Source organism: Chlorocebus sabaeus, chromosome 9 (assembly GCF_047675955.1).
Source record: "Chlorocebus sabaeus isolate Y175 chromosome 9, mChlSab1.0.hap1, whole genome shotgun sequence".
Lineage (NCBI taxonomy): Eukaryota > Metazoa > Chordata > Mammalia > Primates > Cercopithecidae > Chlorocebus > Chlorocebus sabaeus.
This window is the reverse complement of record NC_132912.1, coordinates 128157882-129311314: the sequence shown is the minus strand read 5'-3', so window position 1 is coordinate 129311314 and position 1153433 is coordinate 128157882. Positions and strand designations below refer to the sequence as shown.

Here is a 1153433-nt window from a genome sequence, read left to right as displayed (position 1 = left end):
ATTGGACCTTACCATTGAGATATCTCTGGCCGTGAATTTTGTTGTGAAGCAAAAACAGAGGATCAATGGTTGCAGGAGCTGACAGGTCGAGGAGTTTGATGACTTACATTGTCTTATTATAATTGCACTATATATATATACAAACATGGAACAGGGTAGAAAATTCTCATGATGATAGCTCATATCCAGTTCTAAAAATGAATCAAATGATTAATTAGGTGCAAACAAAATGACGGTACCAATAAAACTCACATCACAACAGTATTAGGAAAGATGATGTTGTTTGCCTGACACTGAATCATTGATGTTAGGTTTCCCAGTAGAAAGGCGCATTTTCATGTTTTTCATTTGCTTGTTGTCTAATTGATCTTTTAAATTTTTTTCCTCTGAGGCCAATGGGCCTTCCCCTCCCCCTTGCATACTGGAAATTACAGCATGTTTGAAGGCTGCTGGGAATGGTCCTGCAGACAGAGGAGCAATGGATCATTATTTATTTAGCCAACCCCATTCTAATCATGCATCAGCAAGCATCCCCATGAGACTCCACCTGATCTCTTGCTTCTCAATTTTTCCTTTCTCAGTTGCTCTCCATATTACCCTACCAGATTTCCCTTCCTAGAGCCCAGCTCTGTTATGTCACTGCTCTTTCTGCTTAAAGGGAATCAGCAACCTCCCTTCTGACCAAGGCAAGTCTCATATCTCAGTTGGCATTCATGGTACTGCCCTCTCTGGTCCAAATCTATCCTTCCATGGAATGGGGCAGCATTTGTGAATGTGTCCCCAACTATCTTTTCATGTTTCAAAAACATGTATTTCTTTCTCCAAATCCCTGCCCTACTTACACTCTAGGGGCTGTCAGCTCCCCTGAATGTATGAAGGAACTGTACAAAGGGTGCCTGATTGGGAAGAGAAGAGTGTTTTATGGAGATCATCACTCCTCCTAGGAAACAACGCAAAAGGCGTGCCTTCCAACAGGAGGAGCAGCTCCCTGGCACATTTTGTTGGCAGGATAACCCTGCTGCGGAGTAAGGGCTCTGCTAAAATGGGATGAAGAGGTGACAGGGTTAGGTTCTAAGGTGCTAATAGCTCATTTTACAAATATGCATCCTTGCACACTTGCATAAATCACCAAGTGTTTGCTCCAACCCAGGCATTTCATGGAATAGGAAGCTATTCAGAAGTCGCTTTTTTGTCTCTTGGATTGAGCATCTTCATTCCGAAAGAATCAATCGCCTAAAAATGAATTTTTAGAAATATTTCTTTAAAAAAGTCGGTGTTATTTGGGGCGGTGGGGGAGCTTCCTGAATCTTACCTGGGGATAAATAAAGACAATCTACAGCTCTTTTAGTGTTTCATCTTTTCAGACTACAAGTTATCAAACACTTAAATATTGAAAGCCTCAAATTGACTTCAAGATAATACCAAAATGCGCCCATGTCCTTTACCCTGAGAAGAAGTGCAATGAATGATTTTAAATTAATGCCAACCCTACATGCTCTGAATATGTTAAGGGAACCCTGCAATTTGTATGCCTGGCTGAGCCTTTGCTTGTTCTTTCTGCAATTGAGGAGAATTGGTGCTCCTTAGACAATGCCAGTGACAACGTAGTGTTGTGATTTCCAAATGCCCAAACTGTGAGCAGGCGGCTGTGCTCTGGGCTGCCCAGCCCATCTGTGAAGCTGCCAGCTGCCTTTGAAGTCTCTTGTTGAGTAATCCCTAACATTTGTACTTCGTGTTGTACATTTCACAGTACAGACACAGATTTGGTCTGACTCGGTTCTCACAACCACCCTGGGATGTAGGCGGGGGATGGATTACTAATCATCTTTTCACAAGTCAGGAAACTGAGGCACAGAAAGGTGAACCGGCTTACCAGAGCTGTGTGCTATTTTGCCGAGTGGTTACTTTGGGGCTTGGAAACTTTTTGGAGGTCAGTTTGATGTTGTCTTTGAAAGTTAAATAGGTGCAACCTTTTTGACCATGCAATTGTGATTCTTAGTTTTCACGCTATATGTAATGACCGGGGAAGGTCTTCTGGCGTATTGTCAAGATGAAAAAAAGGCAAGTTGCAAATAAATAGATATAGTATTTGCATAATAAAGAACCCTATGCATTCGTAGGTGTAGCGATCTATGTTTGTAAATGTTTAATGAAAAGGTACACAGCAATAGTTAGCAGTGATTACATCTGGGGAGGAAAATAGAAGAAGGTGTTTCAGGGGAATGTTTCTATTTTAATTGTTCCTACTAGCAGTAGATGTAGTAGCAGTGGCAGTAGCAGCACAGTGGGAATTTTTGGTTCCTTCAGAGTGGATGTTGCAACATGAGATACATGGAGTGTAGAGTAGCTGTGCTTTTTGCTACTCTAACATTCACTCATGTTTCAAAAATGACCTTAAAGGAAGTCGGTACCTGGGTTTGGACATCCCCAAAGCATTTCATAAAGCTTTTAAAAACAAGCCCAGCAGAATGTCATACAGTATTGAGGCAGCCCTGACTTCTGTCTCAAGCACTTTCAGAGAGAAACATTCTATTTGGACCTCATCACACTCGGCTCTGTTGCCACATGTGCATGACATGTTTCTGCTGCTGAGGCGTGTGGATTAAAGGGTGGCCAGGTGACGTCATTCTCGGCTACCCTGAAGATTTGTCAGAAGCAGGTAAAAGATTTTCATAAAGAGCGTGTTATAGTGCCAAGAAACCAGCATTCCTTATCTCTTTCTTTAACTCTGGAGAAGGCTTTGACTGCATTACCCAACGAAAAGAGGTCCTCAACTTCCAAAGTGAGAAATAAATGTGTAAATGTTTCTCAGATGTGAGCTGGCTCACCAGGTGCAGGAGCTGCTAAGCATTTTAGAGCTCAGGTGAGTTTATTGGGCCATATTCTGTTACTTGTTGAGCTCATCTAGATTACAGGTTACTTCTTAATATTTCCTCGGAAAGAAGAACTGGACTCCAGCAGAATTGGCTTGACAACTGTGGAAATCATAATCCCTTGCCAGAGGTCAGGTGAATGGCTGGGGCAGGGTTCTCTCTTTCATCCAGAAAGCCGGGCATGTGCTTGGAGCTGGTGTTATAGGATGTGAAGGGTAGGCTCCTGCTCGCTGGAGTCACTGTCTTTTTTTAACAGTTTTAACCTGAGACCCATAGATCTCGTGGTTGGGACTTCAAAGGTCTGTGAAACTGCTAAAGCTTCTGACAGTAGTTTGTGTGTGTCTATGAGGGTGTGCAGAATTGCTTCAATCCCACTCACTCACCTGGTCACTAGTACTTATTAAGCAGCTGTTATATGTCAAGAGTTCTAGTCTGGCCAGGCATGGTGGCTCATACCTGTAAGCCCAGAACTTTGGGAGGCTGAGGCGGGCGGATTGTTGAGGCCAGGGGTTTGAGACCAGCCTGACCAACATGGCAAAGCCCCGTCTCTACTAAAAATACAAAAATTAGCTGGGCGTGGTGGCGCGTGCTTCTAATCACAGCTACTTGGGAGGCAGAAGCACGAGAATCGCTTGAACCCAGGAGGCAGAGGTTGCGGTGAGCTGAGATCATGCCACTGCAGTCCAGCCTGGGCAAGAGGGAGACTCTATCTCAAAAAAATAAAAATAAAATAGTTCTAGTCTGGAAATCATAGATAATAATTTGATAACTTTCCATTTTTTATGCTTCTTTCGGCATCTTTGTAGTTTGGCTGAATCTACTGACATACTTACGTAACAATGCAAGTGTTTAGCTTTTGTCCCCGTCACTCAAGCTACTGTTGCAGTTTACACACGTATTTCTCATTTGTGAAGTTGAGGACCTCTGTTTTTTGGATAATGCAGTCAAAGCCTTCTCCAGGGTTAAAGAAAAGGAAAGGAAAGCTGGTTTCTTGGCACCACAACGTGCTCTGTATAAAAACTCTTCTATGTGCTTCTGACAATTGCCGAGTTGAATGAGCATCTAGACTGAAGACCCTCATGGAATCTGTTTCCCTGGCAGGAATTCTGCCTCCCTTTTCGAGCATGTTGAGAATCTCAGCATCTTAAAAGCAAAGCCACAATAATGTATCTGATTATTCATTAGGATCACCTGGAAAAGCCTTTCAACGACAACATGGATGTCTCGTTCAGTCCCTCAGAGACTTGGATTTAAGTCATCCCAGAAGTGGCTAGGCATCAATGTGTTCTAATAAGTTCCCCACGTGATTCTAAAGTGGAGCTAGGAGGGAGAACTGTGAGCTGCGAAAGGCTCTAGCACCTCATGCAGGCGCTGAGGTGCTGAGTCATTCTGAGGTGGGAGCAGCATCAGGCTCATCCGCCCTATGGGATGCGAGTGGGGAGGGTCTCAGAGAGGACCTGGGAGGAGACCCTGTAGGGGGATGAACGCTGGGGACAGGAGAAAGGGTTGAACTTCCAATTGTAAGGGAAGGAAGTCTGTCCAGGTCGTGAAGAGCAGCGGCAGATCCCACAGGTAACAATGGGTGTTGCCTCCAGGTGTGTCCAAAGAGCCTGTCTTCCTGCTTCCTGGAGGTCCAAGTGAAACAGCTGCCTTGCTGGAGAGGAGAACTGGGTTTGCCATGCAGCTGGGAAGTGAGGTCTGTGGCATGGATTGGTCAGTGCCAGTCTGGAAACTGTGGGTGATGGCAAGAGATTGGAGACTTCCAGCAGCGATGCCAACCCAGGAACCTGTCATTAGTCTCCAGCTTGGTCATAATAAAAATAAAAAATAATTATGGTGAACAACTATCATAGCACATTAAGTACTTGTATGGCAGCCACTGTGTGAAATGATTTTCTTGCCTTATTTTATTTAAATATTTTATAAAATATCAGAGGTGTGGCTCTTTTTGACTTTACTTCAAAATCCTCACCCAATCTGTCAGCATCTCCCATCAGCTCTGCAGGTAGAATGCATTGCCCTTTGGACTATGCTGTCTTCCCTCCCTCATTGTTACTTTTGTCTTTTGTTGAGACTTCTGCAGTGACCTCCTCACTGCTTTCCTCACTTCCATGCTCTTTCCCTTTCTCATGTTCCTCTCTGTCCATTGCACAGCAGCCAAAGCCCATTTTCAAAATATATAATCCAATTGCATCATTCCTTGTTCAACTCCCGCACCGCAAAAGCTTCCCAACACACTCAGATTTACATGCAAACTTCTTACTTTGCATAGGAAGACCCACAGGATGCTGGCTTGCCCACCTCTGAGAACTCTCCTGCATGTTGCTTATGTGGCCTATAGCTGTGTTTGTCTTCCTTCTGTCCCTGCCACAGGACCTTCGTGTTTGTCACTTCTGTTGCCTGAAATGCAGATCCCCATTCTTCCCTTTACCCATAGTCTCTCTTTGTTTCAGTACCTGTCTCATGTAAACATAAATATGTTTCAGAGAGACTTTCCTGAACATGCAGCCAACCGCCTTCTTCACTCCATGATTCACTATCTTTTTACTGTGCCTTTTCATTCATCACTACCTAACATGAAGGTATGTATTTGCTCACTATCTGTCTTCCTCACTAGAATGTAAGCTCCAGGAAGACAGAGACTTTGTTATAACCCACACAGACTGTTTTCCCAGTCCCTAGTAAGTGTTTGATATAAAACATGGAAGAATCCATCCAATAACCCTAAATGGGATAAACCATTGTCCCCATTTTATGGCTGGTTAGAGTAGCAGTTGTCTTGTGATTTGCAGTTGGCCAAATGTCATCATGTAATTTATCCCTCGCAGCTTCTCTGTGACGGAGGCAGGGCAGCTATTATGATTATTCTCTCAGCTTTACTGATAACAATACTAAGCCCAGGGCTATTTCCAAGACTACACACATTTGTGGTACATGATGGAACCAGGACTGAAAGTACTATGCTCTTTTTCACACCATGCTGCTAACAGTTATTGGTTTGTTTTGGTTTGCTCGAGTTTCTTAGTAAAAGAGATCTTTGGAAAATTCATACTTATGAGAGGTTTACAAAGAAGATTTTGCTGACCCTTAGTGAGAAGCAGTTGGAATGGCCCCTGAGGGCTGTCACTGGCCTGGTGTCAACCAAGCACATCTCCTAACTGGAAAAGCAGCTGGAAGATATACTGGGAGGTGAGAGGCAAATTTTTGGAGGCAGATGAGTGTTTAGGGGGTAGACAGTAGTGGCCCCTGGGCTCCTCATAACAACCCCCCTATTATTGATGTTACAGACAGCAACTGTGGCCAGAGATGTATCTGTGATATCAGTGCTTTTTCACCAATTAATTCAGGAGTGAACAGGAGAGTATGAAGTTCACATATAATCAATAAAACCAACCAAGCAGTCATTCATATTAGTTCTTTAAGGGGAGAAATAATACCACTATCCCATTGTCTGCTTAAATCCTCAGCCCCTAGAATAAAGACCAACATCCTTTCTATAGTCTAGAAGACACAGCATGTTCAGTTTCTGCAGTTATGGCTCTTGTTTGCATCTCCAGCCTTTAGGGAGACCAACTGCCCCTGTTTGCTGGAAACTGAGAGGTTTCCTGGGTCATGGGACTTTCTCTTGTAAAACTGGGACAATCCTGGGCAAACTGGGATGGTTGGTCACTCCGGTGTTCACCTTTCTGTCCTTTCTATTCCTGTGGACCTTTCCTGATGTCTTGAATAGAATGAGAACTATTCTACGTCAGGGCTCTTGTACAGGATGCTGTTGTACAGGGCTCCGTGTGGGAGCCTGTTCCATTCTCTCCTTCATCTAACAAGCTCACGTTTAACCTTTAGGATTTATTGTAAATTTCACTTCTTTCTTGCCCTCTTTCCACTGTCTATGTTCTGAAATACTTCTTTGCAGGACTTTGAACACCTGTGTGCCAGGATACTAAGTGAATGAATGAGTAAATGAATGGGTAAATAAATAAGCAGATTGATAGGGTTTTAGAGGTTTTTTTTTTTTTTTTTAAACTGAAGTATAACATACAGAAAAGTGCGTCAATACATACAGTGTACAGATCTGTGTATTTTCATAAGATGAACACATAGACTAAGAAGTGGAAAATTACCAGAACCCTGTCAACCCCATTAGGCCCTGTTTTAGTTATCGATTGCTGCATAACAAACCACCTCAAAACTCTGTGGCTTAAAACAAACACAGTTTATTTATTGTAATTCTTCTGTGGCTCAAGAATGTGGGCAGGTCTCAGTTGATCAGTTCTTCTGCCGTATCTAGTGTTGTTCGGGTAAATCAACCAGCTGCATTCAGTTAGCGGCTAATCTCCACTGCTATATACACCCAAGAAGGCTTTGTGCAGATGTCTGGTGCCTCAACGCTTCTCCATGTGGCCTTCCTTTCTCTTTCCAGGTCCTCATTATTCAGTGCACTAGGCTGAGCTTCATAACAGTATGCCAGCTATCTTCTCCATAGAGTGAGAAAGTGGAAGCTTCCAGGCTTCTGGTAGGCTCAGGATTGTCACAGTGTCCTCTCTGATGCGTTCTGCAGTCAGAGCAAGTCACAAAGTCAGCCCAGGGAAGAAGGTACCGTGTGTGTACAGGAAATGGGGGAGTGATGATGGCCGTCTTTGGAGCTGGCTTTTCACATGTCCCCATCCCATTACTGCATATTCACAATTATAACCATTGTCATCACTTCAAGTGCCATTGATTTGTTTTCCTGTTTCAGAAATTTACAGATGCAATAATGTCGTATGTATCACATTAGTTATCTGTTGCTGTGTGACAAATTACTCCCTCAAACTTAGTAGTTTAATACAACATTCTTTATCTCACAGTTTTTGAGGGTCAGAAATTCAGGAGCAGCTTAGCTGGACAGTTCTGGCTTGGGATCTTCCATAAAATTGCAGTCAAGATGTCCACCAGCACTGGAGTCATCTGAAGGCTTACCTGGGACTGGAAGAAATACTCTGAAAAGCTTAGCTCATATGGCTATTGACTGGAGGCCTCAGTTCCTTGTTATGTGCACATCTCCCTAAGATTGCCGATAACATGGCAGCTGGCTGACCTCAGCATGAACCGATTTGAGAGAGTGAGGAGAGGGATTTTCAGTGTCTTTTATGATCCAGTCTCCAATGTCTTGAACTGTCACTTGCACTTTCCTTCTATTTGCTAGTCCAACCCACACTTAAGGGGAGAGGCTTAGGTCCTGCTTTTTGAAGGGTATGCCAAACAATTATGTGGACCTGAAACCACCACAGTATTTGTCTTGGTCCATTTTGTGCTACTGTATCAGAATACCTGAGACTGGATGATTTATACAGAACATAAATGTATTCTTTCATGGTTCTACTGTATGGGAAGTCCAAGATCAATGTGCCAGTAGGTTTAGCCTCTGGTTCCAAGATGGAACTTCACTGATGCATCCTCTAGGGAAGCTGTTCTCTTATGGCAGAAGAGCAGAAGAGGGGGAGAGAGAGAGAGAGAGAGAGAGAGAGAGAATGTCAGCCCACTTCCACAAGCCCCTTTTATGGCAGCATCAATCCATTCACAAGGGTGGAGCCTCCATGACCTAAACAACTCCCATTAGGTCCCACCTCTCAATACTATTGCTTTGGGAATTAACTTTCTAACACATGAATTTTGGGGGACAAATTCAGACCACAGTAGTATTCTTGATTTTTCCTTCACTCAAAATTACTTTTGCAAGATTCATGCATGTTGTTTTATTTAACTGTAGATTATTCACTTTTAATGTGGCAATGGATTACATTGTATGTATATATCATAATTTACCTGTTATATTGTAGGTGGACATTTGGATTGTTAAACATTTGGGGCCATTGTGAAAAGTGCTGCTATGAATAATCTCATACTTATCTTTAGTAAAAATACATAGTCATCTCTTTTGAATATTTAATTTGGAATGAAGTTGGTGATCATATGATATAACAATTGCATATGTTCAGGTTTAAAAGATAGAGTCAAACACTTTTCCAAATTGATGGTAATGGTTTATGTTCCCAGTGTATGAGTGTTCCAGTTGATCTATATTCATGATGTTGTTTGTCTTTTTTACTTTAGCCATTTCAATGGATGCGTATTGGTATACTATTGTGGTGTTAATTTGCCTTTCTCAATTAACAAGTGAAATGGACCACATTTCACATGCTTCTTAGCCATTTGGATATCTTTTGTGTGAAGCGCCTGTTCAAGGTGTTTGCCCATTTTTCAATTTTTTTTTTCTTATTGATTTGTAGCCCTTCTTTGCATATTCTGGAAATGAGTCTTTGCACAGATCTGTGTATTGCATATACCTTCTCCCACTCTGTAGCTTGCATTCTCATTCTTTTAATAGTGTCTATTGATTTAACAGAAGTTTTACATTTTAATGCAGCCCAAATGAATCAGTCTTCTCATTGATTTTTAGAACTTTGTGTATAATTTTAAAATATATTTTTTCTACTTCCAAATTGTAAAAATATTATATGTTTTCTTCTGGAAGCTTTATCTTTAAAATTGATATTACAATCCATTGAAAAAAAAATTTTTTTTTTTTAAATGGTGGGAGACAAGGGTACACTCAATATTCTTCTTCTTTTTTGGCATATACATATCCAGCTGACCTCACACAATTTACTGAAAAGCTCTTTCTTTTCTCATTCCATAATAGCATCACAAATTAGGCCTCTATATATGTGGATCTGGTTCTGAACTATGTTCTTTTCCATAGGTCTATTTGCCTATCTTTGTGACAATACAATACTGTCTTAATTAATATAATTTTGTAATATGATTAGTATCAGGGAACATAAGTCCCCCAACAGAGTTCTTCCCCTTTAGAATTTACTTTGGTTATTCTTGGCCATTTGCATTTCCATATATATTTTAGATTCAGCTTGTCTGTGTTCACAAAAGGTGTATTGGAATTTTAATTGAGACTATCTTAAATATATGTCAATTTGGGACAGTTGACATATTTTCAATATTGATATTTCCAGCTTATAAAGTTGATATATCTCTCCATATTTTTAGTTCTTATTTAATGTATATAAGTATGATTTTAAAATTTTAGTGTAGATGTTTTTTGTAGTTTTAAAATACTCTTGGCATTCAAAGTCTTGTGATATCCTTACAAATGGTAATTTTGAAAATCCCATTTTCTATTACTTTTTTCTCATACATGGAAATACAACTGATTTTTGTATGTATACTTTATATCTAACTATATTGTGAAGTCCATTTATTCTAATAGTTGGTGTTGATTCATTTGTATATTTCCAAAATGTGTATTTCTTCATTTCTAATTCTCATGCAGTTTTGTTTTTCTTGACTTATTTTACTAACCAGAAATTCTGGCACAAAGTTAATGAAATAACAATAGTGGGCACCTTTATCTTGTTTCTAAGCTCAAGGAAGAAATTTTAATAATTCATTATTAAATATGATGGTTTTTTGTAGGTATTCTTTATAAGACTAAGAGAGTACCTCATATTACTAGTTTGCTAATAATATTTTTCACAAATGAGTGTTGAATTTTCAAAACCTCTTAAAAACAGCTTGAGATATGATTCACATACCATACAACCATATGATTTATCTATTAAAATTTTTAAAAGTTAAAACATTATCATCAGTAAAATTCACTTTTTCTTTTGGTATACAGTCTTATGAATTTCAGCACATTTGCAGATTAATGTAAAAACTACTATTGCAAATGGCAACAAAAGCCAAAACAGACAAATGGGATCTAATGAAACAAAGAGCTTCTGCATGGCAAAAGAAACTACCGTCAGAGTGAACAGGCAACCTACGGAATGGGAGAAAGTTTTTGCAATCTACCCATCTGACAAAGGGCTAATATCCGGAATCTACAAAGAACTTAAACAAATTTACAAGAGAAAAATAAACCCACCAAAAAATGGGCAAAGGAGATGAACAGACACTTCTCAAAAGAAGACGTTTATTCAACCAACAGACACATGAAAAAATGCTCATCATCACTGGTCATCAGAGAAATGCAAATCAAAACCACAATTAGATACCATCTCATGCCAGTTAGAACGGTGATCATTAAAAAGTCAGGAAAGAACAGATGCTGGAGAGGTTGTGGAGAAATAGGAATGCTTTTACACTGTTGGTAGGAGTGTAAATTAGTTCAACCATTGTGGAAGACAGTGTGGCGATTCCTCAAGGATCTAGAACTAGAAATACCATTTGACCCAACAATCCCATTACTGGGTGTATACCCAAAGGATTATGAATCATGCTGCTGTAAAGACACATGCACATGTATGTTTATTACACACTATTCACAATAGCAAAGGCTTGGAACCAACCCAAATATCCATCAATGATAGACTGGATTAAGAAAATATGGCACATATGCACCACAGAATACTATGCCGCCATAAAAAGGGATGAGTTAATGTCCTTTGCAGGGACATGGATGCAGCTGGAAACCATCATTCTCAGCAAACTATCACAAGGACAGAAAACCAAACACCACGTGTTCTCACTAATAGGTGGGAACTGAACAATGAGAATACTTGGACACAGTGTAGGGAACATCACACACCAGGGCCTGTCCGTGGGTGGGGGGCTGGGGGAGGGATAGCTTTAGGAGAAATACCTAATGTAAATGACGAGTTAATGGGTGCAGCAAACCACCATGGCACATGTATACCTATGTAACAAACCTGCACATTGTGCACATGTACCCTAGAACTTAAAGTATATATTAAAAAAAAAAAAAAAAACAACTACTATTGCAATAAACATAGAAAACAGTGCTAACACCTCAAAGACTCCTTTGTGTTATGTTTTTACAGTCACACACTTGCCCCAACTCCTAAACTCTGGGAACTGCTGGTCTGTTCTCCATAACCCTAGTTTTGTCTTTTAGAGAATATTATATAATGGAATCATATGGTGTATATATGTACCAAATTTTATCAGACACTTTTCTCTGCCTCTTTTTGGATATCATGTGATTTTTCTCCTTTATTCTGTAGTGACTAACTACGTTGTTATTTAATGTTAATTCAACCTAGCATCCTTGAATAAACTTTATGTAGTCCTATGACATCATTTTTACATGTTTGAGATACACTTTGCTAATTTTTTGTTTAAGGTTTTTAAATCTAAATTTATGAAAGAGATTAGTGTTAAAATGTTCCTTTCCTGTAATATCTGTGTCAGATTTTGGTACAAAGGTAATGCTGGCCTCAATGAAATTTGGAAAGTTTTACCTCTTTTTCTATTCTTTGGAAGATTTTGTGAAAGATGTGTGTTTGTTACTCCTTGAATATTTGAAAACGTTCAGCAGTGAAGCCATCTGGGCCTGGGGTTTATTTTTGGCAGAAAATGTTAATGGATTCAATTTCTTTACTACACAAAGAGGTATTCAGATATATTATTTCTTCTTGTGACATATTAGGTAAGTTGTGTATTTCACGGAGTTTTCCAACTTTATCTAAATAATCAAATTTATTCATATAGCATGTTCATTATATTTTGTTATCTTTTTATAACATTTTAATCTTCAATATTTACAGTTTGAGTTTTCTCTCCTTTTTGATATGTCATTTCAAGGAAACAATTATTGGCTATATTGACTTTTTAAAACATTTGTTTTCAAGTACATTGATATTTGTTCTTTTGCATTTTTTTTTCTAACTTTCTTTGTGTTTGACTTGCTGGGTTTATTTTTCTAGATTCTTTAGTTGAAATCTTATTTATTTTTAATAATTTGTCTTTCTCATACATGAAATTAAGGCTAAAAATTTCCCTGTAACTATTGTTTTGGCTTCATCCCACAAAATTTTATCTGTGTTTTATCTGTATCATCATTTAGTTAAAAATATTTCATTTTATTTAGAGTTTCTCTTATGACTCATGGATTCTTTATTCTGAATGATTTCAATTTTTTGAGATGTGACAAGGCTTACTTTATAACCTAGAATATGGTCCATTTTGTTAAACATTTCTTCTATGTTTGAAAAAAATACCATCTGTATCTGAAATTGTTGAGGATGATGTTTCATATATGTCAATTCAGCCAAATTGGTTAATTCTGTTAGTCACATTTTATGTATTTATAGTATATTTTTTAGTCTTTTTTTCCCTCTGTAAACTATTGAGAGAATTGTGTTAAAATCTCCCACTATAATTTTGTATTTATCTACTTCTCTTTTAGTTTTGTATATATTTTTGCTTTATATGTTTTGAAGGTATGTTATTAGGTGTATATATATTTAGAACTGTGATAGTTATATCATTATGAAATATCCTTCTTTATCTGCAGACTTCATGCCTTAAAATCTGCTTTGATATTGTAGTATAACTACATTATCCGTCTCAGTTCATGCTATGCATAATACCTTAGACTGAGTAATCAATAGAAATTAATTGCTTACAGTTCAGAATTCTGGGAAATCCAAGACCAAGGCCCCAGCATATTTGGTGTCTGGTGATGGCTTGCTCTCTGTTTCAAAGATGGCATCTTTTTTTCTGTCTCCTCACATGGCAGAGAGGTCAAACAATCTCACTCAGGCTTTTTCATAAGATTACTAATCCCATTCATGAAGGTGGAGCCCTTATAACCTAATTACTGCCCGAAGGACCTACTCTTAATCCCATCACTTTGGAATTAGATTTCAGCATGATTTCTGGGGGACACAAACATTCAGTCCATAGCACTATCTTTCTTCTGGTTATTATTTGCATCAATCTTTTTTCTTTTCTTTTTCTTTCAATCTCCTATGTGCTTAGATTTTGCATGTGACTCATGTAAGCAGCATAAAGGTATTTTAAAAAATTCAATTAGGCAATTTTAGTCTTTTGATTGACACACTTCATTTACATTGAATTTAATTATGGATATATTTGGGTTTCTATAATTTTATGTTTTAGAATAACATAAATATAGCCCACCTATTTTATATTTCTTTTTCTCACATTTTTGGCTTCTTTTAGATTAACAAATTACTTTTTATAATTTTATTTTTATTCTCACTTGTTAATTGCACATTATTTTATTATTTTTTTAGTAGATAACCTAGAGATTACACCTGAATATTGTCTTATTCCAGCCTAAAATGAATTTTTACTTTCATAATTTCTCTAATAGTACTAGAACCTTAGAACATTTTAATTCCTCTTACTCCCTGCATCTTTTGCGTTAGTGTGGTCATGCAAAACTACAAATATATTTATTGTATACATATTAGAAAACCACAGGACATTACTATAATTGTTTTGTACAAATCCATTTTCTCTCTTGCTCTCTCTTTTTTTTTTTTTTTTTTTTTTTTTTGAGACAGAGTGTCATTCACTCCATTACCCAGGCTGGAATGTAGTGGTGCAATCTCGGCTCACCTCAACCTCTGCCACCCTGGTTTAAGCAGTTATTGGACCTCAGCCTTCTGACTAGCTGGAATTACAGGTGTGCATCTATCACACCTGTCTAATTTTTATATTTTCAGTAGTGATGGGGTTTCACCATGTTGGCCAGGCTGGTTTTGAACTCCTGGCCTCAAGTGATTCACCTGCCTCAGCCTCCCAAAGCCCTGGGATTACAGAGTCAACTGATTTTCAATTAATATTCTTTTATTGAATGTTAATTCAATAATTCTATTATGAATTACAATATAAATGTAATTTGTATTGACATTTTCCACTGGACCTTACTTTTCATTGCAATTCCATGTTTCTCTCTGGGATAATTTTCCTTTGACCTGAAGAAATCTTTTAAATATTTAAGTGAACTTTGCAACTAATATTCCCAGGTTTTATTTATATGAAAAAGTCTTTTTTTCACCTTTATCTCTGAAGAATGTTTTCTCCTTGAGTTTAAAATTCTACGTTAGCAGTATTTTCCTGAAGAACACTAAAGGTTTTTTTTCGATTGGCTTTAGTATTCATGTTTTCTGTTGACAAGTCAATTGTTAATTATTCTGCTGGTCTTTTGAAGGAAAATTGGTTTTCCTCCTCAACTGATTGTAAGATTTTCTCTATAGCTTTAATTTTCATTAATGTTACTGTGATACTTTGTTATGTTTTTCTTTATATTTCTATAGAATATCTTGAATATGTCTGCTGACATCTTTTATCAGTTTTAGAAAATTCTCTGCCATTATTTGTTGAAATATTGCTTCTGTCCATTCTTTTTTCCCTCTCCTTTCAGACCACCAATTTCCATTCTTTTTTCCTTTCCATACTTCAGTTTGGATATTTTCTATTGATCTATCTTTCCATGCAGGTCAACAGTCCTGTATTCTGCCATATTAAATCTGTGGTTAAATCCAACCAATGAGTTCCGAATTTTAAACATTATCTTATTATTTAAAGAACATGGCTGGCACTTTGGGAGGCTGAGGTGAGGCTGGCAGTCAGGAGATTGAGACCATCCCTGCTAACACAGTGAAACCCTGTCTCTACTAAAAATACAAAAAAAAAATTTAGCTGGACGTGATGGCATGTGCCTGTAGTCCCAGTTAGTCAGGAGGCTGACACAGGAGAATTGCTTGAACCTGGGAGGCAGAGGTTGCAGTGAACCAAGATTGCACCACTGCAATCCAGCCTGGGTGACAGAGTGAGACTGTGTCTCCAAAAAAAAAAAAAAAAAAAAAATCATTTATTTTTATTTTTTAGATTGTGGTTCTATGTTAAAATTATTTAACTCATATCTGTTCATTTTTATTATAAAAATAATGTTATTAATTAACTATAATGTTAATCATAATTATTTTATGCCATTTGCCAACTAATTTTAATGTCTGGATCCTGTGGGCATGTTTCTATTGTTGAGAGCTTTTTCTCTTGGTTTTTAGTCATTTGGTTATTTCTTTTGGTGTACCTAGTAATTACTGAATGTAGATACCCCAGATGGTTTTGTCCTCCTCTAGATAGGATTTAACTCTTCTCTGATGGGAATATAGAGCCATATCTGATTACTCCAATGCAATCAGTGAGTTGATGGTGGGTTGTAGTCCTAGTAGGCTGTGGTAAGGCTCAGTCTACTTTGATTAATCTCTGACTCTTCAAGATATTTTTTTAATTTCCTCTAAGATCCAATTAAATTTTGTAAGTCCCCTTTTCTTGGAAGGCCCAGAATGCAAACTTTTGTCTCATGAGACTGCATTTTTCAAGTTCCCACCTATACTTTTTAGCTTACATTTTGTGTAGCCCCAGAATTCAGCCATTGTTGAGAGGAAACAGGTCCATTTTCTTGAGTACTCCCAAATGTCCAACAGAACTCTGGGCTAGATTTTATATCCCTCTGCAGTGGCCTTTCATCTAGTTTTTCACTGAACTTTACGTAAGATTATTAGCCTCCTTTCTATACCCAGAACTGGAAGAGCTGCCAGAGTAACAGCAGCCAGCGGCAGCCAGCTTATTTCTCTAAAGTTCTTTCTTTCCTGGAATCTTAGCCCTCTAATTCCTTAGCAGCTCCCTACTGCTTCCAAATAGGTGATGTGATGGGCATGAGAATGAACCTCACAAACATCCAATTACTGGGAGCATAATTGATCAAGATCCCCAGTCGCCGGGTTCTGAAATCTATCACTGCCTTTGTGCTGAGGCCATACCTTCAATGGGTTTCTCTTAGTCAGTGACTGACGGTCCCAGGTCTATAAGTTCAACCCAGTCCTGGGAGACACAGGACTTCTCTACCAGCTGACTTAGATTTGGGACCTCCCTGATGGTTTTGCCTGGACTTCCTTAGGCTGCACCACAGCCTAGGACATCTCCTCCTTTCCTATTCTCCTTCACTTGCCATTAGACTCTTGGATCATGCTCCAATGACTCTTCCTTTTACCAGCTGCCTTTGTCAGGCTGCCTCTGTTTTCTTTCACAAGGTGTTTTCTCCAATAAAATCACTGAAGTACCATCATATCTTGATGTCTGCTTCTTGGAGGATTTGCTTTAACATAGGCTACTTATGTGTTTTGTCAGTCATTGTAGCTGTTCTACATAGAAACCGCCAGCTACCTCAGCCCATTTGGATGCGAATGTCTCAATAAACATTTGAATTATTAATCTATTATTTTATTCCCAATATTTTTCTACTCCCCTGTTAGTTTAGCCAGAATGCAAAGAAAATGGGGAGTCAATTTACATATTTTATTTCAAAAGTTGAGGTGAATATATAAGATAAATAGGATGCATGAAGAGGACCAAAGGGGCCAATTTTCTTGTTCTAGACAAGAAAAAATCTTTCACTGGGCACTAGCTGGGGAGAATCAGAGGGAGAAACACAGAGTTTGATACTAGTGTGGAACGGTGAAGTGGGGCGTGCTCCTTGTCTTCCCTCCCCACCCTGAGCAGCTCATAAATACCACTGGAGTGAGAGAGGAGTGGGGATGATGCAGCCACCAGAGAAGCCTGAGTCGCACTGCTTTGCTGGGCCCAGGGAAGCAGCAAAGCCCCAGTTCCCCATCTATGAATGGTGCAGGGGCCGGAGGGTAGATGGGGTGCAGTGTGAGTCTAGGCAGAGTAGATCTGAGAATGCCCCACAGGGATTCATTTGTGAAGCCCCAGAGCACTGGAAAAGAATCCCCCAAACCTCTGGAGTCCCTGAAAGATTAAGTTGCCAGATAAAACCCAGGGTGTCCTGTATTCTTATTTGTTAAGTCTGGCAAACCTGCTGAGAGAGGGATGGAGATGGAGATGGAGATGGCTACTGATTGAAGAGTCCTGGAGGCTGGGGTGAGAAGGCATCACGTTGGCCTTGTTGAATCTTACTGGCAGCCCAGATGCCCCTGAGGATGTCTCATCAATGCCAGCAGATATCAATGCCAATGATCGGTGACTAGAGGCAATGAGGACACCATAAAAGTTGTCAGTAGGACAAATGACATCAAGGACCCCTCCCCTCCCACCTTCTTTGCTTGACCCAATATAAACCCTCCTCCCTGAATTTAGATGCTACTCTGAGGAGAAAGGGCAGGGAGGGGTCCTTGAATCAACTGTGCTTAACCTGAACTCTCTAAAGTTACTTTCATGCCACTGGTGGATGGAGCTTAAGATAGAAATTAAGTTCAAGTAAGAAAGAATAAGTTATGTTTTCACATGCCTGCACTTCTGTTTTGAGAAACTGGCATCTGGAGTCTTGGGGATTATTTAATTTTTCATGAGAAGGATTATGGATTCCTCAGTAGATGATAATCTCTGTTAGGGTAAGGTCATCGTTATTGCCTCTCTACCTCCAGTTTGTAGCTCAGTGTCTGCACATGTAGGTGCTTTGTCTCTCCAAAATTTCTTCTATATTTATTTTGCTGCCTGTCTGTACCTGCTCCCTACTGAATGTGAGCTCCCCGAGGGCAGGAACCTGCTCTGCCTCCTGCTTAGCTAGACCTGTAGAACTTTGCCAATCTTTCTTTACCTACCAAGTCTGATCATTCCACACAGAGCATTAGAGCCAAAGCTTTGAACTGGAGTCACACATTCGGGCTCCATGTTTGCTCTGTAACCATCTTATTGTTGGAAATTCTTGTCCCCTCTTCAGAAGCCCTGGCTTTGTTCACCTCAGCAATTGTGGGTGGGGTGTTTCCTGTGCGCCAGGCAGTGCCTGGGCATGGGGAAAACAAAGAGGAGTCCATCTTTATCTCAAAAGGGCTTCCTCTCACCAGGAACCTGACAGGTAGGTGCCAACAAGACAGCACAGTAAACACTGTAACACGGTGTGTTCATGCTACAGGAGGGAGCTGCCTGTTGTGCCAGGGAAAGTAAGGCAGGCTTCCTGGAGGAAAGTTATGTGAGCTGGGCCTCGGTATTTGAGTAGAATTCCCCAGCTGCACTGGGGGGTGATGGATGGGGGGAGATGGAGAACCAGAGGAGGGAACAGCATGTGCCAGGCCACGGAGCGTGCTTGTTTTGGGAGCGGCGAGAAATTCAGAGTGACTGGAGCCTCTGGCTCAAGGATGGAGATCTAAGTTACCTAATATCCAGGGTGAATTTCTCATTTGTGTTTTGAAGTCTTAGATAAAGGTTCTTATCTTTCATTTCTTTCCCTAATTAAATAATTACAGCATTATTGCTGCTTTCTTTATTTTAACTCGATTGAAGCCTCTATAGATTCATAATAATCTCAAATTTTCTAAAGATAATTTATCTACCCTGTGCAGAGAGCATTTCTGTTGGGAAGCACTGGAGGTCAGGACCTGCCCTAGACAGGAAAGGCAGAAGTTGCCTGTGACCTTAGGAAGCTCTGTTAATGCTTTGAGGCCATGTGGATCCCAATGCACTGGAACAGTCGCTCATAATGGCGTCTCAGAGCTCCTGAGAGCAGCAAATGCTTCTGAGGGCAGCAGAAAGTCTCCAGGACGCTGGGAAATTCCTGCCTGATCTTAGAAGCGAGGACCTTCACTCTGGCTCTCCACAGCCCCTAGGTGAGGAGACAGGCTCGCCAGGACACATAAGGGACTGGGGCCTGGCAGACAGCTTGGAGAAGGGAAGCCCCATAGAGGACACAGCAGCCTCCAGAGCCAGGTCCTGCAGGACAGTGGAACGTTGGCCTTTCAGGGAAGCCTGCAGGTGATGGAGGGGAAGGCAAAGCCTTCATGGAGACCAGGGTTGCCTTCTGTGGGGGTGGGGTCAAGGGAGAGTGCCCACTTCATCCTCCTTTTCTCTTGCCCCCATCCCCAGCTTGCCCTGTGTACTGGGCACATGGGGCTGAACTCAGGCTGTCTGGGGTTGAGTCCCTGCTCTGCCACTCATGACCTACATAACTCTGAGAAAATCTTTGAAGAGCCCTAAGCCTCAGTTTCCCTACCTGTAGAGTAGAGATTGTATCTGAATGAGTCAGCAGCACTCCATCAGGATCTGAGTCCCTGTGCCATTTGTTCCTTTGAGAGGTGGCCCCTCTTCCTGTTTCTACCCTCTGTGCTCTAAAACAAGGGCATGGTGGGAAAACAAGAGCAGAGGTGCTGAGAAGATGAGAATGTTCTTCTGCCTTCTGCACATGCTTCTCAGACAGTTCTCCTCTGTTCGAAGACTGGCTGAGACTGGACCGCCAGTGAGAATGGACAGACCTCTTGTCCAGAAGATGTTTGCGCCCAGAGTTGTGCTCTGCTTGGTCCGAGCACACCAGGGACCCTGTTCCTTGACACTCCACATCTGGCACTCTGTAGCCTCCGAATCTCCTGGAAGATGTTGAGGCTCTCGGGCCCCTGGGCCTCTACACCTGCCAAAGTCTCCCCACCTAATCCCCCCACAGCCTTTTCCACACCTCCTACCTGCATTTCCATGTCCCAGTCTGGTTAACTCCAATATTTCCTTTCCATTTTTGATACCATTGCCTCCAGGAAGTCTTCTTGGCTGACACCTCCCCATATTCAAGCTATGAATCCCTTTTCTGTTGGCATGGGGGTATCTGGTCTTCCCTGCTGATGCCTTTAACACAGAGATCATCAGGATTGGCTCCTTTTTTGTTTCTCTCTTTAAATTGTAAGCTCTGGCCAGGAGAGTTTCTTTTTTTCTTTTTTCTGTTTTTTGTTTGTTTGTTTTGTTTTGTTTTTTTGAGATGGAGTCTTACTCTTTTGCCCAGGGTGGAGTGCAGTGGTGCCATCTCAGCTCATTGCAATTTCCACCTCCCAGGTTCAAGCAATTCTCCTGCCTCAGCTTCCCGAGTAGCTGGGATTACAGGCGTGCACCACCATGCTCAGCCAACTTTTGTATCTTTAGCAGAGACGGGGTTTCACCATGTTGACCACGCTGGTCTTGAACTCCTGGCCTCAAGTGGTCCACCTCCTTGGCTTCCCAAAGTGCTGGGATTACAGGCGTGAGCAACCGCGCCCAGCCATTTTTTCTTATTGTGGTAAAATACACATAACGTAAATGTTACCACTTTAGTCGTTTAAAAGTAGACAGTTCAGCAGCACTGAGCACATTCACAATATTGTCCAACCGTCACCTCTATGTAGTTGCAGAATGTTCTCAGCACCCAAAACCTAACCCTGTACTTCTCAGCAGTCACCCTCTCCCAACCCCCATAGTCTTCTCCCTAGCCCCTGGCAATACTAATGTACTTTCCGTCTCAATGGATTTGCCTGTTCTCAATATTACATATACATGGAATCAGACAATATGAGGTCTTTGGTATCTGGCTTCTTTCACTTAGCTTGTTATGAAGCTTCATCCATGGTGCAGCCAGTGTCAGGACTTCATTCTTTTCTATGGCCAAAGAATATCCCATGATATGGCTGTGCCACCTTTGATTTATCTGTTCTGTTGATGGGCATCTAGGCTGACTGTTGTGAATAATATGACTATCAACATTCATGTACACGTTTTTATTTGCATACCTATTTTCAATTCTTTTGGGTATATGCCTAGAAATTGAACTGCTTTGTCCCATGGTAATTCTTCCCATGTTTAACTTGCCAAGAAACCACCAAAATGTTTTCCGTGGCAGCTGCACCATTTTCCATTCCTACCAGCAACGTGTGCAGGTTCTGGTTTCTTCATATCCTTGTCAACACCTGTTATTTTCTTTTCTAACAAAAACAAAACGATCACCATCCTAATTGGCAGATGGGACTCATTTTTGTCTTCCCAGTTTTATTTCCAGGTTCCAGGACAGCATCTGGTTGGAAGTAGGAGTTCAGGAAGAACCTGCTTACGGGATGAATTCCCCCGACCTGGTCCAAGAGAGGCCACCTCCTGCTCCATCAGACTTTCTGAGTTTCTGTGGGTGACACTGAGGAGGGTGGACTCCTTCTCTCCTTATCCCCACAGAGTTCCAAAAGCCCACTCTGGTTCCCATGGGCAGGGACTGTTCCTACTGTGTTCTACCTCCTGGGCGTCTTCTTCCTCCTGGGCGTCTTCTTCCTGTCTCACCTCCTGCTGTCGCCAAATGGCAGCAACCACGTGGAATCTAAACCTGGGAAATGTTATTGGGTTTCCAACCTGCCTGCAGCCTTGGTAAGCTCTGGCTCAAGGCACAACAAGAATTACGATCTGCTTTTTATTTTTTTCCACAATTCTCTTATTGCCACCCGTTGTCACTCTGGCTCTCTGGGTGCTTTTTATCCTCTTAAAATGCTGCTCACAAGAGGCAAGTCATTGCCTTCGAGGGCTGCTCTTTCATGTTAAATCATCCAAAAGCAGCTTGAATATTGATAGCTGTTGTTGTAGAAGCCTAAAACAGGACACAGTTGGGTTTTTTTTCATGCCTGTTTTGGAGACAGCCGTCCCTGGGAAGCCCTTACTTGGCAAACATGTATCAGGCTCCTGCCCATGGTGCCTCCTCTTGGGATCTGGTCACAGACCCTGCATTGCACTGGTTCAGGTGTTTGCAAGCAACAGAAACTGACATCAACTGGCGTGAAATAAAGGAATTTGCTAGAAGGGGGTGGGGCAGCACATGTAAAGATGGGAAGCTGAAAACCTTGAGCTCAGAGGGGGTGCTGTGCCCAGCTGGGAGCAGGAGTGAATGGTGGCCTCTGCAGGGCACCAGCCTGGGAGAAAGCAATGCCAGCTGGCTGAGTAGAAAGGCCGGGGGCTTTGGCTGCTGATCCCACCACCATTACACCCTGTGTTGGAGGGCTAAGTGCCAAAGGCCAAGTGTGGCCGCTGTTTCAGAAGAAAGGTAGCAGAGGCAGGCAAGTAGGTGGTGCACATGCTGTCTTCTGTGAATTTCAGGAGGGAGTCAGGATTCCTTGGCGTTTAGGTCTCCTGAATGAATTCTATTAAGATCCAGCAAGAAAGGATTTAAGGATCACGGTTCAGTGTTTCTCTAAATGTGCTCCATGCATGCACATTGCATTGGCATCTCATGGGAAGCTTGTGGAAAATGCAGATTCCTGGGCCTCATCCCATTCCTTAGAATCAGAATCTCTGGGATGTTGGCGGAGGAGCTCAGAATCTGTATTTTAGCGTATTTCCTCGGTGATCTGTCTGTAAAATGAGTTGTGGCCCCAGTTTGCCCTTCAAGCCTCTTAATTTCAAAGCAATGTGTTGGCTGCTCTCTGCTTCTATGAACTTCACATTCCAGGACTCTCCAAGTGTGTAGCAAACTGCATCCAATGACGAGGAGTGTTGAAGCCTGGAAGATGTATTGGGAAACGAGAGGGTCTAAAAAGGGAAGAGGCACTTCTGCAAGCAATAGGGCAGGTCTTTATGGTGGCAAAAACATTTCTCCCCATTGGTGGCAAAAGCTGAAACATTTCATTTCTGGACTCTGGTAAAAATGGAGACTTATTTAGTAGGCAATAAATAATAATACATAGCATTTATTGAGTGCTTAATCTTGGCATTTTATTCTGGCAACTCTGAAACAGATGCTTCCTTCCTACCACCCCTGGGTTTATAGGGCAGGAAGCAAAGGCACAGAGACATCCAGGAACTTGCCCACAGCTGGCAGTGGCAGAGCTGGAGGGAGTCCAGGTGATCTGGTGGCAGGCCCGCCTCCTGACCCTGTGCTGCCTCCAATTTGTTGACACAATTTTTACAGATGGTGAAAGATCTGCCAATGTGGGTACTGTGGGTGTGTTCTTGTGTTTTTGTTCAATTCCATTCCGTCCTATTAGGGCAGCATGCATAAGGAATCTAGAAAGAGCCATGCACTGGGGAATACAAAGGGGATCAAGACACTGTCCTTGCCTTCAAAGAGTTGGTTCTGTGGAGGGCTACAGAAAAACCCATAATGCTGATAGAACAGTATAACACTTGGGTGCTCTCAGCCAGGGGCTCTTTCTGCATAGCCTGGAGTGGTGGGTGAAACAGGAAAGAAATCAAGGAGGGCTCCAAAGTGGAGGTGACCATCAACCTGGACCTTAATTGATGAATAGGTGATTAGCAGCTATACAGATTAGAATAAGAGTGGGGAGGAGAAACCAGACATGGCAGGCCTAGTGGCCCAGTGGGCATTGAATGGGACAGGATGGAGAACAGTGGGGTAGCAAGGGGATCAGGGATGGGGAAATGGCTGGAGATGAGGTGGGAAAGTTAGGCAGGTTACAAAAAGTCCTGGGTGCATTCCTACTCTTTGTTCATTATCTCGTGTATTGTTTTCTATGACTGCTGTAACCGATTACCACAATTTAGTGGCTTAAGCAATACAATTTTATTATCTACCATTCTGGCTGTCAGAAGTCTGAGATGGGTTTCCTGGGGTGGAGATCAAGGTGTTGGCAGGGCTGAGTTCCTTCTGGAGGCTCGAGGGGAGAATCTCTTTTCTTGCCTTAACCGGCTTCTAGAGGCTGCTGACTTCCTCGGCAGGGGGCCCCCTCTATCCTCTTCAATGCCACAACTTTGAGTTGCTTTTGGGTTGAGTCCTTTTCACATTGCCTTTCTCTGATTCTCTCTTCTACTTCTAAGGACCCTTAAGAGTACATTGGGCCACCGAAATAATGCAGGATAGTTTCCCTATTTTAAGTTCAGCTGATTAGTAACATTAATTCATCTGCAACTTCAGTTCCCCTTTGCCATGTCACATAGGATATCCACAGGTTCTGGGGATTAGGACATGAGCATCTTTGGGGGCCATCATTCTGCCCCTGCATCCTCTAATCACTGGAGGCTTTTAAAATATGGAGCAACAGAGTCAGATCAGAGTTTCTGAAAGATGATCTTGGGAGCAGGTTTACCAGCAGAACCACAGAATTCCTTTTTCTGCCCCTCATGGTAGACAAGATATCATTCATTTTTCTATATTTTTATTTTAATGTCACTTTATGACATTTCTAGAGAAATGTGGAATGGCAAATTTAGAGGTTCACATTTTGATGTTTATTCAACTGTGTTTTCTCTACATTTTATTTATATCTTGCCTCAGCCCACAGAGAGTTTGATGTAACTTCCAAAAATGCAAGAAATGCATGTTGCAGGAATAGTAGTTGAGAAAAACAAGAAAAGGAAAATTTTAAAATTTTAAGTAGAAAAAAAAATGAAGTTATAGAGGGCGGGTTCACTGCTAACGGAAGCGAGATTCATTAATGTGGTTCCAAACTTCCTAGCTCACAAAGCAGAGAGGGAAAAAGACAGTACGATAAATACAGGTGTACAGGTGAGTTGTTTAGGAGATACCTAGCCTTTTCTATGGCTGACACCTGAGAAGAATTTCTGCTTCGGATGCTCACAAAGCAACAGTGTTGGCTGTTGCGTACTTTGTCCTTGAAAGCAGCTCTCCTGGAGACAGTAATGACCTTGTATAAAAGCCAGTCTCTCACAGTGTCCTTCAATGCTAGCAGATGACCCAATACCAAAGCACATTTCACTGAAAGATCCTACAAAGCGGGTGGGTGGAGTTGGGGGGTAGTGGAAATTTTGGTTATTTATTGCCCCAAACTTAGTGGCCTAGTACAGCTAGCCCAATTTATGATCTCTCCCAATTCTGTGGGTTGGACTGGGCTCAGCCAGGCAGTGGCGAGGTGGTGTCATCCATGGGCTCAACTGGATGTGGAGCATGCAGCATGGCTCCCTCCTACACGGCTATCAGCTGTGGGCTGGGGTTCCATGCCTCGATTCTCATCACACAGCAGCAGGGTTCCAAGAGGACCATCCTAAGGGTGACGGGACAGGCATAGCCTCTGAGCCTCTGAGGCTCAGCCTCAGAAATTATACATCACTTCCACTACATTCCGTTGGTAGGAACACATTGTGAGGTTAGTCCAGATTCAAGAGAATGGTGAAATGGCGTTGTTGTCTGGGGTAAATACCCCAGATTCATTGCCTCACGCCATGGAAAAGTAGGACGTGGACACACAAAGAGGGAGGCTCAGAGTGGAAGTTTAATAGGCAAAGAAGAGAAGAGCAGAGCTCTCTGTAGAAGAAAGCGGTCCCGGAAAAATGGGTTGCTGCTTCCATGGTGAAATACAGCGAGTTTTATAGATGAGCTTGAGGAAGAGGTGTCTGATTTACATAGGGCACGTAAGATTGGTTGGACCAGGTGTGCCATTTGCATAAGGCGCAAAAAATTGGTTAGAACTAGGTGTGTCATTTGCATAGTGTACGAAAATCTGGCTACCCCACCCTAATCTTTTATTGTGCACTTGGATTCTCTACCTGCTGGTGCCATGTTGCCTGTTCCTTTACACATGGTTACAAAGAAAAGGGAAGATGGAGCCTCCATGTTGAACATACCTGGCCCTCAGGTAGCCCTTTTCTATTGGCACGGCTGCCAGCATTCACCTGTGCAAACTTTCAGCTTGCTTGTCTACGTCTGCAGCTTGATTTTTCAGGCTGCTCTTCATTAGAAAAGAAATGATTTTGGGGGCTGCTTTTTGTTAAAAGGGAAATTCCACCAAAGACTCTGTTGCCTTTAGTATCTGCCTAAATAATTACTTTATAGCTCCTGTATCAATGGGAAATTGACTCCACCTCTTGACAGGAGAAATAGGTGGCTGCCATTAATCCATTACAGGGGACAGGACAATGGTCAGGTGTGCAGCTCCCTGACAAGCTGGCATGATCCAGGGGTGAAATTGGGAAAAGCTTGAGAACTGGATAGGCAGCCTTGGCATATCTTTTCAGCAATTCCCATAAGCATCAGCCACGGCAAATGGTCCTCTTGATAGAGATCAGTGAGTGGAGAGGGCAAGGTTTGTTTCCCGCCCAGGATATGGAGGATATTATTTTTTATTGCAAATTAAGGGAAGAGTTATATATTTCAAGAGCCAAGTGAAGAAGAGTTTTCCTCTATCCTGTATTTTTGTTTTCTTCAGTAACGAATTTCAGTTTAGTGGGCCATAGGATGTTCCCAATCTAACAAAACTGTCTCTGGTTAATCATGGACTTGCCAAGCGATATCTGTGGTGGTTCTGCATGGGGTTAACTTGGCTAAATTGAAGTTATGCTTTTTAGACTCTTCCTTCTTGTATGGCCCCGAATGAAAGTTGGCGAAGAGATATCTGTGTGAGATCTGAAGGTTATAATGAGAAGTCTATCTCCATGTTTTGATGTTTGACTGCTGACAGCTCTAAGCCTCGTTCCTCCCTCTTCTTTTTGATCCCCGGATCCCCGTAGCTGGACAAGCTGATGGAAAAGCCCACTTCTCTTTTCCTTTAGTGCTGGCAGGACATTTAAACCATACAAGCCTTTGCCTGTACTAAGGAACCCTCCGCTGGTCCCACCTCCTAACCACCTATAACCCCCGATCAGGAAAGGCATTCCCGGATCTCTGAAGCCATGTCAGACCTGCTGGGGAGGCGGGCCTGCTCCCCCCAGAGAGCTCAATTAGGCGAGTAATACATTTTCATACCAGCTTGTTGTATGTGCATCATCAGTGTCCACAATGGAACCAAGCTTTGAGTGGGGGGTCTGTCTGTCTGGGCAGGCAGCTGTGGCAGAGATGGAAATGAAGCTGCCAGTGGGACTCTGTGAAGACTGTCCTGGTTAGAGGCTGTGAGGTTCCAGCAGAGTTCAGCTGACTTCTGCCCTTCTCTGCTCTGTATCAAGCTCTTGACTGGTGGCCCTACTGATGGACGCAAATTCAGTGCAAAGGCTGCAGCTTTCCGTGACCTTCTCTGCACACTCTGGAGTTTTTCTTAGAAGCTGGGGAATGACTCTTCTCTGATCTACTAACTTCCCCTCGGAACTTTACTTCTTCAGCTTTTCTCACAATTGTGTAAAGCCTCATCCTATAAATCCCTTAATCCAAAATACTCAAAGTGTTTCTGCTCCTTTGATTAAACCTTGACTGATAAAATAACTCTTCAGTCATTACTTTTTTTTTTTTTTTTGGAGACAGAGTCTCGCTCTGTCACCCAGGCTGGAGTGCAGCGGCACGATCTCGGCTCACTGCAACCTCCTCCTCCTGGGTTCAAGCAATTCTCCTGCCTCAACCTCCCAAGTAGCTGGGACTACAGGTGCCTGCCACCATGCCAGGCTGATTTTTGTATTTTTAGTAGAGATGCGGTTTCACCGTGTTGGAGAGACTGGTCTTGAATTCCTGACCTCAAATAATCCACTTGTCTTGGCCTCCCAAAGTGCTAGGATTACAGATGTGAGCCACCGCACCCGGCCTCAGACACTACTTTTAAGATTGGCTACAGACGGCATCAGTGTGTGCTTGATGGAACTGAATTGGAGTCCAGAGAGGTAAAGTAAGAAGTCGCGGACCACATGGAGAACATTGGCCAGTAAACTCTAGGTCTCCTGACTCAGCTTTCTTCCACAAAACACTGGGTGTCTCGTGGATGCCTCGTGTGTGCTGGGTGCTGTGGGAGGATTTATGTAGGATTCCAAAGGGAAGACACATTCGCTGATTTCAAAAAGCTCACCCCTCTGTTGCATAGTTGCCTGTGGTTAGTAGATTAAAATGACACTATTACTGCACACATGTAGGCACACCCACACGCACACATAGACACCACTTCTCAGTTTAGTGACATTTGTCACACCGAGTATCTCAGTATGTCACAGGCTAAGTGCCCAGAGAATGGATAATTGATATTCTGGCAGACCAGGAAGTGGTACATTCTTACTCAGTGGGTTAATGTGCAGGGGGTTGGAAGGGAATGTTAGTGTGTGACCTGCCTTTAATTATTCACCTGGGCTTATGCACTGGGTGTATCATAACCAGTTAGTATTCTGTTCCCTAGATCACCCTGAGCAACCAGTCATGTGCGGGGTACCACGTTTCACGGGTGGAAGTGAGCTTAGAGCAATGATCCCCAACCTTTTTGGTGCCAGGGACTGGTTTCGTGGAAGACAGTTTTTCCATGGACTCGGGTCAGGGGGATGGTTTGGGGATGATTCAAATGCATTACTTTTATTGTGTACTTTATTTCTATCATTATTACATTGTAATATATAATGAAATAATTCTACAACTCATCATAATCTAGAATCAGTGGAAACCCTGAGCTTGTTTTCCTGCATCTAGATAGTCCCACCTCAAGGTGATGGGAGACAGTGACAGATCATCAGGCCTTAGATTCTCGTAAGGAGAAGGTAGTCTAGATCCCCTGCCTGCTCAGTTCACAGTAGGGTTTGTGCTTCTATGAGAATCTAATGCCACTGCTGGTTTGACAGGAAGCAGAGTTCAGGTGGTAATATGAGCAATGTGGAGTGACTGTAAATACAGAGGAAGCTTTGTTCGCTTGCTCACCACTCACCTTCTGCTGTGCGGCCTGGTTCCTAATGGGCCACAGACTGGTACTGGTCCGTGGCCGGGGGTTAGGGACTCGTGGCTTAGAGGATGAGACTGGCAGGCTGAATCATGTTTTCGAGGGAAGCTCTTGTTCCTTCCAGCGATGACAAGTTCTCTTGTAACTCTTTAGTTTGAATAATTTCAGACTTTAAAGTAGCAGAAAACAATACAAAAATTATCCAATATCTCCTTACCCAGATTCACCAATTGTTTACATTTTATTCTCATTTGGTTTATTGTTACCTATCTATTGACAATATTTTTCTGAGCCATATGAAAGTAAGTTGGAGACATCACTCCCTTTTACCCCTAAATTCTTCAGTGTGTATTTTCTAAGAGCAAGACATTCTCTTACATCATTACAGTACTATTAACAAATTTAGGACATTTGCCATTGATAAAATACTACTATCTAAACCCTAGTCCGTATTTATCACTCCTACAATGTCCTTTATAGTTTTTTTTTCCCCAAGGCCTGGACCCAATTCTGGACCACTCTTGCATTCAGTTTTCATGTCTCTTTAGTCTCCCTTAATCTGAAGCTGTCTCGTGTCCTTTTTATCATTTCCTTGACCTTGGACATTTTAAAGTTATTTTGTGGACTTTCTCAGTGGAGGTTTGTTTGATGTTTTCCCACGTTCAGATTCAGATTCAGCAGTTTTAGCAGAAATACAGAAGAAACAGTACTCTGTCTTTCACAGCACATAATATCAGAAGGTACGTGATATTTGTTTGTTTGAATACGTGCGACGTTAAGTTTGATCACTTGGCAAAGGTAGAATCTGCCAACTTTCTCTATGTAAACTTACCATTTTCCTTTGAAATTAACAGGCAATGTAAAGGGATGTGCCTTGAGACTACGTAAATATCCTGTACCACCTCCAACTTTTATCCACTAGTTTTAGCACTCATTGATGATTTTCTAACTCCCCTAAGGCCTTTATATTTATTAGTTGGCATTTGGCAGAAAGGAAAACTTTTCTTTTTTTCCTTGCTTACTGTATGTATTCATCTACTTGTTTGTGGACTCATGTATTCTTACTTTATTTGATTAGTTACTAGCCATTACTAATATTATTATTTTTAGTGCTCAAATTGTCACAGACTTAGTCATTGAAAGCTTTGTGTGGCTCCTATGTTCTCTTGATATGTCCCTATCATTCTTTGAGCAATTTCTTGCTTTCTGGCACAATATGATGCCACAGTCTTATTTTGTATTTTACTTGTTCCATCCCTGAGATCAGTCTAGGATTCTTTGTTCTTTTTAGTGAAGAATGGTATTTAGAAGCCAAAATCTAAATAGCAGATATGCTCACTGCTACTGGTGTGTCACTGATTCTAGATCTTCTCAGTGGACAGAGCTAAGAAATGCATGCATGCGTATACATAAACACACAAGTACATATACTTCAAGCACATGTGTATGCCAATATGTTTATTTTTATAGCTATTCTGTGTATGTGTATATGTGTATTTGTGTATAGACAAACACACATGTGTGCACACACACACAAAAACATGAAAATACATGCATATATGCATGAGTGTATAATGACTACTCCAATTCCAATCTAGCACCATGGGGTACATTCTGATTTTGTCCCTTTCCCTGTCTGTAACGTTTTTTCCAATGGTTAGATGCCTGGCACTGTGTGACCTCTGGCATCTTGTTCATTTCCTAGCTCTTTGTTAATTTCGCAGCCTTATTCTGTGTATGCTGAATCCAGCTGTTGCTAAAGAACCAGAGGCGAGCTCCCACTTCCTCTCTCCTTGCATGTTCCCCACAACTTCCAATTGTCTTGGCAACCCTAAACTTCTTAGCCCTGCAGGATCATCAGTCTGGGTTTGGACTTCACTTCCCATACTGAACTCTGGAAATTGCTCCTAGAAAATGTGCAGCTTACCTGGTATGTTTCTTGTCTCTCATGGGTTACTCTCCTGCATTGCCTCTTGTCTACTGTCTCAAAACAGTTGCCACATACATATTGCTTAGTTTCATGGCTAGCTGTTATCTTAGTCTATAGCAAAACTGCTATAATAATACTGTAAATGGCATGGCTTAAACAATATAAATTTATTTCTTGCAGCTCTGGAAGCTAGAAAGTCTAAGATCAAGATATTAGCAAGATAGGTTTTGTTTTTCAGCCTCTTTTCTTGACTTGTAGGTGGTGACCTCTTGTTTGTGTATGTGTGTGGAAGGGAGCAAGCCCTGTGGTATCTGTTCTTCTAAGGGCACTTATCCTATCCTTCAGGGCCCCACCCTCATGAACTCATCTAATGCTAATCGTCTCCCAAAGGTCTCATCTCCAAATACCATCACATTGGCGATTAGGGCTTCAACCTTTGAGTTTTGAGGTTGGGACACAAATGTTTAGTCCATAACAGCTATTTATAGCAAGGAGGTACATATAACACCAGTTACTCTGTCATGGCTAGACTTGGTAGTCTCTGCTTAGTTTTTATTTTACTCCAAAACACTGTATTTAAATTGTAGTGTTGGCTGGGTGCAGTGGCTCACGACTATAATCCCAGCACTTTGGGAGGCCAAGGTGGGTGGATCACAAGGTTTCAGGAGATCAAGGCCATCCTGGCTAACATGGTGAAACCCCGTCTCTACTAAAAATACAAAAAAATTAGCTGGGCATGGTGGCGGGTGCCTGTAGTCCCAGCTACTTGGGAGGCTGAGGCAGGAGAATGGCATGAACTCAGGAGGCGGAGCTTGCAGTGAGCTAAGATTGCACCAGTGCACTCCAGCCTGGGCAACAGAGTGAGACTGTGTCTCAAAAAAAAAACCCAAAAACAACAACAACAACAAAAAAAACAGAGAAAAGTTGTGTTGGGTCCTTTGAGTTTCAGTCACATCTACAGCCTGGTAAAAGTGCTGGTGGAAAAGATATAACACAGCATAATTTGAGACTTCAGTGTAAGAGAAAAACCAAATTTGTATTCCAGAAAATAGAATAAACTCATTTCTTTTAGCATCTTGTTGAGCCTTCAGGCATTGATATTTATACATTTTATCAATTCGTGATATTGCTTGGAGAAGAACTTCATTAGCAATCCCAAATCATCAGTGGCCTTCTCATATGATGTGTTTCTGTGTATCTTGGACACTGAGATTTCTGTATTTGTATGTGTGTTTGCTGTAGTTCATTTTTTTCTGATTTATAAAAACACTACATATCGCTTTTTGCAAAATTTGCAAAATTCTATGAAAGACTAAAGAAGAAACTTAAATCATTAGTAATATCATTTAAAGCTAACTACTGATAGCCCTTTGAATTTCCCTATGTGTTTAAAACAAGCATGGCTTGCTTTCAAAAAAGTCGATTATTTTAACATCTCAATATACACATGTATTGTTGAAGATGAGAGTGGAAAGGACCTTGAGAGAGATCTCAGCTGGCAATTTTGTAGCTGGGTAAACTGAGGTTCAGCAAGCACACCTGGTCAGGAATGCTTAGATCTCTGCTTTATATCTGTATTTCACACATTGTGCCACTTCTGGAACACCTCTTCAATATTATCAGAGTCATAGATCACTAGTCCTTTTCCCTAATAAACGAGCATCTTACCACTAAAATTCAAACATTTGCCCTTGTGCTGCCCCCAGGGCTATTGCTATCAGTCACCTCACCTTGTGCGTGATGTTACTTTGTAACAATAATAAGTACATTGCCCAATATACAGAGCAAGGCAATACACCAAGACACCGGGTTGCAGTAGACAGAAAGGTTTAATCTGTGAACCCCGAATATCTGAGACCGTCTCAGTTAATTTGGAAAGTTTATGTTGCCAAGGTTGAGGCCACACGCCCACGACACAGCCTTGGGAGGGCCTGACGACATGTGCCCAAGGTGATCAGAGCATAGTTTTGTTTTATACATTTTAGGGAGACATGAGACATCAATCATCACATGTAAGATGAACATTGGTTCAGTCTGGAAAGGCGGGATGACTGGAAGCGGGATGACTGGAAATGGGGAGGGCGCTTCCAGGTCATAGGTAGCTAAGAGAGGAAGGGCTGCATTCTTTTGGGTTTCTGATTAGCCTCCCCAAAGGAGACAATCAGAAATACATTTATTTCAGTGTGAGAGGGGTGACTTTGAATAGAATAGGAGGCAGGTCTGCCCTAAGCAGTTCTCAGCTTGACTTTTCCCTTTAGCTTAGTGATTTTGGGACCATAAGATGTATTTTTTTTCCCCCCACAAATCATAGGACCACCAAACAAGGAGAGAGAAGAAAACCTCAGATCTGTCTCTTTGAGGAGTCATGTAAACCAGAGCAACTCCATCTTAAATAGGAGCTGGGTAAAATGAAGCTGAGACCTACTAGCCTGCATTCCCAGATGGTGAAGGCATTCTAAGTCACAGGATGAGACAGGAGGTCTGCACAAGATACAGGTCATAAAGACCTCGCTGATAAAACAGGTTGCAGCAAAGAAGCCTGCTAAAACCCACCAAAACCAAGATGGCGATGAGAGTGACCTCTGGTCATCCTCTGCTACCCTCCCCACCAGTGCCATGATAGTTTACAAATGCCATGGCAACATCAGGAAGTTACCCCATATCATCTAAAAGAGGAGGCATGAATTATCCACTCCTGGTTTAACATATCATCAAGAAATAATCATAAAAATGGACAACCAACAGCCCTCAGGGCTGCTTTCTCTATGGAGTAGCTATTCTTTTATTCCTTTACTTTCCTAATAAACTTGCTTTTACTTTACTCTATGGACTCGCCCTGAATTCTTTCTTGCGAGAGATCCAAGAGCTCTTTCTTGGGGTCTGGATCAGGACCCCTTTCCTGTAATACCTGGATTTCTCCCTGAGAGCAGTGGGTCTCAAAGTGAGGTTCCTGGACCAGCAGCACGAGAGGCATCAGAGAACTTTCAGAAATGCAACTTATGGCTGGGCACGGTGGCTCACGCCTATAATCCCAGCACTTCGGGAGGCTGAGGTGGGTGGATCACCTGAGGTCGGGAGTTTGAGACTAGTCTGGCCAACACAGTGAAACCCTGTCTTTACTAAAAATACAAAAATTAGCCGAGCGTGGTGGTATGTGCCTATAGTCCCAGCTACTCAGGAGGCTGAGGCAGGAGAATCACTTGAATCCGGGAGGCAGAAGTTGCCATGAGCCGAGATTGCACCACTGTACTCCAGCCTGAGTGACAGAGCAAGACTCTGTCTCAAAAAAAAAAAAAAAAGAAAAAAAGAGAAATGCAACTTATTAGGCTCCACCCTCACCTACAGAGTGGAAAACCTGGGGTGGACCAGCAGGCTGAGCTGTGACCAGCTGGTCAGGGATTCTGATGCAAGCTATTGAGAACCGGGTCTTTGTTTTAGAGGTCCTGATAGAATTGTTCGGGAGTGTGGCCTGAGCTTTGGTAGTTGCTGCTAAAGCTTTTCAGGTGATTTTAATGTGTAGCCCAGCCTGAGAATTATTGCTCTCGAGCCACCTGCAGCTTGCAGGGCTTGCATCTCCAGCAAACTGGCCTCCTGCAGGCTGCTCTTCATCTGAATAATGGCTTTTTCTATTGTTTATGGCAGATTTCTCTTCATCTTTCTAATCTGTATTATAAAAGAGTAGAAATGTAATTTCCCTGGTTAGCTTATATTTTACATGAAAAATGGCTAGTTTGAATCAGACAAAAGGGAAGATATCTTTCAAAGGGTAATGACCCCTGTTCAGTCAAGTTGCAGCTTTCTTTTTTTCATTGCAAGGAGAGTGAACAATTCATTTCTCCTAAATTGGTTTTCTTCAGGGTATCTCCCCCAACAAAGGAGCATGCATATGAAAACAGCCTGGTGGGTGACATAGAAACAGCCAGGTCTTGAGACCCTCCAGATCACTTTTTTCTTAGTATGATTGAGAATCAGGACATTTGCACAGCTTTACGGGAGATCCAGAATTCAAAGAAGAAATTCTAGGGAGGCAGAGACTTCCAGCAATGTACCCACCATGTGTGAAGTGCAGCACCATTTTGCATCTGAAACATTTCATGACCTACTGGTTGGTCTAAGGCAGGCTTCCTCAGTGTCAGCACTATTGATGTGTGGGACTGGATATTATTTGTGGCGGGGGGCCATCCTGGGCATCATAAGATATGAGCTGCATCCTGGCCTGTAGCCACCAGAGGCTACATTTGTACCTCCCAGTTGTGACAACCATACATCTCTCCAGACATTGTCAAATGGGGGGTGAGGAAAAGGGGTGGCAAAATTGTCTACAGTTGTAAACTGCTGGCCTCAGGTGACAGAGGTTGTGGCTGCACCAACTTGCTCTCACTGCCCCTGGATCAGTGGCCATCTGAACTGGCTGTGGGCCTCCGTGCTCCTCAGACACTGGGCATCTGGACTGGCTGTGGGCCTCTGTGCTGGGTGTGGAGTCAGGTGTCTTTAAGAATAGAAGCAGTGGGTCTGGGGATAGGGTAGGGTGGAGCATGCCTCTGGAAAGATCCTACCACAACTAAATACCACCCCAGCAGGTACAGTGGCCTGGCTGGCAAGTTTCTTGGTTTCTCTGGCCTCCTGCCTGCTGGGCCTGCTGGCTCTGCCCTCACAGCGGTCCCTAGGTTCTGGTTTCTAAACCCAATCTTGCTCCTACTCTGCATCCCTGCCTGTTTGACCTTGTATCTGGTCACAGCAGCTCTCCACTTTTGGCATCAGGGCTGGCAGCTCCTGGGCGCTCTGCCCTGCTAAACCACTGGAACCAGGTGACCTCTGACTGTGAAGGACAGCCAGATCATCTCAACACACTGAGTGGACTTGGATCCTCAGGCTCCAGACGCTGCCTCTTGAGACAGCACTCTGGCTTTACTAGTTGGAAAATGTACTGGCAGCCCAGGGTTTGTTCCTGATCCTCGGATTTGTTCCTGTTTGTGTAGTACTAAAGTCATTGAAACTAGCTGACTGTAGTACAGTGATTTTTTAAATGTCTCCTTATCACATTTTTACATGTGTTTATTGCTTAGTTCCTGAGGGATGTATTTTTTTCCCTTTCATATAAATACTCTTTTTGAAGGGAGTTTCCTTTTATTAGACTCAGCAGTTTAATGGAATCAACTCTTCAGTGCTCAAAACTATTTCAAAAAGCATAAGCCTCTTTTGCCCCCATCTTTACCTTCCAGGTGACTCTGATTCTATTAGACCAAGAGCTGCCAGCTTCCGACAGTAAGTACAGTGCACAGAGCATCCTTTCAATGGATCACATAGGTTATTTCATGGATGTCCATTAGAGAAGGATCACATAGACTCTTTTGGATATTTTATATCTAGAAGAAAAAGCATTTCCCAGTAGGAATTTGTACCCATTATATGGTCTGGGGCTTCCCCACATCCTTCATCCTTACAGAAGTGAGGTGGCATCGGGTACTACTGAAACTCTGCTTTGAAAACCCCTGGTGGTTTTACCCTGGAGGATAAACAAGAGCCCCCATTGTTCACATCCAAAATCTTTGGGGGAACCATAGCTCTATAGGATCAGATGTCTGTGAAGGTGGAATTCTGGCAAGGGTTTCCCAAAAGGTAACCACACTGACCTGTTGGAGAAGCTGGCTGACACCTCCTCTTTCACCCTCTGGAGAGAGCAGCTCCTCGTGTCCTGCAGGAATAAAGTGAGCAAGGGGGAAGTAGGGTAGGTGGCCCTTCAAGATTTGTCTGTATGCTCTCTTTTCAGAAAGATTAGGACATTTGGATTAGAGCATTTGCAAGCTCTGTTTGCTTTTGGTAAGAGTGTTGTGGAAAGTCAGGGATCCTGAACAGAGGGACCGGCTGGAGCTGAGGCAGAAGAACATAAATTGTGAAAATTTCATGGACATTTATCAGTTCCCAAATTAATACTTTTATAATTTCTTACGCCTGTCTTTACTGCAATCTCTGAACATAAATTGTGAAGATTTCATGGATGTTTGTCACTTCCCTAATAATACTCTTATAATTTCTTATGCCTGTCTTTATACTCTCTTAATCCTGTTATCTTTGTAAGCTGAGAATGTACATCACCTCAGGACCACTGTTGTACAAATTGATTGTAGAACATGTGTGTTTGAACAATATGAAATCTGATTGTAAAATGTGTGGTTGTATAATTTGAAATCAGTGCACCCTGAAAAGAACAGAATAACAGCGATTTTCAGGGAACAAGGGAAGATAACCACATGGTCTGACTGCCTGCGGGGTCAGGCAGAATAGACCCATATTTTTCTTCTTGCAGAAATCCTATAAACAGACATGCAAGTAGAAGGAATATCGCTGAATTATTTTCCCAGCAAGGAATAACCCTGGGGAAGGAATGCATTCCTGGGGGTAGGTCTATAGATGGCTGCTCTGGGAGTGTCTGTCTTATGCAGTTGAGATAAGGACTGAAATACGCCCTGGTCTCCTGCAGTGCCCTCAGGTTTACTAGGATTGAGAAATTCCAGCCTGGTAAATTCTAGTCAGACTGGTTCTCTGCTCTTGAACCCTGTTTCCTGTTAAGATGTTTATCAAAACAATACGTGCACAATGGGATATAGACCCTCATCAGTAATTCTGATTTTGTCTTTGCCTTGTGATCTTTATGGCCCTTTGAAGCATGTGATCCTTGTGACCTATTCCCTGTTCATACAACCCCTCCCCTTTTAAAATCCCTAATAAAAACTTGCTGGTTTTGTGGCTTAGGGTTGTCATCATGGTCCTACCAACATGTGATGTCACCCCCAGAGACCCAGCTGTAAAATTTCTCTCTTTGTACTCTTCCTCTTTATTTCTCAGACCAGCTGACACTTAGTGAAAATAGAAAAGACCTACATTAAAATATTGGGGGCTGGTTTCTCCGATATAAGAGGATTTGACTTTTATTATTATTATTATTATTATTATTATTATTATTATTTGAATGCAGGTGAGAACCTAGGGCAAAGGCAGGCAAATAAATAGTATTGAGACCATTTCCTGTGGCCCCAAGGGGGAAAAAAAAATAAAGTAAGTAAGAGGTTTTCCCTGCCTCCTTGTCTAGACTTAGGATGGCAACAGATTGAGTTATTTCCATGCCAGTTCTGGCTCACTGGCTGTTTACGCCTGGAAAAGTGATTGAGGATTCTGAGGCTGCATCCAGAGCCAGCAGAACCTAAGTCTTGATTGACTCAGAAGGGCTCCGTGGGTCCTGAAAGGGAAGTGGTGGAGTACAGTGGGTGAGGCCAACACAGAAATAACCTCAGGACAAAACAAACAAAATGTGCTCAGAAGAAGACTAGCAGCATATCAGGTGCTTGGGTGAGAAAGTTTTCTTTGAGTTTGGGGAATAAGGAAGAGCTTCATTTAGGATAAAACTTTATCTTTTACTTCCTATTTTTGTGTGAGTGGTTTGTGTTATAGTGTTAATGCATCCATAATCTTTAGTAATTTTGAATTTCCCAAACATACAATAACAGGCAGTTCTGTTTCTACCAGGCATCCATGTTTGAGAAGTCTAAAGGAAGATGTCATACAGTGAAGAAAGCACATGGCTTATTGGGCAGATCTGTGTCCAATGTGCCAGTTGGAAGAATGGCCAAGGGCTCAGTTAGTTCAACCTGTGTGGTCTACGTGTTGTTGTATTGGACTGATGACTCCATTGGCTCACTTGCAGAGCCTAGTACCTACCCCTGACCAGTGACTGCCTTTGCTCAGATTTAGTTTGCTTCTCTGGGTTCTGGGTTCTGGACCTTTTAAATTCATCTGCTGCTGTATTTCTGGGCACATTTCAAAGCTTCCTGGATGAATAAAAGTGCATTAAATGCAGCATTGCAGTGTTGCATCTGGTGCAGGTGATCTGTTTTCTTAGTGACATTCTCAAATCTATGAAATAATTTAAAATCACCTCCTAAATTCCTGGCAGGTATTAAACAGCCGTCTTTAAAATGAGTAGAAAGACATTGATACAGGATGAGAAAGTTCTTCTCTGAATTATTCCTCCTTTTGTTCTTCCTCAGGCTGGAAGTACAGGATTGATTAGCACAGCTCTATGTGGGCTGAGCCCTGAGCCACCTCCCCAGCTGTGAAGTGGTACCCATCCCAAGGGTCTTGCCAGTAACTGGCTGGGCTCATCATGCAGATGCCTGGATAAGACCAGCTTCTCAGTGGTCCCTGACTACCTGGCTGTTAGCTGTGATGGTGGCTAAATGCAGTTAATCAGATGGTCATAACATTATCAGCTTGTGAAATCCTTCCTTTCTCAGAGCTTCCAGGGTTTGTATCTTGTGTGTTTGGTTTTATTACACTTGGAATACCAACTGTATTTTAGCCAGCTATTAAACACGAATTATTTCTAAATAATCCTCGTAGCAAATAACTGTTAAGATATATGTAGCAAAGTTATATGAATTGTTCTTTACAGTTTCCTAGCGTGCATGTTAGAGTGAGTGTCTCAATTGATTCCTGTGGCTTGACGAAGACTCTCTCCTTGGCTAAACTTTGGTCGGGCTCTCTGATCCCTCCTTCTGATCAGGCCTTGAGTTTAGCCCCTGTCCTGTCCTTTACCTGCCCAGCTCAGCCTTAGCAAGGCTCTCACTACCCTTGATATCTGATCGAGTTTCTCATTCCCCAACTTTGAGGTCTAAGTCCTTGGCCTGCCTTTAACAAGAATCCTGCTAGGTGAGTTTAGCAGGAACCCCCTGATCCTTGATATTCTTCTGAGAAATTTTCCATCCACTGAACCCTCTGCTCCCCCACCCTTTACCCTGCTCCTTGTCTGTCAAGCCCTTTTGTCCTTATATTTGAAGTTGAGCCCACTCTCTTCCCTATTCCATAGAGCTGACTTCTGTTGCAGTGGTCTTGAATAAAGTCTTCGTTATCTTTTTGTCAAGTGTCAGAATAAATTTATCTTAAACAGGCTACTCTCTAAGGTAAATAAGGCAAACATTGCCCCTATTTTACTGAAAAAGAAACTGAGGCTTTCATTGTTCAGTTCCGTAGAACAGATGACAGTGGTCAGACCTGATTTCTGGTTGGTGGAGTCACTTTTAGCTTTGCAGACAACACAGTCTTCCCTTATTCCTTCAAGCCAGAAATCTGCATTTCCTTGCTTGAATTTACTCCACATGGCCAGGAAACTTGACTAGAGATGTGCAGAGGAAAGGGGCCAATCACAACAAGGGTGGTGAGGGCAGAGAAGGGGAGGAGAACTATATATCTTTGACCTCTGGTCCCCCCAGTGACCAGGTTTTCCTGAGCTGCAGGTGAAGCCACGGCTCCTCAATCCATTTCTGCTTCTCCTCCTGGAAGTTATCCCTAGAATGGGATCCTTTACACCCAGACAGCTTCCACTTAGAATGAATAGAAAGGGTATCTCTCATTGCCTATGTGTCTTTGAGTAGTTTGCTTAACTCTTTTATATTTTGGTTTTCTCTTGCATTCAATATAGGAGGCAGCCAGCTCTAAGACTAATTCCAATTATAAAATTAGTGAGTCCAATATTCAAGACCACTTATTTTGGAAAAGGGAGTAAAAGGTATAAGGAGGGGAGAGAAGCCAGTCACGAACAGAATTGAAATCAGGAGCCCAGCTCCCGGTGTCCTTGTTCTTTCCTCTCTACCCATCTGGATCAGCATCCCGTGGGCTAATCACAGATCTGACTCAGTACCACTGAGCTGCAGTTGGCCCTTCTAGAGCGTGAAGTGAGGAACGAAGAGTCTAAACATCAGCAAGAAGGTTGGCTCTCATGCTTGTGCTCTGCATAGCATTATGCATGTATATCCCATAGCCTAAAATGTACTTACCAATGAACAAAGCTAAGATCAAAAGGATGCTAACCGGATTACAGGTGAGGATGGGAGGTGGAGCAAGGAAGAATGCACCCCTGGATTCCATGTTTAGCTGAATCTCTTCCCTGTGTTCTATTTACAGATGCTCGGGGTACTGTCTTCAATTCAACAAGAGAATCAATCTTTGTTGCTGGCTTGCAACAGAGTCTAATAGGCTTCTTTTCTTATTGTCTGGACCTCTTGGACACTCTCCTGGGTCTTCTGTGGAAAACGTGTAAATCTTACAGCTGCCATCATCACAATCATTGTCATATCGCCTTGACTGTGTGCCATATGTACCCCAACAGAATGTGTGTCACTTGAAAGAGGGACATTGACAAAGCTCTGTCTTTGGATCCCTGGTGATCAGCCCCTGGGGCAGTGCTTTATGAAGAGCTGTTGAATGTGCTATTGAATTTCCTAAACAAAAGCCCTGGTCCTGGGTGGGAAGAGCACAGTTGGAATCCCAGCTCTCCTGCTGATGAGGTTTGTGGCCACAGTGTAGAAAGAGGAGGGCTGCATGGGTGCAGCGCCCCTACCAGCTGTGTGAGTGTGGTCTAGGAGCCTGACTTCTTTAAGACATAGCTTCTGTACCTGCCCCAGGACTCTCATGAGAATTGAAAGTGATTTTTGCAATCGTTTTAATGTAACATCTCTTGTGAACCAATGGACTTTGATGGAGTGAGTTGCCCCAGTAGAGGTTTAGAGGGTGTGTTCTCCCAGATCAGATGGACTTGAGTCCACGTCCTGGCTGTGCCTCTGCCCAGGTGGGTGACCTCGAGCACATCACTCCCTTTTCTGTGCCTCACTTTATCCTTTTATAGCATAGAGGAGAGTCATAGCATCAACCTGTGGGGTTGTTGTGAAGATGAAATGTGCTGGTCCTTTAGAACACTAAGCCCTCTACACTGTGCCTGGCCACTGGAACACCCAGTAAGTGTTAGACTATTGTGCCTTTAAATTTATGTTCTGGGTACTTTTTTTGAAACTTCAGTCTGATTTTCCGTGTACCTCTCTTAGCAATGACAAGTCATTTTAAAACATTTTCCTAAAGTAGTTTTTTATTTTGTTTTGTTTTGTTTAGCAACTTAAAATAGCAAACATTTATTATCTTATAATTTCTTTGGGTCAAGAATCAGGGCACAGCTTAGTTTAGTTTAGTTTAGTTTTGTTTTTGAGACAGAGTCTCACTCTGTCACCCAGGCTGGAGTGCAGTGGCATGATCTCGGCTCACTGTAAGCTCTGCCTCCTGGGTTCAAGCAATTCTCCTGTCTGCCTCCTGAGTAGCTGGAATTACAGTCATGCACCACCACACCTGGCTAATTTTTGTATTTTTAGTAGAGACAGGGTTTCATGATATCTCTGTTTTGGTACCAGTACCATGCTGTTTTTGCTACTGTAGCCTTGTAGTATAGTTTGAAGTCAGCTAACATGATGCCTCCAGCTTTGGTTTTTTGGCTTAGAATTGTCTTGGCAATGCGGGCTCTCTTTTGGTTCCATATGACCTTTAAAGTAGTTTTTTCCAATTCTGTGAAGAAAGTCATTGGTAGTTTAATGGGGATGGCATTGAATCTATAAATTACCTTGGGAAGTATGGTCATTTTCACGATATTGATGTTTAGTAGAGATGGGTATATAATCCTTCGGGTATATACTCATGGAGTTTGAGACCTCCTGACCTCAGGTGATTCACCTGCCTCAGTCTCCCAAAGTGCTGGGATTATAGGCATGAGCCACCACGCCCAACCCTTAGTTGGGTTTTCTCTGGCTCAAATTATCCTTGAAGTTTTATTTATTTCTTTATTTATTTATTTACTGGCATTTGAACTGCTGGTGATACTTATTTACTTATTATTTTTATTTGTTTACTTTTCATTATACTTTAAGTTCTAGGGTACATGTACCCAACATGCAGGTTTGTTACATATGTATACGTGTGCCATATTGGTGTGCTGCACCCATTAACTCGTCATTTACATTAGGTGTATCTCCTGATGCTATCCCTCCCCCCTCCCCCAACCCCATGACAGGCCCCAGTGTTTGATGTTCCCCACCCTGTGTCCAAGTGTTCTCATTGTTCAATTCCCACCTTTGAGTGAGAGCATACGGTGTTTGGTTTTCTGTTCTTGCAATAGTTTGCTAAGAATGATGGTTTCCAGCTGCATCCATGTCCCTACAAAGGACATGAACTCATCCTTTTTTATGGCTGCATAGTATTCCATGGTGTATATGTGCCACATTTTCTTAATCCAGTCTGTCATTGATGGACATTTGGGTTGGTTCCAAGTCTTTGCTATTGTGAATAGTGCCGCAATAAACATATATGTGCATGTGTCTTTATAGCAGCATGATTTATAATACTTTGGGTATATACCCAGTAATGGGATGGCTGGGTCAAATGGTATTTCTAGTTCTAGATCCTTGAGAAATCACCACACTGTCTTCCACAATGGTGAACTAGTTTACAGTGCCACAAACAGTGTAAAAGTGTTCCTATTTCTCCACATCCTCTCCAGCACCTGTTGTTTCCTGACTTTTTAATGATTGCCATTCTCACTGGTGTGAGATGGTATCTCATTGTGGTTTTGATTTGCATTTCTCTGATGGTGAGTGATGATGAGCATTTTTTCATGTGTCTGTTGGCTGCATAAATGTCTTCTTTTGAGAAGTGTCTGTTCATATCCTTTGCCCACTTTTTGATGGGTTTGTTTGTTTTTTTCTTGTAAATTTGTTTGAGTTCTTTGTAGGTTCTGGATATTAGCCCTTTGTCAGATGAGTAGATTGCAAAAATTTTCTCCCATTCTGTAGGTTGTCTGTTCACTCTGATGGTAGTTTCTTTTGCTGTACAGAAGCTCTTTAGTTTAATTAGATCCCATTTGTCAATTTTGGCTTTTGTTGCCATTGCTTTTGGTGTTTTAGACATGAAGTCCTTGCCCATGCCTATGTCCTGAATGGTACTGCCTAGGTTTTCTTCTGGGGTTTTTATGGTTTTAGGTGTAACATTTAAGTCTCTAATCCATCTTGAATTAAGTTTCATATAAGGTGTAAGGAAGGGATCCAGTTTCAGCTTTCTACATCTGGCTAGCCAGTTTTCCCAGCACCATTTATAAAATAGGGAATCCTTTTCCCATTTCTTGTTTTTGTCAGGTTTGTCAAAGATCAGATGGTTGTAGATGTGTGGTATTATTTCTGAGGGCTCTGTTCTGTTCCATCGGTGTATATCTCTGTTTTGGTACCAGTACCATGCTGTTTTGGTTACTGTAGCCTTATAGTGTAGTTTGAAGTCAGGTAGCATGATGCCTCCAGCTTTGTTCTTTCAGCTTATGATTGTCCTGGAAATGCGGGCTCTTTTTTGGTTCCATATGAACTTTAAAGTAGTTTTTCCCAAATCTATGAAGAAAGTCATTGGTAGCTTAATGGGAATGGCATTGAATCTATAAATTACCTTGGGCAGTATGACCATTTTCACAATATTGATTCTTCCTATCCATGAGCGTGGAATATTCTTCCACTTATTTGTGTCCTGTTTTATTTCGTTGAGCAGTGGTTTATAGTTCTCCTTGAACAGGTCCTTCACATCCCTTGTAAGTTGGATTCCTAGTTATTTTATTCTCTTTGAAGCAGTTGTGAATGGGAGTTCACTCATGATTTGGCTCTCTGTTTGTCTGTTACTGGTGTATAAGAATGCTTGTGATTTTTGCACATTGATTTTGTATCCTGAGACTTTGCTGAAGTTGCTTATCAGCTTAAGGAGATTTTGGGCTGACACGATGGGGTTTTCTAAATATACAATCATGTCATCTAAAAACAGGGACAATTTGACTTCCTCTTTTCCTAATTGAATACTCTTTATTTCTTTCTCCTGCCTGACTGCCCTGGCCAGAACTTCCAACACTGTGTCGAATAGGAGTGGTGAGAGAGGGCATCCCTGTCTTGTGCCAGTTTTCAAAGGGAATGCTTCCAGTTTTTGCCCATTCAGTATAATATTGGCTGTGGGTTTATCATAAATAGCTCTTACTATTTTGAGATATGTTCCATCAATACCGAACTTATTGAGAGTTTTTAGCATGAAAGGCTGTTGAATTTTGTCAAAGGCCTTTTCTGCATCTATTGAGATAATCATGTGGTTTTTGTCTTTGGTTTCATTTATGTGATGGATTACTTTATTGATTTGCATACGTTGAACCAGCCTTGCATCCCAGGGATGAAGCCCACTTGATCATGGTGGATAAGCTTTTTGATGTGTTGCTGGATTCAGTTTGCCAGTATTTTTTTTTTGAGGATTTTTTGCATCGATGTTCATCAGGGATGTTAGTCTAAAATTCTCTTTTTTTGTTGCGTCTCTGCTAAGCTTTGGTATCAGGATGATGTTGGCCTCATAAAATGAGTTAGGGAGGATTCCCTCTTTTTGTATTGATTGGAATAGTTTCAGAAGGAATGGTACCAGCTCCTCCTTGTACCTCTGATAGAATTTGACTGTGAATCTATCTGGTCCTGGACTTTTTTTGGTTGGTAGGCTATTAATTATTGCCTCAATTTCAGAGCCTGTCATTGGTCTATTCAGGGATTTGTCATCTTCCTGGTTTAGTCTTGGAAGAGTGTAAGTGTCCAGGAATTTATCCATTTCTTCTAGGTTTTCTAGTTTATTTGTATAGAGGTGTTTATAGTATTCTCTGATGGTAGTTTGTATTTCTGTGGGGTCGGTGGTGATATCACCAGGTGATACCTTTACCATTTTTTATTGCATCTATTTGATTCTTCTCTCTTTTCTTCTTTATTAGTCTTGCTAGCAGTCTATCAATTTTGTTGATCTTTTCAAAAAACTAGCTCCTGGATTCATTGATTTTTTTAAAGGGTTTTTTGTGTCTCTATCTCCTTCAGTTTTGCTCTGATCTTAGTTATTTCTTGCCTTCTGCTCACTTTTGAATGTGTTTGCTCTTGCTTCTCTAGTTCTTTTAATTGTGATGTTAGGGTGTCAATTTTAGATCTTTCCAGCTTTCTCTTGTGGGCATTTAGTGCTATAAATTTCTTCTACACACTGCTTTAAATGTGTCCCAGAGATTCTGGTATGTTGTGTCTTTGTTCTCATTGGTTTCAAAGAACATCTTTATTTCTGCCTTCATTTTGTTATGTACCCAGTAGTCATTCAGGAGCAAGTTGTTCAGTTTCCATGTAGTTGAGTGGTTTTGAGTGAGTTTCTTAATCCTGAGTTCTAGTTTGATTGCACTGTGGTCTGAGAGACAGTTTGTTATAATTTCTGTTCTTTTACATTTGCTGAGAAGTGCTTTACTTCCAACTATGTGGTCAATTTTGGAATAAGTGTGATGTGGTGCTAAGAAGAATGTATATTCTGTTGACTTGGGGTGGAGAGTTCTGTAGATGTCTATTAGGTCCGCTTGGTGCAGAGCTGAGTTCAATTCCTGGATATGCTTGTTAACTTTCTGTCTCGTTGATCTGTCTAATATTGACAGTAGGGTGTTAAAGTCTCCCATTATTATTATGTGGGAGTCTAAGTCTCTTTGTAAGTCTAAAGACTTGCTTTATGAATCTGGGTACTCCTGTATTTGGTGCATATGTATTTAGGATAGTTAGCTCTTCTTGTTGAACTAATCCCCTTACCATTATGTAATGGCCTTCTTTGTCTCTTTTGACCTTTGTTGGTTTAAAGCCTGTTTATCAGAGACTAGGATTGCAACCCCTACCTTTTTTTGTTTTCCATTTGCTTGGTAGATCTTCCTCCATCCCTTTATTTTGAGCCTATGTGTGTCTCTGCATGTGAGATGGGTCTCCTGAATACAGCACACTGATGGGTCTTGACTCTTTATCCAATTTTCCAGTCTGTGTCTTTTAATTGGGTCATTTAGCCCATTTACATTTAAGGTTAATATTGTTATGTGTGAATTTGATCCTGTCATTATGATGCTAGCTAGTTATTTTGCCCATTAGTTGATGCAGTTTATTCCTAGCATCAATGGTCTTTACATTTTGGCATGTTTTTGCAGTGGCTGGTACTGGTTGTTCCTTTCCATAGTGAGTGCTTCCTTCAGGAGCTCTTGTAGGGCAGGCCTGGTGGTGACAAAATCTCTTAGCATTTGCTTGTCTGTAAAGGATTTTATTTCTCCTTCACTTACGAAACTTAGTTTGGCTGGATATGAAATTCTGGATTGAAAATTCTTTTCTTTAAGAATGTTGAATATTGGCCTCCACTCTCTTCTGGCTTGTAGAGTTTCTACTGAGAGATCTGCTGTTAGTGTGATGGGCTTTGCTTTGTGGGTAACCCGACCTTTCTCTCTGGCTACCCTTAACATTTGTTCCTTCATTTCAACTTTGGTGAATCTGACAATTATGTGTCTTGGAGTTGCTTTTTTCAAGGAGTATCTTTGTGGTGTTCTCTGTATTTCCTGAATGTGAATGTTGGCCTGCCTTGCTAGGTTGGGGAAGTTCTTCTGGATAATATCCTCCAGCGTGTTTTCCAACTTGATTCCATTCTCCCTGTCACTTTCGGGTACCCCAATCAGACGTAGATTTGGTGTTTTCATATAGTCCCACGTTTCTTGGAGGCTTTGTTCATTTCTTTTTACTCTTTTTTCTCTAAACTTCTCTTCTCGCTTCATTTCATTCATTTGATCTTCAATCATCCTTTCTTCCAGTTGATCGAATCAGTTACTGAAACTTGTGAATTCGTCACGTAGTTCTTATGCCATGGTTTTCAGCTCCACCAGCTCATTTAAGGATTTCTCTACATTGGCTATTCTAGTTAGCCATTCGTCTAATCTTTTTTCAAGGTTTTAAGCTTCTTTGCAATGGGTTCGAGCTTCCTCCTTTAGCTCGCAGAAGTTTGATCAACTGAAGCCTTCTTCTCTCAACTCGTCAAAGTCATTCTCCATCCAGTTTTGTTCCATTGCTGGTGAGGAGCTGTGTTCCTTTGGGACGGTTCTTTGTTGTTGTTGTTGTTGTTAAGACAGAGTTTCCCTCTTGTCACCCAGGCTGGAGTGCAATGGTGCAATCTTGGCTCCCTGCAACCTCTGCCTCCCAGGTTCAAGTGATTCTCCTGCCTCAGCCTCCTAAGGAGCTGGGGTTACAGGCATCTACCACTATACCCAGCTAATTTTTTGTATTTTTATAGAGTTGGGGTTTCACCATGTTGGCCAGGCTGGTCTCAAACTCCTGACCTCAGGTGATCCATCTGCCTTGGCCTCCCAAAGGGGTGGGATTACAGGCCTGAGCCACTGTGCCCAGCTGATGAAGTTCTTTTGTGGTGATTTGTGACATTTTGGTGCACCCATCACCTGAGCAGTATACCCTGCACCCTATTTGTAGTCTTTTTTCCCTTGCCCCCTCCCACTCTTCCCCCCAGGTCCTCAAAGTCCATTGTATCATTCTTATACCTTTGTGTCCTCATAGCTTAGTTCCCACATATCAGTGAAAACATATGGTATTTGGTTTTCCATTCTTGAGTTACTTCACTAAGATTAATAGACTCCAGTCTCACCCACGTTGCTGCAAATGCTGTTAATTCATTCCTTTTTATGGCTAAATAGTATTCCATTGTATATATATATATCATGGTTCCTTTATCTACTCATTAATTGATGGACATTTGGGTTGGTTCTATGATTTTGCAATTGCGAACTATGCTGCTGTAAACATACATGTGCAAGTTCCTTTTCTGTATGACTTCTTTTCCTCAGGGTAGATACCCAGTGGTGGAATTCCTGGATCAAATGGTAGTTCTAGTTTTAGTTCTTTAAGGAATCTCCACACTGTTTTCCATAGTGGCTGTACTAGTTTACATTCCCACCAGCAGTGTAGAAATGTTCCCTGATCACTGCATTCACGCCAACGTCTATTGTTTTTTGATATTTTTGATTATAGCCATCCTTGCAGGAGAAAGGTGGTATTGTATTGTGGTTTTGATTTGCATTTCCCTGATCACTAGTGATGTTGAGCATTTTTTCATATGTTTGTTGGCCATTTGTATATCTTCTTTTGAGAATTGTCTATTCCTAAAATCATTTTTTAATGAAGAGTAATGCATATTCATTACAGAAAAGAAATGAAGAACAAGTTGCCTGTAGTGCCACCCTAAGAACAGACCATTGTTATTATTTTAGCATATTCCATGTAAACAGCTTTCTCTGTGTGTACAAGTTTATATTTCATAATTTTCTGTTTTCATTTAGACATTTCAGTTGTTTAAAAATATTCTAACTAGCGCCTTTGACAGTTTAAAAAATGTATTTTTCCTTATTTCACATTATTTCCTTCAGATCTTTCTTTATCAGGTTACTGGTGAATCCTTAGCTATGGATGATGAAGGCAGTTTTGTTCTGGGCCCTTTTGCATCCACGTTCATCTTCATGAGTTTTTCTACTGCTAATGTACTAATCAGGATCAGTCCATGCTGCTTGATTTCAGAATGCTTGCTTATTTTTTATATGCTAATTCCAGAGAGTTCTCAGTCTCTCCAAGTGGTTCCAAATTCATTCTTGAATCTATAAACATTTTCTAACTCAGATCCATAGGCATTATAAATGTATTCCTATTTTTCTAGCTCTACATATTCCATTTTAATACTTTAGCTATTGTGCAACTGTTGGAAATTTAGGAAGTGTGGTTTCCTTTTTGATAACACTTTCTTCAATATAATTTCCTGCAACTTTCCTGGGATCGGGAGAAATTGAATGTACCTCTTTGGTTTTTGAAGAAAGAATATCTCTGTTGGACTGGAAGATTCCTGGAAGATTCTCCCTAATTACTCAAAAGTTCCTTTATCTCTGTTTCCCCCCTTTTTTTTTCAGTTTTCCATTTTCCATTTCATCCTACTGAAAGTATATGTGGTAACAAATTCTTTGTTTTTGGGATTTGCTGCATTTGGGTGCTCAGTGTTTTACAAGTACTATGGAACCTATAAGAGAAAATAGGGACATTTATTGAGCTCCTTCCTTGTATGATTCTCAGCACTTCCCTGAGGTGTTTAAAATGCAGTCTTTACCCCAGACTTCTAAGGTAGACATTATCCTTCCATTTTATTAATAAATAAACCTCACAGGTGTATGCAGAGGAAGAGTCTGGATGGAGAACCCAGTTGGTTCTGATTCCTTGATGAGTTCTTGCTTTTTTGTCAGATTGAATCTTTAAACTATCCTTGGATTCCTTGAGCCAATGGGTTCCTCTCTTTGTCCAGCCTGGTTTAGGTGGGTTTCTGTCATTTGTAACTGAGGAATCCTGATTAACATGTACTTGTTTAATCTTCCACTAGACTGTGAGCTTCTTGAGATTAGCTACTGGGTCCACACTTACTCTTTGATCCCTAGGAGAAGGAAGGGGAACTTTTTTTTATTTAGACAGGGTCTCACTCTTTCACCCTGACTAGAGTGCAGTGGTGCAATCATGGCTCACTGCAACTTCAACCTCCTGGGCTAAAGTGATCCTCTTTGTATTAGTCCGTTTTCATGCTGGAGATAAAGACATATCCAAGACTGAGCAATTTACAAAAGAAAGAGATTTAATTGGACTTACAGTTTCACGTGGCTGGGAAGCCTCACAGTCATGGTGGAAGACAAGGAGGAGCAAGTCACATCATACTTGAGGGCAGCAGGCAAAAAATGAGAGATAACTTGTGCAGAGTAACTCCTTTTTTTAAACCATCAGATCTCATGAGACTTATTTACTATCACGAAAACAACACGGGAAAGACTTGCTATCATGATTCAGTTACCTCCCGTTGGGTCCCTCCCACAACACGTGGGAATTCAAGATGAGATTTGGGTGGGGATACAGCCAAACCATATCACTCTTGCCTCAGCCTCCCGAGTAGCAGGGACCACAGGTGTACACCACCACACCTGAAATTTTTAAAATTTTTTTGTACAGATTGGGTCTTGCCATGTTGCTCAGGCTAGTCCTGAACTCCTGGGCTCAAACAATCCTCCTGCCTTGGCCTCCCAAAGTGCTAGGATTACAGGTGTGAACCACCATGGCTGGCCTGAAGGGAAACATTTTTCTGAAACAAAAATGAGAATAGATTAATTGCAAATTAAAGAGAATATTTGATGTGAGGATTACCTTGTAAATATGGGCCATATGGTCCTTTCATATAAAGTTCCTTTGAACTTTAAAATTCTATTAATTAGAACTAAGGCATGAGTGCACTAAGATTTGGAAATTCCCATCATGAGGACTTGGGCTTCTTCACAGAAGATAATTGGCAGTGTGTCACTAAAGGCTTCTCCAGAGGCCATTCATGAACAGCTGGTAAATTAGAAAGAAAGAAAAAAAGAAGGCAGAGTGAGTAAAGCTGACTGCCTGGGAGAAGTTTCTAGTGTCAAGAAAGATGAGTGGATAAGAGGCCACTGGATGTTTGTGCTTCATTGTCTAAAGCGTCATCCAATGCATCACTGAATGCACACTAGCCAGTGTGACTGCCCAAGTAATGCAGGATTTATGAATAGAATAAAAGTGTATTTTTTGAATTCTAAATATAATAAGTGCAGGTGAGCTTGGGTAAAGTGCTCTGGCATCTTCCTCTCCCCTTTCATTGTTGCTGCCAAACCACTTTTTTCTGCTCTCTCTGCTGCCCAGACTCAGATCACACCCATGCACATGGTTCTGTCTTGGTTGGCTCAAAATGGCAAACTTCAGTCTGTATTTCCTTCCTGACTGGTCTCTCAGGGCTAATTGACTGAGTCTCCCTGTGTTTGAGAGACAAAGCTATTTTGATTACTAAGCCACTTTGAGAGAATTTGATTGGCTAAGCTTGAATTGAACTTTCACCCGATCCAATTATCTCGTAAAAAAGATCATGTGATTTAAGGGCCACTCCTGTGGAGAGGCAAATTGTCAGTTAGCTAGAACCTGCTTAAGAAAATATTGCCACAATTTAAACTTGGAGCTACCTTTACAAGTTATATGCGCATATATATATATACACACACACACACACTTTTTGAGACAGAGTCTCAGTTTGTCGCCCAGGCTGGAGTGCAGTGTTGCGATCTCAGCTTACTGCAACCTCTGCCTCCTGGGTTCAAGCAATTCTCTGCCTCAGCCTCCTGAGTAGCTGGGATTACAGGCACCAGCTGCTGCACCTGGCTAATTTTTGTATTTTTAGTAGAGATGGAGTTTCACCATGTTGGCCAGGCCGGTCTTGAACTCCTGACCTCGTGATCCACCAGCCTCGACCTCCCAAAGTGCTGGGAATAGCCACCATGCCCAGCCACAAGTAATTAATATTTCTATAAGCATTATTAATTATAGAAAATAACTTACTACCAGTTTGTTGAGGAAAGAAAAACATCCTTTTGTGCATTTCAGGCATGACCCAAACTGTAGTATTTTTGACTTACAGTGAGTTTTGCAGGAGACATCTGCTGTGCATGACCAGACAGCCTTCAGCTTCATGTTTAAGTCCTGTCTTGTCTGTAATGGCTTACAAGGCTGTCAGGTGGCAGTATTTTATGCAAATGATAACTCCCTGTTACAAGGTTGTATATATTTTTAATTTAACACATGTGAATGTTCACGTAATTCTTGAAAGAAATGAGGTGAAAGAGTAACAGCAAGATAAATGATACCAGGATATATGCACTGGAGAAGAATAAGCTGCGGTTAGTTCAGTGACTTTCTACATAGTAACTTGATTGATAGAACAAAAGCAGGACAAGACAAGAGAAAATAAAAATGGGGCTTAAGCCTATTAATTAGATTAAAGATCACAATGTTGGAAGCATCCTGTGAACACAATTGGCTGAAATATAATAAAACATTAAAATGTTCCTTGTATCTACTAATAGAGAGACTGGTGGGATATAAAATGAGGCAACTATGGGAAATTGGATGAGAATAATAGAGATGCTTGAAATCATGGTGTTTGGTTCTTTCCTTTGCCTCAAGTAAATACACAGAGTCTCATTTCTTCCTCCCATTATTTTTATCTTGTGATTGGGCTTGGGTTCATGTGTAGACAGAAGTGGTGTTGAAATCAGAAGGATGAATAATGACCAGAGTACAAAGGGTGGTTTATGTAAGCCTCATGGCAACCACAAAGCAAAAGCCTATAGTAGATACAAAAAAAGAGAAATGGTAAGGAATCAAAGGATACCACTGTCAAAAATTATTTAATCACAAAGGAAGACAGAAAGAAGGGAAGACAGAAACAAAGGATCTACAAAAAAACAGAAAAATATAAATAAAAAGGCAATAGTCTTTACCAATAATTATCTCGAATATAAGTGAATTAAATTTTCTAGTCAAAAGATATAGAATGGCTGAATGGATAGGTTAAAAGAAAGACCCGATTATATGCTGCCTACAAGGGACTCACTTTCACTTCATTTTTAAGGATACTCATAGATTGGAAGTGAAGGGATGGAAAAAGATAACTCCGTTCAAATAGAAACCAAGAAAGATCAGGAGTAGCTATATTTATATTAGATAAAATAGACTTTAAGCAAAACATCATAAAAACAGACAAAGAAGGTCACTATACAGTAATAATGTCACTAATTCATCAAGAAGATATAACAATTGTGTGTGTGTATATGTATGTGTTTGTGTGTATGTACCTAATGGGAATGTATGTGTGCGTGTGTGTATATATATATATGCTCAAGAGCACCTAAATATATAAATCATATATTAATAGATCAGAAGGGACAGATAGACTAGACAATAATAATACAGGACTTTAATACCCTATTTTCAAGAATGGACAGATCATTCAGAGAGAAAAATCAATAAGAAAACATTGGAATTTAATTACATTTTAAGCCAAATGGACTTAACAGACATATGCAACATTATACCTAGCAGCATCAGAATACACATTCTTCTCAAGTACACACACAACACTTTTCAGGATAGATTATATGTTAGCCCAAGAAACAAGTCTTACCAAATTTAAGAAGATTGAAATAATATCAAATATCTTTTCTGACAATAATAGTACGAAATTAGAAATTAATAATGGAAGGAATTTTGGAAAATTTACAAATATATGGAAATTAAACAACATACTCCTGAACAACCAATGGATTAAAATAGAAATTAAAAATGAAATTTAAATATATCTTCAGACAAACAGAAATGGAAACACAGCATACCAAAACTTATGAGATGCAGCAAAAGCAATTTTAACAAGGAAGGTTGTAGCAATGAAAACCTACATCAAAAAAGAAAGATCTCTAATAAACCAACCTAATGTTATACCTCAAGGAAGTAGGAAAAAAAATAAGCCCAAAGTTAGTAGAAGAAAGAAAGTAATAAAGATTAGAGCACAAATAAATAAAGAGACTAGACAAACAATAGAAAAGATCAACAAAACTAAGAATTAATGTTTTGAAAAGACAAATACAACACACAAAACTTGAGCTAGGCAAAGGAAAAAAGAGAGAAGACTCAAATAAAACCAGAAATGAAAGAGGAGACATTGCAACTGATACCACAGAAACACAAAGAATCATAAGGTATTACTATAAACAGTTACATGCCAACAAATTGAATCACCTAAAATAAATGGATAAATTCCAAGAAACATACAACTTACCACAATGAATCATGAAGAAATAGAAAATTGGAGCAGAACAATAACAGGAAAAGAGACTGAATTAGTAATAAAAAGTCTCCCATCAAAGAAAATCCCATCAAAAGGACCTGATGGCTTTACTGCTGAATTCTACAAAACGTTTAAGGAAAAACTGATGCCAGTCCTTCTGAAACTCTTCCAAAAAACTGAAGAAGAGAGAGTACTTACAAACTCACTTTGTGAGGTTAGCATTACCCTGATGTCAAAGCCAGACAAGGACGCTACGAGAAAAAAATGTACAGGCCAATATCCCTGATGTACATGGCTGCAAAATTCCTGAACAAAATATTAGCAAACTGAATTCAATAGCACATTATAAGGATCATTCACCATGGTCAAGTGGGATTTATCCCTGAGATGTAAGTGAAACCACCTTTGCAAAAATTGTAAACAAGGAAATTATGACAGTGAAAGAGATCAGAGCTAATAGACTCCATCTTGCTTTTAACCTTTAAACTGTCCTTGTTCATTCCTGGGCATAAACAAAACTAAGAAGAAATTCAGTTTATGGTTTGACTCTGAAACAAAATTGATAATAGCCCTTTTCTGAAAAGACTCCCTTCTTGCCTGGGGACCAGTCTGCCTTTGCAGCACTAACACATTAGCTACAAGATTAGAAATTATGGTTTATCAGAAAGCCAATACCCGCTTAGTGAAATGGACACCTGAAGCAGAAGTGGCTTTCCAGGCCCTAAAGAGGGCCCTAGCCCAAGCCCCAGTGTTAAGCTTGCCAACAAGGCAAGACTTTTCTTTATATGTCACAGAAAAAACAGGAGTAGCTCTAGGAGTCCTTACGTAGGTCCAAAGGATGAGCCTGCAACTCATGGCATACCTGAGTAAGGAAATTGATGTAGTGGCAAAGGGTTGGCCTCATTGTTTACGTGTAGTGGCAGCAGTAGCAGTCTTAGTATCTGAAGCAGTTAAAATAACACAGGGAAGAGATCTTACTGTGTGGACATCTCATGATGTGAATGGCACACTCATGCTAAAGGAGACTTGTGGCTGTCAGACAACCATTTACTTAAATATCAGGCTCTATTACTTGAAGGGCCAGTGCTGCGACTGCACACTTGTGCAACTCTTAACCAAGCCACATTGCTTCCAGACAATGGAGAAAAGATAGAACATAACTGTCAACAGGTAATTGCTAAACCTATGCCACTCAAGGGGAACTTTCAGAGGTTCCCTTGACTGATCCCAACCTCAACTTGTATACTGATGGAAGTTCCTTTGTAGAAAAAGGACTTCGAAAAGTGGGGTATGCAGTGGTCGGCGATAATGGAATACTTGAAAGTAATCCCCTCACTCCAGGAACTAGTGCTCAGCTGGCAAAACTAATAGACCTCACTCAGGCACTAGAATTAGGAGAGAAGGAAAAAGGGTAAATATATATACAGACTCTAAATATGCTTACCTAGTCCTCCATGCCCCTGCAGCAATATGGAGAGAAAGGGAATTCCTAACTTCGGAGGGAACACCTATCAAATGTAAGGAAGCCACTGGGAGATTATTATTGGCTGTACAGAAACCTGAAGAGGTAGCAGTCTTACACTGCTGGAGTTACCAGAAAGGAAAGGAAAAGGAAATAGAAAGGAACCGCCAAGAGGATATTGAAGCCAAAAGAGCCACAAGGCAGGACCCAACATTAAAATGCTTATAGAAGGACTCCTAGTATGTGGTATTCCCCTCCAGGACACCAAGCCCCAGTACTCAGAAGAAGAAATAGAATGGGGAACCTCACGAAGACATAGTTTCCTCCCCTCAGGATGGCTAGCCACCAAAGAAGGAAAAATACTTTTGCCTACAGCTAACCAATGGAAATTACTTAAAACCCTTTACCAAACTTTTCACTTAGGCATTGATAGAACCCATCAGATGGCCAAATTATTATTTACTGGACCAGGCCTTTCCAAAACTATCAAGCAAATAGTCAGGGCCTGTGAAGTGTGCCAAAGAAATAATCCCCTGCACTGCAGGCCATGCATTTCAATCCCTGTATCTTTAACCTCCTTGTTAAGTTTGTCTTTTCCAGAATTGAAGCTGTAAAACTATAAATCATTCTTCAAATGGAGCCCCAGATGCAGTCCATGACTAAGATCCACCGCGGACCAGCTTACTAGCCCATGCTCCAATGTTAATGACATCGAAGGCACCCCTCACAAGGAAATCTCAACTGCACAACCCCTGCTATGCCCCAATTCAGCAGGAAGCAGTTAGAGCAGGCATCAGCCAACCTCCCCAACAGCACTTGGGTTTTCCTGTTGAGAGGGGGGACTGAGAGACAGGACCAGCTGAATTTTCTAGGCTGACTAAGAACCCCTAAGCCTAGCTCAGAAGGTGACCGCTTCCACCTTTAAACACAGGTCTTGCAACTTAGCTCACACCCGACCAATAAGATAGTAAGGAGAGCTCACTAAAATGCTAATTAGGCAACAACAGGAGGTAAAGAAATAGCCAATCATCTGTTGCCTGAGAGCACAGAGGGAGGGACAGTGATCAGGATATAAACACAGGTATTCGAGCCGAGCTAGAACGGCAACCCCCTTTGGGTCCCCTCCCTTTGTATGGGAGCTCGGTTTTCACTGTATTTCACTCTATTAAATATTGCAATTGCAAAAATAAAAATAAAAAAGAAAGAAAGAAATTACAGTTTAGAGGTCATGCAGCCTCTGGCTCTTAAGATCAGTGCTTGAGATATTTTGCAGACCCTGCACTGGATAGATCAGCAGACACCACCCAGACCAGTAATCTGGCCCAACCAGTTCTGCCATCCCACCCAGGAACAGCAAGAAAACCTCACTTTGACCCCCTATGATTCCATCTCCAACCTGACCAATCGGCCCTTCTTACTTCCCAAGCCCCTACCCACCAAATTATCTTTAAAAACTCTGATCCCCAAATGCTCAGGGAGACTGATTTGAGTAATAATAAAACTCCTGTCTCCTGCACAGCCGGCTCTGCGTTAATTACTCTTTCTTCATTGCAATTCCCCTGTCTTGATAAATCAGCTGTGTCTAGGCAGCAGGCAAGGCGAACCCATTGGGCAGCTACATAAATACAGTTTAACATAGGGAAATCAATAAATGTGATACATCACATTAACAAAACAAAGGACAAAAACCAAATAATCATCTGAATAGATGCATAAAAAACACTTGATGAAATTTAACATCTTTTCATGATAAGAACTCTCAATAAATTAGGTATAAAAAGAAAGTGCCTCCACAAAATAAAGATAATATATGATAAACCCACAGCTAATGATATGGACAGGAGGCAGAGAAATACTAGGCAGAGAAGGGGAGGTCCCTGGTGAAGCCCCATCCTCAAGCCTGGACCTGCAGACCAAAGTGAGAAATACGTTCCTGTTTTTCTGCCCAAATGTTGCCTTTTCCAAAACCACCCTGCCCCACCCTGCTCAGCCCCACATTCCTGTACCCATAAAACCCCCAGGCTCCACTGGGTAGTGGGCAGAGAGAAGCAGCTTGACTTCAGAGGGACAGCTTGATAGGGGGACTTCAGAGAAGAGTTCAGCTGGGGACGACTGAACTCCAGGAGGAGACTAACTTCCCACTCCATCCCCTTTCCAGCTCCCATCCCACTGAGAGCCACTTCCACTGCTCAGTAAAATTCTCCACATTCACCACCCTTCAATTCATCTGTGCAACCTGATTTTTGCTAGATGCTGGACAAGACAAGAACTTGGATACCAAGAGGGTGAGTGCAAAAGGCTGTCACCCTGACCCTCCACTGAGCTGTTAAACACGTAAGCCATACAGTGTGCCAAAGCTAAAAAAGCACACTGTAACACACACCCTCTGGAGCTTTGAAGGTTGCAGGTATCCCCCAGATGCTGCCGCAGGGACACAAAGAGTTCTACTCCTGCTGGCACCCAGAAGCACTCATCCTGGCCCCTGCAACTGCTCACCTGGATACTCCCCCTCTCGTGAGGGGTTGAGAGCTGTGGGCTGAGTAAATGAGCCAACCCCTTTGTAAGTTCCACAAAGGGGTCAAGGGAACTACATCGTTTCACTAACGTCATCCTAAATGGTGAAAGTTTTTTTCACCATTGGAGAAAACCTTTTTCTCTAAGGTCAGGAACAAGACAAGGATGCCCGTTTTCACCACTTCTATTCAACATAGTACTGAAGGGCTAGCCAGAGCACTCAGGCATGAGAAAGAAAAAAAAGGCATCCAAATAAGAAAGGAAGAAGTTCAATTGTTTCTGTTTGCAGATGAAATGATCTTAAATATAGAAAATCCTAAAGACTCTACCAAAACTGTTAGATTAATACGTTCTGTAAACTTGCAGTACACAAAAATCAACATACAAAAGTCAGTAGTGTTTCTCTACATTACCAATGAACTGACCAAAAAAAAAAAATAAACCAAGAAAATAATTTCATCCACAATAATTAACAAAAATACCCTCAAATCTCTAAGCTAAAAGGCAAAGTCAAGCTGGGAACTTCCTCTCATTCCATTCAAAGTCATCCCTCTGAGGCTCACCTGAGACAAATGCATATCTGATTGCTCCCTCTCCCCTACTGTTTATGTAACAATGCAGATTCACTGAGCCAGACTAAATTGTGTATTCAGTGGAAGGCTGGCCAAGGACTCAGAAGAATGCAACCTTTTGTCTCTTATCTTCTTCTAACCTAGAAGCCCCCACTTCAAGTTGCTCTGCCTTACTGGACCGAACCAATGTACATCTTACACGTACTGATTGATGCCTCATGTCTCCCTAAAATGCATAGAAGCAAACTACACCCCCAACCACCTTGGGCTTCCTGAGGCTGTGTCACAGACGTATCCTCAGCCTTGGCAAAATAAACTTTCTAAATTGACTGAGACCTGTCTCAGACATTTTGTGTTCACAGAACTCACTGGCTTTTGAGAGAAAATGGAGAGCACAAGCAAACACATCACTCCATGCTCTGCTGAAAATAATTCCAGCCTGAGAGAAGTCCTTGGAGAGTTCCCTGGTCTATCAAAGCCAGCAAGAAAAAAAAAAAAAAAAAAACAGGACCCAAATCAAATAGCCAGTGCATAATTAGGATGCTTTTGGTGCAAATAATAAATTCAAACTGAATTCTAAAAGAGTTTGGGATTCATTTGCATGTGGAACTGGAATCCAGTAGTAAGGCAGACCTCAGGGATGCTTTGATTTGGCTGTTCCAAAATCAGGAACCTGATTGCCTTCTGTGTATTCACTCTGGCTTCCCTGCTGTCAGCTGTGTTCTCAGGAGAGGATGGCTATGGAAGTTCTGGACTTCACAGATACTGAGCAAAGTATCTCCCAGATCAAGGAAGAGCATCTTCCTTGGAAGCCTCAGCAAATTCCCCTCCCTCCAAGGTGGGGCTGGACCTCATCCAAGATAGAGGCTTGTCAGTGGCTGGTGTGGGTCCCTGCTGAAGGACAGTGGAAAGGATGGTTGACAGCTACGCTCGGCACTGTCCTGGAAAAGCGTGACCCAAGTTCCTTCTGAGTGGGGCTGTAGGAAGGTCCACCACAGTGAGGTGTCTAATGGCAGACTCTAATCCTAGTAGGGAGAGAGCCCATGCAGGCAAGACTGGCCCCAGGTAGTGGTGTTAGCCGCAGTGGCTGTGCCAGGCTCAGCTGCCCGCAGTTCAGCAGGGTGACAAGCAGTCCCAGGAACAATGGGAAAAGACTCCAAAAGAAGCCATGATCTTTTTTGAAGAAAGGGAAGGGGAGCTGGGAGCCAGTGCTGGTGTGAAGTCCTGCGGTGGGCTGTTTCTAGACCCCTGCTTGGCCTTCTCAGTGCAGGGTTTGTGGCCTGGTGGACGACCGTCCCCAACTTCATTGCATATTTGTGGTCATTAGCACATCTTGGATGATGACACTCCCCAACCCGCCACCACCCTCCCCACGGTAAGGAGGTGCCGATTCCAATTCTGGGGGTATACCCTGGCCCTCCACGAAGCCCTATCCACTAGGACGGGGGTTCCACATTCCTTTCTATCACTCATCCCCACCAGAAAGGAACTTTTAGGGCACTCCTGATGATGGCCCATTTATTTGTCTATAAAGTATGACTACAAGCCATTGTACTCATAATTTCTATACAGATATTGTAAAAGATGAGATAAAAGTAAGTATAAATAAAACTTGTAATATTTTCTTTCATCACTCCTATGGACAACAGTGGTTGTGCAAGTGTCCAGATGAGCCTTGGGGACAACTGCCCAGAGCCACAAGACCTGGAGAGCCTTGAGATCAGGGACTGTGGTTTTTATTTGTATATTCATTTTAAATTATTTTTATTGTGATAATATGCACATAGCATACAATTTACTATTTTAACCATTTTTTTTATACTTTAAGTTCTAGGGTACATGTGCACAATGTGCAGGTTTGTTACATATGTATACATGTGCCATGTTGGTGTGCTATACCCATTGACTCGTCATTTACATTAGGTATATCTCCTAATGCTATTCCTCCCCCCTCCCCCACCCCACAACAGGCCCCGGTGTGTGATGTTCCCCACCCTGTGTCCAAGTGTTCTCATTGTTCAATTCCCACCTATGAGTGAGAACATGCAGTGTTTGTATTTTAACCATTTTTAAGTGTACAGTTAGTGGCATTAAGTACATTTACGCTGTAGTGCAAACATCATCTCCTGGATTTTCCATCTTCCCAAATTGAGACCCTATACCCATTAAACAATAACTCTCCATTTCCCCCTAGCCCCAGCTCTGGCAACCCCCATTCTACTTTCTGTCTCTGTGCATTTGACTACTCTAGATACCTCATGTAAGTGGAATCATACAGTATTTGTCCTTTTGTATCTGGCTTATTTCACTAACGTCTTCAAGGTTTATCCATGTTGCAGCATGGGTCAGAATTTCCTTTCTTGTGAAGGCTAAATCCTGTTTCATTGTGTGTGTATGCCACATACACATTCATTTTGTTTATCCATTCAGCTATCAACAGACACTTTGGTCACTTTCACCTTTTGGCTATTGTGGACAATACTGCTGTGAACATGGTGTACAAATGTCGGTTCAAGTTCTTGCTTTCAGTTTTGGGGGGCGGATATGAGAAATGGAATTGCTGGATTATTTGGCAATTTCTTTTCTTTTTTTTTTTTTTTTTTTTTTTTTGAGACAGTGTCTTGCTCTGTCACCAGGCTGGAGTGCAGTGGCGCGATCTTGGCTCACTGCAACCTCCGCCTCCCAGGTTCAAGCCATTCTCCTGTCTCAACCTCCCGAGTAGCTGGGATTACAGGCACCCGCCACCACGCCCAGCTAATTTTTATATTTTTAGGAGAGACAGGGTTTCACCATGTTGGGCAGGATGTTCTCGATCTCCTGACCTCATGATCCACCTGCCTTGGCCTCCCAAACTGCTGGGATTACAGGTGTGAGCCACCGCGCCCGGCAGCAATTTCTATTTGTAAGTGACTGAGGAACTGCCGTGCTGTCTTCCACAGCAGAGGAAGCATTTTACCTTCCCAGCAGCAGTGCACAATCCGGGGTCATGTTGAAGTTCACCTTGCACATCTGGTGTCTAGAACTGTGCCTGGCATCTGGAGGGCGCTCCGAAAATGGCGCCGGAGTGAATACATGAGTGAGGAGGGGAGCTTCTGAAGGCTCTCTGAAGTTCCCGAGGGGCCAAGGAGTGAACCATGCTGGTCTCTGCAGGGATAATGCAATGGCATGGGCCTGAGAGTTTGGAGGCGGATCAGCAGGAAGCTCCACTGAGCGCTTCCCTGGGGGCGGGGTGCGAGGTGTTGGGCACTAGACCTGGAATAATTTGTTTTTCAGCTAAGGTGCCAAAAGGGCCGTCCCCTTCTTCAGAGGACCCCGGCTATAATTTTTATAAAACTAGTTTAGCCCTTGCGAGTGGCCGACAGTATAGATTCTTCTTATCAAAAAAAAGAACAAACAAACCCTCAGACTTCCTATTTTCATCCTTTTAAAAAGAGCACTTGGTTGGTCCGGCCCTGTATTCCTCATCTCATTTCAGTTCTCCTGCAGAAGGCTGTTTTCTTTGCTTAAAAATAGGGCTGTCATCCTATTTGAATGCTCACGGCAGGGTGAGGAGCACAGAGAAGCCCTCAGCCAATGCAGACGGAGGATCTGGGAAAGAGAAGCTGGGACGAGAAAACGCCCTGGAAACCCGAGCAGGGCATGCTTTGTGATCAGCTGGGCAGGGAGGAGAAATGAATCTGAGGCCCAGTTTCCCTGCATGATGGGCTAGCTTGGAACACAGGTCAGGCAGTGCAGCTGAGAATGAAGAGCTAGAACCCCGGGGGGACACACGAGAGGGGAGGGAGCAGAGTCATACAGTAAGGTGGCCTCACCCCAAGCCCAGGGTGTCCAGGCACAGGAAGTGGGGAACGGGGATAGTGTGCACTCCTCACAGACACAGGACAGACTTGTCCGGCAGGCCTCACACTCCTGGTCTGTTTGCAATGCTGCTGCAGTTTCTTTGTCCGCCTCAGTAAGTGGAGACCTCCCAGACAGCTGCCAGAGGGGCTGGGGAGGCCGGTCCACCAGGCAATCAAGAGCGGATCACTCACTTCGGCATCCTTCCTGGTTTCCGAGCAGGTCGTGAGATGAACTCAAATGCCGCACAGAAACAGAATCCTGCTCTGAGAGACGGGCACTTTGCTGAATTATATCCAAAGGGTTCAATAGAAGCCTATTGAACCAATGCAGGGAGAATCCAGTAAAGTTGGAGCGGTGATCAATTCAACCAACCTTCCCTGCATCCTGCCTCCTGGCAGAATGGGGCTGGGGCAAAGGCTCAACATACCAGTGCTTGTGAGCTATAGAGAAGGAGCAGGAGGGGAGCTCACTGTGAAGGAGTCAGCTCCTTTGGCTTCTGCCTGCCTGCTAGAGCAAATGCAGCTTTGCCCTGCATTTAGCTGCCCGCGTTCGCTGTGTTTGAACACAAAAAGAGATAGCTTCGTGCTCTTTTGGCATGTGTTAAAAAACCCCTCAGTGTTATTTCTGGCCTATATCCCTTTTGATGGCAGCTTGGAAGCAGAGGGGAGCCTATGGCATTGCATTCTCTATGACCTGCCTCTATGCCTGAGTGCCTGAGTGTTGGCCCTACTGGGGAAGGAGCTGACCCTCAGGACAGAAAGCAGGTGGACCATGCAGAGCTCCTGGGCCACTGAGTCACACCAGGTCCTCTAAATGCTACTTAACTCAGTGTTCCGTGATAAGGCTCATTCACGGACTCAGGCAGGATCCTTATACACAGGAACTGTTATTTATTCAGAAATGTGGATGGATTCATTTCTGTGAAACCACACTTAACAAATGTTTATTGAGATTCTATTATGAGCAAGGCATGGAGGCAGCCACTTAGAAGGACCTATGAAGATCCTGTTAGTCATTCCAAGAAAAGAGGAGGGCACCACCAAAGCCCCTGGGGAACTCAAATTCAAGGTCAGGGGTGGGACAGGCCACTCGATAGGGGTGACATGGTGGGAGACATTACGGGTGAGTTGAAATTGGGCTCAGCCCGACTTCCCCTTACAGCAGAGCCTGAGAAAAGCCTTGAAGCCGTAGTTGACTGGGAAATGTGTCCAGGAGGAAGAGTGAGTGAGGAACCAGGAGCAAGAAGCTGGGAAACTGGAAAGACCAAAGCGAGGAGTGCTGAACCCCTGGGGTGACCAGTCCTCCCTCCAAGGGCCCCTCAGATGAGCCGTAGGAAGAGCATCTCAGGTGTGTCCTCTGGGGATCCATCACACCCCCATCCCCCAGTGGCCACAGTGGCCCCGCAGGCGGCGCCGCACAAAGCTGGCCAAAGCCTGAACAGAATGAGCCAGAGATGGGGAGGAGGAGATTGGATGGGGCCACAAGAGAAGTCCCATTCTGCATTGAAGGGCTAACCCAAACCCACTCATTTCCAAATATTGCTAAGGACATCTAATCCCTGCAGGCCCTTCTTTTGGGGCCATACCCACCCTGCTTCAGTACCCATATTCTTAATACCCTGGTAGAACCCTGTTCATTCATGTTTTAGGTGGTGAAATGTGGGAAGGAAAGGAGAAATAGAGGGAGGGAGCAAGAGAAGGAGGGAGGCAGGAGCAAATATGGAACACCACAACCATCACACATGAGACCATGTCCTGCGCTCTGAAAGTTTTCATCCTGGGGTAAAGGAGAGACCAGAGAAAACCAGAATCAATCCATATGTCAGGGTAAGAAGTAACATGAAACCAGACTGAGCAGTGTAGCGGACTCACGGTGGGAGCTTGGCCAGGAAAGGTCTTTGGGAAGATGACATCTGAGTTGGGAGCTGAGTGAAGGAGAGAGCCAAGCAGAGGTTCAGGGAAGGGAGGCCAGGTAGGAGTGTGATTGGCAAGACCCAAGGGCAAGCTCAACACTCAATGTTTCTGGAATTATCTGGGTAAGCCCCTGCCCTCCAACTCTTCTGGAATGTTCCATGAGGGCAGCATCATGCTGCCTCCTTCCTGGTCATAGTCCTATCTTATCCTGGTTCCTAGAATTTTGTAGTGCTTATTGAATGGGTGAATATGTGAACTTGCTCATCCTTGTGCCAGGCACAGTTCCTTGAATAGGTGTCCTGCTCTCCTGGGCATACCAAACCCAAAACGTGTGCATTTGCTGGTTACATGCTAATGAGCTGGCTCTGTCTTTGAGGCTTTCTTTCCTGTCATATTTGGGACTTTATAGGGTTGTGCATCTTAGAGGTCATGGGGAGGGGTCAGGGGGTTAATGGAAGAGGTTCTGCCCTCAGTCTGAGCCCTGGCTCTATATTGACCAGCAGGCACACCACAGGAGCCTCACCTCCTCATCTGCAAAATGAGAATAATAATTGCATCTTCACACTAAACGAGGAAATGCACAGGAAAGATCTAGGAAAAGGGTGGAAAGTGAAGGAGAGGTGAGATGTGGCTATCAGAACTCCTGGGAGCCAACTAGTGCCTTTTAAACCCACCTGCTCCACCTACTCATCTGGAGATTCTGATTCAGGGCCAGTGGGCCCTGGGAGTACAGCTTTTCAGAAGCATCCAGTGATTCTGTTGTATAGGTAGGTTTGGTTAACCTTGGTAAACCAGGTTTGACTACTCTGCTGAAGTCAAAGCTGATGGTCACTATAGAGCCGACTCACCACCTCATCAGCTGGTCTCATTTCAGGGAGTGACTAATTCTTTCTGTCAAGGGCTAAATAGTAAATATTTCAGGCTTTGGAGGCCATACAGTCTGTGTTGTGACTATTCAACTCTGCCATCCTATGAAAGCGAAGGCACCATTGATGTGTACACAAATGGTCATGTGCCAATAAAACTTTACTGACAAAAATGGTCAGTGGGCCACATTCGGTCTACAGGCCCCTGGTCTCATTCATTGCTAGACAGCTGGGGTTGGTAGAAAGTTCTTACTTATATTTATATGAAATGTTCCAAAAAGTAAATTATACTGGGCCTATTTCATTTTCAGAAAGCACATGGATTATTGGATATCTTTATGTATAGATTTGTTTGTATGTATATGTCTGTGTATGTGTGTGTGTATATACATATATACACACACACATGCATTATATAAATATAAATATGTGTGTGTACGTGTGTGTACATATATATATATTTTAAACATATGTTTAATTTTATTTCCCTTTGTCTTCCTTCTCACCTTCTATAACAGGGACTGTTAAGGACATAATCACTTAGGAGGAAGTGGTTTTATAATAATACTTGGGGACTGGGTGCTGTGGCTCATGCCTGTAATCCCAGCACTTTGGGAGGCTGAGATGGGCAGATCATGAGGTCAGAAGATTGAGACCATCCTGGCTAACTCGGTGAAACCCCGTCTCTACTAAAAATACAAAAAAAAAAAAAAAAAAAAAATAGCCGGGCGTGGTGACGGGCGCCTGTAGTCCCAGCTACATGTGAGGTTGAGGCAGGAGAATGGCATGAACCCAGGGGGTGGAGCTTGCAGTGAGCCGAGATGGCACCACTGCACTCCAGCATGGGCGACAGAGCAAGACTCCGTCTCAAAACAAACAAACAAACAAACAAAAAACAATAATACTTGGGAAATCAGGGCTCTGCTGACACCTGTTGTTGGTCTTGGTGTGTAGGGATGATCCAAGTAGCTACATGTGTCCCCCTCCCCCCCTCCCCACCACTAATACTGAAGATAGTCTCAGGGTTATCACCTTGGTATTAAGTAAGTGGAAAGCCCTGCCCTGACCAAGACAGGACTGCCTGGCATGGGCCGTGCAGGGTCAGGTGGATGGGTGGGGCCATGCAGGCCATTTTCTTTCATTCAGCACCAGGGGGAATCAGAGTGGCCTGGCCTCTGGGGCTTCCTCATGCAGGTGCCCCCCTCACCACGCTGTGGGTGAGGGTCTGGTTGCTCCTGACGCAGTTGGTCCCCACCTGCTGTCCCCACGGGAGGGAGGGACCAGGTTTGGGTGAGTCCAGGAGTCGGGTGGTAGCTGCATTGTCTGCTGCTGTGAGGCCTGCTGTTTCCCTTGGGGCTTGGGTATTTTGCTGATAAATATTGTATTTCAGAAATTTACTCAGCACAACTCATTGAAAAATTAATTCATCCAAGCAAAAAATACCTGGCTGAGAGTGACAGTGAATATGTTCGTGCCAATCAAAGTGGAAAAAGTGGCATGTCCACCCTCAGGCCACAGCAATAGGCCCCCGTCCTTTGCTCCCACAGCTTGGCCTGCAGAAAGGAGCTGCCCTTTGTGCATTGACAGGAGAACACGTGGCTGTCTTTCAGGGAGGGCAGGGGCAGGTGCCAGGCACTCTAGGTTTTCCTTTTGGGTAAAATTGCCACAGGACACAAATAGCAAATTGCATTTGATGTTTTCTTAAAACTTCACCCATATCTTTGCCTCCACCTCCTGCTTGCAAACGTATATGGTTTAAAAGCAAACATCCTTTCTAACGAAGTCATTGGTTTTCTTTATTTGAAGTCTGTTGAGACATTGGAAGGAAAATATGACAATACTATCTGTTATTTTCAAATAGTTTACTCTTCCCAATGAGTTTAAAGGAGGGATATGTGATTTATCCCTAACTGCGGTTGCTTTGGTTTTCAGTGGTGTTAGAAATGGCTTTGAATATTTAATTGAAGTAGTTGGCACAGAGCTGAACACCCTGGGGGTGCTCAATAAATGATTATTGATTGCTTGCAAAAGTGGGAAGAAAATGAATATTGTGGATAAATGTGACAATATTGGTTGTGCTTCTGTTCCAGTTTTCTCTGTATTTTGCCCTTCCCCTTGGATAGTTGGGAGGGAATATGAAATTATCACCTGGTCCAAACATTGTATAAAGAAGAAGAAAAAAGTTTTCCATTTACAGAAAAGAAAAATAAATGCATATAGGATAATTAACGCCTTTTATTTTCCATCCGTCCACTGAACAACTCTTTATGGAGCCCCTGTAACTTGGCCACGGAAAGGATTACTCCCCTTCCATCCTATCAATGTGTAGCTGGAAAATTTAACAAGGGAATGGAATTCATCAAGCAAGCTTGCATCCTCTTCCTAATTTGATTAAAAGGTCCAGGATTCCTTAGTTGGCCATATTATTCTCAGTTCTTTTGTTTTATTCTAGCACCCCGGCGGGTGGGGACTAACAAGAGGAAAAATATATGGCATTGGTCCTGTGTTAGACAGCCCTGTAAATTTCACACATCTGTTTTAGAAGGATGATTGTCTGGATGCACTCGCAGCAAGCGTTGTGCCTTGGAGAAAGGAGAAAAACTTCAGCACCCACCTGATGAGTAAAGAGCCCATAAATAAAAATGTCATTTCTCCCATAAGGGAAACTAAATTATGAATTCAGAAATTCATAGTCATCTGTTTTTATTGTTGCCTAATGCTTTTCAGATCTGCACAGGCCCTGCAGAAAATCAACTCTGAAATTCTGCATAATTAGGATATCTTTCATAGTCCTAAATGCTAATCCCATTGGAGAACAGATTAAGAATTCACAGGCATGATTTTTGGCATCAGGTACCTGCAGTTTCTTTTCTTTTTGAATAATTCATTATTTACTTACTTCAGTGCATATTATATACAGCCCTGCATATTGTCTCAGGGGCAAGGGAGAGGTAAGAGATTAATTTCCCATATATTTCAACACTAAACACATTCAAGACTCATTTATGTTGATTTGGTATCATCGGATTGCAATTGCTAACAATGTTACAGTTTTAGTTAGTCACCCCAGGGACCAATTTAGGGAAATTAAATAGGATATTCTGCAGGACATTAATAAGGTCAGAGATCTAACTTTTATAGTAGTTGACTGAGTTATTTGCTTTAAGAAAAAAATAGTAAAAGATTCAGGAAGTCATTTTCCATAAACGGTGCTGATTATTTGCAGTAAATATGGCTTCAGTTAGTGCTTTTCCATTCTTGGCTGTGAATGCTTTATGACAAAATGTGTGAACAGAAAGTAGAAGGTGATGTCTTACAGCTGACTTTTGTCCATGCAGTGCTAACCATGGGGATTCAGCAGTAAAGCAGTCATCATTCAAGACTTGATGCCATACCCCTTCTCCCATGAAAGTTTCTTAGTGTCCTCACCACGTTGGTGCAGATGCCCTCATAGGAAACATTCCCTGTGCTTTGAGTAACTGCTAGTCAAGGCATCCGTCCCATTGCTGAACAGTGAACTCCCTTTCATCTCTATCACTGGTGCCTTGCACAGTGCCTGGCTCAGAAGCACTTCACCTCTTTTTGTTTAATAAATGAATGAATTTTCAAAGATTAACATAAACTCTGTGTTGGTTGCAAGTAACAGGACCTAAGTCAAACGACTTAAGCCTAAAGGGTTGAGTATTGTCAGGATACTATAGTCTCGTTGGTTCCACATGCAGAATGTGGGTCGGGTAGAACCCAGGGTTCCAGAACTATCCGCAGGCTCCCATTTCTGGTCTCTGCCTCTCTCTGTGACAGCTGCTTGCCAGAAGTGCTTGTGGTGTTCCAGCCCACAGCCTCAGCTACCCACTCTTGCTCAGTTCCAGGTTCAGGGTTCTCCAGAACAGACTCTTTCTGATTGGCCTCATGTGAGCCAGGTATTTCTCCAGGAGTCTTAGTCAGCTCAGGCTGCCACGACAAAATACCATAGACTGGGAGGCTTAAACAGCAGACATGTATTCTTTCGCAGTTTTGCAAGCTGGAAATCTGAGATCAAGGTGTCAGCAGGACTAGGTCCCCATGAGACCTCTCCTTCTGACTTGCAATCAGCTACCTTCTCACTGTGTCCCCACATGGCCTCTCCTCTATGCTCAGGAGGAGGCGGTGGAGGAGAGAGAGAGATCTCTGCTCCTCTTCTCATAAGGCCACTAGTCTTATCATGAGGGTCTACCCTCGTGACCTAATTTAACCCTAATTACTTTCCTAAGGCCCCATCATCAAACACCATCACATTAGGAGTTAGGGCTTCTTCATATGAATTTGAGGATACCCAAATATTTAGATAGTAACAAATGGCTCTGATTGGCCCTATTTGGGCCAGGTGCCCACATCTGGGCCAGTCAATGGCCAGTCAATGAGGTCAGAGGCATGGCTAGCTTCTATGGGCACCATATGGGAGGTTTTGGGGTGGATGTGGGGGAAGAATTCCCAGAAGAGCGGGACTCTTGGCAAACCAGAAAGCGTTCAGTGTCCTTGGCAACATGCGTGAATGTGGTGGCATGGTGGTGCCTGATGCCACCATTCTTTCGTGACTGTAAATGTGACTGACTTTCTGTCCTTTGGGTGAGAACTAGCTCAGTTTGTGCTTATGTCTGGCACTTCTTCCTTCAGTTGTTTTTGCTGGCATCTAGCATTAAAAATCTACACATGTATAGTTTTAAAAATATATAGTTTATAAAACAGTTTCACATGCACCGACCACCTAATGCAGTGTTCACAGCTGTCTGCTCCGGCGATGCTAACTCTATTCCCCGTGTGAGGAGATCAAGGCTGGCCACCTGCCCCAGTTCTGCGCAGCATTACATGGCAGAGGGAGTCTTGGAGATAGGGTCTTAGGATGGCCAGTTGAGTTCCAGCTTCTCCTTAACAATCTTCCTTCTTTAGTATTAACATGATGTGTCTGGCAATTTAGAGTCTTTGTCCTTTGGGAGTGATGACAGCTGGTGTCTGTCGAGCAGGTGCCCGGTGCCAGGCTCTGTCCCAAGCCCTTTACTAGTGCCAGCTGCTTCAGTCTCCACAGCAGCCCATCAAAGAAGGCACTATTGTTATCCTCTTAAATGGATGGGGAAGCTGAGGCAAGGGTAGTGTGCAGTTCGCCCAAGGTTGCAAGGCAAGCACTGTGAACATCACGAGGAGCCACGTCTTCTTACTTGGAGGCTGTGCTTCAAGAGAGCACAGTGGCTGGACTGTGGAGGTTGTGGCCCTGCTGGATGTGAGGAGCAACAGTTCCGAGGGCAGATGGAAGGATATCAGCTCATTCTTCTGCACCCACCCCCACCTCAGTGACCCAGACAGGAAGGCCTGTCCAGGAAGGGTAGAGCTGCTCTCTGCTGAGCTGTGTCTGCACATGGTCAAAATTGACATACTCTAGAACCCAGGGGTGTCAGAGAAGCTAGGGGGCTTGTGGTTAAAGGGAACTTAAGCCAGAAGGGAGGAGGCTTGTCCACAATCACCTGCTAGTTTGTCTTAGGGTCTAGGTGCAAACCCATCTCCAATTGTCCATCCTGTGCTCTTTCCAGCCTTCTGACCTGTCAGTCAAGGTTCTCTCCCTCTGGGCCTCCATTTTCTCCTCCACAGAATGAGGAATTAAATCTGACAATCCCAAGGCTTCTGTCCAGCCCTATTGACCAAGAATCCTGGAGAGCTGCCTAAGGCCACAGTGCTCCTTCCTCTTGTTGGCCATACTGGCCAGTTAAGATCCAGCCACCAGCTGTGGTCAAAAGAGAGAGAAAAATTCACCCATAGCCTTAATGATCTTTGGAATCTCCATAATCACCACAGGCTGGCTCTTCTCATGACAAGTGCTCGCACTAGCAGTCAGCCAATCGTCAGCAAACCTCTCCATGCTGGTCTCGGAGCAGCTGATGGCCAGTCCTGCTGGTCTCAGCATTGTCCGAGGCCCTTTAGTGCGTGTAGTGGTGGAAGAAAAGACTTTATTATTTGTTACCTGCCTTGCAGGGCCTGCTGGACAGGAGCAGATAGGCACCAGTGGGAGCTGGTTTAAATGGTGCCTTTGGGGGCACAGGAATGACCTTCATAGCTGCCAAACATGCAAACAGATCCCCTCTTTACTTGATGTCCCTGTTCAATTTTAATGTTTTTATTGCTCAAATGTCTCCTGTGGCTTTCTTTATCACATTGCTTCCAAATCCAAGATGGTGCTCCATGATGTAGCTCCCTGGGAGTTTCCAGCATGACTCTCGGGTTTGAGTCAGCCATGGATGTCATCAGTTGGGTGCTGACATTCTCACTGACATCCTCGGGAGATCCCCAGGCAGACCTGGGCTGTGTTCTGTTTAAGAAACCGTGAACTCCACTTCACTGTGTGATCTCGAGCCAGCATTTAATCTCTGTAGGTCTTCTACTTTAACACTCAAATGAAAATGTTGGCCTAAATGATCTCTAAAGTCTTTTCTGTCTCCTCCTTCATTTCGGTTCCCATCTTCAATACTTCCATTACCTCTGAAGGTGGAAGTTTAGCATTTTAGCCCCCAAGTCCTAGCCCTGCTGAGTGTGACATGCAAAGCTTCGATCTACTGCAGGAAGGCTCATGGCTTTGGGCTAGGATTGCAGCTCTGTTTTCAGGAAAGTTATCTGGAGGCCCTTCTTCCTTTAGCCTCCCCCATGGCTTTCAATGTGGGGCAGGTGAGTTAATTATTCAAGGGGGTGTCTCTGCCAAGAGAAAGTCACCTGTGGAGAAGAGTTCTGTGTCTGGACTTGGAGCACAGTCATGATGCTGTCATCCGCTTCCTCTTGGCGCACACCCTTGATCCAAGGCTTGCCATTTTCACTTCTAAATTACTAGGTTAATAAAAGTGACATCAAAACAAGAAATAAAATGAGGCATATACTATGGATTTGCAATTCTAATTGATTTGAAATTTAGAATCCGACAATTATTAGCACCACATTAATCTCCACTATCATATGTGTAGCGAACACTGTGCAAAATAATTTGGGTAGAGAACGTGCAACTGTACTTTCAAAATGATGCCTAACGTGACTCTATTCTGTGCTGTTGTTGTCTCACTGTTTCGCTCACCAGAGTCTAACAATAACCCTGTGAGTGGCAGATGGGGTATTTTCATTCCAGTTTTCCTCCTGGTAAACTGAGGCTCAGGGTGGTGAGGGAACTTCCCATGGTTGACCCAGGACCAGAGCCCCCTTCTAGGCGAGTGGACTCCACCCCCAAGCCCCCACGTGACACGCTGTTTTTCTGATGGCCTCTTACAGCCGTTGCTGCTTCTGCGCTGGGAGTTCTCTTTTTCGCTTGAATGTGTTTCTTCTCCAGGGCTGAGGACGCTCTTTGTATTGGTAGGCAGCCTGCACTTGTTCCTTTCAGTCCTGGCAAGTAAAAGCAGGAATTCTAAAAAGCAACGATGATTCCTCTTGGTTCCTTTGTATAGAGCCCTGTAAATAATTTATTTGGATTTGAGAGGATAGAGACTGGCAAACATATTGAATCTCTCAGTAACTGGGTGAATTCTGTGTTCAAAGTTTCAAGGCAGTGGAAAGAAAAATACTTCTTTGAAATCAGAGAAGACTTTGAGTGACCCGAGAGCTCAGGCGTGAGGCTGGAAACAGACCACAACAAGAAGTTTTTTCTTTTTTGGCATGTAAAAGTCACCCTTGAGGTTCCCACATCCACATCCTTCACAAATGTAGCTGGGATATTGAGACGACTAGCTCTGGAGTTGGAAAACCCTGGGACAGGTCCGAGCTGGGGCACTGCCCAAGTCCCTCCTGTTGCACTCAATACCTGGGTTAAACAAAGAAAATTGTGTTTGCCAGTCTCGCTAGCTAAAGTCACAAGATTCCAAGTATCATGCAGCACTCTGGAATTCCTACAAAAACTCATCAGCAGGGGTATGCTGCCTGCTATGCAGAAACGGCCGTGCATCGGACTTTCCAGATAAAAACATTTAGTACCGAGTTGAAAAACCATGTGATGGTCATGGATTTTGTGAAGAGTAACTGGTTTCCCTCCCAGAGAAGAGCCAAAGTTTGTATCATCCATATGTGTCAAGGCTTGAAGACGGCTGAGCAGACAGCCAGCAGATATGAGGTACGGCTGAGCCTGGGTGGGTGAGTGGGTACACACTTGACTCAGGGAGAGATGGACTTGTGGCTCCTCAGACAGTTCAGGTGTTTTATCTGGTCTAATAAATTAATCATATGTGTTTGTAGACTTCCCTAAGGGATTTGGAAAAACCTTCTTCATTTCTGAATTTATTTTAGTTTTTGAAATATGGGGGAAGGAGAAAGCACATTGGATGAAGGTAATTTACGATGACACATATCTGCATTTACAAGCATTTAATGGTGCTCCAAAGACTACTGAGTTGGGTAATTTGTATCCATGTTTAGAAACTACAGCATGTTTCTGTGAGTTAAATATTCTTAGCTCTGTATGTTTGCAATCACCTGTGTTTAAAAGCAAATTCCTATTTGTTTCCTGTTGTGTTTTGCAGGAGAATACGTATGACATATTTTCATTGAGTTAAAATGGGATGATTCAAGTTAGGCCAGTGAGAATGGTCTTTTATTTTTGAGAGCAAGCTCTAATTTTCAAGCAGAGACAACTTTGTAAAAAAAAAAAGAGAGAGAGAGAGAGAGAGAACTTTGGAGATTTAAAATGTCAAAGTGAGATAAACACCTTACTCTGAAACATATTTGTATTCTGCAACTAGCATCAGCCACAAGCAGTTATCTTTTCAGGAAGTAAACACGCATGAAATCTGATCGGCTTTTTATTGTACATGGAATAAATTATGAACGATATTGTAATTGACTCCCATATAGCTCATTTACCCATCTCTTTTGATAGATGTAACATGCAAATTGCTAATGCCTTATGAAAAGGTAACCTTTCCGAATATTGATGCTGTTATTAGGAAAGCCTTCCCATGAATACTGGCAAATACGCCAGGTCTTTTGTTTCCCAGACTGGGCAGAAGGAAGCCAGCACAATGTGGAAGGAACAGGTTTTGCAAGGTTCAAGGCTGGCTTCTTCCAGTTCCAGCCCTGGGAGTGTGAATTTCCTTGTTCACAACAGAGATGTAAAGGCCACAGAAATAATGGTGCTAATTAAATTCAGTAATAGTTGTTCATTACTCCATTGCCCAATCAACCAGAGCAAAAGGTGTGCAATTAGAATATAATTGAAAGAAATCAGAGATGTCATTATTCACAAGTAATTAATCAGATGGGGACAGAATTTTATCATTGCATAATTTTCATTGAGGTTATTTTCCAGTCCTCCAGAGAGAGAAAAACTTATTGAATTACATTATCATGCATTTTACAAAAGTGTTCATGGCTTCATTTTAAACCCTGTGCAGCGAACAGTAGATCTGGCATTCTCATTTTCTTCATATGTAAAACTTCACTTATTCCTATAGCTACACTAAATAAAACAATGTGAAAAAAGTACATCTTTTTAGGAGGTTACAAAAATCTTCAAATATGTGACAGTCACAGCTACATTTTTTTTCAGGGCCCAATGCCCTGCTACTATTGACAGCCAACAACTGAGCCACCAATGTTAAAATGAATGCCAGATCCAAGTCTCCACCCACAGTCAGTCTGATGGGTTGGATGGGCCTCACTGTGTCCGACTCCAGAAGTTGTCCAGAAAGGGCCTGCCTCCTTGGCTCAAGGGCAGGCCAAGTTTGAAAACCGTCAGATGGGATTTGCACCCCCTGTCCCTCTGAACTTCAAGCTCTGCTCTTGACTTTTGGTAGCAAACATCTCCAATTTTAAAATATTCCACATCCATTAAACTATTCTTCATGTTGTTCCTACCAGGACATCTCAGCATTATTTAGATTAGGAAATTTAGGAAGAAGGAAACTTCCTTACTCAATTTTCCAAGCTGAACTGATGAAAGACACCAATTAGCAACTTCTGGGTTCTGCCTTTGGACTTGGCCCCATGACTCTTTCTCTTCTATCAGCTCCAAGGCCATCGATTAACCTGCCCCGGGTTTTGACCATAAAGTACTCAATGGGCTGACAAATGAGCAAGGTCTCTGGGATGAACTCTCAATGCACAAAGGTGCTAGATTAAAGAAACTGGCTGGTTATCTGGCAAAAGTGAGTTTTGGAGGTTTTATTTCTGTAAGAACCTTATGGATTTCAAGTTCTTCCCATGAGGTCCTGCAAATCTGCTTGATTTTAGTGTAAAACCTACAGACTCAAATTTTTCCAAAACCATGGGCTTAGTCCTGAGCTGTCTTCATGATTGGAGAACCCACCTCTCACCTGCTGAACTCCAGCCCAGGGATGATCCAGCCACACGCATACCCTTACATAGACTTCCTTCTGATAGCAACAAGGAGCAGAGCCTGCTGTGCTGAAAGTAACCAGGATTGGAAGCAGGCGATGGTGAGGGGTGCTGAAGGTCCCCGGGTTCATATTTTCAAAGTCTTGATGTCTGCACACTCAAAAAATGCCCCAAACTCTGAGAAATACAATGTGTTAAGGGCATGTCTCCCCCTGCGTATGTTTTTGATGAATTTCAGACATCAATGTAGCCATAACTGGAGGATGGGATGAGCCCATATTGAAGCTCTGCCTTCTGTCCACATGGCAAGCAGGGACACTTTCTGAGACTCTATGCAGCAGAACTTGAATAGTTTTGCCAACCTGGGAAGGGAGACCTCATAGAATTCAGTGATGTGCTCGTATCTCCTAAGGTGTGAATGTAGTGGGCATCTCCTAATTGATTGTGGAGACCTTTCTGATGGTAGGTGTAGGCTGAGATGCATCAGCCAAGGCTCACCCATCTGTCCTTTGATAGGCGACAGCTTCTAATGCCTTTAATCATTAGAGGAGCCAAAGAAAGATTATGCATTTGGAAATCACTATTTGGCCATGCCTCCCAATATTTTTCAAAATCTCCATCATCATTTCCATCTCCCTTTTCTATTCATTCTTTTAAAAAATTTGGATTTAACCAGCTGGGCACAGTGGCTCACACCTGTAATCCCAGCACTTTGGGAGGCCAAGATGGGCAGATCACGAGGTCAGGAGATAGAGACCATCCTGGCTAACACGGTGAAACCCCGTCTCTACTACAAATACAAAAAACTAGCCGGGCGTGGAGGCGGGTGCCTGTAGTCCCAGCTACTCAGGAGGCTGAGGCAGGAGAACGGCATGAACCTGGGAGGCAGAGCTTGAAATGAGCCGAGATCATGCCACTGCACTCCAACCTGGGCGACAGAGCAACACTCTGTCTCAAAAACAAAACAAAACAAAACAAATTGGGTTTAGCCAGTAGTGCTGAATTCATAGTGAACTTTTTTTTTTTTTTGAGACTGAGTCTCACACTGTTGCCCGGGGTTGGAGTGCAGTGGCACAATCTTGGCTCACGGCAACCTCTGCCTCCAGGGTTCAAATGATTCTCCTGACTCAGCTTCCCGAGTACCTGGGATTACAGGCGCACGCCACCATGCCTGGCTAATTTTGTTGTATTTTTACTAGAGTCGGGGTTTCACCATGTTGGTCAGCTGGTCTTGAACTCCTGACCTCATGATCTGCCTGCCTTGGCCTCCCAAAGTGCTGGGATTACAGGTGTGAGCCACCGTGCCCGGCCTCATAGTGAACTTTTTAAAGAACTGCATAGGCCTCTGGCAAAGTCATGGCCGTTGTGACTCAGTGGGCCCAGGGCAGCGTGAAGGCATTGACAATGACAAACAAGGAAGAACACTTACCAGGTGACTCCTTTCATCTCTCACATCCCTCCTCATGTCTGCACTTTCTTCTACCTTCTCGAGCTGTTCTAAGGTCCTTGTCTGCTCATTTGATCAGCATCTGTTATTTCTGTATCGTTTCTAGTGATTGATTTTCCTCCTGATTACAGGTCATGCTTCTTTGCACACTAGGTAATTTTTTTTTATTATACTTTATGTTCTAGGGTACATGTGCACAATGTGCAGGTTTGTTACATATGTATACATGTGCCATGTTGGTGTGCTGCATCCATTAACTCATCATTTACATTGGGTATATCTCTTAATGCTATCCCTCCCCCCTCCCCCCTCCGCACAACAGGCCCTGGTGTGTGATTTCCCCTTCCTGTGTCCAGGTGTTTTCACTGTTCAATTCCCACCTATGAGTGAGAACATGTGGTGTTTGGTTTTCTGTTCTTGTGATAGTTTGCTGAGAATGATGGTTTCCAGCTGCATCCATGTCCCTACAAAGGACATGAACTCATCCTTTTTTATGGCTGCGTAGTATTCCATGGTGTATATGTGCCACATTTTCTTAATCCAGTCTGTCATTGATGGACATTTGGGTTGGTTCCAAGTCTTTGCTATTGTGAGTAGTGCTGCAGTAAACATATGTGTGCACGTGTCTCACTAGGTAATTTTAAAATTGAATTTTGGACACTGTGAAGTTTACATTGTTTGGTGTTTCATTTTCTTAAGTTTAAGTTATTTGAAAACAGCTTGACACTTTTGAGGCTTACTTTTTGGATTTGTTTGGGCTTGTTGAAATGTCCCCGGGGATATTCGGTAATGTCTGGAGACAGTTTGGTTGTGACAACCTTTGGGAAAGTGCTACTAGTGTCTAATGGGTAGAGGCCAGAGATGCTGCTAATATTCTACAATGCACAGGACAGTGCCACCTTCCACCCTGTAACAAAGAATTACCTAGCTGAAAATGTCCATGGTGTTGAGGCCGAGAAACCCTGATGTGGGCTAATTTAGTCCCAGTGTTACAACGTGACCCTCCTGAGGACTCTACCTGATGTCCCGTGTGTGACAAGGTGTTTGTACCTTGGCTGGCAGGAACCTAAATTGCTTCCAAGTAGGTCCTGAATGATGTGACCTACCACTTTCTGGAAGTTATTTTCTTGGTTTCAGGTATTTTTCTCTTGGGCAGGTGCAGATCAGTATTCAGGCAAAGACCTGGGAGGCCCCTTGCAGGCTGCTGGAAGTCTCCTTTGCAGTTCTCCTCTTCCCAAATTCCAGCTACATCGGCTTCTCTAATTTCCGTCTCTACCTCCTCTACTCAGCAAAGACCCCAGGCTCAGCTGAGTTTCCCCTCCCAAGCTGCAACCTGGACACGGCCTCCAGGTGGGGACAATTGTAGGACTCACCTCTCAGGGGTCATAGTGCTGCATTGCTTGTTGTTCATTGTCTGGAAGTCATTGTTTCCTAGCTGTCGTCTGGTTACTCTGTTATGGCTGGAAGAAGAAGTCTCCCAGAGTGGTTTCAATATCCTACTATAGTTTGGAAACTTAGCTCTGGGCTTTGCTGAATGTTTTCAAGTGGTTAGAGTACACCGTTCGGTCTTGTAAAATAAAAGCACTCAAGTTTTAAGTATTTGGGCTTCAAGAGAATTTGATTCAGGAAATAAAGAGGTCACTGAGACCAAACAGGAGGTAAAGCAAACATTTCCTTTCTTCTCACAGTTATCAAAAGGTGCAAAATAATTTTCCCTGTTTCCAGACCAAGTTGAAGAGCTTAGCCAGATCAAAGCCTTTGGAGTCTCACCTTTCCCCCTGAAGTCCTGGCCTCCAAGCATTATTTTTGCTGGGATGTGCTCATGGCTCTGACTGCAGTGAAGACTCTACCTCCAGCCTGAGGAGGGCTGAGAAAAGGCTGTTTAACAAAGGGCAATAAAGATTTTCATGAGCTCCGCCACTCCGCCAACAGGCTGGGAGCCCCTGCCTCATTCCTGTGCCTTGCCTGCTGTCTGGTGGGTACTTGGGCTCCCCCTTGAAGCCTCAGCTCAGCCTCCACTGACAATGGCTGATGGCCTCCATTCAAACGCAGACATGAGAAGCCCAAGAACTGAGAGGGAAATGAAATGGCTGTGCTTGGGTCTCAATGCTGCCCTCTCACCATATTCTTCCAGCCCTCCCTGCACCTGCCAACTGGAGCTGCCTGTCACAGGGCAAGGTCCTAAAGAGGTGTGAGGAGTCAGAAGTCTGAAGTCGGTTTTGTTGTATCAGGAGGCAGATCTGGTGAGTGAGGTCTCCAATCTTGCTACAATGGACAGTATTTAATGAGAGGTCAAGTGTGAGTTGACCCATGGCATTGGCAGCTAAAGCTTGTAAGATCTATCTGACATCATTTTAGTCAGTTTCCACCAGGGAATTGGGAACTTGTGGGGAGACCACATCCACATTTCAGCCAAACTGAGGGAGAGGAGAGACGGCAGATGAAAGGTGGTAGTGTGGTTAGGAGAAAGAGCACTGGGTTGAGACTGTCTGAGCTCTTGCCAGCTGAGTGATCTTGGCAATTTTCGTGTTCTCTTTGAGCCTAGTTTTCTCATCGGTGTTCATAAGAACAATGATAATATCTGCCTTATAGGGTTGCTGGGGGCATTAAAAGAGATAACCTATATAAAGGGTTAAGTCTTGGGGCTAGCATGGAGGCTGTACTACATGAAAGTGACACAGAGCCATGGCACCAAGATGTGGCCCCTGGGTGCAGGCCAATTGTAACCAGTGCTTTAATGGGTGCTGCTGCTTTGTAAGCCGTGTTGTTTAAGTTGGGGCAAAACACTTCCCTTCCCTCCTTCCCCACACTCAAAATGTCAGGTCACAGGGACTTATGACCTTCTATATTCTTGGCTCAGGGTAACCGCATCCCCCAAGCAATTTAGAAATTAGTCATCAAATTGGCCAGGAGCTAAATGCACAGTTTTCATTCAGAGCACGCCCACTCCTGGGACCAGCTGCAAATTCCGTCACCGACAAGAGACCTTGAGAGTGTGAGTTCATCCACACCTGATTCCCTCACGATAAAGCTAGGGTTAAGGCAGAAAGCATTAATGAGGCATTTTTGACATAAAATGGACCTCCCTAGGAACAAGGATCTAAATGAGGTTTTGCCATCTTATGGAAGATTGCATGGCCCCTGCACCTTAGTGTATTTTAGAATCCTTAGAACGTTCTAAGAATTCAGACCCCTGGGTTCTGGGAGGGGTGGCTTCCAGAAATCTATGTTTTTAAATAGAGAACTTGGTGGTTCTGTTGCAGTTATGAAACCATGATCTGCAAGTTCTAGACCGTTATTTTCCAACTGCATGAACCCCAAAGAAAGTCCCAAAAAGGCCAGTGGAATTGTCCTTGTTAAGAAAACTAGTGTGTGGAAGGGCAGGGAGTGGGGGCAGATGTGAGTCAGAGAGGAGAGTGTGGAAGCCAGGACCACTGTGTGCAAGGAGAGCTGAGAGATGGAGATGGAACAAAAGAGGCCGGTGTCAGCTGATTCCTGAATTGCCTCATTGAAGCTCACAACAGCTGTGTGAGACACATGAGGCCTATTTTTCCAAAGTGAAAATTCTGTGAGGCCAGAGACATGGTGCAGGCTGCACAGTGACACAGTTAGGAGCGGCAGAAGGAGGATTCCATCTAGGTTACGTCGTCTTCTACAGATTGTACTTCTCACGTGGTGCTGGGGGAGGCAGCACATCTCCTGACAACGACAGCTGGAACCCAGGGAGGTTCAGAGCTAACTACAGAGAAAGTCAACTACACCAGAATCAAGTGGTTAGGGGCAGTCATCGTGCTCCTCTAAACTGGAGGCCCTTTCTCTTTCCTTCTGATTGAGACACTTGTCCACCCACAGCTTTCTTGCTGAGAACCTCCTTACAGCTCTGAGGACCACACACGTGTTCTTACCACCCTCTGTAGTTGCCACCCTGGGTCCTCTTCCTCCTCTACTGGAGCAGATGGATTAAAGAGGAGACACTTGAGCTTGCTCTTGTAACAAATACGTATTAAGGACCTACCCTGTGACAGGAACTGTGGTAGGTGCTGGGGACACAGAGGTCAAAAAGGCTTATCATCTGATTGAGGAGGCACCCATCCCATTGATGCCAGGCCAGGGTGTCTACACAGAGTTGTGGATCCAGAGAACTCAGCAGGACTGCACGGAGGAGACCTTTGGGCACATTCTTTATGGAAGAGTGGGAGGTTTCCAGGTGTGGCGGGACAGAGAGAGTATAGGCAAATGGGGAAGGGGAGGACATTTCAGGCAGAAGGAATGGCAATTTCTGAATGGGGGCACGGGAAGGGAAAACCTAAGCAGAACCCAGTAGTCTCTCTGAGCTGAAGAGACACAGGGTGTGACTGTAATTTGCAAGGCACACTTCTTGAGAGGAAGGAGGTAGGCAAAAAAAAAAAAAAAAAAAAAAAAAAAGAACTCCAGAAGTTTGCATTGGGCCCTCTTGAGTCTGGCTGAAAATTAATCTGTGCTGTGTAGGGAGAAAGTCTCTATGACCACACAGAAAACTGGCAAGAAAAGAACATCTTACTGGGGAGCTGTGAGATGAGCGCTTCTCAGCACTACCTCAGAGCCATGAATCATTCGGTCCCTCACCACCTGGAATGTAGAGACCGCACTGAATACAGGAAAATCACAGAGAGCCCTGAGGAGGGTCATGTCTTAGTAGTGTGGCTAAACTAGCCTCAGTAAAGGCTACCCTAGATCCATCCATGGTAATTTTAAAACCAGTTGTTGAAATAATCAAGCCATTCCTCAAGTGGTTTAGTTGACAAACAAAGTTCAAACTTTTTTTTTTTTTTTTTAACAAGACTACAACAAAATCCAGCAAGCAATAATATAAAATTTACAATGTCTGGCATCCAATCAAAATTACTAAACTTTCAAAGAATCCAGAGCATATGACTCATAACCAAGATAATGCTAGTTAGTAAAAACAGATTCATTAATGATGCAAATGAGAGAATTCGCAAGCAATGATCTATTAAAAGGCTATTACAGATATTATAATTATATTGTTTTCCCTTTAAATTCAAGGATTTAAGAAAAGACATCACCGTAATGGGGCAAGAAATGGATTATTTTTTTAAAAAGAACTTCTTGATAAGAAAAAAATGACACTGTCTAAAATGGAAATTTTACTGGATGGGATTAACAGCAGATTAGATGCTGCAGAAGAAAAGATCAATGAACTTTCCAAAATGAAGACAAGAGAGAAAAATTTTAAAAAAGAGAGAGAGAGCCAGAGTGAGATTCAGAGAGGGAGAGACGGCAAGAGAGAGAGAGCACTGTAAGATCTATCTGACATCCTTTTGGTCAGTTTCCACCAGGGAACTGGGAACTTGTGGGGAAACCATATCCACATTTCAGTCAAACCAAGGGAGAGAAGAGATGGCAGATGAAAGGTGGTAGTGTGGTTAGGAGAACGAGCACTGGATTGAGACTCTCTGGGCTCTTGCTAGCTGAGTGACTTTGACAGTTTTCTTGTTCTCTTTGAGCCTAATTTTCTCATCTGTGTTCGTATGAACTATGATAATATCTGCCTTATAGGGTTGCTGGGGGCATTAAAAGACATAACCTATATAAAGGGTTGAGCCTTGGAATTGGCAAGGAGGTTGTTCCCCATGACAATGAGTTGTTGTTGTTGTCCAAGTTTCAACATACATTTTCCCGCCGTCTCCACCTCTATCACAGAGCCATGGCACAAAGACGTGGCCCTTGGGGGCAGGTAAATTGTAACTAGCACATTATGGATGCTGCTCCTGTGACCTGGAGGATGATATCAAGAAGCCCAACACACATGTGATTAGATACACAGAAAGAATGGCGGGGGAGGAGTGAAGAGAAAAAAGATTTGAAGAAATAATGGCTAAAAGTTTTCCAAGTTAATGACATTTGTATCAAGCATATAATAGCAGAAGCCAGATTCTCAAGGTTGTCCCATGCCACATTAAGTGTTTCCAAAATGATGGTCCACAGGGTTGTCAGTAGGGGTTCTTCAGTCCAAGGGAAATGACCACCATGTACAAATTAACTGAAGCAGCTAGCTGCTGTACTTATGACTGAGATGATACCAATTTAGGGTAGGATCACATATTGTGTCTGTTATAATTGGCTATTAGTAAAATGAAAAAAATCTGGCAGACACAATCTGTATTTATTTTTTATTGCTGCCTAACTAATTATTACATATATAGCAGCTTAAAACAACGCCATTGATTATTTGTAGATCAGAAGTTCTGGTGTAGGTTAGATGGCTTCTCTGATTAGGATCTCTTCAGGTTGAATCACGGTGTCACTGACACTGTGATCTCTGAGGCTTGGGGGCCCTCTTCCAAGATCACTGGTTCTTGGCAGAATTCAGTTCCTTGTGACTACAGGACTGAAGTCCCCATTTTCTGACAGCCTGTTAGCCAGAGATCATTCTCAGCTTTTAGAGGACTGCCTCAGGTCACTGTCTGAGGCTCTAGCTGTGGGCAGCTCACAATATGTTGTTTGTTTCTTCAAGGCCAGAAGGAGAATCTCTGCTACTTTGACTCTCTCTGACTTCTATAAAAAGCTCATCTGATTAGGTCAGGTCCGTCTTATATAATCTGCCTTTTGATTGACTCAATGTCAACTGATTAGTAACCTTAATTACATCTGTAAAATCCAACCCTTTTGCCATATAATGTAACTTAATCATGGACGTGATCGCCCATCATATTCATAGGATCTTTTCACCATCAAAGAGAGGGGAACATATAGGGCATGTACACCAAGAGGAATCTTAAAAAGCATCTGAGTATTTGGCCTGCCACATTCTATTTTAAATTTTTGCATCTGTGGAGTAAAGGAAATAGAAGGAGCCCTTGGGATTGAAAGCACATAGGTTGGAGTCTCTGGGAGCTCCATGAGGCAAAGTGCACATAATCTGCTCTAGCTCACCATGTGCCCCTGGCACAGGTCAGTTCTCAGTAGACATTTGTGGGATGAATTATGAATGAAGAAGTGCATGCAGTATGTTTTAGATGAGCACCTGAGGCCAGAGTGAATGATGGTTGATTACTTAGTACATGTAAGAGATCTTCCTTGATTCAATAGTTACATTAGTCTTTATTACAGATTCACTCATTTTTCAGTGATCACAGACAGACAGACAGATGGACAAACAGGTAACAGCTCTAGTTTGTCCAAATGAAGCTAAAAATGAAGGTCATTTGTTTGAGCAATGTTTTCATTAATCCAATTCCAAAAAGCGAAATTATTTAACTTCCTCTCTGTGAGTCTAATTTATATCTCTTCTCAATCTAGAAAGGACTTTGAGACTGCCCTAAAAATGAGTATCTAGGAAAATATCCCAAATTTAGGAATAATAACATATTAGAGAAACCAACAGGGCTGAAGACAAATGGGAGGAATATTTTTTCAAAGTAAACAACACATTGCTTGCTATTTTATGTCTAATGCAAGAAACCACCTCCCAGCAGAGTGGCCAGCAGCCAGGAGCAAGTACATTGGCAACCCAGGGCCTGTGTCAGGGCCTGGATGCCTCTGATTCAGTCCTCAATTTACAGAAAGTTCACAGATCCCCTTATTTTAGCTGCAGATGCACTCAACTCCTCACTGATGCTGTCTAGACACTGCCGGCTTCTCAGTGCGTGGCTCTAGGTTGGCTGCCTCATATTGCACTAGTTTTCAAGGCAACCTGTTTGGTGATGATGTTCTGGGTGAGCTGTGTGAAAGGGACTTGGCTACTGGATATGCAGAGAGGCTCAGAAGTGAATGGGAGATGCCGTGTGCTTACCTCCTCACCGCTGATTGGAAGTAGGAAAGCTCTGTAGTTCCCAGCGCATACAGCCACTGTGCTAGCTGTCAGACATACAGGAAAAGCAACTGTGAAGACTCTGTGGAGCAGCTCCACAACCTGAACTCAGGTTCAGCCTCTGCAATCTGGAGGAAGCTTGCAAAATGAAAATATGATCCCCTTGTTTTAAGACTGGGGAAAGGGCTAGGACCAATGGCTCCTGCTTGTAATCCCAGCATTTTGGGAGGCGGAGGTGGGAGGATCATTTGAGCCCATTCAAGACCAGCCTGGGCAACAGAGCGAGACCCATTTCAATCAATCAATCAATCAATCAATCAATCCATGAAAACTAAGGAAAATTGTCAGCAATGGTACTAAAATATAAATCACTCTCATCCTATTCTGTAGTCTTTTTCTTGACTTTTTTACAGTGTTTTAAATTTGCTATTGTGTTGATCTAAGTACAAATTAAAATGTTATTATCACAAATTTTACTTTTCAGCTTTACATTGTGCAATGACAGTTTTAACACAAATTCAAAACCATGTAGCTCACAGGTAGACTCACCAAAATAACACAGTTCATGTTTTTTGTAGCTCATAGATGCATATATGTATTTCATTCAAACCAGAATGATGGAAGTGCTGCAAACATCAACTCAACTGTTTGTAATTTCATTGCTTCATATAATTTTACCAGTACTCTCTGCCCTTTGGCCTGCTGATGAGTGAAGAAAGACCATAAGGAAAGGAACTAGGGTTGCCTTGTCTTTCTCTTCCCTCTGTGTCATCATTTCAGCATAAGTGGCTGGCTATACAGGTAAGTAGCGTGAGTAAGAGAGATTTTGATAGGGCTACTGGTCACTCATGCTTTTCAGAACATCATTGCTTTCTTTCTGCCTTTGAAGTCAGTCTGGTTCCAATGGGAAGGGGGACCTCATGGCTGTTGGCATTTCAACGTCCTTGTTCTGGGACAGAATGTGCTCACCTTGTATTCACTGTGTATCTTCCTGAACTCCCACACCCAGACTTTGTAGGTTCACCCAAAGTCTGTGAATGAGGATCAGCTTATGTCAATGGGGTGGTGAGGGAGTGCACGTGCCTCCTCTGCCCCCAGCATGCCCCATGGTCCTGTTGGCTGTCACTTACAAAACACAAGTTCAAAGACAAAGTATTGGCGGCTGGGTGCGGGAGCTCACGCCTATCATCCTAGCACACTGGGAGGCCGAGGCAGGCAGATCACCTGAGGTCAGGAGTTCCTGATCAGCATGGAGAAACCCTGTCTCTACTAAAAATACAAAAATAAGTTGGGCGTGGTGGTGCACACCTGTAATCCCAGCTACTCAGGAGGCTGAGGCAGGAGAATCATTTGAACCCAGGAGGCGGAGGTTGCAATGAACCGAGATGGGGCCATTGCACTCTAGCCTGGGCAACAAAAGCGAAACTCCATCTCAAAAAAAAAAAAAAAAAAAAAGACAAAGTATTAAAATTTTCAAGTTGGTGATATCAAAAGCACAGGCCCACAAAAGAAAAAAAATTGATCAATTGGACTTCATCCAAATCGAATATTGGGTGCATTAAAGGACACTCAATGGAGTGAAAAGGCAGCCCACCTTTGGATGAACTGTGAGGATGTGGTGCCAAATGAAATAATGCAACACACAGGGACAAACATTGTTGTACTCTGCTTTTATGAAGAACCCGGAATTGTCAAATTCACAAAAACAAAATGTAAAATAGAGCTCCCAGGGGCTGGGAGGAGGAGGAATGGGGAATTATCGTTTAATAGGTACAGAGATTCTGTTCAGGATGATAAAAAAGTTCTGGAGATGGTTTGTGGTGATGGTAGTTCAACATCGTGAATATGCTTAGTTGTGAACTTGAAAATGATTTAAATGGTTAATTTTATATTGTGTATATTTTACCACAATTAAAAAAAAATTCAAAATAGTGACATTAAACTGAGCACATGGCAATTCAGAGTACTGGCCCCTATGCAGATTCACAGGTCTCACACCGATGAAGCTGGCCCTGCACTTACCTGTGTTTACAGAACACGAAGTATGAATGCCTAGGACAGTTGTCAGTTGCAGGTTCTTTCGTTAGACAGTGAGATCCCTGAGGTCAGGGTGCGTGTCCTATTTCCCGTACTAGTTGTGTTTGTTGAAATGAAATTCTAAGCTAAATGGAAGCTTATTCACAATATATTTGTTAAAAATCAGCCTTATTAAAATATAATTTACATACATGATTACTCATACGTTTTTGAAGCATACAGTTCATTTTGTTGTGACAAATGGGTACAGTTGAACACCAGTACCAAACTGTGACATAGGCCATTTCCACAAGCCAAAAAGTCTCCTGTGTCCTTCGTACTCAATGCCCTTCCCAGCCCAGTCCCTGGCAGTCGCCCGTCTGCTCTCTATAGCTATAGTGTTGCCTGTTCTGAAATGTGTTGTAGCTAAAATCCTGAAGTATGTGGTATTGTGTGGCCGTGATAAATTTCGGTTACAGCTTCTAGCATCTTAATTAAAGAAATGATGTTCTACTGAGGCAGCAGAGGAGCAAGGGCTTGGCCTTGATCAGGTGAACTTGGATATGAATCCCGACTCTTCCATTCATTAACTTTTCAATTTTTCATGGACTCTCAGTTGCCTCAGTGTCAGTCGCCTCATATGTAAAATGGAGTTACCAAGAGTACCTTCCTCTTGTGCTGCTTTGAGGCTTGAGTAAGTTGTGTATGACAAGCACTTAGGGAAACCCTTGGCTCATAAGAGCCCAAAAAGTCATTGATCACATCATTATTGATGTTATTATTAATAACATTTCTTTGCCTTTAGAATGGGATTACAGTAATGCCTTCCTTTGGGAGTTGCCATGGAGATTACATAATGCCTGTGAAGCATTTAGAATGGTGCCTGGCCCTTGGTAAGCACTCCATGATGTGGCTGCTACGATTTTTCTGTTATAAAGCCATTAAGGACCAAATTTTGCTAGCGTTCAATAAGCAGAAGTTATCACTTCCCCTAATTCTGAGAAAGTGTGAAAGTCAGCCACAAAAAGGATTCCTTTTACATTACTTTCTGTCAGTCTGGGTGAAAAAAATCACAGAAATCAATCACTAGTGTAAAATACACCAAATCTGAAGGCCTTTCCCCGCCGCAGGCCCAGGACAGGTCTGTCATCAAACGGATGAGCCAGGGAGCTGGAAATGCCTTTGTTCTTCTTGTTTTTTGTTTCGTTTTGTTTTGTTTTGTCTCTGTTGCTTTGAAAGAAGAAAGACAACAATTGAGTTAAAAGTTAAAAGGTCAAGTCGGCTATTGAATTCTCAGAATTTTCTGAGGTGTTCCAAAGTCAGAGCAACTTCAGTGTATTTGATTTCAAAGTATTTCCAACTGTTCAGGACTCTAATTGGGGGAAAGCAGGAAGTGGTGGTAAACAATTCCTGGAGAAAGACGTTTCCACATGGAATGAGAAATGGACTCAGTTCTAGAATCATCAGCTCACATTGTCAAGTACAGCTCATTCTATTGCGGTTTCCTTTATTGTAATTTGCAGATATCACGTACTTTACAAGTTGAAGGTTTGTGGCAGTTGTATTGGGCAAGTCTAGCTGTGCTGTTTTTCCAAAAGCACATGCTCACTGGATGTCTCTGTGCCACATTTTAGAAATTCTCTCAATATTTCAAACTTTTTCATTATTATATCTGTTATGGTCATCTGTGATCAATGATCTTTCATATTACTATTTTTTTTCTTTTCTGAGACAGAGTCTTGCTCTGTCGCCAGCCTGGAGTGCAGTGGCAGGATCTCAGCCCACTGCAACCTCTGCCTCCCGGGTTCAAGCGATTCCCCTACCTCAGCCTCCCCAGTAGCTGGGACTACAGGCACGTGCCACCATGCCCAGCTAATTTTTTTGTATTTTAGTAGAGACGGGGTTTCACTGTGTTGGCCAGGATGGTCTCTATCTCCTGACCTCATGATCCACCCACCTCAGCCTCCCAAAGTGCTGGGATTACAGGCGTGAGCCACCGTGCCTGGCCTCATATTACTATTGTAATTGTCTTGAGGTGCCACAAATTGCACCCAGAAAAGATGCCAAACTTAATCAAGAAACTGCTCCAACAGCTAGTTTTTCCCTCACCTCTCAAGTGCTACCTATTTCCTGAGCTACAAAAGTATGAAAATTAGGCTAATTAAGCTTACAATGGCCTCTGAGTGTAAAAGAGAAAGGAAGCGGTCACGTCTCTTGCTTTAAATCAAAAGCTAGAAATGATTATGCCTAGAAATGATTAGTGTAGAAATGATTAAGCTTAGTGAGGAAGACATGTCAACAGCCCAGTCAGGCTGAAAGCCGGGCCTCTTGCACCAAACAGTTAGCCAAGTTGTGGATGCAAAGAAAAAAATTCTTGAAGGAAATTAAAAGTGCTACTCCAGTGAACACACAAATGATAAGAAAGTAAAACAGCTTTATTGCTGATATGGAGAAAGTTTGAGTGGTCTGGATAGAAGATCAATCCAGCCACAACATTCCCTTAAGCCAAAGCCTAATCCAGCCATAATTCTATGAATGCTGAGAGAGGTAAGGAAGATACAGAAAAGAAGTTTGAAGCTAGCAGAGGTTGGTTTATGAGGTTTAAAGAAATAAGCTGTCTCTGTAATATCAAAGTGCATGGTGAAGCAGCAAACGCTGATGTAGAAGCTGCTGCAAGTTATCCAAAAAATAACTGATGAAGGTGGATAAACAACAGATTTTCAATGGAGACTAAACAGCCTTCTACTGGAAGACGATGCCTTCTAGGACTTTCATAGTTAGGGAGGTAAAGTTAATGCCTGGCTTCACAGGACAGGCTGACTCTCTTGTTAGGGATAATGAAGTTGGTGACTTAAATTGAAGCCAATGCTCATTTCCCATTGTGAACATCCAAGGACCGTTAAGAATAATGCTGAACCTACTCTGTCTGTGCTCTATAAATGGAAGAACAAAGCCTGCGTAACAGCAAAGCTATTTACAGCATGGTTTATTGACTGTTTTAAGCCCACTGTTAAGACCTGCTGCTTAGAAAAAAAAAAAAGATTCCTTTCAAAATATTACTGCTCATTGACAATGTACCTGGTCACCCAAGAGCTCTAATGGAAATGTACAAGAAGATTAATGTTGTTTTCATGCTTAACACAACATCCATTTTGCAGCCCATAGATCAAGAAGTAATTTCAACATTCAAGCCTTATTATTTCAGAAATACATTTCCTAAGGCTATAGCTGCCATAGAGAGTGATTCTGCTGATGAACCTGAGCAAAGCAAATTGATAACCTTCTGGAAAAGATTCACCATTCTAGATGCCATTAGGAACATTCATGATCCATGAAAGGAGGTCAAAATAGCACATTAGCAGGAGTTTGGAAGAAGTTGATTCCAACCCTCATGGATGACTTTGAGTGGTTCGAGACTTCAGTGGAGGAAGTAACTGAAGATGTTGTAGAAATAGCAAGACAGCTTGAATTAGAAGTGGAGCCTGAAGATGTGACTGAATTGCCGTAATCTCATGATAAAACTTTAATGGATGAGAAGTCACTTCTTATGAAGCAACAAAGAAAATTGTTTCTTGAGATGGAACTATTCCTGGTGAAGATTCTGTGGACATTGTTGAAATGACAACAAAGGACTTAGAATATTCTGTAAACTTGTTGATAGAGCAGTGGCGAGGGATTACCTCCAAAGTTGAAAGAAGTTCTACTGCAGGTGAAATGCCTCCAAACAACGTCACATGCTACAGAGAACTGTTTCATGAAAGGAAGAGTCAATTGATGCAGCAGACTTCATTGCTGTCTTATTTTAAGGAATTGCAACCGCCACTCCAGCCTTTAGCAACCACCACTCTGATCAGCTGGCAACTGTCAACACCAAGGCAAGACCCTCTACCAGCAAAAAGATTGCGACTTGTTGAAGGCTCAGATGATTAGAATTTTTGTTTTAGCAATAAGTATTTTAAAATTAAGGTATGTACATGTTTTTGACATAATACACCTTTAATAGAATACAATATAGTGTAAACAACATTTCTATGTCCTGGGAAGCCAAAAAATTCATGTGGTTTGCTTTATTGTGATATCTGCTTTATTGTGGTGGTCTGTAATGGAACCCCCAATATCTCTGAGGTATGCCTATAAGAGAAAATGTTACAAATGATAAGAAACATAATAGAACATGCTGAAAGGAATACTTAACGAATCCGGGGAAATCTACCTCTTTCATATACAAAATAGTTCAGCTAAATCTGACTTGGTAACTGGGTAATTAACATGCCTATATTTTAGCATCATTCTTCCCTCCTGGCTGATGTTTGCATAGAAATCTCCAGCCAAGTGCTTCGTCCTTGCTGCTCTCACTTATACCTGCAAACACACAGGGAGCTGAAGTCACCTGGTGGGAAAATGAAGAGTGAACGCTCTGCAGACCACATCTCATTAGACAGCCAGGGGAAGCTGTCTTCCTCCATGTGCCTCCAAGAGCAGAAATAGTAGGAATAATATATCCACTTTACATCCTGACTCATCTCATTTTCAAATCAGAACCCCACCAGCCACCCCCTTGAAAACAAAAGTGAAGGAGAAACAAGGAGAGACAGATAGATTGAACTGCGGCATCCTCATTCAGATCCTAACAAGGGAACAATCCTACCATTTGCAATCAGATAAGGGATATTATCTCGGTAATAAAAAGCAATTGAGAATCTAAATGAAAAATCTAATGCTTTTCATGCTGATTTATTTTAGATCAGAAAAAGTTAAACCAGATGTAAACATGAAGACATGAAGCATGAACAGGGAATCATGGTAGAGCGATATATCTCAGTTTTGAGTTATTATAGGTGCAGGGTTGCATTAACCAGAAAATACACTGTTGATCCATAAACTGATCTGACATTAATTATTGTTGCAGAAGAGTTCAGAAGATTGAATAAAAACATGCAACACTGGCAAAGATCAATCTTGCATCTAGATTAGCGGTAGAGAGTATATATCATACCATCCCCACTAGAGTCTGTGCTCACCAACAAATCAGCAGTCCAACCTGGAACCATCCATCGCACGTGCTGTCTGCCCTCTAGTGGAACCTCCTACATCCCTTGGAGGAGACATTCAGATGCTGAAAAGAGATAGTCCTCTTTTCTTTGGACTCCAATAATGTCTATCTTTATCTTAAAGGAAAGATGCAGCCAAAAATCCACCTTTGGTCTTTGTCTCCTTGGGATCCAAGTAGACTTGGGATGTCTCCTCTGTTTTCCGTGCAAACCACGCACATGTCCAGAGAGGCAAAGTTAGTGGGGGAGGGTTCTGTGTAGACCCTGGGAAATCCTCAACTGTTTACTCCCCTCTCTTCTTTCCTGCTGTTTATAATGTTTCTGTCCCTGTTCTGCTTGCTTAATGCTTTACAAAGCTCAGGAGCCATCTCTACCTACCCCAACCACCCCTACATACACACACACATGCACACACACACGTGCACGCACATACATTGCATTCTAGGTGGAGAAGGGAAGGCCTAAGCATTTGGTGTAGGAGTTAAAAATCCTGCTGAATCGTGGCTCTGGCATTTAGTAGCTCCGTGACCAAGAGCAAATTACCTAATCTCTCCATACCTCAGTGTCCCTGTCTATTAAATGCAGGAGAATGTCTGCTGAATGGAGGTTGAGATAAATTAGGACTGGATGAGGGGGTATATGGAAAACCCTTACCCAGAAGCTGGTGATGAATATTCATCAAATGTCCGCAGTACTGACTGACAATCCTCCATCCCAAACTTTTGGGATCAGATGTGATTCAACAATAAATTTTTTTTTTGGATTTTAAAAAGATAATATTGTGCAACAACTCCATCAGGATCTGAGGGAGAACTCTGTAATTAAGCTTAATTAATAACATGTATGAATATTCACACTCAATGGAATCAATTAATATCATAAATAGCCTTAGGTTAGTTCAGGTAGGGTTTTGCTCTCAGAATAGTTTGCTACAAACCGAGGGAGAAAAACTCTCAGACTACAGAGCTTTATGCATGTTAGCATTGCAGATTAGGGTCTGTGGATCCATGGTGAGTACTCGGATATCTTGAAGGGAGAGTCAGGAAACAACAAAAACAGTAAAATATTCGCTCATTTGAGCCCACCTATGATGGCAGGATTTGGGAGAACAAGTGAGAGAATGTAGGAGTTGCTTTGAAAAGCATTTAGTCTTATATATACGGAAGGTTCTACTATTATGGCACCTACAATGTTTAGTCAGAGCTCATGGGAGCACTGCTTCTGGCTGCAGATGGAATTCATAGATCAATGTGATGTTGATGTTACTATTGTCTTAGCAGATACCAGGCTTGACCACAGAATTTCTGCAGGGCGGGTCTGGCAGGGTTGTACCTGTGAAGTGGCCGGTGGTGTGGGGGGGTGGTGGAAGGAAGGCTGGACCAGGGTCAGGAGGGCTGGTGTAGGTGACAGAGCCACCATTTTCTTGTTCTTGGACACTTAGGTTTCTTATCCTTTCTGGGCCTGAGTTTTGTTATATATAGTTTAAAAAATCTATGTGTCCTAGACACCACCTTTCAGGGACTTCTGAGAGTCAAAATGACGTCATGTGAGTATCAGAGCTTTGCAAGCTGGGGCATTCCACTCTATCAAGGAATGTCATGATTTTCTTACGGTACTTGATCCTAATCTTAGTTTTCTATTCCCTAGGACTGATTCTAATAGCATGGGTTCAAATTTGGGGTCCTTTACTTGATTACTAGGGGGGTGTGGCTTTGGGCAAGTTACTTACCCTCTTTGTGCCTCACTTTCCGTAAAGTGGAAATAATAGTGGTCATGCCTCTGTCACAGAGTTGTTAGACCGATCCTGTGAGGATTAATTGCCCTCATACAATGATAGCTCCTCACATGATCCCAGGCTTAAATCAGGCCCATGAGTCACTGGGAACAGAGGTGAGAAATGCTTCTTAAATCTTTTTCCCATTGTGTGGCTTTGGTAAACTGTTTCCATTCACTAAATAACACCCTAATGGCTTCAGAGACTTAAGGGAGACACAGTCTTGAAAGGACTGAGTTAGGAGTCACTTAATGATCACTCATGAAATAGTGAAGGCTGATCAGGCTCTCCCTCAGAGTAGTAAACAGTAAAAATTGGAGTCAACCTTTGGTTTATTGGGGAAAATATTTCCACGTGTAGAAAGAGTGCCACATAAATCCCAGGCATTGCGGGCCAGAGGCCGGTGTCTCCTGTTAACTCCTAACCTTGATCAGGAACTCCGCCCTTTCCCTCCCTCTCCCCTCCCCTCCCCTGTTTTCCTCCTACCCTATGCCCCCACTCCCTCCCAAGCTCCTTCTCTACCTTTTCCCTTACTACTTCCTTCCTTCCATCTTTTCTCCTCTTCTTTCTTCTGCAAACATCCACTGTGTTTCTCATTAACACCCACCATGGTGCTGGACACCAGAGATATACAGGTAGGTCCTGCTCCCAGCAACCTCTAGGTCTCAGGGTGAGGCAGACCTGGTTGGGCGAGGAGGAATCCATTAGCAAGCGAGGCCAACAACTTTCTTCTCACTGGGGTTATGGTTGAGGGAAGATGCAGATGTCAGTTGTAGATTCACACGCGTCAGTGTGTATTTACAAACCGAGGCAAGTGCTCTGAAGGAAAAGGAATGCTTCTGCAGGAGCTTGTACATCAGAAACCTGACTTTGGTTTGAAGGTAATGTCAGGAGAGACAATCCTGTGGGCAGCTCATGTGAGCCGAGCTTCAGAAGGACCAGGGAGACGTGTTATGCAAATAGGACAATGCGTGCTAGGGCTCTGTGGTGGGTGAGCGTTTAACCAATCGAGGGGATGAGGGGAGCTCATAGAGTGTGTGGCAGGAGAGAGGTGCCCAGTGAGTGATGTCACAGAGATGAGCAGGGGCACCATCAGGGCCCTCGTCATACTTTACCCTAATGGCAGTGGAAAGTGTTGCTCTTCTGCGTGCAAGGATTACAGTGAGAAACCAGCAGAAAGTAGAGACCACGGCAGGTCTTTCCAGGATGTTGTGATGGGGCTGAGACCCGGGGTCCAGCTGATGAAAGAAGTTCCTGAATCACCCCATTGCTGAAAATTCTTGAATCAATAGTGCCCACAGCCTGTGGAACATGGTTCTAGGCTTTGGAGAAGCCAGGCATTTGCAGAAGGCTGTGAGTCTTAGTCAATTTGTGAATTGCTGAGTCGAGAGAGAGAGACAGAGAGAGAGAGAGAGAGATCGAGAGAGATCATCTGTGATCCAAACTGAAGCACTTCAGTGTTTGTTACTTAATGGCAAGGCTGGGGCTCTTGACTAACAATTGCATGGTGCATCAGGAGATTTTCAAGTGAAAATTAATTCTGTGTTGTCACATTCCAGGTTAATTAACTTGCTAGACTTGATAGAGTTACATTAAAAATATGCATAACAATCGTTCTTAAAAGAACCACACAAGACCACAACCCAGGAGAGAAGAAGCTTAAAATTTCCTCTACGCCAGTTTCTCTCTGTATCCCTCCACCTCCAAGACAGCCTTCAGATCTACCTGACTGGTGTGAAGCAGTGGAGAGATAACTTGCTGCTTCTGACAGACTTAAGATTTAAATTATTTTCCAGCCCCATATACAATGTTGCAGCACTTTTATTTCCTTCCCTGAAAATTTTTATGCATTATCCAGTATTTCCCATGATGCATCTATGCTAAGTCTGAGAAAAGGATATATAGAAGTATAATGGCTACATAAGTATTGCCAGATATAGTCAAATAGCCAAATAATGATACTTAGTGTCTTAGTCTTCTTTGTGCTGCTATAACAGACCATCTGAGATTGTGTAATTTATAAAGAGCAGAAATTTGCTTCTCACAGTTCTGGAGGCTGGGCAGTCCAAGATCAAGGTACTTGCATCTGGTAAGAGCCTTCTTGCTTCTTCCTCCCTCCTTCCCTTCCTGTGCATTTTGAAATCCTCAAACACCTTCCTTTTATTCACTGGTAGAGGTAACCCAAGAGAAAATGGAAGCACATCTTCATTACAATCTGTAGTTGTTTCTTGGGAGAACGAAGAAATTCCAGGATGTTCCTGATTTAAAAAAAAAAAAAAAAAACCACCATGGCAGAGGAGCAGAAGAGAGCAAGCCCACTCCTATAAGTCATTTTAAAAACAGCAGCATTCATTCATTCATGAGGCAGAGCCCTCATGACTTAAACACCTCCCACTAGGCCCCACCCTCAACACTGTTGCATTGGGGATGAAGTTGCCAACACATGAATTTTGGGGGACACATTTAGACCACAGCACTTAGTAACAACAACAACATTTGGAACACACGGGCTAAAAGCTAGCGTGTTGGGTCTAACTGGCCCGATCTGATTTCCTGACTCCATCACATCCAGCTGGGTGACCTTGGCCTGTTACTAAACTGAAGCCTTAGCTTTCTGAGCTTTCACGGTGGAGCTAAAAGAAGCATACCTTTCTGAGAGTTGGGAGAATTCAATGAGAGGATGTATGTAAAGCACTGAGCATACATAACCAGTATATGTGAAGTCTCAATAATTTTCAGCACTTATTACAATTAATAATCACATGACTGATTGGTGGTGGCAGAGCTGGGCCATGAGGAGGGGCAGAGATGGTAGCAAATAACTCTGTGGATCTCAGCTCAGGCTAGGTCCCTGTCCCACCCCATTCTTTCTCTTTCACTATGGGGTCGGGGGGAAGCCAGACTTCTCCTTGGGATGGAAGAATTGCTTGACTACAGATTCTCCACTGCAACCCCAGAACTGGTTGCCCAGATGCAGGGGGTAAGAAGGGGCCAATAATGGGAACTGAACACCAAAAAGTTTAACTCAGCTTCTGGACTGGGGCATGAACTGAGGCCCACGATGACAGCCCAGCTCGTGCTCTAGGAATGTGTTGCCCCTTCAAGTCATGCCAAGATGATGACAGGACCATCAGCACAGTTGCTCTCCAGCTTTGGGGCGAGGACACAGGATATTCCAAAGGACGATGGGGATAGGGCAAACCCAGTATGGAATGAGATAATCTGGAGTATCATTAAAGTCAGAAATCAGAGCCAAAAATCTCACCCACAGCAAACTGCTTTGAGAATAATATTACAAAAGAAATCTTTACCGTTTGGCAGAAAAAGTCAGCAAACAGTAATACCTGCAGACAATGGAATAGTTTCCTACACATTCTGCTTATTTTCACTGGGTCCTAAAGGCCTGAAATTGGATGGCTCATAGCTAATCAATTTACCAATATTTATTGAATGTCCAGCTTCAGCCCAGCACCCAATCAGCACCGTGATGGGCTAGAAGAGAAATATTAGATGTGGTTCCTTGATCTGCTAACAAAATCCACGGCAAAATCAACGTTGGCTGGATTTTTCTAGTTTCCCTTCCTCCTTCCCTCCTTCCTGTGCATTTTGAAATCCTCAGAAACCTTTTTATTCATTGATTTTATTCATTGATAGAGGTAACCCAGGAGAAAATGGAAGTACGTCCTCATTACAATCTATAGCTGTTTCTTGGGAGAATTGAGAAATTCCAGGATGTTCCTGATTTAAAAAAAAATGTACATTATTAAAGATTATATATCTGGCAAATCAAAATATGAAATTGGGAAATGTTTCTGTTTGTTTTCTAGATCCACAGTCGACTCTTCTCATCCCCCAAAGATCATTCTGCCTGGGAAAGAAATGAAAGTCTTTCGAATGCAGGTAAAGGACTGGGGTCTGCCCAGGCAGGGTTCCCTTTCAAGCCTTTATTTACTCTCTCTCTCTCTTTTATTTTTATTAATAATGGAATGTACTTTTAAGCCTAGTTTTCCCCCAAATGTGAGATGATAGCTCAGTGGCTCTGACAAGATTTGAAGCTGGTTTGAATGTCTAAACAGCCAGGCCTTGAGACTAAAGGATGTCACAGGGGCAGCAGTGGCTTCAGGGGCGCCTGTGGAACCTGAGCTCCGTGCAGAGTGCAGAGCATGTGGGTCAGGCCAGCATGCAGCAGGGCTCCCTCAGGGATGAGTAATGGGACAAATACGAATATTCTCAGAACAAAGTGGATGCAATTTAAATATAGGCAGGATATGTGCATTCATAAATCATTTTTATAAAGCTTCCATTCTCAGCCACTAAACTGTAAAAACACTAGGTGAGATGGTTACAGTTCATCACTTTTATTAAGTTTGTTAACATAAATGATGTGAAAACCAGCTCCCCTGCCCCACCCTTTGTGAGCGAAATCCTACGGATTTAGTCCAATGTTCTGATGGAACTGTAATAAGACTACTGGGTTAATAGACTATTTCCATTCAGAGACTAGCAAAATTCAATTCTAAAAGAATGCTTTAATGTCACAATTTTATTTTTTAATCCTCATTTTAATTTTAATTTATAAATATGGCAGATGAGCCACTACAGATGAAAAGTGCATGTGATTATGTATGTGTTTGTATGTATGTGGATGTGGATATATATGCATGTATGTATACATGTACACACACATAGATACATTTATGTCTTCTCTTCACCACCTGCCTATAGCAAAGATATCAGGAACCTGAATTCCTTTCCATAACTGACACAGTCAACCCAAGACAAAAACACTACTTGAAACAAGTTTTCATATTTAATCCTTTCTGGAAGTCCTGAAGCAGCATGGTTTATAGCTTGTTGTTTTTCTTTTTTTTTTTTTTTTTGAAACAGGGTCTCATTCTGTCACCCAGGCTGGAGTGCAGTGGTGCTATCATGACACACTACAGTTTTGAACTCCTGGGCTCAAGCGATCCTCCCACTTCAGCCTCCCAAGTAGCTGGGACTATGGGCACGCACCACCATGCCCAGCTATTTTTTTTGTTTGTTTGGTAGAGAGGGGATCTTGCCATGTTGCCTCACCTGGTCTCAAACTCCTGGGTTCAAGCGATCTGCTCACCTCAGCCTCCCAAAGTGTTGGGATTACTGGCATGAGCCACCGCACCCAACCTCCAGCTTTTTAGTAGTGACAGGTACTTAGTTTGAACTTTTTGAAAACTTAGCCCAGAAATTGCCTGTAGTGAGAACACGAATCCATCTGCAGACACTTACTGTGGTCTGAACAGCAAAGGCAGGCTCCCAAAACATGTCTGGCTACTTGCATCCCACAGGGAGTTTGGGGACACTGAGAAGAGTGCCACGTTTTCCTCAGAGCACTCAGAGGTGGCTGTGACATCAATGAGACCTGGTGACTTAAATGTGGATGCCTTGGTCCTCTTTATCTTAGGACTGGGCACTTCCACAGTGGATGCCTACTGGAGAGGGCCTGAGCACTTTAATGGCTTAGGAACCAATTCCATGCTGGCTCGAGGCTAGAGGTTAATGGTGCAGGCAGCAGGGAAATTGTTCAAGCAACCCTGGGTTGGGAGGGAGACAGAACTCTTGGCTTTGTATCCTTTTTTCAGTCTGTCAATATTGTCAAAGTGCGGATTACAGAAGGACACTTAAAGGCAGTCCTAAACCTTGAGTATATTCTAGTAGAAGGCAAGGAGTCAGACCTAAATGGGTTTCACGCTTCCCGGCAGGGCTGATTCTCCAAGGCACCCTCTCACGTTCTCTGTGTCTTCCCGCAAGGTTGTTTCCATCTGTTTAAGAGAAATTGCACTGGGCACTTGTTTAAAATGGTAAGACAGATTTTACTGGAGTTCTGCAGTGGAGGAGAGAGCCTTCAGCGCAGGACTAAGCTCAGCTCTGAGTACAGCAAGGGCAGCTGGAGGTTTACGGCCAAAAGGCAGAGCGAGGAACTCAGCTGATGGAAAATTACAAAGAGGAACTTAGTATCCAAGGTGGGGGAAGACGGACATGATTAGCCATCAAGGGTGGGGGGCATTCTGCCTAAAATGGCTTTGCAGGAACTCACTAATCCTAGGCTCAAAGCGATTCTCACTAACCCTAAAATTGGGCTTAACAGGCCAAGGGTGAGGCCTAGTCAAGAAGAGGGCCCAGAGGAGCCTGGCTGAAGTTTGGTCAAGGAGGGAGTCCAGTTGCACCTCTTCTACAAAAGGAGGGCTAAGCAGCCACCTGTACCCTCTGGGCTCTCCATGGCCGGCCTTTCTCCCTCAGGAAAGCATAGGGAGTTTAACTCAGGACTAAAGCCCTTGTTTCCATGTTCATCAGAAGGGCCTGGGACAAGGACGACATCTTTCTTAGTCCTCTCAGTGGCTTTGGGAAACCCAGAGAACAGAGTTTTAGGTCAAACTCTGGGTTTGGAGACCAGAAACCCACTATTGTAGACAAAGGGAAACTCTTGCAAGGAAACCAGTGAACTTCATGGGAGGATGAGGCACTGGGTTGCAGAAAGACAGGAACCAAGGTTGTTGCTTGGGCCTTGGCAGCAAGAGTGTGCGGGTCCTTACCTGGAACTGCTGGGTCAGGCGCACCCTGACCCGATCATCAGTCAGGAGGTAAGGTCAGATATTAGATGCACAACTTCCAGAGACCCAATCCTGGGGGTGATGGGCTAGTGGGGCAATGTTCTAGAAGGAATCCATGGGTCACGCATATGTCTCAAAAGGCATAAGTAGGCCCATAGAATCTTCAGCTAGGGAGGGGCCGCAGAGTTCCTTCTGTCCAGCTTCTTTGAGATGTCTGATGTTTTAAACCCCTCTTCATCATCCCCATGCAAGAATGTGGAAGCCCCTGCGGAGTGGCCTGGCCACATAGTAAACTCCAGGGACAGGGGACTTGCTCTGTTTTAAGGTAGCCCATGGCATGCTCACACAGCAGGGATTGTTAGAAAGCTTTTCAATGGCATCAAGCCAAAATAAATCAGCCTTCTTACCTATTTTTAATCTGTATTTATTAGGTAGGCAAAGAGGAACAATGAAATATTTTGAAGTCGCTGGAATACACTATCTGATCCAAGTGCTAGGAAGACAACTCTGTTGTGATATTCCAGGTGGCAGGTAATGTGGGTTTAGCTGGGGCAGTGGCTATGGTCGCTAGAACTTTTGGAGCCCTAGAAATTAGTCAAATTATTTGCATGCTATTGGGATAAGGGGAAAGTTAAAGATGTTCCTGGACAGACAGTGCTGTCATTCGTAGAGTAGGGAACTCAGGATCCAGGAGGTTTATGGGGTTAGCGGGGTACTGGTGGGAGGATCCTGACTTTGTGGTGTTTGGAAACTCTATGTGTGAGAGGTCAGTATGGCCTCATCTGCTCCAGATGCCCAGGAAGCAGCTGGCAGTGTGGCGTAGAGATCAGGAGCCAGGTCAGGGTTGTAGGTCAGCATTGTGTATCTTGATATCATCATGGTGTACACGAGGGTGGTATGACAAACCATGAGAATGGCTGAGATTACAGCGGGAGAGAAGATATGAGTTGGGAAGAGGATGGGACTGCAAAACCAGGAGGAACCACATGTGTGGGGTGGGAAGAGGAGCACGGTCCTGAAAACCACAGAGCAGACATCAGGGTTTTTTCTTTTCAATTGAGATATGTAGTGCCCACGTTGACCTTGCCATCAGTTAGCATTTTGTCTTTGGAACAGTCCTTCCACTTCCTCATTTCTTGGTTTGCTCTTAGACAAGGGTGCTTTTGGATGCTGTGATCTTTATGAAGCTGCTCTAAACTTCAGTGATGCGGGTGGTAGCCTCCAGCAGCAGCTCCATCAGTGGGCTATTTGTTCCAAACAGGCTGTATAGAGCCCAAGCAGGAAATCGGAACTGAATGTCGTCTCTGAATTTTCATTTTTGCATCCTTCATTTTCACAATGAAGCTATTCACTTCCTCAGTCACTGGAAATTCCAGGACTGGGAAGGGTGGGGAGTTGATTTCTTATAGTTAAACTGTCTTCCTGGCAGGGCCTTTAAAATCTGTTGGCCTGTGTAAAAGGTTAGTTTACTATGATTAATAGGATCTGAACACGAAAGGAGAAAATAAATGTAGGAAGGGTGACTGTTCTGTCCAAACTCACATCTGTTTTTAAAATCAGAGAGAGGTGGAAAGTCCCTTTCAAATCCCCATTCTGTGTATTACAAAAATATTTTGTCACATTTCCCCGTCACTGTGCTACCTGTCTGCCGATGAGACTACTTGGTCTATGGATTGACAATGACTGGAAGTCAGGTGTCTGGTTCAGCCATTTCTGGGGAAATCATTTAGGGGAAATATAAATAGAGGGGGAAATGATGAAGGTCACTTGGAACTTTTAATTACCAATTCACTTGGTTTAGGGAAAAAGGCAGGGCCAGAGGGCATGGAATTTTCTTCCTCCTGATCAATTTAACCTGACCTTTGCAACTGGCGGTTTTTAAACTTTGATTGATGAGTCAGATAAAATGATTATATTTCACTTAAAACTTGAGGATGATTGTTCTTTTATTCCAGATTTTACAAAAGCAGTGATTTGCTTCCTTTATAACAATAGTTTCTCTTTTATTAGTACTGAATTAAACCATTAGTTGCCCCCCAATAAACCCCATACCCTTCGTCATGATTCAAGGAAGGGTTGTTCTAGGATCCCTTACAAACACCCCAGAACCTGGTGTGAGTTACATGCATTTTCTTTTCCAGAAGAAGCCACTTGTAAATGCAGTTTCTCTGGGAACGAAGTATAGGAGGGATACCACATTTATCTGTTTGCTTTCCCTGAAACACCTGGTTTTTAGGAAGCCTCTAATTGTTGGAATTTCAGTGTGTGGATTATCTTTTGATACAGAAACTATTTGATTGTACCTCACTCCATCTGCCTCCTTCTCATAGATTCCTCCCTGCCCATGGGAGAATCCATGTATTCAACAATTTATAAGAGTGTCTCCAATCAATGCAACTTCTCTGGTCAAAAATCACATCAGTCCCCAGAGGACAAAATATAAGCTCCTTGGCATAGCATTCAGTGCCTTTCCCCTTCAGAGTCTGATTTATCCTTCTGGGTTTTTCTCCAGGTCCACGGCCTTGCAAGCACCCTGCACCCAGCTCTTGCCTGTCTCTCTCCTTGTCCAGAGACTCTTCTGTCTGAAAACCCTTCTATATGTTTCTGTTGATAAAACCCTTTCTTTTGACTGAAACTTGATTCAACCTGCCCCACGCCCTTTCTCTCAAGGGCCTTTTGTCCATTGCACAACCACAACCACAATCCTTTCACGTGACCTTGCTGACTCATCCTTTTTCCCTCCAGAACTGCGGGCTCTGAGTGTAGGGACCTTGTTTTACTCATCTCTGTGTTTCCAAGCTCAGGGATCAGCAGGGAGAAGTGGTTCAATAGATTGAATGGCATAATTTGTCTGAAGAAGCTATTGGAGCCATTTCTCCTTCAGAGGCTCTCACTTTACCCTCCCAGGCAAGCCAGAGCAGGGTGGGAATCAGCGTGTGAGTGACCGAGAACCCCACAGGGAAAACATCTGCCTTTCTGCTCTTCAAGATTTTTTCAAGTGCTTTGAGCAACAGGCTCCTGACCTGCTCCTCAGCTTCCCTTGTTGAGAGGGACAGAGGCTCCCCTAGAAGTGGCTTGGATGGAGTCTGCTTGGTGTTTTCTCCAGCTAGCATCCACCCTGCTGTGCACAGCGGCGGTGGAAAAAGGCAGCGCTGCTTTTCGGATCACTGGAGAATAAAATGCATTTACTCCTGCTTCCTGTGGAGGACATAAGGGGATGCATTTGAGTCTGTTGTGCCTGCTTGGGTAGGATGTTATTAGAGAGAAAGCAGACCAACCAGCCCTTGCCACTGGGGCTGCGTGACACCTGGGTGCCCTCTTATGAAGAGCCACTGTGCTCCCGTGCCATCCTCGACTCTGCTTCGTGGCTCCCTGGGCCTTGACCCCCAATTTTGCTGCAATCACCCATAAAGAGTGCAATAAGCAACTCTTTCCCCCCGTATGTGTTTCTGCCTCTAATTTTGCCTTTGCCTATCACCTGGTAACATAATCTAATTTAAAAAATAATTGGTAAAATGCTGTACTAGGAAAAGAGCTCAACTGCAGATTTTGCAGTCTATAGAGCTTTGTGTCAGACAGAAATGCATCAGCCAGATTTTACAGCTTCCTTTCAAAGGCATGAATGCTCAGTTCTTGCCTCTTGTGTACCAAGGCAGTTGGCAAGAAGACTTCATCCAGATGTGAGGAAATCAGACACTGGGGTGGACATGTGGGTCACAGTCCAGGAGGCCTCATGTCTCATTCTCAGAAGAGTGGAATGAGGAAAACTACCCATGATTTCATTGAATTCCCCTCTGAAGTGTTGGAGCCCTTCCACCTCACCATGCACATCAGGGTGGGCACCTTTGGGCATCGGTATCCTGATCTGAATAAAGACCTGAATCAGGTCTGAGAGACAGGCATCTGGCACTGGTTTTTCTTTTTGCTTGGAAGGAGCACCTCCTGGGGAAATATCATTAAGAGACCTGAGTATGATGGCTGAGCAGCAACCCTGCACCATGCGCCATGGAGACAAGATTTTCCTGCAACCACAGAGCAGGATAAATGGCTTTGAGTTGGCAGCAGTTCCCAACTGGAGGGGTGCATCTGAATCACTGATCAAGCCTAGAGCAGAAATAGGTCTCCAGGCCTCACCCAGGCCTGTAGCATCAGAGCCTACAAGGTGTGGAGCCCAAGAAGTTATCATGAGCAGCCCTGTGAAAACCACCACTCAGGGTCTTTTGGCGTTTGCTGGGTTTTTAAGAAATAAAGGTGTAATATTTGCCCATCCAAGTGATTGCCATTCCCGCATGTCTAAGAGTTACTCAGCGTAAAGTTATCCCATAGACGGCTGTTTTAATGGCCTCCTCTTCACCCTGGTGGTGAGGGAGGGATTGCTGCTCTAGCGTGATGGAAATGCCCACACATGATACCCAGCACTGGGCAGCTGAGGTCAACAGCTGTTTATTGGTCCCATATGCTCATAGCTCCAGGGAGGAGGGCTCCGTGTGTCCTGCAGGGCTACGTGAGGACTGCACTGAGGAACCGTGTGAACACATCGGGTCTGTGGGAGGCAGGTTTTGTAGTAAAAAGAGGGCGGGGTGACCTTGGGTTCCTATGATCCCGTAATAAGGAGGGCTGTTTGGCTGTGGGAGCTTATCTGAGGGAACAGCATGGGAGAGGAATTGTGACACGTCATCCGAGGCCCTCATCATTTTCCCCAGATGTCAAGGCACATGTCATACTGGACCTCAGTGTTAGGCCTTTCACCAGGAGGGCCTGGCAGGGGGAGAGAGAAGACGTAGAGGAGTGGGCAGAATGAGACCGGGGATCAGCACACCTGCTGGGGCAGGAAGACAGGAAATTGAGACTTGGCTCCTAGGGGCTTGGTGAGAGGCACGTGTGGATACGAGCCAGGCAAGAGGCAGTGTCAGGGGTGCAGCAAGAGGACACAGAGGGGCAACACATGGGTGACTGGGAATGTAGGGCGGGGTACAGTGGAAAGAGGTGGTGTCCAGGTCCCACACACATCCCTGGCTCATGACCAGCCCCATCCAGAGCTCCTGAGGTCCCAGGATCGGGCAGAGGAATCAGATCCAAGTCATGAACTCACTTCCCAGAGCAATGCAGAAATCTGAGCTCTAGACTGGGTCCAAGGAGGCCGGGGGGCCCAGCGAACCCTGACCTAGAGCCCGCCATCTCTCTGAACTCAGAAATGCTGCTCCATGTCAGCAATGGCACTGTCATTGTCAGCCATGCCGGAAACCTGGTCTTTCTGCCTTCCCTCACTCCAATGTCCAACCATGACCAAGGCCCTCTGATTTGCCGCCTCATCATCTTTGGGGCAAGCCTCTTCTCTCCGCCGCTGCCATGCTGGCCTGGACTCCTGCAGTAGCCCAGCTGTGCCTTCCTCATTCTCGTCTCCACCTACAGCCAGAACGACTTGCTCAGGCCACACCACCCCTGCTTAAGACCCTTCCATGCCTTCCAGTTGTTCTTGGAATAAGAAGCATTTTTATTGTGGTGCAAAAGGCCCCGAGGCCCTGGGCCCTGCACCCCGCACTCCGTCTCCTTCCCTCTCTGTCCCACCCTCTGCCGCCACGTGCCTCCTGCTTCGGGATCCCTGCCCGTGCTGGTGGATTCCATCCTGCTAAGTGGCCATGACCCTCACCGACCTGACCTGTAGCCCCTTACCTGCATGTCCTCTGGAAGCCAGCCCGATGTCATGACCAATCGGTGGTGTCCACCGTTCTCTCCCCTACTGTGCCCGTTGCAGTCATGCTTTCAGGTTGATTTGGATTTGATGAATACTTGCTCCTCCATCCAAACTACAAGCTCCACAAGAGCAGAGGCCTGTCTGATTTTGCTTGCCAGTCTCAGTGTCGTGCCTAAGCACTCAATAACCCCCTGGTGGGGGAATGCGCTGGCTGATGGGAGGTAGGAGCTAAGTCTAGGATGAAGTCTGGGTGGGGCACGGAGACAGGGAATCAGGCCCATCTCCAAGGCAGACATCAATAGGACTTTGAGACGACACAGAGTATGTGTCCCCTCGTGTCTGCTTTCTACTCACCACTCTGCATCGATCTGCCCTCCTCTTGGCATCAGCCTCCTCATCTTCCTCTGACTCCATCAGCCTCTCTCCTCCTGGTGTTGCCTGGCCCCACAGCAAGCACCCTAACCTCTGCAGAAGTCTGTGTTGGGCTTATGCATTATTTTTGGTGTGATTTTAGGCTCCTTTAAAGAAAGAAGTTTGTTTCGACTTCCTTATTAATTGCTAGTTGTATATCAAGAGCACCCCCCAAGAGAAAAATAATACTTACAAATAATCACTGGAAGGCACACACTCCTTCCGAGGGCTGTATATTATCGGGAAGACACCGAACAGAGAATGCATGTTCCCAAACTTTGTGGTCCCCACTGTGCAGAATGCTGCTTGTTTTGGTGAAATATTGTTAATAAGGCATGGAGAGAATAGACTTGGTTATGAGCTAAAGTGTTATTTATTTATTTTTTTTTAGTGGCTTTTGCTCAGTTGGCTATCTAAGGAAAGGATTTCTAAAAAAAAAAAAAAGCATATAAACAAATGCAACGTAAATTGAAAGCGATACAAGGATTTAAATGTATTTTTGAAGCTTGTTGTGTTATTTAATATAATGGTCATGTTAATATCCAGCTTCCCAGCAGAAAAGGAATATTTATCTGGCAACTGAAATGTGGCAGAGCCGGAGGGGACAAGGACAGGCGGAGTGAAGCAACTGCCAAACAAAACACAGTTATTTGTCCTCTCATTACACACCTATGACTTTTCATGGTTTATTTTATATCTCGGTAAAAATGTCAGAGTGTTGGCCATGAAACCATTATCATACAGCATCTTTTTCTGGAACGAATTACCTCCTAACCTGCTTGCTTCTCTCTTCTTTTTCAACAGCGGGTCTCTCTCTTTCTCTGTGTGTGGTTGACCGCTGATAACTTGCCCTTAACTCCCCTTGGTGAAATGCGGTAGGCAGGAAGGCCCACGCCTGGCTGAGAAGAAACGGCTTGTAACACGTGTGAGAGGTCATTGTTATCAAACACAGAAAATTAGAGCCAGTGACCCCTTTCCAGCTTCCAAGGGGTACAAGGATGTCACGTGTCCTGCTGCAAATTGTATTCCTGTGTTTGAGCAGAAGACAGGTAAGGTCTGGCTTCCTGTTCAAAGGTGTCATTGTTCTTAAAAGAACCCTGACTTCATGTCACATGCCTACCTTGGGTAAATGAGGAGACCTTATGATTATAAAACCTCCCAGAACCTTCTCCCTTTGGGCTGGTGTTTGACAATGCCACCGTTTGACCTCTGCGCTGAGGGGAGAGCTCCTGAATAACGCTGTAAGAGATTCAGCTGTGAAGTACCTGTGTCTCTCAAACTACCTTGACCATTTGGAGTGAGTACAGATCACAGAGGGCTAAGTTTCCCTAAAGCAGTTTGTATTTTTAAGTGGAAATCTTTCTGAAGAGAAAAATCTTGTGGGAGGCCACGTTATAAACCAGATTAAAGCAGAGAAGCTCTGGCTGAAGGAGGGCGGTGAGCACCCCTGCCAGGTGGACAGTCTCCCCTGAGCAGTTAGAGACGTCGCTTAGTGTGTCAAGCAGGATTTGAAAACAACTGTCTGCAGGTCTGGGAGGGGAGTGTAGACCATTTGAGTGACATTTACTGATTTCTCATTGAATATTGAGATTGTACCTCGTTAATCTGGAGCTCCATGGAAGGAGCAAGTTATCACTGTGGTGGTCCTTTTAAACCCAGAGACAGGCCCCGCTTCTTTATTGATCTGCACTCCAGTTCCTAAATCCTGAGCCCACTCTATTTTATAGCTCTCACGAATGTGATTATCTTGGTGCCCTTAAGCCACAGCTGATACTTTGGGCTCTTCGAGGCTGGAATGGTTCCAGGCCCCTCTTCTCGCCACCCCCCATGCCTTGAATGGAGAAGAGGTGGTAGATGTGTGCCCTGAATTTTAACTGGAAGATGGGAAGAAGCAATAATCTGTAATAGGACAGTGCTTTAGATTTTTCTTCCTTTTCCGGTATTAAATAGCTTTACTTTAATGACCCTCAGCTTATTGCTTCTTTTAGATCCTTCATACCAGTGCTGGCAGGAGTCCAGCTACCAACTCATCTCTGAATGTGGCATTCACTAATGCCTTGTGTGTGCTTAAACTTGATTTGTTCTTTTTATGAGACTTAGGAAACAATCTATGAGGTTGATTAAACATTGAGACAGGTAGCCTAGTGGGGAGGAGGTTGGCCAAACCCTGTTCTTGGACAGCTTTGAAAACAGGCAACACTGGGGGTCAGGGACTTCCCTTCCAAAAAGCTGCACTGTGTGATGAAGTTTGGGAATGTAGATTCTTAGCTTGGGGTGCCCAGAGCATGGATTAAAATTTGTATCAAAGGATACTATTCTTTCCTTAGGAGACAAGATTGAGAGTCAGGGTCTGGGTGAAAATAGGAAGCTTTGGAGAATCCCAACTCTTCCACAGTTCATGCTGTGACCATGAACAACTTAATCAATTTCTAAGACTCAGTTTTACAATTTGTAAGTGAAAATGGTAGTACCTACCTTGCACTGTTTTTATGAGGAATAGTTGTAATAGACATAAGACAGTCATCATAAAATCTTTTTTATTATTGTGGTAAGAATACTTAACATGAGATCTACCCTCTTAGTAATTTTTTTAAGGTACAATGCACTATCGTTGACTCTAGGTGCAGTGCTGTACAGCGGATCTCTAGAGCTGATTCATCTTACTGGACTGAAACTTTATGCTCATTGATTATTAAGTCCTTATGTGTCCCTGCCTCCCAGCTCTGGCGACCACTATTTGTTGATTCTATGAATTCTGCTCTTTTAGATACCTCATATCAGTGGAATAATATAGTATTGGTCCTTTTGTGTCTGGCTTTTTCACTTAGCATAATGTCTTCAAGGTTCATTCATGTTGTAATGGGATTTCCTTCCTTTTAAAAACTGAATAGTGTTGTATTGAGCCTATACACCTCATTTTCTTTATCCATTCACCTATCAATGGACACTCAGGTTGATTCCATATCTTGGATACTGTGAATCATGCTACAATATACATGGGAGTGCAGATATTTGTTTGAGAATCTGATTTTAATCCTTTTGGATATATATCTAGAAGTGGGATTGCTGGATCACATGGTGGTTTTATTTTTAATTTTTAAAGGAAACTCCACATTGTTTTCCATAGTGGCTGCAACATTCTACATTCCCACCAACAGTGTGCAAAGGTTCCAATTCCTCTGCTTCTTTGCCAAAACTTATCTTTTGTTCTTTTTTGATAACAGCCATCCTGACAGGTGTGAAGTGATATCTCATTGTAGTTTTGATTAGAATTTCCCTGATGAGTAGTGACTAATTCTAATCATGAATTTTTAAATTAGGAGTGCGTGATATCAACCTCCCCACCTGCCAAAAGATACAGATGCTTACAGGTGTGTCCGTGTAATTATTTTCTGTTCTGAGGCACTATGTTTCCTGCATGTTGGGGGAAGCAGAGAGGTTGGGAAGAGGGAAATACAGTGAGCACTGGGGTGGGTCTCACAGAGGGGAAGGACAACTGGTTGGATGACCTGAGAGCTCACTCTGAGCCTGCCATCCTAGGAAGTCAGGCATCTCCCCACTTGCTAGTGACATGCACAGTTGGCCTCCATGCTCAGCCCGTCCCCGCGCCTGGCTTCTTCTTTATTCCTGCAGCCTCATCCCACAGGAGGGGCTGCTCTTCTTCCAGCTTGCCACAGAGCCTCCTGCCCCAAATCTTTCTGGGCCAGGAGCCCTGCAATGGCCAGCTTTGTCCTTGGTCTTGGCCGTGTCCATCAGGCTGCCTCATTGGGTGGTCAGGCCTGTCTCCTGGCCTGTACTTCACAGCTAGTCAGCAGGGGTTGGTGACCTCACGGCTCCTGTGTGCTGCTCCACCTCAGACAGAAACTGCCAGGTGTTCTCCAAGACACCACGTGGCCCTGGAATGTCCTAGGCCTCCCCTTCCGCATCATTTCTTGCCCATCAGCAAAATTCCTGCCTCATGGCTCTTTGGGCAGTTGATGGAGGGAGGATGAAAAATGCCTGCAGAACCTGGACATCACCCCCTTCCAGGCAGTTTTATCACATGGTTGCCAGGGGTAGGGAGCATGTCTGGATGATGGTAGCAGGTGCCATGTAGATCCAGAAGTGCCATTGTGTCAGAGGACCTGGCATGGGCTTGTGTATGAACAGCCATGGGATTCAGGTATCTGTTGCCACAATGCCAATAAACAAAGCATCTTCCAACTCAGTAGCTTATGGAACAACAAGCATTTCTTTAGCTCTCAGGGCTGCAGGTCGGCAGTTTTGGCGTTCTGCTCTCGCTGGGCCCACTCGTGTGTGGGGTCAGTGAGCTGTCAGTTGGGGTGATGGCTCTGCTCACTCAGGCTTATCTAAAAATGTTCACAAGGTGAAGGCCAGGGCCACGCACAGAAAAGGAAATGCATAAGTTCACGTTCAAAGCAAAGCAAATATAATGGCACAACTCCGAATCTAGAGGTGGAAATATAGACCTTACCTCTTGATCGAAAGATCTAAAAGCTCATTGAAAAGAGCAGGGGCCCTGGGGAGGGGCCGTAGAGAATTGGAGCCCTTATTGCCATGCTTCTACAAGGCAGCAGCAGGTGCATATTGTCTGGGACCAACTCCACACCCACCAATTCACTGGGCATCGAAAAGGATTTGTGCTATTTTCACAACCACTACATGAGAATGGGATAAATAAATATTCCCATTTGATAGATAAGAATACTGAGAGCTAGAAAAGTCCGGTAGCTTATGGGGTTTCTGCATTGCTCATGCCTAAGATGGAGGTCCTATTTCTCCCCCCAGGACTGCAGTGGGGTTCAATGCTCTGGGGTGTGTTGAGTACCCAGAGAGGCAGTGCTGGATGCCTTCTGGCTTGGGAGCCTGAGGCCCAGCAAATGCCAGTGTCACACTCCTCGCTGCAGCCCCAGCACCCAACACAGCATTAGAACCCAGTACACAGATGGGGACTGGATGTGTGGCAACATTAGAGGGTGGGGTGGAAAGGCCTCGAGGTCAGGCAGACCTGGCCTGAAACGTATCGTCACTTATGAACTATGAGACTTCTGGTTTCAGGGCAACATGGTGTCTCTTCGAGGTCGTTCTTGGAAATTTCCTCATCTCTCCCATGATGAGTTTTGCCAGTTTCTTTGTGTTGGGATTCTAGGACTGCTCCCCAAGGTCACTGTGTTCCAGCTCTACTGGGGCATCTGCAGCTACACACGTGAGGACAGTGTCTGGTTCCCTGTATCAGTGTCTGACGCCTGCCCCGTCTGCTCTTACCACTCCTACCACCTAGTGCTTGGGCTGCAGAGGAAGTTCCACGTTGTGGTTCTTTCGTGACTGTCTCGTTCTTTCTGTGCTGCTGCCTTTGCATCTGCTTGCTGGGTCTTGGTGTTTATGCTGCCTGTCCTCAATTTCATTTGCTGACTGTTCGAGTCCCTGCCCTGGGGGTTGGTGTCAGTGGAGTTCTGCAATCTCAGAGGCCAGGGAGCTACAGGGTGGGTAAATCAGAAGGGTAGTTCCCCTCTTACTGAATACTTCCTATGCACCAGGAATTGTGCTGGCACTGAGCATGCAATGCTGAGCAAGATGTCAAGGGAACTTGCCCTCCTGAAATCTATGTTCTGGTGCTTCAGGAAAGACAAACATCAAGTGGACAAACAAGCAAAATCATTGCAACAAAGAGATAAGAGAGCAAAAACCAAGGGGTGTTCTGCTTCAGGTGGAGAGGATTGAATAGGAGTTTGCCATGCAAGCAACAGGGCAAGGGGCAGCTGTCTCCAGGAGAGGAAGCAGGATCTGCAAAGGTTTTGAGGAAGGAACAGGCTGGGTGTGTTCAAGGAGCCAAGAGAAAGCTCACTGTGGCTTGATCCTACCAAGAAATGGGGTGAGTAGTAGGAAAACAAGTTGGAGAGCTGGAAGGGAGGGCTGAGGTAACAGAGGCGAATTATCTGTTTGGTGCAGAAGCTGCTAACGGATTCAAAAGGAGGGAGTTACAAGATTTGTTTTGCTTTGTGAGAAGACTGTTGTGCATGCTGGAACAGATTCTGGTCTAATACCTAGATAATCTGGTCAACCCTGTTTAAGAAATGTAAGACAAAATGACAAGTACAAAACTGCTGTGGCCCCTTGTAGGGTCTTGGAAGGGTGTACGTGCGAGTGAGTGTCCGCTGCTCCATGCAGAATCTCCCTTGACGGTATGAATGAAGGAGGGAAGGAGTGAATGCTGGAAACACACCAGAGGCCTGCAGCAGCTGTTCCAGTTAAAGAGAGTGATTCCTAGGGTGTTGGCCTCTGGGGTGTTGGAAATAGAGCCCCAGGCTTGGCTCGAGCATTGGATGTGGATGGTAAGGGAATGGAGGGTGGAAGATGACGTCACATTTCACTTCATCCTCTAAATAGATCCAAGAGCTACTGATTATTATTTTTAATAATAATAAATAACTGGTTAATAAATAACCTCTCCAAACCTGGCCTGCTGCTGGAGTACCTGCTTGTTAGCCGTTGTCACCATGGTGCTTGTGGGGGCTTCAGAGCCACAGACAACCCTGGGTGATCACTCATGGTAATTGTTGACTTTAGACCAGACACACGGAGTATCCATCAGACGGACTTGGCTTGAGTGAAGGTTCTGTCCTTTCAACCTTCCTCTTCACTGTCCCCACTCTGCGCTCTTCTCCCCATTCCCAACCCCACCATTACCAAGCCCAGGGCCCTTCTATGCTTCTCAGAACCCTGCCTGGGCCATCACATCAGCACAGTCACCTCTCCCTCCTCCTTCACCTATCCCAACCCCCACAAGCTCATCCACAGGGTGATTACACTGGGGCCATGCTGGGCCCTCTTCATCCAGCATCTGCAGGACTCAGCACAGAGTGGGGGTCCAGACAGGATTTGTTGAATGAAGGCCTTCAACATAAAGGCAAAGCAGCGTGTTGGTGAAGTATGAGGGCATCAGGGATTTAAGCTCTCCAGCTCCATTTTCTTGTTATTAAAGTGGGACAGTTATAGTCCCTGCATCACAGGGACATCAAGAAGATGAAATACGGTCTTGCCGGCACTATGCCTTGCATGCAGTGCACACACAGGCAGCCGCTCTTTTTATTATCTATATTTTAAGAGGAAAGAAATATGAACAGTGTCATATAGTTAATGCAGGATAAAACTCAGAGATATTTGCAAGCTAAAAGAGAAGTTGGTGAATGTAAAAGGAAAGCTTGTCTAGCAGTGAGGTTTACAGACGATCACTGGGGTCTGGAGACCCCTCCCTCCCACCACGCTCACCTTTCCTTGCAGCTGATATGCAGCAAATCCTGCTCTGCCGGGTCTGTCTCTGGACAGTGCTTTGCAGGGCCGGTGGCTCCTGTCTTCACTGAATACCAAGTATATGGGTTTAGTAATGGAAAGGGATGTCGTATCCACCTGGAATACAAAACATTCATGACCATATTATTTATAAGCCTATTTTCTACAAATGGCTAGTCATCCCTGTGAGCTTCAGTTTTCCTGATTAGTTTAACTAAAATTTTAAATATATGGAATTTAAAGCTACTTTGAAAACTTTCCCCCTTTCAAGTCATTGCATAAAGAATAGATCCCTTCAGATGTCTGCATCTGTCGGGCAGCTGGTAGATCCGTCTCCTGCTCTTGCTTTTAACACCTGCCATTTGTCTCTACACAGACCTTTCTTGGTAATTGAGATGTGTTGTGCATCAGGCAGGAGGCTTATCTGAGGAAGAGATGGTCTCTGGCCAGATGTTTTCCCTTCATTAGAATGTGTCCATCAGCCATTGCTCACGAGAACTCTTTGCTAAGGAGTGTCTGCCTCTTTCATCCTATTAGCTAGGATAAGCTGGGCTTCTAGTTCTCTCGCCAAAAAGATGGAATTAGCATTTAAGAAGCTGTCGTCATAAAAGATTTTACCCTTCACAATTAATGCAGGAAGAGGTCAGTGATGGTAAATGAATGCTGTAGAAATCAGCCTTCATCGTTCGCGAACAGTTAGGGCCCTAAATGCCACATTTGAAGGCTGCTTCTGTCTTCCAATCCTGATGAGGATGTAATTGTATGGAACACCGACTTGTGTTTGGAATCCTAATTTGTGCATTGGCAGTGTCACAAGGAGTTCTATTAAGAGCCCTGATTCTTACAGAAGCACCATGCAGAGATCTCTTTAAAGGCCAGGGTGTGCCACGGGGTACAGCAAGTGTCTCCCGACACAGCGGTGGGCACCCACGAGAGCAGTGTGTTTGGAAGGTGCAAGCTGTCCCAGCCCAGCCCCTGCCCCTCTGTAATGGCTGGGATCACCAGTTGCACTCCTGCCAGTGAGGAACGGAGAGAGTGAGTAGAGGGCAGGCAAGCCTGGTTTCTGCAGAAGCTGCAGGGAGTAGATACAGGAGAGGCAGGCAAGCGAGTGGCTGGGGAGACGCCCAGGTCAGGACTGCTTACTGCCAAGTGTTCAGAACTGTCCACTCTGCAAAACCATCCCCAAATTACTTATTGAACTGTTCTCACTGCTGAGAGGCAGAGCCAGTAGAACTCGCCTTGCATCAAGGAGCCTGACCTCTGGCAAGATCAGCACACCTCCCCCTGGGCTCCACTCAGTGTTCCCGGTGACCGCCAGACCCCAAGCAGAGGGCTCATGGCGAGTCCTGGAGTTCTCCACAAATAAAGAAGCTGTGACACAGCGACAAACACAGCACCCAATCACCCAACTCCATCCCGTTTTTTTCATCTTTTTGTCCATCCATCTATCCACCCACCCAGCCATTTACCCTTCCACCACTTAATGGACTCTTTGAGAATGGCCTTGACAATATATGAATAAGACATAGGCCTTGGCATTTTAAATTCACTCTAGCAAATGGACATTTGGAGATCCCAAGAATGTCAAAGCCAGGAATCTTGAGAGGTTGCCTTGTCTCATTTGTCCAATAAGAAAACTGAGCCACAGAACAGAGGAGTGGCCGCCTGGTAGGGCTGGAATCCAGGCCTCTTCCCTGCCAGTTGAAGGTGTTTTCACACGTTACATGGAGGGAACTAATTTCATAATAAAGACAAATGTATACTTTATAGATTGGGTATAATTCCATGCATTTTTTCAAGAGACACTTGCTCTTTCGAGATTAAAAGAACAAGCAAGTTTTCTCATATTCAGAGAAAACTGGCACAGCATTTTGAGAAATCAAAAAGCACTATTCATCTTAACATGAAAACAAGTTCTGCTTTATAGCCAGGCACATAGGCACACACCGATAGTTCCACCTACACACGAGGTCGAGTTGGGAGGATTGCTGGAACCCAGGATTTCAAGACCAACCGGGATACCATAGCAAGACTCTGCCTAAAAAAGACAAGGGAGGAGGATTCTGCTGAGTTCCTGGAGCTGGATTTTCTTTTTGCTGAGGGGACAAGAGAAAAGAAATTACAGTGCATAACTTTAATCTGTTAACTTCCTCCTTTTTACCTTTAACTGCCACAAGGTAGAAATGAACTAGCAGTGAGTATTCTAACCGCGAACCTCCCTTTTGCCCATGCTTCACCTCTTTTTTTTTTTTTTTCCTTTTAACCTTGGAGTTGTCAAACTTCTGGAATTCCGGCCATGATTTCCAGGCTAGAGGCAGGAACCCCATAGAGACAAGCAAGACGTGTGCTCCTTTGCAGACTTTCCCTGTAGGCCTCACTCCCGGTAAATTCGATTCCATACACCCCTATGGACCACAGTGAAGTTTTTCCTCATCACTCATGAGACATGTTACAGTGGAATCATTCCTTAGAAATGAAAATAACCAGTTATACTCACAGTTTAAGAAAAAAAGAGGCTGGGTGTGGTGGTTCGTGCCTGTAATACCAGCACTTTGAGAGGCCGAGGTGGGTGGATCACTTGAGGTCAAGAGTCTAGGCCAGCCTGGCCAACATGGAGAAACCCCTCTCTACTAAAACTGCAAAAAATTAGCAGGGTGTGGTGGCACATGCCTGTAATCCCAGCTACTCTGGAGGCTGAGGTAGGAGAAGGACTCCAACCCAGGAGGCGGAGGTTGCAGTGAGCCAAGATCGCACCACCACTCCAGCCTGGGTGGAAGAGTGAGACTACATCTCAAAAAAAAAAAAAAAAAAAAAAAAGAAAAAGAAAAAAGAAAAAAGAAAGTGAAAGAAAGAAAGGAAAAGAAAAATTGAAACCAACGCTCCTATCTGGTCAACCTGGTTTCACTGAGCCTTCTTTGAATTTAGCAACATGGCCTTTGTCATGGCAGCCGAGGCAGCTGCTGGATGGAATTGTCCTTGCAGACAGAGAAGAGTTGAGAAGTTTTGACAGCCCCAAGGACAGTTACACTTTCACTGAAAAACCAAGGTGAATGCTCCTGGCGAAGCAGTTGCAGCGTCAACTCTGTTTTTTTCATTGCCAGCACCGGCCTATCAGGAAACCTGCAGCCATTGCACCGATATAGCTCAGTGTATTGATCCCTGTGATTCAGTTTCTGCTCCAGGCACATTTTAGCACTTTTAACACATCAGCACAATAGTTCAAAGATCAATCATTATTTCTCCTTACTGATTCATTTTAATTGTGATATCAAAGATGCAGTAATGCTTCCTTAAGTTGGAAGAACATATCTCAAGCCAGGGTAAGGTTTTATTGTCATAGTAATGAGCCCTTCACACACGAGGCAAGGCAGCTGGCTTTTCAGTTCTTGCACTGACCCCAAGCGTCTGGCACCCCTGAGCTTAATAGAAGTTTCTGTACTCAGCATTCACCAGCCAGGTGACCTCTTTCCCTCCCTCCTCATCAGGACAGGTATGGGTTCTGGGATGCAAATGGTCCCCACAAGACAATACAGATGCAAGTCACAATGAAGGAAGGACCCCTCCCTCTCTGTTCCAGGATGCTTCTGTCCTGAGGGTGTGGACAGAGCAGTGGAAGCAGTGGCCAGCCTTCCCTAGGGCCTTCCATGATACCTGCCTTCTGTTCAGAAGAGAGGGGCTTATTTCCCAGGAAATTGACAGTGCCTGGAGCCTTCTCACTGTTTTTCCTTTTTTTTTTTTTTTTGAGATGGAGTCTTGCTCTGTTGCCCAGGGTTGAGTGTAGTGGCACGATCTCAGCTACTGCAACCTCCGCCTCCTAGGTTCAAGCAATTCTCCTGCCTCAGTCTCCCAAGTAGCTAGGATTACAGGCATCTGCCGCCGAACCTGGCTTTTTTTTTTTTTTTTTTTTTTTTTTTTTTTTGTATTTTTGGTAGAGATGGGGTTTCACCATGTTGGCCAGGCTGGTTTCTAACTCCTGACCTCAATTGATCCACCCGCCTCGGCCTCACAAAGTGCTGGGATTACAGGCGTGACCCACTGCGCCCGGCCCACCTTCCCACATTTGTGAAGGAATTCTGCATTTTATGGAAGGTCTCCATCCACAGAATTGAAGATTGCAATAAAAATTCCAATGAATGATGTAAAGGAATAAGGTTGGATTTCAGCCCTCAAGCTAATTTCCATGTTCCTACCTATTCACTTCATTTTGAGGCCTTGATACCTTTAGAAAAATGAGAGGGTCATCCAAACATCATTAGCAAACTGAAAAAGAGCCTGCACTGCCTCCCCCAAAGCTCTGCACTCAGAGTTTCTCCTGTCAGGATGCACTGGAGCCAACCAGACAGGAAAAGGGGGGCAGGAGTGCACCCTAAAAGAACCCTCGACTCTGGATGGAGTTTCCCAAAGGATGTTCCGCAGAATATAGTTAAGCAGGATGCTAAACACCTGCTATATTTTGTAAAAGTGTCCTGTGGTCAAATCAGTTTGGAAAGTAACACTGCGGTGAGCTGTATTCTCTACTGAGGGGCCTCCTAGGGGCCTCACTATGCTAATGGACGTATTTCTGCAAGTTCTGCAATCCTGCTTGGCCTCTGTGTGATGAGTGTCTTGCAGGACAAGTGTCAAGTGGATAATGCTGAGGAAGTGCTGCTGAGGCTCAGGGGCTCCCAGGACATTTGTTGAAGGGGGTCCAGCATGGGCCCTGAGGCTGGTGGGGGAAATGGCACATGAGTGTCTGCTTACGTACAATCGCTCTACTTCCAAGAAGGAAGACTGTGGGGGAGATGCTGGGGTCCCATCAGGCACTCTCTTCAGCGCCTCCAGCTCCCTGCATCAGCATGGCTGGAGGCCCCAGGCCTGATGCCTCCTATAACTGTGGTTTAACAGGAGGTGATTTAACAATAGAGTTTAACATTGTAATAGACTGCCCGCTCTCTGAGGGCAAGGGCCAAGTCGTGACTGCTGGGTTCATTTCCATTTTCTACTAGCTTGCCACATTCTTTGTAGGCCTTAACCTGCTGCAGGCAACCGTGTGGGGAATAAATATGGATGCCTGTCTCCCACGGTGGGGACGAATGGGGCCCTTAGGCAGATTTTCTGCCAGACCTTTCCTTTCCCTGCTCTGTACACTCGGCAAAAATTCAAAAGATGACGCCTGTGGGTGCTCTTTCCTGGGACCTTGACCCTGGGATAAGTAACATAAGCAGGAAATAAAACAATCTCAGGTTATTTGACTCAAGGTTCTTATCCTGACTGTCCAGCTATGGAACCATTCCTAACTCTCTACTGTTTCGTTCCCAGGAGCCCTACTTAGTTCCTGCTAAGTTCCAAGTCTGGTTCTTAGCCTTTTTAGCAATTTTGTGAGCTCCCCAAATCCCACTGGCTTAGGTTAGCTAGAGGCAGTTTCTGCTGAGAACTTCAAATGCAAAGCGACACACAAAAAGGGCCATGTTATACTATCTCGTCATCATCCTCTAATGCCAGCATTCACAAAACCTCAGTAGGATTCTCTCTCTCTCTCTTTTTTTTTTCAGATGGAGTCTTATTCTGTTGCCCAAGCTGGAGTGCAGTGGCATAATCTCAACTCACTGCAACCTCCACCTCCTGGGTTTCCCCATTAGCTGGGTCTATAGATGCCTGCCACCATGCCCAGCTAATTTTTGTATTTTTGGTAGAGACAGGGTTTCACCATATTGGCCAGGCTGGTCTCAAACTCCTGACCTCATGATCTGCCCGCCTCAGCCTCCCAAAGTGCTGGGATTACAGGCGTGAGCCACCGCGCCCAGCCCCAATTGGATTCTAATACCTATTTGCTGAGTTGACCAGCAAAGTCAACTCATCTCTTTGCGTTATCAGGGTGGACCCCAAAATGCGATGGTGGAGTCATTCATTCCACAAATATTTATTAAATATTCACTCTGTTCTAGAAGCTAAGGGCTTCTAAGGGCTGGGACCATAGCCCTGAGCAAAGACCCTGTCATATGAAGCGCTCATTCTTTTTTTTTTTGAGATGGAGTCTCTGTCACCCAGGCTGGAGTGCAGTGGCGTGATCTCTGCTCACTGCAACCTCTTCCTACTGCGTTCAAGCAATTCTCCTCCCTCAGCCTCCAGAGTAGCTGAGATTACAGGCAACCACCACCACACCTGGCTAAATTTTGTATTTTTAGTAGAGATGGGATTTCACCATGTTGACCAGGCTGGTCTCAAATTCCTAACCTCAAATGATCCTCCCACTTTGGCCTCCCAAAGTGCTGGGGTTACAGGCATAAGCCACTATGCCCAGCCTCATGATGCTCTCATTCTACTTGGGGAGAGAGACAGATCAAGATGAAAAGCGTCAGGCATTGGTGAGCCCCGCAAAGGAAAATAAAACGATGTGAGTGACTGCAAAGAAACAGGGTGTACTCCCTTATTGAAGATGGCCTCTCAGATAAAGTAGTGTTGAGAGACCTGAGGAATGGGAGGAAGTGAGATATGCCGAAATTTGGAGAAGACAAAACCCTGAGGCCTGGACATGCATGGAGGGTTTGAGAACAGCTCTGAGCCCAGTCTGGAGCCAATGAACAAAAGGGACAGGACCTCATGGGGGTGTCCTGTAGCCTTTTAGCTTATGCTCAAGGTGAAGTCAGAAGCCCAAGAAAGGTTTTGAGCAGGGAAAGTCTTGCTCTGACTTGGGTGTTTAAAATACTCCTCTGAAGTCTGCAATGACATGCAACTGTGAACTCATCCGACACTTCTTAGAGCTGCTGGCCAGGCAGGGTCGGGTCCGAGGTCTTGCCTGTGCCATTGTCTCTAACTTTTACATCTCCTGTGGAGGATGATTGCATCGAGCCTTTGGAAATCAGATGTTATTCTTAATATTTCATGTGAGGCCTTCCAATATTGCTACTTAATTTGTAGCAATGAGGAGTCTGTGTGAAAATGTGTGCTTGCACATGTAAATTAAATAATTTTATGTCAAGTAGGTATCTGAAGGGTTGTTGAGGTTCTTTGCATAATAGGAGTGTGTGTGCCTTTCTGACTACAGCATGGTTGACGCTGTCAGAGCCAGGGACTGCGGCTGCATAAAAAGGCATCCTGACTACGCCTAGTGAAAAATCTCCCTGTCATTCAGGCTTCAGGGGAATGGAGACTGCTAAGTAGTGGGCAGAGAGGGTGAGAGGCTAGATTCATTGGGAAGGGTTTCATAGAGGAGGGGTCCTCAACCTCAGCACTATTGACATTTAAGGCCACAAACTTCTTTGTGGCGGTAGGGATCCTGAGCACTGTAGGATATTAGCTGCACTGTGGCCTCTACCCATTAGCAGTAGTACCTCCTCCCTCTGGGGATAAAACCCAGAAATGTCTCTAGACATTGGCAATGAAACCCTGGAGGTTGTACATCACCTCTAGTTGAGAACCAGTGTCACCGAGTACCTAGGCTTGGAACTTGAGGCTTTTTTCTGGGTCACAGGGGAGAGAGATTAGAGTTCACCAGTGGGCAGGGGTGATGAAGATTGGAAAGTTAGGTCTGAGTCTCCTTTCTAAGTCTGACAATATTATTCATCAGCTGAGCTAGAGAAGGTTGGCGAAGGTGGAGTTTACTTCACTCATTTCAATTCACTCCACCATAAATCTTTGATTGCTACTATGTCCCAGGGACTGCGATAGATTCAGGAGTGAAGGGTGGGAGTCAGCATAAGAATGAACCAGACATGATCCCTGCAGACAGTTCTCACACTGTGTGGAAGCTGCTATGAAAAGGAACACGTTCCGGGTTCTAGGAGAAAATAGTGTAGGACCCAACAAGCCCACGGGAGGGATAGGCCAGGATGATGCTTGCTAACCTGGGAATCTGAAGGTACTGGGGATAAGCCAGTTAGGGGGTGGTGTGGGGCAGGGGTGGTAGAAATGGTAGGGAGTAGCATGTTCAAAGACCATGAAACAAGAGAGAGTGCAGTGTATTCAGTATTGCTGAAATGTAAAATAATCGTCAAGCATGAATAGCTGCATGTTAATGAGTTAAAGCAAAGTCAGGGGAATTCTCTTTAAAGTTCCATATTTATACTATGTTCATCATATAGAGGAATTTTTATTAATATCAAGAATGAGTGGAACGGCCTTAGAAAAAACAATCCGTAAGATTGTCAGACTGAAATAACCAAATTGGGGATTCTTATTCATGGCAGATGCCACTAAAAATAAATATACCATATGTCATCATTATCATAATAAACAATCAACATTTATTAATTCTTTCCATGCACAAAGCACAGATGGTGGGAATATATGGGGAAGAATACTTGAAACAAACACAACTCCATCCACTCAGCAAAAATTGATTGAGCACACACTGCATGCCAATGACTTGCCAGCCACCAATGATCTGAAGAGAAATTCCACATTGTTCCTGACACGAAGGGTCACAAGGTCGAATAAAAAGCAAATAACGACTGTTTTTGTCAGTAAGTGTCATACAAATTGGTAAGAAAAATGTTAAGACCTTGTATCAATGTACAAAGAATGAAAAAGGAGATGTAACTAGGAAACACATTGAGAAATATCCATCCCCACTAAAGTGTAAAGTAATTCACAATTTATATGTAAAATCTACGTTTATCTGTTGAAACTGAATGTTTCCAGTGGTTATGTAAAGTAGTAAAATCCACTGGGAAAACAGAATTCAACAGAGTCAAAACAACTGTATACTTGAAGATGCTCATAGCAGTATTATCTATTCTAAGAAAAATCAAAATCAGCCTAAAAGTTTAATAGCAGGGAAAAGATTATCTACATTTTGGTAATATGCTTCATAAAATATTACATTCATTTAAAACAGAAGTTATAAAGAGGTTGCAATAATATAAAACATGCTATAATTCTTACGTCAAATTTAAAAGCAGTGACAAACTATATGTATGAAATAAAGACCAGCAGAAATACATAAAAATCCATAATTGTTGAGCTAGTTGGAACTATAGATCATCCTCCCTTCCATTTACTGAAATTTGTGAAGTTTTTTTATGGCTTCTGTAAATTTAAAACCAAACAAAATGAAAACAAATGAATAACAGTGCATCTTTCTAGCTTTTTTTTTTTTTTCCCTAGCCCCCACTGACCAATAAGAATGATTCTGGATTTGCTGACATTTTTCTCCTCTCTCCCACCCTCCAAAGAGGGTCTTCTATTTTTTTCTGGCTTCTAAGATGGAAAATGAGAGAGTGGGGTAAAGGAGAAGGTGCCGAGAAATAATGATCAAGAAACGCAAATAAAAGTTTCAAATTATTTTGAAATTCCTTTAGCATTAATGAATGATATTCTTTTAAACAAGACTGTGTCCTAAGGATGAATCACATGAGTGACAATTGACAATGTGAATTTTAATATTTGTAAAAATTGATTAATGCCGAAAAAGCCAGAGTAATCAAGATAGTGTGGAATTAGTTTAAGGACAGACTTGGGAGCCCAGCCACAGATTCGCAGGTGTAGTCATCCAGTGTGTGGCACAGGGGCCACAGCAATGACGCAGGCGGACAAATGGCCCTGACTCAGTTGGAAATTTGTATAAAAGTTTGCTTCTAGATGGATTACTGTCTTAAACGTAAAAGCTAAAACAATAAGGTTTTAGAAGATGGCATGGAAAAATATTTTCATGATTGTGGAATGGGAAAAACATAAGACACTATAAAGGAAAAGGTTGCTGAGTTGAACTGTTGTAAAATTTAATTAAAATTGAGGACTCTTGCTCATAAAAGACACCATGTAAAAAAATAAAAATGTGAGCCACGGAGTGTCAGAAGATAATTTACGTCTGTGATGTATGTTAGATAATAGATCATTGATTTATATAAAACAAAGGATTTGTATCTGACATCCAGAATATATCAGGAATTTCTAAAAATCAAAAAGAAAAAATGACCAGGTACAGTGGTTCACACCTGTAATCTTAGCACTTTGGGATGCTGAGGTGCGTGGATCCCAGGAGTATGAGCCCAGCCTGGGCAACTTGGCAAAACCCCATCTCTACAGAAAAAAATATAAAGATTAGCAAGGCATGGTGATGTGCACCTGCAGTTCCAGCTGCTTAGAATGCTGAGCTGGGAGGGTCACTTGAGCCCAGGAGGTTGAGGCTGTAGTGAGCCACGATTGCACCACTGTGCTCCAACCTGGGGTGACAGAGCAAGACTCTATCTCAAAAACAAAACATAAAATGAGAAAGAAAAAAACAACCCAGTTTTTAAAAGTTCCAAACACTTGAACAGATTCTTAATTAAGGAGGATATCTGATGACTAACAAATTTATGAAAAGGTTCTCAAGATCATTAATCATCAAGGAAATGCAGATTAAAACTATGATGAGTTATCACCCAGCAGAAGGTAAGATGAAGTAGACATTGTCAAGAGTTGATAAAGATTTGAAGTTGACATGCTTATGCATTGCTTGAAGGAGTAAGAACTGGCACACCTACTTTGGAAAACTGTTGAGCAGTCAGTGCTAATGCTGAACTGATGCTCTATGCCAAGTAATTCAACCCCTGTATATATTCCCAACAGGAATGCGTGCCTATGTGTCCTGGAGGGCATGCATAAGACTATCCATGACAGTTATTCTGAATAGGCATTAATGGAAACAACCCAAATGTCCATGGAAAGTGAAATGAATAAATGTATTGTTACAGTGAAAAGGAACAAAGCACTGCCACACACTGCAAGATAGTGTGCATGGTGTTATGTAAAGAAAACCAGCACGAAGAAGTGTAAGGATTATGGATAATGGCCATCGTGCTTGCTAAGGATAATGCCTTCCAGTTCCATCCATGTCCCTGCAAAGGACGTGATCTCATTTTTTTATGGCTGCATAGTATTCCGTGGTGTATATGTACCACATTTTATTTATCCAGTCTACCATTTATGGGCATTTAGGTTGATTCCATGTCTTTGCTACTGTGAATAGTGGTTCTATGCTGTATGCTTTTGAAACTGTATGCTTTCCTTTATATACAGTTTGAAACAGGGAAAATGCAGCTCTGGTGTTGATTGAAGTGAGAATGATTAATTTGAGGATGGGAACGAGGAGTGGAAGGCACAAGAGAGTCTCATACTTTTTAAAAGTCAGCATGGTGATTTCCCAGTGTGCTCACTTTGTACAAATTCCACGCTATCCCTTTGTGATTCGTTGTTTTTCTATGTATGAATCATACTTCAATAAAAGGAACTGAGGTTGTTTGACTTACAGGAGAAAAGACTGGAGTGCTTGCTTACTTTCTTTAAGCAAGTACAGGATTTTATTTAAAATAAGGGGGGAGAGGTTTAGCTTATTTCCAGGTAAGTGGGAGATCAAACAAGCATAAATTAAAGTAATAGAGAATTTGGCCAGGCAGAAAGAAGGACTTCTTGAGAATAAGGATGCTTCAAATACAACAGTATGTGAGGAGGTGGGGGGCCCCTGTCTTAGAGTGTTCAGTAAGGACACAGTGTCCCACACCAATGGTTGAGTTTCCATGTCAATGTCAGGGGCAAAGCCAGAAAAAAATAGCGTAGTTTTTTGACTCTAAGATGCACATTTGGTCACATTTGAACATCTCTGAAATCAAGATGCATCATGTGGGCCATAGCACTTGACAATTGATGGTAGTGTCTCTCTTTCTTAGGTCCAAAAAATAATGTGCATCAATATAAGATTGTAAGATCAAAAGGCACCTTCAATTTGATGAAATATGGTAATAAAATTCCTTTCAGCTTGCAGATTCTCTTCTGAGCCTCATGGTGAGGGAGACTTATTCCCTTAGGAAGGCATTTTCTATCCCTCCTGAGGGTTTGTTCCACAAGAGGGTCAGAAGGGGCCTCGTCCATTATGGGCACTCAATAAATATTAAGCATCAGCCATGGCCCACAGCCAGCTCCGGATAGAATTTGGCATACGTTAACATTTATTGCTCATGGATCTTGTGACTGATGATCTCTCCCCCTCTCTCTCTCTCTCTGACTGTAAAATCTATTCTCATAATGGTAAACACAAGGTAGGACAGAGGGAGAGCACATGGGAGATGCTTTTTTACTGTGGAGATAAACAGTGGGATGAGGTAGCAGATCAGCCTGGCAAATCTGATCTGAGAGAGGAGACCAGGACACAGACAAGGACATGGGCTTTGGTTTCAGAGCTCCTTGCCCTAGCAAAGACCTTGGAAATTATTCCAGCAAATGAGACATAGTGGTGGAGAATGCTTCTCTTGCAGAGAATGAATTGAGGGGCACTTTGTGTCTGTGTGTCCACACCCAAAGACTGAACATTCACCCATGATATGTACACCTGCTAAGAGGATTGGCTCTGTGTGGGAGAAGCTGAGGACCCCAAGCTATAATGTCTCAACCTAGTGGTTTGGAAGAATCCAAGCCAGTCATTATGAGCAGGAAGGCACAGTATCCCTGTGCAGGTATTTAGGTCAGTGGTGTCATCTTGCTGTGGGACACATGACACGCTGTGGTGTTCATTCTTGCCAAAACTGCAAGCAGAACATTCTTTCCATTGGCTCCCTGGGGAAAAAACTGGAGCTCAAGCACTGCTCTTAGCACACTCTGGGTAGAGACTAAATTGGACCAAACTCCTGAAATGTTCTCTGTTGGGGTGGGATGTGGGTGGGTAGAGTAGTTTGGGAACGCTAAAGAAAAAGCAAAGAAAATTCACCCTGCTACACAGAGAAATGTGTATAATTATTCCCGATGTGTTTTTGCTCTATTTCTCTTTGGGTTATGAGAAACAGAAAGAATTTTGTCTAAGTAGGAATTAAGTCAGTTTCATTTCCTGACCGCAAATGATGTCCGAGAGATTTAGCAGAAACACAGTCCGGGAATTTTTGTCTCCCATTGTCTTTCAGCTTAGAAGACATAGCCCTGGTTAGAAGGGGAGGTGTGGGAAGCAGGAAGGCAGGTCACACATCAATGTTGCAGACCTACTTTGCCAGGGCACTGAAGATCCAGAAAAGACTTACTGTTATTTTCCTTCCTGCCTGAGATTCAGTTAGGAGGAGACAAGCAAAGAGCAAAGATTAAAAGGTTGTGCTCTTCAAGTGGCATGAATTGCCACAAGTTTGACTTTAATGGTGGATGGTTATTAATTAAGGAGATGGATTGTACAGACCAGAAAGATGAGGCTCAAATATACAAAAGCCCTACCTCTAACCTCCAGTTAAGTTAGTGGACAAAGAGCCACCAGGTTGCTGACCAAGCTGCTCACGTCACAAGGTTTTCCTCTGTGCCTGTGTTAGCATCTATTAGGCATCTCTGACTCTTGAAATCTTCCCAAGGCCCAGCTCACATTCCACAACCCACTGAAACAAACAAGTGTCACCTGGAGCTATTTGGTAGCAAGGCTCTATGGTAGATTCAATGGGGTAGGGAGAATCGTATTTTGAATGATTAATTGCTGTAGTTCTCTCTTACCTTCTACCTTTATGCTCATCAAATCCTCCGGTGAGCCCTAAAAATCTTTCTCCTAGGACAGCTAGACGTGGCTCACCCGCTGCTTGTTGGAAGAGGGCCACTGCAGAGAGGGAAGCATAGATGGTGGTACAGTCTTGATTATTATGTTCGATAAATACAAGGCAGATGGATGTGGAGGCACATTTGCAGAACTAGTTTATTCCACACCTAGAACAGATGAAAGACTCACACCCTCAGAATTAGGAAAGCCTACTCTGACAAGCAGTGTTGGGGTCTTGGGTTGTGGGGGGCATGTGTATCTCTGGTCAATGGTCCAGCAGAAATGATGCTCATTTGTGCCTCAAGGCAGTTCTCAGCTCCACCTCTAGCCATTGCAGGGGACACGTACATGGTTAATAGTACAAGCTACTCACAAGTCCCTTAGACCTTGGATACTAGTGAAGGTGGTGGTAGCCTGATGGGAAGGCTCCAATAAGTGGCCAAATTGGAAATAGATGGAAACTGTTTGGAGAGTCTATGAAGCTACAACAGTGAGGGGATCATAGGATACATACATAGCCTGATCTTGAGCCCGTTTGGACTTTCCTTTGTCTCTCTACTCCCATAATGCCTTTCCCCCTCTCGTATGGTGAGTATGACCATGATCTGAGCATAGGCATTATCTCTCCTAGTTGGGTAGAGATGGCATCTCTTACTCATTTTTGGTCCCTACAATGCCTTACACATCGTAGCTACTGAACAAAAGATGTTTGCTGAATAACTGAAAGAAAGCTTAAGGAGGTAAAACATAACCATTTGATTACAGAATAAAATATAAGAAAATTAAAAGTATGAGCTGAATGTGATCATTGTGTTAAGATTTTCTATTTTTATAGCCTTGCTTCAAAGGCATCTTTTTTTCATACACAATGGCTACAGAAGTCATATTATGAAATATTACTAACAAGTAAAATAACTTGGCCTAAGGTACCTATTCAGTGTTCTCTACATCCCATTCAACAGAAGAGATGTCCTTTGTTGGTTTAGGGCATCCAAGACCTCACATCTGGGATAACTTGGGACAGATCTGATGAATTGTGCCTCCCTGTAGCCACACCCTTGGGTAGTTCCTCCCACCTGACCCTGGAGTGGGTCATGTGACTTGCTTTAGGCAAAAGGATCATAACAAATACGATGCAGGCAGAGTCTTGACAGGTTTGGTGAGATAGGGCACATCCTCTCTCATTTCTGGAAACCTTTGAGCCTCCATCTGAATAACCTCAGCCTAGCCTCTGTGGAGGATGAGAAAACACTGAGAGAGCTCCAACATCCCAGCTGAGACATGGCAGCAAGGCCACCTGGAACCATCTAGCCTTAGTCAAGCCAGCCAGAACAGAAGCAGCATGTACACAATCATGAGAAAAAATAAATATATGTCATTTCAGGACACAGCGTCTTGAAGAAATTTGTTATGCTGTAAGTCCTAATATACAACTGAACCCAACAGCGGCATAGAGGAAAGGGTATTTCTACTGCTATATTTCACAGATTATCTCCTATGTTATCCAGATATGTAAATTTATCGAACAGAAGCTAATACTCTGGGTCATGCCTTCTCAAGGGATGATGTCCTTTGGAGTCATCGAGCAACACCCCTCTCTATTCACTGCTATTCCTCGAGTTTGATGAACCTTCCCTGGTGGTGAAAGGCTGAGCTAAGCACAGCAGAAATACATGGAGGAGGATTTTCCCTGGATTGGGAAACACCTAAGCATGGTAGAATTGGTCTCCTCAACTAGATCCCCAGTGGCCCACGTCCAACCCCACATGGCACCTCAATCCACAGGCATGGGAAGGGCAGAGATAATCTGAATTTGTGTAGCTTTAGGATTGAGCAGAAGGTGACACATGTTTCCATGGGCTTTTTAAAATACTTTTCTCTAACCCTGAATCCACTGAAGGCTGTTCTTGACCTTGGAATAATCTAGAGTATTTATCACATTTTTCCCTTTGAATGTTTTTATTCCCTTAATGGTGACTGGACATCTTGATTCCTTTCCAACCCCGATGACCTTGAGTGAGTCATTTGATTTCCATGGTTTTCTCTGTAAAGTGAGAAAAGACTTTACTTCCTTGGGAAAGTGGGCAGGGGGAGTCCCAGGGGCTCAGTGCAATGACCTCTAAGGTTTCACTCAGCTCTCTCTGTCCCTGAAAGACCTCAGATTGTTCTCACTCTTGAACCTGCTTGGCAATATCATTAACTTTTCCTGATATCCTGTTGCTCTTTTGGGGACCCACAACACAAGGAGATGAGATGTGTGATGAGGACATGTAACCCACCCATATTATCCATGATGAATGTAACAGATCTTTAAGGAAGGGGAGTGGCGTCAGATTCATGGAACCTCAGTTTTCTGGCTTCCTTTGGAAGAGGGCTGGGTGGTCTATCCCCATTTCCTAAGCATGGGGTGAGGGTCAGGCCATCACAACCAGCCACTTCTTCCAGATTATTGCATTTTCTGTTCAGATGTGAAACACTGAAAGCTTTGGCTCATGCATAAGCCAGAGGATCAAATCCAGAGGGAAGGATTTCCCTCGCCCTTCAGTCTTTACTTGAAGGTCACATGCTTGTGAATTTCATTTATCCTAATTGAGAAGTTACTGGTTGCATCTTTAAAACAAGACCTGGCAAGTGCTTGTTTGTCTGCACTGATTGAAGGGGGATAAAGGCTCTTGGGAGGACTTGGCTTTTCAGTTTCTTCATGTAGGTTTTCAGATTTGAATTGGTAATTGCACAGTTTTGCGTCAGTGGATTAAAATAGTCATCTCAGGCTGGGCGTGGTAGCTCATGTCTGTAATCCCAGCACTTTGGGAGGCCCAGGCGGGAGGATTGCTTGAGGCCAGGAGTTTGAGACAAGCCTGGACAATATAGTGAGACCTTGTCTCTGCAGAAAAATAAACAAACAAACAAAAAGATTAGCTGGGTGTGGTGGCACATGTCTGTAGTCCCCACTGCTCAGGAGACTCAGGTGGGAGGATTGCTTGACTCCAGGAGGTCAAGCCTCCAGTGGGCCAAGATCATGCCACTGCACTCCAACCTAGGTGGAGAGAAGAGACGGAGGAGACCCTGTCTCAAAAAAACCAAAAACAACATAAAAATAAAAGAAAATGGTCACCTGTAGCTTTGGTCTTTGAATACCATTTAACTTGTGGCAAAATACAGTATTGTAATTTTAGAGATAAGTCTGGAGCCCTTTAATATGATATACAAATAGTAAGAGGTATTTGTATCCCTTTCAAGGTATAAATGAATATACTGCTTGAACATTAATAATAATTATATTCAAAGGTATGTAAAATCCAACATTTGGTATTCCTCACGAGACACCAGCCCCCAGAATTCAAGGCCAACTCTGCTTTAGTATGTAACACACTGTTGGAGCTGCGAGGACGAGCACTTTTCCTGTAAATGACTTGCATAACATTTCTAACATGCTGGAAGCTGAAAAATATTAATTGACTGCTAATTATTAGGAGCACATACACAGCAACTTATTTCTTTAGAAACACGTAAATGCTGGCAGTCCTTCACAGAAGAGTTTTCAGAAACAGACCATTTTAGCTATTTAATATTTCTCATCTGAGACATCAAGGTTTGGGTAGTTGGACCCCGAGGAGTGAAAATAATAGCTTAAATGTTCTTGAACTGATTGGAAAACACGATAGTCCACTTGAGAGAGCTTGAGGTCTAACTTGGTGCTTTTCTACATGGAAAAGATACCCTTTTATCTGACATCCCTAAGAATTCTCAGCCTCTTCAGATGGTTGGCAAAATGGGCCATGGGTGATGGGGTACCTCAGCTGAGGGGGTCTGGAGACAAAGCCACTCTGAATAGCACGTCTCACAGGGTGGTGGCATGTAGGGCCTTTTCTCTTTCCCTGTTTCATGCCATCCAGTAGAACTTTCTACAATGACGGAAATATGTTAGATCTTCACTGTCCAATATGATAGCCACTATCTGCATGTGACTTTTGAGCACTTGATTTTTTTTTTCTTTAAAACACAGTCTCACTCTGTCACCCAGGCTGGAATGTGGTAGTGCGATCTTGGCTCACTGCAACCTCCACCTCCCAGGTTCAAGCAATTCTCCTGCCTCAGCCACCCAAGTAGCTGGGATTACAGGCGCGTGCCACCATGCGCAGCTAATTTTTGTGTTTTTAGTAGAGACGGGGTTTCACCATGTTGGCCGGGCTGGTCTTGAACGCCTGACCTCGAGTGATCCACCCGCCTTGGCCTTCCAAGGGGTTGGGATTACAGGCGTGAGCCACAGTGCCCGGCCGATCCTTGAGCCCTTGAAATGTGATTAATGTGATTGAACCACTGAATGTTGAATTTCATTTTAATTAATTTAAAATTTAAAATAAATTTGAAATTGAATAGTCACACATGGTTAGTGGTTACCATATTGGACAGGATAGGTCTAGAGCATGTAGGATTTGTGTCCTTGTGAATTTGTTTGTACTCTCTATGCAACACTTGGGACCTAACTACTGTGTACCCCTGGAGCCCAGAGAGAACCCCAGAATGGTGAGAGGCTGAGGAAGCAGTTCAAGAGCCCCTTAAATCTGTGGCCACTGCAGTAAGGAGTTTAGATCGCTGACTGAAGCCACCTGCAACAAAAATCCCCTCTTCTGGGAAATTGAAGAATGAGTGTGGAACCAAAATTTAAAAATAATCATAATAATATTTGATGACAAGAGTTTGAAGAAGTTAAAATCCTCATACACTGCTGGCAGAAATGTAAAATAGTGCAGCTGCTTTGCAAAATAATCTGGCAGCTCCTCCAAAGGTTAAATGTAGAATTACCATATGACCTGGCAATTCCATCCAAGAGAAACGAAAACATATGTTCACATAAAACTTGTACACAAATGTTCATAGCAACATTATTCCTAATAGCCAAAAAGTGGAAACAGCTCAAATGTCCATCAACTGATAAACAGATCAATAAAATGTGGTCCATCTTTACAACAGAATATTATCCGGCAATAGAAAGGAATGAAGTACTGGCACATATCACTACATGGATGAACCTTCAATACGTTATGCTAAGGGAAAGAAAGAAGTCAGACGCTGGGGGCAATACGTTTTGTAATCCATTTATATGAAACATCCAGAATAGGGAAACCCATGGAGCCAGAAAGTAGATGAGTGGTGGCTTAGGGGAAGGTGGCTGAGGGGGATAGGGAGGGAGTGGCTGCCAGTGGGTACAGCATTTCTTTCTGGAGTGATGAAAATGTTCTAAAACTAGGTAGTAGTGATGGTTTAACAACTCCGTGAATATACTTGAAAACCATTGATTTATACACTTCAAATGGGTGAATTGTGTTGCATAACAAGTATATCTCAATCAAGTTATTATGTCAAAAACATAAATAAAATTAAAAGACAAATAGAAAAAAAGAAAGAAAAATAGAATGTAGAGACTTCCACCTCACCTCCAGTTGCAAGGAGTTGTGTCTGGGGAGTGTGGCGTGCAGGTGAGATTTTCAGACGGGGCTTCATTTGATCTCTCCTCTCTGCTAACTTGTTATGTGTCTGTTTTTCAATTATTAACTCTGAGTGGGTGAAGGTTTGATGATAGCTATAGATAAAAATAATGACTAAGGGAGGCAATTAATTCCCATTCTAAAGTGTTTTGAAGCATTTGATTTAACATGTGGAGAGAATGATAATGAATATTCATTTGTCATTTATTCATCCAATGAATATTTAATAAACGCCTACTGTGTGCCCAGAATCCTTCCCAAACCTGGAGAATGGCAGAGTGCAGGAGAGAGGTGGTGTCTACCTTCCCAGAGGGTCATCTACATCTGAGGCATTGGATCTATGGGAGTCCATTAGTTGGAGGACTGGAAGGAGACAGAGAACACACTCCCATTGGGTAATTTTAGGAGAATTTGCAAATGGAACCATTTATGAGATGTGGGCAGGGAATAGTGCAGAGCCCTGGGGCTCCTGGCTGAGCCTGTTGCAGTCCTGCTGGAGGTGGAGAGGGGGGTCTAGGTTACAGAGGGTAGAGGGTCAGGAGAAGTTGCCTGTAGGAACTGGACTGAGCCAGCCCATAAAGGGCCCACCAGGCAGAGCCAGGGGATTAAACACCCCAACTGCCCTTCCTCCCATATCCTACTGTGGTCCCCCTGGGTGAACCCTCCCAGATGCCAGAGGCCAGGGAGCCCTGTGGACATTGTCCATGCAGGTCAGCCTGTGAAGGATGGAGTGGATCTGGAGAGGTGGAGAGGGGTCCAAGGGGAGAAGGATACATGGCTAACCCAGACCCTCATGATCCTGAGGGCCCCTGGAGGAGCTGACAAAGGGGTGATGTATTCTGCCTGGAGGCTCCTGGGAAGGCTGCAGGTACAGGTCCAAAGTGAGCGGCCCTAATAGGTCTGCCCAGGCAAGAAGAACAATTCTAGGAAGGTGCACATCCTCCTGATCCCATTACACTGGGAGTCAGATCACATCACACCCTTGCTCAGCATCTCCCATGCCTCACAGCTCTCTCAGAACAAACGCACAGTCCCCCTGCCCATGCAGAGCCACATGGGCCATCACTGGCATCCCGTGCAGCATCTGACTGGCTCCCTTGGCTCCTATTGTGTCACTCACAGGCTCCTTCTCCCTGCTCTAAGCCACTGCTCCTAAGGCCCTCCTCTCCCTCTTCTCCCACAATGCTCAGCCCCATCATGCACACTCACCAGCTTACTTCATGTGCTTCACTGTGTGCTGCCCTTGGCGGAACCTGAGCACCGCAATTTGTCTGTTTTGCTTTGTGTCCCCAGTACCTATTGATAGCTAAGCACTGGCAATTAAATACTTAACAAACAGGGACTGAGAAGCAGTGACAGCCAACATCATTGAGGACTTACTAGGGACCAGGTGCTGCATGAAATGATTCACATACCTTTTTTTTTTTTTTGAGACAGAGTTTCACTCTTTTGCCCAGGCTGGAGTGCAGTGGCACCATCTTGGCTCACTGCAACCTCTGCCTTCTAGGTTCAAGCGATTCTCTTGCCTCAGCGTCCTGAGTAGCTGGGATTACAGATGCCCGCCACCATGCCTGACTAAATTTTGTATTTTTAATAGAGACGGGGTTTCATCATGTTGGTCAGGCTGGTCTTAAACTCCTGACCTCAGGTGATCCACCCGCTTTGGCCTCCCAAAGTGCTGGGATTACAGGTGTAAGCCACCACGCCTGGCCCGATTCACATACCTTATTTCATATTACCTCCTTTTACAACTGGAGAAACTGAGGCAGGAAAGGATGAAATCTCTTGCCCAAGGCTATAAAGCTTGTAAGGGGCAGGGACAGAATATTTAAGCCAGTGGTTTTCTAAGTTTTAAAATTATTGGGGTCCCCAAAGAGCTTTTGTTTATGTAGGCTACTTCTACCTATATTTGCTGAACTACAAATTAAAACTGGGGAAAAATTAAAGTATTCGTTTGTTGACTCATTTAAAATAACAATAATAAATCCATTAAAAGTTTACACAAATAAGATTATTTTTATTAAAAAATAACTGTAATTTTCAAACAAAAGAAGTATGAGAAGCCTGACATTGTTTTACATTTCTACACATCTCTGTGATATCTGGATTAATGAAAACAGCTGGATTTCTTATCTGCTTCTGCATATAATCCATTGTGATGTGCTGTCTGGATTGAAATATATGAAGAAAATCAGACATCACTCAGGTATACAGCTGGAAAAGGAGAAATAGTTTAATAGCTTTTTCAGATAATTGTGAATATTGTTCCTTGATACTACACCAAAACTTGATGAGTGGAATTTTCTTTTTTCAATTTTATTTTGTGGTTAAGGGCACATATGGTAAAATGTAACATGTTAACCATTTTTAAGTGAACAGTTCAGTGATATTAAATACATTCGGGCTAGGTGTGGTGGCTTAAGCCTGCAATTCCAGCACTTTGGGAGGCCAAGGCAGGAAGATTGTTTGAGTTCAGGAGTTTGAGACCAGCCTGAGCAGCATAGTGAAACCTCTTCTCTACAAAAAATAAACAAAATTACCCAGGCATGGTAGGGAGTGCCTGTAGTCCTAGCTATTTGGGAGGCTGAGATCGGAGGATCACTTGAGCCCAGGAGGTTGAGGCTGCAGTGAACCCTGATGGCACCACTGCACGCCAGCTTGGGCAACAGAGCAAGACCCTGTGTCCAAAAAAAAAAGTAAAGAAATACATAAATAAGTTCATAATGTTGTGCAAACTTGACCACCATCCATCCCCATAACTGAACTCGTTTCGTCTTGGAAAACTAAAACTCTACATCCGTGAAAAAACAGTTCCCCATACCCTCTTTCCCCTGACCCCTGGCAACCACCATTCTACTTTCTAGCTCTGTGATTTTCACTATTCTAAATACTTCATTTAAGTGGAATCATACAGTATTTGTCCTTTTGGGACTGGCTTATTTCACGTAACATAATAGACATGTCAAACTTTCTTAAAAGTTGTAAGGTCAATATGAAACAGTCTGAGTAAACTCTTACTTTGTTACCTTAAAATTCATTGATTGATCTGACACTTTGGATGGATCTTTTATCCATATATGATTTTGTAACCTCCTGTACTGGTTATTTGGAAAATATTGATTCTTTGGGTTATACAGATCTTCTCAATGTTGGCACATTTTATTTTACAATATGAAAAGCATTCATTGATAGTGCCACTGAACTCGTCAGAAAAGTCTGTGATTATTGAGAATCGGTCAGGATAAAGGAGGCATACAGAAGTTCTCAAAATTCTAATTTGACTTGAAAGTTCAAATTTGATCATTGATAACCCATATTATCACTTGTTTTCCTTAAAGTGACAGGCTCACTGTGTTCATCATGAAACAATGTCTGCCAAATAATCATGTCTGAGAAACCATAGTTTGTTACTATTTCTTTCAAGTTAAAGTGGTGTTTCATGAAAACACTGGCTAGTTAGATTTGCAACTACAATGAGTAACAATTGCACAAAGGATTTTCAACACAGCCAATGTATCACAGCTAATGTGAGTTTCCCATTGTGTCACATAGGATATTAAAATGAAGAGTACTCAATGGTAGCTGTATAATAAAACACTTTTCCTGGCTGCATCAGGAACATTGCTGTCTCAGTGTACAAGTCATGTGGTGTTAAAGAGTGTGATGACTGATAGCAGAGTTGGGCACCCCTGCCTTCATTCATGTTACGCAGCCACCTGCTTCACCCATCATGACTTCCACACCCATCTGTGCAAATGGTAACTCCATGGAAAAGGCAAATCACAACTTGGTAATATTACGGAAATAATTTTAGTGCTTCAGGATCATGGAAATCCCTGTCTTTTGAGAATGACAATTTTAAGAGATGCCTACTTTTAACAGTTTTCTCTTTAAGCCTTATGGGTCATTGCCATGACTCTTCTGATGGCTATTGTCTGATGTCATGAGGATCATCTGTTACATCTAATGACTGGTCTCTGGTTATGTTCCTAGTCTCCTGTAACTGAATGTGAAGTTTGGAAAATAAAATCCAGGAGCTGCGGTGCTTCCCTTAGGTCTGGCAATGCAGAAATAATCCACAGCATTTGTACGAATAGTCCAAAATACCCCCAACAAAAGCATCTACGTTATGGAGATGATTGAACTTCATCCAATCAAGAGCCAAACCAGTTGTAGTTCTACTTTCATCCAGGGCCCCACTCCCCAATTCTAAAAGGATTCTGATGCTGCAAATCCTAATCCTAACAGAAAATCATCAGAGCTGCTCAAAGTTCCTCGGAGGTGGGACTCCAGGAGACGGAATGCCCGGACCTTTTCTGTTTGTCTGCAGTGAGCTCACAGTTTTGACTTTCCATGAAAGTCAACGTTGGAGAGCCCACACCGGAATAACCTGGAGAAATGGCATAAATGATTTGTAGTGTCTTCCTTCTTACTCAAAGGGAAAGATAAATCAGGTGTTCACGGGTCATAGCCAACATGCAGTAGCCCAACAGCCCCTAGTAAGAACCAGAACTGACCAACAGCCGATGATGTCAGGGCAATGAGCCATAGTTGTTTTCTCTGCCATGTGTTTTGAAACCCAAATCATTTATCATACTGATTATAACCTACAAGGGTGACATTATTCATCTCTTTAATATCATTTCACATCTCCAAGGACATAATCATTCTTTTAATTAATGCATCAATACTATTCCTGAGGGTATTCTGTCTTGGAAGTTGCATTGTGGACTGTGGGCAGAGCTCTTGAGAATGCCTGGGTTCCCAGGGTGCAGTGGGACAGTCTTCTCATGCTGTAGCATGAAGCTGCATTGCCTCTGAATTGCTGCTCTGTGGTTTAGCTATTTCTTCTATTTAATTTCAAGGCTACTAATTTGAATCTCAAAAGCGGTCTCCTTCAATTCACAGATGAAATTGTTAAATTTAAGGATCACATTTCAGTGAGACAGTCTTTTCTTTTTTTAGTGCTGCAATCAAATGTATGTATGTATGAATGTATGCATTTATTTATTTATTTATTATTTATTTATTTTTAGGATTTCCTTTGTATCTTCTAGCAGTTCCGTGTCATGACACACCTTTTCCGGGTCTGGTTGTTCCTCCACTCTTGGGCTGTTGAGTTCCCTAATCTTATGCTCTAGTCATTGCTAGAGTCCGGGTGGGTTCTGGAGGCAGCAATGCCACACCTGGCAGACAGCCCGGCAGGCTCCATCTCTAAGAGTAGTTATCTTCACGGCACCAGCAGGAGACATTGGAACCTCCTTTTCTCCTTGGCTACAAAGGCTGGATCCACGTTCTCTGCAGGGCTAGGGACTGGGAGCTGCGGGGTTCAACCCATCTTTTCTCCTCTCCTGATGTCTTGCCAGGACTACTTCCACAGGCTCTTCCCACACAGGGGCGCAGGGGTCTCCAAAGAGCAGGTATCCTGCAGCAGTAGTGGGACCTCTCCAGGGTCCTCCACAACAAGCCCCAGAGGGAAATAAAGTCTCCTTTTGCACCTGGCAGGGCTTTGGTCCCTGCCTGCTCCTCACAGGCCTGCAGCTGTGCGTCTCAGAGGAGAGTCCTGTGCTTGCACTGGGGTCGGGAGAGGGGAGCACTGGAGTCAGAGAAATCCCTTTCTGCTTCCATCTTTCCTTTGGTTTGTGCACCAAAGCACACAATCCTCCGAGGGCATTTATGGTCATTCATATTCATGACTTGCCCAAATTCTGGCTCTACTTAGAATAAATATGAAGCCATTTTTCAGAATAAAGTTTTTATTTCTTAGTTGTAAGGTTAAAATGACCATTAAGTGATTAGTGTGACTGAAGACATGAAGCAACATTCATCTGAAAATCGAGTTCTTTGAATGTGTGCAATCCGTTTCATTATCATGTATGTTCTGCGGCTAGTTTTGGCTTTTTTTCCTGAGCTTTCCTGGGGTGGCACCGGATCAAAAGAGCACCATGGAATGAAATGTCTACATTTTATGCAGGGACTACGTGATCAAATCCCAAAATCCATTAATGGAAAAATATGCATACCTCTCGTGCCCTATTATGAAAATGGGCCTTATCTTACCTGATTAAACTGTCAGCTCTTATTAAAATGAATCCATGTAGCTAAAGAAATTCAAGCTTGGTGGAACTTGCAGAGAAGTGTAGCTACATTGTTACCTCAGTGAAATCTGCCTCTCTTATCAGAATCTCAGCCTTTCTGACCCTTTGGATGTGGAGAGATGTGGTTCACTCTACAGCTCCTGAGGGGCAAAGAATCCCCAAATTAACTTTACCGGGGGTCTGGCGAGAGGGGAAGAGACCACGCCCACATCTGCATTTCTGTGTTTTAGAGATTATCTTTCCTGCCTTGAATAGCAGAGCTGAGCTTCTCCCTGAAGGCTGAGGACTTTTTGTTCAAGCAATTTCTCTCTACCTTTTCAAAAAGTGCATCTATATGAGTGTATATATTTTTTTCTTTCAACTAAGGATCAAGTCTGAGAAAGAAAATGAGGAATCAAGATAGCCAAACAATTCAGGCAAAATAAATGACCTGCAGGCATTTTTTGGTGGTGGTTGTTGCTTTGTGAGGGCTCCTGGGTGATGCCCAGGTGGCGCTGATTTCCCCCAGGCTCGGTTTTACTCAGGGACTGAGAATGAGTCAGGCAGAATACCAGGCCAGATTGCCACCCGAGGACGGCCGAGAGGTCAGATGACTTCTCCAAATCTATGTTTCTGGATGGAGCCGGCCTTGCTGCAGGAATCGACCTGTCAAGGTATCAAGGTAGTTGGAAGGGAAGCCTCCAGGAAGGAACTGCACACAGGAAAAGCCGTGATTTGGGTTCAGTGAACACAAGCATCCCTTCCACTCAAGTTTGTCCTACCTAATTTCAACTCCAGGCTTCGAGCTCAGCCACCTTTGACGAGCTTGAGTACGTCTTTGCAACCTTTGAGTTGAAGGGGCGGTCCTCTGGATTTGCAGTGAAGCAATCTTCAGTGTCAATCTGGCCTCCATGGGCTCCTCCCTCTGCGTGTGGCTCCTCTCGTCACCTAGCAAATGCTTCCCCCATTCTAATGTTTGTATTGATTCAACCACACCACTGTGAGGCCTTTTCCGCCTGGGAGGTACATAAGCACCCTTTCATAGACAGAGGTTCCATACCACCTGAGAAGAACTGAGGGTGGCATGGAAGCCAGGAGCCGTTTTCAGCATATTATGTGAATTATCACACTTCGCCTTCACATCCACCTGGGAGGCCAGCACAACTCTTAGGGCCCTATTGCAGATAAGGCAACTGAGGCACAGACGGCTTCAGCAGCTCACCTAGGGTTACACAGCTAGCAATCGAGGCAGCCAGGGGTGAAACTCAGGTATATTGTCTTATCCATGACGTCGGATGACATGGATGATGATATGGTTTGTCTGTGTCCCCACCAAATCTCATCTCGAACTGTAGTTCCCAGAATCCCCACATGTCGTGGGAGGGACCGGATGGGAGGTCACTGAATCATGGGGGAGGTTACCCCCATGCTGCTCTTCTTGTGATAGTGAGTTCTCACAAGATCTGATGGTTTTATAAGGGGCTTTTCCCGCTTTTGCTCAGCACTTCTCCTTGATGCCGCCATGTGAAGAAGGACATGTTTGCTTGGCCTTCTGCCTGATTGTAAGTTTCCTGAGGCCTCCCCAGCCCTAAGGGACTGTGAGTCAATTAAACCTCTTACTATAAAGTACCTAGTCTCAGGTATGTCTTTATTAGCAGCATGACAAGGGACTAATACAGATGACCTCCAGCTCCACCTGCAGACTAGAACTCTCCTCTGATGTCCAAATGTGACTCATGCAAGGCATCATCCCCTCCCCCACCCCGCCTGTCCACTCCGTCTCTCCTCCCTCCTTCTTGCTGCTTCCCTCTGTCTCTGTCTCTCTCTCCCTTCTCCCCAACTCTGTCCCTCCCTCTGAGTTGCCAATCTGCAGGTGCTGCATTACCCATATTCTGATTTTTCAAAACCGCGCTTTGGAATGTATTTCAACAACAGGATGAATAGACATGACCACGTTTTGTCAAATCCAAGACCCACTGATTGTAAGGTTCTCCATTATTTTATGCAGAGCTCAGAAAGACAAAACAAAACAAAACAACACCAAAACCCTGCCAATGACACTACGACACAGCATCCCTTGTAAGACCCATCTTGCTTTTTGAGGGGTTAAATTGCCTCTACTATCAGGGCAAATGAGCTTACAGATCATATTCAAAGCACTCGGGTGGATATGGGCTCTGTCCAAGCCAGGAAAATGGCCCTGCTCTGAGTGTAAACAGGTGCTGCTCCCACCTTCAAAGGGCTGTGAGCCCACAAGGGAATATTTAGGGGCAGGGGTTCCACAGTGGGACCACCCTGTTGAGATGGAGGCCAAGTCCTTTCACACCTAGGTCATCTGGGAGGGGTTCTTACCCTTACTATATATAAGCAAGTACCTGCCTCCCTGCGTGGGCATGAGAGATGATATTCCAAGTAAGCTAGAGGCCCAGGTCAGAGCAACTGCTGGCTGAACAGTAGCTTTCATTACTATTATCATGATTTTACTCATAGCTGCTTATTTGTCAAGATGGGTGTTCAGTGCATCCAGCAACCCTATTGTAGCTCAAAGCCTAGGAAGAGGTGATTAGGATTACAGTATAATACCTCTGCTTAGAGATGTGATTCATCAGAAGGGCTTGTCCTGAAATACCAGCAATTGAGAGGACAATTTTCCTGGAGCTGGATCGGTGGGCCTTATTGGGAGGGACAGACTATGCTCTTAGGTCAGAGGGGCCAACTTTGAAGGGAACATTTACCTAGCAATGTGAAAGATGGCTGTCGGACTATCCCCTGCTTTTCCTAACGTAGGGTACTTGCACGCTGTTTGTTCATCTTTAGGATAGTTGCAGCATTTAGATCTGAGACTAGCTATAAATGAGAATGAGGTTAGGTTATAAGAACATCTTAGGGGTTTTTCCTACTCCCTGGCCACAAGTGGACAAGCACAGGCAGGCCACTTTCCCGGGCAATGACAGGCATGCTTCCCCCTCCACCGGCATCCAGGCCTCAGTGGCCTTGGTGGTGTTTCCGCCATTCCTTAAGAGGTCCACTTGCTGGTTATTCTGGGTCCAGGAAAGAGAGTCTGTGTGGTAGGATCCTTGTCGCACAAAACATTAGTCAGCCTCTGCATTCTAGGGTATAACTAGAAAAATCACGTTATACTATTTAAATGTTTAAAAAGCTGTATCAATCAAATGAGATAATTGGTGTATATAAATGCACCAAAAGGACAAGAAACTAGAAATATTGCTTGTTTGAGGTCAAGTTCATATGAGATGCTTTGGGGAAAGTGAGGGTAAGTGAAACACAGTCCCTGTGTCACCTTGTACAAAACATAAATTTTACTGTGTATATTTGAGGTTTATAACATGATGTTATGGGAGACACATAGATACTAAAATGGCTAGTATAGTTAAGTAAATTAACATATTTACCATATACATGGTTACCTTTTTTGGGCAAGAGCAGTTACAATCTACTTATTTAATAACAATTTCAAATACATTTGCTTACCTGGGGTCCTCATGTTGTACATTTGATCTCTGGACTTGTGCATCCCACACATCTGCTAGTTTATATCCTTTAACCTACCTCTCCCCACCCCCAGCCCCTGCCCCTGGTGACCTGGGGGCTTTCTGCTTTATCTCTATACATTTGACCTTTAAAAAGCTTGCACATCTAAGTGAGATAAGCAGTATTTTTCTTTCTGTGTGGGCTTTATTTCATCTAGCATGATGTCCTCCAAATCCGTCTGTGTTGTAGCAAATGACACAATATCCTTCTTTTTAAAGGCTGAATAATATTCCATTGTATACACAGTACAGATGCCATATTTTCTTGATACATTCATCTGTCAATGGACACTTAGGCTGTTTCCATATCTTGGAATAGCTGTAAATAGTGCTGCCAGGGATGTGAGAGTGTGGATGTCTTTACAAGGTGGTGATTTCATCTCCTTTTGGGTAAAACCCAGAAGAGGGATTCCTGGGTCCTCAATCTCCCTCAATTAAGGTAAGAAACTGCATTTAAACAGATGCCTGAGGAAACACACACACATACACATGCACATACACACACCTAAGAAACACACACACATACACACACATTCAGTCTTTAATGTGTAGCTGGGCCTGTAATACATCATATAAATTTTCTGGTTTGAGAACAGAGGAGGACTTAGGTATCTTCTGTTTACTTTTAAATTCAGAGCATTAATGAGATGGATTTTCCCAAGATGGGATGAGGGGGTTTCTCATCCCTGCTCCGTGCCTCCTGACTCTCCATAGGCAGTTGGCTTTTGCTTATTTGCATTTAATTGGCTTTGGTTGCCATGTGTGTGCCCATGAGGTCCTCACCACATCCAGCTTTTGTTTCTCATATCTCCTCCCTGCACATGGCAGGCACAGGTTTCTGCATACAACAGGGCTCAGTGACTGTTTTCATCCAATGGCCACAAGAGAAGATAATAATATTGCCTGGAGATTTTCCGTAGCGTCTCCCGGGGACAGCCAAACCTGCACAGCTTGGACAGTCTGCACTCCACATGTCAACGCTGGTGTGCTGGCCTCCTGCTGGCCCTCTGGACCATAAGGAAAGTCACCTGCCTGCACACAAATGCACGCACACATACATGCATGCACACACACATGTGCGCACACACACATGCGCGCACACATGCACACACACATGTATGCACACACACATGTGCGCACACACATATGCACGCACACATGCACACACACATGTATGCACACACACACTGTGGAAACCTGCTTCTCATTAACTGAGCCCTCTCTGCTTCAATTGAAATAATTGGACTACAGTGGCCAATAAGAAAATCGTTGGGGGAAAAGATAGACATTTACATCTTAAAATTTAAGCACTTTCTGACTGATTAATTGGTGGAAAGCAAAAGATATTCTCTTGCTTCCTTTTTGTGTTTCACATCTATTACAGTTTACTCTAGGAGCGAAAACACGCAGTGCTTTCCTGGATGGAAAAAGTAATCCAGTTATTACCCTACCAAACTATATTCTCTCTTTCCTCTTTTTAATGAAGTAGTTAGTGTTTGTTACATAATGAGAGAAAAAAGCACTTTAATTAATATTAACAATTGGAAGAGGATTAGTGCCCAAATCCCCTATTACCAGTTTTCTAATCCACCTTTAATTGTGTAGGCAGCTATCAGTGAAGAACCTAAAATTCTACAAAGCTTAGGAGCAGCCAGAGGGAGGGGGTCCACCCTCATATCTCTGAGGATGCATAGGGCCCCATCCAGCCTCTGTCTTCTAATCCTTCCCAGTGGTCTGCCCTTCCATCAATTGAATGGCTCCACGAGCTTGTCTTTAAGAGTGGAACCCAATGAGGCCTGGCATTCTTATCTCCGTAGTGCAGAGAGAGGTCCACTTCGTGTGCAGGGGAGACCTTGTCTGAAAAAGCCAAGATTGGGGAAATGTCAGACAGGCTGATGTTGAGGCCTGGTGTCTCCAACAGAAATATCCTCAGGCTTCTCTGTTATTGTCAACAAAATAGCTGTGAGAAGTTTGCCAACATGTACATGTGAAGATTTGTTTTGAATATAGAGCAAAGCTGAATTATAGATCATCAAGAATCATCTAAACCTTCATTATTTAATTGGAAGGTAGGAAAGAAGGACGAAAAAAGAAAAGAAAAAAGCACAGTTGGCCTGACTCCCTAGTTTTCATCCATTCCTTTCCCCTCCTTACCCCAATGCCAAAGATGGGAATATTCCCTACTAAACTCATTAATTTCCTTCAGTTTTGACAGCCTGCTTAAATCAGCTTAGAAATGCCACCGCTGAATAAGCTAACCCCTGAGTTGATGATTGCTTCCTTCCTAAAGAGCTGCTCACACAACAACTGCAAGTGAAACGGTGTACTCCAAGAGTAGCTTAATTACAGATCTGATAGAGGAAGACACTGAAAATGTGTAAGAGCTGAAGAGACCACAGGCAAGGGGTGTGAAACCATATTGGTGCAATGGATGCTTAAATCATAACCTGTGGGATGGCATAGCTGGAAGGCAAGGCAGATTTTGTTCCAGACATCTATCTCCTGTGGATTTGGTATTCAAAGATATTAATTCTCATATGGGCATCATATAGGATGTTTAAAAAAAAGATATCAAGAGGATATTTACTGTTTCTTTTTCTCTTCCACGAGAAGCATGCCAGACATGTAGGCAGCTATCAGTGAAGTACCTAAAACTCTATAAAGCTTACAGGCAGCCAGAGGGTGGCGGTCCGCCCTCACATCTCTGGGATCACCTGAGTTCATAACACATTGCATAGAAGGGCCAAAGGCTAGCTCTGCTAGACCTGTTACCCAGTCCTACAGCTGATGGAGAAGGGCCAGGAGTGGATGGTGTGCAGCATCCTGTGTATGGGACCGGCTCTGCCACTGGTGGGCAGCAATGAGCAAGGACCACAAGTGAGGCTGTGGAGATCCCTAGGACAGTTTACAGAAGGGTGGGTCATGTTAGCCTTCTTCCTTTTCTGATATGCTTACAAGAGCAGCAGTTCAGAGGAATGCCATGGAAATAGGGTATCTGGATGCCCACGAGGCATTTGGCCAGGTCTTATGATATCCTTGTGGGGAGGCTGGAAAAACATGGGCTAGGTGTATTCATAGCTGGTAGAGTGAAAAGCACTGGTCCAAATCAACCTGGAAACGGGTAGGGGAGTCTCTTTTCCCTTAATGCACCTTATCTTGTTTCAACATTTGTAGCAATGGCTCAGATGACACACATAGACACTGATCACATTTGTAAGGAATTGCTTATGGCCTGAGTGACAGAATCGAAAATGAAGGGTGGAAACTAACAAAATAAAATTTAATAGGGGTGAGTAGAATAATTTCTCCAAATCTAGTCATTCATCAAATTCTTTTGATGCGATCTCTTAAAGCTCTCCCACATGTACCCACTTCTATGTGTCGTCGCCATCCTGACCCCAGCCATGATCAACCCTTGTTGGTCTCCCAGTTGGTCTCTCAGCTTCTACTTTTGTCCTTTTACAGTGTATTCTATTCCCGGCCATCCAGTTATCTTTTTAAAATGCAAAGGTGATCGAGTTCATCTGCTGCATCAGTTTTTCTTGTCCTTGGAACAAATCCAGGCTCATTAGCATGATTCACAGGGCTGTGTGGCATTTGGTTCCAGCCTCCTTTCCACTTGCCCTGCCCCAACCACGCAGCTCCTCAAGCACACCACGTGCTATCTTGCCTCTAGACTGATGAACACATGTCCCTTCTGCCTGGAATAGCCGTTCATTCCTTTCTATTGCTGAGTACTACTCTCCATTACATGGGGGTGCCACCAATGTGATTCATGCAGTTATGAACATTCTCATACAAGTCTCTCTCTCTTTTTTTTTTTTTTTTTTGTGACACGGAGTCTTGCTCTGTCACCCAGGCTGGAGTGCAGTGGTGCGACCTCGACTCCCTCCAAGCTCTGCCTCCCAGGTTCACGCCATTGTCCTGCCTCAGCTTCCCGAGTAGCTGGGACTACAGGCACCCACCACCACACCAGGATAATTTTTTGTATTTTTAGTAGAGACAGGGTTTCACCATGTTAGCCAGCGTGGTCTTGATCTCCTGACCTTGTGATCCGCCTGCCTTGGCCTCCCAAAGTGCTGGGATTACAGGCGTGAGCCACCATGCCCAACCTCATACAAGTCTTTTTGTGGATATATGCTTTCATTTCTTTTTGGGTAGAAATCTGTAGGAGTGGGATTGCTGGGTTGTGTGTAAACATATGTTTGACCTTATAAGAAATTGCCAAACTATGTTCCAAAGTGAACTATATTACTTCACAGTCCCAACAGCAATGTACAAAAGTTGAGATTTCTCCATATTCTCTGCAACACTTGATATTGTCCGCATTTTTAGTATGAGCCATTATAATAGGTGACTAATGATATCTCATTGTGGTTTTAATTTGCATTTCCTAGATGACTAAAGATGTTGAACATCTCTTTGTGTGCCTATTTGTCATTTGTATGTCTTTCTTTATGAAGTGTCTATTTAAATCTTTACCTCATTTCTCAAAATTGAGTTGTTTGTCATATTGAGTTATAAGAGTTATTTATATACAGACAGTCCCCAACTTATGATGGTTCAACTTGTGATTTTTCAACTTTATGATGGTTTGAAAGTGATACATATTCAATAGAAACCATACTTCAGGTACCCATACAACCGTTCTGTTTCTCACTTTTACTACAGTTTTCAATAAATTATATGAGATATTCACCACTTTACTATAAAATAGGCTTTGTGCCAGATGATTCTGTACATCTGTAAGCTAATGTAAGAGTTCTGAGTACATTGAAAGTAGGCTAGGCTAAGCTTTGATGTTTGCTAGGTTGGGTATTTTAAATACATTTTTGATTTAAAATATTTTCAACTTACAATAGGTTTGTCAGGATATAACCCCATTGTAAGTGAAGAAGCATATGTAATAGGTACAAGTCTATTGCTAGACATATTTAATGCAAGTATTTGCTTCTGGTCTGTGGCTTTTCTTTTCTTTTTTTAATGGTATCTTTCAAGGAGCAGAAGATTTTAATTTTGGCAGCGTCCAATTATTTCTTCTTTTACTTTTTTTTGAGGCAATGATTTGCTCTGTCACCCAGGCTGGAGTGCAGTGGAGCAATCACAGCTCACTGTAGCCTTGACCTCCAGGGCTCAAGAGCTCCTCCAACCTCAGCCTCCTGAGTAGCTGAGACTATAGGTGTGTACTACCATGCCTGGCTTTTTTTTTTTTTTTTAAAATAAGAGATAGGGTCTCTCTACGTTGCCCAGGCTGATTTTCTTTTTTCTTTCATGGTTAGTATTTCTGGCATTCCGACAGAGGAATTAGTGCCTACCCCAAGGTACAAAGATTTTCTCCTGTGTTTTATTCTATAAGCTTTATAGTTGTAACTTGAACATTTAAGTCTATGACCCATTTCAAATTAATTTTCGTGTGTGGTGTGAGGTACAGGCTGAGGTTTATTCTTTTTCTAAATGTCACAGTCTCCTGAACTTGAGGACTCACAGGCACCCAAGATGAGGCACCTGGCTGGGATATGTATTGGGGTGTAGGGTACTGAGCTAGAGATGTGGACCCCAGCTCCTCCTCAACCTGTCAGGGCTCCTCCACTGCTGTATTTGCCTTTATTGGTCTTTGGATAAAGTTTCATCTGAATACAGGGTTTCACATCTAGCAATGTTAGAATCCAGTCTAGTCTCCGAGTTATAAGATGGGGGAGCTGAGTCCAGGGAAGGTTGTAGTTTTGCAGGTGAGTCCATGCCAGAACTAGACCTGCAAGCCAGCTCTCCTCCTAGAGTACCACACCTTCCTCTGCCCCACCTCTACACAGCCTCTGGTGGACAGCTGCTGGAGATTCCACAAAATCCCTTATTTGCAATTTGCCTTTTCAGCATTTTAAACATTGAAAATGAGTAACACTTAAAACTAAATAATTTAGATCCTCTTTTTCTGATGCTGTCACTTGCAGAGGAGATAAAAGATGAATTTGTCAGGAGGGGTGGCAGTCGTCCAAAGGCTCTGCAAGCACATTCTGCATCTCAGTGGAAAAGCCCAACCTATCAATCAATGTGGAGCAGAGGTCAGCTTCATGGGTATCAATTAGAATTTCTTTTCCCCACTTTCTGAAATGTGGTCTGACATCCTAATAATCTGCTTGGGTTTCCAAAGACTCTAGATTCTTGCAAACTAGCTAATAACTGTTAAGTGCAAGCAGTTGCACAATGAGAGTTGGAATCCAGAGTTTGAGAACAAGGCCAAAGAGTTCTGGGAATCCTTAGGATGGGCTCTGAGATGGGAGAGTGCTATGGTGCCACTGTTTCCTGAACAACATTTTGCTTCTTTGAAAAACTTAAATTCTGTTTTAAAACCTTTTAAAGTACAGAAATAGAACATGAATACATTCTCTTCTCAACCTGCTCTGATCCAGGTTCATCTCCCTTTCACCACTGAAACCATGTAGGTCAATGTCATCAGTGTTGGCCAAGTGGTCATATCTCCACCTTACTAGGAACCATCATCTGAGACAGGGGATCATTTTCTTCTTCCTGAACCACTTTCTGCTCCAGCCTTCAAGATCACCCAGTTACCCACTGTATTTTTTCTTCCTTTGTCTTTCTTGATGACCTCTCCTTCCCTAGGTTCTAAATGTTGATGTGGCCCAAGCTCCATCCTCTTATCTGCCTGCTTATTTCTTTAGGTGACACCATCTTGCCCCTTAGTGTTAAGCTCCACCTTCTCCACCTTCTTCATAGTTTCAGTCTGAACGTTCTCCAGTGTTCCACACCTGTCTATATGACTGCCCACCTGTGTCTCCTCTTGAATGGCAACTCAGAGTGATACCACCGTTGATTTTCCCTCCAAATCTTGCCCAAACTCTCTACCCCTCTTCAGTCTGACCAGTTTCAACAATAAAACCATCTTTCAAAAAGTTGCTCAGGATGTCACCCAAGGGTTATAATTGATCCTTCTCTTCTGCCACATCCCGCATTGAATTGATCTGTACATCCTGCCAAATCTTCCTTCAAAAGCAGATCCTGAAAATGACCACTTTATAGCATTTCTATGACTATTTCCCTTGTCCAACTGCATCACCCCTGCCTGGGCTGCTGGAATCCTCCTCACAGGTCTCCCTGCCTCTGCAGCAGTCAGAGTGGTCTCTCTTAGCATGAACCTGATCTTGTCCCTCCCCCTCTATCTTAAAACTCTCCAGGGTCTTCCCATTTCACTGAGGACACAGTCCAGACCAGTGAGCATGCCAATAAGTCTCGCACCTGCCTCTTGGTGCCCTTCTTTTTTCACCTCTCTGTTCACTGCTTGCTGGCCATATCCCTTGTCTTTCTGTCTTTTGAGCACAGTGAGTCCTTCCTATCTCAGGGCCTCTGCCCTGGCTGATCCCTTTGCCTGGAATGCTCTTGCTTTGAATCTGCTGTAGTTCCATCCTCACTATCATCAGCTACTCGGAGAGGACCTCACCAGTTCCATGCACCATTCCTAATCATGTTACTCTCTAGTTCTATACATAGCATTGATTCATACCTGAAATACTTATTTTTATATTTATTTATTCAATCCTTCCATCTGAATACAGTCACCAGGAGGGTGCTGCCTCACGGGCTGGTTCACCCTGGATGTAGCATCTAGAATAGAGGTTGTTGTAGGTGAATGTTCAGAAATATTTGCTGGCTGCTACAAGCGAGCCACATAACTCAGGAGGATGTCCCCTGTCCACACTCATCTTCCCAATCGAAACTCCCTCCCCAGAGATGATTATTGCTAACATTTTCATATATTTCCTTCTAGTCCTTTCTCTGAGTATTTACATGTATATCACACAATCACGTATGAGTTCACACACACATACACACACACACGCTTTGTCTCCATTTTTGCTCCTTTTTTGTTTTCTTGGCAGATGAGATCTTTCTACACTGTCCTGCAGCTTACTTTTATCACTTAGGAACGTGCCTTGAGGGAATTTTTCAGTTCACTTCAGCACATAGAGATTGACTTCATTTTAGGTAAAAAAAAAAAAAAGCATGGTCCTCTACAATTAGGTAACTATGTGATTATCAGGGGATATATGGGCTGTTTTCACTCCTGTGGGTCTAGAACTTCATGAGCAATTCCCTCCCGGGGCTGATCCTGCTTCTAAGTGTTCATTTTGTCTTTCCCTTTTGGAGGCTCCTTTACAATGTGGCCATCTGCAGTCTTTCCTGCCCCTCCATGCAGGATTATGTCAGATGATATCCTGCCCAGAAGACCTAGGATACTGTTTGTGGAGCATAAATGTGATACACCCTCACCCCCAGACTCCTCATCAAGCACAATGTTTGGAAACAACAACAACAAAACTTTTTAAAACTACAAGATAGCAGAGAACACAATGTATGGTAGGAAATAAACAATTTTCTTTTATTTTTTTCTCATTGTTTTCCTTCAATTTTATTTTAATTTCTGGGGCACATGTGCAGGTTTGTTACATAGGTAAACATGTGCCATGGTGGTTTCCTGCACAGATCAACCCATCTCCTAGGTATTAAGCCCAGCATCCATTAGCTATTCTTCCTGATGTTCTCCCTCCCCCATGCCTCTTTGACAGTCTCCAGTGTGTGTTGTTCCCCACTCCATGTGTCCACATGTCCATGTGTCCTCATCACTCAGCTGCCACTGAATAAGTGAGAACATGGGGTATTTGGTTTTCTGTTCCTGTGTTAGTTTGCTGAGGATAACGGCTTCCAGCTCCTTCCATGTCCCTGCAAAGGACATGATCTTGTTCCTTTTTATGGCTGCATATACACTATTCCATGGTATATATGCACCACATTTTCTTTATGCAGTCTATCACTGATGGGCATTTGGGTTGATCCCATGTCTTTGCTATTGTGGATAGTGCTGCCGTGAACATACACATGCATGTATCTTTATAATAGAATGATTCATATTCCTTTGTGTATATACAAAGGAATGAGATTCCTGGGTCAAATGATATTTTTACTTCTGGATCTTTGAGAAATCACCACATTGTCTTCCACAATGGTTGCATTGATTAACATTGTCACCAACAGTGTAAAAGTGTTCCTTTTTCTCTGCAAACTTGCCAGCATCTGTTGTTTCCTGACTTCTTAATAATCGCCATTCTGACTGGCGTAACGTGGTATGTCATTGTGGTTTTGATGTGCATTTCTCTAATGATCAGTGAAGTTGAGCTTTTTTTCATGTGTTTGTTGGCTGAATGAATGTCTTCTTTTGAGAAGTGTCTGTTCACATCCTTTGCCTACTTTTAATAGGGTTGTTTGTTTTTCTTTTTTTGTAAATACAAATTCCTTGTAGACTCTGGATATTAGACCTTTGTCAGATGGACAGATTGCAAAAATTTTCTCCCATTCTGTGCATTGTCTGTTCACTCTGTTGATAGTTTCTTTTGCTGTGCAGAAGCTCCTTAGTTTATTTAGATCCCATTTGTCAATGTTTGCTTTCACTGCAATTGCTGTCGGTGTTTTCACCATGAAATCTTTGCCCTTGTTTATGTCCTGAATGGTACTGCCTAGGTTTTCTTCTAGGGGTTTTGTAATTTAGGGTTTTACATTTAAGTCTTTAATTCATCTTGGGTTAATTTTTGTATGAGTTGTAAGGAAGGGGTCCAGTTTCAATTTTCTGCATATGGCTAGTCCGTTCTCCCAGCACCATTTATTAAATAGGGAATCCTTTACCCATTGCTTGTTTTTGTCAGGGTTTTCAAAGATCAGATGGTTGTAGGTGTGTGATCTTATTCCTGAGTTTTCTATTCTGTTCCATTGGTCTATGTCTCTGTTTTTGTACCAGTACTATGACGTTTTGGTTACTGTAGCCTTGTAGTATAGTTTGAAGTTGGGTAGTGTGATGCCTCCAGCTTTGTTTTTTTTGCTTAGGATTGTCTTGGCTATTCAGGCTCTTTTTTGGTTCCATATGAATTTTAAAATAGTTTTTTCTAATTCTGTGAAGAATGTCAATGGTAGTTTAATGAGAGTAGCGTTGAATCTGTAAATTACTTTGGGCAGTATGGCTATTTTTTTTTTTTTTTTTTTTTTTTTTTTTTGAGATGGAGTCTCGCTCTGTTGCCCAGGCTAGAGTGCAGTGGCCGGATCTCAGCTCACTGCAAGCTCCGCCTCCCGGGTTTATGCCATTCTCCTGCCTCAGCCTCCCGAGTAGCTGGGACTACAGGCGCCTGCCACCATGCCCCGCTAATTTCTTTCTGTATTTATGGTAGAGACGGTGTTTCACCGTGTTAGCCAGGATGGTCTCGATCTTCTGACCTCGTGATCCACCCGCCTCGGCCTCCCAAAGTGCTGGGATTACAGGCATGAGCCACTGTGCCCAGCAGCTATTTTCATGAGATTGACTCTCCCTATTCATGAGCATGGGATGTTTTTCCATTTGCTTGTGCCTTCTCTGATTTCCTTGAGCAGGGGTTTGTAGTTCTCCTTGAGGAGGTCCTTTACTTCCCTTGTTAGTTGTATTCCTAGGTGTTTTATTCTCTTTTGGCAGTTGTGAATGGGAGTTCATTCCTGATTTGGCTGTCTGCTTGCCTGTTTTTGGTGTACAGGAATGCTAGCAATTTTTGCACATTGATTTTGTATCCTGAGACTTTGCTGAGGTTGCTTATCAGCTTAAAAAGCTTTTGGGCTGATATGATGGGCTTTTCTAGATGGGATCATATCATCTGCAAACAAAGATAATTTGATTTCTTGTCTTCCTATGTAAATACCCTTTTTTTTTTTTTCTCTTGCCTGATTTCTCTGGTCAGAACTTCCAATACTATGTTGAATATGAGTGGTGAGAGAGGGCATCCTTGTCTTATGCTAGTTTTCAAGGGGGAATGCTTCCAGCTTTTGCCCATTCAATGTGATATTGGCTGTGAGTTTGTCATATATGGCTCTTATTATTTTGAGGTATGTTCCTTCAATACCTAGTCTATTGAGAGTTTTTAACCTGAAGGGATGTTGAATTTTACTGAGGGCCTTTTTCTTGTCTATTGAGATAGTCATGTGATTTTTGTCTTTAGATCTATTTATGTGATGAATTCCATTTATTGATTTCCATATGTTGAACCAACCTTGCATCCCAGAGATGAAGTCAACTTGATCATGGTGGGTAAGCTTTTTGATGTGCTTCTAGATTTGGTTTGCCAGTATTTTATTTTATTGAGGATTTTCACACTGATGTTCCTCAGGGATATTGGCCCAAAGTTTTCTTTTTTTTGTTGTATCTCTGCCAGGTTTTGGTATCAGGACGATGCTGGCTTCGTAATGTGACTTAGTAAGGGGTCCCTTCTTTTTAATTGGTTGGAATAGTTTCAGTAGAAATGGTACCAGCTCTTCTTTGTACCTCTGGTAGAATTCAGTGGTACATCCATCTGGTCCTGGGCTGTTTTTTTTTGGTTGGTAGCCTATTGATTACAGCCTCAATTTCAGAAATAATTATTGGTCTATTCAGGTATTCAGTCTTTTCCTGGTTCAATCTTGGGAGGGTGTATGTGTCCAGGAAAGCATCAATTTCTTCTAGATTTTCTGGTTTATGTGCATATAGATACTTACAGTATTCTCTGATGGTTATTTGTATTTCTGTGGGGTCAGTGGTGATATTCCCCTTATCATTTCTGATTGTGACTATTTGATTCTTCTCTATTTTCTTTTTTATTATGGGGTTTGTTTACTTTTGGTTCTCTAGTTCTTTAAGTTGTAATATTAGGTTGTTGATTTGAGATCTTTCTAGCTTTTTGGTGTAAGCATTTAGTGCTATAAATTTCCCTCTTAACACTGCTTTGCTGTGTCCGAGATTCTGGTATGTTGTCTCTTTGTTCTCATTAGTTTCAAAGAATTTCTTGATTTCTGCCTTAATTTTAACATTTACCCAGGAATCATTCAGGAGCACGCTGTTGAATTTCCATGTAGTTGTGTGGTTTTGAGTGAGATTCTTAATATTTAGTTCTAATTTTATTGTTCTGTGCTCTGAGAGACTGTTTATGATTTCAGTTCTTTTGCATTTGCTAGAAAGTGTTTTACTTCCACTTAAGTGATCAGTTTTAGAGTAAGTGCCATGCAGCAATGAGAAGAATGTATATTATGTTGTTTTGTTAATTCTGTAAATATCTATTAGGTCTGCTTGATCCAGAGCTGAGTTCAGGTCCTGAATATTTTTGCTAATTTTCTGTCTCGATGATCTGTCTAATATTGTCTGTGGGGTGTTAAATTCTCCCACTATTATTGTGTGGGAGTCTAAGTCTCTTTGTAGGTCTCTAAGAACTTGCTTTATGAATCTGGGTCCTCCTGTATTGGGTGCATATATATTTAGGATAGTTAGCTCTTCTTGTTGAACACTTTACCATTATGTAATGCCCTTCTTTGTCTTTTTTGATCTTTGTTAATCAAAAACGGATTGCAACCCCTGCTTTTTTCTGTTTTCCATTTGCTTGGTAAATTTTCCTCTATCCCTTTATTTTGAGCCTACGTGTGTTTTTGCAAGTGAGACAGGTTTTTTGAAGACAGCATAATGATGGGTTATGACTCTATCAGTCTTGCCATTCTGTGTCTTTTAATTGGAGCATTTCACCCATTTACACTTAAGGTTAATATTGTTATGTGTGAATTTGATACGGTCAGCATGATGCTAGCTGGTTATTTTGCAGACTTGTTTATGTGGTTGCTTTATGTCACTGGTCTGTATACTTCAGTGTGCTTTTGTAGTGGCTGGTAATGGTTTTTCCTTTCCATATTTAGTGCTTCCTTCAGGAGCTCTTACAAGGCAGGCCTGATAATGATGAATTTCCTCAGCATTTGCTTGTCTGAAAAGTATCTTATTTCTCCTTTGCTTATGAATTTTAGTTTGGCTGTATATGAAATTCTGGCTTGGAAATTCTTTACTTTAAGAATGTTGAATATTGACCCCCAATCTCTTCTGGCTTGTAGGGTTTCTGCTTACAGGTCCACTGTTAGTCTAATGGGCTTTCCTTTGCAGGTGACCTGGCCTTTCTGTTGGGCTGCCTTTAATATTGTTTCTTTCATTTGGACCTTGGAGAATCTGATGATTATGTATCTTGGAGTTGATCTTCTCATGGAGTATCTTACTGGGATTGTCTGGATTTCCTGAATTAGAATGTTGGCCTGTCTTGCTGGCTTGGGGAAGTTCTCCTGGATGATATCCTGAAGTATGTTTTCCAACTTGGTTCTGTTCTCCCCAGCTCTTGGTTCTTTCCTCAATCAGTCATAGGTTTGGTCTATTTACACAGTCCCATATTTCTCAGATGTTTTTTTCATTCTTTTTCATTGTTTTTTCTCTATTCTTGTCTGCTTGTCTTATTTCCCAAAGATAGTCTTCCAGCTCTGAGAGTCTTTCCTCCACTTGGTCTATTCTGCTATTGATACTTCTATTGATACTTGTGATTACATTGTGAATTTCTTGTGTTGTGTTTTTCAGTTCCATTAGGTCAGTTACGCTCCTCTCTAAACTGGCTGTTCTAGTTATCAGCTCCTGTATTGTTTTATCATAATTCTTAGCCTCTTTGCATTTAGGTTAGAACATGCTCCTTTAGCTCACTGAAATTCATCATTACTCACCTTCTGAAGCCTACTTCTGTCAATTCAGCCATCTCAGCTTCAGCCCAATTCCGTGCCCTTGCTGGAGAGATGCTGCAATCATTTGGAGGAGAAGAGGCACTGTGGTTTTTTGAATTTTCAGTGTTGTTGCACTGACTCTTTCTCATCTTTGTGGGCTTACATACCTTCCATCTTTGAGGCTGCTGACCTTAGAATGGAGTTTTTGTGGAGTCTTTTTTGTTAATGTTTTTGTTGTTGCTTTCTGGTTTCTTTTTTTTCTTTCTTTTTCTTTTAATAGTCAGACCACTCTTCTGTAGGGCTGTTGTGGTTTGTTGGGGGTACACTTCAGACCTTAGTTGCCTCTGTCCCTCCCACACCTGGAGGTATCACCAGTGAAGGTGGAGAAACAGCACCAATGGCAGCCTGCTCTTTCCTCTGGGAGCTCCTTCCTGGGGGCCACCGATCTGATGCTAGCCAGAACACTCCTGTAGGAGGTTTCTGGAGACCCCTGTTGGGAGGTCTCACCCAGTCAGGAGGAATGGGATCAGGGACCTGCTTAAAGAAGCAGTCTGGCTGCCTCTTGGCAGTGTGGGCGCACCGTGCTGGGGGAACCCTCCTCATCCAGACTGCCAGCAGTATGGAAATACTGAACCACAGAGACTGCAGTCACCCTTCTCCATGGAGGCTCTGTCCCAGGGAGAGATCAGAGTTCTGTTCTGACTGCTGGACTCCCCAGAGCCGGTAGGCTAGAACAGCCAACTGCAACCACAGATATGGCAGCCACCCCTCCCCCTGGGAACTTGGTCCATCTCAGGCAGTCTCTAGCCTGCTGCTGCTGGCCCACTGGAATTCCAAGCCAGTGGGTTTTCACTTGTAGGGTACCATAGGACTGGGGCCTGCAGAACAAGGCCACTTGCCTCCCTGGATTCAGCCCCCTTCCTAAGGGAATGCATGGATGGATCTCCTGCCTTGCCAGAATTCCTGGGGCTGCATAGCTCGCAATTATAATTCAACAAGGGCCTGGTTGTACTGGGTTCTGGAGGCACAGTGCCTGCCTACTTTTCAAAGATCTACAAAATGGTTGAGTACTGAAAAAGTCATTTTGCTGGCTTCATAATGGGGAAATAAAAAGTGCAAATTAATATTACTAAATGTTTAATAAGTGTCTACAAAATATTACGTTATGTCAACTAACCAACCACATCTCACCTCTAAGTCTCTAGCAGAGAATTGCTATGGGCTGAAGTGTGCCACCTCAAATACATATATGGAGGGCGTAACCCTCAATGTGATGGCATTGGGAGATGGGGTCTTTGGGAGGTAACTAGGTTCAGATGAGACCACAAGGGTGAGGCCCTCAGGATGAGATTAGTATCCTTATGAAAACAGACACCAGAGAGTTTACTGGCCTCACCTCTGCCATGTAAGGATCCAGTGAGAAGGCAGCCATTGGCAAGTCAGGAAGAAGGCCCTCACCAGAAACCAAGCATGTGGGCACCCTGACCTCAGACTTCCAGCCTCCAGAACTGTGAGAAATAAATTTCTCTTGTTAAAGGCAGCCAGTTTGTGGTATTTTGTTATGGCAGCCCGAGCTGACTGATACAGGAATTTTAATACATTTCATAGGATGTGGCAAGGTCAAAGATCTTTAAATGCCCCAGATCCCATGCATGCTTTAAAACATAAGTTATCCAGTAAAATAGAAGAATACCTGGGAATAGTGAGGCCTCTGGATGTCCCTGTTGTGATGTCATGGGGCTATGACTTCACCGATGGTCATAGATTGGTGGATTCCAGCATACACAAGTATGAAACCTCATAGCTAGCACTTCTTCGGCTGTTACAGTGGTGTGACTAAAAATGGATGATCACATCACTTTTAGATGGTTTGTTCCGACGCTATTCTATACTGGTCACCTCCTTTCCTGATAGAAGACCCTTGAGGGCCTTTTGCATTCCTGGCTTCCGAGAGCCCCATCATCTTGGACTATTTTCATCCACCGAGTCAGATCCCGAGGCTGGGGGTGCGGGGAGCAGTGGAGAGTCACAGAGGAGCAGCACCTGTGCTGGATGAGACTGAAGCGCCTCCTCATTAAACCAAAGCTTTGATCTCCCTCTGGCTGTTCCCCACTCCCGCTTTCACACAGGAACTTAGGAAGTCTCCAGAGCCCCTCGCCCTCCAAGTCCGACACTTCCTTCTCTTAACTTTTGGGGATTCAGGGACCCAATTAAGAAAATGTTCCGTAGGCATATTCTGAGCAGCTGTATGAAAGTTAAGACCGTCCAGAAAGAAAAGGATGTAAATGGCCATTTCGAAGGTGCCGGGCCAGCAATTACTGACCCGGTTTCCAATCTGTTATTTTGAGAACAGCCACGTGAACCTTGAATGGACTCATGAAAGGGCGCCCCGTTTACTCAGAACGCGTGCCGGTTTTCCTCTGCCTGACCTCTGTGTCAGTGGCTGGGGGCCACCTCCGTCTTGGCGTTGCAAATGCTCTTTTGCTTAATTAAAGCCATGGGTTTCCAGGCCACAGCTGCGGGGGAGCCCCAGCGTGAGGCACGCTCAAGGCTCCGGTTACAAGACGGCATCCTCGTATCTCTTTCTCCTTGAACAGATTTCCTGTGGCTCTTACTGGTTCACCTGATACTGGTCTGTGACGATTGCTTCTATGCTAAATGTTCTAGTAGCACAACTGTTCCTGAATAATTAAGGCTGGCTATTAGGAAATACACTAAAGCCAAAGGCATAAAATTAGGACATGAAACAACTTAAAGTTTGTATTTACCATTTATCTTTTGAGAGGCTGGAAAGAAAATGAGTTGCCTTGGTTTTTATAGTAGAGTTAAGTCGCTTCTCTGTTCAGTAATCTTCAGTGATTCCCTGTTGCTTACAGTAGCAGGTCTTAAACTTGAGCACGTATCTGAATTCCCTGGAAGGCTTCTTACTCTGTGGGGCAGGGGCCAGGGTCGCTTGAGAATTTGCATTTCTGTGTAGTTCCTGGGTAATGATGCTGAAGTTGATGCTGTGGTCTGGGAACTCCACTTGGAGAACCAGTGGTTTATAGCATAAGGCTCAAACACATTAACCTGGGACTGAAAGTGCTGTTTTCCGGCCCTAATTGGCCTTTCCAATTTGGTCTTCAATTCATAAATCCTTTGCTTTTGTCCCGTGGACTGCTCTCTATTCTTTACTCTTGCCACATGCATGCTGAATCTGACCTACCCTTCCTCACTCCCTACTCTGTTTCTTCCATTCATCCTTCTTTCCTTTATTTTTCCTTCCTTCCTCTCTTTCTCCTGCTCTCCCACCCTTTCTCCCTCTTTTTCTCTTTCTCCTCTTTCTGCTCTGTTTTCTTTCTTTTCCTCCTTTTCTTCTCCCTCCCTCCCTTCCTTTCCTTCCTTCCTCCCTCCTCTCCTTCTTTACATTTTCCCTCCTTCCATCCCTCTTTCCCTCCCTTTCTTCCTTCTTTCTTTTCTTCTTTTCTTCCTTCTTTTTTCCCCCTCTCTCCCTGCCTGTCTCCCTCTCTCCCTTTCTTCCTCCCCTTGTCCCCTCTTCTCTTTTCTTTCTTTTTCTTTCTTTCTTTCTTTCTTTCTTTCTTTCTTTCTTTCTTTCTTTCTTTCTTTCTTTCTTTCTTTCTTGTCTTTCTTTCTTGCTTTCTTTCTTTCCTTTCTTTCTTTCTTTTCTTTCTTTCTTCTCCTTCCTTCCTTCCTTCCTTCCTTCCTTCCTTTCTTTCTTTCTTTCTTTCTTTCTTTCTTTCTTTCTTTCTTTCTTTCTTTCTTTCTTGTCTTTCTTTCTTGCTTTCTTTCTTTCCTTTCTTTCTTTCTTTTCTTTCTTTCTTCTCCTTCCTTCCTTCCTTCCTTCCTTCCTTCCTTCCTTCCTTCCTTCCTTCCTTCCTTTTCCTCCTTTCCTCCCTCTCTTTCTGCCTTCTTTCCTAACTTTCTTCCATTTTTCGCCTGCTTTCCTTCTAATTTTCTTCCAATGCCCAAATCCTACCTTTAAGGATTCAGACATTACCTTTATTCTTACTTTCATTATCTTTGCCATGCACAGTTGGAATTCCCAGTGGAAATTCCTGTCTCCAGCATGGACCTCTCTATCCAACCTCCGTACTACTGGGGAGGTGTCTCCCAGATCGAAATCTGATATCATGGTAGCTCTCCTGCTTAGATTCGGCAGAGGCTGTGCCTTGGCCACAGCTAACATTTGTCAACATAGTGGGGGTAGTGCATGTGTGTGTGACCGTGTGTACTTTTAGGGATGAGAAGGAGAAGAGAGGGCTTGTCAAACACACCCAGGGAGCTCTACCAACACACACACGTCGTATAGTGTCACTCAGAGATTGAGGTGGATAGGTATCAGAATTGTGAGAAATTCTTAGAAACTAATATTATAAAATTTTAAAGAGAGATAATATCTCAACCCACACCTCCAAGTTCCAGAAATCAGCTGCTCTCGGTTGGATTCTGAGAGGGGTTTGGGTCCCTTGGTCTCTTGTGCTGTTAGCACAGGGACAGGGGCAAAACATGGGCACACACAAGCAAAGGCCGTCTCCCCTGAATGGGAAGGCCAGGCTGGCTTCATTCGGTATTTCCCACATGCCAGGGCCTGCATGTGCTCTGTTCACGCTCCCAGTCCCCACAGTACAGATGCAGATGCTTGCAGGGCCTGCTGAACAGCTCTATAACTGGATAGATGGACAGGTAGATGGATGGATGGACAGATGGAAGGTGGACAGGTGGACAGACAGGCAGGTGGGCAGGTAGACGGATGGCTGGATGGACAGATGGAAGGTGGACAGACAGACAGGTAGACAGATGGACAAGTGGACAGGCAGATGGATGGGCAGGTGGAAAGGCAGATGGATGGACAGGCAGACAGGTAGACAGATGGAAAGGTAGACAGGTGAACAAGTAGACAGATGGACAGGTGGACAGATGGACAGGCAGACATGTCAATGCATCAGCTGTTGTTGCGGCTGCTGAGGGTTTCCCCTTCAGGTCAGAGCCCTCGTATTTCTTCTGAGATAGAGTCTCACTCTGTCACCCAGGCTAGAGGGCGGTGGCACCATCACAGCTCCCTGCAGCCCTGATTTCCTCGGCTCAGGTGATTTTCTCTCCTCAGCCTCCCCGGTAGTTGGGACTACGGGCATGTGTCACCATGCCCTGCTAATTTTTTTGTACTTTTTAAAGTAGAGATGAGGCCTTTCTACATCGCCAAGGCTGGTCTCAGACTCCTGGGACTCAAGCAACCCGCCCACTGTGGCCTCCCCAAGTGCTGGAATTACAGGCGTGAGCCACCGCACCCAGCAAGAGCACTGAATTTTTATCCAGTTTTGTTCATCATTTCAGCTAGACTGTTTGGCACTGGGAATGTGAGCAGCTGGACAGCCTTCTGGGAAAGCATTACTAGAGGCCCCTGGACCTTGGAAGAACTGGAGAGCTAAGCAGAGAGACTTCGGACAGCTGTGGCAAGGTGGGGGGGCAGAGCCAGCTTTGGCTGGCAAGTGCCACAATCCCAGACTCCTTCCAAATGATAAGAGAAGCCACTCACCATGCCAGGCTGAAGTCTGAGCAGAAAAATGCCAAGAAATGATTATTTAAAAGAAAAAAATTGATAGTGTTCACTCTCATAAATATGAAACAGAATGAAAATTTAAGAATATAAATTCAGAGCTTTTAAACCTGAAATATAAAGTTGAATAAGGTATCTGTCAGACAAACTAGGATCTGTGTTCAATATAAAATCCCCAACAGAGGAGGATGACTTTTGAGAATGAGAGATTTTTACTTCTTCATATGAGAATTTGTAACCATTTTTTTTTCTCCAAATGTTTCAGATAAAAAATTGTTACATTGAGATTTAATGAACAACTTTTGAGTTTTTCTTAAGCTACAGCAAGTACATGCACATACACACCAAAGTGTTTCCTGCAGTTTGTTTTGGCAAAGTGGCCTATTGTTTCTATTTTTAAAGCAGTATTTATTGACTGGAGGTGGTTTTGTCCCCCAGGCACATGTGACAAAAATATCTGGAGACATCTTTGGTTATCACAACTATGGAGTGAGGTTTACTGGTGTCTAGTGAGTAGAGGTTAGGAATACTGCGAAACATCCTAAAATGCACAGCAGAGCCAACCCCCAACAACTAAGAATTCTCCAGAACCAAATATCAATAGTACCAACCAAGTTTGAGAAACCCTCCTGCAGAATGACTTTGAACAATTTGCAGGAACAGTGTCTTGGTCTGTCATTGTGTGGCACCACCCATTTCTTCCTAAGAGCAGTGAAAAGTATATATTTTCAAGTTGTAAGTGGTTCAACACACCTTATATTTCAAGGCTTTTGTCTGGGTCCTTGAGATTATTGGGGATAACATGGGATATTGCTTGCATGTCTGGATTGCATCATTTTTATGATGTTTGGAAAACTGAAAAAACATAATCAGGAGAGGAAAATAAAGAGACCCAAATGGAAAGATGCATGTCTCCTCATCCATTTTCGTATTTACATTGTTATAGTTTTGTCTCCATCTCTCTCATACAAATCAAGGATGTTACAATGGGATCTGGAAACACCAACTCCTTCTCACTGTTCCCCAAGATCACAGCTGACATTTTTGCAGTGAAAGCTGGTGTCTCAGCAGGTTGCACATATGCACATCCACTCTCCTTGTTTTACACACTTCCATGCGGGCTTCGTAAGTGTCCTTAGGTTTCAGTTGTGGAAAAGGATAAAAGAAACCATAGAGATCCATCAGGGAAGCAGAGTAAGAAGGCAACTGCACACTTCGAATCCAAAGCGGAGAAGATGTTGAGAAGGAGTTGGGGCAGGGGAGATGCAGGCAATCCTATTCTTGAAAGGTGCCCTTAGCACACTCTCAGCCCAGGTGTGTTGTACTATCCATGGCTCTTTGTTACATACCACAAAGTCCCCTGCTGCTAGTTTGGGGGACTCATTAAGGACAACATTGGAGGGGCCATGGCAGCAGACTATAGGCTAACCCCAGGAACACGTCCCACAGCAGCTGCAGGGTGACCTAGGAGAGGAGCTGCTGTGGATGCCAGGAATATGCTGTTCCTGTCATGGTCAGGAAACTGCTCTGTCCCCTTGCTCCCTCCCAGGTGGGAGCCCACTACCCCTGCTAGCATCAGAAATTGTCACCACAGCTGCCAACTGCCGAATCACATTGTCCTTCTGCAACTGAGATGCTGCCACCGTGCAGCAGTAAGGCGGCCCCAGGTCTCCTTCCATAGCTCCTGTCCGAATCAGTCCACGGGCACCAGTCTGACTGGTGGCATCTGAGTCACATGCCTGCATTCTGGCAGCAAAGTCTGCTGGGAAGCATAGTTTTTTTTTCTGTTCTTAGAGTGTAGGAATCACAACGTGGGGAATTTTCTAAATAGAGGGTGTTCAGTATATTTTACAAGGCCACATATGATACCTGGGTGCTGTGTCTATGTTTAACACTGGCAAATGTGAAGTACGTTCAACTTGGCCCTGGATATCAGTTTCATGCCCATGAGGAAGATGACCAACCTGCAGAAAGATGAAAGGCAAAGGTCTGTGCCCTAAGAAAGGAAAAGAGAGAAAACATGACTGACCTGAGGATGGAGGACTTGCGGAGTGCCCGGGACCATCTCCAGGGATGCAGAGTGCAGCATCCCTGAAGAAGGCATGATGATAGGACCAGCCAGCATGCAGTCCACATCACCGGGCAGTTCTGGAACCCCTCTCTCCTGGCTATTCCAGATCAATGATGTGTTCCTAGGAAAATGGCCATAGAGTCAGTCTGTCTGCTCTCCCCCAGTTCAACACTGCTGATCAAACACATTCTGGGGTTAAAATTCCCACTGTAATATGCCTTTTTCCTTCCAATTCCTTTGAGCTTTTTGGAACAAAATCACCTGCATGAATATCTCTGTTGGTCCCATTTTGCCCAGAGGCTACATAAGACAGAGGAATGAGAAAGCTGATCTAGCTAAGGTCCAAGCTAAACAAACAGCAGGAGACACAGTGTGCGTTCCGGGATTTCCATTCTGCACGGCGGCTAGTCTAAACGAGGTGTTGCTCAGACAAGCTGTGAGTGCCTTCTCTGGTTGCACACTTGTAGTTTTGCCTGGTAAAGGTAAATCTATGCCTCCTGCAACAACTGTAAATGTCAGTCATGACTGTTGGAAAAACAGGGCCAAGAACACAGGGGAGAACTGACAATGCGGCTAGCTACTTATGGGTAGAGGGAGAGAGGATGGAAGTGTGTCCAGAAAACACACATGCACAGACACACACTCAACACATGAACATACAAACACATATATACACTCTTGCACACACACCAACACATACACACACACTCATACACATGTTCACACACCACATATGCATGCACCCACACAAACAATACATACACACACACTTCTTGTTTGCGCAGTGGAGAAGCACAGGAAAGCATCTTGTCTTAAGGCCTTTTTTTTTTTTTTTTTTTTTTTTTGAGATGGAGTCTTGCTCTGTTGCCCAGGCTGGAGTGCAGTGGCATGATCTCGGCTCACTGCAAGCTCCGCCTCCCAGGTTCACACCATTCTCCTGGCTTAGCCTCCCAAGTAGCTGGGACTACAGGTGTCCATCACCATGCCCTGCTAATTTTTTGTATTTTTAGTAGAGACGGGTTTTCACCGTGTTAGCCAGGATGGTTTCGATCTCCCAACCTCATGATCCACCTGCCTCAGCCTTCCAAAGTGTTGGGATTACAGGCGTGAGTCACCGCGCCCGGCCTCTTAATGTCTTTTAAAACTTTTCTGTGGTGAGAGAAACCAACCCAAATTAGCCATTGGGAAAATGGATTTGTTCGAAAAGATCAAGATCTCCTAAGATCCAAGAAGAGTTGACTATCCAAGTCTCAGAAGAGAGAGAGCCAGGGCATGGCGTGAGCACAGCAGTGGGCATCCACAAGCCCTCCTTCCCTCAGGTATTTTCCTTTACCAGACCCCATGCGCCTCTCACTAGGCAGTGTTTAGATCAGCTCTGGTCCCTGAGCAGAGAGTGGAGCAATTCCCAGTGATCAGGGGTCTGCCCTTCCGAAATGCACTATGGCCCAGGAGAGGTGAGTTCTCATAGCACCAAGACCCACAGCTCACTGTGTGGGTGAAAATCATTCCCAGGTAGAATTCTGAGCACAGAAACCAGGCAGCCTTGTGTCCCATCAGCTTCATATAAAAGATGGTGATTTGGAACAAACACTATCCCACTCAGCATCCTCATCTATGAAATGGGAATAATAACAATCCTTGCACCGTGGGGTTGTCCTGAGAATGAATATGGGTTAATGCATGAAAAGTACCTGCATCAAAGCCCGGCATTTAGTGCTCAGTAAGAATCAGCTCTTTTTTTTTTTTTCATTACTTTACAAACATATGTGAGATATTTTGCGATAAAATTCAAGAAAGTGATGGTAGATTTCAGTAAGAGATCACCCCTGAAAAACTTCTGTTGTTTTTTGTCTTTTCTCTAGCCATGAATAATATACATGTTTAACTTTTCACAGGTTTCAAATGGTCTGTGAACAGAGTTCAACAAAATTTGTTCAGTGTAAACTGCATCAAGAAATAGAGATTTAGCTGGGTGCAGTGGCTCATGCCTGTAAGCCCAGCACTTTGGGAGGCCAAGGTGGGTGGATCGCTTGAGTTCAGGAGTTTGAGACCAGCATGGTCAACATGATGAAACCCCATCTCTACTAAAAATACAAAAATTAGCTGGGCATGGTGGTCGGTGCCTGTAATTCCAGCTGCTTGGGAGGTTGAGGCACGAGAATCACTTAAGCCTGAGAGGCAGAGGTCGCCGTGAGTCGAGAGTGACACTCTGTCTCAAAAAAAAAAAAAAAAAAAAAAAAAAAAAAAAAAAAAAAAAAAAAAAAAGAAGAAAGAAAGAGAAATAGATTCGTAAAATGCAAATCTTGCTGAAACACCTGTATATGAATGATTGATAAAGTTGACCTGGTGGCCCCTGCTTCTGTACAGGAAAGCACATGGCGTGTGCTGTTGCTACCCTGGCAAGTGACACTAAATGCCTACCCATAAGAGCAGAGCTGATAGGTTTTCTTTTTTTTTACTCTTAATTGGAGTACACTATCTATACAGAAAATGCACATTTTATAAGTGTACAGTCTCATGAATTTTCACAAAATGACTTCACCTATGTAACTGGGAGCCAGACCAAGAAACAGAACATGAATTTCTCCCATGTCTTATTTTAGCCACTCCCTTCTGGGATTGGCATCCTGGCCAGATTGTTGGCCTATTTTGCATTTTGCGTCAATGGAATCATGCAATATATGTTTTTTGTGTTTGACCTCTTTCACACAACATTATATTCGTGCAATTGTTGTGTTGTTATGTTCATTTATTCTCATTGTTGAGATAAATTTCTTTGTGCAAACATACAATTTAGTTACCCATTCTGGGCATTTGAATAATTTCTTCTTTGGGGCTATAATGAACACAGCTGCAATGTATATTCTTATACGTGTCTTTGGGTAAACATATGTAAGCATTTCTGTTGTATACATACCCAGGAGTGATTTGCTGGATCATAGGACATGCCAAATAATTTTACAGCATATTTCACTAATATTCACCACCAGCAGCACTACTTGAGAATTCTTGTTGCTCTATATCCTTGCTAACACTTGGCATTTTCCAACTGTTTCATTTTAGCCATTGTGATGGGTGTGTCGTGGTTTCTCATAGTGGTTTTATTTAGCTTTGCCCTAATGATGAACGTGGTTGGGCACATTTCCCTTTGCTTATAAGCTGTTAGAATATTTCCTTTTGTGAAAAGTCTAAGTTATTTTCTCAGTTAAAATTGGGTTGTCTTTTTGTTACTAATTCACAAGAGTTCTTTATGTATTCTGGATACAAATTCTTTGTTAGATATATGTACTATAAATATCTTCCCCTTTGTATGAATTATATTTTCACTCTCAATGTCTTTTCATGAATAGTTCTTAATTTAATAAGGCCCAATTTATTAATGTTTTATGCATTATGAATAAAGCAATTATTTTCTGTTTGTGACATTTTGGCCTACTACAAAGTTGTGATGATGTTGCTGTTTAATTTTTCTTCTGAAAGCTTTATTTACTGATTGTTACCTTTTATACGGAGATACTATTAATCTGGAATTGTTTCTTGTGTATGATGAAAGTAGGGGCCCAGATACATTTTTCTCTCACATGGATATCTATTCTACTCAGTCCCTTTTTTTGAAAGACCATTCTTTCCTCATTACATCACAGTATTGCATTTGTCATAAATCAGGAGAGGCTGTGTTTCTGGACCCTCTATTGATTTCTACTGGTTAGTTTGCCCGTTCTTTCATTAGTATTACACTGTCTTAATTTTTGTAACTTTAGTATGAGTTGGTACCTGGTAACGTAAGTCCTCCAGTTTTGTTCTTCAAGATTACGTGGAATTTCCAGGTGAATTTTAAAACCAGTTTGTCAATTTTGACAAAATACCCTGCTTGAATTTTTCTGAAATATTGCTGAATTTATGAATCAATTTGGGAAAGAATGAACATCTTTACAAGGTCAGGACTTCTAATCCCTGAACACAGTATATTCCTCCATTTATTTGTGTTTTTCTATTTCAATAATTTTTTAAAAATTAGTCCAGAGGTCTTGCACAACTTTTGTAAGGTTTATTCCTAGGTTTTTGATTTCTAAATGTTATAAAAATAAGATTTATTTTGTTTTCTATTCATTTTTTTGCTAGCAAATAGAAATACAATTAGATTTTGTGTCCTGGTCTTTTACATCAAGAAATCTTGCTAGTTTGACTTATCATTTTAAAATTTTTTCTTGTTAATTTTATCTTTTAATTGACCAATAATAATTGTACATATTCATGGGGTACATAGTAATGTTTTGATATACAATGTGTAGGAATCAGAACAGGGTAATTAGCATATCCATCATCTCAAACATTTATCATTTCTTTGTATTGGGAACATTCAATATCCTCTCAGCTATTTAAAATGATATAACATATTACTGTTAACTATAGTCATCCTATCATGCTATAGAACACTAGGATTTATTCTTCCTATCTAGCTGTAATTTTGTATCCTTTAGCAAATATCTCCTTCTCTTTCCCCTACCTTTCTCAGCCTCTAGTATCCTCTGTTCTACTTTTTACTCATATGAAATCAACTTTTTTTTTTTAGCCTCCACACATGAATGAGAACATATGGTATTTAACTTTCTGTTCCTGGCTTATTTCACTTAACATAGTGTCCTTCAGTCCCATCTATGTTGCCACAAATGACAAAATTTTATTCTTTTTATGGCTGAATAGTATTCCATTGAAAACATATATATATATATATTCCATTTTCTTTATCCATTCATTCATTGTTGAATGCCCAGGTTGATTCCACATCTTGACTATGGTGAATAGTGCTGCAACAAACATGTGGGTGCAGATGTCTTTTCAATATACTGTTTTCCTTTCCTTTGGACAAATACCCAGTAGTGGGATTGCTGAATCGTAGAGTAGTTCTATTTGTAGTTTTCTGAGGAACCTCCATACCAGCAGTGCATAAGGAGTTTCCTTTTCTCTATATCCTCACCAGCATTTTTTATTATTTGTCTTTTTGATAGTAGCCATTTTAACTAAAGTGAGATGATGCCTCCTTCTGGTTTTGATTTGCATTTCCCTGATGATTAGTGATGTCAAAGTTTTTAAAATATCTTTCTTGGCCATTTTTTATGTCTCCTTTTGAGAGATGTTGGCTCAGATCATTTGCCCATTTTTAAATCAAATAGGTTTTTTTGCTGTTGGATTGTTTGAGTTCCTTGTGTATTCTGGTTATTAATCTCTTGTTGGATGAATAGTTTGCAAGTATTTTCTCCCATTCTGTAGGTTATCTTTTCACTCTGTTTGTTGTTTCTTTTGCTGTGCAAAAGCTTTTCAGTCTGCTATATAACCCCATTTATTTATTTTTACTTTTGTTGCCTGTACCTTTGAGGTCTTATTCATTAAATCTTTTCCCATACCAACGTCCTGAAGCATTTTCTCTATGTTTCTTTTTAGTAGTTTTATTGTTTGGGTTCTTACATTTAGGTATTTCATCTATTTTGAATTGAATTTTTTACAGGGTGAGAGGTTGGAACATAGTTTCATTCTTCTGCATATAGTGACCCAGTTTTTCCAGCACTGTATATTGAAGAGATTATCCAATGAGTGTTCTTGGCACCTTTGTCAAAAATCAGTTGGCTAAAGATATGTAGATTAATTTCTGGGTTCTCTATTCTGTTTCATGGGTCTATGTATCAGTTTTTATGCCACTACCATGCTGTTTGGGTTACTATAACTTTGTAGTATATTTTGAGGTATGATGGTCTGATACCTCCAGCCTTGTTCTTTTTGATCAGGATTGCTTTGGTTGGCTATTCAGAATCTTTTGTGGTTCTATACAAATTTTAGGATTTTTTTTCAATTTCTGTGAAAAATGTCATTGGTATTTTGATAGGAATTTTATTGACTCTGTGAATAGCTGTGGGTAGTATTGTCATTTTAACAATATTAATTCTTCTGATCCGTGAGCATGGATTGTCTTTCCATTTGTTTGTATCCTCTTCAGTTTATTTCATCAGTGTTTTGTAGTTTTCCTTGCAGAGGTCTTTCACTTCCTTGGTTAAATTTATTCCTAGGTATTTTATTTTATTTTTGGTAGCTATTACAAATGGGATTACCTTCTAGTTTTCTTTTTTAGCTCAGTTCTAAGAGTTCTTAGGTAGAGTATTTAAGTTTTTCTGTATATAAGATCATACTGTGTTCAAACAGGGACAATTTGACTTCTTCTTTTCCAATTTAAAGGCCCTTTATTTATTTTTCTTGCCTAATTGCCCTGGCTAGGACTTACTTCACCTATTCTAATAGTTTTTAGGTTCCCTTGGGTTTTCTACATGCATAATCATGTTATCTCTAAATAACAAAAATTTCATTTTTTCCTTTCTAATGCTTCTGTTTTTTATTTCTTTTTCTTGTCTTACTAGGCCAGGCCATGCCTTGGTAGCATGTTGAATAAAAGTGGTCGTAAGAGGCATTTTATCTTATCCCTGAAGCTCAGAGGGAAAGCTTTCAATATTTTACCATGAGAAATGAAATTTGTTGTTGATTATTTTCCCTCTCCCAAATACTAACCAGGCCTGATCCTGCTTAGTTTCTAAGATTAGGCACATGCAAAGTGCTATGGCCATAGATTGCTGTGGATTTCCTTATACCCCTATCACATTAAGGAAGTTCCCTCCTGTTTTTAGTTTACTAAGACTTTATTTTTTTTATTTGATTTTTTTTTGAGACGGAGTCTCGCTCTGCCGCCCAGGCTAGAGTGCAGTGGCCAGATCTCAGCTCTCTGCAAGCTCCACCTCCCGGGTTCACACCATTCTCCTGCCTCAGCCTCCTGAGTAGCTGGGACTACAGGCGCCCACCACCTCGCCCGGCTAGTTTTTTGTATTTTTTAGTAGAGACGGGGTTTTACCGTGTTAGCCAGGTTGGTCTCGATCTCCTGACCTCGTGATCTGCCCGTCTCGGCCTCCCGAAGTGCTGGGATTACAGGCTTGAGCCACCGCGCCTGGCCGACTTTATTTTTAAAAAGTTCATAAATGGGTACTGGAGATTATTAATTAATATTATTAGTTTTACACCTTTTAAGACATTTGTGTTAATAACGTTGTATAATGTGTATTAATGTTGTATATTGCATTGATTGATCTATTGTTAAGCCATTCTTGCATCCCTGCAATAAATCCCACTTGATTTTAATATATATTACTATTTTTACATATTACTTGCTTTGATTTGCTGATATTTAGTTTAAATTTTTTGCATTATGTTTGGAGACTGATCTCTAATTTTTCTGTCTTGTAAAATTATTTTCAGATTGCAATACTTTGTATTTTCTTCTTTAGAGTGAGGTTAAACATATTTTCATGTTTAAGAAAATTCTAAATTTTTTTCTTCTGTGAACTTCCCATTTGTGTCCTTTGCCCATTTTTCCTTTGTTTTTCCTTCTTATCTATTTTAGAAACTCTTTACACACTAAGAAAATTTCTTTTGTCTCATGTGTGAGTGTTCAATATATTTCTGCCAATTTCAAATTTATCTTTTGATTGGGTTTATGGAATATTTTTGTGACTATGCACAATGTTCAAATTTTTTATGTAGTCAATGATTTCAGTTTTTCATGACTTCTGTGTTTGAAGTCTTACATTGAAGGGTATCCTCACTCATAAAATTATTCCCCTTTTTATACTTCTATGGCTTTATTTCTTAATGTTTAAATATTTGACTACTATAATTTGTTTTGGAGCAAAGAACATAATACATTTTTGTTAGATGAAGTGAACTACCACAAACTTCTATTTGTGAAACTAAAAAGTAAGTCCCTCAGAGCAGGACCGGGCCTATTTTCAGTCTCTGATCCTCACCCCACCCTGCATGAGGTAGAATTTGAACAAAATAGTAGCCGCTGTTTATGCAGGGTTAAAAAAAGCAAAGTTAGAGCTCTTCCTCCACTTTTGAAATCCTTTCTGAGTTTCCTTATGCCAGACCTTGTGTTGGGTACTGAGGAGCAGTCAGGGCCCACTTGGCTGAACCTCAGATTCTGTGAAGGTTGGGGACGCTCTCCATGGAGACATCCCATAAGTGAGGAGGTGTACGCAGCATTCAAGGCAGGGGCAAAGCACAGAAGTGTGGGGGCTGTGGAAGGCCCTGGGGCTTTTGGGGGACCCCTCTGTGAATGTGTTACTGGATAGGGGTCCTAATCCAGACCCCGAGGAAGGGTTCATGGATCTTGTGCAAGAAAGAATTCATGGCGAGTCTGTAAAGTTAAGGGAGGAGACCACCCCTCATATTGTCTTATGCCCAATTTCTGCCTCCAAAGAAAAAAAGAAGTAAAAACTAAAAGGCAGAAATGAAACCCACAGGCTAACAGCCCAGCGCCACACCCTGGGCCTAGTAGTTAAAGATTGACCCTGACCTAATCAGTTATGTTATCTATAGATTACAGACATTGTATGGAAAAGCACTGTGAAAATCCCTGTCCTGTTCTGTTCCGTTCTAATTACCTGTGCAGGTGCATGCAGCCCCCAGTCACTTACCGGCTGCTTGCTCAATCAATCACGACCCTCTTACACGGACCCCCTTAGAGTTGTCCCTTTAAAGGGACAGGAATTGCTCACTCGGGGAGCTTGTTTTTGGAGATATGAGTCTGCTGATGCTCCCAGCTGAATAAAGCCCTTTCCTTCTACAATTTTGTGTCTGAGGGGTTCTTGTCTGTGGCTCGTACTGCTACAAAGTGAAAGCAAGTTTATTAGAAAAGTAAAGGAAGGAAGAATGGCTACTCCATAGACAAAGTTGACTGTTTTTATGATTATTTCTTGATGATGTGCTGAACAAGGGGTGGATTATTCATGCCTCCTTTTTTAAGACCATATAGGGTAACTTCCTGACATTGCCATGGCATTTGTAAACTGTCATGGCGCTGGTGGGAGTGTCAAAGGCATGTGAACCAGAGCAACACCATCTTGAATAGGAGCTGGGTAAAATGAGGCTGAAACCTACAGTGCTGCATTCCCAGATAGTTAAGGCATTCTAAGTCACAGGATGAGATAGGAGGTCGGGACAAAATACAGGTCATGAAGACCTTGCTGATAAAACAGGTTGCAGTAAAGGAGCTGGCCAAAACCCACCAAAACCAAAATGGTGAGGAGAGTGACCTCTGGTTGTCCTCACTGCCACACTCCCACCAGCATCATGACAGTTTACAAATGCCATGGCAACGTCAGGAAGTTACTCTATATGGTCTATAAGGGGAAGCATGAATAATCCACACCTCGTTTAGCATATCACCGAGAAATAACCATAAAAATGGGCACATAGCAGCCCTTGGGGCTGCTCTGTCTATGGAGTAGCCATTCTTTTATTCTTTTACTTTCTTAATTAACTTGCTTTCAGTTTGCACTATGGACTCACCCTGGATTCTTACTTGCGTGAGATGCAAGAACCCTCTCTTGGGGTCTGGATACAGGAAGGGTAGCAGTGAGGATGATCAGAGGTTACTCTCATCGCCATCTTGGTTTTGGTGGGTTTGGCAGGCTTCTTTACTGCAGATTGTTTTATCAGTGAGGTCGGTATGACCTGTATCCTGTGACTAAGAATGCCTTCACCTTCTGGGAATGCAGCACAGCAGGTCGTGGCCTTGTTTTCCCCAGCTCCTGTCAGAGATGGACTTGCTGTGGTTCCAATGCCTCTGACAAATGTACTAAGCATAGATGCTGGACCAGGGCATCAGAAAGTCTTTTGAGGTTTTCGTTTTGCCACCACCTCTAGCAGGGACTTCCTCTGAGAGGACAGGGGTTCCAGGTGCTGGGTGTCCTGCCAGGAAGTGTACAGGCCTGACTACCTGCACTGTGAGGTGTGATTGGTGCCCCTTGAGATTTGGTAGCCAGTGGCTTGAGGTCTTGGGTTTATTTATGCTTGGAGTCCCAGGTTCTGTTCCCTGGCAATGTTATTTCCAGTCCTGGTAGTGAACTGTCACCTTGCTGAAGGGTGAGTGGGAAGGTCAACCCCAACGGGTGATCTACCCTCCCCCTCAACCTACCTAGTGTCCCAGGTCTCACTTGCTTATTCCCGGAGACACTTCTCCTTTCAAGCCAGGCGGAGAAGTGAATGCCTCATTTGCGTCCTTTGAATGGAATGCTAATGATGGGCGGGGAGAGTGTATTCATTATTCATGTGCCGCCTCCTCCCTCTGCCTCCTTCCAGGGTGCAGGGATGCCTAGAGGCTTCCAGGTGGCAGAGCAACAGGTAATCAGCCTGTCCCCGACTGCCCCGGCTGCTAGGAGTCTCTGCTGCAGGAGCAGCCCTGCTGCCGCAGGTTCCCGACTCCACTGCTCCTGGGTAACTTGGGCCACCGGGCTGAGGGCCAGTCCTCCTGAGACAAATCGTTGCCCTGGTGAGTCTCACCTGCCCCTTGGCCTGGACGAGGTTGTGGGAGCCCCCTGCCGGGTCAAGAATGAGTGATTCCTGTCTTTGAAAAGTGACTGCATTACCCTCACTTCTAAAAGAAGCCTCAGTGTCCCCAGAAGGACCTCACGGGTCAGGAGCTGGGTGTATTGCTCTCACTGGCTGCATCTTCTCATTGCCTTCACGTTTCCAATTGCAGCTTCTTTAAAAGGAACTGGTGCCAAACCTAACATTTATTTCCATGGCAATTTCCTGCCGGCAAGCACATCTATTTAATGGAAGTAGATAAAGCTGTGGGCTGAGCGCAGGTTTGTGAAAGGGATGGGATGGAAACGGCATTGGAGACCTGCTGTCTGTGGAGACGCTGCAGCAGGGAGCATGAGAAAAGATGTTTCTGAGATCTTGATACGGGTTCCATTATGACTCAAATAGTTTCATTTTTCTTTCTTTTAAATGAGATCATATTATTTTGAAAGACTGGATTGGAAGTGTGAGAAAGAACATATCTGGGCCTAGTATCATAAAATGTAAGGGATACGTAGGGACCTCCCCAAAGAATACAGAAATGGACTGGTAAGATGGGATTTGCTTCTCATAGAAGTGGTGGCATTCTTGTTTGCTTTCTCATTTTTATTTTCAGCAAAATACCTTCAGTGAGGCTAAGAAATAGTTGCCTCGAGAATGATTTTACAATGGCTCAAAAAACCCTTTCTGAGATTCCCATGAGATAACTCTCAGGAATTTCAGTGCATTATTCCAAAGTTTTCAAAAACTCATGATGAACCCTGTAGGGTCTAAATTTTCCTAATTCAGTTTTAAACTCACTCCTTTTATTGCTTAAAAATCACTGAGCATTACATTACGATACCGTGAAGTAAAACTGTGCTAACTGGGTAATAATATATTAACTTCTTGGGGTTCGTGTAAATGTATTTCACTCCTGAAACACAGAGAACACACTGGCTTGGTGGGAAGTGAAAGGAAGAAAGTGAGGCAGTGCATGAAGTCCACTGTGTGCCAGCGCTGTGGAAAATGCACATAACTCTTTACTGATTGACACAAACCTTAATGAAGTCCCTGCCCCAAGGAGTTTCTGAGTCGCAGGCATGAAGTATACTGTGCAGGGGAATCAAAGGAAGAGAGATAGGGCAGCATAAACCAGGGGCTGCAATAACGTGGGAGAATATGATTAGCGCAGAGCTGGGCATGCAGTGTAACACCAGCACCCGCAGAGAATTTTTGCTTTATTTAATTTTTAAAGAGACATTTCTTTTAGATGCATGCTGTTGCCTCTGGTTCACAAGGATTACAATGAATCATTTAGTACAGCCACCATGGAATGCACTGGGTCACCAGTTAAAAAGAAACATTGTTTTGCTTTTCTTTTTTTTTTTTTTTAAGCTTGAAAGTGACACATGACCTGCTTTCTCCACAGTTCAGAAACACTTTAGGAGATTTGGGGTCCCTTGTAAACTTGGTTACCCTGTGCCTTGGGTTGATTTTACTAGGGACAATCAGGAGAGCTATTTTCCAGGTTTTGGTTGGCTATTCTTTCATAACACTGAGAGCCATTAGCATAGATTGGCCATAGACACCCAACAGGTTATGCTGAGAGATAAGACTCCACACTTCCAGTAAATCCCGTCTTGTTCTTCTCCCAAGACACACCCTCTTTCTGCTCACCCTGGCTTCTGCTTCTGATTTTTTATTTTCACATCTCTTTACAAAAATGTATTGCCAAGATACTTACTTGGTTTACACCCTAACTGTGGCCTGCCTGGGTTTGATGTATGTGAGGATTATTTATGGGTTCATATCAGACTGCAGAACCCTCAAAGGCAGATCCAGTCTCTCTTCGTCCCTCTCTGCTTAGCATAAAGTGTTGAGGTGAGTTGGGCCTTACAGGTTATAAGGAAGAGAGACTCACTGAAGCTCCTCCCCTAAAGACAGTTTATTGTAAGGATCTGTGCTGCAATAAAGGAGGCAGGAATCTCATGGGGCCCCAGAAAGAGCTGCTTTTTTTTTTTTTTTGGTATCAAATGTGGCACTAAGAAGAGGTTCTCTTGGGACTCCAGAGCCCTCGGGAATCATAGACCAGTTCCTTCTCAAAGTGGCTACCCTGTGGCTACCCTCCCCTGGCAGCCACGCTTGGAATCAGAGGAGGTGTCCTTGGTTCCCTGAAACCCTGCACTACTGCTCCCAGACTCTGTTTCCCTCCCTTCTTGAAGAGCCCGACTTGCGTGCCCTCCTGCCAGCTGACGTCGCCCTGCACCCTGTCCCCGGGTTGCTGTCCCTGCTCTGGCCCCAGCCCTGCCCTCCAACCCAGCAGGGCTCTGGCACCCATCTTCCTCTCCAGCCCTCCTCCTGCTAGCTCGGCCTCTTCCCCTGGCTGAGAAGGTGCCCTAACCTCCTTGTCTTCATTCCTCAACCCTCCTGGAGGTCCTCATGCCCTAACCTCCTTGTCTTCACGCTTCAACCCTCCTGGAGGTCCTCATGCCCTAACCTCCTTGTCTTCATTCCTCAACCCTCCTGGAGGTCCTCATGCCCTAACCTCCTTGTCTTCATTCCTCAACCCTCCTGGAGGTCCTCATGCCCTAATCTCCTTGTCTTCACGCTTCAGCCCTCCTGGAGATCCTCCTGCCTTCTCCTCAGGTGAACTTCTCTCCCGTTGCACCGGGAAATAGCACCGTGAGCTGCGAGTCCCTTTGCTTTCCCACTCGGAGCCTCCTAAAACACCTCTGCCTGGCTGTCTTTTGCCTCCCTCTGGAGTAGGCAGAATGCTAAGATTCTGAACCCCTGGTACAAGCCCTGCACAATCTCCATGCCTTAAGTGTGGGTAGAACCCGTGACTATGTGATAGAATATCAATCCCATGATTAGGTTACTTGTCATTTGAGGTTGAGTTGATCGAAAGAGATTATCAGGGTGTGTCTGACTTCAGTGGGCCCATGAAAAGTCCTGCCCTTCATGAGGTCAGGGATGTTCAGGGTGAGGAATTCTGTGCTGGCTTTGAAGACGGAGGGGCCATATGGTGAGGACCTGAGGGAGACCCCTAGGAGCAGACAGCATTCTCTGGCCAGCAACGGCCAGTAAGGAAATGAGGACATTGGTCCTACGACCACAAGGAATTGAATTCTGCCAGCAACAGAAAGAGCCGGGAGGAGGAGCCCAAGCTTCGGATGACAGCCAGCCCTGGCTAACGGCCTGATTCCAGCCTGGTGTGACTCTGGACACAGAGCCTGGTTGGGTCCGGCCTGGCTTCTGAGCTAGGGACCTGTGAGATATAAACATGTGCTATTCTGAGGGCTCCATTTGTGGGGTTTTTTTGTTGTTGTTGTTAGATAGCAGCAGAAAACTACTGCCTCCTCCCTCTGGCTGTGGAGATGTGCCCACCTTCTAGGTGGCTTAAGCTTAGGAAGTGGCCTAAGCTTCCACTTTGCTTCTATTCCATGCCCTCTCCTTTTCCAGAGGCTTTCTCCTTCTCTTTTCCTGTTTCTTGTACAATAAACAATACCCCTCGTTTCTTCTCCCGGATTATTTCCATCAGTGCACAAACCTGCCCCATCTTACAAATATCTTTCCCCAGTCACTCATCCCTCTCAAGGTGCCACTCCAGGCCTCTGCTTCCCCCTTGGGAACACTTCTCAGAGGTGAGCACCATCCCCCATCCCTTGTCCCCCCCTTTTCCACATGCTCCAGTCTGGCGTTCACTCTAACAAGGTCCACAGTGACAACACCTCTCTGTCCCCACCTCGCTTGGTTTCCTAGCAGCACAGAATGCAGTCGAGTCTCGATCTTCTTCTGGCTCAAGGACACCCCTTTCTGTGGTTTCCTCCAGGTCACCTGCCAGGGCTTCCAACTCTGCGTTGCTGATCTCCCTCCTTCAGCCAACCCAGCTGTGGGTTTGCTTCTCTCTGAGCAAATCTCCCGGGGGTCGGGGAAGAGGGTCTCGTGCCTCCTGATACGGTTTGGATCTGTGTCCCTGCTCAAATCTCATGGCAAATTGTCATTGCCAGTGTTGGAGGAGGGGCCTGTAGGGAGGTGATTGGATCGTGGGGGTGGATTTCCCCTTTGCTGTTCTCATGATACTGAGTGAGTTCTCACGAGATCTGGTTGTTTGAAAGCGTGCAGCCCCCTTCCTCTTCATCCTTTTCCTCCTGCTGTGGCCAGGTGAAGACATGCCTGCTTCCCTTTTGCCTTTCACTGTGATGGAAAGTTTCCTGAGGCTTTCCCAGCTATGCTACCCCAGCCTGCAGAACCATGAGCCAGTTAAACCTCTTTTCTTTACAATTTACCCAGTCTTATGTATTTCTTTATAGCAGTGCGAGAACGGACTAATACAATCCCCATGGCTGTAACTACTTCTTTATGACCAGGGCACCCAGGGGTGGCTCCCTGCAGGGTCCCCTATGAGCTCCATGTTCACAGCCAATGGCCCACCCCAGTGCCACCTTTGGTGGGTAATATGCATCTCAGTCTGGGTGTATCTAAATGGAAATTTTCACTTCCTCCCATCTTGCACCCAAATGTTCTCCCTGGGCTTCCTGCCTCAGTAGGAAATCTAGAGGTCATTTTAAAGTCCCTCCCCAGCCTGTCTTCCCCACGTGTGCTCCATCGTCAAGTCCTGCGCATCCTGCCTCCCAGGTGTATCCTCTTAACTGGTCTCTCTGCCTCCGCTCTTGCCCCCTCCTGGCCCATCCTCCACTCAGCAGCAAAAGTGCTTTTCCTAAAAGGTCAGCACCTGCAGTCCTCTGTGCCACTGCCCCACAGACACCAGCTCCAGTCTCACTGTTCTCTTTCTGGTTCTCAACCTCACCAACGTCCTTCCTGCTTCGAGGTGCCTGCCCAGGCTATTGCTCTGGCTTGGAATGCCCTTTGCCTTCTCTTTGCCGGTGGCTTCCTTCCTTCTTGCCTTTCGGGTGGCTCTTCAGGGAGCCTGGTCCCGTGCACTCCAGCAGCTCTGCCCCGGCATCCCTCATTGCAGCCCTGGTGTTTCCATTGTGGAACTCACTGAAACTGAAAGGTAATCCTTTATGTTTTTCTTTCTTGTTCCCTGAAGGCCTGTACTCTTCTTCTGGGTAAAGATTCAGTCCACTTTCTTCACTGTTTTATCTCCAGGACTCAGCACAGTGCCTGACACATAGTGGACCCTTGATGAATATTCACTTACTTTGAAAAATAATAAACAACATCAGGTGTTGGCTTGCTGTCTTTCAAGCATAGCTACTTCGGTTTGGTCCATTCTATAACCCCATCTGTAAGTATCACGATCACGAATGTTTAGAAGGGGAGGAGACCAAATTGGAATCAGGTGAAATAATTTACCCAAGGTTATCGTCGCATCAATGCCAGACTTTCTCGCTGCAGAGCCTGCTTGTCAGTCCTACACCTGGCTGGGCAATGAGCCTAGTCACAGGACTATTGGGGAAAATTCGTAACTAATGACAATAGGGTAGCCTGAAAATACCCAGAGCTGCATACAGGGAAATGGTCTTCTTTGTGAATACAGAAATGATAAGGGGATGTGGAGGAGTGCTATTTGGGTTAACCATCATGTCTTCAGTGGCCGGTAATATGCTGTTAGGTGCATTTGTTTGCATGTGCAGTGCAGCATCTGAGAGCTGGTTTGCTTGGTCTCAAAGCAGCAGGTGGAGGACGCTGCGACCAGCATCTGGAGCTTTGAGAGAGAAATGTGGCCACTGGGCCACATCAAAGGCTGATGAGACTCTGCTCCCCTCCTGGATGGAGAGTGCTTGTATGGGGATGGCCTCTTTTCATCCCTTTGTTTTCTGTTTCCAATTTGTTCAAACAACAAGGAGCTTTGAAGTTCCTTAAGCTACCACAAGTGCAGAGCCTGGACCGCTGAGTGTGGAGAAGTTTCTCTTTTCGCTGGAAACGTGCCAGTTTTCCAGATGTTAATGATGAAGGGCGTTTTTAAAAAGCAGAACTTGGTGTTCCTACAAGTGCCTTGTTTGTAGGGAGGGTGACAGCAAATTGATGCACAAGTTTGTGTGTGTGTGTGTGTGGGTATATATGTGTATATATATGTGTGTATATATGTATATATGTATGTATGTATATATGTTTGTGTGTATATATGTGTGTGTGTATATATGTGTATATATATGTGTGTGTATATATGTATATATGTATGTATATATATTTGTGTGTGTATATGTGTGTGTATATATATGTGTGTATATATGTATGTATGTATATATGTTTGTGTATATGTGTGTGTGTGTGTGTGTATATATATATAGAGAGAGAGACAGAGTTATATTCCTAAACTTGTAGTTGAGTCATGCAAAGAGGTCTTCATTTCAGTGTTTAATTGGATGCCTTTGGGAGGGTGGGGATGAGTGAAGGACACTCAGGACTCAGGCCCCACACATGTAGGACGCAGAGCGAAGGAAGCCTGAAGCCAGTCGTGTGCCTGAGTGACTGTGGAGCAAGACTGGCCACTTCCACGTGAGATGGAGGAGGTTGCTATGGTTTCAATCTGGGAACTTCTCCAGGCTGTAAAAGGCAGGCCCTTTCTTGGCTGTTGAAGGCAGGGTTCACACTGGGTGGGCGCCAGGACACAAACTCTATGGGACTCGGGCTACACGCTGCTTGGGTGAGACTCTGGCCTCCTCTGAGAGCCAGGCTGTTTGTTCCTTGAAAGTGTGCAGGCTTGGCTGTTGGTTTGTGTTTGCGATGGCAGGAGGATGGCACCCACAGTGGGACTTTGCTGGCGCTGCCTTTGGGAGCCAGGTTAGAGTCACCACTTCTAGACCGTCTTCTGTGCTCACCACAACCTCGTGGGCTGGGTCTCCATTCTTGATGTTCATCTGGATGGTTACGAAGCCCACAGAGACTCCAATGCTCAGCGTGGAGAGGAAAGTTGCTGCTGACGCTTTGGCATAGGCTTTTCCGGATTTCTTCCGAGCCTCCAGATCGCCAGGGCCTGTGGTCTAGAGCCCTGTTCCTGGTCCGTGTCTCCCCAAGCACACAGATAGCAAGTGGGAGCCATTTGCAATGTCTGGAGACATTTGTGGTTTTCACAACTGGGGTGGGATGGGGACTACTGGCATCCAGTGGGTAGAGACCAGGGATGCTACTAACTTCCCACAAGGCACAGGACAGCCCTCAGGCAGAGACTGCTCTGGCCCCAGGGGTCAGCAGTGCTGAGGTTGAGAATGCCTGTTATCAGCTTCTGTGGTCATGGCCTTTACTCGTCTGGCCCTGCACAGGTCTGTGAGCCACTTGAAGGCAGGACTGCTGCGGCTGATCCTCGGTGGGTGTTGGTTAATGAGTGCAGGATGTCTGTCAGCCGCTGCCGCTGATTCCTCTGGCCTCAGGACCGAATAGTTTCACAGGTGGCAAATGAGCAAACTCTGGAGGCAGGATGCCACGGGTTGTGTTCCTATGTTTAGTGCTCACAGATTCCCCCGCTGAGCAGGCAGACAGGATATTTGCTCATCACCGTCACCTCTATCACAGCCACCAGTGTGGACTGGGCTCACGGCCACCAGCTGGTCCACATATTTTCACACAAATAGTCCCATTGAATCCTCACACCAACCCACTAAGGATGTGACTGTGACTGTCCTTTTACTATAGATAGAAAAACAGGCTCCAGAGGTCACAGCCTTTCTTTCCCACGCTGCACCCCCAGTGAGCACAGGAGCTTTACATGTGGCCATTTACAGCTCTGGTTAAACCCCGATCAAGCTAAGGCAGGTCTTGGCCTGGGCTACCCAGGATCTAATCACTGCACCTTGGGGGTAAAAGCTGGGGTCTCAAGGCCCATTGTGTCACAGGCCAGACGCAGTGTGAGGGTGGGGTTGGCAGGCGTGTGTCGGACGAGTGGCTCCTCTTTGGCCTCACGCTACTGCATTGCCAATGAACTCCCCTCCGGCGGCCCACGGCGGTTGAGTGGACATGCCCAGCATGTGCTGGTCAGTTTTGACAACAACCAGCTGGGCTGGGGGTGGGGAATTTTGCCCTGAGTTGTAGCATTTGCTGCTTTCTGTGGTATGAACACTCCCCCTGTGGCTGACTTCAAGTTGTCAATGTGACATCACTGGCGTGTGTGACGTCACTGCACATCCGTGGAAAGCATTGTGCGTGGCTGCCTCCTCCCAGCCCATGAGAGCGGGTGGCAGCACGCCACTGCCGGTGGCCGGGAGAAGTGAGTTCAGACACCCTTCCCCTGGGAATCTTGGTCTCTGCACTGTGTGCGAGTGCAGCCTCCGGTTGGAAGATGCGGTTATGTGCATTTGGTACATTGTGAAAGAAGGGGCATGCCTGATGGTTTTACTGTCCTGGTTGGGGAGCTCTGGCAGGCTCTGCTCCCTGGATATCACTGACTGTCAGGTGGGTTATAGGCCTCTTAGCAGCAGGCTATAGGAGAAGTGTCTGTAACCACACAATTGGTGCCCATTAAAAATGATTGTGCCTTCAGAATCCAGAATAGTCCTATCCCGGGGAAGGGGGAGGAGCCGCTCATTGAGCATCTGCAGATTGCCTTGTGCCTGTTGGACAGGTGGGACAATCTGCATATCAGCAAGGTCGCTTGGGCCACCCAGGGTGCCACAGGTAGCAATTAACGGAGCCCGAATTTCCATCTGGCTTGTCTGGGCAGTTCTGTCTCATGCTATCTGCAGGAACAAGGGATTCTGTTAGGAGGAATGTCTCATGGCCTGTGTGGTTAGCAGGTCCCATTGCTTCGGTGTTGGTAGGGGAAGAATGCAGAGCATGGCTTGTGGATGTCCACTCTAGGCAGAGGCCCAGCCTTTGGATTCAGCTTCCATGCAGTCTAAGGGAGCGCAGGGGGTGGCTAGGCAAATGTGATTGGATGTGGGAAGTTGGCAGATGTTAGCACCGGCATGCAGCAGTGAGATGAGGGCCGCCTTCTCCCTCCATCAGGGACCATCTGGGCCATGCTCATAGAGGTTCTGGATAAACTAAAGCCGGCAGGAAGCTGCTGGGCCTGCAGCATCCTCTGGGCAGCCTGTCCCTGCTGGGGCAGAGGGGAGAGAAGGCAGTCAGCACTTCAGTGGCAGGGCGGCACGCAGGTGAGGTGCGGAAGCCGAAATGAACGCTTCATGTCTGGCCCAAGATCTTTCCTCAGTTTTCTAATTAGGAAGACCTTTCTGGTCACAGCTTTTATGTCTCTAATTCATCTCTCAGTGGGAGTTCTTTCTCACTTAACTTCCAAACTTACACCTCTCCTCTCTCCCTGCGCTCCTATCTGGAGGTGTTGACGGGTGCTCAGCAGGCCACCCCGGGCCGGGGGAGAGGGGCCTGCTCCCTCTGTGTCAGGCACGCATCTGCCCACTGTTTGCCTGTCCTCTCTGTTCCCTGATTCTCTCTGCTTGGAATGCAGTCATTGTTTCTGTGAGAGAGTCCCCTTGTTTAATTTACAGCTGCAGTTCCAGGAGATGACATTTCTCAGTCACATCCAAGCCTCATTGCACTGCGGATATTCTGTGGCTCCTGTAGCAAGGAGAGTGAAAATCTGCTTTCATTTTTGTCATCGGGACCACCGAAATTCCACAGTCCTCCAACCCGATTCTGGGAGCAAATTTTAATGAATTCAGCAGAAACTTGTGTAGCAGTGATAAAATGTAATTGCCTACAATTTCACACCCACACTCTCCTCCCTGAGCTGCAGAATTTCAGCCAGCTTGCCACTTCGCAATTTCATCTCCATGGAATCACTCTCTTCTAAGGTATTCAAGCCTCACGTGTGCTTGAATGAAATGTGTGGTGAATTTTCATCATGATACCAAGAGCAGAAGCAGTCAGCAGTGCCATTAAGATTAATTAGAGGTTGAGGGCCCACGCTTTGGAAACAGCGGCAGGCTATGAATTATATTCTTGGTGTACTTTTTAAATATTCTTTCTTCCAGACTCTGATTTTTTTTCCAGCTGTTGTGGTGCCTTTGACTACACATGGTGACTCAATTGTTTGTCCACTCTGACCTCCTCTTCCAGAGCGGGTGGTAAAAACCAGTGATGGGAAGTGGAAGGATGCATCGTGCTTGTGTCTTAAATTACCTGTGAGAGTTTGGTTTCATCCAAACAGCTAGAGGGATGCACTCTCAACACAGGCTTTGTAGGGTGATAGATACTATCCGAGAAGATCAGGTTGCCTGTTTCTGTAAGACCTCTGAGCTAAGAATGTTTTCTACATTTTAAAATGGATTAAAAGAAGCATAATCTTTTATGACATGCAAAAATTATACAAAATCCACATTTCAATGTCCAGAAATGAAATTCTATTGGAATGCATCCATGCCCATTGGTTGACATATTGTCCAGGGAAGGTCTCATGCCATGGTGCAGAGTTGAGTAGCAACAACAGAGATGGCATGGCCTGCAAAACCTATGATATTGACTCTCTGGCTCTTTCAGAAGACGTTTGCTGACCTGTAGCACAGAAGAGCAGGTATCTCCATGGGGATGGCTTTGGTTCCTCTGCCATCACTAAAGAAGCACTGTGCTGGGGGTCTCTTAGTAGAGTTACATTTTCGATGATGCCCATGGGGTCACTCTGGTTTGAGACCTATGCCCTTCAATGGCCCTGAAGCCCATTGTGAGTCAAGACTGGACACAGTGACAAGGCTTCCTGGCAGCAGGACGGGACTGCCCATTAAGACGAAGACTCAGGGCCTCCAACCTTTGACTGTGTGCATCGGCAGCTTATTATTCACCATTTATCACCATGCCTCAAACCTTCAGCAAAGTGAGAAATAGTTTGCCAATGAAGTAAAGTGGAAAATTAATTTGGTTTTCCTCCTATTGCAAGTGAATGCTGAAATTAAAAATGAAGCCTCTGATCACTGGTGTGTTTTCATCTTAGGCTGAGTCTTACCCACTTACAAATCATTGAGGTTGTGGAGATTATTTCCTTCTGAAAGTAATTCTTGCTGGCCAATGGGAACTGTCTAGCGAGATTTGTTGGGGGGAACAATGGAGCGGTTGTATAGAAATATGATATTTATTGTTAAGGGCAGATATTATAAACTGAAAATGTACAACCTTCAGGCAGCCTAACTCCACATAAGCTGGCTCTTATGAGAAGAAAGGAAAAAGTCCTAGAACTTGAAACGGCCAAATACGCAGTTCTCCGCGGTGTCTAATTTCACATTATTTATCATTTATAATGTAATGTTGTATTTTCTCTGAAACTCTTGAGGGCCTAATTTCAGTAGAATTTCCAGCAAGTATTTTGAGCATGACTAGGAGCTGTTAGTAAACACTAGGAAAAAATATTCCTGACTTGCTTGCTGAAGGAGACCCTCTGAATTAAGCTGTTATATAAAATATCCTGACTTGGCCGGTTCTTATCATGTAAGAACAAGGTGAGGTTTCTCGGTTGGCTGGTTTCTTGCTTGGTTTTTTAAATGATTGGGCTTCTGCTTAGAGATGGCAGAGATAATCCAACTTCTCTGGTACCCATCTTCAGATCAATTCCACCAGCACTGACCTGGAGCAACCAGGCGGAGGCAGAAGGTGGAAGGAGAGGAGGGAGGGTCAGGGGTTGGTGGGGATGGATGGATCTCTAGCCTCCCTGAGGCAGGTGACTTTTCCTGGCTGCCTTCAGTCCTGCTCTTAGTGACAATTCTGAATATCACTGCAAGAGATATTCACTGCTGCAAACACAGGACTTGCCCTTGTCAACTGAGAAATGACAGATGAGAACAAATGTTATTGACAGAAGGGATATCAGGTGTCCATATAAAAGCAGAGCCATATGGGGCCCGTTGATGTAATGAGAAACCCTTGTCTGGATTCTACCATGTTAAGAATGGGTGCTCCTTACAACAGAGCACGCATGGAAACATGGAAATGTTGGAAACATTTTTATTGCTTTAAAAATTTAAGGAAGCGAAGAATAAGGAGTGACATTGAAAATGTTTAACAACTACAGGGCATAGTCATTGGTCGATGAGGATAAATGTGGCTGTAAACAACACATCCAGGTATATAGGAGAATATTGGCCAAATATCAGCTGCCATAGAATGGTTTTAGAAAATGTTCTCTATAAATTACTACATACAAGTATTTTTGGCACAAAGAGATGAACCTCAGTGATGTGGGAAAGCCACATTCAGGATACTGGCTTCTCAATCATTCCAGTAATGAGATCATTGCCCTTTAGCATTTCTAATGGCGTGTGGCCCTCACATTCCCCCAGGCAGCCTGATTCAGTCCATCCAGCATTTACCCAGCACTGCCAAGAGTGGGCACTGAGCTGGGCCCTGGGGATCCAAAGTACAAGGCATGGCCCTTGCTCTCTGGGAGCCCAACTCTGGGTGGGGAAGAAAAGAGACGCATTTCTAGTGGGTTAAATTGTGACCTTGGATTCTTAATCCATAGCAGTAGCATAGAAGTGTTCCAACAGTGTGAGTTTGACATGGGAGCCACAAACGCAAGGGTTGCTGAGGGCCACAGAGCAGAGAGCCCCACTCAGATGGGTGGAGGCTCAAGAAAGGCCTCCCAAGGCTGCTCAGCTTAGCTCAGCTGTGTCTTGAAGGAGCACGTGGCTAACATTGTCCAGGCAAGGAAAGGCAGAGTGAGCACACGCAGAGGAAATCATGTGCAAGGTGAGGGGGTGCACAGCCAGCCTGCAGAATTTCAGCAGCTTGTTAGTGCTGAGGTCTTAGGAGATGAGGCTGGCCAGGTGGGATCAGATCGCAAGGAGAGTCTTGTATGTCATGCTTTGGGGTTTGGATTTCATCCTGAAGACAATGAGAAGTCACTGAAGGATTTCTAAAGTGGAGGGGAGGGGATTTGATCAGGTACAAGTTTCTGTTTTAAGAAAATCCTCTGGCAATGAGGCTGGAGGCTGATCTAGTTTCACTAGTAATGAAGCTGGCAAAGTCATAGAAGTATGAGATAATGGTAACCTGGCCTGGGATATTAGCAGTTGGGATGAATGAAGGTGAGCTTGGACTAAGGCAAGACCAAAAGAAGGCTGGGCAAGTACAGCACCACAATATAGGCAAGAAAGGTGGTCCCCTGCTGTGAGGCCTGGAGAGTGAAGAGGATATCGCAGAGTCTGCGGGGCATTAGGAGGGGCTGCCAGCAGGACTGCATCACTGGCTGGGAGAGGAGTGGGGACTGGCGAATGCTTCCAGGTTCCTGGCTCAACACTGTCACTCCCCACGAATGAGAAGGTAGGAGGAGTAGGGAGAAGGCATGTGGAAGATGTTTCTCCCTCGCCCCACTCACCTGATGGTCAAAGTAACACCAGCTCCATGGAGGCAATTTGGAAAGTGGAAACAAAAAGGAGCAGAAAGAAGAGGACTACTCACATTACACAGGAGTGCAAAGGAACTTATTAGAGCTACAAGTGTTAACCTGGGTGAATCTCATTTAAAATATTGAGCAGAAGGAGAGAATTCCAGCAGGGTATGAACAGTACAGTATTATTTGTAAATGTTTCGCAACATGAAAACCATGTCACAGATTGCTAAAGAAATTGTATATGTGTATCAAAGCAGACCAAGGAAAGGATAGACCTCAAATCCGGGCAGTGTTTACCTGAGGAGGGGATGTTATGGAGGAAAGGTATAGTGGACTTTTGGTAACTTTTTTTTTTTTTTTGCGATGGAGTCTCGCTCTGTTGCCCAGGCTGGAGCACAGTGGCGCTATCTCAGCTCACTGCAAGCTCCGCCTCCCAGGTTCGTGCCATTCTCCTGCTTCAGCCTCCTGAGTAGCTGGGACTACAGGTGCCCACCACCACACCCAAATAATTTTTTGTATTTTTAGTAGAGACGGGGTTTCACCATGTTAGCCAGGATGGTCTAGATCTCCTGACCTTGTGATATGCCGGCCTTGGCCTCCCAAAGTGCTGGAATTACAGGCATGAGCCACTGCGCCTGGCCACATTTATTTCTTAATCTGAATGGTGAGTATGGACAATCTGTTATTCATTATACATCCATATGTCTTGACTATTTCATGACTTTAAAAAAGTCATCAGAGACTCATCACCTGAGACCATCATTCTAACATATTTCCTATGAGGTTGGTGCAAAAGTAGTTGTGGTTTTTGCCATTTTTTAAAAATTGATTAATTGCAAAAACCACGATTACTTTTGCACCAACCTAATAGAAACAACTTTCTTCTCCCCTCTTATCCAGAGCCTTCAGGGAGAAACCCCACAGCACTGCCTGCCCCTCAGGCTCCAGATTTCTGCCTTCCCCACAGGTCACAGCTTGGAGTACACACCTCTGTTCACAGTGTTTGACCTTCATGGTGTCTACAGGAACTCTTTCCTGCCTCTTCTTTTCAGAGACCACAAAACACATCAGAGAAACAGGGTGTCTGGGTGGCTGCTATGGATTAAGAATCCAAGGTCATGAATTAACCCTCAAGAAATGAACTTGAAGATCACCTTGTCCCTTAAAGGGTGATTTGTTCTCCCGTGGGGACCTGGTCCCACAGCCAACAATATACTGCTGGTGTATTGCACTCTGCTGGAATTCCACAGGCTGGTTCATAAATTGAATTTCATTTTCAGAACCAGGAGGAAATGAAGAAATAATTTCACATACCATACATTTATTGAAATTATATCAAAATAAGCAATGAAGGAAAATTTCTCTTGGTAATATAATTTCAAGGATCATTTCATGAGTTTGCAGTTAGAACAGCATCTGAAAATATCTGGGTTTGATAAGCACAGGGAGAAACCGACTGTGTTCTATTTAAACATGAAGGGAGAAGGGAGCGCCCTTTGCAGAGTCCCCACTCAGTTCTCCTCCCATCCTCGCTTCTTGCATCCTTGTCCCTCTGTAGTACTCGCTGTTGACATTTTGCAATTGTGCATATCCTGATTTAGACACCATTTCTTTGTCTTGATAGAGGGCCTGAAATTATCGTTACAGGACACAGCACTCAACCCCGGCCATTTTGGTCTCCACATTGGCGTAACTTGACCACGTGCCAGACCGCCAGCTGGTTTTGATACTATCAGAAAGTGGAGACTCATTTGTGATCTGATGCAGGCTAGGCCAGACGTTTTTCACCAATTTTGGTTAATGTGAGGTCAACTCACTTCACAAATTCACAGGTGTTCACCAAAATTGTATCGTTTTGTTTTAGGAGATTTATGGCAGGTTAAAGTGTGAAATGGACTCTGGCGTCATTTCTATTTCTATGAAGAAGCAACTTCTGACTAACCATTCATGTGGAGAGAGGGACTTCCATCTGCCAACTTCTATCAGCATTTCTATCTGATGCTGACTCCACTTGCATTGACCCAGGTGTAAATTTGGAGGATTCGAATAGCTTTTTTACTTATTTAATTTCTATTTATTTATTTATTTATTTATTTATTTATTTATTTATTTACTGAGATAGAGTCTCCCTCTGTTGCCCAGGCTAGAGTGCAGTGGTGTGATCTCGGCTCACTGCAACCTCCACCTCCCGGGTTCAAACGATTCTCCTGCCTCAGCCTCCTGAGTAGCTGGGATTACAGGCACACGCCACCATGCCCAGCTAATTTTTGTATTTTTTTTGGTAGACACAGGGTTTCACCATGTTGGCCAGGCTAGTCTCAAACTCCTGACCTCAAGAGATTGCGCCTGCCTTGGCCTCCCAAAGTGTTGGGATTACAGGCTTTAGTCACTGTGCTCGGCCTGATTGGCTTAAACAGTATATGATGAGACATATAAATTAATATATCAATCTCTTTCCATTTCTTTTGTATCCAGGAGCTAGTACTTGGATACTGCTCTATTTTTTTTTTTTTCATTTCCTACTCCTCACCCCTCTGCCACCAAAGCCCCATCCATTTGACCCATACATTCAAGGTTAACCCAAAGTCAAGTTGTGAATTGGTAAGGAATGAAATGCTGGTAAGTCAGGTGGGGCCAACCATATCACCACCCCACCTTCCTTATTGAACTTGCTGATTGTAAGGGGGGTCCTGCTGATCAGGTGCAGACGCCACATCTCTGGAGAAGTTACTCCTTTTGCGTGGACTGCAATCACATTGTCTTCCCTGAATACAAGGGAAATTCAGGGGATATTTTCCAGGATTTTAAAAGACTCCTGAGGAAGGCGAGTGCTGTGAGATTCAAGCGAGCAGCAAGTGCTTCTGCAATGCCCAGGTTGCTCGACGCACCTGATGATCAGCTGTCTTCTCTGCGTTTCTTTCCTTCTCTGTTTTGATGCTGGCTTGATTGTGCTGTACATTTTGCTATCTTGTCCAAGAATAATCAGCAGGAGTAGTCATTTGGAATAAAAGCATCTTTGACTTTCATACACATTTTCTGAGACCAAAGAAAAAAAGCAGAAGTCATTTTTAGCTTTAAAAATATTGTACTGCCTCTGCAGTGTTTCCAGAGAAAGTTGGTAGCAGGGAATGGAGTTGAAGAGGAATCTATCACTGTGATAGTAAAATTAACAAAAACAGCAGAGTGCTAAGTTTTTGAGTGATTGCTATGCACTTTGCACCATGCTTAGTGGATTTTCGTTATGTTTAATGAGATAGCACATATGTGCAGCGAAATACACAAATGTGGCTTATAGCTTGATACATTTTACAAATGTATATACTTCTATAATTACCACCCAAATCAAAATAGAGTATATCCAATAATTCAGAAGGCTCCTACCTTCTGAATTCCGAGGGCTTTCCTCATCCATAACTACTGCCTCCAGCTGCCTCACCAAGGTAAGCACTATTCTGACTTCTACTGCAATCGATTACTTTTGCCCCTTGAACTTAATGGAAATGGTCATGTAATACATGGTCCTGGATCTGGCTTCTTTTGCTTGACATTCTGTCTCAGAGTCATCCATGTTCTAGTGTGTTTCTATACCAAGTATTCTTTTTCATAGCTGCATAATATTCCATTGCATTAATATGTCACTATCTGTTCCACTGTTGGTGGACATTTGGGTTATTTCCATGTGTGACTGTTATGAACAAAGCTGTCACAGATGTTCTTGTGTGTGCATCTTCTGTGGACACGTTAATCCGTTTCCCTTGCATATGTATCTGTAAGTAGAATGGCTACATTAGAAGCTAGCTATAGGGTTTTTTATCTTTGAGAGTAAGATTCAGCAGTTTTCCAAAGTGGCTGTATCACTTTAGCTTCTCACTAGCAATGTATGGGCGTTGTGGTTTTTCTACATCCTCTCTAAAACTTGATATTGTCAAACATTTTAATTTGAGCTTTTCCTCTGTGTTACGGTCATGCGTCACCTAACAATGGAGATACGTTCTGAGAAATGTGTCGTTAGGTGATTTCATCACTGCAGAACTACCGTAGAGTTTATGTACAGAAACCTAGATGGTATAGCCTATAACACACCTTGGCTAGATGATATAGCCTATTGCCCCTAAGTCACAAACCTGTACGGCATGACTGTATTGAATACTATAGGCAGTTGTAACACCCGGGTAAGAATTCATGTATCTAAATGTATCTATACATAGAAAAGGTAATGCATTGTGCTATGATGTTATGATGTCTGTGACATCACTAGGTAATAGAAATTTTTCAGCATCATTGTGATCTTACGAGACCATTATCATATATGTGGTCTGTCATTAACTGAAATGCCACTATGTGGTACAAGACTGTATTTTGATGATTAATAGGTGTTGGGCACCTATTCATATCCTTATTTGTCACTAGATATCCTCTCTTATGAAGTGCCTTTTTAAGTCCTGTGCCTAGTTTTAAAATTGTGTTTTCTATCTTTTTCTTATTGATTTGTAGGAGTTCATAATAGAACATAAGATATATGTATTGTAAATATCCTTTCTCCATCTATGGCTTGATTTTTCATTCTCTTAATGGTTTCTTTTGATGAATATAAGTTCTTGATTTTTCTTAAGTATGATTTATCCTTTTTTCTTTTAAAATCAGAGCTTTTCTGTATCCTTTTAAGGAAATCTTTGTCCCAAGATCATGAAGCTTTTCTCCTATGTTTTCTTTTAGAAGCATTTTGGTTTGACCTTTCTTAGTTAGGTCTATTATTTATGTGGAAGTGATTTGTGTTTATGATGGGAAGCAGGGGTTGAGATTCATTTTTTTCCCCCAGCAGATGTCTGATAGACCCAGAACGATTTGTTGAAAATATTTTCTTCAAGTGCATTGCAGTGGCATTCTGAGTGTTTTCCATTCATTAATTCTCATAACCCTAAGATATAGATATTGGTTTTATTCCTAATACACATGTGAGAAAACTGAGGCTCAGAGAGATGATGTAACTTATCCCGCCATGCAGCAAGAGCTCAAGGTCTTGCTACTTCATCCTCCACCTTTGCGCATATGTGCGCAGGTCCTGCTGCAGCATTTCCTTTCTGCTGGGTAAATGATATGGCAAGGCGGGAAAGGAATGCCCACTGAGCCACACAGCAGGTGTGCAGGTGGTGCAGGTGTGCAGGGCTGCGGGTGGTGGGGATGGCATAGCATCTTGGGTGAGTGTCCTTTATAAGACAGCATCTCCTGGCAGGACTCAGTCTGGTCTTTGCAGCGAGAACGCCTGGATGATGGACAACCTGTCCACTTCTTCTCTGTTTGGCAGGAGGCCTCTCTTGAATGCCCATTTCCATTGCAGCTGTGTTTCCTCAGGTGTTGTGGAGGGAGATTCTCGACCAGTGTGGGGACTTCTGCGACTGGATTTAACTAAGACAAATACAAATTTGTGCTACAGTTTACTGCTACAATTAGTGCTACAATCAGTACCCTGAAGCACTTAAAAATAACAAAGGCAAACTGTTCTGTTCATTCCTTCAACACATATTTATTGAGTGTATACTATGTGGTTCCCTGTACGGGAAAAATGGCAGTGAACTAAACAGATGAGGACCCCTGCCCTCAAGGAACTAACATTCAAAGAAGAATCTTTTGTAGAGGCTTTCTCACACTGATGACCCTGAAGCTCTATCAATTAAAGATTAACTGAACTTTACCAATCACTTCTTACCCCGAGCTTCTCCACCCCCACTGGCATTTTGACAACCTGGTTCTTCTGGGTACTAACCCTAGACAGTATCCTGGTTTCTTAACCATTCTACAGTAATTCCTGCTTTATCTCCAAAAACTGGAAAATGGGAGGAGTAACTTGAAATGCCCTGGAAAGGCAGCGGGTCCTATGTTGTTCTAGCAGATGAATTCAGTTGTAGGCTATGCTTTTCGTGGTTTTACCAAGAAACTGACACGTAGCTGCTACTTCATTATTCTGCAGGCCTTTTGGAGATTATGTTCAGCAAGCATGCAAGGCCCTTATCAATAAGGAAACCGATTTTTGATTTAATCCTGCAAACCACTGGTTTCTCTTCTGTGCCTTTTTCTTTGAGGCAATCTGTAAAATGTCCTCAGATGCAGCCCGTGGTCTGAAACATAAGTATGGAGTAATTGCACCTGGCATAGGAATCTTATGCTACTTGGATCTGCTGAGATTCAGTAGGTTGCATTTGACAGAGATGTTTTCATTCTTTTTATTAATCTTCAGTTTTTCTGCCTCAGATTTTTTCTCCCACCCATATAATGTTTAACCATTCAGGAATTCAATCCGACATGTGTTTCTGAGATATCTACTGCATGAGAGACTGTAAAGTATACTTGAGGAAAAGCAAATTAATAGGACCCAGTACATTGCTCACGGACTTTCCAGCTCCAGTGGGGGAGGAGCTCATATTCCATCGATTATTGCACCAGGCAGAGTGGACCAAGTCCACACAGAGGTGTTGGTAGTGGTAGAAACAGTTACCAGTTACTAAGCATTTATTATTTGCCAATGCATTATTGCAAATGTTCTCTCTAATCTCAAGACAATCCTTCAAAGTAGATTGAATTATCCCTTGCTTAGAAAACTGAGGCTTGGAGGGGATGAATGTCCTCTTGAAGGTTTTACAGCTTGGATGTGAAAGTCAAGGACTTAAATCCAGGACCAACAGCTCTAAGGCTGGCTCTGCCTTGGAATATTTGTGTATTTAGAACATTTACATTGAATGTAATGATTGATATGTTTGGGCTTAAGTCAACCATTTTATTTATTATTTTCTCTTCCCTCTCCCTTCTTTCCTCACCTTGTTAACCTCAGAGGGAGAAAACACAGAGGAGAGGCAGATTAATCCTAGTTTAGAGAAAGGCAGTGGCATCGTAATTATTTTTAAACTTTTTAAATATGGTGACAATTATAGGTTCATGTGCAGTTTTAAGAAATAATACAGAAAGAGGTCAGGCATAGTAGCTCATGCCTGTAATCCCAGCATTTTGGGAGGCTGGAGCAGGTGAATCACCTGAGGTCAGGAGTTCAAGACCAGCCTGGCCAACATAGTGAAACCCCACTTCTACTAAAAATACAAAAATTAGCTGGGCATGGTGGCGCACGCCGGTAACCCCAGCTACTAGGTAGGCTGAGAAGGGAGGATTGCTTGAACCCATGAGGTGGAGGTTGCAGTGAGCCGAGATCATGTCACTGCACTCCAACCTGGGCAACAGAGTGAGACCCTGTCTCCAAAAAATTAGAAAGAATACAGAAATATTTCATATGCCCTTCGTTCTATTTCCTCTTGATGGCACCATCTTAAAAACTACACAAAGGATACTGCCATTGATCCACTCAAGACGGAACATTTCCATGATTACACGGTTCCCTCCTGTTGACTTTCTATAGTCACACTCACTTTCCTTCTGCCCCTCCCTCTTCCTAACCTCTGGAAACCGCTTGTCTATCCTCCTTTTCTATAATTTTGTCCTGTCAAGAATGCTGTCTAGGGGCCGGGTGCGGTGACTCACGCCTGTAATCCAGCACTTTCAGAGGCCGAGGCAGGCAGATCACCTGAGGTCAGGAGTTCGAGACCAGCCTGGTCAACATGGCAAAACCCTGTCTCTCTACTAAAAAATACAAAAATTAGCCAGGCATGGTGGCAGGTGCCCGTAATCCCAGCTACTTGGGAGGCTGAGGCAGGAGAATTGCTTGAACCTGGGAGGTGGAGGTTACAGAGAGCCAAGACTGCGCCACTGCACTCCAGCCTGGGCAACAGAGAGAGACTCTGTCTCAAAAAAAAAGAATGCTTTATAGAATTATACAGCGTGTATCCTTCTGGGATTGTCTTTTTGCACTCAGCGTTATTCTTTGGAGGTTCATTCAGGTTGCTGCATGTATAACTAGTCTATTTTTGTGGAGTGTCCCATGATATGGATGCATCAGTTTGTTTAGCGATTCGTCCACTGAAGGACATCTGGGTTGTTCCTAATTTTTTTTTTTTTTTTTGGTATTATGAATAAAGATGTTATAAACATTCAGATGCACGTTTTTGTGTGAGCACAACTCCTCATTTCTCTGGGAGAAGTATCTGTGAGTGAAATTGTTGAATCATAGAATAGTTATGTATTTAGTTCTTTAAGAAATTGCCAAATTATTTTCCAGAGCAGCTGTACCATTTTACATTCTCACCAGCAGTGTAAGAGTAATCCTGTTTTTCTGTGTCCTTGCCAGAATGTGGTGGTGTCACTAGTTTTTAATGCTCGCCATGCTGATAGGTATGTGGTGGTATCTCATTGTGGTATTAATTTGCATTTCCCTAATGGCTAATGAGGCTGGACATCTTTTCATATGCTTATTTGCCATCTGTGTTTCCTCTTCAGTGAAATGTATCTTTATGTCTTTTGTCCATTTTCTAATGCGGCTGTTTGTTTTTCTTACCGTTGAATTTTGAGAACTCTTCAAATATTCTAGATAGTAGTCCTTTGTCAGCTATGTGGCTTGCAAATATTTTCTCTCACTCTGTGACTTATCTTTTCGTCTTCTGAACAAGGTTTTTCAGAGAGCAAAAGTTTTACACTTCCATTAAGTACAATTTGTCAACTTCTCCTTTTGTGGATCACTCTTTTTGTGTCACGTCTAAGAATTCTTTGCCTCGCCTTAGATTCCGAAGATTTCCTTTAGTCTTTCTTCTCTAAAATATTTATAGTTTTACGTTCAAGTTTATCATCCCATTTGAGTTATTTTTAGATAAGATGTGAGATTTAGGTCAAGGATTATTTTCTGGCCTTTGAGTGTCTGCTTCTTTCCATTTGCTGAAAAGGCTATAGCTTTCCTCCATTGAATTGGTTTTATGCCTTTGTCAAAAATCACTTGGTCCTCTTTATGTGGATCTATTTCTGGATTTTCTGTTCTATTAATATTTGGGTCTGTCCCTCTGCCGGTGCCACAGTCTTAATTACAGAAGCTATATAATAAATTCTGCAATCAGGTAGAATGTCTTCTTCCACTTTATTATTTATTTATTTATTTATTTATTTATTGGTAAAGATGGGGTCTTATGGCCGGGTGCGGTGGCTCACACCTGTAATCCCAGCACTTTGGGAGGCTGAGGCGGGTGGATCATGAGGTCAGGAGATTGAGACTATCCTGGCCAACATGGTAAAACCCCGTCTCTACTAAAAATACAAAAATTAGCTGGGTGTGGTGGTATGTGCCTGTAATCCCAGCTACTGGGGCTGCAGAGGCAGGAGAATCGCTTGAACCTGGGAGGTGGAGATTGCAGTGAACTGAGATCGCGCCACTGCACTCTGGCCTGGTGACAGAGCGAGAGACTTTGTCTTTAAAAAAAAAAAAAAAAAAAGATGGAGTCTTGCTATGTTTCCCAGGCTGGTCTCAACCTCCTGGCCCTTATTCTTCTGCCTCAGCATTCCAAAGTTCTGGGATTACAGGCATGAGCCACTGTGCCCGGCCCCACTTGTTTTCTTATGAAATTATTTTTGTTATTCTAGTTACGTTGAATTTCAATAGAAATTTTTAAAGCATCTTGTCTGTATCTACAAAAAATCTTGAGATTTTGATAGGAATTGTGTTAAACCTATATATAGGTTTGCCTTTGGCTTTCAGGAGTTTAATTGTGATGTGTCTTGGTGTGGATTTTTTTTCTTCTGTTTATCATATTTGGTGTTCACTAAGCTTTTTAAATTTGTAGGTTTTGGTCTCTTCAAACTTCAAAAGTTTTTAGCCATTATTTCTTCAAGTACTTTTTCAGTGTAACCCTTCTCTCTTCTCCTCTGGGACTCCACTGACATACAGTTAGATCTTTTAGTCTCACAGGTTCTTAACGAGGCTCTGTTCAATTTTTTTTTTTTTTCCAGGCTATTTTCTCTCTGTTGTTCAGTTTGGGTGATTTCAATTGTTTGTCTTCTAACTCACTGATTCTTTCCTAAGTACCTTACATTCTTCTGCTTAGCTTCTTTACTGAGCTTTTTGTTTCATTAGTTTTAAAAATTCTAATATTTTCATTTGACCCTCTCATAGTTTCCATTTCTTTGGTGAGATTTTCTGTTTTATTTGCTGAGGCTTTTTTATTTCATTTGTTTCAAGTGAGCTTATAATTGCTTATTGAAGCATTTTTATCATGGCTGCTTTAATATCTCTCTCAGATAACTCCAATATGTTTGTCCTCTCAGTATTGGCATCTATTGTCTTTTTTTTTTTCATTCAGTTAAAAATGTTTCTGGTTCTCGTTGTGATGAACGAATGATTTTCTTTTTGTTGTTTTTGCTGTTTTTTGTTGATTGGAGATGGAGTCTCGCTCTGTTGTACAGGCTGGAGTGCAGAGGCATGATCTCGGCTCACTACAACCTCCACCTCCTGTGCCTCAGCCTCCTGAGTAGCTGGGATTACAGGTATGCACAACCATGCCTGGCTAATTTTTTGTAGTATTAGTAGAGATGGGGTTTTGCCATGTTGGGCAGGTTGGTTTGGAACTCCTGACATTAAGTGATCCACCCACCTCGGCCTCCCAAAGTGCTGGGATTACAAGCATGAGCCACTGCACCTGGCAGTGATGAATGATTTTTCAGTGAAAACCTGGACACTCTTGTTATAAAACTCTGGATCTTATTAAATCTTCTATTTTAATTGACTTTTTCTGACACTGCTATGCCTGGGAGTGCCACATTGTTACTGCCAGGTGGAGGTAAAAGTCCAGATTTCTCACTAGGCTTCAGTTGACGCCCAAGAGGGGAGAAGTCCTCATTGCTGCTGGGCAGTGAGAAGAGCTCTGCTCCCCACTCAGCCTCCACCGACATCTCCCTGGGTAGGGGGAGGGTTAAGAGTGCCTCCTTACTGCTTCCCACGTGGCTTCCCCTGAACTATAGAGGAGGTGGTCTTGTTATCACCGGTGGGTGGTAAGAGTCCGAAATCTCCACAAGGCCTCCTCTGGTACCATCCCGGTGAGGAGGGGAGGAGATACCTCCTTACTGCTGGGTAGGGATGGCAGTCTAGTCTCCCCAAGTGATCTGAGCTGAACCTGGGGGCAGGCGGGGGTGAGAATTCTGGCTCCCACTCAGCCTGGCTTTCTCTGACCCCACCCTGCTAGTTAGGTTAGGGTGCTTCTTTTTTTTTTTTAATTAATTAATTTATTATTATTATTATACTTTAAGTTCTAGGGTACATGTGCATATTGTGCAGGTTTGTTACATATGTATACTTGTGCCATGTTGCTGACGAGTTGGTAGGGTGCTTCTTTATAGCCTCACAGGTGTGGAGGCATGCTGGCCTTTGCTGGCATGTGGGCATGAGGGTACAGTTTTATTCTGTGGGGTTTGGCTGGAGTAGAGTGGTTTTTTCTAAAAGTTTTCTGTCTAGCTATGTCATGTCTGTCTTGGTTTTTGTTTTAGCCTAGAGAGCAGGCTTTGCTTGGGATTTTTTTGTCTTTGCACCTTGATGTTTTCAGGTTGCTGGTTCCTGCAGCTTTAAGTCTGAGATGCGCGAGACAAAAGAAAATCTAGGGAATTTGTCGCCATGTCATTTTTGGGTCTCGAGGTCCATAGCTAGTCTTCCTCCTCTCCACCTTTAAGAGTCTTGTTATGTTTGTTTTATACACAATAGATAGCTCTTATGTATATTTTATATATAGCATCCAGAACAACATTAGTTGTATTTAGTGGAAGAAATAAGTCAGAAATAAGTCACTGCCCTCCCCAAGAAGAGCCACTGCCCCGACTTCCAACACCTAAACTGAGTTGTTGAAAGTTAAGAACCAATTAACTGGGAGAGAAGACGGGGAGGGGCATTCCATGCTGATGGTGTGAAAACAAGAGGTATATGCTCAGAAAAGTGCTGTACAGTGAGGATACATCATTCTCATACTTGCCTTCAGGAATTCCAGTAAATGGGTTTGCCAAAGAGAAAAGGAGAGAGTTCCATTTGAACATGACAGGCTGCTACCTCTAGATTCTGCGACAATCTTGGGATGGTAGGCTATGGATAGAGTAAGCCTGAAATAGCTAACACATGTTGGTAAGAATAAGTGAATACTTCTAAAGGTTTTTTTTTTTTTTTTTAATTAGTGACTAAAAAAACTAAAGGATTTATATCATTTACTGGGCCAGGCAGTGCAGGTCAGGATGCCTTCCTTAACATTATAAAAGGGGAAGAACAAGGAATTAATTAAGGCTACAGGGACACATTGACCAAGAAGGGTTAGGATATTGGAAAACTAGTCATGGCTTATACATTTTGTAGACTGAACTGTAGTTTATGGGAGATTTTTACTACACTCAATTTCACCTCCCTTTGCATGGGTCCCCGGGGTCAGAGACCTGGCTCCGGAGGATGAGGGAGATCAGAGGAGGGCTGGGTGTGATTAGGAAACAGAGATCGAACAAGGGTGTTAGGAGGGCATGGGATGAGGGGGGTGCCTTACGCATGACCTGCATGACTTTGGCTGAGCTGTAAGATGCGTATTTTCAGGCACAGGCTAACATTGCACCACATCTTTTAAATAATAGGTCAGCATTTATCTCTTCTGAAAGCAACAGTGGTGTTCAAAAATCATTTTGTCCACACCAAGGATGGGAAAATCTAGCCTAGGAATTGGCTTTAACATTTGTCACCCTACTGGTGTCAATCAATACGAAGGGGCATAATACTGAAAATCACCAGGCAATCAAAGTCCCCCCCACCCCTTTTGGTGGTACAAATGGGCAGGATTGATAGGGCAAGGCAGGGGCATTACACCATCAGGGAAGAATGGACTTCAGAGGACCTCTCCCAGGCCATGAATTATGCACTTATTCACTCACCTCACTTAAGAAAAATCAATTCTGCAGCATTGCCTGGTGGCTTCGTAGTTTCTTTCCTCTAAATCTATCTTCCTCTTTATATTCGTTTAACATGATCTTTCTAAAATCTCCACCAACACAGCAGAGATGCCGAATGTCACAAATTCTGTTAACTTTCCGTGGAAAGGAAAAAAAACTCTCATATGCGCTTTCTTGCTTGAGAATGTGTCTTATGGTTTATTTTTCTGGAGTGAGCTTTGTGGATAGCACTGTACAGTTACAGGTGTTATTTCACATGATGGCCCCCAGCAGGGGTAGTGGCCCATGAGCACCTTGTGGAGGGGAGGATGGGCCAAGTCCTAGAGGTGGATGATTGACAGGCTGGGGATGGGAAACCACCTCCCATGTAATGCTGGGCTTGGTAGGACCCAAAGAGTGCAGCAGATTGTTTTCCTGTGATATTTACAGTCATGGTCTATGAGCATGCAGTTTCACATCTGTAAGGACAAACGTATGTCAAAGAAGTCACCAGCTGGGGCCCCAAGGCCAGGTCCATCTCAAAAAGTCTTTGGCCCCAAGGAGTTTCTGTCGTTTACTTTGAGTTACTTGACAATTTGAAAGAATTGTAAGATTTCACATAAAAATTCAAGCATAGAGTTTTTCTTTAAAAACGAGAAGATCTGGCAACACCAGACCTGTGCTTTCGTCAGCTGAATTGAGAGTCACCCACCCCTGGAGCACGGGGCTCGCCAGCTTGCCCCAGTCCCACCCAGCCTCCTTCCACTTCTGCTGAAATGTCACCGTGACCCTGATATGTGGCTTAGGTGTGGTGATAGCTTTGAGGCTGGAGTCAGTAGCTCACCGAGGCCTTCAGGGGAGGTCACATTGATACCAGCCTTCTGAGTGTCCTTTACTGCTTTTGAGAAAACATTTTCTTGAAAGTAATGGCACTGCTAATGAAAATTGATCTTTCTTTCCAACAGTTGATTTTCCAGAGAACAAACACAGGAAACTCTCAAGCATATGTGCTAATGGTAGAAAGCACAGGCATGGGGAAATGGAATGTGACCATCAGAGGCAAAAGCATATTAGCTGTTTGTCTCCACCATGAGCCGTTGGCCCGGTCTCAGGGAATGGGGTGACCTGCAGCTTCCATGGTACTGAGTGGTGACGGGAAGTTCTGATACTCCATGTTAGCCTGTGCCTATGCTGCCATAGTCCTCATCACCTTGAATTATAGAAAAATTGTCCTGAATTACCTAACCCTCCTTTCCAAATGTCAACCCCTTGAGTGCCTAATATATCTCACACTTACTGTGTGCTTAAGATGTGCCAGACATAATGCTAAGCACTTTATCTGAATTAACTTCGTTGCATCCTCTCAATAACGTTTTGAGGCAGGAATGTTTCTCATCCCCGTTTTTCAAATGAAAGAACAGAGGTGCACAGACGGTTGGTGATTGACGGGCAAGCAGAGCTGGCAGGCTTGAATATTTACAAATTTGTTGAACTGTGTCTAAGCAGCACGGCACTTGAGTGATTTCATTTTATTACAGCCACTTTATGAAACTATATATATACTATGCTATAAAGTAATGCATTGATGCATTTGTATTGCTATATGGAATTCACACAAAACACATATATGTAATTTATGGGTGATTTAAGGAAATTTCAAGGGAAATTAGAGACCAATTGGTTGTTCACTTTCTTCTCTGAGACTCTTAACAAAACCAACAACACACATTTGACAATTTTTAAAATTTCAAAACATGTTTCATTTGTAACTAAACAAAACACCAGTGAACAGAATATATACATATATACACATATCTTGAGGTACATGTGGCATTGAATCCTATAAGTGAAATAGATGGGTCACAAGGTATGTACATTGTACATTTCAGCCGATACTGCCAAGATTTCCTCTCCTAAATGCTCTGTCAGTCTACACTTCAGCCAATCGTTTGGGAAGAACCCACCTTCCCACAACCTGATGCTGGATTTTTATAGGGGCGCGTGTGTGTATTTGCCACACTAAGGAAAAGACAGAGCATCTCCTTGTTGCTTTTTTAATTGGGGTAAAATTCATATAAAGCAAAATTAACTATTTTAAAGTGAACAGTTAAGTGGTATTTAGTGCATTCGCAATGCTATGCAACAAACACTTGTATCTGGTTCCCAAACCTTTTTTAAAAAACATTATTTTATTATTTAGTTATTTATTTTTTGAGACAGAGTCTCGCTCTGTCACCCAGGCTGGAGTGCAGCGGCACGATCTTGGCTCACTGCAACTTCCACCTCCCAGGTTTAAGCAATTCTCCTGCCTCAGCATCCCAAGTGACTGGGATTACAGGCGCCTGCCACTACACCCAGCTAATTTTTGTATTTTTAGTAGGGATGGAGTTTCACCATGTTGGCCAGGCTGGACTCGAACTCTTAACCTCAAGTGATGCACCTGCCTCGGCCTCCCAAAGTGCTGGGATTACAGATGTGAGCCACTGCACCCGGCCTAGTTCCCAAACCTCATACTCATTAAGCAGTCATTCCCTATTCCCCAGTCCCTATTTCCCCCAGTACTTACAAACTGCTAATCTGCTTTCCATCTCTGTAAATTTACCTACTCTGGACATTTCATATAAAGCGAATCGTACATGATATGATCTTCCGTGTCTGGTTTCTTTCATGTGGCATAATGTTTTCAAGGTTCATCCATGTGTCACAGCTTCATGCCTTTTGTTGGAATAACGTTCCATTGAATGTACGTACAACAATTTATCCATTCATTTGTTGATGGACATTTGGGTTGATTCCACTTTTTGGCTATTGTAAGCAGTGCTGATATGAACATTTCGTGAAAGTATGTACCCCTGTTTTCAATTATTTGGGGTTTGTATGCACGATCATATGGTCATATGGTAATTCTTTGTTTCCTTGTTAGGGAACTGCCACAGCAGCTGCAGCTGCAGCATTTTACGTTCCCACTGGCAGTAGATGAGACTTTCCATTGCTCTACATCCTCACCAACACTTGTTATTTTCTGTTTTGTTTTAATTATAGCCATTTTAGTGGGTTTGAAGTGGTATCTCATTACAGTTTTGATTTGCATTCTCTAATGACTAATAATGTGAAGCATGTCTACATGTGCTTGTTGGCCATTCATATATCTGTTTTGGGGAATGTCTGTTCTTTGCCCATATTTAAATTGGATTGCTTGTCTTTTGTTGTTGAGTTGTAAGAGTTCTTTTTTTTTTTTTTTTTTTTTTTTTTTTGAGATGGAGTCTTGATCTGTCGCCCAGGCTGGAGTGCAGTGGCCGGATCTCAGCTCACTGCAAGCTCCGCCTCCCAGGTTCACGCCATTCTCCTGCCTCAGCCTCCCGAATAGCTGGGACTACAGGTGCCCGCCACCTCGCCCGGCTAGTTTTTTGTATTTTTTAGTAGAGACGGGGTTTCACCGTGTTCGCCAGGATGGTCTCGATCTCCTGACCTCGTGATCCGCCTGTCTCGGCCTCCCAAAGTGCTGGGATGACAGGCTTGAGCCACCGCGCCCGGCCGAGTTGTAAGAATTCTTGATGTGTTCTGGATATCAAACCTTTATTTGATATATGATTTGCAAATATTTTCTCCCATTCTGTTGATTATCTTTTCACTTTCTTGATCATGCCCTTTGATGTACATTGCTATTTTAACTTACTTTCTTTAAATATTATTTTAAATTTTATTTACCCAATTGCTAAAGAACTCTAGCATCTTTTTAGTATATATTATCCCATTGTATTTATTTTCCAGTAACATCCATGTTCAAATCATTTGCTCATGTTTCTAAAGTGTTTTCTTCTAATACAATCACAGGAGTTACTTTTATAGCCAGAATATTACTGTTTTCCTCCAGTCTGTTAGGCGTCTTATAATTTTTTGTGTAATAACATTGTCATATAAAAATTACTTGTTATAGTCTAGCTCTTCATCTTTCACGGCTTCCAGATATTTTGTCTTCTTTAATAAGACTTCCAATAGTATCAAAATATCTTTCTATTATTTTTGAAAATTTCACTTTTTTATGCTTATACCTTAAAGGCATTTTAAATTTAGTTTGGTGTATGGCTTTAAATATGGACCATAACATTATCCCCAAACAGATTACGAATATTATACACAAATATTCCTTTTGATTTAAAATATTCCTTTCATAAACTAAATTCCCAATTATGCATGATGTCTTACTCTATTTTCTTCCATGGATCTATCCATCTCTTCCTGTGCTGAGACCACACTGTTTTACTTAATACTGCCATAGTGTAGGTTTTGATATGCAGTATGTAAGTATTCCTCTCTCAGTGTATGTTCTCACTAATTATCTTGGTTCTTCTTCTTCTTTCTTCTTTCTTCTTCTTTCTTCTTTCTTCTTTCTTCCTTCTTCCTTCTTTCTTCCTCCTCCTCCTCCTCCTCCTCCTCCTTCTTCTTCTTCTTCTTCTTCTTCTTCCTCCTCCTCCTCCTCCTCCTCCTCCTCCTCCTCCTCCTCCTCCTCCTCCTCCAAGGTCTCACTCTGTCACCCTGTCTCCCAGGTTGGAGTGCAGTGGCATGATCTCAGCCTCCCAGCCTCAAGTGATTCTTCCACCTTAGCTTCCCGAGTAGCTGGGACTGTAGACACGTGGCACCATGCTTGACTGACTTTTTAACTTTTTGTAGAAGTGGGATCTCACTATGTTGCCCAGGCTGGTGTCAAACTCCTGGGCTCAAGTGATCCTCCTGTCTTGGCCTCCCAAAGTGCTGGGATTATAGGCACGAGCCACTGCACCCAGCCTTTGGTTATTCTTACGAATTATCTCTTCCACTTCAATTTATAAATTAAATTATCAAGTTTTTGATTAAATATGGAATTTTATAAATTAACTTGGGCAGGTATAACTTTACAGTTTTTACTTTTTCATCTAGAAACATATTAAGCCTTCCCATTCATTAAGTTCTCCTTTTATTTCCTCCAGTATAATTTTATGATACTTTCGATATAGGTCTTGCATATTTCATGTTAGCTGTCTTCCTGCAGGCCTTATAATTTTGTTGCCATTGTTAATTTTTTCTCCTGATATTTTCTAATTGATTATTGCTGCTCTTTATGGAAGTTATTTATTCTTGGAGGCTGCTTTGACTCTGGCTAAACTATTCAACACTCCTAGTAGTTGTAATTGCTTTTCAGTTTAAACCCTTGGATTTACAGGTAGATAATTGCATCGCCTGAAATAGCGATCTTCCATTCCAGCTTCATGCCTCTTTCTTTGCAATCTTTCTGTGTTAGCGGCACCCCCAGTGAGCCTGGGAATGCTTGCCAGTTCTTAGCATCTGAAGTTTATTATTTAGCATTTCATGGTTCATTACAATAAATTTCATTGTTTACATGAAATTTAAAAAATCACAAGTCATGCAACGTATTTAATAACTATTTGCTGGAAAAAGTTAATTTACAAACTTTTCCAAATATATTAGTCTTAGAAGTTTGCCCATTTTATAGAAATCACAAAATAGGTATTATATTTCTTTTGCTTTATTAAAGTTTTTTCCCCCAGGTTTTAGAACTTGATCATCTCATTTATATCATATTTATGGAATGAATTTATTGCTATAGTAGTTTGGCTGAAGGTCTGCGTGAATAGAAGAATCACTAAAATGCATTTATTCATATGGCCTCATTTTAACTAGCATGGTATGTGGCAGTAGCTTCTTTGATATGAAAGCTTCACTCCTGCGGTGAAACACTACTGCAGAGACTCCCATTAACAATCAAGAATCCTTTCACACACATCCTCCCCCCATGTGTTTAGTTTTGTAAACACAGTGACCTTGTTTGCAGTATAAATTCACCTTCACCTGTCTGTAATAATTTTAGCCTCTCTCTGCTGTGGAACAGAACCCTAGCATGGATTCCACTCACAGCCGATTTGCTTTTCCTGCTAAATGCGCTAATTCAGATGGGTTCCTGCGCATTCCAAAAGTGAAAAATTCCTTCTGAAGTGCCCTGGTCTGCCACTGGGGTGGAAAGGTCCCCGCCTGCTGTCTTGCTCTGAGCTGGGACTGCAGGGACTGCGGGGGCTGCCTCCAGGCTCTTTCTCCCCCATGGCCCTGCAGCTGGGGATGTTTAATCAACTTCAAAGCTAATTTTGTTCCAAGCCCAGCTTTCTGCAGCAGAAATCTCTTGCCCATCAGCCAAGGACCAGTTCCTGGCTCCAGCTCAGCTGGCATGCCTCACTTCAACATATTAAATATTTCATCATGCCTTGGCGTTGGGGTTTCCCTGGCCTGGTTAGCAATTAGCTGTGCTTTTAGCTACTTTTGGAGGAAACCCCTCAGGATCAGGTGATGGGAGCTATATTTAGAATAAACAGAGGTAGAATGGCATAGGGTTAAGTGTGGGATTCCAAGGCATCCAACTTGGGGTTTGAATTCTAGCTCCTTCACGTTGGAGCTGCAGGATGTCGCACAAGTTACTCACTCCTCTGAGCCACATATTCCCTCTGTGTTAAATATGGTTAATCAAACATGGATTTGCTGGAGGAGTTATAGGAGAAGGGGAAAGGATACACCTATTAACAATGCATGGCAAGTGGTAAACCTTTGTGTTAGTTTCATAGGACTGCCGTAGCAAAGTACCATGCACTTGGTGGCTTAAGCAGCAGGCATTTATTGATGTACAGTTCTGGAGGATAGGAGTCTGAGATCAAGATGTTCGTCCCTTCTGAGGGCCATGCAGAAGAATCTGTTCCATGTCTCTCTCCTAGTTTCTTGTGGTTTGCTGACAATCCTTGGTGACTGGTAAAAGCATCATTGATCTGGTTTGGCTGTGTCCCCACCCAAATCTCATCTTGAATTGTAGCTCCCATGATCCCTACATGTAGTGGGAGGTAATTGAATCATGAGGCGGGTCTTTCCCATGCTGTTCTCATGATATTTAGTAAGTCTCATGAGATCTGATGGTTTTGTAAAAGGAAGTTCCCCTGAACACGCTCTCTTGCCTGCTGCCATGTGGATGTGCCTTTCTCCTTTTTTTGCCTTCCACCATGATTATGAGGCCTCCTTAGCTATGTGGAACTGTGAGTCCATTAAACCTCTTTCCTTTGTAAATTACCCAGTCTTGGGTATGTCTTTATGAGCAGTGTGAGAACTAATACAATCACCCCAATCCCTGCCTTTGTTTTTACGTGGCTTTCTTCCAGTGTATGTCTGTTTCTAAATGTTCCCTTTTCTGTACAATAGTCAGATTGGGTTAGGGCCCACTCTAATGACCTCATTTTAACTTGATTATCCCTGTAACAATTGTCTTTCAAATAAGATCATATTCTGAGGTACTGGGGGTTAGGATTTCAACAGAGGAATTTTGAGGGGACACAATTCAACCCGTAACAGCATTCAATAAATATTATCAATTAAAAATTTCCAGTAGTAAGTTGAAACCTGGGAATTACCTTCAGATGAAACAGCAATATCTCTCCCCGGCTGTAGAATTTCTTGGGATCCAGAGAACTCTTTAGACAGGAAAGAGTATATTTCTGTCAAGCTGAGCTGTAAGATAACTTTAAAAAGTGGTGAGAAATCCAAGGATCCTAATCTTGGAGGAAAACAACCTTCGAAGCTCAGACCCGAGGCTTTTGCACTGGTCAAAGACCCAAGCGGGAAAGAGAGGCCTCCCTGGGCGGCTCTTTACTTTGGTAGCTGCAGGCAGTAGCTGTCTATTAAAGATGTTCCGTTTTCGGAAGATTCAGGTAACCAGCAGGAGTTTTGGGGGGCTAGGTTGCTAGGCAATAGCTTTCTCATTTTCTAGGAAGGCCATAAACTGTCTCATTCCACCTGTTCAAACATCTCTTTTTAGGTAAAGGCTACATTTAGAGAACTGAGGATAATTTAAAGCTTCTTTTTGCAGGAGGAAGGGGAATTTATATGTGTCATCAGTCACATAAACCCTCCTGTTGGAAATGACATGGTAGCCATTTCCTTTGTTGCTTCTGGGCTATTTTTCTTATTGAATCGTGTAAGGGCATCAGGGTGATTTGACTGCTGGGCCTTAGCAGGAGAAGGGGAAGTTAAGGATCTGTGGACTGCAAAGTTTATGTGTGATATCAAGCCTGGCTCCTTTTTTACTTTCAAATTTCAAGTGCTAGTGATAAAAAAGCAATTACCTGTTATCTTTTGTTGGAAAAGAAGATAAGCACCAAACCCACTCACGGTCCTCTTTATTTTTACTTTCCCGTGTTTGTTTAATCTCAGGTGTTCCTACTGCAGGTTCTGCAGAGTTGGCAGGGTGGTGGTTGACTTACCCAATCCAGCCCTCGGAAGCTTCATGTTTTAGGGGAAGCACAAAGTCCACATGTTCAAGCAGCCCCGAGCCTCCTTTCCTGGCCAGGTCTCCCTCTGTGAGGTTTTCAGGGCTGCCTTTGAATGGGAGACATTTTTATCAGACTCGGGAGGGCCCCAAATGAATTCAAGAACAATTTTGTCTGTAGAAAGACAAATGCAGCTTTCCTCACTGGCTCGTGGAGGACAGTCTTGGTGTGGAGAGCACCAAAGCTAAAGCCTTCCCTTTCCTTGATGCCAGTGAAGCTTGGTGGGACAGCTTGGGTCTGGAGTCAGGCAGTCTGGGTCGAACTCCCTGTCTCTCAGCTGGTTGCTTAGCTGCTCTGACTCTGTGCTTCTCTTTCTTTATAATGGGAACCTTTCCACCAAGGAACTAGGCCATTGTGAGGCCTGGGATGATCCATCTGAGGTCCTTACACAGATAGTAGGCAGTCAGGAAAGAAAAGTAGTCTTGCCGTTTTCTGAAATCGTGGACAGCACCAAGCCTCAGCTAATTGCTGAGGCGGCAGTGTGGGGAGAGTCATCTGTGTTTTACTATGACAGGGAGATGCTTCCTTACCCTCCTCTGTGACCCACTGCCACCATCCTAATGGGCTATTCCCCAAGTTCAAAGTAGTATCGAAAGCCCATATCCACGGGGGGCACCTTGCATCCAACGGCAGAGCTGATTGTCCCAGTCTGAGGAGGCCCACTGTTCCCGTGCAGTGCACCGTAGCCACAGAGGACCCCTGGGAGACCTGCATCTTGCAGATGGTGGGCGTGCACTGTCTTAGCCACGTCCCTTTTGATGGCCCTTTACGAGGGCTGAGCCTTTCTTCCACACCAGTGGAATAAAACTTTGGTGTACATCTAGATTCTGCTCCATCTGCCCCGTAATGATGGACTCTGCACTGATGTCAGATGGTTCTTGGAGAAGAGAAACCCTGAGCGGGGATTCCAGTGTTCACTCCTAGCGTGGCCTGAGCTGTAAGTGCAAGGGAAGCTCTGCTTCACAGGGGGTTTTATGGCTCATTGTTATCCATGCTGTGCTCTCTAATGAGAGTGTTCAGAAAGGAAAAGCCCAGGTGGCTAAGGCAGAGGAGAGCGCTTTGCTGTCACCTGTGGAAGAAATGGCCATTTTTCTCCACATTTATTTCCGCTGGGGAGATCTAAGACAAATTTTTAGAAAATGAAAAAAATTACAATTTTGTGTGAATCTCTCTCTCTAAATGTACACACACACACACGTATATATATATACACACACGTATATATATATGTGTATGTGTGTATGTATGTGTATATATATGTATTGATCAGAATCCGTGCTACCAGGAGTTTACACTGTGAATACTTCTCTCACAATCTCACAATATATTCAAGGATCTGTTTTAAAATGTCCTGGGGTGATAATATGTGGCTCTTTCACAAGTGTGGTCTCGGATGCTCTGAGCGAACCATCTTGGTGTCAGCTCCTGAAGGCGGGAAGTGGCCCACTGCTGCCAGGAGGAGGGTGCTAATGGAGTGAGTGTGACCTCCGTGGAGGCCACCACCAGAAACAAATGCAGGTGCAGAGCTCGCAGGTCCATTGAAAGGCAGTGCCATCTTCCCACTCTGCGGAAGCGAGAGATTCCAAAGCCACCACTTGTTCCCCATTTCTTCAGTTTGCTGAGGCTGTAGGGAAAGCAGAAGAAACAGGCAAACCCAGAGTCCATTTCCAGAATTCTGACATACTGCGTAGAGAAATGAAGGTGGCGCAGACCCAGTGGTGATATCATCTTCTCTTCCTTTGGAAGTGGAAGAAGGATGTAGCAGAGCTTTTTCTGTAGACATCGTGGAAGTGGTGGATGTGCTTCTTGGATCTTACTCAGTGACACCAATGCTACTCCCATGAAAGGAGAGACCAGATCACCCAAACACTGCAGAAGCCTCTTTTGGGAAAAAAACCTTTCAGATAGATCCTAAAGACTAAGAGAATTGGAGAGAAGGATGTCCACTTACAACTCTGAGAGCAGAGGCACCATGAAAAATGTCAGGCATTGACACCAGAGAAAATGAAATGGCAGGGAAGAGATGACCAGAAATTCTTAAGTGGCAAAGCCAGAGAAGTCGTTTGGACACAGAGCATGGGAGTTCTGAGGCCCACATTGGAAGCACAGAGTACGAGCAGCCAAGGAACCTGAGTTTGGCACAAGCAGGTAAGCTCTGCAACCTCACTGTTGGAGGCGGGTTCTGCACCCTGGCTGTGTAATGCAGAGGGTTCTCAAGGGAAGCTGATCTTGTCAGGGCAAGATGAAATCCTCAGCCTGAAGATACACGCAGGGCTGGCAGTTCCAAGGGAGGACAGGAGGACAGGGAAGAGCAGATTCCTCCCTCTTCTCTTTTTTTTTTTTTTTTTTTTTTTTTTTTTGAGACAGAGTCTCGCTCTGTCGCCCAGGCTGGAGTGCAGTGGCCGGATCTCAGCTCACTGCAAGCTCCGCCTCCCGGGTTTTCGCCATTCTCCTGCCTCAGCCTCCCGAGTAGCTGGGACTACAGGCGCCCGCCACCTCGCCCAGCTATTTTTTTTGTATTTTTTAGTAGAGACGGGGTTTCACTGTGTTAGCCAGGATGGTCTCGATCTCCTGAGCTCGTGATCCGCCTGTCTCGGCCTCCCAAAGTGCTGGGATTACAGGCTTGAGCCACCGCGCCCGGCACTCCTTCCTCTTCTCTATGTGTACAGCAGTTTTGGAGGCTTTGTTCTAATGTGGCCCCATCTCACATAGGGTTCCTGGTCTCAGTGGCAAGGTGCCACCTGAACACTCTGGGTTGGGTCCACTCCTGAAGATCCAGCATTTGTAATTCAGCCCAGTTCAGCAAACATTTAATTAGCTCTCATACCTATTGGCAGCTGCCACTTCTTAGCTTCTGCAATGTGCCAGGCACTTGTGCTAAGAGCTTTTCATGCATTAAACAATTCCCTAAAGTGGGTGTGACATGTATTCTCATTTCACAGACAGGACACAGGCTCTGAGGGGTTGACTTGACTGAAATCAGGCCTGGCCTCGGGTCCTTTTACCGTCTGAGCTCACATATCCTTGTTATTTCCCCATGTCCAGAATTAGGCAATGAGGACTCGAAGGTGGGGGCTCCTGTCCCCAAGAGGGCTACAGCCCATCCAGGGGAATGACCACGCAATCACCCAATTGCTACAATACAATGTGCCCTGAAAACAGGACTGGTTTGTTTTGTCCAGGGACAAAAAGTTCTGAAACAATTTGAGCTGGTTTTTGAATAAGACAGATTTCCTTGAGTTTAAATGGACTGGACTCACTTCTGTATTCAAGGAACGTAGGAATGCTATCACCTTGATCTTAAGTTTTCAGGGCTAAAATATGTATGATATGGCTGGGAAGAGATTCAAGCACAAGCATATTATCTATGAAGCCAAGAGAGAAGCCCACACATATACTATTGAAAGTCCCACTGGGTTGATGTGAGGCTTAATAATGCAGTAGCAAGCTTTTATTTTATTTTAGATTTTTGAAAACTCTTGTTTTGTGCTTGCTCTTTATATGAGTCCAAACCTTACTTATCAGCGGTTCATTTGAGAGTGATGCCACTTTGATCAAGCTCCGTAAAACCCACTGGCCAAAGCTCAGAGACCATGAGGGAGCTGTCTTCTCTGAGGTTTCTGGGGCCAAGAAACAGGGTAGGGAATGGGAGAAAGATGCAGTTGTGATGCCAGCCACTGGAATCAGGGCCTCAGACCCCAGCCTCTGTGGCCTCTTAGGGGGTCACATTTACAATGAGGAGACAGTTTACACTCTGAACATTTGAGAACACCCAAGAGGATCATCATAAAGTTACTCATTATCTACAGATAGAGCCATAGGTCAAGTTAGGGACATGGCAGGCTGAGATGCAATGAGATGGAAGAAAACCAGACAGCCCTGGCAGGCTGGCGGCATATCTGTAAAAGGCAGAAGTCCATCCTAACTCCAGAGCTAAGTTGTATATGACCGAGGAGTTCATTGCCCTGGATGTGGGGGGCAACTGCCTGAGTTTATACGTTATACACAGCTACCCAAAAACTAGCCAAATGTGTATAATTTCCAACCCAGTGAGGGTAGTTAAATATTCGGTAACTCCATTTTATATTGGGTTGGTTGTCTTTTTATTATTAAATTGTAGGGGTTCATTATATATTCCAGATATCTGTCCTTTGTCAGAAATATGGTTTGCAAATATTTTATCCTAGTCTGTGGCTTCCCTTTTTATTTTCTTAACAGTTTCTCCTTATGAGTAGAAGTTTTAAACTCTAATGCAGTCTAATTTACCTTCTTTTTCTTTTATGGTTGTTACTTTCTGGGTGCAAGAAAACTTTGCCTCCTCCTAGTTTACAAAGGTATCCTGCTCTATTTTCTTCTAAAAGCCTTATAGTTTTAATGTTAGAGCTAGGTCTGTGATTTGTTCAAGTTAATTTTTGTGAATCATTTGAGGTAAGAGTTGAGGTATATTATTTTTCAGTGGAATATCCAGTTGTTCCAGCACCATTCCTGGGATAAACTCTACTTGGTCAGGATAAATATACCTTGTTTATACATTGTTGGATTTTATTTCTGATCTTTTGTTAAGGCTTTTTGTGTCTTTGTCAGGGTTTCTCATCCTCAGAAATGCTGACACTTGGGCCTGGCAATCCTTTGTCATGGGGCTCTCCCATGCATCCCCTGGGGTTTTGCAGCACCCCTGATTGCTTTAACATCTACCCACCAAAGCCAGCTGCACTCTCTCACCAAGGGTGACAACCAAAAATGTCACCAGACGTAGCCAAATGTACCCTGGGCAGCAAAATCAACCCCAGCTGAGAGCTGTTGGTCTATGTTCATGAGATATATTTGATCTGTAATTTTCTTTTTTCTTTTCTTTTTAAATTTTTATTTATTATTACTATTATTATTATTATTATTTTGAGATGGAGTCTCGCTCTTTTGCCCAGGCTGGAGTGCAGTGATGTGATCTCAGCTTGGATCCTGCCTCCCGGGTTCAAGAAATTCTCCCACCTCAACCTCCCGAGTAGCTGGGATTACAGGCGCCCGCCACCATGCCCAACTAATTTTTGTATTTTTAGTAGAGACAGGGTTTCACCATGTTGGCCAGGCTGGTCTTGAACTCCTGGTCTCAAATGATCCACCTGCGTCGGCCTCCCAAAGTGCTGGGATTACAGGCGTGAGCCGCTGTGCCCGGTCTGATCAGTAATTTTCATTCTTCCTTTCTCCCTCTCTCTGTTTTGCTTTTTTGGTTTTGTTTTTTGGTAATCTCTTTGTCAGGTTTTGCAGTTAGGCTTCTGCTAGCCTCCTTTATTTTCTTATGTTTTATAGGGTTGGAATGTCTTCTTCCTGAAATGTCTGATAAAGTTCATTTTTCCCACATGCGCCTGCAGGCTGCCTTGGCTAGGTTTGGTTTCTTTCTTCTTATTCTATCTCATTCTATCTTTCATTTTCTTGTCTCCAGTGAAGCTACCTGGACCTGGCATGTTCTTTATGGGAAGATTTTTGATAATGGGTCAATTCTTTAATAGATATGGGGGTCTTCATACTTTATGCTTCATATTGTATCATTTTGGTAAGGTATTTTTTTCAAGCAATTTGTTTATTTTTTTCTAAGTTGAATTTATTCACATGAAAGTTATTCATAATATTCTCTTATTATCCTTTTCATGTCTATAGTCTCTGCAGTAATAATGTCTCTCTTATTCCTGATAATAGAAATTTCTGTGTGTTTTAAATTTTTTTCTAGACTGATTTGTGTTTTTTCTAAGAACTGCCTTTTAACTTTGTTAAGTTTTTCTATCATTTCTGTTTTATTGCTTATTTTCTGTTTCCACTCTTATTTTGGTTTGCTTTTTCTCATCCATGTTAATGTGCACACCTATACTTTATTCATTTTCACTGCTAGATAGTTGAATATTTCACTGTTTATAAATTCTCTTGTCAAAGAACATTTTTTGTTGTTTTCAGGAGCTTTTTTTGACACCATTAAAAATCGAGGCAATAGACAGTCTTACGTATCCCAGTGCAAATGTACAAGAGGTTTTAAAATGTACATACTATATTTCATTTAGTTTAAGATGCATTTTTTTTACATTTTAATATCTCTGAGACCAGAATATGTATTAAAATTAATGACATCTTAGGGTATAATTAGCAGCTTTTTATTCCTTGATGATATATTTTTAAATGGCACATCTTATAATCAATGAAGTGTTAGATTTTGATGAAATATTGTGAATAAGAGCAGAATTGCTAGGTGTTAGGTATTTGCATTTTTCTGTTGATGAGGTTGCTCTTCATAGTGATCATATTAGTTGTGTTCACTGATCATACATGGGAACCTCTGTTGTCTGATGTCCTCACCAGTATTTAATACCACTGATTTTTTGCCAATCGGGGTAGATGCGAAATGGTCTCTTATTGTCATTTTATTTTGCCTTTCTCTCTTTACTAATGAGGTGGAATATCTCTTCAGTTGCTTGGGGAAAATATGATTCTACTGAGAAATGCCTATTTTGTCTTTGTCTATTTTTCCATTGGGTTGCTGGTCTTTCTCAAATTAATTTACGGGGGTTTTAAAATTAGTTTTAAATCACCATAATAACCCTTTGTCTGTTATACGGGTTACAAATATCTGCTTCTAAATTGTGGCTCACCTCCTCTCTTTATGGAATCTTTTGATGATCAGCAATTATTACATTAAAAATAATTGAAATTATCAAACTTTTATTTAATAGTGTTTGTCTTTGGGAATATTCTAAAGATATCCTTTCCTATTCAGGATCATGAAAATATTAACTATTTCATCTTTAAAGAATGTTTTAAAGTTTTACCTTTTACATTTCAGTTTTTAGATTATCTGGAGTTGATTTGTAGGCATGGTAAGGAAAAGATGTCTAATTTTGGTTTTTAAAATAATGGTAGCTAATTGTCCCAGCATCATTTATTGTAGTTTGTAAAATGTTGTGTTTATTGTGTATATCCACTGACGGATAGTCTCACCTCATTATTTTTCACATCCATATATGTGAGCGTCTCTTTTTGGGTTCCTTATTCTTTCTTTTCCACTAGCCCATTTTTGTTTATTTCTGTAGCAATGACCTACCTTTCTTCTCGCCTTCATAATAAGTTTTGATATCTGATACAGCAGATCCCTGGCTACATCTACCTTTATAGATCTACTTTTCTCCAAATGGCAGTCATTGATACTGCTGTCTACTCAGATTTGACATATCCTCTCCCCTTTACACACACAAAGAGGCTGCTGTTGTCTGGCGCACAGAGAACCCTGCAGTGAGCTGAGAATCAGCATTGCAGGCTGTGAGAATGTCCTCTAAGAAGGACCTGAGAGTCCAGCCTCAGGTCCAGGTGGGATCAGGGTTGTTGAGCCCATTTTGCAGATGAGGAAACCAAGAGGAGGTAAGTGACTTGCTTGGCTCCCACTGCTGGGCTGTGATGGAGCTGGCCTTGAGCACGGTTTGGCTGAGCGTTGCCACTGCAGACTTGCTGACCTCTAAGTAGAACAGTGTTTGTCATGATCTCAGGACCTCATTTACTCAAATGAGTTTCACCACCACGCTTCAGAAGCGTTCTTTAGCCTAGGCTAGCAGTTTTCCTGTTAATCAGTCTCATGTTCAGCCCCACCCAGCCCTGTTGGACCAGTTTTTCAAGCATCCAGAGGTTCATTCCTTGCTCTTTCTTGCCACACACTCTTCTCATTTATTTCTTTTACACTTAAAAAATTATTTTTATGCTTGCAAAACTCCCCAAGATTAGTAAGTATATTTATTGGTACGTATGATCTCTCTCTTTGTCTAGATATCTGGAAATGCTAAATCTGGTGTTTGTTCCTTTTTTTCCATTCCTGAGACCTGGTGGACCCACAGTCTATGGCTTCTCAGACACCTCTCCTTCCCCATCTCTCTCTACAAGCAGAAAGGAAGGAAAGGCCACACTGGGGCCTGGCAGGAGAGCTGTAATTACTGAAGCTAATGCTTTGTCTCTCTGTAAAGTTCAAGTTCATTAGTGAAACTTCCTTTATTTTGTCTTCCTAGTTTCTGGTTTCTGATGAGCTGGTACTTATTTTGCAATCAAGAGTAAAAATGTTAAATTATAATAGTAACTAGCATCGTTAACGTTTTAAAGAAAGTTAACTACACGTAAGCTCTGTGAGGGCAGAGCCTTTTCTGGCTGTTTTGCTCATTGCTGTGACTTTGATGCCTAGACCAATGCCTGGCCCGTGGTCAATGCTATATAAATATTTGCTGGATAAATAAAAACTAAATTGTATTACGTGCTTCCTACATGCCAGGCAGTGTGCTAAAGGCTTTCTATGTGTCTTCTTTCTTAGCTCTCATAATAATCTGATGAAATAGACATCACAATCCCTGCTTTGCAGATGGGGAAGCTGAGGCCTAGAGAAGTCAGCTGACTTCTAAGTCACAGATTTTATAAGTGACCAAGCTAGATTCAAACCCATGTCTGTGGGATTTCAAAGAACATTCTCTTAGCCCCCATGTCAGAAATGACAGAAATGTCTCTGACATTAAAGGTACATAGATACGAGATGCTGCCTTACGGAGTCTGAGAATCATCACTGCTTCTTTCACTCATTGGCAGGGGCAGGGAGGCGTCACTAAGCGTATTTTCCCCAGAAATCCTAAGAAAAGACAAACAACCCAATTATAAAATGAGCAAAGGATCTGGAAAGACATTTTTCCAAAGAAGAAATGTAAATGGCCAATAAGCACGTGAAAAGATGCTCCATATCATTAGCCATTAGGGAAATGGAAATCAAAACCATAATGAGATACCACTTCACACCCACTAGATTGGCCATAATCCAAAAGATGGACAATAACAATGGTGAGGAAGCCTGGGGAAAAATGAAACCCTTATACATCGCTAGTGGGAATGTAAAATGGTACACTTTGGGAAACAGTTTGGCAGTTCCTCAAATTTAAACGTGGTGTGATCATACGACCCAGCAATTCCACTCCTAGGTATATATGAGAATAGAACACATATATCCACTCAAAAACTTGTGCATGAATTTTCGCAGTAGTAGTATTATGACCCCAAAGTGGGAACAACTCAAATGTCCATCAGCTGTTGAAGAGATGCAACATATGTGGTCTACCTATGCCCTGGAATATTATTCAGCCTTAAGAAGCAAGGATGTCTTGATACGTGTTACAGCATAGATGAACCTTGAAAGCATTAAGATAAGCAGAAGAAGCCAGAAATAAAAGGCCACATATTATATGATGCAATTTATAGGATATGTCCAGAATGGATAAATCCAGAGAGAGACAGTAGATGAGTGGTTGCCAGGTGCTAGGGTGAAGGGATCATGAGGAGTGCTACTAACAGGTATGGGACTTCTTTTGGGGATGATGAAAATGTTCTGGAATTAGGTGATGGTTGCACAACTTGGTGAATATACAAAAACCACTGAATTGTGCACTTTAAAAGGGTAAACTATATGGTATGCAAATTATATCTCAATAAAGCTGTTATTAAAAAAATTAGTCTGCTGAGCGCCGTGACTCACACCTGTAATCCCAGCACTTTGGGAGGCCGAGGCGGGCAGATCACGAGGTCAGGAGATCGAGACCATCCTGGCTAACACGGTGAAACCCCTTCTCTACTAAAAATACAAAAAATTAGCCGGGCGACTCACACCTGTAATCCCAGCACTTTGGGAGGCCGAGGCGGGCAGATCACGAGGTCAGGAGATCGAGACCATCCTGGCTAACACGGTGAAACCCCTTCTCTACTAAAAATACAAAAAATTAGCCGGGCGTGGTGGCGGGCGCCTGTAGTCCCAGCTACTTGGGAGGCTGAGGCAGGAGAATGGCGTGAACCTGGGAGGTGGAGCTTGCAGTGAGCCGAGATTGTGCCACTCCTGCCTGGGCGACAGAGCAAGACTCCGTCTCAAAAAAAAAAAGAAAAGTCAATTGCAGAGAGAGGCGAGATCATCTCAGGCCAGCAGGAAGGGCTGTGGTTAGGAGAGAATGGGACTAAAAGTCAGAGACCTGGGGCCTCTCTTAGACTTGACTGAGGGAGCCTGACTCTGCAACGTCTTAGCTGGGGCCTCTCTGGAGAGCCCTGCCCCTCTTTGCCTCTGCTGCTTCTTTCTTTTCTTTTCTTTTCTTTTCTTTTCTTTTCTTTTCTTTTCTTTTCTTTTCTTTCTTTTCTTTCTGGTTGTGGCAGGTGTGGACAAGCTATTTAGGCAGCTTTGGATTCTTAGGTGCCTACCCATTTAAGAGGACAGTTTCCCTGTTCTTGCCTGAATTGAAGGTCTGCTACACAGCAAGGAATAACACGGGGAGTGCAGGGCTCCTCACTCCATTAAACAGCAGCAGCAAAAACAAAGAGCCAAAGAACTCGAAACAAAACCCACCCCCGGGAGAACAACAACCTTGTTCTAATTGTCTAGCGTTGCTGATAAGCCACTGGAGAGTTCTGTAGCGAGGCCACTTTGGTTTTCTAAGTGGGGACACAGGATAATGGCAGTGCTGTGAGCATCTTGAGCCTGGGTTTTTCCTTTGATGTTGGGCTCTCGGACCGGGTCCAGTGACAGTGGCTCTCCAGACCCCTGGTGTGCAGTGTGTGGCTAATGGCTCTTATAATGAGAGATTTATGACTTGGGCTTTCAGATGCTGCCCCAACCTCATTTGTCCAGCTCACAGCGGAGCCTGTGATCATTTCTGCGGGTTCCAGCTCCGGGCTCCAGACATTCTGCTCCAGCCAATTCAGCCGAACAGATGAGAAACAAGAAGCCCCACAGTCCCACAAACAAGAGTCACGTTGCTGCTGGGGAAGGAGAGGAAACCCATCCCGACATCTTAGGAAAATATTTTTGTGTCTTGTTTACATAATGAATCTGTCTGTTAACGAAAGAACCTGAGCTGACAAGTTCTTCGGTCTCACTGAAGTGTGTGGCTTTGCAGTGGACTGAAGGTGCCTTCAGGTCCTCTTTTGTAGGAAGTTTCAAAGACGTCCGATTTTTCTTCCTGGTGGGTTGCTTGTTCACCAGTCCCGAACTAAAAGCAAATAATTCATCCTTGCTCGTCCTACAGAAAGTCGCCTGGCTAATAAGTCTGGTAATTGGGACCCTGTTGTAGCATGGATCTCTCTTAGGGGGAAGCTGGGGTGGCGGTTGGGGTGGCAGTTGGGGGTGGTGTCTCTTTCTGGCCACTGTTGTCCACAGAAGCATCCCAATTTTCTGCCACCCACCTGCAAGGGCAGAAACGGTCTCCTCTGAAATCAAACCACACTGTGACTTTCAATACTATGTAATAACGATTCTTGTTCAGTGAGCTTGACAAAGGAGGGAGTACATAGTGATGAAAATGATGGCATTTTCCACTTAATGAGAGAAGCAAGCTAATGGAGACTGCCTCCCTCTCACATGCACTGTCTCTCAATGGCCCCCAGCTCTTGTAGGATAAGCCCTCATGGCAGAGCTGGACGGCACCCTAGGGGTCATACAGGTCCGTGCACTCCTTGCCTTGCAGATGAGGAAGCTGAGTCCAGAGGAGGGGCTGACATAGCTGAGTGGCCAGGTGGGATCTGGAGCCTAGTGTCCTTGCTGTCTGGACTCTTCTCAGCATATCATGCTGTGTCCTACTAAGGCTTCCCAAATGGGGACTAACTTATCATCTTTCAACTTCTCCCAGTGCACCTTCTTGCTGCCTAAGCCCTGACTCTCTGCTTAGGTGAGGCTCTGCATTTCCTGGTCTTCCCAGCAGAATTCCTGTCCCTGCTACCCAGGTCTCAGTTCTCCCTGACCTGGGCTGCCTCCCAGCTCTGGGATCTTTCTGAGAGGAGAGTGCCTCCTCTTCCTGTCACATTGATGTCCACATTGAAGATGTTTGAGTTACACAACAGAGACCACCTGTGTCTAACTGCTTATGTCCATCGAGGTCTGAAAACAAGACCCTCATTCTTATATCCTGCTCCCTCTGCTCCTGTGGTCATGAAAGGAGGAAGGAATGTTTTTAAAGATGGTTTTAAGATTACTACCAAATTTATCTATCCATAGATCTATCTCCTTGCCACCCCCACCTACCGCTCAAAACAAGAACTAGTTTGTGCTAAGAAAATATTGTATAATAAGATCAAGAACTATAGAATGAAAGGCAAAATACAATTCTTTTTTTTTTTTTTTTTCATTTTTGGTACAATATTTAATAAATTACATGAGATGTTCAACACTTTATTATAAAATAGGCTTGTGTCTGATTATTTTAGACCACTGTCGGCTAATGTAAGTAGCATGTTTAGAGTAGGCAAGGCTGCTATGGTGTTCAGTAGGTGAGGTGGATTAAATGCATTTTTGACTTACAATATTTTCAATATGGTGGATTTATCAGGGTGTAACCCCATTGTAAGCCGAGGAACACCTGTACTAAAAGACACTGAATTGCCCACTTTAAAAGGATGAATTGTATGGCGTGGTATTGTTTTTTTTTTTTTTTTTAAATTTATTTATTATTATTAAACTTTAAGTTGTAGGGTACATGTGCACAACGTGCAGGTTTGCTACATATGTATACTTGTGCCATGTTGGTGTGCTGCACCCATCAACTCGTCATTTACATCAGGTATAACTCCCAATGCAATCCCTCCCCCCTCCCCCCTCCCCATGATAGGCTCCGGTGTGTTATGTTCCCCTTCCCGAGTCCAAGTGATCTCATTGTTCAGTTCCCGCCTATGAGTGAGAACATGCGGTGTTTGGTTTTCTGTTCTTGTGATAGTTTGCTAAGAATGATGGTTTCCAGCTGCATCCATGTCCCTACAAAGGACACAAACTCATCCAGGTGCTGGAGAGGATGTGGAGAAATAGGAACACTTTTACACTGTTGGTGGGATTGTAAACTAGTTCAACCATTATGGAAAACAGTATGGCGATTCCTCAAGGATCTAGAACTAGATGTACCATATGACCCAGCCATCCCATTACTGGGTATATACCCAAAGGATTATAAATTATGCTGCTATAAAGACACATGCACACGTATGTTTATTGCAGCACTATTCACAATAGCAAAGACTTGGAATCAACCCAAATGTCCATCAGTGACAGATTGGATTAAGAAAATGTGGCACATATACACCATGGAATACTATGCAGCCAAAATACAATTCTTAAGAAGGAATTGAAATCAGGGACTCGGATACACGTTTGTACAACCATGTTCATTGCAGCATTATTTGCAATAGCTAAGTGGCGACTAGTGTCCACTGACGGATGTAGGGATATGGACATTGTAGGATATACGTTCAATAGCATATCATTTATCCTGAAAAAGGAAGGAAATTCTGACACATGCTACAACACGGATGAACCTTGAAGACATGCTAAGTGAAATAAGCCACACAAAGGCAAATACTGTATGATTGCATTTGTATAAGGTTCCTAGAGTAGGCAAATGTGTAGGAATAGACAGTAGAACAGTGGTTGTTAAGGGCTGGGGGAAGGTGGGAAGGGAGAGTTAGTGTTTAATGGGGAGAGAGTTTCCATTTTGCAGGTTAAAGAGTTCTGGAGATGGATGATGGTAGCTCTTGCATGTTAGGAAAGTACTTAATACCACTGCACACTTAGAAATAATGAACATGGTACATTTTATGTGTATTTTACCACGAGTATCAAAACACGAGACAACTCATGAGAGAAAAGAAAATGGTCAGATCCACATTGCATGGAAAAATATCTCTTTATGTGTGTCATCTCCCCATTAGACTGTGAGTTCTTCCAAGGCAGGGATTCCTGTATTCTCTGCATCGTTGCTATCTCAGCACCCAACTCAGGCCCTCAAACATGCTATTTTGTCCGTAAATGTTTGCGGCTCTGAGATACTGGCTTGATCACATCGATGTGGTACCCATGAGCGGGGTGCTTTCACGTGCATTATTGTATTTGGTTGTCATCATCATCCTTGAGGCTGGTGCTCCTGCTCTGTCACCAGGAGATACCCATACTCCAGCCACAGGGAAAGCGAATCTGGAACACCCCACCCTGGCTGCCACGGGCCAGAGGACCGTGCTTCATACTCCATGGGTCTCAGATTCAGCTGGAGCCCAAGTGACTACAAAATTCAGTAGAATAGGATTTTACAATGTCTTCATTATAACCCATAATTTTCTGAGAGAGATGAAAATTATGTGTAAAACTGTGGCTAATAACACATTGTTTTTTGAGGGCCCGTTCTGTGACAGCACTGTGCTGAGCCCACGAAAACCTTTATTTGCCTCATTTAACAATTCCCAGCCCAACAAAGCCTATGCCAGCCTCTCTCTTACAGAGGAACAAACAGAGGCAAGGAGGTTACGTGGCTCATCCAAGGTTAGACAGCGTTAAAATGTGGTGGCACCAAGCGTCAACCTGGACCAGGCGTCAAAACTCAAGCAGCTCTACTTTTGCCTTCTCCTAATCATGTACAGTGATTATTCACATTGCAAACTCGCAGCTTTAGTCTTACGGGAGGGGTGACACCTAGTAAGAGACATAAATGGAGCTCAACTTCCTCATCTGTAAAATGAGTAGTCATAGTGCCCTCCCCACAAGGTCATTTCTTCCATTAAAGGAGATAAAACCTGACCAGTGTTTAGCAGGTGTGTGGCTCACGATAAATGTGCCATCTTAACGTTTTAGCCATTTTGATGTGACGGAGACCCTGACCAGACGCAAGGGGCTTGGGATTATCCAGTGAAATTTCCATTTGTCTTGTGTTTGTGAAACGGCTTACAAAGCCACTGTGCATTTATATAATGACCTAGGCTTTATCCCAGGAAATAAAAACTGCTCGCCTTCTAAAATGGTATATTTCATTGGAAAGGCAATAAGTTATGCAATTTCTCACATTTCCCCTTTACTTCGGCAGTGGGGAACTCACCCTGTCGTCGTGATTCGTCTGTGCCAGTGCCGTCTCTCTTTTTCTGTTTGTTTGTTTTTGAAACGGAGTTTTGCTCTTGTTGCCCAGGCCGGAGTGCAATGGCACGATCTCGGCTCACCGCAACCTCCGCCTCCCGGGTTCAAGCAATTCTCCTGTCTCAGCCTCCCAAGTAGCTGGGATTACAGGCATGCACCACCATGCCTGACTAATTTTGTACTTTTAGTAGAAATGGGGTTTCTCCATGTTGGTCAGGCTGGTCTCAAACTTCTGGCCTTAGGTGATCTGCCCACCTCGGCCTCCACAAAGTGCTGGGATTACAGGCATGAGCCACCGCACCCAGCTGCCAGTGCCATCTTTAGCCAAGGTTTTTGAGTTCAATTCAGTGACTTCTCTAGCTCATTATTTGCTTTTTTTTTTTTTAAATCAGTTTGTTTTACTGTTTTTAAACTGCATTGTTAACTATAAGCTACCTCAAATTTGATTGGGTATAAATTATAAAACAATACTCATTATAATTTAGTGTCAGATATTTCATTAGATTGAAAACCAATCATTCTTGTAAGAGCTTGCATGGTAAATTTTTATATTGCTCAATTTTCTATAAAGACCGTTTGTAAAAAAAAATTGGTAACAAGTAGACTAATCACCAGTGTGATGTTATCTGGATATATTTTAATACTAAGAAAACTTTTAAATAACTCTCATGCAAACTTGTTTTACTCGTCAAAGAAGTCTCAGATGTAAACATCAAAGAGATGATTGCTGCTAACAAGAAATGTCACAAGGTGGGCTTGTATGCGCCCTCCCATGGTTGCCCTGTAAACATTCCGGTGACTTCATCACACATAGAGCTTTGAGGTTCTTTGGCCAAGGCCGGAAGGTGGAAGCCTGACTCATTCGGAGCCTAGTTACAGAGGTAAACTGTGGCCAGTTTTTCCTTTCATTTATCCAAATGCATCCTTGTCATTAAAAGACCTTTGAAACTGAGTAAAATGGCTTTGAAACCTCAGTAGAATATGCTCAAACTGTCTGGAGAAGGTATGTTCTAATTTTTTCCACAGATATAACCCTTATTAAAATATAAAGCAATCTGTTCATTCTGTCCACACTGAGTGTCTTCTGGGCCCAGTACAGTGTGAGGCCCCAGGGGAAAGGAGATGAACCAGGTATCTCTAAAGACTTGGGCTAACTTGGGGAGACACTCAGGAACAGATCATTACACAACAGCATGAAAAGGATGCACAGTAGCGCCTGTCGGGGGTGCTGGTGTGGGCTGGCTGAATAGTGTTCTGAAAAGGATATGTTCTAGGTCTAACCCCTGATACCTGTGAATGTGACCTTATTGGGATAAGGGCCATTTGGATAAGGACCTTGGCAGACGTCATGGAGTTAAGATGAGGTCATGCTGGAGTAGGGTGGGTCTTACATCCCATGACTGGTGTCTTTATAAAGGAGAGAGTTTTGGAGGCACATCCAGGGAAGATGGCCATGTACAGGTGGAGGCAGAGATTAGAGAGGGGCTGTCCCAAGCCAATGGACACAGAGGATACCAGCAACCACAGGACACTGGGAAGGGCAAAGAAGGGTCCTCCCCTAGGGCCTTCAGAGGGAACACGGTCCTGACACCTGGATTTCTGACCTCCAGAACTGGGAGGCAGTAAATCCCTGTTGTATCCAGCTGTTCCCTTTGTGGTCACTTTTCACGGAAGTCCTGGGAACGAACGCAGGCCCCAGTCCAGCTTGGGGGCCATGTGGGGTAGCGGCGGATCGGGACGTCCTTCTAAGAGAAGTTATCTTGAGCCATGTCACCGGTGAGGAGTTAGGAGTTAGCCCAGTGGGGGAAAAGGTGAAGGCAGCACTCACGGTCATCAAGCCAGTCACCTGTGGGAAGCAGGCTGGGTTTAAGGATTTCTAACCTCGGTTCCTTGAACTCCCAGGGTCCCCCTACATGTGTGCTTCAATTTTGTACCTCTTCTTGGGGAGAAATGTGTCCCTTGCATTTGAGTTTTTGAAGGACCATGTGGCCTTCACAGTCACATACTGGCAATGTCAAGAAGGTTTGGCAGGACCGGCTGGGAGATAAGGCTGGTGGGGTCACCAGCTTGATTGTGACCTTGCCGACACCAGCAGGGCAGGGAGGTGAACTGATGCAATGGAGCACAGCCTTTCTCTCAGGAGCAAACGGCCTTGGCCTTGGCTTTCAGTTGGAGGTTGGAGGTGAGGAGGAGGGTACGGAGTAGGCGCCTCTGTTTCCAGTAAGGGCAGCGGGAGGGTGAGGAGGATGTTGCCTCAGATGAAGTCAGGCCTTTGGTTTTTGCTCGGCCACTGGCCAAGGTGATGACACAGGAGGAAGAAGGGACGGAGAACCATGAAGGGGCCTGGTTGGTTTCCTTTTGCAAAAGTTGGGCGACTTGGAGGCAGCTGGCTCTGAGGCGGTGCTCACGGAGGGGATCTGGCCTCTCCTTGGCTGGATTGGTCCCTCAGGTTTGGGAAGAGGGCACAAAGGCAGGACAGAGGAATGTCAAGGAGAGAACCCCCAAAAGAAAGTAAGATACAGTAGCCAAGAGGAAAAAGACGAGACGAGAAGTCGAAGACAGGAAGACTTCCCGGAGGAACTGGGTAGTCAATAACGTCGAATCACACCGAGATGATTAGCTGAATTTAAAGCTGAAAAGTAGTTCTCTCAGAGAAACATCTGTTTTAAAATATTAACAAGGAGTATTGTTAAAAGGATGGTGAAAATTCAGAATAAGCCTTGACTTCCATAAGACTAGAAATAAGAGAAGGCATGTAAAAACCCAAGAAGTAAGAATTTGAGTGTCCCTTCCCTGCCTCTGACGCTAATGATGTAGGTAGGAGAGTAAGCGTAATTATTAAACAGTCTGAAGGCCTCTGGGCATTTGCCATTTGCACATTTCTTGGGTGGATCAATTCACGAGGCAATATGTGATGGTGCTTGTCTGCTACTTTTGTAGAGACAAGCCAAGCAGTATTGGGCAACAGATGGGAATTGGACACAATTTTTAACCATATTCTATGCTTCACCCAATATTCTACTTGCTATTCTCCAAATAAGCTAGATTTTTCTGCTTTTATACTTTATCTTAAGCCATTTCTGCATTTCCCTTTGACTGTGGCTTGGGCTGTGCCACGATCCCTCTCCACTCCGTTCACCTGTGTCTAAACCCAACCCCATCTGACAAGGCCATGTCAAGTGTCTCCTCCCTCCCACCAACTTCTCCTGGTTCCCTCTGCTGGAAGGGCTCTGTCTGTGGCTTATTAAGGCCAGGGATAGCAAAGCCGTGACTTTCTCTTACAGTTGCTGGAAAAAGAGAGCATACCTTTATCTCTCAGCTCAGGGCCCCACACGCCCTGAGCACTGCCTAAATTCCTGTTCAGTTGAATTCCGTTGCTGAAACACACACCACCCTCCAGGCAGGAAACCGAGATGCTCAAAGTGCTTGACTCAGGGCCTTGTGGTATGTTCATTCATGGTGGTTGTAGCCTCTGGGAAGGTGCTCAAAGCGGGGAATGGTTTTGGATGTGTGGTTCAGGCTGATGGAGATAGCAGCGGATGCAATCCTTCCAATCATCTTAGGAGAGAAGAGCTCTTGAGCACCTACTAGTGAACACACACATTCCCTGGGTACAGAGGAACTGCATCCTGGGTAGCAAACACAAGTGAGTCATAAACCAACAATAACTTTGGGGGGCTAATTGGGCTGGTTTTTAATTACTTTCAAAATAAAAGCATGCTGGCTCTCATGATTTTTTTTTTTTCTATGATGGTTTTATTTGAAGTGAAACCATTGATGAAAAGCCTCATTAAGATTCCCATGCCCACAGACTAGGTGTGATTTTTCTAAAAGTCGTGAGTGGTTTTCGAATCAAAGCATTATGATTCTCTTCTGGGGCTTCAGACTCACCATCTGTAAAAGATGTCTTAAGTTGTCTTAGATCAACAAGCACTCCTGGATGTGAGCTGTGCCAAATGTCCTGGAATGCTTGCTAAAGCATAGGGCTGAACCTCCTGAAAACTCCTCATTTGCTAGGTCTGCAGGTCAGTAGGTGAGACACAAGAATGTGAATTTCTAACAAGTGCCCCCATCGTATAGATGCTGCTGGTCTGGGGACCACATTTTGGGAGCCCTCGCTGTTGAGCAGCAATACAGGGAGGACCCTGTCTCGGGTAAGGTTTCCAAGGGGCAGAGCCTGAGGGCAGTGGGGTTGGGCTGTTCTTCAGGATAAGAACCACAGAAGAGTAAGGGAAACCTGATAAGGAAGGGGGAAGAGCCAAACAAGGATGTCAGGTGAAGTCAGGCCTTTGGTTTTTGCTCTGGAGCATATAAGGCAGAGTTGTCCTGACCTTTGTACTCCATTTTTTTTTTTTTTTTTTTTTTTTTTTTGAGATGGAGTGTCACTCTGTTGCCAGGCTGGAGTGCAATGGCACGATCTCAGCTCACTGCAACCTCCACCTCGTGCGTTCAAGCAATTCTCCTGCCTCAGCCTCCCGAGTTGCTGAGACTACTGGTGTGCACCATCATGCCCAGCTAATTTTTGTAGTAGAGATGGGATTTCACCATGTTGGCCAGGAGGGTCTCAGTCTCTTGACCTTATGATCCACCTGCCTCAGCCTCCCAAAGTGCTGGGATTACAGGAGTGAGCCATCTGCGCCTGGCCCCAACCTTTGTATTCCTAAGAGTCATCCTGGGCTGTGCTTCAACGTGGAGGGTCATTCTCAGAGGGAAGCTATGAGCCATTGTCAGTCACTCTCCCAACAGCTGGGATATGGGCAGTTCCCCAGCAAAGGGCAGGGCTCAGACAGTCTCCACCGCATATTCTAATTTCACAAATGGGGCATGGGAATCAATGAAGTTTAGTTAGAGACAAAGCCCTGTTTGGAGTGTATGCTGCTGTGTTCAGGGCCTGTACACCCTCTGCCCGTTTCTTTAACCAGGGCACTTTCTTGATGCGGTTACAACTTTACTATTTTTTCAGATGTCTACACACACTTTTTAAATGTTGCAGTCATGTGGTTCATAGGCTTTTTCCTTCTTTTGATAAACATAGCATTGTAAGCACTTTCTCATGTTGCTATATAGACTTTATATTCATTATTTTAAAGGCCCTACATTACATCCAATATATCTGCCTCCATCTCCCCAACTAGTCTGTGGTGGGCAGAATAATGTCCCCCCTCCCACAAAGATGTTCATGTCTTAATCCCTGAAACTTATAAATACGTTACCTTGGCCAAAGGGACTTGGCAAATGAGATTTAGTTAATAACCTTGAGATGGGGAGGGTAGCCTGGAATTTCCAGGTGGGCTCAATCTAATCCAAGGGTCCTTACAAGAGGGAGGAAGAAGGGTCAGAGTCCGATAAGGAGATGTGATATTGGAGGCAGAAGTTTGAGCGATGCAGGGCTGTGAGCCAAGGAATGCAGGTAGCCTCTACAGGCTGAAAAAGGCAAGGAAGAGAATCCTCCCCCAGAGCTTTCAGAAAGGAACCCAGCACTGCCACCACCTTGATTGTAGCCCGGTGAGGCCAGGTTGGACTTCTGACCTCTAGAACTGGAGAATACCACATTGGTGTTGTGTAAGCCCTGAATTTGTGGTCAATTGTCGTAGCAGCCACAGGCAGCTCGTGCTTAGCCTTTGTGTATCTGATCATGGCAGTTCCTCCGCCTCCCTGCTGGAGACAAGGCATCTCCCCAAAGCTAGTGTTTACTGCATGTTGTTATGTTCTGAACATTGCACTAAGGGTGGTTATGTCATTTAATTGCTTCCAGTAACCCTCTGAAGCAGATACCCCTATTGTCTTCATCTCATGGTGAGGAACCAAAGGATGCTGAGTAACTTGCTCAAAGCCACACGAGTAACCAGATCTGGGATTCAGGTGCTGGGACTCTGTGGTGTGATTCCAGCGACTTCCTGACCACTGATGCCACAGTGATAGCGACCAGTTGGGTCGTGGGGAGGGCTGCCTTGATCCTGCTCATTGCCAATCATAACTGGTGTCATTTATCAAACCTTAACTCCACACCCCACCCTGCCCAAATGCTTTCCATTCAGTATCCTCAGTGCACTGATGGCAAGGTAGCATTTTTGCAGGAGGTGTTATTGCATGCATTTTATGAAAGAAGAAATTCAGAGAGGGTATACAGCCCATCCACTGTGGGTCGGCCTGGGGCCAAACCTGCAGGCCCAGACCTGTCTAGCTTCAGCCTGTGCTGACCCCAAAGTTCTTAACCACATGCGATGCCACATGACCAGAGCAGGTGATTTCTGTCTTCATCAGCTTTATTGTCAGTTCATCATGATGCATCAGCTCTGCACAGGAATCCAAAAGACCTTTCAGCTCTTATATTTGTGCTTCACAAAAAGTAATCTGTGCACATCATCTTGGATAACTGTCTCTGTCACTCAATAGCAGTCATAGATGGAGGCACAGCCCCACATCTGAATTAGAGCTGATGGCGCTGACTGTCACCCAAGGACAAGATGAGACACAGCCAGGCTCTGGACAGGTCAATGGTGGCCCTTGAAATTCCCTCGAGCCATGTCCTGACCCTTCTGCAAATCTGCCAAACTTGAAAATATTAGAGCACATTATTTTCCTCATAAAACTCTTTCAGTTACAGCCATGCAGTGCTTCAGGATGGGGATATGTTCTGAGAAATGTGGTTGGGGGATTTTGTTGGCGTGCGAACCTTGTAGAATGTACAAACCTAGATGGTATAGCCTCCTACACACTTAGACCGTATGGTATGGCCTGTTGTTCCCAGGCTAGAAATGTGTATAGTGTCCGACTGTGCTGAATACTGTAGGCAATTGTAACACAGGGGTAAGTGTTTGTATATCTAAACATATCTGAACATAAACAGGATACAGTAAAAATACAGGCTAAAAGGTAGAAAATGGCCTACCTGTATAGGACAACTCCCGTGAATGGAGCTTACAGGACTGGAAGTTGGTCTGGATGAATGAGTGAGTGAGTGAGTAGTGAGTGAATGGGGAGGCCTAGGACAGCATTGTCTACTACTGTAGACTACGAGCATTGCACACTTAGGCTACACTACTTTTATTTAAACAAACAATTATACTACAACGTTCTGATGGCTACAGTGTCAGTAGGTGATAAGAATTTTTCAGCTCCATTATCATCTTATTGGACCACTGTCATATATGCAGTCCTTCATTGACTGAAAGGTTGTTGTGCAGTGCGTGACTGTATATCTAAAATGTTCATAAACCTTTTTGATGAGTTGATAAAGGCAGGACTCTAGTTTAGGGAGCTGCTTTCATAAATCTCTTCTTTCTCATCACCTGCACTAGCAGTTGGGGAGCCATTTGTTACAGCCCCTTATAAAATCACCTTCCGTGGAGTATTTCCAGTGCAGAGGTAGAGTGCTTACCCGGGGCTGCAGAAAATGGACCTCTTCCTGGGCTTGCTTCCCACTTCCACGCTCATACCATCTCCCTGTGTTTGGTTCATATTTCTACATTAGCGACCTGACAAAGGTGACTTTTAGAGACTCGGGGGACTGCGGCTGCTGAGGGTCTGTAGCGTAAGGTGTTGTAAGCCCTGGGTAGACTTTGTAGTACTGCTGGCTTGCATCTGAGAGAAAGCTTCTGCCTAGGACTCCATGAGGCACTCAGGGCAGATTTGGTGGATGAGGAATTCAGGCAGAGTAGACCCATAGATATGTCCACTGTTATTAAGCCAGTACTTGGGGGATCCAGGACTAGAATCCCACTCCTCCAGTTCTCAGTCTGCTGCTCCGTCCAGCTGGACCTGACAATATTCTTAGCTATCTTTGTGGCAGGCACTCACAGAGAGGCACATGTGGGGGATTTTACGTAGAATGTCTCATGATATGATTACTAAATTATCCTCAGGGGGTCTAAAACAGTGTTCATATCAGTTTCTGAGTCATCCATGACCCCTCCAATAATGGTTGCATTAAGAAGCTGAATGAAGGTCAGTTTTGTATTTCACTCATTCTTAGCTGTAGTGATGTTGGGAAATCTATAGATGTGAGTCTCTCTTCTGCTGAGTATAAACTTGGGACGCTGGTGAATATGATAGGCCTAAAATTGTGTAATTGTGACTGAGTCTGAAGAACACAAATGATCGTATGAAAGAAATCTCACAGCTGAATAAACTAATAACGAACCCAGAGAGGTTAAATGGAGGGGATGGAATAAGAGAAATGTACAAGGTTTTGTCATGGTTAGACTATCCTGGATTTACTATTGGCTGATAGAATATGTGAGTAGGTGACATTAAATTTTACAGTAGAGTTATATATTCCATTTTATCCTTTTATCTACTAAAAAGTAACAATATTATCTCCTTTTGCCTAGGATTACGGGACAACTACCACAGTACAAGCGATCAAATTGCCCTTAAAAATCTCCAGTCTGATGTCACAGAGGCGAAATCTGACTTCACCAAGGTAACATACATTTCTAACTTCTAGAATAGTCAGCAAAATGCACCCATCTATAAAACATAATCACTGGCCTACTTGTGATGTGATTGCATTTTATTTTATTTAGTCAAAAATTGAATTAATGCAGCAAACAATCTAACCATGCTATAGACTTAATTATTCTTTTATCATCTTCAGCAACGATTTGTAAGCTTGCAGCATCTTAGAATATGGCAATTGCTCTCAATTTTAAACTAAAATTTATCTGCTGGAGAGAGAGATAGAAAGAGAGGGAGAATGATGCCATACAGCATTTTGAAGATGCGAAAGAGATACTCTGAAATCTAACAAGCTGGTATAGGTTGTTAGAACTGCAAAAAGTGTCAGTGGTCTGAACAGGGAAGAAAATCAGAGGTCATATTTATAAAACAAAATATTTCAGATTGTAGGGAACAAAAGAGCTTGGTGCACAGTGGTTAATATTGTCAACGTATCATATACCAGGCTCTGACTAATCGACTGATTCAGTTAATCCTTCCCATAGCCCCACGAGACAGGTACTGCTCTTATATTAATACCTAAAAATGAGAAAACTACAGCTTCAGTAGGTGACTTGCCCCAAATCTCACAGCTCGTATAATCTGCCTGGCTCTGGAGCTTTTGTTCTGAGCTTGGTCTAAAGGACTATCGTGGTGGAAGTCTCTTTTGAGTTAACAAGATTTACAGTATGGACTTTCTCACCTTAAAAAACTGTCCAAAATGTTACAGTTTACAAGGCATCTGCTATCTGTCACAGATGGAGATTCTGCCGCCAATTTTTGTAGTTCTAAGAGAGAGTGGAATTATAAGAATCACTCTCTTATAACAGATTAAAGTAACAAAGATCCCTGTTAAATATTTTTTTACCCAAAATGCTTGTTAGGTATTACTTTGATTTAGCTCTGTATTTAATAAAGCTCAACATTTCCTTCAGAGACTCGGGACCTGAAATCCCACAAGATGGAGAAAGGAAGTTATCTGGGGTCCTGAGATTTACTCATCAATATTTAAAGCCCTTTCTATGTGAAAGCACCAAGCTCACTGTCTCCAGATGTAAAGATGCATGGCTGTAATTAATTTGCTCCCTCAGAGCAGGAGTCAGAGCCCTGGGTTTGAGGGGGAAAATGGGTGGAAAGAGCAGTGGATCACTGAGAGCCGTCCTTGGGTGGAGATGCCAGTTAGGAGGAGAGAGATCGAGTCAGGGAAGGGTGTGGGGGCAATCCCGCTGAGCTCCACCACTACTCTTTTTTAAGACAGATATCAACTGAGGATCTATGTCACCTGTTTTTCGCATTGAGTTGGCAAATTTCAGCATTTTCCTATTGATGTCACAAATTAATCAGAGTTTAGACACTAATGTTGATGTCCATGTTTGTGGCTATGTAGCTGCATCCCTGTAACACACACACACACACACACACACACACACACACACACACACAGACTTCTCTCTCTCTCTCCCCTTTTGCTCTCATGCTTGGTCATTATCTGTGACTGAGTTCAATAACTCTGGAAATTATACCTTCTGACCACCTGCTCTGGCATCATCTGGATCATTTAATTTGGTCAGTAGGTGACTCAAATTTTCTTCCTAACTTGGAATGTTTAGAGCTCGCCCCTGGGCGTGCACTAGAAGGCTGCCATAAGATGATGAAACACGCCAGGGACTGCCCTGCTGCCCTGCGACTGTGGCTGCCGTAAGTCTCCGCCTCTCCTCCAGGGCCCACACAAGATTGATCATTTTTCCTTCCAAAATGCGTTCAAGCTGTAGCAATGATAGGAAGTCACCTTTTCTGCCAAATGATTATTTAAAAGGAGTAAATATAGAACAGAGTTCTCTTCTTTAAAAAAATTTTTTTAAATTTTCCTCTTAATAAAAGTAAGAGCAACCCCATGCAGAAACAGGAAAATACAGAAACAAATAAGAAAATATTTATCTGTACATTTTCCTCTATTTTCCCCATGCATTTTAACATAAGACTGTGATGTAATTTAACTTTTGTAGCTTTCTTGTATTATTCTCTTATAATATCCCGTCATAAATTATTCCTCATGTCATTTAAATTATTTGTAATTTGTATTTTTAATTTCTGCAGAATATAAGATGCAGGTGTGCAGTCACGATTTACTTACCCAATCCCCTTTAAAAAAAAAAAAAAAAAAAAAAACAGTGATTCTTGGTGGTTGTGAGGGAATAGAGAAAAGGGACTGGGAAGTGAATGTTTACTGGGTATAGAGTTTCAGTTTTACAAGACGAAAAGAGCTCTTGAAATGGATAGTGGTGATGGTTGCACAACGTTATGAATGCATTTAATACCACTAAGTTGTACACTTAAAAATGGCTAAGATAGTAAATGTTATGTGTATCTTACCACAATTTAAAAATTGGGGGAAAAATAGATTCTTTCTGGCTTTTCAATGCTCTATGTCACACTGCATTGAGTTCTTTGTTTTTAGTAACTGCCTGGAAAGGCAAAAGTTTCACGATGCAGAGTGAGAAAAGATTAGATTTTTCCATTTGTCTTTAAACTGTCTTCCCCAGTTGCTACATAATTGAGCAAGTTCATACATTGGAAAATGCGCTTCCATTCAGGATGAAATGCCCCTAGGCTGACAGTGACCGTGGCTCCAGATCAACTCAAAGGAGGAAGGCAGGTTTGCAGCAAATGCAGAGAGGACTTCAGAGTCTTCTGTGGGAAGCTGCAGCCAAAGAATCTTCGGGCAAGTACAGCATAGGTACTATAGCAGCAACGGGGAAAAATTCAGGTTTCAAGGTAGAGATGGGAGGAAAGGCTTATTCTTTGGAGAAATAAATTGCTACAGGAATGGAAGTATCGTCACTCCAGTGGCTTAAGAGCCGATTCCTCGGATCATCTGCTACTTGACTCTTTCTGGCTTCAATTTATGAAATTACGCCTTTCTTAGAAATACCTCAAGGCATAAATATAAAGTTAAAAACAGTCAATAAAAGCATAAAACTGTGAAAGCAGTTACCAGCACTACAAAATCATCTTTGAAACATTTAAGAGAAATCAATATCTTAAAGCAGCATCTCTGAGAAAGAAAATGTGAAAAAATGTGTTGTGTGGTGCTGGTCAGGAAGTGGATAGTTCACCAAACCGAGACAAAACCCAGCCACTCATCTGACCTCTCTCCAACATGAACGTTCTACCGTATATATGAGATGATTTTCATCCTCCTTTTAAATCAAATCTGATGTCAGTTAATTTTATTTCAGATGAAAGAATCTCTTTGTAAAGACATGTTTAGTTAACCCAGTAGAAAGGAGGATGGAATGTCACCCTGAAATAGCTTAATTTGAGAAGATATTTGGCATAAAGGAGGTAATTACTTTCTAGAGAAAATTTGCCCAGTTTTAAAAGTAGTTGACTGACTTAGGAACACTAAATAACCCCCCATCTCATCCCCTTCTTGGTTTCCGAGACCCAGAAGAGGAATGCAACACAAAATGATGTGTTAGGGGCTGAATCATGTCCCCCTAACCCCCACTAAATTTATATGTTGAAGTCCTATCCTCTGCTTTCTCAGAATGTGACTGCATTGGGAGGTAGCATCTTTCAAAGAAGTGATTAAGGTTAAGTGAGGTCATTAGAGTGGGTCCTAATCCAATCTGACTGGTGTCCTTATAAGAAGAAAAGATTAGGACCCAGACATGGCGCAGAGGACAGAGGGAGGGCCTTGTGAAGATGCAGGAAGAAGATGGCCGTCTACAAGCCAAGGAGCGGCCTCAGAAGAAACCAGCCCTGTGACACCTTGATCTCAGACTTCCAGCTCCTAGAACTGAGAAAATCGGTTCAGTTGTTTAAGTCACGCAGTGTGTGGTACTTTGGTGCTATGGTAGCCCTGGCAAAGTCACATAGATTTTTAAGAGGCTAGACCTTGTCTTCAATCATTTAATGGGTCTCACTGAGAGAATAGGGTTTAATACACAGAACTTCCCAAACAAGAGTGTCCTGTGTATTAAAGAGCAAAGAGTACTTCAGTGTTTCCTTTTCAATATCTCCCAGTTTGTTGTTTGGGGACTTTTGTCAAAACTGAGACTACACACTGGGAAAATGCAGCACTTGGCACATAGTAGGTGCACAAATAAATACGTGGAATGCACAGTTAAAGAGTTTGACCGTGACCGTATGTTATGAATAATAGAATTGCACCTAAAAAATTACATGACTTCTACATTTCTATCAGCAAAATTTCAGTGTATTGGATATACAATGAGTCATTTCTGCTTATGTAATTCAGGTAAACTCAAATGCATTCCATTGTAAATTCCACTGAAATATGGTATCGCTTTGATGTGAACACCCCTCACTCCTCTGTAGGTTGGATTATGTCGGATATCCACTCGTTTCTGCCGGGTCATGGGAAGAGTACCGGAGAATTACATCACACATTGGTCTCTTGCAAGGGCAAATCAATTTTTCTTTGGAACTAGGCATTCATCAGTATTTGTCCCTCAGGAGCAATGTCACCTTGACATCCTGAGTGACTCCAGGGCTTCGGAAATAAGTTCAAGTTCATGCCATTCATGATTGCTCTTTCCTCATCCATTCATATCTCATAGAGTCAAAACATCACGGTCACACTTGCCAGGCCCCACTTAATGAAACGGTGGCTAATTCCTTATCCCATCCTCTGGGCCTCTAGGATCTTCTGGAGGGACATACAGGCCTGCAGCCCCTCAGCACAGCCTGGGGGCATACCTCAGTATGCACGGCCCTGGGCTCTGACTGTGGCTTCAGGGCTCAGTCCAGATGTGTAGCCAGCGTCAGGTATTTCCCATTCCTGTCGTTCTAGGGTGAGATGACATTCACTCATTCCCAGCAACACACCCCTCGTTGATGCCAAGCTCATGGGTGTCATGGTGTCCTGAGCCTGAAGAATAGGTACTCTCTTGATAGTGGAGACCACAGTACGAGGAAGCCTGGAGGCCCCCCCCCGATAATCACCCCTGTTTTCTCCTTGCTTAGCAGCTGTGACAGCCAAAGGCCCTGTCCAAGGTCCTGTAGCCAGTATGGGAGTCCCGGCTCACGCTAGACCCCAGCTGGCCTGAGTCCTAGGCTGGCATCCTTCCCACCATATCCATGCAGAAAAATCACCTGGGAGCTGGTGAAAGACACATATTATAGGCTTTATCCCCATAGATCCTGAGCAACCTAGGTCCAAGGAGGGAGAGATCTAGAAATCTACATTTTTAACATGTCCTCCCCACCAGCACACACACACACACACACACACACACACACACACACACACACACACCATCTCTCTCTCTCTCTCTCTCTCTCTCCCTCACTCACTCTAGGTGGTTTCTATGCAGGCAGTCCCTGGCACAAACTTTGGGAAACATTGCCCTGTAAAATAAGACCTACACTGCAGTTTCCAAAGTGGATCTTTTTTTTTTTTTTTTTTTCTTGAAAGAGCAGTGTCAAAGGAGTTCCTACCGGGTATAATTGCACTCCTCATAGGGTACACAAGAACAATTATGATCAGAACTAAATTTAACTAACCTGGGAGGGACTGTGTACCAAGTGAAATAGGCACCAGGTGCATTTCAGTTTTCTTGTATGTAAACGACATCCATAAAAAATGGTACAAGTGGAAAGGATTCAGGGTGCCGCAGAAGTGTTGGGGCTGCAGGCTGGAATCCCACTGGAAGCTCTAAGAGCACTGATGCCTGGGCCTCCCTGCCCAGGAATTCCAATGTAATTATCTGGGAATGAGGCCTGGGCATTAGGGTTTGGACAAGTTCCCAGGTGACTGATGAACCCTGGGCTGACAACTACTAGAGAGGAAGCCCCACCTGACAGGAGTTCCAGCAGAGCTAGCCTCAGAGAAGCAACGCATGATATGATCTGGAAGTGTAAGGTAGCCGTTAGGCTAAAAGAGAGAGCTGAATATCCCCTTTCATGACTCGGTGCTACTGCATTGACCATTTTTTTTTGGAAAAATAGTAGCCAGGGATATTTTGATTTATTTTTAAATGAAGTAAATTTTAAATTGACTCTTCTGTCTATTTCTTCTTTGTTGCTCATCTCTGGGTATCTTTTGAATGTACAACTTCCTATGTATCTTTTTTTTTTTTTTTTTTTTTTTTTTTTTTTTTTTTTTTTTTTTTTTTTTTTGAGACGGAGTCTCGCTGTGTCACCCAGGCTGGAGTGCAGTGGCGCGATCTCGGCTCACTGCAAGCTCCGCCTCCCGGGTTTACGCCATTCTCCTGCCTCAGCCTCCGAGTAGCTGGGACTACAGGCACCCGCCACCACGCCCGGCTAGTTTTTTGTATTTTTAGTAGAGACGGGGTTTCACCATGTTAGCCAGGATGGTCTTGATCTCCTGACCTCGTGATCCACCCGCCTCGGCCTCCCAAAGTGCTGGGATTACAGGCTTGAGCCACCGCGCCCGGCCCTATGTATCTTTTTTTAAAAAACCCACATATAATGTGATGGAGATTGTCATGCAAAACAAGCCAACCGTCTTCTCATGCCTGACTCTAAGGATACAAAGCCCCTCAGGCAGCTGAGATCAGACACTGGCCCTCCTGCAGCTATGTGGACTTGCCCTGCCAAATGTCCAGCTAGTGGGAAACACGCAGTTATTTGAGTCAGCAAATATTAGTCCTGCCCTGAAGAAAATAAAAATGCTACTGTGCTTGCTGTCACCTCTTGGAATGAGCAAAGACCCTGCTTCCAACATACACAGGCCCTTCCTCTCCAAAACGTGTTGTCTTGAGAAGACCAGCAGCCTCACAACTTGTCTGTGTTTCTCAAAGTATGCGACCCGGATCACCTACATCAGAATCATGGGGATGTCAGTTGAAATGCAGATGCCTGGTTGCCACCCACAACCTACAGAATCAATCTCTGGGGCCTGGGGAATCTGCAGTTGTAACATCCCAGGCCATTCTCTGCATATTGGGATTTGGGAGCTGCTGTGGCAATTGTTGGGCATCCAGTTATGTCTTCAGGCCCCCAAAGCAAGGATTAGCTGCAAGCAGTGGGAGTTTAGTGGTTACATATATTATTCCAGATCCTGTGTAGTTCTATGCAAGGATTCATTGTAAGCATGTACCGTAATGAATATCTAAACGGAGGCCAGGACCCTGTTAGCCTTCACTAAGTGCTGGGGTGTAGTCCATTTTCCATGTCGTATTTTGTAGTGCTTCATACATAACCGTAATAGAAACAAATGAGTTACAGACCTGGTTAGATGCTTTGTTAAAAATCATAGCACACTCTTTTGGAATTTACATGAGCAATTTACCATTAGGACAATCTGCTGATTAGGAAAAATGAAACACCTTGGTCATTTAAAAATATTGGACAAAAACTCATGCAACCAATCGTTGAAATGCAGCAAAGCTACATGTGCCTTGGTCCAGTGTCCCCGTCCCCCAATTCTGATAGGTGAAATCAACTGATTGCCATAGTGTTGGTCTGGGCAAACAAGGGCATTGGATTTTTTTTTTCTTTTAATGTGTGTGTGTGTGAGACAGAGTTTCGCTCTTGTTGCCCAGACTGGAGTGCAGTGGTGCAATCTCGGCTCACCGCAACTTCCGCCTCCCGGGTTCAAGCGATTCTCCTGCCTCAGCCTCCTGAATAGCTGGGATTACAGGCATGTGCCACCACGCCTGGCTAATTTTGTATTTTAGTAGAGTTGGGATTCTTCCATGTTGGTCAGGCTGGTCTCAAACTCCCAACCTCAGGTGATCTGCCCGCCTTGGCCTCCCAAAGTGCTGGGATTACAGGCGTGAGCCACCGCGCCTGGCTGGGCATTTGATTTCTATTATTTTACTCTCTGGACCTTGACCCCCCATGATGCCAAGCAGCAGGAAGCAACTGAATTAGAGTCTAAACTGGAGGACTGCAAAGGACCAAGGTAGGGAGAGGGCTCCTGGCAACCACCATTGCTGTTTCTTTTCAGGAGTGCTGACTTATCTCCCACATGAACCTGCGGCCCCAAGTTCCAGCCCACCTCCCGAATTCTGTCTTTCCTCTCCATTGAGGATGCGAGCCTGTATTCAGGAGCTCCTGGGCTTGGTGGAGGTGGTTATCAGAATTAGATGATCCCCGTTGACACATCATTAGATAAATTAAGAATAGATGCCCAGCAGAGAAAATCAATTCATGACTCAGGCCAATGTTTCCAAAATGTGTAACTTGTCATAAATATCTAGTTTTCCTGCCTTTCCTGCCATCTCTGAGCATCAGGTGTGCAGTAAAAAGCCTTGGACAAGGCATCTGAGTGTTATGAACCAAGTGCTCCAGCATCCTGGTGGCCCTTGAAAGAGCGTTTACTGTCTGTGTTTCCATAGACTGCTTGAATAATTGGAATCTTTTTCTATTTGCAGGAGACCCTGGCATCACAAAACACAAAAATGATTTCATCCTTAGTCATCTCCCAGATGATTGATGAGAATAAGCCGAGAGAAAACAGGGCCTCCTTGCCGCTGCCGTGTACGATTGGTCAGGCTCGTGCATATCACACCAAGCAATCTCTGGCTAATCGCAGCGGAGTCAACATTCACAGGGCATTTGCGTTACTTCCGGGCAGATTAGGAATCCCAGCACCGTCAGATGAGCGAGGACCTGAGACAGAGCTGCCACCCAAAGAGGAGAGCCCCTGTGGGGGTCCCCGCAGAGGGTTTGCATCCATCACCATCACGGCCAGACGCGTGGGCCCCCCAGCCAGCGCCCTGCTGTGGGGGACTGTTGGGGACTCTCTGTGCCCCAAGTGCAGGGCTGAGGACACACTGTTCCAGGCGCCCCCAGCTCTGGCCAATGGCGCCCATCCAGGTCGGCATCAGAGATCTTTTGCCTGCACAGAGTTCTCCAGAAACAGCTCCGTGGTGCCGCTGAAGGTTCCCGAGGCCCACACAGGGTTGTGTGAGAGACGCAAGTACTGGGTCTCCCATGTGGACGACAAAGAGACCAGTTTTTCTCCAGACACCCCACTGTCAGGAAAGAGCCCGCTGGTGTTCAGTTCCTGTGTCCACCTCAGGGTGTCTCAGCAGTGTCCAAATTCAATCTATTATGTAGACAAGTCTCTCTCCGTCCCCATTGAGCCACCTCAAATTGCCAGCCCCAAAATGCACAGATCCGTCCTGTCGCTCAACCTCAGTTGTAGTTCCCACAGATTGACAGCAGATGGAGTAGATGGCCTAGTGAACAGGGAGCCAATAAGCGGAGCCCTGAAGCAGGAGCTCGTGGAGGGAGACCAGGACCTCGTAGGCCAGCGCTGGAACCCAGGTTTACAAGAAAGTCACTTGAAGGAAACCCCATCGTTGGGGCAGGGGCATTTGGGGACCGGCGCATGTCCTTGGAGTGGTTCTTTTCCATTGGAAAACACAGAATTGGCAAATGTGGGAGCTAACCAGGTCACTGTAAGAAAAGGGGAAAAGGACCATGCAACTCATTGTCATGCCAGCGGTCATGCCAACCAACTGTCCATTCACATTCCCGGCTGGAGTTACAGGGCAGGTGAGTGCTGCGTGCATCTGCAGGAGGGTGACCTGTGTAAATGTCCTAGCAAGGTGCTGTTGAGTGAGTTTCTTATACAAAACTTACTCTAAGAGCCATTTCTCAGTAGACTTGCAGTGATCTGCTCTGCTCATAGTTGACAACTGATAGCTCAGCATCGATGTCTGATTGGATAGATTTTTTTAGTTGATACTTTTGTAGATTGTAAGAGGCCTTCTGTCTAATTCTTGTTCCCAATAGTTCCAGACCATATGTAATGAGAAGGAAATGATAGCCTCCAAAGGAAGTTAATTTACAACATGCCCAAACTGCTTTCCAAAAGAGGGTGAGAAGAATGAAATGCCATTCGCCCCCAGATGTTTCATCTCTCTCGCCAAACATCTGCGTATTTGGAAGTGTCCAGATTTCTGTACTTTTTGCTTTTCAAGTTAGCCTCATTGATATAAAAGCTAGACTGCAAAGCTTCATAATGGAGTGTGTATGTGTGAATGTGTGCATGTGAATGTGTGTGTGTGTGTGCGTGTATAGTAATTATAGGACATTTTCTAAATTAGGCAAGTCAGGGATTCTCGGTGCCAAATAGTAGCAGCAGCAGCAATTTTCTGTCCCCCCGGTTGTGTCTTCTGGGGCATCTCGGCCAGGATTTGTTGCTGTTTCTGCCATTTCCAGGGTCCGGCAGAATTCCCAAGGTGGGCTGCCCTGAGGACTCTTCACCTTTCTTGGGAAATCAAAAGAGGAAAGCAGGCATTTTTTGGAGGAAAGAGGCCAGATTTCTTTCTTTCTGTGTGTAAACTTCTGATTTTCAACTTTTTACTTTCTGCAAGAGGCTCTGGTTTATGAATTACTGAATTCTATTTGGAAAAAGGTATTTAAAGATATTAGTATACAATTGAAAATGCAGAATGTGCATAATAATTTTACAGTACAACTTTGGTTCATTAAAGCTTTATTAATAAAAATGACTATAAAACATTTAACATTATAATGTGTATAGAAATGTTAAATGATGGAATTAATGTTAACAAGTATATATATATTTAATGCTCAGAGATTTTTAAGGGAATTTTGATATGGCTTTCAGATTGATTAAACCATTGAAATGCATGTCTTACAGACTTATTACAAGAAGGACAACATAAGCAGCTACCAGTGTTCCAAAGATAAATCCCACTTTAGTATTTAAAGAGATTGCTCAAGCTAAGCACTTCATCTTCCTTATTGATGATGATTCCAGAAATATACCACTGCATTGTTGTGTGTTACCCCAGTTAAAGCACATCCTCATTTTTAAACCACGTTTCATGGTGTGAAATAATAATTTGGATTTATAGTACTTTTCACCAGAGGCTCTCCACTAATAATAAGAGCCAGATCTCAAACACTCATCTCAGAGGAGGGCAACAAGAGTGTGGAAACTTCCCCCAACTTACTTTTTGGCTTTGGTGGTGCAGAGAAGATTTTTTATTGTGATTTTGTGAAATGACTACTCCTGTAAGGGATTATCTTAGGCAAGTAGTGTAAATTCATTCTACATCCTATGGGCCAACATTCCCCAGAAAAAGCACATATCCCAGAGATTCACGAGTGGCTTTAAGCCATGAGGCTTCCTTCTACCATTTGAGGAAAGAGATAGTCACAGAGACCAGGGAAGTCTTGAATACCTTTTTAATAATTTCAGTAGCTTTGGGGGTACAAGTGGTTTTTGGTTACATGGATGAATTATACAGTGGTGAATTCTGAGATTTTAGTGCACCTGTCACCCAAGTAGTGTATATTGCACCTGATGTGTTTTTTTAAAATCCCTAGGCCCACCTCTCGCCCTCTCTTTTCTGAGTTTCTAAACCCATCATATCACTCTGTATGCCTTTGCATACTCGTAGCTTAGCTGCCACTTATGAGAACATACAGTTTTTGGCTTTCCATTCCTGTGTTACTTCACTGAGAATAATAGCCTCCAGCTTTAACCAAGTTGCTGCAAAAGACATGATTTCATTCCTTCTAATGGCTGAGTAGTAGTCCATGGTGTATATATACCACATTTGGAACACCTTTTTGTAGAGTTGCTGATCTGCTATTTCTAGCTCAGTGGATGTGGAGGAGTGACACTCTCTGAACTCCTCATCTGGGTAACTAGAGCAGGGGTTAGATTGGATGTTTTTCGAGATCCCATCAAGCTTCAAAAAATTTCAGCTCTATTTGCCTAGAGTGGACTCTGCAAAGAAAAGAGGCTCCATGTGATTCTGAGACCTTCAGCCGCACAGTCCAAAGCCACCGAGCCCTGGGGTGCACAGTGGAGCACTTGCCTCGGATGCCTACAAATGCACACCCTCACCTACACGTGCACCCCTGGCTGTGTGCTCCCTCACTCAGAAACTAATTTCCAGTGGACTCTATTTCTTCTCAGGTGACAAGAAAGCACATCTGTCCATGCTGTAGAATTCTGGCCTGAAATTTACCAGCACAGCTCATTGACTTTCATGACCACAGGCTGTCCTCACACAATCTGCACGATGTTTGGAGGGTGAGCTTGCTGACCTTCAGTCTCAACAATACCTTTTAGCCATAATGCAAGAGCTTTCAGACTGCAGCAGTGCTCATTAAAACTCAGAGGAACTGTTTATATTTTCCTGTCTGGAACTGGAATCCTATCTGAGACATTCTTGACAGCCTCCTGTGGTTACACATGCTATTAGCGGTCTTCATACTTCATAGTTATTGAATCTGATTCTTTTTATCTGAAGGATTCCAAAATACCTCACGAGCAGGATCTTCTGTTGGCTGGCTTACTGACATTCAGCCGCTTGGTGGGTGCAGCCTGGGAGATTCTACAAACAGAGGCAAAGCAATTTTAGTTCTAGTCATTATGTCATTGGACAGAAAGTTCTACAAATTGTATTCATGATTGAGCCTCCAGGATATGCACCCAAAAGATAAGATTAGGAAAAATGAGACACAAGCACATCATGCAATTCAAATAGCTGTGTCTACTGAGACATAGCATTCCAATAGACGTGTGGGCACCTGCTCTCGTCTCGGGCTGAAGGTTAAGGAATTGGTTCTCTCTTTGCTCATCTCCTCGGTCCCTGTATATTCTGTCTTTACATCTCTCCTATTGGTAAGCATTCAGATAGCACCATGTAGGTGGGCATTGGACAAATCTTCGCATCTATCATACAAAAATTTAATCCCCATTCTTGTCATCATCACCATCATCATCTTCATCATCATCATCTTATTCATAACCGCAACATATGTTGTAGAAGTCCTAGGCGCCAGGCCCTGGGCTGCATCCATTATTTTGAGTCATTCAGCCATCTGTAAAGAGTATCATTATCCTTATTTTTCAGACAACACAAATGAGGCTTGAAGAATGAATGATTTGCCCAAGTCCACGTGGCCAGTTGGTGCTACAGCTGTGTACTGGTCTCCTGCTGTTCCCTTCTCAGTGACAGCCCCAGGCAGGGCAATTAAGACGGTGGTGAGTCAGTGGCAGGCCACACCTCCACTGCCACTATCAAAGGTGGTATCTGAAGGCTGCTGCTTATGAATGTCTGGAGTAATACTAGTATTTGGTTGCCAGTTACCACGGTAGACTATTAGGAGAGTGAACTGCAAGTTAATTTATGAAAAAATGTAATAAGCCATATTATTTAATACGGTTAAAATGTATTGGCTCAGAAATCCTCCTCAGCCTGAAATCCAGTTCTTTGTGGTGGTCTGTGAAATATACCATGTTGATCCAAATGGTTCCCGACTCACTGGATGTGCGTGCCTGACTCACTATTGACTTAGACACATTTCTTCCTGCCAATTTTATTGTGCATCTGTGGCTTAAATCTGAAGCTTTTCTCCATTTCTGAGATATCCAAGTAGAGGGAGCAAAATCTTCCAACGATGGTAGATGCTACCGAAGAAGAGATTAGTGAATACGCTGTCCACACCTCTTTGCGTTCACGTTCTATGGTGGACCCATGTTGCAACTCCTTCAGTCAGTGCACAGGCTTTGGTGGCATTGGTCTGAGATGTCCTCAGTGGAGTTTAGCATCACTGAATAAAGATGTGGATGAATAAAGTGAATAAATAAAGTGAATAAAGTGAATAAAGATGTGGATGATTGGAAGGCATAAATCCCTGCCAGGTCTCCAAATGAGCACTGTGCCTACTCACACTTAGATGGTATGGTACTGCCACATTAATAGCAAGTGAGGTTTATCTCACTTACACCACTCAAAGGAAGATAACAAACCATGCACACATAAGCCAAGCCTACCTGAAGGAGAGAAGCCTGCATTAGACTCCCACTCTCATCCCATGAAGACTTTTTACTAGAGGAACCAGAAGATATTTTACAAATTTGATTTTTTTTTCTTTAATGACCTAGAATTGGGATCAGCAACCTTTTCTTTTTCCCTTTTTTTGTGAAGGGCCAGATTGAAAATATGTGTTTGGCCTCACGGGCCATATGGTTTCTGTAGCAACTACTCAACTAACAACTCAGTCTTCAGATACCACCTTTGATAGTGGCAGTGGAGATGGGGCCTGCCATTGAGTCACCACCACCTTAACTGCTCTGCCTGGGGCTGTCACTGAGAAGGGCACAGCAGGAGACAACTTGCTGTTGTAGTGCAAAATCAGCCATCAACAATGCATAAATACATAAATGTGGCTGTTGCCAATAAAACTTTATTTACACTAACAAGAAGTGGGCCAGATTTGACCTGCAGTCTATAATTTACCGACTTCTGGTCTAGTATTCAACTAAATCCATCCCCTAAGGTAAACTTTACTCTGTTTCCCAGTATTGCATGTTGGATTCTCTAGAAATCAGACTCTGAGGTGGAGATGAATGGGCAGGGTATTTACTGGGGAGTGTTCTGGGATACAACATCCAGGAAGGGAAGCAGGACTGGGCAGAGGGAGAAGGAGTTCTGTGGTGCAGTCATAAGCAAGGCCTCTGCCAGCCACTTAGGGAACTCTGAATCTGGGATAGGCCTTCAAGGTTATTCTGAGTTTCTGTAAGGGGACTGGGCCCTTATATTTCCCAGGAAGGTATGTGACCTTGGGTGAGGCAGCTCTCTTCAGTCAGCCAATTCCTGTAGGGTGGATCGCCGAGGGCACTCTTCCTATAGGACTTCCAGCAGCTGGGGGAAGAAGCTCTTCTTTCCTGAAGGGAGATCTGAGCAGTATAATACAGTGTCCATCACAGCTGGCCATTCTGCCATTCAGTCTGTGTTTTCCACTCTGTGATTCCATAACGCTCTGAAATAAGTCAAGGATCTTGCTAGGCTAGACCCGGGGCAGGGGATTGGTGGTGAGCGCTATAGACCTTAGCACCTGTATGAGGAGGCTAGTGCAGAATTCTACTCTCTCGCTCTTGATGTTTGTTCATTCAACAAATATATATTGGACAGTTGTCCAGGAGTGGGAGCAGTGACTTGGACAGGGTAGCAGTAGTGAAGGTATTAAGTGGTCAGATTCTGGGGCTATGTATTCAAGGTAAATCAATAAGGTTTGCCAATGGATCAGATGGTGTGGCAGTCCCACACTGACTCCAAGTGACTGCAGGTGTGCCTAATGCCCTCCTGGTTTTCTGGGGCCGCCTCTACCCTGCAGAGCTTCCCCACTAGATGCAAACCTTTTCTGCTGCTGGCTGGCGGACATTCACACCACAACTACACAGTTCTTCCTAATGAAGTGGGTACATGGTTGAGAAGCAGGTAAACAATCTTACGATAGTCTTTTCTTACCTTTAGGGAAGCCAGAAGAATTGAGCAGAATGAGTTTTTGTGTTTTGTTTCATTGTTAACAGCAAGATAAGCCAGAGAGTCTTAGAATCAGCTGATAATGGACAAGAACTCAGCCCCCGGTATTTAGCAGCAGCTCTATGGCAGGCATGAGCAAACCACCGGGACTCCAAGTTCAGCCTGGTGCCTGTTTTTGTAAATAGATGTATTGAGACAGAGCTATGCCAATTTATTTACGCATTGTTCTGTGGCTGCTTTCACACTGCAACAACAAAGTTGAATAGTTGGGACAGAGACCTTATGGCCCAAAGAGCCTAACATTTTTACTGTCTGGGCCTTTTCTGAAGAAGTATGTGACCCCCCTGCTCCAGGGCAGGCCCTCTGGGTGACTTTGGGCAGGTCCCTTGCCTGCAAGGTCTCTGTTTTTTTCATCTGTGGAATAAGAGAGGTGGACAAGATCATGTTGTGTTTTCTTCTTTCCTTGTTTGTTAATTTATTTTTTAGGCCTGTGGTTTTCTGCCACAGGAGCTGTCAGACAAGCCTGCTTCTCAAGTCGATTCTTAGAACATGGTGAAGGAGCAATGCTCAGAGTCAAAGGGAAGAGTTGTCGGCCTCCTTGCACTGTTTACTCTTCACCTTTTCTGACCAATACTGTCCCGTCTCGCTCTGTCTCTCTTCCTGTCCCATAAGAGCAGGTGCCCACTGCAGTTCGACCTTGGCCTCCAGCTTGCCTGCCACCTTTCCCATCAGCAGCAAGAACAGGTGCTCCTGTGCTGCTCATTGTGACTCAGTGGGCATGGCCCTGGCACCTCCTGCTAGCACCCAGACAGCCTCCCCTCGCTCACCTGACATTGATCGTGTCCGCTGTGGTACCAGATGCTGGGCTCTTCTCTGGTTCTGCGATGCTGACACATAACTCAGACCTGGTCTCCTTGCTAGGCAGGTAGCGGTCTTTTAATGTGATGCATTTGCTGTTTCGTAGAGGTCGTTGTTATCCTTGCACACTGCACAGTCCTGGAGGGCAGGATTCAACTCTGAGTCATTGGCATTGACCTCATCTTACCCAGTAGAGAGCCTGGGAGCAAAGGCTCATAGAGAACCACGGAGCAATGGCCTACAGGGTGGGTGCCCTGGACCTGTGGGCTGGGTGGAGGATGGGTTTTGTTGATGACCCAACAAAGCCCAATCTTATGTCAGGGCGCCTTAAGTACTTGATGTGTTTCCTTCCTCAAACTACCTTTCCTCATCCCCATATTCAGAACCTCTCCGGCAAGGAAAGGGTGAGGAGCGATGAACGATTCACCGCCAAGAGGTAGGTTGTGAAAAGGAAAGTGAAAACTTGAATCCCCACTTGGTTTGAAGTTGAAGTGGAGGGTGGCGGGGGAACTGTCTCAAAATATTGTTTCCCTTTAGGAACTCAGTAAGAATAATCAAGTATTGTCAAGGAACAACTTTATGATCCTTCATGTGGTCACATTTAATGTTAAAGAGGTGAAAATATATAAGCAGTGTTGCAAAAATATTTTGAAGGTTTTTGAGAATGTTTTATTTATCTCTTGGTAAGTCTTGATGAGATTGTGTCATTTTCCTCATCATCGTAAACACCATTTCCAGATCATTCCCAAGAGTGCATATGGTATCTAAAGGTTGGTCATGTCAGCCATCCCAGCTAGCTTTATGGAGAGAATGGCTTTTTTTTTTTTTTTTTTTTTTTTCCTGGGTAATTCTTTCATTTATATGAATAGGGGGTGTCCCTACAGTGTTTAGGAGAGAGTCATTATTAATGGGCCATTTACTCAGGTTTGCCAGGAATAGATTAAGAGAAATGGATTCAAAGCCTGAAGCAGGCTGACCTGGTAATGGGCTGATCTTTTAAATTAGGACACTGCAGAGCAGCCATTTATACTTGAGTAACAGTGAGTAACAGGGTAACCTGGCAGAAGCACCACGGGCTTGGGAATGAGGCTCATCTGGGGCTCCATTTATACTCCGCCAGTTGCTTGCTTGTCCTTTACAAGGTAATTTACGTAAAGAGTGCTGAGCACTTGGGCTCGTGGTGGGGACTCAAACCATTTTGTAATTATCATTAGTCTTCAGTATCATCCAAGCTGTCCACAGGAAGTCAATTTAGAAGGGATCTTGGAAAAAGGCGGGGGTAGTAGCATGATGAGTTCTGAAAGAAAAAGTATTCTAGGTACAGATGACCCTGCAAAATGGAACAAAAAAAGTGAGAAATCGATGATGTGTTTAATTCCTTTGACTTGGTGAGTTTTTGCTCTTTTCTTAATAATCTTAAAGCAAAGCTTTAAGATTTTCTGTAAAATGATTTTCTTTTCATGAATAATGGCTAACTTTGGCGAACAAGAAATAAATAAAGATGGTAGAGCCAGCCCATTAATTCTTCTTAAACTATGTTGTCAAAGTAGTTTGTTGCTAAATGCAGAAATATTTTTCATGTTGCTATCAGATGTTCTTTTATTTCCCCTGCTAGGTCATAGCACCGTGAGGGCATTACCGCAAATAAAGTACTGCAGTCTATATTTGGAGCATTCTGTTGACCTTAAGTGGTACAGGGGTTTTATCAGAGAGTATGAAAAAGATATTCTTAACCAGAGAGATGCATCAGACCTGAGTGGGTACTTTTTCAAAGCACACTCACTCCTGGCTTCAAGTGATCCACTCGTCTCGGCCTCCCAAAGTGCGGGATTACAGGCATGAGCCACTGCGCCCAACCAAAACACACTCGTCCAATGCTGCAATGAACATGTCTCAGTCAGTACCTCCCTGGTTAAGAGCTCTGTTTGGGGGATAAATTAGGATTAAATTGGGACACTGCAGAGCAACCGTCTCTACATGAGTGACAGTGAGTGTCAGGGTAACCAAGCAGAAGCACCACGGGCTTGGGCATGAGGCCCATCTGAGAACATCTGATAGCATTATGAAAAATATCCCTGCATTTTACAACAAACTACTTTGACAACGTAGTTTAAGCAGGTCCATTCTATAGTGTATCTTGATTCTCAGCTATTCATGGCTAATGGGGAGATTCTTCAAGGTTAAGGTTCCTGTGAGGGCCTGAAGGGCAGGTGCACAGGGCAGGTGTCCTCTTTGCAGGGAACACAACCTTTGTCACTTAGGATTAGAAGCTGTTGCTCAAATGCCTACTCTTGCCTAATCTAATTCTTGAAATAAATGCCCTTGTAGGAACAGCAAAAGTCACAGACAGATGAGTAGTATATAAACCGGTCCATTAGATGGCTGTTGTCTATAGAATCAGAAGTTAAAGACAGAAGCTACAGAAATTCAGTTTTTCTTAATCATTTCCTCAGTTGAGTGAAACATTTGCATGCAAGGACCACATCATGGCAGTCAGTCCCTGGCAGAACTGCACTGGTTTTCTTTGGTGTGCTTTGTGCTTTGGTGTGGTGCCAGAGCCTGCACTGAGCCTGTGTCTCATTCATGTTATTAGACAATGCTATTTATGTGTGCCCCACAGGAAAAAAAAAAAATCTCAATTCTTTCTTTTTTCCAGAGTTGTGCATCCTCTGAACAACTCTAGGTTTTCTTTCTCAGAGCATTTGACCCATGGGGTAACAAACTGTGTGCTTCGTTGTGTGTTAAAATTCACTGTCAACTTTGAGGCCCGTCTCTTGCAAATATGTGAGCTCTCACGGTGATATTTGGTGTGCAGACCTCACTCCTGGCTTGGTCCTACTTTTCCCATTTATAAATACATAAGTTTGCTGAAATAAAGGAAACTTATGTAGTTTTACTTAAAATCTATTCACTCTTCCAGTGTCTTTGGTGTATATTCAGCAGATGAACGACCCTGGTGTTTTAAGAAAATAGAGGCTTATCCGTTTTTGTATATGGGTGGGTCATATTTAGGCATTTTTGATCCGATGGCCTCTGTAAATAGTGAACAAATGACTTTGAGTTTCTTTGACAACTTCTGCATCTTCATAAATGTCCTTGGGCATGTAAGAGCACGTGGACCACTGCAGTTCAGAAATTACAGCCAAAAAAACTGTGAACAATGGAGCATCAGACCTCAGGCAGCAGAGCTGGGGAGGGATGGTCCATTGACTTGTGCATTTGGAAGATATAGCATGCTAGACGTCAGGGAGAATTTACGCTGATGGAATTCACTGTCAAAACCCTCATGAACTTCGTGGCCTCAAAGCCTACCGTGGCTGTTGGCGTGGCTGGTAACTGGTTTCTTTCCAGGTCTAATATCCTTCACTGAAATGTTGCTTAGAAAGGAATTTAAATGGAATCAGTTTCTTCTTCGTTTCATTTGCTTTTCTAATGCTTCATTTTCTCTTATCGAAAAAACAAAACTCGGCCGGACATGGTTGCTCACTCCTGTAATCCCAGCACTTTGTGAGGCCGAGCTGGGTGGATTACCTGAGGTCAGAAGTTTGAGACCAGCCTGGACAACATGGCAAAACTCCATCTCTATTACAAATACAAAAATTAGGCATGGTGGTGGGCACCTGTAATCCCAGCTACTTGGGAGGCTTAGGCAGATGAATCGCACGAACCTGGGAGGCAGAGGTTGCAGTGAGCCGTCATGCCACTGCACTCTAACCTAGGTGACAGAGCGAGACCCTGTCTCAAAAAAAAAAAATTAAAAAGTAAAACATGTTTGTTATAAAACTTAAAATATAAATAAGCAAAAAGAGGAAAGTAGAAAATCAACCATAATCCTACTGCCCAGAGAGAACATCACAGTTAACATTTCAGTAAATTGTCCCAGACAGATTACTTGGAATCTCTCATAAATGCAACAAACTTCTTTACTTTGTTTTGTTTCATTTCCCCCCCCTTTTTTTTTTTAACAAAAAGGGGGATTATGTAAAGTATATACTGTTTTCGAAGGCTTATTTTTCTCAACAATGGATTTTGAAGTTCCAGTACCTGTCAAACAAACTTCCTATTAATCGTTTAATGGCTACCTGGGCTTCCATTGTATAGCTTTATTTAAACTGCTTTTTAAAAACCTTATTAAATAGGTTGTTTCCATTTTACATTTTTATAGCAATGTGTTGATAAATGTCTTTAGAGAAAAATGTGAGCATTTTGTGTGATTTTCTGAAGCCAGATTTCTAGAACTTCTGGTCAAAGAATGGGCACAAATTTAAGACTTTTTAATTTAGATTTCCAAATAACACTCCAAGTGGCACTATCTGTACATACATACCAGCTTCCTTAAACATGCACAGGTATTGGATATTGCCATCACAAAAAACTCCAAGCCATTTTGATGTGTGAAAAATGATACTTATGATTTATTAATTTGCATCTTTTCAGAAAGAGGTTGAACATTCTCATGTGTTTGTTGTATATCTGTATTTCGTCTTTTGTAGGTCGCCTCTGTTTTCTTCAGTTTTCTTCAGAGTTCTCATATTTTGCATTTGTATTTATGCTGAAAATGACCTTTTGTATTTTAATGTTGTCTATGGTAATTTTTAAAACTTTGAATTTTGAAATAATTTTGGATTAACAAGAGTTACAGAGATAGTAGAAAGTACTCCCATACATACATCCTTCACTGAGCTTCCCCTTACATTTACATCTTACATAACCACAGTACATCTATCTGAGACAGAGTTTCTTGACCTGGGTGCTATCCACATTGTGGGCTGGATAAGTCTTCATCGTGGGCGGCAGTCCTTTGCACTGAAGGATGCTTGGCAACATCCCTGGCCTCTACCATTAGATGCTGGTAGTGCCTCCCCTTCTCCCCCTAGTACATAACCAAAAGTGTCTCCTGGCACTGGCAAATGTTCCCCAGGAAGCAAAATTGGTCCCAAATGAGAACAACGGACATAAACTAAGGAATTAATATTGGTACACTACCGTTATCTAAACTACAGACTTTATTCAGATTCTATCTGTTTTTCTACTGATGTCCTTTTTCTGTTCCAGGATCCGATCCAGGATGCCACCTTGCATGTAGGCATCATATCTGTTTCTGGTAATTTTTCAGATTTCTTCTTCATCTTTTCCCCTTTGTCTTTTCACAGACAGATTTAGAAAGGACTTCTGTAACCTGCATGCCTCTCTTGTACTTTTATTTAAATCTGTAGTCCTTCTGGATATATTTCCTGTACAGTGTAAGTTTGGAATCTGCTTTTCCTAAATGGTTTGCCAGTTGTCCACAGACCACTGATGAGATAATTTGTTATTTTTCTGCTGGTTGGAAATTCCAATCACACGTTTAATTCTGGTTTGTATCTTGTTTATACAAGGATTTCCCTGACTTATACAATTGTTTCCTTCTAGAAATTCTCACGCAACTTGAATATTGTGTGAATCACAAAAGCTCCTCTGTTTCCATCTGTGGATTTGAAAGATGAGGAATCTTTCAGATGCTTCTGAGTGTGAATGGTTAGCATTTCACGTACCTCATTAGTGCAGGGGTTTGGAAGAGAGAGAATCTAGCTGCCATCATACTTTCTCCAAATTTTAATTTTATATTTTAAAAAAGACCTGGTTCTGTATACTGTTGTTTGTTTTTTTCCCTTTACATTGGCTATTTTGAGACATAATATACTTATATTAAAGTGTACACATTTTATTTATATGCTTATGTAACTAACCACAATTAGATATAGATGATTTCTGTCACCTTAAAAAGGTTTAACCTTTTTGCATTCCATCTTCCTTCACCCCCAGTCCTGGGAAACCACTGATCTTTCTGTCACTATTCTACAATCTATATAAATTGAAGCAAATTGAGCGTACTCTTTTGTGTATGATTTCTTTCATTCAGGCTAATGCTTTTGAAATTCTTCCATGACATTGAATGAATCTTTAATTTCTATCAGCAGAGTTTTGTAGTTTTCATTATAGAGATCATTTACATATTTTATAAAATTTATCCTTACCTATTTTATATTCTGAATGCTAGTGTAAATGACTGATACAGATTTTTTAAAATTTCATTTCCAACTTTTTTACTTACTTATGGAGATACTTCTGTATAGGAACTGAATCCTGCGACTTTTGCTAAGTGCACTTAGTAGTGTTTTTATAGATTCCTTAGGATGTTCTACATACTAATTTTATACAGGAACAATTTTTTACATACTTTTTCCCATTTTGATGACTTCTATTTTATTCTTGCCTTATTGCTCTAGGTAAGGCTTTTCATACAGTGTTGAGTAGAAATCATGGGAGAGAACATCCTCGCCTTTATCCTTTGTTCGCTGTGGGGATTTTCAAAAATAGAGATATATAGATTCTCTCTATATCTATTTAGAGAAAATTTACCAGGTTGAGGAAGTTTCTTTTTATGCCTAGTTTTTTCTTCTCTTTTAAATGTTGATAAAATACACATAATATCAAATTTGTCATTTTAACAATATTTAAGTGTGCAGTTCTGTGGCATTAAGCACATTCATATTGTTTTGCAACCGTCATCACCATCCATCTCCAGAACTCGTTTCATCTTGTGAACTCCATATACCCATTAAACGCTGTGTACCCATTCCCTGGAAGCCACCACCCATATACCCATTAAACGCTGTATACCCATTGCCTGGAAGCCACCACCCATATACCCATTAAACGCTGTATACCCATTGCCTGGAAGCCACCACCCATATACCCATTAAACGCTGTGTACCCATTCCCTGGAAGCCACCACCCATATACCCATTAAACACTCACTCCCCATTCCCTGGAAGCCACCACCCATATACCCATTAAACGCTATATACCCATTGCCTGGAAGCCACCACCCATATACCCATTAAACGCTATATACCCATTCCCTGGAAGCCACCACCCATATACCCATTAAATGCTATATACCCATTCCCTGGAAGCCACCACCCATATACCCATTAAACGCTATATACTCATTGCCTGGAAGCCACCACCCATATACCCATTAAACGCTGTATACCCATTCCCTGGAAGCCACCACCCATATACCCATTAAACACTATATACCCATTCCCTGGAAGCCACCACCCATATACCCATTAAACACTCACTCCCCATTCCCTGGAAGCCACCACCATATACCCATTAAACGCTATATACCCATTCCCTGGAAGCCACCACCCATATACCCATTAAACGCTATATACTCATTGCCTGGAAGCCACCACCCATATACCCATTAAACGCTGTATACCCATTCCCTGGAAGCCACCACCCATATACCCATTAAACACTCACTCCCCATTCCCTGGAAGCCACCACCATATACCCATTAAACGCTATATACCCATTCCCTGGAAGCCACCACCCATATACCCATTAAACACTCACTCCCCATTCCCTGGAAGCCACCACCCATATACCCATTAAACGCTGTATACCCATTGCCTGGAAGCCACTACCCATATACCCATTAAACGCTGTATACCCATTCCCTGGAAGCCACCACCCATATACCCATTAAACGCTATATACTCATTGCCTGGAAGCCACCACCCATATACCCATTAAACGCTGTATACCCATTCCCTGGAAGCCACCACCCATATACCCATTAAACGCTATATACTCATTGCCTGGAAGCCACCACCCATATACCCATTAAACGCTATATACCCATTCCCTGGAAGCCACCACCCATATACCCATTAAACGCTATATACCCATTCCCTGGAAGCCACCACCCATATACCCATTAAACGCTATATACTCATTGCCTGGAAGCCACCACCCATATACCCATTAAACGCTGTATACCCATTCCCTGGAAGCCACCACCCATATACCCATTAAACACTATATACCCATTCCCTGGAAGCCACCACCCATATACCCATTAAACACTCACTCCCCATTCCCTGGAAGCCACCACCATATACCCATTAAACGCTATATACCCATTCCCTGGAAGCCACCACCCATATACCCATTAAACGCTATATACTCATTGCCTGGAAGCCACCACCCATATACCCATTAAACGCTGTATACCCATTCCCTGGAAGCCACCACCCATATACCCATTAAACACTCACTCCCCATTCCCTGGAAGTCACGACCACTCTACTTTCTGTCTGTGAATTTGACTACTCTAATGTCACATAAGTGAAATCATACAATATCTGTTCTTTTGTGACTAGCTTATTTTACTTAATGTCCTTAGGGTTCATTTATGCCTTTGCATGCGTTAGAATTTCCTTCCCGTTAAGGTTGATATTCTAATTGTATTTTAACTGTATGTGTATATTCTAGTTATGTGTGTGTGTATATATATCTGTTATTAATGCGATGCACAAGGGATATGAATGTGCTTAATGCCACAGAACCGTACACTTAAATATTGTTGAAATGGTAAATTTGATATTATGTGTATTTTATCAAAATTTAAAAAGAGAAGGAAAAACTAGGCATAAGAGGAAACTTCCTCAACCTGGTAAATTCTCTCTAAATAGATACAGAGAGAATCTATATTTCTCTCTCACTCTGTATACACACACACGCACACACACATATAAATATGTGGCATATATTCCCCTGTTTAGCCTCCAATTGTATGTAAGTGTCTGTATTAAGGGGCTAATATTCTATGTGTGTATATACCGCATTTTATTTACCCATTCCTCTGTTGATGGGCACTTGGGTTGCTACCACCTTTTGACTAGTATGAATAATGTTATTAGTACAATGCACAAGGGATATGCAAGTACATCTTTAAGTCCCTGCTTTCGATTCTTTTGGGTATATGCTCCAATGTGGAATTACCGGATCATACAACAATTCTATTTTTGATATTTTGAAGAACTGTCATTCTGTTTGCCATAGTGGCTGCTCCATTTTGCATCCTACCAACAATGCACAAGGGTTCTAATTTCTTCACATCCTCACCAACACTTGTCATGCTCCGTTTTTTCAATAAAGTCCATCCTGATAGGTGGGAAGTGTTATCTCATTGTGGTTTTGATTTGCAGTTTCCTAGCGATTTCCTAGTAATAACTGAACATCTTTCTATGTTTCTGTTGGCCATTTGTATATTTTCTTTGAAGCAACAATTATTCAAGTCCTTTGTCCATTTTTTATTCAGGTTGTTTGGGGTGTTTTTAATTGTTGTTTCTATTCCTAATTTGAGAGCTTTTTTATGCATTGGTGTTGAATACTGACAAGTGCCTTTTATGCACCTGTATAATAATAATAGGATTTTTTTCTTCATTTTATAAATATGGGGAATTACATTGACTTTTTTCATATGTTACATTAACTATTTCCAGGGTAACTATTTGGTCATGATACATTATACTTTTAAAAAATAAATATATTGCTGGATTCTATTTGCTAATATTGTGGGGGATATTTTTATTTATGTTTGTGAGGAATATTGGTATGTTGTTTCTTTTTAAAAATGTTTTTGATTTTGGTGTCAGGAAAAAGGTTTATAAAATGAACTGGGAAGTATTCTTTCCTTCTCTGTTTCTGAAGGAGATTTTAGAGGGTTGGTACTATTTCTTCCAAAAGTGTTTGGTAGAAACCACCCATGAAGTCCTCTTGGCTTGATGTTTTCTCTGTGGGAAAGGTTTTAATTATGAATTCAATTTCTTTATTTGCTGTATGACCAGTCAGGGTTTCTACTTCTTAAGTGTTTTGGCAATTTGTGTCTTTCAAGGAATTTGCCATCTCATAAAAGTCTGTTTTGGCAATCTTCTGTGTCTTTCAAGGGATTTGACATTTTATCAAAGTTATTTAAATTATTCACATAAAGTTGTGCATAGTGTTTTTCTATTATCCTAAGATCTTCAGTAATGGCCTCTAATCTATTCTTGATAGTGGTAGTTTTGTCTTTTCTTTTGCCCTCATCAGTGCAGCTACATGTTTGTCCATTTTATTGATTTTTTCCCCAAATATCCAAGTTTTATTTTATTGATTTTCTCTATTGTTTGTCAATTCTCTTTTATATCGATTTCTGCTTTTGGCTTTCTTATTTCTATTTGTCTATTTATTTTGTCCTGCATTTGTTCCTCTTATTTTTTTTAGCTTCTTAAAAAGTTTAGATCAAATGCTTATATCAAATGTTTTCATATACTAATTTGAGCTATAATTTCCTTCTAATTTTGGTATGTATTGTTTTCATTTTTATTCATCTCAAAATATTTTCTGTATATACTCATAAATATTCCCTTTGTTTTAATTATGTCTTTATCATGAACTTTAATACATTAGGACAAGATGCTGATTACTACATTTTTGCAAAACTTTGCTAGTAATTATATATTTGTAGAAAATTTAGACCATTTACGTTTATTTTGATAAGTGATATGTGTTGATTTATTTCTATCCTATTATTTAGGTTTTCTATTTGTCTTACTTGTTTTTCTTTTTATCTTTCCTCATATCGAATTAATTTTTTTCTCATTCCACTTTTTGTCTGTGATAGTTGGGAGTTACACTGTTTATTTCTATTATTTTAGTGATCAGCTAAAAATTGTAACATGTGAACTCTTCAAGGCCAAAATTAAATCAGTATTTTTACTTATCTCTGGAGCAATTTAGAATCTTAGAATACTTTACTTCTAATCGTCCCCTCAAACAGAGATACTACTGCTATTATATGTTTTAGTTGTATCTTGTTTTGCTTTTTGATTCTTACAAATGGGATTTTCCTTTTATATTATACAATATTTAGATTTACCTTGTGTTTACCATTGCCTTTGCTTCTCTTTCCTTTATGCACGTAGATATCATCAATTTTTACCTTCCTAAAGTACATATTTTACATGTTCCTTTCGGTGGCACATCAAAGTGGAGGGACTTTTGGTGGTAAATTGTTTCCGATGGCTTGGGAGAAAGTGGAAATCCTAGAAACATCTTTGTTTTACTGTATTCTTAAAAGAGAACTTTACAAGGTACTAGTCTATGTTGACAGTTATTTTCTATCAGTCCTTTGAAAATATCCTAGTGTCTTTGGCTTCCACTATTGCTATGGAGAAGGCAGCTATATGTCTAATTACTATACCTTCATACCTCTTTTGGCTGTTTTGGAGATCTTCCCTTTGTGCTTGGTGGTTATGCTTCATTATAATGTATTTAAATGTGGATTTCTTTTTGGTTCTTTTAATGATTTGTTTTCCTTCATGAATCTCATGGTTTTTGTCTTTATTCTGGAAATTTCGCAGCCTTTTATTTCCCCTATTATCTCCTCCAGAATTCTGATTAGGTGTGTTTTATACTATCTCGTTCTTTTCTTTTCTTTTCTTTTTTCTTTCCTTTTTGACAGAGTTTCACTCTTGTTGCCCAAGCTGGAGCATAATGGCACATCTTGGCTCACTGCAACCTCTACTTCCTAGGTTCAAGTGATCCTCGTCCTCAGCCTCCCAAGTAGCTGGGATTACAGGCACCTGCCACCACGCCCAGCTACTTTTTTGTGTGTTTTTAGTAGAGATGGGGTTTCACCATGTTAGCCAGGCTGGTCCTGAACTCCTGACCTCAGGTGATCCATCCCCCTTGGCCTCCCAAAGTCTTGAGATTACAGCCATGAGTCACTGCGGCTGGCCTCGTTCTATTTTTCTTTCTCCTAACCTGTTTTTCCTATTTTCGATTTCTTAACTCTCTATGATGCTTTCATTAATTTTTTTAGATTAATATTCTACTTCACTAGTTCTGGTTTCACTTGTATCTAAAGTCATCTGAGTTTTAACTTCAATTAGTGCATTTTTTATTTATAAAAGTGCTCTCTAGCTCTTTAGAAATCACTCTGGTAATCTTTATAGTCTCATGCTCCTCATTCATAAATTAATTATTTTCTATACCTTTAAACATATTCGTTTATATCCTGTATTTTTAATTTCTAAGATGAAAATACAGGACATAAGCTAATATTTTTATTTACTTTTTATCTGAGGCATACATGTGTCTGATTCTGAAGTTTCGTGTCTCTACTGACTTTTGCTTAAGTTGTTTCTTATATTATTATGATTTCTGCTCCATATATATTGTTACTATGATCCTGAGCTCATGTTTATTGGGACTTTATCTGTGAAAATTTTCCGGGGTTGAGAATAAGTTCCTTCAGATGTGGGGTCTCCATGCTTCTCTCAGCTGGGTTTACTTCTTGCTACATTTCCAACTTGTGGTTGTCCACAGTAAGCAGGTTGTGTGAACTTTTGGTCCCAAGTCTGAAAGGGGACTAGCTTGTGATTATAAATTGAGCCTTTATACAGGGATTTCCAGTCTGACTTCTCACATTCTCATTTATTCTCAGGTCCCAGGTTTTGTCCCCTGGTGTGACATTAAATTTGTCATTAAATTCAAATGACATTGGCCTGGTCAACATGGTGAAACCCCATCTCTACTAAAAATACAAAAAAAATAGCTGGGCGTGGTGGCAGGTGCCTGTAATCCCAGCTACTTGGGAGGCTGAGAAGGAGGATCACTTGAACCTGGGAGGTAGAGGTTGCAGTGAGCAACCTCAAATGACAAATTAAATTCAAATTTAATTTGACATTAAATTTGACATTAAATTCAAAACTATAAAGGACCAAAAATCAGCAGTGGCCCCCAATGCAGCTGGGTTTGTTCTCCAGTTTTCTTCTTGGCCTCTGAAGTGTTTCCTTACATTCTTGCAAGCGGAACCATATATTTTTAAAATATGTCTTTGTACTTATTTCCAAGTTTTTATTTTATTTTATTTTTTTCAAGATGGAGTCTCACTCTGTCGCCCAGGCTGGAGTGCAGTGGACCTCAACCCACTGCAAGCTCCGCATCCCGGGTTCACACCATTCTCCTGCCTCAGCCTCCCAAGTAAACTGGGACTACAGGCACCTGCCACCACGCCCAGCTAATTTTCTGTGTTTTTTTTTTCAGTAGAGACAGGGTTTCACCATGTTAGTCAGGATGGTCTCGATCTCCTGATCTCGTGATCTGCCTGCCTCAGTCTCCCAGAGTGCAGGGATTACAGGCGTGAGCCACCACACCGAGCCATTCCCAAGGTTTTTATTTGCTTCATAGCATAAGAATTTTTGTGATATCTAGTCCACCAAATGACAAAAAAAAAAAAATTTCCTAAATCTATTTTTCCCACTAGAATGTTAAGTTGGCCATCCATAAAAGAGTTAGGACATTTTTGCTCTTTTAAAAAATTAAATTCAAAGTTTAATTGTCATCATTGCATTATTAGTTTTTCTGTATAGTGATGGTATGCCTCTTCATTTAATAATGGACTTCATGAGTCCGTTTATACAAGTGGACTTAATTGGGATGTCTTAGTCTGTTAATGCTGCTATAACACAGTGCCGTAGACATGGTGGCTTATAAACAACAGAAACTTATTACTCACAGTTCTGGAGGCTGGAAGTCTGAGATCCGAGTGCCAGCATGGTCGGGTTCTGGTGAGGGCCCTCTTCCTATTGCAGACTGTTAAGATTTTGTTGTGTCCTCATGTTGTGGAAGGTGAGCTAGCTAGCTCACTGACTGCTTCTTATAAAGTCACTAATCCAATTTATGAGGGCTCCACCATATGACCTAATTACCTCCCAGAACCCTACCTCCTAATAATATCACACTGGGATTACGGCTTCACCGTATGAATTTGGTAGAAACAGGCACTTCAGTCCATTGTACGGTGTCTATTCTTGAAGATTCTTTTTTGCTCACATTGTTAGGCTTTTTCTAGTATTGTCACAGTTTTTATCAAGCCACGAATTAGTGACCTGTTTTCCTTGTTATTAAAAGTTATTTTCAAACATATGAAATAGCTAATATTCAGATCATATGATGATATAAACTTTTAAACTGTATTCCTAATGTTGGGCATTTAGCTTGATTCCTATTTTTTCACCATTACAAATCTTAATATCTGTATGTGTGAAACTTTGACTATACCTCTGTTTATGTTCTCAAGCTATATTCCTGGAAGAGGAATTGTTAGGTAAATGATTTGAACATTTTTAAGGCTTTTGATTCTATATTACTAATTGCCTTAAAAAGTGTCATGGTAATGTGCACTGCCATTGGCAGTGTAGGAGAGTTTCTGCCTCCCTCTAGTCTCTCCGGAATTAAGTAGATATCTCTCTACACTTTACTAATTGGATAGGTGAAAAATATGTTATTTTTGTCTAATATCAACTCACAAATAAAGCAGGACTTTTTCATATATTGGCCATGTATATTTCCTACTTAAGAAATGGTCTTAGTGTTAGGGTTTTTTTTGGAGTCACTAGTGTAACTCTTTCACATCACTAGGGACCACAGTGGTTAACCTGTACCATTTGAGTCAGTGTACAGGGACCCCTAAATCCTTTTGAACTTGTGCTTTACATTTTTATTTTTCTAACTTTTTTTTTTGTTTTTAGGGAGTTGGGGTAGTTGTGACAACTCAAAATAATGATGAATCTAAAGGGAATTTGCATATACATGAAGAGAACTGGGATGCAAAAATAACACAGTTTAAAGTTTTATTAAGTATAGAAGGCATATTATGATACAGTGAAGAGAAGGATAACTTGCCCCAAGACGCACACAGACAGGAGAGAGAAAGAGAAGAGAGAAGGTCTACCAGCAATGACATTTGCAAAATGAGTCAATGTCAGGTCTGTGGAATATCCAAAGCCTATGCTGGCCTACAGAGCAAGGTAGGGTCAGGGGCTTGCTTTTCAATGAGTGGGATGGGTAAGGACATCCCAGGATGGAAGCAACCCACAGCAGACACAGAAATGCACAGAGTCTTGGAGAATGACAAACAGAACCTGTTCTTGGATCACTGTGAACTTGATGGGTTGCAAATAGAATATGGTATTGGAAGTTTAGGACCCAGCATGTGAGGCTAAGATTTCAGGCCTCACTCTGGGGCCTCTGAAGGGTTGCTAAGAGAGAAGTGACAATACCTGCATCTGGTTGGTATGAAATCTATGCATATAGAGCTAATGCTGAAGTCTTATTCTGAAGATGCAGTCCTCCTTTTTAAGGATTACCTTATAAGAATACATCTTATCTCAAATCACAAGCAAAAGGAATGCATGTATTTTCAGGCAATGTTGACTAGGCTAAAATATCACCAGTCATTTCAAGCTCAGCTTGGTGCTTGCAAAGGAGCTTTCTGCTTTTCTCCTGAGCATAGATCAAGTCAGCACACAAGGCATGGAGTCTAGGATTAGTAGAGAAAGGAGTGAGAGAGGATTTTTCACATGATGTAATTGGATGCGAATCTTTAATTACATTATAAAACTTAAAGCACAAAACTCAGGGTCTCTGCAGCTGAGTTGAATTAGTTTCTCAACCAAAAGAAATTAGCGTACAAGTCAAAAGACTAGCAAAGACCAGAATACCAAGTGTGGAACAGTGTATTTCACTTAGGCTCTACCTGCAAAGAATGAAATGCTCTTGGTTTGCCTTTGGCAACTCATTTTCTGTTCCTGCCTGGTTCAGAATCTGCCTTCCACAGGCTATCAACCTGGTGAGCTGTCTTGCTTTTGTACATATGAAATAGCTAATACTCAGATCACATGATGATATGAACTTTTAAACTATATTCCTAATGTTGGGCATTTAGCTTGATTCCTATTTTTTCATGGAGATATAATTCACACTCTATAACTATCATGCACTGTGTTATTTTAGCCAGCAATATCTTCTAGAAGGCAATTTTATTTAGAAATGCATTGAAAATCTGAGTGTTGCATATTATTCAGCAAGAGTACCTAATGTCACAAATGCAAAGAACTTAAAGGTAAGGGTCCCCTAAGCCTCAGTTGTTCCTTAACTCCTTTTCCAGCAGAGAAAGTTTCCTGAAAGTTGGATTTTTTTTTCCTGCAAGGAAATGCACACCTCTCTTCTAACCTCAGAGAAAGCCTGATCACCTTGTTTTCACTAATGACACACCAGAGCTTGGTATCTGGTCTGCATGGCCTGGGAAGCTGATCTGCTGCTTCCTTCCTGAAAATTGTCCTCACGTGGCTAAGCTGGTGGTCATGTCAGAAATGGAAAATGTGTAATTTTAATCCAGGGAAAAGTCATAGGGGCTACTACTAGCTAGTTAGGGAGTAAATGATCTCAATGACAGTGCAATCGAGCTCCAGCTTCTCCATTCCCACTCTCCTGCATACCTGGCTTTTGTCTAATTTCCTGCTCACCTATGTTTCTGTGAAGGCAAGATGCAGAGAGAGAATGTGAAGTTGGAATTAGTCAAGTTTGCCACTTGGTTTATACAGGTTTCAGAGTGGAAAAGGACAGGCCTTGAGGGTCATGTGAAATGGTTCTGATGGAATCTGCACATTTGCATTGTTGCTTATGGCAATTGCTCACTAGGCTGTGCTGCACTCAACCCTGCATCCTGCCACCTGTCCCATTCAGCCAAGTAGATTCATAATATAGGGGCAGAAAAGGAGTGATCCCTTTCCCGTCCCCTTATAAGAGTCAGGACTGATACCCCTATAACAAAAGACAGGTTATCAAGACAAAAGCATAGCATGTTTATTTCATCCTATTTTTACATGACACGGGAGTCTTGAAGATGAAGACTCAAAGTTTCATGCAAGTCATCTGATTTTATGCTTAGGATCAGCAAAGTAGAGACAAATGTAGAAATGTGATTGGACAAAAAAAAGTATGAGCCAAAGGTAATAGACTAGGGAAACCTAGCAAGGACTGTCTGTTCAGACCCTTCGTGGCTTCTCTTTTGTAGCATTTCTTCCTCCTAGGTATGGGGTAGGAACCCCTCTGGAATGAGGGTCTTTATTTCTTTTTGGTCAGCTGTTACACAGAAAGGTGGGAAGAAGATGAGAGTCATCGTTTTAGGCTTTATGGCTGGTCTTTGGGACAAGACGTTCTGGTTTGTGTGGCCCAACTTGGGGAGGAGGGATTCTAGTTTCTGGGACCTGCCCTGGGGGAGGCAGGGAGAGACAGGAGGGAAGAAGAAAGTCAGAAACTTGGCTTCTGAGGTCTTCATTTTAGGGTGGTGTTTTTTGAGCCCCAGCACTGGTACCTGCCAATATGGTGGCCAAGCTAGGGGGAGCCAGGCTTCCAACACCCTCCTGACACGGAGGGAATGGGGCACGAAAAATGAAGGGCCAGAGAATGCAGAAATGCCTGTGCCATTGGGGATGGGGATTCTGTCTCAAAACAATTTTTCTTTCGGCTGAATGAAACCCATGAGGAGTCATCAGTTAAATGATGTGTCACTTGACATGAGCCATTAGTTAAATGATGATATAAGTCACTTGACAAATGTTTATTGAGTGCCATGTGTCATCTCGGTGTTGGGCACTGCGGTGAGCAAAGCAAGGTCCTTGCAGTCACGGAGCTTGCTATTCCATAGATGCAAATGGACAACAGATAGATGCTTCCAAGTGAGATATCTCAATGGTGATAAGAGTTTGTGTAGAGCTCTAAAATCAGATGATGTGATTGGGTTGGCTACTCGTTGGCTTCTTTAGATGGGTGGCCAGGGAAGGCTTCTCTGAGTGACATTTCAGTCAAGATCTGCAGATTATGGGAGGAGCCTGTCCTGTGACACTAGAGAGGACAAAGGAACAGCTGGCAAAAAGCCCCTGACATGGCACAAGAATGAAGCTGGCACATTCAAGGGACGAGACCAAGACCAGTGGGACTGCAGAGCAGAGGGGCAGAGAGGGGACACCTGGGCTCATGGAGGCGAGCAAAGGCTAGATCACACTGGGAAGAGTTTGTGATTTATTTTAGGTGGGAGGAAAAGCCATCAGAGAGATCTAAGCTGATCTTTACCATAACCTGACCTACATTTTCTCAAGATCTCAGGTGAAGCAGGAAAGTCAACAAAGCAAGGGAGTCCACCAGGCGAGTGGTACAGGTGGGGATGGAAAGAGTATGGTTGGAGGGATGTTTCAGTTATGCAGAATTAGTGCTTGCAATGGATTCCATGCAGAACATAGGGAAGCAGGGGTTGACTTAATGCCTAGATTTGGAGGTAAAGAAGTCATTGAACTAAGGGATGTGGTGGTTCAGGTTAGCACAGGTCCTAATCGTTAACTGATCATTTTCAAATGCATGTGACAGTGGGCAGGCCACTGTATGTTCATCAGTCCCTGGGGACAACCTTCATCTCCAGGCAGTGATTGATGTGCCTGAAAGCTCCCAAGCACTGGGTCAAATGGTACATGGAGGTATGGCTGTGTTTAAAGATGCCTATAAATTCAAGCAATGGGAAAAGTGCCCCAAACCATGAAATGGTCCTACGTGGAAAATTAGAATGTTAAAGCCAATAGAAGACTGAGCAAATTTTGACAAATTAGAAATCGCTATACTTACATGAGACAAAGCAGAACAGAGCTTTATTTTCAGTCGCTTTTCAGTGACATTTTGAGTTTGGCCTACAGTGTTACTTGTATTTTGAGTGATATTAACATTTTATCACACTTTTCTCTTTACATGTAACTGTAAAAGTATGTTTGTGTTTTAAAGTGTGATTTTATTATATCCAAGAGGCACCTTTTTATCTTGGCCATACATAATCACAAGTGAATAATAAAAGTCATTAGGGAAATAAAATTATCTTTTTAAAAATGTCCTTCCCAGTAAACTTTTCTGGAATACAGATCTTTTGGACCATAATGCAGTACTCCCCTAGCCAATAAAAACCTTTCAGTATCCTGGTCATCAAAGAAAAGATGGGATATATTTTTCAAGGGATAAAAAGAGCATTACTTAAACTGTGTTCATGTAAGAAATTGAGCAGGATGTCACATTATCCCACATCGAAACCAATTTAATGACAAGTAACCAGTCTGCTATTATAATCGAGAAGGAACTGGATGTCTTGGGCAGTGAATCTCTCTGGTTCCCTTTTGTTTATGTTCTTAAAATCCCAAATAGAAACAATACATATGTTTTCCTTCTCTGCATTTTATTTTTAGAAAATCTGGAAAACGAAATGCCTTCAGTTCAGCCACATGACTTCCATTAGCCTTAATGGGAGAAAGGCATCTTCATGGAGGAAAGAATAACCCCCACGTGTATGAATAACAGCAGGCCTGCAACCATGGGGAGGCCTTGCTGCCATGCCTGCTATCAGCTGCGTCCTGGAGGGGGTGGGCCCTGCCCAAGTCAGACTCCCATTCAGGATGAGTTGGGATTGAACAATCAGGGTCTCCCAGGAGCTCAGCGCCCAGGGGCACCTTCTCTGGCCCACCTCTTCGCCCTCCGGATCTGGGCTGGGCAGGCTCTGCATGATTCACCAGAAATCCCATGCCGTTTGGATTGAGCCCCGTTCTTACTGGATTCTCTTCCCCAACTCCAAAGTATACACTAGTGTGACCCTAAAGCTTGTCCCATTGACTGGTCTTTTCTGATAAATTTGTGCAATTGTAATTCATTTCAATTCAACCAGCACGACCTGAGCCCCAGCTCCATGGGAAGCCATCAGGAGGACCGCCCACATTGGAATGACACACAGCCCCTTCCCTCAGTGCTTGCAGCCTTGTCATGGAAGAGTCCAGACATTCTTATTCACTGGTTGGCCTTGGACAATTATGTTCTTTTACTCCTCACACCCTGGGGTAGAGCAGGAGTTCAGCACAAATCTCACTATATGCTTCTCAGCCCCATTCCCCACCCTAGTGCAAATTTCGGTGTCCAGATGAATCTGACCAAAGTGTTTAAGGGCATCTTTGAAGGTGAGAAGAGTTAGAGTATGCTTGTTCCGGCAGGGAAGGGCACAGAGGGGCAAAGGCTGATGTCGCCCCACTTTATTCCTGTTTCGCATTTAAAGTTCACTGAGTGTCTCAGATCTCCTCCAGCTCCTGCAGGCAGCTCCATATCCTTCTCCCCTGCTCCCCAGGGCACACAACACAGGAAGGGAGTTGGCACATTGAAAGGACAAGACCAAGGCCAGGGTGTTGGACAGGAGAACCTCCTCCCACAGTGCGTCTTGGTTTGTTCTAGCCAAAGGACAGTCCTTAGCTCACCCTACAAGATGGTCACACCCCTAACTCGCATTGATCTTCATCCAGTAACTGTGACAAAAAGGGCAGGAAACAGCCGTCTTTGAGCATGGGGGTGAGACACGGGTCAAAGATTTAGCAAACTGGCTTCCTGCCTTTCTGTGTCATCTTGTGTGTATACATTTTTTCTTAGATTTAAAATAAAGAACAAAGTCTATGTCACTTACAGATCTTCTCTCTAAAGTTGTGCCTTAGCTATGGGCCATCCTAGGGCTGAGTCAGTTATCACAAAGGCTCACGTCTGTACACTGCATTGTTCTTGTCGCGTTTTCCGGTGGTCCTATTTCCCCCTCCTGGAGCAGGATGACGATCAGCCTGTGATGTAGATGAGAAACTTGAGACCAGATGGATGGAGTGACCTGTGCGTCATCATCCAGTTGATGGGTGGCAGAACCAGGTGGGAATAGGTCCCAGTTATTTATTCCAAGGATTCCAAGTTATTCCAAGGGCCTGTATTCCAAGTTACTTCCAATGCCTTCCATCTTTCTCAAATGATGCCATGTCACAAACAAACCATCCTGAGAGATTTTATTCATGGTCTCGCTGGGGGACTCTGCCAGGGGCATGAGTCAACAGAGCTGGGCTTGGTGGGATTCTGAGCAGCTGATGACCCGTCTCTCCCACAGATAGATGGGAACTTCACCATGATCAGATGCACCTGGGTGCTTTAAGAAATATAGCACAGGATGGGCATGCACGGTGGCTCACACCTGTAATCCCAGCACTTTGGGAGGCCAAGGCGGGAGGATCACAAGGTCAGGAGATGGAGACCATCCTGGCTAACATGGTGAGACCCCGTCTCTACTAAAAATAGAAAAATTAGCCGGGAGTGGTGGCAGGCGCCTGTAGTCTCAGCTACTCGGGAGGCTGAGGCAGGAGGATGGCGTGAACCCAGGAGGCGGAGCTTGCAGTGAGCCGAGATCGCGCCACTGTACTCCCGCCTGGGTGACAGAGCCAGATTCCGTCTCAAAAAAAAAAAAAAAAAAAAAAATATATATATATATATATATATATATATATATAGCACATGATTTACAGATATGTTTATGCCATTTCTGGTGAATCAACAGATGCAGAGATTGTATGTATGGCAGAGCTGCTGAGAAGTGACTCAACTTTATAAAAAACTGCTACTCCATGAGGAACTTTTTAAATCTATCACAAATAACCACTTTTAGAAACATTGCACATTTAGGCTTATGGAAATGGAGCAAAAACAGTACAAAGAGCTCCCTTGTACCCCTGGCCCTGCTTCCCTAATGCTAACATGTAAGATGTTAACAATGACCATTCTTTTGTTTTTTTCTTAAACAAAGAAACGAGCACCAATGCAACCTAAAGACCAGCTGCCTGAAAACTCACTTTTTAAGGGGATCTGTACTTGCTCTAAAAAAGAGTTCTCTGAAAGGTGTCAAGGCAAAACACAAAGGAGTGGGGCAGGTACTGGGTAGACCCAGAGGGTGTGAACCGTGGCCAGCTTGTCTTCCTAAGAGAAGCTTTGGGAAAATTTGACTGGGGTGTTCTGAGGCTTCAAAGCCCAATGAGAAGCAATCAAATATCTTTTTTTTTTAATGTTCTTTAAAAATGTTGAATATTCTGACCCAAAAAAGGGGAGAAGGCCTGGGGGAAAAATACACACATCCTACAATCATTCTGCATAGTTCACTGCCAGTGGTGTGAGTTCATATAAAACAACACTCGGCCGTATTCACTGAGCTTAAAAATGTCAGAATTCTGCCTTCTCCACATTGCTCCAAAATGAGAATTTTTTAAAAAAAAGTAAGATGGTGATACATTTATTTTCCAAAAGAAATCCCTCCCTTCTTAGGGTGTAAGGGAAACGCTTTTCCTAGGTACAAATATTCATGGTAGCTTTCAAGAAGTAGTTAAGCATATTTCTATTTTCTATACCTAAGTGGTCTCACGGGGCAAAGTCATAAACCAAATACGTTTTGTTTTTTATGAATTACTCTCAGCGAAGAGAAATAAATAACTCCGGAAGTCCGCGTTAAATGGGAGTGATTAGAAAGTGGAGAATTTGTTTGGTGCCGCACCACCTGTTTATTGCATTGAGAAAAGGTCGTCATTTGGGGAGGGACTTGGCAACAAAAGGACATTAAATGTCTAAGCTTCGTAGTCACAGAGACGGAGGCAGAGAAAACCAGCTGGGGTCAGTGTCGCCTTCCTTGCATCCTGCCCGCGGCCTGGCTTGCACTGACGCGGGCTCCTTTGGTCTCTTGATTTATTCTTAGTGACTATTTTCATGTGGCATGTGCTTCTCTTCAGAGGCCCTAGGGACTGTCTCCAATTCTGATTGTCAGATATAGTTCTTCAAAGGGCACAGTGTTCTTAGAAGGCGATGCACACAGGGCCACGTGTTTCCAGCTGAGTTTGGGTTGACATGATTGAGGTTTGCAAAAAGTGTCTGAGAAAACCAGAGAGATGATGTCAGTCAGGCTAGGAAGCGCTTTCAGCGGCCCCAGGAGGGCTGAGAAGTGGAACTCGGGGCCTTTTCCACGGGAATCCTGCAGCCTTGGAATTCACTTCCTTTCCTGACATGGAATCCTCTAAGATATTTATATCTTCCCAAAATGGGGTTTCCAGATCTTGTAATGGAAATGAGGGTTTGACGGGGCTGGAGGGAGGAACAGGACTGACCGGGAGAGGCAGGAAGTGGAGGTATTTTGGGCCAGGCAAGCCTGTCTTCGTCCTGTCCCCAGCCCACAAAGCACCAAAACCGTGGATCCCTTACAGTTGGTGTCCTGAGAACATGTTTGGACGTTGAATACATACCCAAAAAAAACACATATTAGAAAGGGGATTCTGTGATCAGAGCTCTCAACAGTAATATAAAACCTCTGATTTTATAACTTATCCGTAGGCCTAGTGTTTGGTCATATGTATTTCACATTTCAAATCGACTCTTCAATTTTGTTCGTTTCCTTCACAACTCAGCATGAAATCAACCCATATCTGGCTTCAGTCCCATGTCCGTGAATTAAGGTTAAAGATTTGCTTCTTCCAGTACCTAATGATCTCCATCTTCAACTTAATTATAGTTATTATGTTTTGCCAACCATACTCATATGCCCATTTGCTACTCATTTTTATAAAGAGGGGAAAATGTAGTATATGTTCAAATTATTGCCAGGAAACAGCTGTCCAAACAAGAATGACGGCCATGCTAATGATGAAGGCGGTGTCCCGAGCAGGAGGCTGTGGTGAGTCCATGCGCCAGTGTTCAAAATCAATGCATGGAAGTTGCTATAGGCGAATGTCCTAAAATGTAGGAAAGTCAAGATTAGGAACGTCAAGATCTGCTTGTGTGTGGACTATCCCGGGGCTTAAGCCTAAGCATGAAGATAATTGAGGGATGATTAAGGCCTTAATTTAGTCTCCATGAGCCCTTACTGATCTAGCTGGGGTCCTCCCTAGACTGCCTGCAAGTTTTAGTCTGATTCAAGATGCTTTGTGGCTTGCTGCCTTTCGGCCTTCAAAATGGTTCTTTCCAACTCTCTTTGACCAGGCTCATTAGCTCAAAGACTCTCCAGGGCTCCGTCAGCCAGCTCCCACATGTTGGATATATTTGTTTGGTGATTTGAACTGCTCAGCACAGGTGACGTTCACTGCTCAGTGCTGGGGTCGGAATTGATTATCTGAAGGATCCGCCTGGTCTGCCCAAATGCAAATCAAAATGATGTCCATTCCTTCTATGGAAGGGCCATTATTCCCCACTGGCCTCACCCCTCGTCCTTAGATCTCTGAGGCTTGCCCTTGGCTTACTTGCTGACAGAGGACAAAGCAAAGGAGCTGATGATGCTGGGGAGGCCTGCAGGCCATCTCGTAAGCCCCATCAGAGTGGAATCCTCGTAGGGGAATTGCTGAATTGCAAGATATGTTCAGATGTGGCTTTGTCAGGCGTTACCAAAGTTCCCTTGTTTTACAAGCCACATTGAAAGTCTTTTTCTTTTAAAAGATAAGTTAAGTCCATTCACATTTATTGATATGGGCCGGGTGCGGTGGCTCACGCCTGTAATCCCAGCACTTTGGGAGGCCGAGACGGGCGGATCACAAGATCAGGAGATCTAGACCATCATGGCCAACATGGTGAAACCCCCTCTCTACTAAAAAAAAAAATACAAAGAAAAAACACAACACATTTATTGATATGACTGATGTTTGGTGTCAATACTATCATAATTTAATAATTATTTTTATTTTTTCATACTTGCTATATTTCTTTCCAAGATATATATTCTTTGCTACATATGAAATTACATCTATTTATTTTGTTTTGGTATTTAAGAAGGTTTGTGTTTTGTTCTAGCAGATACATTTGTACTTATACTATTTTAAATTTCTGTAGTCCTTTTTCTGAGAGTAGTTGAAGGACAGGAAAGAAGAAAGCCAGGCTGACTGTAGGACTCCTTAAATTGTTCGTTCTCATTCTTGTTCTCTTTCTGGGAACCTGATGGGATTGCACACCCGCCACCCTGACATTAATGGTTGATGTAGTCCTGAGTGATGTGACTCACCTGGAGTGAAGCCTTGATGGGCCAGTGCAATGATCCATTCCATCCACTCCTTTCAGCGCCCATAGTCAAGGAGGCAGATGGAGCCTCCTTGACCTTCCTGAATGACCGCGATGGGCAGAGCCCCCCAGGCTTGCACGGGCCATGTAACAGGTCTTGCTCCTCAGACATGGACATGCATGTGAACCACTTGGGAACTGGTTACAATGCAGATTCGGATTCAGTGGTTCTGAGGTGAGGTCTCAGATCCCGTGTGTCTAGCAAGTTCCTGGGCATGGTCAATGCTACTGGTTTGTGTACCACATTTTTAGTAGCAAGGCACTGCGCCACCAAAATCTGCTTGCTTCTGTTCTTTGTTTCTTCACTGCAATGAAACCTAACCGTGTGGGTCTCAAAGTATGGTTTGGAGTAGTAGCATCAGCATCACTTGGGAACTCAGAAATGAACATTTCTGGGGCTCACTTCTGATATACTAAATTGGAAACCCCAGAGTGGGCCCAGCGGTCTGAGTTTTAACAAATATGCCATGTGATTGTGCTCTATGCTACCATGAATCTATCTACTCTTATGCCTTGATAGATCAATTAGGACTTGTGTTTAACTCTGAATAACTAGATACTCAAAAAGCAGTGGCTTAAAAATGTAAGAGTGTATCTACTGTTAAAAAAAAAAAAAAAAAAAAAAAATCCAGAGGTAGGCAGCCTGGGGAAGGGTATGGCTTTGGAACCTGACCCCTTCCTTTCTATTCCTTTTTCCTTTAGGTGTGGCTCTCATTATTATGCTCATAAAGTAGTTGCCAGGACTCCAGCCATCACATCCACATCCATACTAAATACTGTGTGGACCATCTCCTCTTAAGACCTGCTCAGTTCTCCCAAAGGACTTTTTCCACTTACATTTCACTGACCAGAGCAGTGGCCTATGATGCCAAAATGTTTTTAACTAGGACCATTGCCATCTTGAACAAAATGGGGGGTTTTCTAAGTTAAAACAAAAAAAAAGCAAAAATGGTATTAGTTAGGCAATCAGCTGTGCCTGGCAACAGAGGTGCTGGGGACTTGAGGGCTCAGTGATTCTGAGTAAAAGGCATGAACAGAGTAGTATTCTGTGTTCTGGAAGAGTTAGTGGATGTAGTCAGAGAGTAAGAGGCTTCAATCTACAAGCTCAGAGGTGAAGCAGCTGTGGTTGTAGGAATGTGGGACTGGCGTGGAGATGATGGCCATTGGATATAGGAGGCATGAGGGCAGAAATTTTGTTTTTTTCACTATTGCATCCCAAGTGCCCTATAACATTTCCTGGCACATAGTAGGTACTCAATAAATAGTTACATTGAAGATAAAGAAGCCACAAAATGTATTTGAGGGAACAGGAGAAACCCACAGAAAAACTTTGTCTCTTCCCTCCCTGGAATACTAAAAGCTCAGTACTCTCAGATGAGGGTAGTAGGTTAATAGTCTGACATGGAAGCCACCTCCTTTCTTCACTCATGCACATGCACACACATGTGTGCATGCATACACTCATGCACATGCGCATGCACAGACATACACGCATGCATGTGTGCACGTACATGTCCGGTAGTTCTGGGATGACCATCTGGTCCTGAGCAGACATTTCACTCTGTGGCGACCTTGGTCAACATTCCTCTGTGCTGTTCCCTTCAACGCCTGGAAGATTACCTTGATTTTTTTTTCTTCCAATTTTTAACATGCAGCATTGTCTGCTTGGTAGTTGTCAGAGTACCCAGGAAAGCAAGAGTGGGAGGAGATATGAAAGCCTGCTGACGTTGCAAGGCACCACGAAAGGAGAACCATCAATAGCAAGGAGCCCAGCACCCCAGCTCCACTCCCAAACAAGCATGTCTCGATGAACCTGTGCTTTTAGATGTCAGTGGATATGAGTATGAGAGAGGGTGACCCAGGTGAGTGACAAGCTGTATCCAAAGTGGAAATGAAAGAAATGAAGGAAAAAGCTCATATATTAATGTACTAGAAATATGTCATAGCTCCCAGAGGCAAATACTGTGAGCATTTTGGGAGTGTCAGATTGTCAGTATTTTAATTTTTAATACTTTTCTGTAGGTCAGATTTTCTTTACAGTGATTATTTATTGCTTTTATACTTTAGAAAAAGATGTTTTAAATGGAAATGTCTTAATGAAAGTAATTATTGAAATGTATGAAATAATTATTACTTCAAAGGGTCACTTTTGGAAACTTTAGCAATGAGTTTTAAGAAAAGCTTAAAGTTATTTTCCTGTGTGCTTCTGGAATCTGAGCCATGCTTTGAGGATAAAGGACTGTAGGGTAACTGATCTTCTGGGACTGTACTTCCTGAAAGGAAGGTAGAAAGATGTTATCTAATATTTAATTGGAACTTGTTTCTATTGATCATGATTCGCGATGTAGTCGAAGTAATCTTGTTATTAGGAAGCAGACAGGCATGAGTGTGTGCACGTGTGTGTGTGTATGTGTGTTTTATTTCTGCCTTCCAAATAGTTTTGTTATGTTTTAAGACTTCTGTTCATCAACCTGAAGATCTCTAGGTGTATGACATTATTGGAATAATCATACCTATCTAATAACAGAATAATAATGGATAACTAGAACTGGCTAGTTATCCAGTCCTTTCTAGAGATTCTTTGTGTGGATTGATACATATATTCCTACTTTGCAACAACTGCATGTGAGTCTTTACTGCCAATAAGAGTTGCCTGCACAATTGCCCACATGGTACCTTGAAACTTGACACTAGAACAATAACATTGAATATACTGGGGTTTTTTTCCTTTTTCTCTGAATACACAGAGTGCTTCTGATCACTGAATTTGCATAATAGTATCCTAACACCGTATTGACATCTTAACTATGGTTCTCCCTTCCTGACCATCTGCCCAAGCTCCCAGAAGAAGGAAGCCTCTTCTCATATATCACTACCTCTGTTTACAAGTCAATCTGATTTCTTGGTCATCAGCCTCTCTGCCCCTGAGGTCTGCTGCTTTAGGGAGAAAAGGTTCTAATGGTTGACGTTTGTGGCAGAAGAAATCTGTTTACTGTCTAGAAAGGTATCTGTAGGAAGTCTGGTTTTCTGGTGAGGAAAGGCCCCCTCCATGTCTGCTTCCTCTAGCCCCACTGGTGCCCCTTCATCCCTGCGGGTAGATTTTCAGGCTGGCTGTCCTCCTTGGCATTCCCATTCCTGCTGTCTCCTTCCTCTTCCCAGTGGCGCCAGCTCCAGCTCTGCTTTTGCTGTGGATCATCTTTGTGGGTAACGCAGCTCACTGCTTCCGTCCTCTCTGCCGGGAGCTGTTTATCCCATTTGCTGTCTGCCTCCTCCTACCTTTTCTGACTCCCTTCCTGGGCTGCAATGCCACTACATAGAAATTGAACAGAAATGTGCTGAAACAATTATCGGTTGATTTTAAACAGAAGTCTGGATGCGGTGAAATACAGCGATACCAAATGGAGACCTGATCCCATAAGAGGAAATAAAGTTTTAACCTGCAGCCAAAAGTTGAAGCCTTAACCAAAAAAAAAAAAAAAAAAAAAAAAAAAAAAAAAAAAAAAAAAAAAAAAAGGGAAGAAAAAATATCTACCAACCTTGTCCATATAAAATGCTTGTTCTGTTCTGTTTTCTTTTCTTTTTTCTCTCTCTTTCTTTTCTTTTTCTTCTTTCTTTATTTGCTTTTTTCCTTTCTGTATTTTTTTTTTTTTTTGAGACAGAGTCTCGTTCTATCACTCAGGCTGGAATGAAGTGATGCCATCACAGCTCACTGCAGCCTCGAACTGCTGGGCTCAAGTGGTCCTCCCATCTCAGCCTCTAGAGTAGCTCGGACCACAGGCACATATCACCATGCTTGGCTAGTTTTTTTGTTGTTGTTTTTTTTTTTTTTTAGTAGAGTTAGAGTCTTACTATGTTGCCCAGGCTGGGCTTGAACTCCTGTGCTCAAGCAATCCTCCTGCCTCAGCCTCCCAACATGCTGGGATTACATGTTTGAGCCACCACGCTCAACTTCTTGTTTCTTAAAAGGCTACAAATTAACTTGACTTTATTTTATTTCATCTTCCATGTATTGTAATTGGAAGTGGTTTTAGGTTTTCTCTCTCCTTTAAAAGTAAAAGAATAAAGCAAACAACACTTGCTTGAAAAGCTGTGCGATTAGAGTGCTCATTGTTACTGCCTCTTCCTTCCTCTTTCGTGGCCTCCATGTCCACGGATGAGCATGCATCATGCAAAAGAATGCCTTCGCTGCTCCTCTGCAGCACGCGACATGCAGAAAAATGCCTTCTCCCCCTCTGCACCATGCAACCTGCAGAAGAATGCCTTTCCCGCCACTGCAATACGCAACGTGCAAAAGAATGCCTCCCCCCTGCAGTATGCAACATGGAGAATAACGCCTTCCCCACCTCTGCAGCATGCAACATACAGAAGAATACCTCCCCCCCGCAGCACACAACATGCAACAGAATGCCTTCCTTCCCCTCTGCAGCAGCCTCTCACTTGCCAAAAGGACACAGCAAAAGAGAGTTCTCAACTCACCTGCAGGTGCCCATGCAGAGTGGGTGTTCAACAGACACCCAAGCCTGCCAACCTCTCTTAACTGGTTTCCAGTTAGATGCTGTAGTTTTGGGGCTGGCTGGAGGAGAACCCAGGTGAGAGGAAGAGGTGAGACGCTACGTATAAAATGCAGACCTGAGAGCTTTGCAAAGGTGTGGAGGGCAGAAGGCAGTCTGGGGCTGCTTGTGTTCATGGCAAAGAGCATTAGGGCTCTTAGGAGATGCTGAGGGCCACTGTGCAGTTGAGTTGAGAAATTGATGTTTGTGTCGATGGCCCAGAGACAACGACACAAGCTTGGGTTACTGGAGCTCCTAAGACACAGTTGGTTGTAAGATGGCCCAGATTCTGCAGGGAGAAAACGTCACTGCCCGGAACATCAGCATATGGAGGAAATATGTGGTTTACACTCAGGGAGGCCTGCTTTGTTCAGAAAGGTCTTTTTGGTTGAGTGGTTGGTTGAAGGCTGTTTTAAGAGGGCAGGAGGCTGCACAGAGCTGACTCAAAACCTCAGAGACAATCTTTCTCTTCCTGAATGAATGAATGTTCTAAAGAGCTAAGTTTCATCTTCAATACGAGAATACCTTTGACACAATTTAAACTAATCTGGATATAAAGGATTCTAATGCGAGTTCTGTATGTTATTTACCTGCCTTCGGCTATTAAAGTTCCCGGGGCAGCTGTACCCTCCTGGCTCGCGTGTCTGCTTTTCATAGTTTTCTTGCTCTTCCTCTGAGATGTGACTGACAGTCTTGCTGTCGTACTGGTTTCTCTCCTTAGCAACCACTCATGCTTTCTGGTTTTCTACTGTGAACAAAATTGCCACGGTTATGAGAACTGTGTGCATGTGGGGAGCCACTGGCTCAACAGGGGCTCATATAAGAACATCAAAGATTTGTACAATATTTGGAGACACACAATAAAGTATCTTCTTCTATCAGATTGGCTAATGACAGCCGTTTCTGGCCAATGGAGGTAAAATGTCCTGAAAAAGACCCACCTTTTTCTCATATTGTCCTAAGGACCTGCATGGGCTGGCGGTGTCCCCACCTAGCCCAGATGCATGCCTCTTCTCGGCTGTTCTTGATGATGTGTCATTGAGGTCCTTGAAATTCCACCACCCCCAGTCCCTGCCCTGCATGGGTTTCCATAGGGCTCACATTTCACTGCAGGTGAACTTATCCCTAAGGCCTACAGTTGAACATGGTGAGGTCAGGAACAGAAAATCCAGACCAGCCTGCTCCCCTGATGTTACTCCTGCCTGCCAGCATGCCCGGACACATGCCAGCCCTGCCTGATGCCAACCGTGATCATCCCCTCGTGTCCAGGACTCATTCATCCCTTGCTACTTTCTTCCCCAGCATCATATCCTATAAACTCACATGAAAGCTATGGCCCAGCCAACCTGCTGAAGCCTCCTCTGGAAGCTTTTATCTAACAGATACAATGATGTCCTTACCTTAAAACAGCTAGCTTTTGCTGGACATGGTGGCTCATGCCTGTAATTCCAGCACTTTAGGAGGCTGAGGCGGGGAGATCATGAGGTCAAGAGATCAAGACCATCCTGACCAACATATTAAAACCCTGTCTCCACTGAAAATACAAGAATTAGCTGGGCATGGTGGCGGGCACCTATAATCCCAGCTACTCAGGAGGCTGAGGCAGGAGAATTGCTTGAACCTAGAAGGCAGAGGTTGCAGTGAGCCGAGACTGTGCCACTTCAAGCTGGTGACAGAACGAGACTCTATCTCAAAAAAAAAAAAAAAAAAAAAAAAAAGCTAGCTTTGTGCTTGCTAGTCAGAATTTTGGTATAAAAACATATTGGTTAAGGGTAGCTACATAGGTGGGAAAATTAGAGACAAAAGGAATGTGGAGTAACCCACAGTTGAGGTGAGTGGTCCTGTCTCATAGAATGTGGGTGGGTGCCATCCAAGAGCAGCTCCGATGTCTGAAGCCCCAGAAATATTCCACTTCTTAATCTAGGAGGTAACTTTGTGGGTGCTCTGTTTAATATCTTTACATTGTAAATATAATGTATTTCGCAGTAAAAGTAAACTTGAGGAAAGCATAAATGGGTACTGCATCATGACCCAAGGGGCTCTTCTATGAGTCAAGGATATGAGTTCAATAGAAGGAATTTACAACTGTTGGGCAGAATCCTCTGGTTGGTTTTTGTTCACTTCCTGCTGCATAGCTCAATTCTGGGATAATCAAGTTTGTGAGATTGTTGCACTGTGGCATGTCAACCAAATTGAGAAAAGGGGATATGGGGAATGTTTCTATTTAAAGAACAGTCATGAAGGCCTAGCCCTCTCCATGTGGCAGACTCAGGAGCGGGGCTTTGAACGCCCGTCCAGTGGATGGAAATGCCTGGGACAGGTGACTTCGTCGGCAGGCTGCTCTCGAGGTGGCCAGAGCCTGCGGTGGCCATGGATTCTCACTGGGGTGATGCAGTTTAGAATGTTGGGCATGAACAGAGAACTCTCAGTCCCACCACACACGTGGAGTGCATGAGAGGAGAAGAGCACACGTGCCACCTTGTCCTGCGAGGGTCCACCTGAGGGTGACTGCACAGTTGACAATTGTACGTTTCAGAATGCACGAAATGAGACCTGATCAATCAGTTGTCAGAAAAGTCCTCTTTGGCTCCATATTTCTTTTCTGCAGTGCACTAACTACCTTCTATTTTCTGAGTTGTTTTAACTCTTTCAAGTCACAGCCTGAACATCTGACTTACATAAGCTCATTCACATAAAAAGTTACAGTAAGCCAGAGATAGATAAATAGATAGATGATAGATAGATTAAAATATTGATCGGTTGATCTTATAAATGTATAAATAAATAGTTAATTTTAAAAAATCTAACTCCAGGATGGATCCCTACCACCTGGCAGATTGAGACTGCATCACTGATAACTAATTTGGTTTTTGATTCTGTCAGAGAGCTCTAACAAAAGAAGGTGGTGTATGACTATTTTTGGGCTTTTTCTGTCTGCACTCTTTTGTACTTAAACAGAACCAATGTTTTGAAATAAGAGTCTGGAAACATTTTTCTGTACAGTTTAGCAAAGCCAACTTTACAATAGGTAGACAAACATCTCCAAATGACAAAGGCTGATAACAATTTCTTTCTTTTTGGTACTTTCTATGTATCCAACACTGGGGCTTGCAGGCCCTTTTGACCTACATTTTGTTTATTTGCACATCAGAACATGGAAAGCTGGGTTTCCCCTCTTGGTGAGTAAGAAAATTGATGGCTCTCAGGTGGCCTCACCTGTGTTGGATCCCATGGCCAGGAAGGTGCTTTGGGGGCCCTCTAGCCCTAGAGTCTTCGCTCTTCCCTCTGTACTACACAGCCTGGCCTTGCCCCACACAGCCTGCTTCCACTGGCTGGAGCAGTGGGGACTCCAGGACAGAGGGGGTAGAACAAATGACAGGCTTCTGAGAAATTGATGAGAGAGGTTGGTAGTCATGAGCTCAATTCCTTTTTATATATAAGACATTTGAGAAAACATAGCAAGAATATTCTTATAACTTTTATTATTCCAGGGATTCCCAATATGTTTTTTTCTGTCCCAACACACAGGAAGGCTAGGACGCATTCCCACTGGCAGCAATGGTGGGGCCATTTCTCTTGGGTGGCGTCAGCATGGGGGGCTGACAACTTGGTGCAGTCCCTCCCTTATTTAAAAAGAATAACTCCTTAAAAAATGTATAGGGCGTTCCAAAATAAAAGAGGTTTAAAAAAATCAAAGAGTACAAAATGGGTGGTGGAAAGAAAGCCTGTTTTCCACTCCCAATTCCTAGTGTTACATTGCCCTCTCCTGAGACAACACAGTCTCCTGCCTGTTCTGTGTCCTTTGAGAGATATCTGAGTCTAAAAGCATTTACTGGGGAAACACACTGTCCTGCATTTTGCTTTGTTCACTAGATAATGTATCTTACAGATTAACCCACAACCACACAAGAGCATCTGCCTCGTTCTTTTTAACCGTTGCAGAGCATGGATGTACCATCGTTTATTTAATTAGTCCCCTATCAATGGACATAGGGTGGTTCCCAGGCTTTTGTTAGTACAATGTGGAAACAAGCGACATGTTGTACACATCTTTAAACCCACCGCTTTATTAGAGCTATGCACATTGACCTGATAAATTATTTCCTACCTCTGTATTTGCCATAGTACGTAACTCGGCACCAAGGCTTCTGCAATAGTAATCATAACGAACATTTATTCAAAGCTGATTGTGCATCAGGTACTGTGCTAAACACTCTATGTAAATTACTATTTCATTATAACATTACCTCAATTTTCATGTTCGAGATTTATATAATATAGATATGTTGTTATATATAATACAATCATATAAATTATATAAAAGATATAATTTGTTATAGAAATAAACTTACTACAGAAACCTAAATAATATAATCATAAATAATTTAATATTATCCATTATATTATTGCCTCACCTCAATTTTATAGGTGAGGCTGGAAAGTTTAAATGTAGCAGAGGTGGGATTTGAACTCAGGTACTCTGGCCCCAGAATCAAGGTGCTAACTCACTCTATTGCTCACTGAAGATAATGTAATATGAGTTCCTAAGGACACCACCGAGCACAGTCTCTTTCAAGCCCAATCCAGGACAGCCCTGTATAGAGATGGAACTCCTAACTGAACTTGCAGTACTGTACTCCCCATCAAGTTTGTCCCGAGAAAAGCACCATGTGCGGTAGATGTCAGTACTTTGGATTGGATTCACAAGAGATTTTGAGCACAATTCTCATTTTATTTTTAGTACACACAAAAGTATTTTCTGGAAGCAGCAAGAGGCAGCAAGGAGAAGTGTGCATGACTCTGTCTGCTCCTCCAGTGGAACAGAAGCCCACTAGACATTTCCTTCCCATTGGGGATAGCTCTCCAAGCGATGACTGTCTGTCTAGAGACCTTTCTGAACCCACAGAGGGACGACATCAAAGCTTCCTGAAACCCAGAATCCTTTTTCCTGGGTTTCTTTGCCCCTTACAAGATGTATGTGCATCTCCACAGGAAGACAATGGTGTTCAGATAGAAAGCAAGTTCCCCAAAAGTAAGGAGCGAGGGTGGTGGGTGACATCATTCTGTCTTGACAGTCGATACAAAGTTGTTGATTGCCTACTTGGACCTTGTGCATACAGTCACTGTTCACCTGAAGAAGCCTCCCCTTCTCCAACTGGGAGAGCAGAGAGGGGACAAATTGTTGCCACGTAAGAACCTCCCAAGCACCCAGGAGGCGGCCCTATGTGGGTTAGGGATTTTTCAAGCCCACTGTGTGCAAGGCCAGTACCCACTGTGGCTGAGAGAAGACCACACCCAGGTGCACAGCAGACTCCCAGGCTCAGCTAAGGAAAGTTGGAGATGCAGGTGTGTGTGGCTGCTCTGAAGGCAGCAGGTCCACTGGGTTGACTGTGGCCCCGTGACTAACTAGCAGGGATAATGACTAAGGGGCGAGGCTCCCACAGGTGCCCAGCACTTAACAAGCATGAGACACTGGAACTCACGTGCCCAAAAGGTAGGTCCCAAACTCAGCCTCCCACAGAAGAAGAAACCAAGAATTAGAACACAGTCATCATTTCTCTGGGCGTCAAGTTGCTGACCACTACTAAATGGTGCAACAATGACATAGAAAGGACATAAGAACACATTGGAAAAATGTCCTGTGGCACCTGGTTATGGCAGCAGGAAAATGTATATTTCCTATCACTCTAAAGATGTTCTCTAAGAACTACGGAAAAGGACAGAAAGATATCAGCTTGGGTTGTCAAATTTAAATTGGTTATGGCAATTGATAAAAGTAATTTCACTTGGAACCCAAGTTAATCCCTAGCTTCTCATTCATTAATCGTTTAGAGAAGCATTTATTAAGCATCTACTGCATGCCAGACACTGTGCTTTATATCCCCTGCCCTCTAGGCTCTCAGTTGGTGCAGGAAACAGCAGCATAATGTCTGTGTGATGGGCCATGGGGAAGCCGAGGACAGCCCCTGACACTCTGAGGAGGATCTGTGCAGAGGCACCTTTGCCAAGGAAGTGATTTGAGCAGGAACTTGAAAGTATATTTGACGTTTTCAAATCAGACCTGAGGGCAGAGGGAAAGGTACACACGAAACAAGGAGCTGGGACAGGAAGAACGTGGTTGATGTGGGGACCTGCAGAGGCTCGGGCCAGGACCCAAGGGTTGCGGGGGTAGCAGTGGCTGGTGTGAGTCTGCAGGGGTCACGTGCATCAGGTTGGAAGGCCTTTCTAAACTCACTTAGGAAGTCTGGATTGAAGGCAGAGCCAAGCCTTTGAAAAGGAAGAGGCATAATTAGATTTGCTCGAGAGGAAACTACTGCCTCGTGTGCAATGTGGAGGACAGATGGGAGAGGAGCGCGGCTGGGGCCTGAGGCCCAGCCGATGAGGAGAGCGTGGAGTCACTGTGCAGGAGGGGCCGCGGCTGCAGAGACGCTCGGGATCCAGGGATGGGTCTTTGAGCAGTGAAAATGTGGGAATGTTAGTTAGGGTTGGCCCTGGGGTTTCTGGTTCTGGTGCTGGGGAGAATGATGGAGAAGGAGGCGGAGAAATTGTGGCTTCCTCCCCTGTGTACAGGGTGAACTAGAAAACGTGCTCACAAGAAGACATGGAAGCAGAAGGCAAGGTCAACTCCACAGGAGGGGGTTGGGGCTCATGTTAGGCCTGAAGGGGCAGTGGGAGACAGGCGGTGGGTGGGGCAGAGTGGTCACAGGGAAATTTTCCAGAAGGAACCAGAGCAAATGCTCAGAAAAATGAAAGAGCATGACTGGAAACCTAAGTGGTGTGCTGTTGTTAGAGACTCCAAAGCGACTGCTGCTGGTGGGATGCCCACCGTGAACGGCCATGAAAAGTCCACTTGGCTTGGGCATGTAGGTAATAGGAACTGTGGGTGGGTCTTGAGCAGAGGTTGGACAGCTGACCCAGGCAAGGGATGACCCAGGCATAAATGGTGAGTTGTAGTCGTTGTAATCGTGGAGATGCATCCCATGGACAGGTGAGCCTTCAGAAGGCCACCTCCACACTCCCCACAGAATGAGCTCCTTTTGGGCACCTAGCCTGGTGCTGTGGAGAGAAGGAGGGTGGATATGATATGGTCCAGCCCTTGAGGGAGTCCTCGCTGGTGGGGTGAAAACATCATCTTCCAACCCCTCCCCCGGTTATAGATGCTGCTGAGTGAGCGACGTGTGTTCCCTGGGGTGACATAGCAGAGGCAGGGATGGGTCCTGCCTTGGGAAGGGGAGAGAGGCTTTTGGAAGGTTGGGACTCAGCCTGGAGGTGGGAGTCCACTGGGCAGAGGAATCAAAGGGGCTTTGTGAAGATAGGCGAGCCTGTGGGTGAGGAGTGAGGGACAGGCTGCCATGCGTTTCGGAACCGGGGTGGTTTCAGGGCACTGTGTTGACGGGAAGATGCAGTGAGGCAAGCAGTGGGGCTCATATGGGAGGGGTGGACTAAGGACAGAGTGAAGAACATTGTATTGCAGGCTGAGGCCAGTAAGTGCCCAGTGAATACTCATTAATCCCCAATCCATCAGAAACGGTCCTGCCTGAGATGCTGTTGGATCCATTCATGTCCGGACCTTTTCCACAAGAGAAAGTCAAAATGGCCCCAGGAAGAGCCCAAAACCAGCCTTGAGCGAGAAGTCATCCCAATTACTTTTGCAAAGCCAGGGGTCGTCTCCAGCAAGTGCAGGGGAGGGCTCTCTAATTGAATACCAGTGCTCTGTCCTTATATCATCAGTGTAGCAAGCACTGGATAGATTAATACACTGTCCCAAAACAACCCAACTGTGATAATTGGACAGGACACACTTAATATGAAGCACTGAATAGAAAAGTTTCTTTTCATTTTGAGCAAAGCCATCCTAACCATCAGAAGCCTAGGGAATACCTCCCTGGCATAATTAGCCGGTCCTGAAGTCTGGCTGAATGCAAATGCTCTTCCTTGTGACCAGGGCGGCTGGGGGCTCTGTGATGAGGCATGATCTTGTCAGCTTAACGAGGCCCATTAATAATCCACTGGCGTTTCTATTTTCAAAATTGTCTTCTGTGTCTAATGGTATTGAGGAGTCAGGCGAAAATCCCTTGGTGCCCTCTAAATGGGATTCTAAATCTTCTAGGAGATTACACGTGCTGTGACTTGGTTGTAAAAATAAAGGAATGTAAGAAGAGTGAGGACCCCACCATGCCTGAGCCCTCCACAGCAGCACCCTCGCCAGCACCCCCTGAGACAGCGGAGAGCCCTGGCCTGTCCGAAGACTGTTCTGAGCCTCAGCAAATGCCTACAAGATCCTTGACCTTGCAAGTAAGGCCTTCTGTGTGTCGTGGCTTGATTCCTGCCAAAGGGAGAGGTTTCCTAGGGAGTCCGTGAGCACACACTCCCTCACTTCCACCTCTGAGGCTGGAAACCTGATTTCAGTTCATAGCAGCTATGTGACTGGGCAGGTCCCCTAAGCTTTCTTGGCTACTCTGTCACTGTTTGAATAATGGAGATAATGACACTGACTCCTCCAGGTTAGAATGAAGATCAAATACTATCAGTAGTGACAGTGACAGCGGCAGTGATGGATGCTCCAGCCTTCCACAGGTCACTTCCTAGGCATCAGTGCCTCCAATCCATGCAAGACTCCCAGGAGGTAGGAGCCTGTAGGAGCTCCAGATCTCAGTGTCTTCAGATGAGGACACTGAGCCTTTGAGAGGCGAAGTTGCCCAAGGTCACATGGTCATGAATGGAAAGATAGGAAAGTTTTAGTTTGGCGTCTTTTACCAATTGCTTTATAAAATGTAGTATGCACACATTTTATAAAGTTTTAAAATACAGAGAAATAAAATTAGGAGGGCAAACAACCTCAGAGAAAGTCTCTGCTAACTGTTTTGCACAGCTAGCCACACCTTCTTGGAAGGCACTTAATAAGTTTGCAAACTTCACTGCAGTTGCCGTTGTGGAGATGGCTCCACTGGCTGGCTCCTGTACCCAGGGGGCCTTGGTGGGACCTGGGTGAGGCATTTATGCTGCCCTCAAAGTCTCCAAGGACATTCTTGGTGGGGTGGGCAGCCGAGGCAGAAGCTACACCTGAGCCACCAGTCTGTGGCTCAGTTATCTGTGGCTAGATAACCTAAGGGTTATCTCTTTAGGCATGGAACTCTCTTGAAGCTTCAGCACATCCAGTGACTTATACCTTGTGGTTCTCTGCTCCTGGTGGCTGGCATCATGTGGGGAGCCAGCCAAGAAGACTTCTTCCCTAGCATAGCTGCCAGGGACACATATGTGACACAGACTGAGCCCACACTTCTTCCCCCTGGGCACGCTGAACTCCCAGAGGAAGAGGAAGTGGGCAGAGGAACATTTTGGTCATGGCAGCACGCCCAGCAAGCCTTTGCTGAGCGTATACATGCAGGACTCCTACTATGTGAGTGATGCATTGTTAATGAGACATGGCCCATGACTTCCTGGAGCTCACAGCCTAGCACCGAGGTAAATGTGTGACTCACTGTTGCTCAGGCCCATAGGTGAAGCACCATGCTCTGACTCAACAGGACATTTCAACAGGGATTCCTGGAGTAGATGGAACTTGAACAAATGGCTATGGGTTGTACTTCAGGCCGGGGACCACTTGAGCAGAGACACTCAGGAATAGTAAGTTAAGACCATAAAAAGCAGTGCAGGAAAAGAATGGGGTTCCCACGGATGGGTTGTTACCATGTGATCTACCAAACTACCATGAGCCTCAGTTTTTGCATCTGTCAAATGGAAAGAAATATGCCTGCCTTCGTGAACAGCTGTGGGACTCCACGAGGTGATGAATACACATCGAGCACCTAGCCCAGTGTCTGGGACACAGCGGAATGGCAGTTAGTCTTGTTCAGGAGACCTGCGTGGTTGGCTTGGTGTATGGAGGTGGGAGTGGAGACATAGGGACTTCTGACATGGTTTGTGGAGCTCACAGAACCTTCTGCATAGGCAAAGGCTTCCTCCCAACTCTTTCTACCCAGGAGGAGGAGCTGTTTCCTTTTGCCGCAGTTGTGGTGCCTCCTGAAAGGGCGTGATTTTCACACTGAGTGAATGATCTGTGTCTGTGCTTCTTGGGGCTTCCAAGTGCAACAGAAGCAAGTGACTCAGCACCTCCGTTCCCTCCACACCCATGTCTCTTTGGAATACAGAATGTAGGGCTCTTGGATTGTCTTTTGGGAACAAATGACTCAGCAGGGTAGAAAGAGGAACGGGCAGACGTTGCCTCTGCACTCCCGGCTTTGATGCCAGTTGCCGGTCAATCCTGCTGCAGCAGGGGTCTCAGCGCTGGCCAGGCCTGATCCCCAGGACCTGTGTTGTCAACATGCCTGTTACCCTCTTTACACAAGGATGTGGAAGAAAATTGTGATGTACTTTTGCACCGTGGCTTTTGGTCTCGGAGTGTCATGCTTGCCATCAGCTTCTTGGCCACATCAGACAGATGTGTTGCCTTTGTGTGTCACTGCTCTTAAAAATGACATATTTTCTTTGCTTTGCATAGGAAGCACTGGAAGTTCGTAAGCCTCAGTTCATTTCTCGCTCACAAGAACGGCTGAAAAAGCTCGAACACATGGTCCAGCAGAGGAAAGCCCAGCGGAAGGAGGACCTGAGGCAGAAGCAGAGCGTCCTTCCTATCCGCACCAGCAAGAAGCAGTTCACGGTTCCCCATCCTCTGAGTGGTAAGCTGCAGGTGGCTTGTGGAGACTGGAAAAGACTGGGGCGGGGGGTTCCTGGAGCTGGAGGCTTCACTCAGGGGTGATGGTTCCAAGTGATGCCACTGACATATGCAGAACCTATTATGGCTCCAAGTGGCTGACCCTCAGCATCATAAAGCCTGTTCTTGGAGCCAGCCCATTTTGAGAGATCACATATGGGTGTTGAGCTCAGCAGAAACAACTTGGGACACCAATTTACCATTACAGCTGGGACAGAAGCCACACCACTATAGCAGCCAGGGTAGCAAGTTCAAATTCTTGGCTCCTAATAGATATTTGCAAGAGATCCCCTTTGCCCTTTATAGATTGCAAAACAGATCTCGGGGTGAGAGGTTGACTCCAGCTTGTCTACATCAACATTCGTCATCTTGAAACCCCTTTCCTGCTGTGAGCTCAGAGGATGCATGGCCAGCTTCCCAGCACTGTGAGGCCAGTGTCACACTGACCCTGTGAGGGAGGGCACTTCCTTACTCACTGGAGAGGGAGTTATCAGGAACCTTCTCTGGGTGCCATGCTGGGAGCAAGACTGACCTCAGTCCCTACTTCATGGAGCTTATAAACAGACTATTAAACTAGCAAGAATAACAAAAAGAAATGAGGGTAAGGATGGGGGACATCAGAGCACATACTTAGTGACTGCCAACCCAAATCTTAAAATCTGGAGGCCTGGAGAAACCCCAGTTTTATTCCTTTGGATAGAGGAATGAGATCTTTCTTCCTAGGAAAATGTTTTGGCCCCTAGGAGGTGAAATCATGAGTATAACTCAGAATAAAAGTCTTTTGGGGAAATAACCGTATTCAATAAAGTGCAGCTTAGCAAACATTACCAAGATCTCATTCCGGGTGCCTGGGGGACTGAGGAAAAGGGTGTTGTAATAGAATTCCTGTGAACCTCCCCAGTCTATGGGCAGACTAAGTCTCCTTCCCTCCACCAGAACTCTGCTGGTGGAGCTGTCTAAAGACCTCGGGGAGGAATGAATTTGAATGCATCCTTCCCTGTGGCTAAATATTTGCCAAGACACCTGCTGCTCCCTCCGCATGACAATTTCTAGTATACTAACAAAAGGGGGTATGCAAAGAGCTTCCCATGGGAAAATGTGTCTCTAACCAGTGCTGTAAGTCTGTTGGCAGATATAGGTTCAATGGGGATACAGTTTCCAGGAGGCTGTTTCGTCTCTGGCCCAATAAAGAGAAAACTGGGTTCAGGCACAGACTTCTCAAGTTACTGTGAGAATCAAAGCCAGCACCAGGAGACCTCTGGGGCCTTCAGTGCCTACACTGGCCCTGGGCAGTGTTGGGTGTTGGTGCCCAGGCTGTGTGGGCCACTCAGCCTCGATAGTTCTGAAGATGCTACTTGAGAGCATGGTTAGGCTACCAAATTTGTGGTTAGCAAATATAGAATGACGCCACTTTAGAGCTCAAGACTCACGTACACACACAGAATGACGCTGAGGGCTTCCTTTTCAGTCAGGTCCCTTCACTTTGTGTGGGAAGAAACAGAGATCCAGAGACCTTAGGGAACCTGTTTAGTGTGATGCTGTGCTGGGCTTCTCTTCTCCTGGGCCAGCACCTCCCAGCTGTGCCATTCTACCGGCCACAAGTGGTCTGGGACACCACCATCCCAAGTGCCAGAGGCAATGTGGCCTTGGCCATCTGTACTGGTTTCCTAGGGCTGCTGTGAGAAATCACCAAACACAGGGCTTAAAAGAACAGGACCTGGCAGGGCCCAGTGGCTCAAGCCTGTAATCCCAGCAGTTTGGGAGGCCGAGGTGGGTGGATCCCTTGAGCCCAGGAGTTCAAGACCAGCCTGGCAACATGGAGAAACCCTGTCTCTACAAAACGTACAAAAATTGGCCAGGCATGAAGGTGCATGCCTGTAGTCCCAGCTACTTGGGAGGCTGAGGTGGGAGGATCACCTGAGCCTGGCTAGGTCATGGCTGCAGTGAGCTGTGATCGTACCACTTCACTCCAGCCTGGGCAACAGAGCACAAGACTCTGTCTCAGAAAAAGCAAAATACAAAACAAACAAACAAACAAAAAACAAGCCCAGAAACATTTTCTTGCAGTTCTGGAGGCCAGAAGTCAATATCGAGGTTTCCACAGGGTTGGTTACTTTCTAGAGGCTCAGTGGGCAATGCTGTGTCCAGCCTCCCTCTCTGCTCCTGGCGGCTTCCTGCAGTCCTCAGTGTTCCTTGGTTTGTAGATACAGCACTACGGTCTCTGCCTCTGTCTCCACATGGCCGTCTTCCCTGCGTCTGTGTCTCTATGTTCAAATTTCCTTTCCTCATAAAGACGACAGTCATTGGATTAGGGCTACCCTCATCCAGTCAGACCTCATTTTAACTTGATTACCTCTGCAAAGACGCTAGTTCTAAAGAAGTCACATTCAGAGTTATGGGGGATTAGGACTTAAACATATCTTTTTGTTGGGGAGACACCATTATACTCATTATATCATCCAACTGGTGTTTGCCCAAAACAAATATCCTTACAAGTTCACATTCCTTTAAATGAAAATCTTAAAATTGTATATAATAAAAGGTAACCAGGCTCAGTTCAGAATGTTAACTAACTGAATACCTTTTACTCCCCAAATTCCAAGACAGTCCTGGAAACCAGCATGCTCTCAAAGTGGGACTTGGCCAACATGGGTTTTATGGCCACGCTGACCATCCCTGTGGTATTTATGTGTTGATGAGAGCTTTACTTTTGGGTTTGTTTGTGTTAGGTCAGTGAAATCAGACAATCTCTGAAACCAGAGCCTCATACAAGCTCGGGCAAGTGAGAAGAAATGTTTAAGGCCCTATTAAACAAGTCTGCATACACATCTTGTCTTCAGCCTGTCTGCTGGCAAGATGATAAAAGTAAAATGCAGATGTTTTTCTTACATGCTAAATTAGTTAATAAATCATATGCGTGAACGAGCTCAGGCTACAGCGTCAAGGCGTCTGCTAAAAAGAAGACTCCTATTTGCTTTTGGTGTTGGGGTAGCTGCCTCTGATCGGGGCTTGACAAGCAGTCTTGGCTCAGGAGCAGAACCTGAAAGGTTCAGGTGGGAGCCTCGGCAGCTGACAATGCCAGAGAAGCCAGTCCCTGGACTTGTAGGGGATGACTATGGTGAGAACCAGGGAACCAGCTGAACTTTATGGTAGCTAGTGAATTCTGAGCACCTTTGAGGCCAGGGGAAGAGTGCTGCATGTGGGTGAGTGTTAATTAGGGTTAGGGCTCCTTGTTTGGAGGCAGGAAAATTTTCATGAACAACTGGGGACTCTAGAGGGACCAGGAAGTAGCATTGTCAAGGTCCTAGCTACAGTCCATAGCCTGTCTTGACTATCTTGTCACCTGTAGTTTGAACTCTCGAAGCCAATAAATATGATGCATAAGTCTCTCTCCTCACCCAGGAGCTACCTGGGCCGCCTTCCCATGGCTCTAGCAGTGACAGAAGGAACTTCTTTGTCCATCTCTTCAGCATACCTTGTTTGAGAACCCACACAGTGCTAGGCACAGTCCCTAGTCTGCCCACCTTGTGGGGAAGCAGGCGGGTGAAGAGGCAATGCTCATAGGATTCTCATAGTGCCATGAAAGGGGTTTGCTGAGGTTGTTGTGGAATCTCATAGATGGTAGCCTTGCTCCCACCCTGGGGAGGAAGGTTCCCGACGTGGGGGAGAACCATGCCAATGGGGCAGGGTAGGTGAGGAGGGGAATACACAGTGAAGAAAGGAGGCTGGGGATACGCAGTTTAGCTATGATTGGATGGTAAAATGGGGATGGGCGGGGAGGTGAAGGGGCCAAAGAGGAGCCCAAGGAAAGATGAACTGTAGATGTGGCTAAGTGTAACCTTATTCTGAGGTCAAAAGCAGGGCTGGGAACTAGTAGTGTAGCTTCAGGTACGACATGATGAGGGTGGGGCCTGGGCAGGGCAGTGGGATGAGGAAGGTAGTGGATGCCAGGGGTTCTCAGGTAGAGGGATCAGTGGGAGGTGGTGATTGTGAGATGTGGAGGACGGAGGCTGACACCCACGGACGCCAAGGGAAGGTGGCAGGAGAGCTGGCCTTTGCTTTCAAGTCTCTGACATTAGAAACACTCCAACCCAAGGGCCTCTCTCCTCCCCAAGTCAGGGCTCTACCTGTGCAATTCACCAGAGTTGCCTGGGAGCGATAAGCAAGGCTTCCCCATCATCACCACACAGCTCCTGGGGTCCCAAGTGGATTGGGTCGTGTTCAAAGGCTGGCCACAACCTGGGAATTAGTGTGTTCCAGAACTTGTCATTGCTCCGCCTTACAGGTAAATCCAGAGCAGGATAGGCTAAAAATAAGTGTGAAGCATCAGGCACAGCCCCTGCAGGTTATAGTGGGGACAGTGCCTGCAAGTATTAGGGGGTATAGTCCCCACAGGTGGGAGGAGTACAGCCCCTGCAGGTAGGGGACATAGCCTCTGCAGGCAGTAGAGGGCATAGGCCCTGCAGGCAGTAGGGGTACAGCTCCTATAGACAGTAGGGGTAAACCATAGCTTACAGGCAGTACGGGGTCAGCCTGTGCATAGGGGCACAGCCTTTGCAGATTGTAGAAGGTACGGCGCTTGTAGGTAGTCAAGGTACAACCTCTGCAGGTCACAGAACAGAGTCCCTGCAAGTTATAGAGGGTATCGCCACTGCAGGCAATAGGGGGTTCAGTATTTGTAGGGGGTACAAGCCCTGAAGGCAGTAGGGGTACAACTCCTACAGGTCATAGGGGTACAGTCTTTGCAAGTCATAGGGCTACATCTCCTGCAAGTCATATGGATACAGCCCCTGCAGGTCATAGGGGTATATTCCCTGCAGGTAGTAGGGGGCAGAGCCACTGTAGGCAGTAAGGATACTGTCCCTGTGTTCATAGGGGGTACCAAATCTGCAGATTGCAGGTGCTCAGTCACTGGCAGTCTTCACTGTGCCCTGTTGACACAATTGTGCCTGTATCCTGTGCCCACTGGAACTCATCAAACTGGCCCTGGCTATCTCCTTCCAGGCGGGGGGCCCAGCTTCAGAGCCTCCCTGGATTCCATCCCTCACGCCAAAACCCAGACCCCTCTCAGCCTGACTCTGCCCACTCTCACCCTTGCCAGTTGGTCTCACTTCTTGTCCCTCATTCACTCCCAAAACATTCATGATCAGGGTTCCCAAACCACCAGAGAGAAGCCTGTCTGTCACTCCTCCTCTCTGTGCTATAAAATCCTGCCTAACCTTGCAAGCCCCTCTCAAGTCCAGCCTTTTTATTCAACCCTTACCCCCAGACCCTTTCCTGTGCTTCCTATAATATCTGAGCTGGGCTCTGGTGGCTTTCATCTCTCAGCTGAGCGCTTTGCTATGAATTACTGTTGCTGCCTGTACTCACTGCAGTTAACTCAGCCTGAGAATGCTCAAACTCAGCCCATATTGCCCCCTTCTATTCTCAGCTCATTTCCTCCTCTGAGGACACCTGTCAGGGTCCTCCTCCATGGCTCTCTCAGTTTGTCCCCTTAACTTTCGAATGTGTAGAAAACCCTTCAGGAACATCCCCTTTGTCCACAAAACCCTCGTGACTCCCATCCTGTCTTTCTGCCCTTCACTCCCTCTCCTCTCCTCTCACTCCCATTTGAACACTCTTGGCATCTTGGTATTGTTGCATCCCTCCAGATCACCTGCCTTCTTCCCTTCTTCACTTTGGCTTAAGGTTGTGTGGTTGCGTTGGAAAACCTTCTAGATTGTAAGAGCTGGTGGGCACACTCCACGCCAAATCACTGCGAGAGGCCCTGCTGCACTAACACAACAGACAGAATTCATCCGAATTGCATTATCCACACTTCCCAAGGTGAGCCAAGTCAGAGTCATTCAAATCATGCACCGGTAGAGGAACAGAATTCTCTGGAAGGCACGGCAGAATTCCTTCTCCAACAAATCTTCTTTCCCTGATGATTCTTGGTTGGAGCAAGTATTAAAATTAATTTGGACTCCTAGAGCATCTAGCCGAAGATACGACCCGGCAGATAGGAGACAACGGTGGACAGTATCTCAGTAATAAAGATTTGCTCACTGAGCACAGGCCACACCATCCTTCCTGTTGCCCGGTCTGATCTCAAGGCTCTCATTCTCCATAAGGCCTTTAAATAAATATTTGGGGCTAGTTCTCCCGATATTACTCACAAGAGAATTTTTAAATGGGCTTATCAGATAAAAATAAATTTTTACTTTATCAGTCTACAAAGAAAACAGGAAGCATGAATTACTGAAAAGACTGTTTCCCCAATTCAAAGACATTCACTTGTACACTTTTATTATCGTCCTTCACAGACACTGTGAGATTGTATGTTTTTATTAAGATGCTCGGGAAGAAAAGATCAATTTATGTCTATTGATTGGAAGTGGATGTAAAGGACAATTGTACTTCCAATTAAAATAATGTAAGGTAAAAACACTGAGTTTCCGAATGATAAGGAAAATGACTTTATGAGGAGTTATATTTCCCAATTGCCTTGATTTTATTTTACAAGTGATTTCCCTTTATATTCCACAAAGCAGCTAAGTAATAAACCTTGCAGTGACACCACAGATATAAATCTACTTGGCAACAAGCATAACGTTTATTAATAATCTATAAATCACCATATTTTATGGTTCTCTAAAAAATGCTGGGAAATCCTGGAATTGGAGCAAATGGTGAAGTTACACTATCAGAGTTGTACTGGATGTAGCTGTTTTATGGTGAGGTTGTGATTCAAATCATTGTTAGAATTCCTTTAAATGAGCAGTTTAAACTTGTCTTTAAAAAAACCATACGCCCACATTTTGTTTCAACTTTAAGATTTAATTGACGGCCGGGCGCGGTGGCTCACGCCTGTAATCCCTGCACTTTGGGAGGCTGAGGCGGGCGGATCACGAGGTCAGGAGATCGAGACCATCCTGGCTAACACGGTGAAACCCCGTCTCTACTAAAATACAAAAAATTAGCCGGGCGCAGTGGCGGGTGCCTGTAGTCCCAGCTACTCGGGAGGCTGAGGCAGGAGAATGGCGCTAACCCGGGAGGCGGAGCTTGCAGTGAGCCGAGATCGAGCCACTGCACTTCAGCCTGGGTGACAGAGTGAAGACTCCGCCTCAAAAAAAAAAAAAAAAAAAAAAAAAAAAAAAAAAAAAGATTTAATTGACAAATAAAAGTTGTATGTATTTATGGTGAATGATACGATGTTTTGATATATGTATATATTGTGAAATGATTAAATGCAGGTAACATATCCATCACCTTGCATACCTTTGGTGAGAACATTTAAGATCTATTAATACTACTCCCAATAATTTTCACATATAAAAAAGCTTTATTATTAACTATAGTCATCATGCTCTACAATAGGTATCCAGAATTTACTCCTTCTGTTTAGCTGAAACTTTGTACCCTTTGACCAACATCTCCCAGATTCTCCCCTGCTAATGCCTAGTAACCAACATTCTACTCTGCTTCTATGAACTTGATATTTTTAGATCTCACATATAAGTAGGATCATACAGTATTTGTCTTTCTGTTCCTGGTTTATTTCACTTAGCATAATGTCCCCCAGGTTCATCTCTGGTGTTGCAGATGACAGGATTTCCCTCTTCTTTAATGCTGTATAGTACTCCATTGTATGTGTATGTGTGTGTGTGTATATATATATCAGTAGACTATGAGAAATTGTGTACATATACACACATATATGTATATATACATTATACATATATGTGATATATATGTACACACATATGGAGATATATATATCTCTCTCTCTCTCTCTCAAAAGATCAATCAATAGGCATAAATTGATATTTTCTTCCCAAGCATCTTAAAAAAACACAACACCTCACAGTGTCTGTGAAGGACAATAATTCACACATACACACATACACATACACTACATTTTCTTTATCCAAGAAAATGTTTCTTTGTTGACTTTCTGTCTTGATGACCTGTCTAATGCTGTCAGTGGAATATTGAAGTTCCCTACTATTATTGTGTTGCTGTCTATCTCATTTCTTAGGTCTATTAGTAATTGTTTTGTAAATTTGGGAGTTCCAGTGTTAGATGTATATATGTTTAGGATTGTGATATTTTCCTAAAATTGGATAACGCCTTTTATCATCATGTAATATCCCTCTTTGTCTTTTTTAACTGCTGTTGCTTTAAAGTTTGTTTTGTCTGATTAGAATAGCTAAGAATAAGAATAGCTGTAAGAATAGCTACTCCTGCTTGCTTTTGGTGTCCATTTGCATGAAATGCCTTTTTCTACCTCTTTACTTGAAGTTTATGTGAATCCTTATGTGTTAGGAGAGTTTCTTTAAGGCAGCAGATTGTTGGCTGGTGAATTCTTATCCATTCTATAGTTCTGTATCTTTTAAGTGCAGCATTTAGGCTATTTACATTTAATATTAGTATTGAGATGGGAGATACCATTTTATTCATCGTGCTGTTTGTTGCCTATGTACCTTGCTTTTTGTTTTTTTTTTGTTTTTGCTTTTTAAATTGTATTTTTGTTTTATAGATCCTGTGAGATTTATGCTTTAAAGAGGTTCTGTTTTGATGTGTTTCCAGGATTTTTTTCATGATTTAGAGCTCCTTTTAGAGTTCTTGTAGTGGTGGCTTGGTAGTGGCAAATTCATATGTGATGCTTAGTTTCACTGGATACAAAATTCTTGGCTGACAATTGTTTTATTTGAGGAGGCTGAAGATAGGGCCCCAATCCCTTCTAGGCTGTAGGGTTTCTCCTGAGAAATCTGCTATTAATCTGATAAATTTCCCTTTATACGTTACCTGGTGCCTTTGTCTTAGAGCTCTTAAGATTCTTTCCTTCATCTTAACTTCAGATAACCTGATGACAATGTGCCTAGGCTATGATCTTTTTGAGATGAATTTCCCAGGAGTTCTTTGTGCTTCTTGCACTTGGATGTCTAGGCCTCTAGCAAGGCCAGGGAAGTTTTCCTCGATTATTCGCCCAATATGTTTTCCAAACTTTTAGATTTCTCTTCTTCCTCAGGAATGCTGATTATTCTTAGTTTTAGTCGTTTAACATAATCCCAGACTTCTTGGAGGCTTTGTTTATATTTTTTTATTCTTTTTTTTTTTTGTCTTTGTTGGGTTGGGTTAATTCAATGACCTTGTCTCCAAGCTCTGAATTTCTTTTTTCTACTTGTTCAATTCTATTGCTGAGACTTTCAGAGCATTTTGCATTTCTATAAGTGCGTTCACTGTTTCCTGGAGTGTTGATTGTTTTTCTTTATGCTGTGAATATTTCCTTGAATATTTCTCTCTTCACTTCTTGTATCGTTTTTTGGGTTTCCTTACATTGGGCTCCACCTTTCTCTGGTGCCTCCCTGATTAACCTAATAACTAACCTCCTGAATTCTTTTTCGGATAAATCAGGTATTTCTTCTTGGTTTGGATCCATTGCTGGTGAGCTAGTGTGATTTTTGGGGGGTGTTAAAGAGCCTCATATGTTTTGTCATATTACCAGAGTTCCTTCTCATTTGGGTAGGCTCTGTCAGAGGGAAGGTCTAGGGCTGAAGTCTGTTGTTCAGATTTTTCTGTCCCACAGGGTGTTCCCTTGATGTAGCGTTCTTCCCTTTTCCTATGGATGTGGCTTCCTGAGAACTGAGCTGCAGTGATTGTCTTCTCTCTTCTGGGTCCAACCACCCAGCAGGTCTACCAGGCTCTGGGCTGGTACTGGGGGTTGTCTGCACAGAGTCCTGTGATGTTAACCATCTGTGGATCTCTCAGCCATGGATACCAGCACCTGTTTCAGTGAAGGTGGCAGGGGAATGAAATGGACTCTGTGAGGGTTCTTAACTTTGGTGGTTTAATGCTCTATTTTTGTGCTGTTTGGCCTCCTGCTGGGAGGTGGCACTTTCTGGAGAGCATCAGCTGTGGTAGTATGGAGAGGAACCAGCAGTGGGCAGGGCCCTAGAACTCCCAAGAGTATGTGCTCTTTGTGTTTGACAGCGTGGGTAGGGAAGGACCATCAGGTTGGGGCAGAGCTAGACATGTCTGAGCTCTGGCTTTTCTTTGGCAGGTCTTGCTGTGGCTGCTGTGGGGGATAGAGGGTGAGGTTCCCAGGTCAGTGGAGTTACTTACCTAGGAGGATTATGGCTCCCTCTGCTGAGTCATGCAGGTTGTCGGGGAAGTGGGGGAAAGCCGGCAGTCACAGGTCTCCCCCAGCTCCCACACAATCCAAAGGGCTGGTTGCACTCTGTAATAGCACCAAGTCTGTTTCCAGGCAGTGGGCAAGCAGGGCTAAGAACGTGCCCCAAGCTACCTTTCTCCCAGCTGTGAAAGAAAAAGGCTTTAGTTCTTCCCCTACCTGTGGAGTCTGCATGCAAGATTCATACCCTCCCCTGAGTTCTGGCCAGGAGGCTTCTTGACAGGTTCAAATTGTTACAGAGTTCAGCTGGAGGTTTCTTTCGTCTTGTGGCATTTTCCCTGAACCTCTGGCTGCCCTCCCAAAGGATTCCTGTGGTGCCTGGCAGGAATGGCCTTCTTAGGGAACCAGAGAGCTCCAAGGGCCTTTCCTGCTGCTTCCTCTACCCCTGTATTTTGCTCAGCCCTTCTTAAACTTCTGTAATGCAAAAGTGAGCTCATTTGATGCTGTTCTATAAATCCCATAAGCATTCTTCATTCATTTTCATTCTTTTGTCTTTGACTAGATATTTTTAAATAACCTGTCTTCGAATTCACAGGCTCTTTCTTCTGTTTAATTTGTCTGTTAATGCCTTTTATTGCCTTTTTAAATTTCATTCATTATATCCTTCAGTTTCAGAATTTCTATCTGGTTCTTTTTAATTATTTCAATCTCTCTGTTAAACTTCTCATTTTATTCATGTATTGTTTTCCTGAAGTCATTTTTTTTTCTGTGTTCTCTTATAGTTGGATGAGATTCCTTAAAACAATTATTTTGAATTCTTTGTCAGATGATGCATAGAGTTCCATTTCTTTGGGGTCAGTTACTGGACAATTATCACATTATTTTGTTGGCATTATGCTTGCTTGCTGTTGTTTTTCTGTTTCTTTTTGCCTTGCAACGATGTCTGCACATTTGATGGAGCAGCCACCTCTTCTAGGTTTTGAGTACTGGTTTCATTGGGGGGAAAAAGTCATCTTTTTCAGGTGAGTGCAAGAACACTGGGTGGAGTGTGGCAGTTCTAGCTCTAGTGAGGGTGCAGTGGCATAGCTGTCAGCTGAGGTTAACAATTGCCAATATTGCAGATGTCTTCAGTGGCCAAGGCTGTGGTTGTCTACAGCAGCAGCAAGGGTTCTTAGGGCCTTCAATGGCAAAGGCTGCTGGGATCCTCCTGAGAGCTTTTTCTACCACCAGGAATGTCATGGCCAAGGGGATTTCTCTTGACCTGGGTCTGGCTGTTAGGTGCACTCATGGTGATGTTGACACTGGTGTATGATGTATGGTACCAATGGAGTGGCCATGAAACCAGGGTCTGGGGCATGGGTACATATGGAGGGAACACAACTCCAGGGTCTGGGTCAGCAGTTGTACAGGTTCTCAGGCATTGGCACCCCCAATGCCATGTTGGTAATGGCACACACACATACTTTTAAGAGATGCCGTGTGGCCTGATTGTGTATACCAGATATACACACACATACATCATACATATACACATGTATACATATACACACACAGATTAAATTCTATGTAACAGGTACAAATAATTTTGAAAACTGAGAACTAGTTATAGCTGTTAATATCCTATAGTTGATCTCATTTTTCTTCTCGGTTTCCTCTAGCCAAATACTAACCACAATGCATTCCAGAGGAGAACCAGATTCTTCAGATTCCTTTGAAAAATATGTTATTTGTTGTATACTGTATTATTTTAGAAGTGTGTAGTGCTCAGTGTATGTTAAAAGCATTGATAAATCCTACAGAAAAAAAGTGGTTTTTTTTTTGCTTAAATTTGTTTAATCCTATTTTTCCTAAATTATTTTTTGGACCTTGAAATGTTTTTATCTAATTCTCGATAGTCTGCTTTGGAAACATTACTTTAGGAATCTACAATGCTTTGCCAATGAAACCCCAACTGGAGTTTCAATTTGCCATTTTCCATAGAAATCTGGCACTGTGAGAAAGTGGTCTTACCCTCATTACCTGCATCCTTTATGTCGAGCAATTCCAGGAAGTGATGGCTGAGGGTCCTAGGGTTCCTCTGGGCAGCAGGGTTTGGTGCAGGTTTCCATCTGTGGCTAGCTTTGCCTCACTGGAAGCTTGCCTAACAATGCACCGTGCCTGGAGCTGTCTCTGTGTGTGTACCCCAGCATCTGTAACAATGCCACCATGCTGGTGCCCAGCACAAAGTCCTCTGGAAAAAGTGGAGTCAGTCACATTCCCATTAGAAAGTCTTCACAGATGTCACAATGTGAAATAACCACAGAAAACAAGATCAAGGGGGAAGTCTCATCCATACCAATTATATGAGAGAATAGCTGCAAGAAGCAATAAACTGCCAGAGAACTAACTGCATAACAAGGGCACAGGCTGGCCTTCCACAGCATTGCCTTCACATGCAGCTACTTCAGACTATGCCTTCAGGGACCCTGCAGCTGGGGGCCTGTTTGTTGCCATGGTATGGAGAGGTTCTGTAAACATTCAGAGTAGGGTTCCCAGATTTATCTAATGAAAATACAGGCTGCCCAGTTAAAATTGCATTTCACATAAATAATGAAGCTTTTTTAGTATAAGTGTGTCCCAAATATTGTATGTCCCATATTTATGCTAAAAAATATTTGTTGTGGATCTGAAATGCAAATTTAACTGAGCAGTCTTTATTTTATCTGGCAATATTTCCTCAAAGCCTCCAAACCCATGTAGGGACTTGGCTTTTTTCCTTCTCTCTCTTACTACATTCTACCAAGGTAACAGTGGTCCTCAAACCTAGGCAAGCTTCAGAATCATCAAGAAAACTGCTAAAGCCACAGACCACCGGCCTAGCCACGGAATTTCTGATTTCGATGACCTGATATAGGGACCGAGTATTTGCATTGTAACAAAGCTCCAGGTGATGTTGATGCAGCTGGTTCAGGGACTGGAAGATAACTGGAAGCCACCCAGATGTTGACATTTATGTGAAAATACAATCCCTCCTTTGAGAATTTCAACCTTATATCTTTTGTGGAGAATAAAAATCCCACTGATTCCATCAGTACTCAACTCTCAGGTCTCTTGTCTACTTACTTTGAGAATAGAGGTAATTTACCTACCCACAAAACCCCTGTAAAGAGGAGAGAAGACTAGCTTGAGTGGGTTGCTATAACGATGAATCAAAACATGAATTTGGGGGATAGGTGCCCAGTAGAGAAAGGAACGCCGGGGGAATGGTGGTCGTTGGCATTGCCATTAGCTTCTTCATGGTTAATAGAGCACCTTCATATGGACCACTCCCAGCACAGTGGCTCATACCTATAATTACCAGCATTTTGGAAGGCTGAGGTGGGAGGACAGCTGAGGCCAGGAATTTAAGACCATCCTGGGCAACAAAGTGAGACCCCATCTCTACAAAATACAAAACAAAAATAACAACAACAACAACAATAACAAAAACCCTGTTATTCAGGGGAGGCTGAAGCGGGAGGATCGCTTGAGCCTGGGAGGTCAAGGCTGCAGTAAGCCATGATTGTGCCACTGCACTCCACCCTGGGCAACAGAGTGAGACCCTGGCTCAAAAAAGAGAAGTTTTTAAAAAATGATTCTGCTCCCACAATGGGTGCAGAGGATCCAAATCTTAGCATAAGTAGCTTGTCCCAAAGTACATAGCAAAGCAAAGGCCTAAGGTGACCCCAAGTTTTTAGACTTATACATGAGAAAGCTTTATCAGTTTATGGAGGCCCAGGCAAACCAAAGATATCATCACGTCATAAAAGTATGATGTTTAATTTTCTAATGCTCATTTTTTTTTTTTTTTTTGTAAAAAGAAACTGAATTTCCTGTTGTGTTTAGTGAGGTCATTAAGAATTTGAATCACTAAATCCTAGAGACTGGGTGTAGTTGCCCATCTTTCAGCTGATTTCCTTTCGACTTCAACAGTGTGCTCATTGCAGAAAATAGTCTGTATCACTTTGTTAGCCACTGCTGAGCTCCCCTGGGAGGAAATGCATGTGTTGGGCAACTGACAGGAGTGCTCCACTGGGATTCATGTTGTAAGTTTCTGGTCTTGGGTAAGAATCTGGTTAGTTTGAGAGTCTCTGATCCTGTCAACATTGGGGCAAACTGAATTTGTACAGGTAGAGCTTGTTGTTCTGTGAGTCTTTGGCACCACGGGCAACCTGAATTAGGAGGTGATGTGTACCAGCCTTCCTTAGCAGTTCCTGTAGCTTTTATGGGGAACCCTTTGTCTATTACTGGATCTCTTGTGGAGTAACCAGTCCATTAAAAAAATGTTAAGCACTGGATATCTTTTGGCCATAGGAATGGAGTGCGAATGGGAAAAAGCAAGGATATTAGGGGCTGAGAAGAGACTTCCCTGTCCTCTAGGAGTTCATGTGCCACTTGCAGAGAGAGTTGGCCAGGCAGACAGCTGCAAACCACGTCTAGAATCATATAGGAGAAGACCCCTAGGGAGCCAGGAAGAGAAGGGGACTGAGGACAGTGCTCTTGGGTCCAAGAGGTAGAGCAACATGGGCTCAGGGAGTACATCAAGATTCCATTTCTCTCCCAAAATGTTTTTAATAGACATGGTCGACTTGGGGGTCTGGGATCCTCCAGCTGGGGAAGCAAAGCTCTGGTCCTGGGCCTCATCTGCCATATTGCATCAGGGGTCTCTCCCTAGAAGATCGGGGGAGGCTTGGGGCTCCCAGTGTTCATGGGAGGACATTCTCTTCACCACCTCCCCACCAAGGGTGCGGACCCTTTATCAAATCCATCCAGTAGGTCCATAGCACCCTATCTTTCCGTGGAAGCTCCAAGATGGGACCCTATTCTGAGCTCAAACTCAAGGGTAAGTCTCTGTGTGCAAGAGAATGGTCTACCCTTCCTTTACCAGGAAGCCCTATACACCTTGCTTCTCAAACTGAGTATGCAGAAGGAAATCAATTTTTTTGGAGACTGTCTGGCTTATTTTTTATTTAATTTTATGTTCCTTCACCAGAAAGTTCTCAGAACCTATGGTCTTTCCAAATTGTTACATCAGCAGCTCTCTCACGTGTCTGGATAGTAATTGGCACATGGCATCACTTTCATATCATTACCAACCTCTGTGTGGCTTCCACTCACCTGACAGGGTTCTGAAACAAGCTGCCTGCCGTGTGCACCTGTTGTTCAGCAGCAGGATTCCACAGAAGATTAGAAGTGATTTTAGAAACAGGATAATGTTTAGAAAATGAGAATCCAGCATAAGATTTTATCATGAGAGCACTTCAGAACCAAACCACCTATGAGTCATTAACTCACCTTCATATGGTGTCACCTGTGCTGTTTAGTTTCTGGAGGGCTAATTTGGTCCAAGATAGACCACTCTCCTATTGCCTACATCAAGAAAATTGGAGGGTCCACCATGGTGAGTCGAACAGAAATTATGTACAAGTTTAAACCCTGAGAACCTTGTATTTAAACCCTGAGAACCATGATGGAATTACTCTAACGGCCAGTGGCAGAGACCCAGGGGCTTTGAAATTGCATGATGCACAGCCTTGTGATCTTAGAATTTACAGTTGTTAGGGGTTCCCTTAAACACACCCATGTCCATTCTTTTGTGAAGGTCCAATCTTTAATACGAGATTCAGGGAGGTAGAGACTTGACGTCTATACTCCAGGCTGGCTTGTGGACTCCCTGCTGAATTCTCTCCAACAGGTATCTCTTGGTTTTGGTGTTTCTAAGATAGGGGAAGCAAATGTCTAAAACATCCTTCAAAGTGCTCAGGCTGACTTCAGCAAAGAGGCTTCTGGAGGGCATTGTCCTAATAAATCGTGTGACCTTGATTATCATTTAGATTACCTCTTCAGTAGGGAAAATGAAGTTTGCAACCAGAGCTGTAGATAAGGGCTCTGCAGGCAGGAAAAACAGCCCAGCCCCACAAACAACCAATCATGCTGGTGGCAGGGTGATCTTTGCTGCCTTCTGTTGACACCGTCAACTGAGTACTGAGGCCACTTGTCCTTGTGTATGTGTGTGTGCCTGTGTGTGCACAAAGGTGATATGAGGATTACAATAAACACCCACATGTGTTTATAGAGATTAATGGGATGTCTGGGCTTTGACCTTACCAGAGTAGTTCTCAGAAGCACCCAAATCTTGGTACCTGGTTGTGTGCTGACTTTGACACAGGCAAGGGCTTGAGGAAGTCTGGCCTTACCAAATTAAATTAGCAACAGACACTGTAGTTTGGATCCAATAATGAGGCAGATGCAAGACTTTTTGGGGAAAAAAGTATTTTCCAGAAATATAGAAATGGGCAATTTACCTTAGTAATTTTATCGGGGGGAAAAACCCTCCTCTATTTGAATAATTCGAGGTAAACACAACTGCAGTCTCTTCCCTCCATATCAGTGAATTAGAACACATGAAACTTCAAGGAAAATCTCTAAGAGACCCATAAGCAGCTGAAAATGGTTCTCACCTGCCACTGTAATTTTATACAGGCAGAATTTCCATTAAGAGTAATTTCATAGATAAGATTTCTCTGTTTTTTTTTGTTTTTTTCAAATGAAGCTCATGCAGGATGGGTTTCCATTCCATGAAGTGAAATCCCTGTGGGTCATGCTGTACATGTCCTGAAGGCAATTGCGCCAGGCCGGGGAAGATGGCAGTGTGCAGGTAGCCATGGGAGTCTTCTGCCCTGCACAGGAAGAAACTGAGTTGTGGGATGAGGAGAGATGAATCAAGGATGACTCATCTCTTGCTGCAAGCAGGTCCATGTGGCCCTGGGCCACCATTTTACCCACCCGCACCCACCACAGGCTATTGGGGAACATCCCTCTCTACTTCATGACCTAGCTCAGCTGTCTCCTGTTATGGAGTCTTCCCAGATGCCCTTCTTCCCTGGTGGATCTGACCACTCCCTTCTGAGGTCTCCCCTCACCCTGTGCAGACTTTGCTCTTGGCATCTAAAGGCCTTATTTACCTCATTCTCATCCTGGGCTCGGAGCTCTTAGTTTTATTTATCTTTGTGTCCCTATCCCTTAGCACCTGGGAGATAAAAACTTAACAATGGTCAAATGAATGGGTTGCTTAAACCTAAAGCCTGGGAGTCACCCTTGATTCATCTCTCCTGGCCCCTACAACTCAGTTTCTAACTGTATAGGGTAGAAGAGTCCCATGGCTCCCTGCACGCTGCCATCTTTCCCCACCGGGCTGCAATTGCCTGACCTGTCTCACTGCTGCCAATTTTGCATCTCTGCGGTCATCTTTTAGCAATAAAAATCAGATCACATGTTTAAAACTCCACACAGCTCTGCATCTCTCTTACTCTGGAGGCAAACTCCTTAACAGGCTTGCAAAGCTCCTTAAATAGGTTTGCAAAGCCCAGCATGGGTGGTTTTCAATTCTAGGGCATATTGGAGTCATCTGGAGATTTGGTTGAGATTCCAATGCCAACACACAGGAATCTTTGCCAAATCCCCAGGAAGTTGTAAGGCATCACCTGGGTGGAGAACCAAAGTAATCTTAGCTCTCGCCTCTGCACACTCCCTCCCCACACAGTCACAATGACCCACTTTCAGTTCCTGCTGCAGAAGCTCACTGTGCCCTTCTCCCAGATCCTCCCACAGTTGACTCTTGTGGTCATTCAGGTCTTGGTTTAAAGATCTCCTCTCCCGTAGGGACTTCTTGCCTCTCCAGTGCCCCTTTGATAAATGGTGGCGTTTCATTTTCACCAGAGCATTTGCTGGATACTTTAGCTGGTTTGTGACTTGTCCAGCTTCTCCTGAAACAAATGAAATCTCATGAAGGGAGGATCTTATCTGTCATTTTTGTTTCTGAGCATCCCCTACCAACATAACTGCTCGTTAAATGTAGAAGGAAGGAGAAAGGCATATCTAAGAAACGAATTTTGGATTGGTCTTGGGAAATGGAGGAGCACTTGGTCAGGGCTCCCGAAACACAGTTTCTGCAACCACGAGCCACTTCCTCTCTCAACGTGCCCAGAGCTTCTCCAGTGAGTTGTGTTCCTTTCACTCAAGTGAGATTGGGAGCTGTTTGCAATGCCCTATTTCAAACCACTTACTCACGTCTCTTTCCTCTAGGCTAGGAAAGACCCTGCTATTTATCAGATGAGCTTGGGAACCATTAGGAAAACTCCAAGTCAGCAGCAATCAACTTGCAAATACTTTCTGGGGGTGTGGGTTGAGGTCACCAGCAGGGGAAGCTCCCTTGGACACAGTCCTGCTTATTTTGCACCTAACATAGGCTGCTGGGCCCAGAATCAAAAGTTCTGCATGGCACAGCAGGCTGAGCCAAGTTGAGGAAACACAACACTGGAGGTGTCAGAGAGCTCATATTTGCTTTTGTTTCCCCTTGGGAATCAAACCAAAGCTTAATTGTGGTATCAGGTGCTCTAAAGAAACAAACTGAAAAAAAAAAAAAAAAAAAATATCTAACTTCCCAGAGTAGACCACATACAGTTGAACCAAGATGATCAAAATCTTACAAATGGTATTTGTAATGTTTTTAATCTCCTCAGGACACGGTCTGTCTACCCTGGCCTCACCCTACTCTTGAGTAGCCCATGAGGATTGCTAAGCTGGACTTGAATCTAATTCTTTGTACAAGGTTTCTTTTCCCTGAGTAGAATAAGTGACTGTCAAGAGTCACATATTTGCTTGCCCAAGGGCCTGACTGACTGAAGCTGACATTTCCTTTTTTCTTGGAAATGCCATTGGGATGTTTCTGCGACCCTTGGCTCCAACCTGGTGCTGCCTGAAGCAGGGACCACTGGGTACTGGGAGGTATCTTGGCCCATTGCAGTCTCCATGGTGATGTTATTTTCTCACTGCTTCTTCTTGCAAATTGCTCTAGGGAAAGCTGGGAGATTTCCTTGTCCTTAGAGGCCTCATACCTAGTGTAGGGATTTTTCTATGGGTGGGGTGACGTTGTACCCTTGCACTTCTCTCCAGAAGACCATGATTCTGTTGCTAAAAAGAAGCATTCAAAGTCATTGTTCTCCATAAAGTAAGTTAGGTGTTAACACTGTACTTCACACCCTTATTTAATTTGTCAAGATCAACTCTGTTTTTGGTCAGTTGTCAATACAGCTACTTAGTTGGAAATATTCCAATTTCTTTTTCTTGTTTCTCCTTTGAGTCTTGTCTTTGAAGTTAAGTGATGGTGCCATATTCTTTTTTCATGTTTGAATAACCAGATGGGACAAGCTCAGCCACTGTGTTGTTTTCCATATTGTAAGTCAGTAGCCGTGCTGTGTTTCTCCAGAGAGGAAGAAATTTCTTAGGCTCCTTGGCTCTATCCCACCTTCTTAGATATTCCTAGAAAATTCTGTCTATTCTCAAGCCTGAGAAATATTTGGTTGCTCCACTGGATTGATGAGCAAAGGGACAGGCCCGGGTTGGAGGAGATGAATAGAAACAGACCCAGGACTTCACTGGGGATCGCAGGAGGCCCACTCCAACTCTGATGCTTGGCAAGGGGCCACGTTGCCTGTCTGCTTCTGCTGAATGAGGAGGTTACTGCCCAGGTGTTTTGGGAAGTATGGCAGTTGCTCAAACATACCTCCATGCAACAAGCGCCCCAGGAGCATTTACATATGCCAGACCCTTTGTTAATCTACACGGCCGAGTGTCTCATGGAAATTTGAGTTATTGCAACAGTCCTTTTTCAACTTTTGCAAAAGGATATACACTTTTTTGTTTAACACACACCACTTTTAAGTGTGCCATCTGTGAACATCATTAGGATTAGTGATATGTACTTAGAATGAAAAAAATCCCAGTCTCATAGTGATTTTTAGCTACTGTGTACTTTCTTAAAGGATACCAAGCATACATGATTATTATGTTGTGGTTCATTACCTTTCCCCTCATTAGGAAGGGGACAAGGTGGTCTTCATCTTGCAGAGGCTGAGCAGCCCTGAGACAGGGCTAAAGACAAGAGTGACACCTCCTTCTTGCAAAATGCCCTAGGGGTAGGTGGGGGATTTCCTTGTCCTTAGAGGCCTCACAGACCTAGTGTAGGGATTTTTCTATGGGTGGAATGACCTTGCACTCTGGTACTTTTCTCAGAAAACCATGACTCTGTTGCTAAAGGAAGTATTGGGGGAACTTGCCCCCAATATTTCAACATAGGTTCTTTTATTTTCCGTTTCATTGTTGGCCAGCTGAGAAATTATAAAGAGAGGCATTTTACAGCTGGGCCTCCGGGGGTGACATCACATATTGGTAGGACCGTGATGCCCGCCTGAGTCTCAGACCAGCAAGTTTTCATTAAGGGTTTTAAAAGGGGAGGGGGTGTAAGAACAGGGAATAGGTACAAAGATCACATGCTTCAAAGGGCAAAAAGCAGAACTACTAATAAGGGTCTAACAAAGATCACATGCTCCTGAGGGAACAGGTTAAAGGGTAAAAACAGAACCACTGATAAGGGTCTATGTTCAGTGGTGCACGTATTGTCTTGATAAACAGCTTAAACAACAGAAAACAGGGTTTGAGAGCAGAGAACCGGTCTGACCACAAATTTACCAGGGCGGAGTTTTTCTCCACTCTAGTAAGCCTGAGGGTACTGCAGGAGACCAGGGCATATCTCAGTCCTTATCTCAACTGCATAAGACAGACATTCCCAGAGCAGCCATTTATAGACCTCCCCCAGGAATGCATTCCTTCCCCAGGGCATTAATATTAATATTCCTTGCTAGGAAAAGAATTTAGTGATATCTTCCCTACTTGGACGTCCATTTATAGGCTCTCTGCAAGAAGAAAAATATGGCTGTTTTTGCCCGACCCTGCAGGCAGTAAGACCTTATGGTTGGCTTCCCTTGTTCCCTAAAAATCGCTGTTATTCTGTTCTTTTTCAAGGTGACCAGATTTCATATTGTTCAAACACACAAGTTTTACAATCATTTTGTACAGTTAACACAGTTATCACAGTGGTCCTGAGGTGACGTACATCCTCAGCTTACGAAGATAACAGGATTAAGATATTAAAGACAGGCATAAGAAATTATAAAAGTATTATTTGGGAACTGATACATGTCCATGAAATCTTCACAATTTATGTTCCTCTGCCGTGGCTCTAGCCAGTCCCTCCGTTCGGGGTCCCTGACTTCCTGCAACAAGGAAGCATTCAAAGGTGTTGCTCTCCATAAAGTAGGTTAGATGCTAACATTGTACTTCATGTCCTTATTTAACTATTGTCAAGACCAACCCTGTTGTTGGCCATTGTCAGTACAACCACTTATGGTGTATCAGTCTCTACTGAGTTCTGCTTAGACTCAGGATATGCATTAGAATAAGGATCAATTAACATATTATGAACTAACCATAATGTTTCTCTAGAAATGTGCAAGATTCTATCCTTCTGAACTTAACTCTCTTTCTATTTCTTCCAGATAACTTGTTCAAACCCAAAGAACGGTGCATTTCAGAAAAGGAGATGCATATGCGATCTAAGAGGTACCTGGCTATTGTATAGTGTTCAAAGAAGTTGGTGGGGCAAGTGGGGTGGTTTGAAGGCTTCAGGTGCCCTCCAATGGGACCACTGCTTGTAGGCCCATGTTTAAGGTCTGAGGTCTTTTTGGCTGCAGACCTGAAAAAACGGCTAAAATAAGTATGGTGGTTGAAGCATGCTTTTGAATGTTAATGCTGCTCTTGGAAAAACCTTAGGAAAGTGATAGGTCTTGGATTCTGAACCAATCCAGTAATTGGTCTCTAAGAGATTCCCAGACTCTGAGCTGGAACTCCTGCACATTCGTATTGTCGCTCTGGGCAGGAGCTATTTGTCACTGCACCTTTGAAGGTAATTTTATGAGGGTGAGAGAAGCTATTTCTCCTAAGGGTCTGGACTGTAGCAGGGACTGAAGGAAAAGATCCAACCTTGGAGGCAGATGGCACATAGGAGCCAGTAGAGCCTCAGAGGGGCCATGAGCTAGGTTTCCTGGTGCTGTCTCCAGCAGACCTGGCGGCCACGCTGCCGGCACATCCTCCTCATTCTGCTTGCCTGGTGCCTGTTCAAGACTCCCACTAATTCTCACCAATCTGGTGCACACAAAGGCTGCCATTCTTTCTGAGATCTGGCCTCTTAACCAAAATATAATAGCTCGGCAGCGTTGGCCAAGTTCATGCAAGTAAAATGTCATTAGTTTATAATAAAGTATCTAGCACAAGGAGGAATTATAATAATTAAATCAAATTGATAGCACACTTAAAGAAACCATTGAAATCGGAAGAATACTTTTCTCCCCACTTCAGGCATACAATTTCTGCTTTTACCATGATTATATTGTTTCCATGGTGATTAGGTAACTTTGATCATTTATTGGAAGGCTCTTTGTAAATAAGGAAGTGAAAACGAGGAAAGGGGAGACTGTCCCATTAAATACTGGATTCGTAGCATTCTAATTGGGGTTTTTAAAGGGCCACTGGGCTTTAAGACTTGCTATTTCAGAAGTGCAAAGTTGCGTATGCCTCATGCCAGAACCATTCCCTTTTCAATTTACAGAAAAATTTCAGCCAAATCCTCCCCTCCCAGTCCCCAAACCCTAAGCCACCATTATGGAGCCTTGCAAACTAAGCAATTAAAATAATAGATCTCAAAGTAGCATAAGTAGTCAGAGAGTATTGCCCTATCATTTTACTGAAGAGGAAACTGAGGCTCAAAGAGGACAAGTGAGCTAGGTGACGTTGCACGTCGAGTAACTGGCTTCCCCCAGCTGGTCTCCTCTGGTGGACTTAGCAGCTGGGTTTACACTCTGCTCTGTGGATTATACTTTGGGTGGGCTCTGACTCTGGCTCACCCACAGAATCACCTGGAGCTTTCTTTTCTTTGTATTGTTTGCTATTAATTATATTGTTAAATTACATTTTTATTTTAAAAATGCAAACAATGCAGATAAAGCTAAAGTCTCCTCATGACCAGTGGTTCCCCTCCCTGTTCCCAGCCCACTTTCCCTGTCCCAGTCTCAGCTCCTCAGATACCCACAGTGATATCTCCTGTGTATCCTGTCAGGCCTTTCTCTTTGCCTTAAAGTAGACTTTTATTTGTGCATATATAGTCATGTGATTTTTAACCATGAATGGTATCATACTACACACTATCTCTCGGTAGCTTGCTTTTTCACTTTATGTCTGTGAACCCCTTCTGTGAGGAATAGATAATTTTCCTTGTCGATTTTGACTGTCTGCAGAGTGGTCCATTGCATAGATGGACCATGATTTATTTGGGAAGTTCTTTTAAGAAAATACTGAATCAGAAGTAACAGAGGTGGGACCTAGGAGCCTTTATTTTACACTTTCCAGATATATTAGTCAGGGATCCCCAGTGGGATAGAACTAATAGGATATATGTATATAAAAGGGAGTTTATTAGGGAGAATTGACTCACACGATCACAAGGCAAAGTCCCACAATATGCACGCTGGGAGAAGAAAGAAGCCAGTAGTGGCTCAGTCCAAGTCCACAAGCCTCAAAACCAGAGAAACCAAAAGTGTAGGCTTCAGTCTGTGGCTGCAGGCCCAAGAGCCCCTTGGTGCAAGCCCAAGAGTCCAAAGGCTGAAGAATCTGGAGTCTGATGTCCAAGGGCAGGAGGGGCCAGAGGAGGAGCATCTACCATGGAAAAAGGAAGCCAGAAGACCCAGCAAGCAAGGTTATCCTTGCTTTGTTCCAGCCACGCTGGCAGCTGATTAGATGGTGCCCACCCACACTGAATGTGGGTCTTCCGTTTCCAGTGCACCAACTCAAATGCCAATCTCCTCTGGCAACACCCTCACAGACACACCCAGAAACAAGACTTTATCAACCATCCAGGCATTCTTCAATCCAATCAAGTTGACACCTAATATTAATCACTCTGCCAGGTGATTCAGATGGTCAGTATCAGAAAGATCAGTCTATATGGATCTGAGATTCCCACTGCAGAGCTTTGAGACATCTTTACTTTCTAACTGACTCCTTAACAGTTTTCTCTCCTAGTCCTTCCTAGAATCACTCCCGAATGTGGCAATTATGTGTTCATTTTTTCATTCATTCATTCAACCCATGTTGATGTCTACAGAGTGCTAGGCACAAGCATTTCCGGGATCTCACGAGTAGCTTCATGCTATATTATGGTTGGGTGACAGGGTTGTGTAGAAAGAGTCAAACAGACCAAGGTTCGAATCCCAGCCCACCACAAGCCAGCCAAGGGACTGATACAAACCTCCTGATCTTACTGGGGCTTGGGTTTCTCATTTATATAACAGTGGGACACTATATGCCTCTTCCAACTGTAGTGAATATGACATGAAATAATTCATGTCAAGCAATTCAAGCCTAGTGTCCAATACCTAAGATGTCTTCTGCAAAGATAGTCATCATCATTTTTCTACATTGTCCTTATTTATTTATTTATTTATTTTGAGACGGAGTCTCGCTCTGTTGCCCAGGCTGGAGCGCCGTGGCCAGATCTCAGCTCACTGCAAGCTCCGCCTCCCAGGTTTACACCATTCTCCTGCCTCAGCCTCCCGAGTAGCTGGGACTACAGGCGTCCACCACCTCGCCCGGCTAGATTTTTGTATTTTTTAGTAGAGACAGGGTTTCACCGTGTTAGCCAGGATAGTCTTGATCTCCTGACCTTGTGATCCGCCCGTCTGGGTGTACTTATTATTTTAATGGTGGAATATCTTCCCTATATCGTATCTGGCTTCCAAACACGAGAGAAAGATGTTTTAGCCGAGTGCCACGTGTACAGCAATCCAAATGCTCAGGCTACAGGGACTCCACTGTGTCAGTGGATTATAATGAAATATTAATTGGCATCAGTCCATGAAGTTTCTGTTAGAAAGTAGGAAAGAAGTGTCCAGAGGAAGATCCCTTGGGCCCTTAATTCAAAGTGCAATAGGTTGAGAGGTAAAAACACACACACTTACATGTGTTTTATTACAGTATTATAATTCCTGCTACTTCTATTTATTTGCTGTTCTTTTTCTAAGTCACAGGAAGGCAAACATTGAGTGGTAAGAAGGTATTTGGAAACAAGTTTACAATCAGAATACTAAAGGAGTAGGTTTAGAATCCTTCATTTTATGATTAATTTGTTAATTTTCATAGAGAATGGAGGGACACAAACAATGACTCTAAATAAGGAACTAGCCTCTCCAGCTTTGCTGCTGGTGGGACTCTGCCTGTTTCATTGACCCAGGTGGCACTGGACAAGGTGCCAGTCCCTGCCATGCAGTGGGTTCTGGGTATGGTCAGGAAAGCCCTTCGTCCTGGCGTCCTACAGTTGTGAGCTAGTCCATAAGCAGCAATCTTCTCTTTGAAATGTAAGAGCCTGCCGTCAGGGCAGGATGCAGCCCCACGGCGGGAGCGCGCTGTCAAGCTACCATTCCAAATGTGTTCTGAATCTGTTTCAGAATCTATAATAACTTGCCGGAAGTTAAAAAGAAAAAAGAAGAACAAAGGAAAAGGGTGATCTTACAAAGCAACAGACTCCGTGCCGAAGTCTTCAAAAAGGTAATGGCCTCGTCACCAGCAGGTGTGATGTGTGTGGCGCACAGATGCTGAATCTGAACTTGACATCTTTGTTTCCCTTTTCCTCTAGCAATTACTGGACCAGCTCCTTCAAAGGAATGCGGTCTAACCGCAGGCTGCCCTGCTGACCACACTACCTGGACCTGGGAGGACTTCAAATGCTGGATAAGCCATTAAACTTAGCAGTATCTTCATGATGGGAAAACACTTATTTTACCTTTGATTTTTTTTTTTTCCATAAAGGAAAACATCACTTCCTGAATTACTGACCCAAGCCAAACAGAAACAATAACACTTGAGGAAATAGGTCAACAATCTGTTGTGGGGAAACCACCTCCATGTAACCCGCTAGATACAGTCCCCTTCACATTTTTGCTTCTGAGTTGTACCTTTTGCTTCTGATTTCTTCTCCCCTGCTGTTTCCTGCCCATCAGAGAGGCCTTATATAAGCAAGTCTGCTTACATCCCAGGGGAATATTTTACATCGAACTTTTGGGATCCAGATCCATCTCCTTTTAAATTTCAATACCAACACCTGCCAGTTATGCAAATGCCAAAATGTGGGTCATCATATAGTATATTTTTAAACTGTCTGAACATGTACACCACCAGTGCTAAAGGCTGACTCGGAAACCAGTGGGTGCAATGCCCGAGGCTGCGGAACAATCAGCCCATCTCTTGGTGAGCTGAAGCAGTCAGAGTGGCCCTCAGTCACCCCGCCCCCAGCACCGCCCCTCACCAGGGAGAAAAGAATCCATTGCTACGGAAGCTCTGGTGTAACTTCAGTGTTTTCTGCAACACTCCTCCTGCCCCACCCCGTAAAAAAAGTCGTTTTGTTAAGAAATAGCCCTAATGGTCCAGCTTTGCTGTCTGTTCTTCCAAATGTTAATAATACACATTATTTATAAATATGTGTGTTTGGGAAGCTAAGAACAAGCTAGTTTTTACAACACAAATGGAAATAAATGCAGTTATTATACAAATTCAAGTATTTCTCTGTTATATATTCTTTTATGAAGTAGGTGGCCAGGATAGATAACATAAGGTATAAAATGGTGCCCAAGACCCAGCAGGCACCACTGACCTGCTCCACATCCTCTTCTGCCTCTGACCACCATGGAAGTCCTTGTGATTCTAGATGCTCCAGTGGATAATGTTGCCTCCTAGACAACTGGTAAGAGAAAAGCTGGTAAAACCATCAAGAGCAAGATTTAGGATCCTTCAGACTCTAAATCTTACTAGTATTCTCCCTGGGAATGAAACAAAAGGTTTGGGGATGAAGCAGGAGCTTGGTGATATCTCTGTCCCTTCCCTGAAGTTGTCACCCTTCCTTCCTTCCTCCCGCTGCTGTACATACTGTCCCCTCTTTCTGAAATGCCTTTCTTTTACACATCTGCTGCAAACTGTTGAAAACTCCACCCTGGGGTTCTCTCCTGACATGTGTCCTCTCTGCCTTGCCCTCCAGTATGAATCAGAGACCTCACATCAGCACACACTGCATCAGACCTGTGCCCTCCTGCCCATGTAAGGGTCTGACAACACTGTCAAGCACGGAAGCTGCCTGATTTCCAATCTGGCGGCTGCTTCCTGGTCTGTGGCCTCTGGCAAGGGTGTCAGTCTGGGTCCAACTAGGAGAGAGAAACCACACAGTCATTTGAATGGAAAAGTTTAATATGTTTAATCATTAACCTTAATAGCAGATTAGAGTAGCGAAAGGTTGGCTAGTAAGTTGTAAAGATAGCCCTCAAGAATATAGTGGGTACAGCAAATACAAGGAGTCCTAGGAAGAGTGTTCCTCCTAGTCCTGGGCTGAGAGGGAACCACAGGGGCTCAGCAGGTGGTAGAGAAGTTTCTGTGGTGGCGTGCCAGTGGAACTTGGTGAGATTCTGTGGTGGCGTGCCAGTGGAACTTGGTGAGAATCTACAAATCTCTCTGGAACTTGCCAGAGATCTGCCCTCTAGGATCCACAGGGAACCGTCTCCTTGGAGACACTGCTACAATATCACCTCAGGGAGGGGACTGGGGAAGCAGCTGGCCATGAGTGCTGCTGGCCACATGTCACCTGCAGGGCCTGGCGCTGGAGCTGGCTGGGCAAATACACTGCCTCTGGGAAGCAGCACCCTTTTCTCCTGCAGTTTCTCTCTAGCTCTCTCTACTGACAAAGCCTAACATTGTGTCAGTTGGCAAAGGGAAAACACTGAAAGGGCCTAGATCCATTTTAACAGAGCAGGCAAAAAGGGTGAATATGGAGTGAGAGAGAATATAATCAATATCTGGCACAGTGAGTTATTTAACCTTGCCTTTGTTTCCTTAACCACAAAATGCGGATAATTATAGTGCTCCCTTCATAAGGTTGCTATGGGAATTGAATAAGCCAGTGAGTGTTGAATGCTTAGAAGTATGACTAGCCTAAAGCAAACACACCGTGAGTGTTTCCTATTCTAAGTAGAGGTGGAAGTTAGGACTGTCTTGGGAAACCTAAGAGCACAGGGGCTGTGAGTTGGTCCTGCTGGAATTCCTCAGCTCTGTAGTGAGTGCTACACAAGACCACTGAACTCATGGGTGCTGGTAGAGCCAAAACCTGCCAATATAAATAGGGTACTTCATAAACTCCTTCCTTTTATGTTCTTCCCACACTCAGAAACCATTTCAGCAGGGTGACAAGCTTGCCTTCAGGTTAATTTCTGTTTTCTTGAACTCATTAGACCTCTTCCAGGATGTTACACTGAATTTCTATTTACACTTTAAGTGATTTTTTAGAAAACATTTAAATCAAATCTATGACATTAGTTAAGGACAGTCTTTCCCAGATAAAGATCCTGCACATGGCTAGGTATGATGGCTCATGCCTGTAATCTCAGCACTTTGGGAAGCCGAGATGGAAGGATCTCTTGAGCCCAGGAGTTCAAGACCGGCCTGGCAACATGGTGAAACCCTGTCTCTACAAAAAATGCAAAAACTCATCAGGTTAATGTTTTAATTTTCTATAGTAAGTCATTTAAACTCAGGGCCCAACCACTTCTAGACTGTTCTATGACACTTTTTAGATTTGTGTTGGCTGACATTTAAAGAGAGAATGCTTAGATGGAGCCAACCTTCAAAAATGACCACAAAAAGCCTCATCCCCTTTGCAAATCCAATGCCCAGCCTTAAAATCGAAAGGATAAACAAACATCAGCTTGAAAGGAAATGCCTCTGAGTCATGTATTTCTGAGAACAGGTCTTAACTAAGGTGGCTAGGATGGAGAATTAAGGTAGGAATATGTGATAGCTGGTGTGAGCTGGTCTTTCCTCTGGGCAGCAGGCTCAGGACAAGGCTGGAAACTAAGATTTGGGTTTCTGTTAAACTAATTTTTTTTTTTTTTTTTTGGCCTGTTGTTGTAACTGTCCTTCGATGCTGAGAAAGGAATGCAAATAGCCAGTATTTCTTTTCTGTTATGAAAGATATTAGCAGGAATATAATGTAATTATGTTATAATTCCTGTGAAAATAAAGCCCTGAAGAATCGTAACTGCTGTCCTTTATATTTCTCTCAGGAATTGGTTACCCATTTTTTGAATTCTGTTATTAAAATCAGACTTCAGGGAATACTTTGAGGTTTTGGAAAACTCTAAATAGAATTTACCATTGTAACTTCAATCATTAAATTCTGTTCTGGAATAGATTTATTTACGTCTGAGTGTGTTTCAGTTCTGGCCTAAAACAATTCTTCAGTGATACAGCTGGCAGCAAGGGGTGAAGATTGTTAGAGGATATTCATGAGCTTAGACCAAGCAACATCTGAAATAACTTGAGGTATCCAGGTGGTGACAGCACTGGACCATCTCACTGCGGTCTCCATGACTTCACGTCGAAGGAGCAATTCCTATTTCGGCTGTTTTCTCTGCCAGCTGGTAATGAAATAATGGAAAAACAATTGCCTTGGTTTTGTTAGTGTCTATTGCCAACCAAACTTCCTGGAGGTCTGCGGGCTCCCCAAGTGAGTCAGCAAATGCTCTCTCGGATGTAACAGGGCTCTTTGAAGAAACTGTTTCTGAAACAGCCAATTGTGGGAGAGCAGTTGAGACTTTGATGCCTGAGGTTCTCCCATTTCAACATTTGGTATAAAAATTGCAGGCAAGGGGCCTGGTCTCCGACTGCATCAAATGACCAACGGTCTGAGTATGAGGCACATCAGGGGCAGAAGAAGAGAAGAGAAAGTGGGATGATGTGGCTGCCCAACAGGAGGTATCTGGCAGTTGGTGTGTGAGAGCTCTGGGTTCAGGAAATAACACAAGAAAAACGATCCCCTGTGGGTCTGTGTGAGTGTGTCCGCATGAGCATTAAAAGCGAAGGAAATAATCTGTTTGGTAATGAAAATGAGCCCATTAGCAGAGGGTTTTACGTTATAGAGTTCATTGTAGTTGTGCTTTTATCAATACTTGATAATTACCCACGAATGTCTAGCTCTACTAGAAACCTTTTGGAAGTGGCTGTCACTGGCTGAAGCAGCCTGCACCGGAACTGAATGGCTTTGGAAATCTCCCCAGCCTTCTCCTGAGTGTCCCACGCTGAGGGAACGTTTCCCCACTTAGGCAGGAGAGCAGGCTGCCTGGGAGACCCTTGAAATTCCATCAGATCTGCCCTTTCTGCCCACAGTCGCTGCTTGTTTGGGAGTGGGGGACTTGTTTACTCACACAGCTGTTTCAGCCACATGGAATGGAGCCACGACTTTGGCATGTCACTTCCAAAATTCAAGGGTTTTTTCAAGTCAGGTCAATTGCCTCAGGCACAGTTTTGATCCTGAGACCCCAAGAAACGGTCTGAGGTAATGGCCTGGAGTGTGTGTTGGGCAGGGGGGTTAAAATCCTTCCATTTTTTATCCTTCTCTGAGAAGGTTTCCGCATACACATTCTGGATGCTGCCGTGACCTGCCAGGGTGCAGCCAGAAACAGGATGTCAACCTGTGGCTCTTCTCTCAGATCTTTGCGCATCAGGAACTTGAAGAGCAGGGAGGGGAGGAAGAGACTGGACTTGCCTCTAGAATCTTAAAAAATGCCGGGTTATTCTTATTAAAGCTTAAAAAGAAAGAAAAAGCAGCTTATGATCTGAATTGCTGCTGAGAAAAAAAAATGAATTTCTTTAAATCATTTTTATTAAATAGCACCAAGAGTGAATGGCACAGGAAAAAGTGTCCTTTTGATGACTTTCAGAGCATTCTTCCTCTGTTTAAACATCTCTACGTTCCCGACATGCCTGAAACGGTACAACAGCTGTAACTGACATCAGGGAAAAGATATTACAACCATCACCCGTGTTAACTCCATACGCCGGGTAATATCCTTTCATCAAAGCCAACGGGGCTGCCTGCTTTACCTGCCCAGTGATGTCAGTGAGAGGGAAATTATGAATCTTTTCACAGCTGCCAATTGATAAAGAAATAAGCACACTTTTGTGTTATATCCACTATGGTTCCTCTTGGCTGATGTTATCACATGGGTACCAAAGAAATTAGTGATGACAACACACTTAACGGGTACACGTTGCCAAATATGTGCTTAACATTAAAAGCTACTGAGTGCATAGACAGAGGTTTTGTGTTTGTTTTTGTTTAAAAATATACCCGAAGGCGAGTAAGGCCAGATTTAATTATTATATGCTGACATAATTAAAATGCCCGGTCTTGCTCTCTCAGCTGAAATGTTTATTGAATCAAAATGACAGAATAATTCAAAATATTTTCTATTATTGGTTTTTGTTTTTTGTTTTTTTTCCAGTAGCATGTGACATTGTATTAACAAGGCTGAGCCTGGCTCTTTACAATGGAAAACAAATGTTTGTTCATGGATTAAACTGAGGTGTGTGGACACCAATATTTCTCGATAGCGGTATTGATTCAGATGGATGATGCATGTGTTTCCATTGAAGCATTTCTTCCTGATTAGGGTGTTTCACCCCTAAATCTCAATTAACAGTTGATTAATATTCCCCCTCCTCCCACCCCCTCAACACAGGAGGTGTTTTCTGATTGGTTGGTGAACAACCTCTAAACAGGGACAAGAGTCTGAGCGGAAAACTCCTGAACCCAGAGAGTGCATTCTGAACATTTCTCAAAAGAATAGCTTACATTTGTTTCTTCTGAGTGCTAGCCAAGCGACATTCACTTGTCATCCACTTTATGTGTTCCCGCTGGGCCACAGCAGCCTTAACTCATGCAAATCAATTGTTGCCTCTGTATACCCCGTTCCCGCCCTGGCCCTTTTAGGAGCTTCTACCCTACTGCTAAGTGGGGACAGCAAGTTAGTATCTTGTCTCTTCTGTTCCTTTTGGAAGTGCTGTCACTGGCTAAAGCAGCCTGCATGTGGGACTGAATCACTTTGGAAACCCTCCCAGCCTTCTCTTGAAACAAACAGTTCCATTTCATGTACAGGTCCCATCAGTTTGAAATGAAGCCCCGCCTAGGCTCACACTTGGCCTTTCCGAGTTCTGCCACCACCAGCTCCTTCCCAGGCTTGCAGCTAGCTTCATGATGGGTCTTCCTGGAGAGGGGATGAGCGGGACAGTCTCAGCTCTGTGTCCAGGGTCCTTGGGTAGCAATGGAACTGCTATGGACTGAATGTTTGTGTTTATATGTTGAAGCTCTAATCCCCAATGTGACTGTCTGTATTTGGAGATGGAGCCTCTAATAAAGTAATTAAGTTAAATGAAGTCATAGGGTGGGGCCCTGATCTGATGGAATTAGTATCCTTATAAGAAAAGACTCCAGAGCCTTCTCTGTCTCTGCCTCTGCCTCTGTCTCTCTCTCTCTCAGAGCACACAAGGAAGAGGCCCTGTGAGCACACAGTGAGATGATAGTAGCCTACAAGTCAAGAGAAGAGACCTCAGAATGAAACCTACTCTTCCAGAACCTTGATCCTGGACATCTCAACCTCCAGAACTGTGAGAAATCCATTTCTGTTGTTTGAGCCACCCAGTTCGGGGTATTTTGTTATGGTACCCCAAGTTGACTAACAGGGGACCCTTGCTGTCCTCAGTGGTGACAAGGTCCCTTGCCCATTCTACTGGCATCTGCTACTCAAGTCTATAGCAGGGGAACTCTCAGCTTGCTGACTGTGCTCCACCTTTGCCCTCACAGGGACTATCTGTCCCCCTGAGGCCGGCCGTGGCTCCCATAGACCCAAGGCTCTGTGGTCTACTTTGCAGCCCTGGGTTGCAGGAGGACTCTATTGATGCTGGCACAATTCTGGGCAAGTTAGGCAACCAGTACCATCAGCTACCTTCCCCATTTGCCCCTGTGGTTTACAGGAGCTTCCTGACACCTTCCTGCATGCACCATGGAAGGGCATGGAAACCTGCTGGAGAACAAGCTGGTGGAGGTGGATTTCTCCCCAGGTTATATCCTGAATTCTCTCTGCCCTGGGCAATATATTGGGCCTCTGGGACCTAGGCCCATACGCATAGCTCTTGAAATGCTCATGGAACTCCAGAAAATTACTCCCCACTCCCCCACAAGGCCTGGTTTTTCAAGACAACTGTGTCATGAAAGATGTTAAGAGACTAGGTTTTAGGGCTCGATGGCCCCTTTTTTATTTTGTGAGATTTCTCCATTACTTTCTTTTCTAAGGGAAAAAGTCTCTGGCTAATGAACAGATGTTCCCTATGCATTTAAAACTCATGCCCAATCCACACTTACTATTCTCAGGAGGGCGCTGGGAGCTAGGCAGCAGGCAGGCTCTGGACTGACTTCCTTTTTTTTATAGGGGCCAGAGGTGCGTGGGGGTTAGTAATCATTTTTAAAGTCAGATGCAATAAGAATATGATGATATCAGAATCACTATTTAAAGTCCCTTAAGTGTCATCTTGATGACAGACGAACATATCTCTTTACAGGTCAGCTCACCCAGACAGCTTCCTTCAGCTCTGAAACAGATCAATTGAGCACCAGATGAAGTTGGCATGGATGGGAGATGTGATGTACAAGAGGTATTTCCTTTAAAATATTAGACTCTTACTCAGCATGAGGAGAAGGCCGTTCCCTTGCTTTGAGAAGCAAGGGAACCACACATAGATTTACATCTCCCATCTGGTTCTGCCTCCAGGGCAGAGGCTGTATTGGAATGATGAGCAGTCATTCAACTGCTGGTGAAATTGTCCTCTCTCTTCCTCCCCGAGCTCATCTCTGAATGAAGAGAAGCATGCACATGTGAAGCACTGCCCTTGAATAGTCCCCATTGTACGTGAGGAGATGGAGTAAGCCAGAGAACACGTGTAACTCGCTCAGAGTATTTCATGTTGGTGGGTTGGGACTGAGCTTTGAACCACGTCTGTTTCCCTCCTGAACTCTGAGCTCTTATACTGACATCATGCTGCAGATGGTGTACATGTGTCTAAGAATGAAAGATACAGATTTTTCAGGTTTCACTAAAATGTTAAGTAATTTTACTGGCCCCAAAGAGCCTTAAATTATAGAATAGGATCCCTCAAAGCTTTAGGAAAATAAAATTAGAAAATATTTGCCTTGGAAAATTGCATCCTTAACAAAATAAGGAAAAATTACATAGGGTTATCATGATATAGGTTTACTGTGATGTGGGAATCATGGAGGATGTGATGTTTCCACCAGACTGAAAGCACCCTGGGGGCAGGGGCTGTCAGGACATTCTCCTCACTCCAGTGTCACCAGCCATCAGGGCTTAGTTTTTCCCTTACATCACCAGCTGTTTCTCACATTCTTCCCTCTGTGTCTCACTCCATCTAGAAAAGCAAACATTGCTTGCGTTCTGTCCCCAAAGTCAAAAGTAATGGGACAGGCAGACCCTCCTGAAATTCTAAGCAGAAACTACTGCTACATTTGAATCAGATTCTAAGAGGTGAGAAAGGCTTCTTTATTTTCCCAACTTGTATTTTAAGTTCGGGGGTACATGTGCAGGGTGTGGAGGTTTGTTACATAGGTAAACGTGTGCCATGGTGGATTGCTGCACAGATCATCCCATCATCTAGGTATTTTTGTCTGGCATCCATTAGCTATTCTTCCTGATGCTTTTCCTCCTCCCACCTCCAGGATGTGTTGTTCCCCCCATGTGTCCATGTGTTCTCATCATTCAGCTCCCACTTATAAGTGAGAATATGCGGTATTTGGTTTTCTGTCTCTGTGTTAGTTTGCTGAGGATAATGGTTTCCAGCTCCATCCACATCCCTGCAAAGGACATGATCTCATTCCTTTTTATGGCTGCATAGTATTCCACGGTGTATATGTACCAAATTTTCTTTATCCAGTCTATCAGTGATGGGCAGTTGGGTTGATTCCATGTCTTTGCTACTGTGGATAGTGCTATAATGAACATACGTGTGCATGTATCTTTATAATAGAATGATTTCTATTCCTTTGGGTATATGCCCAGTAATGGGATTGCTGGGTCAAATGGCATTTCTGCCTCCAGGTCTTTGAGGAATCACCACACCGTCTTCCACAATGGTTGAACTAATTTACACTCCCACCAACAGCATAAAAGCATTCCTTCTTCTCCACAATCTCGCCGGCATCTGTTGTTTATTGACTTTATAGTAATAGCCATTCTGACTGGTGTGAGATGGTATCTCATTGTGGTTTTGATGTGCATTTCTCTAATGATCAGTGATGTTGAGCTTTTTTTCATGTTTGTTGACTGCATGTATGTCTTCTTTTGAGAAGTGTCTGTTCACGTCCTTCGCTCACTTTTTAATGGGGTTTTTTTTTCTTGTAAAATTGTTTAAGTACCTTATAGATCCTGGATGTTAGACCTTTTTCAGATGGATAGGTGGCAAAAATCAGAAAGACTTCTTATGTACACCTGTGGATCAGTGCCGGTCACATGCCCCAGGCCATGATTCTTCATCAGTGCTAAGACGTTCTTCTAGTGGACATCTCAGCATTGACGTGTTCGCAGTTGTGAGGGACTTGGGTGGTGATTAAGCAAAAGAGGATGTCCTGGCAGCGACAACCTGGGCCAGAAAGTGGAAACAGCCTCCTGAATTCTGAACTTTCCAGGTTACATTAATGGAGGTGCTTTACTCTTGATACAAAAAAAAAAAAGAAAAGAAAAGAAAAGAAAAGAAAAGAAACTGTACCAAGCAAGGTTTCAGCAAATATATGTCACAACTGCACTGTGATACAAAGAAGCAAGATTCCAAGTTTATAACTTTCTCATCCTTCTATAGAATACACGCATTTCCCTAAATACATATATTATTAATAGCCCATAAAATATTAACTCCATCTAAAAATGCATTATTAACAACATAATGAGTGCAATACACACATCGGTTTTCTCTAGACACTTTATTTAGAAACCCCAAGCTCTTTTGTTCTTGATGTCGGTGAAAAGAGACAATTCTAGAAATGTTTATTTGTAATGATCAAGAAAGTTCATGATCTCGTAGTCAAGGAGTCAACACAGAATCAATAGTTTGGTTCAAAAAGTAAGATTTCAAACCAAAGATTGTTCCCTAAAGTTGAGAAAACACAGAGGTACTGTGAAGCGGCACATCTTTATAGATGCACTATGTGGTATTTTGTTTGGTTTTGTGGACGCTTTTTCTAAAATGGGATTTAAAGTCCAGAGACCATAATTAGGCCCACCGCAAATGATATTATTGTTGTCTTTAATGTATGGCCTTCAAGATATCATAAGAAGGTTCACAGTGACAGTCTACGCATTGCTGTGAGCTTGTGGATACGAGTTTCTGCTTTAAAACAATGCTCTGACTTTGCTCTTTGAAGACAAGCCCCAAAAAATCAGCTCTATGTATTTTCATAGATCATCAATATTAGAAGGTGCATATCATAATTCAAGTCTCTGAAGAGGAAGAAGGAAGATGTTGACTTCAGTCTTCATTTAGTCCTGTTACGGGACTTCCAGACACTGGAAAAAGCTCATCCCTGCAGTCGGTTGGAGGATATTGTCCTGGAAGGGGCAGCTTTCACATAAGGTTTGAATTCAATTAGCCAGCTCCTCTGAGAGCCACTAGAGTACCATTTAGGACATTGCTTCTTGAATTCTCATTTGCAGTCTTGCAAATAATTTTCAAAGGTCATTAGACCATAAGGAGTTTTCATTACCCTTCATTCATGTCAACAGCAAACACTTACTGATTGAGTGTCCACTTGGTGCCCTCTGCTAGGTGCTTCCAGGTACGTCAAAAAAGGGATGCAGTACAAAACTAAAATGACTAGAAGCAGCAGCATATGGAAGGTAAAATCTTTCCAATAAGAGCAATTGAAGAAACGTTTCTACAAATGTTAAGCTGTAAGTCAAATGTTTTTAAAAAGAAAGAAAAGATTTGATTAGACAAAAATGAGAAACTGCTTGCTGTGGTCTGAATGTGTCCCCCCAAATTCATATGTTGAACCTTAATTGCCAATGTGAGAGTATTAGGAGGTAGGGCCTTTAGGAGGTGGTTAAGTCTCTGCCTTCATGAATGGGATTAGTGCCTTTATAAAAAAGGTGCAAGGAAGCTGCTCATCCATTCCACCACATGAAGATGCATCCAAAGGTGCCATCTGTGAAGCAGAGAATGCCCTTCAAACTAGACATCAAACCTAAATTGGCCTTGATCTTGGGCTTTTTGGCCTCCAAAACTGTGAGCAATAAATTTCTGTTTTTTATAAATTATCCCGTCTAAGGTATGTTGTTACAGCAGCCCAAACATACTGAGGCACCCTTGAATGTCAAAACACACTGTAAACAAAATTTAAAAGGCAAGTGGCAAAATGGGGTAAATATTTAAAACCATAAAGGGTAAGATCCTTTATGAAAGCATCATATAGCGCAATAAAGGGAAAACAGTCCAACAGAAACATGGTTCTAGAACATAAGCCCTTCACAGAAGAAATGCAAATCACTGATGAACATACAAAATGCCAAGAATAGCTAACATTCAAAGAAATACAATAAAAATAATGAAACATTTAAGCCTGTCAAATTTTCCTCTTCTTTTTCGTTTTTTTTTTTTTTTTTTTTTTTTTTAAGATTCAACGCCATTAGTGAAAGCACAGGAAACACTGTGGAGTTGGAGGTGTGGGTCATTGTCTGCCTGCTCAAGCCCTGTTCTAGGTAGTCTGTCCTCTTCCCAGGCTACCCTACCCACCCATTACTTCTCTGACTCACCAGGGAGAGCAGCTCATCAGCAAGGGCCCGGAGTGTGGGGCCATACACTCTAGCAAAGCAAAGGCTCCCAGGAGCCGAGTGAAAGAACTCAGAGCCTTGCAGAGAAGCTACTCTCCCACTAACCGGAAGCTGGAGCAGAGGAGATGGCAGCAGAGATAACACACACAGACATAGCACCTGGCTCTGTAGGTGGGCAAGCCCAGGCTGTGTTTCATCCAGTTGGAGGCACTGAGATCCCCCAACAAGCCTACAATGGACCCTGCATCTCACCTGAGCTGCTGTGAGCTGGGCTCTGTTTTTAGCCACTGACAGAGCCGTGCTCCTGCATTGCTAGGGGTACAGCGCATTGGTGGAACTTTTCCAGGGCACGTGGCAATTTGTATTAGGAGCTTTCAGTTGGGAGTTGTTTTTCAACCCAGCAATTCCCAGTAAGGGAATTTATCAAAGATATGACTAAAGATTCGTGTCCAGGGACAGTTACTGAAATGTTATTTTTTATTAGTGAAAAATTGGAAACAACTTAGAAGCCCCACAGGAAGGAAATTGTTTCTGTCCGTAAGACGGTATACAAAGGTCATGGTAACATATCCATGGTGTGGCCTTGCAAAGTCTGCTGCTGAAAAAGCGAAATAATATAAACCCTCAATTGGCAGAAAATGATGCTTTTATGCACAAAAAACACTGAGAGTATCATTTAAAATCTATTAATCTTTTATTTTGAAATAATATCACTTGTATAGGTAAGTTGCAAAAACAGTACAAGGAGTGCTCATGTGTCTTCACCTCAGCTCAACAATTGCTGACACTTCACAACATTTGATTTATTGTTCTCTCTCCATACATACATATTCACTCACATATAATTCTTATTACATGACTATCACAATTTTATACAATATATACATATACAATATGTATGTGAATTATATAACTTACATAGTTTTATATAATTTTGTATATATTATATATGTGTGAACATGTATGTTATTCAAAATGTAACTATGCATGTTATTTAAAATCATATACATTATTTTTCTGAACCATTTGATGGTAAGTTGCAGAAATCATATGCTTTCACCCCTCAATAGTGACCTTCAAATGTTATTTATATTTTTTGCCTCTTTTGTTATTCTGCATTTCCTAAGTTTTCCATCTTTGTAATTAGATAAAAATAACAACATACGTTATCTCAAGAAGTAAATCACAACTGTTTACTTCTGAAATTCTTTAAGTAATTTAAAAATTACATCTAGACAATAAGTTGATATATTCGTTTGAAATAAACTTAGAAATACATACATTAAGCTTTAAAGATGTACATTTCTTTTGAACAAATAATCCTTCTGGGACTCCATTCTAAGAAATTATTCTAAAATTGCAAAATGGCAAGATGAACAAAATGTATTTATAGCATTCGTTTAAGAGAAAAAAATGTCAATAGTACAGATGTCTAACAACAGAGGAATGGTTATGAAAACTAGCACATCCTTCTAAAGAAAAAGTGTTCATCCATTAAAATGGCACCTGTGGCCAGGTGCAGTGGCTCGTGCCTGTAATCCCAGCACTTCAGGAGGCCAAGGCAGGCGGATCGCTTGAGCCCAGGAGTTCAAGACCAGCCTGGCCAACATGGTAAAAACCCGTGTCTACTAAAAATATAAAAATTAACCGAGCATGGTGGCATACACCTGTAATCCTAGCTACTTGAGAGGCTGAGGCATGAGAATCACTTGAACCCAGGAGGCAGAGATTGCAGTGAGCGGAGATGGTGCCACTGCACTCCAGTCTGGGTGACAGAGTGAGTGAGACTCTGTCTCAAAACAAACAAACAACAACAACAACAACAAAACCAAACAGAAAAACAGCACTTGTGAAGAACTCATTGCCACCAGGAAATACACATCTACACTATGGACACAGGCAGCCCTCACTGAGGGTTTGGGTGGGAGGGTGCGTGCACCGCAGCGATCCTAAAAGCCTCAGGTAGATCCCTTGAGAAAGCCTCCCTGATTGTGAAGCCATCTGCTCTGTGGCCAGACTCATCTTTCCTGTCATGAACATCTGAGTCCACAGAGAGCTCTGGGGTCCCAAGCATCACCTGCTAGGACCCCCCTCTAACAGGGGCAGTGAGCACAGAGGGACTCCTCAGGGGCCAAGCAAAGATCTTGCTTCTCCCCATTCCATGTCCAAGGCAGACCTCATGACCAATGGCAGTCTTCCTGACTACAATGCCCAGGTAAAGCCTCAGAATCATTCTGGACACGGCATTCCTGGATGGAAGGAACCCATGAGATGAATGTATGTGCTGCCTGGGCCAAGCCTGCAGGTAGAGGTGGAAGCTGGGGAAGTGGGGGCTCAGTAGAGGGTCTGCTGGCAGTGACTGAGAGCCATTAGCACCCTGATCATGGAGCCTCACCTCCAAAAAGGCCAATTTTCAGGAACAATGATTACTGACCTGGAAAAAGCATTTATTTTAAAAATGGGCCATTGGTCATGGTTTCATTTTCATTTCACTGGAGACTTATGTAGCCTCATTGATTGCCCCAGGTTTCTTCTCAAGGCTGCTTTCATGACCTGAAAGATGTAGCACCCTTTGGGCGTGAGGCAGTAACTGTCTCCCAGAGTCCTGAGGAAAGGCAGGCCTCACCTCTGTGGAGTGCAAGTTCAGATATTTGTTAACATATCCTGACACAGCCGTGACTTTGAAAGGTAGGGTGCTGTTTTTTACCAAGATCAGGACAGATGCTGGGATACAGGCTGAGGTCCAGGACAGATGCTGGGACGCAGGCTCTAACTCCTGATGAGGCCAAAGGGACCAAGTTGATTGCTCCCACAGAGCAGAAGCAGACTTGGTGACATGGCTCTGATGGAGGCTCATCCAGGACATGATGGAATTAGGCAAATCTAATATGATGCATCCAATCTTACCAAAAAAAAAAAAAAAAAAAAAAAAAAAAAAAAAAAAAAAAAAAAAAATCATTTCTAAGGTGAATGCAACCATAATTGCTGCTTGAAGATAAAATTATTTAAAATAGCCATATTCTCTATGCTGAATGCACAATTGCAGCATTACAATCCTCAGGGGTGTCTCTGTAAGTTCAGATAGGAAAGATTTAGAAACCACAAGCCTCTTCAGGATTTGCAGGACAGCCCTATATGTCAGGCTGCTACATCCAAGGGGTGAGCTGGCAGAAGGCAAAAAGAGACACGATCCCCAGGAATAAACCTCCAAGTGCAAGTTTTAACTTAAAATCCTATTTCATTTATACCAAATGAGATCTGCAAGGAAGTGACATTTTAAAGGTTCCAGTCGTGCAGGAATAACAAAGACAACCATTATGTTGGAAAGAGCAGCTGCTCTTTGATGTTTTAAAGGGCAGAGACAGAGTGCCCAGGTGGAATTAGAGTTGGATTAAGAGGCGAGTTTAGGGAAGAGGCTGAAAGAAAGGGCTGTACAGTTTCAGACACAGGTCTGCAGACAGCTTGGCCCGTAGAAATAGACAACCCACTCAGGCCCCAGAGAAAGGCAGGGTCACAGTCCGCTTCCCTGCTTAGGAAGATGCAACTGGGGTTGGGGGAGAGAAGGAGATGGATGAAGAGGGATTTGTTCAACCTGACTAATCCCTTCTAGTTTGCAGACAAGAGTAGAAATTGCTGAATTGTTCCAGGAGATAATGTCTTTGAAATATTGTGAACAAAGAGAGACCCTGTTGATCTATCTTCTACTGGGGAAAGAGCAAAAAAAAAAAAAAATGACTCAGGTTAACTTTCTTGGCAAAGCTGGGACCTCTAAGAGAGCACTTGCAGAAGATCATTTGCCTGTCTTATCTGTGTCCCAGTAGACATAAATGAGCACCCCACCCAACCCCATCCGCTGCCCATTTAAGCAACTCCTTGGAATTCAAGTTTTAAAAAGAAAATTCAGCTCAGAAAACATCCTGTGGGTCATGGTTTCAGAATGTGTAAGGTTGGCACATTGCACCTGACAGTATCTGTCCGTATGCCACGACTTCCTTATAAGTTGGTAACAATTGAACGTTCTTATTCTGTGTCAGTAAGTTCCAGTTCTACAGGAAAAGATTAGAAGGATTTCCATTTTTCCAAAAGGCTCCCAGGCAATGACTATTTTGATGCTGTTGTCATTGGAATGTGATGTTTCTTGTGTTGAAGCCTTGTTCTAGGACAATCTGGTTTGTGCATTTCTTTTCTGGAGTAGAGACTGCAGCTCTCTTTCAGAGGGAAGTTGTAACTCGTTTGTCAGAAAGGAATCCCCTGAAGGAAACAGTGAACGAACCCAGAGAAGAGGATGGTCTTTAGGAGGGGGCTTACCAATCACGTTGGTGTGGGGAGGTAGTAAAGGTCGTCTGTGGTCTGACCCAGCTCCAGGCCTCTCCTTCTCCTCCTGGGCTCCTGCTCTTACCTAGGGGTGTGAACTGCTGCTGCGGAGACTGTGCCCTGGGCTTGTTCCTCTGTGTCTTGGTCCATACGATTCCTTCTACTGGGAAAGCCCTTCCAAGTGTCTTCGCCTGCTGAACAAGACCTCCTCTCCTCCAGGAAGGGATTCCTGACCCCATCACCAAGTTTCCACACCCATGTGACTTCTACAGAAACATTTCCAAGATCTGATTAAAAATACAATTTTAGAGACAGAAAAGGCAATATCTCTTGACATGGGAAACTGCCAATATCTGTTCAGTACAAATTCAAAAAATCAGCTATCAAAAGTATATACAGTGTGATTTCAACTGGGCTAAGGTAGCTAAATAGATAAAAATATATCTGAACTAAAATGTGATCATCCAGGGATAATAGAAGTATGGATGGCTTTTGCTTTGTTCTTTGTGCTTTTACATAGTTTCTAACAATTTTGTAATGAAGGCCAGGTGCAGTGGCTCATGCCTGTAATCCCAGCACTTGGGGATGCTGAGGAGGGCAGATTGCTTGAGCTCATAAGTTCAAGACCAGCCCATGGAACATGGCAAATCCATGTCTCTACAAAAAGTACAAAAATTAGCCAGGTGTGGTGGTGTGCGCCTATAGCCCCAGCTACTCGGGAGGTTGAGGTGGGAGGACGGCTTGAACCCGGGAGGTGGAAGTTGCAGTGAGCTGAGATTGCACCACTGCACTCCAGTCTAGGCGACAAAGCCCCAGATCTTGTCCCCCATCCCCACCAAAAATGTATAATGAACATTGCATTCTATTTTTATTGTTGCTATCACAAACAAAACAACAGGCATTTGTAATTTTATACTTCTGCAGGTCAGAAGTCTGATGCGAGTGTCACTGGAAAAAATGCTGGTGTCAGCAGGGCAGGGCTATGCTCCTTTTTGAGGGCTCTGGGAATGCATCTGCTCTTGAGCTCATGCGAGTGGTTGGCAGAATTCAGTTCTTGCGTCGTACATTCCCTTGAGGTTGCTGTTTCCTTGCTGGCTGTCAGTGGAGGACCATTCACAGCTTCTAGATGCCACTCAGATACCTGGTCTTATGCCCCCTTTCTCTCTTGCCAAAGCCAGCAACAGTGAGTCAAGTCCCTCTGAAACCTCAAATCTCTCCTGCCTCATTGTCTCTCGAATCTCTCTGATGGAATCTTTTGCCATCTTATTCTACTGGGTCATTGAGCCTGCTGGATAATCCCAGGCAATCCTTCTATTTTAAGGTCAGTTGATATTAGCAACCCTAATTCTCTTTTGCCTTGTAACTGACATATTCGCAGGCACACCATAAGATCTTAAGGTCAAAACCCTACCTACCACAAACATTCATTTTAAAATAATAATTTAAAAAGTCATTGAAAAAGAAGCCAATTTAAATAAAGTGAGGGGAGTGTCCGCCATATTTTGGCCTTTAACAAAATAAACAGTAGTCCTCTACAAATGGCTCACCATTTCTGTGAATGTCTTAATTTTCTAAGAACTGTCTGGCTTCTTGGAACTCTCAAACACAATTCCAAATCCCTTGACAAAATTTTCTTCTATTTTTATTCTTTACAAATGAACTTCATTTTTCTGATTTCAAATGGCATGTTTGTTTGCCTGCATGGTCACGATTTCCCCAACCCTGTGCACACAGGCCTTTCGCACAGTGGCTTTGGGGTGTTTCCATTAAGAGGCAGAGTCTCGCCTCCACCCTCTCAAGCCTGGCATGGCACACAGATCATTTTGGCCAATGGACAGGAGCCTACATGATGCAGGCAGAGGTGTGAAAAGAGCATTCTCTTTAGGACTTGCCTCTTCCTCCTCCTCTTTGGACCCCCAAGACCACCATAAAAGAAGCTTGGGCTGGCCCCTGGGAGAATGAGAGCTGACATATCATAGAGATACCAGTCCCAGCTCAGGTCCTTGGACCAACCAACCTGCCAAAGCTAGAAACGTGAGTGCTGCCACAACACGAGGGCATCTTGAGTTGGCCTAGCTGTCAGCTGACCTCAAGACCTACCACCTGGCCTAGACCCAAGGATCAGACCCAAGGATCCTTAGAATTGTGAGAAACAGCAAAGGTTTTTTGTTTTAAGCCATTAAATTTTAGAGTCATCTGTTATACAGCCAAGGGTAGCAAACATATTTTAAGAAACACTCAAAAAAATTTTAATAAGAAAATAAAAGTCAGCCACAATTCCATCAACCCGCAATAACCAGTGTGAATATTCTGGTGTATTTTCTATGAATTTTTGTATTTAGTTACGTAGCTAGAGAGAATGAGAGACACAATGATCAATAGAAGATGATGGAAACATAGAATTTCTATGACATTTTGTTGAATTCTTGCCTTTCTCCCTCTCTAATAAGTGTGATTGTATGTCATTAATTATTTCTAGAAGTATGGCTTTCATTGACTTGGTAACATCTTTCAAACACTGTGATCTCCCTAATGGTCACTTTATTAAATAATGTCACCTGTATTAGCTCCTTTATGAACGTCTGTACCTATGAATTGAAGCCCTAAAAATATTCAGTCTAATTGACTTCAAATGAAACAAATTAATAAATCTTTACTGGTCATCTTATGTTGTTCAAATTTTTCTGAACAACTGACTAGAGCTTGGGTTTGGTTGGTCCAATTTGGCCCTGGACGCAGGAATGAGTTCTTGCTACCCTGGGCTTTCTGTGAAATGCATGCTTTCCTTGGTTCCAGGACCCGGCCAGAGTGAACAGGAACAGCAGCTGATCACCACCTCTGCTGCATGGAGCCCCATCTTGGGCAGTGGTTCTTTCTCTGTGTACCTGTATCCACTTAGCCCCCAGTCTTGCTCACCATGGGCCCCAGACCTAGGTGGGCAGATAGGTGGGGCCGCCTCTTTCAGGGACCTCATCCTAGGCTGATGTCTAATTGGAAAGCCTGGGCTATCTGGAGAGAACAGGCCATTTCAATGGTAGCAGGCTACCTCATGTTTAGGTTTGTTCACATCTGAGTCCCAGGAGGAGCAGGGATTGCGAGTGTGACCTGTCACGTCACCGCTCATGTCAATTCCGAACAGCATGGTTCAAAAGCCACACACAAATCCACAGGGAGTCCAGCCCTTTCTTTCAAGGCTCTAAATTGTAACACTCAGGAACTTGCACCCCGTTTTTTGGAGTCCTCCATTTCTAATTCTCTCCACCCCAACTGTCCTCTGACCCCAAATAAAGCACCTGTTAACTCACCCCATTCCCCAGCACCCCAGCTCCCTCCCCACTCCCAGCGTTTGTTGAAGTAACTGCAACCTATTGTCATGGGCTTCCAGCTTCACCTCTCTTGCTGGCCTTTCTCCCATCCTCCTCTGCCTATCCCTCCTCTCACAGCACAAAACCAGGAATGTGCCTGGCAGAAACAAACGATCCCCAGCAGGTTGGAGATACAAGGGCTCTCCATACAAGAATTTTTTTTTCCCTTGGGGGAGGGAGGGATGTAAGTATGAGAATGCTAACAATGCTTCCACAATAACTTTTTTCAGCCCAAGCTGACAACTGCTATCTTCACAAAAATTCCAAGGAGACATGTGGAAACAAGGCAGTCTGATTGGTGTCACGTATCACAGTTTGACGTCAGAGTGCAGCCCTGGCCATCTGGCCCTTCCAGGGTTTCCTGTGCACAGCTTTAGGAAGATGGGGCTGAGGTCTCTGTGAGCTGGGGATGGGGGAAGGGGGAGGTTAAGGGCATTTGTGCAAAAGCACACGTGAGACTGTCCTAGAGGCAACTGGGAAGTAAATGACTGAGTCTTGTGCCTTCATGTGGGCACAGGACTAGTATAGAAAATGCAGGAAAGTGGTCGGGTGCCATGGCTCATGCCTATAATCCCAGCACTTTGGGAGGCTGAGGCGAGTGGATCACTTGAGGCCAGGAGTTTGAGACCAGGCTGGCCAACATAGCGAAACCCCATCTTTACTAAAAATACAAAAATTAGCCAGGCATGGTGGTGACCGCCTGTAATCCCAGCTACTCAGGAAGCTGAGGCACAAGAGTTGCTTGATCCTGGGAGGTGGAGGTTGTGGTGAGCCGAGATCTTAACACTGCACTCCAGCCTGGGTGACAGAGCGAGACTGTCTCTCCAAAAAAAAAAAAAAAAAAAAAAAAAAAAAAAGCCAGATAGAGGCAGCAAAATACAGTAAGGAATGCAGTCTCATTCTCACCCCCAGGCTGCTGCTGCTGGTGTGACTTGAAGAAACCCTGGTGAAACTAGACTTACATTTGTCCCAGTTTCTTTCATCCTTTTCTCATAGCTCCACTTTGATAACACTCAATCTCTTATTCTTTCTTTCATCCTGCAGCACCCTCTGCATATAGAAAAGCTCATAAGTTGCTCACAACCAAAGTTGCAGATGTCAGTCCGCTGGTTGAGATCATTTTGCGGAAGTTCAATGGAAGCCAAATATTTGTCTGAAAGACGTGCTTTTCAGTTTAATTGCTGGTGGTTACAATTATCTCCGCAGGCACTCAGGTTATTTTAACCTACCGGTGAATTCTCAATCCACCATTACACAAATGTCAACCCTTTCTGTGGACGTGTCTATTAGAGAAATTTAAAATAGCATCTCCGTGATCACGCTTCTCTCTGGGCGTGCACTTGGACCATGAGGTCAGTGCTAAGAGTTCCTGGAGGCAGAGCCAGAGCCAGGGCCAGGGCCAGGCAGGCCCATTTGCATCCCATCAAGCCTCCACATGGAGAAGACTGCTGGTCTTGGCAAGTATTAAAAACGCAGAGTTTGTAAATGCGGTTTTCTGTGATCACGGCAATATGGTGGCCGAGGGGGAGAGGTGGACTTTTCAAAGCAGATTTGTGCGGTCTAAGCTAAGTGCCAATCACAGTGGCTTCCTCCTGGCTGCTGGTCCTGCTCCTTTGCACCTCCAGGCCCCGTGCAAGTGAAGCCTTGGAGATGTAAAATATTTCCCAGTCCCAGAGAGTTATCTGAATTTTAGGCAAAATAAATTATCCCTATGTGTTACAACTATGGAAATAGGTTCACACGATCCAAAGAATTTAAGTGTTTAGTAATACCAGGTCCTACCCGGTAAGTAAGTAGGTTTTAAGCTTTTAAGAACATTGATTGATTAATTAATTGATCCAGTCATTAAAATATTGCTTAAGCCAGGCCCTGTGAATAAACACTGGAATCTTAAGAAGAATAAGACACTGCGTCTGGCCTGGGGGAATTCAGATCCTAATGAAGAGACACAAGCAGGAAACAAATGATTCTGCTAGGGGTGATAAGAGCTGTAGCAGAGACATGGAGAAACTGCTTTGAGAGCCACAGGAGGATTAATTCTGCAGGACACAGGACATCTCTGAGGAGGTTTCCAAGACAGGGCGATCCCAGAATGGCTGAACCAGTGGCAATCCCGGTATCCCTGTGAACATGAAGAAGCTAGGGCTTTCACATTGTTCCAGTGGGAGTGACAATTGGTATAACTGTGTCGGAGATTCTTTGCTGGAGACTGTGTTGGAGACTCAGTCACTCACTGAAAGTAAATATATGCTGATCTCATGCCCCAGCAATCCCACTCCTGGGTTTATACCCAAGATAAGGGTGTGCATATGTCTATAGAGGACATTTATCAGAATGTTCATTGCAGGTTTCTTCATAACAGTTAAAAATTAGAAGCAACCCAACTCTCTATCAAATAGGAGGATAAATAAATAAATTCAGGTATATTCATACAATGGAATATGCAGCAATGAAAAAGAATAAACTACCGCCACATGCGATAACATGCAGGAATCTCACAGACGTAAAGATGAGTGAAGGAGGCCAGACACAAGGAACCACCCACTATGAGGTCAGCTGTGTCTGTGATGTTGGAAATTAGTGTAGTTGATAGCTATGGGGAGATGGTTTTGACAAGGGACACAAGGAGTGGAGATGCTGGAGTGTTCTATATCTTGATCGGTGTTGCAGTACAAGCATTGCAAACATGAGCAAAACTCATGAAGCCATATACTTAATATGCATGTACCTTACTGTACGTATGTGATAATACAATTTTTAAAAGTCAAAAAGCAGCTAATAAATACACAAACAGAATGCCATTACTTAATACTCTAGGAGACCTAAAGGATCTCCAGCTTTGCAGGAATTATGAATAATCTGCTAGATAAAAAGGTTTTATTCTTCAATGTCTGGGGGGGGGGGTAGAAAGAGCACAGACCTGGACAGAGACTGACATGGGATTGACCCCACTCGTGGCACTGTGACCCTGGGAAATGCCTCTGAGACTTCACTTCCTGACTGTTTTAATTGGTGATAATAAAGCTTAAGTTATAAACACCTGGAATCATCGAATATATCATCTCTGCACATAAAAATTGGATCAGTAATGGTCAAAGCAAATATATCCGTGTTTTCTACAATGATATTCACATTTTAAGCATGAGAACCTATTTCAAACTTTTTTCCAATGAACTTTAAAAAATTTGTAATTATGAACATAATTTTTAAGGATATAGAAAAGCAGGGAGAACATTGAATAATGACTCTAATAAACCATCAATCCAATTGAACAGTTGTTAACATTTTGTTATAATTGATATACTATTTCTCTGAATTAGTCTTTTTTAAAAAACTATCTTATGGAAAGATTGAAACATTAAAGAAAGAGAGTAGTATGGTGAACTCTCATGTACCCAGCACCCAATCTCAATAATTATGAAGACCTATTTCCCCATCTCCTACCCTAGAACTATTTAGAAACAAATCTCAAATATGACATCATTACATGTACAAATATTTAAGTACATATGGTTAGGACTCTTTTAAAACATAACCACAAGACAACTATCATATCTTTAAAAAATTAACAATAGCTTCTTAATAGTAAATACAAAGTCAATGTTCATATTTCTCCATTTCTCTCATAAAACATGTTTACAGGTTGCTCAAATCAGGAGCCAAATAAGGTTCAAATACTGCATGTTGCTGCTATTTTTCAAAATTCTTTTTGAACCTATAGGTCCCGCTTCTGAGTTTTCTTGCAGTTCATTGTTAAGGAACCCAGGTTGCTTGTCCTGTACATCAATGCTTCTCACATTTTAGCACGGAAAACTCCCTGGTAAGTGTGTTAAAATGCAGATTCCTGGGGTCCAATCCCAGAGAGTCTGATTCAGTAGGTCTGGGCCAGGGCCTGAGAATTTGCATTTTTAACAAGCTCCCAAGTGATGCTGATGCTGGTCTATAGACTCATGTTGAATAGCGCCACTCATTTCCCACAGTGCGGATTTAGCTAGTTACACTCCTGAGGTGTCTTTGAATGTGCTTTTCTGCTCCTCGCATATTTTTAAGTCACCTTGGCTAGATTCATATGTAGGGTTGTGTACTTTCATCAGGAAAGTACTTACTCACCTCTGGCCAGTAAGTAGCCATCCATGATCATCCCTAGATCTTTTATTTCAGCAGAGGTTACAAAATGGTAATCCTAAATCTGTCGTTCCTTCTTCACATATTACCTGGCTTAACTCAACAAAAAGAGACTTTCTCTCAACAACTCTTTGAATAAGGTAGAGTTTATACAGAAAAGTCAGGATAAATATTTGAATCTCTCTTTTTATTCACCAATTTTCAAAATAGTGACTTGGTTCCCTAGCCTCCTGAGCAATCAAAGAGACATTTCGTTTGTTTGCCTGTTTTTTTTTTTTTTCTAATCCTGATGAACTCATGAATACAAACATATTTGGCGTGTTTCAATACATTAAGTTATTGTTTCTGTTCAAATTGTCCCATCTTTGACTAATAGGAACTTAGTAGCTCCTGGGTCCTTTTGATATGACTCTAGTGATCTTTGACAGCTTCCTTTCTTTGGACATGACAAGATATTATAGCTCACCTTATATATTTCCTGACTCAGACCCGGAGTCAGTCATATCTCCAAGGACCCCTGGTTGCATTGAAGGGGAAATGGCAGACAGATCACAATCCAGGCACTAACAGCATCATTATTAATAGATTGGTCATTGTTTCCAGACCCTTTCAGTGCACAAAGCTAGAAAATAGGTTTTATTTTTCCAAAACAAAATATGTCACGAGTTTACACGAACACTTTCAATTAGAGTTTAAGGGGTATTTTACTTGATCCCATCAATCTTAAAACCCAGAAGAACGACTCTAACCCTATAGCTCACGAGTTTACACGAACACTTTCAATTAGAGTTTAAGGGGTATTTTACTTGATCCCATCAATCTTAAAACCCAGAAGAATGACTCTAACCCTATAGCCAATAATAGGATTGTTAAAAACCATTAAAGTTGTTTTTTCTTTTTTATGTTCTTTTTGTTTTTAGGGTATGTCTCACTAAGGATGTACAATGAAATTAATGTTTTTAAGTCACATGAGATTATCTCTTTCTTTGTGGATATGCCACAAATCAGTATACAATTATGTTTATTCCATTTTGGTTTTGATGTTTAAGAACTAATTTTTTAAATATTTCATTTGTTTCATAATTATGTAAAAATATTTATGCGGTTTCAAAATCAAATCTACAAACCGAAGCATATTTTGAGATATTTGACCTGTTCCTTTTCTCTCTGTCATATCTCTTCATCCCCTTACATAATTTTAAAAAATATCGATGATTTATCTTCTCATTGAAAATCAATATATTAACAGTACATGTATAATGTTATACCCACACAAATATATTTATATCACAACTTCCAGGATAAATGTTGTATTATATATACTTTCGTTATATTACATACTCTATTATATACACTTTTGCCCACTTAGCTTTTGAGACCATTTTATATTGTCAGTCATTTTTATACTGAATATATGTATCCCATTCCATTCTTGGCATTCATTAAGGAAATATATAAGGACAGTGCATTTGGTCGCACTTTTAAATAACTTTGTTAGTCCTAACTTTGTGTAATTGGAAAATGCTACTCCACGTGTCTATTCTGCCTACAATAAATAGTCCTTGGTGCAAATCTTGATTTGAATTGCCTGGATAATCAGGAACCACAGGATAACTACTATTTCTTCCCCCTTTTAAGTTTTGGAATAATTCTGGATTTACATAAAAGTTGAAAGTCAGTACAGAGAGGTCTCCCATATCCCTTCATCCAGCCTCCTCTATTATCAACATCTAAAATAACAGTACATTTGTCAAAACTAAGAAACCAACATTAGTATATTGCTATTAACTAAACTCCAGACTTTATTCAGATTTCACTGTTTTTTTCACTAATGTTCCTTTCTGCTCTAGGAGTCAGTACGGGATACCACATCGTATTCAGTATCTTTCCATTTTTAATGGACCTAAAATTTGATCAATGCTAAAGAGAACTCCCATTCTGTGGGCAGTAAATGACAGAAACCAAGTGGTTTACTAGTGGTAGGATAATCACAGGATTTAAGTACACTTTTGGGTAGAACTGACTTTTACAAGAGGCATTGTGGTTTATAGAAAAAAAATGTAAACTCTAGAATTAGGCAGTCCTGTGTTTGAGTCCTAGTTTGGGACTTACTAGTTTTAAGGTTTTGATTATTTAGTATCACTGAGCCTTCATTTTTCATCTGTGAAACTGAAATATACCTCACAGGGCAATAGAGAATTTAAAAAATAACGTATGTGAAGTGTTTGACTGTAATATGTGCTACTTCAATGATAATTGCCATTATCATAGCATTTTATCGGGCAGGCTTATAACCCGAGCTTGGGAGCTGGTTGTTGGGTCATTTGCTAACCAGAACCCAACTCTCTCATAAAACAGATATGTCATTTTTATTCCTCCAGTTGACTATGGGGTTACAGCTCAGATATGCAACCTCTGATTAAAGTGACACTAAGCAGGAGAGACTTTTCGAGAGCCATTTGCATCTAAATCTACCATGACTCATATAAAAATTGCCTGGTTTCTGTTTATAAAATGAGGCTTTCCACCAACATGCACTGACATTACCCCGCAGGTATTTTTGCCAGAAAATAAGATCTAATATATTATACATATTAGTTTTGAACATTATATATATATATATATATATATATATATATATATTTATATTTAGTCTTGAAGTACTGTTGACACTTTTTAAAGTACTTTCTGATGAGTTAATTTTTTTTTTTTTTTTTTTTTTTTTTGGTGACAGAAAACAAATGCTCCTTTCTGGAAAATTACTCCAGCCTTGATTTCTGCATGTGTAAGTGTTTATGGGTGCCTAGGTACGTGTTTTAGTGTCTTCTTCTTTTGTAGGTATACAAAAGACTTTTGTGTCACTTTCCAAAATAGAACTTGAAAGTAGGTCAGTAAGAGAGCTGTAAAATAGGTCAACTGCCATAAATCTAGGCAAACGAAGGAAATAGTGTTCAGCTCTAGAAAGATTTCATGTTTAGACTTCTGGTGCCGGTTCTGCTAAGGCCTAGAGGACCATTTGGGACACAGGGGTGACACCAGACACTCTACAGTACCATTGCTGCCTGCATTTTCTTTCTCCAGGGCAGAGATCACGGCTGCTGGTCATCAGGACCAAGTGGCAGATTTAAGTCTGATGTCATTAGGAAGCCCAGCATGAGGTTGAGGGCAACATTCTGCTTGGAGATGAATAAGCAGGATGCTTTCTCCCCTCCCTGGGTAGGTGAATATGCACTGGTGTTGAATAATGTGATGTGAAACCACATTATTGGGTCATGCTTCTGGTATTTCAGTGCAGTGGAATTGGACATGGAATCCTATTCCACAACACCCCCCACCCAGAGTGATGCTGCAGTTCCCGCTCTGCTGCTGGAAAAGTGCCTAAAAGACTCAGGCTGCAGGAATGGCTTTTACCTGATTTAACAGTCTTCCCTTTAATGACAGTGTTGTGTCCTCATCACTGGGGGCCACTTTTCCATGCACGAGACTGTCTACATCTTACCCCCAACAGAGACAGCATTTTCCTGATGCTGCAGGATTTTGAGTTCCCACGACTTGATTTTGTAAGAATTCTTGGCACTCTACCAGATGTAAGGGGCTCTCTACTATATGAGATTGTAATTTTTGAAAAACCATCAAATCTGGTGTTGTGACCGAGGCTCTTCCATGTGACTTTCTGAGTTATTACCAACACACATTTCTGGTTTCAAGTTATTCTGACTCATGCTCATATTTATTTTTTCCATTGTTGGCAATATCTCCAACTAACCACAATCCTTATGTATTGTCTGATTACCAGAACAAAACACAGTTTGAGGTTATTTAGAGCCTTAAGAGTTTTATTTTGTTTCTATTAAATTTTAAAATAGTACCAGAAGTAATAGACTTAGTTTAAAATAAAAGATTTTCAAAAATAAAACATGTCCCAGTACAGAATGCTAACTCTGTGAAAATCAGTTCAAACTTGATTTGCAATGGAAATTAGCCTTAACTGGAATAATTAGGGAGGTTATTGGAAAAATAGTTTGCGAGAGAAATGAAATATTGTCCACTTATTGTCTTGAACCTCAGCAATAAATACACTTACATGGAATCCCTGTTCTTAAGCCTGGATTGGGAAACTATATATAGAGAAAAATTCCTAAAGACCCATATGGCAACATGGTCACACACTGGTTCATTTATCCACTTCACCAGAAATTCCTGTGCCTTCTCTGTCCCAGGCACTGGGCTAGCCATGGACAATAAGCGTGAGTAAGACAGGGTTACCTCCAAGAGGATCCCTGTCTCACAAGGCAGACAGGCTTGCACAGCAATAATTGCACCATCAAGCGTCAAGCCTCATGCTATCAGCAGATACACAGAACTGTAGGAGCACAAAACGAAATGTTCACTTTGCCTGAAGAGGTAGAGAAGGCATCACAGAGGAAATGGTGCCACTCTGGACCTTGAAGGATAGATCCGCTATGGAGTGGAAGAAGAGGGCATTCAGACAGTGGGAGAAGCACGTGGAAAACCATGACGTGGTCAACATTTTGCAAAAGTCAAGTGGTGCCATGTGACTAGAGGATGGTGCTGTGTCAGGTGAGCACCTGGCAGGAAAGAGAGGAGCCTGGGAATGTTGATTGTGGTCTGTATTAGTCCGTGCTCACGCTGCTAATAAAGACATACCCGAGACTGGGTAATTTATAAAGGAAAGAGGTTTAATGGACTCACAGTTCCACATGGCTGGGGAGACTTCACAGTCATGGTGGAAGTTGAACGAGGAACAAAGGCATGTCTTACATGGCGGCAGGCAAGAGAGTGTGTGCAGGGGAACTGCCTTTTATAAAACCATCAGATCTCATGGGACTTATTCTCTATCATGAGAACAGCAAGGGAAAAACCCACCCCCATGATTCAATTACCTCCCACTGTGTCCCTCCTACAACATGTGGGGATTATGGGAGCTACAATTCAATATGAGATTTGGGTGGGGACACAGCCAAACCATATCACAGCCAACCCCAAATTGCTTTATATGTCTCGTGAAGTAGATTTAATATATTTCTGAAGGCAATGAGGACCCATGAAAGTTTTGTCAGATTTCCATTGTAAAAGTGCCTTTGCAGGAGCAGTGGCTAGAATGACAGCAAAATAAGCCTCAGGACCCTACACCTCTCTTTGAGGGGAGGCACCGTGGTTCTCTACCCTGGGGGATTGTGTGGAGAGGGGAGAGCCAGGGGGATATTTCCAAGGTGGCATGCACAGGACTTGATGCCCAGTCTGAAGAGTGTGGTTCAGGGAGAGAGAAAGGAAGGGGCCAAAGATGACTCGAGTTTTGGGCCAGCACTGGCAGGGAGAAGATGAAATGGAAGATCTTTGGAGTCAGACAGACCCAGCCTCCAATCCCAGTTGGACCACTTTTGAGTTTTGTGTTCATGGGCAAGCCACTTCTCAAAAGCACCATTTCCTCTCAAAAGAGGAGGAGTAGTTAACTGTCTCAGTGAGGGCTGATGAGATCTTGCAGGCCTTGGACAGATGGGCTGCAGGACAGGTCCTGTCATTATTATTTTGGGTAGGCTCAAAGCCATTCTCTGTATCACAAGACCAGGAGGTCTTTGAAGGCAAGATTTGTGTCTGTGTCCTTAATCTGTGGGGATGCTTGCTCAACTATTGGTTCTTTACTTTTCAGCCCAGCCTAGGACAAAGAAGGCTGGAACACTGTGAGTATGGCTTAGGGATATTAGGGAAAAGAAATGCTGGAGTTTCTATCCAGGAAGGCAGTGGGATAATTCCTTCACTCAGGAGTATTGGGGGACTTGCAGCAGTGGGGTGCGGCTGGCTCAGGATCTGATGGAGATGAAAATTTTAAATGCTTGGTAACTGCTAAAAAATTAAAGCTGCATTAGAGGCCAGACCAGAACTTAGTGTAAGCGGAACAACAATTGACCCCAGGCCCTGGCACTTCTGAGTTGTCTCGTCTGCCTGAGCTCATCGAGGAGCTAATTCTAGGGAGAACGGAGCCTTGGATAAAAGTGCTCACCAGGATGCAGAACTGAGAGAAACTGAAGCAGCAGAGAAAACTGAGATCTGAGAAGAGGACTGAAATAACTACGGTGAAGGAGGGGGACTGCACGTATCACAATCAGGGCTTGGGAGCGGATGGGTGCAGGGTCAGTCACCCCGCTCTCAGAGCAGCTGGCCTCCCCAGACCCAGAATCGCTTCTTCATCCTCAGAGTAGAAACTAGGTCAGGCCTCCTAAAAGGAGTTAAAAGTCTCAGCTGCAGAGAGACCCCACTAGGCGCAATCAGCCAGCGCTCTGCCTCCCTTGGCTTCATGCAGACCCTTCTTGGAACTCTGTAGCCACATTTGGCCTCCACAGTTTAAGAGAAATCAAGAAACTGGAGAGGTGCCAAAGGAGAGCAACAAACATGATTAGAAAGAGTGAGAATAGGACCCAAGGGGTACATTAAAGAAATTGGGGTTTATTTGCCTGAAACAGTAAAGAAAAAATGGGAACTATTTTCAAGTACATGAAGTGGGATCAGTGTCCAGTTATTTGCCAATTTTAAGGGCACAGAATAAGAGGCAAAGGGCCTAATTAGCCACAGGAGAGAACAGGTAAAGACGGAGTTTCAATAAGGCATGTAGGTCTTGGGATGGCTTTTCCTGTGTTATTTTAAAGTAGGTCTGGCCTCTCTCTCTAGGAAGAAACCTGCTGGAGATTAGATAGGGAGGCCAAGACTTGTCCCCAGAGCACCTTAGAGTCTTCCCCCAGCCTCCATCAAGCCCAGCCCTCCTGGCTTCTGGGAGTCCATGCATCCTTGCAGGAACAGAAACCTGACACTCGAGTGGCCAGCCTGGGTGGTGGGACAGCTTTGCTTCCTCTGGTGATTCTAAGAGCAAGAATAAGCATGACCTTTCATCACATCTTCTCTTTGATGCATTGAAGATACAGCCACCAGCAGAGCCCCAGGTTCTTTGGCAGCCAGTGAAAAATGTCTTACAACTTCCGGAAACGGCAGTCCACATCAGATCCCTGTGTGACTGGCTAGCCGCGCAGTGCGGATACTCAGACAACCTTGTGAATCTTCAGGGCCTCAGCCAGTTTTGCTTTGGGTGCTGTGGCTTTGTATCTATCACCGCGAGTTCACTCACTCCGTTAACCACCCTTCAGGGAAGGAATCAAGTCAAGATGTACAACCAAGCATGTGTGCCTGCCCATCCCTCCTGCCCTGAAGACACGGCACAAAAGACACATTTATCTGCAGACAGGATAACTGTGCACTTTGTTTACAAATCAGGACTCTAGTGAGAGAGAAAAGGGCTGCTGTTGATAAGTACAATAGGACAAGTCTGGGACCCACGGCCACCCTATCAACACCCTGTTTTCAAAGCTGATAAACAAGAAGGGTGCCCTTCATATTGAAATTATCGAGACATTCCAAAAACTAGAAAAATATATAGAAATGGAATGTTCACTTTATTAAATGCATAAAAATTACTGCTGTGTAAAAAATTATTCCCCAAAGGGTCAAAACAACAAATAATCATTATCTCAGGGGGTTTCTGTGTGTCAGGAATTTGGGAGCAGCTTAGCTGAATGGTTCTGCCCTGGGGTCTCTCAAAAGGCTGCTGTCATTTGAAAATGACAGGCTGAATGATCCACTTCCAACACGGCTAACTCACGTGGCTATTGGCAGGAAACCTCATTCTTCACCTCAGCTCTACTCCACTGGGCTGCTTAAGGCTCCTCACATGGCAGCTGGTTGCCTCCAGAGTGAGCAGCCTGAGTCAAGGAGCAAGCTGAAGTGCCTTTCACAATTTAGCCTCACAACTTACACACTGCTCACTTAGGCGGCGTTTTGTTAGAATGAGTCACTAATTCATAATTGCAAAGATACGGAACCAATCCAACTGCCCATTAACCAATGAGCGCATAAAGAAAATGTGGTGTATAGGCACTATGGAATACTACTCAGCCACAAAAAAGAATAAAATCATGTATTTTGCAGCAACTTGGATGGAGCTGGTGGCCATTATTCTAAGTAACTCAAGAATGGAAAACCATATGCCGTATGTTCTTACTTATCAGTAGGAGCTAAGCTATGAGTGTGCAAAGGCATATCAAGTGGTATAATGGACTGTGGAGACTCAGAAGGGGAAGGATGGAGGGACATTAGGGATAACATATACTACTCGGGTCCCAGGTGCACTAAAATCTCAGAATTCACCACTATACAATTCATCCATGTAACCAAAAACCACTTGTACCCCAAAAGTTATTGAAATAAAAAAAAATGAGTCACTAAGCCCAACCCACATGCAAAGGGAAGAGGATTAAGCCCTATTTCTTAAATGAAGTATCCTCAAGTGCTTGGTCATTCTTGTCATTCATGTTTGTTTTTGAGAGTCCCGTTTGCCTTTCTCTGAGCGCTGCCTTTGCACTCAGCCTGCCCGCGCTGATGGCAGGAGAGATAAACACCTGGGCCAGGAGGCTGTCTCAGCAACTGCTGCTCCAGGAGGTTGTCTGTTTCTCTTAGTACTGTCAGTCACTTGGGGTACATAAAATGGATTCTGGGGGTGTGTAGGGAGGGGCATAATAAGTTCCCCATCACAATACAGCCATGAGTCACTGAATGACGTTTTGGTCAATCACATAGTACGCACTTGAGCACTTGTAAGGATGCTCCCACAAAATTATAATGGAGCTTCCCTATCCGGGTGTACCATTTTAAAAAATCTTTTCCACTGTATTTTTACTGTACCTTTCTGCCTTTTTACTATACCATTCCCTACAGTATTCAGTGGAGTCACGTGCCATACAGGTTTGTAGCCTGAGAGTAAGAGGTTATACCATAAAACCTAGATGTACAGTAGGCTGTGCCATCTAGATTTGTGAGTACACTCTGTAATGTTCACACAGTGACAAAACCGCCTCACGATGCCTTTCTTAGAATGTGTCTTTGTTAAGTGAAGTATGACTGTCACTTGGTTGGAGAAGTTGAATGGTCAATGGGCAGGTGACATCGATGAATACAGATGGGGTGACCTTTCCTGTCTCTTGTGACACAGCAAGAGACTGTGTCACAAGTCTCTTGAGGATGTGACTCAGCATCCCTGAGTTCCCTGCCCCAGGAGTATTCTTTCTTTGGCATATAGACTGGCTACTTAAGTGCTGATTCTGTGCAATTATGAAAGCGTCAGAGACAAGAGGGTTTAATCTGCCCAGAAGAGGTTCATTGGGGGCAGGTTTCTGAGGAGGTGAAGGCATGGATTCTTGAAGTGAGAGATCTAGGAAAAGAAAAATGGACTACATGTTATTATAATAGACTGAGAGGAGCAGTTTTCATCTCCAAGAGACAGAATTAAAATGATTTCCAAGAATCTTAATCTTGGGGCAATCGCATTTGTTTACGTTTGGAGTAAGCCTTGGGAACTGTGCTTGGAGAGATAAAAGCTGTTCTGCAAGCCTGTGTCTGAAGTTCTGTCAATAGGTCACTCTGCAAGGAGGCTGGCTCTTCACTTACTGCAGAAATTAGGAGTGGCTGCCTGTAGATTCCTGGCTTAGGAAAGTTTGCCTCCATTTTTTATCTGCTTGTACTCAGAGCAGATTGAGCTTACATGAGCTTGGGTAAGAAATAAGTGCCCTGTTCATTGTGAATGCCCAGGCTGTTAAACAAAAATAGCACACAGGAAACAGTATTGCAAAGGTCAATTCTTCTAGAAAGGAAGGGACAACAAGCCATCTATCTGAAATTTTCATGTGCAGATCCTGGCCTCTGACCCCACACCATTACCTAACAATCCAGTATTGAATGAGATGTCGGCTTCCATTTCCTGTGAATGAGGAGGCAGAATTTCCATCCAAAGGCAGACCATCTGCCGGACGCAGGGTTTGCTCTTTGCCTTAGCTGGCTGTTATTGATGTGTATGAAGACTTTATGGAGACAGTGTCAACCCAGGCCCCTTGCTTCACAGAGATGGTGAATTGCAGGGTTGAAATCCAGGGCTTGCAGCTAGGATTTTATTTCTCTTTATTTTTCCTCTGCAATGGCTGTTTTGTTTCATTCAGTCAAAAACAAATCAAGGACAGTCTTGGGGCACATTTAGTTCTTTGGAGGAAGCTTTGCAACTTCCAGGATTAAAAGAAATTGGACTTTTACAGCCAACAGTAACAATTGAATACTAAAGAGTGAAAATAAATTGATCATTAACAGAAGACGTATACAAGGCCCCCAGCCCAGCGCACAGCACATATTAGGTCCATTGTGAATAAACCACTTAACCAGTCAGAAGGATCCAAGAGGCCAGTGACTGGGCTCATCTGCAAGCAAATCTGGCCCTTTGAGCCGGAAGAAAACAATTTTTAATTCTCCTGCATTGAGGTGTCTGAAGTTCTATGGGTCACAGTATCAGGATCACCTTAGCACTTGCTAAAAAACTGTCCTTCCCAGACCATTCTAATGAGAATCTCCAGTGCAAACGCCAGAGGAATTGAATACTTAACAGACATCCCAGGTATCAGGTAGGTTGGGAGACATTGCGTTAGTTCACCTGGTGCTCACAACCACCTAGGAGGTTTGTATTTTACCTTCAATTAACAGCTGCTAAAACTGAAGGTTGGAACTCCGGCTTAAAGAAACAGGCTGTATCTTTAACAGGTCTGAGGATGGGCTCTGACCTACTTTGCTGTGTGGTGGTGGGAAAGCTACATCTCTATGCTGCAGTTTCCTCATCTGTATATTCAGGATTTTAAAAATGAAATAATGGAGGCGAAAGACTTTAGCACAATACTCCAATTATACGAGGTATGTAAGGAATTATGAAGCAGTAAATAGTCTGTTTCTGCGCTGCTGATAAAGACATACACAAGACTGGGTAATTATACAGGAAAAAGGTTTAATGGACTTACATTTCCACATGGCTAGGACAGAATAAATGGAGGGGCAAGTCATGTCTTACATGGATGGCAGCAGGCAGAAAGTGTGAGAGAGCTAGTGCAGGGGAAGTCCTCGTTTTAAAACCCTCAGATCTCATGAGATGTATTCACTACCATGAGAACAGCATGGGAAAGACCCCATGATTCAATTACCTCCGGCCAGGTCCCACCCACAACACATGGGAATTCAAGATGAGATTTGGGTAGGGACACAGCCAAACCATATCAGTAAACAAGCCTAATTATTATTAAATAGGTTAAGTAATTAGCTCACACTGTTCAATAATGGTGATTTATCAGTGTGACCGATCAGAAAGAAAAGTCTTTGAAGGCAAGAGGCTTTCTCATTAGTTTCCCAAGTCCCTAACATAGTGTTGACCATGTTGATTGACTGAATGAACACAAGAAGTACACTGCAACGCCAGTTGGTAGTATGGTTAGATATGACACATGGCTTGAACCAGGCCTGGTTTCCAGATCGGGTACTGAGATATGGCGGCATTGGGAAGGGGGCTGGAGAGCCTGTGCCTCCCACTAAGGTTTTTAAAAAGAAAGTCCTGCACCTTGTTGGAGGATCAACCTGGTGTTTGGGAACACTGCAAAACCTGCGGTGGGAGAGAACTCCCGAGAAAAGCTCCTCTGCAGTGGGAAGAGATGGTATGGAAGGCAGTTTCCTCAAATGCTGGCTAACCACCTCCTAGGAGTGGGTGCTCAGTTAGGAATCAGTGCGGAGTGACAGGACCAGGATGGAATTTCTGCAGGTGGTCCTAGGTCTGAGCAGCACAGTAGAATCACCTGAGGTTTTGAAAACTCTTGAGCTCCACGCATTGTGGGAAATTCTGAGTTAACTGGTCTCTAGGGTGGCAATGTCTTTAACTCTTACTATTCTAATAAGTTCCCAAGCCTGGGAATCATGGTAACCCGCAGGGTGGGCATCAGTCATCCAAAAATGGCTCCAGCCATTTTTGTCTGTGCGGTGCCCCTCGCTGCTGCTTTTGATGGTCTCCCTAAGGGCCGAGCGAGGCTGAAGAGGTGAGGTCAGCCCGGAACAAGGATGAGAAGGCACGGGCACCATTCTTTCATTGGTGTTTCTCCAAACACCCTGGGCTCCCCTGGCCCCACAGTCTGAAGAGTCTCATTCCGAAAGCGTAGGAGGGCGCCCGAGAATCTTTTTAACAAGCCAACCCAGGTGCTTCTTACAATCAGGAAAGTTTGGGGGAACGTTACTGTACACCCTTTTCTGGGTCCAGGTCATGGAAAGGAAACGTGAGCCAATCTATCAACATAAAACCTAACACTGTTGATCAAAAGTAACGCCCAAGTGTCCTGTGCCTGAGAATCCAAGCTTGTTTCTCGGGCGCGAGATGCCCCTTTGGGCGCTTAGGGCCGGGCGGGGTCGCGCGCCGGGCTGTGGGCCGCGGTGGAGACCTGACCCGCACTCCGAGGGTTCCCGGAGAGCCGGGGAGCAAGCAGCCGAGTCATCGTTTCCAGCTTCAGCCTGGAAAGCTGGACCGTGCCGCCGCGTGTGCTCTTGGCAGCCGGGCGCCCGGGGCCCTGTGGCCACATCATCCTGGGGCGGGGACGTGTGCGCTCCGGGCGCCCGGCCGCTACCGAGCCACGTCTATGCCGCCGGCGCTTGCGGCCAGGGAGGCGCCCTGCCCCGAGCCGCCCACCCCCGGGGATGAGCGAGCCGCGGCTCGGGGCGGGACCCTGGCGGGGGGACCCGAGCGGTCTCTAGGACCCGCGGGACGCCGCCGACGGGCGGGGGTGCGGGGGAGACAATAATTTGTTCGGCGGTAATGAGAACGGTGACTGCTGGCCGTGGATCCATTTCACAGGCCTGCCTTCTCTCACTAACGCTCTTCCTCGTCCCCGGGCCAACTCGGACAGTTTGCTCATTTATTGCAACGGTCAAGGCTGGCTTGTGCCAGAACGGCGCGCGCGCGCGCACGCACACACACGGGGGGAAACTTTTTTAAAAATGAAAGGCTAGACGAGCTCCGCGGCGGCGCGGGCGCTGCGCGAGGGCTCCGGAGCTGACTCGCCACGGCAGGAAATCCCTCCGGTCGCGACGCCCGGCCCCGGCTCGGCGCCCGCGTGGGATGGTGCAGCGCTCGCCGCCGGGCCCGAGAGCTGCTGCACGGAAGGCCGGCGACGATGGCAGCGCGCCCGCCGCCCGTGCCCCCCGCCCGCGCCCTCCTGCTCGCCCTGGCCGGGGCTCTGCTCGCGCCCCGCGAGGCCCGAGGTAAGTCGCCGAACCCGGGCGGCTCGCTGCCCGCCCCACTGGGGGCACCTCACGCTGCGCCCGGGCGCGCCGAGGTCCAGGGCTGCCCCGAGGGGCGACACGCCCGGAGCCCCGGGGCTCGCGCTTCCAGCGCGGCGAGACCGACCCCCTCCCAGGTGTCAGTTCCCTGGGGAAGGGGGACACTTGGCCCGCAGCCCCGCAGGAGCCAGTACCTGCCCCGGAGGGCACAGCCTCGGGACCGTTCCTCTGTCCTCATCCTCTTGGGTGACATTTGTAGATGTCTCTGTATCTTGACATTTACACGTGTCGCTCGGGACGATGTGTGTCGGGTCCTCTTGCTGGCCCTATCCCGCAGTTAATACCGCCACTCCAGGCTCCGGGCCAGCCCCCCACCAGGTTTCCTTTCCAGCCCCCTCCTCCCCGGCTTACACACTTAGGGGGGCGCGCAGCGGTCCCGCAGGTGAGGCAGCCCCCCTCCTCCGCAGGTGTGCCTGCTGCGCTAAACATTGGGCTCTGTTTTCATTAACTGACTCTCTTACCTACTTCTTTCGTTTCCTCCCTGCCCCTTTTCCTGGCTTCCAGGTCACTTCCTAGCTGTCAGTCGCGGGCAAACTTCAGCCGAATTCTCCTTCCTCCCTCCGCTCAGTTTCTCCGCCGTAAATAATCACCCACATCAACGTGGTGTACAAAGAGAACTTACTTAGTTTAACGTGCGCATCTTATGGTTGTTTTACAGACTTAGATTTTCCCGAGTTGTATCCCCTTAAAATCGGGCACCTGTGGATCCCGTTTGCACAGTGAGGACTCACTCAGCAGGTGCCTTTTTAAAAATCCGGGAGCTTCCCGGGGTCTCCGCCGCCGCCGCCTTCTTTCTGCCGCCTGGGGCGCTGTCGGTCCACCGATGAACGACTTGCCTTGGCCGCAAGCTCTAAATTTCTATGATTCTATATAACAGGCATTTATTTTTCAACAACTGGCCTCAATCACGAACCGTTACCACTTTATGATACGTTTTATTTTGCGATTGCCACTGCTGCCCTCCGCCCCCACCGCATCTACTGTAATGTGGTTAAAACCCAGTTCTTGTTAAAATCCACACTGCGAAGATCAATTTGGAGATTAACGATTAAATACAAAGATTGCACAAAGCAATGAGAAAGCCAAGAAAGAATACTGCTGAGGGTTTAAATAACTCTATGACCTGTAGTGAATTGTGCTTTGAAAGACTTTTAAACAAATTAGTCCTTTTGAATGTTTATTGAGAAAGAACTTTTTAAAAAACGGAAAGTGTCTCAAAGTGTGCCTGACATGGTCTTTAATTTGGCACGTGCTTTGTACACAGAAGTCTACTGAGCAGGGACAAAATTTTTTAGGAAGAAAATGTTTATTAAATCCAGCTAATAATGAGAAATTATTTCTTGGGCATGTGTTTATTAAATCAATTAAAAATGTTTATTAAATCCAGCTAATCATGGGAAATTATTTCTTGGGCGTGTGTTTATTAAATCAGTTAAAAATGTTTATTAAATCCAGCTAATCATGGGAAATTATTTCTTGGGTGTGTGTGTGTGGGAGGACTTTTACTATTTTATGACTTCAACTTTGGTGGAGAGAGTGTTTCCTTAAGAGAGATATGACCCAGAATAGAAAACCAGGGGGGCCTAAGCACTTTGAGTGGGTTACCTTTTGTGATATATTCCAGGATTCACTGCTTGTTTACCCTTAGATTCTCAGTATCAAGTCTTCAATCAATCAGTGCCTTAGATTCTCAGTATCAAGTCTTCAATCAATCAGTGCCCCAAATCATACCGTTGAGGCTGTTTAAAACTCCAAACATATAATGAAACATTTCTTTGCATTGGCAAGAGAAAAGGAGGAATTACTCCCTGTTGAGACTGAGCATATTCTGAGTTTCTTCCTAGCCTTGTCTGTACCCTGAGCCCTGGCACAGTTGCCTACTTGGTACTTTCTGGGGGCAACTCAGCCTAACAAGTCCAAAACAGAACCCTAGATCCCAGACTCTAGTTGCAAATCATTCCTTCCCCAGTCTTCCTGAACCCAGTAACAACCTCCTCTGCCTTCTCCAGATGCCTTGTGCTGACATGTAGGAAGTCATCCCTGTGTCTCCCTTTTTACTCCGTAAGCCACCAACCTCCTAAGTATATTCCCATCTACCCACTTCCTTACGTCCCGAAGTGTGCCTTTCCCAGTCCAGGTCACCTTATAGGAAAAAATCTCTTCTACAGAAGCCTCTTATTCCTCTTATCCAACAGGCCTACTGGCTTTTCACCTTATCCCTGCATGGTATATTCTCCTCCACAATACGGCCAAAGTTATTATTTTCAAACATGAGTTACAGCATTCAAGTTTCCTGTCTGAAACTCCCCAGTGGCTCTGTAGCACCCTTAGGAAAGAAAATCCAAACCTCAGCATGACCTAATTCCTGTTTTCCTTTCTGATCTCCTTTCTTACCATTCTCCCTTTGCTCACTCTACTCCAGACACACTGCCTTCTTTTCAACTACCCAATATAGTAGTGCCATCTTTAAAAATAATTCAATGTTTGCACTAAGAAGACTTTGCAAATACTTTTCACTGTTTTGCCATGCAGTGTTTTATGGCATTTCATCCCTCTTGTAACTTTTTGCTTTTCCTAGAGTTAATGATTGCCTTGTTTTGATTTTTGTTTGCCTTATTTTCTGTGCACCAAGCTGTGATATTGTGATATAATAAGAAATGTATATTTGGTCTCTGCCCCTGGTTCCTGGCACAGAACTCCTAAAATCCTTGGACTCTCTGGGGTATTAAGAGTGTCTTTTGTATGCTAATCAGCTTATTAAGGCATGATTAGAGTTGGGACTTTCAGTGCCACCCTTCTTGCAACCTCCAGGGAGGGGGAGAGGGATTGAAGGTTGACTTGATCGCCAGTGGTGCAATTAATCGTGCCTATGTAATTAGGCCTCCATAAACCCCCAAAAGGACAAGGTTTGTAGAATTTCCAGATTGCTGAGCAAATCAAAGTTCCTGAAGGGTGGTGCATCTAGAGAGGGCATAGAAGTTCTGCATCCCTTTCCACATTCTCTGTCCTTGGCATCTCTTCCAACTGCTGTTCATCTGTGTCCTTAATTACATCCTTCATTATATAATAAACTGGTGAATATAAGCAAGCATTTTCTGGGATTCTGTGAGCTCACCTAGCAAATTAACTGAACCTGAGAAGGGGGTTGTGGACCCCCAATTTATAGCTAGTTGGTCAGAAGTATAGGTGTGACAACCTACTACTTGTGATTGGCATCTGACATGGGGGGGATGTTTTGTGGGACTGAGCCCTTAACCTGTGTGATCTGATGCTTTCTCCAGGTAGATAGAGTCAGAATAGAGTTCAATTGTAGGACTCCCAGGTGATCTCTACTGAAGAACTGGTGGTTGGTGGGGAGAGATTCCCACACATTTGGGTGACCAGAGGTGAAACATTTGGTACTGAGAGTGAGAGTAGGGAGAATACTTGGTTTTTGGTTTTTCTCATTCCTTACACAACCTCTATTTTACCTCCACACTTTCTAGGAGAACTATCAACCTCCTTTCAATATGATCCAACACGTCAGTTAGTCTAGCCATGATTGTTTTTTCTTGATGTCATATTTCCTGGAGCCCTTCGTCCTCCTTTTCCAATGTGACTGGGTTACTTTGTAGGCACACATTACAGCTGTCATCTCAGGACTGCCCTTATTACCAAGACACTAAGAATTCCTCTTGTATCCTTCCTGTGTTGAATCATCTATATTCTGAGCACTACACATTTTTCTCAGAGTTCATTCCTCATTTCTGTGGAGTACATTTTCCAGTAACTTCCTGAGGAAGGGTGTTGGGGAGATACAATTTTTTGTTTTGGTAACTTGTGAATATGTCAGGGATGCTTTCAGCTGCAAACAACAAAAAAAAAAGTGACAGCAGCAATTTTTACAAGCTTGTGTTCTTTGTAAGCAGTTGCAAAATAAGTAGTTTGGTGGCTGGTGTAACTAGTGTGGCAGGTCAGTGATGTGATCGGTCACCCAAGCACTTTCTTTTATTTCTATCTGCGATACTTAGATGTTGACTTTTGCCTTTATGCTTACTTCCTCGTGGTTTTATGATAGCTGCTGTACCTCTTGGCATCATATCTGCATTCCAGGCAGTAATGCAGCAGAAAGGACAAAAGGCAGAACCAGTCAAATCTATTTTCATCAGGAAAATAGTATTTCCATAAGCCTTTGTAGTAGATTTTGTCTTAGATATCATTGGCTAGACTGTGACACAGGGCCACTGCTAGCTTGTACAGAATACTAGAAAAGTAAATACTTTTAACTATATACATTGTGGCTTCAAACAAAACAGTTCTGTGAGTAAAAAAGAAGGTTGGAATGTGTCTCTGGCATACCTCGTATAAAATATATTGATAAACACACATTCATTCATTCCACCCTTGATTGCTAGTTTGTTTAGGTATAAAATTCCAAGAAAGAAATCATATTTTCTCAGTATTTTATAAGGCATTTCTTCATTGTCTCTGTGGCCATTACTGCTTGAGAAGTTGATGGTATTCTGCTTGTCAAACCTTTGAATGTAGTCTTTTTTCTTTTTGGAAGTGATTATCTTTTTTCTTTGTCACTAGTATTTTTGCGTTTTATGATTACGTGCTTTAGCAATGCTCTTATCAGTAATTGTTGGGAACTCAGTGGGCTCCTTCAGTTTGAATATTCATTTTGTCAAGTTTTAGTATACTTTCTTATATTCGTTCTTCAATTATTTCTTCCTCACTGTTTTTACCACAGTTTTTCTGAAACTGCTATTAGCTGAATGTCCCAGCCTCCTAAAAACATCCTTTAATTTTCTTATCTATTTTTCATCCCTTTGCATTTTTGTTCTACTTTCTAGGACAGTTGTTTAATTTCATTTTCCAATCCTTCTATTTAAATTTTTTGGCCGGGCACAGTAGCTCATGTCTGTAATCCCTGCGCTTTGAGAGGCTGAAGCAGGAGGATTGCTTGAGCCCAGGAGTTCAAGACCAGTCTGGGTAACATAGTGAGACTCCCCACCGCTGCCCGCATCTCAACAATAAATTTTTTAAAAATTAACTGGGCATGGTGTCATACACCTTTAGTTCCAGCTACTCAGGAGGCTGAGGTGGGAGGATCACTTGGGTCCAGGAGGTCAAGGCTGCAGTGAGCCGTGATCATGCTGTACTACTCCAGCCTCGGTAACAGAATGAGACCCTGTATCAAAATAAATAAATAATTTTAAATTTTTTCCTACCACATTTAATTTCCAAGAGGTTTCTTGTGCTATGAATGTTCTTTTATTCTTATTGTCGTGTCCTCTTCTTTTTTGTAATGGATATAAGATTGCTATTAACTCTAAATGTGTTAGTCATTACTTGTGAAACATTTTTTGTTCACCTAATTCTCACTGTTAGCTTTGAGATTCTCTTTCCCCCCTATTTGTTTAACATCTATCTGACTTTCTTCAAATGTCTGATTTTTGGCTCTCTGTTGATATTTAATAATGGGACATTAAAGAGGTGATTAGAAATTCTGTGTACGTCCACCGATGGATTTACTGACTGGTGAACATTCATTTTGCTGAGAGACATCCACATATCACAGACTCTGTTTTTCTTAGGCTGGTCAATTTCCCCAAGGAAGAATCCTTCAGCTTCTTGCCAAGGCGATTTCAGTCTGGCAATTTAAGCCTGGCTCTAGGGCCTGTGAGCTTAGCAGGGGAAAAAACTTAGTCTTTTTGTTTTCAGTTTAGCACTTTGCTTCGTGCCCCCCCCCCCCCACCCCCGCTTCACGATTCCTGGGAGTCCTTATGTTCAGAACTTCTCTACTTCAGTGTCTTCAGGAAATACACCTCCTGTGTTGGTCCAAGTAGGGCAGGCAACACCTAACTGTTGGCTTTGCAAGGGATCTAGGGCTCTAGCTTCTCCTTATACAGCCTTTCAGCCTCAGCCTGTATTGGCCTTGGCCCATACAGTGCCCCCTGTTCCCAAACCTTTCCAGGGTTCTGCTTATCCATCCCACCTTCTGATGGCTGCCCTCCTCTTCAGGTCATAAGTTCCCATTCTCTCTTCCCTGCTAAATAGGTAACAACTTGTCCATCCCCTTTCCATCTTCCAAAGCTTTGCTGCTTTGTTTTTAAATTATTATTATTGTTACTTTTTTTTTAGACAGGATCTTGCGTTGTCACACAGGCTGATGTGCAGTGGGGCAATCAGAGCTCACTGCAGCCTCGACATTTTGGGTTCAAATGATCCTCCTACCTCAGCCTCCCTAGTAGCTGGGACTCCAGGCACACACTACCATTCCCAACTAATTTGTTCTTAATTTTTAAATTTTTGGTCAAGCATGGTGGCTCACACCTGTAATCCCAGCACTTTGGGAGGCTGAGGCAGATGGATCAATTGAGGTCAGGAGTTCAAGTCCAGCCTGGTTAACGTATTGAAATTCTATCTGTACTAAAAAAAAATACAAAAATAAGCCGGGGGTGGTGGCAGGCACCTGTAATCCCAGCTACTCCAGAGGCTGAGGCAGGAGAATCACTTGAATCTGGGAGCCAGAGCCTACAGTGAGCTGAGATCATGCCACTGTACTCTAGCCTGGGTGACAGAGTGAGACTCTGTCTCAAAATTTTTTTAAAAAAATATATGTAATTTTTAAATTTTTATACAGATAGAATCTTACTCTATGGCCTCAGGCTGGTCTTGAACCCCTGGGCTCAAGCATCCTCCTGTCACAGCCTCCCCAAATGTTGGAATTACAGGCATTGAACCATGGTACGCAGCCTATTATTGCTATTATAATTATTCCCTTATTGTAGGGTTTTGGGCAGGGCACACAGATAAACACCTGTGACTCTGCCATGTACATTTAGAATTTAGCCAACGCTTTGATTACCATGCTCTACATATAGATGTATTTTCTTTCTCTCACTTGTCATTTGGCACTTTCTACTCCTTCCTTGTGGAAACAAAAATTAAACTCATTTTTAAATGTTTCAAAACTTTCTTTTCAAAATCTATAAAAACTCAAAGTCAACATATACCTAATTAGATAAATGTTGCAGCTGTGGAAACTGTAACAAAATTTTTCTTAAGGAATGCAGCTACATCATTTAAAGAAGCTAAGCACATTCCTTCCTGGTGTAGATGATGCTGTAATGAACTCATTAGAGTTGCAGAAAAAAAATTTTGTATCAGAGTGTGTTTCAGAGGCCTCCTTAAGCTAAATTGTTTCTGCAGCGTCCATGATTTACAAAGACAGGTGTAGAATTTTCAGATGTTTCTTCTGTACCGAATGGCTAGCCCTACAGCCCTTTGGCTGTGTGCCCACAGGGAGCTATAGGAAGCAGCTCTGGAGTATGTCCATGCTCTTTAATTGTCAGGTCTCTGGGATGGAGAAGTGAAATTGATATAATCTAGACAATGTTTATGAAGGTAGTTGCTGTGAATTTTTCATAATTGTTTCTTTATATGTTTGGATTTTATTAAACCTAAAAGTGTCATACCATCACATTGTAACTTAAAAAGGAGTTTGTTGAGTGCGTCAGTGCCAGGAGTGACGGTGCTCAGGTCTTTGCATGCACTATCTCATACAATTCTGGTGAAAGAATCTTGTTGGTCCTGTTAGTACTCTCATTCTACAGAAGAAGAAATGATAGCCTCAGATAGTGAGATCAGCACTGTCAGGGGCAAGGCAGTCTAGTCTACCTCATACTGGAGACTGGATCTTAACCTAGCTGTGGCAAACATTTCATAACCTATCTTTGCCATAACTATAGCAGTGAGATTGTAATTAGCTTGAATTTCAGCAGAACGGTAATGCAGTTCAAATAAACGTTATTTGCCCATTGAAATATGCACATTAAATACTACACTTTCTCACAGGCTGCCATTTCAATCTTCATACTTTCTCCAGCCCATTTTTCATCCTGTTTCTTTTGTGCTTTATTTAATGCCCAATATACCTTGCCTCCAGTTGATAGATGGAATGGAGAAGCCGAATAATTCAGCATCATATTGTTATTTTTTATCCTTTAAGCTTTTATGTCATTCCAAGGCTACACTAAGAGCTCAGCTTCTTGGCAACTGTTTAAAAACTTGGACAGTTTCATTGGATTACATTTTCTGTCTGTTTACCTACTCCAGGAAGCCTTGAACTGCTTAATCAGTTTAGATGATCCATTCTTAGAAATGGTGAAACACCTTGACATGTCTTCCCCTAGCAGGCATGGTGAGCACTGGTCTGCAATTTGACCAAAAGATTCCTTGTATTATGTGTTGCCGTGTTGGTAATTGAAGCCATGATAGGATGGAAGCATTTCTTGTGAGAGATACGCTTACTTGAATCTGAACGTGATCTGAGAACCTAGTCTTGCTTTAAAAAAAAAATGGAAACATTGACAGTATGTGAAGGATTGCCTAGATATATGAGCAACTTTTTAAAATATACTTTAAGTTTTGGGGTACATGGGCAGAACGTTCAGTTTTGTTATGTAGGTATACAGGTGGCATGGTGGTTTGCTGAACCCATCAACCCGTCATCTACATTAGGTATTTCTCCTAATATTATCCCTCCCCTAGCCCTCCATCCCCCTGACAGGCCCCAGTGTGTGATGTTCCCCTCTCTATGTCATGTGTTCTCATTGTTCAACTCCCGCTTATGGGTGAGAACATGCAGTGTTTAGTTTTCTGTTCTTGTGATAGTTTGCTGAAAATGATGGTTTCCAGCTGCATCCATGTCCCTGCAAAGGACATGAACTCTTCCTTTTTTATGGCTGCATAGTATTCTGTGGTGTATAAGTGTCACATTTTCTTTATCCTGTCTGTTATTGATGGACATTTGGGTTGGTTCCAAGTCTTTGCTATTGTGAATAATGCCGGAATAAACATACGTGTGCATGTGTCTTTATAGTAGAATGATTTATAATCCTTTGGGTATATATCCAGTAATGGGATGGCTGGGTCAAATGGTATTTCTAGGTCTAGATCCTTGAGAAATTGCCACACTGTCTTCCACAATGGTTGAACTAATTTACACTCCCACCAACAGTGTAAAAGCGCTCCTGTTTTGGTTTTGTTTCCATCCTGGGTTTTTTTTTTTATTGTTGTTGGTAGTGTTCTTCAGAGCCTGCATTAGGATTTAGGGTCTGCATTATACTTAAAATGCAGCTGTTGTCTGCCTATGGAAAGGTACATTCCTGAAATTAAGCATACTAAGTAAAACTTTTAAACTAAAATCATTATTTCAGCCAATTTCAGTATGGTTTGAGAAGATCATGTAAAAGATGATTGAAAAATCTGGCACCATCATTCATTTATTTCTAAAATATGACCATTTTAAAGTTGAAAAACGGACATAGAATAAGTTATACACCCATATATTTGCCAGCCAGATTCTACTATATATGCTTCAGAACTTTCAACATTTAAAGATGTAAAATGTTAAAGATATATTTATAGCCATCCTTTTTCTCCCCACCCATTCAGACTACTTTATCTCAGTCTTCCTTTTGCAGAGGCTGTACTCCTGTGAAGTTGGTTGGTCTGTGTGTGTGTGTGTGTGTGTGTGTGTATACACACACATACCCCTAATCAATACCTGATATTCTTTATGTATTTAACTATTAAATAAATGGTACCCTACTATATATGACAACCTTCTGCAACTTAAAATATATATATATATATTTTAGACTTATTCATATATGTGCTTGGTTCATTCCTTTTAATTGAATGGCTGAATCATAATTTGTGTACCCCTCTGCCGATAATAAATCTGTTTTCCCCAACTTTTTGATATTGCGATGGTGCAAGGATCCTTGCTATCTTAGGTATGGGTGTAAGCTCTAGGGAACCTATTACAAATGAATTACTGAGCTGTAGAGTACACGAATTTTTTACTGTAACATATTTTGTTAAGTTGCTTTCCAGATTGGTTGTACCAATTTATGTGCCCACTTACTGGAGAGCTCTGGTTACCGATGTGGTTGTCAATACATGGTATTTTCAGGCTTTTTAAATGTTGCCAAACTGGATGTTAAATATTTCATTGTTTTAACTGGCATTTTTCTCATTACTAAAGACTCTAAGATTCTTATGTGTTTATATGTTCTTTGTATTTCTTCTTTGAATTATTTGTATTTGTTTACTCATGTTTCTTTTTAAGTTTAGTTTAAGCAATCCTCCTCTCCTGAGCTCCAAAATAAATTTTGATACTTTCTTCTAAATTTAAAATGTTTGCTGTTCCCTTTTAGAATAACTGGAATTTAATTTTTATTTATTGTATGAGATCTATGTCTGTTTCCCCCCATCTGGAAAACCAATTGCTCTAGTAACATTTGTTGAATCCTTTTCCACTTCCGATAACCAGCAAGCACACACAGATATGCTTCTGGGTTCTTTGTCCTACTGTTCTGTTTACCTCAGTTCCAGCCTCATATTGTTCTCAGTATCCTTTACTTCATGATAAGCCTTCGGTGTTTAGATTGGTTTGTGTGATGGTTAAGCTTGATTGGATTGAAGGATGCAAAGTATTGATCCTGGGTGTATCTGTGAGGGTGCTGTCAAAGGAGATTAACATTTGAGTCAGTGGACTGGGAAAAGCAGATCCACCCTTTGTCTGGATGGGCTCCATCTAATCAGCTGGCAGCATGGCCAGAATATAAATCAGGCAGAAAAATGTGAAAAGACTAGACTGACTTAGCCTCCCAGCCTACATTTTTCTCCCGTGCTGGATGCTTCTTTCCCTTGAACATCGGACTCCACGCTCTTCAGCTTTGGGACTCAGACTGGCTTCCTTGCTCCTCAGCTTGTAGACAGCCTATTGTAGGACTTTGTGATCATGTGAGTTAATACTCCTTAATAAACTTCCCTTTATATCATCTCTATGAGTTCTGTCCCTTTGGAAAACCCTGACTAATACAGTTGGTATGTAGTGGTGCAGAGGGCAGACACTGAAGCCAGCTTGCTGGAGTTTGCAGATCAGCTCTGCCACCTGGCTCCTGACATGTGATCTTGAGAAAGTAACAAACCAACCTGTGTGCCCAGACTTTCCTAGGTTTAGCACTGAAGATGACACATCACAGGAAACCTCTCAGTGCCAGGCAAATTGGGATCGTTGCTCACCTCAAACCTTGAACAAACTACGTAATCTTTTTCTTTCCCCATTTCTTCTTGATGAAATGGTGATAATAATCGTATCTACCTCCACAGGGCCGTAGTGCAGGTGAAATGAAATAATACATATACAGTGCTTTGAGAAGTGCTCAGACCATGCTAAGTATTCAATAAAGTTTAACATCTCCTTTCCTTCTCCCCTCCTCTCCTTTAAAGTTATCTTGACTATTCCTGAAACTTTAGTGTTTCATATGAACTTTAGAATCTTCTTGCTAAGTTTCACAAAATACTGTATGGGGACTTGTAGGCTAATTTAGGGGAGAATTGACATCCTCATGACATCAAGGCTTCCCATCATGAATGTGGTGATTTCTCTATGTATTTGTTCCCTTTAATGCTATTCAATATGTTTTCAATAATATTCTCTTCAAGGTTCTTGCACATCTTTGTAAGATATATTTCTAGATATCATAAGTACCTAATAGATTTATTGTCACTTTAGATGGTATCACTATTTTTAAAAATATTTTAACTTTTTAATATGAAAAGTTTTAAACATACACAGAAGTAGACAGACTGCAATCAATACCCATGTTTCTATCACTCAGTTAACAAGTGCCAGTTCATGGCTATTTTTGTTTTATCTGTGGAGTCATTTCCTTATTGAAAGTTCTAATTGATGTTTTCTTTTCAGTGTATATGAATGTTACTTATTTTTGTAGGTTGACTTTGAATTCAGAAATCTTGCTCAATTGTCTTTAATCCTGATGATTCAAACCATAGCGGGGTGCTTGCTCAATTTTTACTCTAATAGTTTATCTGTTGATTGACTTCATAGAAATTCTAAGAGAATAATCACCTGAGAGGGTAAGTTTTGTTTTTTCCTTTACAGTCCTCATGCATTCTACTTGTTTTATTTTTCTTCTTTCATTGGGTAGCATCTCCATTACAACGATGAACAAAAGGATTAGCCAGGCCCAGTGATTCATACCTGTAATCTCAGAACTTTGGGAGGCTGGGGGCGGGTGGGGAGGGGGGATTACTTGAGCCCAGAAATTTGAGACCAGCCTGAGCAACATAAGGATACCCCATTTCTACCAAAAAAAAAAAAAAAAAAAATCATATGTGTGGCACGTGTAGTCCCAGCTACATGGGGAGGCTGAGGTGGGAGGATTGCTTGAGCCCAGGAGGTCGAGGTTGCAGGGAGCTTTGATCTTGCATTGCACTCCAGCCTGGGAGACACAGTGAGACCCTGTCTCAAAAAACAAGGAAAGAAAAACAACAAAAAAGAAGTGATTGCTAGTCTCCTTGTTTTTTTTTTTTTTTTTTTTTTTTTAACTTTAATGAAAATAATTAACTTTTGCTATCTTTATACATCTTTCTTTTCTTTCTTCTATTGCTGTAGGATTATTTATTCCCACTTTTTCCCAGTTCTATTAATTTAGAGGTTACATATTCTCTTTCCACAGTTTTAGTAGTACCATTAAATTTTTAACATTTGTACTTCAGCAACAGAGTCTAAATGTAGTCAATAACTTTGGCCTCCTCCCAAACAATTACAGGCTAACCATGCTTTAGTGCCCTTCACTGTGCCTCCTGTTTTTTTATTATTGTCTAGAATTTTAGTTCTGCCATTTTGAAACACATCTCTCAACAAAAAATGTAGTGGGGAAATACTAGGCTTTGTTCTATGCTGAGCAGTCCAGGCTTATGCTGATTTATCCAATGCAACCAGTTTCTTTTCTTTTTCTTTTTTTTTTTTTTTTCCCCATGGCTTTTTGCAAACCACTTCCACTTCTGGATCCAGTTGCTTCTTATTGAAGTAGTCTTCCATCGAAGGTCTCTGAGTAGCAAATTCCCTATATTTGTTTGCCTGGAAAATGTTTTTCTTTTTCATGAATGTTAGTTTAGCTATGTATAGATAACCAAACCGAGGTTGGCGATTGTTTTCTTTTATCAGATATTACCTGTTGTATCCTGGCCTCTCCTGTTGTTGTTAAGGAGTCTTTCATTTAAGGACTATGCCTTTGCACTAAACCTGCCTTTTTCTCTGGTTACTTTTAAGGTAGTTCTTTGGTGGTGGAGGAGTATGTGGGTATGTGTATGTGTAGTTCTGTATTTTATTCATGTGTTTTTATATGGTTTCATATTAAATTTGTGTATTTCTGGCCTTGCTATGCTTCTTGAATCCAATCAATTATTTAAAAAAAATTTAGTAAGCATCTCTTTAATTACTGCCTTGCCCTTTTTGCTTCATCACTTCCTTTGGAACTTTTGTTATATGTAGTTGGGCCTTATAATTCAGTCATCCTGTTTTTAGCTTCTCTTCATCTCTTTATCACTGTTTGCTTTATATTCTAGGTGATGTCTACAAGTCTAAATTTCAGTTTACCAATTCTCTGTTGAGCTGTGTCTAAATGCTGTTTAAACTGTCTATTGACTTAACGTTTTTCAATATCTTTAATTTTTCACGCATGGAAGCTTTGTTTTGCTCTTCTTCAAACTTGCCAGATCTTTTTAAAATGTAATATTTTAAAATTATCTTTTGTTATCTTTTCTTTGTATTCCTACATGTCTTTAATAATTTGGGATTTATTTATTGTTATCCATTTCAGGTTATTTCAAGTTCTTAGGATGCTGATTCTGTATTACCGTGGATTATCTCTTCCAATGCCTTACAATTTTAAACTGTGAGTTCATTTTCAGCTTTTTTTCCCTCCACTGCTACCCTCTTCATGTGAGCCCTATGTACCCTGGATTAGGAGAGTTCCTGTGGAGCAGAATCTGTTTTCTCGTGACAGATGCCGCAGGGATTTCCCTTGTCTAAGCCCAGTTATTGTGGCAATTTTACACCACATGGCTATTCTAATTTTGGTCTCCATACCCATGTGGCAAAGGCTTGAAGTTTCTGTTTCTCTTGCAAAACTCCCTAACCCTCACCAGATCTCTGGGGAGACATGTCACTTTGAAGTTTCCCTGTGGCATTTGGTAGAGGTTTTCTAGCCCTGATGACTTGGGAAGGGCGGCCTGTCTGGGCTTGGTTTTACTCAAGGATCTTAGCTAGAATTCTCTGACTCATGGTGTTCAAGATCATGCCTCCTGTTACTAAACTCATGGTTTCCAGGCTGAAGGCTTGTATCTGCCAGGCCTCTGGGATTCCATGACTTTGGCAGTGGGTGGATGCTCTGACTAGGAATTCCTTAATTCCCTGATAATTTCCTTTCTCTTCTTTCTAGTTCAGTTATGCAGGTTGTCACATTTTATTTAACATTTTTCTGTGTTTGTAATAGAAAGGTTTTCTAGCTGTGTCAGCTCAGTCCACTGTGTTTTCAGAACTGGACATCTCCAATATTGATTCTTTGGTTCTTTTAGTCAACACATTTGTTTGCTGCCTATTGTAATCCCAGATTTGTGCCAGGAACTGGGGATACAGTGTTAAGAAGAACAGACACCCTCATTTCATGGCCTCTAGAGTGAGTGGATCGTAAAAATGTACAGAAAATGAGTTGAACCCGCTTGGCAGCTTGATTCTCAACTTCCAATACTCCAAACACTCAGTCAGAAAAGTCAGTCAGCTGCTTTCCTGCTGGCATGTTAGTCTTTGCCTTGGCAGCTGCCGGGGTGAGATGTGCTAATGATGGGGCCAAGCTGAGCTTTGGGGGTGAAGCCATCAGCTGTTCCCATCTCCCTCTGGCGGAGGCAAAATGAGAACAGCTGGGAAGCAAGGCCAACATACACTCCCAGAAGCCGCTGCTCTGCCAGGAGAGGTGTCAACAGAATTCCAGTCATGTGAGCCTTCCAGGAGTGTATAGTGAATTCATCCCATACTTAAACATTCTAGTATACAGAGAAGATTGTACAATGGAGTAAGCCGACAATGGAAACACTCATTTGTATATTTTTATAACCTTCAGAATGAATGCTATGATTCCATATAGATTGGTTTCTCCACTGATTTATCTGGAAGAAAATCAGATGCCTGATTTGCCACTAGAATTTGGACATGTCAGATTTAGTCTATTCAATTCACTAAGCTTTACTTCCAGTTTCTTAGTAGGGAGAGTCTGCTCCTTGGAGCATAATTTATTCAGCTGCAATAGATGGTTCTCTTGAAACTTTTTTCTCACATATTTTAGTCTCTTTTCTCTGTTTCTCGTCTCTGCTCTCCTTTAAAAAGGTGCTTGTCATCCTTCTTTCTCCCCCAGCACTGCTGAAGACTAAGCCATTGGTTACAGAGGCTCAGTGAGGAAGCAATTTCAAAAGAGGGAGGCAGAAAGGGCTGGGATAGGATATGGTTTGAAAAGCTAAATCAAGACAACTGTTTTCAACCACAAAAGCTCCTAGTAGAAGCGTCTGCTTCTCTTATGAACTTCAGTGACATAAAATAATGAGATTTCTTCAGCTTATCTCCCCTGATGTTACTTCCTTATGGATTTAGTGGGTCAAGAGTGCTGTGTATTCTGGCATTGTAGTTATAAAATTGACAGGTGGCTTGGATCATGGCCAGAATTCTGGACTTGGAGTGAGAAGTGGCTCTGAGTTCCGGCTTGGCCTCTTTATAGCTGTGTGACCTTGAGGAACCCACTAAATCTTTCTGAACTTAGTTTCTTTGTCAACAATGAACAAGGATGCAGCCTACCTCCCTGGACTGTGGTGAATACCAAATGAGGGAGATGTTGGGGGATGTGTTTTGTAATTTAAGGTCTTCTCTTTCGATGGTACAGGGGGACACATGGTACCACTGTTCATTTGTTCATTCAGTGGCTGAGGTTTGCCCTCATGCCTTGGACGGCACAAGTTCTCAGCATCCATGAGCCACCGTCCCCTCCTGCTCGTGGTAGATGGGTGTCCAAGTTAATCCCAAAGTTTGGCAGAGGGGGTGGCAGAGATTTGGGAGAGGAGGGCAGTTTTTATTCCTTTTTCTCCTACCTTAAATCTCATGTTTCCATCTTTGTTATTTATCAGTCTACCATCAGGGGCATCTCTGTTAACCAGGACTATTTGAGATTGCATTAATAATGTGAACTCTTTCAAATATCATTTACTTATAGCACACAAAATGGTCGTTAGTTTCCTTCTTCTCTGCTGTATGGGACACACTGTGCGCTGGGCATAAGGGCTGCAGAGAATGAATGGTAGCAGATGCCCAGGCGAGGGGCATGAGTTTTCCTGGCCTTCAACTTCCACTGACTTCTTGAGAAAGAGGTGTGGGAGGGAGGATAAACGTAGAATGGCAAGGCAAATAAAATTTAACATGCCTCTCAGGGTATTGGGTTGGCATGAATAAGAACCTCACATTTGTGGATGAAGCAGACACATAAATTCTTGACTTATGTGTTAATTACCAGTTAGAGCATGTGATTGCAGCAGTGAAGCCCGTTAAGCACTCTGCATCCTTGTGGCTCCAAACAATACAAATTTAGAACATCCAGAATCTGACAGAAATGTTCCACTCTAAGACCAAATATTGGTGGTGTTTTCCCAATTTACAGCAAAACATAAGTAAATGGAAATATCTCCCCCACACTACTAAGATTGTTTGTCTGAATCTTTCTGAAACTGTGGATTGCAGCTACCATATCTTCTGACTTGCACAGCAGCAAATGAATTTTCTAAAATGTTTACTCAGTCTTAGTTCAGCACATGATTAGACAACACCCAAGGGCTCCTGGTTGCAGGTTTATCTGTGTACCTGGAGAACAATCACATTTCTGAGTGGTAATTGCTCTTTCTTTATAGGATAGAATTGAGGAATTCCATAAGGGATTTTGCCTGTGTGGTTTCTGTGCTAGCACTGGTCCAAGGGCTTCTCCTACATTGTCACCATGCCCTGGGAGGCAGGCACTATGGCCACTCTTTCTTCCAAATAGGAAAGCCAAGGCTAGGACATTCAGCTTGTGCAGTTAGGCAGCTACAAGGTGGCACAGCTGATATTATGCACGTGAATTACTGCACAAATAGGGAATGTACTAGACATGGGACTTACACGAATAACAGTAATAGTGATGACACCGGCAGTTAACAAAGCATTCAGCAGACTCTGATTACATGAATTATGTGGTTAAGATATCCTCATAGCCCTTAGAGGTATGAGCCATTATTATTTCCATTTTACAGATGAAGAAACTAAGGCATAGAGAACTCGTGGTCTGCCTTAGCCCCTGCATCTTATAAGAGGCTGAGCCAGGATTGAACTAGGCAGTTGATTTCGGGGCCCACATACTAAACCACTGGGCTGCCAAGGGAGGACCTATGATGTCCAGGAACTCTTCCGTACTCCAAACCATTTGCAGCTATCTCATCTTGTGTTTATCTTGGGACATTGGGATTTGAGGAGAGAACCTAGGAACACACTGAGATAGAACAATACTTGAATTTTTAGCTGTGTGAATCCAAGGAACTTGTCCTGTGGGCTCTGACCTGCAAGGACTGGCAGGAAAAACAGGACTGGAGACCCATTTGCAGGGCCTGGTATCTCTGACCTTTCATTTTCACATCAAAGGAGCATGTGGACTTACCAGTTAAAATGCATTCTTTTTGAAGGAGAAACTTACTGTTTAACAATTAAGTACACTATCTTCTGTTTTCTCTCACAAATAAAATGCAGGACTGAACCTAATAACTTCTACCTATGATGGCTGTAGAAAATACTTGTAAACATGATAAACACACATGCATGAGTGCATTTGTTATTTATTGCTGTATGACAAATTGCCACAACTTAGTGGCTTACAGTCACACCCATGTACAATCTCACAGCTTTTGTGGGTTATGAGTCTAGGCGCAACTTATCTGGGTCCTCTAATTCAGCTTCTCTCACTGGTTTCAGTCAAGGTGTTAGCCAGGACTGGGTCTCACTCGAAGGCTCAACTGGGAAGGATCTGTTTTCAAGCTCACAGAACCATGGCAGAATTCAGTCCCTTGAGTTGCTGAACTGAAGGTCTCAGTTCCTAGCTGGCTCCCATTTTCCTAATCAGTATTCTTTCCAGTATAGAAGCTTGCTTCATCAAGGCCTGCAGACTGAGAAGGCAATAGAATCTGCAAACAATACAAAATCACAAGTTGTATAATCTAAATCATGGTCCGTGAATATTGCTATAGTCTATTGGTTAAAAGCAAGTCACTAGGTTAAGAAACCTAGTGACTTGCTTTATTCTAACCTTACCAGGGTTACACATGGAAGTGAATACCAGAAGGCGGGGGCACTGGGAACCGTCTCAACAGTCTACCACAGTGAGTTAATTAGATAGTCAGCATTGTAAATATCAGGAATGGCTTTGACAGGTGGAAGCTTCTGTTTTCAGAGGTGTCCACTCACTATGTACAGGTCTTGGAGCTGGCAGCAGCATCTGATTGGTAAGGTGGCTCTGTTTCTGCATTTTTGTTCCCTAGCTGTTTCATGTCCTTTTACTACAGCATCTTCATTACCTTTGCCTGACAGTTCTTTTCCCACTCTCACTCCAACACTTGGCTGAACTCCTCCTTGGCTTAGACTTCACTTCCTCACACGCAGCCAGTTCTTGGACCTTCCCACCCAACCCCAGTCAAGGCAAGGTCCCCCTGCTAAATGTTCTCAAAATGCTATGTCTCCATCAGAGCACTTATCACATTCTAATCAACGGTTTGTCTTCTTGTTTAGAATTTAAGCTCTGTGGTGACAGACCACATCCATCTTATTCTCTGTTGGGTCCCCCGTGCCTAGCACATCACAGCTGCTCAATAAATATTGGCATGATGAGTAAATATCCCACTCGATGTGCTGCTTTTTCATTTCAACAAATGTGATTCACTAAAGCTCTACTCTTAAATTTTTTGTGTTTGTACAACTTTTCATGTAAATGAATTTGCATATTTGGAAAGTCTTTTTGAAAAAAAGACCATGTGTCCAAATATTTGATATGGAAAAGGTAGTTAGTAAGTATTAGTGATACAAAAGGAACATCTTTTGGAAATACTGTGATGCTGTTATGGATGCTGATTTTTATATTGGGTAGAAAATGTGAGGTGATAGTTTAATAAAAATCACAAGAGGTCTCTATTAATTTGAGCTTGTTCTTCTGATCTCCCTGAGAAATGTACAGATGTGAGGATGGGCATGAAGAACTCTATGCATTTGTTTGGGTTTGGATATTCTATAGCTAGCATTTAGTGACCTGGTGATGATAAACTTAACTATATATTTACTTTTTTTCCTTTTTATTTTCTCTACCCTCATTTTAAACTTTTGAAGTGATTTTAACCTAAATGAGTCAAAATTCATTTGGGGAATGAAATGACTCCTTCTAAAACAGAGCTCACCTTCTGCAACTACAAAGGCAAACAAACCAACAAAAAACTTACATCAGGCTAATTTGCAAATCACAAGTTTTACTTTGTTTTATGCTGCTTTCTTACATTGAACTTGGTTATTTTATTTACATCCACAGTGGATAGTTTCAGTGGTTTGATGAAAATCATTTTTATATGCAAAAATTGGAAGACTTAACATGCAGAGTTGTTATTGATAAACTCATAGTAATTTTAAAAGTACATTTCTTAAAGTTGTACCGTATTTATTGTTACAATACATTTTTCTTTTGGTGGTTTGCCTTCAGTCCTTTGTAAAAAAAAAAAAAGAAAAGAAAAAAAGCACAAAATCTAACCTGGGATCATAAAACAGTGAATTAAGTTATCAAAGGAATAATGAAATTTATGTTTCTGAGGAGTTTTAATATAAATAACAACTGGGTAGCCTGATTAGTTATAGTCCTGGGAATATGGACTACAAGACCTACTTAGGTTTTCACAAATTAGCATGCCCATTCATTTGTTGTTTATCCTATATTATATATACACATACACACACATATATACACACATGCATACATATACATATATGCACACGTTTACATATATACACACACATACGCATGCACACATATACATTTATGTACATATAGAGAGGGATTTGGGTTTATTACCTAATATTTTAAGGATTTTATGTCTGTTTTTATAAGAGATAGTGCTATTTCTCTTGTTATATTATTGTCTGGTTTTGGTGTCAGGGTTATACTGGCCTCATAAGTTAAGGTTTTCTAACTTTCTGTATTTTGTGAAAGAGTTCATGTAAGATTGTTATTATTTCTCTCTTAAATGTCTAATAGAATTATTCAGTGTGGCTATCTGGGCCTGGAGGTTCAAAAAATATGTGCATGTCGTCTGAGTTAAACGTATTGGCATAAAATTTTTCATAATATTTTCTTATCACTTAATGCCTGTATTATCTGTAATGATGTACCCTTCTTTAATTCCTAAAATTGGCAAATTATGATTTTTTTCTCATTTTTTTTTCATCCTGCTAGGAATTTAACAATTTTATCAGTGTTTGCAAACAACCAACTTTGGTTTCAAAGATTTTCTCTTTTGCTATTTATTTTTTTGATTTTTGCTACTTATTATTGCTTTCCTTCTAGTTTGTCTTTGATTTGCTCTTTAGCTGCTTTTAGTTGATCCTTACTTTGAATATTAACATAACATTCTCAATTTCTAGTACAGCCATTTGGAAATATAAATATCCCTGGTACAGTACTTCTTTAGCTGAGTATTATAAATTTGTATAGGTTATTTTTTCATTATCATTAGTTTAAAATATTTTAAAAATTTCTTTTGTAATTTTTTTTCTGTGACTTGTAGCTTATTTAGAAATGTTTTTAAATTTCTGAATATTTGAGATGTTAAGATTTTTGTTATTAATTTCTAATGTTATTTTCTTATATCTTTACATTTGTTAGAGACTTGATTTATACTCTAGCTCATAGTCTTTATTGATGGATATTCCATGAATGGTTGAAAGGAATGTAAATTCTGCTGTTATTGTATAGGGTAATGTCCTGTAAATAGCATAGTTGATGGTGTTTACTTACTAATATTTTTTGTTTATTATTTCTATCAATTATTGGGAGAGGAGTAAAACCTTTAACTGAAGTGCCAATTTATCTATTTGTGCTTTCAGTTCTATCAGTTTTCTTGATGTATTTTGAAACTCTTTTTAGGTTTATATGCATCTAGGATTGTTATGTCTTCTTGATGAATTGACCTGTTTATCCTGATGAAATTTCCTCTTTATCTCTGATAGTAATTTTTGTCCCACACTTTGACTAACTTTGACTAACATTGATATGGCCTTTGACTAACATTGATATGGCCACCTCAGCTTTCCTATGCTTAGTGTTTGTGTATATATGCACAGAGCATCTTTTTCATTTAAAAAAATTTTCAGTATATCTATATTTATGCTCAAAGTGCATTCTTTTAAACAGTGTATATTAGCTTTGCATTTCAATGTTTTCTGAGAGTCACTACCTTTTAATTGAAATATTTAATCCAATTACATTTAATTATTCTTATGGAGAATTACGTTCATTTTCTTGCTATCTTCTACTATTTGCCCAGTATGTTTTTGCTTTTTTTCCCTTCTTTTCCCATTTTCTTTTGTACTGAGTAGTTTTAACATTTCCCTTTTTTAGCTGTAGTTCTTCTTGTTGTTATTATATTTTAGTGCTTGCCATAGGGATTAGAATATGTATCTTTAACTTAGAGAGCTATATAAAGGATCATGCATCCTACTGTGACATCCAAAAAGGCTGCATAATATTAATATGGAAGCAGTGTTTTCATACAGTAGTTCTGTAGTTTTAGTTTTTGTATTTAAATTATTCATTCATCTATCATTTTTACATAAAAGTGAGGATAGGAATCCATTCTCTTTTCAGATGACTACCCAGTTATAACCACTGCCTGTTTTACTTCCATTGATTTGAAATACTACCTTGTTTAGTAGAGTTTTATACATATTTGTGTCAATTTTTCTCACTTTCATTCACTTATATTGATCTGTCTACTCTTGGACTATATGCTTAATTATTGCTATTTGATAACTCTAACACGTGGTAGATCTAATATTCTTTTCAGAACATTCTTTCAGAATTGTTGTACCTTCTTGATTACTTTCCATATAAATAAACTTTAGAATCTAAAAGAAATCACAATAAATGTGAGCAGGATTGCACTTAAAAAGCAAGTGATATCAGAGAGGAGTAAGCACCTTTAAAATTTGTGCTGTGTGTTGTAACTGGTTTTCCAATGGCTATGCTCCTTGATATGGTTTGGCTGTGTCCCCACCCAAAACTCATCTTGAATTGTAGTTCCTATAATCCCCATGTGTTGTGGGAGGGACCTGGTGGGAGGTAATTGAATCATGGGGGCAGTTACCCCGATGCTATTCTTGTGATAGTGAATGAGTTCTCATGAGATCCGATGGTTTTACAAGGCGGCTTTTCCCCCTTGGCTCAGCACTTTTCCTTCCTGCCTCCCTGTGAAGAAGGTGCCTTTCTTCCCCTTTGCCTTTTGCCATAATCGCAAGTTTCCTGAGGCCTTCCCAGCCACGTGAAACTGTGAGTCAAACCTCTTTTCTTTATAAATTACCCAGTCTTGGGCATTTCTTCATAGCAGCATGAGAACAGACTAATACACCCCTTTATGTTCTTCCTGGCCTGTGTCTCTGAAGCTTTTTAATTCCTAGCTAGTGGAATTATTGTTACAAATTATTATCATATTTTCTTTGCCAGTTTTCTAGGTTAAAATATTCTAACTTGCTTTTTAAATTTATTGTTGGGGTCTTAGTTGTCTATTAAACAACACCTTCCTTCCCCTGTTAGGTTCAGAAGTAAACGATGGCACAGGAAGCAGAATGTTAGAGAACAAATTATCTGCTATTAATAAACAGCTGATAGTAGAATTTGGCTTTAGGTCTTTGGCTGCGTAGGCTTACTACTGCTTTACTTCCAAATTTGAGAGTCACCAATCATACTAGATAATATTAAAATGTAGCATCTTGCCCAATAGGGTCGTATCCCTTAACATATGGCAGAGGGCAGACCAGAGTGAGTGTGCTGTAGACAGATCCAAGATGACAGGGAGATCCCAGAAGAAATGAGCCACAAAATTCAGTTCCTCCTTTGAAACTCTTATATATATCACTATTCTTTACCTGGGGGAGTTAGGGCAAGGGAGGGAGGCCAGGAATATTAATCTAATGGAAATTCATGTGCATTAAAACAAGGACAAAGGTAGGATGGTGATGGAGGAGTTGAGGGAAGGAGATTATCTTTAAATTCTTCATAATGCAGTTTAATTTCCCCCCTTATTTTATCAATAGTTTGTGATTTTTTTTTAATTGTTAGTTCATATCCTTTGGTCACTTTGTTATTGAGAATTTGTCTTCCTTTAATTGATTTGCTAAGTGCTGTTTATATATGACAGCACTACCCTTTTGTGAGCCATAATTTGGAATGAACAGCATACCACTCATTTCTTACAAAGTATTTTTTAGGTGTTATTTTTCTGGTTATTTTTCTTTTCTTGTCATTATAAATGGAGTCCAATTTTCAATTTTATTTTACTAATGATATTTCTTGTATTGGTTTATGGTTTATATACACACATTCTGGGACTAGCCTGTTTATTAAAATACCTTGCTGGTTTTAGTAGATGTTCAGTTGACTTTCTTGGGTTTCCTAGGTAACTAATCATATCACTTATAAATAATTTTTCTTTTCTAACATTTATTTCCCTGAATTGTTACTGCTTTATTTCAGTGTCTCAAATATAAAGAATTGCTATAAAAATGTATACAAATAGCAATAATTCCTCTTTTGTTTTGGTTTTTAATGGAAGGCTCCTGATATTTCACCATTGATTTTAGTATTGACTGTTGATTTAAGATGTGAGTTTATGATTTTAAGAAAGAACCTATTTCTAGTTTTCAAATAGGTTTTTTTTTTTTAAAAAAAAAAACAACATTGGATATTGAATTTTATTAACTTTTTTTAGACATTTACAGAGGTACCATATCTTGTTTCTCTCTTTTTAAATCCTGTGACCTGATAAAAATATTAATTGACTTATTGATATAAATATTCATTCATGGATTTCCCCATATCAAAATATTCTTATATTTTTGGGATACATCCTGCTGTGTCAAGGCATATCATATTTTTAATATGCTGCTGAATTTAATCCCCTAGTGTTCTAACTAAGATTGTTTGCATCTATATTAAGAAGGAAAGTGGTCTTAGTTCTCTATTTATACAAACTCAGTGGCCTTAAAACAGCAAAACACATCTTTAGCTCATGTGTCTGTGAGTCAGGGATTTAGGCTGGGCAGTTCTGGTCTCCGTTAGGCTTGCTGCCGTGTTTATGGGCTTGCTGAGTATAATAGAGTGACCAGGTTCTTCTCCATGTCTCTCCCATCTCCCTAGAAGGCTAGCCCAGCATGTTCTCACAGGGAAGGCAGAGGCATAAGAACAGACATGTCCTTAGACACAGCCCATTTCAAGCATCTGCTTTGGACCCACCTGCTAACATTCCATTGACCTGTCAGGGAGGCAAACTGGGGAGGTAGGTTCTACCTCTTCAGAAGAGGAGTGGAAAAGCCATATTCCACCCCCAGCCAAGGGATTCCTTGGGGCTCAGATAGAGGGATGGTAAAGTATTAGGGCAATTTTAGCAATCAGCCATAATCCTAAAGTTTCTTTTGTACAGTCTTTTACTGTGTGTTTTTTGGGACAGTAAAAATTATATGAAAATAATCTGTCATATTTGGGGCTTTAAAAAACTCTCTCTTAAAATTATTTGGCCCCAACATCTTTATGGAACATAAATCTCGTACAGATTTTTGAACTTTTTACAGACTTACTGGTTTTGCTATTTCTTGTTGAGCCAATTGCGATAACTTATCTTTTCCTAGAAAATTATTTATTGTCGCCATGTTTTCAGATTCATTAGTATAAAGAACATGTAATACTTGATTACAATTTAATTTTTGTAGCTATAATTATACTCATTTCTTTTTTTAAAACTTATTTTTATTATGAGTTGACAAATTATATGGGGCCTAAAGTGATGTTATGATTTGTGAATACAACATGAAATAATTAAATCAAATGAATTAACATATCCATCACCTCAAATATGTAGGTTTTTTTGTGATGGGAGCATTTGCAGTTTATTTCCTTCACGAATTTGAAATGTACAACACCTGTTATTAGCTATATTCATGTCACTGTGCAATAGATCTCAAAAAAACAAACAACCTTATTCCTCCTGTCTAACAGAAAGTTTGTACCCTTTAACCATCATCTCCTCACTTCCCCCATCCCCAAACTTTTGGCAACCACCATTCTACTCTCTGTGTGAGTTCAATTATTTTAGATTCCACATGTAAATGAGAACACACAGTATTTGTCTGTCTGTGCCTGGCTTATTTCACTTAGTATGATCTCCAATTCCAAACATGTTGCAAATTACAGAGTTTTTTTCTTTTTAAAGACTGAATAGTATTCCATTTGTATATATACTACATTTTCTTTATTCATCTGTTGACAGACACTTGGGTTAATTCTATAACTTGACTATCATGAATATTGCTGCAATGAACATAGGAGTTAAGACATCTCTTTGACATACTGATTTCAAATCTTTTGGGTAAATACTGAAGACTGGAATTGCTGGGTCATATAGTAATATTGCAGGGTCATATGGTAATATTATTTTGAGGAACCTCCATAGAGTTTTTCATAATCATACTAATTTACATTTCCACCAATAGTGTACAAGTGTTTCCTTTTCTTCACATCCTCGCCAACATTTGTTATCTTTTGCCTTTTTGATAATGGCCATTCTGACAGGTGTGAGATAATATCTCATTGTGGTTTTATTGGCATTTCCGTAATGATTATTTATGTTGGACTTTTTTCATATATCTATTGGTCATTTGGAGTATGTCTTATTTTGAGAAATGTCTACTCTGGTACCTTGCCCATTTTAAAATCAGGCTAATAGTTTTATTTCTACAGAATTGTTTGGATTCCTTATATATTTTGGATATTAACCCCTATTAGATGAATGACTTGCAAATATTTTCTCCCAATGCATACATTGTCTTTTCATTCTGTTAATTTTTTTTTCATTGTGCAAAAGCTTTTTAGTTTGATGTAATTCTATTTGTTTATTTTTGCTTTTATTGCCTCTGCTTTTGGGACAAATCTAAAAAAATCGTTGCCTATAGACCAACATCATGTAGATTTTCTTTGTTTCCTTCTAGCAATCTAGTTTCAGATTTTATGTTTAAATCTTTCTTCCAGTTTTAGTTGGCTTTTTTCTATATAGTGTGAGATAAATGTCCAATTTCATTCATCTGCCTATGATTATCCAGTTTTTCCAACACCATTTATTGAAGAGACTGCACTTTTTCTATCGTGTATCCTTGGCACCTTTGTCAAAAATCAATTGACTGTATATGTTTGGGTTCATTTCTGGGCTCTCTGTTCTATTCCATTGGTTGATGTGTCTATTTTTAGGCTTAGTAGCATGCTATTTTAGTTACTATCACTTTGTAGTATAGTTTGAAATTAGGTACTATGTTGTGTTCAGCTTTGTTCTTTTTGCTGAGTACTGCTTTGGCTAGTCAGGGTTTTTTGTGATTCCATATAAATTTTAGGATTGTTTTTTCTATTTCTACAAAAAATCACATTGGACTTTTGATAGAGATTGCATTGAATCTGTGGATTGCTTTGGGTAGGATGGCCATGTTAACAATACTAATTCTTTCAATCTGTGAACATGGACTATCTTTCCATTTATTTATGTTTTCTTCAGTTTATTTAACATTTTATAATTTTCAATATACAAGTTATTTAACTCCTTGCTTAAATTTATTTCTAATATTTTATTTAATTTTTATAGCTGTTTTAAATGGGATTTGATAAGGTTTGGCTGTGTCCCCACCCAAATCTCATCTTGAATTCCCACCTGTTATGGGAGATAATTGAATCATGGGGGCAGGTCTTTCCCATGCTGTTCTGGTGATAGTGAACAAGTCTCACAAGATCTGATGCTTTTAAAAATGGGAGTTTCCCTGCACAACCTCTCTCTTTGCTTGCTGCCATCCATGTAAGACATGACTTGCTCCTCCTTGCCTTCTGCCATGATTGTGAGACTTCCCTAGCCATGTGGAACTGTAAGTCCAAATTAAACCTCTTTCTTTTGTAAATTGTCTAGTCTTGGGTATATCTTTATCAGCAGTGTGAAAACAAACTAATAGAGTAAATTGGTACCACTGGAGCGGCACTGCTGAAAAGATACCTGAAAATGTGAAAGCCACTTTGGAACTGGGCAACAGGCAGAGGTTGAAACAGTTTGGAGGGCTCAGAAGAAGAGAGGAAAATGTGGGAAAGTTTGAAATTTCCTAGAGACTTGTTGAATGGCTTTGACCAAAATGCTAATAGTGATATGGACAATGAAATCCAGACTGAGGTGGTCTCAGATGGAGATGAGGAACTTTTTGGGAACTGGAGTAAAGGTGACTTTTGTTACATTTTAGCAAAGAGACTGGTGGCATTTTGCCCATGCCCTAGAGATTTGTGGAACTTTGAACTTGAGAGAGATGATTTAGGATATCAGGAGGAAGAAATTTTTAAGCACCATAGCATTCAAGAGGTGACTTGGGTGGTGTTAGAAGTATTCAGTTTTAAAAAGGAAGTAGAGCATAAAAGTTTGGAAAATTTGTAGACTGACAATGCAATAGATAAGAAAATCCCATTTTCTGAGGAGAAATTCAAGGCAGCTGCAGAAATTTGCATAAGTAATGAGGAGCCAAATGTTAATTCCAAGACAATGGGGGAAAATGTCTGCAGGGCATGTCAAAGATCTACATGGTAGCCCCTCCCATCACAGGCCTGGAGACCTAGGAGGGAAAAAAATGGTTCCATTGGTCAGGCCCAGGGTCCCTGTGCTGTGTACAGCCTAGGGACTTGGTACCCTGCATTCCAGCTGCTCTAGCCATGGCTAAAAGGTGCCAAGGTATAGCTTGGGCTGTTGTTTCAGAGGGTGAAGCCCCAAGCCTTCACAGCTTCCATGTGGTGTTGAGCCTATGGGTACATAGAAGTCGAGAATTGAGGTTTGGAAACCTCCAGTTAGATTTCAGAGGATGTATGGAAATGCCTGGATGCCCAGGCAGAAGTTTGCTGCAGGGGCGAGGCCTTCATGGAGAATCTCTGCTAGGGCAGCACAAAAGGGAAATGTGGGGTCACAGCCCCCATACAGAGTCCCTACTGGGGCACCACCTAGTGGAGCTATGAGAAGAGGGCCACCCCATCCTCCAGACCCCAGAATGGTAGATTCACTGACAACTTCAACTGTGTGCCTGAAAAAGCTGCAGGCACTCAACACTAGCCCATGAAAGCAGCCAGGAGGGAGGCTGTACCCTGCAAAATCACAGGGGTGGAGCTGCTCAAGACCATGGGAACCCACCTCTTGCATCAGAGTGAACTGGATGTGAGACATGGAGTCAGAGGAGATCATTTTGGAGCATTAAGATTTGACTGCCTCACTGGATTTTGAACTTGCAGGGGTCCTGTAGCCCCTTTGTTTTGGCCCATTTCTCCCATTTGGAATGGCTGTATTTACCCAATGCCTGTACCCCTATTGTATCTAGGCAGTAACTAACTTGCTTTTAATTTTACAGGCTCATAGTAACTAACTTGCTTTTGATTTTACAGGAAAAGACTTGCCTTGTCTCAGATGAGACTTTGGACTGTTGCTGTTTGAATTAATGCTGTAATGAGTTAAGACTTTGGGGGACTGTTGGGAAGGCATGATTGGTTTTGAAATGTGAGGACATGAGATTCAGGAGGAGCCAGGGGCAGAATAATAGGGTTTGGCTGTGTCCCCACCCAAATCTCATCTTGAATTCCCATGTGTTGTGGAAAGAATCTGGTGGGAGGTAATTGAATCATGGGTGCAGGTCGTTCCCATGCTCTTCTGGTGATAGTGAGTATGTCTCATGGGATATGATGGTTTTAAAAACAGGAGTTTCCCTGCACAGGCTGTCTCTTTGCTTGCTGCCATCCATTTAAAACGTGACTTGCTCATCCTTGCCTGCCACCATAATTGTGAGACTTCCCCAGCCATGTGAAACTGTAAGTACAATTAAACCTCCTTCCTTTGTAAATTGCCCAGTCCTTGGTGTCTTTATCAGCAGTGTGAAAATGGACTAATACAGGATTCTTCTCTTGATTTCTTTTTTGAAGAGTCTCTTTTTAGTGTATAGAAATGCTACTGATTTTTTGTGTGTGTTTATTCTGTATCCTGCAATTTTACTGAATTCATTTATTCTAAATTCAAAAAGTTGTTTTAGAGACTCTTTAGAATTTTTTACGTAAAGAAACATGTCATCAACAAACAGCAACAATTTTACTTCTTCCTTTCCTTTCCTATTTGGGTGTCTTTTATCTCTTTCTCTTGCAAAATTGCTCTGGCACTATGTTGAATGGAAGTGGTGAGTGTGGGCATTCTTGTCTTGTTCCAGATCTTAGAGGAAAGGCTTTCAATTTTTTACCATTGAGTATGATGTTAGCTATGGGCTTATTATATTTTACCATTGAGTATGATGTTAGCTGTGGGCTTCATTGTGTTGAGGTACATTTCTTCTATGCCTAATTTGTTGAGAGTTTATCATAAAAGGATGTTGAATTCTGTCAAATGCTTTCTCTTCATCTAATGAGATGATCACATGGTTTTTGTCCTATGTTCTCTTAATGTGATGTATCACATTTATTGATTTGTCTGTGTTGAAACATCCTTACATCTCAGGGATAAATCCCACTTGATCATGATAAATGATGCTGTTAATGTGTTTTTGAATTTGGTGTATTAGGTTTTTGATAAGGATTTTTGCATGTATGTTTAACAAGGATATTGGCCCATAATTTTCTTTACTTTTGATGTGTTTGCCTTTGGCATCAGGGTAATGCTGGCATTTGGAAGTATTCTTTCCTCTTCAATTTTTTGGGAAAAGTTTGGATTCATATTTGTTCTTCTTTAAATGTTTGTAGAATTCAGCAGTGAAGCTAATATGGTTTGGCTGTGTCCCTACCCAAATCTCATCTTGAAATGTAGTTCCCGTAATCCCCATGTGTCATGGGAGGGACCTGGTGGGAGGTAATTGAATCATGCAGGCAATTACTCCCATGCTGCTGTTCTTGTGATAGTGAGTGAGTTCTCGCGAGATCTGATGGGTCTTTTTATAAGGTGCTTTTCCCCGTTTTGCTCAGTACTTCTCCTTGCTTCCCCTTCTGCCATGATCAGGGGCCTCCCCTGCCATGCTAACTGTGAGCCAATTAAACTTCTTTGTTTTATAAGTTACCCATTGTTGGGTATGTTTTTATTAGCAGCATGGGTATGGACTAATATGGAAACCATCAGGTTCTGGGCTTTTCTTTGATGGGAGACTTTTCGTTAAGCATTCAATCTCTGCTTAGCTTTTGTTTGTCTAGGAAAGTTTACATTTCTCCCTTATTTCTGAAATACAGCATTGCTGGGTAAGGTATTCTCGGTAGACAGGGTATTTTTTCCCCCTCCCTCAGCACTTTGAATATATCATCCCACTCTCTCCTGGCCAGCAGGTTTTCTGCTGAATAATGCACTGATAGTCATATTGAGACTTCTTTGTATATAATATATTTTTTATCTTTTGCTGCCCTCAGAATTTTTTGTTGGTGTTTAAGTTTTGATGGTTTGATTAATATGCGTTAGGGTGGACTCCTCCTTGGGCTGAATTTGATTGGAAACCTCTATGCTTTCAGGACCTGGATGTTGGCATCTTTCCCCAGGTTAGGGAAGTTTTCAGCCATTATATCTTTAAATATATTTTGTGGTCCCTTTTCTCTTTCTTCTTCTGAAATTTCTATTATGCAAAGGTTAGGCCATTTGATGGTATTCCATAATTCCCATTGGCTTTCTTCGTTTTTTTTTTTTTTCTTTCTGCTCCTCTGATTGGATAATTTTAAATTATCTACTTCAAACTCACCGATTCTTTTGCATCTTGCTCAAGCCTACTGTTGAAGCTTTCTATAGCATTTTTAAAGTTTAGTCATTGTATTCTTTATCTCTAGTGTTTCTATTTGTTTTTTGATTGTTTCTGTTTCTTCGTCAAACTTTTATTCATGTATTGTTTCCAAATTTTATTTAATTTTTAATGTGTAATATTGTATAGTTTACAGAATTTCTTTAAGAGGATTATTCTGAATTCTTTGTCACTTTATAGATATCCATTTCTGTAGGGTTCATTTTTGCAGCTTTGCTAGTTTCTTTTGGTGTTGTCATGATTTCTGGATCTTTGTGATGCTATGTTCTTGCACTGGTTTTTGTGCATTTGGTGAGACAGTCACCTCTTTCGGATGTTACAGGTGTTCTTTGACAGAAATACACCTTTACTATTTAGTTTAGCCTGTGATTCTGGATGGGCCAACTGGTAATGACCCCAGGCAGGCAGAGCTTGCTTTCTGTTATCTAGATGGCTGGAATGCTGCCTTTGCTTTGAGTTTGGGTAGAGCTAAGCTAGCTGGGCTCAGGTGTCAAGTGAGATCACTAACTGAACTCTGTAATTAGGCAGAACTACTGGCTGGTCATTGCAATTTACTCTGATTGGGCTGGGCTGCAGGGTGTATTCCTTGGCCAGGTGGTACTGTTACTTGAATTCTTCAGTTGTACAGGGTTGCAGGAGGTTCCCTGGGGTCAGGTAGAGTCATTGCTCAGGAATGTTGGGATGAGCTGGTGTTTTCAGTAGAAATATATGCTTGAGGTTTGCTTCTTTGCCAAACCATGGCCTTAGGGTAGGCTTTGAGGTTAAGCTGAGTGCTGTTTGAAGTTTTGGGTGTTGCAGAACTAGCTCTTGCTCTTTACCAAAATGTGCAGTGGTGGGGAGCTCTCTCTCCATGTGAAGCCTTCAAGTAGAGCCTAAGGCTGGGCCTGGAAGATGGCTGTTGTGATTCAAGCCAGGCAGAACTTTTCACCACTTGCGAGTGACTATCTTGGCTTTGCAGGTGTGCTGTGCTGTTTGCTGGTACCCCTCATTGGGGGCTGCCACTGGCAGATAGACAGAGATATCAGCAGAATTTGCTGTGGGCCCTCTCTGCTTGTTTTGTTTCTAACTGACTCCAGCTGGTCTCACCATGCTACCACTGCGAGCATTCTTTATGAAGTGAGACTGGGGTGATCTTCCTGGAAAGCATCTCAGAATGCTAGAGAAGCTAGATGTCTGCTTCTGGTTCTCCCTGCCCACTGCAGAAGCCATGGGAACTGAGGCATCCTCTCTGTGTGGCACCATGCTGAATGAAAGGATGAGGGGAGAAGCAGTGTGGTCAAAGTGAGATCATTTCTCCTACCCTTCCAATGCAGACTTCATTCGTTTCTGTAGTCTAGGCAGGCCTCTCAGGCTTATTCCCAAGTTTTGGGGTTTTGACCCACATGTTCTTGTCTGTAGATAATTGCTAGTTGAAATTTCAGTGGGTGATAGTAAAGCCTGGGGCCACCTGTTCCACTATGTTTGCCCACTTCTCTTTATTTACAATTTATCTTTTCACTTGTTTAGACTTGTCAGAGATTTAGGTATGTGTTTGGCCTGTCAGAAGAATTCAATCTTGGATTTATTAATCAACACTATTCCTTTCATTCATAGCTTTTAATTGAGTCATTTCTGGTTTTATTTCTTAACTCCTTTGTCTTAATTTTTATTGTTTTGACTTTTTGGCTGAATGCTTAGTTCATCTATGTTCATATTTCTTGATAACAAAAGCAGTTAAAGCTATACATTTTTTGTTAGTGGAGTTTTGGTTTCATTCCATATATTTTGATGTATAAATTCATTCAACACAATTACAAAAATTTTTTACCTTTTAACTTTTTTTTTTGCTGTGGGGAATTGCTATTTGACAGTTGACATAAGAACTCTTGTGGGTCAGGTTTTCTGTGAACTACTATGAATTCCAAGATCACTGCAAGTTTTAATATAAATATATAAAAAGCTCCCATCTCCCTATTTTGCCTCCCCTCCAACATAAAATGAGTACAGATTTAGAATTTCATTGATTAAATACATCTTCTGAGTGTTCATTTTTCAAAAAAAACTTTAGCAGTGGTTACTCAAAGTCTTGCTGTAGTCAATTCTGCAGTATTCACTAGAAGACTTAGATTTTTATCAAAATTTATTTCCTCCTAAAGTCTATGTGGTAGAGCTTTCTTTTTCAATCACTAACCAGTTTATTCTTGGCATTAAACATTATCTTTTTCCATTAAAGCTCTAATTTTTTTTAAAAAGCTAATGATGAAAATTTTAGTTATAATTTAAATGTAATTTGCATGCACAATTGTCAGTAAGGACTATGAAACATAAACAGTTACCTAATTTTTGAGATGCAGCAGATCCTAGAAACTTACCCAATCCTGTGGTTGCCAACCTTTCTACATCTCCCGTAGGTGTTCATTGAGCACCTACTGCATGCCAGATACCATGTGCAGTAACTTCTGAATCCTCTCATCCCCCTACTTCCAGAACATAGGACTGTGAGTTACTTGAGAGCTGGAGCCAACTGCATTAAACTAACTAACATTATTGCAAAATATATTCTAGGGCTTTTACTCTAATAAAAATGACTCCTGGAACTGCAGTACCATATTCTTGGAACCCCAAGAAGCCAGGTGACAACCCATAAATTTACCATCATTTTTCAGATGAGGAAGGCAAGTTTGGAAGGTCAAGTGACTTGTCCAAAGATAGACACCAAACCAGTAAAGGAGCAGGATTTGATGGAGGGAGGATGAAGTATCAATGAAAAAATAAGTGTAAGTAAAGAAATGCAAATATCTTTTTCTTTTTTAAAAAAAAATCTTGTTATCATTATAAAAAACATTTCAAATATGGCATCTCAAGTTTGAATTGGTTAACTTCCTTTAGGGATATGGAATTTTCTGTCAACATGATTCCCCTGGCCAGGATTAAGACGTGGTCTTATAGACTTGTGAAAGGGCATTATCCCTGGAAAATATGCTTTTCAAAATAAGGGCAGCTGGAAGCCTTGACTATGGTTGACTGTTTGTGCCAGAGCAGTCAATTGATTACAGCAGGGAGCTTTCCCTTCTTTTTAAGGACTGTGGAGAGTTCATTATGAAATCTTTTGAAAGATATATGAGCAGGAACAGGCTAGACCTGGATTCCATTAGCTTTGTCTATTCACAAATAGTGGTTAGTATTAGAAGAATCATAAATCTCTTTTTTATTTTGCTATCAGAGATCTTCATATAACTCAGCTCTTTAATAAACAGGTTGAGATACTCAGCAAACTGAATGGCAAAAATGATAAACTCATGTAAACACAGCATGCCTTGTTTATCATCGAGTGCCTATCTGTGCTTGTTGCTTTCCGAACCTTGAATGCTGTTACTGCAGACCCTAGCTTTGTGCTTAGTAGCCCATGTCCCTTGGGAAACCTCCTTCACCACTGTCCTCTCACTTCAGCTCTGGTTCCTTACTCCAGATACTGGAAGCCATTCTCCCTGGGAGCTGCACCATCTTGGTATGACACTGTTGCTTTCCCCACTTATACCATAACATCGTTCAGATCTAGGCATGTGACCTTTGATTCTAACCTCAAGGAACTGGCCTAGCACATAGCTGGTGCTAAATAAAAGCTAGCTGGTTACATAATGATCTCATGAGGTTGTGAGCTCATTGATATCAGAGTTCAAGTCTCCACTCATAGGGTGTTACAGCCATTTAAGTATAGTGAGTGAGTGGCAATTCCCTTTGAATCTGTGGGCTGCATTTGGTATGCAGGAGATGCTCTGATGTTCCATGAATGGGAGGAAGGATGTTCTGGAGCAGTGGAGAGAAGCCTGCTTTGATCACAGTGAGGATGCCCCCACAGCAAGAGCAGCCTTTGTGCTTTGACTTTAGGTGGTGGTCAGAGATGGTTGGTTCAAAGGCTAGGGTCTGTGAGACTGCTGGTCTACCAAATGGTCTGCATTGAAACCATTCCCTGGGAGCTCGTTTTGAATGTACATTCTTATACCCCACCTTGAATCTGGATCACATCGCTGCCACAGTGGTGACACCCTATTGTTTATTCCTGTTGTTTATGGCAAGGTCCCCAGCCTCCAAGGCTCACTTCCCACCCACCCCTTCCCCTGCTCAGCAGAATGGGGTGAAGAAAACCTACTGCAACGTCTTTGTGTACTGGCATGAGGTGACAGATGCAGGAAGCACTTTGTAAACTGTCAAGTGCCTGGCAACTGAAAGACATCCGACACAAGATGGCCATTAAGTAATTACATGCATAGCAACGCTGACCAGCTGTGGTCCAAGCAGTTCATATAGTACCAAGTTTCCTAACTTGGTGTTATTTGAGAACTTACTCTCATGACTTTTTAATAAATGTATATCACCTGTGCCGTACACAGGTTTGCTTTTCTTAATTTATCATCTTAAACTTTAAGTCAGTATACACATTTTGCTTAAATTTGTTTAAGAAGGAAGTTGTACTTCAATATTATAAATAGGCCGGTATCACTTGGCATAAATACTATAAAGATAAATTGAAGGAAAACAAAACAATGTTATTAAAATGAGCCAGACAATAGTGTCTGTTGGTGTCCCTGAGCCCCAAACTTGTTCTCTTTGTGAACAGGGGCAGAGAGCCAGTGGCTGGGAGGTTTTAGGCATGGTATACCAAATGGACTTTTTCCTAATTAGAGGGCTTTGACAGGAAACTGAAAAGGGAATAATTTGTTCCCCGCTTGACCTTATGTTAAGTGTCAGCACCACCAAGGACACCTCCACCAAGCCCGCTAGGTTGTGTCTGGTCCTTGGAGGGTGCTGATGAGTGCTGGGTTCTGAGGCTCAAGGCCGGAGGTCTTCAGTGAAGGCCCTGAACAATCAGTGAGTCTTTGTCTAAAGCAGACGGGATGAGGCCAGAGTCCTATAGTGACTCAAGAGTACTTTCTCAGTCCACTCCTCCTGTGTGTGTCCAAAGGCCGGGTGAGGGCTGAGTGCTGGAGTTGGGGGCTTTGGGGGCTCAGGGCCTCTCACTGGGGGTGGGGGTACAGGGAGAGCAATGCACAGTTGAAGGCATTACCTTGTTGATGAGGAGGTTTGAGATTTGTTCCTGGATCCTGGATCCAAACCCATCAACCAGGGAGCATTTTCATGCAGGTCACTGGAGGGCTTCCGGACCTCCCGCTTCTCTATCACATCTATTCAACATGTTGATTTAGCTTGTGGGAGGTCCAAGGTGTGATGCTGAGGAATCCAAGGAGAAGAAGCGGCAGTCTCTCTCACAAGGAGTCAGCTCCCCTCCTGTGTGGCCAGGTAGTAAGCACATGACATGCATGGGCTCTGTGTCAGGTGGGAAAATCCAGCACCAGAGGACCAGAGCAGGAGGGACCATTTCTTGCAGAAGGCTTCAGACAGGGATCCGTTGTAGCTCAAGCATACAGGGTGGTGACTACCAGTGAGGCCAAGAACCGGCCTATCCAGTGGGAACCCTCTTGATTTGGGTGGGGCTGGTAGAAGACAGAGCTGCCAGAAGCCAGTCACAACTGGGCCACATCTGGTGAGGTCCAGACAGCTGTAGGAAAGCCAAGACTGAAGGGGGAAGTCAGGACAGAAGGGAAGGGTGGGTTGGGGCACAGGTTGTCTGGTGCCAGCTTTGGGCTGAACAGGTGGGGTCTGGGCCTCCGGGCTGAGGGCATTGCCCATGGGCACCTCTGCCACAGCCTAGCTTCACTTGAAATCCTGGCTATGGCCTGCTTTCCACACCCTGCTTCATTTCACTATGTAACCGATATGGGTACACTGCAGTGGGGAAACATGGCCCAGACTGATGGAAGACCAGCGTGAGCAAAGGTGCCGTGCAGGAGAGCCTGGACGGGGGAACGGGCAGGGCTCTGGGGGTTGGCAGCAGTTCAGGTCACAGGATACTCTGGATCTGAGGTGCCCATGGCAAGGCAGAGCCCTGGATGTGAGCCTGAGCTCTGCCCACTGCCAGAGGCGTGCATTCTGGCCAGGTGCCCGGCCTCCAAGGCTCACTTCCCACCCACCCTATCTCCTGCTCAATAGAATGGGATGAATCAGACCTACTGTGGCGTTCTTGTGCACCGACGTGAGGTGACACATGTGGGAAGCACTTTGTAAACTGTCACGTGCCTGGCAACTGGAAGCCATCCAACACAAGACTGCCATTTATAGCAGACACAACTGCTCACACACGCAGGTCACTGCAGAAAATGCTCCAAGAGACAGATGGAGTCAGGCTGTGGAGCAGGAACCTCCTAGAATGATGGAGTTGACAGGGTCAAGTGAGTCTGGTTGTGGTGTCCATGCCCAGGCAACTGTCTCTGTCCCTGGGGCTGAAGTCCTCTCCCCTCTTCCTCCCTTTCTCAAAGTCAGCCTTGTAGAGAACTTGCTTTACTTGGGCTTGGCCGACTCTGTGTGTGGGTGTGTATTTTCAAGAGGAGAGTTTCTCTCCATGTGGCTCTGATTTATGCTGATACTGTCAAGTTGAAAAATACAAATTGCTTGATTCCACAGAAAATCAATTTGACAATTTCTTTGCTCCCCACCCGGCCCTTGACATGAAAAGTAATCTTTAGGACACGCTGGAAAAGTCGGTGTGTGGACGCTGCTTTGTTTTAGTTGTTTCAATTTTTTTCCAGCTTCTTCTTGGGGACGGGGAGAGCATTGAAATATTTTTGAGAATATCATTGGCCAGCCAGTGACAAGTACCCTCAGCTCTCTCTTAGATGGAAGTTGTGTCCATGTGCAATCACAGAGTTGGAGGAAAGATGAAAAGGAAACAAAGTCTACTATGTGGCTTCTTGGCTCTAAAGACAAATATCTAGATTTCAATCATATTCATTTTCCACCTAGAAATCTGTCTTATGGAGAAAACCCGTGCCTGAAGAGCAAGCCAGCATACCTGTGTGTTTCTGCACACGGAGAATTCCATTATGTGATCTTTTTCTGCTTAGCAGAGATAAATGTAATAGTATCTTCATTGTTATAGATCTCATAGATCTGGTGTCCAAACAGTTTACCTAGATGGAGGAGATACGCAGATAGTTGAGCCTGTAAGGGACGTTGAAAGTTTATTAAAATAGGAGTTACTTCCCTTGATAATGTCATTCTCAATTGGACATTTAGAGGGAAATTTCCTCTTCATATAAGGAATTATGCAAATGTTTGGTTTATAGTAGATATATTTGGATTCCTGTCTCTTATTTTAAACAATTGCATACTAAAACAGGCATCTCCGGCACCAGCCCCCTCATAAACTTAGCTTTCTTTACCATATTTTAAAAGCAAATAATTTTGGTATTGTGGTCTGCTACAGACATCATTTGTAGTTGAGCCAGGATATTATTTGAGAACTGCAAAGCTCTCTAGGTATTACCTCCCTATATAAACCATGTGTTAGAAAGATATAAATTCAGTTTTGAAATATTTGTTAGACTGCTTTTGGCTTTCAGTTCGTGCCAAACATGTGCTTTGGTGACAGATGGAGTCATGTGGGCCCCTGAATGAAACACTTTATTGTGTATAGACTTTGTCTTCCAGCAGTTGGGTTGGAGAAGCTGGGAGATAAAGAGGATCCAATTGCTATGAGGTGTGTTCTCCAGTGAGCATAGGACCCTTTTCCCCCTCAAATATGTCACTAGGTTATTTGGTCTCAAATTCTGTGCCACAGAAAATAGTGCTGTACACTCTGAAGTTATCTAGAATCATTACATGTAAAGCATTCTCATGTTAACTTCAAATTTTGAAACTAGAATGTTTTTCCTAAGAATGTATTGAAACATATTGGCTTTTTGGGCCTGTGAACCATTCAAGGAAGCCTGGACCTCGGGTTGCCAGATAAAACAGGGCTCCCAGTTGAATCTGAATTTCAGATAAACAATGAATTTTCTCTTAGTGTAATTATATCCTCAGTATTGCATGGGACGTATTTATCCTAAAGTATTATTCATTGTCTATCTGAAATTAGATTTAACTGGAAGTTCTATATTTTTATTTGCTAAATTTGATCATTCTACTTGGATCCCAATTTATGGTTCACTCTCGTACACAGTGACTGTCAAAGGACATTCCTCAGTGATGAAGGCTCTGTGAGTTTGCAAGTCCACGTGGCACAGAGATGGAGGAAATCTCAGTCCAGTCCTGCTGCAGAATGAAAAGAGTGTTCTGTTAGAACAAAGTGAACACAGATCACATCTACTGCACTTCGGATTGTGCTCATTGAATACTTTTTTCTCCCCATATGCATCTGTTCTCTCTCATCTCCCCCTTTTGCATTTGTCCAATGTTGTATAGGCAGAACAGGGAGGTGAGGGGATAACTCGGAAAGGCATGCTTGGACCCCTTCTCTTTTCCATATAAGAAGCTTCCTCTCCCTCCCCCATCCTCCCACGTGAATGCCCAGATCCTACCCATCCAAAGCCTGATATCATCGGTATCCCTGTTGTGAAGACGTCCTGCCTCAACGGCAATCAGGTTTCTAGCCCAACTCCGATTGCTCTTACAGGCACTATCCCTTTCTTTACCAGACTCTATGCTCCCTGTAGGCAGGATCCAGTCTAATTTAAGAAAACACCCAGGGAGGAGCCTCCAGGCTACTGACATTCAGAAGAGGTTTCTCTTTTACTCTTCTCTCTGTAGGTAGCATCGGTAGCTTCTAATTGAGCACTCAATGTACAGGTGCTAAGACAAAGGCTTTCCACAAATCCTCTCCTTTCTCAATTGCCTCAGGGGTTAAGCACCCTGTACTACGAAGGTCCCACCATTGGTGAAAGGCAGAGCTCACTGGAAGTTGTTGTTCTAGACTCCCATGGAAACCTGAAATGCTGTTGACTTTCATCCTGTACATCCGTACCCCATTTCTGAGCAGCAGTAGAGAATTCGTCACTGGATGTGTGACTCCCAGCCTCCACTCTCAGGGCAGGATCCAGGGTGACCCAGAAGTTTGTTTTAGAAATAAACCTGTTAACAGATAACACATAAAGTTTCAAATAAGTAAGAGAAAAATAGACTAATTAAAAATTGGCAATAAATATGAGCAAATAATCCCCAAATTAAGAAACAAAAATAACTGATGAAAATATGAGAAGGCTCAATTTCAGTGATAAGTAAATGCACATTAAAACAACAAAGAAATTTGTTTTCTTTATAAGTGACCAAACAGTATTTGTAGGGCTTTCTCTTTATAATGATTGGCTACTGAGTTGTCAACTTGCCAGTGCCTGGTCGCTGCTGAATGAAGGGAAACCAGTCACATTTCAGGTCCAGCAGAGAGGAGGAGGGAGCCCTGCCCATGCCCCAGCCCTCTACCCTCCCTCCAGCTCTCATCAGTGGATTCACCTTGTTGATTTATGGTGCTACACTGTGCGATCAGACGCTGAAAGGAGAAAAACTGGGTACTTGGATGACATATTAAGTGTTCATCTTGCAGAGAAATGAAAATCCATTTAGAACAATTAATGCATCATTAGCGTGGATTTTAAACCAAGGCAGTGTTCTCAGCCCACAAATGTTCTTGTTCTGATAAAAGACCTGCCAGCCAGTACTGGATTGGGCCAGTTCTCTTGTCTGTGGGAATAGATCAAGAGTCAAAGTGGATATTCTTGAGAGGAAATTATTTAGAAGTTCCTAAAATGAACAGTTTTCTTTACTCTTCTCTAGGTAAGATGAGGCAAGGATTTAAACAGTTAAGTACACTGCTTAGTTTCAAACACTGAGAACAACAAAAAAAATTTCTAATTAGAATTATTTAAAATGTTCCTGGGTCAATCTATATGCCTAATAAATATCTGTCAAACTGAATAGAATTAAAAGTTCTTCAGGATGCTATTTCTAAATTGTAATAGTTTTGTTTATCCTGTTTGACTATTTAAATTAGGATTGCCCATTTGGGTCCTCCAAATTCAATGGCCAAAGTCAATGGCTAGAAAATCAAAGGTTGTAAAAATCATGTCAGCACCTACCTCTAGATAGCCACATTGTGATTCCAATCATCACAGCACTTGAAGTCCCACTTTATTCCCCATCTCACCCTGTTCTCCACCTGTATCCTGCCCAAGCCACAGAAGTCCCTGAAATTGGGTGTCCAGCAGGTGGGGAAAAGGGGAAATGAACATTCCTGCTGTCGGGCATGGGACACAGGATGTGCCCCTTCTTGTTGTCTTTTGGAATTCAGGTTCTGTTTTCCCATAAAAACACATGAAGTTTCAGATATAGAAACTATTACCCACATTAGAAGTCAAAGTGCATTTTTCTCATAAAGAAAATGAAATGTTCTAAATGGTGATATGAAAGTCAACTATATGAGTTAAAAGGCCTTTAAGAGCTAGCCTTCAAAAACTAACCGAGTCTATAGAAAATACATTTCAAATTCAAATCATCACCCTGTGTCCACTGCCTTCTGGTGTGTAGCCACATACGTGCTGGGGCTTAGCTTCCCCTCGGCTAATGTAGCAGGCATGGATCCTTAAACAGGAGGAAATATCAGGCTACCATGATGACAATTGCTATTATGGTCCCTTAGTTCTCTGTTCTTCTCTTAATTTGGCTTCTCAAGGAAGCTTTCCTGCTGGGTAGATAATGAACAAAATGTTTTAGACGAGGACTCTGGTTGACTTGGCAGTTCTTTCTCATTAAAAATAAGCAAATTGGAATTCTGGCTTATAAATAAGGCTCATGTGGATTTGGTTGTGTGCATCCACCTGCGAGGAACCAGACATTGCTGGGTGAGCTAAAAGTCAATCACCCATCAGTGTCCATGAGAACAAAGCCCTGGACCCCATCCCTGTCTCATCATGATCACAACGAGGCCATGGAAATTTTTAATTTGTTTGATGATAATTCATTGCACAAATATTTGTCTGCACATGAAGATACAGCAGTAAATTTGATAGACAAGGCCCCTATTTCTTGTTATTCCTATTTTTGATTGAGGGGTGGTAGAGACAGACAGAGGTAAATAAATAAAACACGATTTGATACTGATAGTTGCTGTAGGCTGCATAAAGGATGATGGGCTGGGAAGCAACTTGGGTTGGGAGGAAAACTATTTAAATAGGGAAGACTCTCTGAGGGGTAACATTTGAGCAGAGACTTGAATAACAAGGTTTGGGGGCATGCGAAGGTTTGACAGTAGAGTATTCTATGCAGAGGCACAGCAAATGCTAAGGCCATGGCTGGGCGCAATGGCTCACGCCTGTAATTCCAGCACTTTGAGAGGCCGAGGCAGGTGGAACATGAGGTTGGGAGTTCAAGACCAGCCTGGCCAAGATGGTGAAACTCTGTCTCTACTAAAAATACCAAAAAAAAAAAAATGAGCTGGGCATAGTGGGGGCACCTATAAACCCAGCTAGTCGGGATGCTGAGGCAGAGAATTGCTTGAACCCAGGAGGTGGAGCTTTCAGTGAGCTGAGATCGCACCACTGCACTCCAACCTGGGCAACAGAGCGAGACTCCATCTCAAAAAAACAAAGACCATGAGGTAGGACATAGCTGGGCATTATTAAGGGATCAGGAGGGTGGTCAGTATGATGGCAGTCGAGAGAGCAAGATGGTGCTATCAGGACATGAGGTTTTCCAGGACTTAGGAAAACATGTGAATTATACTTCAAGTGTTTCCTAACCAGCATGATTGTTTATTTATCACACAGTAGGATTATGAGCACAGCATTCTGTAATGTGGCTGTGTGGGTCAGCCCCCAGCTTCATGATTTGTGTGATCCTGGGCAAGTTGCTTAACTTCTGTGCGTCAGTTCCATCATCTATGACATGGGGATAAATATCATAGGGTTGTTGTCAGGCTTAAACAAGGTAAGCTTATGAAAGATTAGAATGGGGCTTGCTTGCATAGCAGTTGTTCAGTTAGCATTCTTTATAATCAACAACTATTTCTTGATTATGTAATCTATGCTCAACACTCCGTGTTTGCCTTATGAATAGTTCTCATTCATCCATTCTTCAGGCTTTATACAATCCATTCTTAGGCAGAGAATGTGTCCATTATGGGTCACAGTTAGCCTGTTTAAAAGCCCTAGACTGGGGCTGGGCGCGGTGGCTCACACCTGTAATCCCAGCACTTTGGGAGGCCGAGGCGGGTGGATCACGAGGTCAAGAGATCGAGACCATCCTGGCCAACATGGTGAAACCCTGTCTCTACTAAAAATACAAAAATTCACTGGGTGTGGTGGCGCACGCCTGTAGTCCCAGCTACTCAGGAGGCTGAAGCAGGAGAATCACTTGAACCCAGGAGTCAGAGGTTGCAGTGAACTGAGATTGCGCTACTGCACTCCAGCCTGGGTGACAAAGCAAGACTCCATCTCAAAAGAAAAAAAAAAAAAAAAAGCCCTAGAATGGCTTCCCACTTCACTCAAATAAAATCTAATTTTCCTGCCTTGAAAGGCTCGCCATAGTCTGGGCCTTGCCTACCACCTCGACTTCTGCTCCTCCCTCTCTGCATCCCATCTCTCACTCCGTCTTAGCCATACTGACTGCCTGGCTGTTCCTGGAACCTACAAAGCACTCTACTGCCTTGGGGTTTTCACATTCATGTTCTTTTGATGAGAAACCTGTTACAGATGTTTGCTCTTGTTAAATGTCCCTCCCCTTTAAGATTGGAAGAGGGAGAACTTGCAGATGATGAGGCTATCTAGAAGTATTCAGTTAAGAACTAGGAGCATCTTTTAGAAGACAAAAGAACAAAAGTAAAGCACAAAACGCCCAACTGGAGTTTTACAGGAAGAGGACTCTGTCAAACAAGTCAGTCATCCAGACACGTGGCTTAATAAAAGGTGATGAATGTGGATGGGGTATTGACAAGATATGTATGATTGAAAATGTGTTGGTTTTTCGCTGGGGGGTGAAGATTAAAAACCTTTGATTTTTAAACACGTTGAATTTGAGGTGGTGATGGTGATGAGACATTGAAATTAACATGTCCTGTAGATAAAATATAGACTGTGCTTGGGTGAAGTGGCCAGATGGGAAGAAAATATTGATTTGAGTAACATCAGCTTAAAAATTAATGAGTTCTCTGGGGAACAGTAAGGGTAGAGAGGGAAGATGGCCAAGAACTGAGACTTGGGGAATGTTCAAGTGGAGGAGGCAAGACCCGGGCAGAGGAGGGGAAGAAATCCAGAATCACAGAGTGCTGCCCAAGTTGGTGTGTATTTTGGCAGAAGGTGGTCACAGATACCCAGTGAAGCAGGAGGGATGTGAGAGAATGCCGTTACATGGAGCTGGGGCTTTAGTGTAGATGAAGAATGACTTGTTTTTCATTGTTGTTTAATTCCATTTAATAAGTTTGCAAGACTTAATGAAATATACAAGGTTCCATTCTTCTTTTGCTGTCAAGATCCAAAAATTATTCCTAGGTTTTAATCATTAGTTTCATTTTCCCCTTACATCATTTCTTGCAAGGTAAACATTGAAGAATTCTGACCCTCTGCAAAAGTGTTACAAAGTGATTGTATGTATTTGACATGGAGAGGGCTTGGGTTTTGCCATTAATTCCACCATGTATATTATTGGGCAACTTTGAGAAAAACCTATACAGCTCTATAGTTTAGTCTCACAGTGTGTCAAACGGGATTAGTATCCCACTGACCAGTAACAGGGGTATAAAAAGGTAAGTTACTGTTGTAAGCGACTTTGCTCCCCACAGCTGGGAGGCACCATAGGCATGAACAGTTATGTTTATGTGTAGTAGAGACAGCTCGTGCTTGGTGTATGAATCTATTTAGACATTTATGAGAAGCCGTAACTAGCTTTCTTTGAATTTCAAAATGACATATAAAACATCTTTTCCAAATTGTAATTGTTCCATAGCACTTGATTGCTTTTATTTCCAAATGGCTCTGTCCTCTAACACGCCCAAGGCTGTGTATCTGTGGTGCCAGGAGAACTGTTGTTTTGTCATCATGAGTCCAAATGATTTTTTTTAAGTTTATTTTTTCATCATAAAAGTAATATGTGCCAATTATAGAAAAGCCAGAAATACATACAAGCATAAAGAAGAAAAATATAATGAATTCATAGCCCCAGCACTGAAAGAAAGCCAGCAAGAGCATTTTGGTGTGTTTCTTTCCAATGACGGATTAGGAAAAAACAAAAATAACAACCTAAACTAAACGATATCCATCTGTGATGGTTAATATTAGGTGTCAGCTTGATTGGATGGACGGTTGCCTACATGGTTGATAAAGTATTGTTTCTGGGTGTGTCTGTGAGGGTGTTGCCAGAGGAGACTGGCATTTGAGTTGGTGGCCTGGGAGAGGAAGACCCTTCCTTTCCCAGGATGGGTGGGCAGCCTCCCATCTGCTGCCAGCGCGGCTGGAACAAAACAGGTAGAGGAAGGTAAGATGATCTGGCTTGCTGAGGCTTCTGATTTCCTTCTTTTTCTGTGCTGGATGCTTCCTCCCACTCCTCCTGCCCTTGGACATCAGACTCCAGGTTCTTTGGCCTTTGGACTCTGGGACTTGCACCAGTGACTTCAAAACAGGCAAAGGAAGGTGGGATAAGCTTGCTTGCTGAGCCTTCTGGCTCTCTTTCTTCTTCCTATTCCTCCTGCCCTGGGACATCAGACTTCAGGGACTGAAGACTTCAGACTCTGGGACTTATACCAGTGGCTTCCCAACCTTTGGCCACAGACTGAAGACTGCACTGTTGGCTTTCCTAGTTTTGAGGCTTTTGGGCTTTGATGGAGCCACTACCAGCTTCTGTCTTTCCCAGCTTGCAGATGGCCTGTCCTGGGACTTCGCCTTGTAATTGTGTGAGCCAGTTCTTCCTAATAAACTCCCTGTTTTATATACACGTATTCTATTGGTTATGGAAAACCTGACTAATACACCATGTACACGTTTGCATCCATGATCTCATTTGATCCTCTTGCCGGCCCTCTGTAGCAGATGGTGTTCCATAGCTCAGCTCCACTCATCAAGGATCTGAATTGCAAGGAATGCGAGTAACTTGCCCAGGATCATTGAGAGTGTGTGGTGGGTGCAGATCGTGTCTTCTGACTCAAAATACTATGCTGCTTCTCCTACATCTGCCTACATCTTCATAATTCAGCCTGCCAGCATGGTAGCTACAATCTTAGACTCTGAGAGAAGCTGTGTTTTGTCTTGACACGGTTTTATCAATGTGTTTATGCATGTGTCACTTGGTGTCACCTTCCCAAACCAAGTGTCAGTTTCTCCCTTTCACTTTTCTGCCATCCTGGACCCTTGTAGCCAATGATGCAAAAAAATTTTAAGTTTTTATTTCAACTTGCTGTTTCTGTGTTTTCTAGAATATGCTGGAGTACTCAGAAGGCCCTTTTAGCTGCTTGAGAATCAATTATTTTCACATGCCTCCTTTTTCCTACTCCAGGAAACCCTGTCAGTGACAAGGTTTTAGCTTGCCTGCAGGTACTGCATCTTCTGTCTGAGCAAATAGCAATGTCGGAAGAGCAGTGAATGGTAAACGTGCCAACTTTCTGGTATTCAGAGCCCCCAGTGATAACCAGTCATCCCTGAGCCTTTTGGTATGTACTGAACTGCTCCAGAATGACATGATTATTCTTGCAAAATTCCGATTACATTTTAAAAGTTTTTCTTAGTAGACTTCATTTTTAGAATGATTTTAGAGTGACAGAAAAATTGCAAAGCTAGAACAGATGGTTTCCAGACACTCCACATCCCATTTCCCCTATTCTTAACATCTTACCTTAGTATTGTACATTTGTTTCGGTTAGTAAACCAATATTAGCATAGTTTAAATTAGGTTTATACTTTATTCATTGGTTCTTACTGAGTGCATTTTTTCTGTTGCTCAGTCCCATCCAGGATACCACATTACATTTAGTTGTCGTGTCTCCTTAGGTTCATCTTATCTGTGACAGTACCTCAGACTGTCCTTTTTGTGATGATGTTGACAGTTTTGAGGATTACTGGTTGGTATATTTTAGAGTGTACCTCTTTGGGAATTTATCTCATGGTTAGACGGGGGCTGTGGGTTTTGAAGGAGAAGATCACAGATGGAAGCGTCACTATCATCACATCACGTCAAGGGTCGTACCATCCACAGGACTTATCACTGTTGATGTTGACCTTGACCGTCTGGCTAAAGCAGGGTTTGTCAGGTTTCTTCATTATAAAGCAACTCTTTTCAGCTTAACTTTTGCCACTGGTTCTTTTGCGGATCCTTCACTTATGTTATTTTAAAATTGCATCACTAATTTACATGTAGGGAGCATGCAGCTAAAATGAAAGAACTACATCATTGTTTGGTTAAGATGGAAAATGTGAATCTGAACCAAGGAAATCTTGCTGTTGTTTATTGGAGCATCACCAACATATTGCCCTGAGACAAGGAGCTGCTCAGTTCTGTAAGATTTTCTTTAGGTCTCGGATATTCAGGGGCTAAAAAAATTGCTTAATCAGTTTCCGAAACCTTGTCCCTGGCTTCTTCGCAAATGGCCACCTCAACTTTTTGCTTTCACTTAGATTTTTCAAAATAATGTTTATCTTAATTCTACTTTTTGCATCTCAGATTGATTCTCCATTTTAAAGTTCACGTAGGTGTTGATAATGGTTTCCCTTTCAAACCAGATCTCCAGGTGTGATATTTAAGTTTCTATTGACTAATGATCTCATCAGAGTTTGTTTCCTCAATGGCCCACTGGGTGGCTTAGGACGATTCCCACTGGCAACCACTTACACACTGGCATTTTCAAACAATCAGTATGGAGTTGTGATTTTCACACCAATAGTGTGGTTTGGTTAAACGGACACGGCCTCAAAGTCTAGAAACTTGGATTCTAATATCTGAGACTGATTTCATGGATTAAGCTTTTCAAATCCCTTTACTATGTTGACGTATTTGAGCTTCCTTAACCTAATGAGAATCTTAGAGGAGAGAGTACAGTTTTCATTTTGTGGAGGGTAGAGCCTCAGATGTCAGACTTTGACAAATGGAAATAAATCAAGGAGGAGTCAGGACCAGGGTTGGGTCTTGTGGCTCCAAGACGTCTCCTCTTCACTGTATGTGTCTTCGAGCTACTGCATCAGTCTCCACCTCTTGTGAAATGAAGCTTGCGGGTGTGGGCATCAGGGTGGTGTGGACTTGGTTAGCCTTTCCTGTTTCCCTTCATAAGCTACCAAAGGAAGATTGGCTAGAGCAAGGATGGGGCAGGACTCATTCAGGCAGCCAGCCTCTGGGTGACGTGAGGGGAAGATCTGGAGTCACTTTGAGAGGTTTCTTCTTTGCCTGGTTTCCCATAACCTTAAAAACTTTCATCGCAATCTTGACCAGCCTGAATCAGATCTGAAAATGACAAACTCAGACGAGGAGACAAGCAAAGCAGACACACGCTTCCCATGGGAAAGCACAGCTGATGATCACAGCAGATAACCATCAGAGACGAACAATCTAATATGTGTTTTTCCACTCTGAGGCTGAAGCAAACTGGCCATTTTATCAAAACTGCAAGCAGTGTGTCAGGTTACCCAGTGGCAAAAAACCTGGAACTTCCTGCCCAGTATAATCTATCCACATTTCTTATTTAGGTAACTATGAGTTCTGTTGATGCCCAAATATATATTATGAAAAATAAAATATATGCAAACTGTGTATTTTATAGGGTCATATTTTTTCCCCGGGTTTCTCGGGCTTGAATGTATCCATCATTCAGCTCCCGCGTTTATAATTTATCAATAAGATCACTCTATAAAATATATTCTGATGCCTCACAGCTGTGTATAATTTATTCTGTCTATCCGTGCAGTAGAAATAAAATTTTTATTTGCATCATCTAAAGGAAATACCAATGTATAAATACATAAGAAAAGCTCATAAGAAATGGTCTTCTGACTACAGATACTGCTGAGGGGATGTTGTGCAGCCAATTAAAAAGCTGAGAGATGGCTTCATTATCCATGTACATAGATAATAAATACTGTACTCAGCAAATAGTGCAGTTACTCAATTTCTCAAAAAGGTTGCACCACATTCTACAAGGCTGCCACAGCCTGCTTCTAAATTCTCCTTCAAATGTTTGGAAATAAAGCCTCTTCAAGGAAAACATATTTGCCAAAAAGGGCTCCTTTTGGATTAAGATACTGGAGTATGTAGGTGAAACAGGAAATGTTTCAGTGGTTGGAATATTTTACCTTCAGGAAACTAAATAACTGTGTCTTTCTGAGCCACTAAGTGCCTTGGAAGAAACAGTTCAGAGGATGGAAGATGTTCTTTACAGTTGGTTTCTGTAGCCTCACCCTGATTATCCAACAGGAGGCCCCACCAACACCTCCTGAACTTCCCCAAAGTCAAGATGTGGAGTTGCTGCCTCTCCTACAGTTCTCCCTGCAGGAGCACCTGCAAATGGTTCGACTAGAAGACCCGGATTTCACGCATTATCTCCCTCCTTCTCACACATACAGCTTCTCAAGGAAAGTCTATTAAGTGCAAAGACTTTTCCTGCAGGCATCTGAGGCCTGGGTGAAAACTTTCCAGGTCTTTTGGTAGTGTGGCTGGAATACCCATGGAAACCATCCCATCCTCCCCATTGCTGAGGTTGGGTTGGGGGTGATACAGGATTCTAGTTTTAGAACTCTTTCTCTGCCCAATTTAACAGACCCTTGGCAATAGGATTGATTTGTGGTTACTCAATTTCACAATTCACTTGTGTTGGAAACTCAGCACTGCCAGGAGTACCTTATAATGAAATTGGTTTGTTTATGTGGAGGATATTTTAAAATGCTCACGATCACTTTTTTGACAGTTTTAGCTGACTTTCCAAAGACTACACCAATGCCCATGGTAACTCGCCGCGTGGTGTGGTTTTCGGCAGGTGAAGGGAAAGTTCAGGTGGATCTCCAGTTTTCACTCCATAATTGCTAGTATTTTAAAGCCGCCTTAATCCAGTTCCAATAACATGACAGCCATCTTATAAGTTCAGTTAATTGCACTCTGTAGTTGGCCTCTGCAGGAGCTGTATAGCTGGATCAGAACTCACTTTGTTTCTTTGCATTCCAATGTGTGAATCCCGTGAGATCCTGAGCAAGAGACCCAGGTCTTGGCAAAGCTTCGAGAAAGGTGCCGTTGAAACCGGCCCGTGTGCCCCTCACACATCATGTGATTTCCCTCGGGCTCACCACGCTCTGCCTCATTTTATGAAAAGGAAAGTCTTGCGCTCCCTCTGCTGCTGTCTGTCCTTGTGGCTATATGTGGAGCTGGAGGCTTCTCATTGTCAGTTCTCAGCTTATAAGCTCCCCATTCCTAACAAAAAAGGGGGACTTTCCTGACCTGTCCTTCAGAAGTACCATCCCCGGCCATTCTGCTGTCTCCCTGGTTTTCTTCTTAATTTTTCAAGTTTGAAATAATGTTTGATTTACAGGAAGGTTACGGTTTTCACAGAGTTGCTGTGGTCCTGCTGTTTCACACACTTGTTGCTCTCTGAAATGGTCTTGTTTTCATCGTTTCTCTCCCAGTATAAGAATGCAAGTCCTGAGGGTAGCTTTCTCTACGTCCCCCTCTGAAATGCACAGGATGGAGAGAGAGGCAAGCCTTCTGGGATGAAGCTGTGTTCAGGGGATGAGGGTGTCAGCAGTATAGACAGAGGGAGCTGGTTCACTTTGGGGCTGCTGGCATGAAGAAGAAAGAATGGGCTTTTTTAACAGAAGGCATCAGGTCTAGAGTCACTGACAAGAGTGCCTGTCCCTAGGTAGAGAGTTGAATACTTGGTGAATGGTGAGTAAACGTGAGATGCAACTGGACCACGGCCCCGCAGCTGATGTGTGGTAGAGCTGGTGCTGCTGCGGGGTGCGACTTCCTCCAAAGCCTGCGCTATTCTGCCTTTGAGCACATGGAAGGCATGGGCTCAAGTGACAGGAGGAGGGAGACACACTTACTCAAGATCTCCATGGTGCCAGTGGTTGCACCCCTGCAGCCAGGAGAAGGACTTCTGATGCCTCCCATTCAGAGAGTCGACTCTTCACCTCCAGGCAGCCCTCCACAGATGTCACAGATATCACCATCAGAGCCAACACCTCTGCTTGCTCCACCAGAACCCTTCTCGCTTGAATGCAAGTTCATCCCTGAAGACTCAGCCCATCCCCACACTGAAGATGACACGTCCTGGGCCCATAGTCCCCTCCCTCCTTCCTTCCCCATGCGGCCGAGCGGCACAGCTCAGCCCTCTCCCATTGGCTGTATTTCGGACTTTCAGTTCATTCCTGTTCCTTGTCCCCTTGGTCCTCAGCACCTGAGAGTTTTGAATGTTCTGTGACCAGCTTGAGAATTTCTCAGAGGCTGTTTCAGACAGTGACTACGCGAGTAGTAATCCTTTGGTAACCTGAATATAACTGCAGACTTCCACATTGAGCATGATAAAATGGTGTGGATTTAAAAGTATTTGGGGAACTGTAAAATGTCTAGGATTAAAATTTCAATACCATTTGTGCCCAATAAATGTGAACTCTTTAGTAACTTAAAACTGTGCTATTATGACTCAGGTCTGAAAATTATGAGTCCTGCTTGAAGAAATGGGAATAACATGTGAGGGAATCTGGTCCCATCCTTCACCTTGAGGGATATACTGTGGTCAAACCAAATAGCAGGAACATGACCTCATAGGAGAGCAAGCCCAGAGAAATTAGCGTATTTGTTGAGAAAGTGATACACCCTCCAGAAGAGAAAAATGTTATACTTTCCATTAGGATTGTTTATGGAAATGGGGCTAAATTGAACCTGTGTCGGTGTATTAACTGGTTCAACAGACAAGACCCCAAGAAACAAGATCGTATAATAGTTTATTGAATGACTTGATTTTTTTAAAAACATAAACCGGTCTAGTCAGTCTGAACTGGAAAATTAATTTTGTCTATAGAATCACTTACTAAAGCATATAAAATTAGACTCCGTAAGTGCAGAGAGGAGAATTGGCATTATGTTAAACAGATTCGCTGGGACTTAAATAAATGGATTTAGTCTTAATACAGCTAAAGCCTTGTGACTTTTAATACAGAGCAGATCTTAAATAAGCATCAATTCATCATTTCAAAAAAGTCACTTTTGCATTTTTGTTGCTTGTCTAAGGACTGAATTATATATCTTGTCTATGATAATACCCCAGCACATGTTATAGGTCTTGAAGGAACAAATTAATTAACTTTTGTTTTCTTTAAGTTACAAAATTTTCATGGTTAGATTGACAGAGAATTCAGCAGTTTTAACACTTATCATGACTTAATGGGTTCTAGTGTTTCCCTGGGCTTATTTAACTTCCAAATATTTTCACTGTGTCATTTATGTAATAAGCTTCTGATGCCAAACTTTTCCTGACTAGAGTGAAATATGGGACTGTTTTCCTTTTGATTCAGGGGTGAGCTTATGGGACCAAGGAGGAGCTGATGAAGTTGTCAGTGTCTCTATTTGGAGTGGAGACCTCTGGATCCCAGAGAAGAGCTTCGACTCCAAGGTGAGTTCCTTTCCTTCTTCTCTCCGCTCTGAGACTGCCAAAGCTTTTAAATCACATTAGCTGCTTTGGTATTCTCTCATTCAAGGGTTGCCTCTACTCACTTTAATGCTAACTCTGTCCTTATAGAATGGAAGCTTTATTCTTAAGAAGATAAAATGCAAACCCATTTTGATGTGACAGTGCTGATGAGGGATCCAACATTATTTGCATCTACTGAAAATTAGTTTTTGAGCAAAAACCAGGGGTTACAATCCCAGATACACAACTTCCATGTTCAGTTTAACTGAATGAATGATGGGCATTTTTCTATATTTATGTCTATTTAATTAACATTGATTTCCTTGAATTGATTATTGCTAGAGATATATTTATGCAACTTAAAAACCCGTTTGTCATGAGTTTTAATGCAGTCTAAACTTTGTTTACTTTGACATGTTTGATTTGAGCCTTTTATGATGTAAAAGAATAATATAAAATGATTGAAATAATAGCGATTAAATTTAATATCTTGGTGCATTTTATCTGCTAAACTGACATGACTTCCTTAAATTTCAGTGCTTGTAGAAACAGTTGGAAAGTGATAAAAATCTGTGGAAATATGAGCTCTTTGAAGAGATCATACAGACGGCTTGGTCCTTGTATTATATAGAACTATTTTTAGATCATTTTCCATAATAGAAAGCAGATTTTTTGAAGAGCAGTTGAGATTGTGAACATCCTCTGTCACTTTCTGGAATGGTTGCAGTGGGCTGCCTTTATGTGAGTAATGATAAGGTGATTTCCATCTAGGGAACTTACCTTGGAAACTGAGCTTTTAGAAAGATTGGTGGTTTGATTAAAAGACCCAAATGCCAAATGTGCATGCATGTATTTCTAACATTGTTCTTTCATGGACATTGTTGCAAATTGAATATACAAGGTACAAGTCAAGTATAGTGGTGTTGATATTTTCTGGAAGGAAAACTTAAGATATTAAAGAAAATTCCATCATGCTATTGGTCAGCAAAATTAAAAACAACATAATAGATACAGTAAAAGAGGAGTAGGCTTTCGTTATAAAGAAAGTTGATTTAAAATATTTAGAGACATGAATAATAGAAAAACATGGAATAATCTAAAGGTTCTTGGATGATGGGAGCCATTATATAGACTTTCCCTGGGGGTAGAGTTGCCAGATTTATCAAGTTAGAAGTACAGAATGCCTGATTAAATTTGGATTTCAAATAAACAATGTATTTAATTTTAGTGTAAATATGTCTCATGCAATATTTGGGACATACTTTCATTTTTAACCTATGTGTTGCTTATCTGAAATGCAAATTTAACTGGATGTGTCCTGTCTTGTGTCTGGCAACCTTCCTGGAGGGGATCAGAGGGACAAGCTGCTGAGGGCTATGGGCCTGCCCCTGGGGTGGACCAGTTCAGGTCTTCTCTGGTTTGTGACCCCCAACTTCCTCCTTCCTACCCACCAGCCACCTGGCAGACATCACAAGGTGTGTTGGAGGAGGAACTGGCACATCTGCTGCTGGCCAAGCTTACCACCTGAATTGTGGATCACAAGCATCATCTTTTAGAAAACTAGGAAAAACCATGATTATTAGGTAGCTGTCCCAACTCTTCTGGGTTTCTGCCTCCAGAATGAGAGCCCTGTGGGTGACGGGCATATGCCCACTGCACTAAAAGAATTCCAGGTGAGTGACATTATGTAGGGCCAAGACGACCTAGGTGAGTTGGGGACAGCATTTTGTTGTAACGCCAGTGGGCTCATCTCAACATTTAGTTTATGGCATCAGTGTATGGCCGTAAAATTACACTATGTACTCATATTTGGTGGGTAACCCTGAAAGCTTGTATGAGAAGTGGTGCATGTCAATATCTGTTACTTGTGTGTACCTGTTTGCAGGAGTTCCCCATGGGGAGGACGTGTATACATGCTGTGGGAATAGGCATTCTGGCCAAAGGTGTGTATGTGTGTATCTGTCCTCTTTATCAGTAAGTCAAGATTTTCATTTTGAACTGAATCATGCCGTGTATCTTCAGTATGCAAAGCATACTCACGTTAAGAATATTTTTTGCAGAACAACGGTGCCTGCTGTGCCTCAGAATATAGACTTTTAGATTTGCTTCTCACTCCCTGCCTCTTTCTGTTTGGCCAGTTTTTAACCGAGCACCTATTATGTGCCAGGTGCTAGGCATGCAGCCAATGCAGAAGGCAGGCACACTTTCTGCCACCTGCAGCTTACATTACAGTAAGGGAAACATAATTAAATAAATTCGCATTGTGATAAGTGTTAAGAAAAAAACAACAAAGTATTCTAGGGGCCAGGAGAGGAGATGGATTTTGATAGGTTGGCCAGGAAAACCCTTTCTAAGAAGGAAAGGTAATTGTTTCAATAAGTTCTAAAGAACCAGCCATGAGAGGAGCCAGTGTGTAAGAGGCTGGAGGTGCAGGGAGAAGGCAGGTGTGTCTAGAGCATGGAAAATAAGACAGACTTGGAGTGATGGGGGAGCAGCAGGGGCCAAGACTCCCCACAGGGCTCCTCCCACCTGTGACTTCACTGTGGAAGGTAGTAGCCTGTAGGAAACAGACATTCCTCCTGAGATGATGACATGAACTGTGGCCTTCCTTCTCTGATAAATATTCTGAATTTTTATGACTTACCAAATCATAACATTAATTTTTGTGACTCTTTTTCCCCAGAGGTGACATGCAGTGTTCACAACCGTATAGCACGTTCCTTATTTATATAGAAATGCCTAGCTTTTTAATTTCTTCTTCTTCTTTATTTATTTATTTTGGTAGAGATGAGGGAATTGGGGGTAGGGGATGGGCCTCTTTTGTCACCTAAGCTGGTCTCAAACTCCTGGGCTCAAGCATCCTCCTGTCTCAATCTCCCAAAGTGCTGGGATGATAGGCGTGAACCACTGTGTCCTGCCAGAAATCCCTAGCTCTTAAACATTTTATCAGATGGCCATGACAAGTCCACTAAGCCAGAACTGGAAGTTTAGCCAGCAATTTCTGGTTGGGAATGCCATGGGAACCTAAAGACAGGGGGCCTCAAATTCCAAGTCACATCCTTTCTGGCTTTCTTCCAGACAGATTTCCACAATTGTTTTCCTAAAATGAAGATCTAACTCATCACGATTTTCCTTGAAAATCTCTGAGGTATTCCTCGCATCCACATCCTAGAGTGTGAAGACAAACTCTAGGCTTGGCATGAAAAGCACATTGCTCTATGACCCAGAGGCACTAACCACGGCCCCACCCCATGGCCCGGGGCTCTGACTGTCCCTCTCCTCTCTCCTCATGTGCATTCTTCTTCATCCCATGATGCCATAGCATGGGGCCACCCCTGTGACCTCAGGCAGACTGGTCACCTGCCCTGCAGTGCTTTGTCCCAAAGCACTCTGGGCTAAAAAGCGGTAACAAGTTCCTGGGGGTTCAGTCACTCATGCCCAAATCTGGATTATGTGCCTGCCGTGCACCCAGTGCTGGAGCTGTGTCCCTGCCCCGAAGGTGGTCAGGAAAGACCTCTCTGTGGAGGTGACATCTGAGGGTGACCTAAATGACATGAAGGGTGAGCCTGCCATGTGGAGTTCTGGAGAAGAGCATCCAGGCCAAGGAAACAGCGACAGAGGGAGCCAAAGAGGGAGCGTGGAGAGAGATGAGCAGGGCCCTGACAGGGTAGAACAGCTATGGGAAGGTTCCTGGGGGCTTGGGGCAGGGCGTGCAAGTGAGTTTTAACAATGATCTGTGACAGCTGTGCACAGACTACAGTGTAGGGCCCTGAATGGAAACAAGGAGAGCCATGGGGAATCCAGCGCAACTGTCCAGGAAGGAGAGGGAGGCGTCCACACTGACCATGGAGAGCACAAGAAGCGATTGGACTGGAAACGTATTTTGAAGGGAAAGTTTGTTGGACTCGCCAGTGGATTCAAGGTGTTAAGGACAACCCCTGTGTTTTGGCCCTGGCTATGTAGGTGGCAGGAGCTTCTATCATATACACCCCCAGAGAGAAAGGACCCCCTGTCTAATTTGGTGTTCACCACGTCATTGACTTACTATGTATACTGGTTCTCAGCCTAGCTGCATTTTAGAATCACCCAGAAACTTTTACAAGTAACAGTGTTCAACCTCCAGTTGTTGAGATGGCTTAAATGGTTTGGGGCGGGCCCACACAGATTTCTTTCTTTCTTTCTTTCTTTCTTTTTTTTTTTTTTTTAAAATACTCGCCAATGATTTTAGTGAGCACCCAAGGCTTAGATCCACTTGGGGAAATTAATGTTGCATCCAATGCCAGAGTGCTAGTCAAGTCGATTGAGCTGATTTAGGTAAAATTACTGTCAAGTTCTCCCTCTCTTTCTCTCTGAATGGGATGTTAGAATGTCCTTTCCAAATCAAGAATCGAGCCATCACTGCCACTGAGAATTTAGTGGAAGGAGTAGAGGGACAGGAAAGGATGCCACCTCGTGTGTGTTGGGGAGCTTGCACTTTTGTTCGCTGGTTGTTGTCTATAATGTAGGGATAGGCTTATCTGCATTCCCTCCCTCTAAGGGTCATTGTGAGAATGAGATGAAACAGTGGCTGTAAAATACGCTAGAAACTTAACACTACTACAGACATGTAAGGTGACACTAAAAGTTTAAAGTGTCTTTAGGAACCAAACTCCAATTTCATGTCTTGAAAAAATTAACTGCGGAACCAGCGAAGACGTGTCAAAATGTGATTGATCGTGAGATGACCTCACTTGAGCTCAGCCTTTGAATACTCCAGGAAATGTCCAATTTCCAGCTTTCTTGAGTGAGAATGAAGTTATAGAAAGAGTATGCGAAATGGAAAATAGAAGGCAAACCCATTAGAACATGAAACTAAAGCTTCCCTTAGCATATGGCAGGTCTCAAATATCAAATAGCAACTAATTAAAATGACAGAGGCACATTCTACTCTATACATTTCCATGTGCCTTTTTTTTTTACAGCTGAGAAAACCGAGCCCTGCTCTCCCCTCCAACAGCCATCCCCATTCTTTCCTTCACAACCAGACTTCCCAGAAAGGTGGTCCGCATTCACTGGTTTACCACCCTGCAGTTCCCTCCCAACCCACGGTAGCAGCTCCCATTCCCAACATGTCATTGGAACGGCCTTTGCCAAGGTCAGAGATGGCTTCCTAGTTTCCAAAGCCAGCACACACCTTTCACTCTCTATCTTACGTATCTTGACACCCATTCCCTCTCCTCCTCTGAAATCCTCTCTTCTTTGGGCTCCTGAGACCCCATTCTCTTGTTTCTTCTCGTATGTTTTTGTTCTTGCTTTTCATTCATTTTCCTGGCTCTGTCCCTCACTCTTGGTCTCCTCTGAGTTTCTTTGTGGCCCCACTTCTGAAGAAGGGTCCCGCTGGTGATGTCCCTCTCAACTGTGACCTCATGGCCTACTTGTACCTGGGGGCTCGCATGAGTGACAGTGGCAGTGAGAGCCACCACATGTGGAGTTCCCATTGTGTGAACTGCTGTGTCAGGTGTTATGAACGATAACTTCGGCTTTTGTCATCTAGCATGCGTTGACTTAAAATCCACACCTCTCATTCTGCTTTGACCCCTGAGATCTAATCCTCTGCTTCCAATCAATTATAGGTACCCCCAGCTGAAAGTTCCCAATTATGCAAATGTATTGTCCCCCACGGTAGACCCTGCCTCCCACTTAATTGTCCCTAGAAGATAGGGTTGTCATCTTCCTTCTCTCCTGAAATAGTAAGGTTTGAAACACTTCTTAACTCTCCTGGCCCAGTATCCTGACATGAGCTTTTTCTTTCTGCTCTCTACCACTGCCTGCATTAGTCTTCCTCCATTCTATAAAAGGAGGCAGGGTGCTCTGTCTAAGGCACAGATAGAGCCTGTTCCCTTCCTGCTTTCCAGTCCTTTGGAAGTCCCGGATGGCACCTGAATTCAAAGCCAGGCTTCTTAGCATGATGCCCATGGGACTGGGTAGCCTGGGCCATCTGGACTCTAGAGCCCCCATTCCTACATCTTAGCCATGAAGCTTGTCAGGGTAGCTAGTTGCCGAAATAGGCCATGCTCTTTACCACCATGCCTGCACTATGTTCTATCCCCATGTCCCCCTGACTCCCTCAGTCCTACTCATTCTTGAAGCACCACTTAAGCACTCATTCTTAAATGGCACCTTATCTTGTGAAACCCCTCCTGCACCCCTGGCCTCCTGGCCAAATTCTTCCTTCCCATACCTTTGTCTTTATAAGTTGTACACATCTCTGTGATGTGCAATCATATCATGCACACATTTAATTCATGCAAATTCAGCCTTGCACATGGCAGAAACAGATGCTGCAAGATGCAACTTAAGTGACATAGGTGATCACATCCCCTTGGATCCCCAAGGAGCATGTGGGCATCTGCTGTTTTCTTGATTCCTTCTGCCTCTCATGAGGCAAGCTTCTTACTTCCTAAGGGCAGTTCTAGTTCTTTCTGTTGGATATCATGAAATAGCACAACCCCTAAAATAAGCCACCTCAACTGTGCTCAACCCAATAAACAACGCCCCAGTGCTCTGTGGAGAAGAAATGCTGAACCTGTATAAAAGCATGAAAGCTGTGAGGCTTTCGAAGATTAATTTTGACTGTGCCTCAGGTACTACCTCTACCTTCTATATTGGCCTTCGACCCCAACCGTGCATGACTTGGGACTCAGCTCTCTGGCATGATCACACAGTACCATCATTATTAGTTTTTATCTCTGCTTCTGCCAACCAGCCTGTGCCCTCCCTCAGGGCAGCAGCCACAGCTCTGTGCCCTTCCACCTTGGTGCAGTGCTTGGCACAGAGTGGAGTGGTTGCAGGATGCTTGTTGACTGACTCTGAAACTTTATCTGTGCCTGGATCCTGAGCCTTGCCCATTTCTGTGAAGAGTTTGCAAACCACTCTGACTACCACAACTTTTCAGATGTTTCCTATCTCCTTTTGGCGACTCTGGGTCCTTTAAAATCATCTGGAGGCCGCGTCTAGCTGATAGAATGCTACCTTCTTCACTTTAGTGCTATGTGGTGTCTTACCTGGAACACCTCCCCCAGTGTGGCTCTGTGCCAGGAGCAGTGCTGTTACTCTACATGGGTGGGTTGACATAGACCTATAGAGAATGATTTTCCTCTTTATCTAAGGGATTATTCGGGTAATTGCAGGAGTTGCTCAGGCTAGACGGTAGCACCTCCAGCTTGGCTGAGCAGGCTCAATAGTTAGCCTTTCAGACTTAGGAAGCATCTATTTTACATTAGCTTCCAAGCCAGCCAATGGTGTTTCCTCTTAAGAATGGAGTGACTAAAATACCTACTGTGGAGTAGATCTCCTCATGGGACATGCATAGTGGCTCATGGTTGGAACACTGTTTCCAGACTCTCTGGGTTCCTGGGTATGGTCTGTCCCATCCAGCTTCTTACCTTCTGTGGGAACCCCAACCTCACCCTTGGCCTGACAATCCTCATGAAGCTGTATCTGCCACACGAGAGGCTGCTGGAGGCCCCAACTCCTGCACCAGGCCTCATATAACCCACCATTATGGGGAGAGGATTTGGAGAAGTAAAAGCTGGCACCCTTGTATCTTGGCTGGGAGCTCACCTGTTTCAAGAATCATTGCCATCCATGGTAGGAGAAGAACAGTGGATGTTGGGGCCTGCAGAAATGGATTTGGACTCCTTCTGCCTTGCTATGTGGCATTGGGCCTGTCGTTAGCCCTTGCTCAGCCTTTGTTTCCTTAGCTGTAAAGGGGATGGTGATGGTGACCTTGTGACCTGATGCTACGCCCTACACATGCTGGCTACTCAGCAAATGCCAGCCTCTCTCCTGTCCCTCACTGGGTCCTCCTATCACTACCCCAGGGCTGGATAAGCCTTTGCTGTGTGTAGGGGAGAGCACTGGCCTGGGAGTTCCTGGATGTGTACCAGCATCCCTGCCTCTACCCGACTGATGCCAGTGCCACCTTCTTCCAGTCAGAGATGTCTCCAGGCACTGCCACGTGGCCCCTGGGGTGCAAAACTGCCACTGGTTGAGAACTACTGCACGGTGAGAAAAGATGAGGAAGGAAAGGAAGCTGGCAGTTACTGGGATCCCCCTCTTGGCCTTGGATGGAGCCAGACTGGGGTTCTGCAGATTTTTCTGGGAAGAGGTGAACAGTAAATATGTTCAGCAGCACAGGTCATAATGGTACCTGCTGCAGCGACTCAACTAGGTTGTTGTGTAAAAGCAGCCGTAGATAATATGTAAATGAATGAGCATGGTTGTGTTCCAATAAAACTTACTGGACGTTGAAATTTGAATTTAGTATCATTTTCATGTGTTATGAAAAAGTCTTTTTAAACAATTTTAGAACATGAAACCAGTCTTAGCTTGCAGACTGAACCAAAACAGGCAGTGCATTGGCTTTGCCCAAGGGCCATAGTTTACAACCTCTGGGCTACATGTTCCGTAGATATCAGCTCACTGGATGCCCCCAGAAGCCCTGCAAGGTGGATGCTGTTGTGCACACTTGCAGATGAGGATGCTGAAGCTCCCCACTCCCCCAGCCCACCCTGAGGTAGACCGTTAAGCGAGAAGACTAGCATCTGGGCCAAGGCCTGTCAGATTTGAAATCCAGTATTCTTTGCATAGTGCTCTGCTACCTTTCAGAAAAATCTTTAACTTTCTTTCCCCTGGGCATCATATCAGGACTGCTTCATAAATCTTGACTCCAGACAGCTGAGGTCACGGTTCAGGGGGCAGACGTGGTGAGCACTTGCCGCCAGCGCTCTCTCCCATCTTGCCTCCGAGGGAGATCTGGCTTTCTTCAACAAGATGTGATTGTTGCGTCCCAGCTCCCTGCCAGGGTCTTTCCTGTTCACTCCTCCTTTTTGGCCAACACACAAAGAGGAGAAAGCAGGCCAAGGTATTGTACTTGTTTCAACTGTGTCCCTGGCTTAGGGAGCTCTCCTTCAACCAAGGAGGGGCTCTGCGTTTCCAACAACACTCACCACCCACCCGCTTTTTTCTTATGACCTCTTAGCAAGGCCTTAATATCATACTTTTAAATTGTTTTTATTGAATTGAGTTGTCTTAGATTCTGTACCTTTTCCTTCCCCAACAAGCTTCTGTCATCATCATTAAACTGGGTCCTTTTGAAAAAAAATCGTATTTTAAAATAACAAATTTGGATAATGCAGGAGATACCATGATTTACCTTCTTTAGACAGAAATTGTAAAATACATTTTTATAATCCTGAGTAATGCTTTTTGTTTGACCAACACGTAGGGTTTATAGTTGCTTGATATTAGGAGAGAAGGAGTTTGATGAATTCTGTTTTCAGTTGTGCATTTGCCCAAGGACGTATGAATGCTGTCTCTGAGACCCGAGGTCAAGTTCCCAGGAAACAAGGATGAATGGGACCCAATCCTGCCCTTGAGAAGATCACAGGCTGTAAGAGATTTAAATAAGTACTTAGTCAGACACATGGGATTTTAAAAAATAAACAACTTATTTTCAAACAGTTTTGGATTTATTGAAAAATTGCAAGGACACTACAGAGAATTTTTATATACTGCATACCTTGGTTCCCCATTTCTCACAATTACCTCTGTGTAGTTCGTTTGTGACAATTAATATTTTTTTCTTTTTAAGCCTGAAATCTTTTTAGTAAGAGAGAGAACATTCTGGGTATTGAGGTCATTTGGAAGAACATATAACTCAGAAGGGATTAGGATTCTAAAATCTTACTTTAAACTGAAGAGCCTATCTTCCCAAGAGATTTAATGTGTATTAATGTTGCATTTTATAATTTCATGTCACAGGAAACCTGAGGAAGCCTTCTTCTATGTGTTTACTGTGGAATTTCTCTGAAGTTGCAACATATAATCAGTGAGGACCGTTCCTTAATAATTACTCAATAAGTAGTTGTGATGGCAATGAAGATGTGTTTGTTCAACCAAAATGTAAAGTTCAGATTTTTTAAAAATCCTCCTATTCTTTCCTTAAAAAGTGAGAAACATTTTTGTACCTATCCTTATAGTGCCTGCAACCACATATATAAAATCATGTTAACACTTGACTACAGCACCCTTGTAGAATGTAACATAGAGCTGCATAGAGAGCCTCTGTGGGAAGAATTTCCTTTTGGATGTATTTAACACACTCTTCATGCTCTTGTGTCTTGTGAGAATGTGAGGAAGACATGCATTGTTTGTGATGTACACTAGTGCTTTACCAGCATTTTTTATTACCACCTCCTAAAGAGAAAAATTAAATGAATTTAAATTTAATTTCTCCCTAACAAGAGAACTCAAACACTAAGGACTAAGATTTTATTGGGTTGTGCTAAGCTAAGCTTTGGAGGATAACAACCTTTGTAACATCTAAGAATTTTCATCGCCTTCCTGGTACCAATTTTGCTCATCCCCATTGAGAATGCGTGGTGGGCACCACACGTAAATGGTCAAAAGGAAACACGTGTCTCCCAAGACTGCATGTGTTTGAAGAAATCTGCCCACTGGAGATTTGGGGCAAGGAAGAATAAAAGTCGATTCCCACCCTTCCATCCTCCCAAGATTACTCTCGCTAGATCTTTAAAAATAAGCTTTTTATATAAGAACAATTTTTAATTTATAAAAAAAATTGCAAAGATAGTATGGTTCTCATGTACCTCACACCAAGTCTCCCCTGTTATTACACTTGTCACAATTAACAAGCCCATATCAAGGGACTATTATGTGCTAATGTCCGTACCTTATTCCGATTTTCTTAGCTTTGACTCCATGTTCTTTTTCTGACGGTTCATCTAGGACCCCACATCATGTTCAGTGTTGTGTCTCTGAAGGCTCCTCTTGGTTGTGGCTGTTTCTTGGGCCTTCCTTGTTCTTGATGACCTAGACGGTTTTGGGGAGTAGTGATCAGGTGTGGCATAGACTTTCCCTCAGCTGGGATTTTCCAGCGTCTTTCTCATGATGGGACTGGGCTTGTCTGTTGTGGGCAGCAGATCACAGAGGCAGATTCCCTTTCTTGTTACATCATGTCGAGGGGACATACTGTCCATATGTCTTATCTGTGGATGCTTCAGCACCTGGCTGAGGTTGTGTTTGTTGGGTTTCTCCACTTGTAAAGCTCCTTTTTCCCCTTCCCATGCTCTGTTGCCTGGAGGGAGGTCACTGTGCGCATCCCACACTTGAGGAGTAGGTAGTTACGCTGCACCCCTGGAGGGGGAGGTAGCTGTATCCATTATTTGGAATTCTCATGCATGTGAGATTTGTCTGTGCTCCCTATTTATGTTTTTAATCATTTAACGACATTAATGTGGTCTCATGGTTATTGATATAGTTTGGCAGTGTCCCCACCCAAATCTCATTTTGAATTGTAATTCCCACAATCCCCCACATGTTGTGGGAGGGACCTGGTGAGAAGTAATTTAATTACAGAGGCGGGTCTTTCCCATGCTATTCTCATGATAGTGAATAAGTCTCATGAGATCTGATGGTTTTTTAAAGGGGAGTTCCTCTGAACATGCTTTCTTGCCTGGCACCGTGTAAGATGTGTCTTGCTTCCCCTTCGCCTTCTGCCATGATTGTGAGGCCACCCCAGCCATATGGAACTGTGAGTCCATTAAATCTCTTTCCTTTAAAAATTACCCAGTCTTGAGTCATCTTTATTAGCAGCATGAGAATAGACTAATACGGATATTTATACTTTAGAATGTAATCCAATACTCTTATTTATTTTATTACTCAAATTATTCCTACTTTGGCCATTGAGAGTTCTTTCCATTGGTTCCTGTGTCTCTTTGACATACACCCATGCGTGCATGTGTGAAGATGTGTGAGAGAGTGTGAGTGTGTGAGTGTGAATGTTAGTGAGTTTGAATGTGTGTGAAAGTGTGTGTGTTAGAATGAGTGTGTGTGACAGAGTGTGACACTGAGAATGTGTGAGTGTGAATGTCACTGCATGAGTTTGAATGTATGTGAAAGTGTATCTGTGTGTTAGAATGTGTGTGTATTTGTGTATGACAGAGTGACTCTGGGAGTGTGTGAGTGTATGTGAGTGAGAGAGTGTGAATGTGTGTGAGTTTGTGTGTGAAAGTATATGTGAGTGTGTGGGTGTATGTTAGTGTGTGAGTTTGAGTGTGTGAAAGTGTATGTGAATATGTAAGAATGTGTGAGAGTGTGTGTGAGAGATGGTGTAACTGTGAGAGTTGTGTGTGTGTGTGTGTGTGTGTGTGTGTTCTAGCAGTTCCTTCTTTTCTGGCACTGCAGTCTGCACTGGGTTCATCTGGTATATTTCCTGTTCCTTTCCTAAAGTCAGCCATTTCTCCACGAGCCCTAATTCCTTGGAGAATGGTATTAGAGTCTAGGTACTAGATAGGCTCATTGCTACTGGGCAGTCATTGCTTCTAGGCCCTGTCAGCTGACAGAGCGTGGGAAATACATGTGTATGTTTGCTGTGGGTAGATTATAAAGAAACAGATCTCAAATGCTGGATCATGGCTGAGACACACCCTACCTTTTCACATAATTAATTTAAAATGGAATAAAATTGGGAGGCTGAGGCAGGAGAATTGCTTGAACTCGGGAGGTGGAGGTTGCAGTGAGCCAACATCATGCCACTGCACTCCAGTATGGGTGACAGAGCAAAACTCCATCTTGAAAAATAATAAAATAAAATAAAATGGTATAAAAGAAAATATGCCAGGAATTTGGCTCTTTATGGATGTACCTATAGACATAAATAAAATAGCTATGTTCAGTACATTAAATCAGTGACTGAGAATCAAACCTAATCATTAGGCTCTTTTCCCTGGGGGGAAAAAAAAGTTTATTTAAAAAAATTAATTCCCAACTCTTCAGTATTTGACCTAGCTCTGGCATTTCACATTCCTTGCATTGATCCATGCCTCAAGGCTGCCTTTCTGCTAATTACTTGAAATTAAATTGACCTTTTTCTAAAGTTGGCACACAAAAAGGTTTCATTCGGAGGCATAACAATTGTCATATGCACTTTTTACTCAGCAAAGGTACTAAGGGTCTTCTTTTTGCTTAAACCTACTAGTTTTCCAAGCATATTGTTTAAAGATTTGTCAAAATCCCAAAACAGAGTTGGTGAGAGCACAGAGCTACTGAGATCCTGGGTTGTGGATTGGGTCTCTGTTAAGATGTCCTGTTTCCATGGGAGCCATTAGCTTGGCTGTGTTCCTCAGCATCACCTGGCAGGTCCCACCCCAAAGGTGTCTCAGGAAGGACTCCTCAGAAGGGCCGTGGGTGGATTCACCAACTGCAGAAACATCACAGGTACAGCACTTCCCATCATTGACAGACTCACAGCGATGTTTCTGTATATGTAGGCAACGTAGTTTGCATCCATGTTTCTCAAACTTCAGTCACCCAGGTCCCACCAGTGTGAATTTAATCTAATTATAAAAGCAATCACATCATTAATATTATAGCTTATCATATTAATAGCTTATACATGCTTGAAGTACTTATGGATTTTTTTTCTCAAACACATAAAACTGATTAAAATGAAGTGTGCTGTATACCTCTTAAAATGTATTTGTCTACCATGGGAGAACACATTATACCACTTGCAAAATGCTATTTTAGCTGTTGTGGATTTTTAACTTTCTTTTTATTTTTTATTTTTTGAGATAGGGTCTCACTCTGTCACCAAGGCTGGAGTACGGTGGCATAATCAGTGCACCATCACACCCGGCTAATTTTAAAAATTATTTTTTGTAGAGATAGGGTTTTGCCATGTTGCTGAGGCTACTCTCAAACTCCTGAGCTCAAGCCATCCACCTGCCTCAGCCTCCCAAAGTGCTGAGACAACAGTCATGAACCACCGTGCCCAACCAGTTTCTTTAATTTTTCCACCTTGAATACCTCATCAGGTGTATTTTTTCATCAATTTATATGTATAGCCATGTAAACTGAGCCCTGCACAACTTGGGGCTTAGAGTTGAATGGCTCTAAACCTGCTCAGCTGCTGAGGGTGGAGGCCCTGTGTAGGATACTATTGGGTGGAATTATCTCCATGAGTTTTGACTTAACACTTTTGAGAGGGAAGAAATTACTGATTAGATATTACCCTGCTTTTCTGTTGAGTCCTTTCTGTCTATTCATTTAATCCACACATATTTATCGAGAATCCTTTATGTGCCAGGCCCTGTGCTAAGTGATAGAGATACTTTGCCCTTTTAAAAATTGCATTAAAACTGGCCATTTCATTTCAGAGCTACTTTGCAACTTGCTCAAACAGAACTCTTGGAAATGTTAACTCCTCCTGCAGTACAAACATAAGGAAGAGTTAAGAACCCACCAGGGGTAGAAAATTCTGTCATATCTCCTTTGAAATCTATCTCCTTCTTTTATAGTTCAAAACAAGACCACGGGGGCATATAATCCCTGGTCGTGCCTATTCAGCTAATAGGAATGTGTTTGCATTGCCAAAAGTTATTGCTGGTTTTAGTGTTCCTTGACACAGGCAAATCTCCTAAGTGGACTTCGTGGGAATGCATCAGATCTCTGGGAGCTGTAGGACAGCCAGACACTAGCTGCCCATGTCTCTGTCTTTGCTTACAAGGAGCATTGGGAGTGGGCATTTGCTGTCCTGCGATTTTCATGTCTGGATCTGCTGTGGAAAAGTGAAGAGTCACAGATCTGCAGACACCCTTGCCTTGCAGTTTTAAGTAAAAAGAGAAGGGAGCTTTTTGAGGTTGATCTCCAGAATGGTCTCGGTGGAGCTCCAGAGACTGAGTTTTCCAGCCTGCTGTTTCATTGGCAGGTACTGAGCCTCGTCTGGTTCAGTCTGGAAGTGTTTCTGGGAATGCAGCTGCCATGGGAAACGCCTGTGATGGGCAAAACACAAACTGGTCATCCTCCCAGCTCCAAGGATTAAACTAATATTCTGATTTTTATGCCACATACTTCAGTTGCCCAGACAGGGTTAGAAGGAGCCATCAGTTGGAAAGGACAGAAACAGTGTCCTTAAATCAAATACAAAAGATTGGATGCATTTTTGTTGGTTATAACAGACAGGAACACAGAGACGTTCTTTTGGCTCCAGCAGGCATTACGAGGAAAGAGCTGGCGAGCAGAGTTGGCAGGTGGGGAAATGAGTTGGAGAAGCTTTAAAGATCTTTTCCTATAAAATAAATGTCCAGAAGCTGTGGAAACGTACGTCTTTAGTTAAGTAAATACCCTCAAAGACAACACACGTACATTTTTCAGTGAAAGCTGACCAGCTACAACTGCCATGTTTTCAGATTCCAAGAATTTCAGCACACATAGAATTGGCCTATCATGCTCATTAACCTCAGAGCAACTCCTTTCAAGAAGTTCCTGCAGCCATGACGGCAAATGAGTTTAACTGTTTCATTTTAAGTGCAATGACTTGGAGCGGCATGCTTACTGTTTCCTTGCCCTGCATCTCAGGCTCAAATTAGAGGGAACGTTAATTACCTTACCAGTCCTAGCTTCTGTGCAAACTGGTGCTGAAACCCCCACTTCTCCCTTTCCTTCCATAGAAAGCCTCATAGCAGGGGTTTTGGACGAGGCTCTGCGTTGACTGTACTCTGAGAGGCAAATTGCAGTCCTCTGTTTATGTTTGCGAGTGACTATTAAGTACCTATTCCAGCTAGATTTTGGGTTGGGGTGAGGAGTTTTCAGATTAAATGAGGACCTGAATGTCATGCTAGGGGCTTGACTTCAATTCTGAAGGCAATGGGGAGCCATTGAAGGTTTCTGAGTAGTCAAGCGACATTTTGGGGGTGTAATTTTAGAAGAGGTTTGAAAATAGAGTATTATTGAAAACTTTATATAAACAATGGACTCTTAGGCAAATCTTTTTTTCCTGAAAATGTCCATGTTATATCTCTTGATTGATTTGAGTGTGTCTCATTTATGAGTGGAGGGTGCTCCCAAAATTTGTCCCAAATTCAAAGCAGAACTTGTTAACATGTGGCCCCGTTGAGGTGATGTTCCAAAGGGCAGCCAGACCCTGGCCTGCAGCCCTAACGCTCCCGATGCCCTACTCTGTCTGCATTGAAATTCCCTTTGGAGCACCTCCCTCACACCATGTCCTCACCCCACAGCATCCCCAGCTGGTTTCCGCTCTACCCCACCTGGGACATCAGGTCTCCTCTCTAGCAATCAAGCTGGCTATTTTTCCCATGGCTGTGGGACTTTGCATCCATGTCCTTCTCTCCAAGCTTGCTTCCTGCCCCACCCTCAGCTCCTCCAGCAGTCCTCAGGCCACGCTGCTCCTGCGAACCACCGCAGGTCAATGGTGATAGCCTCATCTTCCACACCTGGCTTCTCATCTTGTTCCTGACTTGGTTCCTCCTCTGGCTTTTGTCCAGGAGAGCCCTGGGAACCTCCTTGGGAATGCCTGTTCCTGACCTCCATCCATGAGTGCCTACAGCACCCCATCTAGCTGCATGGTGGATGAGTCCCTTCTCGTCTCTGCCTTAAAACCCCTTCCTTAGGGAAGCCTTCCTTCCCTCATTATTTCATTTAAACAGATGCCCACTCAGTTGGTTGCTATAATTATTCTTTATTTCTTCCATGCTCTGCCTCACCATTTTCTTTATCTGTTTATATCCTCATTTAATGTCTACCTTTCAGCCTTAACTTTCCATCCCATAAGGAGAGAGACTTATCTTTTTTATTCACCACTTTTTCCTAGAGTTCACCACAGAAGCTTCTGTGATGAATACCAGTGATATGTGTGTAGGTGGATAGATGGGTGGGTGGGAAGACAGATGGACAGATGGATGGATGGACGGATGGATGGATGGATGGATGGATAGATGGACAGATGGATGGATGGGGCTCACACCTTGAAATAGATGGTGTTGATGAGGTGTATGGATTCTCTTCCACCCTTTTATGTGGTCATCTTATATGTCTGGCTATTCCTTTAAGATCTTAAAATGTTCTTCTGTTTCCCAGGTGGGAGACTTTGACCCCATACTTTGCATTTTCAAAGTTGAATTCAAGGGCTTTGTGATAGCCAGCTTCCAGGGTGATTGCCCTTCCAAGGCCTTCTTGCCCTTCCAAGGCCCTCTCCTTTGTGAGGCAGGGTTGGTTTGGGTCACCAATAGAAGAAGGCAGAAGTGTGTGACCTTGAGGTTAAGTCATAAGAGACATGATACTTTTCACCTGGGTTTCCTGGCCCTCTCAACTGGTGGGAGAAGCCAGCTGCTGAGCCGCGAATATACTTAAACAACCCGGTGGAGATGCTGTGTGGAGAGCCAACAGCCAGTGCTGACTTGCCAGGCATGCTAGGGTGCCATCTTGCAGTGGGTCCTTTCATCCCACCCAAGCTGCAGGCTCAGGTGGTGACTGCACCCTTATGAGAGACCCTCAGACTGGAGTCTTCCAGCCAAGCTGCTCTGCATTTCTGCTCCAAAGAAACTGTAAGGAAAGTAGCAACGTGTGCTGTTGTCTCTTCATCTGAACCACCATGGCTAATTTATGCAAGTAAGTAATAATGTCTTACTGAAAAGTAAAAGAAGAAACTGCAAAATCTGAAGACTTGACCATAAATACCTGTTAACTTTGGCGGTGTGGCTCACATATGTTCACGTGCGTACGTGGCTGCAATGAGAGGGCATCATTCCTGATTTGTCAGTGCCTAAGATGTGCTGGTGTCCACGGGTTTGATGGCACCATTGTCTAACAAGAGAAGAGAAGGCAGTTGCTTGTTGCTGAAGAAGGGCAAAGTCTACAATATAAGGAGTATTTAATAAAGCCAGCCACAATCTTGATGTGTTTGGCTTAGTGTTTAGGTTTAATTACAACAAATTCAGATTTAGAACCTAAGAAGAGACTTCTGCCTATTTATGTTCTCCTCCTCCTTGAAGGCTCCCCACAGGCCTGCCTCCTCCCTGAAGCTTTCCCTGACCACCCAGACTCCACTGACCACTGGGTGTCCACATCCCATTAACCACATAGTCAGGACCGTCCAGCCACACACAGCATTTCTCCTTTTGTGTTTGGTTTGTTGAAGGGAGACAACTATCTAAATTAAGTCACATTCATCCAGAGGCACAGCTGGGTTCTCACTTCAGGACTTGCCATTCTGGAGCTCGCGGAGGACAGAACGCAGGTGTTGGAGAGAGGAGGAGCAGGTGTGCCTGGAAGGCCCTGCTCTTTGGTTCCCTCTGCACCTGTCTTGTGGCCCCCGCTGGTGCTCTGCCGTGGGTTTCTCACAGCCTCTCTCACATCATCTCATTGCAGCTGTTGACAGAAAATACAAACCGTGGCCTTGACGCTTACACTTCACTTCTGGTCACCAGATGTGGGCTTTTTTTTGTTTTTTGTTTTTTTTCACACCAACCTATTCTCCAACTTTGGACACCAGTTGAGTGCCCTACATTTCAATTATGATGCTGACTACCTGGAGTTAGCACAGACCCCACAGGCAAAGGGTTCCATCCCACAAGATGCCCCACTTCAGATGCCAGTTGCAATCCCCAGGTGACCCACACTTCACTCGCACTTGGCTACAAGTGAAGGAGTCCCATGACCGCCTTGTCAGGCTTAATAATGTGCTGTAATGACTCTGGACTCACTTATTTACTTAGTCTTGCTACTTTATTATAAAATATATGGTAAAGGACACTGATGAGCAGGCAGATGAAGAGGTGCGTATAGAGCACGGTCTGGAGGATCCTGAGTGCGAGAGCTCCTGTCCCCGTGGAGTTGTGGTGCACCACCCTCCTGGCACGTGGGTGTGTTCACCACTCCAAAAACTGAATCTCCTCTTTTCAGGATGTTTGTGGAGGCTTCATCACTTTGGCATTTTTCGATTTTTAACTCCAGCTCCAGTTTCTCTCCCCTCCCGAGAGGATGAGGGTGGGCTGGAAGTTCCCAGCTTCTAATTATGGCTCAGTCTTTCTGGTGACCAGCCCCCATCCAGGAGCCCACCAAGAGTCACCTTATTAGAACAAAAGACATTCTTGTCACTCAAGAAATTACAGGGGTTTTAGAAGTTCTGTTCCGGGAACAGAGGGCAGAGACCAGATACATGTTCCTTATGTCACAGAGTTCTCAATGGCTCTGCCAGTGCTGTGCCCTAAGCACTGTGCTACTTTTTTATAACTGTTTTTGGAGATTAGGTTTAGAGGGAATTATTTTCCTCTCCCAGGTTTCTCCTCCCTCTCCAGCCCCAGTTATACTTCTGTATTTATTCAGCAAACATGGGTGGAAAGTGGCATTGCCAAATAAAATACAGGATGCCCGGTTAAATTTAAATTTCAGAAACACAATGAGTAGTCTTTGAGTATATCTCATGCAGCTTGTGTGCATGTAGGTGTGTGTGTGTGCGTTTGTGTGTATGTATAATGAGGAAGACCCATAACCCACTGAAAAGGTGGGCGGGAGATTTAGTATTAGCTCAGCTCAGAGGAGGCATCTTAGAGATTTTCTCTGCAACCACCCTTAATGAAGACTGGCATTCTCTAAAGGCAGGAACTTCTTTCCTACCCCTTAGGATCCACCATGTCCCCTTGCACAATAAATGCTTAGCAAAAATGTATCATCCCTCTCATAGAGCACAATTTCATATTTTGGTCCTATTCTCATGAAACAGCTATGAGACTATGTTAATAATTTCCCTGTGCCTGTGCTACTCTGTATTACAACCTTCTTTTATTTACTGAGAAAGTTCTTTTGTACCTTCCCATTGATAACAAGACACATCCCACACAGTGATCTGTACTTAAAAACAATATAATGGTATTTACATAATTTTGAGGGTTAGCACTCCAGTTTCCATACTGTTACCTCTGCACCCGCCTGCCTTTCTGCCTCTGCCTCAGCCACCAGGCATCTCGGAGGTAGCTGACTGCTTTTCGTGGCTGCTTTGTACCATGGGTTTTGCCGTGTAACTATTGCAGCCTGGTTCTACCCTACCACTTGCTTGGAACATCTTTTGGCAAGGTCAATAATGCTTTGGTAAATACCTTGCTTCTTTTACATTCTCTAGGGTCTTTAATTATTGGTATTTGTCATTGGTGATTTCTTTCTCTTGCTCGCAACTGCTACCCCTGGATTTCTTGGTCCCAGGTTTTGCCTTGTTCTCCTCCAACCCCTTTGACCACTCTACTAGCTTCTTTTCCCACTCCTGTTCTCCACCTGCCTTCTAAATGTGTGCAACTCCCAAGGTTCTGTCTTCTGTCTGCTTGTTTTTTACTGCATTGCCTCTCTGGACCCTTTCAGAATACTCCAAGATATCATCTATCACTTTTTTTTTTTAATACTTTTGAGACAGTCTCACTCTGTCATCCAGGCTGGAGTGCAGTGGTGCAATCTTGTCTCAGCACATCCTCCACCTCCTAGGTTCAAGCGATTCTCCTGCCTCAGCCTCCTGAGCAGCTGGGATTACAGGCGCACGCCACTATGCCTGGCTAATTTTTGTATTTTCAGTAGAGATGGGGTTTCACCATGTTGACCTGGCTGGTCTTGAACTTCTGACCTCAAGTGATCTGCCCACCTCAACCTCCCAAAGTGCTGGGATTGCATGCATGAGCCACTGCACCTGGCCCATTTCATCTATCGCTTCTGTTAACATGACACAAAATCTTCACCTCCAGTTCTAATATTTTGCAAGGCTCAAGTCCATATTTACAACTGTCTTAGATCATCTCAATCTGGTTATTAAACTCTTCTCTCTAGCTGCTAGCCCACCCCCTAAAACTGCATTTCTCTGCTTCTCCAAAGCTTAGTGGCTTATTGATGTCCATATTTGCATTGTGACAGAGCCAGCTCCCAAGAATGGATTTCCACTCAGTGTAATGCAATAGGAGCACTTTAATTTTATCTGCATTTTCTGGACCCGATGCACCATTCTAGCCCTTTTCTCTTGGAATGAAGTCTGGCTGAGAATGATGATCAGTTAGTAAGAATTACCTAATAAATCAACTCTTGGTTATGAGTGGCAGAAAACTAAAGCCGGCTTATGTTAAATTGGAATTTGTTTTCTGTTTACAATATGCAGAAGTCCGGGGCATTTTCTCGCTTTAGATATGACAGACTCCAGGGACTCAACCAGTGTTCCCGAGACTGGAATTTATTCTTTCTGTTGTCTCTGCCCTCAGAGAGAGCCGACCTTCATAATGGCAAGATGGCTGCCAACAGCTACAGTCTTGTCTCCCCTTCTCAGCAGCCCCGGCTGCAAACATTGTCTTCCTCAATGATGTAAATAAAAGTCCTCAGATAGAGTCTCTGAGATCTCATTTAGGTCATGTGCCCCCATTTGAAATTATCAATGTAGTCAAAAGGTGTAGAATACAGTGACTGGCCAAGCCTGGGCCATGTGTCCACTCTTGGCACTGGGAGAAGGAGATAGTCCACCAAAATCACAAGGACTGGGTGGGAGAACCGTGGTTCCCCAAAATAACCCTGGGTTCTGGGATGGTATAACAGGAGAATAGAAGGCAAGCAGGCAAAAATGGCAGATGTCTACTCAGTTGTATAAATTCGTCTCTCCACTCATCCCAGAAGAGGCTTCATGACAGCTGACACATACATCATTCTTGGACTGGTGAGGGATAAGCTGACCTTCAATAATGGATATGAAAGGGTCTCCAACACATCACAGCTGTTACTTGCAGTTGCTAACTATGAGATGATAATGCCTCTTATCTAAGATGAGATATTCAGTTGTCTTCTACCACAAAGCACACCAGGCATCAACCAACTTGCAATGAATATTTTTAAACTTCTAAGATATAGTTTGAGGGCATTTCCTGAAATAGAAAATCAAAATTTGAAAAAATAGTCAAAACATCACTTACTCAAGATTTGAGTTAATTTTAAACAGTGGCTGTGTAAAAGTTTACTTTTAGACTGTTAATATTAAGTAAGTCCATAGTAAAAGCAATCTGCCTATGGTGATGTTTAAAGTGTTAATAATGGGGGAAAAAAAAGACATGTTGAAAGTTTGCTTGACAAAGTAGTATAAATGTACATATAATTTCTGGCATTTTTTAGGAGGCTGAGGCACTGGGTGAGAAAGGCTGAGTGAGATCTTCCACAATCTGCTGGTAACTTGGGAGACAAGGTTCAGCTACAGGAATGGGGCTTGCAACAAACACATAATTGGTCTCCCATGTCATGTTTCTTGCCCAAGTTGCATGGGCAAGAAAACTAAACAGTATGCTTCTAGTTTCCAAAAGATAGAACTTAACTTCTTCTGTAGTCTTTTGTAGTGTTTTGGGGCCAAAAAGACAGATACTCCAGACCCTAAATTAAAAGCCTAGGATGGTCACCCTCAAGGAGGCATCCTTGAGGATGAGCCTTACTAAGGCTTGGACTGAGCCTTACTGAAAGTGCAACCCAGTCCTGACCCAGCTCAATTCTTGGCAAGTGAGAGACTGATCACATCAGTCCAATTTTCCTACAGATGAAAGGCTGTACTCTCTCTGGTGGGAAAATCATCTGGATCCTTTATGGCACTGCCATACAGTGTCTAGCATAAAATACAAAGTAGCTAGACATGTTTTCAAAAGCAGGCATGAGGGCCAGGCATGCTGGCTCATGCAAGTAATTCCAGCATTTTAGGAGGCCGAGGCAGGCAGATCACTTGAGGTCAGAAGTTTGAGACCAACCTGGCTAACATGGTGAAACCCTGTGTCTACAAAAATACAGAAATTCACTGGCCATCAGAGAAATGCAAATCAAAACCACAATGAGGTACCATCTCACACCAGTTAGAATGGCAATCATTAAAAAGTCAGGAAACAACAGGTGCTGGAGAGGATGTGGAGACATAGGAACACTTTTACACTGTTGGTGGGATTGTAAACTGGTTCAACCATTGTGGAAAACAGTATGGCGATTCCTCAAGGATCTAGAACTAGAAATACCGTATGCCCCAGCCATCCCATTACTGGGTATATACCCAAAGGATTATAAATCAGGCTACTATAAAGACATATGCTCCTGTATGTTTATTGCGGCACTATTCACAATAGCAAAGACTTGGAATCAACTCAAATGTCTATCAGTGACAGACTGGATTAAGAAAATGTGGCATATATACACTATGGAATACTGTGCAGCCATAAAAAAGGATGAGTTCGTGTGCTTTGTAGGTACATGGATGCAGCTGGAAACCATCATTCTCAGCAAACTATAGCAAGAACAGAAAACCAAACACTGCATGTTCTCACCCATAGGTGGGAATTGAACAATGAGATCACTTGGACTCTGGAAGGGGAACATCACACACCGGGGCCTATTATGGGGAAGGGGGAGGGGGAGGGATGGCATTGGGAGTTATACCTGATGTAAATGATGAGTTGATGGGTGCTGACGAGATGGATGCAGCACACCAACATGGCACAAGTATACATATGTAACAAACCTGCACGTTGTGCACGTGTACCCTAGAACTTGAAGTATAATTAAAAAAAAAAAAAAGAAAGAAAGAAATTCCCCAGCCTGGCCAACATAGTGAAACCCCGTCTCTACTAAAATACAAAAATTAGCTGAGCATGGTGGCATGCACCTATAGTCCCAGCTACTCAGGAGGCTGAGGCAGGAGAATTGCTTGAACCTGGGAGGCGGGGTTGTGGTGAGCCAAGATCGCACCACTGCACTCCAGCCTGGGCAACAGAACAGAGTGAGACTCTGTCTCAAAAAACAAAAGAGAAAAGAAAAAAAATACAAAAATTAGCTGGATGTGGTCACGCATGTCTGGAATCTCAGCTACTTGGGAGGCTGAGACATGAGAATTGCTTGAACCCCAGAGGCAGAGGTCACAATGAGCGGAGATTGTGCCATTGCACTCCAACCTGGGTGACAGAGCGAGACTCCATCTCAAAAAAACAAAAAAGGCAGGCAGTAAACTGTGACTGACAATCAAGAGAAAAAAAAAACAGAGCCACCAATGATGTAAGTATTGAACTTAGCTGAGAAGGACTTGAAGCTAATTAGGATTGGTATGGTAAAAAAGCAAAAACAAAAAATCTCTGAAATGAAGAAAAACATGCAGAATTTCAACAGTGACCTGGATTCTACAAATATGAATCAAATAGACATTCTATAACTGAGTAATATAATCAATATCTAAAATTAAGTACTCGTTGGGATGGAAACAGAAGTTGCTAGGAATAGTGAACTTGAAGAAAGATCAATAGACATGAAACACAATAGACATGAGTGGAAGCAACAGAACAGAGCACAGAAGCCACATGGAACATTGAAAAGTGTAATTACACATAACTGGAATCTTATAAGGAAAGGAGTGAGAGAGACTGGGAAAGAAGCAATGTCTAAGGAGATAATGGCTGAGAATTTTTCAAAAGTTATGACTAATAGTTAATTCATAATTTCAAACTCAGTTAGCCTCAATTAGAATGAATGCAAAGAAAACTTCATCTGAGCCCGTGGTAATCAAACTGTTGAAAGTCAAAGTCCAAGGGAAAATCTTTTAAACATTCAGAGGAAAGAAAGACTTTCAAAGGAGCAAAGTGAAGACTGGTGGTTGACATTTCAATAGAAACGGCCAGAAGAAAATGGAAAGATATCTTGGAAGGGCAAGATGTAAGAAAAACTGCCAATGCAGAATTCAGACTGAGAGAAAATGCTCTTTCAAATGGAGGAAAAATAAAGATATTTAAAGACCAAAAGCAGGTGATAAAATTCATCTCTAACAGAATCAAACTGTAAGAATTATGAAAGGATGTCCTTCAGGTTGAAGGAAAATGATGCCAGATAGAAGCATAGAACTGCAGAAAGAGCATGAGAATATCATCAGGTTGGTAAATGTAGCAGCATTAACTCTTTAAAAGAATAATGCAAGATATTTAGGGCTTTACAACATACGGATAAGTAAAATATGAGTAGCACAAAGGGAGGAACAAATAGAGCTCAACTATTATAATATTTTTGCTTGTTCTGAAAACAGTAAAGATACTAAGTTAATAATAAGTCTACGATCCTCATTTTGATCTCCAAAGTAGGCACTGAAAGGATAACAATAAGATACAAGAAGCTGTTATGGAGAAAGATGGAATAATAAAAATATAAAATGTATTTTTAAAAGCAGAAAGGAAAAAGAAATAAAATACTAATACACAAGAAAATAAGTAGAAGGATGCCAGACTTGCAACTCAACACTGCAGGAATTACAGTAAAATTAAATGGAAAAATAAAAAAACAAGGATTATCAGATGGGGTTAAGAAACCAAACTTCCTGTGTATGATTTACAAGAGATACACTTTAAATGTGAATACATACAGAAATGAAGTGTGTATAAATATAGAACTTCCTACAGAAATCAAGTAAAAGGACAGAAAAATACATATGCCATGCAAACACATCAAAATAAAGCTCACCAGCTGTAATAATATTAAATATAGTCAATTTAAGACAGGAAGTTTGATGAGAAATAGATAGGCATATCTCATAATAAAAAAATCAGTCTAGTAACCTGGTCATAATTCTACTCAGTATCATTTTCCTTCAATCTGAAACACTTCCTTTAGGATTTTTTCAAAATATGTACCATAAAAATTTGTAGAACTAAAAAGAGAGAAAACCATATCACAGTGGAGATTTTTTTGTAAAAAACTTTGAAGTAAAACAATAAAAAGATAAAATACACATAAGTGGACAGTTTAATGAATTTTGACAACTATATACACCCACGTAACCATCACCCAAATCAAGACATTAAATATTTCCCTCATCCCAAAAATATTTCTTCATAGTCAGTTCCTTTGTAGTGTTCCTTTTCAGTCTGTCTGTCTTATCAACTCTGGCTTCAAGTAACCACCGATCTGTTTTATATCACTAAAGATTAGATTTCTCTCTTCTAGAAACTCATATAAACGAAGTCATATGATTGTACTCTTTTGTGTCTGGCTCCTTTTAACATAATGCTTTTGCTTTTAACAAATTCATCTGTGTTGTTGGTATCAGTGGTCCATTTCTTGTTATTGCTTGAGTAGTAGCTCATTGTTGGATATCCCACAGTTTGCTCATACATTCCCCTGTTGATGGATATTTGGGTTGATTCAAGTTTTGAGCTATTAAGAATAAAGCTGTTATAATTAACTCTGTGTAAGTCACTGTGTAGAAATAGATTTTTTATTTCATTTGGGAACGTACCCAGGAGTGGAATTCCTGTTTCAAGTGTTTAGCTTTCTAAGAAATTGTCAAATTGTCTCCCAAAGTCGACCATTTTACTTTCCCACCAGAAATATATGTGTGTTCTATTGTTTCCGTCCTCACCAAGGTATACATTATACGTCAGTGGTGATTTACAATTTACACTTCGTATATTCAGTCTTCTTGACTTCATCCATTGTAATGGATGGGTATTGGTATCTCATTGTGGTTTTAGTTCACATTTCCCTGATATTTCATGAAGTCAACCATGTTTACATGGAACTTATAGGCCATTCAAATATATTTTTTGTTTTTGTAAATGTTCAGATTTTTTTTGCCCATTTTTAAGTGGGTTATTTAAATTCTTGGGTGGTTAACAGTTCTTTATATATTCTGGGTAAGAGTCGATTGTGTAGCAAATATTTTCTTCCACACTGTGGCTTAACTTTATATTTTCTTGATGGTGTGTTTTGATGAGCAGAATTTAAAAATTTTGAAGTCTAATTTATCAAATAGTATTTCATCTTCTATAATATATCATTTACTGCTCTTTCAGTTTTAATCTATATGCATTGTTATACTTACAGTGGGTTTCTTGCTCACAGCATGTAGTTAAGTCTTCCTTTTTCACTGCCTGTGACCATCTCTGCCTTTTATTTTGGAGTATTTAGATCATTTATCTTTAATGTAATTATTGACATCATTGGCTTTTTGGAAGTCGTTGTTTTTTATTTTCTACTTTTCCATCTGTTTGGGTTTTTGTTTGTTTTTTTCCCCTCCCTCCCTCCCTCTCTTCCTTCTTTCCTTGCCTCCCTTCCTTCCTTCCTTCAGTTCCTTTTTGTTACCTGGTTTTGGAATTTTAAAAAATCAGTATTCTAGTTTTCTATATGTTGGTTTCTTAGCTCTTTGTCTTTATTGTATTAATTATTTATTTGTTAACTAATTTATTACTTTTGGGTGTTTGTGTGAGGCATAGCCTCCCTTACAGTGTTTCATCCTAATCACAGAAGACAGAGAAATGATTGTCTTTCTCAATTCTCCCAAGGATGATACATAAGTAACACCATTCTAAATGCATAGGAGAGACATTAATTCATCATATATAATGGATATGTTAAGGTATTGCAGCTTAATCTCTGGAGGAGGTCTGATCGAGAAAGGCTGTGAAATTTATAGTGTGGTTCTATAATGTATTCATAGTCTACTGTCAAATAATAGTATTTGACAGTATACTGAGAATTTACTCAGTATACTGAGTTTTTTTTATATATATATATTATATATATATTATATATACTGACAGTATACTGAGAATTTACTCAGAATTTAGTCAGTGGGAGAACTTAAAAATATCTTCAGTCTAGGATCTTTGCCCTTCTGTGAACCAGCCAATTTGGTGTATAATATGATGGTGTTCTCACAATTAGGAGAAACAAGGTGAGGCATCACCTTACAATGGATTCCAAACCCACCACAGGTAAAGTGGCTTTGCTATGCAGGGTTAATTTGTCTCAAAGCTGCTCTGTGACTAGGACAGCATTCAAACATATTGCTTGTTTCTCTGTCCTCTGACCTTCTAAAGGCTGTGCAAAAATTATTTTCCTTTACCACATTCCCTGGTTTTGCACAAAGCATATCTCACTTCAAAAATGCCCAAGAGCCAGGAATAGGGTGATTTTCTTAATTGCCCTGAATGCTCTGTGTGAATCTTCTCCTCTTGGAAAGTAATTTAATGACCTGTCTTGGGAAATGGACTGGGATCCCTATACAGGCTATTACATTACTCTTTCTAATAGGACTTCTACAGCGATTTAACTATTCCCACTAATCACAAACAACCAATTTAATAAAAGGGAAAATGACAGTTTTGCTTAGAAAGCTGTACAAACATGTTTGTACTTTTCCAGCACAATGACAGCAGCAACAAAAACAGGTGTCATTACATTGGTGATATACATAGGATAGTATGAACAACTGGAAATACCAAAAGGATTGAAAGCTCACAGTAATGAATGGGGATTTTATGCATGTAAAAAGGAATATCGATGCTTCCCAAAACAGCAATGGATCACATTGTACTTAAACACTACTTTCAAATAGGTAAAAATATTTAACACATCAAATATCAAAAATGATCAAATCAGCCCTCTCTCCCTTATTTTCCTCTGGGTGTCAGTGTCCTCCCAGGCACCCAGCTCCCCACTTTGCTCCGTTCTTGACTTCTTTTTTATCCTTAATGCCCAGCCTATTCCAAAACCATGCCACCTCTTCCTTTGTTCCCTTCTTATAAAAGTCACTTCTTTTCTGGTGTCACTGCCATTGTGCTCAAGTAGTAGAAATTGGAAGTAGTAAAGTCTATACTGCATTATGCCTCAAAAATACACACAGTTAAGGCATTTATCATTCTGAAATGACACAATTTTTGTAAGAGTACGTAGTAGCCTATATCCAAAATCTTTTCCTTTCTTTCTAAATGTTATTTTTCAGGAGTGATTTATAATTTAGCATAATGAAACATCCTTACCACACTGGTGGTTTCCTTTTTAAAAACAACTGAGTACAAACTGACTCTAGACAGGAGACAACTGTGCTTTTGTTTTAAACTTGTAGAGATCACTTCAAGCTCTTCACATGTCCTCCCCTTCCACCCTCCGGTAGCTTAGACCCCCGCTCATTATCCTAAATGTCCTCATGAAAGGGATGAAATCTTCCCATCTATCTGTGTTCTTTCTTTTTCTTTCTTCTCGTCATCATTTCTGTTTTTGCCGAAACACACTGATCACATTCAAAGTATCGTATAATAAAAGACGAATTACTTTCTAAAAAGTGCTGACTTTCCATTTTTAGTCCAAGTGCCTTGAGATCACACACAAAAGGAACACAGATTAGAAGCACATCTGGGATCACAAAAGGAACAAGTTAGTGAGGATTTAATCTGAACCCCCATCTTGTAGAAGGATAGTCCAAAGGCCGAAGGCTTAACTTGCAGAATTTGGCACAGAAACAGACTTAGTGAAGTAGAATGAACAGTTTGGATGGACAAAACCCTGGGGGTGGGGTTGGTGAGGTTTGAGGAACAAAGAGAGAAAGCCAAGAGATTATTTGATTTCAGCATCAGAACTGGATGACCCTGAGAATCCCTCTGGAGAACACACTAAAGACTGTTTCTCCAGAGAATGTCGAAATTGTAGATAAGACCAGGATGTTTTTGTATACGATTTGGACTTGAAATTTTTATTAAGTGGCTCAAGCTGTCCCACGGTCGTGATACATGCCACCCATATATGTTCCGTGAATTTGAAAAAGATTAAGTAATTAGGCCCCAGGCTCAGAGTATAAATTATGATTTAAGGAGGCAGAGTATTAACTATGCCTGGAAGTTAGGGAGGATGTAAGAGTATGTATAAAGGGCGAAGTCTGCAATCTGGATGGGAAGAGAGTAGACCAATGTGTTTTTGTCTTCTGAGTATTTCTCAGTGGACTCATAATGGTTGCTGCCTTTTTATTGCTTGGGATTAAATATAACTTTGATGATCGTCCTCAAAGCTTCTTACCAGCTGGTCACATCCTGCAAGTCTTGACCTCCTATAAATACAACCTCCTTCTCCAAAAGTCCACTGATTCAGCTATGTCAGCCACCCCACCCCTTACCCCCATGTTCCTCATTTAGCCTAGAAATGTGGAGGTTCTTCTTTCCTTCCTATTCCTCTAAACAAGAACTGAAGACCTAACTCTCAGGAAACCTCCCCAGATTAAATGCACAGCCACCTATTTTCCAATGTGTCATCATTTGGGGACTGAATCAAACTGTACTCACCCTGACATAGATTGAATGTGATTACATTTTGGCAAATTTTCTTCCATTCAAAGGTGGTCTTAAAAAGAACATAACACATCTGTTTGCATATATAAGTAAAATAACAAGGGTGGGAGCTATGTAAGCCAGTGTGTTGTTAGCATTTATAAGGTTATAGACCATCTGGTTAAATACAGCTATTCAGGAAGAAAACTTTAAACCAGGGTTTCTTAACAATGACACTGTTAACATTTGGACTGGGTTACTCTTTGTTAGGAAGAGGGAGGGTACTGGCCTGTGCATTGTGTGACGTTTGGCAGCATCCCTGGACTCTACCCACTGCATGCCGGTAGCATCTTTCACCCTGTTGAGGCAACCAAAAATGTCCCTAGACATTGCCACATGTTCCCTGGGGGACAAAATTGCCCCACGTTGAAACCACAGATTTCGACCAACCTTTTTAAAGAGTTGCTTGTTTTGAATACTTGTTTTACATTAAGCAAATCAAACTGAAAAGACCTGAGGACAGAAAGCTCTGAGCTGCCTTAGAAGTTGGTCTTTTTCATCATAATGTACTAGTGGAATCTTGTGCAATACTCGAGCAATGTTAATCTGTGGACATGGGAAGAGTTACGCACTCAACCTATATAGACTTTTACATCAGGGTTTTACAGCTGACATTAATTTTTCTGTGCAGAATTGTATTCTCCAGTAAGGTCAGGTGTTTGTGTTTCCTATTAATTAAAAAAAGAAAAGTGAGGTCCTATGGTAATAAGTTCTGTGGTAAATAAAATTGGGCTATTATGTTAATAGCAGAGATAATGAAAGAGTACTTTCATTAAAAAAAAAAAGTCTTTTTAAAATGTGTTTTGGCCATAAATTATCTACACACCCGTGATGGATTATTGCTGTATAGATATAATTTATCCTGCAAGTTGTTAAACGGTAATGCAGATATATGCAGAAGTTATTGCCAGGATTTAGGAGGATAACTCTTAGCTTGGAGGTACTGAATTTGGTAAGGGGAAGAAGGAAGGAGAGTGGTCTGGCTGCAGAGCCCCATGGGTAGTATCAAAACTGGCCTCTTCCCCCCTGTTTATCACTGGGGGACCAGTGCCCAGGTCCTGTCAGGTGGGATGGGGTAAGGCAGGTGGAGCAAAGCAGTAGCCTCTTTCCTTCTTTCCTGGGCCACATTAGAGCTTTAGCTTTGACCCTGACCCCAGTTCTTGGCCAGGGCAAGAGGACAGTAGCTGTGTATGATTTGGGTAGCATCATTAAATGGTTGAAAGTTCCAATAGGATTCTTCTAACTGCGGAACCTTGCATGTTTGCATCTTAAGAAATAGAAGGTCACACGATCCATTTATTAACTCAAGATATTTTTATTCTACAAAGGTAAAAATAATAGGAAAGAAAGTGAAAAGGAATACTTTGAAGATGGTGAAGAGATTGACAGTGATATGAGGATGTCAGAGAAAAAAGCTGAGTGGGAGCGGGCAAGGTGGCTCACGCCTATAATCCCAGCACTTTGGGAGGCCGAGGCAGGCAGATCAACTGAGGTCAGGAGTTGGAGACCAGCCTGGCCAACATGGCAAAACCCTGCCTCTGCTAAAAATACAAAAATTAGCCGAGCGTGGTGGTGGGCGCCTGTAATCCCAGGTACTCGGAAGGCTGAGGCAGGAGAATCGCTTCAACCCAGGAGACGGAGGTTGTGGTGAGCCGAGATTGCGCCACTGTACTCCAGCCTGGGCAACAGAGTGAGACAGTTAAAAGAAAAGAAAAGAGAAAGGAAAGGGAAAGGGAGGAAAGAAAGGAAAGAAGAAAGCTGAATGGTAATAGCAATAAAATACTAGAGACTAATATGGGTAAATTCAACATGAGCATTCATGCATGTGATTTTTTTTAGGGAGGGGAGTCAAGGTTGCTTAGTAAAAATTTCATGGCGAGGACATTGATCCAGGGTTTGGCTCTGCCACGTAGGAGCCAGGTAACCTTGGGCAAGTTGCTGAACTTCTCTGAGTTTTCCTTCTTCGCCTATAAAATGAGTGTCTTCATCTATCTCTGTGGTCCCAGAACTCTGTACGGTGCCCTGCCCATAATAGATGCTCAACAGATTTGTTGAAAAAATGACTGAAAAGGATAAAATGAACGTAGCCAGAAGAAATCTGGGCTATATCCCTAGTGACTGAAGTTCCAGGCAGGCATGCCGAAGCCTGGGGTCATGGAATCTTCTTCCATTTAAAAAATATGTTCCTGGAAGTGAAGGCATTGAAAGTGGATATGTGCTGTGTTTAAACTGTTGTAAACTTATTCACTGGGTTCTGTTTACCTCCTCTCTTTCCCATTGTTGTACCACGCATTTAATATTCATTTAGAGGTTCCCACATGTTAACCTTTCTGCTTCATTCCTTCCTACAATCTCCAAGCAGCTGTCAAAAGTAATATTCCTCTCGCCTGAAGAAAAGTCCTTAGTATTTCTTTAATGCAATCTGCTGCTGCTGAATTCTCTCGATTTTTGCTTGTCTGAAAATATCTTTATTTCACCTTTAATGTTAAGGATATTTCATTTTTTTAAAGGATATTTCATTTTCAATTTTAATGATACAGAACTTTAGGTGACAGTTGTTTTCTTTAAACTATATAGTATATTCTTTTGTCTTCCGTGATGTCATTTGTGAATTATTATTGCTCTTTTTAACATACTGCATCTTTCTTTTCTTTGTCTCTGTTTTTCAGAAACTTTGCTATGATTCATCTAGGTGTGGCTTTTTCATTTATAATACTTAGGATTCGTGTTTTTTTAATAAAAGTATGTGACTTGATATCTCTTCCCAATTTTGAAAAATTCTTATTTTCTCTTCAAATATTGCTTCTGCTGTTTTCTCTTACCTCCTTTGTTGGGTCTCTCATTACATCTACCTTTCACCATGTCCCATATATCTCTGAAGCTTTTTTCTGAATTTTCCAGCCTTTTATCTCTTTATGCTTTTGTCCTGCATATTTTCTTCAGACCGATTTTTCACTGTACAATTTCTTCCTTCAGCTGTGTTTAAAATGCCATTGAACCTACTCATTGAGTTGTATTTTCCAGTTTTTAGAATTTCCATGTGGCTCTAGTTCTCTGCTGAAATTTCTATTTTTCAATTTCTTGAACATTTGAAGCGTGGCATTTTAAATGTTAAATTCTGCTTCTGAGTTCCTTTAACTGCATCTCCTATAGGTCAGTTTTTATTGCCTGTGGTTTTTTTCTTGTATTTCAGTCTCATCTTCTCAGTGTTCACTTATGCCTGGTTATTTTTGGAGTGTCAGACATTGTATATGGGCAGCTTAAAGACAAATAGAGCCACTAGATGATGTCATCTGGTTGGTGCCTAAGCTAGGGGCACTTGTGATCAGCAACTGAACTGGTCTCAGTCTTTGTGAAGACTGATCTACTTCTCATTCACCTTCTCTCCTTGGGTATAGCATTTTGAGATCCCAACCCAAACCCTGGAATCAGGAGTTATCAATACTGCCTCTTCGCAGGCCCTCATCTCTTGGTTTTGTCTTCCTTGCCCTGTGAGTCTGTGGGAAGTTCTGGTGAGGTTTTTTGACCTCTCAGCTGCCTCTCCTAATAGCTGTAGATTCCTTGAGTGGGACAGTTACCTCCGCATTCTGGGATCATACCTTCTGTTTTCTTCTCCATCTGGGTCATGGTCCCATAATACTTTATTACTTTGGAAATGCTACATTGCTTTCAAATATCATTTTTGTATATTTTCCCCAGCTTTTCTAGTTGTTTTTGGTGGAAAGTTAGGTCTAAATGACTCAAACTGTCATTACCAGAAGCAAAACCCCTCCATTTGTGTACCATCAGCTTAATGACTGCGGAATATCACATCATGAGGTTCCCATGTTGTTTTGTTGTTTTTCATTCCTGAGACAGGGCCTCGCTCCAGGCTGGAGTGCAGTGGCACAATTCTAGCTCACTGTAGCCTTAAACTCTTGAGCTCAAGTGATCCTTCTGACTTCAACCCCCTGAGTAGCCGAGACTACAGACACATGCCACCATGCCTGGCTAATATATATTTTTAAATTTTTTGTGGAGATGGGTTTTCACTATATTGCCCAGCCTGGTCTCGAACTGCTGTCCTCAGGTGATCCTCCTGCCTTGGCCTCCCAAAGTGCTGGGTCTCTAATTACATATACCTTTCACCATGTCCCATATATCTCTGAAGTTTTTTCTGAATTTTCCAGCCTTTTATCTCTTTATGCTTTTGTCCTGAATATTTTCTTCAGACCGATTTTTCACTGTACAATTTCTTCCTTTAGCTGTGTTTAAAATGCCATTGAACCTACTCATTGAGTTGTATTTTCCAGTTTTTAGAATTTCCATGTGGCTCTAGTTCTCTGCTGAAATTTCTATTTTTCAATTTCTTGAACATATGAAGCGTGGCATTTTAAATTTTATGGTTTTTTTAATTTTTATTTTTAACCATTCCCCTGATGTGGACATAGAAGAGGTGTTTTCCGACTTCACTGTGAATTATGCTAAATGTCTTTCTGCTTATATCTGTGCATACTTTTCTAGTTAGTTCCTTTAGATGATTTCTAGAAGTAGAATTGTTGAATCAAAGCTGTGCACATTTTTAAGGAGTAGGAAACCTGTTTCCAGACAGCCTTACAGAAAGCGGCACCAATTTACACTTTTACCAGCTGTGCATGGGAGCGCCTATTTCTTGACATCTCACCAACACCAGCATCTCATGCTTTAATAAGCCTAGCACAGCCCCAGGCAGCTACCAGCTTGGCTGAAGGACTCCCAGCTTTGAAAGTCCTCAATAGGTTGGAACTGTGTGTCAAAATTCATAAGTTGTTAGGTGAAATGAAAAGGGCTGCAGTTAAAACAAACAAACAACAAAAAACTAGCTAAGCAGATTCAGGATAGGGAAACCTGGTATAATAGCAGTTCATATTAAAAAGAATGAGGGGTCATTTTAGATGACAAGCAAACGCACTCCTGGACTGGATTTGTAGACCTTGAAGGTACAGATATGGAAACATGGGGTCTCAGTGAATGCTAAATTAGGTGGCTCATATCTGAAATACTCCAACCATGGTTACATTTTAAGAAGTCTGTGGCATGCTTCCAGAGCAGAATATAGAAAGAGGCTGGTCTGTAACCATGTGGCAGGGAAAGCAGCTGAGAGAACAGCGGTGTGTGTCCCTCACAAAAGATGTGTTTGGGGGAAGAAATGAATTTGCGTGACTTTGAAAAGATAGTTCTTCTCGACTACATTTAAAAATATTTAAAAGCTGGGCATGGTGGCTCACACCTGTAATCCTAGTGCTTTGGGAGGCTGAACGGGGAGGATCGCTTGAAGCCAGAACTTCAAGACCAGCCTGGGCAACATAGCAAGACCTTGTCTCTACTAAAAAATTAGTCGGGCGTGGTGGCATGTGCCTGTAGTCCCAGCTACTCAGGAAACTGAGGTGGGAGGATTGCTTGAGTCCAGCAGTTCAAGGTGGCAGTAAGCCATGATTGTACCACTATACTCCAGGCCTGGGCAATAGAACGTCTCAAAATAAAAATAAGGAACAGGCAGTTACCTACCAAATATTTCATTTTAAAAATGTTTTGGTGCACATTTCCTGTTGGTCCCCACGCACAGGGATGGACATGAACCTGCTTTTCTCTCCAGTTACTGCCCTTCATGGACTATTCCTTGGAATTGGTTGTAGCAGAGGGCAGATGCCTGATTCCCTGATTTACCCATGGGGCGTGTGTGTGTGTGTGTGTGTGTGTGTGTGTGTGTGTGTGTGTGTTTCTGTTGTTCAATACTTTATGACAGTGGTTCATTTTTAGCTTTGATCATCAGAGGAAGAAAGATGGGCTTGCCTTCTGTCTACTTTACATTCCATAATTTTGTTTTATTTTATTTTTCTTTATTAACAGCTAGCAGTAGGACCCCAGAAAGTCCAGGCATATTGGGGGCAAAAGAGTATGCATGGTTTTCATGGTGAAGGATAGAGTGCCCCAGAGTCATTTGAGAAGGGATTATTAACTTTTCTTATTCAGGTAACTATGATTGTCAGTTTGGATGAAATTCTTGTGAGTGATTCTTTTTCTCACTTCCAATGGGAGAACAGAGATAAATGTGTATGTGTGTGGGGGGGGGGGGGTAAGATGTTATGGTTTGCAACAAAATGAAAATTCAATTATAAGAACAGTAGTGTTTTCCTGGATTGCAGGGCAAAAATATATTCTTAGACAAAAGGACCAGAGGTATGACCAGTACAAATGGCAGTGTGGTGTGATCCTTATTGTCGGTCACATGAAGTGCTTCTTATGTGCCATCCCTGTCCAAGTCATGATAGAAACTACGTCATTTAGTCCTCCCACCTGGCATATTATGACTTACCCATGAGGGACACTGGACTCAGAAAGCCTGACAATGTCCAAAGCATCACACAGCTAGTAAGTGATGGAGCTTAGATTTGACCCCAGATCTATGTGATTCTAATTTTTTGGGGGAGAGGGAGAGGAGGTTATAATATTTTTTTGAAAAAAGAGTTCTAGTTTCCTGTGAAGCTCTGATGGATTTAATTGACCACTTCCTTTTATTTTCCACTGAGGCTGGATTTTCCATTTGTAAAGAATTAGAAAGGAAACCTTTCATTTATGCTTGATGATTGTGTAACAGTTTTTGGACTTCCTTATTCCAGTGCAATTTTAAGTAAGAACCTGCCATATACTTAAGGAGAATACACACAGGCACATCTACACACAATTTTGTTTATACAAAATATCTCCTAGCTAGTAATGCATCAGAAATCTTTTCTGAACTATTTTCTCTGAAATCATTACAAATAAAATATTTTTCTGTAGGAGTTCAGGAATCTCTGTATGATATGATATCTCTAGAAAATAGTGGAATTTTGGTTCTTACTGATTGTAAATAATGTTGGTCAGTTGTAAGTTATTCACACCCACGTGCTACGTCTGTTAGCTGTCTTGACTCTTCCTCTGTTTTCATTTTTTTCAAGTCAACATTAGTTTTATACTCCAAGTAAGTTGATTATTTACCCAGTTTTTTATCATTTAAGTCAGGTCATTCTTAGGAATGAAGCAACCCTTTCCTCTTCCTAGCAGAACAGGGAGGAAACCTGAACAGCCGAGACTGTCGTGGGAGAAATCCTGCAGTTTCCACAGTGACCTCTTAAATGCTGTGACATTTTCACTCCTGTGGTTTGGTTTTGGATGGGACAATCCAGGAAGGCTGAAAATACGCTAAGGTTTTGCTGATCACACACCTGTGATCACTCTAGCCTCATCCTCAGCAAGGACTACATTTTCTATTTTGGTCTGAAATTCGTCTGTGTTAAGGGTGAGTTTAAGTACTTTGTCAACGAATCAACAGCCAAAATTCTAGTATATTCATTTATTCCGTGTAATGATGACTTTGACTTTGTAGCAAACATCGAGATTGACTATCAGGGTGGACAGCCTGTAGTTAGCACAGCGTCAGATTCTGCCCTGTAAGCATTTGATGAAGGCATGAGCACATTTTATGAGGCATTGATACAGTTAATTCAAAAAGGCATTGATTTCATACTTTCTATATACAAAGAAGTAATGCCTGAGGCACATTGATGGGTTTTCAAAGTTGGCTGAGGCCTCAAGAAACTTGAAGCCTAGTGACTGGACAGTGTTTGTGAGTAAACAGAAATAACCACATTTCAGGTAAAATGTGGCAGTATAGTTAGAAGAACAGAGACTGGAGAGAAGAGCTCTTCCTGAGCCTTCATGGAGAGTTTTAAAGGCCAGGGCATCTGAAGGGGACTTATGGAAGATGGGGAGTACTTTAGGAAATAGAAGGAAAGGCAAAAGAAGAAATGGGTGGCCGAGGCGGGCAGGTCACCTGAGGTCAGGAGTTCAGAACCAGCCTGGCCAACATGGTGCAACCCTGTCTCTACTAAAAAACAACAAAAGTTGGCCGGGCGTGGTGACACACACCTGTAATCCCAGCTACTCCGGAGGCTGAGGCAGGAGAATCACTTGAACTTGGGAGGCAGAGGATGCAGTGAGCCAAGATCGCACCACTGCACTCCAGTCTGGGTGAAGAGCGAGACTCCATCTCAAAAAAAAAAAATAAATAAAAACACAGATAAATGGGGTGCTCATTCACTTGTTTCATGTGTATCCTACATCATCATCCTGTTTGACTTGAGGCCAGGGATTGTGAACTCAATACCTGTAGGGGCCAGGCCAGGGATACAAACCAGTGTAGCTAGCCAGACATAAGATGACAGGTAAGCTTTGCCCCTTGGGCTCCGTATGTGGATCCCACAGGGCAGGTGCAGCTCGGAGAATTGGTGGCTTCTAGTTAGTTTTGGCCAACGGTTACCATGGAAGTAGAAACCCAGGGTTGCCATTTTTTCCTGATATTTCTCCCCTCCCGGAAGCTACACATCCAGATTTGTCTGAGAATTCTCCTGACACTTAGATGTTAGCAACTTAATCAAATCGACAGCACTGGATGGTGCATACTTTGGGGCCATGCCAGTGACAGCTACAGGCTGAAGGAGCCTTGTGGGTTGCTGGCCTGTGAAATTTGGTCAGGCACAATGATTCTGCAATGTGGTCCCCAGACCAGCAGCATCAGCATCACCTGGGAACTTGCTAGAAATGCAAATGCTTGGGTCCCACCCAGATCATCTGAATCGGAAGCTTGAGGTGGGCGTGATGAGCTCTGTTGTAATAAGCACTCCGCGCAATTTTGATGCTTGCCCGTGTTTGATATTTTTTTTTTTTTTTTTACTTTTCTAAATGGCTGGAGAAAAAAATCAAAAGAATATTTCATAACACATAAAATGATGTGAAATTCAAATTTTGGTGTGCATAAGTAAAGTTTGCTTGGAACACAGCCACATTCATTCATGTGGTCTATGACTGCTTTTGCACTGCAGTGGTGGAGTTAAGTGGTCACGACAGGGACTGCATGGCTAACAAACCTCAATGTATTTATTATCTGTTCCATTACAGAAAATGTGCATCAACCCTGCTCTAGAGCACTGGATGTGATGGAGGGGGAGGAGGCAGGTCAGGGAGTCTGGGATGCTCAGGGACCTTGGCTTTATACCCAACCTTGGCTTTATATATGAAGGGCAGAAGTATTATTTGGGCCCTGCATTAACAAAACAGCTCGGGGAACAAGGTGTAGGACGGGCTGATGAAACAGTAGCCAGCGGAGAGCTGGAATGAGGGCCATGTGGCAGGAATAGAGGGAATTGTGGAGATACTCCAGAGAAGGAATTGCAAAACTCAGTCACTAATTCAACATTGGAGCCGAGAGGAAAAAGAGAGTCAGAAGAGGGTACCAGTGTGGGCCAAAAGGATGATGAAGACAATAGGAAAAAGAAGGGGTCACAAGATGAGGAATGCACTTGGGGCAGTCGGGAGGAATATGAAATGAGCTGGTGAGTTTTCAACACCATAGCCTTTGAGTTGCCAGGGAGAGATCTGCTGACTGTGGCTTGCGGGGCATTTGCAACGCTTGTGCTGAGCTCAAGAGAGCGGTCAGAGCTGGAGATTTGGAATCGAGCATCTTCTACATAGAGGACCAAGTTTTTCATAAGTATGCCTGGGCTTCATGACTGGCTGAGTTTTCTAATGTTTTAACAGGAAAAAAAAAGCTGAACCCCAATTTTCCTCAGTGAAGTATACAGATGGAGGATCTCTCTGTCCCAGAACCAGACTGGGTTGAGATGGAAAGTTATACCCGTAAAGGTTGCAAAGTCCTGCAAGCCTGGTGAAGTGATGGTCTGGTTCGCATGGTGGCTCCAAGGGGCCAAATAGCCAGATGACCCAGAGTCCTTCTCAAGTCCTTCATCTGCTTTTGCCTTGAGTCCTCAGTCCTCAGTCCCAGAGCTGCATCCATCACCCCCCGAGCCCTGGGATTTCTGGCTCCATCTCCCAACTCCAGTGGAGCTTCTCCTCCAGCCTCAGCGTCCACCTCTGTCCCATTCCTCCCATGCCATCTCCCTCCTGATGCTGAGGCTCTCGTGAATACCCCAAGATGCAGCCAGGCAGGCAAGCAAAGGGAAGGGCAGGTGACAGTCTTACTTCAATTTTTGTATGCAGCCACGAAGTGAAAATTCTCTTTGCAGGATCTTTGTGAGGCTTACAGCGTGCGTTTTCATGGTGCAATTTCAATGTGTTTTATAAAAAGTTAGCAATTAGCTGTAATTCTGTTTGTAATAGAAAAACTTGTTTGCATTCGGCCTCACTTAGTACGTAGTGACTCGCGGTGCCTCTGTGATCGATAGCAGGATTACTCTTTAAAGGGCTTAGTATATTCTGCTGATGTTTATTTGAAAGACATTACAGTGATGCTTTATAAATGGCTTTTAGTCAACATATGAATGGGGTATTTTTCTAGAAGACAGCTTGCATGCAAACAAACTAGCAACTTAAGCTAACTTCCCCTGACTGACAGTTTTGAAATGGTGTTGTAGGAAAATGGTAGATGAATGTTTCCAGATATCAAATTAGTTAGATAAATGAACTTTGAATGGGAAGCAAGCTTTCTGGTTAATAAACACAGTGCATGTTGTTCTACCACTGGCTGTGTCTTAGAAGGCACATAGGCCACTCCAAAACCAATGTTCTGTGCTTTTATAATATTTTAATATCCCTGGTTATATCAGTAAGCGTATCTTAGAAAGTATTACCTTAAAACATTCTACACCAAAATGAAGTACATTCACATATTTTGTGCTGCATCTCACAGGTCTTCCAGTACCTTCTATCCCCTTCTATGATTGGTCATACACATATTACATAAGAGCCTCTTCCCATATAGAAGAAGGGTGAAAGCTAACCTGCTTTCAGCTATCAACCCAGGACTGGACCAGTGCCTGGCTCATAAATAGGCCCTCAGTTAATAAATGTATAATATTCCTTTTTGAAAATTTTTAAAATGTCATTTATTATGCCCATTTTGATCTAACTATAAAAAGCATAAAAAGGGTGCAATTTGGGAAAATAGCAATCAATAATAAGTGAAATGGTATCTTGTCACTGTCATGCTGTGCAGTAGCAGTTTGATTTGTGATTGGATTTCTGTAATAAGCATGCATTTTCATTTTGTCATGCATGATGGTTTCCAAACAGCCTTTTTACCATTTGAATCTCACAGCGATCATCCTAATTATGTCAGTTGTCTAGTGCTGCTATAACAAATCACACCAGTTTAAGTGGCTTAAAATGACACCCATTTATTATCTCACAGTCACAATCTCAAGGTCAGAAACCCAGTGGGCATGGCTGGATTCTCTGCTTCAGATCTCACCAGGTTAAAATCAAAGTGTCCACAGGACTTCCTTCTTGGTGGAGGCTCTGGGGGAGAACCCATTTCCTGCTCCTTGATGCACTGGCGGAATTCACTTCTATGTGGTTTTAGGAACATGGTTCCTATTTTCTTGCTGGTGGTTGAGGGTGGTTCCCAGCTTCTGGAGACACCAGGTTCCTTGGCTCATGGCTCACTTACGTCACCTTCAGAGTAAGCACGGTGGGTCATGCCCTCTTGTCGCATCTTTCTGACCCCAGTCATGAAAGATTCTCTGCCTTCACGAACCCTTGTGATTACATTGGGCCCATCTGAATAACCTAGGGTGAGGTCCCTGTCCTTAACCTTAACTGCGTCTTCACAGTCCCTTTCACTGAGTAAGGTACCATATGTATACGTTCCAAGGCTTAGCACATCTTAGGGGGTTGTCACCTCAATGACCACAATGATAGACAGGAAAAGTGTTGTTATCCCATTTTCCTAGTAAGAAAACTGAGGCCCAGCAGAGTTAAAAGACTGGCCCACAGTCCATGGCCCACAGCTGCCATCTGACCATAGCCTTCTAGCCTGAGGTCCCTCCTACTATAGCCTCTTAAATGGAAAAATGCTACATTTCCAAAATGAAATAGTTCTTTGTTGCTTAAAATCATTGTTCCTTTGCAGTCAAAAGAGGAGGAATTTCTGCATCTCCATAAACTTTCAACCTAAGATGCTCCTAGAAATTGATCAAGGTGCTTCAAGACCTCCTTCTGGGCGGTCCGAGGATGCTGAAATGAACTGGGTCTTGGAACCCAGCCTAGGCCTTCTTCCCATGACAAGCGCACCTCGTCATCAGGCCTGCTTTCCAATGCAGCTGGCATTGACACTGAATGTTGCAAGGGGCTGGTACCCATGGATGTGGATGCCAGGCACTTGGCACTGGGGCTGCCAGTGGTCCTTGTGAGCCCAGGAGGTATGTGGCTGACAGGAAAGACTCATCCTGGCCTTGGCCTTCTGCCTCCCCACCTTGGCATCCGATGGTCCTCAGCAGGCAGCCAGGTGCTGGCAGAGATGCCTGGAAGCAGGAGAGGGCACAGGGCAGCAGAGGTCCGAGGAGGTGGTCCCACAGCCTGGCAGGGGTTAGTGTCAGCTGGGGCCTGGTCAGAGGCTGACTTCAGCAACATGATGTCAACACACAGTCCAGCCCCTGGGCACCAAGTCACCACATGGTCCTGTCCCCAAGCCATTGTGTCACCACACAGTCCTGTCCCCAAGCCATTGAATCACCACATGGTCCTGTCCCCGGGCCACCGAGTCACCACATGGTCCTTTTCTCTGGCCATGATGTCACCACACAATCTTATTCCTGGGTCACCATGTCACTATATGGTCCCATCCCCGAGCCATCATGTGACCATGTGGTCCTATCCTCAGGACTACCATGTCATCATGCGGTCCTGTGTCCAGGCCATCGTGTCACCCTGTGGTCATGTCCTTAGGGGTAACTATATTACCACATGATCCTTTCCCCTGGGCCACTATGTCACCACTTTCCTGTCCCTGGGCCACCATGTCACCATGTGGCCAGGTCCTTAGAGTCACTGCATCAGCACATAGTCCTGTCCCTGGGCCACTATGTCACCACACGGTCCTGTCCCTAAGGCCACCATGTCACTGCATGATCCTGTCCTAGGGCCCACCATGTCACCACATACTTCTGTCCCTAGGACCACCACGTCACCACACTGTTCTGTCCCTGAGGTCACCACGTCACCACACGGTCCTATCCCCAGACCATCATGTCACCACACCCACCTCCACTCTTTACCTTGTATTTTGCATTGATTCAGATTTTATCAAAAGTCCTGCTGCTGCTGCTCCTCCTGCTGCTGCCACCCCACCCTGTCTGTCCTATTTTGGATTTTTTTATCACGGAGATCCAAAGAAACTGAGCAGGAGGATGTGGAATCCTCTTCGGGGAGCTGAGGGTGCTGGAGCCTAGCCTGGGAACATGGACCCCAGCCCGGGAACATGGGGCCCAGCCCGGGAACATGGGGCCCAGCCTGGGAACATGCCTTCATTGGTCATTTGTATAGTCCCAAGTACAAATGTAAGAAATTCAGCTCACAGGCCAAGCCCTGCCTACTCTCCTCAGAAGAACAGAATGCAAGTCCATTTTCAAAGACCAGGGTTTCTCTGCTCCTTGTACAGGGATCCTTGTACAGCCACTTGTGTCCCACAGGGGACGTTGGCCTCCTAGGGTGAGACAAGCAGGCAGCCCACAGGTCAGAGGGCCCTCTGCTTGTGACAGTGTGTGACAGGCGAGGAGGGTCTGGAGGTCCCTGTTATACCTCCTTAGGGGACCTTTGCAGCTTTGGGGTCTCCTCTCCACCCTCCAGTTAGTGTTCCTCCTGCCTCCCCGGCTCCTCCTGCCTGTACCCTTCATCCTACAGAGGCATCTCGGTGGCCCTGCTCCAGGTGTGGGGACTGTAACGTGGAGCACGCTGACAAATTCTTTGTCCTTGGGAAGTTTCTATTGTACCGAGGGAGATAGACTGTAAACAAATCATCACAAATGAGGAACTTTGCTAGGAAGAGACAGACGGGGTGTGTGAGAACCAAGAGCCCCCTTAGGAGGCCACCAGGGCTTCTCTGAGGTGGTGATGTCCAGGCCAGTGACTGGAGGTGAAGCCACACAGAGGGCCCAGGGAAGATGTTTTGGCCGAGAGTCAGCAGCCACAGGGACCCAGAAGCTTCGGGAGCAAGCGAGCGATGACCTCCAAGTGAGCTGCCAGGTGAGCAGACACCAGAGCCTTCGCGGCGTGAAGGCTGCAGTTTTGTTCTAAGTACATCAGGTCGCCATTGAAGGGTTTTAAGAAAGGGCATCGCTGAGCTCGGGAATTCTGGAGGAAAGCTAGGGTGAATTTTCTCCAACCTCCCCTCTGTCGTGGATCAGGGGTGACGGAGGGAGATGGTCAAATAAAAGCTGAATTTTAGCTGTGTTAAGTTTGAGAAATCCATGTCATCGTGTTTTCCAGGTTGCTTTCTGATAAGTCATGTTGTCACTTCCCTCTTCCAACCCAACAGTAAGCTCGAGAAAGGAACAGAGTAATGTCGTCTGCTTTAGAATTGGCCATTGTCCTCAGACAGATGCACGCGCCTGGTGGACTGTCATTCTATAGCATTCAGATGCACAGAAGCAGACCAGAAGTATTTCAGTGAATAAATAAGGCTTTAAGATGGTCTGGCTATAGCTAAAGTAATCTAAAATGAAAATCTAAAATGTTTGCTACAAACTTGAGGATTAGCAATCATACCAGTAGCAATGCGACAAAGAACTTAAGCTAAGAGCATCACAAGGACCAAAGGTGATGTGATTGTGCCTTTTCCTGCAGGGAGGGAGAAGCGAACTGAAAAACCGAGACTCTATCATGCGACAGAAACACAGTGAGAAGATCCTGTGCTAAAAATAGTCCAACATTCTAACACACAAACAACTTCCAACTGCATTGTAAACCTAAGGATAATACGTGCCATCCGCTACATTTTAACAGGTTGTTTGCTAAGGTTAATTATCCATCAGAATAATTGTCAATAACTCATGAATAAACATTATCATTTTTTTTCTAATAACAAACAGGCCCCAATCCAGGGACACCCCATTATAATGCTGCAGTGCCTTAATTCCTGACTGTGTTATACTGCAGTTAATTCAATTTTGTCCTCTCTAAATTCCACAGTGCGCATATCTTCCAGGCTGTGCAACTAGCACACTAATATTAAAGTGGTAATCAAGATTGCCTCTAAATATTCATAGCAATAAATGACTCCCTCGTGCCCCATGAATGCCAGGGCTGCAGCCTGAAGCATTTATTTAGTGCCGGAGAGGGATCTAGTTATTTTAGAGTTCCCTTGAATGCAATATTTTAATTTTGTTGTTCTGCTCGAAAAATTAGATCCCTCTGAGCTTCCAGTATTGATGGTTGAGATGAATGACTTTGGCTCTGGCTGACCGTGGTCTTTGGAAGGATAACCTCAGAGTTGTGATGGGAGTAGACTTGGCCATTGACCCCGAATCTTACTTTTTGGATGGTAATTCCCTCCTGCCTGCCAGACCTGCTGCCGTTCCACTGCCACATTAATTCACCCTCAGAATCAGGGCAGATTTTTCTAAGCTGTTGAAAATTTCTTATTCTCTAAAGAGAGAAAAACACCAAGGAGCTGATGCTGTATGACATCCCGTCCTTCAGGGAAAATAATGAGCACCCTACAACCATGCAAAGCTACATTTATGGACTCCAGGTATTTTGTGTTCATCATGGGTGAAATGATTTAAAGTCAAGTTTGGATCAGCCTCCAATCGCACACATTAAAGAAGGGTAGCACAACATGGATAGCACCAAAAAAAAAGAAAAGGGATATCAATCAATCATCTAATCAGCCAATCAATCAATCATCTAATCAGCCAATCAATCAATCATCACTTTTTGCACATCTGTTTGTACGGCCAGTTCACTGGGGTGCCCTGGCCAAGTGCATTGTGGGAAACCTCTGAGAGAACACAGGCACCTGGGGGACCTAGAGGTGGGCAGCTGGGTCCTGACCACACCCGTCTTTGCAGATTTGCCTGGGCTCGCCATCTCAGGGGGAGTCTGCCAAAAAAACCTTTCTGTGAGGAAGGCACATGCCTCCTGCAAGCACATGTGCACTGAGGGTAGAGTGTCTGATAAGTTTTGCCCAATGACAAAGCTTATCTCCTAGGAGGAAAGAGGGATTTGGGGTATATGCAATATCAGTCTTGGGGTTTATCTCCCGGCCTTCATGCCCTAATGAGGGAACTTAGATCTCACTCCTGGATGGAATTAGGAGTGAAGTGTAAGTACAAATAGCAAGAGCTATTTCATGAAAAATTCTATAATAAACTGGGACATCAGCCCAGGTCCTGTAATACAGTTACACACAAAAGCACGTGTTCATGCACTTGCATGCATGCATACAGGTAAGTAGGGATATCAGTAAATGTCAGTGCCTTATGGCCTAAGAGGCAGTGCAGTAGATAAAAATAAATCGATTCACCTGAACTTTCAAACTTAAAAAGATATTTTCTTATGACTGGAGGAAACAGGAAGCTGTTGAACAATGCCATGACTTTTTTTGTCACCTTTGTTGAGGAGAACTTACCTCCAAATTATAATACTTCTCTTGCTGCAGAACCCTTTCCTTCTCTCCTGCCCAGCATCCCATAGGAAGTGGTCCCTTTCTCTCTGGAATGTCCATTCAGAGACCTCTGTCCAGTCTCTCAGTCTGTAACCCTTTCTTGGCCAGCACCTACTAGCTCCTCTTACCTGCTGGCTCCCTCCCCTCCAGCCTGTATTCTCCCCTGGCCTTCGGCCACTCTCGGCCTGCAGTCTCCAGTCTTGGGTCACACCCTTAACCCTACCTACTTTTTCCAGTCTGCCATTGAGCCCCGAATGCTGCAGAAGACAGACAAGTGTGTATGGCTGAATAAGAAATAAAAAAACCCCAATGAAGAGAGTAAGAGAGCATCCTTTTTCCAAGGAGGACAAATCAAAGTGAACAAATAAAATTCACACCCAGACATACAATGGTCACACTGCCAAACATGGAAGAAAAAAGGTCACAAAAGCAGCTAGAGAGAAGAGATGGGTCATCTGTCCAAGCAGGCTGAGGACTGACTTCTCAGCAACAAGAGTGGAAACCAAGTCATCCATGATGGTTCAAGCCTGTAGTCCCAGCTACTTGAGAGGCTGAGGCAGGAGGATTTCTTGAGGATAGGAGTTTGAGACCAGCCTGGGTAACATAGTGAGGCCTCATTTTTATTAAAAAGAGATAGAAACAGAAGACGGTGGAGCAATCCTAGGGTGCTGAGATAGTGGAGGTGAGAAGACTCACCTTGCCAGACATCAGGACTCAGAGTAAAGCTGTAGTAATTGACACAGGGTGGCATTGGTGCATGGACAGACAAGGAGACACATGGCATTAGCTCAGAAACGGATCTCTACATGCTGCTACAGATACAGGGGAAGGATAGGTTTTTTTTGTTTGTTGGTTCGTTGGTTGGTTGGTTGGTTTGAGATGGAGTCTTGCTCTGTCACCCACGCTGGAATGCAGTGATGCGATCTCAGCTCACTGCAATCTCCGCCTCCCAGATTCAAGTGATTCTCCTGCCTCAGCCTCCAGAGTAGCTGGGATTACAGGAGCACACCACCATACCCAGCTAATTTTTGTATTTTTAGTGGAGACAGGGTTTCACCATATTGGCCAGGCTGGTCTCAAAGGCCTGACCTCAGGTGATCCCCCCTACATCGGCCTCCTAAAGTGCTGGGATTACAGGAATGAGCCACTGTGCCCAGCTAGGAAGGACTTTTAACAAATGGTGCTGGAACAATTGGTTAATCACATCTTCTCTAAAGTAGAGTTGGACTCCTACTGTGTACTGGACACAAAAATCAAGTCTGGATGGGACTTAAATGTGAAAGGCAAAATTATGAAACATTTAGAAGATAACGCAGTCTGCTTTTTGATCTTGGAGTAGGGAAGGATTTCTCAAATGAGGCACAAAGACTTTAAACCATGAAGGATTTTATTAAAGTTAAGGCATTCTGTTCATGAGAACACATTCAAGAGGATGAAAAGACAAAACCCAAACTGGGAGAAGATATTTGTCACTCATTGAACAGAGAAAAGCATCTACAGATTCAAAATGACAAGAGAAAGGGAGGAGGAAGAAAGCAGGAAAGAAAATGGTCAGAAAACATGAGCAAGTATTTCACCGGAGAAGAAAATCAAGTGTTCTGTAAACATAAGCAAAGGCGCTCTGTCTCGCTACTGAGGAGGGACGCGTAAAGGAAAACCCCGGTGAGCTGCAGTTGCACAGTCAGCAGACTGGGGCTGCCTGCCTTTTAAAATTGTTACCAGATATTCATGAGGCTATGGAATGAGGGAAACATTTATAACCCATTTGTACTTTGGAAAACAATTTAAAGATCCCTGGTAAAGTCAAACATGTGCAAACTACACCACCCAGAGTTTCCATCCCAGATTAGCCAGGGAAACTCATATCTGTCCAGCAAGGCAGGGGTCCTCAACCCCTGTAGCCTAGGAACCCAGCCACACAACAGGAGGTGAGGTGAGCTGCAGGCTGAGAAGCTACATATGTATTTACAGCCGCTCCCCACCACTCGCATACTGCCTGAGCTCCGCCTCCCGTCAGATTAGCAGAGGCACTGGGTTCTCATAGGAGCACAAACCCTATTGTGAACTGTGTACGTGAGGGATCTAGGTTGAGGGTTCCTTATGAGAATCTAATGCCTGATGATCTGTCACTGTCTTCCATCTCCCCCAAATGGGACCATCTCGTTGCAGAAAAATAATCTCAGGGCTCTCACTGATGCTACATTATGGTGAGTTGTATTTCATTATATTTTACAATGTAATGGCAATAGAAATAAAGTACACAGTAAGTAATAATAATGTGTTTGAATCATCCCGAAACCATCCCCCACCCCCAGCCCCAGTTCCCTGGAAAAATTGTCTTCCACAAAACCAGCCCCTGGTGCCAAAAATGTTTGGGACTGCTGTAGTAGGGGACATGTACACAAGAACGTGCATAACAGCGTTGTAAGAGCAAAAAGAGGGGTGGACAGAAAGAACGCCAAAGTCCACCTGTAGGAGAAAGGACTTACACATTGTTTTTACAGTAGAATACTATATAGCAATGAAAATAGATGAACTACAGCTATAAACAACCATATGTATAAATCTAACAGATATGAGATTAAGTAAAAGAAACCAGTCCAGTCATAGAAGAATGGACAAAGTATGAGGCCATTTGTATAAGGTTCAAAACTGGGTAAAACTAAACAGTGTATTGCTTAGGAATATGTACATTAGAAATAAAACTGTAGAAGAAATCAAGATAATGATTAATAGAAACTTCAGCATAATGGTTACCTCTGGTTGGGAATAAGGGAAATGTAATAATGAATTTAGCACGAGGAGGTGTATGAGATGAATTGCCTCTCCCTTCCCCGCAGCAAATTCCTATATTGATATCCTAACCCCGGTACCTTAGAATGTGACTGTATTTGGAGAAAGACCCTTTAAAAAGGCAATTAAAGTAAAATGAGGTCATATGTGTGGCCCCTAATCTGATATAGCTGGTGTCTTTATAAGAAGAGATCAGGACACAGACATACAAAAGGCCATCTGTGGACACTGTAAGAAGGCAACTGTCTCAAAGCCGAGGAAAGAGGCCTCAGAAGAAACCAAACCTGCCAGTGCCTTCATCTTGGACATCTAGCTCCAAAGCTATAAGAAGATAAATTTCTGTTGTTTAAGCCACATGGTCTCTGGTATGTGTTATGACAGCCCCACCAAACTAGTACAGGAGGCTTCTAAGATTGTAGAAATAGTCTGCTTTTTCAGTTGGGTAGTAGGTGCCCTGGTGTTTATTTTATTGTTGTTTTCCAAATTGTACTTATACATTTTATATACTCTTGGGTGTACTTTCCCAATTAAAAAAAAATAGAACAACAATTACTGCCAAAACATTCCTGGCCCATTGATTAGCATTTAATTGATTTATTCAGCAAGTGCATTTCTTTAAGCATTCAATAAAAGACACAGTTCCATTAGGGTAATCAATACATCATTTTTAAGAAAAGGAATGCCATATTTTACCAGTACTACTCCATCATCTCCAATAGGTAACAATCAAAAGAAAATGGAATGAATACATGCTTTTAAGAAGTCTAAGGCAATTAGTGGGCTTAAATTAAAATAGCTGTCTGTTCTCCCTCTCTATTGATTTCTCCTTTACTAGTCATACCTCAACTAATGTACATAAAGATCTTCCCTGAAGGAAAATATATTCTTCTGCAAGATGTTGACATTGGACTCTCATAACACTTCTAGTGCTTTATGTGGAATTACTACAAATGTTAATGCTTAAACTACCTCAATTCTTTGGGGGAAAAGGGATGTTGCAAATAATACATTTTTATTCACATATAAAATTGTCTGGATTTCCATTTAAGGTATGTGATCTCTGCATTGATATCTTAGGCAAAGACAATTTGTAACTAAAGTAACTAAGTTATGTATATATACATACATATGAAACGTAGTTATACACATACATGTATACATACGTATGGTGTTTGGGCACATTTTGACAGAATATTGAGAACGTATTTTGTTCTAATATTTTGTAAATATAATTAATAATCTTGTTTTTCACACATATAATTAATGAGTGCATATTGCAAACCCTGGAGAGAACATTATAGAAGCGTTCGTGGTTCAGCCCGGGTGTCAGCAAGTATAGGTAAATGTGCAAGAGTCCCTGTGATGGACTCGAAAGCAAATACCTGCAAGAGCATAAGAACACTTTGACAGCCTACACTACAAAGAAATGGTGTATGTTTCTTGGCATGTAGGATCAAATAGTAAGATTAATTTCCAAATTTGAGTAAACACTCAGAAATGCATACAGTTCTTATAAACACCAGACAGTATCAAAATATATAAATTCGGTGTGTTTTTGTAGTCTTTTGCTAGAGTAAATCCATCAAAAACAAGGCCTGTGTAAACCCAGGAAACATACGTAAGAATTTCACGTATCTGGAAATTCACCAATTTAACTCTTAAGTTTAAGCAACTACATAAAATAATGTCATCCTTCAATGAAAATTGAGAAAGAACCTCCTTGAAGCTCATAAGAAAAAACCCTTGGGTTTGTACCTATTTTTATCTCCTGAAGGCCCTGAAATTTAAAATAATCTATTCCTCAGGCAAGCAATTGGATGATGTAAGTTTTAGGTCTTTGTCACCAGCTCAGAGCTGTCCAATAGAACATTCCATGATGATAGAAATGCTTTTATATCTGTGCTGTCCCACAGTGGTGGCCACCTGCCACACTGAGTTATTGATTCTTGAAATGTACCCAGTGTGACTGTGAACTAATTTTTAAATTTCATTTCATTTTAATTAACTTAAATAGCCATACACAGCTAATGGCTACCATGGGAGACACAGAAAGACTACAAGAAGATATGCAAAGGGCTGCCCTAAAAATAAAGCAAATGATGTTTCAGCCTTTCTGATTCTAACCCAGTTATATGGCCTTAGTTAAGGCATGTTTCGCCTTTTTTCCCAAAACTCATGTGACCTTCAGTTGTTGTGGGTTTTCTTTAAATTCTGTTTCATTTTAACTAACTATTTTCATGTTGGATATTTGGAACCCACAGACCATTTCATCTTAAAGTGTAGTGGCATGTGGTTAATTAAGTCATGGTATAGCTGAAACATTATACATATTGTGAAAAGATCTTTTGCGCTCTGGAGTTATAAGACCGACTTTCACATATGAAATATTAGAAAACTATGTCTAAACTTCTCATTCTCATAGCTTTTATACAAGCATAGTACTGAAATAACTGACAAAGCAAAGGCAGACAAAGTCAATGTAACTGAAGGAAGCACTAATTGAATGTGGCGGTGATCATGTCTCAGCAAGACTGAGTCTCCACGTTCCGCACTCATGCGGTGCTGACCAGGAAGAATGAGGTCTCCTTGAGTTTGTGGTGCCTGTCCCGACCCAACTCTCCCTCCACTCTTGTCTTCTTTTTCTTTTTTTCTTTTTTTTTTTGAGACGAAGTTTCGCTCTTGTTGCCCAGGCTGGAGTGCGGTGGCGCGATCTTGGCTCACCACAACCTCCACCTCCCAGGTTCAAGCAATTCTCCTGCTTCAACCTCCTAAGTAGCTGGGATTACAGGGGTGTGCCACTGCATCAGGCTAATTTTTTGTATTTTTAGTAGAGATGGGGTTTCATCATATTGGCCATGCTGGTCTTGAACTTCTGACCTCAGGTGATCCACCACCCACCCCCCATCGACCTTCCCAAAGGGTTGAGATTACAGGCTTGTTTTCTTTTTTTGAGACAAGGTCTCACTCTGTCACCCAGGCTGGAGTGCAGTAGCGTGACCATAGCTCACTGCAGCCCGAACTCCTGGGCTCAAGTGATCCTCTCGCCTCAGCCACCCAAGTAGCTAGGACCTCAGGCACAAACTACCACACCTGGCTAATATTCTGACTTTTTTTTTAATTTTTATTTTTTTGTAGAGACAGGGTCTCACTATGTTGCCCACCTAAGCTGGTCTCAAACTCCTGGACTCAAGCAATCCTCCAGTGCCTGGCCTTCACTGCTCTTTTTAAGCTGCTAAGAAACCTTAGTTTATACACCGTGTTGTGATGGCATTTGGCTCTATCTTAGGTTGACCACATCATTTATTCTCTCAGTTGACTACTCCTGTGGGTCTTATTCAGCTATTTGCAAGTCAAAGCCAAGTGTTTTTCAACTGACTTTTCTTGTTTATCTTTTAGAATCATCCAGAAGTGCTGAATATTCGAATACAACTGGAAAGCAAAGAACTGATCATAAATCTGGAAAGAAATGAGTAAGTTAATTCTTGTTTATTGCTTGATAGGAGAAAGTTAAGGCACCATGGACAGAAAAGTGCTCTGTGATTTATGTTGGGGTTTAGAAAACAAGAACGAGATGCATGGATTTGTAATCCAAATTTGGATTTGAGGCCAGAATTAACTTTAAAAATTTATCTAATGGAAAAATAATTTTATCACTCTGTAAAGGAACTTTATAACTCAACACTATTTTTTCATAGTTCTGATGTTTTGTTTTTTTCAGAGCCTGGTTCTTCAAAGATTTAACTTAAGCATCACTGTACTGTTCAAACAACAGAGTTTCATAATTAATTGACTTTTGACAACTCCTGGATTATATTAGGGGAAACAGCTTCAAACTGATAGAAATTATCTTCTCCCTGAGAAATACCAAGAGTTTATTTTATCTTTCAAAGCTTATCTCCAGTGGTTTGGACTATTTCTTTCATCTTCTTATTTTTAAAAATTGGTCCTTTTATGGAAAATTATATAAATTTCCAGAAAATAGCATTATGGCTTCTTCTGGGCCACTTGGATACGATTATATATTTTGTGTGCCTTCCTAGCAGAAAACTTTGTCTGCCTCCAACCATAAGTAAAACAACTCATTTTCTTATTCTTTATGCCCTGGCTATCCCCACAGATTCCTCAGATTTAAAGGACTCCTTAATATTCTATTTCATTTGTACCATAAAAGAAGAACTTATTAGTTCTTCTAATAAGATAGAAGTCAATTTTCCAAGTCCTGCTTGGTCAAAATAGCAGTTTCTCTCTTCCAAAAATACTGGTTCCTGTTCCTCACCCATCAGCAGGATGCTGATTTTTTCTGAAACAAGAGTAGAGGTCGCAGAACCTCACTGGGATGAGTTCTGTCAGGGACGTGGAGTCCCAGAACCTGACTCAATATCGTCCTCTAAACAAGTCAGATCATTTACTTGTGTTGGTGCTTTGATTTGAGCATTTTAAGCAAGTCAGATGAAAGACACAGTCAATCAACAGCCAGCCTGAATGTTCAATATCTAATGCCAAAATATATAAAAATGTATGTAAAATCACACCACCTGCTCCCTGGGATCTGCAACCTGCCTCTTTGTGTTTTTTTCTTACATGCTTACTGCTCACCATTAAATGGATCAGAAGCTTTGGAAACAAGAAATGAGGTGTTTTTAGCTTTTCTTGTGACTTGATCTTAAAATAGAGGTTCAGGAACATACATTATATAATCAGGAATCTGAAGAGAAAACTGTATATTGCTTTTGATCCATCTCCCTTAGCAAAGTACATATTTTCATGCTCTATTTCTTTATGTAAGAATATCGAGGGGCACACATTTTTGTACATTTTTAGGTATGGTTTTGAAAATATCTCAGTGGAAGAAGCTAGGCGTTCCCTGAAAGATCAAAAGAATAAAAGCCTTCTGGTGGTGATGCATTTTCTCGATAGGGTTGTTGTGGTGGCCAGCTGGATTTAGGAGTGTTCTTTATTGCACCTGCTCCCATTGTTAGACTGTTGGAAGAAACGTGGTGCGCAGTATGAGGGGAGGCTCATCCTAAATGTTTTATGGAGCATTACAACTGCAGGTAGAGAAGCAAAAATCGACCTCATAAAAACCTTAAGTTGTTTTTACTATGAAAATAATATACATACCCAGTGAAGAAAACTGAACATTATAGGTGGGAAAGGAACAAATAACCCTAAATTTTTTTAAAAAGTACTTTCACCACCAAGCACAATCCTGTTTAAGATTCTGGTGAATTATATAGATGGGTTTTTTTTTTTTTCTTATAAATAAGCCTTTGCTTCTTTTCCTTCTTAGTTGATATCATAGTCTATATGCAATTTTATATCCTACTACTTCATTTAGCTTCATAATGGACATACATTTCCATAGAGAAATAATTTCTCAGAACCCATCTGGTTCTCTGAGTTTGTAAAGTGACTTAATAGCCTTATCCATGGTTCCCTCTGAAAATGATTTACCTTCCATTACTGCAGATACTATAATACATGTTCACTGCTAGATAGTAGCTAATTTGTATAAGTATCATTTTAAATGGTGACTTAATTTGCTGCCTTTCAATTCTGAGTCTTTCACGAGATAATCTCAAAATTATAAAAGTTGAAAACATAAAACTATCTCTTTTTAATTTATTCCTCTCTTTGCAACCTCACTGTCAGACTGCATTTTCAAAAATATATAGAAAATGTTTCATATGTTCCTGTGATATTCTATAATTTTAATTGTATTACTTATACCAATTTTAGAAATTCCATTATATTAAAAGTAACATTTTCATAATAAGAGGGCGCCAATATTACCATTTTACCGATGCATTACCAAAAATACTTCAGTGTAACATTTTTTTTGCAAAAGGTTACATATCTATTCCGAATTAACTATACCTTAGATGCAATGAATACTAAAAACAGAAAAAAAAAATCAAGTAGGCTGAAATGCTTGTGCACTACTAGCATGTAAGGCTGTTAGACGCTAAAGGCAATCAATCATTTAGTATATAATAGAATTTTTAATTTGCTTAGCCATTGGCCCAATAGATTCAAGTCAGAGAGTTTTTACAAATGAAACTATAAGAAACCAGAGATAAAAACATAAGCAGAGGCCATTTACATGTTTAACAATGAGTACAATAAAGGCCCTGACCAATCAGGATGAACAGCCGACCAATCTGACCAATCAGAAGGCAGGCTGGTCAGTACACTGCTCCAACACCTTCAGCCCCAGAGTCAGCCCTGTGCTTAAAGATGTTTTACCTAAAAGTACGTCAATAGGAGACTGATTCAATTATCAGCTATGAAACACGATACCATACAACAGTTTTAAATGATGAGACTTTTATTATAAAAAAATTTATGGTATAATCAATGTAACTAGCATGTTAGAAAATAGTTGTTTCTGCTAGTGTTTATTTTTAAAAAATGAAAATAGTTTACATAGTATTCAATTTTTATTTTAAAATTATACACATGACATGTATTTCTGAGTAGAAAGATTATAGAAGATATTTGCTTTCTTTATTGTATTAATGTTTCACAAAATAAAATATTTTAAAATTAGGAAAAAACATTTTTCTTTTGAAGGAAAAAAAAAAACCTATCTTAAAAACTTGATAATGGTTGAAAAGAAGAATGCTAACGTATCTATTATTCCTAAAAAGAAAATGATAAAGGTTATTCTGAAAGGCCTCTGGAAGGCCTCTGGTGACTTTTAAAGAGCAAAAAATTACCTACTCATTGAATATTGGATCTTTAAATATCCAGAAGTTTGCTGCAATTGAAAAACCTGCTTAGAAACCACAACCTAAATTAAAGCGGTCCTATTCCCTTAAATCTGTAGCTAATGCTGAGAGTCATCTAATTAACCCCACTCAAAATGCTTCTGTGGTAAACCGATTCTTCATAGCACAGGGCTGAATTTTTATTAAATAGTTTTTCAGGGAATCTCTTTTATTTGCCTTCTAACATCCCTAATTTATGAAAAGACTGGATGCTGTTCACTTAAAATCTGTATTTGTATAGCTGTAATTGAATGTTTAAAGAAACACAAAGCTTCCCCTGAGAAGCATTTTTCACAATATTGCTGTCTGCCTATGGACCTGCAGAAACCAGGTTGATAACTTTTCTAACTCTGCTAGATCCCCGTGGACTCTCAGGCCATCCCTTACACAGGTATTTGGTGAAACTATATCTTTGATCAAAATGTTTTATTGGACAGGCTGGCCAGCTTCAACATCAGTTTTTCCAGTTTAGGATAATGAAGAGTGATGGCGGTAGATCATGTTCCCTGCATCTCTCAATCCCAGCATGCCTTCAAACTCTGTTCCCATCACTGATTGAAGGCAGTTGCCATGGGAAGTCCATAGCCCTCTGAATTTATGTTTGGGGTATCTCTGGGATAGAATAACTTCAGCACTGACTTATTTTGTCTAAAACGATTCCAGACATCTCTTACGGGGCAACTTTAATTAGTATTCACTCTAAAACAATAACAGAAAGGGCATTTTAAAATGGCCAAACATGGGTATAAATATTTGGAAAGGCATTTATCTTAGATCATCTCTCAGAATATCATGATACAGAATGGAGAAATGTAACCAGTGTGGAGATGGCATTAGATGGTTTAGTTGGCTGAATCACCATCCAGAGGACATTAGGCCATTGTTCCCATTGACCCAACCCATGTTGAAGAGGGGGACTGAGGTTGCTGCCGATGGCCTTAGGGCTGTGTGCATGGCCTTTTCCTGGCCCACAGTTTCCTGGGCCATCGCGATGAAGACATAAAAGGTGCTCTGATCACATTTCCTGGCAATGCAGAGCTGGGGGACATAACTGTGCTTGGCATGGCAAAATCTGGATTATGAGGATTTCAGCAGTTTGGATCAATGGGCCAAAACTAACAAGATGAGATTTAATGGGGATAAATGTAAAATCCTACACTTGGGTTAATAAAAAAATAAACGTTGCAAGTTCAGAAGGAAATTTGTTAGTAGTTCTCGTGAATGAGACCTGCATACTCAAAAGAAGCCCCTGGGGCAACGTGGCTGCTAAAAAGGTGACTGCTGCCTGAGCATGTGGGGGTATACATGGTGGGTCCTAGACAGGGGAGGTCATCCCTCTGCTACACAGGGTGGGGCACAGTCAAAACCCTGCATCCTTCACTGTTCCAAGCCTGACATCAGAGAGCCACCTGCTGCTTTATTCTCATTTCCACCATTGGGTGTTCCTTTCCTTTCCTCCTCCACCAACCATGACATCCTTACAGTGAGGGGTAGGGTCTTAATATCCACCTCCCACATAGCGTGGCTCATCATAGGCACTCGATAAGCACTCCTCAAATGACTGGAGAGCCTGGACAACCTGGACCAAGCTGGAAGTGAGTTCCCAGGAGGTCGAAGGTCACCTGGGTGAGGTGAGGAACAATTCAAGTAGAAAAGCCTCCAGAAAGGAACACATGATTTGGAGTTAAGAGCCCAGGCTTTGAAAGCAGCATTGCTCCCAACAGCAAGCTGCTGATGTTCTCTCCACTTCCTTCATGGCCTCAAGCGATCTGCCCACCCTGGTCTCCTGGTCTGCAAAATGGAGTAAGCATCTGTGTCCAGTCAGCGTGGGAAGATTAGAGCTCATGTTAATTTTGATGATCAGGTTTGAATGACTCAATAACATTTCTCTGTGGATCCAGCAATCTTAATTATTTTACCTAATTATATTATGTTTTGTTTCAGAGTTTCTAAATTAATGGAAATCAGGTTATGCCTACTCTTTACCTCTAAGTCTTGGTGATGGCCAAACATCTCAACGCTCACAAGACCTGGAACAGATGCGCCGGGCTGGTCCTTTGGGATCCAGCCACTGTAGGGTTCTTACCTTTACAATCTTGACATGCCCAGGGATTGGACTTTTAAAATCTTTGAGTGTAGAGTGCAATTCCTTCTTTTTTCCTTCTCTTGTGAAAGAAACCTAGACTGTTTCCCCCCTCCCTGCCCACCACCTTTTTTTTTTTTTTTTAAAAAAATAAGTTAAACTTATTTTCACTGTCCAAACATCAGTCAATATACTGGGCAGACCAGCGGAAGCCCTTGCCACAGCCCTGTTGTTGTACACACTGAACATGAACAATTCCTTGGAGAAGGCATTTGGCTCCTTCAGGGTCACAGTTCCCGTTCCTGTGGTCTGTTCATAAAGACCAAATGGCGGACAGAGTTTTTCTTCACTGATTGTGCCTGTTCTGTCCAGTTTCTGTTAAGATAAGGACTGGCACATTAGATATTCTTTCATCAGTCATTAAAGCATTGAGCTCCACTTTGGATTCCAGGATCTGAGGACAATCTGCACAGTCCCCGAGAAAGGCAATCCCATTTATTGCTAGGAGATCGCGGTTCCAAACCCAGTGTGCCTGCTCACACCCCAGATGAAAAGTTGTAAAAGTCATGCCAGCAGTTGTCAGCTCTGCTGATGTCAGAGGTCGTGTTGGAGCCTGTTGGTCCAGTCCACCATCTTTGAGCATGTGAGGAACAATAGTTTCATCCACATTGTCCCAACCCAAGAGAACAAGTTTTCTAGATTTCTTGTAGAGTCCTGGAAACTGGAGCACACTGTGGAAGCCATTGTAGATCCACTCACAGATGAAAGACATTATTAATGCTGACCATGGCCTGAGGGGTTCCTTTGGAGGCAGCATGTGGCCTGGACCCTCCCTCAGAGAACACAGACCAACAGCACCCGGACCAGCAGTGACTTGCTGGGTGGACATCACACCCCTGCCCTGCAACCTGTCCTTAGGAATGAGGAGTTCTAAACTGCCTGGTGGTTCTAATTAGTGATTAAACAAATGTCGATGGAACCGTATCTCAGAAATTGTAGTTTCATGTTTCCAGCTCTCAGCTTCCCTTCTTTACTGGATCTTTACTGGAATCTTTATTGCTATCTTATAATTATCCTTACTAAACATTAATAATTAATAAAGCTAATTAAGACAATGTACTTGCTCATGTCCCCCAAGATCAAAAGTTGTAAAAGTCATATCAACAGTTGTCAGCCCTTCTGATGTCAGAGGTCATGTTGGAAAGTGTTGGCCTAATCTGCCATCTTTAATGATTATCATCTGCCGTCTTAATTATCTTTAATAATTTTTGTTGATGTGTTAAATCACTTACTCTTTCACTTCTTCACCTGGTCATTTATTCACAAATATGTGTTTAATACCAGACAGTGTAACTGACCCTGGAGGGAGAGTAGTGAATAAGATAAACTTCTTGTCTTCTTAGAATTTAGTCAAGGAGCCCAACACTAAGCAGATCATTACAAAAACAGTAACTGGGTGACTGCAGTGCTCAGTGCTCGAGAGGGGAAGGTATGGGGCCAGCACCTGGTCTGGGGAGGGAAGATGTAGAATGAAGCAGCTTTTAAGCTGTGCACACACAGGGAAGAGCCCAGTCAAGGAGGGCAGGAGATAGAGAGAGAAAGAGCAGAAGTAAACGTCCAGCTTATCAGATTCTAGATCTTTGTACTGATGACCAAGAAAGAGAGAGACAGAGGAAGCCAGGCCATACAGGGGTTTGTGTGCCCTGATAAGGATCTTGACTTTATTCCTAAATACAGTGGCACACCATGGAAGAAAAGGCCTGTAGGCAGAACAACGACATGATAAGATTCTGCTTTTCATTTGTTTGAGATAGGGTCTCACTCTGTCGCCTAGGCTGGAGTGCAGTGGTGCAATCACGGCTCACTGCAGCCTCATCTGCTCTGGTCTCAGGTGATCCTCCCACCTCAGCCTCCCTAGTAGTTGGGACTACAGGAATGCACTGCAATATCCAGCTAATTTTTCTATTTTTTGTAGAGACTGAGTTTCACCATGTTGCCCAGACCAGTCTTGAGCTCCTGGCCTCAAGCAGTATGCCCACCTCAGCCTCCCAAAGGCATGAGCTACTGCTCCCTACCAAAAATTCAGTCTTTTAAAGACCATCTGGCTGCCTGTGAAAACCAGCTGGGAGGGTAGAGTGGGTGTGGTTAAGAGCTGCATATTGCTGCTGTCCAGGGAGAGCTGATGATGGCTTGAGCCAAGAGAGTATCAGTGGGAAGGAGTAAGTGGTTAAGAAATGTTAAGTAGGCAGAATGGACAGAATCTGATGAATGATGGAATATGTGGGATCATGGAAAGGAAGGCATACAGTTCTTACCTGAGATGCTAGGAGAACAATGATGCCTTTGATCAGAATAGAGAACCCTGGAAAACAACCGAGAACTTGCCCTTTGAGCAGTGGCCAGAGACACAAAGATATGGGTCATAGTAGGCATGGTCCTGAGAGTCTGGGAGGGGCTGAATATTGGGTTTCACAGAATTCAGTCTGGAGGTGACCTGTGGAGGGCCCTTGTAGAACTGGGCGTGGCATTTTTGAAGGGGGGTGTTCATGGATGTTTACAGCTGACCAGTGGCTGGCAGCTATGAACTGGAGATCAGGAGCCGGCAGTGGGTAGAACATGGAGAGGCATCAGCTGTGGCCCTGACAGTATCCGAATAGCTGTCACAACCCAAGGCAATGTCAGTGCTCCACTGAATTCTAAGCTGGAGCCTAGTGGGTGAGCCTCTGGCCTCTAGGCTCACTCCCAGGCCGTATTCCATATCCTTCCTATAGTCTGTGTCCATGCAGTGGGTGTTCCCCACACATGGACTCCTGCCCTCCTTGAAGTCTAGAGCATTGCTTCAAGACCACCAGCATCAGGACCACCTGGAGAGCTTGTTAAAAAGGGCAACGCCTGGCCCCACTGCTATTGAACCAGAATCCCCAGCTATAGGGCCTGAGGGTCTCTGTTTTCAACACATTCTGCTAGGAGTTATATTCATGCTTTACTTGGACAGCCACTAGCCACATGTGGCTATTTAAATTAAGTTTAATTTAAATAAAATTAAAATTTTAGTTCCTTGGTCAAACTAGCCACAGTTCAAGTATTCAATAGCCACGTGTGGCTAGACGGGCGTTTCCATCATCACAGAAAGTTCTGTTGGACAGCATCGGGGCCAGCAGGGAAATTCCAGCCCATTGAATCCTTCTGTGAGACTTTGGGGTATCTGTCATAGCTGATGCATCGCCCACAGGAATGTTCTTTCCTATAGGGAGTGACCACACCTCTTCAGCTTGCCTAATGCCTGCAGCGTAAAAAGGCCCATCCCCTGCCTTGGAGAATCAGGTGCTACCAAAGGAGTCATCTCTGTCCACTTTGATGAAAGGGTGATGGTGCAGTTGAAAATTCTCTAAGCATGACTACAGACTCAGGGAATTGACTCAAGCTTCATGCACTTCAGCAGTCTAACTAGACCAAACTCCTTCAGATTTCAGTTAAAATCTCTCAGCCTTAACATTTCAGATCTTTTTAATTGAGCTAAATTTTGTTTCCTGAATAAGAGCTAAGTTCCCTTGAGCTTCTCCCCTCATTTTATTCTTTGAAGTTGTACAGACGCTGAAAAAGGTCAGAACACCATTTTTAGAGCTTTTTTTCCTCAACCTGAGTTAACTTGAAAGTGCCTAAACTGGTTAAGATCAACCTTTTTAAAACAGGCCCCTCTGGGTTGTGATTCGAGAGTGTGGTGTCCTTGAGTGAACTCTTTGAAGTTGGTAGAATGAGGAAGGGCATTTGAGATGGAGGTGGAGTTCCGCATTTCATTACATCCCCCCCCCCGCCCCCCCCCCCCACTCCTTCCCTTCTGAGGCTGCAGGCTCAGGGTTTTCTGATGAAAATCCTGCTGTGACCTTAAGCTCCTTTCCCCAACTCTGCATCCCAAAAGGACAGTAATGGCTGTCCTGGCTCTTCCCAGGAGGTCTCTGGCATTGGAGAGGCCGATGCCATCTTAGTGGCTGTCATTGCTTCTTCCCTCTCCTGGTGCGGCCAGGATGGTTACGTGCAGACACTGTGCAGGCTGTGGTCGTTATGGCCCATCTCTGCTGGACTTTTTCTAGTTGTTGCGTCCTCAAAAGAAAGACCACGATGCTTTCATTGATTGCTTACGACAATGACACTAACTCTCTGGAAAGCTTGAAAGTTTTGTTAGAGGCGTTTGAACCAGAGCAACTCCATCTTGGATAGGAGCTGGGTAAAATGAAGCTGAAACCTACTGGACTGCCTTCCTAGACAGTTAAGGCATTCTAAGTCACAGGATGAGATAGGATGTTGGCACAAAATACGGGTCATAAAGACCTTGCTGACAAAACAGCTTGCAGTAAAGAAGCTGGCTAAAACCCACCAAAACTAAAATGGTCACGAGAGTGACACCTAGTCATCCTCACTGCTACACTCCATGACAGTTTACAAATACCATGGCAACGTCAGGAAGTTACTCTATATGGTCTAAAAAGGGGAGGCATGAATAATCCACCCCTTGTTTAGCCTATCATCAAGAAATAACCATAAAAATGGACAACCAGTGGTTCTCAGGGATGCTGTGTCTATGGAGTAGCCATTCTCTTATTCCTTTACTTTCTTAATAAATTTGCTTTTGCTTTGCACTGTGGACTCACCCTGAATTCTTTCTTGCACAAGATCCAAGAACCCCCTCTTGGGGTTTGGATCGGGAACTCTTTACTGTAACTCTTTGACATAATTTTGCTGAGTTCATAAACACAGATTCTGCTACATTCTTAGAGTATCATGCCCCAGAAAGCCAAAATCCTAGATTACTGTTTTCAGATGTGTTTACTTCAAACTCGTTATCTTGAGTGGAGTTGAGCCCTGTCTGTGATTGGCCATGTTTCATAAGGTGCATGGGAAAACTTCAATTGATAGTAACAGCTCTGTTTTCTTGAGGCCTTCTTACTGGTTTCTCATACTGTTTTCATAGTTTATTAGTGACGATAAAGAGCTGCAATATAACTCTACTTACCAATAGCTCATTTGTTGCATGCTGACAGTATGTGACATGCCTTTATTCCTCATCACAGGTAATGTCATCATGAAAAAACTGGACTTCATCGGGGGCTTACAGAGATTTGTACACCCACCTTCATAGCAGCAACATTCACAATGGCCAAAAGGTGGGAACAGCCCTAGTGTTTGTCAACAGATGAGTCAGTACACAAAATGTGGCATACATAAAATGAAATTTTATTCAGCCCTGAAAAGGAATGACACTCTGACACATACCATCACATGAACTTTGAAGACATTATGCTAAGTGAAATAAGTCAGACACAAAAGGACAAATATCATACGATCCTATTTACATGGGGTATACTTCAAATAGGCAAAATTCGAATAGGCAAAATCATAGAAACAGGAAGTAGAATGGTGGTTACCAGGGACTGGAGGGTTAGGGAGTGAGGAGCTTGGTGGGCAAAGATTCTGTTTGGGATTCTGAAAGAATTGTGGAGATGGGTGACAGTGATGGTTGCACAAAATCGTGACTGTGCTTAACGCCATTGAATTATGCAATTACCAATGGTTAAAATTATAAATTTTATATTATGTATATTTTGCCCCAGTTAAAAAACAAAGTTGGGCTCCTGGTATGTTTTTATCATCTAACAAAAGGTCTCCCTCCCTGTCCTCCTCCATGAAGGTACATAGTGTAGAGGAAGACGGTGGTAGTTTCTTCTAAATCCCCACCCTACTGCCACTCTTTTTGGTACCTCTAGGAGAATCACAATCCTCCAGCTCCATTTAGGCTAGGGGTCCCCAACACCCTCTCTGATGTTCTCTTCCCAACCCTTAGGAACTGGGCCACACAGCAGGGGAAGAGCATCTGATGAGTGAGTGAAGTTTCATCTGTATTTACAGCTGTTCCCCATCACTCAAATTACCGCCTGAGCTCTGCCTCCTGTCAGATCAGTGGCAGCGTTAGAGTCTCATAGAAGCAAACCCTCTTGGGAACTGCACATAGGAGGGATCTAGGCTGCATGCTCCTTATGAGAATCTAATGCCTGATGATCTGTCACTGTCTCCCATCATCCCCAGATGGGACTGTCTAGTTGCAGAAAAAGCAACTCAGGGCTCCCACTGATTCTACATGATGGTGAGTTGTATAATTATTTAATTATATATTACAATGTAATAATAATAGAAATAAAGTACACAATAAATGCAATGTGCTTGAATCATCCTGAAACCATCCCCGCCCCCACCCCTAGTCCATGGAAACATTGTCTTCCATGAAACCGATCTCAGGTGCCAAAAAGTTTGGGGACCACTGATTGAGGTGACTGTTCTGAGCTAATGAATAAGGGTGTAACTGTGATTCAACTCACAAAACCCAATCTGACTTTCCTGGACTCTTTCTAGAGCTGCTTCCATATCCCTATCAGAGATGATTGACAGTGTTAGGATCTGGATTTGGGGATCAGGCTGCTTGGAGACAAGCCACCTCAGCTCCTCCATTCTAAAATGGAGAGTAAGGCCTTCCTCCCAGGCGGTTAGGAGACCACAGTGATATGGTTTGAATCTGTGTCCCACCAAATCTCCTGTTCAGTTGTAATCCCCAGTGTTGGAGGTGGAGCCTGGTGGGAAGTGATTGGATCTTGGAAGCGGTTTCTCATGCGTGATTTAGCACCATCCCCCTAGCACTGTTCTCGTGGTAGACCTCGCATGAGATCCGGTTGTTTAGATGCGTGTGGCACCTCCCACCTCTCTCTCTTCCTCTTGCTCTGGCCATTTGAGATGCTTGCTCCCACTTTGCCGTCCACCATGATTGAAAGCTCCCTGAGGCCTCCGCAGAAGCCAAGCAGAAGCTGTCATGCTTCTTGTACAGTTTGCAGAACCGTGAGCCAATTAAACTTCTTATCTTCATAAATTATCCAGGCTCAGGCATTTCTTTGTAACACTGCGAGAACAGACTAATACTTAAGGGATGTGGTATTCAGTGTGCTTGACACTGCACTGCCATTCACAGCGTGTGTGCTGCTCTGCTGCCATTGCTCTCCCATTATCTCCCTCCTCATCCTGGCCGCCTCTGTCTGTAGGAACAGGAATCACATGCTCAGGTCTCATCATCTCCACTCCTGCAACCAGCTTCCTGTGACTGCCCCTATTCTGCTCTCCTCACCCATCTTTCTCTTCTTCTTTCACTGTGATGGTCAGACAGGTCAATCCCAGTACCCTGCCTCATCCTACCCTGCACCTACTGCTCTTGTCACCTGAGGGTTTGGATACCCCCATTTCCACTCGCCCTGGCATCAGCAATGGGAGAGCCCCCAAGTCACCTGTGTGCTGTGGATGGAGGTGGGCCAGGAGGTGCAGTGCAATTCTGTAGGCCTGTGGAGCCCAGGGGCCACCTGTTTGGCTGGCCTGGCTACAGATTAGGTGAAGTGCATGCAACAGTTAATTGCTATGTACCTGTAGCCTGTGTGCAACAATTACCATGCAATTGTCGGACTCCTCCACCTCCAGGCATCACATCATTTCACCTGCAAATTCTGACGTATGTATTGCTAAAAAAAAAAAAAAAAGAATTATTTTTATCACACCTAAAAGATAATGCTTTCTTAATACTATCAAATGCCCAGCCAGTATTCATGTTTCCCAGATTTTATATATGTCTCTTATAAGATATGAGATAAAAGGCAAGATAATTTTTTTTCTTGGCAGTTGGATTGCTTGAACCAGGATGTAAACACAGTCCCCTCATTGTATTTGTCTGCTATATTTTTAATGACTCTTTTAATATATAGGTTTCCTATCTTTCCTTTTAATTCTTGCAATTAAAATCTTGCAGTCCTGAAAACTGAAACCAGATTTTTACTCAGTAGAATTTTCCACACTCTCAATTTGCTGATTTCATCCTCTTGGTGCTGTCTAGCCTGTTCCTCTGGGCCCTGTGTTTTCTGTTTACTGGTAATTCAGTGTATGGGCTTGTACAGAGTGAGGTACTGGTTTTAGGCAGGACGACATTGCAGGTGGTCCTTGTTCTTCTGTTGTGCCATGTCAGTAGTTCTGTGACCTCTGATTGTCTTGTGATGACAGGTTGATCACTGAGTCTGGGGTCACTCTGAAGCTTCCATTAGAAAGCTCTGCCTGAGCCTTCAGCCACCAGGTTCAGTGGCCATTAACGATCAGTGCCTACATCTGTTCCTTCCTTGGGTCTTGCAAAATTGCAGTATTCTATCATTCTTTCTTCTTTTATTAGCTGAAATGCTCCTATAGAGAAGAACTTTCCCTCATCAATTATTGGTTTCCCTGAGATACGAGATAAAAGGCAAGATAAATTTTTTTAAGACCACCTCTACTTATCACTCTGCCTTTGCCAATGGGTAGCCACTGTATTCCCCAAATTTAGCACCTCACACTTGGTGGTATGCTGCAAAGCCCTCTGTTGAGGGTCCACATTTGTAACAGGTTCTGTGGGGATACCAAGGTGCACCACAGCCTGTCCTGGAGTAGCTTCTTATATGCTGTAAACACTTCTTGATCCAAAAGCCTTGTATTTTCACATTGAACCATAAATTACCCATATAGATATTACACAAATCTTTTTATTTACAGTGCTGGATAAAAGGCTGACTTGGAAACTGCTCTACAGAGACCTAATTTTCTTGTTGTTTTTAAAGACAAAGGCATCCTCACATCTGGCATGGAGGCAGATGCTGGGGCGAGAACAGGAAAGCAGGAACTGGTTCCAGTGTTGCTAGTAGGAAAAGCAGGGGTGTGGATTGGAGTCTAGACATGGCCTGTCCCTTGGAGGGCTGTTTCCATTCCAACAGCATTGGCAAGTTTAAAAAAAATTCATTTCATTCACAAGCACGCTTAGTCCCACTGAAGGAAAATTGCTGTAATTGGTAAAGACCAAAGCCAGAGAAGACACAGAGGCTAACCCTACTTGTTCAGGAACCCGTGAGAAAAACAGAATGGTGTGTTTATCTAAAAATGTTATAAAATACTCATTTCTTTCTTCTCAGTATGCTGGTGGATTTCACTGTGGGATGAGGTAGATTCAACATAAGGGGAGAACAAGGCTTTCTTTATTTTCTTTTATGATTTTCTTCCTTATGAAAAACATGTGGTCAGATAGAAGATGATACAAAACCAAGCCCCCAGCAGGAGGGTTATCTGGGGAGACGATTTATTTAGAGAAAGTTATTTTCACAGCCCTTCTAAGGCCACCTCTTCAGTTTCAACTGGCCTAGAGGATTTCGTTGGTCAGTTTCATGGTTTTCTTTGAAAATCTGACAGGCTCCAGTGGAGAAGCCGCCCGTGCTGTGTCCACAGCCGGCCAGCACCCATTAAGCAAATATCAGTGTCATAGAAGTTCCTTCAGAGTTGTGGGAAATGGTTTTTACATGTGGTTTTCATAAAATGAAAACAATTATTCATTAATATGCTCAGTAAAGTTTTGATAGTATTGTACATTCATAGCAACAAAATATATAGAATGTGAGGCTGGTTAAATGAAAAATTGTAAAATGACATTAAAAACTTACTGAAAATACTAGCCCCTCAATTTAATAAATATATTTAAAATTCATTTAAATTTTGGAACAAATTCACGATCTTACCAAATAGGGTAATGATTATGACTTGATAACATCACTTCTTATATTCTGTAAGTACTTCCTGATCCAAAAACCTTGTATTTTTATATTGGACCATAAATTACCTATATAGATATTACATAAATCTCTTTTTACCTAGAAAATTATTTAAGACAGTTGCCTTTTCCAAAGTAATTTTACATGTAGGAACTGAAATCATTGATGTAGAAGGAAATATGTTATTCAGTCAGTTAATTAATTGGTTTTTGCCCTATCATAGAAAAGATTCAAGGTTACTGAAGGACACATAAATTAATTAATAAACTTTTCCAGATGTGTAAAATACCCCCTGCCCACCAACAAACTAACATGACTGCATTTTACTGTCTTCGGAGCAGCAGTTCTAGTTCATATTGAATAGAAGTGATGAAGACCATTTGAGGCAGTATGATGCATGCCTATTACTGCTTTACTTAAACAAACAAACAAAAAAACAGCAAAGAGGATTTAGTATGATATAGGGGAGAAGCATTGAGCCAAGGGAAAGGAAATGTGAAATCCCTGGTATTTGTAAGCTCTGTGACTTTAGGCAAATTAATTAACCTCTCTGGTCCTGAGTTCTCTCATCTATAATCTGAAGTTAAGCCTTCTCAGCTTGGAGACTGGATCAGATGGTTTTCAGGGGCTCCATTTCCACTCTAAGATCTTCGGCCTCAGTAATTTTCTACATTCAAGTATGTCCTCGCTTTACCCAGAGGAATGCTTAAACTGATCCTACTGGCAGAAATCATACTTACAACACTAGATGAGGAATCATGTAGGGCATGTGGTATTCAAGCATCAAAACAAATTAAACAATTCCTACGAGAGCCAAGGTTTCTTATCTCATTGTATTTCAGTGAACCAGGAAACCCTGAGTGAGTGGCTTCTTCCACGTGATACTGAGTGCTGTTCCTTGGAAACCTGAGAATCCCAGGCTGCATCTCAGTGCCCAGAGCAGTCTATTTTCTTGGGAGATATAAATGTCTGAGATTCCTCATCTGGGGGAAGTGTGTGCTCAAGGGACACTCCTGGCCAGCATGATGAAGCCAGCAGTACCCCACCTGTACACCCACGCCCTTGGCCTGAGGAGTGGGTGGCATTTGATAAAAGCTAGATGGCCTTCATGATACACTTATATATAATGGCAACCTTGACCTCCTTAAAGGCTTTTAAAACAATTTGTAAAGCAGTTATGATAGGAGAAAGGCACTGGGAAGCCTCTGGGACTCTAGTTATGTGCTATTTTTTAAGCCAAGTGATGAGGGCATGGGTGTTGATTTTAGTGTTCGTTTTTCCACATTCTTTTATGTGTTCAGTGTAGGTCACAAAAATAAAACATTATTTTTTGGTAGCAAAACCTGACAGATATTCTTGTTCAAAAAGGGTAATCGTACTGCTCTTTTTGAACACATTTGTTTTCTTCTTCCCCTCTGACCTCCTTGGCTAGGAATCCTGACCGATTTGCAGATTTGCAGAGGACATTGTCATTGGAATGAGTTCAAGGAAAGTAGCCACTGTTTGTTGCCAAAGACAAAACTTGGCTAAATATTTTGATGAATCGGCATCTTTTTTTCCTATAATCATTGGCATGGAATTCCTATAAGTGGAAATAGTGAAAACCAACACAAATACTATATAAAGAGTAGGATTTCTCAGAATGTCTTTGTAATTAAATTTGAATACTGATATGAGTATACATAAATATATGTACATATTCTACATGTACTATATGTTATATGATATTACAAAATATGGGTCATTATGCTTAGAATGCAATGATTCATTTTATTAGGTTGAGCCAATAACAAATACGTTATGTTTAGAAAAATATGTTAGTTCAACCTATACTATTGATGACTTTTCAAAAATTCTACTGCAATACAAACATGGCTGATGCCCTAAAAATAATCTATAGGTTTTGATTTAGAACTAGCATTCCTTCCAACATTTAAATGTTGGGTATTAAAAATACTATCCCAGGAGGCTGAGGCAGGAGAATGACGTGAACCCGGGAGGCGGAGCTTGCAGTGAGCAGAGATCGTGCCACTGCACTCCAGCCTTGGTGACAGAGCGAGACTCCATATCAAAAAAACAAAAAACAAAAAACAAAAAAAAAACCTGTCCAGCCTTGCTTATTAAGAGAGAAAAAGCCTTTTAATCTGGGGTGTGTTTTTGCCATTTTCATTTTTTACATTTGGATGTTGAAGTGCTTGATGCCATACTACACATTCTGTACATCTATTCACATTTGTTCATTTGCTTATTCATTTAATAAACTGTGTTCCAGATATTGTATTGGGGTTTGGGACACAGAGATGAGTAACACACAGCTCCTGCCCTTCCCAAGGCCTAAATCCACTACTGTCTTATACAGTAGCAAAGGATAGGCTTGTCTGAATTGATTTATAACAAATACTCACTATAGGGCATCACTGAACTAGATTGCCAATTAATAGGAAAATTAGATAGATAATATACTGCTCTTCCTCTCCCAATCTTTGCCATGTCTTTCCTCCCAAATAATTCAATAATTTTTGCTTTTTTAAAAGTATACTCTTAATTACTAAGTGTATTCTCAATTTTTCGAAACGAGAACCAGATGAAATGCAGCCCGTTCGTTGTTTCAATCTCCTGTCCTCAGATGAAGCTTTCTTGGTTCCCATATAGAATTTTTAAACATACCAGCGTGTGTGTGTGTGTGCGCACAGTCGTCCCTTGGTATCTGGAGGATAATAGCTCCAGGACCCCCCACAGGTACCAAAATTCAAAGATGCTCACGTGCTTAATATAAAATGGCATAGTATTTGCATATAACCTACAGACCTCCTCCTGTATACTTTAAATCATCTGTAGATTACTTATAATACCTAATACAATGTAAATGCTATGTAAATAGCTGTTATCCTGTATATTTTAAAATTTCTATCGTTTTTATTGTTGCATTGTAATTTTTTGTTTTATCCCCCAATTATTTTCAATCTGCAATTGGTTGAAACTGAGAGTAGGGAATCCCAGGATGTGGAGGGCCAATTGTATGAACATAAATAAAGCTCAATATGTATGTCACATCATACAAGTATATTTTTTGGTGTAATCTATGGGTGGTCTGTTTCTGTCACAGTGCTTTGGGGTGGACATGATAGAGACACATGTCATTAGGGTGGCACTGCCACGGCACACCCCTTCTGTCCTAAGATGGATGGTCTCTGGTTTTCAGTGGCAGCACTTCTCTGAAGTGCCATAGCTGTCATCACTCACCCTTTGTCCACTTTTTATGTTCCCTTCTTCACAGCCTGACAAGTTATCTGAACAATTAACTGGCCTTAAGGAAAGTTTCAACCTCTATATGTTCAGAATGAGGAATCTGCTTGCCTGTAAACATTTATTTTGCTTCCTATTTTTGTTTTTACTCTTTTTCCCCAGTCGTCCAATTTTTCTAAATAAGAAGCAGATGAAAAGCAGCCCATTGGTTCCTCCAATCTCCTGTCCTCAGATGAAGGTTTCTGGGTTCCCATATAGAATTTTTAAGTGTTTGGGGCTGGCTCAACAGCTTTCCCTTTGGACCCTGTTGTAAACACTGACCACTTTTGATTTATGAGAATCCCAGCCAGGAACAGAGGGCAGTTTTTAAATTGCTAATTTGTATCCATGTTTGCCTGTGAGTATGGATAGTCTAGCAGGCAGCTTGGAGCACTGGCTCCTGGTCATTTGTCCTGTTGTCCCAGGACAGATCTGAAGATCTGAAGAACCAAGTGAAGACTACTTGGCACCAGCCATGGGTAGGTAGGTAATGTGTATGGTAATGTGTGTGGAAGAAATACTGGGGCTCTTGTAGGCAGGTGGGACCCAGGTGTCACTTGAGGTGGTGGCTGACCTTGCAGGCAGTTCTGTCACCTCTGGGAGATCATCCCAGCTTTGCACATCAACAAATCATTCTCCACGGAACTCAAGAGTTCTGACTCGCAATGACCAAACTCACATGTGACAGACACCTAAACCAGACTCATCACTGTCATATATGCATCATTTCCCTATCACCATCCATGAGCTGACTTGATTTCCCTCAGTTTTCTTTAAAGAAAGAATTTCAGTGTTAGATGTTTGACCCAGCAAACCATACTGTGAGCTCTGGAACTTTTTTTCGGAGTGATCATCAGTTGGGTTGATTGCCCTGGTTTAGTTCTCAGAGGGTAACTTTATTCCCTCATGGGTGGAGAAGAGGTACTTTCTCTCTAACCCATGTGTGGATGATGAATGATAGCTCAAAGCCTTTGTAATAGAGAACAAAGGAAATCAGGACATCAAATTCCCATCTAAGTATCAAGTATTAGAATTGCATTTTCCCATAGTAAAATATTTTGCTATCTCAGACCAGATCAGGTGCCTGAGACCTTCTCAGTGAACAAAGAAATGAGTGGCCTTTATTTTTGTTAGTAAGAAAACGTGATTATTCTTTTCAGTAAACAAACTTTGCAAAAATCTTGAAAAGAGACTTTTTTAAGCCACAAGGGCTAAAGCTCATACTGTAAGCTTATTATAACTTTACAGAGCTTGACTTTCCTCTCAAAGCTCCTTAAAGCTTTTTTAAGAAGGTTTTTTCTTCTGTATCACATTTACTTGGATATCTAAGGTTATTTATTTCACTAGATAAATTGAGAGCACTGGGCTGGGAATCTGATAATTCCAGGTGAAAGCTGCACTCTGCTGTGTGAATTTAGGAACTGAGCTGTCCAAGCCTCAGTTTGACATCTATTAGATGCAGACCACTAAGATCCTACTGTTGTTTTAGGAATTAAATGCAATAATCCATAAAACCATTTACTACAGAGTCTAAGGCATAGCAAATATCCCACAAAGGTTAGCTGGTGCTGCTGTTATAAATTCAACCATTATTTTTGAGCTCCTGGTATATAACAAGCACGGAACAACACACTGGGGACACAGTAGGGAATAGGGGGAAAACAGCCCTTGACCTCAAAGAGCTTGCAGACTAGTGGGGCTGTGAGATGCCAAAGAGATGATCTTACAAATAATGGATTATGCTGTTATGTGCACTGGAAGTGCTTATGGGTGTGGGCAATGAGGGGAAGAAAGGTGTCTTGATGTGGCAGCCAGGGAAGGCCCACAGGCTAGAAGTGCCATCACCTGCGGGAGTCAGCCAGGTGCAGAGAGGAGGAAGAGTTTCCGGCCAAACAAGCAGTGTATGCAAAGGCCCAGGTGGGTGAGGAGTTGTGGCATGGAGGCTCTGGCCAAATGCCAGGGCATGGGTTGAAAGAGTAACCCAAAAGGGAGACCAAGTGGCTGCCGAAGACCAGACCAGGTCTGGCCAGGTTTCAGACGCCACCCCGCACCAGGGGAAGCCCCCGAAGGTTGGTAAGTAGGGTATGGATGGAATGAAATTGGTGTTTTCAGAATGGCTTCCTGAATGAAACATAAAGTATCAAGAGCAGATGTTGGAGGCCACTGGGAGACTGTGACACCGGTAGGGCATGTAGGGCACGGAGGCAGTGGGGGTGAGTGAGGTGGAGAAATTTAAGAAATAATTAGGGAATAATCCTGAATCCTGAAACATTTAGATGCAGTTGAAAGTGATAGCCCACAAAACTGTGAGATGACTCAGACTCTAATGAGGACAAAGATTGTAAATAAAAATGTTTTTATAAGATACGAGAGTGCAGAAAGCAATACCAATAAACTTATGCTTACATTATTTTAAATGGGTGCCTGAATTGGCCAATTAAATATTGTCAGTAGACAGTGGATTGTTCCCCACTGTGTCCCCAGCATATTGTTCAATGCTTGATATATAGCAGGAGGTAAAAATTGAATATAAATATAGGGACACAGATATAAGATGGCCAGAATGTCCTTTTGGTATCTTCTCATTGTGAACATTGAGAGGCCACTTCTATTTGAGGTTGCCAAATATAGTAGGCGCCTATCTTACTAGCTATTTCCAGACATGGGGCGTGTAAGGATACCACCCTTCTCCAGAAATCCATGACCTCTGGTGAGGAACTCACCTGCTTGTAAGTGCCTGGAGTCATTTGCGCTGCTGAGCCTTTCCTGAGCCCTTGGCAAGGCTGACTCTTTTTATAATTCTAACCTCTGCTTTTATATACTCTTATCTTTATCTTTGTTCTTACCTCTACAAAATGAGGATGGTTATATTTCCTTGTCCATCTCCACAGTTGATGGATGAAAGTTATTTCATGAAACGACTGCAGTATTTTATCTGCAATGTAAATTTTTATGTGATTGTGTGACAGGTCGTATTTCCCCATTTTCCTTTATTGTTGTGGATAGAGTTTTATTTAAAGAGTCAGTACAATGTTTTTCTTTTAAATACAGCATAGAAATGCATGACCACTTTTGTGCACCTGAGAAAGTTGGTGAAAAGGATAGATTATCACATGCTTGAGAAGTTCCTCTTTGTTCTAAGTTGTATTGAGTCAGAAAGAGTTAGTTTGCTAAACTTGGTGAAACTCCTGCATTCTCTCAGCAGTGAAGAGGCCATCTCAATACAAATGGAACATTTGATCACAGAACAGAAGACAATGTGCACGTTTACTTACTTAGGTGTTTTGGTGAGGATTGAGCATACCTGGTGTCTGGGCTTTAGGACATCGTTGCCTGATATCATTCCTTCCTTGTACTGTCTTTGGAGGGTAACTATGTGTGTCGTTGTGTTTTGCAGAGCACATTTAGGGTTAGGAGGTTGCTGTCAAGTGAAAGAGAATCCAGGCTGGCAGTACACATACAGGTGGTATCAATGTTCAGGGAGGAAGGGGCTGAGAGTGGGCACTGCAGGCCTTGCACAGGATACAGAAGTGGGCTGGGGAGCCCCTAGGTGGCCAGTGGGTCACCTAAGAGTGGATAGCAAATGCACTGCAAAACATGAAAAGCTGCAAAACCACAGAAATTCCGTCTTCGTCGTCGTCATTATTATTATTATTATTATTATTATTATTATTATTCCTACCCCAAAGCTGCAGGAACAGTATTTCTTCAGAATAAATACACGAAATGGTACTTAAAGAACCAGACTTTGCAATGTTGGTGTTGATATAGAAGAGATTTCTGGATAAACCCACTATCTCGCCATCCTCTAGGGCTCCTACCTCATCTGTCTCTGTTGTTTTGAAGCCCTCCAGAGTGATTCAGGGAAATTTTTCTCCAGTTCCTCTGCTTTTTAGTTGGTATAATCTCTGCTTCTCTGCACTGGGCTATTGTCCAGATACATGAAGTAGATTCCTAAGTGGAAGTAGATAGAAGTGAGGATGTCTGCTGGAATGTAAGCTCCTGAAGGCCCCGGGGCTGAATCTCCAGCACCCAGACCAGAGCCTGGCACACAGTGAGGGCTCAGGGTGGTAGAGCCTCTAACAGTGCAGAGAGAACAAAGGGATCTCAGAGATCACCATGTCCACGTCACCCATTTTACAGATGGAGACTGGAAGAGCAGGGAGGTTTAGATACTTGCCCAAGATCCTGTAGTTTCTGGTGGAGTCGAAAACTAAACCAAGGGGTCCAGGTCATAAACCAGAGTTGTTGTTTCCTAATACATTGGCCTTCTACTGTTACAAAGCCATAGGAGTCTGCCTTCATGCTTACCCATTCATTCACAAACTAATAATTCATTCATGCAATGTGATTGGTAGACCTTAGACCAACGGCTTTCGTTCTGCTTGGACATTAGAATCACCTGGAGCACAACCCAAAGTTGCCAGGTAGGGCGGTGATTTGATTTACTTTTACCTGGACATCAGTATTTTTCTTAAGTGTCCTGGGTGATCTGCAGAAGCAACAGGGTTGAGCACCACCGTGGCAGACTTGGCTGGTCCTAAGTACCAGCCGTGGTGGGTGAGTGAAGATATTCCCTTGCCTGGGTAAGTGCCCTGACGAGATGCCCATGGGCACCCACCTCCTCCCCTGCACCGTTCCTGATGCAGAAGACCCTTGGATAGCCTGCACTAGCCGGATCTGGCTCCAGTAGAAGTGAGGGAAGGGTAACACCGTAATGATCAGGTGTGTGCCTTGGCTGTCCGCTGCCTCTGTGCAGACATCTCTGAGACTAGCTGCAATGGGGCCAGTTAGCTTTGCCATCCCCCCTTCAGAGTGTCATTCTGTTGTCCTGGAGACAACCCTCATGGAGCCAGGTGCTTTGCTGGGGATTCAAAGAAAGGTAAGATGAAGCCCTCATTGGGAGGGACCCTCTGTGCACAAGAGGAAGTGTTTTGATATTAGTATGAAGTGAGGTTGTAGTGACTACTTTGTTTAATGCTGGGATTTAAAAATCAGTTTTCCTGGAACCTTGCTGTTTGCTTTTTAAAAAAATTAATAGTATGGCCATGATTATATCATCAATGTTTAAAGTGCCTTATTGGACCCTCCTGGTCCCCCTGCCGTGAAGGGGCTGCATTCTAAGGGTGAGTGTGTGAGGTGGAGCCGCAGGGAGGAAGCTGGGACTGAATGTGAATGAGAGCTGGACTTGGGACACTGTCTGAGATCACCACACACCTGAAGCTTCTTTTTGACATAAAAAGGAGCAATGTCTTATTTCCCAATGTAAGTCAAAACCTGAGTCTGTTCAGTTCTCAGGCCTCACAAACTTTCATTGAGTGTAGCACAGGGAAGACAGGAAGAAACCTGTATCCATCACCACCTGACATCGGTCTGAGTGCCACCTGGCCGGCGACACCACTGGGAGCTGGGACTCCTAGTGTGGAACCCACAGAGGATGGCATTGCGGGACAAGCCAGCAGATGGGTTCACGACAGGAATGCCCCAAAGCTGTCTGAGCTGACCCCACTTCTGGTGCAGGAAAGCTGTACTCAGAGGGTGGCCCCTGTCCAAATGCTGCTGGGGGCTGGTGACTGGGGCAAGCTATGACCAGAATGTGAGACTTCTGTGCTTTGTAAAGGGGGACTGATGTCAGGGAAGAGAGATGGTGCCTTAATGGTTTTAATTATGGTTTACATCAAGAGAGATGACGTTTTAATGGTTCTAATGACAGTTTCAGGCTGTCAGTACACTTGCAAGTCCTATTATCTTGAAGCAATTTCTGAACATGTGAAGAAACCCCTACAAAACAGAGGGGCCTCCCCAGGGATGGCGACTGTTGCACAGTTCAGAGGAGGCCTGGGAGCATGTGAGTGGAGCGGTCAGTGGCCTTCGTCCCCACCACGGTGGTGGCTCCATGGATGCTCTGTGGCATCCCAGAGAAGGAAGCAAAGAGGAACAGAAGTTCAGGAGGGCCAAGGAAAGGGCCTCCCACCTGGGCCGGGTGTGGAATTGACGCTGAGTAACACACCTGTACAGGTGGACTCTGAGCAAAGGCGAGAGGAGAGGGCGGGATGAGGAGAGCATCTCCAGGGGAAGAGGCCAAGACCGCATCCTGAGAAGGAAGTTTGTCAGTTGCTCTTGCTGGGGTGAAGCTGACCAGACTGCAGGTTCTCCCTGGAACCAGTGACAATGCCGACAGCTGATGTGGAGGGAGCACGTGACTCATGCTTGGCGTTTGCATCTGCATTATCTTGTTCATTCCTCACATCAGCCCTATAAGGTATGTGCCATTACTGTCCTTGTCTTCCAGCCGAGGAAACTGAGGCATAGCCCTATCAAATGACTCCTGCCAGGTCACACAGCTGATAGGTGACAGAGCTGACTGTGGACCCAGGCAGGCTGCCTGCAGACCCCGAGCTTCAAACCTATTCTGATGGCGGAGAGCTGAACACACCTCCTGGGCCTCCCAAGGGAAGAGAAGGGGTGAGCTGGGAAGATAAACAGTGTTGCCCAGGAGGGACCTGGGGAGGGGTAGCAGAGGGGCCATAGGGCCTTGGAGGAGGGCCACCGAATGGCTCTGACTGAACACAGCACTGGGCTGGGTGAGCCAACTGAGACATCGCGCCCTGGAAGTCTGGCCCTCAGCGTCCTGCACTGTAATTGCTTAACTCCAGGTACAGGATGGGGCATGGCAGGCCTGCTGGTGAATAGAAATGGGGAGGGCTCTGGGCTCATTTCACTCATCCTTGAGGCTTCTCTCCTGGAGCCTGTGCCAGCTTAGGCCAGGCAAGAACTGCATCTCGTTCCCTGCTTATCCCAGGCTCTGCCCTGGTCCCTACAAGCCCTCCAGGAGGAAGAGTGGGATGGTATGAGGAGAAGAGCAGAAGCCCTCCCCCCACCCCACTCACAAAGATCTGCTCATGCAAAGTGAGTCCAGGAGCTGTCAGAGGAGCAGGGTTTTCTCGGGGGGGAGGGTGGATATTCCCCCTCTTAGCCCAAGCACTGCCATACAAGAAGCAGATGTCTTGTTCTAATCTTCAAGTGGGATGATTCGTGGACACTGCCATTAGCTAGTTTTCTTAACATGAAGAAACGGCTGCTTAGTGGCTATTTCTATGTGGGCTGAGCTCATTCAGTAGAGCAGCTTTCCCCCCTGGAGAACAAGAAAATGATAAGCGAGCATAAATCATGCTAAAAGGAACGACTCCTCATCATGAGTCATTAGGACACATGCCACATTGGCGAGCAGATGAAAAACCTTTGATGAAGACCAGTTGTAAAAGCACAAGCTAATGCTGGAGAAATGCATCATGGTGACTTGAAAGTGTAATGTATGCATGCTCTCGCTCTCGGTCTTAAAAAAAAAATTGCAGTGCATGTCAAGAGTGGTCCAAAAGCATTTCCTGAGCTCGACCCTGCAGGGAGAGGTTCAGGGGAGGGTGGGTCTGGAAGGATACTTCAAATCAGTGAGTGCTAAGCGTAGTTTGGCACAGTCCTTCTGGAATGGCATCAGGAATGTGAACCACAGTCCTAAACAGGTATGTCCTGCTATGTGACAGTAGCTATAACAGAGCGTTATTTCAGGGTTTCGAGAGCACACATCAGAGCATGGATGAACAATCATCCAGTGAATTTCCAAAGAAGACCATGAAGTCGCAAGTGCCACCTTCATTCCTTCCTACAAGCAGCAGGAGGCAGTATGCCAGGGCTAAGGCACCAGCTCTGCATGCAGGCAACCTGCTCAATGTCCCTGTTCTACCACTTCATAGCTGTGTGACTGGTGGTGAATTTAGGTGTCAACTTGACTGGGTTAAGGGACACCAAGAAATTGGGTAAAGCATTATGTATGGATGTATCCATGAGGAGGGTATTTCTGGAAGAGATCAGCATTTGAACTGGTGAAATGAGTAAGAAAGATCCCCCCTCACCCAATGTGGGCAGGCACCATCCAGTCAGTTGAGGCCCTGGATAGAACAAAACTACAGGAAAAGCGAATTTGCTCACTTTCTCTTCTGGAACTGGGACCCTCATCTTCTCCTGCCCTTGGTTGGACATCAGAACTCCAGGTCTCCAGTCTTTAGACTCTGGCCTCCCAGGTCCTCAGACCTTTGGCCTTAGACAGAGTTATATCATCAGCTCCCTTCGTGTTCAGGCCTTTGGACTTGGACTGAGCTACACCACCAACTTCCCTAGTTTTCCAGCTTGCAGACAGCATATCATGGGCCTTCTTATTCTTCATAACTGCATGAGCCAGTTCCCATAATAATTCCCCTCCCATCCATCCATCCGCTCCATCCCATCCATCCCATCCATCTATCTAATCCATTCATTCAGTCCATCCCATCCATCAGTCCAATCCATCCATCTCATCCATCCCATCCATCCAGTCCATCCATCATCCATCCATCCCATTCATCCACCCATCCATCCTGTCCATCCATCCATCCCATCCATCCCATCCATCCATCCAATCTACCCATCCCGCCCAATCCATCCATCCACTTATCCATCTGTCCATCCATCCCATCCCTCATCCATCCATCCCATCCATCCATCCATCCATCCATCCATTCCATTCATCCATCCATCCATCCATTCTATCCATCCCATCATCCCACCCATCCATCCTATCCATCCTATCCATCCCATTCATCCATCCATCCTATCCATCCTATCCATCCATCCCATCCATTCATCTATCCATCTGTCCATCCATCCATTCTGTCTATCCCATCATCCCATCCGTCCATCCATCCTATCCATCCCATCCATCCATCTCATCCCATCCACCTATCATCCCATCCATTCATCCATCTATCCTATCCATCCCATCCATTCATCTATTCATCCATTCATCCTATCCATCCCATACATCCCATCTATCTATCCTATCCATCCCATCCATCCATCCCATCCATTCATCTATCCATCCAGCCATCCATCCTATCCATCCCATCCATCCCATCCATTCATCCCATCCATACATCCCATCCATCGCATCCATCCCATCCATCCATCCATCTATCCTATTGGTTCTGTTTCTCTGGAGAATTTTGACCAAGACAGTGACCTTGGGCAAGTTCTTTAACTTCTTTAAGCCTGCTTCTTCATCTAAATAAAGAATAATATTCACACCACCCACTCTCTGGACAGGTTTCTCTGATTGCAGGCAAGACAAATGCACACTGCTCACTTAAGCAGAGAGGAAATGTTTAGGAAGGAACTGGAGGAAAGCACAATGAACCAGGTCTCAGAAAGGTCAGGGGCCAGGCCACTTGGGGATCTTGGAAAAAGAACATGCTCAGCAGGGTCTGCCAAGGACTGTCCTTGTGTCATCTGGTCATGTCCCTACTCCTTGGCCAGAGGAGAACAAGCCACTTTGATGTTAGCCAGTGAGAGAGGCAGAGTTTCTATTCCCAGAAGAAGGAAGCAAGAATGTTAGGGGGATTGATTAACATCATGTGTGTCAAGCTAGTACATCATAAAAGCTGAAAAATCAGCAGTTGTATATTAACAATTATAAATTGGAATGACTTATAGCAGATCAATAATGTAAACTATTCAAAATAAAAAGCTAATGATGCATACACATAAATGAGTGCAATTAAAATTAGAAATATGAATAAGATTGTTGGACTGTATCAGTGTCAATATCTTGGTTGTGAAATTACACTAGAGACTTGCAAAATCTTTCCACTGGAGGAAACTGGGCAAGGTGAACAGAGATTTTCCCTGTATTATTTCTTAATAAATGCATATGAATTTACAATGGTCTCAACAAAAATTTCAGTTAGCAATGTAAAGCTAATGATGGCTTCAGAATCCCAAGAAGTGTTTTGTCTCCATTGCGGCTCATTGTTTTAATTCCCAAGCCACACACACACACACACACACAAAAACAGAAAAATGTTGTTTACATGTAAGAGTCTTGATGAATAAAAAATTATTTTTAAATGCTTGAGAGAAACGTAAGATACAATAAAAGAGCAGGGCCAGATCAGAATATTCCCTTCTTAAAAATGCTCATTATTAGACATATGGTAAGCTTGACTACACACACACACACACTCACACACTCACTCACACACTCCTGCCCTCCCAATAAACATGTGAACAAAATGTCAGCCTGGTTTGTCCCCAGTGGTTTATCTTAGAGAGCACTGTTTGTTCTCAAATCTTATCTTTAAATGTTAGTTTATTGAAGTAAAGGTGGGCCCCAGTGAGTGTCAGCGCTGGAGGGATATTTGTTGGGTTTATTGAGTCCTTGAGTCCCTGTTTATATATTCTGGGATTATGCTGGGGGAAGAAACCTCGTGCGAGGACTTTGAAGGGCCTTGTGGTCAGTATGCCCTGGCTTGCAGCTTTCTGTGGTAGTCCTGGATGGGCTGGAGTATTGCTTTGGTGGAAGGGGAATCTAGCCATGCACCGGATTTTTGCTTACTCCTTTTTTTTTCCCCCTTTCTTTTTCTTCTAGCCAGTGTTTATCAGTGGCCTCCTTACTGTGTATGAGTCCCTGTGCTGAGTAGTGAGGATCCTAAGACCCAGTTCTCCCTTTAAGAAATTTGCAGTTTGATAGAGGACCATGGTGTGTGCTCCAATAGTGAGCAGTCAGGGAAGTGGGTCTGTATGTCTTATGCACGTAACAAAGTGCAAGATGAACTCAAGAAAAGAAGAAAAGCAAATTCAGCCGTGAATTCTAAATCAGAGTTCCTGCAATTTAAATTACATTGCTGGCAAGGGCTGCATGCTGGTGTCGGTTTTCTAAGGCACTTTGGCTAACTCATAAGGCCTCCGCTTCCCCTCACAGACATAAATGCACTCCCCATCACCACCAACCCCCACCTAGACTGCCCTCTTTGTGGTCTAGAGGTAGTGGAGAGTAGAGTGTTTGCATTGGATTCTATTGGCCATTAGCTGTGTGGCTAGATTTTAGGAGGGGAAATTGATTACAGAATAAAAAATATCTTCCAGAGTTAATTAGAAAGAGAGGATGGAAACATTTTAGCCTAGAGGAGGCAAGACTTAGGAGAAACATAAGCTGTGTGGCCTCAGGCAGAGTACTTAATTTCTCTGTGCCTCAGTTTCCTCCAACTGTAAAGTAAGGATCATAATCTTATTCTATTGTTGGTTCTGGAAATGAAATAAGTAAATAATTGTGAAGGCCAGACACAGTGGCTCACACCTGTAATCCCAGCACTTCAGGAGGCCGAGCTGGGCGGATCGCTTGAGGTCAGGAGTTTGAGACCAGCCTGACCAACATCGTGAAACCCCATCTCTACTAAAAATTAGCTGGGTATGATGGCGCCTGTCTGTAGTCCCAGCTACTCGGGAGACTGAGGCAGGAAAATCACTTGAACCCAGGAGGCGGAGGTTGCAGTGAGCCAAGATCACACCACTGCACTCCAGCCTGTGCGACAGAGACTCTGTCTCAAAAAATAAATAAATAAATACCTGTGAGGCTCCTAAACCAATACCTAGCTCATGGCATGCATTCGATAATTGTCAAGAATACGGAAATGTGTCTGCTTGTTGATGAACCTGTCAGATGGCAGAGACATCTGTTTGGCCACCAAGGACGAGAACAGACCAGTGAGAAGCCAAAGCAGTGCAATCAGCTCTAAAACAAAAGTCACGTTGCCTCGAGGGGTGGCAAGGCCTGTGTTTGGGAGGGCCCAGCCATGACTTAGTGGCAGTTGTGTGTCCTGGTCGAGAGTCAGAAGCCTAAGGAGAGACAAATATAGTTGTTCATTGTGTGCCAGGCGCCGTGCTAAGTGCTCTCATGTCGGGGCCAGGGGCCTTGCAAGTTTTGTTCATTTCTGAGTTCATTTGTTTATTCCGAGTACCTAGACAAATTCCTGACATGTGAAGTCGGCATCACCCTGGAAAGAACATGTGAATTATGGCCTTTAATTCTTCCCACTACCTGGTGATGCATAGAGGGTACGACTGCCACACTCAATCAGCAGATGAGGACACTGAAACCTAGGGAAGGAAGTTATATCACCCAAATAATTTCAGCAATGAGCTTTGCCACCAGCAGGTGCAGAGCCAGAGACTTGAACCCACATCTGATACTTTCTCCAGCAATCTTCCACCAGCACTGCTGCCTTCACGGCCCACAGACACCATTCTGATTCTCCGGTCTTTGGTTTGAAGAAATTACGAAGTTCAAAGAGTATCTCACTCGGTCACTGGATCGTGGAGCCACAGGATCCCAGGAGGCAGGCTTTATTTTTATTTCTTGGAGTTTTAGTGAGTGGCTTGACAGAGGAGGAGGTGAAGTTATGGCCACTGCGTGCTGACTGCATTATCTGTTTGTTGCCACCATGCTGATTTGAGAGGTATTTTTAGAGTCACACGTTCATTATTCATGGCTGACATTTTTACTATTACCAAAAACTAGATAACAGCGAAGAATTCCTGGTTGGTGACTTAGTCTCAAGATTGGCGCCAAGCCCTGTTTTAAATGATTCACTCTTTTCTTTGGCTGTGGAATGTCATCGGGTCCTTATGACTCAGGGCCAAAAAGCACATGAGTTTCTCAGGACTGAGCCGGGCGCTGGGATTGCCCATACGTCACAGATGGCAGGCTCTCTCCTAAACATCTAACAATAATTGTTGAGTGGACAAGGGTTTCCAAGTTCCTGCTACTACTGTGATACATGAGTGAAATTTGGTTAGTGGCTCTGTTGCTGGGAAGTTTTTCTTGTTGCTGGTTTTGTTGACATTGCACTTGAATGGAATCGAAACTATTTTGTCTAGGAAAAGGGTGAGAAGAGTTAATATTATACACAAACATTTTATATAGTGATATTTTCAAACTGTCTCCAAAGGCAGTAATGTTTAAATAAAGGACGCATTTGATTCTCCTTAAATTTTTTAGCAATGGCCTTCATGTATTAGCAAAGTTGAATTGAGATAGATACACTAAGGTCAACATGGAAAGAATTTTCTTAGAAACCACTCTCAGATACTTTACAGGATAATTGGAATTATTTTCCAACAAGAAGTAATTTTATACAATTTTGAAACCTTTTTCATTTAAATAACAAGTGACATTTCTTCTTTGCTGTAAAGAAAGAAAAGTTTAAGGAGCTTTTGGGCTGAAACTATGGATTTTGCTAGATATAGATATAGAATCATGTTGTCTGCTAACAGGGATAGTTTGACATCCGCTCTTCGTATTTGGATGCCCTTTATTACTTTCTCTAGCCTGACTGCCCTGCCCAGAACTTCCAACACTATGCTGAATAGGAATGGTGAGAGAGGGCATACTTGTCTTGTGCCAGTTTTCAAGGGGAATGCTTCCAGCTTTTGCCCATTCAGTATGATGTTGGCTATGGGTTTGTCATAGACGGCTCTTATTATTTTGAGGTATGTTCCTTCAATACCTAGTTTATTGAGAGTTTTTAACATGAGGGGGTGTTGAATTTTATCGAAAGCCTTTTCTGCATCTTTTGAAATGATCATGTGGTTTTTGTCCTTAGTTCTGTTTATGTGATGGATCACATTTATTGTTTTGTGTGTGTTGAACCAACCTTGCATCCCAGGGATGAAGCCTACTTGATCGTGGTGAGTAAGCTTTTTGATGTGCTGCTGGATTCTGTTTGCCAGTATTTTCTTGAGGATTTTTGCATTGATATTCATCAAGGATATTGGCCTGAAGTTTTCTTTTTTTGCTGTGTCTCTGCCAGGTTTTGGTATGTACTTCAAGGATGGCTGGATATTTGCAGTTTACCTTGAGTTGTCTATGGCTATTTTCCTGGGGAAAAACTATAAAATCTGGGGCATTTTACAACAGGTTCAAAATAAATCAGAGAGTCAAGTAATTACTCATAACTTTACATCCATAGATCAATATCTCTGTCTTTTCATCCTTCTCCCAGTTTCTGAGAAAGAGGGTTATCTTTTTATCCCCAAAGCCATTTATTCACCTATATCTTAGGCCCTATTTATTCCTGGCTTTCTCCTCCAGAATGCAAGCATTTTGTGTCCCTCATTATTTTCTTTGTCTTTACCATTTTTCCTAGGCCTTCCCTGTGTACTCCTTCCTTTCCACCTCTCAATATGCTTTCTGTCTCCACCATTTAAAAAAAAAAAGTCCACTCAACTATTTTCTCTGTCTGTCTGTTTAGCTATCTGTTCATCCATCCATTCCCACCCAGTCAGATTTTTCCTTCATCTTGTAGCCAAACGGTACACACCTGTAGGGTGCTACCCTCTCACTTCTTCATCCATTCCTCTCTCCTGTCACCCCTCCTCTCCATGACCTTTTCTTTCGGACAACCCAAAGACAGGGCCACTTCCTTGCCAAATCCAACGCTTTCTTCTCAATCTACTTCCTCCTTGTTGTCTGACGCTGACGTTCATGCTCCCCCTTGTGAAGCCCCCTGCCCTGACTCCCATGATAACTTTTTCCTGGTGCTCCCAACCTCTCCAATGGCAAATCCCCTTTACTGCCTTTCTTTCCTGCTTCTAAGTGTGGGTGGATGCCAGGGTGGCTGATCCTTGGCCCTAGGGTCTGGATTCTTTAGGCTTCCTCTGGGACCTATCTCCAACTCCCATCGATTCCAAAGGCAGTGCCTCTAGCCCTGACCTTCTGCCCACTGCCCAGTCCTTCAGGATGGTCCCCCTATCTTCTAAAGCCATCCTCTCCAAATGGGAACTCCTGGTCTCCCCAGCGCCTCCGTAGTGGGCTGCAGTTCCCAATTGTGCGCATTCCCTTCTCGAGCTGGAAGGACTCTCTCCTTTCACGATCTAGGTTTAGTCTAAGTTCCATGTTCTTCAGCATCTCTGGGGGATGTGTCCTTCCTCTACCTTGCCTTGCTGCAGGTTCGCTTCAGGTCCCACCTGGATTATTTGTCTCCTCAATGACCTTTCAGAAACATCCTGCCACCAGTTTGTCTTACAGAGACAAGTGCCCTTTCCAAAGCACAGACTGGAACATGCCACTGTGATACTCACTCTCCCTTGAGGGTTCCCTGAGGCTGATGAGGGGGATGTCCTAGTGCCTTCAGGTGACACTTACCTCTCTGTATCATGCCCCCGCCTTGCTGTTTGCATTTACTTCTGCTTGCCATCTTCCTTCTCCTTGGTGCAAGCCCCTCCCCTCATCATGTACCCTACTCCCCATCTTCAAACATGGCCAGATGTTGACATCTCTGTGTCTCTGTTCATCCTGTTCTTTTGTCTGGAATGTCACTGTCTCCTTTGCTTGGTGAATATCTACTCATTTGCTAATGTATAACTCCAATATCATCTTCTCTTAAAGCTTTTGCTGTTCAATTTCTAGTCCCCCCATTCCTGTCCCCACTCAAGTAGCATTTTCCTTCCTCTTTCATTCTGTACTTTACATTCTCTCTTTATCATAGCATGTGCACTTTATTGGATCTATTAATAGGTCTGCTTATACTAATGGAGCATGAGCTCCCTGATATATGAAATTTAGTGTCCTCTCTCTGTGTCCCCAGCACCACACCTGTGAATTAATAGCTGTCAGTATATACTGATTGAATTAAATTTTAAATGACACTTTCCTGCTGAGGGAAGAGGATACAATCTTGTTAATTGGCATCTCTAGTCTAAACTTTCTACCATGTCTACCATGATCCCCCAACGGTCAGTCAGTCAGAGTTTTCTGGAAATGCCTAAGCCCATTCTCACATTTCTCATTCCTGAGCCCTCCCTTCTCTGCTGCTTCGGAGTCTGTCTCCCCTTTCTTACCATCTGTACCTTCTCCTCTCTTCCATGCAGGCTGTGGTTGCCTTCAAATACAGACAGTGCATTGCGTGGTCATGGACCCAAGCATGAACCCTCAGCTGATTTTCCGTGTTTGTCTGATCTCTCAGAATTTTGTATGAGCCAGATGAAGGCAGAGGCTGGCCATTCGTTTCCCTTGAGTACAACTCATGTTGGATTCATGCTTTGCCCATAGTTGTACATCAGAAACTTGATGAGTTGTTTAGATATCTTAGATTTCATTGCCAAGTATTCAAGACCATCAAACCCACAGTTTTATGGCTAAATCCATGTGCTCTAATCACCGAGTTGCCAAAACATGAGTAGGCAGTCTGGAAATGACTAGAATTTGAGAAACAGAAACCTTTTGCCCCCAGTCTGATCCAGCTGGTGTGATGTCGCCCCCCAGATTTCGATACAGATGCAAAGCTTTTCCAAACTGATTTACTCTAGAATTGTTAAAAGCGTATAGAGGACAGTCACTGAGGTTAAGCCTCACATTCCCCATTGTCTGTGCCATTCCATGACAATCAGAAGCCCTCCTACCTTTGAAAAATAGCTGTGGTCTAGTTCCATTGTAAAAGACATCAGAAGCTGCTTCCATTTGGCTGGTTCTCTAAAATGACTAGATACTTGCATACAAGCACCTACAAAGCAGGGTGTGCTGTCTCATTAGTATTCTACTCAGAAAGCAGCTATCTGCAAGAATACCACTTTTACCCCACCAAAAGAAGTCAATAAAAATGTTTTCACCCTGAAAGTGAAAAACACATCCCGTAAGTGTTTTAACTTGGCCTGAGTGTCCTACACACACACGCGCGCGCGCGCGCGCGCACGCACACACACAGTTGCTCCCCACTGGTCTACACAGAAGATAATGTTAGTCCCTGCCTCCTGGGGAACTGGGAGAATTAAGTAAGACGCATGAGAAGGCCTGAGAACAGAGTAACAGATCAATAAAGGTTTGCTCTGGTTATAATTACACACTCAAAATTGATATCCATAGTTATTATCAATTGCACTTTTATGCTGCCTCAACATCCAAGAGTCAGACACAAGACATCTGGCAAGGGCTGACTGTTGGCATCAGCAACTTGGGGCAGGAACCTCAGGCTAAGGGTCCCCTGCCGCCGGGGCGGCCTCTGTGCTGCCTGCTCATCAGCTGCACGCCCAGGAACATGGTAACGCTGGCCTGCTCCCAGCAACATGATGCAGCCGTCACAGCTGCTCTGCACACACCGACAGGGTGAATGTGTCTACAGGGAAAAAGAAAAAGGATGAAGTCATTGCTGGTTCCGTATGGGTGGATGGGTGGCCACCCCTTGGGCTTGTATTCACACGTCTCTTGTGTCACAGCCTTGGCTAGATCATATCCCTTTCAGGGGACAGTTTTAATATGGAGAATGGAAGAAGGTTCTCTTATACGAGATCATAAAAGTCCACAGCCCTTGGTGATGTCAAAACCAGGCACTGGAAAGAGCCAGCAAGAGCTCTTTCCCACCAAGTGAACCCAGAGCTGGGAGGCAGAGCTGTGTCCACTTCCTTCTCCCCAAATGTGGACATCTTAAAATCCTGAGGAGCCTGGGACCCTGGCCATGGCTTTGTTTGTTATTTGTGTCAGAAACTCAGAGAGAGCACTTCTGTACCTATTCCAACACAAATAAAGCACAATTGGGCTTTATTAAGAGGGTTTGCTTAGCCTGTGTCAGGGGCGTTGTGGAGGACCCACTGTGGACGGGGCCGGAGGCGCCCACGCTCCGGGAAGTGCTGCCTTCGCACAATCTCGTGGAAGGGAAGTAACCCTGAGACACCACCTCCCTTCTCCTGTCTTGGGCCAGATTTGCTTACATGTTCTTAATTTTCCATCATTTTGCCTTGATTTTGAAAGTCTTTGGGGAATTTCCGTGGAAAATGAGCAAGCCTGTTTAGTGTTTACTGCTGAGCCATAAATACAACTCTATTCCCTGCTGGTAGAAAAGCCTTAGGAATAAACGTCTGATTTTACAAAATAGTAAGTCAGGGGTTCCTTAAAATGTCAAGGGGGTTTTAAAGCATGTTTTTACAACTTGACAGAGTCTGGGGAGAAAAGAGGCTGAAAACTAAAGTGTTAGGATCTGCTGCCAACTGGAAATCCATCACAAATGAAGATAAATCAGCCCTGAGCCTATAATATGGAACAATGGGAAAATACGATGAGAATTGTAAAAATTTGATTTGCATGCAACTTTTCAGAAACATGGCTTTGCAAGCATAAATTGAAACAAGCAGACTGACTCATATAATGGGGGGAATCAGTCTAAGATTCCAAACATGTATGTCAGGGGATGATTATTAGATGGGTTTAAAAAAAAAAAAAAAACTCCGTTTCACAAAGTATACCCCACTAACTCTTTCTTTGCCATGGAGAATTCCGAATAGCATTTATAAAACGGACTAACTACAAAGGTACTAATCTATAAAATATACTGTCAAGACCCTGTAAAGTATCAATAGCACTATTAATAACACCTTATGTATGTATTTATTTATTTATTTATTTTGAGACGGAGTCGTGCTTTATCGCCCAGGCTGGAGTGCAGTGGCACAAATCTCGGCTCACTGCAAGCTCTGCCTCCCGCCATTCTCCTGCTGCAGTCTCCTGAGTAGCTGGGACCACACCCGGCTAATTTGTTTGTATTTTTAGTAGAGACGGGGTTTCACTGTGTTAACCAGGATGGCCTCGATCTCCTGATCTCATGATCTGCCCGTCTTGGCCTCCCAAAGTGCTGGGATTACAGGCGTGAACCACCGCGCCCAGCCCAATAACACCATTTAAGTATCTGCTGCTTATATTTATCCCATGCACATGTCATTTCTAATACTTACAGTGATGTTCTTGTAAAAGTCTTGTCCCCATTTTTACATGAGGACACTGTGCAGAGCATTCACGCAGCTTGCCACAGGCCACAAAGCTATTAATCAGGGTTCAGGCTCAGTTTCAGGCTCAGTTTGCCCTGGCCTTAAACACACCTGCTTAGTCATGGCCTTAACATGTCTTATAAACAGAAAATTGAACATTGGCCCAATAGAGGCATAATGCTTGTTGGAAGGAAGAGACCTTGACCAGAGAGAAATTCTGCCAGTTTGAGCGCAAGTCATGATTTCTGAGACTGAAGGAAACAATTTACTGAATGACATATTTTTTTAGAAGTCAGTTTTATTTTTCTGGTTACGATTCTTCTAATTGAGATGTAATTCGTATAACATAAAATTCACCATTTTAAAGGGTACAGTTTCAGTGGGTTCTGGTATATTCACGATGTTGTACAGCTGTCACCACTATCTAATTTCAGAACATTTCCATCCTCTCCAAAAACAACCCCCAAACCTGTTAAAGTCACTTCCTATTCTCCATTTGCCCATGTCTCTGAATCTTCTTGCAAATGCTCACCTTTATGTCTCTATGGATTGGCCTCTTTTAGACATCTCATGTCAGTGCAGTTATATAGTACATGTCCTCTTGTGTCAGCTCCTTTCGCTTACAAGGTTTTCAGGTTCATCTATGTTGTTTGTAGCCTGTACCAGAACTTCATTGCTTTTAATGGCTGGAAGACCATTTCATTAAGACAGTATGGACATGCCCCATTTTGTTTATCAGTTCATCTGTTACTGAATGACATTTCAATGACACTTTAGATTTTATTTCAAGGAGTTTGGTTTACACCATAGCAAGCTGCAGAAGGAAGGTCTTTCGCTGTAGGATAGATACCTGATGGTGATACAACAAAAAGTGGAGCTCCCTGGGGGCTCTGCGTTGTCCTTGGAATGACCTGGCATCTCCTGACCATGACCTTCTAAGCTGGCGTGCCCTGCTATCGGCCTGCATCTCTGACCGTGGTCAGATCACTCATTCACTGAGTTCCAACTGCTATTCGTTCAGTTCTCAAGCATGTCATCTCTTCTACTACAGGATCACTTGTGTCCTGTTCTCTGCCTGGAAGTCTCTGCCTCCAGCTCCGGCCTGCCTGGTAGCTCCTTCTTGGCCTTCAGGTCTCAGCCCAGATACTGAGAGCACAACTGACTGCCTGTGTGAAGTAGGCCTGCCTAACCCTCAGTCTTTCCTAGCTTTCTCTTTCTTTCCCTTTAAACTGCATCTCCTCATTTATGATTCTGCACTTGTCGTATGTTTACTCATTTTATGTAGGTCTCCCCCACTACCCTTAATGCCATTGACAGGAACCAATTCTGCTCCTCTTACTTTGTCTCCAAGGCCCAGCCGAAGCACAGATTAGCACAGGTGCGACTTCTGTCACACTCTTAGGGGCTGATGCCCCCCAGAGCATCGCCTGTGCCGTAGTTGCCAGAGCTTAATGAGTGCTGTGGAATGAATACTTTAAAGGGTGTGCCTGTCTTGGTTGTATAGCTCCCTTTCAACTGGTGAAGAGTCCTCAGCTATGCACACACTGAGTGGGAGGCAAGGACAGAGCTCAGCCAGGTTTCTGCCCTCAGGCTGGTCATCGCACAATGGACAGAGCACTTCACTGCTGAGCACTGCGTGCACCAATGGGCAGTATAGACGCATGCTACAGCAAGCCAGGAGGGAGCTGAATCGACTCGGGGCAGAGCAGGGCAGATGTGCTGCCTGAGCTTGGCATAGAAGGATGGAGGAGGAGGGCAGGGGCATGGCAGTGGACACCCAGTGATTGGGTGTAAGACCCCAGTTTGGAAGCCCCACCAACCAGAGCTCGCCTAGGACCTACTATATGGATTCCACCTGCCCATCATGGGGCGAGACGCTGGCCTTCCTTTAGAAAGGGGCCAAATTTTGATTCCCATCAGAAAACAATGAATACATAATCAGATAGTTCTGAATGAAGTGAATTGTTCTCTTTCAACCTTACAAGGTTTTGAAAGTCTAATATTAGGATTTGTGATCAAAAAGTTGCAAACGTGCACTATGTCATAACTCCTTAGATCCGACAGTGAAGGATTCTGTTGTAATTCTCCATCTTAAGATGACTTTTTTTCTCTCAGATGAAATAACGACCTAAATAAATATCGTGTGCTTTAATTTCTGAAAGGAAAATGTTACCTCATACCCATCTATTTTAGAATCGGATTTGTTCCCCTGTGAACAAAAGCTCTGAGCTGCACGTTGGTCTAGACACCCCCAAGTACTCCAGAAAGTTGAGGGTTAAAAATCGAAGAACAGATTTTATAAATGTAGGACTGATGAAATTTTCAACAAAAAATCCACCGTAATGTCCTATCTTATAGGCAAGGCTTTATCCACACATGCCTTCTTGATATTCTATGCTGTGGTTTCATCCAGTAGTACATTGGTTCTTATAGATATGTGAACACAATGAGGTTCTTTCTCCTATGTAATTTTTTATTTTCTGTAGTTTACATATTCCACCTGTTATCTAGAAAACACTGCTCAGTTATATGTACGTGTGGTGTTACTTGAATTAGTTCAGCATCAAAAGCTAATCTTTAACACTGGCATTATTGCTGGAAGTGGTTCTCCCTTACTGCCTGCTAAAAAACTTGTTGACATCATTTTTACTTCTTAATTTTGGTTTATTTCAGCTCCCAAGATGCCTACTTAGTCAATGTGATCAAACTCATAGAACCTGAGGCCTAACTATTTTAGTCTCCGAAACCTTCTCTCTTTTATCTCTTTCTCTATGAATAATTCATTTGTCTGCGTAGCCTCTGAAGCAAATCTTCTTTATAAAAAAGAAAGACAGGGAAAAATGTAGCAGAGCAGAATAAGTGCCCATGAAATCTCAGGTCTGCCCTCAGAAACAGGCTAAGATTTTGAGGGAGTTTCTGTTTCTTGTGACTTCTTAGCTGGCAGAGAACTATGGATTTGTTTTATGAGCTGTTGCCTGAAAGAAGTAATGACATCGATATTTAGGCATAATACTGTACATGTTCTTGGTCCGGGTATTACATTCCATGTTCTTGTGTTAATTTCTAGAATAGTCTATATGTTCTTTGATGTATGACTTTTAAAAATAAATTTTATTGTGTGTATTTAAAGTATACAACATGTAGTTTGGGGATGCATATAGATAGTAAAATGGTTACTACATGGGTTTAGAACTTAAACTCTCAGGATTTAATTAATTAATTAAATTTTGTTTGCCTGTTTGTTTGTTTGAGATGGAGTTTTGCTTTTGTCTGCCAGGCTGAGTACAATGGCATGATCTCGGCTCACTACAACCTCCACCTCCCAGGTTCAAGCAATTCTCCTGCCTCAGTCTCTCAGTAGCTAGGATAACAGGTGTGTGTCACCACACCTGGCTAATTTTTGCATTTTTAGTAGAGATGGGGTTTCACCATGTTGGCGAGGCCGGTCTTGAACTCCTCACCTCAGGTGATCCACCCACCTTGGCCTTACAACATGGTGGGATTACAGGCGTGAACCACCATGCCCGGCCAGGATTTAATTTAAAATACGATTGTAGGAAGAGTTTTGAAGGACCTTATTTTACACAATGTATGTATTCCTAAAACAGCATGAAAGTTGCACTTTTATAAATAAAACCATTTTGATGATCTTTGTTTAAAGGAATGCTTCGGATAATTATTTTGCATAGCTAACAATTGTTGTCCTTGCTTTGTTTTCTTCCGTACTATCGCAGGGCCAACACTTTCACCCATTCTCTTATCATTCATCCGTAAATTCAATAAACAGTGTGTCACTCCTGAGTTCAGTGCACTGTGCTGGGCGCTGTTGAGAGTACAGAATGACACGCCTTGATCTTTCTGTCATCCTAGCTTGTCCCAAGCTCTTTACACCCCTTCACTCTAGGGCTGGAGAGAGGATTTACATTAGAGTTCTTTCCAATGAGGGCCTCTGAAGCTGTGCAGTGCTTAACCTGGGCCATCACATGCAATGGGTTGATTGTCAGCGTGTGATTAGGAATGTTTTGCTACATACGTATGATTTTTATTTAGGTTCTACCTATAACCAAATATTATTTGAAGTGGCACATCCGAAATAGTAAGGATCACAACCCAGTATAAAGATGAAAACCAAGCAGAAAGAAAAAGGGAAGGAGGAGGACAAAAATATATTAAGATATTGTAGATAAGAAATGGTTCTAAAGCAAAACTTTTGCTGAAGTGTTTCCAGTGAAGATCTCTGGGATTTGCTTCAAAATAATTCAGTGAGAGGAAGGGAGAGAGGGTGCTGCCATAGATGAAATGAGGTTGGCCCCGAGTTAATGATAGTTGAATTGGGGTGATGGGTATAGGGGAGTCCCCTCTATTTTTCTGAGAATAATAGAATAGAATAATAGAAGTCCTCTCTATTTCCCTATTATTTGAAAATTTTCAAATTAATTTTAAATTGCCAGGCCAGCAAACACACAAAAGATTCCTGTAGAGTTCTCACAGCCAAGGCAAAGAGTAAAATAAGGAGTTATGTATCTCATAGTCCAGCAAAGGGAACACAGCAGTTTTAAAGAAAATATCTGAATTAGATGTGTCATGAGGGTATTTATTTATTTGAAGAGTGCTAGAAAACGTGTTAATTAATGCAGAAGCGTCTGGGGAAATGGGGCGAGGGGTTGTGGGCGAGGCTGGCCCAGGCAGGGAGGAGTGCTTTCTCACTGATGTTGTTTAGAATGGGCAATGCACGGTGATAATAAAAACCAGACGGCTTCTGCTCAGCTCTGTATTGTTTTAGATTCTCTGCAGGCAATGCCATGCTGCCTGCCCATGCCCAGGGTGGACGGCTCCTGTCACCCCTTCCTCCTGGAGGCAGCCCTGCCCCTTGGCTTTGGGGGTGCTGCCCCCAGCAGTTTCTCCATCCTCAGAGATCTGTTGGTTCCTTCATGGGCTCCTTCCTGTGAGTGCTTCTTCCTGTGAGTGCTCCTTCCTGTGATGCTCTTTCCTGTGGGTGCTCATTCCTGTGAGTGCTCCTTCCTGTGAGTGCTCCTTCCTATGGGTGTTCCTTCTTGTGAGTGCTCCTTCCTGCAGGTGCTCCTTCCTGTGAGTACTCCTTCCTGTGAATGCTCCTTCAGCTCCCTCTGCGGTTCCCTACTCTCTTTCCTTTCCACACACTCCCATGCAGTATCGACATCTATGGTCCAGGCTGTGATTTATCTGGAGTTCCATATCAGTCTGACAATTTCCAGAAACCAGGCTGTCCATACTCAGCTGTCCCACACACATCTGAGACTCAGCAAATCCCAGCCTGAGCTCACAGGTTTGCTCTCCTGCTCCCCACTTATCCTGGGGGCTTCCCCATCGTAGGCCCTAGCATCTCCATCTGACCAGTGGCCCCAGCAGCCAGACACCCGAGAGTTGCAGGGTCTGCCCCAGCCTTTTCCCAGGGCACTAGGCCTGTTGATGCCACCTGGGCACAGCTCTGGATAACCTTGCATAACCTTCCTTTTCTTGTCTCTACGGCCACTCGGTGGGTTGAGCTCCAGCATCCCCTGACTTCTTCGCTCCAGAATGAGGGCATTCCCTTCTAACTCACAAATGTGTTCTTCCTCCTTCCACGCTGGTGGCCTGTCCTTTTCAGGTTGGAACCCAAAGCCCTGGCAGAGCCTCAGCGCCTGCCTGAGATACCCTTTCCAGCCCAGCACTGCCTCCCTGTCTGCCAGGCCCTGGGCTGCCCTCACCTCTGCTCCCCTGGCCCCTTGGTCTGGCCAGGTCCTGCACAGCCCATGGTACAGCCACCCCCTCCTACGTGTGTTACCACAGAGACCCAGATCCCTGTGTCCCCCACACCCTGCTTCTTGCTTACCCAGCCAGTTACCAGGGCCTATAATTTGACCCTTTTGTTCCTAACGCTGCCACTCTCCTCGAACTCAAACACTATTTTTCTTGGAAACCAACAGTTTGTAAGCAGATTTGTAAACAATGGAACCCTTTCTTCCCTTGACATCTGGAGCACAAAGTGGGAGGAGAGCAGAAAGGGACTAGGAGGCTGGGGAAAGAGACACGCATCCTGGCGGCATCTGCTGAGTGTGACTGGGCTGGACAGTGTGCCGCTACTGCCTTTCCAACAGCCCCATGAGATAGCTCGAGCCCGCCTCACAGATGCAGACACGTTCCTGTGGCAAGTTCAAGTCCCTTGAGGAAGGCCAGAAGGCCAGTGAGGGCAGAGCCAGGACTCACACGCAGGGGCCCGACTCGAAACCCAGCAGTCCGTGCTCCTCGGCTCTCATCACTCCCAGAGCCTCTTCCTGTTGTCCTCCAGATGTGTCCTCTCTTGCTCCAGAGTGGCCACGTTTGTGTTTTTGTTGTGTTGCTGCCTCGAGGCAATGGAGCCTCCTGTGACACACCCAGGTCTGAGGTTCATCCTGTGACTAAGCCCACTCTCCCTCAAGGCCGTGGTCACCGGTCAGTTGGGCCAGGTACATCTCTGGGGGTGTGGCTTCCTGAGGGTCACCTGAGGCAGATGCCACAGAGCAGCAGGTGACTGGGCTCCCAGGGTGGCCCCAACCTGCAGTGGCCTGGCCTGGACTCAGCGACCTGTGGGGAGTCTGGCCTTATATGCAATGTGGAGACGACCCTTTCCACCCCTTTGCCAGCTCCCCCGACTCTTCCACTTCCTCCTGTGTTCATCCAGTCCTAGTCCCTCGAGTGCCCCTTCGACCCTGAGATGGAGAACTGCTTGGCATCTCAGCCATCACTGGTAGCAGTTGGGCTTTCCTTGGTTATTGCCTGGTGTGAGTGTTGGCCTTACCCATCCTCCCTCTATTTGGAATTATTCCTGTTTTCCAGATCACTGGCCCAGCACCATTCTTGCCTCTCCGCCTCCTCACACAGATGGAAGGAAATACAAATCTGCACTTTCAAGGCTGAGCATCCACATAGGCGGACACCATCGGGATGCCTGTGTGTTTCTGTTTCTCACTAGGCAAGTTCTGAGTTGGATACTACACCACGTCTCTCTTCATATCCTCCTCCGTACCCAGCTCATTATTGGGCAGAGTAGGCACATGGGAAGTAATAAAGGAATCATCTTGTTGAACTATAAATGTTGTAACTGATCTGTTTTCTAAGCCTGTGTTTGGATATTAGATGCAGTGTTAATCTGCATTTGTATATTTGAGATTTGGCAACAGGAATCTAACTGGCTTTCAAACAAACAGTACTGAACTGCTTTATGCCTGCTTAAAGAATACTTATGAGTTTTTATTAATATATGCAATTTTAATTGTAACTATTATTGCTTTTCTTATTATAAATGCAGCCCATGGTAATTACATAAAAAATAAGCACAAGTAAGACAAGAGAAAAAAAGATGACACAGAATCTCATTCCATTTTGGTACCCTTCCTTCCCATCTTTTTTCTTTGACATGCTTGAACTTCTGCCTGGTGGTTTTCTTTGTATAGGAGTGGTGTGCCTGCCTATGAGCTTGGGAATTTCTGTACTCCGCCTACTGTGTATTATCAGCCTCTTCATTACTTTCCTTGGGAGGTACAGCTACAGCCAGCTTATGCTATCTTTACTGTAAAATAGGTGCCTGGTTATTTTCCCATCATACACACGCAAAGATAACAATGATATATTGCCCCTTCCTTAATCTCTTCTCTTTTCCTTTATAGAACCTTAGGGGATACAAAATTATGTATACGAAGGATCATAAAATACCAAGTGCAATGTAAACACAGTTGCCACTTACTTCTTTATCTGTTATCGTAAATCAAAGACCGCTTCTACAGTAAGAGGAGCGCATTTCCAATTCAGGTGGGACTCACCTTACAATATGTGAGTGGAGGGAGTCCCCTTGTTAGAAACATTTGACTTACAAGTGTCCAATAATTGCAGAGCACTCCCACGAGTGCAGAAAGCTCCCATGAGATGGTTGAGGCTTATGGAGAGCCAGACTCGATCCTCCTATCTCCTGCAGAATGTGTCTATCTCCAGCCTCTCCCTCCTTCCTAGCTCCTATGCAGCCCATGACATATACCAGTCTTAAAACTATGCCTCCTTTCCCCAACCACCCACCCAAACCATGTGGGCCCTGTGGTGCCTCTCTACGTTTCTCTCTCTTTCTCCACTCCTGGTCCCCGCTGGTTCTTATCCCCATCACTGCTACTTGTACAACCTCCTCCCCCAGCAGGACCTTGTCTGGAACTGGCTTGATGTGGACTCCACTGTATCTGGCTCAGTCCCTCAGGTTCTCCTTCTTTAACACTCTCCTCACCTGGTTCTGTGACGAGGCTCTTCTAGCATCCTCTCTGTCACTCCTCAGGGGTTCTCTCCCACCTCTTCTGGACTGTTCCTCCTCCACTCAGGTCTGAAATGCTGGTGCCCTCTGGGTTCTGCCCTTGGCTGTTCTCCTGCACATCCTGTGTCTTGAGGACCCATCCTTGAACTCCCACCTCTTCACTGATGAAGCCCAAGTGTACATCTTCCACATACATCTATCCCCAAAGCCCCGCCCCAGGCCCTTGAATTGACTGTGGTAGGGGATGCTCTTCTGCCTGGACGTCTTCCACGTGCAACCCAAATGCAGTAGACACATACCGAGATGCCACATCTTTCCCCACCGACTCCCTGCTGCCCTCTGTCCTTCCTTCCTCCGCCTCCATCAGTGACCCCACCTACCCACTCCCTCCTCTTTGTCCTCATCCTGTGGAATTTATGTCCTAAATATTTTTAATATTCCTTATCTTCCTCCCTAGTCCTACCACTATTTGTCTAGTTCCAACCCTCACCATTTTCACCTGGGCTACAGTCATAGCTGCCTAACTATATAATAGGCCATCTTCACAAGTCACTCGTTTTGCAGCACATGTGCCAGCTGAGGATGTGTTTATTGGATGTCTAAGAGAGAAAGACTGATGAAAGGTTGATATCTGAGATGCTGGCCTGAGAAGATGAGGGGACAGTGCAGGAGTCAGTTGAGAAGGAGAAGAACAAAGAGAGAGCAGGTTGCTTGGCTCCATGTGGGGTTTTCTGGTGGTGCTGGTGAACATATCACTTTCATATTTTGCTGCTCTAAAAAAAAAATCACTATAAACTTCATGGCTTCAAACAACATCGACTTATTGCCATACCATTCTGGAGGTCAGAAGTCCAAAATCAGTCTCACTAGGATACAACCAAAGTGTGGGTGGGGCTGTGTTCCTCTTGGAGGCTCTGGGGAAAATCCCATTTCTTTGACTTTTTTAGCTTCTAGAAGCTGCCTGCATACCCTGGTTCTTGATCTCGTCCTCCTTTTTCAAAGCCAGCAGTGTGGCATCTTCTAATTTCTCTCTCTGACTCTGACCCTCCTGCCTGCCTTTTATAAGGACCTTTGTGGTTACACTGGGCCCGCCCAGATCATCTTCTTCATCTCCAGCTCCTTCATGTAATGACATCAGCAAAGTCCTTTTGCTAAATGAAGTGATAGAGTCACAGGTTCCAGGAATTAGGATGTGTGTGTCTTTGGGGAGGCCAATATTCAGCCCATTACAGGAAGCAATGGGATGAGGAACACTCATGTCCAGAGTTCCTTTCAGTCATATGAAGTTTGCAGTGTCTGCTGGACATCCAAGTAGAAATGTCAGAAAGGCCATTGATTATGTCTGGAATTCAGGGCTGAGAAAGAACAGTTGGGGATCAAAAGAATCTACATTGAGGCTAGACTGAGTCACCTAAAGAGGGAAGACATAGAAGACCAGTGGGTCAAGGACCAATCCCGTTCATCCCTTTGAATCTCCTCCATAGCCCAACACGCTGAGGCTGGGAAGAGGAGGAGGTGCCAGCAGAGAGCAGCCGTCCTGAGGCAGGAGGGAGTTCACGACCTAAGGCATTGCCAGGAGGAGAGAGTGGTGGGCTGGCCTTGTGCTAATGTAGGAAGAATAAGATCAGGAAAAGAACTGGTCCTTCCATGTGATCAGAGCGGGTAATGGGTGGCCTCGGTGACATCCCTGATAGAGACAGGAGTCCTGTGCCAGGCAAGGAGAGGATGAAAGGTAACAAATGCAGCACATCACAACCACTCATGGGAGGGCAGTTGCTATGGATGGCGCAGTAGCTAGAATTAGGGACAGTGGCAGTTTTGCTTAAAAGATAAATATTATTAAGACATTTGTATGGTGTAAAGGACCCAGTAGTTTGGTTTGTGGTTTATTTCCCTACTAATCTTCTATTTCGGTTGCCTTATTTCCTCCCTCCTAAGATTTCAAAGTTCCTAAGAAGACATCATTATTATAAAATCCCTGGAAAAAGGAAGCCAAATGTTCCAACACAAAGAAGAAAAAGTATAGTAAATAAGTCTCTCACAAACTTTGAATAATCTTAGTGGACTATACTATTCTGGCAAACCTCAGCCTCCAGTAGATTGAAGAAACCATTTTTTAAACTAGAGCTATTAAAGTGCATGAACATATAGATTTACAGTGTATGGCAGGCAAAAGTCAACAGGGAACTCAGAAGATGCTTCCATTTACAGGAAAATGCAATGAAGAAGTCCCTTTAAGTTGATGTCTTACGTTCTTAATAAAATGTTTTTGGTTGCTAAATTGAACTTATAACCTTCTAAAGTGCAAGCTTTTATAATTTACATAGGACACAATCCCCTTAGATTTAAGGCATGTCCTTGCTTAACATAAAAGTAAAGGGAAAAAACTAAGGGTTAAGACTGCAATAGTTTATCTGTAAGTTAAAAATGTTTATTTTTAAAATATCCAAATCAAGGACAAAGAGCACATGATACAATGGAAAAAATATTGGCAGCATAAATACAGTGAATATATAACGAGCTTTTACAAATCAGGAAGCAAAAGACGTTCACATTGAATTTACAAAGGGCTTAAGACAATCACAAAGAAAGTACAAATGACTAATGAATATGTGAGAAAACATTCCAATTGATTTATACTTAAATGAAAATTCAAATGAGGTCATATTTTTCATCTATCAGATTGGCAAAGCTTTTAAAAACTACAATTCAGTGTTGATGGGGTTTCAGGAAAGTGGGTGGATTCTTATACAGTTTGGAAGAGTGGAAATGGATACACCCTTTGGTAGAGCAGTTGAGAAATACATATTAAGAATATTAAACATACAGCATTCGACTCAGCAGTTTCACATCAGGGATTTATCCTCAGGAAAGTATGGTGTATCCCAAGGCATATGCAAAAGTATATTCATCGCAGTGTGGTCATGATAGGCATTCAAGATGTTATATTGAACATCAGCTAAGTGCCAGGAGCAGTGTTAGGTGCAGGCAATATAAGGTGTGAGGGGCGGGTAGAAACAGATCCAGTCCCTGACCCCTCTATGAGTGTACACTGCATCTGAGGTACAGATAAGTAATTTGGCCATAAGAGCCCAATGCCATGAGTGCTTTGGGGGCTGGAAGATCACACAGAAAAGGAACCTGCCCTGGGCTTCGTAAGACAGGAAAGGAGAGTACCACGAGAAAGCTTCCTAGAGGAAGTTGCAGCTCAGCTGAAATAGAGGGATCAGTAAGCATTAGCCACATATAAAGGGCAGGCAGGAATTGGCCAAGCCAAGGATGTGGACTGACACATTAAAGGCGAAACAGTGCTGGAGAAGCACAACCCGTTGGGCACCTGCATGTGGGATAATGGAGTGCGGCAGCAGCCAAGTCACGAGGGCCTTGAGAGTCTTCAATAGAAAGCACAGAAGCATGACATCAGTAAGAGATTAACAATCATGCCTTTACTGGAATACGGAGCATTTACTGGAATACGGGGCAAAGCTCCACCTGAACCCTAGGCATGAACAGAGCAAGAGGGGGCTCCCAAAGGAAAAGTGAGGTTTGCAACTGGAGGAAGGAGAAAGGGTGAGTGGAAGGTAGGGAAGGAAGCGAGAGAGATAAGGACAATAGGACGGGAGGGAGAGGGGAGGGAAGAGGAAGAGGGAGAGAATGCACACGTATAGGGAAAGAATGGAAGGAAATAGATACTTTCAATGCTAATTAATATTTTCTAGGGTGTTTTACTGGGGACTTGAAATTTCTTCTTTATAATGTTCTCAAGTTAATATATATAACTTTTTAAATTCTAAAAACAATTTTAAAAGACTCTTACAATTATGCAGCCATTAAAATGAATGAAAGTTTTCAAATGCATCAAACATAATTTATCCTCCGAACTGCCATGCCCAGACAAACCCAGAATTGGAATTGAACAGGACTGGAATTTGGTTCCTACAGGCTTTTTCTCAAAAGGCAAATTAAGAGCCTTCAGGCCAATTAATATATTTCTCCTCCTGGATTCCTCTCCCTCCACCGGAAGCCCCTGCCCGCCTCCTGGGAAGGGGAGGCGCTGAGGGCATCTGCACGTGTGATCACTTGAGTAAGGAAATCCCCTGGCTCCCTGAAAAAGTGTTTCCATTAGCGTGGTCATCTCAGGTTTTTCTGTTTTGTTTTTTTTGTTCTTTTCCTGGCAAACGGGGGAACCACAAAAAGGTATTGGATTTTCTTTCTTTCCATACCAGTTGATTTTATATTGTCTGACAACCCTTGTACGCACTGCCAATAAGATTTTTTTTTCCTTAAAAGTAATCTATAAAATCTTACTCCATGTAATCACTGGATTTACATTTGGTTTGTTTTATACTTGCAAAGAAAACAGCCACTTTTATTTAAAGAAAAGAGGATTGAACATAGCAGAAGCTTCAGCTACGTGGGTGGGAGTCCTGGCCCATGTCTACTGCAGATCACGGTTTGGGGGCAGAAAGATGAATTTAAAGTCCACCCCTTCCTCCTGATAATCAGAACTTCAAAGCTCCAGGAGGAAGGACAAATATTTGCAACCAAGTGTTTCATTTAGTAGGAAATTGTCTTATATTTCCAGAGTGTAAAAATACCCTACTAGAAACATGATTTCTAATTATCTGGTTTCATTCTAGTATGAAATAGACTTATGAGTAGGATGTTTTTTATTTAAGTATTTCAAAAAAACATATGTTTAAAAATACAACTAAACCTTCTTAGGGTTTTATAAAAATTAAATCCTGAGCCCAACATTGTACATTTGAAGTTACTTTTTGAAAATCTGTTTCACTTCTGTTCTTTCAGCACCCAGTTCTTGGTCTCGTATGAAATGATCTCTTAGAATCATGCATTTAATAGAAGTTGAATGGCGAAAAAATATCTTAGAATGCACTTTATGGATCAAAAACTCTTACATGCCAAGTGTTAAGCCTCTGTTAATACCAATTATTTGTTGGCATATTGGGGGTCACGCTTATGACTCTGCCAACTTTCAGAAAATGTTGATTTGTTTTTGTCAGTGGGATTTGATTTTCATTCCAGAACCTAAGTAGTGTTGAGGGGTGCAGGCTTCCCGGTCAGGTGTCCTCTCTGCTTTCAAGTGAGGACTGGCAGTGTCTGAGGCCGTCCTTGGCTGCTTCTCCCTCTCCTGGCTTCTGGAAGCTTGTCTCCACCCAGACATACCCTGATTCAGGGGAATCATCACAGGAAGGTCCCCACTGTCTCCTCCCTAGGGACTCCAGGCTATGAATGGTATGAAGGGCATGGCTCTTGGTGAGGAGCTGCTAGCCCACCATCTCTGATGACTCACCTCCCTCCTCACTGTCCTCTCCACTCCCAGCTGTCTCTCCACCTCACAAAACTAGTGCCATTTTTTTCTGCCTCTTTGTTTTCTTGGCCTAGTGAGGTTGTCAGAAGGATTGTTCAGTGGGGTCCCTGGGAAGGAAAAGGAGGGGAAAGAGAAAGGTGCTGGAGTACTCTCTCCAAAGCAGTCACTTTTTGCTGAGACTCGGTGCCGTCCTGAACGCCATCTTCTTTTCTGAGTCAGGGCTTCTCAAACATGAGCATGCCTGCAGAGCACTGGGGATAATGCTGACATGCCGATTCTGAATCGGTGGGTCTGGTGGGGCCTGAGAATTTGTGTTTCTGACAAGCTCCTGGGTGACGTTCCTGCTTCGGGCCCATGCTGTCATGAAAAGGCTGCTACTTGAACGTCAATGAGATAGTCTATGTAGTAGGGGGCTTAACAAAGGGCCTGGCAGATAGTAAGTGCTTCATAATGTGCATGAAGATGATGATGAAGAGATAATGGTGATGGTGGCATAGTGAAGATGATGATGATAACAGCGGTGATGTGGTTATGATCACAGTGCTGATGGCAATGATGATGGTGATAGCAGTGATGATGGTGACGACGATGATGGTAATGATGGTGATGGTGATGATGTGATCATGGTGATAGTAATCATGGTGATGGTGATGGTGCTGGTGTTAGTGATGATGGTGATGATGATAACGGTGATATGGTGATTGTGATAATGGTGATGGTAGTGACAATGGTGATAATGATGGTGATGGTGGTGGTAATGGTGGTGGTGATGTTGGTGGTAATGGTGGTGGTGATGTTGGTGGTAATGGTGGTGGTGATGGTGGTGGTAATGGTGGTGGTGATGGTGGTGGTAATGGTGGTGGTGATGATGGTGATAACAATAGTGATGGTGGTGATGGGTCAAGTATTGATGGTAGTGATGGTGGCAATGCTGGTGGTAGCAGGAAACACTTATCTTCATAGAAACGTTATTGTTGAATCTGCTGTAGGATAAGCAGTTATTTTCAGAGAACAAGCATCAAGGAGAACAGGGAGAAAAACAGGAATTGGTTCACTTGACCAGTATATGATATGTTCATATTTCCACCCAGAAATTTAGTGCAGTTTGCAAACCTGCCTTAGTTCTTCAGGCCATAAGCTCTGAGGCCGTAACTGAATCAGTCATCATTATTCTGTGTCCTGGCACCTGGTAAAGAGCCTGGCACATAGTAATCCCTCAATAAATGTTGGCTTCTGTCCTCAATTACTGAACATTTACTACAAGCCAAGCTCTCTACATGCATTTTTCTCATTTAGCCTTCACAACAAACTTGAATGGGAGGTATAATTATTAACCTTAATTTGCAGGTATGAAAAACTAAGTGTTGCCTAAGGCCCCTCAGCTGGCTGGAGGCAGAGCCAGAATTCAGGCTCAGGCCCATCAGAGTTGACAGCCCAATCCCAGTCCTCTTGTAATGACATGTGGTTCTGGAGCAGCGCCACCACTGCATGCATGTCAGCCATATTCATGTTGCCTTCACACCACTTGCCAACGCAGGGCTGCACATGCATCCCCTCCACACAGAAGCTCCTCACCAGGTGAGGCATGTGCCCACCAGCCACGCCCATGCCCACCCAGCTTCTCCTCTTATTCCTGCTCCTGAACTCATGCATTCTTTCCACATGGTTCTGATTCTCTCCTGGAGAGATTTGCTCAGGCTGACATCCACTGGCTGAAAGAACAGCACTCCCACCCTGCCTCGCCTCCCCCTGCCGCCCCCCCCGCCCGCCACCACCCCCTTTCCCCAGGGATGATGCAGGGCGCCTGCTGGGCCATCACCTTTAACCCCTCTGTACCATGTGCCCAGAGCACCATCCTGGCATGCACGGGCGGTCTGTGCCAGGCATCTTAGGTCTGCAGCTGTTCCCCCGTAAGATGCCTGTCCCTGCTGCCCTTTGAGGGTACTCAAGTTGAACCCCAGATGCCCATTTCATGTTTGATAAACTTTGCTCCACACTCCCATTTCTGTTAAAGCTACGAAAGGCTTCGACTTTGTTCCATTTGGAAGGGAGGCTGGAGTTACCACTCTCTGGGCTCTTACATCCTGTTGTAACATCGTTGTAAGGGTTGTGTTGTGACTCCAGGAATTCCCAGTTGCAGTTCCAGGAAGGTCAGAGAGGAGCAATGTTCCCAGCCACAGTTCTGTGAGCTGTGGTTCAGACTAAAGTCTTTTGCTTATTTTGGTGATAAAAGCTGGACATGGTTTGTGCTGAAGTTCCAGCTGGTAATCGGAGTGCTTTCACTGCTTTGTGAAACGGAATCCAGGCCCCTCTTGCCCTCATTTTGCAGCCTGGACACATGCTCCCTTTCCAGTCCCACGTGTGAAACATGAACACACGCACACCTCCGCCCACTTATACAGTCGGGCTCGTGGCTCAAAGAGACCGATTTTCCAAATGATCGGGCGGGATCACACTTGGATGACGGAAGTTCTGGCTCTGCCCCTACACTAATTGCTGTGCGATCCCGCACAGGTTTCTTTACTTCTCTGGGCGTATTTCCTCACCTGCAAAATGGGAACACTTCATGAGGAAACTTTGCAGAGAGCATTCAGCTTTCAAACTCTGACTCCCCGAGTGTGTGGCATATTTTTAAATAACTCCATTCTCGTTATTTCCCTTTTACCTCCTCGCTTTGAATCTTGAGACAAAACAGAAAACATACACATAGTGCTTTAGCAAAGGCAACCAGCTCCTGGCCACCCTTGCCAGGGATCAGGCAGAGGTGTATGTGGTACAAATAGTCAGGAATGCTTTTCATCCCTGAAAAAGCCTTCTCGCCCCTCTGCCACCAGGGCAGCCTCCTCTGAAAGCAGTCGAAACAGTGGGCTCAGAGGACCCCGCCCCATTCTGGGGGTGCCCCCTTTCTAAAGAGCTGCTTCTCACTCCCAAACCTGACTCAGAGGTGACAGGAGCGGTGTCTGTGACTGACAACAGAAGCCGTTCATGTAGAGGAGGAGGGTGGCGGGACTGGCTTGGCTCTGACGCTTCCCTGATGTCCGCCTTTCCCAAGTAATTGCTCCCTCGTCTCCTGCTGCCGCACCTGCGTGGGACCCTCCATGAAACAGCTGGCTAGGGCTGCAGAGTGCCTCCAGACACGCCCTTCTCCTGTGTCCCTTCCTGCTCACTTCTCGGTGGCAACAGACATTTGACCTGACATTGTGACAGTGGCTGGCCCTGTGGCAATCCAGGGCCAAAGTGAGCCAGGGAAGGCAGGAAGCAGAGGGGCTCTGGAGCTGGTATGTTGTGATCCAGGTGAAGTCACAGGCTAAAGACGGCAGTATTATGGGAAGATGCCCGTGGACCCTCCCTTCGTGACAAGGGCCATGCACCACCCCTACCACCACCCAGGCACCTCCCCAGCCCGCTCCCCCAGAGTCCATCCCCTAGAGCCTTCCAAGAGCCAGAAGAGCCACCGTCCATCCTTCCTGTGTGTGTTCCTCCCTCTCCTGCCTGGCGACCCACTTCTCCAGAAGAACCACCGTCCATCCTTCCTGTGCTTGTTCTTCTCTCCTGCCTGGGGACCCACTTCTCCAGAAGAACCACCGTCAATCCTTCCTGTGCTTGTTCCTCTCTCCTGCCTGGGAACCCACTTCTCCAGAAAGGCCCAGGAGAAGAGTCCAACAGCTGCAAGCTTCCAGCTCCAGGAAGGCAAGACAGGGCCCTGGTGGAAGGAGATGCCCAGAGCTGGAGGTGTGTCCAGCTGGAGCTCTTCTTTCTCCTGGGACTCCCCTTGCCAGCATGGCCCCAGCCTGGAGCCTGTAGGACCTGTCTAAGAATGGAGGAGCTGAACATGGGGGTGGTTCTAACCCCGGAGACAGGGAAGGACAGGAGGAGGGGCCCACGTCAGGCCCTCTCTGGGCTCCCCTGAGGGCAGTCAGCTCCATATCACACCAGAGACCCACCTGGAAGCTACCTTTCCCACATCTCTCCCCAGGCCCCTCCCCAGGAGTCCAGGTGTCTGGGGCCCCACAGCCTTAGCTGGTGGGGGTCATGAGTTCCACTCTGAGAGGACAGGGCCGGGTTCAAATCCAAGAACCACCTTGTATGGGCTGTACTACCCTGGTCAGTCATCCAGCATCTCTTAGATAGCAGTTTCCTCATCTATAAGTCTGGGTACCAACCCCTAGGGATGCCGGGATGGCTCTAGCTGGTGTAGTACCAGGGTAGGAATATCAGCATTGGCCTCACATAAAGCACAGGTCCAGGCACCAAAGCAGTCACGCCTAACACACAGCTTTCCCTTCCCTCCGGCAACTGGAGTGTTGCTGCTGAGGCTCAGTAATTGTGACCAAAGACCATGGAGAATTTTCTTTCATGCCATGGTGCTTCTGCCCGGCATGTGTCTATCCCTGGGCCTGGCATCAGCCCACCTCCTGCACCATGAAGTGGTGAGGAAGGGCCACGCGAGCTGCTTTTCTTGTAGTGTAGCTGCACGTGCTGGGAGGTGCTGCTGAGGACATTCTCCCAACATTGCTTGCTTATAATTCCTTCTCAAATTTGAGTTGTGGCCTTTTAAAAATTGTATGTAGATACCTATTAGCCTCTCAGCTCAAGCATTCAAGGGCATTTAAAATAGAAGGTTGTCCTTCATTTTCTTGTGTGTGTTATATATGTCAAAGGCAGACAACAGAATAATTTCCTTGGAGAAATGGCACCCATCCGCAATCAGTGTTCATCTTCTTGGTGCTCAGAACCTCAGCTGATTTGAGAGAGCAGAAGAATGTGACAGGCAGAAGCTGAAATATGAGAAATACTTCTTTGAAATCAAATTTGAATCTATGTCAGAGCATTATACTTTAGACTTATTAAGGAAGCAAAAACAACTAGATTAAATTACACAAGTTTATTTAGAATTAGGCTTATTATAAGCAAAATCTTCCCCAAATTGTATCCTAAGTAGAAGGACTTGTGAAAACTTATAGATTATAAGTTGATAGGAAAAATGACAGGCAAAATGAAGACTATTTTTTATGTTTGAATAAAGCATTTTCAGTAGATTTGGCAGAGCTGTGCTTTCTAAACCTCCAAGGAACGCAGGAACAATTAGTAAGTATGATGAATCCGCTGACATAGGCTTTTTTCCCTTGGCCCTGTGTAAAACGATGGAAAATTTTCTTTTGCAAGTCTAATTTCCCAAGAAATTGGAGTATGCATTGGATAAAGGCTGAGGTCTCTAAGGAGAGTCAGAAAGCAGCTTGGGATGAGAGAATATATGGAGGCAGGAAGACTAGATGCTTTTTATCTACTGACTCTGAATCTATGAAAGTGTGAAATTGCAGATTCTCAGCAGCCTCTGCCATCACCAACCATTCCTGAAAATTGAAGTCACTACCATGATGCCTGTCTTCTTTACAGTTAGAAAACAACCCAGAAACGCAGGATGAGAGCCCCGAATGGAAGCTTTAGGCAACTTTCCGGATCAGCATGCCGATTGGAGCCAATAAAGGACCCCCAGTGAGTCTGTCGTAGACCAGCTGGCGTGCTCGGTTCTGGGGCCACCAGGAAGCCAGGGATGCCACTTTGCAAGAAGAAATGAAATCTGGTATGCCGAGCACTCACTGGGAGTCAGAGACTGTGCCTGGCTCTTCCTCCAACCTCCCAGTGAGATAAGCACGAGCCTTGTCCCTGTTTTTCAGATGAGGAAACTGACCCACAGAGAGGCTAACAGATTTTCCCAAAGAAACACAGTGAGGAATGGGGCCATGTTTTATGAACCTGCCAATTCAATTTCATGTGAGACCTCAAAGGCGAATTGCCCTGAATGAGGTGCTTTTTTTAACAGAAGTAATGCCGTGCTGCAGAGATGTTCAAACCCAGCGTCCTCTCTGCAAACAAAAGCTTTATGCAGAAACCCAGAATATGCCATGAGTAATCCTAGAGGTTAGCCACCTATGAGCAGTCCCTGTGACTGAGTACCTTCCAGAGAGGAACGGTGCCCACGGTTCCGTGTGATGCCTGTGTTCACATGTGACGTGTAGGCAGCAGCATAGTTCAAAGTGGGCCGAACTCAGCTGCTGAGGACCTCAGGAGACAGCCATCTGGAGAGGGGGACTTCTGATGGACAGCCAGTGGGTGGCCCAGAACGAGATGACCTCTTGTGACCTAACCTGGCACTCCGGTTCTGAGGGTCTATGACAGTTCGATGGTTTAGAGGGAAGCGTTGGCCTCAAGATACCACCACTGGGCACGTTTAATGAGTGACAGCTTTGGTTGCGCTTTTAACATAGTAGAGTTTCATAGCGCCTGGTTCAGCCCTGTCGCTCTTTGGGGAGAATGAGAAGGTCTAATCTCCTGAGAGAAGGAGGATTCCAGCTCCTTTGAATTTCAGACCTGCTTCTTGCCCCCTGAGACAGATTTCACACCTCTGTCTCCTTGGTGTTGGATGCGAACAATGAATGAGTAGCAACTTGCCAAATTCCTTTTCCTTAAGTGAGAGAGAAGACAGATGGTGAAGAGATTTTTAAGCATTTTAACCTTGTCCACATGTTATAATATTATTTTAAAAAGTAGAAACTGGCACATATTAAAATCACCCACAAGTCAATAACCTGAGAATAATCATTGTTATTTTATCTTTTGTGTGCATGTTACATCCAAATGTCAACAGGACTTTTCCTCTTTTTCTTTTCTTTTTTTTTTTTTTTGAGACAGAGTCTTGCTCTGTCACCCAGGCTGGAGTGCAGTGGCACAATCTCAGTTCACTGTAACCTCCACCTCCACCTCTTGGGTTCAAGTGATTCTGCTGCCTCAGCCTGCCGAGTAGCTGGGATTACAGGCATGTGCCACCACACCTGACTAATTTTTGTATTTTTAGTAGAGATGGGGTTTCAGCATATTGGCCAGGCTGGTCTCGATCTCCTTACCTCAAGTGACCTGCCTGCCTCAGCTTCCCAAAATGCTAGGATTACAAGTGTGAACCACTGCACCCAGCCTCCTTCTCTTCTAAATCTGCCTCATACATTTCCTGTATTGCTCCATCATCTTCAAAACTGGAGTCTTCCATGCCTGAGAACCACCCGTCAAGCCCCCAGTGATGTGGAGAAGCTTTGTTTCATCCCCTAATGGGGTGGGATCAGAATGTGTTCTGGAAGCCTCTGGGCCTCCATGTGGCCTGCTGGAGATGCGTGATTCCCTGCCCCAAGGCACCGATCCTAGGAACCACAGGTGCCCCAGAGAAAGGGCCTGAAGTTGCTAAGAGGGACGCGGATGCTGCCAGATTTGCATCTGGGAGGAGCAGCTCCTAATATGTGACGATTATTCCTAGACTTTCCAACTGCTCGTGTTGGGTGAGATTTTCAAAGCCAATTATTTTATAAGCAAGGCATTCATAACTTTGGAACCCATCATTAGCATCACAGAGAAGGGAGGACACTAAGGATTGCCGTATCTAGCAAATGCAAATACGGGATGCCCTTTGAAACTTGAATTTCAGATTTAACAAAATCATTTTTATAAGTGTGTCCCAAATGGTATACAAGACATACTTAACAACAACAAAAAATCATTTTTGAATGAATTGATTTTGGGGTGAATTTTGATTTGTATTTCCTCATTTGAAATTCAAATTTAACTAGGCATCCTGTGTTTTATCCAGCTCTCCTCTCCAGGCAACACAAACATGACACAGCGTCCTCATTGAGGGTGAGGGCTGAGAAGCCCTGGGCCAGTTCCTTCCATTCCCTGACCTCTGTTTCCCAGCTATACACAGGACTGTAGTATTTGCACCTACCTCAGAAAGTGCTATGTGGTGCTTGGCACCTCGTAAGTACTCAACAAATATTTACTGTCACTATTGTTTTCATGAATCAAGGACCCAGCTCTTCAGAGTTAACTAAGCCCTTGTCACATTTCACATTGCCATGCACAGACGCACACACGTGTCTCTGAAGAGTGGAGGCTCCCGAATGACTGACTGGCCCTGTGGGCATGCGTCATCCCTGAAGGAGACCTCTCAGCCTCCTCCTACACGGACTGAGTCTCTGCTGAGATTCAGAGTCATCCTAGTTGGTATGGCAAGGAGCTGCTTTATGACCACTGCAAATCCCAGAATTTTCCAGCTCCTGTCTCCCCGTTGGTTCCATCTCATTTCCAATTCCCAGTGGCCTTGTTTGGACAACTATGATTCAGGTAGATTCCCATTGATTGTCTAGTTCAATGAAGAAAACCCATTTCCTATTTTGCCTGCAAACTGACAATGTTTTTTACTTGCCCAGAATTGTCTGATAATAAGAGGAAAGTCTATCCAAAAAACAAATGTTTCTTTAAATAGGTGGCATTAATTAATGTACACATTAAATGGATGGTTTAACTAACAGCATCTAAATTAACTCATTGTCTCACAGAACCTAAACTTTGTGAGAAAAGTTAACTTCTAGACAATTGCAACATATCTATGTCAATTATAAACTATTATATTCAACTAAGGTTGTTCAACTCTAAGGGTTTTCAACAGAAACCTTTGAATTGTTAAAATAGTAACACTTACAATTGGATTTATGAACATTCCTTTTCTCTATAAAATGTGGACATTTTATAGCTCTGCCAATCTTAAAGGAAAGAAAAAGGCCATTGGTGTCTGTGTTGCAGATAGCTAAAGAGATTAATGCATGTCCTGATTAGCAAAGGTTCCCTGCTGGCCCATGGGGAGAAAAGGCATGGGGGCGGGCTGAGGTGATGTGTCTGCCACACCAGTGGTTTAATCTGAGCAGAGCCTCCTGAAGCAGGTCACCAGGACCTCTGTTGGAGGAGTTAAGGACGACTGCAACAGGCCCTCATCTCAGAGGTCACACGTCGTCAGGCATGACATCTGGGGTAATAAATCCTTTGGAGGTTGTAGCAATGGAGTTTTGTTTTTGTTATTTTTCATTCCAAGAGCAAACCCAAATAGCCTCAGCCACGTGAGCTGCAGAGTTACAGAGAAAAGCACGGGACCTGTGAGGTTCTCCACACCGGGTACCACATTCTGGCCCTCTTACTTACTGCCTGCAATCTGTGTCTCATTTGCTTCACCTGTAAATTGAGGGGAACATTACCTTGCAGGCCTGGGAGGCTTCAACGTGATGTCTGTAAAGCATCAGGCACGAGGCCAGGCATGATGCAGCTGTGCAGTTGATGGGAGGGAGGCATTGGCATCAATATTTATCACAAATATCTAAATGACTTGCTTTTATCATAACCCCGGACATCTCTACAGATCCTAATTTGGCAGCTGCCGTTCTTATCCTAATGCCACATGAGAACTGGGATGGAACAGTACATTCTGCCTCCAGCGGGTTTGTTTCTGGGGTTCACATTTGTGTCCAAAGATTGGATGTCCTTTGAACCCAGATAATGCAAATATGAAGCCAGTGCTGTGGGATGAATGCGTGAGGCCCCAGCAAGGCAGGCCCATTGCCCGGCACCTTCGTGCTCCGCTTCCCGCGGCACCTATTTCAAGGCCCTTTCACAGAGAATGAAGGTTTTGCTGTCTGTTCTGCCTTGGGTGCCTCACAGACCCAAGCACCCGCAGGGAGGAAGTACCAAGATGCCCTCAGCATGTCTGTTGTTGGCTGAGAGTCTGCCCAGAAAAGTCAGTGCATTGCAGTCAGTTCCAAGCCCAACTCTTCTATTCACCAGCTGTGTGACCTTGAACAAGCCTTGGTTTCCCCCTCTGTAAAATGGGCATGAGAATACCTAGCTTGGTGAGTTGATGTGGAGTTAGGTGAACAACATAGTTAGAAGGAATACATGTCCATGTTTACCTGTGATGGCCCAAGTTATGCCTATTGTCAGGGCATGTGTATTCATAGTATCCCTTCTCACTCCAAATGTATCTCAGTGTGGATGATGGTTACCACACACACACTCAACAACTGTATTTTGCTTTTGTTGCTGATAATGATTAATGATTATAATCGTAATCATGTCACTGTTATTCCTAGCAGCTCAGTGTGACTGAAGTACATAGTACCAAAAAATCCTTATCTACATTATACTTTGATGTAATTAAAAGCTTCTTATATTTCCAACTAGAAAACATTGTAATTTTTTTTTTGAGAGACAGAGTCTTGCTCTGTCACCCAGGCTGGAGTGCAGTGACGCGATCTTGGCTCAGTACCACCTCTGTCTCCTGGGTTCAAGCAATTCTCCTGCCTCAACTTCCCAAGTAGCTGGGACTACAGGCATGTGCCACCACGCTCGGCTAATTTTCATATTTTTTAGTAGAGATGAGGTTTCACTATATGTTGGCCAGGCTGGTCTCAAACTTCTGACCTCAGGTGATCCACCCGCCTTGGCCTCTCAAAGTGCTGGGATCACAGGCATGAACCACCGTGCCCAGCCAAAATATTATAATTTACATGGAGCAAAACTGTGTGGTGGCTCACGCCTGTAATCCCAGCACTTTGGGAGGACAAGGCAGGCGGATTACCTGAGGTCAGGGGTTCGAGACCAGCCTGACCAACATGGAGAAACCCTGTCTCTAATAAAAATACAGAATTAGCTGGGCATGGTAGTGCATTCCTGTAATCCCAGCTACTAAGGAGGCTGAGGCAGGAGAATCACTTGAACCCCAGAGGCAGAAGTTGCCGTGAGCCAAGATCGCGCCACTGCACTCCAGCCTGGTCAACAAGAGCAAAACTCTGTCTCAAAAAAAAAAAAGGTCCAAATGCACAGGCTTTTCCTGTTTTCCTATGATAACTTCATAAATTTGAGGTATTTATTTTTCTTCCTTGTAGAAAGCTATGGGACTGATTATTTTTTCTCAGTAACCTTTGCTCTCTTCTGGGTAAACTTTAGTTCATCTTTTCAAAGATTGCAGTGTATTTAGGACATTCATTAGGTAATTAATGGTTAGCCTTTTATAGTTATTATTATAAGAGTGCATTCATCTTAATCAGTTTTCTTCATTGTAAAAAATATTCTTACTTTCATGGTTTTACTAATTAAACATTAATTAAACATTGTTTTATTAATGTACCAGGATTTGTTTGCTGACATCCCTGATTCTTGAGCTCAGAGTTGGAAAGATGAGCACCAAGAAAATAGGAGAAACAGAAAAATATTCTCCTTAATTGTCACGTGGGATTTCAGGCAAAACCACAGGGCATGGGAAGTTATAGGGAAAAGGCCTCAAGAACTGAAGATTCAGGGTGTGCATGTGGATGAGAAGCCCTTTGGGGGTACCTCATGGATCATCTTTCAAAATCTGGAATTTTCTGTTTGGCCCTAAGGTAATGTCCTCTGGCCTTCTGCCGGGGTCACCCTGGTGGCCTGGCTAAGTTCCAGGCAGGGAGGGAGGCCACCTCCCTGACCTGTGAAGCCCCCTGGGCTTTTGATATACATTCAACATTCCAAATGGTCAAAACCAGAGGCATCATTAATAAAGGATGTGTCGGAAGGAACATTTGAAGCAGTGTGATGCATTTCACATGACGGTCAGGAGAGAAGATTTATGATCCTGGAGGATAAGCCCTTTTCCTGGAGTTACTCAGACCTAACAGTTTCTTGAGACTGAAACAACAGATCTATCACAAGCTGTGATTTATGTAAAGGCTCTGATGGAATACATCTTGGCAGGGGCGAAATTGAGAGCTTTCGAGCTCTGTAACAGTTGGGAAACAAATGGCTAAGCCTCAGCAGGCTGACTTGTGCCTGCCTGGAGTTTGCTTTTTAATCTTTATGGGAATTCTTTGAACTTCGAAGTGGGCTTTGCTGTTGTAGGAAAGGCTGTAGCTCATCCTCATTGGCTAGCGCCAAGCTTTATCTTCCCAATTTCATTACAGTGTTTTGCACAAAGTAGTCACTTAAATACCGCTGGGATGGAGTGAGGATTAGGGCCCTTAGCAGGAAGACCTAAAACATGTCTACAGAAGGCACATCCGTGTGTGATTTAGGGAGTTTCACAATCTTCTCTGTGACCTCTCAGACTGTTTTAAAAGAAGCAAGCTGTGAGCAAAAGCTTTTTAACACCAAATGGCAAAGCAAGCCCTCGAAAGGGGAAAACAAAAGGCCATAATCAGATGTCTTGGGGAAAGGGGATCTTGCTGCCTCCCTGGGGTGGGTTCATGGCTATGACAATAATACAGATGTCTTCAAGGAATGCAAGCATAAAGCCTTTAGCCAGAAACCAAGGGCAACTCATGAGATCTCACTAGTCAAAATATTGATGCATTCGCGAGTACCATGACCCTTGGCTAACACCCCTGATTTTTTTGTGCTGTTTACACAAGTCCTTAAAGCTGTTGTGGTGCTGGGGGTGACAAATACACAATTTACTGTCACTGGTACACACTCTGCTTTTGAAGAATGGCTTATTTTTCATCCCAGGCTTGAGTGTTGCATTTGAACTGAGTCTCTGTCTTCCTCATTGAGTTCTGCCCTCCCACCTTCCAATGGCCGTGCCTGCTCTCTTCTCCTGCACTTTTCCAATCTCTTCCTGGCCTCAGTTTACCTATCATGTATCGCTTTTTATATAAAGATTTTCTAATGGCCTAGTCCTTGGTTAGCACACCTCCCTCACAGATTCCCACACAGAACCTAAGCCCTTGATTATTCTATTATGAGCTGTGATTTCAGGGGGCTCTGAGCTGAACTCCAAACTCCTCGAGGGGAAGGCCCTGTCCTGTGGCCTCCCCCAGATATTTAACATGGATTGAAACCCTGAGTTATGGAAGGGCAGCCAGAGCCAGGGAGAGGCCAGAGGAAAGAGGAACACACCATGGGATTGTCCCTGCGCCGAGGACGTACCTCCTTCCCCCGCTACCCCTGTCGGTACTGCGAGTGAGGAGTGTTATCCTTCCTGTGCCAGAAAGGGAAAGGCCAACCAGGCCGTACAGCTAATACCTTCAGGAGCAGAACTGGTTTGGAGCCAGGTAACCCAGAACCACAGCTAAGTGCCCCTCACAGAAGTCACACATGTGAGCGGGAAGTGTGGGTATGGGGAGGCTGGCCTGGACAGACGGGTGTGGTCACACAAGCTAGAGGACCTCCAAAGCCAGCCCCAGGGGCTTGGACCAGGTGCCGTGGGAAAATCGGTGTCAGAGAAGGCTTTGGGACAGGAAAATGGCCAGCGAGGGACTGACTCTCCCAGGTGGATGAGAGCCGCCAAGGTGAGGGTAAGGGATGAGGCGTGGAGGCCTGGGAGGCGAGCAGCTGAGTGGCATTCTAATCCAGCCAGCAGGCATGAGTGGTGGGCTGGGCCGAGGGTCCCATTCCAGAAAGCTGCTATTCTAGAGTCAAAAATGGTCTGTGCATGGCCACCTGTGATTAACTAGGACTCCAAGCTGAGTCATAATGAACATCATAGATACTCTTCTCAAATACATTGCTCTCATCAATGGCCCAATGTATTCATTTTCTAAAAATTTAGTGCTTTTTCCCATGTAACAAATGCAAATAGAAACTCAATCACTGCAAAAGGGTATTGTCAATCAGTGAATCTTCCTCTGATCCCCTACTCCCAGACCCTCCAGAATCTTTTAGAGGCAACCACTGCTTCCAGTCTCTCATATATATTTACAGAGACAGCCCATGCATATTTTAACACAGCTGTGTTCTGCTATTGCTAATAATGATGGTGATGAGAATAGTAGCAAATATTTATATAATAGGTACTACATGTCAGGCACCATTCTAAGTGCTTTATAAATGTTATCTCAGAGGAGCACTTTGTAGCAACCCTACAAGGTAGAAACTCTTACCCTCCCCCACTTTACAGATAGAGAAACAGAGGGAGGGGAGGGACTTGGCTAACTCACGTGGCTAATGAAGGGTGGAGCCAGGATGTGACCACATAATCCTTGTCATTCTGCATCTGGTATTCTGCACATACGACCACGGACAATCATTCCTTAGTAGCTGTATGCTTCTTCCTTCTTGTTTTAATGCCCACACAGAATGCCACATATTCAACGAACCCTCATTCATCTAACCAGCTTCTTGTTGATGCTTCTTATTGCATTTAGTGGTTTTTGAAGTGATTTATTGGGTCATGTTATAAAATTGTACTTTTGTAATCAGTATGTTGTTTTCTAAAGAGTGGTAGCAAAACTTTTGCTAAGCCTGGAATTCACCTCAGTTTGGAAAGCTGATTTCTAATAGAAGGAACTTGCTTTAATTTGCTTTCGCTATGTCTATGGAAGGACAAGGCAGCAGATGGTCCCTGCTTGAAGGGGTAAACCAAGCAAGAGTTCGTTCTAGCATTTTGGCAGGGAAATTTTCAAGAACATTGTTAAGACACCTGCTTGGTGCTTCAGTCTGAATGCTTTTGGCATCTCTGGGAGCTTTTCAAAATATGTATTTTCACTCACAACAGTAATTAGTTTTAGTCACATGAAAATTTAAGGATAAGAATATTCGGTTTTGTGTTGGTGGGTAATTTAGCCTGTGCATATTTTCATACCCCAAAATTGTTCTGCAACCCTCATAGAGAAAGTGGTTTTGGGTGTATTCAGTGGGTGGCTTATTTATTTAGACAAGTTGGCAAATTCTAGCCTATAATTTCAAAGAGTCCCATTTGAAACAAATGTTTGATCAATTATTAGCTTCTTGTTTTCCTGCTTGTCTTGCTAAAACACTCAATTAAAAATTGTTCAACAGATTCCTTCTGGCACATAATATGGGGATCATCTCTGAAATTTCTTAGGCTGAAATTAGATAAAACGAGTGTGTTCTATCTAAAGAACGAAGCGTATGCACATCACCTCATGGGTGATCTAAATTTATGTTGTCAAGTGAAAACAGATAACCTATAGCATTTTATTGTTTATAAAATTCTGGTTTATGAGTTTTGCCAGAACACAAATGAGGTTACTATATTTAGTAGATCCTGTAGCTAAGCCCTCTCCTAAAATACTGGGTACATTCCTTCTACAAGTATTTATTGAGCACCTATTATCTGCTCAACACTGTGCTAGACACAACAGGATAAAAATTGTGAACCAAGTGTGAATCTTGTAGAGCTCTTGGAAGGCTTTGAAGGGTGGGGGCACACTTACTAAAGATCCCTCCCACAATTCTGTGAATGTAGTAAAAACCACCAAATTATATGCATTCAAAGGCTGTGTTTTATGGTGTGTGAAGCATATCTCAATAATGCTGTATTTAAAAAAAAAAAAAAAGTTACTCTGACTGTATGAGAGAGAATGCACAAAAGGCAGGTGGTAGGACCAAGCTCAGGAGTCCAAACACATTCTTAAGCATTTAATCATAACAAGGAAGAAAAAGTCTTAGCTTTCCATGATAGCAAATTTGAAGATAATCCATCTCTCCATAATCAAACTGCTCTTTTAAATAAATTCAGAAGAATTCAAATGCTCATGCTTAAGAGATACCTGTGTCAGTGGCTAAAGAAGATAAAATTAGATTACCAAGGCAAGACTTGAGAAACCAAGATAGCCCAGTTTTCTTCATATATGTAAGAATGGAATGGATTGACCCAAATAAAATAAAATAAAATAAAATAAAATAAAATAAAGAGGAATGAAGAACTGCTGCTTAACGCTCCATCAAGTTTTATTTGCTTTTCAAGATAGTTACCAAAAGATAAACCAATGTTTAATCAAGATAAGTACATCTTAGTTTTTTCACAAAGCTGAGGGGCAGGATACATTTAGAATATGCATTTTATTCCTTGGTTCAAGATAAAATCAGTGGAATTTAGTCATTTGTTCTAATAATGATCATTCTTGTTTCAAAATTCTAATTAACCCCAGCTGTGTTGATTCAATATGGGCACCTTACTCAGGTTGAATTTTCACATCTATATATGAAACGTTTTTTGGAGTTTGTGAAGGAGTATGCATGAAAGAGGAGAAAATCCTTATTTGGAAAGTGGGAGTCTGCCCGTGAATCTTAATCGCCAGTGCAGTACCTGGCATGGCAATGCACAGCCAGGCTCTTGAGCTGCACAGCACTCATGCCTGGGAGTGAACAAGACCCAAACTCACAACCTTTCCAGGCAATGATGAAACCCCAGGTAAGTCCTTATTCCCTCCCCATCACCCACATTCTTCCTCCTACTCTAGACTTCACAACTGCTCCAGTCTAAGCACATTATTTGCACAGATTCGTTTCACGTAACAGAAAACCCAACTCAAAATAAGCACAGAGGGTGTTTATCAACTCATGTGGTCTCCCTCATTCAACTGTACTTTCCTCTGCATAGTTTTCATTATCCGTCTGGATCTGTCCACAGGAAGCAGAGATAACTATTGGCAGGTCCAGCTTCACGTGGTCCGGGAGGCAGAGATGACTATTGGTGGGTTCAGGATCACATGGTCCAGGCGGCAGAGATGACTATTGGCAGGTCCAGGATCACATGGTTCAGGAAGCAGAGATGGCTGTTAGTGGGTTCAGAATCACATGATCCAGAAGGCAGAGACGGCTACTGACGGGTCCAGGATCACATGATCCAGAAGGCAGAGATGGCTACAGGTGGTCCAGGATCATATGGTTGAGGAGGCAGAGGTGGCTACTGGCAGGTCCAGGATCACATGGTCCAAGCAGCAGAGATGACTATTGGCAGGTCCAGGATCACATGGTTCAGGAAGCAGAGATGGCTGTTAGTGGGTTCAGAATCACATGATCCAGAAGGCAGAGACGGCTACTGGCGGGTCCAGGATCACATGATCCAGAAGGCAGAGATGGCTACAGGTGGTCCAGGATCATATGGTTGAGGAGGCAGAGGTGGCTACTGGCAGGTCCAGGATCACATGGTCCAGGAGGCAGAGATGACTACTGGCAGGTCCAGGATCCCATGGTTTTTATGTTCTTTCTCCTTTGAGAATATGTGAACTCTCTTTCCCAGTGTCCTTGGCAACCACTGAAAGAAGAACTTAAGTGAAGCACCCAGCTTTTGAGGACCAATTGCAGAGCCCAGGAGGGTGGGGTATGCCGCCTGGCTAGCTCCATTTGGCAAAGGAATGGGAACAAACACACTTCAGGCAAGTTTTGATGCAGCTATTTGATATCTCAATGATGGGTTCTGTACACCTGGACAGGGAGTGCCCTGAAGGGAAGCTCCACCTTCATTCTTTCTATGGCATCACCTCCAGCCACCCGTGTGCACACCCTGTGGTTGTAAATGGCGACAGCAGCTGCCATCCCTCACACTGTAATACCACAGCCCCAAACAGAGGAAGAGAGAGGAAGCTCCTTATACCACAGTGGCCCGAGTGGCACCAAAACCCCACCCTTAATGGAGTCAACTCCACCAAAGGACAAAGATTGAAAATAGGAAAAAGGCAATTATTCAAAGGAAAATATGGAGGATATTGGCAGAAAACAGGGACCAAAGTGCCACCTACCTGGAAGCCACCCATAAGTGCCTCTCATAACCTTTCTATGATTTCCCAGTCTGCCAGACTTCTCACAGCCTTGCCCCTGCCCTGTCAGCCTCCCTTAATGTCCAGAAAAGCCCCACCTCTGGGTCAACCCAGCCCTCTGCTCTCCCACACTGTTTCACTGGTGGAAGGAACCTTTCCCTAGGCGTATGGTTGAATCTCATCCAGGCCTCTCTGGAGACCTTCCTTGTGGCCCAGTTATCATTGTCCACATCCACGTTCATCTCCTCCACCACCTTCTTCGTTGGACTTCTTTTATTCAACAGTCAGGAGGACTCACTCACATCCTGTCAGCCAGGAAGCCTTCCATGACATTCTCTCTGTGCCTCTTCCCTCACCCTACTTGTTCCACCTTGCTCTTTCCCATCTAGCATCTGGCATGCTGTGTGATCATTGTCTCCTCCTGGACTGAACCTGCCAGGGCCAGGTGCTAGGTGACTCACACGGGGCTGATGTCCAGAGCAGGGAGGAAGAAATTGCTATAGGGGCTGTCTCTCTCAGGCTGAGGACTTGGGGAGGAGTAAATAAAATAACATTTATAAAATGACCAGCACAGCGCCTGGCACAGAGCAAAGAAAGCATTGGTCAGCGGGAGCTGCTGCTAGTCCAGCTTTGTCACGTGCTATTTCTGGAAGAATGAAATGGAGTTCATCAGTCAGAGATGAAGGGAAGGACCTTCCCCATAGAGGGTCAGCCCAGGAGGAGGGGAGTAGACATGAATGTACCTGGCAGATGGGGAAAGATGGGAGATTCAGTCATCGAGTTAAATGTTGCATCCACAAAGTCCAAAAACCAAGCCTGAGAGTTCACGTAGTACCCGGAGGATCCCAAGATGTAATTATGTGAGTCTGCATTAATACAGTGATCAAGGAGAATAAGTTACACATGAGGAGTGATCCGTGGCAAACTATTCCCAGTGAAGTTGTGTGCTAGCTAGGATAATCAGCTATCTTTTGAGCTTTTCATGGGTCCGGACCTCTAAATCTATTGCGTCGTGTTCTGCTATTGAACTTAGTGCTCATAGGCTTGGGAGTTACGGTAAAGGAAAAGTAAAGAACTTCTTGTTTTACAAAAGATTTTTCTTGGGTCATCTGTGGCTTAAAACCTGCATTCAGGATAACAATATAGGCCTTGTTTTGTCACCCTCTTTCTGAAAACTTTTTATATCTAAAAATAGCTGTTGACAGAATGCAGCTGAAATATTTGGATTATTTCGACCATCATGTGATCATTGCCTTAAACTCAACAGAGTTTGTAAAATCTGACTCCTGTGTTTGTCACCATCAAACTATGACAAATCATGTTACGGTTATTAGGACAAATTCTAATAAATTCTGTGTGACAATAGGACACCCCAGTGATTTATTTTTCTCACCATCAATTATCTTTATAAATTCTAAAGAGTAACCTCTGCTTAAGACAGTTTTGTCTTGCCTACCAAGACAAGAAGGGAACAGCACTATGGATCAGGTAATCATTAGGCATTTTTATCAGTTTGAAACAATTTACATATCCAACAGAATTTTATAGAGGTGTCTAAAAAACTTATACCCAGGAATGCTACAATAATAAAGTTTTCAGAAGCTGCATTAGCTTTTTCCCCCTTTTCATCAAGGTGTGAACAGTCTACATTTTCTGGAAGTAGCCATAAGAAGCAATTAGAAGATGAAAATATCCCTCGTACGTTGATAGGACTTTGGCTTGCTGCCAAAATTCCCAACAGTGAATTGACAACGTTCTTCTTTCCTTGAGATTTCTGATTTTCATTGCTCTCTCGCCGGTCTCAATTTTGACAGCAGAATAATGAGTAATAGAAAAGTTTCATTAATTCTGAAAAGAAATGTCCTGTCATTTGACAATTCTGAGAGAACATTCTTACAACAAGAAGTTGGCACATAACTGAGGAAAAAGCTCAATTTGTATAGGCTAGGGGATGTGATCACCAGAAAGATGTGGGCGGTAACAGGAAAAAAAGAAACTTACTTTCTTCTCCTTTCTATCCTGCAGTGTAAGAGTTTCTGATGGATGTGATTTAAAGAAGTGTACTCACTCCATTGGCCTCATAGCATTTCCCTACAAGTATCAAATGATCATTTTAATCAGGTTACCTGATGGTTCTGTTTCTGCTCAGTCTTCCTGTGTTGTGAGTTTCCATTCTCTTCTACCTGAATTTTGGAGTGTAGATTCTATCCCCCAATGAGCATGTCATAGATTTCCTGATGGCCAGTCAGCTGCCACTGAAAAGTAAAGATAAATCCTACTTTTATTTTTCTTTACCTTTACTTCATTAAGAAATATATGTGTGGTGTGCCTATCCTGTGCCTCCCACATTTATTTGTGCTTGTGCACAATTGCATATGAATTATCAAGAGCTCTGAAAGCCATCTGACCAACCAAGAACCAGTGTCTGATGAAGCTTGAACAGGTTTCTTACCCTCAGCCCTATTGACTCTTGCAGAGGAGGGGATAATTCTTTGTTGTTGGGGGTTGCACTGGGCATTGTAGGATGTTTAGCAGCATCCCTGCCCTCTGCCTGCAGTCTGCTCCCCTGATTGTGACAACCAAAAGTATCTGCAGACATTGCCAATGTCCCCTGGGTGGGGTGGGGCACAAAATCACCCCATGCCCCATTAGGAACCACTGATTTAAACTAAGGACCTTTTATGGTGGCTTCTTTAAATCTCCCAGGGAATTCTTTCTCTTATTTCAGTCAGCTGATAGAAGTATTTCCTTTATCAGAGCAGCATAAATCCCACATCAAGAAACACAGAGTTTGGAAACTGATATAATCCCCTACATAAAATCTAATTCTGTGAATAATAACTTTCTTTATTTAAAATGTAAATTATCAGAAAAAAATTACAGAAATCATTGAAATATGTTCCTTGCAAGGCTGGCTGTCTACTATTTTTTCCTTTTAGTGTTTTTCATATTGAAACATGTAAGAGTTTCTGTGTATTTTTGTAATCTTATCAACAATATATTCTGGAATTTAATCTCTAATTCCTGAGAGATGATGACAAGGAGATGAGTGGAACAAGAATCTGGAAGAATATTGGTGTTTGAGCAACCATTTAAATAAACAGCAGCTGTAATCTTCTTAGTATCAGTAAGTAATCTTGAATAATATAAACTTTGAAAGTTCTACAAAAATATTAGCCACAAAAGCAATTATATTTTAGTAACCAATTGCTATATGAGTCAGTATAATTGGAGCAGAAGCAATCATATTTTATATTGAGCTTATTAGTAACAGACAAGGTCCTGGGCAGAGTCCTCAATACCAATAGCATTTTGAAACTGAGAAAATAACATTGGAATTGCACAGATGTATGTTGAGCACTCATTGAGAATGTTCTCTTAAATGATCATTTTAGTGCGGTTTCACATAAAATATCAGACCTGAATTATAATAGCTTGCATAATTTGCACTACAGCATAGCTAAGATTATAAGAAAAGATCCCAATGCATGATCATTTCTTAGTGATGAAATCAAAAGTATGGCAACTCTACTAATATGTGGGGAGCCATTGCATTCTGCCAGTGAGGCACAATAAACCTCTTTCCCTTTTCTGTGTCCTGTCTCCCCATTCCATTGTTTCCCCAAGCTTTCTCATCTACGATCTCAGGATGTTCATCTGAAGTGACTTCTAGTTTATGTTCTTTACTCTTGCTTTCTGTATTAGTCTGTTTTCATGCTGCTGATGAAGACATACCTAAGACTGGAAAATTTACAAAAGAAATTTAATAGACTCACAGTTCCACATGACTGGGGAGGCCACACAATCATGGCAGACAGTGAAAGGCACATCTCACATGGCAGCAGACAAGAGAAGAGAGAGCTTGTGCGGGGAGACTCCCCTTTAGAAAACCATCAGATCCTGTGAGACTTATTCACTATCGGGAGAACAGCAAGGGAAAGACATGTCCCCACGGTTCAGTTACCTCCCACTGACTCCCTGCCACAACACATGGGAATTCAGGGAGCTACAACTCAAGATGACATTTGGGTAGGGACACAGCCAAACCATATCACTTTCCTTCCTCATTGCTTGCAGAGAATTGCAAAGCCGTCAGGAGAAAGAAGCCCCTCCTACTGCAACATACTTAGAACTCAGAGCATGATTCTTGCATGTTTCTTTCTGGAAATGTTAGTACTTGCCAGCCAGGTAATCTTATACTTGCCTAGTGTTTGGTCTTAGCAGATATAGATAAACATCCTGTAATAGAAAAGGATGTACTTTTTGAGTCAGCTGTGGTATGTTTGTCAATGTTTGATATGAATACACACGTTCTAGAGGCAGCAGACTGGGGGTTTCTCTTTACTCATGGGATGTTATGATTAACTTAATTCCTTGCCTGAGTGCTAAGGAGTCACCCCTTTTATTTTGATGCTTGTGTTTGAAAATGTTTTCAAAATTGATTCATGTGTCTCCCTAGACTAAGCAGAATAGTGTCCCACCTGAGTATACTTTAATTGTCTATTGTTTTCGGATTTAGGATCTTGAAACCTCTCAGAGTCAGAATTTCTGGTGTGTAGAGCAAGTACTTTTAGAAAGGGTCAGAAAGATGCATGTCCATATGCTAGTTCTTTAGACTAGTGATTTTGCCTTGCAGTTGTGTTCTTACAATGTGTTTCCCCTCAATAAAGAAGGTTTAACCACAACACAGCATCAGAGGGTTTGGAGGTCTAGTTATTTGGGTTCAGGTTAGACCCAGCTTTGCTATACACAAGATAATTTGTTTAGGTGCTAGAAAAAAAATTAGACATTTTTCCAGACACATGAAGTCTAGCTAAGAAAGCCAGACAACAGCCTTCCCACCAAGATTTTTAGACTATGATGTGTTATTTTTTTATGTGGTTGGGTGTATGTACTAGTGTGCATTATTAGAATTTATTCAGATACCAGTGATGTTTTGTCTATAAAATAAATCATGTGACCAGACTATCTCAAATTTAAAAAGATATCAACTGAAAAACAATAAAAAGAAATATTTCCAGGATATACTGATCAGTCTTTCACAGACAGTAACATGTTATACATCGTCTGGAACTAAAGAGTCATGAAGTAATGGAAGGGCAGAGATACAAGAAGTTTGCAAAATTTGAGACAAGATTCTATATCTTAGCCTGGGTTTTGTCTTTACTTTTGGAAACTGCAATGAGTGTATATTTCAGACACCTGATGCTAAGCATTCCCTCGTCCTGTGGAAGCCTATCCCTTTCAGAAGGATCCTCTGCATGACAGACAGATCAGGTTTAAGAAACATACAGATCCTGAGCTGGGGTGGGCTGAGCTGAGCTTCAAGAAATGGTAATAAGCCAGTGGATTTGGGAGAGTTTTCATTTTAGGTTTTACAACTCTTGCTGACATTAAATTAAGACTTTTGCCATCTTATATAAAGTGTATTCCAGTGAGTCAGCTATTCTAACTTAAGAAGAGTGAAGTTGGCCTAAAGTACACAGGGTTTGGTTTTTTTTAAAAAAAAAAAAAGAAAGAAAGAAAGAAAGAAAAAAAACATAGAATTATTTTGGTTGTAAGTGATGGAAAACCAACTCAAACTGCTAAAAGAAACGGTAAGGGGTTTTGCACCATATAACTGGGAAGCAAGCTACAACCTGCTTCAGGTGTGGCCTGATCCAGGGGCTCAGAGTGTCATCATGGCTCTGGCTCTCTGGTTGTCTCTGGGTCAGATTCTCCTGCTGTGCTGGATGACAAAAGCCATTGGCATCCACAGATCACACACTATTAGCTATAGAACTCCAGGGGAAAGGTGCCATCTTTCCCAGGTACTTGCTGGAAAGACTTGAGGTGGTGTCCAGATGGCCTGGCTTCCTTCAGGTGCCTGTCCCCGAGCCAATCCACCTTGACCAAGAACCTGGGGTTACTCTTGGCCAATGTGGTTCTCATGCCCATTCTTGTGACTGTGGCTGGGTTCTAATCTACCTAAATCTACTTAGAATAGCACAGAATTGAGTAGTTGTGACAGACTGTGTGGCCTGGAAAGCCTATAATATTTGTGATCTGGCCTTTTACAGAAAAAATATGCTACCCATTTGGTAGGTAAGATAAGCCCATATATAGGGCCAGCTTCATGAGTGTGCCATCCGAGTGGTCACGCAAGACCCCACCCCTGGAAGGGCCCCATGGTTGGTTTAATGCTCTGCTATCACCGTCTTTAAATTCTTAATAATTTATGAACAAAGGGCGCCACGTTTTCATTTGCACTCCCTTGAGTTGCTCAGAGCCTAGCCTTGAGGGATGAGAGGGATTTCCCAGAGGAAAAATGCCTTGAAGACAGGGTGTGAAGCGAGAATCTGCTTTCTGTTCGATGTAACAGAATACCCAACCCAGAGTGACTTGGCAATGAGAAGCTTACTGTCTCACGGACGTGGTCTCCCAGAGGTGGCGCTGCTAGGTGAGGCTAATTCAGCAGCTGACAGCATCTGAATCCTGGGCCAGCCTTTCTGCAATTCTCTGGGCTTTCTCCTAGTCACAGGTGATGGAAAGCTCCAGTTCCAAGCATCACACCTTCACCCAACAATGTCTAATGGGGGGGAAGGGAAGCCATGTTTCTTGCCTTGCACTGCCCTTTTTGTTAGGGAAGAAAATGTTTCCAGAAAGTTTCCCAGCAGATCCATTGACTGGAGCTGGCTCCCAGGGGTGGCGAGATTTCCATTTCTAGCCTCTGAAGTAGGAGGTGGCTTCTCCATGAGGAACCAGGGGCTGGAGATAGGAGCTGGGGGTCAGCAGCCAAGGCATTCGCAACTGGCCGCCTTGCATCGGCAGCTCCTACTGTGAATAATTTGTTGCAGAATTCCTTCAACTCCTGGGCGAACTCCTGGGACATTGAAAAGATGACTTAGTTTGGTTCACACACACACACACACACACACACACACACACACAATCTGATTTGCTTGATTTCTCCAAGAATACATCCACTGCAGAGAGTGAAGTCCATCACCGGCAGCTACACTGCCAACATAGAACTGGGCCATAATGCAGTCTTTGTGGGTCACACCCTCACATTGCCCAAAGTTATGAAAGTTATTTTTTTAAAATAGTTCTGCTAAGCAGTTTCTGAAGAATTTGTGGGAGTAGGAAGGAAAATTGTACCTCAAAAGATATTTGATCAGATCCTGTCACATAAGCAGAGGGTATTTAGGGTATGTTTGTGAAACATGATTTCTTATCTAAAAATTGAACAGCTCTTCAGTAAAATGGTATTTGATGGTTTGATAGAGTTTATGCCCAAATCATTTTTCTTCCTGACTTCTGTATTTCTGCGTATTTATGCTTCTATATTTATTCAAAAAGAACCTCTGAAATGTGTAAAACATAATTTTTCTTGGCTGAAGCACCTCCATTCCACACAGGAATTTCACTATACTTGCTTTTTATAAAATAAAATGTCTGTTGCAATATTTACCTTAAACATGATTTTAGTTACAACTGAACCAAGCTATTTCTTCTCCCTCAGACTGTAATTCTTTCTAATAGATGTTAGTAGGAAGGCATATGACATATTAATATGCATGTCAAATAAAGAATACTTTCTGGTTTCTTATAGGAAATTACTACTACAATCCCTATAGATTAAATAAAATTTATGCTCTGATTAGTTATTAAGGTAAAAAAACTTTCAGTTTAGAAATAAAGGTTTTTCATGGTTTTTACCGAATTAAAAGCCTGACCATCGCTGTCTCCATACTTTGCTCTTCCTTCCTTACTCCTTCCCTGATGACAACTAGTTGAGCACCTGAACTTTCACAAAAGATGTCTAGTTAAAAGGGACTAGTATGAAAGTTTGTACGCAATTTCCCCTGTATTCTACCATCTGCAATGATGTGAAAATTTTTAATTTTAATTTTTAATTGCAATGTGAAATAAAAAGTCTTGAATGGAGACATTTTTTCTTCCGGTGGTTTAAAGATCGACTCTCACTTTGACCGTTGGAAAAATGTTGGAGCCGTTTCAGAGACACGTACGTCTGTGAACCTGCAGTGATCTGGGGACTTTATACGACTTGAAGTCACTTGATTTGTGTAGACACTTAGAGATGATGAGAATTCTGTTGACGCAAAGCTTTTTTGCCTCTTGGCCCCGGCAAAATTGCACGTTGTGAGTAGTTTGTATTTTTAGTTGAAGGTTTTGCTTTGGAGTTCAACTGCAATTTTACTTTCGTTGTCATCTTAAATCTGTAATTTTGAGAGAAAGTTTTTAAAAATATCTTCAATCCGCTGCAGCAATTACTCTGACTGCAGAGTGACCTTTATTTTCTTCTGGTTGAAGAGAGAGAGAGAGAGAAGCAGTAGAGCATTTGGGGTTTTTCAAACCATCAGATTATAGGGTAGGACACCTCAAGATAAAAAAGCAAGATTTTCAGACTTCGTAATGTCATTGGGTAGTCATTAAATTTATACAAAATTACAGTTCAGTGAACTTAAGGATAGGCTGAAAAAGGTAAAAGTGGTAATAATCAGAAAGGCTGAAATCTGGAATCAATTAACTGAAAACAAATTAACCAACAATTATGGTATGCCCTGTTTATTTTTCTAAAGATCTTGAAATAAAGCAAAAGTTTTCCACAGGTACTAATAGCTATAAACCCATGGGAATAAGTTTTGGAGTCGAATTTCCCCACATGGGGTGGATCTCCAGCCACAGTGGAAGAAGAGTCAACTGAGATGTTTGGAAGTTTTAATTGCCAAGGCATGAAGACAAGAGTGGATGGAAGTGGACAAGGAGGCCTGGTGCTGGTGCTGAACATTCTGTGCATTGCAGCTCCAGAGCCTTTTCACTGGACAAGCTCTGACCTTGCAAGGAGAAAGGCTGCCCACTCTTTCCCTGGATGTTCTTTATGTGAACGACAGCATTGTTGAACTAGCCTGCTGCCTCCCTCTGGGGCAAGCCTCTCTGCTCAAGGTGGAAGGTCTTGCTCAGAGCCAACACCTCTCTGCTTTTGTTTCTGTCTGGTCTTTGTTTCTATCAATGGGAGAACCTTGGCCCTCTGGGTTCTTACCACTTCCCTTTTTCTTTCTTCATTTCACCCTTGTATCTCCAGGTCTTCGATCCACTCTAAGAACGGCTTCTCAGCTCTGTTCCTTGTCACCACCACTGTCTCATCTGGTAACTACATCATGTCTTCCCTGTACATCGCCAGTTCCCCATCTCCCAGGGCTGCCGTAATGAAGCACCACAAACTGAGTGGCTTCAAACAACAGAAACTTGGTGTCTCACAGCTCTGGAAGGCAGAAACCTTAAATCCAGGACTTGTGACTGCTGGCAGGGCCACATTCCCTCCCAAGGCTCTGGGAGCTTGCCTCTTCCAGCTTCTGGTGCTTGCCTGGAGTTCCCCGGTGTTTTTGGCTCATGACAACATCACTCCAGTCTCTGCCTCCCTTGTCACTTGGCCTTTTTCCCAGTGTCTCTTCTGTATCTCTGTTTCATCTCATGGCAGCCTCCTCTCTGCATGTCTGTGTTCAAATTTCCGTCGCCTTGTAAGGCCCACACTACTCCAATGTGACCTCAACTTAGCTTGGTTATGTCTGCAAAGAACCTATTTTTAAATAAAGTCACCATCACAGGTGCCGGGAAGTAGGAGTTAAACATATCTTTTTGGAAGACACACATCATGTTATCCTTTCTCACATGCTCCGTTTTTCTCACTCCATTGTTCAATAACCATTTTGCCTGTGGAAGAAATTCTAACTACTTTAGCCTGATGCTCATACTCTTTTCCAGCCTGGACAACCGTACCTTTCTAGGGTCACTTCCTATTACCTCCCATATGAGAACCTTATGCCCTGCCCAGACTGGTCTACTGTTTCTAGAACATTCCATCTGCATTTACAATATCTGTGTCTTTGCTTACAGCTTCTCTGTTGCTTTGATTTAACCACCACAACCCTGCCCCCATCACATACACAAAATCTAAGTCCTAGCAACTCTTCAAGGTCCATCTCAAAACACATCCTGGGCTCTTTCTCTAGAGTCTTGGAGACTCCAACCTATTGAGAATCCTCTCTCCATTGAACATTCTGAACCATTTAGAGCTTCTCATCTGGTGCTTTGTTGCTGCTGATGTTGCTCTTGCCATAAATAGCTAACGTTCCTGGAGAGTTCACTCGGCACTTAAGTGAGCTCTTGGTACACATTATCTTATTGGCATCCCATGGCAGCTCCATGGTGTAGGAACTATTATATCGTGGTGTTGTGGATTAAGATACTGAGGCTGAGGGAGGCAAATCCTTTGCCCAAGATCTCACCAAGTAGTGAGAGATGGAGCCAGGAGTCTTGCTGATTTTTCTGACTCCAAAATTCTGGTTCTTAACCTCCAGATGCTCCTGCTTTTATTGGTGTTGGTTGCTATTCAATGTCATTTTCATATAGGATAAACTTCCTGAGCCTTGAGACCATACTTGAAGGCATCTGATCCTGTTTGGGGATCAATGTCATGGTTACTAACCAGGTGCTCCCTTTTCAAAGACAAAATCCGTTGAGTTAACTGAAGACCTAGGAAGTCTGGAGTCCCTCCTGCTCCTTCCTGGTGCCCTCAGCCCATCCGGTCCCTGTGTGAGCTGCACTTCTTGCCAACCTTAACAGCTTGCACCTGTTCCACCTGGTTATGTGAAATACCAATTCATAGAATATTCTGATTAGTAGAACAGTGAATATTAAAGAGAGTCTCATAGATGGTAATGGTCTGGTAACTAGTATCTAAGTGAGTGTCCTTCCTGCTGTTGACGGACTATGTACATAGATCATGGTGTGTGTAGAAGACCCCATCGGGTGGCTGTAATTTGTGCCAGTGGGCATTTTGTTTTTCTTAGTCAATCGTTTGACCAGAAAGCATTGCTTTGATCAGATGCACACTGTCTATGTTTGTTAATAGAACAAACCTTAATGCCTATCTCGTGGTCATGCACAATCTCAATTAGCTAGAGAGAGAGGGATGGGATGACTTATTTTAAAAGAATGCATCCTTATTGTTTCATTATCAGGGAATATTACTGACATGTAGAAAAACTTTATATGTATTTCATTTGTAATTCTAAATGTTTATTTTTCTCTGATTTAGTAAAAAAGAAAAAAGAAAAAAGTAACTCACTGAAGCCTAAAAATGAAATCTTGGTTTTGTTTAGATGTGTAAGACGGTCCGAGACACACTGTGGGAAGCAGCAGCAACTTCCCACAGACAGGGTCACATGATGCATGGGGCTGATGACACCTGATGAGCAGAGGTTTCTGGGAGCATTTCTGCGGTAGAATCCCAACACATTAGCTGGAGGCCAGAAGGGGCTGTGAACCTGACCATACGGCTGAGTCATGGGTAGTCGTTGAAATTGGCTGGTGCCCGTTATGCCTAAAATGACTCATGCACTGCAAGCAGATATCATTGTTGGTGTAACTTGAAATGAACACTGGCCATTTCAGTGGGCTTATCTCGATGGTGATGATCTCGATGGTGATTAGGTGGGTAATTTTTCAGCAGGGCTGCGTTGCCTCACCCTTCTGTCATTGTCCCAGTCTTTGAAATCACTTTGTCTTGCACTTTACTGAATCATCTAGATAATTGTCCCAAACAAAACCTTCAGGTGGTTAGTCTAAACTTACTGGGGTCTTCAACCTGGCAAGGAGGTAGTTTTAAAGTGAGACTGAGGACTTGACTACATAACTTAAATTCCTTATTCCTAGGGCCGCAAAAGCACAAAGCTCACCATAAAAAGATACAGACTCCCTGAAAGAAATCTCTGGAATCTACAGACCTTCCGCTCAAGCCTACCTTCCTTACTCTTTGATATCAGATAGTGGTAATAAAATGGGACATATTTTTGATATATTGGGAAAAGTCATTTCTTCCCCTCTTGAAAAATGTTCTCCTCTTTTCTCATCACAGCTGGGAGTTTTGAATATGAATAAAGTGCCAAGAATTTGGCAGTAACAGTATATTCATAAATACACATGAAATTTGGTGGGGTTTAAAGAAAAATAAAATGGAAAGAGCATATTGTCAGGTTTAAGCACAGACGTACCTCGAGATGAAAACTGAGTCTGTTTGCAATGGGTTGTTCATTTGCTTTGCAAGGATGTGTGCCAGGCACTCGACCTCATGCGGAGGTGCAGGCAGAGATCCCCGGCACCCACAGTTGAGTAGGAGTGGCAGGGGAGGTGCTGGATCTCTGTCTTCAGGCCCAGAAACAGAAGCGGCAGTATTCACGCGAGCTAGAGGTTACGCTTGCCCTGGTTGCACATTTTGCATCCGCAAACCAGAGAGCAAATATTGCACTGCAAGAGCTGGTAAAATGCAGAACATATGGCCCTTCCCAATGGCTCCAGGAGCTGCAGACAAATCTGACATGTGGGTGATGAGACTTGCCGGGCCCTTCTGTTCTCTCTCCTGGTTGTGTAAATTCTGTCGTCTTACACTTCATTAGACCATAAAAAGGTGCACACCTTCCTGATAGTGCGACCTCCCCTCTGCCATGGCAGGGTTAAGATTCAGTCTTCGAAATGTGTCTGCTGATGCTGGAGAGCATGGGCATCTGTACCAGTGGCTCGCCCCTCTCTTGTCCTGCATCTGCATCTCCCACGGGGGCTTGCCAGGGAGGGCCATGGACTCAAGGGAGGAGAGCAGGGCCCATTGTGGCTTTGCATCTTGACTGAACAACCCCCAACCCATGAGGAAATACCTGGTTTGCATCTTCACGCTTCTTAGGAAACAGTGATGTTAATTTGGAACATGCGCCTTTGTGGAAATGAAGAACTGTACCTGCACACTGAAGCCCCAGTCCCTTCCCTACCCAATTCCTGCAGTTCATGGAGGTGATGTCACCCCATGCGTGGTGGAGACTTAGGCCTTCCATGTGCCACCCACTGTCTGGGGCTTTCAGGCCCATGAAGAGTTTTCTTGCTTCTTCTCCACTCATAACCTCCCTCCCTTCCCAAAGATGTCCCTACCAGCATCACTTCCCTCTGTCACTTGGCCACCTAATGTGTCTTCACTTTAGCCTCCAAATTCATTGACTATTTGTTGGGCACCAGTGATATATAAATGCCAAATGCAGCCAGGCAGGCTTCTGCATACCAAAGCCAGGGCTGTTTCTCAGGCTTACCTCTGTGTCCTCGGATGCTCAACCACCTGGCCTTCCTTAAATCAGAGTCATTTAGTTCCCAGCACTGAGAAACTCCCTGAATCCCATTCTATCTTTGTGCTGCTCCTCTTCAGACTCCTGGCTTGGTTGTACTTCCTCTGCAACCCCAGGAGGGAAGCACTCGCCTGTCCTCTCCCGCAGGGTCACTCACAGTCTCGCTGTGGACCTCCTGTGGTGCAGAGCCTCCAGGCTGCATCGACAAAACCCTCAACTTGCCTCCCTTCTGCTCAAGCCTGGGGCATGTATCCTGAGCACGTTCTATGTTCTGGGCACCAAGCTCGGCCTCAGGGATTCAAAGACAGATCAGATGCGCTGGCTTCTTCCAGAGTTCACCACTGGACTTTGTCCAGAAGATGTCTTGTCACTCCCTGTAGGGCCCCTAGTCAGTGCCCTTTTCAACCAGCTCATCTTTGCTTCGTCATCTCTAAGTCTTTACAAATAGCTCCTCAACTACCTGTGTCTTCCTCACCACCCCTGCCTCCACCTGGGTCCGTGTCTTCATCTCAGGTCTGGATTGCACAGCAGATTTCTACCTCTTTCTCTTCTTCCCATCTTAAAGCCACAGCAGCTCCCTCTTACCCAAGATGATGGGTCAAATTTGTCAGCCCAGCTTCCAAGGCCTCTACAGCTTCGCTCCCCTGCCCTATCTGGATTTTTCCTTTGTCCCCTAATCTCCCACTGAAGCCAAATGACATTCCCTGGTTTTACCTGATTGACATTTTTGAAAGGTTAAAATCAAATTCCCCACTTTTTCATTTTACAAGAAGCAACAGATGCTCCTTACAGAAAATTACAGAAAGGAAGGGAGGAAATCTTTAAGTATTCATTATCTCACCTAACAGCAACTAACTGTAACTAATCAGGCAGTTACAATTAACTGTGACTTTTACTACACAAATTTATTTCTGAGCACATGTATTGATGTATTGTAGTTATTTGAGTGGATGAGTTATTTTCTATCAACTCCAGTTCTTATCCACTCTTGTATCCCACCTAGCATCCACCATAATTCTACACCATAGAAGGGGCCAAGTAGGTCATTGAGCCAATCAGAGTTGCTCAGTAAATATGTCTTCAATCAAATGTAGACAAATAAGTTATGTCAAAGCACAAACTTCAGAAAGTTAAAACCATGGCTGTCACATAAATCTATAGTGAGCACCTGCCAAACATTTATGCAGCTGATTGATGAGGGAACCAGCAGGATGCTGAAGCAGGCTCAGGGAGAACCAGGAAGGTTGAGAGAAGCCTGCTAGCCCACATCCAGAACCGGCTCATGTCCTTCCGGGCAATGAAACCATCACTTTAGTGGTTTGTCTTTTCTACTTGACAGATATCACTTGCCATTTCTCAGTCTTGTACAAATTAACATCTAACTTTACAGAATCAAGTCGCTAATCAATAGCAAATAGTAAATCAACCCAAATAACATCCCCTAGAATAAGGGTCTACAAACGTTTTCTGTGAAGGGCCAGTTATTAAACATCTCAGGCCTTGCAGACCGTGCAGTCTTTATCACAGTTACCCCACTCTGTTGCCACAACGCAAGAGCTGCCATAAACAACATGGTAAGTGGCGGCATTCCTATAAAACTTTATGAGAAACAGGCCCCTGGAGGTAGTCCACTACCCCTGTCCCACTAAGGAACGTTCTAGGCCAGCTTGTGAGACGGTGATCGGGTTTGACTTTGAAAGCAGACACAGTGATCTTTTTGCCTTATTTCCAAGTTTTAGGTAACTTAACAGTTTCATGGACCCCTGTCTTTTAGATATCAGTTCCCAAGTTTATCATATAAATTGTGTCATATAAATAGAGTAGTCAAAATTAAAAATGGTGTCTAAGAATTCAACAATATTTAAGATTGATACATAATGCAGATTTTTAAAATTGTATTTATTTTTATTGAAAAATTGAAAAATTATATGTATTATATAAATGTTGTTTTGAAATATGCATATATTGTTGAAGGGCTAAACTGGGTTAATTAACATACATTGATGTTTTTGGTTTTTGGGTGGGGGATGGAGTTTTGCTCTTGTTGCCCAGGCTAGAGTGCAATGGTACGATCTCGGCTCACTGCAACCTCTGCCTCCCGAGTTCAAGCGATTCTCCAGTCTCAGCCTCCTGAGTAGCTGGGATTGCAAGCACACACCACCACACCTGGCTAATTTTTGTATTTTTAGTAGAGATGGGGTTTTGCCATGTTGGCCAGGCTGATCTCGACCCCCTGATCTCAGGTGATCCACCCACCTCGGCCTCCCAAAGTGCTGGGATTACGTGCATGAGCCACCGCACATGACTGACATAGGTATTATTTCACACATTTTGTGTGTGTGTGGTGAGAACGCTTCAAATCTGTTCTTTTTGCAGTTTTCCAGAATATGATACACTGGTCTTAACTGTAGTTATTATATTGCACAGTAGATCTTGAACTTATTCTTCCTAACCGAAATTTTGTGTCCTTTGACCCAGATCTCTCCACCCCCTGAGCCCCCCACTCCTGGTAAGCTCTGCTTTGGAGAGTTCAACTTTTTAAGATTCTACATATAAAGGAGAACAATATTTAAGGCTGATACATAATTAGTGCAGATGTTTTAATACTACAGTCATGCTACCTTAGCTTAAACTAACAAGGCTATCAAATTCTGCCTCACTGCCAGAGGCATTCAAGCGTTACCTGCCAGCAGAATTTTGGGGGCCACATGAGGTCTGATTATCCTGTTGAAACAAAGTTGTGAGGATGTTCCTAGCATTCTGTGTTACGTAAGTATGTCAGCAGACATTGTACACAAGGGTTCCATTGCAGACAAATACAGAAACATTCAGTGCAGACCCAGAACCAGGGTTGCAACTTTCTACTCTGAAACTCTGAGTGAGCAATTTTGCTTCAACAAAACCACATTATCCATTAGGCTGAATTAATATCCTTCAACTGAGTGGTCTTGGGTTGGTAATTTACTTTGTTTTTCATTTGTGAATTTGTTTTGATTGGCGTGTTATACACATACATTTATATTTCGTTTTATTCTTGCATACATTTAAATACTATTGGAATAAAAATATTGTAAGTCACCACCAGAGATCTCTGAGAGTTGGAGACTTTCTCTATGCCTGAGAAATGCTACATTAAATCACTTTTTATCTGTCACTGGCTCAGCCAGATTACCCAAGTCTGCTTCCTGATAAATGGTGAGGTGTACACTTCCCTTTGATTCCTTCCCTTTTATTTGTCTCAGAAAGCTTAAAGGATTCCTCTCTAGTCTTCACACAGATGGGCTGACAGTGTCCAGAAGCCTTTTTTTTTTTTTTTTTTTTCTGAGCATATGAACTTCTTATGTGGTGTCTGTGACTGCTGGCAAGGGACAGAAGCACCAATGATATTTAGTTGTTTGAAACTGAGCCACTCCAAAGTTTGATTTAACATTTACTTACATAACACGCTGTATTTAAAGTCTTATGTATATGTTTCATGATCTTCTCCTAATAAGCACCTAGAGTGTTTCTTGAATGGTATTCTCTTCATTTCACAAATGTAACTTTTCCAGGAAGAGCATTACTGCTTCTAACGCATTTCAGGCTGTACAACAGCAATCTCTCTGTTGCCAAATCAATCCCTCAACTTTGGTTTCTCATGGCAGGCCTCTCTCACATGTTTATTTTATTTTGTTTTGTGAGACGGAGTCTCACTTGGTTGCCCAGGCTGGAGTGCAATGGCACGATCTTAGCTCACTACAACCTCCGCCTCCCGAGTTCAAGAGATTCTCCTGCCTCAGCCTCCCGAGTAGCTGGGACTACAGGCGCATGCCACCACATGCAGTTCAATTTTGTATTTTTGGTAAAGGTGGGATTTTGCCATGTTGGCCCGGCTGGTCTCAAACTCCTGACCTCAGGTGATCCACTCTCTTCAGCTTCCCAAAGTTCTGGGATTACAGGCATGAGCCACCGCACCCGGCCCTCTCTCATATGTTTAAAAGGTGTGATAATGCCATTGTTGTTGCTTTATCTTTTGAAAGAAAGAATCTACCCCTTCCCTGGGTTTCATAGCTGAGTTTTCTTTAAAGTGACCAGCTTAAACCACATGATAAATTAATCCAGTGAGCACATTTCTCTAATGTATTTGACCAGTGGCAGGAATCAAATAGATTTTTGTCCATCGTTGCCATCAGATTACAGTGACTTTGCAAATTAAGCAAAACCTTAACCGTCATACTGGTTACCTGAGTTCATTGTCTCCTAGAAATATTTATTTAGTCTTGCCTATTGTATATGGTTTGTCTTTTTTTTTTCCCTTGAGATGGAGTCTCTGTCGCCTAGGTTGGAGTACAGTGGTGCAATCTCAGCTCACTGCAACCTCTGCCTCCCGAGTTCAAGTGATTCTCCTGCCTCAGCCTCCTGAGTAGCTGGGACCACAGGCACATGACACCACACCCGGCTAATTTTTTGTATTTTTAGTAGAAACGGGGTTTCACTGTGTTAGCCAGGATGGTCTCGATCTCCTGACCTCATGATCCACCCGCCTTGGCCTCCCAAAGTGCTGGAATTACAGGCGTGAGCCACTGTGCCTGGCAGTTTGTATTTTTAAAAAAATTTTTTTAAAAGTCCATTACAATGTCCCTTTGGCAAAGGCTGGCGACTCTCTCCCATTGGGGTAGGCCGAAGGTTTCTGCCTCTTACAGAATTACGTGGTAGAAACCCGCAGCTCTAGACCAGTCAAGTTAAGGCCTTTGGAGGAGGACCCGATAGTCACATGCTGAAATGGGTCTTTGGCATATCTTTCACAATTTCATTGGCCTCCGTGCTTAAATTTGATCTTTTCAAATATTCTTTAACCACTTCAGAAGTTTTGTAATCAACTGGTGGTGAAGGACGTTTTCAAAATGTTCCCAAAGGGGATCCCATCTACTGAAGTACATATAGAGATTTAGAATTGTAAGTTAAGTATGTGCGATGGATGAACGTAGACATCTTTGTGGTTGATTCCCATGTCACATTTCTCTTGGACTCCTGTTATTCTTCTTTCTCTGTAATAATGTGGCCATCGGCTGAAACAAGGAGTAACTAAAGCTGTATTTTATGAACAAGTCTGTGTTTATCACTCCCATAGAACATAAGCCTCTGAAAGGTAAAGCTGATGTCCCTATGTCCCTTTGCACCCAGGACAGAGGTGCCTCCAGCAGACAGAGTGCTCCGTGTATGTTTGTTGTTAGTAATAACTATAAGGTGGTGGCTGTTGTTTACTATGTACCAGGCACTATTCTAAACACTTTTTATATGTATATTAACTCATGCAGTTCTCATAAGGACCACAAAAAGATTGTCCTCATTTTTAAAATGAAAAAAGCAAGTCACAGAGAAGTTAAGCAACTTTCCCAAAGGCACACAGCTAGTGATATGGTTTGGATCTGTGTCTCTACCCAAATCTCATGTCAAATTGTAATCCCCAACTTGGAGGTGGAGCCTAGTGGGAGGTGATTGGATGGGCGGGCAGACTTCCCCCTGCTCTTGTGATAGTGAATAAGTGCTCATGAGATCTGGTTTAAAAGTGTGTAGTACCTCCCCCTTCTCTGTCTTCCTCCTTCTCCAGCCATGTGGGACGTGCCTGCTTCCCCCTCACCTTCTGCCAGGGTTTTAAGTTTCCTGAAGCCTCCCAGCCATGCTTCCTGTACAGCCTGTAGAACCATGAGCCAATTAAACCTATTTTCTTTATAAATTACCCAGTCTCAGGTGTTTCTTTATAGCAGTGTGAGAATGGACTAATAGAGCTAGTTATTAGTAGAGCCAAGATTTAAATTCGAGCTTGCTGGCTCCAGAGTTCCACCTTCTCAAATCCTGTGCTAAGCTGTTGTTCACAGCATTCAACATTGTTGAATTTTCTTTGTCAACTAACCCTGGAAGTCTTAAATTTTGTCCTAATCCTGTCCCCGATTCCCCCCACCTTAGTCTTCTCCATCACTCAAACAGAACATTAGGAATCCTTTGTGATGCCCCTCTTTCCTCACCCACCCCCTCTGATCCATCTCCTTCTACACACATCAATCTTGAATCTACCCAGCTCCTCCTTCCCAGTGACCCTGCGCTGAACCAGTCCAAACCACCGCCTTTCATCTGGACTCGTGCGGTCACCTGCTAACTTCCTCCAGGCTTCCCCTCCTGCTGTTCACCCCCATCTATCCTCCACTCAGCAGCTAGAAGGATTAACACATAAGCTAAACAATGGTAATCCCAGTTTATAACCCCGTAAAGGTTCCTCATAGGCTGGGCCCGGTGACTCATGCCTGTAATCCCAGAACTTTGAGAGACTGAGGCAGGCAGATCACTTGAGGGCAGGAGTTCAATACCAGCCTGACTAACATGGCAAAACTCCATCTCTACTAAAAATACAAGAATTAGCTGGGAATGGTGGCAAGTACCTGTAATCCCAGCTACTCAGAAGGCTGAGGCATGAGAATCACTTGAACCCGGGAGGCGGAGGTTGCAGTGAGCTGAGATTGTGCTACTGCACTCCAGCCTGGGCGATAGAGCGAGACTCCGTCTCAAAAAAAAAAAAAAAAAAAGACAAAGCACCTCATGGTAGCCCAAACAAAACCCAAACTCTCCCAGACTCTTCACCCTGGCATTTGCCTGACCTGCCAACCTCTCCAGTGTTATCTTGTGCCTCCCACCTGCTGTGTGCTCTAACCCCACTATCTTATTTCTATTCCTGGGCTGCTCTGCTCTTTCCTGCCTCTGCCCTGTGTGGGAGCATTCCTTCCCAAACCTGTCCACAAGGCCAGCACCTTCCAGCTTTGCTCTCAGCCTCCGTAGCATCGCTTCAAAGAGGTCTGTTCCTCACCACCTTCTCATTTTCAATCTCCCATTAGTGTTTGTCGCTTTCATAGACAAAACAGCACAGGCTGTAATCTACACTTTTCACATTGCGTCTGCTCCCCACCAGACTTTGAACTCCCAAAGGGCAGAAGCATACATGTGAATTTTGATGAAATCCCCAGCCTCCAGCACAGCTGGCTGGAGGCTTGACCGGCTTTTGCTAAATGAATGAATTGGGGCCAGGTGTGGTATCTCATGCCTGTAATCCCAGTACTTTGGGAAGCAGAGGCATGTGGACCATTTGAGGTCAGGAGTTTGAGACCAGCATGGCCAACATAATGAAACCCCGTCTCTACCAAAAACACAAAAGTTAGCCAGGCGTGGTGGCACATGCCTGTAATCGCAACTACTCTGGAGCCTGAGGCAGGAGAATTGCTTGAACCTGGAAGTGGAAGTTGCAGTGAGCTGAGATCGTGCCACTGCACTCCAGGCTGGGTGACAGAATGAGAGCCTGTCTTAAAAAATAAAAGAAAGTCAATTGGGCAGATGCAGAAGCAGGCACGCCACATGCCAGTCCCCTCTGCCCCAACCTGAGGAGGCTGGATACACGATGGGATGTCTCAGCAGGTGGGGAAGGCTGGCCCCGGGCCTTAGTGACTGCCTGGCATCAAGCCTGCACTAAGCACAGGCATTTGGAAGAGTGAGCTCAGGATCCCATTCACAGTGCTGGGTCTTCAGTGACCATCTCATGAAAAGAGACAAATGCCTGCAGGATTAAGAAGTGAGTGGTGATGTGCTCCTGAGAGTGAAAGTAAGTGCGCCTGAGTGAAATAAGTGAAATAAGCTGCTGCACACAGGGCCTAGGGAGCCCGAGGGTTGGGCATTACCGCAATGCCTTCTTCAGGAAGGTTCTGCAGGAGGCTCAACCTTGCAGAGCAGAGGCTGGACATATGGAAAGGTCAAGCAGAGAGAAGGGAATCACTGAGGCAAGGGACAGGTTGTGAGACTTAAAGCATGGGCTCCACAGCAAGCCTGCCTGCAGGTAGATTCCAGTGCCCCTGAGTACCAGCGCCCCTGAGTACCAGCTCTGTAGCCTAAGATAGCGAGCCCAACCTGTCCTCACTTTGTTGTCTATAAAGTGGGAATCACAACAGTATCTACCCATAGCTTATTTTGAGTCATAAACATGGCAATGTTTAGCACATGCCTGGCATGTAGTCAGCACTCAAAAAACAGTCCTAAGAGTTGGTGGCATCTGTGGAGTAGAGCAGCTGTACTTGTGGCTACTGTTGTCATGATGATAAATGAGGATAGAACAAGGGACAAGGAACATGAGGAGTTGGAAGCTGACTCTGGCGTTTGAAGCCCTTCACATTCTGGCCCCAACTGGTCCTTCTGCCTCAGTCCTTCCCATACTTCCCACCATATACCCCATGCTTCATCCCCACTGAACTCCCCATTCCTAGAATGCTCCGTGCTCTTTCCTGCTTTGGTTTCTTTCCACGTGCTGTTCTCACTGTCTAAACACCTTGCTCAGTTTTCTATGCCTGGTGAGCCCTTCTCCTTCATCATGATCCTTCTGTATGCCACTTGGACCTTCCTTCATTCCTTAAGTCCAGGGCTCCTTCCTAAGTGCTCCTAAAGCTCTCATTGTATCTGTATTTGTCTCGCTACTCTAGGATGTGGGCTTCTTGAGAAAAGGGACCTTTGTGCAAGAGGGCTTACACTGCACCTGATGCTTAGAACATGTTCATGGATGGATGGATGGTGAATGGATAGATGGATGGTGAATAGATGGATGATGAATGGATGGATGGATGGACGAGTGATGGACAGAGAGATGAATGAAAGGATGATGGATAGGCAACAAATGGATGAATGGATTATGGATGGATGAATGGATGGATGATGAATGGGTTGATGGGGGATGGATGTATTAAAGGATGATGGATAGATGGATTAAAGGATGATGGATAGATGGATGGATAAATGGATGAATAATGGATGATTGTAATAGTTAAAATGCAATTGAAAAAAATAGTTTCCAAAGGTAAGATGAGGGGATTAAAGGACGTACAAAGATATGTCATGGGATCAAATAAAAGAGAAATGATTCCACTCACAGAAAATGCCTGTGACTGATTAAGGTCCCTGAAATTAGGAAATAAGAATGTTATTTAACACTGAGCTGTAAGTTCACACACAGGCAAGGCCTTTGTTCATTTTCTTCCTTGTGCCCACCAAATGCATGAGGCATAGTAGGTTTAAAGTAACCCTGAGGGCAAAAATCAGATGGATCATTCTGCAGGTGCCCCATTCAGTGAGTTTGGAAGAGAAGGAATTTCGATGCACATTTTATGTGTGGGCAACAGAATTGGACCACACTTAATCTTAAAGGCTTTTTCAACAGTGATGTGGCCGAGAGAATTAGGACACACCCAGTGGTACACATGGAGTCTAGCAAAGGTCCACAGAAACTCAGGGGCTTTGCTTTGAGCTGTAAGCTGATTCCACTTTGAGGCTTTGGACTCTGCTCTCAACATATTTTTGCCCTTATGAGCCAGACTTGTCAGAGGAAAGAAACTGACATGGGAACCTGAGTTGGAAGGAAGAGGACAACAAACAGTGAGAACAAGCTACAGTGTCCAGAAGCTCTTTGCCACATAGGGTGGACTGGGTTGTCATTGCCCCTTCACAGCCTGGCTTTCCAGTGACCTCTCCCAGGAACCTGCACTTCCTCTTTGCAGATCCCTTAGCTGCCTGATTAGCTAGCACTCTGACCTAAATCAGACATGTGCTTCTTCCTTGGATGCTCATCTCACACTCCCAGTCATCTGCAGGAATGTAGGCTCAGGGGACAGCGTCATCTGGTACTCAGAGTAGGATGTGATGCCACGTGCACATTTACCCTGGACCTAGTGGAACATAAGGACGTCTTCAAAACTCCTTTCACTTTAGCTCATCAAATAATTCCAGCAAGATATTAAAACCTCTGCACTGTGTCCAGCGTGCTGTGCCCTGTGTCCAGCGTGCTGTGCCTTGCATATTCCCACCTGGTGCCCTCTCTGTGCCCGCCCTGCAGCTCCACCTCTTCCTTTAGACAGCCTCTGTGAAGTCACTTTGAAGTAGCCTAGGGTTGGATTGCCTTAACACCACCCTCTAGGGGCAGGAGCAATGTAGCCCCAGGGGTGGAGTTTGCAGCCAGGGCATCCCACAACACCGACCTGGGCTCCCACCTCATGATGACTCCAGACCTGAGCCTTCTGCCTAGAGACATCAAACACAGCCACTTGCTGAGCACCCTGGCGCCTGTGTGTCAGCATTTTGATTTCCTTGGCTTTAAGAAGAAGCTAGAAGGAAGGTTGAAATTATTTACTGAAATGCCCCCAGCAGCAAAAAGCCGCTTAGTATTTTATTTGCAACATTAAATTTGTTTTTTTTTGTTGTTGTTGTTGTTCCATTTCCTTCACAGTTGGGGAGAACTTAAAAAACAGAGGTAATAAGAACGATAAAAATCATGCAGAGACGACCAGAGTGGACAAGTCCTCAGAGGATGCCTGTCCTGTATTGTATCTGTATTTTAAGAAGTGTGAAAGTTTTACTGATGTTGTAATTCCCACAATGCAGAGATTTTTATATATAAACAGCACCTAAACACTGGAGTGAACGAAGAAATTAGTTACTATGTCATTCATGTAATTAGCTTAAAACTGGGGCAGAGAGGAGCTGCAAGACAGTGAAAGGCACAGGGGAAGACCATGCAATTTGAATCCAAAGTTGGAGCTTGATCTAGCTAGTGACTGTGTGTCCTTAGGAAAGCATATTTGCTCATGAGGACTCAGTTTCCCCATCTATAAAACAAAGATGGTAGTGCCTGCTTCCCAGAGCTGTTTGAAAGATCACAGAAAAATAATATGGATGAAAGTGTTGATTGCTGTCCATCCTGCGGAAATGTCCATTTCACAAGAAACTTAAAAGTCATATTCTGTCTATCCGTGGACAGAAGGCTCCAGCCCCTTCCTGTTGTCTGCTGGTCCAGACACTGTGTTATTCCTGCCCCCATCTATGGCCCACTGACCCCACACTCAGCCAAATGCCACACAGAATGGCCTTTTCCATCTTCCCATTCATCTCCATATCCCTAGAACTACAAAATTGAGTGCAGAAATAAATGACTTTTGTTCAAGTGAATACAGTATGTTGGGCTGAACTTTTCTCTGGGACTCAGATGTTGCTCTGCTGTTTGAGGAGTTGGAGCGATAGCTCCAAGGGAAGCCAAAGCTCTTCCATTCAGATTACTGCCCAGCCAGACAGACCCAGACAGAAATTTTCCTTCAAGCAAGCACCACATTGCTCCACATTGCCATTCTCCAGCAATAGACTCTTTCTTCGTGGCTAAATGGTCCCCTCAAAGGTCACAGTCGCTAAGTATATTGATTGATAGGATTTTTCTGCCCCATGGGGATTGCAACATGGCGAGCCTAGTGACTGAACACTGTACACTGTCCAGTTAGAATAGCAGTCAGGGACGACACAGAGATGGGTTTCCTGAGGCATCACCACCGGTGCCTACTAACGGGCACTCTTGCCACAGCCTTTGGGGACACAGGACAGGCACAGTGCCCTCTCTTACTGCTTTAACTCTCATTGGCCTGAGCGGTTGTCTTTCCAGGTAGACGTCAGTGACTTCTAGCAACAGCACAAGTCTAGACAGAACATTTAAACCAAATGCCATCAAACTTTGTAATTACAAGTGACGTTTTTGGTCATCTAGTTTGTTTCCCTGGCTAATCTTCAAATATTTTTGAAAACATTCCCTCAGGAGTTGATTCATACCTGGGGCCAGGGGAATGTGCTCTCATTTGAGACGGTCTGTTTCCTGAGACAGTCCTGATGATGGTAAAATTATTGCTTGCATTGGGCCGCCCAGGCCGGTGTAGCTCCAGCCACTGTGCGTTGGTCTGCTCTTTCTCACTCAAATCGTCTCTTGTTTCTTTAATTGTTCCCCATGGGGTGGTGTGTCTTATTTTCTGGCCATCCTAGATGTTGTCCCCCAAATGCACTGTTGCTTGTCAAACTCCATCTTTTGGGAAGCTTTTTTTGCTATAGTTTCCCCTTGTAATCTCACACATTAAACATATAATAGACCACAATTGGCCCCATTATGTACTTTCTAAAAATTACTTTCCCTCTATCCAAAAAAAACAGATGTTAACCGAAATCAAGATATTCCAGCAACCCTTGACTCTTGCAAAGTGGGAGCATTGTATTCAGAAAGGGATGCTATCATTTGCCCCTCTAAGACTATCAGAGTCATTTCACTAAGACCACAGGGCATAGCCCTGCTTAGCAAAAAGAAACTCCACAAAAGAAAGCTGAAGAGTAAGCTTAGACCCTTTTTATTTTACGCCATTGTTAAAAAATGAAAATATATTTGAAAAATGCAATACAATAGCAACATCTTTCTTTCTTCGTGGACATCAAAACGAAAGAATTTTGTGACTTAGAAGACAGGTGAAGCAACAACCCCACAGCTTTTGTTACCCATAGAGGTAAGCCAGGACCCAGCCTTATACTACAAAATCCAGACCATGTGCAAGACGGTCCTGAAAGGATATGTGGCCCCGAAAGAGAGAAAAAATGAGACTCCAACCCATGCTTTCATGAGATGGGTAGATTTAATCCAATGAGATCGTGGTCAGGGTGCCATGTTGGCTTGGTCTCTAAATCCATCAGGATGTGCCCTTTCCACCCCAGTTTTCCCCACCCAGGATGGTGATGGTCACTGAAGTCTTGATTCCAGTCCTCATGGAGCCCCGAAGAAATAAGGCAGGGCTCATGGTGTCCTCATGCCCTTGTTGTACACTTGCAGAGGGAAGGGCAGGATTTGAACTCTGGTCCTCTCAGGTGGATCTTGTGTATGTTCTGCTGCTGTGTGCTGGGTTCATTTTTCCTGCAACATGGTTGTCAACAGACCAAGCACAAACACAGGAGACAGAACTGAAGCGTGGCAGCTGACAGAAAGGTCTTCAGGTTGTGAAGATGCCCAAATACTAAATTTTTGACAAAACCATAAAAAATTGAACTTTAGCACTGAATCCCTTAATTCTAGTCTAGAAAATGTCATCTGCAATCTGCGAAATGTGGTACAGCTTTTGCCACTTCATCATAAAAACTGGAGTACTTAAGTCTAAATAAATTATATTTGGAAGACTAATATACTAATGAAGGTTTAAGCATGAAATCCAAGCAGGATTAACAAGCTTTGCGCCATATTAAAAATTTGAGATCACTTTTATGTAACACTCAAGAGCTGGAGGCTTTCTGTCTAGCATTCTTTTGTTATGAAAAATAATAAAACCTGTGAGAGGTTAATTTGTTCATATTAATATTATCTAAAAGTTGCTGATATCACAAAACCAAATGTAATGGCACCGAAATATCACTTTGCATTTCACTTTTATCTGGTAGTTCAATTCTGCTACGCTCTGGATTGACACGGGGAAGACCCAGGATACTGGAGGAGAAGGAGGTGTTGAATGCTTCTTGGAAGGGGCTGAAATATGTCTGCGTTCAATGGGACACAGTCTTAGTTCTGGTACACATTTGGTAGGACTAGGTCCAGATTCCTTGGCTCAGAATTATGATGTTAATAGATATTTCACACTTTTTTGAAGAAAATCAAGTAAAATATAAGGATCATAATAATGTAAGAAAATAATATTAGATATTTCATTGTGTTACATAAGCATTTATTAAGTGTGGATTTGGGAAATGTGCCAAGTTTTTAGTGTTCATCACAGAATTCAGTAATAGATTCTTCTGCAGTTACATGTAAATCGCCATGGACATCTCCGTGTTTGGATTTCAAAACCTTCTATAATTTACTCACATTTCCATCCATTCATGACACTGTCAGTGGGTGCCCACTGTGTGGCTCTAGGAGAAAAGATGTCATGGGTTCCTGTGGTTGTACTCTGGGGAAATGAAGCCGTGACTCTGAATTTGTCACTGTCGTTCTCAAAGCACTTAGGATAATGTGTGGGAACAGAGAAGACATCCAAAAAACATTTATGTGAATTAAGACATTTTTTTTAGAAGTACGGATGACATGTTCACTTATCAGCTGTGCCTTCAAAAAGCCTGCGCTTCACCACTTGCCCCACATGGCTGTTTCTCCTGTTCTGCTTTTCCAGGATGGTGTGTAAATGGCATGGCAGGAGGTGAAGCTCACCTGTCTGCAGTAGCCATCCTGGGACTGGGCGAGGTGTTTTACAACGTGACGCCCTGCTCACACACTGGTGGTGTTCTAGTGCAGCGATCCCCAACCTTTCTGGCACCAGGGACCAGTTTTGTGGAAGACACTTTTTCCATGGAATGGGGTTGAGGGGGTGGTTTGGGGATGATTCAAGCTCATTACGTTTATTGTGCACTTTATTTCTATTATTATTACATTGTAATACATAATGAAATAATTATACAACTCATAATATGTAGAATCAGTGGGAGCCCTGAGCTTGTTTTCTTGCAACTAGACAGTCCCATCTGGGGGTGATGGGAGGCAGTGACAGATCACCAGTCCTTAGATTCTCGTAAGGAACACGCAACCTAGATCCCTCGCAGGCGCAGTTCACAATAGGGTTCGAGCTCCTGTGAGAATCTCATGCTTCTGCTGATCTGACAGGAGGTGGAGTGGCTGTAAATACAGATGAAGCTTCACTCACCTCCTGCTGTGTGGCCCAGTTCCTAACAGGTCACGGACAGGTATCAGTCTATGACCCAGGGGTTGGGGACCCCTGTTCTAGTGGATTGCACACTTGCATGCCAGGAGACGGGAAGATTAACTCTTCTTATGTTAATGCAAAAATCCCCGTTTTCCTGAGAATTAGACTGGGGGTCATCCAGATAGAAGAGATACTAGGGAAGCAAAACGCTCTGGTACACTCCTCAAACCCACCTCCACTGACCTCACGGATGCTTATTTCTGCCCCAGCATGGTCAATATTTGCTTTGAATCCCCTCAGCAACTTGCATGAAGTCTGGGCTCTTCACATCCTGGCGCGGGCTCACTCGCTCTTGCGCGCTCTCTCTCTCTCTCTCTCTGTCTCTCTCTCTCTCTCTCTCTCTCTCTCTCTCTCGTGTGCCTGATAAGTCCTATACCTCCAGTGACATTTTAAACTTCCCCAAGGCAGAATCTGATATTTTCATGCTTTTACGTCTTTTGTCTACAAAGGATACTTTGAAAAGATCAAGAATTTAATAAACTTTCATTAAATAAGTGAACACATCCAGAAGAAAAATTTATAGTGGGTGTTTTTTGTTTTGTTTTGCTGGACCAATCTGGGTCCCTGGTTAAGGAAATTCCATGTGTACCAGACTATAAATGTGTTTTAAGTCCCTTAATGTTTTTTATTAGATGTCTTTATGTCTTAGACGCTGCAAATATGTATGCTGTGCTGTGATAGAAATCTGACCGTCAATATCAGACTTCTGATTGTACCACATACTCCCTCTACATGTTTGTGTTTTTGAAATATAATTCTGACAAGGCAAGTCAAAGGAAACTTGCCAGCCACCAGGCAGAGGGGCACCTGGCAGCAGGGCCGCTGTTTTCTGGTATGCCATCCGTCAGTGGCTACTTCCTGGGATGCACTGCCTTGCCAGTGCTGTGTGAGGGTGAACTGAGGTCTTTATTTGTTTCCCTAATCATATGCTTCACATGTCTTCTGAAGGATTATATGTCCTCTGCTACCATCCAAGAGACAAAGACATTGTGTAGGCAGTGGACTGATGGTCACTGACCGGGCTATGCGATTAAAGACCCCAGAAATCATGTAATCTCCCAGTGGATCTCAGCTCCTTCCACACCAGGAGGGGCTCCTGCAGCTATTCATCAGTCCAGAAAGACTGCCCCTGAAGGCCTGATCTTCTGAACATCAACAGCTGGCTTGCTTCCAGAAGAGGTGGTATAATGCCAGTGAAGGCAAACACAAAGCTGCAATTTTAACCAACTGAGAAACGGAGGTGGAATCCCACAGCATGCCTGTCTTCTGCCTCTCTGAGACCTTCCTCTGAAGGTTGTTCTTTCATTCGCTTGCCCCATTTGTCTTTCACTGCCCAATGTGGCACCTGACACTTAGCAGGCTCATAATTAATGCTTCTTGAGTGGTTGGATGACTGAATGTGTGGATGGCTAGGTGGGTGGACAGATATGTACACAGATACTATATTTATGAAATAGTAGTAATCACGAATTGAGTAGGACATGGTATCATGTAATATATATCAGTATAACTATAAAAATATCAATATAATTATTATAATTATTTTGAGGTATTCATAAAGCTATGATCAAAATCCCTGTGTAGGCTTGGCATGGTGGCTCACGCCTGTAATCCCAGCACTTTGGGAAACCTAGGGGGTGGATCACTTGAGGTCAGGAATTCAAGATCAGCCTGGCCAACATGGTAAAACCCCATGAAAATACAAAAATTAGCTTAGCGTGATGGTACGTGCCTGTAGTCCCAGCTACTCGGGAGGCTGAGGCAGGAGAATCACTTGAACCCAGGAGACGGAGGTTGCAGTGAGCCAAGATCATGCCACTGCACTCTAGCCTGGGCAACAGAGGAGACTGTGTCTCAAAAAAAAAAAAAAAAAAAAAAAAATCCCTATGTAGCACAAGCTGCTTTTAGATCTGCTAGATTCTTTATTAGTATTTATGTTAATCAGCTAGTATAACATTGTCCATGAAATAGCATTGACTATTGAAATTATCAGGTTAAAAGCAATATCTGAACTTTCCTCATTCAGACTTGTACTTCTTCCTCTTCTAGAATGTGTGTGGCTGATTGTTAAATAATGAAAGTGTATTAGTATAATTGCAGTAACGATGGCCCTCTCTCCAGAAGCACAGTGCCACGGTGGGAAATGAAAATCAACAACATAACACATTTGCTCTTCATTAACTTCCTTTCTAAGAAGCTTCTTTGTACGTGATAAGGTTTTGTAACTGAAGAGGGAAAAGGATCGATAACTTCCAATGCAAAAGCAAATTAAAACTTGATAAATATTTATATGAGGAAAAGGAGGCACTTCTGCTGCTTGGTTAAATCCTTTTGGAACAGGTGCTAGACAGACAGACACTGGAGCTTATCTCTTTTTTTAGAAAAAATAAAAGATGCATACTGTTGGAATTATCAAGCTTATCTTTTACGTTCAGGTTTCTCCTACTCTCTTTGTTTAACATTTCAGTGCCTTTTCATGAGCATAGCAGTATTCGTTACATGCCACCCATGTACAGAGATTGCACGAACACATGGGAGTGCCGAGTCAACCTCATGGCTCCTGAGGTCGGTTGCTGGAGGGCCCCTCCAGAATCACAGAGCCTGGCTCTCGAGCTCTTGAATGCGGAATACTTGGAAAGGTTTTCCTTTGTTGTGTTACTCGGAACTTGACCTCTGTAGTCAGAAAACTCAGATTCAAACCTTAATTCAGCTGGTTACTAAGTGGATGACCTTCAGGATGTTCTTGATCTGCGTTCATCTTCATGTGTCAGTTTGGATATTAGTAGCACCTGGGGTTGTTGGAAGATTAAAAACTGCTTCATACAGTACCTGGGACATGGCCATCATCCCAAATAATTGCTGTTATTTCTGATGATATTGTCTATATTGTATCAGTATTATATGGATGGGTATTGTATGGATGTTGTAGCCTAATAATAGTTTTCTTTGAAGAATAAGTTGGTTTTTTTGCATTGGTTTATTGTAAAAATTGAGAAATACCTTCTTTGAAGGCAAACAAGAAGACTTAGGAGAAGCATCGGTGTGCGGTCATCACATCCAGGAAGCTTTCCTTAGCTCTCACTCCCATCTCTATTCTGCCTGCCTAGTGACAGCAGACTACTTCCTCTTTCAACCTTGCATGCCATGCATGCACTGCTATCCCAGCATCGATAACTATTTATTTATACTTATTTACCGCTTGGTCACCGCCACGAAACCAGAAGGACCCTTCAGTACGTGAACCATGGTCTAACCCATGTTTGTTTCCCCAGTACCCAGCCTGACATTTATAGGCACTCAGTGTTTATTGAATTAATTAACAAATTAATCCAAGATCACCTACATAATGTTGAACGTAGTCAAAAGACAGGCAGGTAGTACCTGTGACTCAGTAACATTTTTTAGCATCCAAAAGGTATGACCCATTTTTCTTCACAAGGTCAAAACAGTTCTAAATTGCATGAACTTTCTCTCTAGAATTGACTTTGTTTTATCAGAGTGGCCGTTACCACTCTTGGTGGAAGACATAGAAATTTGGTTCTGACCAATCAGACCAGCTCATTTTGAGCCCAATGTGTAAAGAAAGTGGTGCCAATTGATTGTATCCTGTGGGATGACTTGATTGCAAACACAAGAAGCCAGAATTGAAACAGACTGAAAGCACAGTTACCTGCAGTGGCTCTAATGCTAACTACAGAGGTGCCAGAGCAAACAGCAGAGAGGGAGGAGGAGCGGCTACCCTGCTTCACTTAACCAATATTTACGAAAACTTTGGGCGTAGCCGATGGGGGATTCCCACACACTCCACTTTTGTTCATGAAATAAACTGCACAGTCACGTTGATAGGGACTGCTTGAGTGCATTTTTTCTTTTTCTTCTTCTTTTTTTTTCTTTTTAGTTAAGAGTCTCTCTCTGTCGCCCAAGCTGGAGTGCAGTGGCATAATCTTGGCTCACTGCAACCTCCGCCTCCTGGGTTCAAGCAATTCTCCTGCCTCAGCCTCCCGAGTAGCTGGGATTACAGGCGTGCGCCACCACACCTGGCTAATTTTTGTTTTTTTAATAGAGATGGGGTTTACACCACGTTGGCCAGACTGGTCTTGAACTCCTGACCTCAGGTGAACCACCTGCCTTGGCCTCTCAAAGTGCTGGGATTACAGGCGTGAGCCACTGCGCCCGGCCTGCTTGCGTGGATTTTGACAGCTGTGTGTCATGTTTTCCAGTTCACATGCAATGGAGACATTTGCTTGTTTCCTTTTCTACAAAGTACCTTTTCTACAAAATGCTCTAGGAAGAAGCGTTTTGGTTTCATCTTTTTGTCTCCTTTGATTTTTTTTCTCTCTGAAGCCTGTTTCTGTTGTGTTCTAGTACTTTCAGTCTCATAAAAGGGTAAGAAATAAACAATTATTTTTACAAGCATACAAAGAAATATATTGCTCTTTTATATGAAAGAGAGTTTGACAATTTGTGTAACGTTTCAATTGCTACTTATAAAACTATCTGAAAGATGTTTATCCAAAAAAAGGAAAAAGGTGTCCTCCAATGAGGACTAAAGTAAGCCAAAAAGGAAATATAAGTATTTCTCAATTTCCCTACATGTTTTATTGATTTGAGTTTAACGTGCAAAATTCTCTTTATAAAAAAAATGTGACTTGATAGCAGAACACATGTATAACAAACCAAATTCCTCTGGTAAGAAGCTTTGTAACTACAAAGTGAGTTTTTGGTTTTTTTTTGGTTTTTTTTTTTTTTTTTTTTTTTGACTGTTTGAGACCATGTTTATTCTCTACATAAGAGAATAGATCCCATTTCTATAGAAAAGAGTTTTTAAATGACTGTGATGATTGACTTTGTCTAATGTAGATGCTAAGATCTTAACAGACAGCCATTTTCACATCAATGATCGCATAAATAAGACACAAAAACTTTCCCGGTTATTGTTTTTAAAAATTCCAAAATTAGGTTAGAGACTAACATTTTATTCAGAATTGAGGTTAATAAGCTAAGTTAAATGAGTGCTTGGAGATTGCTCGCTAATGAAGCTGAACAAAGATGCCAGAGGCTTGAGTGACACATTGCTTGCTCCAGCTACCCCCCTTCAAATGCAAAGCCTTTCTTTCTTTTTGGCCAAAAGCCTGATAATGAAGAAGGACTTCAACTGCAGTTAATTCCCATTCTCGTTTGCAATGCAAGAAAGCAGGGGCAACTCTTGATTGTATTATTTAACTTTATCTTGAATTCACTGCATTGGATTCATTTGGGTTTTTTTGTTCATTTGCTGATTTGTATCTGCATTCTTCCCACATTCTTAAGCCAAAATGTTGTTTACTTTTGTCTTTTAAATAATCAAAACCAAGCAAAACAAAATCGATTCCTATCATCATCACAAATCTTCGTAGGAAACCTTGAAACAGATTCTGGAGTCAGACTGATTGAGGTCCCAGTCCGGGATCTCTGATGTATTAGCTGTGTGGTCTTAAGCCACGTAATCTCTTTGTGTCTCAGTTGTCTGTTCCGCAAAATGGTCAGATTCGTGAGACCATCTAAGTCTTTTTACGTAGTGAGAGAGTTGCTTATTAAATATTAGCATGACACATAGCAGGGGTTCAATAAATGGTGGCCATCGTCATTATTCTGTAATTATCAGTGTTCCACATCTCACTGGCATCAAATCTCCTGTTTCTCATCTCATTACTTTTTTTTTTTCCATTTACATTCTAATGTTATCTTCTGTTTTCCTCCTAGGCAAAGTAATTCTCCATTTTTCTTAGTCTTTTTTTGACAGCCTGGCCCCTCCTTTCATAAAAGGCTCTAATAGACATTTCCCATAGCACACCTGCAGCCATGTACAGCCATAAATGAACAATACCGAGTGCGTTACGACCAGGAAACCTTTGTGTGTGTGTGTGTGCGCGCGCGCGTGCACACACACTCACACAAACACATACTTTGGCACACTCCTGCTTAAAAAAATGACACAATGACAGATTCACTATGGCTGTATTCAAACAGGGTGGCTCTGTTTCAAATGAAGGGAGCCCTTTTCTGAAAGTTCAGGAGTCACAGTTGCCAGTTTCTCTCTATACTTTTTTTCTCTCTCAGGCTTTGGCAGTAAACCCTTAGAGGGAAGCTCCTGCAGTCCCCAGACATCACATGGAAGAGTCACCTGCCATTTAACCACACATGTCTCCACGCTTTAGGAGACAATGAGAGATTTTGTTCAGAGCCATTAGGAATTAAGTTTTTATTTGAATTTATTTTTATAAGGTCATTATTTTTAGGCTAAAAGATGATCATACTTTAGTTACACTGTTGCTTCCTATGCCATTGAAACAAAACAATCGTATTACTCTGTGACACACAAATAATATGGGATGTACTTGATTTCACTATTTACTTATTCTGAGCACAAGATAGACTCTGCCCTAGATGAGAGATTCAGAGTTCTTGCAATGGCAGTGTCTTGCCATGTCTGGTTTTATATTTCCTCTCCTCATCATGTGTCTTAAATTTCACCTAGTGTCTTTATTTAAAATGACAGTAAACTCTATTTCATATCACCTGTAAATGAATGCCCTCGGAGGCCTCATGATAATTAATCCCACCCTGAAGGATTCCAAAGCCAGGATTTGGAATCATGGCCTTGGCCGAGAGCAATGTGTACCCTCTTGATGAGTTGTGAGCTCCTTGAAGGAAAGGCCACAGGGCCAGAGAAGGCCTTGAACGCATGTTAATTCATGGTATGTTTTCCATCAGAGTCCCTGAGAATATTCTTTCCTTGGGATCATTCTGAAGTTGTTACGTGTGCTCAGTAACTTCCCGGAACTCAGTGCCTGATCCGTTTTGTTTTATTAGCCGCCTGGTTCTCTGACCCCCTGAGGACCGCAGTGACCTGACTCTCTTGGAACAGTTCTTTCTCTGTGGTGTGCAGGGTGAGGGCGAGGCAGCCTTTCTTTATGCTGAGCTAGCACACCCAGAATGTTGATTTCCATCACACAGCTTCAGGGAGAGACCTTACGAGACCCATATTTCCAAAGAGGGGAACGGCAGATCCCACCTGCCTCTGGGGCTTAGATGCTGACTGGGCTGTCTCGCATGAGGCTTGAACCCCCAGGGAAGTCCAGAGTGGTAAGGGAGAGCCTTTCCCCTCCTTCCAAGAGCAGCTGGCAGGGCAGCCACTGCTGGGCTTCTTTTGCAGTGTGCGGTGGGAGCCCCTGCTCTTCTGTGCAGTCCGATGGAACGAGCAAACTCTTTCCCAGCTCCCCGCAGCACGACTCTTACGTGGCACCCGCATCGTATCACGTCCCTCTCTCACCACTCGAATGAAACAACTAGGTTATGCTTCAGAACTCCTTGTACTGTTCCTCGATTGTTTTTGATGAGAGAAAAAAATGTAGGGCATGTATAGGCAGTTTCCAAAGCAAGTCATGTACACAGAAAAAGGAAAATCGACTCGATGCTGGTTTTTTTTGGCACTCACCACTGACTGTTTTAGAAACATATGTTTAGAATAAAACCTGTAGAAATCTCTTCTTGGTGTGCCAATGGTTTGCCTGTTTTGATTTTTATTTTCCGAGCAATTGTGATTGTTACGAGTAAATAATAATAATATTTTGTAAGATTGCGCCCCCAGCAGGCAGGCCATCGTGGAGATGAGTTGCAACTCCTGGCACCTGGCTGTGTGGCCCAGTGGCCTCTGCATACACTGGTCTCCTGGTGCTGTGTGTGTCTCTTGGCGGCGTTCTTCGCTTATTTGTAAATGCTCCACCTCCTCGTGTGTGCCGTGCTATTCAGATTGGCTGCAGGTCCCTGTGAAGCCATTGTTTCTGGCTATTCTCGCAGGATTGTGGCTCTGAAGGTGGTCCCAAGGAAATAGCAGACAAACTCAAAATTGTTTTAATAAAAAGGGGTGAGGACTGTGGTCTTCAAATATGTCATTATCATAGGCGATAAAAGCAGTGGAAATGTCTCATTCCAAGAGACTAGGGGTAGTGAGTATAAAGTAAAGGGCATGGGGAGATGGAATGCCTAAAACCATCTTGTGGTAGATGGTGGCACCACCCTGAATAGGGCAAAAAACATGCAATTGTATACCTTCAATGGGCAAGTTGTCTGGTGCGGGAACCGTGTCTTAAAGTTGTTAATAAAAAGGGGAAAATGGACACGACACCGTAATGCACGCCCCGGCGCTGGACTGAACTCAGCCCGGGAGGAGGAAAGACAGGCTGCAAAGCTCACAGCTGGGTCAGGGAGAGCCTTGGGTGTGGCTGAGAAGTGAGGGACTGCCTGGATGTGACATTTGCCGACTTGGATAGCCGGGTCATGATGCGTAGGAGAATATATGCTTATAGGAAATACGCAATGAAGTATTTGGTGGTAAAGGGCCATGTTGTATATCACTTATCCTCAGGTGGTTTAGGAAAAACACTGTGTGTGTTTGTAAAGATTGGTGGGCGGGCAGTGGGGGGAAGGGGTAGGAGGGGAACAACGCATAAAGCAAATGGAATAAAATATTGTCCCAGCTACACAGGAGGCCAAGGCAGGAGAATCGCTTGAACCCGGGAGGCAGAGGTTGCAGTGAGCCAAGATTGTGCCACTGTACTCCAACCTGGTGACAGGGTGAGACTCCATCTCAAAAAAAAAAAAAAAAAAAAAAAAAGATCAACAACAGAGGAATCTGGATAAAAGATGTATAAGTGTATATATATGTTGTTTGTATGATTTTTATTTTTGCAATTTTTCTGCAAGTTTGAAATTATTTTCAAATATTAATGCTCTTTTTGTTTTGTTTTGTTTTTTAATGCACATTCCTGGTCCCCAGGCCCCTGCGATGCTGACTCCCTGGGCCTGAGGTGGTTCCCAACACCAGGGTCCCAGACCAGCCCGAGAAATTCTCTGGAGATGGGGCCCCTGGTCTCGGAGCCCCAGGCAGACTCTACTATACTCCTCAGGAAGATTTTCCAAACCACAAAAGAGACTGAATAAGGATTGTGATTTTTCACACTTTTGTTCCTCCATTGACTTTAAAACTTGTACTCTGAAACTTTAAAAAAAAAAAAATCTATATTCAAAAGAAGAGGAAATAGTATATTAATCCCTCCAACATACCAGCAGTTCTCAACTGAGGGCGATTTTGCCCCACAGGGGACAGTTGGCCGTGTCTGGGGACAGTTTTGGTTGGGAGAAGGTTACTGTCATCTCGGGGGTGGAGGCCAGGGATGCTGCTAAACACCCTCATTATGCAGAACATCCCCCCAGCACAGAATCATCTGCACCGAATGTCAGCTGAGCTGAGGTTAAGAGACCCAGATTCAGCCAGTGTTAAGATTTGCCGCATTTGCTGTTTCTGTGGTTCTCCCTTTTCTGAGGTCACCTCTAACAGACTTCATGCCATTGCTCCTCCTACCCCTTCAATTTGTGTTTTTATTGTTATTATACTTTAGGTTCTAGGGTAAATGTGCAGAACATGCAGGTTTGTTACATAGGTATACACGTGCCGTGGTGGTTTGCTGCACCCATCAACCCGTCGTCTACATTAGGTGTTTCTCCTAATGCTATCCCTCTTCTAGCCTCCCACCCCGCGAGAGACCCTGGTGTGTGATGTTCGCCTCCCTGTGTCCATGTGTTCTCATTGTTCAACTCCCACTTATGAGTGAGAACATGTGGTGTGGGTTTTCTCTTCTTGTGTTAGTTTGCTAAGAATGATGGTTTCTAGCTTCATCCATGTCCCTGCAAAGGACACGAACTTGTCATTTTTTATGGCTGCTTAATATTCCATGGTGTATATGTGCCACATTTTCTTTATCCAGTCTATCATTGATGGGCATTTGGGTTGATTCCAAGTCTTTGCTATTGTGAACAGTGCTGCAGTAAACATACATGTGCGTGTGTCTTTATAGTAGAATGATTTATAATCCTTTGGGTATATACCCAGTAATGGGATTGCTGGGTCAAATAGCATTTCTGGTTTTAGATCCTTGAGGAATCACCACACTTTTCTTCTACAGTGGTGGAACTAATTTACGTTCCCACCAACAGTGTAAAAGCATTCCTGTTTCTCCACATCCTCTCCATCATCTGTTGTTTCCTGACTTTTTAATGATCGCCGTTCTAACTGGCGTGAAGTGGTATCTCATTGTGGTTTTGATTTGCATTTCTCTAATGACCAGTGATGATGAGCTTTTTTTGTATGTTTGTTGGCCACATACATGCCTTCTTTTGAGAAACGTCTGTTCATATCCTTTGCCCACTTTTTGATGGGGTTGTTTTTTCTCATGAATTTCAAAATAACACACAGTTCCATTGTTACACCCAACAAAATTAGTGATGACTCCCCAGGACTCTCTAATAACCAGAGTCTGAATTCAGTTCCAGGTCAAACAATGCTCTGACCCATTGAGAACTGAAATACAATTGTTTAATTTTGGAAATCTCTGCCTTAATGGGAAAGATAAAGAGCAGTAACTCCACATTTTATCTACTTTCTGGTTGGATCCATTGCCTCAGTCTTTGAGTGTACAGGAGTGCACTTAATACATAGTTGTTTTCTGACCCCAAGAAGTGTTGATTAATTCAGTAAGTTTGGAGATCATAATAGTATTTTTTTAAATGAAACTATTAGAAGGGATTACTGAGGCTGATCATTATAAATTACATTTTTTAGTCATTAAATTGGGCCTCCCTCCTCCTCAACATATTAGCTATTTTTTTCCCCAGACACATGGAAAGCTTTCAGCTTCTAATGAAGAACTCCTTTCTGGAGCATGTTTCTAGAATATGAGTTTAGCAGCACACATGATGTCATCCTAATTCCCAACTTTGCGTGCAAGATTGTTGTGTGAAAATGAAACCATAAATCCCATCTGAATTCTACTTGCTGGGTCCTTTATAGGAAGTATTCTTCTGTTTTCCTTTTCTAAAGAAACCACAACAGTGTCATCTGAGTAACAGATCAATGGCTGGGAAGCCAGAAATACTGGAAGCATGCTTGTCTTTTTTCTGGCCAAAGTCCATCCAGAGAAGTGAAGTAATGTTTTGGGCTGGGTGCATTGAGTAGGTATCTGGTTTTGTCCCATACGCAAGACACCTTGGAGACTTAGCAGTGAACAAGTCACAAGGAAAAGGTTCTAACTCTTAGCCTAGTGCTGTAAGATTGCTTGTTGCCTAATGCCAGCAGCTTTTTAAAAATGCAGTCCAAGTAAGTAATACATTAGAATGCCTGGACAGTAAATGAACTCTAAAGATTTCATAAATGTAATGAATTACTGCTTCAATCAAATATGAACCAACTAACCACCCCTGCCACGGTTTTTAACTAATTTTACAATTTGAGACCATGATGCTTATTAAAGATCTCTATTTTTCATGACCCAGGGTAATATTTTGTCGTGTATTGCATTACTTAACTAAATCAACAAGGTAATTCGTAAGAATTACCCTGCCTAGCCTAAGAATAATGAAAGCAACATAAAATATTCCCAACCATCATTCTGACTAAACTATTTAAGTGCTTATGGAAAATTAGCTGTTAGAATTAGCCGAACTCTTTTGTAACCTAGGAGGCTGGCATTGAATAAGAAATTAAGGCACGGGGGAAAATGTCCATTTACCCTTGGAGAGTCCACATGGAGAAGGCAAATAGTTCAAAGGCCCAGCTGTAAGAATATTGATTGGTGTGGTCTTTATTACTGGAGAGAGATCCATTGATGAATGGCCCACTGTCACTGGCATCTGTCCTTTGGTTCTTCTCTAGGGTTCTCGACAGCATTAGATCTTAATGCAAAACCCTCCCAGTTTTGTTTTGTTTTGTTTAAGCCCAGTTGCTGATCAGATAGTAAATCAACTAAGCACCTGGAGAATCTTTATTGGGAAACAGAAATATTCAGCATGGGTATTATAAGTACTTCTTGTTGTGGTTTCTTTAAAACAAAGAAAACAGAAGACTACTTCATATAAAGAACCCAGCAGCTAGAATTCAGATGGGATTAATGGTTTTATTTTACAATTTCATATTTTACAACCCTTCCTTGTCCCAGACGCGGTACTTTTCTAACAGCTTTGTGGCAGGCAGTGGTGTCTGCTTGGGGCTGGCACAACCCATGGCTTTTTTTGGATCCTCCTGACTCAGCCTGGGGGATCGGAGCAGACATACTCAGTGGGGCCTTCACAGGAAAGAGGGTGTGCTTTACCTGATTAGGCCTCTGTACACCTGGGTTCACACACAGGGACCGCCCCCCCCCCCCACCCGCACCCTTTTTTTTTTTTTTTTTTTAAAGGAGAAAGACGTCCATTTCAAAATCCAGGCACATTTCATGGTAGCCTCAGCAAGAGGACCTGACCCGCCCCATGGGCCAATTTAGAACTTCAGAAAGTGAAGGTCCTTTTCCCCGCCCCAGATCCCTCCTGGTGTCTATCTCCTGGCAGCGATGGTATGGAAATTTGCAGAGCATGACCCTGTTTGAGCAAGCAGAGAGGAACAAATTTGATCTAACACACATTCTGTGAGTTTGGTTCAATGTAGGTCAATTTTTAGGAGAGTCCAGCTGGCCAGTCTGCAAGTCTGCCAGGGAGCTGGCTGGCTGGCTGGCTTCCGCCACGGCCAAGAAAATCCCCTTCTGCCCCAAAGCACCAGTTAATACAAGTTCTTCACCGAGCTGGGTGGGTGAAGGAAACAGGGCTGAAATGCATCCGGCTTTCAGTGAAACCACTTACCAGGTCATCAGCCCTGAAATCTGCAGGACCCCCTGCTTTGGGCCAGGTGGAAGATTCCCGTCTGCACCAGAAGACTCTTGGATACCAGCTGGTGTGAGGAGAGCACACGCACACCAGGTCGTTTTATTTTTAAAGTGTAAAGCTGTGTGTCCAAGCAGTCAAAGGTGTTTGGTTCGATGGTTCCAAATAAGTCGGCTAAACGTTTTTTTCAATTCTGGAAGTTAAGCAAATGCCATTTGAAGATGTATTTTGTAAAGTATATTTTCTATTCTACCTTATGAACTAAATACCAGATATATTTTAGGTGGTAGAACTTCTAAGGATCAATGTGTCTCTTACCAGTCAGTGTTTTGTGGGTTTTGGTGATGTTGGTGGTTTTATTAGGATTTATTTATTTTTTGAGTAGAAAGAACTCCTTGTATCCTAAAATAGCAGCAAGTCAATAATGATTCTGTTATGTATGAGTGCTTTTGCCATATTTTTCTCATTCTCAGTTATTGCATTCATTCTACAAGTGTTTATTGAGCATCTGCTAAGTTCCAGACATTAGTGTAAGGGCTGGGGAGGGACCTAGACAGACTCTGCCCTAATGGGGGAAACATACCTCAAATGACAGAGCAAATAAATGAGAAATGGCACCATACGCTCAAGGAACGGGGCAGGACGTTGCAAGAGCAGCTAACAAGGAGAACCCCAGTTAGGAAGGGGCAGGCAGGGAAGATTGCTGCAGATGCTGTCATTTTGGATGAGGGTTACTAAGAGTTGGCCAGGCAGAGAAAGTGGGAAGAATGTTCCAGACCAAGATAAGAAGGGTGGTGGACTTGGGAAACCAAAGCGAGGCAACAGAGCCTAAGTGGGATGAATTGGGCAGGTAGAGGGGGTGGGCCTGGTCCACACTAAGGAATTTGTGTTTTGCTTTTTGGTTTTTGTTTTGTTTTGTTTTGTTTCCGAGACGGGGTCTCACTCTGTGGCCAGGCTGAAGTGCAGTGGCATGATCTCGGCTCACTGCAACCTCTGCCTCTCGGGTTCAAGCAAATCTCCTCCCTTCACCTCCTGAGTAGCTGGGACTACAGGCACGTGCCACCACGCCCGGCTAATTTTTGTATTTTTAGTAGAGATGGGGTTTCACCATGTTGGCCAGGCTGGTCTTGAACTACTGACCTCAAGTGATCTGCCCACCTCAGCCTCCCACAGTGCTGGGATTACAGGTGTGAGCCACCACATCCAGCCCTGCACTAAGGAATTGGAATTCTACTCTGGGTTCTGTAAGAAGAGTGCACTGTTTTAAGCGGAGAAGTGACATGATCCGTTTTCGTTTTAAAAACTTCGCGCTGGCTGGTGTGTGAAAACAGACCTAAATGTTTCAAGAGTGAAAACAGGAGTCTGGCTAATCTATTATGGAAGGTTAGGGGAGGGGAAATGGTGACTGGGACCGGAGAAATGGTAGATGAGATGAATGGAAGCCAGAGGGCTTATTAATAATAATAATTGCTTCCATTTACTGAGTACATAATATGGGTTCAGCCTGTTTATCATCTATAGCATAGATTAACTTCCCGTATAGTGTCCCTGTGAGGTAGGAGCTATCATTCCCATTTTAGGTGAGGAAACACCAGCGTGAGATCAGATTTCATGTTCAACGTCTTAAAAGAAGAAAATGGCAGAATGAGATTTGTTCTTAACCACTGTTGCTATACTGCTGCTAGAGATATATTTGAAGGTAGATTGGTCTTCTTGTCCACATCTTATTACTGGGAAATGTATCAGCCCAAACATTCTTCAGATACTGACTGAAAGCCTTTCGGAGCCAGGAACTGGCCTCGGAAGTAAGTAAGGAAGACCCCACCAGTTAGCCCAGCTGAAAAGGCACCTCTCTCCGCTTGAATCTTTTTGTACATGAGGTTCAGTTCATCAGTTAGATAAATACATTCCTTAAAATAATCAACCACGAATTTTCTGGGACTGGAGGAGAGAAAGGTATGCTTTTCTATCCAACATGCATATGGCCAAGGGCTGGGTGTAAGATATGTTAGCATGTAACGACCCAAGCCCGTTGCTGCTGTAAGAGTGTGTGACCTTGAACACATTTCTTAACACTTCTGAGCCTCAATTCCTATATCTATAAAATGGCCACATACCAACTCATAGTGTCATTATAAAGATGTAAAGAATCACCCATTATCACATGTCCTCCCACATCATAGACCATGCGGATGCTTAAGGAGCAGTGGCTAATAAATACCACTTGCAGCCCAGGACAAGAAGGGCAATTAGAAAATGAATTCGAGGTTCACTTTGCTTCTGGTCTGTAGATTATTTGCGGACAGTTGTGGCACTAATGAGTAAATATAAATGGGTTTGATTGTTCACTTGCATTATTGAATATTTCACACACCTTTACACATGGAATAGTGTCAACTGATACACATAAAATGACTAAGGTGATTATTCTCCAGACTAGAGGCAAACAGAACGCCGATTGATACAGTTCCTCATTGTTCCTTTTAGTTTTGACCCATGGCAATAAGTGGGAAATAGATTCACCCAACTCACTCCAAATTCTTTATCATTGCTTTGAAAGACAGAGATTGCTACATTCAGTATAGTTGTCCCTTGAAAGGAATATGGGCAGAAAAGGCAAAAGTCAGAGTAAGGAGAAACAGAAGTCATATAAGCATAGCAATAAGAGCTCTGAAGTCGAAACACCTACACAGTGCTAGCTGTGTGACCCCGGCCAAGTCGCCTAACCTCTCTTTGCCTCCAGTGTCTCACATACAAATAAGTACATGCCTGCCAAGAGTGTTGTAAAAGTTAAATTTAAAAATACACATAAAGTGCCTTTGCTTAGAAAGAGCTCAAATGAACGTTAGTGACTGATGCTGCTTAGTGACTGATGCTATTGCTACTGTTACAGCCAACTCTTGTTTTCTTAAAGGAAGAAGGAAAATTCTGAAGTTTAAGAGAAATGACTGTTTTACCTATGTTGGTAGAAACGTTTGAAGAATGCAACATAAGCTGACCTACTATATGTACATTTGCAATTGATTCTGAAAGAAGTGGGTGTAGGGCTTTACTGTCAGTGGAAGTAATTGTTTATTGGGTTTACAACTTTTCCCCTGTATCTGAGGCCCTATTTTATTTTATTTTTTCCTTCAAATTGTGTTACTGAAACTTGATAGCCTCGTACTAGGAAGGCAGTCATGACACATTAAAAACAGCCTGAGGCCGGGTGCGGTGACTCATGCCTGTAAACCCAGCACTTTGGGAGGCCGAGGCAAGCGGATCACAAGGTCAAGAGATCAAGACCATCCTGGCCAACATGGTGAAACCCCATCTCTACTAAAAATACAAAAATTAGCTGGGCATGGTGGCACATGCCTGTAGTCTCAGCTACTCAGAAGGCTGAGGCAGGAGAATCATTTGAACCGGGCGGTGGAGGTTGCAGTGAGCTGAGATCGAGATCTCATGCCACTGCACTCCAGCCTGGTGACAGAACAAGACTCCATCTCAAAAAAAAAAAAAAAAAAAAATGCCTGAAACAGTATGTAAGTCCTCATCCAAGACTTGAAAACTGTATCTGGTTATTAAAAAGGGGAGAAAACAGCCCAAAGCCTTAAGACTGAGTCTCATGCCAGCTGGAGAGCTGCGAAGGCAGGAGCCCATCAGTTTCCACCTGCTTGTACGTTTCAGCCAGTTGACAAGTCAGTCCTCCTGTTCTTATAGAGGCCTCCACTGAGACTGCAACAGTCCAAAGGGGTGAGCTCTTCGTTCATGAACAGATAGGCTCATCTGAACAGTCCCAAAAGACAATCATAACATCATGTCTCAGTGTGTCACATGATTTGACCCAAAACTCTGTGTATTTGTGACTTATAATGGAAGCGGTATATTAAGAAGTTATTTTGCAGGAAACTTTGTTGACCCCTACAGCTTCCAAAATGCTGTATCAACAGTTTTATTTATTATAGTTTGTGAAACTAAATGAGAAAGAGCTGGGCAAGGAAGCTTTTTTTATTCCAGGGGAAAACAAAAGTTGTTTTGATCATTTTGAAAATTTTAGTAAAGGGAGAATAACAGAAGAAAAATGGAATGTACGTGCTCCATTGTTCTTACAGATGTACAGTTTAAGTAGTTAGGATCCCAAAATACTGAAATTATATCCAAAAATAAATCTGGATTTTGTAACAAAATTGAATTGTGTGTGAAGAGAAATAGCATAGCACCATTTTCAAGTGTCTCTTTCAACATGGAGGAAAAATTATTTCAGAAAAACACGGAATTTGATTTTTGCTGCTTTTTTTTCAGACTGTCAGAACCATACACTGATGCTGCTTCCTGGGAAGGCAGTGTCGACCAGTGGTTAGGAGCAGTTGGGCTTTGGAGCCAAATAGAGTCGAGTTTAGTCTCCAGGGCTCAGCTGTGTGGCTTTGAACAAGTCACTTAACCTCTCTGAGTGCTTCCTCTTCCTTATCAGGCAGGCAATTACAGTCCTTACCCTGTAGAGTCTCTTTCAAGATAAAGTAAGGCAGTGCATATTAAAAGTGAATGCCCCTGGCTGGGCACGGTGGCTCACGCTTCTAATCCCAGCACTTTGGGAGGCTGAGACAGGTGTCAGGAGTTCAAGACCAGCCTGGCCAACACAGCGAAACCCCATCTGTACTAAAACTACAGAAAATTATCCAGGCGTAGTGGTGTGTGCCTGTAATCCCAGCTACTTAGGAGACTGAGGCAGGAGAATTGCTTGAGCTTGGGAGGCGGATGTCACAGTGAGCCGTGAGCCAGAATCATACCACTCCACTCCAGCCTGGGTGACAGAGAGAGACTCAGTCTCAAAAAAACCAAAAATTTAAGAAAAGTGAATGCCCCAAGGCCTACAACGTGCAGGCAAACAATGAACAGGGGCAGGAGGAAGGTGGCAAGATGATGAGGGCAAGGCATTGAGGGTGGTGGTGGCGATGCTTGGCTTTAGTTCTCCAAGCCAAGAACCCAGACCATGAGTTATTTACCAGGCTGTGATAAGTTTTACCATAAAAAAGAAGCATAAATATTTGCAAAGACAAAGTTCTGAAAGAAGTTTGAGCAAAGTTGAGATGTGAGAAAGAGAAGAGAACAGATGTCTCCGATTCTTCTTTTCATTTTTCTCCTCTTATTTTATACCTCAGTACACTGGTTTTAGAGAGAATCCTTCAACTGTCTGATCTTCTCATAAAATAGTCCAGAAAAGCCAGTGAGAGCAGCATGAAGACTCCATGATTCCAGCCAGTCTAGAGTTTCTGCTCAAAACTAGAGTGAGTGTTTTCAGAGGATGCAGGGTCCGGTCTGGGTGCATACCGTTTGCCCTCCGGATCTTTTCTCTATATTTATTTAGCTCTGATTGAGGAATAGACAGTTTTCATTAAAGAATATCATTTTAGTAACTTGGAGAATCCTGATCATGATTTTTAATTATGATCTTTATTGGATGCTATGTTTTGTTAAAGCTCTGGCCCTTAGTCTCACATATGAAAGTATTTGTAGCTGTATTTCCACATTCTAAAAAAAATCCATTACCCAAATTTATATATGGATGATTTTGTAATTTGTGGAATGATGACATGATAAAGTAAGTCTTCGGCAGAAAACTCAGTTGGATACTTTGTTTTAATACCAAATGGATCTACCAGGAAGAAGAAATCTCTGAAGCCTACATTGCCTGGCATGATTTAATTGCGAAGAGTGTCTATACTGCCTGCTGGTGTTAACTGACAAACAAGAACTGTCTCGTGATACTTCGGCATGGCATGAATATGCTGTACAGAATAATTAAACCCTCAAACAATATGTATGGCCTTCAAAGAAATAATAGGAAAAAGTTGACATGTCATCAATAAGTGTTTTCATATTCTAAGTAATTGATGCCAGTCTCTTACTTTTCGTTCCCCGTTGCCCTCATTTAAGCAGTTCTGAAATTGATAACGTGTTGTCAGCATTGATCTGGAAGACTGAAGAACATTCAGAATTCTTGAAATAATGAAGGAATGAATGAGATCGTCCCCACCCCATATCCCCTGTGTGATCAGTGTAAGCAATTTGAAGCATATTTCTTTTATTTTTAATTGATCCAATTAGTTTTGACACATTCTATCCAGATTGGTTGCTTTTCTGTGATAATATTCAGTTTCTCATTCATTTATTTACGAAGCACTTCTTCTATGCTAGGCATTGTGCTGGGTTTAGAGGTGTTGTTTCTGCCTCTTAGCTCAACACAATGTGGGGGGAAGACAAGTAAACAAGAAATAAGGCCGAATAGGGAAAGTCTTGTTTCAGAATCCTGGCAGAATACAAGAGAAAGGCTGATTCAGTCCTGGGGTTGGGGAGTTTCTTTCAACTCTCCCATGCTTTGGAGTGTAACATATATCATCTTAATGAAATCCCTCTCATTCAAACTGTGTGACTAAATTATATAAGGGTAAAGTTAAAGTCAGATAATTTCAATATTGATCGGAAAGCAATTTGGAGGTCATTCATGTTTTGATTCAATGCTCAAATCATCTCAGAAATGCAAGAAATTTTATCAGGAAGAACTTTACCTGCATAGTAATATTTTCATGCAAATTCTAAATAACCATTTTCAGCCAGTATATCTGAAGATTTTGAAATCAGAAAATACAGTATTCAGCCAAAAAGGATGGGAGTCTACTTGTCCTCTCTAAATGAGGGTGGACACCGTATGTCTCCAAACTGTAGATGCATGGGGTCACCTGCTCCCATAACATGTCCAAGAAAGAGAACAGCTCTCAGCACTGAGCATGGCCGGATTAGGACATTCTTGCATTGCTATGAAGAAATACCTGAGACTTGGTAATTTATAAAGAAAAAAGGTTTCATTGGCTCACGGTTCTGCAGGCTTTACAGGAAGCATAGCATCGTTATCTGCTTAGCTTCTGCGGAAGCCTCAGGAAGCTTGCAATCATGGTGAAAGGTACAGTGGAAGCATGTACCTCCAATGAGGAAAGCAGGAGAAACTGAGAGGAAGGGGTGGGAGGAAGAGGTGCCACATGCTTTTAAATGACCCGATCTTGCAAGAACTCATTCTCACAAAGATAGCACCAAGCCGTGAAGGATCCGCCCCCACAATCCAAACACCTCCTACCAGACCCCACCTCCAGCACTGGGGATTACAGTTCAGTGTGAGATTTGAGCGGGGACAAGTATCCAAACTATATCCATGGCTAAGACTGAACTCATGTCTCTTCTCTCATTTATGAGTCACCCATCTCTGTTGACATCACCCAAGAGTCCTCAGTCTGTCATGCAGTTCCTGATTCTGGGCCCGTCTGAATTTCCCATCCTGTCGTGTCCTGGCCTGGTGCTCTGTATGGACGCTCACACCAGCCTCCTTGCTAACCTTCCTGCAGCCTGTTTTTCTCTCTTTCCCCTCCAAGTCTCATCCGTGTGGCTGTCACTGCCTGTGGCTCTGAAGCTCATGTCTGCTCAAGTCCCTTCCGTGTTTGGCGGCTCCGCATGGGACAGGATAAAGTCAGCAGCGTTGGGCAGCATGTAGGTTCTATCCCCAACCTGCCTGTCTCAGCAGCAGTGGGTCTCCCTGCCTCCGGCCCTGCACCCTGACCACGTGGCATCCACGTCATTTCGCCTCCCCTCTGCGCGTTGCCCACTAGCATGCTGTTTCTGCACCCCCATGCCTTTGAGGATGCAGTCCCCTCTCGCTGGAATGCTCTCCTCCCCATTTCCCATTCCTCTCCTCACCTTCCCCCGACCAGCCCAGCTCACTCTTCCCCATCTTTCCTGGCTCCTTTGGGCACCCGCTCCGCAGGCTGACTTCTGGGTTGGAAGCCTTTCCTGGGGCTCCTGCGGTGCTTTGGGTATGTCTGTGTCATGGAGCCCTGACCACTCTGGGTCTGTGTCCTTCACCAGTGGGGCCTCCCGGAGCATCTTATTCCCATTGTGCAGCGTGCTAGATATTGGTTAAATGAGAGAATATTTAGGGGTCATGTGTCATCCCACAACAAATGGCAAATGGCAAAATCAACTCCTGGCACAGTTAAAATGCATTTTATTTCCTGGTATTGAGAGAAACAGAGTACCTTGTTAGATCAGCTAATCTAATAAGCAGAGAAAAAGAACGTTCTCATGAAATTCTGCATTCACCTTCTGTTTTCATTTGCTGACATAAGAGAGTCCATCTAAATTGGATTTTCTCTTTGGGGAAATCTGCAGGCTCCAAGGCCATTGCTGTCACATTTCTAATACTGCCATTGTCCATCCACCCCCGCTTAGTTCTCTCCAGGGGCCTTTGACTCCTGGCCCATTTTAAATTAGACACACATCTTAGAAAACCTCCATCCAGCACCTTCTCAGTTTCATTCACATTCCCTGGCAAGTCATGGTGCTGGAGAAAGATGTGGGACGTGTATCACCCAGGAAGGAGCAGAGAGCCTGAAGCCAAAGGGGCAGTGCCTGCCGCATGCTTCTCAAATTCACTTATTCATTCATGTATTCATCTGCTCAACACGTATGTATTCAGCACTTAGCACAGCATCTGCAACAAACACTCCGTCAATATTGCTTGACTAACCTGTAAGGTCTGCTAGTGCCACACAGCAGTTAAGAGCACAAGTTCTAAAGCAAAACCACCCGGACACTGTCGTGGATGGCATGACCTTGGGCAGGTCACTTGACCCTGCTGTGTCTTGGTTTCCTCTTTTAAATCGGGATAAAAAAAATAGTATCCATGGGCCAGATAATATATGGATTAAATGAGATATCAGGGGCTCCGCACAGCACCTGGCCCAGTGTGAGTGTTTAGCAGCTATTAATGCTTCCAGCCAGGAGGAGGTGCACGCTCTCTGCAGGGCTGGAAGTGAGGGACACAGCGATGACCAAGGAGACCTCCTGTGGCTCACATTCTTGAAGGCAGAGATAAACAAGTAAGGAGATGCATAAACAAAATAGGAATACCAGACAGAAAACCAAAGGAGGACTGCAATGGGGGCTAATAGTGGTGATGGGGCCACTTTAGATAAGAGATCAGGAAAGGACCTCTGGGGAGACAACACTGAAACAAAGAGCAGAAGGGTAAAAGGAGCTGGCTACATGAAAAGCCATGTAAAGAATGTTCCAGACACGGGGCATAGCAGGTGCCATGGCCCTCAGAGGGAGAGGGTCTGGAATATTCTAGAACCAACCAGAGACCAGCGTTGGCTAGAGTAGCATGAGCTAGAGGGAAAAAACTGAGTGTGGTGGGAGGGTGGGCTGCATGAGGTTGCACCTCAGAGGCCTTGGGGAGGTGTTGGGATTTCATCCCAGGGCCAGCGGGAAGACACTACAGAGTTTTAGCAGGGAGGGCAGCATGATCTCCAAGCAGGACCTGAGGAAGTCAGAGCAGGCAGCAGGGGCACGCAAAGCCCTGCAGGGTGGGTTCATTCCCAAGGGTGTGGAGCGCATGACACGTGGAGTCCTGGCTGCGGAAGCAGATTCCTGGAAGGCAGAGCTGGGAAGGCGTTCGGATATCAGGTCACATTGCTTCCCTCCGTCTCTCATTCAAACCCTGCATAGGAAACCAAGGAAGCTGCCTGCTTTTCCCAGCTCATAGCGCTGGGGCTGCTCCACAGAAAGCCCATCATCAGTTTGGGGCTTGTTTTTGGAGGGGGGTAGTTGGTGTTTATTTAGGTATTTAGCTATTTAAATGGACACATCATTGCATGTTTTTGTTAGGCACACCGTGTTGTTTTGAAGGGGATGGTTGAATCTAGCTAATAAACTAATGTATTACCTCCCAGTTACCATTTGTGTGGTGAGCGCACATAACATCCACTGTCTGCATTTTGCGAGACTCTGTTGTACGCTGAGCATGAACTTTTGCTGGCTTTCCTCCTGTTCCTGTCTTTCCCTTCCCCTTCCCCTCTCTTGCCTTTGAAATATCTTGAGAAGATATAATATACACAAGTGGTATGACTGCATCTTATCCATAAGTCAACATTTCTTTTCCAGACTGTACAAGAAAAACTCGAAAAGGAGCATATCATTTAGTGCCTCAGCAGCAGTGGGACATGGTCAGGACTGTAAGCAGAAGCCCCTGTTCCACTCTCTTTCCACAAGAGAAAACATAACACAGGGCTTAAGAACTCTCCAGAGCTCCAAGCATGACGGTGGTGGTATTTCTGCTTAGCACCGATGACACTTGGATGATGATGAGGAGCAGTGGGTAGTTTTAGGGCTTTGTATCGCTATTCTGAGTCACATTTCAAAACCTTCTAATTAATTTTACTGCTGTTTAACCCTAAAATCACTCTGTCCTCCAGTTTGCTGAGAGTTGTCTATCGAAAGTTCGTTTTCTCTAAGCCCCAGCTTTCCTGATGGATTTTCCATCTCCCTCATACGTAAGATGACTGTTCTCCTTGGCCATCTGTCCAAACCAGCTTTCAGTTAAGCCTGGTCAGAAGCCTTCAAATGATGTCTCTTTGTTCTACAAATGTCTGCACACAGCACTCCCCTTAATATTAGGTATTTATATACCTTGTTCATTCAAATAAGATTTCAACATTGTTAAGACCTGAATTGCTAAAATATTAATAAAATATGTGATAAATAGAAGTACAGATACATAATAATATAAGCAATAATTAATATAACTTAATCTACATTAAATTCTTCCTTTCCTTTCTCTATAATCTTGAAGCTGGTCAAGTGTGCACCTTTTTTAAGACTATAGACTATTGAGGCCACTCTGGGTTCTTGCTCAACAGAGAATAGGCTATGTGCATCCTGAGCTACATCCTCCGTGCTCTGTGCATCCTCCCCCTGTGCTCTGTGCATCTCCCCTCCATGCTCTGTGCCTCCTCCGTGTTCTGTGCATCTCCTCTCCATGCTCTGTGCATCCCCCCATGGTCTGTGCCTCCCCCCATGCTCTGTGCCTCCTCCCTTCATGCTCTGTGCCTCCCCCCATGCTCTGTGCCTCCCCCCATGCTCTGTGCCTCCCCCCTTCATGCTCTGTGCCTCCCCCCATGCTCTGTGCCTCCCCCCATGCTCTGTGCCTCCCCCGATGCTCCGTGCATCCCCCCTCCATGCTGTGTGCATCCTCCAGTGCTCTGTGCATCCCCCCTCCATGTTCTGTGCCTCCCCCCATGCTCTGTGCCTCCCCCCATGCTCTGTGCCTCCCCCTGTGCTCTGTGCATCCTCCCCCTGTGCTCTGTGCATCCCCCCTCCATGCTCTGTGCCTCCCCCCATGCTCTGTGCATGCCCCCTTCATGCTCTGTGCCTCCCCCCATGCTCTGTGCCTCCCCCCATGCTCTGTGCCTCCCCCCATGCTCTGTGCCTCCCCCTGTGCTCTGTGCATCCTCCCCCTGTGCTCTGTGCATCCCCCCTCCGTGCTCTGTGCCTCCCCCTGTGCTCTGTGCCTCCCCCTGTGCTCTGTGCCTCCCCCTGTGCTCTGTGCATCCCCCCTCCATGCTCTGTGCTTCCCCCCATGCTCTGTGCATCCCCCCTCCATGCTCTGTGCATTCCCCCCATGCTCTGTGCATCCTCCCCCTGTGCTCTGTGCATTCTCCCTCCATGCTCTGTGCCTCCCCCATGCTCTGTTCATCCCCCATCCATGCTCTGTGTATCCCCCCTCCATGCTCTGTGTATCCCCCCTCCATGCTCTGTGTATCCCCCCTCCATGCTCTATGTATCCCCCCTCCATGCTCTGTGCCTCCCCCATGCTCTGTGCCTCCCCCATGCTCTGTGCATCCCCCCTCCATGCTCTGTGCCTCCTCCCGTGCTGTGTGTATTTCCCCGTGCTCTGCACATTGTCCCATGTTGTGTGTATCCCTCTGTGCTCTGCATCCTTCTGCCTGTTCCTCTGCAGCTTCGCCCATGTCCCCTTTCAGCTCCATCCCTCCAGTTATTCCCCTCAAGTCCCATCTCTGGATTTCACATCCTGCCTCTCTGCTTCCCTTTGGAACTGTGCTGTGGAAGATTGGTTCACCTCGCCTGTCCCCTTGACCTGGGCTCACCTGCTGCAGCTCCATTGGCAAGGTCGCCAGACTCCTCCACCCTCCTGGAGCTCTCTACCTGTGACCAAGGACCACCCCTTCTTCACACTCCTCTCGTCAAGGCCCTGTCACCTTCCCACTGCTTTGCCTGCTCTCCCTCCCCTCTTCCTCTCCTTTGCTCCTGACTGTGTGACAGGGCTGGGGTGCCCTGTGAATGAGCCTGCCCAGGCAGCCCCTCTGGCAGCTCAGAGGAGGTGAGCTTAGAAGACAGGGGTTTGAGAGCCCAACGCTGCCAAGTAAAGCAACTTTCTCTGGCACGACATGTGCACTGCTGAGGAGAGTGAGGGGCAGCACTCGGAGGCCCACGTGCCTTTGCCAGTGAGTGTGAAGGCCCGTCTGTGTTTTATGTTTTTCGCATACTCTCTCAAACACTCGCTGTTAAGTAGACTGCAGCAGAGACCTGCCATCAGGGTCTAACTGATTTAAGCCAGGCATATCCTCAATATGTTGCAATCCATGTAAAACAAGGAGCTGCCTCTCAGTTTTGAACTTGACTGGGAGGGGGTCTAAGGAACTCTGACTGTGTAAGGAAAGTGCTTCTCATCTCTGACATTTGCATCATTCCCATTTCTTTTCCTTCCCTGCCATACTGATCAGGACTCTGGTTGCAAAACCCAGCTCCAGCCAGCAGAGGCAGAAGAGAGGGACTTAGGAGGAGGAGGAGAGGAGGAGCAGGCCCCGGGGCAGCAGATCCATCTCCCTCTTCCTGCCTTTTGTCCCTGCCTGAGGGTGACAGCTTTGTTCTCTCTGACCAGCATTCTCCTGAAGTAAGGGACCAGGGTGGAGGTGGTGGCCACATCCTCAGAGCCTTGAGAACAAAGAAAGACCTCCTCCCCGGACATCCCAGCTCAACGTGCTGTAGGGAAGATTGTGATGGGCTGAGCTTGGGTCACGTGTTCATCTCCGGATCAGGTGTGGAGGAACCACCCCCCCACCCCCACATAGAACCAAACGGTGCGAAGAGTGTTCTCTGAAGACAGGAGAGGGCAGGCAGCACCTTCACCATCCCCAAAGTTCAGTATTTAAAGCAACTCTTGACTCCCTGTTGTCCAGACACAGAAAACCCAGGTTCTGTTTAGAGCCTTTCTGTGTCTTCCACCAGCGCAGCTCCCCAGACTCCAGGCCTTTCAGATCCTGACCTTGACATTATCTGCCTGGATTTCCCCTCTCCTTCCACCCTCTCCTGGGCCCGGCCGACTCCCGCTCCATCGTTAGGGCCGGGTAGTTGTCGGCTCCCTCTGCAAAGCCTTGCCTTGCAGGAGGCTCCACCCATAGCTCATCCATGCACCCAGAAGTGTTACTGCTGGAAGATGTCCAAGTTCTTGGTGTTTTGAACAAAGAATTGGACAAAATGCACAAACAAAACAAGGAAAGAATGAAGCAAACAAAAGCAGAGATTTATTGAAAATGAAATTACACTCCACAGGGTGTGAGGGGGCCCAAGCATAGGTGCTCAAGAGCCCCGTTACAGAATTTTCTGGGGTTTAAATACCCTCTAGAGGTTTCCATTGGTTACTCAGTGTACACCCTATGTAAATGAAGGGGATGAGGTAAAGTTACAAAATCATTTAATCGCTGGACTCCCTATGTAAATGGAGAGGATATTTCCTGTCATAGCTGAAGTGTTTCCATTTGACTTAGTTCTAGAAAGTCAGCATGAATTGACCTCATGTTCCCTGCCTCCAGACCCTGTTCTCCTGCCTCGGAAGGACTCTGTTTCTATTCTGTGATCACTCCCTTCACACTGGATTCTGTGTCACCCATCACCCTACCAGCTCGTGGTGTCATCAAGAGCGGGGCTGTTCCTACTTGTCTTTGTATCCCAGCAGCTAGCACCTGGCAGCGGTAGTTACACAGGAAATACTTCCTGTGGTTGTGTTGAGCGGGATAAAATAGTGCGTGTTATGTAAGACATTGGAAAATAATTTAAAACCTAAGTAACCCATGCTTTGCAATCTTTAATGAAGTTCTGGTAGACTGCATACAGTTTTATTAATAGTTAGAATAAACAGGTGATTTCCTCCTCCTTTCAATTTATCTTAGAAATTCAATATTTCAGGGTGTGCAGAATCATTTTTCCTCACCTCATACATACATGGCTGCTTTTAACATTTCATTGCTGTTCTAATCTCTTCTGTGACATTTCAATATTGTCAGCCGGTTCTCTCACCTGCGGGGGAGCCAGCAGGGGCACTGCAGTGGATCAGAATGATTTTCCCGGTGGGAGGCTCAACCATTGATTCCAGTTGACGGAGCCTGTGACTTCCAGGCGGGAGGTTTTCCCAAATTAGATATCTGCCTGTACTATTCATGGAAGAGTGTATGTGTGTGCACATATGTGTACCTTTGCAAATGTGTGCACCCAGGTGTGTGCATGAAGGAATGAAGTGGGAGGAAGGAAGAGAGGGAGGGTTGCACATTGAGTGTGTGGGCTATTGTTCCAAGGATGCATTATCTGACTCTGTTGTCTGAGTCTCCTCTGAATTCTCCCTGGAGAACCTAAACTGGGAAGGCCCTAATGGGAGCCTCCTTGGATTATCTGTTTTTAAAAAAAAAAAAAAAAAAAAAAAAGGAGGTCACAATCTTGCTACCCTGTAGCCAAGACATTCACAACAATGTATCAATGCGATTGTACACTCATCTTTCTATGGTGTTTTTATTTTTCCACAGAGGTCTCATTGCCAGCAGTTTCACGGAAACCCACTATCTGCAAGATGGTACTGATGTCTCCCTCGCTCGAAATTACACGGTAATTCTGGCACGTTGGGATCACCATAATCTTACACCATTGGATCTGTGCTTAAACTTTGTAGCCATTTTATTCGGAGCAAAATCACATGCCCAGATTCTTAGCTTAGGCCCCAAGAAGTGCTGGTGTGTTCCTTAGTGGTAGGCATTCCATTGTAACTCCAAAACACCAGCCTTGGCCAGGTATGTGCGCAGACAGCCCTTGAGGGAATGGTTTTATGGCAGGGCTGACCTTGAAACCACCTTCCAAGGACTACGGATGCTCATTTGAGCAAATCCTTTTTGGAAAACCTAGCCAGTTAGAGATGGCTTGGAAGGCAGCCATGCCTGGACTGAACTTGGCTACATTAAGTTCTGAGGCACCTTAAAGAACTTTAAAAGAAAACTGATTCTGCTTAACCTATTCTGAATGTATCCACAATGTGGATACGATTCTATACCGTGGGTGTTACTGTAACATGACATGTATCACCTCTCAGGCAGTGTTCCTGGTATTTGAACTTTTAGCTGTGTCCTGGACAAAATGCTCACTTTATTTGTTGCTTTAACAGATGTTTACTGTGTACTCGCTGTGATCTGTCCCACATGTGAATATGGGGTTTCAGAGAGAATAGGGCAGAGTCACTGCCCTCTGGGAAGGAGGGAGGTTACTTGTTTTAAAGAGCTGTGGGTATTTATTTGAAAAAAGGATGAGCTAGAGGCAGGCTTTACCCTTATCCCTTATCATTGAAGCTTGTCAAATAGCCATTACTGTCTGCAGTGATTCCTCCCTTCTCTGCGTGATGCCAACACTTTTCTTTATCACTTGTTTGACACTTGGCACTTACAAGCTGATACCTGCAGCCTTCCAGGAACTTGGTGGAATGAGCTGCTATAGCTCTCCCAGCCCAAAGAAAACACGTGGAAACCCTGGATAAAATATAAACATTTAAGAATTTTTGCTAATGCCTGGTCAAGCTCAAAAGAAAGTCAGCAAATCCCCAAGAGGCAGAAACAAAGAGGGGATGTTGTTCCTGAGCCCTGGCTGGTGAGTTGGGGCTCACCGAAGGGCTATTCAAAGACCCAAAGGGCTATTCAAGACCCAGCAAGAGGGCCTGGTGCTGGGGTTTGGGAAAAGAGAAGTAACCGCCTGCAACTGAGAGTCCCACAAAAGCCAGATCCCCAGGAGAGCTGCTTTCCTCTGTGAAAAAGAGACAAAAAGAACTCTTCCAATCCAGGGATGGGGGCTGGGAGGAAGAATTGTTTGCCAGGTGTCTTGGATTGAAAAAAGATTTCATAAAAAATGAAGACATTGAAACCCCAGTTAGTCTCATGTGTGGATGTTGGGAATAGTCTGGGCCTGTGTCCAAATTTTTAATACCAGCGTAGGAATGGAATTCCCAGTCAAGATATTGACCTCAAAACTGGTCCCACATCAGTGAAACTCCCATGGGCCCAGGCCTAAGCCAACTCAAAATAGTTTTGTAGGAATATTTCTATAACCCAGATAACATGAGATACCCTCATGGAAGAAAAAGTAATAAAAATATTAAAGATGAGCCCCAAATCAAAATTACAAGCCACACAGTGCAAAAAGCCATTGTACACAAGCATCAGTAGACAAGAGAAACAAGAATTAGGACCTCTGAGAACATAAGAGATAATAGAAAAATCAGAGAAGAAAAATTAAAAGAACAGAATGGGTCTAATAGAAATTCCACAATGAAAACTCATAAAATTTTAAAACACACACAGGAAGCAAGTCGTGTTTAATCAGAATGTGATGAGCCTGTCCCTGAATTGAGGAAAGACATGAGTCTTGAGGAAAATCCACCAAGTCAAGCAGGAGGAATAACTAAACTAAACACACTCCAAGACAGCTTATGATGAACATGCGGAACACCAAAGATGAACTCTTGAAACCACTTGAGGCAAAAGAGAGATTTGTACAAAATAATGACAACTAAACCAACAACAAACTTTTCATTAGTAACTATGCAATTAAAACTTGAGAACTAAGGGAAAATTATTGTCAGTCTCAATCCTATATTCATTAATTATTTTATAAGAATAAAAATGAAATAGACATTTTCATACAAAGATGAGAGAATTTGCTACCCTCAGATTCCAACGAAGGTATCTACCAAAGGATAACTAACAAACAATAGCTCAGTAGGAAGGAAATTGATCAGCAGCAGCAAGGACAGGAAGTCAGAGGCACTACTAAGCAAAATAATGCATGTGAATAAATTTAAATAAGCTTCTTAAAATGACTGTTACAACAGTGACCAAATTTGGGTGGTTTAAAACCAGATGAGCTAATAGATTTAAAATGGTTTAAGAATTTGTATTGTGCTAGAGAATAATAGACATGCTGATTAACTTTAGATTTTGATAAGAGCGTGTCCTGCAATTTTAAGTATAACTATTTAAAGAATAGAAAATCATAAAATAGTAAGATAAAAATAAGTCAACATATTAATCTCATTATATGTAAATAGATGGAATCTCTTTGAGAAAATGAAAACAGATAATCTGCGTAGAATTTAAAATAAAATCCAGCTGCGTCATTTTTACAAGATTCACACCCAAAATATAAAATGGCTGTGAAAACAAAGAAAAGGAATGGAAAAATATATTGTAGACAAATCTTAATCCAAAAAAAAAAAAAAAAAGCTGCTGTAGTGGTAACATCAGAGAAGCTAGACCTTAAAGCAAAAATGACATGAATAGGGATAATAGGGTAATTCTGTAATGATAAAAGGAGCAATTTAGAAGGGTAGTAAAAGAATTTTGAAACTGTATATGCTAGCAAAATTGTCTCAAAATATATAAAGCAATAAATGACAGAATCCAGATATAACTTTTAAATCTAATTATATAGATTCATCTAGAACTAAGCTTTAGCCCAGCTCCTAATGAAAGGATTTCTTAAAATCTGAAACAAAACAAAAAACCATTAAAGATTAGACATTATTGACTAAAGCTTTTTTGGTTCCCAGAAGGTTACCAAAAAAACTTTCAATACAGACAACATGTTGCAATTTTTCCTCAAAAGAAAAGTCTCTAGATGTAAAGTTGATAAGCTTAATTCATAAAACAAGTCACTGAAAATGTCTGGACACATTCACAGAGTGGGAGATTTAAATATACCTCTCTCAGAAATGAAGATTTTTTAAATGAGCAGAAATTAATGAAAAGAAAGACCCCCCCCCCAAAAAAAAACTCAAGAGAGAACATATTAAACCAAAAGCTGGTGCTTTGAAAATATTCATAAAATGGATAAAACATTTACAAAATTAATCAAGAAAGAAAGAATTCCTAAGTAAATAATATTAAGAATGCAAAGAGGGATGTAAGTATTGTTATTCAGAGATTTTTTAAATCACAAGAATGTTGTGAACAATACTAACCATTTTTTTAAAAATGTAAAATTGTTAACACTGGTTCAAGGTGAAAGAGGAAAATTTAAATATAACTATATGAAGAAATTAAATTTTTAATAGTATTTTTAATATTTACTTACAAAAATAAGATCAGACTTAAATGATTTAACCAGTGAGTTTTAGCTAACATATAAAAACAAATAGTTCCTGAGAAAAAAAGAATAATTTCTTTAAAGGAGGGGGTGGAAGGAGCTACTAAAACAAGAAAAAGAGCATGCACAGAATGAATCCTACAGACTAGTTTCAATTATGGACATAGTTGCAAAAATCCTAAGTAAACTTTACAAACTCTATCCAGTACATATTTTTAAAATACTTTCTGACCAAATTATACTTAACTGAAGAATGCAAGGATAGTTCAATATTAGTATATCTACTAAGGTAATTCAATCCATTAATATCTTTAGATTAAAAGTATTATAACTGATAGTATTTCTTCTATGATAACCTATACTGTTTCTTATAGAGATTATAATAGCTTTTGTGAGTGGGGAATGCTATCTATCCGTTTCCTACCCCTGTAGAGCCTCACATAGCATCTTGCATATACTAGATTTTTAATAAAATTACCCATCTAGCATTGCATTGTCTTAGGTGATGCCATGTAAAATTGATTTCTTCATTTATTCACTCAGCAAACATTTATTCAGCACCTCCTGTTTGCAGACACTGTTAGGCTATGGGGAGATAGGCTGACTAAAATATATTCCTCAGCATATAAATTCTACTGGAGAGGCACAGAGCATTTTAAAGACATTTTAAAAACATGTTTTAATATAATTACTGTAATAGGAGAAGTGTACAAAATACCATTGTGGTATTTTAATTGTGGCTGAGTTTAATTCTTTGGAGGCCATTTCACTAAGGAAGTAACATTAATCTGGGTCTTTAAAAGTGGGCAAAGAAGAAGAGCATGATGGGGATGAAACCTTTCAATACTAAAGAGTTTCATCTTTACCTATTGAGAATTGGGAGCCATAGGAAGTTCTCATGCAGCAGAATGGCCTGTTCAGTTTAGAAAGGGTCTTCTCTGATGACAGAATGGAAGAAAGATGGGTAGGAATATTGGTAGACAGAAGACAGGAAGATTTCTTATGGGTCCATTGTAGTTAGTGAAAATTTTGCCTACAGAAGTGGGCCTTGGAATGGTCAGCAATTGGCCAGAGTCAAGAGTGCTTGGGAAGTCAAAGGAGACAGAATCAGGGGATAGGGGGTAGCGGAGGTGTCATCAATGGGACTTTCCCTTCCACTTAAGCCATTGGATGGGCAATTTGTTTCTCACTGGTACCATTAAGGAGCAGTTGTTGGTTGGAAGGCAGAGGAGATGAGTGTTGGTTTGTCAGTGTTGTGTTTGTCATAGGACAGCCAAGTAAAGGTGTTCTGTAGGCAGATGGATATATAAGAACCTAGAGTACAGAGAAAGATGGAGTCCTAAAGTAAAGATCTGTGGATCAAACTCATATATAAGTGATAGGCAGGGTCATGAGTTCATATTTGACATTTTTGTTCTCTTTTACCCCACTAAGATCTGATTTAAAATATGTTTTCAGACTCAGCACTAAGACTATCTCCACAGTGTAAATTGTTATTTCAGAAAGAAACAGAAAAGAGAGATCTTAGAAATGCCACAATAGGCTCCAGTTTTCCAAACGGCCACGATCTATGACGGTGAACAGTGCTTGTCTAATACGGACATCTCTAGAACGTGTAAAATATGCTTCCAAAGTTATTTGAATACTTTTGTGCATTCTGTTTCAATCTCCCATACTAGTTTTCTTTTTCTTAGGCATTTGTATTAGTCGGGGTTCTCTAGAGGGATAGAATTAATAGGATAGATGTATATATGAAGGGGAGTTTATTAAGGAGTACTGACTCACACGATCACAAGATAAGGCCTCACAATAGGCCGTCTGCAAGCTGAGGAGTAAGGAAACCAGTCCAAGTCCCAAAACCTCAAAAGTAGGAAAGCAGATGGTGCAGCCTTCAGTCTGTGGCTGAAGGCCCAAGAGCCCCTGGCAAACCAGTGGTGTAGGTCCAAGGGTCCAGAAGCTGAAGAACTTGAAGTCTGATGTTCAAGGGCAGGAAACATTCAGCACAGGAGAAAGGTGGAGGCCAGAAGACTCAGCCAGTCTAGTCCTTCCACATTCCTCTGCCTGCTTTAATCTAGCCATGCTGGCAGCTGATTAGATGGTGCCCACCCAGATTGAGGATGTGTGGGCCTCTCCCTGTCCACTGCCTCAAATGTTAATCTCCTTTGGCAACACCCTCACAGACACACCCAGGAATAATACTTTGCATCCTTCAATCCAATCAAGTCGATACTCAATATTCACTATCACAGTACTTTTTCCCCTTTTTTCTCACTTGGGAGGAAAAATGCAATAAGTGAGAAGGCGAAGAAATAGAGGACTAGAGAAACAGGGGTTCAGCGGCTGCCAGATCTCTTTGGGATTTGGATTGCAAAAGCTGAAGGCTACATATCCAGGCATCTTAGTAAACAGCCCTGATGGAAGGGCTCCAGGATGTTGATAGTGGTTGTCTCCATGTGGTGCGGGACTCTGTGCTTTTCTGGGTTCTCTGATTCACGTGTGCACAGGAGCAGGGGCTCACATTTTTCCTCTCCTCTTTTTCCATGTGGTGACTGTATGAAAGGGTGAATGTCTGCTCCATTCCCCTCCTCTTCCCCTAATCCTCCCCATGGAACTGTCTCTTTACAGGGAAGAGGGTGGGAGGAGACAGGCCCTGAAAATCCCTGATCCCTGCTAACTGGGGAGTGGCTGCAGCCCCTGTGTTGGGCAGCCCTTGAAGTCAGTAGTGGGTGAGACTTGCCCCTCCCTCCCTCCATGGAGTCCTCTAGGCAGCAGCGTTCTTCATCTCCACCTTCCCCAAGATGGGTACTGAGGCTTTGGCTGGGAAGAAGGGGAAAGAGGTTGGGGTGTGGGGAGGACGGAAATTGGAAATTGCAGGAAGCCTCTCTACTGTCTAGGCCTAAACTAGTATCCTCTCCAGAATATACCAGAAGCCTCTTTTTTTGGCAGTCATTAAGCTGATGCTGTATTTTGATCTTCATCTGACTCTGTGGATCATCTCCACTAGGGGAAGCAACTGAAAGATAGATTAATTGGCACCCCCAAATCTCCAGAAGCATCAAGCACATGTTGCTTTTATAATTAGAAAAATGGTGACTTTTCTTTTAACCCAGTCGTTCCCTTTCCTCATTCCTCTGAATGCCTTTCCAAGCAGTCAGCCTTGTTACAGTAAAGATGGGGAGTGAACAATGTTGTTCACTAAGTAAAACCCACAGCTCAGAACAGCTGGTCCTTCCAGCAGGAGCCCCTTAAGGAGAGTCCGAGGCCTTGTATTGTTTTTCGTGGTGAGGACCCAGATGCAGATTTTAGGGTTTTGTTTTTATTGAGTCAGGCTGGAAAACAAAAAGAAATTTGCTGACTCATCTCCTTATCTGCTAAAGTCAGCACACAGTGAATTTTCCTAAATTTAAAATTATACATAAAATAAGAACCACTTTTTGGTGGCTATAGCGTATAGGGCTTTTTTTTTTTTTTTTTTTTTTTTTTAAATATCTCAACAATTGGTATAAGCTGGTCAACTCAGAAGAGTGGCTGATTTTAATTTTGGAGTTAATCACATCTTTTTTCTCGACTGTCCTGACAGGATGAAATATTTGTGGCTTTATCCTTTGCTGACCACATCTAAGGGGAGATTGTGTTTTATATTGTTACTTTTAATAAGGCCTGTGGGAGACTATCCGCGTGACATTTCTGCTGTTTACATGCCAAAAGACAGCTCTGGGAAAGGCTGGCAGAGGCCCCCAGAAAGGCTAGATGCTGTCAGTGCTTTGGAGGGAATACATTCGTCTGTTACATGTATGTTGTCAACCAAGCACCATGACCTGTTCACATGCCCCCTTATACTGAGAACACAGCAGGGATTGAAACAGACAAGGGAACCCATGGGTGGGGGGAGGCTAGAGGAAGAAGACTGCTCTTATCCTGGTAATCACAAACATAATTAACATCTGGGCTAAGTGCACCAAAGGAAAGGCCGCGGGGCCCTAGTCTGGTCTGAGGGATCATGGAAGGCTTTACAGGGAAAGGAACATGTGAACCAACAGCTGGAGGCTGAGGAGGCATGAACTGGGGGACAGGAGGAGAAACATTCCAGGCTGATGCTGAGTTTTACCTGGGGTGGCAGGTGAGGGGAAGGAAGTGTTTAGAAGCTGATGAAAGTCAGAGCGTATAGGACCTGAAGACCATGGTGACAGCCTTGGTTGTGATAGAGAAGCATTACGAGGCCACTAAAAGGCCTTCCCCAAGGCATGTCATGACTATGTTTGGGCTTTGAAAAGCACCCCCTGGCTCTAGCATGAAATTGTAGTCAGAGCAAACGGGAGGGGGAGGGTCCCCTGCCCTGTCAGGGTCAGGCAGGGCCTCTTGTGGAAGAGCCTGAAGCCCAGGTGAGAGGAGATGGCAGTAGAGGCCAGGTGCATGGAATGAAAGGAAGAAAAAAAAGTCTCACCCCTGGACGTGATCAGGACCCAAAAAAGTTTCATTCGTGATATAGGTTTCTCACTGGAAAAAATATAGAGCATTTGCTTTGATAGCGTCAAAGGAGACCAGCTGAGATGAACTGAGCCTGAACCATCAGGTAAGGATAGAATCTAATATTTTGGCCAAAAGTGTTGTTTGGGTGACATCCCATTCATTTCCATGGCAACTACTGATTGTCCGAAAGGGATAGTATCTTCTACAACTGGCTTGGACTAAACACATCAGGGCGATGAATGTCAGGAGTTAACCACAGTTTATTACAGTTAGAGAGCATCTAACAGAGATGAAAAGATAATTCTGGAGGGAAGGGGAAAGTCAGAGATCATGCACATCTCCTAAGTGTATCAAGTGTAAGTGCTGTTGCGGGTGGGCAGTGGCTATCTGGGCCAGCAGCTTGAGAGTAAGAAGAATTTACCAAGACAGTTGTAGGTAAAGAAAGGGAGATTTATTAGAGATCGTAGGAAAATACATTGCGAAGGAGCAATAGGCAGGCCAGCAAGAGAGGAGCTGACTGCAAGGAGACAAAGGTTTGCTGGAGATTTTATAGGATGGTGCTTGTGCGGTATGCTGAAGAGAGCTTTGTGCAATATTGATAACAGCAAGGTTGCATTGAACTAACTTGCAATTTTCTATCAGCTGGGGGTCTGGTGATACCTGAGCGCAGGAAGATTGTGAGTTATGTGCACAGGAGGGATATGCGTATTGGACCATGAAGAAAGGCAGACTTATAGTTTATCTGCTTCTTCATTTTGCTTTCCCCTGATCCTGTTAGTCTGACTCCCCCTACCTAACTAGGACTCCACAAGCCAGGCCCAGCATCGTATTCTTAAAACATCATTGAGAATGGATTGAATTTCCCTGCTGTGGCTGTATTCCACACATAACCTAACTCACCAGTTCTCCCTGCCTGCCTCTCCCTCACAGGTTGCTCTGCTGTGCCACTGGCCGAGGCACTCAACACCAGTGCCTTCTCCCCCTCCAGGTCTTCACCCAGGTCCCGTGGTGACTCCTACCTCCAGATCACATTCCACACCCTTTCCTGTCCACTGTCACATGGCTACACCAGCTTAGGCCCTCCCTTCCTCACAGCTGCAAGATGTTTTAGCCGCCTGACTTTTTCTCCCCACTCCCAATCTCACCTAGCTTTAATCCAGACCCCACTCCTGCCTGAATGATCCTTCCTTCTAAAACATCTTTCTATTATGTCACAAGATTGCATTTACATTTTGATCCTCCCAAATCATCAGCAGCTTCCCCCAGTGCCTCCTCAATCAAACTCAAATTTCTTAGACCAGTATCATCTTCCACAATGGTGACAGCCCCTACCTTTTCACGCATGTGTGTGTTTATTGAGTTTATTCATCCACTTATTCAACAAATGTTTACTGAGTGTCCAATTCGGTAGCCAACATTGAGTAAATATCGACAATAGGCAAGACACTGTGCACAGAACTTTTTATATATTCTGTTGTTTGATCTTTACCAAAGATCAATTTTTACTATCTTTATACCCAGATGAGAATACTGAGACCTCGAGGGGTTAAATAACTAGGCCACACCTGCAGTTAATAAGGATTCAAACCCAAATAGTGTGACTCTAGAATCTGAGCTCCTAGTCTGAGGCCATCCTACCCAGAATGAGCCTGATCTTGTCTGATCTTGGAAGCTAAGCAGGGTCTGGCCTGGGTATCTCTTGGATGGGAGAGTCTTAGCTCCTATATGCTGTGCTACACACCTCCAGTTCACTTGGAACAAAACACTGAGTCTCAGTTATACGTTTCTGGCTATGGTGTTTGTTGTAATGAAATTAGTCTATAAAACGGCAATGGGGTGGATTGGGGAAGGGGGTGGCATTCATTTACAAGGAGAGACACCTAGAGAATGCTCTTGGGGGAGAGCAGAGTATGTTCAGCTGAACCAAAGTCCTGGAATATGAGGAGAGGAGAGGCCAGAACAGGCCTCTGGAGATTCACTAAGTGCATCACTCCAAGGTCCAACTGAACTCAGACCAGTAAACATCCTTACTCTGTGGCAAGTCTGCGGAAGGGAGGATGTAGCCCCTGTCCCAGGGGACATACACTCTAACAACATATGACATGACGTGCCCATAACAGATGCTTTGGGAGTCAAACAATGCAAGGGGCAAACCCATGTTCCCAGAGGAGCTCACTGTTTTGGTGACTTTCCTTCCATAAAACTGTCAGGAAAGGGCAGGCTCTAAGATAGACCTTCTGTCTGGAGACAGTATACACCACGGTTAGGATCACAAGCCAGAGTCTGACCACCCAGGTTCAAATCCCAGCTCAAGCACTTAATCAGCTGTGGGATGTGACAATGAAACAGACACCAAGCCTGGCACGCAGTCAGGGCTTTAGAGAAGTGAGCCAGCCATGACCACTGCTATGCCAGTGATCATTTCACAGCACTTCTTCCCCATGCTGTACCATGTGTTCCTTCTGAAATCCCTTGTAGATTCTGAGAACAGATGAGAAGCTGGGATGCAGCTGAGAGTAAGGTAGATGAACGTGCTGATAACTGAGTTGTTCAGGCTTGTGTGTCTCCATCAAATTGCAAATGGCCCCATAGGTCTTCTGACCCCTGCCCCTGCTAACCCTTTCGTGTGCATTTTCACATAATATCCAAGAAGATTTGCAGTTGGGAGTTAGAGCCAAGTGACAGGGTATAAGCAAATAACCCTCCCTTCTCTCTAATGGGTCAGTTTCTTTCATGCACATCCATCCATTCTTTCATTCATTCATTCATTCAACAAAAATGCACTGGGCAGTGGGTCAGTGTAGAGGAAAATAGCAGATGGAAAACAGAGCTTACAGCAGAGTGGGTTTAAAATATTTATGTTCATATTCCAGATTTGTAATAATGCCTTACATTTTATGAATTGCATCCCCATGTCATGTTCATTTGATCCACAAAGCTCTGGACAACTAAATGCCCGTCCCATTACACAGATTAAAAACTGAGACTCCAAGACTCAACCCCAAGATTTCCAATTCTGGATGGATCTAGTGGTCTCACTATTTCAGATGTGCTGTTCCCAGGCCCAGTTTACCTGGAGATCTCAAAGACTGTGAACATGATTTTGTAAGCGTTTGTTCTGTCTGCAGAATTGTAGCACAGCAAAATGATTTCAGGGGCCCCTGAGCTTAGTTCTTTCTAGTGTTTTAACCAGACATGGTTCTTGTTATGGACATGGGAGCAGAGATCCTTGGAGGATGGGTGTGGTGACTTATTGCTTCACGATCCTGCCCTGCACACTCTCAGGACTAAGTGTAATGTAGCCCAGTTATAGAAACTCAGGACTAAGTGTAATGTAGCCCAGTTATAGAAACTCAGGACTAAGTGTAATGTAGCCCAGTTATAGAAACACAGTACTCAGGAAAAGCATTCCACCCATGTATGGATTTTAGGTGATAACTTTTTGTTGGGAACAGGCCCCCCCAAAATCTGGCCATATCTGGCCCCAAAACTGACCATAAAGAAAATGTCTCCTGCACTGTGACATGTTTGTGATGGCCACGACACCCATACTGGAAGGTTGTGGGTTTACCGGAATGAGGGCAAGGAACCCAGGGCAGGAAAACCACTTAAAGGCATTCTTAAACCACAAACAATAGCATGAGGGATCTGTGCCTTAAGGACAGAGCTGCAAAGTCACTTTTTCTTTGCTCAGATGCATTGTCACCTTGTTTTATTCTCAAGCAAACATATAGTATGTTGGGGCTTGCGTGCAAGGGAACAAGGACCTGACTGCAGTCATGCTGAAATGCAGGCTGGCAACAGACATGCATGTACATACACACACCCAGAAACACACATACACACAAACCCATATACACACAATGCATACACACATACATACCCACACGCACACATATACACACATGCACACCCATATATGCACATACATATACACATGCACACCATATACACACATACACACACACTCCCATATATATACACACACATGCACATACACACAAATATACACGTGTCCACATATACACACATGCATACCCATATACACACATACATATACACACATGCACACCTATATCCACACATATACACACATGCACACCATATTCACACACATATACACACATACACACCATATTCACACACATATACGCACATGCACCCTACACACATACACACATGCACACCATAAACCGCATATACACACATACACACCATATACACACATGCATATTCACACATGCACACCATATACACACATACACACATGCACACCATATACACATGCACACCGTATGCACACATGCATATATATACATGCACACCCACACAACCCATATACATACACATCCATGCACATGCACACACACAAATATACATACATGCCCACGTATATACACATACACACCTGTAGACACACATACACCCATACACATGTACGCTTACCCACCCTTGGACCCCTCCTATTTATGGGCTTTTCTCTGAGTTTGGAAATGACTTCACTTTCCTATGATGCTGTGAGTGACACTGTAATGAGGCTCCGCAGTACTCAGGAAAAGCATTCCACCCATGTATGGATTTTAGGTGATAACTTTTTGTTGGGAACAGGCCCCCCCAAAATCTGGCCATATCTGGCCCCAAAACTGACCATAAAGAAAATGTCTCCTGCACTGTGACATGTTCGTGATGGCCACGACACCCATGCTGGAAGGTTGTGGGTTTACCGGAATGAGGGCAAGGAACCCAGGGCAGGAAAACCACTTAAAGGCATTCTTAAACCACAAACAATAGCATGAGGGATCTGTGCCTTAAGGACATGCTCCTGCTGCAGATAACTAGTCCAACCCATCCCTTTATTTCAACCCATCCCTTTGTTTCCCATAAGGAATACTTTTAGTTAATCTATAATCTGTAGAAACAATGCTTATCACGGGCTTGCTGTCAGTAAATACATGGGTAAATCTCTGTTCAGGGCTCTCAGCTCTGAAGGCTGTGAGACCCCTGATTTCCCACTCCACACCTCTATATTTCTGTGTGTGTGTCTTTAATTCCTCTAGTGCCACTGGGTTAGGGTCTCCCCGACTGAGCTGGTCCTGGCAGCTTTTCTTTTCTAAAAGAGAGAGAAACTCGTGTTTCTGACTGCCAGGTATGGAGGGAAGCATCTGGCCTGGAGTTGAGAGGCCTGGATTTTAGTTCTTGCCCTACCATTAACCAGCTCTGTGACCTTTGATGGTTATTTAGGCCTTGGTTTCCCATCTATTCAGGGAAGGGACTGGCTAAAAGAGAAAGGTTGGCCTTAGATGACCCAAAGCTTCCTTCTGGCTAGAACATTGTGTGATTCAAGCACTAAATCAAGATAGTTTGGCACATTCCATATGGCAAGGAGTCTGGGAAGACCCTACAAAGTTCCCCTAAAGAAAGCATTCAGAATAATTTTCATTTGGCATACTCCCTAACAGACTTTGTCTGGTAGCATTCCTTTCTAATCGCAAGGTCAAGCCATCTTTGTTACCACTTAAGCATATAAAATGCCTTTCCTTCTAGTCCACTGAGAGTTGGGTAACAGACGTTTGATTTTACTTCCCACATGGCGTAGAGTTGAGGGCTACCAATTTTCAAGTTCAAGAGTTCTTATTCCATCTTCCTCTTACCCACCATTATATTTGATTGATAGTATTAAACAGAAGGAAAAGTTGTTCTACTGGAGTGGGAAAATGCATTAGGTTAAGTAATAAGTATATAAAATACAGGGTTAGAGGTTTTTTGAAAAGGAAAAGATGTAATTTTGTGGTTATGCATGTTTGGGGCTCTTTTTCTGTGTTGTGTTTTGTTGGTAGAAATAGAATGTCTTAGATCAGCAGAACTAGGCAAAGACGGCCTGGCCTAGTGGGACTATGTCTTGTTCGGCAGTGTCTTTAGAGACATAAGACAATGTCTTTAGAGACAAAGAGCTATACAGTTTGGCGCCCTTGAGGCAATCAGAGAGGGGAACAGGGATGCAGTGTCGGAAGGTCTGCAGAGGACTGTGGCCACGGCTGGCTGGTAAGGGCCATGTGGTGATCAACAGGTCAGGGGACCCTGGGGCGCCAGACCCTCTTAGGCATGATGGCTCCCTACTGGGTCTCTTTCTGGTGTGCATATTCAGACCCAGCAAACCCAGTGTTGTGAACCCACAAGGCCTGGTTGGTGCCCGCCTTTTAGCATCAGTGCACTCAGAGGTGCGCCCTTGGGCAGGGCACACACTCACCTGGAGATTGTCTCGAGCGGCCACTGCTGGCCACTAGTGGTGATGTAGCCTGTACTCTCTCTCTGCCTTTGTCACTAAGAGGGTCACCACCACCCCCAGGGGTTGAAGACTGCATCTCCTCCACTCCCCATAATCAAATTTCCCAGCCAACCACATGATGCATGGTGTAACAACCATGTTTTGCTGAGTTGTGAAATTATCTGTGTGTTGACTTATGTTATAAAAACTAAATCACATTTGTTTAAACATTTAATGAGACATATTGAAAAAAATTAAATTTCATGAAATTGTTATTGCCTTGGAAAATCTAGAATTTGGAGTTCTAATAATTATGATCAGTAATCTAAGAAGTTAATCACTGTCAGGAATGAACAATGGACTTGTTAGTCAACTGTCTGAAGGTGATACAAAAGTGATGTTAAAGCTGGAAATCAGTTGTTAACTCTACTAATGACTGAGATTGTTTACCTTAAGCAACAGTTTATGAGAGCTAAAATCCACCCCCCTCCTCCTTCATAAGCAATACTTCAGCTGAGTTGTTGAACTGGAAATTAATTTGATACCAATTTGTTCTAAGCTCATGCTTTAACGAGCTTATATATCTGTGTATTTAATTTGAAAGTACATTTAATAAATAATCTATTAAAAATAAATTGAGATTGAGTGTAAATGAGCTTGAAATTTCAGAGGTCAGTAATTAAAATTATTGTCACCATTTGGTTTTCAATTTTTTAACCAGTGTTTAGCTACTTAGAGCAGCATTTCACGTTCCTCTAAAATGGAGGAAATTCTGTAATGTATGTGACCCCAAAGATCTGTGACAGTCAAAACCCAGTGATTCTGGTTACCTTAAGCAGCTGAAATCCTAACAGCAGCTGCCAACCTTTCACTTTCTGCATCATCCTCCGCTTTGATGCCTGCCATGTGCCCAGGGCTAAAATCCCTGCCAGTGACGCCCAGCCTGGGAGGGTACTAGGATCCCCTGATGCCCCAGAGCATTATGATCCAATTATATAACCCCCTCATAGTAAGAGAATTATCATGCTTCCCCTACAACCCAGCTAAGAGTTATCTAGAGTGAGAGGACCCTGGAGCCATTCAAAGTATATGTCACACAGAAGCTAAGGAGGTGAACTGGTAGCAAGGTTTTTGCCCTCCCTGATGGCCTGGGTGGAAGCCTGATTCATCCTTTCCTAAGCCACATGCTTATTGAAGATGGCGGGTTCTCTGGGGGAGGAACAGGACACTGTGAGAGCTACGCTCCTGCACCTGAATCTTCCAACCCAACAGAACTAACCCCACTCCTGAATGTCACTCCCCACCCCCAGCGCCCACTATCTTTGCACATGCTTTCCCTCTGTAGGCAAGTCCTCTCCTGCCGTGGCCCCTGCACGCCTAGCCATTTCACTCTTCAGTGTTGCATGAAAGATCCAAAAAGGAGCCCATGGTACTTTCATTGTTTGCAATTGATATAATCAGCAACATAGAAAAAAGGTAGGCTACAAACTGATAAACTGATAGGATGGTGTGGCAAAAGTGCCCGATATAAGACCAACTTGCAAAATCAAAAGCTTTCCTTCACATGAAAAATAATTATACATAAGACAAAATAGGAAAAAAAGATCCTATTTATGATAGCAGCAAATCTGTACAATACCTATGCATAAGCTTAACGAAAGTTTTCCAATAGCCACATGGAAAAAAAAATCTAAAACTAAAGGACATAAAAATGACCTTGTTAAAAGGAGAGGCCTGCTTACCATGTACAGAATAGAAAAACTGTTTATTGTGAAAATATAAGTTCTTCCCAAACTGACCTATACTTCAGTGTAATACAAACTGAGATCTCAATGGATTATTGTGTAGCCTAAAATTGGATTCTTTAATTCATCTGAAGAGAAAACGGGGAATGATAACCAAGAAACTTTTGAGAAAAGAATGGTGCCAAAAGAAAACAATTTGGAGAAAGTCACCAAGACAATTCAATAGAAAAAAGAGTAGGTGTTTCAACAAATGGTTCTGGAACAACTAGCTGTCCACATGCCGAAGAATGAAGTTGGACTTGTACTTCAAGCTACATACAAAAATTAATTCAAGATGGTTAAAGATCTAAATATAATAGCTAAACCCATACAACTCTTTAAAAAAAGTATACGTGTAGATCTTTATGACCTTAGGTTAAGTAATGGTTTCTTAGATACGCCACCAGAAGCATAAGCAGCCAAAGAAAAAAATAGACAAGACCTCATCAAATAAAAAACTTTGAGCTTCAAAAGATACAATCAAGAAAGTAAAAGGGGCCAGTCCTGATGGCTCACGCCTGTAATCCCAGCACTTTGAGAGGCTGAAGCAGGCCGATCACTTGACGTCGGTAGTTCAAGACCAGCCTGGCCAGTATAGTGAAACTCCATCGCTACAAAAAAAAACAAAAAGTAGCTGGGTGTGATGGCCTGTGCCTGTAATGCCAGCTATTCCAGTGGCTGAGGCAGGAGAATCACTTGAACCTGGGACGCAGAGGTTGCGATGAGCCGAGATCACACCACTGTACTCCAGCCTAGGTGACAGAGCAAGGCTCTGTCTCAAAAAAAATAAAATTAAAATTAAAAAAAGAAAGTAAAAGGACAACTCACAAAATGGGGGAAAGTATCTATAAATCTTGTATCTAATAAGGGTCTAGTGCTGAAAATATATGAAGAACTCTTCTAACTCAACAATAAAAACACCAAAATCCAATTTACAAATAAGCAGAGGATTTGAGTAGATATTTCTTCAAGGAAGGTATAAAAATGGACAACAAGCACGTGAAAAGATGCCCAACATCATTAGTGATTAAGAAAATTAAAACAAAAACCACATTGAAATACCACCTTATATCCACTAGGATGGCTATAATGGAAAAGATAAACAACAACAAGCGTTGGTGAGTATGTGGGGAAATTAGAGCCCTCATCTAATGCTCACAGGAATGTAAAAGGGTTCAGCTGCTTGACAGACAGTTTGGCAGTACTTTAAAAAGTTCAACATTGAGTTTCCATATAACCAGCAACTTTACTTTTGGACCCATATGTCTACTCATAGTACATATCCAAGAGAACTGAAAACACATCCTTACAAAAATGTGTACACATGTGTTCATGGTAACATTACTCATAATAGTCAAAAAGTAGAAACAACTCATGTGCTCATCAATTGGATGAGCAAAATATGTTTTCATCCACACGGTAGAAGGTGATTCAGCCATAGAAAAGGAATGACATTCTAATGCATGCCTCAGTATGAATGAACTTGAAAACACCATGCTTAAGTGAAAGAAGCCAGTCACAAAAGGCACTTATTGTATGATTCCATTTCTATAAAATAACAGAACAGGCAAATCCATAGAGATAGAAAGCAGGTTAATGGTTGCCAGAGATGGAGGAGCAGGGAATGGGAAGTGACTGCTAATGAATATGAGGTTTCTTTCTGAGGTGACAGAAAGGTTTTAGAATCAATTAGTGGTGATGAGTATATAATATTGTGAATATACAACAAAACTCACTGATTATATATGCTTTTAAAAGGTGAGTTTTATGGCATGTGAATTTCATCTTAATTTTAAAGGACAATGTACTCTACCTGATACCAAAATAGAGTATAGAGCAATAGTCATTGGCACAGTGTGGAATTGGCACGGAAACGGACAAATGGATGTCTGTTTCAGTGGGCTAGCACAAAGAGTACAAAAGTGGTGCCACAAACATATTGTGGGCCTTTGATATATGCCAAGGTAGCATGTCACATCACAGAGAAAAGGAAAAATGGCAGCAAAGCACAGCTGGCTCTCATTTGTAGGGGAAAGTTAGCATTGAACCTCACACTCCCACAAAAATTAATTCCAGATGGATTAAAGAGCTAATTTTAAGACTATAAAGATAGAAGAAAATAAAGAAGGACATATTTGTGATCCTGAAAACAGCCACCTTGAGCTATACAAAAAATGCATGAAGAGAGAGACAAATGCATTTAAATGGATATACATCGGAAACTCTGAACAAAAAATATCATAAGCAAAGTTAAAAGACATTTCCCATGTAATAACAGGCAGAGTGTTAATATCCTGAGTATATAAAGAACTTCTAAAATTAATATGAAAAAGCTCAACAGAATAATAAATGTCCCTGCAATCCCTTAACCCCATCACCCTCCTTTCATCGCCTTTTAGGTGATCTGAGAATTTTGTCATCTAGGTTGAGACCAAGAGATCATCTTAGCCCCTTTCCCGTGGTGGTGTCTGGTTTTCTTCATTGCTCAATTGCATCTGGTGCTTTTTCTTAGCAAAGTCAAGGTGGCTTTTGTTGGGCAGAACAACTGGACACCAAGCTCTGCCCTGGACAAAGTGCATGACTGTTGTCATGTGTGAAGGAGCCGTGCTCAAAGGAGGGTGCAGTGGAGACAAACTAACACCTGAGCTGCTCAAAAGAGGAGCTTCTCAGGGGAAACCCTGAGAAGATACATGTACCTTTCTTTGCAGAGATCTGCACCCAGCTGGCATCCAGAGGACCTGGGTGAGGAGTACTGAGTATACTCAGCCACTTCTTGCCAGTCTGCCACTTAACTGGAGCTGCAGCGTACCTTTTGCTCAGTGATAAAATTAACCTTGATTCCGGACTGATATCTGTCTTCACTAAGGAAGTGTCTGTGCTGTGGTTTCTTTTTGTAAGCTGTGACATTATCAAAGGATAGAATATTACAGGCATGACACACGGGAACTTTTGTCTTAGACTTAGAAGACCTTCCTATTTTTCTTTCCTGCTGAGATAGACTTTCAGCTCTCAACTGGGTAATTCAGTGAGGTCCCCTCCTTCCTTCTTCACCCCCACTTCCTCTCATCTGCTTTCCTGTTTTCATAAGCCACAGATTTAGGCCTTGTTTTATTACATTTCACAGTGTGCTTAGATACCCCCTACAGTTCTTCATCTCATTACAAAAGACAATTTACATGAGGGTAAAATGGCGATGTCAATGTGATTTGTTGTGCTGCTGGATTTTGTAAAACATTCTGTATCAGGGCTTTCCTGTAGGGTGTCAGAGAGACAAGAGTGAAACTAGGGTTCATTTAAAAACCCCTATTGGTAACCTCTAAGTACATCAGATATTCCCGACATAGACCCTGTCTGGGTCATGTTGGGCTTTGCATTAAATATTAAGGCTGCATAATAACATTTTATGCAAAAGAAAATTCTATAGCTAAAAACAAGTGGAGAGGATTGGAGGCAGTTGATTTATTATAAGTGGGCAAAAATATGTTATAACTGAAATGGGATTCTCCCCTCCTCCCCTATAGGGTCACTGTTACTACCATGGACATGTACGGGGATATTCTGATTCAACCGTCAGTCTCAGCACCTGTTCTGGTCTCAGGTAAGTGGCCATGACCGTGGTGGCTCTAGTCTTCAGCCGTCTACTGCTGACAACCTCTGTCTTTTCCTGCTCATGCTAAAGCACTGAGAGTCAGTGATGGGGGCTCCCAGCTCAGCTGCACCTCCACCTGGGCAAGAGAACACGGAGGCCCTCGCTGCATTGCTTACGAGAGCATGGCCACCCAGGATCTCAGCCTCATGTTCATGCCCGCTCTTTCAGTGCTATCCTCAGGCCTGGTGGGGTGAGAGTGACTGAACTGGTTGAATTTCAACATCCAAGCATTTTGTGAATTAGCTTCCATTTATGTGGCTCTGATGCTTTATAATTCCCAGTGCTAATGTTGAAGCTGCTGGCTTAATGTAAATCTTAAAGGGCCTCCCCTCATAAGGAAACAAAGTAAGGAAACTAATTTAACAACGCCCAAGGTGAGTTGAATATAGGCATGGATCGGTAGGGAGTTTGCTACTGTGCTATGGGCATGATGCAGGAAGCGATTACCTTCCCATGCTAGACAAGTCAACCTCAGGTGTTACTCGCAGCCCCCTTCCTTCCACATCAGAGTTATTAGCCATCAGGTGGCTCTTATGTGCTCCCCAGGAAAATCATTTTGTTTGATAAATTTCCAGCTGTTTCAGTCTTTTTACTGGATTTACTTGTTGAGTTTGTGAACTAAATGTTTGTATCCTCAGAGTCCTGGGTAACTTTGGCCCAAGGCACCAACACATGGTTCCATGGGAGGGAAGAAAGGCGGCCGTGGAAGGATGTACCTGCTTGAGTGAAAAAGCAGAATCACATTCTGCGTATCAGCAGTTCCTGTGATGTCTTTGCGGGTTCTGTGTGGGATCATGGAGGATGAGAATGTGCATGTGACACACCTAACAACAACACACCTACCAGTTTGTTCTTTGCTGCCCTCACTTCTGCTCCAGCCAGCAGAGAATGAGAGTTCCGTTTGCTCACATCTTCCCCATTGCTCAATACATCTGATTTATCTCTAAGTATTTACCAACATTGGTCCTTTCATGTACCTAAAAATATGTACACAAAGCTGTTCCTCTTCCTCCTTTATCCCATTCCAGTCCCACTCAGATAAAAATGCAAACTGGGAATTCCCCTCCCAGCTTTCTGATCCCTTGTGCATGTAAACACATAGTCAGAGATTGGGGTGTATATTTGTTTATTTTTACAAACATACAGTCATGTCATATACATTATTCTACAGCTTTCTTTTATCACCCGACCCCATCTGTCTCTCCAAGTCAGCAGATACAGACCCAAATCATTGAGCGAACACACACACTCACATGCACACACTCATTTCTGCATACCTGCATTTTTTAAAACCATTTTTATAACCTATTTATGCAACACAATTGAACTTTAAGATATTTGCTACTCTGAAAAGTGAAAGAGGTGCCTTGTGGTTTGAATTTGCTTCTCTCCAGTTATTCATTCATTCAGAAGACATTACTTGAGTGTTCCTCATTGCCAGTTCTGTTCCAGGTTCTGGGGACATAGCACTGAACAAAACATGTTCTTTCTGGAGCATTTCCTAGTGGAAGGAACAGACAATGGACATAGAGTAAGATACATGATATCAAGGATCATGGAGAAAGACAAAGCTGAGATGGAGGACAGGAAAGGCAACAGGGAGTCAGGGAGGTTTGGGAGGAGGTGAGCCCTTTAGATGATGTAGGTGGCATATCAGACAGAAGAGCATGTGCAAAGTTCCTGAAGCAGAAAGATGCCTGGGATATTCCCAGAGCAGCAAGGTGGTCAGCATAACTGGAGAGGACAGGGACAGGGAGGCAGTAGAAAGAAATGAGGTCAGAAGAGAAGTGGAAAGGTAAGATCACCAGGGGTCACAAAGGTGGTCAGATGTCCTTTGGCCTCCCCACAATGATGGGTGCCAGGGGAGCTTGGAGCTGAAGTGATGCGATCTGACTTAACATTTTTACAGGGGCACTCCAGCTGCCAGGCTGGAAATAAGACTGTATAAGAAGTGCAGACTTGGGTAGGTGCCTTCACAGTAACTCTGGTAAGAGGTGGTGGGACAGGCCTAGTCAAAGGTGGCAACTTTTGTGAGACTCAAGAGACTTTTCCAAGGGTATTAGAGAGGCTGGTGACTCTAAATTTTTTTAGTGATCTGTGTCTTAGACTCACTTTCCTGAGGAAGTGTGGGGTGTGAGTACTTGAAAGGACCTACTGAAGATGCAACAAAATCTGCCACTTGGCAGGGACTCCAATATACGTGCACGCCCAGCATGTGGGGTGGGTGCTCAGGAGAAGGTGAAGGAGGAGAGTTTGGAAGTGACAATTTAGAGCAAAGATGCCAACTGTTCACCACCAAGGAGCTGAGGTACATGAGGGAGAAATTTTAAGTAACGAAGTATCAACCTGAGAGGCTGCAGGGGAGGTGATATCAGTGGAACCAGCCAGGATTCAGCTAGGGGAAGGAGGTAAGAGGAATATGCTGGAAGAGATTTGGATCAGGAGAGGATTTGAGGATGGATCATGAGCCCCAAGAGCACAGCGGGAAGGGTTAGGGAAAAGGGAGTGGGGATAGGGTCAGTAAAGGATTAAAGAGTTGTGAGGGATAAGGGGCCGGTTTTCATGGAAAACCAGTGCTTGAATTCCTGGAGGGGACAGAGATGAGCAGGGCTGGGGGTGAAATGGGGTCAGAGCTGGTGGCATCTGAGGTGAAGGTGAGTGACCAATTCAAAATGGGTACTCTGGGTAGATGTTCTCAGTCTAGAACATGATAGGGTGGTGAATTAGCTGTGGGACAATGGGCAGGTCACTGGGCCTCTCTGAGCCCCAGTTTGCATGGTGGGAAGTTTGCATGTTCAAACAAAGTTTGAGTTTGTTTCTCCCCTGTGATGAGTGCCAGGGGAGAAACGGTAAACAAATGCGGTGACCTCTAGGAAAGCCAAGCCCTGTGCCGGCCTCTAGTGAGCATCATGAGACTGTTGTTCTTTGATTCTGGAACTGGACTAGTTGGGGAGGTGTATTCATGCAGCACTCCTGGGATCATTCCTTGCAAAGCTTTGCTGTTCCTGTAGAGACCAGGGCAGAGACACACAAGGCCATGATAGTAAGGACCACACACACTTGGAAAGGGAAATCCACACTTTACTATTGTGCCTCTCTAGGGCCTGAAAGGTGGACCTCTTTCTTCAAAGGTCATGTGTTGAAAGCTGGAGATTTTCAGCCTTCAATTTGACATTAAGGTCAATGTGTGTAAAGAAGAAAAAAGCTGCCCAGGGGCATGGTGGCTCACGCCTGTAATCCCAGCACTTTGGGAGACCGAGGCAGGTGGATCACAAAGTCAGGAGTTCAATACCAGCCTGGTCAACATGGCGAGACCCCATCTTTACTAAAAATACAAAAATTAGCTAGGCGTGGTGGCATGCTCCTGTAGTCCCAGCTACTTGGGAGGCTGAGGCAGAGAATTGCTTGAACCTGGGAGGCAGGGGTTGCAGTGAGCCGAGATTGTGCTCGCTCCAGCCTGGAGACAGAGTGACACTCCGTCTAAAAAAAATAAAAACTCAAACTGACTTAAAGAAAAACAAAATAATGTGGAGATAGGCTTATGCTACTCAAAAGTCCAGTCATGGCTGGATCCAGCGTCCTAGCTAGTATTATCAGGGTCTATTTTCTATCTCAAGCCTCTACCACCTTCTGTGTTACTTTCATTCTCAGGCACTATCTTAGCATGGGCTGCCATAGCAAGATACCATAGACTAGTTGGCTCAAACCATAGAAATTTATTTCTCACAGTTCTTGAGCCTGGAAAGTCCAATGAGCTGACAAGGTCAATTTTTCCTCCTGAGGACTCTTCTCTTGGCTTCCAGGCAGGCGTTAGCTTGCTGTGTGCTCACATGACCTCTCTTGGTGCATGTACAGAGGGAGGAAGCTCTGGTGTCCCTTATAAGGTCACGAATCCCATCATGGGGCTTCCCTCATGATCTCATCTAAGCCTAATCAGCTCCCAAAGGCCCCATCTCCTGATACCATCACATGGGGGTCAAGGCTCTAACATATGAATTTGCAGGGTATATAAACACTCAGTCCATAATAGGCAGTTTTTGTTTTGTTTTGTTGGCAGCATGAGGCTTCCATGTTCAAAAAGCAAGTAGAAGAATAAGGGCCTCTCTCCCAAGCTCAGTGGAGGTCATCTAAACACAACCCAGTGGCTCTGACTAGGCTACGGGCTCATCTGTGAAACAATCAGAGTGGCCAGTGTGGAGCTCAGTGGTCTGGTCAAACAGATTATGGGCCTATATCCTGGACCAGGTTGAGGGAAAACTGCACCCAGGACCCCCGAAGGAGGGAGCGGGGAAGGGGTGAATGTACCAAAGAAATGCAATGAGCTTTTGGCCAAAAAAAAAAAAAAAAAAGGACAACTGAGAGTCAGGGACACTCAGAAACAAATAGGCCTCTTCCAGCAACAATCATGAAGAAATTCTCGAACATCAAAACTGAGATCAGCCATCAGTGGAAACATCTAGCATTGGCCGGATAATTTTCAGGCTGTCTTTATAGGGCTATCAGATTCTTGATGGGCAAAGAGAAAAGGATTAACTACAAGGAGTTCCTAATAGCTCCTATTTACCTTAATAACACAACTTATAAACCAGTGACATTAACTCATTAGAGTGACAACTGGGGAAGGTATTCCTAGAGTAATATCCAAGCAAGACAAATCCTCCCATAGGGCTTGGCCTTGCCACTCAGTCACGACCCTCCATCCCTCTTCCCAGGCCGGCCCTGCAGTCACTCTGCAGTCACTCTTAGCTCTTTCAGCCTCCCACAAAGGTGCAGGGCAACTGTCAGGGTTGCCGGTTCCTTACACATCATGGTAATGACCTTGCTGGCCAGACTCTGCAGTGTCTGAGTCTCCACGTCCACCCCCCATCCCCAGGAGCAGGCACAGACCCATAATTTGGCAGAAAAGAATATTGTAAAAACCTTGCAGCTGGGATTTCAGGAAAAGTAAGAAGAGTAAGTGCTGCATTGTCTTGTGTCAACCACCAACAGGGAATGGGAATGGTGATGAGGAACGCTGTGTGGGTCTAATGAACTCCTCACTGTGGGCGCTCCTGAGAATTTTGACTTCCCAGATCTTTGTGCGATTGTTACAACAGCAGCAGACCGTGCATCAACAGAGAAATTCTGCAGCTGTACAGTCAACTTTATAATCTTTCAAGTCAAGAATCAGACCAGGGTGAAGGGAAGCTATATCCGATCAACTGCTCACTGACAGAAGAATCGATTGAGACTGGAAATAAAGGGGAAAAAAATGCAACTAGAGTAGCACCAGCCTGCTAGCTGTTAAGAAAGAAAACAGGGATTAAAAATTGTGTTAAACGTGGTGTGCTCCAAAAACATATATCTAGGAACGTGGAGGGAAGCTGGGGTGTCCTAGAAGACATATTAATTACAGCCCAACAGATTCCAGTTTTGCAGAGAAAGAACATCCCACATTGCTTTAAAAACACAGAATCACAAGTAAGCAGGAAGAAAAAAACTCTGCCCTGGAACACAGAAGAAGGAGGGAACCCAACAAGTTGTTCTTCATCATTTGAAGCTTGAAGCAGAAAGCACACAGAGAGAAAAACAGCACAATCTCAGTAGAAAGGGACATTAAAGAGGAGAAGGCTCTTGAATGGAGGGAATGAAGTGCAACATGGAAAATGGGTCATAAAACGGAGTTCAGCCATGGAGTTTATTCTTCCTTTGAAATGACTCCAAGTCGAATGTGAAGTTGAGGCCATACGTTAATTTTGTCCCATATCATATGTCTCCCACTGATGCACAACTCCCAGTTAATACAGTTTCGGTGCAGTGCTTGTGATTCTCCTCCCCCTTTTACATTCTGGTCCCCCATTGGCTCTGGTGGCTTGGTGCTCTCATTCCTGCCAGCCAGGGAGCCTGGAAGTACTGTTATGAGCTTCAGATAATCCACAACTCTGCAAGACACAGACATCAAACTGTCACTGAGATGGGAAGAGAATCCAGCTCTTGGCCCAGAGGAACTGACCTACTGTACTTTGTAATGGGACAGATGTCCAGCCCTGTCATGCTCCTGCTGGGGCATCAAAACAGCCATGCACCCATCTTCTGAGTTTGTTCCTAAATGCCATCTTCCCACTGCTTCAGCTCCTGGAGGGAAAATGTTCTTTCCCTTATTTTTCTGGTTCTCTTGCTCCACCCTCTCAGCTCCAACTCGGGTATCTGGCAGGGGGAGTCTCGTGGGCTCTTGCTGTTGGAATGAGTCCCAAGTCTTCATCACCTGCAGGCACAGAGGTTCGACTGAAGCTGAATTTCTTAAGGGCCCACCTGTGCTTTAAAAGACCCAAGCCACGCTCGCTTGCTAGATGAGGAAGTGGTATCTAGATCAGATCGTACACTGGAGACTGGTTGTAATCATAGTTATTTCCTTTTTAAATTGGGTTGGTGACACCTGAGCACCAGATGTCCACACACTCACATGCACAGGCGCCCACCTGCACACATTCCCACACGTACACCGCACACTCATAGGCGTGCCCACTCCGTGGGGTGGTGATGATAACTGCGGTAGCTCATACTTTATTTTTCATCATCGTTATGATTCGTATTTTCATGAGGATGGGACAGGTATCATTGTCACCTGAGCAGCCAACAAAGGCATGGCATCCTCAGGGGCCTGGAGTTCGTTCCCCAACCCCCAACATTGCTGTCATGCAGTTTGTACCTTGAAATCGCCATCCTCCCAAAGCCCTTTGCCTCATCCCCATATCACCAGCTGCTGACCCAGCTCACTCCCCTTCCTCATCCCAGCTGCAGACAGGGGCGCCTCTTCTGCACTGGCACTGTGCCTTTCCTTGTTCTCATGGGAAGCTCACAGAAGCCACGAACAGGTCTCACACTCCTTGGTTTACAGGTAAAAAGCAGAGACCACGAAAGTGACTTCCTCACGGCCTCTCAGTGATAGTGGTCAAAACTCGATCTTAAACCAAGTCTGGCTGACCCCCTGTTCCATATTTGTTCTGCTAAACCTCTTGCACGATTTGGATCCAACCTTCTTTTTCAGTCCCACTATCCCGCTCCTGAGGAAACCACCCTGTTCCCGCCATGCTGTTGTTTTGGTTGTTTCCAGAGCGTGCCCCCACATGCATGGTGCTGCCGCTCTGCCTGAGACAGACCATTCCCCGCTCTCCCTTCTGGCTTTGGAAGATCCGCTCTTCCCTCAAGGCCCAAGTCAAACACTGCTTCCTCCTCCAAGAAGCCTCCTCTGGTGTCCCCACCTCCTTGCCATCTGGCTCAGCCACATGCTGTCATGCATTTTTCTCACACATTGCAGTTCCGGTAGCATAGCAGGTGCTTTGTAAATATGTGTTTAAGACCCCTCTCCTTCCTTGCCCCGTGCCTTGGTAACTGCCATACTTCATTCTATGAGGTGCCTGCAATGTATAGGTCTAACACCCAGAAGGTCAGGTGCATGGAAGTGGCCTTGCCTTCGCCTTCCTTCTGCTAGACTGGGAGTTCCAGGAAGGCAGGGACTGGGTGCCCCAACACAGCTGTGTCCCAGACCCTGGCATGTTACAAGTACTCATAAGTAGTGCAGGAATAGATGTGCCCTCCCAAAGGTCAGGCGGTTCATAAACCTTAATTCTGGCCAATCCACTTTTTAAAAACTATTTAAAGTGCAGTAGATCGTATGAAGGAGGAAATTGGCATGGAATGGCGGTAAAGCCACTTTGACCTTCACCTTTGCACTTATGGCACTCACTCCGTCAGCATCTGTCTGACTAGCCCACCTGGCTCTCCTCCAACCTCTGGCCAGCTGTCTCTAGCCAGGTTTCCACACTGCTTCCCTTCTCCCTTCTGCTTCCTCACATGGAGATCTTTGGACATCCGGGTAAACTCCTGTGAGAGCCATCCCTGGGAGCCCACCTCAGCTGTTTGCAGAAATATTGTTGCATAAGTGCATGAGTCAGCGAGAGGCTTTGACTCACAGGCCGCAGGGAGCCACGGTGGTTTTGCCAGGTGGCATCTACTCTGAAGGACACCCAAGGTCAAGTCTCTCAGTTCTCCCCAGGCCCCACTGTCACTCAAAACTCAGGATGTCTCAATCTAAACTCCTCTCGGTAGGTCCCAGACTGGCTTTCCACCTGACCTCTTTTCCAGAAGGTCCACACCATCTCAAGTCTATAAGCCTGACCCCAGGGAGATTTCTATAACCTGCCTTATCCACCCAGGCCCTGCACACTCTCCCCTGTAGCGTCTCCTTCATCCCTCTCTTCTATCACCATCCTCATTCAATCCCCCTCCTTGATTTGAAAATTGCCTCCCCCACTGTGCTTCTGTCTCCACTCCTCCTTGCATCACCATGTTGCACACTCTAGAAGGTCATATTTTAAAAACACTACTAGATCATATCATAAATCCTGCCAACCCATTGCACTCCAGCCCACCATGGCTCTCCGTGGCCTACATGTCAAAGCCTCTAGTTCAGTCTTATGCTTGTTCAATAGTCCTGCAAATATTTAGTGATCACTTACTCACCTACTGGTCACGTGCAAGTTGCAAAGCTGGTTCTAAGAAAAACAACAGAAATAAGGAAACTATTCCCTGGGTGTGTAAAGGGAGCCAGATATCAATTTAATAAAATGTTGTTAGTGAGGGGAAGCAGGTTGCACAAAACCACATGAGGAATTCTGCAGAAGGGCCCTGGATGCTGGGGATCCTGAAGGAAGGGTTGGCTAACCTGGACCTCGAAGGTCATGCATCAGCCTCGAAGGTCATCCCCGGCATTAGTGCTGTGCGTGACCCTGAAGAGGAGGCTGGCCATCCAGTGTGATGAGGGCAAGTGACCAGGCCCAGGACCCGGGTCCTGACTGGGACATCTTGGCTCTGCTGCTGATCAACTATATGGCTGTGTCTGTTTCATAGGGCTACCTTCACAAACTGCCACAAACTAGGTGGCTTCAGACAACAGAAATTTAGTCTCTCACTGCTCTTCAGGCCAGAAGTCTGAAATCAAGGGGTCAGCAGTGTTAGTTTCTTCTGCAGGGTCTACAGAAGAGTCCCTCCCACATCTCCCTCCTCGCTTTGGGTGGCTTCTGACCATCCCTGGTGTGCCTTGACTTGTAGATGTCACTCCTGTTTCTGCTTGCATCTTCACTTGGCCTTCTCCCCTGCATCTGTGTGTCTCCTCTTCAGACTCTTCTAAAGACACGTGTCATTAGATTTACGGCCCACCCTAGCCCAGGACAATCTCATCTTGAGATCCTTAATTTAATTACATTTGCAAAGTCCCTTTTCCCAGTAAGGTCACATTCACAGGTCCAGAGATTAGGACTTAGACATATCTTTTCTGGGGGCTGGGGGGACACTATAGAACCTCCTACAGTGACCTGGGGGCGCTCATCTTTATTTTCCTCATTACTAAAATGGGCTTATGTTATCTGCTTTACAGGATTGCTGTAAATATTAAAGAAAATAATATATTCCTGGCTGGGCGTGGTGGCTCACACCTGTAATCCCAGCACTTTGGAGGCCGAGGCGGGCGGATCACGAGGTCAGGAAATTGAGACCCTCCTGGCCAACATGGTGAAACCCCGTCTCTACTAAAAATACAAAAATTAACTGGCTATGGTGGCACATGCCTGTAATCTCAGCTACTCAGGAGGCTGAGGCAGGAGAATCACTTAAACCAGGGAGTCAGAGGTTACAGTGAGCCAAGATCATGCCACTGCACTGCAGCCTGGAGACACAGCCAGACTCTGTCTTGAAAAAAAAAAAAAAAAAGAAAAGAAAATAATACAGTCGAGATCCTGGCTCATGGGGGCCATGGAGGGTCAAGAGTGACTGCTGATAGGTCTAGAGTTTTGCAGGGAGTGATGAAAATATTCTGCAATTAGATAGTGGTGATGTTTGCATGACTCAGTGAATATGCTAAAAACCATTGGATTGTATGCTTTCAAGGGGTAAACTTAATGCTATGTGAATTATTTTTCCATAACACTGTAATTTTAAAAAGGAGCCTGACTCAGGGCATCTCTTCATGCATCATAGCTGCTATTATTATTATTGGTGTGCTGGTAATGCTGGTAATAACGCTTTTTGTTTTTGAGACAGTATCTGACTCACTGTGTCACCCAGGCTGAAGTGCAGTGGTGCAATCTCGGCTCACTGCAACCTCCGCCTCCCAGGTTCAAGTGATTCTCCTGCCTCAGCCTCCCAAGTAGCTGAGATTATAGGCACGCACCATCACACACGGCTAATTTTTGTATTTTTAGGAAAAATGGGGTTTCAAGATGTTGCCCAGGCTGGACTGGAACTCCTGACCTCAAGTGATATGCCAGTCTCGGCCTCCCAAAGTGCCGGGATTACAGTCATGAGCCACCATGCCCAGTCCTTGGTAATAACTATTCTTAATGTGTTTTATCACAGTTTAAACTCTTCAGTCATGCTCCCACACCCTGGTCATGAGTTATATTTGAAATGGGAACCACAGGCAAGGGGTCTTTGCATGTCTCGCCTAGTGCCTTGCACGTAGTAAAGGGATAAAGAATATTTGTTTCGATTGTACCTGAGTAGTTCACGTGGAAATTACTGAAGCCCTGTGGTGCTTATGTGTTAAGTAATACTGCTGCCACGACTGTTTATCAAACATGTATGGGGTGAGATATTACTTTCACCCATGAGTTCCTCCAAAAAAAAAAAAGCCGAAATTAAATTTCAAGCCAACTGCTTTTCCACCGTATGATTGACAGCACCACACTGAGACCAGAAGTCTTTTTCTAGGAAATTCAGTTAGCAGTTGGACACTGAGCTAGCCAGGATAATTCATGTTTTTTAATCATCATCTTATTACAGGCAGTCAAAATCCATGTGCCACTGTCCTGCTCGCCGGGTACAGTCAGAAAAATCAGGATCAGGCATTAAGCGACCCTGGTGCCTGCTGCATCGTGGCTTTGGAGATTAAAAACTGAATTTTCAGAAGGATAAAAACTTATCTTGAGGAACTATAGGTCTCCTGAGTGTTCATTTTGAAAGCTAAAATAATCAACTAATAAAATTTTAATAGATTCCTCTTTGTTTCCAGTCAAGGAAAAACAACAGGATTTTACGTTTGAAAGGAAGGCTGCTGGTTCTCAAAGCAGCGGCTCCGTTTTCTCTAATTCTAATTCTAGTCCTTTTCTTTATTAATTCTGCTTTTTTTCATGCTCCTGCTGGTTCTGGGCCCTTCTCTCAAAACTGCACAAAGGGAAGCAGGCGAGTGTGAGGATGAGAGGTCCAAGCCTGGGACACACAGGTCCCGACTGGGTTCCCAGCTCTGCCACCTGCACACCTTGGACAGTGGGGTCATGGCGGGAGCTGCAGCCTTGATCAACAGAGGGCTCAATGTACGGAGCATGGCCCAGAACCTGGATCCTAGAAGAGTGCCACAGGGGGTGATCGTCACCACCCTGAGAACCCCTTTCTCTCTGCCCCAGAATGTGGCCTGAGCCTGGGGTGATGGCTGGCCCAGCCTCCTCCTGTCACTCTAGAGAAGGGACCCGCGGTCTTCATCTTTCCCAAACATTGGAGACTTTCTTCTCATCTTTTCCTCCTACTCTACCAAGGGAGAAAGAACCCCACATGCAAAGTCCACTGGATTTAAATTCCATGCTCTGACAGCCTTCCAACTTCAAGTTTACAACTCAGTATCTATGACATTCAACTTAAAACAAATTACATTCACTTATCTAACTCAGGGCCAGTAAGGGCTGTGAGAACATCAAAATGTTGTATCTCAGAAACCCTGAATGCTTGAATTTTGTGTCCACTGTTGTTTCCAGCAGTTCTTTAGAGCTAAATAATTAATTATACCCAAGACGGTCCAAAGCAATTATTTAATTAAGCTTATTATAGGCTGCCAATTGTTTGCAGTAAAGGGAAGGCCTTCATCTTGATTTCTCAACATCTGGCCTTTGGATGACTTAAAAGATAAAAGAAGATAAGGGAATATTTTTACGACTAAGTAACAATTACTAGAAGTATTCCACTAAGTAGAAAAACTTTTTCAGTAATTTGCTTCTCATGATTAGAACGTGGTGACATGTTTTACAGTAAGTGTTCAGCTTATTTAGATGCAATGTAAAATTGAAAATGTTGCAATACAAAATGAAATGTTACTGCCATTTTCTTTTTAGGGCAGAATTGATGGTATTCATTTCCACTTTCCCCTTGCCTGTTTTCGTTTTTTTGTTTTTGAGAGGGAATCTCATTCTGCCACCCAGGCTGGAGTACAGAGGCACATCTTGGCTTACTGTAACCTCTGCCTCCTGGGTTCAAGCGATTCTCCCACCTCAGCCTCCCGAGTAGCTGGGACTACAGGTGCGTGCCACCACACCCAGCTACTTCTTGTATTTCTAATAGAGATGGAGTTTTGCGATGTTGTCCAGGCTGGTCTTGAACTGTTGACCACAGGTGATCCACCTATCTCAGCCTCCCAAAGTGCTAGAATTACAGGCATGAACCACTGCAGCCGGCCTCCCTTTGCCTATTTTTTAAAGTTCGCGTCCTTAATTTAGGCTTTTAAAACTCAACTTTAATAAACAAAAATCCTCTCCTACCTATTCCAAAGTTAGAAGTCTACATTTTATTTCATAAAGAACATCTTAGAGAAAGAGACACAAGCCACTCCACAGAGTTGTTGACCAAAGTAATTCCTGAGTGATCTGTTTGGTGATACACATGGACACCAGTGTGGAGGAAGACAATACTTCATAGAATGACTTTTAGTCAATCTGGCCTTTGGATGACTTAAAAGGAGACATGAGAACATTTTCATGACTAAGTAACAATTTCTACAAATTTGGGATTTGAAAATATCAAAAAACGTTTTAGTTGCTCCAAACCACATTGGACTCCCTCTTCTCTGTAGCATTAAGTTTTATGGTTCTTTCAATGCACATCTTAGCTCTCATGTGATTTCTAATTGTCCCAGGTATCTCGATGCTTCCTTGTCTATTAGGATACAAGCATCCTGAGCATGATAGATCTGTTTCTCCCATTGCCCATAACAACTCATAAAACAGGATTGGTAGAGTAAGCCAGCTAAATAATAGTGAGTTGATTAGTCCGTATTTGCTTACCGGTTGTGTTCAGAATAGATACTTGACTAACTCAAGCCTCTTCCTTCCGTATCGTTTGAGCGTTGAGATACTGTCAATCAATTTTTTTTGGTTTTTTTTTTTTTGAGACAGAGTCTCCCTCTGTCACCAGGCTGTGCGATCTCGGCTCACTGCAAGATCCGCCTCCCAGGTTCACACCATTCTCCTGCCTCAGCCTCCAGAGAAGCTGGGACTACAGGTGCCCGCCACCACACCCAGCTAATTTTTTTGTATTTTTTTTTTTACTAGAGTTGGGGTTTCACCGTGTTAACCAGGATGGTCTCGATCTCCTGACCTCGTGATCCGCCCATCTCAGCCTCCCAAAGTGCTGGGATTACAGGCATGAGCCACCATGCCCGACCTGTCAATCTATTAAAATTTAAGTGTTGTTAAATACTACCTATGAATGAGCCATCAATGAGCATAGGATAATAAATGACTGAACAAATAGGTGAGCAGTAATGAATGACATAGGAACACCTTACACAGTCCCTTCTTTGGAAAGAAGCTTAGATTGAGGAAAACTCATGGAGTTTGCAGCTTGACCAGCTATTCCTCGAGGATTGATGTATACCTAGATCCTTGGGTTGCTGTAATATAAATTATATATTAGAACTAATTATATGTTATAATAATACATATTATTTTATATTGTATATAATTATATATTAGAACTAATGCCCTAAACCTCATTTCCATCTCTGTAGACCTCATCCTCAGTCCTGAATTTGCTAAAATACTCTGCAAAATTTTGTGGTTATGTATGTTGGGGCTCAGAAACTGATACTCCAAAATATGACTCTTTGACACGCTGAACTGTAGAAAAACCCTCAAGGTCTCTCTGGCCCCTGGCACCCACCTTCACCCCATCTCTGTCTCTCCCAAAGCACAGGATGAAGTTGTTCTCTGAAGTTCCTTTATCTCCCTAAACTGGACACCCTCCAAAAAAGAAATCAACTACCTTGGTCCCTCTCTGAGTTTTCATTAACTCATGTCACAGGAAGAAAGACTGAAGCCTGTGGACACATCCACAGACTTTTGTCATAAACAATCGTCTGCTCTGCGGGCCCAACAGACTTTGTCCCAGGCCACTGTGTGTTCTTCAAGCCCAGTGAATTCCCCTAAAAATCACTTATTCACCCCCTAAAATTATCCATACTTCTCTCCCTTTCGCCTAAGAAGAAGGGTATATAACCGTCTGTACCCCCAGTGAGCAATCATTCTTCTACAATTCACCTGTGCTATGCATGTTAAAATAAACTTGTATGCCTTTTCTCACATAATATGTCTGCCTTTTGTCAGTTGATTTGTAGTGAACTTTCAGAGGGCAAAAGGGGAAATTTTCCCTTAGCCCCTACAGGTATGGATGTGAATTATTCTAGGGAGAGTCTGAGGAGGTTCATGTCTCACAAAAGGTTAGTAGTCACTGTATTAGAAGGGTCCATTTCCAGTCAGATGAAATTTGCGTGAAAATTTTGTGTCTTTCCAAAGTGGAGAGATAGTGGTCACCTTGCTAAATAACATAAGGTACTAGACACGTGGGAATTCAGAGCTGCCAGTTTGCTGTTACCCTAATTGTTATTTCTCCAGAGAAAACCTTTCTCTCAACATCAGGAAGCACCTTTTAAATTAAAGCACTTCACTGCCCCACCATAGGAAAGAGAGAAATGAAAACCAAGCTGCAGGCCAAGGTTCCCATCGTTTGAAGGAACCCGACAGCCCCAGGCTAGCATTACTCATTTCCAGGGAGTAGGACGTGGCCTTAGCCGTGAGCTCCAGAAGGTCAGACATGTGCCATGGTCCATGGCTAAATGTCACCTTCTGTCTCTGCAAGTTAGAGTCTTCAGCAAATTTGTCCATTTTTAGAAAGAATCTATGCTTTTATTCCCAAACCTAAAGGTTGTCTCAAAAGGTTCTTTCTTAGTTATTGTCATTCCCAGAAATGTATTTATATTATTCATGCTATATTTTGTATCACAGAGCCATGAGTGACCAGTATTCCTATGAGCAGATGGGTTAACAAAATACAGAACTTTCCTGAAATTGTCAGTCTTCTGATTAACATGTTAACAAACGCCTAATCCATGGATCTGCCCTTATTAATAGTAAAGAGAGCTACCACCTCTCAAGCACTGAGTTGGGGCCTCCCCTGGGCTAAGTGTTTTGACTCAATGACGTAGCAACCCTGAGAAGTAGGTACCATTATCCTCATTTTACAGGTGAAGAAACCAGGGCTGAAAGAGACTAAGAAAGTTAAGGTTACAAAACTAGTAAGTAACAAAATGGAACTCAAACCCAGAGCGCTTCCAGACTCCAGAGGCCACCCTTGCAACATTGAGACTGACACTTCTCTCTGTAGTGTTCCTCGATTCCAGAAAAAGCTGAACACAGGATCCAGAGGCCAGACCTGAGCCTCCAAGAAGCAGTGCTAATGCTCTGTGTACTTAAGTGGGTTCTTTTATGCACACATCTCCCACAAATTAAATAAGTAAATAAAAAATATAAATTTGTACTCATGCTTATAATTCCATCAAATATTTAGGGAATAGGGCTGATCAGGATAAATAATTAGATCTAGGAATTGTCATTTCATAAAAAGATTTCCTAATGACTTTTGGAGCAACTTGGATGGAACTAGGGCCATTATTCTAAGTGAAGTAACTCAGGAATTGAAAACCAAATATGGCATTTTCTGGCTTCTAAGTGGGAAGTAAGCTCTGGGTCCACAAAGGCATCCAGAGTAATATAATGGACATTGGAGACTCAGAAGAGGGAGGCCAAGAGGTGGGGGAGGGATGAAAGACTACCTACGGGGTACAGTGTACACTACTCGGATGACAGGTACACTAAAATCCTAGACTTCACCATTACACAATTTATCCACATAACCAAAAGCTACTGTACCCCTGAGGTTACTGAAATCTTTTAAAAAGTTAAACATTTCCCTTTTGCCATGTGGCTGCTAATTCAGATACAGTTATCTTTTAAGCAGTTGAAACATCTTTTTCCTCATTCTTCTTCCCGGCAATATATCTTTGAGACATAAAAAGTGATAAAAACATACAAAAGCAAAAGGCACTGTATTCTTTACCATAAAATATTTCAAACAAAAGACAATTCCTAGGTTAACTTTCCAAAAGATTTGTGAAATGAATCAATGCAGACATATGTCACAGAAATGTCCTTTCTGATTAAAATCTGAGAATATAAATAAATTGGTGTTTCTTTTTTCATTCTCTCTCTTAAGAGCTGTGTCTTAGCCATAAACAAGAAGCTGCCCTTAAAATTAAATTTTTTTCTTATTTATTTTTCAACAGGGGACTTATTACGTTTGAAAATGAAACCTATGTCTTAGAACCAATGAAAAATTCAACCAACAGATACAAACTCTTCCCAGCAAAGAACCTGAAAAGCATCTGGGGATCATGTGGATCACATCACAGCACATCAAGCCTCACGGCAGATCATGTGTTCCCACCGCCCTCTCAGACATGGGCCAGAAGGGTAAGAGGGACACCCGATTTTGTGTTTCTGGGAAGCTAGGAGCTCAAGCTATGGATACCCAATACTATGATATCTGGAGAAATGTTGCCATCTAGATGATGTGGTATCTGGGGGATGGAAGTACCCAGTTTATCTGGAGGTGGTAGACATTATACAGTGGAGCTCAACCATAACCCAAATCCCCATCACTGTATTGGAGATGTCAGCCTCAGACTCATTAAAATATGCTGGGTGAAGTCACATAGTGGGGATCAGAGGATGACAAAATCACCATTCATGAAAACTCCCAAGAGACCCTCTTATGGTCCTAGGCCCAGGGTTGGGCCCCACCATGGCAAGCAAGACAAGATTGGACCCTGACCTACTCTCTAGCAGCTCTCCATCTACTGGAGGCGAAAGACCACACAGAGCCTTCTTTATGAGCAAGTTTGGGTTCTTACTGTAATTCGCACAGAATTCTCACTCTTTGCCCACACACTTATGCAGAGGCGAATAGGGCCTTCCTCCACGTGGTGTGCCTCAGGAATCTTGCTTACCCACAGTCCCAGCTGCGAATGCTTGTCCTAGCAGTCTGTGTTTTCTGGCCACCAGCCCCTGGATCTGCTCATAAAATGTCTTCCTTTTTGCAGCAGCACTGGAAAGAGTAGTTGCCTAAGGGAGTCTGTGCTGTAGTCTTCCCTTCCTGACACGTGGAGTGTCCCACCATGAAACCTCCACCCCTAAGGGCGGCCTGCCCTTTTTCTGTCTGGCATTATGTGGGCACCAGAGGCCACAGTAGAACTCTGTTAACAAGAATTAAAGGCGATCATTCCCAACATTTGGCTGGAGGCTCTGAATTTAAATGAGCAGAAACAGATAGGAAATTATCAACAATTTCCTGGTGTTTCATTTCTGGATTTCCTGTTCCTCTGTGGACAAGAAATCAAGAAAATTTATAGATAGGATGTCACTTGTGCTTATATTTGACTGTCCGGGAACATTTCTTCCAGGTTCTTTCTAACACATTGTTGTCTCCTAACTTGAATTTCAGTAGACCACTGCTTAGCACTCAGCATTTAATGAATATTATTCTTGGTTCATTCTAAATCATTTTTCTATTTGGAAACAGTAGAGGTTATCCCAAATGATATCTTCTCATTCTTTTTTTTTTTTTTTTTTTTTGAGACGGAGTCTCGCTGTGTCTCCCAGGTTGGAGTGCAGTGGTGCAATCTTGGCTCACTGCAAGCTCTGCCTCCCAGGTTCACGCCATTCTCCTGCCTCAGCTTCCCCAGTAGCTGGAGCACCCGCCACCACGCCCAGCTAATTTTTTTCTATTTTTAGTAGAGATGGGTTTTCACTGTGTTAGACAGGATGGTCTGGATCTCCTGACCTCGTGATCTACCCGCCTCAGCCTCTCGAAGTGCTGGGATTACAGGCATGAGCCACCGCGCCTGGCCAATACCTTCTCATTCTTAGAATTCCCCTCATACCTGTGGATAGATGTCTGTTCCCCTAAAACTGCTCTTACCTGAACCAGTTCAGGACTTTTAACTCTAATTTTACATTCATTCTTTCAGTCCAGGTATTCTGCTTGTGTAACCCTCACGTCTTCTGTTTGCTAGTGTGTTTCTAAGAGTTTCTATGGCAGGTGCTCACAACCTCTTTTTCGTTTCCTGCCCCATCACAGGACGGAGAGGAACTCTCCCATCTTGTACTGTGGCTCACCTTGACACTGCTGCTTGGTGGCAGAACACTGTATCCTAATCCCCAGGAACAGAACTTGAAAATTATCACCCCCCAACCTCCACCCCCACAAGCTCAGGAGACTTTTCATCCTGTGCTTCTCCCCGCTACCTGTCTTAGTGATGGACTTAAAGACCAGCCTCTGGGGTCCCATGGCGTGTTTATTTTACTCTTCAGATGCTTTTGCCTTTGATTCCAAACCGTGAAGAAGATGTGATTAAGCTGTGGCTTTACCGGTCATAAACAAGTAGAACATTTGCATTTTGTTTTCCAGGCTCTTTGCTTTGAGTACCTTGTTGAATGCATGTTGCCCACGTTATGAGATTTATAACTTGATGGTTTAAATGACACTCAAATATGTTTGTCGTTTCATTTAGCAGTACAAACTTGGTCTGTACTTGCCAGCCATATTTTAATTCTTTTAGCTTACAGCTCTCTAGAAGCATAATTGTAATTTCCAGTCATTTTGACTTGTGGAGAAATGGGGAGAATGGGAATAACAATGGTGCTTTGTGAATAATGCGTGCTGAAGTGCAAATGAGCCTTTAAATTGAAAAGGGAAGGCATTGATGCCGGTCAACTCAGTTCTCAATATTTCTCTCTAGAAAGCGCTGTGATGGTTTTTATGGAAGAGAAAGCATCCTGGACTTAAAATGCATGTATATAATGAAAATGGTGCAAAAAATAATTTCAAATATGTGGAATCCTTGTGAATTGGAATTATATAGTAGATTATTTTGGTTAGCACCTATGGTAAATATGAAAGGGACATTTCCTGCCCTGCTTACACTGCCTTTGTTTCACTCTTAAAAAAAAAAACAAAATCAATGGAAAGGCTGCTAACTAATCTTGTTTATGCAATGCAGCAACTGCATTTGCTTTTTCCCTATATTTTTCTGCCCCCACTAAATGTTAACTATTGCAAAGACTGGTTTGCAGACTCTGGTTTTTCTGCAGATGTCTGCGTTTTTCTTCACAGAGCATCAGGAATAAATCTGCACTCAGGGTATACACTGGCTGTGATATAAACCTGAGCTATTGTTTGTCTTTTTCACAAGTCTCTACATTAGATTTTGGTGAGAACCCAAGTTGCCCCTCGAAGGGCCCAGAGAATCAGGGGTGTCACAATCAGCTCGTTCTCTCTGTGGATTTTTTAGTCCAGCCTGAAGCCTCCTTACTGTTCAGCTCCCCCACGGCAAACTCCTTCCCTCTCCATCGGCTACTCATTCAAGAATGCAAACCAATTTTAACATTATCCTAAGCAAACTCTGAGCAAGGCAAAGACGGTACATCTACTGGAAAAAATCACATAAGACATCCCAAAGGCAAATGCAAATTAGTTTTGAATTGCCTTTTCTTTAGGGATTATCTGCGCCATTGTTCCCCTCCATTAGTATGGATAATTATGAGTGAAATAGAAAAGTTGCTGCCTTCTCTGAAAAGAAATGTTTGCTTGGGCCGCTGTGTACATATAGGACAGCGAGTTGGGGAGGTGCTGTTTTGCTTCCTCGAAGGTGGCCATTCTGAAATGAACTGGTGCTATTGCTTTTGTGTTTCTAGACAGCCTATCGTATTTGTTTAGTAGAAGGCACAGTAGTGGTGGGGTATTTGTAGCCATAGTAGTATATAACACATTATATGTAGAGCCTAATGAGAGTTGAATATCAGGAACTGGCCAGAACTGTTTGAAAACTCCTTAATTATGACAGGCATACTGAATTCCTCTCTAACAACCATTCTTGCTTCCATGCCTCTTCTAAGAGACTATCATGTTCTCTTACTACCTTAGTTGTTCTTAAAGCTTGGCAGTGGGGGCCGGACACAAGGCTCACACCTGTAATCCCAGCACTTTGGGAGACTGAAGCAGGCGGATCACCTGAGGTCAGGAGTTCAAGACCAACCTGGCCAACGTGGTGAAACCCTATCTCTACTAAAAATACAAAAATTAGCAGGGTGTGGTGGAAGGCATCTGTAATCCCAGCTACTTGGGAGGCTGAGGCAGGAGAATCGCCTGAAACCGGGAGGCAGAGGTTGCAGTGAACTGAGATCGCGCCACTGCACTCTAGCCTGGGCGACAAGAGTGAAACTCTGTCTCAAAAACAAAACAAAACAAAACAAACAAACAAACAAAAATGCTTGGCGGTGGGGAACAGGGCAGCACCACTTCCTTGGCCCTGGGCTTTGAATATCTATTTGTGTGAGTGGAGGCTCCAGTTTTCCAGGTGTGGATTCCTAGTGAGTTTCAAATCCACTGAAGCTCTGGATAAATAAATAATAGACCTCACTTGTGTCATTCGTTTTTAAGGCTTACTTTCAATACTTCACACTTGTCCCTATTAACATTCAGTTTGCCAGATTGAGCCTATTCTCCTGGCAGTTTGTCTCATTTGTTTACTTCTGCCCACCTACATGTCAGCCAGGTGTCAGAGGCTGTATCCTGTGTGGATATGATCAGTGTGTGCTGTCCCCATGCCAGTCACAGTCAAGGATGGTGGAGACAACATTTCCTAACTGAAATCGGAGCTCAACCTACAAATATGTGGAAAGTGATCTTAGAGTCAAGGCGTGGAGCCTTGCTTGAGCTAATACTGATTTTTTTCTTTTCTAGAGGAAGAGAAACCAAACTTTTGATTCATTTCATTTGCTGATCTTGCTGGCAATGGAAATATTTACTCTGGTCTCATTGTGATTATTTTTTTCTGGCTATCGGGTGATAGCACAGCTGGCTTGCATGTGGCTGCCCATGTCCACCATGACTGCCACCTCTCACCTGGACAACTGCATGGCCTCCTCGCTGCACTCTCGGCTTCTAATATCATCCAGTATCATACCCTAGAATCCATTCTCCTTCCAGTAGCCAGAGCACTATATATAATATATACTATATTGTGTATTACTATATACTATATACTCTGTATTATATAGTATATTATATACCATATATTATATACTATATTATATATCATAGTATATATACTATATATACACTATATATTAATTTTATATACTATATAATATATTAATTATATATTAATTTTATATAATATGTAATATATTAATTTTATATAATATATAATATATTAATTATATATCAATAATATATAATATATTAATTAAATATCAATAATATATAATATATTAATTAAATATCAATAATATATAATATAATATATTAATTAAATATTAATTATATATAATATAATATATTGATTATATATTAATTTTATATAATATAATATATTGATTATATATTAATTTTATATAATATAATATATTGATTATATATTAATTTTATATAATATAATATATTGATTATATATTAATTTTATATAATATATTGATTATATATTAATTATATATAATATAATATATTGATTATATATAATATATTAATTATATATAATATAATATATTAATTATACATATTATATATTAATTATAAATATATATATTTTGAGATGGAGTCTCACTCTTTTGCCCAGGCTGGAGTCAGTGGTGCCATCTCAGCTCACTGCAACCTCCACCTCCCGGGTTCAAGTAATTCTTGTGCCTCAGCCTCCCAAGTACCTGGGACTACAGGCGTGTACCACCACACCCGGCTAATTTATGTGTTTTTAGTAGGGGCAGGGTTTTACCATGTTGATCAGGCTGGTCTCGAACTCCTGACCTCAAGGGATTTGCCCACCTTGGCCTCCCAAAGTGCTGGGATTACAGGCGTAAGCCACTGCGCCCAGTTGCAATACTTTTAAAATTTCACATTCAAGGCCCCCATGCTCTTAGATTATTAGGCTATCACTCAACCTCCTTGCCATGGCCCCAGTGTCCTGTCCCCATCTTCCACCTCCTCTCATCCATTCTTGTCCCCCATTCGCCAGACTCCAGCCATACGGCCTGTTGCCAACACCCACAAGCTCTCCACAGCCTCAGGACATCTGCTGTTGCCTTTCCATCTGCCTGGAACACTGTTCCTGCAATCTTTCCACACATGCCTGCTTCTCATCCTTCAGGCCTCAGCTACCTTAGGCCTGCCCACTGCCCACCTTCATCCTACCTGCAGAACCCTGTTTATTTCCTTTATTGTACTTTTCACAGACTCTCTCTTACTTTTGTTAATTCTGTATGAGCTCACCTTCTCCAAGCCCCCACCAGAATATGAGTTTCAGGAGGACACTGGGTTTCAGGAACGTGGGTTTCCTGTCCACACTGTATCCCCAGCACCCTACACAATGCCTAGCACAAACAGCATCCCTGGTAGATAGCGTGGGATGAGTAAGTGTTATACAAATGATATGACCCATATGAAGAAAGATTTGCAATAAGGATTTATTGCAGCCCCAGTCTCAACTTGCTTTTCTAACTTGAGTTAAGTTCCCATTGCCAGAGTCCTGATTGCAGGCTGCTTGGGGGATATTTATCCTTGGAAACTTGGCTGTGATGACTTTGAGAGGCCCAGGAACTGGTTCTCTCTTGAGCAAGATTCAAAGAAGGCCTCTGCCTCCACCTGGGAATGGAGACTTTTGGGCCAATCTCAGAGGCTGCTGTTCCCATTTGAGGAAGGGCTTTTGTTCATAACCCCCAAAATGAAAATTCAATTGAGCAACCAGTTTCTTTTTTTTACTTTTTTAAAATTATTATTTTAATTTCTTCTTTTTTTAAAAAAAAAGAGAACAGGATACACGTGCAGAATGTGCAGGTTTGTTACATAGGCATACATGTGCCGTGGTGATTTGCTGCACCTACTGACCCGTCCTCTAAGTTCCCTCCCGTCATCCCCCACCCCTCAACCGGCCCTGGTGTGTGATGTTCCCCTCCCTGTGTCCATGTGTTTTTATTGTTCAACTCCCACTTGGTTCTCTGTTCCTGTGTTAGTGTGCTGAGGATAATGGCCTCCAGCTTCATCCATGTCCCTGCAAAGGACATGATCTCATTCCTTTTTATGGCAGCATAGTATTCCATGGTGTATGTGGACCACATTTTCTTTATCCAGTCTATCAGTGACGGGCATTTGGGTTGGTTCCATGTCTTCAGCAACCAGTTTCAAATGTTGCTCTCTATATCACAAATTTAAAAACATGATTCTTTGTTGTTGTTGTTGTTGTTGTTTTTAACTGGACAGCCAGATAGGTGGGAATCACGTGGGGATAATGTAAGCCTCTCTCTGTGTGTGCAGCTAGCAGTAGAATAAGCCTCTGCCCTGAGCCGAAGACTCCCCCAGTGCTTTTCTTTATTATGTGGTTAAGCTTCCCTCTGAGCTTGCAGTTCTCTGAATTCGTGAGAAAATGTAGACTTCTTTGAAAATTGCAGAGACAGGAAAATTGTGTTCACATGTTTGTTTTTATTATCTGGAATTGTGTATTTTCTGAATGGCGATCCTAAGCCAGTTGGAAATATCCCATGGTCGTTTATGTCACCCCTCTGCAGGCTGAAAAGTGTAAACGTCTAAACAACCAGATTCCTTTCCATGAGTTTTTCAACAAGAGATTAGGTTTTCATTTCTAGAGCTTTATTTTCTTCCGCATAATTAGCCAAATTTGTTAATGGTTAATCAGGGAATTGTGGACAACAGAGAGGGTTCTGCCTCTTTCACGCCTCAATGAGGAAAAAGGGCAAGGTCTTCACACGTCCAGAAGGTGACTCATTTTGTGTGCACCTGTGGGTACCATGGGGGCAAAGGTTTTTTCTTTTATAAGTAACGCATAGTTATCCCCATAAAGCATGCCTACAGGTATACTTACAAAGCCTGACAGTTTCTTCTCGTAACGTTTAAACGTATGAGAAATTGTACCTTTCCTGATACTTTATTTTTCCTTTTCCATAAGGTTTCCAGATATCTTTAGGAACACCTAAATTCGTGAATTAGCACAGCTGGGCAGCAAGAAGGAACACTGCTATAATACAAACATTTTTCTTGTAAAAATCTGTTTGGAAGATCCCGGACTGATGAGGATTTGTTTTATAAAAGATGTTTCCCTCAGGATTATGTGACTGGAAACCTGGCTCAAAGCATACTTTCGTGATTTTCTTTTGCTTTTGTCTGAAAGAGTGGTTATAACATGCAAGTTTTTACCTTGAAGCAGTGTGCGTAGTTAGCTCATAAACCAGCAATATCAGTCATCAGGACCAAAGACCAACTCAACCCCCACTTCCTCCAACTGCATTTTATGGCAGAAACAGAAGGCTTTGTTTTTTGTTTTTAATGTTTGCTTTTCGAGACCACCCTCCATAAACGGCTTTATTTCTCTTAAAAATGCGTTTGGAATTCTCCCAGTAATCCGCAGAAGAGTGCGAATGCTTTTTGAGGAAGTTTGATTAAAATGTGACCCACTTCAGGAGCCGCCTTTGTGGGGGACCGGGTTCCTATTTCTGCTGCCTGAATCATCTCCATTCATCCACTTCCATATCCACTTTCCATGTTCTCTCAACTGTTTCACTCTTACGAAATCCCTGTTCTCCAGGGACATATTGCAGTCTTATTTTTTCTTAACTTTATTTCTTTCTCTTTCTTTTTGCTCCTTTTTTCTCCTCATACCTTTCTCACTTCTCTGTTCATTAGTCTGACCGTTCCCTTTTCTCCAGACCGCCCCAGTCTTCCATTGCTTCTAATTAGATTTTTATATGATCATTTTAAAAATGATTTTACGGTTCCTGTTCAAAATGTATTCTCCTCCACTTTTCTCAAGTCTCAAAACAGGTACACTTAGACCATAAAGACAAAGGGAACAGCCACAATGCATTGAACTCCATCATCTTCTCTAATGAGCTTCAAATGTGCTACACGTGGTCTGAAATACATGACCTTTGACTGGCTCCTGTTCTAGAGAGTGCATTGATTCTGTTTGTTTATGTGCTTGTTTTGTTTAACAGTCTTGACTTTTTCTGCTCCAATAATCCATGATTCAGCAGAAAGGTTAAACTCCTTTTTAAGGGTTTTCCAAGTGGAAATGGAAGCTGGTCACTCACGTTGAGAAGGTTTTACAAAGAGATGGTTGGAGCTGGGGTAAACTTCTAGATGGAATGGAGGCATGGGGGGCCTGGTGGGGATGGGGGGTATACAGTCTCAACCTAAAGTGTTTGGACTGAGAGACACTGGCAGTGTTCCGGAAGCCCCAGAGTGGCATTAAGAGAGACTAAGTGCATGTTCACTCTTGGCAGCATAAAAGGGAGACCCTCAAGGCGACCAAATATGTGGAGCTGGTGATCGTGGCGGACAACCGAGAGGTAAGAACCTTTTGAAATTTCTCAGTATGGTTGTTGAGAGAAAAAAGAAAAAGGACATGTTCTGCAAGTTATTACTTGCTTTAATGAACCTCATTTCCTATGTGCTCTTAAAAGCAGTGGAAACAACCCATTGAAACAATGGTTTTCTGATTTTATAAAGTATACAATATTAAAAGTTTATTTGATCTATAAACTAATGGCAAAACCTGCAGGAAAAAAACAGAGTTGCCCTATAGCTAAGCGCTCCAAACGAGGAGAATTAACTGAGGGGAATGACAGAAGGCTTTAGATTATATTCTAAGACATTTTGGGGAAAAGTTTAGTCTTTAAAATGGCACATTAAAAAAAAATCGCATATGTCATTAATCAAAATGAATGAATGAATGAAGACTGTAGAGACACAGCAGAAAAATCCTCCCCTCTGAGCTATGGCTTGATACTACATCCATTTTTTATTTAAATTAATTTTGAATTAGTTTTTCTAAAGATTATCTTCTCTGTATTTACTTACTGCCTCATTGGCATACATGAATTGGGTGATTGGGTAATATTTTCTCATAGACTCTTTCAACACATATGAATGAAACATAGGCTTGACTATTTTTCAGAAAACTATTCCCATTCTGGAAGGTCAGATTAGAGAGGGGAATGGGAAATTTGTTGATTTTTTTTTTTTTTTTTTTTTTGTCTATTCTCCTCTGGATTGTTTGACAAGTTGCCATGAGCTTCTATTACTTTTACTTTTTAATTTTTAAAAACAAATACAAAGAAAATTTCTCAGGAAGTTAAAATCAAGTCGATGATATGAAAAATGGCTTTGGGCTGACTTCTAGTTGTCTGTTTCCTCTTTGCCAAAACATGTCACTGCCTCCATCATTTATGAGGCTGGAAAATTGCAGAAGTTGCTGTCTTGAGAGCACTTGGCTTAGGCAAATTTCAGGGAATTTCAGGGAGTCCCCAGCCGGGAAAGTTATTCAGCAGGATGCAAGCTCATTTCACCATGAACTGTGGAGGGTCCCCAGTGGTTTGTAAAATCCCAAGACTTCACATTTCCAGGAGCCAGGAAGATGAGACATGATTGATATTCTTGCTGGTATTAATGCTGACATTTAAAATTGTTAAGTTTCAGAGGCAAGGAAAAGATCTGGAAAAAGTTAAGCAGCGATTAATAGAGATTGCTAATCACGTTGACAAGGTAAGTTCTTTTTCGGTAGTTAAATCATTCAGATCATGTAAATGTTTGGAAATGAGATTGGGGGACCTCATCTGACTTAGCAAGGAGACGAGATTCTGCCTCTGGGCCTTGGGTTGGAACTGTTTCCTGTCCTCTGAGTGTCTAATTCCTGGGTCCTAGGGCAGCTTCAGGAGATGCCAGACCACAACTGTCTGGACTTTGGTGGCCTTGGGGACATGTCTTCCTCCAGGCTGTCTTCTGGTCAGGTGGAATACCAGTCTGAGGGTGTTTTGGACTTCCCAGCTAGCTCCAGAACCCCTACAGAGTTCATTTGAGCCTTTGGATTGCTCCTGAGCCAGGCCTCTCCCAGGTCTCCCGATGACAGATCCCACAGGCCCCTGCAATCTGTCCCCATCATTGCAGGCCTGTACTAATGTAACCCTAAGGGTGGGCTTGCATTTCTAAGGGATCCACAGGCTTCACCATCCTGGAACACAGGAGTTGACTTTCAGCTCAATCAGCTATTGGAAAATCCCTTGCTAAGAACAAATAGGTCAGAAACTCACCTTTCACAAAGATGATTTCCTTGCTGGAGGAGCCCCTGGAAACCGGGTCCTATTCCTGGGGTACTTGTTCACTAACCGCTCCTCACACTGTGGGCCGGCAAAGAAAATGGCAACGCTCTCTGTGTAAACCACCTGTCCTTCCTCAATGCATCCTGCTGGAGAGGATGTTGGCTGTTTGATGCTGATGACCCTCAGCCTAAAATAGGCTTCTTACAAGTCCCGCTTATTGGAGTTGCCCTGGGAGCTTCTGAAAGCATTGCTGCTTTCAAGGGGCAGGGCAGGGGAGGAAGTTAGACCTCAGAATTTTCAGAAGCTCCCCAGCAATTCTCATGTGCAATGTGGATGGCAACCGCTGTCCTAAAGCAACCATAGTCTCTCAGGAATACTGAGTCTCTTGCCTGCGGGGACAGTGTGAGAAGGGATCTGGTCATGGCTGAGCCTTTCACAGCCATGGTCCTCTGAAACAGCAGATTTTACACACAGTGGTTTGTGAGGGTGCCTCACTCTAGCCTTGTTTCCAAGCCATCTTATTCGATTTGAATTGCATTTTCTAAGTTTTCAGAAAAATGAAGGCAAAGGCCCTTCCAGAAATTCGGCTCCATGTTGCAAGGCCGTATGCACTCTGCATCAATAATTCAGAATGAATCAGGTGTGGTTCTTCCACTTGAGAACGTCAAGGCTGGTAGGGAAGCAGGCACGCAACCCACATAGCACGTCCAAGGCATTAGGAACTAGATCCGAGCTATGAATGGAGGTTTATGGGGATGCAGAAGAGGATCGCTTACTTCTTCCCGGGGCCAGGGAGTCTCTGCAGGGAGAGGATCCTAAAAGGTAAGTTCAGTTTCACCATGAGCATAGCAGAAGAGGGAGTATGTGTGATGTGGACATGTATGCGTTTCGTGTGCATGTACATGCATGTGTGTTCCTATATGTGTTCATGTGTGTGTTCATACCTGTGTGTGCCCTGCATGCGTGTATGTGTGTTTGTGTACATGCATGCTCATATTGTATGCAAATGCATGCATGCAGAGCTAGGGCAGGAGGAGATGAAGCTGCAAAGATTCACAGTGCTCAGGGCCCCGGCTGTTCTACGAAGCCATCTTGATGTTATTCTGCAGTGAATAGAGAGCTAGGTGAATGTTTTTAAGCAGGGGAGAGACACATAGGATGGTAGAAAGATATCCCTGCAGTTAGTGTGAAGGGTGGAGTAACCAAAGACAAATAGGGCTGAGAGAAGCCTATTGCATAGAAATGATAAGGGCCTGACCGGGAGCAGTGGCTCACGCCTGTAATCCTAGCACTTTGGGAGGCCGAGGCGGGCGGATCACGAGGTCAAGAGATTGATACCATCCTAGCCAACATGGTGAAACCCCATCTCTACTAAAAATACAAAAATTAGCTGGGCATGGTGGTGGGCACCTGTAGTCCCAGCTACTCGGGAGGCTGAGGCAGGAGAATTGCTTGAACCTGGGAAGCCGAGGTTGCAGTGAGCAGAGATCGCGCCATTGCACTCCAGCCTGGTGACAGAGCGAGGTTCCATCTCAAAAAAGGAAGAAGAAGAAAAAGAAGTGATAAAGGCCTGACATGACCCAGGGCAGGGGAAGTGGGGATGTGAGAAGGACGAGGATTGAGAGATGCTTGAAGGGATGTGTTTCCTGATTACTATTTTTACCAGTTACTGTGTGTCAGGCTCTAAGTGCTTTGCATATGCTCTCAGGTACGTACTATTGTTCCTATTTTTAAAGCAGAGGAAGCTGAGATGGGCAGAGGTTAGTCATTTGCAGGACGAGGGATGAGTGCTAGTCTTGCTGAACCCCAGCGGCAAGGGTTCTTGGCTTTGACTCTACTCCACCTGCTGTGAGTCAGGACCTCATGACGACCAAGCAGAGGCTGAGGGCGAGTGGGGGACCATGTGACCCCCAGTTTCGTTGGAGTGGAGAGGCAGGTAGACGATGCTTCATACCCAAGGAAAGCAGGAGCAGGAAGAGGAGTTCTGAAGGGTACTCTGAGCAGTCAGAGATGTGGGCTTGCCACTCAGAGAGAGGCTATGGCTGCATGGAACTTTCTGGAAGTCAGAAAAACCCACATGGCCATTGATATCCTGGGATGGTATTGCCCTTGTCCACCTTTGAAGTAGGTCAAACTCCCTGGCAACCCCTGCCTGTTGATGTGTTTTCAGTAGTTACTCTTTGCAGATTCAACTTTATCCCAAAGCCCAGGTGCAGGAGAATCCTGGTGAAAGGCGAGTCCTGGCAAGGGGATGAAGGGTGGATCTTAGAGGAGACATCAAAGATAGCGTGGCAGTTAGAACTGGACCTCGGTCTAGGCTGGACATTAGAATGCCTGGAGGGGAGTTTGTTTGTCTATTTGTTTATATGTTTACTTTTAGAAATACTGATTCCCACACCTGGGCCCAGGGATTCTGATTTGATTGACCTGGCGCGGGGCCTGGGTACAGATATTCTCCAGGGTCCTCCAGTTATCCTAACATGAAGCAGGACTGAGCCACACTGGCCTGGAGGGCGGAAGGCTTAGGTGTCTGAGCTGGGAGCGCAGGTGCCATTCCGAGGCGAGAGAGTTGGATTGTTGCCCGGAAGGCCTCGGGCTATCCTCAGACTGTCCAATGAGGAGAGAACGCGAGTTCTTCTTAGACCTCGGGAGCAAAAGGAAATGATAAACTATATTAAACCCAAACTGAAAATTGCTGAAGCCCCATTTTTAAAAAGGGATGTGTTTGGGTCCTCTGTGTTTGTATTTCTTTACATTTATTCTAGGTTATATCTTGCTTCAGTTTGCAAAACCAAAAATGAGCAATTGGGGGTTTGTTAATAACTCGTACTGGTAATTAGAAAACATTGTGCCTTGGAAAAGTCCTGACGGACTGCATGGAGTTTGCCAGCCTGGCTGTCCTTGTGTTTCTGGCAGGGAGAGAGCTGATTTGCTGAGCACACAGCTACCCCTGGCCCTGGCATCCCTGTCCATCCCCAGCAGATACCAAAGACCTTGGAGGAGATACCCAGACACCCTGGGAGACTTGGTGCTTCCAAGTCTATTAACAGATGACTCCCAACTCTGTTACACAATTCTCAATTTCAGTTTTTCAACTCTACAAATGAAAGTGTCTTATCCCAGAAAACAATGACTGTGCCAGTGGCAACTTCCTCATTTGCTAAAGTCTTGGCTCTCCTGGACCATTCTAAATTAATAACTGCTGGCTGCGTGGAGAAAGAGGACATCTCAGACTAGAAGGCAGAAGAGTGGTTTAGTGACGAAGGTGACATTCTGGAATGTTCAGGAAAGTCCCCCATAAGCAAAACACAGAAGGCATGTTTGACACTCATGCTTCCAGGCCAGATGCTGAGAATTTTCCCTGGGTCCTCATTACATTCCCACAGGAGCCCGGGGAATGCACCTGCCAATGGAGCTATCGTGGGGTTTGCATCTTCCACCCTTCGCCTCCAGTCTGTCCTCCTTATTCATTAGGAAGCTAGTGTCAGCTGCAAATTCAGGGAACTGCTTCTGAAAGGACTCATTGCCTATGTATTTAATTTCTTTTTTCTTTCTTTCTTTTTTTTTTTTTTTTTTTTTTTTTTTTTTTTTTTTTTTTTGACAGAGTCTTGCTCTATCCCCAAGGCTGGAGTGCAGTGGCGCCATCTTGGCTTACTGCAACCTCCATCTCCCAGGTTCAAGCGATTCTCCTGCCTCAGCTTCCCGAGTAGCTAGGATTACAGGTGCCCACCACCAGGCCTGACTAATTTTTGTATTTTTAGTAGAGATGAAGTTTCACTATGTTGGACAGGCTGGCCTCAAACTCCTCACCTCAAGTGATCTGCCTGCCTCAACTTCCCAAAGTGCTGGGATTACAGGCATAAGCCACCATGCCCAGCCTCTGTATATTTAATTTCTTAGGGTATTTTCACTCATGTGACAGTTTTCTTTCCCTCCTGTCCCAAACCAGTTGCCTGAAAGATGCAGTTTCCCTCATTAGACCCCAGGGGATTCTGCCTCACTGTTTCTTCCTGAAAGCTTCCAGTGCAGTGTCCCTGGACTTCCTATATGCACCACTGCTTGGCATTTCACTCTATTGGAGTTAACTGAACTGACAGCTCAGTGTGCCATGCCCTAAGCTCCTGGTGACCTCTGAGCATTTGGGTAGCAGGGGCGAGGGCATCCTAATCTTTGCTGTCTCTGCCACTGCCGGCCCAGCCCACAGCAAGAGGCAAGCAAATATTTGTTACTGTTGTGTAAACAGGTGAATCACTTCAGCTGGGTCTCTGACATATGTCCACATATGTTCTGGGCTTTGTAAGTCAGGCAGGCGGCTGCCAAGCTCCATTTGTACTGCAGAGGGCCGTGAGCTTCTCTCTGGGCCTGGGGTCACAGTGGGCCATCTTGGGAGGGAGTCTTAGCGCTCACAGAAGACAGCAGTGTTACCTAGTGGTTTCAAACATGAGCATCAGGGTTAGCTGGCCTGTGTTCCAACCCCAGCCATGGAGTCACAATCTTAAGTCACCTGACTTCTCCAAGCCTCCTTGTCTTTGACTATAAAATAGAAATAATAATAATTCTAAACTCATGGAGTTATTTTCAGGATTAAGCCACAGCACAGAAACCACCGTGGCATCATGTCTGTGATGCAGTAATGCTCACTAAACATTAGCTGTGGTGGTGGTTATTAGGAAGAATCAAAAGGAACCCGTCAGCAGCCCTGGAAAGAACTTTCAGAGCAGGCAGTAAAGGCATCATGTATGATGACTTGATGTGAGTTTAGCGTATATAACAGTCAAACAATGGCACTAATTTTGGAGAGGGGAGATTGTCTGTTATATTACTACTAAGTATGAAATCTGTTCTAAGGATGTGGTTTGAAAGGCCTAGTAGGTGGAAATGCAAAACCCATCATTATCATGAAAAGCTCCTTGATTAGGAAGAGCAAACCTAGCACTGAGGAATGATGACAATTAGTCCTTTGCACACCTTCATTACTGCCTCCATGCAACACTCCTGGGAGGCAAACCTAGTGTCTTCTTCCCAGATGACAACCCTGAGCCCACGCAAGGTGTCTGACTCCGAGGACGTCTCTTAGCAAGCTGGTACACGCATCAGCATTGGATCACCTCCGTTTCTGCTTTCTGATCACTGTTACCTTTGTATATAATAGAACTGAAAATGTAATCTCTCAGTGAACAGCAGCCAAACATGTGCACTGAGAGTTCCAGAGCCAGCCAGGAACTTATTTTTGCCCCGGAAGCCTGGGCTGGGAGTTTGCAGGTAGATGGCGTGGGTCATGCAATTCTTGATTGAAAACAAACTGTTGGACTGTGTTGTAGTCATGTAATTGTCTCGTTAACTCATTAATGTAATGTCTGTAATTGTGATCTGTTTGAAACCAAGTTGGACCAATGCAATCCGCATATATTCTGCAATGCAGTTTGTACCCCGGTCATATTCTCCTGCTAACCCAATGCTCACCAGATGACTGTGGGGACCAGCAAGGGAAAAGCTGAGCTTGCCTTATGTGGGTTAGAATCTAGGGTCAGATGTTCAACTTTGAGGATTTTCTTGTACTTTAGTTCACCATGTTGGAATGGTGCCTAACTAGCAAATGCAGAACTTCTATAAGTTTTGTTATTGGCCAGATGCTTCTAGCAACTTAGAATAGGACCTGCTTTTATCTGGTGCTTGGCTTTGGTTGCTATCACTAGCCACCCTTTTCTCCTTGGCTACCTGGGATCTCAGAAGATGAGGGCTTTCTCCCTGTGTGCTGCCTCATACACCACGGGCATTGAAAGATTTGACAGCCAATCAGGTGACACCATGTCCTCGCCCCCTCAGCCATGAGTACAAAGCCATCTCCTTGTCTATGTGATGCCTATGAGGACAGTGGGTAGGTCATACCTTTACCCTGACCACTCATGCTGGCCCTCTGAACTCCTATGAGACAAAGCCATCCCTTAGTCCCTGGAGGAGTTGCTTTTCTCTGCTCTGACCCAGGATGACCTGCCTGTAGGTGTAGTCAGGTATGAGCTGTAGGCTGAAGTCAGGAACACCCAAAGATGGTGGGGGCAGGCAGGGGAGTGAGAAGTCTTGCTTTCAGTAGTGTGCCAGCTGCTTTGTTTCACAGGCCCGTAAAAGAGGAACTTCATTTAACAGATCTTTCCATGACAGTGCTGATGAGCTAACTTCTGGCTGTTGGGAGGACAGTCATTAATGTTCCTGAAGAAGGACTCTGTTTATGCCTTTGTTATTCTGAAAGATACTGACTTCTTCATTTCATTAAAACCTTCTACGTTGATTATAGGTGACAGAATATGATAGTGTTGGCCAAGGCTGAGACTTTGCTGAAAAATTAATACAGATTCATTTTCAGTAACTCACAAGCAGAACATTTTGCTCAAAATGAACAAGTTATTGTCCTTGGCAGAAGCATCTGAAAGATCCTAATTCACTTATTGTTTCACTCGCAGTGGATATTCACTGGCCATCTTTAGCTACAATATACATCTGTATGCACATTTTAAATCACCAATGAATCATTTGAAATGAGTGCTTCCATACAAATGAGAGCAGACAGTACAAAGCTAATCACTTCAGCATCTAATTGGTCAACCTTCGAGAACCTAGTTAACGCATCACTTTGCATTAGGCACTGCAAATATTTCTTAAATTCCAACACCACAGGAACCAAAAAGCACAGAGATATTTTTCTCACCTGTGTCAGTGAACCTCAAATAACGCAAATCTGTTCTAATTTTCATTTCAAGTTTTCATTAACGTGATCCCAACTCCAATGCCAGTTTTGCCTGTTTCGCCCAGTTTTACAGACCACTGAACATTCGGGTTGTGTTGGTAGGCGTGGAAGTGTGGAATGACATCGACAAATGCTCTATAAGTCAGGACCCGTTCACCAGCCTCCATGAATTTCTGGACTGGAGGAAAATGAAGCTTCTACCTCGCAAATCCCATGACAACGCGCAGCTTGTCAGGTAAAGAGTTCCGTCTTCTGTCTGCTTAGAAACAAGAGTGCCCTCAGCAAAGCCCTTAGTTTCACCTGTACAGCCCTGGGAGCTGCCACCTTTCTGCAGAGCACACTGCCTTGTACAAGGGGCTTCTCAGCTCACACCAGGGGGGTAGATGCCACCCTCACCTGAAACTGAAAGTCTGTTAGAAAAGTCTCCCTCTGAACACCCTGGGAAACCTGTCCCTCTACAGAATTTTCATTTCCTTCTTCCAGAACCTGGACATTTTATTCTGTACCAATTTTTCTGATTTTAGCTGTGATGTAAAGTTGTTCTGAGTAGCCTATTTTTTTGTTTTGTTTTTTGTTTGTTTGTTTTTGAGATGGAGTCTTTCTCTGTCACCAGGCTGGAGTGCAGTGGCGTGATCTCGGCTCACTGCAACCTCCAACTCCCTGGTTTAAGCGATTCTCCTGCCTCAGCCTCCCGAGTAGCTGGGATTACAGGCAAGTGCCACCACGCCCAGCTAATTTTTTTTTTTTTTTTTTTTTTTTTTTTGGTAGAGACAGGGTTTCACCATGTTGGCCAGGATGGTCTCGATCTCCTGACCTCGTGATCCACCCGCCTCGGCCTCCCAAAGTGCTGGGATTACAGGCATGAGCCACCACGCCTGACCAAGTAGCCTGTTTTTAAAGATTCATCATTATTAGTGGAAAATGCATGTTTACACAAGATCTAAGGACAGTACTTTGGGTGAATATTGTCAGATTCCTGGAGGGAAAAAAGACTTCACTCCTCCTCCTGTTGTGGCTGTGACTCTTTGGTTTTCTAGATGAGAGACTATCAGGAAGTATAGCACATTTACCTTGTGTTCCCTCTTTCAACCAATATGCATCGAGTACCTGTTAGGAACCAAACAGTGTTTCGGGGGCTTTGAACACCGTGGTGACCAACACTGTAAATCTCCCTGCTCTCAGAACTCTCCACTCTACTGAGAGACAAGAAGAAAGAGGACAGTTTCAGTGTAATCAACTAGAAGATGATAAACTAAGCATAGCTCTATTATAACTATAGCACAAAAATTGGTGGGATGTTGCAGATGCCTTTATACTTAAAAGGAACAATCTTACAACAATCTAAATAGGTATGAAGTAGATGTTTCTAGAAGCGACAATTTTTTTTTTATTATACTTTAAGTTCTAGGGTACATGTGCACAACGTGCAGATTTGTTACATATGTATACATGTGCCATGTTGGTGTGCTGCACCCATTAACTCGTCATTTACATTAGTTATATCTCCTAATGTATACCTAATGCTATCCCTTCCCCCTCCCCCCACCCCATGACAGTCCCCGGTGTATGATGTTCCCCACCCTGTGTCCAAGTGTTCTCACTGTTCAATTCCCACCTATGAGTGAGAACATGCGGTTTTTGGTCTTCTGTCCTTGCAATAGTTTGCTCAGAATGATGGTTTCCAGAGAAGCGACAAATTTTTATTTAAATCTTTAAATACTTTGTGCCACTATTCTTTTGTCGTCATGTGGCTTATAGCACAGAAAAGGACACCTTCTGGGACAGAGACTCTCTCCCTTGACAAACCCAAGGTAGCTATTGAACATTTGTGGAAAGTTAAAAAACCAGTCCTACCCCATTGTCACTTTAGAAAATGCCTACGTCTGAACTGAGGCTGTTGGCATTCCTTGATAATTTACTTTGGCCGTTTTCACAGGGGTCCCCCCTGCCCCCACCCTTGGATATTTGTGGTTGCCTCACGTTTTATGCATTGATTAGTCTTGAACTACTAAAAGTACATTTTGTGTATTTCGAGTCAGAGTGTTTTGATATTTTTCCCAAATGGAGTCTGTCCAACTTGAACATCTGGAAATAAATTATCATCTTATGTAACCTTATTATTTATATACGTGTATAATTGTATCTGTTCATGTAGTCTACATAGATGTAAATAAAGGCGGAAATTTCTACTACTGTAAATATAAGTATAGTGGGATAGGTAGATAGAGAGGCAGGGAGGGAGGGAGGAAGAGAGGAAGGGAGGGAGGGAGAAGGTTCTATATATACTTACCACTTTCTGTTCAATTGACCATAACTAAAATATCTAACTTTTCAAACAATATATCTGTATACATACATGGCCAAGAGTATTGGTAAGTCATTTGACTCCTTTAAAGGAAATTCAACAAATACAACGTTTTCTTTTTCACGCATGAGGTTGGAATTAACAGCACTTGTGTTCAACAGACCCTTGGTGTCATTAGAGTCATGATCAGGTTAAGATTCCAGATAGAAGGACAACTGCATTGAAGCCATGAAGTCCCCTTCCAGAAGCTTCCTGCCTAGGTGCCAAGGTTTTGCGGGTGCTCACTTGTTCTACACTGGCTCCAGGGTTGATAATTTTCCTGCCAATTTCAATTTTGCAAGCTATCTCCGCAGGACATTTCGAAGGAGTTTTGGTGTCTGGCGGAACTGTAGTAAGTTATCCAGGAAAGCAGTTAAGCTACAGGGAAAATCTAGTAAACCATCTAATGCATTTTTTTTAGTTAACAGTGATTCTCTGTGACTATTTTCAGCCTTTCCATCAGCAGACATTGTTTAAATGGAGCAGCTTCCTACAGTCCATTAGGAAATAGGCAGATTACAACTCATAAGTACAAAAGTAATAACTGGTTGTCGTCTGAGTCTTGAAAACAAAACTCTAAAAGATGATGGAAACATGATGCAACTGCAGAAATAAAATTTTCAGGGAAAAAAGATAAAATCACATGTGAATATACCCTCATACAGCTGTTTTTATTTTTGCATATTTTATTGCAGGAATATCCAACAGAATTTTTAAATATTAGAGAATGCCCCCATTCTAATTTGATTAAAGAAAGTCCTCTCTTTTATTTCCTAGTGGGGTTTATTTCCAAGGGACCATCATCGGCATGGCCCCAATCATGAGCATGTGCACGGCGGAACAGTCTGGGGGAATTGTCATGGTAAGCCAAGGGCATCGGGAGCTGGTTCCCCTTGTTAATGATTCCCCAGGAAGTCACTACTTTTATCAGACTTTGTGAAGATAGATCCTTTCCTTTAATGCTTTTTAGATTTAACTCTGGTTTTACTCTAGCTGTATTTATAATTTTATATATCCCACAGTATTTTAGGAACTGTTTAAAAGCAAATTGCACACAGGAAAGGTGGGTGTGTAAAATATCTCTGCAGAGGCAAGCCTACCTCTTTTATGGAGAAACATTTTCAACCGGGACTTTCCAAACCAGGAATTCCAAACCAGGACTTTCCTCCCAGCACTGGGGTGAGCCAGGGCATTGGGGTTGCCCTCATCCTGCAGCTGTTGGGACGCCCTGTGGTCTCACCAGACATTCCCATTTGAATTTTTTTCTGATGGTTCTGTCTCCAAGCCCAATGGCCCAAAGTCTGAGGTTTTTAGCTCTTTACCACTGCAAATGCTTTACATACCTTCTGGCCAGTATACACTTTGTCTTTAAAATAACGTTATTCTTGGAAGTCAGAAACCCAGGTTTATTGCTTTACAAGGATCATTTTGTCATGTATAAGCTATATATGTTTGGGGAAGGAAATACAATGGGAAGACTATTTGGGACTCGTTATGAATGTAGGAGGGAGGTAGCTTTGACAGGCTTGCCCAGCAGGGGGCTTGTGCTCCACTTCATCAGATAATTAAAGGAGAGGTTTTCACCCTATGTTGTCCCCATTCTGCAAATTTAGTGTCTCCTCCGCACCAGACCTCAGACAGGGAGTATCCTCAGAGACCATTCCTCCATCTCCATTAAACAAACAGAACCCTGCCCTCCCAAGAAACTGTGAGTTCCTCCATGTTTTTTGAACAGAACATGTGTGAATGTTCGGTTGTATTACATGGTGGAAGGAGTTATGTTCTGCTGACGATTACTTTCTCTCCACATACTGCCTAACCAGATCTTCTTCATGAATATACGGAACCAACATTTCCCTCCTCTCTGGGTTCAGAGAGTGGTCATTCATGTAAGCCTGCACTAAGTGTCAAAGCTGCGTGGAGGGATTGCCCCCGCTTACTGGTTTCTGGCTTGAGCGGTGACTCCCTTGTTTTCTGTGGACCTGGAGGCCCTGCATGTGATCTCCACCATGGCAGTCCTTGGCACGTTTGGTTTTTGTTGATGCCAGGTTCATTTCAAGTCAGATCCCAACTCTTATTTTTACAGAGCAGACTGCACATTTTTAAGAGGCATAATTTTCTGTTTCATGGTTCCATGGTCTGTTGCTACTGACTTTGCCACTTAAAGTTGGCATCATATTTTTTTAGAGCTGAAACTCAGTTCTTCATAAGCGTGGTAAGTTCTGCTGCTGTGCAGTGCTGAAATGGGCCTATAACCCCTGTCACCATAGTAAGTGGCTTTCTTCAGGGCATGTCCCTTATTCTATTTCCATACAAGCATTTGATCAAAATTCCTTCTTTAGAAGCATACAGGGAAGCCTATTTTTTAAAAGATATATGAAAATGAATGTGGGAAATATAAGGAAATTTTGTGTAATGCAATAAGAATCAAGTGAAGATCAAAGTTAATTATCAGGAAATATGTTTTAACAATTTGACAGCAGCTAGCATCATCCTTAGACACACTGCTTACACGTACTACATATAACAGAAACATCAAATAGGATAAAAATGCCTCAGCACCTTTGATTTCTACAAAAGTCATGAAATCAGCAAGATCAACATCTTGACTGGACCTAACACTTCTAGACTCACTTTCTTTTCCTGTGTCTCTAAAGTTACATTCACAGGCATCCCGTGTGACTATGCTTCATTCGAGGACTCACAAATCTAAGAGGAAGGAAGCAATGTAGCAAGGAAGCAGAGATCCTCATAAAATTGAAAATAGGATTGTAGTGCCATTTCTGTATTTTTCAAAACACAGCAAATCATTAATTTTAGTAACTGAAAGTCATTCCTTTATAGCTAACTGGCCTAAAACAGCCTTGATTTGGAAATAATATTAATAGCATTAATAAAGAGATTTTTTTTTTCTTACTACAAATGTAAACTGTTTATCAAGGTCTCTTAAGAGACATTCTGTTTATAATCATTGATGCATGAAGGAATGTAAAACAATCTGGCAACTAAAAACCAAGATATTCAATGACACAAAAGAATCAGAAGAATATTTTTTAATGATAAATTCCTTGAATTTTGTGCCAGAGCATGCTAACTTCAGCCCCCATGTTCTTAGACTGACTACGTTCTCTTCACCATTGTGTTATTTTTGAGAACCGATTTCCTGAAACATATTTGTAAAGATTCCTACAACGGGAAACTCTAAAATCTATACAAAGTAATTTATTAGGAATTTCATCTTGGTTCCTTGACATGCCATTGTTTTCTTAGACTGAAGGCTTGTTGTAAACACTGTCAGCACACCTGTAAGATCTTGCATGAGCACACTTTTATCCAGGAGCCTCACACAGACTGTCTGTATCGGTGTGCTCTCTGAAATGCAGTATCATATTTGTTTTAGCCCATTTTCTGTTGATTCTAACAGAATACTTGAAACTGGGTAATTTATAAAGAAAGGGAATTTATTTCTTACAGTTACAGAGGCCGAGAAGTTCAAGGTAGAGGGGCACACCTGATAGGGCTTCTTGTGGGTGAGGACGCTCTGAAGAGTCCCAAGGCAATGCAGGGCATCACATGGCAAGGGGGCTGAACGAACTAGCTCAGGTCGCTCTTCTTATGAAGCCACTGGTCCCATTCTCATGATAACCCATGAATGCATTAACCCACTAGTCCATTAATCCATGAATGGATTAATACATTATGAGGGCAGAGTCCTCATGACCCAAACCCTTATTTTTTTTTTTTTTTTTTTTGAGACAGAGTCTCACCCTGTTGCCCAGGCTGGAGTGCAATGGCACGATCTCAGCTCACTGCAAGCTCCACCTCCCGGGTTCACACCATTCTCTTGCCTCAGCTTTCCGAGTAGCTGGAACTACAGGCGCCCGCCACCACGCCTGGCTAATTTTTTGTATTTTTAGTAGAGATGGGGTTTCACCGTGTTAGCCAGGATGGTCTTGATCTCCTGACCTCGTGATCCGCCCGCCTCGGCCTCCCAAAGTGCTGGGATTACAGGCGTCAGCCACCGGGCCTGGCCTGACCCAATCACTTCTTAAAGGCCCCACGTCCAATACCGCTGTACTGGGATTAAGCTTCAGCATGCGTTTTGGAGGGAACAAACATTCAAACCATAGCAGCACTGTTTCTTGGAAAACATCTTATCTCTTTCCTCAGTAGCACAAAGCAAGATTCAAACAAGGTACTTTCCTTACTCCATGGTATACAGGCCTTTTCAGAAATGTTTATATAGGCACTGTTTCGGTAGATCGTATACACTAATTAATTTCAGTTTGTAAAAGTTAAGTAACTATGTTTTTTAGTTAATTTCTAGTATCTGTTTGAGCCAAGCCATCCAGGCACTCCACTAAGTTAGGGGTGGCCAAGTAGTGCTTGCTGAATGGAGAAACCACCTTCCACATCCAAGCAAAAGGTTAATGAACCCCCAGTCACAAGAGTCAGAGAATAGGGACACCTCCCATTTCCAAAGTCTGCCTAGCAACACAAAGGGCCAGCAAGAATAAGATATAACTGGATTATAATCTTAAATGAATGGCTCTTCAAACAGATGGCTCCGTGTGTTCAGATTTATTATGAAATATTGTGAAATTTTCCAACTATCCTTCCCGACTAAGCACACAGGAAGAGGCAGGCTCAATGACAAGCTCTTAGAGCTCATTTAAAATGTCACAAAGCGTGCTTGCACCTGTCACCTTTGTATCAGCATCATCTCAATCAAGGGTAAAATGATACTTCTGTTGTCCATGAGGGAATGAGCTTTTCCTGTGATATAGGATGACTTTTTGCTTCATTCAATGGAAGAGTTTTATGGGGCAATTGTAGGAAGCAGGATGGAGACCCTGCCTTGAAGATGTCATATAAAAACATAAAGAATCGCACGTGTATACCTGCGGCATACAGACTCCTCAGCAGAAAGGACCCCAGACTGGCTTAACTGAAGTGTCAAATTATATCTTTTTTAAGTTTAAACTAAATGATAGCATTTTACCTTGGTCCCTTATAAGGAATTACATTAAGTCAAATGTTAATGAAAGGTATATTTCTGTGGGGAGGGAGGCCTGGGAAAGAAGGCCAAGGAGACATGAATTATACACCTGTGCTTTTGTGTTTTCTTTGAGGACCATTCAGACAGCCCCCTTGGTGCAGCCGTGACCCTTGCACATGAGCTGGGCCACAATTTCGGGATGAATCATGATACACTGGAGAGGGGCTGTAGCTGTCAAATGGCGGCTGAGAAAGGAGGCTGCATCATGAACCCTTCCACCGGGCAAGTACCCATCGCTTCCATCTGCTTTGAGAGTTGTGCATAGCTTGAAGTGTGTCTTGGGAACCAGATGAGTCCCTGGTTTTCTGGTCAGAGCACCCAGGGAAGCTTCCAAAAAGTAATTCCTTCCCAAGTAGCAAGAGTGGCCTGTGCTACTCCAGAGAGCCATGGGCAGCCAGATGGCAATGCTACATGGTGTGAGGGCTGACCTCTTCCTTGAGGAATGGTGGGGATGGATGTTGTCTGTGTTTAGAAATCGCTAATTATCTTCCTGTCCCAGCAAGTGTTTTTTATTTGAGCCTGTGGCTCCAGCTGCCAGGCAGTCCCAGGAGGCAGCCATCTGAAAGCCTGGGCAGAGCGGAGATGGGCCACATGTAAACTCACTGGGCAGAGCTGAGATGGGCCGCATGTCTTTAGAGGGTGCTGGGTAGAAGGTGTTTCTTTCCCTGGGGTTGGCCCTAGGGTATCTCTGAAGTCAGTAGCTTAGGGGTTTGTGGTGTCTCTGCCTCTGACATCATATCACCTTACCAGATCTTAGAGATTTAAATGAAATGATTTATCTGCTTTGGTAAATTATGATGCTCTTCCTTATTTAATGCTTTCCTGACTCTCCAGACTTGGCTCAACCAGAAAAGAGCAAGATGGTTCTGTTATTTGGAGTGATCAAATGAAGTGGAAACAGATGCACCTTGGATTAGAGATTAGATGATTAGATTGATTAGAGATTCAGATGTGTTCTTATATCTCTAAAGAGCCTATCCCAAACTAGAACTCTGTGCTAGTTTAAGAAGATTCTCATTAGTAAGGGGAAGCATGTGTTGGATACAATGCTATCTTCTTTCTTATACCTTGAAACCTTATAAACACTGACTTTCATGGAACGTTCCAACCCAAGCTTGCTCTCTGGGTTTCCTGAAAGGAGACACTGGGATGAGAGATAAGTGCTGTGAGCAGCCGTATGACTCATCTCTGTGAAGACTTGCTGGCCAAGGGACAAGCATGGTGTGAGGGGATACCTGCTAATGCAGTTTAAAAGACCCAGTAGAGGAAGGAATTTTTAAAGAATGTGTCTGTGCTTTTTCAAGCAATAGCCTTGTGGGCCTCCTGGGAAATCGTTTGTAGGGCATTGAGTTGCCCTTGAAACAAGGACTGGATAGAACCACACAGCACATCAGGGTATTGTCATTTCATGCGAGCCATCAGGAGGCATCTTCTCACAACAAGTGACTGATTCTTCATGCTCATCGCCCCCATTTGCACAGAGCCTTCAGGGGCATCTTTCTGCTTGTGGTTCCCTCTTAAGCATAATTCAAGGGAGTCACCAAGTCTTTGTGGAGGAAGTGGTTCTGTGAGTGTGTAATGACAGAAACCAAGGATCTGTACACAAAGTGAAAGTACCAACCAATGGGAACTGAAATATTGCAAAACTCAAGATACTAACAAAAGTGTCTCTCCAAAAGGGAGGCCACCCTAAAAAGTAATATGTTCCTAAGTCACTAAAAGTGTCTGAGCAGAGGCACAATAATTGTTTGCTGGACATCTGGGGCAAGGATTTCCTTTTTAGGGTATAAGGTTGGGCCAAGGACCTGTAAATGCCTTCTGTTTCCAACATTTCACAAGCCCTGATTGCGATGCTGGGCCACGCACTGGGTGACTTTCAGAGAGTGAGTTTGGCAGGAGACTGACGTGCAATTGAGCGGCCTTCATGTTTTCTCCCCCTTGATAAACTCATAGCCATAGAAAATGCACTCTGTGTCTAATTTCCCGATCATCAAACGGGCACAAATACATTAGCCTATGGGCCTCCAGAAATGGTTTCCCATGACTAAGAAGATCATATTGTTAATACTGTTAATGTTTTTTAATTATTGATAAACCAATGGAAGACAGGAAAATCTAGATCAAGAACACTGGACTTGAAGAGATCTGGTTGTCCCCATTCTCACACCATTTAAAAAAATAATGTAGGCAGATTAGTAACCCCCTGGCTCTTACATTCCTCATCAGTAAGATGAGTGAGTTGGTCTTCATCCATCCAACCATCCATCCATCCACCCATCCACCCATCCACCCTTCCTTCCTCCTTTCTTTCCATCTGTCTCCCCACCCACTTGTTCACATATTAAACAAATATTTTTGACCCCTGTGCTTGTGGGGAGGAATGCATAGATGAGGAAGACTCTACAGCTCTAAAAATTACATAATTCTGAAGGCACAATAGCAAGGTATATTTTCTGGCACTCTATATGGTTTTATCTAAATCCTTTCCAATTGGGAAGTCTTCATGGCAGTGCTGAAGAATGCAAGTCAGATTGCCCCGGAGATATTTGAACACCATAGGTAGAAATGGTATTGTTAAGAGCTCAGCAAATCATTTAAAAGCCTTTTTTTCCCCTTACCAGGGGTTTGCTAATAGCCTTTATTTGATTTATACCATATTAGCAATTTCTGAGTTTTCTCTTTTGCTGAGCTTGTGCTTTTGTGTAAATCTTTTCTATTTGCTTCTCATTTATGATCCCACATTCCTGTCCAGAGAGTGGTGTTTTTAATTTTCTCAGATGGAAAGCAACTTCCTAAGCAAGTAGGTGAATTAATCACAAAAGCCCACAGTGAGGGGGAGGTTGAGCGGCCCAGTCAACCCTCAGTCATCCATCACCCGTGGTGGAGATTTCCCGGCTGCTCCGGTATTATCTCAAAGTGGTGGTTCTCTTACTTCATAGTGTCTCCGAGAGAATGGGAGAATGGACTCAATGAGATCACATGTCTGTAAATTGTAAATCATTCCACAAAGGTGGTATATTATTACTTAGCTTACAGGGATGTTGGAATTATCAAAAAGTTAAAGACTTTTTTCAGAATTCCTACTCATCATTGCTGGAAAGACTCCCAGTGCCCTTAGCAGTCACTCAGCAGCATGTCCACAGTTCCTGTGTGATGGCTCATTTTAAACTGGCCCACATCCAAACACCAGCCTGCCTCTGTCTTCCTCCTCCCACCACTGATGGAGGCTTGGGGATGTCAGTTAAATTCAGTCTCAGCTCCAAAGGTGATTCAGAGACGAATCAGTAACTGCTTTAATGATATTAACATCTCAGAATCAAAAAGAACCAAGTATTGTAGATGGCTTAAAGGCGAAAAGTATATCCCCTCATATACCTTGTTTATTCTTTATCAAAACATTCCAAAATCCTAACTCTGACAACATTAACCAACTGCTATCACTGACAAATGGGACCTGAGGCCTGTAAATACGAGGATAGAGTCCTATTTCAACTTGAGTCTTACGTGACTTCAGTTGCACATTGCAGGGATGGTTGGAGGGGGTTCCTTATGGATTGTATCATTAATTACTGCAAGGCTTTAAGTGTGTGTGAGAGTGTGTGTTTTATGTCTCTGAACATTTAAGACCTGTCTTGGAAGTGACTCTTTGGCAAAAGCAGTATCTGGGGATTCATGTGGGAGTTTAACTCAGTTGAGTTTATCCATTAATGAGCTCGGAGTCCTTGGTCTTAGGGAGGTGAGGGTTACGTATGCTGCATTTATAGGAGTAAGAAAATTGTGAATGATTTGAACACTCATAGCAAAGAATATTTACCATAATAGTAAATGTCACTTCCTAGAGTAGGAAAAAAGGCAATATTAACATTCAAAAAATTACTCTTACAGATTCCTTTTTTTTTTTTTTTTTTGGCAGAAAGTTTTCTGTTAAATGAGAGTTGGAAGAATAGGGCCATCTCCTCAGGTGGGGCACGTGAATCTGCAAGTCATATTCACTGAGTACCTGCCACTGTTCCACACTGACAGGTGTTAGGGACACAGCTGTGAACAGGTCAAGCATGTTTCTTGCCTTCATGTAACTGGTGTTCTAGTGGTGAAAACAGCTGAAAAATAGAAAATTTAAAACTTGCAGTTTGGGCCAGGTGCGGTGGTTCACACTTGTAATCTCAGCACTTCGGGAGGCCAAGGCAGGAGGATTGCTTGAGGCCAGGAGTTCAAGGCCAGCCTGGGCAACATAGCAAGACCCTGTCTCTATTTTAAAAATAAAAAAATAAAAGTAATAAATTGCAGGTTGGAAGGAGTACTGTGAAGAAAGCAAAGGAAGAGGACAAAGAGAGGAAACATGGACTGGGGGAGCCCACTTTAAGTGGGGGTTTGAGGGAGGCCAAAAGGAAGACAGGGATGGAGAGCCTGCAAAGCATGGAAGGAAGGGAGTTCAGGTGCAGGGGACCATGGGCCCGTGGGCACTGTGGGGACACCTGGCTGCCAGGAGCCTTGGGGCTGTGGGGGGCTGGAGGGAAGTGATGCTGGGTAGAAATGGAGGAACCGGAGCCAGCAAAGCCCAGTTGGCCAGAGCAGGAACGTGGATTCTTATCTGCAGAGCAGCGGGACATCATTGAAGCTTTTCAGGCAAGATAGGAGTATGATCTGATTTATCTTTTAAAGTTTCTTCATTTTTAAGGAGACCATGCAGCCTCTGAGATACTGTAGTTTGCCAAGTTAAGGGGTTTTCTGTCTGTACAAAGAAGAGGGAGGCTTCCTGTAGAAGAACAAGTAATACTGGTATATGAATTCTAGTTTAATTTCGGTGTAATTCATAGGCATTTGGAAACGATGAAAGGAAGGGTCCTTCACTAGCACACTAGGTCCTCATCACGCCACGCTCCACACTCCCCTCTCCAGCCCTGTACACTTGATGTAAAATCTTTCTTTTGGTTTGAGATTTCTTTTTCCTTTTCCTATAGTGAGCATCCTTTAAGGATTCTATGTCAGAGAGCCACCAAAGAGCACATTCACATTTTCTCTGTATCTGAAAAGAATTGTTGCCACAGTTGCCACACAGATGCTGAAATCAACAGTTTGGGCCTGTCTGGGTTTTGCTAGGTCTATACTGGTAAATGGCTTCAACTGATGAGCGTGTCTCCAGCTGCCAGCTAGGAGTAGGGGGAGGGGAGCAGCATGTTTGTGTGGTGCATTTAGGATAATGTAGGATGAGAAAATAAGCAAGTGAGGGTTACCCCTGCTCTCCTGGGGTGCAAATCATTCACATTAAGCTGAGGTCAGACCTTCTGCAGTCTACACCCAAATCAAATAACCACATTGAAGGAGAATGCGTTGCCATCCTACTTCCCCACAAGCATGTATAATTGGCCCATTCAATTCTGTTTAATTCTATTCAGGACACATTCGTGGCACACCTGCCTGGACATGGAACACAAACAGATGTGGCCCCAGGTCTAGGTGGCCTCTACCCAGGTCAGCTTTCTCTTTTATTTCTTTTTCCTTTTTCTTTTCTTTTTTTTTTTTTTTTTTTTTTTTTTTTTTTTTTTTTTTTTTTTTTGAGATGGAGTCTTCCCCTGTCACCCAGGCTGGAGTGTGCAGTGACACAATCTCGGCTTACTGCAACCTCTGCCTCCCAGGTTCAAGCAATCCTCCCACCTCAGCCTCCCGAGTAGCTGGGATTACAGGCACACACAACCATGCCCAGCTAATTTTTTTTTTGTTTGTATTTTTAATAGAGATGGGGTTTCATCATGTTGGCCAGGCTGCTCTTGAACTCCTGACCTCAAGTGATCTGCCTGCCTCGGCCTCGCATAGTGCTAGGAATACAGGTGTGAGCGACCGTGCCTGGCCTCAGCCTTCTCTAATGACAGCAGAGAAGACAGCAGCCCCTGACTCAGGACAAGCTCGCTACAGGAAATGAGGTCAACAGACAAGCAGCTGGCCACCAGTCAGAGCAAAGCCACTCATTTACTCGACTAGTATTTACTGTGCACCCTCTATAAGCCAGATCCTGGGGAGCAGATTCGGAGGGGGCACAGAAACACGAGCAGGATCCTTGACTTCAGGGACCTCGCTGCAGGGCACCTCATCAGATCTGCTTACACAATCCTGGGTATCAAGCATCTTCTAGAAGTTATTTCAGTGTGGGCCTCTAAAAGACAAAGAGAAAAATCTATAACAATAATGCCATTTCACATCTTTTAAAAAGCGACCAATAATTTATTGCAAAGAGGGAGCAAAGGTTGGAAGAGGCAACGGAGAGAGAAGATATTCTGGAATAGAGTCCAGTCTAAACCGATCTCAGAAGAATTAAATGCAGGCTGGGCAGACCACTCCCTGAAAATTCCTACCTCACACTGTGGGAAAACTGGATTTCTCTTGGAAGAGATTTCTGCCTGAAAAGGTGTTTTAAGAGGGTAAAATGAACTGCAGTTTTCAGTGAAAAAAAAAAAAATCCTCCAAGGGCTTTGGAAGTGGTAAGAATTGATAGAAGTTCGATGTAGCGGGAAAGTCCACACTCTTTGTAGAACTTGCTTTCCTGAAAATCAGTGTACAATACATGTCATTAGAATTCTCCCTCGAACGTTAGGTGCTGTTGGAGATCATGAAATACATTTGTCGTGCTGGAATTTTACCAAGATGGAATTATTTTCCCATCTCAACTCTCCATTTGAGAGGGATAATTTTTTTTTCTGGATGAAAAGTTTAAGAAAATCTTCATTTCCTTCCTCAAAGTATTAGGTGAAAAAATGGAAATCTTTATCCGGAGAGAGAGAAAAAAGGAGGAACAGCTACAGAATGAGGAGCTCTGGTAAGATGAAAACACTACTGGGTAGAATCAATCTAATTACTCGGCCAGAGTAATGGAGCCAGCTGTACCCCGACATTATCACAGGGAAAAATGAACTGGCAGGAGGGATTCTTGAAAACAGTTCAAGAAGGACGCAACAATATAGACCCCTGTTCTTGTTTCTTCTCCATGTAATTAGATATTGCTCACTGGAAAATGAAGGAATTTGTCTGCAATTAATGCCGTTAGAATATGAAAAGCTGCAGCCCAAGGTAGAATTGTCCTCCCCGTTAAGCTTACACAAAATAGAGGTCAAGCTTGGGAGGTTGATTCTGCGTGGCCACTGATCCTCGAACATCCGATTTAGGGAAATGAACGCAGACAACTGACATTGACCCTGGAGGATTGCATTCTTGGTGTCCTCTTTCATCGATGAACTTTTTAAACTTAATTTTATTGTTTTGAGACTGAGTCTTGCTCTGTCACCTAGGCTGGAATACAGTGGCACGATCTTGGCTCACTGCAACTTCCACCTCCCCAGTTCAAGCAATTTTCCTGCCTCAGCCTCCCGAGTAGCTGAGACTACAGGTTAATGCTACCACACCCAGCTAATTTTTGTATTTTAGTAGAGACAGGGTTTCACTACGTTGGCCAGGCTGGTCTGGAACTCCTGACCTCAAGTGATCTGTGAGCCTCTGCCTCCCAAAGTGCTAGGATACAGGCGTGAGCCATGCACCTGGCTCATGGATGAACTTAGTGAGATGGGCATGACTATACCCATTTTATTTTATTACATATATATATATATTAAAAATGTATATGTGTGTGTGTGTATGTGTGTGTGTGTGTGTGTGTGTGTGTATATATATTTTTTTTTTTTTGAGACAGAGTCTCACCCTGGCCGGAGTGCACTGGGGCCATCTCGGCTCACTGCAACCTCTGCCTCCCGGGTTCAAATGATTCTTGTTCCTCAGCCTCCCAAGTAACTGGGATTACAGGCATGCACCACCACACCCAGCTGATTCTTTGTATTTTTAGTGGAGATGGGGTTTTACCATGTTGGCCAGGCTGGTCTCAAACTCCTGGCCTCAAGTGATCCACCTGCCTCAGCCTCCCAAAGTGCTGGGATTACAGGCATGAGCCACCGCACCTGGCCAACTATGCCCATATTACTGGAGCTCAGGATATTAAATGAACTGCTTGCATTTTTCCAGACCGACCTAAGTAGAAGCCCCAGGACATAAAGTCAAGCGGCCTCCCAGTGTGTTTGACACATGGAAGTGGCCGTGAACACATTTGGGCTTTATGTGAAAACTAAAGCTGCCTCAGTACAGAGCAATGTCCCTGTGCAACCTCTGGGAGGTGGGAGGTAGCCCCATTTTTAAGCCATTTAATTCTGCAAACCTCCTTCAGTTTATGTTCCAACAGCAGAGAATGCTCTCCTGTCACTGGCTCGTTAACCCAGCATTTTATTTGTTGTAGAGCATGTGTGAAAACATTTCAGCTGAAATCCTGCCAATCCTACAATCCCCCTCCCACACACTTATCCCCATGGCTTCCTCCTCTCCCCAGGCACAGACCACAGTGTGGGGTAAAGGGTAATTTCTGGACTTCTCTACAACAGACAATATCCAAAATGACTCATTTTCAGCTCCACAAGGTCAGGAATTTGTGTTTTGTTTATTGCTGAACTCCCAGCACCTAGAACAGTGCCTGACATATAGTAGAACTCAATAAATACTTCTTGACTGAAAGGATCCATGAGTGGGTGGGTGGGTGGGTGGATGATAGATGAATGGTTGAGAGGAAAGAAGGAAGGAAGGATAGATAAATAGATGATAGGTCAGTAAATGAATGGATAATGGGTGGGTGGAATGATGGATGGATGGATGGATGGATGGATGGATGGATGGATGGATGGACAGAAGGATGGATGGACAGAAGGATGGATGGAAAGAAGGAAGGATGGGTAGATGGATAAATCGATGATAGGTAGATGGATAGGTGGATGAATGGATAATGGGTAGGTGGAAATGGATGGATAATGGAGAGAGATGGTACAATGGACAGATGGATAGACGTTGGCTGGGTGGATGGATGGAGAGAGGGAGGGTGAGTAAAGCACAATTAGATAAGTGCAGAGTGAGGTTTTCTCTTCCCCATCTGTGTAATGTCAAAATCTCTGGGGAGAACGCACTGAGGCCACTGTCTTTTGTACTAAATCTAGCAATTGCAGCAGCAGCATTTTCATTTTTTGTTTATTCCACATCATTCTACAATGAATTTACAATAGTTTGCAATAATACACACAATAAATAGAAGAAAATAAAAACAAAATAGAGCAGAGAAAACCCAGATAAACAGGAGGCGGAGTCCACTGCTTTTCTGTACATAATCCGTGGAGACCTGGGTGAGGGGAACAATTTCAAACAGTAGAATCTTTCCAGCAGGGACTTCCCCTGAAAGCCTTTGCTTAATTTAGCTAAAGTGGGAGGAGAGAGATCAAAAATTTCAAATCTAAAAGCAGTTGTGAGCATAAGACTTTGTAGCACCACTTTCCAGTTTACAAAGATCTTTTGCATCTCCTTTCTTTGTCACAGCCCTGAAAATAAAGAACAAATATAATCATCTCCATTTTACAGGTGAGCAAACTGAGGCTCAGGAAGGCCAAAGGGCCCACAGGTGGTCAGGGTCATTCTGGATCTCAGCCTACAGCCTCAGGCTCCTGATCCATTCTTTGGCCTTTCACTGGGTACCTGTGAGCCTTTGGCTCTCAGGCATTGGGATGAGCGGGGGGGTGGTTGAGAGGGACAGCTCTTTCTCATTCTTGAGTTCCACATTGCTCTGGTGGTAACTTTGGTGTCAGTTGCTCAATGGGGCAAGAACTGGGCACATGTAGACTTCAGCCCTGGTGGCAGGCTTGGAGATATCTACCGTGACTGCTTTTTCTATCGTATTTGATTAGAAGCCTCTACCCTGTTACAGACTTGCTAAGTCATCAGAAAGAACTAACGTATTCTGTGCAGGTCTGTCTACTGGGATAGGAAGAAAGGGTGGCATCATTTCAGACATGCCCACTGTCCCTTATTCAGACACTGCATCTGTCCATGTCTACGAGAGTCTGGTCCCCCAACAACCCCCACACAAAGTCAGCAGTCATTTCTTGCAATGAAGCTGAGTAGCTCGTCTGATACATGGCCCCTGATGGGCTGAGGTCCTTTTAATGTAGACACTGTGTCCCCTGCCCCTGGGTTCTTGGCCTTTCAGGACTTGGTTCAGGAAGAAATAGCCATCATAGCTCAGAAGTGAAAAGTCCACTTTCTGGTAACATCCAGAAGCTTCCTGTACATGTCTCAACTGACCAGAGCTCAGCTGGTATCTTTATTAAAAATTCTGGGATATTCTAGTTGCACTTTAATTGGTTTCAGGGAGGAGGAGCAGAGGTCAAAGTTCACAAGTTAAGACCATGAATTATAATGTGCCGCAGATGGCTATATTCTGGGGCCCACGTGTTTGCTATTAACGATGGAAATAGCCTACTAAGGATATTTCTGATCATTTGCTCCTGGCCTGGTGGTTTTCTTAGCTTTCTGTGGTCCATCTGGTTGGCCCACTGGGTCAGCGTCCAGTTATAAGGCAGTCACTTTCTGTTTCTGGAGTGGACGTGAGGATGGATTGCCCCATTAGCCTCAGCCTCAGTTCTGTTCTATCGTTTGAGCCTGTGTGCTTAGTGCTGTGTCCCCGTGCACCGCTGGGCAGGCAGAGTGGGCTGACTCAGGCCCAGTTCCCTCTCCCATCACACCACGAGGAGTCACGAGGCTTTTGAGGTGGGGCACCTATTTCCCCTGCCTGCAGATCATTAGGGTCTGAACGGGCTCGCAGCCCTCCTCAGGTGTGCATGATCTGGACCAGGTATCACCTCAGGTGAGCTGGATAAATCCCAAGACCTGGCCTTTGTCTTCTGTTACGCCCAAGACCTTTAGGGAAGTGCTCTAAGGTGCACCTGGAAGGAAATGTAGGCCCTTGGGGTTCCTTCTGTTTACATCTGGCTCCAGGGAGCCCCAAGATATCAGGGCAGCTGCCTCTCCCAGCCCATGGATACTACTGCTGCCGGCATAGCCATTTGTGCTGGGTCATGCCTGAGGCTGCCCAGAGGCCTTGCCCTGGGGAAGCTCCTGGAAGCTGCTCTTGGAGGCCTCCTGATAGCCCTCCAGACGGAGTGGTTGAGTGGGAAGAACACAGGCCTTCCAGTCAGAGATCTGTGCTTTCAGTCTCCACGCAGGAACTGCGGGGTCCCGGCAAGGAACCCAAGCTGCCTCCGTTCAGTTTCCTCATCCCTAAAATAGGAGTCATAATTGGCTCCCAGAGGTGTCAGTGAGAGAACGTCTGCCAGGCTCCTCGTCCCCAGCAGGGGTTCACTAAACAAATGGTGGCTCCTATCCAGCCCCGCTCCAGGCAGGATGGAGTAAAAAGCCCCTAAAACTAGATGACTTCGCATCCGTGGCAGGCCTGCCACGGCACTGAACATGAGGCCGGACACCTGTGAGTACAAATGCCACCATCCTGGCCTACCAGGCATGCTACTCGATTGCACATAAATTCTGTGTGTGGTGATTGAAAGTTTTTAATTCCTGGGCATAACTGGGGAAAGACCTGAAGATTTTCCTGAAAATGGCCCTAGAATTTTTGGTTTGCAGCTTGTCAAAGCAACGTCCATTCCCCATGCTGCGGGTCCCTGCCCCCTCATACTGTAAGAGGAACTCGCTCTCACCTGGGAAGAGAAGAGGGAATTCATGTTGGGCTTATGCTCCTCAGGGGACTAGGAATAAGTAGAACTGGCTATGAACTACTAAGAATTACTAAGTTGTTTTTGGAAAAGCTCAGCAAGCTAGTCATGGAATGAATGATAAAAGATGTGGCTGGCGTGGTGGCTCATGCCTGTAATCCCAGCACTTTGGGAGGCTGAGGTGGGTGGACCACCTGAGGTCAGGAGTTTGAGACCAGCTTGGCCAACATGGTTTAACCCCATCTCTACTAAAAATACGAAAAAATTAGCCGCGCGCCTGTAATTCCAGCTACTCAGGAAGCTGAGGCAGGAGAATCGCTTGAACCTGGGAGGCAGAAGTTACAGTGGGCCGAGATCGCGCCACTGTACTCCAACCTGGGCTACAGAGCGAAACTCCATATCAAAAACAAAAAAGTCATTAGATTGTCTTCTCCGGAGAATGAATCCCATAATTTGTGACCACGTCTCACTCTGAGCTCAGTGCCTGGCCTTGGCTGTGGCCAAAAAATGGACAGAAGATGTGGGGTGAGCTCATGTGAAATGAGCTTTAGGAAAAGGGCCAGAAAAAGCTTTCAGGAACTGAAAACAAGCAGAGCCGCATAGCAGGTAACAGCCATCTAAAGGGCGTTTTTGTTTTGTTTGTGGGTTGCTCGGTTGTGCTCCTAACTACATGCTCTTGTTGAGCTAAAGAAAATCTGACCCTTCCAGAACGGGACAGGCTCTTTTGCTTCTTTGACACCATCTATGTATTAAACGGAGGGAATGATCTTTAACTGTTTGCTCATCCCTTCGCCTCCTGAATCATTTTGCTCTCAAATTTACTTGTATTTGTGGTTTTACAGTGTAAAGCGTGCTATATTTTGGCTACAGGTAATACATTCTACACCATATGGGAAATATTCTTAAGCACTGTCATATATGGGGGATTCGCAGTCAGGGCCACTCTCAATGGGAGAAAGACAGACAGCTCTTTTGCCGGTCAGTACTGGGAGCTAGCATTTCACAGTACTTGGCAGTTAACCAGACTTTCATCTTTTTGTTTGAAGCTCGTTTATCCTCCACTTCAATGCAATGAGGTAGTTGTTATCCCTATTTTATAGATGTGAAAACGGAGGCTCAATGAAGTACAGATAGACGGGGTGCCCAGACATAGGTTTCCGACTTTACTTCTCCACACGCCCAGGTAAAGGGCCTCCTGGGTCTGCTGAATTTGTGGTGTCTGCTGTCAGGAAAAAAGCCAAAACTCCCATTTGGGTCTGCAAAAAGAAACCAGTGGGAAGCAGAATGTCGGCAACATATTTTCCGAAACCAGTTAGCCCTTCACCGTCTAATCATTTATCAGCTGTGGACGATATGAGGTGGTTTTTTTGTGTTGTTTTGTTTTGTTTTTTCCCCAAATCAGTTTAAACTGAAAAATCTGGATGTATTCCCGTCCCCGGTTCCCTGAAACTTTGGCTTTTCCTGCCACACAGTTGTGTGAGCTCCAAGCTGCTCTCAGCCGCTGCCCGGCTGTTCCATCCTTCTTCCTCGGTCACTTCCACTCCTTTCCTGCCGTCAGCACTCAGACAGATGTCAGCCCCTGAGCTTGGCGCTGGGGAACCTAGACTCAGTGCGTGTTTATTAATGAGGCCGCAGAGTCACAGGAAGCAGCGGGACCGTGACCTGCAGCCCCCCCTGAATCCAGCCTGATTATAGCTGCTTTCTCTAGATGCCTAATTTCCAGCAAGAAAAGCAGTTGTCTCCGAATCATACCCAGAGAGCTTTTGCAAGGCAGATAACTCCCGACTTCTACTGTCAAGGTTGATAAATTGGCCTAGTGTGATTCACCCCCAAGAATATAGCAGTGAGACGCACAATAGGCTTCTACAAGAAAAGAAACTTCTGACTGCAGATTTTTCAAAGTAAAAGTAACCCCTAATCATGTTTTACTTGGCAGCTTTGTGATGGCTAAAATATGAAGCCGTGTCTGCCTTTATGGTGGGAAGCTGTAAGTGGCATTCCTCTTTTTAAAAGTGGTGTTTTTTCCCCAAATCACCCAGCTGTCTGTTTCATCCTCTTTTTATTTTTAACCTTGCATTCAACATGGTCAACTTGCCCCAAGTGTCCCTGGTAGTTAAATATTAGAGAAAAAGGAAAGCAAGGCTAACAAAAGAGGTCACATCCTAGCAGGGGCCACAGTCACCCTGCCATGGCTTTGGAGATAAATTCTCTGCCTCTGAGCTAAAAGCAGCACTTTTTTTCCTGGGCCCCAGGTATGACCATTTTAACGCATTCTCACGCCAAGGGAGACTATCGTGCTAAAGGGCTTCTTTCCTGAGTAATTCTCAGGTTTTATTGCTTTGCACCAGTCTATCTCTGCTGTCACTACAATTAGCTGCTGTCCTGGCACATTTGGGCTAATGTATTAGACATGTTAAAGGTACGTTGTGATGAGCTTGCCAAAAGCTATGGAAGAAACTGAGGCTTGTCTCTTTAACCACAGACAAGGGGCTGTATGAGTTCTTTGATGTCATGAGCAACTACCTGACCCAAGTCAATGTTCTTTCCATGGATGCTCCAGGGAATAAAGCTATTAAATAAGAAAAATACAAGCACAAAGGAGGCACAATTACCATACTTTGGATGTGGAAGCAAGTGGAAGGGAAACATCACTCTGTTCACAACTTGAACCTTTCCTATATCTTAATTACTGTGCAGTATGAGAATTAGTCAATTTAACATAACACTTCCAGATACTTGAAAATTCATTTCTGATACGAATTTTGTTTATAAGACAGATACTCTTGGGATTTTTAGCACATGCCTAAAATCAGATCAGGTTTTCAAAATGCTATACATTGGGCTTTTCTTAGAAGATGGGACAAGAAAGCAAAACATAACTATTTTCTAGGATATGACAGGTGGCCCATGGTGAGTCTAGATTGGATTTTTTATTGTTATGACACAAATAGGTACAACAACATTTGAATTTAAAATCTAGGTAAGTTGTTTCCAGACTCTAATGGGCATCAAAATCACCTGGACCATTAACGGATGGGCAGATAGCAAACTGTGGTATGGTCTCACTTACAATGGAATATCATCCAACCATAAAAAGGAATGAAGTTCTGATGCATGCTACCTTGTGGATGAACCTTGAGAACGCTATTCTAAGGGAAAGGAGCCAAACACAAAAGGCCACATGGTGTAGGATTCCGCTTACATGCAATGAACAGAACAGGCGAATCTGTAGAGACAGAAAGCAGATTCGTGGTTGGCAGGGGCTGCGGGGGGAAAGGGAGAATGAAGAGTGACAGCTTCATGGATTGGGGTTTGAGGGGTGGGGGAAAGTTCTACAGTTAGTAGTGATGGTTACACAACATTGTGAATGTGCGGGGAAAAAAAAAACATTGGATTATATACTTTGAAGTGACTTAAAGGATGAATTTTATGTTATGTAAATTTGACATCAATTTAGCAAATCATCTGCAGAGCTTATTAAAATACAGGTTTCTAGGCCCCTACCCTGAGTTATTCTGACTTAGTAGGTCTGAGTAGGGCCTGAGAATGTGCCTTTCTAGAAAGTTCCTAGTGCTGCTTGTCCTGGGAGCACACTTTGAGAACCACTGGTCCAGGCATATGTGGGATCACAGCAGGATATGTCCCCTGTGTTTAAATCGGTACATTGAGGGTTAATCAATCACCTTCTGTGACCAGCATTCACTGCTGGTCATCCAGTGCTGAACTTGCATTGGTAATGAAGAAAATGGTTTTTAGTACCTGAACATGGAATCATAAGAATTGGTCAAATCTAGTACTGCCATCCCCTAACTGTGAACTCTCGAATCCCTTCACCTCATTTGCAAATGGAGATAATCATAACTGTTTCATTGGATTGTTTCAAAATTTTAAATTCAAAAAAAAGTATAAAAGAAGAAAAATATTGCCATGAGAAAGCACCACCATATCACGTAGCTTCAAGCAGGTATTCCATAAATAGTTATGCCAAAAAAGTATATATTTTAACCCAGTTACTAGTCTTGGGAATTTATAATGTTGTGGCCAGAATGTGGTGACACAGGAAGGGAATGAGAACTTACAGCCTTGGACTGTAGTTCTACTCAGACTCCATTTATGTGGCATAAAAGATATGTTTCTGGGGGTTTGGGACTTCAAAGACCATTTCTGGAGGAGTGGAATTATATGGGCCTTGGAGAGTGGCTGGAGAGGAAATGAGATGAGAGGGTGGGCACCTCCCTTAAGAAAGGAGCTTGGCAAGTGGGGTATGGGGCCAGGTTCAGGTCGTATTGGAACTGGGATTCACTTCAGTGCTTTGAATGTAATAGACACTTGAAAACTGTTGCTCCATAAGTGAGTGAATAAATGAGAGAGTTGTGAATTTGCCACTCAAAGTTGGATTCTGCCATCATCAGAAGTGTGTAGGCAGAGTCGGCACCTGGGGAGTCAGTGATACACCTGGCCTTGCTGAGCATCTTGCCAGCATCCTCTCTCCGGCATGGCTAAGTGTGCAATAGCAGTCTCATCACCGATCGCACTGACAGATCCTGGCGATGATTCCTGAGACCTTGGGGAGTGGATTCCTTGCCTCACTTGTTGTCTGTTGACACATCTTTCATGCAGACCAACTGACTGCTCTTTGACTTCTTGGGCCATTAGACATTGGCACCTGCTTTGCTCTAGGCACTAGGTAACTAGTGGCTACTTAGGATGTAGAAAGTATTCTAATATGTGTGGATTAGGATAGTGTTACCATTAGAGGAATCTAATATTCGCTACTGGCAAATCTCCCTTATCTCTTAAGATTTGAAGTAATTTTCGTTTATTAAATTTTTTGTATGGGGGGAGGTCATTGGGTTTGCTGTAAGTTTTCCATACTTAGTTCTACATTTTGATCGAATGAGACTATCTTAGAGCAGAAAAAGGGAGATGAGCAGACCTTTGCCTGCTTAAAAAAAAAAAAAAAAAAAAAAAAAAAAACCAGTTTGCTTTAAAAATATAGAAAGGTGGGGGAATAAGGGTTTGGAGTTCTTATGAAAAACACCTTTAAATCTTTAATCCATCTTGAGTTAATTTTTGTAAACGGTGAGAGGTAGGGGTTCAGTTTCAACTTTCTGCATATGGTTAGCCAGTTATCCCAGCAGCATTGATTATTGAATAGGGAGTCCTTTCCCCATTGTTTATTTTTGTTCATTTTTGTCAAAGATGCAATGGTTATAGGTGTTTGGGTTTATTTCTAGGGTCCCTATTCTGTTCCACTGGTCTATGTATCTGTTTTTGTACCACTACCATGTGTTTTGGTTACTGTAGCCTTATAATATAGTTTAAAGTCAGATAATATGATACCTCTGGCTTTGTTCTTTTTGCCTAAGATAGCTTTGGTTATTTGGGCTCCTTGTTGGTTCCATATGAATTTTAGGATAGTTTTTTTTTAATTCTGTGAAAAATTACATTGGTATTTTGATAAGGATAGCACTGAATCTGCAAATTGCTTTAGGTAGTATGGACATCTTAACAATGTTGATTCTTCCAATCCGTGAGCATGGAATAGTTTTTCGTTTATTTGGGTCATCTCTGATTTCTTTCAGCAGTGTTTTGTAGTTTTCCTTGTAGAGAACTTTCCTCTCCTTGGCTAGATAGATTCCTAGGTATTTCCTTTTTTATGTGACTATTGTAAATGTGGTTGTGTTCTTGATTTTGTTCTCAGCTAGAACATTATTGGTGTAGAGAAATGCTACTGATTTTTGTACATTTATTTTGTATCCTGAAACTTTACTGAATTCATTTATCAGTTCCAGGAGCCTTTTGGCAGAATTTTTAGCATTTTCTATGTATAGAATTATATTGTCAGCAAAGAGAGAAAGTTTGACTTCTTCTTTTCCTATTTGGATGTCTTTTATTTTGGCTTTGGCAAATAATTTATGGCTGAGTCCCCAAAAGCAATTGCAACATAAACAAAAATTGACAAGTGGGACCTAATTAAAGAGCTTCTGCACAGCCAAAGAAATTACCAACAGACAGCCTACAGAATGGGAGAAAATATTCGCAAACTATGCATCTGACAAAGATCTAATATCCAGAATCTACAAGGAACTTAACAAGCAAAAAACAAATAGTTCAATTTAAAAATGGGCAAAGGACATAAACAGATACCTCTCAAAAGGAGATACACAAGTGACCATATGAAAAAATGTTCAACATCACTAATCATCAGAGAAATGCAAATCAAAACCACACTGAGATACCATCTCACATCAGTCAGAATAACGATTATTAAAAAGTCAAAAATAACAGATGCTGGCAATGCTATGGAGAAAAGCGAATGTTTATACACTGTTGGTGGGAATGCAAACTAGTTCAGCCACTGTGGAAAGCAGTTTGGCAATTTCTTGAAGAACTTAAAACAGAACTCTCATTTGACCCAGCAACCCCACTACTGTGTATATATCCAAAAGAAAATAACTCATTCTATCAAAAAGACATATGCCCTCATACTTTCATTATAGTGCTATTCACAATAGCGAAGACATGGAATCAACCTAGGTGCCCTTCAACAGTGGATTGGACAAAGAAAACGTGGCATGGAATACCACATAGCCATCAAAAGAATGAAATTATGTCCTTTGCAGCAACATGGATAGAGCCGGAGGCCATTATCCTAATCAAATTAATGCAAGAATAGCAATTAAATACCATGTATTCTCACTTATAAGTGGGCACTAAACATTGAATAGACATAGATGTAAAGATGAGAACAACAGACACTGGGGACTATTAGATGGGGGAGGATGGGAGGATAGCAAGGGCTGAAAAACCACCTATTGGGTATTATGCTCACTACCTGGGTGACAGGACCCCAGACCCCAGCATCATGAAATATACCCATGTAACAAATTTGCACATGTACCCCTTCATTGCTAATAAAAGTTGAAATTATTTAAAATAAATAAAAATACCTTCAGTCATTCCCAGTGCCTGGCCCATACAGAGGCACAGCTCCCTGTGTATTGACACTCTATGGGATCTTCTCACCATCAGCATGACCTTGACCTATACAGGAATGATGCCAAGTAGAAAAGAGGTTGCCTCTCTGGGTGTGTGTCTGCAAGAAGAGCCTGTTTCCCAATGTTGAGTAAGTTCCTCCAGGCCAGTCCTGTCCGTCTGCGCACACTTGCACTAGCTCTTTCCCCAGGTGCACTCACACCTTCTTCCCTGTGGGTGAGGGGCTCAAATGACCCTCTTCCTGGTGAGGTTTCCTGGTGAGGTCCACTGTCCCTAAAAGTTCAATACACACCCTCTTCCCTTGCTCTTTTATTTTTTTCTCCTTAATTCTACTCTTTCTAACTCATTCTGTTCCCTTAGCTTGCCTATTATCTGTGGGCCCCACTGAATGCAAGCTCCATGAGGGCTGAGATTTTTTTGTTTTCTTCATCCCATATCCCCAAAACCTAGAACAATGCCTGGCACCTAGTCGGTGTTGAATAAATACTTGGGGAATAATGGAACGATGTGTGATATGTTGTTCTGATTTTCTTCCTCTAAAGCCTGACTTCCTCTAAATGGCCAAATAGGGTTCATAACTATCGTATTAAAGTGAATAGTCACCTGCCTCCTTGCTGAGAAATCATGAAAGGATGGGATGAGGAATGACATCCTACAGGTAGAAAATGCTCCTTGGCCTCATCACCATTCATCATCAAAAGTAAGTTCTTGAACAATAAATGAGGCATTTTTTTCTTTATTACATAGAGGACATGGTAGCAATATTGGCTGACCCAGTCCGAGGAAATGGCAGGAATGTTTGTGGAAGGGCTGCTGGACTCCCCATTCACCTTGCTGGGTCCCCTGAGCCAGTCAGAAAAACCCCAGGTTGGTGTGAAGAGAAGCCACTCACACCTACTCATGACTGGAGCTGTCACCCGTGGTCAGGAGTTGCTGGAAGTTGAATTTGTCCTGACCTGGAAGGCAGGCGGCGTGCTTCTGAGCTCAGGCCACGTGGAAAGATGCCCTGAGAAAGGATCTGTTCAGTGTCGGTGAATTCATCAAGACCTCATTTCGCATCTGAGGAGGACATTGCTACTTTCCTGCTAAAACAGAGGCATCCCTGAGGAAGTAATGCCAGGATGCTGTTCCTCAGAGCAAGGATGAAAACCTGTGAATTGGATAAGGACTATTTATGTATGCATGATTCTGAATGAGAAAGAATTTTGTTAACATTTGGGGGGTGTCCTTCAGCAGAATAAGGACAAGCTAAGGGAAGTAGAAATATATTATTACACAGATCACTCTACACAGACAACACCCAGTGCAGACACAAAAAGACAATGATGATCTTTGCCAATGATGATCTGTTCCGTTCTCCTCTCCTACACATTCTGAGGTTTAAATCCTGGACTTAAACTGTTCTCATTCATCCTATTTGGTTGGCAAACCCACCCAAAACCCAATGTTTGTGTGTTTGTTGCTTTGAAAGGAATGAGATGGGGAAGGCATGTCTGAGCTTAGTGGACGGAGCTGGTCTTGGCTCTCCAATCTCTGGGGTCTATGGACATTCTCTGCTCCTTTGGGAAACAAGGCAATTCAGACCACTCTTTTCCAAGCTTTTCTTAATTGCTGTGATTCTTGCTATAAACAGTTCCTGAGACTTACCATCTATCCTAGGGTCTTTCCTAATTAACTCTAATATTTTCTAGAAATCACTTCCCTTCTAGAATGAACTGATAATAGTTTGTCACAGAACTAAGTTGCATATCATTGATTGAGAATGATGTTTCGTCTCCTAGATCAGGCCTGGAGACATATACGTCCTAGGAAAACTCTCAAATACAGAAGAAGTTTCCATCTGTACCTGCATGAAATGTATTTATTTTTTGCAAAGAGAAGAACTGCTCTTAAGTCCCTGTGTAATGTACCAGTTACTTCAACATAATACCCTTCTAAATTGCAAACACATTATCATTTTTCTTGTGGATCATTGTTTGAACCTAGTCAGTATCATTTTGATACCAGGAATAATCAGTCTGTCTGCCAGGGGAAGTCACAAAGATTTCAAGATTGTTACAGCACTATGAGTAAGTCCTGGTATGTTGCCTTTGCATCCACAGAGGAGCACTTTCATTTATTAATTTATTTATATTAGAATTATTAATATACTCCAGAGTTAATAGCCCGAGGTTGATAGAAACCACTTGGAGGGAAAACTAATGCAGCAACAGAAAACCAAATACTACATGTTCTCATTTATCAGTGAGAGCTAAACACTGAGTACATATGGACACAAAGAAGGGAATAACAACGGGGAAGGAGAATAACAGAAAACTCCCTGTGGAGAACTATGCTTATTGCCTGGGTGATGAAATAATCTGTACACCAAACCCTGTTAACATGCAGTCTACCTACATAACAAACCTGCCCATGTACCCCCTGAACCTACAATTAAACTTTAAAAGTGAAGGGCCAGGCGTGGTGGCTCATGCCTGTAATCCCAGCACTTTGGGAGGCCGAGGCAGGTGGATCACCTGAGCTCAGGAGTTTGAGGCCAGCCTGGCCAACATGGTGAAACCCCATCTCTACTAAAAATACAAAAAATGAGCCAGGCATGGTGGTGGGCACCTGTAATCCCAGCTACTTGAGAGGCTGAAGCAGGCGAATGACTTGAACCCGGGAGGTGGAGGTTGCAGTGAGCCACTGCACTCCAGCATGGGTAACAGAGTGATAGTCAGTCTCAGAAAATAAAGAAAAAATAAATACCTGGTCATTAAAACTCTGTGGCTAATAGCATGCCTTATGTACTCAGGGAAGAAAAGGGAAACCACTCGGAGAGGATGGTGCAGTGTTATCAGTTCGGTCCTGGAAATCATCGTGATCTCAAAATTTGCCAAGCTCTGTCATTAAGTGGCCGCTGGTCTGCCATCATCAGGGAAGCGTAGTAGCTTGCGTTGGTTTGGCCAATTGATTGAGATCCAGTTCTAATGTCATCCTTATAAATGTCTCCGTCGGGAGAGGGTGCTTGGGTTTGCTGGACAGCAGTCCTTGCTCCCTCTCTAAGTAATAAAACTTTCTGGATTTCTGGCATGCTTATACCTTAATAATCCTTGCTGCCTCAAGACATGGGAAAATGCATTTGTAAAAAGTGAGACACTCTGTGTATGTTGGATAACACTGGCTGCTTTGGGAATCAAACCCCAAATGCTCAGTGGGTTACCATATTAGCGTGTTTTCCGTCTGGATGAGGCCCTGAGGCTCTAGGCTGCAGGTGGCTTCCCTCCATACAGTGAGTTAGGACCAGATGCCATGCCTGACTCCTCCGTCTCCTAAAACCGTGGGATACCCTAATCTCAGCTGGCAGATGGGGAAAGAAAGGATATGAAGAAGTAATACTCGCTTAAATACCATCAGCCAAAAGTGACCTATATCACTTTTGCTCATGTTCCAGTGCCAAGAATTAGTCATGCAGCCCACCCCGGTGCATGGGGGCTGGGCAGCCCTTCTAGAGCACAGAAGGGGAGCATAACTTTGCTGGGGAGTTGGCTGACCCTGCCACACCCGGTTGTAGCCCTGGAATTTAGAGGCAAAGGTAAGATCTGCATTTCTGGATCACCTCCATTCTCTTACAACTGTGCTGGAGGAAGACAGTGATTTGACCTTTGTAGACCCGAATGCCAATATCAGCAGGCCCTGCCCTACAGTGGACCCATGTGTCCTTGGAAGCATGGAATTAATAAACACCATCATTCATACTCTTTCCTTCTTTGCACTTTCCAGCAAGGACATTGTTATATGTTTGTATTACAAGCTACAGTCCCTAAGAATTCTCTCTTCATTGCGTCATTTCACCCAGAACTATTAATAATGTCTTTCATGAGACTCTGCCTGAACTTGTTGATTTGAAAACCATCAAAAGATCATTTCTTTTTTGATAAAGCCCTTCTTCATCAGTCACGTTGGCACTGTACAGGAATGGATGTCGGGATAGAACTGAATGTGCCTCGCTTGACACTGCATATCTGACTTTGTTGATATGCATTGCTCATTGAGACCACCAGTGAACAACTGGGTGGATGTGGCCAGTGGGTGCCTTCTCGTGGGCACAAGAAGGGCAGGCAAAGCCGTTCCGTGCCCTGAGACTTACTGTTCTGGGCTCTCCTTTCTCAGGTACCCATTTCCCATGGTGTTCAGCAGTTGCAGCAGGAAGGACTTGGAGACCAGCCTGGAGAAAGGAATGGGAATGTGCCTCTTTAACCTGCCGGAAGTCAGGGAGTCTTTCGGGGGCCGGAAGTGCGGGAACGGATTTGTGGAAGAAGGAGAGCAGTGTGACTGCGGGGAGCCGGAGGTAAGAACCATCCCCAGAACAAGGACACAAGAAGCCTTGTATCCTCAGCTAGGCAAAGAAGACAGACTTGGAGGAACTGTACAGCCAGATGAAAGTACTAGACCTCAGGAAGGAAGAGTCCTATCTGGCCACCCTGAACAAGGCCCACGAGCTAGGGTGGCTTTCTTGAATTTTAACCATTGCATGGAATAAGTGATCACTTGATTTAAAAAGATAAATAATCCTATCGAAGGGTACGACATTCTCAGCAAGATGAGGACAAAAACAATACAAAAGCGTTTAGCTTTGAGTTTGGTAGAGAAGAAAGCCCTGGAATTCTAGCTTCAAACAGCTAATAAGCACCATTTCTTTCTCTTTGTAAGGTGCGCTACCAGAGGGGAATCTGAATAAGCAGCATTCATTTTTAACCAAGAGCCTCCTCTCCAGTTGAAATTCTGCCTTGCTGCGGCACACGCCTCTGTATATACAACTTGAGGCTTCTGTCTCTCATGCTTGTAGCTTTCAGAAGCAATAAGTGAAGGCAGGGAACATTTTTATCTAGCACAGAGCTTATTTAACCCTGTTTTCCAGCCAATATCAGGAAATGTCCTTGTTTTAATAGGGCCCAAGATAATCAATATAAAAATTATAAAAGCCACTTTTTCATATCTGAATAATCTCAAGAAGGAAAGACAGAAGACAGCATGAGGCCTCCTGGTAAAACAGGTACCCTTTCGAAGTCTGGAGGAGGTTGTGTTTAGAATAAATCAAAGCAAGCCGTTGTATAGCAAGCAGTCTCCATGCGGGATTCCCTCCCTGAGAGTTTATGCAAGCTGAAATAGTAGACAAGTTCAAGGCAGACTTAGCTAAATTCACAGATGGACTTAATGAGAGCTTAGGAGGGGAATCTCCAAGGGCTGCTCTGAAAGAGGGAGTTTAGGGTGGAGAAGAAATCGTGCTGAGACTCTGGAGCATCCGGTATATTCCTGTGTTCATCAAATAAACAACTGGCAAACAGAATGTTCATCATATCCCCATCTTCAAGTCTCTGAGGTTTTCCATACCAGGAGGAATGAGCTTGGTCTGACAGTTTCTGCAAGAATGTTGGAAGTGTGTAAGTATTGGGTGGGAGTAAGGGGGGATGTGATGTAGAAGTGGTTTCTTCACATGTTTTTATGTCCTTGCCAAACTCAGAACTTAACCATGATACTGACATTGTCTGGAGGGGTGTTTAGTTTTGCTCACAATGAGCAGGGAATGGTTGCTGTGTAGGAGCAAGTCCTAATTATAGTGTTACAGAAACTCTTCTCAAGATTAACAGAGGAAAACTTAAAACCATCACGGGTTGGGGTATGCAAAGGGGAAATTCCTTGTAGGCCTTGTTAATTTCTTAAAGGAAAAAATGAATTAGTTTAAATTACTCATATTTCTCAGGAGAGACCATGTTGGCTTAAAATGGTTTGTCTTTGATTTGAACTTCTTATGATTGTTTGTTCATCTAAATAAATTTGACAGCTCTTCATGAAGCCATGAACTCTCGGGTTTGGAATGATTTTGTTAGCAGTCATTTTACTCCATATGCCACCAGCAGCAGCCACATCACTTTACCATCTCCACAATCACCACCACCACCTCTTCCACCCAACAGCATCACCATTTCTCTCATGACCATCATCACCATATCACTGCCACTACCGCCACCATCATCACTACCGCCCTCACCATCACCCCACTCTTATAACCACTGCCATCTCCACAGCTACGGCCACCACCACGGCCACACCAGATCCACATCACTACCAGCATCACTGCTACCATCCCCACCCCTATCATTATCCCCACCACCACCATCACATCGGTAAATGCATGAGTGCCTAAAATGTGCCAGCCACTCATATTCTGATCCTCTCTCTTTTCTCCATGAAGGAGTCATGTGGCTCGACAGGGTGCTGTCCCTCCAGGTGGCATGTTGCATTATAGGGTAGCTTTGATTACTACAAACTCCCTCCTTGCGAAGCCAAGCTCCGCTTGCATGCAGTTACCAACTTTGTATTTCTGTGGCTAAGGTCCTTATTTTATAGGATAACTTCTTGATATTTGAAGATAGCCCTCATTCCCCTCATCCAAAGTTCTCTCTTTGAAAGTTCCAGGTGAGCCTTTTGCCTCACTTTTTAGATTTGCTTTTTATTATTATTATTATTATTATTATTTTGCTTTTCAAAAAATAGTTTCAAGTAGTTATTATTTGAAAATAATAGTTTCAAGGTTCAAACTCAAATTGTGTTTGGCAGTGTGACAACCCATTTACAGTTTCCAAACTGCTTTGCCTAAGAATTTTAGGCAAAAAGACTTGTTAACCTAGGTTCTTTATCCCACTACCCAGTGCTCAGGCCCTGGAGTATTCTGCATGCCCTTGCATCAGATTGACCTGGCCATTCCCTGGCCAATAGAGGGACCCAGTGTGTTACCACATCAAGGAAGGAGTGGATGGGATCCGAAAAACTTCTGCCATCACCCAATGGAAACCAGCTTCTCCCTTGCTCCCGGAAATGATCTCCATTATTTACAAGAAGATGGCTTCTAGTCTTCTCCCAGTTCATTGTGATTAAGAATCTGTCTGCTACCTACAACCTGAGAATGACAATTAGGGCTTTGCAGAGAATTCTCTAATGCTTTCATTATTCTGTCTTCTTTGGAGACTTGGTATTCATTGGCTCTGTTGGACTTCTCTATTGAGGACTAAAATAATAAATGTAGCAGCAGATGAAGAATGTGTCTCTTCTGAGAAATATGGTACTGCAGAAGAAATAGATCCTGGGTGGTTTAAAGACAGGTTGATTGCTGAAGCCTTCCTGGACAGGGCATTGGATTTATATCAACATAAGGAAATCCTGACAACTCACTCATTCTTCCAGCTAACAGGATTGGGAAAGCAGCCTTATCTCTTTGTTTAAAGTCAATAGGATGCCAGTAGCTTGTGAATATCTTTTAAACTTAGTTATCTTTCTCACATTATCATCCCCTTTGAAGTCAGAGCCATTTGGCTTGGCTGCATTTCCATGTGAGCTGCTGCTTATATTATTGGGTGATTTGAGAGAGGGGGGAATATATTTCTTAAAGAATTTTAGGACCCAGATTTAGGATGGCTGATTTAACATGGAATTTCAAGAAAACTTATAATTTGGTAAATGTGTCATTCGTAGAGCCATTTAGACCATAAGGCCCAGGATAGCATTGGTGTGCATTTGATGACTCTGATTTAAAAGTGCAATTAATGGACTACTTTTCTTTAAAAAAGTTCCTAAACTCTTTTGGAATTATAAGTCCACAGGTTAGAAACCCTTACTGTCATAAAAGTTACAGCTATGACTTCTGGTTGACAGTTTTATCTTATTGTATATATTATACATTCTAGATGTTTATAAAGTCCTCAAGCAAATTTAACATTTAATAACTTTGGAAGTCTGTATAATAGAAGCAAATGGAACATCAAATGAGAGCATAATTCATGGAGTTTTACATGGGATATAGTTTCAGTATCTAGGTTTGCCATAAATCTTCTGGATTATTGACAAAATTGTATTAATTGCATTTATAAAACTTAATCCATTCAAGAAAGTTGGTTTTCAGGAGTAAAGTATTATATTATTAAACTAGTATGTGATTAGCTTCACCCCAGCCATTAGTATAGAAATTTTTCAGAGCATATCATATATTGGATAAAATAAAAGAACAGTGATAAATTACTCAGTATTAAAGATCTATGAATTGTTTCATCTTATGATAATTACATTTCTTCTAAAATGTGTAAACTCCAGGTTACTGGAATGTTCTCAAGTACAAGGACTTTACTTGATAAATGTATGCAGGCCTTTTGTTGAGAACTAAGCAAAAAATGTCAATCTCTTGTTTTTGTTAGGAAAAAATGGAAACAATGGGTACTTGGGGAGTACAGCATTATAAAGGAGTTAGTTTCTTTTCTCATTTTTGTTTCAGAGAGGACAATACATCTAATGCTTGATCTATCCATTTAAGTCCCTTGCAAATCAATGGACACGGCCCGTAGTCCTCCTTCCGGCCAGTGGGTTGTTATAATGTCCTAATGTCCATTTCTGACTTTCCAAGTGATGGAATCGTCAGGCCAAACAACTTACCTGGGCGGCTCAAGGGTCTTCTCCACGACCCTGGTGGGATTGCAGGGAATTGTGGTTGAAACCATTGGTTTGACTTCTTTTCCTGCCAGTGCTCTCTAGATCAAAAAGGGTTCATTTTTGAAGAGTACAGATTGTACGCATCTATGTATATTTTTGATTAGGTAATTTCAAAGTCCTCGAGGGATCCTGATGCAGTTCATTGCAAGGAGATCCACCTGGACACCCCTCTACAGAGTCCCAGTGTACTACTGCTGACTAGAGTGATGTCCCCGGCCCGCCAGCCTATGTCACAACTGCTCTACCTTTCACGAGGGCACTTGTGTGCTACTGGCTTTTTCCAGGGACTTGTAGACCCAGTTGTTTCATAAACAGCAGAAGCTTTGCTTTCCTAACAGACAGAAACAGGCAGGTGTGCAGTTCAGGAGCTGGGCCCTCTTAGTCTTTCTTGCTTTTCACAGCCATTTGAGGTGTGATGTTTGCATTCAGTGAGTGCATACTCCCTAAGACCCTGTCAAACAAATCCCATTCCCCTCTCCAGGAATGTATGAATCGCTGCTGCAATGCCACCACCTGTACCCTGAAGCCAGACGCTGTGTGCGCACATGGGCTGTGCTGTGAAGACTGCCAGGTGAGTCACTGGAGCTGCAACTTGACCCCCAGGTCGCCAACAGGTTCAGGTGGTTCAGATGTGATGCAGGGCAAGCAGTGCGGCTGGAAGGTTTCCCAGCACTCACCACAGCACGCACCATCCCTCCTTCTCACGCCAGTTGGTGTTACCCACCTCTTATTGTGTATCTTCCAATCTTGGGGTGAAATGCACGCTTTAATTGCCACTCACTTGTGTTTATTTATTTAGTGGCTGACAATTCGTCAGACCGGTAAACCCTAGTTCAACTTTCAATGTTCCATTTGTGCCGTCAGAGGCACATGCAGTCCTACTGTGCTGACAAGAGCAAGGCGAAAACAAATCCCCACCACTGTCACTCAGGTTCCCCCAGGTCCACCTTCTCCATCCCGCGAACACCTGCCTGCTGGGTTGTCCCAGAAGTTTTGTATAAACAACTCAATCTTATAACGTCCTCCCAAAAGAAGGTGCCACCAACCCTGCCCAGCCAAGAATGGCAGTTTTATGCTCTCGCCATTGCTGCTAGCTAGGACTGCGTTTCTTTTGGCGGTTCCATTGTCTCATTATTCAAAGCTGATATCTGACAGAGTAGAAGCCTGAACTTTTGATTCGGCAGTTCCAAGGGTAGAGTTTTATTTCATTTTAATTAAGCAATTGATCCCGACATTCCGCTTACAGGAAACTCCCTCTTAGCCGCCCCACGTGAGCGCGGTGATTTAGAAGTGCATTGTAACATTTAATGTTCCGCTTTAAAATAGCCTTCATCCTCTTCCTAATGCTGATTAACTTCTGGGGGATGTTACAAGCAGCTGTCTCTCCCTGGCCCCCAGTAACTGGTGGAGGAAGGTGCCTGGAAGGGAGTTGGGGGAAGGGGGGAAGCAAGTCTGAGCCTGTGCCCAGAGGATGCCCAAGTTAGGGGAGGGAGGACCACAAGGCCATGCCTGATTGTGGTTCACTTTTAGGTTATGACTTTTTTAACAATTGCTTTCAACTTTCAGATCTTCTAGAAGTTAGCAGGGGTCTTATCCCTTTGCGTTTGAGGAGTATGCAGGGAACTAAACCCAGGACTTGCAGGGTCCCTAGCCATGTAGTCTCAGACAGGCTACTCTGAGTCTTAATTTCTTCAACCACAAAAAGCTGAGTCATTGGTCAGATGGCTTCTTTTTTTTTCTTTTTTTTTTCTTTGAGACGGACTGTCGCTCTGTCGCCCAGGCTGGAGTGCAGTGGTGTGATCTCGGCTCACTGCAAGCTCCACCTCCCAGGTTCACGCCATTCTCCTGCCTTAGCCTCCTGTGTAGCTGGGACTACAGATGCCCACCACCACGCCTGGCTAATTTTTTGTATCTTTAGTAGAGATGAGGTTTCACCATGTTAGCCAGGATGGTCTCGATCTCCTGACCTCATGATCTGCCTGCCTCGGCCTCCCAAAGTGCTGGGATTATAGGCGTGAGCCACCGTGGTTAGATGGCTTCTAACATCCTTTACCTCTCCCTTGTTCTTCCCCTGTTCTTTCCATAAAGCAGTAAAGAGAGAGTTCCAGTTGTACGATTTGATGACAAAGTAAAATTGCTATTGTGATTCTGCCCTTAAAGTCATTTTTATTAACTTGCCCACAAATGCTAACACTATAAATGCAAATATCCCCTTGAAATGTGTGATGATGTTGACACCCAGAGACCTTTTCCTTAAGAATCAACCAGCCCAGCAGCCAACGCTCCCCTCCTCCTTCCTCCTCTGAGGTGCCAAGTGCCGGCAGGCAGCTTGCGTGTTCCTCGGAGAGCCCTAATGTTGCATGACATTAAAGAGAGGCTGCTCTTGGTTGTCCCACCCACTTTATAGTGGAACAGTGAACCCCAGAGTGAGAATCTGATGATTTAATGAGCTCTCTCTACATTAGAAGTGACTTCCTTTGAAATCCTCACAACTTTATGTGGGACTTTAAGATGCCCTTGTCTGCTCCAGCCCAGGAGAGCTGCTGAGAGCTGCCCCTCCCTTTCCCCGGGTGCATGTGCCATAAATGGCCCTCTCCTTCCAGCTGAAGCCTGCAGGAACGGCATGCAGGGACTCCAGCAACTCCTGTGACCTCCCGGAGTTCTGCACAGGGGCCAGCCCTCACTGCCCAGCCAATGTGTACCTGCACGACGGGCACCCATGTCAGGGTGTGGATGGCTACTGCTACAATGGCATCTGCCAGACTCATGAGCAGCAGTGTGTCACGCTCTGGGGACCAGGTACGTGGCCACCACAAGCTTGGCCTCAGGAGAGGCGCTGGCAGACCCGGGATTGGGGGCGTGTGCTCTGTTCTGGCGAGCCTCCACTCCTGGCGGGCGCTGTCCACACAGCATCCAGTGTGTTCAGTCGGGAGTGATTGACTCCCAGGGAGGGGCTGGGGCGACACTGGGCATGGGGTGCACAAAAATGGGCGCTGTCTGGAGCCTGGCCTTCAGAAGCTCAATGCAGTCCGACAGGAGATGCAGGATCAGCTACTGTGTGCCCCAGGGGATGGCAGGGATGAATCCGCCATGACTCCTGCCCTCGGATAGCATAGCACGTAGTTGGACAGACAGAACTTTCCCACCACCACTGAGATTTTAGTAATGCCCCTTTGTACTCAAAAGAGGACCCCAACCAAGTGAGGGGCCCAGAGCTCCACTTGAAGCATGAGTGTGTCTGTAATTGGAAGGCCTGGGAACAGCAATGAGTGGCTCTCAAATGGGAAAGTGGGTGGTTGAGTCAAACAAGAGGCCATCGGTTCACCATGTCACCAGTTCAGGCTGGGCACTTGGCACATTTTGTCTCTTCTGACCCTCCAACAAGCCCCTGAGGTGGGGACTATGAAGTCTTACAGAAAATGATGCTCAAACTCTGAGACAAAATGTCAGTTTCCCCAGGTCTCCGGGCTAGGATTTGAACCTGGGTCACTGTGACCCAATGCCCATGTGATATTCCCACAATGCACAGTCACCCCGAAGAGGGAAGTCTTGCTCTAAAGCTCTACCAAAGCTCCAAAATGAAGCAGAAGCTCAGATGCAAAAGGGGGAAGAATTCATCCCCGGCGTCTCTCTCCTCCATGCCCCACCTTCTGGGGTCAGATCCAAGGCCTCATTGGGCAGCCCTGGACTCCAAGGCCCTGTCACCCCAGAACCATTTGAGATTCAATGCCTATGTCCAGCTCCCAGGAGTCCAACCATGAAATCCACAAATGCAGGCCCCACCCTCTCCTGCAGTTCTCTTTCCCTTATTGTAACGTGGCTGAGTCCTTTGTCACTCCCTCCTCCCGCTGGCTGCAGAAATGACCTCAGCCATGGCCAGAGACCCCAGCTCTGGCAAGGCCGCTGTGGTCGGCCAGGTCCAGGCTGAAAGCCAAGCAGAATCAGGCAGGATCTCTAAGGAGACGGAAACCTGATAGGACCTTTGTCAGACTTTTGTTGTGAGGCTTTGGTTTTAGGAGTGATGAGGGAAGTAAAGGGGAACAGGAAATGACAACTAAACCTTGAAGCTTGGGTTTTCAATGGAATGTGAAAGCCACGACCAGGCATGGAAAACAAGATGGATGTCTCTTGGAGCTGGGTCCTGCTGGGAGGCCCATGTCCCCTACCAACCAGCAATGCCCTCTGTACTTGGAGCTTTCTAAGGCAGAAGAAAGGGCAGCCTGGTAGCAAGGATGGATGAGCAGAGGCCTCTTTAGCTTGGCCTCTGAGGAGTTGTTCCGATGCTCCTCAGCACTCAAGGATGCATGTGGGCAGGTGGGATGGGGGGGGCCTGCAGTTCCTGGACCCTTAGTGCTTCATCTTTGGACCCTGAGCAGCCCTCAGTCCTGGCATCATTGCCTGCTGGGCCTTGGGGCCCCCTAGGCAAAGCAGGGGGCAGGAGCAGTGGAGGACACCCTGTTGCAATGACAAGAACTAAGCCAGGACTCGCTATATACATTGAATGGTGTTTCGGCTTGACATGGTTTAGTGACTTCAGGCACCTTTTAGCCAAGTGAGGTCACTTTGGGACTGCGGCTACTGCTGCAGGCCAGATCTTCATGGCTTCATGCATCCCTAGTGCCATCTCCTTCCCAGCCTTTCTCCAGAATCAGCAGTCTCCTTTTCTTGAGTTACAAGGGCCGTGATGAAGTTCCTTTCCAAAAAGCATTTTGTGGCCAGAGCACACACAGCACTTGGAGCTTTGGGAGTGAAATATGTTCCTTAATGCCCTGCCATTTTCGAACAGCTGGCCCCGTTTCCAGAGTGAGGTCAGATGGAACTCGACAGTGCTGTCTGAGCCACCCCCAGTGTGTGACTCAGCTGGCTGTGTGCCTCTGATTCATGGTGACCAAGGCTGGTATTTATTATCTCATCAAACTAGTCCTTCTGCAGCTGCCTGACCAGAGAGAGAACCAGACAGGCAGACAGACTGATAACCTGACCCACAGACTGACAGCCTGACCCACAGACTGGTCAGCTGCCTGACCAGAGAGAGAACCAGACAGGCAGGCAGACTGACAACCTGACCCACAGACTGACAACCTGACCCACAGACTGAGTTTTTCAAAAGCAAGAGCAATAGGAAGTCACCTGCGTGGGCTCTCATCATCCCTACGATGGAGCGAGAGGCTGGAGGTCTGAGTACCCGGGTAGCCACATCTTCTTCCTAAGGAGGGGGCTTCCCTAGGAGCTCCTGGCTTAGCTCTGCTCTCTCCCATCCACTCTCCCTGGTAACTAGGAGGCCTTTGCTGGGGTGGTGGTGGGTGTGGCCACTGCACACAGCATGGAACATCCATGGCGTCAGGACTATTGGTAACAAACGTGTTTTGGTGAAGAGGCTTTACTTTTGAGGAGATGGCTCAGTGTTCCTGGAAGCCATAACACAGAGACCAGGCTTGGGGAGCCACCTTGGACTTGTGACTTTCTGGGTTTTGGTCAGTCCTGCCCGCCCCTTCTCAGTTCTTCAGATCATTATACAGACTTCATCAGGAGAGCAGAGAGCAGGGAAAGCCCTTGATGCCAGGGAGCTCTTAGAATGGGCCTTTGACCACCTCCTTCGGAAATGCAGTGTGCTCCTTCCTCCCCTTGTCACTGTTTCCACCTGGTTTCCAGTTTACAGGCCCTGTGTGAGTTTCCCATGGCTGCTGTAACAAATTAGCACAAACTTAATGGCTTACAAATGCTTCATCTTACAGTTCTAGAGGTCAGAAATCCTGAAATTAAGATAACTGGCAAGGCAGCATTACTTTGGGAGGCTCTGGGGAGCATCCGTTTCCTTGCCTTTCCCAACTTTTAGAGGCCACTTGCATTTCTTGGCTCATGGCCCCTTCCTCCATCTTCAAGGCCAACAGCACAGCATCTGCAAATCTCTGTCTCTCTCTGACTTCTGCTTCTGTAGTCACATCCCTTTCTCCGACACTGACTCTCCTGCCTTCCTCTCATGAGGGCCCCTATGATTCTATCAGGCTTACTCAGATTGTCCAGGGTGATCTTCCCACCTCAAGATCCTAAAAGTAATCACATCTTCAAAGTCCCTTTTGCCATGTCAGATAACATGTGCATAGGTTTTAGATAAGGATGTGGGCGATTTGGGGGAGCCACAAGCATTGAACAGACCACTTACTAGCAAGGGACCTTCTGCAAATTGCTCAACCTTGTTGTGCCTCATCTGTAAAATGAGGATAGTGATCTACCTACCCCAAGGGTCTGTTGTCCTCTAACATAGCCTATGATCTATTCCATGTAATGTATGTGGTTCTATGCTAGATGCAGAGCTCCTAGTAAATCTAAACTCTATAAATAAGGTGAAGCTGCACTCCCAGGAAGCTTAGACTAGTGAGCAAGATACTCAAATCCCTGGGGTCTGTAAAATGGGGTATAAGAGGGTCATAGGCCAGATATGTTGGGGTAGAGGAAAGCAGCCAGCTCAGAGGCTTTGAAGACAAGGTTGCCATGGAATCATGGTTTGCCAGGGGTGGAAGAAGAGGGATATTTCCAGTATACAGAATAGCACAGCTCAGGGCACACAGGGACAGTGGGGCCAACCAGGGCAAGTTCCGGTAGTTCTGTGTGTGTAGAGCTTGGGCTGTGACTTGGAAGAGCAGACATCCTCATCTGCCACACCATTCTCTCATTTGTCAAGTATTTGTTGACGTCCTGCTCTGTGTAAGATGCTGACTCAAGAGCCCCGACTCTGCCAGAGTGACACACTTCCCACAGCCCCTGCGCACTCCTGCCTGGATCTGGAGGGGAGCGCGGATGTGAAGCCATCACAATATCCTCCCGGGAGGCATGGATCCCGGACAAACGCAGTCCTAGGAGCGGAGGTGACTTCCTCAGCCAGGCCCCTGGCCAGCCAGATATACCATTGAGAATATTTCAATGCTTTGTTATAGTGGTTGGTTTGAATTAGCTTTTCGTGATTCAGAAAGGAAAACTTATTGTCAAGTTTGCATTTGCAGTATTTCCCCACCCAGGAGCAAATGCTTCAGGATCTGGATCACGTGTGCACTGGGGTCATCGTAGGCCTCCTGGGAAACGCAGGAACTCAGAGCTCCAGGAGCCCTTGAGTCCTTGAATCCTTGCCCCACCGGCCCTTGACATTTGCACCCCAGTGACCTGGCTGAGTTGCTGAGTTGTCCAGAATTCTCCAGTTATATTCAGGATGTCCATTACTCACCCTCCAGATCTGGCGACCCAAACACTAACTGGATGAAGCCCTTCCTTCCAAATAATGATTCCCTTTTGAAATGGGCTTTTCTCAATCTGGCATTCTATTTCAATAAAATAATCCTGCTTCCAAATCTTTCTACAAATAAAGCAATAGAAAATTCAAAACACATGCCTGCAACTTCTAACTGGCAAAGGAATACACTTTGAGAATGCCTTTTGGGTTTTTTGTTCATTTATCTGTTGTTCTAATTGTTTTTGTTGTTGATAATGTACGTTCTCGTTGGCTAGGAGTATAATTTTTTTCTCACTGATTTTTGTCTCACAAATCTTGTATCTCAAGACTTCCTATGTTGATTTCAAACACACAAATGTTATTCACAGTTCAAACTGCGTGGTTGGCGTTTAGCTCTCTTTGCCCGGTTTAGTCTTAGTATCTACAAAGATTTTCTGTCAATATGACATGACCTTTACTCCTTCTGAAATGTAGCTGGATATGTTTCTTTAGGTAGCAAATTTACTTCTACCAATGTTGTTTGTCAGAACCACTAGCATGGTTACTGAAAATATTCCTTAGCAATTAATCTTAGAGATAACTACACATCTGTAGTCACAAACAATTGGCATCAGAGAATTCCTGAAATGTGTTAGCTTTTTCTATTTTATCACTCACCAGAATCTAATGTCGTTTGATTTCTGCAGTGTGAGCTGGCCAGAGCATTTTTATGGGCTGGTGAATACTCAGTGTTTATCTGCAAAGCTGGTTTACATGAGCTTGGTTTTATTGTGACCCACTTGGGGCAGTGCATTTATGAATCACCTACAACTCCTGTGGCCACAGATGGGAAAAAAAGAGATTTTTTTTGCCAGAAGTCATATTGTTTAGAAGTCAGGAAGGTCTCCCTTTTGTCCCATCAAGCGAGAAAGAAATGATAAAATGTGTTCATTTGGACTTCATTTTCTGAAGAATACAAAGGTCCGTCTGAAGAAGAGAGATGGGAAGAACAATACAGTCTCCAGTTGTTTGTAAAAATGCCTTTGTCTGTGGATGTTAGTGGCAGGGGTCAGGGAAATCAGTGACAGAGGGAAGGAGGAGCTGATTTGACTGAACTGGAGAAGTATATTTGCATAATAGAGTCATTTTAAGTAAGATTAGATTGAGTAAATTGTGGGCTTAATTCAAGATGCCATCATTTCTCTTTCAAAAAAAAAAAAACAATGACGTTGGGAACTTCCAAACTACAATTACAAATATAAGTTATAGCACTCTGAAGATAAAACTGGTAATTAAAATCCATCACTTTCTACATAATTATAAAATACAGTATGGTGTCAAAATTCCCTCTGAAAGCCTAAATTTTATCTTTTGATAATGGCAAAATTTCTAAGTGTTCCATTATTCAGGACTCAAAGGCGCTAATTGATGTAGTATGGTAGTGATAAGAACACCATTGTCATTCTTTCTAAGAAATGTGAAATCTCTTGTCTTCATGCAGACAGACATTTTTTAAGGCAGCAACTTCGAACCGAATCTGTACCTTTATAACATCTTACAAGTGAATAGAAGTCATTTGCACTTTTTGAATTACTGACCATTCTGTCTCTAAGACAAATGCCAGATGGCAGCTAACGCACAGAAGCCACGGGAAGCACTCTGCTGGCCCCTCCTCCGCCGTCCTGACTGGGATCAACAGGTTCTGCACAGGCAGGGTGCGCAGAGAGTTGTCTGCGGGCTCCGTGCCTTTGAGCCTCTTGCCTTTAATGATGTTTTCTTTTAGTGCTGGAGCTGCATCTGCTCCCAAGGTCGGCACTCAGCCCCCTTCGGTTTCCCTGCTTATACGTTTTCTTCCTGAACTTTGAAGGAATAACAGTTTACCTTTCCAGGAAGTAAAACGTCTGTCTGTTTATGACCTTCCATAAGATCCCACAGTAATACTTCATTTGATGTCAATGAATAAGTGGAAATCCAGAGTCATAGAAAAGATAACCAGCAGACAGTGTTCATTTGCCCAGGCTGCTGTGTTTGCAGAACCACCGTTGACTTCCTCCGGGAAGGGCACTGGAGGCATGATGTGCTTTCCCCAAATGGCTTTTTACTCACTCGTTCTTGGAACACATCTGCTCTGTGCTGGCCCGAGGCACCATCCCTGCCCACAGGCAGGAGCCCTGGGCCTCCCAAGAGGCAAAAGCAGTGTGGTAAATAAAAGAGGAGGACAACCTTGGGAGGAGGGAAAGGAGGGCCAATCCTAGCCTCCATGGCAAAGCTGGGGGCAGAGGAGAGCCCTGAAGGACACAGGAGCCCTGGACCCTCATCCAGCTGACTCAGGCATCAAGTTCCAAGGAAGACGCTGACTCCTCTGGTTTTGGTCGTGTGCCCAGTATTGACCTGATCATATAACCTGTGGGATGGACTGCTCAGATTCAAGCTTATGTGCATACCTCTGCCACTGGATGGGAAAGTTAGCTCCAATAAACCATGTAAAATGGATTTCCCATAAGGAAAATGTTCTCATTCCTAGAAGAAGGGATATGGGAGAGGTGTTCAGCAAAAGAATAAACAACCCTGCGTCTCCTACCCCCACAATCCATTTTCAAAAAGTGCTGTTGCTGCTCCAAGCTCCCAAAACAACCTCTTACCACACAGGTAGATTCCACCCTGGAGGGGTGTGGCCAGTATGTGGTTCTGGAAGCAGTTGTGCTGAATCACTCTGACAACCACTAACTGGCAGCTCCCTGGCCCCAGGAAGTGGCCCAGAGCCCACCGTGGTACCACCCTACAACCTAACATCGGAGTTCGGGGCAGCAGGGGCGTGTTGCAAACAGGACCAAGTTTTGGCCGCTGTGTCCTTAGAAGTTTGGTTCATTTTAAACCCCTTGGCCTTTAAACATCCGTGTTCCTCATGGGAGATTTCTCATTACAGCCTGGAGACTCCAGGGCAAGGCACCCTAGCCAACTGGGTAAGAGTAAGCATTGTAAACAGGGCTCTGCTCCATCTTCCTCCCACCTTCCTGCAACCCTCACCACCACTACCAAATTAAAGCAGCAGCAGTTTCAGAGGGCTGATAGAAGGACGCAAAAGATCACATCTGTTGGGGCTTCCCCTGAGTTATCATAGCCACTTTTCTTCATCCTCCAGAGAAGAGAATGAACAAAGTAGATGACAGGGGTTGAAGTATGTGTTCAGACCTTTGATTCCATAGAGAAATGCATCTATCCTATCCTCATGTTTACATGGCTGATGAAATCATGGCCTGCCTCTCCTGCAAATGTGTGTTTTGTTTGCCACGTGGCAGTGAGCCGTATCATTGCTGTGCCCCAGGGACATCATCTCCTGGCCATATTTCAGCGGTAAAGCGTGACATGGCATCCCTCACTCCCTCATGTTTTGGGTGAAAGCTGAAATGAATGAAACTCTTAGAAGGTGACCGTTACTGCCTTCCTGGAGGTAGAGACAGAAAGTTAACCTTTAGAACCTCACATTGTTCGAGCCACTGGATGAATTAATAGCAGAGTGGAGTCAGTTTTACTGGCCAAACTTCACTGAGATTTATTTCTTGAGGAACTACTTCCTTAGAGGTTTCCAAGTCATTCTACTCCAAATTTTTCATTTCTTTCCCTGAATCAGTATAGATGCAACAAAAAGCACACAAATATCTGCTGCCTGCCTCCATCGTCCCAGTTTTAAAGGGAAATCTCACTGTGCATGCTCGGGTGCAGGGGGTAGGCTGTGTCCCAGGTCAGTTCAGCACCTGAGACATGAGCATGAGGTGGCTGGTGTCCTCACCTGTCAGGAGATTTTTTGGAAAAAGATTTGGTGAAGATGGAGTTGACACCACGAGCAGGTGGATTACAGGAGAATATGTTGGTGGTTCTGAAGAGGAAAGGATGGCAGGGACAGGAGTCTGTGGCCAAGTAGGGGGTTTCTAAGAGGAAGGCTGTACAGGATCAAGGCTGGATCATGAGTTTTGGCTTTAAACCCATGAACCAAACCCAACTTTGCCATTTACATTGTGATCTTCGGCAACTTGCTAAAACGCTGAGGCTAAGTGAAAAATCTCTGAAATGGGGGGAATGTAGACCTTACGGGGTGGTTATAAGGATCGAAGATGATACTGCGTGCTGTATCCAGCATGATACTTTAATTACAAGTGGCCCACTGATGATCTAAAAGGTGTCGTTCAGTTAAAGTGTGTGTGTGTGTGTGTTAAGAGCAAGGAGAGGAATGACAGGAAAATGATATTTGTTCCTAGGGTTGAGTGGCATAAAGAGAAGTCAGACTCAGGGCTTTTGCCCAGGGTTGCCTGCTGCCTCTTTCAACATGGCACTGGGTGCTGACTCAGGAGGAGTCTGGAGGCCCAGCCCAGGGCAGGCCAGGAGGGTTCCCAGAACCAGCTGGGATTTGGGGGCCGCAGGGAACCGCACACATTGAAAGGAGTAAAGGGATGGGTGCAGAGAAGTTGAAATCCTTGTGCTCGATGATCGTTCTGATTTATATGCAAAGGATGTGCAAAAACTATTAGGGTTTCAGATGAGATTCCCTTTCCTTCTCATTTCCTGAGGCATCTGGTTAGCCCACAATCTCCACTAGTTCCCCTTAATGTGTAAGGGCCTGGGGACCATGAAGTGTGAGGGAGATGGATATAAAGCCCCTATTGACGTGATCATGAATCAGGACAGGTGTGGTAAGTCATGTGCGCAGGGGCTGGTACTAGGAGTTCTCTTCTCCCCACACACACCCCCAGCCCTAAAGTCCAGAAGCTACGCCTTCCCCACAGCCCAAGGTGGTCCTCATTATCATTTGGGTTTCCTAGAGGCCTGCCACATGCCAGGAGCTCTACACACTGACTCAGCTCCACAGCACCTTTGAGTCAGCTCCTTGTCCCCATTTTACAGATGAGGGGACAGAGCCTCGAGAGCTTGTACAACAAGGCCTTTTGGACATTGAATGCCAGATCAGCCCGAGTTCCAAGCCTTTGTTCTTCCCACTCTGAAGCGTGGTCACTGAGTTTATCAATCAGACAGGAGGGGGCATTCTAAAAAGCCTGAAGACTGAGAGGCATTCTACATTTTTCTTAGATCCCATACATGCCCAGTTGTAAAACAAGGCTTCCCCCTGAAAGTACCCAGCAAAAAGAATCACTGACCACTGACCTGTCACTCTCTCAGCCACACCTTTTGGATATCACAGAGCAGGTGGGAAGGAGCTTTGGCACTCATCATCCTGCATCCATGCAGGTTCATCAAGGCTGCCTGACAAAATCAGGTTTAAAAAAAGGCAGGTGCATCTATCACGTGCTTAAATATTATTCTTCGGCTGTGACTTCATCCCATTTTGGTTATTCTGGTAAGAGAGCTTTTAAGGGTTCACTTTGATAAGCAATACAGTGGGTGGTTTAGTTGTGGAGGTCATGAATATACACCCACTGGGCTAACAGAGAAAGTGCCCACTGTTGGAAGAATGGGTACTCGAACCTAGAAACAAGATTTCCAGTGATAACAGAAGAAAAAATGTCAGCATCCTGAGAAAGCCGGAAGTGCAGGGAATGTGCCACAGAAAACAAGAAGACTGAGATCAGGCCGGGCGTGGTGGCTCACGACTGTAATCCCAGCACTTTGGGAGGCTGAGGCAGGTGGATCACCTGAGGTCAGGAGTTTGAGACCACCCTGGCCAACATGGTGAAACCCCATTTCTACTAAAAATACAAAATATTAGTCGGGCGTGGTGGCAGACACCTGTAATTCCAGCTAAATGAGAGGCTGAGGCAGGAGAATCACTTGAACCTGGGAGGCAGAGGTTGCAGTGAGCCGAGATTGCACCATTGCACTCCATCCTGGGCAACAAGAGCGAAACTCTGTCTCTAAATAAATAAATAAAAATAAAAACACTGAGAGCAAAGGAAACGTAATCTCAGTAAAATTGTTCCACAGTGTGGGAGAGTTTTTAATAAGACAATCTAAATTAAAACGTGATTATTTAACTGTTTCTCATTATTAAATTGACAGCATATAATAAGATGATGTTTGACTGTGTCATCTGTGTTAGTAAAATTCACATATTCAAATTGGCCATAAGCCTTTCTGAGGGTTTGTCTTTGGGAGAATGGCGGCGCTCCTGAAATGCCAGGTGGCTCTCTGCTGGCGCGTGTACCATGCTTCTGCATTACTGGTAAACAAGGCATTGCATCTTACACACACCTGGTTTTCTGAGCTGTGCCGCTCCACCAGCATTTGGGGCATTAAAATCATAAGCACACCCTGTATTAGTCTGTTCTCACACTGCTATAAATAAATACCTGAGACTGCGTAATTTATAAGGAAAAGAGGTTTAATTGGTTCTTGGTTCTGCAGGCTTTATAGGAAGCAGAGTGGCTTCTGCTTCTGGGGAGGCCTCAGAAAGCTTACAATCATGGCAGAAGGTGAAGGGGAAGCAGGCACATCACACACCAGAGTGGGAGCAAGAGAGAGAAGGAAGAGGGAGGTGCCACACACTTTTAAACGACCAGATCTCAATGACTCACTCACTATCCCAAGAACAGCACCAAGGGGATGGTGCTAAATCATTCAGGAGAAACTGTCCCCATGATCCAGTCACCTCCTACCAGGCCCTACCTCCAACACTGGGAATTATAATTCTCCATGAGACTTGGTGGGGACACAGATCCAAACCACGCCACACACTGACCCAGAAGGCTCAGTGTGTTTCGGCTTTGGATGCCCAAGTAGAGATCCAGTGTTTTCGCTTGCAGAATGGTTTTATACTTGATTATACACTGTTTCCATGCCTTTGTTTGACTTCCTATCATAACGGTAGCCCTTTATTTGGTATTCGTGTATGAAGCTTCCCCTTTGCTTCGCCAGCACATTTGCAGCGTCTTCAGTCCCTGTTGATGTTGATCTCGCTCATCCTTTCTCTCTCCCCCTTCCTCTCTCTGTGTTTATCCTTCTGTACTCCCCAGTCCCACCTCATCCAACTCTCCTCCCGGGCTGCCATTGAGCTGTTTGTGAGCTCACGTGTCTGAAACTGCTCAAAGTCTCTTTAGAGCTCCCTATAAGGAAAACAAATTTATCAACTGGCACATTTGAATTGCACCATGGTATATGTATTTTTTAAGTGGTCACAATTCCCAGGAAAGAAATTACTTTATAATAAAGGTAGCAGAAACTAGGACATCAGAATAGCATTGTGTGCAATGGCAGTGATGTCAACTCCACCCACCCATTTCCTAGGAGCTAAGCAATCACTAGGAGCTGCTTGTATTTCTGAGTCCTGGTCTTATGAAGTAGGGAAAGAAGCAACAAAGCCATTTCCTGCCCCATTTTATTAGCCCTTCCATGAGCAGCTGCAGCACACCCCACAGCCACTGAACCTGCTGTTGCTTGGGCTGCAGGGCCAGGTCTTAATCTGCTCTCTACGCCTGAGACCCAGTGCAAGGTCCAGCACCTGTGAGGATGGAGCACAGGAAGGAACAGCCCAGAAGCCTGGCTTCACCCCTAGATGATCCTGCCTTCAATACCTATGTGAATCTAAGCAATATATTTAACCTCTGATGTCCTCATTTTCTTGTCCATAAAATGGAATAATGAGACCTACCTTGTAGGATTAAATGGTAGGATTCAGCTCATGATGTCTTCTCTAAGACGACTTCTCTGACCAGCCTGCCTTTAAAAGCAACAGTCCCCTGAACCCTCCTACTCTGTTTCTACCTTCATAGCATTCCCTAACACTGGACTTTAGAGGAACAAAATCATTTGTTTTCTTTCTGTTTCTCCTTGCAATTTTCAAGTAAGCAGGAGGTTTGTCCAGTTTGGTCCCTGTTATACTAGCAATGTCTGGAAGATAGTAGGTGCTGAATAAATATGTGTCTGATTGAAGCCTGCAACATGATGGCTGGCTGGCTGGCTGGCTGACTGGCTGGACGGGTGGATGGATGGATGAATGGATAGATGGGTAGATAAATGGATGACGGAAGGAAGTAGGAAGGGAAGGAAGGAGGAAAGAAGAGGGAAAGAAGGATGGATGGGAAGGAGATAGAGTTAGGCAAGTAACAAATACATAGGGTGTGTGCAAAAACACACAACTGTTGCATTGTTACTATTCTAGATGCCAGTTTTTCCAAACTGCTTTGATCAATCAGATCCAAGTACTTTGATCAAAAGTGCCGCCAAACAGGATGAAATTAAGTACAAAGTGCAGGTTCCACACTGAGGCTCGCCTTCCCCATCCTTCCCTGCTCCGACAGAGAGACGAAAGAGAAAAAGAGGGCAGAATGCGGACAAATCAGGTCCCTACTAGACAGGAGTTGAGTGTGTCGGTGGTGTCGTCCTACTGTGAGCGGAGTGTGTCGGTGGTGTCATCCTACTGTGAGCTGAGTGTGTCGGTGGTGTCATCCTGCTGTGGGCTGAGTGTGTCAGGGGTGTCATCCTGCTGTGGGCTGAGTGTGTCAGGGGTGTCATCCTGCTGTGAGCTGAGTGTGTCGGTGGTGTCATCCTGCTGTGGGCTGAGTGTGTCGGTGGTGTCATCCTGCTGTGAGCTGAGTGTGTCGGGGGTGTCGTCCTGCTGTGGGCTGAGTGTGTCGGGGGTGTCATCCTGTTGTGGGCTGAGTGCGTCGGTGGTGTCATCCTGCTGTGAGCTGAGTGTGTCGGTGGTGTCATCCTGCTGTGGGCAAGGCAGATGTGGATCAGGTGGAAGGAAAGGGAATGCGATGGGAGGAGCTAGGAACCTCATCTTTTTCCATGACAGAGAACTGTGTCCAGTCTGCGCTAGTGCCCCTGAAAAAGGAGGTTGCGGAAGTTTCTCTAACGTGACTTATACAAGAATGGGAAAAGGAGAGGTGTAAGGCTGGCTCATTGCAGAGGCTGAGCGCTGAGCACACTGCTCACTTCAAATGGTGCCAAGGTGGTGTGGTGTGTGTGTGTTTAATGAGATGATCATGTCTGCTAGTAGCTGATGAGGTATCAGGTGCAGGCTAAAGAAGGGGGATGTTTTTAGTAATAAGAACATCTTCTGTTCCCTGGGAGGAAGTATCTTAAATAAATCCGTTGTCACCTTGGAAGGCAAATAAAGTCTCCCCGGGGTAGGGAGCAGAGAAGGGCAGGAGTCAGAGTGGGGCTCTGGAGTGTCAGCATCCTGGCCATCAGAAGCAACGTGAGATAAAGTGCCCAAACAGGACACCAACGAGGGAGAGAAAAAGGACCACACCACAGGGCATGGTTTGTTCTGAAGAATGTGACATGTTTTCTTGACTTGCTCAATAGTCTTCAACAGACATCACTATGCCCAGGAGTCCTCCAGAGCTTTGGCTACAAACCCTGATTATATGTGCTCTCTTTCCATGGCTGGAAGATGTGCTAAAAATGGCCATTTCTGAGTTCTCTGGTTGCCATGACCCTCTCTGCTGGGACCCGTCATGCTGTACCTAGGGATTAACAGGGTTTGTGACTCCATGGCCTCCTAGAGAAATCTCTGCCTTGCAAATAAAATAGAAGGTATTAATAGAAGGTAGGACTTGCTCTTACAGGGAGCTTTGTGGGACTAAAATTATTGCAGAAGATATCTTCATTGCTCCTTTGGAGCCTGCCCTGGCTTGCATTTTCTCACCGGAATTGTGTGGGATGTTGTTAAAGAGGGCAAGCTTCCCCTTCTCTGCAGCCAGCCAGCCACCTCCTTTTTGCCCTGGATCAGATCTCATCCCACAGCCAGGCCTCATTTCCTGAGAGGCCACACATGCCATGAGCCCAGAGAGCAGACCTAAGGAAGAGTAAGCATTGAAACATATGCTTTGCCGTGTGCTGAGTCAAGAGAGGATGTGAGCTGTTGACACCCTTGGCTTCCCCTAGCCAGCTCCCACCATGAGTCAGGGCAGACACTGGGTGTGATTGCTTCGAACATGTCTCCCCTTAACCATCTGAGAGGCCTAGAGCCATGCAAAAAAAAAACAAAACAAAAAACAAACAAACAAAAACATTAAAAACACCTGCAGGAGATGAAAATGCAGTTCTGCTTCTGTTTCAGGTGCTAAACCTGCCCCTGGGATCTGCTTTGAGAGAGTCAATTCTGCAGGTGATCCTTATGGCAACTGTGGCAAAGTCTCAAAGAGTTCCTTTGCCAAATGCGAGATGAGGTATGGAATCCAGACATCCTGGCAATATCTCTGCTCTGACCTTCCCACATTGCATAGGGTTGGTTCCAAACGGTTTCTCTTTGGGAATTGTTTGTTCTTACCCTTCCAGAGATGCTAAATGTGGAAAAATCCAGTGTCAAGGAGGTGCCAGCCGGCCAGTCATTGGTACCAATGCTGTTTCCATAGAAACAAACATCCCCCTGCAGGAAGGAGGCCGGATTCTGTGCCGGGGGACCCACGTGTACTTGGGCGATGACATGCCGGACCCTGGGCTTGTGCTTGCAGGCACAAAGTGTGCAGATGGAAAAGTAAGGCCCAAATGTTTGCTTGGATCATAAATGTAAGTCTGGAACAGGGCCCACTGAAAAACGGCCTGTGCAAGAACTGGGTTACAGCGTTTGTTTGTTTTCTTAAATCCACTTCTTCTCAGATGCACCTAGAAGAAAAAGTCAATAAATCCTAGATCCTGGTCTGACTATTAAAATGCAGACTGGGGACAATGAAGCCTGTCTTCTTAGGCCTGGAGTGTTAATAAGTCATTTCTACACTCCAGGTGGCATGAGGACTTCTAGCCAGAAAATTACTTTGGAAAGAAATACAATCGCATATTCTATTGGTTTTGGATATGTGGCTTGGTTTTTAGCACAGAGTTCTTGGGGGCTTGTCCTCACCTGGACAGAAAGGGAAATCAGATGTATTTTTACAGACCCTGTAGAGAGAAGAATAGGAGAGGGAAAGCAGTGGGAAAAACTCAAAACCAGAAGGGAGTTCTTTCAGAGAACAGGGAGAAAGATACATGGAGATATTTTGAGGTTTAGAAATAAAGTGAAACTTTTTTTTTTTTTTGAAAGAAAAAAAGAATTTGAGATTTTCATGCTCTGCCATACTGATTTTTTTTCACCAAACTTTCTCATCAGACTAAATGACAGCAAGCTAATACAATGTTTTAGGAAAAGGATGAAATAACCCCCACATGCTTTTTAGACTCCATATTCAACAGGATCTTGAAATCACTCACTAACATGAGGTCATACAGGGAACAAAAGACAGAGGCAGAGACAGAATCCTGAGGACAAGTGTTGCCTCCACTCTCCTGTCTTTGCCCCCACACACCCTGAGCCACAAATGCTTTTTCCTTGAGAAATAGGATAGTACGTGAATCTTCTCATACATTCTGAATGTCTCCTTACCTACATTTGTTCGTATTCAAGCCTTGACATTAAAATGACATCTGATTTTTTTAGGCTCAAATCATATTTTGTCTTTTAACTTTTAGATTTAGGGGTACATGTGCAGGTTTGTTATATAGGTAAACTTATGTTATGGGGGCTTGTGGTACAGATTACTTCATCACCCAGATACTAAGCCTAGTAACCATTAGTTATTTTTCCTGATCCTCTCCCTCATTCACCCTCGACTCTCTGATAGGCCCAGTGTGTGTTGTTCCCCTCTATGTGTCTGTGTGTTCTCATCATTTAGCTCCTACTTATAAGTGAGAACATGTGGTAGTTGGTTTTCTGTTCCTGAATTAATTTGCTTAGGAAGATAGCCTCCAGCTCCATCCATGTTCCTGCAAAGGACATGACTTCATTCTTTTTTATGGCTGCATAGTATTCCATGGAGTATATGTACCATATTTTCTTTATCCATTCTATCATTGATGGACATTTAAGTTGAGTCCAAGTCTTTGCTGTTGTGAATAGTGCTGCCATGAACGTATGAGTGCATGTGTCTTTATGATAGAATGATTTATATTTCTTTGGGTATTACCCAGTAATGGGTTGGCTGGGTCAAATGGTAATTTCTGCTTTTAGATCTCTGAGGAATCACTACACTGTTTTCCACAATGGTTGAACTAATTTACACTCCGCCAGCAGTATATAAGTGTTCCTTTTTCTCCACAGCCTTGCCAGCATATGTTGTTTTTTGACTTTTTAATAACAGCCATTCTGACTGACACCTTTTTTAAAAAACTAGCCTGAACAGCCAGGGCCAGATGCATCTGGACATTCCAATTCCAAGGGCTCAATTTATCATCAAATTTGTTTTCCATGTTCAAGATGAAATGTGCTTTGATCTCAGAACCTTGGTTCTCTGATGGCTCAGGGATCAGCAGTGATTCTCATGAGGGTCCTGCTGTGTTCACTGTAATCTGGGACAGGTTCTTTTATCAGCTGGAATGTGACCATTCCCTTGGCCAGAATTCACACCCACAGAGTGGGAATCCCCTCAGTGCTGCTTGGGCCAGCACTTCTCCCAAAGGGTATGCCTCTTGCCTTATATGACCTGTTGGGGTCGGATGGTGACCTCCTCCATAGGAAGGTTCTACTTGATTAAAAATGATTCTGCCGGCCGGGCGCGGTGGCTCAAGCCTGTAATCCCAGCACTTTGGGAGGCCGAGATGGGTGGATCACGAGGTCAGGAGATCGAGACCATCCTGGCTAACACGGTGAAACCCCATCTCTACTAAAAATACAAAAAAATTAGCCGGGCGTGGTGGCAGGCGCCTGTAGTCCCTGCTACTCGGGAGGCTGAGGCAGGAGAATGGCGTGAACCCAGGAGGCGGAGCTTGCAGTGAGCCGAGATAGTGCCACTGCACTCCAGCCTGGGCGACAGAGCAAGACTCCGCCTCAAAAAAAAAAAAAAAAAAATGATTCTGCCATTTGAACATTAGATTCTTCTTCATTTGACTCCACTGATTTGTAAAATCTTATAGGAGATAAAGGGCTGCATCCCTTGAGTCTGGAGTACATTATGCACCTTTGGAATGAGGCTGAACTCTTTCAGCTGGCACGGTATCATTTAGCAAATGCTTGCCACTGCAACAGCTTGATAAATTCAAGGAGCAGTCTGTTTTCCGCTTTCCACTGCTGAGCCTCATTACTGATGGTTTCTGTCATTGATGATGTTACTTGTCAGTCAGTATCTGGAAAAAGTTCCCATATTTCAATCTCTCCCTTAAAAGACTCTTCAACCCTGGATTTTTGGAGTCTCCGTCTCTGTCTATCCAGGCCCTAGGAGAAGGAGTAATCTGTCTAGCCCTCTCCTACATCTTTTATTTTATTTTATTTTTTGAGACGGAATCTCTCTCTGTCACCAGACTGGAGTGCAGTAGCACGATCTTGGCTCACTGCAACCTCCAGCTCCCCGGTTCGAGTGATTCTCCTGCCTCAGCCTCCCGAGAAGCTGGAATTACAGGCACATGCCACGACGCCCAGCTAATTTCTGTATTTTCAGTAGAGACGGTGTTTCACCATGTTTTCCAGGAGAGTCTCGATGTCCTGACCTTGTGTTCTGCCTGCTTCGGCCTCCCAAAGTGCTGGGATTACAGGCATGAGCCACTGTGCCCAGCCTCGCCCTCTCCTGTATCTTTTAATGGAAGAAAAAAATGCTGCAATACATAGATTTCATTACAAGCTCCAAACAAAACTCATAAGAAAATCAGTTATAATTGTAAGATCAACTGAAAGTTATATTAAAAGCCATAAAGTGCAAAATAATTTCATAGTGTTCACATTGAACTTAGTCTCAAAATGTGCTGAGTTTGGAGGAGTCAGCAATAAGATCCGTGCCTGAGTCCAGTGTAAAATGTATTGTTTTGCTGCATCCGTATTAACGGAGACAAGGTTGGGTCTTCTCCAAGCTTTCTTTTGCTTGCTTTTTGTTTGAATACATGTATGTGCGTATGCTGGGGCTGAGGGAGGGGGGTTGGAGAAATACTAAGATATTTACTGTGTTTTCCTCCTCCTACAGATCTGCCTGAATCGTCGATGTCAAAACATTAGTGTCTTTGGGGTTCATGAGTGTACAGTGCAGTGCCACGGCAGGGGGGTGAGTAGCCAGCCCATAACAAGTTAAGTAATAAATCATTCCTTTGTAAAAGGTTTCACAATCCATAGCATTTTTTAAATAGAGCAGTTAATGTCTTTGCAATATTTTTTTCTAAAGACATTCATTTCCTTTGACCTTTTCATTGTGACTTTTATTTAACAAAGAAAATCAGATTGAGCCATAATTACCTTTTGAATTAACATTCTATGATTTAAAAAAAGATTTTTGTTGTTCAAAGTAATTTGAAAACCAGCCTTCCTTCATGAAGAGTTTCACATTAACATTTCAAACTGCGCTGTTCCTCTTCTACCAACATTCAGAACCAGTGTCTGAACTGAAATACTTCCAAAAGGAATTAAAACAAGGACAACAGATCATATTAAACACATGTTCTTGAAATCACACACAATGGGTTTCAACTAAAGGAGGCTGTTATTTTAGCTCAGAGAGCCTTTAGGGTAGAAGAGAACTCTAATTGCTTAAAACATAATTTATTTTTCTTGATGGGCTTAATTCTTTCCAATGGAATCGTATTAGTCTTGATTAACCACACCAGAGGTTCATTTGTTTTCCTGAAACATTTTCTACAGAAATCAGGCTCCAAATTCTTTATTTTAAAACTTGTAGACACTTGCCAATGATTCTTACACAGAATTACGGGGTGCAGGGGGGAGGGGGTTGTAAATTACCATTGTGCCAGAACCATAAAGACCACAGTGTCACCTCAGATGGGTGTGTTGACAGTAAAGTTAGCTAACTCCCAATATAGAATGGAATCTTCTTATGTCTTCGTTGGATCATAGATTATTTTCTGATGGCTGTTAAGAGATGATCAAGTCCAGTCCTATTATTTTACTGAAGAAGCCAAGCCCTGAGCTGGGGGGATGGTGTTCCCAAGGTAATGTGGCCGGCAAGCCGCAAACTGGTTGAGGACCCTGGACCACACCCTTTCCAATACCCCTGGGCCTCATCCACACATGGGAGAGGAGAGGTCCACATTTCCTGGGTAGGTGGAGCAGCTGGCCATGCCTTGCTGAAGGGTAGCTTGGCCACAGTCCCACCCTAACAAGAGCAGGCTCCCAGCAGCACCTTCACGTGGGTTTTAAAACAAGGCACATGACCACGAGTTACTGAGAGAAGCCATGAGGGGCAGGCACGAATCTCAGGCTAGTACATCCGCAGCAGCATCTTTGAGGGAACAGGCAAGACACTTATATTTGGCATAGGCTCTGCCACATGCCAACTAATTCTACTCAATTTCTGCTTTACAGCAGTCTACTTTCTAACTTATTAAAGCCTATCCTGACAATCGGCCTTCTTATCTGAAGCAATGGGGGTAGGTGGTTGATTCATCAAAACAAGTCGGTTGAGGCAGGGAAGCATTACATGGGAGATGTATACTCCACACATTTTATTTTGCCTTGAAATAAATATCTGGCAGCCATATTTTGACAGAGAGCTGAGGCCTTTAGGATTGATTTACTGAATGTCATTGTGCATTGACTTCCTGATATAAACCACTCAAAAATGCATCATCAACAACTTCTAGTTCGTTTCTTTAAGGGGAGGGGGACCTTAGACACTCAACAGCATCCAAGAACAGCCTCCTGCTTGTCCCCTGCCACTCTTCCCAATCATTGTGCAGTTGTCCCACTCATTCCTAATTTTTCAGAAATTCTTTTAGTGATTTGTCTTTTTTAATCTAGTGTTCCCAACGGATTCAACCTAATATTTATTTTAACTTTTTTTTTTCTTTATAAAGACAGGATTTCACCATGTTGGCGAGGCTAGTCTCGAACTCCTGGCCTCAAGTGATCTACCCACCTCAGCCTCCCACTTACTGGGATTACAGGCATGAGTCACCGTGACTGGACTTGACAACCTAATTTTCATAGAAAAATATTAAATATATATCATCTTCATGGTAATATTCCATTGGATCATGTACTTTCAGTTAGTTACATCTGGCACAATAACCAGTCCAACCAGCATGGACAGGCTTGGGAGTGGCCACCATTGGTAGCCCTTGGTAACCAGGTGGGCAGGGGCTCCTGGCCCCTCCATGGAATGCTCTGGTCTATGAGCTGGGCCCAACAAGGGCGAAGCACAGCCTCCTCGGGCTTTCCTGGTCTCCCTTTCTTGCCATGCCAGAACCATTCTCTTATTTCACAAGGAAAAGAATCCACTGTTGGATTCGCACCCTGGTGCATGGCTGGGAGTCAGGAAACAGCCACTGGGAAACTCCATAAGAAGGAGGCAGGCATTGCAGGGGACAGGCTTCAGGAAGTATTAGTGGAAATCCCATGCACCCTGCTAGGCTCAGGAAATGGCGGGCCTGCCTCGGACCCCTGCCTGGTGCAGGACCCAGCAGTCACCAGCCTCGCCGAGCCTTCTGTCTGAAGGAGACAGGGATGTGCCAAGCATCTGTCAGGTCCCATGGTGCCCCAGGGCTTTGGGTCTGTAGCCGCAAAGCATGGTCCCTCCTCACTGCTGAGGGGGCTTCTCCTCGTGGTCAGACAGTGAGTTTTCTGGATTCAAAAAGGAAGATGGGGAGATAGAGAAGGAAGTGAGATGGGTGGGGGAAGCAAGCTGATGAACCCAGATAATCTTCGTCACTCTCTTAACAGCCACTAATAGGCAGATGATGAGTCTTTGCAGCCTCAGGTCTGGTCGCACCTGCGTGGTGTGTAGTGCCAGATTTGAGCTCATTTGCACCATGGCATGTGCTGAGTCTGGCTGTGTCACTGTTGGGGGGGGCTCTGACCATGGTCCCCGTGCTCCTGTGGTGATGCACAGAGCGGCGTATGTCCTAACCCCACGTCCCTCCCCTCTGCCCTGAAAGGTGTGCAACAACAGGAAGAACTGCCACTGTGAGGCCCACTGGGCACCTCCCTTCTGTGACAAGTTTGGCTTTGGAGGAAGCACAGACAGCGGCCCCATCCGGCAAGCAGGTCAGTGAGACCCCTGTATCCTGGCGGGAGGAGGCTGAGCACCTGGGGGCAGGTGGGCTCGCCAGCTGTCAGCGTGGGTGCAGGTAGAGCCAACAGGAAACCTGGTGGGGACCCCACGTGGGTCTGCACAGCCTAGGGTCTCCCACAGTTTCCAGATGCCCCCTCATCCCTGCCCGATCTCCGAGGCTCCTTGCTCTCTGCTTTGACTGAGTGGCTGAGTTTGCCAGTTCCTTAGCCTGCGACACTTTTCTTAGCTAAGGTCATTTCTATAGTGAACTGCTGAATGGGTATGAATTTCATCACTGTATCAAAGGACTTTGTAAAAGCCAGCATCTGTGTGGTAGGGTGAAAAGGTGTGAAGTTTACTGCCTTTTAAAAATCCTACTGGAAAGACACCCACCTCTTAGTAAAGGTGACAGTCACGGCAGCAGAGGGAGTCATTGCAACAGCTTCTGCACATGGAATGGTGTGTGCAGGTGCTATGTGGTACATTTTATGCGCATGATGTCATCCGCTCCTTATACAACTCTGAAGAAGGTGATATGATTCTTTGTTCACATACATAGGATCTGAGGCTCAGGGAAGTTAAGTATTTTGCCTAATGTGATCTCGCTAAGATTTAGACACAGGTCTACCTGTCCCCCAAGCAGCTCTTAGTAGCAGCTGTGCTTGAACTCACGGCCATTTCTCCTCAGATGACCTTTAGAAATGGTGTCCTGGTGTGGTGCTGTTTTCTCTGAGTTCTTATTGGGCAATTCAGGGGCAAGTCTGAATGATGCCCCTTTTGGAGGGAAAGAAGCAAGGCAGGAAGCTGCAGAGCTCCAACAGGGAGCATGGCCAGGGCCAGGTGCCCGCGGGATCGCAGAAACATGCATCTTCTGCCTCACTGACACTCATCTGAGCCCTCCCATGACATGGGAGACTGTGACTAGTGCTGCTGCAGAGGAGGTCACGCGTCCCCAAGGCCTCCCGTGACTGGCAGCATTGACTTTGTGGCTTTGCCATCGTTTCCATGACAACAGACACAACACAGTTCTCAGGGCTCAGGAGGGGAAGTCCAGCCTACCAGAGGCACGTCTGCAGAAACAGCGCGAGGAAGGGCAGCGAGTTCCTGGTTGAGCTTCTGCTAAAACGTGGACATGCTTCAATGCTACTCCCGAGAGAGCACCAAGTTACCACTCTAGCAGGCCCCAGCTCTGCAGCAAGTAGGAAAAGGACTCAAAAGTCTGGCCTTTCACTGAGCCTCCACAGCAGTGGGGGAGAAGCAAGGGTTGGGCCCAGTGTCCCCTTTCCCCATTGACATCTCAGCCTTGACAGCCCTGATGACTGGTCTCTGGCTGAAACTTAATGCTCTGATATGGCTTTTCGCATTTATTATATGAAAATAGCAGGGTTTTAGTTTTTAATTTATCAGAGACCCTGCCACCCATTCCGTCTCCGTCCAAGCAAACTGAATGGCACTGAAACAAACTGGAGAAGAAAGTAGGAGAAAGGGTGGCAAGCTCTGTGGCTCTTTGGCACGGACATGTGTGACCAGCAGTACTCAGGTTTGAGGGTTTGCAAAAAGCCAGGGAACCCACAGAGTCACCAACCCTTCATTTAAAAAATAAGAATGTTAAAAAGTGAAAACAACAGAAGAGCCTAACTCCATCCCCTGTGGCCATTATTGCATAAAAGAGAGTGCGTTTGAAATATCCCTGCCTCTACCCCGTGCATACATATACAGAACCAAGGCAGGCCATGAGCAAGCATGGCTCGCTGCTCCTTGGCCTGGCCATGGCTCAGAGACTCATTAAACAAGTACTCATTTGTCTGCCACATGCCAGCCACTCTCCTGGGTCCTGGAGAGACTTTAAGCAAGTATGACATGGCATGGTAAGTGGGGGGTACGACTGCGGGGAGAGAGGGCATCACGGGAGGGGAGCAACCCTCACGGAGCAGCAGGGTATTGTCAGGGGGGCTCCTGGGGACCCTCATCTGTTGAGGTCTGAAGGGGGCGAGGGAAATGTGCCTTCTGAAGCAGAGATAGCTGACTGCGTGAAGATCTAGAGTGTGGGCTGGGCTGGGCTCAGATCTAGAGTAGGGACTGGGCTGGGCTCAGACCTAGAGTGTGGACTGGGCCAACAGGAGGAGACACAGGACACGGTGTTCATGCTGGTCATGGGGAAGAGGGAGATGGAGTCACTCACTGCCGGAGCCTCTGGCTTGAGCAACCCTGGGGGATGCAGCAGGTTCAGTGTGTGGGCCCTGTAAATGTTCGGTTTCATAGAGTGATGTATTGAAGACTTATGGATTCACTTTATGGAACTAGAAATTATAGTTCAAGAATTTTGCTGCTCACTTTTTAAATTAGCTTTGTTATGAGACACCAGAACTCTAGCCAGAGCCCCCTATGATCACTGCTAAGGCTCTGAAAAGAGGGACATTTTGGCCAGGAAACCAGAAGCAATACTTTTCCAGTAACACTAACAAGTGAGTCAAGACTGTCATCTGTTGGCTGTCTTGCTTAGGCTAAGACACATCCCTGATAGGCCTTGTTAGTGGGGGATGAGGTCCAGAAACCGAGAGGGTGTGAAAGACATTCTTTCCCTGGAGTAGGAGCTGCTGCTGCAGTGGTCCACAGCCAGCTGAGGGTCCAGGTGGGAGGCAGGGCTGAGGAGAGCCCAGGTAACTGCAGTCACCTTCGCGGCGATCACCAGCAGCCTGAAAGGACTGTTGCGCATTTACCTAATGTGAAGTACACCCTGATCCTTGCTGGTGGGAAGACAAATGAATCAAGATCCCTGTCCTCTGAAAATTCACAGGCCGGTTGAAATCACAAGTAGACCTCCTCTAAGTCTGAGCATTTAGAGTCCTTCCCAGCCTCTGCCCGTAGTTGCTGTAAGAAACCAATCTGATGGTTTGATTTTTTCCTTCCTTTCCCTACCCTTGAGGAGGCTCTTAACTGTAATAAACAAAATGGCAGCAGGTCAGAGAAAAGATGTTTTCATAGAGAAAACAGCTTCCTCCCAGAAAAACGGTTTCCCCCACAAAGGCTGTGTTTGTAAGTCCCCAACATAACAAAGCAAAACCCATGGGTGCTTCATTTAAATGAGTTTTCTTTTTTCACTACCTACTTTGAGATATCTAGCAAGAAAGCATCTCATTCTTTAAAAATATGAAAAAAGATAAAGCAGAACCCAAAACTACAGAATGAGTAAAGAAAGGCACTTTGAGGTGGCAAATCTGTGCTGAGGGCTGGAAACATTTGAGCCTGGGGATGGCTGTGATTCCGGTGAGGTTTCGGTGATGGCTCCCTGCTACCTTCTGTGGCTACCATGGTCCACTGTGCCATTGTCACACCTCAGGGAGCCTGGGTGGTCCAGGCCATCGCCCCAACTACCCAACTATATATTCCTGTTTGGCAAGTTCTAGAGTTGTCAGAAATGAATGATGGTAACATAGATTGAACCTCAAACATGATCTTTGAAGTAAGAGAGTTTATTAGTACATCACTCAAGGGTTTACTGTCTTCATTTCTGTTGTTTCAGAGTTCACTTTGCCATAAATGTCAACTTGATACCTCCCATATTTCATTGTAACTGCTTCCTTCCGTGAGCCCAATGTGTTTTGTTTCAGATAACCAAGGTTTAACCGTAGGAATTCTGGTGACCATCCTGTGTCTTCTTGCTGCTGGATTTGTGGTTTATCTCAAAAGGAAGACCTTGATACGACTGTTGTTTACAAATAAGACCACCATTGAAAAACTAAGGTACCCTGGGTTTAGGTTGTTCAAGAAACGGTGGCTCAGAAAATGTACAGCAAACTGCTTCTCACTTCATTTTTTTTAGCAAAGGTCAGATTTTCTGGATCATAAACCTGGGACTTGGTTCTTTTTGGCGGGGGTTTCTTGTTTTAAATTTCTGCCAGATCAGCTGCCTCCTTTACTTCTCTTCAAACAACAATATGCTGCTTATTACATAAGCTAGCAGGGTGTCAGGGAATTCCACTGATGTGTTTTCTCCCACCCTTATGTTAGTCGTTTTGATACAACATGGAGACATTGAAATATTTTCATCAGATGGGGTAGCTTTTGATCCAAATATATTCAAAGACATTATCGCTGAAATGCCAGCTTCATACAAATCATCTTCCAGGTGTCACTACACTGCATTTCCATGGAGTGCAAGAACTAATTTGACAAAATAGAGGTTTTGAGGGAAAAATTAGTATTTATTTTTTAATCTCCTAAGAGTGTTAGGTAATTTTTCCTTTGCATGTTTAGCACACTAAGTAAACTATCTTTTGAGTGCCACTATAAGCAAAGTGTAAAAAGTCAAGTTAGTGAGAAGGGGAAACATGTTTGGTCAACAGCTGTGGGATTCTGTTGCAGGTGTGTGCGCCCTTCCCGGCCACCCCGTGGCTCCCAACCCTGTCAGGCTCACCTCGGCCACCTCGGAAAAGGCCTGATGAGGAAGCCTCTAGATTCCTACCCACCGAAGGTGAGTCTTGAATAGATGTGAGTGCTCAGGGCACACATGCAGACATGACATTTTCAATACAAGATTGAATAAGAATGGGATCCTAGAGGAACTGCCTGTGAAGTGCTGAGTCTGCATTGCCAGATCAACAGGCTCTGAGGGAGGGTCTCTGAGATGATCTGGGGAGGTCCCATGGTGCCCCCATGGAAGCCCACCTAGATCCTGTTGGCACAGTCAGTGTCCCCTGCATGATATGGTGCAGCATATTGTGAGTTGTGATCCCTCCAGTCACCCAGAGCAGCCACATTTCTGGGGCCCTACTGGGTCTGCAGCCCAAACTGGCTCCTGATACCGGTCCCCAACGCCATCCCCACCATGGTTTCCAAATGCCACCACTTGGCTTTAGGTGAGCTGCTTTAGCCCACTGTTATTCTTAAAATATTTTTAAAAGTTACACGGAGCTCTCAGAATTGACCATTTTGCTCCAGCCTCTGAGCTGAGGAAGCCCTGTCCACCCTGTGGTTTCAGAGAACTGGATCCTTAACCCAGAGTACCTCATGGCTCCCTGCTGTCTCTTAACCCTCTTGCTACCCTGGTGAATTACAGCTAGAGTTCATTCTAATAGTTTTTCCCCACCAAGTTTCTCTGATGTACCCACAAGAATTCTTGCATATTGAACTTATTCAACAAGAGTCCAAATTATAACAGTGAACAAGATTGGTGTCAAAAAAAATTAGAAGTGATTGAAAAGCATAGAGGGTGGGCCACCAAGGAGGAGGCTGCCGTTCCCAATAAGCTTTACCCCTGCTCGTCCCCAAAGGTGGAACCACAAGTGAGAATGGCTTTGTGTGGTAGCCAAAAGCACATCTTTATTTTTTTAAAAAAGAAAAACGCAACTCTATTTAAAAAAATAAAAAAATAAAAGCACAGCCTTATTTTTGAGAGCCCCAAACTAGAAACGACCCAAATATCCATCAACCAGTAAAAGGATAAACAAACAATGGTATGTTTGCACAAAGGAATGAACCACTGATGTATACAACATTGTGGATGAATCTCTAGATAATTATTCTGAGTAAAAGAAGAACAGCCAGAGTACATACTCCGTGATCCCACTTATATGCAATTCTGACAAATGCAAAGTGATAGTGACAGAAAGCAGACTGATGACTGGAGGGAGAGTGAAGGGAGAAGGATGACAAGGAAACTCTTTGGGGTGATGGACACATTCATTTGTCCACTTGTTTGTTGTGAGGGTTTCATGGGTGTAAACATGTCAAAAATGACCAAGTTGTATACATTGTCAATTATACCTCAATTAAGCTGTTTTTAGAAAGAGAGGAAGGAAGGGGTGGAAGCCTGAAGTCTAAGAGCCCCTACAGCACCTGTTCTAAGAACAAGGCTTACCATGTGGGAGAACGTCTCCAACTCCAAGCCCCAACCTCAGCCATGGCCTCCTGAAGCCACAACTCTCCTTTCCTCAGTGGCTTTCTCAGTTCTCATTGAGCCTTGTACACATTAAGCTGTGTCTTATTTTCATATCTCTTTTGTAACTTCCCTAAGATCTCGGTCCATGTCTTTATACTTGGTACTTATTCAAGTGCTTTACAGCTATCTGTTAAACCATTTTTAAAAATCTAAACAAAAATCGATCCTTCTATTCCAGATTTGGCGGGATGGAGGCAGGTGATACTTCTGTTTGAATTTTGAAGTTTAAATAAATAATAGTTTCCCTCTTGTGTACATCCTTGATTTCTTTCCTTTATTCCACCTTGGCCTTCAGCTATAACGGATGAGTTGGCACTGCATTTTCCTTAAGGAATTACTGATATTTTTGAAACCCTCTCTAGCATGGCTTTTTACTTTGACTGTGCAGGAAAATCCCAGGAGATTGCCACAGTGTCCGAATGTTGACATCAGCAGACCCCTCAACGGCCTGAATGTCCCTCAGCCCCAGTCAACTCAGCGAGTGCTTCCTCCCCTCCACCGGGCTCCGCGTGCACCCAGCGTCCCTGCCAGACCCCTGCCAGTCAACCCTGCATTTAGGCAGGCCCAGGTATGCTTTGAGTACTAACATGATAGGATGTAGTTCAAATCCAGATTCTGCTACTTGTTAATGTGTGAGCTTAGACAAGCTGCTTAACTTCTTGGTGCCTCTATAATATGGAGATAATTCAGCTACTCAGATGGTTAAATGAGATAATCCACATAAAGTAGTTAGTTTGGTGCCTGGAGTATAATAAGGGTGTCATATATTTTAATTACTAGTTGTAATGTGTTAAGTATTTGAATAGTTAGACCACCCATGCAACTAAACTATGACACTTTTGAGAACTGCAGGGGGACTAGTAATAATTAGGCCCAGACAGTAAAATAGAGACAGGCAATCTAAGACAGATGGTCACCCTAAGAACCATCAGTTATACTTTCTCATCATTTTATTTCAAATTTACAAGAATTATACCACCTATTGAGTGTCTCTGTATCAAACTTAGCACTGTATTGTTTACTTTATGTATATGATCTCATTTGTATGCTATTTTTGGAAATGACCATTTGTTTGCTGCAGTAACGAATGATATTTCACAATAGAAAACTTGAAGGGAGGAGAAAACAAGCAAATAAACAGGAGATAATCACTGGTAATTTTTCACTGCTAATTTTTGTTTATAATTGTGTATTTTAACATAATTTATTTGTACAAAGTTTTATATACTGCTTTGTTTTGCCTTAAAAATCAGTCCCATTTACAATGGCATTAAAAATCCTTAAAAATGTTATTTAACAATAACACTATGCTTGAATATAAATGTTTAAGTACTTGCCAATTATTGGGCATGTTTTGATGTCTCTAACTTTTGCTGTTATAAACAGCTCTGTTATAAAGTTCTAGACAGGTAAACCTTGGACCTCTTTATTCCCCTAGGAGAGATTCTTAAAAGTGAAATATTGGGTTGAAAGCCTCATAATATAAAAATATTTTTTCAGAACTCTTACATATGTTTGCATTTCCCACATTATTGTTTTTCTCACCATGACTTTGCTAACACTAAATTTTAACTTTTACCAGTTTGATAAATAAAACAAAATACCTTATTTTTTTTGCTGTCTAGTAGTTCTATCAGTTACTGAGAGGAGATGTTGAACTTGCCAACTATAATTGTGTCTCCTTTGAATTCATCAGTTTTTGCTTCATGTATTTTGAAGCTCTGTTGTTTGTGATACACACAATTAGAATTGTGTCATCTTCATAAAGTGACCCTTTTATCATTATGTCATGTCTCTGTTTAGCTCTGGTAATCTTTGTTCTAAAATCTACTTCATCTGATATTAGTATATCCACTCCAGTTTTATTCTGATTAGTATTAGTGTTGTCTTTTTGCAATCATGAATGGTATTTCACAATAGGAAACATCATTCATGATTGCAGCAAACAGAAATGGTTACTTCCAAAAACAGCATAAAAAGCAGAGTATGAATTTTTCCATCCTTTTACTTTTAACATACCTATGGAATTACATTTGAAAAGAGGTTCTTGTAGACAGCATATAGTTAGATTATATTTTTTCATCCATTTAGCCAGTCACTATCTTTTAATAGGTGTGTTTAGAACATTAATATTTAATGCAATTGTTGATATGTTTGGATTTAAGTCTACCATGTTAATACTCTGTTTGTTCTCTCTGGTTTTTGTTTCATTGTGCTTTTTCTGTGTTCCTGTAGTTTAGCTGAACACTTATTAGTATTACATATTGATTTATCTGTATTTGAGTATATATCTTTGTATTTTTTTGTATGATTACACTAGGGCAGTTTCTCATCCTCAGCGTTTTGACATATTGTACTGAATACTCTTTGTTATGTGGGGTTTTCCTGTGCATTGTAGAATGTTTAGCAGCATCCATGGCCTCTATCAACTAGATGGAAGTAACATGTGTAATCATGTCTCCAAACATTGCCAAAATGTCCTCTGAAAGGCAAAACCTCCCTTGATTGAAAACCACTGCTCTAAAGATTACAGTATATGTACTTACTTTATCACAGTTTATTAGTGTCAATATTTCATCACTTCAAGTAGAATACAGAAACTATCACCTTTTAGGTCTCTTTTCCTCCTCCTTTTGTAACACAGATGTCTTAAATATTACCTTTATGTGTACTGAGAGTCACTTCAGATGTTGTAATTTTGCTTTCAGCCAAACATAATCTTTAAAAGAGTCTACTATATTTACTCATATATTTACTTTTTCTGTTTTTTCTTAACTCCTAATGTTTCAACTTATTTTCTGTCTGAAAAACTTTCTTTAGCCATTTTTTAAAAGCAAATCTGTAGGTGACAAATTCTCTTCATTTTCCTTTATCTGTGAATGCATTTATTCCTGGAGGATAGTTTGGCTGGATATAGAATTCTGTGTTGACTGTTTTCTCCATTCAGTACTAAAAAATGTTTCGTTTCCTTCTGGATTCCATGGTGATGAGAAATCCCCTAAAAGTTCTACCCATAGTCTCTGTTCCAGGGAAGGGATGTGGCATGTTATTTATTGCAAGAAGTGATGGAAAGTACAGATCTGCCAGTCTCTAGGACATGATACCTGATGAGAAGTGGGAGGGAGGCATAGCTTTTTTCAAGTGTTGAGCTGGAATAAGCTCAGGTATGGTCAAAACAGTTCTGTATTTCTAGACTGCTCTTTCTCCAGTCTTTTGTCTCAAGATAGCAGGCTTTTCCAGTTGTGGGTCTATCCTGAGCCCAGGCCAAGATATATAAAGGAACACACACACACAAACACACCATTGGGTAATTCCTTGAGTTCTGAGATCCCTAACCAGCATACTTTATGTCCAGACATTTTTGTTGCACTTAGCAGGAGAAATAGGGTGAAATGTGCTTATTCCACCTTGTCCAGACCTCATTTCTTCTTGTATTTTTTTGATTACTGGTACACTTGAACTACTGGTAGTAATGGTATGCTACCAATGGTAGCATACCACGGTATCCTAATGGTATGCTGGCAAACTGGCCTTTTATTTAAAAATCCTGATTTATAGCTGATTTCTCTGGTATAAAACCTCCCACCATGGCCAGTTTCAAGCTACGAATGTGACATTACTGAATGAGGAGTAGGGAATTGGCAGTTATGAGCCAGTACCAGCCAGCTCAAGCATACCACTGCTATTCACTGTATTTGTTCTGTGAATTGTCTTTTCCTATCCTTTGCCTATTTATTTCTGTTTGAGAGGCAGAGTTTTTCTTCTTGGTTTATAAGAGTTTCTTTTAAAAATATTTTAATAATGTATTATAACTTTAGTTATGCCAAAAAATCCTAAGAATAATTCTGGTTTTAAATATTGAATTTTTATTTTGTGAATTTTCCCATTCCTTTCATGCTTGCAAAGTCCACTCCCATTTCATTATTAGTGAAAGTCCACATATAATTTCTTCTGTTTATTGACAGTTCTTTTACATTTGTTTTTCTAATTTGTTTTAGAGTTGCAGTCATGGAAGGTGGTGAGCACGCCCTAAACTTTTCTCATCCATCAATATTTTGTGCGTGCATTTCAGGTAGCCAAAGAGCAGGGAAGCTCCTTTCCCACGTACCCCTCATCCTGAAGCTTTTTATTTCTTTTAAGCAACGCACCTGTGTACCAGGTCAAACTGGGGCCAACAGACCATGTTATCAGAGGAAGGTATTCCTACTGCTGGTGTTTTTTTCTCCACCAGCAGGGACTCTTCCAAGATTTCCTTTAAAGCAGGCCCGAAAAAGTCCTTCATTCTGTTTTATGAAACTAAGGAAATGTTACCCTTTAAACATCAATCACTGAAAACTCCACATTTCTCACTCCAGGCTGGTGTCTGTCTGGAACTTTTCCGAGACATATGATATAGATTAAGTGTTTGATTTCTCTCCCATCACACATAGGGAATGGGAATTAATTCCATGCAGGTGTGGAGAATATTTAGAGGTGACTCTTGTTTGGCAGCACAAATCGAATCCACTGTCATTTTGTACTTTGGAGTTCCTTATGCCCTGCCCAGGACAACGTGACAAACACATAGCTACACAACTAATCCTGCTTCATTTGTCCAAATGTACCATCTAAGCATTCCAGAAGAAAACACTTATCACAAACACCATCTTGGTCCACCTCACATTTAAATTGTAAGCTAGGTCTTTATAGAAACTATTTCATCTTCTATAAATGTTCTGCTTGACTTTTTTAAATGAAGGACAGCTGAATGAATGTACTCTCTTGTCCACAAACATACCTTTGCAATGTACTACTTTCTCCATGGTAAAAGGACCCTTGGAATTCAAGCTTCTCATCCTAACTCCCCAGTCTTGATCAAGGAAACAAACTTATTTTCTTTTCATCCCATCAGCTGTATTAGAGGAAAAATAATTCAGTGTATTCATCTAGCTGTTCACTGCATCTTAAAGAAGGCTCTATGCATTTTCTGCAGAGATGGAGATCTTCAGTTCAGTGTTGCTGTCAAGACACAACATTTCTCCTAATCAACAACTTATCTGTATTATATGCAACATATAATATTTTATAACACAAGACTCACCAGTCTGGCACAGTCTCTTCTAAGAAAAGGCTACTTTGCTTAAGTTGCCATGGGAAGAGGGTGGCAGCTATTTCAAGGAGGTCCAAATTCCTCGTCCTCCTCAAACCCATATAAAAGGTGGTGAATGATGAGCTGGAGCTGTTACTGGTAAACAGCAGCTACTCCTTCACAAATACTTTGTCAGGATACAGATGTGAGCAAAGCCAATTAATTTAAACCATGATTGTAGATCAATCAGTTGCTGGGCAGTTCACTCAGAGGTTGAGTCCAAACCTTCAAACTGTTCAACAAAATGAATTTGGCTCCAAATGGATAAGGGCATGTGCCCTTCTGACCTGTGTGGGTGTCTGATATTGAAACTTGCACTTGCAGAGTCTAGAAATCTGGGGATTAGGTCTTTGCTCATCATAAATGCCAATTTATAATGAGAAAAGAAGACCCATTCGTCAATACGTTCTCCTAAAGAAGTAAGATGAAATACAAGAAAACTGAGTTTTATGAGAACTTCTGTTGCTACACACAAAGCACAGGCTAATAACTGAGAATGGTGCTGGTGAGTGTCCTTCCATGCCCTTTCCCTGTGTTCCAGATCTCACCCTCCCCTAAGACCTCTCCACAGTCCTCCCTCCAGGACCCCGATCACCTGCTGCCATAGCCTGGAGTTACCAGTATGCCAGCTCTGCCCTACTTCTGAAGACACAGACTGATCTCAGGCACACCTAAGTCCAGCCTCTTGAACACAATAGATATGTAGGAAATATGCTGAATTGATGTGGACTTAAAATAGTAAAAAATCAGTTCTCACAGTGTCATTCTCTGTAGAGCCATCACATTCAGTTAGTTTTGGATTAATGAAAATGAGTCCTTTCCCCGTGTAAATCTAAAACACAGCTACCAAGGTCTTGGACTCTCCCTGCCACCTACCAATACTTTCAGAAACTTTAACTGAACTTTCTTTGGCATCATATATTAATTATTCATCAGACACAACCATCAAATATCTTTAAGGGTATCAGTTATCCACGGAAGCATGATCTCTCTCTGAAGAGAAAGAACTTCTCAGAACACGTTTTCAAGGGAAGTTGTTCACGTGATTACAGTATTCAAAGGGGTATTTGTTTCTCACTTATTTCTGTTACTATAAACATGAAAATTACATAAAAAGCAGATGCCTGATATTTTAGCCTTTACATTTGTTAATAGGTAATATAGGCCTATAATTAAAAAATCTCAACAGTACAAGGGTCATTCAGAAAACAGTCTCCCTCACACCTGTCACCAGTCTCCCTTCCCAGAAGCAATCATCACTGTTACTAGGCTTTTATAAAATGCAATTTAGGATACAATGAAAAGTCTCAGTCCTGCCCCCCTACCCACCTCTCTGCAGGGAGAGATTATGGAAATTTTCAAACACTCAAAACTGGAGAGAAGAGTACAGTGAAACCCTATCTACCCGTCACTCAACTTCAGCAACCGTCAACTTGCTATCACTCATCTTACATCCTTGTTTTGAATTCAAATGACAACACATTATATACTTACTTCTACTTTGGTTAATCATTAGTTTTATACATCTGCCTCATTCTTTTCACTGGCTGCATCGTATTTGTGAAGCTATACCATGACTTCACCTGTCCCTTACAGATTCCTAGATGGGTTGTTTTCAGTCATTTGGTATGTCATACAGGCATAATCTTGCCCAAGATGGATAAATTCCCAAAAGCACAATTGCTGTGCAAAGGCCATATGCATTTAGAAATTTGATAGATTGGGTGAAGCTGCCTGTAAAGGAGTTGTTGCAGCTATTCTATTCTCCAGCTTCTCACCAACACAGTGTGTTCAGAGGTTTTCCATCTCTTTGCCAATCGATAGGTTAAAAACAATGGTCTCCATGTTTTTCTTCATAGGAAATACTTCATAGTGAGATGAAATAAATACCTTTTCACAGGTTTAAGATTTTTTTTTAAAGAACTGCCTTTTCATCTTTGCCATTTTTAAAATTTAAGATTGGGGGTACTGTTGTGGGAAGTCAGGGTCCCCAAACAGAGGGACCTGCTGAAGCTGTGACAGAACAACATAGATTGTGAAGATTTCATGGACATTTGTTAGTTCTCCAAATTAATGCTTTTATATAATTTCTTATGCCTGTCTTTACTGCAGTCTCTGACATAAATTGTGACGATTTCATGGACATTTATCACTTCCCCAATCAATACTCTTATCATTTCCTATGCCTGTCTTTAATCTCTTAATCCCATCATCATAAGCTGAGGATGTATGTCGCCTCAGGACCCTGTGATGATTGCATTAAGTGCACAAATTGTAAAGCATGTGTGTTTGAACAATATGAAACCTGGGCAGCTTGAAAAAAGAACAGGATAACAGCAATGTTTAGGGAACAAGGCAGATAACCATTAGGTCTGACTGCCTGGGAGCCAGGTAGGACAGAGCCACATTTCTCTTACTGCCAAAAATGGGTAAGAGAAATATCACTGAATTCTTTCCTTAGTAATATTAATAATTAACAGCCCTGGGAAAATAATGCATTCCGGGAGTGTCAGGGGGCTCTAAAATGGCTGCTCTGGGGGTGTCTGCCTTATGCAGTTGCAGATAAGGGATGAAACATGCCCTGGCCTCCTGCAGTGCCCCCAGGCTTGCTAGGATTAGAAAATTCCAGCCTGGCAAATTCTAGTCAGACAAGTTCTCTGCTCTTGAACCCTGATAAGATGTTTATCGATGGCAATGTGTGCACAGTGGGACATGGAACTTCATTAGTAATTCTAGTTTCACCCTGACCTCGTGATCTCACCCTGACCTTCTGCCTTGTGATCTTTTATTGCACTGTGAAGCATGTGATCTCTGTGACCCACATCCTATTCATACACTCCCTCCCCTTTTAAAATTGCTAATAAAAGCTTGCTGGTTCTGTGGCTCAGGGGGCATCATGGAACCTGCCGACATGTGATGTCTCCCCCGGACACCCAGCTTTAAAATTTCTCTTTTATACTCTTTCCCTTTATTTCTCAGACCAGCCAACACTTAGGAAAAATAGAAAATAGACCGGCTCAAACCGGATCAAACCAGACCAGACCAGCTCAAACCGGATTAGACCTGATCAAACCACCAGATCAAACTGGTTTTGAGTGGCTCAAACCAGATTAGACCGGATCAAACCAGATCAAACCAGACCAAACCAGATCAAACCAGATCTTGAAATATTGGGGGCTGGTTCCCCCAACAGGGTATATGTGCAGGATGTGCAGGGTTGTTACATAGGTAAACATGTGCCATGGTGGTTTGCTGCACAGATCATCTCATCACCTAGGTATTAAGCTGGGCATCCATTAGCTATTCTTCCTGATGCACTTCTCCTCCCCCTACCCGATTGTGTCCATGTGTTCTCATCATTTAGCTCCCACTTACAAGTGAGAACATGGGATTTTTGGTTTTCTGTTCCTGCATTAGTTTGCTGAGGATAATGGCCTCCAGCACCATCCATGTCCCTGCAAAGGACATGATCCCATTCCTTTTTATGGCTGCATAGTATTCCATGGTGTATATGTACCACATTTTCTTACCCAGTGTATCACTGATGGGCATTTAGGTTGATTCCATGTCTTTGCTATTGTGAATAGTGCTGCAATGAACATATGCATGCATGTATAATAGAATGATTTCTATTCCTTTGAGTATATACCCAATAATGGGATTCCTGGGTCAAATGGTATCTCTGCTGCTAGGTCTTTGAGGAATCATTACACTGTCTTCCACAGTGGTTGAACTAATTTACACTCCCACCAACAGTGTAAAAGCATTCCTTTTGCTCTGCAACCTTGCATCTTTCTGACTGGCATGAGATGGTAGCTCATTGTGGTTTTGATTTGCATTTCTCTATTCAGTGATGTTGAGCTTTTTTTCATGTTTGTTGGCTCCATGAATGTCTTCTTTTGAGAAGTGTCTGTTCATGTCTTTTGCCCACTTTTTACTGGGCTTGTTTTCTTGTAAATTCAAATTCCTTATGGATGTTATTAGACTTTTGTCAGATGGATTGGAAATTTTTCTCCCATTCTGTAGGTTGTTCAGTCTGATGTTTCTTTTGCTGTGCAGATGCTCTTTAATTAGATCCCATTTGTCAATTTTTGCTCTTGACATCATCATGAAATCTTTTTGGGTGCCTATGTCCTGAGTGATATTGCCTAGATTTTCTCCTGGGGTTTTTATAGTTTTGGGTTTTATATGTAAGTCTTTAATCAATCTTGATTTGATTTTTGTATATGGTGTAAGGAAGGGGTCCAGCTTCAATTTTCTGCATATGGCTAGCCAGTTCTTCCAGCACTATTTATTAAATAGGGAATCCTTTCCCTATTGCTTTTTGTCAGGTTTGTTGGAGATCAGATGGTTGTAGGTGTGCAGTCTTATTTCTGGGTTCTCTATTTTGTTCCACTGGTCTATGTGTCTGTATCAGTACCATGCCATTTTGGTTACCATAGCTTTGTAGTATAGTTTGAAGTCAGGTAGCATGATGCCTCCAGCTTTGTTTTTTTGCTTAGGATTGTCTTGGCTATTTCGGCTCTTTTGAGATTCCATATGAATTTTTAGTGTTTTCTAATTTGGTGAAGAATGTCAGTAGTAGTTTGATGGGAATACCATTGAATCTATTTGGGCAGTATGGCCATTTTCATATTGCTTCTTTCTATTCATAAGCATAGAATGTTTTTCCATTCATTTATGTCCTCTGATTTCTTTAAGCAGTAGTGTAGTTCTCCTTGAAGAGGTCCTTCACTTCCCTTGTTAGCTGCATTCCTAGGCATTTTACTATTTTTGTGGCAATTCTGAATGGGAGTTCATTCATGATTTGACTGTTGGCTTGCCTGTTGGTGTATAGGAATGCTAGCAATTTTTGCACATTGATTTTATATACTGAGACTTTGCTGAAGTTGCTTAAGCAGCTTTTGGGCTGAGACAATGGGGTTTTCAAGATATAGGATCATGTCATCTGCAAACAAAGATAGTTTGACTTCCTCTCTTCCTATTTGAATATGCTTTCTTTCTCTTGCCTGATTGCCTATCCCAGAACTTCCAATCATATGTTGGCTAGGAGTGGTGAGAGAGGGTATCTTGTCTTATGCCAGTTTTCAAGGGGGAAAGCTTCCAGTTTTTACTCATTCAGTATGATATTGGCTGTGGGTTTGTCATAGATGGCTCTTATTATCTTGAGGTATGTTCCTTCAATAACTAGTTTATTGGGAGTTTTTTTTTTTTTTTACATTATGGGGGTGAATTTTATTGAAGGCCTTTTCTACATCTATTGAGATAATCATATGGTTTTTGTCTCTAGTTCTGTTTATGTGATGAATCATTTATTGATTTGCATATACTGAACCAACCTTGTATCCCAGGATGAAGCCTACTTGATCGTGGTGGATAAGCTTTTGGATGTGCTGCCAGATTGTTTGCCAGTATTTTGTTAAGGATTTTTGCATCAATGTTCATCAAGGATATTGGCCTGAGGTTTTCTTTTGTTGCATCTCTGCCAGATGTTGGTATCAGGATGCTGCTGGCCCCATAGAATTAGAGAGTAGTCCCTTCTTTCCAATTTTTGGAATAGTTTCAGCAGAAATGGTACCAGCTCTATTCTGTATATCTTGTTGAGTTTAGCTGTGAATCTGTCTGGTCCTGGGTTTGGTTGGTAGGCTATTTATTACAGCCTCAATTTCAGAACTCATTGCTGGCTGTTCAGGGATTTGGTTTCTTCCTGGTTCCGTTTCAGAGGGTGTATTTGCTCTAGATTTTCTAGTTTATGTGCATAGAGGTGTTTATAGTATTATCTGATAGTTTGTATTTCTGTGGGATCAATGGTGATATCCCCCTTAACATTTCTGATTGTGTCTATTTGATTATTAGTCTAGCTGATGGTCTATTTTAGTAATTTTTTTTCAAAACACTAGTTCCTGGATTGATTTCTTGTAGGGTTTTTCATGTCTCTATCTCCTTCAGTTCCACTCTGATCTTGGTTATTTCTTGTCTTCTGCTAGTTTTGGGGTTTGCTCTTGTTTCCCTAGTTCTTTGTGATGTTAGGTTGTTAACTTGATCTTTCTACATTTTTGATGTGGGCATTTAGTGCTATAGCTTTCCCTCTTAACACTGCTTTAGCTGCATCCCAGAGATTCTGGTATGTAGCCTCTTTGTTCTCATTAGTTTCAAATTTCTGCCTTAATTTCATTATTTACCCAAGAGTCATTCAGGAGCACGTTGTTCAGGTTCCATGGAGTTGTGTGGTTTTAGTAAATTTCTTAATCTTAAGCTCTAATTTGATTACACTGTTGACAGTTATGATTTCAGTTCTTTTGCATTAGCTGTGGAGTGTTTTAGTTCTGATTGTGTGATCAATTTTAGAGTAAGTGCTGTGTAGTAATGAGAAGAATGTAGATTGTTGGTTTTGGGTGGACAGTTCTATAGATGTGTAACAGATCCACTTGTTCCAGAGCTGAGTTCAAGTCCTGAATGTCTTTGTTGATTTGCTGTCTAATATTGTCAGGGGGGTGTTAAACTCTTATTATTGTGTGAGAGTCTAAGTCTCTTTGCAGGTCTCTAAGAATTTGCTCTGTGAATCTGGGTGGTGTTAGATGCACATATGTTTAGGATAGTTAGCTCTTATTGAACTCTCTACCATTATGCAATGCCTTTTTTGTTTTTTTTGATCTTTGTTAGTTTCTGACAAAGCAGACTTTAAACCAAGATTGCAACCCCTGCTTTTTTCTGTTTGCCATTTGCCTGGTAAATTTTCCTCCATCCCTTTATTTTGAGCCTATGTGTATCTTGGCACATGAGATGGGTTTCTTGAAGACAGCACACTAATGGGTCTTTCTTCATTATCCAGATGATATTGGGCCAGATATGAAATTCTGGGTTGGAAAGTCTTGAAGAATGTTGAATATTGGTCCCCAATCTCTAGCTTGTAGGGTTTCCACTGGGAGGTCTGCTCTTAGTCTGATAGGCTTTCCTTTATAGGGGACCTGGTTTTTTTCTCTGGCTGCCCTTAACATTTTTTCTTTTATTTTGACCTTGGAAAATCTGATTATGTGTCTTGGGGTTGGTCTTCTCTTGGAGTATCTTATCAGGGTTCTCTGGATTTCCTGAATTTGAATGTTAGCCTGTCTTGCCAGGTAGGGGAAGTTCTCCTGGATTATATCCTGAAGTATGTTTTCCATCTTTGTGGGCTTATCTACCTTTGATCTTCGAGGTTGCTGACCTTGGATTTTTGTGGGTTGTTTTCTGTTTAACAATCTGGCCACTCTTCCATAAGGCTGCTGCAATTTGCTGGGGGGCAGGGGGGGGGGGGGTCTCTGTTCTGCCTGTCTCTTTGGGTACTCCAATCACTTGTAGATTTGGTCTCTTTACATAATACTATATTTCTCAGACCTTCTGTTCATTCCTTTTCATTCTTTTTTCTCTTTTATTGTCTGCCCATCTCATTTCAGAAAGTCTTCAAGCTCTAAGATTCTTTCCTCTGCTTTGTTACTTGTGATTGTGAAGTTCGTGTAGTGTGTTTTTTAGCTTTAACAGGCCAGTTATGTTCCTCTCTAAACTGGCTATTTTGGCTCCTAGCTCCTTTGAATTGGGTTACCACATGTTCCTTCAGCTCAGTAAAGTTCTTTATTACCCACCTTCTCAAGCCTACTCTGTCATTTACAGCCATCTCAGCCCCAGCCCAGTTCTGAGCGCTTGCTGGAGAGGTTGTTGCCATGATTTGGAGAAAAAGTGGCGATTTGGAGAAAAAGTGGCACTCTGGCTTTTTGAGTTTTCATTGTTTTTGTGTTGATTCTTTCTCGTCTTTGTGGGCTTAGCTACCTTTGATCTTTGATGTTGCTGACCTTTGGATGAGGTAGTTGTTTTCTGTTTAACAGTCTGGCCACTCTTCTGTAAGGCTGCTGCAATTTGCTGGGGGTCTGCTCCAGACCCCAGTAGCCTCAGTTTTTCTTGTACCACTTCCCATGGTCGGGGTTCTCTTGGCTGCGTGTCACTCCCAGGTGGGCCATCGCCTCACCCTTTTTTTTGTTCTCCATGTGTCTATTTGTTTCACTAATCAATCCCACTTAGTGTATAAAAAAACTTTTTTTTCTAGATGACTACCTAGTAATCCTTAATACCATTTATTTTGTCCTTGATTGGCCTATGTTTTATTAGATTTGTCTGGTTTCTTGTTCTCCTCTACCTTCAACCAGCTCAAGGTCTTATATGATCTTCTTCTTGCTACTATTAGATCTTGGAAATATGACTTTAATCTCCCCTCTACAAATGTGAAATAATAGTACTTGCCTTTTGGGACTTTGTGATAGTTACCTGAAAATATTATTAGGAACTTTCCTTTAAACATTGCCTTACCTTGCTCACTGGTTCCAAGTTGTAGTGTATTTTATATTTTTTAAATAGTCTACATGTTCTCTTCTGTTTTCCTCCTTGGCCCAAAGATTGAACTTATTTTGTTTTTAAAATATTTAAAATATAGAAAAGTAAAAAACTAAAATTTACTCACATTTCTTCTATATAGAAATAACCAGTTTCACATCTTTCTAGATGTATGTGCCTATTTAAATTTCAGAAATATGCATACTCTATCACTTTTTTAAAAAAGTAAAACATTAAAGTCACTACATTAGCCTCCCTCCAGATACAATCACTGTTGTAAGTTTGCTGATTTAATAGAATATTTTGAATATTTGTGTATAAATATGTATCCATGAGTATTGTGTTTTAAACTTTACATAATGGTATCAAACTGTACTTACCTTCATGCAATTTGCACTCATCTATGTTGTACTTTTTTTGCTTCTAGAAGTTCTCTTTGGTTCTAATTCAACTATGCTAGCTTGTCTTGCATTTCTTTAAACATAGTAAGAAAACTTTTTCCAGTAATCCCAAAATATGAAGTCTTTGGATATGTTACTGCTGAAGTTTCTATCACTTCTCACTCCTGGTGCCTTGTTTCCTTGTATGCCTTTTTTCCCATGAGTTCATTTTTTAAATTATAGTTCTTCGAGGCCTAGGATGCAGGTGTGTTCTTCCATAAAGGGTTATTTTGCCTCTGCCAGGTGCCTGGGGGCAGTGCCAGTTTGAGACCACTTCAAATGGCTTGGAGCTTACTGAACTACTCAGGTGATGTGATTTCAGCTTCAAGTCCTCAAGGAAAATTTGTGGGACAGGTTTATTTTCCTCCCTTGGTCTGTCAAGCACCAGAAGAATGCTCCTTATAGTAACCTGGGGATAGATTATAGTATGCATTTACTTCTAGAAGATTCTTAACCTGAGGTCTCGTCTGTAGAGCCCAACTTGAATGGAGAGGAGTCGGGAAGAGAATTATCTCTCACTAGACTTGGACATTTGGTTTCTGCCCACGTCTTGACCTCGGTTGGATTTCTGTATTCCTCACTGTGAAAGAGTATCAAAACCCACATTTAGGTTTCCCTAACTTGCCAGATGCCTCCATCTTCAGTTACTATTCCAAGCTGCTGCTTTCACTTAGATTTAAACATTTACTGCCTTGTAACTCTTGGTGGTTATCAGAGAAGGGGTACAGCACAAAAACAGAGCCTGCCATGTTACTGGAAATGGAAGGCCTGTCAACTTTGGCAAATTCCATGATACCTACATCAGGGTTTGCAACATTTATATTCTGATCTATAGCCATAATTCCCACAACTGTTTTTAGCTAGAGGTAGACCGAATTTGCAGTGAAACATGTTGATGCCGCCCCAGCCCTGCATGAGCTCACCAGGGATCTCCGGGGCATCTCTGGCATTTTCCTGTGATGAATTCCAGTCTTCCTGCAGAGATTTCTCTGGATAAGCAGGGCATGTTTACTCTCGTTTACCATGTGAAGTTGATAACAGCTGAGACTTCTTCATGATGCTGGTCAAGGCCAAGTGGTTATATTTGGATTTAAAATTGTTTTGAAACCTCTAAAAAATTTGAAATATGTGGCTATTACCAGAACATGAGCAGAAAATAGAAGAATGGAACAGCCCTATTTAATAGCATACCTGGATTTTTCTTCAATGTCTGGAAGAAGTTAAGAGGGCATAAGAATGAGGTTTGAATTCTTCATTTCCTTGTTTAAAATGAAAATAGATTTAAAGAAATGTTTATCATGTGTGAGTGATCTGCCTAGAGTCATTTCTCAGCTCCCTTCAGATGATGCTTGGTGATCACACTGAACTTCTCTGGGACAGGTTCAGGTTTAGGTTTTGCAAAGGCAGAATGAAAAGCAATACCTAAAAGAGAGCATGGCAATTTCACCCCTTCCTCCAAGGTCAAAATGTGCAGCTGGTGCTTCTTGCATCATAGGTTCCACACCTCCATGCCTAATGTCTAAGACGTGAAGGCACATCTTCTTGGACTAACCCCACTGTTCCATGGTCATTCTGTCCCAGTTAAGCCCTGGCAGGAAGCCAGCATCTTACCTAGGCAACATCTTTGCTTGCAACCTGTCTCATGCTTCCATCCAAACTATGTCCTGGCCATGGCTAGAGGAAGCAGATGGTGCCTGCACTGATACCCAGGTTGGAGGTCAGACCCTTCAATCAGCATCTCAGCCATTTGAGTTTTCTTCACTATGGTGACCATATAATTTATCTTCTAACGTAGGAGACATGCCTGAGAGTGATTAATAATTAAACAGGACGATAAACAAATTGCGAATGTCCCAGGCAAACTAGAATGAACGGCTAACCTAATTATCTCCTATGTTTCCATGATAAATTCAAATATATTGTGATACCTCACTTTTTCCTCCAGCCTTGCAATAAAAACCTGACGTTATCTTTATTGTCAAGACAGCTTAGTCATACTTAGCAGCAAAACTAGTATTGCTTATTTCAATTTGATGAGTGCATACATCCATTTTTACATGACACTAATGTCTTGCTCATGGTTTTCTGTTAGCTATAGGAAAGGGAGCTTGATTTGTTACCTTAATTATCCAAAGTTTGTTAGTAGGGTTACAGTGCTTTTTGGTGGTAAATTCACTCCATTAATAACTGTAATCCAGCAGCAGCTAACACTCATGGGTTACTGCATGCCAGGCCCTGTGTTAGGAGCCTCAATATCTCATTTAACCTTCACATCCACCTGGGAGGAAGGGACTATGACCATCCCCTCTCTACCAGTGAGGACGCTGTGTGTATGTGGAGCTGGTTGAATATATAAACAAACCATGCTCTTGGGCACATTATACGGCCTTTATTCTGAGCTGGGGGATTTTTTTCTATTTGATGTTTCCTTTAATGAAAACTAATGTAGAAATGTCACTTCTAAGTCTGTCCCTTGTTCAGGGACTTTTTCCTAGCCCAATGTGTCCATTGTTCCAACTCAGCTTATCTTCCACACACCTGTGGTCTACAGACTTCTGTGGTAGCTTCCTTTGCTTTACAAAGATATGTTAAATGGTGATTATATTGTTGCATTCTTTCAGCTGAGCCCCAACTGCTGAATGTCATTTCATGTGATTGGCACTGTGAGAGAAATTCAACTCAAGTGTTTGAAATCATTGTTGAGTGTTGCTAGATATAAGGAATACTGGGTCCTATGATGGTGACTTGGAGCATTTCATTATTAGGGGTGTTCTGTCTCCCTGGAGGTTCTAGCACCCTTTTTTTTTTTTTTTTTTTGAGACGGAGTCTTGCTCTGTGCCCCAGGCTGGAGTGCAGTGGCGCCATATCGGCTCACTGCAAGCTCCGCCCCCCAGGTTCACGCCATTCTCCTGCCTCAGCCTCCCGAGTAGCTGGGACTACAGGCGCCCGCCACCACGCCCGGCTAGTTTTTTGTATTTTTTAGTAGAGACGGGGTTTCACTGTGTTAGCCAGGATGGTCTCGATCTCCTGACCTTGTGATCCGCCCGTCTCGGCCTCCCAAAGTGCTGGGATTACAGGCTTGAGCCACCGCGCCCGGCCTCTAGCACCATTTCTGACAGACGTTCTATGCATTCATGAAGATGAATATCCAGGCTCCAAGGACAAGACATGGCACCCACATTCACCTGGGGCCCAGAGCAAAGATGTGTCCAACACTGACTTCTGGACACAGCTCCAATGAACCCCTCTCTCATGTGTATCCACAGGAGGGGCCCCACAAAAAAAACGGCATGTGTTCTTACACTTTTTTTTTTTTGAGACGGAGTCTTGCTCTATCACCCAGGCTGGAGTGCAGTGGCACGATCTCAGCTTACTGCAACCTCCGCCTCCTGGGTTCAAGTGATTCTCCTGCCTCAGCCTCCCGAGTAGCTGGGATTACAGGCACATGCCACCATGCCAGGCTAATTTTTTGGTATTTTTAGTGGAGATGCGGTTTCACCATGTTGGCCAGCCTGGTCTCGAACTCCTGACCTCAGGTGATCCGCCCACCTCGGCCTCCCAAAATGCTGGAATTACAGGCATGAGCCACCTCGCCCTGCTGTTTTTCTATTTCTATTAAACATTTTTAAATTGTGGCATGAAGGAATGCTGATATTAATACATATTAAGTGTGTGCTGGGAACTGTCTATGCATTATTTTCTTTAATCCTCATAACAATGCTGAGATAGGTCTTTTTCCCCACATTTTCCAGAAAAAGAGGTCAAGTGACTTGCACAAGTCCCAAAGCATTTTTGGCTAAAACCCAGTGTGGAATAACCCACCTTCCCTGGCCAACTCCCTCACTGGCTTCTGGTCAATACAGCCCTGCCCCCTTAGTGTGTTTACAAAACTTGACTTGTCCCTCAGACCACTGCATCGATTCTTTGAGCTTATGAGAAAGTATTTAGTGGAGGAACTTCGGTGCATTTCACGGAGCCATCTGGAGCAACATGTGGAACAGCGCCTGCACGTGGCCGACTGAGCACGACCATCCTCACCATCTAATCCACCCACAGATAAACGAGTCCTGCTATGTGATGTTGGCAAAACTGAAGAAATGAATGTGATGTTGAAAAGATTTTCACCAACTTCTCATTTTAGGGTGAATAGAAAGCACAGGAAAGTGTGTGTTCTCAGGGTGACATTGGCAGAGAAACCCCAACATCAACTCTAGCCCAGGGCCCAGGGACAGCCCAGAAGCCCCACAGTCGAGTGTTTATAACTGTGATCCATGGATAAGTCTTAAATGTTAGAGAAAATTTCGGCAAGAAGGTTAACAGAGCTCAGCCTCCACCCACCTTGTATGGTGAGAGGATGATATTCAGGAATCGGGGCCTGTGCCAAGTGGCAGGCCCTGCTTCTCAGGGGCTTCTGCTGGCTCCTGGAAAGTTAACGCTATGTTTGTTGCAGGGGTCCTGTAAGCCAAACCCCCCTCAGAAGCCTCTGCCTGCAGATCCTCTGGCCAGAACTCGGCTCACCCATGCCTTGGCCAGGACCCCAGGACAGCGGGAGACCGGGCTCCGCCTGGCACCCCTCAGGTTTGTGTGACACGCCATGTCTATCTCTTTCTCTCTCAAACTCTTGCAGGACCGACCACAGCTAATCCAAGCCAGGACAGGGGTGCAGTTGTCTAGGCCATGCTTCCTGCTCCCCCTACAACTGGGAATACCATAAAATAGACATGACAATTACTGGGAAGGAAGCAGTCCACGAGCTTATAATCACAGGCATCACCACACAGTGCCTATCAACAGCCACAGTGGACCTAAGAGAGCAAATCAAGATGCCATAAAACTACAGTACCTGAGAAAGCCAGGCCTGTAAGACACAAAGAAAAAGAGCTACCAAGTAGCATGACAGTATGAAGACTGGACACCTGTGTTAGTCTATTCTCACATTGCTGTAAATACCTAAGACGGGGTAATTCATAAAAGAGTTTCAATTGGCTCACAGTTCCATAGGTTGTACACAAAGCATGGCAGCATATGCTTCTGGGGAGGCCTCAGGAAACTTACAATCATGGCAGAAGGGGAAGCCAGCACTTCACAGGGCTGGAGCAGGAGAAAGAGAAAAGGGGGAGGTGCTAAACCATTCAGGAAGGATCTGCCTCCGTGATCTAGTCACCTCCCACCATGCCCCACCTTCAACTTTGGGGATTACAATTTGACATGAGACTGAGGCAGGAACACAGATTCAAACCATCTCAACGCCCACCTCCACAACTCTCAGCAGACTCTGCCAAGTCCATGAGGCCCTGAGACATTAGTTGGGTTGGAGGCACACAGCGGGAGCAAGGGACATATGGGGAGTAAGGCAAAGCAGCTGCCCAGCAGCAGGACGCTGGGAAAACAGGGACAATGGGCAAAAGGAATCACCTTTCACAACTTCTGCTTGGTCCACTAGAAAGGCAGAGACCTCAATCCCAACCTCTGCTGGGAAGCTAACCTCATGGTGTGGGGGAGCCAGCTCACCCTGGTTGGTGAGAGCTAACAAATTTCCAGGAATTTAAACCTAGCCAATAGTAAGGATTCAGTTATACAAATTTATAAGTTATATTAGAAACAAAGGTAATAAGTGCTCAAAACTCACTTCATGTTTTAATCTCCATTTTGCTGTAATTATCTGTGCTCTTGAGATTGCACTTGACCATTATTTCTGTAAGGCAGAAAACCTAGGTCATGGTAGCTGCCTGCATCTCTTCCATGTTTAGTGACATCAGGTGGTAGCTTGAAATCAGCCACAGGGGGAGTATGTACACCATGGAAATCGGCAAACACTGCAAATCAGGCTTTCCTGCCCCCAACCCCATGGGCTGTTAAACATTTACCAGCACACAGCTGAGTTAAACCCAAGCCAAAGCACTCTTCTGACACACATGCCCTCTTGGCAGGAAGCCTGCTTTATGAGCTCAAAAGAACCAAAGGTACTGTGTTGGCCAGGCCCTAGGTTCAGTATCTCTGAAGGAGAAGACACACTGGAGTGATTTCATTGCAGCTCTTGGGAAGAATGTTTGGCCTGTGAAAGAAAGAGCTGCCTAATAAATCTCAGAGATAAAGGCGGTCAAAGGGTTAGGACAATTGCTTAATTCCTGACTGCATAAATAGAGAAAAATTGTGCAGCATCCTAATTATTTCATTGTGGTTTGCATGTTGATCTTGAAGTTATTGTTCTTGTTCTGTTTGAGGAAGAAACACTACATGAACACATTGAGGGGAAGCCCTTTTTCGGAAATGCCCTCAAGCCGTGGCCGATCTTACCTCTGTCAGTTGATTTTGGTCCTGTCCCGCACATTTCATTTTTGAGGGATACTGGGTACCCACCTTTGCTCCCTGTTCTCTGGAGCTGTGCTGCGGGATACAGGGACTGCTAGGCATGTTGTGCCTGGTAAAAGTCTTACTGTATTTTGAAGACTTAGTACCCTAAAATGTCAACTATCATTTTTTTTCTATTGATGACCTGTTGAAATAATCCTCTAGGTGTACTGAGTTAAATGTATTACTGAAGTTAATTTCACTTCTCTCTTTACTTTTTTCATGTAGCTACTAGAAAATTTCTTGTGTAGCTCACATTTTTTCTGTGGGACAGTGCTGTTCTAGAGTCGACTTGTGGGTGGGAAGTGCAGCTTTGGAGAGAGGTCTCCCACCACCGCTATGAGGGGCAGTGCTATCTGACACAGAAAACCCTTCAGCCTGTCAGAATATATCTCCAACCCCAGACCTCTCTATCCTCAGAATCAACTTCTCAAGGGCTCTGATCTTTTCCTCCTCTCTTCATTCAGACCTGCTCCACAATATCCACACCAAGTGCCCAGATCCACCCACACCGCCTACATGAAGTGAGAAGCCAACACCTTTTTTCAACAGTGAAGACAGAAGTTTGCACTATCTTTCAGCTCCAGTTGGAGTTTTTTTGTACCAACTTTTAGGATTTTTTTAATGTTTAAAACATCATTACTATAAGAACTTTGAGCTACTGCCGTCAGTGCTATGCTGTGCTATGGTGCTCTGTCTACTTGCTCAGGTACTTGTAAATTATTAATTTATGCAGAATGTTGACTACAGTGCAGTGCGCTGTGGTAGGCATTTTTACCATCACTGAGTTTTCCATGGCGGAAGGCTTGTTGTGCTTTTAGTATTTTAGTGAACTTGAAATATCCTGCTTGATGGGATTCTGGACAGGATGTGTTTGCTTTCTGATCAAGGCCTTATTGGAAAGCAGTCCCCCACCTACCCCCAGCTGTGCTTATGGTACCAGATGCAGCTCAAGAGACCCCAAGTGGAACCTCAGTTGATGTTCTAGATTCCCTATCTCAGGCCAGAGCCAAGGGGCTTCAGGTCCAGGCTGTGTCTGGCTTTCAGGGAGGCCCTGTGCCCCTTGACAACTGGCAGGCAAGCTCCCAGGGACAGCTCTGGGACAGCAGGTAGAAATCTGGCTTCTGGCCAGTAAGTTTTGGAGAGAACCTGGGTTGCAGACAGGAATTTTAAGGTATAGCCACACGAGGATAGAGACTGGAACACTAGACAGGCTGGAACTTGACCCTGAGTTGGCCAGCCGTGAGCATGTTTGGCTCAAGGCTGTGCTTGATAGAAATGCCAAGCACTTCTTTTTCTGGCTGTCCTTTCTAGAGCACTGCCACCAGTAGGTTATTTAGACTGGGAAAGGTGGTGTTTCTACAAGAAACCTACTGCCCAGGCACTGCAAACCACCACCTCCCTGTACTGCTTGGAGCCGAGCACATCACCACAAACTGTAACACAACGATCATATATTCAGACAGATGAGGCTTTCCATGGGACCACAACTATTTTCAGATGTGAACCATTCACCAGATCTAGTCAATCAAGTCTGTCAATTTAAAAATCTCCTTTTACTGCAAAGTTCAACTTATTGAAAATTAGGCAGACTCTTTATGCTTGCAAAAACTGTAACCAAATGGAATGTGATATTCATGGGTATAGCTCACGTCTGCTATCATTATTCGTAGATATTGGACAAACAGCCTTCTCTATGGGGCATCCTCTTTTTCCAACTTGGCTGCAGGAATCTTTAAAAGATGCTTTTAACAGAGTCTGAACCTATTTCTTAAACACTTGTAACCTACCTGTTGAGCATCACAGAACGTGATAAAGAAATCAACCTGCTTATCAACTTCCTAAATATGTGTGAATGCTGGCTTGGGCAGCATCCCCTTGAACTTTTCACTCTTCAAATGCCTGACTAGGGAGCCATGTTTCACAAGGTCTTTAAGATGACTAATGGCATGAGAAATACAAAAATACTCAGATAAAGTAAAATGTCATGATGCCTCTCACTTCTGGAGTGAGAAGTGTCTTCTGGAGGGGTCATGTATGACTGGTTTTCACATTAGAAGACAATTGACAACAGTTACGTAATTCACTCTGAGTGTATTATGAGAAGGGCTTCTTTTGGGGGTCAACAGTTTTCCTATGCCTTGAAACAGAAAGAAAAATATGTACCAAGAATCTTGGTTTGCCTTCCAGAAAACAAAACTGCATCTCACTTTCCCGGTGTTCCCCACTGTATCTAGGCAACATAGTATTCATGACTATGGGATAAACTAAGTAAACATGTGACACAGACACACACAAAAGGGAACCTAGCTCTAATACATTCCAACTCTTATAGCAAGCATCTGTTTATTCTATAGTTAAGTTCTTAAAAATGTAAAACCATGCTGGAAAATAATACTGCTGAGATACATACAGAATTACTGTAACTGATATTACACTTGGTAATTGTACTAAGGCCAAACATACATATATATATATACACACACACTATTAAAAAGGTTTACAGAATTTTATGGTGCATTATGGGGGCATTGTCTTTTTAGATGCCCAAATCCTTAGATCTGGCATGTTAGCCCTTCCTCCTATTACAAGAGGATATGAATTGAGTTTTTCTTTTGTTGTTTGTTCTTAGCTGTTATTCCTATGCTTCTATTTCAGAGAGCCAGGAAGAGTTTGATATTAAAGGAGGTTAAAACTGTGATCTTAGGCCATGTCATCAATGGCCACTTAGGGGCCGTGGCTGATGACACATTCTTATCTCTACAGTACTAATTTGTTTTTATAGAGCCATGCATTTTATTTCTGAATAAGAACATATTTAAACTAATATTCCCTTACAATACAGACAGTATTAATCCTTCCAAGATGCAATATTTATCAAGTGAAGTATATTTAACAGCAAATTCGTAACTTAGGAAACGAACCAATAACCAGGGTGTTTTGTGGTGGGGGGAGGCAGGGGGCGGAGTACTCCTTTTTATATCCTCAAAACAACAAAAAATTAATACTTATGTATTTCACTGGCAATCTAGTGTTTTTTTAAAGATTGTATAGGCATGAATAATAGAGGCGGTTTGAGTTTTGTAAGGCCATCACCTGGAAAGTCAATGCGACTAGACACAAAGTAGCCCAGAGGCCACTTTTCTTCCTACATCTTCTTACAGTTGTAGGTTCTATGACCTCAATTCATAGGTTCCAGGCAATTCCACTGAAAGGTTTGTCTCCTGAAATTTTTTAAGTTTGTTTTCCTGACAAATGTAATCAGATGTGTAGCAACCGAGGGAAACGAAGCCTAACATTCTCCATTGTGGAAATACACACAGGAGGTTACACTTCCCAGGGTAGATTTTTCCAGCTTACACATGTGGGATGACATCACAGAAACCACAAAAGCAGCAAATTAAACTGTAGGAGAGTGAGTACTCCTGACGAGTCTCAGGGGGGACATTTCTATGCCTTCTTAACTTTATGAGAATTCTCAGGCTGAACTATAGGCCATTGTTCCCTGGCAAATCAATACATCAATGCATCCTCAAAAAAAAAAAAAAAAAACCCTGCTAACACTGTATCAGAATGTTCTTAGGAGCCTATGGTCTCCACGGTGCTATAAAGAGCCTGGTGCTGGGCCGACTGGTAGGGCTGAGTGTCCTCCTGCCCCTTTGCCACTGATGTTTACTAAGCACTCTGAGCCAATGAGACCCCCAGCAGCAGAAAGGGTACAAGGCAGTGACAGGGCAGCAGGGCCAGATCTTTCTCATGCACCCTGACCTCTTGCAGACTTTCCTCGTGAGGCGTACTCATTTCAAAACTGCTATATGCAGGGCTCCCCTACGTATCACTCAGGCTGAGAGATCCTTCCTCACTGCCCATGGCACACTCAGGCTGGAGATCCTTCCTCACTGCGCTCAAGATGGCCCCAGCCAGACACCAGTTACCCAGCTCAAAGTCATAAACCCTCCCAGAAGTCTCACAACACTAGTGCTGACCAGAGGTGGGGCTCTCAGGCTAGGAGTTTCACACACGATGACTGGCTGCTGGGGGACACTGCAGGACCCCTTTCCTCCTCCTCTCCCATGCTAGAAGCCAGCCCTAGGCAGCTGCAGTTACTCCCTGTGACTCAGCAGCAGGCTGATTCAACACAGCTGCCCACAGGAAGCCAGTGGCCAATACATCTGTTTACCTTTCCCTATCACCCAGACACAAGCCCCTTTCCCGGGTCAAACCCCAGGCCAATGCATCTCCAGTTTGTGACAGTCAAATTGCTATTTCCGTTGCCACTTTAGATCAGCCAAAGTGGTGACTGCTGCAGTGTGTGGCTGTCCCTACAAGGCCCACCCAAGGGATGCCCAAAGCCCAACCTTCTCCAGGGCCACAGCCCAGAGCAACCCCACCAGCCTGAGTCCAGCAGAGGACCTCCCACCCAATGTCTTGTTCTAATTAGAAGGGGAAGTTAGCCATAGAAAATCAACTTATAATTACAAAATTCTCTTAACTCACCTTAAAGTTCCTATTGACATCTATTGCTTTTAAACCTATTTCAAAACTCTGATACTAAAATGAATGGCACTCTAAGAAAGTTTGGGAGCCTCATGCTGAGAACCATTTCTGTGCAGTGAAGATGTTTCCAGAAGCTACTTACCTACATGTGAATGTGCCATTTTCTTTCCTTTTGTAGAGAAAATCCCCTTCACTTTTTGGAACAGTAATGACAGCTTCTAGTACAGCCATTTACAGTTTCATATGAGAAAAATTGAAAAGAATAACTATAAAATTGTTAAAATATCCAACAATGGATAATGATGGCCAGAAGATTTAACACAAAGTAATTCTCAATGTAAAGCTATTCAGCTCTTCCAGGTTGAATGCCCTGGAACCCATCCTGACCTTCCACATCGTCTTCAAAAAGCAGTTTCTGTTTCCCGTGATTCTCCTATAAGGTAACTCTCTAGTCCTCCATTTAGCACATATTAAATCCTCCAAAGAATAAGTACCATGTGATTATTTTAGTTTTACAAAAAAAGTTGAATGGCATTTTATTTTCATGGCCTATAAGCAGGTCCATTAGTAGGGCAGTGATAGGAAAAACAAATTAGACCAAAAAAAAAAAAAAAAAATCCTCTACAAATCCAAGGCAGGAAAAGTGGTGGCAGAGTGACTCATTCTCCTGTCCCTCCCATCAAGTCAAATCGGGAGGCTGTAGTGAATGCTTGTTCTTTGAATGTGTGGCAATTGTTCCTGGAACTCTTTAAAACGTGGCTATAGGCTATTTAGCACAGTATACATTAAAGATACAGTTACGTAAACCAGCACAGTAATTTTATAGTGCTTCGTCCATTTATCATGCTTTGGTTTGCTAATTTTTTCACGTACCTTTTTATATCAGTCTGTTGCTTTTGTACACATCTCTCATACTGGGGTTTGACAGGTAAACACAACCTGCTATTTCAGTAGAAAAAATTATTGTTACAAATATTAAACCCAATAAATAGTCTAAAGGTAAATATCAACGTGTATCTCATTTGTTACTGAGAATGTTACAAAATTGAGGGAAGGCCTTCATGTAGAAAAATGTATTCTCATTCATTTATAGATGCTTGAGAAAATTTTGGAACAGTACAAAAAGAAACTACGAAGAATGGTGGGCAGGGTGGGGGTGCGTAAGGGGTGTGTGCTACCAGCCACATGAACGTGTGAGACTATTGCACAGGAAGGAAGATGCTTACACACAGCATGGGGGGTGGGGCTTGATATGGTTTTTAAACAATGTGAATGTATAACCTAACTTTTTAAAACTCATCTATTTACATAAGAAATCCAAAAAGCAAGCAAGCAGTGGTACAGACATTAATATCAGAGTTATTTGGTATGAAAAATTTAAGTGTATGAAAAACCTAAGTGTAAACAGGTGCCTATTTATAAGTTTAAGAAATGCAGCATCGCCAGGCGCAGTGGCTTAAGCCTGTAATCCCAGCACTTTGGGAGGCCGAGACGGGTGGATCACAAGGTCAGGAGATCGAGACCATCCTGGCTAACACGGTGAAACCCCGTTTCTACTAAAAAATACAAAAAAAACTAGCTGGGCGAGGTGGTGGGCGCCTGTAGTCCCAGCTACTTGGGAGGCTGAGGCAGGAGAATGGTGTAAACCCGGGAAGCAGAGCTTGCATCCAACCACTGCACTCCAGCCTGGGCAACAGAGCAAGACTCTGTCTCAAAAAAAAAAAAAAAGAAATGCAGCATCCAACTTAATAAAACTACAGAAAATACAAAGAAAAATACATATACAAAATGCTATTAAGAATAAAGGAATCTTTTTTTTTTTTTTTTTTTTTTTTTTTAAAGACAGAGTCTCACTCTGTCACCCAGGCTGGAGTGCAATGGTGTGATATCAGCTCACTGCAACCTGTGCCTCCTGGGTTCAAGTGATTCTCCTGCCTCAGCTTCCTGAGTAGCTGGGATTACAGGCACGGGCCACCACGCCTGGCTAATTTTTGTATTTATAGTAGAGACAGGGTTTTACCATGTTGGCCAGGCTGGTCTTGAACTCCTAACCTCATGATCTGCCCACCTTGGCCTCCCAAAATGCTGGGATTACAGGTGTGAGCCACCACACCGAGCCGAAGAAGTCTTTATTCTTACCATTCTCCACCTATGATCACACAAGCTGGCAAAAATTAGTACATATAAAACTTCAACCATAATTGATATATATATAACAGGATACTCCAAATATACAGAATATATCATCTTTCCAAGTGCCTTGGAGAAGAAAAAATTCTCAAAAAATAATTCCATATGCTAGAAATGTAATGATTCATTAGTTTTCAAAGATGAATTGCAGATTAGAAAACAGCAAGTGAAAACATTTGTAATAGCACACATGATGGTAGGGATTCTCAAACTTTTGGAATCAGAAGAACTCACTTGTGATGCTTGTTCAAACCCATTAAAATCCATTGCTCATGCCCTTTCCCTGGAGATTCCAATTCAAAGAGCTGAGATGGGACTATGAAATGTGTACTTTGCAAGTTCTCCCAGTTGTATTTTTCATCAAAAGTTTAGAAAACTTCTATAATAATGTAACTAAAGCACTGCTGGGGGAAAATTCATAGCCCTAAATCTATATATTAATTTGTAAAGGATGAAAAAGGGAATTTAATATCTACTATAAGTTATAAAAGGAACAATAAAACAAACCTAGGGGAAAAAATAGAAATGAATTTGTAGACCTAAGGATAAGTTCATTAGAAAAAAGTAGAGCTAGTAAAACTATGAGTTGCTCATTGGGAAAATTCAAACAGTATATATAGACCACCTTCTAATCTCATTAAGCAAAAAGAAGAAAAAGAGCAAACATACATAGCATATGAGCATGAAGAATCCTGCAGTCCACCATAACCCAGGGAGATGATCTCAAGAATATAAGGATGGTTCGATATTGATCAGGAGGGTGGGCAGTTTTGCCAAGCTTGATGTCAACCAGAAGGGATGCACACTTCTTCCATAGAGCAGGCTAGTGAATATAGTCTACAACAGACCAAAAAAATGAAACTAAGGTGAATGTCAACATTGACCACCAACCAAAGGAGGAACCTCTGGAGACTTGTAAATGTGGTCCAATTTTTAAAGAGGTTTTAAAAATCTAATCTGGCAAATCTAAAGGAATATGCATTTGTACGAAAGGTAAAACACTCATGAAATAGTTAAGGAATGGACTATACATGGTCCACAAATCCAATTCCTAAATTGAATATTCTGTGAGCTCTTTGGAATAAAGCTGATTGCTAACGTCAATAAAACTGTGTGCTTTTCCTCTATGCCCCTCAGCACAAGCTTTGGAGCTTTAATTACCTTTTATTAGTCTTTCCCTACAGAAAAAAAAAAAAAAATCCACTCCTCTACAGACCTTTGTAGCTGGTTTTCCCATGGGGCCAAGTTAACCAGTGTGTCTCTGGAGACATAAAATTCATGTGGTCTGTGTGCTAACTTTTTTGCTGATTTTGAAGTATGTTTGCTGAGTTGAAGCTCTACCACATTTGTGTCTTTAAGCTCCCAACCAGCAGACATGGTTGCGGTTAATTCCTACTTGTCTAGGAACTGCATAATCAGCATCAGAAAACCTTCTGCTCTGAAGACAAAATTTAATACACTACCCTTTGGCTACGTCGTCAATCCATGAGCAGGTTAAGTCTTTCATTGTCAGGGCCTGAGTACATGCAAACACATTAGACCTGTCTGTGGTCTAAGAAGGCTGACCCTCAAGCAGACACCTCTAATAGAACAGAACTGGAGTCTTGAAATACGTATTTTGAGCTTTGATGTGAGGCCAACAGCTGAAGAGAAAACTCCTGGGCTTTTCGAAGGAGCACCACTCCAGGAGAGAGCAGTGGCCTGACAACCAGCCTGGAAGCCCTAAGTTGGGAGGGCAGGATTTAATTGAAAACACATGAGGGAAAGAATTCCAGCAAGGCCTAGCATGGTCGGAGGACAGCTCGCGGGGCAGGAGCCGGGAGTGGGAGACCCATGTGTGTTTGTGTAGCTCTGGTGCATAAATATTTTGTTTCATGTCTAACTCCAAAAGACACAAGTGCAAGAAAACATCCCCATTCTACAGACGCCCAGTGATGGCAACACATACGCGCGTGCTTAGGTAAAAAGATATATTTCAACATGGGATCAGTGAATCTTCAATAAATAAATAAATGTACAGCCCTCCAAGATGCAGAATTTCCCATCCCTAGTTTAACAGCCACGGTTCACTTTGTTTTACGTGCATTTCGCAGATGAGTGGTGCTCTCATCAGCAGACACAAGACTTCTTTGGCCTCTGCTTTTTTTTCCTTTCTTCTAATAAGGAGATTACACTCTGGATAAACAAAACAGACAGGAGAATGTAATGCAGGGTTTTGGCGGTTTGAGTCTAGAAGGACTACAAAAGTAGCCTTGATAGGCAGAAAGAGCATCCCAACCTGTCTGTCAAAAACTCTGGCCATTTCTAGGACACCTTTGCCGAACTGAAACAGGAAACAACAAAAATTTTACATGCTTATAAATGTTCTTTCTCCCCCTCCGAGGAAAATCTTTACATAAAGATGGACTCATTTACCTCATTTTTTACAGTTGCATCTGCCCCTTTGTCAAGAAGTAACTGAACTAACTCTTCATGATTATTTAACACAGCCACCTAGAAAAGAAAACCCAGGGTGGTGTGCATGAGCGTCTCCCTCCAGGGTACACACAGCAAGGAGCACGAGTCTGGCGCGTGCAGGGTCCCAGCGGCCCCCCTGCAACCCACAAAGGGCCACTGTGGCTTTGCGTGGCCTGCAGGCACAGCACTTCCTCTGCAGCTGCAGGGGTAGCAACTCCAGGGAAAATGGAAACGGACCCTCCCCTCTCTCCACACGAAAACCAGGACAGAAAGCAGTTTGTTCTTTGTTTCACCAGATCTGTTGTGATCCCACAGTGGTCCTGGGGACAGGGGCTCTTTACTCCTTAAATAGTCATAAAAAGGCAACGAAGTATTCTAGTGATAGCCTCATGCCCTTATGAACAAGCCGACAGGGAACACACACACAGTCAAACCCAAGGGCTGGTGCAGGGCTGAACTCACAAGAATTGTCTAATTACAGAAAAAGCTCTGACCTCAATTCCACGCAGAAAACTGCCTATTTTCGGGAGAAGGACCTACCATAAGGGGCGTCTTTCCATTTCTGTCCTTCACATTCACATTGGCCCCAGCATCAATTAGAAGAGAGGCCACCCTCTGATTTCCCGACACTGCAGAGACTCTCATGAGTGGGGTCCATCCTGAACCAGTGTCCACGACGTCTACCTGTTGCGCCAGAGAAACAGCTGTGTTAAGCCCAATTTCTTTTTCTTAAACTGATTCAAACTTATAAAAGGAATATTTACTTGCCCCAATGCCCGGACTTAGATAGCAGTCTTTCTATATTTGGTTCACTGCACTGTTCTAATTTAAGTCACATTTCTGTGCTGCAAAGGCATGTGTTAGAATCGCATTAGAGGGTGCTGAGAGGCCCCAGGGTCTCCCCGTCAGCTTCTTCACCTACATCCTTTAAAGTGGAAAAAAGGTGGGCTAGAAAAATTAACTGAACTACTTTCCCCTTGGCTCCTGGTGAGTTCTTATTTTCTCTTGCCTAACTTTCCTCACCTAGCATTCATTTTTCTTTCTTTTATGTATCATTGTAAGCAGCTTTACATCCTTTCTGGAATGAGACAGTAATAATATATACACACACACTCTTATGCTTACCAATACTTATCAGTTTTAGGCAGGAGACCTACAGGTAAAATACAGAACAACCAGATTCATTACACAAACTCTGTCTGAAAAGTCTGACTAATGGCTTCTCCAAAACAGTGTGCCCAGTAATCAGATGGCTATTTCCTGATCATCTTCTCTACACTGAAATCTCTCAATTTAGTGTTTTAAAATAAGTATTTCAGATTAAGAAAATGTAAATGTTGTCTCTTCCAATTCCAGTGAAGACCTCACCAATCCACGAAGAGTGGTGCTGAAGACAGATACATGTGTGTGCTCAGATACACACGTGCACGTGTACATGCACACACGCATACCATGTGCACACATGCATGTACGCACACATGAGCACATGCACGTGCACACACACAATCTGTTACAGAAAAATTACTCAAAGATGAAGCACAGCTTTAGTAAAACTTCAGAATGGAACAACAAACAAGGAATTTCTGGGAGATCTTGGGGGCACTTCAGGGTATTTCTACGTGTAAGATTACCCACTGTAACACGATTGGGATTTGCAGCTCTTCTTCACGCAAAGAACTAATCTGTGGGCAACACACTCCGTTATATTTAAAGAATAATAAAATAAGCACCTCATATTACATGATGCTTTATACAAGCTTTCAACCCTCTTTACACACACTTTCTCTTTTGGTCCTAAAGGTTAATCAGAGGTAGGTATTTTTATTCTTGGTTTACAAACGATCAAACTAAATCTCAGAGAAGTGCCTTTCCTGAGATCACATGGATCATTAAATGCAGAAATGAATACATAAGTCACCAATAAGTCACTCTTAGTATATGATCATTACATTTGGGAAGAAGGTGGTGATTGGGTCCCAAGTCCTTCCCATGGGCTTCAGAAGCATCAGGTGAGCCATCTGCCAGAACATGGAGAGACTCATGTTGACATCATCCATCCGCCACCAGGCCAGTCATGTGGAAATCTATAGTGAACACATCCATGCTTACTGTTCTGTCCTCTGCAAAGTAGCTCCAGTGCTTCAAAGATGGAATTTCTCCCAAATAAGTATATTCATATCTGAAGCCCAGAGAGCCAACATTTCCAAAACTCCAGTATTTAAATGTTGATAGAGATTTGCCCTATTGTGAATGCTTCATTCATTCATTCATTCATTCGAGATGGAGTCTCACTCTGTCGTCCAGGCTAGAGTGCAGTGGCATGATCTTGGCTCACTGCAACCTCCACCTCCTGGGTTCAAGCAATTCTCCTGCCTCAGCCTGCCTAATAAGCTGGGATTACAGACGCCCACCACCACGCATGGCTAATTTTTGCATTTTCAGTAGAGACAGCATTTCACCATGTTCACCAAGTTGGTCTCGAACTCCTGACCTCAAGTGATCCACCCGCCTTGGCCTCCCAAAGTGCTGGGATTACAGGCATAAGCCACCGCGCCCGGCCTGGATGCCTGACTTCTTACAGCAAAGTACAACCTTCTTTTTCAACCACAGACTTTCACTAGGTGCAAAACCTGCCCAGAATTCATCATAAACGAATCAAGGAGTGTGTGGCTGTCACTACCACACATGGCACGTGGGCCCAGCTCTACTATGGAAGCCCATAGGCTCAGCCTCCTGCCTCTGTGCCTGTCTCTAAAACACAAGGAAAATAAGAAATGTAATAAATTTTTAATGACTGAAATTTTTCCTATAAGTGGGCACTTTTCTTAATTCTCCAAAAGCAGCAGCAGGAGCCAGGTAGATCCCATAACTGAAGTCTCACTTTCCCTCAATTACCCTTCAGAAACAAACTAGAACAAATCTACTGACATCTTCCAGGAGACATGACTTTTCTCAATTTGAGTTGATTTTCCAGGTCATCGACTTAATTTCTCAGCACTACACACCATCTGGCAGTCACAGATAGCACAGAACTTTGTCCATCATTCTTTAGTTCTATGCTTTGAAATTTTTAGCTGATTCCTTCAAAGTCTTGAACTAAAGTTTTCAAAGTTATCAGCAATTTCCATAATTGATCTAATTCTAATTACCCATCTTCAAATATCTATAAATGTCCAAACAACACTGCTTCTATTTGCTAAATCAAATTTGCAGTTTCTGATAACATGAAATCAAAAGTAGACCAACTTGCCTGTTTCCAGGTAAAGACACAACTGAAATGTTCTATTCTTGATATGGTCAGTTTGCTCTTTGGAAATTTTTTGTAATGACTAATCTTTAAAACAAACCAAGAATAAAAATTACCTAATTTTAGAAGCAACAAGAAGCACAATGGCTATAAGAGCTCTTAATATCTTTGTATCACCACTATTTGAGATAATATCTGGTACATGCTTAGTAAAGCTTTAGTGACAGACTGAATGAAGAAAGAAATAAGCAAATGAACAAAAGAACAAAGTAGAAACATCAGGCCGGGTGCAGTGTCTCACACTTGTAATCCCAGCACTTTGAGAGGCCAAGGCAGGTGGATCACTTGAGGTCAGGAGTTCAAGACCAGCCTGGCCAACATCGTGAAACCCCATCTCTACTAAAAATACAAAAATTAGCTGGGCGTGGTGGCATGTGCCTGTAATCCCAGCTACTAAGGAAGCTGAGGCAGGAGAATCACTCAAACCTGGGAGGCAGAGGTCTCCATGAACCGAGATCACACTACTGCACTCCAGCGTGGGCAACAGAGTGAGACTCCATCTCAAAAGAAAAAAAAAAAGAAAAAGAAAAATAGAAAAAGAAGAAAAAGAAAAAGTAGAAGCATTAGGTCCAGCTCTGGATTCAGACCTGTTTCTTTTCCCTACACAAGACAAACCCCCGTGACAATCGGAAAGCTCGCTCTCATGTCCATTCTAAGGTTTCAGGGGCTCTCTTGCTAAGTCAGAAAACTTTCTCCAGCATTTCTAAGGTTGACTAATCAAAGGCCCTGCTTCTGCCAGACCCCGTGGAGCAGCGTTTCAGATTCTCGATGATATGTGCATGGTTAACAAGGCAGGTCCCGTACCTCACAGCCATCCTTTATCATCCAGTCAATCACACTGCAGTGGCCTCCATCTGCAGCCCAGTGCAGAGCCGTACAGCCGCCCAGGTCTCTAGCCTGCCAAGAAGCGCCGTGTCTTCGGAGATATTTCACAACATCTAGGTGTCCCGCATAGCACGCCAGCATTAGACTGCAACATACGGAAGCAGCAGCATTTGACGATAGGCACAGTCACCAAACTCAGCTCCACTTTTTACCCTACCTGGCTTACACCAAGAAATCCTAACTTGAGTGGAAAAGCCATGGGAATTGTTCATATAAAATGTACACATATCCATCAACTGATGTACAAAACGTGGTCTATATCCATACAATGGAATATTAGAAATGAAGTGCTACAAACATGAAAGAACCTTGAAACACTGCGCTGAAAGGTGCTGGACATGAAAGGCCACATGTTGTCCGATTCCATTTATATGCAATGTCCAGAATAGGCAACCTGCAAGCCAGGGCTAGCAGGTGAGTGGCCGCCTGGGGCTGAGGGGAAGGAGTAATGAGGAATGGTTGCTAAAGAGTGCAGGGCTAATATTTCAGGGGGGCAGGGGATGAATGTTCTGGAAGTAGACAGCAGTGATGGTTCCACAACTTTGCAAATACATTTTTAAATGTTGATTTGTATGTTTTAAAAGGTGAATTTTATGGTATGCAAATTATATCTCAATAAAAAACAAATAGTGACTGTAACTGAGGATATTAGATTTTAAAACATCCAAAGTCCATGATATTCAAAAAAGAGAAAAGGAAAAAAAAAAATACTCATTTGACACTATTAGAGATAACTATCAAACCAATTTCCTACTCTAAAAGTTGGTATTTAAGAAAAAATTAAATATTTTCTTTTTTTTTTTTTAGGATAAAATGTAGTCTGTGCCCAGTTGGTGGGGGGAAGAAGCTGTTTTTCACAGAAGACTGCCAACTAGTAAATATAAAAGAAACCATAGAGTTAGAAAAGCTCTTATTTGCAGTTCCCGATTAAATAATTGATTCAGGCAATAAAATTATTGGCACTGAAATTATTGGGTAAAAGTTAATGGGGAGGCCAGGCGCAGTGGTTCACCTCTGTAATCCTTTCTCTTTTGGAGGCTGATGTGGGTGGATTGCCTGAGCTCAGGAGCTCGAGACCAGCCTGAGCAACATAGCGAAACTTCATCTCTACTAAAAACACAAAAATTAGCCAGGCATGGTGGCAGGTGCCTGTAGTCCCAACTGCTCGGGAGGCTGAGGCAGGAGAATCGCTTGAACCTGGGGAGGCGGAGGTTGCAGTGAGCCGAGATCATGCCACTGCTCGCCAGCCTGGGAGAGAGAGCAAGACTCTGTCTCAAAAAAAAAAAAAAAAAAAAAAAAATTAATAGGGAATGGAATATTCACATGGCAATGAATTATTACCACCCAAAATTATTTTCTAAAACTCTATCTTTACAAAGAAGAAAATTTGCTGTCATCACTCTAAAAAAATAATGAAACCTAGAATCACTACCTGTGAGACAACCTGCATCACATGCCTCCTGATGGATGTAACATGAAGTCACAACACTAGTTCCGAAGTATACTTGCTAAACTGTTAACCTGAGTCTAATTAAGCCTTTAATTTCTTTTTAATTCTTAAAAAATTTCACCTTGTTGCCCAGGTTGGTTTCAAACTCATGGCCTCAGGTTGGTTTCAAACTCATGGCCTCAAGTGATCTTCCTGCCTCAGCCTCCCAAAGTGCTGGGATTACAGGCAGGAGCCACAGCACCCAACCTAATCAAGCCCTTAAGCCTGTCTTTAACTGTATTGTTAATAAAGGGCTAGATGAACAAGTGAAATGCCCGCCCCACAACTGGGAGACAAGCAAATCCAGAACATAGAACATTCTAGAAGATACCCGGTCCGCTCTCCTCAAAGAGTCACTGCTATGAGAAAAAGTTTTAAAGAGAGAGGACTGGTCTAGAATAAGAGACTATAGAGAGAAAGGCCAGATGAAATGTGGGAACCCTGAATGGATCATGGTCTTGCCCCCACACCACCTCCCAAACCCCACACACCACCTCCCGAACCCCACACAACTTCCCAAACCCCACACGCCACCTCCCGAACCCCACACGCCACCTCCCGAACCCCACACACCACCTCCCGAACCCCACACACCACCTCCTGAACCCCACACCACCTCCCGAACCCCACACACCACCTCCCAAATAAAGCTGTGGAAGACCTTTGGGGAACAGGTTGGGAGACCCGCACGGGTGGTTGTGTATCAATGATATTAAGGAATTAGTTGAAGTGTCTTAGAAGTGATATGATATGATTACTATGCAGGTTAATGACCGTGTTTTTCGGAAACATTTTCTGATGTATTGAGGGGTGAAGGATTATGCTATCTACTAATTTCAAAATAGTTCAGCAAGAGTGGAAAAAAAGGAGACACAAATACGGCCAAATATCAACTGCCAAGCCTAGGTGGGAGGTATACAGGTGTTTGTTGTACTATTCTTTCACTTTTTCTAAATGTGTAAATGTTTCAAGATAGAGTTAGAAAATAAAACAGAAGATCTTCCCAATAGGGAAATGTGCAAAGCCTCTGAGTGGTAACTGGAATATCCAGCCCCCAAGGCAAGGCCCAGCTGAGCTGAGATGGGGCCAGACCTCTGCAGCCCCACGTCCTCACACAGTCCTTCATTTCTTGGAGACCCCCAGAAGACAGTCAGCGTGGTGCAGTACCTGCCTGCCGGGTTTAGGGTGCTCATACTCCTTTTCCCAAGCACTCGAGGGTCTTTAGAATGACCTTTGCTAAGGGAAGAAAACTTCACTTTTAAAATTATATTCAAATAGAACTCTAATTATCTGCATGACTTTTCTTTTTCGAGACAGAGTCTCACTCTATCGCCCAGGCTGGAGTACAATGGCACAATCTTGGCTCACTGCCTCCTGGGTTCTAGTGATTCTCCTGACTCAGCCTCTCAAGTAGCTGGGACTATAGGCATGCACTACCATGCCCAGCTAATTTTTTGTATCTTTAGTAGAGACAGGGTTTCACCAGCCTGGCCAGGCTGGTCTCAAACTCCTGACCTCGTGATCCACCTGCCTCAGCCTCCCAAAGTGCTGTGATTACAGGCATGAACCACCACGCCCAGCCTATCTGTATGATTTTAAAATAATGCTTCTTTTCTGATTATAAAGTAAGGCATGGTACCTAGAAAAAAAAATCCCATATCAGAGTCACCCATAACCTCACCTCACAGAGAACAAACTCTTAAGATTCTGTTGAATTTGCTCTAGGAGGTAAGGAGGATTGCTTAAAAACCAGCCCCAGAGGCTCTGGGTTGCCAAGCAATGAGCTCATTGAGACGAGGCACTCTTCCTTTCCCAGGCACAGCCCTGAACTTACCACCTCCCACTGGCAGAAAGCCACCAAGGCCCTCCAAGTGCCAAGCCGCTGGAGTCAGCCACCACCCCAACTGCCACCTGAACTCAAACTGCCTGGCACCTGCGGGGTCTGTTATCTGCTGCTTTATAAGAATGCCCCTCTCTGGTTCACAGGGTAGGAGAAAGGAGGAGCTGCCAGGACATAGCATGCTCCTGAGCACAGCCCTGCAGGGCATCCCACTGTGCCCCAGGGCAAGCCCACCAGGAATGGAGGACCGCTCCACTCGCCTGCTGCCGAGTTCCCTGCTCAGAGTCACACTCCCAGCTCTACACAAAATCCCATCTTTTCTCACTTTCTATGATTTTCTCTTCTCACTGCCTTTTAAAAAGTATTTTTTCAGTTTCTTATTATTTCATATACTTCCCTGTTTACATAAGCACTGAAAACAGTGTTCACATACTAAATATTCCATCATATATCATAACTTCAATCAATCCACTATTGTTGGACATTTAAGTTGTTTCACATTTTTCACAATTTAAAATAACGAAACAACAAACACCCTTACTAATCATACTTGCATTTCTGATTGTTTCCTAAAACGGGATCACTGTCTTCATGGATGTGGCTTACTTTGGAAGCACATTTCCGAATTGCTTTCCAGAAAGATTATGCCAATTTACATTTCTATCAACTATATTTGAAAGTACAGGTTGTTTCACTGCATCTTTACCAACATGATTTTTTTTAATAACCAATTTGATAAGTAGAAAACTTTTTATTACTAGTAATGCTAAACATTTTTATATGAATTGCTTATATTGATTCTGCTATAAATTGTCTTCTTGTGTAAATGCTTTTTTCTACTGTGTGTGGAGGCTTTTCTGGAGTACATGTATGGGCGTGTGTGTGTTCTGCACATTAAAGATGCCGGTAATTTGTCTATAATACGTTTGTAAATATTTCCCTGGATTGTCCTTAACATTGTAATTAAGTTTTTAAAAATGTATAATACACTCTTAATCTTTTTCTTAATGATTCCTTTCAATGCACTTGTTCTTTTCACATTACAAGATAAAACAATTATGCATCTGTGTTTTCTGGTCATTTTTTATGGGTTTTTTACATTTAATTCTCAATTCATCTGGAATTTATTTTGGTACATGCTATAAGAGCAGGATCTAACTTGACTTTTTCCTTCAAACATCCTGTTTTTCCAGTACATTCCTCATTGGTTTATGTTACTTCCATCATCATATACCAGGTTCTTATGTAGATAGGGATCTACTTGAGGATTTCTATGCCATTCTACTTTTTTTCTGATTTGTTCCAATATCATATTACTTTAATTACTATAACGTTATGAGGCATTTCAATAACTGTCAAGCCAAGTCCTTCCACATTCTTACTTGACAAAGTTTTAGTAGATATTATCTATTTGTTCTTCTCGATAAATTACAATCATTTATGACAGGTTCCCAAGAATAATTCCATTTGAGGCTGCACTGAACCTCAATGCAGTATTTGAGAAGAATTAAAAATTGTATAATACTCAATCTTGCCATTCTGGCATATGACATGTCTTTATTTCTTAAATTTTTATATCTCTCAGTAAGGTTTTTAGGTTTATTTTTTCATTCAGATTTCCTACCTTTCTTGTTTTCATTCTATTTCATTTCCCCATTATATTTATTAACCAGTAATTGCAGGGATTTAAGAAAGTATTTTCTTTGCCTTGTTTGTCCACTTTACTGAGCCTCCTTATTAAGTCCAAGTTTTTCAAGTTAATTCTGTTGGGTTCTACAGGAAATAAATCACACCTCTTATCTCAGTTCATATCTTCCTAAGTGGATCAGCCCTCAAAATACTGTCTAATCATGAAATAACAAAATATATCTGTATTTACCATATGCCAGGAACTGTTTTATGCATTTTTCATATTAGCTCATTAAATGCCTACAACCTCTAAGTACTTCCATTATTCCAATTTTACAGACACGAAACTGAGATACGGAGAGGTTAGGTAGCCTGTCCAAGGCCACACCACATCCTCAGAGGGATGCAGATTTCACATCAAGCTCTCCACCACTCTCCTGGGCTTCACTACTAATTTTGAAAAGGAATTTGCCAATACTAAGAATGACACTGGCTGATTGAGATGATTTAAAAAATAAAAGAAACCTTTGTATGCTGCAATCAAAGGAATCCTTCATTTAACAGACACTTCCTGCCTCCCATGTGCCAGACACTGTTCAAAGGCTGAAAGTGTCCTTCACTTTAAAAAATAAGATACTTTTTTCAAGACCATTCTGGCTAACAGGGTGAAACCTCATCTCTACTAAAAATACAAAAAATTAGCTGGGCGTGGTGGTGGGCACTTGTAGTCCCAGCTACTTGGGAGGCTGAGGCAGGAGAATGGCATGAACCCGGGAGGCAGAGCTTGCAGTGGGCTGAGATCGCGCCACTGCACCCCCAGCCTGGGCGACACAGCGAGACTCTGTCTCAAAAAATAATAAAAATTTAAAAAATTTAAAAAATACTTTTTAAACTTTTTAATATACATGCCAAGTTACACCCAATTTTTGTTTTGCGTCTACACAAATAAAGGTTTTCACCTTTAATCTACTGCTGGGAAGTGTTATGTTAAAAAATTTCCTAATACCCTCCGGTATGGCCCTCCTAGGTGGGATGGAAGAGATCTATAAATACCTACACACAAACAAACACACAAATAGCTTTTTTTCTCTCTACCAGATTTTAGCAATAAGGTTATCCTCTGGAGCATTCCAGTTTGCTCTCTGCTCTGGAAAAGCCCAAGGTTATTATCAGTGCCTAGAAAATCTGAACAGGTTCACTAGGTAGAATAGTCAAGCCACATAAGCCTACATTGGAGGTAATTTTTAAATGAATTTTCTAGTTTCTTGCATAGACATTGGTTATTTCGAATTTTCTGCTTCTTGGGTTGACATGGTGGTTTAAATTTTCTCAGAACAAAGTATCCATTTCAATGACATTATCTACTGTTATAGACACAAACTTCTTTTCATGTTTACATTTTCTCTATAACCATCGTTATTGTCCTCTTTCAAACTTCTAATTGTTTTTCTTCTTTCTTAGATTTACAAAAGATCGGTGCATCTTACTAGATAGCTTTCTGTTTAAGAGGCAACTCTTACATTTCTCAATAATCTTTCTACTTTTTAATCAATGTCTACTTTTAATTCTTTCATTTTTCCTACTCTCCTTATACTTTTCTTTTCCCTTTTCAGATTGCTATTATTCTTTTCAAATCTGGAGTTGACAGCTTAGTCTCAACCTATGAGTTATTTGGAAAAATACTTTTTAAATTTATAAGTGATATTTAAGATATTTGTTATTTAAAATCTATTGCTGCATTGTGTTCAGAGAATGTAAATGTAGAAGACAGTCCTTCTGATTTGAGGAGTTAGTTGGGGTTTTCTTTACGGCCTCCCCCAGAAGGTCAGTGTTTGGCAGCTGTCCGTCGATGCCGTCTGCAGCGCCCAAGCCCCGGTTCCATGTGTGTCGTGACCGCAGCCCCTGAAGCCAGGGCCTGGCATTTTGCTCAGTGTTTCACCCATGCACCAAGCACAGCGCCTGGCAAGTAGTCATCAGTCAATAAACACGGGTTAGCTGGAATTAATTGATTAACTCTAATGACTAGATGAGCGAGTGTGTTTAGGTCTTTCAGGAACACTCATCTGCCCTGATGTGTGTCACATTCTTCCCCTGAGCTTTTCCTGTAGCGTTCTCAGCCCTCCAACGGAACATGTGCCTCTCACCTCAGGAAAGTGCTCCGGGCGTCTCTCTGGTGGTGATTTCTGTCTGCTTCTTTAGAAACAACGAAGATTTCTTAGCAAAGAGTGAGGCTGAAATGCAGCGGGGGACTGAGAGAGGCATGGGGTGCCGGGGGCAGGCGCTTGTACCCACGTGCCGCGCGGCTGGCCAGAGCTGCTCTGTAGCTGCCATTTCCCGTGCACTGCGTGTCCACTGGGCACAGCCACCACGCCAGAGAAGTCACCATACGTTACAACAGATGCCCGCCCCCCACAAGCACCCTGGTGAGCGAAAGCACAAGACCATGTGAGCAAGCCAGCTTTTGTGATCACCATCTTTCCTCGGGGACCCACTCACCTCTCAGGACTGTCAAAAGAAACTCGAGAAAATGTTTGGGTGAAATCACAGTGCCTCTGGGCACAAGCCCAGCAACACAATTCTGAGAACATCAGCACATTTTCAGTCATATCCCACACCTCCTACCTGTCCTTGCCACTTCCATTCTTCAGATTCACGTCTGTGCCATTAGAAACTAGGATTTTCACAAGCCTAAAGGAAACAAACTGAACTGTAGCTAGATAAGTCACTTTGATCACTCATCACCCACAATAGTCCAGTCAAAAAAGAATAACACAGCATCCAAGATGTCTCTTTGCAACAGTTTCTTCTGCACCTTCAGAAGCCAGGTGGTTTTAAAACCAGGCACCATGAAACCAGAAAACCACCTCTTCAATCCAAAAACATAGGCTTTTACCTTTGACACAAGTTACTCACTAAAATCAAATAAAAGCACGTGAAACAAATTGGGCTGCCAAAATAATTCACTGTCCTTTGAATGGCCATTTTTTAATATATTCTTAAATGGTAGCATTTAATGAAAAAACATTTATGTTTTTTTCAAATGGCATTTAATTAAGATATAAATGAAAATAAGGTATTTCTATTAATACTTATCTCTGTGTGGAATAGATAATGAGAGTATATCTGTGAAAATTATATCTTAGCAACCTAGCAGAAAGTTTTCCAGAATATCCCTTTTTAAAAAGAAAAATTCAAATTCCAATAACCAGTTTTCCAAGAACATAAAAATATATTGCATGTAATTAAATGGCTACCCCTCTTCCTCAACATATGATTTACATTCTCTCCTGCATATTGTATAACTTTATGATTACAACAGCGGGATTTTTAAGCCATCGCATGGTACGGACGGTTTGGGAGACAGAAAAGAAACTGGGTTCCTCCATGGCCCTTTTTCCTCCCATCCTTATCCTGACCAGCGCCTCTGAATAAAACAAAAAGTTAAATCCCCAAGAGAGATTAAAAAAAAAAAAAAAGAAGAGCCATACCTGGTGTATCCTTTCTGGGCAGCAACCATCAGAGCAGTAAAGCCAAACTTATTGGGAACATCAACCTTAACATGGCTTGGGAAAGACAGAGAAAAGAGATGAGCATGCTCAGTACAGCCACTGCAGAGTCAAAGCCAGTGGTTCTCGTGGGGCTCAGGTGGCTAAAATGACTCATTTTACTGAAAATTCCAATTTCTTTGGGGCCATTAAATCTTTTCTTGTCTTAGACTGCTAAGAATCTTCTAAACTATATGCCTAATATTCTACAAGATTCAAATGCATAATAAAAGAGAAAACTACTGTAATTTCACTTAAAATATGCACACTTTAGCTCAAAGCCATCGTGCCATCAGATGTAGCTCTCTTAGATGAACACAGCTCTTTTAAGATAGCTGAGGACAGTATCTTCACTGCTGACTCTCAGCTCCACCGAACATGAGTTTGTTTTGGTGGAGACTCGAGCTTTCTCCTTGCCTCCCATCTCACCTACTGGGTAGAGAACAGTCCTGTTCAGGGAAGAAAGCGGAGGTCTTCACGCACATTCTCCAGTGCAGCAGCTTTGGCTTTTTGTGGGAACCTTCTCTGAAGAGCTCCAAATTACAGAGCCATAATTCACAAATGACTTGTCTGCTAGGGCACTCAAAACTATTGATTCAAAAAGAACCTAGGTAACATCATCTACTTTTCATGTAGGAGGCAGCTTCAAACACCTCATCTGCAGCAGCAATATTCACCATTTTCCCTCTAGTGTTATATCAGCCTTTTAAATTAGAAAGCAGTTGATTTGGCGATTCCCTCGTTTCATCAGAAATTAGACATGGGCATCTGGGGGTGAAATTTGTCTAAATGCTGTGACTTATAAGCAAGATACAGAAATCATTTCTGGGAAGAAAATATGATACCCAGCCTTGTAATTTCCTTTTACGATTTCTATTACACGATTACAAAATATAACATTTACATGGGGCTTCACAAGCATCTTTATTAACTATGGTTTATTAACTCACACCAGTCACCTGAGATCCATTTTGGAGGCAGTTTCAAAGGCATGGGAATTTTTAGGAAAACAAAATGAAGCTACTGCATGTATTTCTATGCACTTTATAGGCATGGGGAAAAAAAAAAGACTGACAGAGTTCTCTCACCCTCCTTGAAGTATTCGGACAAGCAAATCTTCATCATTCACATTAACAGCCCGATGCAAGTGCTCGCTACTTATGGGCTCTCCTGGAGAAACGAGATGGAAGGCAGTCATCCAGAACATCAAGAAAGGAGACTCCTTCCCACCATCTTCCTCCTGTGGCCTTCAGGGGATCATCTCCAGGAAGGCACTTGGCTATTTCTGTAAGTATATCTTACATTTCCTACTCAACTGCTTCTTTTACCGAAAAAGACCTTGTTTTCACATGTTAACACAGCATCCAAGATGCCTCTTTGCAACCGTTTCTTCTGCACCTTCAGAAGCCAGCTGGTTTTCACATATTAAGAGAACATTTTGACTGACCTAAGGGCTTGGGACATTTTCAAGTTATAAAGTATTGCTTTGTGAATGTTATTTTGATATTTGGAAATAATCCTTTCAGATTTCATAAGACTTAATAAATGTCTCCTACAAGCAAGGAAAACCTCAGCAACTGTCACAACATGCTAGTTTCATTGGCCAAAGAGATGTTAAACTATTTTGAAAAAAAAAAAAAAAAGGACAAAGTGCTCTAACATTTGAAATTAAAATTTTCAGTTCTTCCCAGGAATGTGACATACATGTTGGCCTTGTCTTCTCTGAGCGTGTGGGGTCAGGGGGCTTCTACCCACAGGGAGGTGGGGAGCACCAGGAGAAAACTCAATTAGGGGAGAGAGCTTGCCAAGCGGAGCAGACCCAGGAGTCCAGAAGCCTAAAAGAACAATGGGCCGCAGTCGGGGAGGGCATCCTCTGCACAGGGGACATCAGCTCCACAGCAAAGCCAACAGGCAGGTGGGCAGCACATATAGAGGGAGAGTAAAGGGCTAGGAGAAGCCGCCCATCTTTCTAAGAGTTTCTGGTTTCATTTGTTCCTTATTCTACACCTTCTAATTTTAAAAAGGATCACGATTAGGCTTAAATGAAATACCAGTGAAGCACTTGGAATAGCACCTGGCACATCGTAAGTACCCAGCACACGCCTGTTGTTGGGGTGACAGTAGCAGCAGCTGCCATCGTGAGTGGATACAGCCCCACCACCTCTTAAGTTCTCCAAATGTACGCCCAGCCCCTCACCCACGCGTGGCAAGCGTTCGAGTTTATAATCCCTGGTCTAAATAACCTCAAAGGTCTCATTCATTCATTCAACAAACCTAAGTAATGTACATACCAAGTCCTGTGCTAGGCTCTGGAGGGATAGCATGAAAAGAGCTAACCATTAGCTCCCATGCTCCCTTCCACTGTAGTGCCCGCTTTCAGCCCGTTATTATTCTAAACCTGAAAGAAAATATCAACTCCTGCCCCATTCTCCCCCACTGTACCCTACACTGCCTCCTGGGGCTCACCCACCCTCCCTCTTATAGTCTGGCCTCAGAGAGATCAGCTTGCCTCCCTCTTCCTGCTCCTTATGGTAGAAAATCTCTCTGGGATGCCAGTTCCTGGGCCTAGGAGACACTTTTTCTTTGGGTTTCCTTGGAGGGTTTCAGTGGTGCCAAGTGAGTTGGGCAATGTACAAACTGGGAAAACAGTGAGACAGGAGAATAAAGGGATTTCTCCCAGAATGATCTTTAGCCGATACCTTTTCCTTTCTTTCGTAAAAATAAATTTATGCCAAGTTTAAATTATTTTGAAATAGCAATTTTGTCTGCTAGAGCTTGCCAATCTCTTACAGACTTTTTTTTAGCCACATTATACTTCCTTTTCATCATTACATACAATTTTTAGATCAAAAGTGTCAAATAAAAGTCGCACGATGACCTGTCAAAGGCCAAGGCTCACAGCTGTCCCTGGCCTTCTAAGGCAGGTCATGCTGTGCCCAGTGGTTTCACTAGTAGGGCTTAGGAAGGAGGCAGGGTTTTATACCCCAGAGGACATCTGGCAATGTCTGGTGACATCTTTGGGTGCCACAACTAAGGACACTGGCATCTAGAGGACAGAGGCCAAGGAAGCTGCTAAGCATCCCTGGTGTGCAGTACAGCCCCCCACAACAAGGAACCATCCAGTCCCCAAAGGTCAGTAGTACCAAAGTTGAGAACCCTGGGCTAGATTAATAAGGACTTAAAATCATCATGTGTTTCATGTACACTTTAGATGGATGAACTAAACCCATAGACCGTTTCCCTTTCTGTTGCTAACCAGAAGAGTGTGGTATGTTTATAAAAGTCTTTGTTATCCCATTAATAGGCCCCATGTTCTCCTAATCTCAAACTTCAGCTGCCACTAAAACATAAAAACAAGTCATTTGGATAAATCAATTATAACAACATATAAAGCTCATTCTATTTCTACTAAGTTGTACAATGTGTAGTATCCTAAATCAAATCCTATGAATTAAGCTGTATGTAGGCTTTTTACACAGTGCTTTTAAAATTCTCCTCCAAACCATAAGACTGGGAGTCAGAAAGGCTAAGTTGTCCAAGGTTGCCCAGTTAGGAGAGGGCAGCATCAGAGCCAAGACCAAGTCTTCCATGAGGCCCACTCGTTCCCTTTAGTATTTAGTAAATGCTGCAGTACTGACCAATTCACTATATGCTTCCACTCTTACTAAATTCTGCAGACAGATGAACATCTTAAGTAAATGTGATCCTCCCCCAGTGTTAAAAGAAAGGGGATGCCTAAAAATCTTCCAAAAAGTGCTAACTGCTTGAGATGTTAGGGAAAGTTCTAAGGGCACACCCCCAACCACCTCTCTCCACCGTCCCTATCTACTCCACAGCCTCCATCTTACCGAACAGCAAGGCTCTCCCGGGGGGGACACTTCCTGGCGCATCCTAACCAGGAAGCTCTGCAGCATGCAAAGGTTGGAAAATGAAACAAGCTCACTGCGCCTGTAGCAAAGACCAGGGCTTTCGGTATTAGGATATAATAAATGTAATGCCAATTCCAGCTTCCACAGGAGGTAATGAGCACTTCACAGCTTACTCTGAGAACAAAGGGACACCTCAAAGACAGAAGAGAGGGGAATTGACATAATTGTTGCTCAGTCCTTGCTTGCTGAGCAGTGACCACCGTTCCAGGGTGTGAGAGCTCTTTCTCAGCGTTCACTCCTTAGCTGTCCTCACGCTACTACCAAGAGTGAAAGGAGGGACTGAGGATTACACTGGAACCTGTGTGAAGCAACAGAGGCACAAAAACGTCTCCATTTACATGAATTTGACAAAGAAACAGAAAAAGAAAAGGCCCTTGTTTGCAGTGCACAGCAATTCTTCCTACTCCCACTATAGGCAGGAGTCCTGAGGAACAGAGAGGAAATTCCAGGGTGAACAGAATGTTCCATTCCTCCCACCCCTGAATCCTTCAAGATTTTGTGGGCCTGGCCCAAGGGAATGCCATCAGTAAGTGCAATTGAATATTTTTAAAAGGCCGGCTGTGGCTCTGCAGGTTTGTTTTTCTAGTGTTTACCCTGAATGTTGCAATTGCAAATATCAAACTGATCCTGCCTATAGTGAGGATGTAAGCCCATGCGTTCATCTGAGCAGGATGGAACTCACCAGTCAGGCCCAGGTGAGCAGGGACACTGATGAGGAGAAGGGCAGAGAAGGGCAGAGCAGGGCAGAGCAGGGCAGAGCAGGGCAGAATGGTCTTGAGGAAGCCATCGTTCATATTCTTTAAGAGGGTTATTTAGCTGCAGATGTACCTGCAGATATTATAATATGGTGATAACACCTTTCTTGGTGGAATTTTAAGTCTTTATTAAAAGCACTGAATAAATCACGAGCTCATTGGAGAAGATATTTGCCAATTAACCAGTAGCAGCTGTTTTTCTTTCTTTATAAGGGCCCAACTGATTAAAATTGTATGCCTCATTTAAGCAAGAATCTCGTGTACTTTACCTGGGGGAAAAAAAAAGGCTGTGCATTCTTTATTCAAACAAAGTGCATGCCTCTGTGATTCATTAAAACACTCTCAAACTGAATGCAAATTATCACCACACAGAAGCATTTGCACTTGCTCTGTATCATGTGCACATTTTCAGTTCTTTGTTTAGCATGATCTGCCTCCTTAGGAGAATCTGCTTTGGATATTATAAATATATAACAATAGCATAAGGGAACTGCAGCCAGCCCGCAGAGCCAAGAGCCTTCCCCAGCTAGGAGGAGGAGGACACCTGATCCTCACCAACCAGTCCAGCCCCCTGGGGCTGAGAAGGCTTCCTGGCTGCAGGCAGTGATGCTATTATCTGGCAGTGAAATGGTCAGGATCACTCCCCCAACACACACACACACACCCCCACCCCTGGTCACCACCACACTCATCCCTGCAGGAGGCCTCATCTAATTAGTCATGGAAACCATGGGGCTGTAAGGACAGACGCCTTGCACCAGCTCTCCATGGCTGCCTCTGGAGCCAGCTCAGTGGGAAGAAGGCACATCTGGCCCACAGGCACAGCCTGATATGGTTTGGCTGTGTCCCCACCCAAATCTCATCTTGAATTGTAGCTCCCGTAATTCCCATGTGTCATGGGAGGGACCTGGTGGGACATAATTGAATCATGGGGGTGGGTCTTTCCCATGTGGTTCTCATGATAGTGAACTAAGTCTCATAAGATCTGATGGCATTATAAAGGGAAATTCCCCTGCACATGCTCTCTCTTGCCTGCCACCATGAAGACATGCCTTTCCTTCTTCTTTGCCTTCCACCACGGTTATGAGGCCTTCCCAGCCATGTGGAACTGTGAGTCCATTAAACCTCTTCCTTTATAAATTACCCAGCCTCAGGTATGTCTTTATTAGCAGCATAAGAACACACTAATAAACAGCCCTTCCTAAAAGAGCTCCAAATGGTATGCCAACCCCATGTAAACTCAGGCCAGGAGGGCCAAAAGCCCCTGCGCTGGCTTTGATGTGCCATTAAGAGGATGCTAGAGGCCACCTGAAGCCCACCATGGAAGGCTGCAGAACCAACCATATTTACCCTCACGTGGAAGGTTCGGGTGAACTCTCACTGGCCAGTGGAAAACTAATACATCTCCCAACAAACATAAATGAAACCTGAGAAAATCAGTGTTTCTTTTCATACTCTTAATTCTGCCACTGGTCCTTAATTTTCACCCATCCATCCATCCATCCATCAAGGATCTTCTTTTTTTTAGAGAAAGGGTCCTGCTCTGTTGCCCAGGCTGGAGAGTTCAGTGGTGCCACCATAGCTCACTGCAGCCTTGAACTCCTGGGCTCAAGCGATCCTCCTGCTCGGGCCACACGCACACACGCTGACTTATTTATTAAGGATCTCCCACAAGCTAAAGATGGCCAACCCATCACCCACCCTTTTGGAGCCCACAATGTAGGTGGGAGACCAAAAGATAGACAAACACTTAAGAGAAGATGCAAGAAGTGTTCATAAAGGTGGGGGAATACTGCTCTGTACCTGGAGAGGAGGGAAAGCATGTGACAGAGGAGGGGTAAGCCACATGAGGCATCGCCCCCACCGCGCTTGCCCATGGAGCAGACTCAGTGAGCACAGCAATGAAGTGAGTGCTCCAGGGAGGAGGGGCAGAGGTGGGGGACTGCGGAGTGGCAGAAGGCCTGTGGGCAGTGGGGACAGCAAGAGGATGGGAGGGAACAGAAGGGTAGCCTGGGACGGCGTCCTGGCTGGGGTTGCCCGGAGAGTCTCTGTTCATACGCCTGGCTCCCTTTGCCACCTCTTCCTCCTACCCCTTCTCCTGCACGCCCTCTGCCTTCCTTCAGCACACAGAGCTCACGTTCTGCCATCTTTGCTTTCTCATAAGAACCCGAGAGGTAAGTATGTTCCATATAACAGCAAATATTCTCAGCACTGCCGGATGAAGCAACAAGCCCTCTTTCTTAACCTGAATCCCCAGAGTTGACCATTTCACATCAGAAGTCTCCTCTGAAATTGTGTTTTTCACAGTTAAACTCCCAGTTTGCTAAACTCAGATCCTGTCCCCTAATGCCAGCTCTGCAACTGAAGGTACCACAGCTCAAAAGCTGAGTTAACTTTAGTCTACACAAAAATTGTCATGAAGAAATGCCTAAAGGACACAGTTGAAAGCCACGGAAAGCACATACCTCCAAGCCAAATGCTACCCGGACTAAAACGGAAAAACAGCTTTACTCACAAAAGGAAGGCTTCCTTTGTGCAGCTGAAAAATTACTCACCTGTGTCTTCAGTGGGTGGACCGTGGAGAACACTTGTGACCATCCTAATTTTTACAATGTTCTTGCTCAGAGATGGTCCTGGACACAGCATCTTTAAAATGCTTTAAAATACCAACCTCAGAAACAACCTTAAGACTCAGCTGGCTGAAGGGCTCAGAGGTCTCCATGTGGGGCTCTCCCTTGCGGGGTTCCCCATGGATGCAGCAGCACTGTTCGTTCTCCCTCACTCACCATGACCCCAGGAATCGGGTTTGTGTGGCGAGTTAAGACGCACACCCTGGGGTTGTCTAAAATGGACAAGACGCTGGATGGAGCTGCTCCCCCGAGGACGCTCAGGCAGGCGGCCTGCTTTGTTGCGTGGGGACGCTTAGGCTTACCCAGCCCACATCCCTGCGGCCCATTTCCTAAGCAAGGTGACTCTACCCTTTTGTGCTGAATGGCTACTGACAGGACAGTTTTGACACAAAAATAGCTCTCCCAGTTTGTGAAAGCAGAATTAGACTTCCCTGACATTACAAGTTATGGCAAAGGCCCAACTAGTAAATACTGTTGCAGTGTTTAAAAATGGTATCATTCCTGCTTCTGGTAAGGCCGAACAAGAGGCAGAACATTTTCATCTCTAAATTGCTTGTCATCTCCATTGATCTAGAGACAGGTGAGCATGGAGAGGCTGAATACTCACTGGTCGTAGACACTGAGACGAGTGGGCTGTACTCACACTCCCCAGAGGGGCTGGTGACCTTCAGGCGAAATCTGTACAGCGTCCTTGGTTCCAGACCTTCAACAACATGCTTCGTTGCATATCCCCTAGACAGGAGGAGATAAACATGCTGACAACACCAGGTAGCTTAATCTGCACTCTCTGATAAGACACGAGAAGAGCAGGTGGAAGTGATGTTCCTTCTATTTCCAGGACACAGCTGATGGATCCTGCTTTGCTGAACTCCTAGAGAATGAAGGACAAGTCCCACATGGCACCTCTATCCCTACCCAGCAGGTGCCCTCTGTCCCATAGGGCCTAGTCTGGGGCCTGACACATAGCCAGCATGCCGTTTTGTACTTTGGATAATCACGTTAACTGTGACATTTGTCCTCAAGTGACAAAGTTTTATGTTTGAAAGATAAGACAGGCAGTCAAATTGTATATATGTAATTTTCAAGTGGTGGCCATCTAGTGGTGGGGGCTGTGAGGCTAATACATGGCTGCATAACTATTGCAGGCAAAATACCACTGCAGGGAAAGGACTGAAGAAGTCACATGCAAGATTGCTCGCAGCCCGTGAGCAACTTCCAGTAGAGCTGGGAGCTCACGCAGCGCACAGAAGACAATGCTAACATCATGCCCCATGGTCAAGTTAATCTTAGGAATGTTTGTGGGAAATGGATGCTGAGCACTTCTGGGATAGAAATCTGATGAGAGACTCACGATGGAAATCCACACACCTCCAGAGGGAAGCAGGACTGAGTCTAAACATTTGCGGCCTGCAAAATGAGCACCAAGAAATGCAGAGCTAGGTAGTTTGCCTGGCTGCTCAGAAGATGCTGGGACCCAGCGCAAGTGCTAAGATAGGACCCCACCCTCTGCTTGTGAGGTAGGTCCCAGGAGCCTGGCTTTGAGCCATGCATTCTACAATATCAGGTCTCCAAAAGTTGACAGAGCTGTACATATTTCCCAATATTACCCAAAACCTCTATGTTACCCATTTCTCCGTTCTGCCAACATTCTTTTCTGACTAAACTCCATGTATCCCTTTTCAAATCCTATCTCAAAATTTTTCTTTTCTTCTACTCAAAGGCTTGGTGTCATTTCCAGCTCTTACTTCTTTCCTGCTTCAACACTTAATCCAGTTCTTCTCCTCCTCCCTTGGACCATTCTCCATAGCTCCTTAGATGCCGAGGTTACCACTGTTTCCCTCCAGATTTTTTTTCCTGTCTCTAGTTTTTACTTTTATTCTCAATAGATCCTCCAAAGATACCACAACCATTCTTTGGGATTCACAACTAATTTTTCAAGGATGTTTATATGCAACTAAATATTTATACATCGATTCCATTCCATACAACTCAACAAGTATATCTAGTGTATCTAGCGCCCATTATTTGCAAGGTGTTGGAACAGGCTGGGATGCAGCCCTGCACCAGCTCAGGGCCAAAATGAACCTGTCAACACTAAGTTGAACCCAACTTCCTACTGATGGGGTGGCAAGAAGAGGGGCAGTCAAGGACAGTGAAGAAGGGTCAGCTGAGCAAGGGTGAAATGACAGTGCTGGAGTTAGTATCACTAATAAACATAAACACCTGAAAACCTGCCTTCAGATCTGGGCCACGTGGGTGAGCTAACACCTCACCTAATCATCAAACATCCTTGCCCACTCACTCCCAGCCCCCACCGGATTCTTTGCCCCGAAGGATGAGACATGGCACTAAGTGTGTGGCTAAAGAACAGACCCAACACTTGCCCTAGAGGGAGGAGTATTCCCAAAGGAGAACCCAGAAGGTCTTCTTCTAAGTTCCTTCTGCCAAACTCATCCATCAAACAAGTAATTCCCCCACTGAGGAACAGGCATGGGGCAGGAACAGGTACTTGAGGAACAGGTACAGGGCAGAGGGAGTGAGGTGCCAGGAGAGTGTCCTCTGGTAGAGGTATCTCTGATGTCAAGTGAGAAATGGCATAAAGGACTTCCATGACAGACAGGCAGATGTCTTCCAGGCGGTCTGAGAAAGGACTTCCCAGGAGGGCTGAAAGAACACACAACGCCTGGGAAAGTCAGGTTCTAGGTGCTCTCACTGTGGCGAGAGTCAGGGTGCAGAACAGTCTGGCACGTCCAGGAAAGAGGTGCCTCCGTGAAATCTGGAGACAACTCTAATATCATAACTCTAACATCTAACAGAATCTTTTTTTGAAAACTGAAAAACATTTACAAAGACCTTCTTCACTTGATGTTTCTGTCCTTTGTTAAAATGTGAAATTTCAAGGTAAAATCAAATACTGAACGTTCATTGATCCTGTTTTTGCATCACAAAGTTACTTCAGGCACCAAATCTAAATGACTTCTTGGGTGTAGCACCAGCAGAACCAAGAAAAAGACTAAGCACATTAAAGCACCTCTGACCACGTACGTGTCTCTGCCTCCCTGCTCTGTGTGCTGGTGGATTCAGCCGCCTAACTGACATCATCTTTGCTAGAAACACATTTCTCTTCACCTAAAAGAAGCCAAATGAGCTGGAAATCAAGCTGGCCTCCACAGTCTCTACTATCCCTGCAGGAACATGCTCCTCTCCCCACAGAGTTAAGGCCGAGCTCCTCTCCCCTTGAACAGGACGGAAAGTGGTGGAAGTGAATCAGTACAGCTCTGGGTCTGGGTCTTAAGATGCCCAGAAGTTTCTGCTTCTCCTTGCTTGGAAGCTGGCCACCATGTAAAGAAGTTCAACTTTCCTGTTGGAGAAAGAGGCCACCTAGTAAGACAGAGTCAGTGGAAGATCCAGACCACAAAGGAGATGAAGAAGCCCAGCCAGCCTCCTATTGTCCTGGCCGTCCCAGCTGATGCATCTCACATGGGTGAAGCCATTTGGTTCTTCCAGCCCCAAGAGAGCTGCAACAGTCAAGACCACATGGGGCAGAAACAAGCCATCAACACTCTAGCCAAATTACAGATCATCAGCAAACACATGACTGTTTCTGCTGTAAGCCGCTCAGTCTGGGGCTGGTTTGTTATGCAGCAGGTAACTGAGATAGTATGTATCAACAAAAAAGAAACTGTAGGAAAGACAATGAAGAAATAAAGCCAACGGCATTACAAAAACTTTTCCATCAAGAAACCGAGAAGTAGATAAGTGTTAAAAATCGATATAAATACATGTACCATAAAAGTAAAAGCTCTAAAACCAAGATAAATATTCAGAAAAACCACCAGAGCTAAAAAGTAATAATTTTTTTAAAACTAAAATGTATCAGCCTGGCACAAAGGAGTCTTATGAGTAGGTAGATTTTGATGTTAAATGAAAATACGTCCATGAATACTTAGATATTTGGGTCACAGAAACTGAGCCCTCAACAATGTGTGGCATCTGAAAAGACCTTTGCCTGTAATCCCAGCACTTTGGGAGGCCGAGGCAGGTGGATCACGAGGTCAGGAGATTGAGACCATCCTGGCTAACATGGTGAAACCCCATCTCTACTAAAAATACAAAAAAACTAGCCAGGCGTGGTGGCGGGCGCCTGTAGTCCCAGCTACTCGGGAGGCTGAGGCAGGAGAATGGCGTGAACCCGGGAGGTAGAGCTTGCAGTGAGCCGAGATCGTGCCACTGCACTCCAGCCTGGGCGACACAGCGAGACTCCGTCTCAAGAAAAAAAAAAAAAAAAAAAAAACACACACACACACACACACAAAAAAAAAAACACAAAAAAAACAAACAAAAAAAAAGAAGTTCAATGAGAATCTAATGGCCAAGCCTCGCCGGAATTCAGTGCAAGGTGTCAGAGACTTAGCATAGTATTAGACCAAAACAAAACTAGAAGTGGTCCCAATAAAATCCAATATTGCTAAATATCATAAGGTCACCCTGAAGCAAACAGTACCTCCATAACCCCTGGAAAGGGAAATAACGCAACTGTGTTAGAAACCAGATGTTACCGAGCACACTTGTGAAAGGCTGAAGACTCTTGCATCACTAGAGATGGCTCCAAAGAGGACAAAAAACACAGCAGGGACCCAGGACACAACTGCCCCCCAGGGTACTCTACAGTGATGACAATGCAGGCACAGGGAGGACTCACAAGGGCAGTTCATTGAATCCATGGAGAAGCGCAACTTTACCTAGACATGACAGCTGAAAAAATAAATGAATCTTAGAACTATTTCCACAGTAGAGGAAAGTCTACAAAAATGTGAAGCATAGCCTTGTTTTTGTTATCAGTCAACAAGCAAATGTTTGATTCAAGAGCTGAGCAAATATGAAACATAAGCAGCTAAATATTGAAAAGCCCAAAGACTCAGTTACCAGACTTCCCTTTCTTCTCTCCACTCCCTCCTTCAGAACTCCAATTCAGCCTCATGCTGATGACTCTGGAGTCTGTCTCTCCAACCCAGACCCCTTTCCCTGGCCCTTGATATCCCCCAACTGCCTCCTTGACATCTTGGCTTGGGTGTCTGATACTTTCAAACTGATCTTCTACTCCACCCACAGTCTTCCCCATCTCTGTTATTATAGTTGCTCAGGCCAAACCCTGGGTGCCTCCTGTGAAAGGCTGGATTGTTGTTTAGAGACACGAGGTGCCCTCCCCCAAGGATCCTACCTCCTCACCCTACTGAACTCAGACATGGCTGCGTGTCTTGCTTTCAGCAATGAAGTAGACGCAGAAGTGAAGTATGTCATTCTGGGTGGAAGCTTCAAGAAACAGCGTGCCATGCTCTCTCCCCTGCTACAGTGACTGACAATGTTCAGGCAGAGGCTGCTGCACTGGCCTGGGCTGCAGGAGGAGGACAATGCAGGATGGAGCCCTGGCCCAGCCACGGTGGGCATGGTGTGTGGGAGGGAATTGCTGCTGCCATAAGCCACTGAGACTGTGACACTTATGCTTCAGGCAGCATCACTTGGCCTGTGCTGGCTGTCACATATCCCTTGACCATCCTCTCTCTCTCTCACATCCCACATCCCGTCCACCAGCAAGTTCTTAAATCCATCTTTAAAGCATATCCTGCATCGTCCCACTTTCCACCGTTGTGCTGTCCTCCCACCTAAACTGTTTCGAAAATTTCCCCGTCAGTCCTCCCTGCTGCTTGCTGCCTGGCCGCCCTACGGCCTGTTCCCAACTCAACAGCCAGAGGGATCCTTGTAAAACACAAGCCAGATCACGCTTCTCAGCTTCACAATCTCCAGTGGCTTTCCCTGCCTCTCTCAGAGTAAGCCAGAGTTCTCCCAATAACCTTCAAGGCCCAGGCAGTAACCTCTCATGACCCAGCTGCCCTCACCCCCATTACTTTCCTCCTTGTTCCCTCTGTTCCTCAACGCTCCTGGGACCCGCCGAGTACACTTGCACCACCAGGCTTTCTCACCTGCCCTTTGCTCTGTCTGTGAGTTTCTTCCCCCCGATAGTGGCAAGGCTCCAGGTATCCTTGCTTCAGACCTACTCAGAAGTTACCTTCTTAGTGAAGACTTCCCCACCTCTACCCCAGGCCCTCAATTTTTCCTATGCTGCTGCCCCTTAGTACATATTGCCTGCTGACTACCGATTTTTACTTATGTATCTTATTTATTGTGTGCCTTCCTCATCACGAGGGAGGAATTTTTTCCCAGTGCCATATCCCCAGCATCCGCAGCAGTGTCTGACACATGGCAGACACTCAGTAATACACACTGATGGAATAAATTCAATGCATGGCATGGGCAGCAATGATCACAGGAATTTAGGGCACAGACAATATCGGGTAGTAAGGAGAACTTCTCAGTGGAGGTAAAATCTGACCAGGGCAGAAGAAAGAACAGAGTGAGAGGGGAAAATCTGTCCAAACAGGGAAAAAAAACTGAACACACATGCAGAAAACATCAAGGCATATTCAAAGGACAGTAGGAAATCTGATTGGAGGGTTTGTGCTGAGAAATAAGAGGCAACAAGAAAGGCAGGTGTGGGGAAGCTGTGACAGGCATTAAATGTTAGTCTAAGGAATTTGGCCTTTATCCTTCAAGCAATGGAGACCCACCAAAGACAATTTGACAAAAGAAAGATTAAAATGGAAATTAGCCTGGCAAGATAGAACGATGAGGGGGGGGAAAAAAAAAAGGAATAAAGTCAACTCCTTCCATGAGAAAATACACTGGGCAGGTGTAGGAGCTGCAGATCCACAAATGAGCTAGAGGGAAATGGAGCTTACATCCTGCAGGGGAAACCCCCAGCTAATGAGGGAAAGCACAGAAGCAATTCTACAAATGGAGAACTCAGTAACTGACTGGCTATGAGAAGCCATGGAGGAAAGCCCAAGTCAAAGACAATGTCATTGATTCCAGATAGACTGATGACTGATGGGAACAGAAGTTGACAAATCAAGAGGAGGTTCTTAAATCCACAATCCAAATATCAGGTATTCCAGATAATCACTTTTTACAAGAAAAGCATTTGCTAGTTTTAAGGCCATGCAGAGAAACAAATAAGGAAGCAAAAGAGGTCAAGATTAATACAGCCTAATTCTGCCACCTAGCGTCAAGATTTGTACTGTATAATTCTGCGAGAAATGCAGGCATTTCCCCACTGTCCTTAGAGCAGGGACCACAGATGTCACTGCCAGACCCACAATGCCAGGTTGTCTTTGGAGTGTGAGTGCGTTCTCCAGCCTGACAGCAACCCGGTGTCTGGGAAGAATGCAGACAACACAGACACACACCTCAGGCTGGAAGCCAGCACACGCAGCTGTGGTTTCTCTAGCTGAGGCTGCCTACCTGGCCACCCACGAAAGGAACAGCCAATGAAGAAAGAACGATTCAGGATGGCCCCACTCGCCTGCCCAAGCAGAGCCTGTGGTGCTAAGGTGATGGGGGAAAGAAAGATGTCTTTTTCTTTCTCCAGAGAAATGCTTCTTACAATTCATACTTTTAGAGAGAAGAAGCATACTTTCAATGAGTAAAACGATATGATTAAAACAATATTTGACTAGTTAGAACAGAACTATTTTTACACGGTTAACTACATTTCTGATTTTTTTTAAGGTACAGAGAAATTTCTCAAATATCAGATACATTGTCACTCAGGTAACAGTTGAAGTTGGAGCCTTCATATACAGATTACATATTTATATATATGTTATATACACATACACACAAACATCTCTCTCTCTTCATGTCAGCGTTTTTCTCACAATGCAAACTTGAGAAAAGGCCAGGAAAGTGACGGGCCTGTTCTGCATCTCGGCGGCATCAATGCCAGTATCCTGACTGTGATGCTGCACCATCGCATTCAAAGATGTTACCATGGGGAAATGGGAAAAGGTACAGTCACCCTGTATTATTTCTTACAGCTGGGTATGAATCTATAATTATTTCAAAATTAAAATTTTACCTAAAAACCGTATTTGTATCTCATTTTTGGTATTCCTGAATCACAAAATAGTCATTTTGCATTTTTCAAGTGGTAAATCTATCAAGGGGGAGAAATAAGTCAGAGGTGATATGAAGACTGAGAAGAAAAACATAACTTTTTTTTTTTTTTTTTTTTTGAGACAGAGTCTTACTCTGTCACCCAGGCTGAAGTGCAGTGGCACAATCGTGGCTCACTGCAGCCTCCACCTCCCAGGCTCAAGTGATCCTCCCACCTCAGCCTCCCAGATAGTTGGGACTACAGGCATAAGCCACCACACCTGGCTAACTTTTGGATTTTTTGTAGAGATGGGATTTTGCTATGGTGCCTAGGCTGGTCTTGAACATCCAGGTTCAAGGGATCTGCTCACTTCAGCCTCCCACAGTGCTGAGATTACAGGCATGAGCCACCATGCCTGGCCAAAAATGACTTCTTGATTACTCCTGGTGGTATTTGTTCATGCAAGAAGCATTTGGAGGGCCTGCTATATAACAGCCAGCACTGTCAAGGAACCGGCTAGCGCGTTAAGCAGACAGGAGTCTTATTTGTCTCTCACCGAGTTTAATACTGGTTGGGGAGGCAGGAAAGGAACAAGTTAAAGAAGTAAACAAGGAACAAGGTAAACAAACTCAGCAAACAAGTAAACAAGTAAAACAAGCCCAACAGAGCTAAATGCTATGTGGCATACAAAACAAGGTTCTGAGCTACAGGAGGCCTGCGTGGAAGGATGGCTACTTCAGATGGCCTTCTGGGGGCATGGGGTTGTTTCATCTGAGATTGGCACGGTGTGAAGGAACCAGCTGTATAAAAACAAAAGGAAATGTATTCAAGGCAACAGCAACAAGCAAGACCCTGCGATGGGAACTGGCTTGGCCTGTCAAGGCTGAGAGGCAGCCAGCATGGTATAAGAGAATTGACAAGGGGACAATGGTATGACATGAGATCAGAGAAGTTGGCCAGGGCAGACCATGCGGGGCCATCCTACATCAGGGAACACAACAGCCTGATGGGAAGCTCACCTAATTTCATCAAGCTATCGTTTGAGTGTGTCTCTGCATTCTGGATTTTAAATACTTATCATTAAAATATTTCAGAAGTCATAGAAGCTCTCAAAAGGTACAGAGGTTTAATTTCAAAGTTACTGCTAATGCCTATTTTCCAAAAATTGTAATTCATAAAAGAGCATGAATACAAATGATGCTGACTCATTCTTTAATTTGAAACAAGCAGTGGCTTTTTAAAGACAACAGAAATCATTCCAGCTAATCAGGAAGTCAAGGCAAAGTGGCAAGCAATTCAACACTGCACCTACGTATAAATGATACCGTAAGAGTGCATTTTGGGGTCTTCTTCTTCAATCGAGAACCTGAACCACTGCTCCTGAGGTCCTTGGCGTTTGGCTTTCTTTTCCAGATCCCAGTATAATTCAATGCTGTGATGAGTCACTTTGCCCACGACAGGTGGATGAGGCTTTGAGGGTGGCGTGATTTCTAAAAAAAGAATGATACCGAATTTCAGGACCCAGTTTCCATAAGGAAGAGAGACCAGTCGAGTGGGATTACAGCTGCTTGGTGATCAAGCTATTTTTCTGAGCATAAGGCACACATATGAGCATACCGCCCTGTTGCTTAAAGAACCCCTGAAAAGCTAGAGATACAAAATTCAGCTGATATGTGAGCTACCACAGTCTTCAACAAGCATGTATTGTACCATGCCCATCAATATCACGCCACCCACTGACCCTTCCAAAGGGATGCTTAACATATCAAACTAATGAGGTCGTACTTGACCTGCTGGAACATAGTTTGCTTCTATTAATCCTTCAGTGACTGGCTAACAAAGCCAAGAGACGAATGCTCTATCCGATTCAAATATCTGGAACATAGATGACAAAGGGTTGACATCTATGCTGTATAAACAGTCCTCAGAAACTAACCAAGAATAAGGGCCCAAGGTTAGTAACAAACCTAGCAAAAGATGAGCAGCACACAAAAGAGCAAAAACAAATTGCCAAGGTAATATCTGGAAAGATGCTCATATCCCCTAGTGCTCACAGAAATTGGTAACAATGGTGTATAACTTGATATCCAGTCAGAAACTGAAAAATTTCATAACTTTTAGAAGTCACAAGATAGGGAGAGGATATTCTCATGTGCTGGTTGTAGGGAAATATGAATTACGGCCTTTTTAGAGGGCAATACGGAAGCATCTATTAAAATTAAAAACACACATGTCCCCCTGTCCCACCATCCACCCTTCTGCAGAAATCAGAGCATAAATACACACGAGAGTGAGTGGCCAAGATGGCTGACTAGAAGCAGCTGGTGTACCTGGCTCTCATGGAGAGGAACAGAAGGAGCAAGTGAATACAACACCTTCGACTGAAACAGCCAGGTACTCACACTGGGACTAATCAAGGAAACAACTTGACCCACAGAGAACAAAGCAAAGCAAGACAAGACGATGGCACACCAGGGGGCAACACGGAGCCAGGGGATCCTCCCCTGCCCAGGGAAGCAGTGACTGAATGGGCGACCCAGAAACCACACTTCTCCCATGGATCTTTGCAAACCTCAGGTTAGGAGATCTCCAAGCAAACCTCTCTCTACCAGGGCCTTCCATCTTCAGTCTGACAGAGCTGCGGGGAGTCTTGGCAGAGCAGCCGCTCAGGCATGCGTGGAGACCCTGGAGCCTTAGCTACTCAAGCTTTGGAGCAAAAGTAGCCGTAGCTCTGGCAAAGTGAGAGGTGAGACTCCCGTACATACCCTTAGGGAAGACGATGAATCCAGGGGGCTGCGCAGTAACAGCCCGCAGGCCCCACTTCCAGTGCACCTCACGAGATGAGACCCCACTGGCTTGGATTTCAGCCAGCTTCCAGTAGTGGCATTGCACCTCCCTCAGAAGGAGCTCCCAGGGAGAGGGACAGGCCACCAGCTTTGCTGTTTGGGCACCTTAGCCATTCCAGCCTTCAGGCTTTGGAGAGTCTGAGCCAACACAGGGTAGAAGGGATCCCCCAGTACAGCATAGCTGCTCTACTGCTTTAAGCAGGTACCTATCCCGTTCCCTCAATGGGCAGAACCTCCCAGCTGAGGCCTCCAGCCACCCCTGCCCAAGCTATCCATCTGACAGATGGACGTTGAGTTTCCCCTGGGATGGCACTCCCAGAGGGAGAGGTGGGCCACCATCTTTGCTATTCAGGTGCCTTAGTAGTTCCAGCCTTTGGGCCTCATAGTATCCGAGGCAATCGGGGGCTGAAGCGGACCCCTAGCACAGCACAACTGCTCTACCGAAACGTGGCCAGACTGCTTTACGTGGGTCCCAATCCCGTTCCTCCAAACCAGCTGGGACCTCCCAACCAGGGTCTCCAGCCACTTCCTACAGGTACCTTTGGCCTGATGCCAGGTCCATGCCTCCCTGGGAAGAACCGACACCAGGTCCATACCTCCCTGGGACGAAGCTCCCAGAGGGAGGGACAGGCTGCCATCTTTGCTGTTTCTCAGCCTTCACTGGTGACACCTCCAGGTTCTGGAAAATCTGAGGTGACTAGGGACTAGAGCAGGCCCCAAGCATACCACAGCAGTCCTATGGAAAAGTGGCTGGACTGTTCCATGGGTGCCTGTTCCCATATCTCCTCACTGGACAGGTCCTCCAGGCCTGGGCCTCCAGCCACCACTGCCAGAGCTATGGGGCCAGTACCAACTCAGCAACTCCCTGAACAGAGCCTCCAGGGGCAACTGAGAGCCTCTCCCACTACCTCAGCAGTGGAACTGCCCTTGCCACCCTCAAACTAACAAAGGAGCAAAGACTCTAAGAGTGCCTTATCTACACCTCCAATAAGCTACAGTCAACCCCAGGAGAGGCAGCCAGTTCGTCTCCCACAGGTTCCACACCCCCTCTCCCCAACATGGCTCATCAGCAGACAGGGAACCCCTGGCTGGGGCACACAGCACAAACCCTCCATCTTGGGCTGACTGCACTGAGTGATTGCTGACCCACGTCTCTCTGAGGTGGAGCCCCCAGGAGTCAAGCAAATGACCCCTGGCCACAACCCCTGCTAAGATCTCTTCCTGTGCTGCCTCTAAGCTGGGGAAGGAATATAAACACTGCGATCACCCCAGAAATGCAGTGGGCATTCCAGGAATGCCAAGGAGAGCCAGCACTCAAGTGGGAGAGGAACGCACAGTCTCAGAGCACTGAAAGGAAACATGGCGGAAACTGTGAGGAAACAGGGGAGTCACACAACCAAGCAAGAGTCTAGCAACTGACCAGTACACCTAAATGCCACCTACTGGATCACACCCCAAAGCTTCAACACCAAAAATACCTCATTAACATACCCCTCTCTGAAACCAGAGACAACAAGTAAGGTTCAAATAAAGACCCTACACAAAGCATCAGCCCAGGGAAAACATCCAGAAAAGAAGTCTGCTGACTGTACTCAATCTACATTAAAGGAACGCCCACACACAGAGATGAGAAAGAACTAGCAAGAACTCTGGTAACATTCAGATGACCAGAGTGTCATATGTCCTCCAAATGGCCACACCAGTTCTCCAACAAGAGTTCTTAACCAGGCAGAACTGGTTGGAATAAAGGAAATAGAATTCAGAATATGGATGGGAACAAAGATCACTGAGATTCAGGAGGATGGTGAAACCCATTCTAAGGAAAAGAAGAATCACAAGAAAATGATACAGGAGCTGAAGGATAGAATAGTCAGCACAAAAAAGAAACTAATGGGTCTGACAGAGCTGAATAATATAAAAATTTTACGATAGGTTGCGGTAGCTCACTCCTGTAATCCCAGCACTTTGGGAGGCTGAGGCAGGTGGATTGCCTGAGGTCAGGAGCTCGAGGCCAGCCTGGTCAACATGGTGAAACCCTATCTCTACTAAAAATACAAAAATTAGCCGGGTATGGTGGCAGGCACCTGTAGTCCCAGCTACTCGGGAGGCTGAGGCAGGAGAATTGCTTGAACCCGGGAGGCGGAGGTTGCAGTGAGCCAAGATTATGCCACTGCACTCCAGCCTGGGTGACAGAGTGAGAGACTGTCTCAAAAACAAAAACAAAAACAAAAAAGAATTTTACAATGCAATTCCAAGTATTAACAGCAGAATAAACCTAACTGAGGAAAGAATCTCAGAACTTGAAGACGGTTCTCTGAAATAGGTCAGGCAAAAATGAAAAAAAATTTTTTTAAAAAAAGGAATGAATAAAACCTCGGAGAAGAATGGGATTATGTAAAGAGGCCAAATCTACAAATCACTGGCATCCCTGAAAGGGAGAAGAAGAAAGCAAACAACTTGGAAAACAAATTCCAAGATATCATCCATGAAAACTTCCCTAACCTTGTTAGAGGGGCCAACAGTCAAATTCAGGAAATACGGGGAAATCCTGCAAGATTCTACACAAGATCATCTCCAAGACAGATAACTGTCAGGTTTTCCAAGGTTGAAATGAAAGAATGTTAAAGGCAGCTAGAGAGAAAGGGCAGGTTACCTACAAAGGGATCCTCATTAGGCTAATAGTGGACCTCTCAGCTGAAACCCTACAAGCCAGAAGAGATTAGAGGCCTATTTTCAACATTATTTTTTTTAAAAATCTTCAACCAATAATTTCATATCCTGTTAAACTAGGCTTCCTAAGTAAAGAAGAAACAAGATCCTTCTCAGACAAGCAAATGTTGAGGAACTTCATCACTAGACCTGCCTTATAAGAGATCTTGGAAGGAACAGTAAATATAGAAAGGAAAGACTGCCACCAGCTAATACAAAAATCCACTTAAACACACAGACCAGTGTCACTGTAAAGCAACCACACAAACAAGCCAACGTAATAACCAGCTAGCGACAGGATCAATGACAGCAGCAGCTAATGACAAGATCAATGATAGGATCAAACAGCACAATGGCAGGATCAAATCCACACATATCAATACTAACCTTGAATGTCAACAGGCTAAATGCTCCACTTAAAAGGCATGGAATGGGAGAAAATGTGTGCAAACTATGTATCTGACAAAGGTCAAATATCCAGCATCTATAAAGAACTTAAACACATTTACAAGAGAAAAATAACCCCATTAAAAATTGAGCAAAGGACATAAACAGACACTTCTCAAAAGACGACATACATGTGGCCAACAAGCACTTGAAAAAAAAGATCAATATCATTGATCATTTGAGAAATGTGAATCAAAACCACAAAGAGATGCCATCTCACACCAGTCAGAATGGCTATCATTAAAAAGTCAAAAAATAACAGATGCTGGCGAGGTCACAAAGGGAAACCTTATACACTGTTGGTGGGATAAATTTGTTCAACCATTGTGGAAAGCAGTATGGCAATGCCACAAAGAGCTAAAAGCAGAACTACCATTTGACCCAGCAATCCCATTACTGGGATATACCCAGAGGAATATAAAGCATTCTACCATAAACACACATGCACATGAATGTTCACTGCAGGACTATTCACAATAGCAAAGACATGGAATCAACCTAAATGCCCACTGATGACAGACTGGATAAAAAAATCTGGTACATATACACCATGAAATATTATGCAGCCATAAAAAAGAATGAGATCATGTCTTGTGCATGAACATGGATGGTTCTGGAGGCTATCATCTTTAGCAAACTAATGCAGGAACAGAAAATCAAATACTGCATGTTCTCTAAGAGGGGGCTAAATGAGAAGAACTTATGAACACAAAGAAGGAAACAACAGACACTGGGGTCTCCTTGAAGGGGGAGTGTGAGAGGAGCAGAAAAGGAAACTATTGGGTATTGAGCTTAATACCTGGGTGATGTAATACTATGTACAACAAACTCCTGTGATTCATTGTTTATCTGTGTGACAAACCTTCACACATACCCCCAAAACTAAAATAAAAATTTAAAAAATTAAAATGGATACAGAGACACATACATAAGGACATTACTACAGTTTTCAGCAGTTTACAGCAAAAAAAAAAAAAAAGACCCATTTATAAGGGAATGGACAAATAAGTTATTCTATGTCCATAAAGTGGAACATTATACACCCTGTGAAAAATGAATTTGTTCTATACTAGGTGCTTTGAAAGGACCTCCACTAAGTATTGTTGGGTAAGAAATCAAGGTGCAAAGAAAAACACAGAATATGCCATTTTTGTCAAAGGCAACAAGGGGTAGAGTGTATACCAAGCTGTTTAGCATGCAATTTCTCTATGTTAGTTGTGTCTCCCCTGCTACACTTTACTCAATGCTTCTTGAGTCTCAAATATATCACAGATTTACTGCATTGCTCATTTAAAAAAGAAAGGATCTTGTATTTCCCTTGAGCCAATGTCCCAACTAGCTGATCGGCCACCCTCTGAAGACCCAGGGGTCCTCCTGCAGTGCAGTCCCACTGAGAAAGACCGGGCTGCCCTGGTCTTGCCCACCCCAGGCCAGTGGGGCACACAGCCAACAATTTCACTTACACGAAGATCCCAGAGATACGCTAGGAGGCAACCTGCAAGCTCATTTTCCCAACTTTATTTTCCAAATGTTTATAGAGAGAGCTTGATGAAATCGGATAAACCCAGGTTTGAATATGTTCTCTGAAACTGAGTTAAAAATACCACAAAGTGTTTCGTGATAATTAAGTTAAAAAGTATCTAAATAAATGATGGCATATTTCCTACAGTAAAATCCTAACTGAAAGAAATTAGCTGTATGAGTTTTTTATACGCCTGCATCAACATAGATCAATTCAAAATGAATGGGTGGAAAACATGGGTTGCAAAAGGACACACTACATGATTATAACACACAAAAAACACTACATGTTGTTTATGAATGCACAGATATGTAGGAAAATTAAAAAGCTGATGGGAAGAACACACGCCACCTCAACAACATAAGGGAAGGGATGGGGGCATGATGGGCAGGAAGATGGTCTTGCCAGTATATTTGTAAGGTTTTATTTCTTTATGAAAAGACTTTAGGACACATATGGCAAAATGTTAACATCTTAAACCAAATGGTACATTGATTACATTACCATTTGAAATAATTTTGATATGTTTAAAATATTAGTTTTTGAAAACTATAAAAATCAACTATATATATTACCGTTTCAGGCCTCTTGGTTTTCTCAGAGAAACCAATTTCAGGGTTCTAGATACTGAGGGATACATGTGGAAGAAGGAACTACTTAGCCAGACACTGACCTCTTACTGTGTCATCTCACTGAATCCTAGCAATTCTGGCTGATGGATGTCACGACAACTCACATCTTCACGTCCTTGTATCATGACATCAGTGTTGAACAACTCATGTTTTTCCCAGCCCACTAAAACCAAACACCAGGAATGGTAGACTGTTATGGATTACCCCCAAAATAACCAGAAGCCAACAAGCATTTCAATTCCAAAGACATCCAGCCTAGAATCCTACTAGAGATCAGAAAAGGCAAGCATATCTAAATTAATGTCAAATTTCAACACCGTTCACCATGAAGTTGTATGAGGAGTAAAAAGATAACATTCCCAGAGACCCAAGCGTTTCTTATGGCTTGCTCTTTACCCATCACTGATCTAGGTATATAATGAGAGATCTCCATTAGTGAGCATGGCACCAGCCACAGGTGGCCCACTGCCACCAGAGCTGGCCACGGGCCCACTTCCAGCTGCTACTAATGATGGAGCCAAAACCCTCACTGCTAGCCATCACCCCCCTCCAGATCTGGTACAGAGCCCAGAAAAGGTGGGTGTGGTGCTTGGAAAGTTGGTTCATGTTTGTGTGTGTGTTGGGGGCGGGTAGTGATCCACATGTAATGGCAGCACGGTCTCTCCAAGGAAGCCTTAGGTGTGAGTGAAGCCTCAGTGAACACATACACGTCAGCAATGGACTAGCTGCTGCCAAGTCACACAACTATGCAACACGTTGCTCACACAGAAATGCCAATGGTTAGTGTAGAGCCCATTGATAATGTTCCTGCATCTTCTTTACTTTCATACAAAACTCATCAAGATGCAACTCTCCACTTAGGCAAGAGTTGCTTTTTGCAAAAAGTTATTATTGCCGGATAGGACCTGGATGGTCAGGTCATGAATGACCTCATCAGGTTAGAGCTAGTTATTCTTAGGATGCTAAAAAAATAGTGGATGGGACCCAATTTGTTTTGCTTTGTTTCTTAGCTAACCTACAGTAATTTGACAGGTGTATTCTAATCCTTACAATATTATACCCATATACTTTCTATTTTCTCTTTGATAAAAATTCTGGTGTTTTTGTCATCATCTGCTAATATATGTGTTTTAGGATCCTAAAATATGTACATTTACAGGTCACCAGCAGAGTGCAAACATTACTATGACAATGGAGCAGAGGCCCAGGGCGGCACTGAGCCTTGGTAAGAGCCGACGGAAGTGGTCACAAGGCCAGTTGCTGAGAGGAGAACTGCAATGTAGCAACACTTATATGACACTTAATTTGGGTCATGTACTAGTGTGGATGCTTTATTTATTCATTTAACTTTCACCACATTTAACTTCACCAACGCTATATGCTGTAAGGATTTTTATTATCTCCCTTATAAACAATCTGAGGCACAGAGAAGTCACATAACTTGCCCAAGGTCTCGCAGAAATAACTGGTAGAACCAGGATCAAAATGAAGATAATCTGGCTCAGGAGTCCCTTACTTTTAGCCCTGTAGCATACTGCCTCTTAAGAGCAGAGATATAAAATGTAGACCGGGGTGAAAAATCGACTATTAGTTCATTCTCCAGATTTCCTTACTCATTTTAAATCAGGTCTAGCTCATGAACTGGCTTGAACCCCAAGGAAATTTTTAAATGATCAAGAAAACTCGGTAAGAAAAAGTGAGACAATGCAAATCAGGTGATTGTCTGAATAAAGTATAGAGATGCTGTGTGCAAGCGGAAGAAGATAAGGCAGCTTATTCTAGCACCGAGGTCAGGGAGGCTGCTGACCTTCAGGAGCCCAGTCCATGAAAGGAAAGACGGTGTAAAAAGCCCACAGCAACCAGTCGTGGAAACCAGGAAGGCAGAGAGTTTGGCTGATGTTTACTTGCAGACACTATGGGCATAGGTAGGAAGCCAGTCCAACGCTGCATTAGGCTCAGCATGAAATCTGGGAGAAGAGCTGCATCAACAGGAGGGAAAGGCTATAGAACGTGGGCAAAACAATTAGCAAGATAGCTCATAGATCAATCTGAAAAGACTGTACACACTTAGGGCAGAAAGCACACATCACGGTGGAAAACTACTCTGAATTTACTACTAATACATGAACAAGTCTCTCTATTTGTAAATGTTATCATCCCCAAGTTTTATAATATAGCTAAAGTTGCAAGGAGTGGTAAATACACCTATGACTATAGTACTGACTCACTTGACACTAGGACTTAACGTGCTGGATGTATAACAAGTAACACATCTTTCCTAAGGTGATGAAAATCAACATTTTGAGAAATTCAAAAGCTGATCCTTTTTGCTATTTAACCATGATGTTTATATCCCTATCTGTATTTATCTGTTATCAGTGGAAACACTCTTGAGAACTGTTTTTATAGACTCTATTCAAGTTTTATAGAACAGATATAACACATCCACAGAAACACATTCATAAACACTACTTACATGCTACACTTTTTATACAAAAGTTTTAGAACTCTATTTTTTCCTGTCATAAGTAAGTCTCAGATCTTTCAAAAGGTACTTTTTTTTAAAAGTCTGATAACCAGCATCCAAATTTAACCAACCACATAATTTCATCACAAAGTCAGGCTTTAATTTTATTTTAACTTTTCTAAAGATTTCTAAAGATTTTGTTTTCTAAAAAGTTTTCAAAAGATTTTGTTTTCTAAAAAACAAAAAGAAAAAGGAGACCTTATGTTCAATTTTGGATGGTTCTTTTAAATAATTAGTAGGATCTTTCCATCATGGCAAGTATTTCTTATCTTAAAAGTTTTTCCCAAGTAATGAAAAAGGAAGAACAACAACAGTAAAACTATAAGAAGTATCTCAAAAGGACGATTATGAGAATTTATGAATGTGTTACGTACCACAAAAGCCTTTTGTAAGAAAGTTCTTATGCAAATCTGACAAATAAAACAATTTTATGCCTCTGGTGCCATTTGTCAAGCAATAAATAGCAATATAGAACAATAAAGGGTTTCATACACTGTCGCCACTCAGTCCCTGTGGTTACTCAGAAGATGGCATAAAACATGGCTCAAGTACATCAGAAATCATAATAAAAAGCTATCACTCACAAATTATAGGTTTGAACATAGAAAACTATAAAGTTTATGTAAACTACTATACAATATTAGGCCTTAGCATCCTACATTTTTTAAAAAGGATTGTAATAGTAAAAGAAATGCACCAGAAATGTGCCAAGAGGAGACTCAAAAAACAAATTAGTAAAAAAAAAAAAAAAAAAAAAAAAAAAATCAGATTATTCAGCATGCTTATGATAAATAGTTGATCATATCTCAAAAGCTACAGAGAGAAGCGGTGATCATACACTGTATTGGAATGATCAATTATGATCAGTATCATGAAAAGTGGGAAATGATAAAGAAAAAAAGCAAATATAAATAGATTCATTATATAAAAATAGAACAGCTTAAAGCAGAATTGTAGTTTCCCTGCTCTTCCAAACTTTATGTGAAAATTTACTGAAGTCAAATTTCACTAGCAAGGGGCATCTGTGGTCTAGCCTCCGGTGGCACATGGTCCGCAATGAAGATGACTGCACACCGAAGGGAATGCTATATGAGAACAGTAGTGACTGTCACCTCAAAGCAGTTTATCATGGCTTGATCAGATATTTACAGCAACCATTAATCACAAATACATTCTAGGTCGGGTGCAGTGGCCGACCAATACCTGTAATCCCAACACTTTTGGAGGCCAAGGTGGGAGGATCACTTGAGGCCAGGAGTTCGAGACCAGCCTAGGCAACATAGAGACACCCTATAATCACGCCACTGCACTCCAGCCTGAGTGAAAGAGCAAGACCCTGTCTCAGAAAGAAAAAAAAGGAGAAATTAAAATAACTGTAAAGTACCATTTTACCTGTAAAATTAGAGGAAAAACATGTAATGGTAATAATATTCAGTGTTGTTTAAGACTGTGATAAAATGGTTTGAGATTGAGGATTACACTGTATATTATACCATTCTTTAAAAAAACAATTTGGCTGTATTCAAAAATGATTATAAGATCTCTTACTTGGTGGTCTCGCTTCTGGAAACACATCCAAAAAATAAATTCAGAAATCAAAAAATAAATGTAAAAGCTAAAATGTTTTTGTATTGTATGTGCTTTTATTTTTATTATGAAAAAAAGTTTCTGTCTGTGCATGGTGGCACATGCCTGTAGTCTCAGCTACTTGGGAAACTGAAGCAGGAGGATCAGTTGAGCCCCAGGAGGTCGAGGCTGCAGTGAGCCGTGATTGTACCACTGCATCCCAGGCTGGGCTATAGAATGAGACCCTGTCTCAAAAAAAATAAAATAAAAAATAAAAATCTCACCATGAAAAGTAGATTGAATAGTATAGCAAATCCTCTTGTATCTGTTACCCAGCTTCAATTAGCAACACAATTATGGCCAATCCTATTTTACCTAGGAGTCCATCCACCACCCCTGCCCAAACCTGGGTTATTTAATAGCTAAGTTTTGATAAGACTTTACTTTGTATGAGTGTTCTAAAACTCTTTACATATATTATTTAATCTTCACAACAACCTTATAAAGTGCTAGAACTTTCCTTTTATCTTTTACCTGTAAGGCTGGAGACACGCAGAGGTCCCATCATTTGCCAGGAAGTTCATGCAATAAGCAGCAGAGTCAGGATTCGAACCCAGGGAACCCAACTCCAGTGGCATGCCCTTAACTTTCTATGTGCTATCTACTACTGCCCTATGTTTAACTACATACACACATACATAAATCACAACATAAAATAAAAACCAGAAACACTTTAATACCATTCACAGCAATAAAAACTAATCTAAATGTCCAAGAACATGGAATTTGTTAGATACACTTTGGTACATTATTTAGATAGAAGAATATTTACTGATTAAAAGCATGGAAGATGATATACTAAGGAAAAGACATGAACTTACACAGATATTATAACGGCATAAAATGTACAGATGCACACAGACAGAAGAACTGAAAGAATTTAGAAAAACGAAGGACAAAAATAGCATTATGGCTGATTTTTTGGTATTATTTTAAGCTGGTATAATACTGAATAAAGGGGGAAAAAACAAAATGTAACTGAGCATTTTTATTGTTAATGGAAAAAAGATTCAGCTAAGACGAACTACTAGCCTAGACTCTTCCTTGCTGAGCTTATAGATATATGATAGCAACAAGTCTGATAAAAATAAACCAAGAATAAGTCAATGTGGATGCTTCAAAGCATGAGACATTTCAATTACACTCTGGCTCAATTTATTGACCATTTTTGGTGTCAAGCAGATATCCTGCTTGACATTTATTTCCAAGGAAAAAGTTTACCTATACCCATTCATTCAGCACACTTGTGGGACCTCACCTGTTTCCTGAGGGCACAGGTGTAACCAAGATGACCAAGAGGGAAGGGCAAAGTGAGGAGCAGGGAACATTCGACACCAAACAAATACAAACCAGATGCATGGGGGAGGCAGGTGCGGAGGGAGCCTACAGGAAGACGTGTTCAAAATGCATACAGTTTACATACATTCTAATCCAGGAATGAGGTGCCTTAAAGTGAGGTCTCAGGATAAAGAGGCAAGTGTGGCAGAGTCTGCAGGCAAAGAATACATCATCTCACGAAGACATTTCAATATACTTAAATTGTCTTATGTTTTTATCCCCAAACATTCCTTATCCTTTAAAAGTAAGTAATGTAAGTGCAAACTGCCCAAAAGTTGCTTTCGTTTACTTTGCTAATAAGTTCTTCTAGGGCAAAAATCAGTTCAAACAGCAAAAACAACAAAAGCCAAAACTCCCTAGGGTCGTAATCGGGAAACACTGCTTCCTCTCCTGGCTCTACCATGGATATTCCTCATCAGGAAAAGTGGGGGATAAATAAGGATACCTGTCCTGCCTCCCTCTCAGATTTACTGCAAAGAAAAAAATAATGTGACAAAATATTGAAGTAATTTGAAATGTATAAAGGACTTCACAGACATAAGGTAGTGGTAATGCCTTTGAAAGTCACGATGCTCACACCTATTTCACACTTCTAACTACATGGAAACCCTGCTTGGAGTTCTATATAGGTAACAGGTAATAGGCAAAGAAGGAAATGTACTTCCCAAGATATTCCTTTACTTAATTACAACAACTTCAATTTACTGCAAGCTTGCTCTAAGCAAAATATCATACAGGACACTTGATCAACAATGGATTCAACCTCACGATGATGGGGTGTTCTCAATTTACAGATAAGGACAGAGGAGGAGGAGACCAAAGCTCAAAGAGGTACAGCAGCTTGTTCAAAACTACAGAATTGATAAGTGGAGAGCAAGGATTTCAACCCAGATCTCTAACTCCAAAATCTGTGCTCTTTCCCCTATAGGCTGTGTTTGGTATGGAGCTCCTGAGATTTTCTATGGAAATGCACAATGAGTCTGTAAAATGACAAAGTCTTTTACAATCAGATAAGAAAAGCCAAATTGCTATATATATTCTTTAGACACGGTATGTCACTGAAGTCTAAAATATATTCATAGTAAGAAATGGTAGGATACTTTAACAATAGCAAAGTATTCAAATGCGTACAATCATCTTATATTCACTCTTAAGAAAAACGTACTACCGAAGGATATGACCAAGCAATTCAGGAGAAGAGGAGTGCCAGTGAAACCTACTCAACCTCACTGATAAATAAAATGTTGCAATTACAATGACATTTTGCATTCATCAAGTTTGTTTATTTTTTTTTGAGACAGAGTTTCGCTCTTTGTTGCCCAGGCTGGAGTGCAATGGCACAATCTTGGCTCACCACAACCTCTGCCTCCTGGGTTCAAGCAATTCTCCTGCCTCAGCCTCCCGAGTAGCTGGGATTACAGGCATGCACCACCACACCCAGCTAATTTTGAATTTTTAATAGAGATGGCATTTCTGCATGTTGGTCAAGGCTGGTCTCGAACTCCTGACCACAGGTGATCCGCCTGCCTCAGCCTCTCAAAATGCTGGTCATCAAGTTTATTAAATCTAAAATCTGCCAGTAGCAGTGAAGAGGAAGAGTGGAACACTCTCAAACTGCCAGTAGAGTATAAATTGGGAAATCTCTTTGGAAAACAAGTTGGCAAGGCTAAGTTCAGGTCGTGCATTCTCTATCATCCAGCAATTCCACTCCTAGGTATGGTTCCTTACATGTGTAAGAATGTTCATGGCAACTTTACGTTTAAGAGAAATGGAAAACTACTGTAATGGCCAGCATGAAAAGATTGGGCAAATTATGAATAATCAAACATTAGCATACTATATAGCAGTTAAGACTAAAGTTAAAATGAATTGGGGCTAAATATACCCACGTGAATAAATTGAGGGGAAGGTTGAATCACAAAAGAAAGCTGTAAAACGTTATGTAGAGAATGATACAACACAGGTCAGGTGCAGTGGTTCATGCCGTGATTCCAGCACTTTGGGAGGCCTAGACAGGTGGATCACTTGAGGTCAGGAGGTTCGAGACCAGCCTGGTCAACATACTGAAACCCCATCTGCACTAAAAATACAAAAATTAGGTAGGCCATGGTGGCTCACACCTGTGGTCTGAGCTACTTAGGAGGCTGAGGCAGGAGAATCACTTGAGCCCAGGAGGTGGAGGTTGCAGTGAGCAGAGATTGCACCACTGAACTCCAGCCTGGGTGACAGAGCAAGACTCCATCTCAAAAAAAAAAGAGAGAGAGAGAATGATACAATCTACATAATATTTGATCAAAACTATATCACAGACAGAGGAAGATAAACATAGGATGAAAGAAAAATGATTTTGTCAGCAATATTTTGTTTCTTAAGCTAGGTGGTGGCATGTATTGTTTTACATATTTTATGTCTGAATTATTTAATAAAAGAACAAAATGCTGCATACATGGATATATTTCTATCCTTATTTTTGTCTTACCCTTCTCCCAACTAAATAGGTATCCAGGTAAGCTACACTGCAAAATTATCTTAAAATGTTATATAAAGGTAGTTCAGCTTCAAATTCAGGAATCCTGAGACCTATGCATCTTTAATATTTTCTATATTCCAATATAGTTTCAATGCAACTATAGCTGCCCCTCGGGATTGGTTCCAGGACCCCCAAGGACACTAAAATTCAAGGATGCTCAGGTTCCTTATATAAAACGACACAGTATTTGCATATAACCTACATGCGTCTTCCCATATACCTTATATCATTGCTAGATTACTTTTATAATACACAATACAATGTAAATGCTCTATAAGTAGTTGAAGTAGTTGTTATACTGTATTTTTATTTGTGTTTTCTTTGTTGTTACATTGTTATTTTTGAGGGTTTTTTCCCCACAAATATTTTTAACCCTTGGTTAAATGTGCAGAGCAGACCCACATATACAGAGGCCAATTGCAGAGACGAAGCTCTTGGAGGAGAGTGAGCTGAGGTTCATTCACTCTCTACCCTAGTGCTATCAATAATTATTTGATCTGAGCTGATCTGATATTATTCAAACATACATAAGATTCTGTTTTATCATTCCTTAAAATATGCTGCAATTAATTAACCATGACAGATAAGCAGTGACTTAACACATAATATGTAGCACATTTTATTCTATGGCCTTTGGTGCTTACCCACATTTACACTGCCTATTATTTACCAGTAGGTGTAAAAATGAGATAGCAACTAACTTCAAATGTGCAAACAGAGGTTTCCAATATTTGTCACGTGAGTTCCCATCATTACATGAACCCATCACCTAGTTCACGTGTGTCACCCATAGGATGTGACGCTGTCTTTCAACTCAGGTTTGTCAGGCTGCTGTCTGAGTCTGATAAAAGTTCTCAACCCAGCTAGTTACAGAAATCAATTATATTCTCATGAGCCTCTCTTATTCACACAACTAAAATGGAATGACACATACTGACACAAAAATCTTTTAAACCCTACTGGTTTTTTTTAGCACATAATGTGGTATTAAAGGGTAAATATGACTATATCAGGGATCATTCCCAAATTGCCCTCTACTGCTGTTTTCCTTCTCCATCCCCTGACCTGCCAATATCCTTTTTTATTCATTCTCTGTTCCTTTGTTCACAATAATTTTTTGAATGTTACTATGTAGTAGACCTATTAGGAACAGGGAGCACAAGACACTTTCTGCCCTCACTGAGTCTGCAGTCTTGCAGGAGAAACAGACATTAAACAAAGACACTACCTGCCTCCCTAAAACAAGTTATCATAATTGTGATGATTGCTCTAAAGGAAAATAACTGAGGTGCTGAGGGACATCCGAGCTCATATCTCAAGGAAGCAGCCCAGAGAGGACAATGAAGAACATAATAGCAAGAAAAAGGATTCTTTCTTCCATGTAAGTCACCAGTTACATGCTCTGCAAACTTGCCCCATGCAAATCTAAACCTGAAAATGAATCCAATCATCTTAATGTAGTAGTTCAACTAATATTAAGCCCTCTAGAGAAAAATCTAATCCTCATGACCGACATACCTGACAGATAAGCTAGACAACCCCTTAAGGGTAGTAATTTTTAAGGAAAATGTAATTTTCTGTTTATACATCAATTCATAGTATCTGCCACATATTATTGCTCTTCAAAATGGGGTTTCTTTATAATCTACAACTGCATTAGCCCATTCTCATGCTGCTATAAGGATAAACCCAAGACTGGGTAATTTATAAAGGAAAGAGGTTTAATTGACTCACAGTTCCACATGGCTGGGGAGGCCTCAGGAAACTTACAATCATGGCAGAGGGGAAGCAAACAAGTCCTTCCTCACGAGGCAGCAGGAAGAAGTGCCGAGTGAAGTGGGGAAAAGCCCCTTGTAAAACCATCCGATCACATGAGAACTCACTATCACAAGAACAGCATGGGGGAACTGTCCCCACAATTCAATTACCTCCTACTGGGTACCTCCCATGACACCTGGGGATTATGGGATTACAATTCGAGATGAGATTTGGGTGGGGACACAGAGCCAAACCATATCAACCACCATGTCCCTGTTTCTCTAACAGCTTTCTACCGTGGTTTACAATAAAAATAATAAATAGAAAGGTTGGATGAACTTACCTTATAAAGACAAATTTTGTGCTCTAAATCTTCCCAAACATACTCATTCTAAATAGGCTACCAGGGTATACACAGAAACATAAATTGTACTTTTGCAGCCAGTATGAAAATAACCAGGATCATAAATCAGATATTAATTATAAATAATGGTCATTCTTCTTTGCATTTATCAGAATAACATCCTACATAACAAATCCCCTGTTTCTACTATGGGACTGGTTTCCACATTCATCTGTTTCTTGGCTCTAAGCATGTCTTAATGGCCAAGATTCATGTACAGACCCTTACTGCAAACAGTAACTAAACCTATTCTGCAAATAAAATGCAAAGACAGCTACTATATCATAGTTGTCCTTCCAAAAATTCTCCTCCTATAGAAAAAAAAAGTTTGAAAATAAATTTACTTCCTTTTCTTTGTGCTAGCTACAAAGGTACACTTTTAATCTCAGCTTGAATACAAATAAATCTCTTTAATCTTCCAAGCAGGTATTGCTTCGCTCTTCTTCCCTTTCTAACCTCCTTCCTCAAGCTCCCACTTTCTTCACACTTAACACCCCCTTCAACTCTTTCATTAATTTCCTAAAACTGTTTAGGGGACTTGCACTTGAAATTATCTTTAAACCACCAACTTTTGTTCTGCTTCACCCTGTCTTACTACAGTAGGTAAATATGTATCCCTCTCAAAATTCAAATTACAAAATAACCCTACAAATAAAAACTGGCATGTGTGAGGCATTTAGGCATAACCTTGATGAACAAGGAATGTAAAAAATGCCATGCAGTCAGATGGGTTCAAGAATGCACGCTCTGTTGTCTCAAAACAGAAGCCAAAATATATATTCAGATATTGGCTGTTTCTTTTTTTTTTGGAGGCACAATTCGCTTTGTTGCCCAGATTGGAGTGCAGTGGCATGATCTCGGCTCACTGCAACCTCCACCTCCCACGTTCAAGCGTTTCTCGTGCCTCCGCCTCCAGAGTAGCTGGGATTACAGGCGCGCACCACCATGCCCAGCTAATTTTTGTATTTCTAGTAGAGATGGGGTTTCACCATGTTGACCAGGCTGGTCTCGAACTCTTGACCTCAAGTGATCCACCTGCCTCGGCCTCCCCAAAGTGCTGAGATTACAGGCATGAGCCACTGCACCCAGCCTGGAAACTTTTAAAAATATATACTTTAAAAAAAAAATAGGCCAGGTGCGGTGACTCACGCCTATAAATCCCAGCACTTTGGGAGGCCAAGGCAGGTGGATCACAAGGTCAAGAGTTCAAGACTAGCCTGGCCAAGATGGTGAAACTCCATCTCTACTAAAAAAAAAAAAAAAATTAGCCAGGTATAGTGGTGGGTGCCTGTAATCCCAGCTACTAGAGAGGTTGAGGCAGAGAATCGCTTGAACCCAGGAGGTAGAGGTTGCAGTGAGCTGAGATCGCGCCACTGCACTCCAGCCTAGGTGACAGAGCGAGACTCAGTCTCGAAATATATATATATTTATATATATTCATATATAAAACATATTTATATATATTCATATATATATATTTTTATATATATATATATTTTTAAAAGACCTCTTTGGTCTCTCTCACCCAGAGAGGACCACCAGCGAAAATTCTTTCAAAGATTTATTTAGCATGGATACATAAAATTTTACAAAAAGCCATCATATTCAAGGTGCTGTTTTGCAGTGTGTGTGTGTGTGTGACAAGGTACTTTGCAGTGTGTGTGTGTGTGTGTGTGTGTGTGACACAGAGCGAGACTCTGTCTCCCAGACTGAAGTACAGTGGCACAATCATGGCTTATGGCTCACTGCAACCTCCGCCTCCCAAATTCAAGTAATTCTCAAGCCTCAGCCTCCAGAGTAGCTGTAATTACGGCACATGGCACTGGGTTAATTTTTGTATTTTTAGTAGAAACAGGGTTTCACCATGTTGGCCAGGCTGGTCTCAAACTCCTGACCTCGAGAGATCTGTTCTGCCCACCTTGGCCTCCCAAAGTGCTGGGATTACAGACACGAGCCACTGAATCTAGCCCAAGCTTGCCTTTTTAAATTAACAAGTTACTGGTAGATATTTTTGAATGTTAGTACATGGGATTTTAACTCAATTTTTAAAAACAAGGGTACTCTTTGCATAAAATAATTTTTACAGGCAACACTTCAATAAAAACTGTGCACTTTACATAGTGATGAAAATATTTTTAGATATGTTATGGCAAATTCCTAGAAGTAGAATTGTTGAGTTTTTGGATGTGTATAGGTTTAATTTTGATACATATTGCCAAAATGCCCTTTAAAAGGAGCATATGTCAATGTACCAACTGTATGTAATTTCAAGCAGAAGTCCCCTGAAGATTATCCACCTCCTGCTACCAGATATAAGGTCTTAAAGACACATTAACACATGTATACAAGAAGACCTAGCCAAGAATGATCATGGTAGCATCAGTACTGTAGTGACAAAAAATTGGAACTAACCTTTTCAGCAGAAGAGTAGATAAATTGAGGTATGTTTACATCACAAGATACTATCCATTTTCTTATCATCTGTTAGATAAGTTATAGTATCTGTTATTTAGAGTCTACCTGGAATCACTCTGCTTTACTTCAGCTCATATTCAATGTTAGCTTATAAAATATGTAAAATAATCTGTTTATAAATATATACATATATAGGATAAGTATAAAAACAAATGTATTCATTCAGCAAATATTTACTGAGAGCAAAATACATAGAATGTTAGAAAAAATGTTTACAATCATGGGTAAGATAAAGATATCTTACATAGGACACAAAAAACATTAACTACAAAAGAAAATAATTTGATAAATTGAGTTTCAATACATTAAAAACCTCTACTCTTTGAAAATCGCCATTAAGAAAATTAAAAGGCAATTCACAGAGTAGGAAAAAAATATTGATGATACATAAGTCTAACAAAAGGCTTACATACAGAATATATTAAAAATGCTTACAACTAATAAGAAGATATACAACCCAACTTTTTTTTTTTTTTTTTTTTTTTTTTTTTTTTTTTTTTGGTGGGGGACGGAGTTTCACTCTTGTTGCCCAGGCTGGAGTGCAATGGCATGATCTCGGCTCACCGCAACCTCCACCTCCCAGGTTCAAGCAATTCTCCTGCCTCAGCCTCCCGAGTAGCTAGAATTACAGGCATGTGCCACTACGCCCAGCTAATTTTGTATTTTTAGTAGAGACGAGATTTCTCCATGTTGGTCAAGCTGGTCTCGAACTCCTGACCTCAGGTGATCCGTCCACTTGGGCCTCCCAAAGTGCTGGGATTACAGGCGTGAGCCACCATGCCTGGCCACGACCCAATTTTTAAATGAGTAGAAAATTTGAAATCATCTTTTACAAAAAACTGACAAATGGCCAATAAGGATACAGTAAGACGACTAGTCATTGTGGAAATGCTAGTAAAAATGACAATGAAATGCTGAGAATGCCTAAAATGTAAAAAGACTGAAAATACCAAATGTTGGTGAAGATGTGGAACAACTGGAACTCTCACACACTGTGGGTGGAAACCTGAAATTGTATAACCATTTTAGACAGTTGGCAGTTTCTAACAAAGTTAAATACAGAACTGCCCAATGAACCAGCAATTCCATTCCTAGGTATTTACTCAAAATGAATGAAGCATGTCCACACAAAGGCTTGTACATCAATGTTCAGAGTAGCTTTAATCATAATCACCAAAACCTAAAAACATGCCAAATGCCAATCAGCAGATAAATGGATAGTGTTCTACCCACACAATGAAATACTAACCTGCAATAAAAATGAACTATTGGTACATGCAATAGTGTACATAAATCTCAAAAAGAAATTATGGAAAGCAAGTGAAAGATTCTGAGCCAAGGAGCGACATGACCAGATTTAGGTTTTAACAGGATCCCTCTGGTTACCATATTGAAAACAGACCAAAGTGAGGTGAAGGCAGGAGCGGGAAATCAGACAGGAGGCAACTCAGTAATCCAGGTGCAAATATGATGAAGGAAGGACGAGGCAGGTAGCATGACAGGTCATGAAAAGTGATCAGATTCAGTCATCAAAAACTATCAGACTCTGAAAGACTCTCCACTCTGTAACAATTAGACTTGGGCTGGGACACATCCTTTGAAGCATTTCTCATAAAATGTAGAAGAACCATCCAGGGACATCCCCACCCTTTCGCCCTACACCCTCTCGCCACCAAATTAAAAATTTAAAATATGAGTAGACCTCAGATCTGTCAGAAACCAGAAAAAACAAACCAGTGTCTCCATGTTCCAAAGCCACTGCAACAGCACCCAGAAGACAGGAGCCAAGGAATCTAGAGAGGGAGAGGACTCAGACCAGAGAAGCAGGCAGTGAGAGCAGTGGAGCAGAGCTGGCCTGATCTGCACATAGATGGAGGAGTAAGATTACCATGAGGCCAGGTTAATATAGCAGCCATGATGTGGGGATACTGAACTTGGGAAGCAGCAAGAAATAGAAGCTGAACCTGAGATTCCTGCTCTGAACAAAAGTCTCCAGTGGATCCAATACGATCATGGTTTGGATAAGTCTCTTGACTACTGCCAGAGGCAGATGCAAATACTCTCTAAAGGAAGGACTCACCAAGTTAGCTACCCAGTTTAAGATCAAAGATTAAACACAAGGTGAGGCAAGCAAACTGCAGTCAGAGATATACACCCTCCAAGAACCAAAGAGGCTGGAGGGTCAGATTCAGAATATCCAAGAGCTATGTACAAAACTTTAAAGAAACAGAAGATTCTATTACAAATTGAGTATTAAAGAGCTAGGAATTAGCAGAAATAGTTGAGGAAAAAAGCAAATGGAAATTCCTAAAATAAAAAATTGTTGAAATAAAGTAGGTAGGTCAAATGCAAATAAGGCAAAGATAAAAAGATAATTACATATCTGAAGAATTGACTCAATTTACCCAAAATAAAACGAAGATGGAAAACACAAATAGAGGTGAAAAAAACAAAATGAGAAGATCGTACATATATTTAATCAGAGAGCCAGAAAGGAACAATAAAAGGAACAGAAGAGAGGAAATATTTAAAGGAAAGTGTGTCATAACTAATTAAAAATATGAATTCAAAATTCCAGGATCCCAATTAAGATAAAAAGAAAAACATGCCTAGACACATAAATATGAAACAGCAGAACATCAAAGGCAATAATATGATCCCAAAAACTAGAGAGCACACACACATCATCTACAAAAAAATGTCAGAATGACAGAATTCTCAAAGATGACAATGCAGACTAGACAGTAATACAGTAAGATCTGCAGACAGAAGAGAAAAGGGGCTGTTCAGAGAACTATATGCTCAGCCAAAATTCTCTTCAGGAACAAGAATGAAACAAATGCATTTACCAATTTTAAAATGAAGGCATTCTGCAAGTGTTTGCAAAACATACCTGATAAAAGAATAGTATCCAAAATATACAAAGAATTCTAACAAGAAAAAAAGCTCCATTAAGAAATTAAGATCTGAATAAAAACTTTACCAAAGATGTACCAATGGCAAATAAGCATACTAAAAGGTTCTCATCATCAAATGTCATTAGGGAATTGCAAATTAAAACATGATGCCAGTATACACACATTAGAATGGCTATAATTCAAAAGCCTAATGATACCAAAGTCCAGCAAAGATGCAGAGCAACAGGAACACTCATTCATTGCTGTTGGGACTGCTAAATGGTACAGCCACTTCAGAAGTTTCTTACAAAGTTAAACACAGTCTTATCATGGGATTCGGCAATCATGCGCCAAGGTAACTGCCCAGTGTATTTTAAAACTTGTACATGAATGTTTACAACACCTTTATTTATAAGGCCAAACACTAAAAGCAACAGGTCCTTCGATAAGGGAATGGAGAAACTGGTATTTTTACAATGGAATATTTGTTATTCAGTGATAGAAAGTGAGCTATCAAGCCATGAAAAGTCATGGAGGAAACTTAAATACATATTTCTAAGTGAAAGAAGCTAGTCTGTAAAGGTACATCTGATTATCCCAACTATATACCACTCTGGAATAGGTAAAACTATGGAAACAGTAAAAAGAACAGTGGTTATCAGGAGCTTAAGAAGAGGGAAGAAGGGTTGAATAGGTGACAGATGGAGGATTTTATTCAGGGAGTAAAACTTTTTTTTTTTTTTTTTTTTTTTTTTGAGACAGAGCCTTGCTCTGTCACCCAGGCTAGAGTGCAGTGACACGATCTCAGCTCACTGCAACCTCTGCCTCTGGGGTTCAAGTGATTCTCCTGCCTCAGCCTCCCGAGCAGCTGGGATTACAGGTGCCCACGACCAAGCCCGGCTAATTTTTTTATTTTCAGTAGAGTCAGGATTTCACCATCTTGGCCAGGCTGGTCTCAAACTCCTGACCTCATGATCCACCTGCCTCAGCCTCCCAAAGTGCTGGGACTACAGGTGTGAGCCACTGCGCCCGGCCACTATTCTTGATGGTACTAGAATGGTGGCTATATGACACTGCATTTGTGAAAGTCTGTAGAACTTCACAGTACAAATAATGAAGTTTAGTGTTGCAAAGTTTAGAGAAGCATTTAGGAAGCTGGGGAATCCCAAGTTAGAATGCAGACTATGACAACATGTTGATGATACAAGAAATATCAAGATATAGATGGCTAACAAAATTGTATGTAATTTAGCTGTGTTACAAATGGATGAAACAACTTTACTGAAGGAGTAAGGGGAAAGGGTTTTGCCCTAAATAACTCTGGGGATGAGTGCAGTTTCTGAGACTAAAAGCAAAGGAAGCTGGACATAACCACTGTACTCTAGTTGATAACACATTTCCCACAGAGATACAGGTTAACAATTCTGAAATTGCTGTGCATGTATACGGGAAATGAACAACTAGGTAAATTAATGGCAGATGTTGAAAGCTAGATTTCTGTTGGAGTAGGAGTTAACATATAAGCAAGGGAAGGAGGCTAGAATGATCCATGTGGTAATGAATTACAGTTGGAGATATCAGTTGGCCTCACTTTTAGTCTAACTGACATAAACAAATATTTGCAGGTATATTTGTATAAACAGGTAAGTAGACACTGATACCATTTCTCAGAACTCCTTTGAGAAATAGTTGATTCAAGACTGAGGGCAGGAAATTACACAAAATGAGTCCAGAGTATCTTATTGTGCCAAAATGTAAGTTCATTTTTGTTTTAAAAAAGCCCATCCCACTATAGAAGAGGGATGCCAACGGGACACAGGAGAAATAAACTAAAAAAACTTCCAATGACCAAAACTGGAACATTTGAATAACAAATTAAACAGCACTGGATTATAGCTGAATGTATACAAATATTCCTCAGTCCATACTGATATAAATAAATGAGTGAATAAACAAACACAGGAGAAGAGGCAAAACTCCTATGCAAATAACTCATTAGATAATCTCCCCTCAAGGAGCTGCAGCATAACTCCTCAATCCTGAAGTGTGGTTGCATATAGAGACTTCCAAAAAGTACAAGGAAAGGGAGGGGGAAAGCGTCACTTTGCAATGGAGAAACCTGACGAACACTACCTCAGTCAGATGATTAAATAATCAACAGTACGGTCGGGCACCGTGGTCCATGCCTGTAATCCCAGCACTTTGGGAGGCCAAGGTGGTTGGATCACAAGGTCAGGAGTTAAAGACCAGCCTGGCCAATAAGGTGAAACCCCATCTCTACTAAAAATACAAAAATCAGCCAGGCATGGTCACAGGCACCTGTAGTCCCAGCTACCTGGGAGGCTGAGGCAGGAGAATTGTTTGAACCTGGGAGGTGGAAGTTGCAGTGAGCTGAGATTGTGCCACTGCATTCCAGCTTAGGTGACAGAGACTCCATCTCTAAATAAATAAATAAATAAATAATCAACAGTAGTTAAGTCATGTGAATAGTATATATTCTTAATTTGAGGTAACGAAAATCACATTTTTACCTCTGTGATTTTCCTCCCAAAAAAATCTATAAAATCCATCTATGAGGGAAAAAAAAAAAAAAAACAAATTCCAATTGAGAGACATTTGCAAAATACATGAGCAGTACTTCTCAAAATTGTAAAGGTTATCAAAAACAAGAAGAGTCTGCGAAACTGACAGCCAAGTGGAACTTCAGAAGAAATGACAACTAAATATAATGTGGTATTCTGGATGGGATAAAAGAGGAAAGAGACACTGGGTAAAAACTAAGGAAATCTGAATAAAGTATGGACTTTGGTCAATAATAATGTATCAGCCAGGCACGGTGGCTCACACCTGTAATCCCAGCACTTTGGGAGACTGAAGTGGGTGGATCATCTGAGGGAGTCAGGAGTTCGAGACCAGCCTGTCCAACATGGTGAAACCTCGTCTCTACTAAAAATACAAAAATTAGCCAGGCGTGGTGGTGGGCACCTGTAATCCCAGCTACTCAGGAGGCTGAGGCAGGAGAATCACCTGAACCCAGGAGACAGAGGTTGCAGTGAGCAGAGATCACGCCACTGCACTCCAGCCTGGGTGACAGAGTGAAACTCCATCTCAAAATAATAATAATTATAATAATCATGTATCCAACATTGGTTCATCATTTGTAACAAACGTACCATATTCATATAAAATGTTAATAATAGGGGTAAATGAGTGCAGGTTATGTGAGAACTCTAAGAAATAGATTTGTATTTTATAAATCTAAAATTATAAAACTAAACTTTTTTAAAAAAATCACCAATATGCAAGGAAACAAAATATGACCAATAACAGGAAGAAAAAAATCAAGAGAAATAAACTCAGAAATGACATCTATGATAGAATTAGTAAATAAATATGTTATCCTGTAAGTATTCTGTCTTCAAGAAGATAAAAACATGAGCATAAGAAAATATTTTTAAATTACTTAGAACTGTTAGAAATAAAAAATATAATACAAAATTGAAAAATAGAACTAACAGGTTATACTTGGCAGAAAACTGTATCAATAAATGAAAAGAAATAGCTATTTTAAAATTGACAAAACAAAGGAGACAGAAAAAATGATTGAGAATAAATTAAGAGCACCAGTGACCTAAAGGACAATATCAAGCAGTCCAACACATGTGTAATTGTAATCCAAAGCAGAGAAGAGAAACAAGAAACAAAATGATTTGAAATAATGGTCAATTTCCTAAATTTGATGAAAAGTATAAACCCACAAATCCAAGAACCTCAATAACCCCAAGCAGAATAAACGTAAGAAAACTACGCCAAGCAGCATTCTAATCTAATTGCTAAGGTTCAGTGGAAAATCTTAGAAGCAGCCATGGTGGCTGCAAGGGGATCTACAGAAAAACAAAGACAGCAGACCTCTCTCTTCAGAAGCATGTAAGCTAATAGCAGAGTAGATATGCCTTTAAAGTATTCAGATTGTTTTTTGCTGTTGAGATGTGTGAGCTCTGTGTATATTCTGGATATGAATCCCATCAGATGAACAGCTTGCAAATGTATTCTCCCATTCTGTAGGTTGCCTTTTCACTCCGTTGTTTCCTTTGCTGTGCAGAAGCTTCTTCATTTGATGCAATCTCATTTGTTTATTTTTGCTTTTGTTGCCTGTGCTTTTTTAGAGACAAGCTTTTGCTCTGTCACCCAGGCTAGGGTGCAGTAGTTTGACAGTAGCTCACTGCAGCCTTGGATTGCTGGATTCAAGTTAACCACCTGCCTGAGCTTCCTGAGTAGCTAGGACTACAGGTACATACATCACATCTGGCTAACTTAATTTTTTGAAGAGACAGGGTCTCACTATGTTGCCTAGGCTGGTCTTAAACTCCTGGGTTCAAGTGATTTGTTGACTGCTTTTGAGGTCTTATTCATAAAATATTTTCCCAGACCAATGTCCTGAAGGGTTTCCCCTATGTTTTCTTGTAGTAGTTTTACGGTTTCAGATCATACATTTAGGTCTTTGATCCATTTTATTTTCATACAGGGTGAGAGGTGAGGGTCTATTTTCACTCTTCTGCATATGGATATCTAGTTTTCCCAGCATCATTTATTGAAGAGATTATCCTTTCCCCAATGAGTATTCTTGTTGCCTTTGTCAAAAATCAGTTGGTAGCCAGGCGTGGTGGTTCATGCCTGTAATCCAAGCACTTTGGGAGGCTAAGGCAGGAGAATCATTTGAGTCCAGGGGTTTCAAGACTAGCCTATGCAATACAGTGAGACTCTGTCTCCACAGAAAATTTTTAAAAGTTAGCTGGGCACAGTTGCACATACCTGTAGTCCCTGCTACTCAGGAGGCTCAAGTAGGATGATTTCTTAAGCCCAGGAGGTCAAGGCTACAGTAAGCCATGATCATGGCAATGCACTCTAGCCTGGAGATGGAGTAAGACACTGTCTCAAAAAATAAAAAATTTTTAAAAAGCAGTTGGCTGTAAATCAATAGGTTACTTTCTGGGTTCTCGATTCTGTTCCATTAGTGTGTCTGTTTTTATAACAGTACCATGCTGTTCTGGTTACTATAGCTTGGTAGTATATTTTGCAGTCTGACAGTGTATACCCCCAGGTTTCTTTTTGCTCAGGACTGTTTTGGCTATTGGGGGTCTTTTGTGGTTCAATATAAATTTTAAGATTTTATTTCTATGAAGAATGTCATTGGTATTTTGATAAAGATTGCATTGAGGCCAGGGTATGGTGGCTCACGCCTGTAATGTCAGCACTTTGGGAGGCCGAGGTGGGCGGGTCATGAGGTCAGGAGATCGAGACCATCCTGGCCTAACAAAGTGAAACCCCATCTCTATTAAAAATACAAAAAAATTAGCTGGACGTGGTGGTGGGCACCTGTAGTTCCAGCTACTCGGGAGGCTGAAGCAGGAGAATGGCACGAACCCAGGAAGCAGAGCTTGCAGTGAGCCGAGATCGCGCCACAGCACTCCAGCCTGGGTGACAGAGCAAGACTCCTGTGCGGGGCGTGGGGGGAAGGATTGCATTGAATCTGTAGATTGCTTTGGATAGTATGGTCCTTTCAACAATATTGGTAGTGCCCACACTCAGGGCCTGGCAGGGCTGACCTGCCTACCGTGGCTCAATGCCCTTGGAGCACGCTGCTGCTACCATGTCTTCCAGGGCCAGCGAGAGTGCCCTGCAGCACCTGGTGGAGCAGCTGAAGTTGCAGGTCGGAGTGGGAGAGGATCAAGGTCTCTCAGGCAGCTGCAGAGCTGCAACAGTACTGCATGCAGAATGCCTGAAAGGATGCCCTGCTGGTCAGTGTTCCAGCAGGAAGTAACCCCCTCCTGGAGTCCAGATCCTGTGCTTTACCCTGAAGACTCTAGGAAAGAAGTCTGCAGAGGAAAGCCTTCAAGCACAAAGTGATAAATCACTGCCTCCAAGCCTCAAGAGAGGCTTTTCACTGGTCAAGTGACAGTTATTTCAGACCTTTCTTATGGCCTGGTACTATAACCAAAATTCTACAGAAACTGGTGAGTTTCTGCTCAATTAAGGAAACCGGGAGAAGGAATCTAGCTCTAAAGAGTAATAGTCTGGGTTTTTGTCTGTCTTACATACAAAGCACTTCACCAAAAAAACAAAAACCTTACCACCAGATATGCCAGAATGTACCTCTTTCATAAGTGAATTACTGATGTTTCTATACCTGGAATATCATGTATGTTTTATTTATTGGATGTTTACATTTAGGAAGGAAAACATTTTATTTAAAAAATTGAGTATTTGTTATTTGTTGTTCCTGACAAATATTTTTATACCAAATACTACAAAATTTGTTCTGCTCATGAATTTACAATTTCTAAACTAAGGTAAGAAAGTACAAATTGCTGGGGAAAAGAGTAGTCTTTACTAATTGACTGATGCCTTGATTTTTCCAAATGAGAAGGCTTTTTCATTTTTAAACACTTAACATGGGAGCTGTTTCTTAGCAAACTTGTCTGGAAAGATTAATGTTATGTGGGGCATTCGGTTGCCCCATCGTATATACAGATGAAGCAGATTTGGTTTTTGTAGTTGTGGTTGTACCTAAATACATTACTTCATATCTTTTTTTTTTTTTTTTTTTTGAGGCAGAGTCTCTCTCTGTAACCCAGGCTGGAGTGCAGTGGCATGATCTCAGTTCATTGTAACCTCGGCCTCTCGGGTTCAAACAATTCCCCTGCCTCAGCCTCCCAAGTAACTGTGATATGTGATTACAGGTGCATGCCACAACGCCCAGCTAATTTGTGTGTGTGTGTGTGGATTTTTAGTAGAGGTAGGGTTGTACTATGTTGGCCCAGCCTGGTCTCGAACTCCTGACCTCAAGCAATCCACACACCTTGGCCTCCCAAAGTACTGGGGTTACAGGCATGACCCACTATACTCGGCCTATTTCATATCTTAAGAAATGTTTAAATATGACTCGAAGAACACTGTAAACAGTTAAAAACAAAGTAATGTAAAATACTACAACCTAAAATAATTCTTAATGTCACAAGTGTTTTATTTGTTTTGATGCTGTGCCTTTGATTTGATTTGGGACATTTTTAGAAGGCAACTTTGTGTTTGCTATAATCTTTGAAGAGCTTGGAAATAAAATTTCTGCTTAATTCAAAAAAAATTAATTCTTCTGATCCATGAGCATGGGATGTCTTTCCATTTGTTTGTATTCTCAAACTATCCAGTTTAAATATAGGCCAATAATCTACATAGACACTTGTCAAAAGACGACAAATGGCCAAGAAACACATTTTTTAAATGCTCAACATTACTAATTATAAGGGAAATGGAACTCAAAATCACAGTGAGGTATCATCTCACTGCAGGATAGCTATTATCAAAAGACTAACATGCTAGTGAGGATGTAGAGAAAAGGGAACTCTTAAATACTCTTGGTAGGAATGTAAAGTAGTACAGCCACTATGGAAAACAGTATGGAGGTTCCTCAAAAAACTACAAACAGGCTGGGCATGGTGGCTCATGCCTGTAATCCCAGCACCTTGGGAGGCCAAGGCTGGCTGATCACTTGAGGCCAGGAGTTCGAGACCCAGCCTGGCCAACATGGTGAAACCCCCTAAGACATGCCTGCTTCCTCTTTCACCATGATTGTAAGTTTCCTGAGGCCTCTTCAGCCATGCAGAGCTGTGAGTCAATTAAGCCTCTTTTTAAATTACCCAGTCTTGGGCAGTTTTTTATAGCAATGTGAAAACAGACTAATACAGAAGCTAAAAAAAAATTGTTGATCACACAGAAGTAAAAAGGAGAACAGAGGATACTACAGGCTGGGAAGGGTAAAGGGAGCAGAGAGATGGGAAGAGGTTCGTTAAAGGATATAAAATTACAGCTAGATAGGAATTAGTTCTAGAGTTCTACAGTACTGTAGAATGACTATAGTTAACAGTAATACATAGTTTCAAATAGCTACAAAGAGGATATTTAATGTTCACTCCCCCAAAATAAAGAATGTTCAAGATGATACGCTAATTACCCTGATCTGATCACTATACATTTTTTTTTTATGAGCAGAAACAATGTTTATAAATAAAACAATAGTGATAAATAAAAGAAAATAAAAAGCAGTGAAACAAAGTGGTTTAATAGCTATACATAGTTATTTTGTTGAAAGATTCTGCTGCTAATATTATGCAATATTTTTGTATGCTGGTGCAAGTAAGGAAATTTACATTGTCTAATAAAAATTATTTATCAATTTATAAAACAGTAAACATTTCATAGAATGGGGCTAAGAATCTGCATTGCAAAATAACTTTCAGTTGATTTTATGCACAATAATTATTGAGAATCCCAACAGATCTGGACCTACATAGGTGCTATCAAGACTTAAGGAAGAAAATTTCCCTGACTCTATCCCTACCTACAGTTATTAACAGATCTAGAGATTCAGAACTCAAATCCAGACCTCCTGCTTCCATGTGCAGTGGCCTTTCACTGTCCTGTTTCGCTTCACTTGTTGAAGAGGATTTGAGAACAAATGACCACATGATTCAACTCTCTCCTCAGCTCTGAGGAATATAGCCCTGTCCTGGCAAACAAGAAGCTCACACAGTAGTAGAGGAGGCAAATAGACATTCACTAATCTAGCATACAAGCAGTAGGCACTGTACCATAAACAAGGTACTGTGGGGGTTCAGACCAGGAGCAAAGCAGGGATTAGCAGGGCTAGTAAAGTCTGGGAAGTGTTAACAAAATGTCTAATCATTAACTAAACCAAATGGTTTCTCAACATGGCCTAATTAATTGTAACTTAACATAAATGGTTGGTTGCTCATAAACCTTAACCTTTTGCCAAAATATTTGTAGCTTATGTTCCCATTTAACAAGGTTTTCTGGTCAAAACGGTGCACCCACATCTTTCTAATGAACTTAGTGTCCAATAAAACGTGGACTTTCAGTCATCCCATGAAGGTGATTTTGCATGCATAGTACATCTCTGTCTGCGAATATGCCTAATGAGGTATGGAAGAACACTTTTTTTTTTTTTTTAATTTATTTATTATTATTAAACTTCAAGTTGTAGGGTACATGTGCACAACGTGCAGGTTTGCTACATATGTATACTTGTGCCATGTTGGTGTGCTGCACCCATCAACTCGTCATTTACATCAGGTATCACTCCCAATGCAATCCCTCCCCCCTCCCCCCTCCCCATGATAGGCCCCGGTGTGTGATGTTCCCCTTCCCGAGTCCAAGTGATCTCATTGTTCAGTTCCCGCCTATGAGTGAGAACATGCGGTGTTTGGTTTTCTGTTCTTGTGATAGTTTGCTAAGAATGATGGTTTCCAGCAGCATCCATGTCCCTACAAAGGACACAAACTCATCCTTTTTTATGGCTGCATAGTATTCCATGGTGTATATATGCCACATTTTCTTAATCCAGTCTGTCACTGATGGACATTTGGGTTGATTCCAAGTCTTTGCTATTGTGAATAGTGCTGCAATAAACATACGTGTGCATGTGTCTTTATAGCAGCATAATTTATAATCCTTTGGGTATATACCTAGTAATGGGATGGCTGGGTCATATGGTACATCTAGTTCTAGATCCTTGAGGAATCGCCATACTGTTTTCCATAATGGTTGAGCTAGTTTACAATCCCACCAACAGTGTAAAAGTGTTCCTATTTCTCCACATCCTCTCCAGCACCTGTTGTTTCCTGACTTTTGAATGATCGCCATTCTAACTGGTGTGAGATGGTATCTCATTGTGGTTTTGATTTGCATTTCTCTGATGGCCAGTGATGATGAGCATTTTTTCATGTGTCTGTTGGCTGTATGAATGTCTTCTTTTGAGAAATGTCTGTTCATATCCTTTGCCCACTTTTGGATGGGGTTGTTTGTTTTTTTCTTGTAAATTTGTTTGAGTTCTTTGTAGGTTCTGGATATTAGCCCTTTGTCAGATGAGTAGATTGCAAAAATTTTCTCCCATTCTGTAGGTTGCCTGCTCACTCTGATGGTAGTTTCTTTTGCTGTGCAGAAGCTTTTTAGTTTGATGAGATCCCATTTGTCAATTTTGGCTTTTGCTGCCGTTGCTTTTGGTGTTTTAGACATGAAGTCTTTGCCCATGCCTATGTCCTGAATGGTACTACCTAGGTTTTCCTCTAGGATTTTTATGGTATTAGGTCTAACATTTAAGTCTCTAATCCATCTTGAATTAATTTTCGTATAAGGAGTAAGGAAAGGATCCAGTTTCAGCTTTCTGCTTATGGCTAGCCAATTTTCCCAGCACCATTTATTAAATAGGGAATCCTTTCCCCATTTCTTGTTTCTCTCAGGTTTGTCAAAGATCAGATGGCTGTAGATGTGTGGTATTATTTCTGAGGACTCTGTTCTGTTCCATTGGTCTATATGTCTGTTTTGGTACCAGTACCATGCTGTTTTGGTTACTGTAGCCTTGTAGTATAGTTTGAAGTCAGGTAGCGTGATGCCTCCAGCTTTGTTCTTTTGACTTAGGATTGTCTTGGAGATGCGGGCTCTTTTTTGGTTCCATATGAACTTTAAAGCAGTTTTTTCCAATTCTGTGAAGAAGCTCATTGGTAGCTTGATGGGGATGGCATTGAATCTATAAATTACCTTGGGCAGTATGGCCATTTTCACGATATTGATTCTTCCTATCCATGAGCATGGTATGTTCTTCCATTTGTTTGTGTCCTCTTTGATTTCACTGAGCAGTGGTTTGTAGTTCTCCTTGAAGAGGTCCTTTACATCCCTTGTAAGTTGGATTCCTAGGTATTTTATTCTCTTTGAAGCAATTGTGAATGGAAGTTCATTCCTGATTTGGCTCTCTGTTTGACTGTCACTGGTGTATAAGAATGCTTGTGATTTTTGCACATTAATTTTGTATCCTGAGACTTTGCTGAAGTTGCTTATCAGCTTAAGGAGATTTTGGGCTGAGACAATGGGGTTTTCTAAATATACAATCATGTCGTCTGCAAACAGGGACAATTTGACTTCTTCTTTTCCTAACTGAATCCCCTTGATTTCTTTCTCTTGCCTGATTGCCCTAGCCAGAACTTCCAACACTATGTTGAATAGGAGTGGTGAGAGAGGGCATCCCTGTCTTGTGCCAGTTTTCAAAGGGAATTTTTCCAGTTTTTGCCCATTCAGTATGATATTGGCTGTGGGTTTGTCATAAATAGCTCTTATGATTTTGAGGTACGTTCCATCAATACCGAATTTATTGAGCGTTTTTAGCATGAAGGGCTGTTGAATTTTGTCAAAAGCCTTTTCTGCATCTATTGAGATAATGATGTGGTTCTTGTCTTTGGTTCTGTTTATATGCTGGATTATATTTATTGATTTGCGAATGTTGAACCAGCCTTGCATCCCAGGGATGAAGCCCACTTGATCATGGTGGATAAGCTTTTTGATGTGCTGCTGAATCCGGTTTGCCAGTATTTTATTGAGGATTTTTGCATCGATGTTCATCAGGGATATTGGTCTAAAATTCTCTTTTTTTGTTGTGTCTCTGCCAGGCTTTGGTATCAGGATGATGTTGGCCTCATAAAATGAGTTAGGGAGGATTCCCTCTTTTTCTATTGATTGGAATAGTTTCAGAAGGAATGGTACCAGCTCCTCCTTGTACCTCTGGTAGAATTCAGCTGTGAATCCATCTGGTCCTGGACTTTTTTTGGTTGGTAGGCTATTAATTATTGCCTCAATTTCAGAGCCTACTATTGGTCTATTCAGGGATTCAACTTCTTCCTGGTTTAGTCTTGGAAGAGTGTAAGTGTCCAGGAAATTATCCATTTCTTCTAGATTTTCCAGTTTATTTGCGTAGAGGTGTTTATAGTATTCTCTGATGGTAGTTTGTATTTCTGTGGGGTCGGTGGTGATATCCCCTTTATCATTTTTAATTGCGTCGATTTGATTCTTCTCTCTTTTCTTCTTTATTAGTCTTGCTAGTGGTCTGTCAATTTTGTTGATCTTTTCAAAAAACCAACTCCTGGATTCATTGATTTTTTGGAGGGTTTTTTGTGTCTCTATCTCCTTCAGTTCTGCTCTGATCTTAGTTATTTCTTGCCTTCTGCTAGCTTTCGAATGTGTTTGCTCTTGCTTCTCTAGTTCTTTTAATTGCGATGTTAGAGTGTCAATTTTAGATCTTTCCTGCTTTCTCTTGTGGGCATTTAGTGCTATAAATTTCCCTCTACACACTGCTTTAAATGTGTCCCAGAGATTCTGGTATGTTGTATCTTTGTTCTCATTGGTTTCAAAGAACATCTTTATTTCTGCCTTCATTTCGTTATGTACCCAGTAGTCATTCAGGAGCAGGTTGTTCAGTTTCCATGTAGTTGAGCGGTTTTGATTGAGTTTCTTAGTCCTGAGTTCTAATTTGATTGCACTGTGGTCTGAGAGACAGTTTGTTATGATTTCTGTTCTTGTACATTTGCTGAGGAGTGCTTTACTTCCAATTACGTGGTCAATTTTGGAGTAAGTACGATGTGCTGAGAAGAATGTATATTCTGTTGATTTGGGGTGGAGAGTTCTATAGATGTCTATTAGGTCTGCTTGCTGCAGAGATGAGTTCAATTCCTGGATATCCTTGTTAACTTTCTGTCTCGTTGATCTGTCTAATGTTGACAGTGGAGTGTTGAAGTCTCCCATTATTATTGTATGGGAGTCTAAGTCTCTTTGTAAGTCTCTAAGGACTTGCTTTATGAATCTGGGTGCTCCTGTATTGGGTGCATATATATTTAGGATAGTTAGCTCTTCCTGTTGAATTGATCCCTTTACCATTATGTAATGGCCTTCTTTGTCTCTTTTGATCTTTGATGGTTTAAAGTCTGTTTTATCAGAGACTAGTATTGCAACCCCCGCTTTTTTGTGTTCTCCATTTGCTTGGTAAATCTTCCTCCATCCCTTTATTTTGAGCCTATGTATGTCTCTGCGTGTGAGATGGGTCTCCTGAATACAGCAGACTGATGGGTCTTGACTCTTTATCCAGTTTGCCAGTCTGTGTCTTTTAATTGGAGCATTTAGTCCATTTACATTTAAGGTTAAGATTGTTATGTGTGAACTTGATCCTGCCATTATGATATTAACTGGTTATTTTGCTCGTTAGTTGATGCAGTTTCTTCCTAGCCTTGATGGTCTTTACATTTTGGCATGTTTTTGCAATGGCTGGTACCGGTTGTTCCTTTCCATGTTTAGTGCTTCCTTCAGGGTCTCTTGTAAGGCAGGCCTAGTGGTGACAAAATCTCTAAGCATTTGCTTATCTGTAAAGGATTTTATTTCTCCTTCACTTATGAAACTTAGTTTGGCTGGATATAAAATTCTGGGTTTAAAATTCTTTTCTTTAAGAATGTTGAATATTGGCCCCCACTCTCTTCTGGCTTGAAGAGTTTCTGCCGAGAGATCTGCTGTTAGTCTGATGGGCTTCCCTTTGTGGGTAACCCGACCTTTCTCTCTGGCTGCCCTTAAGATTTTTTCCTTCATTCAACTTTGGTGAATCTGGCAATTATGTGTCTTGGAGTTGCTCTTCTCGAGGAGTATCTTTGTGGCGTTCTCTGTATTTCCTGGATTTGAATGTTGGCCTGCCCTACTAGGTTGGGGAAGTTCTCCTGGATGATATCCTGAAGAGTGTTTTCCAACTTGGTTCCATTTTCCCCCTCACTTTCAGGCACCCCAATCAGACATAGATTTGGTCTTTTTACATAATCCCATACTTCTTGCAGGCTTTGTTCATTTCTTTTTCTTCTTTTTTCTTTTGGTTTCTCTTCTCGCTTCATTTCATTCATTTGATCCTCCATCGCTGACATTCTTTCTTCCAGTTGATCGAGTCGGTTACTGAAGCTTGTGCATTTGTCACGTATTTCTCGTGCCATGGTTTTCGTCTCTTTCATTTCGTTTGTGAGCTTCTCTGCATTAATTACTCTAGCCATCAATTCTTCCACTTTTTTTTCAAGATTTTTAGTTTCTTTGCGCTGGGTACGTAATTCCTCCTTTAGCTCAGAGAAATTTGATGGACTGAAGCCGCCTTCTCTCATGTCGTCAAAGTCATTCTCCATCCAGCTTTGATCCGTTGCTGGCGATGAGCTGCGCTCCTTTGCCGGGGGAGATGCGCTCTTATTTTTTGAATTTCCAGCTTTTCTGCCCTGCTTTTTCCCCATCTTTGTGGTTTTATCTGCCTCTGGTCTTTGATGATGGTGATGTACTGATGGGGTTTTGGTGTAGGTGTCCTTCCTGTTTGATAGCTTTCCTTCTAACAGTCAGGATCCTCAGCTGTAGGTTGTAGCTGTAGGAGATTGCCTGAGGTCCACTCCAGACCCTGTTTGCCTGGGTATCAGCAGCAGAGGCTGCAGAAGATAGAATATTTCTGAACAGCGAGTGTACCTGTCTGATTCTTGCTTTGAAAGCTTCCTCTCAGGGGTGTACTCCACCCTGTGAGGTGAGGGGTGTCAGACTGCCCCTAGTGGGGGATGTCTCCCAGTTAGGCTACTCAGGGGTCAGGGACCCACTTGAGCAGGGAGTCTGTCCCTTCTCAGATCTCAACCTTCGTGTTGGGAGATCCACTGCTCTCTTCAAAGCTGTCAGACAGAGTCATTTGCGTCTGCAGAGCTGCTGCGTTTGTTATTTTTTATTGTGCCCTGTCCCCAGAGGTGGAGTCTACAGAGACAGGCAGGTTTCCTTGAGCTGCTGTGAGCTCCACCCAGTTCAAGCTTCCCAGCAGCTTTGTTTACCTACTTAAGCCTCAGCAATGGCGGGCGCCCCTCCCCCAGCCTCGCTGCTGCCTTGCCGGTAGATCACAGACTGCTGTGCTAGCAATGAGGGAGGCTCCGTGGGTGTGGGACCCTCCCGGCCAGGTGTGGGATATGATCTCCTGGTGTGCCTGTTTGCTTAAAGCGCAGTTTTGGGGTGGGAGTTACCCGATTTTCCAGGTGTTGTGTGTCTCAGTTCCCCTGGCTAGGAAAAGGGATTCCCTTCCCCCTTGCGCTTTCCAGGTGAGGCAATGCCTCGCCCTGCTTCAGCTCCCGCTGGTCGGGCTGCAGCAGCTGACCAGCACCGATCGTCTGGCTCTCCCCAGTGAGATGAACCCAGTACCTCAGTTGAAAATGCAGAAATCACCGGTCTTCTGTGTCGCTCGCGCTGGGAGTTGGAGACTGGAGCTGTTCCTATTTGGCCATCTTGCTCCGCCCCCTGGTATGATCACTATACATTTTATGCACCAAAACATCTCTATACCCCATAAATATGCACAAAAGTCAATTACAAATTTAAAAGAAACCAATTTTTAAAAAAATTTTTAAGCACTCAAAAGGAAAGTGTGTCAAACTAAAACTCTTTACCTAGTGACATTATCTTTAAAAAATAAAGGCAAGGCCGGGAATGGTGGCTCATGCCTATAATCCCAGCACTTTGGGAGGCTGAGGTGGGCAGATCACCTGAGGTCATGATTTCAAGACCAGCCTGGACAACATGGTGAAATCCCATCTCTACTAAAAGTACAAAAATTAGCCGGGTGTGGTGGCGGGTGCCTGTAGTCCCAGCTTCTTGGGAGGCTGAGGCAGGAGAATTGCTTGAATCTGGGAGGTGGAGGTTGCAACGAGTGGAGATCACGCCAGTGCACTCCAGCCTGGGCAACAGAGTGAGACTCCGTCACAAAAAATAAAAATAAAAATAAAGGCAAAATAAAAGCTTAACATGAATCAAGCTGAGAGAGCTCATCGCTAATACACCTGAACCATACAAAATGTTAAAGGAAGTTCCTCAGGCAGAAGAGAAGCCATACAAGATACAAATCCGGATCTACAAAAAGTAACAAAGAACCCTGATAAAGGCAAGTATGTGGGTAAATATAAAATATGTTGTCTGCCTAAAACAAAAATAATGATGTTTTGTGAGGTTAATAAGGTATGCAAAAGCAACATAGAGGATAACAACAGCACCAAGTCTGGAGCCTGGAAGAATACTGTCATAAGGTTCTTACGCATAAGGTCAAGCAGCAGGGTATTGCTTGAAGGAGATTGTGATAAGTTAAAGACATCAACAGTAAGCCAGGCGCGGTGGCTCACGCCTATAATCCCAGCACTTTAGGAGGCGAAGGCAGGAGGATTACAAGGTCAGGAGATTGTGACCATCCTGGCTAACACAGTGAAACCCCATCTCTGCTAAAAATACAAAAAATTAGCTGGGCATGGTGGCATGCACCTGTAGTCCTAGCTACTCAGGAGGCTGAGGCAGGAGAATCACTTGAACCCGGGAGGGTGAGGTTGCAGTGAGCCGAGATCACGCCACTGCACTCCTGCCTGGATGACAGAGCAAGACTATCACTGTACATTAGAAGCCTATACGACTCTGGACTCATCCTTATTATACAAATCTATAATGAGCTTACGTTTTTCCTTGTTATTAAAACCATCTTCCTTCTGGTTTGTCAGATATTCTGCTAAATGGCCTGAGCAAGTCCCTTCATGGTCACCATAATTGCTAAATAAACACACAGGTTACCACACAATTATCTAACTCTTATGACCACTAAACTATAATTTTAAATTTCTTTTAAACTGCCTAACTTTAAAATCAGTTTCTACTATTAAAAGCATATACAATAAATATATTACATTTCATGTACCTGTGCTATATTTTCTGTAAAACCAAAGAATCTTTGGTGAAAAGTTAAAAATTCCAACTTGATCTGAAGTGGGAAAGCAATAAAGATAAAAATTATTCATGGTCATACATAATAAATCTGCCCGCTCCTTCCCATTTTCTATATCAATATAACTTGCATTATGTTTGGAGGCTTAATATTAGAGCTTGGAGGCAAAGGATATCTCCAATAAATCATATTTTCTGTACAATCTTTAAGACAGCCTTTGATTTTTTGCTTTTCCAAAGAAGTGCTCAATAAACATCACTTTGAATCTCCTTTCAAATATATTCAATCCTCATTCTGGCTGTTTCCTCCCTTTACCACCCCCCCCCAAAAAAAAGTATCATCGAAGTACTGGTTTAAGCTTCTAGACAGGGTGTAAATCACTTGCATTCTTGCTAGGTAGAATGCCATTTAGCCAAACTGTGATATAGCAAAATTTTTTTACCTCAATCCCCATCTTCCTTCTAACTTTAAAATGGAGTAAGTGGGAATGTGGGCTTAAATGCCCCCCACCTCCCATCACATCCAGGATATATTAGTCATAGTTCCTTTGACTAGAAGTGTTTCAAAACGTTAAGTTCTTTTCATTTTCCTTGAACTCGATATATTCTCCCCAACCCCGCTTCCTTCCACTGCCTTAGAACATAGATTCTTTTGTACTCGGAAGGAACTTGATTTGTTTTGGAGCCAATCACTTGAGATGAAGCACATAACTGACATCTTATTAAAACTTCATTTAAAAATAAGATGGGGCCAGGCACAGTGGCTAACACCTATAATGCCAGCACTTTGGGAGGGCGAGGCTTGAGAATTGCTTGAGCCTTGGAGTTTGAGACCAGACCGAGAAACGTGGTGAAAATCCGCTTCTACAAAAATTTGCTAGGTGTGTGGTGGTGCACACCTGTAGTCCCAGCTACTTGGGAGGTTGAAGTGGGAGGATCTCTTGAGCCTGGGAGGTCGAGGCTGCAGGGAGTCATGATCGCACCACTGCACTCCAGCCCAGGTGACACAGCAAGACACTGTCTGAAAAGATCACAGTAATAAGATGCATCAAATTTGATGTTGCAACTATGCAGCCATAAAAAGGAACAAGATCATATCCTTTTGCAGGGACACAGATGGAGCTGGAAGCCATTATCCTCAGCAAACTAATGCAGGAACAGAAAACCAACCACCACATGTTCTCACTTATAAGTGGGAGCTGAATGATGAGAACACATGGTCACATGTAGGGGACCCACACACTGGGGTCTGTCGAGGAGGTGGGTGGGAAGGGAGAGCATCAGGAAGAATAGCTAATGGATGCTAGGCTTAATTCTAGGTGATGGGTTAATCTGTACGGCAAACCACTATGACACCTACGTAGCATACCTACATCCTGCACATGTACCCCTGAACTTAAAAGTTGAAGACTAAAAAAAACTTTGAGCATTACTAGTGTTTCACAGAAATTCCTGGTGGAGCAAAGCAATCAACATAAAATGCTGAAGTGATTTCTGCTAATGTTATGATTGTAGGCAGTTGTTCTTTTAAAACTACCTTTTAGTTAAGTAAATACTCCTTTAATTCATTTTCCTTCCTTTTTTTTTTTTTTTTTTTTTTTGAGACAGAGTCTCACTCTGTTGCCCAGGCTGGATCACAGTGCCACAATCTTGGCTCACTGCAATCTCTGCCTCCTGGGCTCAAGTGATTCTCCCACCTCAGCCTCCCAAGTAGCTGAGACTACAGGCGTGCACCACTGGGTCTGGCTAATTTTTGTATTTTTAGTAGAGGCAGGGTTTCTCCATGTTGGCCAGGCTGGTCTTGAACTCCTGACCTCAAGTGATCTGCCCACCTCGGCCTCCCGAAGTGCTGGGATTACAAGTGTGAGCCACTGCGCCTGACCCATTTTTTTTTTTTAATGAAAAATCAATTTTGCCCAGTACAGGAAAAAATCCATTAACTATTGAAGTTTTTCAGAGATTTCAAGCAGGTCTTCATATTTATTTCATTTAAAAATTACTGATCCTTTAAGAATAATGTTCTAATTTTTACTACAAGAACAAAACCATCACGGCAATGCTAATATTTAACTGAGCACACTGATGATGGGTCAGATACCATGCCAAGTGTTTGGGATCTACAATCTGTTAAACACAAAAGAAGTTCCTATTCAAAGGTTTAGCTTGTTTAGCAATCCTTGCTCTTTGTTCCCTACTTCCAAGGCCAAACTAACTTCCTTATCCTTTATGCCTCCCTGTCTTGGTTTCAGTAAACAACTTTCCCGCTGGTCCTTATCTACAGAGCCCACATCTGCTACCCACTCTGTAAATGACCCCTCCCGTCGCAATGGCTCTTCCCACCGAAACTGCCCCTTCTGCCAGTGTAACCACATTCCTACACCATTCAAGTTAGCCAACTGGGTTCAGCTTAGACTGTACAGTCTGACCCCACAGTGGAGATAGGACACAGTAGCTGGGACAAACTGCCATTAGGGATAAAAACCCCTTCCCTCCTTTGTTTGGTGTGCTCTCATGGTGACCAAACTTGACAGCAGCACCCTTCTGCAGAAGTAAATTTTGCCTTGCTGAGAAATCCTTTGTTTAAGTGCTCATTTTCTTTGAGACTCTGAGCTTTACTTCCACAACAGATCTCATCCAAGACTCACAGCAGCCCACGGGGAAGGCAGAGAATCATGGCCCATGTTACAGACACAGACGCAAAGACCTCCCAGAAGCAGCAGGGTGCCCAGCTAGGAGGGGCAGGTCCAGGACCTGAACCCAAAGTCTATCTGACTTCAGAGTCTGAACCACAAAGCTATGCTGAATTTGGAGTTGTAGCTCTCCAAGAAATGAAAAAAATACAACTTAGCAACCAAGAGGCATTCTGGCCCTCTGGCTTTCTGGGACCTGGAGCTCAGAGGAAACCTCAGGGCTTTCATAAGCTGCTCACTTTGCAGGGCCCAGAATCCAGGTTGTTACCATAAAAATGTGGGGTTTTTCCCCTGCATAGGAACTCATTCTCCAAACAAGTTCACCTATAGGATCCTAGTGCCTAAGACATAAAAACAGAGCTGATCTGGTGAGAAGGTGAGGTCTGAAGCATCACTCACACCACCTCCCTAATCAGTCACCCTAAGGTGACTCCATTCTACTTAGGAGGGTTAGAGAGCAAAGTCTGAAAATCCCTAGACAGTCATTCAGACTAAACTAGTGCCATGGGTCTGGGGGGCCTCTTGAAGATTCCAACTTCAGCCACAGAGCCCGATGCAAACCACCAAGCTGCACAAACAGAGGGGCCTTCACAAGCTGTCTCCCAAGACAAGTGAGCCCTGGCAGGGGGACCAAGTGGTTCTCGAAGCAGGGTTCCTGGCTTATCACTGGGAACTTGCTAGAAATGGAAATTACCAGTTCTCACACCAGTCCTACTGACCCAACCTCGGAGGCTAGGGCCAAGCATTTCTCGTGTTAACAGACTTTCAGGTCATTCCAATGCGCACTCAAGTCTAAAAAACCACTACAAAGAAGAAGAGGCTGACCAGTGCCCTGAAGTCAGCAGCTGTGAGGAAGAGAACACAGCATTTTCTACACTGAGCTTTCTCTCTGTGGAGATAAAGCTGCCCATTAACTCCCCGAGAGCTGCAACCCCAGCCTTTAATGAGTCCACTGTATCAGGCACGTAAGAAGTATGTGTGAGTGTGTGTGTGTGTGTGTGTGAGTGTGTGTGTGTGTGTGTTTCCTGCTGGGCACCATAGCAGCAAAGGTCTTAAGGGAGATAGAGGGAGATAAACAACTCACAGAAAAACAAGGTACCAATCTGCAGGAGAGATGCAAGCAGAGGTATGCAAACCAGGCGGGTGGTCCACTCTGTCTCAGACATCGAGGAACATTTTCATCAAGATGACACCTGAGCTGCTGGAAAATGCAAATAGGAATTTTCCAGGGACAAAGGAGTGCTTTGGTGTCCAGATCCCCCCAATCCCAGCACCTGATACATGCACGGATGATCCTGGTTTGGGCCAGAGCTCAGTAAAGAACATCTTCTCTGAACTTTTTTTAAAACAGCTTTATTGAGATGAAATCTGCACACTATAAATTCACTGACTTAAATCATGCAGTTCAGTGGTTTTCAGGGCAAGAAACTGGCAGGATTGGCATCTAAACCCTGACCTGACATTCTGGGCAAACACCCAAAGAGCAAAGTTTTACAGTTTTAAGCAGAGAATTTGGTTCTTGCTGATACCTAGTTAAAATAAGTTTTCACCTGTCAAGAAAGATACTCAAAAAATAATGTACATAATTATAAACATACCACGCTTTTTTTTTTTTAAAGCAAATCACATGAAATAAAATTCCTGGGTTTGTAGGACACAAACACCAAATATTACTACAAAGAGTAAGTATAATTGGGGATGAGGCTGCCTAATTTATGCGCACCTGAACTTATCTGACACATCTTGTCACCACAAAGTCTGACAGTTCCAGATAAAGCAGCATGCAAAATTGCCACCAATATAGCAAAATGGCCTGAAGAAGCAAATGTTCCAGTGAAAAACTCCCACATGTATCCCATCAATAAATACAGTATGAGAATAATCTGGTTACACAATTATAGGGCTCAACTGAACACTGGATTTTTAAAATGCATTTGAATTACTTTTGTGTATGTCTCAATTTCAGATGAATTATTTTTTCTACAATTATTGATCATTCCAAAATTTAAACTCAATGGAAAGTATCTTAGTCGAAGCCAAAAAAGGAAATTGAAAGAATGAAGATAGGCAGGAGCCTCGAAATGTCAAGAACTCTCCTATAAAACAATGGAGACTAAAAACTCTAATGGTTGAAATGGTACACAGAACTGTTTCATTAAGAATCATAATCACCAAGAAAATGTTGGTAATAACAGAAGAGAAATAAGACTGAGAATCAGAATACTCCCAACAGAAAACAAAACCTTCCAAACAGAAAACAATTTCTACAGTCAGCACAGCCTCGTTTTAATGAATGTGTTGACTTCCATAAGTACCTTGAACTTTCATCCCTGCATGTCACAATGAGCAATTCACAGCAACACTGTGAAGTTGCAAATTTTTCTGCCTCCAAAATCATGATTCCTATTTACAGAGAATCAAGCAGAACATAAAGGATTTGTTTAAATGTTTCCTAAACAGGTATTATAAAAATAGGAGCAAATAGTTATAAGATCTTGGGCAGTCTATTCTAAAAAATATATAATTGGTTATTAATTTTTTTTAACAAGACACACATGACTTACACCAGGCAAACTGTCAGACTAGATAAAATGTATTGAGCTCTTAATCAGAAGACACACATAACACAGTAAGTCTACGTTTCCTTGGATTACACATAAATGAAGTATAATGCACTTTACCATCGTCCTGCAGGACAAAGAAGGAACATACAGTATTATGCTGAAGTATTAAGAAGAATAGTGGAAGGTATTGAATTGTTAAGTGAAAAAGGTTTATTCATCAGAGATCACAATGAAAAAGTTGTGCTCTTCAAGTAACAGAAACTTCTAGGAATCATCCAATTAATTTCTAGATTTGATCAATTTTTATGTAAGTGTCTGAAGGACAAATATGACATTTATTTATCCAAAATAGCTCATGGAGAATTAATCAAAAAAGGGAAAATATGTACAAAATAAGGGAAAATAAAGTGGGAACTCAAATAAGTAAATAAACCCAACACCAAATAATATTGCTACAAATTCTCCAGTAGCAAATTGTTTTGTGTATGCCATTATCATGTGCTACTCTATAAAAATAGAAAAATCATTTTTTATACAGCAAAGCAACTTTTAACTGTCAAAATTCATCTGAAATTAAAGTATACACAAGAATAATTCAAATGCAGTTTTGTCTTTTCAACAGAATGAAATAAGTTCTGAGCAACTTTATGTTGCATTTGCAATCAGTCATGTAAAAATGTGACTTTCAGAAGACACGAAGGTTCCAGAACTCTTTAAAAACATCAGTAAGTACTTAAAATACATTCTGGAAAACAGTTCAGTTTATCACTTAGTTATCCCTGGGAAAACTGCCTTCCCAGTCCCTGAAGTTGCTGACTACTTCAGATTTTGCAAGTTACACGTTCTTCTTGAATTTATCCTTTACATTGCATGTAGTATTTTCATCACCCATGCCAACTTAGTATTCAAGGGTCCAAGGATAGTGAGATGGTTTGCCCATTATAAAGCATTGAGATCTTGTAGCACAAAGTACACAGCATCTTAAAGACTCTAAAATATATTTTCTGACTTAGAAGGAAAACCTGAGCATGGATAGAGTTCATTCAAAATTTAATAAAGTTTGCACAAACGGTCACATATTGTATAATTCTATGTATATGAAATGTCCAGAAGAGGTAAATCAGACAAAGTAGATTAGTGGTTGCAAAGCACTGGAAGAAGACGAAAAGGGAGAATGGCTTCTACTGGTTATGAGATTTATCCTGGGGGTGATGAAAATGTTGTGAAGATAGATAATGGTGATTTTATTTAATATAATAAAAAGCCACCGAATCACACGTATTTTTAAAGGGTAAGTTTTGTGGTATGTTAATTATACGTCAATATTTTAAAAGTTAACAAAGGTCAAATATGCCATTTTAACTGCAATTCAGAAAAACAATTTTAGGCTAGTTTAGAAAAAAAAATGAAAACTGATTCCTGATTTAGACATATGAAGAGTTTAATAGAAAATACAGAAAATTACTGGACTATGAAACAAGGGTGATTAAAGATGAACAATGAAATTAATAGAAATTAATCTGACATCAAGCAGCAAATTATAGTCTGGGCACAGTGGCTCATTCCTGTAATCCCATCACTTTGGGAGGCTGCGGTGAGCAGATCACGAGGTCAGGAGTTTGAGACCAGCCTGGCCAACATGGTGAAACCCTGTCTCTATTAAAAATACAAAAATTAGCCTGGTGTGGTGGTGCACGCATGTATTCCCAGCTACTCAGGAGGCTGAGGCAGGTGAATTGCTGGAACCCAGGAGGCAGAGGTTGCAGTGAGCTGAGATCATGCCATTGCACTCCAGCCTGGGTGACAGAAGACTCCAACTCAGAAAAAAAAAAAAAAAAAAAGCAAATTACAAAAAAAATTCGGATCTAATGAAAATCAGTAATTAAATGAAAGACACAAACTTCAAATAGAAGGAGCAAATAAGCTCTTAGATTATTCAATAATTCAGTTAATGAAAGGAAGTGAAAGATGTTAACAGGTGTATCAAGTAGTCGATTAATAGTTTTTCTGAATTTAAGTTGGTAATGTTAAATATTTTATATTTGTCTGAATTTAAGTTGGTAATGTTTTATATTTATATTATAACTGTTAAGTATTTGTAATTTATTTTCTTGTTTTTAGTTAATGTTAGCTTTTCTACCTAATTTTGTTTTCTTAATTTTGTATTCTTTTCCTTAAAAAAAGTCCTCCTCCTCAAATTGTTTAAGATTTGGTGAGAGTTCTCAGCTTGTCCAGATTGGGGGAAAAAATCTAAAATTTTAATAAAATGTTAAGCCTATGAAGTCAGGGAGAATTGACATCTTTATAAGAATAAATTTTTGTTTAATTTTAATTTCTGGGATATACGTGCAGGACGTGCAGGTTTGTTACCTAGGTAAACATGTGCCGTGTGGTTTGCTGTACCTACCAACCCATCGAGAATAAATTTTTCTAGGAACAAATTGTGACTTTTTGTTCAAGTTTCTTTTGTGGCTCTCAGCAGACTCTCGATGGCTTCACAATGCTCTTGGACACTGCCCATGAAATTTACTCCTAGCATTTTATCTAGGAAGTTCCCTTCCTATATTAACTCTGATTACTCTTTATATACAGAGGCTATTTCTTATTTTCCTTCATCATTATCATGACATTTCACATCAGAAGGGTGTGTGAACCCCATACCTAATAAAATGTAAACGGCACATGCTGGGAACCAGCCCCCATCTGAAGGCCAGAACACTACTAATACCAGTGGCTCCACTTGTGTGCTGGCCCCATCCTATTACCCTGAATAACCCCCAAAGATACCACCACCAGTTTTGCGTACATTATCCCTGTGATTTATAAAAGTGACATTGTACTATGAATTCTTCTGTATTGTTTGGTTTTGCTGCTACAATACTAATGCCATTATAACAATGGTATAAAATGGTATGATTTTCTGAGACTTGTTTTATTAAATGTTATGTTACTGGGATATATCAAGTTGTGAGTAGCTGTGGTTCACACTTTTCCATTGCTGTGTTATATTTCATCATGTGAATATACCATAATGTACTCAAGTCAGGTTCCTCACAATGGGCATGTGGTCATTTCTAGGTTTTTGCTACTGCAAACAGTACAGCTATGAACATTCTTGGTTTCTTGGTATGCACACGCAAGTTTCTTTGGGGCCTAGACCTAGCAGTGAAATCTACTGGTCAATAGCTACATAAATATTCAAACTTATGTGATAACGCCAAATTGTTTCTCAAAGTGATTATACTAATTTCCACTTTCCCCAGAAGTATGAGTTTCCACTGACCCATAATCCATTACCAGACTTAATTATTGCCAGTCCTGTAGATGCAAAATCGTATCTTACGATGGTCTTCATTTTTATTTCCCTGTTTTCCAGACAGCTTTAATGCCTTCCCATGATTGTATTTGCCAAATTGCTTCCTCTGCAAAATGTCCATTGTCCATACATTGCTTATTTTTTCCATTGGATTTATTTTGATTTGTAGAAATTATTTATATAGTCTAAAATCTAATCCTGTCAGTTATGTCGCAAATATGGAATTTCTGCAGGATTGTGTCTTATTTCACTTTCTTTACCATTTACCTTTGTGAAAATGTTATTTCCCATCCTAAGTTTAGAAATGTATTTTATGACTGTAGGGAAAAGAGAGATCAGACTGTTATTGTGTCTATGTAAGAAAAAGACATAAGAAACTCCATTTTGATCTGTACCCTGAACAATTGTTTTGCCTTGAGATGCTGTTAATCTGTAACTTTAGCCCCAACCTTGTGCTCACAGAAACATGTGTTGTATGGAATCAAGGTTTAAGGGATCTAGGGCTGCACAGGATGTGCCTTGTTAACAATATGTTTACAGGCAGTATGCTTGGTAAAAGTCATCACCATTCTCCATTCTTGATTAATCAGGGGCACAGTGCACTGCAGAAAGTCACAGGGACCTCCGCCCAAGAAAACCTGGGTACTGTCCAAGGTTTCTCCCCACTGAGACAGCTTGAGATATGGCCTCTTGGGAAGGGAAAGACCTGACCATCCCCCAACCTGACACCTGTAAAGGGTCTGTGCTGAGGAGGGTTAGTAAAAGAGGAAGGCCTCTTGTGGTTGAGGTAAGAGGAAGGCTTCTGTCTCCTACATGCCCCTGGGAATGGAATGTCTCAGTATAAAACCCGATCATACATTCGTTCTATAGGAGATAGGAGAAAACCGTCCTGTGGCTGGAGGCAAGATATGCTGGCGGCAATGTTGCTCTGTTACTCTTTACTACACTGAGATGTTTGGGTGAATAAAAGCACAAATCTGCCCTAAGTGCACATTCAGGCATAGTACCTTCCCTTGAACTTATTTGTGACACTGAGTTCCTTTGCTCACATGTTTTCTTGCTGACCTTCTCCTCACTATCACCCCTGTTCTCCTGCCACATTCCCCTTGCTGAGATAGTGAAAATAGTAATCAATAAATACTGAGGAAACTCAGAGACCGGCGCTGGTGCAGGTCCTCCGTATGCTGAACACCAGTCTCCTGGGCCCACTGTTCTTTCTCTATACTTTGTCTCTGTCTTATTTTCTCAGTCTCTTGTGCCACCTCATGAGAAATACCCACAGGTGTAGAGGGGCAGGTCACCCCTTCACCTGGCGCCCAACGTGGGCCATAATGATGATTAGGAGAGATGTGTGTGTACAGTCATCACTGTACAATGCAAGGAAAGGAAAATTAAACCACAAAAAACAGAAATAAGAAAAAGACATTAAAAACATTAAAAGACTTTCAAAAATTGCTAGGAAATATTACTTGGATTCGACCAACTCTAGGCATCCCTACTTATGCCATATCAAATTTCTTCTCTATCTTGAGAGGGGATCTATAATGACAGGCCATAATGACAATGGCGGTTTTGTCAAAAAGGGGGATATGTAGGAAAAAGATCGGACTGTTACTGTGTCTGTGTAGAAAAGAAAGACATAAGAAACTCCATTTTGATCTGTACCCTGAACAATTGTTTTGCCTTGAGATGCTGTTAATCTGTAACTTTAGCCCCAACCTTGTGCTCACAGAAACGTGTGTGGTATGGAACCAATGTTTAAGGGATCTAGGGCTGTGCAACATGTGCCTTGTTAACAATATGTTTACAGGCAGTATACTTGGTAAAAGTCATTGCCATTCTCCATTATCGATTAACCAGGGGCACAATGCACTGCAGAAAGCCACAGGGACCTCTGCCCAAGAAAGCCTGGGTACTGTCCAAGGTTCCTCCCCACTGAGACAGCCTGAAATATGGCCTCTTGGGAAGGGAAAGACCTGACCATCCCCCAGCCGGACATCTGTAAAGGGTCTGTGCTGAAGAGGATTAGTAAAAGAGGAAGGCCTCTTGTGGTTGAGGTAAGACGAAGGCTTCTGTCTCCTACATGCCCCTGGGAATGGAATGTCTCAGTATAAAACCTGATCGTACATTCGTTCTGAGATAGAAGAAAACCGCCCTATGGGTGGAGGTGAGATATGCTGACAGAAATGCTGCTGTTACTCTTTACTACACTCAGATGTTTGGGTGAATAAAAGCACAAATCTGCCCTAAGTGCACATTCATGCATAGTACTTTCCCTTGAACTTATTTGTGACACTGAGTTCCTTTGCTCACATGTTTTCTTGCTGACCTTCTCCCCACTATCACCCTGTTCTCCTGCCACATTCCCCTTGCTGAGATAGTGAAAATAGTAATCAATAAATACTGAGGAAATTCAGAGACCGGTGCCAGTACAGGTCCTCTGTATGCTAAGCGCCGGTCTCCTGGGCCCACTGATCTTTCCCTATACTTTGTGTCTTATTTCTTTTCTCAGTCTTTCATCCCACCTGATGAGAAATACCCACAGGTGTAGAGGGACAGGCCACCCCTTCACTGACATATCCTTCCAAAGAGTTTTAAGTTTTGCCGTTCACATTTAAATGGATTAAGATTAAGACGTGGAGGTTGCAGTGAGCCTAGATCATGACACTTCAACCCCAGCCTGGGCAACAGAGAAGACTTTGTCTCAAAAAAAAAAAAAAAAGAAAAAAAAAAAAGAAAAAAAAAGAAGAATGACAGTAGAAATTATTTTCTTGACGCTGTCTTTAATGAGACTGCTTCTAGGTATTGCTCCCTTAAAGCATGATGCTAGCATTTAGAATGAAATATATATAATTTTATTATGTAAGGCAATCATCTGTATTTTCCTACTTTAAAAGTATTTTTAAACTAGAAAGGATTTAGATTTATCAATGCCTTTTCATCATTCTTTTGATTTATTAATACCATGAGTTATATTAACAGGTTTCCTATTACGGAACCACAGATGACAAAATGGTAAATTAGTATCCTTAAAGAGATATGGGAATTAGTCACTGCACAAAAATGTTTAAAACGCCCTGAAATCAATATTCTAACTTATTTCAAAAATTCCAAACCTACAGAAAGATAAAATAGTGCAATGAATTAAAATGTTGCCACATTTGCTTTATTCTGATATATCATGTGGACACTTTTATTTTTCATTGAACCATTTAAGTTACAAATTATTATGCTTCTCTAAGTACTTTAGCATGCATATCCTAAGACAGTCTCCTATATAACCAAATACCATTACACCAAAAAGCTTGACTTAATATTATTGAATATGTAGTCTATATTCAAATTTCTCCCAATTGCCCTTTTTCTTTTTAGCTAGGTTTTTCCTGCAATCCATCAGATTCAATGAAGAATCATAAACTGCATTTAGCTGGTGTGTCTGTCTCCTCTATTCCAGAGCAGACACCGATCTTTCATTGTCTTTCACATTCACATTTAAGAGTCCAGGCCAGTTGTTTTCTGGAATGTGCTACAATTTGTCTGATTGTATGTGCATAATTATATTCAGATTAAACACTTTTAGCAAAAAGAATACACAGATGATACTGTATATTTTCCACTGCATCACATCAGGTGGCATGTGATGTTGGCATGTTTCATTATTAGTGATTCTAAGTTTGATGACTTGGTTACAGTGGAGTTTGCCAGATCTCTCCATTGCGAAGGTATTAACATTATCCTTTTTGATGCTCAAATGGTTCCAAATCTGGCTAGTGGGAGATGCTTCAAGCTGGTTCTGTATACTTTACCACTCCCTAGAGCTTTGGCAGGGGGTTGTTTTTTGAGTCTCCCAGGATGGTGTGCAATGGTGCAATCTCGGCTTACTGCAACCTCTGCCTCCAGGTTCAAGCAAGTCTCCTGCCTCAGCCTCCCAAGTAGCTGGGACTAAAGGCACCTGCCACCATGTCTGGCTAATTTTTGTATTTTTAGTAGGGACAAGGTTTCACCATGTTGGCCAGGCTGCTCTTGAACTCTTGACCTCAAATGATCCACTCACCTCGGCCTCCCAAAGTGCTGGGATTGCAGGTATAAACCACTGTGCCCAGCCACTCCCCAGAAATGTTTAAAGCACCTCTTTGCTTTCCTGGTGCATTGGATATTCTAGGCTCACCTTGTAGTTTTCATGCCCCAATACCAGAATCATCCAATTTGCTAAGCCATTTCCCCTACACTTCCTGTTAATGGGAAATGTATTTAGCAACTGAGGTCTTGCACTAAGTGTGTTCGTTCCTACTGGGCAGTCATTGTTTCTAGACTTTTCAGTTGACAGGGGTTTTTTTTTTTGTTCTTTTTCTTTTCTTTTTTTTTGAGATGGAGTCTCACTCTGTCTCCCAGGCTGGAGAGTGCAGTGGCCCGATCTCGGCTCACTACAACCTCTACCTCCCGGGTTCAAGCGATTCTCCTGCCTCAGCCTCTCGAGTAGCTGGGACTACAGGCGCCCGCCACCACTCCCGGCTAATTTTTTTGTATTTTTAGTAGAGTCGGGGTTTCACCATATTGGCCAGGCTGGTCCCGAACTCCTGACCTTGTGATTCGCCCACCTCGGCCTCCCAAAGTGCTGGGATTACAGGCGTGAGCCACCAGGCCGGCCAACAGTATTTTTTTATAATCCTGAATTCACAGTACTTACTCCAGTTCAAATCCAACACGACTATATTATTTTAATCCTTCCTTATTTACATATTCTTTCTTCCACAGTGAGAATTCTGTTTTCAAAAGCATCAATATAGCTTCTCAATTGTTCAATCCTAGAATACGCACAAAATAGTATCAAAACTACCAAGAGACTGAGGAATGCTCAGTAGGCCTTTATGGTCTACGTCTTTAGAATATATATACCCATAAATGTATGGAGTCTGAAAAATGTGTTTACAAGTTCAATGAATAGCTGTGTGCTTTGCTAATAAACTAGGTCTACCTGCTTTTGTTTGTATTATATTTTAGTTTTTTCCATCTTTGTAAACTTTAAGTTTTGAATCTGTAAAACATTAACATGGTTTACCAGCTAGCTACCTGTTAAACTTGTTAAAGTTACCTTTATAGGTAGCTTTAAGCCTCACTCCCTTACCTATCCCTTCCACCTTATTCCCACTTACCTCCTGTTGTGGGTATTTCAATTTCATTCATGTTTGATTTACTCTTTTGCTTATTTTTGGCAAAACATATATACTACAAATATACATATGCACAAAAGGTATATACATCATTCTAGCTATACCTTTTGCAGTTTTCATTTTATATATCATAGAAAATCACTCCCCATCGGTTTACTGAGATTGTTCTCATTTTTTAATGTAGTTGCGTGGTACTCCATTGTCCATACCATAGTCTATTCAATCAGACTCCTACGTATGGGAAATACCCTGAAATCTTAAAGCTTATACATGAAAAAAGTTGACAGAGGTCTTTCCAAATATGACGATTCTAAACACTTAATACCAAAAACAAGTTGTGAAGCAGAATCTTTTCAAAAATGTCTGTACTAAACTACAATCCAAATTAAAACCACAATGAGAAACTGCTTTCACAGGTACTACAAAGTCTACAATTAATAGGATAGAAAATACCAAGTGTTAGCAAAGAGGTGGAAGAGTGAGAACTCTCATACAATCATGCAATATATTAAAGAAAGAGCTTCCTTACACTGTGGGTGAGATGATAAGTCACGACTTTGAACAACTGTTTGGCAATATCTAGCCAAAGTCAGTCACACACATACCATATAACCTAACAATTCTACTCTTAGGGATATAGTCCACAGAAATACACACAGATGTTTACCAACAGACATGTACTAGAATGCTCACAGGGGTACTTTTTTTTTTTTTTTTTTTTTTTTTTTTTGAGGCAGAGTTTTGCTCGTTGTTGCCCAGGTTGGAGTGCAGTGGCGCGATCTTGGCTCACTGCAACCTCCGCCTCCCGGGTTCAAGTGATTCCCCTGCCTCAGCCTCCGGAGTAGCTGGGATTACAGGCATGGACCATCACACTTGGATAATTTTGTATTTAGTAGAGATGGGGTTTCTCCATGTTTGTCAGCCTGGTCTCGAACTGCGGACCTCAGGTGATCCGCCCACCTCAGCCTCCCAAAGTGCTGGGATTACAGACGTAAGCCACCACACCCGGTCTAGAGGTACTATTCATAATAGCCAAAAACAAGAAACTATACAAATGTTTATCAATACTGGGAATAAATACATGGTGCTATATTAATGGAATAGCAATGAGAAAGAAGGATCTTCAACTATCTACAACAATATGGATGAATCTTACGAACATAATGTTAGGGAAAATAAGTCAGATCCAAACAAGTACATACTATATACTTCTATTTACACAGAGTTCAGAAGCTGGCAAAACTAACCCATGCTGTTAGAAGTCAGGGCTGTGGTTGCCTTGGCAAGCATAGAGATCGAATCTGGAAAGGAAGAAGAGGAGGTAGTTCTGTGGTTGTGGCAATTTTCTGTTTCTATTTTTTTTATTTATTATTTTTGTTTTGAGATGGAGTCTCGCTCCAGTGGGTTAACTTTGTGAAAATTCAGCAAGTCATACACTTATGATATGTGCATTTTTCTGCATATCCTTTTTATTTCTATAAAAAGCTATGTTTTAAATTTCAGTTAAGGAATGAAAAAAAGGACAAAAATAAATCACTAAATTTACCTAAATACCTACAAACAAATGGAAAGACTATGATAGAAATCAGGATTACTCTTAGATTCAAACGTGTCAAGCTATTAGCTCAAAATTATAGCCTTATGAAGTCTGGTGTTTGAGCTTTAAATTATATGTTGTGCACAGTATTCTCTGATATTTCCTTTTGTCTTAATTAAGAATGTTTCTACATATATACTAACAAGTAAAACTGATGCTCCAGGAATATGCACCATGCTTTTCCTGTAGTTGAAAATCTACCATCAAACGGCCGGGCACAGTGGCTCACGCCTGTAATCCCAGAACTTTGGGAGGCCGAGACAGGGGGATCACGAGGTCAGGAGATCAAGACCATCCCGGCTAACACAATGAAACCCTGTCTCTACTAAAAATACAAAAAATTAGCTGGGAATGGTGGCAGGCGCCTATAGTCCCAGCTAGTCGGGTGGCTGAGGCAGGAGAATGGCATGAACCCGGGAGGCAGAGCTTGCAGTGGGCCAAGATCGCGCCACTGCACTCCAGCCAGGGCAACGAGCGAGACTCCGTCTAAAAAGAAAAAAAGAAAATCTACCATCAAACGTGCTACTACCTATATAATGATGATTCAGAGAAGGGAAAGAAAGTATGTAAACCTTTCCCCCACTAGTGGCCCTTATTAGCTTAAAAATGTAATCTTCATATAATACAGCAAGAAATTTATGCAAGTCTAACATCTTTAGACTAAAGAAAAAAGTTTAATTACTATATCAATAGAAAGACTAAGTTGTCTATTCTAGCCACTGAAGTTATAACAGAATTCTTACACAAAGGTAATATAACATGTAGCCAAAATATATAGAAGATATTATAAAAATATATTAGGCAATTAGTTAATAAATGTTATTTTCCAAATGTTATGGCATTTGTGACATTGGTCAGTTTTTTATATCTTTAATTATACTTTTTAGCATTCTAAAAGACAAATTTATAACAAATTTTGTGTTTATAATCAGCATTCTTTTTCTTAAAGACAACTCCCCAAACTACTTCAGAATCTTGATTTGCCCCAAATGAGACTGAAGTTCCCAAAAAGCCTTTAGTTTCTTACCACATCAAATATATATTAGATCATAACCCTGCTGTCTTATACCAACTGGCAACTAGGAAGTAAGAGCAAAATTAGTTTAAGGAAGTCATTCATGTATTCATTCATCAAATGTAAGGCTTCTGGATGCCAGGTGCCATGTAAAGCTACGAGGATACAACAGTGAGCTCAAGACGTGGCCCCTGCCTTCAGGAAGCTTATAGTTCCACAGGGCAGAGAGATAACAATCAGATAATCCCCAGTTACAAACTGCTGTCAATGAGACAAAGAAATATTACGAAGATGACCACAAAGTAAAACAGAAAAATAGGCTGACTTTCCATGAAGGAATGAATGGGCGGATGCCCCAAGGCAGGGTGTCTCTATCAGAATAGGAGGAGATGTCTGGAGAAACAAGCAGAGGGATGAAGGCCAGCAGCTCTGCCCACACCCCCAGGCAGAAGAGATTGGGGCAGGGACAGCACAGCCTCCACCCTGGTGAACTGCAGCACCAAGCAGACCTGGGGAAGAAACAGCATGGTGCTGGGAGCCACAGCTCAGCCAGGCCCATGGCGCCATCCTGTAGGGCAGGCACTCGAGCAGCAGCAATTGGCAATTCCAGCAAGACACTGTGGTCACCTGATGATTCAGGGTTGTGAGGACAGCCAGACTGGGATAGAATCCTGGTTCTGCCACATTCCAGCTGTCTTTCTCTTTGTGATTTGCAAAAAAAAAAAAAGGTGGGTGGTGCAGGTGGTGGGAACTGAGTTGCTGCATGCTAGGCTGTTAGGTGCCCTGCAGAGCTCAGTATGCAATGCTAAATAAATGGCAGTGGCTCTCATCATGGACCTCCCCTCCTCCTCCCTCCAGTCTGTTCTGTCTCTTCCACTTGGTTTGGGAACCAGCCTTAATTCATGCAGGACTGGAATTCTGCCCACAGCTCAGTCCCCATGACTAGCCAGACATCCTGGAGCCTTCATCTCCCTGCCCAACACTGCCACCTACCGCCCAAGCCTGGATTCCCTCAGAGCCACGCTCGGCTCAGCCCTCAGCCAGCGCTATAAGGTAGACACTGCCCCAAAACAGGCAGAATTATAATAACACATGTTTAGGGATATATTCATGAACTATAAAGAAAAGCCAAGTAAATAAAATGCAAACTATCTTTCAATTATAAAAACAGTCTTCCTGCTGCATTAGAAGGGTCACTTTAGTAAAGAAATTAACATTTCAATTATGAAACTTTAAATACAGCACAATTTTAATATATTTTTCTTCCACACATTATACTGAAATTAGCTATTTAACTGATTGTATGCACTTTAAGAGCAGGACTGTGTTTTATTATACTTATTTCCAAAACCAAACAAAATATAGACAAATCAACCAATGAAACTTGCAGATGCCAATAAAATGAGCCTCAATAAATGTAAGAAAATTGAAATTATATCAGGCACTCTCTCAGATGACAGTGGAATAAAACTGAAAATCAACTCCAAAAGGAACCTTCAAAACAAAGAAAGTACATGGAAGTTAAATAACCTGTTCCTGAATGAACATCAGGTCAAAAACGAAAACAAGATGGAAATTTTAAAATTCTTCAAACTGAATGACAATAAAGACACAACCTATCAAAACCTCTCGGATACAGCAAAGGTGGTGCTAAGAGGAAAGTTCACAGCCCTGAACACCTACATCAAAAAGATTGAAAAAGCACAAACTGACATTCTAAGGTCACACCTCAAGGAACTAGAGAACCAAGAACAATCCAAACCCAAAGCCAGCAGAAGAAAGGAAATTACCAATCAGAGCAGAACTAAATGAAATTGAAACACACAAAGACGAAACATAAATGAAACAAAAAGCTGATTCTTTGAAAAGATAAACAAAAGACCATTAGAAAGATTAACCAAGAAAAGAAGAGAGGACATCCAGATCACCTCATTAAGAAATGAAACAGGAGATATTACAACTGACAACAATGAAATACAAAAGTTCATTCAAGGCTACTGTGAACACCTTTACACACATAAGTAGAAAACCTAGAAAAGACGGAAAAATTCCTGGAAAAATACAACCCTCCTAGCTTAAATCAGGAAGAATTAGATACCCTGAACAGACCAATAACAAGCAGCAAGATTGAAATGGTAATTTAAAAATTACCAACGAAAAAAAAGTCTAGGACCAGACAGATTCACAGCAGAATTCTACCAGACATTCAAAGAAGAATTGGTACCAACATCACCCTAATATCAAAACCAGGAAAGGGCATAACTGGAAAAGAAAACTACAGACCGATATCCTTGATGAACACAGATGCTAAAATCCTTAACAAAATACTAGCTAACCAAATCCAACAACATATCAAAAAGATAATCCACCATGATCAAGTAGATTTCATACCAGGGATGCAGGGATGGTTTAACATATGCAACTCAATAAATGTGATACACCACATAAAATTAAAAACAAAAATGACATGATCTCAATAGATGCAGAAAAGGCATTCAACAAAATCCAGCATCACTTTATGATTAAAACTCTCAGCAAAAATGGTACACAAGGGACACACCTCATGTAATAAAAGCCATCAATGACAAACCCACAGCCAATATAATACTGAATGGGGAAAAGTTGGAAGTACTCCCTCTGAGAACTGGAACAAGACAAGTATGCCCACTCTCACCACTCCTCAACACAGTACTGAAAGTCCTAGCCAGAGCTATCAGACAAAAGAAAGAAAGGGAATCCAATCGGTAAAAAGGAAGTTAAACTGTCATTGTTTGCTGACAATATGATTGTTTACCTTGAAAACCCTAAAGGCTCCTCCACGAAGCTCCTAAAAACTGATAAAAGAATTCAGCAAGCTTTTCGGATACAAGATTAATGTACACAAATCAATGTACACAAATCAGTAGCTCTTCTATACACCAACAGCGACCAAGGGGAGAATCAAATCAAGAACTCAACCCCTTTTACAACAGCTGCAAAAAAACAAATACTTAGGAATATACCTAACCAAGGGGGCAAAATACCTCTACAAGGAAAACTACAAAACACTGCTGAAATAAATCATAGATGACACAAATGGAAACACATCCCATGCTCATGGATAGGTACAATTAATATTGTGAAAATGATGATACTGCCAAAAGCAATCTACAAATTCAACATAATCCCCATCAAAATAGGACCATTATTCTTCACAGAATTAGAAAAAACAAATTCTAAAACTCAAAAGGAACCAAAAAAGAGCCCGCATAGCCAAAGCAAGACTAAGCAAAAAGAACAAATCTGGAGGTATCACACTACCTGATTTCAAACTATAAGTCCATAGTCACCAAAACAGCATGGTACTGGTATAAAAACAGGTACATAGAAACAATGAAACAGAATAGAGAACCCAAAAATAAGCCCAAATACTTACAGTCAACTGATCTTCGACAAACCAAACAAAAAGTGGGGAAAGTACACCCTTTTCAACAAATGGTGCTGGGATAATTGGTTATCCATATGTAGGAGAATGAAGCTGGATCCTTACCTCTTACCTTATACAAAAATCAACTCAAGATGGATTAAGGACTTAAACCTAAGATCTGAAACTAAAAATTCTAGAGGATAACATTGGAAAACTCTTCTAGATATTGGCTTAGCAAGGATTTCATGACCAAAAACCCAAAAGTAAATGCAATAAAAACAAAGATAAATAGTTGGGACTTAACAAAACTAATGAGCTTTTGCATGGCAAAAGGAACAGTCAGCAAAGTAAACAGACAACACACAGAGTGGGAGAAAATCTTCACAATCTATACATCTGACAAAGGACTAATATCCAGAATCTATAACAAACTCAAATCAGTAAGAAAAAAACAATCCCATCAAAAAGTGGGCTAAGGATATGAATAGACAATTCTCAAAAGAAGATATACAAATGGCCAACACATATATGAAAAAATGCCCAACATCACTAATGATCAGAGAAATACAAATCAAAACCACACTGTAATACCACCCTACTCCTGCAAGAATGGCCATAATCAAAAAATCAAAACACAGTAGATGCTGGTGTGGATGCAGTGAACAACAAGAAACACTTCTACACTGCTGGTAGAAATGTAAACTAGTACAACCACTATGGAAAACAATATGGAGATTCCTTAAAGAACTAAAAGGAGAACTACCATTTGATCCAGCAATTCCACTACTGGGTATCTACCCAGAGGAAAAGAAGTCATTATTTGAAAAAGATACTCCCACATGCATGTTTATAGCAGCACAGTTCACAATTTCAAAATCGTGGAACCAATTCAAATGCCCATCAATCAACAAGTAGACAAATAAACTGTGGTATATTTATACCATGGAATATTACTCAGTCATAAAAAGGAATGGATTAACAGCATTTGCAGTTACCTGGATGAGACTGGAGACTATTATTCTAAGTGAAGTAACTCAGGAATGGAAAACCAAATATTGTATGTTCTCACTGATATGTGGAGCTAAGCTATGAAGATGCAAAGGGATAAGAATGATACAATGGACTTAGGGGACTTGGGGATAAGGGTGTGGAGGGGGCAAGGAATAAAAGACTACAAATAGGGTGCAGGGTATACTGTTCAGGTGATGAGTGCACCAAAATCTCACAAGTCACCACTAAAGAAATTACTCATTTAACCAAATACCACCTGTACCCCAATAACTTGTGGAAACATTAGAAAAAGGAACTTACAGAGGCCAAAAGCATGCCCATGTATCTAGTACTTGATTTATAATAAAGGTGACACTGAAGAACAATGAAGATGGGCCAGATGTGGTGGCTCCTACTTGCAATCCCAGAACTTCTGGAGGTCAAAGCAGGAGGACTGCTTGAGCCCAGGAAATCAAGACCAGCCTGGGAAGACTTCATGTCTACTAAAAAAAAATTTTTTAATTAAAAAAATTAGAAAAAAAAAAGCTGAGTGTGGCATGTGTGGCTGCTGTCCCAGCTGCTCAGGAGGCTGAGGTGGGAGGATTGCTTGAGCCAGGGAGGTTGAGGCTGCAGTGAGCCATGAGCCATGATCATGCCACTGCACTCCAGCTGGGATGACAGGACAAGACTCTGCTCAAAAGAAAAAAAAATGGTCATTTTAGGCCAGGCGCGGTGGCTCACACCTGTAATCTCAGCACTTTGAGAGGCCTAGGCAGGCAGATTACCTGAGGTCAGGAGTTCAAGGCCAACATGGTGAAACCCCATCTCTATTAAAAATACAACAATTAGCCGGGCGCATGTAATCCCAGCTATTCGGGAGGCTGAGGCAGGAGAATCCCTTGAACCCAGGAGGCGGAGGTTGCCAGTGAGCCGAGATCGTGCCACTGCACTCCAGCCTGGGTGACACAGCAAGACCTCATCTCAAAAAAAAAAAAAGAAGAAAAGATGGTCATTTTAATAAACAGTGCCAAAGTCAACTGCATATCCCTGTGAAAAAGTTTCTACTTGGTACTGAGACAGGAAAATAGGGTCTGGAGGCAGGCAACATCAGGCCAATTCACACTTCAACTATAACAGAAAATATCCTCTCCATAGGGCATATGCCGTAAATTACTTTGTAACTTTACTTCACCCTCTTCATTTACATAGAGTGTACCCGAAGTAGAGGGTAAACTCATAAAAACTCTAACAGGAACTTCAAGCCCCTATGCTCAGGGCTGCTCCCATACTGTGGAGTGTAGTTTCATTTTCTACAAATCCCTTCATGCCTTCCTTGCTTTGTGTGTTTTGTCCAATTCTCTGTTCAAGATGCCAAGAACCTGGACACCCTCCACTGTTAACAATATCATACATAAAAATCCCTTCCAGATAGATGATAGGCTACATATGAAAAGGCTTCTAGAAGATAACATAGAATTAGGTAAAAATTTTTATAAAGATGTTAGGGCTCAAAAAGATACCCCAAAATATGCAGCTGTAGACTTCAAACTGAGAGCACCTGGGAAGCAGCAAATACAGGAAATGCTTTCTCCAAATTTTCACTTATTTAAGAGAAGTTCCCCCAGGAAGAATGCTGCTGTCATAAACCCTGCCTTCCTTCCCGGGATCTACATGAACCAGACTCCCACGGAAAGAGAGGAAACTAAAAGGTCTCCACACTCAGAGTACCACACCCAGACAGACTTTTCACCTATTCTGAAGGCTGCGACCTGAGGGACCTTTTTCTGCATAAGATAGCCTTTGTTCCCAGTCCAGTTCCTCCCTTCGCCCTCCCATAGCTTGTTGCCATTACCATCCAGGGGCCTTTAAGCTCCTGTCTCTTTCTGTAGCACAAATTGCCAGCTAAGCTTCAACCACCTGGCTCTTCTGTAAGTCTCGTATTTCGTGGACTCCTGTGCGTAAGGACATAATCTGTATGCCATTGCTCCTGCTAATCTGGCTACTGTCAAGTTTATTACAGAGACTCAAATTATCGAACCTTCAGGGAAAAGAGAGAAAGTTTAAAACTCCCCTGCAACCAAAAACATTATCCATAAAGGAAAATACTGATAAACTGGACTATAGCAAAATTAATCATTTCTATTCAAATAAAGAAATCATTCAGAGAATACTGGGTAGAATATGACCAAATAACTTTGATCCAGAATATATTTAAGAATTCCTACAAATCAGTAATTTAAAAAAAGAAGGCAGGTAACCCAACAGAAAGCTAGGCAAGAGACCTGAGCAGGCCCTTTCTCAAAGAGAATAATTAAATGACCAATATTAAAACATGAGAAGATGCCCTTCCCTAGTTAGGCATTATGGAAATTCACATGACAAACGCCATGAGATACCACTACACATCTACCAGAAAGACTACAAGTTTTTAAAAGCTGACACAATAGTAAGTATGTGGAAGTGTCAGAGGGGTTTGAAAAAGAGCAACTCCATCTTGAATAGGAGCTGGGAAAAGCGAGGCTGAGACCTACGGGGCTGCATTACCCAGACAGTTACAGGCATTCTTAGTTACAGGATGAAACAGGAGGTCAGCACAAGGTACAGGTCAGAAAGACCTTGCTGATAAAACAGTTTACAGCAAGGAAGCTGCCTAAAACCCACTAAAACCAAGATGGTGACAAGAGTGACCTCTGGTCATCCTCCCACTGCTACACTCCCACCAGTGCCACGACAGTTTACAAATGCCATGGCAATGTCAGAAAGTTACCCTACATGGTCTAAAAAAAGAGGAGGCAAGAATAATCCAACCCTTGTTTAGCATATCATCTAGAAATAACCATAAGAATGGGTAACCATTTTTTATTCTTCTATAGAGTAGCCATTCTTTTATTCTTCTACTTTCTTAATAAACTTGCTATCACTTTACGGACTCGCCCTGAATTCTTTCTTGTGCCAGATCCAATAACCCTCTCTTGGAATCAGGATAAGGACCCCTTTCCTGTAACAGAAGGATGGGAAACAACTGGAACATTCATCCACAGCTGGCAGAGTGTAAACTGATATAGCCACTGAAAAGTTTTTAGCAATATCTCCTAAAACTGTACATATACTCTATAAAGCACTTGCACTCCCAGATATAGATCAAATTAAAGTACACACACGTTCACCAAAAGGTAAGTACAAGAAAGTTTAGGGCCGGGCACAATGGCTTATGCCTGTAATCCCAGCACTTTGGGAGGCCGAGGCAGGCGGATCACCTGAGGTCAGGGGTTCAAAACCAGTCTGCCCAACATAGCAAAACCCCATCTCTCCCAGAACTTTGGGAGGCCGAGGCAGGCGGAACACAAGGTCAGGAGATCGAGACCATCCTTGCTAACACGTTGAAACCCCATCTCTACTAAAAATACAAAAAATTAGCCAGGCATGGTGGCGGGTACCTGCAGTCCCAGCTACTCGGGAGGCTGAGGCAGGAGAATGGCACGAACCCAGGAGGCGGAGCTTGCAGTGAGCCGAGATCGTGCCACTGCACTCCAGCCTGGGCAACAGAGCAAGACTCCATCTCCAAAAAAAAAAAACCATCTCTACTAAAAAAAATTAGCCAGGCGTGGTGGTGGGCACCTGTAATCCCAGCTACTTGGGAGGCCAAGGCAGGGAGAACTGCTTGAACTCGGGAAGTGGAGGTTGCAGTGAGCCAAGATCGCACCATTGCACTACAGCCTGGGTTACAAGAGGGAGACTCCATCTCAAGGAAAAAAAAAAAAAAGTTTATAACGGCATTATTCATAATGGACCCAAGCTTGGAAGAACCCAAATGTCAGCCACCAGTAGAACAGATAAACATTTTGTGCAACATTAGTAAAACTGAATGCACACAACAATAAACGAACCACTGCTATGTGCAACACCATGGATATAGCTCACAAGACTAAAGCTGAGAAAAGCAGCCAAAAGATCCCATTTAGAAAGTAAATAATATGAAAACTAATCTATAGTGTAAAAAGTCAGAATAGGAGATACTTTGATATCTCAAATAGGTCAAAGCAGCAGCATTGCTTGAGCCCAGTAGATTGAGCTGGGTGTGGCATGTGTGCCTCCTGTCCCAGCTACTCAGGAGGCTGAGGTGGGAGGATCGCTTGAGCCAGGGAGATTGAGGCTGCAGTGAGCCATGATCATGCCACTGCACTCCAGCTGGGGTGACAGAGGAAGACTCTGTCTCAAAAGAAAAGATGGTCATTTTAGGCCAGGCACAGTGGCTCATGCCTGTAATCCCAGCACTTTGGGAGGCCAAGGCAGGCGGATCACCCTGCCTCGAAAGGAGTAAGAGTAGCAACTAGAAGGAAACAGAAGAGAGGCTTCTGGGTTGCTGGTCATCTCCATTTCTTATGCGTTAACTACGTGAAAATTCATTGAGTTGTACATTCATGATCTCCTTACCTGTATGCCTCTTATATCACAATAAAAAATAAATGTTAAGTATGAAACTAACATAACAGAGCTCGAAATGTGCAGAAATTGAGGGAGCTCGCCCAAGGAAACCATTACTAAACAGATAGTAAAAGATTTCGGGCAGAAAGAAAACGATCCCAAGTGGAAGATCTGGGATACAAGAAGAAATGAAGAGCAGGAAAAAAAGACAGGTGAATATATGGATAAAACTAAACAAATATGAAATGTATAAAACAACAGAAGTAATGTCCCATGAAATATAAAAAGAAAAATGATAAACTATATCAAAACAACTTTGATGGATCACAAGATAATTATGCTGAAAAACTCAATCTCAAAATATTAGACAGTGTATGGTTTCATTTACATGTGTTCTTGAAAAAAAGTTATAGAGATGAAGAACAGATTAGTGGTTTCCGGGGTTAGGGAGCATGGAACGGGTTTGTGACTATAAAATGGGTAGCACAAGGGATCCATCCTTCTCATGGAACTGTTCTGTATCTTGACGATGGTGATGGTGGTTAGGTATATAATCTGTGTACACGGTAACATTTCATAGAACTAAATACACACAAAAAACTAAAAGTGCACAGAAAACTGGTGAAATCTGAACAAGGTAGTTATGCAGGATGTTACCACTGGGAGAAACTGAGTGAAGATTATATGGGATTTCTTTATATTATTTCTTAAAACCCCCTGTGAATCTACAATTATGTCAAAATAAAAAGCTGAAAATATACTGTAGTAGCATAACTCAAGAGGAGTTTAATGCAATGAAAGTATTGTTAAGTTATCCTATCACCCAGGAGGAGAATGAATTTTAGACTTTCATAACTTAAATATGCAAATTTAAATTAGCATGACAGTTACTAAAATAATATAAACAAAGACTAACTTAAAATGATAGAGAAGAGAAAATATCCCATCAATTGAAAAGAAGGCAAGAAAGGAAAAAAAGAAACATAAGTAGGACAAATGGAAAGTTACAATAAAATGACACAAATACATATGCATGTACATACACACACCACTCACCATCTATACAGAATCCAAGTACATCAGAATACAAATACATGCAAATGGACTAAGTAATCCAGTTAAAGATGGATAAATTGTTGCTCATTCCATGCTATTTATAAGTCATATTTAAAAGACAAAGATATAGAATGATTTTAAAAAGGTATTAAAATATATATCAGAGGAGCCGGCTTGGCAGCACATGCTTGTAATCCCAGTGACTTAGGAAGCAGAGGTGGGAGGATCACTTGAGACCAAGACCTCAAGACCAGCCTGGGCAATATAGCCAAACTGTATCTCTAAAGAAATAAACACAATTACTTGGCTGTGGTGGCACACACTACTCGCAAGATTGAGGTAGGAGGATCGTTTCAGTCCAGGAGTTCAAGGCGGCAGGGAGCCACAGTCACGCCTGTGGACAGCCCCTGCACTACAGCCTGGGCAGTCTAGTGGGAAAAAATACACACACATACATGAAAGATACACGGTGCAAAGTCTAACCAAACTTACTATAGCTATATCATAATGTTGAAAGCATACATAAATGAAGGAAAACATTTCATTTTGATATTCAAATTTAAAAAAAAATTTTTTTTGAATCACATGCACCCAAGTACAGCCTCAAAAACCACAAGTTGACAGATGAGGAGACAGACAAATCCATACTTCTAGTGGGATATTTTATATATCTCTCAGTAAATAAAGTATAAAAATAATTAGGGAGGATGAAGATTTAAAATTATGAAAAAAATAGACTCAACGCACATATACAGAACATGAGATTTAACTGCAGAAATACAGTTCCCTTCAAGAAAATGATAAGTTCAAAAATTAACCATATAGTCCAGTGTTAAAAACAAGTAACAAATTTCAAAGAAAGTGGAATAATACAGATCACAATTTCTGGTAACAACATAATTAAGTTAAAAGTAGAAAACAAAAGGCTAACTAGAAAAGCTACAATTTGAGAAATTTTCTAAAAGTATACTTTTAAATAGCCCATAGCTCAAAGATAAAATAAGGCAAATTGATCATCAGTTCTACATATTAAAAACTGTAGGATATAGTTAAATCCATTCATACAGGGAAATTCAGTCTTTTTTTTTTTTTTTTTGAGATGGGGTCTCATTCTGTCACCCAGGGTGGAGTGCAGTGGCATGATCTTGGCTTACTACCCTCCACCTCCTGGGCTCAAGTGAGCCTCCCACCTCAGCCTCCCGAGTAGCTGGGACCACAGGCTCACACCACCACGCCTGGCTAATTTTTTGTGTGTTTGGTAGAGATCAAGTTTCACCATGTTGTCCAGGCTGGGGAAATTTATAGTCTTAAATGAGACCATTAGAAAAGGAACTTGGAAAAAACATCAACAGACTGGACACAGTGGCTCATGCCTGTAATCCCAGAACTTTGGGAGACAGAGGCGGGTGGATCATGAGGTCAAGAGATTGAGATCATCCTGCCCAAGATGGTAAAACTCCATCTCTACTAAAAATACAAAAACTAGCTGGGCATGGTGGCACACCCCTGTAGTCCTAGCTACTCAGGAGGCTGAGGCAGGAGAATTGCTTGAACCCGGGAGCCAGAGGTTGCAGTGAGCCGAGATTGTGCCACTGCACTCCAGCCTGGTGAAAGAGAGAGACTATGTCTCAAAAAAAAAAAAAAAAAAAAAATCAACAAATGAAGCATCAGTCAATAATCAGAAAAAGAACAAGTTAAATTAAAAGAAAAAGGAAAAACATAACACAAACAAAATACAAAAGAAACACACAATAGACTCAGGCAAGCTAAAACTTGGGGTTTTTTTGGTTTTGAGATAGGGTCTCATTCTGTTCCCCGAGCTGGAGTGTAGTAGCTCAGTCACAGCTCACTACAGCCTCCCCCTTCCAGGCTCAAGTGATCCTCCTGCCTTCACCTCCCAAAGTGCTGGATTACAGGTATGAGCCACCATGCCCTGCTAAAACCTGGTTCTTTAAAATTACATTATAAAATTCACAGACCTTTAGCAAGATTTGTCAAGAAAAAGCAGTCAAAAAACAATCTTGCACAGAAGGACTGTACTATACATAGAAAGACTTTGAAAGGAAGTCATAACTGGCAGGCCAAGAACGATGGCTCGTACCTGTAATCCCAGCACTTTGGGAGACCGGAGTGGGAGGAAAGCTCAAGTTCAGGAGTTTGAGACCAGCCTGGGCAACATGGCAAAACCCCATCTCTACCAAAAAGACAAAAATTAGCTACTTGGGAGGCTGAAGCGAGAGGGTGGCTTGAGCCTGGGAGGTGGAGGCTGCAGTGAGCTGTGATTGCACCACTGCACTCCACCCTGGGCAACAGAGTGAGGCCCTGTCTCAAATTCATAATATACAATTATGAATAACTTTCTGCCAACAGAGTTTAAAGCACAGATGAAAAACCTTCTTTTTGAGACAAGGTCTCACTCTGTCACCCAGGCTGGAGTGCAGTGGCACAATCACAGCTCACTGCAGCCTCGACCTCCCAGGCTCAAATGATCCTCCCACCTCAGCCTCCCAAGTAGCTCACACTACAGGCACCCACCACCATACCAAGCTAATTTTTATTTTTTTGTAGAGATAGAGTCTCACTATATTGCACAGGCTGGTCTTGAACTCCTGGAGTCAAGTGGTCCTACCACCTCAGCCTCCCAAAGTGCTGGGATTACAGGCATGAGCCACCATACCTGGTGAGATGAATTTCTAGGGGGAAAAAAACATCAAAATTGACTCAAAAAGTAGAAAAAAATCTTGTATACATTAAATATATGGAATCAGTACTGAAAAAACTTCCCATAAAGAAATTTCCAGGCCTAAATGCCTTCACCAAGAAGTTCCATGAAACATACAAGAAAAAGAAAAACAAACAAAAAAACTCTGCCACTAACACAAACAGAGAATAAAAAATGAAGCCTCCCCAGTTCATTTTACAAGGTTAAGATAAAAACAACCTTGATATCAAAACCCAACAAGGCAAGTGCAAGAAAAAATATTTACAGGCCATCATTATTCAACATGGATGAAAAATTATTTTTAAGATGTATTGGCCAGGTGCAGTGGTCATGCGTATAATCCTAGCACTTTGGGAGGCCCAAGTGAGAGGATGACCTGAGTTCAGGAGTTTGAGACCAGCCTGGGCAACAAGGCAAAACCCCATCTTTACAAAAAATACAAAAATTAGCTGGACATGGCAGCACACCTATAGACCCAGCTTTTCGGGAGGCTGAGGTGGGAGGATCGCTTGAGCCCAGCAGGCTGAGGCTGCAGTGATCCCTAATCACGCCACTGTGCTCCAGCCTGGGCAACAGAGTGAGACCCTGTCTCAAAACAACTAAAACAACAACAAGAGGTATTGACAACCTGTGATGCTGGCCAAGATGGCGTGTGCATGCTATGGCCTGTTGTTTCTACTGATCACAATTTGAAACTCTGGACAAAATATAAATAGCAATGACCCAAGCACTCTGAAAAGTAACCAGCAGACAGATTGAGAAACGTCAAAACCTGAAGAATTATCGGTATGGCAGTGGTGAGAGATCATATTCTGGGTCATAAAACAAACCCTAGAATTAAATAATTAAAATTCAGTGAATTATGTTCTCTGATGACAGAATTAAACTAGGAATCTAGAACATTTCTAGAACATACCCAAATATGAGAAGTTAAATGGCGTACTTCTAAATGGCCCATAGTTCAAAGAGAGTATCTCAAGAAAAATTGAGAAACAGTTCGAACCGAATATGACATCAACTTATCAAAATATGTGCTTAGAGGGCAATTTATAGCACTAAATTATATGAGAAATGAAGTATCAAATCAATAATGTAAGCATCTACTTTAAGTAAAAAAAAGAACCAAATAAACTCAAATCAAGCAGAAGAAAAGACAAACTAAATATATAAAACTAAATCAGTAATATTTAAACAAAAACAAAGGAAAAAAATTCAATGAAATCCAAAGTTGGTTCTTTGCAGGGGGTGGTGGGAGGTAGAAATCAATCAAATGAGTAAGCCTCTAGCAGAACGACAAACAAAGAAGAGAAAACACATATTACCAATACCAGAAATCAAAGGAATATTACAAACCCTGTAGACACTAGAAGGCTAATAATGGATACTACAGAAACAAAACACAAACACAACTATGTACTTCTAAATTCTACAAATTACGTGAAATAGATCAATTCCTTGAAAGACATAAACTACCAAAACTCAAGAAGAAACAGACAGCTTGAATATCCCTACATTTATTAAAGAAACTGAAGTGGGGCAGCACTTAGGAAGACAATTTGGCAGGTTCTGATAAAGTCAAACACGCGGACCACATGACTCGGCAATCCTACTCCTAGGTATTTGCACAAGTGAAGTGAAAATCTATGCTCAGACAAAAAGCACTTTGTGAATTCCAATCCACTTATAACTTACCAAAAAGTGAAAATAGTCTGTGTTCCCCCAATGACAAACCAATAAGCAAACCATGTAGTATTTATACAATGGATTACTATTTGGCAATAAAAAGGAGTAACTGTTGATACCGTACACGAAAGTAGCCAGACTCAAAAGGCTACATCCTGAACGATTCCATTTATATAAAATTCTGAAAAAAAGCAATGCTAGAGGAACACAGATCAGTGATTGCCAGAAGTTTACAATGGAAGGTTTTACTATAAAGGGCAAGGTAATTTTTGGAGTGATCATATAATTTTGTCATCTACCAAAAACAAACATAATATATGGGCAGATAAGTAAAGTTCACAGACTGGAAAGTTCAATATTATAAAGGTCTCCCAGAAAAGACCTATCGATTTAATCCCAATGGAAACTCCAGTTTTGTGAAGGCTGCTAAGTCAACTCTAAAATGGCCAAGAATAGACAAGATTAAGGGAGAGGAAGCATGGAGGTGGACACAAATATTTTCTGATTGACAAGTGAAATCATTAGAAGTCCAGCAAAAATACAAGTGGGCCAGAATTTCTAAAGCACCACAAAAGAACACTAGTTAGTAGTGCATATAAGTATCTCCCAAATTTGTTGTAAACATAGGCCTTTAAAAAAATATTAGAAACAGCGCTTTGGGAGGCCGAGACGGGCGGATCACGAGGTCAGGAGATCAAGACCATCCTGGCTAACCCGGTGAAACCCCGTCTCTACTAAAAAATACAAAAAAAATAGCCGGGCGAGGTGGCGGGCGTCTGTAGTCCCAGCTACTCGGGAGGCTGAGGCAGGAGAATGGCGTAAACCCGAGAGGCGGAGCTTGCAGTGAGCTGAGATCCGGCCACTGCACTCCAGCCTGGGCGACAGAGTGAGACTCCGTCTCAAAAAAAAACCCCGTCTCTACTAAAAAATAGAAAAAAATTAGCCGGGCGCAGTGGCGGGCGCCTGTAGTCCCAGCTACTCGCGAGGCTGAGGTAGGAGAATGGCGTGAACCCGGGAGGCGGAGCTTGCAGTGAGCCGAGATTGCGCCACTGCACTCCAGCCTGGGCGACAAAGCGAGACTCCGTCTCAAAAAAAAAAAAAAAAAAAAAAAAAAGAAACTGATATTTAAAGAGAGAGAAACTCATATGAAACCTTTTAAAAAACAAATTCTAATCAAGGGCCTCACCTAATTTCATAAAAGGTTGTGTAGAATCAACCATTGCAGCAAACAATGCGCTGCCCTGGGATGTGAGGATCCCAGTGGTCTCTCTGGGTCAACAGCAGCTACAGCGGCTGAGCCCAAACTCTGATACATTATCTATCTATGATCATTGTCTTTAACAATTTATATCAATGCTACCCATAAATCACAGAGAAGCAGAAATGTTTATGTGGCCTCTTGCCAAAAACAATCACTTGCACTTGTTTCTAGGACTACTCCAGAAGACAGTATTAGAAGTTTTTCAATTTAGAAAAACATTTTCAGCAAAGAAAAAAATCTCTGTAAATTTCCTGCTTAACCAATCTAGTGAATTGTGATGAACTATATAAATCCATTTAGCCACCTTATGAAAGACTAAGTCCAAAGTCACATCTAACTTCTCTAGAAGAGCTAATGTATTATAATCACAGTTGGGAAAGGCTCAAAGGCCAGAAATGTCAAGGTTTGGTCTATATCCTAAGTCCAGGGAAAGAAAAAAAAAAAAAAAAAGCAACATGTACAGGCCAAATGATTGCCAATTTCTTCTGCCTGTGTCATCTTTCTTCACTATAGCCTGAAATTACATTTCATGTTTGACAATTCTCAGCAAGGAGACAAAACAAGCTTATGAGTAAATTAACAGAAAGCAGAGCCACAGAGAGCACGAGAGGCAGGGGTTATCTCCCAAGTCCAAATTCGACCTCTGTATTAGACAGGGCCTCAGTGTCCTTGAACCGCAAGATATTAATATTGATTGTAGCATTAGGAAAACCTATCTTCCACTCATCATGAAAAGTCACAGTCGTTTTATTTAAAGACTCCAGAATTATTATAGGCAGAAACAAATAAGGTTACCCACCTGTTTGGTGAAACCAGGAATCAGGAATGAGTATGCCCAAGACAATTAATCCAAAAGTAAAATCACCTAGAGCTTTGCAGCTGCTTAAAAAGCCCAGAAAGCGCCAAATGAGAAAATAATCAAATTCGGTGGAAAAACTCACTTGAAGGAATCACAGTCAGCTGGGGTTCCACCCGTGTGATGCACTTCAAATCCTGTGTATCCCACAAAGACTTGCTCCTTTCTAAAGGTTATGGTTCACGGTCAACAGAATAGCAGCAACCCCCACGAGCCTGAGGGCTGGCTAGTCTTTAGTTTTCTACCCCATTCAAAGAAATGATCCTTTCCCTCATTCCTCAAGATCTCCCGGGTCCATTAGAAAAAAAGGAGCAGCGAGACACAGTGGCTCATAGCCTGTAATCCCAGCACTTTGATAGGCCAAGGCGGGAGGATCACCTGAGGTCTGGAGTTCAAGACCAGCCTGGCCAACATGGTGAAACCCTGTCTCTACTAAAAATACAAAAATCAGCCAGGTGTGGTGGTGTGTGCCTGTAATCCCAGCTACTAGGGAGGCTGAGGTGGGAGAATGGCTTGAACCCGGGAGGTGGAGGTTGCAGTGAGCCGAGATCATGCCACTGCACTCCAGCCTGTGGGATACAGCAAGATCCCGGGGGGTTGCGGGGGAAGCATTCTGACCTCCAGGAAGTGTTTTACTAGTGTTGGTTTCTATTTTACATTAAACACTTCCCCAGGCCAATGCACTAGCAGTTAGCTCCTTACTGAATATTATCTGTAGCAAACAGTAGCTGACTCCTAGCTCTCTTCAGTGAACTTGAATGTATAGAATTCTCATGACTTCTATTTCATCTTGAAACCCAGAGACTCCTTCCCTTTCCTAGTGATTTACTTTTCAATTATGTGTAGACTGAACCAGTCCCAGCCGTCTTTAGTTGGTCTCTATTCAAACATTGTACTTTTGTTTCTTGATTACATCTTCGATTATTTTAGTTATTTCTGAGATTCTCCCCTGTAATTTCTCCCAACTATCTAGGGTATAAAGAGTGCATGAATAACATTATAAAGGCTGTAAGACTTCAAATAAATAATCTTTCTGAACCTCAGTTTCTTATCTGTGAACCAGGAATATTTACTGAACAAAGTTGTTCTAAGGATTGGTGAAATGTATGTAAAGCACTTAGCATTTAATAGGTGATCAAACGGTAAATGGTGCTTATAAAATCTTTTTATCATGGTAAAGTTTTTTTTTTTTTTGGGACGGAGGCTCGCTCTGTCACCAGGCTGGAGTGCAGTAGTGGCACAATCTCAGCTCACTGCAACCTCCTCCTCCCAGGTTCAAGGATTCTCCTGCCTCAGCCTCCCAAGTAGCTGGGATTACAAGTGCCCACCACTATGCCCAGCTAATTTTTGTATTTTTTAGTAGAGATGGGGTTTCACCATGTTGGCCAGGATGGTCTTGATCTTTTGACTTCGTCATCCATCTGCCTCAGCCTCCCGAAGTGCTGGGACTACAGGCATGAGCCACCATGCCCAGCCTGATTTTAACCATTTTAAGTGTATTGGTATTAAGTGCATTCACATGGTTGTACCACCATCTCCATCCATCTCCAGAACATTTCCATCATCCCCAAGTACAACTCTGTACCCAGTAAGCAGTAAGTCCTCACTCCTCTCTACCCCAGCCTCTGGCAACCACCAACTCCAGAACATTTCCATCATCCCCAAGTACAACTCTGTACCCAGTAAGCAGTAAGTCCTCACTCCTCTCTACCCCAGCCTCTGGCAACCACCAACTCCAGAACATTTCCATCATCCCCAAGTACAACTCTGTACCCAGTAAGCAGTAAGTCCTCACTCCTCTCTACCCCAGCCTCTGGCAACCACCAACTCCAGAACATTTCCATCATCCCCAAGTAAAACTCTGTACCCAGTAAGTAGTAAGCCCTCTTTCCTCTCTACCCCCGCCTCTGGCAACCACCAAACTACTTTTTTTTTTTTTTCCTTCTGACAGGGTCTCACTCTATCACCCAGGCTGGAGTACAGTGGCATGATCATAGCCCACTGAAAGTTTGAACTCCTAGACTTGAGTGATCCAACCCGCCTCAGCCTCCCCAGTAGTTGGAACTACAGGTATGCGTCACCACACCTGACCTTTTTTTTTTTTTTTTTTTTTTTTTTTTTTAAAAGCAGAGATGAGGTCTATGTTGTCTGGCCTGGTCTTGAACTCTTGGGCTGAAGTGATCCTCCCGCCTTAACCTTGCAAGATGTTGGGATTACAGGAATGAGCCACTGAGCCTGACCACCATTCTACTTTGTTTCTATGAATTTTACTGGAATCATATGTAAAGGAAGAAAAATATTTTTCCTCCACCCTTCTTAATTTCTTGGCTGGGGCTCTTGTAGCAAAAGACAGATTAACAAGAAAAAAGCATCCACATTTACTTAATATACGTTTTACATGACACAGGAAAAATTGACTTTTTTTCTGGAAGTAACTTGATGTAACTAGGGGCCTTTGTAAGGAAATAAAAACCTGAAGAAACAGTTAAACCTATGTCTTTGTACATTAGGTTTGTCAAAATGCTAAATTACAACAAATTAGGTTTCATATTATCAGAAGACTACAACAAATTTAAAGATTTGATTGGCTTTTATTCATGATTCATGAATCTGGGTGCCTTCCACTCTACAAAAGAGGATGAGAGCTCCCACTGGGCAATAACTGAACCACAGGTTTTGAGGTGGGAACAAGGTAACAGAATAGAAAAACCCGATTGGTTAATATCAAGTTACTTTGGTTTTTTTTTTTTTTTTTTTTTTTTTGCAATGGTTAAGGCAGAGGGGACTTCCTTCTTCTGCTGATTCTAGTAGACTGGAATCTCATGTTTTCAGGAAAAACTGGTCTGTTTGGGGATCTACCTGCTTCCTTAAAGTTTCGGTTTGATGACACAACATTTAGCATAAGTAACTCCATTTTGGTTTGGTGTGATCTGTTGAGGGCTAGTGCAGGAGCTCAGCCCAAAAGAAGGACCTCCTAGAATTTTTAAGTTTGATGAAAAGTGGAGAGAAGCAGAAAATGCGAGAGGACAAAAAGAGGTAGGAGCTAAGTGTAGGAAACTGGGAGGAACAGCAGGACCTCTCATTCAGATTCCTCTCGGCATTCTCTTCCGAGAGAAGGATGCTCCTTCCTCCAGGGACCGGGAGGGCACCTCTCACCCGAGGGCCTTGTGACCTGCGTCAGAGAGGAGGGTGGGAAGGCCAGAGTGTCCTTCCTGCCATTTCTGAGATTCCTTCAGTTTCAAACATTCACTATGTCAAGGTGGCTATTTTGGAGATTATCAAGAAGCTGATCACATAAAATACTTGTTCTCTGGTGACTGGCGTATTTCACTTGGCATAATGTCTTCCAGGTCCATCCATGGTGTAGCTTGTGTCAGAACTGCCCTTCTTTTTAAGGCTGAATAGTATTCTACTGCATATAGCATATATACACCATATTTTGTTTACTCATCTGCAGATAGACACTTGGCTTGCTTCCACCTTTTGGCTACTATGGATAATGCAAATGGTATATTTTAACTACAGATTTTTTATACCAAATAGACAATCAATCAAAAGAATTTATCCTAGGCCCACAGAGAAGGCAGACGGGGTCCCTGATCGATGACAGGGGTTCCCTTTTTAAAATGCCTTCTTCATAAACTTATGTGAGGGGAATACTGACAGTACCTACTTTTTATAGATGGAAATTCTACTTAAGAGCTCTCACGTCTGGGTGTGGTGGCTCATGCCTGTAATCCCAGCACTTTGGGAGGCCAAGGCAGGCGGATCATGAGGTCAAGAGATTGAGACTATCCTGGCCAACATGGTGAAACCCCCTATCTACTAAAAATACAAAAATTAGCTGGGTGTGGTGGCATGCACCTGTAGTTCCAGCTACTTGGGAGGCTGAGGCAGGAGAATCGCTTGAACACGGGAGGCAGAGGTTGCAGTGAGCCAAGATCATGCCACTGCACTCCAGCCTGTGGGACACAACAAGATCCCAGGGGGTTGGGGGAAAGCATTCTTACCTCCAGGAAGTATTTTACTAGTGTTGGTTTCTATTTGACATTAAACACTACTGTACTCTAGCCTGGTGACAGAGCAAGACTCCGTCTTAAAAAAAAAAAAAAAAACTCATTACTTTCTCGTATTACACAGAGGAGCTAAATATGACAATTAACTGAAGAAAGAGACAAACTGCTCATTTCAAGCAGTTATTACAAACTGTCAAGTTAATATAGACAGAATCTACAATTTGAAAATGTCAGTCACTACAAATCACAGGGAAAACATCTGTGCTTCAGTGGATAAACACTACGTATTGTTTAGATCACACTCCTTCAGACTTTCGCTGAGATAGGATCTCCCTCTGTCACCCAGACTGGAATGCAAGGGCATGATCTTGGCTCACAGCAACCTCCACTTTCCTGGCTCAAGGGATTCTCCCACCTCAGCCTCCTGAGTAGCTGGGACTCCAGGCTCATGCCATCATGCCCAGCTAACTTTTGTAACCTTTTTTGTAGAGACAGGGTCTATGTTGCTCAGACTGGTCTCGGACTCCTGGGCTCAAGTCATCTGTCTACTTCGACCTCCCAAAGTGCTGGGATAACAGGCATGAGCCATCGCACTAAGTCCCTTTAAGGTTTTCTAGTCTAGCCTTTCACCTGTTTTATGGTATATAAAGTTGAAAGGAACTGATAATGTAAATGATTCTTGTTTATAAACATGCAAATCAACCTGCCTTGGAAGGCCAATCCTTCTCCATGTGGCAAAGCCACTTATGTATCAATTTCAAGTTTATTTCAATATTCTGAGTAATAGATGTGTCTGTCCTTTGGGTTCTCTTTTGAACTGGTTGTAACATCTCACTGCTTACTTCATTAATAAAATATTTAACATTTGTATCTATGAGTGATAGTTTTTCCTGTTTATGAAAAGTTACCCTTTAACAAATATATGTACAGGTGAGTTAACGCCATTCTTCTCAAAGTGTGGCCTGTGGAAACAGCAGCCTGGCGATCCCCTGCAGCGTTTTTGTCGGAAAGGCAGAACACTGGGCCCCACCTCAGGAGTGCAGTCGCAGCAAGATCCCTGTCACTGACACATTAAAATCAGAGCCACCCTCGGTTAGTACACATCACTGACCTGCCTCAAGAAATAGGAGTGCTGGGTCTACCCGTCTCTCCCGACCATTCCCTGGGCTTTGCCAAGTGCTTTCTGCCTGCCGAGCTCACTCTCGGATCAGATGTGGGCTGCCTGCCGGCAGTTCTACCTCATCCTTTCCGCACATGTCAACCCCAGAGTTCAGAGACCTCAGTTCTGATCTCCACCACCCCTCCCCTCCCCTTCTACAGTAACTCAAACCTTCAGGCAGTGAAAATAAGCTCACAAACTAGGATACTATAGCTTCAGACCACACATTTTCCACTGAGCCAATATCTGAGCAAAAACTAGTTTTCTGGAGTTAGGTGGATGAGAAAGATTTGATATTAAAAGGGTCCTTGGTGACCTTTCAAAGTTCATCATCATCTAACAAAAATTTTATTCCTTTTTAATTTTTTGTTAGGGAATGTTTCGCTTTTCCTCTTTGATAATGAAAATACGTTAAGAAACACTGCATTGGACCAATCTTCCTTTTCCCAAACCACTGGGGTGTGTCTATCCGCAAGTTATCAGTCCAGCCTACATTTTCCTGTCTTCCATTTATCTATTCAACCAATACCTGAGCGCCTGTCATGTGTCCGCCCTGCGAACATGCTGGTTCCTGTCCTCATGAAGCTTACACTACCTGAGGCTGGGGTGTAGAAATCGACACGTAAGACCACCAAGCCTTTTTTTAATATATATATCTATAAGGCATACAAAGATGCTGAGCTGGAGCTTTGGAAAAAGAAGAAAAACACAAATTTAGAATGTGATATCGAGGAACGAAGACCATCACTTAACATATCCTATGTTTAAAAAGTCTAATGTCCATAGGAAGTTGTCTGGGAAGCGGGCACGGTTTCATAGTATGAGTATTTAGGAAGTTTGGAAGAGTTCTAATGGCTCTTAGGTAAACAATTATAATAAGAGGTGGATTCAGGTAGAGAGATTCCCACGATATTCACTGCTGGGTGGAGAAGATCTGTCCCCCTCCACTCACAAATATCCTCTCTGTGGTTTTTATTAGACCACATTTCATTTAGCTTCATTTAGCTGATACATCTGTATTTATATTTGTTCCCTTCCGGATCTTGTTTCATAGTCAATATCAAGTGTTTTTGTGTAAACTGCCTGGTCTTGACAGGCCAGGCACGACGGCAGGCACCATTCACACAGTACTGCATTTCATCTTCACAAGACCCCTGCAAGGTAGGTCTCACCCTCCCCGATATAGGTGAAGTAGGAGGCTCAGAGCTGCTACAACTTGTCCCCAGTCCCAGAGCTGGTACACAGCAACCCAGGATTGACAGATTCCAATACCCATCCATGCTGCCTTGCCTAACCACGTTGTTGGTGCCACAATTTTGTAAATTAACGTGGGTTTATCTAAAATTAACTCAAAGTTAACATATGCTGTTTGGAAGTAGTGGTGGCAATGACTTATCAGGGAACTTTTAAGAGAAACAGCTGTGGCAAACGAGCCTGACTCACACTGAAGTTATCTGTCATCAAGTTACCAACCGGCACCTGATTAGTGAATGAAGCTCACTGAGCCCCAGGCCTCACGACAGCTGTTTCTCCTTCCTCTCCTCCACGCCCTCCTTCCTCCTTTTGGCAGACTACTAAAGGGTTTAGGTGTCACGCAGAGTTCAGGTGTCAGGCAGAATGAGTTCAGGTGTCATGCAGAATGAGCAACAAGCAAAATCTAGGTGCAATCAGATAAGGATGGAGAATTACCAGTATCTTTAGAATCACCTGTTGGGCATTTCTGTCGATAATCACCAATTCAGAACAGCAAGAACTGAGAAGCCACAAGATTCCCTTAAAAGGCCTCATCTATTTGCATACTTTTCTTTTCACAAAACAAAAATTATGTTATGTGGGCTCAGTCAATAGATTTTTGTTCTGATTTGTATTTCCACGATACATAATTAAGTTTTGTGGTTTCTTTGAAGTTTTTCTGAATGTGTATGCTAACACTGATTCCCGTTAAAGCTAAGCAGTAGGCTGGACGCAATGGCTTACGCCTATAATCCCAACACTTTGGGAGGTCGAGATGGGCGGATGACTTGAGGTCAGGAGTTTGAGACCTGCCTGGCCAACACGGTGAAAGCCCATCTCTGCTAAAAACACAACAATTAGCTGGGCGTGGTGGTGGGCGCCTATAATCCCAGCTACCCGGGAAGCTGAGGTATAATTGCTTGAACCTGGGAGGTGGAGGTTGCAGTGAGCCAAGATTGGGCCACTGCACTCCAGCCTGGACAATACAGCGAGCAAGACCCTGTCTCAAAAAATAAATAGAAACAAAGCTAAGCACTATATATTAAGTAGATGATTGACCATTTTAACCAAGGGTGTAAGTTATTAACCAGGATATTTAAAAAGCAATGAATTGAAGTTGCTGACATTTTTAAGAGGTGACAGCTGTTTCCCTGAAGTTTTAATATCTAAAACACACACATACACACAGAGTGGCAGTGCCAATAAAAAAAAAAAGGAAACAAACAAAATGAAGAAATGGAGGTAACGATGATCCCCAAGCTAAGGGAAGAGGAGGAGGGGGGCAGATATATGTTCTTTCCGTTCTTTCCTATTTGTTTCACTCTTCACTGGAAAAGCACTTCAGTTAGTTTGCACTTCTGTTAGTCCTTCAATATGGTAAAACAAACAGATTTATCTCATGTGCAAATAATCAATGAGGAGTGGCTGCCTCCAGGAACCTGGGTAATGTTGACCTTAGTGGGAAGGATCTGAATCAGCTGCCAGGGCCACACATGTGCTGTGTGTTTGTTGATCCCGCCTTATGTCAACCAGTCAACATCAAAAATGATCAGGGCATTGCTAGGCAACCACTTCTTCAGTCTTCACTAATCAATTATGGTGATTAGGACATTTTAGTTCGAACATTTTGTTTTCCTAAATGGAATTTGATAGATGGATAGAATGGATTCTACATTGCATTTCTTGCCCTCTATCATGCACAGACGCTGTTGAGTGTATCATCATCTTCTGTGCAGAGAGCCCGCCCTGTGTAAGGTAACAGGAAGGATACAATGGTATGCAGCGTAGAAAAAGATAGAAATAAGGGCCAGGCGTGGTGGCTCACGCCTGTAATCCTAGCACTTTGGGAGGCCGAGGCAGGCAGATCACGAGGTCAGGAGCTGGAGCCCACCCTAGCTAACACGGTGAAACCCCATCTCTACTAAAAAAAGAAAAAAAAAAGAAAAAAAAAAGAAAATATTAGTCGGACCTGCTGGCAGGCACCTACAGTTCCAGCTACTGGGAGGCAGAGCTTGCAGTGAGCTGAGATATGCCACTGCACTCCAGCCTGGGCGACAGAGTGAGACTCTATCTCAAAAAAAAAAAAAAAAAAAAAAGAAGAAGAAACAAATAGAAATAAGGACCCAGGTGTAACTCAGAAGGAGCTTCTAACCATGTTGTGCAGATGAGGAAGACTCAATAATTAGCAGGTTATTCAAAGAAATTAGGGCTTTTTACTAGCAGAACAGTAAAAATTCGAAAAGTCGGATAACACACCGAGTTGAGGAGGCTGTGGGAAAGAGGTATTCACTCACATTGCTACTAGAAGTATACACTGGTATAACCCGTCTAGAGGACAGTGATTTAACAATTATCAAAACTAGCTACCTAGTCCACATCTGGACATTTATTCTGCAGATATACCTGCCCAAGTGCAAAACGTCAGATACGCATTGTTTCTTGCAGCTTTGCTTATAATTGTAAAAACAGCTCTTCTAGTCTCCTATCGCTGCTATCATCAGTTACCACAAATGTAGCAGCTTAAAACAACACAAACTTATCTTATGACGAGCCCGGAGGTCAGAAGTCCAAAATGCGTCTTGCGGAGCTACAGTTAAAGGCTGCTTCTTTCTGGAGGCTCTAGGGGAGAGTCCATTTCCATGCCTCTTCCTACTGCTGACGGTTTTCCACACAGGCCTTGGCTCTTGATCTTGTATCACTGCAACCTCCACTTCCATCTTCACGTGGCCTCTCTGATTCTGACGCTTCTGCTTCCCCCTTATAAGAACGCTTGTGATTGATCCCATTGTGCCCACCTGGATGATACACGCCCCTCTGCCCAGCTCACAATCCTTACTCCCAAGGCCCCTTTGGCTACGTAAAGGAATATATTCCTAGATTCAGGAATTTGAATGTGGACATCTTTTTTTTTTTTTGAAAGATGGAGTCTCGCTCTGTCGCCCAGGCTGGAGTGCAGTGGCGCAATCTCAGCTTACTGCAACCTCTGCCTCCTGGGTTCAAGCAATTCTCCTGCCTCAGCCTCCCAAGTAGCTGGGACTACAGGCGCATGCCACCACACCTGGCTAATTTTTTGTAATTTTAGTGGAAACAGGGTTTCACCGTGTTAGCCAGGATGGTCTCAACCTCCTAACCTCATGATCCACCCGCCTCAGCCTCCCAAAGTGCTGGGATTACAGGCGTGAGCCACCGTGCCCGGCCCGTGGACATCTTTTATTCAGCCTATCACAATAGCAAACGACCGGAAACAAACTGGATGTCCATCAGCAGTGGACTGATTCAATAAATTACAATAAATTCATACAACACAATACAGTTGTTTAAAATACGAGAAAATTTATTATGTACTCAACAGAAAACTCACCACAATATAATGTTAGGTGAAAAAAGCAAAGTACAGAACACAGACAGGAATGCAGTATACATAATTTGCTCGTATATATAATGTTTAAACTATCTCTGGGATGATATACCAGAAACTAATCATGGTGGTTACCTGTAGAACAGGAAGAGGGTGGTGGCATTGCAAGAATGAGACTTTTCACTAACACTCTTTCATAATTTTTTATCTCTGAAACTTGTAACTATATTACTTATCCAAAAAGTAAAATAATAAAGTCTAGAAAGAGTAAAAAGAAAACAAAGTGTAAAAAAAGTTATAGATGGGAGATAAGTAACCATTGTAGGACTCTTTATGCTAGAGCTGTACAATTTTTAAAAATAAAAAGTATGTGTATGTACACATGTATATGTTACCAGGAATGTCAGGATATATGATCAAGTGACTGAAAACTATGAGCAAAAAAACAGAAAAGAGAAACCCACAAGTTCTTCAGGTGTTAGAATTATCAGACATGAACTTTAAAGTAATTGGAAATATTATCAAACCTAGGTTTAAATAACTAGTAGTAGTTTTTTTTATCTTGGTGCTAGTTACAGAAGTTTACATTGTGATAATTCATCCACCTGTACATTTAAGATGGCACACTTTCTCTCAGGTATATTATACTTCAATACAATTTCACAAAAGCAGAAAACTTGTGGGATGTGACTAAATCTGGGATTGGGGGAAATCTATAATCATAAACGCATGCATTGGAAAACAAAACCAAAAAAGTACTGAAAAACAATGATATGCTAGGTGTGGTGGCTCACATGTATAATCCCAACACTTTGCAAGGCCAAGGCAGGAGGTTTGCTTGAGGCCAGAACTTCAATACCAGCCTGGGTGACATAGTGAGACCTGTCACAGCAAAAAAAAAAAAAAAAATTAATTGGGCGTGGTGACACACACCTGTAGTCCCAGCTACTTGGAAGGCTGAGGAGGGAGGATTGGATCACTTGAGCTCAGTAATTTAGGGCTGCTATGAGCTATGATTCACCACTGCACTATATCCTGAGTGACAGAGTGTGACCCTGTCTCAAAACAAAAAAAGAAAAAACCCCAATGATCTAAGCATCCATCTCAAAAATCCCAGCAAATTAAGCCCAGTGAAATTAAAATGATGGAAATAATAAGGATAAAAGCCTAAATTAAAGGAAAAAAAAAAAAAAAACCAAAAACATCATAGAGAAAATATAAGAAGCCAAAACAGTTTCTTTGACAACAGTATTCCAATTGCTAATCTCTGTGGCAGCCAGCCTCCAAGATGGCTCCCAGTGATTTTCACCTCCGCTATCCATGCCTTGTGCAGTTCTCTCTCATATTAAATATGGCTGACCTGTGTTATCAAAAAGATAGTTCAAATTTCCTAGGCTACATTATAAAATACACAGCAGCTTCCACCTTGCTCACCCTGGGTGAAAGCAGCTACCATATTGCAAGGACATTCAAGCAACCCTACAGAGGTTAATGCATCACATTACAGAGGTCTCCTACTAACAGACAGCACTGACTTGCTAGCCATGCTAAGTGAGCCATCTTGAAACTGGATGCTGTAGCCTCAGTCAAACCTTCAGATGACTGCAGGCCTAATCAACATGTTAACCAAGACAGAACTACCCAGCTAAAGCATTTCTCAAATCAGGACCCACAGAAGCTATATATTCGTTTGGTATTGTTGCATAACAAATAGAACATCTCAGGAAATATACATATACTGTCTAGTATATTTTCTCTTATACGGTTTCTGTGAGTCAGGATTTCATTTAAGAAAACACACGGTTATTCTTTTTTAAGTGGGTTTTTTTTTTACTTCCTTTTTTTAAAATTTATTTTTTATTTCAATAGGTTTTTGGGGAACAGATGGTGTTTGGTTACATGAATAAGTTCTTTAGTGGTGATTTCTGAGATTTTGGTGCACCCATCACCCAAGCAGGGTACACTGTACCCCATGTGTAGTGTTTTCTCCCTCATCCCCCTCCCACCCTTTCCCCTGGGTTCCCAGAGTCAACTGTATCATTCTTATGCCTGTCAAAGCATCCTCATAGCTTTGCTCCCACCTATGAGTGAGAACATATGAGTTTGGTTTTCCATTCCTGAGTTACTTCATGTAGAACAAGTCTCCAATTCCATCCAGATTGCTGCAAATGCCATTATTTTGTTCCTTTTTATGGCTGAGTAGTATTCCATGGTACATATATACCACATTTTCTTTATCCATTCATTGACTGATGGGCATATGGACTGATTCCATACTTTTTCAGTTGCAAATTGTGCTGCTATAAACATATGAGAAAAGGCCAGGCACAGTGGCTCACACCTGTAATTCCCAGCCCTTCAGGAGGCCGAGGACAGATCACCTGAGGTCAGGAGTTTGAGACCAGCCTTACCAACATGCAGAAACCTTTCTCTACTAAAAATACAAAATTAACTGGGTGTGGTGGCACATGCCTGTAATCCCAGCTACCCGGGAGGCTGAGGCAGGGGAATCGCTTGAACCTGGGAGGCTGAGGCTGTGGTGAGCCAAGATCGTACCATTGCACTCCAGCCTGGGCAACAAGAGTGAAACTCTGTCTCAAAAAAAGAAAAGAAAAGAAAAGAAAACGTGAGAAAAAACAGATTTATCCTCTCGTATTTTCTGTGGGTCAGGAATCTGGCCACAACTTAACTGGGTTCACAGCGTAGGGTCTCACAAGGTTGCAGGCAAGGTGTCAGCTGAGCTAGGTTCAAGTTCATTCAGGTTGTTGACAAAATTCATTTCCTTATGTCGGTATGATTTTTATTGGTTATTGGCTGGAGGCCACCCTCAGGTCCTAGACACCACCTGCTGTTGGGCTTCCTCAGTATGGTCACACACTTCCTCAAATCAGCAAGGAGAGTCTTGGGTGCATGCTAGCAATATGTCTATCTCATATCCTAATGCATGTCTCTCTCCTCCTCCTCCTCCTCTCCTCTTCCCTCTCCTTTCCTCTCTCTCTCCATATGTGCGTGTGTGTGCACATGCACACGCACATATACATCCCAGGAGTAACAACCCATCACGTTTGCAATATTCTGTCGGTTAGAAACAAAGTCACAGATCCTACTCATACTCACTCAATTTCATCCAAAAGGTTGAGAAGTGATCCCATCCACATTAAAAAGGAAGAGATTATACAGAGTATAACTCCAGGACATAGAGATCATGGGAAACATCTCAGAAGTCTGCCTATCACAGATAATCAATATTTGTTGTTGTTTGAAGACATTAAGTTTCAGGTAATTTCTTATGCAGCAATAGATAACTAATTAGTAAGAGTTGTGCCTAACTAATTAGGTACAAGTTAAAATATAAGGAGTGAAGAGTTATTACTGTAGATCCTACAGATACTAAAAAGAGTTGGTTTTTTTAATAAACAAGCCTATCACAATAAGATAATTCAGATTAAAAGGCTGGTAAGTTTTATGCTTTGTATATTTTACCATGATAAAAACACTTTATAAGCATCACTTACCACTATTAAATGCTAAAGGCTTTACACACATTTCACTAATCCTTAGCACAACCTTGGTTCAGTAAAAATTATTCCTGGTTTACAGAGGAGAAAACAGGCTCAGAGAGGCTACTCATTTATTTGAAGTCTCACAGCCTTCATAATGTTATTCATGCATTCTTTGTACATTGCCACACTCTTCTCTAGACAACTGGAGAAACTGCAGGGAAGAATCTCAGAAATAACTAAAATAATTGAAGATGTAATCAAGAAACAAAACTACAATGTTTGAATAGAGACCAACTAAACACAGCTGGGACTGGTTCAGTCTACATATAATTGAAAGGTAAATCAGTAGGAAAAGGAAGAAATCTCTAGGTTTCAAGATGAAATAGAAGTCATGAGAATTCTATAAATTTAAATTCAAGTTCACCGAAGAGAGCTAGGAGTCAGCTACTGTTTGCTGCAGGTAATATTCAGTAAGGAGCTAACTGCTAATGCAATGGCCTGGGGAAGTGTTTAATGCCAAATAGAAACCAACACTAGTAAAACACTTCCTGGAGGTAAGAATGCTTTTTTTGTTGTTTTTTTTCCCCAGAGTCTTGCTTTGTCCCCCAGGCTGGAGTGCAGTAGGGTGATCTTGGCTCACTGCAACCTCCACTTCCGAGGTTCAAGCAATTCTCCTGCCTCAGCCTCCCTAGTAGCTGGGATTACAGGCACACACCACTAAGCCCAGCTGATTTTTGTAGTTTTAATAGAGATGGGGTTTCACCATGTTGGCCAAGCTGGTCTCAAACTCCTGACCTCAGGTGATCTGCCCACCTTGGCCTCTCAAAGAGCTGGGATTATAGGCCATGAGCCACTGTGCCTGGTTGCTCCTTTTTTTGTAATGGACCTGGGAGATCTTTAGGAATGAGGGAATGACTCATTTCTTCGAATGGGGCAGAATATTAAAGACTAGCCAGCCCTCAGGCTCGTGGTGGTTGCTGCTATTCTGTTGATTGTGAACCACAGAAAGGAGCAAGTCTTTGTGGGATACACAGGATTTGAAGTGTATTAAAGGGATGAAAACCCAGCTGACCATGATACCCTTAAGTAAGTTTTTCCACTGAATTTGATTATATTCTCATTTGGCACTTCTTTCTGGGCTTTTTAAGCTGACCCAAAGCTCCAGGTGATTTTACTTTTGTATTAATTATCTTGGGAATGCTCATTCCTGATTGTTTCACTAAACAGCCTTGAACTCCTGGCCTCAAGGGATCCTCCTACCTCAGCCTCCTGAGTAGCTGGGACTACAGGCTGCAGAAACTTTTAAGAGAAAATAGAGGAAACAGAGCCAAGCTCATTGTTTGAGATTAAGATACACTTGATATAGAAACTAGACTTGTCACAGAGAGTGCACGAGGCAGGAGTTAGCTCCCAAATCCAAGTTCTGCCTCTGGATTATTAGACAGGGCCTCACTGTCCTTGATCTGCAAGGAATTAATACTGATTATAGCATTAGTAAAGCCTATGTTCTACTCATCATGAAAAGTCATTTTTTAAAGATTCCAGAATTATGAGAGGCAGAAACAAATTGAAAGGTTGTACACCTGCTGTTTGAAAACACAACTTACCAAAGCCAAACAGAAGTATGTAAACTCCTATGTCTATTAATAAGTAGAATCTGTAATTTAAAACTTTCCCACAAAAACAAAGTTCCTGATGGCTTCACTGGTGAATTCTTCAATGAAAGGGAAAAGTAACACCAACACTACACAATTTCTTTTTTAATTTGAGGGACAGAGTCTCACTACGTTGCACAGGCTGGATGGAGTGCAATGGTTATTGACAGTCACAGTCCAGTGATCCTCCCACCTCAGCCTCCTGAGTAGCTGGGACTACAGGCTACAGAAACTTTTAAGAGAACAAAAATAAAGGGAACAGAGCCATGCTCATTTTTTGAGATTACGATAAACTTGATACCAAAAGTAGCCTAAAAAATTACAGTAAAACTACAGGCTAATCAGTCACATGAACACAAACCCAAAAGTCATTTTTAAAAACAGCACATTAAGCTGGGCACAGTGGCTCACGCCTGTAATCCCAGCACTTTGGGAGGCCAAGGCAGGCGGATAACAAGGTCAGGATATCGAGACCATCCTGGCTAACGCGGTGAAACCCCGTCTCTACTAAAAATACAAAAAATTAGCCGGGCGTGGTGGTGGGCGCCTGGAGTCCCAGCTACTCGGGAGGGTGAGGCAGGAGAACGGCGTGAACCCGGGAGGTGGAGCTTGCAGTGAGCCGAGACCACAGCACTGCACTCCAGCCTGGGCGACAGAGCGAGACTCCATCCCCCCCCAAAAAAAAAGCTGGGCGCAGTGGTTCATGCCTATAATCCCAGCACTTTGGGAGGCCAAGGTAGGAGAATTGCTTGAGCTCAGGAATTCCCTTTATTTTCGTTCTCTTAAAAGTGTCTGCAGCCTGTAGTCCCAGCTACTCAAGAGGCAGAGGTGGGAAGATCACTGGAGTGTGACTGTGAATAGCCACTGCACTCCAGCATGTGGGCAACACAGTGAGACCCTGTCCCTAAAATTAAAAAAAAAAAAATCTGTAATGTTGGTGTTATGTTTTCCCTTTCATTTAAGAATTCACCAGTGATGCCATCAGGAACTGGGGATTGTTTTTGTGAGAAAGTTTTAAATTATGGATTCTATTTTTTTATTATATTTATTTATTTAATTTTTTATTTTTCTTTTTATTTTTCTAGAGAGGGAGTCTCACTCTGTCACCCAGGCTGGAGTGCAGTGGCACCATCTTGGCTCACTGCAACCTACATCCCCCAGGTTCAAGCAATTCTCCTGTCTCAGCTTCCCGAGTAGCTGGGATTACAGGTGCCTGCCACTGCACCCGGCTAATTTTTTGTGTTTTTTTAGTAGAGACGGGATTTCACCATCTTGGCCAGACTGGTCTTAAACTCCTGGCCTCGTGATCCACTTGCCTCGGCCTCCCAAAGTGTTGGGATTACAGATGTGAGCCACCATGCCCAGCCGGATTCTATTTATTTAATAAATATAGAGGTATACATACTTCATATGTTTGGTTTTGGTAAGCTGTGTTTTTCAAACAGTAGGTACAACCTTTTAATTTGTTTCTGCTTGTAATTGTGGAATCTTTTTTTAAAAAATGACTGACTTTTCATGAGTGGAAGATAGGTTTTCCTAATACTACACTCAATGTTAACTTCTTGCAGTTCAAGGACACTGAGGCCCTGTCTAATAATACTAGTGGCAAGACTAGCCTGGGGAACAAAGTGAGACTCCAGCTCAAAAAAATAAAACATTAGCCAGGTGTGGTCACACACATTCTGTGGTGCAAGCTCCTCGGGAGGCTGAGGCAGAAGAATCACTCGAACCCAGGAGGCGGAGGTTGCAGTGACCCTAGATTGCGCCATCGCACTCCAGCCTGGACGACAAGAATGAAACTCTGGCCGGGCGCGGTGGCTCAAGCCTGTAATCCCAGCACTTTGGGAGGCCGAGACGGGCGGATCACGAGGTCAGGAGATCAAGACCATCCTGGCTAACCCGGTGAAACCCCGTCTCTACTAAAAAATACAAAAATCTAGCCGGGCGAGGTGGCGGGCGCCTGTAGTCCCAGCTACTCGGGAGTCTTGAGGCAGGAGAATGGCGTGAACCCGGGAGGCGGAGCTTGCAGTGAGCTGAGATCCGGCCACTGCACTCCAGCCTGGGCGACAGAGCGAGACTCCGCCTCAAAAAAAAAAAAAAAAAAAAAAAAGAATGAAACTCTGTCTCCAAAAAAGAGAAAAAAGTGTGTGTATATATATACACACACACATATATACACACACATACATATATTCATACATATATACACACACACACACATAGAGAGAGAGAGAGAGAGAGAGAATGCCTAGAGACAAGTAATACACTAAACTAGCAATGCTAGTTTCAATTTAGGGTGAATTACTTCAGCAGAGAACTAAAGAACAGGCCCTAGCCTGAATATGTTAATTTAAATTAAAAAAATAAAAACTTAAAAAAAATTAGAGATGGGGTCTCAACATGTTGCCCAGGCTGGATCCAAACTCCTAGGCTCAAGCAGTCCTCCCACCTCAGCTTCCCAAGTAGCTGAATAAGCTAATTAACTTGTTTTGTTTCTCTCAGGCTGACTAGGCCTGTAAGGTCATTTCAAAAACTGAAAGTCTGTGTCTGATCATCCCATTCCTTCATTTACTCACACCAACATGAATAAAAGGATTCACTAGAGTCTAGAAAGAAGATTTTATCCCTGTCTCAAGAAAACTTCTCAAGGGAGAGTGGAACATATAAATATATATTGACTACATGTTGGACTGACAGAAGTGTTAATACAAAGCACAGTACCGAGGAGTAAGAAATTCACTCTGATTTGGGGTGGCAGAGTTAGAAACATGCAAAGTTTCTAAGAGATGGTGATGTCCAAGAGAGGTTTTTTGTTTTGTTTTGAGACGGAGTCTCATTAATTCTGTTACCCAGGCAGGAGAGCAATGGCGCCATCTGGGCTCACTGCAACCTCCGCCTCCTGGGTTCAAGTGATTCTCCAGCCTCTACCTACATAGCAGCTGGGATTACAGGCATGTGCCACCACGCCAGGCTAAGCTTTGTATTTTTAGTAGACACAGGGGTTTCACCCTGTTGGCCAGGCTGGCCTTGAACTCCTGACCTCAAGTGATCCGCCCACCTTGGCCTCCGAAAGTGCTGGGATTACAGGCATGAGCCACCTCACCCAGCCAAGAGTGGTTTTAAAGGACAAATAGGTGGACGGGCAGGGAGTGCACAACAGGTAGAGGGAGGAGGCAGGAGTGTGGGGATGAGAACACCTTCCCAAGAAAAGGCCTGGAAGAGTTTCTAACAACCTGGGAGGGCCTGGGGCATAGCAAAAGGAACTGGCCCCTGCCTCTAGGAGAAAGGAATGTCTCCTCCCTTCTTCCAGCCTCCCTTAAAAAAAACACCCAAGAATGCCCCCAGCCCTGTGAGCACAGAGCACTGGTGTGAGTTGTTTACTTGTTAATGAGTTTGCACCACCGTCTGTATGCAATGAGTCATTCAGGTCATTCTGGGATGATGTTAGTATGTACAAACCCCTCCTTTAATCTGGTTGGCTAGTTCAGAACAGACAAGTTTTAACACTGCTTCCTTCTCCCGTCAAGAAGTTAAGCCCAGGTTCTGAGGAACAGACTCCATCTGGACACCATGTTTGGTGAACCGGAGCTTCGGCAAAGACACAGCTTCAAGCCTCAAGTCGTTTTGCCCCTTCCTGTGGCTGACAGCATCAGAGGTCAGGATCACGATGAATTTTAGCATTTTGATGGGATTTTAAAACAGGACTGTTTAAAAGATGCTGCTTTAAAAATGTTTTTTTGTTTTTTAAAGTTTTAATCTTGATTTACATAAGCATTTATTTCTCGATAAGATTTGAATTATAACCTAATTGATAGAATTAATATTCTTCGGGGCTAACACTACATGAGAAAAAAATGTTACACAGATTTCTTAAATGATTCCTGGGCTTAAAGAAGAAATTACTTTTAAATCCTTGCCAGTCTCCCAGATAATTAATGAGCAGGTACTGCCCAGGAGTGTAAAAGATTTTTAGGTCTTATGACCTCGTGGAAACTTGGTCCAAAAAATAAGATTACTTGCCTCTTTCCTTAATCTTACTGGATAGAATGAGACTCTTAAAACATCTCGTTTAGGTTAGAAAAGAAAATGGAATACCATATTTGTAATCAACCTAACATTTATAAGTACCTGATTTAAATGAACTTTACCCAGAGCACACTCCACAAGAGGCACTTCACATTTCACTGGAGCACAGCCCTTTGTGTTGTAGAACAATGTAGAATAAAATGGCTTTCTTTTTTTAAGTACACCACAACACTCTCAAGGAAATGCAAGCAGGTAAGGCATCCATCTGTGAACAGCAGTGCTGTCCATTCCATGAATGTTCAGGGTTTACTCCATGTTAGGCACTAGGGACAGGATGGCAAACAGGGCAGACAGGCCCCCTGACCTCTTCCACCACCCTACAGTCAAGTGAAGAAAGTAGATTTTTTTTTTTTTTGAGACAGAGTTTTGCTCTCGTCTCCCAGGCTGGAGTACAGTGGCGCTATCTTGGCTCACCGCAACCTCTGCCTCCCGGGTTCAAGCAATTCTCCTGCCTCAGCCATGTGAGTAGCTAGGATTACAGGTGTGCAATACCACGCCTGGCTAATTTTGTATTTTTAGTAGAGCGTGGTTTCACCAGTTGGCCAGACTGGTCTCGAACTCCTGACCTCAGGTGATCCGCCCGCCTTGGCTTCCCAAAATGCTGCCATTACAGGTGTGAGCCACCATGTCCAGCGAAGTTTTAAATATTAACAAAATATTACAAGTTCTGATAATTGCCATTAAGAGAAAAGTACAGAGATAGAATAACATCAGAGAGGGGGCACCACCACTTTAGGAAACCAGGGAGGGGCTGGAGCTGGTGAAATTTAAACAAAAATTGAAGGACATTAGGAGTCAGACTTGCCATAGCAGGAGGGAATAGCATTCCTGGCAGAGAGAAAAGTTTGTTCAGAGCCACAGATCTGAAAGAAGCTTGTCTGAGTGACTACAAAAAGACCAATGTGCTTGAAGGATAATATGTCTAAGATCAGATGTGTGATGAGTTTGAAGAGGCAGCTAGATCACCGTAAGAACTTTGGAGGGTTTTTGGCAGGAGAGTGACATGATCTGATCTGATGTATGTTTTGAAAGGTCACTCTGGCTTCTAGTTAGCAGTGGGAGAAGACATGCAAAAATCACTAGAGCTCACAATCATAATTTGCGTGGCATTGTGGCGTGGAGTACCAATGACTAGAGTAGGGAGGGAGAGGAAGCACATTTGAGGTATATTTTCGAAGTGGAATAAACAGACCTGCTGGTGGATGGGGTAGGGTGGGGTGACGGTTGGTAAGTAAAAATGAGGAGCCAAGGATGACTCCTATTTCAGGCTGGAGTAACTGGGAAGGCTGGGAAGACTAGTGGAGAAACAGGTTTGGAGAGAGAAGTCTCAGTCCCTTAGTCATTCACCTCAGTTCCTTAGTCATTGGAATATCTTAGATCTCTATCTACCATTTCTTTAAAAACATACGTGAGCCCAGCAGGCAGTCCTGGCTACTTGGGAGGCCGAAGGGGGAGGATCCCTTGAACCCAGGAGTTTGAGGCATACCTGGGCAACACAGCGAGACCCTGTCTCTCTAAAAACAACAACAACAACAACAACAACAACAACAAAAAATGCAGAAAAAGGCTGGGCACAGTGGCAGACACCTGTAATCCCAGCATTTTGGGAGGCTGAGGTGGGTGGATCCCATGAGATCAGGAGTTCGAGACCCACCTGATCAACATGGTGAAACCTCGCCTCTACTAAAAATACACAATTAGCCAGGCATGATGGCACACACCTGTAATCCCAGCTACTTGGGAGGCTGAGACAGGAGAATCGCTTGAATCTGGGAAGCGGAGGTTGCAGTGAGCCGAGCTAGTGCCACTACACTCCAGCCTGGGTAACAGAGTAAGACTCTGTCTCAAAAAACAAAAAAACAGAAAAAAAGATGTGTAGCAGAAAACTGCTGTCTGCTGGGCCTAAACTAACCCCAGATTTTTAAAATATGTATAGCAAGAGCTTACAGAACAGGCAGCACCAAGTGGGAGCTGGAGGGCTTCTCTTGATGCTGCATTTGATAAATATACAGTTTTTACTCAGATTATATGTTTGCTTAGATTTGGGCTACAGATACCCAAAGCCGCCCCTCGGTATTCACACTCATTAAGAAATTAGGGAAGAGATAGTGCTATTGAACTATTTTCCAAAAAAAGAAAAAAAAAAGGACAAAAACCCAAAACAAATGGGATGTGATGTACGTTTTCCATGTTATTTTATACATGAGCTACCTTTCCAACACTGAAGTTGGTTCAGCAACAAAATAACTAAAGATGTAAATGTGCAAGTCAAGAGCCAAAACCATTCTCAACAGCCCAAGGTTGTGAACGTATTTAATTTGCCCCTTCCCTGGGGAGTCATTTCTTGGATCATTGACTTACTATTATTCTGTAAAACAGTGGTAGCCCCTGCCTTCCTCTGCTTAGTGCCAGAGTATGATCCAGCTGTGGGGTCTGAAGAGTTTATGTTTATTGGATTTTAATGACTTAGTTAACAAAGGTCATTCCTAAAAGTAATAGAAAACTAAGTGTGTGGAAATAGAATGGAAAAGACTGACTCGAGGGTTATTTCTAGTAGTTCCTTGGTGGTGTCCTTAGATTCATGTTTAATCCTTAAAAGCAATTATAAAGGATTCTTCCTCATAATCAATTTACTGATGCTATATTCAACTATACTTGTAAAATGTAATTTTAGACCTCTCAGTAACAAAAGGAACAGGGCTTAAAATATGTTCGATAATAGCGGCATGAACAATGTATCGTTAACATATTGCTGACAGTATAATTGTAATTATGTATAACTGTTAACACTTGATGTCACATCTGTAGTGCTTCCATTATCGTTGACAGTAGTAAATAACTTCAGCCTCAGGTGAAATCTGGTTGGATACAAATCTCCAAGTTAAAAGAAACCTCAAAGATCATTTAATATTTGTCCTTTTAAATATTTAGTAACTGTGAATGGTAGTAAATATTTATCCAAATGATGTTTATTAGACTGTAAAAGAATTTCCAGGCTCAGTGTGCTGGCTCACGCCTGTAATCTTAGCACTTTGGGAGGACAAGGCAGGAGGATTACTTGAGGCCAGGGGTTCTAGAACAAATTGGGCAACACAACCAGACTTTCTATTCAAAGTAAATTAAAAAAAAAAAAAAAAAAAAATTTTAGGGGCCAGGCGCAGTGTCTCACGCCTGTAATCCCAGCACTTTGGGATGCCGAGACAGGAGGATGACCTCAGGTCAGGCGTTCAAGACTAGCCTGACCAACATGGAGAAACCCCATCTCTACTAAAAATACAAAATTAGCCAGGCGTGGTTGTGCATGCCTGTAAACCCCGCTACTCGGGAGGCTGAAGGAGAATCGCTTGAACTCGGGAGGCGGAGGTTGCGGTGAACCAGGATCATGCCATTGCACTCCAGCTTGGGCAACAAGAGCAAAACTCTGTCTTCAAATAAATAAATAAATAAATTAGCTGGGTATGGTGACACACACCTGTAGTCACATCTTCTCAGGAGGCTCAGGAGAGAGGACTGCTTGAGCCCAACAGTTCGAGGGTGCAGTGAGCTATGATTGCACCACTATACTCCAGCCTGGGTGACAGAGCAAGACCCTGTCTCAAAACAAAACACAACAAAACAAAACAAACAAAACAAAACAAACTTGAGCTAAATGGTGATTGAATTATTTAAAGTTAAATTGATGAAATCATTTAAGAATACGTGGAAAGAAATAAATTTAGTCATTCCCCAGGTATAAATATTTTCCACCTCAAAATCCAATGACATGAGATATAAATGTAGAGTTCACATATGTAACACATTTTTCACATGGTTACAGGACCTTTCTGATGTGGCACTGGTTGACTTTTCCAGCCTTATCTCATTTCTCCTCCCTCCTTCCAACCCTGTTTTTTCCTCCTCCTCTCCTTAGCTACAGCTTTACTAGTCTTCCTACTGCGAGCCTCAAACCCATGCTGCTCTCAGGTCTCAGGGCCTATGTACAAGTAATTCCCACTGCCTGGAATCCCTTGCCCTCATTCTTTGCTGGGTCATTCTGCAGATCCAGTACTGCTTCCTCTTGGGAGCCTTCTGTCCATCTCCTCTTCCCCCAATCTCTGAACCTCATCAAGACCTCAGTAGTTCTTGAGCCAAAGCCTCTGCTTAGTTTTCCTGGGATGACCAAAACGAACACCGTCCTATTCATTGTTCAATCCCCAATCCCTAGACCAGAGCTGCAACATAATAGGTACTATAAATGAATGAATGGATAAAGACAGCGACCACTGAAGAACTTGAAATTATAGTTTACACATGTAAACAATAACATAAATCTGAAGAAATAAAATTTTGTTTTTTTTTTTTTTGAGATGGAGTCTCGCTCTGTCGCCAGGCTGGAGTGCAGTGGTGCAATCTGGCCTCACTGCAACCTCCGCCTCCCGGGTTCAAGTGAGTCCCCTACCCCAAGTAGCTGGAACTACAGGCGCGCGCCACCGTGCCTGACTTGCTTTTTTTTCTATTTTAGTAGCGATGGGGTTTCACCACGTTGGCCAAGATGGTCTCGATCTCCTGACCTCATGATCCGCCCGCCTCAGCCTCCCAAAGTGCTGGGGTTACAGGCGTGAGCCATTGGGCCTGGCCAAGTTGTTGTTTTTTAAAAGTTAATATACTCACTTCTTCTCTAAGGCGGGAATATACACAGCCTGGCATCAGTTTGACATAAAACAAAAATTTTAGCATTGTTGTATGCTAAATTTCTTTCACTAGGTTAAAAAAATGTAGAATCCAAAGAGCTGTAAATGCAAACGACAAATACTGTACAAAAATCTTTGAAGCATATATAAGTCACAACTTGGAAGCTTTCTCCTCAGCAAATGAGTTAAAAGAAAAGGAAAAGTATTTGAAACCTTCTTGGTGGAAAACGAATGACCTTTAAAAATGCCAACATTTTCCCCCAGAGAATAGATTTGGTCTGAGTTCTTCATTTCTGAAATCGTACAAGATAAGACGACTTGGTTTTGGGAGTCAAACTGCATCCTTCTATAAAGGTTTCAGATCTTTTAAGTCTCCATACAAAACACTGCCCTTATTTTGAGAACAAAAGGAACAATGAGACAACTTAGGCGGGGCAGAGCAAGAAGGGCCTTGAAACAAAGTCCCTGGAAAGGTAAAAACAACAACAAAAATAGTAAGTTTAGAGCTTGTGTTAGATCTGATAACTCAAAACTGCACAACTTTTGCCATACATCGAAAGCAACATGGGAACACAGAAAAAGAAATCATAAACATTTTTTGAGTGTCCTAACTTGTAGAACCCCTAATAATGAATCCAATACACTTGGACAAAGCTCTCTTTTTTTCCTCTCTCTCCTTCAAGTCGCAGACTGGGGTGTGGGGTGGGGGGCGGGGAGTAAGACGGGGTCTCTAATAAATACAAGACCCAGCTTCGTGGCGTGTTTAATTGCTGACATTTTAGAAGAAAAATGGGCTATTTACAATTAATGAACCAAACTACCAAACTAAAATCATGACAGTAGGAGGAGTAAATGGAACTGTCTGGGCCAAGTTTCAGGGAGGTGCATGCTGGGGGCGCTACACCCTCCCCCCACCCATACCTCGGGGCTCTCCCGTCGCTCCCAGCCCCCAGCGCGGACCCTCAGGCGCCGGTGGCCTAACCTTACAGACTTGGCAGGATGTAGCCCCCTTCTTCCTTCTCAAAGAGAGAAAAGCGCGAGGAAGAGACGCAAACCGTATTTCCGTGTCCAAGCGTTGAAACCTGCGGAGTCGCGCGCGGGGCGCCCACACTCGTTCCCGGGAAGCCCCAGCCCGGCCGCCTGCCCCGGTCCCAGCTCCAACCCGGGCCTCCCTTACTCTGGGGCTCCATGGTCTGCTGCTCCCCGGCCTCCGCGGGCGAGCCCCCGGGCTCCTAACGCCTCTCAGCCAGGGCCGGCGTCGCTATGGTTGCCCTGACAACCCGGAGGCGGAGTGGGCGGAACCAGTGGGACGGCGAGCGGGAGGGACCAAAACCTGCAGGAAGTGAGGGCGCGCGTTAGGATCCGCGCGTCGCCGGGGGCACTGAGCGAGGGTAGCGGCCAGGTCACCGGCTGAGGACACTGCCCCTGAGGCCCGGCCAGGCAGTCGCGCCCTCCCTGGCGGGCCCCACAGGACCTGTGCCCCGACGTCTGGGGTAGCGGCCTGCGGCCCCTGCCGTCGCCGACCCGCGGCGTCCGTCGGGAGAGTGGGCCTGCCCACGGGGAAGGCGCCGGCCCTGGGCCTCCCTCTCCGGACTCGGGAGCCGCCGCTGCAGGTAACAGCGGGGCCCCGGCGGCGGAAGGGGTCGGGGGTCGGCGCAGGAGCGGGGGCGCCTGGGGCCGAGTGGGCGGCCCCGATGCACCTGTTGCGGCCGCCTGGGGGCCCCCTGCCCGCCGTTGGCCGTGGATGTTCCCCGCCCCAACCCCGAAACGCCGAGGGCGACCTCCGCGCCTGCTGTTCCGGGAGCCGCGCCTCAGCGGGAGGGTCCTCGCACCAGGGGGTCCCTCCGAGCCCGGGCAAGGGCAGGGCCTAGGGCGGTCCCTCGAGCCCCCCTGACGGGAAGCGTGGAGCAATGGAAGCCGCCGCCGTCGTCGCTGTCGCCCCCAGTGAGCCGGGCGCGTCTCCTGAATCGCGAGAGCCAGGAGCACGGCTTTGCCCGGCTTTGCCCCGTCATCCCCGTGTCCCATTTCAGGCAGGGGGCCCGGGTTGGATCTTTCCCGCTGGCTTCGTTTTTTGTGTGTGGATTTGTTTCAGTCCTTCGCGTTTCCGGTTGAGTTACGGAATCAGCCCACACGTTTTGTAGCCAAACTTTGTAGGACTGTGAAACAATGTAACATTATCCTACAGAATAGCCTTTCACACTGGTTTTAAAACACAGTGATTCAGGGTTTGCTTTAAGGAAACTTTGAGGATCACAAGGGATTGTTATCTGGTAGGTTGTAAAAAATCAAACAACCGGGAGAGTATCATAGGTTCCGGAACGCTGGAAGGAGGAAAGAAAAATGGAGAGGAGAGAAAAAGGATAAGCAAGAAAGTGCAGGGAGCTTAAGGGTGTGGGGGGCTGCAGGATTGATTTAGTACTCAGGTCTGGAGATTGTGGCCCCTCTATTAATTCCAACCGCTGCTCCAGACGGTACTTGAGGGAAATGGAAGGAAGAGCCGTTTTGGGGGGTCATGCAAGTGATTACTAATCTTGCCACTAGAAAGATTTCCACTCCATGGATGACAAGGACACTAAGGAGAATTACTTTCCTCTTAGAAAGGGAATCATTCAGAGGTTAATTGAACTTGAGAAGCATATATTCTGTGATGGAAGCGACATTTATCATATTCTGCCAAATTAGGCTTTCCCCCTCTCAGACTATATGGGGACTTTTTCAGATTAATTGTCAAAACAAGAAGTTTTATGTGTGGATATTGACAAGCAGCGTGATATATACAGAACACATAATTCTTAAGCTAAAGTATTAAGGTAATAAATTAAGGGTGGAAAGTAAACACTTCATGGAACCTTAACTCCCTGTTCCTGAAATTTAGAAACAGGAGCTTCATTTCTAGACAGAAAATATCTAAAGATCAGCAGTACTTCTGTATCCAGTGGTTCTCAAGTTCTAGTTTACATATCATTAGCAAAATCACAAAGTGGTCTTTTCATTCAAGATACAAAATAGAGTGATCAGTGTATCATAATCAAAAGTGACAAGATAGTGATTTAAAAAACACCTGGCATTTATTGACAAAAGAAAAGGATTAAGTCTGCTCAAACAGTAAAGGATGAGCATTAGTATTTTTAAAAACAGAAGAAACAACACTGCAGGTCTCTATGCTAAAGTGATAAGGACTAAGGAAGTTTTAAGGTTGGAAAAAATGGGGATATGTATTGGTGAAATACTTTGCAATCGTATAGAATGATTATTTTATCAGCAGCTGAGAAGTTGACTTTGAGAAAATTTAGAATTGAAATACTTTAGGTGACAGGTAAAGGCAACTGTGAAAAGCAACATCTGATTTTAGGGGACAGGGTACCTATGGAAGAAGAGTGGTTAGGGGTGGAAGTGAGGCAGGAACAATACTCAGTTTCTATTCCTCTAGCACCTAGTGCCATGTGCTTGTTAAATGTTGAATGAGTGAGAAGGGCTTTAGAGAAATTGCTTTGGATATAGGGATACACTTGACTCTTGGAGAAAATACCCGAGATCATAAAGTTACTAATGAGATAGGTGTGGGAGATGAATGGTAAGGACATTGATTGTAACTTTTTGGAGTTTTCTACCATTGTATTTTATTTCTTCTCACTGGCATGTTCAGTGTGTTATTAGTGGTCAAATGAAAAGGAATAAAGTTCTAGATACACATTTTTTTAAGTCTCCAAACTCATTCCTACATAGAACAGTTACATTATTGTTTACTTTGCTGATGTTTAACTAAATGTAGCAAACTGAAGCATTATGGATAGGGAATAACAAAGTAACAATGAAGAGACAGATGTAGTCTTTTTCTTATTTAAATCTCTTGACTACCTCAGAATTCAAAGTAAAAACAACTTAAGTGGGAGGTTAACATTGTTTAATGCAAATAGGTTGATAAAAAATGTAGCAGATGACCTTGTTAATAATAGTTCTGTCTCCTAGCCTCACTGTGGTAAGTTGAAGAAAGTTTTCATTTTTGTTTTTGTTGGTTTTAGGGTTTTTGTTGGTTTTTGTTTTCTTTACCAGAGTGAGGGTACTTTTTTCTCTGATACTTTCTGAAACTCTTAAGGAGTTCGGTCAAAGGTGGAAAGCAATCAAATTTCTATTTTTGGTGTTTTACCTTTTTGTTCTCCAAACTGGTTATGGTCTATGTTCAGTTTGTTGCACTCACGTGGAATGTCTGTCAGCCCTTTCCTTGTCTATGGTATAAAGGAGACTGCAGGACCATGCTGCCCCGGTTTCTGGAAAGTCTTTCCAGATGAGGCTAATGCCCACTAAATGCACTTCTCTCTCCTACTGGGGGTGCTACACGATTTAGCATTTAGCCCTATAGTATGCTTTCTTACAGAATTTTATCTCATGTGTATGGATCTTGTACCTCTGACTAGATTAAATATTTTTGGAGCTAAGCGCATGACTTACGCTTCTGTGATGTTTTTAGCACACACTCGGCTTCATTGTGTACCTGATAATTTAAGTAGGATAATAATAGGTCAAATCTTTAGTTAGGGGACATTGCATTAATTTCTAGCATTGCCCCTTTGGGAAAACCAAAAGCTATTACTTGGATAGCATTGATAACTTGGGATAATAAAACCTGCAATGGTTATCTGATAGTCTAGTTGTGAGAATCAAGATAAATGTGATTCTAGATATCTTGCATATCGTAATGAACTTTTTAAATGTAAAGGACTGTTAATCTTGTATATCATAATGAACTTTTTTAATGTAAAGGGCTGTTATTGACTTAGGCATAGAGCAGACATTGATTCCGCATTCACAATGTGTTAGGTACTTCCTGGGCTCTGGAATTGCATGTCATAAAGGGTGAACAGGAAATGACCAGGTGCTTCCAAAGCAGAAGAACAGCCTGGGCTGAGGCACAAAGGCCGGGAGAACAACTAAGCCGTGGTTTGTTGTGGCTGAACCAGAGAATACTTCATGTGTATTAGAAGAAAATGGGAGGAAGTAAGGCCAGAAAGGCAAATGTGGGCTAAATCAGAAGGAACCTAAGGACTGTGGGTTTATTTTCCTTAAAGGTAATAAGGAGGATTTGGGTCAGTGACTGGATCAGTTTTGCATTTGAAAAGGATCACTGGCAGCACTCACATGACAGATTGGTAGAGGGCCTAAATGAGAGACAAAAAAATTGGAGATGTCGCTGAAGCTCAGTGAAGAAATGAAGAGGTAACTAGGAGAGCGGTGGTGGGAATAAGAAGGAGGGGGCCATTAAAAGAGGTAGCATTGGCAGATCTTGGTGGTACAGGAGATGAAGAAAGAGAAGCCAGGGATGACAGTGGGGTGATAGAGTGGATTGTTCCGCTATTCATTGAACTCTAAAGAAGAAAAAAGTTTTTGTTGAGGAGTTAAAGAAGTGGGGTAGATGATGTGTTCAGTTTGAGATGCCTGTCATATGCATTGAAAGATCCCGTGAGTAGTAGTATTTGGATATGTGGGTCTGGAACTAAAGGGAAAAGTCTGAGATGAAGATAGAAATTTGGATTAAGCATTTAATAATTGAAGTTAAAATGTGATTGTTTTCTCCAGGGATATTATGTGGAATAAGAGGGTAAAGGAGGATGCACATTTTACGTTGTGGGGAGGGGCTGATAGTGGAAGAACCCGAGGAGGCTAAAGACCAGTGCTCAGAAAAGGGAGCTGAAAATCTGGGAGGATTAATGGAAGAGTTCTTACTCCTGAGGAGTTCATGCATTGATTGACTGAAATGATTATATTTTCCTCTATCTACGATACAACACACAACACAGTTCATCTATTATTGTTTTATTAAAGTTAATGTGAAATGACTACCTGTTACTTTGTTAATTACAACAGAAATCTTGATATTTATGTTTAAAAATGTTTTTTAAAACATTTTTTAGATACAGAGTGTTACTATGTTGCCTAAGCTAGTCTGGAATTCCTGGGCTCCTCCCACCTCAGCCTTCCAAACTGCTGGGATTACAGGCATGAGCCACCATGCCTGTGGCTATTTATGGGTTTTCTGTCTCCATTTGGGACAACAAATCAAGTAAAATGTAACTTTAGAAGTTGATTATGATTATGGCTCAAGCAAATACCTTTTTTAAAAAAAGAGACAGATGGATAAAAAAGTTCGTTTCATGTGTGTCTCAGGTAAAATATGTTAACTTGGGGAGACCAGCAGTAGCCTGTTCTTTAAATCTCAGCTTTTTGAATCTCACACAAAATTTTTCTCAGATATCTAACTAGACTACTTAAATAAGCCAGATTAGTATTTTAGCATACTTTATTAACTCTGCTACTACTCAGAGTAAATTAGTTTTTGGAATGTAATGCAGTCAAAAAACCATCAAAATAATATCACAAAGCACTGAGTGGTCCAGTCATTTGAACTTCTGACAATACCTTTGACTTACAAACTTATTTGTGGGGAGTGGTATGTTAGTACTATACATAAACATTGATTGAGTTCGGGGGAACTTTCTGTATATACATTTAAAAATATGTTTTTTTAAATAGAGACAGGGTCTCACTGTGTTGCCCAGGCTAGTCTCAAACTCCTGGGCTCAAACTAACCTCCCCACTTGGCCTCCCAAAAGGATGGGATTACAGGCATAAGCCACTTCCCCAAGCCTAAAATTTTTGTAAGTGCCATTAGAATGTAAGAATTCTTTTTAAAAAATTTGATAGTGCAGGGTTGGTTATTCAACCAATATGCAATACAATATTCAATACTGTATATTCATCACTTCTCGGCCTTTTGGCGAAGATCAAGTGTAGTATCTGTTGTTATTAGCATAATATTGTATATGCAACCAATAGTCAATACAAGGTTGGTTGTATCTGATATGAACCAACATTGAGTTAAAAATGGACTTTTTTTGAGTATTTTTAAAAAGCGAATTAACTAGATTTGCTTACTTAACATCAAAGAAATTAACACATTACAAGTCTAGAAATAAAGATTTTAAAATAAATTTTGAATTTTGACCTTATCTTTTCTGAGAAAGCCTTTAAATTGATACTGGAAACCAAATAGGATATATTTTTGGGAGATTTGAGCCTATTAAAACAAAGACAAACAAAGAAGTGACCATCTAAAAGTCCCAGTAATGATTAGGTCCATTGTTTCAATTAAAGCATACCATGCTTGAGAGATAAAGTGTATTAAATATTTGACTGTAACTTTGTGTTAGAAATATGTTTCTTAAATCTATAAAAAAGATTTATAAATCTGTCTATACCATGTTTTTCAGTTTTATGGTACTTCTTCCAGACCTCTCTTCCTGACATCTCCATTAGTGTCAAGTATTTCTTCAACCCCCAGTGGTGCAACGTGAGCCTATTTTTAAAAATGTAATCTGGAAGCAATATGTAACATAGGAAGCAGTATGGATATATGGTTAAGCATATACACTATACACTTAACTGGGGTTAAGCAGAGATCAGACCGCGTGACTTTAAGCACCTGCTCTACCACAGATGATCTTCTAGAAGCTGTATAAATTAAACCTCTGAAGGTTTACGTTTCCTCATTTGAAAAATGGAAATAATAAAGTAAACCCTCATGGGGTCCTTAAGAGTTTAAATGAAATAATCCATATAAAGTGCTTAAGTGCCGAACATAGCATCTGGTGTGCAATAATCACTCTATAAATGCTAATTGGTAAAATTATCATCATTGTTATTATTAGTCCAATGGTGGTAGTAGCATGGAACCAGGCCTCTCAAAGTATGGCCTGCGGATCAGGGCCAGTGCAGACTTACTGGTTTGCAGTGAGATCCGGAGCTTGTGCCAGAATGTAAATAGGCAATGTCACTAAACATACTGATTAGTGTTCAGCTGACTTTTTTAAAATAGCAAGACCTCTTCAGTGTAGGAAGCAGTGAGTTGATTTGCAATCTGGTGCAAGCTCTTCACCTTGCCACAAACCAGCACCAGAGTTGATGTGGAGTATTCGACCAATGATCCTGCTCTCCAAAAAATAATAGCCCTTTATTCTGAAGACATCGTTATTCACTCATAATACCTCATTAACTTCCTTTTTTCTAAACATTGTAATAATAGATTATAAGTATATTGTTTATGAGTTCAGCAGTTATTTATTGATCACATAGTTTGTGCACAGCCCTATACCTTATTTTGTAGGAGTTGCAAAGATGGCTCAGAAATTAATCTTGCCTTTAGGAAGTCTGCCATAAACCCACAAGAGGAAATAAGTGGAATTCTAAATAAATGCATTGAATATATGCAATGAGTGTTTGCAATGTCGTCATAGCTTGGTTCCAAAGATTTCAGTATAGATAGGTATTTCCTTTTGCTGAGCCGCTACCACAAGAGGACAGAATTAATTAATTAATTAATTATTTTTCTGGAAAGGGAGTCTTACTCTGACGCCCAGGTTGGAGTGCAGTGGCACACTTCAGCTAACTGCAACCTCCGCCTCCCAGATTCAAGCAATTCTCCCACCTCAACCTCCTGAGTAGATGAGATTACAGGCACCCACCACCACACCCAGCTAATTTTTGTATTTTTTGTAGAGATGGGGTTTCACTGTGTTGGCCAGGGATATCTCAAACTCCTGACCTCGAGTGATCCACCCGCCTTGGCCTCCCAAAGTTCTGGGATTACAGGCGTGAGTCACCACGCCCAGCCAGTACAGAATTAATACCTTTTACTTTTTCAGCATTATGCTATCACAATAAAGTTCAGAGTTTGCTTTATTAAGATAGTGTTTGAATCTTGTAGGAGATTCAGAAACCTGCAGTACTAGGGAAATCTGGTTTTAGATATAATAACTAAATTATAACTTTTAAAGATTAGTATTGTAGAAGTTTCATCCATGTTTTTTAAATTACTAATTTTCTATTTCATCCTTCATGCAAACATATGAATTCTAAATGATTTTTCCATAGAATATGAAGAGACATTAAATAAATATTAAAATATTTATAAAGTTTTGATTAAAATGAGCACAAATTATTCTCAAAAAAATTCATTGCCAGCGTGGGCAACATAGGGAGACACTGTCTCTACAAAAATAACAAAATAAAAATTAGCCAGGCATGGTGGTGTGTTCCTATAGTCCCACTACTCGAGAGACTGAGGCAAGATGATCAATTGAGTGTGGAGGCTGCATTGAGCTATGATCATGCCACTGCACTCCAACCTGAGCAACGGAGTAAGACCCTGTCTTTAAAAAAAAAAAAAAAAATGCATTGCTCAAACAGATAATGTTGAAACAAATTTTGGAGTAATAGAAACATAATAATTTTTAAAAGACAAGGCATGTATATTTTATGTATAAATATATAGTATAGGGTTTACAAACTATGAATTAGATCACAAGACAGATTTATTTTTGCATACTAATTTACTGGTGAGTGAGCTTAGGGAAAAAAGGAAAATAATGCAAAATGTTCAAGTCATGAAACGTTATTTCATTTTTAATATTTCTTAGAATGTTTTGTATGGAAGTGGATTTATTGGTTTCTCTTATTGGCATGCTTGGTGCACCTGCTCATAATCACTTTTGTTGTGCCTTTTGCCATAAACTGTTATCAGCTCTCTTAAAACCTAATCTCACTAATGACTTTAAGAAAATTGAAGGTGGGTTTTAGAAAGATTATAGGTAATATTGAAGAATATAAGGCAGGCATGGTGGTGTGTACCTGTAGTTCCAGCTACTCGGAAGGCTGAGGCAGGAGGATCACTTGAGCCCAGGAGTTGAATACAGCCTGGGCAACATAGACTCTGTCCCTATTTCTAAAATTAAAAAAAAATACACACACAAACACATATAATGTAAAATAAAGAGAGTAACCTGAAATTTAAGAGGAGAATTGTAAGGAAAAACAAAGAGTAAAAAATGAAATTTGGATCAAGAAATGACTAGGTAAGTTAGACCCATGGCGCTTGAATCACAACCTTTTTACCATAGCAGATCAGGTATTTTGCGATCTGGTCCCATCTCATCTTTGAACTCATCTTGTACCAGAGTCTGTCTTTCTCTCCAGTTAGGTACCAGCCATACTTGTCTTCTTTTAGGTAATTGTCTGTAAGGTTGAGTCTACATACCATAGACAAAGAATTTCTATTTCCACACCCCACCCTCAGCCCCACCTAACCAGACCGCCTGTTCAAACTGTGTCCCTACCGTGTTCACATTGCAGACACATGGTAGGCACTCAAGTATTAGTTGAATGGGTAAATGGAAAACCCAAAAATGGAGGCATTGAGGATGAGAAAACTTGAGGACACAGAAGACCTATTAGATTATGAATGATACCGATGATAAAATACAATCAGATGTTGGTCTTAAAAGCATATGCTCCCTAAAGGATAGAAAATGATTCATTCATTATTTACTCAGCTGTAATTATTAATTAGGCACCCACTATATTTGGATTTAGGAGTGGAAATTACCAGTGAAGAAGGTATAGCTCCAGTAACAGTGTAAGTAAAGAAACATAAAGACATGGGGAAAAGATAATCACTAGTACAAACGGTTCAAGAGTCCCCTCATACTTGATGTTGCCTCCTCAGCATCTGCAGTTTACAAGCGGTCCCACAAAGATGAGTGATCTGCTAGAGCCAGCATGATACATGCCATTGTCTGAATCTCAGTGCAGCTCTGTACTTTTCAACACGATAACTCTTCTGAATTGATGAAGAAGAAAGCAGCTTGAATAAATGTTGACAAGGAGTTAATTTGGGGTTTGGGTGTATGATTCAAGGGAAGACCAGGAACCTCTACAAATATTCCAGTTTGTGGGTTTGTGAGTCTTAAAGAATTCTAAGAAAAGCAAGAGTCTATCATATATCATAAACAGAAGGGAACAAAAAAGTCACATAAATCCAGAAACGTAGTGAATTCCTGATAGAAGTGTTTAAACTCTATGCAGCAATAGTAAGCTACCTTGAACTTAGCTAAGAGTGAAATAGTGAAAGATGTAACTATGCAAGATAGACTGCAGTGGAGACACTAAGCCCCTGCATCATGGAGCTCACATTCCAGTGGAGGGCACCAACAGAAAACAAAGAGGGAAAATATATACATTATGTTAGGTGGTGGTCTTAAGGAGAAAAAACGAAGCAGTTAAAGAGGTTAGGAAGTGGTTTTCGGGAGTGTGGGAGAGCGGTAAAAGTTTAGATAGGGTGGCCAGGGAAGCCTTTACCGAGCTGCCGTTTGGTAAAGACCTGTATGCAGTGAGGAAGCTAGCCATTTGGATATCTGAGGGAGGAACATTTCAGACATACAGAAGGGTGAGCACCAAGTCCCAGAGGCAGGCATCTGCCACGGTGTTTGAGGAATAGCAGGGCGCCGTCTGGCTGGGGAAGACTGAAGTAGGAGCTGTTGCACATGAGGGCGGAGAGGCAATGGGTCCAGGTCATACAGTGATTGTTGGTTCTCTTAAGGATTTTGGTTTTTCCCCAGAGTGAGATGAGAGGGAAAGTATTGGAGACTATTGAGCAGAGGAGACGTGAGCTGACTTTAATAGGATGACTCTGACTGCAGGCTTGAGACCTGACTGTAAGGGGCTAAGGGTAGAAGAAGGCCGATTAGGAGGCTATTGCAGTAATCCCGGTGAGAGGGGATAGTGGCTCAGACCGTGTTCGCAGTAGAGGTTATGGGACACTTGATATTTTTTGAAGGCAGAACTGACATGATTGAATATATTAGTTTTCTATTGCTCCTATAAGAAATTACCACAAATTGAGTGGTAATTTATTGTCTTACAGCTTCGTAGATCAGAAGTGGGTTGTCAGTCTCACTAGACTACAATCAAGGTGCCAGCAGGACTGTGTTCCTTTCTGGAAATTATAGGAGAGAATCTGTTTCCTTGCCTTTTCTAGCTCCTGGAGGTCACTCACATCATTCTTTGGCCGTGGCCCCTTCCTCCACCTTCAGAGCCCACAACATTGCATCTCGCCGACCTTCTTCCATAATCATATTTTCCTCTGGCTGTGGCTAAGAGGGTCTTCTGATCTTAAGACTCATGTAATTCGATTGAGCTCACCAGGATAGTCCAGGATAATCTTCCAACCTCAAGGTTATTAATTTAATCGCATCTGCAGAGTCCCTTTTGCCATGCGAAGTACATGTTCATAGGTTCCAGGGATTCCTACATGCACATCTTTGGAGGCCATTCTACATACCGCATCAAAGGACCAGATGTGGGATTTAAGATAGAGAAAAATCAAGGGTAACTTCAAATATTTCGATCTGAGCAGCTGGAAGGAAATAACTAACTGAGATTGGGGGGACCAGATTTGTGGCTTTGGGGTACATGTTGGGAGCTCAGTTGCAGGCGTGTAAAGTCTGAGTTTCCTATTAAATATCCAAGTGGAAGATGATGCATAGGTAGTTGAATACATGACAATAAAGTTTAGATCAGTGGATCCTAAGGACAGATACACCCATACATCCATGTGTGGATGGCACTAAAGCCATGAGATGAGATGAGACCACTCAGGCCCTATTAAAGAGAGAAAGGGGAAGAGAGGTCCAGGTACTAAGCATTGGGAAACTTCCAGATATCTACCGAGTGCTAAAATTATTTATTTGGGAATTTGATAGGTGAAAAGTATGCAGTAATATTGGCTTGAATACAGAAAAAAAAGCACAAAAGAGGAGCACTGAATGGTGAAACATAAGAAGTTACTTAGGACGAATTAATGCTTTTGCTTCACTTAATGCCTTACAAACTTTGTCTTTCCATTTCTGTGAACTATATTTCTAGAATTACTGGACCAGAGCCAAACACATAAATGACTAAGACATAGCTTCATCTTACATCGACTTCTAATTCTACTTTGTGAAGGTTGTCTGTTAATTAGACATGTATTATTTTCATGGATGCATGTTTAAGAGCTGTAATAGATTCATTTCAAATGGCTGTCCTTGACAGAGTATGCTGTCTACAATATACATGTATGATAGCTTTGAAAGGAGTGAACGTCAGTCTTTCAGATTTAAATTTCTTGTAGTGGAATGTAGTTTATACCGATAACAGAACAGTTATTAAACTTTATTTTGAGTGACATCTAACCTACCATATTATTTGTTTCTCTTTCTTTAGACTGATACTGTTAAATTTGCCAATGGCCAAGACAGATCTTTTGTACATATTTAACTACCTCTAGGAAAAAATATTTACACAGCTTTCACCAGTTGCAAGATGAATAAGGAGAGGTGTATGAATGTTATTGGAGTCAATGGGCCCAAAACTCAGCCTCTAGTTGGGTCTCAGCCATTCCACCCTCCAAATTTGGAATCCAAACCATAGAGCAGCAAAAAGTCCCTCTGAGTAGTCAAAATCAAAGTCTGTAAATGTCATAGCTTTGCGCCTCAGACTCATTGGATTCAATGGTAGAGTCCTTTGTGGACTCAAGCTTTACAAACGTGTCTGTCAAACAAGCTGGTCTGGCTTCTAATGCACTGGTTCGGAGAGCAGGTTAGAAAGGCAGAGAAGAGCCTCACAAGGTAAGGGGCCACACACCACACTGCGGCATTGGTTCTGAGTCCCCAGAGAAGAGCAGGGCTCCAGGAGAGCAGTCTGGTCTTTGGCCTCTGTAGATTTCAGAGACATCTGAGGACATCATTCTGTTTTGGTAACTGATGTAATGGTGACCTTGAGTCACGAAGGAAAAGTTAAATTTTGAGTATAGTTTATTTAAGAAGGCAGAAGTTTGGTTATCTGTTTCTGCAATTCAAACTACCCTGGAACGTAGTAGCTTACAAAAACAGTGACCATTTGTTATCTCATGATACTCTGGGTTGTATGGGCTACTGTGGGTGCTGCTTCTGTTCAGTTGGCTGGGGTTGCAGTCATCTGGAGGCTCGACTGGGCTGGAGCATCTTAGGCAGCTTATTCACATGGTTGGAGGTTTGTGCTGCTGTGGACTGGAAGTTCAGCTTTGGTCTCTTCCCGTTGGCTTGGGCTTGGTTACCTCACAGAATGACACCTGGTTCCAAAGAGGAGTGTTTCAAGCATGGGAATATCTTGGAAGTGATTCAGTATCACTTACCTGCATTCTTTTGGTCATAGTGAGTCACAGGGCCAGCTCAGATTCAAGCCGAGAGGAAATAAACTGTACCTCTCCATTTGGAACGTGGCAAATAATCTGTGGCCATCTTTAATTCCACCATAACAGAGAAGTGGTTAAGGCTAATGTGTGTGGATACGTTGCATAATGTGTGATGAAGGGTCCAGGTAAGTCTTAGGTCTTTAGAAAGAAGACTATTCAGAAAACTTGATTATTTCCTCAGGGTTCAAAGTGGTCAATGCTTTACAAGTAAGATTTTACTGTAATTATAAGATTATTACATACTTAGGGAGTATTATAAATTAAGAGAAACATTTCTATTTGGTAAAAATAATAGCTGTTCTTTTTTTTTTAAGGTAAAACAGTTAAGAAATACTACCTAAGGCAATCAGTGGTTATAATATTGAATAGCAATTTAATTTACATGTAGGCTGAGAACCCTTGGAAGGGATTCTAATCAGAACAAAAGAAAAATAGAATATAAAATTAAATTTTAACTTCTCTTAAGCAGTAGAATTTTCTGATTCTTGGATACCTTCCCAGAGTTAGCTTGTGCTATGATCTCAAGCTACTGTGCTTCCTGGAGCTATTCTGTGGGTCTACTCTCACCTTAAAGAGGCAGTGAAGAGTTCTGAAGTGAATCCATATTACAACATTTCTGTTATACCTTTGTAATTCCATTTTAATTTTCAAACACTGGCTTTCGGATGAATTTTTAAGAACTCTACTTGGGAAGAGCTGTAAAGTTCTTCTCCCCCTCTGATTATTTATCTCTAAACTAGCTTATTCGTCTGTGAGTTTTAAAACTTTCTATCCTGCTCTTGCTGCCATCTTCAAAATATCCTTTATATGTATATCTAGTGCCTAGTTTACTCATCTAATAAGCCCTTAGAAGACACTCAGCAAATGTTTTTTTGAGTGATTGATTGTTGCCCTGGAGCCTGTCTTGACCAATGGAGAGAGAGCTTTTCTTACCACTTACTAATTAGGAACTAGCCATTGGGCACACTGGCTCTAACAATCTAAAGCAATAACTAAGGTAAATCAGGTGATCTGAAAAGAGCAATAACTTACAAAATATCATGAACTGTATTTTACTATTCTTTTTAACTTGAGTTTTCTTTTTCATTTGTACCTGGTTAGTATGAAAAGGGGCTTATTTCCAGCAACACTAATAGAATTTTTCTTTTTAATCACTAGTAATTGGAAGAGGAAAGATCCTTCACCTGACATGTGGAGACTAAGTTATTGCTATAAATCTTGCTCTTTCTTGGGTGACTTCTCTTCATGTAAATTAAAAGTTGTCCTTAATGGCTTCTTGGACCTGACATGTTGGGCTCAAGACCCAAGAATCTCAAGAAATATGCTAGAGATTTCTGGTTTAATTAAACAAAAGACCTTATTAATAAAAGCCAGCCAGCTGGGCACGGTGGCTCACATTTGAAATCCCAGCACTTTGGGAGACCGAGGAGGACAGATCACTTGAGCCCAGGAGTTTGAGCCTAGCCTGGGCAACAAGGCAAAACTCCATCTCTACAAAAAAGTACAGAAATTAGCTGGACATAGTGGTGTACACCTGTAGTCCCAGCTACTCAGGAGGCTGAGGCAAGGGGATAACTTGAGCCTGGGAGGTTGAGGCTGCAGTGAGCCATGATCGTGCGCCACTGCATCCAGCCTGGGTGACAGAGTGAGACCCTGTCTCTAAATATATACACACACACACATATATATAAGCCAACCATAACCACATACGGAAGGAAATAATAAATTCATTCCCCTCTCTTGAAAAGTTTTAAAAATGTTTTTCATTAAAGGATTTCTTAATAATAGACTTTCCTGTAGCCTGTGTTAGAGGAACACTCACCAGGCCTTCACAGTTCTTTCCTTTTATAGTGTCCAGCTCCTCTTTTGACATGGGATTAGGTGACCACGTGATTGATTAGCCTCACAATCACAATCCTGTCCCTCCTGTTGCTTTCCATTCACAGTTGATCAAGACACAGAGCCTGTGATAGAGGTCAGGCAGAGAGCACGAGGCCCAGTGCAGAATCATTTTCTGAACCAGCCAGGAAAGACAGGAACCAACCAAACTTTAAACACCAGCCTAAATTATTCCTGTTCTTTTAAGCAGGCAGCAGAAATGACAGAAACCCATTAACAGAAAAAAATAATGCTTTTCATTTGAATGCCTATGCATTTTCTTTTTAACTTGTATGTGTTCCTAATTTTCCTTACTCTTTTTGTTTGTTTGTTTCTTAGTGTGGTTTATTGACAATCATTTACAATGCCGAAGAGTGCTGTAGTGAGCCAGCACAGTGGATAACACAGCAACGAAGAACAGATGCAGGTTTGAGGAATTTAACTTGCTAAAACCTTGAACTGAAGTCTTAGAGATTGGGACATATGGGTTTGTATAAATAGGCTTTTAAGCCCTCTTTGCAATGGGTTACTGATAGGAGAAACTTGTTTGCGGAATGTCAGCTGCGTGAGCTCACTGTTGGACAAGATGGAAGAAGAAGGGCTGGAGTGTCCAAACTCTTCCTCTGAAAAACGCTATTTTCCTGAATCCCTGGATTCCAGCGATGGGGATGAGGAAGAGGTTTTGGCCTGTGAGGATTTGGAACTTAACCCCTTTGATGGATTGCCATATTCATCACGTTATTATAAACTTCTAAAAGAAAGAGAAGATCTTCCTATATGGAAAGAAAAATACTCCTTTATGGAGAAACTGCTTCAAAATCAAATCGTGATTGTTTCAGGAGATGCTAAATGTGGTAAGAGCTCTCAGGTGAGTAACCACTACAAAAAATAATTTGCTGTATGTGTTCATTTTGCAATTATTATTTAATAACATGTCACAGCCTGGTGTTCTAATAATAATGTCTAAAACAGAAAACAAAACATTATTCAGATAAAATAATTAAATCACTTACCTAATTTTATTAATTTTACTAATGCTAGCTAAAAAGTTAATAATATCTATGTAGAAATTCATTGTGTTTAGGGTACCACTGAATTGTCTATAGAGTAGGATTAAAATTACTCAAATGATCTCATTGTGTGTATTATATTTTAAAAGATGTGATGCGTGTTATTTCCTCACCCTGGGTATGGGGATTAACTGCTCTGTTTCAGTGCCCAGTGGTCTGAGAATCCAGATATGTGGATATGCTTGTTAGTGAAGCTTCTTGAGCTACTGAAATCAAAAGCACAAGGAAATTCTGATTTTCCTGACTATGAGAAATAACTGAGCAACCAAATATGATCCAGGCCTGGGGCCACACACTTTGGGGTCTAAGATGGGGGAAAGAATTAGGATCATTAAGAGATAAACCTAGGGATATTAAAATACTAAAGAGTTGGAGAAGGCACAGTGGCTTACATCTGTAATCCCAGTACTTTGGGAGACCAAGGTGGGCAGATCACTTGAGCCCAGGAGTTCGAGACCAGCCTGGGCAACATGGCAAAACGCCATCTCTACAAAGAATTAGTATGGTGCCACAGGCCTGTCATCCCAGCTACTTGGGAGGCTGAGGTGAGATAATCACCTGAACCTGGGAAGTTGAGGCTGCAGTGAGCCGTGATCCTGCCACTGCACTCCAGCCTGGGCAATGTGAGTGAGACCCTGTCTCAAAAAAAAAATGAAAGAAAGAAAGAAAGTTTATTTGAGCAGAGAATGACTCATGAATTAGGCAACACTCGAACCACTGGAGGTTAGTGAGCCCCCCTGCAGCAGCAAGGGCAGTGAGCTTTTACAGGCTGAACATGAAAGTAAGACAAAAGACATTTAAATTGGTTAGAGTGGAAAGTTCTTAGGGAATAGTTGGCAGTTTCTGATTGGTAAAGTCTAGTATGGTTTTACTGTTTACATTGGACTTTAGTTTGCTTATGTTGGACCTTAGAGCTCTGACATTGCCTCAGCCTAATGGCCTCCCAATTAAAGTTTGTTTGTTTGCTTTTTTAATGGGATAGTGGGCCAGGTGCCGTGGTTCACACCTATAATTCCATCACTTTGGGAGGCTGAGGCAGGAGGATTGCTTGAGTCCAGCAGTTTGAGACCAGCCTGGGCAATATGGCAAGATCCCATCTTTACAAAAAATTTAAAAAATTAGCTGGGCATGGTGATGTATGCCTGTGCTCCCAGCTACCCAAGAGGCTGAGGCAGAAGGATCACTTGAGCCCATGAGGTCAAGCCTGCAGTGAGCCATGTTCATGCCACTGTACTTCCGCCTGGGCAACAGAGCAAGACCCCATCCCCTCCCCCCCAAAAAAAAAAAACAAGAAAAGGATGGGCACAGTGGCTCACGCCTGTAATCTTAGCACTTTGGGAGGCTGAGACGGGCAGATCACAAGGTCAGGAGTTCGAGACCAGCCTGTCCGATATAGTGAAACCCCGACTCTACTAAAAAAATACAAAAATTAGCTGGGCATGGTGGCGCACACCTGTAGTCCTAGCTACTTGGGAGGCTGAGGCAGGAGAACTGCTTGAATCCGGGAGGTGGAGGTTGCAGTGGGCTGAGATTGTGCCACTGCACTCCAGCCTGGGTGACAGAGTGAGACTCCGTCAAAAAAACAACAAAAAAAAGAAAATCAAGAAAAACAGGGTAGTGTCAACGAGGAAAAAATATAATAATATTCTCTGTCCTTCATAACTCTTATCTGAGGCTCCCTGTAATAAAAGACAAATTAACAGAAGAAAAGCAAGCAGAAGTGTATTAATATGTATGCCTCATGTATACACGGGAAAAACCCCAGATAAATGAGTAAGTCTCTAGAGTAAATCTCAAAGAAAGCATTTAAATTTTGGGCTTAAATACCATCATTCTCTAAAACAAAGTAAAAAAGGTTGTGGGGAACAAGCCTTTAAGATGAGATGGCCAGGAAAAGCACCTTAAATGAAAGTGAAATTTGTTATGAAGATGTAAGTCAATGTGTTCTCTACTTAGTCATCTCCTCCTGGTGCACAGAGGGAGATACCCTTATAAGTAGAGATTTCTTGTATAGGCACAAATTTATCTTTAAAAAGGCAACTTTTCAGAGATGTTCCTATGTCTGCACTTTCTCAAAATGTGCAAAAGGCATATTTTGGGGTCACATATTCTGGTCTCCTTCAGTCATATTCAGGTATGTTCTGAGCCCCAACATTAGATAGTTAATAAATACTTATTATTCAGTTTGTTGTTGTATTTGAACTTCAAGTTTTGGTTCAAGTGAGATCCATATTTTACTCTTAAGTTTTAAAGCAAGCAACCAGTATTTTTATCATGAAATTCATTTCTAGATTCTGGTGATGTAAGAATTAGAATAGACGATGTAGTGTGAATTTTTAGAAGTCCTGTTTCTCATAGAGAAGTTATGAATAGATCTAATAGAATAGGCTATGGTCTAATATAATAGAATTAGAATCTGATGGAACCCTTTCATTTTTTAGATGAATAAACTGTGGTCCAGAGGATTTGATAATTTTTCTGTCTAATGTCAGTAGCTTTCTGAATTGGAGTTAAAAAGAATATTTTCCACTATAAATTGTTGCTTCCAAGTTGTTTATTATCTCTAGAGTTTACCTATTTTATTATCATTATTATTTTTTGAGACAGAGTCTTACTGTCAGCCAGGCTGGAATGCAGTGGAGCAATCTTGGCTCACTGCAACCTCCACCTTCCAGGTTCAGGCAATTCTTGTGCCTCAGCCTCTTGAGTAGCTGGGATTACAGGCACGTGCCATCATGCTTGGCTAATTTTTGTATTTTTGGTAGAGTCAGGGTTTCACGATGTTGGCCAGGCTGGTCTCGAACTCCTGGACTCAAGCGATCCTCCCACCTTGGCCTCCCAAAGTGCTGGGATTACAGACATGAGCCACTGTACCTGGCCTAAAGTTAAATTACTTTAGAGGTAATTTGAAAAGAGGAGGGCTGGACAACAGATTTTTTTAAATCTAATTTACAGCTGCCAGTATCAAGGGTTTATTATGATTTGTTCTTTGTTTTGCTATTATTGTTATAACAAATGATTTCAGTTCATTGCAAGAAGCTAACGATGAGAACTGAATGAGTATAATTTTCCTAGTTTCTGTGGACAAATAACATATTGAAAAAATGTGTTTTTGTTTTACAGTAATTTCAAACTTACAAAAAGTTGCAAAAATAGTACAAAGATTTTCCATATGTTGTTCACCCAGATTCCCCAAATGTAAGATTTTACCGTATAAACGGTATCTTTACCTCCCTGCCCCCTCCATACATTCACACACATTTTTATTCTGAACCATTTAGGAGTAAGTTGAGGACATGATGCCCTTTGCCTCCAAATACTTAACACAGTATTTACTGAAAAATAGTGTATAGCCATAATATAATTATCAAAATCTGGAATTTAATGTTGATATCTAATTATTATCTGAATTCTAGACATTCACATTTAATCAGTTTCCCACTGATAGCCTTTATAATCACAGGAAAAAAATTGTTTTTCTGGTCTAAAATCCAATCTAAAATTACATTGCATTTTATTGTCATTTGTTAAAGTCTCCTTTAATCTGAAACAACTCCCCAGTCTCTCCTTGTCCTTTATGACCTTGATATTTTTGAAGAGCACAGGTTATATATTCTGCAGAACGTCCCTCAGTTTGAACATATCTGATGTTTCCTTAGGGTTAGGTTCAGGCTCTACATTTGTGACAAGAAAATCACACAAGTGTTGTGTATCCTTCTCAGTGCCTCATATCAGGAGGCATAAGATGTCAGTTTTGCCCATGCTGGCGATGTTAAATCTGATCTTGGTAAGGTTGTGTCTGCCTGGTTCTTTATTGAAAAGTTAATAAGTTCCCTCTAATCATTTAATAGATACATATTTTGAGAGTATATAAATATGTTTCTCATTATACATTTGTAACCACCCAATGGGTTCATCTTGTTTGTTGTCCAGATAGAGCCAATTTATCAAGACAAGGGAATTGAAATAGAGAATGAATTTAATACACATAAAGCTGGCTAAACAGAAGACAGGAGTTTTACTATTACTCATGTCAGCCTGTTTGTCAATTTGGAGGCTGGAGTTTTTCAAGGATAGTTTGGTGGGTAGGGGGCTAGGGAATGGGTACTGCTGATTGGCTGAGGATGCAATCACAGAGGTGTGGAAAACAGTCCTCATGTGCTGAGTCCACTTCTGGGTAGGGACAACAGAGGAGTTACTGGTCTATCCAGTTACAGGGCCATCCAGTTGTCAAAAATGCAAAAACCTGAAAAGACATCTCAGAAGGCCAATCTTAGGTTCTATCATAGTGATGTTATTTACAGGGAGGTTACAAATCTTGTGACCTCTGGAATAATGACTGGTAATCATTTAACTACACTTAACATCTTGGCAGAATTCAGGCCCCTCTCATCCTCCTAACCTGGTGTCCTTTCATTAGTTTTACAAAGGCGGTTTCATTTTTCTGTTATCATTTAAACTGTAAACTAAATGTCTCCAAAAGTTAGCTTGGTCCACTGCAGGAATGGTTAAGGGCAGTTTGGGAGTGAAAGGCAAGATGGAGTTGGTCAGGTCAGATCTCCTTCACCATCATAATTTTCTCACTGTTACAATTTATGCAAAGGCAGTTTCACATTCATCCACTAGTGTTAGCATTTTCGGTGATTCTTACCTTTAAATTATTACATTAGTAGTAATCAAAGGTGATTGTTCTCATTCTGACATGCCTTCTACACATTATTTAGAATTTTTCTGTAAGGTTGAGCTTTCTCTCCTTCATCATTTATTTATATCAGTGTGGACTCAAATTCTTATTTTATTCTATGGGTTATATGTATTACTAAGCCAACTTACTTTATTGTTCAAATTGCCCCTGATGTGGCTTCTCTGTCCTTTTGACATTTCCCCATTATTTCTGAGCACGTCTTTGCTTTCTGGCTCAGTAAGATGTTCCAGGTTCATCTAGTACATTCCCCATGCCAGTGCAGGGAAACCATTTTTTTTTTTCTCCAGGAGTCCTGGTTCCTTTTAGTGATAAACTGTGTTTTGAAACCAGCATCTGGACACTAAATACCCATTACCATTGGTTTATCATTCTTTTTTTTTTTTTTTTTTTTTTTTTTTTTTTTTTTTTTTTTTTTTTTTTTTTTGAGACAGGGTTTCATTCTGTCACCCAGGCTGGAGTGCAGTGGCATGATCACAGTTCGCTGCAACCTCGACATCCTGGGCTCAAGTGATCCTCCCACCTCAGCCTTTAGAGTAGTTGGGACTACAGGTGTGTGCCACTACACTCAACTAATTTTTGTATTTTTTGTAGAGACAGGGTTGTGTCATGTTGCCCAGGTTGATCTCGGACTCCTGGGCTCAAGCAATCTGCCTGCCTTGGCCTCCCAAAGTGCTGGGATTATAGGCATGAGCCACTTCACCCAGACTATCATTGCTTTTAGGCTATCTCAGTGGACACAACAAGGAAATAGATGTATGTGAATGCAATACACACACATCTCATTCTGTCTGTCCACGTATCTATGGCTCTGTTTCTTTGTCTCTCTAGCTCTATTTCTATGTATTTCTGTGTTCTTACCTCTCATATTTTTTTATCTATCTTTCTATGTCTTAAAAACCATGGGTTTGTACTGATGCCTCTGATTCCAGTTTAGCACTATAGGATTTATTCTAGCCTTCCCAGTTTTCATATCCATAACTTCTCTATGAGAAACAGGACTTCACGTTATTCACACTATCTTTACCTGTTCTCAGATTGAACAAGTAAAGATACTTGAAAGAACAATTCTTATTGTAGTTTCAGAATTGCTCATCCACACTGCAGTTTAAAAAATTTTTTAATATACTTCTTGAGTTTTCTTTTAGAATTTATCATCCTCAAGAGCAAGAATTGTTATATATTATATGTTATATTAATACCTAGCAATGGTTTATCTTGTCATTTTTAATTTCTCAATTATTTCAATAAATTATGCTTATTTTCTGTTAATTGGGACGACATGTATCTTCAAGGTGAGAAAAATCAAAATAGTACTCAAATAAGAAAATGGATCTATTCTAAACTAATTTAGATAGTGAGAGCGTTGGTTGTTTTCTGAAAACAACTTGATTTTTGTTGTTGTTGTTGTTGTTTTAACAGTTTGCAAGAGTATTTTCTTGTTCCTCAGAGTTTTAAACCTTTCAAGAAAAAAGTCTTTCTTTAGAGCCAAGCTTGGTCCTAAAGATTTCATCTGTCTTCAGTGCAGAAGTTTGAAGTCTATTTTATGACTGCCCCATAGAAACAGAGGACAATTTCCCATATGTTTATAGAATCTTTTCCTATTACATTTTTTGCAGACAAGTTATGAAAGATCCTGAAAAAGAAACATCTCTAGAAGTGTCTGTTTTGCTTGTTTCTCCTTCTCTAGCTTTTGTCCTGAAATTTCCCATGAATGGATGGGTCGATGAGGTGAATAAGCATGATATAACAAAGAATTAACTTAGATACTAAGAAGCTGTATAGCTTAGAACATCTGTACCTTTATTGACTGGGTAAACTTGTTCACCGTTTTCTGCTGGTAGATTCTACCTGTATTCACTCAAAACCAAGATATATATGAATTGTGTTACCCAGGGATGTGTGACATTTGATTTAGAAAGGGCCTCGCTCCTCAGTAATGGATTCTTATATATTGGCTCACTTTGGGTGGGATGGCTGCCTTAGGGGCATACTCAGGCATAGGCATTTTACAAGAATTAAAAATTTGAAATGTTGAAACCATTAAAACTTACAAACTTAAAAACTATGAGTTTGTGTGAATTTGGGTGAATTGGTGGTCTTTTAGATTCCTTTCAACTTGTGGATTCTGTTTTTCTGGTACTGAAATTAAAGGGAGTGATTGGGACCTTGGCAGTAGCTGCAGGATTGGTGGTCCTAGAGACATTAAGAGAAGAAAGCAGAAGAGGACTCAGGCCCTGATGGACAAACTGATGATCAAAAGTAAGGGGTTAGAGGCTTGTGGGACTAGTATGTGTCTAACAGAACAGTAGTTTGTGTCTCATGGAGGTCCTTTTTTTTCTCACTTCATTTATTCTCATTTAACTATATTCAATTATAGTTAACTGTATTATCCCTTAGATGAGGTGAAACAATCACTGGCAGTAGATGGAAAGGACAAAGTTCTACGCTAGCATAGCTCATGTGGAGGTCCTCTTGCCACAATGGCAGTGATGAGACCATACATGGATACGTGATGCTGCTGCTGCTCCCTTGATTCTGATCTGGATCTGGTTGCAGATTTGTATAGGAGATCTCCTTGCAGCCCACCCCAGAGACCCCGGGCCCCAGCTCTCCCAGAACCCAGTGGCCCAACCTCTGTGTGCTGCCCGGAGTCGGGAATGGAGCATCTTCGCTTCACTGTCTGAATTTGCAAGTTGTGGAACTGCAGTTGCTAACTTAGGCTGATAAAGCCTTGATTTAGATTAGATTTTGATTACCCAGAGGACTCCTCTTACCTACTGTCATAGCAGCAGATTGGCCGGAGTGTTGGTGATTTCCTTTCAGGCAGGCAGTAAGAGGCCAGGGATGCACATTCTCATGCCTCGATTGCTTACCTTGCATGCCCCGGAGTTGGTTCCAACGGGGCTTTGGGACAGAGCATAGGGCAGGCCCCACTGCTCTGGCTTTATGCAAATGGCATATCAGAAGTACAGAAAACTGCATTTAGAAAATGGATTGAGAAGCGCGAAAAAAAGTATTCGGTGAGTTCAGAATAAAAAGATGTGAAGTATTGATTCTAGTTAGGGAGCATTTCCAGACCAAATGTATAAATCAGAGGGTTGCATATCACCAAACTCCCAGATAAATTACTGTGAAAATAGGCTTTTTTTTATGTGTTAGAGGAGCAGTTTTCTGTTTCTTCACCATACTGTGCAACTTCTGCTAAGTACTCAGTCACAAAGTGACCCAGAATTCAGTGTTTCTCTGAAAAAAGTTAAAGCCAAATGATTCATAGAAAGGTACAACTATTTAAGCTTTTCTAGTTCCCATAGTGCCAACTTGGCAGTTAGTCCATCCAGAATAGTGTTTTTTAATACTAGGGGGGAGTATCTTCCAAAGAGGAACCATGGGGCAGAAACAAAACCTCTAACAGGCATGTAATTCATTGGTGAGAAGACAAAGATGCAACTGGGACAATGAAAAAGTCGCTAAGTAGTACCCAGAAGAGAAGCAGAATTGGGACAAGAAAGGTCAATACCAACAATAGATACAATATTTACTATAAATGCAGAGAAGGCAAGAGTTCTTTGTAAAGGTGCCATCTCAGTATCCCTTGAAATGTGAAATATTCAGATTACTGACACTGGCCAAATCATAACAGTTTTTAGTCAGTAATTCAAGTTTGTTAAGGAATCAACCCTCAGTGTGTTGCTTAGCTTGCCCAGAGTGATTCAGAAGGCATGTAAAACTGTTTAACTGTAACAAATAAGGCAGATCGTTTCATATTTCTCTCTTTTCTGGCTAGAGATAACCGTTTCAGTTTGTGTTTGCATTGCTTACCGTTAACTGTCTCCCAGTAGCTGTTACTGGAAGGGGAGCTGCATCCTATGTGGTCAGAGCCATAATTGAGTAGGTGCACTATAATGTGTTGTGACTTCTGCTCAACTGTTAACTTGGCCATGTAAGCAAACATTCCTACATTAAGCACAATATGGATATGTTCAGTCTTCTCCTGGTTATTTTAACTGATATTTAGAAGGCCTTTTCCCATTTCTGAATTAATGTCTTTGCCTCATAGGTGAAATAGTTTGCTCTAATGTAGAGGAAGGCAGAAAAGGAAAATGAAGACTGTTGGATTGGTATATTTGTTGTGCTTCCAGGAATGTATAATGTTTATACCATTATCAACATACTGTAATAAACTAATCTTGCAGAATATTTACATGAGTAAAGAGAAATAAATTAAATGCAGTTTTTAAAAAAGGCCCAAATCAGAAGCTTGAGAACATGGCTCATGATCACTGGAATCCTGTGGAATTTTAGAGTTTGAAAGCAGCTGTCCTGGACCTTGTGTAATAACCAGGCTGAACATGTCCAAATGTTTTAGTAAAACTGGATAGTATTATTTCAGCAACAATTCTAGCTATGTAAAGCAGTGTCCACTGTCATCATAGTACTGTCCCCTGGATACTACCGTTAGGCTAGAAAGAGTTATTTATTTATTTATTTATTTATTTATTTTTTTGAGATGGAGTCTCGCTCTGTTGCCCAGGCTGGAGTGCAGTGGTGCAATCTCAGCTCACTGCAACCTCCGCCTCCCAGGTTCAAGTGATTTTCCTGCCTCAGCCTCCTTAGTAGGTGAGATTACAGGCACCCACCACCTGGCTAATTGTTATATTTTTAATAGAGATGAGGTTTCATCATGTTGGCCAGGTTGGTCTCAAACTCCTGACCTCTCAAGTGATCCACCTGCCTCGGCCTCCCAAAGTGCTGGGATTACAGATGTGAGCCACCGCACCCGGCCTAGAAAGAGTAATTTAAAATGCTGATTGCCTGAGAATCTCATGGCTTCAGTTGCCGCCTTTGTATAAAGATGCTTAGAAGCAACTGTGATGTAGTGGAAATTATACTCGCCAAGAAACTAGAAGATATGGATTGGTTCTGGTCATGCTGTTTATTGGCAGTATGACCTTGGACAAGTCACACCTCTACGTTTCTTTCCTCATGTGTAACATGAGGGTGTTGGCCTTCATGTCTGAGGCGATTCTCCTGCCTCAGCCTCCCGAGTAGCTGGGACTACAGCCATACACCACCATACCCAGCTAATTTTTATATTTTTGGTAGAGACAGGGCTTCCCCACGTTGACCAGGCTGGTTTTGAACTTCTGACCTCAGGTGATCCACCTGCCTTGGCCTCCCAAATTGCTGGGATTACAGGTATGAGCCACCACGCCTGGCCTAAAGAAAATTTTTTAAAAAACAAGTGGTTTTAATACAGCGTTTCACATGAATGATGTTTGAGGTCTTGGCTAGGGACTCTAGATAGTGGACCCTGACATGAAGGCAGTTAGTTTAAAAGTAAGGAGTTGGCAAGAATAAAAAATTACTTGCTAAGGAATAAAGGAGGTAAAGTTTTATGTAAATTCTTTGACTATGTAGAATCTTAGACTATGTAGAATCACAGAATTTTAAATTATTTCTAGAAAGTATAAGAAATTATTCATTCAACAAATATTTACTGAGTACGAGGATAATCTGGTGACCAACACAGATAGGTCTCTGCTTTTAGAGCTCATTTGAGGGGATGTTAGGTAGTGGGGAACTAGGAACAAACAGGTAACCTCAGGAGGCTGATGGCTGCCACAGTGGGAAGCACACTGTGAATCTAGATACCTAGGGGATCGCAGCAAGCCTTGTGGAGAAAACGACACAGGAGTTCAGACTTGAAGGATAATTCTCATTCATTCAGTCCATTCATTTTACAGGTAAGTAAACTAAAGCTTAGAAAAGTTGGGGTTTACATGGAACAAATTAATGGCCAGCCAGTCCCTTAGGTGCCTGGTTACTCCTGGGTCTTGCCTTGATTCCATGTTTCCTGAGTGCAGGATCTTAAACTTTCATCTTTGATAGAAGAAAGTAAGCGTCGAGTAAATAATTACTGATAACTTTCAACCTGTTGACAAGGCTGACACCTATCTTAAAATGCAGGAAGTGCATTTGCCTTTCCGTCCTTAAGTATTTGCAGTCTCCAGCAGTCATTCATTTTGGAGTTACTTGTATTTCTGGTGAGTTGTTTATTTTTCAAATTACAGTGAGGATTCAGATCTAAGAATTTCATAATGAATCTTGTAAATAGCAGACCTCAAGATAATTAGAAATTTTACAACGTTTAAATACCTTAGATCAATTAAAAACACTCTTGGAATAATTTATTTTTAAAATGCATATATAACAATGCATAATTTACTGACAATGCCTTAAGATTGTAGCATACAAATGAATTCAGTACATTCTACTGTAATAATTCTTGTACAGATGAATGTGATAAACATCAGTTGGTCCATAATATATTTTAGAAAGAAAAGGATTTTTAAAATAAAATGACTGTAGAGTAGCTTTGCTTGGAATTGACTCTTTCCAAATCTAGATGGGTTGGTTGACTATCTCACTGGGTTTTTGGGTTTATTTATTTAATTATATTTAGATGGTAAATTACCGGATATTTTAGCTTTTATTATCAGAGAAATGTTAAGTAGGCTTATCTGGATATTTGTTATGATCATTTGGATTTAAATGTAAATGCTTTAATTTTGAACCATTATTTTTTATCTAAATGCCATCTATAATTTACATTGCTTAAAACACAATAGCTGATAACAGAAGCCATATTTTCAGAAGCCTTTCTTCTAACCAAAAAGAAAATAATAATCTCTAAATACATTAGTCTTTTCAGAAACACAGTTGAGGTTGAAAGTATTTTTTTTTCATTTTGCCCTTGATTTTTATCTGCCTTTTTTTGTCTGGGAATCAAACTTTCACAGTCCCTGTTAACTGCTGTTTATTCTTAACTTTATTTCCTAGCAGTAACTCTGTGCATAATCCATATTGTTCAGAGTTTCACTAAATAAGATGTAATACAGCCCACTGCTGATTTACTGATGAAAGAAAATCTCTTATAACATGAACCCTGCTGTAAGACAGAGCTGTCTCATTTTTTATTTTCAGCAGAAGCTGATCCTGTCTCATTTTTTCCTGTTACAGGTTCCTCAGTGGTGTGCTGAATATTGTCTTTCCATCCACTACCAGCACGGGGGCGTGATATGCACACAGGTCCACAAGCAGGCTGTGGTCCAACTCGCCCTGCGGGTGGCAGATGAAATGGATGTTAACATTGGTCATGAAGTTGGCTACGTGATCCCTTTCGAGAACTGCTGTACCAATGAAACAATCCTGAGGTTGGTTTGCGGGGTTCAGTCTGCTCCCTGCTGGTGATCGTTGGCTCAGGTTCTACAATTCTGAAACAGCATTATTCTAGCATTCTACCTGTTAAGCATCTATGCTGTGCAGTAGCAACTGGTCTCTCTTGTCATCAGCCAGCAAGCAACAGTTGCTTTCCCACACTGGCATCATCAGGGATTCCTTGTCTAAACGTATCCCATGACTCCCATTATCCCCAGGAAAAAGTTAGCAACTTGCTTGGCCCCTCAGAACCTTCAAGCATGTGCTTCTGGAGCTATGCCTCATGCAGGGGCCACATCATTGCCTGTGTGCAAGCCACATGGACACCTGGAGCATGCTGTGTGGCCCGTGCTTCCACACCCTGTGCCTGGACACCTGCCCCTCCCTGTGCTCAGCATGTCCGGGCCTCTTCTGGGCCTCGCTAGTTCCTCCTAGTCACTCAGTATCCAGTGTAGTGGTCACCTACTCGAGGAAGGCTTCCCTGCCCCTCCAGTAAGATACATCAGAAAACCCTCTGTGGGGCTTCTGGAAAACTTGCTGTCAGCCTCCATCATGACTTCGATCAGTGTTTCTCAAACTGTACTTTTCAGAGGCTTCTGTGTTCCAAGGAGCCTTCTTTGTGGCTACTGCAAGTTGTGGTATCTTTTTTGTGCTTAGCTTCATTATGAGATTTCCTTTGAATAAGGATTTCCAAGAGCTTGAAAGAAGAAAAAATAAAAAGAAAGAAATTGGAAAATCACTGCTCTGGGCTAGTGCTTCTCAAGCACTTTTATATTACAGCCCTCATAGAAAGTGATAGTATCCATACAGTACTTCAAGGAAATGGTCACAGCTGCCTGCAGCCAGAGATGACCATCCCACGGGCTTCAGCTGCCCCGGGCATTGCCTGACCACTCCAAGAGCCAAGTAGACAAGTATCTCGGGGTCATTATTTGTGCACCTCTGTAACCCCTTTGTGTGGCATACCAGTGTGCCATGGCACAGCATTTGGGTAGCTCTGCTTTAGTGTAACAGGGCAGGGATGGTTTTTCACATACTCATATCCCTGAAGTCTCATGTGCTCATCCCCAGGAGGATGTTCAGTAAATTGGGTAGTGGAAGGGATTTTGCCCTATCCCAGCTAGCACTGCACTCTGGTGCGGTTCTTTTCTCCATTCAGAAAGTCCATGGGGCTGGGCACGGTGGCTAATGCCCATAATCTCAGCACTTTGCATGAGGATTGCTTGAGCCCTGGAGTTTGAGACCAGATTGGGCAACACAGTGAGCTCTCATCTCTACAAAAAATACAAAAATTAATGAGCGTGATGGTGCATGCCTATAGTCCCAGCTACTCAGGAGACTGAAGCGGGAAGATCACTCGAATCCAGGAAATCAAGGCTGCCATGAGCTGTGATCGTGCCACTGCACTGCATCCTGTGTGACAGAGTGAGACCATGTCCCAGAAAAAAAGGAAAGCCCATGGGGCTCATTTGGTTTGTACTAAGCTACTTTCCCTCAAATGTTTATCTTCAAAAATAGAAGACAGTCTTCAGGCTATTGTCAAATCATAGGAGAAAGTCTTTAGACCATCAGCACTCTGACTTGAACTTCTTGAAGATATATTACCTTCTGCTAGTATAACAATTATGTCCCTGAGTCATTAAATTACTATGTATTTATAAATTGCCTATTGTGTAAATGGTACACGAGTGGTACGAAAGAAACATAAAAACCTCTCTGGTTCTTAGGAGCTCACAAACGAGTTAAAGAGCTGGACAGGACAAGATATAGGACCCTGAAAGGGTTAAGGATCCCTAAGCAGATTCGTGGTTGGTTGGTTGGTTTGACATTTTAAAGTAGCCCTTTGAATTATTTTTTTAATTAAATGATGGCTCTGACTAGGTTCTAAAGTTAATGTTATATCTTTAATACCATCTAGACTTTGAAAACCCTTTAAAAGGTCTCTTTAATGTAGTCATTTTTAAAATGAAATATTATAACAGCCTTATCATAATAAGGAATCAGAATTTTTTTTTTTTTTTGGAGACAGAGTCCCACTGTGTCGCCCAGGCTGGAGTGAAGTGGCACGATCTCAGCTCACTTCAACCTCCATCTTCTGAGTTCAAGTGATTCTTGTGCCTCAGCCTCCTAAGTAGCTGGGACTACAGACACGCACCACCACACTTGGCTAACTTTTTGTATTTTCAGTAGAAATGGGGTTTCGCCATGTTGCCCAGGCTGGTCTCGAACTCCTGAGCTCAGGCAATTTGCCGGCCTGGGCCTCCCGAAGTGCTGGGATTACAGGCATGAGCCATCGCGCCCAGCCTCAGATATTTCTTAATATGGAAAGCCACAAAGATAAATAATGGTGGGGACATCTAATAACGCTGTGAGACACGCCTCACCTTTTAAACATCTATCACATGTTGGACTTAGGATTGTTTTATGGTGAAAAACCCAAGCATTCAATTCTGACACCCAAAGGAAATACTATATATTAAAGTATGTATTAGTTTCAGTCTGTGTATAGCATTCCTTTCTTAACAGGCACAGCTGCTTCAGGTGTGGTGGGTTGAAGTACAAAAGCACCCATGGAGACAGGTAGAGAGTAGCTGCCTGCTTTGACAGGTTTTGCACGTTCTGTTTCTTTCTGCCGTTGCTGGGCTGCCTTATTCTTCATTGCTTTTATATCTTCACTTTACATTTACTCTTGTTTCTGAACATTGTACTTTCTTTTCCACTGTGACATGCCCCCAGAACCAGTGCAGAGTCAGAAGACACTCTGATGCATTGTTGTAAACAGGGTTTGAGTCACAGGAAAGAGGCCAGAGCTATACCCCTATGATAAAATAAAGCAATACCAGTTTTCTTCCTGGTATTCTGTGCTCTGGAGAGGAGGCAACATGGCTGTAAAATGAGTGTCTCCACCACTTACTCATTTGTAACCTTATACAAGTCACCTAACCTCTTTGAGCTTTAAGTCGCCTCATCTGAAAAATGTGGATGATTAATATACTTGCTCTGAGGGTTGTTGTGAGGACTATTTAATTTATGTAACTGATGCATGGTGTATGTATGTGGTAGCTATGTTTATAATTATATTTATATTTTTATAATTATGATTAGAACAAGATTGATTTTCCTGAAGAGGTATGCTAGCCATAATTTTGAATAAGCTCAGATTGAATAGCTATTTAAATCAGAAGATTTAACATTGATCATTGATTTTAGAAGGCAGTAGTCTATATTTGATACTGTGTTTTTCATTGTTTTGGTAACCCCTTAGTATCTATAAAACACATCATAGGCAATTTATAAACTATCTTTAAGCCTACTACTATTTTTTGGATGCTATATGTAACAACTTTGTTCTTCTTTAAGCTTTTCTCTGGCCTTTTTTTGAAACAGTGAATAACTGAATATTATATACCTAAAATAGTCTTTAGGAACTACATATCAAGATATCTCATAGAAGTGACTCACAGTGTCAAATGGTGATATTTTCTGTTTTTGGAACTGGAAAGTTCTCAAATTTTCATTAAGGTTAAACTCAATTAAATAATTTTATAAAATATAAATATTAATAAAACTTTTAACTATTTTATTATAGTCTTAGCTTTTAGAAATTTAGCCTTAAAGATATAAAGTGCATTTCCTGAAATCTTGGTAGTATATCTATTTTTTTTTTACATACTTATTAGTTAACAGCACTTTTTAAAGCATCGTATACACAATATCTCATAACTATAAAGTTCAGAAATACATCTTTGTGTCATATAGAAAAAACGTATTTTTGTTTTGTTTTGTTTTGAGTTGGAGTCTTGCTCACATCACGCAGGCTGGGATGCAGTTGCGGGATCATAGCTCACTGTAATGTGGGACTCCTCCTGGGCTCAAGGGATCTCCTAGGTGGGACTGCAGAAAAATGTAGGTTTATATAGTAAGTTTTAGGAATGAGCCTTCACAATTCCCTTATATAATCATCTGGAAGGCTAGGCCCTGCTGGATGAGTCTGCTGGAGTTTTTAATAAGTTACCACCTTCTCTTTTTTTTAATTAAGCCTAGATGTATTTATATAACACATACACCTCGTCAATCTTATGGGGCAGCATTACTTCCTATAAGATCAGTGCTTAGGTCAGTTTTGCTGAAAAGGAAACAGAGATTTAATTTCTAACATTAATGAAGTACCATAAATTAAAATAATTTGTTTTGACATGAGAAGCAGTAGTAACTTGGTATTAATATACTAATTAACCTCAGCAAAAGATGACCTGAAAACTAGATTTCAATGCATCTGTTGGCATCTTGCACAAAGTATAATACTGTAGTATTCAAGATGCTTTCTTTTTTGAGGAAAGGAATCAATTTATCACTGCTCATTTGATAAGACACAGGATGAGAATGTGTATGGAAAGAAAGGCAGAGAGCATGCACTTTGATCTCATAAAGATACAGAGACAAAGAACATGGACTTTATCACCAAAACTACAAGGCCAAGGAAGCAATCTTTATAATTTGACAGTGACATCAGATAGAACAAATATCCAGGTTTAAATCTTGACCATATCCCTGGCTTTGTGACCTTGGATAGGGTACTGAATTTTTCTGAACTTCAATTTTCTTATTTATAAATGAGTCATAGTAATGGGATAGCAATATCTACTTTGAAGGTTTATTCTGAAGATTAAATAAGAAATGTATGCACCAGCTTAATGCCTGGCTCGCACTAGTTTACTAGATGTTTGTTTCCTTCCTTTTTTTTTTTCCCCCTCGAAAGAGGTTAATTGAGGACTGTGTCAAGATCCCCAAGACTACCCCCAGGTTCAGTGATTTGCTAGAAAGATTCATGGGATTCAGCATATCATTTACTTACAACTAAGGTTTGTTGCAGTGAAAAGATACAAAGCAACATCAGCAAAGGGAAATGGTGGATGGGACGAAGGTTACGGGAACCCAGGCACAAGCTCCTGAGCTCTCGCCCAGTGGAGTCACAAACAGTGCACTTCATTCACAGCTTATGAAATGGTGCCCTACCAGGGAAACTCAGGCTCAGTGGCCAGGGTTTTTATTGAGGGCTGACCGTAGAGGCACCCTCTGCCTACTATGTTTCAAAATTCCAGACTCCCAGAAGGAAAGCACATGTGCAGCATAAACCATATTGCCTGTACAAATGGTTCAGCACAGCAGACTACTCTTTATCGTTCTAGGAATGGTGAGAACCCTCCCTAAATCAAAGTTCCCAAATGCTAGCCAAGGGCTAACCGTGCAGGCAGGCCTGTCTATGGATAGCAGTCTCAGAATTGCCATGTACAAGAATAAATAAAAGTAAATACCTTGAATGGGTGAAAAACATACGGGATTGGTTTCTTCAAGCAATAATACAGGTAAATATGTAAATAGTATCAGAAAGTTATTTTCATTAAGCTTAGTGACTAATAGGTGGTTTAGTTTTTAAAAATCATCCCAAGAACTATGGGAAAAGCCCATTAAAATCACTAATGACCCCTCCCCACTCCAGGAATTTTAGCCAATTTTCATGCTGCCCTTAAATAGGTGGTTACTTTTTAGATCCTTCTGTTTGCTTATTATTTGGATGACACCTTAATGATATCATGTCCCACAATGAACCACCAATAATAATGTCTGTCCAAACAGTGGGCTAGCTGGACCATGAGCCTGAGCCAGGATGGTTATTCTTGTATCCTTTCCTTGAAAAGTCTATAATTTTACTCAAAATTCTTTCATTGATGAATGAGAGAGGAAAAATTGACCAGAGTGTTTTATGATACTACTTTTTATGTACAAAGCTCAGAACAAAAGTTAGATGCAGGTTTTTATTAATATTTGTAATAAACATTTAGTCAGAGGCCTTTAACCTAGGGTTCAGAATGGTCTTTGTAGGGGGCTGTCCAGGAACATACACAAACTGGGTATAAATTTTGTTTGTATTTTTGTGTGTGATAATTCTGTAGATTGTATCAACTTCTACAGTCCAGTAAAAATTTAGAATTACTGATTTAGAGAAATGAATATAGGAAAGGCATTTTTTCTTGTTAGGAAGTTTTTTGCATGACTTAGCATAAGAATATTCTAACTTTAACGTTTCTTCTTTTTAGGTATTGTACTGATGATATGTTGCAAAGAGAAATGATGTCCAATCCTTTTTTGGGTAGCTATGGGGTCATCATCTTAGATGATATTCATGAAAGAAGCATTGCAACTGATGTGTTACTTGGACTTCTGAAAGATGTTTTACTAGCAAGACCGGAACTGAAGCTCATAATTAACTCCTCACCTCACCTGATGAGCAAACTCAATTCTTATTATGGAAACTTGCCTCTCATAGAAGTAAAAAATAAACACCCTGTGGAGGTTGTGTACCTTAGTGAGGCTCAAAAGGATTCCTTTGAGTCTATTTTACGCCTTATCTTTGAAATTCACCGCTCGGGTGAGAAAGGTGACATTGTAGTCTTTCTGGCCTGTGAACAAGTAAGTATGTGATATTCTAACCTTACAGAGTAATAAGGTATTTCACCTGGGAAGCGTTTAATAACATACAGGTTTCAGTTTGCTAATTAACTGTTTAAATATTTGGTTTCGTGACACCTAATTAAATAAAACCTGTGCTGAAAGGAGAACAGGAAGTGTTTCTAAAATCACATGCAGTTCTGAAAACAAAATACGGGTGAGGAGTCTCTAGACATGATCTCCAGAGCCAACTTCCCTCTAGCTGGCTCAGGCCAGAGAGTGGGCTGCCCTAAAGGCAAAACTGCCTCTTACATATGCTTGCTGTGAGTTGTCGTCTCTTGGTACAGCAGGTGCATGCTGACTCCCCTGACATTCTCCGCTGCCTCCCTATGAGCAGGTGTGTTTGTTGGAGATCAGCAATATCAGCTAAGCACTCACCATAGAGTTAAGTAATACATTTCCCACAAGCAGTCCTGTGATAGTCAGTTGAGTATGGGCAGAAAATATCATTTATAGCCCACCCAAGAAGGTCATCTCCCTAGACTGGGGCTCCATTCTTAAAAGGTAAGAAAAAACTTTAACTCGAGTTTCTTTAGAACATCTCTTTAAAAGAATGACGGGAAATGTGCAATCAAGCATCATTTCCATTCTGTTACTGCTTTTATACAGCCAAGGTACCATTTGGGGTTGCATTTTTTTTTAATTGCAGCTACACTGGCCCTATTTCTTTCCCCACTACTCTGTTGGCTGAATCTAAAAGCCTCCAGGATCTCCAGAATTAGACCTCTCTTCATGGAGACTAATTGCCTGGCCTTTTCTCCCTATCTTCTCCCACAGAGAGAAGAAGCATGAGTTTTTAGACCATGACCCAAATATGTAGTGGTTCTACTCATTAAACAGAAACCAAAAAGGAAATTATTTGATGTAGGCTGAGCCACAGCTGAACAGATAAGTGGTTCAGCTGTCTGTCAGAGCCTTTTCTTGAACATCCACATGCTTTCAGAAACACTTTCAGAAGTATTTATTCTATTTTATACTCAAAGCATAAAGGATGACAGCTCCTTCTGGCTTTGGGAACTTTAGTTTTCTTAAATTTTATGTTTCTAGAACCTCAATGTAACTGCATATTTATCATTTTTTTTTTGCATGTAGATGATGTGCATTCTCTTGAATAGCAAATCTGTCTATTACAGTGATTTATTCTGTTATCATCTCCTCATCCTGCATGATTCAAGATATTCAAGAAAGTCCTGAGAAAAATAAAAAAATACGGAGACATAGGATTTATGAGAACAATTAGAGCTTCTCAGTATAACCAGATAAAGCCTAAGGAAGGGAAGAATGGCAAATCTAATATATTTGAGAGTCAGAATTGCCAGGTGAAAAACAGGACGTAGGCCGGGCACTGTGGTTCATGCCTGTAATCCCAGCACTTTGGGAGGCTGAGGTGGGAGGATCATGTGAGGCCAGGAGGTTAAGACCAGCCTTGACAACATAGCAGGGCCATATCTCAACAAAAAAATTTAAAAATTTAAAAATTATAGGCTCAGGCCTGTAGTCCCAGCTACTCTGGAAGCTGAGACAGGATTGCTTGAACTAAGGAGTTTGCAGCTGCAGTGAGCTATGATTGCATCACTGCACTCCAGCCTGTATGACAGAGCAAGACCCTGCCTCTAGAAAAAAAAAATGAAAAATTAAAAAAAAAAAAAAAAAAAACAGGACATACATTTCTGCAAGAAAAAAAAAAGTAAAAAGTGCAATTAAGACTGATAGGATGGGTGTAATCCTTCAAGTCAGGGTAAGCAAAAATTCCAAAATGGATTTGGAAATGGATTTTGGATCTTGGAAAATAAAGCTCATAACAGAACTAAGGTGCAGATGGTCTTAGGGTACATGATTCTTACAAGTTTAATATAAACTATAATTAATAGTGGAGTGACTTTTGAACTGTCAGCTTTAGAAGATGCATCATTATCCAGGCTGGTAGTAGAAACTAAATGCCACAGGACTTGGAAAGATGCGTAATCTCCCCTGAAGGCAGGCTGGAAAGGCATTCCTATTAAGAAACCATCAGTTTTGCAGTGTTAAAGTGAGAGTGCCATGAAATACCAGAGGATTTTGTAATTCTGAGCCTCTGTGACCAAGGCAGAGCACTGGACCCTCTAAAGGTGAGCTCCTCATTGTCCAGGGGCTCAGCAACTGACCTCCCCTGTGGGTGGGGCAGCAAGCCAGCCACTGACATTGTGCTGGCTTCAGCAGACTTTACCTGGGCACCAGGTTTTTTCCTCCTGCTTCAGCCTTGGATTCTACAGGTGTTACCTGGTTTTCCTTACCCCATCTGCCTGACAAGCAGAACACCATTCAGTATCCTGATGGACTTTTCTTTTTCATTACTTTTGTCAGGATCCAGCATTAAGATATTCATCTCTTATGGGCTGGGATTTGTCTCTTGGAAAGATTTGTCTTGCTCTGAAATCGATGCTAACAAGCTATTGATCATTCCCCCCGTGCTATTTGATGCTTTCTTGATTTCTATATAAAGCTTTAAAACCTACCATCACACTTAAATATCATATGAAAACAAATTCAACCAGTCTAATACAAATGTACTAATTGTCATTTAAAATTTGTATTTATTTATTTAGAGACAGGACCTCACTGTGTTGCCTAGGCTGGAGTGCAGTGGTGTGATCTTGGCTCAGTGTAACCTCGAACTCCTGGGCTCAAGCCATCTATCTCCTCAGCCTCCCAAGTAGCTGGGATTACAGGTGTGTGCCGGTATGCCCAGCTAGTTTTTGTTGGTTTTTTTTTTTTTTTTGGTAGAGACGGGGGGGGGGTCTCACTATGTTGCCCAGGCTGGTCTTGAACTCCTGGCCTCAAGCACTTCTCCTGTCTTGGCCTCCCAGTCTTGGGATTATAGGCATGAGCCACTGCACCCAGCCCTATCATTTTTTATATTAAGACATATATTTTAAATTACAGAAATATTCTCATGTTGGTGAAACAGCAATGCATTTACATTAGGTGTGTCACATTTTCTCCAACCACTTGCTTAGCACCACACCTGCTGTGAATTAATCTCTGTAATTCACAGGCTGCCCTGTGTCTTGGTGCTTAATTGAGACTTAGAGCCCTGAATGTTTAGTGTGTTGTTTCCTATCACCTAGCTGTCTTTTAACCGGAAAACAAAATATGAAATAGAAAACATACATTGAGATTTACGATAATATGCAGCCAGATTATTGTGCAGTAATAAACTATCACAAAGGTGTTTTTAGGTTGGAGGTTTTCCTGGGAAATGTTCTATGCAGTTGCGGATCTTCTTTCATTTTTGGCGAGCTAGATGTCTGCTGGGTATCATCATCCTTCAGTGGGTGTTGCTGTTCCCCATAACTGTGCAGGTAGTTATAGGAAAGTTATGCATAGGTAAATAAACCACATACATTGAGTAAGAATCAAGAAAATGAATAAACAAAATGTCTGAAGTACCAGGTGCATATTTTTTAAAGCTTTTCTGCCCCAAATTCTGCAGATTACGGCCTTAAAGCCCTGTAACAGCTGTGCTTGAGGAGTCTAAACTATATATCTATTTCATTTTGCTCTGCTTTTTCCCTTCTGAAGATTTTAAAAATTCTTTTTTATTGCCATTTGGAATAAAATTCAACATTAGAACCCACTTACAAGGCAGCCGAAATAGCTCAGTGAGAGAGCATTAGAAGCAGCATTACTCGAAGAATTCACCTATGACTAAAAAGTTTTAGCAACCAGAACCAAATAAAGAATTAGTGGCCATAATTATTTTTTCACATATTCTAAGAGAATAAAAGTAAATATTTCAATGCAATAAAAAGTTTATCTTGGGCCAGGCACGGTGGCTCACACCTGTAATCCCAGGACTTTGGGAGGCCGAGGCAGGCGGATCACGAAGTCAGGGGATCGAGACCATCTGGCTAACATGGTGAAATCCCGTCTCTACTAAAAATACAAAAAAGATTAGCCGGGCATGGTGGCAGGCACCTGTAGCGCCAGCTACTAGGGAGGCTGAGGCAGGAGAATGGCACGAACCTGGGAGGCGGAGCTTGCAGTGAGCCAAGATCACACCTCTACACACCAGCCTGGGCAACAGAGCGAGACTCTTATCTCAAAAAAAAAAAGTTTATTTTGATGGGAAATTGCTCATGAATGGGCTACTGGAATCAAATCTCCTTTTCCAAATCCAAGTTAGCTGTTAAGTTGCACGAATGAGAAGCTTGCTTGATGGACTCATCTGGGAGGAATGAATGCATGTCCTCCTAAGGCCAACCAGCAGCCAGGTTCGGGGATGCAGCTCAGCTCAAGTACTCATTCTTTTCCTTTTAATTTCATTTTTATTTATTTATTTATTTTTGAGACAGAGACTCGTTCTGTTGCCAGGCTGGAGTGCAGTGGCACGATCTCGGCATGATGCAGCATCCGTCTCCCGGGTTCAAGTGATTCTCCTGCCTCAGCCTCCCGAGTAGCTGGGACTACAGGCGCATGCCACCACATCCAGCTAATTTTTGTATTTTTAGTAGAGACAGGGTTTCACCATCTTGGCCAGGATGGTCTTGATATCTTGACTTAGTGATCCGCCCAACTCAGCCTCCCAAAGTGCTGGGATTATAGGCATGAGCCACCACACCTGGCCTTCCTTTTAGTTTCTAAACAATCCTTCCTTAATATGAGGGGTAAAGTGAAGTAATCAGAATTATAAGAATGGAGAAATCATTTTGTTCTCATTATTCCAATTGGTAAGTTTTCACTCGTTAGGATCAACAGCCATGCTGTTTGCTTGGTAAAAAAAATCTGCCCCAAGTAAATATGTGGAAAAGGGAAGTGCAAGCAAGTGACTGTACCGATGTACCAGCTGATGTGGGACCCCATGGAGTGGCCTCTGCCCAGCTTCCTGGGAGCCGCTTAGCAGATCAGGAAACAAGCACAGCTCACCTAGTTCTCAGCGACCTGTGATACCTTGCTATTCTTCTAGATGGCTCTGTCTTCCTACAAAACCCTTGAGTTAACTCAATCCCATTCTACAAAGGGTATGGAAAGGAAAGAGACATAAGCTAGAGACCTGGAGAATGGAATTGAGCTGGAAAAACTATGGCAGTTGTGGGAAGTCATCTTTTTTACTTAGATTTCTATTGAAATCTAATGAAATTAAATGGGAAAACAATATAAATTCTATTTAACTTCCCAAAAGATGTTTTCTCATTTAGGTGCATCTTTCCTTATTTAAAGATACATGTAGGCAGCAACACAGGCATTTCTTTCTCTGTATCTGTTATGTAGTATTGCCTAAAATTTTATGTAATTCAGACATTTTTTTCATAGTGAAGTTGTTTGCATTGTATTTTATTTTCATGGGTTTTTTTTTTTTTTCTTTAGGATATTGAGAAAGTCTATGAAATTGTCTATCAAGGATCTAACCTAAACCCAGATCTTGGAGAACTGGTGGTGGTTCCTTTGTATCCAAAAGAGAAATGTTCATTGTTCAAGCCACTCGATGAAACAGAAAAAAAATGCCAAGTTTATCAAAGAAGAGTGGTGTTAACTACTAGCTCTGGAGAGTCTTTGATCTGGAGTAACTCAGTCAAATTTGTTATCGATGTAGGTGTGGAAAGAAGAAAGGTAATTATTATTGAGTAGGTTAAACAGACTGCTAATAATTGTCAAGCACCAGTTTCTCAGTTTCCTACCATTTTACTGATCAGGAAGTGAGGATGAACTATGTGACCTGGGGATTCTTTGAATTTGGTCATGAGTGCAAAGAAGAATTATTGCAGCCAGTAACAAAAGTCTTGATCACGTATTACTGTCTTTCATTAGCATGTTGGAAGTTTGGAAATGAATTAAATTGATTGAGCTGCCAAAGGAGAAACTTTTGAGGAAAGAATCAACTACTAGAGCATAAAGGTGATAGTTATCTTTAATGGTATTTTTTCTTTAGCTAAGGTACTAGCAAAGCAAACTGTTTGACTCTTAAACTAATCTTTTCTTATGAACATTTTACTGGATATTTTGATGGCCCCTTTATCAAAGTAATTAGTATCTTACCCCAGAGAACTTACTAGAAATTGTTTCAAGTATACTGACTTTATTTTAGCAATTTTTGGCTTATAATTGACATGATAAAATTTTCATCCTAATCATTACAAAATATTCTCTCTTACTTTTAAATTAAAAATTAGAAAAAAAAAGGAAAACAAGGTATTTCAAACCTGACACTAAGACTTCAGAAAATCATAGCATTTGATATCTGAAAGGAAACTAACAAATATTGACTAATTTACCATTACTAGGTGCTGAGATGTTTTATCCCTCCAGGAGACTATGAGCCTTCTAAATATCCCTGCCTTATTATGACAGAGCAATTCCAACAGTCATGAAGGTTCCCTGGAAATCACTTAGAGTTGATCTTGATTGAATTAGTCCAGCCTTCAGAGAAACCAGGGCTGTCACTTGCCCCCGTGAACCACCTGTAAGGAAAATCATTGTTAGTGCCATATGCAGTTTCTGTATTAGCTGTTATGACCGGAACTCTCAGTATGTATTGTAAAGGTGAGACCACCAAGATCCTGGTTGATTTGAACAAAACTATAAAGAAACATGGCACTATCAAGTAAGAACCCTTTCTCTGTGTGGCATATGAAGATATGTTATCATTCACCAGTGCAGTGCTTTGAGAAATGACAGTGCTAGTATTTTGGCAGTGACACAGAGGTCCCATAGTTATTGAAGCCACAATGAAAGCAGACGACCTTTAAATCCATTTATCAAAGCACTTGCAGTTTCCATCTCAAGGCAAGTGAAACAATAATAAATATTGTACCAAGAAAATGAGTCTGTAGCGGTGCATTTCATGGAGTAAAGTTCTGCAAACAGCATATTCTCTTCAGGATCAGTGAGCCTACTAAATCATGACTTATCTGACGCTAATGATGCTGTCTTTCCATTTAAAGGTGTACAACCCGAGAATAAGAGCAAACTCGCTTGTCATGCAGCCCATCAGCCAAAGCCAGGCAGAGATACGCAAGCAGATTCTTGGCTCGTCATCTTCAGGTAGTGCTGTGGACACAAATACTAAATGTTGTCAATTCTTGTATGCAGGCAACCCAGAAATATTAAAGCCATTTTTCTTCGTGTCTTTTAGGAAAATTTTTTTGCCTGTACACTGAAGAATTTGCCTCCAAAGACATGACACCACTTAAGCCAGCAGAAATGCAGGAAGCCAACCTAACAAGCATGGTGCTTTTTATGAAGAGGATAGACATTGCGGGCCTAGGCCACTGTGACTTCATGAACAGACCAGGTAGCCTTATGCTCCCGTGTCAGCCAGGCATGTGGGCTGAGATTCACCTTCTCTCCTCCTGCCCATTCCCTGTCCTAAGTTCACATGATGCTCGGCAGTACACACAAGTATGGAGGGGGCGTTGGTTTGGACTGAAGCATTTTTCCGCTAGAGGTAAACATTCTCTGAAGATAATTTTTAAAACCCCACAAACCTCTAGGAAATATCTGTTCTGACACTAGAAATGTGTCTGCTGTTGGACACTGGAGCACAGGGGTACTGGGCTTAAGGAGTGGGGGAATGTGGAGTATGGAAGCGTAAGTATCAGCAGAAAGAAGAATTCTCAGCAGCTTGGATTTTCCTTTTTTCTTTTTTTTCTTTTTTTTTTTTTGAGACAGGGTCTTGCTCTGTCACAGACTGGAGTACAGTGGCATGATCATAGCTCACTGCAACCTCCACCTCCCAGGCTCAAGTGATCCTCCCACCACAGCTTCCCAAATAGCTGGGACCATAGGTGCAAGCCACCACACTTAGACTAATGTAGATTTCCTTTGTAGATGTAGATTTCTTTTACTAAATGACAACTTTTCAGAGCTACTCCTATGTCTGCAGTTTCTCAGAATAACCAGCTCAAAATATGCCAGAGAAGTATATTTTGGGGTGGCATATTCTAGTCTCCTTCAGTCATATTTTGAGGTGGTGTGTCCTAAGCCCCAACAAGATAGGTTTCATTTTTGAAAATTGCTCTTCCAGTCCCACTGTTCGTCTCATATGCCCAGAAATCACCACCTGTTGATTTCTAGGCATCTTCTTGCTCAGGTTAGTAGATGTTTGGTGAACTAGAAATGCAAGGAGAAGAAAAGGCAGGCTTGGTGATGTCAAGGATTTTTAAAAGCAGACTATATCACTGTGTTCTCTCCATGGTCACCCTTGGTGCTGCTCATTCCATGAGGCTTAAAGCTGATAACTGGGGGACAAAAGGGTTAGGGTAACAATTTATTTTTGTCTCCCGACAATACACACATAACTTTTCTGCTGTGCTTGGGGAAAATATAACTGTGGATTAACTCTGATTCATTGTTTTGGAAGCAAAAAAAGAAAAAGATGCTTGCAGCTGCTGCATTTAATTCAACTTATAATTGAAATACGCAAATCCAGCAAACTTGTTACCCTTTTCAGGATGCATGAACCATGTGAAAATGAATTTGGCATAACTAGGCTACAGGCTGTTAATTGAATTCCCCTGATCTGGACCTCTTTTTTAAAAATCAGTTTTCTTTTTCTTCCTTGGCTGCCTAACAATTGACCTCCATCCTGAATGACACACTCACTGTCTATTGGGGTAGGAGGCCTCAGGACCAGCTGACCACTTCAGTGGAAACAGATAGCCTGAGACTGCTGTTACCCTGGGGAGGCAGTGGTACCTAGAGAGGAATTTGGAGAAAACTAGCCCAAAGGGACCAGACTACAGCAGATGTCATCTTTGCATTCGGAGGCAGAACTCATTGTGGTAGTGCCCAGATGACTGGTATGATCTGTGATTCTTTGGATTATGAAAAAAGTGAACCCAAACACAAACAGGCATGGCGTGTTCGATAAGGCAGTGCCTCATGAAAACGGGGGAAAATGTAGGAAGAAAATAAAGCTGCTGGTCGCGGTGGCTCACGCCTCGAATCCCAGCATTTTGGGAGGCCGAGGGCAGGTGGATCACCTGAGGTCAGGAGTTCAAGACCAGCCTAGCCTGACCAACATAGTGAAAATTCGTCCCTACTAAAAACAAAATTAGCCAGGCATGGTGGCACATGCCTGTAATCCCAGCTACTTGGGAGGCTGAGGCAGGAGAATCACTTGAACTCAGGAGGTGGAGGTTGCGGTGAGCTGAGATTGTGCCACTGCACTCCAGCCTGGGCAACAAGAGCAAAACTTTATCTAAAAAAAAAAAAAAAAAAAGGAAAAGGAAAGAAAAGAAAGTCAAAGGCTGCAGAGGCCAGGGATGGCGCTGGCGAAAAGAGGAATTAAAGATTCTGCAGGGCTGGGCATGGTGGCTTACACCTGTAATCCTGACACTTTGGGAGGCTGAGGTGGGAGGACTGCTTGAGGGCCAGGAACTCAAGACCAACCTGGGCAATATAATGAGATCCCATCTCTACAAAAAAAATTTTTTTTTAATCAGCCAGGTGTGGTGGCATACGCCTGTAGTCCTAGCTTCTTGGGAAGCTGAGTCAGGAGGATCACCTGAGTCCAGGGTTCAAGGTTGCAGTGAGCTATGATCGTGCTGCTGTACTTCAGACGGCAACAGAGTAAGGCCCTGATTCAAAAGAAAAAAAAAAGATTCTACAATGGTGTCAATCTGTGATGGTGCATATCTTTCACCAGAGGATTCCTAAACCAATTCATCAAGACCTTCTGGAATAGGATTTACCACACTAAAAGCCCAGTTTGTAAGAATACTAGAGAAGTATATGCGCTTGTTTGTAAATCACTTGGAAACTCAAGATTTGGCTTTGGAACTTACAAAATGATCTTTAAATGTTATAGTAACATTTACTATACTATATATAACATTTACATGTACTCATAACATTTACATGTACTAAGAGGAGAATGGGAGGACGCAGGCTGCCGATGGCCCTCACATGTGGCCCTCCCCATAGCTCTGCCGCAGCGCCTGACACCTGCAGGCAGGACTTGCACTGCCCAAACAGCCCAGAGAGTCGAGCAAATATTCTAGCACTGACTGCCAGGAGGCCACAGCCTACCTAGGTTTTTAAGTTAATGAAGGTTAGACTAGTATCTGTTTAAAGGCTACACAAAAGTTACTGCTATACTCAGATGAGGGAAAGAAAGACAAACGTGAAAAAGAAAGACAAACATGCCAAAACAACTTTCCAGGGCCAGTGTGTGAGGATCCTGGAAACAATAAAGTAAATAATGTTACAGAAAATGAAAGCAAAATCTGGGAGAGGTTTTAAAGGGCCCAGAATAGAAGTACTTTTGGCTCCTGAAGCCCTTTAGGCTCTTTTTAAGCTGATATGTTTTTGAGTGCAACAGTCCAGGCAGAAAGATGGCTGTGGCTTAGGAGTGACCCCTCCCTACTAACAAAACAAAACAGCAGTTTAACTTAATGGAACCTGTTTATTTTGTGATGAATTCAGACAAACGGACCATCTCCCTGTGAACCTCACAGGACAGGGGCATGAATGCTGTTAATGATTAAAGGTGGAAACAGATACCACCCTGGGCAAACTGGGGTAGATGGTCCCCATATTGAGGGGATTACACCAAAAGGTGCAGGCTCTTGGGCCAGGCTGCCAGGGCTCCAAGCCTGGCCCCATCAGTCACTAGTGGGGTATTATTCAGCAAATTAGGACTCTCATTGCTTCACTTCATTTATCTGAATACGAGGATAATCAAAGCAATTGGTTCACAGAGTTATTAAGATAAATTAGTTAACACATGCATGCCCCTTAGAAAAGTGACTGGTGTATAGTAAATGCTATAACATAATGATCACCGTGTGAGTGACTCCTACCTGAGTCTGCACCACATGGGCCCTGAGTTGCAGAGCGTCCTAGAAAGAACAGTTTTAATGGGTGTGAGAAGCAGATAATGACCCTCAGGTATTAGGAGACATCATCAGATTGCCTCTGAGATGGCCGGAGCCAGGAAGAGCCATGGTAGATAACAGCAGGAGCACTGGACTTGGGAGTCCAGCGTCAGCTGTGCTGGCAGAGCATGCCACGTACCAGTTTCAACACTGCAGGCGGAAGGCCCAAGTTCAAAACCTCACTTTACATATGACAAAACAGCTGGGTGGCCATGTGGCTTTGGCAAGTCACTTGTCTTTTTCTCATCTGTAAATTTAGGGTAGAGTGTCTGCCCTCTTGTATCCTGGGGTTATTTAGAGGTACAAATGAGATGTTTATGCAAAATTGCCATGTACAGTGTAAAGAAGTAGGAGTTAGGCAAATGCCAGGTTTTGTGAACACATCCCTGTGAAATTAAGTGAAGCAGAAGGCTTTCCTCCTTGTCCTCTTCAGAACCAACTCTTAATGCTATTCCCCAGAGGCCCTAGACATCGTAGAGTCTTAGGGTCTACACCATCTCTTCATTCTTCAGTTTCTCCCCCTGTGGACTCTTTTACACAATGCCCAAGTCCCAACTCTAAAATAAATCAGAAACAGAAACTTCATTTGCTCCTTCAGCCCTCCTAAGTGATAACCGCATTTCTCTCTATCTGTCCATTTATGTAAATGTGTATATACATTAATGCAGGGGTCCCCAACCCCCAGGCCATAATGGGTACCAGTTCATGGCCCGTTAGGAACTGGGCAGAGTCTTAGCTGCTCTCTGCCCTAAGCTTTATGATTTACTATGTCAGCTCCTGGAAACTCCCTTGGTCTAAAGCCGAAAACTCCCAGGAAAGGGAGCCATTGATTCCATTTGAGAAGCAGTCCCCTGTGACTGGGGTTAGTGGTGATAATGTGGTGGTGTCACGTGGCACAAAATCCTGCTCCTAGAAGTATGGAAGTGAAGGTACAGTTCCCATAAAAGGGGACAATTTGGAGGTAAAAGTCCACTTCCAGTAGAGCAGGATTCTTGATTTACATGTGCATCTCCACATATAAATGAGATCGTCCACACCAGAAGGGCCAAGAGTGAGGCTGTCCCAGATGTGTGCCTGCCCCAGAGCCTTGCCAGTGCCAATAGCACAAGATACTCAAAATAGACTGAGAGCAAATAATAATTTGAGCCTCACCCTTATAAGGAAATCACGAACCAACACCAAACATAAAGTCTTTTAACTGCTCATATGGAAAACACCCATTGTATGGTCATTTTAAAACCCATGCATTTTTTTCCTGGTTTTTTTCTAGGTTGTTCTGGGACTGCCAGTTCCATACCATCTAACTACAATGCCAACTCTTGTTTAAAGATAGTTCTCTCTAATGGTATGAGCGTGGGGAGAGTCTTCAGCTAGTCACCACTACAAAAACCTGGGGCCAGCTTCCTGGCTGTAAGAACAGTTACTGGGAGTGGGGACCATTGGTAATTTGTGAAGTGGCAGGACTTTCCCAATGCCCTTATGCTTGAGGAACACTGACTAGGCGGGTGCCCTCTAGGAGGCCTGTAGTCTTCCCAAGAACATGAGCAAAGGCAGTCACGTGTGGGAGACAAACTCGGCTTCCTTCTTCCCCACTTAGTCCTTTCTGAGGCCTAGGCGGTAGGAGTAATGTGATATGCAGGGAGAGTCGAGAGGATCGGGAGGTGCCTGTGGCTGTCACAGGTCTGCATGTGTTTCCTTCCCCGTCACGGGCAGGAGCAGAGCTGGCATGTGAGAGGTCTTCGGGCACAGCAAAGCTCAGAGGAGCTGGCCTCCACCTGCCTCACGGTGTGGGTGGCACGGGGAGGGCAGTGGGGACACTGCCATTACCTGAGAGCCCTGGCCAGGGCAAGGCTGGACACAAGGATCTTGGCCCCCAACCATGGGCAGGGAGTTGAAAATGCTTTTCTTCAGTTTACCATGGAGGCTGCTCTCTCTCTGATATCCTTTCCAACTCTAATGACTCAAATCCAGCCTTACTTCTCTGCCCTTATTGGGAAGAAAGGGGGTTAAGGAGTGTGGTAGAAGGAGAGGGAATGGCCCTGGCTTTGGGGACTGGTTACCAGGAGACCCCCTGCCCTATTCTCATGGAAATACATGTCCACTTTAGACAAGAGAAGGCATGATGCTGTCTCTCCTAGGCATATGCCCAGGAATAACTGCCAACTAAAACTTTTACCTGTGGGAAAGTACCTATAAATATGTTGGCATACATTTGCATAATGCCAGCTACCTTGAGAGGAAATTCAGTGTTTCTGAGCCATTTTTGCCAGGTTAGGCAGAAAGTAGGCCAAAGATTGTTATAACAAAGGAGAGCTGGCTGGAGGAAGCCTCCTGAGCACCTGAGTAGACAGACTTCCTGTGAGGGTTTGGGAGCCAACCGAGGCTTCCTACCATCTGACGTCTCCAAAGTTGGCGTACATTATAAGAACACAGGAAACCTGCTGCGTGGGGCTGTCAGCTCTGGAACTGCCGTGGCCTTGGACTCCACTTGGCCTGTGCTGGGCTCGGAGTTAGTGCTGCATCGGCTCCTCCTCTGCTGGTTGCAGTTTAATGACCTTTCTTTGTAACTAGGTTTTCTACTGATGCCAAGGAAGGAAAATGCAGGCACATACTGGAGCTTGGCGTTTGGGGTTCCACGGAAAACAGACACACACAACAGTGAAGAAATACTGTAATGATAGCCCTTCACATTACTTTGAGTGATGGTAGTGGAGGAGGAGTGTGACCTTGCAGTGAGCTATTCTACAGGGAGTGCAGCTGCTGTTGGCAAGCGAGCTTAATAAAAATGATGTTTGGTTCGTCTCGAAATTGCCTTCAGAATAAAGCAGTCTGATTTTGCACTGCCAAAACGAAGAGGCCTGACGCTAAAACACTTCTATTCCATTTGTTAGCGTTACTTACTATGGATTATACTTAAGCAGCACTGCCCTAAAGAACCCCCATCTAAATTATTCTGCTTTTTAGCTAAAAGAAGTTTATGGGCCACACTGGGGAGATATCTTAAAATGCAGAATATAATATTAGCAAATCCTATTTAGTTATTTATTAATGTTCCCTCACCTCTGTAATCTGCATTCATTAACTCATTCTTTCTAATATAATAAAACCCCAAGAACATCCTCTCATTTTCTGTTGTTAGGACCAGAAGCAGAATCATGAAGTCATTTCTGTTACTAACTCTGTGTGTGGACAACTCAACTCCAGGGTGTAAAAGTGAATAGTAGGTGCCCTTTGGGGACGGAGCCTGGCTGTCAAGCCAGATGCTTAAACGGACAATTGCCAAAGATCCTGTAACTTAAAATGCAGCAGCTTTGCTGATTTATAGAAACTGGTTTCTGAAAGGCTTTCAGTAATTAAGTTTGTACTCCAGCCCCTTCCTGCTCTGTTTAAGATGCTTATTTCTGATGCTGCTGCTTGTACTTTCTCCCGCAGATCGGCTATTACTTTTCATGTCATGCCTCACTGATAGAACTCTTGAACTTTTTTTCTGAATAGCCCATCTGTTTATTTCCCATGATTGTGACTTCTCAAGGTCATGGTTAGTCCAGAGGTCCCCAAGAATGAACAAGACAGTAGTGCTGTATGTCAGGATCCAGGCAGGACAGGAGTATCTCTGGGAAGCCATAAGCTTCTGCTCAGTTTTAAATCTTGATGGGAAAACATTCCGAAATAATAGGGAAATTCAACATATTTGTCCCAAGGTGAGGATGAAAGCCTTGCTACAGTCGTCCAGCGGATGTCTGGGTTCCCTGCAGATTTCCCTTGAGTGGTTTGGCACTGCCCCTCACTCCCAGTAGCAGATCTTTTGCCTGCGGTGGGTGTGTCAGGCTGAAGTTATACTGGTGCTTGCTCAGCTGTCCTCCCACAGGACTGGAAGTGTGGTGGGCTGCATCGCAGCTTCTCTGAGTCATTTCCCAGACCACAGTAGTAGCTTCTAATACCTTCCAGTTGTCCTGAGAGGAATGGAGGAATTTTATCAAATCGAAGTTTGTGAGTAGGTTTTGTTTTTGTTTTGTTTTGTTTTGTTTTTGAGACGGAGTCTCGCTCTGTTGCCCAGGCTGGAGTGCAGTGTCGCAATCTCAGCTCACTGGGTTCACGCCATTCTCCTGCCTCAGCCTCCCGAGTAGCTGGTACCACAGGCGCCCGCCACCACGCCCAGCTAACGTTTTGTATTTTTTTAGATGAGACGCGGTTTCACTGTGTTAGCCAGGATGGTTTCGATCTCCTGACCTCATGATCCACCCGCCTCGGCCTCCCAAAGTGAGGTTTTTGAGCTACTCAGTTTGCCTGAAATTTAGACATATAGCTTAATGATCAAAGTTTAGACAGCATGTAGTAAGTTTTTACTATTTGTTACTTTGAACTCCCAGGAGCAGACAGGTTTGAGCGCCTCTTAGGTCCCCAGAGTCTTCAGCTCCAGCCCACTTTGCACTTACTGGAACTAAGAGAAAAACCACCTAGTGGCTCATAAATCCTGCAGTTTGGGGGTGCAGCTTTCTATTATGGAATTTGCTTCATTGTGTGACCTTTACTGCTATACCAGGAACCAGAAGGGTGGAAAAAACACATGTATTTATTTAATAAATATTAGGTTGGTGCAAAAGTAATCGTGGTTTTTGCATTGAAAATAATGGCAAAAACCGCGATTATTTTTGCACCAACCGATATATAGCCTTATTCCACAAAGAGAATATATTTCTTTAAATAAATGGATTTTTAAAAACTTTGGTAGAGATTGAGCATATATAATACCACATCATTATCGATGTTACATAAACTTAAAAGAGAAATAAAGAGATGGAGAGAATCAGCTTGCTATCTTTATTTCTTTATTTGCACTGGGAAATAACATCTTTGTCTACTATTTCTAGCATCTGAGTTCCAGGTCAGTTGTGATTAATTTTTCTCTGTATTATGCAATGTATTTTCCTGCTTTTCATGCTTCTCTACTGGATGCTAAACCTTGTACATTTTACCTTCTTGGGCACTGAGTATTTTTGGAGTCCCAGAAGTATTTTTGAGCTTTGTCCTGGGATGCAGTAAATCCTTTCAGGTCCTGCTGTATAGATGTGTCAGGTGGCAGTGCCCATCTAGGGTTTCTCCCTTGTGTTTTCTACCCAGTGCCTCACAAATCATGAGGTTTTCCAGCTTGGCTGGTGGGAACAGGCCCTACCCTAGGTCCTGTGTCAGCACCACTGTTCCCTCTAATCCTCTCACATGGCTTTCTCTGGCCTGAGGTGGTTCCTTACACACATGCGCTGATCAGTGGGGCTCCGCTACCTAGTTGAGGGAGCTCCCTCTGGCCCATGACTTATTTGTATGTCTCTCTCTGGTACTGTGACCGCGAGTTCCGGCCATGTCAGTCTCCCTGGAGCCCTGGCATTGTTTTCCTACTGCAGGGAGGCTGGCAGGCTCCACCTGGGTTCCCCCCGCTGCATGCACACTGCAGCTGGGACCCTCTTCGGAGCATGAGCTGGACAATCACAGGGCTCCCCTCCTGAGTTTGCTGTCTCAGGAATCACTATCCTTCACTCCCTGGTATTTGGTGTCTTGCAAACCATTGTTTCACATATTTTGTCCATTATTTGCTTGTTTCATGCAGGAGGGAAAATCCAGTACCTGTTTCTCCATCTTGGCCATATGAGACTCTTAAATTATTATTTTTTCCTTTCCTAGCACCAGAAAGTTTGATGCAGGCATTGGAAGACTTAGATTATCTGGCAGCACTGGATAATGATGGAAATCTTTCTGAATTTGGAATCATCATGTCAGAGTTTCCTCTTGATCCACAACTCTCAAAGTCTATCTTAGCGTCCTGTGAATTTGACTGTGTAGATGAAGTGCTAACAATTGCTGCCATGGTAACAGGTACTCCTTAATCACTATTCCTTTTCTTTTTTTGCAAATCTGCACTAGGTATAGATTTAAATGGGATCCATTTGGAATTATATTTTGAGGATAAAGTAGCAGAGATGGTGATCAATTCATTTAACCTTTTGAAATGATAGTGAGGTATTTTAATAGGTTAGAAAAAGAAATTTTTCTTAATATGAAAAATTATCTTAATATAAGAAAACTAACTCAAAGTTCAGCAAATTTATACATCAGATGTATGAAAACATACTAGGTTTCTTTTACTGAAGTAATCGGTGCAGATGAAGGAAATGTGTCACTAGAGGTGTTTTTCCCCAAATAATGATGTGTGCTTGTTTTTTTATTTCCTATTGGCTTCATTCATCCTGGCTCGTATGTTTTAATTTATTCTAATACTGGGGGAACAGACCAACCATTGTGCTGTATCGGAACGGGTTCCAATCCTCTTCTTGTGTCTGGACCTCCGAGCACCTCAGGTTTTCCCTGCTCCTGCTGGAATAAAGCAGGGCATTAACCATATTCAGTTGACCTTAGAAAAGCAAACACACACACACAAAAGGAGAGGGAGAATTAGGATGACTCACTCTAAATTTCTCGGATTTCTAAGTAAACAAGAATAACATATTTATTCAGAGAACCAAGACAGGAGCCATGCCACTAACAGTTGTGACCCCTCCCCTCTGCAAGTTAGGCTAAGATAAAATGTCTTCATTATTGCTAACCATGTGACCTTTTTCATTTTAAAGCTCCAAATTGCTTTTCACATGTGCCACATGGAGCTGAAGAGGCTGCCTTGACTTGCTGGAAGACATTTTTACATCCCGAAGGAGATCACTTTACCCTCATCAGCATCTACAAGGCCTACCAAGACACAAGTCTGAATTCTACCAGTGAGTGTAAGTGAATGCTCACAAATTGCCTATTAATTCCACCTTCCTTTCCCCAGATAAGTCTGAGTCCTTATTAGTTATTCATCAAACATTCTTCTTCTTTAGCCCTGTTGGCCCCTTGAATGCAATGGCACTTATGACCCTAAATGCACCCACAGGCGTCTGCAGAGTGGGAGACGCTCACTCCCCCTGCTCCCGCAGAGCTCTGGTGTGCCACCACGGTGGGCCTGTACTGCCAGAGCTCCAGCACTCCACTCAGCCAGCCTTCAGAGCAAGCTTGCTTGGGGCATGGTGACGGGGACACAGACTCATACATGGGTCTGCAGAGGAAGACAAGGAACAGCCACCTCTACATGCCCACTGTGTCAGAGTTGTGCTGTGCACCTTCCATATCCTGGCACATTCACCACGTGCATGCAGAGAGGTTGCAGAGCTCCAGATACTGGTGCAGAATAGGCTGGGGTGCTGAGGGGAGGCTGCAGAGTTGCTGATGGAGCTTGGCAGAGGACAGCAGAGGGTGTCCAGAGAACAAAATGGCGCCTGTCAAAGCACAGCCACAAAGTCCTGTGTATGCCTGAAGGGCAGTGGGTAGATTACCTATCACAGGAAGGTACTCAGAAGTCAAATGGAAGCTGCTATTCTGAGACAAGAGGACAAACAGGGCAAAGCAGCGTGGCAGAGGCTGGAGTCACCCATGAAGGGCAGCCAGTGAAGTCCCTCCCTGAAATTTTCCATGATGTATCTTTTACTTCCTTTGCTCTGAAAGATGGTGTGAAAATATGTGTAGTGTGAAAAATATGACAGCAATTTGAAAGACAGTAGAATTGTATAAAGAACAGGGAGTTAGTGTTTCAAAGCTGAACAGAAAAAGTTGTCAGTGGAGCCAGAAGGTACATGGGAATTTGGTGGCATCTTTTGAGGGCATGCTGAATGGGTGACACTAAGTACGTGCTCTCATTGCTCCGAGCGGCGCGAGTGGACAGGACGGGGTAAATGAGGGTCTTCTGCCTGCGGTGCCATGGCCATGTACATTCCCAGGTCCATCTTAAGTAATTACAGCTGGCCAGAAAGACTAACTTCAAACTCACCCACATGCCTGAATGTTAATATAAAAGTTACAGCTAGGGTAGATGAGCTTAACTGTAACATAATTAATTCCCAAATCAACCTGGTAGTAATCCTTTTCTTATCATTAAATAAAATATGAGATATTTCCATAGATCAGAGGAATTTATACTGTGGGCTTTTTTCTGCCTAGTTTGATTAAATGGGGCCACATACATCCTTGCTGTATGCATAGAGACAAAATATAGATCTTACGAAATCCTCTCTGGCCTTTATGAGCCACAGGTTAGTGAAATACATCTTCAGTCACCACTAGGAAGTTTCCAGTTGGCTGGGATCACAGAACCCCAGCAGGTGGCATAGGTGCTGTCAGTGGCACCGTCTCCCTTCCTGGTAGTGCCCTGACAGCCGACCTCGCAGCCACCAGAAATCCTTGTCCTTGCTGCCTTCCTGCCACTCACCTGTGTGGCCTCCTTTATAGGAGAGGAGCGCACAGGGCTTAAAGATGGCAACTGCCTGGCCTGGGCCCTTTAGAGCTTCTGACAAATCATTTCTAAATAGCCTTGTGTTCTTTCCCTCCTAGACTGTGTTGAAAAGTGGTGTCATGATTACTTCCTCAACTGTTCAGCACTCAGAATGGCAGATGTTATCCGAGCTGAACTCTTAGAAATTATCAAGCGAATTGAGCTTCCCTATGCAGAACCTGCTTTTGGCTCCAAGGAAAACTGTCTAAACATAAAGAAAGCTCTTCTGTCTGGTTACTTTATGCAGGTGAGAGGGGGTGGGGTTGCCTCGGCATAGGCTCCCCTGAATTGCACATACCCAGGACATGCTGCCAACAATCGCTCACTTAGGATGATTTCGACATTAAGTAAAACAAAAATCCATGTTATTATTAAAGATTTGATACTTAAATATCCTTCCCCTCAAGGGAATAAAGGGCCAAGGCAGAATATGTAGTCTTAATGGAGAAAAATGACATTTCAGTATGGATTTCCTCATCTGTAAAGTAAGGTTCCTACATCACAGGGTCATTGTGTGCTAAACACCAAGTGTAAAGCACTTGGCGTTGGAGTGTATGTCGCCCATAGTATGGCGGGTAGTGTGCTGCATTTCATCTCATGGCCAAAACATTGACCTCACAGCTGCACCGTTTTAGCACAGTGCCCTGCTGTTGCTCAAGTTCGTTAACATCACTGCCTCAAAGTTTTAGGCAAAACATGCTTATGGCTTATTTTCTACATGTGAAAATAGGAAACATGAGTGGCAAATTTTAGTTTTAACTATCCTGTATGAAATACTTTGGTATTTTCTTCAACAAACATTTTTGTATAATGATCTCCGTATTAATACAAAATCTTTTTTCTTTAAAACTCTGCCTTTCAGATTGCTCGGGATGTTGATGGATCAGGTAACTACTTAATGCTGACACATAAGCAGGTTGCTCAGCTGCATCCCCTATCTGGTTACTCAATCACCAAGAAGATGCCAGAGTGGGTCCTCTTCCATCAATTCAGCATTTCTGAGAACAACTACATCAGGATTACCTCAGAAATCTCTCCTGAACTGTACGTTTAATGGGGAAGAAAGGGTTGTATTTTTTTTTTATTTCATACCTGTAGGAGTAAATGACAAATTTGGCTTTTATTCTTAGTTCTAAAGTTTATACTGATGCAATCTTAATTTATGTTGAGAGTACCTACTAAGGGCAGGCCTCTGTGGATACCTAAGAAATATCCCTGCCTTTTAGGAGATTACAGCAGAGAAAAGAGTGTAGAAATAAAAACAAAGACCATGTGTCTTTAAGAGGAACAGAATGCTAGAGAAATGCACTGTTTGCAGGTGCATTGACCTTGAGAGGAATGAGCTCAGCCATCTTTCAAAAGCCACTGCAGTTGGAGTTGTCGGGGAAGAGGAAGGAGGGGAGGCTGAAGAGAGAGGCAGGCACCACCAGAAGGTGTAAGGCTTTGTGAGCCACATAGTTTACATTTTATCCAAGTGCAGTACACAGCAATTGGAGCATTTTAAGCAAGAGTAGCATCTTCTCAATATAGTTTTAAGGATCACTGTAGCTGGCCAGGCACCTTGGGAGGCCAAGGCAGGAGGATGGCTTGAGCCCAAGAGTTCAAGACCAGCCCTGGCAACATAGCAAGACCCCATCTCTACAAAATAAAAAAATTAGCTGGGCGTGGTGGCATACGCCTGTAGTGCCAGCTACTTGAGAGTCTGTGGCAGAGGATCGCTTGAGCCCAGGTCAAGGCTGCAGTGAGCTATTGTCACACCACTGCACACCAGCCTGAGAGACAGACCAAGACCCTGTCTAAAAAGAAAAAAGAACTGTGGCTGCCACATGAATGGAAAGGAGAGGCAGTGGCGAGAGTGAGACTACTCTGCTAGTCTTTGAGAAGCCACTAGAGTCTGGATCCATTTTGAAGTTTCCACTACTATTCCAGCAAGTAGTGTTCAAAGCAGCAACCAAGAGTGACTCATAGGTGTCTGGCTTATGCAGCTGGATGTGGAGTGGTACTAATTAAAATGAGAAAGCAGCAAAGATACCCCTACCCAAAGCTCTCCTAAGCATACATGATCGGTGCCTCTCATATGGTGTTGGGTCTTAGAGGAAATACTAGTTTCCACTAAAGGTTAGTGGTAGACACACTTCCACTGTGTGGCATAACACTAGAGAGGCCAACTTATTCTAGAAATACAACAGCATTGGCTGCATGAAAACCAGAAAGTATTTATTTTACAAAGTCAGACTGAGATACTGAGGAGTTCAAATTAAACACCAGTTCTGCAGGTAGATGCTCCAGGGATGGGAAGTGCCCAGACATACTGTTTGGTGTCTCTCACCACCTTCCCCACTCAAAATCTAATCTTTTTGTTTTAAACAAACAGATTTATGCAACTGGTACCACAATACTATTTCAGTAATCTGCCTCCTAGTGAAAGTAAGGATATTCTACAGCAAGTAATGGATCACCTGTCTCCTATGTCAACAATGAATAAGGAACAGAAAATGTGTGAGACGTGCCCTGAAACTGCTGAACAGAGATGCACTCTACAGTGACTCCCCAGCAAACGCAAGGTGCAGTAGGGTCCCAAAGTTAGCTGGGTGGCTGAGCTGCTGGGGATGGCAGGCATGTGACGCGAAGACGGATCTCACACCCACAGGACGGTCTTGAAGAAAATAACACTGTGTATATTATTTTAAAATAAAAAATAGAAGTTTTTATTGAGTTCTTTAAATTACTAGTCCATGTTTTTCTTCTTGGAAAAGTTTTTAAATCAACCACTCATAATTTGACCAAAATTTTAAAAAACTGATATTTTGTAAATGTGTCACAGACACATGGGACAGAACCCTACTTTTTGTGGAGGACCTTAATCTGAATAAAGTCATGAGTTTTTCAGTAAATCTCCACTGAGTTTTCTGGTAATGTTACAAAAACAGGCCCATCACTGTCCACTGGAAATAGGTTAAATAGATAGATATTCTTTCAGTTTATCCATGATTTCGTTCATCTTGTCGCCTGGAATTAACATCACAGTTCGCAAGGGCGTCATTGGTACGTCATCAAAAGACCATTTGCCTCCCAGACAAGTGTCGCTCTCCTCCTGCACTGAGTAGTTGAACTTCAGAATTGCCTTCTAAACCAAATAAGTAACCATGAATTAAAAATCGGGACAACCCAAAGACAAAACCCATTTAATCTACGGCAAAGAATAGTATGTTTGGCATATGCTTAAATAAGAATGAGAGCTAAAAAAAGCAAAACTCAGAATTTTAAAAGTTCAAATGGACATTCAGGCAGAAGTTATAAAACACAAACCAAGTAGATTTTAAACCCACATAAGGAACAGGGATAGAGGCGTGCAACTTCTAAGAGATGAGCAAGCAGCTAAGTGATATTTTCATTTAATTGTCAAAATAATCTTGTGATACGTAAGTGAAATTAAGACTCATAAAATTTGATAATTAACTAGAACTGGTCTTCAAATACTCTTTTCTCACTTTCTCAGCTGCTTCCTTAGCATCAGGCTTTTGTGTGAAGACAGAGTAAATCTGCATACCCCGCAATCTTAAAACACCCATACATACTCCCTGCAAATGGTTGACCTGAGGTGCTGAAGCATAATTACGTTTACGATTTACTTCCTGGAAAAGAAGGGCACAGCTAGATTTGTAGTGCTTTAGTCTTCTGTAGAGGTCTTAAAAGTTTTAAGTGATACCATCCAATTCAGAAAAATATGTTCCCCTCAGAGATACACTTCAAGATTTTTTTTTTTTTTTTAAGACAGAGTTTCGCTCTTGTTGCTCAGGCTGGAGTGCAGTGACGCGATCTCGGCTCACTGCAGCCTCTGCCTCCCAGGTTCAAGCAATTCTCCTGCCTTAGCCTCCCGAGTAGCTGGGATTACAGGCATCTGCCACCATGCCCGGCTAATTTTTTTTGTATTTTTAGTAGAGATGGGGTTTCTCCATGTTGGCCAGGCTGGTCTTGAATTCCTGGCCTCAGGTGATCTGCCCGCCTCAGCTTCCCAAGGTGCTGGGATTACAAGTGTGTGCCACCATGCCTGGCCCACTTCAAGATTTTTCAGAGGAAGAGAGGGTGAGAAAGAATATTCTCTGGTATATGGCTGTCCATCACAGTACAAACTACCTTTATAGGAAAAAAATGCTGGAGAAATCCCACCAGCGGGATGACATCCATGACTAAGGACACAGAGTAGCAGGGGTGCCCCAGCTTCCACACTGACCAGCTGTGTGATCTCAGGTAATTTCCCTCATCTCCCTATAACTTAAAGTCCACAACCATAAACCCCAGGCTAATGTCTACCTCTCCGCATGGTTTTAGAAGGAAAGATTTCACAGGAAGCATATTATAAATGTCTAATCATTCTTAGCAGGTTAATCGTTTTTCTCCTCCTCCTCACGCTCATAACCACAGTGCAGGCAAGGAGGCTAGTGCCTAGCCTCTTGAGTACCTACTACGCACCTGGCACTATGTTAGCTGCTAGGTCCTATGGGGAAACAGAAAAACAGTGGCCACACACACTTGAAAGACTTGGACATAAAGTGGGAGAACAATAAATCTTGATAAATCATTTTCAAGAAATCCTTATTTACATCTAAACAAATAGATAAGCAGGATAGTCTTACCTCATAGAAAAATTCTTCCTCTGCATTTGCAAACATTAACGCAGCTTTCTTTTTGTTGCTAAGTTTCTTTTTGGAATTGTTTTTTCCTGCTTCCACAAATGTCTTACTAATCAGAAGGTAAAAGTAGCACTTCCCACATGGCTTATTGGTTCTGTGTGCCTCCGCCAGTTCTTTCCTACAAGGCACACACAGCATTTGTTTACCTGCTGGGTCAAGTGAAATACATCAACAAACCAGAGCACAGAGAAAACCTGGTGAGGCATCTTCGGTGGGTTCTGCTGTGACGCAGGCATTCAATCTGAACACTTAAGTCTACAGCAATGATTTTTATTTACATAATCAGTTGCATTTTAGATTGATTATGTACTACTTTTTATAATAGTGTATCTCTCAGATTATGCTGATTTGTGGATATATAGCAACCAACAGATCAGATGAGTCTCAAATTCACTCAATGTATCACTGCTCTGCCTGTGCAGAAGTTAAAAATACATGCTAATCTGAATTTTTGAATTTTTTAAATTTATGAACATTTAACTGAAACACACAAAGGTATACAGCCACAACCAGGTATACCAAAAGGTATACAGTCACTACAGCCCGTGACTACTACCACAGTCAACTGCTAGAGTCTGGAACTAATTTCTGACATACTGCAGAAACTGCATAAACACATACCCGAAATTCTAGCAATGGAATGGCAACAAAGCCTTAATGCTTCTTCTTTCTGAAAATTAAGCATAGCCCTGTGCATCGGGATGCCTTTGAACAAGAGAAGAAACTCAGAACAACCCTCTTCTTCAGCTTTTCTTTTTTTTTTTTGTTTGGAGACAAAATCTCACTCTGTTGCCCAGGCTGTAGAGTACAATGGCGCAGTCTCGGCTCACTGCAACCTCCATCTCCCAGGTTCACATGATTTTCATGCCTAAGCCTCCCGAGTAGCTGGGATTACAGGCCTGCACCACCATACTCAACTAATTTTTTTGTGTGTGTATTTTTAGTAGAATTGGGGTTTTGCCATGTTGGCCAGGCTGGTCTCAAACTCCTAGCCTCAAGTGATCTGCCAGGCTTAGCCTCCCAAAGTGTCGGGATTACAGGCATGAGCCACCATACCTGGCCTTTTTTTTTTTTTTTTAAAAAAAGATACAGGGTCTTGCAATTTTGCCCAGGCTGGATTGCAGTGGCTATTCATAGGCACAATCATAGTCTACTGCAGCTTGGAACTCCTGGCCTCAAGCATTCCTCCTGCCTCAGCCTCCTGAGTAGCTAGGACTACAGGTGTGCACCACTGCACTTGGCTCATTTCAGCTTTAACAGGACTAGGAGAAAGCAAACCACCCTCCTATAAAACCAAATAAATGTGAGCTCCAGCTGATCAAAAAAAAAAAAAAAAAAAAAAAAAAAAAAACCACTTAAAGCACCAGAAGCACAATCTGAACTGCAGCTGAGAGAGCAGGGAGCAGCAGGAGATAAGTACCGAATCCCTAGGGAAAAACAGCAAACCTAGAGGTTTCCAGAGTAGAGGTGCATTCCTACAGCTATTTAAAGGAAAACCACAACGTAAGTGCTATGACCTCTGAGAATATTCTAGAAAGAATCTGTCTAGGCCAAGCACTGAGACTGACACCTGTAATCCCAATACTGGGAGGCCAAGGCGGGAAGATCGCTTTAGCCTAGGAGTTCAAGACCAGCCTGGGCAATGTAGCAAGACCCTGTCTCTGCAGGAAAAAAAAAAAAAAAATTTTTAATAGATAGAAATAAATAAGAGAGTCTGCCTATATTTTGTCCTCTATTGCAAAGCACGGGCAATACATTCTTAGTGCACTCAGTTTGCTAGACTTCACAGCTACATTTGAAGTATTTTTGTAAACTTAAAACTCCTGGATTAAAAAATAGAACAAAAACTCTGAAAAGCTAGCCATAGTATCAGGACTATGGTTTCATTAGTTATGAAACATACCCATAGAATTTGGAAACTTTACCAGTTTTGTTATTATTGTAATTGTTCATTATTTTATTCATGTTGCAGAAAACTATCTGTGAAGGTGGAAACTTCAATCAAATGGAGATGAAAAGTCTATTATGAAATTATCTACTTATATACCACTTAAATCTTAAGTTTAAATTTCAAGATTATTGTCATAAAGTCTTCAAAAAGTCAGTTGTTAATAATGTATGCACTTCACAGGATGTTTCTTCCACTCTCCTCACACTAAACCCGCTTAAACCAAGGAAAGAACTCTTTCTATACCTGCATATTCTACTTAAATGACATTTATGAATCTATTTGAAAAAAAATTACTGTTCAAAGACATTTTCCCAAGTCTCTTACTGAAGCTGCTGGTACATGGGCAGAGCAATCTGTGGAGGGATATTAATGAATCTTTCACTTAGGAGAAGGCCCACGGGCTTGGTGGTGTCATTTAAAAACTTGTCCAGCTGTTCAACCATGCTCTTTTCACAATTCTTCTCACAGAAGCTGAGAATCAACTCTTGAATTTGTTCGGCACACTGGGTACCCTAGAAAGCAAAGAGAAAGCTTGTTTCCTATTACAAGCCATCACATACAGGAGAAAACCAGAAAGTAAGAGCTATCACTTTTCATCTTACAGCTAAGGGCAGTTTCCTGCCATAGCCTTAACGTCTTGTATGTCTTCAGTGTTGACTGCTTAAGCATTTCTCAAAAGCAAATACACTGGTTATTTACTATCCCATGATCAGTGGTAAGAGAGTCATCAATTAACATGCAGACACACTGGAATGGCAATTCTAGTCCATCTCATAAAGATAGATGGAAGTAACTGGAAAGTTTATTTCAAAATTAAAGATTAAGTGTAGCCTGCATCTTATTCTAAGGAAGGTAAGCAGCTGGTTTACTTTTTATTACAACTCATCAGAGAGTCAATAAAAAGAGATGAATCAAAACAAAATAAAATGTTAGTAAGTGCCCTCAACATGGAGGCAGCAAAGCCTGAAAATATCCCCACTACACAAGTAGCAAAGATAACAGCTGCAGACACACAGCACAAACAGCTCCTGCATCAGTACTAACATCAGGACTGCAAAGCCAGATGATTCCCTAAAGCACAGGGAGCGAACACCTTTAACTGGGTACAGACCCAACACCACCACCTTCATATCGAAAAAGGATTACAGTAAGATTTCACAAGAGCACTTATCCCTATAGTTAGTATCACTGTCTGACATAAGACATTTTCACCATGCATTAAATAAAAGTGGTTTTGGCCTAAGAAATAACCATTCAGATGCCACCCAGTGAAACCAACCTTTCTTTCAGTTAAATTTAAAAGGCTGATGAAACCAAAAACCTCATCTTCATCCACATCATTATCGCTGTCTTCTGAAACATCCGTTTGCTATTTAAAAAAAAATATATTTAAATGTTATATTTAGTATAATACCAAGAGTATAATACCAAGTCTTGGGATGTAGGAATTATTTATCTTTTCACTTTTCAAAAGCAACACTTTGTTTTACCACTGCATCTTAGAAAGCATTATATCTTAAATACTGTCACAGTTTTACCACCGTCATCTTGGAAAGCATTGTATCTTAAATACTGTGTGACCTTGTTCATTTCACTTTACCTCCCTTGACTCATTTCAATCTGTCTCAGATTCTGGACAGACTGAAATTTCTTTGTACTAGATTCTTAAGTAATTTTATCAGATTCTCAATATAATACAAAACCAGAAGAGATAAAACCTCATGAAATAAAGCATTTTAATTTGTTTTCTACACAATTTGGTTGGAGCCAAGCCTTGCTTCTCTGCTGGCCCACAGCACTGTTTCATCTAAAACTCATGAGTTTCCAGAACACTTGTCAATCTTGACCATAAGTGAAGTTGGGCAATGCTTGCGGGCCACTTATACCTACCACACGGGCAAGAGAGAAGGGATAAAAGAGAAACCCCCTGCCCTTTGTTCTATGATCCTAGGGACTGGCTCCACTGAATGCTCTGGGTAGTCCCTTTACTAAGAACAAGAAGTTTCTATCCTCAGGACACCTCAAGTGTCTCTGGAGAAGCCGGAGAAGCCAAAGAAGCCAGTTATAACTGCAGAGCTATCGATGTAATTATCCATTTAAAGGGTGAATCCTGCCATTAGATAACCTCTTTCAAGGATAAAAATAACCGCTTCTTCTCCATATCCATTAGGTCTTCTAAGTGTCTTCTAAGACACGAATCAGCTAGAGATCACATTTATTTGATGAGAGGGCAGGTGGTCTGCTTTTTCCCATTGCCCTAATAAAAGGAAGCCCCCATAGGTTCAATTTCTCATTTTCTTTACATTGAGTGCCATAAGGTTACTAATATTGTCAGAAGCCTTGAAAAGTGTACACTGCATTTAGTAACAAGTATGTTGGTGACCCTATCATTCAGTGTCAGAATTTTAGTTGTGTAAAAGTCAGATAAGAGTGTCTGAAGAATGAATAGGACGACAGGAAGTAGAAACCATGACTTAAGACTACTTTTCAAGAATTTTGGCTCTGAAGGTGATGTACTTCGAGTGGAACATTAGACTGAATGGAACTTTTGTTTGTTGTCTTTTTCACAACAGGCTAGGGAACAGGTGCTGGGAACAGGAAAAAGACATCAACAGTGACAGCTACACATATGTAGCACTTGTCAGTTGCCAGGCACTGTTCTAAGCAGTCAGCAACTCATTTTGTTTACCCATGCACTCTACAAGACAGGTGCTAGTATCATCCTCATTTTCAGAGCTAGAAATGGAAACAGATTAAGGTACTGTGGCAGATTGTATCTTTCGCACATGGCCCCAGTGGATCTCTTCTTGGACATGCTCTTCTGACAAAGTGACCTAGATACTTTTCTCATGGAGTGGTGGGATCAATGTGGCCTCCCCCTGGGTAGAAATCTGTATCTGTACTGACTAAGCAAATGGTGGAAATGGCACTATATCACCACTTCTGCCTGCTTCTTTTGGGCTGCTTGCTCTTGGAAGCAACCCAATATGTGGCAAGGCCCACATGGACAAGAACTAAGGCCCCTGGTCCAGAGTCTCAGCTAAGCTCACAACAGACAGCTAGGGCTAACTTGCCAGTCATGTGAGTGAGCCATCTTGAAAGGGAATCCTCCAGCCCCTAGTCGAGCCTCCCCAGCTAACATGATGGAGAAGGAGCAGAGATGACTTGTGCCCACTGAGCTCTGTCCAAACTGTAGATCCATGAGCCAAATACATGACTGTTGCTGTTTTACAACACTAAGCTATGAAGTGGTTTGTTATACAAACGACAGACAACCCAAAGAACCACCAGATGATAAGCAGCAGAGCCAGGGTCCAAACCAGTCCTATTTTGTTGAGCTCTCTACAACATCTATCTGATAAGGATGACCATCCCCTCTTCCTTCCTTTCTTGCCATGTATGACATCACTGCACTGTTGTTTCTTGTACTTCTCCTGTCATCCCTTTTAATCTCCTTTGCTGGCTCTGCCACTTATAGTACTAGGACATCCAAGTATTCTTGGTATTACTAAGGTCTGTCCCTTCCCTCCCTGCACAATCTCAATCACTTCTATGACTTCAATAACATTTACGACAAACTCCCAAGTCTCCAGGGCTCCACCCGCTACCCGGTATCTCACAGGTAACTCACACTCAAAATGTACAAACCCAAACTCACGTTCCCCCTCCTAACCTGGCCTTCCTCCATGTTTGTTATCCTGTTTGCTCAAGCTAGAAACCTGGAAGTCATCCTTGACTCCTTTTCCTCTCACTTTCAGACCCAATCAGGGACTAACCCCCATCATATTTCATCTCCCAAATATATTCTAAATGAGCCCACTTCTCTCCCTCTCCATTGCCACCACCTGGACTACTGCATTTAATAAGCTTGGATTTCTGCAATGACTTCTGATCAGTCTCCTTTCCTCCAGTAGTACTGCTTCCAATTTGAGCTAAACAGAATAAGAACTCTTCCCCCACCCACCCCAGATATAGGGTCTTGCTGTGTTGCCAGGCTAGAGTGCAGTGGCACAATCAAAGCTCACCACAGCCTTCAACTCCTTGGCTGAAAAGACCCTCCTACCTCAGCCACCTGGGTAAAAAGACTATAGGCAGGTGTCACTATGCCCGGCTAATTTTTTGTTATTTTTTGTAGAGACAGAGTATTGCTATGTTGCCCAGAATGGTCTTGAATTCCTGGCCTCAAGCAATCCTCCCACCTTTGCTTCCCAAAGTGCTGGGATTACAGCATGGTGATGCCCAGCATGAACAGAATAAAGAACTCATTTAATCAGAATAAACACAATTGTCCTGCTTACCTTAATCACACTCCCAATATGGTTCTGTTGAATTAAGAGATCTGTTAGTTCTGCAGTGTTCACAGGAGCCTTTAGAAAAAGCTAAAAGGAGGAAAAAAATTGAAATTAAGATCAAAGCATGATTTCTAATAACTTCAAATCCTATATTCAAATACAAATAACAAAATTTCTGTGACTTAAGATGACCTAGAAAAGCAATCCCAAGAGGGAAAGAAAAGCCCAGGAGAGTCAAAGAAGCTAAAGATTACGAAATTTCAGAAAAGCAGTCAGTGGTAATACAGAAGTAATGGGGGAGGGGGAGAAAAAAAGGGAGAAGCGAAGATAAACATAAAGCCAAAGAATTAGGTGAAAAGGACAGTAGAGGCTATAAAGGTTAAAGAACCAGAGTCATATTATATGAGTAAAAGAATAAGGAGAAGCAGCAAGCATCAATTTTATAGCACCAAACAGCATAGTTACATGACTGTTACATAAGAATTGTGAATTAAAAAAAAAAAAATAGCTCAACTAATTAGCAGATGAAAGGAAATAATTCTTTCTTCCAGGCAAGGTAGAGAGGACAGAAATGGAAATTCTACAAATTTGAATTTGAGAAAGCCTGTATTGAATGACCTGAATTTTCTTTTCTTTTTTTTTTTTTTTAAGAGACAGAGGCTTGCTCTGTTGCCCAGACTGGAGCTCAGTGGTGCATTCATAGCTCACTGCAGCCTTGAGCTCCTAGACTCAAGTAATCCTCCGGCCTCAGCCTCCTGAGGAATTAGGACTAAAGGTGTGTGCTACCTCAGTTGGTTAAATTTTTATTTTTTTGTAGAGACAGGTTCCCATTACGTTGCCCAGGCTGGTCTCAAACTCCTGGGCTCAAGTGATCCTCTCGCCTTGGCCTTCCAAAATGCTGAGATTATAGGCATGAACCACTGCACCCAGCCCGATTTTTCTTAGAAGAGGAAATTTATGCATAATAAATAAAAGACAATACCTGCTGCAGTAATTTCTTAATTCCGTCATAATCATTATCTGATAGGGAATAAGCTTCAAATTCAATATTCACTTCCTGTAAATAACACACAAAATAGTTGTTACCAGAAAAACTACAAACATCTAGACTTTAAAATAGGCAAACATTGACAAGATTGCCATCTGTAGAGAATACAAAGCACCTTCACACTCTTTCTTCATGTGACACAAAAGCCTGAGAAAACAAAACACTCAGAATAACCTAGTTTAAATGTTGAGAAAGTCCGGTTCAAATAAACCAGACACAGCAGCCACAAAGGAGAAATTATTTTCCTGATTGCAAAAAGGGTGCGGAAAAAGCAAAATCACTTCAAAAGTCCCTGGAATTGTCTAGAGCTTGACTTAGCCCATGGATTTGAGGTTACACATCATTCGCTTAGCAAATATTTATTAAGTACCAATCCAGGTACCAAGCGCTGTGCCAGGCACTCAAGATGAAAAGGTTAGTAAGGCAGACACAAATGATCCTGCTCTCGTGCAGCTTACGATTTAGGGAGGAATACAAACATTAAGGAAATATTTGTAGAAATAAATTTAAGTGCTATAAAACAAAGGTACATAGTGCTGTAACAACTTAAAAAATAAGAAGTCGGCCGGGCGCGGTGGCTCAAGCCTGTAATCCCAGCACTTTGGGAGGCCGAGACGGGCGGATCACGAGGTCAGGAGATCGAGACCATCCTGGCTAACACGGCGAAACCCCGTCTCTACTAAAAAATACAAAAAACTAGCCGGGCGAGGTGGCGGGCGCCTGTAGTCCCAGCTACTCGGGAGGCTGAGGCAGGAGAATGGCGTAAACCCGGGAGGCGGAGCTTGCAGTGAGCTGAGATCCGGCCACTGCACTCCAGCCCGGGCGACAGAGCCAGACTCCGTCTCAAAAAAAAAAAAAAAAAAAAAAAAAGAAGTCAGTCAGGAAAGGCTTCCTTAAAGAAGTGACACTTGAGCAAGGAACCGAGAAACGGCAAAGAGAGTTCCTGGTACAGGGAACAGCATAAACTAAGGCCCTAAAGCAGAAGGAGATGTGATGAGTACAAGGGACTAGAAGAATGAATGTGTAGCTGGGCTCCCAGATCTCTACCTGCAAGACAACAGAATCTAGAAGATGGCACTAAAATGCCAAAAACAAAACCTACTTCCTTTTAAACACTAACAAGATCAGTCCTTGAGGACCCTAAATCATACCTTGATAAGTGACACAATGAACTTGGGGCTCTGATGAAATATTTTGAGGCACTTCGGGTTTTAATGGTTTGGGAATTTAGGTCTCAGCTGAAGGACATCACAGAGGAAATGAGACCTCCTTTTACCTTCCCACCCTGACTACATATATATCTAAGGCTTCCTTAATTGATAAATGCGCAAGGCCCTGGAATTTTGAAGCAATTCCAGCTCCAATTTGAACTCTTTTAAGTCCAGCTTTGCAGACTTCAAATGCTAACTCAGCCAGATTATGTGAGCAGCAAAACAAGGGGTCAGGTGGGAGTGTTCCAAACAGGATCAAACTAAACCAAATAACAAATTGTCATTATTCAGGACTTAAACTTATTCCTTAGACATAAATACATTCTGTAAATGATGCTCATCTAGTGTTTTTTTGGTTTTTTGCTTTTTTTTGCCTAGATAGATGTTTTGGACCTCTGTCCCAGACTATTATAGCACCACCAGGGAAATGGGCAGCAAATGGGGTATCTGTCCAGCACCCTTTTCCTGGGTATGGGCTCATCTCCACATGGTTTCAGCAGGAACAGTCATGTTTGTAGAAAAGAGCCCTGTCCCTCATTCCCAGGTGATTTAGAATTAAGACTGTGGTGGTCTGATAGATTTCCCATGTTAACACAAGAAGCACTGATTTCTATAACCCAAAAGTAATAAAATAGCCAGTTAAAAGTTATAAGTGCAAAATGGTGAGATGGCATTCAAGGCATAGAGCCAAAGTAAAGATCTGTAAGGAAAGATTGATCACCTGCACACGTCATGGTGTCAACTCTAATCCTGCATCCATGCTTCTCTGTATCCTCCCCTCCATGCTCTTCATGACTCATGGTTACCGCTCTGATTTTATTTCCTATCACTCTCTCTTCCTTATTCTGATCCAGCCATCCAGGCTGCCTTTCTGTCCCTCAAACGTAAGGACTCTGGATCTTCTTGTAAATGAACTAGAAAGCCAATGGAGCATTCTGAGCAGAGGCGTGAGATCAGACCTACAAGATCTCTCTGACTGTAGATGGAGTATAGACCGATTGTAGGGAAACAAGAATGGAGAAAAGCACGCCGGTTAAAAGCTGTTATATTAAATAGTAGTCCAGGCAAGAGGTGTGGACTACGATGGTCTCAGAATCAGTGCTGAGAAATGTCTGGATAACAGGATTTACTGATGGACTGAATATAGGATGAGGAAAGGGAGGAATTAAAGTTAAGGAATTAAAGTTTCGGGTTAAAGCAGCTGGTGATTTTAGGGGCCATTTACAGAAACGGTGACGGTTAAGAGAGGGGGCATGAATTATTATACAAATCTGCTTTGGACAAGTTAAGGTTGAGGTATCTATTTAAACATTCAGTGGTCTGAAGGACCATTCAGTCCTAATTATTTATTAAACAAATAATAAGTACCTATATTTCCAGGCACTATAGGACCTATTCTGAAGAAAAGAACCCAGTTCTATAAGACTATGAAGCCAAAGATTTACCTACGATTTGGGTCAGCTGCCCCAGGAGCCAGAAAATACAGCCTAGCTGAGATCTGAAGAAGAAAGGGAAAACTCTGCAGGATGAAGAAGAGCATTTGAAAAAGCTTCTACGCTAGAACCCGGCAGGAGCCTTCAAGAAACCGAGGGCCCACGTGAGTGCCGCCCGCAGAATGAAGAGGAGGTCAGCTGCTGCCCTGCGGGGAGAGGGCCCCTTCTGCGGGCCCGCGGTGGCCGGTTCAGGATTTGAGGCTTCAGCCTGAGAACTAAAGAGGGCGAGAACACACCTGTTGCGGCGGGCTTTTTGGGCGGGACGCGGGTTGCGAGGTTAACCGGACCGGAGTCGGCCTTTCAAAAATAACCACTGTGGCTGCAGTGTGTGAAAGACCGAGGAGAAACCTGAGAAAGAACTTATCTCCAGCTTTTCCTCACAGACCCTCAGGGTTAGGGAAGTCACTGCACTATTTTTACACAGCCTGGGCTTGCCAGAAAGTTTTTCTCAGGTATAAACCAACTAGGGAAGCGTGTCCTTCTCACCTCGTCAATGACGTTGTCCGCTTCATCCTCTTCCTCGTCACTGTCGTCATTGTCTTCGTCCTCATCCTCGACTTCATCTTCCTCTTCTTCGTCGCGCTGGACAAAGGGGTCCGGCGGCTGCGGAACCCCACTTTCCACGGCCCGCCGCTTAGGCCTGGACGCCATGTTACCGCTCACACTGCGCCTGCGCAGCTTCCCCCTGCCTGACCTTCCGGATCAGTCCATAGTAGCCACGGGGGTGACGGACTACGAAGAAGCTCGGAGCTGAGTGCACAACAACTCCAGTGCCCCTGCTGGATTCCGCAGCCATGATCCCTTCCAGTTACGTCCAGCTTGCGATCCTATCTTGCTTTTTTCTTCCACTTTCCACCCTCCCTCACTCCTCCCAAAGCTTCCCCTCCCCTTCCCGTAATGGTTCAACCCATCTAACCTCTGTCCTCACTCCGTGGCCTGGATGTCGGTGCGCATGCGCGAGCGCCTAGCTGTGCGCGCGGCCGTCCCCGCATTCCCGGGCTGAGGTGCGGGGTCCGGCCCGCCGCGGCCCCTTAGGCTGCGTGGGGAGGGGGCGGCCCCCCCTGTTGTCATTGCTCCTGCAGCCTCAGCAGCCTCTTCGCTGGGACTGCGCGACACCGCCCCCAGACTGGGTGCCCGCTGTGTGCCAGGCCCGGTGCTGGGCACGGTCCCGTCTCTTAGCCCATTCGAGCCTCCCCAGCCCCGCGAGGTAGGTGTCGCCGCCCGCGGTACCGGGTACAGACGCTGAGGCCCGCGGGCATGCAGGGGCCCAGCCCCGGGCGGTGTGTTACACAGCGGGGCCAGGGCGCCGAGGCCGCTGCGGACCTGGTCCTGCCCAGGCGGGGAGGTCCGCGGCCCCTACGGCTGCGCAGGTGACGGAAGGCGCCTGGCCAACGTACCCTCGCCGCGCTTCTGGAGCGCGTTTTTTGACCTAAAAGTTTTTTTAAAGCCGGCACCGCAATTAAAAATGCTTCGGGGAGGGCGGGCGCGGTGGCTCACGCTTGTAATCCCAGCACTTAGGGAGGTCGAGGCGGGTGGATCACCAGAGGTCAGGAGTTCGAGACCAGCCTGGCCAATATGGTGAAACCTCATCTCTACTAAAAATACAAAAATTAGCCGGGCGTGGTGGCGGACACCTGTAATCCCAGCACTTTGGGAGACCAAGATGGTTGGATCACTTGAGATCAGGAGTTCGAGACCAGCCTGCCCAACATGGCGAAACCCGGTCTCTACTAAAAATACAAAAACCAGCCAGGTGTGGTGGCGCGCGCCTGTGGTCCCAGCTACTCAAGAGGCTGAGGCAGGAGAATCGCATGAACTCAGGAGATGGACATGAACCCAGGAGATGGAGGTTGCAGTGACCTGAGATCGCGCCACTGCACTCCACACCCCAGCCTGGGCGACAGAGGGAGACTCCATCTCAAAGATAAAAAAAAAAAAAAGGCTTCGGGGCCAGTGGGGGTAGTCTAGGTTAAAGACCCGAGCCTATTTTGAGAGAAGAGTGGAGGGGACTGCGGCCGACTGCAGAGCGCGCGCGCCTTTGCTGCCAGCCCCTGTGGCAGGTGGGGATGTGGCCCAGGGCGGCCAGGTCTTTCCATTGCGAGAGAAACGGGGCTCATCAGCTTTCTAGGAGTAAGATCTACGGTTCTCCACTGGTTTTTCTCTGTAAAATAAGGGGAGTGGGTTGGGTATGTTTGCTTCTAGGAATGGAGTGAGCTGCCCTAATAGGCTGCTTCTGTTTAAGCAGGGTAACATCTGATAAATCAGTGATCCTTCATCAGTAGGAGATGGGAGGCCCTGAAGGTCCCCAGGAGCCCAGATTCCCCATAATCGTGTTCTGTGAGTTCTGTCTTTCCTGGGCGTCTTGTCTACCCAGCCATGTCATGGGTATTAAAGTAATACTTACACATCAGCGCTCCACATCCGATGGGGCAGCTTGAAATGGCCCATTTGGGTCGCACAACTGCAAAAACATGTTCCTGTAATGGAGAAGAGAGGAAGCTGTCAAAAAAGACCTATCGAAAGGCTAAGATTAGAAAAAAGACTCAGAAAGACCATGTGAACATATCAATAGAGTTGCACTGAGATATCATGGCCAATTTTTTTTTTTCTGTTTCTTTATACTTTTTTAATGGTGGTAAAAGAGACATAACATACATTTCACCATCCTAACTATTTTTAGATATTCAGTTGAGTGGTATTAAGTGCATTCGCATTGTGCAACCATTACCCCCACCATCCATTGACAGAACTCTTTTCATCTTGCAAAATTGAAACTCTGTACCGATTAAACAAACAAATCCCTAATTCTCCCACCATGACATTTCTACTTTCCATCTTTATTGATTTGACTATTCTAGAAGCCTCATGTAAGTGGGGTAATACAGTATTCTTCCTTTTGTGACTATTTCATGTAGCATGATGTCTTCAAAGTTAATCCCATGCTGTAGCATGCATTAGGATTTCCTTCCTTTTTAAGGCTGAATAATATTCCATTGCATGTAGAGACCACATTTTGTTTATCTACTTATCTGCCAGTAAACACTTTGGTTACTTCTACATTTTAGCTATTGTAAACAATGTTGCTATGAACATGAGTATCAGGTATCTGTTGAAGTCCCTGCTTTCAATTCTTTGGGGTGTATATGTAGGAGTGGAATTGCTAGATCATATGGTAATTCTGTGTTTAATTTTTTGAGGAACTATACTTTTTTGTAGTTTGCAAATCTTTCACAGTAAACATGGATCACTTTTGTAAGACAAGTAGGGGGAAAAGCCTTACTTTATGCCCTCAGATTAGTTCCCAATGTTGAGCTCATGGTCAGAGTGTGACTTAGAATAGTGAATGTGAAAGTAAATGCAGTACTGAGACCCCGAGGAGCTGAACTCAGCAGGTACTAGATTGCTTACCACTCGTTCAGTGTTCATCTTTAGCTCAGAATTTATCTTAATGAGGCAGAGGGATGGTAGCAAGTGGTTAGGAGAATGAGCATGGGCTTCAGACCAGGATCCAAATTCCATCTCTGCCACTTACTGTGCTGTGTGACCTGGGACAAGTTACTCAGACCTCTCAGGGACTTGGTTTCACCTCCTGCAAAGAAGGCTAATATCGCCTACATTGCAGGTTTAAGTGAGGATTGCAATCTTGCATATAAAATGCTTAGCCGAGTGTGATAGTTACTTTTATGTGTCATCTTGCCTGGATCACGGATGCCCAGATATCTGGTTAAACATTGTTTCTTGGTGTGTCTGTGAAGTTGTTTTCAGAAGAGATGAGCATTTGAATGGATAGACTGAGTAAAGTGCATTGCCCTCCCCAAAGTGGGTGGGCAGCACCCAGTCTGTTGAGGGCCTATATAGAACAAAAAGTCAGGAAAGGAAGAATGCATCCTGTCTCCGCTTGACTGCTTGATCTGGGATATCTTCTGCCCTTGGTGCTGCTGGTGCTGAGGCCTTCAGACTCAGGCTGGAACCTACACCCTTGGCTCTCAGGCCTTCAGGCTATACCACCAGCCTTCCTGCTTACAAGTCTCCAGCTTGCAGACAGTAGATGGTGGGACTTCTCAGCCTCCATAACTGCATGAGCTGACACCTTATTAACAAATACCTTTCTAGATATAAATATATGCCATTGGTTCTGTTTCTCTGAAGAACTCTGACTAATACACCCAGTAATTAACATGAGTAAATGCTCAATGAAAGGGTGGCTGTTGTTATTGCTGATACTCAGAACACCATAACATAGAAAGTATGGGTTTGAGGTTTGGTTCTTTCTTACCAGTAAAGTACCCTTATTCCAGTCAGTTTTTTTTTTTTTTTTTCTTTTTCATCAGTGATTGATGAACATAAGTATGAGGGTAAAATGGCAGAGCAAGCATTAGACTGTAAATCTAGAGTTAGGTCAAGCCCTCTTTTTACCAGTCCCAAGGTGAATCTCATGTTGGAAGCTTCAGGAGCAGCTTCAGTTCTGCCGGGGCTTCTCCCACCTTTTTCCCCCTCAATGGGAAATAAGAGGTTTTGTTATTTTCATTGGAAAAAAGGCAGAGGAAACCCCAGACATTCCATGGTTTTTAGGCCCTAGCCTCACCAGTCTCACAAGCATCCTATGAAGGAGGGCCATATAGTGCCTCTGATTTGCTTGATGCAGACCCTAAGGTCCTTCCCACTCCCATGAGCCACCCACCAGAGTGAGCTAAGAAATCAGCTGGCAGAGAGCACAGTCACATATGGCCAAGAGGAATTGTTCTGGGGGTTGGTTAGTAAGCAGGAGAGAGGGAGGAGAAGAAAAACTGCACAGGGATCAGATGCCTCCAGCAGAAGAAAGCGAGGCATAGAGATCTCTTACCATCTGAGTCATGTGGCACCAGATATGTTACCAGTAGCAAATCTGAAGGCATGTGCAGCAACCTCAGTTCTTGTCTCCTCAGAAGAAAATTCAACTGGGGGGCATAAGGCTAAAAAAGTGACCGAGGCAAACTTCAGAGCAGGAGTGGAAGTTTATTTTTAAAAACTTTAGGCCAGATGCAGTGGCTCACGCCTGTAATCCCAGTACTTTGGGAAGCCGAGGCAGGCGGATCACGAGGTCAAGAGATGGAGACCATCCTGGCCAACATGCTGAAACCTCATCTCTACTAAAATTACAAAAATTAGCTGGGCATGGTGGCACATGCCTGTAGTCCCAGCTACTCGGGAGGCTGAGGCAAGAGAATTGCTTGAACCCAGGAGGCAGAGGTTTCAGTGAGCCGAGATCACGCCACTGCACTCCAGCCTGGGTGACAGAGCAAGACTCCATCTCAAAAAAACACAGAAACACTAGAACAGGAAAGAAAGTAGAGTACACTTGGGAGAGACCTAAGCAGCAACTTGAGGGACAAGTGCCCCGTTTTTCTTTAAGGAAAAGTAATCATTCTCCCTGTTTCAAAGATGCTGGATAAATTTGAAATTGTTTTCCCACAGGGTGAACAAATACTTCCTGAGCATCTGCTACAGGAAAGAAAGTCCCTCAAAAAAAGCCAACAATGGAGAGGCTCACAGCCCCTTTCAGACATACAGAAATCTGAAACTGAGACTGAGGCAAGAGCAGCCTAGACTGGAACCCAGGCCCTGGCCCCCTTCTGTAAACACCTTCTACACCACCAAGCCTCTTCCTAAAGCCCAAGGTGGCGATGTGTTAATCTGTCTGTGCATGCTTCTCAATTGATTTCTTTCCCAATCAGCCTGATAATATGTGACTCCAGCACAGCAAATAATCAGCAACAGTTCCTTTTAATTTTGCATTATTATTATTTTAGAGACAGGATCTATCTCCATCACCCAGGCTGGAGTGCAGTGGCACGATTATAGCTCATGGCAACCTTGAGCTCCTGGGCTCAAGTGATTCTCCCGTCTCAGCCTCCTGAGTAGTCAGGACTACAGGGATATGCCACTCTGCCCGGCTCCTTGTTAACAATTTTTAAAATTTTTTGTAGAGATGGGAGTCTCACTATGTTGTCCAGGCTGGTCTCAGACTCCTGCTCTCAAGCAATCCTCCTGCCTTAGCCTGCCAAAGTGCTGAGATTACTTTCAAAGGCATGAACCACTGTGCCCGGCCTAATTTGACATTAGAAATGCTTTCATTGGGAATGATTGTATATAGGGTTAAAAAAGAAGAGAAGTGCTTTCAGTGATGTCAGACAAAGAATAAGGGTAGTAGTTGGATTTTTATTTGCAACACATCTTAGGAAACCTCTTTATTATCCAGAAGCCTAAACTTTATGCCAGCATCGGTTTTATCACGTAACTAAGAGAACCACAGATTAGAACCCAGGAGAAATATTTTCTCTGTTTACAATGGGTAGATGGATTTTGCTTTGGGGTGTTTGCATAACTAAACTAAGCACTTTGTACTACAGTGATACTTTATATTTTTATACCTCTATTTTTCCCAAACATTTTCATATTCAAAGTGTATGTGAGGCATAATATAGCGTAGGGGGTTAAGAGCAGACTTTGGAGCCAAACTGATTGGGTGTGAATCCCAGCTTTGCCACCTAGCAGCTCTGAGACCAGATGAGTGTCATCCTCTGTATGCCTCAGCTTCCTTCTAAGCCTCGTAGACTTAATGCATGTGAATCTCTTAGAATAGTGCCTGGGAGGCAGTAATGCTCAATAAATCTGTTTGCTGTTCTTACCTTCTTTGAGTCACTCAGCTACCTTCAGGCTTGGTAGGGCAGAGGTTATTCCCTTTTAATGTGGGAAAAAACAAGATCACACCATGGGTAAGTCATAAAGCTGGGACCAGAAGCCAGGTCCCTTGGCCCTTAGTCTAGTGCTTATTCTATGACACCATACTTCCTTCCTTACATTATCACCTTAGAGAAGGGAGAAGGTAAAAGGGCAAGCAGAAATGAGGAAAAGAGAGGAGAAATACATCTATAAGGTTGGGCATGGTGGCTCACGCCTGTAATCCCAGCATTTTGGGGTCCTGAGGCAGGTAGATCGCCTGAGCTCAGGAGTTCAAGACTAGCTTGGGCAACATGGTGAAACCCTACCTCTAAAAAAAAAAAAAGTCTGTAAACAAGAAGTTTCCCGTTGCTATTAAGATACGATCCACATTCCCTAATATGACCCAACAAGACCCAGCAGACTTGGCCCTGCCTGCCTTGCTGCCATCCCTCACCACTCTGCCCTGCGCTCTCCAGCCGCTTGGACTTATCGTTTCTCAGGTGAAGCGACCTCAGCATGTGCAGTGCACCAGCCCCTGCTCGGGTTTCAGGTACACTTCCACAAGGAAGGCTCTTACCTTTGTATTAAGTAGATACAGATTCGGCCACTCCAGCAGAGATCCAAATGAACAATGGCTAAAACAGGATAGGACTTGGCTTTTCTCTGATACAAAAGTCCTAGCTGGAGTGGTAGCTCTGTCATACAAAGGGGTCTGTGCTCCTTCTGTCTTGTTCCATCATCCCTAGGTTGTCCTCTGCGAGTATGAAGGAGCTGGCCACCCCATCCACATTCCAGCCAGAAACGGGGAGGGGAGGGACCAGCATTTCCTTCTAAGTGCAGGTCTCACAAGTTTTGCACATCACTTCATCTTGCATCCTGTTGGCTAGAACCTAGTCACCTCTTGACATCTAACTACACATTGCTATTTTCAGCAACCATTGCCCGGTTAATGAGCGGTACCATTTCTATGAGGAGAAGGGAAGCGTAGATGTTTAGGGGCAACTGGCAATCTATACCACACCTCCCAGTCCCAATAAGATGTACCAGTTATAAATCTTGAATATTCTTTCATAAGACTTACTGCATTATGACTATGTTTTTACTGATTTATAAGGTATGTATTTGACCTTCCTATAAATATAATGATGTAGGGATCATATCACATGCCTAGTGCCTAGTACAGTTACTGTTCTAGAAAGATGTGATTTACTGATAGGATTAAACTGGACAAACCAAAAAAAGTTCAGGTAGGATTCAAAGAAGAAAGACACTTCTTTTCAGGCTGGTCCCAGCCATTTCAAACTAGGCTATAGACAGATGGTTTTGCCTAGAATTACATCGGCAAATCCTGATAACTCTGCAATATGAAGCCTTGATCCAGTCACCTCTTGACCTTGCCTTTGCTAAAGCCAGCACCCCTGCCACAACTCTGATTCAGTCACCGATGCCTTTCGACTAATTTACTATGACCCATGGGGTCCCTGTCCTTCCTTGCCCCAGAAGTCGGTGGTGTTTCTAAAGTGTAGATCCCATCACTGTCAATCCTGTCTTAAACCTTTTCATGGGGTCCCTTTTCTCATGAAATCCAAAGCTTACCTTGTCCATTACACTTGAGCCACACCTACCCTTCTCTCCTGGGGATACCCAGGCCCCTTTCAGACACTTGAATATTTTCTCCGCACTGCTGCTGTCATTCAGATCATACATGCCAAAATGACTCAAATGTCAGCTCCCCAGAGGTCTCCCTGGACAGGTAAGCAATTATCAGCACCCCAGTCACTCTACCAGATCGCCTCATAGCACTTACTAGTTCTGAAATGAATACACACAGCCCCAGTAAATAATGCAGGTCTAATTTTCCTGAGGGGGATTCCAGGCTTGGGATTTGGCGTCACTGCCTGAGAACTATATGGAAACACTTGTGAGAGGCTGGCTTCTGGTATTTGAAAGCATTACAAGAACATTCTTTGAAAATGTGGGGATAATGTGGGGATCTGTATCTCAGAGGCTAGATCCATCACGGAACAAGGTGTGGGGCTGAGGAGAGCCCTGTGGCCACAGGATTGCCTGCTTCCAAGCATTATGCATCTGCGTTTTAATCCCCACACTAATTGCTTGCTTTGTGTGCCACAAAAGGATTTATGCGTTAGACAAAAATGCCAAGTTTTACCTGCCATTCAGTGACGTACGGATTCCTGGAGCTGCCAAATTAGAAGGCGTATTAGAGTTCAATCAAAGAACAAGAACCAGTAAGAGATGTGTATGATTCCAAGGAACTGGCCTGTGCAACTGTGGGTGCTGGGAAGTCTGAATCCACAGTGCAAGCCAACAAAGAGGGCAGGCCTGCAGGAAGGGCGGTAGGGAGTCGCACAGGCTGGAATCTCTTCCTCAGGTCTGTTCTTAATGCCTTTGGACTGATTGAATCAGGCCTACCTGGGTTATCTAGGATAATCTCCCTTACTTAAAGCCAGTTGATGTATCTTATCTCCAAAATGCCTTCACAGCAACACCTAGAGTAATGTTTGGAAAAACTGAGCACTAGAGTCTTGTCAAGGTGACGCAAAAGTGACCATTGCAGAAGGGTAGGCTCCTAATTTCTGTGTGAGACACATTTTAAGTAACTTCAGGAAGTGGTGGGAACCATACTGCCCATTCCTCCAAATCCCCAGTCTCTCTAGCTAACACCTTAATAACAGCAATATTAGAACTTGATTTCATAATTATATTTGTTCACCAGGTTTGGTGCTTAGATACAAAGCAGTTAATTTTGAGCCAATTTTCCTAAAATGTTCCATAAATAATATAATACTCCAGAAATATATTCAGTAGTAATTTATAAGTGATGGCACCCAGAATTGGCACATTTCTGCTTCAAGCAATGTAGTCTGTTGACTTAGCAACCACCGCGTAATATTTATTAAGTAACTGGTGGGTCTGATGCCATTTATGGAATGATAATCTACATCTCAAGCAGATTTATTCTGCAGTTTCTCAGCAGCATTTATTGGTTGGTTGGTTGGTTGGTTGGTTGGTTGGTTGGTTGGTTGGTTGGTTTAGAGACAGGGTTTCACTCTGTTGCCCAGGCTGGACTACAGTGGTAGGATCACGGCTCACTGCAGCTTCCTCCTCCCAGGCTCAAGTGATCCTCCCAAGGAGCTGGAACTGTAGGTACATGCCACCAGGCCCTGCTAATTTTTTAATTTTTTGCAGAGATAGAGTCTCACCATAGTGCCCAGGCTGGGCTCAAGCGATCTGCCCACCTCAGCGTCCCAAAGTGCTGGAATTACAGGCGTGAGCCACCGTGCCTGGCCAGCCTTTGGGATGATTATAATGTGCTCCACCCTGACCCCAATACAAGAGGAATATAGTTTCCATAGTTAAAAAAAAAATTGTATAATACTGGAAGAGGTAAAGAAGAAAATAATCATTTTAACCTACCACTCAGAAATAATATTTTGGTGCATATCCTTTCATGTATGTATGAAATCTATAAAATCATACTATTTATGTAATTCTGAATCTTGCTTTTTTCTTAACATTGTTTTGTGATTAAATAATTCATGCAATTATTTGTGAATATTTTAATGATTTCATAGATCTGTGACATGATTGATTTAACCATTCTCATCATTGGATCTTTACATTCTTTCCAGTTATTTGTAATTCTAAAGAATTCTAGTGTGAGCATCTTTATGTTAATCATTGGACACATTTATGAGTATTACTTTAATATTCTTAGAAGTGAAATTACAGGAAGAAAGAGGGTGACATATATAAGGCTTTTGATATCAACAAATCGTTTTCCAGGTTGTTAGACTCTTATGATACTTGACAACGTTTAGAAAACATCATTTAATAAGTAGAAGAGTCAATATAATTATTTCCTAAAGTGCTTTTGAGGTACTTAGCATATTTATCTTGAAATGGAAAAGCTGTTTATCTCCTTAAAATGTAAGATATCCATTTCTCTGTTTGTCGTTGATACAACCCTAAATTTGCATCAGTTCTCTTCCCCGAACCATAAATGTTTGGCATAGGACGCTTGGCTTTCACTAATGGCTTTCATCTGTTTTTCCAAGTGTTATCAACTGCTAACATGCTCGCTCTTGGCCTTATCAGTGACAGGGGTCTTCAGAAAGAGCAAACCCATTAGTGCTAAGTCATGGTGTAGGAGGGATGGATCTCTTCAACAAGCGTTTGATTGCCTTCTTCTTGTGTACCTTCCCATCGGAAATCACTTAGGACGAGTCTTTGAGATATTAAGATGTTTCCTTGCTCTGTCACAGCACCCTATAAGGACTGCCAGGCAATAATGAAGGTTCTTTTACTGAAGGATGCTAAGGAAGACGACTGTGGCCAGGATCCGTATATCAGGGTAAGTGGCCTGAGACTCCTTATCCCACAGTGTCCTTTCTACAGAGTCAGGGGGCCTGGAGCGGGCAAGGGTGGGGTCTGCAAAACCTCAGAGGAACTGATGCAGAATAAATTGTTAATATTTCTTTATTTTAAAAACAGCCCTGGCCAATCCAGAACTATATTCTTTCATTTGCAGGAATTAGGATTATATGGACTTGAAGCCACTCTGATCCCTGTTTTATCATTTGAATTTTTGTCTCTTCCCAGTTTCTCTGAGAAGGTAAGTCCTGTTGTGACTGAGCACCATGTTAGTGTTTGATTTTTCCCTTGCCAGCTGAAGCCAGAGAGGGACTGTTTTACTGTCTCATTTTTTTTTTTTTTTTTTTTTGAGACGGAGTCTCGCTGTCACCCAGGCTGGAGAGCAGTGGTCGGATCTCGGCTCACTGCAAGCTCTGCCTCTCAGGTTCACGCCATTCTCCTGCCTCAGCCTCCCGAGTAGCTGGGACTACAAGCGCCTGCCACCTCGCCCGGCTCGTGTTTTGTATTTTTTAGTAGAGACGGGGTTTCACTGTGTTAGCCAGGATGGTATCCATCTCCTGACCTTGTAATCTGCCCGTCTCGGCCTCCCAAAGTGCTGGGATTACAGGCTTGAGCCACCGCGCTGGGCCCTTACTATCTCCTTATTTTATTCCCAAACTTTAAAACAAGGCAGCATAACCTCACCTGGCTCCAGGAGGCTGCTGCTGTTGGGAGGCTGTGAGTGAGCCTCTGTCAGCGCCTCCAGAAAGCCACCCAGACTCAGAGGTTGGGGCCAGGAGAGCGGGTCATGGTGAGAGCAGCAAACCTGCATTGCCCTCAGCAGTCCTAGAACCCTTTCACTCATTCTCTCATTTAATCTACCCCTCACCCCCAACTTCTGCACAGCAGGCCATGGAGGTGTTATTCTCCCATTTTAGAGATTGGGGTCCCAAATTAGGCAACTCAGCTAAGACCTCTAGCAAGTAAGAGACAGGGCTGGGACTGAAACCCAGGACATCTGCCCACAACTTCAGTTCTGCTTGCAGTGAGGAGTGATAAAAATTTCAGGAGACAAGTCCAGTAAAGCCTTCCAAATGCTTCAGAGTGAAAGTTCAGTGCCCACAGCTTCAGTGAAGTCAGATGTACACAGCAGCCCAGTGCCTGGCTCAGAGTAAATGTTCGTAGATGATATCACCATTATCCTCTTTGAAAATCAGGGTTTCAGCACTGATACCACCCCCTGAATATTCCCATTTTTGTTACAGATTCAGGTCAAGTCTTCGCCCACTACCTGCACCCTACTCTAATCCCAGGCTGCGTCAGGCTTCCCTCTGTGCTGCAGTGCATTTATCATCCTGTGTTGCACTTGTCTCTGCCCTAGACTGGGAGCTTCCTGGGGGAAATACTGGGAATAAAAAATTCACCTGTGTATCCTAAAAGTCCTAGAGTATATAGTTCCAGGCACATAGTAAGCACTCAGTAAGTGTTGGGGAGATTGGTGGAAGGAATTACTTTACCTACTACTGTTGTGAAGCATTTGGAATTCTGAGTCATAGCTCCTTGGAAGATGTTGAATGTAGCCATTGTATAAAATGCCTTTATTGCTTTTTGGTGTGCAGCTTTCTCATCCTGAAGATTACGGGGGACTCATTTTTACCAGCCCCAGAGCAGTGGAAGCGGCACAGTTATGTTTGGAGAAAAACAATAAAACTGAAGGTGAGGGTGGGTCTGCTGTGGATTCCACTGGACATTTATTTACTCTTATTTCTCCTAGTGGGAGACTAAATTCCAGAAGCACCTGCACTTCTAAGAGAAATGAGTGATTAGTGGTATCAGGTCACAGACTCTGCCTTGGGAAATAGGAGACAGGGCTGTCTCCTAAACTCCCAGACAGATGACCCTGAGGGGGACTTTCCCCTGCCTGTTCGTTGTTCACCTCCTAAGGACTGATATATCCCCTTAGAAGGTATCAGGCACCAGTTTCTTCCTCTGAAAATAGGATAAATACTACATTCCTGAAAGAGAGATGATGAAAAAAATGTAACTATGAGAAAATGGTCAGGGCCACCATGTCAGGCACTTAGTGACCCAGTCATCTCTTTGACTTGTCTTCCCACCTCCTTCTGTCACTATCAGAACAGTGTGAAAATGGCAGTGCCCATTGGCAGAACCCTGGGTTTCAGCCTGAGCAAATACCTTCTTAATAAATGCAATTGAAGAGCTTCCCCGCTAACATTTATGGAGTGCCTGTTGTATGTCAGACCCTGTGTAATGAATACTTCATGTTCATTACCCCACTTAACCCTAGATAACAATCCAGAGGCACACATTGCTATGATCTTATGTCTTATGTTGCCATTGAGAAAACTGAGGCTGGCACAGTAAGCACAGAACAAGTCAGTGCACAGCCAGGCTTCACACTCAGGCCACCCACCTCCACAGTTACACTGATGGGTGGAGGCAGCGGGCAGAGTGGTTGTGCAAGGGCTTTGGAGTGACTTAGGCCTGTGTTTATGCAGCCATTTGGACATAAATGAGTTCCGTGGCCCCTCACCATGGGATTATTACTAATAGTAATGGGATTATCTACTAGTAGTAGACTATTAGTTAGGTAGAACTTACTGAATGCTCACTCTGTGCGAGACGCTGTCCTGAATACTTCTTCCTGTGAGATAGATATGCTTAGTATTTTCACTTGTCAGATGAGGAGCCTGAAGAACAAAGGGTATGGAACTTTCCAGGCCCCCACAATGCGTAAAGCACAAGTGCAGGATTCAAGCTGCAGAGTCTGAGTCCCGAAGGGAAGCATCCAGGACATTACCTGGAGCAGAGTGGGCATGGAGTAAGTGATGGTATGGAGTAAGTGACGGTGGTGAGTTCTGGTTATTCTGTCTCCACATTTAACTAGGCTTCGTTGTAGCCTAAACATCCCACCTTCTTGGTGATTTCATACACACGTTCACCTGCTGTTGAAAAGAAAATCTGAGAACCTAAGAAACTCAGAGCCAGCCAGGCGCAGTGGCTCATGCCTGTAATCCCAGCACTTTGGGAGGCCAAGGTGAGCAGATCACTTGAGGTCAGGAGTTCCAGACCAGCCTGGTCAACATGGCGAAACCCCATCTCTTCCAAAAAATACAAAAATTAGCTGGGTGTGGCGGCACATGCCTGTAGTCCCAGCTACTCAGGAGGCTGAGGCACGAGAACCACTTGAACTCAAAAGGCAGAGGCTGTGTGAGCCGAGATTGTCCCATTATACTCTAGATTATACTCCAGATGGGGAAGCATGCGTACTCTTTCCCAGTGGTGCTCTGGTACTTTTTCTTGCAGTTGTATTTTTCCCTTTTGTGTATGTTTTGAGGATGAAGATAATGAAAAAGAGGAAAACCCTAGAAAGGTCACTATAACTCTTTCTGGTGCTTTATAATGAAGTTTAAAATGCATTTTCCCATATATTTTCTTATTTTGATTCTCATAACAACCATATGGAATAAGCAGTAGGAGTATAGTTAATCCCAGTCACCTTGATGAAGAAACAGACAAGGTGCGTTAACTGACACCCGAGACACACACGTGAAGGGGCAGAGCCGGCTCCGTGGCAGGCTTTCCGACTCCACCCAGTGCTCACTCCATTTGTTCTGCTGTGAGGCTTGGAAAGTGGTTTGTTTACATGCTATGGATAAGTTTTGAATAAGTACTATTGATATTTGTGGGGTAGGAAGCAAAGTGGAACTCGATCTTTGGTTACTATTTCAAAGGGAATTTCCCTTGATGTAAAGGGTAGAGGAATAATGCTCTTAAATTTAAGGGAAGGTTATGCTCATGACCAGAGTTTAGAAAGGAAGAACTATTATTTCTCTGTTTTCTAAAAATGTAATGAATGCCCAGTAGCTGTATATTTATACAATCCATTTTCACTTTGTATTTCTTTAATCTATATTTGAAGATTTTGTTTGATCATAAAGTGATAATATTCTGTATCAAATTGTGTTTGTTAATTGATCTGAAATTTATTATTTTTACTTTGGTGTGATGGATAAATGAACCGTCTCCTCTGAGATTACAGTTTGCTGACTGCTTTCAGATTTATGTCCCAAATAAACCAACTGGATTTCTTTGTAAGACATTTAAGTTGCTTTTTTTAAATGACCAGTGTCTTTTTCTTTAAAGGTCTAGATTTAAATGTGTTTAATTTCACTATGCAAATTTAATTATTCAAGTTATGTTGATTTCCTGGTTCCCATTAAAATTCTTCTAGTACCGACTGTGGAAATAAGCTAATATTTCAAGCAAGGAATACTAAAACATTTATGAAAGCAATTTTTTAAAAATTGCCTATAAAACATGAACAAAGTGAAAATGAAATTTTAGTTTGAGATGCTCTTCTTCACATTTGGTTACTAATAGTTTGCTTTGCTCACAGTTTCTTAGGGTCAACAAGCAGCCTTGGGCAATAGTCCAAATGGCCACTTAGGTATTTACAATTCACATATAATTTCATGTTTTACAGTCTGGGAAAGGTCTCTGAAAGAAAAATGGAATGCCAAGTCAGTGTATGTGGTTGGAAATGCTACTGCTTCTCTAGGTAAGGATTCAAGGTAAAAATAAAACAACAAAAAATGGCTTAGCCTTTTCAGTTTTAAAAAACACTTTAACTCAGTTTAAAAATATTACTTTTTGCTTATTAAATTTGCAAAAATTAAATATATGATACTATTGATAAGAATGCAATGAAACAAATATATTTAATCATTTCCAAATGGCATTAAAAATTGGTTTACATCTTTTGAGAACCACTTGGTCAGTATGTATGCAAAAGCTTTATTAAAATGTTTGTACCCACTTTGGGAGGCCGAGGCAGGCAGATCATGAGGTCAGGAGATCGAGACCATCCTGGCTAACACGGTGAAACCCTGTCTCTACTAAAAAAAAAATACAAGAAAAATTAGCCGGGCATGGTGGCGGGTGCCTGTAGTCCCAGCTACTCAGTAGGCTGAGGCAGGAGAATGGCATGAACCCGGGAGGCGGAGCCTGTGATGAGCTGAGATCACGCCACTGAGCTCCAGCCTGGGCAACAGAGCAAGACTCCGTCTTGGGAAAAAAAAACAGTTTGTACCCTTTGGCTAATTCCATTGTGAATGTACATAATGCCACTGAATTATACACTTACGTGGTTAAAATGGCAAACTTTGTGTTATATTTTTACTATAACTTTTTTAAAAGCCTACATCTCCAGATAGTGATATTATCATTGGTTTTTATACTTTTCTTAATATTTTGTGCATTTTTCCAGTCTTGAGTTTTTTCTTTTTAAAGCGTAAAATGTAAATAGTAATCATTAAAAATTAACATTAAACATTTTAAATACTTAAAACAATGCTTAGCAATTGTCATAAATTGGCCTGTAACTTTGTTTCAGAAAGTTCAATTTGTCCAGTGAATTTGAAAATATTAGAGAAGTGTGTAAATGAGTGAAAATTGTTTAAGAGTTAAAAGCACATTTTCCAGAGAACAAAATGAAGTTGGGGAAGAAACCAGTTGGGAGTTGCTAAGGTAATTAAAAGATTATTCCTAGATCTTCTGAGCAGCATGACTTTTACTACAAGTTCAGCAGATCAGCCAGGGAAAGGGAATCAGTGGCTTGGTTGCCAAGGAAACCATCTTCCCTCCCGCACATCTCCCCCCAAAAATAAGTTAAGAATTTGCTTGTTACTTTCTTTTATCATTTTTTCCTGAATGAGAAGAGGAAAGAAAATAGACAGTTTCTTTCATTCTCTATATTTCTTACCAAAAACTCAACTGTCAAATATACAGTATATTTGTACACTTTCCAAACTTTCACACATTCACAGATAAGCAAACATTTTGAGCATCACATGCCCTTCAGTTTGATTTCAGTAGCATCACTATGCATTTTGCTGTCACTGTCCTGTCTTATGAGAAGAAAATAAGAAAAAAGACTATGAGATACAATGATGAGCATCTATGTCTTGAGACTTAGAGTGGCTGAGAGTGGACCATATCAAGTACAGCACAAACAGCAGGGCCTTGGTCTCAGGCACTCACTGGACTCAGTCTGGTCCCTGTTTATTCACTTGTGAAGGAAAAGGACATGTTCTAAATGCAGGGAACATATTATCAAAGGAGAGAGGAAATTAGAAATTTTGTAACTTTTAAAAATGTCTTCGAAAGGAAACCACATTTTTCCTTAACATGAAAGTCAGTCACCCAACTTTGAACATTCTATTTTAGCTCACCTTTTCAGACATAATAATGTACAAAGGAGCTCTTTTGAGTAGGGTACAGGGAGGAGGCATTGCTTGAACTCTGAGGTTTCTGTTCAACTAGAATCTCAGCAGGAACCTGGAGAGTTATCAGAAGTTGAGCACCAACAGCTGGGAGACCAGGCCCAATGTATTAGTCATCTTTGCTGTGTAACAAATTACCCCCAAATTACCCCAAAACTTACTAGCTAGAAACAAGCATTTATCATCTCAATGTTTCTGTGGGCCAGAATCTGGGCATGATTTAGTGGGGTTCTCTGTAACTAGGCCATAGTCAAGCTGGTAGTCAGGGCTACAGACAACTTGAGGCTTGACTTGGGAGGGGAGGGTCTGCTTCCAAAATCACTCACGTAGCTGTAAGCGGGCCTCAGAAGATCTGCTTCCCAGCTCATTCACATGGGCCTCTCGAGAGGGCTACCTAAGACATGGCAGCTGGCTTCCCCTGTCACAAGGCAATCCAAGAGAGAACGAAAGAGAGCACCTACCACTGAAGCCACAGTCTTTTTATAACCTAATCTTGGAAGTGGCATCCATCTCTTCTGCATTTCTTTTTGCTTGAATCAAGTAAGTCCAGCCCACACTCAAGTGGAGGGATGACACAGGGGCATGGATCACAGGGATCATTAGGAGCCACTTTACACTGCCCACAAGCCCTCTGGTCAAGAGCCAGCCCTGGCTCCCTAGAGCCTGGGAATCAGGTTAGGGAAGTTGGACATTCGAAGCCAAGAGAAGATAAGGTAGACAATTTTCTTGAAGTAGAAATGAAAACAAGGTTCCAGTGAATAGCAAGGAATTTTGGTGTGGAAGTCCAGTGAGAGAAGATGCCAGTATTTCTTTATAAATGTTGCAACCTGACCTAATTTTACAGGAATTAACGATTAATAATAGATGGCAAATAGTACATGCTGGCTGGGTGTGGTGGCTCACACCTGTAATCCTAACACTTTGGGAGGCTGAGGCGGGCAGATCACTTGAACTTAGGAGTTCAAAATCAGCCTGGGCAACATAGTGAAACCCTGTCTCTATTTGTTTAAAAGTAAATTTTTTTCAAAAGTACATGCTATGTAACGTTATACAGTAAGTCCTCACTTAACATTGTTGATAGGTTCTTGGAAACTGCCACTTCAAGTGAAATGAGGTATAATGAAACAAATTTTTTTCCTCACCAATGTTATAATGAAAACATGTTGAATGAAATGATGTTATTCAAGGACCTGCTGTGTGTTGTTTCACTTACAGTGGCAATTTCCAAGGATGTATAGTTGACATTAAGTGAGGACTTATTGTACTTGGTCTACATAAAATCTGAGAACATTATTTGGTTCGATAATATGTGCATATTTTAATAACATTTTAATTTGTATTGAAGAAGCAAAGATGTCTGGCTTGTGGGTTGATACCTTGCAACTCAGCCAGCCAGATCATAGGAAAGCCTTCCATTTGGCTGCCCAAAGGTCAGGTGCCCCAACTTTCCCTTCTGATTACAAGGTTGGACCTGAGCGCCATTTAGTAGCCACTGTTACTTGACCTTGTAAACCCAGACCAGTGATGTCACAGAAGATAGTTTAGCAATTAACAACTTGGAATTCATAACACGGAAAGACTGTTTGTACCAGCCTGGGCAACATGGTGAGATCTCTTCTCTACCAAAAGTAACAAAAATTAGCCAAACTTGGTAGTACATTCTTATAGTCCCTTTAACTGTGGCAGTCAGTGTCTTAACCTCTCAAATGTCAAAAATACTCTCTGGAAGGTTTATTTAACACAATTGGAGACAATTTGAAGTTTCACTGTCAGCTTTTACTTGGGCAGAGCCCTTAAGATGGGCTTGCCTAGCCAGAGTGTTGGTTGAAATGTTGTACTGACTTGAAGCAGAGTCAGTCTTGCCACATGCAGGGACTGAGACCTGGGACCAAATATGCATTCCCCAAACATTTCTTGAGAGCCTTCTGTGGACTGTGGGGTGGACCAGGTGGCCCCAGTGTCTGCCCTCACAAATAGAGCTGGCCACTGCTTAATAGCTTCCTTCTCTCTCAACTACAGTAGTAATTGTTTTGCCCACAGGGTTGTGGTGTAAGGATCAAATGAGCAAGTGCTTACTTTGTGATTAGCAAAGCTATATATGAGAGTAAATGTTCTGGTTATGGTTATTATTGTTTCATTACTTGGGAAAAATGCATATTCATGTCAATATTGATTACCAGTGTCACTGCTAAGTTCTTATGTCTCAGTTCAGTTCCTGTGGGGTTTTTACAGGTTTTTTGGTTTGCTTTTGTTTTTAATGCATTTAGCTCTTCTCAACTCAGAGAGGAGGTCCAGCCTGGGTTGCCACTGTAGCATAAGCAAGGGCTTAGTTCCTGAACTGAGTTTATGGCTTTATTTTTCTTTGATTCAGCATGTTTTTAATGATCCATAAGTTAAAAGCTGCTGGTGTTTTTATTAAAGGTACCATTTGTTACTAACCAGCCTCTTGTGTGACTCCTAAGTGGAAAGCCCACAGCACTTCCTTCCTCAGAGGCATTTGGCATTCCTGTGAGCAGGTAGCAGTGTTGACTGAGCCAGCCCCTGGGGCCTCCCTGAGCATGCTTTGTGGTGTGGCCAAGTGTTTGCTGTCTGGAAAAGGGCAGGGGGAGCCTGCGTCTGTTAGCTTCTTACTTGGTTCATGAATAGGGTCTCACAGAAGTGCTGGTACAGCCCCTTATCCTCAGCGACTTGTATTTGTAGTGCTGTGGGTCCCTGTTAGCAGATTATTATGAAACCTTTCCTCCCCCTCCTTCCATTTTAGTTTGGCCGTGTCAAGCCATGACGCCTTTCTGGATGTGGGTCTGGCCACATCCTCCCAACAAAATGAAGGCTCTGTCATGCCGATTCCTGCAAAAAGTACCAAGTGCCCATCATCTCCTTCCTGACTGAAGAGAAAACAGCCTTTGTTGAGCTCCTCCTAGATGGCAAGCAGTTTGCTCTTATTATCTGACACGATCCTTAAAACAGTTCCATATGGCTGGTGTTTCCCCCTCTTGTAGATGAGTTATGTGCGGCTCAGGGAAGGTAGTTAAGGCTGTCCTTTCCCTTACCTAACCTACACAACTGGGGTGCAGGTACCAGGACCTGATGCTTTCTCTTCTGAACAGACACTTGCGATCTTCCCTCAGCGGCTTTCAAGAAAAGACATCCTCTCTGTGATTTGTAAACTGCATACCTGTGTATTTGCACGTTAAAAAAGAACGCTGGAACAAAAGGACTTCAATAACCATGTTAAGAAATACATTTCTTTGTTGTTTTCCAGTGAGTAAAATTGGCCTGGATACAGAAGGAGAAACCTGTGGAAATGCAGAAAAGCTTGCAGAATATATTTGTTCCAGTAAGTAGAAAAAATCACTCCAAATGAAGCCCATTTATTTTTTGTTGTCCTCACAGCCACTACCTAGGGAGAAGAATATTTTCTCAGTGCATACTTGGTGGTGAGATTGATTGGTGAGCAGCGTGTAACCCACTCTGGGACCATAGCCTGTTTGTATTTGTGTATGTCTATACTTGTGTGAGGTTTAGCCCACTTCCTTCTACCTTCATACCAAAGAACTTGACTGGAACATAACACAAAACATCTGGGAGGTAAAACCAGAGGAGAGATCACTTGAGGGATTCCAAAGAGAGCAGAGGCAGGAGGTGTGAGTGGGTGCTCTCCCCTTCCAGAGGACTGTCCTTTCCCTTCTCAGGAGCTACTTCCATGTCTGAATTCCCTCCCCCAGCTTGCTCCCAGGTAAAGAGCTCACTCATCACTGGCTGCCTTTGGACTTGGACTTCAAATGGCACTTGTTCCAGGGGTGTTCGCATTTAAATGGGGACTTAGTCTTAAAGTAATTATGGAGTTTTAGGCTTCAGAAGATAGACAGGCAAAAATTCTCAGAGCAAGAGAGATGGGAAGGCTGAACATCTATAAGGTGCATCTCTCTTCCCTCTCTTCCCTGCATGTCCAGTACAACCACAAGTTCTTACCCCCTTGTCATTTGACTCCTCCCTGCTGTAGGTGTAAGATCACACACCCCCATGAGAGCACGAAGTAGAATCATCTTGTCTTAGATGGCTGAAGAGGAGGAAATCCAGGCTTTCCTAGAGATCATGAGCTGGCAGACTTCATCGGTTAAGGATATTTTAGGCTTTGCAGGCAAATGGTCTGTCGGAACTACTAATCTCCACACTAGAAGCATGAGAGCAGCCAGAGGAAATACACACGCAGTGCGCTTGGCTTTGACCCCAGGCTGGAGTTTTCTGACACCTTTCTAAAACTCCTTGAGTGTCTGCTGAGCTGCGAGGCCAGGGTCAGATGAACTGCTGACAGCCGAGAGTTTGCTCTAAGGTTGGCCCTGGGGTGGTGATATCAGGATGAGTGGTGCAGGGAGAGAGTACACCTTAAATAGGTCTTTTTATGGCTTCTGAAACAGTGATAGATGGTGCTGTTTCCGGCAACACAAAATATTTGTGTTATTAAAAAAAACTCCTAAAGGTGATGTTGGCCTTTCTTGATGTGCAAACTTGTACACTGATGTCTTATAAGGCATTACTTACAAGTCTTCTGCATAAGTCATTGCTGTTGCCTGAAGGTTCTCTAGCTTATATTTTTCTATGTGCTACTGGGAGCTTGTTCTAGAGAAAGTCCTGCATCTTTTTCAACACTGTGGTCTGAGGATCCCTGGAGCTCAATTACGCCCCTGACAGAGTCAGGGAACAGCAGAGATGCTGCCGGGCTCAGTGGATGCTTCCCAAGTTCTCCAATTCTTCTTTTTTCTCTTTTCCAATTTCTTTTAAAAATAACTTCATTGCACCTTTCCTGAGTCACTATATGCTCCATGTTAACATTGAAGACTAGCATTTATTGAGTGCACAGCGTGTCTCAGGTACGTAGACACGTGGCCTGTATGATGTCATTTAATCTTCACCATCACCCCATGGAGTCAGAATCATCTCCACTGCAAGCTGTACTGTCCAGTATGGGAGCCACTAGCCACAAATGGCTATTTAAATGTAAATGTAAATTAATTGAAATTAAATACAATTGAAAATTTAGTTCTTCAGTCACACTGGGTACATTTCACAAGCTTAGTTGTCACTGTGGCCAATGGCGCCAAATTGGGCCACACAGAACATTCCCATCCTCGACCAAATTTCTTTCTGACTGTGCCGCTATAGCGACTTTTGGGGGACCAAGGCACAGATCTTGTCCAAGGTCACAGGCTATGAAGTGGCAGGCTGGAATTCACACTCAGCACAGCAAGGCCACTGCTCATCCCATGGCCCATCACATTCAGAGGCCTGACTGGCACCTGTTCCATGCCGACCTGCCCTCAAGGAGATGCTGGCCGAGCACCTCCATCCACTCTGATTTAGAGTGACTGGGGCTCCTGCAGGGGTGAAGACTTAAGTGTGCTTGACTCTGGTGGGCAGAGGCTTAAGGAGCCTCCAGTTTAGAGGAGCTACAGGTCTTTTCTGGCCACTCAGATGAATAAGCTCTAGTCCCAGTGTTTCAGCCACTTGGCAATCCTGAGCCTGTGCCCTCCTTAGTTCACTGGATGTACATTCATCGGCTCAGACAGGGCCTTCAGGCATTGGCGCATTGACTGACACCTCCCTTGCCCCACCCCCCATATTCCTTCCCACATCACAGGAGAACAAGTCAGTTCAGTATGGTTCAGCAGATGTTTACCCAGGAGCACCTGTGTGCCAGGCCCTTTGCAGGGCAGAGGGACTGAAGAGGAGTTTGACTCCATTCCTGTCTTCTGGAAGCTCCCAGCCTAGCTGGGGCTGGAGGTGGGGATAGGGTGGGGAACATAGACATCAGTAACCATTATAAGGCAGGATAGATTAAGTGACCAGAAGAGGTATGAACAGTTTTTGTATGATGGGCCTGCTATTAAGATATCTGTTTCTACCTATAAAACACTCAGGATACCAAATAGGTGGGGTTTTTTCTCATACCAATGACCAGTGCTACAGATACGAGCTGGGTGTCCTACAACTTAATTTTGACATTGCCCAGAATTAACCCAGACCCCACAGTTTCAGGGCTCAGTCTTAGCAAACTGTCCCCACTTTAGATGCAAGTATTGGATGCTGAGGGACCTCTGTCCAAGTTGGCTACAAGTCAGGAGTTCCCACGGCTCCCTACTCAGGTTCAGTAATTTGCTAGAATGACTCACAGAACTCAGGGAAACACTTATGTGTACCGATTTTTATAAAGGAGATAGTAAGGACACAGATAAACAGCCAGATGAAGAGGTCTGGAAGGGTCCTGAGCACCCAGGAGCTTCTGCCCCCGTGGAGTTGGGATGCACCACCCTCCTGGCACGTAGATGTGTTCACCGACCCAGAAGCTCTCCAAACTTATAGTTGAGGGTGGAGATTCCATTATGTAGGTACCATTGTTTAAATAATTGACCCCTGGTGACTAACTCCAACATGGTTCCCTCTGGCCTTCAGCCCCCATCCTGAAGTTTTCTAGGAGCCACCACCAGTCACCTCATTAGCATAAACTCCAGTGTGGTTAAAAGAGGTATATTATGAATGACAAAAGATGCTCCTCTCACCTCTTATCAGGAAGTCCTAGGGTTTTAGAAGCTCTGTGTCAGGAATGGAGGAAAACAAAATATTTCCTCTTGTATCAAACTATCATGGCAGGGTTTCCAAAAGAAGGCAGAGGTCTTCCGGAAAGTCTGTACAAAAGGCATGGCCTCCTCTCCACTGAGAAGGGTAGGCCCTCCCTTAGGCAGTAGCCATGGCCAAGCCTTCCCACTCAGAGGGAGCCGCTGAGCAGAGACGTGGAAGGAGAGGGTTTTCCTGGAGAGTACGGCATGGCAGGGGCAGTGGGTGGCAAGCTGGGGAGCCCTGAGTAGCCTCTGAGAGTCGACCAGAGCCTGGAGGCACCGGGCCTTATGTTAGCCTCTGCGGGTCAGACTCAGGCTGAATTGGTCCTCCCTGGGCCAAGACAGGGACACAGCACTGCCTGCTCCCTCTTAGTGGGAGGGCATCCCTAGCTGCAGCCAGGATTGGGCCCAAAAGGCAGTCACTGGATTAGGACCCAGTTCTCTTGTTCCTGGGACATTTTAGGAATGTCTCTGAAATTTATCCCTTAAGTAAAAAGAGCTTTTTTTTTTTTTTTTTTTTTTTTTTTTTTGAGGCGGAGTTTCACTCTGTCGCCCAGGCTGGAGTGCAGTGGCACGATCTTGGCTCACCACAAGCTCCGCCTCCCTGGTTCATGCCATTCTCCTGCCTCAGCCTCCCGAGTAGCTGGGACTACAGGCGCCCGCCACCACGCCCGGCTAATTTTTTTATATTTTTAGTAGAGACGGGGTTTCACCGTGTCAGCCAGGATGGTCTCGATCTCCTGACCTTATGATCTGCCCGCCTTGGCCTCCCAAAGTGCTGGGATTACAGGCGTGAGCCACTGCGCCCAGCAAAAGGGCATTTTTTAAAACCTACAGAGGCTTCACAATCTAAGAGCAGGGCCTGGGGCTCTGTGGCAGGTCTTGCTTTGAAGGGAGCCGTCTTCCCACAGCTCAGTGTGCTACAGGGCTTGCTGGCAGGCAGGTTCCGCAGGGGTCCTGGAGGCTCTGGGGGCATAACAGAAATACTATAAGGGAGTCCGAGGGCCCGTTACAAGTCCGACATACATTGGCATTTTGTGCATGCCTCTAATTGTCTGACGTATTGTGGTACTGAGCTGTGACATGGGAATGATTACTAGACCTGCTTTTGCTCGTGAAGAAACTGAGCTCAGAGAGGGAAAACTTGTCCAGAGGAACAGAGCTAATAGTGCTAGGCTGGGGCTCAAACCTAGGACTGGCTGACTCCAAAGCTCTTCCTGTTTCCTTTGCTCTGTGTGCTTCTAAAAGGTACTTAGTCCAAAATATGCTCAATTCTCTTCCATCAGTGAAGAAGTCAAAGGAATCTTTTGAAGTGAAGAAAGTGGGTTCTAGGAGCTCATCTGACTAGTTTGTGGGTTTGATTGCCCTTGTGCTGATGAATCATTGGAGTAATATCTGTGGTTTAGCCACACCCTTGGTGGCAAGGCGGTGAGGAAAGCCCCTGAGGGTGAGGCCAGCCTGAGCCCCAAGGGAAAGGGGATGCTAGGACCCCCTGCCTCCGCTCATCTCTAGGAGCACACAGGGACTCACACAGATGCCTCAGTCTGCACCGCTGGGAGTTCGTGCCATCTCAGACCTACCCTCCCTACCTGGGCTGTACATAAAGAGATACTGCTAGGCTTTCTCTAGAACATTTCATGAGCCAGCACTGTGAGACATTTTCAAGCTAAAAACATACAGTTCAGGAGACTGTAATCCATGGTAGAAAGTGTTCACCATTTGCTGCTAGTAAAGACAGTTGGCCCTGTGCTTCTCTGGCCACTTGTGCCACATGATGTTCCGGGAGAGGCCTCTCCATGCACCAGTGTGGAGAAGCCCTCTGGAGGCCAATTCAAAGAGCACCTGAGGCCAAGCAGCTGAAAGGAAAAGGCCTGATGGCCAACGTGTTGCTTTCTGTGGAATGTTCCAGACTGTGGATTGCTGGCGGTCATTCTCTTTAACAGCAGCCTAGACAAGCAGTGACTCTCTTATGCAGCCAGGTGTTGAAATAGCTGCAGGAAAGCCACAGACAGTTGTTCCAGCTTTCCACATCACAGAGCACTGGTTGGGCCCCGTGCCACATGGCCCCAGTACCATGGGATCGCTTCTCAGGTCATGGAGCCACACATCAGTGTGAAGGGTTCACTCCAGGGGCTCCTGGTACAGGATGCAGATGGGTCCTGTCTGACTCCAGGCTTTTTGTTTCTAATGTTGTTTCTAGAGAGTCACCATCACAGCATTAAATGGTATCAGAGCCCTTCTTTTAAAAATGTAGAAATAAATGTAAATGGTAGATCTTGACATTGCTTGTGGGATTAAGATCTAAAAAGAATAATAATTATTTCTGTGGGTGGGCTAACAATTAGCTCTTTGATAGAATAGGTGGCTCCTGCCTGTTTTCAGTGAAGAGATTGAGCTGTACCCACAGTTTGTTCTGGAAGGAGACAGAAGTGAACCTCTGAGTCATTGTTCATTAGAAGACCCAGAACCATCAGGCTGGTGTTCCTGCTTTGCAAACACAAGGCAGAAGAGATCAATGTCACTTTTCAGTGATCACATTGGTGTTTCAATTAACTGACTCAAGGCTTGGTTGGGCAGACATTAACATATTCTGACCTTATCTGGGAGAATACTGGTCTGCATTCTTTGGAAAGCTTCTGCAATTTCCTCTAATTTATTACCAGCATATCTATGGGTCCTAATAAATCTTCCATTTGCAATTAGAATATCCAAATAAAAATCCATGTTGACTGCTAATAAGGACCTTCACCTTGGCTTTACCAAGGCATTAAAGATTTTTCTTTCTCAGTAAACTTTGAAGCCTGATTTTAAAAGCTAAAAATCTACCTCCAATGCTCGTAGTAAACAGGCTGATTCATAGCTATGCCTGTTTATTTTAATTAACACTACTTTGTGGCAGGCACTATTGTAAGTGCTTAAAGCTGTTAATCCATTTAATCTGCTAACTTATTGTTCTGACAGATTCTCCTTCTTTTCCAGGTATCTCCTCTAATGGGAAAGTAATTACACGCTAAATGGTAAAAGGTAGAATACAGTATAACTTTAGAAAAGAGAGAAACCGTGTGGGCAGAAAGATTGCACTACAGTTTATTTGAAATGTCCTCCTGGACTGGGAAAGTTTCTGCAGCCTGGCAGACCTGCCGGGCATTCCTTCCATTCCTCCGATCAGCCTCCTCATCCTTACTGTCTGCACTCAGGCGCCCACTGTCTGCTTGAACTGATTCCCATGGCAGTGCCCGAGAGGGAGAAGTCGTTGTAAACCTGGAAGTTGTTACTGTTTTACAGATGTGTGCATGTCCTTCAGTAAGATGACATTTTAAAAAGTCAGTCTCATTGATGCAGGACTTTTTGCTCCTTAATTCAGCTAAATCTGGGTTCTTGTCTCATGATCAGGAAAAATTAGGCATGTGGACATATTGAAGGGTGAGAAGGGCAGAATTTATTAAGTGAAAGGAAAGCTCGGCCGGGCGCAGTGACTCAGCCTGTAATCCCAGCACTTTGGGAGGCCGAGGCAGGTGGATCACCTGAGGTCAGGAGTTTGAGACCAGGTCAGGAGTTCTGGCCAACATGGCAAAACCCCATCTCTACTAAAAATACAAAAATTACCTGGGCTTGGTGGCCACGTCTGTAATCCCAGCTATGCAGGAGGCTGAGGCAGGAGAATTGCATGACCCCAGGAGGCAGAGGTTGCAGTGAGCCGAGATCGCACCACTGCACTCCAGCCTGGGTGAAAGAGTGAGACTTCATCTCAAAAAAAAGAAAGAAAGAAAGAAAGAAAGCCTCTCAACAAAGAGAGGGATTCTCCAAGCAGGTTTCTTCCTCATTATTGAATACCAGGGGTACCACACATGAGCTAATGAGGCCAGGCTCCTGCCCTCCGTAAGGTGCGAATTCCTGGTGGTGCTGCCCCGTTCCCCCAGTGCGCACACAAGGATGCCCAGGCAAGCCATAGGTAGTATTGGAAAAGGCAACATTTGATTGGTTAAAAAGCATTACTCAGAAATAATCAACTGGGAAAGGGCAGACAAACAGGCAGACATTCTGCCCCTGGGTCACTGGTTTCACCCGGGACCAGCAATCTGGTCTTTCAGCCTTCAGGCTATTTTAGACTTGAAAGTGAGGTCTTACCGGGGACCCTTCCCTATCTACCTAGGCATTTGTCTGCCTCCTGCTTGTATAATCATTTTCTTAATTACCTGCAGTGACTTTATCAAGCCCCCTCCTGAGCTGCGTGATAATAATACTCTGTTAGGATTTTCAGGGTTGTTACTCATCATCAGCCCTGACAGCCCAGAATTCCAGGCCTCCTTCCTGTTAAATGAACAGAAAGCAGAGCCTCTGAGCTCCACAATTCACTATTTTTGTGTCAGCCTTAACCATCCCATTGGCCTGTTGGGGCTGAAGATAAATCCACAGGCATTAAGCATATTCCAAAAGGGCATGACTCCTTTGTCTTTGGCTTTTTGAAGTGGGTTAGTTTTCAGGAAATGTAGTTGTAGCAGATCTCCCCTCACCAGCAAAGGAGGACTCAGCCAGGACATTTTCAAGTTTTTCTCCTTTCTGCTGACAGGGTGGTGCCTTTTCAGTGAAGTCAGCTGAGCCGGTAGGACATTTGTGGGCCCTGTGTGCCTGCAGAGCCAAGCTCCCTGCAAGGCACAGGTGGTGGAGAGATAGAGACAAGCAGCCGCCCTCAGGGAGCCCCGTACCCCTTCAGCCCAGCCTTGTGAGTCAGAGATAAGAATGAGCAGCCCAGGACTCCACTGGACCCTCACAAGAGGTGCTGCCAAGGGGAGATTCCTGAATCTTTCCAAGGTCCCTTGCACGCCTGTGGGGCTGGGCTTGCTGAAAAACTAGACTGTAGTTTTCTTACTGGATCCCCAGGAAGAGCTTTGGCCCCTAACATCTTCCACCCAGCACTCTCCAACACACACGTAGACAGACACACGGAAGAAAATTGCACCTGAACATGGCTTTGAAAATATGTCTCTAGGGATGACTGTACAGAGCATGAAAACATTTCCTCACACTGGAAGAGAGAAATCAGCAGGCATCCATTAACTATATTTAACAGTCTCCCAAGTTGGTACTGATACTTACAGAGTAGTTTAAATAAAGAAAACATTCACCAATATGTAGCCTTTATAACTTGAAATTAAGTGGCCTGCAGTTTTTCCTGTTACTTGGCTGCTGCTTGCTGGAGATGGTACTGGATGGAAAGAGGTTGTTTTGCTCCTTCCTCTCATTGCAGTCACCAGAGAAGATGTGATCAGACAGGTCATAAGGATGTGAGAAAATATGCAATGTGTATGAACAACGCCCATTAGAATTTCTTATATCTTACGGACGGATGTTGGGGGAAATGGCTGGTTCTACTAAAATGCTTTGTTTTCACATTTGGGGAAGATTCTGGCATTTGACAACTCATCAGTTTTTTTGGACAGTATTGTTGCAAATTGGCGTTCAAATCCTATGTTGTTCTCACTATTCTGCAAAGAGTTAAGGGCTGAAAATGCCCTGAGTCTTCCGAGTGGAGATGCTGGGAGCAGAGGTAGTGGTGAAAGGAGAGGCAGGCCGTTCTTAGCAGGCTTCTCTCTCTGAGGCCTGTGCATTCGCCTTTTGGCACTTGGCCTGGTGGCTGTTGGTATGGCTAGAAGCCGAGTGGGCAGTCAGCTTGTCTTTGTTGGAGGTGACTGCAGAGCCACTCCTGGCTGCCGGTTACCTGCTGCCTCCTAAGCATGAGCCCTGGCTCATCCAGAGCCTCTTTAAAGGTAGAAAATGTTTGCCCCAGTGCCAGCCAGCACCGGGCCTGATCTTTACCTTCCTGACTTAGTTAAGGTGCAAAGCCTGCCTTCTAAATAGTGAGTGCAGGCTAGGGAGTCACTTCAGGATCAGAGGGAGTTAAAAAAATGTGGCTAACTTGTTTGTGTGGATGTTCATTTTCTGAGCACCTCAGCACACATTACCTCTTATGATCTTCATATAACAAACAGCCCTTCAAGTTCAGCACGGTAGCAGGTGCTCTTCCTGTTACAGATGCTGAAACTGAGTCCTAGAAGCACAGCCAGGCCTGGAGCCCGGGGCTGCTTCTCCCTCCCCAAAGCTGCCCCTCCCCATTCCCCTGTGCACAGGCACTGGTCCTGAGTTTTCACAAAGCCTGGTTATTTATTCACAGGGGAGTCCTCACCACTGCCTCTTCTATTTCCCTGTGGAAACCTCAAAAGAGAAATCCTGCCGAAAGCACTCAAGGACAAAGGCGAGTAGAATGCTCTGACCGCATCCCTCACCACTTTGGGATCCACCGGTAGCCTTTGCAGTGATAGAAGTGTTGGGTGGCCCTGCAGAGAGCACACAAGGGAGCCAGGCTGGGTTGGATAAGCCAGGCCAAGAGACATAGGGACCATCCTCACGGGAAGTGTGGACATGCAGTCTGCACTTTCCTTTCTTTGGATCTGCTCTTCTCAGCTTGTTTGGCTCAAGCTAGGAGCACACAGTGTGTCTCCAGTCCTTCACCAAGAGGACAGGAGATCGAGGTGTGGAGGTGGCCCCTGGGCAGATAACTGAGGTAACAAACCACAGAATTGGTTCCACATGTAGAAGAAAGTCTACAAATGTAGCCGATCTTGTAATAGCACACAGCACCCTCCAGCCAAGCCACACAAGCCCCACCTGCCCCTCCAGCTCCACCTGCTGTGGCTCCCAAGACTGTCAGCATCTAGAAACCAGTTCCTGCCTCTGAAGCATGCCGCCATCCTTGACTCAGACGTCTTAGCTGTCACCTGCGCACCTTTTGCCGTCACGTAGTTGGTCTGGGAGCAAGGTGTATCAGTGGTTTGGAGTATCAGCTTTAGGATGATATAAAAACAGATTTGAATTCTCCCTCTTGCTGTTTATTAGCTATGTGAATGAAGGTAAGTGATGTAATTTCTCTGTGCATCATTATTCTTATCTGTGAAATATGGTTATCTGTGCATAACCATAGTACCCACCTCACAGAGGTATTCAGAGATCCTGTAGCCTGACACCTTGTTCTCCAAAGGCAAACTCTTCATGGAACTATGACTGTTACTGTCTCTCCCAGGGTTTTGAAGCTCTAACGGTCCACATGAGCAGTGTAACCCAGGATGACCTTAGACCTTATAACTTTCCCCCCGTATTAAAATGGAGCTAGATCGTATCCCTTCTTTTTCTTTTTTTTTTTTTTTTTTTGAGACGGAGTCTTGCCCTGTTGCCCAGGCTGGAGTGCAGTGGCGCGATCTCGGCTCACTGCAAGCTCCGCCTCCTGGGTTCACGCCATTCTCCTGCCTCAGCCTCCTGAGTAGCTGGGACTACAGGCGCCCGCCACCACGCCTGGCTAATTTTTTGTATTTTTAGTAGAGATGGAGTTTCACTGTGTTAGCCAGGATGGTCTCGATCTCCTGACTTCGTGATCCGACCACCTCAGCCTCCCAAAGTGCTGGGATTACAGGCCTGAGCCACCGCGCCCGGCCAGATCGTATCCCTTCTCCCCATATCATCTGTCTTCTAAAGCTACCAGGTAATAAGATCAGCAAAATCATTAGCTTTTCGGGAACAGGAAAATGCCAATATAAAATAAGAGAAAGCTTGGTCTCAGTTACCCTTAAAGAAATAATATATAAATCAGAGTTTTGATACTTCAGTTTATTTCTTTAGTTTTCGGGGATATGAAATGGTGATAGGTTGCTGTTTTATGCTGAAATTATCATAATTTCTTCTGAGAGAGTTTTACATTTTGTTTTCAGAAGCCCGAGTTTTCACTACCTTTCACCTACCATCTGGCTGCCCCTCATAAGTCAATATCTGATTGAAATTGCACAAGTCCCTTCAGTGCCTGGTGCCTCATCACCAGCCCTGAAAACCCCTGGGAATGTTCAGAGTCACTGAATGGCACAGGGAGGAATTTGGGAAAGTCCACCACTTAATCAGTTCATGTCCAAGTGGACACACTGAGGCCCAGAGAGGGGGCGCGTGACCATGCGGAGGCACAGCTGGAGTGCAGCCGGGGATCTGGACTCCAGGCCTCTCCCAAGAGCTGCCCTTCCCCGACTTGGTGGTGTCATGCAACCTGTCTGCATGGGATCCATGGAGTGACTAGGGACGGCCTTGTGTGGACAAACCTACATAAGCCTGGGAACAAAAGGCATCCTGGATACAAATGAAGGCTTTGGTTTCTGGACCTTTGTTCTTTTTCTGCCGTCTCAGCCTCCTCTTCCACAGGACTACTCCACAGCATTCAGCAGGCTGCAGAGGGCTGTTCAAGGTCTCTCTGCTGAGTCTGGCCTCTCAGCTTCCAGGCAGCTGGCTCCAGGAGGGTGGTGCTATGCTGTGAGGTGGCGGAGGCCCCATTGTGTGCCCAGTGTGGTAAAGTGTTTCCTGCTTTTGATTGTGCCCAGGGATTGCCATGGAAAGCGTAACTGTGTATCAGACAATTCCACACCCAGGAATCCAAGGGAACCTGAACAGCTACTATTCCCAGCAGGTACGTGGCGTTTCGGGGGAGAGCTCTGGCAGGGTGGGCACCCAGGTGGGGAAGCACAGGGTGAGGGGCATAAGCTCACAAATACTGGTTCTACATGTGCTTTCACTATCTCCAGCTGTCACCTGCATGCCTTTTCCTGTCACATAGTTGGTCTGGGATTCTAGAATTAGGAATGGAAACAATTTTGTGGTTGTTTCATGAAATGTCTATTGCAAGCTGGTTTGAAATCAGTGATTTCAATAAGAGGTGCTTGTGGTAGGTGGTCTATGAAACCTCCCTGATTGGAGAGGTTAATGTGGTGACTTTGAGGAAGTGGTAAGTTTTTATAGGGGTTAAAGGAGATAATTTACACAAAGCTTTTTGTACAGCATTGAAGATACATGCAAGCCTGAGGTAAATAGTGGCCTTGATGTTATCATTGTTTTTCATCATATGGGGGCGCTGGTGGAGCTGGAGGGGCAGAGGCTGAAAAGGGAGGCTGGGCCCATAGTGGGAAGAGCTGACAGTGGCCACCAAGGAGTTTAGATTGAATTTGGGAGTCCACGGGGACTGTTGGAGGACTCAGGCAGGAGAATGGATAGCTCTTGCTTGAGTTCCTTGATGTCTTCAGCATTTATATGCAGTAAAACACCTCCCTTTCCTCTCCCAGGGTGGGCTTCTGAGTGTCTTGCCTGGTATTGGGAGGGCCTGATAGAACAAACCAAACGCAGAAAGGCCAGGCAGGCTCGTCCGCTTGCTCTACTTCCCGAGGGAGGGAGCATTGATGGAGCCAGCACTGCCTCACACCACTGCCTCATGTGATCAGTGCCATATGACCACAGGAGCTAGAGGCATTGTCTAAGCTGCTGGGCATATGAGCTCCATGATGCCCATGTCCTCTGGCCAGGCAGACACAGACGTGGGGGCCAGCAGAGCGACCAAGGAGCAGCACCACCTTTCTGATGGCAGCCTGCTCTTTCCAACAGTTCCCTACCAGAATCCTGCTCACTGGAGCAGAGGATGTCAGCATCAACCAGGAACCACACCTGTGCTAAAACTGCCTGGGCGGCCTCTGGCTTGAGGGCTCGATGCCGACGAAGCTGGAGGAATGTTGTCTCTCCTCAGTCTCATGGCAAGGACTGATCTTGTTTTCTCTTCCCCACAGGGGGTTCCAGCCAGCATCACTTTTTTCAGTCCCTCTGGCCTCACATACAGTCTCAAGCATATTCAGGAGTTATCTGGTGACAATATTGATCAAATTAAGGTAAGTTATTCAATGGGCTTTTGGTCTTTTTCAGATTAGTTTTTTTGGTTTTTGTTTTTGTTTGTTTGTTTTTTTAATCTTTACGGATTATCCTAGGGCTTCAATGTCAAATGAGACACCCAGCAGATGCCTTAGAATTGGAAGGGCAGCTCTACCTCCTGCTGGGCTGTTGCACAGACTGCTCACCTTCTCCCAGCCCATTTCCTCACCTGCAGCGTGGGGATAATTGTCTCTCTGTGGCTTTCATAGACATGTGTATGATCTTCCCTGCTTAGGATGAGTCTCAGAATTACATGAGGGAATTTGAAAGTCCTTAATTAGCTCAGGGCTTGGTACAGGTGTTAGCATCCTTTCCTTCCTTTCCCCCATCTTATGTTTGCCATTATTATCTATTCTAAAAGCAGTCACCGTTTTCATGTCTTTTAAAGGGTTTACATTCACACTTACTAGGGACTGTATTAATTATGAGTCTACAAATAACCACAACTCTTGTGTCTGTAATAGAAATACCCTTGAACTGGCTCCAGAGGGACTGAGGAGAGGGTGCAGGATGTGACCCAGAACCCAAGGGCAGAAACTGCCACTCACTGCAGTCAGGAAGAGCAAAAGGCTTCACCTGCCTTCTCACAGGTGCATCTCATGTGGGGAATATGCACTGCTTTCCCAGTTTTCAAGATGGAGCGTGGGACTCAGAGACATCAGATGGCCTGCCTGTAGGTCACGCTGCTGAGAAGGAAGAGCTGCAGTTTGAACCTGGGAAGACTGATTCCACATTGTCAGCCATGGTGATGCCTTGCCATGGTCTCAGGAGCTGCTGAGCAGTTGATGGACTTCTGGGCAGTAACTGATATAATTCCCACACCAGTCCAGTGGTGGGTATCTAGAAAAAGAGGTCAGTGGTCCTCATTACAGATGAGGACACTGAGGCCCAGAGAGGTTAAACAACTTGCCAAAGTCATGTGTTGAGTCACTGGAAGGCCCAGGACTCACACAGGCCACTGAGGAAGAAAAACAATATCTGAATCTTGTGGTTAGAAAGATTAGAGAGAGAGGCCAGGTGCGGTGGCTCCCACCTGGAATCCCAGCACTTTGGGAGGCCGAGGCAGGCGGGTCACCTGAGGTCAGGAGTTCCAGACCAGCCTGACCAATATGATGAAAACCCCATCTCTACTAAAAATACAGAAATTAGCTGGGCGTGGTGGCATGCGCCTATAATCCCAGCTATTTGGGAGGCTGAGACAGGAGAATTGCTTGAACCCCGGAGACTGAAGTTGCAGTGAGCCGAGATCGCGCCACTGCACTCCAGCCTGGGCAACAAGAGTGAAACTCCATCTCCGCCCCCACCTGCCTCGTCCACCCAAAAAAAAAAAAAAAAAGAAGGAAAGAAAAAGAAAGATTAAAGAGATAGGACCCATAAAGTGCTTAGCATGGCAACTGGTCCACAGTGAGCGCTTACTTCATATTGCAGGTCAGGAAGGGTAAAACGGTGCTGGTCCTGCTCTGGTTCTTGTCCCTGTGTGTCATGCTGCCTCTATCCTGGACCTGTAGGAGGAGTCCCCCCTGCCCCACCCACCCACCCCCGAGTCACACAATGCTGTGAGATGCCTGGTGGTATAAGCCTAACACAGTTTTCCCCAGGCTTCTTAGTGTTTGCCTAGAGGAAGAACACAAGATTTACACTCTATCTTCTTTCAAAGCAAGCATGTTTAAAAGCACAAATGGATACTCAGCATCTGAACCAAGAACTCAGGCCTTTCTGAATAGACTGCTGCCTGCATTGTCCACACCCATGGCAGCTGGGGGCTGAGTGCGTGTGCCTATCCTGCATCTGCCCATTTCTGCAGCCCTCCAGACACTCTGAGAGCTCTCAGTAGCCCCCTCGCCTCTTCCTACAGTGATTGATTACCCTGCCTGCCAGTAGTTAACTGCCATTAAATCTTCCGTTGCTGGGGAGGAGAAAGTGACAGAGCTGGCCTTGCTCACAGTGACTCTGGACTGCTTGGGGTCCACGAAGGCACCGTGTGTGGGGTGTGAGTCGTCCCTCGTCACTGGGACTTGACGCTGGATAGTGAGGTGCTTTCAAGGTTCACAGAGGACACAGTCCTAGCCCGTGAGTTGGTAGTTAGGCTTTTCTGTCTCAGCTCGGCCTCAGATTTGCTAGTAGCCTCCCTCCCCAGGAGTCCCTGTAGGACCCACTGTTTGTACAGCACTGCACAACATGCAGGTGCACCACAGAAGATCAAAGGGGGTGAGGGGGCGACTTCTGACCTGAGCTTGCTACTTACCATTGACTTGGGAAGACGGTGCACTTGTCTATAAATGCCACAGAGATGTCACTCCAAAGCAGTAGGTAAGCAGATTCATAATCACCACTACCACACTAATGGCAGCAACTGAATTTCCTGTGTACAGGAAAATGCCCTTGCAGACTGTGAGGTGGGTATCTTCACACGTAGTGGTCGCTAACCACAGTGGCAGAGCCAGGCTGTGAACGTGGCTGCTGCCCCCACAGCCAGGCTGGTGCATTCACGTCCAGTTTGTGCCAGGGATGGAGAAGGAACATTGATGCTGGGCCCCCTCGCCTAGCCTGGGGCAGACTGTACTGCTCTGTGGGGCACTGTCGTGTGAGCCTTCGCTGACGTAGAGGAGTGAAAGGCTCCTGTGAAAAAGCTGCCGTTTCACCAAACTATTGGTAACGCTGCTCTAGGACTACAGTCATGTTTGCCATTTGTTGGTTCCCAGTCCCAGGGAGTTTCTTTTTTTCAAATTTTTAAATAGCTTTATTGAGATGTAATTCACAAACCGTAAAATTTACTTTTTATGATTTTAATATGTAAACTTAAAAATTTTTTTAAAATTTTTTTTTTAGAGGTGGGGTCTCACTATGTTGCCCAGGCTGATCTCAAACTCCTGGCCTCAAGCAATCTTCCCACCTTGGCCTCCCAAAATATAGGGATTACAGGTGTGAGCCACCACACCCAGCCCAATATGTAAACTTTAACATGATTTTTATGATAGTCACAAATTTGCGCATCCATCACCACTGTCTAGTTCCAGGACATATCATCACCCCAAAGAGAAACCCGGTACCCATTTGCAGCCACCCCTCATTCCCTCATCCCCTCATTCCCTCATTCCTCCCACTCCTTGGCAACCACTCAACTGCTTTTCATCTCCATGGAGTCACCTATTCCGGACATCTCGTATTAACAGAATCATACACTATGTGTTCTTTTGTAACTGACTCTTTTCACTAGCATAGTGTTTTCAAGGTTCGTCCATGTTGTAGCAGGTACCAGTACTTCATCCCTTTTTACTGCCAAATAATGGTACATGCTGAGGACCGTTTTATTTACCCATTCTCTAGTTGATGGACATTTGGATTGTTTTCCACTTTCAGGCTATTAAATAATGCTGAACATTCAAATACAATTTTGTGTGTGGACATAAGTTTTCATTTCTCTTGGGTGTATATCCAGGAGTAGATTTACTAGATCTAAGGTAACTTTGTTTAACATTTGGTCGAATTACTGCTATTTTCCCAAGTGGTTGTGCCATTTTAAAGCATTGTCACTAGCAGTGTATGAGGATCCAATTTCTCCATATCCTCCACGTCCTTATTTTTCTGTCTCTGATTATGGCGATCCTTGTGGGTCTGAAGCGGTTACTCAGCATGTACTTAATGTAGATTTCCCTAATGACTAATGATGTTGAGCATCTTCTTATGTGTTTGTTGGTCATTTTTATATCTTCTTTAAAGCAATATCTATTCAAATCCTTTGCCTACTTTTAACCCAGGTTATTTGTCTTTTTATTGTTGAATTGCCAGAATTCCTTATTCTGAATACTTTTTTTTTTTTTTTTTTTTTTTTTTTTTTTTGAGATGGTGTCTCTCTCTGTTGCTCAGGCTGGAGTGCAGTGACACAGTCTCGGCTCACTGCAACCTCCGCCTCCGGGGTTCAAGCTATTCTCCTGCCTCAGCCTCCTGAGTAGCTGGGATTACAGGTGCATGCCACCACGCCTGGCTAATTTTTGTATTTTTAGTAGAGATGGGGTTTCACCATGTTGGCCAGGCTGGTCTTGAACTCCTGACCTCAGGTGATCCGCCTGCCTCGGCCTGCCAAAGTGTTTGTATTGCAGGTGTGAGCCACTGCCCCTGGCCTCTGAATAATTTTTTATTGGACATATGATTTGTAAAAATGTTCTCCCATTCTGTGAGTTGTCTTTTTACTTTTTTTGTTTGTTTGTTTTGTTTTGTTTTTTTGAAGCACAGAAGGTTTTCAATTTTGATAAAGTTCAATTTATTGGTTTTTTTCTTTTGTTACTTGTGTTTTGGGTGTTGTATCCAAGAAACCATTAATTTAGTGTTGCTTTAATTCAGTGTTTTGAAGGTTTATTCCTGTGTTTCCTTTTAGGAGTTGTATAGTTTTAGTTCTGAACTTAGGTATTTGATCTGTTTTGAATTGATTTTTGTGTGTTGTGTGAGGTAGGGGTCCAACTTTATTTTTTCCTCAGGGAGTTTCCCAAGCAATGGGTGCTTAGCAGGGCAGTACTGTAGGCAGGGTGGGAGTGGGGCCTCTGCAGGACAGTGGCCTCCCTCCCCTCGTTCTGACTCAGCTGGAGGAAGGAGCCTCAGGCCTGCAGCATCCGAGTTATGCAGAGGTACAGGTGGCTTGTTAACTCCACCTGGCCTGCTGCTCACTTGCTGGGAGGGAGGATGAAGCGGAGTGCTGGGCAGGGGCTGCCACTGTTGGACGCTCACCTGCTCCCAAACAGCTTCGGGGTCCACAGTCTCAATGCAGAGGAGAGTGGGGGATGAGGACCTTCTCTCATTTAACCACCACAGTAGCCCTCTGAGGCCAGGGTAACTGTGCCCCTTTTATAGGTGAGGAACAGAGAGGCTAAGGGACTTGTACTAATAACAGCTAGCAGGGGCAGAGCTGGGACAGAAGCAGTGCCCCATCCCAGGCGAGGCTCTGCACAGAACCATCGAGCCTGTGGTGCTTGTTCAGAGAGAGGTGTCCTGTGGATAAGGCCAGTGCCCCGGATTGGCTGATTTGGAAGGATCACGACAACATAGGCAGCAGCCCATGACGGTCATCGAGCTTATCTCTGGGCCAGGCCAAGTGGTTCACACCTGTCACCTCATTTAATCCCCACAGCAGCCCAGTGAAGAGTCCTGTTATCTTTTCTTTTTATGGATGAGGAGATGGAGGCCAGAGAGGATGGGCCATGGGCCAAGGTCATTGTCCTGTGGAGCTGGGATTTAAATCTCAACCCTGTGGCCACAGAGCCCTGACCTTGATAGTCTGCTTTCCTGGGGATTCAGTCACTGCCCCTGCCACACCCTCCTCCCCTTGATCAGACCCAGGGTCCCCGACACCTGAAGCAGAACTGTCTGCAGCTAGAGCTTCTGAGGAAGGACTGCACCGATGCAGCCACGATGGTGAGCACCAGCCTGGGGCCTTCATGTCCCTGCCCCTCACCTGAGCCTGGGAACAGCGTGCTGTCGCTCAGGGTGGCAGAGAAACGGTGATGAGAGCGTGGATGCAGAGGTATTTTGCGCGCTCAGAAGCTGGGCTTGAATTGGGCAGTGTTGTCGTTTATATAAACATGAGCAGTAACGTCCAACTGAAAGGCTGGCTGACGGCCCCTGCCCACATCCAGCCGCCTGCTGCCCCAGTCCTTGCTAGTGTGCTGAAGCCCTGTTTTCTCTTCTGTCTTTATAGTTTGCAGCCATCGGCCCCACTACGGCTCACGCACTGGCCGCCCAGGGCCTGCCTGTAAGCTGCACTGCAGAGAGCCCCACGCCACAAGCCCTGGCCACTGGCATCAGGAAGGCACTCCAGCCCCATGGCTGCTGCTGAGTCAGCCACCTGTCGCTTGCCCCATGCAGCCTCCCTGGGCTGGGCTGGCTCTGGATGGAGCCGGGCATTGGCAAGGGCTCTCAGGAGCTGCTGCCATCAGACTCCTGCTTCAAGCCTGAGTGGAAGCATCTGAGGACCAGGGATCAGGACCTGACCTGGGGCTGGCCTCAGGCCCACGTGCATGTGACCGCCCTCTGTGGAAGCCAGCTTGAACCCTAGCCCTGTGAGAGCTTCCTGTGCCCAGCAGGAAGGAAATCAAATAAACCACACTGGCTGCCCGTGCTTACTGAGTGGTTACTATGTGCCATTTTAAGTGCAAAGCTGTGTTCAGGGAGGAGACAGGTATGCCTACCTGTGATAACCCACAAACCTGCTCTGAATCAGAAAATGTGCTCTGTATGAAGTAGGTTTATTCATTCTATAAAAAGGACTGTGAAGTTCCTGCTTGTGAGCTATGGACAATTGTAGTTCAAATATAGAGAGACTTGCTTTCCCTCAGAGTTGCAACTGCAGCATTAGATGATGAGACCATCTGCTCTCCCAGGAATCTGAGGGGCTGGAGAGATCAGTACCTACTGAGAAGAGGTTCATGTGCAAATGCAGTGCCCTGTAGAAAGGCCTTGGAAATCTGTTCCCAAATTTCCTTCCCACTTCATTCCCAAAGTTCTCAAACTTCATTCCCAACTCAGCCTGGAATTTAGGCTGAGTTGACTGAAACCCAGACTTGTCTCTTAGTAGCATGTGGACTGGTGGTGGGAAGGCTCTGCCCACACGCCTCTGTCTCCTTGAAAGATCCGACTGAAAGGCGTTTGGGCTCCACGTCTCTGATCTCCATTCCTCATAACAACCCTGAGGAGTGGACATTGCTATCACTCCATTTTTCTGGTGAGGAAACAGACTCAAGACGGGAAATGATTTCTCAGGCTCACATAGCTAGTGAGTGGCAGAACCAGAACAAAATTAAAAGGGATGGATGACCCTAAGCACTTAGACCTAGACTAACGAAATTCATCAGCCACCTCATATGAGATTCATGCTAGTAGAGAGGTTAGAATTCAGTGATAATTGTTCTCCAAATCTTGATGTGATTATACAGAAATTCTTTGAGAACTGTTCTAAAACTGGATTATGGTGATGGTTCCATGAAGTGACCACTTGTCTCAGAAGATGAAGGAAAATAATTGGGCAAGCACTGTTTCATACACATTTTTCACCTTAGTACCAAAGTGAAATAGATTAGCCCATGAACTAAGAACCTGATTGTACGTTAGAACCACGTGATGTGCTTCTAAAATGAAATTGCTCAGGCCCCACCCCCCAGAGATTCCCCTGAATTGGTTTCTAGAATAAAGCCCAAGCAGCAGGAGGTGTGAGACACTCTCCAGCTGCCTCCAGTGTGCACCCATGTTTGGAAACCACTGGATTACAGGAATGGGGTCCTCCATAGCTGGAGTGCGATCAGGAATGCCCTCATGCGTGGTGAAGAGGCTGGAGAAGCAAGACAAGCCCGGAAGTGAGGAAAGAGAAGTCCAAGCTGTAGGCAGACAAGAGTGGGAGGGATGTGTGGGCTTCGGAAGCACATGTTGGAGGAGGAACAACACCCTGTTGCAGGGCAGGGAAAATAGGATCCTTTTCACAGCCTTAGGGGGTGGGGGACAGAATCAGGGACAAAGGTTCACTAAATGTCTGCATGCTAGTAAACACCATACGTGTGTCCTTTCATCCCCACACAACCCGAAGCTACCTTTTGAAGAGGATGTGAGGCTATCAGCAGTTCTGGCGAAGCCTTGTTTCAGATGGAGTGGGCCAGGGTATGGTTAAAGATGGTTCTGTTTGGGATTAGGAAGGCAGGGAGCTCGTGCACCGGCGGGAGATGAGCAAAGCAGCAGTGTCCTTGACCATTGCGTGAGTCGGGAGCCTGGGCTTTCTTTGGCAGTTGGGCTGGAGATTCCTTAGAACATGAGGGCTGAGTAGGCAAAAACCAGTTTGAAAGGGACTGTGGAGAAACCCTGGTTCTGAAGATATTGGTGGGACAGAAGGTAAGGTCTGTAATTACCCAGCTCAAGAAAGTGAAGCCCAGGGATGTCACACGTCACTTCTTCTGCTCACCCTCCCACAGAACTGCAGTTTCTGTTAAGGACAATAATTATGTTAATCATTCTATGGCTCAATGGCTAGATGGGAGTGAACAGAAGCTGGCATAAGGCTTTCCTTCAAAGATACAACTGCAGCATTAAACAGACCGTCTGATCTCCCAGGAATCTGAGGGGCTGGGAAGTCAGTATTTACTTAGAAGAGGTTCATGTGGCCGGGCGCGGTGGCTCACACCTGTAATCCCAGCACTTTGGGAGGCCGAGGCGGGCGGATCAGGAGTCTAAGACCAGCCTGACCAACATGGTGAAACCCCATCTCTACTAAAAATATAAAATTAGCCGGATGTGGTGGAGGGTGCCTATAATCCCAGCTACTCAGGAGGCAGAGGTTGCAGTGAGCCGAGATCATGCCACTGCACTCCAGCCTGGGAAACAAGCAAAACTCTGTCTAAAAAAAAAAAGAGGTTCATGTTCAAATGCAGAGCCCTATAGAAAGGCCTTGGAAATCTGTTCCCAAACTTCATTCCCACATTTTGACAGATCCAGCTGTTCCTGATGTGCTGAGGGAAGTTCAGCTTTGAGTTTGTAGATGTTCTAGGTGCCTTCCCAGAGTCAATGTGGGAAGCTGGGTCGAAGCCAGAGTCTCACACGATACCCTGAGCGGCAAATAGGGCCACCCAGGACAGTGAGTGAGTCACACCCCCAGCCCTGCCAGCTCCAGACAGAGTAATGCCCCAGCAGGCTGGGTGGCCAGCTTCCTTGTGTCCCTCCTGGGGATCAGAAGGGACAGAAGGGTGGGGTGGGAGAACACACTCAACAGATGTGCTGCACAGGGTTTTGCCACAGTTGTGTGACCTACATTCCCTGTTCGCATCTGCTCTCACGTGCCTTCCCCTCCAGCTCCTGGACTCAGGAGAGTTGCTGAAGAAGTTTGTGCAGGGAAGGAATAAAGGATCACACAGGAATTTGAGAGCCAAAGTAGAGTGCAGCTGGCCCCCCAGGCTCAGGTGGGCTAGTGGTAAGAACTGAAGATGTTCCCTCTGGACCTTCCAGCCACAGCTCATTGATGGGACATGTTCTCAGACACTGTTCTAAGTTTTTTGTGCTTTAACTCTTGAATTACATGTGGTCACTCTCTTAATGAGTTAAGCGTTAGTACAACTTCCCTGTGAATAGAACGTAACAAAATAAAAACATTGTGTTTTATACAAGTCTTCAGAAAATAAACTAGCAGGAATCATTTTACTAAAAATTCTAAGAAAGTAGATGACAGGGATAGAGTCTGAGGTGGTCTCAATATTTATTACTCTGGAACAAGAATCCTTGATGTTCAGCAAAGTATGTGGCCATTTGGAATAAGAACTACATTTCCCAGCTTCCTTCGCAGGCAGGCATGAGAGAGTGATTAAGCTGTAGCCAAGGGGATGTAGTGAGATGCACACCCTTCACATCATTCTTCCTTTTTCCTGGAATACAGATAGAAGAGCTGGAGCTCCAGTAGCCATCTTGAGCCCTGAGACGACGTTGGGGAAAGGAAGTTTTCTAGAACAAGATGACACTGTGGGCACAAAAACTATCCCAACTCTAGACTTCTTGAGTGTAAAAGATATATCAACTTCTATCTTGTTTAAGCCACTATGACTATGAGATTTTTCTTTTACAATCAAATCTAAATGATAAAATAATCAAGTGAGTTGGTAGAGTAAACATCAAGATATACCGTTTCCGAGTTTGAATAAAATGCTCTTTAAAGAAAGTCTCAGCCAGGTGCAGTGGCGCATGCCTGTAATCCCAGCACTTTGAGAGGCCAAGGCGGGTGTATCACTTGAGCCCAGGAGTTCGAGACCAGCCTGGCTGACATGGCAAAACCCCATCTCTACTAAAAATGCAGAAACTTAGCCAGGTATGGTGGTGCACGTATGTAATCCCAGCTATTCAGGAGGCTGAGACAGGAGAATTGCTTGAACCCGGGAGGTGGAGGTTGCAGTAAGCCGAGATGGCACCACTGCACTCCAGCCTGGGTGACAGAGCGAGACTCAGTCTCAAAAAAAAAAAAAAAAAAAAGAGGAAATATTTGGTTACCAGAAGTCCCTCATAAACTTACTGTTGAATCTTTTTATCAAGTTCAATTTTAAGCTGTATATTTGCATATTATTTATACATTTATGCCTTGTGCAATTATATAAAGTGTTTGAAAAGCAACTGAAACAACAAAAAGACTTCAGCAGTAGAAGAGTTCTCATTTTGATGAAATATTGATAAAACCTACAAAAGCTGCAGGAATGCATTTGCTCAGACAGTTTTCTTTCATTCTTACTGGTAAGCACTCTACTGATTGGAAGGTGTGCACAGGCCTTACAGGAGAAATGTATGTCTTTTATCGTATTTATCTCGTTAAAAGAAAACCTTAGACAAATTACATTTGAGAGAGTTTGATTGAGCAAAGAATGATTTGCGGCTCGGACAGCCCCTAAACCAGAAAGGCTCAGAAAGGCTGCGGCGCTGCCTCGTGGTTGAAGATTTATGGACAGACAAAGGAGAGTGACGTACAGAAAATGGAAGTCAGATGCAAAAACAGCTGGATTGGTTACAGCTTGGCACTTGCCTTATTTTGAACAGCGTTTGAGCTGTTGGCCACCTTTGATTGGCTGAAATTCAGTGATTGGTACAAGAGTAGGTTACAGCCTGTTTACACACCTAGGACAGAGCCCAAGCTGTATCCTACGAACAAGCTGTGACCTACTCTTGTACCCATAGCTGTAACTATTTAGGTTACAGTTCACTGTATACGGAGAATTCTTTAGGCTGGTCTTAAAACATGTAAGGAGGCAGCTTCAGGCTCAACTTAACGCACTGAATTAAGAGAGACTTAAACATTTCTCTTCAACATCTCATTTAATCCTCAAAATAGCCCTATCAGGTGGGTCCTACTACCTCCATCCTAGAGATAAGAAAAACTGGACTTGGAGGAATTTAATGCCATACACAAGGTTAAGTGAGGTGGAGGCAGGTTCGAACTTTGCTGACCAAGGGCTGAAGGAGAGTTAGATGAGGGGGTGTTCCCACGGGAACGCTGGACTCCACCCCACCTTGGCAGGGCTCCCCCCAGGGCTGCAGGATGGGGGTCGCGTTCCTCAGCATGGCCTCTAAGCCCCCTTCTCAGCCTGGCTCGACTGCCCACAGCCCACGTGTGTGCGCAGCTCCAAACCGTGGCCACTCCACTTCTCTGACATTCTGAGACCTTGTTCTTCTCAGGGCGTTTGTGGGCCCCTGAGAGCTGGACCTGTGCTTGTCTCTGCCCCCTGAGCCCCTCACAGAGGCCTAGGACTCATAGGTGTGGAGGATAATGATCAGAATCCCCTTTGCCGTCAGCAGTGCTTTTCCCAGATAAACTTCTCATCTCAGCCCCAGCAGCAAATCATGAGCAATATTATTTATTTCTCAGAACATGTTACACGTTGTTTGTTAATCACTGGCGTTAAGCTATTGACTCTACCTCCAGCAGGCTGCAGCGGCACTTTCCTCAGTGGTGAACACATCTGGAGGCAGCAGCTCAAACTCTCTTAACGGATGGGAGACTGAGGCTCCAAGGACAGGGCAGAGACGCCTCAGCGTCAACCCGCTTTTGGCGGCAGGACAGGAATTGGGCCTGGGCCTGAGATGGTTCCTTCCTACACCCTTCTCCAGGGTACCATGTCCACCTCGAAGCCTCTGGACCCTCTGACATGTAACCTGTGTCCCCTCCCCAAGCCAGCAAAGAGACCCAGGCACAGTGCAGTTATGGAAGCAGCTGCTGCTTGTTCTCAGCCTGATGGGTGTCCCTCAGGGACGGCACATGTGTAGCAGCTTTTCAGGAGTCTGGGGGCTGATGGGAGCCAGGGCCCACGTGGTGCAGATGGGAGAGGGGCCAGCAGATGGGTCCAGCCGCAGTGGGTTGAGCTTTGCCGTGTAACCTCGGCGACAGGGGCTGTATTCTACATGGAAAATTCTGCATGATTCACACCCATGGGGCCGCTCACCAAGCTGAGTTACTGAGTTACTTTACTGAGTGTTCATCGTGTGACTCAATTTCTGGACCTGGGGAGTTGGTAACTTTTTCCTCACCTCTCACCCAAACACCCCCAAGTCCTGTAAAAATTGCATTTCCAGGGGCGGAAAGGAGTCCCACGTAACCAGCCAGATCCCATCTCTGAGCCAGGCCAGACCGCTTCCTCCTCCCTCTGAGTCTGGTCTGCTTCTGGGGTTCTCTCTCTCTATGTTTTACGGTTTTCCAGAGAAACAGAAGTAGTACGATCGATGGAGAGAGAGAGAGAGAGAGAGAGAGACTGAGGGCACTTAGGGGAATTGGCTCACATAATTCTGGAGGCCGAGGAGGCCAGCATCTGTGGGCTGCAAGCTGGAGACCCAGGAAAGCCAGTGCTTGCAGTTCAGCCTGAGCCTGGAGGCTGAGAGCCAGGGAGCTGGTGGTGTGATTCCCAGTCTGTGTCTGAAGAAGGCCTGGGGAGAAGGCATCGCTTCTGTAAGTCCCGGGGTCTGAGGGCCCGGGAACCTGGATGGACAGGATTTAAGGGGCAGAGAAGATGAATGTCCCAGCTCAGGAAGTGGGAGGATTTACCCTTCCTCGGCCTTTTCGTTCTCCTCGAGCCCTCAGTGGACTGGATGACACCTGCCCGCTGGTGAGAGTGGCTCTTCCTTACTAATTTAAATGCTCATCTCTCGCGGAACACCCTCACAGACACACCCAGGAACAGTGTTTTACCAGGTCTGTGGCTGTCCCTTGGCCCAGTCACACTGACATACAGAATTTACCATCGTGCTTGGGAAATTTCAGCTTCTCCGCTGGTGTCGTTGCTGTTGCCCTGGCAGCTGCCCTGAGAAGAGCTGGGTTTGACCAGCAGACTGAGGGCATCTCCTCATCAGAGGGCCCCACTCTCAGAGCAGAAGCAGTTGGAAGCTTTCTGAGGGATATCACCAGCAACAAAGAGCATCATGCTCATCCGGAGGCCAGGAGGCCTGGGTGTGCCTTGGCAGAGAAGTGCAGACGGGTAGTGAAGGGGGCCTCCCTCCCACAACCGCTGAGCAGCCTCCACGTGCATCCTTTGTGGGGAGGAACAAGCCCCAAACGCAGACCCTCGTGTGTATAAAACACAAGCAGATCTCCCGAGGGAGGCCGAGGGTCCTACACAGCCCAGAGATGGGGAAAAGGGTTTATTTGTGAATGAAAAGGGGCCAAAACGCAGTCTGGACAGAAGGGCATCAGGACAGACACTGGGAAGAGTCTGTCCCTCTCACAGGCGCACTGTGCAGCTGGAAACGACAACAGGCCTGCCCTGGTGCTGATGGCATCACTCCCCAGCACCTGGCCCCCCTGAGCTCTGCTCCCTTTCAGAGTCAGAACTGACCCCTTGCTGAACATAAGGCTCAAAGATCTCCTGTGGGAACGACTGTTTCCAAATATTATTGTCCAACTGTACTAAGAATATGCAAATCCAGGCTGGGTGCAGTGGCTCGTACCTGTAATCCCAACACTTGGGGAGGCTGAGGTGGGCAGATTGCTTGAGCCCAGGAGTTCAAGACCAGCCTGGACAACATGGCAAAACCATCTATCTACAAAAACATACAAACATTAGCTGGGCATGGTGGCTCACACCTGTAGTCCCAGCTACTTGCAGGAGGCTGAGGTGGGAAGATCACTTGAGCCAGAGAGGTCACAGCTGTAGTTGAGCTGTGGCTGTGCCAGTGCACTTCAGCCTGGGTAACAAAGTGAGACCCTATCTCAAAAAAGAAAAAAAAAAAAAGCCATTTTATAAATGATGAATGTTTTAGGGGAAAAAAATTTCAATTATTCCACTGACAATTAGGTTATGCATCTCATGGCTTAAAAGAGATTCTAAAAGCTCCAAGCCAAACCCTTGCCCAGTCTCAGAAATGGGAAGTGGCCTGCACAGAGCAGGAACCAGTTTGTGCAGGAGCCCCTGTCCCTCATGTTGTCTTTCTTGTAGGTCACGTGTCTTCCTCTGACGTTTTCCCTCCTAAATCCAATTGATTTCCTTGAAATCCAATTAACCTGGAATGAGCAATTTGTTTAATCAAACATTCTCATCCTTGAGCGGCCAGTACATTCCAAAGCTTAGTAATAATGGGAGAGAAGAATCCTCCGAAAGAAGAGCAAACGTCCATATGGTGAACATACTTCCCCAAGTCAAGCACCCAAGCTGCATGAGGTCACCACACCATAAAGTTTCTTAAAGAATAATAACTTTAGGGAACAAGACCCTTCAGTAATGAAGCCCTCAAGCCTATGATCCCTGTCTTAGTCCATTTGTGATGCTATACCAAAATACCTGAGACTGGGTCATTTATAAATAATAAACAATTTTTTTTCACAGTTCTGGAGGCTGGGAAGTCCAAGAGCAAGACTTGGTGTCTGACAAGGGCCCGGTTTCTGTTGCCAGATGGTGCCTTGAACACTGCATCCTCATATAGCAGAAGGGCAAAGGGCTGAACGCACTCTGAAGCCTGGCTTCTAAGGGTGGGAGGGTAGAGCCTTATGATTCAATCACCTCCTCAAGGCCCCACCTCTTAATACAGTTGCACTGGGGATTAAGTTTCAACATGAATTGTGGAGGGGACACGAACATTTAAGCCACAGTAATCCCTAAGGGGAATCATCTTACCCCCACTGGGGAGAGCTGTCATGCAAGTTTTCAGATTCGACTTTCAGAAGCACCGTCTTTGACCAGAGCTGGTGGAATGGACAGAACTGCCAGGCTTCAAGCAGAACAGGGATTGTGGTGGGTGCCCAAGCTCCTCCTGAGCACCCCTTGCCAGCATCCCAGGTCCCACCTTTCCCCCCGCAGCGTTGGGTGTGGGCCCAATGAGGAATGGATCTCCGGGGTCACAGCGCAGGACTGTGCCTTCCCCGGGAAGCCCGGTGTCCTAGAGCCCAGGAAAGTGTCCTAGGGTGCGGCACAGTCAGAAAAACACAGAGGAGTTGACGATAGCCAGAGGGTTTCACCCCAGGAGACACAGCCTACACCAACCTCAGAACTGCACAGAGGTTCTTCAAAAAGTAGCCACTCCTGGCATTGTCCATTCAAAATGTTCCAGCTGAACTTACAGTGAACCCAGACTCCTCGTTTGCCCTATGGGTCCTTCCGTATCTGACCTTCACCTGCTCCTCTCCATCCTCCCCTCCCAGCTCACTCCTCCCAGTCACGTCCAGCCAGGATGTTCTTTCTTCCCTACGATTGTAGCTTTGCCCAGCCGGTCCCAGCCTCAGGGCCTGTGCACTTGTCCTTTCCTGGCCTAAAATGTATGCCACTCCCGAATCTCAAACCCCCAGTTACATGTGACTGAGTCCCTCTGATCTTTCTGCTATTGCCCAGATTTCATCTGCATGAGAGGTCTTTCCTGCTCACCTGAATATTCACTCTTCCCCATAGACACTCACTTTCCCTAACTCTATTCCTAGCACCTGTCACTACTGGAATTTTTCATTTCTTTTTTGCTTATTGTCTGTCTTCCCTACTTAGAATCTACATTCCATGAGGGTAGGTGTGATACTTAATACTGAGTGTCCACTTGATTGGATTGGAGGATCCAAAGTATTGATCCTGGGTGTGTCTGTGAGGGTGTTGCCAAAGGAGATTAACATTTGGGTCAGTGGGCTGGGACAGGCAGACCCACCCTTCGTCTGGGTGGCACCACCTAATCAGCTCCCAAAATATAAAGCAGGCAGAAAATCGTGAAACGACTAGACTGGCTTAGCCTCCCAGCCTCCATCTTTCTCCCGTGCTGGATGCTTCCTGCCCTTGAACATCAGACTCCAAGTTCTTCAGCAATGGGACTAAGACTGGCTTCCTTGCTCCTCAGCTTGCAGACAGCCTACTGTGGGACTTTGTGACTGTGTGAGTTAATACTACTTAATGTATCTACCCTGTTCGTTCTGTCCCTCTAGAGAACCCTGACTACTACAGTAGGGAATGAATCCATCATGTTCATTTCTGTATTCCCTGTCCCTAGGACAGTAATAAGTACTTGCTGCATGATGACTGAATGAATAACTAACGGATAGCCCCACACAGGCCTGTGCACACCTGCTCTTCTTGGAGACCTTTGACATAAAATTCTAAGTTTTCAACTGCAAAATCACAGTGCCTAAAGAACTGTAATTCATTTCCTGCAAGCTCTCTGGATACTGGGGTAGAAATTCCTGCAGCAAACCTGAACCTCTACTTACTTTTGCCTCCCCATACTCTGCCTTTCCCCTGCCCTTCCCGTGCCCTTCCCCTGCCCCTGAGGGTCAGCCCCTGCAGGCATCTGTGTGACCCACCAAGAAGAGAGGAGGAACAGGAAATACTCAAGGAAGTGGGAGATGAGGAGGCTGCTGTGCAGCGCAGGAGCCCACGGAGAAGGGGCGTAGTCATGAGTTTAAAGGAAATAGATGAGCAAATGTGTGCTCAGCATGATGGAGGAGACGGAAAGCCAGATCTGCCCAGGGCACGGCCCCCAGCGCAGGGGTGGTGGGAGGCTCTCAGGCAAGGGCTTGGTCGGCATCTTTGGGATCTGAGCTGGACAGAGTAAAAACCAAGGATCCAAGACAACTTAGGTGGGTGAGGCAGAAGGACCCTTGGGACCCTCAGTGCAGTTGGGGCTCAGAGGACCATGTGATAGGGACAAGAGGGTGAGAAGCTGTGAGGAGAGCCAGCAGTGGGCGTCAAGGGCTGCCTATGCCTGTAGGATCAGAGGTGCAGCAGTCCAGGGGGTGCCAGGGCTGGGCCAGGCCAGGCCAGGCCATGGGTGACTCGAGTGGAGTGGAGGTGAGAATCTTCAGATCACAGTCATGGAGGGGTAGGGGTAACGCACCAGTCATTCACAGGGATGCCAGGGTCAGTCAGGACAACGGAAGGACCTGGAATACAGGAGAACTCTGCAAGAAAAGGGACGAAGGCATCTTGGGGAGAGAACAGTCACTAGGAAGGCTGGAGGTGACCCAGAAAACTGTCATGAGGCTCATAGGAGCAGGGCGCTTCCCTGCGTGGAGGCAGCCATCAGGGGCGGGAACACCCATCCTGCTCCTTGACCTGTGCAGCCTTCACCAGAGAGAGAAGGGCAAGCCGTGGTCTCTACTGGAGACAGGTCTTAGGGAACGAGGAGCATGTTACGGGTCCTTCTGGGGACAGACTAAGCATTTAGTGGCCTGTATTAGGGTTGTCTAACTGCTGCACCCACCAATCCCAAATCTTAGGCTCCAAGCAATAAAGTTGTTTCTTGCTCCTGTCACAGAGCAGTCAAGGGTTTGAGGGTGGCCTTCCACAAGGGGGTTCAGGGATCCAAACCACTTCTGCGGGATGCTCTGCATCTGGTCAGGAGTTGAGGGAAGAAATCACAGAGAATACGAGGGTGGTCTTAGAGTTCAGGCCTGCAAGTGGCACACATCACTCTATCCATTTTTTTTTCCCCTTTTGAAACAGAGTCTCATTCTGTCATCCAAGTTGTTGTGCAGTGGCGTGATCTCAACTCATTTCATCCTCAGCCTCCTGGGCTCAAGCCCCCCCATGTAGCTGGAACTGTCGGCACGCATGCCACCACACCTGGCTAATTTTTGTATTTTTAGAGATGGGGTTTCACTATGTTGCCCAGGCTAGTCTTGAACTCTTGCTGGTCTTGAACTCCTGGATTCAAGCAATCCACCCCCTTGGCTTCCTAAAGTGTTGGGATTATAGGTGTGAGCCATCACGTCTGGCCCATGCCAAGCTAATTTTTAAACATTTTTTGGTAGAAATGAGGTCTCACTGTGTTGCCCTGGCTGGTCTCAAACTCCTGGTCTCAGTCCTCCTGCTCAGCCTCCCATAACGCTGGGATTATGGGTCTGAGCCACTGCACCTGGTCTCTCCATATTTCTATGATTCTCCATATTCCCACGGACAGCTGTGGCCCAGTCAGTCTGCACTCTCTGGAGGACGTCTGCTCAAATAAAAGCCCAGTTCAGGGAAGGTTCTGTCTTCAGGATCCCAGAGAAACTTGAGGCTTCTCCATGAGGGGAAAGTGAGCCGGCCGAGGTGATTGTAGTTTATCCTCATATACAGATCTCTACCCACAGAATGGGACACTGTGCAGTCATTAACTGGAACGATAAATACTTACATTCAGAAACAGAAAAGTGCCTGTAACATTGTGCTGACTTGAAAGGAATAGAGACTAGAGTTCATGCAAAATGAGAGACACACACAAAGACTTCTCCAGGCACCTGTGCATATGTATCTGCAAGAATGTTCACTGAAGTGTCACCACCAGAATCACAGAATGTCTTCTTCATTCTCAGTACTTTTACAATTTATACTATCTACTGAGAAGATCTCCTCTATATAAAGTGAAACAAAAAGAAGAAAAGCTACACAAAAAAAGTCTGAGAAACAAACTAAAACTCTCCAAACCCCAGTTCACCAAGAAAAAAAAAGCGACCCAAACTGTAAGCAAACTAACGGTCAGCGTTTTTAAACTCAGGCTCAGATCTGAGAGGCACGTTGTTAGGGGTGCAGTCTCGTGCCTCTGTTAATTCCACAGCTCATTTAGCGGCAAACTTGCCCACAGTACATCTCCATAGAAATGGAACCCACAGGCATTGGCAACTGTAGGATGTCATTACCCGAGGAGGTGGCAAACTCCGGAGGCTGAGAGGAGTTCTCACACCAACAAGAAAGTGAGCCTGGGGTCTTCAAAGGCAGCACACCCATGGCCTGCCACGTGGCCTCCTAGTGGGCACACTTCAGGACTGGGTGAGAAATGCTTGGAAACCTGGGTGCTCCCTCCTGGGCAGCTTATAAAAGCCACCCTAGGTTCTGCTCCTTAAGGAGAGGTGACGGGGACGGGGACAAAGCAGGCAGGGAGGGCAAGGGTTCAGGCCAGGCCAATGCTCGCCGCCTCCATCTTCCGTCCGACACTGCTGCTCTGCTGGCTGGCTGCTCCCTGGTCCACCCAGCCTGAGAGCCTCTTCCACAGCCGGGACCGCTCGGACCTGGAGCCATCCCCACTGCGCCAGGCCAAGCCCATTGCCGACCTCCACGCTGCTCAGGTAGGAGGAAGCTGGAAGAATAGCAACACCCCCAGGCACACGCACGTGCACACAGGCACAGGCACGTGCACACGCACGCACAGGCACAGGCCAGGATGCTGACTGTGCAGAGGCGGAGAAGGGCCAGGCAGGCTGGGCTGGGAGGGAGGAGTGGCTCCTGTGGCTCCTATTGAACAACCATGACTCCAATGTTAATCTGATTCGACAACCCCACAGGTCAGCCCTAGTGAGAGAGAAATGTCCATGCACAGACAGCAGACTGAAATGCCAAGTGCCTTTCCAAAGGCAAGCATGTGATACTGTAGTGGCCAAGGCACTGTCGGAAGGCTTTCTGTGGCTGCTCACCATGCCAGTCTCTGGATGTGGAGAAGGGGACAGCCCTGCAAGGTTCCCCAACACCACAATAGTGAGGATCCTAAGAGAGCTGTCTGGGGTGGCATCCGTGGACCTCACCTGAGTCTGTGGTGAAGCACCCAGAGGTCCGATGCAGCCGATCCCCTCCTCCAGAGAGTCGTGGTTGGGGACAGGGAGAGGACCCATGAGGTCCCTTGACCTGCCCTGGCACGTGGTCCTGTGGTCACCATAGGCCAGGAGCTGATGCTCAGGGTCAAGTCCAATCCCCAGCTCCCATGGTGCCCCAGAGGCCAGGGCAGAGAACAGGAGACCCGCCCTGTAGCCAGGCCCTCAGCAGCATGGGGGCCGCCGACCTCCCTCCCGCTATGCGGCCATGAGGAAGCCCCCGGGTCCTCAAACCCAACCACTGCCAAGCCCCTCAGTTCGAATTCCCAGCTCTCAGGACATGCCTCACCATGGCCTTCTCTGCAGTGTGGCCACGCCCGGCCTTCCTTGGCACCCCCACCTGCCCCCCACGACCTGCCCCGCATGGCCTCGGGGAGTGTCTTCCTTCCCCCCTGCGCCGACCTCTTACCTCCTCCCGGCACTCGCCCACCTCGCTGCCCAGGTCTCCTGCTCCTCGGGCCCTGGGGCGCCTCTGACTCAGCCTGGTGCCCATCCAGGGCGGCACTCAGGACGGCGCCCAGGACTCGCTCGCTCTCTCCTGTCTACCTCTCTCCTGTCTCTGTCCCTCACTGCTGCTCTCTCTGTATCTCTCTCTCTATTTCTATTGCTATCTCCATCTGTTTCTCCCTGGCTGTCTCTCTGCTTCTGTCTGTCTCTATCTTTGTCTCTCTGTCTGTCTCTGTGTCTCTCCCCACGTCTCTCTCTCTAGACTCTGGGGCAGGGCAGCCCGGGAGGGCCCGGACCGAGGCGGCCCAGATGAGGGTGCCTTTCTCTCCCCCAGCGGTTCCTGTCCAGATACGGCTGGTCGGGGCTGCGGGCGGCCTGGGGGCCCAGTCCCGAGGGGCCGCCGGAGACCCCCGAGGGCGCCGCCCTGGCCGCGGCGGTGCGCAGGTTCCAGCGGGCGAACGCGCTGCCGGCCAGTGGGGAGCTGGACGCGGCCACCCTGGCGGCCATGAACCGGCCGCGCTGCGGGGTCCCCGACACGCGCCCACCGCCCCCCGTCGCCGCGTCTTCGCCCCCCGGCCCGCCCCGCAGACCCCGCTCCAGGCGCTCCCCGCGGGCGCCGCTGTCCCTGTCCCGGCGGGGTTGGCAGCCCCGGGGCTCCCCCGACGGCGGGGCCGCCCGGGCCTTCTCCAAGAGGACGCTGAGCTGGAGGCTGCTGGGCGAGGCCCTGAGCAGCCAACTGTCCGCGGCCGAGCAGCGGCGCATCGTGGCGCTGGCCTTCAGGATGTGGAGCGAGGTGACGCCGCTGGATTTCCGCGAGGACCTGGCCGCCCCCGGGGCCGCGGTCGACATCAAGCTGGGATTTGGGAGAGGTAAGAGCGCCCCGGGCTCCTGGCCTTCCGGCCCCAGCCCCTTGGGGACCCCGGCGCACCTACCCCCGCCTCGGCCACCTGCAGAATAGGGGGCTAAGCCCTCCCGGCCTGTCCCAGGCGCACTTGTCAGCAGGCAGAAGCCTCTGGTCAGCATCGTCTTGTCAGAATCATGGTCACCTCGCAGAGAACCCGGTGTGGCCTATGGGGACACCACGGCCGGCCCTGGGCTCAGGCTGCTGCCTGGGCTGCTCCTCAACGTCCCACTCGGCTCCCTGCCTGTGCCTCCAGCTTCCCTAGGGAGCAGCAGCCGGGCCTCGGGACAGGGCGGGGTCAGGCACAGGTGCCACCACCTCCCCCGTACAAATGGACAAATGCGGGACAAAATACCTTGGACATCTAGCAACAGAAGTGTTTTTAAGGGGCAGACCGAGCAGAAGAGGTGACCACTGCCACCTGGAATTGGGTGCTGGCGCCCCAGGAATCAGGTCTTGGTCTAGACTCAAGGATGGCTGGGATCTGGGATGCCCAGAAAAAGGCACCCAGACTGGAGCGTGGATGAGGGCGTGGAAGTGGTCAGAGACAAGCAGCAAGCAGACAAGCCGCTTTTCAGCCCCATTGGTGACCCAGGGGTGCTCTGGGCTGTCTCCTGGTCTCACTGGGTTAATGTCCCAGGGTGAGAAGTACAGGGACACGGTGGGCTGAAAAAGACAAATTTTAAGGGACCCGGCTTCCAGTATTTCATGACCTCCGCAGAGGCAAGGATCCGGCCCTGATCTTGTCCGGGTGAGGCCTTTTTGCCGTCTTCCCAGGCCCCCTGTGCTCTGCTCCCAGGCGTTTGGTGCCTGCTGGTCTCTGTCCCTAACAGTAAACACAGTTTATAAACAAACTGTCTCCCACCCTCCTCACACTGAGGACTTAATCCAGGAGCTGTCGCTCTGTCTGCCTCTGCTGCCAGTTCCTGGAGGCTGGGGACCCCCTAGGTGAGGAGTCTGTATGTGGAGCACTCATCCTGCACGGGGACCTTCTCCCCCTCGCCAGGCCGGCACCTGGGCTGTCCACGGGCCTTCGATGGGAGCGGGCAGGAGTTTGCACACGCCTGGCGCCTAGGTGACATTCACTTCGACGACGACGAGCACTTCACGCCTCCCACCAGTGACATGGGCATCAGCCTTCTCAAGGTCAGTGGTCCTGAGCCGCTCGTGTTGATAAGACACCAGCAGTGCTCATGGGCCGACGTCCAAAAAGTCCAAGCTTTTCCCATGTAGCGTCTACATCCTCTGAGGGGGTAAATCTGTGTCTGACGACGGCTCCCCAGTTCCACTGGTGCTCCCCTCTTCACAAGCACTGCTCCTCTCGAAACACAGGCCTGCGTCTGTTACGCCCATGGTGTGTGTCCCCTTCTAGGTGGCTGTCCATGAAATTGGCCATGTCCTGGGCTTGCCTCACACCTACAGGACGGGATCCATAATGCAACCAAATTACACTCCCCAGGAACCTGCCTTTGAGTTGGACTGGTCGGACAGGAAAGCAATTCAAAAGCTGTATGGTAAGACTGCTGGGGAGGGCATCCCTGAGCTCGCGGAGGACACTGTATTCCAGCGCACAGCAGGACCCCGCTCACTCCTCACCGGGAACCTGGGCCCAAGAGCACAACGTTGTACAACTCATGTCACCCAAGGGTAGCCGTCCTCTAGCTCCCTGATGCCATTCTCTCACTTAAAAGTGGTTCTGCCCAGTTGCCAGCCAGTCCCTCCTGTGTCCTGTCTTCCACATGCCACATGCATTTCCCGGGAGGACAGTGAACGCGGTGTTTTTGTCAACACAAGCGGGCGCCCCCACCCGTGCTATGGCATCCCACCAGAGACGCACACACCGGAAGCCCTCGGAGTTTACTGCAATCCCAAAAAAACTGAGTTTAGCCAGGATAAGCTCTAATCTCTATTTAAAATCGTTCAGGCCAAACGTTCTAGTGGTTGATTAAAGTGGTTAGTGATTTAACACCGAGGCCCAAGGGAATAAAGCTGTCCTCCTCTTTTCCATTCAGAGGTCCCTAGGCTGGGCACAGTGATTCACGCCTGTAATCCCAGCACTTTGGGAGGCCAAGGTGGGCGGATCCTTGATGTCAAAAGTTCGAGACCAGCCTGGCCAACATGTTGAAACCCTGTCTCTACCATAAATACAAAATTTAGCCAGACGCGGTGGCACACGCCTGTAATCCCAGCTACTTGGGAGGCTGAAGCAGGAGAATTGCTTTAACTCATGAGGTGGAGGTTGCAGTGAGCCAAGATTGCACCACTGCACTCTAGCCTAGGTGACAGAGGGAGACTCTGTCTTGAAAAAAAAAAAGTCCCTAACAGAGACCAGCCCATTTCTGTTCTCACATCCCCCCGTTCTCAGCACTGTGTGTCTTTGGAGACAACAACAGCCAGGACACACGGACTTGCCCCAGTGGAAACTTTACTCTTACATGAGCCCAGAATCAAACTTCTTCCCACTAATGAAGTCAAACTGCCATCAAGGCGTCAAGGGAGGCATTCACTAGCTATATTTAGGGTGGTCAACCGTACATAACTTTGCATCCAAATTGAGATGCTTCTGAGAGGGGCCTGGGACACTGCGAAGAATGAAGCCACAATGTGCCTGTGAACCAGGACTGTAGCAGGCAGCATGGCACCTCCAGCTCCCTCTGTTAACCACCTCAACCTTTTTTTTTTTTTTTCCAAGATAGGGTCTCACTGTATTGCCCAGGCTGTAGTATAGTGGACTGATCTCAGCTCACTGCAGCCTCAACTTCTCAGGCTCAAGCAATCCTCCCACCTCAGCCTCCCAAGTAGCCTGTGCCAAGGGACCACAGGCACGTGCCACCATACCCGGCTAATTTGTGTGTGTGTGTGTGTGTGTGTGTATATATATATATTTTTTTTTTGTAGACACTGGGTTTCACCATGTTGCCCAGGCTGGTCTTGAACTCAAGCAATCCTCTTGCCTCAGTCTCCCAAGGTGCTGGGATTACAGGCATGCGCCACTGCACCTGGCCTCACTTCAGTCTTACACGGTGTCTTACTTTAAGGTGTTTTTATAGAAAGCCCCAGCTTTGCAACTGTCTTCATTCAAGTCACACATGAAAATATGTTTCTGTACCATGTGATAAGTGACTTTTTTTTTAAGGCTCCTGTGAGGGATCATTCGATACTGCATTTGACTGGATTCGCAAAGACAGAAACCAATATGGAGAGGTGATGGTGAGATTTAGCACATATTTCTTCCGCAACAGCTGGTACTGGCTTTATGAAAATCGAAACAATAGGACACGCTATGGGGACCCTATCGAAATCCTCACTGGCTGGCATGGAATCCCAACATACAACATAGATGCCTTTGTTCACATCTGGACATGGAAAAGAGATGAACGTTATTTTTTTCGAGGTACAGATTCTTCATGGATGGTTCAATTTCCCTTGTTAAATGAATGCACTCAGAAGGAATGTCTTGAGCTGCTACCAAGGAATCTGTTGTAATGCTCTCGTCATTACTTGCTTAATTTTTATCTGCTCCATCAGACTGGAAGCTCTGAGGGCACAAGGATTAGGTTCTACTCTGGTTGTTTGTTTGTTTGTTTCTGAGACAGAGTTTCACTGTTACCCAGGCTGGAGTGCACAATCATGACTCACTACAGCCTCGACCTCCTGGGCTCAAGTGCTGTTCCCACCTCAGCCTCCTGAGTAGCTGGGACCACAGGCACACACTACTACACTTGGCTTAATTAAAATAATTTTTTTTTTTTTGTAGAGATGGAGTCTCACTGTGTTGCCCAGGCTAGTCTTGAACTCCTGGCTTCAAGCCATCTTTCCACCTTGGCGTCTCCAAGTGTTGGGATTACAGGGGTGAAGCACCGCACCCAGCCCGATCTTAAGACGGCACTAAGTCACCGAATGAGTGAATGAACTCTACTAGGTACTAAGGCGGCTGCCAAAAAACTGTAAGAAAGGGCCCTGCCCTGCAGTTTTAATCTCGTTCTGGTGGGAAAAAAAAATACCTTGGACATCTAGCAACAGAAGTGTTTTCAAGGGGCAGACCGAGCAGAAGAGGTGACCACTGCCACCTGGAATTGGGTGCTGGCGCCCCAGGAATCAGGTCTTGGCCTAGACTCAAGGATCGGTGGGATCTGGGATGCCCAGAAAAAGGCACCCAGAATGGAGAGTGGATGAGGGCGTGGAAATGGTCAGAGACAAGCAGCAGAAGCAAAGCCGTAGGGCTGGGAGTGAAAAAGCCGCAGAGCTGTGAGACTGGGGTCCATCAAAGCTGGCGACAGACTTACCCGGGATGAGGTCAGGCTAGAAAGGCAGGTTGGCCCAACCACAGAGGGCCTCAAATGCCAGGGTTGGGGCTGGACTTCGCTGAGCAGCCCATGAGCCATCAATGGCGACTGCTCAACAGGGAAGGTCAGTGTTTTGCTGGAAGACAGAAACTGATGTGGTGGAGCCTGGGGGGGTCATGGGGAACACACAAAGGCAGGCAGGTCTGGGACTCTTACTACCGCTGCTCCTTACTCATACCCGGTCTCATCCAGTACCCTGGGCCCGGTGCACGAGGCATGCTGCCTTTGCAAAACCAGACAGCACAGAGTCCGATCATAAACATGATTTTGTGGTCACTACTTTTTCCTTCCCCTTTCCTACCCAGAGACAAGTTGTATAGCCCCTCTGCCTGAATCCTGGTAATATAACCATAGGGCTTTCAATTGCTCAAAAAGACTTAACAAGGCAAGAGCCAAACGGAATGAACTTTATATGCAAATTTTACCATAAGGATCCTGTATATTAATTTGGTCTCAGTTTTCCTTCATATCACACAAAGGAAGAATTAGTTCAGTACATAAAGAAATTGCCTTACAGCTGACTTTTTTTAGTTCAGGTCTTTCAGAGTTGGAAGCACATCTTTCAGGGTTTTAAGAAGTTCCAAACTAGAATTTATGTTGGCAACACTCAAAGAATCTTAATTACAGATTTAGGTCATCATAGGATAACTACTACAATACAGCTGTATTTTATTCTTGGAGCTTTAAAAACATCTTAATTTGCTATGAATATTTTGGATTAAAAGAAATTCCTGTTAGAGTGAACTGCATCTCTAACTGGACATACGTCGCATTGTTCTCAATGGTGAACTTTTCCAAGTATATTAAATATTTGGTTGCTAAGGAACGTACCGTACCGCTTGGGGTGTTCTGTGAGCTGTGAACACCAAATTATCTGAGTGGATTTAGTCTATTCCGTTGGCAAGATACCAAATATTCAGGATTAGGAACTAAAAAGAAGAGGCTAAAATAAACTCCTACTGATTTAGAGCACGAAATGAGCGTTCGAACTCTGAAACAAAATGGAGCGCAGTTCCATTTCGCAGGACAGTGGGCAGCCTCTCTGGAGTGGAATTTGAGAGTCCTGGCTTGCATTCCTGGCTCGGCCTAGGCGGTCTGAATGTGGACAAGTCACTTCAGCTCTCTACTCCAGTGTCCTTATTTGTAAGGTGGGCGTGGTGGTGGGACTAGAGGACTCTCAAACACTCAAGGTACAATCCAATCATAAGGATCATGATTTCTTCAGTAACAAGAGGGCTTATATTGATTAGGATAGGAAAGTGATTCCAAGCCTTGGGCCACTAACATTAAAAGGAACATCTTTAGACTGCAAAGGAAGAAGAAAAAAACATTAAGATACTAAGGTAAAAAAGACAGGATTTTTGCTGTTTTGTTTTTGCTTTTGATGAGGGCCGGGAGGATGATGTTCATGGGGCGGGGTTTCCTTTTGCTGTGAAAGGCAACCAACATTCCAACTGCAGCAGTGACGGTTGCACTTCCTGGGTTAAATGTAGGAGTAATTCAAGACCTGGGAAATCGCGGAGTGGAGGCTTCACTCAGACGCCGAAAGCCCTGCTTTCTCCTAGAATCATGGCAACACATTGTACAGGATTGGCTGAGACCTAGATTAAAACTCTCCGCTTTGTCACATGATTTAATAGTAATAAACCATATGCACGTTATTTTGTTTGGCTCTCAGGAAATCAATACTGGAGATATGACAGTGACAAGGATCAGGCCCTTACAGAAGATGAACAAGGAAAAAGCTATCCCAAATTGATTTCAGAAGGATTTCCTGGCATCCCAAGTCCCCTAGACACAGCCTTTTATGACCGAAGACAGAAGTTAATTTACTTCTTCAAGGAGTCCCTTGTAAGTAGAAGGCTCTTCAGCCTAGCAATGCTTCTGTCATCCCTCATAGAGATTGGTCAGATGGTCAAGTTCGTATTTAAAAGCTGTACTTGGCCTGCCACAGTGGCACATGCCTGTAATCCCAGCACTTTGGGAGGCCAAGGTGGGCAGATCACTCAAGTCCAGGAGTTTGAGACCAGTCGGGACAACATGGTGAAACCCATGTTTCGGTCTCAACAAAAAATACAGAAATTATCCAGGTGTGGTGGCACATGCCTGTGCTCCCAGCTGCCTAGGAGGCTGAGACGAGAGGATCACTTGAGACTGGGAGGTCGAGGCTGCAGTGAGCTGTGATTGCACCACTGCACTCCAGTCCATCTGGGCAAGAGTGAGACCGGGCACATAAAAAAACCCCCAAAACTTGTACTCACTTCAGATCTAAATAGCGATGGCAGAGCATGATGGAAAATTAAGAAGTTCAAGTCTAAAGAATTTGGTACAAAGTCTTGTCTTGTTGTTATAAATTAATGTAAAAATATTAATGATTTTCAGAAGAGCCAGTCTATCTTATTTGCTTTGCAGGTATTTGCATTTGATGTCAACAGAAATCGAGTACTTAATTCTTATCCAAAGAAGATTACTGAAGTTTTTCCAGCAATAATACCACAAAACCATCCTTTCAGAAATATAGATTCCGCTTATTACTCCTATGCATACAACTCCATTTTCTTTTTCAAAGGTAATGCATACTGGAAGGTAGTTAATGACAAGGACAAACAACAGAATTCCTGGCTTCCTGGTAATGGCTTATTTCCTAAGAAGTTGATTTCAGAGAAGTGGTTTGATGTTTGTGATGTCCATATCTCCACACTGAACATGTAATAAGAAAAAGTGGGAAACGGAGAGTAACAGGACTTCGCTAAGAGAAAAATTCTGATACTGTTTGCAAAGAAAACCAGATTTTCAGTAGCTAAAGCAAATATGGCACTGTAAGTTAAAACCCAATGGGAAAAGCCTTAGTTGAACTTTTAAAATACTTGATTTAAAAATCAATTGCTCAGGGAAAACATAATTCATAACCTAGAAAGGTTAAAACAAACAAACCCCAAAACTAAGCATCCAATGATCTTTGCCTGCTTTCTACTCTGTGGGGCTCCGCCCATCCCAACTGTTTGCCCACCTGATTAATGGGAGTTGGAAGGGCGGCCAGAGCCCTGGGTCAAGCTATGAAGGAAGGAGATGGCACGGAGATGATTTTACTGAGGGATGGAATGGGAAAGTCATGGGATTCAAATGGATTGCCCTCCATAGTCCCTGTCAGAATGACATTTCTCTAAAGACAGTGTACAAAAGGTTTTCACGTTTATTTCTCTCTTGATCTTCACAGCTCTGTCAGCGTGGCAGGATGGATGCTACTGTACACATTTCCAGTCACATTAGCCAAAGTTCATCTGTTGTATCCCGCCAAAAGTCAAACCCAATGGTAGCTCTGGGCCCTCATCTCCAAATCTCAGCCCAGGGCCCTCTGCACTTCCTCTGTGTCACTGTGGTGGTCTTGGGCCCAAAATGAGTTGCACCCTCTTGTTTGAACACACAGGCCTGCAACCCAAATGGTCCTGAACAGAACAGCTTTGCTGGTTCACTATAATTCATTTAGTTTTCTCTCCTACCACTTTATATGACAGTTCACTTAGGTTCTAAACACCAGACTACCAAAAGGAGACTCTTGAAGCTAGCTGGATAATTTTATTTTTCCAGTATCAGTTAAATCTAGGATAGGCAGTATATCCCTTCAACTTTTACATAATATGGCTATTAACTCTTAACCCAAACGAAAACCCAATGTCATCTGTAATGATGTGAACAAAATCTGAAATTAACTGAAATGGGTTCAGTAGCCTCCATGATCAAGCCACAGATATCAAATTCTTCTTCCAAAGGAAGAGCGGAAACACAGGTACTTTAGGAAATTTTAAGTTAAAAACAGCAAATTACAAATATATTTTATAAGGATCTTTATTCCCCCCGTAGGAACTTTCATGTTATTGCTCTGACAAAGGAAGATAACTAGAATTTATTCTTGCTTAAGAACAAATTCTCCTGTTGACTGAAAGCTTGTTTCAGCCAAGGAGGGGGCGGGAGGAAAGATCAGCACCTCTCAGGCCCCTGACCCCAGCTCAGTCCTGCCTGAGCAGGAACATGCTTTTGAATTCACTAACCCAAAAGATGGTATATCATCTTTGATCATAATCCACAGAAGTGTCTACGTTTATCTAGCAGGGCGAAGACAGTTTTATTATGTGTGTACACTTGCTACAAGGGGAAACAGAATGACACTGGTCCTGAAATGAAACATTGCTGAATTTGTAAAACTGCTTTACAATGTAGAATTCAGGCAAAACTTTAAATGTTTCAGTGATTAATTTTTGCAAACTGATACATATCTGTTCCAAGAAAAATGCAAACTAGGTAAACAACAACTAAGTGGACAAATGGCAAGAGAGAATTCTGCTGAGCTATGATGGATGTTAACTCACTGTCAATGGGCTGGGTGTGATGGCTCACACCTGTAACCCCAGCACTTTTGGAGGCCGAGGCAGCTGGATCCCTTGAGCTCAGGAGTTCGAGACCAGCTTGGGCAACATGGCAAAACGCTGTCTCTACTAAAAATACAAAAAATTAGCCAGGCATGGTGGTGCACACCTGTAGTCACAGCTACTTGGGAGGCTGAGGTGGGAGGATCCCTTAAGCCTGGGAGGCAGAGGTTGCAGTGAGCCGAGATTGTGCCACTGCACTCCAGCCTGGGTGACAGTGAGACCCTGTCTCAAAACAAACAAACAAATCTCAGCCAATGAAAACACCTGAAAATCTCTTTAAAAGAGAAAGAAGTCTCTTTTACATCATAGCTCTGTAAAAATTGGGCTTAAAACCAGTTATTCCAAACAATTTTCTAGTATAGTTGGAATTCCTCCAGAGGTCTGGCTGGTGTGGGAGGGGCTTCTGGCCACCGTGGAGGGCCTGCAGGGAGCTGGCCCCATCTCCAGCGCACCTGCCCTCAGGCCTAGGCAGCAGACCTACCCACAATGGTGTCATGCACAGCAGTCCAGACATTCACCTCACCTGGAAAGAGCCTGTTTTATCTGTTACACTGCCTTGAAATTGAAAGTATGAATTATGAACAAAAACAGCCTTGTGTACTCTAGCCATTACAAATAACAGGGGATGTTTGTGTGTCACTGGACAAGAGCCATGTAGCAGCAGCAATAAGTAAAATATTCTAGGGAGAATTTAGTGGACAGCAGAATTTTACTTTTAATGTTTTGAGCTTTGCTTTGTAAAGTTTATTAATTTTAGACTGAGTTCAACTCAAAACTCAATGTGAAGAATGAAAATTGGAAAAATACAAAGACATTTTAAATAAATAGTTTATTTATTCAAAATAGTTTTCTTACCTTATTCACAGTTTCAAGTTTAAAATGAAAACAAGGGGTAGTACCTGCTCTTGATCGACTGTCATACAGAGTCAAAAGTGAATCCTTTCAGAACATGCATTAAATACAGCAATTGCACAACAGCTAGTCTTTGAAAAATCCTGCACTGAAGCTTATGAAGAACACACCTTTTTCCTTGGCAGTTTAAAAGGAAACACTGTAGATGCACAGGAAGTCTCCTTAACCCACTTGAACCTGTAATGTCATTTGGATAAAAGTTCTTTTGACCAAAGTAACATTTTATCCAAAATAATCATATCTTAGACCATGTAGCTTGACATACTTCAAAAATAGGAAAGTGTAACTGCATCACAGCAAGTCTGTGAATATTGAGGTACTATGTACTTCTTAAAGAAACGACTAGTGGAAGCTTTAGGTTTGATTCTGATGTTAGCACTTCAAGTGAAGAAGCCACAGAACTCAACCGTAATTTGTCTGTCACTTAAAATAACTCTGTGTTTCCACTGATATACCTGTTTTAAATGGATATTTCCCTATTATTTAATGAAACAAAGCACCGAATGAACAAACCGGCTCCGTGTTGAAGGCACTGACAGCGTGTCTGGGACACGGCTCTGTGCAGTCACTGAACGGCGCTGCTGCTCGCTGCACTGCCGGCGGCAAGCTGGCCCAGCAGGTGGACGATAACGTTGATTCTTTCCAGAAGAGTCGCAGTTTTATTTGCAGTTGCTCTCAAAAGCTGGGAGTAAATGTGCTTGTTGGTTTTGAGAACTGCGTCATCTTCGATGTTATTGCTAGGGTTAGAAAAGACAAAGAGACAGGTAAGGGACCAGCGATGCCTACCGACAATTCAGAGGCCCAGAAGACCAGACAGTGACAGCCCAACAGTCACTCTTCGCAGAGCAGCAGGTGTTCCTCTCCTGCCGGGTTCAGACCTGCCTCCTTCTACCTATTACTCACCGGCCTGTTTCTACACATTTATTTCAACACATCAATGAAATCCAGTACTCATTCCTTTTATCAACGTTTGAATGCCTATTATGTACTAGGAATTACTCTTGACAGAGAACAGGCAAACAGAAGCCCCTGACTTATGGAATTTGCATTCTATTGAGGTAGGAGTTTGGGGGAGGGGAGCAGAGGCACTGGGGGAAACCACAGTAAACAAGAGAGTGACAGACGGGACAGCCATGAAGAAAACGCAGTGGAGCCGGCGAGGGCACAGAAGGAGCTATGCGGTATTTCCTCTGTTCCTCAAGCTCCGCCTAAAGCGCCTTCCTGTGTCCCAAACACACATCTAAAGCCACTGTTGGACTGCCATCTCTAGAGCTAGAACTACCTGGGGTTTAAACATGGATTCCTGAACTACAAGAACTGCTGCATCTCAGTTTACTCTTAAAATGTCAGTGCAATTCTGTGTGAAGACTGCCCCTCAGCGGAGGAGTACCAGACAGTACTCTACCTTAAAACTATTTCAGTTTACAGTTTGTCCTGAAAACATTTACCCCTTATGATGGATTGGTGAATGCTATTTTTGTTACTACTGGAAAAGACTAGTAATTCCGTGGCACTTCATAGCTAGCTTTTTTTTTTTTTTTTTTTTTAATGAGTCCAGGTGCAGACCCCTGGCTCACATAACCAGGTAACAGATAACAATTCCTCAACTCTTTACAGTGTCCATGACCACATCTGAGCCTTACAATAATCTCATCCCCTCAGACAGGCAAGGACTAGCATTCTTAATTTACAGATGTAAAACCTAAGGCCCAGAAGGGTTAATAGTTTGGATGAAGGTCAAAATGTCATGTTTTCCAATTTCAAATGCTATGCTCTTTCACCTCTTCTGGCGCAAATTTTCTCTCTTCACCCAAGGGCTTGCCTCAGGCCTGCCAGACAGCAGCCAGTAGTGCAGAGCTCCCTTCCCCAGGAATTCCCCTTTCTTTTATTCCTGGCTCCATTCCTCCTCCACAGGATCCCCATTGCTGCCTTTAGACATTTCTCCCCTCCAATTCCCACTTATTTTATCAGACAGATCTCCTCCTGCCTTCCCCCAACAACCACAGTACAGCAGAAGTGACTGTTGTAAATGTATCCCTGTCTGTAATCTGGGCCTAAGGCTGGCTGTATTTTAGTTATGTGGGGAGTTAACAGTCATGAAACCTTTGATAACCTTATAGAAAATTTAAATGACTCTGACAGTAATCAAGGCATTAGCACTTAACAATTAGAAATGGCATTTGAAAGATGAATTATTCTTTGTGGACAATGACATCACACTGTCATTTTATTAATAGTTGGGTGCCTAAAGATAACTGATGGCTACAGGGATCATAACCTTAAAATCTTTGGATTTGTCCTAACCATAACTCTGAATCTTAAGTCTTTATCTTCCAATTTCTACAAATCATGCCTTCCTTAATGCATTCTTATCGGCAGTTTCACTGACCTATGACCCCTATTCAGAGGGCTCCATCATCTCACAGGTTTTTTCTAAAGGGAACTAACTTACATTCTTTCATCTCCCTTTTTACTAATCTTAACCAAATATTAAATGTACACATCTAATGGGAACAACCCACGTATCTAAAGGATCTGTTCTTAGCACTGCAGCAGAGAGCTCCCTGAATCTTCAGAGATTACTTCTACTTTTTATGGTATTTCACTATATTAAACCCCAAAGCCACCAAAATGTCAAGAGGCCTGGATCTGTGAAAGCAATGAATATTAAAATACAGTAGAAGAGTAAATTCTAAATTCAAAAAGAAAAAAGAAAAAACCTTTGGCTTAACAAACTGCTACTGCTAGAATTTCTAGCAGATCAATGCCAATGCAGTTGTCATATGATGATGAAATGCCTGTATAACCTGAAAATGAAAACAAAAATTTTTTAAACAAGTAAAATGCATCTTTCACTCTAATTCTATAGGAATCTAATAAGCTTAAGATATTAGTTATTAAGCCTTGTTTATTTTTTTGCCAGAGGGCATGTAGTGGAAAAAGCAGTAGTCAAAAAATGAAACAAAAACTTATTTAACATGGCCTCTCATTATCTGTGGAGGATTGGTTCCAGGATCCTCCAGGAAACTAAATCTGAGGAGGCTGGAGTACCTGATATAAGATGGTGCAGTATTTGCATTTTGGCTGTGTACATCTTCCTATATACTTTAAATCATCTCTAGATTAGTTATAATACCTAATACAATGTAAATGCCATATAAATAGTTGTTATATTGCTTTTAAATTTGTATTATTTTTTATTTATTTAATATTTTCAATCTGTGGTTGGCTGAATCTGTGGATGCAGAATCCCTGGATACACAGGGCCGACTGCATTTTCTCTTTTGGGTCTCATTCTGATTTCCCTCGATACTGCAAAAGAGAATGTTCATGTATTCACCGTGAAACAACTAAGCCTGTGGCAGAGGCTATTTTCCTCTTAATAAAATTATAGATGTTTTCATTTGCATATCAGTGAAAAATGAAATAGTCATTGACTTAGTAATTTTTTTGTTTTGAAATTTGTCAAAGTGCTTATTTTATTAACACAGTATCACATTTAACAGTTTAATAAACCTTAAAATCAATATAAATTAGCTAAATAAGACTGAATGCATCATGCATGAAAACTTTACACTAAAATAGTTTTCAGCAGCATATTAATAACCTAAATAAACAGAAACTTAGAAAACCTTCCATTAAAATAAAAATTACTTAGGTCACACATATATGACTGTTACAGTTATAAAAGATAAAACTGAAACTATTACCTATTAAATTACTCAAATGATTGACTTGTGAAAAATCAATGAATCACTTCTTCTCACGTATCATATATTTATATTGCCACCTTGTGGAAACCAATACAAATTTTAAAAATTTACACACTGCTGTTAGAAAAAGGCAGGAATTCTTTTCAAGCCTTGTTACTATATGCACTATCGGCTCTGCCTTACAGCTCTCCAGAAAGATGGATGTCTCCGCTAAATTACAGTGAGTGTATCAACACCCGCTGGCTGCTGTGTACCACAACCAGGATATGGTACAGACACTGAGGATTAACAACAAAGTAAAAGCTCTCCTTAGACTATAGAGAATTATTCAAAAGCTTTTTTTTTTTTTTTTTTTTTTTTTTTTAAAGAGATGGGTTTTGCTCTGTCTCCCAGGCTGGAGTGCAGTGGTGCTGTCATAACTTGCTGTGGCCTTGAACTCCTGGGTTCATGTAATTCTCCTGCCTCAGTCTCCCAAATAGCTGGGATCACAGGTGTCAGCCATGGCACTTAGTCCAAAGGCAATTACTGAAAGAAGTTTCTATTCATGGTGCAGAGCTGGAAAAAGTCTCTGGCTCAAGCAGGGCAAACTACAAGGTCATGGCTCTTCTTAAATCCATGAGAGAGGTGGGACAGCCAACCAGCCTGCAATCTAAGGAGAGATAGGCTGATGCAGGGAGAGAAAGGACAGTCCTTCCTTACCCAGGGAAGATGCAGCCAGATGCCAGTAAGCATTTAGCTAAAATAGTGAATGAGTTGGTGGGGGCCCAGTGAGGCTGGTGAGAAAGTGTAGGGCCCCTGTGGAGTCAGGGGGTTCATATCTTCTTACTGGCTTTTCTCCAAGGACCTCCTCAAGTTCTCACATAAAAGACCAGTGAGAATCCTGAGAGTGACCCTCCTGGTGTAGACCGATGGTAGGGTAACAGCAGCTGCTGTAGGAGGGACCAGCAACCCCACCTAGACCCTTCTCCTCTATGAAACAAAAGCCTCAATGGGGGTGGGGAAGACAATGACCACTGTCAACCTTAGGGCATGGGTTAAAGTCAATGAATAGAGGGGAAGGGAACAGAAAAAACACTCTGGGGCGTCAGGAGGGGGTGCAGGAGCAGTGGGAAGGCCACACTCCTGAGACTCAGGGACACGAATGTCTGCCTAGGCTGAGGCTTAAACAACTATGGAGTCCTATGGTGGACTGCTTGACCCAGGAGTTTGAGACCAGCCTGGGCGACATGGCAAGACCCCATCTCTACAAAAAATGAAAAAATTAGCTGGGTGTGGTGGTGCACACCCGTGGTCCTAGCTTCTCTGAGAGGCTGAGGTGGGGGATTGCTTGAGCCCAGGAGGTTGAGGCTGCAGTGAGCTATGATCATGCCACTGCACTCCAGCCTGAGTGACAGAGTGAGACCTTGTCTCAAAAAAACTAAACATAAAAATAAGTAAATAAAAAATAAAAAGCAAGACCCAACTATTGCTACCTACAGGAAACCCAATTTTAATATGAAAGACATACATGGAAAAAAACATTAACCAAAAGACAGCTGAGTGGCTATATTATCAAAGAGGGACATCTGTAGTAATAAGGAGGTCAGTTCTCCCAGATATCACAATCCTACGTGTGTGTACCTAACACAGCTTCAAAAACACATGAAACAAAACTGACGGTGCCGAGAGGAGAAACAGATAAATCCACAAGTGTAGTTGGAAACTTCAACACTCCTCGCTTGGTAGATTGATCGCAGAAGACAGAAAGTCAGTGAGAATATAGAAGACCTGAACAATACTATGAACACGCTTAGCCTAACTGACATTTACACAACGCTCTCTACCCCAAACAGCAGGACACGCAGATTTTTTAAGTACACATGGAACATGTGCCAAGACAAATCATATTCTAGGCCATAAAACAAATCTAAGCAAATGTGAAAGAAGAGAACATACACAGTTATGGTCTCAGCACATAATAGAATTCAACTAGCAAGCAATATCGAAAGATAGCTAACAAGCCCCAATATTTAGAAACCAAACAGCACACTTCAAATAACAAATGGGTCAAAGGAGAAGTCTCAGGATATCAAATATTATTTTGAAACAAATGAAAGAGAAAACATACAAAAATATATAAGCTGTAGCAAAAGCAGTGGTTTAGAAGAAAATTTTTGGCAGCAAATCTTATATTAAAAAGGACAAATGTCTCAAATTAGTAATCTAGGCTTCCACCTTAAGAAACTAGAAAAAGAGCAAATTAAGTCCAAAACAAGTAGAAGGGCAGAAATTGATGACATTTGAGAGAGAGAAACAATGAGGGGAAGAAACAGTCAATTAAGCCAAAAGTTGGTTCTTTGAAAAGATTGAAAAAAAAAAAAAATTGATAAACTTCTAGCTAGAATGACCAAGAAAAACAGAAAGAAGGAGGATTACCAATATCAGGACTAAAAGAAGGGCTCTCATCACAAACCCCCTTAGACATTAAAAGGATAATAAGGGAAACTGTGAACCTATACATTTGACAGTTTAGATGATGGACCCTCGTTTATTCAAGAAAAAGACAGCCTGAGTAATACTGTATCCAAGAAAAGAAATTGAACTCACTGTTTAAAAACTTCCAACGAAGTAAACTTCAGGTTAAGATGGTTTTACTGGTCAACTCTACTACATGTTTAATGAAGACATAGTACTAATTCTGTACAATCTCTTTCAGAAAATAGAAGAGGGAACATGACCCACAGACTTTATGAGGCCAGCACTGTTCTAATACTCAAACCAGACAAACCCATTATAAGAAAAGTGAGCTGTAGACCACTATCCCCTATGCACAAACACAAAAATTATCAACAAAATGTCAGCAAACTGAATCCAGTAATACATAAATAATACTACATCACCACAAACTGGGATTTATCCCAGGAATGCAAAGTTAGTTTAATATTTGAAGAATCAATGTAATCCATTATATTAACAGGCTAAACAAGGGAAACCATGTAGTCATCTCAACAGATGCAGTAAAAGCACTGGACACAAATTCAATATCCATTCATGATAAAAACACTCTTAGTAAATTGAGAATAGAAGAAAACATCCTCAACTTGATAAAGGCCTTTACAAAGCCCCACAGCTGATACGAGGCTTAATGGTAAAAGACTGAAAACTTTCTCCCTGAGATCCTGAGGAACTGGGGGCAGGGGCAGGGTTGACTGCAAAGGACAGCAGGAGGGAATTCTTGGAGTGATGGAACTGTTTTCTGTCATAACTGTGGTGGCAGGCACACATCTGTATGCATTTGTCAAGATTTTAAGAAGTATACACCACAAAGAGTCCATTTTACTGTATATAACAAAAAAAAAAAAAGAAAAGACAAAAATGACCTGCACCCTAAGATTATAAATTGGTAAAATATACATAAGATAACTGGTAACAATGGATGTATTAGGATAAATGGTTTTCATTTCCTTTTCTCTATTTTCCAAATTTTGTTGTATGGTCAGATTGCACTTATATTTAAAAACAAGGAAGGCATATCATTTATATTACTTTCCTGATCTAGTACTACTACTGAAATTTCAAATTAAATCAATAATGCCAAAATAACAACTTTGGCAAAAGAATGTAAGTGTAACAAGATAACCCGAGGCCACGAGAACATTTCTGCGGAGGTGTGTGCTCCTGCTTCCGTGTTCTGTCCTCTACTCTGCACTTGGCCCTGAGCATCAAAACTCCAGTCCAGGCTCTCCATTAACCACAACATTCAGAAGTGTCACTAGAAACACAGATCTTCATTCCAGGGTTATTCATCTCCCTCAGGGAAAATGTTAACAACAGAGTATTTGGCCGGGCGCGGTGGCTCAAGCCTGTAATCCCAGCACTTTGGGAGGCCGAGACGGGCAGATCACGAGGTCAGGAGATCAAGACCATCCTGGCTAACACAGTGAAACCCCGTCTCTACTAAAAAATACAAAAAAAAAACTAGCCGGGCGAGGTGGCGGGCACCTGTAGTCCCAGCTACTCCGGAGGCTGAGGCAGGAGAATGGCATGAACCCAGGAGGCGGAGCTTGCAGTGAGCTGAGATCGTGCCACTGCACTCCAGCCTGGGCGACAGAGCAAGACTCCGTCTGAAAAAAAAAAAAAAAAAAAAAAACAGAGTATTTGCCCTTAGGCAGCAAGATTTATTTCTTTTTGTAATTTCAATACATAGAAGGCTTCATGGAGAGGGTTCTTACCTAGTTTAACAAGTCAAGAAGGAACACCACTTAAAATTCTGGACTATCCACATAGAAGACAAGACAGAATACTATCTGTTCTTTTTTTTTTTTTTTTTTTTGAGACAGAGTCTCACTCTGTTGCCCAGGCTGGAGTGCAGTGGTGTGATTTCAGCTCACTGCAACCTCTGCCTCCTGGGTTCAAGCAATTCTCGTGCCTCAGCCTCCCCAGTGGCTACGATTTACAGGCGCATGCCACCACACCAGTTAGTTTTTATATTTTTGGTAGAGATGGGAGTTTCACCATGTTGGCCAGGCTGGTCTCGAACTCCTCAACTCAAGTGATCTGCCTGCCTCGGCCTCCCAAAGTGCTGGGATTACAACTGTAAGCCAATGTGTCTGGCCACTATTTTTCCTTTATAATGTTAGTAGAGAATATTTTTATAGGTAGGGTGCTGGGAAAGAAATTCCTACAAATATCCACTTAATTTACCTTGTTTTCTTTTTAGTTGAAGATAGCAGTTTAATGGACTGAAGGAGAAGAAATGACAACCGAGACTCAAATATACTGAGGAGTTTCATCACTTCTTCTCGATTGAGACTAGGAGAAGCATCAGCAGCTGGAGCAGCGTCACCACTCTTAGGCTAAAAACAACGACAAGTTATTTTCCTGGAGCTACCCAACAGCTGTAGTTTCATACCGTATCAAGTGATGGAACTGCAGTTTCATTAATCCAACAAATGTTTAACCCTAAACAAACAAACAGAAAGCACACCTACGATCATTCTGATAGACTAAAACACACAATTAAAATGTCTCAGCCCACATAGGCACTTTTGTAGAAGAAATTAATCCTGACTTTCCAACATTAGACACAACACGGAAATGTACGGTACCACACAGGATTTGACCAAGCAGGGCTAGAAGAGCAACAGGTGGGTGCACCATGGGGCCTTCAGGAAGCTCTTACAACAGCAGAAGGTAACACGAATGCTGGAATGCCCAGAAAATGAGAAATTCCTTTCTGAGGAGCCTGCTTAGGCCCAGTCACCATTCCACTGCTCCCAGGCATTTTAATGGAAATTACAAAGGAGGGCACAGGCCTTTTCTTTTAAAACATAAAACAAAACAAATTCCCACCAACAGCAACAAAAAAACTTGAGACTTTATAATTTGCTAACTATGGTCTTGTTGAGATATACTCTTAAAAATATTTTAAAATACTTGCAAATTAAAGAAAGGAGACGAATAATTCTACTAGGCAAATATAACAAACCACTGTTAAAATGTTTCAGCACACAGCATACATATGTACATGTGTGTATATATACACACATAAAACATACACATACTCACACACACAATATGCCCACTATGTACATTCACCATGTAGCTTAAGATACACAAAGACCAAAGACAGTCATTTCCTCCATTTACCTGGCCAAATTCTTCTACAAGCTCCTTCTGGATCAGCTGGAATGCGTGCTCGGTTCTCACCATTATATCAAGAGCCCCAGATAGTGTTTTCAACTTTCCAACATTGCTATTCTGACCTAAAGTGTTAAATACAAAATGTTCATTTCGTTAATATAAATCTAGAAACCCATCTAATGTTAATGTATTAATGAAAATTCAGACTTTCAAAATGCTATAAAGGAAGCTAATGAGAATCTTAATTCTTCTAAATCCAACTTCTGTTTAATAATATTCCCTTAAGAAAAATACTAAGTCTGAACAAAGCGATAAATAATCATTGCTTCCCTGCCTCACCATTTGGTTTTGTCAAGATAGGCCACTTTTTCAGAACAGGAGCCTTAGGAGAAGGGACCAGCGGAAAAGAGTCTGGGGCTCGAGGCCAACCTCACAATTTACCAGCTGTGTGGTCAAGTCACATAAGCACTTACTATCAGCTGTCATACCTGTAAAATAGTTTCTTACATTTCTGTTCAAAGGCAGGAAGTCAGACCAGATGAACAAGGTTTTGTTTTATTCTAGAGCCTTCTGAATACAATTTTTCTACAGTTATCAGACACCACAACACACCTTTGCTCTGTTCTCCTAGAACTCAATCATGTGTGCGGTGGTGTGCAGTAGAGGATTCATCTTGTACAAAGATTTGTCCTTGGCTCCCAGAAGGTAATCACTAAGTCCTTGAAATGCCCTGCCCGGTAAGAATGCCTCTGTTTACCTGGGGGGAGGGGGCTTGGGTCACAATGGATAGTCTAACAATGGGATTTACTGTGGGGGCTTTGGGCCCCAGGGTAACAGCTCAACCTCTGGAGGCACTGGAGACAAAGATCAGCCACGTGGCAGTCAACCATGTCTATGTGACCAAGTTCCAATGAAAACTCTGGACACCAAGGCTTGGATGAGCTTCCCTAGTTGTACAGGCATTGATTTATACACTTGGTGAGTACTGTCACGCGTCACTGCCGGGCGGCAGAGGAACTGGGAGCTCAGCGCTTAGAACTCTCTACAACTCTGCCTTCCGAGCCTCTTCCCTCAGCTCATTTTAATGTACATCCTTTCAATGTGAGAAATTGTAGCTGTAAGCAGAACAGCTTTCATGAGTTCTGTGAGTCCTTCAGCAAATTCTCAAACCCGAGGGTGGTCCTGGAGACCGCTGACAAACCTCCAGTTAGTGTGAGAAGTGAAAGTGGTCTTGGGGACTCCCCAACTCTGCAGGTGGTGAGAGACAGTAACTGTTGCCTTCTTCCTTTAAAGCATAATCCCACACTTTCTAAACAACTTATTATCTTTAAAATCAATGGGTCAATGTGATTTCAGCATAGATTTGGCATCTGGAAGACAAGCTATTGATTATGTATGAAAGTGTCATTGGGGCAAGGACCAGACAATATAGACATTAGGAAGGGAGATCTGAATCCTATGTACTAGGAAAAAAAAAAAAAACAAAACACTGGGTAAAATAAGATAGAATAAAAGGTGTCACAACCTAGAGCATTTATTAACTTGGCTTACAAAACCCACAAACCTGGCTAACAAAACCCCTCTAAAATATTTACATTATTTTCTAAAGTACTCATAGTAGTAAAACATTTAAAGGAGGGAATTAAACACGCTTATCATCTTAGCAAATTGTTCCAGTATCTTCCAGCACTTTGGGAGGCTGAGGCAGGAGTATCGCTTGAGCTCAGGAGTTTGAGACCAGCCTGGGCTTATAACATAGTGAGACCCTGTCTCTACAAAAGATTTTTCAAAAATTAGCGCCTGTGGTCTCAGCTACTTGGGAGGCTGAGGATCACTAGCGCCCAGATGGTCAAGGTTGCAGTGAGCCATGACCATGTCACTGCATTCCAGCCTGGGTGACAGAGTAAGACTCTGTCTCAAAAACAAAAAACAAAAAACAAAAAACCCCAACAACAAAAAAGATCTTGATCATTCTAAGGAATTCAAACAAGGCAGAATATTCAAAGGTGCAAGTGAAAACTGAAGATCACTCTCCCCAGACCTTCCCCACATCAAGAGCTACTGTTAATTCTGGTGACTGTCCCACACATCTAGCCATGCATTATATGCCAACAAAAAATTAATTTTAGTAAAAACTATTTTTAGAAACTGTTTTAGATAGGTAATACATTCCCCAAATTTACAAGGTCCAAATGGGTCTGCAGTGAAACCCCTCCTCCTGGCCTTGCAGGTTTCCTCCCCAAAGGGAACAACGTTACCAGTTTCTTATACATCCTTCCAGGGCTATTGTATACCTGTGTAAACTAAGTCATACAGATTTAAAGTATTAATCTGATTTTATAGAAGGCTGAAAAACTAAATGAACTGCTGCACTTCAAATAATTGTTTCTTGCTTCTTGACCACACAGGAGATATTTCTCAAAAGACTCTTCTGTGAGAGAGGAGAACAGGTGAGCAAGAGAGAAAGGGGGACAACTGAGGAAAAATCATTAAGTGGTTGAAGTATCTGCTTACTCCATGCCATGGAAAATAACATAAGAAAGCATTCTCACTTCCACCCTTCTCTATCTCCCGACTTATCTTTACCTCGGTCAGGCTCTACAGTAGTATCTGTTCTGGAACCACAATCCAAGGGTCAGTTCTATGTTTAAAGGGTTCAATATGGCCCACTACTCCTTTACTGTTGCCTCTCCATTCCCAAATTTTTCATGCCGATTTAAATCTTTGGTTTTTTTTTTTCTTGTTTTTTTTTTTGACACAGTCTCGCTCTGTTGCCCAGGCTGGAGTGTAGTGGCATGATCTTGGCTCACTGCAAGCTCCACCTCCTGGGTTCAAGTCATTCTCCCACCTCAACCTCCTCAGTAGCTGGGACTACAGGCCTGCACCACCACACACGGTCAATTTTTGTATTTTTAGTAGAGATGCAGTTTCATGATGTTGGCCAGGTTGGTCTCGAACTCCTGACCTCAGGTGATCTGCCCGCCTCAGCCTCCCAAATTGCTTGGATTATAGGCGTGAGCCACCGTGCCTGGCTGACTGAAATCTTTAACTGTCTAAATTGATTTGTCAATTTTTTTTCCAAATAAGTGGTCATGGGACACATCTCAATATTTCTAGTCACTGAACATAAATTCTAATACATTTCTCTAAGTTTTAAAAAGCACTTCAAAAAGCGTAGAGATTTCTCCCCCTCCCTTCCCAAAGTCATTAACTATGGGGCAAATTAAAAAGAAAACAGTATGATTTAGATTCACAGGCCTGCCTTACTCTAAGACAATCCAGCACTAAGCCAATGCATACATATCTGAGAAATGAGAAGTAAGACTTACTGGTCATCTGAAATTCAGCAAATGCTACTCTCTCCAGCTGTACTCTCAGCAGCTCGCAGGGAGCATCTTTGAGCAGCTGAAACAGCTTTGCAGCCTTGCTGTAATGAAGATCGGCCAGCACCCGGTGTTGTTTCCTGAGGTGTTCGTCACCAACCTAGAACCAAACCAAAACAAACAAATCCTTCACGGTAACTACTTCAGGCTTCACTAAGTGCTTCTTAGTTATTTTTCCCCCACTGTGGGTGTTACTAGGTCTTATTAGTTTTAGCTTTTATACTGAGGTCTTAATCCATTTCCTTTCTTTTTGTTTTTGAGACAGGGCCTCGCTCTGTCGCCCACGCTGGAGGTCCAGTGGTGCAATCTTGGCTCGCTGCAACCTCTCCGCCTCCTGAACTCAAGCAACTCTCCTGCCTCAGCCTACCGAGTTGCTGGGATTGCAGGCACCCGCCACTACTGCTTGGCTAATTTTTGTATTTTTTCGTAGAGATGGGGTTTTGCCATGTTGGCGCAACAGGCTGGTCTCGAATTCCTGACCTGAAATGATCCGCCCGCCTTGGCCTCCCAAAGTGCTGGGATTACAGGTATGAACTGGAGCAGCTTTCTTTCCACTTCGCCTTAGGAAGTCCTTAACCAAAATTCAGGTTTCCCCAGATGACCTAATATCCTGAGGGCAAAAGCAAGCTTAAGGGTGCCCAGACGATTCAGCAGAGGAATAGTCTTTCAGCAAATGGTGCTGGGACAACTAGGTATCTATATGCAAAAGAGTGGGGAGGCCTGGGAGGCGGAGGTTGCAGTGAGCTCGGATCGTGCCACCGCAATCCAGTCTGGGCAACAGAGTGAGACCCTGTCTCCAAAAAAAAAAAAAAATCTTCTCCAGTTTAAGCTGTATCTCAAAAGATGATACTTTTCAGGATAAGGGCAACCCAGAAGTAAACTCATGCCAAAGGGACTGTAAGGTAAGTAGTCTCACCTTGCAGGGGAGAAAGATCAACAAAACAAACAAAAAACATCACTGAGAAACTACAGGCCCAAGACGCGTAGCAGAAGCCAAGCAATCTCTCTGAAGGCAGGCGCCTTTATCCTAGGCCTCAGATAATTCTCAGAAACACAGGAATCTGGGCAGCAGGATTAATGTACAATACTGTTGGTATTCATTATTTCTAATAGCATCAAACTGGAATAATCCCAAAATTCAGTAATCATAGACTAGATAAACAAACTACAATATAGTCATTTAATGACTACTGAGCTGGGAAAATGAACAGCTACCTGTGCCAACACAGATGTATCTCAAAAACATGATGTTAAGTGAAAGGCAGTAAGCCACAGAACACCAACAGCAGATTCGTTTTCCCATGCTCACCACAGAGCACAATGTAGATATACCGTTTAAGTGGCACAGCACAAAAAAGGCACAGACACAGCAGAAATTTTCGGACAGCAGTTCACCTGAGTGGACGTCAAGGAAGACACACCAGGGAGGGGCACTCTGGAGGATTCCTCCATTCCTCGACCTCCAGACAAGGGACACAGGGGTTTCCTTTTATTCTGTAAACTGTACGTATGTTCCACATGTATTTTTTTTTTTTTTTTCGAGATGGAGTTTCGCTCGTGGTGCCCGGACTGGAGTGCAATGGTGCAATCTCAGCTCACCGCAACCTCTGCCTCCCGGGTTCAAGCGATTCTCCTGCCTCAGCCTCCTGAGTAGCGGGCATTACAGGCATGTGCCACCACACCTGGCTAATTTTGTATTTTTAGTAGAGATGGGGTTTCTCCACGTTGGTCAGGCTGGTCTCGAACTCTCGACCTCAGGTGATCCACCTGCCTCAGCCTCCCAAAGTGCTGGGATGACAGGTGTGAGCCACTGTGCCCTGCCTGTATTTTCATATATATACTCTATTTTACAATAAAAGATGGGAGACTAGTACTGTAAAATTGGCACTGAACCATTACTATAAAGCCTACCTACATTTTAAAAAACCGAAGTAACACACCCAGGCAAATAGGTAAGTTCACAAACTAAGACCCAATCAAGTACAGTAGAAAAAAATACATGGTATAGATTTTTGGTAAGAGGGAAAACCAGCTACACTACAAGTTTTTCTAAAGTAGCTAATTAATACAGATTGCATTTAAAATATATATGACCATGTTAAAAAAACAAAAACAAAAGCACCCAGAACACTTTTCAACTGATGTGGCACTGTACTTAACTTGGACTGACAATACCTGATTCCTCAGACAGCTGTGGTACATGGAGGCCAGCCTGTGATGGATGGTTGCAGCTCGATACTGACAAAGGGGCTGCCGAGCAGACATGGAATCCACATCGCAGTATTTCAGGGACTTCATCATGGCCTCACTGACTTCTTTTTCAATCTGTTTGTTTAGTTTTTTGAGGGTGGAGAAAAAAACAAGCTCATAATCTGACTGTAGGAGTTTTTAAAACGTTTAAATACTGTTTATTCAGGAAAAGACAAGAGATGCTAAATATTTGTTAAACAAGGGAATGAGACTGAGAACTTATTTTATAATCCAGCAAGTATTATCACCTGCTCCTGAGCTTTTCTAGATAATGGAGCATAATCTTGCTGTAGAGTTGCCATAGTAAAGTAAGTAGTGGACAATTCCCAGTTCACTGAATCCCAAACAGCTGGGTGTATGTCTCGTGTTCCCAATGACCTCAGCGCTTTCAAATAGTAATCAATAGCCTGCAAAGGAGAAAACAGTGTACATTTCCGACTCAGCTTAAACATATACCAATACTGCATTAAAATAAAACATACTTCATAACTATCCAGATGTTAATTTGGGGATAATTTATCAAGGGGCAATATTACGAGGAAATGAAAAAATAAGTCAGTGAAAATATTTCAATGAAGAAAGATATTCTGAGTAGACTGAAGACCACTCTGTTCCCATCTCAAGGTTATAAGAAGCCAATCTGTGGTGCTGCTTTCTGACTCAGGCTGAGCATGAGAATGTACTTGTTTCCTTTTTTTTTTTTTTCTTTCTAAATGAAAATTACAGTTTCTATAACTAGTAAATTAGATTAAAAACTTGCCAAATTTTACTGTAAAAAGAAGTATCTCCTCCTACCTTGTTACCCCAATCCTCAAATACATGGCCATTATATTGAAACCAAAAACAAAACCACACTTAATATCCCAGCAATAATTTCTACATTTCTGGTGTTCTTTTATTCACTCTTTTCTGTGTATATATAAATTTAAAAAAGAAAATCAAAAAAGGTCACTCATTTAAAAATTTATTATGCCACCAACATTCTTCACTAATGTCATTTAAATGGCTTCAATCACTCCATTATATGAGTGCTCATATCCTTGTACCCTCTGCAACAGTGGGTGTGATCAATTGTCCTAAAATTTGGCAATCTAATAAATAAAACTCAATTTTGAGGCCAGGAGTTTGAGACCAGCCTGGCCAACATGGCGAAACCTCATCTCCACTAAAAATATTATAATGCCAAAATGAGACAGACATGTTGGCACACGCCTGTAGTCTCAGTTACTCAGGAGCCTGAGGCATGAGGATCACTTGAATCTAGGAGGTAGAGGTTGCAGTGAGCTGAGATTGCGCCACTAAACCCCAGCCTGGGCAACGGAGTGAGACTCTGCCTCAAAAATAAATAAATAAAAATAAATTTTGAAAATTTTCTTTTATATATATTAGCCATTTACTTTTTTAAAAAATGTGTACATTTTCTGTTCAAGGTTATTTGCTCTTTTTTCTCTTTGGGTGTTTTCAATGATTCTTGTTTTTATATAGCAAGAGTGTATTAACCTCTCATCTGTTATAAGTATTTTCCCTAGATTATGATTTGCTTTCAATTTCACTTTCTGTTGTGCATTTTTAGATCTTTTTTACACATTTGTGCATTTTTAGAACTTTATTTTCACACATTTGAGTTTTTTCAACTTTTACCCAGGATTTCTGCTTACTGTGCCATGCTGGGAAAGTCCTTCCATAACCTATCATATAAGCCTCTACCTATATTTTCTTCTAGTACTTTTACAGTTTCACTTTCTCCATGTCAATCTTTAATCCATTTGATATTCATGCTCGTTGTACAAACAATTTGCAGAATCATCTTTTCCCTCCCAATTCCACATGTCATCTTCAACACTCAGTTCTTACTAGTCTTAGGCCAGGTTCCAAGTGTTTTCATGATCTGTCTAGTCTTGTGCCATTAGCAGAGTTTAATTATTTTTAGTTTTGTAATACTTTAGTGAAACAATGGAAAAATGTAAATAAATGACAGGTATGAATGGATGAGGCCCAACATGTAAGTGAATGTGTTACCTTATTATAATATAAGCCTTCTTCTGGTGAAAATTCACGTTTAAATTCATCACCTGCACCACAGTGCGCCTGTGCACAAATTCGCATGAGTCTTCCCGTGTTACATAATAAAAGGGCGGCATTTGTGGCATCCTCAATTGACTCAAAGTTGTGAATTCCCTTTTCAAAACAAGAAAAGCTTTTTTTCCACAACTGTTGCTCGGCAGCAGACACAGATTTGCTCACTTTACAGAGAAAGAAAGAAAACAACTGTGTAAGCAGACATTAGTGTAAACCCTAGCACTGTCTTAAGAGGAGGATGGCAGTGACAGGAGTGTGGTGGCGAGCCAGTCATCTGCAGTCAACCACGGCTCATTGCTCTCACCATGCCTGTTACATGAAGGTAAACGTGTCCCTCAGAGTTCATATGCTGAAGCCCTAACCCCTAGTTCCTTAGAATGTGACTAGATTTAGGACAGGTCCTTTAAAGATGTAATTAAGGTTAAATGAGACTGTAAGAGTGGGATCCTAATCCAGTATGACTGGTGTCCTTTTAAAAAGAGGGAGGGACTCCAGGGGTATGCACAGAGAGAAAGCCCTGTGTAGACACAGTGACAAGGCGGTTATCTGCAAGCCAAGGGAGAAGCATGAGAGGAATCCAACCCTGCTGCCACCTTGATCTTGAACTTCCAGTCTCCGGATCTATGAGACAATAAATTTCTCATTTACATCATCTAGTCTATGATATTTCATTACAGCAGCCCCAGCTGACTAATATAGCTTGATGAAGTCTCTCACCATCCTGCTCCGCCTCACCCAGGATGGGAACCATCCCTTTGTCCAGCACATTCATGCTGTATGCCTGGCCCGCCCATTAGTCACTTAGTAGCTGTCTGGGGTATCAGATCGACTGTTATGATATCGCTGTGCTTTTGTACAAGTAACCCTTCTTTTGACTTAATAATGTCCCAAAGCACCAGAGTAATGATGCTGCCATACTGTTTTAAATGCTGTTAATCTTTTACTTGCCTAATTTGTAAATTAAACTTCATCACAGCATGTATGTACAGGAAAAAGCACAGAAGAACTCTCCAGTTTCAGGCATCCACTGGGGATCTTGGAATGCATCCTCCAAGGATAAGTGGGGTCTACTGTACAACACTTAAGTATAACCCTCTTCACTATTAACCAAATGATATTCAAATAAGCAAAGAAAAACATCTGAGCAAAGTATCATTTTGTGAAGATCCAAAAGCGTGGTTCCCATGGAGTTTGAAGAGATTACAACCTGTGTTGTGTCCAATTTCCCTAGCTTCCTGACGACCACTTCCCAGGTTCCCTCACTGACTGTCCCTCCAGATGCACCTTAAATGCACAGGTTCTCCCACTAGCAAGGAACTCTTTGAGGGCAACATCTGTATCCCTAAGTGCCAAGCATTATTCACAGATCAACAGGCACACAGGCTGGGTGCAGTGGCTCATGCCTGTAATCCCAGAACTTTGGGAAGTCAAAGCATGAGGATTGCCTGAGGCCAGGAGTCCGAGATCAGCTTGGGCAACATAGCAAGATTTCATCTCTAAAAAAATTTTTAAAAATTGCTTGGGAGGCTGAGGTGAGAGGATTGCTTGAGCCGAGGAGTTCGAGGCTGCGGCAAGCTATGATCATGCCATTACAGTCTAGCCTGGGCGACAGAGTAAGACCCTGTCTCTTAAAAAACAAAAACAAAAACAAACAAAAAAAACCAAAAACCAAAACCAAAGGCCCACAGATGTTCAGCTTACCTGCTAACCTCAGTTCTACCTCAGCCCCTTTCTGTTCTCTCCCTGTGTCCAGCCTTTATATTCTCATCTATTCTCACAGCTTTAACTATTACCTTTACGTGAATGGCTCTCAGTCTGTCTCAATAGCCCTACAGCTCTTAGCACACTTCAAACTGACTACTAAATTATACCTTTCACATACACGTTCCATAGTGAACTCAAATTCAACATGGGCCCAAATGATTCACCATCTCACATCTTACTCCCACATCTTACTTACACCATCCCACATCTTACTACACCATCCCGCATCTTACTTACCCACTATCCCACATCTTCCTCACACAGGCCTCTTGCTCCCTCTAAACGTACACTTGCACCCTCTGAGATCCCTGGCTTCTTCCTAACACTGTCTCCTCAGTCTGGAGCACCCTCCTTTCCTCACATTTGCCAGCTGACACTACACACCCCGCACCACCCTGCTCAACGACACTTTCCCAAAATCCCTCTAACTTATGACCTTATGTCTTCTTTCCCCAGTCTCCCATTATACTTCATCTGTACTCATCCACAGTGTTGTGTTCCTATCCAGCTTCCCAACATGAAGAGAGGACCATATTTTAGCCAGTTCCATATCCAACATACAGCCTGGCACATGATTGGATGTCCCATTTGCTTCTAAATTGATCAGATGGACTGAGTACAAAAGTGAGAATGAAGAACATTGAAATAATTAATTCCAAGGGAAAAATCATGTTTTCCTAATTCTATTTCTTAAGAATAACAAGAGGTTCTCTAACAAAGCACCTCTTTATGACATAAAATCAAGTGCCACAGTTCTTTGCTTAACTCATACAAAATTAGCATAATTTTCTAAGAGAACAGGCAATAAAGAGAGGAATCTAAAGAAATACTCACCTACTCTCTCACTCTGTAATGCAGCAGCCTGATTCATGTAAAACACTCCAATTTCATTTCTAATGTTACCCATTCTCTTCAATACTTGTACATAGTGTTCTGGATTTTGGCTTTTCAAGTCACTAAATTGCAAGATTTCATTAGCAGCCTCATAACATTTACAACTAACAGAAAGTTGACTTTCTAAGTCTGTAGACAAATCAGTCGCCCATGCAAATCCTGAAAAGAAAAAAGGGATACATCAATGTGAGTCATGTGATTCCTTCTTCTTCAGTATCTACATGAGCCTGAGATTCTAATTTCTAAGTAATAAAAAATGCAATACGGTATAAGTATACTAAGATTCAATCAATACAACAATATTTAAGTTTCATAATAAAGATCTATTTATTTATAAAATTACATTTCTTGGGATATTAATGTTGGATAAAAATATTTTCCTGCCTATGAACATCACACAATTCCTGTGATCCAGGTTTTCCCAGGTACGCTTGTTTATTAGGGCAGACCTAAAGTTGTCCACTAATACAAAGTTGTTATTTTTAATTAACGGAAATAGTTCTTGAAATAATGTGTCAATATTAACTTTAAGTCACTGAAGAAGCTGCTACAGAAGCCCTCAGAAGATTAAAAATGCCATCCAAGTGGGAACTGGAGTTAAAAGAAGTATTTAACTGAAATTGCTATGATGGGAGTAGTAAAAATACACTGAGGACTTTCCTACTATAGCTATAAAAAAATGATTATTTGAGAAAGACGGAGAGAGGGGAAGAAAGGGCAAAAACACTAGAAAATAAGACATTTTTCCCTCTCCCCCAGTACACTCCTCCAGCTGTGAGTTGTCTGAAACTCTGGAAGACAAACATCAAGTAATATTTAGTATAACAATTTAAAAGCATAATAAAACAACCCCATGAGACATTACAGAAGCACCTTCAGAGGACTCATCTTTTACTTCGTTCGCTGTCTTAATGGCAGCATGCTCACACAACTGTGCTGAGGTAAGAGGGAGGGATAGCGCTGCTGCGGATCGGATTACTCTATTTCCCAGTTTTAAAGCCTGATAATTCCAAACACAGTGACATATTCAGTAAGACGCTGGCTATGAACTAATGTTAAAAACAACGATCACTTTATTTCGGCCCTGAGGAATCATCCAGAAGGTAATGAACCACCTTCATCAACTGTTATACCTTTCAAAAGGAAACCCATGGCTTTGTTAGCTGCCTACAAGTGTTACCTAGAAGAACCTCATGAAAAGAAGAGTGTAAAAAGCTGACACAAGGCCGGGCGCATTGGCTCATGCCTGTAATCCCAGCACTTTGGGAGGCCAAGGCGGGAGGATCGCTTGAGTTGAGGAGTTTGAGACCAGTCTGGGGCAACATGGTGAAACCCTGTCTCTAATAAAAATACAAAAATTAGCCAGGTGTGGTGGCGCATGTACTAGTCCCAGCTACTTGGGAGACTGAGATGGGAGGATCACTTGAACCCAGTGGGTAGAGGTTGCAGTGAGCCAAGATTGCCCCCCTGCGCTCCAGCCTCCTGGGCAGCAGAGCAAGACTGTGTCTCAAAAAAAAAAAAAAAAAAAAAAAAAGGAAAAAGGTTGACACACAACTGTCTTTATATCTTACTTTATAGTTAGTTCTAGTTATATAAACAGTAATTATAAAATACTTAAAAACCATTTTATACAAATACACAAGATTATGTTTAATTTTAAAATTAAGGAACAAATAAAACAGTAGGCCAGGCACAGTGGCTCAAACCTATAATCCCAGCACCTTGGGAGGCCAAGGTGGGCGATCACCTGAGGCCAGGAGTACGAGACCAGCCTGACCAAGACGAAGAAACCCTGTCTCTACTAAAAATACAAAATTAGCCAGGCATGGTGGCGCATGCCTGTAATTCCAGCTAGCTGGTAGACTGAGGCAGGAGAATCGCTTGAACCTGGGAGGCAGAGGTTGCAGTGAGCCAAGATTGCACCATTGCACTCCAGCTTAGGCAACAAGAGTGAAACTCCGTCTCAATAAATAAATAAATACAAAGCAAATATCAAAACTCTAATATTTCTGTCCCTTTTCTGAATACTCAAGCATGAGCTAGACTGCATAGTCCCACCATGAACCACGTGGTCCAAGTCTGTCGCACACCTTGGCAACTGGACTCTCTGTGAAGGCTATGCAGGATCTCCTGGTCTTCTTTTGTTTGGTAATGAAACTCTTCAAGGTGTGCTGCTCTATTATTTGCATTCTGGGCCAGCATTAGTTGGATATCACCACAAAGTGTCAAATATTGAGAGAGAAACAGCAGCACTTCGGAAAGCATATTGGTGCAGAGGCAGCAATAAGTATCTGTTTAGAAAGGGCGGGAAGAAGAAAAAACACAAATGCAGAAACAATTAATGACCACAGGAAATATGAAGAAACTGTGTTATCAGCAGAACACTTTGTACCACTGTAGCTATTGCTTATTTTATGTCCAATAATACATATTACGGCTTCATGTATTTCAAAGCAGAGACGTTAAACCATTGAGCAGAAACTAAAATAGAAGGTAACACACACAGGATTGGAAAGAGTCATTTTAAAATAAAGATATACAAAAGAAACAGGAGCAAACTTCCACTGTGATTCAGATGCCTTCTCTGTTCTCCCTTCCCAGAGCCTATTAAACATATTCATGTACTGTGGCTTACCATGGCTTTGCAAAGCTAATTTAATGTATCGTAATGCTCTTCCATATTTCTGAAGACTCATGGCAGCATCAGACAAAACATAATAGGCCTTCGACGACTTGAGAATCAGCTGAAGTTTCATTTTATGTTGCCAAGAGCCAGGGATCATTCCAGATTGACTGGAATAATTGCCCTTCTGAAGGGAGCCCACTGTGACATGGAGAGAAAAAAAAAGACAGCACATTTGACTGTAAGTCTCACGCACAAAAAATATTTTCTGTTTCTTGATAGAAACACTCTAGACTTAGGTGCTATTGTGACAAAACTGGTAAATATTATGCTTTACTGCTTAAATACACTGGAGTAAAACGGCTGTGTTAAAAGACTCTCACTTGGGAGTTCCAAGGCCTTCTGCTTCCCTGACATCGGCAACTCTGTCATTCTCTTCCAGTGTCACTGACATAGCTAACCTCATGAGTGACACCTGTCTCCTTTCTCCAATCTATGTGTCAACCTGTCAGTTTACCTTCCTAAAGCACAGCTTAGATCATTGTGAAAGCCTGTCCTCAAACATGAAAAAGGCTTCTTCCCACTTAGCTTAGCCTAAACTAGTTGCATGTTTCTCAGTCTCACTTCCTACTTGTCCATCCTACTACCCGTCAGCCAATGTTAAGTTACTACTTGTCACCTATAAAGATGCCTGCTTTTCCTATCTCCTATCTTAGTTTACTGTTTCCTCTATCACAAATACTCTTTATTTAAAGTCCAACCCATCACTACCTTCTTTATACTCAACAAATGATCATTTTTGTGGCAAGTACTGTGCCAGGCACTGGAAACTGGGACATGAAGTTATATGGCCTCTATGCTTGATAACATAAACCACAACAAACTATGTAAAGTGTAATTAACAGAGAAAGAACAAAATACTGTGGAACATTTTGCTCCACAAATAACAAAAACGCACCCCCCCCTTCCCCCAGCTTGAAGGTTTCTCATTTTTTAATCAGCTAGAACCCAAGTCTTTCAAGGCGATGAAAGATACTTAGTCTTCATTATGGTTTGATGTGTGTATGAATTTCTTTCCTCTGCTGATATAAGCATCATCTGTGAGTAAGAGGCATTGTGAGAAACTAAAATTAAGTAAGATGAAGTTCTTGTTCACAACTGTGTTTGTGTGTGCATGTGTGTGTAAAACCATTTAACGCAGGAACTCTGACATAAGGCAGGCTCACGGACAAAGTGGTCAGAGAATCAAGTAATTCTGATGGAGAACAGAGGGAAGCATGGAGATTCTGAGCTTGAGCAGGATTTTCAACAGGGGAGACAGAGGAGGAGGAAGAGACAGAAAAGGCATTTCAGAAAAAAAGAACGGCAAAAGTCCTGGTGTCATCTCCTTACTGCCTGTAGGCTGAAGCCTGGCATACAAGCAGGACTACATAAATGCTGGGGAAATAAATCTATTCCTCTCCTACCTCCACCATGTTTGTTCAGGAAAAGACGGGTCCAGAAAGCACTTCTTCCACTGTGATTCAAACGTATTTCAAACATACAGGCTTTCTACATTTCTTTCTTTCTTTCTTTCTTTTTTTTTTTTTTTTAACAATTGAAACTGATTTAAAAGGGGGAAAGAAATAAGGTTGGAAAAAGAAATACAACTTAGGTTAAAATAAAGAAGAAATTCACAGCTTCTGCTTCAAAGTCCATATGTTCTTCATGATGATATATTCCTGAAGAACAAACTAGAGAATTTAAAAGTGACATTTGTAGCTTATTCAAGTGCTGTGCAGTAACAACAGCCTACGCTTCTATAGTGCTTATTATGTACACTGTTCTGAGCACTTCACATATATTAACCATTTAATCATTCTAACAACCCTTTAAAGAAGCCATTATTATCGTTTCTATTTTGAAAGAGATAAAAAGTGACTCAAAGAAGTGGAACAACTTGCCCTAGCAAAGCCAAGATATGAAGTTAGGCAGTTGGGCTCCTAAGTCTGTGGCACCTACACACTCCAGTGCTTTTACTGAAGCAGCAATTTCTGAGAACTCCACCGGGCTGAGGCATTAGTTCCTCACTGTGGGTAACGAGAAGATGCAGGCTCCTTATGTTCTTATTAGAAATGTCCATGAAACATCAAAAATATCCTTTTTATATTTCAAATGAAACAACACTACCCCTACTTCCAGTTCACACATCCTTTTCTCAATGCCTTGCAATGAATGTCTTAATTGACATAAGTCTGCTGTTGATAAAGAACCAGTATATTATTCTATTGAAGGCCTTATTTGCACATCAATTCAACTTACTTTTGTCCAAAAACAAGGCCATCTGCTTCTCTAGCCCCTCGGGACCCCCTCTTGTGGATTCGTCTTCATATTTTAACGGGATTGGAGTGCTGGGGTCAGCTGCTGGGAGGTCGCTTTCTTTTTTGATGCTGCTATCGACAGATTTTAAACCCTTCAAAAAAAGGAAAAGCATTCACTATATACCTAACTTCAGGTCAACTGAAAACTAAATATAAGACAGTATCTGGACTACTGAATACGTTTAGTAATTTAATTTAGTAATTTAGAAATTTCCGTCTCAGAAACAGACTTTTAAAAACTTTGATCTGAAATATTTCGGAAAAAACGAATCTGATTATCACTTTATGCTTAAGGAAAAAAAAAATTGCAGCAGAACACAATTCGGAATAACATTTAGACACCAACAAACAAGTGTATTTTGCACATCAAGTACCAACTTTACTGAAAAAGTGAAGACTAAACTTAAACTTACCTCTAGAACATAGCTCAGCACAAGTCTACAGCGCTCTTCCGTGTCATGGCAAACTGGAAATGCACAACTGGGCTTGAGGAACAAAGATGTAAAATTATCAATACACTACCAATGTATTAAGGTCAACATATTGTTTTTGTTGAAGATTAAATTACTGCAAGCATTATCAACAAAAATCTTGCTTAAAAAGATCTTACAACATATATGTTGCTTTAAGTACTTACAATTTTAAATATAATTCTATTATGACAAAAAAGCAAGAACTAGAGTAGTAATGTTTTAGACAAATATAGACCTCATTTAGTAGGTCAGCTCCACTCATAATTAGCACCAATACTAGGCAAAACACAATTAACAATTAGCATCAATAGAAATAACAAGTTTCACCAATATTCTTGTTAATTTATTTGTTTAATTAGGGAGCAAAACCAGCTAGCAACCTCCAACTAAGAAGGATATTATGTGTACGGGCTTCTGTGAAGCATTTCATTTCGCTGAATCCCGTGGGGTTGGAATGACTGTTCTCATTGCACAGAAGAGAAGTAAGCACAGACAGTTCAGCAATTTGTCTGAGGACACGGTGAGTGAGTGGGGAGCTGGGACTCTGGAGCTCATGCTGACTGTCCATACTGCAAAGTCATTCAATAAGGATAAGGAAAGGCCAACTAAAGACATGTTTATATGAATACTAAGACTGCATTTTTTGAGTGCTTCAGATACTAACAGAAAGTGCTATCTGTGAAAAATAGTGACACTAACTCATTACATTTTTAATTATTACCTAATTGTTCCGTTAAGTCCACGGCCTAGTGTTACAATGCAGTATTCCATATACATGTAACTTTTGCAATCAGTGATTATAACCAGAACATTTTTTCACTCCACTGTGGAAGTTCAAGCTGAAAGTGAACTAAAATTTAGATGGACAGTTAATGACTTTTTCCTGCAGTCATTGAGTCAAATATTTACTGAGCACCCATAATGTGTTCTAGACATTGGAGATAGAGTGTCTGTACCTGCAGGGAACTTACATTCTAGTGAAGCAAGACAAACATAAAAATACGAACTTCAGGAACAGATAGGCTCCTTGAAGGACAAAAAAGTAGAGCCTGCTTTGCCAGAGTGGTCAGGGAACATCTTCCTGAAGAGGCAACATTTCAGTCAACACTTAAGCCTTAAAAAAGGCAGCCATGAACAGACCTAGGGTAGGTACATTCCAAACAGAAGCAACAGCAAATACAAAGGCCCTCCAATGAGCATAATCTTGATGCTTTTGAGAGAAAAAAAAGCCAGCATGACGATGGTAAATCAATGGGGCAAGTGAAGGTCAGAAAGATGGGCAACGTTTTAGGGTGACAGAGATAGCCCCTCAAAAACTTGCTTAAAGTTTCCATCTGAAAGTTATACTCAGTGCTTAAATTAAGAGTTTATCTATAAATACAACTGTATTTCAGTTCAGGGAACAGCCAGAACTCTTAAGGTTGACCTAGATCTAATCATAGGGAGATGGTATGTTGAAAGGTATATACTGCCTGGAGATACACTGATGGTAGAAGGACAGTCAGGCCAACCCACACAGGGAGATATCTGTCTGGTCCTCTCCAGGGCAGAGACATGTCCAATATGGCAGACATGACCACCAGAGTCACGAAAAAAGTACTGTCTTATATAGCATCGGGATAATGTACCAGATCTCACCATACACAGCTCCAAGAGCCACCTCCTTCTCTACCCTAATTCTGTGTTCACCAAGCAACCCCAAAACTGGACAGAAGTGCCCTAGTAAGGAGACAAGACTATGACTACACACTGGTCACTGGAGAGGAAAATCCTTCACATAAGAATAGACAGACACCTGGTTTACACATCTGTCCACTATAGGCTTGCACAATGTGGGTCAGTTAACGTGGAACAATACTATAAAGCCAAGTTTTAGAATTCAGAAAATTAATGATTATTAGATGCTGGACCATGAAAGATTTATTGAAGCAATGGTATCTTTTGAAGGGCTAACTATATTCGATTAACAATTATGTTTCCTTGATAACAATTTAATATAAATTCCAAAGGCTTACTCTGATTTGATGAATAGATTTGTATTTTTCTGGTACTGACAGTTCTCCAACAGACTTGATTATAGCTACTGCTTTGCTATCATCCGATGGATCAGAGCTGGTGCTATAGGATCCATTTTCATCACTGTCGGGCATCTCTTCCTCCTCTTCACTATAACTTTCATCAGAATTCTCGTTTAAAGGAGATTCTGAATTTTCTTCCTTTTTAGGTTCATCCAGTTGAAAAAGTTCTGAAAGCATGTAATTGGCGGAAGCAATAATCTTATGAAAAAGAGAGAAATATGTGTAAATTACTGTCATAAAAAAATACGTGAATTTTAATACCATACCAACAAATTTTAGAAGGAGGTCGGCACACAGGCTGTTTCCACCATACAGACTGTAACACACACAGAAATGTTCCTAGTTCAAAGCTACCAATACTCTGGGTATGCTCCACAAAATCTTCATAGGTTGACACATTTCCTATTTCCTGAAATTACTCCATCCTGGGTCCTTTCTCTTAAAAGGTGTCAACTGAATTTCACTGGAGACAAACAAAAGCTTTTGAGTATAGAGTGTCATATCTAAAATATTAACAAATATTAATACCACCCTATACCAAGTAAGAAACCAGAATTTTTCCTTACAAACTATAAATTAATTCAAGTTTGTCTATAATAGGCAACTAATATTTATTATACAATCTATGGTTCTAAAAAAAAAATTACATTAACAAGGGAAAAGTCCATTCTGATATCTCTTAAAATTAGCATTTATATACGATCATTCATCCCATTCTATTATTTATCAGTTCTTAATCACAGACAATAGTCTTAACACCATTTTCCAACATCCACATAAACCACTCAAATTCCACTAAACACTGCCACCTCAGTCAGCAATTAGATATTTCAGTCAGAAACAAAATGTTTTACTATTTTTCTTCAAAAAAATTTCTGAGTTTGGTCTCTAGCATAATCTTTATCTCTAAATCAAATGTGGCTACAATTAAAATTACTTTGGCTCTTCGAAGAAAAATTGCATATCCTACATACCCTTACTGATTTGAACAGGATACAACCATTAGCCTTACAGTGAAAAATAAAGTTATGAAGCAAACAACCGCGGGTAAGGATGGTATAAAATTGTGGGGAGCATGACTGAGGGAATATTTTAAGAGATGCTTTTCCCCCCTCTCTTTAAAACAAATGTTACTAGCTTTTATTTAAGAGATGCTTTAATATCCTTAAGTGTGGAATGTGAACCCTATTTATATTAACAAAGTGGTAATAACAAAGTCTAATAGCAACAAAACAAAGAACTAAGAGCACTACTGTTAGAATTCCATGAGTTCTAAATTTATTGAGCAGTGCTAAGAGAAATGTAACATGAGTCACATACGAAATTTTAAATTTTCTAGTAGCTACATTTAAAAAGTAGAATCTGTGGAGGCCTGGCGCAGTGGCTCATGCCTGTAATCCCAGCACTTTGGGAGGCTAAGGTGGGCGGATCACGAGGTCAGGAGATCGAGACCATCCTGGCTAACACAGTGAAACCCCGTCTCTACTAAAAACACAAAAAATTAGCCGGGCGTGGTGGCAGGCACCTGTAGTCCCAGCTACTCGGGAGGCTGAGGCAGGAGAATGGCATGAACCCAGGAAGCGGAGCTTGCAGTAAGCAGAGATTGCGCCCCTGCACTCCAGCCCGGGTGACAGAGCGAGACTCTTGTCTCAAAAGAAAAAAAAAAAAAGTAGTAGAATCTGAGAAATTAACTTAAATATATTTAATCCAATATATGTAACATTGCATTTCAACATGTAATATGTACAGATACCCAACCTTCAAAATTCAGGGTGTATTTTACACTGACAGCACATGTCAATTCAGACAAAGCACATTTTAAGTGATCAACAGCTACATGTCATGTGCTAATGGCTACCACACTGAATAGGGCAGTTACAGAATATGAATCGGGAAGCTTTACTGTCTAGGTAACAATTCCCTGTTAGAATGCTAGAATTGTTTTAGAGAACACATAAACGTTAATCTTACTTGAGGATGCCTGCTTTTGTCCAATAATTTAAGACAATTAAGAAGCAACGTTCTAATAGTTCCATAGTGTTTCTTATTTTGATTCTTCTTCATCATCATGTTGCAAGCAACCCTAAAAAAAGAGTTTATATCAACTTTACTGCCCACCATTCATCACTGTCTGCAAGACTCAAGTCTAGGAGTGCTCTTGTTTCTTTCCAACAAAGAGCTGTAAGAAACAACAACATATTAAACTTTACACTTTACCCACCACCCCCAAAATGTTTACACTATTGTGCCATAAGAAAGCTGAGTAGTATTTGGTACAATGTGTATTTTATATCTTTCCCGCTACTATGAAAACCTAAAAGCATTTAAAAACCTTGGTTTGGATACTGTGGCTGTATGCTTTAAAACTTTATATAAGGCTACTTCTTCATCTAAAATTCTTAAAGCACTCACTTGTACAAGAGAATGGCCACTGGCATTGTGAATGGATTTTGGTATTTGTCTTCAGTTTCTTCACAAAGAGTAGTGAGGTCATAGAGCTTCACTATATCACTGCCACTTGCTGGAAAGAAAAACAAGCCTCATTTTACAACAGTTACTCAAATCAATTATTGTTCACTCAAGAAGTATTAATAGCTTACCTTTAAAGAGCCAATAGGTATGTCCTTCTTTGGTACAATTAGATTTCAAAAATGATAAAATATTCTGTGCAATGTCTTTTATGACTTTAGTAGAAAAATTAGAATTTTCCAAATTGGGAATTTCTTCTGTCTTTATCATTTCATATTTCTGTAAAACACAGACAGATGGAAAGCAGTTTAAGAGAAAACCTGAGGAAACAACACCTTCTTTTAAAAAAGCAACCAAATGCAGAAGTCCTGCAAATAGAGACCTGTGTAGCATGAAAGCGTTTAAACCTGTGGTTTTTAATCTGTTTTCTGCTGCAGCCTCCCAAAGGAATCTCATTCACCCCATCAGCAAGGGCAGCTCACTAGTGGGTAATTTCAATGGAGAATCACTACCAGATTTAGAACCTCAGATTTAGGCATGATCTGATTTCTGTTCTAACATGGAACAAACCATACTGAATACTTTTCCTCCACTTTAATGGTTTTCAACTGGGAAGATGGTAAATGAAGGTAGGCTTTACCCAGCAAGATTTTAAAACACATGTATTTCTGGCCTTTTCTTTTGCTAGAGTCGGTGGCTCAAGGAGAGAGAATCATTCAGGAAACTTTTCTGGCAGACACTTCTCTTCCCTTATCTACGGACTTTATTACTTCACAGGGATGGAGCAGGCGGGTATGGAGGTGGCAATACGAGTAAAGGCTTCATGGACATTACTACCACTATTTTAACAGTGCCTTTGCATTTTTCTTGTTTGTCTTCTGTGCACACTTTCCTAAACACCTCCTACCACATTTTCTGAACTACTCTAAAACTAGAAACTTTAAATCAACTGGAACGTAAGACCAAACACAATCGTCTAAGGTTGATTTTCACCCCACTTTGTTCACTGAAGTCCCCAATGTTGATTATTTCCTTCCTCAAAACACTCCTTTCCCATATTTTAATCTGCGCTATTCTTGTTCTCCTTCTCTCTCTCTAAATGCCCTTCTATTTTTACCCCTATGGGGAGAGGCTCCAATGGCTGATTTTAATAGATTCCCAGGTGACGAAATCTGACAGTATCTAGGTAGATGATGCTTCAATTTATTTCTCTAATGGCTGCAACTTCAAAATGCTCACTAGACATTTTTATACTTTCCTCAAACTGAACATGTGACAAAAACATATTACCTTCCCTGTCTAAACCAATTCAACATCCTTCTCTTAATAAATGACACCACCATTATTCTAGCCCTAAACCCTGGAATCCCCTTTGACTCCTCTTCCCCTCCACCTTGTTAACGCTTTATCTGCCTGTCTCTTTTCTCCTGCTCCCCACTCCCACCCCAGCCTCCCACTAAATGTTGCCATTTAGGGAGATGGTCTAACAGTGGTTTTCAATCAAGACTGCAAACCAGAATCATATACCAGACTTTCTGAAAAGACAAGAGGTGCACATCCTACTGATGCTAGAACACTGGGGGCCCAAGCAAGAACATTTTTAAAGAGGCCACAAGTGATTCTGATGCACAACCAGGTTAAGAATCACTGGGTTGGAATATAATGGTTCAAAGCATGTCCTCAGCCAGAGAGAGGCACAAAGACTGGCACCGCCACTCACTACTAAGGTGACCCTGGGCAACTCACTTGAGCTCCTTGATCCTCAGTCTCTCTTTCCATCAAATAGGAATAACAGCATGTGAGGTAGCTAAGAAGATCAAATAAGGTAAAGCATTTAAAGCATTCAGCAAAGTGCTGGGATCAAATAAGCACTCAATAAATGCTATCTATTCTTACCATTGCTGATTCTTAACAGTTTCTCTCTAGTGGAAGTACATTATACTATTTGCAAAATGGTACAATGCCTCCAGTTTTCTTGTCTCTAAGTCCTCTTTGTCTATCCTATACACTATCTCTAAATTAATATTCTAACACAACAAATTTCCCCTCCTAGATGCAAAGCCTTCACTGATTCCAGATTACCAACTGAACCAAGTCCATACTCCTTAGCTCAACATTTAAGATCTCCATCATTTGATCATGACTTTTCCAACCTTATTTGCAGCTATTCTGCTACCTAAATCCTGTGTTCCCTAGTTGGATTTATTATCAATCCTTTCATGTATTTACACTAGACTTTTAAAATCCAGCTCTTATTTTTTGAGATACTACCTATTATTCAGGACTCAGTGAAGATGCCCCTTCTTCCACAAAGTCTTTCTTCCAATGTTAGTGCTCAGCCCCTTCTCTGATGATCTAGACTTGTGTGTGTGTATTACACTTCTCATTCTTATCTGTCTCCTCCTGTTTTCTCTGCATATTATTTCCCATTAGATTATCTCTTTCTGAGTAACAACCAAGCTTATTCTTTGTTTTCCTTCAACCATTATTTATTGTTTAAATTCTAAATTTTTTATTTTTTTGAGACGGGGTCTTGCTCTGTCACTCATACTGGAGTGCAGTGGCACGATCATAATTCACTGCAGCCTCAAATTCCTGGGCTCCAGTGATCCTCCTGCTTCAAGCCCCCAAGTAGCTGGGACTACAGACATGCACCACCATGCCCAGCTAAGTGTGTGGGTTTTTTTCCTACAGTTAGGGTCTCGCTACATTGCCCAGGTTGGTCTTGAACTCTCAGCTTCAAGTGATCCTCCTGCCTCAGTCTCCTGAGTAGCCTGGGATTACATGCAAGAGCCAACATGCCTGGCTTCCCCCAACACTTATAATGGGGATACATGTCTTCTAAATAGAATATGCTGAATAAGAATTTGCTATATAAGCTATCTACCATACACAATTTTTACAAAGTATTTCCTTAAAACTTTGCGTGTACTGAGTAGATATTTACATAATGAAGAAACGCCTCCATTGTATAGACACTTTCAGTTAATTATTAATGAGTGCTTGGCATTAAAATTAGACTTCTATGGCTACAAATGCAGGTTTTCATACATTTATGAACTTCCTCCAAATTACCTGTAAAATTATACTTCTATAACATCTAAAATTCTGTTATCACCAACTTAAATGTACACTCAAATTGCTTATTCACAGGTATCTTCCCTGCCAAAAATGTACCTTAGTACTTTAAGGCCATAAAGACTTTGGTGAGGAACTCTCTGTACCAATTTGCATTTGAGAGATTACAAAAATCACACTGTATCTTACCTGTACAATTCCGTTTACATGAAAACACATCACAAGCTCTGGTACATTGCATATCAAGTTGTCCAACCAATAGTCAATTCCAGTTAGCACATTAATTGGTTTGTTGTTATCCCTAAAAATATACATTTCTAGCGTTATTTGGTTTAATTAAGATGTTCCTTAATGAATCATCTGAAAGTTATTTCACCATTTAAGTATTTTAAGCTGTCCTCTCTTGATAGAAAATGCCATCTATGCTTTCTTTTCTGATAAGATATGCACATGCAGCTCAGTGGTTGTGCTATATTTAACAACTCTCCAAAAGCTTGCTTGTATTTCTAACTGACACTGATAAGTTTTCAGTAAGAATAGAAGACAATATGATAGGAAAGGACTGTGAGCCCACTGCCTGCTCCTCACACAACTTGAGAAAGACTGAATACCATACAAGACCATGCTTAAGTTCGAATTCACATTGGCTGATGTCAACAAATACATGTGGAGCATTAAGCAAAATGCTCACAAGTAGTTAGTAGGAAGCTCTCTAACTAATTAAATAAACTGTCTTGGATATTCTCACAAGTTGTAGATTCAGACCTAAGACTAGTTCAGTCCAACAAACCTCTGGCTCTATTCAATGAGGTCTAGAATGAAGACTCAGCTATAGGCCTGCCTTTCAGCATTTGTTGATAGTAGCTCCTTCCTTAATGTGGCCATTTCAACTGGCAGGGGAAGGAGGGAGGTGAAAAATCCTAGAGAAAGAGGAAGATGCCCAAACAGATGGAACACTGATTCTTTCTTTTTGAGACAAGAGTCTTGCTCTTTCGCCTAGGCTGGAATTCAGTAGCATGATCTTGGCTCACTGCAACCTCAGCCTGATGGAACAGATTCTAAAGGAAGAATTTAAATACCATAAGCTTGAGAAGGGGTACGATGTTGGTTTACCTGAGACGTAAGCTGACTGCTGGGTATCTGCCTCCTCCAAATATGGGCATGTTGGAGCCAACCAACATATGGATATCTTCAAACGTCCAAAGAATATTCCGAACGAAATCATTTTTAAGACCCTGTGATTTAAAACAGGAAAGATTATAATAAACAGTCAATCTGTAATTTCCCCCTATGATCCATAAAAAGACTAGAAAAAGGAAGAGACAAAGAAGACAAAGTCAGGCCCCAGAGCTAAGACCACAAAGATGCTTAGAAAGCAATTTCAGGACCAAGTGGAGTTTTTCCCTATCAATTTTGACTTAGACTAGTTTTGAAATGACGAAGTAGACTGGGGATTGGCTGTCACCGTGGACACCATGGAAAGCATACCTGACTGTGCTCCCCGTCATTGAATAAAGTAGTCAGGTTTTGTTCTTTGGGTGCTGAGGCCACATGCCCCACTATGTATGAGGGTTCAAGAGGCTCACTTCCCTGTGAAAAGTGCAAGGATAAGGAGTGATTCTGCTGTCAACATTTCTTAAAATTGACCCAGTGTTGAAGAGTATCACCTAAATATTCAAAGCACACACTTCAAATCTACCATTGTGAATTAGGCCAATACAAATAATAACACTCCTCACTGGGGGGCCTGCTCTGGCTAGTGATCACAGCTACCACAAGAAGCGAATCACATTTAGATCTTACTCAAGTGAGACAGATTAAAGATTATTCTAAACATCCAAAGTTTTTCATTTTTCTCCTTTTTTGTGCATCTGATTACCACTGCTCTTTCAGCCTACTCCATCTGTATTGAATTTAAAAATTCTAAGGAACTGGCCAGGCACGATGGCATGTGCTTGTAGTCCAAGCTACTTGGGAGGTCAACATGGGAGGATTGCTTGAGCCCAGGAGTTCGAATCCAGCCTGGGCAACATAGTGAGACTCTGTCTCTTAAAAAAAAGAAATTCCTAAGAAATCTTACTCAGCCACAGTTTGAGATACTCATTATCTTAGCAGTCTCCAGTTTAGCATTTCCTGATGTGTGTTTCACAGAACACTAGCTCCTGGGTAACTGAATGAAAATTTTCCAGAGTCAGGTTTGAAAGATGACATTTACCAAGTATTCACTTGCGTGGAGTAACAATATTTATTTCTATTAAAACAATAAATATATAATAAGCAATCCTGCAATAGAAAAATCTACTTTGCCTTTGTAAAAACCAATGTTTCCCAAATTTATTTAATCTCGGACACTTTTTGTTCTTAAGATATTCTCTGGAATACAGTTTTTTTTTGAGAGAGAGAGTTGCCCAGGCCGGAGTGCAGTGACGTGATCTCAGCTCACTGCAACCTCTGCCTCCCGGGTTCAAGCAATTCTCCTACCTCAGCCTCCCAAGTAGCTGGGATTACAGGCACGTGCCACCATGCCCAGTTAATTTTTTTTTTTAGTAGAGATGGGGTTTTGCCGTGTTGGCCAGGCTGGTCTCAAAGTCCTGGCCTCAAGTGATCCGCCCACCTTGGCCTCCCAAAGTGTTGGGATTACAGGTGTGAGCCACTGTGGCCGGTCTGGAATACATTTTAGAATACACTTAGGAAGTGGGCCCTTTGACACTGGGGAAACTCAGCCTACCACTCAATTTTCCAACCATTAGGAAAGTAGTGCAGCCATTAAGAAATACTACTTTAAGCTTTTAATGTCAGTGCCTCGACAGAGCCCAAGACAGGCACGTGTGTGCTGCTTATTCCACAAACATCTGTCTTCCTTGTTATCTGTGTGTGCCAACAGGCTTGGCACCTGCCTGGGAAGCGTGTGTGACTACAAGCACAGGTGGCTCTCTAGCACTTCCACTGTGCCTTGTCTTCTCCCTCAGGAGTCCTAAGATAACTTTAAACTCTTTTTTATTTTATTATTTGTTTACACAGACAAGTTAACAATTCATGAACTGATTCGCAAAACAGTTTGCCAGGCAGTTGCTTTAGTCAGAGTATGGGCCCTAGGTTACAATGTTCTCAATAAATGTCTGGCTCTAAGGCCATCCCACAGTCACCTATTTAACCTCTGTAACTGCTCAACAAAGATCTCAAACCAGCAGTTTTAGCTTTTGGAAAAAGAATTTGTGCAGAGATACCCTGCAAATATAAACAAACCTCTAAAGCTGAAATTTAGGCAGTATAATAAGAGAAAAGTACTCTGTAAGAGACTCTTATGGTAGGCTAGCTCTGCCTAGGGATACACCACTGCTACGATGATCTGACTGCTAGTAGGGCCTTGCTAACTGTGTGTGGAGTACACAGACAGAGTGGGGTATTGCTGGAGGAACAGGCTTCTGCAGGTAGAAAGATCATGTATGCCCTAGCCTGAGAGTTTCGCCAGCTGTATGACCATGTGAAACATCTTTTGATGAGCTTTAGTTTACTTATTTGTACAATATGCAGCTCCAAGAATGAAAAAAAAAAAAAAAAAACTTGTACAAACATACATATCAAAGTACATGGCATAAGAGCTATTCAGTAAACGCCAGTTTGCTTCCTCCACACATAAGTCTACAGATTCCCAAGTCTCCAAAAGTTTTCACAGTAATTCCTAAACAAGGTAAAGACAGAATAACACCGGGAGATGGGTGAGATGGGTAATAAGGAGGGTAGTATTTGTATTATGTAGTCTTTTCTCCCTTCTGAATCATAGAACATCCCTACTTCTTGGTTGTTACCACTATGTGACTTGCATATTAATTACTTCCTTCCTTTTCCTTACATTTTTCTCACTTTTGAAAAAAATTCGAATTCATTATGGAGTTTTATGGGATGCTTTCTCTATTTTAAACCAACTGAAACTAAAATCGAGTTAAATGTATTTGCTCCCTGTAATTTGTGAAGATTGAAACAATCTGGTTGAATAGTGCTCAATATGTGGGAACACACAGCAAGAGGGAAGACGTAATTTATCAAGTTACAGATCTTATTATCCATTTATCTATCTATTTTCCTGAAAAGAGACATGCCACAATTTACATCTATAGCCTTATTTTATTCTTTGATAGATACAATAAGCACAAAAATAAATAAGCAATAAGAAGAAACAAGGATGTAAGAGATAAAAAGGACAACCCAGTCCATTCCCTTTTCTAAAAGTTTTATAACATGAATATGGACTAAGTTTCAGGAATTTTATCGGGAAAATCCTAAAGGGATATTTTAGGCCTAACAATCTGACTAAAAGTTATGAAAAAGGTTAGAACTTAAATTACAAACAGGCCTCTGAATCTCTGTATTTTATAGGTATTTCTTACATATCTAAAGTTAAAAATATACTATATCTCTATATAACACTCACCACTTTAGGGAGATAATCAGTATTAATAAACATATCAGTAAACTATTATAAAATATTTTGATTTTATAAAAAAGTCTGATCTAACCACTTATAACAGCTCTTGTAAATTCTATTGTGAAAAACTAAAAAGTATTTCTCCCACTCCATAAACTGATAGAAGTCTTTTTTCCCTCATTACATAAGCTGACAGAATATTTCTTATTCCTGTTCTTTTTTTTTTAACAAGATGTTAAAAAAAGGCTTTGTCTTTCTAAAGGAGTTTCTAGAATTAGCATTTAAGTACTAACCTGACTGGAAGCACTGGGATCTTCAGAAACTGAAGAAGGCATTTCGAAGGGAGCGGGCCATGAAGCCCCTTCCGAATCATTTGTCTGATCTGAACTGGACGATTCCTGCTGTTCTGCGGTAGATGAGACAGGCTGAGCAGCTCCATCACCATTGATACTGGCCAAACCAGAAATAAAAAAGGATCACTGTTACTAAAGTTAACTTTATGCAACAGTCTACCCGTTTATAAAAACTACAATCTGTAATTAAGCATACATCTCGGAAAAAAGAAATATGAAATAAATGTTAACAGTATCATAGGGGCCAAACTTAAATTATTATTTGTATAAGCTTCAAACTAAATTTTAGATCAGAATTCCCTTTTTCTCTTTAGAGAAATAAGTAGCCGAGTACCTGTAATATAAAAACTTGGAAAGAATTGCCTTTTGATACCAGTGCTCCTTGCTCTTTTTCTTCCTCTGCCACTTCTGGTCAATTAGTCTTTGATAAAACTCTTTCAACCATGTCCAGTCACCAGTCTGGATAACATGAGATACATATTATTAATACAACACACATAGTCGAAACAATGTTCCTTAGTACTATCTTACAGAAAAGTCTTTTATTTTTTGAATATGGTTTCATAAACACAAATTCATTAAAATCTTATCTTTCTGGGTCAACGCATACCACGTTTCTTTTGTTTTTTGTTTCCTAAAGGAAACCCATCTTCCCCCTCTCCTAACAGTCTGGGAGAGGTGAGTCTTCTCTATAACATGTTTTTTTTTTTTTTTTTTTTAGGCGGAGTCTCGCTCTGTCGCCCAGGCTGGAGTGCAGTGGCTGGATCTCAGCTCACTGCAAGCTCCGCCTCCCGGGTTCCCGCCATTCTCCTGCCTCAAGACTCCCGAGTAGCTGGGACTACAGGCGCCCGCCACTGCGCCCGGCTAGATTTTTGTATTTTTTTAGTAGAGACGGGGTTTCACCGTGTTAGCCAGGATGGTCTTGATCTCCTGACCTCGTGATCCGCCCGTCTCGGCCTCCCAAAGTGCTGGGATTACAGGCTTGAGCCACCGCGCCTGGCCTCTATAACATGTTCTTTAGCAGCTGGAGAAGGTCTCACTTTGCACACTATATTGAAATGATCTGTGTGTTTATAACCCCAAACAATGAACTGCTAAGGAGCAAGGCCTGTGATTTGTTCACTGTCACATCCGAGTGCCTAGGCTCATACTCACATGATGAACTAAACTGTGGTCTTTTCAAAGGAAAAAAACACTTATTTTAAATGTCCTTTAAATCACCATAGCTTAATTTTCTTTATCAAAGCACTGTAGGAATATTCTTTAAAGATTGACTATGAACTATTTCTTGCCAGCCCAAGAAAAGTACAGATATGGAGGGTAATCCTTGAGAAACTGCAACAATGTTATGTTTTTCAAAAGTATCCATTCTCAACATGTGGGAAAAACAGTCCCTACCAACATACAATTTGAGAATCTAAGCTAAAGAGCATCAATTAATTCTAATTGCCACAGCCATGTGTCATTTAACAATGGGGATATATTCTGAGCAACGGTGATTTTGTCCTGGTGTGAACATCACAGAGTGTTACTTACAGAAACCTGGATGGTACAGCCTACTCCGTACCTAGGTCATATGGTATAGCCTATTGTTCCCAGGCTACAAATCTGCACATGTGACTGTACTGAATATCACAGGCAATGGTAACACAGTGGTAAGTATCTGTGTATCTAAACATTGCAAATACAGTAAAAATACAGTATATTATAATCCTATGGGACCACCGGTATATGCAGTCCATCACTGACTGAAATGTTATTATGGGCACATGACTATATTTATTCAGAGGAATAGCTTCTAATATTTTTCACATTTTCCAGTAGCCATGCTTCATGAGAATCTGTTTAGGGGAGACATTAAAGGATTTTTAAAAATATTAAACTAGTCCCTTAAATTTCACAGATTTTTCACAACTTTCTTCATCTTTTTTCTTGTAAGAAAGAATCTGGCTGTTGGAATCAATAAAATAATTTTCTTCACTATTCTCATTCTCTTCTTGTTTCTTCATTCAAGCTTTTCTATCTTCAGCAAAACTTTCAGTTTCCCGATTGTTGAAGTACTCAACTACATTTCCACTTTGGCCATTCTCTGAAACAAAATCATATTTCTAGTGCTCTTAAGCTGTTAATGTTTTGCTGGATTTTTTCACAAAAGCATTACCTGAGATGATCTCATAAAGAGTTCTTGAATATCTAGCTCATCTAGTAACAGAGTCCTTCCTATGCGGTGTACTGCCATGCTCACGTGCGACTTGCTGTAGGGAATTTTCAGGAGTTTTTTTATGTTCTTAAAAAATTAAGAGAAAAAAATAGTTGAGAAAGACTGTTTTAGTGTGATTTGGAATCTTTTAAATTTTAGCTTCATTCATTTTAAAGCGTAATAAACCTTATTTCCTTAAGGTTATACAAACAGAACTTTAAACAAAGAGCTACACGCAAACACACAGAGGATGGAGCATTCAAACCAGAATCACGTAGACTTTATGAGTCACACTATGTCAGTGACAGTCGAACATTTATTTTTACATGATAGGATTTCTTAAAGTTAAGGGTGGATACGTCACACTGTTATGCTGACCCAGGCTTCTAGCATATCAGATCAAAGCCAATAACGATCAATAGATTTTACTAGAAATATCATTTGTAACTCAATTGGTAACATATACAGAATAATCCCAAACACTATAATTAGTTTCAATTACTATCATTAAAATATAACCATCAGTATTATTACCACTGCCAGTGTTTGGGGATTATTCCTTCCTCTTTAAATAAAAATGTGGTAAACAATGATACTTTAATAACAAAAAAGATATTCAATAATCAGATAAGTTTTATCTTATTTCATCACTAATTTCTCAAGACTTGCAAATTTATATCATGCAAAACACAGCATGGTATAAAACACCTATCACAAAACACCCCCAAAATTACATTAGGCGACAAAATAACACTTACTTCAGAGTCAGAGACAACATCCACATCATTTCCCACTGAATCAATAAAGTCATATGCCATGCCAAAGCTACCAAAGAGAAAAAAGGACACTGGTTATATGGTCATGCTCATAATCATGCAAGTAGAGTTTAATAACAATACTTCATTGCTTCTAGGATACACATTTTCCACATTTTAACAACTCTGAAACCAGGATGTGTATCACCATCACAGCTGGCAAGATTTTTCTTCTTAGTGGCACTAAAATCATGCTGTGTCTGAAGTCAATGGCATCTTAGATTTGATAAGACATGGTAATAATCATTAGAAGCATCCAGTAGGAAATATTTCAAATAAAAACAATTATTTTATTTTTGTAATCACAAAACCCAAAGTCTCCAAGGGAAAATAGTTCAAAACTTTATTCTTTTCAGGTGGAGAGATAAGAAAAACAGAAACATGTATCAGGATTTTACTTTCTGAGATTGTGAAATACAATACCTCTTTCAAAAAACACACATGAAAAAAATGCACCTGACACCAAATCAGCCACAAAAGGAAATGGAAAAAAACTGTTAATTGAGCAGCCAACTGATGCCACGTACCACCTGAGGCACATCTATAGTCTACAAGCCTGAAAGGTACCCAACATCGCCATGTTCCAATTACTAAATGGCAGTCAGGACACTTACCAAGGACCGCCTGACAGCAAAGTATGCTTTGTGATTTACTGTATGCTTGACTCAAATTATTTCGCCCTTCTCAGTTTCCGTTTTCTCAGGTGCAAAATAATTAACAGTGCCTATCTCAAAGAGTTATCGTGAGAATTAAATGAGATAAGCATAAAAAATACTTGGCACAGCATTTGCATAGAGTTAATATAATTATTCAAATTTCCTCGCAGCATTTAATTATGTTGACAAATCATAATTAAGCCATTCTTTTAAAAAATGATATTTGGGATATTCCCAACTTTTTGCTCCTATAAATGATGCTACACACAAACAGTATTTTTGCAAATATAACTTTTATTTTCTGGGGCTTTAGGATAATTTCCAAACTACCAGCTCATAAAGTATTAGTGTATTTGTGCCCGTTGCTACAAGTTACATGGACATATTGTAGATTGAGTGGCTGAGAAGGGGGAAGAAGAAAAGAGAACCCCACACATTAAATGGCCTACAATATGGACATTAGTACATTTTTCTCTATAGGACCTCAGGCTACTCTCTCAACTTTAAATACCATCAGCAGAATTTCTGGTGCCAAAGTCAAGGTGTAGGTCACCCAACATGCTGGGTTTTTAAATCTGGCTTTTCCAGATCAACCTGCCACCACTGATTGAAAAACTCCACAGGAAAGATGAAACAATGTTCAAGGTTTTCCTCCTCATGCACCAAGCTGATCCTTTGTATTCATATATTCAAAAGGTATGCAAATTGGCTAAAATAAAAGGGCTGATTGAACTTTGGCGGTCAAAACTCATCTTTGCTAATAACGAGATGCAGACTTGAAAGAAGCATATGCAATTGATATTGTATGTACATCTTCATATTGTAACATCATCTATTATCAGAATAAAAAGCCTTTGAAAATCAAATGTGATCTTTCTCTAAAGAGAAATCTCGACAAGTTAATGGGCATTACAAACTGAATTTAAAAGCAAATTAGAGTTTTAAGTGAGGGTGGAGGGGCAGGTAAAAATGCCACTGATTAATATTTACCTTGAAAATGGCTTGCTTTTCTTGCTGTTGCCAAGAATGGTAGTTCCTGCCGGCCCTAGTTTGGCACTCTCTCGTAACCAGTTGGCAGGTGGGAGTTTCAAGTCTGTTTTCTCTTCGAGGCGTGCAAATGCTGTTCGAGGAGGGGCAGAAGAGTATTTCACCACAGCTCGGCTCTTCACTTCATTGCCTCCAAGAAATAAAGCTGATCCCTAATGAACACATTGGGTGAAACTGTAATGAAAATTACTAGGAACGAAAAAGCTCACCTTCTTAAAAAAGAAAACAAGAACCTGTCACACCAGGCTTCACAAGGAACGGATGCCACATGTTACTAACAGGACTTAATAAATTTGAGCATAAATGCTAACATTTATTTAGTTCTTTTACACCAACTTCAAAGAAAAAAGATGAGTCAAGGAGTATGACGGTCATGGTTACCAGCTAGAAAACGGACGACCTACTCTACCTTTTTATAATGTGGAGAAGCAGAAACCAAGGAGACTCAGTGGTAACACGTTAACTAAATGCAAACTTCAATAAAGCCTATTTTCAGTATCAAAGATGTATTTTAATTCTTTTTTTTTTTTTTTTTTAATTTTGAGTAGTAGTCTCGCTTTGTTGCCCAGGCTGGAGTGCAGTGGAGCAATCATGGCTCACTGCAACCTGGGCTTCCGGGGTTTAAGCCATTCTCCTGCCTCAGCCTCCCTAGTAGCTGGAATTACAAGCGTGCACTACCACGCCCGGCTAATTTTTGTAGTTTTAGTAGAGACGGGGTTTTGCCATGTTGGCCAGGCTGGTCTCGAACTCCCCGACCTCAGGTGATCCACCCGCCTCGGCCCCTCAAAGTGCTGAGATTACAGGCGTGAGCCACCGCGCAGGGCCAAAGATGTATTTTAATTTTAATAACACATCATTCATAAAGTGGTGTGGTAGAATATTTGAGCCTTTTTTTGTTTTAATGCAAATATTTAGTAATTGATGCATCGGTTCATGCATGTATGCATGGTTCGAATAGTCCTGAGTCTCTAACTTCACAGCAAGGCACTGGGGGTTCGTTCCTCACAACCTGCACTTGCACACTCCCAAAGCAAGTTCAGTGTCTGGGTTCAATATTCTAACCTTTCACGCAGTCCCTTTTCTGCCTGGCAAACATTTTACACCTTTTGTGAATTAGTTCGGTCTCATTCTCGGCGAGTCACTGCCTGGCATCGTTTCTTTCCTCCTGCTTTGCACGACTGTGCCACGTTTTGGAACGACATATTTACAAGAACCCTCCGTGAGAGCAGAGATCGTATCTAACTCACCTGTAGGCTACCAGGACTGCTTTTAATACGAATACCTGCCGAAAGGAACACGGACTTCCACTCCCTGTTTTGGGGTGTCAGGGAAACATGGACAAGCCTCCAGAATCTGCCGGGAACCGTGGCATCCCTCCCCGGTGGAGCGGATCCTCGGCTCCCGCATCCCTGGCAGGTGCCACTCCGCGGAAGACTCACCTGTGCAGAAGGTTCCTCGGATTCTCCCTGGGACAGGAGGCTGAGCCTTCCTCGAGCGGCGGCCCCGGCCGGCTGCCCCTCGGCTCCGGCCTCCTTGGGATCCCACATCACTTCGATCCAGGTCAGGCGAGACGAAGGGGGAGCGGAACAGCAGCAACAGCCACCCGGGCCCAAAGCACGGCAAGCGCCAGATACGCTCCGCGGACCGCACTTCCGGTCTCTACCAGGAAGAAGTAGCTGTGACTCCCCATTAAATCTCGCGATCTTTGTCCCATAGGCCCGGCCCCGCCTCCCGCTGCGGGTGCCACCTTTGCGGCCAGGGCGGGAAGTGTAGTGCGCCTGCGCTTGTCCTAACCTCTTCGGGAGACTGCTTCTCGCGGTATCTGACTCCTAGATTCCGCCCTCTGCACGCCGCTCGCGGTATCTGACGCTCAGGCTCCGCCCCCTGCACGTCTTTGTTGGCAAACAGTTCAGGGGGTGTTGCGAGCTTGCAGGTAGTCTTCGCGTGGGAGGGGACGTGCAGCCGTCTGCGCTACCGTTGGCTCCGGTTACGTGAATTAGTGAGGGCTTCGCATTTCTTCCCCAAGCTTCAGTGTCACCTCTTTTCACGCGGGCACCCCGAGGGCCCGGACTGGAAAAGCGAGCCAGCCATCTCAAGACTGGGCACCCCTGCCCGCCTTTTCGTGCCCGTGTGGCCCCATCCTGGGTGTGGGAGCGGCGGGGCTTCCGGAGAGGACGCTGGGACGCGCGGACGAGGCCCTCCTGGTTTAGGGAATGGGTGGCTTTCGGAGGCTCCTGGGGGCCCGGCATGCCCGCTGCTTGCGGGGCGTCCCAGGCGGTGCAGGAACCCTGAGACGCTGCACCTGTGACCTGACAACGCGTATGTTTCCATTCGAGCGCTCTGGGTGGGCCTGAGACTCGGCGTTTCTCACGGGTTCCCAGGAGGTTTCTTTGAGTAGCCAGGAGGTGGAGAAATAGCCCGGGCCGTTTGCAAGCTTTGAAGGTCCGGGCTCTCTTACTTTCCCACTCTTCAGTGTCATCTCAAACTGTCAAACGCAGCCACATCCATCATACAATACATGTTTTGTAGTAAAAGTGTTTTGTTGTGCCGTAAGATACAGAAAGTGTTTTTAAAAATTAACTTGGTTCCTGCAGTTTGGCTATCTCAATTTGTAATTCACATTTGGCTCTGATAACTCACTATCCTGTCCGTTTTCAGGAATGCTCCTGACGAGCAAGCATTCAACGCACAAATTGCTTTCAAATGTAACAAAACAATTTTATGAATTAAATGTAACAAGCCAGGCGCGGTGACTCACGGCTGTAATCCCTGCACTTTGGGAGGCCGTGGTAGGCAGATCGCCCGAGGTCAGATCGAGACCGCCTGACCAACAGGGTGAAAACCCATCTCTACTAAAAATACAAAAATTAGCCAGGTGTGGTGGTGGGCGCCTGTAATCCCAGCTACTAGGGAGGCTGAGGCAGGGAGGCTTGAACCCGGGGGGCGGAGCTTGCAGTGAGCTGAGATTGCACCACTGCACTCCAGCGTGGGCGACACAGCAAGACTCCGTCTCAAAAAAAAAAAAAAAAGCCAATGTGCAATATGATCTTAATTTTAAAAAGTCTCCATTTCTGTATCTGTGTCCACAAAAACAGATCTGAGTCGTGAAATGAAGTGATTTAAATTTATTCTTTAATATTTTCTTTTCCTATTTTTATTTCTGATTATTATAATACATAATTTTGTGAAGCTTTTACACACATACATAATTCAGCTTGTGGTAATCTTTAAATTCTGTTGTTTTATTGTGTAATTCTATCTTTGTAAGAAAGAAATAGCAGTGATTCTTTTCTCAGGATTCAAATATTTTGCATGCTTCTTGAGAAGTGAGTGCGTAGACACGTGTTGATGATGCTTAGTGGGAAAACGTGCTGAAATAGCCCGTGAAAAGACAAAGTATGAAACAGAACCAGGAACTCAGCACAGAAAAAGAGGTTGGCAGCACACAGAGGATAATGGGAGCTCTAAGGGTGACCAGGGACCCTTGGGTCTGACTGTGGAGGAAAACCTGAGTCGGGGCTGGGTCTCCAGCAGCCACACACAGGACCAGGATTACAGTACTGTAATTTAGTTCGTAAAGGAGCAAGATTGCTGGGGGCTGGAGCAATTGGGCACATCTGGGTTACATAAAATTTATATATGCCTCTTGCTCTAAGAGCTTATTAATTTTTTCTTTTTCCCTAGTCAAACACTTTTACATGCTGCTGGAGCTCATAGTGGTCAGGAAAATTTTTTAAAATAGGTGAGAAACCCACTTTTACATGGTGTAGTGTTTTTTAAAAAGTTATTGTCACTTTTTAATATAGGAGGTTGGAATACTTTGTGGGAAAACATGGAGGATAAGTCATTACTCTTAGAATTTCAAGTTTTCAGACACTAATTGATTTTCATTTTTATATTGTACCAGTGTCTGCCTGTTTCCTCCATCCCTGTCCTTCTGCCCCAGGGCCCCACTTGGGATGTACCCAATCAACTGTGGCCTGCTCTGCCTTGTCTGTGTAGTTATCCTGGCTCTTGTAACTACCCATGGCTCTCACGTGTTTACCTGCCTCTTCAGTGCCTGATGCTCTAGCTACTAAGAGTGTCTGTTGAATGATTGAGCAGTGTGCTTGTTTGCTGCTCCAGCTACTTGTTCCGTAGCTCCACGTTTGCTGGTGCTTTCCTCTGCCTAAAATACCTTTTCCTTCCTCACCTGGCTTCTCTCCTGACACCTCCGCCTCCTTACCCCTCAGGGTTCCTTCCTTTGTTCCAGTCGCTTGTATTGCTTTATCCTGCACTTGTCACATTATAGAAAAATTACCTGTTTGTATTGGCCTCCCTTCCCGACTGTGAGCTCCTCAAAGGCTGGAGTCCCGTCTGATCACTGACACCAGGCACAGCACAAGCCGACAGAACTGTTTCAGCCCTTAGGCAACGGAGGGAAAATGACTGGGGCTGACAGGCTTTTAAAATGCTCATCAAAATGTTTGAGACATAAAAACAATATTGTTGGCTCCAAAATATTTTTTTAATCTGCAAAATCAAAGCTAAAAATGTTTAATGAAGTAGCTCCGAAATACTGCAATGTCAATGTCATTAATTATTAAAGGTCGTATTGACATACAGTTTGTTCCATTCTAAAACAGTTTGTAGATAGACTTTCCAGTTAGCAAAAATCCTCCCAGCAGGCAATGATTTCTGAGAAAAATCCCAGTCATTTGTAAATTCAGGTAGTTATTTGTATAGTTTCCAAAACGTTATAGCAAGACAATTTTAAGTTAGGCAAATGTGGTTGGGGCTCCTGCCAGAAGAACAAGTGGCCAGGATGCTCACGGTTCTTATCTAGCCTCACGGGCAGAGCATGCCAAACTTGAAAACCTCTCAACTCAGGGACCATTTGGGGAATATGCTTTTCAGTTTGCCATGGGCGCTTCCACAACCTAATGTCTTACCCCTCACCAGCCTCATTTGTTTACTTCCTGGATCTTAGAAAGTTTTGAGTTTCTGGCTCCCGATCCTAGACTTTTAGAGCTGAAAGAGATTTGAGGTCATCTGAGCCAATCTCTTGCCTCTTTAGATGAGAGCAATGCAGTCCAGAAAGGAGAATAGGATCGACTTGTTGAACATCATACAAAGGTAGTTACAAAGTTAGGACTAGTACCCAGGTCTCCTACCTTAGCTTTCTAAAAAGTCAAATAGTAGACATAGGCCAGTGGATTTGAAGTTGTCTCATAATCACCTGAGGAACTTATTAAGCAAACAGATCCTCCAGCCACCTCCAGAATCTAGTATCTCTGGGGTAGTGCTGATTAGTGTACATTTTTACTGCAATTGTTAAGTTTCTGACAACCTTGCCCTGTAGATTATACCTTTGGATAGTGGTCTCCAAAGACAATCCCCTGAGGTGCAGGAAGACTAACTGTTTTTTTTTTTTTAATCTGACAAGTAAAGGCAAAATTAAGCTTTACTAATATGTAATATATAGATTGACACAAGTGCCCTTCCTTGGGCCATGGTGAGCTGGTCAAATAAGATTGGGTTATACTGACAAAACAAATGATCCCCAAGTGTCAGTGGCTTACAGCTGGGTTAGCCAGGTCAGTGGCTTACAGCTGGGCTAGCCAGGTCAGTGGCTTACAGCTGGGTTAGCCAGAGAAAGAACAGGATGCAAAGTTGAATTTGAATTTCAGATAAACAGTGAAAAAATTTTTAGGATGAGAATGTCCCAAATATTTAGTATAAGTATGTCCCATCTGATGAAGCTGCCTCAATCTGGAGCATTACCAGTTGCAGTAGCAGAGAGACAAAAAGAGATTGGTTCATTGCAGACTAGCTTCAAAAGCTTTTGGTCAGAAGTGGCAAACATCACTGCCATTCACTTTTTTTTTGGCCAAATAAATCACGTGGCCAAGCCAAGCATACATGTGGCAGGGGAGACTGGACCCTAAGGAGGGATGTTGGTTATCCATGACCATTATGCAGTCTACCACAGGCATATATGGTGGCTTGGATAGGCTATTGGATGTCATTCACAAGGCCAAATTTGGTGAAAAGGCAAAGCCTTTTGCAGAATCTTTTCAGAGTTTTGTGATGAGGGGTGTCTTAGTCTGTTTTGTGTCATGATAACAGAATACCTAAGATTGGGTAATTTATTTTTAGAAAAGGTTGATTTAGTTCATGGTTCTACAGGCTGGGAAGTTGAAGCACATGGCTCTGGCTTCTGGTGAGAGGTTTCAGGCTGTGTCATAATATGGCAGAGAAGATCAGTGGGTAAGTGGACATGTGTGAAGAGAGGCAAAACCAGGTGGGTGTTCTGACTTTATAATAACCCACTCTTGCAAGAACTAACCAATTCCTGAGAGAACTACCACACTGAGATCAAATTTCAACATGAGTTTGGTGGGGACATACGTATATCCAGATCACAGCAAGGAGTGACCTTGAAAATCTTGTATCCCACAGAGATCACAGATCATCAGTAGTAAAGCATTCAAAAGAATTGTCAAGCTTGAAAATGAGTTACTGTATTTTCTTTTATAAAGAGTGTTCTACATTTTCTCATCTTATCTGTGATAACATGTAGCTGTCATTAGGATGATACCCAAGCGAAAGTTTCACAACAACCAACAGACTGAATCTGTTTCTTCAAAACAAAGGTGATGTTTTAACAATGAGTGGGCCGGGCAGGTGGCTCACGCCTATAATCCCAGCACTTTGGGAGGCCGAGGCGGGCGGATCACAAGGTCAGGAGATCGAGACCATCCTGGCTAACACGGTGAAACCCCATCTCTACTAAAAAATGCAAAAAAATTAGCTGGGCATGGTGGCAGGCACCTGTAGTCCCAGCTACTTGGGAGGCTGAGGCAGGAGAATGGCGTGAACCCGGGAGGCGGAGTTTGCAGTGAGCAGAGATTGCGCCACTGCACTCCAGCCTGGGCAACAGAGTGAGACTCCATCTCAAAACAAACAAACAAACAAAAAAACAATGAGTGGGAAAGTATTTGTTTTTGGTTTTTTTTGGACAGAGTTTTGCTCTTGTTGCCCAGGCCAGAGTGCAGTGGCGCCATCTCTGCTTACTGCAACCTCTGCCTCCCGGGTTCAAGCAATTCTCCTGCCATCAGCCTCCCGAGTAGCTGGGATTACAGGTGCCCGCCACCATGCCCAGCTGAGTTTTTATATTTTTAGTAGAGATGGGGTTTCACCATGTTGGCCAGGCTGCTCTCAAACTCCTGACCTCAGGTGGTCCACCCACCTCGGCCTCCCAAAGTGCTGGGATTACAGGCATGAGCCACCACGCCCGGCCAGTATTTGGTTTTCAAAAGAATCTTATGGAGAGCATTTTTGAAAGTAGATGTTTAGAAATCTTTCCAACATTATGTGATTTTTGTCTCTAAAAATGATGTATATTGCTTATAAAAACTCATATCTGCACACTTAACTTAGAAACTGAAATTCCTAACCTCTTTTAGAAATCTTCCAAATGGAGAGGTTGAGTTTTAAATATATTGAGGAATTCTAAGGAGGACAGTGGCGTAGTTCTGGCTTACTTAAGGCGTGCAAAGGGAAGAGAGCCAGCAGAGCCCGTCCAGAGGCAGCAAGCCTCATGTGCTCCTCAGCCACACCGTCAGGGGGTTCGAAAAATCTGTCCACACTTCATTGTTTTCTTCGATACTAGTTGTCCTACCCAGAACGTCCAGACTGATCTCTTTATCAGCTGCCAACTGATTTGTTTACCCCAAAAATATGCCTGCAAGATTCACAATTCCCAGGCTGCCAGCAGGCTTTTCTGCCTCCTATCTGTTATACATCCTGTTTTTAATTTTGTTCCATGACAACAATCTATTGACCTTTCTTCTTGTACAAGTAAACAAATTGCATATAAAACAACTAACTAAAAATCTCTGAGTTAGTCCTTGATACTGTTTAATTGGTTTGTTAAAAAAAGACTGATGGACTTCAAAGAAGACGGAAATTTAACTAATTACATTTCAGTTAAAACCTGTGCATGATTTGTGCATACGGTTGAAATGAGCAGTTGGATTTCGTAAACCCTGAGACCATGTAATTTTTTCAAGTAGGCTTGCTTATCTTTTGAGATATTTTAAGTGATGACAGCCATTAAAACCACATCTTAAAATAAACTTGACTTGGAAGGAGACCTCAAACTGTTATACCACAAAGTTTTCAACCAAGATTCTCAAAAATAAAGCCTATTCAGCAATTTTGCTCTTTTAAAAAATATTAATGAAAATAGAACTAATTTTCAGTCAGTAAATTAAAATGTTACATTGTTTTCCATTTGTTTTATGTCCATGTATTAGTGACAGTATAGCATTTACAAATAAATATACATTATATTGGGGTCGCATGTTCAGAATTTTTTTAAATTTTAATATTTTTAGAGAGCACCCAGGCTGGACTTGAGCTCCTTCCTGGACTTAAGTGATCCTCCTGCCTCAGCCTCCTGAATAGGTAGGACTACAAGTGTGAGTCACTTTACTCAACCAAAAATGTGTTTAATAATGGCGAATGATAACAAATGTTTATAGATCATTGCTTCTGAAAAGACTTTATTAGACACACTGTAGTACCCAAAACCAAATGCTAGCTACTTTTTAAGTCAAAAATAATTAGCCAGCTAATGATCTATATTTTGCTTTACAGTTTAACTTGACAAGAGTAGAAAAATGTCAAGGTACAAGACAATGCAAAACGTAAGGACAAAGGAGAAAAGCTTCCCCTTTCACCCTCTGAAGGTTTTGCTGAAAATGAGCTGAAAAAGGCAGAGCAACAGGAGAAAAGGCATGCGTTTATTTTAACGTGCATACCACGGGGAATTGCAGAAGAGTAATGACCTAATAACCCAGCAGGGTCCAGATGCCTGTATACCCTGTCTTCATAGGGAAGTGGGGGACGAGGTGTGTAGGAGTAAATGACAAAAGTTCCTCTGAGCTCTGGGGGAGGCGTTGGGAAGATGGGTGAAATGTCACCTTGCACAAAGGTTGTCAGTACTGCCTTCAAGAGAATAGATGAGTAGTCTGTCTGGGTATAGTGACAGCTCCGTCTCGTCTCTTCTTTCCTGGTCATTTGATGAGATTCCTAAAGACGGGAGTTCTTACGACTATTGCCTTTTTTTCTTTTTTTTTTTTTTTTTGGAAAGAAGCTTTGTTAGATAAGAAAATTCCAGAGAGTCAGTCCAGTCCCTCCAGGTGCTTCTAGAAAGAGGATCAGAGAAACAAGGAGGTAAGAAAAGTCAGAAAGAGAGCTTGGGTCTAAGGCTTATTTCTAAAACCTTTCGATTTTCAAAGTACTTGGCATGCCAAAGCACTATATTTTGGGGAATCATTTTCTGCACCCCAACAAAACCTTAATACACAATTTTTCAGTGTAATGGCAAGACACCCTTGGTTATAGCTATCTGACATTTAATCATTAACTGATAATTATTTCATTGCTGTTCTGTAGATTCATAACAAGCAGAGTATTTGAAGTTACTGAAACTATTTCAACTGCATTTGAAGGAATTTGTTTTCTGGACACCTGATGAACTCGAATTCTTTTCCAAGCTCTTAGCATTGACTTTCAGCATACAATGCAAGTGACTGCAAGGGTAGACTGTCTCTGCTAGGTATCACTTTTGCAACAGAATTGTTCTTAGAGTCTTTGTGAGTTTTCTTCTGAAGCTGATTAATATCCTAAATGAATCCTAGGAAGAGTTTCAAAGTCACTAATGTCTGGTTTTCAGGCATGTGGGTGGCTGGAGCCCAGGCAGTTATTCATGCTGCACGTGCACCTTAAGCTAAGGATGAGAAGGAAAAAATTCTCAAATGAACCTTCCAATCAATCTGATAGAGACTGCTTGTGAGTTCCCCTCTGCCTTTCCAGTTAAGGGCCTGACCTTTGCAGACCCTACTGAGTCATTTAGCTATTAAACATTTACAAGGAGGCTTCCAATGGAGAGAACAAAAGGACAGCGTTGCTTAGTGCAAAACCATCAAGTGTCAAAGCCACTGACTGGACCTTTTTACTAAATATTTCTGTAGCATTTATCTTCCCCCGTGCATTGAAGAGAAATATATTTTACTTTCTCAGTGTCATGCAGTCACAAGGCACCCAGTAATAGAATCCATTGCTCGTGAATGTTGGACAGAATGGTAACTACTGGATGAACCAACGGTGTCATCCACATATGACAATTTTTTACATATTTATTTACATGTTTTTTTTCTCTCTAGGAAGTGGAGCCAGAATCCACAGATGTCATTATCCATCTGCACACTTTGTTTACTACCCAGAAGGCAAGAATATTGCATTTTAAAAGTATCCGGACTTTTGTTCTTTATCACAAATGACTTGGGAAGCTCTGACCACTCATGTTTACCCTGAGTGAAAGTCCCAGTCAAAGCCTTGCTTCCTGGAGAGCTTTGAGATTCTGGTACAAAGGCATTTTATAAGCACAAAGTGGAAAAGCATCATTCATATTCATTTGCTGCTGTGGCATTTCTCCCTGGAATCTTCCTCTTGTCTGTCAACATTAGGCAAAAGGACTGGCCTCATGTACTTTACAAATATTCTTGTCATGGTCTGGAGGTAGGAAAAGGACACCCAGCACAAGAGTAAGAAGGGAAACTCAAGCTCTTCTGTTGGAGAGTCTCAGGCTTCTTTATCCATAAAACTGATTGGACATAATTGGTGTGGGTTGATGATTTGTTTTGGAAAAACCCGAGTATGAAATCAATACCGTGCTTTGTGCATCTTGGCTGCAATGAGTGTTTTTTATGTGATTGCAGGGACCGGTGGGAGAGGCGGCCATCCGGAGGGCTCTCTGAGGGGTCATTTAGAATGCAGCTGCTCTGGGCAGAGGATGGTCTGCACTGGCCTCCGCTGCACTGAGAGGCTTGCAGAGTGGAGAAATGTCCACTAGCATGGCTTCTGTGAGGTGTGGGCAGCTCTTTTCTTGGTGTGGGGCTCTGTTTGGTGTGATGTAAGAGGTATCGCAGGGCTTTCCTGTCCCGGAAGATCTTGGTGGGTGACACCTGTGGGGGTTGCCAGCTGGATTAGGTGAGGCAGAGCACACAGCTCTACCTAACGAGTCCCATTCTCATCTGGGAATATTCCAGGACATAGGGCACTACCCAAGAGGCAGAGCCTGGAGTGCCATTATACAAGTGAAAGATCTGAGTGCCAGGTCCATGTAAATGAGGTGGGTTGGGGTGGTCGAGGTGCTTAGAGAACAGGAGAGCTGCCACAGGAAGGGATGGTACCCACAGGGAGGAAGACCCATGTCTCAGACCCCTTCCTTTATACCTCTTCCTGGGACCTCCTCGGAGTCTGCAGATCAGCTGCTGCTTCTCCGTCTTCCGTCGTCGTCTTCAAATCTTTTCATCACAAAAAAATGTTGAGTGTAAACCTAAGTAGAGAGAACAGTAAAAGGAACTCCCATGAGCCGTCACCATCACCTACCATCAACAGCGATCAACACATGGGCCGTCTACGTCCATCTTCCCTACTTTCATCCCCGCTCCAGATTATTATCACAAGTAGCTCATCCCTGGTTATATTTCATCTAATCCTCTCTGTTGCATTTTTTTTCTGGCCACGTTCTTCTGTCTGTCAATCATTGTTTTAAGTCAGACAGTCTGCTGGGTTGGCTAGGAAAAGACATTTCTCAAGAAAGACTTCTAAGTAATTTTGAGGGAAATATTCGGATTGACCAAACAAGGTATGCTTGATTTAGTTCAATTCAACAGTTACTTATTGAGTCCGAGGCTCAGTGCTGGATTCAACATGTCAGTAAAACATGGTTTCTGGCCTACAGGGTTCAGTGCTCTAGTTCTGGGTGTGGGATGAGGGCCATAGCAAGTATTCACTCCAGAAAGGCAGAATGTGGCCACTGAGAAAGGAAAGGTACAAGGTGTGGTGGAGGTTACAAGGCATGACAAACACACTGGGCTGGGAATGGTGACAGTGGAAAGGATCAGGAAGGGTTGTGAAGCCTTAGGCATTAGAGAGACACTTGGAAACCTGGGCAGACAGTGGGACGGTGACTGCAGAACACTTAAATGTGCAGGTGGGAATGGCAGTGGGGGACAGGCGAGCCTGGCAGTGAGAACACATGGTGCAAGGGGCCTGGTTGGGGACGGACCTGGGGTGGGGGAGGTAGGCAACTGGGGGACGGACCTGGTGTCGGGGAGGTAGGCAACTGGGGGACGGACCTGGGGTTGGGGAGGTAGGCAACTGGGGGACGGACCTGGTGTGGGGGAGGTAGGCAACTGGGGGATGGCCCTGGTGTGGGGGAGGTAGGCAACTGTGGGACGGACCTGGTGTGGGGGAGGTAGACAACTGGGGGACGGACCTGGTGTGGGGAAGGTAGGCAACTGGGCTCTCAAAGAAACCCTTGGGCTTTTTCTAGCTTAATAACTAAACAATTATTATTTCTAAGGAAAAAGAAAACTGGATTTCTAGAAGCATGGCTATTAGAAAAAAAAGCAACTCCAGACCCCAATTAGGAAACTGAAAGGAAATCAAAGTGGGCTTAATGGAAATTAGGTAGTAGGGGTAATAAAAGAAAATGCAGGTAGCTGCCTAAAATCCAGTGGACTCCAGGTCCACCAGCCAGGCACCACATTATTTTAACCTATAATTGAAGTATGTCCATGACTCTCACTACATAAAATGGAAGTTAAGCCATAGTCCTTTTCCACTGTGCTCTGAAAATATACTGTTTTTGCCTCTGCCAGCAAAGCAAATATATAGACAGAAAATTCCTAGCACTGCTTTCATACGAGGGATAACAAAGGTGACAGACTCGGGCAAACTGTTCACATTCTACACATGAAATGGAATGGTAACTTGATTTTTCAAAATGATAAGATTCTCATTACAAATGTAAGCATATTTATTAAATAAAACTCAAACTGTAGTAAAATGTAAAAAGGCAAGGAAATTCATGGTCCCACTACCCAAATAACATTTTTTTTTTTTTTCCAGAATTTTGGTGTTTATAATGATTTCGGAACACGCTTTTCATACTGAACGGCTTCAATATTTTATCCCTACTCTCTTCCAGCCCCCTCATTCATTGTGATTATCAGTGAGTTTGGGGAATCGTACTGACTTTTTAAAGAGTCAATTCTCTTTTGAACTCCGATTTCAGAAGGGGTATAGGGAATCATCTCGATATAAGTGTTGATATAAAGTTTATTCTCAGATACTTGTGAAACCAAAAACTCTGTGCTAACATTTGCAGGGCTTTGGGAAAACTGCACATGGAAGTCTGAATAGCATATGTCCAAATAGTTGAAGTTTTTATAGATTAAGCTAACTCATTATTAAAGAAAATCTGTTCTAGCCTCCTTCCTTGATAAATACACCTTGATAACAGCTGCCCCTTGGAAGCTATTAAATATGTTATGTCCTCTTGACTTCATAACAACTGTCCCTTGGCCAGTTGGGGTGTGTACACCAAGTACACACTGGTTTGCGGTGTGTACACCAAGTCCTCTTGGGGACAGGCCCTAAAAGTAGGCTTGGAGCCATTAGGGTCAGTTCCCTGGAGCTCCAGGTGCACCTGTCTCCTCACCCTATGTGGGGAGTGGTGGTCAGAGGAGGGCCAGAGTGGAATTGCAGCCTCATGGGGCCCAGGGCAGGCACCTCTCTGGCTCTGGTCTGAGTGAATCATTCCATATTTCCTATGTGCAGGTCATGTGCTGGGTGCTGGGAACACAAAGGTGAGTAAAAACCGTCTAGTGGGGGCACACAGACTTCCAAATAAGTGCCCCCTAAAATGTAAATTTGCAACTCTGAGTTGACTCAGGAAAGTTAGGAGGAGGTAACTTTGCAAAGAAGGAAAGAGAAGAGAATTTCAGGCAGAGAGAAAAGTGTCGGCAAAGTCCTAGTGGTGGTGGAGCGCACAGTCAGAGTGAGGCATGAAAAGCTAAGAGGACATGGGGCTCAGGTGTGAGTTGGGCTGGACAGGCAGTGGGCAGCAGATCAGGAAGGGCCTCCGTGGCCTTACTAAGAAACTAGGTCCAGCCACAGTAAAAGGCTTTTAGACAGGCATCACATGATCAGGGGCAATGAGGCTAGACCAGGCTACTAAATCAGTCCAGGCTAAACCTGTTCTTTTTCCTTTTTTTGTTTTTTTTAGAAAAGCAAAATATTAGACACTCAAAGAAATGTGAAATATGTAAATATTAAGTAGACATTTGATAATATTAAGGAATTAATGTTTTCTGATAATAGTTTTGTGTGTTTGTTTTTACTTTAATTTTAGGTTTGAGGGTATATGTAAAGATTTGTTACACAGGTAAATGCATGTCACTGGGTTTGTTGTACAGATTATTTCATCACCCAGGTATTAAGCCCAGTACCCAATAGTTACCTTTTCTGCTCCTCTCCCTTCTCCCACCCTCCCTTCTCAAGTAGACCCCTGTGTTTGTTGTTTCCTTCATTGTGTTCATAAGTTCTTATCATTTAGCTCTCACTTATAAGTGAGAACATGCAATATTTGGTTTTCCGTTCCTCCATTAATTTGCTAAGAAGAATAATTTGCCTCCAGTTCCATCTGTGTTCCCACAAAAGCCACGAGCTCATTCTTTTTTTATGGCTGCGTAGTATTCCATGGTGAATATGTACCAGATTTTTAAATCCAATCTGTCATTGGTGGGCATTTGGGTTGAGTCCATTAGACCTGATAATTCTTTGGAATAGTGGGGGAGAGGAGGAGATGGAGTGAGTCAGACAGGCTTCAGGGGCATATAGAAAATCAGATGGCCAGGGCTTTGTGTATGGATTGGGTTAGGAATGAAGAGGAAAGTAGGCACCAGGCATAGCTGGTTGGATGAATCACGTATTAGTCCGTTTCATACTGCTATAAAGAACTATCTGAGGCTGGGTCTTTTATAAAGAAAAGAGTTTTAATTGACTCACAGTTCTGTATGGTGAGGGAGGCCTCAGGAAACTTACAGTCATGGCAGAAGACAAAGGGGAAGCAAGGCATGTCTTACATGGCAGCAGGAGAGAGCGCGAGGTGGGTGCCACACTTTAAAAACCATCAGATCTCATGAGAACTCACTATCACGAGAACAGCATGAGGGAAACTGCCCTCATGATCCAATCACCTTCTGCCAGGTCCCTCCCTTGATAGGTAGGGATTAGAGTTCTAGATGAGATTTGGGTGGGGACAGAGAGCCAAATCATATCAAATAGGATGGATGAGCTGGGGACACTGAGAGAGGATGAGGGTTAAAGACCGGTGAGGTTGGCCGGGCGCGGTGGGTCAAGCCTGTAATCCCAGCACTTTGGGAGGCTGAGACGGGCGGATCACGAGGTCAGGAGATCGAGACCATCCTGGCTAACACGGTGAAACCCCGTCTCCACTAAAAAATACAAAAAATTAGCCGGGCGAAGTGGTAGGCGCCTGTAGTCCCAGCTACTCGGGAGGCTGAGGCAGGAGAATGGCGTGAACCCGGGAGGCGGAGCTTGCAGTGAGCTGAGATCCGGTCACTGCACTCCAGCCTGGGCGACAGAGCGAGACTCTGTCTCGGAAAAAAAAAAAAAAAAAAAAAAAAAAAAAAAAAGACCGGTGAGGTCATGAGCTGGCTTTGGGACATGTGCACTTTGAGATGCCTTTGGGACATCTGAGAGGGTAGCAAGTAGACATGAGCATGTACTGCCAAGCTATGAAAAGATGTTGGGGCTGGGCGTGGTGGCTCACGCCTGTAATCCCAGCACCTTGGGAGGTCAAGGTGGGCAGATCTCTTGAGATCAGGAGTTCGAGAACAACCTGGCCAACATGGTGAAACCCCATCTCTACTAAAATACAAAAACTAGCTGGATGTGGTGGTGGGCACCTGTAATCCCAGCTACTTGGGAGGCTGAGGCAGAAGAATCGCTTGAACCTGGGAGGTAGAGGTTGCAGTGAGCTGAGATTGCACCACTGCACTCCAGCCTGGGCAACAGAGTGAGACTCACTCTCAAAAAAAAAAAAAAAAAAAAGAGAGAGATTGGGGCTGCAGATTTAAACTATGTAGGAGTCATCCCCATGGAATTGGTGAGGTAAGCCATGGAGGTGATACCTGAGGAAAGGTACCTGCCTGCTTACCTGGTAGAAATGAAACAATCCAAGCTTTCCAATGCAGATGAGAACTTTAGAAATGAAATCACACAAGCAATGAACTAAAATGAGAAAGGCAAACCTTCTAGCAACCTTGCATCTAACGTTTGTCACTGTAAACAGGCTTGTCATACACAAATCACTTGCAACCACAAGGAGGACTGTGGATCAGTTGGTCACTCTGCCCAGGTCCTTTTGTGCCTGTGACTTTAAACCAGGTTCTTGTTACTTGCACACCATTTTGTGGTGTGTATTTGTAAATATATCTTGCCAGCATATTTTATGCTTCAGTTAATTTAGTTGACATCTAATTTAGTTGACATATAAAAATAAAATCAATTTTCAGGCAAAATACCCATAAAATAAGTGAAATGCTATAATAGGTTTCAAGAAATTAAAATGTAATATATTTAGGCTTCTATTCTGAAGCAATTTCATCTAGAACAGCAGATACTGTGGATGCATTTTTTTCTATGCATTCTTGCCAATTATATAATAATAAATGTTGCTACTATATATTGAGAAATTTATTGCTTGGAGTAGTTTGTCATAAAAAAATGAAAATTTTTGTTGGGGTTTCCTTTAAAATGCCAAAGAGCCTAAATATGAATACTTTGTGTATTGATGTTCAGGCTGTAATTAAGCCATGACAATGATTATTACTTTGGATGTAAACACTATCACATTTTCATTGGGTGAGTTCTTTTTAAATTAATGTTGAGTTATGTTCTGTTTATTATCCTGTTTGCTTACGTTTCCTGTCATTTTCCAGTTGTCTGCTTGAATTCTGTTTTTCAATAGTGATTTAGCAACTGATAATATATACTGGTTTCAGTTTTGCTTCTCATTTACATTTGTATCTGTTTGGTTGATGTATTTGGCTTAATCATTTTATTTTTATAAGCAGTTGTACAATTTGTTAATTTAGCTAGATGATTAAATTTGGCTTCTAAAGAGAGTTTGTTTTAGAAAATAGTCCCTGAAGTAAATTAGTGTTTGGCATTTCCAACATGTCAAAGGAGCTGGTTTCTTAACGATAACTAGAAATGTAACTCTGAATTCTCAAAAGTGGTTTTGTAATTTTAAACCTCTGACTATATGAAGCTGTATATTCCAGTAGGTGGTGCAAATCGACTCCATTTCAGATGGAAATGTAATTTAAACTTGTGATGTAACTGTTTTCACTGTAAAAATAATATTTCAACATGTTTCGCAACTGCAAAATTATTTTCCTCTCTTTCTAAAGGAAGCTTGATTTACCCTCTCAATGCTCATTTTTCTTATGGTTTATTCCTCAGGTATCATTCTGATCATTGTTGTTATAGGAGAGATGAGAGGAAATTAGAGGGGCTAGAGGAACCAGCAGACCTGTTAAAAATCATGAATACAAACAAAAGTCGTTTGCTTCTGTGCTTCAATTCCATAATAAAATGAGTATAATGTCAGTATCAGTGTTCTAATAGTTTTTATATCCACATGATGAATTGAATGCCATGTTTTTTCTGTTGTAAAATTTGAGGTTATTTCACTTCTAGGAGTCTGATATCCTCACACAAGCACATAAAATATGTATACAAGGATATTCACCGCAGCATATTTTTAACTTTTTTCATTCATCCCAGTCATATATGTGCACAAGAGGCAGCAAAGTAGGATGATTAAGAGCAGGGCCTCTGGGCAGCCTGCCTGAGATGGAGGCCTTACCACATATCTCTGTTTCCTTTTCTGCAAAATGCAGATCCTCACAGGTACTGCTACCGCATCATGGCATTGATAGGAGGATTACGTGAGCACATATGTAAGTATGCAAAGCATGCCTGGCACGTCGTAAGCACTGCATCAATGTTAACTGTACCTCTAAAGTAAAATAGCACTGAAAGGATTGCAGTGAAAGGCAGCATTCTCTTGCAGTCTTCCTCCAGCCCCCAGTATCACTTCCTGGTGGTAAGTCTTCCTCCAGCCCCCAGTATCACTTCCTGGTGGTAAGTCTTCCTCCAGCCCCCGAGTGTCACTTCCTGGTGGTAAGTCTTCCTCCAGCCCCCAGTATCACTTCCTGGTGGTAAGTCTTCCTCCAGCCTCTGAGTATCACTTCCTGGTGGTAAGTCTTCCTCCAGCCCCCGAGTGTCACTTCCTGGTGGTAAGTCTTCCTCCAGCCCCCAGTATCACTTCCTGGTGGTAAGTCTTCCTCCAGCCCCCGAGTATCACTTCCTGGTGGTAAGTCTTCCTCCAGCCCCCGAGTATCACTTCCTGGTGGTAAGTCTTCCTCCAGCCCCCGAGTGTCACTTCCTGGTGGTAAGTCTTCCTCCAGCCCCCGAGTGTCACTTCCTGGTGGTAAGTCTTCCTCCAGCCCCCGAGTGTCTCTTCCTGGTGGTAAGTCTTCCTCCAGCCCCCGAGTGTCACTTCCTGGTGGTAAGTCTTCCTCCAGCCCCCAGTATCACTTCCTGGTGATAAGTCTTCCTCCAGCCCCCGAGTGTCACTTCCTGGTGGTAAGTCTTCCTCCAGCCCCCAGTATCACTTCCTGATGATAAGTCTTCCTCCAGCCCCCGAGTGTCACTTCCTGGTGGTAAGCACTCACAACTCCTCTCCACGGCTGCTCCTGATAGTCACCACCATAACTTTAAATACTATTCTTACACAGCTATTTTTTAAACCACTTTAACTATTTCAAGTGTTCAATTCACTAACATTAAGTACATCTACAGTGTCATGCAATCATCACCACTATCCATTTCCAGAATGCTTTCATCTTCGTAAACAGAAACTGTCCCCATTAACTCTGCATTCCCTTTTCTCCCCAGTGCCTGGTAACCACTACTGTACTTTTTGTCGCTGTAAATTTGCCTATTTTAGGTATCTCATGTAAGTGGAATCATACGATATTTGTCCTTTTGAGACTGGCTTATTTCACTTAGCATAGTGTCCTCAAGGTTCATCCACATTGTACAGAATTGCATTCCTTTCTAAGGTTGAATAATATCCTTTTGTTTTTATATGTAACATTTTATTTCTATTCATCTGTCGATGGACATTTAGTTTTCTTCTGCCTGTGGCTACTGTGAACAATACTGCTATGAACACAGGTGTACAAATATCTATTCAAGTCCTTGTTTTCAGTTCTGGGCCGCTATTTTTTGATGTATCTGTTCTTACATTATCTTTTTACTTCTAGGCATGGTAAATTAGATAGACAAGGACTTAACCGTAATCAACTCCGTACCTTTCTACATACACTCCCAGTCCCCACTCCCACATAGCTTTGGTTAAAAAACAATGTTTTCTCTATTGAATGAAAGTTCTCTTACCTTCCCTGGGATGGAAGAGACGAGGAAGGAGATGGTGTTCCTGGAACCCAGGGAGAACTGGAGCCTGGGAAGAAGCAGAGGGAAGCGGAGATGATGAGTGAGACTGCACCAGATGCCAGAGCCGGAAGGAAGCAGGGAAGAAAGATGCTGGCCTTCCTCTCCTTTCTCTGCTCCATCTCCTATAGCTCAAACCGGCTTGAAAGCCAGAGGCCAAAGGAGCCCAGGCCATGCATCCGCAGGGCCCAGGAAGATGAGAATGGACCAAGGAAGGAGGCCAAATGGAGCCCATCTGCACCCTTTTCTTCCTGAACTGCCCTTTCCAGTGCCACCTCCCTGCCAGTACCCACGGCCCGTGCTGCCAGCAGGACACCTTCCCTGAGAGCAGCCTCACTGTGCACATGGACCTGGCAGGGAGGCTCACACACACCCATACTCAGAACGAGCAGAGAAGCTTCTCCCAAGGCCAAATAGAAATGGCTTTTGGATTACCCACCATTTGGGCAGATTATCTGCACCACTGCTTCTGTCCATTACTGAGGAGAGCCAGGAGGTATCTGGACTGTCCTTGGTGTTCCGGGATGACCTTGTGAAGAGCTGATTATAGTCTGTGTGTGGAAAAAGAAGACGTCTGCCTGCCATTCTTTTCCTCACACTGGTTCAGCGACGTTTGATCTCTGACCTGTGGCTGGAACCCATATTAAAGAGCCTGTCATTGCTTGTGATTTTTCTTGGAAGACCAGAATTCAGATTGGAGCAAGGCTTTCCATCAGAGCTGTAGAGAATCCATATTTGCCTTTGAGCCTTCCCGGCTTCAATTTAGTACTTGAGACCCCTTCTCCATAGCACCCCTCCTCACCCTCATCCCAACTACATCCCCCCTGGCTGTGCTCCCCTACCCCCAAGCCGTTAGAAGGACAGCTACCAACGCAGCTGTAGGTGTCTGAGCAGAAAAGAAAATGAGAGCAAGAGGCAGCCTCCAAGGTCAGGACCTATAAGAGTTGGTGGATACGCCAGTGATGGGAATTCGGGGTCTTCCTGGTGGGCTCCTTGGATTTGCACAGAGAACATGTGCCTCTGCCAGAGCCGCCTCTCATGTCTCACAGCCCTGACTCCAGGACTCACTTCCAGAGCCTCCAAGCTGTACCGCACCCCTAGCTCTAGTCCTACCTATTTCTGATGTCCTAGGCCCTTTTCTCCTTCTTTCTTCAACCACCACTGCATTCCCGCATAGGCACTATTGTTTATAGATGAGAAGCTGATGCATGAAAAGGTTAAGTAACTTGCCCAGTATGGCACGTCTAATAAGCGGCAGTGCTAGGGTGCAAAACCAGGCTGGCTACTGCCAAAGCTTGTGCTCTTACCTGAGGGTAAGTCTGCCTCCAGGGCCATTCCTCCATGGGTTCCCAGGGCTTTGGCTGCTTACTTTCCTGCCTGCCTTTCTTTCTTTCTCTTTCTTTCTTTCTTTCTTTCTTTCTTTCTTTCTTTCTTTCTTTCTTTCTTTCTTTCTTTCTTTCTTTCTTTCTTTCTCTTTCTTTCTTTCTTCTTTCTTTCTTTCTTTTTCTTTCTTTTTTCTTTCCTTCCTTCCTTCCTTTCTCTCTTTCTGTCTGTCTTCTCTTTCTCTTTCTCTCTTTTTCCCTTCCTTCTCTCCCTCCCTCCCTTCCTTTCCTCCTTCTTTTTCTTTCCTTCTTTCCTTCCCTCCTATTCCTTCCTTCCCCTTCCTCCCTTCCTCCCTCTCTTCCTCCCTTCCTCCCTTCCTCCTTTCTTTTCCGAGTCTCCTTCTGTTGCCCAGGCTGGAGTGCAGTGGTGTGATCTTGGCTTGCTGCACCTTCCACTTCCCAGGTTCAAATGATTCTTGTGCCTCAGCCTCCCAAGTAGCTGAGATTACAGACGTGCACCACTACGCCTGGCTAATTTTTGTATTTTTAGTAGAGACGGGGTTTCGCCATGTTGGCCAGGCTGGTCTTGAGCTCCTGGCCTCATGTGATGCGCCCACCTCGGCGTCCCAAAGTGCTGAGATTACAGGCGTAAGTCACTGCACCTGGCCTGCTGTTTACTTTCTAAGTGTTAGGAGATTTTCCTGCTGTCTAAAGAAACAGTGAGGCATTAGCATTCAGGTGAGTTTTGTTTTCAAGTATGACTTGTTATTCAATAATAACAAATTATTCTGAATGTGCTTTTTAAAAATGGTTTTACTGCACTGGAGATTGGGTTAAAACAGAAGTTAGCAATTTTTTCAGACCAAAGAGTCCAAATACACTGAAATCCAGAAAACATGGTCGACAAAGTTGCAAGATGAGAAAGCTGATTTTTAACAGAAAAATAAACAATTGTATATGAATGATACTGATTTGGGGATGATTAAGGGAATATACTGAATATGGAACCACCAATTTTATTCTACGAAATTGAATTGGTGGGGCCTTTGCTTTTTGCTTTTTCAAAGTTTTCATAACTTCCTTACCATGCCTGTCAGACACTAAAGGGAGAAACTGGGCCCTGTGGGTAACAGAGGAGCTGGTCTTGTCGACAAAAAGGAAACTACACTCAGGACAAGAAGGGGTCGCTTGGTCCTTGAGGTGTGCATCTGGTCTGTCTGTGCCAGGTGAAGGGAAAGCCGAAATTATAGGACGAGCGGTGGGGCTGTCGTGAAGGCCCCAGGATTTTCCAAAAGAAGTCCTTTCCCAGGACGAGCAGATGGTGCCTTGTGGGTGAGCTCAAACCCAAAGTGGGTGGGCTGGGGTTGGAGGGTCCACAGGGACCAGGGAGTTGGAATTCCCCCTCTCCTCTCCCCACCCACAGTGGGGCTCAGCTTCCTACCTGCTCTCCTGGGGACAGTCAATACCAGGAGACCCTGTCTTGCAGAGGCTAAGCGTGGTGGAGGACTGAGACGTGCTCAGCACTGGTGGACAGCAGGGGGTGGATCAGAAACATGGGTTGGGGAGAGGCATGTGGTCCTGGCTTTGGAGGCTTTAGCCTGGACACTGGTAGGAGCCTCTGATCCTGGGAGAGCAGAGCCTGGTTTTTCCTTTCCCTCCACCCTCCAGTGGCCCCATCTCTCTCTTTCCCACTGGAAAGAAACTTGTCCAGTATGGCAAATCTCCATAGCATCCTCTCACACTCAGCCTGGGAGGCCAAGTCTTCTTTCTTTCCTAGCTTCTCCCTCAATCTTCATTCCCTCTTAACAGCAAGAAGGAAACTCTATTGGTTCATGTGCAGAAAGGTTCAGGGGTACTGCCGGGTTCACGTGCAGGTTCAGCTTGAGTTGCCAGGACCCAAGACCCCTCAGCTCCTCCCACAGCTTCCTCTAAGAGTTGGCCTCATTCTCGAGATATGGGCGTGGGAAGGTGGCAGCAGAAATGCCAGCCCATGTGCTTTTAGATTCAAATCTGTCAGGAAAGATTGAGATTCTCTGCCCAAATAAGAGTCTAGAACGGAGTTTAATTTGCTCTGATTTGGGTCATGTACCCACTGCAGAAGCAAACGTTACTGCCAGGGGAATGGGCTGCTCTGATTGGCTGGCATTGGAGCAAGGGCAGAATCAACTCCACCTAAGCCATATGGAATGACAATGAGGGGAGATGGAGAGGGAGTTATTGCTGGAAAAAGAGGGATGCTGGATGCTGGCAAGGCAAGCCCCAAATGGCCTCCATGCCCCCAGTTCCTCCTGCCTCCAAGTCCCCCATGAGTGCCCTGTAAATTCAGATCTGGCCCCTGTGACCCAACCCTGGTCTGGATCACTTGGCCCAGTGCCCTTGGGACCTGCCTTAACCCCTTAGGGAAGAATCTGTCAGGCTGTCTATTTACTGTAAAAATTAGCACTGGATACTAAATAAATCATGACAAAAGCGTTCAGTAATGGAGAGGATTTATATGACACACACACACACACACACACACACACACACACAATTTATTTCTTTTGAGTCCGATTCCTGAGGGTGGAAGCTTTGAAAATTTCATGACTATGTTTAGAGGAACCCATGAAGACACTTTAGCTGGTCGTGGTCTTCCTGCTTAAAGATCTTATCAGGAATTTTACTGGAACTTGGAGCTTTATTATTACTCATTGTTTGACTGTAAGGCTTCCGTCTTAAGAGTCTGGGGTGAGGCCAAGCATCATGTCTCAGCAGTCTTTAAGCTCTCTATGATTTCACATTCCATAATGCAAGGCTTATTAAAGTAGATTCCATAGGAGCTGACAGGAGAACTTCTCTGCCTGCCACAGGGTGGAATGACAGTGCTTCTGTGGAAATGTGGATGCATCCCTCGGCCAGGGTTTGAGCCCTTGAATAGGGATCACCTATTATGCACTGTGGTATTTTAAGCACCTGATACAATTTGGAGGATTGCCGGTAGAACACTTTTCTGGAACACATGCACATTTATGATTTGACCGTAAGCCAGTCTGGTCGTCTCTATTCTTTGCAGACCATCACCAGTTCTCTGTGTTTTGTAGCTTAATTCATACATCCTTCTAATTGTCTGAGTCTTGAATTGCGGCAAGACATTGATCATACATTACTTGGTTTGCCATACCTTCTTTTTAAGAAAATCGTTAAAGTTTGTTTCTGACCACAATACAAATATGTTCCTTATGGAAATCTGGAAACGCTCAATGAAGAAAAAAGAAACAAATAATTCTAAATATTTGTGTAATCTGCAGTTTTCCCATAATATGTGGATATATATTTACAAAAAAGGATTATTCTATTTATGTATTTACTTTTCTTTTTAATTCTGCAGTTTTAGTTACTCAAGGTCAATTGTGGTCCAAAAATAATACAGTATTTTGGCAGAGGGAGAGAGAAAACACATTCATGTAATTTTTGCTATAGTATATTGTTATAGTTACTCCATTTTATTATCAGTTGTTTTTAGTCTCTTACTGTGTCTAATTTATAAGTTAAACTTTATCATATGTATGTACAGAATGTATAGTATGTATGTATAGAAAATAATATAAACAGATGTTCCTCAACTTACAATGGGGTTACATCTAGATAAACTTATTGTAAATTTAACATATCTTAGGTTGAACACCATCGTCAGTCCAGGAGCCTACTGTCTGGGTCTCACTTTTGCACCACTGTAAAGTTGAAAACTCACAAGTGGAATCATTCTATGTTGGGATCGTCTGTACCATCCGCAGTTTTAGGCACCCACTGGGGTCTTGGAGCATCTCTCCCTCAGATAACGGGAGGACTACTATCGATTGTTTCCATCTTTTTCCTTAACAAATGCTGCAATGAGCATACTTAGGGATAAATCTTTGTGCAAATACTTGGGTATTTTCTTGGGGTAAACTCTTAGGAGTAGAATTGCTGGATCATAAGATATGGATATTTGTAAGGCTTTTTTGGAGCCATTGCTACCCAATTACTTTTTGCTGCCAATAGTAATTTCTTAATTCTTGGTCCTGATGCCAGGTAGGCGGCTCCATGAACAGTGCCTAAACTGAGAGCCAACCTCTGTAGATGAGACGTCCTGCTACAGCAGCGCTTTGTTCTTTACAGACGAACTGGTCTTTCAGGGTCTATTCCTTCCCACTGCTTCTCATTCAAATGTCTCTTTAAGTTGGGGTGAATGCAATCTCCAATTTGAGATGGTGCTTATTCAAGAAGGCAGTGCGTCTGTCACTCAATTATTCAGCTTTCGATCTCGTGGGTTTTCTACTGGACAATCCCTGAAGGAGGGCCTGTAGGTAAGGACTTCCCTACGCGAGAGCAAGACCTTCTCTCCAAAGGCCAATGTTAGCAAGGGCCCTGCCATTCAGAACTATGTATTCCAACCGCACAGGTTAATTTGTCTAGACAATGGCTTGGTCTCTAGAAATGGCCATAACGATTTTCCTGGGAAGTGAGCTGAGGTGTTTCAGCAAAGCAGCTTTTTAAAACTGAGGGCCAATCATTTATTGTGGCCTTTTCAGATGCCAGCAACAATTGGCCAGAGTAGGAGATGCTTGCTGGAATGTCCCTGGGCCAGCCATGCAAAAGTCATAGCTATTCTGGCCAATGGGAGTGAGTGCTAATTTGCTCTCAGGGCCCTAATTGGCTGATGGTGCAATTACGTGCCTACTATTTTAAGGCTGCGTTTCTAGCCCCAGCCTGGCAGGCTTTCTTGAGACATCTGGCAACAATGATCAGAATGCCTCTTTTTTCAAGGAGGCTCACAATCGATTCATCTATGGACTCACAAGGACAGGCTCATTTAGTAAAGACAACATGTTTCAAAGAAAATAAAAGTATATTTTCATTAGCTAGCCTCAAAGCAGTAATTATATGTTCAGAGAACACAGTAAAAAATTATTTCTAAATATTTGGCGGTGAAAGGTTGAAGGCACTGTGTGTGTGTGTGTGTGTGTGTCCAACATGTTGCATGTGTTTTAAATAAACCCAGCATCTTCCCCTCTAAAAGGAAGCAGGAAATACAATCGTAGACTTTGAAATTTAATTTTTAGCAACAGGATGTGTTTCTAAATACCACTAACATATCAAAAGGAGAATGTGTAGTTAAAAGCTTTAAAATTGTTATCAAAGCAAATGAGGTACCTTTCTTCTTCTTTTTTTTTCCCCTAAGGATGGTGGTGTCTGAACAGTGAAAACCAAATCTCCACTAAGGATCAAAAGCAATGGTGGTGTCTTTTTGTGTGAGATGCAGCTGAACTTGGATGCTCCCCCGATCTGATTCACAGTTTATAATCACAGTTATCACAGAACCATTAAAAGCCTATTAACTTGAATTCCCACAATTCCTTGAGGGCAAGGGCAAAGAGAGAGCAAAATAACTTTGAATATAAATGTAACACAACATTCGAAGGGAGAGAATCTCTTTTAATTATGCCAGCGAAGGAAGATGTCTTATGGATGCATCTCCCCTAGCAGATGGCTGATGAAAGAATACACATGAAGTCTTAGGACGCTCGGGATGTTATGAAAATGAATTCTCTGCAAAGAGACTGGTAAAGCGTAGGGAAGAGTGTGCAGACCTCTTCCTGGGAGGAGGAAGCGTGGAGGACTTGCTAAAATGTGTGACTGCCGGTTGGGTTGGCTGGATGGACACTGTACTGTGGCGAAACAAATCAGCCTGATGAGAAGCCTCAGTCACATTCGGTGGAAGCAATAGCCCAGTGAATATTTGGGCTATTGTCATGTGAGAAATTTGATTTCATGTTTTTCCACCCTTCAGTGACTTCGCTGACATTTCCCCTAACAATGCTATTATGTGCTGTACCAGTAAGACAGTGTGGTCAATAAGCTGTCTTGTGACTTCAGATAAAATGGAACGTTCTTATCTCACCGCAGAACAATTAGACGCATCAAATTACTTAAAAAAAATCATACAGTAGTGAGCTGTGTGCACACCAATGACAGACTCTGTCCCCAAATCTCTGGGCCCGGCACGGTGGCATCAACACCTCCACATTGGGATGCTGGCACAAAAGAGTCCCCATAGGTACTTGCACTCCTGGAGGCTGGACTTGACCTTGCCTTGCTGTTTGTAAAGGAATATTGGAATCACCTGGGGAGGGAATGCACCCATACATGCGCACACACACTCTCTCGGTCTCTCTCTCTCTGCTGTCTGAAATAACTAATTCCAATCAATTCACCCTCACCTTAAATGCGTTCTTCCTGCATGAATTACCCACATTCACTGCCCAGCTTGATCTCGTTTCCGCAATGGATGAAGCAAATGACTCAGTCCAGAGGGAGTGGGTTATTGACTAAGTGCTTAATTAGGCGCACAGCCCTTATGTGGTCGTTCTTGTACAGTCAAAACGACTGGACCGTGGCATGACAAAACCATGAATCTGGTTTACTCTCATGTGCCTGAGCCACAGTTGAATCAATGGGGCAGCAATCTAAATGAAACACTAAGACAGCCACACTGCAACATGTTTATGTAACTGCAAAGAAACGGCATGTCTCAGGATCCTCCAGGGGAAAACATTATCCACGTCCCTCCTTGCATATCAGGTACACAGGAAGGTGGGTGTGGTACAGTCTAAAAAGGTTTTGAGCTCCTGAGGGAAAACCTAGGTAAACACGATGCAAACTCACTCTTTTGGCCCCTGACTTTGGCTTCTGAATCTTTAAAAGTTTAGCAGCACAGTAACCGCTGTCCAATTAGAGGTAGCAGGTTGAGACAAGGCTCCAGTGCTTATCTGCAGGCGCCAGGTCAAATGTGCCCAAGGCGCACCGGCAATGCGTCTTCTCCCTTAGAAGAACCAAGGTGGTATTGACGTAGACACAGCCCAGGTGCGTCTCCCGATTCCATAAGGAGACGCTTCTCAAACTTTAATGAGCGCATGAATCACCTGGAGCATCTTGTTAAAGCACAGATTGTGATTCAGTAGGTCTGGCTGGGGCCTGAGATCCTGCATTTCTAATAGATTCCCAGGTGATATTGATGCTGCTAGTCCCAGGTCCACAACTGGAGCAGGGAGGTCCTAGCAGGAGGGTTCCCCTACCTTACAGCCAAAGCAAACATGAGGGGGGTAGGAAAAAAAAAAAAAAAGACAGCTGATGTTTTGGTGACAAGATGCACTGAAGCCAGAGGGGAGGCTGATGGCCACAAAGAACCAGCCAGTCATCCCTGGAGTGAAGGGAAGTGTCTACACAGGTTTTGATGGCAGCCCTACCGGCTCTCCATTAGGGTATTGTTTACTTAGCTGAGTGTGCAAAAGGCAACATGGTAAGGCTCAATGTGGTGCACATTTCCCGTTCGCCTTTCCAAGGCACACCCCATTGGCAAAAATGCCCTGGAATGTGAACAAAGAGCAAGATCAAGAAAGGACACATTGTATTGGTGGCCATCCACACGATTAACTGAGTTGATGAACCCTAGATCCCTGTAGAGTTGGAGAAAGTGAAGACTAAAGCCAGCACTCAGCCCAAGTCTGCCTTTTATGACTTTGTCTTCTTATTATCTTTGTAACAAGGCTCTTTTATGAGCTTGCGATTTCCTGCCAAGTTGATGAAATCTCCATTATGTTTTATAGTACAAAATAAGAGGATAAGAGAGGTTTTTAAAGGCCTGCAGATCTCTTCTTCGTTTAGGAACCCTGCCTGCCCTAATTCTGTCCCTCTGTGGGGTAGAGATCAACTTTCTGTCATGTTCTAAGACACTGTTCATTTTCTCTTCTGCTGAAAAATAGATATTTATTTTGCCATTTTGCTTGACAATTCTAGAGGCTGGCATTTTCCATTTTAGTGCTCTTCATTTTGAACCACACATGTAATTACTGCTGTCTTTTAGTCTGTGTTTTCGGAGGACTAGCCCGTTCAAACTGGGAGAGGACAAAAGCAGCTGTCTTTCCAGGGGGTGAAAACAATAGCATAAAGTCTTCATGTAAACCTCAACAAACATTGAAACACAGAAGTGGAAATAGGAATAAAACTCAAAACAAGTGGAGAAACAGAAATCCAACTACATATTTCCACCTTTGTCAGAATTTAGAGGAAGAACAAATACACTCAACACACCTGCTATATTTTAGCACGAGTCTTATTTCTAAGGTGCTTTTTCTCAAAAGGCCAAAAGCTCCCAACTGATTTTGTTGTTGTTGTTGCTCACTCCCTGCATTTCTGCCTCCTACTGGCATGGTCAGTTGGTCCAGGTCACAGAGGGCAAGGTGCCTGTCCACATTTCTGGGGCTGCCTGAATGATCTCCCTCTCTGGTCCTTCCTCCAGTCTGGCTCTCACCCATGCCCTTCTTGATGGCATCAAAGCCCCCTCCAACCTCCCTCTGCGTTCTTTTTTTTTTTTTTTGAGACGGAGTGTAGCTCTGTCACCAGGCTGGAGTGCAGTGGTGTGATCTCGGCTCAGTGCGACCTCCACCTCCCGGATTCAAGTGATTCTGCTGCCTCAGCCCCACAAGTAACTGGGATTACAGGTGCCCGCCACCAGGCCCAGCTAATTTTGGTATTTTTAGTAGAAATAGTATTTCACCGTGTTGGCCAGGAGGGTCTTCATCTCCTGACCTCGTGATCCGCCCACCTTGCCTCCCAAAGTGCTGGGATTACAGGTGTGAGCCACCGTACCTGGCCTCTTCTTGGGTTCTTGAGTGAGCCAAGCTCCTTCCAACGTCAGGGCTGCAGCAGTCAGTCCATCTGCCTGGGACACTCTCCATCTTCCTTGGTTTGCTGACGTCATGCTTCATTTCTTCATCATCTTTCACATTCATTCACTGTCACAGGCACCTGGAGCACCCTAGACCTCTCACAGTCATAACAATTATTTGCGTAATAATGTCTATCTCCCTTACCTCAGCTTCTTGAGGTCAGTGACTGTATTTACTGTGCCTGTCACTGTATCCAGTACAATTTCCTAGGTCACAGCACTTCTCTGGGTGACCAATTCTCCAAGTTATCAATTAACCAAAAGCTTTTCTAGAAATGATCTGGACAGTTTATGGTAATTTCTGTTTTGGCAAGGGTGTCAAAAATTCAGTCATTACAATGACAATGTCTTGTGAAATTTGAATCTGGGGTGTCATGAGCATCAGCAGAGTCAAGAAGTTTTGTAAATATTACAGTTAGTTTCTACCTTTCAATTTGATAAACGTTCTAACTGGGACTGGTGGCACATGCCTGTAATCCCAGCACTTAGGGAGGCCGAGGTGGGTGGATCACCTGAGGTCAGGGGTTCGAAACCAGCCTGACTAACATGGTGAAACCCCATCTCTACTAAATACAAAAAAAAAAAAAAAAATAGCTGGGGGTGATGGCGCATGTCTGCAATCTGAGCAACTTGGGAGGCTGAGATAGGAGAATCGCTTGCACCTGGGAGGCAGAGGTTGCAGTGAGCTGAGATTGCACCATTGCACTCCAGCCTGGGCAACAAGAGTGAAACTCCATCTCAAAAAAAAAAAAAAAAAAAAAAAAAGTTCTAGTGGGCCAACTTATCCTTCTTATCTTTCAGCTGGTTTTGTCTTTCTTGTCTTGATCCAGGAATTGTTCCCTTGCATAGGAGACAGAGAGATACAGTTAATTTTCCGTATAGTTTGCAACATAGGGTAACAAAAAATGTGCTTTATGTTATAGATGCCTGAATACTTTTCAAGGTGGCAGCATACAAATGTGCTGTGTATTCATGACAATTTCTACTAGCACCGTATGAATCATGTATCATCATAAATAATCGCAGCTGAGTCACTTCAATTTGGTTGTTATTTGCAGAAAGAATCCAGATTCAGCCTTACAAGGTGAACCCAAAATGTGCTTTACAGTTAAGATACCTAAGTATTTCTCAGGTGGTCAACGTTTTATGTACAAATGGATTGGCCTTCCCCATATGCGTGTTTAATTGTCCAGGATTTGCGGATGTAAACGTGAAAATGAATCTTTCATTTGGTAGGCTGACAAACTGTCACATGCCTGCATATGTGGGAGCTGAGTGTTTGTGGGTGGACTTGTGGGTAGGCATGTGCAGACACACACGTGAGAATGTTCCTGCAAAGTCCCCCTAATTCTACCGCTTCCTCTCCCGCAAAAGACAGCAAATTGTTCATTAAAACGAGGAATGGCATGCTGCCCTGGAAATACGTGGAAGACATAAGTGCGTTTACCCTGCACTACCTTTATGAAAAAAGACTTAAAATTCAAAGTACACAAAAATTGTCATGTCGAAAAATACACTGGACACAACAATTTGCTGTAAATGTTGTAGGTAGTCCAATGAAGATAATTTTTGGTTAATCGATAGTTTTGAGGTACTGGTCATTGAATGTATTGCTAAATTCATGATTTGCTATTTATAAAGAACTGATGTTTGGTGATTGCCCTAGTGCTGTCTAAAAATAGCGGTGACACATGGCAAATGTGCAGTGATATTTGTTGAATAAATGATTGGCTCGGTGTTGTCTTTGCAGACAGTCCCTAGCTGGCGGTTTGGACCACTACGTGTGAGCCTGTGGCAGCACCGAACTTGACCCTCGGGCGTTCTCGGCCCTGGTGGTCTGAGTACCCTTAGTGCTACAGGACTCGTTTTCAGAATGGTGGGTCACAAAGTACAGCCCAGTAAATTAAACCTCTGAAAATAATAACAGCCACCATGAGCATCCCTGCTCCAACTTGTGGCTAAGAAATCCTAGCTGAAGAGAAGTAGCATTTCATTTTTTTCCTGGCCAGGTGTCTTTGTTCAGTTTTGATTTTCTTGGACAAATTTGTTAGAATTTTAAACAATCATTCAAAAGGAGAAAATTGGAACATACCTTAACCAGCGGTCATATACCTTGTTTAACAGAGCATAGGACTAAGTACAGAGGAGAGGCGAAATATATTTGAAAATGAAGTTTCAGTTCTAAGAGATTTTCTGCTCCATCGATGGAGACGAAGTGAATCCATGTGAAATACTGAGTTGGAAATGGCCACTGTTTTTAGGTTTTAAATGTCGTCATTGTCTTCCTCCCTCCTTTCTGACTTTAGCTTTCATCTTAGGGTAGGAGAACCAGAACTCTGCCCTGACCCACCGCCTTCATCTGGGTGGTGTTGGCGGCACATGATGTCTGTCATTTGGCCCCTGGCCTACAAGAGCTCACCTTGTTGAAGCGCTAGGCATTTCAGCAGGCCCTGTTTTGTGCAGGTTAAGGAAAGGGAATTAAAAGGAATCCTCTTATAAAATCACTGCTTAATAATTTAACAACGTCAAGCAAGTGCATTAAAACAAAACCTGTTTTATGCTGGCCTCTGTACATCTGGGTTCTGCTGTGGGCTCTGCCATATATTAGCTGTGTGACTGTGGGTGAGTCACCTCACTTCATGGAGGCTCAGTTTCCTCGTCTGTAAGTAAGACAGTTACTAACACCTGCTTCAGTTTCAGTCTGCGTCCCTGCAGTGAAACCAGTGACACACTCCAAGGCAGAAGAGACCTTAATGAAGGGTCTCCTCTCAGAGATGTGGGCAGGGTTACAGGAACTGACAAGAAATGGTGCAGCTTCCAGGACCAGCAAGAGCAGGAAGCCTGTCTATCCCTGGGCCAAAGTGTTAGGGAGAGGGCACTGTGAACAGGGAGAACTGTGGCTGTGGGGAAGGGGCTGCCCGGCAGGAGCCATGGACATAAGTAGACAAACACGGTTCCTTCCAAATTCTGGCCTGGTAGGGATAGAGCCTGGGGGGCCAATACTTTGAACCTGTGATGTATCAGAATGTGTTATGTACATCTCTTCCCAACTCCATGTTCAGTGATGTCAGTAGCTTGAAATCCACCACGGTGGAAGTATTTATGCACGGAAATTGGCAGATGCAACTACAAATCAGGCTGCTTTTCCTCTGGAGAGCTGGTTGTGAACCGTTTATGAGCACACCACTGCCTATCTCCTCCTGCCCTTCTGATTCCCACTGCTATTTCCTATGGGATGAATCCAACCAGAGCCAAAGCATGGGCTGGACACGGTGGCTCACGCCTGTAATCCCAGCATTTTGGGAGACCGAGGTGGGGGCAGATCAGCTGAGGTCAGGAGTTCAAGACCAGCCTGGCCAACATGGTGAAACCCTGTCTCTACTGAAAATACAAAAATTAGCCAGGTGTGGTTGGTTGGCACCTGTAATCCCAGAGACTTAGGAGACTGAGGCAGGAGAATCACTTGAACCCAGGAGGCAGAGGTTGCAGTGAGCCAAGACCGTGTCACTGCACTCCAGCCTGGGCAACAAGAGTGAAACTCTGTCTCAAAAAATAATAATAATAAATTAAAAAGCAAAAGAACCAAAGCACAGGGGAATAGGGGATGCAGCCTTTACAGCTTAGACTCCAGGCTGCAGAACAGGGAATGGATGGAGAATGAATGGGAGAGGGGTACACACAAAAGAAAGATAACCAGCACATGTCTTAGGGTTGTTGTGAAAGTTGTATAAAACAATGAATATAAAAGTACTTAGTAAACATTGAAGTGCCTTTCATGTGTTCTTCCTTAGTTTGGCAAAGCACATTAGAGTTTGCAGAGTATTTGTAAGGTGCTACGTGAGCACAACGCCGGAAAGTAGACAGCAGTATGCATCCTCTTCTGTACCCCTCCCCTGCCCCGGCCAGGCTAATTAGAATGAAGTTAGCCTTATTCTTGTTAGAATTTGGGGAATTAAATGATCAAATTAAAGACAAGAGAACACCCGCTGGGTGGCAGAGCCTTCAGGCTGTACTTTGATTTTGCTTCTCTGTCTCTTCCATGGTGATTAAACTTTAGGCTGGGCAATCATCCCACCAGGACAAAGCCTGCTATGCAACCCCCTTTACAGTAAGGCCTGACCATGTGGTTGAAGTCCTGGCCCACAAGAGGAAGTGTTGTATGGCAGCTGCCAGGAACCCTCCTTAGGAGGAAGCAGCTGAGTCCATTGGGGTTGGCCCAATATGATCCATGGGGACACGCCCTTCCCCTCTACTTCTCTTCCTGCATTCTGCTACCTGGAATGCAGATGCCATCTGGGGCCACAAGGTGACAGCTGACCCCTAGGGCTGGTGAACGGTGGCAGGTGGGAGGGAGCCTCGTCTCTGAGAATCTCGAACAGCAGAGCCACCATAGCGAGCCTGGACTACTTCCCTCTGGACTTCTTTTACGCAGAGAGAATAAATGTCTATCGTGTTTAAGCCCCTGTTAGTTCGGGTTTCCTGTCCCAGTCAGATTTGATCGTAATCAATATAGTGTGTCTTGGCAAGGCTGTGAGATGACAGGACTCCCTTGTACTGCTGCTACTGGGAGTATTTCTTTACACCTGGGCTTTGGAGAGCAGTGGGCAATGCCTGGTAAAGGTGAAATACACTGTGTCTGTTGCACCAGGCTTGTCAACAGGTAGCAGAAATCCCGGAAGAGTTTACTACACACATGACAGATCGCCTGGTGCAGCAGCTTTGCAACACCAAAAGAGGCAGCCCACCATCTTTTCCTCCTCTCCTTACCATGTGGCTTTTGGCATCACAGTGCAAGAGGACCTATGCGTCTCTGGCGTCACATCTAAGGGCCACCTCTGGTCCTTCAGTGCTGGCAGTGGATAAGGTCCTGTATCACTACTACGGCAACTCTCGTTGGAAAACCCAGGGAGGTAACTGGGGGAGGAAAGGATGGAGGACACAATTTCTGAGTGAGAGAGCAGCTGGACAGGTTGTCCTGTACATGTTTACTCTTGTATTCACATGGAATAGCCAAGAGAATTGGGAAGACACAACATTTAAAAAAAGAAAAAGAAAGAAAAGCAGAAAACACCTTACTGAGTAGAAGGGAGGCAGGAAGTGTGTCCAGGCCCTGAGAGAAATGCCAGATCTCAGGAGCAGCCTTTGCAGCCCTGGGGAGGCCAGGTGGCCCTTGGCAAGTCTTATGAGCTCTGGAGTTGGCCCATGACCTTGCTGGGACTTGTGGCGTCCCATCCATTGCTCTATGACCCTTGTTTCCTATTTGTAAATGTTGAATGTTGTCATGGAGAAAAAGTAAAAACAGGTGAATGTTTAGTTTAACACAGCACTTGGCATATAATAACTATTCATGAGTGTTACTTCCTTGTGGCCTCAATGCTGTGCCAGGCAGGTAAGAGTGGCTGTGAGTCCTGAGGTTGGGTCTGAGCTGAGACACAGAGGCTGCCACAGAAGGAGATGGTAGGCAGCATGGGTTCTGGGTGCAGCAGTGCCACTGATGCAGACAAGGCCACCCCCAGCCTGGGACTCAACTTACTTCTCTGAAAACTAACAGGTTGGAGCATACAGTTGCCATGGGGACATCCAACTCAAACATTATTCATTCAAAAATTGAGAGGGTACAAAATGTTTGCCATTACCCCCAAATCATCTTGTCCTCACCTGACTGAGCTGACCACAGGGCTTCCTCAGCTGGGACCTGGTGGCTGTTTGCCTCTTACCCTGGGGAGTCACAGCTGCAAGAAACCAGTGGCAGGAATCCTCAGAGGGCTTAGAAGACTCCTTCGCCCATTGTGATGGGTGAGTTCCCATTCCATGGCAACAATGGGCACCCGCACCTTCCCCTCCTGGTAGAGGCTGAGAAGTAAAGATCAGGAATGAGGAGGAGGAGCAACTTCCCAGACGTGTAGAACTTATGAAGTTTATGAAGCAGCTTCCCAGACGTGTAGAGCGTATAGAGAGGTGAGGCAGCCAACCTCAGCCACATCCAGCTTCCTGAAGAGAATGACTAAAGGACGACGCTTCAACCCACCTTTAGACAAGGATGGGAGATGGGTAAGGAAGATGGTGGCCCCTGATGCCTTTCTCATGCCACATGGGTGTGGTCAACGGTCTGAGGAGTTCAGATCCTGCTTCTGCTATTTCTGAAGCATGACCTTTGACAAATCACTTCACTTTACTCAACCTCAGTTTCTTCATCTGTGAAATGGGAATCCCCTAATATTCTTGCAAAGATTGAATGAAATAATGCATGTAAACTGCTGAGCACGCTGGAACCTTGTGAATGTCTATTAAGCAGTAATTCCCACTCTACTTTTTCTTTCTTCCTTAACATCTATTTTCTAACGTACTACAGAACGTATTCTCTTATCTATGTTATTTTTCTCCCCTTGCTAGAATATAAGCTTCATGGAGGTGGGATTTTTGTCTGTTTTAGTCACTGATGTATCCCCAGTGCCTAGAACAGGATCTGGAGCATAGGAGGCATTTGATAAATATTTGTTGAAGTAATTATATTGTACTAGAAACCTCTATACACAAATTCTTGTTGGCTCCCAATTCAATTCCTTTAGCCCCTCCAGCCTATGAAATGAGAAGAGTCTGGGAATGCATCATTTACTCATCTTCATCTCTTGAAAACTTTCCCTTCCCAGCTTCACGCTCTCCCCCAGCCCTTGCTCTTCTGATGTCACTCACAGAGCCCGTGGGATTTGTCACTCTTCTACCATCTTCGAGAGACATTAGGGTCACTAGTGTGAGGTCTTAGCCTTGTCGGCCAAGCACTTCTCTCCTTTGCTCTTAAACATGTAGATTTCATGGCTGACAAGCCTTTCCCATTTCTAATTTCTACAATTTATTGACAAAAGAATGTTAAGGGGAAATCACAGATGTAGACTTGCAATGAGAGACATAATCAGAGAAAAACCTGATGCCAACTTCTTTTAGGGTAGCAATAGGTAAAAAATTGTTAAATTTTTAATTTGTTTCCAAGAATAACAGAAAACACTTCAGCAAATTTGGGTCTGAAGGCTTTAAAAACCTGATCTACCCACTTGGATATAACCTTGGCTAAGCAGCTTAGTCTTTCTAAGTCTCAGTTTCTTTGTCTGTAAAATGGGAGCATAATGTACCAAGGCTAGAAGACCATGGTGGGGGATTCATGATTCATTAACAAGTGCTCAGTACAATGAGTGAGCACATAGAAACCACTTAACATATATACACTTTGTATATATGTGTACATATATGTCTATACACACAAATGTATACCTTGTTTCATTCCACAAAAATTTAAAGCATGGAAAATGTACACAATAAAATAATACAATGTAAATCAAATAGAAAGTTATAACCAGTTTTATAAGTACTGTAGAAGGAGAAGAGGCTGAGTCTGAGAACACATGTAACATAGACATAATATTGGGTATATTTCTAGGATTATATGGTAGATATATGGGCACCACATTTGACTCTGAGATCCCTGGCAGCCAAAGTAAAATGGGAACTAATGTCAACTCCATAAAGCTAAATTCCCATGAAGAGAAAAATGTAAGTCGCTCAGACTAAGTAGCTTTCCCTCTAGCTATTACCTATGTATCAGTTAGAATCGTTGGACTGAATTTTATAAAAGGCTGAATAAAGTGACTATAGTGTCTTAACCAAATAGGGATTTATATTTAAGTAACAATGAAACCTAGCAGTTGGCCATCCCAGGCTGGTACAGCTGCTCAAGGGAGTCACCAGCAGCTGCCTTTTCAGTGTTCTGTTTTGCCATCCTTAGTTTGGGGTGACTCCAGCTCCAGACAGTGAGTCCACAACTCAGACAGGAAAATAAGAGGAAGGTCAAACGACAAAAAGATGGAAGGCAGCTGTCACCTAAGTCTGCCCCTTTTTGTCAGGAAAACAATACTTTCCTGCCTTCCCTGGAGCCTGCTCCCTAGACCTCTGCTTCCATCTTACTGTGTCACTTGGCCAATTTAGCTGCAAGGGAGTCTGAGGAGGTTTTTTTTTAACCAAGCACATGGCTGCTCTGAATGAAGAACTTGAGTTCTGAAGTAAGGGGGAAAGTGAGAATCAACATTTCATAGGTAGAAATTTTATTTCATCCTTCTGTCAAGAGCCCAGAAATGTAGCCCAGTCCCTGGGTTTTAGGGAGAAGGGCACTGCTCCCCAAAGCTTGGCTTGAGCATTTGGCAAAAATCCTTTCTGCTGTCAGCACCTAAGAGCATAAAAAGAATAGTGCTGATCATGAAGTTTCCCAAAGTAACTTGTAGACGAGGAAGGAAAAATTAAAGAAACTGTTGGCTTTGAGTCAGCAGCAGCCCATTTGGGAGGACAGTAATTGCCACATTAGAGATGACAGTCATTTTGCAGTTGACCTTGCTGGTTGTAATCTGGCTATTGCCAGGTAGGAAAGACTTTTTCCACACATTTGCCCCTTCCTATTTAATATTTCAGTCATTGAGTGATTGAACGCAGCAAAAATTTCATCGCCAACTAGTTAAACAGCTATATTTCACGGTTACAATATCTAACAGAAGGGTTTATTTCACAGCTATCATGTTATAGCCATTAAATATATATTTTAAAAGAGTGAAATTAAAATGCTAGAGCCATTTTTTACAGTGATTTAGTCTACAGACTTGCTGAATACAAATGAACCCAAGTCAGTTGTCATTTAACTGGTGAGAGACATCATTCTTGATGTTAGAACAGCCTCCCAACCACCAGCCTGATTTTCCACAGCTTCCCAGAGCAAAGTGTTGACTCAGTCAGCCTGTTGGAAGGGTGAAGGAAAAGGTTTGGAGCCCAAAGGCCCTTTGTATTATTTATATTTACCTCTAAAAATATTTCTTCGGAAAATATTTTAAAAATAGAAGATAGGATGAATGAGAAAGATATAGGTTGACTTTGAACACATTTCTAGAATATATTGTTAAGAGAGGAAAGCAAGGTGCAAAGCAGTATGTATGATATAATCTGATTTTTGTAAAGCAATATAAGTCTTCTCACAGGTATAGGTGTTTGTATGTGATCATATGAGTGCTTAGTTGTTAATATTGTTATCTGGGGTTGGGGGATGTGACAGGAAGCAGAGAAGAAAGCAACCAAAAGCTACTGTAAAATAACAAGGCAGGGGAGGGGTGTCAACATGGCTGACTAGAAGCATTGCGTGCCCGCCTCCCCTACTTAGAAGAACCAAAATAGTGTACAGGCAGTCACACTTCAAATACGTTATCCAAGACAGAACGCTGGAATTCAACAGAGAAGTGACAGGAAACACTGTAAGTGGGGAGAAAGAAGGGAAAAAGGCAGTCTGCCTGGCCAGGATCGGCTGGGAGCCAGGAGTGACTTCCCAACATGTGGAAAGGGTAAGTGAGAGACTTCCGGCAGCCCACATGCCCACTGTGGAAATGTGTAATTCTGGCCACAGAGAACTTCTCGACCCTTCCATCCCTGAAACTAACATAGACAGTCTCCTAGAGACTGTGGGATGGAACTCCTCTAGGGAGGAAGGTCGTGCTGGGTTTCTTTCTGAGACCCAAACTGCTATAGCAAGGTGCCATTTTCAAACCTAGCTTTTGGCAGACTGCACACTGTCCTGGGGCCCAGCAGCAACTGGACTGAGGCATTAAGGAAACTTGGGCTGTTGCTATTGGGACTGAGGAGTGAGCTGAGAGCATTTCCACAGTTGAGGCTAAGAAGCAAGTGAGGCACAGGCTGCAGCTGCAGCTGCTGGTGCTGGGAAGTGAGCACTGCCAGGAGACTGGGATGTAAGCGAGGCACAGACTGACACTGGGACTAAGTTGTCAGCTTTCAGGGGTGCTCCTGTAGCCAGAGCCAAGGGGGGCAAGCTAGGCATGGACCACTGCCGAGGTTAGAGGGCACACCCTGGCAGGACTGGAGCACGAGAGGGATGTGTGTTCCCCATCCACCAGCCCAGGCTGTGGCCACCAAAGACAACCCCTCCCTCCAGTGACAGGGCCTCAGCACAGCTGCTACCACCTCTCAGCTGAGCACTCCACCTGGGGCCCGCTACTGCTCATGATGGCTGGTGCCTGCTGTCGTATTTTGGGGGACTGAGCGCAAGCCCACCCAGGCTGGCTTTGGCTCCTCTTCCATGACAGAACACATAGCCTCAGGTCCTTGGGCTTGCCCAACCCATCCACCACCTTGAGTACACTGCTCCCAGGGAACTCAGATTGGGCCTAAACTCCTGGCCACTACCATCTCAACTGGTTCCTATACGCAAGCACCACCTGCAGTCCTAGAGACTGGCCTGCCCAGCCCATCACAACCACTGCCAACATCAATGCACACCACTCAGGACCCAAAAAATCATCCTGCCACTGCTACTGCCATCACCCATGCCACACCAGCTGCCTAGGGGCCTGAGAACCCACCCACCTGCCTGGTTCACTGCTGCCACTACTGGTATCCAAGCAAGCCACCTGGAGGCCCAAGAATTGGCCCACCAGGAGCTGCCAAAACAGGCGCCAGCTTATATTACTCTGAAGCACAAAGATAGACATGCTCAGTTAACTGCTGCCACCACTGGGGCCTGAAGACTGACCTACCTGGCGTCTCAGTCCCCAGCACAACTTCATCACAGCCTCTCTTGTTAACCACACTGTAACCCACTGAGGAAATCACAGGTACCACTCATTGTGGTTACAGACAAAGAAATCATGTAGAGCCTACATGACTACATGCATGCAGAACCAAAACCGAAGTACCCTATCTAACTGAAACCATAGAAACATCTTCAGGAAAATGTCCTCCCTTATGAAAGTAAATTTAAAATTAGGAAGAAGAGACTGTTATACCAGATGTGCAGATAGCAATGTAAGGACAGAATAAACATGAACAAGCAAGGAAATACACTTCCAAGAGACAAAAGAATTCACCAGCAATAGATCTTAATCAAAAAGAAATTTCCCAAATCCCAGATAAAGAATTGAAAATATTCATTTTAGGGGCTGGGTGCAGTGGCTCGTGCCTGTAATCCCATCACTTTGGGAGGCCAAAGTGGGCAGATTACTTGAGGTCAGGAGTTCAAGACCAGCCTGGCCAACATGGCAAAACCCCATCTCTACTAACAATACAAAAATTAGCTTGGCATGATGGCACATGCCTGTAATCCCAGCTATTTGGGAGGCTGAGGCAGGAGGATCAACTGAGTCCGGGTGGCAGAGATTAAAGTCAGCCAATATCGCACCACTGCACTTCAGCCTAGGCAATAGAGTGAGACTCTGTCTTAAAATAAAAAAAAAAAAGAGAGAGAAAATATTCATTTTAAAGAAGCTCAGTGAGATACAAGAGAATTCTGAAAAATAGTACAAAGAAGTCAGAAAAATAATTCAGTATATGAATTATAAATTTGCCAAGGAGACAGAAAAAGAAGAGAACCAAATAGAAATTCTGAAATTGAAGAACTCATGGAAGGAAATACAAAATCCATTTGAAAGTTTCAACAATAGATTTGATCAGGCAGAAGAATCTCAGAACTTGAAGACAGGTCTTTTGAAATAATCCAGTCAGACAAAAATAAATAAAAAATAATTGAAAAGTATAAGCAAGGTCTTTGTTACATTTTGGATAACAAAGTGATCAAACATTTAAGTTATTAGTGTCCTCCAGAGAAAAGAGACAAAGAAAGGATTAGAAAACCTACTTAACACAATAATAGATAAAAACTTCCTAAGTCTAGAAAGAGATTTAAACATTCTAGTACAAGAAATTCAACAGTCCCCAGGCAGACACAATACAAAAAGGTCTTCTCCATGAAACATTATAGTCAGACTACCTAAAGTCAAAGATAAAGAGCAAATTTTTTTAAAAGCAAGGGAAAAGCATTAGTCATAAATAAAGGAGACTCCATCAGACTAACATTAAGTTTCTCAGCAGAAACCTTACAGGTCATAAGACAATGGGATTGTATATTCAAAATGCTGAAAGAAAAAACTGCCAGTCAAGAATGCTGTTTCCAGCAAAATTCTCCTTTACAACTGAAGGAGAAATAGTCTTTCCCAGACAAGCAAATGCTGAGGGAGGGACTTTTTTACTACTAGATTGACCTTTTGAGAAATGCTCAAGGATTCCTGGAAGTGAAATGACAATATTTACCATCATAAAAACATATAAAATATAAAACTCACTAGTAAAACAATCATACAAAGGAGGAAGAGAAAGGATTCAAATCGTACCACTAAAGAAATCCACCAAATCACAATGACAATCAGTAAGATAAAAAGAAAGGAAGAAAGAAGATGTAAAGAACAAGAAAACCATTTAATAATATGATAGGAACAAAGCCTCACATATCAATAATAACTTTGAACAGAGACATTAAATTATCCATTTAAAAGATATAGAGTGGCTGGCTGAATGGAATTTTTAAAAATGATCCAACTATATGCTGCTTACAAGAAACTCACTTTAGCAGTGAAGACATATAGACTGAAAATAAAGTCATGATAAAAATATATTCCACGCAAATGGAAAACAAAAGTGCACAGCAGTAGCTATAATTAGATAAAACAGTCTGTAAGTCAAGAACAATAAAAAAAGAAATACAAAGAAGGTCATTATAATGATAAATGGATCAATCCAGCAAGAGGATATAACAGTTCTAAATATATGGCTATCCCACACTACAGCACCCAGATTCATAAGGCAAATATTATAAGATCCAAATAAATGGACTGCAATGCAATAATAGTGGAAGTCTTCAATTCGCTATTCCCAGCATTAGATAGATAATCTAGACAGAAAGTCAACAAAGAAACACTGGATTTAAACTGAACTTTAGGCCAAATGGACCCAACAGGCATTTACAGTTCTTTCTATCAAACAACTGGAGAATATACATTATTTTCATCAGCATATGAACATTCTCCAGGATAGACCATATGTCAGGTCACAAAACAAGTCTCAACAGTTTAAAAAAATTAAAATCATCACATATCTTCTCAGACCACAATAGAATAAAACTAGAAATCAATACCAGGATGAACTTTGGAAACTATGCAAATACATAGAAATTAAACAACATGCTCCTGAATGACCATTGGGTCAACGAGGAAATTTAGATAAAATTAGGTGGGAGGGGCCAAGATGGCCAACTAGAAACAGCTGCGGTTGGAGGTTCCCACTGAGAAGAATGAAAATGGTGAGTGAATCCTGCACCGGCAACTGAGGTATCCTGATTCTGTCATTGAGACTGACTAGGTGGTTGGCAGGACCCACAGAAAGTGAGGAAAAGTAGGGTGGTGTGTTGGCCCACCTGGGGGCCACATGGGGTGGAGTTCCCACCCCAGCCAAGAAGGGTGGTGAGTGATCATCCTGCCCTGCCTGCGAAACCATGCTTTATCCATAGACCTGTGCAACCCATGGATCGGGAGATCCCCCTCATGAGCCCACGCCACCAGGGCCTTGGGTCCCAAGCACAGAGCTGTGCAGATTCTCAGCAGCCACTTGGTGGGGACTGCCTAATACTACCGAGTTCCTGTGGGGAGAGGTGGCCATCATCACCGTGGGTGCCTGCTGCCTAAGACGACTGAACTCCCCAGGAGAGGGGCAGCTGTCATCACTGTGGCTACTTGCTAAGACAACTGAGCTCCTATGGGGAGGGGTGGCCTCCATCACTGTAGCTCCAGTCTGCCATTTTTACCCTGCTGGTGCTGGAGAGACTGGACCATTTGGACCCAGGAGAAATTTCCCATAGCACAGCATAGCAGGTGTGGCAGATCGTGGCCAGACTGCCTCTTTAAGCTGGACCCTGGCCCATCCCTCTTCACTGGATGAGGCCTCCCTGCATGAATTTCAGCAACTCCAGCCAGGGGTTTAGGGACAGAATTCTTATCTCCCTGGGACTGAGCCCCTGTGGGGAGGGGTGGCTATGGTATCCCTAGATCAGCAGACTTAGTCTTCTTCCCTACTGGCTCTGAGGAACCTGGGCAATCTGGATGAGCAGAGATTCCCCCAACCCAATGCACCCCCTTTGCCAAGGGGCAGCCAGAGTGCTTTGTTAAGCAGGGCCCTGGTTCCCATGCCTCCTGAGTGGGTGGGACCCCTCAGTCAGGTTATACAGGAGTGTTCCTGCTGGTATCAGATCAGTGCCTCTCTGGGACAGAGATCCCAAAGAAAGGAGCAGGCTGCCACCTTTGCTGTTCTTCAGCCTCCACTGGTGATAATTCCAGGTGCTGGAAGGACCCAGGTGAATAGGGTCTGGAATGGGCTCCCAGCAAACTGCAGCAGTCCTATGGAAGATGGGCCTGACTGTTAAAGGAAAGACAAACAGAATGCAACAACAACAATAGCCTCAACAAAAAGTCCCCATAAAAATTCCATCCAAAGGTCAGCAGTCTCAAAGATTGAAGCTAGAAAAACTCACAAAAATGAGAAAGAATTAATGAAAAAAATGCTGAAAACTCAAAAAGTCAGAGTGCTTTTTCTCCTCTAAATGATCGCAACACCTCTCCAGCAAGGGCACAGAACTGGGCAGAAGCTGAGATGGATGAATTCATAGAAGTAGGCTTCAGAAGGTGAGTAATAACAAACTTCACTGAGCTAAAGGGTCATGTTCTAATCCAATGCAAAGAAACTAAGAACCATGATAAAACATTACAGGAGCTGTTGATCAGAATAATCAGTTTAGAGAGGAACATAAATGACCTGATGGAGCTGAAAAACTCAATATGAAAACTTCACTATGCAACCACAAGTATCAATAACCAAATAGACCAAGAAGAGGAAAGAAGTTCAGAGCTTGAAGACTGTCTTGGTGAAATAAGACAGGCAGACAAGAATAGAGAAAAACAATGAAAAGGAATGAGCAAAACCTCTGAGAAATGTGGGATTATGTAAAAAGACTGAACCTATGACTGATTGGGGTACCTGAAAGAGAAAGAGAGAACCAAGTTGGAAAACATACTTCAGGATATCATCCAGAACTTCCGCAACCTAAAAAGACAAGCCAAGATTCAAATTCAGGAAACCCAGAGAGCCCCAGTAAGATATTCCACAAGAAGATCAACCCCAACACACGTAATCATCAGATTCTCCAACATGGAAATGAAGGAAAAAATGTTAAGGGCAGCCAGAAAGAAAGGCCAGGTCACTTACAGATGGAAGCCCATCAGACTAACAGAAGACCTTTCAGCAGAAACCCTATAAGCCAGAAGAGACTGGGGGTCAATACTCAACTTTTTTTGTTTTTTTGTTTTTGTTTGTTTTTTGTTTTTTTTGAGACAGAGTCTCTCTCTTGTTACCCAGGCTGGAGTGCAATAGTGTGATCTTGGCTCACTGCCACATCCACTTCCTGGGTTCAATTGATGCTCCTACCTCAGCCTCCCAAGTAGCTGGGATTACAGGCACTTGATACCATGCCCAACTAATTTTGTATTTATATTAGACATGGGGTTTCACCATGTTGACCAGGCTGGTCTTGAACTCCTGACCTCAGGTGATCAGCCCACTTTGGCCTCCCAAAGTGCTGGAATTACAGGCATAAGCCACTGTGCCCAGCCTCAACATTCTTAAAGCAAAAAATTTCCAACTCAGACTTTCATATCTTGCTAAACTAAGCTTCATAAGTGAAGGAAAAATAAAATCCTTTTCAGACAAGCAAATGCTGAGCGAATTCGCCACCACCAGGCTTACCTTGCAAGAGCTCCTGAAGGAAGTACTGAATATGGAAAGGAAAAACCATTACCAGCCACTGAAGTACAAAGACTAATGACACTATGAAGCAACTACATCAACAAGTCTGCAAAAATAACCTGCTAGCATCATGATGACAGGATCATATTAATAGATAACATTAACCTTAAATGTAAATGGGCTAAATGCCTCAATTAAAAGACACAGAATGGAAAGCCGGATAAAGAATCAAGACCCACTGGTGTGCTGTATTCAAGAGACCCATCTCACGTGCAAAGACACACATAGCCTCAAAATAAAGGGATGAGGAAAAATTTACCAAATGGAAATCAGAAAAAAACAGGAGATGTGATCCTAGTTTCTGGAGAAAACAGACTTTAAACCAACAAAGATCAGAAAAGACAAAGAAGGGCATTAAATAATGGTAAAGGGATCAATTCAACAAGAAGAGCTAACCTAAATATATATGCACCCAATACAGGAGCACTGAGATTCACAAAACAAGTTCTTAGAGACTTACAAAGAGACTTAGACTCCCACACAATAATGGTGGGAGGCCTTAACACTCTACTGTCAATATTAGATCACTGAGACAGAAAATTAATGAGAATATTGAAGACTCAAACTCAGCTCTGGATCAAGGGAACCTGATAGATATCTACAGAAGCCTCCACCCAAAAATAGCAGAATATACATTCTTCTTGGTACCACATGGCATTTACTCTAAAACTGATGACACAATGGGAAGTAAACACTCCTCAGCAAATGCAAAAGAATGGAAATAATAACAAACTGTCTTTCAGACCACAGTGCAGTCAAATTATAACTCAAGATTAAGAAACACACTCAAAACCACACAACTACATAGAATTTGAACAATCTGCTCTTGAACGACTCCTGGAAAAACAATGAAATTAAGGCAGAAATCAAGTAGTTCTTTGAAATCAAGGAGAACAAAGAGACAATGTACCAGAATCTCCAGGACACAGCTAAAGCAGTGTTAAGAAGGAAATTTATAGCACCAAATGCCCACATCAAAAAGCTAGAAAGATCTCAAATTGACACCCTAATATCACAACTAAAAGAACTGGAGAACTAAGAGCAAATGAATCCCAAAGCTAGCAGAAGACAAGAAATTACCAAGATCAGAGTGAAACTGAAGGAGATAGAGATACAAAAAATGTTTCAAAAAATCAGTGAATCTAGCAGATGGGTTTTTTTTTGAAAAAATTAATAAAATAGACCACTAGCTAGACTAATAAAGAAGAAAAGAGAGAAGAATCAAATAGACACAATGAAAGATGATAAAGGGGATATGACCACTGACCTCACAGAAATATAACCAACCATCAGAGAATATTATAAACACCTCTGTGCAAATAAACTAGAAAATCTAGAAGAAATGGATGAATTCCTGGACACATACACTCTCCCAACATTAAATCAGGAAGAAGTTGAATCCCTGAATAGACCAATAACAGTTCTGAAATTGAAACAGTAATTAATAGCCTGCCAACTATACAAAGCCCAGGACCAGATGGATTTACAGCTGAATTCTACCAGAGGTACAAAAAAGAGCTGGTATCATTTCTCTCCTGAAACTATTCCAAACAATTGAAAAGGAGGTACTTCTTCCTAACTCATGAGGCCAACATCATCCTGATACCAAAACCTGGCAGAGATACAATAAAAAAAGAAAACTTAAAGCCAATATCCATGATGAACATTGATGCAAAAATGCTCAATAAAATACTGGCAAACTGAATCCAGCAGCACATCAAAAAGCTTTATCCACCACAATCAAGTCAGCTTCACCCCCAGGATGCAAGGCTGGTTCAATGTATGCAAATCAATAAATGTAATTCATCACATGAACAGAACTAAAGACAAAAACCACACGATTATCTCAATAGACACAGAAAAGACCTTTAATAAAATTCAACATCTCTTCATGTTAAAAACTCAGTAAACTAGGTGCTGGTGGAACATACATCAAAATTATAACAGCCATTTATGACAAACCCACAGTGAATGTCATAATGGATGGGCAAAAACTGGAAGCATTCCACTTGAAAACCAGCACAAGGCAAGGATGCCCCCTCTCACCATTCCTATTCAACATAGTATTTGGAAGTTCTGGACAGGGCAATCAGGCAAGAGAAAGAAATAAAGTGTATTCAAATAGGAAGAGAGGAAGTCAAACTGTCTGTTTGCAGATGACATGATCCCATATCTGGAAAACTCCATAGTCTCAGAACAAAACTGGAGGCATCATGCTACCCAACTTCAAACTATACTACAAGGCTAGAGTAACCAAAACAGCATGATACTAGTACAAAAACAGACACATAGACCAATGGAACAAAAAAGATAACTTGGAAATAAGACTGCACATCTACAACCCACTGATCTTTAACAAACCTGAAAAAAACAAGCAATGGGAAAAGGATTCCCTATTTAATAAATTGTGCTGGGAGAACTGGCTAGTAATATGCAGAAAATTGAAACTGGACCCCTTCCTTATATAACAATTAACTCAAGATTAAAGACTGAAATGTAAAACCCAAAACTATAAAAACCCTAGAAGAAAATCTAGGCAATACCATTCAGGATATAGGAAAGGCAAACAAATATTGCATGATTAAAATGTCAAAAGCAATTGCCTAACCATGCCTACCAAGCGGAGGTGTTCCCAGGCTGTCCCCAGTACTCCAGGCCCCGCCACCTGCCACACTCTCTTGAAGAGGGGGCCCCCTCCTTGGGGCTCCAGGTTGGCTTGCCCGTGCTCTTGCCTCCCTCGTGACAGTGGTGTGTGATGTCGTCTGTGAATGCTAACTCCATCACCCTTTCCAGCACACTGCCAATAAACAGCTATTTAAGGCCGGGGGCGTGGTGCAGGGAGAAAACTACAGCCAATATCCCCGATGAACATAAATACAACATTTCTCAACAAAATACCAGCAAACTAAATGCAATAGCACATCAAAAAGACAATATACTGTGATCAAGTGGGATTTATACCAGGGACGCAAGGATGCTCCAACACACACAAATAAAAAAACATGACACATCACACCAACAAAATGAAGGACAAAACCCTATGATTATCTCAATAGACATAGGAAAAGCATTTGATAAAATTCAACATCCCTTTATGATAAACACTTTCAACAAACTAGGCATAGAAGGAACATAAGTCAAAATAGTAAAGACCATATACAGCCAACCCACAGCTAACATCATACTGAATGAAGTAAAGTTGAAAGCCTTTGCTCTCAGAACTGGAACAAGACAAGGAGTCTCACTTTCACCATTCCTATTCAACATAGTACTAGAAGTCCTAGCCAGAACAATCAGTCAAGAGAAAGAAATAAAAAGCATCCAAATTTGAAAAGAAGAAGTGAAACTGTCTCTTTCTGCTGATGATATGATATTATATCTAGAAAAACCTAAAGACTCAACCAAAAAAAACCCCCACTTAAATTTGATAAATATATTCAGTAAAGTTGCAGGATACAAAATCAACATAGAAAAAGCAGTAGCTTTTATATATATCAGCAATGATCTAACTAAGAAGGAAATCAAGAAGGCAATTTCATTTATAATAGCTACAAAAATATATAAGAATAAATTTAACCAGGGAGGTAAAATATCTTTATAAGAAAAACTATAAAACACTGATGAAAGAAATGAAAGGATGATGCAAACAAATGGAAAAATATCCCATGCTCCTGGGTTTGAAGACATGTCATTAAAATGACCATATTGCTCAAAGCAATCTACAGGTTCAATGCAACCTCTATCAAAATACCAATGTCATTCTTCACAGAATTAGAAAAACAATCTTAAAATTCATATGGAATAAAAAAGAGCCAGAATTACCAAAGGAATCCTGAGCAAAATGAACAAAGCTGGAGGCATCACTTATTACAAGACTATAGTAACCAAAACAGCATGGCATTTTTGTAAAATTAGACACACAAACCAATGGAACAGAATAGAGAACCCAGAAAACTGATCTTTGACACAGCCAGTATGAACTTATATCAGGGAAGCAGCACCCTGTTCAATAAATGGTACTGAAAGAATCGGAGAGCCACACACAGAAGAATGAAACTGGACCCCTATCTCTCACCATATACAAAAATCAACTCAAAATGAATTGAAGACTTAAATATAAGACCTGAAGCTATAAAAAACGCTAGAAGAAAACCTAGAGAAAACTCTTCTGAACTTTGCTTTTGGCAAAAAATTTATGACTAAGATCTCAAAAGCATAAACAACAAAAATGAAAAGAGACAAATGGAACTACATTAAATCAAAAAGCTTCTGCACAGCAAAGGAAACAATCAAAAGAGTAAATAGACAATCTGTTGAGTGGAAGAAAATATTTGCAAACCATTCATCTGACAGGTGACTAATATCCAGAATATACAGGGAACTCAAACAACTCAACAGTAAAAAACAAAAACAAAAACAACAACAACCACCACCACAACCAAAAAACCAAGTAATTCCATTAAAAAGTGGGCAAAGGACATGAATAGACATTTCTGAAAAGAAGACATACAAATGGCAAACAGGTATATGAAAAGATACTCAACATCATTGATCATCAGATAAATGTAAATCCAAGCCACAATGAGATATCACCTCACCCCAGTTAAAACAGCTTTTATCCTAAATACAGGCAATCACAAATGCTGGTGAGGATATCAAGAAAAGAGAACACCTGTACACTGCTGGTGGAAATACAAATTAGTATAGCCACTGTATTAGTCTGTTTTCACATTTCTATAAAGAACTACCTGAAACTGGTAATTTATAAAGAAAAGAGGTTTAGATTTGCATTTCTCTGATGGCGAGTGATGATGAGCATTTTTTCATGTGTCTGTTGGCTGTATGAATGTCTTCTTTTGAGAAATGTCTGTTCATATCCTTTGCCCACTTTTTGATGGGGTTGTTTGTTTTTTTCTTGTAAATTTGTTTGAGTTCTTTGTAGGTTCTGGATATTAGCCCTTTGTCAGATGAGTAGATTGCAAAAATTTTCTTCCATTCTGTAGGTTGCCTGTTCACTCTGATGGTAGTTTCTTTTGCTGTGCAGAAGCAAATCAAAACCACAATGAGATACCATCTCACACCAGTCAGAATGGTGATCATTAAAAAGTCAGGAAACAACAGGTGCTGTAGAGGATGTGGAGAAATAGGAACACTTTTACACTGTTGGTGGGATTGTAAACTAGCTCAACCATTATGGAAAACAGTATGGCGATTCCTCAAGGATCTAGAACTAGATGTACCATATGACCCAGCCATCCCATTACTGGGTATATATCCAAAGGATTATAAATCATGCTGCTATAAAGACACATGCACACGTATGTTTATTGCAGCACTATTCACAATAGCAAAGACTTGGAATCAACCCAAATGTCCATCAGTGACAGATTGGATTAAGAAAATGTGGCACATATACACCATGGAATACTATGCAGCCATAAAAAAGGATGAGTTTGTGTCCTTTGTAGGGACATGGATGCAGCTGGAAACCATCATTCTTAGCAAACTATCACAAGAACAGAAAACCAAACACCTCATGTTCTCACTCATAGGTGGGAACTGAACAATGAGATCACCTGGACTCGGGAAGGGGGACATCACACACCGGGGCCTATCATGGGGAGGGGGAAGGGGGGAGGGATTGCACTGGGAGTTATACCTGATGTAAATGACGAGTTGATGGGTGCTGACGAGTTGATGGGTGCAGCACACCAACATGGCACAAATATACATATGTAACAAACTGCACGTTATGCACATGTGCCCTAGAACTTAAAGTATAATACTAATAAATAAATAAATAAAAATAAAAATAAAAAAAAGAAAAGAGGTTTAATTGATTCACAGTTCTGCATGGCTGGGGAGGCCTCAGGAAACTTACAATCATGGCAGAAGGTGAAAGGGAAGCAAGGCACATCTTACATGGCGGCAGGAGAGACAGTGAGCAAAGGGAGATGTGCCACACTTTTAAACCATCAGATCTCATGAGAACTCACTCATTATCATGAAAACAGCAAGGAGGAAATCCACCCCCATGATCCAATCACCTCCCACCAGGTGCCTCTTCTGACATTTGGGGATTCTAATTCAAGATGAGATTTGCGTGGGTACACAGAACCAAACCATATTAGCCACTATGGAGAATAGTACAGAGGTCCCTCAAAAAACTAAAAATAAAACTACCATGTGATTCAGCAATCCCATTGCTAGGTATATACCCAAAAGAAAGGAAATCAGTATACTGAAGAGATATCTGCACTCCCATGTTTATTGCAGCACTATTCACAATAGCCAAGATTTGGAAGCAACCTAAGTGTCTATCAATAGATGAATGGATAAAGAAATGTGATACACATACAAAATGAAGTACTAGTCAGTCATAAAAATGAATGAGATTCTGTCATTTGCAACCATGTAAATGGAACCGGAGGACATGTTGTTAAGTAAAATAAGCCAGGAACAGAAAGACAAACTTTTCCCATGTTCTCACTCCTTTGTGGAAGCTGAACATTAAAACAGTTGAACTCATAGAGAGTGGAATGATGGTTATCAGAGGCTAGGAAAGGTAGTGGTGGGGGAAGTGGGGATGGAAAATGGGACAAAAATATAGTTAGAATGAATAAGATCTAGTATTTGATAGCACGACAGGGTGACTATAGTCAATAATAATCTATTGTACATTTTAAACTAAAAGTAGAATTGGGTTGTTTGTAACACAAAGAAATGATAAATGCTGGAGGTGATGGATCCTCCATTTACCCTGATGTGATTATTACACACTGTATGCCGGTATCAAAGCATCTTATGTACCTCATAAATATACACAGCAACTATGTACACACACAACATTTTAAATTTTAAAAAAGAAGACATACAAATGGGAAACAGGTATATGAAAACATGCTGAACTAATCATCAGGGGAATGCAAACAAAAACCACAATGAGATATCATCTTATCCCAGTCAGGATAGCTATTACTAAAAAGACAAAAAATAGCAGATGTTGGCGAGGATGGGGAGAAAAGGGAACTCTTACACACTTTTGCTGGAAATGTAAACTAGTAGAGCCACTGTGGAAAATAGTATGGAGATTTCTCAAAACACTAAAAAGAGAAAGTACCATTTGATCCAGCAATGCTATTACTGAGTATCTACTAAGAAGAAAATCAATATATAAGAGGGATACCTGTACTTGCGTGTTTATTGCAGCACTATTCACCATAGCAAAGACATAGAATCAACCTAAGTGTTCATCAGTGGATGAATGGATAACGAAAATGTGATTGCTATTTAGCCAAAAACATTTGCAAACTATTCACGCTATTGGAGTGTATACATTTCCTCTTTGTATCAAATCTGCCACATCAGGTAGGTATTATTACTCCCATTTTACAGATAGGGAAACTGAGGCTTGAGAAAGTTTAGTCTCTCTCATCAGGCTCACCTAGGAGATAGGAGAGAGAGCTGGGGCTGGACTCAGGACCTCTGAATGTCTGGCCTCTGACCCAACCACATCTTCTTCTTCTCCCTTTATGGGAATTTTCATTGAATTGGGTCTTGTCTTTTTAATTTCCGTTCATTTCCTCCTAGAGAGTCCTGCTTCAGAGCTCACTTTGTTGGGGTGGCTTTTAAGAGGTGCCATTCAAATAAAATTGGGGTGAGTTTCTCTCGCCATCAAGAGCCAGCCACATCCAACTTCAGGAATGAAAGACTCATCCCTCCAGTTGCTAGGAGTGTGGCCCTCACTGCCCACACCGAGAGATCTGCTGGCTGAAGACAGCTGCCTCCCTAGGGTCACCCCCTCTTCTAGGGGTAGCCCAGGAATAAATCCAATGCCTCATTGCTGGGTGCACAGAGACTGGATCCCCTCTCCCCAACTCTGAGGGGCCACCCAATGTCCAGAGCTCCCAGCCGGGTCAACAGAGGCCCTTGTTGGTACCAACCCCTTCTGCCCAGTCCTGTTTCCTTCCCAGTCTTGTTGATTGAGATTGCAAGGACACATTCTAGATAATCCTCACTGTCTTCATTTTTCTTGCTTCACAGCCTTCTATTCCCTCTTTTTCCCTCCTAGATGTTACCTCCCCTATACCATCCCACATTACCAGCAGAGAATCATCTGGGACTCTCTGTTCCTCCCCTTCCCATGGTCTTAGGGTCACCTCATACCTACGTTGCTGCAGGTTGGCTCATCTCCATAAACGTGGGTTGGCTCCTAGGTCCTCAGTACTGGGAGCTCCCTGACCACAGGAAGGATCTCAAATAACACATTTCTGTCTTCTCAGAATGTGTCTGCTCACTCTCTGAGGACCACACCCTCCTTACCAGGCTATGGAAACATTTCCAGGCTCCAGCACAGCAGGGGTGGCCTCTGTAACTTGAAACAACCGGCAGTGATGGCTCTGGGCCATTACAATGTTTTTTGTCTTGGAAAGAATACTTGAAAATTACAAAAATTATGCCATTTCCATTGCATGCCAAAAGCACCCAAATTGCATTTTAATCACTGTACAGAGGAAGCCCTGATACTTGGCTTGTAGATTCGAATGTGTCTGGTTTTAATCAAGGCGTGTGCTGTTCTTCCAGTTCCCTCACATCGGGCTAACGCAAAAGACATCAGAATCCAACACCAGGGCTATGTTAAAAGAGCCCCAGAGTCCACACTCGCCTTGGCAAGTGGAGGGGAAGCTGCCGCCCATATACAAAGTCCGGGAGAAGGTGAGTCCTGAACACTGGCCACAGCCATGGGCTCTTGTGGACCTCCCAGGGGGCAGCAAGGCTGGCACGTTGGGCCAAGCAATCGTTCCTTGTAAGAAACTGCACATTTACTATCCTTGGACCCTAAGGGTTGGTAGTGTCCCCACCCCGTACCCTGGTGCTCTCCAGCAGGAACTACCTCCTGCTACGGACAATCTGGTCAGGCTCCTCCATGAACAGGAAGCAACATCCTTCCAGCCCACAGCTCATTAACATGCACCTCCTGCCTCCCCGGCCAATTCCTGAGCAACTTCAAGGCCCTGCAGTGGCACGAAGGAGAAGCAAGGGTCCATTTCATACCTGCCAGGGTCCCCCCGAGTGAGGCCTTGGGCCAGGGCTCTCATCTCCTGGGACTCCTACTGGCCAGATGATGGAGTTGGTCTACACAGCCTCAAAAGTCCTTCCCAGCTTTTGGCTCTGTGAGCCTATACGCTTTTCCATCCTTGCCTCCAAATAAGGTGTTTTGAAAGAGAATTTTTATGACTTTCAGGAAGCTGGAAATAAGGTGGGGTTTCAAAGCCCCGGGGCTGATGAGCACGTGGATATCCTCCCTGTCCTGTATCTGCTCCATCTCGGGGGCCAGGTTTCATTGTCTTTCTTAGAGGTCACTTTGCCTCATCCATCTTCCTTCCACATCACCGGATCCCAGTTCTGAAAGCAAGCCGGGTTCTAATGTGTGCCGTTTCTCTTACATCCCACTTTTCCAGCAAGCAGTGAATAACCAGTTCCCATTCTCCGTGCATGACAATCGGCACAGTTTGGAGAACTCTGGATGCTACCTTGACTCCGTGAGTATTTCTTTCCAAATTGTTAATAAAACAGGGAACAACACAAGGGATCTTGATTTTCTGGGGTGTGTTGAAGATAGAGGACTGGCCTCAAAACTGGAACAAGGTCAAAACAAAGCGAGATCTTAAACAAGACTCATAACAGGTTAAAAAAAATGTTGGAAGCTCTCAGAATTCCACGCCGCTTTCAAGATTTACACCAGTGTTCTGCCTAGGTGTGTGTGCGCTTCATCCTTCTCCAAGTGCCTTCCCATAAATTGTCTCTTTTGCGAGCTTTCTTGTGAGGATCTGCCATGGGAAGGAGGGACTGCTATGCGTATCTCTGGATAGCAGAGCCAGGATCCCCAAGGAAAGGTCAGAAGGAGGAGGAGCTTACATAATAGAAGGAAGGATTTCCTCGTGACTGGAGTTGCCTTTTCTCAGCAGGTGGTGAGTTCTCCTTCACTGAAGAACATGAAGTCTGACACAATGGTGGTTAACACAGCACTATGTGATAGCAATGTAATGTAAACTGTATGCATAATTTTAAACATTTTAGTGGTTACATTAAGTACAAAGAAACAGGTGAAATTTACTTTAATAACATATTTTATTGGCTGGGAGCAGTGGCTGACCCCTGAAATCCCAGCACTTTGGGAGGCTGAGGTGGGAGGATCATTTGAGGTCAGGAGCTTGAGACCAGCCTGGGCTACCTAGTAAGACCCCGTGTCTACAAAACATTAAAAAATTAGCCAGGTGTGGTGGTGCATGCCTGTTGTCTCAGCTACTCAGAAGATTGAGGCAGGAGGTTCACCTGAGCCCAGGAGTTCAAGGCTGCAGTGAGCTATGATCATGAACCCTGCACTCCAGCCTGGGTGTCAGAGTGAGATCCTATCTCAAGCAAACAAAAATAATTTATCTAGCCCAATAATTCTCCAAATTGTCCATTCAACATGTAATCAATATAAAAAATTAATGAGATATTTTACATTCCTCCTTCCAAACCGAGTCTTTAAAATCTAGGTGGTATTTTACACTTACGTAACATCTCAACTTAGACAACTCACATTTCAAGTGCTCAGTGGTTACATGTGGCTCGGGGCTACCAGACAGCATAGCAAAGGGAAACCTATTAGGTAGAAAGCTGCATCAAGTGATATCTGCAAATCCTCATGGAAGCTGAAAGTCCATGATGATGAAGATGTTATTAATGGCCCACCATTTAGAAAGCATCTGCCATATACCAACATCTCATATTACTGTATTCAATCCTCACAACAATCCTACAGGCTCATTACACTTATCATCTCAATTTAGAGACGAGCAAATTGAGATCCAATAAAGTTAAACAACTTGCCCCAAATCCCTCTTTCTTCTAGACTACAATGTCTTAACTAAATAGAAGTGCCTTCACCTGAAAAATCTGGTTTTCTTCTGGCACAATGTTGAAAACAGAACCAGAATACCCACTTAGCCTGCTTCTGTAAATGGAGTGCTTAATATTGTTTTTCAAATAACCAAAGCAACATACGTCCTTTAAAAACTGAAATAATACAGAATTGTATAAAATTAAAAATAAATTCACACCCTTATTTTCCCTCCTCACAATCTGACCTTGATGATTCACTGCTAGTAATGGTTTTGTGGGCAAAATTTGAGAATTTTTCCAATTCACACGCAAATGTACACACATAAATGTATATTTGTTAATGGTATAAACAGGCTTGTACCACTTGTATTTTGCTAAGGTTATGATGGTCTTCTAGAAAACCTTGGAAGCTTTCCAACTTTCTCTATGTTCTGGAATAGCTTATATAACATTTGGATTTTCAGTTTAATGAAGGTTAGACAGAATTTGCCTATGAAATAACTTGGGCTTGATATATTTTTTAGAGTAAGTTTTTTATTACTTTTTATTTTGTTCTTGATTATTAATCTATTCAAACTTTCTACCTCTTCTTGGGTAGATTTTGCTGATATATATTTGCCTAAAATTTATCTAATTCATTTCAAATGTACTGGTATAACATCTCTCAAAATAGTCTTATTTTGTTGTTCCTTTAAAATTTTTTTCAGTTGAATGTTTAGTTCACATACTTGCAATTGTTTTTGTTAATAATTTATTAAAACTATAAGTAGTCTTTAAGATTATTGGTTTGACTACATCCTAAAGGTTTTTCCAATTAAGGTCTCATTATTATTTGCTTTCAAATAGCCTATGCTTTAATTTTTAATTTCCCTTTTCCTAAAAAAATTGGAAGAATGTTTTGAATTATCTATAGGTTAAAAATTTTAGAAATAATCTATTCTTTGCTAATACTTAGTTTTATGGGTTATGGTAAATTTCAAAGAGTATAATCTAAGATTTTCACTTTTTGAAATACGAGATTATCTTTGTTGTCTTGTATGTGATTAACTTTAACAAGTGTGTCGCGGCTGTTTACAAATAATATATATTCCCCCATGTTGGTTACAAAGTTCTTTATATTTATTAATTTAGGACTGCGAATTATTTAAATCTTTCTCATGCTTGTCTTAATTTTTGTATTGATCTGTCAATTTCTGTTTCTAAGATTATTCTTGAGTTTCTAAAGCTTTTTTGCCTATGTAGTTTAATACCATATCTTTCTGCATCAAAAATTTTTGTTGTTTTATTTTTATGATGGCTTTTGCCGTTTATCAATATAAAGTGTTTCTCTTTATATGCGTTGATGCTTTCAGCCATAAATTCTATCTACGTTATGATACTAGCATTGTCACTATTACTCTCTTTTTGCTAATGTTTGTTCTTTATGTTATGGCCCATTCCTTTGTCTCCCTAATTTGTAGTCACTTTGCTTTGCGTTTGTCCTCTATGATAAGTAGAATGCAGCATAGTTTTTTAAAAAAATCCAAGAATCTATTTCTTTATGTGAGAATTTAGCCCATTCACATTATTATGACAATTTATGCTTTTGGTTTTATTTCTGCCATCTCACTTTTATGTTTCCTATTTATTATGCTTAAATATTTTGTTTCTTTTTTTCTTCCTCTCATGACTTTGCTAGACTGAGTTTCTTTGCTCACTCTGACTTCTATTGATATTCTATGAGAACTTGCCCTCAAGTATAAATATTTAATAATTATATTAACACTATATTACTCTATGTATAAAAATTAATAACTATAGCTTTTCCCCAAGAATAAGGTAAGTCTTCCAGCATGCTGTATCTCACTTCCTGCTTCAGGGCTGCTGTATTGGTGGCCAGTTTGTATCCTCCAAGTTCTGTAGGTGCCATTCCTGGACTTCAGCTGGGAGCTCAGAGACGTGGCCCTCATTTCCCTAATCAAGTTGAAATCCTGGAATTTCAGTTGCAAATTCTTTTCTGTCTATCTTTCTGTTTCCCTCCTTCCTTTCCATTTTGTGAATTTGTACAATTCAATATATTTCATAGTCACATTATTGGCAAGCATTTAGGTTTCATCCATAAATTTTACTTGCTACTTTCCTTGAAGCTCTTTCCTCTGTTTTCATCATGCCTTTCTTTTACTTGTTTTTCAATTTGCTGGAGTATCCTCAAGGCACTCTTTTTTTTTTTTTTTTTTTTTTTGAGACAGAGTCTCGCTCTGTCACCCAAGCTGGAGTGCAGTGGCCGGATCTCAGCTCACTGCAAGCTCCACCTCCCGGGTTCATGTCATTCTCCTGCCTCAGCCTCCCTAGTAGCTCGGACTACAGGCGCCCGCCACCTCGCCTGGCTAGTTTTTTGTATTTTTTTAGTAGAGACGGGGTTTCACCATGTTAGCCAGGATGGTCTGGATCTCCTGACCTTGTGATCCGCCCGTCTCGGCCTCCCAAAGTGCTGGGATTACAGGCTTGAGCCACCGCACCCGGCCCAAGTCACTCTTTAGAAGCTGACTTGGACTTTGTGCCCTGCGTCATACACTTGTTCCTGCAGTGCCACTCTCCTCTTCTTCTCCCCACTCTGGTTCCGGGGGGCTGATCTATGTGGAGTACGTTCCTCCCCAGTCCCCTCAGTCCTGGAGCCATTGCACAGCCCCTCGGGGTGTCCTTACACATACCCACACATATGTAGATAGTCCGTTTATAGACTGTCCTCAAATTACTCTAATTGAAATGTGCCTTGCATCTCCTGCTGCGAATCTGACATTGACCCTTCATCACAGAAACCTCACTTTACTGATGTGAAGTCTATGTAATGTAACGTCCATTTCCTCTCAGTCGTTCATGTCAGTATAGTGTTTTTGTTCTTGGTTTTCATCTAGTTGTGATCAAACAGAATGTACAATTTTGAGTACACAGTAATTATTAGGTTCACATGTAAGGTGCTGAGAGTGAATGAGGAAGCCTGTGGGCCAGTACCCAAAGGTGCTGGGTCCTTCAGGGGAGCCCTTAGGGATGGGAAAGAATTCGGCCTCCTCAGACTTTTCAGAGAAAGAGTCATCATTGGTCCCACTGAGTGCTGGGGAGCAGGGAGGGTCGGCGATGTTGGGGCAAAGGGAACCTACCTGGGTCCCTAAGGTTGAGGCTGTCTAACAGTCTGTTTCTGGCTGAATTCTCTCTGGTTCTGCCTTCCATGTCTCTAAAGGCCCAGGCTTCTTGGTGGCACCAGAAGACTGTGAGGACAATAACAGAACCCCGCCAGGGTTTTGTGAGTGTCAGTTCATAACCTTCAACAGGTTGGTAAAGGAGACCTCGAGACAGTCATCATAGGGTGCATTTCAACATATACATGTCAAGTAACTGATTTTAAGAAAGACCTCAGAACTATGTGACTGAGGCTGGGCATGGTGGCTTATGCCTGTAATCCTAGCACTTTGGGAGGCTGAGGTGGGCAGATTGCCTGAGCTTAGGAGTTCAAGACCAACCTGGGCAACGTGGCAAAACCCTGTCTCTACTAAAAATACAAAAACTTAGCCAGGCGTGGTGGCATCCACCTGTAGTTCCAGTTACTCAGCAGGCTAAGGCATGAGAATTGCTTGAACCCAGGAGGCAGAAGTTGCAGTGAGCTGAGATCGTGCCACTTAACTCCAGCCTGGGCGACAGACAAAGACTGTTTCAAAACAAACAAACAAACAAACAAACAGACAAACAAACAAAAAACTATGTGACCTTGAATATTTTCTTTCTAATCTTGTAATTCTTCTCCAGGGCCTGGGACGTAAGAAGATCGCTCCAGATAAGAGGCAACATGTTTCAAGAAATTTTAATCTCTGGGCGTGTGACTATGTTCCATCTTGTCTTGATGGCTTTTCAAATAACCAAATATCATATGTGCATAAAGAAGCCGTGGTGGTCTCAAGTTTCAGACGCTTTCCACGATGCTATAAAGAGATATGGAACACTTTAACATTTCTTCCTGAGCGAAGATATACAGAGTTTTTGAAAAAGAAGCCCAAGGTAAGGTTCACTATTGACAAAAAGGTTATTTCTTCACTGGAGTCCTAATCCTCCCAGAAGATTTTTGATGAATTTTTAATATTGGTATTTCGTCAGACATCCTAAAAGCATACGTTTTCTGATCCAGCACTACTATTTAATTTTTTAAGTGCTTTTATGATTTTTATAAGGTCAAAAAGCATTCAGATCTTTGTGAAATAAATATGTGATGACATACGCATGTGTAAATAAACTTTTCGGATGGCCACATTTACTTTTGGGGAATTTTAAAAAGTACATCCTTATATGGTCATATTTTCATTTTGAAATTTCAAACCATACAGAGGAAACGAAAGTGCTCCTGATTTCACCACATCTCCAATCCTGTACGTCCTCAGAAGTAAGTTAACTACTTGTTTTTAATCTGCATTTACAAGCATATACATCTGCATTAACACATAAATTTTTAACATTACTATGTTACACAGTGCAAAATATTCTACTTTTTTCTTTTTTTGAGACAGTCTGTCTCCCAGGCTGGAGTGCAGTGGCACGATCTCGACTCATTGCAACCTCTGCCTGCTGGGTTCAAGTGATTCTCCTGCCTCAGCCTTCCCAGTAGCTGGGATTACAGGTGTGCATCACCACGCTGGGCTAAGTTTTGTATTTTTAGTAGAGATGAGGTCTCACCTTCTTGGCCAGGCTGGGCTTGAATTCCTGGCTCCAAGTGATCCTCCCACCTCGGCCTCCCAAAGTGCTGAGATTACAGGCATGAGCCACCGCACCTGACCTTCTACAGCTTTCTTTTGATACTTAATAATGTGTCTTGGAATTCTTGCAGTGTTACAAGAATAGACTGATTTTTCAAAAAATCACTGCCTATATTTCCAAATACAAATTCACTCTGTTTTAAATAATTATCTTAATAGACATTTGAATAATTTCTAGTGTTTTTGCTGTTAGACACAGTGGTACATGAACGTGCTTGATCAGCCTCTCTGGATACATGCTTTCCTGCACCTCTGGAGTGGATAGACTCTGAAAAGTTACTTTGTTAGTACTTGGTTGATAGTAATGCACAAAGTGTTGAGAAATAATGCCATTGGTTTTGAAAAAGACTGGACCAATTGAACTCCTACTAACAGTATCTGTGAATTTCTGTTTTTTCCCCTCTCACATTATCATTTAAATATTTAAGGATATTTAAGGGGAAAAATGGGACCTTGTTATTTTCTTATTTTGCATTTCTCTAATTATTAGTGAAGTTGAGTATCTTTTCCCACGCAGTGGCCTCCTCTATTTCCTTTCTATAGACTGAGCAGTGTCCCCATCTTTCCTTACCAAAATTTTCTTGTTTATCTTGGATATTTTTTCTGTACATAAATTTTAGAATAAGCTTGCAAAGTAAACAAACAACAACAAAAATAACACTGCCAATGTGATAGGCATCGCCCCAATGTTGTTTTTAATTTATGGGTAAACGGACACCTTTATACTGCATCTTCCCCTTTGTTTGAATTTACTTTATGTCCTTCAGTAAAGTTTATAATTTTCCTCACATGGGTCTGATGTGTTTCTTTTCCATATTTATTCCTGTATATTTTGAAATTCTGTGGCTATTTTGAATGTTTTAGTTGCACTTTTAGATTGGTTTTGGCAGATGCATGAGAAAGCTATTGGTTTCTGTATATGAATCTTCTACTTGGCGACCCGGCTAAACTTCTAATAATAAATAAATAAATATTCTAATAAAATAAAAAGAAATTTCTAATAATATTTCAGTTGATTCTCTTCTGGATTTTTCTAAATGGAAAATTATATCATTTGTAAAATAATAATTATTTTACGTCATTTCCAACATTTATGTTTTGCCCATCTTATTGCATTGGATAGGACCTCAGGTACAATTTGAATATTATTACAGAGAGTATGTATCTTCATTTTCTTTTTCTTTTCTTTTTAAGAGACAGGGTCTAGCTCTGTTGCCCAGGCTGGAGTGCAGTGGTGCCATCATAGCTCGCTGCAGCCTCAAACTCTTAGTCTCAAGTGATTCTCCTATGTAGTGAGAACTACAGAAGCATGCCACCGCACTCAGCTAATTAAAAAAAATTTTTTTTAATATATGGGATCTCGCTATGTTGCCCAGGCTGGTCTCAAACTCCTAGCCTCAAGCATTCCTCCTCTGCTGGAATTAGAGGCATGAGCCATCATGCCCGGTCTTGATTTCTTTATAGATTAAGGTGTTAAGCTTTCGTGTCAAATATATTTCAAGTATTTTATCTATTTTGTTGTTTTTTGTTCCTCTTTGCTTATAAACTTTATTTCTCAGAGCAGTTTTAGGTTTACAGAAAAATTGGAAAGTTCAGAGTTCCTGTATACCCACTCTCCCTGCTTATCTCCACAGTTTCCTCTACTGTGAATATCTTGCTTTGGTGTGGTATACATTATATAAAAGCCCTGCATATTTTAACACAGTAAAATGAATGAAATTTTTATTTAATGGCTTCAGGATTTCACATCGTGCTTAGGACTTCCTTTGCTTAAGATTATTAAATAATTCTGAGTTTGTGCTATGGTTGTACGTATGGAGGGACATTATAGCAAATAATGTTCCGGTGTTTATTGAGATAATCTTATATTTTTCTCTATTAATCTGTTAATATAATAAGGTATATCAGTGGATTTTCTAAACTTCAGTCATTCCGGCATTCTTGGGACAAACTCTAGTTGTTATGAGGTATTATGCTTCCGACGCATTCATAATTCGATATGCAATTATCTTACTTGCAGTCTTTTAGTTTTTAAACTTCTGCAATTATTATTTTAGCTTTCAGTTGAAGGCAGCTTTCTCTCCTTTTCTATCCTCTGACACTGCTTATATAAATTGCAAATACTTACAGAATTTGCCAGGAAAACTCCTGGACCTGGGGCTGTTTTCGGGTGCAAATCTTGGCATGTCTTTTCCATTTATTTTTATGGAGATTGGTCTGTATGGTACTTCCATTTTTTTTTTCTTTTCTAATTTTGATCATTTTTATTTTTAGAGGAAACCATTTGTTTTACATGGCTTTGTAAAATGTTGGTGTTTTAATACAGTTCTCTTTTCTAAGGCTCTTAAAGTCACATCTTGTCCTTTGACATTTTGAATGTTTACATGCCTTTGCTCTGTTTACCAACTCTACATTTTTGTTGCTGTTGTTTTCTTTTGATCTCATTAATGTATGCTTTCATGTTTACTAATTCCTTTCCTGAGCTTATTTTGATTTTCTTTTTCTAGCTTCTCAAGGTGAAAACATAACTCAATTATTTCCAGTCTTTCCTGTTTTCTTGTAAATGTAGTCAAGGCTACTCCCTCAGAATGCCACTATACATAGACACATCATGGTGCTCTTGTTATTTCTTGTTACTGTTCTTTTTTTTTTTTTTTTGAGATGGAGTCTCACTCTGTCGCCCAGGCTGGAGTGCAGTGGCTGGATCTCAGCTCCCTGCAAGCTCCGCCTCCCGAGTTTATGCCATTCTCCTGCCTCAGCCTCCCGAGTAGCTTGCGGTTGTTTTCTTTCTTTTTATTCTTTGTTTTGTTTGTTTTGTTTTGTTGGTCTTGAGACAGGGTCTCGCTCTGTTGCCCAGGCTGGTGTGCAGTGGCATAATCATGTCTCACTGCACTGCAACCTTGACCTCTGGGGCTCAAGTGATCCTCCCCCCTCAGCCTCCCAAGTAGTTGGAACTACAGGTGCATGCCACCATGCCTGGCTATATTGTATCTTTTGTGGAGACAGGGTTTCACCATGTTGCCCAGATGGTCTCAAACTCCTGAGCTCAAGATCCTCCTATCCAGGCCTCCTCAAATACTGGGATTATTGGTGTGAGCCTCTGCTCCCAGTCTGTTTTCTTTCTTAATTCAATAATTATTAAGAAGTGTATTTGATTTTTTTCTTTTGTTGTTATTTTTCATTGTCAGTATTTTATTAATTAAATAATTTCTGCATTGTGGTCAGTGATTAAGATTTGTATGATTTCTGCTTCCTGAAAATTTTAAAACGTTCTTGAAGCATAACACATAGTCAGTTTCTGTCACTGTTTTACATGTATTTGACAAGAACACACAATCTCCCTTTTACGCATTTTTTTTTAAAGGTAATAATTATAGGGCCATAGAAAGTTGCAAAAAAAATTTTGCAGAAACGTTCTGCCTATTTTTTACCCAGTTTTCTCCAATGCTAATATCTGGCATAACTCTGGTAAAATAGAATATTTATTTTCTATTGTTGTGCATATTAGTCCATTTTCTGTTGCTTAGAATAGGATATCTGGAAAGTTAATTTAAAATTATAAATTACAATTGTAATTTATAAGGAAAAGAAACTTATTTATTACAGTTATGGAACTGAGAATTCCAGAGCCAAGGGGCTGCATCTGGTGAGGACCTTCCTGCTATGAGGACTCCCTGCAGAGTCCCCAGGGTGAACAGGATTTCCCATGGAGAGGGGGCTGGGCATGCTGACGTGCTCTCTCAGGTCTTTCTTTCTCTTATTATCAAGGCACCAGTCTCCCTTCCATGATAACCTATTAACCATGGATCCACGAACGGATGAATCCATTCATAAGAACAGACCCCTTATAACCCAATCACCTCTTAAAGGTCCCGCCTCTCAATGCCGTCACATTGGAAATTAAGTGTTAACATGAATTTGGAGGGAAAATATTAAAATTATAGTACTGTGTCACAAGTGACTACAAATTTAGTGGCTTATAACAAAACTACTTAACACACAGCTCTGCAGGCCAGACGTCTGGGTGCACGTGGTGATGTCTTCTGCTCAAGGTCTCACAGGCTAAAATCGAGGTGCACTCTCATCAGAGGCCGGGGGTTCTCTTTCATGTCTATGTGGTTGTGGCACAATTCAGTTCCTTGTGGTTGGAGGACTGAGATTCCCTGCTTCCTCATTTGCTGTTAGCCAGGGACCTTCTCAACTCCTATGAGTTGCTGCATTCCTTGCTACATGGCCCCCTCCATCTCCAATGCCAGCAATGAAAAACCTCGAGTGGAATCCCTCACACGTTTTGCAATCTCTTTCATGAGGAAGAGTTTGGTGCCCTTTTTAAGGGGATCACCTGATTGGGCTTGACCCAACCAGGATAACCTTCATATTTTAAGGTTGAGACCTTAATTCATCTGAAAAATCCCTTTTGCCATATAACATAACATAATCATGGAATTGATACGACATCATATTCACAGGTGCTGCCACACTCAAGGGCAGGGGATTATACAAGAGTGAGGTTCATTAAAGGTCATCTTAGAATTCTGTGTGCCACAAATATCATAACCAGGAAATTGATGTTGGTGCAATTCACAGGCCTTATTCAGATTTTCTTCACAGTTTTACGTGTGTGTGTGTTTTGCTGGCTATAAAATTAGATTATATCTAGCTTCTTAATTAGCTAGTCATGTCTGACATTTATATAACATGCACACTTGGGAATTAGGTAGGGTATTTCACTTTCAGTATTGTCTTTTTATTTTCCATTTTCTTTTAGTTACAGAATTTTTTTCCAGTTATATCTCTGATTATTTTCTCTACTCTATTTTCTTCAAGAATGCTTCTTAGATGATTACTTAAATACCTGGCTCTATCTTCCTCGGCTCTCAAGTATTCCTTTATAATTTTTTCTACTTATCCATTTGCACTGGTTTCTGGGAGAATCCCCAAACTTCATCTTCCAGTTTACTAAGTGGCTCTTCAATGCTCCATTCTGCTATTTAGCCAATCTATAGAGGTTTTCCTGTAACCAAACAACAATTTAATTTCCAAAGTCTCTATTTGGTTTTTGTTTGTGGGTGTAATATTTGATTCTGCCTGATAATGATTTTACTTATTTCTGTAGCTTGTTATTTTTCTCCACCCACTTTGCTTCCTTGGGTATTGTTGTGTCTATTTGTCTTTATTGCATGGTGTGAACATTTTATGACTTGATTTTATGCTCATGTTGGTTTTTTTGGTTTGTTTGTTTGTTTTGTTTCTTTAGGTGAAGACTCGCTCTGTCGCCCAGACTGGAGTGCAGTGGCAAGATCTGGGCTCACTGCAGTCTCTGCCTCCTGGGTTCAGGCAATTCTCTAACTTCAGCCTCCTGAGTATCTGGGATTACAGGTGCGTGCCACCATGCCCAGCTAATTTTTGTATTTTTGTTTTTGTTTTTTTGTTTTGTTTTGTTTTGTTTTTGTTTTTGTTTTTTTTGAGATGGAGTCTCACTCTGTTGCCCAGGCTGGAGTGCAGTGGTGCGATCTCCGCTCACTGCAAGCTCCGCCTCTGGGGTTCACGCCACTGTCCTGCCTCAGCCTCCCGAGTAGCTGGGATAACGGGTGCCTGCCACCACGCCTGGCTAATTTTTTGTATTTTTAGTAGAGATGGGGTTTCACCATGTTGGCCAGGCTGGTCTCAAACTCCTGACCTCAAAAGATCGGCCCACCTCAGCCTCCCAATGTGCTGGGATTACAGTTGCTTTTTGAGGATCCTTGATAGCTCACCTGTGAGCAGTATCTATGTTCTTCTCACACTGTCTGCATGAGGGTGAGGGAGAGGCAGAAAAGACTGCCCCAGATGTGGCCACTAGCTCCTCTTCCGGGGAGGGGCTCCCAGTCTGTTTACTGCCACCTTTCTGGGACACTGCCCTGCCCTCCTGACCCAAGTGATAACTGTCAATTCATCTACTTTGTCACTGACACAGATCTAGTTCATCACTTTGCACAGAGAATGTGCTGAGGACTGCCCTGGCAGAGAACCTCTGTGAATAACCCTGTCAAACGCTCTGGACCATGCCTCTTCTCAAATTCACTGCCTCCATGCCAGCACCCCTGGAACAGAGAACATTTGTAGCCAAACTGACCCGTGCCCAATTTGATCCTGTCTATCTTCCATTACTTAGAAAATTGGGATCACTTGTCATAGATAGAAGGCAATCTAAAAGTAAATAAGATGGAAAAACCAACCAACCAACCAACCAGGATGATTAAATTCCAGCTGGACTTTGTTGCCTCCTAAAGACCTCTTGTCTGAGGCCTGGTCTTAGTTTGTTGAAATAGGAAATCAGTAAGTATTAGAGAAGTGTTGAACATATGACCACCAAACCCAAGATTTTCTCCTTAGCCTAAACTAAAGGTTTGAAATAGAATAGAAAAAAAGAAAAGAAAAGAAAAGAAAACACCTTTCTTAACATGTAAGTCAACATTATTTAATGTTGCACCTGGCAGCTACCTAAACTCCCTCCCATACTTTAGGAAATGCAGGCTAAGGGATTTTATGGTCACTAAAATGAAATCTTAAAAAATGACACAAATAAAGAGAATATCAAAAGACATTTCACATATATTAAATCAGCAAGCATTGTAGTTTCCATTTTTCATTCCTTTTTGTGAGGGAATCTTGGTAGCTTCTCTCCTGTCTGCTTTTTCAAAGGGACACTGTTTTTGTTGGGGTTTAACAGAATGCCGTTTAACAGGCAGGTTTGTGACATCAGAGGCCTGCAATGTGCATAACTCTCAAGCTTATATCTGACGCATAGGGTTACGTGACTTTACCTCTGTCTGCGGTAAGTTCTCTGTAAGGCCCTGTCTTTGCCTTTGACATGTAGGAGCTTTGTTCTCCACCAGGTGAATTTTCTTTTCTTCTCCCAGGGAGTCCTCACAAAATCCTTGCTTGTGGAGCCTTCCGCCTCTTCTCTCCTTTCTCTGCCTAAACACCAACAGTCCCTAACAGGAGTGACACATAATTCAATTTATGGGAAGTGAAATTCAAAAAATTACCCAAAAGACATACAGAACCAAATCTGCAATTATGTGGAGGGACACAGAGATTGATGAGTGGGAAAGGTATATTTACCACCTATGGAAACACAAATTAGATAACCTCCCCTTAAAACCAGTCTTTCTTAGTAGCTTTCTACAAAAGAAATAACACTGTCCAACCACCTCATGATTCTCAATCCAGTGAGTCAAAAACAAAAGGATACTGCACAGGAATGGAGGGGTAGGTCCTGGGAACTCTAGCATAGATGCCCCCAATACAACAGCCCACTTTACAAAATAAAAGTCTTTGATAAATTGGCACAATGTCAGTGACTTGCTGTTGTTGGTTCCTTGTTTTAATGTGTTGTTCTGAACAGAGGAATAAACAGCCAGTTAAAGAAACCCCAACTTACTAATCAAATACATGAAGGTGTTTATAGACTTTTTCTGTTTTAATGCATTAGAGTTGGACTTGTGCCATCTGAGAGATGACTTAGACATTAAAATGACACCCGGGGGTAATAACGTTTCATAGTGAGGCTGTCTAGTACCCATTCTAGACCCATACTAGGAATCTTCAGTCACTGTTCATGCATGTAGCAGGCATCTGCATATTGAGTATCTAATTTATATTTGCAAAAATCAGATGTAAAGGCCCTCAGACATGATGGTTAGAAGGGCAAAGTGATGATTTCCTATATGAAACCAACTTTTAAATGCTGCCTATTTTTAGAGAAGTGCATTCTCATTTGGTCTGCTTTAGCATTTAGGGCCATGACTTAAAAGTTGCCTTGTGCCTTTTTTTGTTAGAGTATCTTGTGGCTGCCTTTGGCCAAAGCCATTTCTGTTTGGGCGGCCAGGCACGGGAATCAGGTGTTGTGACGACATTTCTCCTGCCCTGGCTAATTCTACAGCCTTTCTAGGAACAATTTCTACATTGCAGTTTAGTGGCCAATTGCAACTTCAATCAAAGTTCGGGACCTATCACAGCTGGCCTACGGTTCAGGAGAAAAGGACATTTCATCCCAATTAAATTTTTTTTTTTTTTCACCTACAGAAAAATTGGTCCCATATTGAAGATTCCCGGGGGATGGGGAGAGATGGGTGTGGGGGAGGAAGGGTTGAAATGATGAGCTAACTATAGGCTTCCCATATGTTCTGTTGAGTACAGGGAAGAATCCATGCTGTTATGGTAACACCCTAAGAACCACAAAACAAGCAAGAAGAATCAATTTTCTCCTTTGGGCTCTTTGCTGCCACCCACAGTCTTTGGTCCTAGCATGGCACTGGGACCCAGTGTTTTGGAAAGATCCCCTTCAGCTCAGCTCTGTCCTGGCAGTAGCCCTGTCTTCTAGTCCTGCCTTTCTCTGGGTTTAACAAACCTGGCTGTTCTCAAACACACAGGGCAGTCATTGCGCTAATCCTGGTGCCATGTTGAGGATGGGAAAATGCTAAGTGTGAAGTGCTGTACATTGCCTTTATAAGTACCCATCAAAACAAACCAAAACATCTCATTTAACACACGGTATTTAAGTAAACATGTTACGGCTATACCAAAATAATCCCCCCAAATATTAAACAACAAATCAACCCCCTGTCAGAGCCTGACTCACTGAATAAATGGAATGAATAAAATTGTAACTCACGCGCTTGACTACGGCCCTATGAAATTGTTGAATCTGTTAGGTGTAGCGTGTGATTTCCGCACAGAGTAACCGAAATAACCTCAAACGCTTTATTCTCTCTCCCAATCGAAATTAAACAGATCTGTAAGTTCCCAAATTGGGTAATACAGGCACAAGAACACAAATCCTATTTTCTTCCCTTCTTCCTCTCCTCCTGCCAAATAGGAGCTAGCATCAGAATATTCAGTCCAAGAACAATGATTTCTACTCCACTTGGGCACTGATCTGGCTGCAGCATCTGCAGGGGACAGTCCCAGTTCCGAACGGAAAGAACAACTTTGCTCCTTATCCACGTTCCATATAGCTACTGACAGGATAATAAGTGACCATAGCGGAATACTACGCCTCCTCTGCTGAGAACACATGGTTGTAATTCCTTTGGCCTGAAGGAGAATCACTGAAGCCATTTTAAACATTCTTTTGTTGTTTAGAGCCTCTGTCTAAGATTCCATGACGGGTATCAGCTATGAGTGGCATATCCAATCCCTCTCCAGCATCTGCCGTTATGGTTCCCGAAGAGGATTGAGAAGTCTCAACATAATCCCACAAGAGAAATCTTATTGTTCCTCCAAAGAATATTTTGTATTGAAAGCACTGCCTCATATTCATGACATTCTAGATGTTTAGAGAAAGGATTTGACTCTGCTGGATATCTTCAATCAACCAGGAGAGTCTGGGTTAAAGCAATCATGTTTGCCAACTGAATCTGGGCTGTTTTACAGCTCACTCCTCAATATGGCCACAGTCCCTCCCACCCTCAGCCTCATGACACACCCCTCCACTCTCTATTACCCCATTCCCTTTGGGACAGGTGATGTAGCCACAGTATCACGTGTATTGGTATGAACACGATGTAAGACATGCCCAAAGACCTTACGTATTTACTCATCATTTGGTGACAATTTTTTTTATCACAGCCCTACCTCTGTGTTAAGTACTGTGCTGGCTTCTAGGGTAACGCATGAGTGGTAATAGACCCCAGTGCTGCCTGTGGTGCATCCAACATAGACTGTCAGGCAGTGAGATGCAGCAGGCCCCTTGCAATAGCCGAGATTTGGAGCTAGGGATGCTGTGTAAATGTGGATCAGGCAATGAGACTTTGAAAGGTCATCATTATAATTTTATTAAGCTGTGACGAAAGGGAGAAGATCAATGTAGAAATGTGTTTAGTATCGGATACATATGATCTTACAGAACAATTATGAATTTGTGTTTCTTGTGTACATTAAAATTTGGATATATGTGTAAGAACAAAAGCTGAATCTAATTTTTTATCTGACAGATAAGGAATTGATTTGAATTCTTTCTCTGCTAATTAAAGGAAAATTAGAAAACGAACTATTTACTAAAGCACTAAACACATTTTGATTACTTATGGATAAAGGCAGTTGTTTTGGCTTCACTTATTTATTTACTGAAAGCCTAATGATAGGTAAAATGAAGAATTAATAGTGTAACAGAGAGGGATGATGGGTTTATTCAGCAGACGGAAGGAGGGTGACGCATTTCCACCTTAGAGCGGAGAACATGAAGTCTCAGTGATGCTGATGGGTGACGTTAGGCTTCATGCAGCCCCTGCTGGAGTGCACTGACCTGCACACGGACACAGTAGAGGGATCAGGTTGGGGTAGCAGGTGAGTGTGGCTGCAGACCAGCTGAGTTCAAGGTGCCAGGGGAGGCAGAGGGAAATCTCTAGCTGACAGCTGGGCACGGTGGCTTAGCTCAGGACTAGACTCGTAGAGAGGAGATACAGCGATAGCCTGATGGAGAAATAGAGTCAGCAAAATTTGTTTGTTTGTTTGTTTACAACAACATAAGTTTATTACCTGATAATTCTGGGGTCAGAAGTCCACAGTGGGTCTCACTGGACAAAAACCAAGGTGTAGGGCTGGTTTTCCTTCTGGGGGTCCGGGGGGAATCTGTTTCTTTTCCTTCTCCAGCTTTAGAGTTGAGCTGAGACCTTCTCTTGCTCCCATCTCTCTGCTTCTGTCTTCTGAATCCCTCTCTCTTCTCTCTCTCTCTCTTTCTGTTTTAGGATTTTTTTGTTTTTTAAACATAGGAGTGAGTGGTGTTTACAGACCAAGGCAAAGAAGGGAATGGGAATGCCCAGGCTGAGGCTGCCTGAGGATGGGGGAGGAGAGAAGGGGAGCAGGGGCAGCATGGGGGGGCCTGCACCTGGAAGGGAGACCCACTTCTGGCAGTGGGGGATGGGGTGGGGGAGCGAGTTGTCACATGACTCAAGTGGATGGGAGGAGATGAAAGACACTTGAGAGTGGGGAGGGAGGCAGTTGGGGATTTCTCTGGAGTGTCTGAGGGAGGTGGAGAGAGGTCTTCAGCTGAGAATGAGGCACCTGAGATGAAACCCGGAGGAAGATGGGCAGCCTGTGGCATCGTCATTTCAAGAGAACGCCACAACCAAGAGGAAGCTGGAAGGAGCCGGCAGCAGGGCGGGGGTCTGGATTTGTAGAGGTTTGTGGTCCCGCTGTGGGATTTTTCCAAGAGAACTCAGCAGCTCAGGAGTAGGGGCAAGAGAAAATGAAGACTGAAGTGGAAATCGTTCTTGTGGGGAAAAGCAAGGAGACTGTGCCATGAGATGGATGGGGGCAAGGTTCTTGAGGCCACTGCCTGGCAAGTCTCCTGGGGAGCCCACCACAGGGGTCCCACTGGACCAGCTGAGTCAGGTTCCTGGGGGTGGGGCCAGCCTCAGCATTTTTGAAAAGCTCTTTAAGTGATTCTAGGGTCAGCCAGGGCTGACAACTGCTGGTAGGACTGGGGGAAATGTATACCTAAAAGACGTGAAATCAGGATCTCAAAGGGATGTCTGCACTCCCATGGTGACTGCAGCACTGTTTGCAATGGCTCACATGTGAAACTGACCTGGACATCCAGTCAACAGGTGAACGGATAAAGAAAATGTGGTACATACATACGGTGGGATCTCATCTAGTCTTAAAAAGGATGGAAACCCTGCAATCGACGACATGAACAGACTTTGAAGATCTTATGTTAAGTGAAATGTCAGACACGTAAGAACACACACTGCATAATTATACTTTTTTTTTTTTTTTTTTTGAGACAGGGTCTCACCCTGTCACTTAGGCTGGAGTGCAGTGGCGATATCATGGCTCATTGCAGCCTCGACTTCTCAGTCTCGGGTGATCCTCCCACCTCAGCCACCCAGGTAGTTGAGACCACAGGTGTCTACCACCACGCCAGACTAATTTTTATTTTTTAATTTTTTGTAGAGTCGGGGGTCTTGCCATGTTGCCTCGACTGGTCTCAAACTTCTGGGCTCAAGAGATTTTCCCGCCTTTGCCTCCCAAAATGCTGGGATTACCAGCCTGAGCCACTGCACCTGGCCTATAATTCCACTTATCTGAGATGTTTAAAATAGTCAAATTCATAAAATCAAAGACTGGAATGGAGGTGACCTGGGGCCTGGGGGAGGGGAAAATGGGGAGTTATCAATCAATGGGTATAAGGGTTCATTTAAGTACGATGAATAAGCTCTAGAAATCTCCTCTACCACATTGCACCCCCAGTCAACAGTAATGTATTATACACTTAACATTGAAGAGGACACATCTCCCGCTGAGTGTTCTTAGCTCACCCGCACACAAGTACACCGGCAGGGAACTGAGGGTGAGAGAGACGTGACCGCAGAAAGTGAGAACTGGCCTGAGTGGGGATGGGGGCGGGGCTGAGCGGGTTGGGGGACTGGCCTGAGTGGGGATGGGGCGGGACTGAGCGGGTTGGGGGACTGGCCTGAGTGGGGCTGGGGGCGGGGCTGAGCGGGTTGGGGGACTGGCCTGAGTGGGGGTGGGGGCGGGGCTGAGCGGGTTGGGGGACTGGCCTGAGTGGGGATGGGGGCGGGGCTGAGCGGGTTGGGGGACTGGCCTGAGTGGGGATGGGGGAGGGGCTGAGCGGATTGGGGGACTGGCCTGAGTGGGGGTGGGGGCGGGGCTGAGCGGGTTGGGGGACTGGCCTGAGTGGGGATGGGGGCGGGGCTGAGCGGGTTGGGGGACTGGCCTGAGTGGGGATGGGGGCGGGGCTGAGCGGGTTGGGGGACTGGCCTGAGTGGGGATGGGGGTGGGGCTGAGCGGGTTGGGGGACTGGCCTGAGTGGGGATGGGGGCGGGGCTGAGCGGGTTGGGGGACTGCCACTGATACAATGGTGGGTTACGATGTGTGGGGTAGACTTACAGAACTGGAACATGGGTTTAGAAAGTTCATATTTGTGAACTCATTTGGAACTTTTATGAAGGTATCAAAATTGAATCTCATTTGGTTATCCATTTAATGAGTCATCCATATAAAACAATTCAGCAAATGTGTAAACATTTGAAGGCCACGTATAGTGACTCATTCATGCCTGTAATCCCAGCACTTTGGGAGGCCGAGACAGGGGTATTACTTGGGTCCAGGAGTTCCAGACCAGCCTGGGCAACATGGCGAGATCTCATCTCTACAATAAATTTTAAAAATTAGCCAGGCGTGGTAGTGTGCACCTGTAGTCCCAGCTACTCAGGAGGCGGAGGTGGGAGGATTGCTTGAGCCCAGGAAGTTGACACTGCAGTGAGCCGTGATCGTGCCACTGCACTCCAGGCTGGGTGGCAGAGCTTGACCTTGTCTCAAAAAACAAAAAATGAAGTGTCCTAGAAATTCAGGCTGCCCAATCACCATCAGACAGGTTGAAAGAGCCCTGGATGGCTGGGTTCCAGTCTGGGCTGGAAGTGGAACCCACCATCCCAGTTCATTTAAACCATTAACTGGGCACTGGCTGGAGTGAGTGGAGAACAGGAGAAAGTGTGAGAAAGCAGACAGAGCCCCAAGGACGTGAATGGACACTGTGATGTTGCTGAGTTCTCAGGCCAAGAGGATGGCAGTGCTGGGGGACAAGAGAAAGGTGGTGCACTTCCCCCATCCGCTGTACCTTCGTACCCCAGCACGCAATGCCCTGCCTGGTACGTAGAGCACTGTTGCAGGGGAACTAGCAAAGAGCGTTCTGAAATGCCTTTGCCATGGACAGTTGTCAAGGCTGGTCTTGGTCTACTGGTTGAGAGGAGAGCTTTGGTGCCCAGCTCAGTTACTTGATATCTTCGTGACCTTGGGCAAGCTACTTCTAAGTCTTAGTTTTCATATCCTTCTACTGGGGCTAATGATAGGACCTACCTTGTACAATTAAGGATTGCATGAGAAAATGAATGCACAATGTTTTTCAAAGTGCTACATGCAGGGTAAGAGTCTGGCTACCTAGAAGATTCCAATGGCTAGTCGGTGAGGCCCGCAGGATGACCTTTCTGGATCCCTTCTAAATGCATGGAGCAACGTGGTGGTGCCTGCTTCTTGGCAAGACTCTTGGCTGTTAAATCTTCACAAAATCAAGTTCCTAGTTACACTTCTCATGCACTATCGGTAGATTCTGCTGGTTCCCAGGAAACCAAGGAATGTTAGGTTACTAGTGGGTCTGCTGTGGCCTTAATCCCTTTCCCTGCCTTGCTTAAGGGAAGACCTCGTCATTCCCTCCTGACCCCAGCTGGAGGAAATGTTACCTTCTTCTCTGAACTGCCTCACAGCCCCGAGCACAGCCCACTTGTGTGTTAGGCGTCTTTGTACAGCTTCATCTTCCTCCCAAGCTCCATGCCTTGGGGACGGGGGCTCACCATCCATCGTTTCACCTTTAGCTTGTCACAGTACTTCATTCTCTCTACCCTCAATGATGACGTATTGCACTAATGGACTGGTGGATGTTTTCAACACAGCCAAACACTAAGCCATTGTTTGCAGATCTGGGCATTTTTTAACCTTCTGATTTTTAACAAAATGGGCGCTATCCATTCTAGTAGGCAGCAACTATCATTTTGTTCTACAAAGTTGCAGCACGCAAGCGAAGATGTGTCTGCAGAAATGATAACATTTTACCAAGGCAGAAAAGAACGCTTCCGTTTTTCTTCTGAGAAGATAGAGTCCCCTTTGTTATTTATTTAATAGCTGTGATCACAGGGAGAGAAGATAAGAAGTTGGCTCTGGACTAAGCAGATGAAGAGATGCATTTCACAAGGAAAAGTGCCCAAAGCAAAAACTGCTCCCCCGTCAGTACTCGGATCAAGACTAACAACCCCAGTGGGCTCGCAGAGGAACTTGTCATAACAACATACCCTCTCCGGAATGACATCAAATGTGTGGCGGTAAATGAGGTCAGATCACCTCCCCTCCTTGGCATCAAAGAGAGATGTTGCAGAGTTGGGACCTGGCTTCCGCTGGCTCTGCAGAAGGAATCACACTCTCTATATTTTAAGTCCCCAATCACTCAAGCGCTATGCAAGATTAATAAGGTTCAGACAACAGGATTTTTTAAAAAATTGTGTATGTAACAAACATCCTTTATCCTCTTCCTTAAATGAACATACAAAGGTCAGCTCATTGTTTTTAAACATTTGGGTAAAAGCAAAACAAAGCCAGAAACAATCTCCCCGCTCCTAAAAAAAAGTAAGTTTTTTTTTTTTTTTTTTAAATCCAAGAAAGTAAAGGTATCCAATGCTGAAGAGTAGACTTGAACCTTAGAGGCAGCGGGGTGGGTACTAAGGGTCCCATAAAGAGCTCCCTGCCTCCCGCTTAATGCCTAATTACTCATCGGCATGCCTTTGTTCGCCAGGCGTCTGCTTTTACAATGCAGTCAAACAACGTAGAACTGTGTCCATTTATGGGAAAGTCAAAGACCAATAAATAAAAAGTTTAATTTCCTGATTCCCTGAAGTCGATGGGGCTTAGAAAGTACTCACCAATCCTTCCAACAATGGTCTTTTCCAAACATCATGTGAGCAGCACCTCGTATCAAATTTCATTGCTCATAAAAAAGAATCAGATAATGTTCAGTGGGAAAAAAGCAGGATACAAGGTACATGGTGTTTACAAGTAAAAAGCCGTCTGCTTATGGGGAGGGACTGGAAGTGAACCATCGCTATCAGAGCCTTTGTGTTGGGGGCAGGATTTGGGGAGATCGCTTTCCTTCTGTTTTCTAAATTTTCTCCTGCTATATTGGTTTTACCGCAGAATGTTTTTAAAAAATCGATTGGTAAAACAATGAGCTAATTATTTAGCAGATGTCATTACTTAGAACGAAGAGCATTACAGGAGGCAGCCAGTGTCAAGCAAATCAGCTGTAGCCCAATACATGCAACCAAATATCACCAGACTGGGGTTCTTGGCTTTCATCTGGAGAGATGTTGCCTCCTACGGATTTCCAAAGTTGCCACCATTAACAAAAAATCATCTCTCATCAGTTCTTTCCACCTATTGAATTCTTTCAGGTAATTAACAGCCTTTAGGGAATTTTCCCTCTAGAGAGACAGAATGGAAAGATGAGGCAATGAAGTATGCATATAACTCTTTTTTTTTTTTTTTTTTTTTTTTTTTGAGATAGGGTCTCATTCTGTCACCCAGATTGGAGTGCAGTGGCACAGTCTCGGCTCACCACAACCTCTACCTCCCAGGCTGAAGTGATTCTCCTGCCTCCGCCTCCGGAGTAGCTGGGATTACAGGCGCACGACACTGCTGCCCAGCTAATTTTTGTATTTTCAGTAGAGACGGGGTTTCATGTGTTGGCCAGGCTGGTCTTGAATTCCTGACCTCAAATGATCCACCTGTCTTGGCCTCCCAAAGTGCTGGGATTACAGGGTTGAGCCACTACACCTGGCCATAATTACTTCTGATGTTTGGTAAGAAAATCACTCAAGAGACGTGAGCTGGTTTATTCACCTGGCTGTCCACTGGGAGGGGATCCTACACAAAAGTGGACGGAACCATTTCTGTCCCACCCCAGCCCATACTGCCAGGTGGAACAGGGACTGTAGCTGAGCAGCTCGTGCAGCTGGTGACAGATACACCAGCTGGGCTCGTTCTCCCACTCTCTCTTCTTTCCCATCACTTTTACTGGCTTCTCTTCTAAGCATTCCTCAAAAGGTGGTCCTCAGAGTTACGCTCTTGGCCCTCTTCCCTCCCTACGCTTCCTCTTCCTAAATGCACTTTGTGGGCCAGCCCCTTATGTAGAGAGCTGTTTATCCAGCTAAGTCTACTGAACCTTCCAAGGTGCCAGGCCCTGTACTAGGCACTGGAGATGTGGGACAAAGAAGGAGAGTCTCTTCCCTTAGGACTGTGCATCTCAGTGGATAAAAGACACACAGACAAGCCAAGAGGATTTCACCAGATAAATATCCCGAGGCACACCCACGGTCGTTTTCTGCTGGACTTGCTCCCCAGATATCTCATGAGCACATCAACTCAGCCAGTCCAAATGAGAGCGCCAGCTCTCCCCAAGACCACTCTTCTCCTCCTCAGAGTCCACATTCTGTCTGGTTAAAGACCCTGTCATCTAGGTAGTCACCAAAGCCCCAAGCCTGGGAGTCCTCACAGATGCCCCTTGCCTACACCCTGCCATTCAGCCTGAGGACAGTGTCTTTCATCATTTCCTTCTTTCCACTCCCACACACACTGCCCCAGATCCCCCTCACTTCCAGCTTTCTGCTGCCATCTTCTGTCCTATCCTCTCGCTCCTCCACATGCCACCATGCTGAGGGCTTCTCCTAAAACACCTGACTGCATGGTGTTCCTGCTTAAAAGACCATGCCAGGCTCCCTACCAGTGGATCAAGTACATCCTCCCGGCATGACCCCTAACCACTCTGTACCAACCTCCACAAGCGGCCTCACTTGCTTCCAAACACTCCCTTTCTGTGTCACCAACCAGGGCACCGGGCACCTGCCACTACCCACACACAGAGCACTCACTGACATCGCTGGACCTTGGCCATGCTGTTCTCTGTACCTAGAATGCTTCTCCCACTACCCCACCAGAAGGGAGGTCCTAGAAAAAAATCCTATTCACCTGTTATTCAAGACCCAGGTGCAATCCCTCTTCTCTGGATCCTCACACATCCCAGTGCTGTCCCGGTTACTCCGTTTTATTAAATTCCTCCAAACCCAAGGAGAATGAATTGCGTCCTCCTCTGGCTCCTATCGTTGATCATTCCTGCCTCTAAGAGAACATACCCCAAAAATATGCTTTTCTCTCATTCCGGCAATGACACAGAATGTTCAAGATCAGGACAGAGCTCTCCTCTGTCATATAGCTGAGGCACACCCCGAGGGCGTGGGGCTACACGGTGGGCTCCTGAAATAGCTCATGAGTAGTGATCAAAATGTCAGCTGTGGTGTTCCTAAATACCAGCTATTTTTTAGGAGTCAAAATACTCATTTAAAAAAACCTGAATGAAGGCTTGAGATGTACTCAGATAATTATAGGCAGCAGTCAATGTTCTGATCCAATGCAGTTGTAGTCATTGGAGAAAGCACTCTGACCATACCTTTCCTGCCTAGTAAAATCCTTTCAGCTTGCCTGATTTGTTGCTTCAGTGTCTGTTTCCAGGGTTACTGGCGAGATTGAAGATTTTTCAAAAATGTTTATTAGTCATTCGTATTTCTCCCAGAAGTCCTTGATGGGACTTTTTAAAAAGCAGGCAGAAGTGGGGATGGGGAAGGAACTCTGAGACAGGAGCAGAGGGAGAAGCGCCATTCCCGCCCTTCCCTGGAGCCTGACCCTCCCGTCCATCTGCACCACAGCCCCGCCTCTGGCCTCCCTTTTTAACTCCAGAGCTACATCCTGGAAGACTGGGTCTCTCCCTGGGGTGATTTCCTCTATTAGGACTTCTCCCCTTGATCGTCTTCCCGGAGACATTCCAGTGGAAGTGGGAAGGGGAGGGGACGTTGACCCTCCACACTGGCCCACAGTTGGATGGAGAATTCATTAGGACCGGGTGCCATCCCCCTAACAGACACTAGTTTCCCACTGGCATGCGCGGCAGTCAGCCTTCCAGATGCCCGAATGACCCACACTTCCCCGTATTCGTGTCCTTAGGCAGTCCCCTCCCATACTAAATGACAACGGGCCCTTTGTGTCCGGTAGAATATGGCAGAAGTGACCATGTCTAATTCCTGAGGCTGGGTCCTAAAAACGAATAGAGCTTCTGCCTCACATTCTCTCTCTCAGGACATTCACCTTTGCAACACAGCCACTGTGCTCTAAAGAAGCCCAGACTAGCCCACATGAAGAGCCCACATGCACTGAGAAAAACCGAGCTCCCCACCTCTAGTCAGTCTCATCCACCACTGGAGTAAACAAGCCTTCGAGTGTATCCAGTCCCCAGACTTTAAGCCTTCTTCCTGAGACCCCAGATAATCCATCCCCTGTCTGAATTCCTGACTCATAGAATGGACATTGTACACCATGAAGTTCTGGGGTAATTTGTTATGCACCCTTAGTAGCTGAAACAAAATAAATAATAAAATGCCAATAAAAGAATTTCATTTCAGTATTGCCATCATTAAATATGAGCACATTGAGATTTTTAATGTCTAGCAGAGGAGGCATCTAGAAAACACTTTTTTGTAAAGAATCAGAACTATTTGAGCACTAGACCCTATGGCTTGGCTTATAGACAGTCACTTGGAATATTGTATTTCTTACGGTCTTAAAAATGCATGGTACGTGATCATACAGATGCACACCACAAGAGGGCAGGTGTACATACTGGAATCGGGCCTCGCAGACCTAACCCTAATCTCTCAGTGACTTAAAAAAAAATTTCATCCAGGGGGCAGGTGTACATACTGGAATAGGGCCTCGCAGACCTAACCCTAGTCTCTCACAGTGACTTAAACAAATTTCATTGATGATTTTGTTTCATATTGATCACGGTGATGGAGAGACTTAGGTTTTGAAGAAGTGAATCTACATTTCAAAACCCAGCCAGCTGGGAAGGCCTTCATCCCTAACAGTTAATTTAACAATGCCATATTTGTATTTATTATAAAATATATTTTTGTAATGAAAGCACCTACAATTTCATTACTAAGAAAAATTGAGCTGCTGTTTTTAAATGTCAGTGGGATAAACATTTCCTGACTTTATATCACCGAGTGAATGCAGATATGCTATTTACTCAATCTAATTTATTTCATAATGGGATTAAATAATGCTTCATTATTTCATAATGAACAAAGTAATATGTGATTTTGAAAAAAGAAGCAATTACACTGATTTTTCTTTCCCCTTAGAATCTCCCCCCACGCATTCTGACATCAAAATGAACTAATTCATTGGGTAAATTTGAAGTCGCCTCACTTTCTTCAAGAAAGAAAAGGAAACAGGCTTCTCAGAACCTGGGGTTTTTCTGATTACAAATTGTTTTTTCAAAATATCTTGTATGAACATCAGATCGTCTCCATCACGGGGTGTTCCTTGTACACCACACAGTCAGTCCTTTTTTTGTGAGTGACCAGTGCTGGTCTCTGCAGCCCAGCTTAATTGCAGTTATGATGTAGATCAGGCTGAAATATCAGACTCTGACTGATGGCTTACTTGCAATTTGCCCTGCACAAATTCCTAACTACAGAGAGGCCACGGAGCTTTGTGACTGAGAGACTGGGTGTAAGTCATGTGACTGGTCAATGAAATAGCTTTTCTTAACCTCGGCTTTCTCACCTGTCAAATGGAGCTCACGCTTCTATTTTCCCCAAGAGGATGCTGTGAGGAATAGATAAGGTAGTGGATATAAAACATGGAACTCCATGCCTGGCACATGTGTCATCAGTGCTCAGGAACTCTTCTGTCCGTCCCCCACCGCAGTCACAAATCTCCGTGATCACGTATCACCTAGGATGTCTGTGACAATGTCTGGGTCACAGCAGGCACTCCCTAGACAGTTAACTACTATGATTTTTTACCCTCCAGCTTTTCACTCTATAACAATCTTTAGAAAGGATTTTGAAAACAGAGATGGCAGATGAACGCTGCCTCTCCGTTACCAGCTGCGTACTCATGCACGATCTCGAAAAGCACTTCTAAAAGATTCCTTCAGAACGATGCTCCATTCCACACTTCCTTCCTGTGTACGGAAGCCTAATTATCATCATCGGGAGAAAAAAGTCAAGACAAATGAAGCCTTTCCTGGTCAGTGTTATTAGAGACTGATATGCTCATCCATTCCAAAAGAAAGCAACTTCTAAAAAGCAGCTTCTTTTCTTTCCGTTCTCCTCTCTGAAGGTTCACTGCAATACGATTCCAGGAAGATTTTGCGCAGCAGCCGCAAGCCCACACCAGAGGCCACAATAACAAATAAGATATAGACAGTGGGACATTAACTGTGTTTCCATGTCCAGGGTGCTGAGGTGGAAATCATTTTCGACTGAACATGCGCTACTTTGCAGCCTGTTAGCATTAAGCAGGCACAGCTAATGCAGCGACTCCAAATAGAATCCTTTAAAGCTTTGCTCCCTTCCACGGCAGCACACAAAGCCAGATGTTTTTATAGGGGAGAATTCTACATCAGCACACTCGCATTTTTCCCCTTCAAGTGCCAAATGCTTCTTATCATTACATGGTCTCAAATACATTTTATTAATAGTTTTTTTTAAGGCACCAATAAATTGCATAACCTTTAACCCGTGAGTGTAAGCATGCTAAATTCAGACAGGCAGTAAACTGTGACTCTAGTCTTACAGTCACTTGGGTTAGCCTGGACAAGTCTCTTAATCTCTCATTTGGATAATCTTTGAAGAGTCTCTTGTGGCTCTGACATTCTAAGTGTTGCCACCTGGCACCTTTTCAAATCCACCGGTGAGACTGACATCCTCCTCTGGGCTCTGCAGTGCCCTGTGCTGGCGTCTGCAGCTCCCAGAGCTCTGTTTTATCCCTTGGTGTCCCAAGGACTCATGCAGACCTGGATGTTTCTTGAGGACAAAACAGGAATGGTGTCCCCTGGAGTTGTGCAATGTGGTAGCATTGTTTATTTGTACATTTGTTGAACAAACGATAATACTTTATGACGTAGTTCTGATTCAAAATATTTGTTTCACTCTTTTTATTAAAATTAAGATAAAAAAGATCAGGGTTGTTTTAGAACGGTGTAAATTGCAATGCTTAAATAGAAAATAATGTTTTAAATTAAATACATGCTTTCAAGAACGTAAGTTAATAGATTTTTTTTTTCTGAATGACTTAAACATGACTTAAATATTCTAACAAGCCAATGGTTTATTGATCAGAAAAACTTAGGTATTAAATTACTGGCTGAATACTGCCCTAGGAATCCCATTTGTCTTTAGATTATAGGGTGATTAATTTGATAAATAGCCAAGATATATTTTCATCTCTGTAACATCTAAAAGCATAACCTAATGTTCATTGTTCTTCTATCCAGATATGTTCTAAAGTAGTATGTCTGACAGCACAATTAAGGATTTAAATATTTTACAAGTGTCAATATGCCCCAAAATCAGATTAGTGAAAACATCTCACTTACATGTATTTAAAAAATTTTTTTCTCTCAAGGTTCTTCTCCTACTGGAGATACAAAATTTAGCAAATCCTGTTGACTCTGGAAAGTGGCAAAGAAGGATTTAAATTAATCCAGTGCTTGAGGTGGGACCTGGGGCTGCTTTCCAAGATCCTGTTATTCTTTCATTTGCGATCCCACCAGCCCACTCCGGAAACTCCCTCCTTCCCTTTTCAGTCTCCTCTCTTCTATTTCCCAGGCCCCAGTGGGAAGGAGCCTCCGGGAGGTCACGCCCGGAGGGAAGCGCGAGGCCATTAGACGTCTCTGACTTCCTGCCATCTCGGGTTAGACCAATAGAAACCTCTGAGTAGCTTGGTTTGTGTGCACGTTTCTTGCACTGCTGGGACCGACTGTGGTGTTCGGTGTTGGATTTAGTGCTCCCCTGGATCCCATTGCTTCCAGCTGCTGGTTCCAAGTTCCCACCTCCCTGGGAAGCCCTCCCTGATTGCCCTCCTTCTCCCCACTTCATGGCCTCTGTGTCTGCTGCATCACGGCTTTAACCCCTGGGAGAATTCTCTGGTTTAACATCGGCCTTGTGCACTTGACTGTGAGCTCTCCAGGGGAAGGAAAGGTTTTTTCTTCATTATATCTTCACTTCTGCGTGGAGCAGGCACTCACTATGTCTGTTGAATGAGCAGTAAATGAATGAATGCACAGACAAAGAAAGGAGATGAGATAATGTGCATGAAAGTGCTCTGTAAACAGCACAGCACCACAGCAGGCACCTGAACGTTAACGACTCTTCTGTCAACATTGGCCAGTCCTGACGCCAGGCCCAGAACATAGGGGGACTCAGCACCGTCTGTGGAAAGTGAAAGCAGGAAGGCTGAATGGGGAGCTGACTGTTGCAGAATGGGCCCCCAGCAAGCAGAGTCTGAGGTGGAGTTCAGTGTGCAGGGTGTTTACCAGGGAGGGCTGATGGGGCTGAACTTGTAGAAGGGAGGAGGAGGGAGTGGGACTGGATAACGGTAGAAGTGTGGCTTCTTGGCTGACTCCAGGTGTGCTCTGAGCTGGAATGGCCCTTCAGAGTTGTCCTGAGTTGGGCTAAGATGGCCTGACCTTTATCCCCTGGCACTGATCTGTGATATGGCTCGCCCAGGAAGGGGTGTAACCTTGGATGAGGTGGTTCTCTGCAGCCGTGGTCCCCGAAGGTGTCTATGAGAGCAGGTGATGGGTAATGCCTCCTTCATGGCAGGGGGAGGTCTGGGTTGCACACCTCGGTGTCCACTATACCAACTCCGACAGAACCCATGACCGGAGGGAACGTGCTCAGAGCTGAGGAAATCCTTCACCTGTAGCAGAGGTGGCATCGGTTGGAGAAACATAGCCTGGTAGATACATAGAAAGTCTTTGCCACGAAAGTGGCTTTGCACTGGGTCAGGTGCCAAGACTGAAGAGTCCAGGGCTGGGCATCTGGGATGTTGGCAACGTTCTGTTCCTGGCCCTGCGTGTGAGGTTGCATCTAGTTGAACATGTATGACATATTTACACTTCTACATGTTATGTAAATTACATCTCAATAAAGTTGTTAAAATTCATTTAAAAATTTATAACAACTGTGTTATGTTTCACCTTCCAGTCTGCCTCTTATTTCTCCTTTTGAAAGAGAACATGTCACTGGGGTTTTACTACACACAATTCTGCCAACCCCCAGATGGAAACACACATTTTTAAACTAAACTATGAACTGATCCAGAACATCGAAATAACCTTTGGATCAAATCTGACTTTTACTTTCAATTTGGGCAACTCTCCATCCTCTACTCAAATTCTTTAATGGCCTCCCATGTCACACTGCACACCCGCAAAGTAAAACATTTGGATTTGGTGAGGGAGCTAAACTATTTTCAGTTCCTGTCACCAAAGTTTAATTGAACACTTACTTTGTACTAGGTCCTGCATTTGGCTCTGGGCTTAGACCTGGGGCTGAATAAGGCAGTCCTGCCTGGGAGGGGCTCATGTCTGCTGGGAGATTAGGATGCACACATACCGCCTGTGTGTCCTGAGAAAAACTGAGTAATGGCTGAGCCAGGGGCCACCAAAAAAAAACCTGAGTAATGGCTGAGCCCGGGGCCACCAGGAGTTCTGGGGAGGTGCAGGGGTCACCACGGACTTTCTGGAAGAGGTGTTGCCCTTGCCAGATCTAGAGAGATCACTATCTAAATTGTCTGGCCTGTCTCCTGGAAACTTTGTTTTGCTTGTGTTTGTTCTCCAGAGGCCAAGGTCACCCTGGCCTCCTCCGCAGTTATGGCTCCTGTGTTGACGGCTCTTGCCTTTGTACCTCTGTGCCTGCCTTTGTGCCCCGTCCTTATCTCTTTATGCAAAAAGCTGGCTTGCTCTTAGATGGCTGTGCTTGCTTGCAGAAAGGACAGTCACTTTCTCCGGGATCTGCCCCCAAGTCTCCTCTCACAAAACCCTCTGTGCCATTTCCCCAAGTGCCCTGGACAACACTCCTTTAAAATTCATATCTTTTCTGTTTCTGCTGCTGCTTTCGGGCCTTTTTTCTTTTCCTGCAGAACTATACATCTCATGAGTATTTAGTCAGCTTGAGGAAGGGTCATTCTCCACCTCCAATGAAGATGAGCTCACCAGAACAAGCTTAGCGGGGAGTGTATGGAGACCTCAGGGTTGAGGCTATGACCAGCCCCACCAGTCATGGCCCATTGCAGCTCTTCCTCAGGCCCCTCTGACCTGTTTTGCAGGACAGGGTTGAGAATCAAATCCTTGGGTCTAGTTCAGAGCCCAAACAGGCTCAGGTCTGGAGGACACGAGGATGCCTGCCCCTGGGTTTCCCCACTTTGTTCTCTGGTCTCTGACTACCCCCAACACTCACCTATGCGGAGCCGCACCTGCCCCCAGCTCAGGGAAAGGAGAATCGTGCCAAAATGCACATGAGCGTTGGTGCCTCTCACTGTCATTTGGGAAGTTCTCAGGGGGATAGTGAATGGCAGGGAGGGCTTGGGAGGAGATCAAGGGATTCCACAGCCAGAATGTGTTTTGCTTCCACAAACACTAGGATTAACCTGCCTTTCTGAGCCCGTAAAAATTCACAACTGGGAGAAGGGACTCAGGACTACAGAGTTTGTCCAGCTTAGAATCCAAAAGTTACTGCAGATAAATCTGAAAGCAGAGACATGGAGAATTAGTGATACCAAGAGGGAAAAAAATCAACATCTCAGAAAACCTTGCAACCTGCCCACACGGGTTAATCCCACCAACTCCCACACGTGTGTCCACTCTGAGGTGAGGAGAAGATGATCCCCATTAATATGTCCCATGCCCTCTTTCCAGAGCCAAAGCAATGAGGCGACTGATTATTTATAGATTCAAACTGCATAGACAGCCATTCAAAATAATTTATATCCAATCCTTTCTTTAATGTGTTATTAAATCCCTGGGTACATATTTGCTGATACAACATTCACAGCGAGACTTTGAAGAGCCAGAATGAACATAAAGTGCCTTTCTCACACTTACAGAGTCTCTTCAGACTTACCTATCAGTCCTGTACAGGGCCTCCCACCTTCCTGTCTCGGGGCTGTGCAGGGTTTTGTTGATCAGGGACTAACAGGAGACTTTTTTTTTTTTTTTTTTTTTGAAACCAGTCAATCCTGGGGATATTTCTGAGTCAGTTTCATGTTACAGCTATTACTAAACAATCATGAGCTAATGCAGAAAGACAAATCTCTCCCAGTATTGCTGTGCTAAATGTGATGGTTGTGTGATGGTTAATATGAGGTATCAATTGGATTGGATTGAAGGATGCCTAGATGGCTGGTAAACGATTGTTTCTGAGTGTGTCTGGGACAGTGTTGCCAGAGGAGATTGACATTTGAGTCGGTGGACTAGGAGAGGAAGACCCACCCTCAATGTGGGTGGGCAGTATCCCAGCAGCTGCCAGAGCAGCGGTGGCTCGTGCTCATGGAATTCACTAGTCTTACCATGTTCAACATCATCCTGAAGCAGCTGGATTGATAGAACAGTGGAATGGCCTTTTGAAGTCACAATTACAATACCAACTAGGTGACAATACTTTTCAGGGCTGGGCAAAGTTCTCCAGAAGGCTGTATATACCCTGAATCAGCCTCCAATATATGGTCCTGTTTCTCCCATAGCCTGGATTCACAGGTCCAGGAACCAAGGGGTGAAAGTGAAAATGGCACCACCACTCACCATCAGCTCTAGTAATCCACTAGCAGAATTTTTGCTTCCTGTTACTGTGACATTATGTTCTGCAGGCCTAGAGGTCTTAGTTCCAGAGGGAGGAATGCTGCCACCAGGAGGTGCAACAATGATTCCATTGAACTGGAAGTTAAGACTGCCACCTGGCCACTCTGTGCTCCTCCTGCCTCCAAGTCAACAGGTTAAGAAGGGAGTTATAGTGTTGGTTGAGGTGATTGACCTGGACTATCAAGATGAAATCAGACTACTACTCCTCAATGAAGGTAAGGAAGAGTATGTGTGGAACACATGAGATCTCTCGGGGCATCTCTTAGTATTACCAAGCCCTGTGATTAAGGTCAATGGCTCTACGGCCATACCATGCTGAATGCGCCCCATCTTGTCTGATCTTGGAAGCTAAGGCCAATGGGAAACTACAGCCCAATCCAGGCAGGAACAAATGACCCAGACTTTCAGGAATGAAGGTTTGGGTCACTCTACCAGGTGAAGAATCATGATCAGCCAAGGTACTTGCTGAAGGCAAAGGGAATACAGAATGCATAGAAGAAGGTAGTCATCAATAACAGCTATGACCATGTGACCAGTTGTAGAAATGAGGACTGTAATTGTCATGAGTATTGTCATGAGTATTTCCTCTTTATTGTGTTAAAAATATGTTTGTGCATGTATACACCTGTACTAAGGAAATGTCTTCATTTTATTTCCTTTCTTTTTCCTTTATCATGTAGCATAAAATTTATTGACGTCATATCAGCATTTAAGCGTTGTTTGCTTTATGTAACAGCATTTAGGTTAAGGATTAGTGTGTTTCTCCTTGTACGAAGGATAGCTGTATTATGTTAGGCATAATTATGACCTTATTATTGTTTTTATGTGGGGATTAAGTATGATTTCAGGAGACGTGTATGAGTGACAGGTTGACAATGGGTGGACTTGTGATGGCTAATATAAGGTGTCAACTTGATTGGATTAAAGGTTGCCTACATAGCTGGTAAAGTACTGTTTCTTGGTGTGTTTGTGAGGGTGTTGCCAGAGGAGACTGGCATTTGAGTCAGTGGACTGGGAGAGGAAGATCTACCCTCAATGTGGATGGCAGCATCCCATCTGCTGCCAGCAAGGCTGGAACAAAGCAGGTGGAGAAAGGTGGGATGATCTGGCTTGCTGGGTCTTCTGACTTCCTTCTTTCTCCATGCTGGATGCTTCCTCCCATTCCTCCTGTCCTTGGACATCAGACTGCAGGTTCTTTGACCTTTGGACGCTGGGACTTGTACCAGTGGCTTCCGGGGGCTCTTGGGCCTTTGGCCACAGACAGAGGCTACATTGTCGGCTTCCCTGGGTTTGAGGCTTTCAGACTTGGACTGAGCTATTGCTGGCTTTTCTCTTTTCCAGTTTGCAGACGGCCTATCGTGGGACTTCGCTTTGTGATCATATGAGTCAATTCTCCCTAATACACTCGATTTTATATACACATATGTCCTATTAGTTCTGTCCCTCTGGAGAGCCCTGACTAATATAAGTGGTAAAAGCAATGTCAAAAATGACACACTGGGAAGATATACACCACACCAGCACATGAAAACATGTTACCAATCATTAGGGACATGCACATCAAAAGCACAATAAGATAACACCTCTCATCTGTCAGGATGACTACTATTAAAAAAAAAACAACAACAGAAAATGCCAAGTGTTGGTGAGGACATGGAGAAACTGGATCCCCTGTGCTCTACTGGAGGGAATGTAAAATAGTGCAACTGCTTACACACGGGGGCTCCTCCAAGAATGACAAATCGAATTACCACATGACTCAGCAATTCACGCCTGGGTATGTATCCGAAGTATTCTTTGGATAATCTACTCTATATATTCTACATACTCAGGAATGTATATATCCCCAAAGAATATTTTGAACATATACACAGAAGATATTTGCAGGTGTTTGGGGATACTGTATCTGTATACCTATTTTCATAGCAGCACAATTCACAACAGCCAAAACATAGAAACAAGTGTCCACTGATGGATGAGTGAACACACAAAATGTGGTCTATCCATACAATGGAATATTATTTAGCTTTGAAAAAGGAAGGAAATTCTGACACATACTACAACATGGATAAATCTTGAGGATATTAGATTAAATAAAATAAACCATCCACGAAAAGACGCAGGCTATATGATTCCACTTAATTGAGGTTCCCAGAGTAGTCAAACTCACAGAGATGGAAACTGGAATGGTGGTTGCCAGGTTCTGGGGGGAGAGGTTCTGAGGAGTTATGGTTTAATGGGTACAGATTTTCAGTTTCGCAAGATGAAAATGTTCTGGAGATGCGTTGCACAGCAATGTAAATTATCTTAACACTACTGAAGTATATATTTAAAAATAGTTAAGATGATACAGTTTATTTTATGTGCATTTTACCACAACTAAAAACAAATTGACTCGTGATTGCCTCCTGGCAGCAACTGTCACTGGCTCCAGCTAGTGTTCTGGCCTGGGGTGTGTTGTGAGTCTTTGACTGTATCTTCCTGATCCCTGTCTGCCACGGTCTGACAAATCGATGCTCAGCAATCTTCACTGAATGTCAGCGGAAAAGAGGGAGACAGAGAGGAAGGATAGAAGGAATGAACAGAAAACTCACAAAAGATAAATTACAAATGGACAGTAGCCAAAAGAGGAAATGTTCAGCTTCACTAGTAATCAAAGAAAAGGCCATTAAAGCGACAATGAGTTTCCATTTCTCTCGACAAAATGAGCAAAGATTTTTATTATTATAATTTAAAAACCTAGTGCTGGCAAGGATTTGTTGAGATGGGTAACTTCAGACAGCGCTGGTTCATTTCTGTAAGGAATGTAGTAGTATATATCAGCAGCCCTATAAATGTTCATAGCTTTTGAACCAAGAAGGACAAATCCTAGGGGACTGACAAGATACTCAGACAAAGATTTAGGGGCAAAGATGCATGTTACAGAGTTACTTATAACAGCTCAAAGAGCAAAGCTAAATACCTGGCAAAATAGAGAATGCTTAGGTATAAGATGCAATGTTTTGTAGCTACTGAGAAATCACATTTTACAAGAATATTTAATGATGTGAAAAATTTTTACAATGATACATGCAACTAGGTGATATATACATGTATATATAATACACACACACACACACACACACACACATATACAGTAAAAAATGGTCAGGTGAGGTGGCTCACACCTGTAATTCCAGCACTTTGGGAGGTCGAGGTGGGCGGATCATGATGTCAGGAATTCAAGACCAGCCTGGCCAACATGGTGAAACCCTGTGTCTACTGAAAATACAAAAATTAGCTGGGCATGGTGGTGCGCACCTGTAATCCCAGATACTCAGGAGGCTGAGGCAGGAGAATTGCTTGAACCTGGACCCCGGAGGCGGAGGTTGCAGTGAGCCAAGACCGCACCACTGCACTCCAGCGTGGGCTACAGAGCGAGACTCCGTCTCAAAAACAAACAAAAACAAATTACTTCACCATCTGAGCATCCAGAAAGTGCTTGGAGACACAAAATGATGAGGCATGGTCCATGTTCTCAAGGAGCAGAAGGCATGGTGGTGGAGACCTCTACTATGAGGAGAGGGGAATGTGGGTGGTGGCACTGGGGCAGGTACCAGGGATGGAGCCCAGCAGAGGTTGTGACTGCATGGCTTTGGAGGATTTGCACCCTTGTCTCTGCTTCCCCTGAACTTGGTGGTGGTGCCTCCTGTTGATTTTGTTCTTTCCCGCCATTGCTTGTCTTCGATGCTCTGTTTCTGTGATAGGTTTACGGTGCTTTAGGGTTTACTTTTCTCCATGATCTATCTTGGCTCAACTCAACCAATAACAGATATTCTCCAAGGCTTATCTCTTTAACACCGTCACTGCAGCAGGCTTGTGAGTCAGTGTTTAAGTATCACTCGACTTGCATCTATTCTGGCAGAGATAACCTTTCTTGGAGATCAAAGTCTGGAGGGTGGGCAGGACCTGCACTAGCTGAAGGCCATTGTATCAGGAGCCTAGGCTGGGGAGTTGGGAGGCAGGCACCTCCCTTGGGAAGTGGGGAAATGAGACCTAGAGAAGGACAGTCTTGTCCAAAACAGGGTGCCAGCCCAGCGGCAGAGCTGGTACTGACTCTAGCTTTCCTGACGGGTGGGCGGGGCACCTCAACACACCACTCTGCTACTGTTCTGCTCTCAGTCCCTCGGCTGGAGGGGGCAGGACTTTTTTTCCAGCTGGAACACTGGACTCCTGCAGTGGTGCAAAGAGACTAGAGCAGGCTTTTGGTGGGGGTGGCTGGTGGCTGCCTTTAGTATTGATATAAAAATGATGGAAATTATCTCTGTGTGCACATCAGGAGACCATCCAGATATCTTTTAAAATTTATGATTGAAAAAAATTTACAACCCACATGAAATCTAGCCATTTTCTTCTATTTTGGTTTTATATAGTTTTCCTCCCCCCACCCCCCACCCGTTTGTAAAAAACGCTACATGTTCTGAAAGTTTTAGCAGATGCGATAAACAAATCAAAGGTGGGCCGTGTGCGGTGGCTCACGCCTGTAATCCCAGCACTTTGGGAGGCGGAGGTGGGCGGATCACGAGGTCAGGAGATTGAGACCATCCTGGCTAACACGGTGAATCCCCGTCTCTATGAAAACTACAAAAAATAAGCTGGGCGTGGTGGCGGGCGCCTGTAGTCCCAGCTACTCGGGAGGCTGAGACAGGAGAATAGCGTAAACCCGGGAGGCGGAGGTTGCAGTGAGCCGAAATCGCACCACTGCATTCCAGCCTGGGCGACAGAGAGAGACTCTATCTCCAAAAAAACAAAAAACAAAAAACAATTCAAAGATGACCTTTGTAACTAGTAAAAGTAAGATAAATTCAATTACTTTTAGGTATGACGTTTGCCTGCTTATAAAGCCCAGGGGATTACTAAGGGAGCTACTGCAGGTAAGAAGAGGACAGTTGGCCAATGAGCCAAGGCAGACCTCTGGCTGCAAACTCGCAAAAAGGCTGAATAGGATATAAATGTGTAGCTATAAAGCTATATATATAGTAATGTGTGTATATATACATATGTAAATATATATAAACGTATATTAGCTGAGCTAAATAGAACAGGTGGGGCTGACAGAAAGAAACAGAAAGCCTCAGGTCCCCTGAGTGGTAACACAAGAGCAGATACAAGTGCTTGGCACTTTGATGGGTGCTGGGGTGCAGTGGCTCACGCCTGTAATCCCAGCACTTTGGGAGGCCAAGGTGGGTGGATCACCTGAGATCAGGAGTTCAAGACCAGCCTGACCAATATGGTGAAATTCCGTCTCTATTAAAAATACAAAACTTAGCTGGGTGTAGTGGTGCACGCCTGTAGTCCCAGCTACTTGGGAAGCTGAGGCAGGAGAATTGCTTGGACCTGGGAGGCGGAGGTTGCAGTGAGCCGAGATCGCCACTGCACTCCAGCCTGGGTGACAGAGCAAGACTCTGTCTCAAAAAAAAAAAAAAAAGAAAAAAAAAAAAAGAAAAGAAAAGAAAAGAAAAAGGAGTGGGAAAGAGACAGTGCTGAACCCTTCATGAGGCTTGCATGCTACAGTAGAACACAAACATTAATCAAAGAATCATACAAGCAGAAAATACTGCCATTGTGCAAAGTGCTATGAGAGCAGGTATCTGGTGTTCAGGAGGCATTTTACCTGGCTGGGGAAATCAGAAAAAACACAAGCAGAGACCGACCTGAGGGACAATTTCGTTTTAACAGTAAAACATGTAAAACAAAATCTAAAAGAACAGAAAGAAGACACAGAGGGATAATTTGGAGGTAGGGCTTATATTTTTCTTTTAGCATAATACTAAGGAAAAACATTGCAAAATTTGACCCTGTCAACATTTAAAACTTTTGCTCATTGAAAAAAAACACCATATACAAAAGTAAAAGGCAAAGTGCAAATTGCAAAAAAAGTTTGCAATAAGCCTAGGCAAGAGTTAAATTTTTCATATATAAAGAGATTTATCCATCAATAAGAAAAAGATACATGCACCTACAAAAAAAAAAAAAAAAAAAGAAAGAAAAAAACAGGCTTAGAACTGGACAGTCTCACACGCACATTAAAGCAAGTAAATACAGAAGGCCAATAAACATCTAAAAATATTTGCCTTCTGTTGTCATCAAAGACACATGGATTACAACAATAGCATGTCTTTTTATTTATTCAGCTTATGAAATTGGCAGGGATTTGAATGCTGAGGTATTAAAATGTTGAGGAAAGTGGCAGGAAACAGGTGGGAATATAAATCGGTACAATTTTTCTGGAGGGCAATTTGGCAGTATCTATCAAGTACTTTAAAAATATGCCTACTTGGTAATTTCACTCAAATAATTTATCTTAAGGAAATCAGTATGCACATGTGCAGAGATTGTGTGAAGGATATTAACCCCAGTGTTATTTACAATAGAGTAAAACTGAAAACAACACAACTGTCTAACAAAATAAAGTATGGCAGAATACTAGGCAGTCATTAAAATTTGCATTGTACAGGAACAGCTAATGTTGCCGAAAAATGTTGACAATATATGGTTAAATGAAAAAAAGGCAGATTACATAACTGAAAAATTCAAATAAGGAGGCCAGAACCACACATTCATGGAAACGTGAGATAGCATAGATAGCACCTACAAATGGAATGACACTACCAGTCAGGAGGGAATGGGTGGATAATCCAATGAATGACACTGGGATAATAGATTATCAATATGAAAAGATAAAATGAGAGCATTATAGCACACTAGAGACAAATGTAAATTCCAGATGGAAGAACAATCTGTGAAAAGAAAACCTAAAAACTTTTAGAAGAAAATATAACATGATATCTGTATGATCTCAGGAAGACAAGGATTTCTTAAGTGACAAAGAGGGCAAAAACCATAACATAAAATATTGGCAAACACTACAAGGTTAAAATTTAAAAAAAAAAAATCTGTACATGAAAAGATAGATCCTCAAGATGCAAAGGTTGCTACAGACTGGCAGAAAATGAATTCGACACATATAAAAGGGGAAGAATTATCTCAGAACATTTGAGTACCAACCAGCTTCTTCAACTTTAATATGCATGGGAATCACCAGGAGATCTTTTGAAATGCAGGTTCCAATTCAGCAGGTTTGGGTGGGGCCTGAGAGTCTGCATTTCTAGCAAGATTTCAGGTGCAGTGTATGCTCTGCTCCAAAGATCACACTTCGAAAACAGCAGGATATACAGGACTCCTACTGTGAACCCCCAAATTGGGGTTCAGCCTGGGAGGCCATCTGGGTTCTTGACTTCGCGCAGGAAGGAATTCAAGAGTGAGCCACCAGAGTAAAGTGAAAGCAAATTTATTAAGAAAGTGAAGGAATGAAAGAGTGACCACCACTCAATAGGCAGAGCAGCCCCAAGGGCTGCTGGTTGGCTATTTTTATGGTTATTTCTTGATCGTATGCTAAATGAGGGGTGGATTATTCATGAGTTTTCCGGGAAGTGGCAGAGAATTCTCTGAGGGTTCCCCAATCTTTCAGACTATTTAGGATAATTTCCAGCTATTGCCATGGCATTTGTAAACTGTTGTAGCACTGGTGGGAGTGTCCTTTAGTATACTCATGTATTATAATAAATGAGCAGTAAGGAAACCAGAGGTTGCTTTCATCACCATCTTGGTTTTGGCAGGTTTTGTCCAGCCTCTTGACTGCTTCCTGTTTTATCAGCAGAGTCTTTGTGACCTGTATCTTGTGAAACCAGTCCTGCCAAACTCCTATCTCACTATAGACAAATAAAGGAATATAACCCCATACTAAATTTGGTGAAGGGTCTGAGCAGGTAATTCTCAGAAGAGAGGAACCAAACAACCAATAAACACGTGGTGTGATTTAGGATGGGGTTGCTGCCGCAAAGTGTGTCCCCACAACAGAAGATTCTTTCTTTCTTTCTCATATAAACAGGGCAAATATTCCAGGCTGGTGAAAGGAGGGGCAAAGTTCTCTCTTCACAGCTCACAGGGTTCCTGGCTGTTGGAGGCTCTGCCATCTTCAGTATAGTAGTTCCAAAGTTGCCGTAGGAATTAAGCAGCTGAAAAAAGAAAAGAGGGAGAAGGATCCCACATGGGAGGTTTTCCTGGGCTGGACCTGGAGATGGTAGTGGGTTGCTACTCACATTATGTTGGTTAGATCTCCATTCAGGGCCACAGCTGAATGCAGTTGAGCTTGGGAACTATTTAACCGTGCCCAAGAAAAAGAGGAACCATGCTGGGTGACCGGTTAGCAGTGTCTGCCACACATCTGAAGACACTGAGCTCAGGCAATTAAAACCATAACGTGATTCAATTCCACACCATTGAATTGGCAAAACAAAACATAGAGCCACCAACCAACCACACAACTCCACACAGAGAATGTTCCCTCTCCCGCCTCTCCAACCCCTTCCCCTGTGAAAAATTTTGCTTTTTTTTTTCTTTTTCTTTTTTTGAGATGGAGTCTCACTTTGTTGCTCATGCTGGAGTGCAGTGGTGCCATCTCGGCTCACTGCAACCTCCGCCTCCCAGGTTCAAGTCTCCCGAGTAGATGGGATTACAGGTATGTGCTACCACATCCAGCTAATTGTTCTTTCTTTCTTTCTTTTCTTTTCTTTTCTTTTTTTTTTTAGTAGAGGTGGGGTTTCACCATGTTGGTCAGGCTGTTCTCAAACTCCTGACCTCAAGTGATCTGCCCATCTCAGCCTCCCAAAGTGCTGGGATTACAGGTGTGAGCCACTGTGCCCGGCCCTCCTGTTTAAAATTTTTATTCCATGCATGTATTAGCTCTAACACACCGTTAATTTCCTTTCATATAATGTTGTTTCCTATCTGCCTTCCTTCTCTAGACTGTCAACTCCAACAGGGAAGGGGCTATTTGTCTACAACGTTAACCTAATGCTGGCACACAGTAGGCCCTCAACAAGATGTGCTGAGTGGGGAGGCTGAAATAGGGGTGCTCCAGGGGACATTCTAGTCTTCCAGTCACACCAGCCCATGGCCCAGACACCAGACATGTAGGGAGTTCCTGGTCCCTCCAGCTGTCAGCCACTTGGTCATTTCCAGCTTACGGGTTTTCCCAGCTGAGGTCCCAGGCTTCATGGAGGAGAGACAAGTTTTTCCACGGTGTCATCTCAGATTCCCAACCCATAGTATCTGTGAGCAGATGACTGTTGTTTTCATTCTTTAAAGTTTTATGTTTAATTTTAAAAGTCAGTTTATTAAGGTACAATTTATATTTAGTAACATGCATCCCTTTTCAGTATACCGTTCGATGGCTTCTCATGACAAATATAGTCATGAAACCATCATCACGACCAATCCATAGAACATTTCCACCACCTACAAACCCCCCTCTAAGACCCGAGCTTTGGGGTGGTTTCATATACAGCAAGACTCACAGGAATGACACCCTCCTTTCTCTTTGTTGTGAACAGTGTCCTTATTTAGTGACTGGTTTTTTTTTCCCCTCTGGAATCTCCTTTCCTGTGAGCTCTTGCGAGACCAGTTTCCTCATCAGCCTCCAAGCTCTGCGAGAGCCAGATCTGCATGACTCGTTTACCGTAGCTGCTCCTATGCCTGGCACAGCTCTGGGTTCACAGTAGGTGCTCATTAAACCATCGTTTCACGCATGGAAGAAGGTGATGGCATCCGCTGGTTCTGGAGACTTGAATTCTCACTCTGGCTTCAGTCTTCTATGCGAAAGTCATGTGACTTAGCCTCAGGCAGTTCAAATGCGAGACGCGGTTATAGCTCCCGATGAATAGGCTTATGGCATGGAGGCAGTTCAGCTCATTGCCTCAGTCATTTGCTTATCCAGTAAATATTTATTGAGCACTGACTATGTGCTGGGCACTGTACTGGATGCTGGGGATGCGCAGGTGGACATGAGCAGATGGAGTTCTTATGCTTCCAGGGCCTACCAGCTAGTCAGGGAGTCACATGTAAACCCAAGGGGTACACATGTGTTCTGAGACACTGTGGCAAATGAGTATGTGTTTCTGTCCTGAGCTCAGTGGTTCTACAGTATTCTTTGGCACCTGAATGAATCCCCATGTTCTCTTGCAGTCATTGCTCAGGAGGCAGAATTGTTCATATTTGCTGTCAAGGTTAGAGATGTTCTGAGAATCACCATGTTTATACTAACAACGGCTCCTGAAATAAATGTGGGGAGGGCAGAAATGGGCAAAACCACCAGGCAGTCTGTTCTCTTTCATCATCTCTGACTTTAAAATGACAAAATAGACCTTTCAGATAAACCAATCAGCCTCACAAATATTGTCCAGGATTCAATCTGAGGATATTTGCTTGACAGCACTGGAAATTACAAATGCCTTGTACTTATCCTGCAACGACTTTACACTTTGGAAGGAAGGGTGCTGTCTTATAAATATTTCCCATTATGGAACTTTTTGGTAAGTTCCTAAAGTAATTTTAGATCTCAGCTAGGTTTGCTCTCCCTGCTGCCCAATACAATGTCTTCCAGGGCTGCAGCACTGGAGCGATCTAGAGAAAAGAGAAATTAAGACAATTTTCCAGCTTTCTGTAAGCATTTGTATGTGAATGAAGGCATCCTGCTGTTTGATAAATATGATACGTAGGAAAACCATGAGAATCAAAGTTCACATCCAGTTGGGCCCTTTATGTGTACGTTGTGAAGGCTGCTACAAAAAATGTGATAATATCTTTGCAAGTATATGACTAATGAGAATACGTATAGCACATCTGAGACGGCTCAAATGTGTAATTATTGTGAGGATTTCACAGACGCATAAATATAATGATCTTCAGCTAAGTAAATTGCTAGCTACCAATGAAATAAATAGAGTCCCTTCAGAATTTGAAATAATTTGGAATGGTAGGTGGTAGGAAATGATTCACCTTAGCTGTTATCTCCGGAACAGTAATATAGAAATATATCTGCCAACTCCGGTGCATTTACATTGTTCTTCATATCCTGTAGAGTTTGTCAGAAGAGCTCTGGTCCCTGCCGACTTCCACCCCCTGATTTGATAAGCTACAGCACAGCACGGCTCAGCACTGGGTAGGAGCAGCTAATATTGTTTACCGCGGTAGGCATCCCAGCCATAATATTTTTCCAAGAAACACTGATGTGTTTAAAGGTCAGGTTGATACTGATTTGACAGAATAACATAAATTCAACTTTCTAGGAGTAAAATGGTGTACATGACTTGGTTTAAAGGTTAAACTGTTTTTTTGTGCACTGGATAGGTCAAAGATACAAGACTTTAATACACAAAGTATAATTACCTATTTGGACAGACAGGAAGATGTGGTCTAGGGTTTGGATTTTCGGAGAGATGTTTGGAAACGTAGGAATCTATTGATGTCTTGTCGTTCTTCAATACGTTTCATTATAGGGAAAAAATAAATCCTGCAAGGGTGCTTAATTAGAAGGACTGTCAGGTTCCCTTTTTCTACGTATATGACTGCTGGGATTCCAGGAATTGATTTTTTAGAACACGGCCCAACAGTCTAAGAATGTCTCCAGATACAAAGTTCCCTCTGGGCTGGTAAACTCCCGAACAAAAAAAGTACAGAGTGGGTGCTAAATAAAAGCTCGGTAGATGAATGACTTAAATGCATCGTTGATTTTAGTCCACAAAGTTGGTTTTAATAAATAAGATGAAAGGTGAATAGATTCCCTGTAACTAGAATCTAAAAATAGGTAAATCTGGCTGGACATGGTGGCTCACGCCTGTAATCCCAGCCCTTTGGGAGGCTGAGGAAGGCAGATCACCTGAGGTCAGGAGTTCAAGACCGGCTTGGCCAACATGGTGAAACCCAGTCTCTACTAAAAATATAAAAATTAGCCAGGTATAGTGGCAGGCACCTGTAATCCCAGCTACTCAGGAGGCTGAGGCAGGAGAATCGCTTGAAACCAGAAGGTGGAGGTTGTAGTGAGCTGAGATCGCACCACTGCACTCCAGCCTGGGTGACAGAGCAAGACTCCATCTCAAAAATAAATAAATAAATAAATAAATAAATAAATAAATAAATAAACAAACATCTTGGACCCAGAACGTTTCCTTCATTCATTCCTTCACTCTTTTTTGTTTTCACTAACAAAAGATTTTAAAGCACTGACCGCATTGCTGCACTATGTTGTGTATGGAGACTAACTGGGAGGGCATAGTCCTGACCTCATAGACTTTACGGGCTGTCTAGGAAGAAAAATAAGGTGAGTTGGGGGCATAACAGGAGAAGAAGAGTGATAAGGTGGGCCCAGCTACCTTGCGTGCTGTGCCTGGGCACAGGCCCCACTAGCATCCTTCTCCCCTGTCCCAGAGAGCAGCCATCCCCAACCTTTTGGGCACCAGGGACCAGTTTGGTGGAAGACAATTCTTCCACAGACCAAGGCTAGGGGGATGGTTTCGGGATGATTCAAGTGCATTCCATTTATTGTGCACTTTATTTCTGTTATGATTACAGTGTAATGTAGAATGAAATAATTATACAACTCACCATCATGTAGAATCGGTGGGAGCCCTGAGGTTAGTTTCCTGCGACTAGATGTTCCCTGCTGGGGGTAATAGGAGACAGTGACAGATCATTAGGCATTAGATTCTCTCTCTATTTCTTTCCTTGAGACAAAGTCTCGCTCTGTCACCAGGCTGGAATGCAATGGCATGATCTTGGCTCACTGCAACCTCCGCTTCCCTGGTTCAAGTGATTCTCCTGCCTCAGTTTCCTGAGTGGCTGGACTTACAGGTACACACCACCACGCCTGGCTAATTTTTGTATTTTTTGCAGAGATGGGGTTTCACCTTGTTGACGAAGATGGTCTCAATCTCTTGACTTCGTGATCTGCCCGCCTTGGCCTCCCAAAGTACTGGGATTACAGGCATGAACCACCGTGCCCAGCCTAGATTCTCATAAGGAGCGTCCAACTTGGATCCCTTGTATGCACCGTTCACAATAGGATTTGTGCCCCTATGAGAATCTAATGCCACTCCTGATCTGACAGAGGCAGGGAGCTCATGCGAGTGATGGGGAGGGGCTATCAATACAGATGAAGCTTCACTTGCTCATCTGGGCTCCTGCCGTGTGGCCTGGTTCCTAACAGGCCACCACCTGGTACTGGTCGGGGAACCCTGCCATCGAGAACTCTTTCTCCTGGCTCTGGTCACTTTTTACGGGAAACACGTCTCTTTCCCTGAGGACCCCTCCCCGACTTTTCAACTCTGACATACAGACCCTCATCCTAGCTCACTGCTCACTAGCAGGTACTTTCTGAGCTTCTCAGGTCCTGGGGGAGGCCTGGACTGAACCGGGATGGGCCCCTCATCCCCTAGCACCCAAGTTCTTACAGTGCAGTATAAGAGCCAGACGTTTGGAGTTTGCTGACCTGCCCACTGGGCCCAGCCAGTACTTCCTGTCACTCTTTGCTCGGTGACAGGGGGCACCTTGCCCTCTAGAGGGTCCTGTGTTCACGTGGAGGGGGTGGATCATCTCAGGCTGCAGGAGTTGGGTGGGGAGGGGAGGTTGTGGCTCTGATTTTCAATATTAGGACTGTATAGGGGAACTGTGAATATGCTATCCTTCTGACGCCTGGCACTGTGGACACGAGGTTTGTGCAGGTGGCCGTATGTCCTGCCCCAGGAACCAGCCTCCAGGGCTGCCATGCTTCAGCAGAAGCTTAGCCTGTCCCCAGATGTTGCCATCAATTGCATGCCAGTGTTTTAGAGGTGAGAATGATCGCACAGCCTTATTCATGCCCACTGTGCAGTACAAGATTCATCAACAAGTTCCCTGGGGGCTGGGTTAGAGAAGCGAAGCACTGGGTGGGGGGGGCAAGGACCAATGGGGGAAATGGGTTCAGGCGAGGGGCAGACAGATGGGGGACCACTAAGAGGTGCAGAGGGGAGACCAAGGGCTTTCCTGTGACCTCTGCCCTGCCCACCCCACCCCCGCACCCCCGCCAGGTTTCTGGTGCAGGGATAGGGGCACAGGTCCTTGGAAGTCGGAGAAATCAAAGTGGAAACCATCTGGTAAGGGAACCATCCCTTCCCGTAGTTTCTGGAGGGGGGGCCATGGGGAGCGGTGGTGCTTTTATTTAAGTAGTTTTATTGGGCAAATGGCATTCTTAGGACAGGAAGTCTGGTTGGCCTTGTCTGTAGATGGTCATCACTCCTGAAGAATGGTCCGAGTCTCTTTCTGCCCAGTTCTGCCACGCTTGGCCTTGGAGCCATGTTCACCTTTCCGTGCATGGCACCAGGTGGGCCTGTGGGCAGGGTCCAGCTGGGTGGAGCCTTCCTGGGCCCTGGAGAGGATAGAACTGGAACCATAAGCCACACAGGTCCCCGTGGAAATCTCCAGGTGTCATGTAATCATCAGGCTGTCCTCGAAGTCTTCATTTGCACCGCATGCATTTGATGTATTCTTAACAAGTATTCCATGGAAAGGACACAAATGTTAATTCTTAAAAAAGAGAACAGAATTCTATGTGGCATAGAAATATAAACACATAGAATTTTTAAAAACCTGGATGGAGAGAGTTTGTAAATGTTTCTGGACTTATTCTATAACTTCACTTTTGCCTTCTTCACTTTATCCATTTCTTCTCTGTCCCATCTTTGATTTGTGTCGTTAGGACACAGAACAGGCACTCACAGTGTGTTTGTTGAACGAATGAATGAATGATGAAAGAATGAATGAATCAAGCACAAGTCAGAGTAATACAGCTGCCAGGGAGCATGAGGAGGAGAGAGGAATCCCAGTAGAGGGAATCAGATGGGGCTTGCCTGACCCTTGAAGGATGGATAGAGGGGAACAGCATGAGACAGGGCGGAAGGTGTCCAGTGGGGCTTGGGGAGTGATGAAATTCTCCCTGGCTTGAATACAGAGTGGTGGAGGGATGTGATGGGAGCTGAGAATTTTTTTAATTAATGAAAAGTGCTTTCCCACCTGTGTCTTTAAGCACAAGAATGACGACATTCACTTCACATTTCATGGTGAAAATGAAGGCCCTGGGTATCCCGAGATGTACCTGCCAGGAGATGGGTGCTGGACCAGCCTCAAATCCCACATAAACCAGGCAGTGTCTCTGCCTCACTAAGTCACAGTTAAGTCCCCTCCTTCTCCCCAAGACACTCTTGCCCCTTCTTTTTGACAGGCAAGGAAGCTGAGGCACAGAGTGGCGGTGGCCTGCTCAGTAGATAGAGGCAGAGCCCAGGCTGGCCTCCCCTTTCCCCCTGCAACACCTCCCTGGATTTTGCTATAAATCTGCTCACCTCCCTGCTGGGAGTATGAGGACGGTCCTTGGATGTGTGTCCTGTGTCTTTGGCAGAGCAGCAAGAGCAGGGACAAGGAAGACTCCCAGCATGCAGGTGCTGCCTCTGGACCTTGTCCAGGGCGAGGACCCCAGCGTGCAATGTGTGGAGGCTTGCCAAGGCTACCACTCCCTCCAACTGGTTAGCAGGTCAGTGTTCCCAGGGGGTGTCTGAAGAGTTCATGGACTGTGATACATCAACATCCCCCAAATCGTCCCAGGGTCACAACTCAGATGTAAAACTGAAGCAAGGGACTGCCTGCTAACAATTGAGGGTGGCTGGAGGCCCTGGATCCCCGGTTGAGCCATCAGCAGTGGGAAGCAACTGGAAGCAGTGTGCACCATCTTTTCCCCAAATTTTCTAAACCAGGCTGGCAAGCTGGTGAGCACCGTTGTGCATAGGTAATAACTCAGCCAGAAACAAGTGTCATGATTCACATGCTACAGCTAATGTCTAGCTAATATCCCCCAGCAGGGATGAGCAATTACAAATTCCTGAATTATCTTCACTGTCTGTAACTCAAACAAACAAGCAATCATCTGTTTCCTTAGCTAACCCCCTTTGGGGCTATATGGCTAAAAGGTTGGGAGAGAGTGGGCCTCTGAGATGGGAACCTGGCATTGCCACTTCCTGGTTATGCCTCTTGGGCAAGTTACAGGGAGGTCCCCATCCATATAATAATTATTATAGTTTCTTTAATAATATACTTGTCTCATAGAGTTATTGTGAAGATTAAATGTGATTATTAATTAAAAGTTCCTCGAACATTGTAAACGTACCATAAATGTTAGCTGTTATGATTAACTGAAATTTAAACCAAAAATATTAGGATGTGGGCATTTATAGATAAAGTATGCTTAGATTTCACAAACATATTTAATTTTCCTGAGTCTTCTATTTCAACCAGAGAGCCAAATTGAATCAACACTTATGCATGCCAACTCCTCTGGCCAAACGAGAAAGCTAAAACAAAATTGCTTTTGGACTCAGCAAATGTACTGTATTCTTTAGCAATTGCTCTTGCTTGCTAAGATCATCAGTGAGGCTCTTGGGATTAGTGCAGTTCCAGGTAGGATCCAGATAGAAATGGGCTGCGGTATTCAGCGTCTCACGTTTGCAAAATCAAATCGTTGTGCTCTCTCATAGACAGGACTCCATGTACCCTTGAAACACTAATGAGATACCAAGAGACTTTCAGATCGTTCCGTGGGGGTTATAATTAGAAACAAAATGATTTGTGTTTAGCTTAAAGATGGGACGGTTGTCCTCCTGAGCTCTTCAACTCAAAGGCCATTGCATAGAGGGTTGTGATTGGGACCCTGGGGTATCACTGGGGGTCCTGAGTAAGTGACTTGACTGTGGTGACTTGACTCACTTTCCACAAATGTAGCATGTAGAGCTAGATCCAAGGGCTTTCTTTTTTCTGATTTTAAGTAATTCAAATAGAAACAGAAACTCACCCACATTAGCTGAAGTAAAGGAAGGTCTACCAGAAGTACAACAGGCTCAGGAGTCCAGGATTCCAGCAGCATGGATCACACAGGTATTGTGGTAAAGGCTGGAGACCCACATGATCAATCCCAGGACGTTTTTCCTACCTCTGTTTACATCTGCCCACCCACATCTCTTCCTTCCTCAGGTCTCCAGTCTCTACTCCCTCCTCAGCCCACACATGAGCCAGCACAACCTCCCTGGGCCCCTCTACATCAACTTGTCCAACTTATCCCCACAACCAACTCTCCCAACATTTTAGTTTTCTCATGCAGACTTTCTGAGAAAGTAATTAGATTGACCCAGCTCATCTTATTAAGAAGATGACACAGGTCATAAGTTACCCACCAGCCTGTAGACTAGTTCCTCTGCTATGGGCAAGGACTCATTTGTGTTTGCTGCCTAAACAAATTAGATCCAGGCCCAGTTTCCTGAACTGGGCTGGAGATGTTAGGGCTGAATCAGACAGCCAATCCTGAAATGAGAGTCTGAAGCTTTCTAATTCCCACCTGTCTTAGGACAGCGTGGATCCTGGAGTCTAGGGCAGGGCTGAGCCAGGGATTGGGGGTCTCACAGGCACAGCTTCTATTGAGGAGGGTTGGGGTGGCCTGGAAGCCAGGGAAGGTCCACCTGAGGGGCCTCACATTTACAGATGGGTAAACTGAGACTCGGAAAGGGATTTACACTTTTGAAGCCTCTGACCATTGCCCATTCAGAAATATTGGGCCACACATACTGCCCAAGGTAATTTATAGATTTAGCGCCATCCCCATCAAGCTACCAATGACTTTCTTCACAGAATTGGAAAAAAACTACTTTAAAGTTCATATGGAACCAAAAAAGAGCCCACATTGGCAAGACAATCCTATTCCAAAAGAACAAAGCTGGAGGCATCACGCTACCTGACTTCAAACTATACTACAAGGCTACAGTAACCAAAACAGCATGGTACTGGTACCAAAACAGAGATATAGACCGATGGAACAGAATAGAGCCCTTGGAAATAATACTACACATCTACAACCATCCGATCTTTGACAAACCTGACAAAAACAAGAAATGGGGAAAGGATTCCCTATTTAATAAATGGTGCTGGGAAAACTAGCTAGCCATATGTAGAAAGCTGAAACTGGATCCCTTCCTTACACCTTATACAAAAATTAATTCAAGATGGATTAAAGACTTAAATATTAGACCTAAAAGCATAAAAACCCTAGAAGAAAACATAGGTAATACCATTCAGGACATAGGCATGGGCAAGGACTTCATGACTACAACACCAAAAGCAAAGGCAACAAAAGCCAAAATTGACAAATGGAATCTAATTAAACTAAAAAGCTTCTGCACAGCAAAAGAAACTACCATCAGAGTGAACAGGCAACCTACAGAATGGGAGAAAATTTTTGCAATTTACCCATCTGACAAGGGGCTAATATCCAGAACCTACAAAGAACTTAAACAAATTTACAAGAAAAAATCAAACAACCCCATCAAAAAGTGGACAAAGGATGTGAACAGACACTTCCCAAAAGAAGACATTTATGCAGCCAACAGACACATGAAAAAATGCTCATCATCACTGGCCATCAGAGAAATGCAAATCAAAACCACAGTGAGATACCATCTCACACGGGTTAGAATGGTGATCATTAAAAAGTCAGGAAACAACAGATGCTGGAGAGGATGTGGAGAAATAGGAATGCTTTTACATTGTTGGTGGGACTGTAAACTAGTTAACCATTGTGGAAGACAGTGTGGTGATTCCTCACAGATATAGAACTAGAAATACCATTTGACCCAGTCATCACATTACTGGGCATATAGCCAAAGGATTATAAATCATGCTACTATAAAGACACATGCACACGTACGTTTACTGTGGCACTATTCACAATAGCAAAGACTTGGAACCAACCTAAATGTCCATCAATGATAGACTGGATTAAGAAAATGTGGCACATATACACCACGGAATACTATGCAGCCATAAAAAAGGATAAGTTCATGTCCTTTGCAGGGACATGGATGAAGCTAGAAACCATCATTCTGAGCAAACTATCGCAAGGACAGAAAACCAAACACGACATGTTCTCATTCATAGGTGGGAATTGAACAATGAGAATACTTGGACACAGGATGGGGAACATCACACACCGGGGCCTGTCATGGGGTGGGGGGAGGTGGAAGGGATAGCATTAGGAGATATACCTGATATACTAATACTTTACATCAGGTATATCTCCTATACCTAATGTATAGCACCGAGTTAACGAGTGCTGCAAACAAACATGGCACACATGTACATATGTAACAAACTTGCACGTTGTGCACATGTACCCTAGAACTTAAAGTATAATAATAAAAAATAAATAAAATAAAAATAAAAAAGAAATATTGGGCCACAAAGTAGTATTTGCACAAATACAATACAAAGGGTATTATATTAAGGGAGAGATATCATCACAGATTTTTTAGCCAGTTGTTTGAGTCAGTGAAAATGTTACTAATTCCAGCGAGGTGTGTGGTTCTGGCTTGGGTAAACCTTGGTGCTCACATGTGCCGTCTTTCCCTAAGCAGATGGGCAATTTCCATTTGCTATTTATCCAGGTCCTCCAGCATGCATGGAATCTAAGAACATGATACTGAAAGACACCTGTTACAAAGGAAGGAAATACAGAAAAACAAAACTGAAAGTGGAAAATGAAAGGAATGAACATCAATAAAGAGAATGAAGTGAGGAGGAAACACACACACACATGTGCACACACAGAACAGGACGCTGCCCCCAGGGCAGGCGTGATGGCCTGACACTGGTGTCAGCTGGTCCTCAGCAGGTTCTGAGAGCCCAGGACATGCGTCTCCATAGTTACACACTGAGACAGATTTCAGTTTTAACATCCTAAGGGCCACAATGTGGACTTCTGCCATAAACCATTAGTGGTTGCAGTTTGCTAGGATTATAGGTGTTTTTTTTTTCCTCTTACATTTTCCAAATCTTCTTTAATGCAGTTATATTTTATAATAAAAATGTTTTTTCCTATTATTTTAAGAAGAAAAATCCAAGATGAGTACCTTTTCATCTTTCAGTGACTGACTCTTCAGGTAGCAGAAGGCAGGGGGCACGGAGGGGGGCAGGCAAGGTCATGGTTAAGAAAGACGAGATTCCAGAGGAAATTTCCAATTTATGGAAAAATAGGGTTGATATGGTCAGCTTCACATTTGGCTGATTGTTAGTGGTTAATCAGCAGGACCAATTATAAATGTTTGGATTGGGGGTTCCAACAATGGTATGGAATTTTCAAGACAGCTCAATGTTTGGGATTTCTTTTCCAGAAAAGGTGCAATTTAACTCAGGTGAGTTAAACGACTAATTTAACTCACTCAAGCGAGTTATTGTTGACAGGATTTTGAGCCTCGCCAATGATTAAACAGGACTTGCCTGTTTGCTGAATGCATTTGATTTCCTATAGTGAATCTGCTGGGTCACTTAAAAACCTCCAAGCAAAAATCAGTAAAATCTACTGACTAGCAAAATATAGAGTCAGAAGAGATATTGAGAATACTAGGAATGGACTTTCTGGATTCATTTTCTTCACATGAAAATTAGGCCGGCTTGGCAATGGATGATTGGCACTGGACTCTGTTGGTTTGGGGAGAGGTGGCCTTGTCAAGGTCCTAAAGGACTATTTCTCCAAGGATCCTCTTCCTAGAGATTAGAGTGAGCTGGCTGCTGAGCTGCCTGGAGGCCTAGACAAGCTCAGGGGCAAAGGCAGGAGGAGTGCTGGCCTCAGCGTCACCCCGACGGGGTTACCATCACTTGCCAAAAAACTAACCCAGTTTTTGCAATCCTGTTTCCTCCACTATTGCTACCCTGAAGTGTTGTTGTGAGCTTATACATAACAGCTGGGCAGGGTCCAGCCTAGACTATGACCTCAACAAATGTGCATTATATTGGCACAGTGTCTTCAAAGACAGGCCAGAGAACATGGCAAGCAACCACACACTGGAGACTTAGGAAACCTGTGTGTCCTGCTGACATGAGGCTAGAATCATACTTGCAGGTGACCCACAGACTGAGGAGGTGGTGAGACCTAGCAGGGACCCCTCTTAGGGGTCTGCCATTCCCACCCTCCTCCACCCTGGCATGGAAATAAAGGACAAATTTTGAATCCCTTCAAGGAAGATTCCAGGCACCTATAGCTAACTCTATAATCAGCAATTAAGAAAGTAAATAAGTAACCCGCTAAACAAGAAGGAAATAATAACTTCGACAATAGCCACCCAAGTGAGCCAGAGTCACAAAGTGTTTGGGATCCCTACATTAACTAAAAGATAACATCTTAGCATATGTCCTTGAGTTGTTTTTTGGAAACCTAGGCCCCCACCAAATGGAAAATGCCAACCATTGTCATGTGGATCTCAGATAAGGGGGAACTAAGGCCTGAACGCTGACTGCCATTCTTTCTTCTAAATTTCTTCCTGTGGGACCTGGAGTGAGTCCTCCAGGCCAGAACTGAAGGCTCCTTTACTCTGACCCTCAATTTTTAGACAAAGCCTTGCTTCCTTGACCAATTGCAAATCAAATATCTCTGAATCCACCTATGACCTTTAAGTGCCCACTTAAAGATATCCTGCCTTTTTGGGCCAAACCAACATAAAACCTCCATGTATTGATGGTTTTCACCATAATTTCTGCTTTCCTGAAATGTACCCCTACCGTTAGAAACTCTTGCTTGTAAGCTATTGGGCAGTTTGGGTATTAAGCATTAGTTGCAAGTTTCTCTTTGCTCAGCACCCTGTAATAATGCCTCACTTTCTCTTGCTGCAAATCTCCACGCCAGTGTTTTTTTTCTGTGCACTGGGTGAGCAGACCCAAGTTCGGCTTGGTAACAGTGGTTGGGCTCTGGAGGAACCTCAATGGGTGGGACCAAGAATGGACTTCCCATGGTGGACACAAGTAGAGTTCGATGTGAAGTCCAAGCCTCAGGTGCAAACATGTATCTGCAGTGGATAGAGAAGACAGATGGACTACAACATTGGGTAGTGTAAGCACTTTGCAGTTCTAAGTGATGGTGAAGTCAACAGTCACTCCCCTAAAATTGCATGTGCTCACCGGCAGGGCTCAGCCAAGTCTGGGTCACTCTTGTTGGGACAGGCAGTTCACAGGCGCCAGATGTTCTAGCAATGTTGCAAGGAGCATCTCATGTCATCCCATAATGGCTTTTTGAAGTAGGTAATATTTTTAACCCATTTTACAGATGAGGAAAGTTAACAGGAGAGATTACAAATTTATACAACTGCATTTTAAGTCCAGATTCCCAGCCAGGAATCTCTGAATCCAGAGTCCCAGGTTATCTGTTATATTGAGCTGTGCTCAAGCGTCATGCTAATGAGATGACTGGTGGCTGGGGCCCTTGGGCAGACCAGGATGGGGAATGGTTGCCAGAAGAATCAACTCTGTGATTGGAAGGTTGGAACTTTTAGCCCCGCCTCCCACCCTGAGTGGAGCATGGAGAGGATGAAGGTTGATTTCATCACCAGTGGTCAATGATGTAATCCATCATGCCTACATAATGAAACCTTCATAAAAACCCAAACAGGAAGGGTTCGGAGAGCTTCCAGGTTGCTGAACCCCTGGAGGTTCCTGGAGGGTGTTACCCCCGAGAGGTCATGGAAGCTCCGCGCCCTTCCTCCATACTTCGCCCTAGGCATCTCTTCCATCTAGCAGTTGTTCTGTATCCTTTGCAGCATCCTTTATAAGAAGTGCGTGAGCCTAAGTGAAGTGTTCCCTGAATTCTGTGAGCTGCTCTAACAAAGTAATCAATTGTGAGGAAGGGGGTTGTGGGATCCCTGACTTATGGCCAGGTGGTGGGAAGTATGGGTTACAACCCGGGGCTTGGGACTGGCCTCTCACATGGGAGTGCTGTAGGACTGAGCCCTCGCCCTGAGGGATCTGATGCGATCTCTTGGTGGATAATGTCAGAACTGAATGAAATGATAGGATATTCAGTTGGTGTCTGCTAGAGAATTGCTGGATGTGCAGGGAGGAAACCCGGCACATCTGCCGTCAGAGCATTGTGTTGTGTGACTGTGTAAGAGAGTGGGAGAAACACTGCTTTCTCCTCTATCTTCTACAGAAATCTAAACATAAAATTCAAGTAGCTACATTCTATACAAGCAAAGAAAAAATTGTGTTGTATTTGTGAGCATGCAGTTAGAGAGGGGTCGTTACACGGAGGTCAGAACCCACGGGAAGCTCATCAAAGAGAGACTGTGGCTGGTGGCCCTGGTGGCCCTTGTGGCCTAACGCATGTCTGGCTTCATGGGGATGGTCTCCACTTGCCACCGCCAGCCTCGCTTTCCTCATGCCTGCTGTCTTTACCGAAGGTTTTCTCCCAGTAGGAGAGTTTAGGATGCACAAGATACGCTCTTCCAAAAAAGTTGGGCATTTCTCCAGGAGCCAGAAAAATAAACCAGTGCTCAAACAGACTGGAAGACAATTTTGTTTTTCCAAGCTCTGAAATAATCAAGATCTCACTGTGTACATGTTTGCAAACAAGGAGGAACAATAAGCACATTCAACATGGAGAGTTTTATTTGCGGTTCTATTGTGCAGGACAATCGTTTGTTAGGACTCGATTATGACTGTCACTCTGTGAAAATATTGCTGAGCCTGGGCCCTACTCAGAAATGAACGCTCACAGACTTGTGAAACGGAAAGCCCCGTCTTTCCTGTTGGGAACTAATGATTCTCATACAAGCAGGGAAGGTCAGTTTCAACAAAGAAAAGTTGACAAGAGCAGAGTAAACAAGTTCGTCATGAACGCATCTGCTAATTGATTCTCTGAGTCTGAGGGATATTTCCCCTTAATGTGGCAGCTTCATGAACATGCTTGTGTATTATAGCTACACTTTCAAGGCTAAGACTAAGATTTGCTCTAATACAGGAACACTAATTTCCTATTGATTCAAGTAAATTCAGTGTAGAGAGAACCACGGCAGACACGAGGGTATTGATCAGTGCGATTTCCCAGCGTGCGTACACACAGATAGTGAAGCTGAGACGGTTCCAGAGTCCTACAGGACACCCCAGGAGGATAGTGTGTGGATCCTGCCAGCCGTTCGTTGGCTTCCCACTGCGGGAAGATCTTCAAGACAAATCCACGCAGCCTGGGGGCCCTCACTTCTGGGCCTCGGTGGCTCCCAGTTACTAAGGGCAGAGCCAAATGGCAAGGGTTTTGGGGGATTTGGGGACTACACTGAATTTTAACTTTCACCATCCACCGACTGATCTTGCCTCCTGTTGATAGTTGAGAGGAGAGTGCAGTAATTAAAATAATATAGATGACATCAAACGCTCATTGAATGCTTCCAGATAGGCCAGGCACGATTTTAAATGTTTTACCTTTAGTAACTCACCTTTTCATTCTCAAATTTCAAATGAAATGGATTTCTGTCATTATCATTCTAAGACACAGAGAAAGATAATCACTTGCGCATGGCCTCACAGCTGGGTGGAAGGGAGGGTGCTCAGATCTGCCCTCATCACTGGGCCGTGCTGTCTCCAGGAGTAGTATGGTGCAGGCCAGGCCCGTTGTGAGATGATTCACCTTTGGGCCACATGTGGGGAACAAAATACATCCCATGAACATTACTCATGTGAACACAATCGAAGAGGAACATTTAAACTGTGCAACAGAACAACTTTTGGAGCCCGTTTGTAACTCCTGATTGCATCATATGTATGTATATCAATGTATCTATATCTATATATAGAATCTATTGTGTCATGATGTTTGTGTAAACCATACCAGTCCAAAAGATCAACACAAAGTAAATCATATTTCTTCATCAGACAATATTATTCTCGTTATAGCTAACTTCTGTTTAGTGCTTTTTTCCAATGCGTTTTCATAAACATCATCTTATCTGAGCCCTGAGCAGCATGCACTAAGTCAGTATGTTGTTGACATGGACTTCCATTGGATGGGACTGATTATCAGGAAACACTTTTAGCCTAGTGGTAATAGTAATAATAATATCTGCCACATTTTGAGCTCTTTCCCTGTAATGCTGTGCTAAAAGCTTTTGTAAAATTTTATGAATCTTTACAAAATAGTGCCACCATGAAGACAGTACTATTATTAGCTGCCCCCACCTTTTTGTTTTTTAAATAAAAGAGAAGGAGGGCCAGGCATGGTGGTTCACATCTGTAATCCCAGCACTTTGGGAGGCCGAGGTGGGAGGATCACTTGGGCCAGGGATTTGAGATCAGCCTGGGCAACATAGTGAGACCTTGTCTCTACAAAAAAAAATTTTTTTTTTTAAATTAGCTGGGTGTGGTGCCACGCACCTGTGGTCCTAGCTACAGGATAAAGTGGGAGAATTGCTTGAGCCCAGGAGGTGGAGACTGCAGTGATCCGAGACGGTGCCACTGCACTCCAGCCTGTACCACAGAGCAAGATTCTGTCTCAAATTAAAACAAACAAAAAAAAAAAAAGTGAGAGAATGAGGCTGAGAGACATTAACAGACTTGTCCAAGGTCGTATAATGCTAATAAGTGGATTCCTGCAGAAGCCTTGCAGACAGGTGATTGTAGTTGTGAAAAAGGAGACCTGCAACTTAATTATGCAGATTTGGAAAAGCAAAATGATGCTCAAAGATGAAGATTGCCCAAGAACCATCTAACCAATTGTGATACCGAGACTTTACAAACCACATCACTTCACAAGATGAGCGTGCAGTGCATCATATTTCATCAGACAACATTATTCTGATAATAGCTCAACGTCATACAGTGAATTCTGACCAAATGAAAATTATACTGTAACTTTTCATATGACTATACATAAAAGATGCAGAAATCCTAAATACAATACTAGATAATTGAGTCTTGCACCATCCAGGAATGTAAAGATAGTTTAGGATTAGGAAATCTATTAATATAATTTATCATATTATAAGACAAAGAAATAATATACGGTTCTTTCAATCTATTCTGGAAATATCTTAATAAAACTCAATATCCAATACTGATCAAATTTACAAAACACTGATGGTATCTCAGTAAACTGGGAATAGAAAGACACTCCTTTAAAAGAGTAAAAAGTATCCATCTCAGTGTATTAACCAATATCACACTTGTTACTGAAACACTAGGAGCCTTCCCCTTAAAGTCAGGTGTAAGACAAGGGTGGCCACTATCACCCCTATTTTTCAATGCTTTTCTGGAAATTCTAAGTCGATGTAAAAATACACACACAGTGAAAAGATAAGAATGTTAGAAAGAAGATACAGGTGGTAATTATTTGCAGGTGTTTTAGCTGTTCATCTGAAAAATCCAAGAAGGTCAACTGACAAACTATTGGAATGAAAAGGAGAATCCAGTGAGTTTGCTGTTTTTAACAAATCTATACAATAAACAATCTCATGAAAATAGGCAAAGAACATAAATGGTTAGTTCTCAGAAAAAAGAAATAGAGATAGTTTTATGGGAAGATGCTGAAAATCATTCTGCTATTGTTTCACGTTTTTCCTCTCCACATCTCACGTTGAAATGTACCCCCCAGTGTTGGAGGTGGGGCTGAGTGGGAGGTGTTTCAATCATGGGTGGACCCCTCATGAATGCCTTCGTGCCAGCCCTTGGTGATGAGGGACCTCTTGTTCTGTGAGTTCACGTGAGATCTGATTGTTGGGTGCAGTGGTTCACGCCTGTAATCCCAGCACTTTGGGAAGCCGAGGCGGGTGGGTTACTTGAGGTCAGGAGTTCGAGACCATCCTGACCAACATGGAGAAACCTCATCTCTACTAAAAATACCAAAAATTAGCTGGCCGTGGTGGCATGAGCCTGTAGTCCCAGCTACTCGGGAGGCTGAGGCAGGAGAATCGCGTGAACCCGGGAGGCGGAGGTTGCAGTGAGCCAAGATCGGGCCACTGCACTCCAGCCTGGGTGAGAGATCGAGATTCCATCTCAAAAACAAAACAAAACAAAACAAAAAAAAAACAAGAGCCTGGGACCTCACCTTCTCTCCCTCTTTCTCCTGCTTGCACTACATGCTGCATTGCTTCCCCTTTCACCTTTCACCATGAGTGGAAGCTTCCTTAGGTCTTCACTAGAAGCAGACGCTAGCACTCTGCTTCCTGTAGAGCCTGCAGAACTGTGAGCTAATTCAACCTATTGACTTTATAAATTACCTAGCCTCAGTTATTTCTTTAAAGCAATGCAAAAATGGACTAACGCATATTCACAGTAAGTGAAATCAAATGACAGCTACACTGAGATACTACTTTTAACCAATCACGCTTGCAAAGATAGAGAAGGTCAATACCACACTGAGATGAGGGTGAGGGACTCTCTTGGATACAATCCCTTTGAAATGTAAATTGGTACAACCTCTATGGAGAGCTCTATCCAAATTACAAATGTCTGTACCCTTTGACTCATTAATCCATCATCTAAGAGTTTATCCTAGAGATACACTCACGTGTGCATGAAGTGATATGTTTACAAAGTGACTGCTGTGTTTGTGAAATAGCAAAAGATTAGAAACATTCTAAATGCCAGTTGCCAGTGGAATGATTAAATAGATTATGGTATACATACTATGATGGAGAATCTAGTTAAAAAACAAACCAAAAAAGGAATCTTTAGGGGCTAATATGGGATGTTCTCCAAGATACATTGCAAAATGAACAAATGCAAGGCACAGAACTATTGCTTGTTATAGTTATAGCAAGAAGGATACATGTGTGTATACGTGTGTGTCTGCTTCATTTGTATAAAGTGTCTCTCTTCTTTTTTTTTTTAAATTTTGAGACAGAGTTTCCCCCTTGTAGCCCAGGCTGGTGTGATCTTGGCTCACTGCAACCTCTACCTCCTGGTTCAAGCAATTCTCCTGCCTCAGCCTCCCAAGTAGCTGGGATTACAGGGGAATGCCAGCATGCCTAGCTAATTTTTATATTTTTAGTAGAGATGGGATTTCACCACATTGGTCAGGCTTGTCTCGAACTTCTGACTTCAGGTGCTCTGCCTGCCTCAGCCTCCAAAGTGTTGGGATTACAGGTGTGAGCCACTGGGCCAGCCTGTATAAAGTGTCTCTAAGGTAAGAAACTGATAGCATTGATTGTTTCCAGAGGTGAGAATATTGGTGGGAGGCTTTTTACTCTATAACTTTTTTAAACTTTAAAAGTTTGAACCATGTAAATCTAATCACCTTTAAAAATTAAATTAAAACATGATAATACAAAATATAAAACCCTTTTTTCCCCAAATGGGGTCTCAGTAAGTTGCCCAGGCTGGCCCCAAACTACTGGACTTAAGCCACCTACCTGCCTGAGCCTCCAAGTAGCTGGGATGACAGGAGCACGCCACCACACGCAGTGTATTTGTTCTTGCACTGCTATAAAGAAATACCTGAAACTGGGTAATTTATTAAGGTGTAATCGACTCATAGTTCTGTGAGCTGTTCAGGCTTCTGCTTCTGGGGAGGCCTCAGGAAACTTATAATCGTGGTGGAAGGCCAAGAGGAAGTAGACACGTCTATATGGCAGGCACAGGAGAATAGAGAGAGGAGGGAGACACTACACACTTTTAAACAAGCGGATCTTAAGAGGACTGTATCACAAAATGGCTCTAGGGGGATCCTGCTAGACCCTTAGAAACCACCTTTCCAATCACCTCCCACCAGGCCCCACCTCCAACCCTTGGGATTACAATTCAACATGAGATTTGGGTGGCGACACAAATCCAAACCATATCACCTGGCACTTTTTTTTTCTTTTCTTTTTTTTTTTTTTTAGACAGGGTCTCACTTTGGTACCCAGACTGGAGTGTAGTGGTGCAACCTCTGTCTCCTGGACTCAAGCAATCCTCCCACCTAAGTCTCCTGAGTAGCTGGGACTACAAATGTGGGACACCACGCATGTCTATTTTTTTTTTTTTTTTTTTTTTTTTGTATTTTTAGTAGAGACAGGGTTTCACAATGTTGTCCAGGCTGGTCTCGAACTCCCGGGCTCAAGCGATCTGCCCACCACGACCTCTCACACTGCTGGAAGTACAGGCATGTGCCACCCTGGCAAATCTTTTTGATAGACTACTATACACACTAACCCATTAAGGAATATATTATTGGAATAAGATCTTATTCACAAGAGTCAAAAAGATAAAATAAAATACTAAGGTATAAATTTAACAAGAAATGTACAAGACGTGAAAACTACAAGATATATCATAGTATCCATCCAGGTTATTCACTACCTTTGACCCAATGATTTTACTTCTAGGCACTTATGCTAAAGAAATGGCATAGAGGAGAATAAGGATTAACTTATAAAAATGTCTATCCCAACCTTATTTGTAAAGATAATACATTGGAAATCAACTAAGTGTACAATAATAGGACTGAAACAACTGACTGACTAAATTATGCTATCTACATGTGTATTGGACACAAACTTGTGTGCTTTGTCAGATACCGCAGACGGCCTCTCTCTCACTGTCCCACATGCATACAGTTGCCCTCTATTACTGAACTTAGATAAAATACCGCAAGTCAGGTCTTCTGTGCGAACCCAAAGGACTGGACCACACAACTCAGTCACATGGGACAGTTAGCTCCTGTAGGGCAGGGAAGTTTTCAAACCCTCCTAGGGTTCCATGCTAGGTCTGAATGTAAAACTGACAAAGACAGCTTAACAGCAGAAACGAATCCAAATCATTAAATGAAGGTTTTGTATGACATGGGAGCCTTCACAAGGAAACGAAGTCCCAAAAGCCTGGGGAGAACTATGGATTTTGATGCGAAGTCTGATGAAAGAAGTGGATAGTTGGCTAGTTGTGAAGAAACATGACTGTACACAAAAGGGGTAAGGAACTGGATGAGTTGTGTGGGGGAACCCAGAAAGCCGTTTGTTCAGATTCTTTTCTCTGCCTCTGTAAGACGTTCCTTCCCTTCTACACATAGGGCAGGACACCTGTCCCGTGAGGGCTTTCATGGGAAAGAGAGATCAGAGCGACGTTCCCACACTTTATGGCTAGCTGTGGGGTAGAGGAGTTCTAGTTTCTGTGATCCACCTTGGGGGAGAGGATTTTTGTTTTCTATGACAGGCCTTGAGGGAGAAAGGGGAGAAGGTTGAAGAGACCTTGTTTGTGAGGCCTCCCCAGGCTTCTTCGGTTCAAAGTCCTCAGCGCACCAACGTGCCATACTTTGGGGTATTGCCTTCTAAGCCCAAGACACTCCCTCTGGGGGTGACTTTTGACCTGCTGGAAGTGGGAGGTGGGAGGGAATTGGGCAGGTATATCCTCCCCGCTTTCTCCCTCTGGGAACTCGTCTATGGTGTAGTTCTTCCTCGCAGCCCCTCTGGGGATACACCTTAAGCCAGGGGATGACTGACCTGCTATGTCTTTGTGTAGTTTGTCAGGAGATCTCAGTCAACACAGTGACTCATCACACAGCACTTGTGTTTTTCCTGGTGTTTTTCTTTCGTTTCTTCTCAAGGTTTCTTCCCAGAGCTTGCACCTCCCAAATAAAGTATCAGCAGGTTAATCCTTGCCTAAGGCTGCATTTTCTAATGGACCCATGTTGAGACATTCATCTGAGATATTGTTTAAAATGATGTTGAAGACTATCTATGACATGAAGAAACATTCACATTGGGTCCATGAAACAGCAGATGTTCAAAATGTTAGTATGTGTATTAGTCCTCTCAGGCTGCTGTGACAAAATACTACAAGATGGATAAACTACATGACAGAAATGTATTTTCTCACATTTCTGCCCATTGGAAGTCATAGTTGGATTCTGGTGAGGTCTCTCCCCTTTGGCTTGTACACAGCTATCTTCCTGCTACATTCTTACAGAGGCTTTCCTCTGCATATTGGAGGAGGAGAGAGAGAGAGAAATCTCTGGTGTTTCTGCCTCTTGTTACAAGTAGACTACTCCCATTGGATTAGGGCCCCACACTTATGATGTCATTTAAGCTTAATTAGCTCCCTAAAGGTTCTGTCTCCAAATACAGTCACCTTGGGGGTAAGGTCTTCAACAGATGAACTGGAGGTAGGAGACACATTTCAGATCAATGTTTTCATCCTTGTAAAAAACATAAAGAAAAAATTTGGAAGAAAAATACCAACATATTAATGGCTGTTAAAATTAGGGGTAGGATTATGAGGATTATTTTTATACTCTTATTTCTGAATTATCTACATTTATTAAAAACCCATTTGTATCAGCGATCTGTTGCTGCATTACAGGCCACCCCAAAACTTAGTGGGTTCAAGCAACATCCATTTTATTTGTGGACAGTTTTGTGTGTCAGCAGCTTGGGCTGGGCTCTGCTGGGCAGTGCTTCTGCTGGTCTTGCCTGGAGTCTTTCAGGTGGCCCCTAGTCTGGTAGCTTTCTTGGGGCTGTTGGGTCCAAGACAGACTCACTAACATGGCAGGCATGCCTCTCCCTCGAGGTGGTCTTTCATGTCCACAGTGCCAGCTGGGACTTTTTTTGCATACTGGCAGGAGTTCGAAGAGGACAGGAGTGGAAGCTTTGAGATCTCTGAGGCCTGGGCTCTAAGCTCCCACAATGTCACTCTCTCCACAACCTGTTGTTCAAAGCAAGTCACAGGCCTGCCAGATTTGGGGGATGGGTGGGGAGAGACATCTTTTCTGCCTCTCTGGATGGGAGAAGCGGTAAAGTCACGGGATGAAAAGGCTGGAGTACAAGGATGGGAAGAATGATCAGACTCTTTGCAATGATCTACTGTACCGTTTCAAAGAATTTTTTAAAGCTTCTTCCAGGCTATGTATCTATATTGAGGCAATAATAATGGCTAACACTTATATAATTATTTTGTGCCAGACTCAAGATTCTATTTGGACTTGAAGGAAAACATTTTAAAAGTATTACATAAGTCCTACAGCTGATATTTTTAACCAAAATAGATGGGCTCTTTGCTAGAGTCTGAATGTGTTCTCTACAATTCACAAGCTGAAATTCAATTGCCAGTATGATAGTATTGAGAAGTTCTGCCTTTAGGAGGTGATTAAGTCCTGAAGACTCTGCCCTCATGAATGAGATTAATGCCTTACAAAAGAGCATCTATGCAGCATTCAAAACAAAAAGAGCTTTTTGTTCTTCTACCCTTTCTGCTATGCAAAAACACAGCGTTCATTCCCTCTGGAGGAGGACACAGCAAGAGGCACCATCTTGAAAACACAGACCATGCCCTTACCAGACATTCAACCTGCAGGCACCTTAATCTTGGACTTCCAGCCTCCAGAACTGTGAGAAATAAATTTCTGTTGTTTTTAAGTTACCCAGTCTCGGGGATTTTGTTATGGCAGCACAACTGAACTAAGACACTCTTCCTCTCCACCCGTTCAAATTAGTGAAATTTACAACATATGTATCAGGGAAAGTAAACTTCAATTTAGTTCCTAGCTGCTGGACAGATTGTCAGATTTGTGCTAGTGATTAGAAGAATAAATTTCCCACAATTCTGCAATTAAAATCCTACCAGTTTTCCATTCCTGATTGTGTGGTAGGATAGGACCATCTCTCAGTTGCTTAATATTATTAGATTAGCAAGAAGATGTCTAACATGACTCAGTGTTGTTCTTGAGAAATAATTAGCTACCTAAGTGGAATAGATCTCCTTGGAATACAACTATATCTCTTTTATAACATTTAAATTTGGAGGCTTAATTACCTAGTGAAAAATTGTCACTTTAGCACTTTAGTCCATTTGGCTATATATTGACATTATTAAAATGCTTTCCTGGCCTTCATGCAAATTGCTTTTTTTAAAAAACCAATTTATCTCCTAGCAACCCAAAGTGAAATAAGCACTGAAAAATACCACTTCAAGAAGACTTTGGGCTCTTAATCCATGTAAATTCCTGAGGTTTATTTATTGATTGTCTGAATGAACAAATGACGAATTGCTGCCTATAGGTGTATGCCGCTGAATCACTCTCTAAACGAAACTTTAAAGCAGCTAATTAAGCAGTCAAGTTCACTGAAATAAATGATAAAATCCAGTGCACTTGGCCACCATTTTGGATCTGTAAGCACGCACGCAGCAGAATGGAAGAAACAAACTTAAAGTTAGGTATGTGCATTTGAAAGACATGACCATGCTCTTGAGACTGGGGAAGTTGCTGTCTCTTTTTAGGGATGAACCCTGGCCCTGTGGAGCTGCCAGCCACCTCACCTTCCAGAGCCTGAACTTTCTCCTCTGTGAAATGTGTAGAAAATTTGCGCTCTAGAATTTGAGGTTAAGAAGGTACAGTTAAATTATGGGAGTGAAAGTGCTTTACAGCTAGACATCACTGAGGTGAAACTCATGGTTTTTCTTAGGGATGATGCAGCAGTTAGGATACAGGCTGCCAGCCCTCCCTAAGGGCACCACTCCACCTCACCCCTGCGGGATGCTGCTGGCCATCTCTCTGAGCATGTCCCTTGGCTTCCTCACTCCCTTGGTCTTGCCATGGGAAGGCACTCAGATTCGCTTCCTCCAGCTGACTGTGTTGGGAAAACCACCCCACCCCTGAGGTCTGGTGAGAGCACCTGCTTACCCCTGAAGACCATGCATCACTGTGGCCTTGTCTGAGTGGAACTCAGCCTCCTCCTCTCACTGCTGCCTCTGTGGCTGAAGACAAACTCTGCTCAGCTGCAGGCTCCTTTGGGTGGGAGGACAGACAGTTACCTACCCTCTACAGGGATATGCCCAGTTCATGGCGCCTGGGCCTCAATCATTTCCATGGGTTGGGAGGTGTGAGCTCAGATAAGGTTGAGAGACCACCACTTTACATTCCCCCATGACTACTTCTTTCAAAATCCCAGGGTTGAGTGGCTTACCCACCTTCTCTGCTTCATGATTCTTTGTTTGAGAATGACAGGATTTAATTCAATCACACAACCTTAGCGGGGAAAAGGCAGAGACGGAACTGGCTTTAGGGATGTTCCACAGACAGGCCATTCCTGATTAGTTTGGATTCCCCAAAAGCTGACTCCGAGACAAGTAGGTGAGTGCAGGTAGTTTACTTAAAAGGTGTTTCCAGAAAGTCCTTGTAAGGACGTGGGGGAAAAGTGGGGCAGGAAATTGAGAATACCCAGGAGGATGTGCCGGAGTGGGGAGTTACTGAGGAGGATGTGCTCTCTCTGACAGCAAGTGGACTTTCTTCAGCGTGCTCCATCTCAAGTCACTCTGGGCTGAGGTCCTTAGAGATTACAGAGGACTCTTCCCTTCCAGTTCCAGGCAGGAAAGTCCCAGGGAAGGACTCTGATGGGCTTGGTTGGGTCATGTGACCATCCCTAGAGCAATCATGGTAGTCAGAGTGATGGAAAATTATGAATGGGCCAGAATGGGTCGTTTCTCCACCCTTGGTCAGAGGGATGGGGCCTGTAACTGGAAGTGGGAGGCTGAGGCCAGTGGAAGCTTGCACCCTTTCTGGTCATTGGACTTTGACCAGGACCAGCCAGCCCACCTAGCAGGCTTCAGTAATGTGGGCCCTTGATGACGAGGGTTTGGGGTCTGATCCCTTCCCTCTCTGAAGCTTCTGGGCTCTAAGTTTATGTTTTCTCTTTTCTTCCCTCCAGCTGTCTTCAAGCTCAAAGGTTTCTTTCCTCCACTTTAACCCTCCAGGCACTGGAACAGGCAGGAAGCCACTTAAATCTCCTAGCCCTGTCTAGCTGGGTGTATTTTATGGTATTCTGGGAAAACTCTCCTCTTCCATTTATCAGACATGAATAAAATTGGAGAAAAGGTTTTGACAAAGGGTACTACCATAAAAGAGCAAATGGAGAGTTTTTAAATATTTTTCACACCTTAGGGCACTTGACATTTTAGTTAGATCCATGCTTTTGCTTTCCTGTACTAGAAATAAGACTTTCACTTGCCTGACCTTAATGAATGTTAAAGGGATCCTTTCATGGCTTAAAGACAAGTTCAATGTGCAAGAAACTAGTGGTAAAAACCAAGCAGCCATTGGTTGGAGAGAAGCCAACACTCCAAAATATCCTCTATGTCTAATAATACAGACCATGCCTTTTCAGAATTGGATGTTCGTTCCTTCTTTTATTCAACTAATATTTATTAAGTACCCAACAGGTACTTTCTAAATCTTGTTGACTAAGATCTAACAACATTCTTGTTTTCAAGAAGCTTACTTCAAACTGGGGAGACTGTATTAGTCCATTCTTACATTGTGCTAAAGTACTACCTGAGACTGGGTAATTTATAAAGAAAGGAGGTTTAATTTCCTCACAGTTCCACAGGCTGTACAGGAAGCATGGCTGGGGATGCCTCAGGAAACTTACAATCACGGTGGAAGGTGAAGGGGAAGCAGGCATGTCTTACATGGCCAGAGAAGGAGGAAGAGAACAAAAGGGAAGGTGCCACACACTTTTAAACAACCAGGTCTTAGGAGAATTCACTCACTATCATGAGAACAGCAAGGAGGAAATCCACACCCATGATCCAATCACCTCCCCCATGCCCCTCCTCGAACAATGGGAATTACAATTCAACATGAAATTTGGGCAGGGACACAAATCCAAACCATATCAGAGCGAGAATTGGGCATGCAGGAATGAGAAAGCAAGTGACATGATTTGGCTGTGTCCCCTCCCAAAATCTCATCTTGAATTGTGATCCAAATTGTAATCCCCACGTGTTGGGTGAGGGGCTTCATGGGAGGGGATTAGACCAAGGGGGCAGTTCCCCCAAGCTGTTCTCATGATAGTGAGTGAAATCTCATGAGACCTGATGGTTTTATAAGGGGCTTTGCCCCCCTTCCCACTGCACTTTTCCTTCCTGCTGCCTTGTGAAGAAGGATGTGTTTGCTTCCTCTTCCACCATGATTGTAAGTTTCCTGAGGCCTCCCCAGCCATGAGAAACTATGAGTCAAACCTCTTTTCTTTATAGATTACCCAGTCTTGGGCAGTTATTTATAGCAGCGTGAGAATGGACTAATATGGCAAGCTTCTTTCCAAGAATGAGTGTGCCAGAAATGAGGTAAAGCAGAAGCTATTCAGGGAAGCCTCAAAAAGGAAGGCATTTTTGAGTCAATATCTGAATAATCAGGAGTCCTTTGTGTAATCAGTTGGGGAGGAGGCAGATAGAGGCATGAGCATGTGCCAAGGGCCTGAGGCAGGAACAAGTTTAGGGGGTTCAGGAACTAGGAAGGAGGCATGGGCGACCAGGGCACAGCATGTGGGGAAAGGTAGAGGTGGGTCAGAAAGGGAGTCCATCAGCAGGGCTGCAAATGAGGGTTTTGGTCTCAGGACAACAAGACGCCATGTGAGCAGGGGATTGGCACAGGTGGGTTTGGTTTTTTTTTTTTTTTTTTTTTGAGACGGAGTCTTGCTCTGTCGCCCAGGCTGGAGTGCAGTAGCCGATCTCAGCTCACTGCAAGCTCCGCCTCCTGGGTTTACGCCATTCTCCTGCCTCAGCCTCCCGTGTAGCTGGGACTACAGGCGCCCGCCACCTCGCCCGGCTAGTTTTTTGTATTTTTTAGTAGAGACGGGGTTTCACCGTGTTAGCCAGGATGGTCTCGATCTCCTGACCTTGTGATCCGCCCGTCTCGGCCTCCCAAAGTGCTGGGATTATAGGTTTGAGCCACCGCGCCCGGCCGGGTTTGGCTTTTGAAAGGTTGCTCTCACTCCTGTGGGGATAATGGCTGAAAGGACCACAGTAGTCTAGGCATGAGATGGGCTGGTCTGGCCATGGGTGTAGCAGAGGAGATTCTAGAAGTAGAGCCACAGAATGTTTATGGACTGGACAGACACGATGGAAAATGAGAGGAGGAGGGACGACAAGGTACCCCACCTTCCCTTGGCTCTGTTCTTCAGGGACAGCAGAGCCCGCTTAAAGCTGGGTAAGCCCGTAGCCAAATGTACTCTTTTCTGAGTCATTGGAAATACCTGGGTCCTGTCCATGTTATCTTGGGAAAAAAAGAAAATTCAAGTCAAAGACAGACAGAAAATTCAGTTCTGTTAACTGACGACAATTTAATTCCAGTCGAAATGTCATTCCTGTGCCAGCAAACAAGCTCTACTCAATCACTATCCTTGTGTGACCCAGGGATTTATTTTCATCATCCATAGTAGTCAAGTTGAGCTAAACCAGAATTCCATTTTGATGTGAATTTCAATTAAGCAGCTCAAGTCTGTGGTTTGGATCCACATATTATCAGCAGCTCTCAGAACAGCATCCTCTCCTCACCTGAAGCAGAAAGTGCTTTTAGAAAACCCTGTTATCACCCACAACCCACAGTAAATCCATAGATTCTCTGAGAAATTACTCCTTTCTCTGCAGTGGACTGTGGCAGGAGAGCACCACCCTCTACTGGTCTTCAAGGCTGTCCAGTGGACTCAGTTATTTAAAAACAAAAAACAGGGAAAAATAAATTTAGTGATTAATGACTATAATGCTGATAAATATAACCATTTCAAGGCATGCTCACATAGAATATGACATTTGTTTATTTCAGCAACCCCGTGAGGGTCACCAAGACCTGCCCTTTTTAATCTTTCTTGCTCTTCTCTTTGCTCACGTTCCCCCGGAAACCAAAAAAAGTCAGTACTCCTTCCAGTTATTTGTGCAGTCTACAAACTTTTTCTGCCAAAGATCTGAGTAGGAAAGGAAGTGGATTGTGCAGGGAACAGAGTCAAAGGAAATAACATGAGAAAATCCTTCTGTTATCATTTTAAGTAAAAAGAGCAGGATGCAAAATTGTCTATACAATATGGCAGGACTATATTAAACATGTACATGTGCCTGGAGAAAAAAGGCTCGGAGGAAATACTCGATCGTGTTAATTACAGTTGTTTGGAGATGACAGGATTAGGGGTGATGTTTTCACTCCACATTTTAAATTATTTTTTATGATTTAAAATAATGAATACTTATATTCATCTTTTTTGTCTGTTCTTTTTTTGAGACAGAGTCTCACTCTGTACCCCAGGCTGGAGTGCACTGCTGCGATCTCAGCTCAATGCAACTTCTGCCTCCCAGACTAAAGTGATGCTCCCACCTCAAGCCTTCTGAGCAGCTGGGATTACAGGCGTGCACCACCGTGCCTGGCTAATTCTTTGTATTTGCAGTAGAGACAGAGTTTCACCATGTTTCCCAGACTGGTCTCCAACTCCTGGGCTCAAGCAGTCCTCCTGCCTCAACCTCCCAAAGTGCTGGGATTACAGGCGTAAGCCACTGCACCCAGCCTGATATTTACTGTTTTGTTCATGCAGAAGAGAACCTGAGACCTTTTGGAAACCTTTCTGCCTGGTTTCAACCCTGTGCTTCTGCTGAGGGCAGCCCCTCATTGTACCCTATCCTTCCAGTCGGAGGGACAGACACATGTATGACCCAACTGAGCCAGTAATGACATCCCATTCCCTCGCCCCAATTCAGGGATGGGCCTAGGGCTCAGGCTAAGCCTCACTAAATCCTTCTCTGGGATGTTTTTAAAGCTTGGGCAGGGAGAATAAGGCCCCCTGTCCTCTCCGATTGCTGAACTACGAGGATTTAAGCAGACAACTACTCATGGTAATACTTCCTCCCTCTTCCTCACAAGAAAGAATGACAGCAATGGTGCCACAGGGAGAGCCAGGCAAGAAACAAGAGTTCTGTGAGCCCGTGAGGACCCAGTCTTTTCCTCATCCAGGCCTGAGAACTAATGCACCCCTCCTTGTCGTGTGAGCTCTTTGGGAGCAAGTTTCTGTCACCCGTTCCCCAGTCCTGACTAATAGAATGTGTATTAGTTGGGAAGAAAAGGACCTTTTGTCTTAGCCTCGCTGGTTGGTAACCACAAGGATTTATTCGGTATTCTTGGAAAAATAAATTCCCAGCTATGGAGAAATCCTCTTATTCTGCTTGCCTGTGTGGTCGCAAGTATTAACAGGGCTGTCTCCCTGGCAGGAAGAACGATCTGTCTAATGGTCTTTTTTGTTTGCTCTCTTAAGCCAGTGAGACGATGTTTGTCCTGTTGTTTCACTCTGA

At 43.0% G+C, this 1153433-nt stretch overlaps 9 protein-coding genes, 2 long non-coding RNA genes and 3 pseudogenes across 28 annotated transcripts; 10 read left to right on the top strand and 4 right to left on the bottom strand.

Annotated features, from left to right (window-relative positions):
* The first annotated feature begins 72593 nt into the window (after nt 1-72593).
* On the top strand, nt 72594-314414 carry C9H10orf90 (chromosome 9 C10orf90 homolog). Of its 3 annotated transcripts, XM_038009709.2 has the most exons (10): nt 72594-73570; nt 97718-97790; nt 231672-231763; nt 240147-241275; nt 281814-282104; nt 285183-285367; nt 287574-287751; nt 309315-309378; nt 313314-313413; nt 313502-314414. In XM_038009709.2, the coding sequence occupies exons 1-10, from the start codon at nt 73331-73333 to the stop codon at nt 313538-313540; spliced, it is 2391 nt and encodes a 796-aa protein (XP_037865637.1). In that variant the 5' UTR covers nt 72594-73330; the 3' UTR covers nt 313541-314414. The 3 variants fall into 3 exon arrangements, with proteins under 3 accessions (XP_037865637.1, XP_007962584.2, XP_037865638.1); XM_007964393.3 differs by lacking the exon at nt 281814-282104; XM_038009710.2 differs by lacking the exons at nt 281814-282104; nt 285183-285367; nt 287574-287751; ... (1 more) ...; nt 313314-313413; nt 313502-314414 and adding an exon at nt 241945-242187.
* A 3040-nt stretch (nt 314415-317454) lies between these two features.
* Nucleotides 317455-321895, top strand: LOC140712432 (uncharacterized). The gene is made up of 3 exons (XR_012094070.1): nt 317455-317658; nt 320222-320349; nt 321301-321895. It is a non-coding gene; the product is annotated as an uncharacterized lncRNA (long non-coding RNA).
* A 28034-nt stretch (nt 321896-349929) lies between these two features.
* On the top strand, nt 349930-723024 carry ADAM12 (ADAM metallopeptidase domain 12). The gene is made up of 23 exons (XM_007964392.3): nt 349930-350545; nt 402995-403092; nt 455737-455810; nt 578887-578965; nt 598522-598598; nt 615067-615253; nt 624128-624193; nt 625317-625388; nt 632750-632919; nt 635806-635890; nt 640161-640309; nt 662815-662992; nt 667664-667753; nt 669786-669981; nt 684405-684513; nt 684623-684821; nt 688267-688344; nt 691187-691295; nt 694914-695046; nt 695668-695776; nt 697632-697811; nt 715623-715750; nt 717991-723024. The coding sequence occupies exons 1-23, from the start codon at nt 350458-350460 to the stop codon at nt 718049-718051; spliced, it is 2715 nt and encodes a 904-aa protein (XP_007962583.3). The 5' UTR covers nt 349930-350457; the 3' UTR covers nt 718052-723024.
* On the bottom strand, nt 461204-461965 carry LOC103216684 (small COPII coat GTPase SAR1A pseudogene; annotated as a pseudogene).
* Nucleotides 723025-726166: 3142 nt separating the features above from the next.
* On the bottom strand, nt 726167-852745 carry FANK1 (fibronectin type III and ankyrin repeat domains 1). Of its 5 annotated transcripts, XM_038009702.2 has the most exons (12): nt 852624-852745; nt 755982-756159; nt 747284-747408; nt 746602-746679; nt 740451-740532; nt 739306-739380; nt 738440-738505; nt 730779-730944; nt 727208-727351; nt 726626-726703; nt 726489-726533; nt 726167-726385 (listed from the first exon to the last, which is right to left on the bottom strand). In XM_038009702.2, exons 1-12 carry the CDS (start codon nt 852634-852636, stop codon nt 726320-726322), a joined length of 1116 nt encoding a protein of 371 aa, XP_037865630.2. In that variant the 5' UTR covers nt 852637-852745; the 3' UTR covers nt 726167-726319. The 5 variants fall into 5 exon arrangements, with proteins under 5 accessions (XP_037865630.2, XP_007962567.3, XP_037865627.2 ...); XM_007964376.3 differs by lacking the exon at nt 746602-746679; XM_038009699.2 differs by lacking the exon at nt 746602-746679 and having other exon boundaries at nt 726167-726533.
* On the top strand, nt 763088-764138 carry LOC140712533 (uncharacterized). The gene is made up of 4 exons (XR_012094135.1): nt 763088-763107; nt 763237-763401; nt 763494-763604; nt 763985-764138. It is a non-coding gene; the product is annotated as an uncharacterized lncRNA (long non-coding RNA).
* On the top strand, nt 784030-784237 carry LOC140712449 (guanine nucleotide-binding protein G(I)/G(S)/G(O) subunit gamma-10 pseudogene; annotated as a pseudogene).
* Nucleotides 852746-852823: 78 nt separating the features above from the next.
* On the top strand, nt 852824-908862 carry DHX32 (DEAH-box helicase 32 (putative)). Its single transcript, XM_007964382.3, has 13 exons — nt 852824-853059; nt 867765-867852; nt 867962-868293; nt 880221-880414; nt 886517-886889; nt 892275-892517; nt 893849-893948; nt 894040-894198; nt 903461-903652; nt 904405-904554; nt 906197-906384; nt 907000-907181; nt 908512-908862. Exons 3-13 carry the CDS (start codon nt 868012-868014, stop codon nt 908681-908683), a joined length of 2235 nt encoding a protein of 744 aa, XP_007962573.3. The 5' UTR covers nt 852824-853059; nt 867765-867852; nt 867962-868011; the 3' UTR covers nt 908684-908862.
* On the top strand, nt 858200-858336 carry LOC119628245 (U2 spliceosomal RNA; annotated as a pseudogene).
* Nucleotides 892798-921511, bottom strand: BCCIP (BRCA2 and CDKN1A interacting protein). 6 transcript variants are annotated; one of them, XM_007964387.3, is made up of 8 exons: nt 921313-921506; nt 918057-918131; nt 917081-917161; nt 914062-914151; nt 913107-913294; nt 910775-910949; nt 904072-904147; nt 892798-893365 (listed from the first exon to the last, which is right to left on the bottom strand). In XM_007964387.3, the coding sequence occupies exons 1-8, from the start codon at nt 921475-921477 to the stop codon at nt 893247-893249; spliced, it is 969 nt and encodes a 322-aa protein (XP_007962578.2). In that variant the 5' UTR covers nt 921478-921506; the 3' UTR covers nt 892798-893246. The 6 variants fall into 6 exon arrangements, with proteins under 6 accessions (XP_007962578.2, XP_007962576.2, XP_037865631.1 ...); XM_007964385.3 differs by having other exon boundaries at nt 904072-904150; nt 921313-921505; XM_038009703.2 differs by lacking the exon at nt 892798-893365 and adding an exon at nt 897905-901737.
* Nucleotides 921512-921761: 250 nt separating this feature from the next.
* On the top strand, nt 921762-960710 carry UROS (uroporphyrinogen III synthase). 5 transcript variants are annotated; one of them, XM_038009704.2, is made up of 11 exons: nt 921764-922033; nt 931815-931903; nt 932081-932164; nt 933522-933618; nt 936410-936484; nt 941470-941544; nt 950994-951074; nt 953233-953318; nt 954463-954561; nt 959927-960007; nt 960291-960710. In XM_038009704.2, the coding sequence occupies exons 2-11, from the start codon at nt 931841-931843 to the stop codon at nt 960426-960428; spliced, it is 879 nt and encodes a 292-aa protein (XP_037865632.1). In that variant the 5' UTR covers nt 921764-922033; nt 931815-931840; the 3' UTR covers nt 960429-960710. The 5 variants fall into 5 exon arrangements, with proteins under 5 accessions (XP_037865634.1, XP_037865632.1, XP_037865635.1 ...); XM_073019449.1 differs by lacking the exon at nt 921764-922033 and adding an exon at nt 930974-931002; XM_038009706.2 differs by lacking the exon at nt 950994-951074 and having other exon boundaries at nt 921762-922033.
* A 12686-nt stretch (nt 960711-973396) lies between these two features.
* Nucleotides 973397-984376, top strand: MMP21 (matrix metallopeptidase 21). The gene is made up of 7 exons (XM_007964370.3): nt 973397-973598; nt 974899-975433; nt 976472-976611; nt 976838-976979; nt 978602-978859; nt 981490-981662; nt 982224-984376. The coding sequence occupies exons 1-7, from the start codon at nt 973437-973439 to the stop codon at nt 982521-982523; spliced, it is 1710 nt and encodes a 569-aa protein (XP_007962561.3). The 5' UTR covers nt 973397-973436; the 3' UTR covers nt 982524-984376.
* Nucleotides 984377-985048: 672 nt separating this feature from the next.
* On the bottom strand, nt 985049-1029103 carry EDRF1 (erythroid differentiation regulatory factor 1). 2 transcript variants are annotated; one of them, XM_007964364.3, is made up of 25 exons: nt 1028873-1029103; nt 1027377-1027585; nt 1025674-1025740; nt 1024877-1025002; nt 1023050-1023174; nt 1022656-1022812; nt 1019425-1019526; nt 1019050-1019171; nt 1018126-1018237; nt 1014990-1015137; nt 1014802-1014910; nt 1014361-1014472; nt 1012327-1012587; nt 1010252-1010323; nt 1009780-1009930; nt 1007491-1007679; nt 1006946-1007146; nt 1004796-1005014; nt 1002138-1002361; nt 1000367-1000525; nt 1000044-1000193; nt 997815-997968; nt 994492-994607; nt 993547-993698; nt 985049-985887 (listed from the first exon to the last, which is right to left on the bottom strand). In XM_007964364.3, the coding sequence occupies exons 1-25, from the start codon at nt 1028978-1028980 to the stop codon at nt 985716-985718; spliced, it is 3717 nt and encodes a 1238-aa protein (XP_007962555.3). In that variant the 5' UTR covers nt 1028981-1029103; the 3' UTR covers nt 985049-985715. The 2 variants fall into 2 exon arrangements, with proteins under 2 accessions (XP_007962555.3, XP_007962556.3); XM_007964365.3 differs by lacking the exon at nt 1019425-1019526.
* A 33676-nt stretch (nt 1029104-1062779) lies between these two features.
* TEX36 (testis expressed 36) lies at nt 1062780-1153133 on the top strand. 2 transcript variants are annotated; one of them, XM_007964368.3, is made up of 4 exons: nt 1062780-1063004; nt 1081257-1081388; nt 1082135-1082215; nt 1087344-1087845. In XM_007964368.3, exons 1-4 carry the CDS (start codon nt 1062954-1062956, stop codon nt 1087638-1087640), a joined length of 561 nt encoding a protein of 186 aa, XP_007962559.1. In that variant the 5' UTR covers nt 1062780-1062953; the 3' UTR covers nt 1087641-1087845. The 2 variants fall into 2 exon arrangements, with proteins under 2 accessions (XP_007962559.1, XP_037865625.1); XM_038009697.1 differs by lacking the exon at nt 1087344-1087845 and adding an exon at nt 1153009-1153133 and having other exon boundaries at nt 1062954-1063004; nt 1082135-1082219.
* Nucleotides 1153134-1153433: the final 300 nt, after the last annotated feature.

Coding starts and splice junctions, on each gene's coding strand:
- C9H10orf90 (XM_038009709.2), top strand. CDS start 73,331: ATGCAGCACTCTGGAATTCCTACAAAAACTCATCAGCAGGGGTATGCT. Junction 231,764..240,146: donor CGAAATCTGACTTCACCAAG/GTAACATACATT, acceptor TTCTATTTGCAG/GAGACCCTGGCATCACAAAA. Junction 313,414..313,501: donor GTGCCGAAGTCTTCAAAAAG/GTAATGGCCTCG, acceptor CTTTTCCTCTAG/CAATTACTGGACCAGCTCCT.
- MMP21 (XM_007964370.3), top strand. CDS start 973,437: ATGCTCGCCGCCTCCATCTTCCGTCCGACACTGCTGCTCTGCTGGCTG. Junction 976,980..978,601: donor AGCAATTCAAAAGCTGTATG/GTAAGACTGCTG, acceptor TTTTTTTTTAAG/GCTCCTGTGAGGGATCATTC. Junction 978,860..981,489: donor TGAACGTTATTTTTTTCGAG/GTACAGATTCTT, acceptor TTTGGCTCTCAG/GAAATCAATACTGGAGATAT.
- FANK1 (XM_038009699.2), bottom strand. Junction 739,381..740,450: donor GTCCGAATACTTCAAGGAGG/GTGAGAGAACTC, acceptor GTCTTTCCCAAG/CCATGTTAAGGTTGATGTTC. Junction 726,704..727,207: donor ATGGAAAGACGCCCCTTATG/GTAGGTCCTTCT, acceptor TTTCTTTTCTAG/GTGGCTGTGTTAAATAATCA.
- BCCIP (XM_007964386.3), bottom strand. CDS start 921,477: ATGGCGTCCAGGCCTAAGCGGCGGGCCGTGGAAAGTGGGGTTCCGCAG. Junction 918,132..921,312: donor CGGACAACGTCATTGACGAG/GTGAGAAGGACA, acceptor TGTTATTTACAG/GAAGTGAATATTGAATTTGA. Junction 910,950..913,106: donor CCCATGTACCAGCAGCTTCA/GTAAGAGACTTG, acceptor TGTGCCTTGTAG/GAAAGAACTGGCGGAGGCAC.
- UROS (XM_038009704.2), top strand. CDS start 931,841: ATGAAGGTTCTTTTACTGAAGGATGCTAAGGAAGACGACTGTGGCCAG. Junction 936,485..941,469: donor AAATGCTACTGCTTCTCTAG/GTAAGGATTCAA, acceptor GTTGTTTTCCAG/TGAGTAAAATTGGCCTGGAT. Junction 954,562..959,926: donor ACAATATTGATCAAATTAAG/GTAAGTTATTCA, acceptor CCCCTTGATCAG/ACCCAGGGTCCCCGACACCT.
- TEX36 (XM_007964368.3), top strand. CDS start 1,062,954: ATGACTAAAGGACGACGCTTCAACCCACCTTTAGACAAGGATGGGAGA. Junction 1,081,389..1,082,134: donor TATACAAAGTCCGGGAGAAG/GTGAGTCCTGAA, acceptor CCACTTTTCCAG/CAAGCAGTGAATAACCAGTT. Junction 1,082,216..1,087,343: donor CTGGATGCTACCTTGACTCC/GTGAGTATTTCT, acceptor ATTCTTCTCCAG/GGCCTGGGACGTAAGAAGAT.
- EDRF1 (XM_007964364.3), bottom strand. CDS start 1,028,980: ATGTGGGATCCCAAGGAGGCCGGAGCCGAGGGGCAGCCGGCCGGGGCC. Junction 1,014,473..1,014,801: donor GTGGCCATTCTCTTGTACAA/GTGAGTGCTTTA, acceptor CTCTTTTTTTAG/GGTTGCTTGCAACATGATGA. Junction 1,005,015..1,006,945: donor CAGAGAGTCCAGTTGCCAAG/GTGTGCGACAGA, acceptor TTTTCTTTTCAG/GATTTGCATGGGCGACTGAT.
- DHX32 (XM_007964382.3), top strand. CDS start 868,012: ATGGAAGAAGAAGGGCTGGAGTGTCCAAACTCTTCCTCTGAAAAACGC. Junction 892,518..893,848: donor TAGGTGTGGAAAGAAGAAAG/GTAATTATTATT, acceptor TTCCATTTAAAG/GTGTACAACCCGAGAATAAG. Junction 906,385..906,999: donor TGTCTGGTTACTTTATGCAG/GTGAGAGGGGGT, acceptor TCTGCCTTTCAG/ATTGCTCGGGATGTTGATGG.
- ADAM12 (XM_007964392.3), top strand. CDS start 350,458: ATGGCAGCGCGCCCGCCGCCCGTGCCCCCCGCCCGCGCCCTCCTGCTC. Junction 662,993..667,663: donor GTGACTGCGGGGAGCCGGAG/GTAAGAACCATC, acceptor TCCCCTCTCCAG/GAATGTATGAATCGCTGCTG. Junction 684,514..684,622: donor TTTGCCAAATGCGAGATGAG/GTATGGAATCCA, acceptor TTACCCTTCCAG/AGATGCTAAATGTGGAAAAA.